General features: G+C 30.2%; 8 protein-coding genes across 15 annotated transcripts; 1 reads left to right on the top strand and 7 right to left on the bottom strand.

Moving 5' to 3' along the window:
• Positions 1-47,139: 47,139 nt before the first annotated feature.
• On the bottom strand, positions 47,140-48,690 carry LOC122507835. 3 transcript variants are annotated; one of them, XM_043620768.1, is made up of 4 exons: positions 48,512-48,690; positions 48,259-48,426; positions 47,364-47,673; positions 47,140-47,276 (listed from the first exon to the last, which is right to left on the bottom strand). In XM_043620768.1, the coding sequence occupies exons 2-4, from the start codon at positions 48,419-48,421 to the stop codon at positions 47,162-47,164; spliced, it is 588 nt and encodes a 195-aa protein (XP_043476703.1). In that variant the 5' UTR covers positions 48,422-48,426; positions 48,512-48,690; the 3' UTR covers positions 47,140-47,161. The 3 variants fall into 3 exon arrangements, with proteins under 3 accessions (XP_043476703.1, XP_043476702.1, XP_043476704.1); XM_043620767.1 differs by having other exon boundaries at positions 48,259-48,690; XM_043620769.1 differs by having other exon boundaries at positions 47,755-48,690.
• Positions 48,691-243,660: 194,970 nt separating this feature from the next.
• LOC122507829 (caldesmon-like) lies at positions 243,661-244,827 on the bottom strand. Its single transcript, XM_043620754.1, has one exon. It carries the CDS (start codon positions 244,825-244,827, stop codon positions 243,661-243,663), a length of 1,167 nt encoding a protein of 388 aa, XP_043476689.1.
• An 8,400-nt stretch (positions 244,828-253,227) lies between these two features.
• LOC122507833 lies at positions 253,228-955,122 on the bottom strand. Of its 6 annotated transcripts, XM_043620759.1 has the most exons (10): positions 955,076-955,122; positions 954,749-954,905; positions 811,782-812,102; positions 727,975-728,107; positions 674,945-675,156; positions 478,401-478,511; positions 344,745-344,780; positions 340,756-340,875; positions 303,976-304,272; positions 253,228-253,728 (listed from the first exon to the last, which is right to left on the bottom strand). In XM_043620759.1, the coding sequence occupies exons 3-10, from the start codon at positions 811,885-811,887 to the stop codon at positions 253,232-253,234; spliced, it is 1,512 nt and encodes a 503-aa protein (XP_043476694.1). In that variant the 5' UTR covers positions 811,888-812,102; positions 954,749-954,905; positions 955,076-955,122; the 3' UTR covers positions 253,228-253,231. The 6 variants fall into 6 exon arrangements, with proteins under 6 accessions (XP_043476694.1, XP_043476697.1, XP_043476693.1 ...); XM_043620762.1 differs by having other exon boundaries at positions 340,756-340,851; positions 954,749-955,101; XM_043620758.1 differs by having other exon boundaries at positions 954,749-955,101.
• Positions 518,724-520,316, bottom strand: LOC122507834 (putative uncharacterized protein DDB_G0271606). Its single transcript, XM_043620766.1, has 2 exons — positions 519,361-520,316; positions 518,724-519,004 (listed from the first exon to the last, which is right to left on the bottom strand). The coding sequence occupies exons 1-2, from the start codon at positions 519,937-519,939 to the stop codon at positions 518,939-518,941; spliced, it is 645 nt and encodes a 214-aa protein (XP_043476701.1). The 5' UTR covers positions 519,940-520,316; the 3' UTR covers positions 518,724-518,938.
• LOC122507830 (uncharacterized protein K02A2.6-like) lies at positions 824,398-824,973 on the bottom strand. Its single transcript, XM_043620755.1, has one exon. It carries the CDS (start codon positions 824,971-824,973, stop codon positions 824,398-824,400), a length of 576 nt encoding a protein of 191 aa, XP_043476690.1.
• LOC122507831 lies at positions 825,138-831,769 on the bottom strand. Its single transcript, XM_043620756.1, has 6 exons — positions 831,484-831,769; positions 826,559-827,923; positions 826,008-826,475; positions 825,866-825,961; positions 825,537-825,766; positions 825,138-825,461 (listed from the first exon to the last, which is right to left on the bottom strand). Exons 1-6 carry the CDS (start codon positions 831,767-831,769, stop codon positions 825,138-825,140), a joined length of 2,769 nt encoding a protein of 922 aa, XP_043476691.1.
• On the bottom strand, positions 832,623-833,939 carry LOC122507832 (uncharacterized protein F54H12.2-like). The gene has a single exon (XM_043620757.1). The coding sequence runs from the start codon at positions 833,937-833,939 to the stop codon at positions 832,623-832,625; it is 1,317 nt and encodes a 438-aa protein (XP_043476692.1).
• A 15,142-nt stretch (positions 955,123-970,264) lies between the features above and the next one.
• LOC122507836 lies at positions 970,265-977,863 on the top strand. Its single transcript, XM_043620770.1, has 2 exons — positions 970,265-970,726; positions 977,070-977,863. The coding sequence occupies exons 1-2, from the start codon at positions 970,342-970,344 to the stop codon at positions 977,279-977,281; spliced, it is 597 nt and encodes a 198-aa protein (XP_043476705.1). The 5' UTR covers positions 970,265-970,341; the 3' UTR covers positions 977,282-977,863.
• Positions 977,864-1,040,115: the final 62,252 nt, after the last annotated feature.

The raw sequence follows: 1,040,115 nt of genomic DNA on the forward strand, positions 1-1,040,115 counted from the left end.
TCAGTTGTAAAATGTTCTTGACAAGGCGATATGAATTAAGAAAAGTTGTACTTTTCGACGTCTTTGGCAGCAGTTAAGTACGAAAACGAAAAAAAAATTAATAACAAAATTCGTATATATTTTACTAGAAATAGGTCGAAAATTAAAACAGGCAAAACCATTGCTGCTATTATATTGGAAATTTAGACACTGTTTAACAATTTATATTTAATATTATTTCAAAAAAGGTTTTAACCACTTGAGCGGCAGTGCGTCAGAATTGGCGTCAGCGTGCAAGTGACAGAAGCGGCAAAAATGCGTAAAAGGCGTCAAAATTTGACTACTATTTTCTCATTCTGTAAGGAGATTTATAATATCACAACAAAGTATTTTTCTTTTTTAAAGTAAATGAGCAGATCTTTAAACAAAAAAATGCTTTTTTAAATATTTCGATTTCGTGAAGAAAAATTGGACTTTTTGTGGTAGAAATTGAAACGCCACTAATATCAAACTATTAAATATTGTTAGCTTTGATCCTTGAAAACTTATTTAAATATTTTAAAAAACATTTTTTTTGCTTACAGGTCTGTTCTTTCACTTTAAGAAAGAAAAATACTTTGTTGTGATATTATAAATCTCCTTACAGAATGAGAAAATAGTAGTCAAATTTTGACGCCTTTTTCGCATTTTTGCCGCTTCTGTCACTTGCACGCTGACGCCAATTCTGACGCCCTGCCGCTCAAGTGGTTAAGGGGACATTCCAGTTCAAAACAGGCAAAAAGAAGGCTTTTTTAGTATATACACTGAAAAAAAAAAGTATTGAACCAAGAAAATTTTTCTTGGTTGAAGCAAATCGTGGGATTGAATACGGCCAAGACTATTAAAGTATTGATTCAAGAAAACGATTTTCTTGACATAGGATATTTGGGAGAAGAACATATATTCTTGATAAAAGAAAATATGGAATTCGACCAAGAAGTTAGTCTTCTTATACGAAATATGAAATGTATTAAATGAATAAAATATTTTCTTGTTCTAAGAATATATATATATATAGTTAATTGAATTATTTTATTTGATTCATTCAATTTTTTGTAACGTTCGTTCAAGTAATTCAAGATTTAAATGAAGAAAACATTTATTTTGTGAGAAGAACAGATATTCTTGATCCAAGAAAATATGGAATTCGACCAAGAAGTTAAGTAGCATGTAAGAAATGCAGAATATATTAATTCAAAATCATTTATGTATCAAATCAAGAAAGTATGTTCTCTGTCCAAGAAAATATTTTCTTGATTTGAGAAAATTTATAGATTTTAATCAAAAAAATACTTTCTCAATACAAGTAAATTATTTACTTAAATTACCCCCCCCCCTTACCCCCATCCCATCTTTTCTAATACTTAGGTCAAACATTTTTATTATTTAATTAATTAACATTTATATTTTTTATTTAAATAATTAAATAATTGTTATTTTACATATATATTTACATTTAATTATTACTTAACACAAATACAACAAATATACCTTGAAAGAAAATTTTCCACGGTCGGAGGAATTGAACTCGGGTTGCACGCACCAGAAGCCGTCACGCTACCACTATGCCATCCTAGCCTCAATGGACAGTTTTCAAAAACTGATATTTAAGTTGCATATACATTTGAAGAAAAATATTTTCTTGGATCAAGAACACCGGCATTGTGTTAAATAAAAAAAAGTTTCAAAGCAAATAAATAAAATGATTCGATTCAAGAAACATGAATTCTCCACACAATACTTTATTATTTCGCTTAAGAACATGATATTCTAGATTCAATACTTTTTGGTACTTCGGAAAAGTAAAATATTTGGTTAAAATAATTACATATTGAGTTCTGACAAATACTAAATTGTTAATTCAAGAATTCTGTTCAATGCTAATAATTACTTGACACAAGAAAATGAATTTCTTTCTTCAAATAAATATGGGATTAATTGAATGTAATTTTTAATCAACTTGAAACAAATATTTACTTATATTAACCTTCGTATTTTCTTGAATCAGGATTATATGAGCGTTGAATTAAGTAAAATCTTTTTTAAAGGAAACAAAAGAATGATTTAATTCAAGATCTTACACTTAATTGAATTGAATAAATAAAATATTTCATTCCAGAAAATATAATATTCTCGCAAGAAATTAATGATTTTGAAACATGAGAATATAGAAATGCTTCAAGTAAAAGAAATGCTTAGATTAATTAATATTTCTTTGAAACAAAATAATTTTTAATTGAGTTGAAACAATTATTAACTTGTATTAATCTTCCCATTTTCTTGGCTCAAGACTATGGGTGTTGGATGAAATAAATAGTTGCTTTAAAGGAAATAAAAAAATTATTTGACTCAAGATACCAAATGACTCAAGGTAAATTACTTGACGTGAGAACATGATATTCTTGATTCAATACTTTTTCGAGACTTGGCGCATGTAAAACAGTTCGTTTGAAACAGTAAGATATTTACTTATGTCAAACCCATATTTTCTTATTTCAATAACTTTGATCAATGCTAAAAATTACTTGACACAAGAAAATAAATTTCTTCCAATAAGAAAATATGGGTTTGTTTCAAATAAATCAGGTCAAGAAAATGCATTTACTTGATTCAATGAACTTTTTTTTCAGTGTACTAGCTCGACGACTATGGCAATTGCTTATGCATTGCAATATACCTTCGTTATTATAAAAGGTGTTATTATAAACACCTATAAACTTTTATTCGTTATTATAAACTGCTTATTATAAAAAATGTCATTTAAAAATTTTTTTCATTGTAAAATAAGATAACATATGCGGTACATGGCGCTAAGCTAAATGATTATTAATAATTTTTAAATAAAATTCATATTGTCCTAATTTAATATTTTGTTTTATCGATCAATTGTGATAAATATATATAAATCCTTAATATTTTTTTGTGAAAGTCTGCAAATTAAAATTAATCAAAATTTCTACACGTGAAATATGATTTTGATTATTTCTGATTCTAAAAAAATGTTGAAAATGGCTTTTCCAAGTTGATCAATTTTTTTTAACTCTTTATTGAATTTTTTTCACAAACCGTATAGTTTATGCCTTATTTGACTTAAATATTATCATGGTCCCTAACTTTTTTTAGTTTAAATTGAATATAAAGATAAAAAAATTTTTCTGAAAATGAAGGTATAACAGAGTCGTGAGGGAATGATTTTTAATATGATTCCACAATAATTAAAAACTCTGTGAAGCGCCAATTATTCTTTTATTGCAAAACAATAATAATTTAATAATTTTATTGCAAAATTATAATAATTAAATCTATAATGTAACAATTTAATTGTTACGAACAAAACACAGTGATTTATAAAAGTAATATTAAACAATTTAAATGAAAAACTTTGATTTCTATAATCAGTTTAAAATTTTACTTATGTTTTTAAGATTGTTAAGATAAGGATATATTTTCATATTAAAAATCTACGTCGTAGAATGATAATGAAAGAGAATCTAATTAGTGTTGCCGCGATAATGGCGAGAGGCGAGACGAAACGAGAGAACTTTGACTCGAGACGAGACGAGACAGTATTTTTTTAATTATCGCTAAAACGATACAAGACGAGAGAGGTGTCACGAGAGACGAGAATTCTCGACGAGAATTTTTTTTAAATTGCAAAGTTTTATTCTGAAAATATATAGTTACGGTTAACATATAAAATATGATAGATATATGTATACTAAAATCTTTTATTGTTTACGTTGCATTTGTAATGAATGTAAGGAAATTTAAGTGCTGATTTGCTCGCCGGATCAGGGTTCGTGGTAAATAAGAAAAAGTTTTACAAACACTACAAATTTACGATAACAAAACAACGGTTTATTAATATCAAAAACGAATTAATTAAATAACATAAGTGAAATATGAACTATATAAATTAAGTAAAATACGAGCGAAAAATAATAAATGCGACGACGTTATACGATACACGAAAAAATACTAAAATAAAACTATTAAAACGGCGAAATAATACGAAAACGCGACGGATTACGAAATACGGATATTTACGGAAAATGGCGGAGAAATACGTTTACTAACACGGAGGCGACTACTAAAATGGTTCTGTTCGGTATTGAGAGAAGAATCATTTCTCTCTTCTTCTCTTGCCGTGGACGTCTTCTTCGTCTTGCCGCTTCCTCGTTGTTGAATGCGTCGAATAAAGAGTCAAACTCTAAACGAGGGTCAAACCTCTCTTCGACCGGTGACCTGACGAACAAGAGTCATACTCTTGCGAGGGTCAAACCACTCTTCTTTAGCGACGTCTCGATGGGCTATTTCGCCTTCCGGAGTCAAACTCCTTAGCTGGGTAAAACCCTGCGGCGAAATGCGAATGCTCGCTCCGCGAGCGCTTCTTTTATACTCTCGTCCGAGAGCCAGTATCGCGTGATTGGTCGGTCGCGAGGCGGTGGGGCGCTCGGTGGCTCGACGCGGTGGGAGCGAAGTTGAGTGTTGCGCGGCGCCTATACTAAACTCGTTCTTCTTCGCGCACGATCGAATTCAGTATTTCTCGTGTAAATTTACATTGTACATTTTTCGTCGCGAATATTCTTTCGATAATTTACAGATAATCGTTACACATTTAATAGTCTTTTTAAACAAAATATAAGAAATTATAAATATTTTATATAAATTATATTTTTTTATACATAATATTTAGTAAATAAATTCTTTTTTAACTAAAAGTTGAAATTTAATTCATTTTTCAGTGTTTTTTTAATGAGCAATATTTAACGGAAAAATAAATTTTAAAAAATTGTGAAAAAAAAAATTTGGGTTTGGATCATAAATTCAGTTTCTTTGCTTATTTTTAAATATTATTGTGAAAATGGGTTCTATATTTAGCTAAAAAAGTTAGCAACTTTTATATTTATCTTTTTAAAAATTATTTGATTTGAATCAAATAAGAAAATATTCACTTGAACTTGAATGAAATAATTTTTATTTTACTAAAATAAATTATTTTTGAACCAATGAATTCAGAATTTGAAGCAAATAAAATTTATTTAATAATAAACAAAACAAGTAATCAGTTATTGGAGACAAAAACATTTTTTTAATGCAAAAAATAAAAAAATTTGCATTTTTGATTATTTGAAAATAAATTGTAACTATTATTCAGCTTAAGGAGGTTCTATCGATAGTTGATTTAATGAACAGATTTTGATAAAACTTGATGAGCAGCTAGATAAAGTTAATATAAAGGCGTAGTTAAATTTTTGTGACCTCTAGGTACCTATGAAAAAAGTTATAAACATTTTTGGTTTTCAACATTTAACATTGAGTCTTATGGAAATTGAGTAATTTGTCATATATATTTACATACTGCAAAGTATTAAATGAACAGATATTGTTCTAAATTTTTTAAATACTAAACCGATATGCAATAATTATATATCTGTAAAAACAATTGTCAATAGGTACCTGTGAGATTTACAATAAATCAATTTGTAAACAAAATTTACGTTTCATCTGATAATATAAACAACACTTATAACGTTTGGCAACGTTGCATGCACTATACACATTAAATTTGAGCGCGAAATTTAAATGATAATTTTCATCACAGGTTAGAAATAATTCGGCGTTGCCAAACGTTTTACGTTATCAAGTGAGTCAAATGATTAAATATTTGTCACTGTTTTGACTAGCTGCGTCAAGCGATAGAACCTCCTTAACATTTTTTATTCCAATATAGCTAAAATTTTAAACCAGACTAATACCTGAGAGACTACCAAGTCTCACCTTAATCGTCAGGTCATTTTTTCGTAATGTGCGAACAAAATTTTACAGACATACATATGTAGATATACATATAGATATACATATGTGACTGTCCACGAGAAAACACGGCTTAGGTCCAAAAAATCAATTTTAAGTTTTATATGGTAATCGACAGATTTTATGTTGCTTTTTCAAATGCAAAAGTCAAAAGTTAAAAATATCAATTACTTTCGACAATATATCGTTTTAAAGATGTGTATGTCAAGCGTAGTTAACTTCAACCGTTGACTGTCCACGACAAAACACGGCTTAGGTCCAAAAAATCAATTTGAGTTTTTTAAGGTAATCGACAGATTTTATGTTGCTTTTTCAAATGCAAAAGTCAAAAGTTAAAAATATCAATTACTTTCGACAATATATCGTTTTAAAGATGGGTATGTCAAGCGTAGTTAACTTCAATCGTAGTACTTCAATCGCTCGCCCTGTGAAATTCACGTTTGGGAGCTAAGCCGTGTTTTCTCGTGGACAGTCACATATGTATATATACTTACATATCTTAGATATACATATGTATATCTAAGATAAATATTAACATTAAAAAAAATTAACACGTCAAATTTTTTACAATACTTCTATAAAAAAGCTGAAAAAGACGAGAGAAAACTAGAATGTGTAGCATTCTCGACACTCGAGACGAGACGAGACGATAATGTGTAGCATTCTCGACACTCGAGACGAGACGAGACGATAATATGTAATATTTTCGAAACACGAGACGAGACGATAATATGTAATATTTTCGAAACACGAGACGAGACGATAAATTGCCCTATAATAACGAGACAAGACGAGACAGTTGAAATTATCGCCTCGTCTCGTATCGCGGCAACACTAAATCTAATGTACTTTTCAAGTTGTTTTAAGAGAAACGAGAGAAAAAGTATTAAAACTAATTTGAAACACTTATAAATATTAATTAAAGTTCATTTATTGTAATTACGTTGCGCACCGGTTGAGGTTTTAATGATTTTAATTAACGAATTTATAATTTTTTAACAGAAAAGTAAGACAAAAATGTATAAAAATGATATACAGAATCTTCATTACTTACTAAACAACAAATTTCTGAAAAATATTTGATTTTTTAAGTGCACAAAATAGCCCCATAGAATCCTGGTTTTTCAGTTTTTTCCACTTTTCTCTTAAAATAGTCAATAAAACGTTAGCGCATTGCGTATGTATCATCACAACACAATTGACAACAAATATCCAGCTCAGTTTAAGAGACACATTAAAAGTCTAGAAGATCTGGTATAATTTTTCCAAACTTTCAAAATTTTTGACACAATTTTTCCGTTTTTAGAAATTTTTTTGCCAACTGACAAAAAATTAAATAATAACATTTATTGCTCTCTATTGTCATGTAATCAAACTTTAAATTAACAAAATAATTCATTTTAATAATTATATTCATTAAAAACCTCGCGTTCACCAAATAGCCCCAGTTGACGGTACTGAAATAAATAAAGCAAATATAAATATTTTACACCCTGAAAAAATGATATTGTCAATTCCGACATACGAGTATGGTTAAAACGTATAGCTGAAACAGCAATACTGTATTTCTGTTCTTAAAATACGCAGTATTGGTGTTCTTCACATACATATGGCTGTTCTATACTGCGTATAACTGAAACAGCAATACTGTATGGCAGTCCTATATCCACCAATATAATATGCGAGAATTGGCTATATTTATGGCAGTACCATAAATATATTTTTTTCAGTGCACTTAACTACTTTACTTAACTTTACTTTTTTTTTACAAAAATTTTTAAACTTTATACTTCAAAAATTTTTTCACATTAAAGAAAATAGAAAAACCGTTGTAAAGTTAAAGCTCCATTCTATGTGTTCAAAATATGAACACTTAGTTTCTACATAAAAATTATTATTTAAAGAATTTTATAAATTGCACTTTTATTAGATGTACCAAAAAACACAGAAAGTTTATTATTTTTTTAATTCCTAATTTTTTAAATAGAAATAATTTTGGCTAAAATGTACGAAATATGTTCAACAAGAGGCCAAAAAATGCGTTTCCAAAAGCACTATAAATTAAAAGAAAAAGAATAGAAATTAAATATTAATTTATAACTACGAAAACAAAATTTTGACTTTGAAAAGCAAAATTTTGATTTTTAAATTGTTAAAAATTTTAACGAATATTACCGAATATTTTACTATACTTCTAGAAAAAATTTTTAAAAAATATTTGCAAAAACGTTTTTTGTAAACTTTTAAAACATAAAAAAATGTTAAACTTCATGAAGAAGGTAATTAATAATTATGTGCCCGATAATGAGATTTATAATTTAAAAAAAAAAATTTATCCCTTTTTAGCTCATTTAGAACTTAAGATAAGTATTTACACTGAGAGAAAAGAAGGTGCACTGCTGTTCATTTGGAGGTTGTGTATCGCAATTAAAATTTGGATCAACTGCGCACTCTAAAGGGGCGTGTAACGCGCCCCTTTAGAGCGCGCTGCTCTAAAGCTTCTTTTCTCTTAGTGTAGGAGAAAGTAATTTTTACATATACCACACAAGAAATTACTTTTTTTAAAATTTTATTTTTGAGTTCTTTAGGTCAGAAAATAAAGAAAATTGAGTTTAAAAATTTTTAGTAAAATACTTCCATGAGGTAACAAAATGTGTACGTGTTTTTATTGAAAATATATATCAAACAAGAAACAAATTTTTTTTTAATTTATAAAATAACATAAAAATAAATAACATAAGTAAAGACAAATAGTCATTACGAATAGCTATATTGTACTATTTATAACATTGTATTTTGAAAAGTGACAAATTTAAAGAAATTATTTTAAAAAATCATTTTCTCAAATATCTAATTAAAAGCGGATTCAATTTGTTTATAAAATGTTTATGACAATATTAATTGTTAATTTCATTTTTTATTTTGTTCACAATTATACAAACAACTTAATAATCAAAATAATAGGAAGGATTAACTAAACAGAAGTAAAACAAGATCGTGCAATACACAGACTTCAGATGCGACGTATAAACTTATGACCGAAAAAGTAAAATCAAAAATTTCTTTTACTTTTTTCGGGGTAAATTTTGGATTCTTTTTCTTTTAATATGGAACTTTAAATTTGTTAAGAAATCAATTATTATTACCAAAAATATAAACAAAATCTAACTAAATGGACAAAAGTTATTCGTTTTTTAAAAATAAATGTACCTTAATGTTTGATGCCCGGTAAAATCCCTAATTTTGAAAATTTTTAAAAATCTTTTTTTCTTAAAATCTTTTATCATAAAAATACATTTATACCAAGTTTCACAAAAAACAGAAGACCCATGACCAACTTTGATTTTTTTTAGAAAATTTGACCCATAAGCAATACAATCTTTTTTTCATTTATGTGTTTGAATTATTTTATTTAAGGACTAATTTTAGCTTATTATTAAGGGCGATGCTTCAAAAATTCCACTACCTGAAAAAGACAATAAAGAAGGAAACCATCATGACAAAGTCGACAAAATTACCATACCTGCAGGTGTAAGTATAATAAGTCTATACAATCTTTGAATCAATTTCAATCTGATTAATTAAAATTTTATACTTTTCTTCTTAAGAAAAAATACTTTCAAGTTACCAATTATTCAAATAATTAAATATATTTTCAAATTACCCTACTATTCATGAATTAAACTCCAGATCAAAGAAAAGCACATAAAGCATAACAATATATATTGGTTATATGCCCTTCTTTGATTTAGAAGCTGCTCAATTAATAAAAAATTTATGTAATGTCCTATTACATTTTTATTAGATAAGTAAATATTCCAAAAACTTAAAAATCAAATTTTTGCTTTTACTCTTCCTAGGATCCAATGTCTACTGATGGAGTAATCAACAAGCGAAATGCGACTCCTGGTGTAAGTATTTTTTTTAATTTATAGTAAAGTCCATGATATTGAACATTATAAACTTTAAAAATGTTTGCATTCTTCTGCTTTTATATTTGTATTTTCCCAGAATTTTTCTTTTTCAAATTTGTCGTATCAGCCCAGTAAGAAGTGAGGAAATTATATGAATTCGAAATTTTTAATTCTTTGGAATTTCTAACGACTTGTCCGCTCAGCTGTTTAAACTGTTCTATAACTACTAAATTTTAGAAGTATTTATCTCAAAATGTTGCAAACTTCAAAGAAATTTAAAAATTACGAAACATGAAAACGGAATAGACAGGAATTGAACTTAGCGAGTACCACACAGTATTTCAGAATTCACAAAAATTTAAAAAATATTAAAACGAAATTGCTTGGAAATCACTTTCAAGAAATCTTTGTCTCTAAAAGGAATACATACGAATTGAACAGGAACGGAATTAAAAAAGATTGATATAATTTAACTTTTTCTGTAAAAAGTTAAAAAATTTATTTTTTTCAATTCCTTACTTCTTACGGGTAGTAAAAGGTATAAACTAACATATATCATAGTTAGTTTCCCAAAATTATCACTTATCTAATAAAAGAAATTGTAGTGTTAGCAAAGAGTGCACTTTTGTAATTCTTAAAAATTTAAGGTAATTGTGAGCCACCGTTAAATTAAATTAAAAATCTTTTTATTATTATTATTGTTATTATTATTATTATTATTATTATTATTATTATTATTATTATTATTATTATTATTATTATTTTTTTGCTTAGGGACTTTTGGGAAATCTGCCTACAGATACCTTGGATTCCGCACTCCAAGGTTATGTGGGGTTGGTATGATAAAACAAAAGGAAATATAAAAAAAGAAAAAAAAATATATATATTATAGTAAATTTAATAAACTGGCGACCTACTACCAGCCCGACCCACTAAAACCCGTAACCCTTCTTTTGGAGCCCTTTACCCTCCCTCGGAACTGTCGTAAGACTTTAGCCTTCGAGGGTGGCGCTCCGACTCTGTCGCTAATGCGACTTTCTGCTTTTCTCTGCGGTTATCCTGCGTTAATAGTTAAAAATTTAAAACTATTTCAATATAAAAGCGGAATTAACAGCACAACAATAATAAAAAAAAATGTTTAATCAAGTGTAAACAGTCAAAAGATAAAATTGCAAACAGATATAAAAAAAAAAAAAAAAAAAAAAAAAAAATAAACGCGTATATAATATTAAAAACATAAAACGGAATAAATTAAAATTGTATAAGGACAAATAAATCACAAAATAAATTAATAAAAAACAAACGAATAAATTAAAAGCTGTTTAAATTACGCTTTTTGGCGGCCGTCGAGATCCTTCCTCGACATAACCGAGATTATGAAGTTCTCGACTTGCCGCCAATTCTCCTCTGACTGGGTCATCAGCGATACCATGTTCTCCGGTGTAACTTGACTGTTTACACCTTCGAACATGGCCCGCCTCTCCAAGTCCCATTTCTTGCATGAGAAGAGGGTGTGCTCCGCGTTGTCCTCAGGGAACTGGCAATATGCACACACCTCGTTCTCGCGTAATTTAAAGCGACACAGGTACGAGTTAAAACACCCGTGACCTGTGAACGCCTGAGTCAAGTAATAGGAAACCTGACCGTGTTTCCTATTTATCCAGGTGGCGAGTGCCGGGATAAGGCGATAAGTCCATCGACCTTTTTCCTCACCATCCCATCTTTCTTGCCATCTTTCTATGAGCCTGTGCCTCGCTTCTTTGCGGATCAGGCCCTTGCTTGGTCTTAATTCCTCATTCAAGGAACTGCTTTCTTTAGAAAAGAGAAACATTTCTTCCCTTTCCCTCGCCAAAAGATCTGCTGGCGGGACACTTGCAAGGACCTGCACAGCACTCGTAGATACCGTCTTATATGCAGAGATGATACGCGTTGTTATCAATCTCTGCGCAGACAGTATCTTTTCACAGATGGTCACACATCTTTTACTCCTCAGGGATGGGGCCCACGCTGGTGCTGCATAGAGCATTTTAGCGTGGGCGACACTCGCCACCAGTCTTCTTTTTTGTTCACGGGGTCCGCCAACATTTGGCATTAGCCGTGAAAGATTAGCCGCACACTCGATCGCCTTATTTGACGCCGTAGCCATGTGGTGGTGGAAGTTTAACCTTCCATCTAACTCCACACCAAGATATTTAATTTGCTTACTCCACTTGACCTCGAATCCGTCTATTACGATTCGTGGGAGCTCATAACCACGTCTGTCTGTGACCAGCAGTGCCTCGGTCTTTTCCAGGGCCATTTCAAGACCTCTGGTATCCAGCCAGCTTTTTGCTAGTCGCAGACATTCTTTCACCAATGTCCCAAGAGCCTCCTCACTCTCGGCAGTGCACACGAACAACGCGTCGTCCGCAAAGCCGATGATCACCGCACCTTCGGGCAGATCCATTCGCAGAAAATCATCGTAAGATACATTCCATACAAATGGACCCACCCTCGAGCCTTGAGGAGCCCCACGCTGCATCTCTTCCTTGAGAGTGCAGGTGTCTCCCTCATATATAACCCACCTGTCGCTAAGATAATTATCCATTATCCGCAACAAGTAGGGCGGCATGTTTTTCTTTTCCATCGACTCGATGATATCTTTCCATCTTGCGGAATTAAACGCGTTGCGTATGTCAATTGCTACCAACGCGCAGAAGCTCTTCTTTTTCCCAGGTCCCAATTTGTTTTTTCCTGCTTTGGCTATGTCCACAACTGCCTGGATGGTATCAACCGTGGACTTGCCTTTACGGAAACCAAATTGGTGATCGGATAGACGATTCTCTTCGGTCAAGTGGCTTTGCATTCTCTGCAGAACCATATCCTCTAGAAGTTTACCCATCGTATCTAGCAGGCATATAGGCCTGTACGATGAAACCTTATCTAGAGGTTTTTCACCTTTCCTTAGGAGGACTAACCTCTGTCGCTTCCAGTCGCGGAAGAACTCTCCTCTCTCAAGGCAAAGATTGAAGCATCGAAGCAGAATCTGGGGTGAAGTGTCGATTACCAACTTTAGGATCTCGTTACTTATCCCATCGATTCCAGGCGCCTTGCCTGTTTTCAATCTTTTGCCTGCTTTTTGCAGTTCACTAAGTGTGAAGAGTTCTTCCTCTTCGACTTTGCAAAAACTTCAGTCCCTTCTAAGGTATGGCTCCGCAGGAGGAAACAAAGAACTTATTATCTTTCTGACCCAATCGGGATTGTCCAGGCCGGGGGTCTTTTGCCTCGTCACTAATTTCTTAGTTACGATTTTAAAAGCCAGACCCCATGGGTCCTTATCGACTTCCTCGATTAGGTCCTTCCAGCTATGGCGTCGCGACTTCCGGATCTCTTTCTTGAGGTTCTTTTTCGCCTCCTTGAAAGCCTCTTTCAGCAAGGGATCTCCCTTAGATCGGGTATATGTCCTTCTTGCTTTGAGGCATTCCTTTCTCAAGGAGGCTAGCTCCTCTGACCACCAGTGCAAGGATTTTCTTACGGGAGTGGCGCCTTTGCGTGGCATTGACGCATTGCAAGCGGTGACTATCATGTTCCTCACCGCTCGCACCTCCCCATCCAGACTGCTCGGCCTCTTCACCCAGCCCAAGTCCTCAATTAAAAGGGCTTCTCTTAGGGACCGGCCGAACTTTTCCTTGTCGAGTCTCTTCATATTCCACGAGGAGGTTTTGCGACTAGGAACATCCTGTCTTTTTCCTCCTCGTGTGTCTCCCATCGAGACTGAGAACTCAATGTACTGGTGGTCACTTGCGGTATATTCCTCAGAGACCCGCCAGTCGGTTATGCGGCTAAATAGTTTAGACGATGCGATCGTTAGATCTATAATTGATCCGATCGCACCTCTTCTAAAAGTCCATGTATTGCCTCGGTTTACAGCCAATAAGTCGTTTCTGGAGATCATTTCTCCAATACGAATTCCTCTCTTGTCGAGTCTCGTCTCACCCCACTCTGGCGACTTTGCGTTAAAATCGCCAGTGATGATGACATCCAGCCTGGATTCTGTGAGGCTCGCTTCTAGGTCTTCGATATTGGCTTCGAAGTTTGTCAGTGGGTCGTTGGGTGAGAAGTAGCAGCTATACATACGTATATTAGCTACCTCTATCCACACGAACCCACTGCTCGTCTCCAGAAACTTGTCAACCCGCAATTCTGGGTTGCACAGCTTTATGGCGGCTCTCTTCGCCTTATCCTGATACCAAGGGGCGAGGTCGCTTCCTTGATACTGCTCACTGCAGAACAGGATATCGACCTCATTTTCCCTTGCTGTTTGCATTAGGAGCAACTGTGCATCCTTACTTGTATGCAGGTTGACCTGCAAAAATTTTAAGGATTTGCCCTTTTAATCTTTTGCAGTTCTTCTCTGTAAACCGGGCAGGCTCTCTTTCCGGAATCGTGATCCGTCTCTGGCTTCCCCAGGTCCAAGCACGTAAGGCACTTCGGCTTAACTTTACAGCTCTTCGCGAGGTGTCCCTCTCCGCCGCATCTCCGACAGTTTTTACTTCTGTCGGGGCCTTTGCAGGTTCGGGTTGAGTGTCCGTATGCTAGGCACTTTTGGCACCTAGCTACTTCAACATGCTCGCGAATTGGAGCATTTATCCATCCGATTTTTATTTTACCAAGCTTTAGCAGAGTATTACTTTCTGCCTCTGACAGACGTACTAGAGCAACCTTAGTTCCTCTGTAGCGCGGCAAAAGTCGACACTCCATCTTCAGGTCAGGTTTACCCAGCTTTTCTCTTAGTGCTGCATTTACCTCATCCTCTGAGGTGGCTTCGTCCAAATACTTAATCTCTAGAGACCTTTTATTCACTAGAGGTGTGACCTCAGCTTTACCATGCAGGGCCGAAGACAGTGCATCTGCAAATTTTAAGGTCTCTCCGCCCTTTTTCACTATCACGAGAACCTCCTGTTTAAAAGTTCTCCTGATTTTCCGGATCACGGTACCCGTATCTTCTGGGTTTACCTTTGCTTTTATTAGCGGCAAGATACCCTCATAAAACTTTGGGTCGCTTGCCGTAATTTTAACAGCTTCCGTGCTCCTTAGCTTCAAAGGGGGCTTCGGAAGCTCCTTTTTCTCACCTGAGGGTTTCTCTTTTGGAATCCGTTTCTCCTTGTTTTTAACAACCTTGAAACCGTCTCCATTGTCCGCTCCGTCCCTCAAGACGGTCTCAGCATACGACTTGCCAGGACTGTTTGAGGGCGCCTCTCTTGCTCCAACCAGCGACTCAGAACCAAGCTGTGGAGCCTCCTTTCGCTTAATTCTCTTCCCGCCTTGAGTCGCCCGTCGCGGACTTGCATCTGGGCTTGTACCTTCCCTGGGGCGTTTATTAACGCCTTTTGCCTTATTAGGACATGTCTTTGCGCCGTTCAGAGGTGCAGTAGTGCTCTCCGTCTGCTGTGGAGCTACCACAGTTGGGTGTTGCGGCTCCTGGTCTATGAAAGGCTTGGGGATAAAACGTAAATTCCTACAGATTATCTCAAACGCACCTTCCAAAACCGTCACGCTATCCTGGATTTCCCGACTGACGTTCTTTTGGCGCTTGAATCCCTGGCGCAAGCTTTTGAAGATTTCCGGAATAGCCACGAACTGGTCTGAGACATTTGTCTCGTATATTACCGGCTGATTATTGTTTTGGCCCCCCCCAAAATCCGTGGGGCCTGCGGCGGTATTCGAAGAGACACCGTCGGGAGTATTGTCCCCTTTCGGGGTTCCTCCTTGGGGTAATTCATTTATATTATGATTCATAATCATTTTTTTTTTTTTTTTGGTTTTAGAATCAGGGTACCACCCTGTTGGTTGTCCTTTAGTGAAAAGCCCCGCCACCACGGCAAGGTCTACCGAACATATCCAAGATGCCAGTCGTGTCTGGCAGCGAACCCACTTCTCCCAACTCATCAAAGAAATCAATCATGTCTGGCAGCGGACCCACTTCTCCCAGCCCATCAAAGAAATCAATGATGTTTGGCAGTGGGTCCACTTCTCCCAGTACATCAAAGAAATCAATGACATTTGGCAGTGGATCCGCTTCTTCCAGCACGTCAAAGACATCTATGATGTTCGGTAGTGGACAACCCGGCGGGGATTATTATTATTATTATTATTATTATTATTATTATTATTATTATTATTATTATTATTATTATTATTATTATTATTATTACTAGCTGTCGTACCCGTCTTCGACGGGTTGTAGTTTCTGATAATGCACTTAACAGTGTATCTACCAACCTAGAAAACCGGAAAATAGCCGGGAATTTGATTTGACAGGGAAAAAATAATAATTAGTTACTATTGTCTATTTCATTAGGAAAATAATACCATTTGAAACAGTGACCGACTTTTTATTATCAAATTAGTTATTTTTAACTAATTCAAATGCAGAAAACAATATTTCTCAATTTGTAGTACTTTAATCAATATAATGTATTAAAATCAATCTAAAATTTCCTCCAGTTTTTTGAGTTATAGTACAGTCTAATTCGAACTAATTGTATAGCAAGTAGATCCAGTTTTTCTCGGTTACATTAAATTCCCTGATATTTTACGTCTTTTCTGGTTGGTAGACACCCTGTTAAATGTATTATTAAAAAACACCCGTCGAATAAACCAGGAAAAATTTGGACAAAGCCGGAAAATGTTTTAAACCAAAATAAACACCGTGTTTAACTTTTGTCTTTACATTGATCAAGATATCTCTAAAAGTTAAATCAGAGAGCCCACAAATACTATTGAATTAAGCTTCATAGCAATTGGTATCAAGATAATTTTTTCAATTTTTTGATATTCAAAACATTTTTATACTTACATCTTCGTTATAAGAAAGTATTTTTGAAAAATTATGCTAAAATGTGACTAAATAATATGTAATATTCAATTATATAAAGTTTAAAAGCTATCCATATTTTTATATTTCCATTTTAGTTATAAAGTATTATTTTTTGCAAAATTATGCTAAAATGTTAATAAATAACATGTAATACTCAACTATAGAAAGTTTAGAAGCAATCCAGAAAAAAATATAAAATTTAGAAATTATTTGTGTTAAATAAATTCATTTATTAGAGTCAAGTATTTTTTTTTTTTTTTTTTTTTTTTTTTATTAAAGCATTTAACGAAACCTACATAAAAGGTTTATGAGCTTACAAATATTCAAATACTCAATTTACATTCTTTAAAAAACTGTACAATATGACTACACGCAGCAATATTAGGCTTGACCAGAAACATTTCCACACACAATGGTAAATACATTTTTATTTTAAATAAGTTTTTAAGTAATTTAGATCTTTGGGGTACATAAAGAGGACATTGCCATAATACATGATTCAAGTCTTCACAAACATAACCACACCTACACATCGGACTATTTACAATTCCAATACGCGCCAGTGAGGCCGCCAAACTATAATGATCTGCTCTACAACGATTTATCGTGACAATAAATTTTCTAGGCAAGGATCTACAATGAAACCAATTTTTTCTAGTGTTAGAATAATATTTTTGAAAGTAATTTTTCCCCTTATTTAAACCCAGTTCCCGTAAGTAATCCCCGGTCTGTGTATAACACTTTTTCTTAAAAGATTCATATAGATCAGTAAATGGGATCTTCCTATTGTCGATGCATTCCTCAACAGTCGCAGACTTGGCTTGCAAGTCAGCCTCCTCATTTCAGAGTCAAGTATTTATTTAATTAATTTCATTAAGATTTATTTGATTTAACTAAATAAAATTATTTAAACGAAATAAATTTTTATTACATCGAAATAAAAACTTTTAAATAAGATATTATATTACTATTAGGTATTAACGTAACTTACAATCATAGCCTTATCCGATTAAAACATATTAACTTGAACGAAAGTTATGACATTTCTCCAAAAAATTCGAAAAATCAAAAAAATGCAAATTTTTTATCTTTTGTAAAATAAATGCAAAATTATCATTAGCTAACTTTTTCAGATAAATAAAACCCATTTCTACAATAAAATTTTTAAAAAAGACGTATTTTGAATTTTTTTTTCGTTTTTTTAGATCAACTTTTTTCTAAGAAAATAGTGATTTTTAATCTTTAAGCAAGCTTTTCAGGAAAAGTTATTAAAGTTTTTTATTTAAAGATCAGTATGTAAAATAAGAAATTTGCTACATTAAACAAAAATAATTAAGCTAAATGCCATAAAAAAGAAGAAAAAATGTTAAATTTTAAGAAATTCGGTTTTTTGAATTTTTGCTAATTTTCCATAATTTTAGATTTTTTACCGAAGGGTGGAGACTATTGAATAAGTAAAGTATTTTTTAAGAGCACAAAAATAATAAAGCTAAATGCCATAAAAAGAAGGAAAAATGTTGAATTTTAAGAAATTCATTTTTTGCATTTTTGCTATTTTTCCATAATTTTAGATTTTTTACCAAAGGGTGGAGATAACAAATTAGGTTAAGTATTTTTGAAGAGCCCAAAAATAACGAAGCCAAAAGCCATAAAAGAGAAGAAAAAATGTTGAATTTTAAGAAATTCCGTTTTTTGAATTTTTGCTAATTTTCCATAATTTTAGATTTTTTACCAAAGGGTGGAGACTATTAAATATAAGTAAAGTATTTTTGAAGAGTACAAAAATAATGAAGCTTAATGATATAAAAGAGAAGAAAAAAATGTTAAATTTTAAGAAATTCGGTTTCTCGAATTTTTGATAATTTTTGATTTTTTGCTAAAGGGTGGAGACTATTCAAATAGTATAATTATACTACCGAAATAGCTAATGGTTACTAATTATTAATTTTCCGGTGAAATTAAATTCCCGGGTATTTTTGATTTTCCAGATTGGTAGAAACATTGTTAAATGTATTGGTAGAAACTAAAACCCGTCGAAGACGGGTACGACAGCTAGTGCTATATATTATCAAAATTTTTAAAATTCAAAATTAATCTTTTGAAATAATTATTGTCATCAATTTTACTTAAATTTGATACAGGGTTAATTTTAGTATTTTTTATTACAATTTAGTCATCAGAATGAAATTTGAGTTTTTCATTTTTTGATCATTAATTAATATAATACACGGAAAAAAAACTCAGCCTAATAATGCATGGAGTCTATTGGTTCGATTTTTACATGAGCCCATTTTGCAAATATCACACAGGAGTTTACTAAAAATGCATGGCTTTTGTGACTTTTGCCACAGCACCATGCGAAAATAGGATGGATTCCAAGCTAATCACGCATGGTAGTGTGCGTGCAATATACACAACCAGGGCCGGATTTGCTGTAGGGCAAAAAGGGCAAGTGCCCTGGGGCCCCCGGTCGTCAGGGGCCCCCAATTTTTAAGAGGTCTTCTTGTCACAAGAAGTGTATATGTGTAAATGCTCTATCAGGGTGTCTAACGGTCAGGGAAAAGTCATGGAAAAGTCAGGGAATGTCAGAGAATTTCATTGAAAGTCAGGGAAATTTCTAAAAAATTTTTGTGAATAAAAAATTTTTTTAACCTAACAAAACTTAGAAGATTTTTATCACCGTTTTTTTCTATCATTAGATATTAATTTATTGTTAAATATGTCAGTTACTATATTTTTTCTCAAGAAAGCAAAAATAAAATTAGTAAAAGGTCAGGGAAAAAGTCAGGGAAAAGTCAGGGAATTTTTTTCTCAATCCTTGTTAGACACCCTGTCTATAATAGTAAATCAGTTTCTATATGTAATATAAATTGTAATTGATTTGCAGTTCGACAATTTTTGAAAATTGTCCGATTTCAAACAATTACAATTCAAGCTGCATGCGAATAATGACGGTTTGCGCAGCTATGGTTGGCTATTTTATCAATTGAAAGCGAATTATTAAAAACAGTGGATACCAACAAAATAATTGAAGAGTTTCTTTCTAAAAAATCAAGAAAGTGTCGTTAATATGTGAAAAATGTTTGCACAACATTGTTGATAACCATAACAAATTATTTAATTGAATAATTTGTAATAGTCTCAAAATAAATATATCTATTTTTGTTTTTACGTTTTCAAATATATATTGTGTTAAATTTGATTGATTTTGCTCCCGGGTAAGAGGGCCCCAGGGCCCTAGTGCCCTAGGGCCTCTGACACCCTAAATCCGGCCCTGTACACAACAGACGCTCATGTGTTTTTAGCCTAGTATTTTTTTCCGTGTATAATAGCAATTTTGAATTCTGTGCAATATACTGACAAAAGTCTCATATTAATTATATGGATATTGTTAATATTCTGACCTAATAGAATTTTTTTAAGAAAGTAAACTTATGATTTCAACAACAAATTTTTATTGTTGACCTAAGAAATACAACCGTATAAAAATTAATTACAAAAAAATTTCAATTTTTAAACTTTTAATTTTTTAATTTTTCAATATTTAAATCTAACACTTTTTATTTGTTATTCAAAATTTTATTATTCTGACGATTAAATCTTAATAAGAAACACTAAAATTAACCCTGTACCAAGTTTAAGTACAATTCACTAAAGTATATGAAAAAACTAAAAATTTCGAATTTTCGAATTTTTGAAAAAATGGCATAACTTTCGTCCATATTAATATTTTTTAATCTACTATCGCTAGGATTTTAAGTTAGGCTAATGCCTAAAAGACTGCCAAGTTTCACTTCAAACGATCGAACCGTTTTTCCGTGATACGCGGTCGAAAATTTGCGGACATACATACACACATACACACATACACACATATACACATACACACATAATTTTCTTAATAGTATTTTCGCATTCCTTAGAGTGTAAAAATAAGGAATATAATAGAAATTTTGAATTCTATGCAATGTACAGACAAAAGTCTGATTTTATTAATAAGGATTATTATTATTATTATTATTATTATTATTATTATTATTATTATTATTATTATTATTATTATTATTATTATTATTATTATTATTATTATTATTATTATTATTATTATTATTATTATTATTATCTTTTGATAACGATGAAATATATTTATTAAATGGTTAGTAATATAACAAATGTTATAAATGTTAAATTATTAGATTAAATTTAAAACAAAAAAAGTGAGAAAATAAAATTAATCGAAATCACAATTTGTACAAATAAAATAGGCTCCATTAATTTCACATTTCTGTCGCATGAATAGCAAGGAATAGAATTTTTTTGTTGAATTACTGAGTGATTTTAATAATATGTACCTGTATTGTGCAATTAAATCGCCAAAAACAAACAACAAATACTTCCCCAAATGCTTGATTTTACAAAAAGCTTTGTATTATTTATTCATTTAAATTTAATGCAACATGTTTTTAGGAGTCAAAATACCACTGTCACACAATAATTAAAAAAATATTTTCTCACCTGCGGACATAAAATGAGAGTACTTTCTGATATATTAATAAAGTTTAACTAAATTTTTTTTTCATTTTTAATTTTGAAAAAAACGTTTTTTGCCCATAACTTTAAAAAGCAATTTTTTAAAAAAATGTTTGGACACCTATAAATGTTTTTTTATAATTTTGTAGAGTTTTTTTAGACGCATCTTTTGAGTCCTAATTGAACTTTTTTCGTCCATATTAACCGGAGTTACTAAACTTTTAAAAATCAAAAATTTTGAAAAATAAGAGTTTTTTGAAAATTTTGTTGAAAAACGTAGAAGTAAGATTTAAATTATCGTTATCAATTTGTAGAGCATTAAAAAACGCTTCGATTGACCTATTTTTGAACCTAATTCGATAATAAATTTCGAAATTATTGGTATTTTAAAAACAAAAAATTGTGAAAAATGACATTTTCTCAACTTTTTTGTTTGAAAATTTTTGTTTAACTATTAAATTATCGTAACTATCTTGTAGGGTATTTAAAAATACATTGATTGACTCAAAATTCAATCACTTTTACCATATTTATAAAAAGTTATTCATATATTTATATTATTTTTATCTCTATGAGCAAGTAAAGTGTTCATGAAATGAGCACCAAAATTATAGAAAAAAAAATATACAACTTGGCAGCGCTTTTTTAATATTGGATTATCAAACTTATAAATATTATTAAAATGGCCCACAATTCCCCAATCTCCCTGAATCAAATATTTATTACAAATTTAACATATTAATTTATTTTTTATTCTCTTTGCAGCCTTCAATCGAAGGTGGTGAAAATCTAAATCAAATGCAGCACATTAATAGTAAATATTATTTTTAATATCAGACTTCAATATTTAGGAAAAAGACCTCCAAAACTAATAATGAAATATTTTAAAAATTAATATAAATAACATAACAATGTAAGAATATAAACTTAAATTAGTAATAACGGACCAATCTACTCTTATCAAGAAAAAGCTTTATTATTTTATTATTTTATTATTAATAAAGCTTTATTAAACTTACAATTTCTAAGTAATCACTTGAAAAAGAGGTGTCTTATTTTGCAGTTTGCTTTTTTATATACTTCATTCAACCATTTTTGAGATCTATTACCACTAATATATGTACGAGAAAACTTAACGTAATTTTTTTGTTTTTTAACTTGACCTTATTTTTTTCGCAATTTTATGAATTTTTAAAAAGAAAATAGACAAAATAGGGTAAGTGCGTCAATTGCTGCGGATACTTTAAATGCTGCGCGTTCGTTAAAGCAAAATTATATCTAAATGCATGTTATTAAACGCTATAACTTTATAGGCTATCAATTATTGTAAAAATTTCTTAAGAATACAAAAAATTAATTTAATACATTTTTAATTTAATTCCTTTGCTATAAATATTTTTTTTCTATAAAAAAGATATCTTAGCTGGAATGCCGCAGGAACTAGTGCACTTACCATATTTATTCTTTTCCATTTGTACACTTAACGCATTTTACACTAAAATGAAAAAAAGAGATATCTACTCAATTGTAGACGACAGTGTACAAACAAATATTTAAATTGCTTTCTATTATTTACTATTTACAATTTTCAGAAAGGAATAACAGACCTAGAGCCGGACGCTGGGTTCAGTCTAGACAAAATCGAGGCATAAAAAGAAGACAACGAAACACAGCTAACAATGTTGCTAATTTATTCATTCAGATGGCTAACACAATTTTTGCGCCCAATCAAAGAGGTCGCTCTAGAGGCTACAATAATAGAAGATATAACAATAGAGGCCGCAATAATCGAAATTACTTTAGAGAACATCAAGGAGGGCATAACAACAGAGGAAATAACACTAGAGGACGTTCATTTCAAAATCAGGAAAACAATAATAATTAAAAAACCATAAAAGGCCTCTGAATAGTATTAACAATAATAATTAAAATAACAAAAAATTGTTAATGTACAAATTTTAATATCTTTTATAAAAACTAATAACTGCAAATTCAGTTAATGTAATTTCAATTATAATTTTATCAATAAATACACTTTCAATTCATGTAATAAAAAAGCAGTGCGTCTGACTGCGCATCTGTCTATTTTTAGACGAAATATGTACTCATATTGATAGTTTACTCTTACTATACATGGTCGAATTCTCACTTTGGCTAATTTTATGAAATCTTTACGGTTTGAGGAGCCCTGAGTCCGAAAAACATGGTCCGGCGAGTGCGTCTGTCTGTCTGTAGATGGAAATATGTTGTTCCCACGATAACTCTTGAAAAACTTATCAGATGGTTTTTAAATCTAACACACATAAAGTTGGTGTAAAAATGAAGAATAAGTTCGTTAACCAGCCATTTTCGTTGAAAACTACAAAAACTATGGTAGTTTCAAAATTTTGAAAACTCAATTTTTTCAAATTTCAGAATTTTCAACTTTATATTATTTTAGATTAGGAAAATACAAACAACTTTTATCTGTAAAATTTTTTCAGCAATGTCTAATTTTGGTAAATCTTAACGTTTCATGACCCCCTGATTCCAAAAAAATCGTTTTTAGAGAAGTGTCTGTCTGTCTTTGAAAATTTTGTCGTCACGATAACTCTTGAAAAACTTATCTGATCGTTTTTAAATTTAACACACTTAAAGTTGGTGTAAAAATGAAGCTTAAGTTCGTTAACCAGCCATTTTCGTTAAAAACTACAAAAACTACAGTAGTTTCAAAATTTTGAAAACTCAATTTTTTCAAATTTCAGAATTTTCAACTTTATATTATTTTAGATTAGGAAAATACAAACAACTTTTATCTGTAAAATTTTTTCAGCAATGTCTAATTTTGGTAAATCTTAACGTTTCATGACCCCCTGATTCCAAAAAAATCGTTTTTAGAGAAGTGTCTGTCTGTCTTTGAAAATTTTGTCGTCACGATAACTCTTGAAAAACTTATCTGATCGTTTTTAAATTTAACACACTTAAAGTTGGTGTAAAAATGAAGCTTAAGTTCGTTAACCAGCCATTTTCGTTAAAAACTACAAAAACTACGGTAGTTTCAAAATTTTGAAAACTCAATTTTTTCAAATTTCAGAATTTTTAACTTTATATTATTTTAGATTAGGAAAATACAAAAAAATTTTCTCTACGACATTTGTTCATAAAAACTCAATTTTCGAAGTTATAGTCTCTTAAATGGTCAAAAAAACTAAAAAAATCTTAAAATAACACTGAAAATCGAATTTTTTGAAAGGAATAAAAGTCAGTTAATTAATTTTGACATATTCTCACTCTAAAATACTCGAAAAACATAATTGTACACAAAAAAGTCGTAATTTTCGGAAAAACCACTTTCTTTTTATATTTTTTGTGCGCTTTTTTGAAAAAAATTCAATATTCTGACTCCATTATCTCCGAAATTCTTGCATATGCGATTTTGCTACCAGAGACTTTTTTTCTCGGTTTTGCATCATCTACAAGTTTGCTGTTGACAACTTTTTGCCAAACCCTAAACTTTTCGAGTTATTTCCAAAAAACTAATTTTTATTACATTCTCATCACATGAGAAAGTATTAGTTTTGTTCGAAAATTGACTTTTGATAATTTTATGAAATCTTTACGTTTTGAGGTCCCCTGAACCCGAAAAACATGGTCCGGCGAGTCCGTCTGTCTGTATGTATGTATGTATGTATGTATGTATGGATGTATGTATGTATGTATGTATGTATGTATGTATGTATGTATGTATGTATGTATGTATGTATGTATGTATGTATGTATGTATGTATGTATGTATGTATGTATGTATGTCCGTCTGTAGACCACAATGTTGTTGACACAATAACTTTTAAAAATCTTATGTGATTGTTTTTAAATTTAACACACTTAAAGTTGTTGTAAAAATGAAGGCTAAGTTCGTTAACCAGCCATTTTCGTTGAAAAATACAAAAACTACAGTACTTTTAATATTTGAAAGATTCAATTTTATCAAATTTCAATATTTTTAACTTTATGTTACTTTAGATTCGAAAAATACAATTAACTTTTTTCTTTAACATTTTTTCATAGAAAATTAATTTTTTTTAAGTTTTTGGGTCAGGCCATTCATTTGTCCACTTGAATGAAAATAGCGACCTTTTTTTCCCCTGGGCAAAAAAAACCGCTAGTCCCATGCGTTATTTTTGCTCATGGAAAAAAAGGCTGCCATTGTCGTACATTTCGAACAAGTGACTTCACTTGTGTCACAAAAATCACCGTAAATAAATGACTGCCTTTACGTACCTTGTTGCTTAATATACTATTTGCTAATTTTATGAAATCTTTGCGTTTTGAGGTGCCCTGAATCCAAAAAACATGGTCCGGCGATTACGTCTGTCTGTCCGACGTTAACTTCTGAAAAACTTAATTTATTTATAAAGTTTTTTCGAATTTTTGTCCCATTTCAGTAGAGGTGATTTATTTTTGCTTGTTAAAACGACGAGAAAATTTTGAAGGATTGTTTTTATTTTCTTAGTTCGAAATTCTGTTTGAAATGCTGTGCTATTTTTTATTATTTTGTTCTAATTTGGGTATCCTACCTTTGCTTTGCTTTCTAGTTACCAGAGTAACTTTTCTAGGAGATAAATACGTAATTAAAACAAAAATGTCCGAGTAAATCAACAAAGAGTGAAAAGTTAGCCATTACACTCCGATCTACACTATACAAAAAACTTGATACTAATACTTTAAAAATATTTTATTTGCTTCTGCAAATCATGTTTCTGTTAAGAGAGTTATTATAATTATAGATAACTCCACAATTTTATTCATCAAGACTAAAAATATACATTTAAATCCACCTAATCTCGCAATCATCAGCAAAGAAAAACATGTGATGAGAATGTTATCCTTAAAGTCGTAGTAACTTTAAGAAAAAAAATGTTTTATGAAACATATAATAGGAAACAAGAACAAGAAAACAAATAATGCACAACAATTGCAGACTACCGCGAGCAAAAAAAGTCTCTGGTAGCAAAATCGCATATGCAATAATGACGGAGATAATGGAGTCGGAATATTGAATTTTTTTCAAAAAAGCGCACAAAAAATATAAATAGAGAGTGGTTTTTCAGAAAATTACGACTTTTTTGTGTACAATTATGTTTCTCGAGTATTTTAGGGTGAGAATATGTCAAAATCAGTTAACTGACTTTTCTTCCTTTCAAAAAATTCGATTCTCAGTGTTATTTTAAGATTTTTTTATTTTTTTTTGATTATTTAAGAGACTATAACTTCGAAAATTGAGTTTTCATGAAAAAATATTGTAGAGAAAAGTTGTTTGTATTTTCCTAATCTAAAATAATATAAAGTTAAAAATTCTGAAATTTGAAAAAATTGAGTTTTCAAAATTTTGAAACTACCGTAGTTTTCGTAGTTTTCAACGAAAATGGCTGGTTAACGAACTTATTCTTCATTTTTACACCAACTTTAAGTGTGTTAAATTTAAAAACGATCAGATAAGATTTTTAAAAGTTATTGTGTCAACAACATTTTGGTCTACAGACGGACATACATACATACATACATACATACATACATACATACATACAGACAGACAGACGGACTTGCCGGACTATGTTTTTCGGGTTCAGGGGACCTCTAAACGTAAAGATTTCATAAAATTATCAAAAGTCAATTTTCGACCAAAACTAATACTTTCTCATGTGATGAGAATGTAATAAAAATTAGTTTTTTGGAAATAACTCGAAAAGGTTAGAGTTTAGCAAAAAGTTGTTAACAGCAAAGTTTTAGATGATGCAAAGCCGAGAAAAAAAGTCTCTGGTAGCAAAATCGCATATGCAATAATGTCGGAGATAATGGAGTCGGAATATTGAATTTTTTTCAAAAAAGCACACAAAAAATATAAATAGAGAGTGGTTTTTCCGAAAATTACGACTTTTTTGTGTACAATTATGTTTTTCGAGTATTTTAGGGTGAGAATATGTCAAAATCAGTTAACTGACTTTTATTCCTTTCAAAAAATTCGATTTTCAGTGTTATTTTAAGATTTTTTTATTTTTTTTTGATTATTTAAGAGACTATAACTTCGAAAATTGAGTTTTCATGAAAAAATATTGTAGAGAAAAGTTGTTTGTATTTTCCTAATCTAAAATAATATAAAGTTAAAAATTCTGAAATTTGAAAAAATTGAGTTTTCAAAATTTTGAAACTACCGTAGTTTTCGTAGTTTTCAACGAAAATGGCTGGTTAACGAACTTATTCTTCATTTTTACACCAACTTTAAGTGTGTTAAATTTAAAAACGATCAGATAAGATTTTTAAAAGTTATTGTGTCAACAACATTTTGGTCTACAGACGGACATACATACATACATACATACATACATACATACATACAGACAGACAGACGGACTTGCCGGACTATGTTTTTCGGGTTCAGGGGACCTCTAAACGTAAAGATTTCATAAAATTATCAAAAGTCAATTTTCGACCAAAACTAATACTTTCTCATGTGATGAGAATGTAATAAAAATTAGTTTTTTGGAAATAACTCGAAAAGGTTAGAGTTTAGCAAAAAGTTGTTAACAGCAAAGTTTTAGATGATGCAAAGCCGAGAAAAAAAGTCTCTGGTAGCAAAATCGCATATGCAATAATGTCGGAGATAATGGAGTCGGAATATTGAATTTTTTTCAAAAAAGCACACAAAAAATATAAATAGAGAGTGGTTTTTCCGAAAATTACGACTTTTTTGTGTACAATTATGTTTTTCGAGTATTTTAGGGTGAGAATATGTCAAAATCAGTTAACTGACTTTTATTCCTTTCAAAAAATTCGATTTTCAGTGTTATTTTAAGATTTTTTTAGTTTTTTTGACCATTTAAGAGACTATAACTTCGAAAATTGAGTTTTCATGAAAAAATATTGTTAAGAAAAGTTGTTTGTATTTTCCTAATCTAAAATAATATAAAGTTAAAAATTCTGAAATTTGAAAAAATTGTGTTTTTAAAATTTTGAAACTACCGTAGTTTTTGTACTTTTCATAGAAAATGGCTGGTTAACGAACTTAACCTTCATTTTTACACCAACTTTAAGTGTGTTAAATTTAAAAACGATCAGATAAGATTTTTAAAAGTTATTGTGTCAACAACATTTTGGTCTACAGACGGACATACATACATACATACATACAGACACACAGACAGACGGACTCGCCGGACCATGTTTTTCGGGTTCAGGGGACCTCAAAACGTAAAGATTTCATAAAATTATCAAAAGTCAATTTTCGACCAAAACTAATACTTTCTCATGTGATGAGAATGTAATAAAAATTAGTTTTTTGGAAATAACTCGAAAAGTTTAGGGTTTAGCAAAAAGTTGGCAAAAGCAAAGTTGTAGATGATGCAAAACCGAGAAAAAAGTCTCTGGTAGCAAAATCGCATATGCAATAATGTCGGAGATAATGGAGTCGGAAATTGAATTTTTTTCAAAAAAGCGCACAAAAAATATAAATAGAGAGTGGTTTTTCCGAAAATTGCGACTTTTTTGTGTACAATTATGTTTTTCGAGTATTTTAGGGTGAGAATATGTTAAAATCAGTTAACTGACTTTTTTTCCTTTCAAAAAATTCGATTTTCAGTGTTATTTTAAGATTTTTTTAGTTTTTTTGACCATTTAAAAGACTATAACTTCAAAAATTGAGTTTTCATGAAAAAATATTGTAAAGAAAAGTTGTTTGTATTTTCCTAATCTAAAATAATATAAAGTTAAAAATTCTGAAAATTGAAATAATTGAGTTTTCAAAATTTTGAATCTACCGTAGTTTTTGTAGTTTTCAACGAAAATGGCTGGTTAACGAACTTAACCTTCATTTTTACACCAACTTTAAGTGTGTTAAATTTAAAAACGATCAGATAAGATTTTTAAAAGTTATTGTGTCAACAACATTTTGGTCTACAGACGGACATACATACATACATACATACATACATACATACATACATACATACATACATACATACAGACAGACACACAGACAGACGGACTCGCCGGACCATGTTTTTTGCCTTCAGGGGACCTCAAAACGTAAAGATTTCATAAAATTTTTAAAAGTCAATTTTCGACCAAAACTAATACTTTCTCATGTGATGAGAATGTAATAAAAATTAGTTTTTTGGAAATAACTCGAAGAGTTTAGGGTTTAGCAAAAAGTTGTCAAAAGCAAAGTTGTAGATGATGCAAAACCGAGAAAAAAGTCTCTGGTAGCAAAATCGCATATGCAATAATGTCGGAGATAATGGAGTCGGAAATTGAATTTTTTTCAAAAAAGCGCACAAAAAATATAAATAGAGAGTGGTTTTTCCGAAAATTACGACTTTTTTGTGTACAATTATGTTTTTCGAGTATTTTAGGGTGAGAATATGTTAAAATCAGTTAACTGACATTTATTCCTTTCAAAAAATACGATTTTCAGTGTTATTTTAAGATTTTTTTAGTTTTTTTGACCATTTAAGAGACTATAACTTCGAAAATTGAGTTTTCATGAAAAAATATTGTAAAGAAAAGTTGTTTGTATATTCCTAATCTAAAATAATATAAAGTTAAAAATTCTGAAAATTGAAATAATTGAGTTTTCAAAATTTTGAATCTACCGTAGTTTTTGTAGTTTTCAACGAAAATGGCTGGAACGAACTTAACCTTCATTTTTACACCAACTTTAAGTGTGTTAAATTTAAAAACGATCAGATAAGATTTTTAAAAGTTATTGTGTCAACAACATTTTGGTCTACAGACGGACATACATACATACATACATACATACAGACAGACACACAGACAGACGGACTCGCCGGACCATGTTTTTCGGGTTCAGGGGACCTCAAAACGTAAAGATTTCATAAAATTATCAAAAGTCAATTTTCGACCAAAACTAATAGTTTCTCATGTGATGAGAATGCATTAAAAATTAGTTTTTTGGAAATAACTCGAAAAGGTTAGGGTTTAGCAAAAAGTTGTCAACAGCAAAGTTGTAGATGATGCAAAACCGAGAAAAAAGTCTCTGGTAGCAAAATCGCATATGCAATAATGTCGGAGATAATGGAGTCGGAAATTGAATTTTTTTCAAAAAAGCGCACAAAAAATATAAATAGAGAGTGGTTTTTCCGAAAATTACGACTTTTTTGTGTACAATTATGTTTTTCGAGTATTTTAGGGTGAGAATATGTTAACATCAGTTAACTGACTTTTATTCCTTTCAAAAAATTCGATTTTCAGTGTTATTTTAAGATTTTTTTAGTTTTTTTGACCATTTAAGAGACTATAACTTCGAAAATTGAGTTTTCATGAAAAAATATTGTAGAGAAAAGTTGTTTGTATTTTCCTAATCTAAAATAATATAAAGTTAAAAATTCTGAAATTTGAAAAAATTGAGTTTTCAAAATTTTGAAACTACCGTAGTTTTTGTACTTTTCAACGAAAATGGCTGGTTAACAAACTTAACCTTCATTTTTACACCAACTTTAAGTGTGTTAAATTTAAAAACGATCAGATAAGATTTTTAAAAGTTATTGTGTCAACAACATTTTGGTCTACAGACGGACATACATACATACATACATACATACATACATACATACATACATACATACAGACAGACACACAGACAGACGGACTCGCCGGACCATGTTTTTCGCGTTCAGGGGACCTCAAAACGTAAAGATTTCATAAAATTATCAAAAGTCAATTTTCGACCAAAACTAATACTTTCTCATGTGATGAGAATGTAATAAAAATTAGTTTTTTGGAAATAACTCGAAAAGTTTAGGGTTTAGCAAAAAGTTGTCAAAAGCAAAGTTGTAGATGATGCAAAACCGAGAAAAAAGTCTCTGGTAGCAAAATCGCATATGCAATAATGTCGGAGATAATGGAGTCGGAATATTGAATTTTTTTCAAAAAAGCGCACAAAAAATATAAATAGAGAGTGGTTTTTCCGAAAATTACGACTTTTTTGTGTACAATTATGTTTTTCGAGTATTTTAGGGTGAGAATATGTTAAAATCAGTTAACTGACTTTTATTCCTTTCAAAAAATTCGACTTTCAGTGTTATTTTAAGATTTTTTTAGTTTTTTTGACCATTTAAGAGACTATAACTTCGAAAATTGAGTTTTCATGAAAAAATATTGTAAAGAAAAGTTGTTTGTATTTTCCTAATCTAAAATAATATAAAGTTAAAAATTCTGAAATTTGAAAAAATTGAGTTTTCAAAATTTTGAAACTACCGTAGTTTTTGTAGTTTTCAACGAAAATGGCTGGTTAACAAACTTAACCTTCATTTTTACACAAACTTTAAGTGTGTTTAATTTAAAAACGATCAGATAAGATTTTTAAAAGTTATTGTGTCAACAACATTTTGGTCTACAGACGGACATACATACATACATACATACAGACACACAGACAGACGGACTCGCCGGACCATGTTTTTCGCGTTCAGGGGACCTCAAAACGTAAAGATTTCATAAAATTATCAAAAGTCAATTTTCGACCAAAACTAATACTTTCTCATGTGATGAGAATGTAATAAAAATTAGTTTTTTGGAAATAACTCGAAAAGTTTAGGGTTTAGCAAAAAGTTGTCAAAAGCAAAGTTGTAGATGATGCAAAACCGAGAAAAAAGTCTCTGGTAGCAAAATCGCATATGCAATAATGTCGGAGATAATGGAGTCGGAAATTGAATTTTTTTCAAAAAAGCGCACAAAAAATATAAATAGAGAGTGGTTTTTCCGAAAATTACGACTTTTTTGTGTACAATTATGTTTTTCGAGTATTTTAGGGTGAGAATATGTCAAAATCAATTGACTGATTTTTATTTCTTTAAAAAAATTCGATTTTTAGTGTTATTTTAAGATTTTTTTAGTTTTTTTGACCATTTAAGAGACTATAACTTCGAAAATTGAGTTTTCATAAAAAAATATTGTAAAGAAAAGTTGTTTGTATTTTCCTAATCTAAAATAATATAAAGTTAAAAATTCTGAAAATTAAAATAATTGAGTTTTCAAAATTTTGAATCTACCGTAGTTTTTGTAGTTTTCAACGAAAATGGCTAATTAACGAACTTAACCTTCATTTTTACACCAACTTTAAGTGTGTTAAATTTAAAAACGATCAGATAAAATTTTTAAAAGTTATTGTGTCAACAACATTTTGGTCTACAGACGGACATACATACATACATACATACATACATACATACATACATACAGACACACAGACAGACGGACTCGCCGGACCATGTTTTTCGGGTTCAGGGGACCTCAAAACGTAAAGATTTCATAAAATTATCAAAATTCAATTTTCGACCAAAACTAATACTTTCTCATGTGATGAGAATGTAATAAAAATTAGTTTTTTGGAAATATCTCGAAAAGGTTAGGGTTTAGCAAAAAGTTGTCAACAGCAAAGTTGTAGATGATGCAGAACCGAGAAAAAAAGTCTCTGGTAGCAAAATCGCATATGCAATAATGTCGGAGATAATGTCGGAATATTGAATTTTTTTCAAAAAAGCGCACAAAAAATATAAATAGAGAGTGGTTTTTCCGAAAATTACGACTTTTTTGTGTACAATTATGTTTTTCGAGTATTTTAGGGTGAGAATATGTCAAAATCAGTTAACTGACTTTTATTCCTTTCAAAAAATTCGATTTTCAATGTTATTTTAAGATTTTTTTAGTTTTTTTGACCATTTAAGAGACTATAACTTCGAAAATTGAGTTTTTATAAAAAAATATTGTAGAGAAAAGTTGTTTGTATTTTCCTAATCTAAAATAATATAAAGTTAAAAATTCTGAAATTTGAAAAAATTGAGTTTTCAAAATTTTGAAACTACCGTAGTTTTTGTAGTTTTCAACGAAAATGGCTGGTTAACGAACTTAACCTTCATTTTTACACAAACTTTAAGTGTGTTTAATTTAAAAACGATCAGATAAGATTTTTAAAAGTTATTGTGTCAACAACATTTTGGTCTACAGACGGACATACATACATACATACATACATACAGACAGACACACAGACAGACGGACTCGCCGGACCATGTTTTTCGCGTTCAGGGGACCTCAAAACGTAAAGATTTCATAAAATTATCAAAAGTCAATTTTCGACCAAAACTAATACTTTCTCATGTGATGAGAATGTAATAAAAATTAGTTTTTTGGAAATAACTCGAAAAGTTTAGGGTTTAGCTTTTTGTCAAAAGCAAAGTTGTAGATGATGCAAAACCGAGAAAAAAGTCTCTGGTAGCAAAATCGCATATGCAATAATGTCGGAGATAATGGAGTCGGAAATTGAATTTTTTTCAAAAAAGCGCACAAAAAATATAAATAGAGAGTGGTTTTTCCGAAAATTACGACTTTTTTGTGTACAATTATGTTTTTCGAGTATTTTAGGGTGAGAATATGTCAAAATCAGTTAACTGAATTTTATTCCTTTCAAAAAATTCGATTTTCAGTGTTATTTTAAGATTTTTTTAGTTTTTTTGACCATTTAAGAGACTATAACTTCGAAAATTGAGTTTTCATGAAAAAATATTGTAGAGAAAAGTTGTTTGTATTTTCCTAATCTAAAATAATATAAAGTTAAAAATTCTGAAATTTGAAAAAATTAAGTTTTTAAAATTTTAAAACTACCGTAGTTTTTGTAGTTTTCAACGAAAATGGCTGGTTAATGAACTTAACCTTCATTTTTACACCAACTTTAAGTGTGTTAAATTTAAAAACGATCAGATAAGATTTTTAAAAGTTATTGTGTCAACAACATTTTGGTCTACAGACGGACATACATACATACATACATACAGACACACAGACAGACGGACTCGCCGGACCATGTTTTTCGGGTTCAGGGGACCTCAAAACGTAAAGATTTCATAAAATTATCAAAAGTCATATTTCGACCAAAACTAATAGTTTCTCATGTGATGAGAATGCATTAAAAATTAGTTTTTTGGAAATAACTCGAAAAGGTTAGGGTTTAGCAAAAAGTTGTCAACAGCAAAGTTGTAGATGATGCAAACCCGAGAAAAAAGTCTCTGGTAGCAAAATCGCATATGCAATAATGTCGGAGATAATGGAGTCGGAAATTGAATTTTTTTCAAAAAAGCGCACAAAAAATATAAATAGAGAGTGGTTTTTCCGAAAATTACGACTTTTTTGTGTACAATTATGTTTTTCGAGTATTTTAGGGTGAGAATATGTTAAAATCAGTTAACTGACTTTTATTCCTTTCAAAAAATTCGATTTTCAGTGTTATTTTAAGATTTTTTTAGTTTTTTTTGACCATTTAAGAGACTATAACTTCGAAAATTGAGTTTTCATTAAAAAATATTGTAAAGAAAAGTTGTTTGTATTTTCCTAATCTAAAATGTTACATCCCGAGATATAACTTTATTATTATTTAATCAAATAAGTTATAATTATGATAACATAAAATATAAATTAAATTATGAGTTAATTATTTATATTTATAATTATATTCATAATAAAACTAAATTATGAAAATAAGTAAACATGTGTATGTGTAATTTCAATGCATGTATATCTATATATAGATATATATAAATATATATATATATATGTGTATATATATGTATATTCTATGAGTATGGAAGTCCTGCAAGATAAATTAGTAAGTTGCGAAAACGAGTTACCATCTAAGACAATTGATATAATGATCGACCGTGATCTAGAGATGTGTGTTGTGTGGGCGGCGGTCGATTCATTATCTACACCCATGGTAATTAATCGACTGTCGCTTGCTTATCATAAGCAAGACAAATAATGTATGCACAAGAAGTTTCTTAAATTGGACACTAGAGTCTTAGATTTAAAATTATGAGCGCATGTAAAGATGACTAAGTATATAGATGTTTAAACAAATTATTATAAAAGCGAGTGTCATATTACTTGTCTATGATCGAATAATTGATGATCCAACTCGTACGTGTTTTCTACATTTTAGCGTGGGTACGTGACTTCTACATTTTAGCACAGGAACGTGCTTTTTGACCGTCTCATCCCCAATCAAGTAGTCTATTAGCTACTATATAAACCCCTGTTTTCTACAGTCAAGATGTCAAATACTCCGGTGTGTTTCTGCCCGAACGGTATCGTTGAGTCGGCCCTTCGATCGTGAAATTGAGTAGTAAATTCAGTGTTAAAGAAGACTTGTTCTTTTAGTAAGGGAATAAATCGCACTAATTGAAATACCAATAACACTTTCGTCGTATAACAATTCAATTTAATATTCTCTTTCTAATTTTATAAAACTAGTGCAAGTTCTTTCCAAAACACTAAGAAAACAAGTTTTCTTTTGTATTAAGGTACAGTGTGTGAGAGAACACTTAGAGTTGTTAAATAATTGTTCAAATAGTTGTTCTTTTGTGCTTAAAAGTGTCAAAAGAAACGAACTGAAAAGCTCATAAAATCCTGTAACCTGTAACGCAACAACGCATAACTGGTTGCCGCTCATTCTGTAATTTCATTATCGCCAAACTTCAAAATCGTAAGTAAGATTAATTCTGTTAACCTTCAAATTGTTTAATGAATAAACGTTATAAAAAGGGAATATGCATATGTTTATTTAACGAGAACCCGTAGTTCTTTCAAAGTCAAAACGAATTCACACTAAAAATAAATGTCAGGTCTTACCAACTTGACTAATCAGCAACTTGTCTCCATTTTACTAATTAATTAGTAATTGAACTAACCCTTAGCTCGGGTCGTAACAGCTGATTTGGTGGCAGCGGTGGGATTTGCTACTTTTGTTAATAAATATTAAATATTCCAAAAATATACAAATTTCATTAAACTCACTCTTTAAAATTTCATTTTTGCATTGTTCAACTAATAAATTATTCCTTTCTTTAATCGGCAATTGCGGATAGAATTGTACTCGGTTATTGTGCAAGTAATTAATATTAACACTTAGAATTGTTGTTTCTGCTCGCGGTTAGGAGTTATACGAAGCCTTTTCTTTCCATTCACGTGGTGCAAGTTAAAATTTAATTACACTTAGGATAAAATATTAGCTTGACAAAAACTTATACAATTACACAATTACATTACTTTACTACACACTAATCGTTTTAAAAGGTTGATTTTACGCCTTTTTGGCGAATTTTGACCTTGCAGTTTTGCTTTAGTAAAATTGTTAATAAAACGATTTCATTACACATTAACAGTCAATCTTTGAAAGTAACATTTTACGCCTTTTCGGCGAATTTGTTAATTTAAAGATAACAATTGAAAATTAGTTAAGTTGAAGCTTAATTGAGGTTATTTTACGCCTTTTCGGCGAATTTCGACCTTAATACGCTGAAATTCTACGCCGATTTGGCGGGAATCTCTTTGCTTCACTTTAATAATTGATTTTCTTTTTTTTAATTCACCATAATAGTAACTAGTTAAACTAGATTGAAGACAAAATGTCTTTTCTTTCAGTTTAATTTATCATGCAAAACGAGGACCAAGTCTTCAAAAAGCCTAGAAACAGAGGAGGGAGAAAAGTTCAAAAGAGATATCAGGAAAAATCATTGGAAACAGTAGAAAAATTATTGGAAGTGAAAAATTTAAATTCGCAACAGGAGTTTTCAGAATTTTTTGAAAATCTTTTAAATAATACAGAAACTTTAATAAACAATAAAAATCGAATTAATAACAACAGTTGAATTGTAAAGATAATAAAAATAAAATAACTATTTAATAATTTCTTGTTAAAAAAAAAATTTTATTATTCATGTTATCCTTATAAATAGAGCCGAAAATTATAAAATAAGAGTTATTCAGCCATGTGTTTTGTTTATTTAAGTGTTTTTATTACAACATTGATAATTTTAATCGTTTTCTTGTGGTTTTCATAAGACAGTGTTTAAATTATACAGTTCAAATATAGCGCGAGTCCCTTCTGGACAAGAAATTGCATTTACTTAAACTACTGTATCTCGCCTTTAGGCAGCGATCTCACAGTAGTATAAACTAGCTGAAGTCGGACTGGCGGCCCACAGCTAACGTATATATATAGATATAGAAACACATTAAAAATCTAATTCAAGAAAAATAATAACTAAAGAGGTTAAATAATTATAATAATCAGGATAAATTCATGAATAATTATATTAATTCTTCTTTTAATTATCCTAGTGGACATTTTATTTCTTATCACTGTAATTCTCAAAATAAAAGATTTCTCATTGATCCTACTATATCTATAAACTTAATAAAACATTCTGAATTAAAATCCTTTGTTAATATAAATAAAAATAAAACTCACTCACTTTTTAAAGGAGAAATTAGAACTATTGGCCAAGTAATTTTACCAGTTCACATAACAAACGAATATTACACAAAAGGCGAATCAAGCGAAAAGGTATCGTTAAAATTTGGCGTAGTTAATTATCAAACTAATTCTAACATAATTGCAATTTTAGGAGCTAGTTCTCTTGATCAATTTTGTCAATTTAATTATTTTGTCAACGAAACAGTTGTTCAAAACGGAAATTGGGATAAAGATATAATAATAAATAGATTTAAAAGTGGTCTCGAAGCAATAGCCAAAAATCCAACAGCATTAAGTATATTTAATAAAATAGTTTAATACATCAAATAATAAAATTATTGTAAAAATAATTTTAGGCAAATAGTAATCAGAATAACTAAGATAAAACTCATGCATAAATATACCGAAGTGCCTTATAATTATCCAATCGCTAGATTCTCATCTCATCACATTATATCTCAAAATAAACAAATTATAATTGATCCTACTGTTTCAATTAATTTAATAAAAAAATCCGAATTGCAGCCTTTCGTTCATATTAACAAAAACATTACACATACAGTTTTTAACGGAGAAATTCAAACTCTCGGTATAGTAAACATCCCATTTAACATAAGTTTAAATTCAAGTGTAAGCAGTGAAGATAACGATCCTCAATTTTATGAATTCGGAGTAATAGATAGTCAAAGCAATTCGGAAGTTATAGCAGTATTAGGAGCAAAATTTCTTGATCAAATTCTGCAAATTGATCACTTCGCCAGACAAACTATTAATCAGGACGGAAATTGGAATAATAGAGTAGTAATAGATAGACTTCTTAACGGTTTTGAAGTATTTGTACAAAGTCCAGTTGTACAAAATTTGATTAACAAACATAATTAAACTGACAATTAATATTCAGATTCAAATATAGCGCGAAAACGCATATCATTGACTCTAACCACTTATTGACTTCACGCGCGGTATACTCGCAGTAGTTCGAGCCGCGTCAAGTCAGACGCCCATACCGCGGAAACAACTACACTTATTAGGCTTAATCCTTTAAGCGTCATCCACATCTAACCCCTCATGAGTTCATATTTCTATTTCATAGAAAGATACAATAATCTATACCCACTCATTCTATTAAAATCAAGATTCTTTAAAAAATTCGAAGCGAAATTCATTATTGACCCATCATTACCAATAAATTTGATTAAAGACAAGGAATTAAGTTCTTACTTTGGTATTGATTATACTAAAACTCTTTCATTAAGAGAAGGTACAATAAAAACCTTGGGAAAAACTAAAATTTGCGTTAATCATACAGTTCTCGAATTTCACTCTATTAATTATACAGGGTTCACAGATATAACCGGTATTTTGGGAATACCTTTTAATTTCGACATTATTAACGAATTTTATTAAAGTAAATTCATTAAACGTTTATGAAAATTGGTAATCAAATAAGCAAAATGCCTGACGATAACGAATCTGATACTAATGACCTCATGGTCACCACCATGGCGGAATGATTTGCACTACAACAAGGGACTATGCATATTCCTCTTTATGATGGTAAAAACATGCCTTTAAGAGATTTTCTCGAAGATGTAAAAAATGGAGAATCTTCTATTCCCATTAATTGTGATAAACAATATGTTAACTTGGTATTATCTAAATTAAGAGGTGCTGCACGCGATAGCACTTATGGTAAAACTTTTGAAACCCTTGACGACCTAGTTAAACATTTAAAACAAAGATATGCCCCTAAAAAATCTTATGTATGGTATCTTCATGAGATATCCACGATTCGTATGACCCGAGGTGAAAGTATAAGCGAATTTTACGATAGATTAACACTTTTAGTAGCCGGAGCAAAAGCTGCATTACTTAGTTCATACGGAGAAGAGAAAATGAAAAATATGCTAGAACCTTTAAACGATTGTGCCTTAGAAGCCTTCATTAACGGTGTTCCTGATGCAATTTCTAGCTTAATAGAAGCCCGTAAAAGCGACAAATTAAGTGATGCGGTAGACATCGCATTACAATACGAAATTAGACACCAACATCAAACAGATAACTACAATCATGCTTATCACGTCTCAAGATATCAGCAGCCGAGCGAAAATAAGAATTATAACACTAATTTTGAGGTAAGAAATAGGAGTCCCAGCCCTAGAGTACGTTTCAACCCTGAAGAGGAACCTATGAAACCACGTTCTCATTCTCCTACTCCTATAGGTATTTTAAAACAACCTGTTTTGCCTCAACCTCAACAACCAATTGCTGGATATTATCCACCTTATCCTTACTATCCTACTCAAATTAATCAACCACCTTTTATGCCTTATAATCCTTATCATTTTTATCAACAACCACAAAGATCGGATGGACATAGCAATAACTCATATGGAGGCTCTAAAACGCCCCCACGCGCTCAATCACCAGCCCCATCTAATGAGAAACATTTAAACTTTTATCCAGCTCGACGGACAGACGCGACGACGAGTCAGGAAAAACAAGAGCGTCAAGCAACTGTGAGGATACTACAAAAACAAGAACAATCCTGCAAACACAATGCAGCAAAGAATCCCCAGTAATAATCTTAAAATCCCCGGATTTCTTAAATTCAAAGGCATCATTATTAGTAGACACCGGTGCCGACGTAAATTTAATAAAGTTGGACATTTTACAACCGGAATTGAACGTAACAATAAACGAAGCCATTCAACTTAAAGGAATAGCCCCTGTAAAAATACCCACACTTGGAACAGTTCAAGTTAATGTAAATAAAAACCCTATTACCTTTCAAGTAGTGTCTTCCGATTTTCCTTTACATTCTGATGGTATATTAGGACGAGAATATCTTCGACAAGAAAAGGCCGAAATTTCCTTTTGGCATAATTCTATCGTTACTCACACAAATCCAGTAAACCCCATATTTTTTCAAGACGTTGAATCAATCATGTGTAGAGAAAATCTAGTAGAAAACAAAGAAAACAAAAGAAGAGGATTAACCATTAAAGCCAGAGGCCGACAAGTAATACCAATAGAAGTATCAAATAAAGAAGTAAAAGAAGGTTATTTACCATTAATAAAAACAGAAGAAGGTCTAATAATAGGAGAAGGCATAGTAAGCAACAATAATGGATTGTGCCACATTTTTGCAATAAATACCACAGTAGAGGACGTGGAAATAGATGTTCCACCCCAAGAACTCATACCTTTCGAATATTATCCATTGCCAGGCGAAGAAATAGATGAAGACTCATCAGATGAAGAATATGAAGAACCAATAGATCGAATTTCATCAATTATCGATAAATTAAGACTAGATCATTTAAACGAGGAAGAACAAGAACATGTTAAAGATATAGTACGAGAATTTCCTGAAAGTTTTCACTTAACAGGAGAACCTTTAAGACCAACCAATAAAGTACAACACAAAATTATAACTGTAGACGAAATTCCAATTCATACCAGACCTTATAGATTCTCTCCTGCACAAAAAGAAGAAATAGACAAGGTCATCGATCGAATGAATTCAGAAGGAGCAATAAAACCTTCTGCTTCACCTTACAATTCACCATTACTCATCATACCCAAGAAAATCGATGCTACGGGAAAGAAAAAATGGAGAATAGTCATAGATTTCAGAGCCCTTAATGATAAGACAGTAGGAGACTTTTACCCCTTGCCTCATATTACAAGTGTAATCGATTCCTTGGGCCAAGCTCAGTATTTCTCAGTCTTTGATTTAGCAAGTGGATTTCATCAAATAGAACTAGATCCTGAAGATAGACAAAAAACAGCATTTTCAACAGTACATGGACATTACGAATACGTACGAATGCCGATGGGATTAAAAAATTCCCCAGCAACATTTCAAAGATTAATGGACCAAGTATTACTAGGTTTACAGGGTGTAGAATTATTTGTTTACCTAGACGATATAGTAATTTATGCTGAAAATTTAAAAGAACATGGTACAAAAGTAAAACGATTATTAGAAAGGCTAAAAGGCGCAAATTTAACATTGCAACCTGAGAAATGCGAATTCCTATGTAGAGAAGTAGCATATTTAGGACACATAATTAGTAGCGATGGTGTAAAACCCAATCCTAAAAAGATAGAAGCAGTAGAGCAATTTCCAACACCAAAGACACCCAGAAATGTAAAACAATTTCTAGGTCTTGCAGGTTATTATCGAAGATTCATAAAAGACTTCTCTGCAAAGGCAAAACCACTTTCAAATCTATTGAAAAAGAACGTAAAATTCGAATGGGGACCAGAAGAAGATAAAAGTTTTAAAGAACTTAGATTAATGTTATGTAAGAGCCCTATACTTCAGTATCCTGATTACAATAAAATGTTCACAATAACAACAGACGCATCAGATTTCGCAATAGGCGCTGTTTTAAGCCAAGACAAGGATGGCATCGATCTACCAATAGCATACCTTTCAAGAGTTTTAAATGCTCCCGAACAAAATTATTCCACTACTGAAAAAGAATGTTTAGCCGTTCTTTACGCGGTTAACCATTTTAGACCATATATTTACGGTAAAAAGTTTACACTAGTTAGCGACCACGAACCCCTAAAATGGATTGACTCAATTAAAGACCCCGGACAAAGACTAGTTCGTTGGAGATTAAAACTAAGAGATTACGAATACGAATTTAAATATAAACCAGGAAAATTAAATCATAATGCAGATGCCCTATCAAGAAATCCCATTGAAACTACAGTGGAAGAATCAAATACAATAAAACAAGCACGAATCCTTGTAAACACAAGACAATCTACAAATTCTAAACCTGCAGCCCCATCCACAAGTTCCGGAGTTGCTAGTACTTCAACACAAAAAGAAAGAACTCTCAAACAACCAACTAAAATTAAAAGCATTATGAAACCTACAAAGAAAATAGCCACAAATACAAAATTATTAGAAAAAAGTACTATTGCACAACGCGTCGCTCAACGAAATAAACTACAACCCCGACCTTTAAAAACACAACTCACGAAAGATGAGTCCTCAAGCTCTGATTCCGATGAGAGAGAACAACCACCTATACGTAAAAAGAGCACAAGTGTTCTACCTACTTTGGTCATACCTACACCGCTTTATGACCCATATGCACCAAAAAGCGCACCCCCGACTGCACCTTTCGAACAATATGAATTTATTACAGAACCAACAACGAGTAAAGAAATAGTGAAAATAGTTAGCCCACCTTTAAGTGGAAGCGAAGATAGTTCAGAAGAAGAAGAAGAACAACAAATTCCAAAAACAAGGAAAGAAATAGCAAAAGAATTAGAAAAATCAATAGCCCAATTTGATGAATCAATGGCTCAACATGAAGATTGGTTAACGGAAAAAGAAGTAGCACCTAGAGATTGGCTTAATGTCTCTGTTGGAAATGATGACCCTGAAATTCATGAAGCAGCAAACGAATATATACCTGGAAGTCATTCAGATTTTGCAGAAAAGTTAAACGAAATTCTAAAAGGTGCTCATAAAGACATACAGGAATTAACCGACATGATTCAAAATATTGAAAATGACAATATAAGTAAAAAGAAACAAATCATGGAGGATGTTAATAAAGGAAAAAATGTAACTTTCGCAGATCAAACTAGAAGATCCATAACACCCTTAAGCTTTAATCAACCTCTTGCAATATCAACACCCTTCAAACATCCCACAATACAAGAAGAAACATCTGAATCTGAAGAAGCAGATGAAGAAAACCAATCATCAGATAACGAACCACTAAAAAACCAAACAACAATTAGATCAAAATTAGAAACTTCCATTGATAGCATTCCACCAGAAATTCAAAAAATAAAATACAAAATAAAAGAATCCTTAACATCGAACGTAAACAGTTGTAGAGAAAATCTAACCTACTATCGAAATAATTACGCTCATTTCCTGTCTGCCGATTGCGAATTTATAACTCCTGTAGGAAGATTACTCATTGACATCGGAGCAATTGATCCTCAAGAAATAAAATTAAAAAACCCACAAAAAGGACAAATATTAATTACTCCTCGAGGACAGTATAATATTTACACTTTAATAGTGAAACACAACCATTTTGATCCATTAATAAAGAAGGATGTCCTTGATGTATTACAAAAACTAAAAACCATTCTTCAAAACGAAAATTTAAAGGAGATTAGAATTTCCAGAAGAAATGACCTGACTGACGAATTAATAAAAGGAGAATTTTTACAAATATTAGATACAATTTTCCAAAATAGCGCCATAAAAGTCACTATATGTTATGGTCAAGCTACAATTCCAAAAGAAGAAATTCGAGAGGAAATAATTAAAGAATACCATAACAGCAAAATAGGAGGACATAAAGGAGTGACAAAAACCTATCGAAGAATACGTGAAAAGTTCTTCTGGACTGGACTCAAGAACCAAGTAACTGAATTCATAAGAAAATGTCCAACTTGTCAAGAACAAAAACTTGTTCGAGTAAAAACAAGAGAGCCAATGCTAATTACGGACACTCCACTGGACGCCTTTGACAAAGTATCCTTGGATACAGTAGGAAAACTTCCTACAACTCCTGATGGTAATTGCCATATACTTACCATGCAAGACCATTTATCGAAATATTGCATTGCAGTAGCAATCCCTGATGTTTCAACTACAACAATAGCACATGCTGTAGCTGCAGAATTATACTCCAAATATGGAGCCCCTAAGACGATTTTAACTGATAAAGGAGGAGGATTTATAAGTAAACTCATGAGAAAACTATCTAAAATCTTTGGAGTTCAACAAGTTACAACTTCAGGATACAGACCTCAAACAAACGGCAGCTTAGAAAGAAGCCATATAGTCCTTGTAGATTTTCTAAAACAATATTCTGAAAACTACGACGATTGGGACAAATTATTACCCTTTTGTATGTTTGCTTATAACACATCTGTTCATGAAGCAACGAATTTCACTCCTTTCGAATTAATTTTCGGAAAAACAGCGCGAACCCCTAGTTCATTTCCTTCAGAAGAAAAACTCGAAACTTACGGTTCCTACTTAGTAGAATTAATATCGAGACTAACAGAAATAAAAACATTGGCCGCGAAAAACCTCATACAATCTAAGCATAAATCTAAACAAAATTACGACAAAAAGGTAAAGCCCTTTTTAGGAAGAGTAGGAGATAAAGCTTATGTCCTTAGAGAAGTTAAGAAAAACAAATTTGAACCTTATTATCACGGGCCATACGAAATCGTCGATATTTTAGACAAACATACCGCAATTTTAATTACAAATGAAGGTCAAAGGTTTCAAAAACATATAGACAAACTAAAACTTGCTTACGAATAAGTATAATAACACAACTTTATGTTTTTAGATGGCTGAAATGGTCCTCAAAACACCTCCATTAAATGGAGAACTCATCCATGAAAACATATTTCCAAAAGGAAACATCGACTCGATTGAATTTCCAAAAGGAATTTTAGAAGAGTTTACAGCAGAATACGATTTAACAAAACCGATTTATACAGTAGAATCCGTATCTGGACCCCCAAACAATAGGCGATATAATATTAAATGCACTGTGAAAGACACAAATCATGATAATGTTTTTGTTGCTAGGTCTAGAAACGAAAGAAAGATAAAAGATGGAGAACACACTACTGCTAGACAAATTTTAAAGTTATTAGACGACACTTATTACTTTTCTGAACAAGAAAAAGAACCGTATCACCAAAGACCGACATACGTTATGACACCAGAAGACCCTACTAAGTTAAAACTTAAACTTCATAAATGGACTAACTGCTGCGAGTTTTGCTTTCTAAGGGGGCACACAAAAATTCGATGCACGGGACCAATAAGAAATAAAAAATTGTTGCCTACAGACAATAAAAACACCCCTAACATCGACGAATTCTGGGAAATCCCAGGAACACCTATAGATAATCCAAACAACACCCAAATTATTACTGAAAACTGGGATTCCCCAGAAGCCTTTTTTTAACATAAAAATCACGACACGGAATGGCAATTTAACTCTAATATAATATTACCAATAATCCATAAATGTGTATATATATATATATATCTAAATAAATAATAATATGAAAAATAATTAAAAATTAAGCTAACATATAAATTAAATAATAATAAGGTATTCATATTATTATAAACAAATAAGAAACAAAACTATAATAGCCAATAAAATATATTACTCACATTATATATATATATATATATATATATTAAACTAGTAATCACATAACAAATATACTGTATTGATTAAATTATTATAAATAAAAAGGAAACAAAAAGAAAGACGAGAGAAAAAGAAGGAAGGGGATTTGGAGGTCGCCTTCTTCTTTCCTCTTTATTTTTAAAGTTTTCAATAAATATCATTAAAATGAGGTAAATAATAATAAAATAAATTAATAATCGATAGTCAATACAGTCTATTGATAAAAACATTAATTTTATTATGAAACTCGAAAAATAATATCGATCGATATATCGTTGTTCGAGATCTTAATCGATAATACCCACTAATGATAAATATACCACAAATTACATCACAATAACAATAATTAACAGTAAAATCCAAAATAAATAACAAATAAATACTTTAAATCAATATATAACTATAAACATTAAAAATCCCTAGAAAATTTAAAATCAAAATTCCCTATATAATATCACTTAAAAATACAAAATATTAATTGCAAAATTCACTTCACAGATGAATATTCCCATCCTTGGATCCATCTCAGAAGCAATGGACTACATTTCCGTCGCATTTAAATTATTACTATTGTTACTAGCAATAATAGTTATTAAAAATCTATATATTTGCTATAAAGTAATATCTATGCGACGACGTCGATCAAACAACCAATCCCATGTTTAGTCAACCATTGAGGACAACGGTCATTTTAAGGAAGGAGGATTGCCCACAAAAATTTCAAAAAATATATAAATAATTGCAACCATGCACAGAGCTTAATGTTACACACCGCCCTGACGTCACCCGTGCATCGACCACAGTATCGACCGTGTAGCGCGAGACACGAGGCGACGTGCATACTCTGTCTCTCTCTCCGACTATTCAACAACGAGACGTTCTACTGTGTACGCGCCGTCTGTTGTGACGTCACCCGTACATCGATCGCAGCATCGACTCTGTAGCGCGAGATCATACGACATGTACTCTCTGTCTCTCCTTATGTCCGCGTCGTTACGGCGCACCCTGTACGCGCACCGACCTTGCACGCCATTCGAATGTCTCCTTACTTGTGTATCAATAATAATCTTAACTCTCAAAACATCCGCAGCGCTACGTTTCAAAATCAATGAAGCGAACTAAAAGCTGACTCAACTATTGTCACGATATATGAAACTTATACAAGAGACTATATATCCAACTTAAATTAAGCGATAAAATTCAAATTTGTTTTTTATGTTATCAAGATCTACAAATTACGTTAATTTATAACAAAAAAAAAAAACAAAAAAAAAAAAATCAATAAATAAATAATAATAATAATTTTTATATAATAGTAACAATTGAAAGAAACAACGGGTAATGATAAATTGTTTATTAAATAATTGTTTACAATTACATTCATTATAAATTTTACAATAATTAAATTTTGTTATTGTCTCAATAATTATTATTATATCAAAAAAAAAAAAAAAAAAGGAGAAACCCCAAAACAAAAGTAAATTCAAACAAATCATTGAGAATTAGCACCCTCTTCAAAATGATAGGCATCCAGAATCGTTAAACAACAAATGCAGTGTTGCCTCGCAAGCTCACAAGAACATCCAGTGCGGCGTTCATTCTCTACACTAAAAATAGAATTTGATTAAGAAAAATTAATGGGAACAAAAACAAAAACTATAATTTGATAATACAAACAACAAAAGTAAAATTACCTTTCATTATCCTGAGGAACATTTGGAGTTTCCGCAAAAATTGCAATTGATCTATATAGTTCATGAGATTCTCGAATCGAATTAGCTCTGAGACGTAATAGTTGATCCTTTCGTATCTCTTTCAACTCAGGAGCAGCAATATGATTCGATCCCTTAGGAGGACGACCCCTCTTTGGCTTCTCTTCCATTCTTCTGTAAACACTCTCACTCAACTGTAGATCATGAATTATCGACACAGTTAAGTTCATGATCTTATTCAAAAATTCCTGTAACTGCGGATTTTTATCCAAAACACCATCCTTATTTTCATCTGAAATATAACGAAAAAGAAATTATAACACAATTACTAATTAGCAAATGTTATGTCATCATCGTAAAGTGTAATATTCACAATTAATCAACGGCAACACGAAAACCTTCTCGTAAGAATTCATGTTCTTTTGACAAAATTGTATCTCTTAAAACTGAAGACGATAATTTCAATAAAACACCACCACGTCGAGGCTCTAAGGACTGAATCACTTCAAAATCAGTTTCTTTGACACTTAAATTTAAACGTTCGCGACAAATAGTAAATATTGTTTTTACTGCATCAACAGATTTTACTTTCCAAAAAGCTAAATGAAAAATCCCTAGAAATTCTTCTACACGACGTAATCTACGAGAAAGATTAACTAATTTTGAAACAGAAGAAGTATCACAAACTACGTTATTTACAGAAACTGATGATTCAGTCGAAGGATTTTTAAAAACTGATAAATCAAATTCTAAAATGGATTCATCAAATTGTGCACCACTTGCAGAATTATCATTTATTAAATCAATAATGTCTACAGAGTTATCACTTGTCATCTTATCAAACTGTCACTACACCTATCAAATAATGATTACTCACCTTGAACAAAAGAAGTAGAAGGCATGCTGCTTGACACTGCCCTTTCCTTATGATCTTCATAAATAATTGTCGAAGCTGATGAAGAGCAACGGTCACTCATGATGAAGATGCAAGTACAAACTAATGGACACACAAAGTCAAACCACTTCTCGAGGTCCGACATGATGACTACGTGATCAAAAATGATGACAACAACAAAAATTCCACACATGAAGGAAGATTTCAAAGTTCAAAAGGATCAAAAATTACTTACCTCAGAAGAACAGATAAGTTACATAGCGCGTCTCTAGACAAAACATTACACAAGCTCTTTTACACTCCTTCATAGACACAAAAATATCACACTAATTTGATTAAGACTCATATTTCATGCTCCTGTTAAAAACAAAATTTATTGGGACAATAAATAATCTAAGGAGGGAGGACTGTTACATCCCGAGATATAACTTTATTATTATTTAATCAAATAAGTTATAATTATGATAACATAAAATATAAATTAAATTATGAGTTAATTATTTATATTTATAATTATATTCATAATAAAACTAAATTATGAATATAAGTAAACATGTGTATGTGTAATTTCAATGCATGTATATCTATATATAGATATATATAAATATATATATATATATGTGTATATATATGTATATTCTATGAGTATGGAAGTCCCGCAAGATAAATTAGTAAGTTGCGAAAACGAGTTACCATCTAAGACAATTGATGTAATGATCGACCGTGATCTAGAGATGTGTGTTGTGTGGGCGGCGGTCGATTCATTATCTACACCCATGGTAATTAATCGACTGTCGCTTGCTTATCATAAGCAAGACAAATAATGTATGCACAAGAAGTTTCTTAAATTGGACACTAGAGTCTTAGATTTAAAATTATGAGCGCATGTAAAGATGACTAAGTATATAGATGTTTAAACAAATTATTATAAAAGCGAGTGTCATATTACTTGTCTATGATCGAATAATTGATGATCCAACTCGTACGTGTTTTCTACATTTTAGCGTGGGTACGTGACTTCTACATTTTAGCACAGGAACGTGCTTTTTGACCGTCTCATCCCCAATCAAGTAGTCTATTAGCTACTATATAAACCCCTGTTTTCTACAGTCAAGATGTCAAATATTCCGGTGTGTTTCTGCCCGAACGGTATCGTTGAGTCGGCCCTTCGATCGTGAAATTGAGTAGTAAATTCAGTGTTAAAGAAGACTTGTTCTTTTAGTAAGGGAATAAATCGCACTAATTGAAATACCAATAACACTTTCGTCGTATAACAATTCAATTTAATATTCTCTTTCTAATTTTATAAAACTAGTGCAAGTTCTTTCCAAAACACTAAGAAAACAAGTTTTCTTTTGTATTAAGGTACAGTGTGTGAGAGAACACTTAGAGTTGTTAAATAATTGTTCAAATAGTTGTTCTTTTGTGCTTAAAAGTGTCAAAAGAAACGAACTGAAAAGCTCATAAAATCCTGTAACCTGTAACGCAACAACGCATAACTGGTTGCCGCTCATTCTGTAATTTCATTATCGCCAAACTTCAAAATCGTAAGTAAGATTAATTCTGTTAACCTTCAAATTGTTTAATGAATAAACGTTATAAAAAGGGAATATGCATATGTTTATTTAACGAGAACCCGTAGTTCTTTCAAAGTCAAACGAATTCACACTAAAAATAAATGTCAGGTCTTACCAACTTGACTAATCAGCAACTTGTCTCCATTTTACTAATTAATTAGTAATTGAACTAACCCTTAGCTCGGGTCGTAACAGTTAAAAATTCTGAAATTTGAAAAAATTGATTTTTCAAAATTTTGAAACTACCGTAGTTTTTGTAGTTTTTAACGAAAATGGCTGGTTAACGAACTTAGCCTTAATTTTTACACCAAGTTTAAGTGTGTTGAATTTAAAAACGATCCGATAAGTTTTTCAAGAGTTATCGTGGGAACAACATATTACCGTCTACAGACGGACAGACAGACAGACAAACGCACTCGCCGGACTATGTTTTTCGGACTCAGGGCACCTCAAAACGTAAAGATTTCATAAAATTAGCAAAAGTCAAAATTCGACCAAAACTAATACCTTCTCATGTGATGAGAATGTAAAAAATTTAGTTTTTTGACAGTTTTTAAAAAATAACTCGAAAAGTTTTGCGTTGGGCAAAAAGTTGTCAACAGCAAAGTTGTAGCTGATGCAAAGCCGAGAAAAAAGTCTCTGGTAGCAAAATCGCATATGCAAGAACGTCGGAGATAATGAAGTCGGAATATTGATTTTTTATCAAAAAAGTGCACAAAAAATATATATAGAGAGTGATTTTTCTGGAAATTACGAGTTTTTTGTGTTCAAGTATGTTTTTCAAGTATTTTAGGGTGAGAATATGTCAAAATCAATTGACTGATTTTTATTCCTTTAAAAAAATTCGATTTTTAGTGTTATTTTAGGATTTTTTAAGTTTTTTTGACCATTTAAGAGACTATAACTTCGAAAATTGAGTTTTTATGAAAAAATGTTATAGAGAAAAGTTGTTTGTATTTTTCTAATCTAAAATAAAATAAAGTTAAAAATTCTGAAATTTGAAAAAATTGATTTTTCAAAATTTTGAAACTACCGTAGTTTTTGTAGTTTTTAACGAAAATGGCTAGTTAACGAACTTAGCCTTAATTTTTACACCAAGTTTAAGTGTGTTGAATTTAAAAACGATACGATAAGTTTTTCAAGAGTTATCGTGGGAACAACATATTACCGTCTACAGACGGACAGACAGACAGACAGACACACAGACAGACGCACTCTCCGGACTATGTTTTTCGGACTCAGGGTACCTCAAAACGTAAAGATTTCATAAAATTAGCAAAAGTCAAAATTCGACTAAAACTAATACCTTCTCATGTGATGAGAATGTAAAAAATTTAGTTTTTTGACAGTTTTTAAAAAAAAACTGGAAAAGTTTTGCGTTGGGCAAAAAGTTGTCAACAGCAAAGTTGTAGCTGATGCAAAGCCGAGAAAAAAGTTTCTGGTAGCAAAATCGCATATGCAAGAACGTCGGAGATAATGAAGTCGGAATATTGATTTTTTATCAAAAAAGTGCACAAAAAATATATATAGAGAGTGATTTTTCTGGAAATTACGAGTTTTTTGTGTTCAAGTATGTTTTTCAAGTATTTTAGGGTGAGAATATGTCAAAATCAATTGACTGATTTTTATTCCTTTAAAAAAATTCGATTTTTAGTGTAATTTTAGGATTTTTAAGTTTTTTTGACCATTTAAGAGACTATAACTTCGAAAATTTAGTTTTTATGAAAAAATGTTATAGAGAAAAGTTGTTTGTATTTTTCTAATCTAAAATAAAATAAAGTTAAAAATTCTGAAATTTGAAAAAATTGATTTTTCAAAATTTTGAAACTACCGTAGTTTTTGTAGTTTTTAACGAAAATGGCTGGTTAACGAACTTAGCCTTCATTTTTACACCAAGTTTAAGTGTGTTGAATTTAAAAACGATCCGATAAGTTTTTCAAGAGTTATCGTGGGAAAAACATATTACCGTCTACAGACGGACAGACAGACAGACAGACAGACAGACAGACAGACAGACACACAGACAGACGCACTCGCCGGACTATGTTTTTCGGACTCAGGGCACCTCAAAACGTAAAGATTTCATAAAATTAGCAAAAGTCAAAATTCGACCAAAACTAATACCTTCTCATGTGATGAGAATGTAAAAAATTTAGTTTTTTGACAGTTTTTAAAAAATAACTCGAAAAGTTTTGCGTTGGGCAAAAAGTTGTCAACAGCAAAGTTGTAGCTGATGCAAAGCTGAGAAAAAAAGTCTCTGGTAGCAAAATCGCATATGCAAGAACGTCGGAGATAATGAAGTCGGAATATTGATTTTTTATCAATAAAGTGCACAAAAAATATATATAGAGAGTGATTTTTCTGGAAATTACGAGTTTTTTGTGTTCAAGTATGTTTTTCAAGTATTTTAGGGTGAGAATATGTCAAAATCAATTGACTGATTTTTATTCCTTTAAAAAAATTCGATTTTTAGTGTTATTTTAGGATTTTTTAAGTTTTTTTGACCATTTAAGAGACTATAACTTCGAAAATTGAGTTTTTATGAAAAAATGTTATAGAGAAAAGTTGTTTGTATTTTTCTAATCTAAAATAAAATAAAGTTAAAAATTCTGAAATTTGAAAAAATTGATTTTTCAAAATTTTGAAACTACCGTAGTTTTTGTAGTTTTTAACGAAAATGGCTGGTTAACGAACTTAGCCTTCATTTTTACACCAAGTTTAAGTGTGTTGAATTTAAAAACGATCCGATAAGTTTTTCAAAAGTTATCGTGGGAACAACATATTACCGTCTACAGACGGACAGACAGACAGACAGACAGACACACAGACAGACGCACTCGCCGGACCATGTTTTTCGGACTCAGGGCACCTCAAAACGTAAAGATTTCATAAAATTAGCAAAAGTCAAAATTCGACCAAAACTAATACCTTCTCATGTGATGAGAATGTAAAAAATTTAGTTTTTTGACAGTTTTTAAAAAATAACTCGAAAAGTTTTGCGTTGGGCAAAAAGTTGTCAACAGCAAAGTTGTAGCTGATGCAAAGCCGAGAAAAAAAGTCTCTGGTAGTAAAATCGCATATGCAAGAACGTCGGAGATAATGAAGTCGGAATATTGATTTTTTATCAAAAAAGTGCACAAAAAATATATATAGAGAGTGATTTTTCTAGGAAATTACGAGTTTTTTGTGTTCAAGTATGTTTTTCAAGTATTTTAGGGTGAGAATATGTCAAAATCAATTGACTGATTTTTATTCCTTTAAAAAAATTCGATTTTTAGTGTTATTTTAGGATTTTTTAAGTTTTTTTGACCATTTAAGAGACTATAACTTCGAAAATTGAGTTTTTATGAAAAAATGTTATAGAGAAAAGTTGTTTGTATTTTTCTAATCTAAAATAAAATAAAGTTAAAAATTCTGAAATTTGAAAAAATTGATTTTTCAAAATTTTGAAACTACCGTAGTTTTTGTAGTTTTTAACGAAAATGTCTGGTTAACGAACTTAGCCTTCATTTTTACACCAAGTTTAAGTGTGTTGAATTTAAAAACGATCCGATAAGTTTTTCAAAAGTTATCGTGGGAACAACATATTACCGTCTACAGACGGACAGACAGACAGACAGACAGACAGACAGACAGACACACAGACAGACGCACTCGCCGGACCATGTTTTTCGGACTCAGGGCACCTCAAAACGTAAAGATTTCATAAAATTAGCAAAAGTCAAAATTCGACCAAAACTAATACCTTCTCATGTGATGAGAATGTAAAAAATTTAGTTTTTTGACAGTTTTTAAAAAATAACTCGAAAAGTTTTGCGTTGGGCAAAAAGTTGTCAACAGCAAAGTTGTAGCTGATGCAAAGCCGAGAAAAAAAGTCTCTGGTAGCAAAATCGCATATGCAAGAACGTCGGAGATAATGAAGTCGGAATATTGATTTTTTATCAAAAAAGTGCACAAAAAATATATATAGAGAGTGATTTTTCTGGAAATTACGAGTTTTTTGTGTTCAAGTATGTTTTTCAAGTATTTTAGGGTGAGAATATGTCAAAATCAATTGACTGATTTTTATTCCTTTAAAAAAATTCGATTTTTAGTGTTATTTTAGGATTTTTTAAGTTTTTTTGACCATTTAAGAGACTATAACTTCGAAAATTGAGTTTTTATGAAAAAATGTTATAGAGAAAAGTTGTTTGTATTTTTCTAATCTAAAATAAAATAAAGTTAAAAATTCTGAAATTTGAAAAAATTGATTTTTCAAAATTTTGAAACTACCGTAGTTTTTGTAGTTTTTAACGAAAATGGCTGGTTAACGAACTTAGCCTTCATTTTTACACCAAGTTTAAGTGTGTTGAATTTAAAAACGATCCGATAAGTTTTTCAAGAGTTATCGTGGGAACAACATATTACCGTCTACAGACGGACAGACAGACAGACAGACAGACACACAGACAGACGCACTCGCCGGACTATGTTTTTCGGACTCAGGGCACCTCAAAACGTAAAGATTTCATAAAATTAGCAAAAGTCAAAATTCGACCAAAACTAATACCTTCTCATGTGATGAGAATGTAAAAAATTTAGTTTTTTGACAGTTTTTAAAAAATAACTCGAAAAGTTTTGCGTTGGGCAAAAAGTTGTCAACAGCAAAGTTGTAGCTGATGCAAAGCCGAGAAAAAAAGTCTCTGGTAGCAAAATCGCATATGCAAGAACGTCGGAGATAATGAAGTCGGAATATTGATTTTTTATCAAAAAGTGCACAAAAAATATATATAGAGAGTGATTTTTCTAGGAAATTACGAGTTTTTTGTGTTCAAGTATGTTTTTCAAGTATTTTAGGGTGAGAATATGTCAAAATCAATTGACTGATTTTTATTCCTTTAAAAAAATTCGATTTTTAGTGTTATTTTAGGATTTTTTAAGTTTTTTTGACCATTTAAGAGACTATAACTTCGAAAATTGAGTTTTTATGAAAAAATGTTATAGAGAAAAGTTGTTTGTATTTTTCTAATCTAAAATAAAATAAAGTTAAAAATTCTGAAATTTGAAAAAATTGATTTTTCAAAATTTTGAAACTACCGTAGTTTTTGTAGTTTTTAACGAAAATGTCTGGTTAACGAACTTAGCCTTCATTTTTACACCAAGTTTAAGTGTGTTGAATTTAAAAACGATCCGATAAGTTTTTCAAAGTTATCGTGGGAACAACATATTACCGTCTACAGACGGACAGACAGACAGACAGACAGACACACAGACAGACGCACTCGCCGGACCATGTTTTTCGGACTCAGGGCACCTCAAAACGTAAAGATTTCATAAAATTAGCAAAAGTCAAAATTCGACCAAAACTAATACCTTCTCATGTGATGAGAATGTAAAAAATTTAGTTTTTTGACAGTTTTTAAAAAATAACTCGAAAAGTTTTGCGTTGGGCAAAAAGTTGTCAACAGCAAAGTTGTAGCTGATGCAAAGCCGAGAAAAAAAGTCTCTGGTAGCTAAAATCGCATATGCAAGAACGTCGGAGATAATGAAGTCGGAATATTGATTTTTTATCAAAAAAGTGCACAAAAAATATATATAGAGAGTGATTTTTCTAGGAAATTACGAGTTTTTTGTGTTCAAGTATGTTTTTCAAGTATTTTAGGGTGAGAATATGTCAAAATCAATTGACTGATTTTTATTCCTTTAAAAAAATTCGATTTTTAGTGTTATTTTAGGATTTTTTAAGTTTTTTTGACCATTTAAGAGACTATAACTTCGAAAATTGAGTTTTTATGAAAAAATGTTATAGAGAAAAGTTGTTTGTATTTTTCTAATCTAAAATAAAATAAAGTTAAAAATTCTGAAATTTGAAAAAATTGATTTTTCAAAATTTTGAAACTACCGTAGTTTTTGTAGTTTTTAACGAAAATGTCTGGTTAACGAACTTAGCCTTCATTTTTACACCAAGTTTAAGTGTGTTGAATTTAAAAACGATCCGATAAGTTTTTCAAAAGTTATCGTGGGAACAACATATTACCGTCTACAGACGGACAGACAGACAGACAGACAGACACACAGACAGACGCACTCGCCGGACCTATGTTTTTCGGACTCAGGGCACCTCAAAACGTAAAGATTTCATAAAATTAGCAAAAGTCAAAATTCGACCAAAACTAATACCTTCTCATGTGATGAGAATGTAAAAAATTTAGTTTTTTGACAGTTTTTAAAAAATAACTCGAAAAGTTTTGCGTTGGGCAAAAAGTTGTCAACAGCAAAGTTGTAGCTGATGCAAAGCCGAGAAAAAAAGTCTCTGGTAGCAAAATCGCATATGCAAGAACGTCGGAGATAATGAAGTCGGAATATTGATTTTTTATCAAAAAAGTGCACAAAAAATATATATAGAGAGTGATTTTTCTAGGAAATTACGAGTTTTTTGTGTTCAAGTATGTTTTTCAAGTATTTTAGGGTGAGAATATGTCAAAATCAATTGACTGATTTTTATTCCTTTAAAAAAATTCGATTTTTAGTGTTATTTTAGGATTTTTTAAGTTTTTTTGACCATTTAAGAGACTATAACTTCGAAAATTGAGTTTTTATGAAAAAATGTTATAGAGAAAAGTTGTTTGTATTTTTCTAATCTAAAATAAAATAAAGTTAAAAATTCTGAAATTTGAAAAAATTGATTTTTCAAAATTTTGAAACTACCGTAGTTTTTGTAGTTTTTAACGAAAATGTCTGGTTAACGAACTTAGCCTTCATTTTTACACCAAGTTTAAGTGTGTTGAATTTAAAAACGATCCGATAAGTTTTTCAAAAGTTATCGTGGGAACAACATATTACCGTCTACAGACGGACAGACAGACAGACAGACAGACACACAGACAGACGCACTCGCCGGACCATGTTTTTCGGACTCAGGGCACCTCAAAACGTAAAGATTTCATAAAATTAGCAAAAGTCAAAATTCGACCAAAACTAATACCTTCTCATGTGATGAGAATGTAAAAAATTTAGTTTTTTGACAGTTTTTAAAAAATAACTCGAAAAGTTTTGCGTTGGGCAAAAAGTTGTCAACAGCAAAGTTGTAGCTGATGCAAAGCCGAGAAAAAAAGTCTCTGGTAGCTAAAATCGCATATGCAAGAACGTCGGAGATAATGAAGTCGGAATATTGATTTTTTATCAAAAAAGTGCACAAAAAATATATATAGAGAGTGATTTTTCTAGGAAATTACGAGTTTTTTGTGTTCAAGTATGTTTTTCAAGTATTTTAGGGTGAGAATATGTCAAAATCAATTGACTGATTTTTATTCCTTTAAAAAAATTCGATTTTTAGTGTTATTTTAGGATTTTTTAAGTTTTTTTGACCATTTAAGAGACTATAACTTCGAAAATTGAGTTTTTATGAAAAAATGTTATAGAGAAAAGTTGTTTGTATTTTTCTAATCTAAAATAAAATAAAGTTAAAAATTCTGAAATTTGAAAAAATTGATTTTTCAAAATTTTGAAACTACCGTAGTTTTTGTAGTTTTTAACGAAAATGGCTGGTTAACGAACTTAGCCTTCATTTTTACACCAAGTTTAAGTGTGTTGAATTTAAAAACGATCCGATAAGTTTTTCAAAAGTTATCGTGGGAACAACATATTACCGTCTACAGACGGACAGACAGACAGACAGACAGACACACAGACAGACGCACTCGCCGGACCATGTTTTTCGGACTCAGGGCACCTCAAAACGTAAAGATTTCATAAAATTAGCAAAAGTCAAAATTCGACCAAAACTAATACCTTCTCATGTGATGAGAATGTAAAAAATTTAGTTTTTTGACAGTTTTTAAAAAATAACTCGAAAAGTTTTGCGTTGGGCAAAAAGTTGTCAACAGCAAAGTTGTAGCTGATGCAAAGCCGAGAAAAAAAGTCTCTGGTAGTAAAATCGCATATGCAAGAACGTCGGAGATAATGAAGTCGGAATATTGATTTTTTATCAAAAAAGTGCACAAAAAATATATATAGAGAGTGATTTTTCTAGGAAATTACGAGTTTTTTGTGTTCAAGTATGTTTTTCAAGTATTTTAGGGTGAGAATATGTCAAAATCAATTGACTGATTTTTATTCCTTTAAAAAAATTCGATTTTTAGTGTTATTTTAGGATTTTTTAAGTTTTTTTGACCATTTAAGAGACTATAACTTCGAAAATTGAGTTTTTATGAAAAAATGTTATAGAGAAAAGTTGTTTGTATTTTTCTAATCTAAAATAAAATAAAGTTAAAAATTCTGAAATTTGAAAAAATTGATTTTTCAAAATTTTGAAACTACCGTATTTTTTGTAGTTTTTAACGAAAATGTCTGGTTAACGAACTTAGCCTTCATTTTTACACCAAGTTTAAGTGTGTTGAATTTAAAAACGATCCGATAAGTTTTTCAAAGTTATCGTGGGAACAACATATTACCGTCTACAGACGGACAGACAGACAGACAGACAGACACACAGACAGACGCACTCGCCGGACCATGTTTTTCGGACTCAGGGCACCTCAAAACGTAAAGATTTCATAAAATTAGCAAAAGTCAAAATTCGACCAAAACTAATACCTTCTCATGTGATGAGAATGTAAAAAATTTAGTTTTTTGACAGTTTTTAAAAAATAACTCGAAAAGTTTTGCGTTGGGCAAAAAGTTGTCAACAGCAAAGTTGTAGCTGATGCAAAGCCGAGAAAAAAAGTCTCTGGTAGTAAAATCGCATATGCAAGAACGTCGGAGATAATGAAGTCGGAATATTGATTTTTTATCAAAAAAGTGCACAAAAAATATATATAGAGAGTGATTTTTCTAGAAATTACGAGTTTTTTGTGTTCAAGTATGTTTTTCAAGTATTTTAGGGTGAGAATATGTCAAAATCAATTGACTGATTTTTATTCCTTTAAAAAAATTCGATTTTTAGTGTTATTTTAGGATTTTTTAAGTTTTTTTGACCATTTAAGAGACTATAACTTCGAAAATTGAGTTTTTATGAAAAAATGTTATAGAGAAAAGTTGTTTGTATTTTTCTAATCTAAAATAAAATAAAGTTAAAAATTCTGAAATTTGAAAAAATTGATTTTTCAAAATTTTGAAACTACCGTATTTTTTGTAGTTTTTAACGAAAATGTCTGGTTAACGAACTTAGCCTTCATTTTTACACCAAGTTTAAGTGTGTTGAATTTAAAAACGATCCGATAAGTTTTTCAAAAGTTATCGTGGGAACAACATATTACCGTCTACAGACGGACAGACAGACAGACAGACAGACAGACACACAGACAGACGCACTCGCCGGACCATGTTTTTCGGACTCAGGGCACCTCAAAACGTAAAGATTTCATAAAATTAGCAAAAGTCAAAATTCGACCAAAACTAATACCTTCTCATGTGATGAGAATGTAAAAAATTTAGTTTTTTGACAGTTTTTAAAAAATAACTCGAAAAGTTTTGCGTTGGGCAAAAAGTTGTCAACAGCAAAGTTGTAGCTGATGCAAAGCCGAGAAAAAAAGTCTCTGGTAGTAAAATCGCATATGCAAGAACGTCGGAGATAATGAAGTCGGAATATTGATTTTTTATCAAAAAAGTGCACAAAAAATATATATAGAGAGTGATTTTTCTAGGAAATTACGAGTTTTTTGTGTTCAAGTATGTTTTTCAAGTATTTTAGGGTGAGAATATGTCAAAATCAATTGACTGATTTTTATTCCTTTAAAAAAATTCGATTTTTAGTGTTATTTTAGGATTTTTTAAGTTTTTTTGACCATTTAAGAGACTATAACTTCGAAAATTGAGTTTTTATGAAAAAATGTTATAGAGAAAAGTTGTTTGTATTTTTCTAATCTAAAATAAAATAAAGTTAAAAATTCTGAAATTTGAAAAAATTGATTTTTCAAAATTTTGAAACTACCGTAGTTTTTGTAGTTTTTAACGAAAATGTCTGGTTAACGAACTTAGCCTTCATTTTTACACCAAGTTTAAGTGTGTTGAATTTAAAAACGATCCGATAAGTTTTTCAAAAGTTATCGTGGGAACAACATATTACCGTCTACAGACGGACAGACAGACAGACAGACAGACACACAGACAGACGCACTCGCCGGACCATGTTTTTCGGACTCAGGGCACCTCAAAACGTAAAGATTTCATAAAATTAGCAAAAGTCAAAATTCGACCAAAACTAATACCTTCTCATGTGATGAGAATGTAAAAAATTTAGTTTTTTGACAGTTTTTAAAAAATAACTCGAAAAGTTTTGCGTTGGGCAAAAAGTTGTCAACAGCAAAGTTGTAGCTGATGCAAAGCCGAGAAAAAAAGTCTCTGGTAGTAAAATCGCATATGCAAGAACGTCGGAGATAATGAAGTCGGAATATTGATTTTTTATCAAAAAAGTGCACAAAAAATATATATAGAGAGTGATTTTTCTAGAAATTACGAGTTTTTTGTGTTCAAGTATGTTTTTCAAGTATTTTAGGGTGAGAATATGTCAAAATCAATTGACTGATTTTTATTCCTTTAAAAAAATTCGATTTTTAGTGTTATTTTAGGATTTTTTAAGTTTTTTTGACCATTTAAGAGACTATAACTTCGAAAATTGAGTTTTTATGAAAAAATGTTATAGAGAAAAGTTGTTTGTATTTTTCTAATCTAAAATAAAATAAAGTTAAAAATTCTGAAATTTGAAAAAATTGATTTTTCAAAATTTTGAAACTACCGTATTTTTTGTAGTTTTTAACGAAAATGTCTGGTTAACGAACTTAGCCTTCATTTTTACACCAAGTTTAAGTGTGTTGAATTTAAAAACGATCCGATAAGTTTTTCAAAAGTTATCGTGGGAACAACATATTACCGTCTACAGACGGACAGACAGACAGACAGACAGACACACAGACAGACGCACTCGCCGGACCATGTTTTTCGGACTCAGGGCACCTCAAAACGTAAAGATTTCATAAAATTAGCAAAAGTCAAAATTCGACCAAAACTAATACCTTCTCATGTGATGAGAATGTAAAAAATTTAGTTTTTTGACAGTTTTTAAAAAATAACTCGAAAAGTTTTGCGTTGGGCAAAAAGTTGTCAACAGCAAAGTTGTAGCTGATGCAAAGCCGAGAAAAAAAGTCTCTGGTAGTAAAATCGCATATGCAAGAACGTCGGAGATAATGAAGTCGGAATATTGATTTTTTATCAAAAAAGTGCACAAAAAATATATATAGAGAGTGATTTTTCTAGAAATTACGAGTTTTTTGTGTTCAAGTATGTTTTTCAAGTATTTTAGGGTGAGAATATGTCAAAATCAATTGACTGATTTTTATTCCTTTAAAAAAATTCGATTTTTTAGTGTTATTTTAGGATTTTTTAAGTTTTTTTGACCATTTAAGAGACTATAACTTCGAAAATTGAGTTTTTATGAAAAAATGTTATAGAGAAAAGTTGTTTGTATTTTTCTAATCTAAAATAAAATAAAGTTAAAAATTCTGAAATTTGAAAAAATTGATTTTTCAAAATTTTGAAACTACCGTATTTTTTGTAGTTTTTAACGAAAATGTCTGGTTAACGAACTTAGCCTTCATTTTTACACCAAGTTTAAGTGTGTTGAATTTAAAAACGATCCGATAAGTTTTTCAAAAGTTATCGTGGGAACAACATATTACCGTCTACAGACGGACAGACAGACAGACAGACAGACAGACACACAGACAGACGCACTCGCCGGACCATGTTTTTCGGACTCAGGGCACCTCAAAACGTAAAGATTTCATAAAATTAGCAAAAGTCAAAATTCGACCAAAACTAATACCTTCTCATGTGATGAGAATGTAAAAAATTTAGTTTTTTGACAGTTTTTAAAAAATAACTCGAAAAGTTTTGCGTTGGGCAAAAAGTTGTCAACAGCAAAGTTGTAGCTGATGCAAAGCCGAGAAAAAAAGTCTCTGGTAGTAAAATCGCATATGCAAGAACGTCGGAGATAATGAAGTCGGAATATTGATTTTTTATCAAAAAAGTGCACAAAAAATATATATAGAGAGTGATTTTTCTAGAAATTACGAGTTTTTTGTGTTCAAGTATGTTTTTCAAGTATTTTAGGGTGAGAATATGTCAAAATCAATTGACTGATTTTTATTCCTTTAAAAAAATTCGATTTTTTAGTGTTATTTTAGGATTTTTTAAGTTTTTTTGACCATTTAAGAGACTATAACTTCGAAAATTGAGTTTTTATGAAAAAATGTTATAGAGAAAAGTTGTTTGTATTTTTCTAATCTAAAATAAAATAAAGTTAAAAATTCTGAAATTTGAAAAAATTGATTTTTCAAAATTTTGAAACTACCGTATTTTTTGTAGTTTTTAACGAAAATGTCTGGTTAACGAACTTAGCCTTCATTTTTACACCAAGTTTAAGTGTGTTGAATTTAAAAACGATCCGATAAGTTTTTCAAAAGTTATCGTGGGAACAACATATTACCGTCTACAGACGGACAGACAGACAGACAGACAGACACACAGACAGACGCACTCGCCGGACCATGTTTTTCGGACTCAGGGCACCTCAAAACGTAAAGATTTCATAAAATTAGCAAAAGTCAAAATTCGACCAAAACTAATACCTTCTCATGTGATGAGAATGTAAAAAATTTAGTTTTTTGACAGTTTTTAAAAAATAACTCGAAAAGTTTTGCGTTGGGCAAAAAGTTGTCAACAGCAAAGTTGTAGCTGATGCAAAGCCGAGAAAAAAAGTCTCTGGTAGTAAAATCGCATATGCAAGAACGTCGGAGATAATGAAGTCGGAATATTGATTTTTTATCAAAAAAGTGCACAAAAAATATATATAGAGAGTGATTTTTCTAGAAATTACGAGTTTTTTGTGTTCAAGTATGTTTTTCAAGTATTTTAGGGTGAGAATATGTCAAAATCAATTGACTGATTTTTATTCCTTTAAAAAAATTCGATTTTTAGTGTTATTTTAGGATTTTTTAAGTTTTTTTGACCATTTAAGAGACTATAACTTCGAAAATTGAGTTTTTATGAAAAAATGTTATAGAGAAAAGTTGTTTGTATTTTTCTAATCTAAAATAAAATAAAGTTAAAAATTCTGAAATTTGAAAAAATTGATTTTTCAAAATTTTGAAACTACCGTATTTTTTGTAGTTTTTAACGAAAATGTCTGGTTAACGAACTTAGCCTTCATTTTTACACCAAGTTTAAGTGTGTTGAATTTAAAAACGATCCGATAAGTTTTTCAAAAGTTATCGTGGGAACAACATATTACCGTCTACAGACGGACAGACAGACAGACAGACAGACACACAGACAGACGCACTCGCCGGACCATGTTTTTCGGACTCAGGGCACCTCAAAACGTAAAGATTTCATAAAATTAGCAAAAGTCAAAATTCGACCAAAACTAATACCTTCTCATGTGATGAGAATGTAAAAAATTTAGTTTTTTGACAGTTTTTAAAAAATAACTCGAAAAGTTTTGCGTTGGGCAAAAAGTTGTCAACAGCAAAGTTGTAGCTGATGCAAAGCCGAGAAAAAAAGTCTCTGGTAGTAAAATCGCATATGCAAGAACGTCGGAGATAATGAAGTCGGAATATTGATTTTTTATCAAAAAAGTGCACAAAAAATATATATAGAGAGTGATTTTTCTAGAAATTACGAGTTTTTTGTGTTCAAGTATGTTTTTCAAGTATTTTAGGGTGAGAATATGTCAAAATCAATTGACTGATTTTTATTCCTTTAAAAAAATTCGATTTTTTAGTGTTATTTTAGGATTTTTTAAGTTTTTTTGACCATTTAAGAGACTATAACTTCGAAAATTGAGTTTTTATGAAAAAATGTTATAGAGAAAAGTTGTTTGTATTTTTCTAATCTAAAATAAAATAAAGTTAAAAATTCTGAAATTTGAAAAAATTGATTTTTCAAAATTTTGAAACTACCGTATTTTTTGTAGTTTTTAACGAAAATGTCTGGTTAACGAACTTAGCCTTCATTTTTACACCAAGTTTAAGTGTGTTGAATTTAAAAACGATCCGATAAGTTTTTCAAAAGTTATCGTGGGAACAACATATTACCGTCTACAGACGGACAGACAGACAGACAGACAGACACACAGACAGACGCACTCGCCGGACCATGTTTTTCGGACTCAGGGCACCTCAAAACGTAAAGATTTCATAAAATTAGCAAAAGTCAAAATTCGACCAAAACTAATACCTTCTCATGTGATGAGAATGTAAAAAATTTAGTTTTTTGACAGTTTTTAAAAAATAACTCGAAAAGTTTTGCGTTGGGCAAAAAGTTGTCAACAGCAAAGTTGTAGCTGATGCAAAGCCGAGAAAAAAAGTCTCTGGTAGTAAAATCGCATATGCAAGAACGTCGGAGATAATGAAGTCGGAATATTGATTTTTTATCAAAAAAGTGCACAAAAAATATATATAGAGAGTGATTTTTCTAGAAATTACGAGTTTTTTGTGTTCAAGTATGTTTTTCAAGTATTTTAGGGTGAGAATATGTCAAAATCAATTGACTGATTTTTATTCCTTTAAAAAAATTCGATTTTTAGTGTTATTTTAGGATTTTTTAAGTTTTTTTGACCATTTAAGAGACTATAACTTCGAAAATTGAGTTTTTATGAAAAAATGTTATAGAGAAAAGTTGTTTGTATTTTTCTAATCTAAAATAAAATAAAGTTAAAAATTCTGAAATTTGAAAAAATTGATTTTTCAAAATTTTGAAACTACCGTATTTTTTGTAGTTTTTAACGAAAATGTCTGGTTAACGAACTTAGCCTTCATTTTTACACCAAGTTTAAGTGTGTTGAATTTAAAAACGATCCGATAAGTTTTTCAAAAGTTATCGTGGGAACAACATATTACCGTCTACAGACGGACAGACAGACAGACAGACAGACAGACACACAGACAGACGCACTCGCCGGACCATGTTTTTCGGACTCAGGGCACCTCAAAACGTAAAGATTTCATAAAATTAGCAAAAGTCAAAATTCGACCAAAACTAATACCTTCTCATGTGATGAGAATGTAAAAAATTTAGTTTTTTGACAGTTTTTAAAAAATAACTCGAAAAGTTTTGCGTTGGGCAAAAAGTTGTCAACAGCAAAGTTGTAGCTGATGCAAAGCCGAGAAAAAAAGTCTCTGGTAGTAAAATCGCATATGCAAGAACGTCGGAGATAATGAAGTCGGAATATTGATTTTTTATCAAAAAAGTGCACAAAAAATATATATAGAGAGTGATTTTTCTAGAAATTACGAGTTTTTTGTGTTCAAGTATGTTTTTCAAGTATTTTAGGGTGAGAATATGTCAAAATCAATTGACTGATTTTTATTCCTTTAAAAAAATTCGATTTTTAGTGTTATTTTAGGATTTTTTAAGTTTTTTTGACCATTTAAGAGACTATAACTTCGAAAATTGAGTTTTTATGAAAAAATGTTATAGAGAAAAGTTGTTTGTATTTTTCTAATCTAAAATAAAATAAAGTTAAAAATTCTGAAATTTGAAAAAATTGATTTTTCAAAATTTTGAAACTACCGTATTTTTTGTAGTTTTTAACGAAAATGTCTGGTTAACGAACTTAGCCTTCATTTTTACACCAAGTTTAAGTGTGTTGAATTTAAAAACGATCCGATAAGTTTTTCAAAAGTTATCGTGGGAACAACATATTACCGTCTACAGACGGACAGACAGACAGACAGACAGACAGACACACAGACAGACGCACTCGCCGGACCATGTTTTTCGGACTCAGGGCACCTCAAAACGTAAAGATTTCATAAAATTAGCAAAAGTCAAAATTCGACCAAAACTAATACCTTCTCATGTGATGAGAATGTAAAAAATTTAGTTTTTTGACAGTTTTTAAAAAATAACTCGAAAAGTTTTGCGTTGGGCAAAAAGTTGTCAACAGCAAAGTTGTAGCTGATGCAAAGCCGAGAAAAAAAGTCTCTGGTAGTAAAATCGCATATGCAAGAACGTCGGAGATAATGAAGTCGGAATATTGATTTTTTATCAAAAAAGTGCACAAAAAATATATATAGAGAGTGATTTTTCTAGAAATTACGAGTTTTTTGTGTTCAAGTATGTTTTTCAAGTATTTTAGGGTGAGAATATGTCAAAATCAATTGACTGATTTTTATTCCTTTAAAAAAATTCGATTTTTTAGTGTTATTTTAGGATTTTTTAAGTTTTTTTGACCATTTAAGAGACTATAACTTCGAAAATTGAGTTTTTATGAAAAAATGTTATAGAGAAAAGTTGTTTGTATTTTTCTAATCTAAAATAAAATAAAGTTAAAAATTCTGAAATTTGAAAAAATTGATTTTTCAAAATTTTGAAACTACCGTATTTTTTGTAGTTTTTAACGAAAATGTCTGGTTAACGAACTTAGCCTTCATTTTTACACCAAGTTTAAGTGTGTTGAATTTAAAAACGATCCGATAAGTTTTTCAAAAGTTATCGTGGGAACAACATATTACCGTCTACAGACGGACAGACAGACAGACAGACAGACAGACACACAGACAGACGCACTCGCCGGACCATGTTTTTCGGACTCAGGGCACCTCAAAACGTAAAGATTTCATAAAATTAGCAAAAGTCAAAATTCGACCAAAACTAATACCTTCTCATGTGATGAGAATGTAAAAAATTTAGTTTTTTGACAGTTTTTAAAAAATAACTCGAAAAGTTTTGCGTTGGGCAAAAAGTTGTCAACAGCAAAGTTGTAGCTGATGCAAAGCCGAGAAAAAAAGTCTCTGGTAGTAAAATCGCATATGCAAGAACGTCGGAGATAATGAAGTCGGAATATTGATTTTTTATCAAAAAAGTGCACAAAAAATATATATAGAGAGTGATTTTTCTAGAAATTACGAGTTTTTTGTGTTCAAGTATGTTTTTCAAGTATTTTAGGGTGAGAATATGTCAAAATCAATTGACTGATTTTTATTCCTTTAAAAAAATTCGATTTTTAGTGTTATTTTAGGATTTTTTAAGTTTTTTTGACCATTTAAGAGACTATAACTTCGAAAATTGAGTTTTTATGAAAAAATGTTATAGAGAAAAGTTGTTTGTATTTTTCTAATCTAAAATAAAATAAAGTTAAAAATTCTGAAATTTGAAAAAATTGATTTTTCAAAATTTTGAAACTACCGTATTTTTTGTAGTTTTTAACGAAAATGTCTGGTTAACGAACTTAGCCTTCATTTTTACACCAAGTTTAAGTGTGTTGAATTTAAAAACGATCCGATAAGTTTTTCAAAAGTTATCGTGGGAACAACATATTACCGTCTACAGACGGACAGACAGACAGACAGACAGACAGACAGACAGACACACAGACAGACGCACTCGCCGGACCATGTTTTTCGGACTCAGGGCACCTCAAAACGTAAAGATTTCATAAAATTAGCAAAAGTCAAAATTCGACCAAAACTAATACCTTCTCATGTGATGAGAATGTAAAAAATTTAGTTTTTTGACAGTTTTTAAAAAATAACTCGAAAAGTTTTGCGTTGGGCAAAAAGTTGTCAACAGCAAAGTTGTAGCTGATGCAAAGCCGAGAAAAAAAGTCTCTGGTAGTAAAATCGCATATGCAAGAACGTCGGAGATAATGAAGTCGGAATATTGATTTTTTATCAAAAAAGTGCACAAAAAATATATATAGAGAGTGATTTTTCTAGAAATTACGAGTTTTTTGTGTTCAAGTATGTTTTTCAAGTATTTTAGGGTGAGAATATGTCAAAATCAATTGACTGATTTTTATTCCTTTAAAAAAATTCGATTTTTAGTGTTATTTTAGGATTTTTTAAGTTTTTTTGACCATTTAAGAGACTATAACTTCGAAAATTGAGTTTTTATGAAAAAATGTTATAGAGAAAAGTTGTTTGTATTTTTCTAATCTAAAATAAAATAAAGTTAAAAATTCTGAAATTTGAAAAAATTGATTTTTCAAAATTTTGAAACTACCGTATTTTTTGTAGTTTTTAACGAAAATGTCTGGTTAACGAACTTAGCCTTCATTTTTACACCAAGTTTAAGTGTGTTGAATTTAAAAACGATCCGATAAGTTTTTCAAAAGTTATCGTGGGAACAACATATTACCGTCTACAGACGGACAGACAGACAGACAGACAGACAGACACACAGACAGACGCACTCGCCGGACCATGTTTTTCGGACTCAGGGCACCTCAAAACGTAAAGATTTCATAAAATTAGCAAAAGTCAAAATTCGACCAAAACTAATACCTTCTCATGTGATGAGAATGTAAAAAATTTAGTTTTTTGACAGTTTTTAAAAAATAACTCGAAAAGTTTTGCGTTGGGCAAAAAGTTGTCAACAGCAAAGTTGTAGCTGATGCAAAGCCGAGAAAAAAAGTCTCTGGTAGTAAAATCGCATATGCAAGAACGTCGGAGATAATGAAGTCGGAATATTGATTTTTTATCAAAAAAGTGCACAAAAAATATATATAGAGAGTGATTTTTCTAGAAATTACGAGTTTTTTGTGTTCAAGTATGTTTTTCAAGTATTTTAGGGTGAGAATATGTCAAAATCAATTGACTGATTTTTATTCCTTTAAAAAAATTCGATTTTTTAGTGTTATTTTAGGATTTTTTAAGTTTTTTTGACCATTTAAGAGACTATAACTTCGAAAATTGAGTTTTTATGAAAAAATGTTATAGAGAAAAGTTGTTTGTATTTTTCTAATCTAAAATAAAATAAAGTTAAAAATTCTGAAATTTGAAAAAATTGATTTTTCAAAATTTTGAAACTACCGTATTTTTTGTAGTTTTTAACGAAAATGTCTGGTTAACGAACTTAGCCTTCATTTTTACACCAAGTTTAAGTGTGTTGAATTTAAAAACGATCCGATAAGTTTTTCAAAAGTTATCGTGGGAACAACATATTACCGTCTACAGACGGACAGACAGACAGACAGACAGACAGACACACAGACAGACGCACTCGCCGGACCATGTTTTTCGGACTCAGGGCACCTCAAAACGTAAAGATTTCATAAAATTAGCAAAAGTCAAAATTCGACCAAAACTAATACCTTCTCATGTGATGAGAATGTAAAAAATTTAGTTTTTTGACAGTTTTTAAAAAATAACTCGAAAAGTTTTGCGTTGGGCAAAAAGTTGTCAACAGCAAAGTTGTAGCTGATGCAAAGCCGAGAAAAAAAGTCTCTGGTAGTAAAATCGCATATGCAAGAACGTCGGAGATAATGAAGTCGGAATATTGATTTTTTATCAAAAAAGTGCACAAAAAATATATATAGAGAGTGATTTTTCTAGAAATTACGAGTTTTTTGTGTTCAAGTATGTTTTTCAAGTATTTTAGGGTGAGAATATGTCAAAATCAATTGACTGATTTTTATTCCTTTAAAAAAATTCGATTTTTTAGTGTTATTTTAGGATTTTTTAAGTTTTTTTGACCATTTAAGAGACTATAACTTCGAAAATTGAGTTTTTATGAAAAAATGTTATAGAGAAAAGTTGTTTGTATTTTTCTAATCTAAAATAAAATAAAGTTAAAAATTCTGAAATTTGAAAAAATTGATTTTTCAAAATTTTGAAACTACCGTATTTTTTGTAGTTTTTAACGAAAATGTCTGGTTAACGAACTTAGCCTTCATTTTTACACCAAGTTTAAGTGTGTTGAATTTAAAAACGATCCGATAAGTTTTTCAAAAGTTATCGTGGGAACAACATATTACCGTCTACAGACGGACAGACAGACAGACAGACAGACAGACAGACAGACAGACAGACACACAGACAGACGCACTCGCCGGACCATGTTTTTCGGACTCAGGGCACCTCAAAACGTAAAGATTTCATAAAATTAGCAAAAGTCAAAATTCGACCAAAACTAATACCTTCTCATGTGATGAGAATGTAAAAACTACGGGATGAACTGTACACTGATTATTGTTATAATGAAATCCTTGTGCAGCATCCTGAACAACATAAGCATAGTTCTCGGAAAAATCGCACTGCACAATTACCTCATCATCTTTCAAAGTATCTTTTCTGAATTTAAAATAGTTTGACTGATTTTTCGAAATGAAATGGTGCTGGGAAAACTTTTTGAAATCATTTGATAGAGTTTGGACATAATCTTCCACAGAAAAGCACAATTTTTTCAAATTGCATCTGTCGGTTGATTGACAAGAACTACAAATGATTTCAGAAATATCATTTTCTTCTAAAATAGATGTAACTTTTGAAGTGAAATTTGCAACCCCGGGACATGAATTACATTCCAGAAAAAAACAAGATGGTTGAGGATTTTTACACAAATTTAATTTAAAGCAATCTTTGTAGCTTTCGATTATGATGTCTGAGTCACTTGTCAATTTTTTAAAATTTACAGCGTCAATCATCATTTTGAAATTTTTATGAATGACGCAAACGCAAACACTGTGTGTGCCTGATGGACCAGCACAAACACAATTCTTTGGACGAACTTCTGCAAATTTTGTCAGTCCTATAGGAAATTCAGGATATTCTTCTTTGAATTGTGTGTGCAAGACTTTAATATCCGAAAGTAAAAGTCGTTTTTGTACTTTTTCAGTCTCTCCATTTCTTTTAATAGTAGCTGTGTCCTTTTTATTTGGCATTATTCGACTATTTTGGTCACACTCGTAGAAATCTTGCACCTTCTTAACTGTAAGATCAGATAATACTTTACCTTTTTTTGAATTAGGTATGGCCAAAACTCCCTCAGCATTTCTCAAAAGCTTTGCTTTTTTTGCCTGTCTTTCAGAACAACCAAATTCGGAAGCAATCTGACGAATACTCCAACATGCAGGAGCTATTGTAAGTATTGATAATCGTGAAGGATCGTTTTCAGGAAGAGAAGCAAATTTCTCTTTAAGGCCACATAATAATTCTTCTAATTCATCTTCTCTTGAGAGACATTTTTTTAAGTGGTGGTTCATCAGATTTACTTGAATTCTTGACTGAATTACCTTGGTTACATCTTGTTCTACATTCGTAACATATCCTAGCGTTCTGAGAAATTTGAGGAAATTCCTTCAATAACGCCTTCGATATTTTTCTCAAACCTGATCCCTTATGCTTTTCTCGATTAAGGGGATTGATGCATCTATCTCCGTGGCCTGAACCACCAAACTGTTCTTTACTCTCCGCCATGATACAGAATAAAATTAGGTACTAAATCTGTGGATAAAACGGTTTACCTTGGTAAAAAACAAAAGCGAAATAAATAATGAAAAAATTTAACGACAGAAAAATAATCCAAACTTGTGAAATATAATTCACCTTAACAGGAAACGAATTATATAATAATTTGAAAAATATCAGTACAAAACGAAGAAGAAAACGAAAAAAACAAAACATCAATTAATGTCAATAAAAATCAATACAATACTATAATAGAAATAATTCTTCTTGTCAGGAAGCGATGAAAACAAAGAAAAGAAATTAATAATCTTTAATTTTTAAGTGATTAATCTTATCAACATAAGAGTACTAGAAATTTTCTCAAATAAATTTCATCTATAACTATTCACATCCATTTAACACACAGAGGGATCAATAAAAACATTTGAACAACGTGAAAAAAGAGACTTTCTCTTAAACGAGCGAATGTCTTTTGTTTTAGCGAAAGTCTTTTTTTTCACGTTGTTCAAATGTTTTTATTGATCCCTTAGTGTGTTAAATGAATGTGAATAGTTTTAGATGAAATTCATTTGAGAAAATTTCTAGTACTCTTATGTTGATAAGATTAATCACTTAAAAATTAAAGATTATTAATTTCTTTTCTTTGTTTTCATCGCTTCCTGACAAGAAGAATTATTTCTATTATAGTATTGTATTGAGTTTCATTGACATTAATTGATGTTTTGTTTTTTTCGTTTTCTTCTTCTTTGTTTTGTACTGATATTTTTCAAATTATTATATAATTCGTTTCCTGTTAAGGTGAATTATATTGCACAAGTTTGGATTATTTTTCTGCCGTTAAATTTTTTCATTATTTATTTCGCTTTTGTTTTTCACCAAGGTAAACCGTTTTATCCACAGATTTAGTACCTAATTTTATTCTGTATCATGGCGGAGAGTAAAGAACAGTTTGGTGGTTCAGGCCACGGAGATAGATGCATCAATCCCCTTAATCGAGAAAAGCATAAGGGATCAGGTTTGAGAAAAATATCGAAGGCGTTATTGAAGGAATTTCCTCAAATTTCTCAGAACGCTAGGATATGTTACGAATGTAGAACAAGATGTAACCAAGGTAATTCAGTCGAGAATTCAATTAAATTGGATGAACCACCACTTAAAAAAATGTTTCTCGAGAGAAGATGAATTAGAAGAATTATTATGTGGCCTTAAAGAGAAATTTGCTTCTCTTCCTGAAAACGATCCTTCACGATTATCAATACTTGCAATAGCTCCTGCATGTTGGAGCATGTTGGAGGCAAAAAAAGCAAAGCTTTTGAGAAATGCTGAGGGAGTTTTGACAATACCTAATTCAAAAAAAGGTTAAGTATTATCCGATCTTACAGTTAAGAAGGTGCAAGATTTCTACGAGTGTGACTAAAATAGTCGAATAATGCCAAATAAAAAGGACACAGTTACTATTAAAAGAAATGGAGAGACTAAAAAAGTACAAAAACGACTTTTACTTTTGGATATTAAAGTCTTGCACACACAATTCAAAGAAGAATATCCTGAATTTCCTATAGGACTGACAAAATTTGCAGAAATTCGTCCAAAGAATTGTGTTTGTGCTGGTCCATCAGGCACACACAGTGTTTGCGTTTGCGTCATTCATAAAAATTTTAAAATGATGATTGACGCTGTAAATTTTAAAAAATTGACAAGTGACTCAGACATCATAATCGAAAGCTACAAAGATTGCTTTAAATTAAATTTGTGTAAAAATCCTCAACAATCTTGTTCTTTTCTGGAATGTAATTCATGTCCCGGGGTTGCAAATTCCACTTCAAAATTTACGTCTATTTTGGAAATTGAAAATATTTAAATATTCAAATGCACCTCGTCCTATTGCAGTTATGCAATATTAAAATAAAATTACATTGATTAGTATGTATTTTGAAAAAACTATTTCAAACGGCCTTTTTTAAGGCCACCAAATTATTACAGTTTAATAATTAAAACAATCGGCCTTTTTCAAGGCCACAAAAAAATTATATTGGATTTGCCGTTCTAAATTTTAAAAAACTGACTTCCGATTCGTAATCAGTGACCTCGAAAACCGCCGAGCAACAAGTTTCAAGCAAATTTGATTAATTTTTCAAAAATTTGTCCGACATTTTAAAATTTGAAAAACTGACTTCAGATTCGTAATTAGCGACCTCGAAAACTCCAGAGCAACAAGTTTCAAGCAAATTTAATGAATTTTGAAAAAAAAATTCGGCCATTTTGAATTTTGAAGAACTGACTTCAGATTCGTAATCAGTGACCTCGAAAACCCCCGAGTGAAAAGTTTCAAGCGAATTCAAGAAATTTTTTTAAATTTGTCCGCCATATTGGATCCGCCATTTTAAATTTTGAAAAACTGACTTCAGATTCGTAATCAGCGACCCCAAAAACATTAAAATATTATTTGACCTAATATTTATGCATCGTTTTTTAAAAGTAATTAATAAATATATTTACTTATTTTCGAGTTTAGCCTCTTCTAATTGACATATTAAGGAAGCCATTTTGAATTTTCAATTCTGCCACTTTGCAATTGAAAGGGGATGTCATGACGAGTATTTTCATGTGCATAACTTGTATTTTGATTGCATACAATTTTGGAGACAGCTTTGGGCCGCTTGAAGAAAATATTATTACCTGGGTATTGTTTGTGGTAGTCCTTCGTAGGGTCTAATACAGGTCTAACATATATATTTATATATATAATATATATATATAATATATATATATCTAATATATATATCTACTCGTTTCATATTAAGGATTATTTTTCTTGGGACACGTTCTACGTGTCTTCAACGTAAATTAAATTAAAAAATCTTTATAATTCACTAGTGAATTCACTCACTATATGTTAGTGAATATAAAGTACGTACAATTGATAACGTAAATTATTAAGTGAAAAACACACTTTAACTAAAAAAAAACTTCAAGTCAAATCCAAAATAGAATATGCTGAGAACCTTAAATTAAAAAATAAAAATAGTGATACAAGTTCCTTGTCAAAAACAAAGAATACTCGATGTCAAAGACATTATTGTGAAGGAGTATTAAAGCATCAAATTCAAAATGAGTTGAATGTTGAAAATTATCTAGGTCCGATAAATAATTACTGCACACATTGTCAAGCTAAACATTTTAAAGATGAAAAATTTACTAGTAAAAAAGTTAGTTTTAATGACTGCTGTAGTCATGGACGTGTTGTGTTAACTTTAATACAATATCCAGATGAATTAAGGCTTTTGTTAGAAGGGTTTCATAAAAAATCAGGTTATTTTAAAAAGAATGTAAGGCTGTACAATAATTCTTTTTTTTGCATCTTTAAATGCTAATGTAATTAATTTTAATAGCAGAAGAAGAGGACCATTCTGTTACAAAATTCAAGGTAAAATTTACTATCAAATAAATAGTGCTTTATATCCGGATAAAGGTGAGGATCCATGTTTTGGTCAATTATTTATTTATGACCATGAGGAATCAATCAGATACAGATTAAAAAGTAACGAAAATTTGTATGAAGACGGTTTAAAATCTGTAGAAAATATTATGAGAAATTCTAATGCATACACAAAATCTCACATGATGATGTCAAAGGTAATTTAAATAAAAGCTGAATTAGCAAGACAAATAATGAAGAAATTCCTAAGTTACAATTATTGTTTACGTTGAAAAAAAGCTTTGATAAAAATAGATACAATTCTCAAAGTTTTAATGAAGTTGCTGCAATTTTTAATACAAACTCTGAAGGAGAAATACCAGAATTTTATGAAACGGTTTATAATAAATCTACAAAGGATTTAAAGTTGGTTAGTAATTTAGATCCGAATGTTGAACCATGGATTTATCCCATATTTTATCCATTTAAAAATAAGAGTTATAATATTAATATGATTCGTAGTGATAGTGATTACAGAATTAGAAATCATACTATTTCTAGGTCTGCCTACATTAAATACAAAATTGCTATAAGAGATAAAGAATTTAATCAATTTTTATATGGAGGTAGATTGTTTCAACAATGGGTGGTTGAAAATGATGTAAAAATAGAAAAAGATAGATTAAGATTTTGTGCAAATAATCAAGCTCAAGTGAGAAGTGAAAAACATAATTTATCACAATGACGTGTAATCCAAATTGGAAAGAGATACATGAAAATATATTCCCCTATCAAACTGCTGCTGATAGACCTGATATAGTAACTAGGGTTTTTGCATTAAAAGTTAAACATCTACTTAAACCTATTGTTGATATTAAATTATTTGGAGAAGTCAAATCTTGTTTATGTTATTGAATTTTAAAAGCGAGGATTGCCACACATTCATTTGTTAGTTATATTGAAAGAAAATTCTAAAATATTAACAGCTGAAAGTGTTGATCGTTATATTTCTGCAGAAATTTTTGATGAAAATATCAATCCTATTTTACATAAAATAATAATGCAAAATAAAATTCACGGACCTAGTGGAGATTGGTGTTTAATTGATGGGAAATATTCAAAAAAATTTCCAAAAAGTTACTAAGAAGAAACTACAATTTAAGAAAATTGCTATGTTCATTGTCGTCGAAGAAATAATAATAAAGCGTATGAACGACCAAATGGATTTATTGTTAATAATTCTAATGTTGTTCCGTATTGCCCTAAACTTTCAGAAATATTTAATTGACATATTAATGTAGAAATAGTTGAGAGTATCAAGTCTGTTAAATATTTATATAAATATATTCTCAAAGGGCATAATGATGCATCTATTGTTATCACAAATGAGAATGGTGAGGTAACTGTTAATTATAATGAAATACATCATTATGAAGAAAATAGATATGTTGGTCCAGTTGAGGCAGTTTGGAAAATTCTAAGTAAACCTTTAGAGAAATAGAGTCATAGCGTTAATCGCTTACCCATACATTTGCCAAATGAACAGAATGTTATTATTCGAAAAGAAAAAGATAGTTATGGCATTTCTTTCGATTTAAATACAAAACTTTTGGATTATTTTAAACTTAACCAACGAGATAGTAATGCTCAAAAGTATTATTATTCAGATATATCAGAGCATTATACATGGGTAACAAAATCTCTTGAATGGAAACAAAGAATTCGTAAAATAAAAGTATAGGGAAGAATGTATTCAGTTAATCCACATCAATTGGAGTTATTTCATCTTAGATTATTGTTGCTTACAGTTAAAGGAGCAACTTCTTTTGAAAGTTTGAGAACAGTTAATGGAGTTGTTCATGAATCTTTTACAACTGCTTGTTTGTCATTAGGACTTGTAGAAGATGATAGTGAGTGGATTAGGACAATCGAAGAAGCTGCATTATGGATGATGCCTCATTCACTTCGCCAATTATTCACAAGAATTTTAATTCAATGTCATCCTGTACATCCGGATAAACTGTATATATGAACAATTTAAGGGTCAAATGTCAGAAGATTATTAAAAAATAAACGACATTTAAGCTGAACAAAGGGCTTGTAGAAATATTTAAACAATGTTATTCAACAAAGGGTATAATTTAACTGACTTTCAGGGGTTATTAGATATACAAGATGAAACTTTTACTGAACAAGTTAATGATATAAATATTGCAGAACATATTAACATAGGAGAACAGAATTATGCTAAATTAAATGTAAAACAAAAACTTGTAGTTGATTATGTACTTGATGCCCTAAAGGATTCTTCTTTTGATGGTTCTATGGCAATTGTTAAGAAGTATAGGAATAAATGTTTGCAACATGGCATTTACAGATATAGCTGCGACTCTGCTTCCTAATGGAAAAACTGTTCATAAAGTTTTAGGCTTACCCGTTCCATTATACAGTGATTCATCTTCAAACATTAAAGTTCGATAAGAGTAGAGATGATTCTATCACTCAGTCGTAATTTAATAAATAGTGAAATTTAACGATCACTCCGAGTCAAGGAGTGATTCCTTGACTTGAAGTGATCGTTAAATTTCACTATTTAATTATTAAAGTTCAATCTTTAGAAGGCCTCTTTTTAAAAAACATAGATGTTTTTATTTGGGATGAAGCACCAATGGCTCCAAAATATTCTTTAGAAATTAAGGATTATCTATTCCAACGAACCTTTTGGTGGTAAAATTGTAATTCTAGGCGGAGATTTTCGACAAACTTTACCAATTAAAGAACGGGGTACTAAATCAGAAATAGTAAATTTATCAATAAAAAATAGTAAACTATAGAAATGTTTCAAAAAATACAGATTAACAGATAATATGAGATTTTTACCACAAGAAACGGAATTTGTAGATTTTTTACTTAAAGTTGTCAATGGTGAATTAAATGATGCAGATGATAATGTTATATTACCAGAACAGATTATTCAAAAAGGGAATAGGTACACACAATTTGAAATAAAATTTAATCCTTTAAAGATAAAATGTTTTTAATAACTATGTGTGTATTTTTAGAGTAATATTAGAAACTTTTCGGTGTAAAAACATTTCAATTTTTAATAGCAGAAAGAAAAGGGGCGTGCGTAGCGCGCAAAAATAGTGACTAGTAATAATGAAAATATTTCAATTATACGAGACATGCAAAAAAAAGATTTTTAAATTAACCTGTCTTTCTTCTGTCAATCAATAAAATCACATGTAACTTAAGAGAAAGATTTTCTTTTGTTTCAGTAGTTGGTCGTTTAGCTCAGTTGGTTAGGTTGGTTGTTTTTCTTTCGTTTCCGTCCGTCAATCCCGCGTTCAATCCCCAGTCCCTCCAAATTGTTTTTCACAATTAAAAAAAACTTTCTTCAAAATTCATAATTTCCCAAAATTAATTAGAATAATAATGAAATAATAAAATGAGCAAAATAAATTTTTTTCTGTTATTATATTATTTTTAATATTTAACAAATATTTATCTTATTTTTTTAGGCAAATTTACATCCATAACCTATCTAAAATTATCAGTGATAATTTCCGAACTTTTCACGGATAACTATCAGATAATTCGCTGCGAATTAACATTTCAAGTTTTCAGCGACTTCCCAGAGAATTCGCTCTGTGAACTCGCAAAAGAGCGGACATTTAGTTTTCGCCTGAAGTTCGCAGGGAGTTCGCAGTGCGAACTCCTGAACTTCACATTGCGAACTCCTTGCGAACTTCCTGCGAAATGTTGTGTTATGCGGGTACCGTATGAAATATTTTAAAAAATGGCGCACGCGTCAGTTGCGCAGTAGTCTGCTGCGCATATATTTGCAAAGTGAGAATGTCCTCTATTATCGAAGGACCACCTGCAGCGTGCATTGCGTAGGTAGTTGGTTAGGGTTGCGTTCTATTAATATTAGGGTTGTGCATTCGATTCCGGTCGTTAGTAGATTCTCTGTTAGGTAGGCTATTATTAAGTATAAATAAATGTTTAGAGTTTATTGTGTATGAATTCTAGGTGCAATATTAAGATACTATTTTTGGTTTATTAAATACGGGAAAGGCTTGCAGGTTGTCCCACTTGCGTTATTTTTTATTGTAGAAATGCCATAATTAAAAACGCGACTGATATTGTTGTCAAATGATTACACGGAGAGAAATCTGTTGCTCTTAGCGCATGAGCAGGCCGTACTAAAAGCGCATACACACCACCATGCGTAAGTTGCAAGAAATCCATGCTGATTTTTCATGGATTTGAGCAACTGTGGCACAAAGCTGGGCAAAGATAGCACCGGCCTTTGCAAAATTAGGTACAGACGTCTATGCGAAAAGCGAACCAACATGTCTCTATCATTATTCGTAACACATTTCTCTCCGTGTAGTAATTACTTTTTTTTGGAGCAAAAAGAAGCAATAAAAAAATTATTGTTAAACAAATTCTGAAATTGATTTGTGGAAAAATTAAAAATGTGACTTTTTCATGTGCTTACAAATAAAATATATTTTTATGGATAATTTAAGTTTCAATTTTTGTCTGAGTTGCTTTTTTAATAATTTTGATAATCCAAAAGGAATTTTTAAAGTATCATGAATTAGTATTTTTTTTCATGGATTTAAAAATAGAGTTAAAACTTGCAGGTTGACACACTTTACGGTTTACAGGTCCGAAATGCGAATCCGCAATGATAATTTGGAGTAAATTTACACGATTTCCGAAATTTTTTTTACATATCTTTGGCTCGAGCTGCAAACGTCACACTCGTATAATCTGATTTACGCACGAGTGCCATACGAAATTTTTTGCAACACTACAACAAATAAACTTGCAGCAATATAGCCAATATAATTGTAAGTTTAGGTGTAGTGGGGGAACTGTTAATTGAAGTTTTCTAGAAACTAAAATAAAAAAATGTGATTGTAAATTGTTGTTTAAAAGCTGAATTTCATTGTTTCTCATCAAATAGTCACAAGAATATGTAAATTAACCATTTTAAACACTAAAGATCACTTTACACACTGGAATTTCATTACACACCGCTATTAAAAGAAGTACTTTACACACAGTTTTCTGTGTGTAAAATTTAATTTTACAGGTTAGTGTTGTAAAAAAATTTATTTTTCAAAAATATTTTTTATTTAAAAAAAATTTTATTTATTAATAAATTGTTTAAAAAATTTAAATTATTATGTTCAGAAACATTAAATATAAGTGAAATTAAATAAATTTATTGGAGTTGTTCCATATTATTATCAATTTTTCAAGATGGGTCAACCTGCAAGCCTAAATTTTGAAACGTTGATTTTTCATTATTTTAAAAAATTGATGTAAAAATTTTATTTCTTGCCAATTTAAATTATTTATGGGTCAAATTTGTAGCTATTTAGGTCCTCTTTCTTTTTTTTAATGAGTTAAGTTATGACCAAAAAATCTTAGGGGCAATAAATATTGTTTAAAACATTATCCTTCAAAAAATATGTACAATAACCTAGAAAAAAATTAAAAAATCAATATAATTTGAGTTTCCCTCCAACGATTAATTTAATTTTTATCTTAAAATGATTATTAGACATCACTTAAATGATATCAAAAATAAACCAGAAAGGGTCATGACTTTTGGGTTGAATTTCATCCAAGCTCACCGTGCATAGCCTTAAAATTAAAATATGCAAATATAAGAGAAATTTTACGTCAAACGGCCCAAAGCTGTGACAAAAATTATATGCAATCAAAATACAAGTTATGCACATGAAAATACTCGTCATGACATCCCCTTCCAATTGCAAAGTGGCATAATTGAAAATTTAAAATAGCGTCCTTGCTACGTCAATAAGAAGAGGCTAAACTCGAAAATAAGTAAATATATTTATTAATTACTTTTAAAAAACGATGCATAAACATTGGGTCAAAATATATTTTAATGTTTTTGGGGTCGCTGATTACGAATCTGAAGTCAGATTTTCAAAATTCAAAATGGCGGATCCAATATGGCGGACGAATTTAAAAAAATTTCTTGACTTCGCTTGAAACTTTTTACTTAGGGGTTTTCGAGGTCGCTGATTACGAATCTAAAGTCAGATTTTAAAAATTCAAAATGGCGGATCCAATATGGCGGACGAATTTTTAAAAATTTATTGAATTTGCTTAAAACTTTTTACTCGGGGGTTTTCGGGGTCGCTGATTACGAATCTGAAGTCAGATTTTCAAAATTCAAAATGGCGGATCCAATATGGCGGACGAATTTGAACAAACTTATTGAATTAGCTTGAAATTTTTTTCTAATAACGCAATTATTAAAATGGCGTTATTTGTCTCTCCATACGCCAACGTAAAGTGATTCTTTTTAGTACGTAGTTACGAAAATACTACGAATGACAGTTCAGTTTAAAAAATAACTTTGTTTGCGCTTGTTCGAGTATTTTTGTAACGCTCAAGTAGTTGCAATTCCGTCCAGTAGAGGCGTGATTATGTTTTTGTTCAGTTGCCTACTTTTACCGTGTCTTAAAGCTGCAACCAGGCGCGGATCCAGGGGGCACAGTGGCATCCCCCCCGAGAATTCAAACTTCCTGGAATTTTTTAAATAAAAATTTCATTCATAATAGGTCATCAAGCTAGCGTCTAGCAGATGGCCCCCCAAGAACCTTGTCTGGATCCGCTCCTGGCTGCAACACAGCATCTGTCAAATACTAAGAGTTTCTAACCTCCTTTTCTCGATCGTTCGTGTGAAAATTCCGTATTATAAAATGCGATTCTTCGAAATGTCGAAAATTATTACTATTCTTTTGAGTTGGTTTTTTGTAGTCGGGGGACTTTGCCCCCTCCAACCCCCTGACCGGTGCGGTGCTCCGCCCCTGGACCCCATCTGGGGGAGACTCCCCGAACCCCTCCGCGCGATCAACTAGTAACGTACGCTTGACAGTGGATCTGTGTTCCGAATCTTATGTACCCGTTTCATAACATTCTTTTTAATTAAATAAGTTTTTCAGTGTCAACGCCTTTTTATGATTTTTTTATGAAAAGTATCGTGGGCAACACGTGTGGCGACAATTTTGGAACTCGCGCTACTTTTGCGTAACGAGTCATGTACTTCGACGTATTAATAAAAATAATATCATTAATGTATAAAAACGGAACTTTCACACAAGCGATCATGAAAAGAAGAATAGAAACTCTTAGTATTTGTATTTATTCATTAATTATTATTAATAATAATAATAAAACTCGTTACGAAAACTTAGCGTTCATTCCAAAAAAGCCGCTAGTTCACACTTGTTACGCAATGTACTAACTCGGGGGGTTTTGGACACCTGAAAAAACAATTTTCAAATGAATTGCATATGATTTTCAAAAAGCCGTCTGCCATAATAAGACCTCAATTTTAAATTTAAAAAATCTGACAAAATGTTCGTATTCAACAACACCGAAAACCCACGAGAAATTTTTATTATGAAAATTCATCAATCTTTTACAAAATTTTTTAAGAATAACGAATTTTCACAACATTCGTTCGCCATATTGGAGCCGACATTTTTAATTTTGCAAATTGGACTTCAGATTCGTAATCAGCGACCTCGAAAACCCCAAGTAAAAAGTTTCAAGCAAATTCAATGAATTTTTTAAAATTCGTCCGCCATATTGGATCTGCCATTTTGAATTTTGAAAATATGACTTCAGATTCGTAATCAGCGACCCCGAAAACCCCCGAGTAAAAAGTTTTTAACAAATTCAATGAATTTTTTAAAATTAGTCCGCCATATTGGATCCGCCATTCTGAATTTTAAAAATCTGACTTCAGATTCGTAATCAGCGACCCCAAAAACATTCAAATATATTTTGACCAAATATTTATGCATCGTTTTTTAAAAATAATTAATGAATATATTTACTTATTTTTGAGTTTAGCCTCTTCTAATTGACGTAGGAAGGATGCCATTTTGAATTTTCAATTATGCCACTTTGCAATTGAAAGGGGATGTCATGACGAATATTTTCATGTGCATAACTTGTGTTTTGATTGCATACAATTTTGGGCACAGCTTTGGGCTGTTTGACGTGAAACGTCCCAAGTAAATTGTTTTTTATGAATTTATTTTGTTAAAACTTGTACACGTTGAATTCTCATCTCAATATTTTGTATTTAAATAACTTTTTTTGGTTTTTATTCCATTCGCTATAATTGGATTCTCTAATATTAGGAACGCTACTTTTATCTCTGAATGTTAAAAAGCTACATATATGTAATACTCCGTATAACTCATTGATGCAAAATTTTATGGTCCGTAAATGTTTCAAATTTTTCTTTGAAATCAAGACTAACATTTCGGACATTTTAAGTGTTAATAAAGTAGACAACATATTTTATATTAATTAACATACTTTTATTTTATACTTATAATATTTTAAGTGTTAATAAAGTAGACAATATTTTGAATTCTTGTATGATTAAAAAATAAATAAAATTAATAAGAAGACTTACATTTTACTTTTACATGAAGTATAGAACTACGAGTTACACCAACGGCATTTGAAACCTGACATGAATATTGTCCAAATTGGGACAAAGATAAAACTCGTAGTGTTAAAGTATCAGATGCAATAAGAAAGCCTGCATTAATATTATGTTGTAAAGTTGAATTCTGAAAAAATATGCATATATTTTTTATATTTATTTTAATTTTCAAATCATGTATCATGTTTTCTTAATATGAATGCATAGTAATAAGTTAGAATAAATTATAACAGGAGATACTAAAAAAAGAATCTATATATGACGGGTTCCACGTCAAGTGACCCAGGTCCAATCAGGTAAAAAATTTGCACAAACAGTAGTCCTATTAGATACAATTAAAAATACCAAATATTATTAATTTATTTAAACAAATATAAAAACTGGAGGGGGCCAAAGGTTACATTTTTGGTCTTACATGGAATATTTGTTTAAATAAAATATTCAACACCTTATGCGTGTGTTCCGCTATATAGGGTAATGTCACCTTGAGTGGACCGCCTAAGCTTTTTTTCTAAAAAATTCTTCATGACAGCAAATTAATCGGAGGTTTCTATTTCAAGATTTAGTTTAGATCCCTAGATAAGTGTTTATACCATAATAGCATTGATTTTTTTTATTTGGAAAAAACAATTAACTTTTAAAAAATAGCTCATTTTTAAGGAATGAAAAAAGTGTAACCTTGAGTGGACCACTATTAAAAAATTGTAAAAGTTATTCTAAATTCTTTAATCATGGTTATAAACAGTGGTCCACTCATGGTGACATGCAACTTTTTATGGCAGACACCAAAATTTTTTTTTGAGTCAAAATTATCACTTAATTAAACTAAGACAATCAATTCCAATGTACAAAGTAGTAGGAAAAAAATAAGTTACCTTTTAAAACTTAAATTTTGCACTACTTTTACGCTTCCGAATCACTTTACTCATTGTAAGAGCGACTTCTTTTTTGGTTTGTGTTCTTAAAAATGCGTTACATCAAACAATAATGTGTATGATTATCGCGGAACATAAATTCTTACTGTTTCTAGGTGCGGTGCTGCTATTCGTTTTATTTATTTCACGTTTCCGCTGTCAGATAACTTAAAAACTCAGGTGGTCCACTCAAAGTAGCGGTCCACTCAATGTGACATTACCCTAACTATCTTCCCGGCTTAATATTATTTGACATTTTCAAAAGAATATTTTTTTATTTTTTACATTTTTAATGTAAGAAGAGATGGTTTCTTTTTTACATTAATAATTTTTTATTATTTTAATATCAACAAGAAATTTTTACGTAATTCCTAATAAATTAATTACAAAATAATTTAATAATAATAAATAATATTAAAATAATAAAAAATTATTGATGTAAAAAAGAAATAATCTTTTCTTACATCAAAAATGTAATAAATAAAAAAATATTCTATAAAAAATGTGAAATAATATTAAGCCGGGAAGATAGTTATGCAGCGCTACACACGCATAAGGTGATGAATATTTTATTTAAACAATTGTTGCAAATAACTGGAATACATTTTTTTAAAAGTAGAATTGTATAAACATTTGTGTAAAAAAAAACTAACACTTTATCTTTATTTTTATAAATGATATTCATTTGTTAATTAATTTTTATAAATATTTATTTATAAAACGTCAATTTATCCAAAATATTTCATATTGGACTCGTTGGATGCGGATTTTGTAGTGCTTTACAGTAGTTACTTCAGAATTGCGTTAACTTTATTTTGTTGTAAAATATTTCAATTTTTATTAATTTTTATTAATTAATTAATTAATAATTCGAAAACAAAAAGAAACGTCATTTTTTTCGTTTTAGTTATTAAAAGTACACATCTTAAGCTTTCTTTTGGTACAAAAAAAAAAGAAAAAAAAGGGTCCTTCTTGAAAAAAAAATCAAAAAAATTTTTAATTTTCAAAAAAAGGGTTAAATTTTAAAAATTTAAAAAAAAAATTTTCACCATTTGAAAGAGCGTGAAAAAACCTACCAAAAACATATAGGTCAACATTTTTTTTTGCTTTATTATATAGAAGCTACGATTTTTTAGAAAACTCACTGTTCATACTTATCCAAAATCTTCAACCCCCTCCCCCCTCTACAATTTGTTATAAAATTTCATAATACTTGGTGGTTGAAGTACTCATACATAGTACTAAATACTGTGAAAATATTAGCCCAACACAAAAAAAAAAAGTTTTACTTTCAGCCTATTTTTGAGGCTGAATTTAAGATGTAAACGGAGTCAGCCCCGTTAAACAAGGACTGACTTATGTGAAATACATGGGCTGAATTTAAGGTGTAAACGGAGTCAGACTTTTTTTTTCCTGTGAATCCATCAACTTGCAATTTTGACATTGGTACACTTGAGAAATTTTGCCCCATATATTAGTTTTAATTTAAACACATGGTTTCATTTTTAAGTAAATATACAATAAAATTTAATTTAATCCACATAATCCTGAAGAAAATATACCAAAAATATAGTATAACAATTACAAACATTTGTGAAATTTCTCTAAAACTCTAGTAAAAATCCATCAAAATATTGTAGGGAACATTCACAAATATTAAAGAAAATTTCATTAAATTTGATTGAAAATTCACCACAAAATTTTAGGAAAACGTTACCAATATTTGTGGATTTTTTCAAAACTGTTGTTGAAAATTCACCAACAAAATTACAGAATATTCAAAAAAAATTGTGAAATTTCCACAAAATTTCCTGGGTAAACTTTTCACCAAAATCTTGGTGAATATCTCACAAAATTTTGGGGAAAATTTTCCCCAGAAAATTTTGGGACATATTCCACAAAATGCCTTCAAAGTTGCGTCAACAGAATTTTGGGGAATTTTCACCACAAAATTTTTTACAGTGTGGGACAAAAACTTTTAACTGGTCAAAATAAACATTTACTTCTGCAATCCACAGCCCCTGCGCGTTGTTGGGCTGTATATTGTTTATAACAATTGAAATAAATTATTTTATGCTTTATTAATTATCTGGTGGTCACATTGGATAAATTTGAATTGATTTAGATCATGTGCAGCAACGGAATAAGAAAATAAACGTCCTTTTTTAAAAAAAGTGTATTAATTTGTTAACTTTAATTTTAAAAAAATTATAAACAATTAAGGCGCTTTTCCTATGTGACGGCCGAAATTTCAGGCTTTTTCAGGAATTTTTTTTCACAGAAAATAAAATATAATTCTATAACTTATTTTACATGTTATAATTGGTGTCTAAAAATATACAAAAAAAATTTTTTTAGTGATTTTTCAAATCATTTAATAATTATTTTTATGAGTCAAAGGTGACTCCTTTGAAAATGCACGGGTGAACAGTCACAGCGATAACTTTCTTCAGTATTGTCTGAAATAAAAAAATCAAACGTAGTTTTACTCAGTAGGCTTACTGTTATCGAGTGAAGCTCAATAAACAATTTATCTTAATAAATAACAAAATGGCGGACTGTTAAAAAAAATTTCAAAAATTGCTTGTTTTTTCGTAAGTAATTGTTAAAAAAATAGGAAAATGTTTATGTAAAATCATGAGCGAGGTTCACACGATAGCCACTCATGTGTAGAATAATGCCTCCAAATTGCAGACAGATCGGTTAAATAGATTTTGAGTAATCTTTGTCACCAGTTTAAAAAAAGTGGTTTTGAAAAAAACGCGTTTAAAGTTTTGGTAGCTGTCGCTCGCGCCCGTGCACTGTTTAATTCTACGCGCTGTAACTTTGTTAGTTCTTCAAATATCTGTCTAAAACTTTTACACGATATTTCTACGATATTGTAAAACAGTAAATTGTAAAAAAAATCCCACTGTGGGCCGGTGCACTGCAGAAGTAAATGCTTGATTTGACCAAATAAAAGTTCTGGTCCCACGTTTTGACCTACACATTTTTTTAAAGAAAAAACTTCACCTTTATGATAAAAAATTTTTTATAAAAATAAAAAATGTCCATTTGATAAAAAAATTAAATTTTATTTTTTAATTTAGTTTTTCAATGTCAAACAAATTTTTTTAAAAATTTGTTTACACAATTATAAAGTGCTGAAAAAAGCAGGAAAACCCAAAATATAAAACATCTTTTCGTTTTGTTTTAAAGAAACTACAAATTTTTAAAATATTCCAATGTAAATTTTTTACCTGGGTGGGTCACTTGACGTGGAATCCGTCATATATGCGTCATGAACACTTTTGGCCAGTCTTAGTTTTGCGCATATATGTGTCAGCGACAGTCAACGGATTAAATTCATTACAGTTACATTAAAATCGATGATGTTTTACAAAAGTTCTAATCTAATCTAATCTAATACCGAGATCGAGCTGGATTTTCCTCAAGAGGGGAAAGTAAGCACCTAGGTTATAGAACCCATTGTACCAGACTCCAGCTCGCTCGTTTATAGCAACCCCTTAAAGTCCTGTTCTTCTCCAGAAGTCCAGTATCTCTTCTATCGATAGGTTGCTCACCTGCTTAGGGTCAATAATTGCTTGACCCCAGCTAGATAGCCTGATCCTAGCTAACGCTGGGCATTCAGATAATATGTGAGTTGAAGTTTCGTTACTTTCCCCACACAGTCTGCACATAGGTGAAACTTGTCTGCCTATTTTATGCTGATGGTAGTTCAATAGTCCATGACCCGTAAGTAGACGAACTACGGTTCTAACTCTGATCTTATCGAGTTTTAGGAGATCGCTCGCTCGCCTCTTGTTGAGTGCTAACCCCAACAGAGTTTTCGCTTGCCTTCCCACCCCAACGTTCGCCCAATACTTCTCATGTTCCTTTTCACCCCATCTTTCTATGGCTCCCTTAACCAAGCATGGCATTATTGCCACTGCTGGTTCAGGACCTATAAATTTCGTCTCGGAACCGGTTTTCGCCAAGACGTCTACTCTTTCATTACCCTTGATTCCCGAGTGACCCGGTACCCAAATCAATGAAAGTCTATTTGTTGAACCCAACTCATCTAGTACGCTGCGGCATTCCCAGACGAGTTTTGATTCTATTGTGGGATTTTTCAGAGCCCCTAAGGCCGCTTGACTGTCCACACAAATACTAATCCTATTGCCCTTTGTTCCATTTCGAATGGATATTTGGGCGCAAGTTAAAATCGCACAGACCTCTGCCTGCCAGACCGTGGCATGTTGTCCTAATGACTCAGCCACTTTAATGCAGCCAGTTTTCCGATAAATTCCGAAGCCTGCACCGCAGTCCATCTTGGAGCCGTCTGTATACCAGACTTCGTCCCCAAGTGGAAAACCTTTCTTCCAGTCCATTCTGGAAGGTGTAATGATCTTAAAGCGGGGTTTAAATTTCACCCTCTTGATCATTCTATCCTGCACCATACTTAATTCTGGTATTGATAGAATTGAGCGTGGAAGCTTGGTGTGTATACCACCAACCTTCCACCTTCCCTGCGCAGTTAACCTGCTCATAGTAAGAGCCGCCTTTTTCACCGCGGCAATATGCAGAGGTGCCTCGGCAAGCATGAATCCCAACGCAGCTGTTGGCGTGGTCCTCATTGCCCCCGTAATACCCCTGAAAATCATTGCTTGCAGTTGGCCCAGTTTCTCTTTAACCGTTATCAGTTGAGTCCTGGACCACCAGACAACCACCGCGTGAAGAAACCTTGGTTTTAAGATCATCTGATAGAGCCAGTTGACCATATTAGGCCTTAGTCCCCATGATGACCCTATCGCCCTTCTACACGCCCAAAACGCGGTACAAAACCTGCTATACTGATATTCGAAATGTTCCCTCCAAACCAGCTTTTTATCCAGGATTACTCCCAGATACTTAGCCGATTCAGAAAAGGAAATCTCTTTTCCATAAAATATCGGTTTCTTCAAACTCGGTACCTTATATTTTCTTGTGAAAACTACTATATTCGTTTTCTCTGGGTTTACAGAAAGTCCAGTCAGATTGCACCAATCCTTGACAATCTTAAGCGCACGTTCCGTAAGTTCTAAGAGGGTCTCAATTGAGTGCCCTCTTATAATTATAAGGAAATCATCCGCATAACTTTGCGTATAATATCCCTGGCTATTGAGGTTTCTAATTAACTCATCTGCCACTAAGCACCACAATAAAGGAGAGAGAACTCCTCCCTGTGGGCACCCTTTTGAGACAAGGCCGGTTACCTTGGCCTCACCATACTCTGCCTCCAGGGCCCTTTCGCGAAGCATGCTGTCGATCCACTTAACTAGCGGCTCGGGCACACCTCGCATTCTGGCTGCCCTGCAGATAGTTTTGCTAGAGGTGTTAGGGAAGGCACCTTCGATATCAAGAAAGGTACCAACCGCATAACCACCACTGCTAATTTGTCCCTCTATTCTACCTACTGCCGAATGGAGGGCTGTTTCTACTGAGAAGCCTGCTCTATATGTATGCTGTCCCTGATGTAGGGGAAAATCTCTAAGACATTCCTGTCTAATAAACTTATCCACCAGTTTCTCTAACGTCTTTAATATAAAGGAAGTTAGGCTGATTGGTCTGAAGTCCTTCGCCGCAGTATAGCCTGACCGACCGGCCTTCGGAATAAACACAACCCTCGTCTTTTTCCAAGACTCCGGTGTATAACCAAGAGCTATACATGCTCTCATAATTTTACACAGGGGTACTCTAATACAATCCAATCCCTTTTGCAAAAGAACCGGATATATACCGTCCCCCCCTGAAGCCTTAAATGGTTTGAAAGTGCTTATTGCCCAATCAATCCCTTCCGGAGTTACAACCCTGGCTGCTAGTTTCCAGTGTTCCCGATATCCTCGGTTCCTACCTGGTCCTATGCCCTGGCTGTTCTCCAAACCTTCTCTAAAGTCCGGGAAGTTTACTCCCATCAGGTGCTTTAGACACTCCCTTTTATCCTGGGCATACTGCCCATTAGGCAGCTTAATAGTAGTTAATTTTGCCATTGGGTCTCGAGCTAGTACTTTATGAAGTCTTGAAGCTTCTGGTACCCTCTCGATTCCCTCGCAAAAACTTCTCCAGCTGACACCCCTTGCCCTATCTACTTCTTTCTTATAAGAATCGCGAGCGGTATGATATTCATCCCATGCTCGCTGATGCCTACGTTTCTTGGCTTTATTAAAAAGCTTTCTTACAGTTTTCCTATGTTCCTCCAAACGGGGGGTCCACCATTTACCACCCCCATTGAAGCCCATTTTCTTAACTACACAGTTCCTTTCAAAGGAACAGATAATAGAATCTCGCAGATATTCCGCTGCAAGCTCTAACTCCTCCATCGTTCCATAGGAAGTGGGGAAGCATGCCATGGAGGCCTTGAGGTCTTCACTATATGAAGCCCAGTCGGTACTCCTAGGATTACGTCCCCACTCCTGTTCCCGATCCTTCGATTCCAATCCAAACGTAATAAGCCTGTGGTCCGAGAGGGAATCTTCATCAGACACCCTCCAGTCCCTCACGCCATCACAAAAAGACTTGGAACAGATCGTAATATCCAACACCTCTTTTCTGTTAACAGTAACGAAAGTCGGCTCATTACCCTGATTTAAAATATCTAAATCTGTATCTAACAGAAAATCTAAAAGTCTTCTGCCTCTATCGTTAATGTCAGTGCTGCCCCATACGACATGGTGCGCATTGGCATCACAACCTATTATTAATGGGAGACCTTGCCGTTGACAGTAATCTACCAACTTCTCCACCTCTGCAGGTGGTGCGGGGTCATCCCCCGATCCCGGAAAATATGCGGAAGCTACTACAACCTCCCTTTTATTTCCGTTCTTTTCTAGGTACTTAGCCTTAACAACAACTAAGTCCCTGGTAGTTAATTTCAATAGAGGGAAAGCATCTAGACCTTTATAGATCAGACAAGCCCTTGGAACTGGTTCCTGTGGTGAACTGACTAGCACCCCACCGCCACTTAGACCTCTAATCTTACCCTTGTAAACCCAAGGTTCTTGAACAAAGGCTATAGCTGCCTGCATCCTTGCAAAGTTCTTGGCTAAAATCGCCGAAGCGCCCTTACAATGATGCAAGTTAATCTGCATACAGTGGATCCCGGAAGCAGCCATATTTAAGACTGACTCACGGTCCCCTCTGTCGCGTCCACACCTTGATCGCCAGCATCGTGATCCCCCAAAAGGGCTCTTCGACGCTCACGTGTGTGGTTTTATTTTTATTAGTTTCTGTAGTATCCATTATGGTCCCACGAGAAAAGAGGAAAGAAAGGTCATTCCTTAAAGAGCCTCTATTTAAGGAAAAGGCTAAATTACATCTGAAAGTTCGCCTGGTATCTCAGAGTCTCGTTCAAGATACCTCCATTCAAGCCCCACCCCGGGGACGGGTCGTCCAGAAGACGGGCCCTTCCTGTAACACAACCGTTCCCGAGCTTTACGGTTTACGGTTAATTGTGCCCAGCGAAGGTCGTCCCCCGTCCAACCCCCTCCCCACGGAAGAACCCGACGGATTTGTTAACCCTAGTATCATTCATCCATGGACACGAGTTCATCACGGATTGGGTGGCAGAGACTCGCGCCTCAATCACCATGGCACAGCCAACGTAACCATGGAAGGGTTTCTTCTTGGTCAGACTTCCACCAGTAGGAAGTCTTCGGAATGGACCCGCGGTTAAGCCTCTGTCCATCCCGTCTCTCTCGATATCCCTCTAAATCCCCGTGCCCTGAGACACTGCCCAGCGAAACACAGAAGATTCGGTTTCTGTAGCGGCCGACCCATTTTGAAGGGTTCGCCCCCTCAGTCCCCACAAGAGATATCGAGAAGTAGCCTCCCACTGGGTAAAAGCCCCTCGTGCACCTCCCACCAACGGCAAGGTCTTGAAACCCCTAGGGAGGGTTTATAAAAGTTATATGGCATTGAAAATAGCAGTGTTACTTAAAATGTCAAAACTTTAACCCCCACTACTTTTTTTAATTGTTTTTTAAATGAGCTAATATTTTACAAATTTATTACTTTCATTTAGGACAACAATGTCCCATAGTATCAAGCCAATCCCAAAACTTTCAATTTTTGGCTGGGACGTTTGAGAAATAACCCGCGTGGAAATGAAAGTACGGGCAAAGTCCAGCAAAGTCCATCAAAGTACAGAATAGTATGGGCAAAGTACAGTAAAGTACGGCTAATGAGCGTTTCCCATACTTTGAGATGTACATGGTTAACAACGATATTTAAAGTACGGGGACAGTTCGGCAAAGTACGGGATCAAGAAAATAGGATTTTCGGGAATATTTTCGAATAGAGAACTACACCAATGTATTAGAGGCCAGTTTTTTGGGAAATATTAAATCAGAAAATTCAAAATCTAAATCTTTAGAGTTCGGCAAAGTACGCGAAAGTACAGCAAAGTATGGGAGAGTAAAAAAATAGTTTTTTATCCCACATGCACAAAAACGGCGCTTTCTGATAGCAGCCGACAGGGAGGAAAGACATTCATTTCTTCGACCGTATGAAAATGGCGGCCGTGTTCTCCCAAGGGCAAGAAAATTAGCTGTTCACATGCATTTTTCTTGCCCAAGGGAGAAATCGGCCGCCATTTTCATACAAATCGAACAAGTGAATGACTTTTACTCCCTGTCGTCTGCTATCTGAAATCGCCGCTTTTGTGCATTAGGAATAAAAAATATCGTAAGTAACACGAGAATAAAGGCAGCCAATTTCTTTACAATGATTTTTGTGACACGAGTGGAGGTCTCGGGGCGCCTACGGCGCCCTCGACCTCCACTCGTGTCACAAAAATCACCGTAAAAAAATGGCTGCCTTTCTCCTCTTGTTGCTTAATATACTATTTTTTTACTATTAAATATAAAAATTGAAATTCTGAATTTTTAGAGTTCGGAAAAGTACGGGAAAGTACAGCAAAGTATGGGAGAGTAAAAAAATAGTTTTTTTTTTAATAATTAAATTAGAAAAAAAAATTCTGAATTTTTAAAGTTCAGCAAAGTACAGAAAAGTACAGCAAAGTATAGGAAAGTAAAAAAAGTGTTTTTTTGGGAAATCTTAATTAAGAAAATTTAAAATCTGGATTTTTGGAGTTCGGCAAAGTACAGAAAAGTATAGCAAAGTATGGGAGAGTAAAAAAATAGTTTTTTTTGAAATATCAAGTTAGAAAATAAAATTCTCAATTTTCGGAGTTCGGTGAAGTACGGGAAAGTACAGCAAAGTATAGGGGAGTAAAAAAATATTTTTTTTTGAAATAATAAATTAGAAAATAAAATTCTGATTTTTTGGAGATCGGCAAAGTACGAGAAAGTACAGCAAAGTATGGGAGAGTAAAAAAATAGTTTTTTTTACTATTAAATCTGAAAATTGAAATTCTGATTTTTTGGAGTTTGGCAAAGCTGAACTCCAAAAATCCAGATTTTAAATTTTCTTAATTAAGATTCCCAAAAAAAACTATTTTTTTACTCTCCCATACTTTGCTGTACTTTCCCGTACTTTGCCGAACTCCAAAAATCCAGAATTTTGCTTTCTAATTTAATATTTCCAAAAAAACTTTTTTTTTACTCTCCCATACTTTGCTGTACTTTCCCGTACTTTGCCGAACTCCAAAAATCCAGAATTTTGTTTTCTAATTTAATATTTCAAAAAAAACTATTTTTTTACTCTCCCATACTTTGCTGTATTTTCCCGTACTTTGCCGAACTCCAAATATTCAGAATTTTATTTTTTAATTTAATATTTTAATGAAAATGTATTTTTTAAGTCTCCCATACTTTGCTATACTTTCCCGTACTTTGCCGAACTCCAAAAAATTAGAATTTAATTTCTAATTTAATATTTCAAAAAAACTATTTTTTTACTCTCCCATACTTTGCTGTACTTTTCTGTACTTTGCCGAACTCCAAAATTCCAGATTTAAAATTTTCTTAATTAAGATTCCCAAAAAAACACTTTTTTTACTTTCCTATACTTTGCTGTACTTTTCTGTACTTTGCTGAACTTAAAAAATTCAGAATTTTTTTTTCTAATTTAATTATTCAAAAAAAAAATATTTTTTTACTCCCCTATACTTTGCTGTACTTTCCCGTACTTCGCCGAACTCCAAAAAATCAGAATTTTATTTTTTAATTTAATTATTAAAAAAAAACTATTTTTTTACTCTCCCATACTTTGCTGTACTTTCCCGTACTTTGCCGAACTCTAAAGATTTAGATTTTGAATTTTCTGATTTAATATTTCCCAAAAAACTGACCTCTAATACTTTGGTGTAGTTCTCTTTTCGAGAATATTCCCGAAAATCCTATTTTCTTGATCCCGTACTTTGCCGAACTGTCCCTGTACTTTAAATATCGTTGTTAACCATGCACATTCCAAAGTATGGGAAACGCTCATTAGCCGTACTTTACTGTACTTTGCCCATACTATTCTGTACTTTGATGGACTTTTCTGGACTTTGCCCGTACTTTCATTTCCACAAGGCTTTTATTATTTTATAAATATCGCGTCAAAAATAGCAGGGTTACAAGATAGGACTATTTTGTAAATTAAATTTTTAAATGGCTGACACAAAATGTCGACTAAAGTTTTTTTTTAAACAATATTATGAACAAATAGAAAAAATTTTCAAAAGTAGTTAATTTTGCTTGAAACTTGTTACTCGGGAGTTTCTGGGGTCGCTGATGACGAATATGATCTTATTACTTGAAAATTCAAAATGCGGGATCCAATATGGTGGATGAGAAATTAAAAAAGTAATTGTATTCTCTTGAAACTTGTTACTTGGGGGTTTTTGGGGTCACTAATAACAAATATAACGTTATAACGTTATATTTGTTATTAATTAACTATAGTTTTCAAAAATTTAAAATGGCGGATCCATTATGGCTGATGAAAATTATTAAAAACAATTGTATTCTCTTAAGTTTTAAAAAATTTGAAATGTTGGATCTAATATAACGGACAACAAGTAATTAAATTTAATTTCAATAGAAGCCATTTGAATATTTAAAATATTTAGAATATTTCCTGATTCTTACTGTGTAAAGGTAAAAGTTTTTTGGGGATTCTTATTTTAAATTTTTTCATATTTTTTTGCTTTTATACTTATTATTTTCTTTTATTTTATATTTTTTGAACATTTTTTAGGAAAATTTAAATCAAAAACCTTCGAGTAACAAGTTTTATGCAAAATTAACTATTTTTGAAAATTTCTTCCATTCGTTTATAATATTGTTAAAAAAAGTAACTTTGTCGACATTTTCTTGTGGTAGCCATTTAAAAATTTAATTTCCAAAATAGTTCTATCTTGTAGCCATACTATTTTGGACGCGATGTTTATAACAGTAGAAGGTAAGTTGAAGGATTTAGCTATAAATTTTTTTTTAAAAACAATAAAAAATCTTAAAAAATTGTGTTTTTTTATGTTGTATAAATTGTTTATTTATCATTTTTTAGTTTTTTGAGCACACCAAAATTTTTACATACTTAATGGGTGAACATTTTTGTACGTAGTGTAAATATGACTTAAAATGTGAAATCAAAGTGTGGTAAAAAATTGTTTTAAACAAGTCTTTTAACATTTTTTTCCTAATTTTACATTTTAAAAATGAACATTTTTTGACCTACAAGTTTTTTTTAAATCAACTGATTTTAAATTGTAAACAATTCAAAAAATAGGCTGTTTTTTTAAACAAATGACGATAATTTTCTTAAAAATTATCGTACAATAATTTTTAAAAAAGCATTTTAAAAGTGACAAAATAAGGTTTCGATTGAATTTCATGAAATAATTGTGTTTTCACTTGTTAAAAAATTACATTTATTGAAAATTTACCCACAAAAATAAAAAATATTGTTTATTACTAATTGCATTTAAACAATTAAGAACTTTTTTTTTAATTTATTATTTAAATATTATGAAAGTAGAAAACATTAGCTTCGAAATGAGACCTTAATAAACTTTTTATGTTTACTAGAAATTAAAATAAATAACTTTTTGTAATGTCTTTATTTGCCGTAGGGTGGGCAAATTCTTTTGAGCGACACCGTACATTTTAAGGTCTTTAGAACTTACTTTAGGACCCTAATCAGTGATGTATATAGACAGCGAGTGAGACATGTGCAAATTCTTCTACTTCTTGAAAAACTAGCTGACATATTGTATCTGACATTTTGAATTTTTAAGAACTAACGTTGAATTTGTCATCAGCGACCCCAAAAACCCCTAAGTAAAAGGTTTCAATCAACTTTGTATTATGAAAAATTGACATCATATAATCATTTTGCATATATAATTCAAAAATTGCACGATTTTTTAATGATTTTTTTTAAATCTTAAATTTAAATGTCAAAAAAAAATTTTTAACGGTTCACATTTCCATAAATCGTGCACTTCATTGTTACACTTTCCAACTATATATCGTCCTTTTGTAAATAAACTTTTGATTTTTCAAAATGGCGCCTAAAATCTAAAGAATTTATGAAAATTTAAAATTTATTGTTGGATGTAAATTTTTTTTTAATTCGGCTTGAAAATGCTTACTCGCGGGTTTTTGGGGTCGCTGATTATAAATCTAAAATTACTTTTTCAAAATTCAATATGGCGGATCCAATATGCCGGTCAAAATTTTCAAAAATCAGTCGGATTCTCTTAAAAATCCTTACTCGGGGGTTTTGGAAGCAGCTGATTACGAATCTGATATTAGTTTTTTTTAAATTCAAAATGGCGGACAATTTTTTTAAAAATCAGTTGGATTCTATTGAACATCCTTACTCGGGGGTTTTCGGGGTCGCTGATTACGAATTTAATATTACTTTTTAAAAATTTAAAATGGAAGATCCAATATGGCGGAGAACATTTTCAAAAATCAGTTGGATTCTCTTGAAAATCCTTACTTGGGGGTTTTCGGGGTCGCTGATTACGAATCTGATATTAGGTGAACCAAAATTAAAAATGGTGGATGCCATATAGCGTGTTACGTACAAAGTACCTAACAGCTATTTCTTTATTAATATCTTATTATCGCTACAGAAGTTTAGACAGAAATTTGTCGAATGCGTATTCTTTTCATATTACATTATATTGTATATAAATTGCTCACAAATTTATAACCACTATAAATGCTCTATTTCTGTTTTAAAATTTATACAGTACACATATTTTATAATTTAAAAAGCAAAATATAATTCCATTTGAGAAATAATTAAATGTATGGCATCCACTGACTACGAGAACTAATACAACCATAGATTCCTTGTGTTACGGTCACATATACAAGCTCGCTATACATGCCTCTTCTCGTTGCCTTATCTCTCCTATGTAAACCCTCGCTTTTCCCCTTTGGGCCCACAATCTTATTGACAAGAATAGTATAACTAATTCACATGCATTGTCAGCTGACAAAACGCTTTATGATGCGTACATATTTTATTTTGATTTATGCACAATTCCAAATCAATGAAATAGTAATTCGACAATAGATAAACATTTGTTGTAACTTTGGTTAACAACAAAATGCCGGGAGACGCATTCTTATTCTCTAAAGTGAATTTGTTAGAAGTTCCATTATACAGAATTTTAAGTGGAAGTAATGTCCATTATCAGTATTTTTATTTATCTTAGTTATTAAATATTTTACAGTGTAGATAATCAAAATATATAATAAAAAAATTAGAATTTAAACAAATTTGCAAGAGTATTAATTTGTAAATTGGATAAGTTTTGTTTAACAGAATTTAATATTTCAGAATTTTATTTTACTGGAAATTTCGATTTTGAGAATTTTTATTTGCTGTGATTCTCATTTAAAAGAATTTTCAAAGTACATAATTTATACTTAATCGAATTATCATTATACAGAATTCATATTAGAATAAATTTTGTTTTCTCGAAATTTTCATTTGCTAAAATTTATATGAAATAGAATAGTTATTCAAAAAATTTTTTAATTGATAGAAGAAATGATAGAATGAATTCTTTCTTAGCTGAATTTTCATTTCTAAAAATATTAAGTGGCATATATTTTATTTGAGAAACTTTTTATTTGACAGAAATTTCAAAAAGCAGAAATTCAATTAAACAGAATTTATGATTAGTAGAATTTCCATTTGTCAGAATGTTCATATGCTGTATATTTTATTTTATAGAATTTAAATGTGACAGAATTGCAGTATGCACGAATTTCTAATTCACCGATAGGGTAACTGCACCAATTGCCGAGGGTGCTCCAATTGTCGAGGATAATAATTTTCTTTTTTAGATAAATAGTATAATATATAATATTTAAGAACCAAAAAAATTTCTAAATAATCTTTGTATTTTCAACTGTATATTTATATATACAAATTTCGTAGCGATTCTACTAAAATAATTATTTAATTAATATTATAATTCACTGCTGTGAAATTTACACGAATCTCCATTTTCTTAATACTTCAGGTTGATTAAAACAGATTTTTAGAAATGCAAATTAAACGTATTTATAATGACTTTTTGTGTACAAAATTATTATTATAATTTTGTACACGAACTAAATTAATTTTGTATGCATGTTTTTTTGTTAAAAAAAAATATTTAATATTTTTTAAAAACAAATCATCGGTATTTGGTTCCTTTTTTTTGAGAGTTCCATTTTTCGAGGTAATGACTCGAAAATTGGTGTAGTCACTTTTTTCGCTGATGCACCATTTATCGATGGTTAAGTGTTTATTTACTAAACGTCAAACATAAATGCCAAACATTTATAGGTACAGAGAAAAAGAAAAAAAATGCTCCAAAAATTTACAACCAACAGAAAATAATCAACCAAAAAAACGAGGAAGACCGAAAAAAAATTAATAAAAAAAATGCAAAATTCAAAACTAAAAAATTTTGTACTATAGTTTAATTATAATTAACCATTATATTTACAGTTTGTAATTAAAGTTTATTTTATTCGTTTACAAATTTAATGTGACTTAAATTAATTTATTTTTTCAATTAATGTCTGATTAACAAAATTGATTAAATTTAATTAACTTATATTTATAAAAGTTTAAAAAACAGTTAAATAATTTTCTGTCCTGTATCATCTACTATAAAAATGTTTTATATCGATATTATAAATTATTCAATTATAGTTAAATAAATATATTTGTTTTCTGGTAATGTTCTATAATATTTTTATCAAAAAAATAAATATCTACTCGATTTTCTAATATCTGTACAGGTTAATTGTTAGGTTATATTGGGTTATATGTTTAAAAATGTCATACCCTCGACAATTGGAACAGACCCTCGAGAAATTAGCACAAGACCATCGAAAAATGGTGCTTTTGCTCGATTGACTTTTAAATATATTTTTTGCTTAACAATTTAGTTTATATTAAAAAAATAAATATGAATATTAAACATTATTAGATCCTTCGTCCAAATATACAAAAATCAAATTTTAAAGTGCATTTACTTCCGAGAAAAAAAATGTCAAAGTCACATGTTGCCTAAAACCCTCGACAATTGGTACAGTTACCCTATATCAAGCACACGAAAGTATAATTAACAGAAATATAATTTGTCCGAAAAGACTCCATTAGATAGATTTGTTGTCTCTCTCTAACTAATGGAGCATTGTCGGGCACATTAAATTTCTGTCAACTAAACTTTCGTCAGCTTTAGATGTCGGTAAAGTAGAAATTCGTGCATATGTCAATTCTGTTACATTTAAATTCTTTAGATGAAATTTCTAGCATATGAACATTCTGACAGATGGAAATTCTACTAATAATAAATTCTGTACAATTGAATTTCTGCTTTTTGAAATTTCTGTCAAATAAAAAGTTGCTTAAATAAAATATATGCCACTTAATATTTTTAGAAATGAAAATTCAGCTAAGAAAGAATTCATTTAATTATTTCTTCTATCAATTAAAAAATTGTTTAAATTACTATTCTATTTAATATAAATTTTAGCAAATGAAAATGTTGAAAAATTAAAATTCGATCTAATGTGAATTCTGTTTAATGAAAGTTCGATTATGAACGAATTTTGTGTTATAAAAATTCGTTGAAATAAAAATAAATGTAAATAAAAATTTGCAAAAACGAAATTTTTAATAAAAAAAATTATGAAACATAATAATTCTTTCCAACGAAACTTCTACTATTTACAAAACAATATTTTTGTAAATTTATTTAAATTCTAATTTCTTTATTAAATATTTTGATAATCTACTCTGTAAGACAATTATTAACTAGGATACATAAAAAGACGGATAAAGGAAATTTCTTCCACATAAAATTCTGTATAATGGAACTTCTAACAAATTCACTTTAGAGAATAAGAATGCGTCTCAATGCCGGAGGACATTAAATTACATGTATATGTGTATATGTATAACTATGCATGAAAAACACATATACTAGTAACTTATATCATGTAGGACTAATATAATTACAACAAAACAAATTATATTTACCAGTACAACTAAGACGAATAATAATTTTATTAATTAAAATAATATAATTATTATTTATTTCTTAGTTATTTTAAAATAAGGTGTCGAAAAATATCATATTAACAGACTATTTTCGTTCTCAGGAGCTACCGTGAGATCTAAAAGGTCAGCAAAAATGCAACGTCCAATGGGCCCATAAGTTTTTCCTACTCCTACTCCTAAATTTTTGTTTTCCCCACCTTGACAAAGAAGGCAAGGGTTAGAGGCTTGTCGCGAAATTTCAATTATTGCAGTACGATTTTCATCTTCAATCGATCAACACCTGTCCTGGCTTCGGTCTGGCAGATCTGTTGATCGCGAGAAGATTGTGATTTAGCCCGTCCGCGACCCGGAACCCGAATTTTATAATTTAGGCCAGACGTTAACTTCTAAAAATTCTCTAAGCCGGTGGAGTCCAGTGCGGGCTGATTTTGGTGAGATTTTGGAATTGTTAATTTATTAAACAGTTCTAAAATCTTGTTACTAGTATAACCGGCCGGTTGCATAGATATTGCCCGCGTCCGTCTCAAATATCAGTAGCCCACAAGTCTGATCAAAACTCATTATTAAACTATCGGTTGCATAGATATTGCCCGGACTATTTTAATAAAGAGTAAATTCATAAGTGCGATTAAGGATTATTGGTAAGTCTGTATCGTTCTAATAATAAATTCTCTCTTATACTGATACAACATCTTCCACTAAAACATTTGCAAGTCTTGTTAATTTTATGTATTCTTTCTGTTATTGTCTTTAAATAAACTTTATAATGTAAAGTGCTAAATCTGTTTTATTTTCTTAAAACTCCTGAAATAGAGTCCAGACAATTAAAACTAACTTAACGAAGCATCGCAGGTTTCTTTTAAAAGTAGGATAACGGTCCCGCAAATTAAACAAGGTCCTTCAGACCTTGGCAGCTTGGTGCCTCCCCAAATAAGAATTTAGAGCCATCTCAAAAGCTCAATATTTAAAACAATAAATTCTGGTTTGTAACAAGCTGATGGTGGCAGCGGTGGGATTTTCCTACGCGTTACCACCCTGCTTCGTTACCTGGTAACATTTGTTACCAATAGCACCAATTTTCACATTTTTAAAAATTTTAAATTTTAACATAATCGCTAAATCAAGGGTCTTTGTTTCCTCTCTTATATCTTGCCTGCCTTTTCTTTATTAATTTCTTTAAACTATATTTAATTCGAACCTTATAATTCATTAATAACAGGAATAATAAATGTAAAATATATAAAGGATCACTGTTTTAGAGAAACTACGAATTTGGCTCTCTAACCAAAAGGTTGTTGATGATAACTTATTCTACGTTTTCGATTTTGGCTCTCCAACTGAAAAGTTGTTGATGACGACTTAATCAATTAAGACATTGACTTTTAGTATTTTACCTATTTTTCTATACTCCTAATTCCGATCAGAAAATTAAGACTTCTTGTTTTAAACGAAATTAGAAATTTGGCTCTCCGACTAGACGTTGATGATGACTTAATTCTAATTTATTCCTGAAGCATTAATTGTAAACAATTGATCGAAAATAGAAACGAGTTAAATTAAAATAGAAATAAATTTTTCTTGTGATTATGAGTCAGGTTTGGAATGCCTAGCAAGTTTAGACGGCGTAGTAACCTAGAAGTAGTAATTTCCAAAAATTCAGTGCAGGAAAGCAGAATTGAGAGTGTTCTTTGTAATTCACAAGAATACTTTAAGAAACCTTTAACACCCCCTATTATAAGGAAGCAACCTCTAAACGATTAAAAAGAATTTTCTGATTTCTTTGAACACCTTCTAAACAAGACCGAGGCTGAAATTAATAAAAATAATAAACGTCGCGAAATTGAGAAGAAAGTTAAATTAGCCCTAGAGCTACGCGAATCAAATAATTAAATTTTGCTTGTGTATTGTTAGTTTACTTTACATCCGTATGTCAATCTTACAAAATTTTAATGACTTCGGAGTCATTGTTATTAATTCCGAGTTCTTACAAAACGAAGTAGTGAATGTACCTCTAAACAGTTTCTATAAGCATAACTACATTTGTCAAACTGCTTTAAACTAGACTGCCCCATTTTAGGACAGCCGACTGCAGACTATGTTAACGACACTTACATAGACATTTTAGGCGTGGTATATTTTCACTTTGAAAATCAAGAATTGTGTTTTTTTGTGTCCACCGTATGGCGATACATTTTTAAAGCACTTTAACATATCATCTGTCAAACCGACAATTTAAAAAAAAAAAATTTATATGTATTTTTTGTAGTTCAAGAGTAGTACAATACCCTACTGCAATTTAATTTTCCTAAGAATATTTCTATTCTTCAATAAAAATTGTTGAAAAAGCTTATGTTTTGAACAAGTCAAAGTGGTGTAACCCCTTAAAATAATTCTCTTATTTCCTACCGTCGGAACTTGATTGTTTGGCGGGCGAAGATACCTTTTATTGTTTTTTTTTACTTTACTCTTGCCAGGCTTCTCAAATTTGGGCGGCCTAAGCACTACACACACGCACAAAACAGTTCACAATTTGAGGGACAAAGAAAATATAAAATAGGCAAGCACTTACGCACTGAATTTGATATTTTAATTTTACTCAAATTTTTAGTCTGTGATTAAAAAAAATTTTTAAAAAAATTATTATCTTCAATTATTAACTTGAATAAAAAAAATGATTAACGAAAATAATTAAATTTGGTCGGACTTCACTAAGTGAAGTTTTATCCTTTTTATTTATTTTCGTCTGTCCTAAATTTGGACACTATCTCGTAGTGGTCCGTCAAATTAGGAGCCGATTAACAAACGGGCGCGTCCCGGCGTTTCGCAATCCGTTGATGCCTCCACGAGAAGCTTACTAAGAGAGCGAAAGTTGTACTACAAATTTTGAAAACGTTACAAAATTTTACAAAATTCAAAATTTTAAAAAATTTAGAAAACGTTAATTGCTCCTCTAGTCCTTGCTTCTAAATCTGGGGGAAGATTTGGGATTAGAAGAGGTGGTTGTGGGAGTAGAAGTAGGGTTGGAACTTAAGGCCCATTGGTCAAGAAGATTTTTGCTGACTTGCGAATCTCACGCTTAGCGTGAGAACGGAAAGCTGTCAAGAAAAATCTGATACTTTTCTGGAATTATTATTTTCAATAATTTCAAAAAGTAAAAAATTTTTTTTAAAAATTGTTTATTATTGTTGTTATTATTAAAAAAAATATATAATTATTTATAATTATAATGATTAAAAATTATTCATAATTATAAACAAAACTGTACTAAAATTAGTGCTAGTGTTCTAGTTATAATTGTTCAATAACTAAGAAACACTATATAATTGTGTGTGACAAAAATTTTAAAATTTTCCCTTTAATTTAGTTGAGCTTGAAAAGAAATAATATTTAATTCAAGTCATCGCACGTGCGTTTGTTTAGCAGGCGAGAAAAGTGAAATTTGATACTTTTCTGGAATTATTATTTTCAATAATTCCGATTATAAAAAAATTTAATAATAAATAAAAAAATTAATAATTAATAAAAATTGAAAACAAATTGTTTATTGCTATTATTAATAAATAATTAAAATTATTTATTAATAAAATTGCACTAATTATTAGTGCTGGTCCTCTGGTTATAATTGTTTAATAATCTCAGAAACACCTCATAATTTTGAATGGGGAAAATAATTTTGAATAAACAATTTCCCTCTATTTTGTTGAGTTTAAAAGGAAATAATATTTAGTTCGAATCATTGCACGTGCGTTTGTTTGAAAGCACATGGGACCTAGGGGAAGGATGGAACGAAGGAAAAGAAGCAACGAGTAGAGACCAACCATGTGTGAGTGGCCCGTGCTATACATAGTATGCCTGTGTGCGTGCCGCTATGCTAGTACTGTCCCAGAGAGTTGTATGTGTGCGTATGCATTGCCGCAGCCACCCAAATATGTATAGGTGCAAGGCAATATACGTACAGGCGATTATTTCTTTCTTATAATTATAATTCTATTTCAAAATTAATAAAAGATTCCATTTTTTAAAATGTTATAACAATCATGTATATGTGCATACGTATATAAACATACACTTTTTAGAAGTCGCTATAATTTTTTTTAGAAAATAAAAAAACTCATTATTTTGAGTAATGTGTCGACATATATATTTATCATGTATACAAGGGTGTTCATCTTTTTTAATAGTGCTTTTGACACTTTTTCTCTTCAAAATTGCAAATTTCAAAAATTAACAAAATGGCGGCCGTTTTTCAAAAAATATAAGATCTCAATTTTCTCCAAAACATTATTTTTTATTTTTCTGAAAATTTTTTTGGGGTTTCTAGATAAAAAAATTACCCTTTCAAAAAAGGTGACTTTTTCTTAGTAAAGTTAATCTTTAATATTTTATTTATTAATAAATATTCCAATAAACATAGTTATTTTTAAAAATTTTTTAAAATGGCTGCCATTTAGTTAATTTTTGAAATTTTTTAACTTTACTAAGAAAAGTCACCTTTTTTGAAAGGGTTATTTTTTTATCTAGAAACCACAAAAAAATTTTGAGAAAAATAGAAAATAAAGTTTTGGAGAAAATTGAGATCTTATATTTTTTGAAAAACGGCCGCCATTTTGTTAAATTTTGAAATTTTCAATTTTGAAAAGAAAAAGTGTCAAAAGCACTATTAAAAAAGATGAACACCCTTGTATACATGAAAAATATATATGTGGACGTCCACATGAAAAGGGCCCATTTTGTCGGTCATTTTCAAAAGTAATCCGTATTTTAAAAATGGAGGTGTGGAAAAATTTAAAACCTTTTGATTTTTCATCTTTAAGGTGTCCTGGACTGTAAACAATTCTTATCTGAATAACTTTCTAGAAGAACCAGAGATATTGATGTTAGAGTCTTTTTTTTGTAATTGTCGAAATGAAAATTTGGATATTGCGTCAATTTTTTTATAATAGAGACTGTCAAAAAATTTTAAATAAGTTTAATATCTATTCTTTTTCTTCAAATGACACAATAAAATTGTACCTAATCATTAATCTCGTAAAAATTGGTTTTTCAATAGAAAAACTGTCCTTTTTAGAAAAGGGCCCATATTGTCGATTTTTCGTGTTTTTAAAATTAAGAGGGGGGGATGGTTTTAAAAATTAAAAACCTGTTGGTTTTTTATCTTCAAATTGCCCTGAACTGGAAACAATTCTTATCTGAATAACTTCCAAGAAGAACCAGATATACAACAATTAGTTGGTATCGCAATCTTTAATTCCGTTTTTCTCGAAATGAGGTTTTTGGCGTTCTGAACTTTGAAATTCCGTAACTCAGCGAATTTTTAACCAAAAAAGTTCTAAGACCACTCAAAATTTTCCAAATTTTGCCAGGAATACGCCCATATAGATAACTCCAATAGTGCCAAAATGGGCCCTTTTCATGTGGACATGAAATAATGAGTTTTTTTATTTTCTGAAAAAAATTATATAGCGACTTTCAAAAAGTTTTAGCGAACATGAGACCTTTTGGAAAAAGTTCCTTTTTCCATCTAGAAACCACACTAAAATTTGCAGAAAATTAAAAAATGATGTTTTTGAGAAAATTGGCTTTTTTGATTTTTTAAAAAATGGCCGCTATTTTGTTAATTTTCAAAAATTTTCAAGTTTGTAAATAAAGAGTATCAAAAACACTACTAAAATCAAGAAACAGAATTGAAAAATATTGATTTTTGTAAAAACTAGAAAGATTTAAAAATAATTTTTCAGCTGTTTAGCTCTAAAATCACTATGTGCCTTAAAATTTTCAAATACTCATAACTCTGCGAAAAAATTTTTTTTCGCCAAACCAAAAAATACGTATCTCTTTATTTGTCCTAAAAAACAAGAAAAATCATATTAAACTTGATTTAGAATTTTCAACCCATTCGCCCTGCATGAATTGAAATAGAAACAGCCTATGTTTATTCTGTATTAAAAACCAAATCACTAATGAACCCGTCGTTGTAACCTACGAAAGACAACCACATAGAGAGTCAGAAGTAGACATTAAACCTTATTTAAATGAAAATGTAAAACTTAGGGATGCTATAGTCAGCAAAAATAATATCCCCACCTGTATCGTTTCACATTCGACATGAGCTGCAAACCGTTTTTGCAACTCAGTCTCATTTCTACCTTTGAAGTGTATTATTAATTTCGTTAATAAATTGTCACTCTCAGAAGTGATATAAAATAAACTTTGTCTATTTTATAAATTAGACCATAACAATAGCATTAAACAATTTTAAAATTGTTAATTAACAATGCAGTCAAACATTCTAAATACTAAACTTTATACAATTATTTAATAAAAATAAAATTTAATTTTAATTTTATTAAAATTAATTATTTGTTTATTTATTATATTTATTAATTATTGGAATTAATTAATTTGAAAAAAGGGTTAAATGGGTAAATCTTGGAAAATTTTATATGTAACTGTTTGTTGTAGAAGTTTGAGTTTTGAAACATTTTCAATTTCAGTTAATGTATTTTAAATTTTGTTTGACATTCAGTGATTCTAATTTTAATAATACCCAATTAATAGTTTTGATTATTTATATTAGTAATTATTAACCTAATAATTATTATTATAATAGTAATTTTAACTATTATCAATTAATGGGTATTAAATAGGAAATAAACAAATATTAAATTTTAAAAACAAGTATTGAGGTGATTATAGAGAGCAATTAAAATAATATCTAAAACATGGGTATTCATTGCAGAAGACGCTTATCACCTCTCGCGAGTCAGGTTACGGCGAGTGACCATAACTCCTTAGACGTGAGTCTGTTGGAGATAACTGACAACGTCCTTGAAATTAGAGCTCTTCTGCATACCTTTAAAGACAAGCCTTAAGTATTTAAAACGTAAATAAGTAATAACATGAATTTTGATCATAATCATTTTGATAATATGAGTTCTAAATGTTAAATTTAATCGGGTTGTTGCGCAAAACAACAAATACGATAACTAAATTTATAAAAAGAATTTTTTATAAAAAGAAGAGGTGTTTTTCTGTGTTCATTCTATTTTCCAATTTTCTTTCTTTCAAACAAATGTTCTTATATTAAAATAATTTTAATAAAGAACTATTATTCGTATATTATGGATTGTTAAAAGGGATTTCGTTGAATAAAAGTATTCTATTTGACCATGTTTCGAGTATTGAAAAAAAAATTTAAATGAAATTACCAAACTTTTTAATTAGGGGAGGGTAGGCTACATTGAACCGGGTATTTTATAAAGTCCAAGAACTAATTAAATTTTACTAATTTCGATCAGGTTTTTGTATCAAAATTAAGCTGAAGTACTCCTTTAGTTAATACACACGTTACAAACACAAATTATTATGATTAAATAATTAAATTTAATTTTTTTCTAGCCAGTTACACTTTTCTTATTTTGAAGAATGTGTGTCTACATTGAACCACCTCTAATAAAACACTACAATTTACTTCAAAAATAATATTTCCACTTACACATTGTAAAAAATCTTATTTTCCACTCAAAAAAATAGAAAATTGTTATTTAATTGTTATTACTTGTTAATATAGGAGATTAATGTATTTTAATGTCAGGTTAGTTAGGTAAAGTGACAGTTTGAGTTTTTCTCGTTCACAATTGTGATGAAAGCACGTCTTCCAGTATTTTTCTTAATAATTAGTAGAGCAGACAATTTTACAACTCTTAAAATTGAAAATTCTTTGCTTTTTCGGGTGGTTCAATGATGCCGCACTCACTGTATTCACATGACATTCACAACAAAAATTGTTTATAATAAATTTGTGTAAGATTTAAAGTTCTTTATCACATCGGAATATTGAAGTTGACACCCTAAGCGAAATAAATCGCAAGTTTACTAATTTTTAAAACTTCCTACTTCAATAAAAAAACGTCATTATAATTCCACCAAATTTTTTGTTTTGTACGTGAAAAACAGTTTTTTTAGTTTTTCTTTGTAAATAATAAACCTACGTGCCCGAAATTTTTGGACATAGTTTGTTTTAGTAAAACTAACTTATATATTAAATAAGAAAAAATTTCACTCAGTCATTTCTCAGAAAATTGAAGTGGTTCACTGTTGACGCTGGTTCAATGTAGCCTACTCTCCCCTACTTCAATTAAAAAGATATATTATTTATGAAATTCACTTACATTAAAAGAAAATTAATTACATTTTTCAATAAATAATTTTTGCAATCTCCAAATAAAATTTTTCAAGTCACAATGAGTTTTGTTAATTAAATATTTGAACATTTTTTTATAATTTTGGTGCGCTCATTTCATGAACACTTTGCTTCCTCATAGAGATAATAATAATAATAGGAAAATATATGAATAACTTTTTATAAATATGGTAAAAGTGATTGAATCTTGGGTCAATCAATGTATTTTTAAATACTCTACAATATAGTTATAATAGTTTAATAGTTAAACAAAAATTTTGAAACAAAAAAGTTGAGAAAATGTCATTTTCCACAATTTTTGGTTTTTAAAATACCAATAATTTCGAAATTTATTATCGAATTAGGTTTAAAAATAGTTCAATCGAATCGTTTTATAATGCTCTACAAGTTGGTAACGATAATTTTAAGATTACTTCTACATTTTTTAATAAAATTTTCAAAAAAATATTTTTTTCCAAAATTTATGATTTTTAAAAGTTTAATATCTCCGGTTAATATGGACGAAAAATGTTCAATTAGGACTCAAAAGATGCGTTTAAAAAAACTCTACAAAATTATTGAAAAACATTTATAGGTGTCCTAACATTTTTTTAAAGTTATGGGCAAAAACGTGTTTTTGGAAAATTATAAATCCAAAAAAAAATTAGTTAAACTTTATTAATCTATGACAAAGTACTCTCACTTTATGTCCGCAACTCCTGAGGTCAAATAACATAAATATATATCAAAAAATCGAACTCGAAAAATTTTGGTATTACAATACTTCCTCTATGAGGAAGTAATAATTAAGTAATTTTTTTAAATTAAAGCTTAAAGTCTATAGGGTAATGTCACCTTGATTGGACCGCCTAAGCTTTTTTTCTAAAAAATTCTTTATGACAGCAAATTAATCGGAGGTTTCTATTCCAAGCTTTAGTTTAGATCCCTAGATAAGTGTTTATACCATAATAGCATTGATTTTTTTTTATTTGGGAAAAACAATTGACTTTAAAAAAATAGCTCATTTTTAAGGAATGAAAAAAGTGTAACCTTGAGTGGACCACTCTTAAAAAATTGTAAAAGTTATTCTAAATTCTTTAATGTATTTAATATTTCTGATATATTGAAACAAAATTTATGCTTATGCAGCTTCAGACCATGTTTGTATCGCAATGTTTACAAGTGAAACCATTTTCAATAATTTTGGCACATATCACATCAAAATCACAAAAAAATTAATAAAGAACACAAAACAGTTTCAAACCAATTTATTGTCAATTTATTTCCATAAAAATGGTAAACTGACATTAAAAATATAAAAAACAGGCAGTCCAGTCATGGTTATAAACAGTGGTCCACTCATGGTGACATGCAACTTTTTATGGCAGACAGCAAAATTTTTTTTTGAGTCAAAATTATCTTTTAATTAAACTAAGACAATCAATTTCAATGTCCAAAGTAGTAGGAAAAAAATAAGTTACCTTTTAAAACTTAAATTTTACACTACTTTTACACTTCCGAATCACTTTACTCATTGTAAGAGCGACTTCTTTTTTGGTTTGTGTTCTTAAAAATGCGTTACATCAAACAATAACGTGTATGATTATCGCGGAACATAAATTCTTACTGTTTCTAGGTGCGGTGATGCTATTCGTTTTATTTATTTCACGTTTCCGCTGTCAGATAACTTAAAAACTCAGGTGGTCCACTCAAAGTGGCGGTCCACTCAATGTGACATTAGCCTACTTTAATGATAAAATAAAGGGATTGTTAAAAAATGAAATTTTAAAATTGTTATTAACAATGCTTTAAAACAATTGCAAATTCAAGAATGTTCTCAAAATTTTGGGAAAATTAAATTACCCTGTATTGAGTGCAAAACTCCAAGTATTAATTTTAAAAAAATTTCGCCTGTATTTTGGCAGAAAAATCTACACAATTTCTATAATATAGAAGGTTACTGATTTTTCTTTTTTTAAATTAATCCTTGGAGTTTGTACATAATTTTTCAAATCATTTGATCAATATTTTATTTAGACATTTTTAAAAAATGATAATTTTCAATGTTTTACAAAAATTTTAATGACTTCTAAAATACTGAATGCTTTTTAATGATTTTAGGCTTATTTTAAAGGTGATTTTCTCCAGGATGAGAATTTTTTATAGGCATTAACGTGTAATTTTTTATAGAAAATTCAATTCGTCAAACTTAGATTTAAAAAAATAAAAAAATTTTAAATAATCTTATTAACAGAAAAATAATTTTTAAAATATAAACATATGTTTTTATTAAATTAAGATTTAATTTAAGGTTACATTAAGGTTTTATTTTGTGTGTTAAAGGACCAGGAGTAGGCGCGCAACGCGCGCCCTTTTGGTTCTAGTATTTATAGAAGAAAGTATTTCCATGAATACCTAAACACTCCTTAAAACGTTTTAATTTTGTATAATCGTTTATTAAAAGAAATTAATTTTGTTATTTATAATAAAATCGAATAAGCAAAAATCATGAGCACTTTATTTGTTAACCTATTGGTAATTAAGAGGGTTTTCCTTTGCTGTTCGCATTTTGCATGCACTACATTGAGAGACTTTTCGTTTTCAGCTTTAGTTTACTATCGTTTCAAAGTGGGAAAATCTCTGTTAATATGCTGTTTAGTAATATTGTAATTTAAAAGTTTAATTTTATTTTAATGTACCAATCTCTGACAATACAAAATTTTATTTTAATGTACCAATCTCTGACAATACAAAAAAATATATATATAATACAATATAAAATTAGGTTAAAAACCAAACCTTTTTTTTGATGATTTTAGTTATAATAAATATTTTTATGATCTGTAAATGTGTATCTGTGAATTGATTTAATTTTATCATTCTTGAATTTAAATGAATATATACATTTCATGTAAATATTTATAAAAAAATATCAATCACTTGATTTTAAGAAGAGCTTTTTGAAATATTTTAATCTATAATATCAAAGTCAAATACATTCATTCCGTTCATTAGAATAATTATATTGTAATCTTGATTCTTGTAATATTAGAATAGCACCATATCAATTAAAAAAAAATCTAGGATTTCCCGACTTTCGAACGCTGCTATATTAAATTTGATATGGTTCTACATATTTAAGAGGAGGATGTCTCTCGGTGTATACATTTTTCAATTGGATAACAAAAAAAACAATCTTAATATTAAATATTTAATTACAACACGGTTATAGGTTTTAAATTGCATTTTTCTTCAAATAATTTAATATTGCAGTTAGAATTTGTAGTAATTCGAAGATCGATTAAAAAGCTTAAATTTATCGAATTTAAATAAATTAATTAAAATATTTTGGTTTTGTAAATTTTTATCTTAAATCTACAAATAATGGAAATAGTAAATAATGCATAATAGTAATTTATTTAAAAAATAAAACGTGTAAATGCAGAAAGCAGAATCAAAATAATCTTTGTAAAATGTTTATAGTTATTATTCTGATTTAAGTTATTTAAACAAAATTATACAGTTAATTTAGTTGAATCAAGTAAACCATATCGGTTTCAAAATTAAGCTATTTTTTACCGTTTTAATTTTATCAAGTTAAATTTTAAAATTACCTCTTGGTATAATTATATGGTTCAAGATTTGACGAAAAGAAGCGAAAACAAAATAATTCTGTGTTAATTTATATTTAAACTGATTCTCAGACACGCAATAAATTATTATCAAATACATTTTGCGATAAATATTCTTGTTTTGGTGTATGATATATTATAACATAACTATACTTTTAATTAAATGTTCATGGTCTTATTACTTTAAAATAAACAAAATTTTAAATGGATAAAAAAGAACATTTAATAATTCTTCCAAATTTTGCTTTCAAGTTTAAAAAACTTGAATACTATAGGCCTGTAATTTGTATTTCTCAAATATTTATGATTATCATCTATTCATCTAAAAAAAACTCAATCGATAGAGGTTAACAGTCGTAACTACAAACGTAACGATTTGGTACTTAAAAACAAAAGATTAATCTGACTAAACAAGTATAGACTGTATTAAAAATCAAATAAGGTTGAACAATTTAAAAAAAAAAAATTTTTATCAAATCCAACTCTAGATACCATTTTTAAAGTAATTTAAATCGGTATTTATTCTCCATTATTTTGTTATCTTGTAATATTTAAAGACTTATATAAAATGCTGAATGAGAGAAAAGCACTTATATGCGTGTATGTGTATATGTGTATATCGCTGTCACATTGCTAAAACTGCTTTCTTATTAATCCTCCTACTGTTTTGTCTTTATCAGCAACAGAAATTTTTCGTTACATGTAACAGAAAATTTCCGTGGTGGCGAGGAATATTACAGTCAACTTTTGATATTACAAAACAATTGTTAAATACAGTAACCTACGTTTGACTTGAATATATCCAAGCCTTATTATAAATAATAATATTTAATAATAATTTAAGATAGACTTGCACATGTTTACCTCCTATATCTTAACAAAATATCTGTATTTTATTTAGGCCAAAATAACAATTATTGATGCATGTCATTAAACAGTGACAGGAATATATAAATTTTCTATTTTTAACTCGATGAAAATTATAATAAATATTATTGATAACAAACAGGGATCGACACAAAATTTTCGTTTTGTTTATTTATGCTTTTTTATTAAACAAAATAAAAAATTGATTATGTTTTGTTTTCGATTTTTAACAAATTTTGGTTAATGTAAAATAACATAAAAAGAAAAGAAAACATTTGTCATAAAAAAAGTGGAATAAAATTATTACATTATTGTTGTTACTAGTATTTAATTTTAAGAAATCATTGTTTTAAAAATAGCTTAAAATTTTATTATTAAAAAATAATCTATTCAATTTGAAAAGCAAATGTGTTAAATATATTATAACATTCAAAATTTTTTTTATGTTTGAAGTAAGATTTATTTCGGGTTATTTAGTTGATAAAGTTAGTAAGCTTAAAAAAAGGAGTTGTTTAAACTATACATGTTTAATTTAAAGGAATATTGTTAATTAAAAATTAACAATATTGAAGATGATTGATTTAAATAATTTAATTAACCACTAAAATTATCTTAATTTTATTATTATTCTTTCTTTTATTATTCTATTTTCAAAAAAAGGAAATTATTTTAATTAAAAAAAAATTGTTTTTTTGTCTAATTCTATAATTGACAAAACACAACTTATAATAAATTAAAATAACAAGTTATCATTAATTAGAAATCCATTAAATTATTTAATATTCGAGAAATAAAAAGAAACGATTCTTGTTTTGGTATGTATCAGTAGTTGAGATAAGCGCCACTATGCGGTGTCATATGATACACCATGCTTAATCAGCAAGGTTGATTACAAGGATATAGCTGGTATGGAGAAAGTATTCGGTAAATCTAATATTCACCTTAGACAAAAGGTGACTTTGATTGCGAAAACTCCATCTCAAAAGAAAAGGTGAATTATTAAGAAAAAGGTAAAGACTAAGGCAATGTTGTTTCCTGTAAGTTCTCTTTTGGATGGACAAAATTATTTACAGAGATATTATTACCTACTTGCCATACTTATTAATTGCAATAACTAAATGTTAGGTTATTTTAAACATCTTCTGAAATTCGATGATCTCTGATAGCAAAATAAACTTTTTTGAATCTGTCCTTATTTCAAGCAATATGTAAACCTTTATTTCAAAATATTGCAAACTGTTCTTAATTTAATATAAATAACATGTGTCAGAATATCGATTTTATTCTAATTTAGTCAATTTTAGATTGTAACTTATTTTAAACATATAAATCTATTTTGTCACTATATGTATTCGAGCTGTATTATAACTTTAAATCCCATAAAGAACGAAATCTCATATGTATACATATATCATATATTACTGTTATGTTAGAATGTACCTTAGGTAAATTCAGTTAGTGTAATTAAATTACAATATTATGTTATATTTAAATAATAAAAAAATTATAATCTTACTACATATCTAAACTTTGAAGCATAATTTTCTTTCATAATAAGTAACTAGTATCTAAATGTTATTAAATAAAAAGTTGAATAAGTACAATATATATTATGGTTAAATGTATTCAGTTTTTCTTCGATATCAGATATTTATATATTTTGTTTAATTAAAATTTTATTCATTTAAAATAAATTTTAATGGTTTAGTTTGTAAATAAAGATACAGTTAGTTAAGACATTAGCTATCTAATTATTTTATTAATGAAAAAATTGAATACTATAATTTAATGAAATATTAATATTCTTCAACATCTAATGTATAATTATAAATAATTTAATATATTTATATAACTAATAAAATAGTATACCCTACTATAATATATTAAATTAACTGTTATAACTTTAGGATAATAACTTCCTGTTTTAAATTGTTGCTTAACTAAGTTTAGTCAATAACCAATCAAAACTAATATCACTACGTGTATTACCCTTAGTTTTATTAAGAAAATTAGTATTATGATAATTAAAAAAAAATTAATAAAAAAAATTAAATTAAAAAAAAAAATTCATAATAAAAAAAATTCTTAAACTTCCTAGAAGACGTCCACAAAAAGACGTCATTGGGACGTCTTCTGAACAAGTATGCCCACTGGGTTACGTATATCCAATATGAATATTCAGATAAGTAGTATAGAGTTCTGTTGTATTTACGTTAGCAAATGTTAAAAAATTGTTTTTCTTAAATATTTAATTATAATATTTAATTAATGCTGAGACATTGTAGGTTAGCTACAATTTTTAAAACTAAAGGATAAGCTTTAATCGTAAATAGAGACTAAACTAGCCTACGTGCTAACGTATATTTAATAGAGGTAATTGTATTCAAGTACATAATTATGCATATATGTATACTTATGTATACATGTCTACTTGTAAGTAAATTCTTACTCTACTACTAATAAACTTTTATTTTATGTTTTGATAAATTTATATATAATAGTTTCAATAATTTTATTAATATTAGGTTAAAAAAAAATTTTTGTTTACTTTAATTTTATTTATAACTACAATGATTGATATAACTAAATTAAAGTTGTGGATGTTAAAATTCACTGAGGCTATAATATTCAGATTACTGTTTCGTCATATGGTATAAAATAGCTCGAATATTATAAAAAAATAAGTCTTTAAACATATTTATGAGGAATAATTGTAATGTGACTGACACATATTTGAATACGGCATATAAGATTAATTCAGATGGGTTTATTTCTATAATAAAAAAACAAAGAATTTTTTTCTTAGAATAATACAGATTAAAACAAGTGGATTGGAATGTTGAATTGAAAATTTGATATACACATATAATTGTAATCAAAAACTATAGTCCACAAGAGAGGAATTTTCGCAATCGACAAAATCCCGAAAGTATAATATAATTATATAATTTTCTTATGTTATTTAGATATTAAAATCCAGTTTCTGAAATAATTATCCATGAATCATTCGTTCTTCAAAAAAAAGAAAAACAGTCTGAATCAACCTATCATTAATCATCACTACAGCCATTAATTAATCTACCAACAACTGATAAGCAGAATAAGAAAACCCCTCAATTCAGATTATGGAAACATCATATTCTCATGAAATAATTGTCAACGTTGATATCATTGTTTATGCACCTGTTTAACATTGACAAAAAGATTTGCGTCTGTAACATTGTACAATATTACTTAAGCTAAAAGTTGTTTTGTTTGGAGATCAGCTTATTTCGGCTTTAATTTATGTCAAATTTAAATTCACTTTTAACTTGAATCAGATGAATATTTGAAATAACTGTAGGTATTAGTTTAGAAACCTAATATAAAACAAACAACTTTTGGTTAAACGTCCACAATCAAAATTGATGTAAATTGTATTGAGTTAATGTATCAACTGTAGTCTATTTTTACCTATCAATAGACACATAGTACAAAATTTGTATTTAACCCTGTCACATTTATAAACAGCACAAACACTTAAAAAACAATTAAACTTAATTCATGAGGGATCATTTTGTTTACAAAATGTGCGATGCAACATGATCCGCTATGATAAAGTTGTTCCCGATATCAGAAACTTAGATTAAAAAAAAATCATTTTATTACTTGTTTTTTAAAAATCTGTTACAGCGAGAAAGAAAAGAGACATTATGTATATAAACTTTTAATTTTATTTTGTATAATTAAAATATGAGTAGAATGATTAATTAAAGTTTAACGTTAAGATTGAAGGTTTAATTACATATATATTTTGCAACAGGTAAATATATTGTTGGGAATTCAATATGTAAAGAAAATGGAACTTTGCATAATTAAAAAAGTAAAACTTTTTACGTAAAATCTTTTAAATCTATAAAGTAAAGTTAAAATAGTTTTCCTATACATACAGCCATTTGAAGACAGGTTTGAATTTTCTATTATATCAACGATTAAATTAACAAAATCATAATCATCCTACCGATGCGAAATGCAAAACAACAGAAAAAAATTTTATTCACGGAAAATGATCATTCTTAACTTGTTTTATTTAAAAACAGAAACGTAAGGTATATGTGTTCGGAAAATTTTTGCCTTGTCTTCTTAAGCAAAAAGTTTTCGGGGACGAAAACGGAAAATTTCCATGGTGGATTGTTACGTACAAAGTACCTAACAGCTATTTCTTTATTAAAATCTTATTATCGCTACAGAAGTTTAGACAGAAATTTGTCGAATGCGTATTCTTTTCATATTACATTATATTGTATATAAATTGCTCACAAATTTATAACCAATATTAATGCTCTATTTCTGTTTTAAAATTTATACAGTACACATATTATATAATTTAAAAAGCAAAATATAATTCCATTTGAGAAATAATTAAATGTATAGCATCCACTGACTACGAGAACTAATACAACCATAGATTCCTTGTGTTACGGTCACATATGGAAGCTCGCTATACATGCCTCTTCTCGTTGCCTTATCTCTCCTATCGAAACCCTCGCTTTTCCCCTTTGGGCCCACAATCTTATGGACTAGAATAGTATAACTAATTCACATGCATTGTCAGCTGACAAAACACTTTATGATGCGTACATATTTTATTTTGATTTATGCACAATTCTAAATCAATGAAATAGTAATTCGACAATAGATAAACATTTTGTTGTAACTTTGGTTAACAACAAAATGCCGGAGGACATTAAATTACATGTATATGTGTATATGTATAACTATGCATGCAAAACACATATACTAGTAACTTATATCATGTAGGACTAATATAATTACAACAAAACAAATTATATTTACCAGTATAACTAAGACGAATAATAATTTTATTAATTAAAATAATATAATTATTATTTATTTCTTAGTTATTTTAAAATAAGGTGTCGAAAAATATCATTTTAACAGACTATTTCCGTTCTCACGGAGCTACCGTGAGATCTAAAACGTCAGCAAAAATGCAACGTCCAATGGGCCCATGAGTTTTCCCTACTCCTACTCCTAAATTTTTGTTTACCCCACCTTGACAAAGAAGGCAAGGGTTAGAGGCTTGTCGCTAAATTTCAATTATTGCAGTACGATTTTCATCTTCAAGCGATCAACACCTGTCCTGGCTTCGGCCTGGCAGATCTGTTGATCGCGAGAAGATCGTGATTTAGCCCGTCCGCGACCCGAAACCCGAATTTTATAATTTAGGCCAGACGTTAACTTCTAAAAATTCTCTGAGCCGGTGGAGTCCAGTGCGGGCTGATTTTGGTGAGATTTTGGAATTGTTAATTTATTAAACAGTTCTAAAATCTTGTTACCAGTATAACCGGCCGGTTGCATAGATATTGCCCGCGCCATTTCTTAACAATTAGTCCCACGAGTACGGTTTGATTCTGTTATTAAAAACGGTCGGTTGCATAGGTATTGCCCTCACCATCTCTATAATAGACAGCCGAACAAAATTCGCACAACAGAAAATTGGTCGCATAGGCGACTCAAATTTCGAACTTCAACTGTGTTTTGCCCGACGTGGATCCCTATTTCTTAATAGAAATAAGTCCTCGTCAGTAGGATTAAGGATTATTGGTAAGTCTTTATCGTTCTAATAATAAATTCTCTCTTTTACTGATACAACATCTTCCACTAAAACATTTGCAAGTCTTGTTAATTTTATGTATTCTTTCTGTTATTGTCTTTAAATAAACTTTATAATGTAAAGTGCCAAATCTGTTTTATTTTCTTAAAACTCTTGAAATAGAGTCCAGACAAAAACTAACTTAGTTAAAACTAACTTAACGAAGCATCGCAGGTTTGTTTTTAAAGTAGGATAACGGTCCCGCAAATTAAACAAGGTCCTTCAGACCTTGGCAGCTTGGTGCCTCCCCAAATAAGAATTTAGAGCCATCTCAAAAGCTCAATATTTTAAACAATAAATTCTGGTTTGTAACATAGCGGATAAAGAAGGTTAAATTTGTTGCATCCTTTTGAAAATGCTTACCCAAGAGTTTTTAAGGACGCTAAATTGAAATCTTTTTATTTATTTTGAACATCTTTAGCTACCAGTTGCTAACTGATGTTTCTAATTCTCAACGCGTAGAGGTAGATGAGCAACGAGAATCTTATTTTTTCGAATTTTGAAATTTTTTTTATTTCATAAATTAACCCCTTCACAGTTCAGTTAAAAATCGCTTGTGGTCCAAAAACTGTCAAAAGAAAAGTTTACAAAAAAATATGCTTTCATCATATTTAAGGTTTTTGGGGTCGCTGAATTCGAATTTGAGGTCAGTTTTTTAAAATTCAAAATGGTGGATTCAATATGGCGATCTAATATGGCGGATAATCTCAAAATAATTGCGTTTTAACGGAAATCCATTTCTCGAGGGGTTTTTGGGATCGCTAATTACGAATATAATGTCAGATTTTTAAAAATCAAAATTGCGTATCCAATAGAACGACCTATTTTTTTTAAAAGTTAATAACTTTGTCTAAAAATATATATTTTTGTGAATTTTTGAAGTCATTGAATAAAACAAACAAACAAAACCTAAAAAGATTGACCCCAAAAACCCCAAAAAAACAAATTTCTTTTGAATCGCACCAATCTTGAAATTATCAGCCTGTTGAAATATTGTATATTCGCGCCTAATATCTTGCTTGATACTAGCAGTAGTTGATTCTACGTCACTGCCGTGTGCGCACGCACTTTTTCTTCTTCTCGATATCGCTTCGACCGTGAACGTCTCGATCGTCTACAAGCTTTTAATAAACGACCGATTTCATCCGTATTTCTGTATTATTATTGACTACATATTGCTTTAAATACACGAAAAAAAATGTTTGGTTGGTTCAACAGAAAGTTTGTTTGCCACAACCGAACTCTCTCGTTAAAATAGGACTGTCCGAACACTCGGTTTCTAGCAACCAAACAAATTCGGTTCCATTTAGTTCGGTTTCATTAACTAAACTGATTGTTATTCTAAAACCAAACTCAATTTTGATGTTTTAATTTTTATTTGAATTATTACTTTAAAAACAGGTTAAAGAAACTTGGTTATTAAAAGTACATATAATATTAAAAGCCTTTTCTCCTTTTTTCATATTATAAAAGTTTTGAAAGGTTTCAAAATTAAGAGGTTTTTGTGAATAACAAAAAACATAAATAAGTATAATAGAATTTTAAAAAAATATTGGAGGATGAGTAATTTTAATTTATGAATAATCTTCATTTTTAAAATATGGAATTTCATATAAAAATATTATAAATAATATAATATGAGTCATTCCATTATATTTCGACTAAAGTCGTTGCTGACTAATTTTAAAAAATTATAATATTTTGCAGGAATGATGTTAAAGATATTAGGATCACCGAACAAAAAGAATTTTTTAAATATTTTTTATATTTATTGTAAAATAAGCATCTAAAGTATATGAAGTCGTAAAAACTGTCACATTTTCATCTATTAGAAAATATTAAAGAAAACACATAATTTACTATAAAAATGTAAAAAAGTTATAAGAATTTATTAAGAAAGAATTGTTTTATTATTATAAATTGATAGAAACAATTATTAATAAGAAATATTAAATAAAAAAGGATTTTAAAGTTCACCTGCCAAATAACCTAATTTTGCAAATTTCATTCACTAAATGTGAGAAAGAGAAATCATTAAATTGAATAAAACCTTATGAAATATAAAGAACCTGTGATTAACTTTTAGTTTTTCTTATCACTTTCTTCCTTTTTTCTTCATAAATGTTAAAAAATAAGCAATTAAAACTGGCACTTTGCTTATTTTCACGATTTTAAAATGCAAATAACTTCTGCCCAGAAAAATGAAAAATTACGAAAATTGGGCAATAATTATTTGATCACTAGATACACTCACTGGAAAAAGATTTTCTTTGGTCCCGAAGCTATTTTCCGAATTCATTAACTTTAAACTTTTTACTATTTTTATCAGGTTAATACATGTGTTTTTTAAAGGACGAAGTTAGCTCTTCTTGTTTAATCGTTTTGAACCAACTTCAGTTTTAAAAAAATCACATGTATTAACCTGATAGAAATAGTGAAAAGTTTAAAATTAATTATTTCGAAAAATAGCTTCGGGACCAAAGAAAATCTTTTTCCAGTGAGTGTATTTAGTGATCAAATAATTATTGTCCAATTTTTGTAATTTTTCATTTTTCTGGGCAGAAGTTATTTGCATTTTAAAATCGTGAAAATAAGCAAAGTGCCAGTTTTAATTGCTTATTTTTTAACATTTATGAAGAAAAAAGGAAGAAAGTGATAAGAAAAACTAAAAGTTAATCACAGGTTCTTTATATTTCATAAGGTTTTATTCAATTTAATGATTTCTCTTTCTCACATTTAGTGAATGAAATTTGCAAAATTAGGTTATTTGGCAGGTGAACTTTAAAATCCTTTTTTATTTAATATTTCTTATTAATAATTGTTTCTATCAATTTATAATAATAAAACAATTCATTCTTAATAAATTCTTATAACTTTTTTACATTTTTATAGTAAATTATGTGTTTTCTTTAATATTTTCTAATAGATGAAAATGTGACAGTTTTTACGACTTCATATACTTTAGATGCTTATTTTACAATAAATATAAAAAATATTTAAAAAATTCTTTTTGTTCGGTGATCCTAATATCTTTAACATCATTCCTGCAAAATATTATAATTTTTTAAAATTAGTCAGCAACGACTTTAGTCGAAATATAATGGAATGACTCATATTAAAATTTATAAACTTGTAATTATAAAAAAAATATTAAAATGTTGAAAAACTTATAAATTATAATTTTTTAAACTTAGCGTTTTAGAAGTAGTTAGATAATAATCAAGTATATCAATAATATAATTTTAGTAATAAAAGAAACATAAATTAAGTCGAGTAAATAAGAAAACTTATTTATTAAAATATTTAGAGTTTATAAACTGTGAAGGGTAAACAGTCAAGAGAGCTCGCGGCGTGCATGGACTTGTCGCGCGGAAGCCACTGTGATACAGTGTATGCTCAGGACTATAACAAGTGTCTTAACGATTGAAAATAAAGTGTTTAATAAGACAGAAAGGATTTTTTAAAAAGGCCTTTTAAAGAAGAAAATATGTTTCCGAACAAATGATTTTTGCTACAGCACGAGACGACTGTGGCTAAAGCATTTTGTATACGAAGGAGAATGAAATTTCCAGAAAACTAATTTCTTCGACGACTGTTAACGAAAAAAATGTGGATTAAAATAAAAAATATTGTGTCTACGGATGTAAATATGAGAAAAACAAGTGCACAGTTGTGCACTAGATGTAAAAATAAAAATAAAGAATAGTTCGACAAAGGAAAATGGATATCAACTTAAAAGCCAAGTGAAAATCAACAGCGAATTTTTGACCGTAACCTACGCTAAAAGGTAAAAAACGATTAGTTTGAGTAAGTAAAACGTTCTACATCCAACTTGCAAGTTTTTACACAAACTACACGATTTACACATTTGCATGCATTACATTATTTTAAAATGTTTAAACATATCTGTTATTGACCGATTACACAGCTCCACAAAAAAAGAAAAGTACCCTGCGCGAAAGTCCACAGTACCATACCCCTATGTATTTTGATGCGCTGAACACGAATCCAAAGTCAGATTTGCTCCATCACGTCAGAATTTTTTTCTAACCTCAAAAAACATGTCAGATTTTATGTAATTTATGTAAAATACAAAATTTTTTAAAAATTGATTAGATTTTTCTCAAACTTGTTTTTCGGGGGTTTTTAAGATCGCTGATTACGAATCTGCAGTCAGTTTTTAAAAATTTAAAATAGCGGATCCAATATGGCGGCCAAAATTTAAAAATTTGGTGGATTTTCACTTTACTTGGTATATAGGGGTTTTCGGGGTCGCTGATTACAAATTTGCAGTCAGATTTTAAAAATTCAATATGACGGTCATTTTTTCGAAAATTGATTTCTTTTGCTTTAAAATGGGTACTCACTGGTTTTTCGGATCGCTGATCACAAATTTCAAATCAGACTTTAAAAATTTCTAACAACTGGTCCAATATGACTTGATATGCAAGCATTTTGGGAGTCGGTGAATTTAAAAGTTTCGAAAAGTTTGTTGGTAATCATTTATGCAGCAGGAAATGCAGATTTTTGGTAACCTGAATGCCTAAATTAAAATGTATTTATCGAGACGACATCTAGGAACATTTCTAGAGAATTAGGCATAATTTCTGGATGAAGTTCAATTCAACAATTGCAGAATACTTTTCTCTTGAACGCAGGCCTGCTAGGACATAATACTGTATTGTATTTCCATTGTGCTTTGGCACAATATAGACCTTTTCATTTAAGACCGGAAGTTGAAGCTACGCCATGACAGACGGCGCGATTTCAAAATTTTCGAGCAACTTTGTGTCAGAATGTATATTGTGCTAATAACAATTTAAATAAAAAACTCGATGAAAATGATATTCCAGAAGCTAAATTAATGTTTGAACAGGTAGAGAAAAATACTGTAGCTGTCAATTAAAAATATGGTTATAAAGCCGAAGTCAGTGTTTAAAGGGTAAAAAAGTCTATATTGTTTACATGTAAATAAGGTTATGTTATGTTATGAACATAACCTTACCCAAAGGTCTCATTTTCGATATACTTGACAAGTTTTGGAATTACTTCGAATATTTTCATTCCTAATATTTCATTTTCTAAATGTTAAACGGTTTTGGGAAAGAAATAAAGTAATAATTTTCAGTCAAATAAGACTTGCAACGAGCATGACTTTTGCAATTCCCAAAACAATATTTTTTTTTGCATCAATTTTTTTCCTTTGTGGATTATTTTTCTCAGGGATACTGCTTATTTTTAATACACGCTAATTTTTTTTTCTACATTTATTAGTAATATTTTTTAATTACTTTTCACTATTGGCACTGTGCATTTTGTACAAAAAGTGCTCGAAACTTTGTTGGAAGTTATATATATACTCCGCGCTTGCGCAGTACAGATTCCTTAAATGAAAAGGTCTATTAATCCTGCTGCTTCGATAGATGTAGTAGGCGACGAAAACTGCCTCGAAATCGGATGTGTAGAATGATTTGCTTTCTGTCTATCGAAGTAACGAAGCCAGCGAAGGCGCGCTGCCTTGCAGGGGGACGTTAGGGTGTGAGGATGATACCGTAGTGTGTCCGACGACGAGTTGATAATGTCCTCGTCAAAGTCGGAAAGCTCTCATACTTAGGCCTAGGGAGATATGAGGGTTATCACCCCTAGGACGGTGGACTCGCCTGCGATCGGACCAGGATCCCTAGCGTGCGGGCATTTTCCTAAATATCATGGCTTTCAAAAATCAAGACAATAAAAAAACTTCAAACGCTTCAAAAGTTCTTTTTGGAGTGTCAACCTCACAACATACATGTGACAGCAAAGCAGATGTATTTTGTTACGAATGCGGACAATTTTATATCCCGAAAAATCGCAAATTAATCAATGAAAACATTAAACAAATTTACAAAGATTGTTTTGATTTTGAGATAGTCAATCAGAATGAAAAATGGGTTCCAAATACAATCTGCAGTTCCTGCTACACAATGTTAACTCGTTGGAATGCTACGAAAGAGGATAAACACCTGAAGTTTAAAAAACCAACATTGTGGAAAAAACCATTGAATCGAGAAGATTGCTACTTTTGCATGACCAATGTAAAAGGCTATAATAAATAATAAAAAGAATATAATTTACGCATGTGTAGTATCTGTGAAAAAACCCGAAATTTTAAGTCATTTAACTCTTTCTTCTGCAAATATGGAAATCGACAGTTCACCATTAGAGTATGTACTTTCCGATATAAGTGATGCGGTTAGTAATATTGTAGAAGACAATGATGATATTTATATTCCAGATGGTTATCAGGAAGAAAAGATTAAAGAAGGCTTTACGCAAGAAGAGCTTAGCAACCTCATCAGAGATTTGAAATTACCCAAAAATGGAGAAGAATATCAGCTAGATAGAAAAATGCAAAAATAGAATATGCAGCTAGATATCTAGCTTCAGTTTTAAAAAAGAAAAATTTGTTATCTAAAGGCACCACAGCTTACTTTTATCGTGAAAGAGAAAAGGAATTTCGGAAATATTTTACAAAAGACGATGAGCTTTCATTAGTATATTGTTCTGACATTGAAGGACTAATAAATGAATTGAAACCAAACATATATGAAGATCAACATAAGACTAGACGTTATTCATTGACTCTTCTAAAAGAAGTCTAAAGGCAGTGCTAATTCATAACACTAATGTTTTTGCTTCAATTCCCGTAGCCCATTCCACTGAACTTAAAGAAGATTATGAAACTGTCAAATTAGTTTTGGAGAAAATTAAATATAAAGAACACAATTGGCAAATTTGTGGAGATTTTAAAATTATAAGTATCATGTTGGGCCAACAAGCAGGTTTTACGAAAACACCTTGCTTTTTATGTTTGTGGGACAGTAGAGATCAAAGAGAACATTACGTACAAAAAGAATGGACCAAAAGAACATCCTTTACACCAGGTTCCAAAAATATTAAATAAAAAACCTCTAGTTGATCCTACAAAGGTAATTCCACCACCTTTACATATTAAACTAGGGGTAATGAAACAGTTTGTAAAGTCTTTAGATAAAGAAGGGAAATGTTTCAAGTACCTGGAACAAAAATTTCCAGAGATATCTGATGCTAAATTAAAGGAAGGAATTTTTGTTGGGCCTCGAATTCGCAAACTAGTAAAAGATGAAAAATTTATCACAGTAATGAGTAAAAAAGAAAAAGCTGCATTTGGCTTAGTTTTAAGGGAGTTATTGAAAACTTTCTTTGCAACCATAAGAGCGAAAATTGGGAACTAATAGTGAATGGTATGATCAAAAACTTTCAAAAATTGGGATGCTTGATGAGTTTGAAGCTCCATTTCCTACATTCACATCTGAGTTACGTTCCCAAAAATTAAGGAGACTACAGCGAGGAACAGGGAAAACGGTTTCATCAAGATATTAATGAAATGTAGAGCAGATATCAAGGCAGATGGGACGTAAATATGATGGCTGACTATTGTTGGATGCTAAAAAGGGATATTGTTCCAGGAAGAGTAAACTTAAAAAGAAAACTACTGCACAGGTCTTTCGAAGCCAAACGAGTCCGTTACCATAAACAGACATAAATAAAAATTACATTATTTTCAAACGGACATATTGATTTTCCAAAATCTAATTGAAGATTTGTTATCAGTGATCCGAAAAACCACTGAGTACCCATTTTAAAGCAAAATAAATCAATTTAAAAAAAATGACTGCCATATTGGATCCGCCATATTGAATTTTTAACATCTGACTGCAAATCTGTAATCAGCGACCCTGAAAACCCCTATATACCAAGTAAAGTGAAAATCCACCAAATTTTTAAATTTTGGCCGCCATATTGGATCCGCCATTTTGAATTTTTAAAAACTGACTGCAGACGCGTAATCAGCGATCTTAAAAACCCCCAAGAAACAAGTTTGAGACAAATCTAATCAATTTGTGGGGCTGTGTTATTAAATATCAAAAAATGACTGTTTTTTTATTTATTTATTTATTTTTATATATTTATTTTTTTATTTTTTGTATTTTTTTATTGCAAGAGTGAACCTAAAAAAAATTCAACCTAATAGTAATATTTTAATTACTATAATTTTATTTTCAAATATCTGTTTAATTCTAATTTTTACATTTTTAAACTATTTAACGAATGCTATAATAAATATAGTTCATTTACGACTGTTTAAGAATTTAATAACCAGTTAATTATTTATAATAAAATTTTTGAAAATATAAAATGTATCGATACGTCAACATCTAAACATAAAATATAGTGCACAAATAATTTTGAGATCAAATAATATGCATGTATACAAAACGATGTTTTAGTTAGAAAATATTACGACTGTTCGACTGTATTAAAAATTCTTTTGTATAGAAAAGAATTAAAATGTGACAGAATACACATTTAACGACTATACATTTTGATGAATGTATGTTTCTATATTCTATTAATTTTATTATAACTATATAGTTTATCAAAAAGTACTTTATAAATAAATATTAAAGTATTTATTTAATCTATTATTTGACGTCGTTAAAAATAAAACGCTACAATGAACGAAGGACCAGTTATTCAAACTAGAGGCTAGTTTTTTAACGAAAAGTTTTATTTTCTTTAGAATGACAGTATTTAATGACGATGTGTTATAAACTCTTTTTATTTCATTTATAAAATTTTAAGACACATGAAACCGTTTTTCTGGGTTGTTTCTTTTTGGACGGAGTTGTGTTAATTCCCGATAAACTGAAGCAACTAGGTTTCTTTTTCGTAACAATCTATAGTAACGAGGGTTGGAAAAACGAATCAGTTCCAAAACATTTTAGCATGTGTTTTGTGGGAAAATGGGAAAAGGGTCAAATCCAGTTGGCGGGGACGTCCAATAGCGTTGGGAATTTAAAACCCAGTGGATCTTACCACAAATAATAAGTCTGAATATGCAAGAAGGTTGACAGAAAATTTATTTTCTGATTCAATCAAGGAAACAAATTGTTTCGATAATTCAGAATGTTATAAATGACTTTATAATTTCTACAGGTGATAAACGACTGGTAAACAAATAGAAAATGTATTGTTTACGACAGTATACGAATAACGACTGTGTATACGATTTATTATTATCTAACGACTGTACGAGGGGGTTGTCGACAACATAAATTTAAATTACTGTTTTATATAAACTTTTTAATTTGTCTGGTAAATGTGTCACCAGAAGAAAGTAGAGGTCCTAGAAGCAGCTACTACGAAGAACATTGATTAACGAAATGATTGATATTTTGATCTCTCAGAACGAAACTGAGACAATTAGTAACGACTGTTATTCATAGACTACACTGTCAAAGACGGTTATAACAACAAATTATAAAACAACATGTGTTATAACGACAGTATAGACGATTGTTAATTAAATAATAATAATAATAATTAGTAATTTTTATAAATTAAACAATGTCATACAATAGGAAGATAGTAAATACAAAAGTTAATATGAAGACAGTAAATAATAAAGAAAATTAAAAAACGAATATTCATAATTTAAATGATATGCAAATATCATTAATTATTAAATTAAACAATGTCATACAATAGGAAGACAGTAAATACGAAAGTTAATATGAAGGATATGAAGACAGTAAATAATAAAGAAAATTAAAAAACGAATGTTTATAATTTAAATGATATGCAATAATAATAAAGCAAATTAAAAAACGAATATTCATAATTTAAATGATATGCAAATATCATTAATTATTAAATTAAACAATGTGATACAATAGGAAGACAGTAAATACCAAAATTAATATGAAGACAGTAAATAATAAAGAAAATTAAAAAACGAATGTTTATAATTTAAATGATAATTTATAAAAAACGAAAGTATTGTTAATAAAGACGATGGTAATCACAATAAGTTGGAAGACAGTATTGACGATCAATCAGAGACGAAAAAGGCAGTAAATCAGGCAATAACGAAAGGATAATTGTTAATTTTTAGGGTTCCGTACACCTACGGTGTAACGGCGGAACCCTATTGGTGAGACTCTTGTGTCTGTAGCCAAATCGTGTCCCTTCCCTAGCGGCTAAACTATTTGACCTAAAGAGCTCAAATTTGGTCCAGATATGTATTTTCACTCGTAGATTACAGGAAAAATATAGCGAATGTGATTGGACGTGATGGGCATAGTGTTGTCAAAGAAATAATAAAATTTTTGACCAAAAATGCATAAAAAGTGACTATTCCCCCCCTTAACTTCTAAACTATTCGACATGAAGAGCTGAAATGCATGCTGGTGTATTTTTACTTGAATATTACAGGAAAAATATAGAGAACTTGATATGTAATGATGGCCATAGCGTTGTCAAGGAAAAACTAAAAAAATTTTTAAACAAAATTTTTATTTCCTAACTTTTACATTATTTGACCTAATGAGCTGAAAACTGGTATCCTAGTGTATTATTACAGTCTGACGACAAAAACTTTATTTAAAAAACTTTTTTTTAAAAAATAAAAAAAAATCAATTTTTTTTAGTTTAAACACGTGGCATTAAATATTTTAAGGAAGAGTGAAATTTTAAGAGAATAAATGAGAGATTGTTTTCTGACTTTACTTTCTTAACTAAAAATAAAAAAAATTTGGACAAGTGCGAGTTGTACTCGCACTTGTCTAATTTTTTAATCATAAATGACAGTTTGAATATAAACGATAGTGCTAACTCAAATTGACTGAATCTCACCCCCTTTTTTATATGACCTTGACGATGCATAACAAAAATAAAACCGTAGATTTAGCAACGAATGAACGATGATGAATAGCTAAAGCGACTTAGAATTATAGATAAATCTAATTGTCCAGTACTCTAAGATTATGACTGTTCCTTTAATTTAGACGAAACTTAAAATATAAATTAATTTAAAAAAAGTAGGGTAATGTCACATTGAGTGGACCGCCACTTTGAGTGGACCACTTGAGCTTTTAAGTTATCTGACAGCGGAAACGTGAAATAAATAAAACGAATAGCAGTACCGCACCTAGAAACCGTAAGAAATTATGTTCCACGATAATCATATACGTTATTGTTTGATGTAACGCATTTTTAAGAACACAAACCAAAAAAGAAGTCGCTCTTACAATGAGTAAAGTGATTCGGAAGTGTAAAAGTAGTGTAAAATTTAAGTTTTAAAAGGTAACTTATTTTTTTCCTACTACTTTGGACATTGAAATTGATTGTCTTAGTTTAATTAAGTGATAATTTTGACTCAAAAAAAAATTGTGGTGTCTGCCATAAATAGTTGCATGTCACCATGAGTGGACCACTGTTTATAACCACGAGTGGACTGCCTGTTTTTTATATTTTTAATGTCAGTTTACCATTTTTATGGAAGTTAATTCACAATAAATTGGTTTGAAACTATGTTTTACGTTCTTTATTAATTTTTTTGTGATATTGATGTGATATGTGCCAAAATTATTAAAAATGGTTTCACTTCTAAACATTTCGACACAATCATGGTCTGAAGCTGCATAAGCATAAATTTTGTTTTAATATATCAGAAATATTAAATAAATTAAAGAATTTACAATAACTTTTACAATTTTTTAGGAGTGGTCCACTTGTTACATTTTTTTCATTCCTTAAAAATTTGCTATTTTTTTAAAGTCAATTGTTTTTTCTAAATAAAAGAAAATCAAAGCTATTATGGTATAAACACTTATCTAGGGATCTAAACTAAAGCTTGGAATAGAAACCTCCGATTAATTAGCTTTCATAAAGAATTTTTTGGAAATGAAGCTTAGGCGGTCCACTCAAGGTGACATTACCCTACATAAATAAATGAATTGTTAACGAAAAATTGAACGACAATTACTAATAATAACTTTAAACCAAATGACTGATCTTTCCATGAATTCGCTACAGAGAAAACTTAAAATAAATTATTATTAGCAAATTAGTAATGACAGTATAGTATTAATTATTTAATAATTAATAATAGTTTCAATAAATTATAATTATTTTATAATTTAATAATTAATTTAATTGTTAACGAATAAATAATTAAACTTTCAATTAATCTATAATGTATAATGTATAATGTGTATTTTTACGAGTTGTTGGCGGATAAATTACAGACGATAGATTTGTTTCATATTTTAAATACGACAGTTATTTCCTTAACATTCTTTTTAACAATAAATAAAAAAACGAACTTAAATTGCAAGAAATTTTTATAAATGGAATAAGTATAGTTCATTGTATGATAATTTTCTATACTTACGATAAAAACGAAACTTTAAGTAAACTAAACAAACGATGCGAAATAAAATTTAACGAGTGTAACTGAAACAAATCCTCCTTTCGTAAAAACGAGGTGCGTAAGATCGACTAACTTCAAGTGTAGAACTTTTTCTTGATTGGCTCTTTTTCAAAATCCTTTACTTTGATTGGATATAATCATGACATTACTTACTGATGTCAAAGTAGCTAACTTCAAGTGTAGAACTTTTTCCTCATTGGCTGATTTTATAATGAGTGTTCCTCATTGGCTGAATTTTATAATGATTGTGACCTCACACTTTTATATTTTCGTTTTTCTTTTTTAAAATTAAAAAAATAAATAATTAAAATTCTTAACTAAAAGTAGTTTAATATAATAATTTTTATTTATGGTTTGGTTTGTAATAAATTAAAAGTTTAATATTAAAATATATTTAATTTTATGATTCATTTTAGACGCTTCAAAATTGTTGCGCGCGCATCTTTTTTCCAAACAAAAATTGTTTGTTCGCTACAGCTATGTAACCTCACCTCAGTGTGAAACGCAAAGTTTTTGGTACGAAAAATTACAAAATGTTACAAGTGTTAGCAACTGTCAGCCATTTGCAAAGTGTGACACGTGTATCGTTTCGATAAGAAGTATTGACTGTTATTTGCCGAGTGATTTTTCTTCTGAAAGTGTTAATTGTGAATTTTGTGGTTTTGTTTTTTGTACATTGAAAAAAAGTTAAAGTACATTACATAAGTTACGTACGTAAGTATTAAAATACATGTAAATACAAATTAAATTTTTTGTTAATATTATTTGTATATTAATTAGGAGAAGTTTGTAAATATAATGTGAATTATTTGATTTAATAATTTAAAGGATTTAATTAATCGAATTAAAGTTAAAGACTGTTAATGTAGGATTTAGAAATTTAATTTTAAAAGATTAATTTTTAAAACTTTAACTCACGTGTCCTTCGGACAAAAGAAATTGTAAAGGTAGTGGATTCCCCCTCTACTTAGTTATTGATTCAACTAAGAGGTTGAGAACCCTACTCTTGAGTAAAATAAGAAGATAGGAAAATTATTAGGATGTTTAAATTAAAATGCAATATTAAGATGAAATCAATTAATTGTATATTTTGCCCAAAAGTCACTAATACAAATAATCTAATTTTTATGTGTGTAAAAGAGAGTATTCTCTATATGTGTGAATGAAATTGTAGTGTGTTATGTGGTGTAAGATTTTTATACTCACTACTCAGTAATTCGATCTCCTTGAAATAATAATCCAAATGACGAATGTTTTATCTCTCTGCCTGTCTCGACACGGATATTCCAGAAAATTGGGGAAATACCAAATCTAGGGCCACTAGATTGATATTTCACTAAGAACTTTAATATTCCTTTAGGAATACACTAAACCTGAGACTTAAACCTCGTAAAGAAAGGTTGTCTTTACATATATTGGAATTAAAACAAATCCTTTATATTTATTAGAATTATGTTTATCTTTCTGCTGACTTCAGATTCTTTACTTTACTTTAAATTATTTTATTCTTTTGTATGAATCACAACTTCTTGATATTTATTCTTAACTCTTTTATTTTATATATTTTCTTCAATTCTCTATTTTCAATATTTATTTCATAAATTCACTTTATTTATTTTCTTTCACTTTATTTCAATATTTTATGTTTTTTTTACTTTATCAATTCTTTCAATTATGCACTTCAATTATTTTATTTTATTCAAATATATGTATTTAATTCAACCCTTTTTTACTTCGATTTAATTGTATTTTTCTTAAATAAATTCACTTCTTCTTGAACAAACTTTTCTTAATTTAACTCTTTAAAACTTCTGAGAAATATTTCAACTTAGAACACGGCTAACTTGCCGGACTTAGAAAATGCCTGGCCCAAAACTGCCGGCTACAACTACAGGTGACTACGACCTGGACTAAAACTGCCTCGATTTCCCAGTGTCAATCAATTTTATTAAAAGACGATTTAGTGGGGGAAATCATAAATTAAGTTCATTGCACTTGACTGTTGTCAAGCCAATTTCCGCAACCTTGCAGATTTAGGCAGTGGTGTGATCCGAGTTCAGTGACTTGGATGCACCACTCCTTATATTGGGCAATTTATTTCAACAATTTCTCAAAAAGGTCAATAAGCTGTTTGTCAATGAAGAGGAATTTGTTAAGAAATACTGTACTATATTTCTTAGGGTTTTTCACCCCAAGAATTGCGAAACACAAAAGAATGTTAAATTTAATTGAATTACTTATTTTTTTAAAATTAGGTTTTTGATTAATAGAAATGCATTGGATTAGAATATCAAAACGAAGAATTTCTCTTTCGTGAGATTGCAAAGATTACAAAGAGTTGTTTTATGTAAGTGTTTTCTATGATGTTTGACAAAAAATCTTGTGTTCTGTTCAATTGTTGCAAATGATTTTAATTTAACTATAATTAAAAGATATTTGACAATATAATAAGTTACGGAGTTCAGCCGTAACAAAGACATTAATTTAATTAAAGTTTAAAGGAATAAAGGACATTTGCCTGTTATTTTGATTTCTGAATGTAGAATATTGATTGATTTTTTTAAATTCTGATGTTTGTACAATACATAATTATATTATAGTGGTAATAATTGTGATTTAATATTGATTTATATTTGTTTTCTTAATCTTAATTATTGATTTTTCAACATTTTGGTAGTTAGTTATTATTATTTGGAAAAAACTTTTTTAAATATTAAAGATAAGTACTAAAAATAACATGTGATTACGAGATACCAGATACTTGATAAACAGAGGAGATTAAGTCAAGAGGTACTAGATTAACAGATACTAGATTAACAGATACTAAACAGATACAAAACAGAAAAGCTTACAAAAAATACGCATATATTTATTGTTGATAAAATATATAAAAATTAAAGATAAGTACTATTGACAACATGTGATTACGAGATACCAGATACTTGGTAAACAAAGATTTAGCCAAGAGCTACTAGATTAACAGATACTAGAATAAAAGATAAAAAAATAAAAAATATAAACAGATACAAAACAGAAAAACTTACCAAACATATACTTATATTTATTGTTGAGAAAGTATAAATAAATACATAACAAATTTAGATGAAAAAATGAATAGATACATTCTTTACATTCTTGAGATAAGACGAAATTAGATTAATAGATGAAGATACATTCTTTACATTCTTAATAATCTTCAATAAGAAAGGAAAAGATAAAAATTCCAGTTACTGTTAAATGTGACAATAGTAACATTATTTACATGTGTTCTGAATTAATTAATTTTATGAAAAACTATTTTTTTGAAGCGATATCTTTTCAATAAATTGAAAGAAATCATGTCGAACAAAGAAGAAACTGTTAATTTAAGTGTTACAGATTTTAATATTATACTTACTTAAGGAGGAATGTTAATTGATATGAGTATCGATGAATTCGAAACATTATTGAGAAGAGAATTAAATTCTGCTTTTAGCATGCAAAGCACTTTGTATTTATATACGCTTGAATTTATTAGTCCGATTGAAAAAGGTAAAAAGCATATTCAAATACTTTTTAGTGGACCTATCAAGAAAGGTCATTGGATTTGCACTTATTATGATAGAATGAGACTTTATATTTATGATAGTCTTAATGAAGGATGTTTAATTGAAGATCAAAGGAAATATTTAAGTAGATTATATCCTTTTAAACCTCCAGTAGTTTTCACAACTGTTGATCAACAACCAAACAATAGTCTTGCTTGTGAAATATATGCAATAGCATTTGCAACATCGATATTTTTTAATATTATGCCCCACTCTGTCAATTACTATTATTATAACATGAGAAATCATTTAAGGTTAATGTTCAAAAACAATCGTTTAAGTAAAGTTCCGTCAGTAAGGTCGACTAATATTAGAACTATGACTGTTGAATATAATTAGGAGTGTCATCTTAGAAATCGAGCTAGAGAAAAAAGTTTCCAAAATGAAGAAAATAAAATTGTTGACAATAATTTATCATCGTTGAATTCAACCAGCAATGTTTGTAAAAAAAATGTTGTTGATAGTTGTTTAGAAAATTTGCCTTTAATTCCAGCAAATAATGTTAATAATATTTCTATTGATTCAAGCAATGGAATGAAAATTGTTCGCTTTGAATCATTGGATTCTAATGAATTCATTAGTGCAGAGCAAACTTTAAATACGAGGCCCCAAAGCACATTCACAGCTTTATCATCAGCAGAAGAAAATATTTCTACTTCTAAAGTTAAAACGTCAATTCGTGACAGAAATGTTGCTTACAAGCGCACCTCTCGACAAAATAAACATACTTCTGTTCAAAAACAAAATCAGTCATATATTTTTTCAAAGTCACATATAGAGACAGGTTATTGTAATGAAATGAACATTACACGTGATCATTCTTATGTAAAACTTTGTGAACATAAAGTCAACAGTGGATTATTTATAAAATCAAAAACTAATAGAAATAAGGGAGAAATTATTATAAACAGAAGTTTGCAAAGTATGCCTTCAACATCAGCGCAGAATAATAATAGTACATCAGGAGAAGTAATACACAAAGGAAATTATAAAGACAAAGATAATGTAATTATTGAAAATGCAACAATTAATTCAAAAATCAACAGTTTAGAGGAAACTTCTAATAATAGACAATTACAATGCATGACTTCGAGATCATTAGATAATTGTATTGATTCAAGAAATGTTACAAAATATACTAATTTAAAAAATGAAAATCAAGTAAAAAAAAGAAGAATAATACGTTTTTTAGAGGAAGAAGAACAACATCAAGTCATGAAACGTCAAAAGAAAGCTGCTTTTCAAAGAAAGTTTCGACAAAAAAAACAAGATAATAATAGAATTCTTAATCCTCAATCAATCCAAACAAAGGATAGTATTATTACAGTGGCTAAACCAAATATAAATTCAGCAAAATCCTCTACAACTGTTAATACATCTTTAGCAAAAGATAATGTAACTGTTACAGCAAATTTATCAAATACTTATATTTCTGTTCTTAAAAAAATGCAGCTTATCAAAAAACTCATCGCCAAAAAAACGGAATTCTGCACAGAATCAAAATTTCTCTGACAGTATTTCAGTCTCGCATATAGAAAAACATTTTGCTGGTGTGATAAAAATTTCATGTGGGCATTGTAATGCTTAACATTTCCAAGCAGAAAGAGTATCTAATAAAAAAAATTCATTTCATGATTGTTGTAAACATGGCGAAGTCATTCTTGAAGATCTACCTGCTCCTCCACTCATATTACAAAATTTATTTGATGGCTCCCACGAATTATCTATCACGAATTATCTTCATAATATACGACCTTACAATAATTCATTTGGTTTTGCTTCTTTCAACGCTAACTTTGTTAATTTTAACAATAGACGACCAGGACCATAATGTTTTAAAATACATGGTCAGGTTTATTAAACAGAAATATTATGTTACATAAAACTCATTTAACAAAATTCTCATTTGACATAAAAATCATTTCACACAAATTACATTTTACATAAAAATATCGGCGCCAATTTTAAAAGTAACCAATGAGATATTATCAACAACATTGTGATTCGCCAATTTTGAAATTCGCGCCTATATTTCTAGGTCAAATGATCTTTATGTAAAATGAAATCTATGACATCTGAATTTTATGTAAAATGAGAATTATGTGTAATGACTTATCCGTCAAATGAAATTGATATCAAGTGAACTTTATGTCAAATGAAAATTATGTTAAATGAGATTTATACCAAATGAAATGTATGTCAAGTATATTCAATCCGTTTGAATTAGTTTTTTTACTGGGTATTTATGTCAAATGAGAATTACGTTAAATGACATTTATGCCAAATGAAATTGATGTCAAATGAATTTTATAACAAATAAAATTTACGTTAAATGAGTTTTATGTCAAAAGAAATTTATGTTAAATGATTTTTATGTCAATAGAAATATATGTTACATAATTTTTATGTCAAATGGGAATTAAGTTATCTGAGTTTTATGTAACATAATATTTCTGTTTAATGAATTCTATGACAAATGATATTTATGTTAAATGGTTTTTGTGTGCAATGAAATTTATGTCAAATAATGTGCATATTATGTGAATTTTAAGTTAAGTAGTTTTATATCAAATAACTATTTGGTTAAAAAAGATTTCGGGAATAAGCATGCGTCTCAAAGAAACGATACTCCTTCATTTGAAGAGTTATTTATTGTTGATCAAGACGAAGCTTCCGAAATTCGTTGTAAGAATAATGTTCAATTAAACCGAGATATTGTTGATGGAATAGATACAGCCCTTCGGGATTGTAACCTATTTTCACAGTCCTACCGTATGATGCATAAAGAAATTAAAAAAACAATGACTGAAAATAATGCAGAAATTAAGCCTGAGATGCAATTATTATTTTCATTAAAGCCTGGGATGGATAGTAGACGTTATAATTTACAAAGTGTGAATGAAGTTGCAGCAATTTGTACTACAACTGCTGATGGTGATCTTGATTATCATTCTCATAAACATTTCTTTTTCTATTTTTCTTTAAAACATTTATTATATTTGCGCCATTATTCTCATTGTAAGTACTTTTGTTTAAAAAAATTAAAATATTAAAAGAAGGAATGCGCAAGAGAAAAAACGCGCGCGCTGGAGCGCGCGATCGTTCTCGTTATGATTAATTAAATATTATACGAAATGAGATTCTATACATTTTCTTTTTGATTGACGTGAGAAACTTATTTCTAATTATAAAAACAAAAACAAGAAGAGAAGAGAAACAATTCTTGTTTTAACATGTTTAAATAATGAAAAACAGACGAAACTCTTTTTAATTTAATAACGAATAAAGTATTAATTGTTTTTTAAAATTCTATTGCTTTGAACCAAAACAAATCGAATACTGTCAGTTTACAAAAATCCTTTGGATTTTAAAGTGACAGTAATTATTTTAAATTACTTGAAATCTAAACAAAACGAAATGTTCAAGTAAATGATATGTCACAAAAAGAAAAACGATTGCTCTTGAAAGAATCAAGAATTCTAAAACAATATTTTTACGAATGTCAAAACTTTACTTTTTATAAGACTGACATCAATCTATAACGACTGTCGCTCATTAAAAATTTATAATAAAAAAAATTTAAGAAAAAACGTTAGGAAAACAAAGAGGTATTACCGCTAAGAGGCTCAAATAATAAGCCTAAGTGTTACTGATTCAGCCAATAATGAAAGACAGTTTTCAAAATTAAATATTATGACGATAATGTTAATTTTGATCTATTTGAATGATCTTGTAATTATATTATGGTAAACACTTTTACAAAAAAGTAACGACAGCCAACTATTAAAACAATTTGTTTATAAAATGACAGTTTAAAACTCAACAACGAAAGACACAAACAAGTACGAATAGAGAACTAATAATTGATTTCACAGAACATCGGAACCGAAATGTAAGTATGTTAAATCAAAAATCATTATTCCGTCAATGCCTAATAATATTTTTACCTTGGTAGAAAAATATAATTCACCTAATTATTTCTTCAACCATAAGAAAGTCCGATTATAAATGCAGCAATAATTATAACGATATGTCTCGAAAATAATATTTATTATTTCGATAATAAAAAAATAATAATAAACGATTAGTTTGTCCTAAAGTAATCACAAGATCGAAAAATAACGAAATTTTTAAAAATAAGTGAAAGCCGAAATAACGATTGTTTAAAAAACGACTTGATGACGTGCTACAGGGGAACGAACGTAAGTAAACAATATTCTAGATGAATTCAAATTATTCTCATAACGATTTTATTAAAACAAATAAAGCTATATTGTAGCGTATACAAACTGATTAAATGACTATTGGTTATTAACGAAAGTTAGAGGAATATAATAGAAATAAAATAAAAGCCTAAAATCTAAATAATTTTTGACGACAGTCTTCTAAATTGTAATATATATTCATATATGTAAAGATTTATACGAAAAAGTTATTACAATACATAAATGACAGTTTGATAATTTCGATATTTCTTGACAAATAGAATCCTAGAAAGATTTAACCAAATGATAAGATAAATAAATTAACTTTCGAATTTCTCTAAGTAAATTTATAATAAACGATTATTTTAACGAAATGAAATTAAACGTTTCAAATGTTTAGATTATTTGTCAATAACAAAAAAATGTTCATTAAAATAAAAATTGATAAGACAGTAAATTATTAGAAAAACCATGATGAATTATTAAAAACGGAAGGAGATAAAATAAAGAACAGTTTAACCTTAAAACGATTATTAGAAACGGAGGGAGATGAATTGAACAAAAGTATAAATAAATAAATAATTAAATTCACACGAGAAAATTACGAGACTCATATAGTCAGAAAACAGTTTAAATTAGTAAAAAATAAATTTTCTGAATTTACGATTGTTTTAAAGAATCTAATATAAAAGACGAGTTCATTAGAACAGAAAATAAGACACAGAAATTTTACTTTTTATATTTATATTAAAGATTAGTGAAAACCAGTTGACTGTTAAACAAACGATAGAGTCTAAAAATTAAAACGATTGGTTGAGAAGAATTAATAATCAATTGTATTTGACGACAAAGTATAAATTATATTCTATAATAGATTAACTAATGATAGTTAAAAATAGTAAAAAGTCAAAATATTTATTTAAGATGAGTTTTTCAATCGAAAATACGACAGTTTAAGGTCTCTTAAATTGAAAGCAAGGTCCACAATTCTAGTATTTAAAACATAAAAATTTATACGATTAAAAATAAATTTATGCGACAGTATCTAAATATTAATTTTTATACAAACAGTATTAACAACGAAAACTCATAACGATCTTAATCAAGCTCATGTGAACCTGAATGTCTGATAGATATGAAAATACGACTTGGAGACAACAAAAAGCATGACAATTATACAAGAAGCAGATGTAAACGAAATTCTGATCAGCTAATAAATTTTATAAAATCAACAAATGTATTAGAACAGTTATCAAATCAAGAACAAAAAGAACGTGGAAGCAAATGACAGTTTGGAATTCTATGAAAAAGATCTTGATATTTCTTAAAGAATAATGATTGATTAATTTTCTATCACGTAGATAAAACTATAAATTAAGATCAAATGAATAATTTAACGTTTGACTGAAATTAAAATTATACTTGAACTTCATAAGTAGACGAAACTATCTGTTTGCTATTTTGAACATAAGTCTTTGCTAATAGCAAATAATGTTTTTCAGATGTGATTCTTGTAATGCGACTGTTTAAAGACCTTATCTCTTGAAATACTAATAATCAGATTTACATTGTTTATTGAAATTTGAGATTGAATATTGCTATTGACAAAAGTCAATATTTTAACAAAATTATGACGATAAGCGAATTCTTGACAAAAAAGTTTGACAAAGTTTTATTTACAACGACTAGTTAAATATGATAATAAGGCTGCAACGATATGTACAAAACTATTGTCGAAATAAATTAAGGCATATGACATGACGGATGTTCATCAAAAATGTATGAAATAGTATGTTAAGTACGATTGTGTAAATATCGAATGTTTTTCAATTACATAATAATTGGCTGATATAATAACGAACAAAAAAGTTGTGTGATAAAAGTTCAATGCGTAACTGTATACAGTTAAATATTATGTATACCTAATAACGAGAGATTATTTTTAGGTAATTTTAACAAAAAAAGCTAATATATAAGACAGTTTCTCTTCTAGACAGTTTGAATAAACAAATGATTAAACGACAGTTCTTCTAAGAAAAAGTTAAATGAACAGCTGAAATATACGACAGTGACGATGGTAATAAATATACTTAAATGACGAAATTAATTATTTTGAATAATTTTCAGTTACTGAATGAAACACAGACATAATGATTGGTAGATGAGCTGTTCGAAAAGTGTCCTAAGATTTACAGAAGTTACATATATCAAATTTTACAGTGCTGAAATGTCCAGAATATTCAACTTGAGAAAGGATGGACTTGAAACGACTATATTTAAAATAAATTGAGAAACTTATAAATTATTTTATTTTAAAATTTGTAAAATTGATAATTTTTATTTATATTGTAAACGAGTCAATCTCGGGAGGGAGTGTTGAAATATTGTATATTCGCGCCTAATATCTCGCTTGACTCTAACAGTAGTATATAATAAATGACCGATAATAAACGACCGATTTTATCCGTATTTGTGTATTATTATTGACTACATACATCCTGCTCAAAATAATCTGCATGCCAACACTAGGGTGTCCGTTATTTCCCAAGTTAGCTATTTTCATTTGGGTATCGTCAAAATCGTTTCTTTTTGACCTAAAAACAATTCCAGAAACAAGAAAAAAATTTTACGATGCCGTTTAACCCTGCCTAAATAGCAATACTTTTCCCATTTAATTAACATAGGATTTTTGCACTTTTTAGAAAATAATTTTTATTTTGTTTATAATACTCTTTGACTAACCAACAATGCTTGATTTTGCTTCTATTACGATTCCTTTAGATAGAGAAATTTTTTTTATTATCGCGAAAAATTTATTACACAAGTTTTAAAAAGGTCAATTTAATTTTTATTGATTTATCTGATTATTTTGTTAAATCTACTTATTAATTAATTTTTATTCAGTATTTCATGAAATTTTTTTGTTTTATGCATCCAATTGGACCATTACAATAATTTCAATTCATAAACTTTCCAAGAATCACACAGTAGACTGAATCCATTTCAAATCAGGCTTTTCGACTAACTTCATGTTATAGAAAAAAATTGTTTTGCTTGTCATTTTTTTTCTTTTGAGTTTAATCTAATTTTCTTTCTTGGGTCTTGTAGATGGTCTTGTCCTCTTCACAATCCAGTTTAAAATTTGAAAAAATATTAAAAATGATAAAAATAGGGGATGATTTTCTGAAAATAAATAAGATCAATTTTCTCAAAAACACCACCTTTTTTGTTATCAAATTTTTACTACAAATTCTTAAAATAATTATGAACACTTCCTATGAATTTGAAGCGGGCTAAACCATTCTAAAAATCAGGAGGATTTTTTTTTTAAATTTATTTTTACAAATTTTCAAATTGTTAACGTTTACGTCAACAATGTTATAACCATTCATTTGTTTTTAAAAATGCAAGTTAACAATTTGAAAATTTGCAAAAATAAATATTTAAAAAAAAATCCTCTTGATTGACAGAATGGTTTAGCCCACTTGAAATTCATAGGAAATGTTCATAATTATTTTAAGAATTTGTAGTAAAAATTTGATAACAAAAAAGGTGGTGTTTTTGAGAAAATTGATCTTATTTATTTTCAGAAAATCATCCCCTATTTTTATCATTTTAAATATTTTTTCAAATTTCAAACTGGATTGTGAAGAGAAGAAGACCATCTATAAGACCCAAGAAAGAAAATTAAATTATACTCAAAAGAAAAAAATGACAAGCAAAACAATTTTTTTTCTATAACATGAAGTTAGTCGACATGCCTGATTTGAAATGGATTCAATCTACTGTCTGAGAATCACACATTCTTGGACAGTTTATGAATTGAAATTATTGTTATGGTCCAATGGGATGCATAAAACAAGAAACTTTCAATAATATACTGAATAAAAATTAATTAATATGTAGATTTAGCAAAATAATCAGAAAAATCAATAAAAATGTAATTGACCTTTTTAAAACTTGTGTAATAAATTTTTTGCGATAATATGAAAATTTCTCTATCTAAAGGAATCATAATAGAAGCAAAATCAAGCATTGTTGGTCAGTCAAAGAGTATTATAAACGAAATAAAAATTATTTTCTAAAAAGTGCAAAAATCCCATGTTAATTAAATGGGAAAAGTATTGCTATTTAGGCATGGTTAAACGGCATCGTAAAATTTTTTTTCCAGAATTGTTTTTAGGTCAAAAAGAAACGATTTTAACGATACCCAAATAAAAATAGCTAATTTGGGAAATAACGGACACCCTAGCCAACACAGCCATATTGGGTGTCCATTTTGTGTCCGCCATTTTGAATTTTTTAAGTCTGTCTTCAAATTCTGATTCAGCGACCCCAAAAACCTTAGTATATACTTCCCCCCCAATTAAGGATTTTCAACAGAATCCAACTGATTTTTAAACTATTGTCCGCCATTTTGAATTTTGAAAAACTAATATCAGATTCGTAATCAGCGGCTTCGAAAACTCCCGAGTAAGGATTTTTAAGAGAATCCGACTGATTTTTGAAAATTTTGTCTGCCATATTGGATCTGCCATTTTGAATTTCGAAAAAGTAATATCAAATTTGTAATCAGCGACCCCAAAAACCCGCAAGTAAGCATTTTGAAGCCGAATTAAAAAAAATGTACATCGAACAATAAATTTTAAATTTTCATAAATTTCTTAGATTTTAGGCGCCATTTTAAAAAATCAAAAGTTTATTTACAAAAGGACGATATATATTTGGAATAAGTTTAACAATCGAGTGCACGATTTATGAAAATGTGAACCGTTAAAAAAATTTTTTTGACGTTTATATTTAATATTTAAAAAAAATCATTAAAAAATCGTGTAATTTTTTAATTATATGCAAAAAAATATTGTTAAACAATTTTGTATTAATTTTTTAACATATTCGGGTAGAGGACACTCCAATAAATAAAAAAAATGTTGTCCGAAAAGAAAATAGTATGTTTTTTAAAAAATACTTACATTCAAAATCAGACTAAAAATTCAGTGCATTCAGGCGTTAATGGGTTAAATTTCAATCGAATTCAAGAAATTTTCACAAAATTTTCTCAATCTTAAGTTTTAAAAATCTGATTTCATATTTGTAATCAGCGATCACAGAAACCCCTGAGTAATAAGTTTTAAGTGAATTTGTTGATTTTTAAAAATCCAGCCGCCATATTGGATCCGGTATTTTGAAATTTTCAAAAAAGCCACACTGGGGATTTTTTAAGAGATCGAAAACGAAGGTTATAAGCGTTGTTTCATTAAAGTCCATAAATATGAATTTTGGATAGAGCTTCGTTCCATTTGACAGAGAACGACTCGTATGTATAATGAACCGATTAAAAGGTGCCATAAACTAGAAACCTCAATTATAAATCGTTGATGAAATTTCAATAAACATTACAATGGAATGTCTCTACGCCCCGAAATCGTACCTGATCCTATTTTAAAAATACATGTAATTAGGGCAAATTTTCTCAAGCGTACCAATGTCAAAATTTAAAGTTCCTGGATCGGACTAATATTTTCACAGTATTTGGTACTATGAATGAGTACTTTAACCATCAAGTATTATGAAATTTTATAAAAAATTGAAGAGGGGGAGGGTGTTGAAGATTTTGGGTAAGTATGAACAGGAAAAATGACGTTTTTTTGTTTTTGAATTATCAATAAATTAATTAAAATTATTAAAATTGAAATATTTTACAACAAAAGAAAATTAACGCACTTCTGAATTTCCTACTGTAAAGAATTACAAAATCCGCATCCGACGAGCCGTATGTTAAGTATTTTAGATAAATTGACGTTTTATAAATAAATATTTATAAAAAATTAATTAGGAAATGAATATCATTCTTAAAAATAAAGATAGAGTGTTAGTTTTTAAAAATAAATATTTATACAATTCTACGTTAAAAAATTATATTTCAGTTATTCGCAACGATTGATAGTTTAAATAAAATATTCAACATCTTTATGTGTATGTTGCGCTGAATAGCTAACTACCAGGCTTAATTTTTTTTTAATTTTTTAAAGAACAATTTTTTATTTAACTTTTACATTTTTCATGTAAAAAATTGATTTCTTTTTTACCCTAACAATGACTTATTATTTTAATATCAACAAGAATTTAATTTTACGTAAATCATAATAAATTAATTGCTAAATGGCTTAATAATGATCAATAATATTAAAATAATAATAAATTGTTATGGTAAAAAAGGAATCATTTCTTTCTTGAGAGTACTCATTCATAGTACTAAATACTGTGAAAATATTAGTCCGATCCAGCAACTTTTAATTTTGACATTGGTACGCTTGAGAAAATTTGCCCCATCTCATGTATTTTTAAAATAGGATCAGGTACGATTTCGGGGCTCGAAAATTCGGAAACTAGAGGTCATGTAAGAAAACTCTACGTTGAAAAATCTTCCATCCATTTTCAAAAACCGTGCTTTTGAAAGTTTGTTAACCGTGTATAATACAATTGTCGTATAAATTGTATTACCTTAGTTAATTTATTATTTTTACACGGAGAGAAATCTGTTGCGAATAATGCATAGAGTAGAGGTTATGAATACAACATAAGCACTTACTAGCGAAAAGTATAAGAGGTCCGCCTGAATATCAGTCGACTCCGCCTAATATTCAGGCGGACTCGAGCAATAAATAGGCTCTCTGTTAGGATTTTAGCATCAAAGAATCTATGGAAAAAGTATATGAAAAGTTTCGAGCATTAATCCTAACAGATTTCTCTCCGTGTAATGTAATTTAATTAAATTGAAATTTAACAAACAGCAAGCGAAGTCTAATGGACCCCGTGTCCCACCCAAGAGTTAATAAACGAACTGAAAATTGTTAAAAACTTACACCATCAACCTGTACTACATCTGTTTAAGGCAGGTTGCTGTTAAAACTCATTGTAAAATTTTAATGCTTCACTTTCACATTGTAAATAACTAATTTAAATAAAAAATTAATATTGAATAAAAATCCATTATTTAAGATAAAATATGCATTAGTTATTTAACCCTTTGGCAGTCGATAACGTGTATATAAACAGATTTGTCCCAAAATTGTTGCTCAGGGATTTTTTGGGGTCGCTGTTTACAAATCCGATTACAGATTTTGAAAATTCAAAATGACTAGAAGGGAAAATGGCTAGAAGGGATGCTCTGTTTTACCGACATCTGAGTTGCGGCTGCGAACAATAGATGGCGCCACAGATGAATTTAAATCTAAATCATTCTCTGTAAAACGGACATTCCCTGACTTTTCCCTGACCAAAAAAATTCCTTGACTTTTCCCTGACCGTTAGAAATCCCGCGGGATTCCGCTCCTTTTTTATAAGTATGTTGGATTCAATAAATAGTGTGGGATCCCGCTCTGAGGGATTGCGAGCTCTAATCGTACCCCAAGAACAGAAAATTTGTTACATTTCCGAAAAAGAATTAACAGCTCGATTAAAACTTCTAACTGAGAATTCCAGACTCGATCACATTGAACCAAAAGTTCAAAACAATATTTATAAAATTATTCAGTCTTATCATGACATATTTGCATTTGCCGATGATCCCTTGCCTAGCAGTGAATTAACCTCACACCGTATTGTTCTGAAGGAAGATAAAATAATTAACAACAAATCATACAGACCACCAGAGTGCCATCGAGGGTAAGTCAATACTCAAACATCTAACATGTTAAAATGGAATATTATTCGACATTCCAATTCTCCTTTCAATTCTCCCTTATGGGTCGTTTCAAAAAAATTGGATGCATCGGGAATACGTAAATGTCGTATTGTTATAGATTTTCGTAAAATAAACGAGCTCACACATCAGGATGCTTTTCCCCTCCCGATAATCGAGGATATTTTACAAATCTTGGGTAATGCGAAATTTTATTCAGCATTTGATTTGACCAACGGATTCCACCAAATTCCCATGGAGGAACGTCAAAAAGATATACAGCTTTTTCCACCCCCGAAGGACATTTTGAGTTTGAAAGAATGCCTTTTGGACTAAGAAACGCACCCGCGACTTTTCAGCGTATGATAGATCAAGCCCTAATCGGTTTAATAGGAAAAATCTGCTTCGTTTATCTCGATGATATTATTGTTTTCGGTTCAACCATTGAAGAACACAATCAAAACCTGGCATTGCTTTTAAAACGACTCAGACACACTGGATTAAAGATTCAACCCGATTAGTGTGAATACTTACGACCAGAGTTTGATTATCTTGGTCAAATTATCACAGCTGAGGGAGTAAAACCTAACTCTGCTAAGTTGTCCGCAGTTTCTGAATTTAAACGCCCTTCATCAGTTAAGGAAGTAAAATCCTTTTTAGGTCTGTCTGGATACTATCATAAATTCATCGAAAATTACTCCACTAGAGCAAAACCCTTAACTGAATTGACAAAATCTTCTAATGACTTCATTTGGACAATGGAGTGTCAAACATCATTCGAAGACTTAAAGAATGCCTTATGCCAAGCACCTGTTTTGCGTTATCCCGACTACGAAAAAGATTTCACTTTAACGACTGATGCATCAAATGTAGGACTTGGAGCAATTTTGTCTCAAGATGGACATCCATGCTGTTACATTTTAAGAACTCTCAACAAAGACCGACAGATTGGCTCAGTCGGATAAGTGCCTGGCGTTGGTGGTCGTTTAAGGACCAAGGGTATAAGTACCCTTGGTTCGCGCCCACTTGGCTTGGTATTTTTCCGGCACGTGAGACAATCTGAGCGGGAGGTTTGACGTCGAGGTATAATGATGTGCACCGTCGATTATTGTCCGGTACACACCATTAGAACTCGACTGTCGATAAACCGGTTGTACTCAGAGAGGTTTTCTACAGTTTCCCTCTTCTCTGGCGAGAAAACCCATTGACGGGTGGTCCAGGCGTAATGCGAGTACTCCTAATAAAGTCGGCTGTAGACGCAAAATTAGGTTAATATATAGAAAAAATTTCTAAAGTAGAATGGTTATGCTTAATCCAAAAAAAGTATTTCTCGGGGACTCTTGTCGAAGTGCGTAAGGCCAATAGGGCAGGAGTATAAACAATAAAAAAAAAAACTCTCAATAAAGCAGAATTAAATTATACAACTACAGAGAAGGAATTGTTGGCAATAGTGTGGTTCGTTAAACGATTACGACAGTATCTGTTAGGCTGAAAATTCAAAATTTTGACTGACCATCAAGCTCTTACATAGTTATATAAAATGAATGATCCCTGCTCTAGACTAATGCGTTGGAGACTTAGATTAGAAGACTATAACTATGAAGTAGAGTACAAAAAAGGCTCAGAAAACACAGCCGCTGATGCCTTATCTCGTGTCTTTCCAATTCACAGCAACATAAGTCAACCAGAATCTTGTTGTCCATCATTAGACTTAGAAGTCGAGCTTCCGAATATAGAAATCATAGGTGAATCGCCGGAGCGCGACCTGCAAACGCCAGAACCTCGCGAGACTGCTCCAATCAGACCAGGAAACATAGGTCCTTTTGAACCTCTGAAATTTGAAACGGATAACGAAGATGAATTTTTTCAAGAACTTCAAGAAATCGCGGAGGACAGAACAGAACAATTAATCAAAGATTATTATAAATAGTTCCCGCAACGAACTGAAACGCGTGAAATTGAAAAACCAAATGCACCAGGACAACTTTGGAAAAGAATTTCGAAAATACGTCCAATAATGGGTGCAAGTTCAATAATATTGCCGGAATACAACGAAAAACTATGGCTGCAAGTATTAGATAAAATCACACAAGAAACAATTGAAAAATAATTGGTCATACTGCGATTACATTTTGACGACCCAACAATAACCTCAACCAAACGAATCAAATTAAAAATCCTCATTTCGTTTATAAGCTACAAATATCTAAACCTTAAAATCCACACGTGTTTCAATGCAACATCAGAATTAACTCAAGCAGAACGAGAGCAAATTATGAAAGAATGTCACTGCTCGGTAATGTCTTAACATTTCGGAGAAAACAAATCAATTGCACGAGCAAGAGAATTAGGAAGCTGGCCTAATATGGAACTAGAGATTATTGACTATATTAAGAAATGTCGTGTATGTCAAATTCACAAATTGCAGCGAATTAGACCCAAAGCGGAAGCTATTATTCCCGATACTCCAACTAATCCTAATGACAAAATTGCTATGGACATCTTTGGGACACTCACTGTTACCGCTCGAGGAAATGAATATATTCTGTCTTTTCAGGATATGTTAACAAAATATCTAATTTTAGTACCATTGAAAAATTCCACTTCGGAAACTATTATTAAAGGACTCTTTGATTACTATATTTAGGTTTTTGGATCACCGAAACATATTCTTACCGACGAAGGGCAAAATTTTGTTTCAGAACTAATACAAAATTTTGAAAATTTATTCCGTATTAAACACGTTAGAACCACTACCTTTCACCCTCAAAGCAATGGGGCATTAGAAAGAGCGCAAGCGACTATAAAAGATTTAATCCGAACTAATATGGCTGATAACATGATTGAATGGGATAATACACTGAAGTTTGTATGTATGGATTGTTTGTATGTATGTATTGTTCCAGATAACTTTTGGTCGCAACGCAAATCTACCTTCTTTAGTAGCAACACCTCCGTGTCTCAAATATTCCGAATTAACTAGACTTTGTAAGGAAAGACACGAAAAAATATATAAAACAAGCACAAGAAAAAATTAGAATCTCAAAAGAAAAATATAAGCGGATACAAGACGCGAGAATTGTCATACCACAAAAGTTATTCGACGTAGGCGATTTAGTATTAATCGAAAATGTTAAATCTAATAAATTGTGTGCTGATTGGAAAGGACCCGGTACTGTTGTAAGCGTTAAAAACAATAATAATTATGAAATATTATACAAAAATAACAGACAACTGATTCATTCCAGTAGATTAAAACCATATTATCAATAGTTACAGAATATCATGAAGATCCTTTTTTGGGCCGCTTTAGTAACCACAATACAGGCATACGTCCACCTAAAGGATTTAGAAGGGACAACTATCTATGCAGAAAACTTAGGGACAACTAAATTATATCATGAGACTTGGAAATTAATCTTGAGGATACATACATCGAACTTCGAAACGCGACTGTCAGAAATTATAAATTTATATTCACATGCTTCAACTTTGTGTAGTGACTGCTCTCAAAAGTATGAGTTAACTTTACTCAGGAAACGAATCGGCCGACTAGAAACCTCAAAAACAATTTTACAACATATTTTAGGTCAGTCCCGCATTCGCAGAGGATTCTTAAATTTCATAGGATCAATCTCTAAGACACTATTTGGAACCTTAGACGATCAGGATTTACAAATAATTAATAACGAATTTGATTCTATATATAAAGACAGTAATTTTATGGCCCAATCTGTAGATAATCAGACTAGAATAATAAGAACTCTTTTAAATAGTGCTTCCCATAACTTTAAAACTTTAAATGAACAAACTTAAACCAGAATTGATAAATTAAACCAAATAATAAATTCAACTAACCAAAATGAAAAGGAAATACTTATCACTAATCTCATCTCTAGTACGGAAATTGCTATAGCTGAATATAGCGAAGATTTAAATTCAATAATAGATGCAATAAACGACGGAAAACATGGAATAGTGCACCCCCAAATTCTAACACCAGAAATTTTAATACAAGAATTGCGTCATATTGAAGAATCAAATAATCAGAAATACCCAATAAGATTGACCGGTAATAATTACCAACAAATTGTTGATATTTCAGAAATAACAATTAGCATTGTCAACAGAAGCCTCGTGTACATAGTAAAGGTTCCTGTGCTAGAATATGAAGATTTGCAAACTTTCCACCTAATCCCTATTCCTATTTCTCATGGAAACAGTTTCATAGCACCTATTCTCTCTCATGAAATTATGTTAACAAATTTCGAAAAAAAAATGTATGTTCCTTCGGACATAGAAGCCTTAAAATTATGTAAAGAAATCGACGAACTTCGCATTTGTAAAAAAACACAACCTACTTATCTCAGCAGCGAAACTAACTCATGTGAAACAAATATTATTAGGCAAGCATATTAACGAACAGATTTGTCAATTCTCTGCATTTAGAATTTTGGAGTTAGTCTTTATTCCATTAAAGGATCCCAATCAATATATATTGGTTCCTGAGATACCTTTTGAGTTAAATGTATGGTATGGAACACAGGTACAAACCATTAAACTTAATTCTCCTAGTTTACTTTCTAGTGACAATGACTGTACAATTCAAACGCCAAAGTCTATCCTAAAATTACGCAAATCCGAAAGTAGAAATAGTGATATATTTTTCAGAAAAAATGTAACTTATAGATTAAATGCTGCCGACATCAGTCTATTGAGTAATCAATTGCCATTAATTCAAGAATCACTACGACACGAAAATTTTAAAGAGTTAAGGCAAAGTTTAAATGTAATGGAAAATTATTTACAATCATTAAAATCAAACCGAAGAACACGATCTTGGATAGAAACAAGTGCTGACGTGTTGACGTATTTAGGATACATATCTTTAGTAATAATCACTACATATAGTTTGCACAAAATTGGATTCTTTGATTGTATCAAACGTTTAATACCTAAAAATTTATGTATAAAACTTTTCTGTGTACCTACATCTGTAACTGCAACACCTACTGTTCATTATTCGCCTGTAGCAACAGCTCCTACTGATAATTGTAATATACCACTACAATCTAATGATAAAATAAATGTTTCGTCAAAAAGAGTCAAAATAAGAACTTAAGGGTCTAAGTTTTCTCTAAACTGAGGGGTGTAAAATTTCTTGTTTTTAGAAAGCTAGAAATAAGAAGAAAAACCAGTTTTTCTTCAGTTTTCAGCTTTCCCTTTTTGAAGGACAAATTCTTGGTCCTTTGCCACCCTTGGGTGTGGCAAAGGAAATGACAGTTAGTTAGATACAAGCTTACGAGCCTGCCGGTTGTAATCTCTGTCTACGGGCATAACTTACACCATATCTCACTCAAATAAAATTATTAACTAAATAATAAATAACTTGTATTATTAAATTAGACTCGTCACACCAATGTCATTTTTGAAATTTTTTTGTTGAGCTTATTAAAGATATCATATCAAAAGTAAACGTCTACAAATTTAGGCGTAAATGAAATTTCTTTGTTATTTGATCGTTTCGTTTATATTATGCAGATAACAATCCAATGCTCCTTCGCTTCCTCTAGAAATGTAAACTAATCTTTCTTTAAAACTCATTTAGCGTAAAGCACTGTAGTTTTATTAAAATTCTTTGACTGATGCAACTACCCCATCTACATACTTTAGATTGTCAAAGAATATTTTTTAAAGAAAAAAAGCGAAAGCATACACAAAAACTAGCTTTAAACTACGGACAAAATAAATGAATAAAATAATTATCAAATTATTATACTTAATTTTAGTCAAACAATTCTGTTTCATTGGGAACAAAATGCTAAAGACATTAACCCACCTGGAAATTTTTAACATGGCTCAATTAGAAATTATTATTATTGCCAATTAATAATAATTTTATTACTATTTTCCAGAGCTGGGTAAAATGGTTCTTCATATCTATTTAAAATACAAAATGCCAAATAGGTTCATAAAACCTATTTAAAATAAAAAACGATTTTCTGTTTCTTATTTAAAATGAAAAATGCAAAATGTGTATTTCTTTTTCTTTGATGTCTTCTGGCTGTTGTTTTTTTTAATTAATTAATTAATGTTTTTTTTAATTTTTATTGTAAGATCTGTAGTATGTTGACAGTTTCAAAATAAAATACCGTACCACGGTCATAATTGTAAGTTCTTCCATTTGCAAGGAAATAAAAAAATGTTTAAAACATAAAATTTATGAAAACTAAAATTTGTTTCGGCATATGGTTTGAAAGATGATAAAATTTTGAAAATAATAAGACCTTACAGTAGTAATTTGGCCAGTATTCTATTTAGATATTTTTAAAAAATAGTAATTTTCAAAGTTTTACAAAAATTTGAATAACTTCTAAAGTAATGAACGCAAGATTATTTTAAAGGTTATTTTTTTACAGAATGAGGATTATTTATAGTCATTAACGTGTAATTTTTTTCTTTGAAAATGCAAAGCGTCAAAGTTAGACCAAAATATTTAAAAAATTTGAAACAATCTTTTTAACAGATAAATAATTTTTAAAATTCAAATATATTTTTTTATTAAATTTTCTTGAAAAATCTACACCATATCATCATTTCATCTTTTTTCTAGAATAGTTGTTGTATAAAAAAATTATTTCAAACTTTTTGAATTAATTAGTCTAAGTTTGACAACTAGCATTTTCTAAGAAAGAAATTACACTTTAATTCCTATATGTATATGTAATCCTTATTCTGTAGAAAATAACCTTTAAAATAAGCTTAAGATCATTAAAAAGTACACACTAAAAAAAGTTTTACTTTCAGCCTATTTTAGAGGCTGAATTTAAGGTGTAAACAGAGTCAGCCCCATTAAACAAGGACAGACTTATGTGAAATACATGGGCTGAATTTAAGGTGTAAACGGAGTCAGACTTTTTTTCCTGTGTATTCATTATTTTAGAAGTTATTCAAATTTTTGTAAAACATTGAAAATTACGATTTTTTAAAAATATCTAAATAAAATACTGGCCAAATTACTTCTGTAAGGTGTTATTTTTAAAATATTATCATCGTTCAAAACACATACCGAAACAAATTTTAGTTTTCATAAATTTTATGTTTAAAAATTCTTTTTATTCTCTTGAAAATGGATATACTCACAATTTTGACCGGTACTGTATATATAAAAAATTTCTTTGATAACGCGATACCGATTCAGATTGTTGAAGCCTAAATCATAATTGAAAGGTCGAAATACTATAGCGGTGATTTAAAATAAACATTACCATGTAATGTAACTGTAATGTTACATTGTGGAGTTACTAATATAACATGTCATTACTATAATAATGACATAATTTTATATTACGATGTCATATTTTTCATTTTTACTTACATTAATGTTTTTATTTGTAGAATTTAAAACATCAAATCAAATGAAAGCAGCAGAAGGAGAAATTCCTGTTTCTTCAAAATCATATACGCATGATGAGGTTAATATGATATCCTCAAAGAATTTTACAGCTAGTTGTTCACAAGATTTTCAGGAGACTTCTAATATGCCAAAAATAATAGCTTCACCAAGCCAAGAATGTATGACACAAAATTATGAATACACTATTCAAGAACGACAAGACTTTGTTTTCAATTCTTCCAGTAATGATAACAGCGAAGATGATTGGACCGATTTTAAAGATTGTGACAACTGTTCGTTGGATTTCCAGATGGCTTCAGATATTTCTTCAGAAACGACTACTTCTTATGGTCAAACAAGGCATCAAGGATTTATGTCTAGTTCTTCAAGTGATTCAGGAGATGATGATTGGAGTGATTATGAAGATTGTCAAGATAATTGTGATTGTGACAAGGAAAGTAATATACAAAATAAGTCTGTTATAGGTCAGTATAAAAAGATGAGCCACGTTATGATGTTTCCAAAAGCTGAATTGTCCATTCGTGATGTGTCTTTGATAATAATGGCTTATAGTTTACGGTTTCATTGTACATATGAAGCAAGAGATGCATTATTTGAAATGAGTAAGCAATTTTCTGGTGATGAGTTTCAAAATTGGAACACCAGTAAGTTTGCAATAAATCAATTGTATGATCCACCTGATGAAGTTATCACATTATGTTTTTTTTGTGATGAATGTTTTAATTCATTAATTCCACCAGTGACAAAAAAAAGTTTAAAAAAATGTAACGTCAAATGTATTTGCAGGAAAGAATATAACTTGACGACTGAATCTTCAAATTATGTCATTGCCCTCGATTTAAAATATCAGCTGGAATTACTTTTTAAAGATGAAGAAATAAAGACTGCGTTACTACAGAATATTCGTAAAATAAAGGATGGGTTATTATATAAAAAATTGCGAAAAAAACATCCTAATTTGAATTTCATAACTTTAAATTTTAATACGGATGTTCATGTGTTGATTCTGTTGCGAGACCCATTCTGCAAAATAGATTACAGTACAATGCTTATTGTGGATGTAGTTGGTGCTATGCAAAAGGTGTTTATGATTGTAACGCGATACGTTATCCTGTAAAAAAGAAAGATTCAATGTTGAGAACCCAAAAAAGTCATAAAAAAGACTGTAAGGCTAAAAAAATCCGAGAAACCAACAATACACGGAGTGAAAGGTAACTCAGTATTGCTTTCTCTATTAACTTTTGACATAGTATGGGGTTTTCCCGTCGATTACTTACATGCAGTGCTGCTAGGCGTGGTAAAATACATATTTAACATTTGGATTGAAACAAATATTATCACAGCAGGAAAACTTAAGCAGTTAAATGAAAAACTTCTTCAAATTATTCCTCCACAAGAAATTAATCGTCAACCAAGACCGTTGAATAAGAGAGCGAAATGAATAGGCTTCTGAATAGCGATCGTTTCTATTATTTTACTCCGTCATATTTTTGAGAGAGATAGTGCCAACGGACGTATTAAATCATTATGCTTTACTTGTCGAAAGTATATTTATTTTATTACAAGATTCTATAACTGAAGAAGAATTAAAAGTATATGAAGAAAAATTACTCATTTTTGTGACTAGATTGCCAAAGATGTTTAACTACAGCGTTATGACTTTTAACATACATGGTCTTCTACATTTAGTTGAAACAGTGAGAAGAACTGGACCTTTGTGGGCTACATCAACATTTCCTTTCGAAGGTTCCATTTTCTACCTTAAACGAGCAATAACTGGACCAAAAGGTGTTTTTGAATAGATAGCAAAAAGAACTTTATTAAAGCTTAGTTTCGATTATACCCTTAAAAAACTTGCAACGTCTGAAAAGTGTGTAAATTTTTGCGAAAATCTTTTCTCTCCCTCCGAATGTCAGAATGCTATCAAGGCAAGCAATGGAATTGTACTTTTGGATGCAATAGGAGAAAATGAACTAGGTGAGAAACTGTTTAAACGTTGTATATGTTACGGTCATTGTCGATTATTGGGAATTGTCGACAATGCCCGGGCAAAGTCGACTATGCCCACAGTCACTGGGCACTGTCGACAATGCCCGGGCAAAGTCGACAATGCCCACGGCTACTGGGCATTGTCGACATTGCCCGGTCAATGTCTAAAAATATTCATATCATTTAACTTTTCGGGCAATGTCGACATTGCCCGGTCCAACTTGGGCAATGTCGAAATTTCTATATAATAGCTTCATACGTCATGATATATACAAAACTAATCACACAATAACGTATACAAAAGTTACATTACATTTTTAGTAAAAATGAGTAACGGAATTCTAACTTTAGTCAAACTAAAATCAGTAACTAGTTAAGGAAATTTAATGAAATTTAACTTAAAATTTGGGAATAGTTTCAAAAAGTATAAAGAGTAACTGAAAATTACGAAACTGTAACAAAATTTTCAGTTTTAAACTATTTATTGAATTATGTTTATGAAATTTAATTACTAATAAATGATTGATTAATATTATTTGATTGAATAAATAATTTTGTGTATAAAAAGTAAGAAATAAGTATTATAAATATTATTTATCAGTTATTTTTTGACCAAATTTATTTATAAACCGTAAATAAATAATTTTTAAACATTAGCATTATTATTAAATATTTTTAAGGTTAAATAATTTTTTTTACTGAAAATCTAGTGCAATAGAAAAAATTTTAAGACAAACTTAGAAATAATTATTTAAATAAATAAAACTTCCGTTGCTTGTTTCTGAAGAATCCTACAAAAATTTCTAATAGTGTATGAAAGATGCACCTTCAAGACAGGACAACTGAATCGTCTTTTTTTATTCGTAAATAACATTGCCCAAAAGTAAGTGGGCAATGACGACATTGCCCGGGCATTACTGACTATGCCCGGGCACTGTCACATTTTACTAAATTTTGTTAAAAATACCCGGGCAATGTCGACAATGCCCAGTGGCCGTGGGCATTGTCGACAATGTCCAGTGACTGTGGGCATTGTCGACTTTGCCCGGGCATTGTCGACAATGCCCAATAATCAACAATGACCGTAACATATATACAAATCACAAATGTTACATAGTATAAAATATGAAAGACCTACTAAAACTAATGATATGTTCGTAATGTTAATTTCTAAAGAAATTGGTGAAATAGTTGATATTAAGCTTGTTAATGACAATACTTATATAGAATTGAATGTATTCAGCACAGTTCCTGATAATACAATACCAGTTTCTCATATTAAAAAAATTCAACGTACTACTTCAATCATTGAAGTTCTAATAGAATTTATTCAAGAAAGTTAATGTATATGCAGGTTGATAATGTTTCTTACATGTCGAAAATGCCCAATACAGTAGAAATACAATGAAAATATTTAATACGAAAAAATAAAAGAATTTTGTAAAACATATTGACCAAAAACTTGTAAAATTAAAAGAATGTAGTCTTCCTAATAAAACCTTATTTTTTATTCATTATAGCCTTCCTTTCCAATAAAATCCGGAACTGTCTTGGTTATAAAATATTAAATAATAAAGAATACTAGTAGTTATAAGTATCTCATACTAGTATTGCTTTCATATTATACCAAAGTATAAAGTAAAAAAGTATGTCAGTATAGAGAAAATTTTAAAAGTTATTGAAAAAAGGTGATTAGAGAAGATAATAAAAAGTATAAATAAGATTATCCATATAAGGCGACAGAAAGGTATACATAAGTTCATTTAAAGTTATTGAAAGAGGTGAATAAAGAGAATAAAGAAGTGTCAATAAGATGCCATATAAAAAGCGATACAAGGGTATAAATAGGATATTAATATAGTTAATAAAAACAGGTTATAAATCGAGATAAAAAAGAAAATCTAGAATGTTTTCTCATAAAAAGATATAGAAGTTTATAGACAGGTTATTAAAAGGTATTGAGAATAGGTTATTAATAGGTATAAAGAATAATGTTTATAAAGTCGTACATTAAAAGAGATACAATGAAATAGACAGGTTATTAAAAGATATTGAGAATAGGTTATTAATAGGTAAAAAGAATAATTAAAAAAAGTTTATAAAGTCGTACATTAAAGTTTCGAGCTGAAACTAAGTTAATGCAAAATCTAAAAAAAATACGATATCGTACATTCATATATTAATTAATTACTTTAAATTTGACGCTCTGATTCAAACAGATAGATTATACAAATGAGAAATTTTATGTTCAACAAATACAACACACAATTCGCAGGTACTTATCTGAATTATTGTCGTTAGTCGTGAGCTCGGGAGCATTCAATTAGAACAAAGTCGTGTTCCCACCGTAGATGGAAGAAGTAACACAATTGAGTGATTATTGTTTCATAAAGTCCAATGACTTTAGTCGACGCCTTGTCAAGCTCTCGTCTATCCCAAGACTCGTACACAAAAAAGGATGAATAGCTGACGCCACGCCACCGCCTCGTGATCACACACTCGTGATTAAGTTTTTGTTTAAAAAGCTAACTATGATCCAACAACAGGTCAATTTCAATTCTAAAGAATTGATGCCCCGGACAACCAAACTGGAATAATTTCATTAATGTAAAAACAAAATATGCATTTGCAATCAACCACACTCAAAATGCTCAAGACAATATTTCTACTACTCACCCCGCTATCGGGTTTGCGACATTTCAGCTCCACGACTCCTGCGAATGTGAATCTCGAGATTTACCTCGCCGGCGATTCTACCGCGTTACAAGAAATAATTCGTATATTTTCGGAAATTAACTAAATTGAATTAATTAAAATTAATTTAATTAATTAATTAATTAGTCACGATCATAACCCATTCAAGTCTCTTTACATATTTGGGCCCTACGATTAACATAATTATTCGTTACATTTATCCCCCTTTCAATGCAAAGCATCGATGAGCATTGAAACCAACATTTAATCGTATAAACAATTACTATTACAACATACATATAATATCTCTACAATTAAATCAACTACATTTACAACAATCGATTTCAGAAACGAAAAGCGAGCTGAAGAGCAGACATATTTATACACAATATTAATTAAGACCATATCATCAACTTCAACTAGTTTATCACAGATGCATCAGTTGCTCGGTGATATTTTTTTGGACTACAATGATTATATGTCCCATGAACAACATTTGGCTCATCAATTTTAGTCAAAATAAAAGCATTATTACCCACTCTTTGATCAATCAAAAAAGGACCTTCATATAAGTAAAAGAATTTATAAATCTGTTTCTCAAGTGCAATAGATTGATGAGGCACACGAATCAACACCTGATCACCTTCTTTCAACTCAATTTTACTTTTCTTTCCCTGTCCCTTACTCCTTTTTTCGAAAGCTACACGGAGCTTTTCTTGTGCCACTTCAATTTGGATTTCGTGATTTACTGGTCTATGTTCCAGTAATGGGAATAATTCATTAATCTTTTCTTTGACTTCTTCTCCGTAATGTAACTCAAAAGGTACCTGTCTAGTACTCTCATGACAAGAAACATTCAATACATCCTGTATAAATTTCACGTGTTTTGTCCACCCAGAATGATTTTGTGCACAATACGTACAAAATAATCTCCCGAGTTCGCGCATGGTTCGCTCGACCGGATTCGACTGAGGATGGTGGATTGACGAAAAAGATACCTGAACATCAAGAGACTCTAATGTTGCCTTCCAACCATGGGCCGTAAATTGCGTTCCATTATGTGACAAAATACGCTTCGGTTTACCAACCTCGATAAAATATCGCTTTGTTAATTTTTTTAAACACGTTTTCGTTTTGGCAGCTTTAATCGGATACAAAGTTACATGCTTTGAAAATAAGTCCTGTATAACAAAAATGTATTTTACACCCGCAATTGATGTTGGAAGCGGACCTAAAAAATCCACAGATATCATATCATTTGGTAAATTTGATTTTACCATCTGATATCTTCCCTCCATGCGATAATTAAGACATTTAGTTTTTTGGCATAAATCACATTTACGCGAAAAATACTTTATGTCCCTGCGCATATATCGCCAATAGAAGAAACGACCGATATACTTGTGCATTTTAAAGCATCCAGCGTGACCCAACTGCTCATGAATCGATAGACAAAGTGGCAAAATTAGGCCTTCAGGAATATACAATTTCCAATTTTCATCCCTGATGGATTTACAATATACAATCCCTTCTTCATTTCGAAAATTAAGAAATTTAGAATTTTTTCCATATAGACACTTTGTCATGTCATCATTTGCCCATAGTCCCGGAAGATCCCTCAAATCTTGTAACAACTCCCGCCGCATATGAATGCTCGCGATCAATCCCCCTTTTTCATCACCACACGATACTAAATCAATACACTTCTGTCCCAAAACACTAATTAAATAACTTTTTTGTTTCGACTGCGCTCACGATAACCCATCAAAATTTCTGCTAAAATAATCCGCCATCACATTGTCCGATCCTTTACAATGTCGAATGTCGTAATCATATTCCTGGAGGAACAGAACCAGAAATTATGGTGCAAAGTATTCAGCATGAAAGTCAATGCACTGTGATCTGTGACAATGTCAAATCGATTTCCCAACAAATATCTACGGAATTTCAAAAGAGAATACACTATCGCTAATAATTCTTTTTCAGTTACAGTATATTTCGATTTATATTTAGTCAACACTCGACTTGTGATCGCTATTATTCGCAAATCATTTTCATCTTTAACCTGATACAAAACACCACAAATCCCTGCATCGCTCGCGTCAGTCTGTAATCTAAATTTGCAATCCGGAACAATATGATGCAACGTGACTGTGTGCAAAAAATTTAACTTCATCTGATCGAACGCAATCCCATGATCCTCAGTCCAATTCCATTTTGTATTGGAGCTAGGTAAGTCTCGAAACGGTGAAACGAAATCAGCATGCTTTAACGCAAATCGTCTCGAAAAACCGCAAACCCCTAAAAAACCCTGCAATTGTTTGCGATCCTTAGGCGTAGGACAATCTTGTATTGTTTTCAATTTTTCCGGATCCGCCCTGGCACCATCTCTATCAATTACCATGCCCAAAAATTTAACTGACTCGCAAAAAAAATTTGATTTTTCTAGGCTTAGAGTGAAATTTAATTGAATTAATCTCTTAAAAAGCGCGTCCAATGTCTCAATGTGTTCGGCAAAAGATTTTGACGGAATAAACAAATCGTCGATATAACATTTAATTTTTGACAACAACTCGCTACTTAAACCAAGACTCAGGGCTCTCACAAATCCCGCGCCCGCTGTTTTTAATCCAAACGGTATCCGCGTGAAATGATAACACCGTCTATTATGCAAAAAAGCAGTAAATTTTCTCGAACCAGGGGCTAAAGGCACCTGCCAATACCCCATAGTAAAATCGGTAGTTGACATATAATATATTCCCTCTACATCTGGTATTAAATCATCTATGCGCTCTGGTGTTTTATTTTCCAATTCTATTTGACTATTTAACCACCGAGCGTCTAGACAAATACGAACCGTTCCGTTTTTCTTATAAACCACACGCAATGGATTGCAAATCGGGCTATCAGATCTTTCAATTACTCCTAAATTTTCCATTCTTATAATTTCTTTATTTACAGCCTCGCGCAACGAGAGAGGTACCGGGTACGATTTTTTAACGAATACTCTATCCTTAGCAGATTTAATTTGATATTCATAAATACTAGTACACCCTGGTTCATTCGAAAACACGCTTTGATTTTCCACTAGTAAACGAGTAACGATAATTTTTTGTTCTTTATTTAATGTATTTAAATCTTGTACATATCGTTCTACCTGTTTTTCGAATTCGGCCTGTGTATCATTAACATCATGAATTAACCCTTTTCCTCATCACAAAAAAAAGTTGAACCTATTAAATGTAAATGATCCGGAGAATCATTTTGAGATAAAACATCGTCATCTGAATCATTATTTATACCGGACACGACAGGATATACCACCTGCGACAACGCATCGACCGTTTAATTCTCAGGATCTTCCCTCTCCTCCTCATAATTATACCATAATTTTTTATTAATTTTTAAATGTTGACAACAATGAGTAAGACCAATTATCGATTCTTTAAAAAACTGAACCCGATCTTTAGGCAAATATTCACCCTGAAATTTAATTCGTCTACTTTCACAATCCACTACCATCGAAAAGTGCATTTGCCAATCAACACCGGCTATTATTTCTGTTACCAAACCAGGAATTATTAGAAACGGAAAACGAACCTCCTGACTACCAACTTTTAAAATCATTTGAATCTTCTTTTTAACCGTCGTTTGCTTACTCGCAATTGCTCCATGAATCTTAACATTGGCAACCGGCATTTCTAAAAACGAGTTACTTTTTCTTAATTCCTGATATAACTTTTCCGAAAAACAAGTGATTTCACTTCCCGAGTCGATCAACATACTATACTCTCTATTATCAATCATTACTAAAATTCGAGGACTACTAATATGCAATTCATCCTGATTATCATTATTTTCGATCGGCTGATCAACATCCCATACCAAAGTTTCGACAAATTCGTTCTTTTTAATTACATTTAATGTTTTGACATTCACGCTAGCGTTTGACGAATTATTATTATTGCCGCTAGTTGATGTTCCCGATCGGACTGAAACATCACTCGATGTATTTTCTCGCCTATTCTGGTACTTCGCTGCAGCACTTTCCCCGAATTGATGCTGAGAATGATGCCGCCAATTATTATTCGATATATTTTTAGAAACATTTTCACGCGAATCTTTTTGTCTATCATCATTACTATTACGATATGAACCTGTTCCAACTTCAGTTTGTTTACTAGAATTACACGCCGATCTATTCATTCCGGGACGCAAAACATCAGAATTATAATTTTTTACTTTATTCCATCCCCCAGACAAATCCAGCCGAGCGAGTGCTTAGAAATTCTTTCGCTATCCGCGTATTCAATAGTTGATAAAATATCACGCACGTGTGGTGGAAATTAACTGATAATAATAAAATTAATTTCATATTTTTCCATTTTAGGAACAGCAAACTTTGAGACTTTAATTTCGCTTCAATTTCGCTTCAAGCGAAAAAAATTCTCTCAAGAATAATTCTTTAAATTCCTCGTAATTCAAAAGGGGATTTATATTCGCGTCAAACCAAACTTTCGCCGAACCCTGTAACGCATATTCGACAATTAACAATCTATTCGATTCAGAAATATTTTTTCGAATACAATATTTTTCAAAGCATCTTATAAATTTAACCACTTCACTGGCAGGGCGTTCCAAATGGCGTTCCACGCGCCGAGGCCCAGACTGGCAAAAACACCGAAATGGCGTTCCTAATAAAACTTTATTTTTTAAGAGTGTACACTACTTTTAACTTCTACAAAGCAATATTTCTATAGTTTAGACATCAGGGAACAATATTATCACAATAAAAATTTCAGTTTTTGAGATTTTCAATGTTTCTTCAAACGTTGAAATACTCCATTTTTACCACTTTTCAACAAATGGCGTTCCACTTTCTTTCAATTTTTACGCAGTAAAACTCATATTTTTTATTTAAAAAAATGTATTAATATACAATTATATAATAGTATAATGCAATAATTATAATAATAATTATAACAATAATAGTAATTGTTATTATTAATAATTATTATATTTTATTTATCAATTATTTATATTTATTTTTTATTTATTACATTATTATTATTATAATATAATATTGTATATAAATACATTTTTTTTTAAATAAAAAATATGACTTTTACTGCATAAAAATTGAAAAAAAGTGGAACGCTATTTGTTAAAAAGTGGTAAAAATTGAGTATTTCAACGTTCAAAGAAACATTGAAAATCTCAAAAACTGAAACTTTTATTGTGATAATCTTGTTACCTGATGTCTTAACTATAGAAATATTGCTTTGTAAAAGTTAAAAGTAGTTTACACTCTTAAAAAATAAAGTTTTATTAGGAACGCCATTTCGGTGTTTTTGCCAGTCTGGGCCTCGGCGCGTGGAACGCCATTTGGAACGCCATGCCAGTGAAGTGGTTAACAGGATTAGAATATTCCGGTTCAAATAAAGGTAAATTTAAATTTTTTTGCAAAGCTTGAAATTGTTTCAAAATACCCTTAATTAAATCACTATTGTTTACTTGAAGGTCATTGTTTGATTGATTGTTTACGCGTTTCTATTGAGTCATTCTTACTCGATGAATTTATTTCTAAAATTTTATTTTTATCAGTTAGGCCTTGCTTGGCCTGATCAATGTTACTTTTACTCACACTTTGATGCATCTGTTTATTTTTTTCCTCCAGTTGAACAATCTGGCGACGGAGAATTTCGTTCTCTTGTGAAGTATGTCTTCGCTCAGCACGTCAACGTTCCAGCTCACCTCTCATCTCTTACATCAATTGTTGTTGTTGATCCAATTGACCTTGAAGATGGCATTGCATGTCGTCAACGATGATTTTCGTTTTTGGAGGCATGTTTATGCTTAAAATTTCAAATGAATTAGAATTTTCACAAATAAAATTTTGGATATGATTTTTACAGTTTGACAAACTTACCGCACCTAGAAACAGTAAGAATTTATGTTCCTCGATAATCATACACGTTATTGTTTGATGTAACGCATTTTTAAGAACACAAACCAAAAAAGAAGTCGCTCTTACAATGAGTAAAGTGATTCGGAAGTGTAAAAGTAGTGTAAAATTTAAGTTTTAAAAGGTAACTTATTTTTTTCCTACTACTTTGGACACTGAAATTGATTGTCTTAGTTTAATTAAGTGATAATTTTGAGTCAAAAAAAAATTTTGGTGTCTGCCATAAAAAGTTGCATGTCACCATGAGTGGACCACTGTTTATAACCATGACTGGACTGCCTGTTTTTTATATTTTTAATGTCAGTTTACTATTTCTATGGAAATAAATTGACAATAAATTGGTTTGAAACTGTTTGATGTTCTTTATTAATTTTTTTGTGATTTTGATGTGATATGTACCAAAAGTATTGAAAATGGTTTCACTTGTAAACATTGCGACACAAACATGGTCTGAAGCTGCATAAGCATAAATTTTGTTTCAATATATCAGAAATATTAAATACTTTAAAGAATTTAGAATAACTTTTACAATTTTTTAAGAGTGGTCCACTCAAGGTTACACTTTTTTCATTCCTTAAAAATGAGCTGTTTTTTTAAAGTCAATTGTTTTTCCCAAATAAAAAAAAATCAATGCTATTATGATATAAACACTTATCTAGGGATCTAAACTAAAGCTTGGAATAGAAACCTCCGATTAATTTGCTGTCATAAAGAATTTTTTAGAAAAAAAGCTTAGGCGGTCCACTCAAGGTGACATTACCCTAATAAAACAAAAAATAAGATCTTGATAGTTTGTATAATAATTTCTCGATTTATTTATTTAGTTATTTGAATTTCGTGGATTCTAAATTTAACAACAATTATCAAATATTTTGCCTTTTATAAAATCATATACACATACTCATACAAATTTACAAAGATTATAAACTGCGATATATTCACAAAAATTTATAAGTTATAATTTGATTAAAGTTTCGAGCTGAAACTAAGTTAATGTAAAATCTAAAAAAATACGATATCGTACATTCATATATTAATTAATTACTTTAAATTTGACGCTCTGATTCAAACAGATAGATTATACAAATGAGAAATTTTATGTTCAACAAATACAACACACAATTCGCAGGTACTTATCTGAATTATTGTCGTTAGTCGTGAGCTCGGGAGCATTCAATTAGAACAAAGTCGTGTTCCCACCGTAGATGGAAGAAGTAACACAATTGAGTGATTATTGTTTCACGAAGTCCAATGACTTTAGTTGACGCCTTGTCAAGCTCCCGTCTATCCCAAGACTAGTACACAAAAAAGGACGAATAGCTGACGCCACGCCACCGCCTCGTGTTCACACACTCGTGATTAAGTTTTTGTTTAAAAAACTAACTATGATCCAACAACAGGTCAATTTCATGCCCAGGACAACCAAACTGGAATAATTCCATTAATGTAAAAACAAAATATGCATTTGCAATCAATCACACTCAAAATGCTCAAGACAATATTTCTACTACTCACCCCGCTATCGGGTTTGCGACGTTTCAGCTCCACGACTCCTGCGAATGTGAATCTCGAGATTCACCTCGCCGGCGATTCTACCGCGTTACAAGAAATAATTCGTATATTTTCGGAAATTAACGAATAGTCACGATCATAACCCATTCAAGTCTCTTTACATATTTATGTCCTACGATTAACATAATTATTCGTTACAAGATATTGAGAATAGGTTACTAATAGGTATAAAGAATAATTAAAAAAAGTTTATAAAGTCGTACATTAAAAGAGATACAAGGAAATAGACAGGTTATTAAAAGATATTGATAATAGTTATAAAGAATAATGTTTATAAAGTCGTACATTAAAAGAGATGCAAGGAAATAGACAGGTTATTAAAAGATATTGAGAATAGGTTATTAATAGGTATAAAGAATAATTAAAAGAAGTTTATAAAGTCGTACATTAAAAGAGATACAAGGAAATAGACAGGTTATTAAAAGATATTGAGAATAGGTTATTAATAGTTATAAAGAATAATGTTTATAAGGTCGTACATTAAAAAAGATACAAGGAAATAGACAGGATTTTAAAAGAAGTAGAGAAAAGGTGATTGAAAGGGATAACGAAGAATTGTTATAAGATTGTATATAAAAAGAGATAGAAGGGTATAAAATGGCTATTAAAAGTTATTCAAAAAAGGTGATTAAAAGAGATATCCGAGCAAGTTGATAAAGGTAGGAATAGAAAGCCATAAAGAAGTATAGGTAAGAGATTAAAAGTTATACAATATTCATATCTCTTTCTATTTCAGCAATAGAAAGGGATTAAAAGAGAAAAGGTTTCTATCTCTTTACTTCCAGCAGGGATACGTCAACCGAAAGCAGAAAATCATTCGAGTGAAAAGAACAACAATATCTACCTATCTCCTTCGCACTCATGATTTTCTGTTTTCGGTCGACGTATTTTGCTGTAATGGGATCGCACCATAAAACCAAAAACGAAAAATAATGAGTGCAAGAGTGATTGTCGACAGCACTGACCTTCTCATAAATTTTAGCTTTCTATGTTACGCCTTCTGCTAACATGGGACTGCACCCTGAATCAACGTCAAATGCATTTTTTAGCTATTGAAAAACACTGTTACAGATAAGTGCGATCTCGTTTTCAATATTTTTCATCAAATTCTTTTCCACCAACAGAAATTTTAATGCACGTTAAGTTTTTAAATATGCTATGAACGAATCCGGAAATTTCTGAACATTTCATCTAGCAAGGTTGGATAGCTGACGAACAAATAATTATTGATATTACTCCCGTTAGTAACTCATCCTTTTTATTTAATTTCTCTAAAGTTAAGTCAATTAAAATAAAAATTGACACTTTATAATGATATTGAAAAGAGCGAATGTAGCTCCATCTTCTAACTATGTGTGAGTTTTTAAGGTACTATATTTTATTTAGATTTGGAAATGCGAGTGTGCCCTTCTATGTTTCATTTTCATTGCTGTAACTGCGAGAGTACATTCGATTATTTCGATTTAAATTTGAGATTTCTCATTCATGCCTTTTTTCTAAAGGATAGGTTAAACATTGTTTATATATGTTGTTTTCGGCGTTCACCCGGTGTTAACATCGAGTTCACGAAAGCCCAATTATTAATAATATTTATTAACATTCTGTTGGAACCATCCAATCAGGATTAACTCGGTGTTAATACCGGGTGATCGCTGAAAACAGCCATTGAACTCATTCTTTTCTTGACAATGGATTGTGTTGGTTGTTCATGGAGCCATACCCAGTGAGCACAAAGACAAAAAACGTTCTTTAAACGTCTGTAGAACGTTTAATGTCTGACAATTTACGTTCAAAGAACATCCGAATGTTCCGAAACATTTTTGGAACAGTCGGACGTTCTTAAAACATAAATTGGCAGACATTAAACGTTCTACAGACGTTTAAAGAACGTTTTTCGTCTTTGTGCCCACTGGGTACTGATTTCGCATTTATGTGTAAACGCGAAATGAATAAATTACTTGATTTCCTGAAAAAACATAACGTAATTAAAAAAGAAATATTTGGCTCTTCTTGTGAAAAAATTGCCATTTTTAATGTTGAAAATATGACATGGAGGTGCCAAAAATCAACTGTTGTTTGTAAAGGTAAGAAAACCGAGACAACAAAAATGCAATTTTCGTGTATTTGTCAAAAAGGATACCTGGTTTAAAAATTGTAATCTTACTTTGCAAGAGGCATGCGAATTCATCGCATATTATATTATGTTACGGCCTCCGAGGACAGAATTTTTGAAGCGAGAATTGGGATTCAGTGATCACACTGTTATAGATTAGGGCAATTTTATCAAAGAGGCAATCTTTCTCTGGTGCCTTGACATTTCATCTACCAAATTAGGTGGTCCAGGTAAAATTGTTGAAATAGATGAAGCAAAATTTGGAAAACGGAAGTAGCACCGTGGAAGAACTATTGATGGTCAGTGGCTATTTGGTGGATTTGAGCTTAGTGCTACATTACTGAGCGTAATTAAAGACAAAATAGTTGATGGAACAACAATTATGTCAGATTGTTGGAAGTCCTACAATTGTTTGAATCGAGAGGGATTCAAACATTTGAGGGTAAACCACTAACATAATTTTTTCATCCGGAGACGCAAGCGTACACCCAACACATCGAACGTACGTGGCGTGACACTCGTGACAATATCCCACGATATGGACATAAAGAAGAGCATATGTACGGATATATCGCCGAATATCTTTTTAAGAGAAAGTTTTCAGATCACCGAGATCGTTACCATAAAATTTTTGAAGTTATTCAATATATAAATAACAAACCAAGCGCAGAATCACAATAAAGAGAAAACAACTTATGGTACACACATATGGTTTACACATCCTCTTTTGTCAATCGGCCCTTGTCAGGGCCGGCCATCAACCACTTATACGTGGAATTTGTTTTTGAATTTGTTTTTTCTTCAAGCATTCCTGAATACAAGAAATATTAAAATTTTACTTCCTTTCTTGTCAAACGGCCCTTTTCAGGACCATCATTAGATATGTGATCTTCGAACAACTAGAAAGCCAATTTTACTCCCTTTTTATGACTGTTAATTCGTAAAGATCGTTCCTGAACTGAATGAACCTAAACGATTTTTTAGGTTTTTTGTTATTTAATTATTGTTTTCCACCCCTGTGTCTTTTATAATCATTTTTTTCATTTTCCTCCACCAAAGGTCTTATTTTTTATAAAATAAAGGATTTTCCGAAAAGTAATAATCGGAAATTTCCAAATGCAAGAAAAGCCCTTCTACTATATTACGTTTCTATGGTTATTTTCCGTTTTTTGCGTTTTTCTCAAAAAATACTCAATTTATAAAAAAATTGCATAGAACATAAAATGTGTACCTTAGCAAGATCTACAACTCTTATGTAGAACGTTTTTCAAAATTTTTAATATTTACCGAGTAAAACGTCAAAAACCAAAAAAAAAATTTGTTTCACAGCCCTGGCGTTCTGTAAATAACTTTTTCATCCTCCCCCACCGAAATGCTTTCGAGAAGTCAAAAAACACAGCAATAGTTACATATTTCTTATCCATAGCTAGTTTAATATCAGATGTAAACTTTAATTCTGCTGTACAAGTACTATGTTTATGTCGACAACCTAATTGCAAGGGTTCTAACAGTCCATTATCGAGCAAGAAAGAGGTTATCTGGTTGCACACAATTCTTTCCAAAGGTTTAGACAATGCACAAACAATAGAAATAGGTCTAAAGTCTGTAGGAGCTTTTGTATTATTATTTTTTTTGGAACAGGACGAACATTGCTCATTTTCCATATTTCAGGAAATGTGCTATATTTATCATTTTTATGGAAATACAATCAGGGCCCATAGCTTTAGTTTTAATATAATTTATATTCTTAAGTAAAGTAATAGGGTCTATATCAGAAAAAAAAATTTATCATCGTTAAACATCTCAAAATCAGTAATTGGGGGTGGAATATTGCTAGATGAGTTTAAAGTAGAAGAATGTGAGAAAACCCTGAGAAATTCGTATGCCTGCAAGTAATTAACATTTGCTCTTTTTTTATCAGATATAAGATTGAGTCGTTTCAATATACGCCAAATGTCCTCTGACTTACTCTTATTTTTAATGACATTGAAATTATATGTATTGTGTGCATCTCTGATCCTTGTCTTGACCAAGTTCCGAACCCTCACATGATGTCACATGATCAGTGACATTTCTTGTTCTTTTACATATTCTACGTAATTTATTTCTTTCTTTAATTAATTGTCGTATCTCATCTGACATCCAGGGCGAGAATCTCCTTTTTACGCTTAACATATGAGAGGGTGCAAAAACATCGAAGGCAGAAGTTAAATAAGTTGTTAATTTATGTACCTTAACATTAATATCCTGTTCCGAATATATACTAGCCCAATCATATGACAGTAATTCAGAGTTAAATTCATTTTCAGAAATACTATGTAAATTACGTATTAAATTAGATTGACAGTGAGACAGGGATTGATTTTTCTCAAACTCGTATTTAATATTAATTAAGTCATGACTGGAAAGGAAGGGCATTGAATATTGTCCACAAGAGACTACATTATCTAAATCATTGACGAAAATTGCATCTATTCTAGTACTGGAATTAATTAAATGGTGAGTTGAGTTATGAGGTACTAAATACATGCCCGATGAATATGTCATAGATTTAAGATAATTCGTAAGTTGAGAAGTGGTATTTAGATCACAATTAAAATCACCCATAATTTCAATACTATTAAAATATTGAATAAGTGCAAAAATTTCATTTTCTAATTCATTACCAACTGATGCATTGGGTGGTTTATAAACAACTCCAATTAGAGAATTATCATTCTGCGACTGAATTTCTATAAATAAAAACTCAGCTGTTGGATGTGTTCCCTCAGAACTCATAGCTACAAATGAACTTTTAAGTCTCCTATGTACATACAAACAAACCCCTCCGCCCCTACGTTTTTCTCTATCCCTACGAAACAAGGTATAACCATTAAGTTCCACAAAATTAGACATTACATTAAAAGACAGCCACGTCTCAGAGACGGCAATAATATCATAGTACTCTCTCCCAAAAAAATTCCCAAATTCATGAAAGTGATCCCGAAGAGATTGAGCATTTACATGACAAATGTTTAATGAATCCATTGTAAATAAAAAGTAATAAAATATTGAAACAATTGTACCAGAAATACTAGATGGCAGAATAATAGCAAACTTAAAACATGATGGCACTATCAATACTTTTCAATGCAATAATTGTGACTATTAATAATTTTGTGAACAATAGTAGCTTGTAAGGATAAGGTGTTAGTCTTTATCTCTATTTATGTACTTGTGTATGTTTACGTGTGTTTATGCCTGTAAAGGTTTTGAAGATCGACGATGAATGATGACGAGTCAGTCTGACGTGAGCCCTTGCCAAAATTGTATCTCTATAATAGTCGACTTTTAATTAAATGATTTTTATATGTTTTATTTCGTTTTGTGTTACTTCAACCTGAATACCCTTAAAACATCCCTTACAGTATCAGAAGTGGGATAATGCTCATAAAAGCCCTATTTTTTGCAATTTGGCTATAATCTAAAACGGTATTGAATAATGGCGTCGAAAACCGAAGCCGCGAACACGTATTGAGAATTTTTGATTTGTAACTTAGTGATTGACGAAGACTTGGAAATAAAGTTATAATTTTGGTTATTTCACTAGTTCAAATGATTTAGTGTTTCGCGATTACGCTTTTTGAAATTTCGAGCCATTAAGAGTTGAATTATATTCAATTAGAGGAGATGGATTTTCAGTTAAGGTTTCTGTTTGTGAAGAGAAATCTGATTTCAACTTCGGTACGTGAACTCGTTATTGGTGAAAATTTTCGTCGATTGTGTAAAATGAATTTTTATATGTGACTTGCTGATAAAGTGAAGTCTTGAGAAGAAATATTGAAGATTTGTGTTGTGTATGGTGGAAATTTTTATAATTCCGTTTAGCCATTTTGTATCAAAATTGTACAGTCATTCAAGTTTTATTCTGACGTCATATAACCTTGACGTATTGTGCTGTGATAGTGTAGTTCGTGTAATCATTCAAAGTTAAAATTGTGAATCGTAAAGGAAAAGAAACTTTGTAAACACTCGTGTTGGACTACTCTCGAGAACACTTGACCTTCTGATCGTTTTGTTGGAAACGTATATTTTCATTCGAAAAACCAGAAGAATAATCAAGATATAATGCAAAGAGAAATTAATCTCTTAGAAAGAGAACGAGATTTGATAAAGAGAGAGTTAGAGTTGGCTTAAAGAGAGATTTCTCAGTTGCGAACAGGTAGCGATAGAGACTCTGTTACTACACAAAATTCTACTGTCCAAGGTTCTAGACAATCACAGGGTAGCCTTCGTGTAATATCTGAAATGTTACCAGAGTTCACTGGGGCTCGAGATGATTTTTGGAGGTGGGAAAAGCAGCTGGAATTGTTGAGAACGTCTTACAGCCTTGATGAAGACTCTTCACGATTGCTGATTGGTTTGAGATTGAGAAGTGGCGCACTGGAATGGTTCCACTCTAAAGCGGAGCATTTGGAGATGACTTTAGTTAATTTGTTAGCAGAAATGCGCGCCATGTTTGAACATCGGCCTACAAAGTTGGAACTCAGACGACAATTTGAAAATCGAAAGTGGAAGGTTGGCGAAACGTTTATAGAATATTATAAAGATAAATTGATATTAGTAAACCGTATTAATATTCCTGAGGATGAGCTTGTCGATTATTTAATTGATGGAATTCCGGATCTACAGCTTCAAAATCAAGCTAGAATTCAGAATTTTAGTTTAAAGCTTCTACTTTTGATAGGTTTCGAAAAAATAACATTGAGAGGTGAAAAGAAAGATAATGTAGTGCTTTGCTCTCAATCTGGTGGCAAGGAGTCCAGTAAACCATCGTCAGGAGAGGGAACGGAGCTGTCTTCTTATAAGATAAAGGTGGGGGAAGAATCAGGAACGCGGGAGACTCGCACTTGTAGTTATTGTTAGAAGCCGGGTCATTTGAAGTTTAATTGTCCATCTTTGCCAGCATCGAAAAAAGCATGTTACAAGTGTGGTGAAATCGGCCATGCAATAAAGGATTGTCCCAAGAAATCAGCGCAGGTGACGAATGTGGAAAACAACTCATCGAGGAAGTCGCATTTACATGAGTATTTTAGAAATGTTTTATATACTATGCATGTTAATGGTAAATTAGAAAATTTATATTTAGATACTTTGATAGATACGGAAAGTTCTGTTAGTTTTATTAAATTGAATAATATATCTAGTGATATTATTCAACCAGCTAACGAATATTGTAATAAATTTTTTGTTATTAATAATAGTAGTTTTGATGACGATATAATATTCACACGAACGAAATAAATTAAGAAACGTAAATAGAAATAGAAATAGTTTATTAGGAAACACGTCCGTTAGACATAACAGTTTTAAAAGAACTGATTGACTTTTATAAAATAACAAAAATAGACAAAAGAATATTAATTCCTTAGCAACGATTCGAGTTTGTATTGTTTAAGATTATTATATTATTAACAAGTTTGACAGTGTTAGGTATGGTTCAATTGGATATTGCGATTGACGGTAAACTCCCTGTATGTATGCGACTGCTTGTTGTACCTGATAATACAATGAGTTCTTCAGTAGTGTTGGGTAGAGATTGTTTAAAGAAACTTGGCCTTACGCTGAGAGAATTAGAAGATCCGATTGAAAATCACATATTTAAAATAATGAATATCGATGTTGCATCGGTGGTTGGCGATAATGAAATTTTGTTTATTAATCCCGAGATGCCCCAAGAAATTCAAAATAAACTCAATTATATTTTTAAAGAAAAGTATTTATATCCTGAACGCCCAGACGAACCAAAAATTTCTGGAGAAATTAAATTGACATTAATAGATTCGCAGCCATTTAATGGTCAACCTCGTAGATTGTCGTTCGCGGAGAAACGTCGAGTCGAAAAAATTATTAAAGAATGGATAAGGAAGGGGGTTATCAGGCCGAGTAGTTCCGAATTCGCTTCGACAATCGTGCTCGTGCGAAAGAAAAACGGGGAGATTAGAATATGTGTAGACTACCGCATTCTGAATAAAGTCACACTGCGAGACAATTTTCCCCTCCCTCTCATCGAGGATCAGCTTGACGTTCTCAACGGTAAGAAATATTTTACGATTCTCGATATGAAGGACGGGTTCCACTTAGTGGCGTAGCAATAGACGGTTTGGGGGGTTAGATTGTCCGGGGCCCCGGCGAACTTGGGGCCCCAAAAATTATAAAATGGATTTTTTTCATAAGCAATGAAATAGTATATAATAAACTGGATGTTTATGTGAGTTTTAATGCTGCCTATCCGCGCAGGCATTATGAAGTTGACCAGTTATGAATATATATTATATTATTTTTAGTTTACTTTAATTTTCATACATATATTTGTTGTTCTTAGGTAATTAATTATTATAATGATGACAACAACAATTCACGCGCTGACGCGCGCAGTTAGCTTTTAGTTTACTATTTTTTATAAAACTAGCTCCTCCGACGGCCGCAAGCGGCCGTCTACGGTGCTAGTTTTTATACGTCCATTGTCCAAGTCCATTATTTCATTAATAATAATATTCAAATTTTTTCAGTTAATAATTTGCTTATTTATATTTGAAATGTTGACGTTTTTTTTGACAATGCAAAATAAGATTTATTATGAGTACTTTCTCTTAACAAAAATAAAATTTATATATTCGCGCTCTTTTTAAATAACATACGACTGCAGCGCCACCTTCACATGTACAAACAATTTTAAAAACACCCTTCTATTAAGATTTTACATTCTCATTGCCCATTCTTTACTTCGATACTTTTCGATACATTCGACCTTTCCACTCCATGTCTTTTTTAAGAAAGGATTAACAATTTTACAAATGAATTATTATAAAAAATTTTGATTCGAATTTTTTTTATAAGAGTAAAATATAAATTGGAAGTTATGTTTATTACTATTAATAAAATAATATATAATATATATATTATATTATCCTTATTAATAAAATCAGAAGTCTGTCTGTACATTGCTTAAAACTTCAAAATGTTAACATGATTAGTTATTATGGACATCAGAGATTCCAAAAATGTTCTTAAAAAATTAAATGTATGTATGTATGTATGTATGTATGTATGTATGTATGTATGTATGTTTGTCTGTCACAAAAACTTTGTACCCCAATCACACAAAAACATGTGAATCGATTTAAGTCCAACTTGGTAGGTTATTAGGTATTGACCCAAGGAAGGTTTATAAATTTACAGATTTAAAAAATATTAATTAGAACGGGAGATATTCAATTTTTTCAAAAAATTCAAAAAATCGAAAATTTCAAAATTTTTTATTTTTCATGGATTGCTTTTGAAGTTTATATACTTGAGTATTATATGTTATTTAGTCACATTATAGCATAACTTTGCAAAAAATAAAGTCCTATAACTAATATGTAAGTATAAAAATGTTTTCAAAAAATCGAAAATTTCAAAATTTTACATTTTTTTATGGATTGCTTTTAAACTTTCTATATTTGAGTATTACATGTTATTTGGTCACATTTTAGCATAATTTTTCAAAAAATACTATTCTACAACTAAGATGTAAATATAAAAATATTTTCAAAAACTTGAAAAATGGAAAATTTCCAAATTTCACAATTTTTAATGGATAGCTTTTAAACTTTCTAAAAATGAATATTATATGTTATTTAGTCAGATTTTATCATAATTTTGCAAAAAATACTATCCTACAAGAAATATAAAAAAATTTTCAATATATCAAAAAATCGATACTAATTACTATATGAAGTATAATTCAGTAGTATTTTTGGAGTCTCTGATTAATATTTTGATGTCAAAATAGTGCAATTCAAAATTATTTATCAAATCAATCTAATATTTTCAAGAAGTTCAGAAATATTGAAAATGGAAATTTTTTATGATTAAAATGATTTCGCAGGATGTCAAGAATTGTAAGTCACCTGTGATACAATACAAGCATATTATGCCACTAGGCAAAAACTTACATGTTAAAACGTTTTTTCATTTTAACTCTAGATTTAACTTTAAGAGATGTTTTGAGCAATGTAAAGACAAAAGTTAACACGGTGTCTATTTTTGTTTAACAAAATTCCCTGCTTTGTCCAAACTTTTCACGGTTTATCTCTTTTTTGTCAAATTTAAATTTACTTGATTTTATCCATAAATAAATCTACAAATGGCTATAAAAATTTACTTATTTTATGAAAATACTGTTTCTTAAGTTCATATAAATATAGATTGTATTACTTGCTGTCGTACAGTTTTCTGTTTATACTAATACATTTAACTGGGTATCTACCAAACGGGAAAAACTGTAAAAAGCTGGGAATATGCCGAACCGGGAATTTTCCTATCAAATTAAGAAAAAGTTTCATTATATTAATTCGCTTTTAAAAAATTGCTTTTTACTTCAATTTTTATTGATGTATAATATTTATGAAAACAGACCCGAGTCAAAATTTAAGCCCTACTTTTAGCCTAAAATTTAGGTCTTATGTTAGGTTTTAGCAGTCGTAACGTAGGGTCTACTTGCGATACAATTAGTTCCAATTAGACTCTACTATAACTCCAAAAACTGTATGGAAAATTTAATTTTTTTAATACATTAATTAAAGTACTACAAATTGATAAATATTCTTCTCTGCATTTGAATTGGTTAAAATAACTAATTTGATAACAAAAAGTCAATCACTGATTCAAATAGTAATATTTTCCTACTAAAATAGCTATAATGGTAACTAATTATTATTTTTTTCCGGTCAAATTAAATTCCCTAGCTATTTCCTGATTTTCCAGATTGGTAGAAACTTAAATGTATTGGTAGAAACTAAAACCCGTCGAAGACGGGTACGACAGCTATAATTTATAATAGAGGTGTGCAAAATTCGAATCGAATTATCTCCGATTCGAATTTTCTGTTGTCGAGTCGATTAATGTTCGGTTCGACTCGATTAAATGCACACCTCTAATGTATAACTATAATTTAATTAATTGAAATAATTATATTTTATGACTTCGAAAAAACAATTTTGACATTCATAAATATATGTAAATATATGTAAATATTTGTAAAACACCCCAGTTACTCCTTCTAGGGTTAACGATAAGTATATTTCATTTTTAAATCATTTTTAATACAATTTTACATTTATAAAATAAAGTTCATTTGTCTTAATAAAAAGAATAAAATTTTCTTATACAGTAATTATAAATCTAAATTTATTAGTAAATTTAAATTTATTAGTTAAATTTTTAGTAAAAAAGTGAATTTTTCAACTGTAATTGTAATTAATTCTTTAATTTTCAAAAATACTTTATATACATCAATCGATTCGTCTTGATGCAAAGAATAAGATTTTTGATTTATTTTTCAATAAATAATAACATTTTATTGTACAGCAACATGATTTTTGAGAAAAAATAAATTTTTGTTAAAAGTGCAAATTTTTTGTTTATAATTGGTTTTAATTCTATAAATTTAAATACAATATATACTTTATATATACCAATCGATCTGTCTTAGTGCAAAGAATAAGATTTTAGAAATAAATAAGTAAGATTTTCTTATACGGCAACGTAATTTTGCGGAAAGAACTCGTTTTTGATAAAAATGCGATTTTTTCAGCTTTAATTGTGATTAACTCTGTAAATTCTCATACAATTTATACTTTTTATATACATACGAATGTGTTGTCAGATTTTAAAAATGTAAAAATGAGCACTGTGTTTCTGAAATCACATTTAGATACGAAATGGAGTGTTTACTTGATCCATTGAAATAAAAGCAGATTCTCCAATAGGACTACATGCGCACCTGATATACCCACGCGAGAAACTATATACCTATAAGTAAACATCCGGTGTAAAAAAAACCAAAAAAACTAAAAAAAAATTTAAAATCTACAAAAAATACAAAATGGAATCTTTACCTGTAGCATTCTCGGGGTACACTACCGTCCACGAGTATCAGGATGATTAAATTCGACTCTATGAAAAAACATGCCATCACTTTTTCAATCATATCTCGGGAATAAAAGGAGGTAAAAAAAAACTTAAATACGGTTAGAAAGCTGATTAAATTCTGCGTAAAATATGCCATCTTTGAAGTCATTTCGTTAATTATTTTTCAAGTTGTAGAGTGAGAAAGAAATAAAAAAATTTATCAAATTTTCTCATTTTTGTCTCTTGATTTCAACTTTTTCAAAAATCTAGAAAAATTTAGATAAAATTTTTCTAAAAACACATAAATCTTTGTTAGACTTTCAGCTTTAAAATAAGTCTTCGAAAATTAAAAAAGGTTAATCCGTCTTCGATATATAATTAAAAATGTGAAGCCGTGTTTCAACCGATTGGTGCATTGAAATTCAACTGTGACGACTCGATTCTGGCTTCGCGCGGCAGCAAATGAGACAGAAAACAGGGACGAATTTATGCTAGAGAATAATAAATAATGATGTTTCACGAGTAATATATAGAAACTCAAAAGTTTATCGTTCCCCCGCATGATTTCGTACTTGTTTTCTCACTCATTCGCTGCTGCGCGAAGCCAAAATCGAGTCGTCACAGTTGAATTTCAATGCACCAATCGGTCGAAACGCGGCTTCACATTTTTAATGATATATCAAAGACGGATTAACCTTTTTTAATTTTCGAAGGCTTATTTTAAAGCTGAAATTCTGACAAAGATTTCTGTGTTTTTAGAAAAATTTTATCTAAATTTTTCTAGATTTTTGAAAAAATTGAAATCAAGAGACAAAAATGAGAAAATTTGATAAATTTTTTTATTTCTTTCTCACTCTACAACTTGAAAAATAATTAACGAAATGACTTCAAAGATGGCATATTTTACGCAGAATTTAATCAGCTTTCTAACCGTATTTAAGTTTTTTTTTACCTCCTTTTATTCCCGAGATATGATTGAAAAAGTGATGGAATGTTTTTTCATAGAGTCGAATTTAATCATCCTGATACTCGTGGACGGTAGTGTAAATTTAAAAAATATTTATTGTGCATTTATATAATATTCCCTACTAAAAATTTCCACGTGAGTACAAAATATAACAAAATTTTTTTTAAATTTCAGGCTTTTGGACATTTTTTCTAAAAAGAAGCATAAAATATTTTACCAAAAAAGTTAAACGCGTGAATTGTTGCCGGTTATCATTATAATAATAAATGACAAAAGAGCAACATATTCATGTATAAAAATTGCAGTATATACTAAAGATTAATTGTGGGCCCCTCGAACTTTTTTGTCTAGGGCCCCTCAATTCGTTGTTACGCCACTGTCATAGAAACTATCATCTCATAGAGCACATATTTCTGATTTACCTGTAGCCATTTTAAAGGTTAATTCAGTTAGAATTGCGTGCAATATAACATCTAGAGCGTATATAAATAACCAAAAAGTTTACACTATCCATGAATTTTTTCCTACCGTTCCACCAGTATATAAGATTGTGGAAATGCCTGCTCACGTCATTTACCTTTCGATTGACACCAAGACAATACATAATATACAACTGCGAATTGTCGATCAAGACGGTGATTTAATAAATTTTAGAGGAGAAACTATAACAATTCGATGTCATATAAAGTCTTGGTAATAGGAATTATTTATAATTAAAGAGTTGTTGTTGGTAGAAACTATAAAAGTCAACCAATACGCAAGAGTTAAATCAGTCTAAATTTGTCTCACAAGGTGTTAACACCTCAGAATCGCCTCTTTCTGCAAGAACTAGGTCTAAAAGTTCAAGGAAAGAAAATAAGACAACAAGACAATTAATTTACATATTTTTTAGTTGCTGTTGCAATAAAAATGGACGAACTTCTCAATATTCCAGCAGCAGTGAATTTTGATGAGACCGTAGCTCATTATGAAATTCATGCTAATCAACTATATGAATCTTCATTTTTTTTACAATAGCGATGAAATTCGAATCGAAGTACAACATCAAGACTTGTACATTTTACCCAGTAAAAGTTCATTACACATTTTTGGTAGATTAACTAAAAATGATGAAATTACTCTTACACAAAACGTGCTGGGTAATCAAAAATTGCAGCTGATGCAAGACTTACATTGGAAAATGAGTTTTTAAAACAAAGATCAGTTGATGTGAGGTTAGAATTTGAAGCAGGAATCAACATGCCAGCCGAGACCACCGCCTGCCTAATCATCCATGACCGCGTCATACAATATAAGCCAATCAGCGGCGTTGTAAAGAGTGGTACTATTGTGTAAATAAATGTGTACTATTGTAAAAGAGTGGGGATATTGAGGTAATGGTGAGGGTGATTACTATAAAAGCAGCTGCTCTCGGATAGAAATTCATTTTTGCTTCAAAATGGACTTTATCGTAGACGTTCAAGGTTTTAAAAAAGCAAACAACGAATTTGTCTTCAAAGAGTTGGCTATACTTCCTCTTCAACCAGATGGTCTACTACTTGTTTTCCTGTTTGAACCTCCTTGTTCTTGGAATTCACTGGACGCTACAAAAGTGAAAATCTATGGCTAACTCATAATTAACATGGAATTGATTGGACAGCTGGAGATGTACCATACGATGAACTTCAATATATTCTACAAGGAATCCTGCGAGGTGCTAGTGCCATCTATGTCAAAGGATTAGAAAAAAAGACTTGGCTATAGAAATATTTATTAAATGTACAAAACATAGAAGATTTTAATTGTCCATCGTTGAAAATACTGGAAACTAAATTATTGTTAACGACTTGTAAACATCATACTCTTTATATCGAAAATTGTGCCGCAAAAAATGTTAAACTTCTTCAAGAATGGTTTTTGGAACCTCCAAACCAATATATAAATGCTATTTCTAATGGAATTGATGAAACTGACTCTACAATTAATACTACTACTTTAAAATCTTTCTACGAAAATTGTGAATCTTTCTTGTAAATATATTTATGAAAAAAATAAATATTATTAATTTAAAATTTAAAACAATGTTTCTTATTATTTATAAAAAACAACCTATCCTTTAAAGTTTCATTAAAATATTATATATTTTTTATAATTCCTGAAAATAAAACTTATTCTAATTCTAAAAAATAACTTATATTAGGAGAAGGAAAATGAAATTGAAACCAATTTATAAATAAAACTTTGTTAATTTTATCAAAATTTTTAAAAGTATATATACATTTTTTACAATTTGAGGTACTACTACACTTTAGAATTTTAAAAAATTTTATTTTTTTATTGTATTTTTTAACTCCTTATGACTTAAAAAAAAACACCTCCTAAAGTATTCATAACCAATTGTGAAAAATAAAAGTAAATTTTTCAAAAATTATTCAATTATTGTAAAAAGTCATTGACGAATTAAGTAAGTCTTTCAGGGGATGGTGGGGTCCAGCTTTTTGTTACGACCAGTAGAAACATTGGTGCTAATGTATGTAACAGTGTCTGACATAAAAAAATGGAGGGGTTTCAATTTGCAAAAGAATTTTAGGTAATTTATGGATGGCCTCTAACGATGCATATAAAGTTTAAACGCGTTTTTCTCAAAATAACGTTTTTTCAAATTGCGGACACTTTATCTCTGAATCTACTGAACCGATTTTAATAAATAATAAGTCGTTTTGTTTGTTAGCATGTCCTGTGTGTGAATTCACCAAAAAAATAATCAAAAAATTAAAAAAAACATTTTTGCAGACTAGAAAAATACTGAAAAACATAGTGTATTTTTAAAAAATTATTGAAACATATGCTTTTTTTTTATTTTAGTCGATTTTTCATTATTGGTGGTGGATTTCTATGCTAAACACCTTCCTTTTTAAAAAGCAGTTTGGATTTTTTGTTTCTGATTTGTCAATCTTGAGATAAACTATCCGCAATTGGACAATTAACTTTTTGGAGTTTCGATCTGGATGTTGTCTGCAGATTATGATAATAAATAAAAATTAAAAACAATCTATTATTTTTATTCTCCAAATATGTACTAATATAGGCAAAAAAGTTTTTTTTATATTTATAATAAAAGACCTAAAAAAATTTTTTTTGAATTTAGTCTTTTAAGAGCCTTCTAAAGTGTAGTAGTACCTTAAACAAAAATTATAACAATTTAAACTCGACTATATTATACGGTCCTCCAAGATACTTCAGTTGAAGTTTCTTTGATATCGCAGCTTCTTTCATCATCTCCAAAGTGGTTGGTACATCCTCAAAGAGCTTGATGAATCTTGTTGGTTAGTATGTGACGAAATCAGCATCAATCTCAACTATGATCCTAGGTCCATATTTAGTCTAGACCTTCTTCATTTTTGTGACGTTAAAGTCCATCTTTCATCAATTCTGCAAGCGGCTTCGTCGGCAAGTATCCTTCAAAGCGACCAACAGAGTTGACTTTATCTAGATCCATTTTTTAAGCTGTAAGAAAACCTTGAACAAAAAAACAAGACAAAGAATTGTAATTGAAATAAACTTGTAATATAAAAAATAATTCAAAAACTAACATAATGCTGAAAAAAATAAATTAGAAAATTTATCTGAAAAAAGAAATTTAGAGAAATAAAATTTTAAAACAACCTAAAAAAATTAGAGTAAACAAAAAAAACCTGTAAAGACAACTTATAAAAACTAAAGAAATCTAGAAATAAAGCTTTAAAACAATTTAGAAATAAACCTGAAATGCAAACTTAGAAGGTCAATCTAAAAATAAATCTTATAATAAAAAAACAGTAAATAAAGCTGAAAAACTTAGAAATAAACCTGAAATGGAAACAGAAAGAGAAAAGACCTGGAAGTGAGAGAAATTTACCTAGAACGATGGAAGCTGAAAGAAAGAATGAGTCTGTTGGCTCGCTCTCCGTAACTTATACCCCAGTCCGCACTATACTCACCGCCCCACTATGCCGCTCCCACTACTCCACAGGCGGGCGCAACTCTCCTACCACAAAATAGTAAACGCCGACTACCGGCATAACTTGAAGTTAATATACTCAAATTAGGTCATCGGTCGGTAAAGTAGAACACCAACCAACTTTCACTTAGTGGCGCGAAATTTAAAATCATTCCACACCAACCAAATTTAAATTATGAAAATAAAATTTAAATATCCTGCCAAGGGAGTTTGAATTCACCGGTGGCGCCATCTCTTGGTGGCTTCAGGATTCATGTTTTTTTAAATTAAATAATCATTTGTAATTTGCTTATTTTTAACCCTCGGAGCACATACAGGGTTGTGTAACCCTGACTTTTATTTTAAACTTAAATTTCTTTAAAAAATTGTAACAATTGGGGGTCTTGTGACCTAAAAGTAATTGTTTTAAGTTATAAATCAATTCCATAGTAAGTGATCATAGAAATTTTTTTCTAGTATGAAAAAAGTTGATGAAACTGTTAATATAAAAAATAAATAAAAAAATTTATTTTCAATTTTTGCAAAAACTCTAATTTTATTTTGGTTAGATGAGGGAAATTTTGATATCCCGGGGACATACCAGGGATGTATAAAATATTCTCTGCATATCTGTAGGATATCCATAATTTTTTCGATATGTCCCAGAGATATCCCAGGGATATCTATTTGCTGTAAGGGTATAGCTGTATAAAAGTTATGTCACAAAATAAATGTTGTGACTTTCAATACATTTTTCTAATTACCTGAAACGTTTTTGGCAGTATGTAAAATGCCTACCTGTTTTAATACATTTGAATTTAGGCATTTTACTAACTGCCCGCGGTTTACAAACTGCCTAGGCAGTTTGTATATTACCGGATTATGCTATCTGCCTACGACAAACACACACATACCTCACACGACTTTTCATAAAACCAAAAATTTCAACCCCATACTGGGAGTAGTAAGAGAGTGCCAGGAGGTGAAGGAGAAGACGCATTTATTTTTGGTGGTCTTCTCTGTTTCAGCAACCCAAAAAACATAGGAATAGAGAACTTACTCGACTTTTCCTGAAAATTGAAATTTTAACCCCCTCCAGGGGGTATTAAGGGGTCTTAGGGGGTAAATGGAGAGACTAATTTATTTTTGGTTGTGTTTTTCGGTTTCAGCGAACCAAAAAACATAGGAATAAAGACCCTACTCCACTTTTTTGAAAAGTAAAATGCCAACCCTATCAATCCCGTGAGGAGGTTAAGTGTTGGAATGTCTCTAAAATTTGTAGGTTATGAGACCTCTGATTATCGCCCAACAGAATACGGCACTGACTGTTTTAATTAACGTGAAATATGTAAACAAACATTTTTCAACTAATATTTAAATGATCACAGACACTTTTTACCAAATATGCCAATGTACAATGGGTCAATAGCTACAGTTTCACTGCAAAAAGAGGTGTCTTGGGTGGAGACGTTTTTGGTGTCTAAGACACCAAAAACGTCTCCACCCAAGACACCTCTTTTTGCAGTGTTGTACAAATATTAATATTTTTTAAGTTTCAAAGTTGCTTAAAGTTCATAAAACCATGTTCTATCTGATGCAATGAACATTATTTTAACTCTTAAAGGGCACTCTGGGTGTGCGACACCCAGTTTTCGATATAAGGTGATTTCAGTAGTTTTAAAAAACTTTTTTTAAGGCATACTTGCGTTTGCGAAGGCAAAAAATAGGCCTCACTTTAATGTTTTTTTTTCACAGTCATTTTATTTAAAATATTAAAAACAATTTTTGCACCTTAAAGTACATTATAAAAACTACAAAAAGAAAAAATTGTTTCGTTTTTAACCGTTATTTAAGATTCGTAGAGGGCCCCAAAAATGAACAATCTCAAATTTGTAAGAGTTTGCGGTGCCTCCTATAGAGCCGCTCCTGACAGTCTAAAATAAAAAAAACAAAATTTTTTCTTTAGTATACATTAATACCTAGTGGGCGTATATGATGAAATTTAAAAAAAGTTAAAAAACGAAAATACGGTACTTTTAAAGTCAATTTTTAAGAAATAATGATTTTAATCTTTTGAATTTTTGACTTTAAAAGTACCGCATTTTGGTTGTTTTTACTTTTTGTAAATTCATCATATACGTCCACTAGGTATTAATGTAGGGTGTTGTGGAGTGATGTGCAACGTTTTTTTCGTTGGACAAAAAACATGTCAAATAATGAAATTTTTAAATATTTCAAAATTGAATGACTTAGAGCCATTATAATAGAATATTTCTACATTATTAGATATTAAGAATTTTAAATTTTTCCTACATATTTTTCGCTTTTTCAAAAACGTCTTTTTTGCATTTTCCAAAAAAGTTAGGGTAATGTGCAACACCTGTAAAATTCAGGTATGTAATGCATAAATATCGATAAAAATCTCTTTAGTTATTAATTTTAGGCTTTTTCAATGCAAACTAATCGAAATCTGCCAAAAAAAATTTACTAAAGTATAGTTGACCTCTAAAAAGTGGAGATTTCACCAAAGAAAAAAAATTTTTTTTGTTTAATTTTTTATTTATTCATAACTGCATAAGGAATATAATTAAAGGAAAATAAGTCAGAATTTTTTATTCATCATGTGAATTTCAGTTATTGCTCGTAAAGTATAAAAAAGAGAAAAGTGTTGCACATCACCCTAAATTTGATATTTTGCGAAAAATGATTTGTACGCAATACTGACACAAAAAAATGGCAATACTTGGCTCTGTTCAATATCAAACTGTAGATCAGAAAGTGGCGGTGTTGCACATCATCCCATGTTTCACATCACCCAATAACACCCCATACTAAAGAATAATTTTGTTTTTTTTATTTTAGACTGTCAGGAGCGGCTCTATGGGGGGCACCGCAAACACTTACAAATTTGAGATTGTTCATTTTTGAGGCCCTCTACGAATCTTAAATAACGGTTAAAAACAAAACAATTTTTTATTTTTGTAGTTTTTATAATGTACTTTAAGGTGTAAAAATCGTTTTTAATATTTTAAGTAAAATGACTGAAAAAAAACATGAAAGTGGGGCCTATTTTTTGCCTTCGCAAACGCAAGTACGCCTTAATTATTAAGATTAAATAAATCATTATGAAACCTATTTTCCTTCAAAATGGATGTATTGAGCTACATAAGATAATTTTTCTAAAAGATAATATCCTATTCCAGCTTGAAGAACACACTTTAAAGTCCCCGGATGTCGTACACCCAGAGTGCGGTTTAAGAATGGATTCGTAAGTGTACGCTTTAAGGTTATGTTATTCAGTGGTCACGTGACTCATAGTAAAGTATACGGGACACGTGACCACTGAATAACATGACCTTAAGGGTTAATAAAGTTTAGGTGGTGTACTTCCGAAAACAACCCCCAACCGATTTTAATGAAACTTGGTAAAACTTATGTATTTTGATGCGCTGATTACGAAAATAATAGTGAAAATTGGCGCAAATTTTAATTTTATGGTGAAAACCATAAAAATACCATAAAATTGAAGTTTTATGTGTTTTACTTTATAGAACTGCTTTCCAAAAATGTTGTTTACAAAAGTTGTAGATCTCAATAAAATACAACTTTTTTGTTCTATACATTTTTTTAAAAAAGTTTTAATTTTTCGAGAAAAATGCAGAAAACCATAAAATTTGGGTAATTATGCATAAGAATGTCTTTTCTCAATTTTAGAGATAAATGATTAATTATTTTTTTGGAAAGCTTTCATTTAGCTAGAAAATAAAAAATCAGATGGGAGGAAGCTAAGAAAGTTAACTCTACGAATATGCATAGGAAGGACTTTCTAAAATTTATAGAAGGCAGCTTCCACTAGAGTTCCTGTATACATTGAGTAGGGAAAGTGAGTCAAATTGACTTACTAGTTGGTACTAGAAGGTACCGAACCCAGAACCGACCCCCCTTCAACATGTCACCCAAAAAACACTTTTTTAAATATACTATGATTATTATCTATGATTATTACTTTAAGGTAATAAAAGGTTTATGGTTCCCTAAGGAACCATAATATTAAAATTGTTACCCATCCCTGGTATTCGTAGAGTTAACTTTTTTGGCTTCCTCCCATCTGATTTTTTATTTTCTAGCTAAATGAAAGCTTTCCAAAAAAATAATTAATCATTTATCTCTAAAATTGGGAAAAGACATTCTTATGCATAATTACCCAAATTTTATGGTTTTCTGCATTTTTTTCGAAAAATTGAAACTTTTTTTAAAAAATGTATAGAACAAAAAAGTTGTATTTTATTGAGATCTACAACTTTTGTAAACAACATTTTTTGGAATTTTGCATTTCTTAAAAGTAAAACACATAAAACTTCAATTTTATGGTGTTTTTATGGTTTTCACCATAAAATTGAAATTTGCGCAAATTTTTACTATTATTTTTGTAATCAGCGCATCAAAATACATAAGTTTAACCAAGTTTCATTAAAATCGGTTGGGGGTTGTTTTCGGAAGTGGGGTACAAAAAAATATGGATGCACCTGAATTGCTTAAAACTGACTGTTTACATTTACCCCGAGATTTTGAAATTTTCCTAAAATTCGGGGTAAATGTAAACACCACTGTAGTTAAGCGAGGTTTAAGAAACAAGTTATTTCAAGTATACTACTGTTTTAAGGGATGGAAAAACTGTAAAAAAATTCTTCGTAGATGTATAGTAAATAAACCAGTTGACTGATAATGTATCATATATATATATATATATTTTAATTTGTAAATTTAGCTGAAACATCTACTGTTTACATTTACCCCAAATGACCCTATATCCTAAAGTTTTTATGAAAAGTCTAAAAATAATTATGAAAATCACTTTTTTGCGGTATGTAACTCCTTAAGGGATTGGTAGCGGAAAAATGGAATAAAGTCATTCATTTGTTCGACCGCATAAAAATGTCGACCATTTTCTCCCATGGGCAAATATAACAGCTGATCCCACGTGTTACGTATGACTTCGTAACTATTTTTAATTTTTTTATTAATTAAAAATTATATTTAAATTATATAGATTCATTTAAAATTGGGAATTCTGTAATTAGAATTAAGAATATTGTATAAAATGGTAACAGGTCGATACACCTATGACACATCAAATTGATTATGTAGTTTTCTAAATAGATAGCTACCTATTTGTTTTGTTCATTTTTCTTTTGCTATCAATAAATAAATTTATATTTTGAAATTGTTTCGAAAGTATTGGACAACACACATGTTGCAAATTGAGGTTCTTTTATTTCAAAATAATCAATTTAATAAAAGACTTTTGAATGTATGTTACAATTATTAAGAAACAACACACACCAACATATGGAATAGTGCACTGAGAAAACTGGAGAGTCAAATTCAGGGGTTCAAAAAGTGTATGTTTCCTTTGCTTATGAAGAGAGTTAAATAGTCCTTCTAAAATAAATTTTGAATTGGTAATGGAAATCTACTTGTATATTCTCTCCCATTATATCTGAGGGTTAAAAGTTGCGCAGAAAATGTGTACGATCTGATGCGCGCGAAATTATTTTTCTGACATTTTATGTATTTAATTTAGGGGTTAGGTTGCCATATTTATTTATTTCGCGCCGGATAAGGAAGGGATTTCTCAAGATGGTTAATGTGTCCCTCTGTTATAAACTCATTTTCCCTCCAAGAGAAATGGCACGAATATCTGTCAATGGTGTATTTGAACATTTAGATTGTTATCCAATAGCTAACTCTCAAATATTAACGATTTGTCCCTCCAGATGTTTAATCCAATACTCCAGTTTTCTCAGTGTGAGGAAAAAGATCATTGAACTCATATCACGCCACCTCAGGAATTTGCAAGCTTGCGAAAAGCTTGCCTCGCAACAAGAAGTTCAATGAACTATGTGTAATAGTATCCCTACTATTAATAATTTAACGAAATTCAGGGTGTGATCCAAGACTTGAGCCGATTAACGATTGAGTTTGACTTGGTTCCTCCCGCAACAAAGTTGTGTACATTTACTTTGTTACTCTCGGGAATTGAGAGTTTTTATTGACGTCTCTTGTGAGACAGTCAAATTGATTTTGGATTATTTTGCATTAAACTCCAAAAGTGGAGTTTTCCTTATTTTGAGTAGTGTCCAACTTTCAAATAATTTTAGTATAAATTTTATAATTAATAATCATTGTTGTTATTACACTTAAAAACAAAAGTAAATTTAAAGTAGTGAATTATAAAACAGTGTTCGGAAGAATTTTCAGATTGATTAAAATATATATATTTTGTGTTTATTAAGCTTAATTCAGATTTAAGTTCGGTGACCCCGAAATTTAAGTTTTGAGTTAAGGCTTTTTAAAAAATTAAACGAAACGACATAATATCATCAACGAATTTTATGTGAAAAAATTATAATTCATTGAGGAATAATTTCAACATATAATCAAGGAAAAGGAATTTACAAGACAAAAAGGGTTTCTATCTTTATAACAGGTGTGAATCATACAACACCTGACTCAACATTTTCTTATTATCAAACTAAAATAAATATAGACTTGGTGAGTCGAGTTATTACTATTTATACTTACAGTGCCGCTCAAAAGGATTTGCCCACCCTACGGCATGCAAGGGCATTACAAAAAGTTTTGTATCTTCAATAATAATAAAGATAAAATCTTAATCAAATATTTATTTTAAAGCATAAGTATTTGACTTGAAACTATGACAAAAAAAAATTAAAAAAAAAATTTTTTATTGTTTAATTGCTGGAAATAAAAAAAAAATTTTCACTTTTTTTGAAAAATTTTAAATTGATACAATTTTTGAAGAAATCATTACATTTAAAATCTAGAAATGTTATTAAAAGCATTTTTTGTCACCTTTTAAACGATTTTTTAAAAATTGCTCTACGATAATTTTTAAGAAAGATATGATCATTTGTTTATAAAAATAGCCTATTTTTTCAATTGTTGGTAACTTGAGAACAATTGATTTTTGAAAAAAATTGTTAAGGAAAAAAATGTGCCTTTTTGTGCGTAGAATTAGAAAAAAAATATTTAACCATTAAAAAAAAAAAATTTTTTTTTATTTTTTCCTCTGTATATATTTTTAAGACGAATAACATACTTATCAATACATATCGATAAAATCGAATACAACATAAATCATCACTGTTAAAAAGAACAGTTAATAATTACACTTTTCAAATATTTAAATAACATTAATTATAAAACATTTATTTGATTATAAACAATTAAATCAGTATTGTTAATAATTTTACTTTTAAACATTTTGAGAGTAAAAATGTTAAATATTTTTTTCGTCGAAATGATTTGAAAAGTATAATTATTAACTGTTCTTTTAAACAGTAATGATTTATGTTGTATTCGATTTTATCGATATGTATTGATAAGTATATGTTATTCATCTTAAAAATATATACAGAAGGAAAAATTGTTTAAAAAAAAAATTTTTTTTAATGCTTAAATATTTTTTTTCTAATTCTACGCACGAAAAGGCACATTTTTTTCCATAACAATTTTTTTCAAAAATCAATTGTTCTCAAGTTACCAACAATTGAAAAAATATGCTATTTTTATAAACAAAAGATCATATCTTTCTTAAAAATTATCGTAGAGCAATTTTTAAAAAATCGTTTAAAAGGTGACAAAAAATGCTTTTAATAGGGTAATGTCACATTGAGTGGACCGCTACTTTGAGTGGACCACCTGAGTTTTTAAGTTATCTGACAGCGGAAACGTGAAATAAATAAAACGAATAGCAGCACCGCACCTAGAAACAGTAAGAATTTATGTTCCGCGATAATCATACACGTTATTGTTTGATGTAACGCATTTTTAAGAACACAAACCAAAAAAGAAGTCGCTCTTACAATGAGTAAAGTGATTCGGAAGCGTAAAAGTAGTGCAAAATTTAAGTTTTAAAAGGTAACTTATTTTTTTCCTACTACTTTGGACATTGGAATTGATTGTCTTAGTTTAATTAAGTGATAATTTTGATTAAAAAAAAAATTTTGGTGTCTGCCATAAAAAGTTGCATGTCACCATGAGTGGACCACTGTTTATAACCATGATTGGACTGCCTGTTTTTTATATTTTTAATGTCAGTTTACCATTTTTATGGAAATAAATTGACAATAAATTGGTTTGAAACTGTTTTATGTTATCTTTATTAATTTTTTTGTGATTTTGATGTGATATGTGCCAAAATTATTGAAAATGGTTTCACTTGTAAACATTGCGACACAAACATGGTCTGAAGCTGCATAAGCATGAATTTTGTTTCAATATATCAGAAATATCAAATACATTAAAGAATTTAGAATAACTTTTACAATTTTTTAAGAGTGGTCCACTCAAGGTTACCCTTTTTTCATTCCTTAAAAATGAGCTATTTTTTAAAAGTTAATTGTTTTTTCCAAATAAAAAAAAATCAATGCTATTATGGTATAAACACTTATCTAGGGATCTAAACTAAAGCTTGAAATAGAAACCTCCGATTAATTTGCTGTCATGAAGAATTTTTTAGAAAAAAGCTTAGGCGGTCCACTCAAGGTGACATTACCCTAACATTTCTAGATTTTAAATGTGATGATTTCTTCCAAAATTGTATCAATTTGAAATTTTTCAAAAAAAGTGAAAATTTTTTTTTTTATTTCCAGCAATTAAACAATAAATTTTTTTTTAAATTTCTTTTTGTCATAGTTTCAAGTCAAATACTTATGCTTTAAAATAAATATTTGATTAAGATTTTATCTTTATTATTATTGAAGATACAAAACTTTTTGTAATGCCCTTGAGTGCCGTAGGGTGGGCAAATCCTTTTGAGCGGCACTGTATATATATTAAATAAATACACGAATACACTATTATTATACCTACACTTTTAATTAAAGAGACATTTAGTAATGAACGTTAATTTATTAATTGATAAACAAGATGTTTTATTATCTGGGAATAAAACTAATTTAAAGTAAATTTCAATAATGAGAAGGAAACAAATTGTATTATAAAATAAATTCAAATACATGAAGTTTTAAGAGATCAATCTTTTGTATCCAAAAAGTATCGTTAAATTAATTAAACAATTTATTAATATGGAATAAACTTAATGTTATTATACTTGCATATATGTGTTTTTTTTGCTGAGTGTATTTTTGTTATCCTTTACATTTAATTCTTCATAAATACCGTCTAACCGGACGGTTAATAGTTAATAAACTTATTTTATTTTATTTAACGAAGAGTATAACGTTATCTAAGGATGAATTATTTCAATTTTAGCAATGTTCAATAAATTGAGATTAAGTTAAATATCTACATTATTGAATTTTTTTTATAACAAAGTTATTGTTTTATTAATTAATTAAAAATAATTAATTCATATCTAACACCACGCGTTATTTTTGCCCAGGAAAAAAAATGTCTGATATTTTCATAATAGTCGAACAAGTGAATGACGTTTACTCCCTGTCGGCTGCTATCTGAAATCGTCACTTTTGTGTCTGTCTGTCCTCTGGGTCATGAACTTTAATTTTTGTGTGCCTGTGTTATTTATACATAGTTATGAACATACTTTAGCGAACACAGCATAACTTTATAAAAATATAGGGTAAGTCCGGGGGAGATGGCCGTATGGAAGACATGAAAGGAAACGTTTTTTTTTATTTAATATTTTGATGCTTACTTTTATCATGAATTATTGGGTCAGATGGCCAGTAATGACTTTTATTTAAAATTTTTTATGTTAATGTTACATACTTAAGAAATATTAAAGAAGAAAAATTAAAATGTCTGAGAACAAAATAATTGATCTAATTGACACCAGAGATGGATATCTATTTGTAGGTTGAGGCGAAAGTTACAATCAAACGACATTGATAGAAGATTGGACTTAGTGCAGTATTTAACATTTTTGGCCACACGAAAACTGCACTGAACTCAATGATAAATGGTCAAAATGCGACAAAAAAAGAGAAAAGTATTGTGAACGATTAAAAATTAGGTTTAAGCTAAAAGCCAAAAATGTTTAGTTATCAATAAAAGTTTAGACAAAAATCGCTTTGTTATAATTTTTAGTGTGCTTTAAAAAAACTATGTCCATCTCCCCTGGACTTACCCTACATTTAAAATAAGTAATTTTATTTAACTTACACCCTTAAACCATATAATACTTGTTGGTGGTGGATTACTTTGAATTTCACATATTAATTTCAGGTCATCTCCTTCTTTTAGATTATTCATTGAGTAACCTATAGCTACATGAACCGTAGCAACTGGAACATCTATATAAAATAGCATAGATTAGATTTTATTTAAAGGCGATAGTTTTTTTCATATCTTTTAAGGTACTAGTTTACTTTAGTGTTGCATGTCAATTCAATAATTGCTTGATACAATTGATACAATTGATACAATTAGACAAGACAAGAGGTGTGATTTTCATTTGTTATTGATTGACTTGATCGTTTGAATGAGATTTCAAAATATCAAATAAATCTTAAAAAATACTTCTTTTTTATCAAGTTTTGAAATTAAGATTAAAGTAAGTTGAAATATATTAAATGGCAGAAGATACTAACAACATTGAAAGTAGGAAAAAGAATAATGATAAAAATGATTCAGATGATAAAAAAGAAAAGGAATCTTCTCAAAAGTATGTCAAAGAATCTTTCAATTTAAATGTCAAATTTTATTTATTAATTTATTAGGGGAGACTGGGGCGAAAAGTTAAACTGCCAAAACCGTTAAAATTCATTATCTTTCGAACGAAAATAGTTAGAGCATTGCAATTTTAATTATAGAAGGGTGTTATCACCCTAAATAAATGTCCGGAGTTGTGTGCAATTCTTTTTATTTTTGTGGTGTCAATATTAAAAGTTTTTTTTCAACCTACTTTTGAAAATTTGTTCGAAAAAGAAAATATCAACTTTTAAGTATATTTTTTGCATTTTTTCTCACCGCGATTTTTTTACTTCATTATTTGGGTCCCCTGAAGAGATACCTACATGTATTTTCTAAATATCTTTAGTCAGATTTTTTATATTTGTTGTTAAAGCCAAAAACGCACCCTGGGGCGAAAAGTTAAATAATGGGTAATATCTTTAGTCAGATTTTTTATATTTGTTGTTAAAGCCAAAAACGCACCCTGGAGCGAAAAGTTAAATAATGGGTGGGGCGAAAAGTTAAATGTATTTTTACATGTTGTTAAAAATTTTTTTTTATTTTTCGTTTTTTGGGTTTATTTGTTTAAACATTATTTATTTGACATTTGGCAAGTACTCTGTCAAAAAATAAGCCGGTTCACGTGAAATGAACAAAAAAATTTTTTTTTTTTTTGAAATTTCAATTTTTTAACTTTACAACTATTCTAAAGCTTTTGTTAAATAAACAAAGATCTTTTATTTACTAAATTACTTGTTTACGTATACTTTAACTTATCTACTATTTATCACCTATCAGAAAATAGTTTTAGTAGGCTAAAAATAGAATTTAACTTTTCGCCCCAGCATGGGGCGAAAAGTTAAAAAAAACAAAATTTTCAAAAAAGGAGAAAACATGTATTTTTTGCGCAAATATCAGGAACTTTTTTATTGAAAGTTGTAGAGGACAAGTTGCCCTACAATATTGATATACAAATATTTGCATCTAAGCGGCTTATATTGCCAAAAAAAAATCATTTATGCAAAATTTAACTTTTCGCCCCAGTCTCCCCTACTTATTAATTTTTTAATAATTAATTTTTTGGATCTTAATATATATTATTATTCACAAAAAATACTTGGAACTAAACTATGGAACGATAATTTAGTAATTTTATTAATTTACAAATTTTTAATTTTGTAAAATGTTTTTATTGACAATTTGTCTTTTTCGTTGAAAAATAAACGAATTTAAAGGTTAATATCTGTTATTTTATCCATTTTTTTTGTACTTTCAAAATTGCAAATATGATGTTTTTATGGTATTAAATAAAATAAAATCAATGTTTAACAATAAGCAAATAAGGGATACCCCCAATAATTAAAAATTCGCACAGTGCTGTGGACGGAGCAATCATCTTTAAAAGTAAAAGACGGAAGCAAGATGCGTTGTCTTTGGAAAATTCATTTGAATATTTCATGTCAGAAAATTGTAAGATGGGAAAATGTAAATTGTGTCCATTCAAGAAGACTAAAATAATTGAAATGAAAAATAGTAATACGACGGGGTTAATGCGACATCTTCGAGAAAAATATCACGATGCTTTCTTAAAAACTTATCCCGAAAAGGATATTTTATGATTTATTTATTTATTATTTACTTTATTCTCTATATTTTTAAATTTGACAAATTTTCAATATTTAATCAAATCTTAGAAAAGCAAAAAGTCAACTAATAATAAATAATACCTAATAATAACTAATAATAATGAATTAAAAATTGTTTTTATCCCACATGCACAAAAACGGCGCTTTCTGATAGCAGCCGACAGGGAGGAAAGTCATTCATTTCTTCGACCGTATGAAAATGGCGGCCGTGTTCTCCCAAGGGCAAGAAAATTAGCTGTTCACATGCATTTTTCTTGCCCAAGGGAGAAATCGGCCGCCATTTTCATACAAATCGAACAAGTGAATGACTTTTACTCCCTGTCGTCTGCTATCTGAAATCGCCGCTTTTGTGCATTAGGAATAAAAAATATCGTAAGTAACACGAGAATAAAGGCAGCCAATTTCTTTACGATGATTTTTGTGACACTCGTTCCGGTCTCGGGGCGCCTACGGCGCCCTCGACCTCCACTCGTGTCACAAAAATCACCGTAAAGAAATGGCTGCCTTTCTCCTCTTGTTGCTTAATATACTATTTATAACAAAATAAAGAAAAGAACAGGGAACATTTAACAAGAAAGTAATCGATTTGGTAAGAAGTACTTGACACTTTCATTTTTTTATGACAGTGGTACCCAGGAGTTCTTTCATTATTTAAATCCTAAAGCCAATTTGCCGATGAGAAATGAGCTCAAGTCTCTGACTATGAATCAATATTTTAATGTAGAAACAGTTGTAACGAAAATTTTACAAAATAATAATTCCAAAATTTCTTTTACAATGGACGGTTGGACTTCCACTTCAAAGCGTTCTTATTTCGGAGTCACCGCTCATTCTATTAATGAAGAATGGAAGTTACATTACTTGACACTATTTTTTATTCCATCGCACAGCAAACACACGGGAAAAGAAATGACTGAAATGTTTTATAAAGCTCTTGAAAAACAGAATTTACTTAGAAAGATTCAAGGAGTAACGTTAGACATTGCTGCAGCTAACACCAAATTCATGGTAGAATTGTCACATCTTTTGCCTACATTCGATGCAGTAAATCAGCATTTCAAATGTCATGCGCACATAAAAAATCTTGGCGTGTAGGATTTAATCAGTAAATTGAAAATTGACAAATTTAATGATGGAGAAAACGAAAATGCTTATGATGGAAATATTGACGACGACGAAGAACTAGAAACTGAAAATGATGAACAGTCACATGTTGAACTTTCGTAAAATTGAGAAAACTACTTAAAATTTTAAAATTTCCTGAACAGTGGAGAAATAAACATCAAAGTTGCTGCACTCTCACTGAATAAAAATTGTATCATCCGAATATTGACATCTCCACTAGATTAATTCCACCTACGCGATGATAAATATAGCAATTAAAATGCAACGTTCATTGACTCTGCTAATGCGAAACTAATGATCAACTGGAAAAATATCTGATTTTAGGAAATGAATGGTTGTTGCTAACAAGTATTTGAAAGTTTCTTCGTTATTTTAAGAAATTATCGGATGTTTTAAGCGGAGAAAACTATGTTACAATACCTCTAGTTGTGATTATCTTTAATTTACTTCTTGATTGAATTGCTAAAAAAATTGATGAACAAAAATTGATATTTTTAAGTAACATTTGAGAAAATTTACAAATCTACGTATTTCAAACAAAAAGTAAATTATAAAAATATTATCTCATTAAAAAATTTAATAAAAAACTATTTTGTCAATATTCTAAAAAAATAAAAAATTTTATTTTGTTTAAATGATTTTGTGTTAAAAAATAGTTAAAATATTTATCTTTCGTCAAATGAATGGAAAAAAGAAATTGACCTATCTTTATCACATCCTTGTGCAGATGCAGCAGAAAATATTTTAGATTGGTGGAAAAGGCATGAGAATCTATATACTAGTCTTTCATTAATGGCTCGCGACTTATTAAGTGTTCAAGCGATTAGCGACATCGGTTCTAGCCGAAAGGCTCTTTTCTCGTGGTTCCTTGACCATCAGAAAACATAGGAACAGATTGGAAAATGAATCTATAAATTATCTCATGTGTTTAAATTCATAGGTGAGTTGTTCTTTAAAGGATCAAATTGAAGCTTCCCTTAACTCTGAGATATTTTTACAGATGTTGAGTAACAATTTTATTTATTACCTTCTTAAATTAGTTATTAGTGTCATTATTTCTTATACTTTGCAACTAAAATATTAAAAATTACTAACTGCGTTGTATAAAAAAGCAATAAATTTAATAGTTTACTTGACCTTTTGTTTATTTTAATGACACAAGAAAATTTCCAAAAATTATATAACATTTACATATTTAAAAATCCAAATAATTTAAATTATGCCATTATTGTTGTTTTCTAAAAGAAAATTTCGAACCCTCGAAATAACAATCGTTCTACAAGTTCTAAAAAGTTTTAATAATAATATAGTTATGAGGCATTATTCCTGAACTGTCCCAAAAATAAAAAAAAGTTCTTGGATTTCCTTTATACTTTGGAAATATGTTACCCTAGTAGGTACAAGTTACTACACCAATTTACAGGTCCAACCCCCCACCCCAATCAAAAGGGTGGGGGGTTGAAATTTCAGCTTCAACTCGAACATGCATTCTTTAAACATTTGTAGTTTCTACTTAAATTATTCAATTAAAAAAAGTAAGTAGTGTTTTAGAAAGGTTTTTTTGGGTACTTTTAAAATATTTTATTTATATAATAAAAAGAAAAAATTTTTTGCAAAAATTTTTTAAAATAAATAGTTTTTTGCAATTTTGTGCAAGTTCGGTAGTTTTTATTTTCTTTTTAATAATCTCAAATGAAAGCTTGGGAATTCCCCTAAAAGAAGATATAAGTCTGAAAATGGGCCGAAACAATTTGCCAAAGATATAGTGTAATAAGTAAAATTTGTCCGTCCGCTCGCGCACTCCAGCGCGATGAACAGTTATTTTTCCATTACACATGATCAAAATCAATTTAAATTAGTCTAGTATGACCACCGGACAATTAATAAAGCATAATACAATTTATTTTAATTGTTGCAAACAATGTTAATTAACAAATAGATTACTTCGGACCTTCTTCATAAAAAAAATTGGTTTTTTTGCAGACAAGTTTAAATTTATGTCTAATTTAGTAAAAAACTATTTTACAGTTAAAAATTATCATTAATATTAACAATTATATAAACAATAATCAACTTCCTTTTGTATTTGTAAACATTTTCGTCATTTTTCAAACTTTAAATATTTATATCATATGTACATTCTTTCAAAAACTTAAAAAATTTATTTGCTTAAACAATTACATTTGTTATAAACAAATTTTTCATTTATAACAAATAATTAGCTTTTTTCATCAAACAAAATTTTTTCCTTTTTTTTATATTTACTATCATAAAAAAGAACTCCTTAATGAAATGGGAATACTATAAATTATTCATTTAATTTTAATAAACATTATAAGTTAACAAATATTTAACTTTGTTCTTTTTTCACAGAAAAAATATATTTATTTATATGCATTTAAATGTAAACTGTTTTAACTGAATAATGGTTTACTTTATTAAAAATATAAATATTTCTTAACTTATAATGTTTGTTAGAATTAAATGAATAATTTATAGTATTCCCATTTCATTAAGGAGTTCTTTTTTATGATAGTAAATATAAAAAAAAGGAAAAAATTTTGTTTGATGAAAAAAGCTAATTATTTGTTTAAAAATGAAAAGTTTGTTTATAAGAAATGTAATTGTTTAATCTAATAAATTTTTTAAGTTTTTGAAAGAATGTACATATGATATAAATATTTAAAGTTTAAAAAATGACGAAAATGTTTACAAATACAAAAGGAAGTTGATTATTGTTTATATAATTGTTAATATTAATGATAATTTTTAACTGTAAAATAGTTTTTTACTAAATTAGACATAAATTTAAACTTGTCTGCAAAAAAACCAATTTTTTTTATGAAGAAGGTCCGAAGTAATCTATTTGTTAATTAACATCGTTTGCAACAATTAAAATAAATTGTATTATGCTTTATTAATTGTCCGGTGGTCATACTAGACTAATTTAAATTGATTTCGATCATGTGTAATGGAAAAATAACTGTTCATCGCGCTGGAGTGCGCGAGCGGACGGACAAATTTTACTTATTACACTATATCTTTGGCAAATTGTTTCGGCCCATTTCCAGACTTATATCTTCTTTTAGGGGAATTCCCAAGCTTTCATTTGAGATTATTAAAAAGAAAATAAAAACTACCGAACTTGCAGAAAATTGCAAAAAACTATTTATTTTAAAAAATTTTTGCAAAAAATTTTTTCTTTTTATTATATAAATAAAATATTTTAAAAGTACCCAAAAAAACCTTTCTAAAACACTACTTACTTTTTTTAATTGAATAATTTAAGTAGAAACTACAAATGTTTAAAGAATGCATGTTCGAGTTGAAGCTGAAATTTCAACCCCCCACCCTTTTGATTGGGGTGGGGGGTTGGACCTGTAAATTGGTGTAGTAACTTGTACCTACTAGGGTAACATATTTCCAAAGTATAAAGGAAATCCAAGAACTTATTTTTATTTTTGGGGCAGTTCAGGAAGAATGCCTCTTATTTTAAATAAAAGTGATCATTCCAAAGATATCTAATTACTATAATAAATAGTATATTTAGCAACAAGAGTACAAAGGCAGCCAATTTGTTTTTTTAGATTTTGAATTATCGCGCTCTTTTGTGACGTATGATTGATGCTGTAACGTACGTAGTCGCAGATATCGTTGTTACGAGTTCAGTATAGCCACGAGCATTAGCACAGCGTGTGCGTTTCATTTTTGTATCTTATCAAATAAATTTTTCATTACAGACAAACGGTTGTTTTTTCATTCAATAAACTTTAACATTGTTTACATCGTAAACAAATTGGCTGCCTTTATTCCCATGTTACTTACGATATTTTTTATTCCTAATGCACAAAAGCGGCGATTTCAAATAGCAAACGACAGGGAGTAAAAGTCATTCACTTGTTCAACTTGTATGAAAATGGCGGCCGGTTTCTCCCTCGGGCAAAAATAATGCATGGGATCAGCTGTTATTTTTGCACATGGGAGAAAATGGTCGCCATTTTCATACGGTCGAACAAATGAGTGACTTTACTCTCTGTCGTCAGCTATCTAAAAGCGACATTTTTGTGCATGTGGGATAAAAAAATATATATATATATAATAATTACATTAAACAGAAAAGAAATTTTCATCCATAGTAGGGGAGACAGCACAGTGGTCCAGCAGGTAGGCAAAAACGGCCAAAACTCGACTATTTTATTTCAATTTTTTATATAGGTTATACCAATCTACATAAGTCAAAGTACCTTTTGGCCAATTTTTACTGTGATTGGTAAAATATTGTTGGGTCTATTATACTTTGAAGTTTAATTTGATAGGTTCGTTTTAGGATCAGAATAATCGAAATAGGTCAAAACTAATAAAGATTTTATAAAATTTTGCACTTGATTCTTGAACAGAATAAACAATAAAGTAAGTTCATAGGAAAAAACATTAATAAAAATGTTCAATACGCATTTTAATTCGATTTTATTATTTAAAAGTTGTATTTATATTTCATTATGCGCGCTGCCGATTGAAGATTCCTCTAGATTCCGCAACATATTAAAAAAACTAAAGTATAAAAGATTAAAGTATTTAATATACTTCAATTTTATTCTGCTCACTTTTGCTCGTTTTCATTTATTGTATAAAAATATTGCAAATAAAAAATTCGTTTTCACTTATAGTTTCTTGACAAATTTGTTTGTAGATAATTTCCCCGCTTTGCCAATTTAGACTATATCGCTCCTGCACTCAATTGTTTTGTTGTTATTTTATGAACTTTAACTATTTTATTTCTGTTTCTTTTCACTAACTGACATTACTAACCACTAAATTTCTCTTGAATGCAGAATTCTAAAATTTTTATTAATAAATTTTGTATTTTCAGAATGAAATAATTATTTTTTAATACTTTTCAATAGATTATATTGGAAATTGGAAAAGTTAATATGTCAGAATTGACAAAAAAGGAGATTCTTGAAAAACTTGACGAATTTAACTTTGTTGTCCGCCATATTGGATCCGCCATTTTAAATTTTTTAAAACCAACGTTGGATTTGTAATCAGCGACCTCAAAAACCTTATAAAACCTTATACCTCATACAGTATGAATGCAGGCTAATTGTTTATAACATTTTTACACCAATAGGTCTTTTTTAAAAAATATGTAATATAAGTTTTCGTAGAATTTAGCGTAGAATCAAATAGCGCTATAAGTTTCTTTTAAAAATTGACTTTTCTTCATTTGTTTATAAAAAAAAATTGTTAAAAAAATATTTTTTTTAACATTCAACGATAAAAATTATCATTAGATCCCATGCCAGGATTCCAATAGTTACTTTTATTATATCTGCATTCCTTTGCCTATAGGCATCAATGGGTTAATGCAAAAAATCTTTTCCTTAAAGCATTTTTTCAGTTAGTAGAAAATAAATTTGACACAAAAACGTTTCACTTTTGTTCCACTGAAGACCATAAAAATAAAAAATTAGAAATAAAAGCCTGGATAAAGTGTGGAGGAAAAGATTTTTTACAATAAAAAGGGATAATAATTTTTATAAAAAAGTTGAAAATATATATAGTTAAACTGTTTATAATAATAATATATGTGACGCTCCACGAGAAAAGGGACCTTATGACAAGAGTAAATAAGGTCCCTTTTCTCGTGGAGCGTCACATATACGTATATAATTAATAAATGTATTAGGGGCGAGCAGTAAAGGTCATATCATCTTTTAAAATACACTTATATAGGCGCTACTTAGTTAGCGCAACGCACAAAAACTCGTAGCACAAACTTCAAAAAATTTTTTCTCAAAAACATCAAAAAGCACTTCTTTAAAAATTTAACCACTTATTAAGTAAGGTTTAAATTTTAAGAAAATAATTTTTTTAGGAAACTTCATGATGTCCTTAGCATATTTTTTTAACAATAAAAAATTATTGTTTAAACAAATTATTGAAAATTTAATTTTTCTTAACTTTTTTTTAATATTATAAAAAATTGACATTTATTTATTTATTTTCAGTTTCCGATTTTTCAAATCTAAATATCTTGCAAAAAAAAATTTTTTTTTGCAAAACTGTTTGGCACAGTTATTAAGTACCCCAAATACTACAAAATTACAAACATTAAGAAAAATTGGTGATCTACCATTTACTTTTCGTATGGAACTGCCCTTGATATAAAAATTTTAATTTGTTGTATCAAATAAATAGTTATTTGTAGTAAATTCGAATTATTTAAGTCAAATGAATGGAATAGTTAGATCTAATAAATATTGCTTTAAATAAATTAGGAAAATTACTTGATTCAGTAATGCATGGATTTTAATTCAAATAAATATTTATTTGCGTTAATAAAATAATTTTTTTAAAATAACTAAATACTTATGGGACATTCCGCACGTCAACATGGACAGAGCTCTAAACAAAAATTGCTTTGATAGATTTAAACGTTCTAGGGCTTAAAAGATTTCTACATTCATGTACTTTAAGATGGCGATAAGCGTTTTTTGCAAATTTTCATTTCCGATGCCAATAGAGCTGTCAAAAGTCAAATGGTCCAAAAATTTCAAAATACTTTTATGAATTAAAAGCAAAAACCGAGGTAGATTATTCTGTAACTCATTTTTTAACAGTTTTTTAAGGTCCCCGAATATAAATCTAAAGTTTTTTTTTAAATCTAAAATGTCGGATCCAGTATGGCGGACAAAATTCAAATTTTATTAGATTCGATTAAAACTTGTTACTCGGTGGTTTTTAGGGTCGCTGATTACGAATCTACACTACCGGTCAAAATTGAGAGACCTTCCATTTTCAGGTGATTGAAAAACATTTTAAAACATAAAATGTATGGAAACTAAAATATTTTACTTTTTATTTTTTGAAAGATGATAAAATTTTGAAAAGAACAAGATCTTTCAGAAGTCATTTGGCCAATATTTTATTTAGATATTTTTAAAAAATCGTCATTTTCAATGTCTTACAAAAATTTGAATAACTTTTAAAATAATGAACGCTTTTTAATGATCTTAAGCTTATTTTAAAGGTCATTTGCTACACTATAAGAATTACTTATAGGCATTAACGTGTAATTTTTTTTTAGAAAATGCAGGCCGTCAAACTTGGACCAAAAAAATTCAAAAAATTTGGAACAATTTTTCTGTACTAAAAACTATTTTAGAAAATATATAAAACATTATATGGTGTAGATTTTTCAAGAAAATTTAATAAAAAAAATACCTTTGAATTTTAAAAATTATTTTTCTGTAAATAAGAATGTTTCAAATTTTTTATATTTTTTTGGTTCAAGTTTGACCGCCTGCATTTTTTAATAAAAAAATTACACGTTAATGCCTATAAGTAATTCTTATAGTATAGTGTAGCAAATGACCTTTAAAATAAGCCTAAGATCATTAAAAAGCGTTTATTATTTTAGAAGTTATTCAAATTTTTGTAAAACATTGAAAATGTCGATTTTTTAAAAATATCTAAATGAATTATTGGCCAAACGACTTCTGAAATATCTTGTTCTGTTCAAAATTTTATCATCTTAAAAAAAATGAGCAGAAAAAAATTTTAGTTTCAATAAATTTTATGTTTTAAAACGATTTTCATTCGCCTGAAAATGGGTGGTCTCTAAATTTTGACCAGTAGTGTAAAGTCACTTTTTAAAAATTCAAAATGGCGGATCCAATATTACGAAAAAAAATTTCAAATTTGATCCTATTCCCTTCAAACGTGTTACTCGGGGGCTTTTGGGGTCGCAGATTATGAATATAAAGTTACTTTGTAGAAATTGAAAATGATGAATTTAATATGGTGGACTTTTAAAATTTGATCATATTTAATTTAAAAGTGTTACTCGGGGGTTTTTAGCGTATCTGATTACGAATTTGAAGTCACTTTTAAGAAATTCTAGCTTCATACTGTTCTATAATGTAAACAATTTGTTATTATTACAAACTTTAAGCGAAATGTATCAAAATAAGACATTTTTTCAGTCATATGGGATCCACTATTTTCAATTTTTAAATTGTGATTTCAGATTCATAATCAGATACCTTAAAATACCCCCGAGTAACACGTTTTAATTATATCTAATCAAATTTAAAAATTTTTCCAATTGATTGGATCCGCCATTTTTATTTCTATAAAAAGTGATTTCATATTTGTAATCTGTGGCCCCATAAGCTTCCGAGTAACACGTTTTATGGGAATCGGATCAAATTTGAAAATTTTTTCCGACATTTTGAATTTTTAAAATGTGACTTCAGATTCGTAATCAGCGACCCTAAAAACCCCCGAGTAACAAGTTTTAATCGAATCTGTTCAAATTTGAATTTTGTCCGCCATATTCGAATTGTCATTTTGAATTTAAAAAAAAAACTTTAGATTTATATTCGGGGACCCTAAAAACTGTTAAAGAATGAGTTACAAAATAATTTACCCCGTTTTTTGCTTTTAATTCATAATTAAGTATTTTGATATATCAAAATACTATATTTTTGGACCTTTTGACTTTTGACAGCTCTATTGGCATCGAAAATGAAAATTTGCTAAAAACGCCCATCGGCATCTTAAAGTACATGAATGTAGAAATCTTTTAAGCCCTAGAACGTTTAAATCCATCAAAGAAATTTTTGTTTAGAGCTCTGTCCGTGTTGACGTGGAATTTTTCTTATTTATATCAAATATGCAAATATTTTTTATAATTAATTATTTTAATTTAGACCAATATCTCTTTAATTGCGTTAAATAATTATTTACGTAGTCCTTATACCAAATTTATAATAAATAAATTAGTGTTCTTTCATTTGCATACGTAAAAGTATTAGCACACTAAAACTTAGACAAAAAGAATTTTAAAAATTTGAAACAATCTTATAAACCCCTTCGCTGTTTGGAAAAATAATCATATGATTGGCCCAAAATGTTTAGCAAAATCTGGTAGATGAATTTTTATGAAACTTAGTATACAAGGGTTTTTGGGGTCGCTAAATATAAAAAAATTCAAAAAAATTCAAAATGGTGGATCCAATATGTCGGACAAAATTTTTAAATTTTAAACAGATATTATAAACAAAAAAATCAAGGAACAGAAAGTGTAATGTAAAACCTTTGCAGCCTCCATGCGGCACATTCTGGGGTCATGATTCGTTTTATCAGCTAATGCAAAGGATATAGAATAGAGTACAAAATTTGATAAAAATCGGGATGAATTAAAAAAATTACGTCCCTCCTTTTGAATTTATAAATTTTTATTTTGAAAGACTTTAAATTTAGCGACCCAAAATATCCCTAGATACTGAAATTGATAAAAATCCAAATAAATTTCAAAAATGATGTCCGCCATTTTGAATTTTTTAAAATGAATTAAATTCACCGACTCCAAAAACCCTTATACACTAAATGTGACTTAAATTAAAAATAAATTTTTATAAATTTTACTTGTTTTTAAATTGTTATATTATATAAAAATAATAAATAATCATTTATTTATTACTTAATTTAGGATCATTGTAATCAATAGTGTGTTAATAATGATATAAAACAATTTATTTTATAATTTACATAAGAAATTGCATTTATTTTGCGCTAAGAAGTTTACTACCCAACGGTCGTTAACAGGCAACGGGTTAACAGAAAAATAATTTTTAAAATTCAAACATATTTTTTTACTAAATTTTCTTGAAAAATCTACATCATATCATGTTTTATATTTTTTGAAGGATAGTTTTTTGTACAAAAAAATTATTTCAAATTGAAATTTTTGTGTATAACTTTGCCGACCTGCAATTTCTAAGAAAAAATTACACGTTAATGTCTACAAGTAATTCCCATTCTGTAGAAAATAACCTGGGGTTAAATCACTCTAGAGCGTCAAAAAGAGGTTCTAATTTGAACATATTTTTTAAAAAAAAGTTTAAAAGTAATAAAAATTATGTTTAGATATCTCTATTAGGTACACTTTAAAGAGAAAAAATATACTTTATAAATTTTGTTTTGTTTAAAAACAGCAGATGTACATGTACGTGATGGAAACCTTTTGTAAAAAGAATTCCTTTGCGGCCGGAAAGGTTTTTGGTAGAATTTTCATCCTAAAACAGAAAACAAATTTTTTTCTATTTTTACATCTCAAAAGCTAGAGAAAGACGTAGGGGATTTTTTTTAGTCGCATATTTTTTTAGTTACTAACAATTTAGTGCCTATTTTTTTCAGTCAAAAACTCAGGTTTTCCATAAAATGTTCACCATTTTTGCAAAAATCGTTTTAAAAAAAGTTCCTTACGTCTTTCTCTAGCTTCTGAAATGTAAAAATAGAAAAAAAATTGTTTTCTGTTCTAGGATGAAAATTGTACCAAAAACCTCTTCGGCCGCAAAGGAATTCTTTTTACAAAGGGTTTCCATCACGCACATGTACTTCTGCTGTTTTTAAACTAAAAAAATTTATAAAGTATATTTTTTCTCTTTAAAGTATACCTGATAGAGATATGTAAACATATTTTTCATCACTTTTAAACTTTTCTTTAAAAAAATGTTAAAATTAGAACCTCTGTTTGACGCTCTAGAGTTGTTTAACCCCTTAAAGTAAGCTTAAGATCATTAAAAGTATTCATGTTTTTAGAAGTTATTTAAATTTTTGTAAAACATTGACAATAATGATTTTTAAAAATATCTTACACAGAAATGGAATTGTTAAATCTCAATACTCAATAATCTAATTCTTTTCACTTACATTACAATTCAACACTTCTTATTTTGGAAATTTCATATTTTGAACATTTTGGGCTTTGGAAAATTTGTATTGTAGAAAAATAATTTTTTGATTGTGTATGGAATAAAAAATTCAATTTTGAAGTTCTTAATGTTCTTCACATGCTTTATAGTGATAGAACACTACTGCGCATGCGTTATAGTAATAGAACACTACTGCTCTTGCGTAATAATGATAGAACACTACTGCGTATGCGTTATAGTAATAGAACACTACTGCTCATGCGTAATAATGATAGAACACTACTGCGTATGCATTATAGTGATAGAACACTACTGCGCATGCGTTATAGTGATAGACCACTACTGCGCATGCGTTATAGTGATAAAACACTACTGCGCATGCTTGATACTGATAGAACACTACTGCGCATGCCTGACATTGGTAGTACACTACTGCGCATGCCTGACATTAGTAGAACATTAATGCGCATGCCTGACAGTGACATAACACTACCGCGCATGCGTGATACTGATAGAACTTTACTGCGTATGTGTTATAGTGATAGAACACTACTGCGCATATCTGACATTGATAGAACACTAATGCGCATGCCTGACATTGACAGAACACCACTGCGCATGCCTGACATTGGTAGAACACTACTGCGCATGCCTGACATTGGTAGAACACTAATGCGCATGCCTGACATTGACATAACACTACCGCGCATGCGTGATACTGATAGAACTTTACTGCGCATGCGTTATATGATAGAACACTACTGCGCATGCGTAATATTGATAGAACACAACTGCGCATGCGTTATACTAATAGAACACTACTGCTCAGATAGAATACTACTGCGCAAGCCTGACATTGATGGAACACTACTGCGCATGTCTGACATTGATAGAATACTACTGCGCATGCGTACCATTGATAGAACACTACTGCAAATGCGTATATGTATGTACAATGAGTATGTATATATGTATACGATACGATGAATAAATGATAAAAGTCGAACGACCGAACGATGAAGTACGGAGTTACACGACCGACGGACGACAAAACGACGACGAATATGTTAATATTTTAATTACATATTTTACATTTTATATTATATTCTTTGCATATAACTACCAACAAATAAATAAACAAAAAATTGATTTGACTTTTCATTGACTTAGCCCCACCAATGTTTAGATTTTCGTTTTTGAGGTAGTCACCTTCAAAGCAATATACATATCTCCAAAGCTATTGTAGCTTTTTAAAAACGAACAAGTTCGATTTTTAGGTGAAGGAACAAGCTTCAAAACGGTATATTACTCTTTAGCAAAAAATATTTTTTTCTATGAGTTTTCTGGTCAAAGACCAAATCCGTCCGGTTTAACCCCGGTCTCCCCTACTTTAAATTATTAACTGTTCTGTATATTTTTAAACAAGCAATTAGCAAATATTTATGTGCTTAGGGAGCGTTCATAAATGATATCACGCTTTTAGGGTAGGAGGGGGTCTCTACTAAACGTGATACAATGTATTTTTCTCATGTGAAATTGCAAAAATTGCGTGACAGGGGGAGGGGGGCGAAAATCTCCAAAAATTGCGGGACATCATTTGTTAACGCTCCCTTAGCAGTCTAAAATACACTCTTTAAATATGAAATCTAAGTAAGAAATAATTTAATTTAAACAATTTGTTTTAGTAATTTACATAAACTTTAATGAGGTAAGACTCATCTGATAGTAATTCAATATTGGAATTGAATAAGTAATTTTATAACTATATTTTATAAATGAATTTTGTAAAATATTCAAATTTTATTAATTTAATTAATATAAATAAAAAATAAATATATTATATTCATAGAAATATTCAGCGCACCTTTGTATATATATATATATGGGTGATTCTCTTGAAAGTGGGCAATTTTATGTCTTTGAATTATATCTTCTAAACAACTTAACATTTAAATATTAACATTGGACAAACATATTATTTAAACATCACTTATTATACCATTTATAAAAAACGATAATTTTTTAACACAAATTTAGTGGAAAACAACATTTAACAGCTGAAAAACAGCAATTCAATATGTCTTTACCTCTGAGTACCAAACTTTAAAGTACTATTACTTATAAAAAAAGAACTATCTTTAATTATTCAATAAATATTATAAAAGATTAACTCAAAAGCTTCAATTTTTATCGATGAAATTTTTTAATACATCAATATAGTTATTGATAATTATTAAAATATAAGTGTCTTTAAAAATCTCTATGCTGGCACGACAAAGGATAAACGTGTATAAATAAACTATAAGACGTGCACTTTTTATATAAAAATCAATTGGAAATTAAAGAAAAAACATGTCACTTTTCAAATCTCCAAGAGAAATTGGAAAATAAATTATATTTTTCATATTTTTAAGAAAAAACACTAGAAAAACACTGCGTATTTTTATTCATTCCTTTGTCATGCGCTGTCATAACTTTAATATTTCAATATAAATATCAATAAAAAACGGATGAAAACTTACATTTTGGTAGGACAAAAGTGTATACTAGGGTGTCCCAAAAAAATAAAAAGTTTTTTTTTATTGGGTCTCATCCCCTAAAAATCTTTCAATTTGTGTAAAAATAAGAACACAATATTTGGAAATAAAAAATTTTAATATTAACCCGTGGTTCAGAGCCTTTGGACCATAAAAGCGTTAAAAATTTAGTGTTTTTTTATTTTTAACATAAATATAAATGTAAAATTATAATGATTAGGGTGTCATTGTAAAGATAATTAAATTACCTTTCGATCCATATGTCATAGTATAAGATTCAATGAAAATTAAGAGTGTTACAGTTGATTAAAGATCAAATTTCATGAAAATTTTGATGATTTTTAGACACTTAAGTAACTAGTACTTTCTTCACATTAAACAGTAAAAAATATTTAGATTTTAATTTTTTTATTGAGAGTCTGTAACATTACAAAAATCCGTAATTTAATCGTCGATTAAATTCGTCTCAAAATCCGTTACCCGATTTTGAGACGAATTCGATCGACTTTTATGAAGTTCTCCGCCATTTTGAAATTTGAAAAACTGACATTGGACTCTAAATCAGCGACTTCAGTATTTTTTTATCACTGATTTTAGTAAGTTTAGTGGTTATATCTAAATTTATTGTTTCAATTTTTGCTCCAAATGTTGAAGGAATGATAAGAATAAAAAAAATAGTTTCCTTCACTAAATCTAGTGTATAATTGTTATTTTCAATCAAATCGAGGTCCACAAGGGCTAAAAATTTTCGTAATGTTACAGACTCTCAATAAAAAATATAAAACCTAAATATTTTTTACTGTTTAATGTAAAAAAATACAAGTTACTTGAGTGTCTAAAAAATAAAAATCATCAAAATTTTAATGAAATTTAATCTTTAATCGACTGTAACACTCTTAATTTTCATTGAATCTTATACTATGATAAATGGATCAAAAGGTAATTTAATTATCTTTACAATGACACCCTATTCATTATATTTTGACATTTATATTTATGTTAAAAATGAAAAAACACTACATTTTTAGCGTTTCTATGGTTCAAAGGCTCTGAACCACGGGTTAATATTAAAATTTTTTATTTCCAAATATTGTGTTCTTATTTTTACACAATTTGAAAGAATTTTAGGGGATGAGACCCAATAAAAAAAAAACTTTTTATTTTTTTGGGACACCCTAGTGTATACCTAGCCATTTTTTTATTTACTTTTGTTTAAAATATGTATTAATGCATTTCGTACAAATTTCCATTGTCGTGGAGTCCTTTGTCGTGTCAAAACATTTGCACGTGGTAGGTGCGAAACAAGTAAAAAGTGTGCCCGTGCCAAAAACTTTTTTTAAAATGGGTAATAAAGTTGAAATTTTTCTAATCCTTTCATATATTTTTAAATATAATTTTAAAAATGATAAAAATAAATCATTTAATTTAATTAATAATACCGATATAGAAGAAATATGAATTTCAGTGCCACTCGATGATACGCCTCTGATGAGGTTAGTTTTCCTGTTTACTTTTCACATCTCATTTCAATTACGCGAAAAGTGCTAATTACACGAAAACTAATGTTTATCAATAAATGTAATTTAAAATAAATATAGTTGATATGGATTGTCTAACATAAAAGAATAATTAAACAAACAGAAAAAAGCATATGTCGAAAAAGAGCGACGTGAAAAAATTCAAAATGATATCCTGGTGAAATTGAAATAATTTTAATATTTTTAAACTTTAAATAGTTTTGTAGCGTACCTACTTCAAATATTTAAAAGTATTTTAGTTTATTTAAATACCAATGAATAGTAATTAATAAAAGAAAGTTCAATTTTTAAACATTAAAAAAAAATTTTTATCAACTTAAAAGTGACCGGTTTTTGGAGAATCACCCATATATATTAAGTTAGTCTTTTTTATATGTTCTGTTCACAGTGAGAGAGAAAGAGAGGGAGGAAGGTGTTGTCTCTTCTTTTGGTTTAGAGTAGGAGCGAAAGAGAGACGAATAGATAAGAAAGTAATGCCTACTTTTTGGGTTTAGAAGGGGGTATCATGTTTTCTCCATTTTCCGTGTCAGGTAGAAAGAGAGGAACTGTTGAAATTTACAAATGCTTATTACTTTAAATTTATTTTCATTTCGCGGTAAAGATAGAGCCACTGTGCAGACTCACTAGTCACGTGATGTTTAGAGACTAACTTCTTACTGACGCTGGTCAGCTTACTTTTCAGTTTCCGTTTTTACATGGCTTGTCGAAAGCATGGCTTGCCTCACTTTTATTTTATGTCGATCACAAATGTAATTCGTATGTAAATTCATTCGCGTGTAATAAATCTTTCACATTTGTTAATTCTTACCAAATTGTTTTCCCAATTTATTTCAACAGGAACAGAATTTGATAGGAGAAGGAAAAGTGGGGAATTTCACTTTCAAGACAAAATACGAAAAGGGCGTCTTATTTCCTTATTGGATAATTATTTTTCTTTTCTTACTCACAGATAGATTAAGGAGTGAAAGAGAGGGAGATCGAGAACGAGATATGAGTGAGAGGTAAAAATTAAATCGTTGTTCTATAAACCAAATGGACAATTTTTTACTAATTTTTTACCCCCACCCCGCCTCCGGTTGTGAACAATCGCAAATATTTTTAAAAACTAATTCGTATAATTATTTAAGATTCAATTATCTTTGAACAATGTAAATAAAAATTTATGCATATTTACTTTTTGGACTTATTGAATTTTTTGAGAAATTATGGTCCTGTTTATAATTAAAATTCTCCAAAAATTTGATCATTTTTATTAATATTTTTTTATAAAAATTCTATTATTTTTAAAAGATTTACTAAATTTTAATTTTTTTCTTTAAAAGAGTTTTTGTATAATTAAAAAAAACTAATTAATTTTTTGATAAATGTCAATTAAAATTTTGAATATAAATGTTTTTTCCATATTTTTGGAAATATAAATTGAAAATACTGAAAATATTGAATTTAAAAAAATTAGAAGCTAATTTTCAATAATTTTCATTTTTAAATTGGCCTTTAAAGACTTTTTATTCTTTAAAAATTAATTTTCAAAAATTCTAACAAAATACTGTAAAGAAATTAATTATTTTTCAATTAAATTTTACAAAATTTCAACTATTCAAAAAGACTTTTATTATACATATATTTTAAAAATTAAATTATGTCTTAAAAAATGATTGAAAAACAATTTTTTAATAATTTGTTTATAGTTACTTTTCGCATTATCAAAATCAAAATAACTTGCACTTTTTTTCTAAAAATTGTGGTATTTTGATGTTTGAAGTTTGAAGGAAAAGACGAATAAGTGGCAATTTTTTTAAGTAAGTCGAAAAAAGACTCAATTTTCTTAATTTCCCTGAAAAATTATTTTGTGACATTTCTCTGTCTATGGTGTTAATATACAGTGGGACAAAAAAGCCATACTAACGGTTTCTTACTCGTTTGACTAAATGAATCAACCGATTTCATTTTTCGATGTGTTGTTTGAAAGATCATTTAATTGTGCAACTTTTTCCTAGAGACATCTATACTTTATCTTTTATTGTTTAGTTGCTGTGTTAACTTTAAAAAAAATTTGCCAACTGACCGGTTCGACCCACCCCCTGGGGGAAACCGACCAGTTAGGTTTTTTATCTATAATATTGCATTTATATAATCTACTATGACAACAAACAAAGAATCATGTGAATAATGGTTGTAATAATGTTAATAATAATACAGGATGGGATTTTAATTAAATAAATAATTTTTTTAATAATAAACAAAAATGTTTGAAATTATCAGGGAAACAATATTAAAGGGTCTAATTCTCATTGGGAGCGTTCACTAATGATGTCACGTTTTTGGGAGTAGGGGGGGGGTTCTCTTCTAAACGTGACACAATGGATTTTTACATGTGAAATTGCGTGACAGGGGGAAGGGGTGGTCTAAAATCCCGAAAAATTGCGTGACATCATTCATGAACGCTTCCATTGAAAGACAATTATTTTCCATTGAATGTAAATATTTTAATGAAAAAAACATTCTAATTAATAATAATTTTCATAAAACTCTGATACAATGAAAATATCCTATGTCCGGTTTGCCCCATAGGCTCATTTAGAAAATAAATATTTGTTTAAAAATAAGGAATATAATACCGGTCACTGTAGAGGGGAGTAACTGGATCAAAGGCCAGTTTAATTCTTTAAATAAAATTCGCATTCAGAAAGATTAAATAAAGAATAAAAGGCTCGAATTAAATAACCATAACGGCGCGGTTCGGTATTCACGTTGTGTGTGTGTGTGTGTGTGTGTGATCGAGAGGAAGCCAACTTGAAGTAATAGATGTGTAAAGTGATCGAGAGGATAACCAGCTCGATACTTTCTGATAATTAGAGTGCCGAGAGGAAACCAGCTCGGTGTTACTCTAATATTGAGAGGATATCCAGCTCAATGTAATAGAGGTGTAAAGATATCCAGAGGATATCCAGCTCGATGTAAAGTATTGGTGTATTGAGAGGATAACCAACTCAATGTATAGTAGTATATGTCCGAGAGGATATCCAACTCGGTTGGTATGTGTGGATGTCGAGAGGATAACCAGCTCAATGTAGAGTGTTGGTGTATTGAGAGGATAACCAACTCAATGTATAGTATTATATGTCCTAGAGGATAACCAACTCGGTTGGTGGGTGTGGATGTCGAGAGGATAACCAGCTCGATGTAGAGTGTTGGTGTATTGAGAGGATAACCAACTCAATGTATAGTATTATATGTCCGAGAGGATAACCAACTCGGTTGGTGGGTGTGGATGTCGAGAGGATAACCAGCTCGATGGAAAGCGTTACTCTAATATTGAGAGGATGTCCAGCTCAATGTAATAGACGTGTAAAGATGTCGAGAGGATATCCAGCTCGATACTGTTATTGAGAGGATAACCAACTCAATACTATGCTATGTTCAAAGACGGCGGGGGGGGGGTACATGCAAATAAATGAATTGAATCGAGTCAAATGCATGTAAAGTTTCAAAGACAGTTTATTTTAAAAGTACAAGTTGATGACAAAAGTTTAAGTATCGGAGCTCGGGAAAATATTTTAAGTTCCTAAAGACGAAAAACATTCTAAGTCCAAAGCTGAGCAAAAATATTCTAAGTCCGAAGTTGGACGAAAATATTCTAAGTTCAACTTTGGGTGAAAATTTTCTAAGTCCCAAAAGTGGAAAATAGTTTAAGTCCCAAAGTAGTGCTAGTAGTAGGTAAGGCTAAGGAGAGGAGGAAGTCCAACCTCTTGTGAGCTCTGGGGAAGAACTGACGTTTTGGTCCAGTGCATCGAGCTCCCTCGATCTCAACTTCCCAAAATGTACAGTGGGAGAATTTCTCTAAGAGAGAGGGCAAGATCGCGTCTGCGCTCCCTATCTCTGACACAAAACGATGCGCGTACGGTTCACGCGTTTCGCTTGGACCAGAGGTAGAGTCGCGCGTCTTCTCGCGAGTTTTTCCTATATCTCAAAGAATTCTCTTAAAATAATATAAAATTACTTAGCCTTCCCTAATTACTAATTAACTAAATTTACTTAACTTCTAATTAAACCTAAAATTATAACTAAATCATAATGCACGGTATTATTAGATTATAAAATATTATATATTCAACTATATATATATAATACATAACGCAAAATATACATATTAAAATATAACCTAATAACCCTTTAGCATTATACTCAAAAATACATTTAAAATTGTTAATGAATGTTATTTACTAGTATTGCTTCGAAAAACCCTTTGTTTAAACAATTTGCCGTGAAAGAATGTCTAAAAGAAAGCCTAAAAAGTAAACTAAAAATGGTATTACAATTTTCTTTTAGGATAGTAACATTGGCTCGACCAAGACTATGCGGGAACGAAAAATAATGTTTTGTTTTTTTCTTACCATTTAGTGACCTGTATCAAATACTACACATGATTGTTTGGAAATTCTAAACAACACTTTTGACAATTTCGGTGATATTGACACCTAGCCGGTTTGCCTCACTCTCCCCTAATATTACAATATTATTTTAATGATTAACCCATTAACGCCTAAAATAAGAAAATTCTTTGCGCAATTTCAACCTATACTTTTATGAATAAAACGGATCATATTTTATACCGCAAGTATGTTTCTTATAGGTATTGAGTGTGCTCTCTTCGATTCTGGTGTAAAAAAAAGAATTTCGTTCAACCCAAAAATTAAATATGGCGGTTTTAATTTAAAAAACAAAAAAATTTTTATTTTTTCAAGTTTGATAATTTTTTAGCCATTTACCCCTTCACAGTGCATAAAGTCTATAGAGGCAAAAATAATTCGTGCCACCAATGTGTATGACCGCTATAGCGGCATCAAAAAGGAAAATCTCTGTAATAAATGAAATATGAATATCAATGAATATTCTAAAGTTTTTGTGGTCGCTGAATCCGAATCTTTGGTCAGAATTAAAAAATTTAAAATGTGGGCTCTAAAATGGCGAACAAAAAAATTTAAAATCCGTAAACTTTTAAATTTTTGATCGACATTTTGAATTTTTAAATTTTAATTAAATATTTGGATTTAGCGACCCCAAAAACATAAAATATAATGATATCAGGTATTAAAAGAAATAAAAAAAATTTAGCACATTTGTGTCACGAAAACTTTATTTTGACTAAACTGCTAAGGAGTTAAACGTGCGTAAATAATATTCAATTCTTATCCATAGAGGCACAAAAATTGTATACTTTTAGAAAACGTAAATTATAATTTAAAATTTAAAGATATCGGACCAAATATGAAGGAAACTTTGAAAGGGTTGGTCACTATTTTACAAAATACCAAAATGTAATTAAATTTGCCTAAGTTTTCTTACTCAAAGACTTTTGGGGTCGCTGATTACGAATTCAATGATATTTTTAAGAAATTCAAGATGTCGGATCCAATATATGAGACAAAAATTTTTGCAATTGACTTTAATTTTGTGACTCGGGGGTTTTCGTGGTCGCTGATTTTCGAATTCTATTTTAGTTTCCCATAAATCATAATGGCGGATCTAATATGGAACAAAATTTTTACTTTATGCAATTGATCTTAATTTTGTCACTCGGTGGTTTTTTGGGTCGCTAATTACGAATACGATGTCTGTTTTCAAAATTTCAAAGTGGCTAACATAATATGGGAAAATTTTTTTTTTTAAATTTCTATACACGCTCGCTGGTCGTGAGTCGACGCAAGTGCTAAAACAGAAGTCAATTGTCAGTGAGCGGTCCTAGGACATTTACAGCTACCTGACTGGTATTAGAACTCTCGAGTAAAAAAAGTAAAGTCAATTACATAAATTTAAAAGAAAATTCTGCCAGATTGAATACACCATTTTAAATTTATGAAAACTTACATCAAATTCGTAATCAGCGTCCCTAAGAACCACCGAGTGACAAAATTAAGGTCAATTGCATAAAGTAAAAATTTTTGTTCCATATTGGATGGGGGAGGGGGGGGGTGGATCAAAAATTAATAAAAAATTGTCCTCGTCGTTTATGGACAGCCCCTAAGCTTATACCTCGGCTTATATCATGTGGTAAATATGTTTGAAGATGTACTCAATTCCCACAAAACTCAATGTTAAAAGTTAAAAACAAAGACGCTTATAATTTTTTCCACAAGTACCAACAGGTCTCAAAAATTTAACTACATTTTTTTAAAACCTTTATCTAACAGTGGTACAAATTTCAACAAATTGATAATGTTAATTCTATTTGCGAAAGAACCTCCTTATCATCTTGAAGAAGATCTGTAATTGCCTTAACGTTTTATAAACATTTTTCAATATAGCATAGTTTATACGAGTTTAAAAAAAGGCATGTTTTGTAACTGACTTTCAAATTTTTTTCGCTGATAACGAATTCTTGAAATAATACAGTTTCCCAGAAAACTGGCAATTTAAGGAAATAATTATAAAAATAAAAAAATATAAAAAAATATTATTATATTTATGTCGTAAAACTGCTTAAAGTGTTAAATTTAATTTTTGGTTTTCGTGTTTTATGTTTTTTTTAATTCTTAAAAAAAATTTGTAATCTTTTACTTCCTCATGAGGAAGCTTTGCATTCGTGACGATTTTCAATTTTTCAAAAGAAGGTTATATGGACTCATTTTCATCTAGAACATATGTATATTCAATTCTGAGCAAATGTCCAGATGTATGCGTGTATGTATGTCACAAAAAATTGTGTACAAATTATCTCAGACAAATTTTGATGGATTGTCCTAAAATTTTGCAGGTTTATTGCAGTCATTAATGCCTAAAATCTGACACAAGGATTTTCAAAAATATCTACAAAATTTTTTTTATACAATTTTTTTAAAATTCAGAAAAAAATTTTTTTTGTATTTTTTGAAATAATTTTTTTATTTGTAAATATTTTATTAATTATCCTTAAAATTACATTCCTGACAAGAAAACGAATCATTTGATGTATACAAAGTATATATTTTTCAAAATTTATAAAAATAATGAATAATTTTTTTTTACAAAAAAATAAAATTTTTGAAATTTTGAATTTTAAATTCAATATTTTGTAAGTGAATTACGTCACAAATTTTCATTTATATATTGAGAAAGCTTAATAGTCATGAAATGAACAACTTGTTTCCAATATTTCAAAAGAAGAAAAAAACGGATCATAAAGTCTTAGTCACATTTTTATATACACACAATAAAATAAGGTCTTGAGTATCATAAGACAAGAACAGAAATATCGCGCGCGCGTATCTCTGCTATAGTTGATAATAATTTGATATTATTTATTAAATTTTGTCATAAAAAATATAAAAAAATGATAAATATATAATTTTTTATGACCAATTGAAGCTTCTCTGCTGTTAAATAGTATAAGAATAAGTTAGCTTTTCTTTCGTTATAAAGTAGAATAATTTAAAATTCACAACTTTACTGTTTAAATAATATTAATTAACAAATGGATAACTTTGTTAATTTGTCACATAAAGTGCTCATTCCTTTTACAAAATATTTATAGAAGAATCCGCTTAAAGTTATTGTTTCGTGAAACAACTTTAAAATATTATTAATTGTTTATAAATAATCTTAACTAATAAATACCAGATATTATTAATTTCTTTCATAATGAGTTTTTGCAAAACTATTTCCATAAAATTAAGAATCAATTTAATCTGATATTAGTGAAATACTTTTATATATGTATAGTTATTTAGTAACAATAATTGGTACTAAATTAATTTATTTAATAAATAGTATATCATTATACAATACAATAAATAATAATATGAGAAAATATAATCAATAATAATTTTGATTGAATTAAAGCGGTGTTTAAAAAAGAAATTAAGTCAAATATTTATTAATTATAAATTTATAATAAATTAACAAAGTTATCCATTTGTTAATTAATATTATTTAAACAATAAGGTTGTGAATTTCAAATTATTCTACTTTATAACGAAATAAAAGCTAACTTATTCTGATACTATTTAACAGCAGAGAAGCTTCAATTGGTCATAAAAAATTATATATTTATCATTTTTTTATATTTTTTATGACAAAAGTTAATAAATAATATCAAATTATTATTAATTTTTAGTATTTTAATGAGTTTTCTTATTAAATATACTTTGTAAGAAATAAATATTACTTGGAAACAATAAAATATAAAAAATTTGCATAAAAAAGTTTTTCTGCATTAAATTGTTTATAACAAATAAGAAACAATTTTTAATTAACTTTCTATTTTTGGAAAATGTTCAGGCGAAGTTTCTTAATTAATTAAGTTTTAGTTTACTAATAAGTATAGTTTTTACAAAAATTAGTCCTTGTTGTTTGAAAAATTTTTTTTAAATTTTGATTAACAAATAAAAAATTTCAGATATAATTTATTAAAAATCGGCTTTGAGGAATCAATGCGCAATTCAATTAGCTTTAATTAAAACAAAATTTGATTAAATTTGGTTAAAAATTGCGTCCTCTAAGTTGTTTTGTCCAAGGTCGTGTTTTTTGCCCCACTGTGCAACGTTTGAAGGAAAAGACGAAAAAGTCGCAATTTTTTAAAGTAAGTCAAAAAAGTCTTAATTTTCTTTATTTCCCAAAAAAAAATTCTGACATTTCTCTAACTATGGTGTTAATATAATATTATAATAATTATAAAAAAATTAAGTGTTTAATGAAATTATAGTGTTTATTATTTTAATGATTTAAGAATTTCTTATTTCAGGCGTTAATACGCCTTTTTAAGAAAATTCTTTGCGCAATTTCAACCTATATTTTTATAAATAAAACGGATCATATTTTATACCGCAAGTATGTTTCTTATAGGTATTGAGTGTGCTCTCTTCGATTCTGGTGTAAAAAAAAGAATTTCGTTCAACCCAAAAATTAAATATGGCGGTTTTAATTTCAAAAACAACAAAATTTCATTTTTTCAAGTTTGATAATTTTTTTACTCATTAAACGTGTGTGAATAATATTCAATTTTTATCCATAGGGGCACAAATATTGTATACTTTTAAGAAACGTAAATTAGAATTAAAAATTTCAAGATGTGGACCAAATATGGCGTCAAATATGAATGAAACTTTGAAAGGGTTGATCACTATTTTTCAAAATACCAAAATGTAATTAAATTTGCCTAAATTTTCTTACTCGGAAGCTTTTGGGGTCGCTGATTACGAATTCAATGTTATTTTTAAGAAATTAAAAATGGCGGATCCAATATGTCGAACAAAAATTTTATAAATTTATTCAATTCACCTTAATTTTGTCACTCGGGGGTTTTCCAATATGGAACAAAATTTTTACTTTATGCAATTGATCTTAATTTTGTCACTCGGTGGTTTTTAGGGTCGCTGATTACGAATACGATGTTTGTTTTTAAAAATTCAAAGTAGCTTATATAATATGGGGAAGAGAAATAAAAAAAATTTCTATTCACGCTCGTTGGTCGTGATGTCGGCGCAAGTGCTAAAACAGAAGTCAATTGTCAGTGAGCGGTCCTAGGACATTTACAGCTACCTAACTAATATTAGAACTCCCGAGTAACAAAATTAAGGTCAATTGCATAAATTGAAAAGAAAATTCCGCCATATTGGATCCGTCATTTTAAATTTATGAAAACTTACATCAAATTCGTAATCAGCGACCCTAAAAACCACCGTGTGACAAAATTATGGTCAATTGCATAAAGTAAAAATTTTTGTTTAATATTGGATGGGGGAGTCAAAAATTGGAGAAAAATTGTCCTCGTGGTTTACTAAGCTTATACCTCGGCTTATATCATGACTATCAATAAATCTCGGTGTCAATCTTTTGACAAAGAAGGAAGAATACTTCAATAAAATAATTCTTCTAATGTATAATGAATTCATATACAGTTTTTCTATCGCTTCACTGAATTAACCGAAACAGGAACCATTATTTTGTGATTTGAATTGCTTGGTACTTTGAAACATCCGGCAACACCGTATTTATTTAGTCGTGTTGCAAGTGTTTGGTATGACTTGTTCACATTTAGTTTTGAGTAAAAAATTGTGTGCAATGTTGCCAGACGTTTAAACAGCTGTTCAATATACTGTATAAAACATGAAATATTTTTACAAATTAATTTATTGCAACGATTAAAATGAGTTCAAGTATGTTAAAAATGTTAATAGGCTTCGAAGAATCTTTAATATCTTTATCTTTAAGTGTGTACTATAATATTGGAGACAGTTTTATATTCATTTACAATAAAACTTCTAGGAAACAAAATCTTAAAACTTGTCTTCTTAAAGGCTTTCTATAAAGTGAACTAGTGTTGCATGTCAACCAAAACAATCGAGAAATCAACGATCTTAAGAAATGTGATTGTCTAATTTTATTCAATAATTTGATTGGTTCGTGTCTTAGAGACCTTTGTATATATGTCGTAGCCACATTGTGAAAAACTGCACTTCATGAAATGCCTAGACGTTTCATGAAGTGCAGGCACATTGTGAAAAAAATATTTACTTCACCATGTGTCCAATATTTTTGGACATTTCATGAAGTGCAACAGCCAATTATGCATTTTGTGAAACTAAATAAAATTTCACAATACGTCCAAATATAAAATGCATTTCATGAAATGCCCAAGTCGTTGAATGCCGATAATGAAGAAATTGTATTAACTTTCTTAGTATTATTTCTACGGTAAGTATAATCTCAAATTAAAATCTGATTCCCCACCTTAACCGATTAATTAGTCATTCATTTACAAATCAATGTCATTATCTGTCTATTAACGTAGTGTTGTTAGTACATTCGAAAAAGAAAGACTAATTATCTAATATAAATTTTTTTAGATTTATTTCAATTTTCTTAATTATAAAAAATTAAATTTTCTTTTATTTATATTTAAATTATGGTTTTACAGATTACTTACAGTTTATTCTTTGTCGACACTATTTCACTAATCATATTCTTTATTTCTGCACATCCATATGGTTTTTTATTCGGTTTTTTACGGTAGTGTTGCTCCAGTTTTTCGAGATGATCACTCTCATTTACTACCACGCGCGTCACAGATTCGTTTTCCATTTTTTTAAAAATATAAATTAAATAATCAGTCTTTCTTTTTCAAATGTACTAACAACACTACATTAATAGACAGATAATGACATTGATTTGTAAATGAATGACTAATTAATCGGTTAAGGTGGGGAATCAGATTTTAATTTGAGATTATACTTACCGTAGAAATAATACTAAGAAAGTTAATACAATTTCTTCATTATCGGCATTCAACGACTTGGGCATTTCATGAAATGCATTTTATATTTGGACGTATTGTGAAATTTTATTTAGTTTCACAAAATGCATAATTGGCTGTTGCACTTCATGAAATGTCCAAAAATATTGGACACGTGGTGAAGTAAATATTTTTTTCACAATGTGCCTGCACTTCATGAAACGTCTAGGCATTTCATGAAGTGCGGTTTTTCACAATGTGGCTACGACATATATATATATATATATATATATATATATGACGGGTTCCACGTCAAGTGACCCAGGTCAAAAATTTACATGGAATATTTGAAAAATTTGTAGTTTCTTTAAAACAAAACGAAAATACGTTTTCTATTTTGGGTTTTGCTGCTGTTTTTTAACACTTTCTAATAGTGTGAACAAATGTAGAGAAAAAAAATTGTTTGACCTTGAAAAATTAAATTAAAAAATAAAATTTCATTTTTTTATCAAATGGGCAGTTTGTATTTTTTTAAAAAAAATTTTATCATAAAGGTGAGGTTTTTTCCTAAAAAAATGTATAGGTCAAAACGTGGGACAAGAACTTTTAACTAGTCAAATTAAGCATTTACTTCTGCCGTGCACCGTCCCACAGTGGAATTTTTTTTACAATTTACTATTAAAAAATGTCTATAGCTTACAATTTTTAACCGATTTGAGTGTTCTTTGTCTTAAGTTAAAGGGGAATAAATTCTTAAGACATCCTTCGAGGCAGATTTTGGAGATTTTAATTATTTATAATTTTTTTTAAATCAAAGTTAACAAATTAATACACTTTTTTAAAAAAAGGAGGTTTATTTTCTTATTTCGTTGATGCACATGATCTAAATCAATTTAAATTCATCCAATATGACCACCAGATAATTAATAAAGCATAAAATAATTTATTTCAATTGTTATAAACAATATATAGCCCAACAACGAGCAGGGGCGGTGGATTGCAGAAGTAAATGTTTATTTTGACCAGTTAAAAGTTCTTGTCCCACGATTTGACCTATACATTTTTTTTAGGAAAAAACGTCACCTTTATGATAAAAATTTTTTTTAAAAAATAAAAACTGTCCATTTGATGAAAAAATGAAATTTTATTTTTTAATTTAATTTTTCAAGGTCTAACATTTTTTTTCTCTACATTGGTTTACACCATTAGAGAGTGTTGAAAAACAGCAGAAAAACCCAAAATAGAAAACGTATTTTCGTTTTGTTTTAAAGAAACTACAAATTTTTCAAATATTCCATGTTAGACCAAAAATTTAAACTTTGACCCCCTCCAGTTTTAATATTTGTTTAAATAAATTAATAATATTTGGTATTTTTAATTGTATCTAATAGGACTACTGTTTCTGCAAAATTTTAACCCGATCCCAAACATTTAAAATTTTGACCTGGGTCACTTAACGTAGAACCCGTCATATATATATTCGCCTCTCTTTCGCTCCTAGTCTAAACTAAAAGGACAGGCGATGCTTCCCTCTCTTTCTCTCTATCAATCTTTCTCTCTCACTGCGGACGGAATGTACACGCTCTGGACAGACTGAATGAAAGAATTCGAAGATTATTATAGTTAATTTTTAGTATTTTAATAAGTTTTATTATTAAATATACTTTGTAAGAAATAAATATTACTTAGTCCAGTAGCCCACAGTGGGCCAGGATCGTCGAATTTTGGCCAAACATACAATTTTCCAACTTTTAAATATGCACAAAAGAATTTATCCACAGTATTTAATAGTAAATAAGGAATTTATTGCATAAAGGATTTGTTAAATAATACAAAATTGTGTTCTAGAACTATTTAAAGTTTAACATTTAAGCTAAAATAATGAAATGTTTTTGTTTTAAATACTTAATATATCTAGAAATAAATTAATTATTTTTGTATAAGTACTCATTTTTTCTCATCAACAGATATATTAAAGTAAAAAAACCTATAGTTACTTAAAAAAATAAAATTTATTAAAATGTAGCTCCATTGAAGTTAACAAATAGTGGATTTTTCAATAGAGTGCCGACTTCCAGTTAGTCGAGCTCCTCCGAGCCGCATAATATTTGGGAAAACAAGTTACGCAACGATTACTTAGCATGTCTACTTTGACGCCAATATGTGCCATTTTGCGCCTTTTCATATTTGGTCAATATAACAACAATATTGCAATAAACATATAAATAAAGGGGATAAAATATACTTTCGTTTAGAATTAGAAAATTTTTAAAAAGTTTATTTTTTAATAATTATTTAATAAATTTTTTATAAACAATTAATTTTTTTAATGTTCTGCGCCTTTTAAAAATTTGAAAAAAATATTAACATACACTTAAAACTATAAGAAATCAAAATCCATTGAGAAAATTTAGGAGTCACAATTATTTTAAAAGTTATAATGAAAATTATATTGAACGGAGATGCGATTTTGATGATTTTCAGAATTAAAACATTATTTTTAACTACGAAATGAACAAAACACTGTCAAATTAACATTTTTATTTTATTATATAACCATAAAAATTAATAACAATGATCAAAACCTAAGTTCAGCGTTGATGCACTACACCGCGCCAATATAATTTTCATTATAACTTTTAAAATAATTGTCGCTCATAAATTTTCTCAACGGATTTTGTTTTCTTATAGTTTTAAGTGTTTGTTAATATTTTTTTCAAATTTTAAAAAGGGCTAAAACATTTAAAAAAATTAATTGTTTAAAAAAAATTTATTAAATAATTATTAAAAAAATAAACTTTTTACAAATTTTCTAATTCTAAACGAAAGTATATTTTATCTCCTTGATATTCCCGCTTGGTTCATTTAAATTTGTTCATTCATTTAGGAGAAATAAAATTTTGTTTAAAAAGTTGCAAAAAAATTAATTTTGCAATAACTTTTATAAAAAATAATTTTTTTTCTGTTTTTTTTTGTGGACACATTCTTAAGGCCAAATAGAAATATTTTTTCAACATTTCGATTTAAAAAAATACTTTTTATTTTTTGTGAAAATTTTACGAATTCTGACCCAGAGGTTTTTTGGATCAGATTTAGATATGAAATGCAGTGTTTATACATTTTATTTTTGTAGGCTAATAACAGGAAAATTTTTTTATTTTCTGAATTTTATAGACACTAGTTTTGTAATCACTAAACTTAAAAACTCCCAAGCAACAAATTGTAGGCGAATCTTATCCAATCTAAAATCCACTTGAATTCTTTCATCAGATTTGTAATCAGCGACCTAAAAAACCCCTACACGGAGAAAAAAATCAGGGCTTTTTAGCATGTGTAATGATCTTAATTTTTGCCAAAGGATTTGCTCGCCGGATGGAGTCCGGGTACTTAGAATAGTTAAATTCTTTCAATTTAAATATTATTAATTTTCACTTCAAAATATAAAATATTACAATAATTTAGCAAGAGAATTAGTAACGTCAATGAGGTTAGGTAAAGTCAGTAAAAAAACATAATTTAAACCTTCGTAAGAAAGTATATTTTAACAAAATAAAAATAATAGTGAATTAACAAAAGACTAACAAATAACGAAATGAAGTAAAAAATAAACGTAGTAAAAATATGTTAACAATAAAATATAAAAATAAAAATAAAAGCTCGATATAATACAAAATTTGATTAAGAAGGAAAACTAATAAACGCTAAAGAAAATAAAGAAAATAATTGGTCCGCCGTTACTGGCCCAAAGCCACGCCAACGATGTTGTTAGTCTCCGTTCACTCTGTAATGAGTTATGAAATATGATTGTAAAAAGAATAATGAATAATTATGAATAGATGACGTTAAATACTCGCGAGGGGTAGTTACTAGTATTAACCCCCTAGATAACGTTAGGGACGAAGAAACAAGTTTAGTGCACACAAGACAGTTTAATATCTTAAACTGGAAACAAGATATCAAATTACATTTGATATTCATATCCGGCCCGTTACTAGTGTGAGTATTATGATAACTCAGGTTGCATCTCCACCAAGTAGCCCCTTGGTGTGGAGAATTCACCTGGTGCGTCATCTTCGTCGAGAGAGTTGCCCCTCAACTCGACGAGGATGGTTCAACCATAATTAAAAATGTATTTGAGTGAGTGTAAGTGTAAATGTATTCTAGAGCTAGAACCAACACGGTTGCCCCCATAGAAGGTTCACTGCACTAGAGAGTAGTGTGAGTAATGTGAGTTAAGTGTGTAGTAAAGTAGTGCATGTAGTGAGTGCATTGGTTCCACACGGTAGCCCCCATAGAGCAACCACTGCACTCACGGTGAGAGAGAAAGGAAGCGTGGCGAAGGGTGTTACCCTGGTCATCGGTTGCCCCCGAGCCCCAGAGTACAACTCCTTCTGGGATTTTACACAGAGCTGGTGGTAGCGGTTGCCCCCACATTTCACCTGTCCTGTGCAAAAGGTAAAAGGGTTAAGGGTGAGAGAGTGTAGAAGTGAGCTGCTGTCGGTCTGCCTCGGAGCAAGCCCCGAGCCCGACCGGCGGCAAACTGATGAATTTCTCACTGCAACCAAGTATTATAGATCGCCGGGTTTGACAGGTATCTCGTACGGAGAGAGAGCGACCCACGTGCTTGCGCGACAAAGTATGCGCGTTCGGTACTCTCCTCTCAGCCAGCGAGCTGAGAGCTCTGTAGTATATATAGATATACTAAAGACATGCTATACGAAATGATTTTATTTTACGTTTAGAAATTAAAACTGTTTCGTTACATCCCCCCTACTTAAAAAGCGAATTTTAATGAGCGTCTTGGGGATGATAAATACAACGAGAAAATAAAAAATAAAATAAAATCTAACTAGGTATCACTTACAGAATTTTTCTCACATGTCGAATATGTCCATTGGAGAAATCCAAACGAAGGTTCCACTTAAAACCATTATCCCTCAGACGATAACGTTTGATACCAATTGGAACTTGAATCCATGGTCCTCCAGGAAGCTTAGCGATTGTATATGGAAAATGAGCGACATCGTGCCAAAGTGGTAAAGGATTGTCCTTGGAGTTTTCCACAGGTACGGAATTGTTATTAATGTCGACTTCTTCAATAGTTTCCTTGAGACTATTAAAAAGTTCTTCGTAAGAACTCGGACACTCGTTCGATTTTACAGGTGCAGAAGAAGGCAATAATATTGGTTCGGAAAGCAAAACATCAGAAATAATTCTTGGTTTTTTTATTTCCGATTTCACTTCAGAAGCAACGGCGATATTACTCAAAGGTTTGGTAAGTATTTGATTCTTCGTAACTTTAATAATTTCCTTCTTTCTTTCAGGTAAAACAGCAGATTTAGACGGGGGTTTAATAGCGTTTGATAATGAACGATTAGAACACAATTGTTTTGCAATTTTCTCTTTTGCAATAATTGTCATAGCCGACAATTGTGATTTAGTTACTTTAGAAGTAACAAATTTCCTCGATTTAACCGATGTAACTACAGGGTTAATAGGCGGAATAACACGAGTTAACGCGACAACCGGAACTCTCGATACACGATATTTCCTTTTAAAATTTTAAAATTTTTCTACTTCCATCAATTCTTTCTCCTTCCTATCAATTTCTGAAAGAGCTACTTCAAAATTTTTGTTACACAATGGTGGTGTAACAATACGTTTTCTTTCCAATTGTAATGTCGGAGGTTTAGGTGCGGGGTCAAAACGTTTATCTATTTTACTTTTACGAGTCAAAAAAGACTGCATAGGCTCGTTAATTTCTACAGAATTATTTTTCTCGAACATTTTTTGAAAAATAATATCAAACTCGGGAATAGAAATATTTATATTATTACAGTCGATTGCCTCACGTCTAATTTTCTCTCTTTCAAGTTGAGCGGTTTGTTTTGCTAGGAGTCTTGCTGCGTCCATCGCGAATGACTTTCAGGAACTACGAGGGTATTTCTTAGAAACACGAATATTTTTCCTAGGAGGTCTTTGACTTTTTGATAATAAGAGGGGTAAGAAATATTATTGGCTGGAAATGTCGTCAATAAATTTCTTCAGGTCTTTTAAATGCACATGTCGAAAATTTTTCCCCTGTTCATTAACAAGATCAAAAATTACTGGAGAAATTTTTCTTTTAACAGTAAATGGTCCACTAAATTTTTCCAACAATTTTGCATTTTTTTTATCTATTTTTTTAGATAAATGAAAATTTCTTTTGAGCACTTTTTCTTTGACAATAGGTTTCCAATCTCGCTTACGTAGGTTATAATACTTTTGTTGAGTATTAAAATTTTTAGCAAGATTGATTCTAACAAGTTCCAAGGCATTTTGTAATTTTTCAATTCTTGATTTAGATGTAGTGGTAGTTTGAGAATTCAAACGCGAATCTTGAAATCCAGGCGGGAGAAATTCTCGGCCAGAGGTAAGATAGGCAGGTGTAAAGCCGGTTGAAGAGTGCTTAGCGGTGTTGTACGCGAATTGAAGTTCCGATAGATGGCGGTCCCAGTCCGGTTTCTTACTATCCAAGTATTGACGAATCATTGTCTTGACTACTTTGTTGACTCGTTCTACTGGATTGCACTGCGGTGAATAAGGTGGTGTAAGACGATGTAAAATACCGAAATCTTCCAAGAATGCTTTAAATTCTTTACTAATAAATTGTCTACCGTTATCAGAGACAATTTTCTGAGGACATCCAAAACGATAGAAAATTTCTTTTAGCGTTGAAATTACTAATACTGTTGTTGCTTTACGTAATGGTTTTAATTCAAGCCATTTAGTAAAACGATCTTGAACAACACATAAAATTGTGTTTCCAGAAGTTGTTCGAGGTAGTGGTCCAATGAAGTCAATTGAAATCATTTCCCATGGTTTCTCTACTAGTGTGGCATGCATACGGTTTGCAGCCGCTTGTTGAGAATTTTTGTTGTGCTGACAATTTTTACAATTCCTAACATACTCAGCACCATCACGTAACATACCAGGCCAGAAGAAAAATTCTCCAAGTCTTGCTAATGTTTTAGCAACACCAAGATGTCCAGCTGTTGTTTCATCGTGAACTTTATGTAGAATTTTCTTCCTGTCTTCTTTGGGTATACACAATTTCCATTGATCTTCATATGGGGTATCCTTGAAGTCCAAAGAATGAAGTACATGATGGTAAAGTTTCCCATTTTCAATCCTGAAGTCCGGACATCTATCAGGGTTGTCCGAAGTTGATTTAAAATGGCGCTGATACCATTGACAAGATGGTAATTTGTCAATTGATGAAACTTGTAGAGGAACTCGTGATAAATAATCAGGCAAACGATTTTCAATTCCTTTCTTGTAAATAACCTCGAAATCCCACTGAGCCAGTTCCATGATCCAACGTGCAAGTCTTCCAGATGGTGTGACGATACTATTCAGCCATTTCAAGGCCTGATGATCCGTGACAACTATAAAATGATAACCTTCAAGATAGTGTCTCATCTTCCAAATGCCCCATTTAACTGCAAGGCATTCGATTTCTGTTGCTGAATAGTTCTTCTCGGCTGAATTTAACGTACGACTGGCATAAGCAATCACGACTTCTGATGTTCCAATTTTTTGTGTCAAAACTGCTCCAAGACCTTCAAGACTAGCATCCGTTTGAAGATAAAAAACTTGAGACCAGTCAGGGCAAGCTAAGACTGGAGCTTCAGTAAGTTTTTTCTTAATATTGTCGAAAGCTAATTGATGTTCTTCTTTCCAGGTCCATGATGTATCCTTTTTAAGAAGATGAATAAGCGGAGAAATCAATGCTGAGATGTTCTTTATGAAACGGCGATACCAAGAAACCATACCTAAAAATCTTCTCAATTCTTTTAGGTTCGTAGGAGGGGGTAATTTCAAAATGGCATCCACTTTGTCTGGGTCTGGATGTAGTCCATCTGCATCCACTAGATGTCCAAGATAGGTAAGACGAGTACGGGCAAAGAAACATTTTTCCCAATTTGGAACTAGTTTAGCTTCACGTAGTCTAGAAAACACTTCTTGCAGTAGTTTGAGATGTTCTTCGAATGTTGATGAGGTTACAACGATGTCATCGAGGTAAGAAAAAACATTTGGTGCTAAATCCACAGGGATTACAAGATCGATTAATCGTTGAAACGTTGCAGGTGCTGAATGTAGTCCAAAAGGCATGACTACAAATTCGAAAAGTCCCAAACCTGGTACTGTGAAAGCAGTAAGTGGTGCGCTTTCTTCTGTTAACCCAACTTGCCAATAACCATTTTTTAAATCCAAGGTAGATAGATATTTAGCTCCTTTCAACTGATCCAGAATACTATTTATACGAGGCAAAGGATAAGCATCCTTTTTAGTCACTTTATTGAGCCTTCGAAAGTCAATGCAAAAACGAAGTTTACCGTTCTTTCTTTTAATTAAAACGACAGGTGAGCTCCAAGCACTACGAGATTTTCTAATGACTCTTTGTTTCAGCATCTCCAAAGCTTCTTGTCTCATGTGTTCTTGAGTTACCGGATTCCTGGGTTGATAACGCTGTTTAATTGGTGAAGAATCTTCCAGACGAATTTCATGCTTTAACAATGGTGTTTGACCTTTAATATCCTTAAATAAAAGTCTTTCTTTAGATAATAAAGCATTTAACTCCTGTTCTTGATCCTTGTCCAACAAAGTTAATCCTGCAGGTCCAACTTCACAAGCCTCAACTTTAAAAGAGTTTTTTAATAACCGTATATCTTGGTTATTAATTAACAAAGAAAAGTTTAATTTTTGTAACAGATCCATGCCAATCAACATTGGTTGAGATAATCCTGGTAAAACTAAAAATTTATGCTTCACCTTTGTTGATCCAACGACGATTTTCATGTCAAAACTAGTTTTAACCTTGTATTCGGTTCCATTAGCCAGAGCAACGATGATTTCTTCAAGATTAGCAACTCCTCCTAGAGCAACCAATCGATTAGCAGTATGGATGTCGATAAATGAACAAGCTGCTCCGGTATCCACAAGAGCTGGAATTGATAGATCCTCGCAAATACAATTTAAAAAGATTCTGGAGTCAACTGGTGATAAGGTCGAATTTACTCCACTTATTCGACCTTTTTGTCATTTCCCGATTTCTTGAAACAACAATCTCGAGTAAATAATCCTTCTCGACCACACTGAGAACAAAATTTCTTAGGCCGATTCCTGCACACATTTCTACGATGTCCTGGTCGACCACAACGCCAACAATCGGTTTTAGGATTGTAGGGTCTAGAAACTTCAGCTAAAGGTTGATTAACATTCCCACTAGAATTCTCCTGATTGACTGAATGAAGAATCTCCGCAATTTCCTCCACACGCTGAATAAGAGTACTAACTGAATCCAATTCAGAACGACGAATATGTAGACGATAAACTGGTTTCATGTTCCAGTATAAAATATCTAATTCACGACCCAAATCATAACCTCCATGTCTTCTCATGAGAGTTCGTAGGGCAGTACAAAACTCTCGAATTGACTCCAAGTTACCTTGCACTTTACTACCAATTTGATTTTCCAGATGTCTGAATTCACTAGGTGAAAGGTAAAATCTCCTTAAAGCTGAGGTTAATTCATAGAGGGTGAAAATTGATCTAATCTCATTCCTATACCATAGCAATGCATCACCACTTAAAAGTTCAGGAAAGCCACGAAGAAGTTGATCATCCGTGAATCCATAAGCCTGCTGTAACTCGTCTACTCGTTCAAGAAAAGCATATACATCTTTTCCGTCAAACTGGCAATTCCATTTTCTCATCCGTTCCAACACATAAGTGTCATTGGAAAAGATTAAAGGTGTTGACGTCCTAGGTGGTCCCACGGCAAGCTTTTGACTTTTAATTAAAGCTTCCGTAGCTTTAATTTGGTCCTTGGTGAGAGGTGCTGATTGTTGATTACCTTGATGTTCCTCAATTTCAACCAAATTTTCCTTTAAACTTGGATCCTCTAGGGATCCTCCCGAGAGATATCGTCCTCCTCGTTGTAATCCTCTGGATCTTCAGTTTTATTCAATAGCTCTGGTCTTGTTTTGACGAAAGCCACAAAACGTTGTCGAAGCTCTGCTACGGTACCTCTTGCGTCGATGTGATAACTCTCCATTTGAGCCACCAAATCATTTTTGGAAAGGTTGTAGATCCACTGGACTCCCATGATGTTAGGTTAGGTTTTAAATAAACGTCTTTACTGAACAAAGGGAAGTAAAGAAATGTGAAGATAAAAGAGTTACTCTCCATTTATATACTAGTTGATTACTCCCTACTCTTCTCCAAAGATGGTGGTGGGAGAAGAAAACCAAGATGGCGGCTGGTTTAGTAGTGAGTGAAGAGAAAGAAAATAAGATGGTTAATTTCTTCTCTTAAGGCAGCAGTCTCTAGTCAAGCTACCTTTAATGCCACATTTAGCACAAAATAGAACAGGTGGATTTCGGCACTTCTGACGACGATGTCCGTGTTGTCCGCAACGCCAACAATCCGTATCAGGGTTATACGGGTGATTTCTATCCTTAGAAACCAAAACAGGACTTCCACGAATAATTGGGTAGCGGCTGAAGAAATAGGTTTCTTTATAATCGAGTTGTTTATCATAATCTAGGTTAACCAAGATGTCTTTCATTTGGTTAATCGATTCACCTAAAATCATCTCCGGGAACACGCGACGCATCTGCCGATCTGAGATGTTACGTTTCTCCTGCTCTATTATAACCCGCTGAAGCACCTCAAATAACGTAAAATCAGGAAATAATTTCTCAATTTTAAAGAAAATTCGGAAAACTCGCTCATCCCCACTATATGAAGCCATGATGTCTTCTTCTTCTTTCTTGAAATTTTAACAATTGATAGTTGCTCGATGAGTGATACCAATCTAACCACTAAACGTAATACTTTGCAACTATATATAACTAATACCGTTCATCCCCACTCTAACCACGACAACCGCGCCCTCACGACGGCGACAGACCAAAATAAAATTTTCTTTTCCTACTCTCACTGACATCACTTCTGAACAAAAAAGAAATTTTTGGACTAAAAAAAAAATTCCAGATTTTTTACATACAAGAATCTGAACCAAGTTAATAGAAATACTAAATTTAATTAGTCCCTGTTCGGGCGCCATGTAATGATCTTAATTTTTGCCAAAGGATTTGCTCGCCGGATGGAGTCCGGGTACTTAGAATAGTTAAATCCTTTCAATTTAAATATTATTAATTTTCACTTCAAAATATAAAATATTACAATAATTTAGCAAGAGAATTAGTAACGTCAATGAGGTTAGGTAAAGTCAGTAAAAAAACATAATTTAAACCTTCGTAAGAAAGTATATTTTAACAAAATAAAAATAATAGTGAATTAACATAAGATTAACAAATAACGAAATGAAGTAAAAAATAAACGTAGTAAAAATATGATAACAATAAAATATAAAATATAAAAATAAAAATAAAAGCTCGATATAATACAAAATTTGATTAAGAAGGAAAACTAATAAACGCTAAAGAAAATAAAGAAAATAATTGGTCCGCCGTTACTGGCCCAAAGCCACGCCAACGATGTTGTTAGTCTCCGTTCGCTCTGTAATGAGTTATGAAATATGTTTGTAAAAAGAATAATGAATAATTATGAATAGATGACGTTAAATACTCGCGAGGGGTAGTTACTAGTATTAACCCCCTAGATAACGTTAGGGACGAAGAAACAAGTTTAGTGCACACAAGACAGTTTAATATCTTAAACTGGAAACAAGATATCAAATTATATTTGATATTCATATCCGGCCCGTTACTAGTGTGAGTATTATGATAACTCAGGTTGCATCTCCACCAAGTAGCCCCTTGGTGTGGAGAATTCACCTGGTGCGTCATCTTCGTCGAGAGAGTTGCCCCTCAACTCGACGAGGATGGTTCAACCATAATTAAAAATGTATTTGAGTGAGTGTAAGTGTAAATGTATTCTAGAGCTAGAACCAACACGGTTGCCCCCATAGAAGGTTCACTGCACTAGAGAGTAGTGTAAGTAATGTGAGTTAAGTGTGTAGTAAAGTAGTGCATGTAGTGAGTGCATTGGTTCCACACGGTAGCCTCCATAGAGCAACCACTGCACTCACGGTGAGAGAGAAAGGAAGCGTGGCGAAGGGTGTTACCCTGGTCATCGGTTGCCCCCGAGCCCCAGAGTACAACTCCTTCTGGGATTTTACACAGAGCTGGTGGTAGCGGTTGCCCCCACATTTCACCTGTCCTGTGCAAAAGGTAAAAGGGTTAAGGGTGAGAGAGTGTAGAAGTGAGCTGCTGTCGGTCTGCCTCGGAGCAAGCCCCGAGCCCGACCGGCGGCGAACTGATGAATTTCTCACTGCAACCAAGTATTATAGATCGCCGGGTTTGACAGGTATCTCGTACGGAGAGAGAGCGACCCACGTGCTTGCGCGACAAAGTATGCGCGTTCGGTACTCTCCTCTCAGCCAGCGAGCTGAGAGCTCTGTAGTATATATAGATATACTAAAGACATGCTATACGAAATGATTTTATTTTACGTTTAGAAATTAAAACTGTTTCGTTACACATGGAGTGGTCTGTACCTTTAGCGCATGGGCGCTTTCTTACGGCGAAAGAACGAATTTGTACGATTGCAGCAAGAGCTCGCCCTATTTTAGTAAGGAGCCTTGCTGCAATCGTACGAGTTCGTTCTTTCGCCGCAAGGAAGCGCCCATGCGCTAAAGGTACAGACCACTCCATGCTACAAAGCCCTGATTTTTTTCTCCGTGTAGAAAGCCGTGTGTTTTTTCGTGCAAAAATTGATACCTGACTTCTAACTGTGCATTCACATAGTGTGGGGTGGTAGTATGAATGTGTATATGTTTCCCACTCGAGATTTTACAGGCTGCGCGTTATAAACATTTTTGAAAGTGCCGAAAAACAGTTTTTTGATGACTGTTCTTTCCCATGAAATTATATGGGAAAAAGTTGTTATTAAAAGTTATAGAGCTCAGAAATACCTGTAAAATGATGGGTCATATGTTAAAATTGGTTTATTTGTTTACTTGCAAATGAATTTAAACCACTAAAAATGACAATTTTTTAATTGTTTAATAACTTGAACAAAAGTTAACAAATTCTTTCGGTATTCTCCAAAAATATGCCTCTCAGGGCCCTTAAGATGTATGCAAAATTTAAAGCCAATCGAATAAATAGTTTATGAAAAATTCCATTTGTTAACTAAAAACATGGTTTTTCTCAACGGGATTTCCACATTTTTGGCTGGATAAAAATCAGTTTTTTTTGTTGGGTTCTCTTCATGAAATGCCAATCTCTCAATCACATTTTGTGGAAAATTGAATTTTTGCAAAACAACTGGTTTTTTAGGGGGGTGATTTTTTGCTTATAAACAAATGATCACTGTATCAACAATTTTTACTTTAACAATTTGGGATAAACGCCATTTGTTTACTTATTCTTTCCTGCAAATTTTGCAAAAAAAATTTTGATCTAGGTCAAAAGGAGGGGGAGATAATTATTTTTTTTAAAATTCCTGAGCCTTTATTTCTTGATATTTTTAAATTCTTTTTCCATATTTTTTTAGTTGATTAGTCATACTATTGATAAAAAATCAATGTTAACATATATGTACTTCTTGTTCATAAAAAAAATTCGTAAAAAATGTGTGACGTTTGAAGTTGCTCTAGGGAGCGGAGTAGGGGAAATCGACTGTCGCTCGCGCCAAAGTTGAATTCAAACTTTCAAATTCACAAAAATTGTCATAACAGTGAAACAAATTAATGGATTTCGATCTTTTTTTTTTAAAATGGGCTAACTTTTTCTCACAAATTCAAATCTGCAATTTGTTTTTTTAAAAATTTTTAAATAATAAGAAAAAATTAATAATTAAAAAAATTTTTTTTGTTTTTTTGGAAAAAAATCAATTTTTTCATATTTTTTATTTTCAATTTCTGGAATAATAAAAACAACACTAATTTATTATTTTCGTTTTCAAAAAATTTAATTTTCAGAGAAAATACAAGCCCAGAACTTGATTTTTGATAAAAATTGGGGGGTCAAACCATTTTATTTCGCCTAATGTATTTTTGACCTTTATAAAAAATTTCAATACTTCGGGAAAATATTCTTACATGTTTTGGGATTACGAAATGCACAATGATTTGTAAAAAATAACTTCATTTCACATAAAAAAAGATATTATAAATTGAGAGTACATGAAAAAAGGTTACATTGACAGACATTACAAAATATATATAAAAGGAGTAATCTCTTTGAGAAATATAAAAAGAGCGATTGATATTTATTTTTAAAGACTGAATTTGTGTTTTGAACTTGATAAAAGTATCAAATAATTTATAATAAACTGTAAAATATGCTATTTAAGTTTCTGTATAAAATGTCAAAAATCGATCATATTTAACAATTTTTTTTGACAAAGTAATTTAATTTTAGTAAATCAGAATTATTTAATTAATAAATATTTTAAATACACTTTAATATTATTTAAATACTTTTTTGATTATCAACTGAGAAATATAAAAAAATTTACCTTAAAAACTAACCATTCTTCATTTTATCGGGATTTTGAATGTTTGTAACTCCGTTGGAGAAAAACCGATTCCTGCCAAATTTTTGGAGCATGTTGATTGAAGCAATATCTTCCTGCTGCTTAAATTTCACGATGGGTTTTGCACTAGTTTTAAAAAAAATTGATTTAAAAAAAGTGTTTATTTTGAAGGTTATTGACAAGTATTATAACTAACTTGAAGTTGGTTTGTTTTAAACTGACTTTAAAAAAATCGTTTTATTTTGAATTTGACTTTTATTGCAAGTAGCAAACCAACTTCAAGTTAGTTATAATACTTGTCAGTAACCTTCAAAACAAACAATTTTTTTAAATCAATTTCTTTTGAAAACTAGTGCAAAACCCATCGCGAAATTTTAGCAGCAGGAAGATATTGCTTCAATCTACATGCTCCAAAAATTTGGCAGGAATCGGTTTTTCTCCAACGGAGTTACAAACATTCAAAATCCCGATAAAATGAAGAATGGTTAATTTTTAAAGTAAATTTTTTTATATTTCTCAGTTGATAATCAAAAAAGTATTTAAATAATACACAGTGCAACAGCATTTTTATTTTTGGAATCGCATAGGGTGATTTTTATAGGTTTTTTGATGCTGAATGCGAATCCGTAATCAGAATTGTTCCATCACCCTAGATTTTTGAGAAATTTGACCTTGAAAATTAAAAAAAGGCCGTTTTTGGGGTACTTTTTGGTTTTTTATCAGGAAATAAAAATTTTTCCTAGGGTTTTCACTATGTGCGTACGAAAGCCCATATCTTCCTTAACAATTTCCAATTTGGACCTTTTAAAAATATCTATTTTTCGATGAGTTATCTTTGTTTGAAGTTCGCGTCGCATCATAAAATCAGCAAAAATGCCGTTTTTGAGGTATTTTTTTGTTTTTTATCAGGGTACCAAAATTTTTTCTAGTGTTTTCATGATATACGTACGAAAGCTCATATCCTTCTCAACAATCTCCAATTTTGAGATTTTAAAAATATCTATTTTTCGATGAGCTATCCTTGTTTGAAGTTCGCATCGTAACGTCAAATGGGATAACAGTGAGAAAAATATTAACATAATATTAATATTATTAATGTTAACCCATTAAATCTCAAGCAGAAACCAATGATTCATTAAAGAAACTATTATATTTTTAGGAAAATCAAAAATAAATTGACCATTTTTTTTGTTTATCATTTCAAATTCTTTAACAATAATTTAACAAAAACAAAGATAACTCATCGAAAAATAGATATTTTTAAAATGTTTAAATTGGAGATTGTTGAGGAGGATGTGAGCTTTCGTACGCATATCATGAAACCCCTAGAAAAAATTTTTGTACCCTGATAAAAAACCAAAAAGTATCCTAAAAACGTCCTTTTTTCAATTTTCAAGGTCAAATTTCTCGAAAACCTTGGGTGATGGAACAATTCTCATTACGGATTCGCATCCAGCATCAAAAAACCTATAAAAATCACCCTATGCGATCCCAGAAATAATAAAAAAGTGAAATTCTGTTGCACTGTGATATTAAAGTGTATTTAAAATATTTATTATTTAAATAATTCTGATTTACTAAAATTAAATTACTTTGTCAAAAAAAATTGTTAAATATAATCGATTTTTGACATTTCATACAGAAACTTAAATAGCATATTTTACAGTTTATTATAAATTATTTGATACTTTTATCAAGTTCAAAACACAAATTCAGTCTTTAAAAATAAATATCAATCGCTCTTTTTATATTTCTTAAAGAGATTACTCCGTTTTTAAATATTTTGTGCAACACCTGTAAGGAAAGTAATACTTTGCATGCCTGTAAAGTAGGCGCAAAACAGTACTTTGCTGCACTAGTGCGGCAAAGAGCTTACTTTGCTGCACTAGTGCGGCAAAGTGCTTACTTTGCTGCACTAGTGCGGCAAAGTGCTTACTTTGTTGCACTTGTGCGGCAAAGTTCTTAAACTTTTGGGTTTTTTTTGGTGATATACATAGATATTTGTTTTCTATTTGTAGAATACCTGTTTTTTTCAGTAATATACGCGTAGAAAACCACGTATATTACGTGCGGTAACATACGTTCCAAACCCTGCTAAACAGTACGTATATTGGCGTCAACTAGCGTTTTCAAACAGCTTTTTTTATCAAAACCATAAGGTGTTGCACAAAGTACTGTGTGCAACACGTATGAAAGAAGATTTTCCGACTTCGTGCAAATTGCTGCCCTCGCTTCGCTCGGGACAGGAAACTTTGCACTCGTCGGAAAACAGCTTCTTTCTGTACTTGTTGCACAATATACTATTGTAATGTCTGTCAATGTTTATATGTTTATATGAAATGAAATTATTTTTTACAAATCATTGTGCATTTCGTAATCCCAAAACATGTAAGAATATTTTCCCGAAGTATTGAAATTTTTTATAAAGGTCAAAAATACATTAGGCGAAATAAAATGGTTTGACCCTGGGGTATTTTCGAAATAACTTATTTATGACAATATGTGACTAATAATAATGTAAAAAAAATTATGTCTATTCTATAAATAGACATCTTTATCTCTATATATAGAGACATAAACTAATTAATTTATTATTTTATTTTTATAATAAATATTGAGTCAAAATTTCTGAAGTTGGCCACATAAAACTAACTTTTTAAATTTGCCTTATGTCTATGGGGCATTCCAGGCCAAATCGGAAATTATTTTGCTTTTGGGTAAGACTCCGTCAGAAAAAAGCGATTTGCAAGTGGTCTTCCGATTTCTTCAAAATCTTGGGAAATAGAAGTCTGATATGAATTAAATTTAACCCTAAAAGGATTTTGAAAAATTTTCAAAATGGCGGCCGCTACGCCATATTGAAAATGAATGTTGCGTTTTTTTCAAAAATTAATAACTCTGAAACTTTTTGATCGATTTTAATAAAATTTACAGGCGATATAGTTAAAAATAAGTAGTTTAATTTGATATTATGAACAAAAAAAAATTCCAAAATTTGTCAAAAAAAAGTCAAAAAAAATTTTTGAATTAATTTTTAGTTCAGTTGGCCTAATTTTTGAATTTTCTAATAAGTAAATATCGATTCCTTGTAATTTCACCTTTCATTTCATAAAAAAAAATTTATGGAGACTCTAATAGTTCTCGAGATATTGCGACTTTAGTGGGAGCGCGTACCGCGGAATTAAACTCCGTAGCGAGGCGGAATATGAAGCGAGCGTACAAACGTGCACAATAGGGTGTTCGTAACAATTAATTTTCAAAATTTTGGATCCAATATGGCAGGTTCAAAATTTTAATTTTCTACATTTTCGAAGTAAATATTCTAAAACAACGTCAAGGGCGATATTTGGAAGCGCTATTTACGAATCTAATGTTAAAAATTTATTTTTTAAATTACTGAATCTAATATGGCATGGCGGATTCAAATTTTTTTTTAAATATTCCTTTAATAATCGATTTTTAAGAGCAGAGGTATAAAAAGTTAAATTTCTATAAAAGAGTTTCTAAAACATCCCAATAATTATTTTTTGTAAATATTAATCTATAAATTAATATTTAGACTATTTACTTAAAAATGTAGAAAACCATAATTTTGAATCCGTCATAGTGGATCGAATAATTTGAAAAATAAAATTTTAACATTAGATTCGTACACTCAGAAAAAAATTTGTTCGAATCAACCAAATGTTGGTTGAATCAACCAAATAAATGCATTGCTATACAGTCAACCAAACGTTTGTTTGATTCAACCAAAAAATTTCTTCCAATACGTTTATTTGTATTAACCAAATGCTTATTACACTTAACCAAAAAATTTTATTTAATATAACTAAAAAATTTGTTTATTTCAAGAGAAAAGATTTGTTTGATTCAAATAAATACTTTTAGTAAACGTATTTGGTTCATTTAAATAAATATTTTTGTTTACTTAATTTTGTTATTTATTTTCCTCTAATAATATTTGAATTTCCTAATTTAATATTTTCTAGTACGTATTATTGGTTAATTTATAATTTATTATATAATTATTGATATTTTAAAATTATACATTATAACGGGTGTCTTACTATTTTTATAATTATTTGAGAAATTACTCTTAATTTTGTTACTCTAAATGAAGCTATTTTATTTCAAGAATTTATTTATGTTTACTTCAGGATCAACTAATTAAATAAAACACACGTTACTTTGTTGTTTTAAATTTATGCCCGAACGCCAGAGATATTTTATGGAAAAATATTCAAACCTATTATTTTAATTAATTTTATGCTAGCTCAATCTTTTCAAGGAGAGCGCGGGGTAAGAGAAATCACCAGTTAGTTTGTTTTAGTTTTTGATTTAATCACAAGAAATTACAGGTCCAGACGGGACCTGTTTAAAAGTTACAAAAATGACATGTCGTGAAACAAAGAAAATTGACAAGTTTATTTTTGATCGAATATTCCGTCAGGAGACAACACATTATTACTTTTGAGACTCACCGGAGATGCGCCGACGCCCCCGCATTGTTCCTCGGATCATCCCAGGGAAGTAGGCACAACTTATTAAACTTTTTATTTTAATTATTACAAAAACGGTCTACTGTGACCTGTCATTAAACGACGCCAAATTGAGAATGAATTAAATGGCCGACGGGGACGCCGAAGCAGACGCGCATCTCTGCTTCGTGGTGAGTCTCACGCGCACTTGATACAAAGATTTTCGGTAGGTAATCGATGCGCGACAGTAAGTAATTCAGGTCATTTATCGACCGTCAAAAAAAGGAGTTCATGAAAGTTCGTTTAGTCTCCGCGAGGGGCACTGCGCGACGACGTCCGGTTCACAAGATGGCTGCAGCCAGTGTTTTGACAGCTGATGTCCTCGTCGATAAACTTTCGCTTTTTTGTCACTTCGTGTGACCCGTAATGATTACAAGTAAAAACATTACTTGTTGGAATACGAAGCAATCTCTCGGCAGTGATCCCGAAGATTGAAAATCCGGATCTCGCGATGACAGTGGACATGAAATGATAAATCGAGTATCACCTTCTTATGTTTAATAGCAATAGTGTTGAGCAGCGATCTGACGGTTCGCTAATTTTCAGGTTTAAATAACAATATTTTAAGAGAAACTAAATTTTACAATGGTGGAAAAAATTTTAAAGTAAGTTTTCTCAGAAGGAGAAAATGATTGTTGATTCTCAGTTTGACGTGAATCAATAAAATTTAAAGTCTATTATTTAAGGAATATTAATTTGTACGCGGCAAATAAAATGCCGCGTTACAACTCCCTCCTGCCAAGGGTGAACCTAGGGGGGGATAGAAGGCGAACCGATGAGCTCTCTTCAACGAATCATCTCCGTCAGACTACCGATCAACCACAATAGTCATCAGATTTAATATTATAATTATATATTTTTCATTTCCATGATTAGATTTTTAATTTAATTTTTTTTTTCAACTAATTTTATTTTTAGTTCAAAGTTCTGCTTACGTCAGGCAAAATCTGACGCTATCAACAATATTAATATTTTTAGAAATTTAAACAAATAAATTTCGCCGTCAGGCGCCAATTAATTTTAAAGATAATTAATAAACTACTCTCTGGCTCGGCTCAACTCTCAACAACAATTTCAAACCTCTGAGTTTCTCTTTCACTCAGAGGGAATTCTGCTCGAACGATTGGCAAGCAGAAATGCCAACGGCGAGACACGACTGGCACAAACTGGCAAACGACTTACCCACGGCTCTTGTTCTTCAGGTTCCTTTTCCCTTTTTATTCTCTCTATCTCGGCTCTCTACTGGCAGTGGTCTCCAGGTATCGGCACACAGGGAAAATTCAAGAAGAAAACAATAAGAATAAAACAACACTCCGGCTCAATGCAAATAATTGTATTTATTTCACAAATCCTGAGCTTCACGCTCCACTTTCTCAAACACTCAACTCAAAGAAAATACACTAATAACTCAAATATAATTGAAAATTCACAACAGCGAGAGTACTGGCGTACCGGCGCGGCTCATGTAAAAATCCATTATGGCGTCGCGAGCATTCGACACCTGTAGCGTCTAAATTTCTCCTCTTGGCTCGTCTTCTTCCCCACGTTCTTCGATTTCGGTACTGGCCCTGCCACCTGTCACTTTCTCTACCTACTAACTAGCCGCGCGACCCACTTTCACGGCTTTCACTGGGTCAGCCGGCGGCACTGAGTTTCCCTCATTACCATAATTTTAGAACTCTACGGTTCAATGAATTTTGACAGGTGGCACCACAATTTAGATTTTCGGGGTTTTACGAGAGAGTGACTATTTACATCGTCACAATCCCCTCCCCATGACCGGTACTATTTTATAGTACCGTCATCAAAATGATAATCTTGATCCTCATTTCGGTCTCTCCTACTTTCTCTCTGGCTCTCCTACTCTCTCTCTGGCCCTCCTACTTTCTCCGGTTCTCCTACTCTCTCTGGCTCTCCTACTTTTTTTTTTTTCTGGCCCTTCTCTCTCCCCTTTCTCTGACCGTTGTTTCTATCCTGGCCATTCCACCTTTTTATCTGGCCCTTCTCTTTCTCCTCTCTCTGACCGTCGTTTAATTTCGGGCTCCCCTTTCTAGCCTACTTTCTCTTTCCCTCAAGAGTTGTCTTATGGCTAGGTCTAGGGTTTCCGCTGGCAAACCCTCAAGTGCCTTTGTGATTGTTATAATCCTTTGGGTCAAGTCGTCTGGGATTTCCTCTTCTATTCCTTTCCCCTCGGCGGTTTCCTGTTCCTTGACTTCCTGCCCTTCTATTGGGTCTGCTTCCTGCTGTGGTGGTTTCACATTCACGACAATTTCCTCGCTACTTCTTTCTATCACTGACCTTTCCTCCTCCCCTTTTTCCTCTTTCTCTGGTCTTTCTTCCTCCCTCCTCTCCTCTCTCTCTGGCCTTTCCTCCTCCCTCTTCTCCTCTCTCTCTGGCCTTTCCTCCTCCCTCTTCTCCTTTTTCTCTGGCCTTCTCATGTAGCGTGCATACGCCTTGGCACACCTGGGACAAATTTCTACTGTGGTGTAACGTCGGCCGCAGTTCCAACAATAGTCATACCTTTTTGATTGACGACAGTTTTCGGCGTTGTGTCCCCCTCGCCAGCAGTTAAAACAACTGTAGGGCGGGGGATCTATCGACCTATCTGTCGGGATCAACTTTAAGCCACCAAAGACTATTCCCCTAGTCTTCGGTTTCAGAACTGACTCCTCCGGTCTGGCTCCTAGCTTCTGGCTTGATGTAGTCGGGGGTCCTGGATGAGGGCTACTTGACCTCTTCATCCGTGGCATGGGCTCTTGACTTTCGAGGTCATCTACGATCCACTGCCTTTCGCTCCTCTCTCGAAGCGCCTTCCTTTGTCCGGCCCTGGCTTTTTCCAGCGCTACCGTCGTCATTGGCTCTCTCGACTTTAAAAACATTTCTAGCTCGTATTCGGCTAATCTGCTTTCGTATGCCTCGAGACTCTCTTTGGGGCCCTGGTTTGCCGGCCAACGGTAAGGTACAACCACCTCTGCTCCGTCTGGCCGAATCGTCCTCTTCTTCTCCTTCTCTCCCCTCTCCTCCAACACACTCAACTCCGCCCAGTCCTCTGGCCGTGTCACGAACGTGACCTGCCCTCCAGCTGCCCCCTCCTCTTCTTCTGGCCTCTGTCCTCTCTCCGTTGTTGGACGATCGTCATCTCTTCTTCTTTCGGTACCCTTCCTACTCACCAACGGTTCCTCTGCTGTCGTTTCCATGATCGGGAAGGATAATAGCGACGGTCTACTCCTTTGGACGTCTCCATCGTGAAACTCCGATTCGGGGCGGTGACCACTTCGACGTCTTCCCTGTCGAGTGATTCGTGGTGGGGATGGGGATGTTTCCCATTCGAGTCCCACGAAATCGGACGACACTTGGTGGCGGCTCGGTGACCTCTGGCTTCGGGTGTTCTGTTGCCTGGGCATGGCTTCTCTCTTTCTCTTCCTCGACTCCTTTCTCTGGCCGTAACTCCTCGTTCGCTCTAAAACAAAATTTCTTTAATTTCAACCAGAAATTGACATTTTATGAATTTAGGACAGGTAAGTATGGTTTCAGGTCGGTAATATGGACTTTGGGGACTCTTCGGCTTTGTTCATCTCGCAGAATGAACACAGTTGGCGACCGAACTTCAACGATCTCAAAGGGACCCTCGTATTTCGGTGCCAGCTTCGTCGCGAACTTTTGTGCCCCACTGGACAACTTATGGCTTTTCCGTAGTACTAAGTCGCCTACTTTAAAAGTCACTTCTTTCCTACCTTTGTCATAGTATTTTGTTTGTCTCGCTCGCTCTTTGTCAATGTGTCTGGCCACCATATCTCTTAACGCGTCTAACCTTTTTATCCTATCTACACACTCTTCTGGCCCTATTCTAATTATTTTTCTCGTTCCCTCGACTTCTCTTCGTAGGCTCTTCACTGGCTTGGGGTGTCTTCCGTAATTCAGGAACGCAGGAGACGTTTTGGTCGCCGCCTGTGTCGCTGTGTTCACCGCATGACGGAACTCATGCACATGAAGATCCCAGTTCCTATGATCAGCACCAATGAAGGTGGAGATCATCGTTTTAAGAGTCCTGTTGCTTCGTTCGACTGGGTTGGCTTGTGGATGGTAAGGAGGGGTCGTAATGTGCTTGACTCCATATTCCTCGAGTGTGGACTTGAGAAATTTGTTGTCAAACTCCTTACCGTTGTCAGTCAATAAGTACTCTGGCGTTTCCCATCTGAATAGGACCAACTCCTCGAATGCTCTGGCTACCGACTTCCCATCAGCTGACCTCAGTGGCTTCACCTCAATCCACCTCGAGAACAAGTCCTGGAACACCACCAGGTACTTGCACTGGCTCTTACTCGGTGGAAACTCCATCGTATCGGCAGCTACTACGGCCCACGGTCTCTCGACGATCCTCTGGCCCATCAGTCCGACTGGTCCGGTTTGGGACACCTTATGCAGTTGGCACTGGAGACAATGTGTCACATAGTGGTGTACATCGTTCCATATGCCTGGCCAATAGTACTCTCGTGCTATCCGATCGTAAGATTTCTCAATCCCCAAGTGTCCGGCTGATGCTTGGGCATGTCCATCTTCCATAACCCTCTCTCGGTACTCTTCTGGCACAACTAACTTCCAACCGTCCTCATTTCCGTTTATCGGCAGTAGAAGTGGGTCACTCCGATGGCGATATAGGTTTTCGTTCTCAACGATCCACCCTGGAAACCTCTGAGGATGCTGGCTCACCAACTCTCGGCGTTTGAGGTACCACTGGTCCTCAATGGATTCAAACGCGGCTACTGACTCTTCCTCATCTTCTTGCAGTCTGGACAATGCATCAGGGACATGATGTTGTGCACCTCGTCTGTGAACAATGTCGAAGTCCCACTGCTGCATTTCCAGGGCCCACCTGGCTAATCGGCCTGTCGGATCTTTTAAGTTCCTGAGCCATTTTAGGGCACTGTGATCCGTGATCACATGGAATTTGTACCCCTCTATGTACGGCCTGAACTTTTTGATCGACCACAGTAATGACAGACACTCCTTTTCTGTCACACTGTAGTTTCTCTCTGGCTCCGTTAGGACTCGGCTAATGTAGACTATCGGATGTTCTCCGTCTTCAAACTCTTGTGTTAATACGGCTCCAATGGCATAGTTGCTGGCGTCACATTGAATGGTAAACTTCTTCGTGAAGTCCGGTCGGGCTAAGACTGGCGCAGATGTCAGCTTCTGTTTAAGCTGTTCAAACGCTTCTTGTTGCTCGTCCTCCCACTCCCACGTCCGGCCTTTATGTAGCAACTTCAACAATGGTATTTTGATTTCACTGTCGTTTGGAATAAAACGGGAATACCACCCGACCATGCCCAAGAAACGTCTAAGTTGTCTCACGTTCTTCGGCTCTGGATAGTTTCTCACCGGCTCTGTCTTATTCGGGTCTGGCCTCAAACCTTCTCTGTCCAATAAGTAACCCAGATAAGTCACTTCGGAACACCCGAACTCACACTTATCTGGATTCACTATCAATTTCGCCTTATTCAATTTTTTTAGGACGAACTCCAACCACTTAGCATGTTCTTCGAAAGTGTCTGTGACTACTATTATGTCGTCCAGATATCCGAAGACATGCGGCTCTACTTTCGGCCCCAGTAATGCGTCGATTAGACGTTGAAACGTCATTGGCGCGTTCATAAGTCCAAAGGGCATCCGGCGAAACTGCCACAGTCCTGACCCAGGTATGGCAAAAGCGGTATATTTCTTACTCTCTTCGGCCATTGGTATTTGGTGATATGCCAGTTTGAGATCTACCTTCGACAAATATCTGGCTTTTCGGAGCTTATCCAAAATATAATCAATGGATGGCAGTGGATATCCATCCTTGATTGTGACTTTGTTGACATCTCTGTAGTCGTTACACTGTCGAAAATCGTTCTCTCCTCTCCTCGTTATTACTGGCGCACTTCTCCAACGGCTGGCTGATGGCTCAATGATCCCAAGCTTGTACAATTTTGCGGCATTACCTTGGGCCCAAGTCAGCATGGCTGGCGACATCCGTCTTATTCCATGTTGTACTGGCGTTTCGTCCGTAACACGTATATGATGTTCCGTCAGGTCTGTCATTCCGTGTTCTTCCGATTCTGGCAACACCCATTTGTCTACAATGGCCTGAATGATGCTCTTTTGCTCATCGTAGAGCGCAGAAATACCGGCACATTCGGCGAATATTAGTTGTTCATCCTTCTCTCTTTCTCTTGGCCCAAACTCATGCCATTCTCCTTGGAAAACTCTCCATAATCCTTCTTTCAGCTTCACTTCCATGTCCCAGGCCTTACAGAAGTCGATGCCCAAGATGATGTCCTGTGTCAAAGTCTTCATGACTTTTACTGCGAATTTCTGAGCAAATCCATCGACCACAATGTTAAGGTCCAGAATTCCGGCTGTTTCAGTAATACCTCCTGTCGCGCTCCTTACCACTGTTCCACACGGCTGGATACGGCTCTTATAAGGTGCTGCCACACTGGTGGTGATTACTGAAATCATCGCACCAGGGTCAAACAGTGCTTCGAAATGGCGGTCGCCGATTGTCATGTCGAAGAAGTACCTGTTCTCCGTCCTAGATCCATCGATGTCCTCTCCATCACTTAGGTTTGGGTCAGCTGTGACTCTCACAGCCTCTCCCCTCCCCTGGACTATAGGTACCGGGATCACATCCGTACCTTTTGTCCCACACTCTTCGGCCCTTTTCTCCACTTCGCATCGGTAGAGTGAGCTCTCCTCACTCGACCGCTCTTGATTACATTCTGGCACGAATTTGAACGCGTTGTCCTCTGTCAAGTCGTCCCTACCTATGACTGGGTCTAAACTTTCCTTCGTTTCTTCTCTTCTCTCTAGTTCCAATTCTCGCTCAGTTTTTACCCAACTACAACTAGGCGTAAATTGGTCTCTACACTCACTATTTCTCTCTACTCTACATGGCTCAAAAATCTTGGTTCTCGTCTCTACTATACTTGGCTCATCATTTTCGACTCTACACCCCTCAACAGTATGATTTACTGGCCTGTTGGGTTTGAGGGGGGTACAGGGCTGCTCTGTGCCCCCCACACACCGTTTCCCAAGGCGGCTCTGACTGACACACAATTTGGGCAATTTAGAAAATTGCTTCCTGGCCTCTTGCATACCAAACACGCTTCTGTTTGGGCTGGCTTTAGAGGGCATTGATTTGCATAATGCCCCTGTTGCTGGCAAGAAAAACAGGTTCTCTGAGGACAATCTCTGGCTCGATGTCCTGTAGTCTGGCAATGAAAACATGCCCCAACGAATTCTTTCGGGGTATTTTGGGTTTGTGTACCATTTTGCCCCGGTTTGGGTCCCTTTGGACCATTTGGCCTGGGGTAATTTGGTTTCATTCCAGGCGGAAACATCCCTGGGTAAACCATTGGATAGGCAAATTGCATTGGCATTTGCACTGTTTGTGGTGGCGCAGTATTGGCAACTTGGCCCTGGGCCATTGCTGGCTTCTGGCTTGGTGTCGCTTGACTAATTGCTTCGACGTTCTTCTCTTCTGGCTTATTCGTTTCTTTCTTGACCTTCTTATTTTTCTTCTTCTTTTTCTTCGGCTTTTCGGTCTTTGTAGAGTGATCGCTCTCACTCGACTCCGACTCCTTCTCAAGTGCTGCTACTTTTTCACTCTTGTTGTTCTTCTGGCCACTCTTCTTCTCTTTCATGGCTGCTGCGGGGAAACGCATCTTCTCTTTGGGTAGTGGTGGGGCGTATCTTTCATCCAAGTCCTTTGCTTTCTCAAAATTTCTCAGAATTTTCTCCATCTGGCTCAACGATTCAAAATGGAGTCGTTCTAGTTGACGACGGTAGGCTGGTGTCAGGCCTTTATAGGCCAACCTGACCTGTTGTTTCTGGCTCAATGGTCGTCTCATGTGACCCAAAATCAACCGGAAGCTGGTTAAATATGGAGAAATTTTCTCCCCTTTTCCTTGTGTTCTGGCCCGAAGTTCGTCTATAACGTCATCGTCGTCCACTGTCACTAAATACTCATTTTTGAATGCCCTCTTAAATGACCTCCAAGAATTTAATTCGCGACGTAACGACCTAAACCAACTACTGGCGGTTTTCTGGAGGATGATTGGCAGTGCTAGTAAGATTTCTCGGTCTGAGAAATCTGAGTTGTCCTTACAGTCCTCCAATCGTTCCAGAAATTCTTCGGCATTGTCCTCATCTCCAAAGAATTTTAGGTCCCAGTCTTTCAGTGTTTTTATTACTTTGGATCTACGGACTGGCCTACATTCTTGGTTCTCCCCACTACTGCTCAACCTCTGACTTAGGTCGCTCTCGATTTCGGACTCACTCGAAGAGTCATCTAAGAACGACCTCTGGCTCTCCCCCACTCTTCTTCCTACTATACGTTCTTTATTCGCCTTTCTTCGATTTTTCCTGTCCGGTTGGTTATTGTCCTTACCACTACAACTACATCTACTATTTACACGGCCCTCCTCACTACCACTATATTCAATCTGTCTCTCTAACTTGTCTCTTTTACCCCTACTTCGGCTCTTATTGTTTTCGGGATTCAAGACTGGCTCTCCATTTTCTGGCACTCTACGATGATTTATGCTAGAGTCACTCATGCTATTTCGGCTTGACTGACTTCTCGGGGCGGGCGTGGGCCTCACTCTATCCTCAGTTTGGTGATTGTGTGGGGTCTCGGCTAACAGGGAATTTCTTTGAGGGGACACTAGTCTCGATTGCTGGTGGTGAATCAAGTGGTGCCCTTCGGCAACCTCGGCCCTACATTGGCTTTGTCGTAGCTCCCACCCCCCTCCCGAATACTGGCGGTCCATCTTCTCGGCGTACTCCATAATCTTCTTTATTTCGGGTGACAAACCTAAACGTGCGACTGAATCACGGAGGCTCTGGACCACTGGGGCCATTGTGGCCGACTGAATAGTATGGGGTGCTGTCATGACCGTGCTCGTTGTCATACTCAACTGAGCATTCGATGTGGTGGGGGAAAACGTCGTCATGCTGGCGGTTGTCATGACTGGGGTTGGGGGTGTAAAATTTGGGGTGGATACAACGCTGGTCGGACTGTGTCTACTGTACGTTGTTTCAACTTTAGTTTTGTTTCCCCCACTCCCTGGAGTTTTCCTGGTCCTAATACGTTCGATAACCTGACTTGCCCCACTATCTGATTCTTCGTCATCTGCCGATGACATCTGGCCACCTCGACGATAATTTACAAATGGGAATTTGTCGAATTCTGGCTCTGGGAAAGCTTCCATTAAAAAAATTTGGTCAGAACTTCCCAAATCATAAATGTCGCTAAATGGTACATCTAAATCATCGATTTGAGCTAATCTCAATTCCGCTCGCAATAATCTCTCCTTTAACACTTGTGACGAACCACTGATACACAATTGGTGTCTCAATAAATTCGTCACTACCTGGCCAACTTGCATGATTTTAATTTTTTCCCATGCTCGGCTTACACATGGTACTCCAATTAATTCGCTCATGCGTCTCTTATAATCCTGCATCTCATCAATTGCCTTTGCCATTTCAAAAAAAATTATTAAAAAAAAACTTTATAAGTCTGAAAATTTTTAATTTCTAGGGGGGTGCGCAATTTGTATATACGGCACTGTGCTGTCTTGAAGCAAGGACGTGACTACTCAAGGAGGACCCCCTTCTAAAAATTTTAAATTTCTGGCGGACTGGTGATTCGACTTTCCTTCTGTCTCTTCTTCTCGTTCTCTCTCTCTGTGTGTGTAGCCGCTATTACTACTACTACTAGGCCACTCTTTCCTGGCGCGTTCAACTTTCTCTCGGCTGTCGAAATTTTAAATATCCCGGCGCGTCGTTTCTCTCGACCGTCCGGCGCACTATTTACAGTCACGTGATTAATTCGAATTTTATTTCCGGTGTAACATGTGCTCGGCATAAATTATTTGGGAAAATTTTTGATTTTTGCACAAGTTGTGGGGAATTTTTCTCGGATTTTTCTCACAAACTGGCTTTCGAAAAAAAAATTTTTAATTGTTGACTTTTTTAAATTTTATCACGACAGGAAATTTTTACAGTCTCAAAAAAAATTAAATTTTCAAATAGTTGGCAAAGGCACTCTACAATTTTATTTTACACAATTTTTGGTATTAATTTACTTATAATTTATCGATAAGTAAATTCTGGCATTGGCAAAATAAATCAATAAACAATCTGGCACTGGGAATTTTGAATTTTCTGTCAGCTGGTAACATACAATTTGTATGTCTGGCGTTAGCAACAAAAAATTTTTAAATTCTGGCAACATATACAATTTTCTGGCACTGGCAAGCAACAAAATTTGAATCTTCTGGCTATTGACAAAATAAACTTTGGCTCTGGCTAAATTAAAGATTCAAATTTCTGGCACACTTGCACTACAATCTGGCTCACAATTAAATTTCAGTCGTGTCTCGGTTCGAGCCTGGCCCCACGTTGGGCGCCAAATTTTGTGACGTATGATTTCAACTAATTTTATTTTTAGTTCAAAGTTCTGCTTACGTCAGGCAAAATCTGACGCTATCAACAATATTAATATTTTTAGAAATTTAAACAAATAAATTTCGCCGTCAGGCGCCAATTAATTTTAAAGATAATTAATAAACTACTCTCTGGCTCGGCTCAACTCTCAACAACAATTTCAAACCTCTGAGTTTCTCTTTCACTCAGAGGGAATTCTGCTCGAACGATTGGCAAGCAGAAATGCCAACGGCGAGACACGACTGGCACAAACTGGCAAACGACTTACCCACGGCTCTTGTTCTTCAGGTTCCTTTTCCCTTTTTATTCTCTCTATCTCGGCTCTCTACTGGCAGTGGTCTCCAGGTATCGGCACACAGGGAAAATTCAAGAAGAAAACAATAAGAATAAAACAACACTCCGGCTCAATGCAAATAATTGTATTTATTTCACAAATCCTGAGCTTCACGCTCCACTTTCTCAAACACTCAACTCAAAGAAAATACACTAATAACTCAAATATAATTGAAAATTCACAACAGCGAGAGTACTGGCGTACCGGCGCGGCTCATGTAAAAATCCATTATGGCGTCGCGAGCATTCGACACCTGTAGCGTCTAAATTTCTCCTCTTGGCTCGTCTTCTTCCCCACGTTCTTCGATTTCGGTACTGGCCCTGCCACCTGTCACTTTCTCTACCTACTAACTAGCCGCGCGACCCACTTTCACGGCTTTCACTGGGTCAGCCGGCGGCACTGAGTTTCCCTCATTACCATAATTTTAGAACTCTACGGTTCAATGAATTTTGACAGGTGGCACCACAATTTAGATTTTCGGGGTTTTACGAGAGAGTGACTATTTACATCGTCACAAATTCGATTAATAATAAAAAAAAAATCAAACATTAATTTACCAAAAAAAATTGAGAACGTTTCAAGTTATTAATTAAAGTGACATTCAAAATGATGGAATATAGTTTGTCGATTTAATATCAAAAGGAGTTAATTATTTTTATGGAAGGATTTAGGTTTTGAAAACAAGAATAATAACACGTTAAATAAGATTATTAATAAATTTAATTCTAAAGTAGGGTATTTCCCCTCCCTACAAGGGCTAGTACAAAAAAATTTTAATTAGCCGAATGGTTCGGGTAATTTGTCGTTGGTTTCTGTTCCGAGAGACGTGGACATGAGAGGTAACCATGACCTGGCTGGTGGCATTTACCACAAATGCCCCGACGAGCCTTATCCACTCCCCAGTATTTGGGTTTATTAATCCTGGGGTAAGTTGGATTTTGGGCCAGGGATTTCTTCAAAGCCGGCTGGGGCCCGTGAAGTGAAGGGCCAGCTTCTGGCAAATTATTTGGGGTTGATTGAGGCCTTAAGGCCCAATCTTCACGAGGGGCTGGTTCTGGACTCTCAACCCTGGGTAAGAAGATTTCCTCCTCCGGTGACAGGCGGATAGGTACAGCCTGGCCGATGGAGCGGCGAATTTCCTCCAAATCGCTCTCGGAAAACAATGAATCCTGATAGGGGAAACGTTCTCGTGTGAGCAAATGGCGAGCTGTCACCCAACAATCAACCTCCTCCTCATAGTCCAGTCCACGTGGACCAAGCAATATCTCCTCTGTCAAATGATTTAATAAATTTAGTTAATTGATAATAATATTAGGGTCAGAAATTTTGGCAAAACGAGATTATTCCGAGAAGAGGTGAATTAGTAAGAATAAGACCGGTTACGTAATTTACGACGGTGAACGCGTTCCTCTTCGAATGCAGGGTTCGCGTCTATGATCGGATCAACCACTGCGTCCGGCTGGGCGGACTCAGATTCAGTATCGGACCAATTAATATCTAACAATTCACGATTGGAAATGCGTTCTTCTTCCGAATCCTCAGATTCGCTGCTCAAGTCCTCGGCATGATAGGGATGCAAGTGTGAAGCGTGATATCTACCCGCGAGACGACCCTCTACTGACGCCAATTCATAGATGTTACGAGAAATAATTTTGGTTATCATAAAGGGGCCATGAAAGGCTGGGGCCAATTTGCTTGCTATGTTATCGCGTTTACTGGAAAGGACATGAAGTGGTTTCTTGACCAAATCTCCGATTTCAAAACGCTGGTCCCTATAATGACGATTATAATATTTGGCTTGGCGAAGGAAAGCCTTGTCTTGATTTAACGTTATTTTCTCTCTTAGGTCATTCAATCTGGTCATTCGAGTTGTCCATTCATTGACATCAGGAGGAGGCAACTCGACCTCCCCCTCCACAAGGCGACGGAACGATCGTAAAGAAACTGGTTCCCTTCCAAAATTTAAGAAGGCAGGGGTGACTCGATTGGTGCTATGAAGCGCCGTGTTATACGCGAAACGAAAATCGCCGATGTAAATGTCCCAGTTTCGATGGTTATCGTTAATGAACGATCGAATCATAGTCTTGAGGACCCTATTGGTCCTCTCGACGGGGTTCGCTTGTGGATGGTATAAAGGGTTAAAAGAGTGGTGAATGTGATACGTCTTTGTTAATTCTTTTATCGCGTTATTGTTATATTCCGTACCACTGTCACTATGAAGCACTTGAGGAGTGCCCCAACGGTTTATCACGAGTTCACGGAATGTGTTAATTACTGTATTGGCGTTGGCTGTTCTCAATGGGTCCACCTCAACCCATTTGGTAAAGAGGTCCTGGAATACTATTAGGTATTCGAAGCCTCTTGCACTCCTGGGAAAAGGACCCATGACATCAGTGGCCACCACACTCCATGGTTCGTGAACAACTCGTTGTGTCATTAAGCCACGCGGTTTAGCTTGTTCGGTTTTATTTAATTGGCAGACAATGCATTTACGTACAAAGTTTTCTATATCTTTTAGCATGCCAGGCCAATAGTAACGGATTGATGCGCGATCGTAGGTCTTTTGGCCACCTAAGTGACCAGCCTGAGTATTCTCATGGGCTTCTCGCATGATGGTTAAGCGGTCTCTTTCGGGGACTACTAATTTCCAGGCTGAAAGATCTTCTACGAGATCTTCCAAAAGAGGGTTACTACGATAGTAATAAAGTCGATCGTCAGTCACTTTCCAATTGTGGTACTTACGCGGATTGTCAATTACGTCTTGTTTACGTCTATCGTACCAGTCATCGGTGGTTAATTGAAGTAATGCGATTTTGTCCTCAGTCTCGTCTTCGAACATGCGGGACAATGCATCCGGGACAAGGTGCATTGACCCTTTTCTATGTAAAATTTCATAGTCGTATTCTAATAATTCAAGAGACCAGCGGGCTAAGCGGCCAGTCGGGTTACGAAGGTTGTTCAACCATTTAAGGCAACTGTGGTCAGTTATCACTTTAAAGTGATAACCTTCCAAGTAGCATCGAATCTTCCTTATTGCCCAAATGACAGCCAAACACTCTCTCTCCGTCACGGAATAATTCCGTTCGGCACTTGAGAGTACTCGACTGGCATAAGCGATTACTCGCTCTTTATTATCTTGAATTTGAGTTAATACAACACCTAACCCGCAATTACTCGCGTCAGTTTGAACGTTAAATGTAAGGTTAAAATCGGGATAACTTAAAACCGGCGCAGAAGTTAAGGCTTTCTTTAGAATAGAAAATGCATTTTCTTGCTCGTTAGTCCAATTAAATGGCTGGTCTTTCTTTAAAAGACGAGTTAAGGGTTCGCAGATTTTCGCGAAATCGTGGATGAAACGACGGTACCACGAAGTTGCGCCTATAAAACGACGTAATTGTCGAACATTCTTAGGTTGAGGATATTCTAGAACTGGGCGCAGTTTGTCATCATCAATGGATAACCCATTTTTATTTACTTTGAAGCCAAGATATCTGACTTCGGGAACACAAAATTTGCTTTTCTCGGGGCTGATTGTGAAACCGGCCTTTAACAGCTTATCGATTACGAGTTCAAGCCATTTTAAATGTTCTTTAAAATTTTTATTGACTATTATTATGTCATCCAAGTAGGCGAATACATTGGGCTTCAAATCATCAGTTATCACTTTATCCATTAACCGTTGGAAGGTGGCTGGTGCTCCACAAAGCCCGAATGGCATTCTAGTGTATTGCATCAGCCCCTTCCCCGGTACAACAAACGCAGTTTTTGCTTTACTTTCCGCACTAAGGGGGATCTGGTGATAAGCTAGTTTGAGATCTATAGTCGAGATATAATGGGCAGAATTTAACTTATCAAGAATTTCGGCCATGAACGGTATGGGATATGCGTCTTTTACTGTGACGTCATTCAATTTACGAACATCTAGACACTGACGATAAGTGCCGTCCGGCTGTTTTACCATGCAGACTGGATTACACCAGTCCCCATGAGAGGGTTCAATTAATCCCTGCCGTTCAAGATTTCCGGAGTTCCTGATTAAGAATTCGCAAACTTTGGGTGACATTCGATGGTTTTTCTGACGGATCGGCAAATGATCCTCAGTGTTAATGACGTGTTCAACCAATTTAACGGCTGGTAGTTTATCTGGTAAAGGATGTACTAATCTTTTAATTAACGAGTCTAATTCCTCTTGTTCCCTAAGAGAAAGTGTCATAAGGCCTGAACATTCTTCAAGGTTAATTGGTCTGCTAGATTTACAAAACGCGATTCTAATAATCGGTTCTTCCGCTAACCAAAGCCGTTGAACACTTGTGTCAATTACTACGCCAAATTTTGTTAAGAAATCTATCCCTAACACGCATTGATCAGTTAACTCTGGGATAACTTTAATTGTTAAATCGCGAGTCACTCCCGCGATAGTGACAGGCAAGATTGCCTCACCAATGATTGTCTCAATCGTACCATTGGCCAACATTACGTGACCCGATTCAAGTTCATTTATTTTATTACCATTTGATTCAATAATTGATCTACCAATAGAATTCAAGTAAGTTCCAGTCGAGCCAGTGTCAACCAGTGCCTGTACTTCAGTACCACCAATCAACAATTTAATGTATGGTCTCGATTGAGAACCGATTCCACACAGTTTATCAAGGTTAATATAAGATTCGGGGCTCAATATAGAGTCCGAATCTAGAGTTAAGTTATTTTTATTTTTCTCCTGAACACTTACTGTGTCAGTTGAAATTTTACAAGTTACTTCTGAATCGGTTAAACTTGATTCAGATTGATTTACTGGTGGCTCAACCGGAGGCTTACCAAAATCACTATTTTCATCATTTATTTTCATTTCAGATTTATTTGTTAAAGAATTTATTTTATTTTCAATTACTACATTACTTGAATGGGGCGATGGTAATGCTGATTCTACGTTAAGAGTTAAATTCATGTCCGATTTCTTGTTAGTCAGGGTCCTAGGTAACGAACAAGGAGAAGCATCGACCCTAGCGCTGCTCTCCTCAACTAGTTTCCCTGACAGTAATCTGAATTACAGTCATATTTGGTGAATTCCGGTTTACCGCAAATGTGGCAGAATTTTTTCCAAGCTAATTTACAATTATTCCACGAATGGTCGTTAGCTTGACAATTAAAGCACGGAGGTTGTTGAACCGCTTCCCGAAATTCTTTACGCTTAAGTTTAACTTTATCGTTACCTGCCTGGTGAGATTTAGACTTGTTATTTAATTGATTCGGTTTACCCGAGTTATTTTGTTTCTTAAGATTTGACTCTGAAGGGGAGTTTTTGTTTCCTCTCGAGATTTTATTAATTTGTTCAGTCATCGCGCTAAACAGGTTTACTAATTTATCGATTGATGAGTCTGAGTCTTTGGTATTATTCGAAGCTACTGAATTTTCATTACTATTACCCGAAAAGGCAAATTCTGGGAAGAACGAATCTTCCGGTTTTTGAGGCTTTCTCTCAACCGCGAGTGAGCTGTACATACGTTCAACGTCAGACGCAATGAGAGACAACTCTTCTAAATTATTAAATTCGCGACGTTTGATACATTGTTTTAATCTCGGCAACATGTTCATGTAAATTCTATCCAACATTTCCGAACTCGTGACGGCACGGTTAAATTTACAATACAATCCTTGCATGCAGGTGAGATAATTCGCGGTGGATTCACCCGGGCCTTGGATTCTATTTGTCACCTGATCTTCGAGTCGCCATTGATAATTCACGTCACCGAACCGAGCGCGACAGGCAGCTTTACATTGGTCCGAAGAGGACCACTTCAATTTATTTTGCCTATACCATTGAAGCGCGATTCCGTCAAGCAAAAGTACCGCGGCGCGAAGGACTTCTTCACTGGTGACAGAGGAAATTTCCATGACGTCATCGACACGCTCAAGAAATTCCTCAACGCTAACCTTACTATCTCCCGAAAATTTTATACCCCATTTCCGAACGATAGAATCTAGGGGCTTCCTAGATGGGGCCACGATACGTTCACGAGCGAGATTCGAAGCTAAAGAATCTAGCTGGTGATTCTGTAATGGATTTTCATTTGACTGCGCATGATTAAAATTCAATGTCGCGTTATTTGCGCGCTGGTTGCTGATTGGTCTAAAAAAGTTAGAATTATCTTCGTCATTTACATTTATTTCAATATTGTTTACGGGCGAGTCAACATCAACGGTAGCTGAGATACCGCTGGGCTTTGGTTTATTTGAAATTTTCGATTCTAGTTCAATTAAACTTGAACTAGATTCAGCCCGCTCTACTAGCTGGCCAAAACCGGGCCCTTGTCTGGGGCTATCTATCGCCATTTTTGGGCCAGGCTTCGAACTGGCTGGATACTGGCAAAAGGTTTCGCCAGGATTGGACCAGTTAACAGTCGAGACTTTAGGAATAGTCCCAACCGATCGATTTGTAGTCAATGGGGTTCGAAAGGCTGACTTGTCATGTGAAAAATTGTTAATCGGTTGTTTAATTACGTCAGTGTGTAAAGGTGTCAAAAACTCTAAACCCGATTGTGTTACGGAGACGTCGCTAGAAGCGCCATCTATTTTCGCGGTCAAATTTTCATAATATTTTGGCAACGAAAAATCAAATTTTGGTTTTTCAATAGTCGATGTCATTACTCCCGGTTTATAAAATTGAAGAAATTCTAAAGGTGGAGCCACTTGAGTGGTTAATCCTAATGGGCCTGGAGTTTCAGAGACTCGTGAATAAGAAACCGAATTTGCTACGGTTGACCCTACTGTTACAAAAGAATGAATCGAACTAGTCGTGGTTATTGTGTGAAAAGGCGAATTCTGGGTACTCAAAACCGTAGTTGAAAAACCTATTGTATTTCCTTCATAAATAGGATTTTTAATTATTTTGTGTACTTGTTCTGATAAATCAGAACCAGTGTTTACAGGGCTTAATTCAAATTGAATTAAATCTGAAGGAAGCCACTCCACCGATCTATCACCGGAGGAAAAACGCAAAAACCGCGAAGCACGATCTCTCAGCGTTTGAGGGGTTCCGTGTGAATTAACCTTAAACGATTCCAAATAATTTTTTATTTGGTCAACTAACCAATTGTCAAATAAATTTGACCCGATATTATTTGGGGAATTCATTTTTAAATTTACTTCTTAGTTAATTCGCGAAATTAATAAAATTTTTCTTTTTATTGGGATTTATGGATAGGAATTGGTTCACGACGTTCTGCCAAAGAGCTTAGACCAATTTTATTACAAGTCAATTTAAGAAAATATTGTTTTCAATTAATTCACTGATGTGATGTCACAAGATTTATTTATTTATTTATTTATTTATTTTTTTTTTTAGTTTATTACAGTGATATTAATTTACGATAAACAAAATAATAAGAAAAAAAAATAATTTTTATCATTTTGAGTTCAAGAAAAATTACAAAAATAAAATTTTTAATCGATACTAAACTCGTTACAAAACTGCAGAGCAGTCGGACCAATTAAGGAAAATTTTCAAGGAATTTTCATTACACAAGAAAATAATCATACGAACAAATATTTCATCATAATAGAAAAACATAATAAACAAATAAATGTCATCTTATCAAATTGTCACCAATAATATTATTAAAAAAATCTGTCCGCGCAAGCGCGGACACATTCTCATCCGCGCTTCGCGCGGGGGCTCGCTTCGCTCGCAAGTTTCAGCGCGCCTCGGGGCGCGCGAATATTGATCGTCGCGCTTCGCGCTCCGGCGATTATTCCACACGTCGCGCTTCGCGCTCCGTGTGTTGTTGCGCGCAAATGGCTCGCTTTGCTTGCGGCGGTCTGCAATTGTTGTGCATTATTTGTGTTCTTGTTCTTGTTTCCTATTATATGTTTCGTAAAACATTTTTTTTTCTTAAAGTTACTACGACTTTAAGGATTACATTCTCATCACATGTTTTTGTTTGCTGATGATTGCGAGATAAAGTGGATTTAAATGTATATTTTTGGTCTTGATGATTTAAATTGTGAAGTTATTTTTAATTATACTAACTCTTAGTAGAAATATTATTTGCAGAAGCAGATAAAATATTCTTAAAGTATTAGTATCAAGGTTTTTGTGTAGTGTAGACCGGAGCGTAATGGCTAACTTTTCACTCTTTGTTGATTTACACGGACATTTTTGTTTTAATTAAGTGTTTATCACCTAGAAAAGTTACTCTAGTACCTCAGCTTTCTTTTAAAAAGTCGAAAGTCCCTATATTACGCTTACTTTTTTTCTACAATGAACGTACACTTCGTCGGTATCGTAGGTATTGCTCTTTCCCGTGTAGAAATTTGTCGTGGCCTTCCTAGAAATAGACTACAGCTAGATAGCATTTGTCGTGGAAAATTATTCTGAATAAACTGTCCTGGCCCCGAAATGTTAATGTACAGTTTTCCCCTTTATTTTCTTCGCTATGAAGACAGTCTAGAATCTGGCTAAAATTTGTCTAGGATACTGAATTGAAAATTCAGTACAAGTTCGTATAGCAGGTTGTCCAAGAATTAGCTGGGCACTGTCTAGGACGCTGACTTAAGAATTTAGTACAAGTTCGTGGAGAAGGTGGCTCTGAGAGTCTACTAAGCTAGCAGACGAAATCAGTTCTTGACGTAGTGCTTGATGAAAAGAAACCAAGAGTCTACAATTGTAACTTATCTTGTTGTGAAGATAAAATCAAATTTATAAATCTAGTGAAAAGTTTTCAGTTTTCCATTTTTGAACAGGGACAGTGTACAAGTTTAAATATATTACAGCGAAAAAAAGATTTATTAGAAAAAGGACATGTGATGTCATCATTAATAGTCTAGATTGTTTTTCATATTATAATGTTCATAATAAGTAATAAAACTTTGGTAATTTTAAGTAAATTTTTTGTGATTGCAACAATATAATATACAATTAATTTTATTATCTGTATACAAGTACGAATCTTTATAGTGAATGTGTTTGTGTTTTAAAGAAAAAATCCAATGTAGCAAAATATGTTACAATTAATTTCAAAAATAATTGTAAGAGGAATTGTGATAATAACAAATACTTTTGTATTACTGTTTTGTTTGTTTAAAAGTTAAACAAACAAAAGAGTAAAGTTGAAAAATATTGTTCTATTATTTATAAACCTAACAATTATTCCCAGTATGTAGAAACTGCTTATTTTAATATCCAGGAACTGGCTAGGAATGATTTATTTTACTAGACAAGGACTAGACAAAATAACTGTACAAAATCTTGACGTTGCTAGTGTTACATCCCTCGTTCAAGCCTGTCCATTTTTCCCATCTAGTTGCTAGATTGAATCTAGCGCAACTGGACAGTTTCTCATACACTTCCACGGTAAATTTCTACACGGGTTATACATAGCGTGTTGCATTAGCCAACACGCCCTAGGGGTACTTAGGAAATATTTTGTAATTTTTATCAATACAGTAAGTGTGAATCAAAAATCTAAAATTGACCCTCAAAAAATGTTTCAAGCTTAAAACGCGATTTTAGTTTCTTTTTTAAAGTTATTTTAAAAAAATTAGAATGAAAAAATGAAAATTTTGAAAAGTTACTTTCATATGTGAAATACAGATTTTCTACTATATTTCTTACAATAGTTATTGAATAATAAATAATCAACCTTTGTAGAAACTTGCAGTACATCAAGTTGTCTTAGGAGTTTATACAGTGAATGTGATATTTACCCATCGTTTTAACAAGCAAAAGTAAAACACCTCCACTAAGCTGAGACAAAAAGTCAAAAATTCGAAAAAAGTTTTTGAAAAAATTAAGTTTTTCAAAAGTTATCGTCGGACAGACAGACAGACAGACGTAATCGACAGACCATGTTTCTTGGATTCAGGGCACCTCAAAACGCAAAGATTTCATAAAATTAGCAAATAGTATATTAAGCAACAAGGTACCGTAAAGGCAGCCTTTAAGTCCCGTGTAACTTACGATATTTTTTATTCCAAAGGCACAAAAGTGGCGATTTAAGATAGCAGACGACAGGGAGTAAAACTCATTCACTTGTTTTACTTCTATGAAAATGGCGGCATTTTTTTTCCATGAGCAAAAATAACGCATAGGACTAGCTGTTTTTTTTGTCCATGGGAAAAAAAGGTCGCCATTTTCATTCAACCTGAGGTATAAAAAGTCAATTTTTCATCAAATCTAATACCTCCTCATGTGATTAGAATGTAAAAAACCATTTCCAACAAGATAGGACCAAAACTTAAAATTTAAAAAAGGGTCAGACCAGACAAACTGCATTCAAAAAATTTCATTGATTTTCTAAAATGTTAAAACTTTTATGAATATATTTTAGTTATAACATTTTAGAAAATCAATAAAACTTTTTTAACCCAGTTAAGCTAGCCTGACCCAAAAACTTAAAAAAAAAAATTAATTTTCTATGAAAAAATGTTGTAGAGGAAAGTTGTTTGTATTTGTCTAATCTAAAGTAATATGAAGTTAAAAATAATGAAATTTGAAAAAATTGAATTTTTAAAATTTTGAAACTACTGTAGTTTGCGTAGTTTTCGACGAAAATGGCTGGCTAACAAACTCGATCTGTATTTTAACACTAACTTTGTGCATACAAAGTTGCAAGTTGATGCAATAAGTTTTTCAAGAGTTATCGTAGGGACACCATTGTGTCTACAGACAGACACGAAGACAGACATACAGACAGACACTTTTTTTAGACCATGTTTTTCGGACTCAGGGGACCTTAAAACGTCGAGATTTCATGAAATTAGCGAAAGTCAATTTTCGACCAAAACTAATACTTTCTCATATGATGAGAATGTAAAAATTTAATAAAATTTTTAACAAACTTTTCACAATTCAATGATTTTCAATATTTATACTATTTTCTTAAAATTTTCATACAGAATTCAGTTATTTTAAAAAAAATTTTCATGAATAATAAAAGTTTTTCAGGAATTCAATTACTTAAATTAGAATTTGCGTAAAACTAGTCAAAAGAAATCAATTATTTAAAAATTTTTATAAAATTCTTCTCAAGAATGACATTACTTTTATAAATATTAAAATTAATTGGTGAAATTCAAGTTATTAACAGGATAAGAAAAAAGTAAATATTTTTGATGAAAATTAGGAAAAGTCAGGAATAAAAAATACAAATTATAAAAATAATTATTTAAAATTAATAACTGATAATAATATAATAATAATTTTATACTTGGGGAATCTAGAAGTAACAATAAAAATGAATTAAAATAAATTTGATCAAATATCTTTTAACAATATTATATTAAAATAATATATAATATTAAATTATGGACACCAACCTTTAGACTAAATTATAAAATTATTTATTTAAATAAAAATTTAATTCAATATAATAAATTGTATATAGAATTAAATATTGAGAACAGGAAAAAAATAAAAAATGCCAATAACCCACAAAAATTAAATTTCAAAACAAACAAATGAATGCAGAAAATTTGCTAACGGAAAGGAAACTTACGATTATTATAATGTATTTATATTTATAAATATTATTTTTAACTGAAATGTTTTGACATTTTTTTAAATAACTGAACTTCTCATAAAAATTAGTTAAAAATTATCTCAAATATGCTATGAGTAGTTTTTCCAGGGTTGTGGGAGAAGGAAAAATTCTGTAAGCAAGGGTCAAGCAGTATTTAATAAATTCAGGGTTGCCACGCAACCTGGAAACCTGGAAATGTCAGGGAATTTTATAAACCTTGAAAAAACCTGGAAAAGTCAGGGAACTTTGATTGGAATTCTGGAAAATTATTGTTTTCGAAAGTTATTGTGCTTATTCTTGAAATCTAATTTTTCTTTAACTCAATTTTTTTAATTAAAATTTCTTAATTCAATTTTAAAAGAGTTGCCTTTATAATTTTTCTTCGCAATAATTCAATTATTTTCACAAATAATAAAAAAATTTATATATTTACAATTATTTTCATAAATAATAAAATTCATCGCAAAATTTCAATTATTTTTTATACACTTTTACAGGAATTGCTCGCGAAATGTAGGTATAATTATTCTTAAACAATTTATTAAAATTCATCAAAGAAATTCAATTATTTTCAAAAGTAATTAAATTCTTTGCAGAAATTCAATTATAGTCGAAAGTTTAAAAAATTTATCGTCAAAATTTCAATTATCTTTATAAATATTAAAATTTTTCTCCAAAATTCAATTATGTTCAAAAATTTTAATGAAAAATTCTTTTTTAACAAATTCAATTCTTTTTCAAAAATTCTCCCCCAGGCAATGATTTTCAATATCTACTATTTTAATAAAATTTTCCAAAAGAAATGAATTATTTTAAAATTTTTTTATAAATTTTTTCGCAATAATTCTATTATTTTCAAAAATATTCAATTTATGTTTACAGAGATTCAATTATTTTTATTAATATGTAATCCAATTTTTTACAGGGATTCAATTATTGTTTTCATAGATAATAAAACTCATTAAAGAATTTCAATTATTTTTGAAAGAATTTTAATCGAATTCCTCGAAAAATGTAACTATTCTTAAAATTTTATTAAAATTCGTCAAAAGAATTCAATTGTTTAAAAATTTGTTAATAAAATTCTTTATGAGAATTCAATATTGAGAAACATTCAATTATTCAATAAATTATTTATTTTTGTTAAAAGAATTAGGTATTTAAAAAGAAATATTATTAAAAAATTCGTTTCAAAAATTCAATTATATTCAAAAATAATAAAATTTTTAGCAGAAATTCAGTTATGGTAAAAAATTTAAAAAAAGTTATAGCAATATTTCAATTGTTTATAAAAAAATTTTAATAAAATTCTTGCCAAAATTTCAATTATTTTCAAGAACTTTTCTCAATTCAATCAAATTATTAATCAAATTCAATTATTTTTAATAAATTTGTAATCTAATTTCTCGAAAAATAAAATTATTCTTAAAAATTTTTAATTTTTGTTACATTTTTGCATTAACAAAATATTACAAAATTTATTAAAAAAATTAATAGTTCAAAAGCAGCATGCAAAAAAGTAATATCATTTACAATAATTACACAAAATTGTTCACTTTTTTAAATAAAAACATGATTGTAAATTTAAAAGTTCAATATTTTTAATAACAATAAATTATAAAAAATGTTTTTTTAAAATGTTTGTTTTATTGTAAACTACATGTTTTTACATAATTTAGAACATTTTAGAAAATCAATAAAATTTTTTTAACCCAGTTAATATGGCCTGGCCCAAAAACTTAAAAAAAAAAAAAAATTTCTATGAAAAAATGTTGTAGAGAAAAGTTGTTTGTATTTGTCTAATCTAAAGTAATATGAAGTTAAAAATAATGAAATTTGAAAAAATTGAATTTTCAAAATTTTGAAACTACTGTAGTTTGCGTAGTTTTCGACGAAAATGGCTGGCTAACGAACTCGATCTGTATTTTAACACTAACTTTGTGCATACAAAGTTGCAAGTTGATGCAATAAGTTTTTCAAGAGTTATCGTAGGGACACCATTGTATCTACAGACAGACACGAAGACAGACATACGGACAGACACTTTTTTTAGACCATGTTTTTCGGACTCAGGGGACCCCAAAACGTCGAGATTTCATGAAATTAGCGAAAGTCAATTTTCGACCAAAACTAATACTTTCTCATATGATGAGAATGTAATAAAAAATTAGTTTTTTGCAAATAAGTCGAAAAGTTTTAAGTTTAGTGAAAAGTTGTCAACAGCAAAGTTGTAGCTGATGGTAAGACGAGAAAAAAAGTCTCTGGCAGCAAGCTCCCATAGGCAATAGTTTTGGAGATAATTGAGTCGGAATATGGATTTTTTGTTAAAAAAATGATAAAAAATATATATATACGGTGGTTTTTCCGGAAATTACTAGTTTTTAGTTAATGTGAGCATTTTTTGAGTACAATGGGGTGAGAATATGTGGAAATTAATGTAATAATTTTTTTCTCTTTGAGAAATTTTGATTTTTAGCTTTATTTTAGAATTTTTGAGTATTTTTTTACTATTTAAGAGCCTATAACTTAGAAATTTGACTTTCTATGAAAAAATGTTGTAGAGAAAAGTTGTTTGTATTTGTCTAATCTAAAGTAATATGAAGTTAAAAATAATGAAATTTGAAAAAATTGAATTTTCAAAATTTTGAAACTACTGTAGTTTGCGTAGTTTTCGACGAAAATGGCTGGCTAACGAACTCGATCTGTATTTTAACACTAACTTTGTGCATACAAAGTTGCAAGTTGATGCAATAAGTTTTTCAAGAGTTATCGTAGGGACACCATTGTGTCTACAGACAGACACGAAGACAGACATACGGACAGACACTTTTTTTAGACCATGTTTTTCGGACTCAGGGGACCCCAAAACGTTGAGATTTTATGAAATTAGCGAAAGTTAATTTTCGACCAAAACTAATACTTTCTCATATGATGAGAATGTAATAAAAAATTAGTTTTTTGCAAATAAGTCGAAAAGTTTTAAGTTTAGTGAAAAGTTGTCAACAGCAAAGTTGTAGCTGATGGTAAGACGAGAAAAAAAATCTCTGGTAGCAAAATCGCATATGCAAGAACGTCGGAGATAATGAAGTCGGAATATTGATTTTTTATCAAAAAAGTGCACAAAAAATATATATAGAGAGTGATTTTCCTGGAAATTACGAGTTTTTTGTGTTCAAGTATGTTTTTCAAGTATTTTAGGGTGAGAATATGTCAAAATCAATTGACTGATTTTTATTCCTTTAAAAAAATTCGATTTTTAGTGTTATTTTAGGATTTTTTAAGTTTTTTTGACCATTTAAGAGACTATAACTTCGAAAATTGAGTTTTTATGAAAAAATGTTATAGAGAAAAGTTGTTTGAATTTTTCTAATCTAAAATAAAATAAAGTTAAAAATTCTGAAATTTGAAAAAATTAATTTTTTAAAATTTTGAAACTACCGTAGTTTTTGTAGTTTTTAACGAAAATGGCTGGTTAAGGAACTTAGCCTTCATTTTTACACCAAGTTTAAGTGTGTTGAATTTAAAAACGATCCGATAAGTTTTTCAAGAGTTATCGTGGGAACAACATATTACCGTCTACAGACGGACAGACAGACAGACAGACCCACAGACAGACGCACTCGCCGGACTATGTTTTTCGGACTCAGGGCACCTCAAAACGTAAAGATTTCATAAAATTAGCAAAAGTCAAAATTCGACCAAAACTAATACCTTCTCATGTGATGAGAATGTAAAAAATTTAGTTTTTTGACAGTTTTTAAAAAATAACTCGAAAAGTTTTGCGTTGGGCAAAAAGTTGTCAACAGCAAAGTTGTAGCTGATGCAAAGCCGAGAAAAAAAGTCTCTAGTAGCAAAATCGCATATGCAAGAACGTCGGAGATAATGAAGTCGGAATATTGATTTTTTATCAAAAAAGTGCACAAAAAATATATATAGAGAGTGATTTTTCTGGAAATTACGAGTTTTTTGTGTTCAAGTATGTTTTTCAAGTATTTTAGGGTAAGAATATGTCAAAATCAATTGACTGATTTTTATTCCTTTAAAAAAATTCGATTTTTAGTGCTATTTTAGGATTTTTTAAGTTTTTTTGACCATTTAAGAGACTATAACTTCGAAAATTGAGTTTTTATGAAAAAATGTTATAGAGAAAAGTTGTTTGTATTTTTCTAATCTAAAATAAAATAAAGTTAAAAATTCTGAAATTTGAAAAATTGATTTTTCAAAATTTTGAAACTACCGTAGTTTTTGTAGTTTTTAACGAAAATGGCTGGTTAACGAACTAAGCCTTCATTTTTACACCAAGTTTAAGTGTGTTGAATTTAAAAACGATCCGATAAGTTTTTCAAGAGTTATCGTGGGATCAACATATTACCGTCTACAGACGGACAGACAGACAGACAGACACACAGACAGACGCACTCGCCGGACTATGTTTTTCGGACTCAGGGTACCTCAAAACGTAAAGATTTTATAAAATTAGCAAAAGTCAAAATTCGACCAAAACTAATACCTTCTCATGTGATGAGAATGTAAAAAATTTAGTTTTTTGACAGTTTTTAAAAAATAACTCGAAAAGTTTTGCGTTGGGCAAAAAGTTGTCAACAGCAAAGTTGTAGCTGATGCAAAGCCGAGAAAAAAAGTCTCTGGTAGCAAAATCGCATATGCAAGAACGTCGGAGATAATGAAGTCGGAATATTGATTTTTTATCAAAAAAGTGCACAAAAAATATATATAGAGAGTGATTTTTCTGGAAATTACGAGTTTTTTGTGTTCAAGTATGTTTTTCAAGTATTTTAGGGTGAGAATATGTCAAAATCAATTGACTGATTTTTATTCCTTTAAAAAAATTCGATTTTTAGTGTTATTTTAGGATTTTTAAGTTTTTTTGACCATTTAAGAGACTATAACTTCGAAAATTGAGTTTTTATGAAAAAATGTTATAGAGAAAAGTTGTTTGTATTTTTCTAATCTAAAATAAAATAAAGTTAAAAATTCTGAAATTTGAAAAAATTAATTTTTCAAAATTTTGAAACTACCGTAGTTTTTGTAGTTTTTAACGAAAATGGCTGGTTAACATACTTAGCCTTCATTTTTACACCAAGTTTAAGTGTGTTGAATTTAAAAACGATCCGATAAGTTTTTCAAGAGTTATCGTGGGAACAACATATTACCGTCTACAGACGGACAGACAGACAGACAGACAGACAGACACACAGACAGATGCACTCGCCGGACTATGTTTTTCGGACTCAGGGCACCTCAAAACGTAAAGATTTCATAAAATTAGCAAAAGTCAAAATTCGACCAAAACTAATACCTTCTCATGTGATGAGAATGTAAAAAATTTAGTTTTTTGACAGTTTTTAAAAAATAACTCGAAAAGTTTTGCGTTGGGCAAAAAGTTGTCAACAGCAAAGTTGTAGCTGATGCAAAGCTGAGAAAAAAAGTCTCTGGTAGCAAAATCGCATATGCAAGAACGTCGGAGATAATGAAGTCGGAATATTGATTTTTTATCAAAAAAGTGCACAAAAAATATATATAGAGAGTGATTTTTCTGGAAATTACGAGTTTTTTGTTTTCAAGTATGTTTTTTAAGTATTTTAGGGTGAGAATATGTCAAAATCAATTGACTGATTTTTATTCCTTTAAAAAAATTCGATTTTTAGTGTTATTTTAGGATTTTTAAGTTTTTTTGACCATTTAAGAGACTATAACTTCGAAAATTGAGTTTTTATGAAAAAATGTTATAGAGAAAAGTTGTTTGTATTTTTCTAATCTAAAATAAAATAAAGTTAAAAATTCTGAAATTTGAAAAAATTGATTTTTCAAAATTTTGAAACTACCGTAGTTTTTGTAGTTTTTAACGAAAATGGCTGGTTAACATACTTAGCCTTCATTTTTACACCAAGTTTAAGTGTGTTGAATTTAAAAACGATCCGATAAGTTTTTCAAGAGTTATCGTGGGAACAACATATTACCGTCTACAGACGTACAGACAGACAGACAGACAGACAGACAGACACACAGACAGACGCACTCACCGGACTATGTTTTTCGGACTCAGGGCACCTCAAAACGTAAAGATTTCATAAAATTAGCAAAAGTCAAAATTCGACCAAAACTAATACCTTCTCATGTGATGAGAATGTAAAAAATTTAGTTTTTTGACAGTTTTTAAAAAATAACTCGAAAAGTTTTGCGTTGGGCAAAAAGTTGTCAACAGCAAAGTTGTAGCTGATGCAAAGCCGAGAAAAAAAGTCTCTGGTAGCAAAATCGCATATGCAAGAACGTCGGAGATAATGAAGTCGGAATATTGATTTTTTATCAAAACTAGCGCCTCCGTCGACCGCTACGCGGTCGACTACGTTGCTTCCACTTTCCATTTAACACGTAATTATTCTTTAAAATTTTTAACATGTAATTTGCTTTTTCATGTTATTCCTACCTTTAAATTATGATTTTGTTGTGATAAAAAAATGTAAAAACAACAAATTTCATTTGTTTAAATAAATTTTAAAACAAAATGTTTGTGTCAAAATTCAAAAATTATTATATTTGTTCAAAAATAATAAAACATTAAAATATCACTTCGAACGAAAACTGGTTTATAAACAATAATAAAAAAACTGTTACCCTACGTTTTTTTTTAATTTTTACTTATTCTTCAGCAAATAAATGTTTATTTATTATTTATACGTATAATATATATGGTTATTTTGTTATATTTTTAGTCGGTCACAACAACAACAGAAATTTGTTTTGTTCCGATTAAGTAACCAAGTTAGTGAGGTTACATTTGTTTACAAAGTGCATACCTCGTACATTTAGCACTAACCAGAAATACTACAACATAACACATTCAACACATTATTTTTCCATTGTAGACGCAGCCCAAAAATTACAAAATTAAAAAACATTTAATATACTTTTATTTATATTATAATAATAAAAAACAATTATTTGCCGAAAAGAAAATAAGATTCCAAAAGAAAACAAACAGTGGCCATCTTTCTATCTTGGTTTGACGTCATCCTGCATTTCACGCGTGCGTAGTCTTTTTTAAGAAAGTTCTGTGATGACGTAATATCGATATATCTCTAAAGTTTCGAGAGAATTCGAGTTTCAACAGAAATAGAGTTTCGAGCTAGTTCTTCGATTTTTCTCGAACTTTCTTTTTTAGGAAAGGAAAGTGCACAAAAAATATATATAGAGAGTGATTTTTCTGGAAATTACGAGTTTTTTGTGTTCAAGTATGTTTTTCAAGTATTTTAGGGTGAGAATATGTCAAAATCAATTGACTGATTTTTATTCCTTTAAAAAAATTCGATTTTTAGTGTTATTTTAGGATTTTTTAAGTTTTTTTGACCATTTAAGAGACTATAACTTCGAAAATTGAGTTTTTATGAAAAAATGTTATAGAGAAAAGTTGTTTGTATTTTTCTAATCTAAAATAAAATAAAGTTAAAAATTCTGAAATTAGAAAAAATTGATTTTTCAAAATTTTGAAACTACCGTAGTTTTTGTAGTTTTTTAACGAAAATGGCTGGTTAACGAACTTAGCCTTCATTTTTACACCAAGTTTAAGTGTGTTGAATTTAAAAACGATCCCATAAGTTTTTCAAGAGTTATCGTGGGAACAACATATTACCGTCTACAGACGGACAGACAGACAGACAGACAGACAGACAGACAGACAGACAGACACACAGACACACAGACAGACGCACTCGCCGGACTATGTTTTTCGGACTCAGGGCACCTCAAAACGTAAAGATTTCATAAAATTAGCAAAAGTCAAAATTCGACCAAAACTAATACCTTCTCATGTGATGAGAATGTAAAAAAATAATTTTTATTTTTATTTATTTATCCATATTTAAGTTCAATTTTATTTAAATTATCAATTTATTTATTTCAGAAATTTTATTTATTGAAAGAATAAATTTTCTTTCAACTGTGATTCTCAATTTTGTAATCATTCAGTGAATTTACCAAGAATTGATATTATACACGGGGCCATGTTGTTGGCCTAGTGACGCACTAATTTTTGTTTACTCGATTTGTCCTTGACGGACAATTTTTAATTTTCGAATTTTGACCAAGAAATATTTTTCACAATTATTTATTTTTCTGTTTTTTAGATTTATTTTATTTTGTTTAATTTCAAAATATCAATTCTTAGCTTTAACATTTGAATTTATTTTTCACGATTCGAAATTTTACTTTGTTTCACGAATATCATGGTGATTTCCTCGCGCGCGCTACGTTGGTCGCCATTTATAACGGGTGTCTTACTATTTTTTTATATTTGAGAAATTACTCTTAATTTTGTTACTCTAAATGAAGCTATTTTATTTCAAGAATTTATTTATGTTTACTTCAGGATCAACTAATTAAATAAAACACACGTTACTTTGTTGTTTTGAATTTATGCCCGAACGCCAGAGATATTTTATGGAAAAATATTCAAACCTATTATTTTAATTAATTTTATGCTAGCTCAATCTTTTCAAGGAGAGCGCGGGGTAAGAGAAATCACCAGTTAGTTTGTTTTAGTTTTTGATTTAATCACAAGAAATTACAGGTCCAGACGGGACCTGTTTAAAAGTTACAAAAATGACATGTCGTGAAACAAAGAAAATTGACAAGTTTATTTTTGATCGAATATTCCGTCAGGAGACAACACATTATTACTTTTGAGACTCACCGGAGATGCGCCGACGCCCCCGCATTGTTCCTCGGCTCATCCCAGGGAAGTAGGCACAACTTATTAAACTTTTTATTTTAATTATTACAAAAACGGTCTACTGTGACCTGTCATTAAACGACGCCAAATTGAGAATGAATTAAATGGCCGACGGGGACGCCGAAGCAGACGCGCATCTCTGCTTCGTGGTGAGTCTCACGCGCACTTGATACAAAGATTTTCGGTAGGTAATCGATGCGCGACAGTAAGTAATTCAGGTCATTTATCGACCGTCAAAAAAAGGAGTTCATGAAAGTTCGTTTAGTCTCCGCGAGGGGCACTGCGCGACGACGTCCGGTTCACAAGATGGCTGCAGTTAGTGTTTTGACAGCTGATGTCCTCGTCGATGGACTTTCGCTTTTTTGTCACTTCGTGTGACCCGTAATGATTACAAGTAAAAACATTACTTGTTGGAATACGAAGCAATCTCTCGGCAGTGATCCCGAAGATTGAAAATCCGGATCTCGCGATGACAGTGGACATGAAATGATAAATCGAGTATCACCTTCTTATGTTTAATAGCAATAGTGTTGAGCAGCGATCTGACGGTTCGCTAATTTTCAGGTTTAAATAACAATATTTTAAGAGAAACTAAATTTTACAATGGTGGAAAAAATTTTAAAGTAAGTTTTCTCAGAAGGAGAAAATGATTGTTGATTCTCAGTTTGACGTGAATCAATAAAATTTAAAGTCTATTATTTAAGGAATATTAATTTGTACGCGGCAAATAAAATGCCGCGTTACAACATATAATAAATTATAAATTAACCAATAATATGTATACTAGAAAATATTAAATTAGGAAACTCAAACATTATTAGAGGAAAATAAGTAACAATTAAGTAAAATATTATATATGTATTTCTTCATATAAACAAAATTACTTTATTATAAAAAAACATTTGAAATATTACATTAAACATATTATAATTATGATTTATATACGTGCACTCAGAAAAAAGTTTATTCGAAACAACAAACTGAAAACTTCACAAAACCTTTTTGTAAATATTCTTCTCACTGGTACAAATTAAATATGCAGTAAGTCAATGAACACAATGTATTTAATATTTATTTAACCGACACTTATAATTTTTACATTCTCATCATGTGAGAAGGTATTAGTTTTATGCAAATTTTGACTTTTGCTAATTTTATGAAATCTTTACGTTTTGGGGTCCCATGAACCCAAAAAACATGGTTTGGCGATGGTGTCTGTCCGTATGTATGTCGGTCTGTCTGTAGACACAAAATGTTGTTCCGATGATAACTTTTGAAAAACTTATCCGATCGTTTTTAAATTTAACGCACTTAAAGTTAGTAAAAAAATGAAGGCTAAGTTCGTTAACCAGCCATTTTCGTTGAAAAATACTAAAACTACAGTACTTTCAAAATTTTGAAAACTCAATTTTTTCAAATTTTCAAATTTTTAACTTTATATTATTTTAGGTTAGGAAAATACAAACAACTTTTCTCTACAAAATTTTTTGATAAAAACTCAAATTTCGGAGTTATAAGTTCTTAAATGGTCAAAAAAACTCAAAAATCCCAAAATAACGCTAAAAATCAAAATTTTTCCAAAGAAATAAAAGTAAGTTTAACTGTTTTCACATAATCTCACCCGAATACACCCAAAAACTATATTTATAAACATAACACTCTCAATTTCTCGAAAAACCACTGTGTATATATATATATATATTATTATTATTTTTTTGGCAAAAAATCGATATTCTGACTTAATTATCTCGGAATCTATTTCATATGGAAACTTGCTACTAGAGACTTTTTTTCTCGTCTCATTCTCAGCTACAACTTTGCTGTAGACACCATTTCGCCAAACCCTATACTTTTCAAGTTATTTTCAAAAAAAGTATTTTTTATTACATTCTCATCATGTGAGAAGGTATTAGTTTTATGCAAATTTTGACTTTTGCTAATTTTATGAAATCTTTACGTTTTGGGTCCCCTGAACCCAAAAAACATGGTTTGCGATGGAGTCTGTCTGTATGTCTGTCTGTCTGTCTGTAGACAAAAAATGTTGTTCCCATGATAACTTTTGAAAAACTTATCCGATCGTTTTTAAATTTAACGCACTTAAAGTTAGTGAAAAAATGAAGGCTAATTTCGTTAACCAGCCATTTTCGTTGAAAAATACCAAAACTACAGTACTTTCAAAATTTAGAAACTCAATTTTTTCAAATTTTCAAATTTTTAACTTTATATTATTTTAGGTTAGGAAAATACAAACAACTTTTCTCTACAAAATTTTTTGATAAAAACTCAAATTTCGGAGTTATAGGTTCTTAAATGGTCAAAAAAACTCAAAAATCCCAAAATAACGCTAAAAATCAAAATTTTTCCAAAGAAATAAAAGTAAGTTTAACTGTTTTCACATAATCTCACCCGAATACACCCAAAAACTATATTTATAAACATAAAACTCTCAATTTCTCGAAAAACCACTGTATATATATATATATATATATATATATATATATATATATATATATTATTATTTTTTTGGCAAAAAATCGATATTCTGACTCAATTATCTCGGAATCTATTTCATATGGAAACTTGCTACTAGAGACTTTTTTTCTCGTCTCATTCTCAGCTACAACTTTGCTGTAGACACCATTTCGCCAAACTCTATACTTTTCAAGTTATTTTCAAAAAAAGTATTTTTTATTACATTCTTATCATGTGAGAAGGTATTAGTTTTATGCAAATTTTGACTTTTGCTAATTTTATGAAATCTTTACGTTTTGGAGTCCCCTGAACCCAAAAAACATGGTTTGGCGATGGTGTCTGTCCGTATGTCTGTCTGTCTGTCTGTAGACACAAAATGTTGTTCGCATGATAACTTTTGAAAAACTTATCCGATCGTTTTTAAATTTAACGCACTTAAAGTTGGTGCAAAAATGAAGGCTAAGTTCGTTAACTAGCTATTTTCGTCAGAAACTACTTTTTTTTAAGTTTTTGGGTCATTTAGCTTAGGGAGCGTTCACAAATGATGTCACGTTTTTGGGGTACTCGAATTTTTCGAGTACTTGAAGTCACTCAAGTACTCGAAAATGTCGAGTTCTTGATACATCAAGCCGGCTTAGCTCGGCTCGAAAAAACTTCGGCTTGGCTCGGATCGACATTTCGAGCTTTTTGCACATCTCTACCAAAAATATACATTTTAATCCACTTAATCTCGCAATCATCAGCAAAGAAAAACATGTGATGAGAATGTTATCCTTAAAGTCGTAGTAACTTTGAGAAAAAAATGTTTTATTAAACATATAATAGGAAATAATAACCCCGAGGCGCGCTGAAACTTGCGAGCGAAGCGAGCCCCCGCGCGAAGCGCGGATGAGAATGTGTCCGCGCTTGCGCGGACAGATTTTTTTTCTTTGATTTACCGATTTAACAAATAAATTTGACGCGAACGCGGACTGTAGACAAGTGAGATCGCCATTTTTAAATTCACACATGTACTTTTTGACAAAAGCAAATATGTTTGTTTGACTCAAATAAAATGATTTGGTTGAATCAAACAAATTTGTGTGTTGTGTCGAACAAACTGTATTTAACTAAACAATAATCTCTATTCAAAACACAAATTTGGTTAAATGAAACAAACAACTTCAAATAAAAAATTTCTTTCCAATAACCAAACAAATTTTACGTATTTATTAAAATAAACCAAATTTTTATTTAAATCAACAAAATTGTTTTATCGTGACAAATAAAATAGGTTAATTAAACAGTTTGGTTAAGTGAAATAAACTTTTTCTCTGAGTGTAAATAGCGCTTCCAAAAATCGCCCTTGACGTTGTTTTAGAATTTTTACTTTAAAAATGTAGAAAATCAAAATTTTGAACCCGCCATATTGGATCGAAAATTTGGAAAAATTAATTTCTGATATCAGATTCATGATGAACGATCGAAAATAGCCCCGAGTAAGTAATTTTTTTGAATTTTTGACAACACTTATGTGTTAAAACCTTGGATATATTGTGGTGCATTTTTATGACCCACATTAATCATCCGCCATTTTAAAAATTTTTCAAAATTAAATTTTTGGCAAAGTGCTATCTTATAGTGCAGCTAAAAATGAAGGCAAATGTGACCTGGAGAATTTTTTGCATGAAAATTAAAAAAGTTATGAATTATTTTTAAAAAGTGCATTTTTCCTATGTATTTTTAATGGGAAATTTCGATGGATCTCTGGCACGTGTTAATATTAATCAATCGGCTTCAAATTTTCGGAAATTTTTTTTTATTTTATTGGAACTAAACTGGGGGGTGGCGTAAACAAAATTCGAAAGTCGCATTTTTACGGACACGCTATTGTGCACGTTTGTACGCTCGCTTCATATTCCGCCTCGCTACAGACTTTAATTCCGCGGTACGCGCTCCCACTAAAGTCGCAATATCTCGAGAACTATTAGAGTCTCCATAAATTTTTTTTTATGAAATGAAAGGTGAAATTACAAGGAATCGATATTTACTTATTAGAAAATTCAAAAATTAGGCCAACTGAACTAAAAATTAATTCAAAAAATTTTATTGACTTTTTTTTGACAAATTTTGAAAATTTTTTTTTGTTCATAATATCAAATTAAACTACGTATTTTTAACTATATCACCTGTAAATTTTATTAAAATCGATCAAAAAGTTTCAGAGTTATTAATTTTTGAAAAAAACGCAACACTCATTTTCAGTATGGCGTAGCGGCCGCCATTTTGAAAATTTTTCAAAATCCTGTTAGGGTTAAATTTAATTCATATAAGACTTCTATTTCCCAAGGTTTCGAAGAAATCGGAAGACCACTTGCAAATCGCTTTTTTTCTGACGGAGTCTTACCCTTTTGCATCTCAAATTTTTTTTAAACATTTTTTTTCTTTTAGTACTCTTTAAAATGAGCTACTTTAATTTTTTTCAAATTTTTTTATAAAGCGGTTCAGGAGTTACAGATTTTTGAAAAATGACGTTTTTTACGTAAATATTTTTTTTAAATGCTTATAACTCGGTCAAAAATTGATCAAATTGGACGTTTTTATAATGAAAAGTTTTGTTTTCTAGCGTAGTTTTTAATAAAAATATTTTTAAAAAAATTTTTAATAATTTACGAAAAGATTTTAAAATTTTTAAAATAAAAATTCATTTTTAACAATGTATGTATCAATCAATTTTTTTCAACATTTTTTGTAAGAAACTAGCACTAAATTAACAATTTTTAAGCCTTGTCCGATCGTGGTTCAGGAATTTAAAAAAAATAATTATCTCTCCCTCCTTTTGACCTAGATCAAAAATTTTTTTTGCAAAATTTGCAAGAAAGAATGAGTAAACAAATGGCGTCTATCCCAAATTGTTAAAGTAAAACTTGTTGATACAGTGATCATTTGTTTATAAGCAAAAAATTACCCCCCCCCCCTAAAAAACCAGTTGTTTTGCAAAAATTCAATTTGCCACGAATTGTGATTGAGAGATTGGCATTTCATGAAGAGAACCCAACAAAAAACTGATTTTCATCCAGCTAAAAATGTAGAAATTTCGTTGAGAAAAACCATGTTTTTAGTTAACAAATGGAATTTTTCATAAAATATTTATCCGATTAGCTTCAAATTTTGCATACATATTAAGGGCCCTGAGAGGCATATTTATGGAGAATACCGAAAGAATTTGTTAACTTTTGTTTAAATTATTAAACAATTAAGAAATTGTCATTTTTAGTGGTTTAAATTTATTTGAAAGTAAACAAATAAGCCAATAAACATATGACCCATAATTTTACAGGTATTTCTGAGCTCTATAACTTTTAGTAACAACCTTTTTCCATATAATTTCATAGGAAAGAACAGTCATCAAAAAACTGTTTTTCGGCACTTTCAAAAATGTTTATAACGTGCAGCCTGTAAAATCTAGAGTGGGAAACATATACACATTCATACTACCACCCCACACTATATGAATCCACAGTTAGAATTCAGGTATCAAATTTGGCAAAAAATGACCACTTTTTTCACAGGGCGACTGGACTAAAAAAGAATATTTTAGAATTATTTTTAACATTTTGGAAAAAACATTTATATTAAAAAATTTTAATTGAAATTTATTAAAAAATTAATTTGTTTTTTTAAATTAGGTATACAAAAACTCTTTTAATGAATTCAATTATTTTCGAAAAATTACATTACAATATTTTTAAAAACTAATTAGCATGATTGTTTTATAATAATTATTTTAGATTCAATTATTTTCAAAAACAATTAAAATTTGATAAAATCTTTTAAAAATAATAGAATTACACAGCCACACATATAAAATAAAGTTTCTTGATCTGGGGTCGAGACAAATGTATTCCGATGTATTTCGATGCGCTGAATCTGAATCCGCCATCAGAATTTGGCCAGTGGGTCCTGGTTTCGCCCTAAACTCAAAAAATACCCTAACATCGTTAAAATGGTCACTTTTGATTTATCAAAATTGAATCAAATTGAAACTAACCGCATATTGATAATTTTCTCAGATTCCTCAATTTAAATAAACTATTCTATAAACTTTTCAATTAAAAATTCATATAAAACATTAAATATATCGAACCTAACCTCAAAAACACATCTAAGATTCCAAACAAACAAATTATACCATACACAGCGCAATAAAAATTATGTAAACTCATAAAAGTTACAACTTAGGTGTTTTTATGATTGCTGATTGCGAATCCGGTGTTAGTTTATCAAAATTCAAAATGGCGGATCTAATATGGCGAACAATATAATTCAAATTTGTTTGGATTGGCTTAAAAATCGGTACTCGGGGGTTTTCGGGGTCGCTGATGACGAATCCCATGTCTTTTTTTCTATTTTTTGACTTTTTTCTGGTGAATTCACACACAGGACATGCTAACAAACAAAACGACATATTATTTTTTAAAATCGGTTCAGTAGATTCAGAGATAAAGTGTCCGCAATTTGAAAAAACTTTATTTTGAGAAAAACGCGTTTAAACTTTATATGTATCGTTAGAGGCCATCCATAAATTACCTAAAATTCTTTTGCAAATTAAAACCCCTCCACTTTTTTTATTTTAGACACTGTTACATACATTAGCACTAATGTTTCTACTGGTCGTAACAAAAAGCTGGACCCCACCATCCCCTTAAAGACTTGCTTAATTTGTCAATGGCTCTTTATATTTATTGAATAATTTTTTAAAAATTTACATTTATTTTTTACAATTGGTTATGAATACTTTAGGAGGTGTTTTCTGAAGTCATAAGAAGTTTAAAAATACAATAAAAAAAATAAAATTTTTTAAAATTCTAAAGTGTAGTAGTACCTTAAAGTAAATATTTTAATGAAAAACACATTCTAATTAATAATAATTTCCTTGACACTCTGATACAATGAAAATATCCTATGGCCGGTTCGCCCTACAGACTCATTTTAAGAATAAATATTAAAAAAAATCTCTTTGCAAATTCATCAAAGTTTGTGGTGGTAAATATTCCTGAGGTGTGTACCTTCAAAACTTAAGACCTAATATTTGGAAATATTACACGATTTCCTAAGAATTTCCTTAAGAAAAAGTTCGTAAAAGTGTAGAAAATAACTTAAAAAACTTCTGCTCCCAGCGTTGCACAAACAAAAGTAAAAAATGTCAAATTGAAAAAATAAGGTATACTACACATGGTTGTTTCAAATTTCTAAATAGCACTTTTGACAATTTCGCCATTTCGGAGATATTGACACCTGGCCGATTTATCCCACTCTCCCCTACTGAAAATATCGCATTTTAAAAAATTAGATGCTAATTTTCATTAATTTGAAAGATTTGTTTATAAGTCGAAAAAAGTACCAATTTTCTTACATTTCCTGAAAAAAAATTTTTATTGACATGTCCCTGACTTTACTGACAAAAATTTTGTTTCCCTGACTATGGTGTTAAAATAACAATATAATAATTATAAAAAAATAAATAAAGTGTTTAATTAAATTATAGTGTTTATTTATTTTTTTAATCATTAACGATTTTTGTAATTTCTTGCTCTGAAATATGTTCAAAAATAAGCTTTATTACTTTTTAACATGCAGGAGTAAAATTAAAGAAAATAATTATTTTTTAAAAGTGCAATGTCCACGTGGACAAGTGTAAAGGGGGAGGGGTTGTCCACGATTGTCCACAACCAATGGAGGGAGGGGTCAAAAATTGATGAAAAATTGTCCATTTGGATTATGGAACAATGATAAAATTTATATTCCTCACTCATACCTTGTTCTCGATCTCCCTCTCTTTCACTCCTTAATCTATCTGTGAGTTGGAAATGAAAAATAATTAGCCAATAAGGAAATAAAACGCCCTTTTCATATTTTGGCTTGAAAGTGAAATTCCCCACTTTCTCTTTCCCTACCAATTTCTGTTTCTCTCTTCCTACCTGACACGGAAAATGGAGAAAACATTATGCTCTTCTGTAAACCAAAGAAATAGGCGTTCTACCTATTCTATTAGTTATATCTTACCTATTCGTCTCTCTTTCCATCCTACACTAAACTAAAGAGAGAGACAATACCTTCCTGTCTTTCTCTTTATCATGCTTTCTCTCTCACTGCGGACAGGCTGAATAAATGAATTAGAAGAATAATAATTGAAAAATAAATTTAAAGCTATGAAAAAATGAGGAACTAACTCTGCTGGGGCTCGAAACCCAGGACCTATCAATTGCTGGTTGAGTGCTCTTCCACTGAGCTACAGAGGTACACATCCAACAAATTTTCATAGCTTTAACGACTCAATAGTCAAGATGGTTCGCATTCTTCTGCTAGAAATTATTTTCATAATTTTACCAGACTTCAGGAAAAAATAGAGACAATTTTTATTCTTTTTCTTTTCTACGTTTAACGCTTTTTACAGTGTAATGAAAAAAGGGGTGTCCATTTAATTGTGGACGGTAGTGTACATGTTGGTAAAATCAAAACTCTAAAAATTGAATTCTTCAATGATTTGACAATTATTTTCCAAATTTACTGAATTAATAATTGTAATTGTAAATCTTAAGTGATTTTGTTTTTTCAGATAAATACATCAGAAAATATGCAGAGAAGAAACATTTTTATTAACTAGAAATATGTGTATGTTAGCATGAAAAGGGATCACTTTTGCACTATTGGATTTATCCATGATACAAAATTCCTTGTTTTTAGAAAATTTTGAGGGATGTAATGTACATTTTAGTGCAAAAATCGATGAGTTACCGAATTTTAAAGTTTAGAATGCCATAAATTTCATTTCGAGAAAACAAATTCGAAGATTGTAACGCGAATATATCTAGTTCTTCTAAGAAGTTCTTCTGATGAGAGTTGTTTTAAGTCAAGTATACCTTTAAGATGAAAAATTAACAGCCTTAAAATCTCGCTTTCCATTTTTCCACCCTTAACCCCTTCTGTGTGGAGCTGCGAAATATTATAAACTAAGCCAAAAATGTGTAACACCTTTTCATCAATTAAATCACTTGAAACTTGTTACTCGGGGGTTTTTGGGGTCGCTGATCACGAATCTAAACTCAGATTTTCAAAATTTAAAATGGGGGACGACAAAAAAAAACTATTTTAATTCGCTCAAAATTTGTTATTTGGCGTTTTTTTGGGTCACTGGATACGAATCTAAAGTCGGATTTTCAAATTCAAAATGGCGGATCCATTATGGCAAATGACACATTTTTAAACTATTTGTATTCGTTTAAAACTCGTTACTCGGGGGGTTTTGGGGTCGCTGATTACGAATCTCAATTCGGATTTTAAAAATTTTAAATAGTGGATCCAATATGGCGGATAACGAATTTAACAATTAATTGTATTCGCTTGAAATTCGTTACTAGCGGTTCTTGGGGTCACTGATTGAGATTAAAAGGTCGGATTTTCAAAATTTAAACTACCAAACCTAACATTAGAATAAATTTGATTGTTGTGATATAAAAATTAAATTTTTTATATAAGAGATTTTAAAAAACAATGTATACTTCCTTTTTGAGCTGATAAAAAAACTGCATTTCTATAAGCGTAGGAAGAAAGATGTTTGTAATTAATAATAATAAATTCTTTAAACAAATAAAGAATGTCCCTTACGAAAATATATGACACGTAAAACATGTGATAGCATGGCATTATTTTCGTGATGTTTTTTCGCGACGCCACGCAAATCATGTCATGAAAGTTGTGACATAAATCATGCGTGAAACGCGACTATAAAATTGGTATTTGAAGTTTGTAAAGATTATTATTTAAAAAATTAATGATATGCAGATTAACTATATAAGTTTTTAAAACTAGGAACACAATTTTTATAGTTAAAGAATAAGTGGATAAGAAAATTAAAATCAATCATAAAGTTAAATTAAATTAAACTTAAATTTCTCAATAATGTGCAACTAATACACTACCGGCGGAAATTGTGCGACCGCTAACACCTAGAGCTATTAAAAAACACACCCGCACAGAAAGAGTGATAACTCCGTTAAAAATGAAGCTAGATGCTTTTTTTAAATTGCATTGGAAAGCTTATTTAATATCCAATGCAATGCCACTATTTTCATTTTTATTGCATAAATAGGTAGCGAGATATCAGGTTATAAACACAAGAGAATAATTCTATTTTTTCGCAATTTCTTACCCTGACTTTGACTCCTGGCAAAATTTTAAAAAGTCGATAAAAAATTGTTACTGTGACATACTATTCATTGTAATCTAAGCTTTAAATAGAGACCAAGAATAGCAAAAAATATTAACGGGTTTCCGAGATATTACAAAAAAAGTCGGACCGTGCGAAGCAAAATTTTCAATCATCGTTTTCTCTAATTCGCCCTTGAATCAGTTGCGTGGCTGTGAAAAAATAGTCGATAATAAATAAATTTATTATATAATGATATTTAAATAGAGGATCCCAGTAAGAATGTACTTGGCAAAATATCCCACATAGCACAATCATTTTCTGCAAATTTGCGGCAAGTTTTCAAAGCCAAATTCGAAAACTTGCCTGGCAAATTTGCAGCAAACTTGCGGTAAATACCAAAATTTCCGTTTGGTGGCAAGTTTGCAGAGCAAATTTGCAGAAAATTTGCATGGCAAAGTAAATGTTAAATGCATGCGCAGTAGTTTTCTATGACATCTAGAACTGCGCACTACATTTATGTCACCTTCCCTGTTAGGGAAGGCAACGTTTATCAAAATACTTACATTTTGAAAAGAAAAAGATTTTTTTGAAATTTTTAGGTTTCTTGAAAGTTTGCTGCAAATTTTCCTCAAGTTTACTACGAAATTATCTGCAAGTTTGCTACGCAAGTTTTCTGCAAATTTGCTCTGCAAACTTGCCACCAAACGGACATTTTGGTATTTACCGCAAGTTTGCTGCAAATTTGCCAGGCAAGTTTTCAAATTTGGCTTTGAAAACTTGCCGCAAATTTGCAGAAAATTATTGTGCTATGTTGGATAATTTCGACTCTTTTTCACAGCCACGCAACTAAGTCAAGGGCGAATTAGAGAAAACGATGATTGAAATGTTAAATCATTGTCCATTAGTAAGACAAGGACAACAATAGAAAAAGGTAGGACAAATTGAGTTTCGGCGATATTAAGTTTCGTGTGTTTAAATGTCGGTCATGTAGATATTAATATTTATGACAATTCGGTCACATAAAATTCTACAAATGAAATTCATAGCATTTGAACATTCAGAAAAATAAAAATTCCACTAAACAAAGATTCCGTTCATTGAATTTCTATTAGACAACGAATCTAAAACATAAAAAATCGATTAAATTAACTTTTCGTGAAATAATATTTGAATGAAATAGTAAGTACGTTAAGAAGGAATTCATTATAGAATTTTTTGTTTATTAAAAATTCGTTTAAATGAACATTTCGTTTAATAGATATTCCAGCAAATAAAAATGTCGATAAATTAAAATTCGATCTAATGTAAACTCCGTCACATAACATTTAAATTATTTAAAAAATTTGTAATATGAAAATTCGTGTATATATTAATTAAAAAATTATAGAATTTGTCTAAATAAACAATCAACTGAATTTAATATCTATTTAATAACTATAACATGAAAGAAAATTTTGTTGTAATAAAATATTAACATTTAATAATTCATTTTACTAAACATTTAGTCAATTATAAATTTTTCTGTATAATAATTTGCATTCAATGAAAGCTGCTTAAACATAAATTCTGAAAAATGACATTTTGTTGCAATTTGAGTTTTTAAATATGCAAGTTTTAATAAATGTAAACTTTCTATTATAAACTATTTATTACCTAAAATATTTGCTAAACTATAATTCTATTTAACAAAAATTTATCAAAACAAAAGTTTCTTTTCAAAATTATTTCGGTTCAATAAAAATTTATATATTATGAAATCAAGTTTTTAAACATTCTCTTATTTCCATCTTCATATTAATTATTATTTTCATTCATTAGCATTAATTGAAAAAACATTGTGTTTATAAACAATTTGCAACAAATTCTTATTCTTATAAAAGAAAATTACATGAAAAAGAAGTTTTGACAAATGAAATAAGGTCTATCAAATATTATACAGGATTTTTGTCGGGAATCGTCAAGCGTCCCTTTACTAAAAATTAACAATCTTTCCTTTAATTATATATTACGCAGATATTAAATAACATTTTTTTTAAATATATATTTTATAATAATATATTAATATAATTATAAAATTATCGTAATAAGAGCATTTTCAATCGTTTTGAAGGATATATTTCAAAAACTGGAAATTAATATTTTTAAGGTTAAATAGATAACAATTTCATATCTAATATACTTTTCAAGTAATTTTAAGAGAAACGAGGGTAATAGTTTTAAAACTAATTTGAAAAACTTATAAATGTTAACCCATTAAGGACCAGACCTAGTTTTTTTATTAAAATGCATATAGAAAAATTGGCACATACCATTTTTAATGTAAAATTTACTCCTCTTTTAGATCCTGCAGTTAAAATTTGTTTATACTAGATTGTTAAAAAGTTATAAACAATTTTTTCCAAAAAAACACGATTTTTCGAGAAAAAAATTTAAGGGGACTGAAAAAAACGGTGATTTTTAGGAATTTTTTTCAGGGAAATTATTGCTTCTAATTTTTTTTAAAGTTTTGTACATGTATATTTATATAAATAGTAAACATTTTGTAGTTTTTTTAAAGAAAAATATCTTTTTTTTTAAAGTTATTCGCTATCTCCTGAGTATCCGAAAAAAAAGTTCTCTTACTGCTGCAGTGATTGCGACCTTCTCAGTGACCTAAATCAAAAAAACCAAAAAGATTATTAAACTAGATGATATTTGCCGTACAATGACCCTCGGATGTCAAAAAATATTAAATTGCAACAAAATGGCGGAGTTTTGAAAAAAGCTTTTAAATTTCGCCAAAAAAATCCGATGGTTCTTAGCATCCCAAAATTTTATTTTCCATCCAATCAAAAAACTGGAGCCTCATTGTACGACAAATATCTTCTAGTTTAATAATCTTTTTGGTTTTTTTGATTTCAGTCACTCAGAAGGCCACAATAACTGCAGCAGTGGGAAAACTGGTTTTTTTGGATATAGCGAATAACTCTTTAAAAAAAAATATATTTTTCACAAAACTTTAAAAAAAATTAGATGCAATAATTTCCCTGAAAAAAATTCCTAAAAATCGACGTTTTTTTCAATCACTCACACTAGGTGTGCCCCTTAATTTCAGACGTATTTTCACCTGAAAAAAGTAGGTGGATACTCTCAAAAGCTCAAAATATCGCGTCCATGGACCCTCAGCTACAAAACCCTGAACCGACCAATTTTTTTTTCAAAATGGCGGACGCTAATGATATCAGTTTTCAAAAATGCAAAATGGCGGATCCAATATGGCGGATCAGTTTTGAAAAAAAATTTTGGATTCATTTGAAAATCTCTACTTGGGGGTTCTTAGGGTCGCTGATTACGAATATGATGTCAGTTTTCAAAAATTCAAAATGTCGGATCCAATATGGCGGATCAGTTGTGAAAAAAAAATTTGGATTCACACTGAGAAAAATGGATATTAAGGCTTACTATTTAGATATTACCATTCAATATATCTATGAAAGTGAACTATAAGACAAGTATCTTGGATATTTAATTTCACTATCTAAATATATTGGACAAAATATATTAACCATTAGAACTAGAAGAACATTTCTAAAGCGCACTAACCTCTTAACAAAATTTCACATTATGTTTCGCTCGGTCACAAAAGTGATGCTTCCAATTTTAACCTAACAAAAATTTGAACTATAGGTACGCAAACGTCATTTCAAATTATAGGTTAAATGTACCTTATTTTTAAATCTCTCATTTAATCCAACTATTGCGGAAAAACAACATTTGGTTTCTGAAAACCACGAAATAGAGCTCAAAACTTGACTGAAATTCTAAAACATATATAATCAAATTCCAAAATTTGACAAACAGCGCATATAATTTACTATTCATTATTACCAAATACTAACATTATTAGTGCATTTATAATTGTTAATTTATTCTATAATATATTTACAGATATAATACATAATTTATTAATTAATATTTGTAAATGATAATAATAATAATAGAATTATAGCAATTTTTTAATTTTTATAAATAATCAGGGTCATAATTTGAAACCAAAATTCTGATCTTTTTCCGGTTATTTTTCTTGATGAGACTGCGGCAAAAATTATTATTTTTCCCAGTCATTGCAAGAAAAATTCTAAAAAAACACATGAAATTGTAGTCAATATTTATTAATTCGTATGTCATATATAAATTTGAATTATATACTTGCGACATTACTACTAAAGAATATTATAACATGTCATGTAGGAAAAACCATATTATACAAGTTGGGTCTATGTGTCAGTGGTCCAGAAGGTGGCGCCAATTCTAGTGGCCGCGGTGAACTAATGAAACTCAAATTACTCCACTTTAAAACTTAAAAAAATAATTTCCTTGCAAAATTATTGTAATTTTGTTTAATTTTTTATTTCATTTTGTTAATGAACTTGAAAAATATTAATTTTTGCTGGCAGTTACGACGTAAGTTTTTCCATTTTGATGCTCGCACATCAAAACAGGGTGATAATATAACCTCACTTTTTCTTTATTGTAGGCTGCTGTAGGCGCCTTAGATTGTCAAGTTCAGTATCTAAACGTTATATTCTACAATACACTAGATATAAAATCTAAACATCTGATATACTAAGCGTTAAAATCTAGATAATATATTTAAGTATCTTATTTTTTTAATATCTAATATATTAAGGCTATGTCCAAGTTGTGAAATGTAAACAAACCAAAAGGTCACTACACCAGCACTAAAAACGCAATTTTGTGACATCCAATTCTCCCACAAAAAATAACATTTTTACACTTTCTTTACGAAAATGGTAAATTAGAGTATCAAAGTTTCCAAAAAAATCATTTTTGACTATGAGCAATAAAAAGCAATTAGTAAAATAACTAATTAAAATGACCTGTAAAATGTCATTTTTGACGCGTCGCGAAAATAAAACTGTTTGAGTATATCAACCGCACTGACGATGAAGAAGTTCCATGTCAGGGATTGGACCTTCAACATGTGGAAAGGGAAATTTTTCCCTTTCCTCCTTAAAATTACAAGAGAAAGGGTAAAAACTTCTTCATCGTCCGTGCGGTTGATATAGTCAAACACTTTAATTTTTCGCGACGTGAACTCTGCTGCTCGCTGCGCGTGCGCAGACCGTACCAAGGTCGCAATGACATCACCATGCAAAAAGGCACATTCTCTTTTTGACTGAAACTCAGTGGTTTTCTAATTTTTTCAGTTATTCAAAGTTTAGTAACCAAATTCGATACGTTAGTTCACCATTTCTATAAAGAAAATGTGAATTTATCTTTATTTACGCAAATGGGAAGCGCGAAAAAATGTTTCATTATAGACCGAATAGGGAAGCATTTTTTCGCTGTTCCCATTTGTGTAAATCAATATAAATTCACTTTTTCTTTATGGAAATGATGAACTAAAGTATCAAATTTGGTTACTACACATTGCATAGTTGAAAAAAATGAGAAAACCACTGAGTATCATTCAAAATCAAAACTAAGAATGCATTGACAGCACCATGCGAAAATGCACATTTTGTTTTCGACTGAAACTTAGTTATTTTCTCATTTTTTTCAGCTATGCAAGGTGTAGTTACCAAATTCGATACTTTAGTTCGCCATTTCCATAAAGAAAATGTGAATTTATATTGATTTACGCAAATGCGAACAGCGAAAAAATGCTTCATTATAGACCGAATAGTGAAGCATTTTTTCGCTGTTCCCATTTGCGTAAATAAAGATAAATTCACATTTTCTTTATAGAAATGGTGAACTAACGTATCGAATTTGGTTACTAAACTTTGAATAACTGAAAAAATTAGAAAACCACTGAGTTTCAGTCAAAAAGAGAATGTGCCTTTTTGCATGGTGATGTCATTGCGACCTTGGTACGGTCTGCGCACGCGCAGCGAGCAGCAGAGTTCACGTCGCGAAAAATTAAAGTGTTTGACTATATCAACCGCACGGACGATGAAGAAGTTTTTACCCTTTCTCTTGTAATTTTAAGGAGGAAAGGGAAAAATTTCCCTTTCCACATGTTGAAGGTCCAATCGCTGACATGGAACTTCTTCATCGTCAGTGCGGTTGATATACTCAAACAGTTTTATTTTCGCGACGCGTCAAAAATGACATTTTACAGGTCATTTTAATTAGTTATTTTACTAATTGCTTTTTATTGCTCATAGTCAAAAATGATTTTTTTTGAAACTTTGATACTCTAATTTACCATTTTCGTAAAGAAAGTGTAAAAATGTTATTTTTTGTGGGAGAATTGGATGTCACAAAATTGCGTTTTTAGTGCTGATGTAGTGACCTTTTGGTTTGTTTACATTCTACAACTTGGACATACCCTTAAGAATTTTAATATCCATTTTTCTCAGTGCACCTGATAATCTCTACTCGGAAGTTCTTAGGGTTGCTGATTACGAATAAGATGTCAGTTTTCAAAAATTCAAAATGGCGGATCCAATATGGCGGACAACTTTTTCTAAAATTGTTTAGATTCGCTTGAAATTAATTACTCAGGGGTTTTCGGGGTCGCTGATAACGAATCTGATGTTAGTTTCTCAAAATTCAAAATGGCGGATCCAATATGGCGGGCGACTTTTTTAAAAATCACATCTTATTGCTTTTTAAAAATTCAAAATGTCAATAAGATGTGATTTTTAAAAAAGTCGCCCGCCATATTGGATCCGCCATTTTGAATTTTGAAAAACTAACATCAGATTTGTAATCAGCGACCCCGAAAACCCCTGAGTAATTAATTTCAAGCGAATCTGAGCAATTTTAGAAAAAGTTGTCCGCCATATTGGATCCGCCATTTTGAATTTTGAAAAACTGACATTGGATTTGTAATCAGCGACCCCGAAAACCCCCGAGTAACCAGTTTCCAGCGAATCTGAGCATATTTAATTTTTGGTTTTTAACACCTTTTAAACCCTCTAAACCTCCATTTTAACACTATATCCAAAAAGCAAAGGATATGCTCCACTCAAAATGGTTATGAAATTAATATCCCTTTGTACGGCGGATTTTAGAATATGTTTGATTAAAAATTTCGCGGTCCGAAAAATGGGCTAAAAAACAGGTGTTTTTAGCGTCACTCTTTATGTCACAACTTTCACGAAAAATCACGAAAATAATGCCATGCGCGCATGACATGTTTTGCGTGTCATACATTTTTGTAAGGAGTAGTATAACATGAGTTAAATATATTATTATATAACATAAGATTCTCACAGTGAACATTATTAATTATTTAACCCGGCGAGTATGTGGCGCGAAACTGTTACACCGACTATGTGGTGGGCATGACATACCCAGACTGTAACTTTGCTTATAAATGTTACATATGGCTATATTAGATTAATTTCTGGTATTATATTATAAAAAGGCATGTAGTAAAATGTATTTTCTCAATTATTTATTTATTTATGATGACAAAAACAAGTCTTTGTCTTAATATTTATCATATGATTAAATAAAACAATGAAATATTTAAACTTTTGAGGCATTCCATTTCAAATCGTTCCACCGACAAAAAACAATCGCAAGGAGAGCGATTTTCTAATAAATATAATTATTTAAAAATTTAATTATTTCTAACATATTATACACTGAATCGAAAGAGAATAATAATAATAATACTGCTTTTTAGAGTATATTACGATTCAATTTTCTTTCATTTAAAGGCAAAAAAGTCTCCCATGTTGTGCACATATAGGCAAAATGTTATGCCAAAATGAAGTTTACATCTAAGTAATTTAAGACATAATTTGCACAACACTATCACCACATCACCATCTTCTCTTATGAACCCATAACTTCAGCTACTCGAAGTGCCAAAACGATATATGTAGTGAAAATTTTTGGATTTAATAAGGTTTAAGTAAGTGTGGGGCATGACATTGTAATGAATGTAAGAAAAACTTCTTGCCGGAAATTAGCTCGTCGGATCAGGGTTCATAAATTATCAGATTTAACAAAACAAAACGAATTTATTATCGTATTCGAACATATTTACAATGATTTAAAAAAATAATGTTATTAGAATATAAAGATTAAGACTAAAAAAATAAATCGAACCCGGTGGTTCGTTCGCAAAAAAGTAGTACTCTACAAAGATATTTTCGTTACGCTACGAAAAAAAGAAAACGGCACAGGCGTTTCAAAATAGATAAAGATATGTCAAAACGAAAACGTCGAAAATATATACGCGAAAACTCCAAGGTTAAATTATATAGGGGGGGGTAACGGGGGATCTCGAGATTGGAATACTCAAAAAATAACCAAAAGAGAAAATAGAAGCGAAAAATCGGAAGAATGGTGTTCCCTTTTTTTCTCTTTTCGTCGTCGAAGGTGTCGGTGGAAGAGTCAGAATCTCTCGAGGGTCAAACCCTCCCCGACCGTCTCGTTGATTTCGACTTCCTAGAGTCAAACTCTAGTGTGGGTCAAACCGCTCGTCGAAAGTATCGTTGATTCGACTTACTAGAGTCAGACTCTAGTGAGGGTCAAACCGCTCGTCGAACGTATCGTTGAAGCCGCCGTGCTGCGATCGTTGCTGCGAAGTGCGAGAGTAAGACTCTCCAGAGGTAAGACCTCTGAAGCTCCGTGGAGTCGAATGCCTCGGGATCGTGCGAAGGCCCTATCTTTATAGTCGTCGTGCGAAGTACTAATGTTTCGTGATTGGCTAGTCGCGAGGTGGCGGGGCGTCTGGAGCTGAGTCTCCGCGAGACTCTGGAGGGGATGCCGATATACTCTCGGATCATTCTCTTTCGCGAATTTCGATCCAAAGACTATAGAATTATCTTCACCTAGTGAAATTAAAAAAATATTACAACATGTAGCGCCAAGAAAGGCCCCTGGTCCTGACGGTATACAAAACGTAGTTCTAAAAAACCTCACTAAAAAATCTGTTGTTCAAATAAATTACATTTTTAACGCTTGCTTTAAATTGTCATATTTTCCCACTGACTGGAAAAAAGCAAACATATTAGCTTTTCATAAAACTGGCAAAAATAATCTTTTTCCACAAAACTATCGTCCAATCAGTTTATTACCAACTCTTAGCAAATTGTTTGAAAAAATTATTTTAAATAGAATTAAAATTTTTGAAAGAAATAATAATAAACTTATCAACGAACAATTTGGTTTTAGAGAAAGTCATAGTACAATTCAACAATTAGCTAGAGTCACAAATGAGATAACAATAAATTTTAATCTTAACAGACACACAGCAGCAGTGTTTCTTGACATTGAGAAGGCTTTTGATACCGTCTGGCACAGGGGTCTTATTTATAAATTGTCAACACTAGGTTTGCCTTCATATATTATAAAGTTGATTGTAAGCTACTTGAAACAACGATCTTTCCGAGTTGTACTTGACAACGAAAACTCGCAATATAGAATTATTGCAGCGGGAGTGCCTCAGGGGTCTATTCTGGGCCCAGTTTTATTTATTTATTATATTAATGACATTCCTTTAGACAAGAATACGAAAATTTCAATATTCGCAGATGACACAGCTGTTTTTTCCTCTTCATGGAAAAAATATAAAGCGACAGAATACATACAAAAACACCTGAATACACTCCTGAGGTACTACCACAGATGGAAATTGAAAATTAATGCCAGTAAAACTGAGTTCATTGTATTTAGTAAAAGAAAAAAGGAAAAGAATGAAAGTGAAATTAAAATTACAATAGATGGTGTAAATATTGAAATGTGTGATAGTGTTAAGTATCTTGGCCTTACAATGGATCATAAACTAAATTATAGAACACACATCGATAATGCTTGCACTAAGGGGCAAAAGGTTACAGGACTATTAAATAGCCTATTAAATAGAAAGAGTAAGCTTAATATTAATAATAAAACACTTTTATATAAAAGCCTAGTGAGACCGGTGGCATTATATGCCATACCAGTGTGGAGCAATGCTAACATGAGTAAAATATTAAGATTTGAAAGTAAATTGCTGAGAAGATTAGTTGATGTACCTCCAAGAACATCAAATAAAAAAATCAGACAAATATTACAAATTCCACATATCAACGACACTATTTTTAATCTTACCCATAATTTTTATAATGAACAAATTTTTAAAGCTAACGCTTTAAAAAACTTTAAAATGATTACTCATGAAAATAAGCCATTTAAAATAAAACATAAACTTCCATATTCATTACTTATGTCTTAAATAACGATGCTAATTTAGTAAGCTCCAGCTTACTCACACTGCGGCTCTATTTTTGTATGCTGATTTGTAATTGTTGAGTATGTCAAATGATTTTATTTTTTGTTAACTATTTTTAATTTTTTTTAATTTTTAATTTTATTTATTTATTTTCAACAATTACTGGCTTTTTTTATAACGACCTTTTTACCAGTAAAAATTCAAAATTCAATGTACAAGCAAGAATGAAATCATAAATATATGACGAAATTATAATTTACAAATATTTCGATAAGTTAGATACTAAATAACAGGTGCGAAATACTATATTATGAAAATATATATGTACACTTCTTTGTATTTAATAAATTTGATAAATAAAGAGGGTTTCAAAATAAATAAATAAATATTCGCGAGTTAGTTCCTATGTCTATCGCGCAGGCGCGTTCTATTTGTCACTCGCTCGGAAATTATTTGTGTGTTTTCGTATTTTTACATGATTTCTCTTTTTCGTGCGTTTATTTTTATTACAAGATCCTTACACTCCTCTTTCGTCGAGGAAGGAAACTTCCGTCAAAGTTTTCTTTCGTATAAACAATTCGTTATGATCGAAGATATATAAAAATAAAATTTCAAAGGAAAAAAAAAAATTATTACAAAGACATCGTCGAATATCGTTTAACGTGAAAATAAAAAAAAAATTCGTCGAGACCTAAAAAAAAAGTGAACAATAATTAAAATATTAAAAACAATGAAATGAGACATTCTTCTCTTTTTTTTTTTATTTCTTCTCCTTTAGTGGTTTCTCCCACCTCGTGAAAGTACCGTCCTTGTACGTTCTGAACTGCATCCGGACTCCGTCGATATATTTCATGAACTTTTGTCGCTTCCATTTGTTAACGACTTGCTTTAATCCTTGTTCTGCACACTGGTTTTTCGTCTCATCGTTTGGTTTCGTTGTCGAACTGTGTGAAACGTCTCCGCTGTTCCTCGGGTGCTGTGGTTTGACGGTAATGTTCTTATTATAAGGTTTGTATCTTTCCTCTTTTCTTCGTTGGACTGTTATTTTATGTGGATCCTTTGCGTCAATATTTTCCGCGTGGTGTCGTTTGGTGGTGACAAGCTCGTAGTCGGGGCTGACATCCGATAATTTTACTTTCTCGATTAATTTGCGTCGATACTCGAGGTGTTTTTTAGGCGTCGGGCGGTACGGTATGTAGATTTGTTTAAGTTCCCAATTTAATGTCTCGCCCTCAGGGAGAATTCCGGAAATAAGCGGAACATGCGAAAAAGTAGGCTCGTACTCGTTGCTATTTGACGGTGATATATCTGCTTGGCTTTCGACTGCTGGAAAATGTACATCAGGTGGTACGATCGATGTATCGAAGGCCGCGTAGAACTCCTCGAACTCCTTCTGTTCCTTGTCGTTGGGTATCTTACCGATGATATCGTCAATTTGTTTTAAGACGACTGAATATGGCAAATTTTCATCGGGTGGAATGGACTCGTTGACTTCTGGGGATTTGAAAACGTCTGTATCGTTTCCGCTGTCTGACATTTTGGCGATTTCAGGAGGGCTGATTTTCCAATACTGGCGAAAATGTTGGCGGCGAAGTATTATAAAGCCTATCTGCTCTGGAAGTGTAGTAGAAGGGGAACAAATTGATCTGATTGGCTTTTTGCGAAGTGGAGGGGAGAAGGAAATCTTCCTTCAGATGTGTGTGCTTCGACGAATTTTGAAAGGTGATGCTTCTTTTTCAGGCGTTGAGACTTATCGATGTCGTTTCCTCGGCGGCGTGAAATGGCTTCAAATCTTTTACATGAATTTTAAACAGTTTGCCCGTTACATCTTGGATTTCTACGATTGTTCGACTTATAATATTTTTAACGACGTAATTTCCCGAATATCGAGGAGCTAACTTTGCGGCGAAATTGTCAATGGCAGATGATAACGGGCGCTCTTTTTTAGCGACTCTGTCTCCGATCGCGGGTAACCAATCCTTGCGACGACGATTGTAGTGCGAACTCTGTTGCGTGAAAGCACGCGCCAAATTCACACGCACGAGTTCTTGGGTTTCCTTCAATTTTTCAACGGAAGGTGTTTTACGAGGGAATTCTTTTTCTACGCTAGTTTTTAACGAGAACGGTGTCTGCGGTGTTCTTTGGTAATTTAAATACGCTGGGGAGAATTGGGTTGACTCGTGTTTGGCTGTGTTATACGCGAATTGTAATTCGGGTAACCAATTGTCCCATGACTTTTGATTTTTTTCGATAAATTGCGCAATCATAGTTTTAATAGTTTTGTTTGTTCTCTCCACCGGATTACACTGCGGGGAATAAGGGGGTGTTCTTTGATGCGAGATATTAAAATCATTAACTAATTTTTCGAAATCTTTGGCGCGAAACTGTGAACCATTATCGGTTATCAAAATTCTCGGACAACCGAACCGAAGAATTATTTTATCTTTTAAAACTTGAATAATCGATTTGGTTTTCTGTTCTCTAATAGGGTGTAATTCGACCCACTTTGTGAATTTATCTTGCAAAACTACGAGATACTTGTTTCCACGAGAGGAGCGTACTAGCGGACCGACGATGTCCATCGAAACGTATTCCCACGGTTGGGAGGCGTTACAAGTTCCCATCTTACCGTAGGTTATGCTTTGAGACGTCTTGAAATCCTGGCATGAAACGCAATTCCGTACGTATCGGGAAATATCGCCATTCATGCCGGGCCAATAATAATTTTCGGTTATACGAGCGATCGTCTTTGCAATTCCGAGATGGCCTGCTGTAGGGGCATCGTGATTTTCGCTGAGAACCTTGCGTCGTAAAGGTTCGGGTACGCACAATTTCCAAGCCTTGTCTCTGTCAGTAAAATTAAGACTATGGTGCAAATGTCGATACAGCAACCCGTCTTTTACTGAAAAATCAGGATATCGGTCAGGATTTGTGCTCACTGCTTTCGATAAATCACGATACCAAACGCATTGATCGCTTACGTCAATAACGAACGCCGTTTCGTCAGTAAAATCTTTGGTGTGATTTTCGTTTGTGTTTAGATCGCGGGATAAAGCGTCGGCTACAAGGTTAGATTTACCTTTTCGGAATTTTATCGTAAAATCGAATTGTTGTAAATATACGTTCCATCGAGCGAGTCGGCCGGTTGGACTCGAAATCGTTTGCAACCAACGGAGTGACGCGTGGTCTGTTAATACGGTAAAGGAATATCCTTCGAGATAGTACCTCATTTTTGAAATTCCCCAAACTATCGCCAAACATTCCTTCTCGGTGACGGAATAATTTTGTTCGGATTTATTCAAGGTACGACTCGCGTACGCGATAACGACTTCCTGATCATTTTGAATTTGTGTTAAAACAATTCCGAGTCCATACTGACTGGCGTCAGTCTGGAGACAAAAAGAAACCGAGAAATCGGGAGGAGCGAGAATTGGTGCCGACGATAATTTCTTTTTAAGTGTCTCGAAAACTTCGTTTTGTTCTGGTCCCCATTGCCATCGATTTTTCTTCTGGAGAAGACGCGTCAGAGGTTGAGTTAGGGTCGAACAATCAGGGATGAATCGTCTACACCAGGATATTATTCCCATGAATCGTCTCAATTCTGTCACGTTTTTGGGAGTTTGAAAATTTAAAATTGACTTGACTTTTTCGGGATCGGTGTGGATACCGTTTTCGTCTATCATATGACCGAGATAATGTATTTTTCGTTTGAAAAATTCAGATTTTTCCGGATTTACGCGTAAATTAGCATCTCGCAATCGTTCGAGAATACGCCTAACGTTCTCTAAATGATCTTCGACGGTTTTTCCGAGAACGATAACGTCATCTAAATAAACGAAAGCGTAAATGCCTAATTCAGGTCCTAAAACTTTTTCTATAATTCGTTGGAAGGTCGCTGACGCCGAATGCAGACCAAAAGGCATAACTTTGAACTAGAATAGACCACGTCCGGGAACAACGAAAGCAGTGATCGGTCTACTTTCCTCGGCTAGTGGTATATTCCAATATCCGTTTCTCAGATCAATTTTGGAAAAGAATTTAGAATCTCGTAATTTATCCAACGTCGAATTAATCTGAGGTATCGGATACGCGTCTCTTTCAGATATTGCGTTGATTTTACGAAAATCGATGCAGAATCGATAACTTCCGTCTTTGCGTTTAGTAATCACGATAGGAGAGCACCAAGGACCGCTTGAAGGCTCGATTACATCTTTCGCAAGCATATCGTCGAGTTCGTCATACATTACTTTCTGCATCGCAGGGTTACGAGGGGAATAACTCAAATTAATAGGTTCGGTTCTCTTTAGTTTTATAGTATGTTTACCAACTGTAGTGGGGCCTTTTATTTCGTTAAACGATTTTAATTGTTCGGAAATTTCTCTAAGCGCTTCGTCGATATTTTCATCTTCGGATCTCCAAGATTCGCCGTCTGTTGACGCAATTTTATCGTAATCAAATTGATATCCTACGGCGCTTAAGATATCAAGACCGAATATCATATCTAAATCAAGGTCGGGTAATACGCGAAAAGTGACGTTTAATATTTTACCATGGAAGAAAATTTCAAGGTCGACGATTCCTAAAATTTCCGAGCGTCGACCGTCGGCGAATCTGGCCATCATGTTTATTGGTTTTAAATCCGCGAGGTCATGTTTACGAATTTCGTTGTAAACCTTTTCTCCGATGAAAGAACGACTCGCTCCCGTATCCAATAAAGCACAGAAAATTTTGTCTTTCAATTTAATTGGTTCATAGATACGAGCGTCCTTGGGTACGTTGGCTATATTTACGTCGCGTGGTGTCCGGCTCTGAATATTTCGCTGTCGGACCGCATCTCTGCCGGATTTTCGTCGGTCCGTGAATAGTTTTCCTGCTTGTCGCACTTACAATCACGGAAAAATATCCCGTCCTGACCGCACCAAGAACAAAACAATTTCGGTTTTCCCTTACATTGGCCACGACGATGACCACGTCTCTTACACCGCCAGCAATGGTCTTGCCGGTTATAATTTTCGACGCTCGCTACGTTTTCCTTTATTCGTTTGGATTGATTCGTTTCGACTCGCGAAGGACAATTTTGTGGGGGAGGAGGTTTATACGCTTTCTCTGCGACAACGATTAACTCATATTCGTTTGTTAAACGTATCAAATCTGAGACATTAAAAATTTCTTGTCGTCTGATATATCGTCTATATTCAGGGCGGAGATTTCTATATAATCGTTCAATTTCATTATCGAGACTCATTGCACCGTATCTACGTATAAGGGTTTGGAGAGCAGTAATAAAATCATGCGCACTTTCCTTGGGTCCCTGCGTTCTATTACGTATGTCTTCCTCTAATTGTCGATTTATATTTACTGGTAAGAAAAATTGTTTAATGTCGCGTTCGAATTCTTCCCAATAGTGCCAATTTCTCCGGTTATTTCTATACCACGAAATCGCGTTTCCCCTTAAAAGCATAGGAAGGCAATGGAGTAAATTGTCTAGAGGGATTTCATAAGTGAAACTTAATTCCTCTACGTGTTCTAAAAAGTCGAGAAGATCACGCGTACCATCAAAGAAAACGCCCCATTTGCGTACTTTTTCGGCGAGACTTTTGCGGGGTCTATCGTATCCATCATTATAATTTAGAAAATCGCGATCTCTATCTTCAAAATTATCGGCAACTGAACGAGGACGATTATGATCGTGAACATTTAAGTGTTCGGGTCTATTTCTATGAGTAAGATTTTGTTGTGCTGGTCTGAGATTTCTCCGTTGACGAGCCCTATCATCATCGCGTCGATTTTCGTTTCGATTAACCCCACCGCGTCTAGATTGTACAGTAGATTCAGCGATAAAACTACCTGCACTGCTAGGTCTACTAATATCATTTCTAGATGCGAGTCGTGGGTCTCTATTACGTCTTTGTTCATTAGTACGATTGCTATTTTGATCTCGATTTAAATTTATCTGTTCGTTTCGTCCGTCATTAATTAAATTTTCGTTGGGAGGAAAATTATTTTGAGCGTTACTTTGTCTCGAATTTAAAATACGTTCATTTGACACGAGTCTGTCGTTTTGACCATCATTGCGTGCGCTATGGCCGTCGCCTTGTTGGGAACCGTGATGACAAAGAGTATCTCCGTTATTGTCGTCTGCATTCGAGAGATTTTCTTGTCTTTGGTCGTGAGATCTTAATTCGTGTCCTATAAGGTTGCGTAATAAATTTCTTAATTGATCGCGATTCGCGTCGGCGGGAAAAGGTACGTTTCTTTCGTGCAATTCGTTTTCAAGAGTAACTTTATTCATCGTCCAAATCATGGAACGGGTGAGCGGAATTCTATCGTCTGCCATTTTAAATAAAATTTAATCGCGTACGTCCCTGTTCGGGCGCCAGAAAAATCTGTAATGAATGTAAGAAAAACTTCTTGCCGGAAATTAGCTCGTCGGATCAGGGTTCATAAATTATCAGATTTAACAAAACAAAACGAATTTATTATCGTATTCGAACATATTTACAATGATTTAAAAAAATAATGTTATTAGAATATAAAGATTAAGACTAAAAAAATAAATCGAACCCGGTGGTTCGTTCGCAAAAAAGTAGTACTCTACAAAGATATTTTCGTTACGCTACGAAAAAAAGAAAACGGCACAGGCGTTTCAAAATAGATAAAGATATGTCAAAACGAAAACGTCGAAAATATATACGCGAAAACTCCAAGGTTAAATTATATAGGGGGGGTAACGGGGGATCTCGAGATTGGAATACTCAAAAAATAACCAAAAGAGAAAATAGAAGCGAAAAATCGGAAGAATGGTGTTCCCTTTTTTTCTCTTTTCGTCGTCGAAGGTGTCGGTGGAAGAGTCAGACTCTCTCGAGGGTCAAACCCTCCCCGACCGTCTCGTTGATTTCGACTTCCTAGAGTCAAACTCTAGTGTGGGTCAAACCGCTCGTCGAAAGTATCGTTGATTCGACTTACTAGAGTCAGACTCTAGTGAGGGTCAAACCGCTCGTCGAACGTATCGTTGAAGCCGCCGTGCTGCGATCGTTGCTGCGAAGTGCGAGAGTAAGACTCTCCAGAGGTAAGACCTCTGAAGCTCCGTGGAGTCGAATGCCTCGGGATCGTGCGAAGGCCCTATCTTTATAGTCGTCGTGCGAAGTACTAATGTTTCGTGATTGGCTAGTCGCGAGGTGGCGGGGCGTCTGGAGCTGAGTCTCCGCGAGACTCTGGAGGGGATGCCGATATACTCTCGGATCATTCTCTTTCGCGAGTTAGTTCCTATGTCTATCGCGCAGGCGCGTTCTATTTGTCACTCGCTCGGAAATTATTTGTGTGTTTTCGTATTTTTACATGATTTCTCTTTTTCGTGCGTTTATTTTTATTACAAGATCCTTACAACATGCCCAACCTCATACTCGCCGGGTTAAAGCTTGTTAGGACGTTTCTAATAATAAAACAACAAAATATACAATATTAATGTGGGCTGACTAACTCAGGGTGGGATTCCGTCTAATAAAAGTGAAGCCATATTGGATAAAAAATTAAATATTGTTTAAATCTGACTTCAGATTCGTGTTCAGCGACCCAAAATACCCTTTACTACTAAATTGTGGACAGATACATTTAGCTAAACGCCTAGGCAGTTAGCTAATCGGTGCCGAATAGACGAACGAGCTTCAATATTACTATTATTCGTCTATTCGCCTGAAGGGATCAGATAATTAGCTAACTGGCAAATGCAGCTTAGGCCAATAGAAGAAAATTATATATTTAATAAAATTTTTATTTATTGAAATATTGGAACGCTTTTATTTACAAGTTTTTCCATTGCTATAGGGCCAGACCAGCTCAACAGTGTTAAAAAAATTTCATTGATTTTCTAAAATGTTAAAACTTTTATAAAAATCTAGTTCACAACAAAACAAAAAAACACCTTTAACCGTTTTTTGAAATTTAAAATTTTTGTTATTTTTTTATTAACAAAATAATACAACATTTTAAAAAAAATTAATAACTCAAAAGCCGTTTGCAATAAATTAATGAAACTTACACTGATTACACAAAATTGTCCACTCTTTTAAAAGAAAATATTTGCATGATTGTTAATTTAAAAATTCCGTTTGTGGTCGTTTTTATTTATTACATTTCCTAAATCCCTGCCCTCCACTGATAGACTGTTTTGCTGCTGCTTACAGTTATAATGAATTTAATTAGGAATAATAATAATTAGAAAGAATAGCAACAGAAAAATAATAATAATATAAATAATTTTAATAATAATAATAATTGTGTTTTTTAATTGGCCTAAGCTGCGTTTATCGAATAGCTAAATGCCTACTATCGGTGTAAAATGTAAAGTCAGTTGACTTTGAAGGCTTGTAACTTGAATAAAAAAAATCGCACAATATTGAAACTGTATGGAATCAGTAAGTAATTTATTTCTACATTAATGTAAAAAATTAAAAACAAATAAAAAATTTTTTCTTAAAGTTATTAATTTTTGAAGGGAAAAAGAACATGTTTTTTGGCATCATTTTCACAGGGTCTACTTTGGTAACATATAACTCGTTTAATAAGAGTCCTATGATGTTCCTGATTTTTTTCTATGTTCCTTAAATCTTTCTGAATAATGTTATTTAAACAAATAACCGTTATTATAATAACTTTTTGAGATTATTAAACGAAACCGTCGTTGTGTTATCTTTGTTGGAAATTAAGGTACGAAGATGAGACAAAGTACACGTTACGTAGAATACGACACTTATTACGATTCATCAACAAAAGTTTGGAAAAAAAATTATTTCAAGAAGTTATTTGCAAAACTATTTTCAGTATTTGCTTTATTGCACCATTAGCGGTAAGGTGCACACCATCATAAACCATTTCTCATAGGCGTCAACATTTTAAATGCGATAAACTGTATTATTGTAGACATGAGCAGGTAAGTGAGGACTTCAGGTCACTTCTACCCAAACCTACATACAATTTTGAATTTCTTAAGACAGGAAAAATATTTTGGGTGTTTACACCTCTGTACGTCCTTAGAAACCAAATCTTCAAAGTAATAAATCAGTTTCAACCACAGAAAAAAATGACCAAAATAAAGGTAGTATTGCTAAACTTGGAGTCTCGGACAAAAAGACTTACAGTAGTATACACCTGACTGCTAATGGTGCAATAAAGCAAAAAACTGAAAATACTTTTGCAAATAATTACTTAAAATAATTTTTTTCCAAACTTTTGTTGATGAATCGTAATAAGTGTCGTATTCTCCGTAACGTGTACTTTGTCTCATCTTCGTACCTTAATTTCCAACAAAGATAACACAACTACGGTTTCGTTTAATAATCTCAAAAAGTTATTATAATAACGGTTATTTGTTTAAATAACATTATTCAGAAAGATTTAAGGAACATAGAAAAAAATCAGGAACATCATAGGACTCTCATTAAACGAGTTACATGTTACCAAAGTACCCAGTAAAAAAATTCGATACACGGACCGCGGAGTTCGTATACGAGCTCGGTAGCTTGTATGAGAAATATGAGAAATCTCTCATACGAGCCTTTTCCGTAATGAGAAGTGTATAGATGCTTGTATACGAGGTGACTTTTAAAGCATTTTTCTTAATATAACACTATTTTAAAGTAAATGTAGATAATAGAAATGAATTTTCAAAGTAAAACAAAGCTAAATTCATAAGGGAAATGAAGTTTCAAGAAAAAAAGAATAATTTTGTTCAAAAAATGTATTCACACTGAAAAAAGGTTAGAATTTGATAATTCCTTGTTACTCTTACTTACCGACATTAGATATTTCTCGGATGCGGTAAGCAGGATTTTGTATTAAATTTAATTATTTTATATAAGAACATTTATATAATAAATAAATAATAATATATTATTAATTAGTAATGAAGAATAACTTATTTATTCTACCGCTAATACAAAATCGTGCTTACTGCATCCGAGAAATATCTAATGTCGGTAAGTAAGAGTAACAAGGAATTATCAAATTCTAACCTTTTTTCATTTGAATAAATTTTTTGAACAAAATTATTCTTTTTTTCTTAAAACTTCATTTCTCTTATGAATTTAGCTTTGTTTTAGATGAGATAATTCATTTCTATTATCTACATTTACTTTAAAATAGTGTTACATTAATAAAAATGCTTTAAAAGTCACCTCGTATACAAGCATCTATACACTTCTCATTACGGAAAATTAACCGCTTTTTCAAAGAGAGAGAAAGAGAGAATAAGCTGTTTAATTCCTCGAAAAGAATATCTACATCAGCTAATACAGGTGTCTTTATACCTTTCATACACCTCTATTGATTTTCTATGAAATTACATCTATTAAATAATAAATAAATGAATAAATAAATATTAAAAACAATTCTCAAAAGCAGTTACTCACGAAGAACGTGAACTGTTCTGGTTTCCTCAAGAATACCACCAGGAAATCTAGGATTTTCAGCTCTGCAAGTTATATCTTTTTCGTCATCATCTTTGCTGAGAACTATATCAATTTTGCTAATTGTGGAGTTACTCATTTGAGTAGTTATAATATTTACACCTCCAATTTCCAATCCTCCTAATTTCCAAATAATCCTTGCAGCCGGTGAACTTCCCCATGTTTGACACCGAGCAGTAATCTCACGTCCCTCTAAAACGGGATCTTCACTGAAGAAAATCTTTACTACTGCTGGCTTCACTGAAAAAAATTGATTTATTTATAACTGTTTAAACATTCCAAAAATAAATCGACGGTCATTGTAAAAAGAAACAAGTTGTTCATTTCATGACCATTTTTCTTTCTCCATATAATTAACAGATGTATTCTTAAAAAAGCAAAAAAATTCCATGGCATGAATATAATTTTCGAATAACTTAAGAAATATTGAAAGTCTCATTTCCAGAAAAACTAAATTAAAGATTGCGAATTTCTCTGATTTATATCTGTCTATCTTATTACGTCAAAATCTATGTCTAATTTGACCTTTTTTTGACCTGTAGGTCAAAAAGAGGATAAATAACGGCCTCACATTACTTTAATATAGGTCAATTTTGAAGGCAGTTTTGACCTAGGCGTCAAAAATTGACAAAGAATTCCCGCTACCCTCAAAATTTAGGTCAATTTTGAGGGCAGTTTTGACCTAGACGTGAAAGTTTGACAAACAATTTCCGCTATCCTCAAAATTTAGGTCAATTTTGAGGGCCTACACATCAAAATTTGACAAAGAATTCCCGCTACCCTCAAAATTTAGGTCAAGTTTGAGGGCAGCTTTGACATAGACGCACAGTGAGCCAGGATCGTCAATTTTTGGCCAAAAACCATTATTTAAAAGAGAACAAGATATTTACGAATAAAAAGTAGGCTACCTACAATTTTTGGGGTCGCTGATTACGAATCTGATGTCAGATTTCGAAAATTCAAAATGGCGGATCCAATATGGCGGACATAAATTTTTTTATATGAATCAATTTTAATGAAGCATAAGTATCTAAAGGTTTTTTGGGTCGCTGATTACGAATCTGAAGCCAGATTTCAAAGATTCAAAATGGCGGATCTAATATGGCGGACATAAAAATTTTTAAATTAATAAATTTGAATTAAACATAGGTATCTATGGGTTTTTTGGGTCGCTGATTACAAATCTGATGTCAGATTTCAAAAAATCAAAATGGCGGATTCAAAATGGCGGACATACAATTTTTAAAATTAATCGATTTTTATGAAACTTTGTATCTAGGGGTTTTTTAGGTCGCTGATTACGAATCTGATGTAAGAATTCAAGTGGATTTTAGATTGGGTGAGATTCGCCTACAATTTTTTGCTTGGGAGTTTTTAAGTTTGGTGATTACAAAACTAGTGTCTATACAATTCAGAAAATAAAATTTTTTTTCCTGTTATTAGCCTACAAAAATAAAAAGTACAGTAGTTTCCAGGATCTACCACGAGGAGGTTACAGGTAAAGATCCCATTTTGTATTTTTTTAGATTTTAAAAATTTTTTTGTTTTTTTAGACCTGATGTTTACTTAGGGGCCGTACACATAATACGTCACGCGGATAGGGGGAGGGAGGGGGTCTGAGAATTGTGACTAAGTGTGACATGGGGGAGGGGGGGTGAACTCATGTGTTACGTCACAATCTTTCAGATTCAAAGATTATAAGAAATAATATGTGACAATGTCACTTTTTCTAAATAAAACAAGTTAAAAATGCTTTAAACTATTTAATATATATTATGTACCTGTTTAACATTTATTATTATATTATTTATAATATGATAAATAATATATTCTCTTAACTTGAATCAGTTAAAAATCATGGTTTTAACTGACAATCAGCAGTGACTGACTTTCTGCTTCTGAATCAGTTAAAAATAACTAAAAAATTATCCACAAAACACCGAAACTTTTCTAAATATGTATATTATTTTGCTTGCATACTTCGAAAAATTTACTTGCAAAGTTTAGTTAAAATTGTATAAAGATTTAAATTTCTCACTCCAATAAATGTTTATCGTTAAATTTTCTTAAAAATATAGCTTGAAAGTTTCCTGAACATTTGAATTACATTTTCGAATATACTTTCGTTAAAATTTAAGTTAAATTTTCAGGAAAGTTTCGCGCTAAAGATTTATTGAAGTGGGATATTTAAATCTTTACACAATTTTCACTAAACTTTGCATTTAAATATTTCGAAGCTTGCGAGTAAATCTTTAATAAATTTTTAGGAAAGTTTCGGTGCTATGTAGGTAGTTAAACGTGACTAATTGAATCAAACCAAAAAAATTGTATTGAAACATCAGTTATTTTTAACTAATTGTTAGAAAAAAATATTACTATTTGAATTAGTGACTGACTTTTTGCTTTTAAATCAGTTATTTTTAACTGATTCAATAATTTAGAGTGTAGGATATAATATATAATGTCCAATGTATAAAATTTACAGTGAAATTTACGTGTGTGACGTGACGTAGGGGGAGGGAGGGGTTCAAGGTTTGTAACGAAGTGTGACATAGGGGGAGGGAGGGGTTAAAAATGATCAAAAATCGCGTGACGTATTATGTGTACGGCCCCTTACAGGTATATAGTTTATCGCGTGGGTATATCAAGTGCGCATGTAGTCCTATTGGAGAATCTGTTTTTATTTCCATGGATCAGATAAACACTCCATTTTATATCTATATCTGATTTCAGAAACAAAGTGCTCATTTTTACATTTTTAAAATCTGACAACAGATTCGTAATCAGCAACCCGAAAAACCTTTACATACCTATGTCTCATTGAAATTGATTAATTTAAAATTTTTTATGACTGCCATTTTGATTTCTTGAAATCTGACATCAGATTCGTAATCAGCGACCCAAAAAACCATAGAGTTATTAGCATAGAGTACGCAAGCGACCAAAATGTTAGACAGCCATACGAAAAGTAGACCCCTTTTCTTTCTTTCTCTAATAACTTCTCTTTCTCTGAAATCATTATTGATTTTAAAATTTTTATGTCTGCCATATTGGATCCGCCATTTTGAATTTTTGAAATCTGACATCAGATTCGTAATCAGCGACACAAAAAACCATTAAATACCACTGTTCATCATAATTGATTAATTTTGAAAATTGTCTTTATATATTTATTGCATATATTTATATGTTTATTGCAATATTCTTGTTATGTTGAAAAAATATGAAAAGGCGCAAAATGGCACATATTGGCGTCAAAGTAGACATGCTAAGTAATCGTTCTATAACTTGTTTTTCCAAATATTATGCGGCTCGGAGGAGCTCGACTAACTAAAAGTCGACTAACTGAAAGTCTATTGAAAAATCCACTATTTGTTAACTTCAATGGAGCTACATTTTAATAAATTTTATTTTTTTAAAGTAACTATTGGTTTTTTACTTCAATATATCTATTGATGATAAAAAATAAGTACTTATACAAAAATAATTAATTTATTTCTAGATATATTAAATATTTCAATCAAAAACATTTTATTATTTTATCTCAAATGTTAAACTTTAAATAGTTCTAGAAGACACAATTTTGTATTATTTAACAAATCCTTTATGCAATAAATTCCTTATTTACTATTAAATACTGTGGATAAATTCTTTTGTGCATATTTGAAAGTTGAAAAATTGTATTTTTGGCCAAAATTCGACGATCCTGGCCCACTGTGAGACGTCAAAATTTGTCAAACAATTTCCGCGCGCAGACTTAATGATGAGGTGAAGTTTGCCATCTGACCTAACAATGTAAGGTAATTTATACCTTATAATATAGAGGAGAGTTTCCAAAAGTCCTGAAATGGGCCTGATGTGTTAAATGAGTTTTAAAACATTTTTAAAAATCACTTGCAAGCATCACATGGGATATTTTTACAATTAACTTTTTAGAACTGTCTGCAGCGTGTAAGTTTTAATCTATTTGTGTTCTTTGTTTTAAATTAAAGGGTCTACGCTGTAGACAGTTTTAAAAAGTTAATTGTAAAAAAATCCCACTGTCGACTAAAATCTCACGTGGAATTTCGCATAGGGGTAATGTCACTTTGAGTGGACCACCTGAGCTTTTAAGTTATCTGACAGCGGAAACGTGAAATAAATAGTGCGAATAGCAGCACCGCACCTAGAAACCGTAAGAAATTAAGTTCCGCGATAATCATATACGTTACCGTTTGATATAACGCATTTTTGAGAACACAAACCAAAAAAGAAGTCGCTCTTTCAATGAGTAAAGTGATTTGGAAGTGTAAAAGTAGTGTAAAATTTAAGTTTTAAAAGGTAACTTATTTTTTTCCTACTACTTTGGACATTGAAATTGATTGTCTTAGTTTAATTAAGTGATAATTTTGACTCAAAAAAAAATTTTGGTGTCTGCCATAAAAAGTTGTTTGTCACCATGAGTGGACCACTGTTTATAACCATGAGTGGACTGCCTGTTTTTTCCATTTTTAATGTCAGTTTAACATTTTTTAGATATAAATTGACAATAAATTAGTTTGAAACTATGATTTATGTTCTTTATTAATTTTTTTGTGATATTGATGTGATATGTGACAAAATTATTAAAAATGGTTTCACTTGTAAACATTGCGACACATACATGGTCTGAAGCTGCATAAGCATAAATTTTGTTTCAATATATCAGAAATATTAAATACATTAAAGAATTTAGAATAACTTTTACAATTTTTAAGGAGTGGTCCACTCAAGGTTACACTTTTTTCATTTCTTAAAAATTAGCTTTTTTTAAAAGTCAATTGTTTTTTCCAATAAAAAAAATCAAAACTATTATGGCATAAACACTTATCTAGGGATTTAAACTAAAGCTTGAAATAGTAATCTCCGATTAATTTGCTTTTAGAAAGAATTTTTTAGAAAAAAGCGTAGGCGGCCCACTCAAGGTGACATTACTCTATATATGTTTTTTTCGAAAAAAGAATCAGCTACGATTTTTGAAAATAAAAATTTGGAATCTTGGAACGATTTCAGATAAAACAGCGTTAGCACAATGTTGACTCATTTTAGGTAAACCTAAAAGTGCTTGAAGACCACCGTGCAGAGTGGATTTTAATACGAATGTGACTATAAGTGTTTGTTTATTTGTTTTTTTCCGTTATCGTTTGGTTGTCTTTTTCTTTTGTCGGATTAAATATTAGAATATTGTGTGACCATCTTCGTCGTCTACAATGGAGGAAGAGAGATGGAACAAACTGTTTACGCAAATGAATGACGTTACTATATCCCAAGAGGATATTAAGAAAGGAATGTCATTGATCAACAATAGTTTGGAGACAATGAACAATAAATTCGGCAAGTTGGAGAATAGATTACACACTGTGGAAAATAATGATAATCGTTCTGATAAATATCACCGAGCTAAAAACATTGTTCTGTTCAACTTGGAAGACTCCGATGAGATTAATAACGACCTCATGAAAGTGTTAGACCATATTTTTAAAGAAATTAATCTCAACATCCCTAATCTGGCTATTGAAGATGCTTACCGTCTCGGAAAAAACAAATCTAATCGCCCAGTACTAATTAAATTTGTTGGTGCAAGGTGGGTGAAATTGGCTTTTACGAAAGTGAAAGAATTTAGAAACAACAAACTTTTCATATCAAACGACCGCACCGCTGAAGAGTGAGAACAGCGAAGACAGTTACTGCAAGAAGTTCGGAATTTGCAAAAAGATGGTATAAAGGCGAAAATCATTAATAATAGGATTCAGATATTGGAGAATTCTTCTTCACACCCTAGTTCAAACATATCATCGAAACCTATACATGGTGATCATGCGGAGAAAAAATCAATTGAAATTCCTGCTTAAATTTCTTCTGACAACGAAAGTTCCCCTACTACCCATCCTGTCAGTATGAAGAGGAAGAGGGGACCGAAATCGAAGAGGGAAGCCTTCGCATCGAACTGCAAATCAATGAAAGATTTCTTTACCCCCACGCCTAAGACAACTAACGATGGGAAAAACTTGAATAGCCCCCCTGCTCCTAAAAGGCTGAATTTAGACGACAAGGAATAGCAACGAGCTTGCAAAGAAAAAATAGTCAAAAATTTTCATTCAACTGTCACTGATAATTGCAATCATATTGAGGAAGATAGAATAATTTATTGGAATGTACATGGAATCAACAACTTATCCGACTTAAGAAATAATATTAACGCCTTGGATATTATCTGTGTTTGTGAGACGTGGAATGAAACGGAATCTGTCAGATCAACTCTACTTAACAATAATTACAGGTATATCCAGGCTCAGGCAACGAGGAACTATAAATTTGGCAGAGCAAAGGGAGGCCTTTTCATCGCTTACAACACACGTCTGTACTCGGCAGTAATTATATCTATTTTGTGTAATCAAATATTTGTAAAGTTTACTTTAAAGTCGAATAATTTTAATTTTATACTTGGTTTGGTCTATATTGCTCCGGTCGAGTGTTTGGAAGACTTTTTAGAGAATTTAAATTGTATTATTAATAATTTGTTTTCCGATTTTCCAAATACTTTGTTAATTTTAGGCGGTGACTTTAATTCTAGGGTTGCGGATTTGAACCAATTGGATACTGAAATTTTGCAATTCTCTAGTTCTGTTATTGGTAAAAGAGAAACTTTAGATAAAATTTTAAATAGTAAAGCTAAATTGCTAGTTAACAATTTGGAAACAAATGATCTTATTTTATCAAATGGTCGTTGCTTGGGTGATATTCTAGTCAATTTTACGTTTTTGAATACGAATGGCATGAGTGTGATATACCTAATTTGGTGTTCATTGGGCACTGTTTCCTTGGTTCAGAGCCTGCAAGTCTAACAGTTGGTCACTCGCTCAGATCATTTTCCGTTGTTCCTGAATATTTCTTTTTTAACTAATAAAATTTCAAATTTGCAATTAACTAAATTGCAATTCAATAATGAAAAGGCTAATTTATTTTCCTCTTGTATGGCTTTTAAGAAACAGGTGGCGAATGTAAATTATAATGTAGACGAACTTAATTCGACATTAATTTCCACAATAAAAGAAGTCGCCATAGATTTAGAAATGCGCACTTTTTCTGCAAATAATAGCTTTTTAAGGGATAAACCTTGGGTAGATGCTGAGTGCAGATTGGCTAAAAAGCGTGTTGGAAATGCGTTGACAGCCTGCAGGTGTGAGAAGTTTTCAAATCTTTCTAAGAAATTGTACTTTAAGGAAAAACATTCTTATCTTAAAATTATAAAGTCAAAAATTGAAAAATTTAATAAAGCTCGAATTGATACTGTGAATAATTGTAAGTTTGCTTCTCACTTCTGGAGGATAGTCAACGCATCCCGAACTAGAGTGCGTCAGGAATCGTCGATCGATCTGGATGCTTGGTATTGTTTTTTGCAGAGGTGTTATCCGCAACCAGCAAATATCTCATCCGCAGATGCTAAAATATTATGTCGTTCTATCCCGGAACTTGATAAATACATATCATCTGATGAGATTATTTCTTGCTTGCTCAATTGTAAAAATGGGAAGGCCCCAGGGATTGACGGTGTTAATTACAATTTCTTCAAGAATTTACCTAATAATTGGATTTTGTATATAAATAATTTATTTAATAAAATTTTAGATACCGAAAGGTTCCCTTTAGATTGGGGTAATTTGGTTACAGTTATGTTTTTTAAGAAGGGCGAGCCATCGAATCCGGATAACTATAGACCAATTACGCTTGCGAATTGTATCTCTAAAATCTTTACACAGATTTTATGTAATAGGTTGGTCTCATGGGCGGAAAATAAAAATCTTATTCCTGAGTCTCAAGCAGGCTTTCGTAAAACGAGAAGTTGCATGGATAGCCTTTTCAATTTGTCATCAGTTATTCATATCCACTTAAGTAATCCGGGTTCTGTTGTTTATGCCGCGTTTATTGATTTTAAAGGGGCCTTCCCATCTGTCTCGCACTAGTTATTATGGAGCAAACTGTACTCTCTGGGCCTCAGTTCAAAAATAATTAAGCTAATTCTAAAGCATCCACTTGTATTAAAACTAATGACGGATGAACTAAATATATAAATGTAACGCGAGGAGTGCTGCAGGGGGAGGTTCTTAGTCCTCTGGACTTTTTATTATTTATTTCAGATATGGAAAATTTTTTTATAGATCACGACTGTAGAGGGATTTCGATTGATAATTCTACTGGGATTATTATGTTGGGATATGCCGATGACTATGTGCTTCTCTCTGACTCCCCGACTGAACTGAATAAAAAACTGAGTGTATTGTATAAATACTGTACGTTGAATGAATTAGAGGTAAATATTAATAAAACTAAAGTTGTAATCTTCACTAGGTCTGGTAATTCGAAAGCTAAAAAGTTTAAATCATTTAAGTATGGCGAGGACTGTGTTGAGGTGACAAACGAGTATGTTTATTTGGGAGTTCCTTTTCACAATTCTTGCTCATTTCTACCAGCTGCAAAGAAATTTAGTAGAGCTTCAAATACGGCGGTGGGCTCAATCTTAAGGGTGATTTTCTCGGTCAGAATTGCTTCATGGGATTCTTGTGTTAAGCTTTTTCAAACTCTTGCATTGAGTGTTTTACTTTACGGTTGCGTGATTTGGGGAATAAATTTTTTAGAATTAATTGAGAGGGTTCAGCTGTCTTTTTTTAAAAGATTGCTGAGCCTTCCTATGTGCACCTCGAATTACGCAGTGAGATTAGAAACAAATAGCTTGCATCTAGCTTTTAGAATTTTTAAATTTAATCTTTCCTGGATAAATAAAATTTATAAAATCAATAATTCTCGGTACCCCAGGAAATGTTTTGAGAAATTGTTAAAGCTGTCAAAAAATAACCCAAATAGCAGATTTAATTGGTTAACTCAACTAAAGACACAATTATTTGAACCCTGTGGCTTTTCGGACTTATGGGCTAAGATGACTCCTCAGGATTTTCATTTGGATGAGACACTAATTCTTAAATCATATGCTCATTTTATTAAATCACGTGACATGGAGAGTCTCAGGAATTTAAAAAGTCTTGTGATTTATCCCGATATTTTTAACCCATCAATAACTCAAAATTATTTATGTTTAAATTTACCTTTGTTTTATAAAAGAATTTTTGCCCAGTGTCGACTGCATAATAATCATACTTCCAGGATTATTTATAATAAAGAGAAGTTTTCAAATAAGTGCTTATAAATAAGTATTATTGAATTATATAATTAGGCGACTATAGATAAGTGGTTGAATGTTTTATCGAGTTGTGATCGGTCGTTGATTAAGCAATTGGTAAATATACTTATTAGAACATTGTCTTCCCGGCCTAAACTCATAATTCGAAATTTTGTTACTTTCGTTGATTTTGTATGTATAATTTTATAATCTGCGTAAACTCCCTTGTAATCACGTAATAGTGTTAATAACGAGAGTAATTAAATAAATAACCCATTAACGCCCACCAGGACGCAAAATGTACCATGATTTCACGACTCTTATTTTGTATGAAATAATTAGTTAAAAATTTTAGAAAATACCATTTCCGACGTAAAATTTATCGCTCTTTCTGACTATAAAGCTAAAATTTGTTTATAATTATCTTAAAAAAAATTTATAATAATTTTATTGCAAAAAAAACACACTTTTTAATGAAAAAAAATTATTTAATTATTATTTTGACATGGAAAACTAAAGAATATGGTCTCCAAAGCACAAAATATCGCGTCCTCGAACTCTCAGCTATAAAAATCCATAATTACTTTTTATTAAATTCAAGATGGCGGATATAAAAATGGCCATTTTTCCAAAATGCAAAAGGCCGAAAAAAATTTTCGGGTAATGCTTTTCAAAAGTTATTAGATTTGATTGAAAATGGTTACTCGGGGGTTTTTGGGGTCGCTGATTACGAATCCGATGTTACTTTTTTAAAATTCAAAATGGCGGATCCAATATGGCGGACATATTTTTTAAAAAGTGATTGGATTTGCTTGAAAATAGTTACTCGGAGGTTTTTGGGGTCGCTGATTACGAATCTGATATCACTTTTTTAACATTCAAAATGGCGGATCCAATATGGCGGACAATTTTTTAAAAAGTGATTAAATCTGCTTAAAAATAGTTACTCGGGGGTTTTTGGGGTCGCTGATTATGAATCTGTTGTCACTTCTTTAAAATACAAAATAGCGGATTCAATATGGCTGACATATTTTTTAAAAAGTGATTGGATTTGCTTGAAAATAGTTACTCGGGGGTTTTTGGGGTCGCTGATTACAAATCTGACTTCAAACCAATATTATGTTTATCCTCCACGTCCGTTAGCCGTTAACAAAATTTTAATGACGTTGCCCAGCTTTTACCACAAAGAGGTCGACGTGCAAAAAAGCTACTTATTTATTTTATTTAAAAAATTTTTTTTTGATATTTTAATATTTTTTAAAATAAATAATATAAAATTTTAATTCTGCTTTCTAAATCTGAATCAACGATAATTATGAAAAATTTTATACAATGGTAAAAAAGAGACTAACACAACATGTGGTTTGATTGAAATCAAGTGACGCACATATATATGCCACATTGAATGCACAATTTTTGTGTCCTTTTGTTGCACTTTGCATGATAGTAGCTATATTTTTCGAGGCAAAATCTAAAAAAAAAATTTTAATTAGAATTTAAAAAAGTGGCTTTTTTGCACGTCGACCTGCTTGTGGTAAGAGTAACGATAAACCTAATATTGTTCTGATGTTAAAATCGTAATCAGCATCCTCAAAAACCCCAGGATGGCCATTTTCAAGCAAATACAATTACTTTTTTAAAAATTGTCCGCCATATTAGATCCGCCATATTGAATTTTAAAGAAGTGATATCAGATTCGTAACCAGCGACCCCAACAACCCCCGAGTAACTATTTTCAAGCAAATCCAATCACTTTTTAAAAAATATGTCCGCCATATTATATCCGCCATTTTGAATTTTAAAAAAGTAACATCGGATTCGTAATCAGCGACCCCAAAAACCGCCGAGTAACCATTTTCAAGCAAATCCAATCACTTTTTAAAAAATATGTCCGCCATATTTGATCCGACATTTTGAATTTTAAAAAAATAACATCGGATTCGTAATCAGCGACCCAAAAACCCCCGAGTAACCGTTTTCAATCAAAACTAATCACTTTTTAAAAAATATGTCAGCCATATTGGTTCCGCCATTTTGAATTTTAAAAAAGTTACATCGGATTCGTAATCAGCGACCCCAAAAACCCCCGAGTAACCATTTTCAATCAAATCTAATCACTTTTTAAAAAATATGTCAGCCATATTGGATCCGCCATTTTGAATTTTAAAAAAGTAACATCGGATTCGTAATCAGCGCCCTGAAAACCCCCCGAGTAACCATTTTAAATAAAATATAATAACTTTTGAAAAACATTCCCCGAAAATTTTTTTCGGCTTTTTGCATTTTGGAAAAATAGCCATTTTCATATCCGCCATCTTGAATTTAATAAAAAGTAATTATGAATTTTTATAGCTGAGAGTTCGAGGACGCGATATTTTGTGCTTTGGAGACCATATTCTTTAGTTTTCCATGTCAAAATAATAATTGAAAAAATTTTTTTTCATTAAAAAGTGTGTTTTTTGCAATAAAATGGTTATAAATTTTTTTGAGATAATTATAAACAAATTTTAGCTTTATATTCAGAAAGAGCGATAACTTTACGTCGGAAATGGTATTTCCTAAAATTTTTAATTAATTATTTCATACAACATAAGAGTCGTGAAATCATGGTACATTTTGCGTCTAGGTGGGCGTTAATGGGTACAATTAATAATATTTCAATTGATTATAAATTTAGGGCTAGAAATTCCTGTATTTTTGCCAATAATGCCACTTTTAAAAGTAAAAAAACTATATATATATATATATATATATATATATAAGTAAACTAACTTAACTATTTTTAATATTTATTTTAATTTTTAAAATCATGGTATCTTAATATGATGGCATAGTAATGAGTTAGAGTAAATTATAATAGGAGATATTAAAAAAGATAGCTAATAGAGAATTCTACTTTACGGAAGTGATTATAGTGTCAACTTTTTCAAGTTTGACACTCCTCATAGTAAATTTGATAATTCTTTTTTCTCAGTGTCAAAAGTATTATTGGGCCCCTTTTTACCTGCAGTTGACATAAATGTTGGCGTAATGTTAGGGCCATTAGGGGCTGTCCATAAATTACGTAAGTCATTTTTTGGGTAAATTTGACCCCCTTCCTCCCTCGTAAGATATTTTACATACATTAGCGCCATTTTTCCTATTGTTCGCAAGATCTTGCTGACCCCCCTCCCCCCTAAATGTCTTACGTAATTTATGGACGGACTAAAGATTTCGACGTAAAATAATAGACGTTTGTGGGCTTCATTTTTACCCGTAGGTCAAAACTGACCTTAAAATTGACCTAAATTTTGAGGAAACAGTAGGTCAGAAGGAATTTTCTTGGCAATTTTTGACGTGTAGGTCAAAACTGACCTTAAAATTGACCTAAATTTTAAGAAAATATCAGATCAGAGGGAGATTTCTGGTCAAATTTTAACTTGTAGGAAAAAACTGACATTAAAATTAAAGTACATTTTGAGGACAGAAAAATAATTTTAATAGAATTTTAAAAAAAATATGTCAATTTATAACATCTTTTATTGATTGAAACTTAATATTGAAATTTAGGTCAAACTTCTTTTAACCAATAGGTCGAAAATTCCGTCAAACTTTAATATAAGGGTACGAATTTTTAAAAAATCCTAATTAATTTGCTTTTTTCATGTATAGGCTAAAAAATATGTCAAATTTGACCTAAATTTTAAGGAAAGGTCAGGTCAGAGGAAGTTTTTTTCGACAATTTTTGCGGTGTAGATGAAAACTGACCTTAAAAATTACCTAATTTTTGAGGGCAGAGGAAATTGTTCGTCAATTTTTTCCGTTAAGGTCAAAACTGCCCTTAAAATTGACCTACATTTTGAAGGTAAAGGGAATTGTTTGTCAATTTTTTACCTGTAGGTTAAAACTGCCCTTCAAATTAACCTAAATTTTGAGAGCAGAGGGAATTGTTTGTTAATTTTTGACCTGCAGATTAAAACTGCCCTTAAAATTGACCTAAATTTTGAGGTCAGAGGGAATTATTTGTGAATTTTTGACGTTTAGGTCAAAACTGCCCTTAAAATTGACCTACATTTTGAGGGCAGAGGGAATTGTTTGTCAATTTTTTACCTGTAGGTTAAATCTGCCCTTAAAATTGACATAAATTTTACGGGCAGAGTAAAACGCAATTTTTAACGCTTAGGTCAAAACTGCCCTTAAAATTGAACTAAATTTTGAAAGCAGAGCGATAAGTTTGTCAATTTTTAACTTTAAGTCATAACTACTCTTAAAATTGACTTAAATTTTGAGGGCAGAGGGGTTAGTTTGTTAGTTTTTTACCTGTAGGTTGAATCTGCCCTTAAAATTGACCTAAATTTTGAGTAATTTTGACCTGTAGGTTAAAACTGCCCTTAAATTGACCTGAATTTAGGTCAAATATAACTTGTTTCTGACGATGGACCTACCTTGACAGTGGGCCAACCTTGACTATGTTCCCCCTACTATAAGGGTCCCTTAAAACTTTCTGAAACAGCGGCAGCGGCGATATGATTTTATATTAATAGGGATAGATATATATATTTAATTTATATTTATTTTTAAATAAATTATTTTTTATCAGTAGATTTTTTTTCATAAGAAATTGCACGATTGAAAAAAACTAAATTTCTAACCCTAAGTACAGTTTATGAAAAAAAGCAAGAATTAATTGTTTAAACAGTTTAATAAATAATTTTTATTTTTAATCATTAATATATGTTTACTCCTGAAAAATTGCATAATTGAGAAAAAACTAGAAATTTTTAACCATAAGTAAAGTTTATGGAAAAATAACAACAATTAATTGTTTAAACAATGTTTAATTAATTAATTTTTAATAATTAGTAGATGTTTTACTCATTGAAAAATTGAGCAATTGAGAGAAGACTAAAAATTTCTAGCCCTAACTACTGTTTATGAAAAAATAACAACAATTAATTAATTCCCATCCTGCTCGGGATAAACAATGTTTAAATAAGGCAGTTGTCTAAGCCGTGCCTTTTTTTTCTCAACGGAATATTACTCAGTGGTAATCAAAGAATAAGTACTGTTTTTTTAATGTTAAAATTCGTTTGCGAACATGGTTTTTTGCTAATTTGTTATAAATAAATAATTTGTTTATTTATTAAATTTCAATATTTTTTTACGAAAAAAATTTTATTCAAAACTTTGACTCAAATAAAAAATAATGCCTCTTGGATCATTAAAATCGGTTAACAAGATTCTTTTTTATTAATTTTTTAAAAGAAAGTGTCTAAAAACTTTAATTATTTATAATAATAATAAAAAATTTTTTTTGGCAAATCCTTTGATATAGTGTTTTTTTATATAAAACACTATAGAAATAACAACATTTTGGCAAAAAATAAATTTTTTGAATTTTAGGTGTCACTTTCAAAAATTCTTACTCATTTGCTAGTTATCAAATATTTATGTTAAGTTAGTAACAGTGCTTCAGTAGCATGGAAGGTGGGGTCAACTATGCAAGAATCTTCTACTTCCCCTCTTTTCTCGCACTAGTGCGTCTAAAACGGCACTTTAGTCGAGTTTTTGACGTAAGGTGTTATAGAAAAGATTTTAATACCGTCATCAGTAAAAAACGGGAGTCCTGTAAGAAAAAGGCCTTGAGGAGAAAAAAAGAGAAGGAGGGACTTCAGAAGCGCCCCCCCCCCTCCAACTCAGAAACACGGAGGCAGTTAGAATTTCGGATCAGAATCCTGAGACATATCATGATCTCACAAGACTGGCAATAACTTCGGTTAAACCAGAAGAAACTGGCACCGAAATTCTGAAAATTAGAAGAACATTAAAAAAGGAGGTTATTGTTGTGGTGAAGAAAGGGGGAGAAAATTACCTCGGTTTTGTATGACAAGGCTTATGTTACGGCTTTTGTCAATAAAAGGACCCTCGAAATCTGGGATCTTGACAAAACAACTTCAGAAGAGGACGTTGTAACCCTCTTACAGTAGAAGCTGCAGAAGCGTGACTTGCCGACTTTTGAGACGTTTTGGCGGTAAGAAAGTGGCATTAGTCCGTATAAATGAATCGGATAGCGAATGTCTACTTAAGCTAGGCAAAGTGCGCATAGGATGGATAAACGCATCTATCAGAGCACACCTAGAAGTGCCAAGGTGTCGAAAGTGCCTGGCCTATGTACACGTGACCCGAATTTGCAAAGGCCCCGAGAACTGTCGGAGATGCGTCAAAACGGGCCACTTCGCTAAGAGTTGCACTAATGATAAACCAAAGTGCATAACGTGTACAGACTTGGGAAAAACGGAAGTGCACCATATTCCTGATAGAAATTCCTGCCCGGTTAACAAGGAGGAACTGGAGACACTTAAAAGGGCAAATCTTTAAAGCTTCTTTAGATCAACCTTCATACGAGTAAGGATGCACAGGTGCATCAAGCGATCTCGCACCTTGGTATCAGGATAAGGAAAAGAGAGCCGCCATTAAACTGTGCAACCCAGAATTGCGAGTTGACAAGTTCCTGGAGACGAGCAGTGGGTTTGTGTGGATAGAGGTAGCTAACATACGTATGTATAGCCGCTACTTCTCACCCATCGACACACTGACTAACTTTGAAGCCAATATAGGCTGTTTTCGCCACTCACCCAGGGTTAACCCCGAATTAACTATTATCCAATCATCAAAAACATTCTGCTGGTCTAACCAATCACCATTAACCAGGAGTTAACTTAAGGTGAGTGCCGAAAACAGTCATAGACGACCTAGAATCGAGCCTCATAGAATCCAAGCTGGATGTCATCGTCACTAGCGATTTTAATAATGAAAAGTCGTCAGAATAGGGTGAGACGAGGCTCGACAAGTGAGGAATTCTTATTGGAGAAATCATCTCCAGGAACGACCTATTAGTGATAAACCGGGAAAACTTATTTAGAAGAGGTGCGATTGGATCGATTATAGATCTAACGATTGGGTTAGACAGATAATAAGGTCTCTGTTTCCTTCTGTAGAGCCATACCTCAGGATGGACTGGAGTTCGTGCAAAGTCAAAGAGGAAGAACTTTCCACACTTAGTGAATTGAAAAACGCAGGCAAAAGATTGAAACAGGTAAGGCGCCTGGAATCGATGGGATAAGTAACGAGATCCTAAAATTGGTTATCGACACATCACCCCAGATTCTGCTTAGATGTTTAAATCTTTGCCTTAAGAAAGGAGAGTTCTTCTGCGACTGGAAGCGACAGAGGCTAGTCCTCCTAAGAAAAGGTGAATAACCTCTGGATAAAGTTTCGTCGTACTGGCCTATATGCCTGCTAGATACGATAGGTAAACTTCTAGAGGATATGGTTCTGCACAGAATGCAAAGCCACTTGACCGGAGAGTCAAAAGAGTTGGTGCCATCCAGGCAGTAGTGGGCATAACCAAAGCAGAAGAAAAAAAATTGGGACCAGAGAAGAAGAAGAGCTTCTGCGCGTTGGTAGCAATTGAAATACGCAACGCGTTTAATTCCACAAGATGGAAAGATCTTATCGAGCTGATGAGAAAGAAAAACATGTCGTCCTACTTGTTGCGGATAATGGATTATTATCATAGCGACATGACAGGTGGGTTATATATGAGGGAGACACCTGCACTCTCAAGGAAGAGATGCAGCGTGGGGCTCCTCAAGGCTCGAGGGTAGGTCCGTATGTGGGTGATTTTCCGCAAACTGTGATATTTATGTCCCTAACGAGTTTTAAATGCATATTAATGAATTAACGATCTGCTTCATATAAATTATATTTGGGGCTCACTATTCTAAGTGGACCCACAAAAAAGTTGTTTATTTTGACCCATATCGATGTAATGACATAAAACACTCCAAAAATGGCACTACTGTGGCATGTCCCCTACCCAGTTTTTATAACTTTCTATCTGTTTTTGGGAAACAATTATTGAAAAAACAGAAATCTGCTAGTATAATCTTGAATATGCTTAGACTCACTGCATTTATACGTATTATTTTATATTATATTGTTTATTCTTTGTTTACAAAACGTCTTTAAACTTTGTCCCCAAATTTTTGAGATTTTTACAATTACCATCTTTTTGACTTTGCATATTCACAATATTAAAAATAATATGGAAACAACAACTAATTTTGCATCAAAGGAACATAACAAATAAATGTAAATAAAATAATAAAGGTTTTAAAGACATATTGAAGTAATATCCTTTAGTAAAGTAAAAAATTGTCGTTGTCACAAATTATGGTGTCACTACCGTGGTATTCTGTTTTCAGAAGTAAGAATATTTTAAACTTTTAAACTTAAATTAAAACTTAAACTTAAACTTTTTGAAAATAAAATAGTTATGAGTGATACACAAAACAAACTGAAAATGTTACCGCGGCAGTTCATGGATTAAATTTTGTTTTTTATTATTTTTTGTATTAATTTAATTATTTATTTTTGTAAAATGATATTAACATTATTTATTATTAATAAATAAATATTTTATCTATATAATAAATATATAATAAAATAAATATATAAATATATAATATATTATTATTATTATATATATTATATAAATATATAATGAAATATAAATGTTAAATAAAAAATAAATATATTAAATTATATTTCGTATATATAAAATTAAAAAATAAATATTATTAATAGCAGGGGAGACTGGGGCGAAAGGTTAAACTGTGAAAACGGTTAAAATTCATTATCTTTCGAACGGAAATAGTTAGAGCATTGCAATTTCAATTATAGAAGAGTGTTATCACCCTAAATAAATGTCCAGAGTTATGTGACATTCTGTTCATTTTTGTGGTGTCCATATTTAAAAATTTTTTTCACCCTACTTTTGAAAATTTTTTCGTAAAAGAAAATATCAACTTTTAAGTATATATTTTGAATTTATTCTCCTCGCGATTTTTTTAGGTCCTTATTTGGGTCCCCTGAAGAGATACCTAAAGGAATTTGCTAAATATCTTTAGTCAGATTCTTTATATTTGTTGTGAAAGCAAAAAATACACCTTGGGGCGAAAAGATAAATGTATTTTCACATGTTGTTAAAAATATTTTTTACATTTTTCGTTTTTTGGGTTTATTTGTTTAAAAATTATTTATTTGACATTAGGCAAGTACTCTGTCAAAAAACAAGACCGCTTACGTGAAATAAACCAAAATTTTTTGTTGTTGAAATTTTAGTTTATTAACATTATAACTTTTCTAAATCTTTTGTTAAATAAACACAGATCTTTTATTAACTAAATTACTTGTTTACGTATACTTTAACTTATCTACTACTTAACACGTATCAGGAAATAGTTTTAGTAGGCTAAAAATAGAATTTAACATTTAGCCCCAGCCATTTAACTTTTCGCCCCAGCATGGGGTGAAAAGTTAGAAAAAACAAAATTTTCAAAAAAGGACAAAATATGTATTTTATGCGCAAATATCAAAAACTTTTTTATTGAAAGTTGTAGAGGACAAGTTGCCCTATAATATTGATCTATAAATATTTGCATCTAAGCGTATTATATTGTCTAAAAAAAGAATTTTTGCAAAATTTAACCTTTTGCCCAGTCTCCCTTTATTATGATTCCTTATATGAAATCAGCAGATATGCAAATTAGGTAAAGAGAGACATTCTTATTGACATTGCCTTTAGAGAAAGAAAGAAAGGTAGCCGTTACCAGAGAAAGCGTTATCGGCGCCGTTATCCAGACGTTATCGAGACCGTTACCTTTGGAGTTTCTATTACTATATATATTATATATATATATACATATAATAGACTTTTCTTTATATTTCCCTTGCGATGAAGGAAGAAAGAAAATATTACCTGGGTTCTCCGAGGTAATCCCCATTACAAAGGCTATTGTTTAAGGGTTCGTAATCCTTCTTAGGGTCGAATACAGGCCTATATATATATATATATATATATATATATATATATATATATATATATATCTATGAGTGCGAAGAGGACACTCACGTTTAGGGCCTACCACCTAAATATAAGAACGAAAATTTAATTTAAAAATCATATCGTCGATTATTTTCCTTGGAGCACGTTCTACGTGTCTTCAACGAAATTGAAGTATAACAATTTTTTTGGGAATTCACTCACTATAGGTGAGTGAATAAAAAAGTTAAATAAGTGAATTATCAGTGAATACTTCGTGAATTAGTAAATAGTGATTTAGTGAATAGTAAGTATTAGTGAATATAATTAAATAAGTGAATATTAAATAATAATAGAAATACATTAAAATACTTTTTTCTAATTTTTTTCAATCATTTAAATAATTATGTATTTGAGTTGTGTTTAGTTTTCGAAGTTAATTAATAAAGTTAAAAAAATTTTTTTTTATGTTTATTAATAAATTAAAAAATTTGTTATAATTTGGAAATCGTATGTAATTGGAATCCAAAGGCAAAATTAGAAGTTGGTTCTATTGGATAAAAGGCAAAATTATATAAATTGGTTATATTGGATAAAAGGCAAAATTGGTTACATTGGTTTTATTGGATAAAAGGCAAAATTGGTTATATTGGTTTTATTGGATAAAAGACAAAATTGGTTATATTGGATAAAAGGCAAAATTGGTTATATTGGATAAATATTGGTTATATTGGATAAAAGGCAAAATTGGTTATATTGGATAAAAAGCTGGAAATTGGTTAAATTGGTTTTATTGGATAAAAGGCAAAATTGGTTATATTGGATAAAAAGCTGGAAATTGGTTGAATTGTATAACAGGAATATTGGATAAAATAAAAAATTAGAAATTGGTTATATTGGATAAAAGCTGGAAATTGGTTATATTGGATAAAAGGCAAAATTGGTTATATTGGATAAAAGCTGGAAATTGGTTATATTGGATAAAAGGCAAAATTGGTTATATTGGATAAAAAGCAAAATTGGAAATGAATTATATTGGATAAAAAGAATGCTGGAAATTGGTTAAATTGGATTAAAGGAAAAATAGTAAATTGGTTATATTGGATAAAAGGCAAAATTGGTTATATTGGATAAAACGCAAAATTGAAAATTAATTATATTGGATAAAAAGAAAGCTAGAAATTGGTTAAATTGGATTAAAGGAAAAATAGTAAATTGGTTATATATTGGATAAGAGACAAAATTGGAAATTTGTTTGTATTTTCTATAGGAGGCAAAATTTGGTAATATCATTGAATAAAAGGAAATTATAATATTTATAATTAAATGTATAAAACTTGATCTTAAAATTCTACTGTAATATTGCTATTTTTAAATTTTTAATTCCTTGATATAAGTAAATTTTATAAAATAAAAGAACAATGTCTAACAAAGGAGAAACTGTTAATTTGACTACTGATGATTTAAGTATTGTTGTCACTGAAGGAGCAATGCTAAATAATGATCATATGTATGAATTTCAAAAGCTATTGGGAAGACAATCAAATTTTTTTTATAATATGCAAATACTTTGTGTTTACAAACACTTGATTTGATATTTCCAATCGAGAAAAATAAGCAGCACATTCAAATACTTTTTAGTGGATATTATAAGTCTGGTCATTGGATTTGTACTTATTATGATGGAAAAAGCCTTTACATTTTTGATAGTCTTAATAAAAAATATTTAAATGACGATCAAAGGGCTTACTTAATTAGATTATATCCTTTTGAACCACCAGTAGTTTTCACAACTGTTGATCAACAACCAGAATACAGTCTTTCTTGTGGAGTATATGCAATAGCATTCGCAACATCGTTATTTTTTAATATTATGCCTGATTCTGTCAATTAATATTATTGTAATATGAGAAATCATTTAATGCTAATGTTCGAAAACAATAGTTTAAGTGAATTTCCCTCTGAACAACTTTCTAATAGTAGATCTTGCATAGTTGTGAATGACTGGAATTGCCTTTTAAATGAAAAAGATATTCAACTTAAGTATGGAGAATCAAACTTTTCTAAAAACTCTATGAAGAAAGAAATTTCTTTCCCGAGAATAATAAATAAAATAAATAAAGGGAGTATTGCATCAACAACAGTTAAACAAAGTAGGGCTGAAATTCAAAGAAATTATCGGGAAAGGCAAAAATTGAAGCGTAAAGTTGATAATCCAAATTATTCAGAGGAAGCAAACACTTCCCTTTCTTTTCCGAGAGCAATAAATAAAATAAATGAAGGAAATGTTGAATCATCAACAACACCTAAACAGAGTAAGGCTGAAATTCAAAGAAATTATCGCGAAAGGCAAAAATTGAAGCGTAAAGTTGATAATCCAAATTATTCAGAGGAAGCAAACACTTCCCTTTCTTTTCCGAAAGCAATAAATAAAATAAATGAAGGAAATGTTGAATCATCAACAACACCTAAACAGAGTAAGGCTGAAATTCAAAGAAATTATCGCGAAAGGCAAAAATTGAAGCGTAAAGTTGATAATCCAAATTATTCAGAGGAAGCAAACACTTCCCTTTCTTTTCCGAGAGCAATAAATAAAATAAATGAAGGAAATGTTGAATCATCAACAACACTTAAACAGAGTAAGGCTGAAATTCAAAGAAATTATCGCGAAAGGCAAAAGTTGAAGCGTAAAGTTGATAATCAAAATTATTCAGAGGAAGCAAACACTTCCCTTTCTTTTCCGAGAGCAATAAATAAAATAAATGAAGGAAATGTTGAATCATCAACAACACCTAAACAAAGTAAGGCTGAAATTCAAAGAAATTATCGCGAAAGGCAAAAACTGAAATGTAAAAGTGATAATGTAAATTATTCAGGTGAAGTGCACACTTCAACTAAGAAAAAACTTCAAGTTGAATCTAAAATAGAATATGCTCAAAACCTTAAATTAAAAAATATAAACAGTGATAGAAGTACTTTGTCAAAAACAAAAAATACTCTATGTCCATGAAATTATTGTGAAAGAGTATTAAATCATCAAATTCAAAATGAGTTGAAACTGGTAAATAATAGTATAAATTCAAATTTGAATATTTCTGTTCCAAAGAAAATATTAAATATAGATTTAGATGAAAATGCTTCATGAAAAATCTGGTCATTTTAAAAAGAATATAAGGCTGTACAATAATTCTTTTTCTTTTGCATCTTTAAATGCTAATGTAATTAATTTTAATGACAGAAGAAGAGGGCCATTTTGTTATAAAATTCAAGGTCAAATTTACTATCAAATTAATAGTGCTTTATATCCGGATAAAGGTAAGGATCCATGTTTTGGTCAATTATTTATTTATGACCCTGACGAATCAATCAGATACAGATTAAAAAGTAACGAAAATTTGGACAAAGAACTTTTACAAAATATAGAAAATATTATGAGAACTTCAAACGCATACACAAAATCTTACATGATGATGTCAGAAGTAATTAAAATAGAAACTGAATTAGCAAGACAAAATAATGAAGATGTTCCAGAGTTACAACTATTGTTCACGTTGAAAAAAAGGTTTTGATAAAAAAAGATATAATTATCAAAGTTACAATGAAGTTGCTGCTATTTTCAATACAAACTCAGAAGGAGAAATACCAGAATCTTATGTAACAGTTTATAATAAGTCTACAAAGGAACTGAAATCAGTTAGTAATTTAGATCCGAATGTTGAACCATGGATCTATCCCATATTTTATCCACTTGGAAATAAAGGTTATAATATTAATATGCTTCGTAGTGATAGTGATTTTAGAAGTAAAAAACATAATATTTCTAGGTCTGCCTATTGTAAATACAAAATTGCTATAAGAGATAAGGAATTTAATCAATTTTTATATGGGGGAAGATTGTTTCAACAATGGGTAGTTGACAATTATGTAAAAATAGAGAAAGATAGATTGCAATTTTGTGCAAACAATCAAGCTCAATTGAGAAGTGAAACATATCAAGGATTAATCGATTATTTACAAAATAATGAGTTAGAAAATGATGTACATGTTGGAAAAATGCTTATATTGCCTTCCACTTTTATAGGATCACCTCGTAATATGATGCAACAATATCAGGATGCCATGGCTATTGTTGGTCGTCATGGTAGACCAGATTTATTTATTACAATGACGTGTAATCCAAATTGGAAAGAGATACAAGAAAATTTATTACCTCATCAAACTGCTTCTGATAGACCTGATATAGTAACTAGAGTTTTTGCATTGAAGGTGAAACAACTTTTAAATGTTATTGTTGACAACAAATTATTTTGAGAGGTTAAGTCTTATGTTTATGTTATTGAATTTCAAAAGCGAGGATTACCACATATTCATTTGTTAGTTATATTAAAAGAAAATTCTAAAATATTAACAGTTGAAAGTGTTGATCGTTATATTTCTGCAGAAATTCCTGATGAAAATATCAATCCTTCCTTGCATAACATAATAATGCAAAATAACATTCACGGACCTTGTGGAGATTGGTGTTTAATTGATGGTAAATGTTCAAAAAATTTTCCAAAAAGTTACCAAGAAGAAACTACAATTGAAGAAAACTGTTATGTTCGTTGTCGTCGAAGAAATAATAATAAAACGTATGAGCGACCAAATGGATTTGTTGTTGACAATTCTAATGTGGTTCCATATTGCCCTACACTTTCGGAAATATTTAATTGCCATATAAATGTGGAAATAGTTTCAAGTATTAAATCTGTTAAATATCTATATAAATATATTTTCAAGGGTCATGATGCTGCATCCATTATTATTACAAATGCGAATGGTGAGGTAACTGTTAATCACAATGAAATTAATCATTATGAAGAAAATAGGTATGTAGGTCCTGTTGAGGCTGTTTGGAGAATTTTAAGTAAACCTTTAGGGAAAAAGAGCCATAGTATAAATCGTTTACCCATACATTTACCAAATGAACAGAATGTTATTATTCGCGAAAGGAAAGATAATAACAATGTTTCTTTTGATTTACAGAAAAATACAAAATTGCTCGATTTTTTTAAACTTAATGAGCGTGATAGTACTGCTCGTCAGTATTATTATACACAAATACCAGAACATTATACGTGGATAAAAAAAACTCTTGAATGGCAAAAAAGGAGTCGTAAAGAAAAAGTATTGGGAAGAATGTATTCAGTTAATCCACGCCAATTGGAATTATTTCACCTTAGATTATTGTTACTTACAGTAAAAGGAGTAACTTCTTTCCAAAGTTTAAGAACAGTTAATGGAGTTATTCATGAATCTTTTACATCTGCTTGTTTGGCATTAGGACTTATAGAAGATGATAGTGAGTGGATTAGGACAATGGAAGAAGCTACTTTATGGATGATGCCTCATTCACTTCGACAATTATTTGTAAGAATTCTAATTCATTGTCATCCTGTACATCCGGAAAAACTTTGGGAGAAATTTAAAGGTCAAATGTCAGAAGACTATTCAAAAATTGACAATATTGAAGCTGAAAAAATAGCTTATAGAAATATAAAATCAATGTTATTGAATGAAGGATATTGTTCAACCGATTTTCAGGGTTTATTAGATATAGATGAAAATTTTCCTGCGCAGGTTGATGATATAAATATTTTTGAACATATAAAATAGGAGAGCAGAATTATACTAAATTAAATGTTAAACAAAAAAATATAGTTGATTATATACTTGAAGTAATAAAAGATTCTTCTTCTAATAGTTCTAAATGCTTATATATTAATGGTTGTGGAGGATCTGGAAAAACTTTTTTATATACTACCTTATGGCATTTATTAAAAAGTAAAGGAATAAATGTTTGCAACATGGCATTTACAGGCATAGCTGCCACACTGCTTCCTAATGGGAAAACTGTACATAAAGTCTTAGGCTTACCTGTTCCATTGTACAATGATTCATCTTCAAATATTAAAGTTCAGTCAAAAGAAGGACAATTTTTAAAAAATATTGATGTTTTTATTTGGGATGAAGCACCAATGGCTCCAAAATATGCCTTAGAAATTATGGATAAGTTATTAAGAGATATAATGAAATCAAATGAAGTTTTTGGTGGAAAAATTGTAATTCTAGGAGGAGATTTTCGACAAATTTTACCGATAAAAGAACGAGGTACTAGATCAGAAATAATAAATTTATCAATAAAAGATAGTCATTTATGGCAACATTTCACAAAATACACATTAACAGAAAATATGAGAGCTTTACCAGAGGAAACAGAATTTGTAGAATTTCTACTTAAAGTTGGTAATGGCGAATTAAATGATATAGATGATAACATCGAATTACCAGAACATATTATTCAACAAGGAAATATAGATATTGCTGAAGAAATGTATAGTCATTTGATACAACAGAAAAAATTTAAAGATTTGTCAATGTGTGCAATTTTAGCACCAAGAAATGTTGACGTTGATGATATTAATAAGAGGGTGGTAAATCTCTTAGACAGTAAAGGTGAAAAAATATATAAAAGTATTGATTCAACTGAAAGTTGTGATAATGGAAAATTTTCTGAAGTTTTATTACCAGAATATTTAAACACTCTCTCTCCACCTTCTTTACCACCACATGAATTACATTTAAGAATTAATTCTGTTGTAATGCTTATTAGAAATCTTAGTATTAATGAAGGATTATGTAACGGAACAAGGTTAATTGTTTTAGATTTATCACATAATGTTATTAAATGTAAAATATTAACCGAAGATAAGAGTGGAAATATTGTTTTTTACATCGAGTAACTTTATATTGTGAAAACTTATATCCATTTACTTTTAAAAGACGACAGTTTCCTATAAAATTGGCTTTCGCAATGACCATTAATAAATCTCAAGGTCAAACATTTAATAAAATATTCATTGATTTAAGACGAGATGTTTTTAATCATGGTCAGATGTATGTTGCATTATCAAGAGTAAAATCATTTGATTCCGTAAAAATATTTTTAGGAGAAAATAGAAGTAATATATATATATAAAAAATTATGTTTATAGAGAAATTTTGGACTTTTCTTAATTTAGTTTATTTTGTTATGTTGAATTCCTTTGGGATTTCAAATGTGAAACATTACATTGAAGGGAAAGATCAGTGTAAATTTTAAAAAATACAAATATTTCTCTCTGCTAACAACACCAAAAGATATAACTTGATTATACTGAAAGAGACTAGACTCTTAATAATAATAATTATATAATAAATAATAATTTTTTAAGAATAACATTTTTTAAGAATAATTGAATTTCTTTAAAAAATTTTATTACTTTTGAAAAAAAAGAATTCTTGTGACGAATATTGATATTCTTGAAAATAGTTGAATTACTCTGAATGAGTTTATTATATTTTATAAAAATAATCAAATACCTGAAAAAATGTTTAAAATTTAAAATTATGTTGTGGTATTGGTATAAAATTTAATTTGTAGCATAGAAGTTTATAGTTAAAAAAATTTGAATGGGCGCGCGTAGCGCGCAGAGTTTGTTCTAGTATTATAATAAATTAGTTATAAATTGTGAGTTCCCATGGCTTCTTCTTCTTGTTAAATCTAAAGTGTGATGCACACTTTAGAAAACGATCAGGATTTATTTATTTATTTGCAGAGAAGTCAATAAGACTACTCTGAAAAGAAATAGAAAATGTAATTTTTTAAACATAAAATTTTTACATTTTAGTGTTTATTTTCTCATCTGTGATTTAAATAACAATAATTATTAATTATAGATAAATATTATTATTTCTACCAAATATACTTTTTAATGCAAAATCCTTAAAAGTGAAACATTTCCTACTTCATAAGTGCAAAATGTTATACAATGTTTCTCTAAACATTGTGTTGTCACTACCGTGGATATTGTCACTATCGTGTCAGCACTAATCGACTATTTCTAGAATATCTTTAAAAATTTTACCTTTGTAGTAGAATCACTTCTACTACTTATTCTACTAAGAAATACAAGTGTAATACAGTTATTTCCAATTTTTTATTCGAAAGTTTAAAAAGAAATTTAGCACCTAAAATATCACAGTTTGCGGAAAATCACCCATGTGAGGCATTATTCCTGAACTGCCCCAAAAATAAAAAAAAGTTCTTGGATTTCCTTTATACTTTGGAAATATGTTAGCCTAGTAGGTACAAGTTACTACACCAATTTACAGGTCCAACCCCCCACCCCAATCAAAAGGGTGGGGGGTTGAAATTTCAGCTTCAACTCGAACATGCATTCTTTAAACATTTGTAGTTTCTACTTAAATTATTCAATTAAAAAAAGTAAGTAGTGTTTTAGAAAGGTTTTTTTGTGTACTTTTAAAATATTTTATTTATATAATAAAAAAAAAATTTTTTTGCAAAAATTTTTTAAAATAAATAGTTTTTTGCAATTTTGTGCAAGTTCGGTAGTTTTTATTTTCTTTTTAATAATCTCAAATGAAAGCTTGGGAATTCCCCTAAAAGAAGATATAAGTCTGAAAATGGGCCGAAACAATTTGCCAAAGATATAGTGTAATAAGTAAAATTTGTCCGTCCGCTCGCGCACTCCATTTGTTTAAAAATGAAAAGTTTGTTTATAACAAATGTAATTGTTTGAGCTAATAAATTTTTTAAGTTTTTGAAAGAATGTACATATGATATAAATATTTAAAGTTTAAAAAATGACGAAAATGTTTACAAATACAAAAGGAAGTTGATTATTGTTTATATAATTGTTAATATTAATGATAATTCTTAACTGTAAAATAGTTTTTTACTAAATTAGACATAAATTTAAACTTGTCTGCAAAAAAAACCAATTTTTTTTATGAAGAAGGTCCGAAGTAATCTATTTGTTAATTAACATTGTTTGCAACAATTTAAATAAATTGTATTATGCTTTATTAATTGTCCGGTGGTCATACTAGACTAATTTAAATTGATTTCGATCATGTGTAATGGAAAAATAAAAAAACTAACATGATTTTTTCTAAAAATATTGTAATTTGTCAAATTTTTGAGTAACAAGAAAAAAATAAACAATTAAAAATTCAAAAATCGACTTTGATGGATCTCTTAGTAGTTTTAAATCAAGAACATCAACATCCGATAAAATTTGTAGTTTCTAGACAATTTTCAATAGTAAGTTGAAAAAAAATCCCACTGTTCATCGCGCTGGAGTGCGCGAGCGGACGGACAAATTTTACTTATTACACTATATCTTTGGCAAATTGTTTCGGCCCATTTTCAGACTTTTAGGGGAATTCCCAAGCTTTCATTTGAGATTATTAAAAAGAAAATAAAAACTACCGAACTTGCACAAAATTGCAAAAAACTATTTATTTTAAAAAATTTTTGCAAAAAAATTTTTTTTTTATTATAAAAATAAAAAATTTTAAAAGTACACAAAAAAACCTTTCTAAAACACTACTTACTTTTTTTAATTGAATAATTTAAGTAGAAACTACAAATGTTTAAAGAATGCATGTTCGAGTTGAAGCTGAAATTTCAACCCCCCACCCTTTTGATTGGGGTGGGGGGTTTGACCTGTAAATTGGTGTAGTAACTTGTACCTACTAGGCTAACATGTTTCCAAAGTATAAAGGAAATCCAAGAACTTTTTTTTATTTTTGGGGCAGTTCAGGAATAATGCCTCATGTATGGAATGTATCTTACAATGACTTTCTGCGAATGGATCTGCCCGAAGGTATGGTGATCATCGGCTTTGCGGACGACGTGTTGTTCAGGTGCACTGCCGATAGTGAGAAGGCTCTTGGGACATTGGTGAACGAATGTCTGCGACTAGCAAAATGCTGGCTGAATACCAGAGGTCTTTAAATAGCCCTGAAAAAGACCGAGGCACTGCTGGTCACAGACAGAAGTGGTTATGAGCTCTTACGAATCATGATAGACGGATTCGAGGTCAAGTGGAGTAATCAACTTAAATATCTTTGTGTGGAGTTGGATGGAAGATTAAAATTTCACCACTACATGGCTACAGCGTCAAATAAGGCGATCGAGTGTGCGGCTAATCTTTCACGGTTAATGCCAAATGTTGGCGGACCCCGTGAACAAAAAAGAAGACTGGTGGCGAGTGTCGCCCATGCTAAAATGCTCTATGCAGCACCAGCGTGGGCCCCATCCCTGAGGAGTAAAAGATGTGTTACCATCTGTGAAAAGATACTGTAAGCGCAGAGATCGATAACTACGCGTATCATCTCTGCATATAAGACGGTATCTGCGAGTTCTGTGCAGGTCCTTGCAAGTGTCCCGCCAGCAGATCTTTTGGCAAAAGAGAGAAAGAGAGAGGAAATCTTTCTCCTTTCTAAAGAAAGAAATTCCTCAGAAGAGGGAATTAGACCTAGCATGGGCCTGATCTGCAAAGAAGCGAGGCGCAGGCTCATATACAGATGGCAGGAAAGATGGGATGGTGAGGAAAAGGGTCGATGGATTAATAGGAAACAAGGTCAGGTTTCCTATTAATTGACCTATTACAGGGCACTTGTGTTTTAACGCGTACCTGTATCGCTTTAAATTACGTAAAGATGAGGTGTGTGCATACTGCCAGTTTCCTGTGGACAACGCAGAGCACATCCTTTTCTCATGCAAGAAATGGGACTTGGAGAGGCGGGCCATGTTCGAAGGTGTAAACAGTCAAGTTACACCGGAGAACATGGTATCGCTGATGACCCAGTCAGAAGAAAATTGGCGGCATGTCGAGAACTTATAAAAGGCACTTTTCCTATGTGACGGCCGAAATTTCAGGCTTTTTTCAGAAATTTTTTTTTCACAGAAAATAAAATATAATTCTATAATTTATTTTACATGTTGTAATTGGTGTCTAAAAATATCCAAAAAAAATTTTTTAGTGATTTTTCAAATCATTTAATAATTATTTTTATGAGTCAAAGGTGACTCCTTTGAAAATGCACGGGTGAACGGTCGCAACGATAACTTTCTTCAGTATTGTCTGAAATAAAAAAATCAAATGTCGTTTTACTCAGTAGGCTTACTGTTATCGTGTGAACCTCAATAAATAATTTATCTTAATAAATAACAAAATGGCGGACTGTTAAAAAAAAATTTCAAAAATCGCTTGTTTTTTCGTAAGTAATTGTTTTAAAAAAATAGGAAAATGTTTATGTAAAATCATGATCGAGGTTCACACGATAGCCACTCATGTGTAGAATAATGCCTCCAAATTGCAGACCGATCGGTTAAATAGATTTTGAGTAATCCTTGTCACCAGTTAGAAAAATGTGGTTTTGAGAAAAACGCGTTTAAAGTTTTGGTAGCTGTAGCTTGCGCCCGTGCACTGTTTAATTCTACGCGCTGTAACTTTGTTAGTTTTTCAAATATCTGTCTAAAATTTTTACACGATATTTCTACAATATTGTACTTTTGAAATATGCAAAAAAATCGATTTTTTCAAACCGTCACATAGGAAAAGTGCCTTAACTTCATATAGCTGTTTACTTTATATGTTTTTGTTTTTTATACCCATTTACTATTAATCTTTTGACTTTTCACACTTTTTAACATTTCTTTTTAATTTTGTGCTGTAAATTCCGCTGACATTGAAATAGTTTTAAATTTTTTAACTACTGACGCAGGAGAACCGCAGAGAATGAAGAAAGCCGCATCAGCGACAGAGTTGGAGCGACACCCTTGAAAGTTAAAGTCTTACGACAGTTCCGAGGGAGGGTAAAGGGCTCCAAATGAAGGGTTACGGGTTTTAGTGGGTCAGGCTGACAGTATGTCGCCGGTTTATTTAGATTATTATGTTATTTATAAAGTTATTTTTTTTATATTTTTCCTCTTGTTTTATTAGATTAACCCCACATAACCTTGGAGTGCGGAATCCAACACACATAGAAAGGGTTTGCTGTGGCAGCGAACATTTTGCTGCCACAGCAAACCTTGTTCGTTGAAATAGGGACAGCGAAAAAATTCACTGTGAGATCAAACAAGTTCGCTATGACAGGAAACTCGCATACATTTTTACTAATGTTTGCTGCCACAGCTAACATGTTCGCTGCCACTGCAAACTTCTAAGCTGTGGTAGCTAATTTTTTAGAGATTTCACAGCAAACATCTGTTTACTGCTGCAGCTAATTTCTTTTTTTCCGTGAAGGTACCTGTAGGGAGATTTCCCAAAATTCCCTAAGCAAAAAAAAATAATAATAATGATAATAATAATAGTAACAGTACTGTTAACCATGCTTATAAATAATGACAATGAAATAATATTAGTTAATAATAATAATAAACATTATAATAGGGTTAATAATATAAATGCGAAAAAATTATAATTCCTATTAATAACTAAAAACAAATTTTTAAATTTTGAAAATAAAAAATTTTATTTTAAAAAAAATTTTTAAAATAAATGTGAATTCTCAACAAAAACAACCTTTTACATCTTTACTTAATTTTAAAAATTGTTCCGCCGTAACAATGGCCAGTTTCCTCCACATTGGTGTGAGAGAGAAACGCGTGAGAGAGAGCGAGAGGCAACTAGTTTTATGTCGAAGTTGCGAAGGTCGTTGTATTGTCACCGGCGGACCTGGGTGGTGCGTCTTTGGTGCGAGAGAGAAAGAGCTATGGTGTTGAGTGATGACTCAGCGTATACAAATACACGTCCTAATAGCTCAATCTTACGTTGAATGAGGTGTTCGTCATTTGCGTAAATGGGTTTTCAGCTCGTCGCCAAAATGGGAAAAACCCGTCTGGGCCCGTCGTACAACAAATTGATTAAAATTAAAAATTATAGTATATTGTGCACCTAGGGAGGAAAATAGTGATTTTCCCGAGTGCGAGCGAAGTCGAGAACTGCAAACACACGAGGTGAAAATCATTTTCCTTCCGTGGTGCACATACTATTTTTTCTAACACACGTAAACGAAAGCACAAATATGCAATTATTTAACGGAATTTTTTAAAATAAATACTATTAATTTTATAATGTTAATTTATTATTACCTAGATTATTAGAAACAAATATTCACAATACTGATTATATTGAGATAAGAATGTTTGACAATTAAAAATAATTATTATTAGATACAAACTCGTTAATAATAATATATTCATTTAACCACAATTATAATAATTATTATTGTTGTAATATTTATTTAAAATGCATTATTAATTAAAAAAATAACAATATTATACATATTTAATCTTAAAAAATATATAGCTCTTTTTATATTTTGCATTTATTAAAAAAAATTACAAATTATTATAGCATCTGGAAGAGAATATTACTTTCTCTCCCCGTGACGTCACAGCGGGGAGGGAAAGTAACATTCTCTCCCTGCCTCCGGGAAAGACGTACTTTCCACCCTCTTTATAGGTGAGAAATGATGTACTTTCGGTGCGTGTGTTAGAAAAAATTATTTAGTTTGACATCTTAAAAGCTCCTTCAAATTTTTTATAAATTTGTTGAAAAACCAATGAAAAAACGAATTTTGAAGATAAAATTTGTTTTTAAACTTGCGAGGGGCTTCTCACTCATGAAATAGCACAATATTCTGATTCAGATTTCGTGAAAGTCTGTCACAAGTTCGTCAGAGTCCGCCAAAGTCTGTCACTGAACGCGTGCACAAGGAACTACTATCGGTGTAAAATGTTAAGTCAGTTGGCTTTGAACACTTATATCTCAAGTAAAAAAAATCGCACAATATTGAAACAACTTGGAATCAGTAGCTACATTTCTACGTTACTGTAGAAAATGAAGGAAGTACAAAAAATTATTTCGAGAGTTATTAATTTTTGAAACACAAAAGAACATGTTTTTTGACATCATTTTCACTAGTATCTACTTTCGGACCTTGTAGAATGTTCAATAAGAATAATATCAAGTTCCCAAATTATTTCTATACTTCTTGAACCTTTATGAACAATAATATCTAAATGGTTAACAATTATTATAATAACTATTTGAGATTTTTAAACAAAACAGTAGTCATTTTATCTTAGTTTAAAATTAAGATACAAAGATGAGACAAAGTACACGTTTCGGAAAATGTGACACTGATTACGATTCATTAAAATATTTTGTAAAAAAAATTATTTCATGTAATTATTTACAAAAACATTTTTAGTTTTTTGCTTTAGTGCACTATTAGCGGTAAGGTGCACACCATCGCATCATAAACCATTTCCCATAGGCGGCACGAGAAACTGTATTATCCCAGGTGCGATTTTTTGGTCGGCCCATAGTTGGTCCAACTTTTACAAAGTCGGTCCAACTTCTCGTGCCAGAGGTTGGGCCAACCATACAGATGATAACGGTTCGCCGTCTAATGGCGACGATGGTTGGCCCGACAACTCATAAGGAAGTTGGCCCAACTTACAATGCATATGTTGTGCCAACTATACATTTCAATGGTTGGTCCAAAGACTGACGCCAAAGTTGGCACAACTTTAGATGCGTAAGTTGGGCCAACCACAATTTTCAAAGTTTGGTCAACTTCAACAGCGAAAGGTAAAAAATTATTAAAAAACTAAATTGTTTAAACAATTAACAGGTTATTATTAGCGGGAACATCAGATATAACCTTTACCTATTATTATTAAACACAATCTCATACATACATTTTCGAAAAAATCTAACGCTCGCTGGGATCGAACCCCTAACCTAACGCACCGAAGACTTATACACTGACCACTACGCTACGCTCACATGGGAGTGCATAACGCAAAAGGTATATTAAAGCTGCAACAGTCGGGCCAACCGTGGCCCAGAGTTTGGCCGACCAAAATAATGTAAGTCAATTAAACTGCGTTTCACATAGTTTTGCCAACCGTCGGGCCAACCGTGGCCCAGAGTTCGGCCGACCAAGAAAGTTTAAGTCATTTAAGCTGCATTTGACAAAGTTTTGCCAACCGTTGGGCCAACCGTGGCCCAGAGTTCGGCCGACCAAGAAAGTTTAAGTCATTTAAACTGCATTTGACAAAGTTATGCCAACCGTTGGGCCAACCGTGGCCCAGAGTTCGGCCGACCAAGAAAGTTTAAGTCATTTAAACTGCATTTGACAAAGTTTTTCCAACCGTGGCCCAGAGTTCGGCCAACCAAGAAAAATCAAGTCAATTAAACTGCGTTTCACAAATTTTTGCCCACCGTCGGGCCAACCGTGGCCCAGAGTTCGGCCGACCAAGAAAGTTTAAGTCATTTAAACTGCATTTGACAAAGTTTTGCCAACCGTTGGGCCAACCGTGGCCCAGAGTTCGGCCGACCAAAAACTATAAGTCAATTATACTGCTTTTCTTGAGTTTTGCCAACCGTTGGGCCAACCGTGGGCCAGAATTCGGCCGACCAAGAAAGTTTAAGTCATTTAAACTGCATTTGACATAGTTTTGCCAACCGTTGGGCCAACCGTGGCCCAGAGTTCGGTCGACCAAGAAATTTTAAGTCATTTAAACTGCATTTGACATAGTTTTGCCAACCGTCGGGCCAACCGTGGCCCAGAGTTCGGCCGACCAAAAACTATAAGTCAATTATACTGCTTTTCTTGAGTTTTGCCAACCGTCGGGCCAACCGTGGCCCAGAGTTCGGCCAACCGAAACTGAAAGTCTTTTAAACTACGTTTGGATGAGTTGTGCCAACCTTTGTCGCCAAAGTTGGCCCGACGGTTGGTTAAACTCTGCATTTAATGGTTGGCTTGCAAAGTCGGGCCAACTGTGGGCACTAGTACTTGCCAAAGTTGGGCAAACTCTGGCAACCAAAACTTCGCTTGCCAAAGTTAGGCCAACCTTGGGCCAACCTTCAAACTCTGGCGGCCAACCTAAATTCGTACCTGGGATTGTAGACACGAGCAAGTCAGTGAGGACTTCAGATCATTTTTACCGATATCTAAGGGAAGTGTTCCGGTTGTGGGCACCCTTTTGTTTTTGCCTCATAACATTTGTCCATGTGCATATTATACAAATGTATGTGTACGAATTTAAAGCTAGAGGTCTAAGGTGACTGTCAGTAAAGGATTCCTTTAAATAAAAAAGTTTTATTTGAAATTTTTTGACAAAAAAATTTTTGTACCCGGTTGTGGGCACCCTTGAAAAATCCGCTAAAAATGGAAAAATATTAAAGGAAACCAACACAAATAAAGAAGAAATGAAAGTTTCTTTATTTTAAGAGACTTTGCCGGGATAAAGAACAAAAATGATGACACGTTTTCACACTATGCTCATCGCTAACAAAAGCATAATGCTTGCATGTGAAGTAGCTAGTACGCATACCATAACGCACTTCTAATGCACTGAACGACTATATTCATCGCATTTAATGGAGTTTGCGGCTGTCACTTTCCTTGGCAGAAAGTTTAGATAGATGAGACAGTAGTCCACATCATTGTCAGATGGTAGAGCCTCCTTAACATAAAGGTGCCCACAACCGGGAATGACAGTCATTTTTTAAAAAGACCAACACATTTTGTGATGCAGGATTTTGGTTAAACACGAAGGTAAATCACAAAATATAATGACAACACTGCAAAAAAAATTAAACCCTTTTTTCTGAACGAATCTACACCCATATGCTGCTCTTCGAAAACAATACAAAATTACTTTTTTATTTATTTAATGCAAATTTTCTTTATTATATGCTCACAGCTATTACACAAATGCATATATTTGTTTCGTTATCAATACGAAAAGTCCGTATTGTCAACGAACACGACTTGCAATACTTAAATCAGTAAAATCTGCTTGCTGTCAAAGTTTACGTAGGGGTGCCCACAATCGGGGCGTGCCCACAACCGGTGCACTGCCCCTACATACAATTTTGAAATTTTTAACACAGGAAAAATATTTTAGGTGTTTACACCTCTGTACATCCTTTGAAACCAGATCTTTAAAGTTATAAATCAGTTTCAACCACAGAAAAAAATTACCAAAAAATAGCAGTAGTGCTAAACTTTGAGTCTCGGACAAAAAGACTTACAGCGGTATGCACCTGACTGCTAATGGTGCAATAAAGCAAAAAACTGAAAAAACTTTTGCAAATAATTAATAGAAATAATTTTTTATAAAATTTTCTCATTGAATTGTAATTAGTGTCGTATTCTCTGTGACATGTACTTTGTCTCATCTTTGTACCTCAATTTCCGACAAAGATAACATGACTACTGTTTTGTTTAAAAATCTCAAATAGTTATTACAATAATTGTTAATCGTTTAGATATTATTGTTCAGAAAGGATCAAGAAGTATAAAAAAAATTTTGGAACTCGATAGGATTCTTATTGAACATTCTACAAGGTCCGAAAGTATAGATACAAGTGAAAATGATGTAAAAAAACATGTACTTTTCTGTTTACAAAATTAACCCCTTGGCAGTCGATGACGTGTATACACGTCATGGTGCAGGTGGGCTCAAACAGTCGATGACGTGTATAGACGCAAGCAGACTTTTGGCTACAAAAACACACAGATTTGTCCACAAATTGATACTCGGGGGTTTTCGGGGTATTATCGTTTCAAAAGTTTTTCGTAATCAGCGAAAACCCTCTAGTATCGAGTTTCAAATAAATCCGATGACTGACTATACTTTTTGAGCCAATAGTAGGTAAAACGCTCAACTTCGTATGATTTCGTAAAAATCTGTCAAGCAATGTTTAAATGAATCTAACGGAATCTCAGTGTAATATTTGTTTTTACTTACAATATACATCTAGCGGTACTTCTTTTATAACAGGCTTTCCAATTTCTCCAGATTGAGCTCTGCATTCTAACTTAGTTCCCCATAACGATTTTGTTACTTGATCAATAAATAATTTATTGGCTGTAAAGAGGGACCGCAAAAAGTGCCCGTTTTTTGTACATCGACAATTATCACAAAACGTAAGTAAAAAAATTCGGCCAAAAATCTTCTTAATCTGCGTGAAAATTGTAGTTGATCATAATTCTTGGTTTTTATTTAAGGGTAGCCAAACTCCTAATTCAACCCTCTAAATATTTACAAATTATGAAATTCATACCACCATAAATTCAACAAAAATAATTAATTATCAACGGTAAAACTGATAAATAACTAAAATAAAAAATCCATTTTATAAAAAAACAATCTCAATTACCTTAAGATCCTCAAAATGCTTTTCAACCCCCAAAAAACTACCCCTATTTGAAAAATTGACCAAAATAAACACAAAAAAAATTATTACTCTCCAAAATCTTCATCAAAATTATAAATAAAATTAATTAACTAGTGAGACTTAATTTCCTTGCTAATGTAGATTAATCCACCCTTCAAAAACTACCCCTAATTAAAAAAATTTACCACATTACACATTTAAAAAATTATTACTCCGCAAAATCTTCACGAAAATTATAAATAAAATCAACTAACTAGTCAGACTTTAATTCCAGGCTAGAGTTAATCAATCAACCCCAAAAAACTACCCCTTATTGAAAATTTTATTATATTCCACATTTAAAAAATTAATACTCCGCAAAATCTTGACGAAAATTATAAATAAAATCAACTGATCAGCCAGACTTTTATTCCATGGTAGAATTAATCAATCAACCCCCAAAAACTACCCCTAATTGAAATTTTACCATAATACACATTTAAAAAATTATTAATGCGCAAAATCTTGACGAAAATTAAGAATAAAATCAACTAACTAGCCAGAATTTAATTCCATGCTATAGAAGATTAATCAACCCCCCAAAAACTACCCCTAATTGAAATTTTATCATATAACACATTTAAAAAATTATTAATGCGCAAAATCTTCACTAAAATTATAAATAAAATCAACTGACAAGCCAGACTTTAATTCCATTGTAGAATTAAGCAATAAACCCCCAAAAACTACCCCTAATTGAAAATTTTACCATATTACACATTTAAAAAATTATTAATGCGCAAAATCTTCACGAAAATTAAGAATAGAATCAACTAACTAGCCAGACTTAATTTACTTGCTAAAGTATATTAATTAACCCCTTAAAAACTACCCTTAATTAAAAAATTTACCATATTACACATTTAAAAAAATTTTACTTCTCAAAATCTTCACAAAAATTATAAATAAAATCAACTGGAAAGCCAGACTTTAATTCTATGGTAGAATTAATCAATCATCCTCTAAAAACTACCCCTAATTGAAATTTAACCATTTTACACATTAAGAAAAATTTTACTCTTCAAAATCTTCACGAAAATTATAAATAAAATTAACTAACTAGCCAGACTTTAATTCCATGTTAGAGTTAATCAATCAACCCCAAAAAACTACCCCTTATTAAAAATTTTACCATATCACACATTTAAAAACTTTTTCCTCCGCAAAATGTTCACAAAAATTATGAATAAAATCAACTAACTAGCCTGACTTGATTTACTTGCTAAAGTAGATTAATCAGCCCCTCAAAAACTACCCCTAATTAAATAATTCACCATATTACACATTTAAAAAATTTCTTTTACACAAAATCTTCACGAAAATTATAAATAGAATCAAGTAACTAGCCAGACTTTAATTCCCTGCTAGAGTTAATCAATCAACCCCAAAAAACTACCCCTTATTAAAAATTCTACCATATTACACATTTAGAAACTTTTTACTCCGCAAAATCTTCACGAAAATTATGAATAAAATCAACTAACTAGCCTGACTTGATTTACTTGCTAAAGTGAATTAATCAACCCCCCAAAAACTACCCCTAATTGAAATTTTACCATATTACACATTTAAAAAATTTTACTCCGCAAAATCTTCACATTTAAAAAATAATTACTCTGAAAAATATTCACTAGTTAGTCGATAAAATTTATAATTTTTGTGAAAAGATTGATGAGTAATGATTTTTTAAATGTGTAATATGGTAAAATTTCAATTAGTGGTAGTTTTTGGAGGGTTGATTAATCTACTTTAGCAAGTAATTTAAGTCTGGCGAATTAGTTGATTTTCTTTATAATTCTCGTGAAGATTTTGCGGAGTAAAATTTTTTTAAATGTGTAATATGGTAAATTTTTTAATTAGGGGTAGTTTTTAAAGAGTTGCTTAATCTACTTTTCCAAGTTAATTAAGTATGGCTAGTTATAGATTTTATTTATGATATTCGTGAAGATTTAGCGGAATAAAGATTTTTATATGTGTAATATGGTAAAATTTTCAATTAGGGGTAGTTTCTGGGGGTTGATTGATTAACTGTAGCATGGAATTAAAGTCTGGCTAGTTAGTTGATTTTATTTATAATTTTGGTAAAGATTTTGCGGAGTAATAATTTTTTTAATATGTATTGTGGTATTTTTTTCAATTAGGGGTAGTTTTTAAGGGGTGGATTTATCTACTTTAGCAAGAAAATTAAGTCTCACTAGTTAATTGATTTTATTTATATTTTTGATGAAGATTTTGGAAAGTAATAATTTTTTTTTGTTTATTTTGGTCAATTTATCAATTAGGGGTAGTTTTTGGGGGTTGATTGATCTTCTATAGCATGGAATTAAATTCTGGCTAGTTAGTTGATTTTATTTATTATTTTTGTGAAGATTTTACGGAGTAAAATTTTTTTAAATGTGTAATATGGTAAAATTTTCAATTAGGGGTAGTTTTTGGATGTTGATTAATTAACTGTAGCATGGAATTAAAGTTTGGCTAGTTAGTTGATTTTATTCCTAATTTTCGTGAAGATCTTGCGCAGTAATAATTTTTAAAATGTGTAATATGGTAAAATTTCAATTAAGGGTAGTTTTTGGGGGTTGATTGATTAATTGTACCATGGAATTAAAGTCTGGCTGATCAGTTGATTTTATTTATAATTTTCGTCAAGATTTTGCGCAGTAATAATTTTTTTAATGTGTTATATGGTAAAATTTCAATTAGGGGTAGTTTTTGGGGGTTGATTGATTAATTCTACCATGGAATAAAAGTCTGGCTAGTTAGTTGATTTTATTTATAATTTTTGTTAAGATTTTGCGAAGTAAAAATTTTTTAAATGTATAATATAGTAAAATTTTCAATTAGGGGTAGTTTTTGGGGGTTGATTGATTAATTCTACCATGGAATTAAAGTCTTGCTGGTTAGTTGATTTTATTTATAATTTTCGTCAAGATTTTGCGGAGTAATAATTTTTTAAATGTGGAATATAATAAAATTTTTAATAAGGGGTAGTTTTTTGGGGTTGATTGATTAACTCTAGCATGGAATTAAAGTCTGACTAGTTAGTTGATTTTATTTATAATTTTCGTGAAGATTTTGCGGAGTAATAATTTTTTTGTGTTTATTTTGGTCAATTTTTCAAATAGGGGTAGTTTTTTGGGGGTTGAAAAGCATTTTGAGGATGTTTAGGTAATTTAGAATGTTTTTTTATGAAATGGATTTTTTATTTTCGTTATTTATCAGTTTTACCGTTAATAATTAATTATTTTTGTTGAATTTATGGTGGTATGAATTTCATAATTTGTCAATTTTTAGAGGGTTGAATTACGAGTTTGGCTACCCTTAAATAAAAACCAAAAATTATGATCAACTACAATTTTCACGCAGATTAAGAAGATTTTTGGTCGAATTTTTTTACTTACGTTTTGTGATAATTGTCGATGTACAAAAAACGGGCAAAAAACAGGCATTTTTTGCGGTTCCTCTTTTCTTGAATATTCTTCCAACTTCGGAGTATCTATTACATCATCTAGAAGTTTACCATCTTGCCACCATGTCACTGAAGGTTTTGGTCGCCCTAAAAATATATTTTTAGTTGTATATGAAAACTTTATTTACTATTAATGGTTTTTACCCTTTGGCAGTCGATGACGTGTATATGTTAGGTTCAAAGACCGAAAACGACCGATTTTTTCATTAGTTATGTTTAGTTAAATCATAATTAATTAATGGGTAATGGTAAAACTGCGGGCTGAAAAACCTTAATTTAACCTTGCGAATTTCTTTTACTTCAGAAAGAAATTTCTGTTTCAAAAATGTGAAAGAAAATTATACACTAAGTAGTATTTTTTCCATCAATAAAAAACTGAATTTATTCAAACAAATATGATTAAAAGTTTTAAATTCCGTAAAATTTTACTTTGAAAATTAAATTCTATTTTATTCAATAAAGCAAGAAAACATAATTAATCCTGACTCGGAGTGATCGATTTTTTTAACATCTTTTAATAACACAAAAGAAACACAAAAAGTTGGCTACACAAAAGAATAAAGTGTCTTGATCTGGGGTCGAGACATATGTATTCCAATGTATTTCGATGCGCTAAATCCGAATCCGCTATCAGAATTTGGCCAATGGGTCCTGGTTTCGCCCTAACCTCAAAAATACCCTAAAATCGTTAAAATGGTCACTTTTGATTTATCAAAATTGAATGTAAACGCATGTTGACAATTTTCTAAGATCCCTTAATTTAAATAAACTATTCTATAAGCTTTTCAATTAAAAATTCATATAAAACATTAAATCTATCGAACCTAACCTCAAAAACACATCTAAGATTCCAAACAAATAAATTATACCATACACAGCGCAATAAAAAAAAGTTAAGCTCATGAAAGTTCCAACTTATGTGTTTCTATGACTGTTGATTACGAAGTTGGTGTTAGTTTATCAAAATTAAAAATGGCGGATCCAATATGGCGAACAATATAATTAAAATTTGTTTAAAATTGGCTTGAAAATCGTTACTTGGGGGTTTTTGGGGTCGCTGATGACGAATCCTATGTCGGTTTCTAAAAATTCAAAATGGCGGATCCAATATGGCAGTCTTAATTATTTTAACGATTTTTTAAAATTTATTACTCTCGGTTTTTCGGGACCTTTGATAACGAATCCTATATCAATTTTTATAATCTTAAAGTGTTACGAATTGTTTGACAATTTAATTGTTAGACAAATCGTATATCAATTTTTATAATCTTAAAGTCTTACGAATTGTTAGACAATTCGTAAGACTTTAAGATTTTAAAAATTGATATACGATTTGTTATCAAAGGTCCCAAAAAACCGCGAGTAATAAATTTTAAAAAATCGTTAATATAATAAAGACCGAGATATTGAATCCGACATTTTGAATTTTTAGAAACCGACATGGGATTCGTCATCAGCGACCCCAAAAACCCCCGAGTAACGATTTTCAAGCCAATCCAAACAAATTTTAATTATATTGTTCGCCATATTGGATATCATTTTCAATTATGATAACCTAACACCGGATTCGTAATCAGCAATCATAAAACCACCTAAGTTGTAACTTTTATGAGTTTACATAATTTTTATTGCGCTGTGTATGGTATAATTTGTTTGTTTGGAATCTTAGATGTGTTTTTGAGGTTAGGTTCGATATATTTATTGTTTTATATTAATTTTCAATTGAAAAGCTTATAGAATAGTTTATTTAAATTAAGGAATCTGAGAAAATTATTAATATGCGGTTAGATTCAATTTTGATAAATCAAAAGTGACCATTTTAACGATTTTAGGGTATTTTTTGAGGTTAGGGCGAAACCAGGACCCATTGGCCAAATTCTGATGGCGGATTCGGATTCGGCGCATCGAAATACATCGGAATACATATGTCTCGACCCCAGATCAAGACACTTTATTTTTTTGTGTGGCTGTCATTTTATTTTAATTTTATTATTGCTTTGAAAGAAATAAAGATAATTAAGTAAATTTTTTTAAAATTAAAGCTTAAAGTCTATACTTTAAAGATGAAATAAAACGATTGCTAAAAAATGAAAATTTATAATTGTCATTAACAATTGCAAATTGAAGAATGTTCTCAATGTTTCTGAAAGATGAAATTACGATGTATTGATCCGCAAAACTCCAAGGATTAATTTTAAAAAAAGAAAAATCAGTAACCTCCAATATTATAGAAAATGTGTAGATTTTTCTGCCAAAATGCAGGCGAAAATCGACTTGATATTATCTTTGTAAAAAACGTTGCTAAATTTGCTACTATTTTAAAAGTGTCCAAGTAGTTGTGCGTTTACCTTAGTAGATTAAAAATTATTAATGTGAACGGAAGTTGTGCAACTTTTTCAAAAATTCGAAAATTTTTATTTATTGTAATTAATCTTACTTAAACTTTGTACAAGGTTAATTTTGGTATTTTATTCGAATTTTGTCGTCAGAATAGTGAAATTGTGAATTATGAATTAAAAATGTCAGATTTAAATATTTAATGGTTGAAAAAATCAAAAAGTAACAAATTGTAATTTTTTGCACTTAAATTTAATTTGAGTGAAATTAGTAGGTCTGCAATAAAGATTTTTTGTTAAAATCATAAGTTCAGTTCGTTAAAAAATATTTTATAAGAAGAAAATTTATCACTATTTTGAAAAATGTTAAACTTTTTAAAAGGCCAAGTTTTTAATCTTTCTAGAATTGACTATTAGGTACATGATATTTAATCATCTTTTAGCATAATTGAACAAGACATACTTTTTTATATCTCAGATATAACTATATAAATGTTTTCAGTATCAAAAAATAAAAAAAAATATAATTGTTACGAATTAGGTACTATCAAGCTTGATTTACAGATATTTTTAGGGATGATTATTCAGATCTATAATGGTGAATTTAACTACTTTAAGACTAAAAAAAGTATATAGGTAATTAATAACTAAAACAGAAAACAAAACAATTTATTTTGCACTAAGAGAAATAGATGGTCCTTAAAATAAAATGCAATTAGTCGAAGGTCAAAATTTTTTTTGCAATTGTTTACATTCCCGTTCAAAATGTCAAAAAAATCGATTTTTTTTTGTTTTTATTTTCGGATTTCTTATAGTGTCAAGAATAATCTCCGAAAATAATATTGCAAAATTCGAAGTAAAACAAAAGTTATACATCCTCATTCTTCGCCATGTCAAAGATGTTTTTGTATGCGGTTAAGCAATCGAATGATTTCAATTTTTTCTCATTTGCATTTTTTAAAAAAGACAAACAAAAATGTATTTGGTGTTGCTGATCACAAGTTAGATATCAAATTTTCAAAATTCAAAATGGCGGATCCAACGTGGCAAAAAAGAAAATTTTTTTATTTTAATTTTTTTTTTCGTTTAATTTTTTTTTTCGTCTACCATATTGCATCCGCCATTTTCAATTTAAAAAAAATTAAGTCATATTCGTAATCAGCGACTCCAAAACCCCCCGTAACGATTTTCAAGCAAATCCAATGATTTTGAAAAAAAATGTCCGCCATATTGGATCCGCCATTTTGAATTTAAAAAATCTGATTCCATATTCGTAATTAGCGACCTTAAAAACCCCCGAGTAACGATTTTCAAGCAAATCCGATGATTTTTAAAAAAAAAGTTCGAAACTTATGAACAAAAACTTTAACCCATTAACGCCTGAAACCTTTGAAATTTTGTGTTTAATTTAAGATATAATTTTATATATTAAACATGCTCCCTAAAAATAACTGAAGCGTTTCTTTATGTTTTTGGGGTCGCTCTACAAGATTCCATGCTCAGATTTTAAATTTATCGCATAGAAAATTAAATATGACGAATTTTGTGCACCAAATTGCGAAAAAAATGAAATTTTTTTTTTAAATAATTATTTCTTACTGAAAACATTTTTTTCAAATGAATACAAGTGTCACAAATTGGCACAAACTTATTAAACTTTCAAAATATGCAATAGCGGAAACAAAAAAAACAAAATGGCGGCTTCAAAATGGCGCTAATTTGAGAAAAAATTATTTAATTTTTTTTACAGTGCACCGATTCAGGCAATAGCTATGAAATGTAATAGAACTTAGTGTTTATATGTTTTTGAGGTCTCTCATCACGAATATGTACTCGGATTTTTAAAATTCAAAATGGCGGATCCAATATGGCCGACGAAAATTTTAAAAATTTACTTTTTTATTGGTTATTTTATGTTATTTAAAAAAAAGGTTAAACTAAATTTTATATGCAAAAGATATAGTTTGGCATCAATAAAGAATCTCTACAATAAATAATATAATTAAACATTTTTAATTTTATAATATTGGCATCAAAATTACAGAATTTTGATTATTTGAATCTTTGTTTCCATGATTACTTATAATTGTTTATTTTTGTTTTCTAACATGCTAGTGATCCATAGTTTTTGAGATAAATTTTTGTATTAATTAAAATGCGAAAGGCAGGAACATATAATAAAAATCGTTCAAAAGTTTGTTTATTGTGTTTTGGAAGGTAAAAAATTATAATTCGAGTGCAAGGAAAGTTAAATAATTACTTTGAGGAAATGTGTGAGTACGACCCTTGTGATGAAAGGTTACCTAATGCTTTGTGCACGAATTGTCAAATAAAACTATATAAAGTTAAAAGTGGTACAGAAATCAATCTTAAATTATAATTTTCTTCTTCTCTTAAACCACTCAACAAAATTAATACTCGTTTGAACAGCAAAGCTTTGAGCCTCTGTTATGTTTGTCAACATGTAAGAAATTCTGTACCTATAAATATTCGTTCTTCGAGCTTAAAAAGTGTTACTTCCAAGGGATTTCTTACAGATATAACAAAAAAAGCAATTTCAGGTATGATATTTTATAACTTTCGTGTAATTTTATTATTTTCTATATCTGTACACCTGACTTCCGAAACTCATTAACATTTTCATTAAAATCTAATTTTTAGGAAAAATCAATACTTTTTCAGAAAAACGTTGCAATTACTGTTTTTCATCAATTGGCAAAGGATACTGCTATCAATAGAACTAAATGTTTCTTTAACTCCAAAAAATCATGCAGTATTATTCTATTATGTACTTGAATTCTGTTCAAAAGTACAAACCGGCCTCGGATTTTACAGTGAGCAATTGAGTCAACTAAGGTGTTTTTATTACAAAAGTCTTTCGTAGAACGAAATAAAAATCCCAATGCTTTAGAAGCGCTTGCGATCATTTTCGTGTAGTGAAAAAAAAATAAAATTTAAAATCAAAAATAACACCTAGGTCACAAGTTGAGTAAACTCTATCTAATATGACATTGTTTAAGGTGTAATTAAATTGAATTGGGGATTCAGATCTAGTAAACGATACGACATAACATTTATTCAAATTGATATTAAGTTTGTTGGAAACACTCTACTTCGAAAAAGTATTGAGGTCAGATTGTAAATTATCACACTCAGTAACGCAGTTTACTTCCCGGAAAATTTTTACATCGTCCGCAAATATTAGAAGCTTAGAATTAATTCCCTGAACAATATCATTAACATATATCGTGAAAAGTGGTGAGCCAAAGGACGAGCCTTGAGGTACTCCGCGTACGGGTGTAACAGTTTTAGATAAATGACCTTTTATTGCAACGCGATGTTGTCTGTAGGCGAGATAGTTTAAAAGCAGAGATTGCAAGGTTGGTGAAATATTGGTGTCCTTAAGTTTATTCTCCAGAATTGAATGGTCAATAGAATCAAAAGCTTTGGCTATATCAGTATATACAACGTCTACTTGTGAGCCCCTCTGGAGGGCAGAGTTAACAAAATGAATAAAAGATGCTAGGTTGGTAACAGAGGATTTTTTCTTTATGCAACCATGTTGTTCCTCTACCACAAAGGAAGCAAGAGCATTAGAGAGTTCATTTCTGATAGAGAATTCAAAGACTTTTGCAAAATTTGAAATTAGAGCTATAGGACGATAGTTTACTATCACCTCATTTGCTCCACTCTTATACAGTACGAAAACCTACCACGTCAGTCATATCCCATGAGTGGGAGTGAGACAGACTTATGCGATTCCCATACTTTCCTATGACTGACGGATAGCTTTTCTTACTGTATACTGGTATGACTTTTGTTTTCTTCCATTTAATAGGGAATGAGCATGTGTTGATAGATAAATTATAAATAAACGTCAAAGGTTGAGCAAGAACTGAGGCACAATCTCTAATGACAAAACTCGGTATTTTATCTAAACCTGCGCAGTAAAAGATGACTTAAGCGATTTCGCAGCTTTAGCTACTTGCTTAGTTGAAAGTATAAAAGATTGATTTACATTACTGTTGAATTCATACACATTTAAATCTCTTAATTCATTCAAGTCAAATGTAGAATTTACTTTGGCAAATTGGTCTGCAAACGCATCCACGATACTTTGAGGTGAGTCAAGAATCACTCCATCATGCGTCATAGTATTAGGTACAATTGGTTTTCTTTTACAAGCGTTTACAAAATTCCAAAATTTTCGCGGTTCTGTATATAAGTTACGTTCAGTAGATTTAATGAAATTTCGATATTCTCGCCTTATGTTCATTTGAATAGTAGCTGATAAAAGTTTAATTTTTCTATTATAAAAATCATGATTACGTTTGCGTTTTTTAAGTAATTTATGCTTGTATTGAATTGATTTTTTAATGAACTTGAATACCAAGATGGAAAATAATTATTAGAAATTACATTGTTATTATATAACGGTATAAACTTTAACATTCGCATCAAGTACTACTTGAGAAAAAAATTCACACGCATCATTCGAATTTACCACACTATACAACGTAGACCAATCAAAATCATTAAAATATAAATATAGGTTAGACAAGTCTCCTCGACGAAAATTCAAATTCAAATTATCCATAGGTGAAATATCGAAGTTGGCAAAGATAACGTGTTAACGTGAGGTAAGACTAGGTGTACAACTAAAGACGGGTGGTGCTTGTCCTCAGATTCAAGTGAGTGCAGTACGGTATCACATGTACACTCAATATTAGAAAAAATTAAATCAAGATATTTATTAAAGTAATTACACTCAGAAATAATTTGCGGAGCATTCAAAAATTGAGAAAAATTATAAACAGCCGAAGATTTAGAATCCAATTGACTTATTTCCGGGTCAATTCCATATGATGGTGTATTAAAATCGCCAATTACAATTATAGGGTTTGTTACAATGGATAAATCGTCACTGAAAGCAGCAAAATATGCACTAAAAACTGGAATTGTTATACTTGGCGATATATAGAGGGTAACTACAACAATTGTTGAAAAATTAAATTTTATTTTTATGGCAACAGCATTCACGTGTGATTGTGATAAATTTGACGAGGGTAATTGAATGGGAGAAGAATTATAAACAGATCGAACTGCGATTAGTACACCTCCACCTCGATAAGTTGATCGATCATGTCGGAAAATTACAAAAAAACCCAGGATAGAAAAAAATGTTAGACGGAGTATTATCTTTAAGCCAAGTTTCGGTTAAGCAAAAAATATCATATAGTTCTATATCTTGAAAATGTTTGACATCAAATGCTTTGGTATTTAAACCTCTTACATTTTGATAGTAAAGAGATACCTTACACAAATTTAAGAATTGTTTTGGTGTTCGCTGGAGCTCGCTGACGGATCCGGAGACACTATGATGGTGGGAGACGTTATAATGGTGGGAGTTCCGTGCCGATGACGTATGTACAACCCCTTCTCTCCCTTCGCCTGACGTTCGCCCAACTCCTTTTTCACTTGAAGGAATTGACTTTGTTGAAACGCCGTTCTGTCTGGCGCAATGCTGATAGGAGGCCAATTCATGGGTAGTTGCCTTGACGTTTTGAGACGGACGAAGGTTCTCTCAATGTTCATTGGCATATCGGGATATGGTAGTTTTACTTTCAGCGGTCTTTGCTTGGTTCCATCCTGCAATTTTTTACCAATGCGTGTTAACGTGATTTGTTCAGGCAAAATTGTTTTTTTTTGAGAGAAAGTTAAGAATAGGAAGAGTATTTTCCAGATCGACACTGCTTTCAGTGGAGATGTCTTCCCGCAGTCCAAAGATAATTATATTATTGGCTCGATGAGATCGGTCATTCAATTCGGACATACATGCAGAAATAATATTAGATTCTGAGGTTTTACCTTCGGTATTATCCCTGGCCATAACGTCAATATCATCGATACGTTGAAACACATTTTTTTTGTTTCACAAATGTCGAGTCTGGTTGAGTGTTCTTTAAGGTCCTTTGACAACGCACCAATAGATTTCTCAAGCTTCGATAGGTCATTTGACATACACTTACGCATAGATGAAAATTCATCTCGCATTAAATGACGAATATTATCTAAGGTGAGAGGCGATTGATCAGTATTGGAGGATGTAGATGCATTTGTTATTGAAGGTGACGGGGGACCACAGCATTTTTTATAACCGACATTCGGTAGTAAAACAGTCTTGGCAGCACATTTAGGGTGGTAAGCGACCTTGCAACCGGGGCAATAAGATTTTTCCTTTACTACACGATATTTGCATAGTGGGCATACAATGTTTACATTAGCTGATTTATCATCCGGTATGAGAACCTTTAAACTGTTCGTCTCACTTTGACTCATGATGAACACAAAGTGAGAAGGCACTCAGGCGTGAACGCAGCACAAAAACACTCGTAATAATTTTGATGCCAATAGACAATCACATTGATCTTTGATTGTTAAAAGATTTTTTAAACAACTTTATGAAATGATCGAGTTGTATAAATACACGCGTAGTGAAGAGTATGTCACGAGAAAATATAACAAAAACACCACTCACCGTGTATACAACACTAGTGCATATATCAATATGCTATAGTCACTTTACCCTGTTTTATATGTACATAAATATGGAAAATAATTAATTAAAACACTAACACAGCGTGTAGGGAGGTATCACGAAAGGAATTACAGCATCCTTTTCTCAAATCTGACCAAAGCTGGGATTTTTCTGAAGGGATATACTAACACAAATCACGAAAATAACGACAGTAGTTTGAAACACGTCCGACCAATTTAAACGTTACTATAGTATTATCAAAGGATTTGCCAAAAAAAATTTTTTTGTTATTATTATTAACAATTAAAGTTTTTAGACACTTTTTTAAAAAAAAATAATTAAAAAGAAACTTGTTAACCGATTTTAATGATCCAAGAGGCATTATTTTTTATTTGAGTCAAAGTTTTGAATAAAATTTTTTTCGTAAAAAAATATTGAAATTTAATAAATAAACAAATTATTTATTTATAACAAAATAGCAAAAAACCATGTTCGCAATCGAATTTTAAAATGAAGAAAATAGTACTTATTCTTTGATTACCACTGAGTAATATTCCGTTGAGAAAAAAAAATGGCACGGCTTGGACAACTGACTTATTTAAACATTGTTTATCACGAGCAGGACGGGATTGCATGTGACATCACGCGCAGCGGTCCTTTGACGCGAGAATATAAAGAATATCAGAAAAATATCAAAAAACCTATTAAAATAATGTTTAAGTGTTTCATATGGACGAAAAAAATTATAACAATTTATTTAATTGTTTAAATAATTAATTGTTGTTATTTTTTCATAAACAGTAGTTAGGGCTAGAAATTTATAATCTTCTCTCATTTGCTCAATTTTTCAATCAGTAATTTGAATGAAAAAATTTAAACACATTTTACTCAAAACGTTGAGTGTGGTCATGAGGTCCATTTTCTCAGACGCGTTCACATATTATACGGTGCTATCGATGTTCTACTGGGTAAAATTTAAGATACAGAAAATTTTGGTTTTCCTTAAAAATTATGATGTTATTCCCTACAATCAACATTAAAAATAATGAAATCTAGAATACTCTATTGTACTGAGTTAAAAAATTATATATGTGATTGTTGAGAGGAGTTCTTTTTGAGACCACAAAAAATAGCAGAGCAGCTATTTGATTTTTTTGTAAAACTTTATAATAATACTTAAAGTACGATAGGGGATAATAAGCCCGAGTATTTTTAATAAATAAATTCTTTGCAATATATAATGTTATAAGCAATGTTCAAACAAAAGTCAATGAAATTTTTAAAGATGTGCAGAAGAATGTAGAGAATACTTTCTGCACAAAAATACTGTAGATCACACACCCTTAGATTGCGGTGCCCGACAAAGGCGGGCCCTTAAACCTAATAATTAATAAATATTCAGCAAATGTTTTTTACTTAGTCTGTGAAAACTTAAAATATTTTGAAAAATTGTAATTACAAAATTTTTTTGAAAAGCTTTTTAACCCTTTGCGTCAGTATTAATCAGGAGTAACAACTGCAACTGTACAATATATTTAACTTTAATAATTAATTCAACAAAGCTTAGTTGCATAACTTTTTACATTTTCGTACAAGGTAGATAACCTAGCAATACTGAAGCTTATTATTAATAATCCATATTGCATAAATAAATATTTATAAACAAATGAAGTTGAGAAACGTTTTGAGTTAATAAAAAAATGTTAATGGAAATAGTTTTAAGCATAAGAAGGTTTCAGTTAGTATTAGATTCATTATTTTCGGGGTCGATGATTACGAATATGAAATCGTATTTAATGATTTTTATTTTTTTATTAACTTTTTAATCTGTTGCATATATTGTTACAATTTCATATTTATGGTCAGTTATAAATCAGTTTGACGTGGTAGATAAGCAAAGAGGTACGTCTAGAGTTTTACTAATCCAACTACTATACTTTGTAGTTTTTTTTTGTGCTACAATGATCACAACGACTGTGTTTCTGAATACAAACAGGCATGTGATTAGCATTTTCACGTCGCATTTTTTTGGAATTCTCCGTTTTGACGAACAAATATTAGATGGATAAGATTTCCATCCATTCTTACTTTTTAGATTATAATCAACTAAATCCCTAACAAGATTCAGTCTGAAATCCATTGATGAATATCGTGCATTTCTGTGTAAATCATAAATAATGAAAGCATATCTGGATTTCTGGATCATGAAAATTAGATAAATATTGAACCGATCGATTACCTTTCCACTTGACCCATCGAATGCCTGTATTCACTGTCTACTCTTTTCATTGTTTTATTTGATTTCTATGTTTTATCTTATTTTTTGGTAAGTATCTGCGATTTTTTCAAACAGTTCCATGTGCAAAAATATTATCATCTTTCAAGGAGTGCATTTGGTTGACATTTGAAAAGAAATTGTTGAAATAAAAGTGGTGATTTCCTTCTACTAACTGTCTTGTTAAACTCTCAATTCTTAATAGCCGCGGACTAATCAGAAACACAAAGATTAAATGTATACTTTCTAACAGAGGTATTTAAAAAACAAAAAAAATAATCAATAGTAATCCTGATAGTTGAAAACAATAGTGATGCAATCAGTGATGTAAATAATCCTGGTAGTTCTTTGTTCCTTATTTATTCAAAGCAAGATCAAACTTATTGCTAATGAAATTAATTCATCTTATAATCAGACAAAAGAAATACTTTAGCAAAAATATCGTTATTGTTCTATCAATAGAATTATTTGGTGGAGCTTACCATGCACATTGCACTGAAAAAAAAATTCGACAGAATGTGCTTTTTACTCAGGCAAAAGCTGCCTGAGTAAAAAGCACATTCTGTTGAATTTTTTTTCAGTGTGAAATAATTAATTTTATCGTGTCAACCCGATATACCATCTATGAAAATTTATATTGGTCCGTCATTTCAAATTTAAAAAACCTGACTTCAAACTTAAAATCAGCAATGTCAAAAACCTCCAAGTGGAAAGTTTTAGGACAGTCTAATGGATATTGAATAATTCATTCTAAAGCATTAGCTCCTTCTTTTTGAATTTTCGAAATCTGACTTCATAATTATGATCAGCAACCACAAAACGAAGCTACGAAGATATAGCTATATTGACAACATAATATACTAAATTAGCTATCAAAAATTATTTTTTAACAGATGTTAAAGATAAGAATTGACTCACACTGTCCGTAAATACAATTATTTAAAAAAATAATTGGAGTCTCTTAGAATTTGTTACTCGGAGGATTCCATGGTTGCTGATTACGAATATAATGTCAAAATAAAAAAAACTTACGTCAGATTTGTAATCATTTTGTAAAATAGTTGTATTTACGGACAGTGTGAGTCAATTCTTATGCTTGACACATGTTAAAAAATCAATTTTGACAGCGAATTTAGTTTGTTGTTGTCAATATAACTATATCTTTGTAAAGTACAGGTTCCAAGCTTTAATTTTACTTCAGTCACCAGTCTTTAGCATGTCGGATTTACCCGGTAGAAATTTTCAAAAACGACAAAAACGTGATTTTTCGGACTCTTCCCGCTACTTTTCTCAAAATCCTGACGTGATGGGAGGTTTTTGTTGCCAGATTACGATTCAGTGCACAAAAAACTACGGAAAATGACTTATCGATTTCGGACAACGGAAATTTTTTTTTGCAGAGCTTGTGCTATTTATTAATTTTATTAACGGGACAGGCCCTTAAGTGAAATTGAAAATTTTTTTGGATGAAAATTGAAAGAGAATATGTTTTAAGTGAAATTGAAAGTAAACATTTTTTTGGGTGAACATTGAAAGTGAAAATTTTTTAAGTGAAATTGAAAATTTTTTTGGGTGAAATTTGAAAGTGAAAGTTGAAAGTTACGTGAACGCACTTTTTTCAAAGCGAGATCTTTCTCTGATTTATCTTCTTCTGAAGTAATAGCGAACTGTTTGAAATTTTGAGAGGAACCTGGATCTTCATCTCCCAATCGAGTCCCATCAACATAAATGGCAGAGTTTCTTATTGTAGCAGAAATTCCTGATTCTTTAAGAGTGTGAAGCCGTTTTAGCAAAGCTTTTCTTTGTTCTCTCTCCTGGGGGAGCGATCGTTCGCTATAGAAATATTAAGGTTGCGAAATTATGTCACTTTAGTAAATACCGTCTGGACTCAGCGATCAGAGATGAATTTAACTATAGTAGGACGATTGCCCATTGTTTTTTCCAGTCTGCACACCTCGTTCAAGGCCAAATCTGGTATTAATAAACCAACACTTTTAAAGGTCGAGGAAACAATAGAGTATAAATCCTTATTGTTTTCATCATCGTCCAGTAAATTGAAAATTAGACACCTCATCTGAAACCGTACTTGATGCATTTACGTCCACAATTAATTTTGCTTGAGAAGCAGTAAACGATTTTATCTCATTGGATAGTTGTGCAATGGCACTTGCAAGATTATTATCCATGTTTAATGAGAACAACTGACACTGCACTCAAACAAAAAAGGGAACGAAGATAAAAGATGCTGATCATGAACCTTTAGCATAAATTTATTCACAGTTAGAGTGCAAAAATTGCACAGGAATCACTTATATTAAAATAGTAATAAGTCCAATCAACAGAAATACAGAGCGTTTATAAACACGACTGCTCTCGACCGTAGTTTGAACAAGACTCCATCATGTTAAGTATAATTAATTATAACTTTTTAATTAATGATTTTGTAAAAAAAACTCGGTAGGAATATTTTATTTTAAATAATGAATTGTCATGGTTTAATTCATGTTTTTTAAATCACTTCCTGCTTGCATGTTTTATTTTTATTAAATAGGGTAGGATGGGGCATTACTATTCGCGGGGCGAAACTATTCTATACACGGAAAGAAAAAGTCCGTCAATCATTAATAGACTAGTATATTACTTTGAGACGGGACACAAAATCATTGAATGCATAACATACTTTGAGTCACAATCAGTGACGAGTTGCTTGCTAAAATTTAGAAAACTGTCATCAATATATAAAACTCGTTCACTAAAATTTAGAAAACTGTCTATTAAATTTTCTATGACTATCAAAAGCATTCAAAAAATTCAACTTCTTTCAGAATTATCCCTAATTTTAGACACTATTTGGTACAGAATGAACACATTTTTTTCGTTGCACAGTTCCGATATTTTATTTACACTCTTAGACGCTTTAGACCAACACATTTTCGCACTTATAATAACTACACGTAGAAACGCACACTTATAACATTTTAAGTTTAGAAGCGAACTGTTCTTATATACCAAATAACAAAATTTTTCACAACTTGTGAGAAATGATTTTGCACTAATAACTACTTTTTAATTAGCGAGAAATATAAAAGAAAATATATTTTTATCGAGGTCAATTTCTAGACGCAATTCAACTGCAAATTATTAGTTAAGTTAAATATTCACATTACACATAATAGTATATAGGGATATGTATAGCAGACAGCAAAAACACATGGACTATAGAGAAACCGGAAGAAATGCGCATCGGTACACTGCGCAACAATGCGCTAGTGAAGATCGCAGATTTAGAATACGAGTCAACTAACGTTTCACAAACTTTCACTAATGATTCGTAAACATTCAAACAGCCATTGATAACAATTCAGCATTAAATCTAAAACAATTGGTCACATACTGGCATTCTAATCAATCCATGACTCGTTTTCAATCGTTAAGTAAAGTTAAGTAACCATCAACGGAAAAAGAGTCCCGTCTCAAAGTAATATACTAATCCATTAATGGTTGACGGACTTTTTCTTTCCGTGTAGTCCTGGAGAAAAAACTATTCATCCGATTGAAGTCCCTTTTACACTGTGTACTTATCATGTGAAATAAACATTGTACGCCACATTTGAGCTTCTGGCGCCATCTATCATAGGAGTCAGGTACTCAAATGTAATTTTGATATACTCGCTTACTTGTTTTGACTGATTTAGTCTGCCATTGTAAATAGTGATAAACGGTCGGAAAAATTATCGGGTAAGTGTTTTCTAAAGTCAAATTTAGTGCTGAACACGAATATCATAATGGATTTTTAATATACTATTGTTCAAAAATTTTACAAGTGTTTTTTCACAAACTGTGCGGTTGGGGCGAAATTATTCGCCCACTAATGACAGCGAAAACTACGAAACAGTGTATTTTTTGTGTGCTTGTTTTTAGGTTAGAATGGTTAGAAATTGGAAGAGAAAAACCAGAAAAACTTCTCCAAATAACAAATTAATTTTTATATTTTTTTAGTAGGGGAGACTGGGGCGAAAGGTTGAACTGTCAAAACAGTTAAAATTCATTATCTTTCGAACGGAAATAGTTAGAGTATTGCAGTTTTAATTATAGAAGGGTATTATCACCCTAAATAAATGTCCGGAGTTATGTGACATTCTGTTCATTTTTGTGGTGTCCATATTTAAATATTTTTTTCACCCTTCTTTTGAAAATTTTTTCGTAAAAGAAAATATCAACTTTTAAGTATATTTTTTGAATTCATTCTCATCACGATTTTTTTAGGTCCTTATTTGGGTTCCCTGAAGAGGTACCTAAAGGTATTTGCTAAATATCTTTAGTCAGATTTTTTATATTTGTTGTTAAAGCCAAAAATGCACCCTGGAGCGAAAAGTTAAATGTATTTTTACATGTTGTTAAAAATATTTTTTACATTTTTCGTTTTTTTGGGTTTATTTGTTTAAAAATTATTTATTTGCCATTAGGCAAGTACTTTGTCAAAAAACAAGACCGCTCACGTAAAATAAACCAAATTTTTTTTTTGAAATTTTAATTTATTAACTTTATAAGGGTGATTCTCCCGAAATACTCCTTTTTGTGAGTTACAAACAGAAAAGAAAAAAAATTATTATTTATGGATTAATGCAGTCAATTATATTGAGCTTTCAAAAATCTACCACCTCTATAGCATGATCATGCTAACTTTTAGCTTTTAAAGTATATATTTTAAATTAAAATTTACAAAAAAATTAAGAGGTTAAAATTTGGCGCCGATGTTTTTTATTATATATATTTTTCTATTTACAAAAAATTATTTAAAAATTATAATTTATTAATATTATCTGTAAATTTTATAGATTTTGAAATACTTACAGTTATCAAAAATCTCTTTAAACAATTGTAAAAATTATTTTTCATACATTTTAGGTTCACTTTTCACTGGCAGTTTGTAAACAACCGACAATCATATCAATTTTTAATTTTTATTCAAAAAAGTGAGAGGAATGACGGGTGAGAGGAATGACGATTTCAACATTTTTTAATTTTATTTAATTGACAAATAATTTTCCTCCAGCTTAGAATGCCCTATCATGTTTATAAAGGATAACTTTATGTGAAAAAAATTTGCGATCAATTTATATATATTAATATTGTTTTTATTAGGGGTGAGAGGAATGACGCTTTAGGTTGTGAATCTCTGCTTATGTCTCAATTTTAATTTTTTTAACGCAAAATAATGACATTTTAAAAAATTTTAATTTAATTAATTAATTTAATTTTAAATTTAATTTTAAAAAGTAACTTAAGAAATTAATATTAGAGATGTTAATTTAAATATTGATCACAATAATTAATCAATATCTCTACCCACAGCAAAAATATTGGATAATATTCAACGAGTGAGAGGAATGACGCGGTACTACATGACAAATTTCATTTTCTATATATTTAAAAAAACTACACGACATATTTTATTTATATTTTTGAAAATTATTCTTAAATATCATAACTTTTAGAAAAAATTAATAAAGTACCAATTTTCATGTTTTAAATAATTGTTTTACCTATTGAAAAAATGAAAAGCACTTAGATGACAGGTTAGAAAATCGATTTTGAGGTGGTAAAATATTTTTAAAATGTATTAAACAATAAAATTTTACAACTTTTTCTTGCAGAACATTTAGAAAAAGTGATAAAATAGGGAAATATGACTTGGTATTTTCCCAAATGATTATAATTATTTAGAAAATTTTGATTACATGCAAAATGAGGTTTTTTGGAGAATCACCCATAACTGTTCTAAATCTTTTGTTAAATAAACCCAGATTTTTTATTAACTAAATTACTTGTTTACGTATACCCTAACTTATCTACTACTTAAAACCTATCATGTATTTTATACGAAAATATCAGAAACTTTTTTATTGAAAGTTGTAAAGGACAAGTTGTCCTACAATATTGACATATAAATATTTGCATCTAAGCGTATTATATTGTCTAAAAAAAATTTATGCAAAATTTAACCTTTCGCCCCAGTCTCCCCTATTATATCATTAATAGCTACAAGAATAGTTTCGCCCCTCGTTTTTTTCGACATAAAAAAAGGGTTTCGTAAAATCGCTGTAGTTCGGAACAGAATCGAGTTACAGCAAAATAATTCATGGCAAAATTGTAGCTAAGAAGTCAAGTTTTCAAACAGTCCTACTCATTTTTTTTTAATACATTTTTTAGACTTAAAAATCCAAACAAGAATAGTAATGCCCCACCCTACCCTAAATAATTTAATTTGAGGTTTAAATATTTAAAAACAATTATGAAAAAATTAAAAACAAAATGCCTGTTAAATGAAAAAAAGGCTTTGAAGATAAATTGACAATTTAATGAAGAAATTATCTTCTTTCTAATTTTAAAAAAATTACAATTTTTGTAAACAATATTTTTAGTTTTAATCTTCAAATATTTTTACATAGCTTACATAATTATTATGTTTAAAACATTATAAAAAATATGATATTATTTAAAAAACGGGGACTTGGAAATGAATTTAAATTTTCTTCGCACTGATAATACTATTTTATTTAATAATTTCAATAACTCTTTTATCTTAGTATGTTTTAAACAAACATTAGTGAAAAATAAACGTTAGATTCTGAACTTTAATTTGATATGTATTATATAAATGTTCTTTAACTATAAAGAACTTCAAATATAAGCATTAGAAGATAATGTAAAGATGGATAAATCTTCGTAGATTATAAATAAATTTTTCAAAAAATTCAAACTTGATAGAATATCAATAAAAAATTAATGTAAATAATAAACCTCATGTTGGAGATACGTCAAGTGGTCCCTTTCAGGAGCATCATTCATATGTGACAGGAGAAAATTTCCGAAAATTTTTTTAAGGACAAAATCCTAGGTTTTAACATAGGTTACTAACAGGTTTTTTTAGGTTTTCATTGTAGATAGTGTTAGGTTTTTTATCACGTTTTGTCAAGGTTAATGTTATGTGGGATATGTTTCTAAAAAGTATACAATTTCTGTGCACCTATGGTTGAGAATTGAATAATATTCACACTCGTTTTATGTATTATATTCTAAACGTTTATGAAGAATCTATTGCTCAGTTAAAGTGCATGGTCATGTACCTTATGCTCCATCACTATTTAACAACAGTGACAAAATTCGAATTGCTGTTCAAAATCAAGACCACTCTCTTGTACCAAGTAAAAGTTTATTACACATTTAAGGAAAATTATTGCAAGAAAATGGAACACTTGTTACAAATACAAGATTTATTAATAATGGTTATTTTCATTTGTTTGAAAAAGCACGGTTTGAAATAAATGCTATTGAAATTAATAAAAGCAAAAATGTTGGACTTACGAGTCTAATAAAAAATTATGTATCACTTTATATTGCTCAAAGTAAATTCTTTGAAAATGCAGGTTGGTTTCCTTCTAGCAATGCAAATAGTGTTTATTTAATTGGTAATAAAGGTAATTTTGATTTCTTAATACTGGTAAATGTAATATTTAGTTTTGCTAAAGACTATCAAAAAATTATTATAAACGCTAGACATGAGTTAATTTTAACAAGAGCAAGAAGTGATGTCAATTCAATCATACAAACAGCAGAAGAACGTTCCGAAAGAATTAGTACTGAGATGTGTTAAGGGGCCGTACACAAACTACATAAGGCATATTTTAAGAAATTTTGACCCTCCTTCCTCACACCCGCGAGAAATAAGAGAACATAGAAATATGAATGACAAATATTTTTTGGAGTTATTGGAATTTTGCTTGGACAATGCGTGTTACGAACAAAGTACATAACAGTTATTTCTTTTAATATATTTATTTAAGAACCGTTTTTTAATAATATTAATAACTAGCTGTCGGACCCGTCTTCGACTGGTTTTAGTTTCTGCTAATACATTTGATAGGGTGTCTACCAACCGGGAAATAGCCGGGAATTAAATTTTACTGGGAAAAACTAATAATTAGTTACCATTAACTATTTCGTTAGGAAAATATCACTATTTGAATCAGTGACAGACTTTGTTCTATTAAATTTGTTATTCAGGAACAGTTTTTGTCAACTTGTAGTACTTTATGCGTTTGTAGTACTGTTATATGTCATATGTATTAAAAATTAATCCTAAATTTACACCATAGCCTTTGGAGTCAAAGTAGAGTCTAATAATAAATAATTGTGTCGCAATTAGACCCTACATTACGATTGCTGAAACCTATAAATAAAATCTATATGTTTAAGCTGAAAGTAGGGCTTAAATTTTGACTCTAGTCTGTTTACATAAATATTACATCAATAAAACTTAAAGTAAAAAGCAGTTTTTAAAAACAAATTAATATAATAAAACTTTTTCAATTTGGTAAGAAAGTTCCCGGTTTTTCCTGGTCAAATAAAACTCCCGGCGCAATTAGTAGACACTTTGTCAAATCGATTATGGTAGAAACTAAATCCCGTCAAAGACTGGTACTGGTATATAACATATTTTCTTAAAAAAGAGTATTCTCAAAAAATATGTCAAGTTTTGTAGCCATCTGCAGATTTATTTATGGCTAAAACTTAAAATCAAGGAAAATTTAAATTTGTTTAAAAAAATAAACCGGGCAAAATTTGGACAACGCCGGGAATTTTTTTAAACAACCATAGAGACCCTGCTTAACTTTTGTCTTTACATTGCTCAAAACATCTTTAGACGTTTAATCTAAAAGTAAAATAACGTAAATTTTTACCACCTATGCTTTTACCCAGTAGCATAATTGAATAAATAATTATAAATTGCACTATTTTGACGTCAAAATCTTAGTCAGAGACCCCAAAAATACTACTGACTTAAGCTTGATAGTAATTAATAACAGGGTCATTCCAGCGAAAATCGTCTAGAACTGGTTGCTCAATGATTTTAAAAAATGCTGTAATTAATATATAATATTCTTCAATACTTCAATCCTTTAGTGGTCTATAGCACCAAATATATTTTAAATTCTTTTAAATAATTTTTTTTAATTTCTAACTGGTAATGAAGTCTAACATAACCCATTTTTCGAAAACTCAGTATAAATAACTAAAAACAGATTAAAAATACTGCTTTTTATTTCAAATTTATATATTTTTGTTAAATACAGCTAAATAAACGAAAATAATTTAAAAATAACTCACCAGAACATTTAAATCAGTATTTTTTTGTACTTGCACAGTATAATAAACATCATTTTCTTTTTCTTATATCTTCTGTGGAGAAAAAGGAATCTTCACGAAACCTTTTAAACTGGATTTGTTTTAAAATTATAAATTTCTTTTAATTGAAATTTCCTTGGGCACTCTACTTTTTAATTATTTAATAAATATGAAAAATTATATAAATTTAACCTGATTTTCATTGAATTTTAGTTTTCATGACTAGACTGAAGTTTTTTTTTAAACGAACGATAAGGTGATGAACTTCAGTCTGTTCATTAAAACTAAAATTCAATGAAAATCAGGTTAAATTTATATAATTTATTGCTACTTCCGAAAGCAACATAGCTCCGATTTTGTTGAAACTTGGTATACATACGTAATTTAGTGCCCTGATTACGAAAATCATAGTGAAAATTGGCGACTAGGTCATCTTCATAGTAAAAACCATAAAAAACACAATAAAATGTGGTTTTTTGCGTTTCACTCACAAAAAACGCAAAATTTCAAAAAATGTTTTATACAAAAGATATAGATTTTACAAAAATGAACATTTTTTGTTTTATTTATTTTTCCCAAAAATTGTTAGTTTTCGAGAAAAATGCAAAAAACCATAACATACCATAAAAATTGGTTAAAATATACTCTCAACTAAAAGGACATGTAATTTTAACAAAATAAAGTTTCTTTATGTATTTCGGTACGCTGATTACGAAAATCATAGTGAAAATTGGATACTCGGTCGTATTCATGGTAAAAACCATAAAAATATGGTTTTTTGCGTTAAACTCGCAAAAAACGCAAAATTTCAAAAAATGTTTTATACAAAAGTTGTAGGTCCTAGTAAATAAATTTGTCTGAACCATAAAAAATATCATATGACTGATGCTTTATAATACATTTACCGACCCTGGCCGTAACCCGGTTCGAAACAGGAAACCAGTTAAATGCTCAGTCTGGCTTAAGCGTGCTTGATCAAGACCTGGTGGGGCCAAACTCAAATTTTGATCAAACTGAAACTTAGTTTGCCCGGCTCCGTGATGTTCCGTCCCACCAGGTACTTTAAAAAGGGCTTTTTTAAAAGGAAACGTTGGAAGGGGATTGGGTCCGGGTTGAGTACCTTCTAATACCAACAAGAAAGTCAATTTGACTCTCTTTCTACGTAAAAAAGGACGAGGACAGATGCGATGCCGGGCTTCGAGATGTTCCGTCACACCAGGCACTTTAAAAAGTGCTTTTCTAAAAGGAAACGTTGGAAGGGCATTGGGTCCGGGTTGAGAACCTTCTAATACCAACAAGAAAGTGAATTTGACTCTCTTTCTACGTAAAAAAGGTCTAGGACAGGAGCGAAGCCGGGCTTCGTGGTGTTCCGTCCTACCGGAAAAAGGGTTTTTTTAAAGGGAAACGTTGGAGATGTTGCTTCTTTCCATTGGTTTCGGTAAAATTCTACCTAATCACGCACTTCACCACGAGGAGGTCGGAAAGAAGATTTAGAAGTGCAATTTTTTTTGTATTTTTTTTTGTTTTTTTATTTTTTTTGTTTTTTATATTTAACGTTTTTTAAGGTCTATATACAAGTAACTTATAATATAACGTCCATTCTATAGACTAAATATGTCGAATGGCTAACGAACGTGATATCTAACGAACATAGCCAGGATAAACTGTTCTTATGTCCCGGATCAATTGATTAAATGGGTCTGCAGCTAATTTCTTAACTCGGCGTCGCCACAAGAATTCACACAAGTGCTCATCCAGCTTGTCTTTGTGAATTCCACCCCGAAATAAGAAACGTCGCATTGACCGCCATGAGGATTCTATATTTTGGGTATGTTCACCAGTTTCACTATTTACACACTCAACAGAGTGATTAACTGTTAAATGCACATACCAATGAGCTTCAAGATCGAAGTAACCCTTCCAACAATCAGTGTGGATCTCTGTCCCTACTAGCACATGTTTCTTGATTAATTCTAATAAGGTACCTTTATCCCTTTTGTTTTCAGGACAGATCTCCAACCGATAGCTTTCAGGACTACCTCGCTCTATGAAGCCTAGAATCCAGGATCTTTCGACAACTCTACCACGTTGATACTTTCGCCTATCGATTTTACATTCGTCGATTTCCACAACTTTCCCTTGACCGCCAATTTTGCCTTCCAATTCAAATTCGTTGTCAAGGGAAATCATGCAGATTTCTTGACAGAATGAAAATCGGTCGGCGATAGTTTCTGTGGAAACAGATTGATCTTCGATAATACTGCTTTTCCTAATAGTTTGCTCAAAATTGAGGCCAACAGAGAAAGAGTATGTAATGAAAATGCAAGTGGCTACAAGGATATGAGAATACTTAAACCAAGTATTCTCTGCCACAGTTTTGGAATGAACGTTTGTCCCTTTGTTCGATCGACAAACAAATTCTCCACAGACTAATCTGTTTTCGTATAATGTCATGGTCTTTTTATGCTTAGGGCAGTATCTCTCTGTGGGTATTAACCCAACAGCACGAAGCCATTCCAAACTGGATACCCGATTTAACAGAATACGACCTAATTTCACTAAATTATACTTCTCATCCATTCTGCTTTTCAAATAGAAGGAGAATCAGCAAATGCCACTATAATCAATTATAGAATTTAAGAAATATAAATTTTACTATGCAGGTCGACGGAGCATCAAACGCCATTGAGGTAAGTATGAACAGTAATGAATTATGTAACTAAAATATACATATTATACTCTAATTTTCAGATCGACGGAGAAGCAGCAAAAGCCACTATGGTAAGTATGAAGAGTAATCAATTATGAAACAGAAATATACATATACTCTAATTTACAGATCGACGGAGGAGCAGCAATCGCCACTATGGTAAGTATGAAAAACTGAAATAAACATATACTCTAAATTTCAAATCAACAGAGGAGCAGCAAATGCCACTATGGTAAGTAAGAAGAGTAATCAATTATAAATCTGAAATGTATATACTCTAATTTTCATGTCGACGGAGGAGCAGCAAACACTAAGTTTTAGTTTGATCAAAATTTGAGTTTGGCCCCACCAGGTCTTGATCAAGCACGCTTAAGCTAGACTGAGCCTTTAACTGGTTTCCTGTTTCGAACCGGGTTACGGCCAGGGTCGGTAAATGTATTGTATAGCATCAGTCATATGATATTTTTTATGGTTCAGACAAATTTATTTACTAGGACCTACAACTTTTGTATAAAACATTTTTTGAAATTTTGCGTTTTTTGCGAGTTAAACGCAAAAAGCCATATTTTTATGGTTTTTATCATGAATACGACCGAGTATCCAATTTTCACTATAATTTTCGTAATCAGCGTACCGAAATACATAAAGAAACTTTATTTTGTTAAAATTACATGTCCTTTTAGTTGAGAGTATATTTTAACCAATTTTTATGGTATGTTATGGTTTTTTGCATTTTTCTCGAAAACTAACAATTTTTGGGAAAAATAAATAAAACAAAAAATGTTCATTTTTGTAAAATCTATATCTTTTGTATAAAACATTTTTTGAAATTTTGCGTTTTTTGTGAGTGAAACGCAAAAAACCACATTTTATTGTGTTTTTATGGTTTTTACTATGAAGATGACCTAGTCGCCAATTTTCACTATGATTTTCGTAATCAGGGCACTAAATTACGTATGTATACCAAGTTTCAACAAAATCGGAGCTATGTTGCTTTCGGAAGTGCACCCATAATTTTTCATATTTATTAAATAATTAATGAGTAGAGTGTCTAAGGAAATTTCAATTAAAATAAATTTATAATTTTAAAACAAATCCAGTTCAAAAGGTTTCGTGAAGATTCCTTTTTCTCTACAGAAGATATAAGAAAAAGAAAATGATGTTTATTATACTGTGCAAGTACAAAAAAATACTGATTTAAATGTTCTGGTGAGTTATTTTTAAATAATTTTCATTTATTTAGCTGTAGTTAACAACAATATATATATATTTAAAATAAAAAGCAGTATTTTTAATCTGTTTTTAGTTATTTACACTGAGTTATCGAAAAATGTGTTATGTTTGTCTTCATAACCTATTAGAAATTGAAAAAAATTATTTAAATGAATGTAAAATATATTTGGAGCTATAAACCACTAAAGGATAATCTAATTGCATTGGAGAATATTATATATTAATTATATCATTTTTTAAAACCATCGAGCAACCAGCTTTAGACGATTTTCGCTAGAATGACCCAACAATTATAATTTTTTCGGTTTTTTAATATCGAAAATATTTTTATACACTGAGAAAACTGGAGTATTGGACTAAACATCTGGAGAGACAAATCGTTCATATTTGAGAGTTAGCTATTGGATAACAATCTAAATGTTCAAATACACCATTAACAGATATTCGTGCCATTTCTCTTGGAGGGAAAATGAGATTATAACAGAGGGACAAATTAACCATCTTGAGAAATCCCTTCCTTATCCGGCGCGAAATGAATAAATATGGCAACCTAACCCCTAAATTAAATACATAAAATGTCAGAAAAATAATTTCGCGCGCATCAGATCGTACACATTTTCTGCGCAACTTTTAACCCTCAGATATAATGGGAGAGAATATACAAGTAGATTTCCATTAACAATTTAAAATTTATTTTAGAAGGACTATTTAACTCTCTTCATAAGCGAAGGAAACATAAACTTTTTGAACCTCTGAATTTGACTCTCTAGTTTTCTCAGTGCAGTTATACCGAAAATCTGCATAACCATTTGATATTTAGATGCTTGTACTTAAATTCTTCTATATTATCGAAGTTTTGTCTATTTCTCCTCAATTTTTGTAGAATTTGTCCAACTCACTAACAAATGAAGATTTTTTAAATATCCGAAATGAAAAAAATCGAAAAACTGAGTTTATTCAAAATTTCATGTAACGATTTTTTCTTTTTTGTCTTAAAATTATTGTATGGCTTTACCGAAACGATAATAAAAAAAATTGGATGGGCAAGAACTTTTGGCTTTTTATTCGAAGCTCACCTTGTTGCTGCAGCTAGTCTTTTTTACAAAAACTTCAATATCTCCGGAACCAGATGAGTCTTCATCAATTTTTTTTATTAAATTAAAGGAGAATTCATAAGGATTCCAAATATGTTAATAACATTTTTCTCAGAGAGGAGTAAATAATGAAAAAAAATTTTTTTTAATTTTTTTATTTACATTATTTTTATTTTAAAGAACACATTTTTACCTGAAAAATGTGTAAACTTCATAAAAATCCATAAGCAATAGTCCGAGACATTCAAAACTTTATGAAATTAATATTAAAATTCAAAATGTCAATAAAATCTCTTTTTCTATAATATTATTAAGTTTTTGGGTCTATTAATTATTTATAAATCAACTTAAGTATTTTCGTATTTGTTTCTTTAGGTAAAAAGGAAACTTTTTCTGCCCATTGGTATTTTCTGTTTTTGTTTTTTTACCACAATTCTAAGAAAACCATAATTAACTTGAAGTAAAATTAGTCATAATTTGTGTATATAAAGAAGGCAATTTTTCTTAATAAAATCATTCCTGCAGTTTAAGTTGTTCAATCAACATATCAGAAAAACATCGTGAAATTCAAGTGCGCTTAAACATCTCGTTTTAAAAAAATAGCTATAGTTAAAAGTTCAATTTTAGTCTGATCGGAGTTAATCATTGTAGTGAACAAAATTGACAGTTTCAATACAAGTTGTAAAAATGAATTCGGATAAATTAAATGCAGCAATTAAAGTTATGGAAATTGATAAAAGCTCTATCTATTGTAAAGATTTTGTGAAAATTATGAACAATGCTTTTAAAACATTAAGTAAAAAAGCTACAACAGAGGAATTAAACTTTCGGATAAATAATAGTGTAAAAAACATTAGATTACTGAATAAATTGTTAAGAAATGGATCTGTGTCATGTGGAGAGAAAAAAAAGATTTTGTCAACTATTGGACTATTGAAGGCAAATAGCAGAAAGTTTAAGAAACTAAGAAGAACAGGAACTGGTTTATTCAAAAAGAATGAGAGATGGATCAGGTGGGAAGAATTAGAGAATGCTTTCGAGAATAGAATTAGAACAGGTGTAGTTATTAATTTAATACATAAAAATATAGACAGTTTTCTAAGTGATGCAAAGAAAATGATTATTTCTCGATTAAACAATGCATTAAAAAAGGTGGGAAACATGAAAGTTAATGTTGTTCTTGCGGCAAATTATACTGTTTTAGAAGAAGGTGAGGAAATTGAAGATATTAAATATTTCAATACTAGATACTCAATATAGATACTGGATACTCAACTTTTATAAGAATGCCAAAATTTATAATCGATAAAAGAGCTGTTATTAATTTAAAAAATTTTTATAAATACTGCTTTTTATGGTCTATTATTGCACAACGTTATCCAGCTAAAAAGAACAATGATCTTACAAGTTCATACCCCCACTTTGAGGATACTGATTTGAAGTTTGATGATTTTGAATTCCCTATTTCTCTCATCGATATTCCAAAATTTGAAAAATTAAACAATTTAACCTCTTCAGTGTGTAGCTAAAATATAAAAAAATTGTCCCAAAATTTCGTGGTTGCTGATTACGAATCTGACATTAGTTTTTTAAAATTCAAAATGGCAGATCCAAAATAGCGGTCACGATTTTGAAAAATTCATTGGATACGCTTAAAATACGTTATTCGGGGGTTTTTGGGGTCGCTGGTTACGAATCTGTTATTAGTTTTTCAAAGTTTAAATGGTAAGAATTTTTAGAAGAATTTATCCACTTTTGAAATTTTTCAAAAATTTTGGCGGCTATTTTGGATGAAAAATGATGTATTTTAAAAATATGAATTTAGAATATTTCGACCCCAAAAACCCCCGAGTAAGAATTTTTGCGAATATACGTTAAGATGCTTTCTTGTTTTTCTTGTGATCAGCGACCCCAAAAACACCCGAGTAAGAATTTTTAAAAGAATTTATCCACTTTTGAAATTTTTCAAAAATTTTGGCGGCCGTTTTGGATGAAAAATTATGTATTTTAAAAATATGACTTCAGAATCGTCATCATCGACCTCAAAAACCCCTGAGTAAAATTTTTTAGAAGAATTTATTTACTTTAAAAATTTTTTTTAATTTTTGGCGGCCATTTTGGATGAAAAATTATTTATTTTGAAAATCTGACTTCAGAATCGTGATCAGCGACCCCAAAAACCCCCGAGTAAGAATTTTTGCGAATATACGTTAAGATGTTTTCTTGTTTGGGCCATGACATATGTTACCGGCAAAGTATGTAATCAGGCATTTTATAAAATACCTAGGCAGCATATAAAATGCCTGTCCATTTCCGGCAAAGTGTATAATAAAATGATTTTCTATACATTGCCTAGGCATTGTATAAAATGCCCACTAGACTTTAGGCAATGTATAAAATTTAGTTTTATTTCAAATAATATACATTTTTCTGTTAGAAAAATATTAACTTTCTGTTGTAATTAATTTGTTACAACACGGCATACTTGAATGACATTTCGACTGACACTGGACCTTATTTTTAACGCATAAACATTTGTTGCTTTGACATTTTTTTACAAGAACAGGCTTTTTATATACTGTCTAGGCATTTTATAAAATGCCTGGATTTCATACTTTGCCGGTAACATATACACATCATCCACTGTTTGGGCCAGTTTTTTTCATGACGTGTATACACGTCATCCACAGTCAAGGGGTTAAGTATTAATGTTTACGGAATTGATAAAAGCAGTAATAAAAAGAATGAAATTGTTCCACTTAATTTAAGTAAAAACAAATCAGATGAACCTACTTATTACTTATTAATGATTGAAAATACAGAACTTGATTCAAACGATGATGATGATAATAATTTTCAAAATAACAAAGTTTATCATTTTGAATTAATTAATAATTTATCTCGTTTAGTAAGTTCACAAATAACAAAAGATCATAATCGAACGTTACTCTGTGATAGATGTTTATGTCATTTTAAATATGAAAAATCATTTAATAATCATAAAATGGATTGTAATAAAATAAACAAATGTCGAGTAATTTTGCTTAATGAAGAGAACAAAATATTAAAATTTAAAAATTACAGAAATAAAGAAAATGTTCCCTTTGTCGTGTATGCTGACACTGAAAGTCCCTTAGAACCTATAGCAAGTACACACACAAACACATCAACATATCAAAAACATATCCCGACAAGTTTTGCTTTCTATGTACATTGCAATTTCGACGAATCTCTTTCAGAATTTAAATCATATCGGGGTCCAGATTGTGTTGATTGGTTCATGACAGAATTAAAACATTTAGCTGAAAAAGCAAACTCTTATTTTACAAGTATAATTCCAATGGAAAATTTAACTGTTTTACAACAAATTCAATTTGAAACAGCAACAGTTTGTCATATTTGTGAAAAACCTTTTGAAAAAGATGACATTAAACACCGCGATCATTGTTATTTCACGGGAAAATATCGTGGTCCAGCACATCAAGGTTGCAATGTAAATTATAAAGATTCGCATGTTGTTCCCATAATTTTTCACAACTTGTCAGGATATGATGCACATTTCATTATTAAAGCTTTAGCAACGTCTTTTGAGGGTGAAATGAAACTGTTACCAATAATCAAAGAAAAGTACATTTTATTTTTAAAATATGTCAAAGGCACAAAAGTAGTATTAAGATTTCTTGATTCATTTAGATTTATGCCCAGCAGTTTAGACAAATTATTCTTCTACCTTGAAAATGATGAGAAAAAAATTACGAAAAAGTATTGTAAAAATGTCGACGAATTTAATTTATTGACAAGAAAAGGAATATTTCCTTATGAATATGTTAGTAGCTGGGAAAAATTAGATGAAGGTCAATTGCCAGTAAAAGACTCTTTCTACTCTAAATTAAATGACTCTCACATTTCAGACGAAGACTATGAGCATGCTTGTAACGTATGGAAAACGTTTAATTTAAAAACAATAGGAGAATACTCTGACTTGTACTTACAGACTGACGTTCTACTAACTGCCGACATTTTTGAAAATTTTAGAAAAACATGTTTTACAACTTATAACTTGGACGCGTTACATTACTACACTGCCCCAGGACTGGCATTTGACGCTATGCTCAAGTACACAGACATAAAACTTGATTGTTGACAGATGTGAAAATGTTGCTTTTTATTAAAAAGGGAATAAGAGGTGGAGTTTCACAGTGCTCAAACAGATACGCGAAAGCTAATAATAGATTTATGGAAAAAGATTTTAATCCCTTAATACCAGAATCTTATATAATGTATTTCGATATAAATAATCAGTATGGTGCTTCTATGAGCGAGAGAAAATCTGTATATGGCAAGCCATATACAGATTTTGAATGGTTAGAAAATTATAGTAATGACTTTTTCTTAAATATTCCAGATGATTCTCCAGAAGGATATATTCTTACAGTAGATTTAGATTATCCAACTGAACTTCATGATTCACATAAAGACTTACCTCAGGAGTTCAAAAATGACATTTTTAAAAAATGTCATTCTGTATGTGTGTGTGTGTGTGTGTAGACATCGCATTTTCATAAATATCTCGAAATCATCAAGAGCTTTTGGGTTGAATTTTTTTTAAACTGTAGATCTCACATGCGGACATAAAATGAGAATACTTTCTGATATATTAATAAAGTTTAACTAAATTTTTATTTGATTTTCAATTTTGCAAAAAAACGTTTTTTGTCCATAACTTTAAAAAAATGTTTGGACATCTATAAATGATTTTCCATAATTTTGTAGAGTTTTTTTTAGACGCATCTTTTAAGCCCTAATTGATCATGTTTCGTCCATATTAACCAGAGTTATTAAACTTTTAAAAATAAAAATTTTGGAAAATAAGACTTTTTTGAAAATTTTGTTGAAAAACGTAGAAGTAACATTAAAATTATCGTTATCAACTTGTAGAGCATTAAAAAACGCTTCGATTGACCTATTTTTGAACCTAATTCGATAATAAATTTCGAAATTATTGGTATTTTAAAAACTAAAAATTGTGAAAAACGACATTTTCTCAACTTTTTTGTTTGAAAATTTTTGTTTAACTATTAAATTATTGTAACTATCTTGTAGGGTATTTAAAAATACATTGATTGACCCAAAATTCAATCACTTTTACCATATTTATAAAAAGTTATTCATATATTTCTATTATTTTTTATCTCTATAAGGAAGTAAAGTGTTCATGAAATGGGCACCAAAATTATACAAAAAAATATACAACTTGGCAGCGGTTTTTATCTTTAGGAATGAAATTAACTAAAATACATGGAGTTTTATAATTTAAGCAAAAGCAGTGGTTAAAATCCTACATTGATTTAAATACCGAGCTTAGAAAAAAATCGAGTAATGAATTTGAGAAGAATTTTTACAAGCTAATGAACAATTCCCTATTTGGCAAGACAATGGAAAATGTTAGAAAACACAAAGATGTTAAATTAATAACAAAATAGGAGGGAAGGTATTGCGCGAAAAATTTGATTGCTCAACCAAACTTTCATACTTGCACCATATTCGATAAAGATATGGTCATTATTGAGATGAATAAAACAAAGGTATACTTTAACCCTTTGAAGCATGGTCGGAATCCCTATTCCCACCTAATTTCTTTCAGATTTTGGCTTATAAAGCATGTCAGAAATAATTTATTTCTAATATTTTGTAATTTTATGTTGCCTATAGTCTATTGTCTTGACAACGACTGGCAAGTAAATGACGTGATTTGGTACTTCCACTATTTTATATCCTGGTGGAACAATAGGAAAAAATTCATAAATTGTATGCACTTTTTTACCATTGATGTATGCTCCTGTTGTTATATTACATTCTACTCTTAATGAATTTATTTTAATGATTGATACTGGTTGATCAGACTCATGGTATTCTTGAGCTTTTAATTTGCGAGGAAAAAATCCTAACAAACTACCTATAGAATCATTGGGTTTAAAATTAATTTCTTCATCACAATAAACTGTACATTTCAATGTATTATTGTTTGGTTTGATTCTGAAATTAATTCCTTTATTTTTTAAAATTAAATGCAAAACTTGATCAATATCACTAACTTTATAACTTCCTGTGGGTATAATAATTTTTTCATTTCCTACGTAAAATTTATTTTTCCCAACATCTATATTAGGAATAGAATTAAAAGTTAAAAATTCAACAAGACCAAGAGCATAATTTTAAAATTAGACAATTCTGTTGGTGGAAAAAATTGAGATTCTAATATGGAAGAATTTCCAGACAACGTTAAAATCAGTGAATCGTCCATGATGAAGTCAAATAATTAACTGACATTTAAACCAAGAATATCATTTATTTATATGCTGAGTATACAAATCAGGAATATTCAATTGTTTACATTAAAATTTAAGACATAAATGTCCGCATACATATGTATTATAGTTTTGATATCGTTTATGATTATATTTTATGCTACCAACACCAAAATATTTAACAAGATCCGAAGGTGGTCGAAGATTACCAAAGCTATCAAAATATACGATTTTATCTTTATTTTGTTATATGCACACCAATGTCTACCGAGACCATCTTTATCATCTAGATTTATTATTGCAAATTCATTTTCTTTAGGACTACGCATAGGTAGTTCATTTCGCATAAAAACTCCTCGAAAATATGGAATTTTTAAACTTTTTGCAAATTTTAGTAAATCTAAATCTGTTAGCGCACGGTGAGGTAGCTTTACTTCAAGTTTTTTGACTTTCAACCTAGTACTAATTTGTAGGGTTTTAGATGAAGGCCAAGTCCTGCTTTATATGGTTTTAGAAAGAAACCTTTTCCTAAGGCAATAGATTCCATTGTTTCTTTATGTCGCTTGCTTTCCTCTAGTTGACGTTTTGCAGAATTTGCATCATTTACAGCTTTTGCTATGCCAGCTGCTCCACCTGCTAGGGCCCCTGTTGCACTTAAACCCGCAAACAAAGGAATAAGAAAAGGTAAAATTCCTCCTACTTTAGAAGGTATCGGTAAAACTCGAGGTTTATTAATTTTTCGCCTGCCACCAGCAATTTTAACTGCCAAACGTGCACCTTCAAGTGCTGATTTAATAGTAGTCTGTGCATTTGTATCTAATTTCATAGATTTTTTCGATGCGGTTACAATCTTCCTCAACGTTGATTCTTTATTTTCTCTCTTTTTCTTCATATTTTCTTTTGACTTGATTCCCATACCAAATTTTGATTTGACCTTCATTGCATTTGTTATTGCGTAAGCTGCAGCTCTTTCACTATACTTTGCGTCAGGACACGTTGCCAAGCTTTGTCAGCAAGTACTCTATTAGCTGCGTTTTTCGCTTCTACACTTTCCCTATTTTTTGAATAAGAAATATCGTGCTGTTTACAAGCAGCGTCGAGAGGGTTGATTCCTGGATCACCTCGTGCTAATCTTTTCGACAATTTTGTTCCTGGACCACAGTATTGATAGCCAGGTATGAGGCATTCTTCCTGAACTGCCCCAAAAATAAAAATAAGTTCTTGGATTTCCTTTATACTTTGGAAATATGTTACCCTAGTAGGTACAAGTTACTACACCAATTTACAGGTCCAACCCCCCACCCCAATCAAAAGGGTGGGGGTTGAAATTTCAGCTTCAACTCGAACATGCATTCTTTAAACATTTGTAGTTTCTACTTAAATTATTCAATTAAAAAAAGTAAGTAGTGTTTTAGAAAGGTTTTTTTGGGTACTTTTAAAATATTTTATTTATATAATAAAAAAAAAAATTTTTTTGCAAAATTTTTTAAAAATAAATAGTTTTTTGCAATTTTGTGCAAGTTCGGTAGTTTTTATTTTCTTTTTAATAATCTCAAATAAAAGCTTGGGAATTCCCCTAAAAGAAGATATAAGTCTGAAAATGGGCCGAAACAATTTGCCAAAGATATAGTGTAATAAGTAAAATTTGTCCGTCCGCTCGCGCACTCCAGCGCGATGAACAGTTATTTTTCCATTACACATGATCGAAATCAATTTAAATTAGTCTAGTATGACCACCGGACAATTAATAAAGCATAATACAATTTATTTAAATTGTTGCAAACAATGTTAATTAACAAATAGATTACTTCGGACCTTCTTCATAAAAAAAATTGGTTTTTTTGCAGACAAGTTTAAATTTATGTCTAATTTAGTAAAAAACTATTTTACAGTTAAAAATTATCATTAATATTAACAATTATATAAACAATAATCAACTTCCTTTTGTATTTGTAAACATTTTCGTCATTTTTCAAACTTTAAATATTTATATCATATGTACATTCTTTCAAAAATTCAAAAAATTTATTTGCTTAAACAATTACATTTGTTATAAACAAATTTTTCATTTTTAAACAAATAATTAGCTTTTTTCATCAAACAAAATTTTTTCCTTTTTTTATATTTACTATCATAAAAAAGAACTCCTTAATGAAATGGGAATACTATAAATTATTCATTTAATTTTAATAAACATTATAAGTTAACAAATATTTAACTTTGTTCTTTTTTCACAGAAAAAATATATTTATTTATATGCATTTAAATGTAAACTGTTTTAACTGAATAATGGTTTACTTCATTAAAAATATAAATATTTCTTAACTTATAATGTTCGTTAGAATTAAATAAATAATTTATAGTATTCCCATTTCATTAAGGAGTTCTTTTTTATGATAGTAAATATAAAAAAAAGGAAAAAATTTTGTTTGATGAAAAAAGCTACTTATTTGTTTAAAAATGAAAAGTTTGCTTATAACAAATGTAATTGTTTAAGCTAATAAATTTTTAAAGTTTTTGAAAGAATGTACATATGATATAAATATTTAAAGTTTAAAAAATGACGAAAATGTTTACAAATACAAAAGGAAGTTGATTATTGTTTATATAATTGTTAATATTAATGATAATTTTTAACTGTAAAATAGTTTTTTACTAAATTAGACATAAATTTAAACTTGTCTGCAAAAAAACCAATTTTTTTATGAAGAAGGTCCGAAGTAATCTATTTGTTAATTAACATTGTTTGCAACAATTTAAATAAATTGTATTATGCTTTATTAATTGTCCGGTGGTCATACTAGATTAATTTAAATTGATTTTGATCATGTGTAATGGAAAAATAAAAAAACTAACATGATTTTTTCTAAAAATGTTGTAATTTGTCAAATTTTTGAGTAACAAGAAAAAAATAAACAATTAAAAATTCAAAAATCGACTTTGATGGATCTCTTAGTAATTTTAAATCAAGAACATCAACATCCGATAAAATTTGTAGTTTCTAGACAATTTTCAATAGTAAGTTCAAAAAAAATCCCACTGTTCATCGCGCTGGAGTGCGCGAGCGGACGGACAAATTTTACTTATTACACTATATCTTTGGCAAATTGTTTCGGCTTATTTTCAGACTTATATCTTCTTTTAGGGGAATTCCCCAGCTTTCATTTGAGATTATTAAAAAGAAAATAAAAACTACCGAACTTGCACAAAATTGCAAAAAACTATTTATTTTAAAAAATTTTTGCAAAAAATTTTTTTTTTTATTATATAAATAACATATTTTAAAAGTACCCAAAAAAACCTTTCTAAAACACTACTTACTTTTTTTAATTGAATAATTTAAGTAGAAACTACAAATGTTTAAAGAATGCATGTTCGAGTTGAAGCTGAAATTTCAACCCCCCACCCTTTTGATTGGGGTGGGGGGTTGGACCTGTAAATTGGTGTAGTAACTTGTACCTACTAGGGTAACATATTTCCAAAGTATAAAGGAAATCCAAGAACTTTTTTTTATTTTTGGGGCAGTTCAGGAATAATGCCTCGTATATGAAGTTCGAAAAGTAATTTATTGATAATTTTATTCAAAATACCTCTACCTCGTCTTACTCTTTTCCAAGTTTTCTTTAAACTAATTTCTTTTTTATTTACACCCATATTTATATTCTTTTCGGTAAGAAAACTTTTTCAAGACTAAAATAGAAATCTATATAACCAATGTATTTATAGTTTTTTGTCAGTTGACTATAAACAGTCGACCTTTAATGATCTAACAAAAAAATTATGACAGCAATAGTCAATTATCACAGTAATAGTCAATTATCTCAGTTGCCTCCGACAGTAGGGCCTAACGTGGACCTTGCCCAAAGCATGAAAGAGTTATCCATCGACACCAAATCGCAAACATCTCCTAAGAAACTAGACCTAGCAGCATAAAGGAGTTAATTATAGACACAAAATCGCAAACCTCTCCTAAGAAACTAGACCTAGCAATCAAACCCTGTAAAGTACCATGGACCTCATTATTGGACTTGCATACAAACATTACAAGCGTCTACACGGAAAAAAGAATAGCACAAGAGATGTGCCAAACAGTAGGACAAGTCGTGTGCGCTAATTCAGCGCATCTGGTGTGCCTTTTTAGAACAACAGACATACTTAGTTTGGTGCAGGCGCTGTGCTTTACAGCTTGTACATTTTATAAGCACAGCGTCAAAGTATGTCTGCTGTTTCAACAAGGCACACCAGACGCGCCAAATTAGCGCACACGACTTGTCCTACTGTTTGGCGCATCTCTTGTGCTATTATTTTTTCCGTGTACAGTGAACTGACATTGAAACTATTAAAAACCTTGTATTTAAAGTTTTAACCTCAGTTATCGTAAGAATGGAGTTTGAAGCACAATCGATTAAATTGCCAGTCTACAATTTTGACACTCTTGTTCAAGATGGTAATAAGAAAACAGAAAGTCGTCATGGAAATTTATTGCCAAATAGTGTGCGAGATATATTTTGTGGACCGTCATATTGTGAAAAGACAACTGCTTTACTTGCTCTTTTAATACATCCCAATGGATTACGATTTGAAAATGTTTATGTGTACTCAAAATCGTTATATCAACCAAAATACAAATTTTTAGAAAACATTTTGCAACCAGTAGAGGGTGTTGGCTAACACTTTCCCTTTAATAAACATGTGGATGTTGTAGAACCAAACAATGCGTTACCAAACTTAATATTTATATTTGATGACGTAGCATGTGAAAAACAAGATAATATTAAGGCCTTTTTTGCTATGGGAAGACACAAAGCTGTGTAGATGAAATGAATCTTAGACATATTTATGATGATCATGTAAATACTGATATGACATTTATGGAATTTAAGAAACTTTGCAACTCTTGTTAGAAAAATAAGCATGATTTTATAGTGATTGATAAAGATCGTGATATCAATGAAGGCAGATATAGAAAATGTTTTGATTGTTTTATAAAATTAGAGAAATAATATTCTTTGTAAACAGTTTCATTCAAGACATTGGTCTATCAACATGTCTTCTATACATTTGAAACATTTGCGAAAGCAAAAAGATATTCTTGGTCAAATTGCGAAAGCCAGTGATGCTATTCGACGAAAGCATAGACTGATGAAATTGAGCAAGGAAGAAATTGAACAGACTTTAAATAATACCTTTAAACCTATAGTGACACCAATTCAGAAATTAGTTGACGACATTGAAATTGTCAAACAAATTCGACCAGTAAAAATTGAAAGAGATGGAGACCTTCTTTTAGAGTTTGAAGAAGAATAATTTTCCATCCAAAATGGCCGCCAAAAATTTTGAAAAATTTCGAAAGTGGATAAATTCTTTTAAAAATTCTTACCATTTAAACTTTAAAAAACTAATAACAGATTCGTAATCAGCGACCCCAAAAACCCCCGAATAATGAATTTTAGGCGTATCCAATGAATTTTTCAAAATCGTGACCGCTATTTTGGATCCGCCATTTTGAATTTAGAAAAACTAATGTCAAATTCGTAATCAGCGACCAAGAAAACCCCCGAGTAAAAAATTTTAATCGAATCCAATGAATTTCTCAAAATCGTGTCAGCCATTTTGGATCCGCCATTTTTAATTTTAAAAAATTAATGTCAGATTCGTAATCAGCGACCACGAATACCTCCGAGTAACGAGTTTTAAACGAATCCAATGAATTTTTCAAATTCGTGTCCACCATTTTGAATTTAAAAAAACTAATGTCATATTCGTAATCAGCGACCACAAAAACCCCCGAGTAATGAATTTTAAGCGAATTCAAAGATTTTTTCAGTCACGTGTTTGGCATATTGGATCCGCCATTTTGAATTTTTGAAAACTAACACCGGAATCGTAATCAGCGACCCCAAAAACCCCTTAGTACCTAGTGTCATGAAAATTTATTCACAACAAGGTCTTACACATTTTGGGACCATTTTGTTATATTTTAGCTACACACTGAAGGGGTTAAAAATGAAAATATCCAAATAGAAATGACATGACATGAAAATATGTTATATTTTATTTTATATTTCGTTTGTATTATTATGTCACGCATGCGCAGTAGTGTTCTATGAATATCAGTCATGGGCAGTGGGGTTCTATGAATATCAGGCATGCACAGTACTGTTCTATGAATATCAAGCATGCGCGCAAATCACCCACACATATACACTAATCACATGTATACTCACACATGTACATGAATTACATACACATGTATACTGACTCATATGCAGATATAAACTCATATATAGACTTAATAAACGATTGATAATATAAGTTGTTGAATTTTTTAAGGTTCATTGATGCACGTAGTGTCTGCTGAAATTTTTTTAAAATATTCGTAAATACCTCACTCGCTAATGCTGTATGTGTTGTAAGGAAACTTATTTATTTACTTGTGTATTTACTTATTTATTTGTTTGACAGAAATTTACAATAATTGATAAAACACAATAAAATGACAATCAGTGAAGAATGACTGATATTTTAGTACTTTTCAACTGATTTTCAGTAAAATTCCACTGATTATGAATCCAAAGTCACTTTTTAACCCTTTGAGTCATACATTTTTCATTTCATTGAAATCTATTGAAACTGGTTACTCGGGGGTTTTTGGGGTCGCTGAATACGAATCTGGCATCAGATTTTCAAAATTCAAAATGGCGGATCCAATATGGCGGACGCGAAAATAAAAAATGAACAGAATTTGCTTGGAACTCGTTACTCGGGGGTTTTTGGGGTCGCTGAATACGAATCTAGCATCAGATTTTCAAAATTCAAAATGGCGGATCCAATATGGCGGACGCGAAAATAAAAAATGAACAGAATTTGCTTGGAACTCGTTACTCGGGGGTTTTTGGGGTCGCTGAATACGAATCTGGCATCAGATTTTCAAAATTCAAGATGGCGGATCCAATATGGCGGACGCGAAAATAAAAAATGAACAGAATTTGCTTGGAACTCGTTACTCGGGGGTTTTTGGGGTCGCTGAATACGAATCTGGCATCAGATTTTCAAAATTCAAGATGGCGGATCCAATAATGCGGACGCGAAAATAAAAAATGAACAGAATTTGCTTGGAACTCGTTACTCGGGGGTTTTTGGGGTCGCTGAATACGAATCTGGCATCACATTTTTAAAATTCAAAATGGCGGATCCAATATGGCGGACGCGAAAATAAAAAATGAACAGAATTTGCTTGGAACTCGTTACTCGGGGGTTTTTGGGGTCGCTGAATACGAATCTGGCATCACATTTTCAAAATTCAAAATGGCGGATCCAATATGGCGGACAAACAAACAAATGACAAACGACTGACTTACACGAACGATTCTTTCCACAGGTAAGTACCGACTTTAATCAAACAAATGACAATCGACACAATTAACACAAACGATTTCCTCCACAGGTGAGTATAGGCTACAATCGGACAAATTACAATCAACAGACTTACACGAACCATTATCTCCACAGGTAAGTTCCGACTTCAAACAAACAAATGACAAACGACAGACTTACGCGAACGATTCTCTCCACAGGTAAGTACCGACTTTAATCAAACAAATAAAAATCGACACAATTAACACAAACGATTTCCTCCACAGCTGAGTATCGGCTACAATCGGACAAATCACAATCAACAGACTTACACGAACGATTATCTCCACAGGTAAGTACCGACTTTAAACAAACAAATGACAAACGACAGACTTACCCCAACGATTCTCTCCACAGGTAAGTACCGACTTTAATCAAACAAATAAAAATCGACACAATTAACACAAACGATTTCCTCCACAGGTGAGTATCGGCTACAATCGGACAAATCACAATCAACAGACTTACACGAACGATTATCTCCACAGGTAAGTACCGACTTCAAACAAACAAATGACAAACGACAGACTAACACGAACGATTCCCTCCAAAGGTAAGTATCAACTTCATTCAAACAAACGACATTCGAGAAACTATTACTAACGATTCTCTCAACAGGTTAATATAGCTTTTACGTTGAAAGAAGGTATTTTGTTGAGAAGAAGCAGTATTATTGTTTGTGTTTTTTTACATCACATCCTGCATTAAGTTTGCCATTTTCAGTTACATATCGGTTAGCAATTTTTTACTAATATCTACAGTTTGTTCAATCGGATTGTCAAAAATGGTACATTATATTCAGTATCAAAAAATTAATTCTTTTTTTTTATAGACAGAAATACTATGAAGAGGATTTTACGTTAAACGAGTTACCTGACTGTGGATTGTCAGGATTCATTCACTTTTGATTTTACTCTTTAATTTTATGTGAACGTTTTGAATCTTCTAAGTTTATTAATAAATTTATTAATACTCATGCCAGATTCGTATTCAGCGACCCCAAAAACCCCCCAAAAAACGAGTTCTAAGCAAATTCTGTTCATTTCTTATTTTCGCGTCCGCCATATCGAATCCGCCATTTCCAATTTTGAAACTCTGATGCCAGATTCGTATTCAGCGACCCCAAAAACCCCCAAGTAACGAGTTCCAAGCAAATTTATTAATAAATATGCCATAGATAAATACTGAAAACTGAGAAGAAAAAGGTGGGTCGCTGAGAGACCCACTGTGACGCAAAGGGTTAAAAATACAAAATGTCGATTCCAGGATAGCGGACGAAAATGAAACACGGAAAAAAATTTCTTATAGAAAACACAAACTTTTTCGTAAAATATACAAATAGGTTAAGTTGTGCTTTATGCAGGCGAGTTTTGTGTTTCTAACAAGCTGGTTTGTGTGTACCACAAACCAATCTGTTATAACACCAAGAAATCCACGCATGTGCAAGAAAATTCATGTGAACGTCTGCTTTTCGTCTGCTGCGTGACTGTTTAAGCTGTTGAATCATAAATTGAAGTTTGTGACAAGACTCATTCTGGTTTGTGTATTTCCCAAACTCAGCCGTTTGTGGATACTACAACCGCCGTTCATAGATGGCACAGGAAATCTTGTAATTTTCACAGGAAATTTTTTTCCGTGAAGATTTAGTAAGAGAATACGTAAAAATAACATTTCGTATAATGTACATTGACAATTTTTTAAAGTGTCACTTCATAATTTTTGTCTTATTATACAATGATTTTAAATAAAATAATTCATATTTTTATAAATATTCATAATTTTTTACATTTTCTAACCGGGGGATTCCACGGGTAAATCAAACAGTTGTACGTGAGAAGTTACCGATTTGTCTCAAAGTTTTTAGGCGTATTCTACCTTCAAACATAGTGATCTAGCCAAAATTTTAAGCGCCTATCTCATAAAGATCACTCACAATCTTCAATTTCATGAAAAGTGCCATTTTTGAAAACTAAGATTAAAAAAAAACTTTTATTTATTTTAGACAAATTTTAACAGCAAAAACAAATGCAAGTTATAATTAAGAGTATTAAAAAGGTGCGCATGACGATTAGGGTAGGACAAAAATTTTTTTAGTGGAAAAAAGCAAGAAACCCCTGCAATTTGTTCCAATGACAATAAAAATAAATACGTATTTTTCTATAAACACAAGATCCGACAAAAAACGTTAAAAATTGATATTATACCACAAAAACACGTTAAATTTTAAATATCCAAAAAAGGGGTAACTTTGGGGCAGTGCTGTAGAAGGTAGGGGTGATAAAAATTGGAAGTTATATATGTCAAATTGCTTGGCGGAGAGCCCTCTATAAATCCTAATAGTTTAATGTTAACTTTTTAGAAACCCTTGCAAATGATTATGATTTTTCGAAAATTTAAATTTTTACCATGCATTTTATATGAGAAAATTGAAGTTCTCGGTGGCTCGGTAATATCAATATTTTTTAAAGTAAAAAAATACGTATTTATTTTTATTGTCATTAGAATAAATTGCAGGGGTTTCTTGCTTTTTTCCACTAAAAAAATTTTTTGTTTAAAGATTTTCAATGCGATAAGAGCAATTGTTTAAAAGATAAAAAAATACAAACTTTTAGAGGCAAAAAAAGAGATATTTAAAAAAATCCTTTTTTCCCCACTTAATTCACATCAATATCAATCATCGGAAAAAAACCTCGACACATCGAAAATATCTAAATTAAAACATCAAGGTTATAAACATCGATGTTTTCGATGTCGATGTCCCATCATTACAGAAAATCCTATTAGTAAGAAAAGATTAGACGTATCTTCATCCTTTTCTTACTAATTATCCAGAGAATCAGGCTAACATTCAAAACCTAACCTTCTAAGTTTAACCCTCCATTTTTCTCCGCGTACAAATAAATATTTAGTTATTTCAAAAAAAGTATTTTATTGATGCAAATTAATATTTATTTTAATTAAAAACTATGCATTATTGAATCAAGTAATTTTCATAATTGATTTAAAGCAATATTTATTATATCAAATTATTCCATTTAATTGACTTAAGTAATTTGTATTTGGTTCAAATAACTATATATTTGACACCATAAATTAAAATATTTATGTCTATTTTAATACCGAAAATCAGCTCTAATTTAGAACCTTTTATTTACAGTAAAAATATAAACAAAATCTAACTAAATAGATATGTAAAAGTTATTTGTTTTTTAAAAAAAATGTACTTTAATGTTTAATGCCCGGTAAAATCCACAATTTTAAAAATTTTTTTAAATCTTTTTTTCTCTAAATCTTCTGTCATAAAACACTACCTTTATACCAAGTTTCACGAAAATTGAAAGACCCATGACCAACTTTGATTTTTTTGAGAAAATTTGAGCCAATTTCTTCATTGGCAAATTTTGTCCCTTTTTCAGTACCGTTCTTAACCTTATAATGACCAAATGTGCTGATTTTTACCTTCTATTTCAAGCTCTTAATATTATAAGAAAACAATTATTAAAAATTCTGCAATCACATATCCATGTTTTGCGGTCGCTCTTTCGAATGGAATTGTCAAAATTGTAACCTAAGGTAAACAAAACGTGTTCCCGGTAGTTCTAGTTTAAAAATATGCTTCGTGTTTTGATTTTTTCTTTTTTTAAATCCAAAATGGCGTCTGAAAATAATTTTTTTTTTAAATTTAACTTTTATTTTAAATACAATTTTCAAAAGTTGTTAAGTTCGCTTGAAACTTGTTACTCGGAAGTTTTTGGGGTCACTGATTACAAATGTGAAGTCAGATTTTCAAAATTCAAAATGGCGGATCCAATATGACGGACAAACAAATTAAAAATCGACTGAATTCGATTTAAACTTGTTACTCGGGGGTTTTTGGGGTCTCTTATTACGAATCTGAAGTCAGATTATAAAAATTCAAAATGACGGAACCAATATGGCGGACATGAAAATTAAAAAATGACAGAATTCGCTTTAAAATTGTTACTTGGGGGTTTTCGGGGTCGCTGATTAAGAATCTAAATTCAGATTTACAAAATTCAAAATGGTGAATCCATTATGTCGGACATGAAATCTAAAAATCAATTGAATTCGCTCGAAACTCGTGACTCGGGGTTTTTTCGGTCGGTGATTATGAATATGAAATCAGATTTTCAAAATTCGAAGTATTCCGATTCTCACTGCGAGAAGGGGGACGAATTTAAGAAAAGCTCGTTACATTACTGTGACAGTTGTTTTAAACAAGCCCATGTAGAAAAATAAAAATTATTTGTTATATAGTCAAAGGCTAAGAGCATTTAACGTATATTTTTTACAATATATTTATATTTCATCATTTATATCTCCCGAGTAATAAGTTTTAAACGAATACGATGAAGTTTTAATTTTGTCTTCCGACATTTCTAATTTTGAAAACCTAACTTTAGATTTGTAATCAGCGACCCCAATAACCCACGAGTAACAAGTTTAAAGCGAATTCAGTCGATTTTTAATTTTTATGTCCGCCATATTGGATCCGCCATTTTGAATTTTGAAAATCTGACTTCAGATTCGCAATCAACGACCCCATAAACCCACGAGTAACAAGTTTAAAGTGAATTCAGTCGATTTTTAATTTTCATGTCCACCATATTAGATCCGCCATTTTGAATTTTGAAAATCTGACTTCAGATTCGCAATCAGAAATCCCAAAAACCCCTGAGTAACCAGTTTAAAGTGAATTCAGTCGATTTTTAATTTTCTTGTCCGCTATATTGGATCCGCCATTTTGAATATTAAAAATCTGACTTCAGGTACGTAATCAGCGCCCCCAAAAACCTCCGAGTAACAAGTTTCAAGCGAATTCACCAACTTTTGAAAATTTGATCCATCCTGTGTTAAATTTTGAAAAAAAAAATTTTTTCAGGCGATCATTTTGAATTAAGAAAAAGAACTAGAAACTAGAACAAACTAGAACTATTGGGAAAACGTTTTGTATACCTTAGGTGACCTAGAAAAGTCAATATCACACCTGAAATTGGATTTGAAAAAAAATTACTTTCCAAAATTTTGTAGTTTTTTAGTATTTTTGAAAAAAATGAGGGGTAAATATCACTTTTTGGAAATTTTGACAATGCCATTCGAAAGAGCGACCCCAAAAACATATGAATATTTATCTGCGGAATTTTTAATAATTTTTTTCTTCTAATATTATGAGCTTGAAGTAGAAGTTAAAAATCAGCACATTTGGTCGTTAAAGTGTTAATGTCTCCCGGTGTACACAAGTTCATAGTCAAATAACTCTATGGCCAAGCCAAGAATACGAGACGAAAATGAGTTCTGTAAACACATGCTCAACTATAAAGACTACAAAAGCATGTGATGGCCATTTTAAAGATCGTAAAATTAACTTCAAATTCGTAATCAGCGACCCCAAAAACCTTACGAGAAACAAGTATCGAACAATTTTGATTAATTTTTTAAATTTATTTCCGACATTTTGGATTTGCTATTTTGAATTTTGAAAAACTAATATCATGTTCGTAATTAGCGAGCCCAAAAACACTCCGAGAACCAAGTATCGTCAATTCTATTGACGATTATTGATTATTCTAATCGTTTTTAAAATTTAGTCCGAAATTTTGGATCCGCCATTTTAAATTTTGAAAATCTAACATCAGATTCGCATTCAGCGCTCTTAAAGACTATTGCATCGCCATTTAAAATTTTCTAAAAATGCCACTTGGCATTCGAAAGTAAACAAATATACGAATTTTTTAGTCCCGTCGTACGCTTTTGTCCAGAAGCCTGTCCTTGTTGATGTGTAACGTCCCATATATAATTTAATATTCTATTTGTTTTATCTTACAGAATCAGACAACAATTACGCATAATTATTAATGCCCTTTTTGTTCAAAAAATAACAAAATTTACCAAAAAATCAAATGCTGGCAAAGCGTGGAATTCTGAGAAATCAGAAGTATTAAGTACATTTGTCTTTCATGTTCAGGTAAATATTTATGTTGTCTTGAAATTTAATTTCATATAAAAAGGTTATAATCTATATTAGAATTATGGAGTCGTGATGAATACTAATAACAATTTTAATAATTAATTTTTACTTTAAAATATTAAGATTTTCTTACTTCCAAAATTTTCAAATCAAATTCATTGAATCGTTTCGAATTCGGACCTTAATATTAATTATTATTTTTATTATTTAATTATTAATTCAAATAAAGAAATATCTAAAAATTTTGCATAATATAAACAATTAATCTCTCGTAATATTCGTTAAACCATTTTGTAAATTGTGATATTAATGTAATAGCATTAAACGTTTTTTGCATTAAAAAAATCTATTTTTATTGAACTCATTGTCAAATATCAGCACTAAATAAAATGGAGTCGATTAAAACTACTTCAAACATCACAAGGAAATATTTAAACTCTGAAATGTTGAAATAGTCACCTTCATTGTATAATATTTTACACATTTCCAGGAAAGATGTAGATGAAGTGATAAATATTTTTATTGACTTTTTACACACAAACTTATTCCTTGCATTCAAAATGAAATTGAATTTCTGGTTAAGCCGTTATCAACTGAAACGTCTTCTTCAAAGACGCAGTTTATATTAGAAAATTTTAAAGACCTATTCCAGCAAATTTTTACTGAGCACACTGCAAAAACAAGTGTCTCATTTTGAGACGTTTTGTCCCATATTTGAAACACATAAGATGTCTTAGTCCACATATTTGAAACAGATATGTGTCTCATTTTAAGACGTTTCAAAGTGTCTTACACATTTAGCAATGCATTTTGAGACACGAAATGTGTTTCGAGTATCCGTCTCACACTAAGAAGACGTTTTACGTGTCTTATACGCATTGAGTTACCTTTAATGTCTTAAAATGAGACACGAGATGAAATTAAATGTCTCAATATAAAACAGATTTTGTATCTCAATGGTTTAAACACTTAAAGCAACTCATTCTAAGACACGAGTGAGATACCAGTTTTTGCAGTGCACTTACGGTTCAAAATGTTCGAAAAAAAAGCTTATAATACCGCCCCAACTATTCGAAGTTGGAGAAGTGTGTACTTATCATTCAAACAACGATAAAAATCTAACCGTTAAAATGCAACCTACATACGCAGCAACTATTTCTCTCAAAGATACACTGCAAGCGGCGCTTTCAATTGCTGGTATGATGGAATCAATACTGTATATGTTTCTCTTGCTTGTCTACCTCCTTCCATGTCTGCATAAAAGTTGAAAAATATTTTCGTGACCACAATTTTTTATGCGTAGCATTTAAATCTTTTTAAAACAGAAAACCTTTTTTAAAAAACTATTGAAGATCTCAATTTCTTATCCGAGAAGGGTTTAAAAATCTTTTTTGACGAATCATGTAAAACAGTCTACATCGAGTCTACATCGAAATATTTCTGTAGAATTTGCTCTGCAACAAGTGATCAATGTCACCACATGATTGAAGAGAATGAAACTTTGTTAAGAGAAAACTAATTTTATACATTTGGCCTTTAACCCTTTGAAGCACAGTGATACACCAGTGCACTACCTATTTAGATGCAATATGTAAATACATTTCAAATTAACAAATTAAAAACTTTTATGTCGAAATTTGTCAAACCACTATTCCAAAAATATATAATCAAGAAAAAAATGTCAAATTGTTAAAAATTAGTAAATATTTCATTGCTAAAACACTATAAAAAAACTAATAATCTTTACTGTAAAATGTTTCAAAGTCAAAATTAAAAATTAAGTAGATTCGCTTGAAAATGGTAACTCGGGGGTTTTGGGTTCGCTAATTATGAATCCGCTATTAGTTTTTAAAAATTCAAAATGGCGGATCCAATGTGGCGGCTGTCAAAATAAAAAATTGATCAGATTCGCTTGAAACTTGTTACTCGGGGGTATTTGGGGTCTCTGATTACGAATCTGAAGTCAGATTTTCAAAATTCAAAATGTCGGATCCAATATGGCGGACATGAAAATTAAAAATTGACAGAATTCGCTTAAAACTCGCTAATCGGGGGTTTTCGGTGTTGCTGTTTTTGAATTTAAAGTCAGTTTTAAAAAATTCAAAATGGTGGATCCAATATGGCAGCCACAATCTAAAAATAAATTCATATTTTTTTTAAACTTAAGATCTAAGAGTTTTTCTGGTCACTGATTACGAATACTATATCATATTCTAAAACTCTCACAAGGGACCATTTATATATTACGTCACAGGTTTAGGGGGAGGGGGGTCTACAGTTATGTGACGCCCTGTGTAAAAATAACAAATTTCTATGTAACAAAATGTGACGTAGGGGGGGGTTAAAAATTTTCAAAATTTGCGTGACGTAATATGTGAATGATCCCTAACTTAATATGTAGACGTTTATGACATGTTTTTCCAAATGCTGTTATTCAATGCACGTTCTTTTAATAAGTCTTTATACATAAAAAATCCGTCGAGGAGACTGCTCGGGGGTAGTGTTTACTTAATTGATCAAAATAAACAAGTCCTTTTGAATTTTTGAAAACTGACACCTAATTCAGATTCAGCGACCCTGAGAACCCCCCGTCTAACACGTTTCAAGCAAATCTGATGAGTTTTTCAAAAAATGGTCCGCCATAACTTCAAATTCGTAGTCAGCAACACCAAAAACCACCGAGTAACGAGTTTCAAGCGAATCCGATATATTTTTCCAAAAGGTGTCCGCAATATTGGTTTTTTGGGGTTATGTTAAAACCCTGATCTGATGGGGTTAAGTGGGGCAACCCTAGTTGTAGCGCGCAAAAATTGACCATTTTCATAAATTAAATAAAAAAAATTCACTAACATTTTTAAATAAAACAATTTATTGTCTAAAAGTACACAATTTAAACTACAAAGTCAGATAAAAAGTTTTTAAAAACATTTAAAAATGGAGGCGTGGTGCGCGATTTTGTCAAGGTCTGCAAAATTTTCTGTGACTACGATTATAAGGAGCTGGTTCATCTGAAACACAAAATTCAAACGAATTTAGTTAAAGTAGAAGATAATCTAGAATTTAATCAAAGGATTAATTTCTTTAGGAAAAACTTTGTTTTACAGCTGAAAAACATTTTTTTTTGAAAATCGAAAAATTGAGTTTGAGCCATTGCCATTTTGTCAAAAATGAATTTTTTTTAAACCTTCGATTAAAGACTAGATTATCTTCTACTTTAACTAAATTCGTTTGAATTTTGTGTTTCAGATGAACCAGTTTAAATTGTGTACTTTTAGACAATAAATAATTTTATTTAAAAATGTTAGTGAATTTTTTTAATTTAATTTATGAAAATGGTCAATTTTTGCGCGCTACAACTAGAGTTGCCTTCTTAAATGGACCTCGGATTCGGATTTAGCGATCCAAAAAACATAAGGTATACCTAGTGAGACCTCCAGATCAGAACCAAATTTTTTGTGGCTGTGTTATCGTTTAAAAAGTTTTTCGTAATCAGCAAAAACCCTATAGTTACAAGTTTCAAATGAATCCGATGAATCTTAGAAAATTTCGTCCGACATATTGGATCCGCCATTTTAAATTTTCAAAATCTGATATCGGATTCATAATCAGCGACCCTGAAAACCCCTGAGTAACAAGTTTCAAGGGAATCCGATGAATTTTTAAAACTGTCGTCCGCCATATTGGATCTGCCATTTTGAATTTTGGAAAACTAATAGCAGATTCATGATCAGCTACCCCGAAAACCCCCGAGTAACAAGTTCCAAGCGAATCCGATCAATTTTGTATTTTGACAGCTGCCATATTGGATCCGCCATTTTGAATTTTGGAAAACTAATAGCAGATTCGTAATCAGCGGCCCCGAAAACCCTTATAACTGCAAATTAAACTGTTAAAAAAATGCACGTAGGGTAATAAAATATAGATACTACACACTCCCTAAAACTGAATCAGTGAAATTTGACTGAGAATCAGTGACTCTATTTTCGCGATTTGAATCAGTGAAATTTCACTGAAGATCAGTTAAAAATGATTGAAATTTTAGTCATTTTTCACTGATTGGTCAATTAAAAAATAACTGAAATTTTCAATATGTGTGACAGAAATTTGTAGTAGTTTCTTAATTGGCGAATCAGTGGAAAATGAATAAAATTTCAGTTGTTTTTAACTGATTTTCAGTGAAATTCCACTGATTCGAAACGCGAGAATGGAGTAACTGATTCTCAGTCAAATTTCACTGATTCAGATTTAGAGAGCATATTTTACTAACCGATAATATATTAATGGCTTGGCCCCCCTTTCCTATGGAGTTACATGTATTTGAAGGTCCAGAAAGCAGTTTTTTCCATTTTTAACTATGGCGCACCACTCGGATCAGGCTAGCGAAAAAATATGTTAAAATAGTTGACAAGAGCTTTCTTTTCTAAAAATATAGAAGTCGCAACTCATAAATAACACCATTAAAAAATCGTTTTAAAATTACAATTTATTAATTTTTTAAGGAAATTTTTATTCAATTCTTGTGTAATTTTGTTGTAAACTCGCTGTAATTAGATTATAAAAAAATTAATTATTAAATTAATTAATTAATTAATTATTATTAAATTAATTATTAGTTCACTCGAATCGATGAAGCCGTTTTTGAGAAAAAAAATATTTTTTATTTTTTTGAGAAATCACTTACAACTTTGAAAGAAAAATATTTTAGGGGCAAATATTTGTCAAAAAGTTACATCTCATTACTACTGAAAATATTATATCTACCCAAACTTGTTTCGTGGGGGCCGATTTCACATACTTACCCCGCTGGACCCTTTAGGTGTAACTCGGATTCAAATATAAATTCCGTTCTTCCAGCTTGAGTAGTAGTAGCCGGTATGATGATATCCTTCTTTTTGAGAAAACATCATCCTGGACCTAACTTAAGGATCCCGACTCCGTTTAACATCATCTTGACAGCGTCAACCGAGTGGGTTGCGAGTGAAAACAACCAGCCACCAATAGTTGTCAAAGATGTCCAGTGAGAATCTTCATTACTGGTTATCTGGATATCGCAAGATTTGAGTGAATGTAGGCTTGGTTTAACTAGAAGGGATGCTTCACACAAGAAGGTCTTTCCCGGATGTCATAAATTGGGGCTCCTTCAAGACATGCGTGGAATGCTGTCGTTGATTTACATAGGTTACAATCCTGCCTTTTCAATAAAAGGTAGGTTCGTTGATCTTCATCCACAATAAGGTAATCGGGTTCAGATTTTAAATAAGCTCTTCCAGATCCATTGTTGAGAACTTTCTGAATAACGGGAAGAGGGTGAATTTTGAAAGTCTGATAGTTGTATTTTTCTAGGAGCGGTGTATCAACGAGAATTTTAAGTTGATGGTCAGCGCAATGAATGGTGATTGTTGAAATGCGCCTTAATTTATCGATGCTGATTCTAGGCCCATTTAGAGGGAACTCGACATCTTTGATATTGTCCTGGATTTCTCTCAGGATCAGTTCAAATTGTGCTGAAGTTAAAATGCCTGGGTGAAGCTGTTTTCTTCTAGCCTCGTGTGCTGCTTCCAATATCGTGGATGTAGCCTGAATACTATGTTCCAGTCAACTAGATGTGGCTCTTTTCAAGATCTTCGTTTGCTTGGGGTCGGTACCCAGAAGTAGTGAGCTGTTTAACGCCAAAAATTCTTTCCAATTTTCGCATTAAGGAGCTCACAAAATTTGTCTCCCTGTCTGTGAGTACACACCTGGGTTCTCCGAAGACAGAGAAGAGATTCGTTGCTACAGCATGGGCAATAGCTTAGTTTCGATGTTTGGAATCGGGACTGCAATGCAATATTTCGAACAATTGTCCTGCATTGTTAAGATGTGCCGATTTCCGTTTGGAGAAGTGCGCAATTTTCCTACGGTATCCAATGATACTTTATTGAAAGGCATCGCACGCTATGATTAGCATAGGTTCCCTATTTCGAGCTCTACACAATTTATTTTTAAAACAACTTCGACATCCACGAATACATTGTGTAACTTCTTGTCGCATTTGTGGCCAGTGATAACGCTCTCTAATCCGTCGATAGGTTTTAGATATGCCCTTATGGCCGCCGACTAAACTCTAATGGGATTCAGAAATAATTTTATCACGAAGTTCAGGAGGGGGCACTTCTATTTTTCCATGACAAAGGGTGATAGTGATATCACCACCACGGAAAATTCCTGTAACAATTTCTGTCATTTTTCTTTGGGGAAGCACATCTAACAGATCGACACTATTCGCCATTCGTCAGGAATTTTGACGTCGAATTTTAGAGTTTTCCTTAGGTTTATTAATCCCTTCTCTACATCCTTCCAACGAACCTCGTCAAAATGGCGCCTTTTAACAAAAAGTGGAAATCTTTCATAATTGAAAAATTCTTAATCAGCATATAATTTCTCACATTAACTATACAGCTCTTCGACTAGTGTATGGGCTTGATTTGAGAATATAAGAAACGTGAACGTCCAGGCTGTGTTGGCAAGGTGCATTGGTAGGCTTAAGTCCGCGATAGGCAGTTATTAACTGGGGTTCGAGTCCTCACAGATGCACAGTGCAGTCGTTCACGCAGCTTATTTTTTCAGATCAAAAATTAAATTAAAAAATATAATTATTTACCGACATTCACATCGGAATAATTATCTTATGAAAAATACCTGACTCTAAACCAAAGAGTTCAATCAACATCTAATAGATGTCACTAATTGCTGATATATTCGAAATCTTTCATAATTAAAAAATTCTTAATCAGCATATAATTTCCTACATTAAATAATTAAATAAGTTTTATATTTTCCATTTTAAATGACAAAAATTTGCCCTTTAACAGGTTTTCTGTCTCTAACGTCTTAGGGATCAATATACTCGGTGGCAATCAAAAGTTTAGAAATGGAGTCTGTCAGTTCAGTCTTCTGAAATGAAATGAGCGTAGTTGTTCCGTTGGTACGTCAAGGGTTTAGTCCACTGATTAATTAAGCAATTAGAACATTTTTCTTTAGAGTTATCAAGTATTTAAGGAACACAATCACTTTTGCTTTTGACACTATTATTACTTTCACTTTCCGAGGGGGGTGGAGGGTCAAAATGAGTTTCTTTCATATCTATAAAGGATTTGTTTCCGAATGAGATGTTTAACTGCTCTTTTTCACTATTCTGTTAAATTCGCAGAGATTTCATGACTGTTCTCTTGTTGATTGATTCTCTCTCTTAGTTCATTTCGTTATTGTTGGATCTATTGAACGGAGTGGAATGTGCAAAATGTGTGGCTAAAATTTCTAGAGTTTGAGGCTCCTGTGCCATTGGTCTTTCGTCACTCGATTTCTCAAATTATAGGGTCAAAGATGTGTAAGTAATCTAGGTGTTCCTGGTCATCTTCACCGTCGGAAACATACACCCTTCTAGGGGTATGGTCTAACCCTTCATAGTCCTAAAACAAAGTGTTGTTAGCAGGATTAGGGGTATTTAAATTCACTCCAGAAAAAGACTCATTAAATTTTTGGAATGATTAGTTTACACCTTGAATTAGTTGTTTCTTTTCCTCTGTGATTTTCCTTGAATTATGATCATCAGATTTACTAGTGTTCTTGTTACTATTGTTAAGACGACGTTGCACAGTGGTTCAGAAATACAATTTAGTGTTCTTAATAACCTACAGCCTACAATTTTCGATGAAATTTGACTTTTTTTTCTAAATCTTCATCGATAAATTCTCAAGATCGCCATTGAGCTGGAATTTGGAACTTCATTTTGCAGTATAGTTTATTTAAACAATTAAGTGAAAAATTTAACCTACAATTTCAATATTTGGCAAATATTTTTTAAAAAAATTATTAAATTAACTATTTAAGTATCTTAACAATAACAAATATGTCTAAAGGCACAAAACTCATAATTAAAAATATTATTCCAATTGCTCTTAACAATAGTTTTAAACAAATACCTATAAATACTAAAAAAAAGAAAATATTGCTTTTTTTGCTGCAATAATTTAAATAATGGTTTAAACAAATGGTAGTTCCTTAACTTTTACAAACAATTTACACTTAAAATTAACATCCATAAATTACATGTCAAAAAGATGTTCTGATTTAAATTACATTATATAATACTAATAATTTTTATAAGGTTTTTAAATAAAAAACACAAAAATACAAAAAACATTAAATTTACAAAAAACGTTAGAATAACATAACCTCACTTACTAATAGGATCTCTTCTCTCACATGTCGTCCTTCATTTATAAAAGTGATATGAACATTGTAAAAAAACATTGTTGTGAATCCTTACAAATGTTCAACTTTTTCCAAAAAATAAATTAAATTAAAAAGAACATTGTTGCAAAAACAGACACTTTGTGGGAAATAAAAAACCACATGTATAATTTAAATCAAATGTAATTAAAAAAAAAAGTCAAAATTGGTAATTTAATTATTGGAAAATTTGAAATATCTGCTTTATCAATACGGATATAGAAGTCTACTTTATCATGCTTTCACGAAAATTCAAAACGCGTTAAAACACAAAGTATTATGTGTTCGGAATGAGCGAGTGATAGATCTTATTTAGTGATGTTAAACCGCTCTTTTTGTTGACTGTAGAGGAGAGACTCCAGTTGTGAGACGGGTTTTATTTTTGACCCGTAAATTGTAAACGGATAAACAAAATTGTAAATAAAATACACCGTTCGAAAGGTAACAGAAATACGCAACTTTTATTAAAAGAAAGTGTAGTGTTTCGATGAACTTAAAAAATTTTACGATACATTTTCCGAGCACATCGCTTTTATAAAAAAAAAAAATGTCTCCAGTTGTGAGACAATCATTAAAAATTGCTAAAATTTAATAAGTTTGACATAAAACGTTAGGTTTAATATAAATAATAAAATACATTAATAATATATATTATTATATACTAAATAATAATATTTATTCGCCAAAATATGGCTATCAAATAAACACAATTTAATAGCTTCAACAAGAGCATTAAAATTGATTTCTTCTGAATCAATTGACTTTTTTCCACTTGACATGCCCAAAAATACTAGAAAGAAAATAAAACAACATTTAAATAGTATGCCTGCAAATTCGTATTTTTTATGCTGCCCAGATGAGTGTTGACACCGTCTCACAACTGGTGATATGCTGTGTCTCACACCCAGAAATTGGCGCAATTTTGAAAAAAGAAAATTAAATTATTTTCAACCGTAGATTGGAACAATGCAATATTGCATCACAAAATATAAGGAAAACACTAAAAGAAAATGCATTACATTTACCTTTTCCAATTAATTAACTTGGAAAAAAAGTACTTTGCATTTATTGAAAAAACGCTTTTTAGTCGATTATCACACACAGTGTTGGTATTTAACAAAAACAGTTTATATATCCGCTTCGGCGTACACGAAAAAGTTGGTTCATATAAAAAGAAATGTTTTTATATAAACCAATCGGCTTTTTAATATTGCATGTTAAAAAAATTGACTGCCTTACAACTGGAGACTCTCCCCTATCATTTCTCAAAATATAAAACATCTCTCTAAATTTTCTTCTATTATTATTCTGCTCGTTACATATAATCTTAGTGTTTTGGAATACAAATTTGTGATCATGAATGTGTGAGTGTTCGACGAGAGCCGTACTTCTCTTATCAAGTTTGCAGTCTCTTTTATGTTCACGAGAACGATCGCGCGCTGCTGCGCGCGCGTTTTTTCTCTTGCATTTTTATTCTTTAAATTACAGTCTTTTGTTTGTTAAGGTATCAATTTGAGTGACAGTTTCTGATAATAGGAATTTTTAAATATTATTCAATTTAATAAAATAATAGCCTATGTTGTGCGTAAAACAATTTTTTATACCTTTACAATTCTAGTTCTGTTTTTATCTGTTTCTAAATGTATCATTTCTAAAGCTTATGGTTTTGATAAAAAAACAACACTTTTCTTTGCTTGAAGAAAAGCGTATATTTCAAGAATGGCACATTTTATAAAAAGTTTTGTACGATAAAGTTATAGAAAACCTTTTTATAATCAAAGTAATCTATTTGTTAATTAAATTTTGTAACATTTAAAATCTTCCATAGTAAATTTATATTTTAAAAAATAGTGATGATAGAAAAACGTTACTAAATAAACAATTTTTAACTATTTTTCACTTAGCTAGCAAAAAAACATCTCTACTGTCAAAGAAAGCCATAAACAGAGGATATTAAATTAAAAATTTACTTTTGTTTCTTAAAATCGTTCCTACTTTTGCTATAAAAAAGAAATTTTTATCCCACATGCACAAAAACGGCGCTTTCTGATAGCAGCCGACAGGGAGGAAAGTCATTCATTTCTTCGACCGTATGAAAATGGCGGCCGTGTTCTCCCAAGGGCAAGAAAATTAGCTGTTCACATGCATTTTTCTTGCCCAAGGGAGAAATCGGCCGCCATTTTCATACAAATCGAACAAGTGAATGACTTTTACTCCCTGTCGTCTGCTATTTGAAATCGCCGCTTTTGTGCATTAGGAATAAAAAATATCGTAAGTAACACGAGAATAAAGGCAGCCAATTTCTTTACAATGATTTTTGTGACACTCGTTCCGGTCTCGGGGCGGAGTTCATTTGGATGAACTGGTTGGCAGTACATTAAAATACGTACAAATAAGTGTCTTAATTATCTGAAGTTTGAACTATTATTTGAAATTAGGAAATTAAAACGTCTTTGACCAATTGATAAGAAAGAAACGTGTGAAGAAATCTTACGTGTGAATCTTATTACAAAAAAATGACGTAATTTACCAATAACAAGCGTCGAAGAAAGTCTTACGCGTAAAGACAGCCATACTGAGACACACTCCTTTTTTAAGAAAAAAATATATAACGACTCAGACATTTTTATAGAAAAAATATTTACTTTTATTTCAATAATTCAGTGTAAACATAATTCTTGATTAGTAAATTAGGTCTTTGATTTCCTAAATATATAATTAATGATTCCCAAGATTTAACTCGTGAAAATGCAACATATACTTGCCCATGATTAAATACATTTTTACGAAGGTCTACACCAATCTTGTCAAAAGTTTGTCCTTGGCTTTTATTTATTGTTATTGCGAATGCTAATTTTATAGGAAATTGCCGTCGTTTGAAAGTAAAAGGATAAAAATCCTCACAATACAGCGTAATACGATTTATAAATACAATATCTTCAACCTTATCACCTGTTAAAATACGACAACGTAGCAGATTGTTTGATAGTTCTAATACCTGCATTCGCGTTCCATTACATAAACCTTCATTAATACTAAGATTTCGAAGTAGCATGACAATACAATTGGCTCTTAATCGTAATTCATAAGGCGGGAAATTTGATGGATTTAAAGAATTCAAATACTCTGGTAAAATAGCATCATTTATACTTCCATTATCACAATTTTCGGTACTATCAACACTTGTATAAATTCGCTCACTTTTATTATCAAACAGTTCGAGTACCTTGTTGTTAATTTCATCAACATCAACATTTCGAGCAGACAATATTGCTACTTTTGCTAAATCATCGTAATTATAATTGATAATTAATTCTCCAAATATTTTATGAATGATATCACCATTTTCTACACATTGCTCTGGTGCTAGTATATTATTATCATTATCATTTAAAGTACCATTTCCAACTGATAATAAATATTCTGAAAATTCTTTTTCAGCAGGTAAAGTTCTCATATTTTCTGTTAATGATATCACCTTAAAATGACTTCATAATGTGCTAGATTTAATAGATAAATTAACTAATTTGCTTATAGTAGCATTAACTTTAACAGGCAATAATTGTCTAAAATCACCACCCAAAAGCATAGTTTTTCCACCAAATGGCATATCAACATTCATAAAATCGCGTAATGTTCTATAAATTAATTCCATAGCATATCTTGGCGCCATTGGAGCTTCATCCCAAATAAAGACATCAACCTCTTTCAAAAATGTAGCTTCCTTAGATTGACTTTTAATATTTGATGTAGAATCATAGAACAATGGAACAGGCAGCCCAAATGTTTTATGTACAGTTTTACCACGGGGAAGTAATATTGCGGCAATGTCTGTAAATGCCATAGTACAAACACATTTTCCTTTACTTCTTAACAAATGGTATAAAGTTGTATAAACAAAAGTTTTTCCGGATCCACTCGGTCCATCAATGTAATAACATGAAGAAGATGGTATTTTTTTATCTTGAATAACTACATTTAATACTTCATCAACAATATCCTTCTGTTTGGAATTCAGTTTCACATATTGCATTTCACCAATCTCTTTATGTTGTTGCAATGACATTTCGTTGTTCGCTTGATTTTCTGTTTCAATACTTATTTCATTTAACTGTATCATTTCAGGAAAATTGCGAATATTTGATCCTTCATGCAACAGAAAGTTAATTATATCATTATATGCTCTTTTATGAGCTTCATTAGATGGATAATTTTTCTGATAATCTTCAGACATAGCCTCTTTAAACTTTTCCCAAAGTTCGTTTGGATGAACTGTATGTCAATAAATTAAAATACGCACAAATAAACGTCTTAATTGTTGTGGCATCATCCATACTTCTCCTTCTGTCAAAGCACGTTCCCATTCTCCATCATCTTCAATAAGGCCTAATGCTAAACATGCACTACGAAAAATGTCACGTACAATATTGTTGACAGTTCGCAGATGATCATAACTTGTAGCGCCTTTAACTACTATTAAAAGTAATCTAAAATGAAACAGTTCTGATTGACTGGGCGAAATTGAATACATCCGTCCAATGACATTAAATAACCCTTTACGCTTCACCCATTTTAATGCATTTTCACCACGTTCTTTCTTAAAAACATAATAACATGGAATTTCTGCATGTGTATATTGTCTAGCTTGTGGATCACGCCTATTTAAATCGAAATATTCTAATAACATAGTCCGTTTCTGTAAAGCTTCATTTATAGCATCATCATTTGCTTCTTCACTAATGGTTACAGTATGCCGATTAATTAAATGAACAGGTAATCGGAGAATAGAATGACTTTTACTCTGTATTTTCTCGCTTTTTTTGTCGATATTTTTTTTTATAAGCAGCTTTTTTTTGACGTTTTATGATTTTATATTTTTCCTCTTCTTCAGGAAAATGAACCATAGCTCTTTTTTCTCCTTGCTTCTCAGTTATTATTAATCTTGTATCTTTCATTCCATTGCTTGAATCAATAGAAATATTATTAACATCATTTGCTGGAATTAAAGGCAAATCTTCTAAACAACTATCAACAAAATTTTTTTACAAACATTGCTGGTTGAATTCAACGATGATAAATTATTGGCAACAATTTTATTTTCTTCATTTTGGAAACTTTTTTCTCTAGCTCGATTCCTAAGAAGACACTCCCAATTACATTCAACAGTCATAGTTCTAATATTAGTCGACCTTACTGACGGAAATTTACTTAAACGATTGTTTTTGAACATTAACATTAAATGATGTCTCATGTTATAATAATAGTAATTGACAGAGTGGGGCATAATATTAAAAAATATCGATGTTGCGAATGCTATTGCATATATTCCACAAGCAAGACTATTGTTTGGTTGTTGATCAACAGTTGTGAAAACTACTGGAGGTTTAAAAGGATATAATCTACTTAAATATTTCCTTTGATCTTCATTTAAACATCCTTCATTAAGACTATCATGAATATAAAGTCTCATTCCATCATAATAAGTGCAAATCCAATGACCTTTCTTGGTAGGTCCACTAAAAAGTATTTGAATATGCTTTTTCCCTTTTTCAATCGGACTAATAAATTCAAGCGTATAAAAATACAAAGTGCTTTGCATGCTAAAAGCAGAATTTGATTCCCTTCTCAATAATTTTTCGAATTCATCAATATGAGTATCATTTAACATTCCTCCTTCAGTAAGTATAATATTAAAATCTGTAACACTTAAATTAACAGTTCCTTCTTTGTTCGACATGATTTCTTTCAATTTATTGAAAAGATATCGCTTCTAAAAAATAGTTTTTCATAAAATTAATTAATTCAGAACACATGTAAATAATGTTACTATTGTCACATTTAACAGTAACTGGAATTTTTATCTTATCCTTTCTTATTGAAGATTATTAAGAATGTAAAGAATGTATCTTCATCTATTAATCCTTAATATGAAACGAGTAGATATGCAAATTAGGTAAAGAGAGACAGTCTAATGTTGCTTATCCTCGAAAGAGAAAGAAAGCAATAGCGTTAGATTTTCTGCGTTATAAACAGAGACCGATTTATGTTATTTCTATTTGGAAAGAGGAAGAAAGCAATAGCGTTAGATTTTCTGCGTTATAAACAGGGACCGATTTATGTTATTTATTTAGAAAGAAGAAGACAGAAAGATATTTGAAAGATATATATGACGGGTTCCACGTCAAGTGACCCAGGTCAAAAATTTACATGGAATATTTGAAAAATTTGTAGTTTCTTTAAAACAAAACGAAAATACGTTTTCTATTTTGGGTTTTGCTGCTGTTTTTTAACACTTTCTAATAGTGTGAACAAATGTAGAGAAAAAAAATTGTTTGACCTTGAAAAATTAAATTAAAAAATAAAATTTCATTTTTTTATCAAATGGGCAGTTTGTATTTTTTTAAAAAAAATTTTATCATAAAGGTGAGGTTTTTTCCTAAAAAAAATGTATAGGTCAAAACGTGGGACAAGAACTTTTAACTAGTCAAATTAAGCATTTACTTCTGCCGTGCACCGTCCCACAGTGGAATTTTTTTTACAATTTACTATTAAAAAATGTCTATAGCTTACAATTTTTAACCGATTTGAGTGTTCTTTGTCTTAAGTTAAAGGGGAATAAATTCTTAAGACATCCTTCGAGGCAGATTTTGGAGATTTTAATTATTTATAATTTTTTTTAAATCAAAGTTAACAAATTAATACACTTTTTTAAAAAAAGGAGGTTTATTTTCTTATTTCGTTGATGCACATGATCTAAATCAATTTAAATTCATCCAATATGACCACCAGATAATTAATAAAGCATAAAATAATTTATTTCAATTGTTATAAACAATATATAGCCCAACAACGAGCAGGGGCGGTGGATTGCAGAAGTAAATGTTTATTTTGACCAGTTAAAAGTTCTTGTCCCACGTTTTGAACTATACATTTTTTTTAGGAAAAAACGTCACCTTTATGATAAAAATTTTTTTTAAAAAATAAAAACTGTCCATTTGATGAAAAAATGAAATTTTATTTTTTAATTTAATTTTTCAAGGTCTAACATTTTTTTTCTCTACATTTGTTTACACCATTAGAGAGTGTTGAAAAACAGCAGAAAAACCCAAAATAGAAAACGTATTTTCGTTTTGTTTTAAAGAAACTACAAATTTTTCAAATATTCCATGTTAGACCAAAAATTTAAACTTTGACCCCCTCCAGTTTTAATATTTGTTTAAATAAATTAATAATATTTGGTATTTTTAATTACTGACTAATGACTACTGTTTCTGCAAAATTTTAACCCGATCCCAAACATTTAAAATTTTGACCTGGGTCACTTAACGTGGAACCCGTCATATATATAAATATATAAATATAAAATTTAAAGAGAAACGAAAGGTCTGCTCGAGTACCTGGCCTATTGTTTGAAGGGTTTCTTTCAACCAGTAGGCAGTCTATTGAGTGACCAGAGAGAGAGAGAGAGAGAGAGAGAGTTGGTAGTCTATTTTATACTTGAGTATACATATATACACAGTAAAAAATTTAGGGAGTTAACGGACTCGGGAGTTTGGAGTGAAATTTTTCGAGTTAAAAATCAACTCCAAAAGAGAGTTAATTTCTAACTCCCTTCATTCAACACCCGCGCGAGTTATTTTTTCATTGGGGAGTTAGCATTTGGGTGTGAAGTTTTAACTCTCTTTATTTAACTCCCCTGGCATTAACTCCCCAATGGGTGCGACTTTTATAGAATCCCCTGGGGAGTTAAAATTTAACTCTCTTTTTTTATAGTGTAGTTATAGTTTATTAACAGATTTTCGCATTATATAATACAGAAAAATAAAAGTGCAATGTGAAGAACACTTTTTTTCTCTTTTCAAACTTAAAAGACGAAAAAAATTTTTGTGATTAAAAATAAGGATAAGGAGGTAAGTTTTTAAAAATTGTGTAAAATACTACTTTTTAGTGATATAAAATGATTTTTCTTTTTTGTAATTAAGAAATGCAAGTAATAAATTAACAACTTTCCCGTCTAAGTCACTAACATTATCTACTTTTTCAACAATTAAACTTGTAAAGAAATTTAAATAACTTTCTAGAATCATTTTAAAAATGCTTGATCTCGTCCTTGAGTTTACCTTGTTTTATTAAAAAATTAATATAATTTTAGAAATACTTTACATGGTTTAATATTTTTTTAATAAATCTTAAACCAGTACCCAGTTTTTTATTATAAAAAAGTTTATGTTGTCTTAAACAAAAAAAGAATATTTTTTATTTCAGTTCAAAATTAGAGTCTTGAAGAACAGGTGCCATAATAATAAGGTGCCAGTTTTAGAATCATTATAATAATAATATTTATTTGCCAAAATATGACTATCAAATAAACACAATTTAATAGCTTCAACAAGAGCATTTAAATTGATTTCTTCTGAATCAATTGACTTTTTTCCACTTGACATGCCCAAAAATACTAGAAAAAAAAACAACATTTAAATAGTATGTCTGCAAAGTCGTATTTTTTATGCTGCCCACACTGAGAAAACTGGAGAATTGGACTAAACATCTGGAGGGACAAATCGTTGATATTTGAGAGTTAGCTATTGGATAACAATCTAAATGTTCAAATACACCATTGACAGATATTCGTGCCATTTCTCTTGGAGGGAAAATGAGTTTATAACAGAGGGACAAATTAACCATCTTGAGAAATCCCTTCCTTATCCGGCGCGAAATGAATAAATATGGCAACCTAACCCCTAAATTAAATACATAAAATGTCAGAAAAATAATTTCGCGCGCATCAGACCGTACACATTTTCTGCGCAACTTTTAACCCTCAGATATAATGGGAGAGAATATACAAGTAGATTTCCATTATCAATTCAAAATTTATTTTAGAAGGACTATTTAACTCTCTTCATAAGCAAAGGAAACATACACTTTTTGAACCTCTGAATTTGACTCTCCAGTTTTCTCAGTGCAGATGGGTGTTGACACTGTCTCACAACTGGTGATATGCTGTGTCTCACACCCAGAAATTGGCGCTATTTTGAAAAAGAAAAATTAAATTATTTTCAACCGTAGATTGGAACAATGCAATATTGCATCACAAAATATAAGGAAAACACTAAAAGAAAATGCATTACATTTACCTTTTCCAATTAATTAACTTGGAAAAAAGTACTTTGCTTTTATTGAAAAAACGCTTTTTAGTCGATTATCATACACAGTGTTGGTATTTAACAAAAACAGTTTATATATCCGCTTCGGCGTACACGAAAAAGTTGGCTTATATAAAAAGAAATGTTTTTATATAAACCAATCGGCTTTTTAATATTGCATGTTAAAAAAAATTGACTGTCTCACAGCTGGAGGTGTCTCACAACTGGAGACTCTCCCCTAAATATCAATTTTTGATACTATTTTTTTAAATGTGTTTTTCTCAAAACAGGATTTTTAAAATTGTTGTGCAGTGTAGCTCAAAAAGTTATTGACCGATTTTAAAATGAAAAATTGGAAATTGTTCGTTATTAAATTTATTATTAAGTGAACTAAACTTAAAACTCCAAAAAAAATTTAGTTAAACTTTATTAATCTATCACAAAGTACGCTCACTTTATGTCCGCAACTCCTGAGGTCAAATAACATAAAGATATATCAAAAAATCGAACTCGAAAAATTTTGGTATTACAATACTTCCTCTATGAGGAAGTAATAATTAAGTAATTTTTTTTAATTAAAGCTTAAAGTCTATACTTTAATGATAAAATGAAGATATTGTTAAAAAATGAAATTTTAAAATTGTTATTAACAATTCTTTAAAACAATTGCAAATTCAAGAATGTTCTCAATATTTTGGGAAAATTAAATTACCCTGTATTGATGTGCAAAACTCCAAGTATTAATTTTAAAAAAATTTCGCCTGTATTTTGGGAGAAAAATCTACACAATTTCTGTAATATAGAAGGTTACTGATTTTTCTCTTTTTAAATTAATCCTTGGAGTTTGTACATAATTTTTCAAGTCATTTAATCAATATTTTATTTAGACATTTTTAAAAAATGATAATTTTCAATGTTTTACAAAAATTTTAATGACTTCTAAAATACTGAATGCTTTTTAATGATTTTAGGCTTATTTTAAAGGTGCTTTTCTCCAGAATGAGAATTTTTTTTAGGCATTATCGTGTAATTTTTTATAGAAAATGCAATTCGTCAAACTTAGATTAAAAAAATTAAAAAATTTTTAAACAATCTTATTAACAGAAACATAATTATTAAAATATAAACATATGATTTTATTAAATTAAGATTTAATGTAAGGTTACATTAAGGTTTTATTTTGTGTGTCAAAGGACCAGGAGTAGGCGCGCAACGCGCGCCCTTTTGGTTCTAGTATTATTAATATTATTAAATATAAGTATATTTTTGGTAAATTTTTCTGTTTTGTATCTGTTAATCTAGTATCTGTTAATAGAGTATCTGTTAATCTAGTACCTCTTGACTAAATCTCTGTTTATCAAGTATCTGGTATCTCGTAATCACATGTTATTTTTAGTACATCTTTAATATTCATAAAGTTTTTTCCAAAATAATAACTAACTACCAAAATGTTAAAAAACAAAATGTTAAAAAATCAATAATTAAGATTTAAAAAAACAAATATCAATCAATATTAAATAATAATTATTACCACTATAATATAATTATGTACAAACATCAGAATTTAAAAAATTAATATTCTACATTTAGAAATCTAAATAACAGGCAAATGTCCTTTATTCCTTTAAACTTTAACTTTAAAACTTTAACTTTAAAACTTTAACTTTAATTAAATTAATGTATTTAACTTTAACCTTTAACTTTAATTAATAAAATTAATTAAATCCTTTAAATTAATAAATCAAATAATTCACACATTATATTTACAAACTCTTCCTAATAAATATATATACAAATAATATTAATAAAAAATTTAATTTGTATTTACATGTATTTTAATTTTAATACTTACGTACGTAACGTATGCAATGTACTTTAACTTTTTTCAAATGTACAAAAAAATTGCAACTTTTTTCAAATGTACAAAAAAACAAAACTACAAAATTCACAATCAACACTTTCAGAAAAAAATCACTCAGGAAATAACAGCCAATACTTCTTATCGAAACGATACACTTGTCACACTTTGCAAATGGCTGACAGTTGCTGACACTTGTAATATTTTGTAATTTTTCATACCAACCAAAAAAAACTATGCATTTCACACTGAGGTGAGGTTACGTAGCGAACAAACAATTGTTTGGAAAAAAAGACACTGGCATGGAACGCAGTATACTGCATGATTTCTATGCTTAAAATCAATGGTATCTTTATTTTTCAAAAACTCCAAAAGGATCTTTTTCATAAGAGAAAACAACTCTGATATCATAATTTTTATATATATATATATATATATATATTTTTAAAAAATCTTTTAACTCATTAACGAATGGTAAGACGATAATGTTATTATAATCAAAAGCTTCCTCAATGATGTTATTGTTATGAAAAATATTATCCTTTCTTAACCCATTAACGCCTGAAACCTTTGAAATTTTGTGTTTAATTTAAGATATAATTTTATATATTAAACATGCTCCCTAAAAATAACTGAAGCGTTTCTTTATGTTTTCGGGGTCGCTCTACAAGATTCCATGCTCAGATTTTAAATTTATCGCATAGAAATTTAAATATGGCGAATTTTGTGCACCAAATTGCGAAAAAAATGAATTTTTTTTTTAAATAATTATTTCTTACTGAAAACATTTTTTTCAAATGAATACAAGTGTCACAAATTGGCACAAACTTATTAAACTTTCAAAATATGCAATAGCGGAAACAAAAAAACAAAATGGCGGCTTCAAAATGGTGCTAATTTGAGAAAAAATTAATTAATTTTTTTTATAGTGCACCGATTCAGGCAATAGCTATTGAGTGTAATAGAACTTAGTGTTTATATGTTTTTGAGGTCTCTCATCACGAATATGTACTCGAATTTCCAAAATTCAAAATGGCGGATCCAATATGGCCGACGAAAATTTTAAAAATTTACTCGATTCGCTTGAATTTTGTTACTCAGGGGTTTTTGAGGTCGCTGATTGTGAATCTGCAATCGGATTTTCAAAATTCAAAATAGCGGATCCAATATGGCCGACGAACATTGTAAAAATTCACTCTATTCGCTTGAACTTTGTTACTCAGGGGTTTTTGGGGTCGCTGATTATGAATCTGCTATTGGATTTTCATAATACAAAATGGCGGATCCAATATGGCCGACAAAAATTATTTAAATTCACTAGATTCGCTTGAAACTTGTTACTCAGGGGTTTTTGGGGTCGCTGATTATGAATCTGCTATTGGATTTTTAAAATACAAAATGGCGGATCCAATATGGCCGATAAAAATTGTTTAAATCAATTCTAGTCGCTTGGAATTTGTAAAATGATGACCTTCTATTTGCCGTCAGAATAAGACGTTTACCAACTCTCTAAATTATTCTAATGATATTAAAGCTAAAATTCGATAATATTGGTCAACTACTCCTTATCTGTCATCTCAAATTGTTTCATTAACAATGTCAGGTTATAAGTTTTGCAATATTAAGTCTTATGCTAAGATAGTGTTGAAACAATTTATCTAAGCCAATTAGATTTAGACCTACAATTTTTTCGTTGTGTACTTCTGAGGGATTTGATTTGTATTTTGCCTTATTCTGACGGCAAATAGATATATATCATTTTACAAATTCCAAGCGACTAGAATTGATTTAAACAATTTTTATCGGCTATATTGGATCCGCCATTTTGTATTTTAAAAATCCAATAGCAGATTCATAATCAGCGACCCCAAAAACCCCTGAGTAACAAGTTTCAAGCGAATCTAGTAAATTTAAATAATTTTTGTCGGCCATATTGGATCCGCCATTTTGTATTATGAAAATCCAATAGCAGATTCATAATCAGCGACCCCAAAAACCCCTGAGTAACAAAGTTCAAGCGAATAGAGTGAATTTTTACAATGTTCGTCGGCCATATTGGATCCGCCATTTTGAATTTTGAAAATCCGATTGCAGATTCACAATCAGCGACCTCAAAAACCCCTGAGTAACAAAATTCAAGCGAATCGAGTAAATTTTTAAAATTTTCGTCGGCCATATTGGATCCGCCATTTTGAATTTTGAAAATCCGAGTACATATTCGTGATGAGAGACCTCAAAAACATATAAACACTAAGTTCTTTTACATTTCATAGCTATTGCCTGAATCGGTGCACTATAAAAAAATTAATTAATTTTTTCTCAAATTAGCGCCATTTTGAAGCCGCCATTTTGTTTTTTTTGTTTCCGCTATTTCATATTTTGAAAGTTTAATAAGTTTGTGCCAATTTGTGACACTTGTATTCATTTGAAAAAAATGTTTTCAGTAAGAAATAATTATTTAAAAAAAAAAATTTCATTTTTTTCGCAATTTGGTGCACAAAATTCGCCATATTTAATTTTCTATGCGATAAATTTAAAATCTGAGCATGGAATCTTGTAGAGCGACCCCGAAAACATAAAGAAACGCTTCAGTTATTTTTAGGGAGCATGTTTAATATATAAAATTATATCTTAAATTAAACACAAAATTTCAAAGGTTTCAGGCGTTAATGGGTTAAATTGACATATTTTGACAAAAATGAGAGTGGATAACTACTCTCAGTTAAAGCATCATAAATAAACTTGAAATTACTTTCATGAAATCTACAATTGGATAATTTGATGGCTCTGTCAACAAGGCCAAAAATAACGGATATTTTGTCTTTATTTGAAAAATTGGAATGAAAATTAACAAATCTACCTGAAAATGTATCTTTATGATACCAGTTTGTAATAATACGGTTATTCTCTCTTATAACAGTAGTGTCTAGGAAATGTATGCAACAATTTTTCTCGATTTCGATAGTAAATTGTATGTGTTCATTCACAGGTCTCCTCAGAGGTGGGCAGGTTATTCTAAAATGTAACGCCACAACTTTGGTGGGGAGTTGTTCCAAATGACTTCCAGATTCCAAATTTTTAAACCGATAAATCGTACCTGATCCTCTTTTCGAATTATCTCTTTTACAGATAGTCGGAATCTTAAAAAATGTATTATCTTAATGTGGAAGCTTTGATTTAGAAAACTGCTGATTTTTCGTTATTAAAAATTTTTTTAGACAAAGATTTTATAGATAATTATGTTAATGAATTTGAGAAAAGTGGGGGTAGGGGAGAGTGGGGCAAGACGGGGTACTTAAGGTTTAAAGCGCAAAAAAACGAAAATTATCGAATATATATTTTATTATTTTATTTAATAACCATCTTTGGGAATCAGTCTTTAGTAATTAGGGCGTACAAAGGCCATCTGTTTCTTAAAAAAATAAAAAAATTAATAATATGGCGATTTTCACGTCAAATGTCCATCCAAAATAAAAGTGTTGATGAATCAATCCCCAAATTTTTTTATGAGTTGTCCTATAAGTAAGTAATTTATCAGCCAGATATTTTTGAATTTTTTAAAAAATTATGAAAAGTGGAGGAAGTAGAATTTTTGAGTTTTGATGTGACACGCACTACTTTGTTTATTTATTGTATTTAAACGAGACGATGAAAAATAATTTTCGAATATGGTATCTTTAGGTTTTTTTATAAGTTTTCGATTGCCGTAGTCCATTTTAGAAAATTTTTTGATTTTGACCAAAATTTTTGAAAATTAAGGATAAAACTTAATTTTTCTCATCTTCGGGCTCGTTTTTCTTTTTTTATTTTATTTTTATTGGAAAGCTGAGGTTTTTTCCCAAAAAACTGTTAATTTTCAGAAAACCGATTTTTTTTGTTTTCGAGAAATTAAATATTGAATACAGCGCGTCACGTTAGCGCGCGGACGCTCAGCGCTGCGCCGCTGTACTGTACGGTACATAACAAACTTCAGATTACTGGCGATGGATGTGTAAAGATTATAAAAGTTATAAAAGGTTGTTTGAACTTCTCTCTGCATTTTACAGGGTTGAGACTTCCATTAAAATAGTATAATGCCTGCATTATTATTCTTTTTTTTTCTTTTTTTTATTTTGAATTTTTTTTGTATCCCTGCTTTGCAATATTTATTATTGCAGTTTTCTAATTTTTGTTTTTTATTTGGCGTAGGAAAATCATAATCTGAATTACTGCCTGTTTCTAATTTTTCACAAGAAGGGTAAGAATTCCCGAAGTGGGCCCCTATTTTTCTTTGGGTCGGTGAATTTTTCTTATTCTTATATGTTTCGATAGCGTATGATGGTATAATAAAAACCTGTAAATAGTTTTCCGAAATTCGACTATTTGTCAAAGTTATTCAAGGTCACAATTATTTGTAGCGTTTTAGTAAATAGCTAAATACTCGCGATCGGATAAACCGATTAATAAAAATTGGAGGAGAGGAATTGTACTTTAGATAAATGATGAAAATTTTAATTAAAAAATATAATTTGTTTAAATAAATTAAATTTTTAATTTTAGGGGTTAAAAAATTTGTTCACCATCTTTTTTTGGATTTTTTTTAATAATCAAATAGACAATATTTTTAAGATTTTATTTGCACAATAAAAAAGTAGGATTCTTTATCATTTTAGAAAATATAATATTTTTAGTTACAAAAATTTTTGAAAAGTTAAAGAGATTTGAAGCAAAACAAATGAATTCGTGTTGATTTCATGCTTTTACGTATATATGCATGATTGACAATATGTAATTTTTTTGGTTAAAGTTGTCGAGTTTAGTTTATTCATTTGTTTTACCTTTGATAATCTTTACACATCCATCGCCAGTAATCTGAAGTTCGTTATGTACCGTACAGTACAGCGGCGCAGCGCGGAGCATCCGCGCGCTAACGTGACGCGCTGTATTCAATATTTAATTTCTCGAAAAAAAATCGGTTTCCTGAAAATTAACAGTTTTTTGGGAAAAAACCTCAGCTTTCCAATAAAAATAAAATAAAAAACGAAAAACGAGCCCGAAGATGAGAAAAAATAAATTTTATCCTTAATTTTCAAAAATTTTGGTCAAAATAAAAAAATTCTCTAAAATGGACTACGGCAATCGAAAGCTTATGAAAAAACCTAATGATACCATATTCGAAAATTATTTTTCATCGTCTCGTTTAGAGGCGCAGTAATTCTTCTCAAAAGACATTTGCTCGAATGGATATTTGATCGAACGGCATTTGATCGAATAGACATTTGATCGAAAAGTCATTTGATCGAATGGACATTTGCTCGACAAGACATTTGATCGAAAAGACACTTGATCGAATGGACATTTGCTCGAAAAGACATTCGATCAAATCTTTTTTGGCATAAGAGTTTTCCTTCTTTATTCTACATATATTCGCAGCTTGAAATACTATGGAACGTAACTGTTTCCAGAGTTTCAGCTTTACTTAATAGATGGTGCTACTAGTACTCTAATGTTGACCATCACATTAGAGTACTAGTAGCACCATCTATTAAGTAAAGCTGAAACTCTGGAAACAGTTACCTTCCATAGTATTTCAAGCTGTGAATATATGTAAAATAAAGAAGGGAAACTCTTATGCCAAAAAAGATTCGATCGAATGTCTTTTCGAGCAAATGTCCATTCGATCAAGTGTCTTTTCGATCAAATGTCTTGTCGAGCAAATGTCCATTCGATCAAATGACTTTTCGATCAAATGTCTATTCGATCAAATGCCGTTCGATCAAATATCCATTCGAGCAAATGTCTTTTGAGAAGAATTACTGCGCCTCTAAACGAGACGATGAAAAATAATTTTCGAATATGGTATCATTAGGTTTTTTCATAAGCTTTCGATTGCCGTAGTCCATTTTAGAGAATTTTTTTATTTTGACCAAAATTTTTGAAAATTAAGGATAAAATTTATTTTTTCTCATCTTCGGGCTCGTTTTTCGTTTTTTATTTTATTTTTATTGGAAAGCTGAGGTTTTTTCCCAAAAAACTGTTAATTTTCAGAAAACCGATTTTTTTTGTTTTCGAGAAATTAAATATTGAATACAGCGCGTCACGTTAGCGCGCGGACGCTCAGCGCTGCGCCGCTGTACTGTACGGTACATAACAAACTTCAGATTACTGGCGATGGATGTGTAAAGATTATAAAAGTTATAAAAGGTTGTTTGAACTTCTCTCTGCATTTTACAGGGTTGAGACTTCCATTAAAATAGTATAATGCCTGCATTATTATTCTTTTTTTTTCTTTTTTTTAATTTGAATTTTTTTTGTATCCCTGCTTTGCAATATTTATTATTGCAGTTTTCTAATTTTTGTTTTTTATTTGGCGTAGGAAAATCATAATCTGAATTACTGCCTGTTTCTAATTTTTCACAAGAAGGGTAAGAATTCCCGAAGTGGGCCCCTATTTTTCTTTGGGTCGGTGAATTTTTCTTATTCTTATATGTTTCGATAGCGTATGATGGTATAATAAAAACCTGTAAATAGTTTTCCGAAATTCGACTATTTGTCAAAGTTATTCAAGGTCACAATTATTTGTAGCGTTTTAGTAAATAGCTAAATACTCGCGATCGGATAAACCGATTAATAAAAATTGGAGGAGAGGAATTGTACTTTAGATAAATGATGAAAATTTTAATTAAAAAATATAATTTGTTTAAATAAATTAAATTTTTAATTTTAGGGGTTAAAAAATTTGTTCACCATCTTTTTTTGGATTTTTTTTAATAATCAAATAGACAATATTTTTAAGATTTTATTTGCACACTAAAAAAGTAGGATTCTTTATCATTTTAGAAAATATAATATTTTTAGTTACAAAAATTTTTGAAAAGTTAAAGAGATTTGAAGCAAAACAAATGAATTCGTGTTGATTTCATGCTTTTACGTATATATGCATGATTGACAATATGTAATTTTTTTGGTTAAAGTTGTCGAGTTTAGTTTATTCATTTGTTTTACCGCTGTACTGTACGGTACATAACGAACTTCAGATTACTGGCGATGGATGTGTAAAGATTATCAAAGGTAAAACAAATGAATAAACTAAACTCGACAACTTTAACCAAAAAAATTACATATTGTCAATCATGCATATATACGTAAAAGCATGAAATCAACACGAATTCATTTGTTTTGCTTCAAATCTCTTTAACTTTTCAAAAATTTTTGTAACTAAAAATATTATATTTTCTAAAATGATAAAGAATCCTACTTTTTTATTGTGCAAATAAAATCTTAAAAATATTGTCTATTTGATTATTAAAAAAAATCCAAAAAAAGATGGTGAACAAATTTTTTAACCCCTAAAATTAAAAATTTAATTTATTTAAACAAATTATATTTTTTAATTAAAATTTTCATCATTTATCTAAAGTACAATTCCTCTCCTCCAATTTTTATTAATCGGTTTATCCGATCGCGAGTATTTAGCTATTTACTAAAACGCTACAAATAATTGTGACCTTGAATAACTTTGACAAATAGTCGAATTTCGGAAAACTATTTACAGGTTTTTATTATACCATCATACGCTATCGAAACATATAAGAATAAGAAAAATTCACCGACCCAAAGAAAAATAGGGGCCCACTTCGGGAATTCTTACCCTTCTTGTGAAAAATTAGAAACAGGCAGTAATTCAGATTATGATTTTCCTACGCCAAATAAAAAACAAAAATTAGAAAACTGCAATAATAAATATTGCAAAGCAGGGATACAAAAAAAATTCAAAATAAAAAAAAGAAAAAAAAAGAATAATAATGCAGGCATTATACTATTTTAATGGAAGTCTCAACCCTGTAAAATGCAGAGAGAAGTTCAAACAACCTTTTATAACTTTTATAATCTTTACACATCCATCGCCAGTAATCTGAAGTTTGTTATGTACCGTACAGTACAGCGGCGCAGCGCTGAGCGTCCGCGCGCTAACGTGACGCGCTGTATTCAATATTTAATTTCTCGAAAACAAAAAAAATCGGTTTTCTGAAAATTAACAGTTTTTTGGGAAAAAACCTCAGCTTTCCAATAAAAATAAAATAAAAAAAGAAAAACGAGCCCGAAGATGAGAAAAATTAAGTTTTATCCTTAATTTTCAAAAATTTTGGTCAAAATCAAAAAATTTTCTAAAATGGACTACGGCAATCGAAAACTTATAAAAAAACCTAAAGATACCATATTCGAAAATTATTTTTCATCGTCTCGTTTAAATACAATAAATAAACAAAGTAGTGCGTGTCACATCAAAACTCAAAAATTCTACTTCCTCCACTTTTCATAATTTTTTAAAAAATTCAAAAATATCTGGCTGATAAATTACTTACTTATAGGACAACTCATAAAAAAATTTGGGGATTGATTCATCAACACTTTTATTTTGGATGGACATTTGACGTGAAAATCGCCATATTATTAATTTTTTTATTTTTTTAAGAAACAGATGGCCTTTGTACGCCCTAATTACTAAAGACTGATTCCCAAAGATGGTTATTAAATAAAATAATAAAATATATATTCGATAATTTTCGTTTTTTTGCGCTTTAAACCTTAAGTACCCCGTCTTGCCCCACTCTCCCCTACCCCCACTTTTCTCAAATTCATTAACATAATTATCTATAAAATCTTTGTCTAAAAAAATTTTTAATAACGAAAAATCAGCAGTTTTCTAAATCAAAGCTTCCACATTAAGATAATACATTTTTTAAGATTCCGACTATCTGTAAAAGAGATAATTCGAAAAGAGGATCAGGTACGATTTATCGGTTTAAAAATTTGGAATCTGGAAGTCATTTGGAACAACTCCCCACCAAGTTTGTGGCGTTACATTTTAGAATAACCTGCCCACCTCTGAGGAGACCTGTGAATGAACACATACAATTTACTATCGAAATCGAGAAAAATTGTTGCATACATTTCCTAGACACTACTGTTATAAGAGAGAATAACCGTATTATTACAAACTGGTATCATAAAGATACATTTTCAGGTAGATTTGTTAATTTTCATTCCAATTTTTCAAATAAAGACAAAATATCCGTTATTTTTGGCCTTGTTGACAGAGCCATCAAATTATCCAATTGTAGATTTCATGAAAGTAATTTCAAGTTTATTTATGATGCTTTAACTGAGAGTAGTTATCCACTCTCATTTTTGTCAAAATATGTCAATTTAACCCATTAACGCCTGAAACCTTTGAAATTTTGTGTTTAATTTAAGATATAATTTTATATATTAAACATGCTCCCTAAAAATAACTGAAGCGTTTCTTTATGTTTTCGGGGTCGCTCTACAAGATTCCATGCTCAGATTTTAAATTTATCGCATAGAAAATTAAATATGGCGAATTTTGTGCACCAAATTGCGAAAAAAATGAAATTTTTTTTTTTAAATAATTATTTCTTACTGAAAACATTTTTTTCAAATGAATACAAGTGTCACAAATTGGCACAAACTTATTAAACTTTCAAAATATGAAATAGCGGAAACAAAAAAAACAAAATGGCGGCTTCAAAATGGCGCTAATTTGAGAAAAAATTAATTAATTTTTTTATAGTGCACCGATTCAGGCAATAGCTATGAAATGTAAAAGAACTTAGTGTTTATATGTTTTTGAGGTCTCTCATCACGAATATGTACTCGGATTTTCAAAATTCAAAATGGCGGATCCAATATGGCCGACGAAAATTTTAAAAATTTACTCGATTCGCTTGAATTTTGTTACTCAGGGGTTTTTGAGGTCGCTGATTGTGAATCTGCAATCGGATTTTCAAAATTCAAAATAGCGGATCCAATATGGCCGACGAACATTGTAAAAATTCACTCTATTCGCTTGAACTTTGTTACTCAGGGGTTTTTGGGGTCGCTGATTATGAATCTGCTATTGGATTTTCATAATACAAAATGGCGGATCCAATATGGCCGACAAAAATTATTTAAATTTACTAGATTCGCTTGAAACTTGTTACTCAGGGGTTTTTGGGGTCGCTGATTATGAATCTGCTATTGGATTTTTAAAATACAAAATGGCGGATCCAATATAGCCGATAAAAATTGTTTAAATCAATTCTAGTCGCTTGGAATTTGTAAAATGATATATATCTATTTGCCGTCAGAATAAGGCAAAATACAAATCAAATCCCTCAGAAGTACACAACGAAAAAATTGTAGGTCTAAATCTAATTGGCTTAGATAAATTGTTTCAACACTATCTTAGCATAAGACTTAATATTGCAAAACTTATAACCTGACATTGTTAATGAAACAATTTGAGATGACAGATAAGGAGTAGTTGACCAATATTATCGAATTTTAGCTTTAATATCATTAGAATAATTTAGAGAGTTGGTAAACGTCTTATTCTGACGGCAAATAGAAGGTCATCATTTTACAAATTCCAAGCGACTAGAATTGATTTAAACAATTTTTATCGGCCATATTGGATCCGCCATTTTGTATTTTAAAAATCCAATAGCAGATTCATAATCAGCGACCCCAAAAACCCCTGAGTAACAAGTTTCAAGCGAATCTAGTGAATTTAAATAATTTTTGTCGGCCATATTGGATCCGCCATTTTGTATTATGAAAATCCAATAGCAGATTCATAATCAGCGACCCCAAAAACCCCTGAGTAACAAAGTTCAAGCGAATAGAGTGAATTTTTACAATGTTCGTCGGCCATATTGGATCCGCTATTTTGAATTTTGAAAATCCGATTGCAGATTCACAATCAGCGACCTCAAAAACCCCTGAGTAACAAAATTCAAGCGAATCGAGTAAATTTTTAAAATTTTCGTCGGCCATATTGGATCCGCCATTTTGAATTTTGGAAATTCGAGTACATATTCGTGATGAGAGACCTCAAAAACATATAAACACTAAGTTCTATTACACTCGAGTCAGATGTTTTGAAAAAGCTTTAATTCCCTTACCTTTTATACCGTAGGTATGTTGATGACATTTTCGTCATTGTTGAAGAGAATGACAATAGCGACCTTTTAAATTCTTTTAATCAATATAATGAACACATACAATTTACTATCGAAATCATGAAAAATTGTTGCATAAATTTCCTAGACACCACTTTCATAAGAGAGAATAACCGTATTATTACAAACTGGTATCATAAAGATAAATTTTCAGGTAGATTTGTTAATTTTCATTCCAATTTTTCAAATAAAGACAAAATATCCGTTATTTTTGGCCTTGTTGACAGAGCCATCAAATTATCCAATTGTAGATTTCACGAAAGTAATTTCAAGTTTATTCATGATGTGTTAACTGAGAATAGTTACCCACTCTTATTTTTGTCAAAATATATCAATTTAAGAAGGGATAATATTTTTCATAACAATAACATCATTAAGGAACCTTTTGATTATAATAACATTATCGTCTTACCATTCGTTAATGAGTTAAAATATTTTTTAAAAAATATATATAAAAATCATAACACTATGATTATATGTAACGAGCAGAATAACAGTAGAAGAAAATTTAGAGAGATGTTTCATATTTTGAGAAATGATAGGGGAGAGTCTCCAGTTGTGAGACAGTCAATTTTTTTAACATGCAATATTAAAAAGCCGATTGGTTTATATAAAAACATTTCTTTTTATATGAACCAACTTTTTCAAGTACGCCGAAGCGGATATATAAACTGTTTTTGTTAAATACCAACACTGTGTGTGATAATCGACTAAAAAGCGTTTTTTCAATAAATGCAAAGTACTTTTTTTTCAAGTTAATTAATTGGAAAAGGTAAATGTAATGCATTTTCTTTTAGAGTTTTCCTTATATTTTGTGATGCAATATTGCACTTTTCTAATCTACCGTTGAAAATAATTTAATTTTCTTTTTTCAAAATTGCGCCAATTTCTGGATGTGAGACACAGCATATCACCAGTTGTGAGACGGTGTCAACACTCATCTGGGCAGCATAAAAAATACGAATTTGCAGGCATACTATTTAAATGTTGTTTTGATTTTTTTTCTAGCATTTTTAGGCATGTCAAGTGGAAAAAAGTCAATTGATTCAGAAGAAATCAATTTTAATGCTCTTGTTGAAGCTACTAAATTGTGTTTATTGGATAGTCATATTTTGGCGAATAAATATTATTATTTAGTATATAATAATATATATTATTAATATATTTAATTAATTATACTAAACATAACGTTTTATGTCGAACTTATTAAATTTTAGCAATTTTTAATGATTGTCTCACAACTGGAGACATTTTTTTTTGATAAAAGCGATGTGCTCGGAAAATGTATCGTAAAATTTTTTGACTTCATCGAAACACTACACTTTCTTTTAATAAAAGTTGTGTATTTCTGTTACCTTTCGAACGGTTTATTTTATTTACAATTTCGTTTATCTGTTTACAATTTACGGGTCAAAAATAAAACGCGTCTCACAACTGGAGACTCTCCCCTACAGTCAACAAAAATAGCGACTTAACATCACTAAATAAGATCTATCACTCGCTCATTCCGAACACATAATACTTTGTGTTTTAACGCGTTTTGAATTTTCGTGAAAGCATGATAAAGTAGACTTCTATATCCGTATTGATAAAGCAGATTTCAAATTTTCCAATAATTAAATCACCAATTTTGACTTTTTTTTTAATTACATTTGATTTAAATTATACATGTGGTTTTTTATTTCCCACAAAGTGTCTGTTTTTGCAACAATGTTCTTTTTAATTTAATTTATTTTTTGGAAAAAGTTGAACATTTGTAAGGATTCACAACAATGTTTTTTTATAATGTTCATATCATTTTTATAAATAAATGACGACATGTGAGAGAAGAGATCCTATTAGTAACTGAGGTTATGTTATTCTAACGTTTTTTGTAAATTTAATGTTTTTTGTATTTTTGTGTTTTTTATTTAAAAACCTTATAAAAATTATTAGTATTATATAATGTAATTTAAATCAGAACATCTTCTTGACATGTAATTTATGGATGTTAATTTTAAGTGTAAATTGTTTGTAAAAGTAAAGGAGCTACCTTTTGTTTAAACAATTATTTAAATTATTGCAGCAAAAAAAGCAATATTTTCTTTTTTTTTATTATTTATAGGTATTTGTTTAAAACTATTGTTAAGAACAATTGGAATAATATTTTTAATTATGGGTTTTGTGCCATTTTCATTTTTTTAAATCTGACTTCATATTCGTAATCAGCGACTCCAAAACCCCCTGATATCGAGTTTTATAAAAATTGAACAATTTTTTAAATTTTATGTCTGACATAATTACCCGCCATTTTTAATTTAAAAATCTGACTTCATATTCGTAATAAGCGACTCCGAAAACTCCCTGAAAAAATGTTAAATGAAAATTAAATAATTTTTTTAATTTGATGTCCGACATATTGGATCCGCCATTTAAAATTTTTAAATCTGACTTCATATTCATAATAAGCGACCCTAAAAACAATAGATAGCATATTTAGTAGGCATAAATTTCACGCTTTTTAAGAATTATTAATTTTGGCCGAATACTAGCGACTCTGGCCCACTGTGTGGTCGTGAGTCGGCGCAAGTGCTAAAACAGAAGTTAATTGTCAGTGAGCGTTCCTACGACAATTACAGCTACCTGACTGATATTAGAACTCCCGATTAACAAAATTAAGATCAATTGCATAAATGTAAAAAATAATTCCGCTATATTGGATCCGCCATTTTAAATTTATAAAAACTTACATCAAATTCGTAATCAGCGACCCTAAAAACCACCAAGTGACAAAATTATGGTCAATTGCATAAAGTAAAAATTTTTGTTCCACATTGGATGGGGGGGTCAAAAATTGTCCTCGTGGTTTATGGACGGCTCTTAACCTTATACCTCGGTTTATATCCTGACTATCAATAAATCTCGGTGTCAATCTTTTGACAAAGAAGGAAGAATATTTTAATAAAATAATTCTTCTAATGTATAATGAATTTATATACAGTTTTTCTATCGCTTGACTGAACTAATCAAAACAGAAACCATTGTTATGTGCCTTGACTTGGTACACGGAGAGAACTTTGAACCATAAAGGACAGTGTCTAATTCAGAAGGTTAAAAGAGGGGGAAGATCACGGTAAATCTTAGTGATCTCACCGAGTTTTTCCATTCACGAATCGCAAGTGGCGGTGACAGTCACCGTTAGAGAGCGCTACATCTTGTCGAAAACTAGATTGAGTTTCCAATCATCGTCTAAAACTCTGATCACACCGTGATTTTAGGTTACAAAACAAACAAACAAGGTTCGAACTTCTCTCCGTGTACTTTGAAACGTCTAGCAACACCGTATTTCTTTAGTCATGTTGCAAATGTTTGGTATGACATGTTTACATTTAGTTTTGAGTAGACAATTGTGTACAATGTTGCCAAACGTTTAAACAGCTGTTTAATCCTCCTTAATATAAAACGATTAGATATGCAAATTAGGTAAAGAGAGACATTCTTATTTATAGTGCCTTTAGAGAAAGAGAGAAACCAGAGCCGGCGTTACTGGTGCCGTTACCCAGACGTTACCTTTTGTGTTTCAATTATAAAAGTATATATATATATATATATATATATATATATATATATATATATATATATATATATATATATATATATATATATAGGACGTTTTACGTCAAACGGCCCAAAGCTGTGCCTAAAATTGTATGCAATCAAAATACAAGTTATGCACATGAAAATACTCGTCATGACATCCCCTTTGAATTGCAAAGTGGCAGAATTAAAAATTCAAAATGGCGTCCTTACAACGTCAATCAGAAGAGGCTAAACTCGAAAATAAGTAAATATATTTATTAATTACTTTTAAAAAACGAAGCATAAATATTGGGTTAAAATAGATTTTAATGTTTTTGGGGTCGCTTATAACGAATCTAAAGTCAGATTTTAAAAATTCAAAATGGCGGATCCAATATAGCGGACGAATTTTAAAAAATTTCTTGAATTCGCTTGACACTTTTTACTCGGGGGTTTTCGAGGTCACTGATTACGAATCTGAAGTCAGATTTTAAAAATTCAAAATGGCGGATCCAATATAGCGGACGAATTTTTAAAAATTTTTTGAATTCGCTTGACACTTTTTACTCGGGGGTTTTCGAGGTCACTGATTACGAATCTGAAGTCAGATTTTAAAAATTCAAAAGGGCGGATCCAATATAGCGGACGAATTTTTAAAAATTTCTTAAATTCGCTTGAAACTTTTTACTCGGGGTTTTTTGGGGTCACTTATTACGAATCTGAAGTCAGATTTTCAAAATTCAAAATGGCGGATCTAATATGGCGGGCGAATTTAAAAAAATTTTTTGAATTCACTTGAAACTTTTTACTTGGGGGTTTTTGGGGTCGCTGATTGCGAATCTAAAGTTCAATTTGCAAAATTCAAAATGGCGGGTATAATATGGCCTTGAAAAAGTCCGATAAAAATAATTTTGCAATGCGGGACGATTGGGTGGCCTTGCAAAAGGCCGATCGATATAATATTGCAATACGCAATAATTAAGTGGTCTTTTAAAAAGCCGATTGATATAATATTGCAATGCGCAGATATTAAGTGGCCTTGAAAAAGGCCGATTGATATAATATTGCACTATGCAATTATTGAGTGGCCTTGAAAAAGCCCGATTGATATATTATTGCAATGTGCGATGATTGGGTGGCCTTGAAAAAAAGAGATTGATATTATATTGCAATGTGCAATGATTGGGTGGCCTTGAAAAAGGCCGATTGATATTATATTGCAATGGGCAATTTTAGTATGCATCTCGCTTCTGAACGAACCTACTGTAACTACGACTTTGACGCCTTGCGGATAAACAAAGAACTGTAATGTAAAACGCGCGAATTTTTGAAAATGATGTAGGCTTTGTAATTAATAAAGAGCAAAATTAAGATCAATCAGGATAAAAAAATTAAGTCTATATAATTTAAATAATATTTAATGCAAAATAATCAATATTGTTTTATTATTTAATTAATAAAACTTAAAAAATAAATAGATGGTAAATTGAAATTTTCATTAACCCTTTAACGACGAGATGTGCTACTTTTCAACATGAAATTCAATCTCTTACAATTAGTAGAAAAAAGCCATAAAAGTTTTTAAAAGTCCATACCCTACTATTTTTGGGGTCGCTCTTTCGAATGGTGTGGTCAAAATTTTCAAAAAATGATATTTAACCCTTCTTTTTTCAAAAATACTAAAAAAAGTCAAGTTTTTTTAATGTAATTTTTTTTAAAAGAATTTTTTTCTGTGTCTTAACGCTTTTCAAATAGAACAAAAAGTATCAAAAACGTGTTCCCGATAGTTGTACTTGAAAAATATTCATTTCTAAATTTTATTTTTTTCGATTTTGAATTTAAAATGGCGCTTGAAGGACAAAAAATTTTTCTTATTTTACGTAAGATGACAAACTTTTTCAAAATTGCTTAAATCTGATTGAAATTTGTTACTTAGGGGTTTTCGTGGTCGCTGATTACAAATTTGAAGTCTGATTTCAAAAATTCAAAATGGCGGATCCAATATTGCGGATGACTTTTTAAAAAATTGATCGGATTCGCTTGAAACTCGTTACTCGGGGGTTTTCAGGGTCGCTGATTACAAATCCGATGTTAGTTTTTAAAAATTCAAAATGGCGGATCACTTAATTCTTTTTGGAAAAAATTCAGCATAAAAAAACAAAAAATTTTTGTTATATTATGTTTATAAAAAATTTTTATAAACAAAAAAGTTATTAAATAATAATTGAATAACTTTTGCACGACTAAACGAAATTGAATGAGGCAAACACTAAACAAATCTTCGCTCTGGTTTTTTTAAGATTCCGAAAAAAACATGGTACATCACGAAACATTTCTATACAATATTTTAATATTTTTGTTCACTTTTAAGCGTAAACATTAGAAGTTTCTGCTACTTTACGTGAAAATTCAGGTGCGCGCGCAGACCTCTCTCTCTGAAACCGGAAATTCGTAGATGATTAGAAAGAGAGGTCTGCGCGCGCACCTGAATTTTCACGTAAAGTAGCAGAAACTTCTAATGTTTACGCTTAAAAGTGAACAAAAATATTAAAATATTGTATAGAAATGTTTCGTGATGTATCATGTTTTTTTCGGAATCTTAAAAAAATCAGAGCGAAGATTTGTTTAGTGTTTGCCTCATTCAATTTCGTTTAGTCGTGCAAAAGTTATTCAATTATTATTTAATAACTTTTTTGTTTATAAAAATTTTTTATAAACATAATATAACAAAAATTTTTCGTTTTTTTATGCTGAATTTTTTCCAAAAAGAATTAAGTGATTTGGTTAAGATGGAAAGAAGATATAACGATTTCAAAATTTTTTCAAAATTTTGACATCTCAAAAACTACTGAATATTTTGACGTAATATTTGGTGAAAATGTTTCTTTTTATGTGTAGATTGAAATTTCTAAGTTTCATTGCAATTGGTTTACTTACTCCGAAAAAGCTGAAATCTCCCATGGAATCGCACTTCTAAATTTTATTTTTTTCGATTTTGAATTTAAAATGGCGCTTGAAGGACAAAATTTTTTTCTTAATTTTACGTAAGATGACAAACTTTTTCAAAATTGTTCAAATCTGATTGAAATTTGTTACTCAGGGGTTTTCGTGGTCGCTGATTACGAATCTGATGTCCATTTCCCAAAATTCAAAATGGCGGATCAAATATGGCGGATGACTTTTTTAAAAAATTGATCGAATTCGCTTGAAACTCGTTACTCGGGGGTTATCGGGGTCGCTGGTTACGAATCCGATGTCAGTTTTTCAAAATTCAAAATGGCGGATCTAATATGGCGGACGAAATACAAAAATTGTTCAGATTTGCTTGAATCTTGTTACTCGGGGGTTTTTGGGGTAGCTGATTACGAATTTGATATCAGATTTTCAAAATTCAAAATGGCGGATCCAATATGACAGATGACTTTTTTAAGAATTAAGCGGATTCGCTTGAAATTTGTTACTCTGCGGTTTTTGGGTTCGATAATGACGAATCTGACGTTAGATTAAAAAAATTCAATATGCCGGATCCAGAATGGCGGACGAATTTTTCAAAATATCTCAAACCTGATTGAAACACGTTACTCGTGGGTTTTTGGAGTTGCTGGTTGCGAATCCGATGTTAGTTTTTCAAAATTCAAAATGGTGGAATCGATATGGCAGACTAGGTGTAAAAAAATATCCTTACCAATTCTTATAGCTATTTTATACCAAGCATTTTGAATTTTTAAAAACGAACATCGGATTCGCAATCAGTGGACCCGAAAACCCTACATTAACAAAATTCAAGTGAATCCGACTAATTTTTTAATTTCGTCTGCCATATTTGTTCCGCCATTTTGAATTTTGAAAAACTAACATCGATTTTCTCGTACCAGAGATCACTTTTAAATTTTCCTGTCACATATTGTGAAATATAGATAAGTTGATACTGGTAGAGTCAGAGCAAAAAGAGTATAATAATTCCGCCATTTTGAATTTTTGGAATGTGACTTCATATTCGTAATCAGCCACCCTAAAAATACCACACTAACAAATTTCAAGCAAACCTGAATAAATTAAAAAAATTAGTCTTTCATTATACTTTGGCCACTTTGAATTTGTTGAATCTAACGTCAGATTCGTCATAAGTGACGCGAAAAACCGTAGAGTAACAAATTTCAAGCGAATCCAATCAATTTTTAAAAAAGTCATCTGTCGTATTGGATCCGCCATTTTAAATTTTGAAAATCTGATATCAAATTCGTAATCAGCTACCCCAAAAACCCCCGAGTAACAAGATTCAAGCAAATCTGAACAATTTTTGTATTTCGTCCGCCATATTAGATCCGCCATTTTGAATTTTTAAAAACTAACATCGGATTTGTAATCAGCGACCCTGAAAACCCCCGAGTAACGAGTTTCAAGCGAATCCGATCAATTTTTTAAAAAGTCATCCGCAATATTGGATCCGCCATTTTGAATTTTTGAAATCAGACTTCAAATTTGTAATCAGCGACCACGAAAACCCCTAAGTAACAAATTTCAATCAGATTTAAGCAATTTTGAAAAAGTTTGTCATCTTACGTAAAATAAGAAAAATTTTTTGTCATTCAAGCGCCATTTTAAATTCAAAATCGAAAAAAATAAAATTTAGAAATGAATATTTTTCAAGTACAACTATCGGGAACACGTTTTTGATACTTTTTGTTCTATTTGAAAAGCGTTAAGACACAGAAAAAAATTCTTTTGAAAAAAATTACATTAAAAAAACTTGACTTTTTTTTAGTATTTTTGAAAAAAGAAGGGTTAAATATCATTTTTTGAAAATTTTGACCACACCATTCGAAAGAGCGACCCCAAAAATAGTAGGGTATGGACTTTTAAAAACTTTTATGGCTTTTTTCTACTAATTGTAAGAGATTGAATTTCATGTTGAAAAGTAGCACATCTCGTCGTTAAAGGGTTAAATGAACACGATTTATATGAAACTTTTTACTCGGGGGTTTTCGAGGTCGCCGATTGCGAATCTAAAGTCCAATTTGCAAAATTAAAAATGGCGGATCGAATATGGCGTACGAATGTTGTGAAAATTCGTTATTCTTGAGAAATTTCGTAAAAGATTGATGGATTTTCAAAAAAAAAAAATTTATCGCGGGTTCTCTGTGTTGTTAAATACGAATATTTTGTCAGATTTTTAAAATTTTAAATAGCGGACTTATAATAGCAGACGACTTTTTGAAAATCATATGCAATTCACTTGAAAATTGTTATTTCAGGTTTTCCAAAACCTCCGAGTAAAAAGTTTCAAGCGAATTCAATAAGTTTGTTCAAATTCGTCCGCCATATTGGGTCCGACATTTTGAATTTTGCAAATTGGGCTTCAGATTCGTAATCAGTGACCTCGAAAACCCCCGAGTAAAAAGTGTCAAGCGAGGTCAAGATATTTTTTGAAATTTTCCCGCCATATTGGATCCGCTATTTTGAATTTTAAAAATCTGACTTCAGATTCGTAATAAGCGACCCCAAAAACATTAAAATCTATTTTAACCCAATATTTATGCATCGTTTTTTAAAAGTAATTAATAAATATATTTACTTATTTTCGAGTTTAGCCTCTTCTAATTGACGTAATAAGGACGCCATTTTTAATTTTCATTTCTGCCACTTTGCAATTGAAAGGGGATGTCATGACGAGTATTTTCATGTGCATAACTTGTATTTTGATTGCATACAATTTTGGGCACAGCTTTGGGCCGTTTGACGTGAAACGTCCCATATTGACTTTTATCTATAGTTTTCCTTGCGATGAAGGAAGAAAGAAAATATTATTACCTGGGTCCCTCATTTACAAAGGCTATTGTTCAAGGGTTCGTATTGTTTGTGGTAATCCTTCGTATGGTCTAATGCAGGTCTAATATATATACATATAATATATATTGGCCTCAGAATCAATCTACGAGTGCGAAAAGGACACTCACGCTTAGGGCCTACCACCTAAATATAAGAACGAATATTTTTTTAATTTAAAAATCATATCGTAGATTATTTTCCTTGGGACACGTTCTACGTGTCTACAATAAAAATTAAATTCAAAAATCTTTATAATTCACTGGTTAATTCACTCACTATATATGTGAGTGAATAAAAAGTTAAATAAGTAAATTATTAGTGAATACTTCGTGAATTAGTAAATAGTGATTTAGTGAATAGTAATTATTAGTGAATATAATAAGTGATAATAAGTGAATAGTAAATAATAATAGAATTACATTAAGATACTGCTTTCTAAATTTTTTTAATCAATAAATAATTAATTGAGTTGTGTTTTGTTTTTGATGTTAATTATTAATAAAGTTTAAAAATTTGTTATAATTTTTTTGATGTTTATTAATAAATTTAAAATTTTGTTATAATTTGGAAATCGTCTGTAATTGGATAAAAGGCAAAATTATAAATTGGTTATATTGGATAAAAGGCAAAATTATAAATTGGTTATATTGGATAAAAGGCAAAATTGGAAATTGGTTCTATTGGATAAAAACAAAGCTGGAAATTGGTTAAATTGGATAAAAGGTAAAATTGGAAATTATTTATATTGAATAAAAGAAAAGCTGGAAATTGGTTAAATTAGATGAAAGGAAAAATTGGAAATTGATTATATTGGATAAAAACAAAACTGGAAATTGTTTAAATTGGATAAAAACAAAGCTGGAAATTGGTTAAATTGTATAAAAAAGCTGGAAATTGGTTAAGGGGGTCACCCCGTGTGATGGGTTCAAAAAATCGAAAAAAAAATTTTCCCATAAATCACATCTACAATATGTGTAGAATATTGTGGTAAAGAAAATTTTTGATATTTGACATCCTAAGAAAGTTACAGCACTGAAAAGGCAAGGCAAGGAGTTGCCAAGCGAACAAGCTTTGATAGGCGTTTTTCTCAAAACTGTGTTTTCCAAATTGGCGACCACGATATCTCAAAAACGGCTTGACCAATATCGCACAAATTTATAGGGCGTGTTCAGCTTTGTGTATGGCTATCGCCCGAACCAGGATAATTGAAAAAGGTCAAGTTGTTTCTATTTTATGCAAGAAAAAAGACCACAAAATTACGTTTTTTGGAAAAAAAATTGAAAGTCGCGTAAAAAATTTAATTTTTAATATTTTCAAATAGATCTTGTTCCGGCTTTAGCTACATCCTCACAGATTAAAATGCTTTTTGATTTTATTTCAGTCAATTAGTCAGTATCGTAGTCGCCGATAGACGGCGTTTTTATGATCATCATTACTTTCCAGTTTTATAATTCGAAATCAATAAAATATTTTCACTTGCCAAAATTTTTATTTGTTGTTAAAATGTAACTGAATATATGGTAAAAATTTTGAAGTCCTTAGTTTCCATGGTTCTTAAAAAGAAAATCCCAAAAAAACTTTTAAAAGACGTCTGTCACACGGGGTGACCTCCTTAAATTGGATAAAAGGCAAAATTAGAAATTGGTTATATTTATTTATTTATTTAGAAATTAACAGGCCGAAAAAAGCCTTTAGATACAAATGAATACAATGAAAAAAGAAAAAAATGTTTTCGTAGACAATAGTTTTGTAATATTAGTGCTCGTAATTTAGTAATAAATTATGTTCGAAGCTTCAAAGAAATCAATAAATGATACAGAATTAGCCTCACGAGAGACTCTACTAACATAAGAATTATAACTATAATTTGTCCTATGAATGCGTTCATAAAAAAGAGGAGTATTGCGAGTGCGCTTTATCGGAACATAAAAACAAAATTTTGACAGTAACGCCGGACATTTTATTGAACCATTTATCAATCTATATAAAAAAGCAAATCATTATACAATAATACATATTCAATTTTCGGTAGGTTCAACTTTATACGCAACTCATGATAATCATGATTAAACTGGTCATGAAATATTCCCAGCCTTCTAGCAGCAAAACGTAAAAATCTATTTTGGACTCTCTTCAATCTTGTCACTAAATATGCATAATAAGGAGACCAGATAATAGAGGTGTTCAGAAGTCCCTGTCTTACTAGAGAAAGGAAGAGAGTTCTGAGCACACGAGCACAAGTAAAATCATATGTATTTCTTATGATAAAACCAAGCATTCCAACTGACCGGCAAACAGTATTCGAAATATATTCATTAAATGAAAATTTAACACACAAAGTGAGTCCAAGGTCCTTGATAGTATCGGTTCTTTGCAATTCAATGTCATTAACAGTATATTGATGTTTCAAAATAATAAGGCGATTAGAAAAAGAAATTACAAAGCATTTAGCAATGTTTAAGGGTAAACGATTTATAATGCACCAATTACAAACGTTGTCAAGGTCAGACTGAAAAATGGCAAAGTCATTGTGATTTTTTATAATATTAAAAAATTTCAAATCGTCAGCATACAATGAAAAAAAGCAAAAATTAAATGAGATTTTTATATCATTTATAAAAAGAATAAATAATAACGGACCCAAAACCAAACCCTGGGGATTGAATAGGTAAGATTTAATTAGAGACAAAAAATTTCCACAAAAACCAATCAATTCTAATTTTGCGACAAGAATTACATAGTCAACCTTATCAAAGGCCTTGAAGAAATCCATGTATACAGCATCCACCTGATGGCTCGATTCTATTGCACGCGTTACAAAATCTGTAAAAAGGCACAAATTTGTGTTAACTGATCTACCCTTGAGAAAGCCATGCTGCTCATCTATAATAATAGAAGATGTGGCAGAGTAGATGATATCAGCTATTTCAAAAATCTTTGCAAAAACACTTAAAATAGATATTGGTCTGTAATTTCTGACTTCACCCCTGTCACCAGATTTAAAAACCGGAATAATTGAAGTTTTTTTCCACTCAGAAGGAAAAAATCCACTAGATATAGATAAATTGAATAAAAGATATAAAGGTTGAACAAAAGACGAAAAGCAAGCTCCCACAAGGGCAGGTAAAATGCTATTAGGACCCGGTCCTTTATTAATATTTATTTCTTTGAGTTTTTTTATAATAACACTTTTACTTATTTTAGAAGTTCGAAGGTCAGTCAAATCATTAAAAGGAAATACATAATCTGGTTCAAAAGATTCAGCCTCAGAAGTACAATAAACAAAATTAAAATGACTAGCAAATAAATTGGAGATGTCCTTACAATTATTTCCAATGTCATTACCCAATTTCATAGAATTAGGAATACCATTACCGTTGCGTCTAGAATTAACAAATTTCCAAAAATGTTTTGGGTTATCAATAATAGAATTTTCTGCACTCGCAATATAATATCTATAACAAGAACCAGATAAGGTTTTACAATTAGCTGTAAGTTTTGAAAAAATTTCATAATCAGAACGACATTTGGTTTTTTTATAGTTTAAATGAGCACATTTTTTTTGCATAATAAGCTGTTTTAATTCTGAGGTAAACCACACTGGGTAAGTTGATCCAATTGTTAATTGTTTAAGGGGAACGAAAATTTCAAATGCTTCATAAATACATGTATTAAAAACATCAGTCGCTTGTTCAATGTCAATATTACTTAATTTAGAGACCCAATCAATATCATCCAAGTAAAAAATTATACCAATAATATCAGCATTATTAAAATTGTATTTAACATTATTTATAGGTAAAGATTTATTAATCGGTAATATAGTTTCAGTTATTTTTAAAAGCAAAGGAGGATGATAATTATCTATGGGCAACAAAGGATCAACAGAAAAAGTACTTAAATAGTAATTTTGAAAGTTACAAAAAATCAAATCAAGTAGAGAACCATGTACATTAACAAAATCATTAATCTGAAGTAAATTTAGAAAATCAATTGTATCAGAAACAACATTAATAATATTTTTATAAAGCTTTAGCGAGCCAATCCTTGCTGTACAATGTGGGATATTGTTAACAGAGAAATCAAAATCACGATTTGTGCACCAAACTGCATAAGGAATATTAAAATCTCCCATCAAACAAACACGTGCAAATGGCATTTATTTGCTCCACAATAGTCTCAATAACTTGAAAAATATCAATATAAATTTGTTCCGTAGAATTTGGTGGAATGTAAAAAGCACCAAATAAATAGACAGTATTGTCAATTTTTAATTTAACAAACAAATGTTCAACAGTATTAAGAGGTGAAAAAATTAAAGTGCTTCTTAAATACTTTTTGACCGCAATCAAAACACCACCTCCTCTACAATTAGAACTTGTGTTCTCATTCCTATCAAGCCTGTAAATATTAAAATCAAGCATACCCAACTCAGCATCACAAATGTCAGAAGTCAACCATGTTTCAGAAAAAATTATTATCTGAACATGCGAAAGCGAAATAAACTTACGCAACTCATCAAGTTTCGTTCTCATGCCCCTAACATTCTGATAGTAGCAGGAGACACTGCGCATGCATGATGGGTGTGAACGATGTGTAGCTAATTGACTCGATTTCTGCTGCTCAGTGACAGTCCGTCCTTTGTAGGCATAATTGCCGGCATAGAAATTATTACTGGAGCTCCACAACGATATACCAGTTTCAAGTTTCCCTGTTGTTGTTGCAGTAGTAATTGTTTCTTGATGTCGAACATTTCTTTCAGCTGCATTTGTGTTTTGTCGACAGATATCCAAATCTTCATCAATTCTGTCTAGTGTGTCACATCTTTTTTCGCCATCAGAAACAATTCTCGTATTCCGAAACATTGACGTGCAGTTAATGTAGAAAAAGAATCACCATCTCCATTTAAATTATTACTATTTTTCATACCTTCCAAAGATGTCAATCTATCCTCAATATCATCGATTTTGTTTTTAGTACTCACAATTCGAGCAACTACATCATCCAACTTTTCAGCAATATCGTCTAGTTTACTAGAATTTTGCACAATAGAATCACTTATGTTTTCCAGACGAGGATGTAAACTAGCTATGGCCTTCGCAATTATAGATTCAACATCACTTGCTTTCAAAGAAGACTGCGATGCACTTTCATCCGTATTAGGCGATTTAGAACGCGTTATTCTAGGAGCCATGATAGAAAGGATTTATAGGTTAGAGTTTCACCAAGAGTTGATAAAAAGTCACCGATGTTAAATAGGATTAAAAAAACAAACTAATTAAATGTCAACATATGCAGAAAAAATCACTTATTACTTTGACAACAACGACAAAAATAATAAGTTAGACAGAAATAAAACAAATTGAGAAAATAGTGGAGCACAATAATACACGTTGCGTCTACTACCACATTCGAAAGCTATATGGATAATTAGCTATTGGATAGCTATATTGGATAAAAGGCAAAATTAGAAGTTGGTTATATTGGATAAAAGTCAAAATTGGAAATTGGTTCTATTGGATAAAAACAAAGCTGGAAATTGGTTATATTGGATAAAAACAAAGCTGGAAATTGGTTAAATTGGATAAAAGGCAAAATTGGAAATTGGTTATATTGAATAAAAACAAAGCTGGAAATTGATTAAATTGGATAAAAGGAAAAATTGTAAATGATTTATATTGGAAAAAAACAAAGCTGGAAGTTGGTTAAATTTGAGAAAAGGAAAAATTGTAAATTGGTTAAATATTGGATAAGAGACAACATTGGAAATTAGTTAAATTGGATGAAAGAGAAAATTAGACATTGATTATATTTGATAGAAGGAAAAATTTGAAAGTTTTGAATAATGAGAGAATAGTAAATTTATTGTTATTTTCTATAAGAGGCAAAATTTTGTAACATTGGATAAAAGGAAATTATAAAATTTATAATTAAATGTATAAAACTTGATGTTAAAATTGTAATGTAATATTACGGTTTTTAAAATTTTAATTCCTTGATATAAATAAGTTTTATAAAATAAAAGAACAATGTCTAACAAAGAAGAAACTGTTAATTCGACTGCTCATGATTTAAGTATTGTTGTCACTGAAGGAGCAATGCTAAATAATGATCATATGTATGAATTTCAAAATCTATTGGGAAGACAATCAAATTTTTTTTATAATATGCAAAATACTTTGTGTTCACAAACAATTGATTTGATAGTTCCAATCGAGAAAAGTAAGCAGCACATTCAAATACATTTTAGTGGATCTTATAAATCTGGTCATTGGATTTGTACTTATTCTGATGGAATAAGCCTTTACATTTTTGATAGTCTTAATAAAAAATTTTTAAATCATGATTAAAGAGGTTATTTAATTAGATTATATCCTTTTGAACAGCCAGTAGTTTTCACAACTGTTGATCAACAACCAGAATACAGTCTTTCTTATAGAGTATATGCAATAGCATTTGCAACATTATTGTTTTTTATATATTTTGCCCCACTCTGTCAATTACTATTATTGTAATATTAGAAATCATTTAATGTTAATGTTCGAAAACAATAGTTTATGTAAATTTCCTTCTGTACAACTTTCTAATAGTAGATATTGCATAGTTGTGTATGACTGAAATTGCCTTTTAAATGAAAAAGATATTCAACTTCAGTATGGAGAATCAAACTTTTCTAAAAACTCTATTAAGAAAGAAATTTCTTTCTCGAGAATAATAAATGAAATAAATAAAGGAAATATTGCATCAACAACACTTAAACAAAGTAGGGCTGAAATTCAAAAAAGTTATCGTGAGAGGCAAAAATTAAAACGTAAAATTGATAATGAAAATTATTCAGAGGAAGCATACACATCCATTTCTTTCCCGAGAATTATAAATTAAATAAAGAAAGAAATATTGCATCAAAAACGCTTAAAGAAAGTAGGGCTGAAATTCAAAAAAATTATCGTGAGAGGCAAAAATTAAAACGTACAATTGATAACGTAAATTATTATTAAGTGAAAAACACACTTCAACTATGAAAAAACTTCAAGTCGAATCCAAAATAGAATATGCTGAGAACCTTAAATTAAAAAATAAAAATAGTATTACAAGTTCTTTGTCAAAAACAAAGAATACTCGATGTCAAAGAAATTATTGTGAAGGAGTATTAAAGCATCAAATTCAAAATAATTTGACTGTTGAAAATTATCTAGGTCCGATAAATAATTACTGCACACATTGTCAAGCTAAACATTTTAAAGATGAAAAAGTTACTGGTAAAAAAGTTAGTTTTAATGACTGCTGTAGTTATGGAGGTGTTGTGTTAACTTTAATACAATATCCAGATGAATTAAGGCTTTTGTCAGAAGGGTTTCATAAAAAATCAGGTCATTTTAAAAAGACTGTCAAATTAATAGTGCTTTATATCCGGATAAAAGTGAGGATCCATGTTTTGTCAATTATTTATTTATGACCCTGAGGAATCAATCAGATACAGATTAAAAAGTAACAAAAATTTGGATGAAGACTGTTTAAATTTAGGTATAGAAAATATTATGAGAAATTCTAATGCTTACACAAAATCTCACATGATGGTGTCACACGGCGTGTCTGAACGAAGTTCAACCCAAACTTTTAAAAAACTGTAAAAAACTGCGAAAAAGTTGCAATTTTACAAAACTACTCACTTTTAATGCATACAAATAATTAATTTTCTATAAAATAATTAAAGCCAATAAAATTGTACGTAAATTGAAAAAAAATCAAACTCTTTATCTCTAAAAGTTTCGGAATTATGTGCTTTTGAAAATGAAAATTTTCCTTAAAATTAATTAAAATTTCAGTTTTCTGTAAAATAACCCATGTTTTTCAATCTAGAGTAAATTTTCTGACGAGAAATAAAAAAAAATTCGACAAGTGCGAGTTGTACTCGCACTGCAATGGCGGGTTCCGTACACAAATATTAAAACAATACTTGCAACATTTATCGGTAATTGATAGAATTAAAATAAACAATTAAAAAAATATATTAAAATGATTTGATAAAAAAAATAACTAAAAAAATTAAAGTATTGTATATAGGGGAGAGTCTCCAGTTGTGAGACACCTCCAGTTGTGAGACAGTCAATTTTTTTTAACATGCAATATTAAAAAGCCGATTGGTTTATATAAAAACATTTATTTTTATATAAGCCAACTTTTTCGTGTACGCCGAAGCGGATATATAAACTGTTTTTGTTAAATACCAACACTGTGTGTGATAATCGACTAAAAAGCGTTTTTTCAAAAAATGCAAACTACTTTTTTTCCAAGTTAATTAATTGGAAAAGGTAAATGTAATGCATTTTCTTTTAGTGTTTTCCTTATATTTTGTGATGCAATATTGCATTGTTCCAATCTACGGTTGAAAATAATTTAATTTTTCTTTTTCAAAATAGCGCCAATTTCTGGGTGTGAGACACAGCATATCACCAGTTGTGAGACGGTGTCAACACCCATCTGGGCAGAATAAAAAATACGACTTTGCAGGCATACTATTTAAATGTTGTTTTGATTTTTTTTCCAGTATTTTTGGGCATGTCAAGTGGAAAAAAGTCAATTGATTCAGAAGAAATCAATTTTAATGCTCTTGTTGAAGCTATTTAATTGTGTTTATTTGATAGTCATATTTTGACGAATAAATATTATTATTTAGTATATAATAATATATATTATTAATATATTTAATTATTTCTACTAAACATAACGTTTTATGTCAAACTTATTCAATTTTAGCAATTTTTAATGAGTGTCTCACAACTGGAGACATTTTTTTTTTTGAAAAAAGCGATGTGCTCGGAAAATGTATCGTAAAATTTTCTGAGTTCATCGAAACACTATACTTTCTTTTAATAAAAGTTGCGTATTTCTGTTACCTTTCGAACGGTGTATTTTATTTACAATTTTGTTTACCCGTTTACAATTTACGGGTCAAAAATAAAACCCGTCTAGCAACTGGAGACTCTCCCCTATCTAATATTGTAAACAATAATAAGCAGAGGAACAAAATTTTCAAAATTATAGTTCCTCTGCTTATTATTGTTTACAATATTAGATATACAATACTTTAATTTTTTTTAGTTATTTTTTTTATCAAATGATTTTAATATATTTTTTTAATTGTTTATTTTAATTCTATCAATTACCGATAAATGTTGCAAGTATTGTTTTAATATTTGTGTACGGAACCCGCCATTGCAGTGCGAGTACAACTCGCACTTGTCCAATTTTTTTTTTTAGTTAAGAAATTAAAGTCAGAAAACAATCTCTCATTTATTCTCTTAAAATTTCACTCTCTTCCTTAAAATATTTAATGCCACGTGTTTAAACTAAAAAAAATTTTTTTTTTTTGAAAAAAAAATTAAAAAAAAATTTTTTTTGATTTTTTTTTCAAAAAGTTTCTTAAATAAATTTTTTGTCGTCAGACTGTAATAATACACTAGGATACCAATTTTCAGCTCATTAGGTCAAATAATGTAAAAGTTAGAGAAAAAAAATTTTTTTTTAAATTTTTTTAGTTTTTCCTTGACAACGCTATGGCCATCATTACATATCAAGTTCTCTATATTTTTCCTGTAATATTCGAGTAAAAATACACCAGCATGCAAAATTTCAGCTCTCCATGTCGAATAGTTTAGAAGTTAAGGGGGGGGAATGGTCACTTTTTATGCATTTTTGGCCAAAAATCTTGTTATTTCCTTGACAACGCTATGACCATCACGTCCAATCACATTCGCTATATTTTTCCTGTAATCTACGAGTGAAAATACATATCTGGACCAAATTTGAGCTCTTTAGGTCAAATAGTTTAGCCGCTAGGGGGGGTGGGGACACGATTTGGCTACGGACAACAGAGTCTCACCAATAGGGTTCCGCCGTTACACCGTAGGTGTACGGAACCCTAAAAATAGGCATAATTTTGATTAAGGTACTACTACACTTTAGAAGGCTCTTAAAAGACCAAATTTAAAAATTTTTTTTCTTAGGTCTTTTATTATAAATATGTAAAAAACTTTTTTGTCTATATTAGTACATATTTGGAAAATAAAAATAATGGTTTTTTTTTAGTTTTTATTTAATATCATAATCTGCAGACAGCATTCAGATCGAAACTCCAAAAAGTTAGTTGTCCAATTGCGGACAGTTTATCTCAAGATTGACAAATCGGAAACAAAAAATTCAAATTGCTTTTTAAAAAGGAAGGTGTCTTACATAGAAATCTACCACCAATAATGAAAAATCGACTAAAATAAAAAAATAGCAGATGTTTCAATAATTTGCTTAAAAATACACTACGTTTTTCAGAATTTTTCTAGTCTGCAAAAATGTTTTTTTTTTTATTTTTTGACTATTTTCTGGTAAATTGTCACACAAGACATGCTAACAAACGAAACGAGTTATCATTTATTAAAATCAGTTCAGTAGATTCAGAGATAAACTGTCTGCAATTTGAGAAAACGTTATGTTGAGAAAATCGCGTTTAAACTTAGGGGCCGTACACATAATACGTCACGCGATTTTTGACCATTTTTAACCCCTCCCTCCCCCTATGTCACACTTCGTCACAAACCTTGAACCCCCCCCCCTCCCCCTATAACGTCACGTCACACACGTAATTTTAATGTGAATTTTATACATTTGACATTATATATTATATCCTACACTCAAAATTATTGAATCAGTTAAAAATATTTTTTTCTGAAAATTAGTTAAAAATAACTGATGTTTCAATATAATTTTTTTTGATTGATTCATTTAGTCACGTTTAACTACCTACATATCACCGAATCTTTCCTAAAAATTTATTAAAGATTTACTCGCAAGCTTCGAAATATTTAAATGCAAAGTTTAGTGAAAATTGTGTAAAGATTTAAATATCCCACTTCAATAAATGTTTAACGCGAAACTTTCCTGAAAATATTCACGAAATTATAGTCGAAAATGTAATTAAAAAGTTCAGGAATGTTTCAAGCTATATTTTTAAGAAAATTTGACGATAAACATTTATTGTAGTGAGAAATTTAAATCTTTACACAATTTTAACTAAACTTTGCAAGTAAATTTTTCGAAGTATGCAAGCAAATCTTTAATATACATATTTAGAAAAGTTTCGGTGTTTTGTGGATAATTTTTCAGTTATTTTTTTAACTGATTCAGAAGCAAAAAGTCAGTCACTGCTGATTGTCAGTTAAAACCAAGATTTTTAACTGATTCAAATTAAGAGAATATATTATTTATCATATTATATTATAAATAATAAACCAATAGATGTTAAATAGGTACATAATAGATATTAAATACTTTAAAGCATTTTTAACTTGTTTTATTTAGAAAAAGTGACATTGTCACATATAATTTCTTATAATCTTTGAATTTAAAAGATTGTGACGTAACACATGAGTTCACCCCCCCTCCCCATGTCACACTTAGTCACAATTCTCAGACCCCCTCCCTCCCCCTAGCCGCGTGACGTATTATGTGTACGGCCCCTTATATGTATCGTTAGAGGCCATACATAAATTACCTGAGTAACAAGTTTCAAGTTAATGCGATAAATTTTTGAAAATGTCCGCCATATTGGATCCGACATTTTTAATTTTTAAAATCTGAAAACGGATTCGTAATCAGCGACCCCGAAAACCCCCGAGTACCAATTTGTAGACAAATCTGTGTGTTTTTCTAGCCAAAAATCTGCTTGCGTCTATACACGTCATCAAAAGTTTGAGCCCACCTGCACCATGACGTGTATACACGTCATCATTGAAACTTGTTACTCAGGGGTCTTTTGGGGTCGCTGATTACGAATCCGATATCAGATTTTGAAAATTCAAAATGTCGAATCCAATATGGCGGACATTTTCAAAAATTGATCGGACTCACTTAAAACTTGTTACTCAGGGGTTTTCGGGGTCGCTGATTACAAATCTGATAACAGATTTTGAAAATTCAAAATGGCGGATCCAATATGGCGGACGACATTTTCTAAAATTCATCGGATTCACTTGAAACTTTTTACTTGGGGGTTTTCAGGATCGCTGATTACGAATCCGATTTCAGATTTTAAAAATTCAAAATAGGGGATCCAATGTAGCGGACGACATTTTGAAAAACTCGTCCGATTCATTTAAAACTCGTTACTCTGCAGTTTTTTGGGGCGCTGATTACAAATCTAGCATCAGATTTTCAAAAAACAATGTGGCGGTTCGAATATGGCTAGCGCCATTTTAAAAAATTTATCAGATTTACTTTAAAGTTGTTACTTGGGATTTATTGATGTCGTAGAATAAAAATTTAATATCGGTATTCAAAATGGCGGATCCAATATAAGAACAAACAAAAAAAATATTTAAAAAACAAAATAAATAAAGGAGTGTAAAATTCGACCGCATACCTCCACGTGGTAAACTCTAGGGTCGTAAGTAACGTAGTATACTTAACAGCTGTCTGTAAGGGAAAATTTTATATTTATTATCGTTTCAAAAGTTTTTCGTAATCTGCGAAAACCCTGTAGTAACGAGTTTCAAATGAATCCGATGAATTTTAGAAAATTTAATTCGCCATATTGGATCCGCTATTTTGAATTTTCAAAATCTGAAATCGGATTCGTAATCAGCGACCCCGAAAACCCTCAAGTAAAAAGTTTTAAGTGAATCCGATGAATTTTAGAAAATTTCTTCCGCTATATTGGATCCGCCATTTTGAATATTTAAAATCTAAAATCGGTTTCGTAATCAGCGACCCTGAAACCCCCGAGTAAAAAGTTTCAAATGAATCCGATGAATTTTAGAAAATGGTGTCCGCCATATTGGATCCTCCAGTTTGAATTTTCAAAATCTGATATCGGATTCGTAATCAGCGACTTTAAATACAATAGTATGCTCGTTTGCGCAAATTTTAGTATTCTAAAAAGTTGTCGACATTTTGAGCCCACTTATGAGATTATAGTGTTGACTGCGAAGGGGTTAATTGAATATTTTTTGAAAAATTTACTTTTATTTTTTACAATTAGTTATAAATACTTTAGGAGGTGTTTTCTGAAGTTATAAAGAGTTAAAAAATACAATAAAAAAAATAAAATTTTTTAAAATTCTAAAGTGTAGTAGTACTTTAAATCTAAAAAAATTAGAACATTCTATTTCAATTTAGACTAAAATTGTGACCCTTTGAACACGATTCTTTTTTATTTTTTAGACATATATATTGTTGATATTATGATTTTTCATTTACTAATAGTTGACGGTCGCAATTATCGAAAAAAATGAAAGTCGATGTTATAATTTTTAAATAAAAATCTTTTTTATAAACGTCACTTAACAAATTGTCGAAAAATCACCCAAAGACTCATATTAAAAATCGGCAGCAAATCTGCTTGTTGTGTTTTGAAAAAACAAAGAAAATGCATGCGGTGATTAAAGATGGTAAATTGGAAGCAATTATAAAAAGATTAATTGAATACACTCAAATCTCGCTATAACGACCTTCTCTATAACGAGCGCTCTCTATAACGAGGGCTCTGTCTCTCGGTATAGCGAGAAAAATTTTCTCCCGATTACCCCCACTATTTATAAACAAATGCACATTCAGTTGGTTTAAATTTGGTTAAAATCAATTTTATTTATATAAAATAAAAATAAAAAGTCACTTCTTATTTGAAATTATATCAATGAGTCGAACATCTTCAAAATTTAAGCTTATATAAATTTTCTGTATGTTAAAGTTCAAATTAAACTAGGTTACGTTTGTAATTTTGACATTATTTAATTTGTAAACACTAAAAAAAATGAATGAAGAATCTTAAAAGTGGGGATTTCTCATTTCTCCTCTTGCGCTCGTAATAGAGGGAGACTTGACTCCCGAACTTCTCGTTATAGCGAGATTCGAGTGTATGATGTCGATGATATAAGGTTACCTAATGTTGTGTGCTCTGGCAGCTATAGAGATTTGTATAGAGCTATACAGAATGAAGGCGAGAACAGAATAACGTTACCAAATTTTTCTGATCTTAAACTCATAAAGAGAACGAGATCTACGTGTATTAATGTGTGTAATTGTCATATTTGCAAATTAGCCAGAACTCCGAAGTCGGGAAATTTTACAAAAGTTGAAACCTAAACGAAAGAGAATACTGTCTGATATTTCCAATAAAAAATCTTGGAGACACATCGACCTCCACGTCCGAACAAACATGTTCACGTGCCCTTGGATATCATAGACGTCGCATCAATGCTCCGGCAATGCTATAACGTCTATGTAAGTAACGGCGGCGGTTCAGAACGCATCCTGGCCAGATGGTAGTACCCTGTTAAGGCCCGATTGTCCCTCGACACGGGACAAAGAAATAAAAAAACGAATGAAATGGACAAAATTTTAAACGAAATACTCCAAGTGGGTACCTCGAAAGAGGGTAATCCCACCACCGATTCTGATCGGGTGCAAGCCCCGATAGTCAGTGCAGATGGCTCCAAGGATTTTGGAGGGAGCCAAACAGACAACTAGCTGACATGCTACGAATCAAATGTTGCAAATCAGTTCCTGGCTATCCCCGGAATTTTTAAGAGCGTGCGTCAAGCATTTAAGCGCTAAAAGAACGTAAGTCGTGACATCCAGGATGGCGTGTCGGTTTTGGAAGGTGCGTTCTACACAATTTGTAAAAATCTGCGTTTTATCCCGGAGCCGTTCACAGACCAAAATCCGCAAGTTCTAACTGTGGAAACTCCACGGCGGACGAAGAGTGTTATTGCAACCCGGGATAGCGCGGCTGCAGGCGCAAATAAGACGAAAAAGATTCGTAAGCGCCCTAGGGAAGGAGTAAGCCCGGATGTGAGGACGGCTTTAAGGTTGTTGGAAAGAGAAGGGAACAGGCTCCAAGAAAAAAGCCCCCAGGCGAGAAAAAAAAGCTCTCAAAACACCCTTTGAAGCTTAGAACTACGGAAGCGGTAAAGATCACGGCAAAAGACCCAAAATCTTATGAGGGTATCTTGCTGCTGATAAAATCAAAGGTTAAACCAGAAGACACTGGTACCGTGATTAAAAAAATCAGGAGAACCTTTAAACAGGAGGTTCTCCTTAAAGTGAAAAAGGGTGGAGAGACCTTAAAATTTGCGGAGAGTCTGTCCTTGGCCCTGCATGGCGAGGCTGAAGTCATACCTCTAGTAAATAAGAGGTCTCTAGAAATCAAAGACCTGGATGAAGCCACTACAGAGAGTGAGGTGACTTCAGCATTGAAAGAAAAGCTGGGTAAATCCGACCTGACTATGGAGTGCAAAATATTGCCGCGCTACAGAGGAACTAAGGTTGCTCTAATCCGATTGGCAGAAGCAGAAAGTGACATTCCGCTTAAACTTGGCCGAATCAAAATCGGCTAGATAAATGCTCAAATTCGCGAGCATGTTGAAGTAGCTAGGTGCCAAAAGTGCTTAGCCTACGGACATTCTACCCGAACCTGCAAAGGCCCCGACAGAAGCAAAAACTGTCGGAGATGCGGCGGAGAGGGACACCTAGCGAAGAGATGTGTCGTTAAGCCGAAGTGCCTTACGTGCTTGGACCTGGGGAAGCCAGAAACGGATCATGATTCCGGAAAGAGAGCCTGCCCGGTCAACAGGGAAGAACTGCAAAAGGTTAAAAGGGCAAATCTTTAAAATTTTTGCAGGTCAACCTGCATACAAGTAAGGATGCACAGTTGCTCCTAATGCAAACAGCAAGGGAAAATGAGGTCGATATCCTGTTCTGCAGTGAGCAGTATCAAGGAAGCGATCTCGCCCCTTAGTATCAGGATAAGGCGAAAAGAGCCGCCATAAAGCTGTGCAACTCAGAATTGCGGGTTGACAAGTTTCTGGAGACGAGCAGTGGGTTCGTGTGGATAGAGGTAGCTAATATACGTATGTTTAGCTGCTACTTTTCACCCAACGACCCACTGACAAACTTCGAAGCAAATATCAAAGACCTAAAAGCGAGCCTCACAGAATCCAGGCTGGATGTCATCATCACTGGCGATTTTAACGCAAAGTCGCCAGAGTGGGGTGAGACGAGACTCGACAAGAGAGGAATTCGTATTGGAGAAATGATCTCCAGAAACGACTTGTTGGCTGTAAACCGAGGCAATACATGGACTTTTAGACGAGGTGCGATCGGATCAATTATAGATATAACGATCGTATCGTCTAAACTATTTAGCCGCATAAGCGACTGGCGGGTCTCTGAGGAATATACCGCAAGTGACCACCAGTACATTGAGTTCTCAGTCTCGATGGGAGACACACGAGGAGGAAAAAGACAGGATGTTCCTAGTCGCAAAACCTCCTCGTGGAATATGAAGAGACTCGACAAGGAAAAGTTCGGCCGGTCCCTAAGAGGCCGAGCAGTCTGGATGGGGAGGTTCGAGTGGTAAGGAATATGATAGTCACCGCTTGCAATGCGTCTATGCCACGCAAAAGCGCCATTCTTGTAAGAAAATCCTTGCACTGGTGGTCGGAGGAGCTAGCCTCCTTGAGAAAGGAATGCCTTAAAGCAAGAAGGACATATACCTGATCTAAGGGAGATCCCTTGCTGAAAGAGACTTTCAAGGAGGTGAAAAAGGACCTCAAGAAAGAGATCCGCAGGTCGCGACGCCGTAGCTGGAAGGACCTAATCGAGGAAGTCGATATGGACCCATGGGGTCTGGCTTTTAAAATCGTGACTAAGAAATTAGTGACGAGGCAAAAGACCCCCGGCCTAGACAATCCCGATTAGGTCAGAAAGATAATAAGTTCTTTGTTTCCTCCTGCAGAGCCATACCTTAGAAGGGACTGGAGTTTTTGCAAAGTCAAAGAGGAAGAACTCTTCACACTTAGTGAACTACAAAAAGCAGGCAAAAGATTGAAAACAGCCAAGGCACCTGGAATCGATGGGATAAGTAATGAGATCCTAAAGTTGGTTATCGATACTTCACCCCAGATTCTGCTTCGATGCTTTAATCTTTGCCTTGAGAAAGGAGAGTTCTTCCTCGACTGGAAGCGACAGAGGTTAGTCCTCCTGAGGAAAGGTGAAAAACCTCTAGATAAAGTCTCATCATACAGTCCTATATGCCTGCCAAAGCAGGAAAAAACAAATTGGGACCTGAAAAAAGAAGAGCTTCTGCGCGTTGGTAGCAATTGACATAAGCAACGCGTTTAATTCCGCAAGATAGAAAGATTTCATTGAGGCGATGAAAGAGAAAAACATGCCGCCCTACTTGTTGCGGATAATGGATAATTATCTTAGCAACAGGTGGATTATATATGAGAAAGACACCTGCACTCTCAGGGAAAAGATGCAGCGTGGGGCTCCTCAAGGCTCGAGGGTGGGTCCATTTGTATGGAATGTATCTTACGATGATTTTCTGCAAATGGATCTGCCCGAAGGTGCGGTGATCATCGGCTTTGCGGACGACGCGTTGTTCGTGTGCACTGCCGAAAGTGAGGAGGCTCTTGGGACATTGGTGAACGAATGTCTGCGACTAGCAAAAATCTGGCTGGATACCAGAGGTCTTTAAATAGCCCTGGAAAAGACCGAGGCACTGCTGGTCAGAGACAGACGTGGTTATGAGCTCCCACGAATCGTGATAGACGGATTCGAGGTCAAGTGGAGTAAGCAAATTAAATATCTTGGTGTGGAGTTGGATGGAAGGTTAAACCTCCACCACCACATGGCTACGGCGTCAAATAAGGCGATCGAATGTGCCGTTAATCTTTCACGGCTAATGCTAAATGTTGGCGGACCCCGTGAACAAAAAAGAAGACTGGTGGCGAGTGTCGCCAAAGCTAAATTGCTCTATGCAGCACCAGCGTGGGCCCCATCCCTGAGGAGTAAAAGGTGTGTGACCATCTGTGAAAAGATACTGTCGGCGCAGAGATCGATAACAACGCGTATCATCTCTGCATATAAGACGGTATCTACGAGTGCTGTGCAGGTCCTTGCAAGTGTCCCGCCAGCAGATCTTTTGGCGATGGAAAGGGTAGAAATGTTTATTTTTACTAAAGAAAGCAGTTCCTTGGATGAGGAATTAAGACCAAGCAAGGGCCTGATCCGCAAAGAAGCGAGGCACAGGCTAATAGAAAGATGGCAAGAAAGATAGGATGGTGAGGAAAATGGTCGATGGACTTATCCCGGCACTCGCCACCTGGATAAATAGAAAACACGGTCAGGTTTCCTATTATCAGTAAGAAGTGGGTTAGTGGGTATTCCCACAGGCAGTGAGTTAGTCTCACACTACAGAGTGTGTAAATGCATTTTTCCCTCTCGTAAATTTGTTTCATAAGAAAAGTAATAATAACTCTAAGAATAAAAATAAACATCAGTATACATTCAACTCATTTTGCATTTATACATTTTTTTTGGAAAATATATGTGCTTAAAATTTTTACCATTATTCATCATTTTATTCTCTTTTAGATAAACCAACTTCGGAAGCACCTATTATTGAAAAACGTTGCAGTTTCTGCTTTTCTGTAGTTGGTCAAGGATTATCCCACAAATGCAATTTGACAACTCGTTTGGAAAACCTGACAAAATGCATAGAAGAATCAGGGCCAAAAGTTGAAGAGCAAGTTGCGTCGTCACTAATAAAAAGAAAATTATGTGAAGAAAATAGAAATACAGCAACGATCTCACTAACTCAACCACAAGGTGGTCAGCCACTGAAAATCACATTTAACAAAAACGTAAAAGGAAATTCACTAAAACAAACCCTTCTGACGGCAGACGACTTTCCAAAAATTCAAAATAATTTCCATTTAAGTCAGAACAAAATTATGGGAATTGCTGGAGCTATTCGTGTTGCTGCTAAAAATAGAAAAATTGTTGAACCCTGCCTAAGAGAAAAACTATTAGTCAAGGGCCATTGCGTCGATCAGTATTTTGATTGTAAACTATTTAACCCTTTCATGCCCCCGGGGAATCTAGCGGTTGGATTTGCTTCCAAATTGGTACTCGGGGGTTTTCAAGGTCGCTGATTACGAATCCGATGTCAGTTTTTCAAAATTCAAAATGGCGGATCCAATATGGCGGACAAGATTTTAAAAAATTGCTTAAATTTGCGTCAATATTGTTACTTGGGGGTTTTCGGGGTCGCAGATTGCGAATCAGAAGTCAGATTTAAAAAATTTTCAAAATTCAAAATGGAGGATCCAATATGGCGGACAAGATTTCAAAAAATTGCTTGAATTTGCTTCAATATTGTTACTTGGGGGTTTTCGGATTTGCTGATTACGAATCCGATGCCAGTTTTTTTAAATCCAAAATGGCGTATCCAATATGGCGACCGAGATTTTCAAAAATTTGTTTGAATTTGCTTCAAAATCGTTACTTGAGGGTTTTAAGGGTTACTGATTACGAATCTAATTTCAGTTTTTATAAATCAAAATGGCGGATTAAATACAAAAGTTTTTGAAGTCGTTGAGTACGGAGAGAATGTTAGATTCGAATTTTATTACTAGTTTGCTACTAAAAATAAACTTTTTACTTTATTATTAATTTCAGATCCTATTTTTTTAATAAAAAATAAATTATACAAAAAATTTAGAATAAAAATATAATCTGAAATTAGTTACAAAATTATACAAATGAATTTCGATACACCAGAATAGAATAACAATGGTACAAATAAAGAGTTTTATTAAAAATTATAAAAATTAATAATAATATGGCAATTTTTTGTGGATTTAAAAACATATTTTCTACAAAATTGAGCATGCATTATATTGTTTTTACTATTTTATCAATAAAACTTAAACTGACATCAGATTCGTAATCAGCGACTCCTAAAACCCCTGAGTAGCAGTTTTGAAGCAAATAGAAGCAATTTTTGAAATCTTGTCCGCCATATTGGATCCGACATTTTCAATTAAAATTTTTTTTTAAATCTGACGTCTGATTCGTAATCAGCAAACCTTAAAACCCCCAAGTAACAATATTGACGCAAATTCAAGCAATATTTTAAAATCTCATCCGCCATATTAGATCCGCCATTTTGAATTTTGAAAAACTGACATCGGATTCGTAATCAGCGACTCCGAAAAACCCCGAGTAACAATATTAAAGCAAATTCACGCAAATTTATGAAATCTTGTCCGCCATATTGGATCCGCCATTTTGAATTTAAAAAATTTTTTAAATATGACTTCTGATTTGCAATCAGCGACACCGAAAACCCCTAAGTAACAATATGGACGCAAATTCAAGCAATTTTTTTATATCTTGTTCGCCATATTGGACCCGCCATTTTGAATTTTGAAAAACTGACATCGGATTCGTAATCAGTGACCCCGAAAATCCCCGAGTAACAATTTGGAAGCAATTTTGATAAAATTTAAAAATATTTGAAATTTGTTTAAAAATTTGTCGGACATATTAGATCCACCATTTTGAATTTTTTAAATCTGACTTACGATTCGTAATCAACGACCCTAAAAACATAAAAAATAAAGTGTTGTAAAAAATTATTCACTAAATCCTTATATGAAATCAGTAGATATGCAAATTAGGTAAAGAGAGACATTCTAATGTTATTTACTTTCGAAAGAGGAAGAAAGCAATAGCGTTAGATTTTCTGCGTTATAAACAGAGACCGATAATGGTATTTAGTATCTAGAAAGAAGGAGACAGTAAGATATTTGAAATATATATATATATATAATTTAAAGAGAAACGAAAGGTCTGCTCGAGTACCTGGTCTATTGTTTGAAGGGTTTCTTTCAACCAGTAGGCAGTCTATTGAGTGACCAGTGAGCAGAGATAGAGAGAGGAGATAGAGAGAGAGAGAGAGAGAGAGAGAGAGAGAGAGAGAGAGAGAGAGAGAGAGAGAGAGAGAGAGAGAGAGAGAGAGAGAGAGAGAGAGAGAGAGAGAGAGAGAGAGAGAGAGAGAGAGAGAGAGAGAGAGACTATGAATTAGTAGTAAGCATGAGTGCGAGTGAGATTCAAGCAAATTATATACACGAGCGTTACTGGTAGTCTATTTTAGACTACCAGTTTTTTATTTTTTAGCATTGGTAGTCTATTTTATACTTGAAGTAAGTATATATATACACTGTAAAAAATTAAGGGAGTTAACGGACTCGGGAGTTGGGAGTGAAATTTTTCGAGTTAAAAATCAACTCCAAAAGAAAGTTAATTTCTAACTCCCTTCATTCAAAACCCGCGCGAGTTATTTTTTCCTTGGGGAGTTAGCATTTGGGTGTAAAGTTTTAACTCTCTTTATTTAACTCCCCTGGCATTAACTCCCCAATGGGTGCGACTTTTATAGAATCCCCTGGGGAGTTAAAATTTAATTCCCTTTTTTTACAGTGTAGTTACAGTTTATTAACACATTTCTGCAGTATATAATACAGAAAAATAAAAGTCCAAAGTGAAGAACATGTTTTTTTCTCTTTTCAAAATTAAAAAAAATAAGACGAAAAAAATTTTTGTGATTAAAAATAAGGATAAGGAGGTAAGTTTTTAAAAATTGTGTAAAATACTACTTTTTAATGATATAAAATAATTTTTTGTCCTACTTGCACGGAAAGTATGTCATTTCGAGCACTTAGAGCGGGCGCAAAGTGACTCATTACAACCCAGGGGTAGGGGAAGCGGGCATTAAAATGTGATATTTTCGAGTTTCTTTTTATGTTGACTATAAAAATGCAAACATTTTCAACTTGTTTTATTTTTTCTAGAAAAATGTGCAATTTTTTTTCGATTTTCTCTAAAAAAAATTAAGACACATTTGGTTTTGTTCACATTTAGGTTATAAAAATTGGCAATTACTATATTTCCAGAATACATTGTTTTCTTATTTCTATATTAAAACTTGTATCATTATAGACTTCAAAGAGTTAACATTTATAGAGAGTTTAATTTTTAACTAATATGAGCGTTTAATCGTTCGTGCCCTCAATGACATACTTTCCGTGCAGTTAGGACAAAAAATTATGTTAGCATCATGGGCGCAAAGGTGATTACGACGATGGCGAAAGAAAGGGACCGAGGGGACACAATTTCGCGCCCGAGGCGAAGCCGAGGGAGCGAAATTGTGTCCCCTCGGTCCCTTCCTTTCGCCATCGTCGCAATCACCTATTTTGCGCCCTTGATACGAAAATAACTATTCTTTTTCTTGTAAAGAAATTTAAATAACTTTCTAAAATCATTTAAAAAATGCTTGATCTCGTCCTTGAGTTTGCCTTGTTTTATTAAAAAATTAATATAATTTCAGGAATACTTTACATGGTTTAATATTTTTTTAATAAATCTTAAACAAGTACCCAGTTTTTTATTATACAAAAGTTTATGTTGCTTAAACAGAAAAAGAAAATTTTTGATTTCAGTTCAAAATTAGATGGTGGGGCGAAAAGGTAAATGTATTTTTACATGTTGTTAAATTTCTTTTGTGTTTGATTTTTTGGGCTTATTTGTTTAAAAATGACTTATTTGACATTAGGGAAGTACTCTGTCAAAAAACAAGACCGTTCACGTAAAATAAACCAAAATTTTTTTTTTTTGAAAAATTTTTTTTTTAACTTTATAACTGTTCTAAAGCTTTTGTGCAATAAACACAGATCTTTTATTAACTAAATAACTTGTTTATGAATACTTTAACTTATCTACTACTTAACACCTATCAGAAAATAGTTTTAGTAGGCTAGAAATAGAATTCAACATTTCGCCCCAGCATGGGGCGAAAAGTAAAAAAAAACAAAATTTTCAAGAAAGGACAAAACATGTATTGTATGAGAAAATATCAGAAACTTTTTTATTGAAAGTTGTAGGGGACAAGTTGCCCTACAATATTGATATATAAATATTTGCATCTAAGCGGATTATATTGTCTAAAAAAAATCATTTATGCAAAATTTAACTTTTCGCCCCAGTTTCCCCTACATTTTTACCCTACGAGGGTAAAATTTGTTGCGTGTTATTTTAACACAAATTCAGGTTAAAACAACACTTTTCATTTCCTGTGTAGCACTAACATGTAGTATTTACACAATTTTCGCAGATAGTGTACAATTAATTAAAATTGATTTAATAAATGGTAATAAATCATTAATCAGAGATCAAAATAAGTGAAACAATTTCAAAAAAAATTTTATTATTAAAGTAATTTGGTGTTGAAGTTCTGGATCATTTTATTTTCATGTTATTAATACTTTGAAACAAATAATGATAATAAAGTAATTTCTTTTAAATAAAGCTTAATGTCTATACCTACTTTAATGATAAAATAAAAAGATTGTTAAAAAATTAAAATCTAAAATTGTTATTAACAATTCTTATAAACAATTGCAAATTCAAGAATGTTCTGAATATTTTGGGAAAATTAAATTACCATGTATTGATGTGCAAAACTCTAAGTACACAGGCTTGCATCATTTCGGGATAATGAAAGCGACAAAGTGTTTCCGAAGGCAAATTTTGCCCTGGACACGAATCTAAAGACCAAAATGCTCCATCACGTCAAGTTTTTGAAAAAAATGGGTTTGAAACCCCTAAAAACAGCGTTTTTGGCACTTTTTGAAAAATTGTGGGGCAAAATCCTGACGTGATAAAAATTTCGCTATTATCAGAAATTAAAGCTTAATTCATGCCCTTTCAAATGAGCCCTCAGCCGATTAATATCCTTCAACCCTTAAAGCAGGGGGTGTGTTTTTGTCCAGGGGTGCAAAAACTTTAAAATACATATACAAAGAAAATTATTTAAGGGTTTTTTAGGGGTAGCCGTGTACTTAAACCTATAGCTTCAAAATTTTTCTCAATTCACAACCCCTAAAAAATCCCTTAAATAATTTTTTTTGTAAATGTATTTTAAAGTTTTTGCACCCCTGGACAAAAACACACCCCCTGCTTTAAGGGTTGAAGGATATTAATCGGCTGAGGGCTCATTTGAAAGGGCATGAATTAAGCTTTAATTTCTGATAATAGCGAAATTTTTATCACGTCAGGATTTTGCCCCACAATTTTTCAAAAAGTGCCAAAAACGCTGTTTTTAGGGGTTTCAACCCTATTTTTTTCAAAAACTTGACGTGATAAAAAAATTTTCGCCTGTATTTTGGCAGAAAAATCTACACAATTTCTATAATATAGAAGGTTACTGATTTTTCTTTCTTTAAATGAATCCTTGGAGTTTTGCCATAATTTTTCAAGTGTCCGGTTTCATTTATTTTGGCCATAATATAAGTAAAAATATAATAAACTGATGGAAAATATATGTAGCGTTTTTACTTTGTAATTTCCATATTACGAACACAATTAGTTTTGTAGTATATATATATAAATATTATTTCAATATTAAATATAAGAAAAACTCTAATAAAAATATAATATACACTACCAGTTAAAATTTAGAGACCATACCCATTTTCAGGAGAATGAAAAACATTTTAAAATGTATCATGTACGGAAACTAAAATTTTTGTATCTTTTAAGTTTTAAAAGATGTTTAAATTTTGAATTGATCAAGATCTTTTAGAAGTCATTTGATTAATATTTTATTTAGACATTTTTAAAAAATGATAATTTTCAATGTTTTACAAAAATTTTAATAACTTCTAAAATACTGAATGCTTTTTAATGATGTTATGCTTATTTTAAAGGTGATTTTCTCCAGAATGAGAATTTTTTATAGGCATTAACGTGTAATTTTTTTTAGAAAATTCAATTTGTCAAACTTACATTTAAAAAATTAAAAAACTTTTAAACAATCTTATTAACAGAGAAATAATTTTTAAAATATAAACATATGTTTTTATTTAATTAAGATTTAATTTAAGGTTATATTAAGGTTTTTGTTGTGGGAAAGGACCAGAAGTGGGCGCGCAACGCGCGTCCTTTTGGATCTAGTGTTCATGAAATGTATAGTTTGTTACATCAATGTTTTTATTAAACAGTCAATGTTTATTCTATTGTTTAAAATAAATATTTCAACTTTTTTTAATTTACTATTTTTTTAATTGTAAATACATCCATTCGGAATAGAAAGCAATTTAGCGCAAATTAATTGGTTAATTTTTATAAGAATTACATAAAATTTTCTATGTGGGACATATATGTCCCGGAGTCACGAAAGGGTTAAATTTTCTAAAGTCAATTCCGATAAGGTTTCAGAAGACGAACAAACGGTTGCTTATTGCACTGATTTGAAGGGCCTTATTGAGCACATTAAAGAAAAACGTCAAATATCTAAGTATCACTTAACATTTGGAATCGATGTTGGTGGAGGTTTTTTGAAAGTGTGTTTGTCAATCCAGTCTACTGAAGAAGAGGAAAAATCTGATGGATGTCGTCAACGATATAATAAAGGGATTTCTGTAAAACGTTTTGAGGATTCTGGTGTCAACAAGTTACTCATATTGGCAGTAGCTTAATGTGCTCAAGAGAACTATCAGAATGTGTTGCTGTTGTGGTCTTTAATACAAATTAACGACTTCCACGGAACTATTGCAACTGATTTAAAACTCGCTAATATAATGGTTGGTATAATGTCACACAGCAGTTTATATCCTTGTACTTGGTGTTATGCGATGAAAGGAAAACTCGATGAACGTGGAGCTTATAGAACTTTGGGCAATACAATTCAAAATTATGAACGTTGGTGCACAGCAGGATCTCTAAAAAACGCAAAAAACTATTACAATTGCATTCATTCACCATTATTTACTTCAAAAGAGGATAAAACATTTCTTCAAATCATCCCTCCTCCTGAATTACACTTGATGCTGGGTGTTGTAAATACCTTATTCAAGCACTTACTAGCTGAATTCGAAGATGATGCTACTAGATGGGCAAAATTAAGCAACGTTGAACGAGAAATTACACATGGAACTCCCGGATTCAATGGAAATTCTTCTTTATTCAATGGAATAAAATAGGATGCTTGAAATTTGTAAAGACCTTCGACGATTTTAGAGATGTTGTATACGCTTGCTTCAGTAGTTATCTGGATCCTTGCTTCGAGGAAAAAATAGAGAAATTTAAAAGAAGCTACTTAGATTTAAACATTTCAATAACTCCTAAAGTACACGCTGTCTTTTTCCATGTTCCAGACTTCTGGAACGAAGTGCAAACTGGTCTTGGATTCTTTAGTGAACAGGCAATGGAGTCTGTTCACTCCGACTTTAAAACAGCATGGACAAAGTATAAAGTCCATAAAGATCATTGCGAATATGAATGAAGACTTCAGCGTTCCTTATGCGAATACAATAGCCTTCATTCGTTTTAGAAATTATAAATATTGATTGATTGATTGAAAAGTTTTGATTAAAAGTTTATTTATTGATTAAAAGTAGATTAAAATCTTCTGTTCTCAACAAAAGTATTTGTTTTTTTTGTATTTATTTACCAGAAGTATTTTTCTAATCAATGTTAGCCAAATAAAACAAATTTAAAAATTCATGTATAAAAAGGGGCGTGTTCAGAGGGTCATAATTCCGAAACTTTTAGAGATAAACAGTTTGATTTTTTTTCAATTTACGTACAATTTTTTTAACTTTAATTATTTTATAGAAAATTTAATATTTGTATGCATTAAAAGTGAGTAGTTTTGTAAAAATGCAACTATAATAGAAGTTGAATTAGCAAGACAAATAATGAAGAAATTCCTGAGTTACAATTATTGTTTACGTTAAAAAAAAGCTTTGATAAAAATAGATACAATTCTTAAATTTGTAATGAAGTTGCTGTAATTTTTAATACAAACTCTAAAGGAGAAATACCAGAATCATATGAAACGGTTTATAATAAATCTACAAAGGAATTAAAATTGGTTAGTAATTTAGATCCGAATGTTGAACCATGGATTTATCCCATATTTTATCCACTTGGAAATAAGGGTTATAATATTCATATGATTCGTAGTGATAGTGATTACAGAATTAGAAATCATATTATTTCTAGGTCTGCCTACATTAAATACAAAATTGCTGTAAGAGATAAAGAATTTAATCAATTTTTATATGGAGGTAGATTGCACAGCCCCACAAAAAAAGAAAAGTACCCTGCGCGAAAGTCCACAGTACCATACCCCTATGTATTTTGATGCGCTGAACACGAATCCAAAGTCAGATTTGCTCCATCACGTCAGGATTTTTTTCTAACCTCAAAAAACATGTCAGATTTTATGTAATTTATGTAAAATACAAAATTTTTTAAAAATTGATTAGATTTGTCTCAAACTTGTTTCTTGGGGGTTTTTAAGATCGCTGATTACGAATCTGCAGTCAGTTTTTAAAAATTCAAAATGGCGGATCCAATATGGCGGCCAAAATTTAAAAATTTGGTGGATTTTCACTTTACTTGGTATATAGGGGTTTTCGGGGTCGCTTATTACAGATTTGCAGTCAGATGTTAAAAAATCAATATGGCGGATCCAATATGGCGGTCATTTTTTTGAAAATTGATTTATTTTGCTTTAAAATGGGTACTCAGTGGTTTTTCGGATCACTGATAACAAATCTTCAATTAGATTTTGAAAAATCAATATGTGACTGTTCACGAGAAAACAGGGCTTAGCTCCCAAACGTGAATTTCACAGGGCGAGCGATTGCAGTACTACGATTGAAGTTAACTACGCTTGACATACCCATCTTTAAAACGATATTTTGTCGAAAGTAGTTGATATTTTTAACTTTTGACTTTTGCATCTGAAAAAGCAACATAAAATCTGTCGATTACCATAAAAAACTCAAATTGATTTTTTGGACCTAAGCCGTGTTTTGTCGTAGACAGTCGACGATTGAAGTTAACTACGCTTGACCTACTCAGCTTTAAAACGATATATTGTCGAAAATAATTGATATTTTTAACTTTTGACTTTTGCATTTGAAAAAGCAACATAAAATCTGTCGATTACCATAAAAAACTCAAAATTTATTTTTTGGACCTAAGCCCTGTTTTCTCGTGGACAGTCACATATGTCCGTTTGAAAATAATGTAATTTTTATTTATGTCTGTTTATGGTAACGGACTCGTTTGGCTTCGAAAGACCTGTGCAGTAGTTTTCTTTTTAAGTTTACTCTTCCTGGAACAATATCCCTTTTTAGCATCCAACAATAGTCAGCCATCATATTTACGTCCCATCTGCCTTGATATCTGCTCTCCATTTCATTAATATCTTGATAAAACCGTTCTCCCTGTTCCTCGCTGTAGTCTCCTTAATTTTTGGGAAAGTAACTCAGATGTGAATGTAGGAAATGGAGCTTCAAACTCATCAAGCATCCCAATTTTTGAAAGGTTTTGATCATACCATTCACTATTAGTTCCCAATTCTCGCTCTTATGGTTGCCAAGAAAGTTTTCAATAACTCCCTTAAAACTAAGCCAAATGCAGCTTTCTCTTTTTTACTCATTACTGTGATAAATTTTTCATCTTTTACTAGTTTGCGAATTCGAGGCCCAACAAAAATTCCTTCCTTTAATTTAGCATCAGATATCTCTGGAAATTTTTGTTCCAGGTACTTGAATTATTTCCCTTCTTTATCTAAAAACTTTACAAACTGTTTCATTACCCCTAGTTTAATATGTAAAGGTGGTGGAATTACCTTTGTAGGATCAACTAGAGGTTTTTTATTTAATATTTTTGGAACCTGGTGTAAAGGATGTTCTTTTGGTCCATTCTTTTTGTACGTAATGTTTTCTTCGATCTCTACTGTCCCACAAACATAAAAAGCAAGGTGTTTTCGTAAAACCTGCTTGTTGACCCAACATGATACTTATAATTTTAAAATCTCCACAAATTTGCCAATTGTGTTCTTTATATTTAATTTTCTCCAAAACTAATTTTACAGTTTCATAATCTTCTTTAAGTTCAGTCGAATGGGCTACGGGAATTGAAGCAAAAACATTAGTGTTATGAATTAGCACTGCCTTTAGACTTCTTTTAGAAGAGTCAATGAATAACGTCTAGTCTTATGTTGATCTTCATATATGTTAGGTTTCAATTCATTTATTAGTCCTTTAATGTCAGAACAATATACTAATGAAAGCTCATCGTCTTTTGTAAAATATTTCCGAAATTCCTTTTCTCTGTCACGATAAAAGTAAGCTGTGGTGCCTTTAGATAACAAATTTTTCTTTTTTAAAACTGAAGCTAGATATCTAGCTGCATATTCTATTTTTGCATTTTTCTATCTAGCTGATATTCTGCTCCATTTTTGGGTAATTTCAAATCTCTGATGAGGTTGCTAAGCTCTTCTTGCGTAAAGCCTTCTTTAATCTTTTCTTCCTGATAACCATCTGGAATATAAATATCATCATTGTCTTCTACAATATTACTAACCGCATCACTTATATCGGAAAGTACATACTCTAATGGTGAACTGTCGATTTCCATATTTGCAGAAGAAAGAGTTAAATGACTTAAAATTTCGGGTTTTTTCACAGATACTACACATGCGTAAATTATATTCTTTTTATTATTTATTATAGCCTTTTACATTGGTCATGCAAAAGTAGCAATCTTCTCGATTCAATGGTTTTTTCCACAATGTTGGTTTTTTAAACTTCAGGTGTTTATCCTCTTTCGTATCATTCCAACGAGTTAACATTGTGTAGCAGGAACTGCAGATTGTATTTGGAACCCATTTTTTATTCTGATTGACTATCTCAAAGTCAAAACAATCTTTGTAAATTTGTTTAATGTTTTCATTGATTAATTTGCGATTTTTCGGGATATAAAATTATCCGCATACGTCACAAAATACATCTGCTTTGCTGTCACATGTATGTTGTGAGGTTGACACTCCAAAAAGAACTTTTGAAGCGTTTGAAGTTTTTTTATTGTTTTGATTTTTGAAAGCCATGATATTTAGGAAAATGCCCGCACGCTAGGGATCCTGGTCCGATCGCAGGCGAGTCCACCGTCCTAGGGGTGATAACCCTCATACCTCCCTAGGCCTAAGTATGAGAGCTTTCCGACTTTGAGGAGGACATTATCAACTCGTCGTCGGACACACTACGGTATCATCCTCACACCCTAACGTCCCCCTGCAAGGCAGCGCGCCTTCGCTGGCTTCGTTACTTCGATAGACAGGAAGCAAATCATTCTACACATCCCATTTCGGGGCAGTTGTCGTCGCCTACTACATCTATCGAAGCAGCAGGATTAATAAACCTTTTCATTTAAGGAATCTGTACTGCGCAAGCGCGGAGTATATATATATAACTTCCAACAAAGTTTCGAGCACTTTTTGTACAAAATGCACAGTGCCAATAGTGAAAAGTAATTAAAAAATATTACTAATAAATGTAGAAAAAAAAATTAGCGTGTATTAAAAATGAGCAGTATCCCTGAGAAAAATAATCCACAAAGGAAAAAAATTGATGCAAAAAAAAAATATTGTTTTGGGAATTGCAAAAGTGATGCTCGTTGCAAGTCTTATTTGACTGAAAATTATTACTTTATTTCTTTCCCAAAACCGTTTAACATTTAGAAAATGAAATATTAGGAATGAAAATATTCGAAGTAATTGCAAAACTTGTCAAGTATATCGAAAATGAGACCTTTGGGTAAGGTTATGTTCATAACATAACATAACCTTATTTACATGTAAACAATATAGACTTTTTTACCCTTTAAACACTGACTTCGGCTTTATAACCATATTTTTAATTGACAGCTACAGTATTTTTCTCTACCTGTTCAAACATTAATTTAGATTCTGGAATATCATTTTCATCGAGCTTTTTATTTGAATTGTTATTAGCACAATATACATTCTGACACAAAGTTGCTCGAAAATTTTGAAATCGCGCCGTCTGTCATGGCGTAGCTTCAACTTCCGGTCTTAAATGAAAAGGTCTATATTGTGCCAAAGCACAATGAAAATACAATACAGTATTATGTCCTAGCAGGCCTGCGTTCAAGAGAAAAGTATTCTGCAATTGTTGAATTGAACTTCCTCCAGAAATTATGCCTAATTCTCTAGAAATGTTCCTAGATGTCGTCTCGATAAATACATTTTAATTTAGGCATTCAGGTTACCAAAAATCTGCATTTCCTGCTGCATAAATGTTTACCAACAAACTTTTCGAAACTTTTAAATTTACCGACTCCCAAAATGCTTGCATATCAAGTCATATTGAACCAGTTGTTAGAAATTTTTAAAGTCTGATTTGAAATTTGTGATCAGCGATCCGAAAAACCAGTGAGTACCCATTTTAAAGCAAAAGAAATCAATTTTCGAAAAAATGACCGCCATATTGAATTTTTAAAATCTGACTGCAAATTTGTAATCAGCGACCCCGAAAACCCCTATATACCAAGTAAAGTGAAAATCCACCAAATTTTTAAATTTTGGCGGCCATATTGGATCCGCTATTTTGAATTTTTAAAAACTGACTGCAGATTCGTAATCAGCGATCTTAAAAACCCCCGAAAAACAAGTTTGAGAAAAATCTAATCAATTTTTAAAAAATTTTGTATTTTACATAAATTACATAAAATCTGACATGTTTTTTGAGGTTAGAAAAAAATCCTGACGTGATGGAGCAAATCTGACTTTGGATTCGTGTTCAGCGCATCAAAATATATACGGGTATGGTACTGTGGACTTTCGCGCAGGGTACTTTTCTTTTTTTGTGGGGCTGTGTTGTTTCAACAATTGGTGATTGAAAATGATGTAAAAATAGAAAAAGATAGATTAAGATTTTGTGCAAATAATCAAGCTCAAGTGAGAAGTGAAAGATATAAAGGACTGATGGATAATTTACACAATCATATGTTGAAAAATGATGTACACGTGTGAAAAACGCTTATATTGCCTTCTACTTTTATAGGATCACCTCGCAATATGATGCAACAATATCAGGATTCGATAACTATTGTTGCTCGTTATGGTAGACCAGATTTATTTATCACAATGACGTGTAATCCAAATTAGAAAGAGATACAGGAAAGTTTATTCCCCTATCAAACTGCTGCTGATAGACCTGATATAGTAACTAGGGTTTTAGCATTAAAAGTTAAACATCTACTTAAACCTATTGTTGTTAATAAATTATTTAGAGAAGTCAAATCTTATATTTATGTTATTGAATTTCAAAAGCAAGGATTGCCACACATTCATTTGTTAGTTATATTGAAAGAAAATTCTAAAATATTAACAGTTGAAAGTGTTGATCGTTATATTTCTGCAGAAATTCCTGATGAAAATATCAATCCTATTTTACATAAAATAATAATGCAAAATAATATTCACGGACCTTGAGGAGATTGGTGTTTAATTGATGGGAAATATTCAAAAAAAATTTCCAAAAAGTTACCAAGAAGAAACTACAATTGAAGAAAATTGCTATGTTCATTGTCGTCGAAGAAATAATAATAAAGCGTATGAACGACCAAATGGATTTATTGTTGATAATTCTAATGTTGTTCCGTATTGCCCTAAACTTTCAAAAATATTAAAATTCCATACTAATGTAGAAATAGTTTCGAGTATCAAGTCTGTTAAATATTTATATAAATATATTCTCAAAGGGCATGGTGATGCATCTATTGTTATCACAAATGCGAATGGTGAGGTAACTGTTAATCATATTGAAATACATCATTATGAAGAAAATAGATATGTTGGTCCAGTTGAGTCAGTTTGAAGAATTCTAAGTAAACCTTTAGAGAAAAAGAGTCATAGCGTTAATCGCTTACCCATACATTTGCCAAATGAACAGAATGTTATTATTCTAAAAGAAAAAGATAGCAACGGCATTTCTTTCGATTTAAATACAAAACTTTTGGATTATTTTAAACTTAACCAACGAGATAGTAATGCTTAAAAGTATTATTATTTAGATATACCAAAGCATTATACATGGGTAACAAAATCTCTTGAATCGAAACAAAGAATTCGTAAAGTAAAAGTATAAAGAAGAATGTATTCAGTTAATCCACATCAATTGGAGTTATTTCATCTTAGATTATTGTTGCTTACAGTTAAAGGAGCAACTTCTTTTGAAAGTTTGAGAACAGTTAATGGAGTTGTTCATGAATCTTTTACAACTGCTTGTTTGTCATTAGGACTTGTAGAAGATGATAGTGAGTGGATTAGGACAATCGAAGAAGCTGCATTATGGATGATGCCTCATTCACTTCGCCAATTATTCACAAGAATTTTAATTCAATGTCATCCTGTACATCCGGATAAACTATATATATGAACAATTTAAGGGTCAAATGTCAGAAGATTATTAAAAAATAAACGACATTGAAGCTGAACAAAGGGCTTGTAGAAATATTTAAACAATGTTATTTAACAAAGGGTATAATTTAACTGACTTTCAGGGGTTATTAGATATACAAGATGAAATTTTTACTGAACAAGTTAATGATATAAATATTGCAGAACATATTAACATAGGAGAACAGAATTATGCTAAATTAAATGTAAAACAAAAACTTGTAGTTGATTATGTACTTGATGCCCTAAAGGATTCTTCTTTTGATGGTTATATGGCAATTGTTAAGAAGTAAAGAAATAAATGTTTGCAACATGGCATTTACAGGTATAGCTGCAACTCTGCTTCCTTATGGAAAAACTGTTCATAAAGTTGTAGGCTTACCCGTTCTATTATATAATAACTTATCTTCAAACATTAAAGTTCAATCTTTAGAAGGCCTCTTTTTAAAAAATATAGATGTTTTTATTTGGGATGAAGCACCAATGGCTCTAAAATATGCTTTAGAAATTATGGATTATCTATTCCAACGAACCTTTTGGTGGTAAAATTGTAATTCTAGGCGGAGATTTTCGACAAACTTTACCAATTAAAGAACGGGGTACTTAATCAGAAATAGTAAATTTATCAATAAAAAATTTTTTACTTAAAGTTGTCAATGGTGAATTAAATAATACAGATGATAATGTTATATTACCAGAACATATTATTCAAAAAGGGAATAGGTACACAAAATTTAAAATAAAATTTAATTCTTTAAAGATAAAATGTTTTTAATAACTATGTGTGTATCTTTAGAGTAATATTAGAAACTTTTCGGTGTAAAAACATTTCCATTTTTAATAGCAGAAAGAAAAGGGGCGTGCGTAGCGCGCAAAAATAGTGACTAGTAGGGGAGAGTGTGGCAAGACGGGGTACCGGCCTTATTTAACAAACGAATTAACCAATCGCTATTATATTTTACATAATACTGCATCGAGACGATAGTATCTTGTTTATAAAACCTAAAAGTCATGAGAACAAATCTTTTATCTGTTTTTCTAAAAAAACTGTTTTCGACGATTTTCTTGTCATTTTTTCACTTTTTTAGGAGGTGTTTATTATTTAATAATAACAGTTAATGAACTGTATAAATTTTTTTCTAACTGGCAATGGTTACAGAAAAAGGGAAGCATATGTTTTTTTTCTTTGTTGAATCGTAAATTGTAGTAATTAATCGCTTTATTCAATTTCGTAGGTGCGGGCAAGATGGGGTAGGGGAGAGTGGGGCATTACGGGGTTCACAAATTAAGCAAAAAATAGAAATAAGAGAAGTTAAGAAAACTACTAAAATCAAGACTGAATAAAATAAGAGTGACCAAAAAGAAAAAAGCTTGTCAGGTTAAATCATCAATTAGCGCTGGTAAAGTGTAAAATACACCTTGTCTCTATTGTAATGGTTATTGTTTAGACTCAAATGAAGGCTAGGCTGCTTTTTTTGTCTGTCGCCAATGGTCTCACTGCAGTTATGCATGAAGTTGAAGATGCAACCTTTACTTGTGAAATTGTCGACAGAAATAGGTTGTTTCTTTTAGTACCCCATCTTGCCCCCTGGTGGGGCAAGATGGGGTGATTTGCAATTTTTTCTATATTATTAATTATAAGCTATTTAAGAATCAGATGGCCTTTGTACGCTTTTATTACGAAAGACTGATTCCCAAAGATGATTAAAAAAAATAATAATAAAGTATATATTACATAATTTTCTTTTTTTTGCGCTTTAAACCTTAAGTACCCCGTCTTGTCCCACTCTCCCCTATACTGTATAAAACATGAAATATTTTTACAAATTAATTTATTGCATCTCTCACAGGTACCTAATGACACTTTTTTAAACAGATATTTAACCATTATATATCTGTCTCGTATTAAAAAATGTTTCATCAATTTCTTAAAATGTTTTAAGTACATTGTGGTGAGTAAATATGTTTGAAAATGTACTCAATTCCCACAAAACTCAATGATAAAAGTTAAAAAACAAAAACGCTTATAACTTTTTTCACAAGTAAGGGAAGTGTTACGGTTGTGGGCACCCTTTTGTTTTTGCCTCATAACATTTGTCCATGTACATATTATACAAATATATGTGTACGAATTTAAAGCTAGAAGTCTAAGGTGACTGTCAGTGAAGGAATTAAATTGATTCCTTTAAATAAAAAAGTTCTATTAGAAATTTAGTGGAATGGAAATTTTCTGACAAAAAAATGTTTGTACCCGGTTGTGGGCACCCCTGAAAAATCCGCTAAATATGGAAAAATATTAAAGGAAACTAACACAAATAAAGAAGAAATGAAAGTTTCTTTATTTTAAGAGACTTTGCCGGGATAAATAACAAATATGATGACACGTTTTCACACTATGCTCATCGCTAACAAAAGCATAATGCTTGCATGTGAAGTAGCTAGTACGCAAACCATAACGCACTTCTAATGCACTGAACGTCTATATTCATCACATTTAATGGAGTTTGCGGCTGTCACTTTCCTTGGCAGAAAGTTTAGAAAGATAAGACAGTAGTCCACATCATTGTCAGATGGTAGAGCCTCCTTAACATAAAGGTGCCCACAACCGGGAATGACAGTCATTTTTTAAAAAGACCAACACATTTTGTGATGCAGGATTTTGGTTAAACACGAAGGTAAATCACAAAATATAATGACAACACTGCAAAAAAAATTAAACCCTTTTTTCTGAACGAATCTACACCCATATGTTGCTCTTCGAAAACAATACAAAACTACTTTTTTATTTATTTAATGCAAATTTTCTTTATTATGCTCACAGCTATTACACAAATGCATATATTTGTTTCGTTATCAATACGAAAAGTCCGTATTGTCAACGAACACGACTTGCAATACTTGGATCAGTAAAGTCTGCTTGCCGTCGAAGTTATGTAGGGGTGCCCACAACCGGAGCGTGCCCACAAGCGGCGCACTTCCCCTACCCACCGGTCTCAAAAATTTAACTACATTTTTTTAAAACCTTTATCTAACAGTGGTCCAATTCAACAAATTGGTAATGTTAATTCTATTTGCGAATATCGAAAGAATTATCTCGAAGAAGATCTGTAATTGCCTTAACGTTTTATAAATATTTTACAGAATAGCATAGTTTATACAAATTTAAAAAAGGCATGTTTTGTAACCCACTTTCAAATCTTTTTCGCTTATAACGAATTCTTGAAATAATAGAGTTTTCCAGCAAACTGACAATTTAAGGAAATAATTATAAAAATAAACAAATATTATTATTAAGGCAAATTAAACGAAAACATTCTGACAATGAATAAAATATTTATTTACTCCAACGTTTCGAAATCTAAATGATTTCCTCTTCAGGGAGTCTATCCAAAAAAATATACAAAATTAAACAATAATAAAAATTACATACATAATTAAAAAAAAAAAATAAAAAAATAAAAAATAATTTAACAATACATAAAATAAAAATTATTGTATAATTATCTTACCAAAAAAATAATAATTAAAACATACGAAGACTTAAATTTTATATGCCCTGACGATGGAGTAGAATCTGGAGTCAGAAAATTATAAAGGAACGTAATATTCATAAAATAAATTTAATTTAAAAAATATAATAATTGAAAAAATTCATAATTTAATTTAATTAAAAAAAAAAAAATATATAGTAATTTAAAAAAATTTTAAAAATGAAATTAGTAACAAGTTAATAACAATAAAAATTAATAAAAATTTAAAATTTATGAAGAATTAGTAATTAGTATAAAACCATAAATAATAATAAATAACACATAGATAATAAACAATTAAATAAATAAAGGTTCACAATACAATACTTCACAATAAAATAAAATAGAAAAATAATTTGTCAAAATGAGTAGAAACGTATTGCAAACTGCAAAGTCAAATTTAAAACTGAGCTCCAAACTCTAATCCAGTCATTACAATGAACATTTATTAAACAGAGAAAAACAAAAACAAATAAAAAAAATAAATTAAATAAGAACAGAGAATGAAACTCAATGAGTATTTATTACGTTAAATTGCTGGAAATAAAATTCAAAATCATTTCGTACGATTTATCAAAATTATTCAAGTCGGTCATTTTATTTAAATTATTCTCTCCTTCTTTCTTTATGAAAAACATTTCTGATACTAATCGTTTGTTAAGATTTGGTTCAACATCTAAAATATTAAAATCATCCCATTTTATAAAATGTGGAGAGGAATCACAATTAGAATTAGTTAAATGATTACTCATATGTTCCTTTCTACGAATATGCAAGGGTCTTTTAGTCTGTCCTATGTATGATTTACCACAATTACATTGGAATCTATAGACACAATTACATTGATTGTGTCTCTCGAGTCTATCCTTACCAAGCTTAATAAATTTATTAAATTTTGAGTTGACACTAAAAACTGTTTGAATGTTAAAAGCTTTAAGTAATCTTTTGATATTTTCCGATATTGGTCCATAATAAGGAAAAACTATTTTCTTAACTAACGTATTATTATTACTATTGTTGTCAATAATGTTATTTGAAGCTTTTCTGTTATTAATTTCAATAATTCTTTTTCTCACATGATTTTTAACAAATTGTTCAGGATAATTATTAAGTTTTAAATCTAATTTAACTAAATTTATGTTTTTATTGTAGAATTTTTTATCCGAAAAGTATCAAAACAGTATCAACAAGATTTTTAATAATTGCAATTTTTTGTTGTATTGGATGATTTGAGTAATAGTTCAGTAGTCTTCCTGAATAAGTATCTTTTCTGTACCAATCAGTAATGATATTATTGTTTTCTGATCTTATAATCTTTAAATTGAGAAAATTTATTTCATTATTACATTCTGATTCATGAGTGAACTGTAATCTGTCATGAAAGGAATTGAAGGCATTAACAACTGTGGATACTTTATTTTTTGGAACACATAAAAAAGTGTCATCCACATATCTCTTATATGAAATAATTGGAAAATCTAAATTATTAATTATAGTTTCTTCCAAATCTTGCATAACTATGTCAGCTAGAATTGGAGAAATTGAGGCGCCCATGGGCGTGCCAAACTTTTGTCTATAATATTTATTATTAAATTGAAAGAACATATTGTTCATAATGAATACAATACAATTTTTAAATTCATCTTTAGGAATCTTAGTGAATTTTTCAATATATGACCATCTGCCTTCAATACCCTTCATGACAAGTTCAATAGGTACATTAGTGAATAAGGACGAAACATCAAGAGACAACATAACATAAGACTGTGGGATTTTTAAATTATTAATAGATTCTTTAAAATTGAACGAATTTTTTATATAAGAGGAAGGTTTAGGTAATGACTTGCTCAATATGTTTGTAATATGTTTGTAAAAATTATGTCGTAAAACTGCTGAGTGTGTTAGAATTAATTTTTGGTTTTTGTGTTTTATGTTTTTTTAATATTCTTCAAAAAAATTTGTAATCTTTTTCTAATATTTCAGAAAAAGAAAAGAACATATCTTAAAGTCTTATTGTTAGTCACATTTTTATATACTCACAATGAAATAAGGTCTTGAGTATATCCTTTCGTAAAAACGAGATGTGTAAGATCGACTAACTTCAAGTGTAGAACTTTTTCTTGATTGGCTCTTTTTCAAAATCCTTTACTTTGATTGGATATAAACGTCGTGACACTACTTACTGATGTCAAAGCAGCTAACTTCAAGTGTAGAACTTTTTCCTCATTGGCTGATTTTATAATGAGTGTTCCTCATTGGCTGAATTTTATAATGATGGTGACCGCACACTTTTATATTTCCGTTTTTCTTTTTTAAAATTTAAAATTATCCTTTCGTAAAAACGAGGTGAGTAAGATCGACTAACTTCAAGTGTAGAACTTTTTCTTGATTGGCTCTTTTTCAAAATCCTTTACTTTGATTGGATATAATCGTCGTGACACTACTTACTGATGTCAAAGCAGCTAACTTCAACTGTAGAACTTTTTCCTCATTGGCTGATTTTATAATGAGTGTTCCTCATTGGCTGAATTTTATAATGATGGTGACCTCACACTTTTATATTTTCGTTTTTTTTTTAAATTTAAAATTAAAAAAATAATCAATTAAAATTATTAACTAAAAGTTAACTAAAAGTAGTTTAATATAATAATTTTTAATTATGGTTTGGTTTGTAATAAATTAAAAGTTTAATATTAAAATATATTTAATTTTATGATTCATTTTAGACTCTTCAAAATTGTTGCGCGCGCATCTTTTTTCCAAACAAAAATTGTTTGTTCGCTACAGCTATGTAACCTCACCTCAGTGTGAAACGCATAGTTTTTGATACGAAAAATTACGAAATGTTACAAGTGTTAGCAACTGTCAGCCATTTGTAAAGTGTGACACGTGTATTGTTTCAATAAGAAATATTGACTGTTATTTACCGAGTGATTTTTCTTCTGAAAGTGTTGATTGTGAATTTTGTGGTTTTGTTTTTTGTATATTAAAAAAAGTTAAAGTACATTACATACGTTACGTACGTAAGTATTAAAATACATGTAAATACTAATTATATTTTTTGTTAATATTATTTGTATATTTATTAGGGGGAGTTTGTAAATATAATGTGAATTATTTGATTTATTAATTAATTAATTATAAATTAAATTAAAGTTATGGACATTAATTTAATTAAATTAAAGTTTAAAGGAATAAAGGACATTTGCCTGTTATTTTGATTTCTGAATGTAGAATATTAATTGATTTTTTTAAATTCTGATGTTTGTATATTACATAATTATATTATAGTGGTAATAATTGTGATTTAATATTGATTTATATTTGTTTTCTTAATCTTAATTATTGATTTTTCAACATTTTGGTAGTTAGATATTATTATTTATTATTTGGAAAAACTTTATAAATATTAAAGATAAGTACTAAAAATAACATGTGATTACGAGATACCAGATACTTGATAAACAGAGATTTAGTCAAGAGGTACTAAATTAACAGATACTAGATTAACAGATACTAGATTAACAGATACTAAACAGATACAAAACAGAAAAGCTTACAAAAAATACGCATATATTTATTGTTGATAAAATATATAAAAATTAAAGATAAGTACTATTGATAACATGTGATTACGAGATACCAGATACTTAGTAAACAGAGATTTAGCCAAGAGCTACTAGATTAACAGATACTAGAATAAAAGATAAAAAATAAGAAATATAAACAGATACAAAACAGAAAAACTTACCAAAAATACTTATATTTAATAATATTAATAATATTAATAGATGAAGATACATTCTTTACATTCTTAATAATCTTCAATAAGAAAGGATAAGATAAAAATTCCAGTTACTGTTAAATGTGACAATAGTAACATTATTTACATGTGTTCTGAATTAATTAATTTTATGAAAAACTATTTTTTAGAAGCGATATATTTTTTTAATAAATTGAAAGAAATCATGTCGAACAAAAAAGAAACTGTTAATTTAAGTATTACAGATTTTAATATTATACTTACTGAAGGAGGAATGTTAAATGATACTCATATTGATGAATTCGAAAAATTATTGAGAAGAGAATCAAATTCTGCTTTTAGCATGCAAAGCACTTTGTATTTATATACGCTTGAATTTATTAGTCCGATTGAAAAAGGTAAAAAGCATATTCAAATACTTTTTAGTGGACCTATCAAGAAAGGTCATTGGATTTGCACTTATTATGATGGAATGAGACTTTATATTTATGATAGTCTTAATGAAGGATGTTTAAATGAAGATCAAAAGAAATATTTAAGTAGATTATATCCTTTTAAACATCCAGTAGTTTTCACAACTGTTGATCGACAACCAAACAATAGTCTTGCTTGTGCAATATATGCAATAGCATTCGCAACATCGATATTTTTTAATATTATGCCCCACTCTGTCAATTACTATTATTATAACATGAAAAATTATTTAATGTTTTTTTTTTTTATTGTTTATACTCCTGCCCTATTGGCCTTACGCATTTCGACAAGAGTCCCCGAGAAATACTTTTATTGGATTAAGCATAACCATTCTACATAAATTTTCTATATATTAACCTAATTTGCGTCTACAGCCGACTTTTATTAGGAGTACTCGCATTGCGCCTGGACCACCCGTCAATGGGTTTTCTCGCCAGAGAAGAGGGTTTATCGACAGTCGAGTTCTAATGGTGTGTACCGGACAATAATCGACGGTGCACATCATTATACCTCGACGTCAAACCCTTCCGCTCAGATTGTCTCACGTGCCGGAAAAATACCAAGCCAAGTGGGCGCGAACCAAGGATACTTATACCCTTGGTCCTTAAACGACCGCCAACGCCAGGCATCTATCCGACTGAGCTAATCTGTCGGTTAAGAAATTATTTAATGTTAATGTTCAAAAACAATCGTTTAAGTAAATTTCCGTCAGTAAGGTCGACTAATATTAGAACTATGACTGTTGAATATAATTGGGAGTGTCTTCTTAGGAATCGAGCTAGAGAAAAAAGTTTCCAAAATGAAGAAAATAAAATTGTTGACAATAATTTATCATCGTTGAATTCAACCAGCAATGTTTGTAAAAAAAATTTTGTTGATAGTTTAGAAAATTTGCCTTTAGTTCCAGCAAATGATGTTAATAATATTTCTATTGATTCAAGCAATGGAATGAAAGATACAAGATTAATAATAACTGAGAAGCAAGAAGAAAAAAAGAGCTATGGTTCATTTTCTTGAAGTAGAAGAAAAATATAAAATCATAAAACGTCAAAGAAAGCTGCTTATCAAAAAAAAATAGCGACAAAAAAAGCGAGAAAATAATAAAATTGTTCGCTCTGAATCATTGGATTTTAATGAATTCATTAGTGCAGAGCAAACTTTAAATACGAGGCCCCAAAGCACATCTACAGCTTTATCATCAGCAGAAGAAAATATTTCTACTTCTAAAGTTAAAATCTCAATTCGTGACAGAAATGTTGCTTACAAGCGCACCTCTCGACAAAATTAACATACTATTGTTCAAAAACAAAATCAGTCTGATATTATTTCAAAGTCACATATAGAGATAGGTTATTGTAATGAAATGAACATTACACGTGATCATTCTTATGTAAAACTTTGTGAACATAAAGTTAACAGTGAATTATTTATAAAATCAAAAACTAATGATGATTGTAATGATTCAAGAAATGTTACAAAATATACTAATTTAAAAAATGAAAATCATGTAAAAAAAAGATCAATAATACGTTCTTTAGAGGAAGAAGAACAACATCAAGTCATGAAACGTCAAAAGAAAGCTGCTTATTAAAGAAAGTTTCGACAAAAAAAACAAGAGAATAATAGAATTCTCAACCCTCAATCACTTTAAACAAAGGACAGTATTATTACAGTGTCAAAATCAAATATAAATTTAGAAAAATCCTCTACATCTGTTACTACAACTTTGGCAAAAGATAATGTAACTGTTACAGCAAATTTATCAAATACTAATATTTCCGGTCGTCAAAAAAATGTAGCTTATCGAAAAACTCATCGCCAAAAAAACGGGCTTCTGCACAGAATCAAAATTTCTCTGACAGTATTTCAGTCTCGCATATAGAAGAACATTTTGCTGGTGCGATGAACATTTCATGTGAGCATTGTAATGCTAAACATTTCCAAGCAGAAAGAGTATCTAATAAAAAAAACTCATTTCATGATTGTTGTAAACATGGCGAAGTCATTCTTGAAGATCTACCTGCTCCTCCACTCATATTACAAAATTTATTTGATGGCACCCACGAATTATCTGGGCATTTTCTTCATAATATACGACCTTACAATAATTCATTTGGTTTTGCTTCTTTCAACGCTAACTTAGTTAATTTTAACAATAGACGACCAGGACCATATTGTTTCAAAATACATGGTCAGGTTTATTATCAAATGAATACATCTTTGTATGCAGAAAGAAACGATACTCCTTCATTTGGACAGTTATTTATTGTTGATCAAAACGAAGCTTCCGAAATTCGTTGTAAGAATAATGTTCAATTAAACCGAGATATTGTTGATGGAATTGATACAGCCCTTCGGGATTGTAACCTATTTGCACAGTCCTACCGTATGATGCATGAAGAAATTAAAAAAACAATGACTGAAAATAATGCAGAAATTGAGCCTGAGATGCAATTATTATTTTCATTAAAGCCTGGGATGGATAGTAGACGTTATAATTTACAAAGTGTCAATGAAGTTGCAGCAATTTTTACTACAACTGCTGATGGTGATATTCCAGAATCATATGTTACCGTATATAATAAGAATACAAAAAGTTTACAATATATAAATTCTATGAATCCCAATGTTGAGCCATGGATATATCCTTTATTTTATCCACATGGAACAAGAGGTTGGGACAAAAATCTGACCTGCGCTAATACAAATAAACGTGTATCAAGAGCTGCATACATCAGGCATAGAATGGATTCTAGGGACAACAATGTATTTTTAAAGGGTGGTAGATTATTTCAGCAATGGATTGTCGACAGTTATGTGAAAATTGAAAAAGATAGGACAAATTTCTGTCGAAATAATCAAAAGAAACTTCATGCAGATACTTACGAAGGTCTAATTGATCATTTACAAAGAAGAGCTGATGATTCGAACAATGAAGTTGGGAAAATTGTAATACTTCTATCATCTTTCACAGGTTCTCCGAGAAATATGTTACAGCATTACCAAGATGCAATGGCTATTGTGAGAAAATTTGGTAAACCTGATCTTTTTATTACGATGACGTGTAATCCAAACTGGCGTGAAATACACGAAAATTTATTACCTAACCAAACTGCCTCTGACAGACCAGATATTGTATCGCGTGTTTTTACCATAAAAAAGATAAACTTATTAATACTATTGTAAAGGAACAATTATTTGGCGAAGTGATTGCTTATGTGTATGTCATTGAATATCAAAAACGTGGATTGCCGCATATGCATTTATTAGTGACTTTGAAACAAAATTATAAAATAGCAACACCCGAGATTGTAGACAAATATATTTTGGCAGAAATTCCAAGTCAATCAGAAAATGTTATACGTCATGACATCGTTATAAAAAATATGATTCATGGCCCATGTGGAAATTGGTGTAAAGATAATAATAGTAAATGTTTGAAAGGTTTCCCAAAGCAATTCTGTTCTGAGACAATAATAGATGAAAACGGATACCCAACGTATCGCCGCCTTAATACAAGACAATACGATCGCCTAAATGGAGGAACTACAGATAATCAATACGTTGTTCCATACAATCCTACATTACTTTAGTTATTTAATTGTCATATTAATGTAGAAGTAGTTTCAAGTATTAAATCCGTAAAATATTTGTATAAATATATCTTTAAAGGAAATGATGCTGCTGTTGTAGTAATTACCGATAGTAGTAATAATACAAGTTCTTTAGAATATGATGAAATAAAAAACTTTATTGAAACTCGATATGTTAGTCCTGTTGAAGCATCTGATAGAATATTTGGTAGACCATTACAGAGTAAAAGTCATTCTATTCTCCGATTACCTGTTCATTTAATTAATCGGCATACTGTAACCATTAGTGAAGAAGCAAATGATGATGCTATAAATGAAGCTTTACAGAAACGGACTATGTTATTAGAATACTTCGATTTAAATAGGCGTGATCCACAAGCTAGACAATATACATATGCAGAAATTCCATGTTATTATGTTTTTAAGAAAGAACGTGGTGAAATACATTAAAATGGGTGAAGCGTAAAGGGTCATTTAATGTCATTGGACGGATGTATTCAATTTCGCCCAGTCAATCAAAACTGTTTTATCTTAGATTACTTTTAATAGTAGTTAAAGGCGCTACAAGTTATGATCATCTGCGAACTGTCAACAATATTGTACATGACACTTTTCGTAGTGCATGTTTAGCATTAGGCCTTATTGAAGATGATGAAGAATGGGAACGTGCTTTAACAGAAGGAGAAGTATGGATGATGCCACAACAATTAAGACGTTTATTTGTGCGTATTTTAATTTATTGCCATCCAGTTCATCCAAACGAACTTTGGGAAAAGTTTAAAGAGGCTATGTCTGAAGATTATCAGAAAAATTATCCATCTAATGAAGCTCATAAAAGAGCATATAATGATATAATTAACTTTCTGTTGCATGAAGGATCAAATATTCGCAATTTTCCTGAAATGATACAGTTAAATGAAATAAGTATTGAAACAGAAAATCAAACAAACAACGAAATGTCATTACAACAACATAAAGAGATTGGTGAAATGCAATATGTGAAACTGAATTCCAAACAGAAGTATATTCTTGATGAAGTATTAAATGTAGTTATCCAAGATAAAAGAATACCATCTTCTTCATGTTATTACATTGATGGACCAGGTGGATCCGGAAAAACTTTTGTTTATACAACTTTATACCATTTGTTAAGAAGTAAAGGAAAATGTGTTTGTACTATGGCATTTACAGGCATTGCCGCAATATTACTTCCCCGTGGTAAAACTGTACATAAAACGTTTGGGATGCCTGTTCCATTGTTCTATGATTCTACATCAAATATTAAAAGTCAATCTAAAGAAGCTACATTTTTGAAAGAGGTTGATGTCTTTATTTGGGATAAAGCTCCAATGGCACCAAGATATGCTATGGAATTAATTGATAGAACATTACGCGATTTTATGAATGTTGATATGCCATTTGGTGGAAAAACTATGCTTTTGGGTGGTGATTTTAGACAATTATTGCCTGTTAAAGTTAATGCTACTAGAAGCGAATTAGTTAATTTATCTATTAAATCTAGCACATTATGGAGTCATTTTAAGGTAATATCATTAACAGAAAATATGAAAACTTTACCTGGTGAAATAGAATTTTCAGAATATTTATTATCAGTTGGAAATGGTACTTTAAATGATAATGATAATAATATACTAGCACCAGAGCAATGTGTAGAGAATGGTGATATCATTCATAAAATATTTGGAGAATTAATTATCAATAAAAAATACGATGATTTAGCAAAAGTAGCAATATTGTCTGCTCGAAATGTTGATGTTGATGAAATTAACAACAAGGTACTTGAACTGTTTGATAATAAAAGTGAGCGAATTTATACAAGTGTTGATAGTACCGAAAATTGTGATAATGGAAGTATAAATGATGCTATTTTAACAGAGTATTTGAATACTTTAAATCCATCAAATTTCCCGCCTTATGAATTACGATTAAGAGCCAATTGTATTGTCATGCTACTTCGAAATCTTAGTATTAATGAAGGTTTATGTAATGGAACGCGAATGCAGGTATTAGAACTATCAAACAATCTGCTACGTTGTCGTATTTTAACAGGTGATAAGGTTGGAGATATTGTATTTATAAATCGTATTACGCTGTATTGTGAGGATATTTATCCTTTTACTTTCAAACGACGGCAATTTCCTATAAAATTAGCATTCGCAATGACAATAAATAAAAGCCAAGGACAAACTTTTGACAAGATTGGTGTAGACCTTCGTAAAAATGTATTTAATCATGGGCAAGTATATGTTGCATTTTCACGAGTTAAATCTTGGGAATCATTAATTATATATTTAGGAAATCAAAGACCTAATTTACTAATCAAGAATTATGTTTACACTGAATTATTGAAATAAAAGTAAATATTTTTTCTATAAAAATGTCTGAGTCGTTATATATTTTTTTTTCTTAAAAAAGGAGTGTGTCTCAGTATGGCTGTCTTTACGCGTGAGACTTTCTTCGACGCTTCTTATTGGTAAATTGCGTCATTTTTTTGTAATAAGATTCACACGTAAGATTTCTTTACACGTTTCTTTCTTATCAATTGGTCAAAGACGTTTTAATTTCCTAATTTCAAATAATAGTTCAAACTTCAGATAATTAAGACACTTATTTGTACGTATTTTAATGTACTGCCAACCAGTTCATTTAAATGAACTTTGAAAAAAGTTTAAAGATAATATTTCTCAAGATTATTAACGAAATTTTGCATCTCATGAATCTTATAGAAAAGCATATATTGAAATAAATTATTTTCTTCGAAATGACGGAGTACTTACATTTTTTGTATAATATTTACAGAAACCACACTTATATTTCTTTTTTATTAATATTAATTAATCATACTGAATAAATAGTAAGTTTGACTTTTATAAATCTTTTTACATTTCTAAAATTATCTTTACTTTATTCTATATTGTATAAATCCATTTATTTTCATATGCATTTTTTTATAAATATTTCTTTTGTTTTTTTTCTGAGATAGAAGTATGATTTAGTAAATTATTTTCAGAGGCCTACAGAACGTAAAGTTAAAAAAAATACCAAAAAATTTATTGGCACTTTTAACTATCAATAATTGAAAGAAGATAAAAAAGCTTCCTCAATATAATATATACCAATTGTTTAATTTTTACATTCTCATCAAAAATGAGAAATTATTAGTTTTGGTCGAAAATTGACTTTCGCTAATTTCATGAAATCTCGACGTTTTGGGGTCCCCTGAGTCCAAAAAATATGGTCTAGAAAAAGTGTCTGTCCGTATGTCTGTCTTCGTGTCTGTCTGTAGACACAATGGTGTCCCTACGATAACTCTTGAAAAACTTATTGCATCAACTTGCAACTTTGCATGCACAAAGTTAGTGTTAAAATACAGATCGAGTTCGTTAGCCAGCCATTTTCGTCGAAAACTACGCAAACTACAGTAGTTTCAAAATTTTGAAAACTCAATTTTTTCAAATTTCATTATTTTTAACTTTATATTACTTTAGATTAGAAAAATGCAAACAACTTTTCTCTACAACATTTTTTCATAGAAAGTCAAATTTCGAAGTTATAGACTCTTAAATAGTAAAAAAATACTCAAAAATCCTAAAATAACGCTAAAAATCAAAATTTCTCAAAGAGAAAAAAATTATTACATTAATTTCCACATATTCTCACCCCATTGTACTCAAAAAATGCTCACATTAACCAAAAACTAGTAATTTCCGGAAAAACCACCGTATATATATTTTTTATCATTTTTTTAACAAAAAATCCATATTCCGACTCAATTATCTCCAAAACTATTGCCTATGGGAGCTTGCTACCAGAGACTTTTTTTCTCGTCTTACCATCAGCTACAACTTTGCTGTTGACAACTTTTTACTAAACTTAAAACTTTTCGACTTATTTGCAAAAAACTAATTACATTCTCATCAAAAATGAGAAAGTTTTGGATTTGTGTGATTTTGAGCATTGTCTAATTTTGGTAAATCTTCACGTTTCATGACCCCCTGATTCCAAAAAAATGGTTTTTAGCGAAGTGTCTGTCTGTCTGTTGGTCTGTAGAAAATTTTGTCTCGACGATAACTCGAATAAATTTTTATGAATCGATTTGCAATTTGGGAACTTTTTAGTCAATAATAATGAAGCCTGAGTTCGTTGGACAGCTCATTTCGTCAAAAAATAACAAAAATACAAAATTTTGAAATTTTCAAAATTTTGTATTTTTGACAATTTTCAAAAAAATATTTTTTTTTATTTTTTTCCTTGAATTTTCAACAAAATCAAGCAATTTTTTCTTGAGATACTTTTTCGTACAACAAGAAATTTTTAAAGTATCAAATCAATCTCAGAACTTTTTTTGGGTTGTCTACTTCAGACATTTTGCATCATATACGAAATTTAACTTACCTCCAAATACTTTACAAATCAAAAGAAGATTATATCCTTCCAGAAATGGACCACTAATTCCTCTTACTTCAATACCTCTTTCATCATAGATTACTGGATTTGAAGGATTTTCTGTAAACATTGTATTTAAACAAATTATTAGTATATGAATGGAAGTATGTAAATATGTAAACATTGTGGATTCTGAGCTTTATAGCTAAGTGAGAATTCCTGAAAGGAGACACAAAAATATTTTAATTTTCTTTTTTGTTGTAATTTGGTATAAGTTGTATTTTATATAAGAAATCATAATTCCAAAGAATTTCACAAACAAATTTTGTTGTTAATATTATTGAATATTGAAAATTTTGAAGGTAAGTATTAAATAAACTAATTTATAAATCTTATTGATCGATTTTCATGGTTCACGTTTCATTTTATTTGTCTTGAAATAAAGTATGATTGACATTATTTTCAGATAAAAATATTTAGTTTTAATACAAAAAGTAATTGTTTATTTTTAAAAAGTTAATAATAAATAGTGTTCTGGACGATATTTCTAGTCGAAAAAGTTACTAAAATATACCCAACCACGTATATTGATGAATCGAAACGTACTTTAAAAAAAAAGAATTAGTAAACATAAAAACAAAAACCTGGAATCTGTTGTGAACAAACATCAAATTGAGTATAATATAATATAATTTCTGATATAAATAATTTTTTGTTTAATTTTTTATTTTAGTTTTAAAATTGTGTTGAATTTATTAGGAAAACATTTTTTATTAATGTGATCTGATGATGGTGGCGATCCAGAGTACCAAAACGTCGTCTATTTAATTTTATAAAAAAAGTAAGAGTGTTTTTCTTTTACATTTTATACGTCTTCCAAAAATCGAAAAAATTAATTTATAAAATAATTGTGGAGGAATTTACTGAATATTGAATTAAAAAACTGGTGCCAAATTTTATCACTAATAGTTTTGTAACACTTGGTTTTTGTTCTACTTGACGCGATACACTTTCATTAATATTGTTTATACAACTCAGGCGTATTATAGTCACTTTATCTACCTGTACAAGCGCATACAAGTGATCAAAATATGCCTTTGTTGCATAAAGTTAAGTATGCATCAAAGGAGGTAAGTCCGAGTTTATGTGCCGAGCACAATATTAAAGAACGAGTCGTAGCACGAGCAAAGCTTTTTTCTCAAAACTGTATTTTATAAATCGGTAGATACTCCACTCTAGCTGTCACAAATTTCAATCAATTCTCTTAGATTTTTTAAATTTTGTTTGTAATATAATTATCTAGCGAAATACGTAAGAATTTTTCAAAATATTAATATTTACATCTTCTAGACAAGTTTAAGTAACGAAATTTAGGAAAAAAATACGCACTTTTTCCTTCAAATCGTTGTCATTTTGCGAAAAATGCATTTTTTAAAAACGGATACGTATTTTGCTAGATTTTGAGTCGCAGAAACTAATGCTTTTTTATTTTTTGGTCTAGATCAATTCTGGACTGAGTTATAGTGTCCACCGCACGGCAATACATTTTAATTTTCTTAAAAAAATTTCTATTCTTCAATAAAAAGTGTATATTTTGATAGGGTCAAAGTGGTGTGACCCTTTAAGAAAGAATTAAATTTGGAAATTATATTTATTTCTTTTCTTAAAATTGGTAAAATTAGTGTTTTAGAAGCGGAGTCCTTATTCCGACCAAGTATATTGTTGTGTTTCTTCATGATTCGCACAATGATAAATCTATATTCTTTTAACCCACTTGTTGCGTACCCTGTTCACTTTAATGGCAGCGTTTGCACGAGCAGCTTTAGGGCCAGAGTCTCGCCCTGCACCTCAGTACAAGTTCTTAAGTTTATACAATTTAGGACTTCGTGACATTTTTTTCTTAACGGAATATTTTTTAAATATTACTGACGCGATCAAGTGAACATGTGTTTATGAGACGTTCCTAGTTTTTACATTATACAGTTCAAACTATTTTATTAATTGTCCTCTTGTGCCACCTGGATTATTTTCGTCTCGCAAATGAGTTAAGGGGGAACACTAGTTGTAACGTTAAAAAGTAGTGCCTTTTTCAAGAATTTTTTTCTAATAAACCATAAAACTTTTTTAAAAATACTATTTATTACCTAAATACTTTGCTTTACAACAAGTACATACATAAGGCTTTAATTTAAAAAGAAAAAAAATTTTATAAAAATCTTTCTGAGATATGACCCATTGAAGTGGCGCCTGCGGAAAAAACATAAATTACGGTGACCAGCATTCCGCAAGTATAGTTCGTCTGAAATGCAAAATGAAATTGATTTACATTTATTATAAGATTATCTAGTTCCTGATCGAAGGACTTCTTTTTTATGCAAAAATTTTTTTCCTACAGCTGAAAATCCACTTTTATTTTTAACCAAAATCATGCTCATGACTTTGACAGGATGACATTTTGTCAAATATTTTTTTTAAATCCTTGGATCGAGAACTAGATAATCTTATAATAAATGTAAATCAATTTTATTTTTGCAGTTCAGACGAACTATACTTGCGGAATGCTGGTCACCGTAATTCATGTTTTTTCCGAAGGCGTCACTTCAATGGCTTATATCTCAGAAAGTTTTGGATAAAAAAAACCGACGAATGTTTGGTGTTTAAAAACCCATCGGCATGTAAATAATGCGTTTTTCTCATTAATATAATTTCCGCGGCTACGTTATCCATTTTTTAAATAAATTTAATATTGACAATAAATTCTCAACAAATTTAAGATTGAAATTGAAACACAAAAAATTTCGAATGATACCACGACGAGAATTTACATGTCAAATGATACAAAATATTGAAACCATGAAACAAAGGTTACACAAGACACAACTTCATGTCAAACAAAAGAAAGTGGAATAAACAATTTGTTTCCCGCTGAAATAAAATACAATTTTATTGGACTTTAGGTATATTTTTTGGACTTTTCAATATTGAACAATTTTTAATTTTGACTTTTTGAACCTTTTGGACCTTCTAATTATTGGACTTTTTGTATTTTGGAATTTCTATTTATTGGACCTTTTGGATTTGGACCTTTCATTTTGGACATTCTGTACTGTAATCATATTTATATATTTTCTTTTAGTTTTATTTACTTTAGTTAATTTCCTTTGTGTTATAACGCGCTTGAACTTTATTTATTATTTCACTTTTCATTTCTCACTTTTGTCACTTTATTTTATAACCATTTATTTACTCACTTATTTTATTACTTCATCTTTATCTTGTGGTCTATTATTCAGACCTTCAATTTAATTCAAAAAACAAGAGCTTCGTACAATAAACTATAGCCCTAACTCTCCGTCTTGGTGACGCCGAGACACACGGGCAAATGCTCAGATTTCCCTGTGTTTATCGATTTTATTCATCGACATTACAGTGTTGAAATCATTCTTTAGTTTATTGCACCTCCTCGTTGCCAGGCGCTTTTCTGCAAGCTTGCAGTTTTAGGCAGTGGTGTGATCATGGTTCATTAACCTAGACACACCACTCCTTAAGTTTCACAATACATTAGTATCTGAAGCCTCATTCTTTTAAGTTAAGTTAAATTCTTAATCTTTTTTAATGTAAACTAGCATTAAATCGCGCGGCTAACTTCTTACTACCTTTTATAAATAAAATTAGCAATTTTAAAAAGAATAAAATTTGGAAATTTTCTAATTTAAATTTTTGTTGAAAATACTAAAAAAATTTAATTTTGTAGAATTTAAAAATAATTGGAAAAATTCTTTAAAAAAAAGTCTTCTTATTACATTCAACTATGTTCAAATCTTGAAAAAAATTCTTGTAAAAATCCCAATTATCTTTATAAATAACAAAATTCTTCTCCAAAGTTCAATTATTTTCAGAAATTTTTCTAATTTTAATGATTTTCAATATCTACGATTTTCATAAAATATTTCCCAAAACGAAAACTTGTATGAAAATGGCGGCCGTTTTCTCCAATGGGCAAGAAAAATGTTCGTGAACAGCTAATTTTCTTGCCCTTGGAAGAACACGGCCGCCATTTTCATACGGTCAAGGAAATGAATGACTTTCCACCCTGTCGACTGCTATCAGAAAGCGCCATTTTTGTCCATGTGGGATAAAAAAAATTTTAATTTGAAATTTTAGAAAATGACAATTTTGAATGAATGAATTAAATAATAAAAATTTCAGAGGAATTCTATTATTTACAAATTTTTTATAAATTTCTTTGCAATAATTCAATTATTTTCGTGAAGAATAACATTTTTTTAACCAGGAATTCAATTATTTTCATAAATAATAAAATTCTATAGGTATGTACACTACCGTCGGGAATTATCGGTACGGCTGCACACGCACGGCCCAAAAACATACCAATCTTTAAATCACGATTTTTTTGTAAATACAAATGTCAGAAAATTAACAAATATACCATTCGAAAGATTATTAAATACTACAATTAATGGTACATAACTGAAAATTTTAATAATTTATACAAAGATTGCAGCAATCGACAAATTTGACAAAAAAATTTTAAAAATACAATTTTTTTGGAAATTTTTTCAACCCCTGCACATTTTTTAAAAATTGTAGAAAAAAATTGAAACTTACATAAGTGTGATCCTTTAAGTCTCATCTTTAATTTAAGACCAAAAGAGTTTAAAAATCTTATTCGGTTCATGAGATATCGTTATAAACGTCCGAGCATGTTTTTTGACAAATGCATTGAATTAGTCGATTTTGAACGGTTTTTGGCTGAAAATGCTCGGACATTTATAATGATATCTCACTAACCGATTGAGATTTTTAAATTTTTTTGGCCTTAAATTATAGATGAGACTTAAATGATCACACTTATATAAGTTTCAAATTTTTTTTGCAATTTTTAAAAAATGTGCAGGGGTTAAAAAAATTTCCAAAAAAATTGTATTTTTAAAATTTTTTTGTCAAATTTGTCAATTGCTGCAATCTTTGTATAAATTATTAAAATTTTCAGTTATGTACCATTAATCGTAGAATTTAATAATCTTTCGAATGGTATATTTGTTAATTTTCTGACATTTGTATTTACAAACAAATCGTGATTTAAAGATTGGTATGTTTTTTGTCCGTGCGCGTGCAGCCGTACCGATAATTCCCGACGGTAGTGTAGGTTTTCAATTATTTTCATAAATAATAAAAATCATCGAAGAATTTAAATTATTTTTGGTACCGTAATCTGGGGCTACAAGGAACAGATTTCAGCTTTAAAGTCTTGCAACTTTTTTGTTTATTGAAATATTGCCTTAATTTTTTTTTCTTTTCTTGATCTTGGCGAGCACTTTGAAGGGTTAAAGTATTGTTTTGATCAAAGCTGGAATTTTAAGCAAAAAATACGAAAAAGGCGCATTTTTTCGAAATTACAAAATGGGGCTATAAGGAACAAGGCGGTAAAACTATTGGAAAACGTATTTAAAGTTAAAGAAATTATTTTTTATTGATCGAAAGTAAACACAGAATATAAAACAAATGTAAAAACAAAACTAAACGTTGCTGGTATCATCAGTTGAGGTCGATGATGATAACTGGTCGTTTTTTGTGACTTGTCGGTACCAACACTCTTTTACAATTTCGAACCATCTTTGAACACTAAAAACCAAATTAGGTGATAAAAAACAAACGAAATTACGAAAAACTTACGTTTTAACAACACACTTTAACAATTCGGAAGAAATAATTGTGTTCCTTATATTCCCGCCGTTTTTGAATTTTGGTTTTTTTCTCGTAAATCTTACTGTAAATACAAAATAAACGTATTTATTACTTAGTAAACTCAATAAAACTTCCCATAATAAATCCCTTTAATAAAAAAAAATTACTTTGAGAAGTTAAAATAGGAACAACTTACCTCGGCAATCAAATGTTTCCCAAGTTTGAAATTTCACTTAAACACAATTACTCACTTACAAGCTACTACTGTTCACAAAATTATTAATAGTCGCAATTATTGCATTGAGTAGTATTGGCAGTTACCCCAGCAACAATTTTTCAAAAGCAAGTAACACAATTTATTCATACACGGCCCCGATAACTTCAACTCCACCCGAACACAGAGTTTTGTTCCTTATAGCCCCGGTGTTCCTTGTAGCCCCGGTTTACGGTACAATGTTAATGGAATTTCTCGAAAAATGTAATTATTCTTAAAAAATTTTATTAAAATTAATTTTCAAAGATTTTAATTAAATAACTTTTAACAATTTGCTTTTTTTCAAAATAATTTGAATTGAATTCTTCGTAGAAATAAATTAATTTTAATAATATCAAAATTCAATTATTTTAAATATCTACTATTTCAATAAAAATTCACAAAAGAATTCAATTATTTAAAAAGAAATATATTATTGAAATTCATCGCACAGTGGTCCAGAGACAAGAAAAAATGGCAAAAATTCGAAAATTTTACATATCGTTTTGACAACACTCTTTAAGGGGTTTTAGGGATTTTTGATTACGAATATGAAGTCAGATTTTAAAAATTCAAAATGGTGTATCCAATATGGCGGATAAAAATATTAAACAAGTTGTTCATTTCATGACCATTTAGCTTTCTCAATATATAAATAGAAATTCGTAAGGTAATTCACGTACAAAATTTTGAAATTGAAATTCAAAAATTTAAATTTTTGGTGAAAAAGAAAAATATTTATTAATTTTATAAATTTTAATAAAATATATACTTTGTATACATTAATCGATTCGTTTTCTTGTCAGGAATGTAATTTTAGGAATAATTAATGAAAATATTAACAAACAAAAAAATTATTTCAAAAAATACAAAAAAAAATTTTTTGTGAATTATAAAAAAATTGTATAAAAAAAAATTTTGTAAATATTTTCGAAAATCCTTGTGTCACATTTTAGGTATTAATGACTGCAATAAACCTGCAAAATTTCAGGACAATCCATCAAAATTTGTCTGAGATAATTTGTACACAATTTTTGTGACATACACACACACACATACATCTGGACATTTGCTCATAATTGAATATACATATGTTCTAGATAAAAATGAGTTCATATAACCTTCTTTTGAAAAATTGAAAATCGTCACCAATGCAAAGCTTCCTCATGAGGAAGCAAAATCATTTGGATTTACATGAAACTCGTTACATGGGGGATTTCGGGGTCGCTGATTACGAATATGATATCAGATTTTCAAAATTCAAAATGTCGGATCCAATATGGTGACCCAATATGGCGCATAATTTCAAGATTGATCCGATTCGATAGAAATTTGTTTCTCAGGGGTTTTTGGGGTCTCTGAATTCGAATTTGATGTTCGTTTTTCAAAATAAAAAACGGTTGATCCAATATGGCGGATAATTTCAAAATTATTGCTATTCGATAAAAATTCGTTTTTTGGGGTAGCTGAATTTGAATTTGATGTTTGTTTTTCTGAATGCTAAATTGCGGATTCACTATGTCATGGCGACCAAATTTTCTGCATTTTGACGAATTTTTATCAAAAATGTTTACTCAATTTTCTCAAGTTTTTTTTTGCTTTATTATTCAAATATACTTCAAAAACCGGGATTTTTTATATTTTCGTTAACCAGACGTGTACATCAAAGTTAATAGAAAGGAATTTACGTATTCGAAAAATCGTTTGAGACAAGAGTAGGGATAAGGGGCAATACACAATCCTTTTTTTATTTATTTTATTCATAATATAATTTATTGATAATAAAATATTAATATAATTTATTTATTAACAACATTTGATACATTTGATACATTTAATACGGTGTATTAAAATCACTTCACAATTTTTACTCGAAATCACTGAGTATATAACGCGTTCACAATTTCAAATTTTGACTATTTGCACTCACTATAATTTTTAAATAGACCGAAAACTAAGTACATCACGTCGCACTTCCACTAATATTATAAACACTAAACCGAGAAGCAACATATTGTCGCCCATAAGACGATGTTTTAAATGAATTACAATTACCTTAAAAAATGCGCAAGTAAGTCAAATAAACAAAAGGTCACTCTCGCCTGAGAGTATTCAATTTTGTTTTTCGATTAACAAAGTCACTCTCGCCTGAGAGTATTCAATTTTAATTTTCACTACTTTTCGATTTAAGAGATAAAAATGTCACTCTTCGACAAGAGTATCCCTTCTCTTTTATTATTCCCTTTTCTTTAAAACTATTCAAGTCAGTTTTAAAGCAAAGAAATGTCACCTTATTACGAAGGTATTCGTTCTTTCAAATCAAATTACGCTCGATTTATTCATTTGACAAACAAAACCAAAACGTTCTTGTCTTTGTTAAGTCGACGTAATTACTTAATAAACATTATCTAAGATTTCTATTCACTAATTAGCAGTTCGCTCCTCCAATTCGGCTGCTCTCCAATAAACTCCAAAAAAGGGAAGACTTCTTGATTTTTCTTCCGAAAGCACACAAGAAATACCTTCAGACAATCTGCTCGCTCACAGGTCAAAACTAATACTGACCTTTTTCATTAGAATTATCCTATCCCCTCTTTTAATACTTGTAATGACTGTAATATATATATATATATATATATATATACAGTCTCAGGTAGTCGAACCTTTCCGGGTCTCAAGCAATAAAATTTTATGACAACTTCAATACATTTATTTTTCTATCGAAATACAAAAAACGAACAAATAATATTTAACAAGATTATAAACGAAAATTAAATTACAAATTAATAATTAACAATAATTAATTAAACAATTTACAATTAACTCAAAATTAATTTAACTTCTTATTTCATCAGTAACATTCTCCCCCTCAATGCGGAGACGTTACTCTCCCGCATCCAAAGATGATGGAATAAGAACAATAATTTTATTTGCAGCTCTTTTAAGAATTTTTTGTCGGCATCGAACATCAACAATACGTACTCGACCATCCTTTCCGGGGTAAACTTTGTTTATAATTCCTTTGGGCCACATGTTTCTTGGCAAAGTTGAATCAGCGATTAACACGACGTCATCTTCCATTAAATTTCTGGTCTCTGTATTCCAGCATTTTCGAGCAATCAAACTAGGAAGATATTCTTTTACCCACCTGGCCCAGAACATGTCTGCAAGCTTTTGGGCTATCCTCCATTGCTTTCTGCCACACAGATCATCCGCAATGAATTCTCCGTACCGTACCGCTCCAGAGGAAGATCCAATTAGATAATGGTTGGGAGTAAATGCCTCTTTGTCTCTAGGATCTACAGATACCGAGGTTAATGGTCTACTATTTATAACATGTTCTATTTCGGTTAATAGAGTCCTTAGGATTTCCTCTTTAGGACATCTCTCTTTCAAAACAACAGCCATGGAGGTCTTCACACTCCTCACTAACCTTTCCCAGCTTCCGCCCATATGAGGAGCAAGTGGTGGGATGAATCGCCATTTAATTCCAAGGTTGGTCATTTTATCACAAAATTGGGTTTGATTTATTTCCATCACATTTCTTTTTAGTTCAGCTTCCATTCCAGTGAAATTCGTCCCATTGTCCGTGTACATTTCGGAAGGAGTCCCGCGTCGATTACACATTCTTTGAACAGCCATGATAGCTGAATCAGTCGACATTGACGAAACCATCTCTAAATGCACCGCACGAGTTGTTAAATACGTGAATAAGGCGCCCCAACGCTTTTCTTTACGCCTTCCAATCGTCACAAACATTAGACCAAAATAGTCCAAGCCACAAAAGGTGAATGGTCGACAGTGATGAGCCAATCTAGCTGGGGGCAGGTCTCCCATTCTAGGTTGTTGTGCCTTTGCCTTTCGTAACCGACAAAATCTACATTTTACGGTGACTGATCTAGTTGCGGGACGTATTTTCAAAATCCAATACTTTTGCTTCAATTCATTGAATACTGTCTCAGTGGACCCATGATGATATTTTTCATGGTAATGTTGTATTAATAAACGAGTATAATAATTTTTCCCATCTAAAATAATTTGACATTTTGTTGCCTCAGGGACATGCTGCGCAGCTGTTATTCGTCCATCAACTCTCAAAATTCCGTCTTCCATTGCAAGTCTGGGTGTCAAAGACTTAATACGACTGTTTTTAGCTACAGAGTTTCCTCGTTCAATATCTTCGATCTCTTCTAGAAAATCCTCTTGTTGGACCTTTTGATTAAATGTTTTTCAGCATTTTCCAATAACTCTGGACACAGTTCACTTTTTCGATGATTTCTCCATACACGCGGAACGTTTAAAAATAACGCTGTACTTCGAATTAAAACAAGCCATTTGCTAAAGTTTTTAATTATTGGGGCCTCATAGGTTTTCTTTTCCACGTTAGATACGACAAAGACTTTCTTTTCTTCAATCGTAGGCGGGACAGTTTTTTCGACCGATTGTGACCATATTGAAGTTTCAAATTGAAGAAACTTAGGGCCTTCAATCCATTTTTTCATTAAACTGTCGACATTTTCAGAATCTCTAGTGCTACAATCGGCTGGATTTTGCTTTCCTGGAACCCATTTCCATTCTTCTATATTTGTTAGCTCGGTTATCTCTCCTAAACGGTGCGCTACAAAAGTCTGATATCTTCGAGGATCGGCGCGAATCCATCCTAGAACAGTATTTGAATCTGTCCAGAATGTTCTGCTTTTCACCTTTATGTCTAATTCCTCGACAATGGTTTGTCCCAAACGGCTAGCCATTAAGGCTCCTTGCAGCTCTAATCGGGGTATCGACACCGGCTTTAATGGTGCGACCCTAGCCTTCCCAAGTATGAATGAAACTTTAATCGTACCGTCGTCTTGTGTAATTTTTAAATATGCTACCGCCGCATAGGCCTTTTCACTCGCGTCACTGAAAAGGTGAAGTTCAACGTTTTGGGGTATTCGAATATTTCCGAAATAAGCTCTCGTTATTCGATGATCTTTTATTTGAGGTAGAGCTTGAGTCCACTGTTGCCACTGGAGAAATTCATTCTCCTTTAATCTTTCATCCCATCCGATGCCGCTACGCCATACATTTTGTAGTATGACTTTACTTCTGATGGTAAAGGGTAACAAGATTCCTAAGGGATCGTATACCGACATTATAATACGCAGCATTTCTCGTTTTGTAAGTGTACGAATTCCTTGATATATTTCAAGAGGTAGTTTGTTCATTTTTAGATCAAAAAACATCGCGTCAACTGAAGGATTCCATTGTAGCCCCAATGTTTTCTCTACAGGTAATTGATCGATTGATAAATCCACGATTTCTTCTGAGCGTAATGAAATTGGTAGTTTTTCCAGTAACGATTTACTATTACTAGTCCATCCTCTAATTTCGAATCCTCCCCGTTTGTGAATTGATGATACATCCGTGATTCGTTTCAATGCCTCCTCAACAGTGTCAACGCTGTCTATGTAATCATCAACATAATGTTTTTCTAAAATCGCCTTAACGGCTTCTGGATGGGTTGTTTCGAATTCTAAGGCGTTTCGTCGCATAATAAATTGCGCTGTGTAAGGGGATGATGCTGCTCCGAATAACATTGAGGTCATCGCGTAAACGTCCGGATTTCCAGTTCTATTCATACCACGCCAGAGAAATTTTTGTGCATTTTGATCACTTTCACAAATTTTAATTTGAAGGAACATTTCTCGAATATCGCCTTTAAAGGCGATTGGTCCTTGACGAAATCGAATAAGTACTCCGACTAAAGAATTTACTAAGTCTATTCCTGATAATAAATTTTCATTTAAACTGATTCCTTTAATTTTTGCTGCTGCATCGAAAACAAGGCGTATGCTATCTGGTTTGCCGGATTTAGAAACTCCAAAGTGTGGAAGATACCATGATTTCGAATCGCTTGTATCATCCTTTATTTTTTTGCATAACCGGAATTTATTAGATGTTCGGCTTGTTTGCAATATCGTGCTGCATATTCAAGATCTTTATCCATTTTTTTCTCTAGCGCCATTAAGCGATGTAGGGCATATGATTTACTATCAGGTAGTCGAATATTATTATTCTTTCACAATAAACCTACTTCCCAACGATTTCCTATATTTCTCGCTGTCGTCGTTAGTATTTTTTCTGCTCTTTCTTCCAGTTTTCCTTTTCGTTTGGAGTTTGTTATTCCGACGCTTTCTAAAGCAAAACTAGCTTTAACTAGTTCGTTTAGATCCATATCCGCAGTAGTACAATTTCTTGCTTGATCACTCCCGTTCGTAAAATATACTTGTTGTATATTTGGTCTCGTATTCATTATCTTGCCGTGGATTACCCAACCTAACTGGGTTAAGGAAGCCGCTGGTTCATCTGGTGTCGAATGTCGAATTTGAATCGAACTTATCAAATTCCAATGGTCTTGTCCAATAAGTATAGATGGTTTCACGTCTTCGTAATAGTCAAACGGTAAATGTGATAGATGTGTATAGTTCTTGAGGTCCGATTCTCTTAGAGATTGTGAAAAAAGATTAAAATTTTGCACAGTACGTGCTTTATATATTTTGTGTATCATTTTACTGTCAAGTGCACTAATGCCGAAGGTTACCTGTTGACTACAAGGATCCAAATTTCGTACATCTCCGATTCCTGTTATTTTTAAAGGAAAAGATGGACCTCTAACTTCGATTTTCTTTGCAAGTTCTGAGTCAATTAGGGTTATTGTAGACCCTTCATCCATGAAGGCAAATGTGATGAGGGTTTTATTTGATCCATGAACTCTTACAGGTTTTACCTTTAATAAAACACGTTCTGAAGAATCTAGTCATTTATTTGGTGAGTCGTGATGACGTGGTGGATTCTGGTTCCCAATTCTTTCTGGCGATAGAGATGGCGATCTTTGATTTGTGATTTCTCCATTCCCTCGATGCAAGAGAGAGTGATGGTTTTGTCCACAATTTGAAATATTGCACGAAGATGCTTGGCATTGATTTTGTCGATGTGTCGAATCCTTTAGACATTTAAAGCAAAGTTTACTTTCCTTCGCCCAATTCCAACGATTAGATATCGGTAGATCAATGAGTCGTTCGCATCGATCTAATGTGTGCGAATCTTGGTCACAATAAGAACATTTTTTATTTAATTTCCTTCTCTTTGATTTGGATGAAGAACCAGTGTCCGTACTTGTCGTTGCATGAACTTTTTCTTGTTGACGATAGGAAGTGTTCTTTCGACGATTTTGATTATCAGGTCCATTTTTATTGCTTACATTTTTCTCTATTGTATTTTTGCTTTGTTTCCGTGCAGACACATTGGAAGTCATATCTAAGGTCCCAGCTTTGCTGGCAATCTTTGCTTCGTAAAAGAGGAATTTAGACAAGGTCACGAGTGCAGGTTCTTCAGTAGTTCCTTTTTCGTCTAGATAGCGGTTGAAATTATATATCATCGCATAAGGTAACTTTTGCGTAATTTCTTTGATAAGGTCTGGGCTATGGAGGTAACCAATATGTTCCGCGGCTTCCAGAGCAGCTACGCAGTTCCTCACACGAGTCGCAAATAGCAGGAGATCTCCATTGTTGTTAAATAATTTTGGCAATCCCTTCAGGTCTTCAATTATTCGAGCCGCAATTATATTCGGGTTTCCAAAACGTAGATCTAAAAGATCAATTATTTCCTTTGTATTGCGTGTGGTTACCATTAAGGATGCAACCGTTTCTCTAGCTGTTTCTTTCAAACTTTGATAAAGTCTCATCAAATTTTCCTCTTCGTTGAAATCACCTCTTTTAGTTGTTTCAAGGAAAGTTCGTTTGAAGCAGGGCCACTCGAAAATATCACCATCAAAAGTGGGCAGATTCTTGTTTACAGTGATTCGATGAAGCAATTTCTGAGTGACATCATGTGGTCCTGTAGTGTAATGAATAAATTTGTCTTCTGTTCTCGACGTGTGTGCTGCTGGTTCACCCTGGAGCTGATTTTTATCAGATGCTAACCATCTTCGAATATTCTCAGCTCCATAATCTTTATTCCGTTGGATTGATCGCCGTGTGAGTACTGAACGGAGATCCTCTTCTTCCTCTTCTTCCTCTTCCACATGTGCTAAGTCTGATCTCAGTTGTTCGTCGATTAGCTCCAATTCTAAATTAGCTTTTTCCTCCATCAATCGGGTTTTGACTGCGTGTTTTCTTTGAGCGGCTTGTAATTCCAACATTTTTCTTTTCCGTGTTGTGTTGCTGGTGCTACAAACTTGAGACATTTTGACAGTACTTTCGTCTCCATCAAAATCTGATGAATAATACGAATTTTGTTGCGATCCATTTTCATGGCGCAAATGTCCTCCTCGTCTTAAATCCCGTTGAGATCTATCCTCTATCCGTCTTGAACCGCGTTCAGGTCTATCATCTATCCGTCTTGAAACCCGTTCAGGTCTATCTTCCATTCGTCTTAAACCCCGTTCAGATCTATCTTCCGTTCGTCTTGAACCTCGTTCAGATCTATCAGCCATCCTTCATCTAGGTTAGAATTCATAAATATCAGTATCTTGATTTATCTTCGGAAGCGAAAGAAGATTTATTATTTAAGCAAGTCGTTGTCCATACATAGATACCCGGCGCCTCCACCATTTGTTACTTCAAAAACCGGGATTTTTTATATTTTCGTTAACCAGACGTGTACATCAAAGTTAATAGAAAGGAATTTACGTATTCGAAAAATCGTTTGAGACAAGAGTAGGGATAAGGAGCAATACACAATCCTTTTTTTATTTATTTTATTCATAATATAATTTATTGATAATAAAATATTAATATAATTTATTTATTAACAACATTTGATACATTTGATACATTTAATACGGTGTATTAAAACCACTTCACAATTTTTACTCGAAATCACTGAGTATATAACGCGTTCACAATTTCAAATTTTGACTATTTGCACTCACTATAATTTTTAAATAGACCGAAAACTAAGTACATCACGTCGCACTTCCACTAATATTATAAACACTAAACCGAGAAGCAACATATTGTCGCCCATAAGACGATGTTTTAAATTAATTACAATTACCTTAAAAAATGCGCAAGTAAGTCAAATAAACAAAAGGTCACTCTCGCCTGAGAGTATTCAATTTTGTTTTTCGATAAACAAAGTCACTCTCGCCTGAGAGTATTCAATTTTAATTTTCACTACTTTTCGATTTAAGAGATAAAAATGTCACTCTTCGACAAGAGTATCCCTTCTCTTTTATTATTCCCTTTTCTTTAAAACTATTCAAGTCAGTTTTAAAGCAAAGAAATGTCACCTTATTACGAAGGTATTCGTTCTTTCAAATCAAATTACGCTCGATTTATTCATTTGACAAACAAAACCAAAACGTTCTTGTCTTTGTTAAGTCGACGTAATTACTTAATAAACATTATCTAAGATTTCTATTCACTAATTAGCAGTTCGCTCCTCCAATTCGGCTGCTCTCCAATAAACTCCAAAAAAGGGAAGACTTCTTGATTTTTCTTCCGAAAGCACACAAGAAATACCTTCAGACAATCTGCTCGCTCACAGGTCAAAACTAATACTGACCTTTTTCATTAGAATTATCCTATCCCCTCTTTTAATACTTGTAATGACTGTAATATATATATATATATATATATATATACAGTCTCAGGTAGTCGAACCTTTCCGGGTCTCAAGCAATAAAATTTTATGACAACTTCAATACATTTATTTTTCTATCGAAATACAAAAAACGAACAAATAATATTTAACAAGATTATAAACGAAAATTAAATTACAAATTAATAATTAACAATAATTAATTAAACAATTTACAATTAACTCAAAATTAATTTAACTTCTTATTTCATCAGTAACATTCTCCCCCTCAATGCGGAGACGTTACTCTCCCGCATCCAAAGATGATGGAATAAGAACAATAATTTTATTTGCAGCTCTTTTAAGAATTTTTTGTCGGCATCGAACATCAACAATACGTACTCGACCATCCTTTCCGGGGTAAACTTTGTTTATAATTCCTTTGGGCCACATGTTTCTTGGCAAAGTTGAATCAGCGATTAACACGACGTCATCTTCCATTAAATTTCTGGTCTCTGTATTCCAGCATTTTCGAGCAATCAAACTAGGAAGATATTCTTTTACCCACCTGGCCCAGAACATGTCTGCAAGCTTTTGGGCTATCCTCCATTGCTTTCTGCCACACAGATCATCCGCAATGAATTCTCCGTACCGTACCGCTCCAGAGGAAGATCCAATTAGATAATGGTTGGGAGTAAATGCCTCTTTGTCTCTAGGATCTACAGATACCGAGGTTAATGGTCTACTATTTATAACATGTTCTATTTCGGTTAATAGAGTCCTTAGGATTTCCTCTTTAGGACATCTCTCTTTCAAAACAACAGCCATGGAGGTCTTCACACTCCTCACTAACCTTTCCCAGCTTCCGCCCATATGAGGAGCAAGTGGTGGGATGAATCGCCATTTAATTCCAAGGTTGGTCATTTTATCACAAAATTGGGTTTGATTTATTTCCATCACATTTCTTTTTAGTTCAGCTTCCATTCCAGTGAAATTCGTCCCATTGTCCGTGTACATTTCGGAAGGAGTCCCGCGTCGATTACACATTCTTTGAACAGCCATGATAGCTGAATCAGTCGACATTGACGAAACCATCTCTAAATGCACCGCACGAGTTGTTAAATACGTGAATAAGGCGCCCCAACGCTTTTCTTTACGCCTTCCAATCGTCACAAACATTAGACCAAAATAGTCCAAGCCACAAAAGGTGAATGGTCGACAGTGATGAGCCAATCTAGCTGGGGGCAGGTCTCCCATTCTAGGTTGTTGTGCCTTTGCCTTTCGTAACCGACAAAATCTACATTTTACGGTGACTGATCTAGTTGCGGGACGTATTTTCAAAATCCAATACTTTTGCTTCAATTCATTGAATACTGTCTCAGTGGACCCATGATGATATTTTTCATGGTAATGTTGTATTAATAAACGAGTATAATAATTTTTCCCATCTAAAATAATTTGACATTTTGTTGCCTCAGGGACATGCTGCGCAGCTGTTATTCGTCCATCAACTCTCAAAATTCCGTCTTCCATTGCAAGTCTGGGTGTCAAAGACTTAATACGACTGTTTTTAGCTACAGAGTTTCCTCGTTCAATATCTTCGATCTCTTCTAGAAAATCCTCTTGTTGGACCTTTTTGATTAAATGTTTTTCAGCATTTTCCAATAACTCTGGACACAGTTCACTTTTTCGATGATTTCTCCATACACGCGGAACGTTTAAAAATAACGCTGTACTTCGAATTAAAACAAGCCATTTGCTAAAGTTTTTAATTATTGGGGCCTCATAGGTTTTCTTTTCCACGTTAGATACGACAAAGACTTTCTTTTCTTCAATCGTAGGCGGGACAGTTTTTTCGACCGATTGTGACCATATTGAAGTTTCAAATTGAAGAAACTTAGGGCCTTCAATCCATTTTTTCATTAAACTGTCGACATTTTCAGAATCTCTAGTGCTACAATCGGCTGGATTTTGCTTTCCTGGAACCCATTTCCATTCTTCTATATTTGTTAGCTCGGTTATCTCTCCTAAACGGTGCGCTACAAAAGTCTGATATCTTCGAGGATCGGCGCGAATCCATCCTAGAACAGTATTTGAATCTGTCCAGAATGTTCTGCTTTTCACCTTTATGTCTAATTCCTCGACAATGGTTTGTCCCAAACGGCTAGCCATTAAGGCTCCTTGCAGCTCTAATCGGGGTATCGACACCGGCTTTAATGGTGCGACCCTAGCCTTCCCAAGTATGAATGAAACTTTAATCGTACCGTCGTCTTGTGTAATTTTTAAATATGCTACCGCCGCATAGGCCTTTTCACTCGCGTCACTGAAAAGGTGAAGTTCAACGTTTTGGGGTATTCGAATATTTCCGAAATAAGCTCTCGTTATTCGATGATCTTTTATTTGAGGTAGAGCTTGAGTCCACTGTTGCCACTGGAGAAATTCATTCTCCTTTAATCTTTCATCCCATCCGATGCCGCTACGCCATACATTTTGTAGTATGACTTTACTTCTGATGGTAAAGGGTAACAAGATTCCTAAGGGATCGTATACCGACATTATAATACGCAGCATTTCTCGTTTTGTAAGTGTACGAATTCCTTGATATATTTCAAGAGGTAGTTTGTTCATTTTTAGATCAAAAAACATCGCGTCAACTGAAGGATTCCATTGTAGCCCCAATGTTTTCTCTACAGGTAATTGATCGATTGATAAATCCACGATTTCTTCTGAGCGTAATGAAATTGGTAGTTTTTCCAGTAACGATTTACTATTACTAGTCCATCCTCTAATTTCGAATCCTCCCCGTTTGTGAATTGATGATACATCCGTGATTCGTTTCAATGCCTCCTCAACAGTGTCAACGCTGTCTATGTAATCATCAACATAATGTTTTTCTAAAATCGCCTTAACGGCTTCTGGATGGGTTGTTTCGAATTCTAAGGCGTTTCGTCGCATAATAAATTGCGCTGTGTAAGGGGATGATGCTGCTCCGAATAACATTGAGGTCATCGCGTAAACGTCCGGATTTCCAGTTCTATTCATACCACGCCAGAGAAATTTTTGTGCATTTTGATCACTTTCACAAATTTTAATTTGAAGGAACATTTCTCGAATATCGCCTTTAAAGGCGATTGGTCCTTGACGAAATCGAATAAGTACTCCGACTAAAGAATTTACTAAGTCTATTCCTGATAATAAATTTTCATTTAAACTGATTCCTTTAATTTTTGCTGCTGCATCGAAAACAAGGCGTATGCTATCTGGTTTGCCGGATTTAGAAACTCCAAAGTGTGGAAGATACCATGATTTCGAATCGCTTGTATCATCCTTTATTTTTTTGCATAACCGGAATTTATTAGATGTTCGGCTTGTTTGCAATATCGTGCTGCATATTCAAGATCTTTATCCATTTTTTTCTCTAGCGCCATTAAGCGATGTAGGGCATATGATTTACTATCAGGTAGTCGAATATTATTATTCTTTCACAATAAACCTACTTCCCAACGATTTCCTATATTTCTCGCTGTCGTCGTTAGTATTTTTTCTGCTCTTTCTTCCAGTTTTCCTTTTCGTTTGGAGTTTGTTATTCCGACGCTTTCTAAAGCAAAACTAGCTTTAACTAGTTCGTTTAGATCCATATCCGCAGTAGTACAATTTCTTGCTTGATCACTCCCGTTCGTAAAATATACTTGTTGTATATTTGGTCTCGTATTCATTATCTTGCCGTGGATTACCCAACCTAACTGGGTTAAGGAAGCCGCTGGTTCATCTGGTGTCGAATGTCGAATTTGAATCGAACTTATCAAATTCCAATGGTCTTGTCCAATAAGTATAGATGGTTTCACGTCTTCGTAATAGTCAAACGGTAAATGTGATAGATGTGTATAGTTCTTGAGGTCCGATTCTCTTAGAGATTGTGAAAAAAGATTAAAATTTTGCACAGTACGTGCTTTATATATTTTGTGTATCATTTTACTGTCAAGTGCACTAATGCCGAAGGTTACCTGTTGACTACAAGGATCCAAATTTCGTACATCTCCGATTCCTGTTATTTTTAAAGGAAAAGATGGACCTCTAACTTCGATTTTCTTTGCAAGTTCTGAGTCAATTAGGGTTATTGTAGACCCTTCATCCATGAAGGCAAATGTGATGAGGGTTTTATTTGATCCATGAACTCTTACAGGTTTTACCTTTAATAAAACACGTTCTGAAGAATCTAGTCATTTATTTGGTGAGTCGTGATGACGTGGTGGATTCTGGTTCCCAATTCTTTCTGGCGATAGAGATGGCGATCTTTGATTTGTGATTTCTCCATTCCCTCGATGCAAGAGAGAGTGATGGTTTTGTCCACAATTTGAAATATTGCACGAAGATGCTTGGCATTGATTTTGTCGATGTGTCGAATCCTTTAGACATTTAAAGCAAAGTTTACTTTCCTTCGCCCAATTCCAACGATTAGATATCGGTAGATCAATGAGTCGTTCGCATCGATCTAATGTGTGCGAATCTTGGTCACAATAAGAACATTTTTTATTTAATTTCCTTCTCTTTGATTTGGATGAAGAACCAGTGTCCGTACTTGTCGTTGCATGAACTTTTTCTTGTTGACGATAGGAAGTGTTCTTTCGACGATTTTGATTATCAGGTCCATTTTTATTGCTTACATTTTTCTCTATTGTATTTTTGCTTTGTTTCCGTGCAGACACATTGGAAGTCATATCTAAGGTCCCAGCTTTGCTGGCAATCTTTGCTTCGTAAAAGAGGAATTTAGACAAGGTCACGAGTGCAGGTTCTTCAGTAGTTCCTTTTTCGTCTAGATAGCGGTTGAAATTATATATCATCGCATAAGGTAACTTTTGCGTAATTTCTTTGATAAGGTCTGGGCTATGGAGGTAACCAATATGTTCCGCGGCTTCCAGAGCAGCTACGCAGTTCCTCACACGAGTCGCAAATAGCAGGAGATCTCCATTGTTGTTAAATAATTTTGGCAATCCCTTCAGGTCTTCAATTATTCGAGCCGCAATTATATTCGGGTTTCCAAAACGTAGATCTAAAAGATCAATTATTTCCTTTGTATTGCGTGTGGTTACCATTAAGGATGCAACCGTTTCTCTAGCTGTTTCTTTCAAACTTTGATAAAGTCTCATCAAATTTTCCTCTTCGTTGAAATCACCTCTTTTAGTTGTTTCAAGGAAAGTTCGTTTGAAGCAGGGCCACTCGAAAATATCACCATCAAAAGTGGGCAGATTCTTGTTTACAGTGATTCGATGAAGCAATTTCTGAGTGACATCATGTGGTCCTGTAGTGTAATGAATAAATTTGTCTTCTGTTCTCGACGTGTGTGCTGCTGGTTCACCCTGGAGCTGATTTTTATCAGATGCTAACCATCTTCGAATATTCTCAGCTCCATAATCTTTATTCCGTTGGATTGATCGCCGTGTGAGTACTGAACGGAGATCCTCTTCTTCCTCTTCTTCCTCTTCCACATGTGCTAAGTCTGATCTCAGTTGTTCGTCGATTAGCTCCAATTCTAAATTAGCTTTTTCCTCCATCAATCGGGTTTTGACTGCGTGTTTTCTTTGAGCGGCTTGTAATTCCAACATTTTTCTTTTCCGTGTTGTGTTGCTGGTGCTACAAACTTGAGACATTTTGACAGTACTTTCGTCTCCATCAAAATCTGATGAATAATACGAATTTTGTTGCGATCCATTTTCATGGCGCAAATGTCCTCCTCGTCTTAAATCCCGTTGAGATCTATCCTCTATCCGTCTTGAACCGCGTTCAGGTCTATCATCTATCCGTCTTGAAACCCGTTCAGGTCTATCTTCCATTCGTCTTAAACCCCGTTCAGATCTATCTTCCGTTCGTCTTGAACCTCGTTCAGATCTATCAGCCATCCTTCATCTAGGTTAGAATTCATAAATATCAGTATCTTGATTTATCTTCGGAAGCGAAAGAAGATTTATTATTTAAGCAAGTCGTTGTCCATACATAGATACCCGGCGCCTCCACCATTTGTTACTTCAAAAACCGGGATTTTTTATATTTTCGTTAACCAGACGTGTACATCAAAGTTAATAGAAAGGAATTTACGTATTCGAAAAATCGTTTGAGACAAGAGTAGGGATAAGGAGCAATACACAATCCTTTTTTATTTATTTTATTCATAATATAATTTATTGATAATAAAATATTAATATAATTTATTTATTAACAACATTTGATACATTTGATACATTTAATACGGTGTATTAAAACCACTTCACAATTTTTACTCGAAATCACTGAGTATATAACGCGTTCACAATTTCAAATTTTGACTATTTGCACTCACTATAATTTTTAAATAGACCGAAAACTAAGTACATCACGTCGCACTTCCACTAATATTATAAACACTAAACCGAGAAGCAACATATTGTCGCCCATAAGACGATGTTTTAAATTAATTACAATTACCTTAAAAAATGCGCAAGTAAGTCAAATAAACAAAAGGTCACTCTCGCCTGAGAGTATTCAATTTTGTTTTTCGATAAACAAAGTCACTCTCGCCTGAGAGTATTCAATTTTAATTTTCACTACTTTTCGATTTAAGAGATAAAAATGTCACTCTTCGACAAGAGTATCCCTTCTCTTTTATTATTCCCTTTTCTTTAAAACTATTCAAGTCAGTTTTAAAGCAAAGAAATGTCACCTTATTACGAAGGTATTCGTTCTTTCAAATCAAATTACGCTCGATTTATTCATTGGACCAACAAAACCAAAACGTTCTTGTCTTTGTCAAGTCGACGTAATTACTTAATAAACATTATCTAAGATTTCTACTCACTAATTAGCAGTTCGCTCCTCCAATTCGGCTGCTCTCCAATAAACTCCAAAAAAGGGAAGACTTCTTGATTTTTCTTCCGAAAGCACACAAGAAATACCTTCAGACAATCTGCTCGCTCACAGGTCAAAACTAATACTGACCTTTTTCATTAGAATTATCCTATCCCCTCTTTTAATACTTGTAATGACTATAATATATATATACATATATATATATATAGTCTCAGGTAGTCGAACCTTTCCGGGTTTCAAGCAATAAAATTTTATGACAACTTCAATACATTTATTTTTCTATCGAAATACAAAAAACGAACAAATAATATTTAACAAGATTATAAACGAAAATTAAATTATAAATTAATAATTAACAATAATTAATTAAACAATTTACAATTAACTCAAAATTAATTTAACTTCTTATTTCATCAGCAACAACAAGGATAAATATTTTGAGACAAAACCATTAACTTTTAAAAAAGTAAGTCGTCATATTGGATACGCAATTTTAGTTTTTAAAAAAGGAACATCAAATTCGAATTCAGCGACCCCAAAAACCACCAAGAAACGAATTTTAATCGAATCGAATCAATATTGACACTATCCGCCATATTCGATCCGCCATTTTGAATTTTGAAAATCTGACATTTTATTCGTAATTAGCGAACCCTAAATCCCCCGAGTAGCAAGTTTTAAGAAAATCCGATGGATTTTTAATTTTCTCGTCTGCCATGTTGGATTCGCAATTTTGAATTTTGAAAATTTGACATTAGATTCGTAATCAGCGACCCCAAAAACCCCCGAGGGATGAATTTCCGTTGAAACGCATTAATTTTAAAATTATCCGACATATTGGATCCGCCTTTTTGAACTTTAAGAAACTGACCTTAAAATCGAATTCAGCGACCCCAAGAACCTTATATATGATGAAAGCAAGCGCGGTCCAGTGGACCCTGCATTGTTATAAGCATAAAAACATTATGATAACGTACACGGTAAAAAATTTACTATGGGGACTACAGTACCACTTAGTGGAATTGACAAAATGTACTATTTCTTCCAAGAAATTTGCGCCTACACCAAATAATCCTGCCTTGCACTCATCTTAATCATCATTTTTATATTTTAATGCATTAAAATTCATTATATAATAAAAAGAAAACAAAATATACAAAGATCTACGTTTTTGTGTGTTTTTAAAGCGAGGTTTAATGGACCCAGGGCCGTAACGACGTAGGTGGAAGCGGTGCGGTGCACCGGGCCCCCAGCTGTCAGGGGCCCCCGAAGCCAAATGAAGTCATTATAGAATCGACATAAAAAATTGATTTTTTAGTTTTACAATTTTGCTAAAAATAAAATAAAGAATCCAAACAACTAAGTCAAAGTAAAAGCGCAAACACAACTCTACTGCCTGTCTTTCTATGGGCAGATAGCATAAGGGACGCGCATAAGAGTAAGCGAGATAAAAAATTCAAATTTTTCTCATCGCTCTCTCATGTGTGCACCTTGTCCCATCCACTTGCAAGCAGGCAACGAGCTGTGTTTTCGCCTTAATACAATTCCAGTCATATTTTGCGCAAGCGCAAACATATATGCTTTGGTATCCACTCATATTACACTGATAAAAGTGGATATTATAAATCTTAATATACTAGATATGTATTAAGAAAAGATGCTAATGCATATCATCTAGATGTTATGGTTTAATATCTCAAATATTAAATAGTATAATCTGTAAATGTGAGGTTATGTTTAAACACGTATTTTTCCAATATCTGCGATATTAAATTTGATCATATAAGATGTTTACATATTTGATTGTCACAGATATTGGCCATTAATATCTAGATAATAAAGCTTAATATCCATTTTTCTCAGTGTAATTTTACAAAAACTATTAACGATTTTGCCGCTATGAAATCAAGGAAATGATTTATTTTTCCGTTAACCTTCACCTTAAGAGGGCCCACTGGTTTTTTTGCACTGGGGCCCCCAAGACTGTCGGCACGGCCCTGAATGGTCCCCACTTGCCCGCTTACGTAATTTTTTAGCTTACCCGTCCAAGTTGAAATTAAATTTGATTTGGTACGTTTTTTTAAAGTGCTTGTATAAAATCCACAAAAATCCCATTTTGCAAGACTTTTTTTTAAAAGTTGGTTCAAGCCCACCGTGATTCGTAAACCGCCCAGGAAAAAAAACCTATTAATCAGGCCTTTTAGTGAATTAGACATTTTAATAATGCGGATTTAAGCGACTTGCTTTGAATCGGTTTCGGGAAATTTGAATCGGAATATTTTTCAGACATTTTTGAATCTGTGTTTTTCCATTAACTAATTCGTCAATTTTATATACCTGAATAGTCTACGTAGGAGAAGCTAACCTCAAATTTTTCCAAAAAGCATCTTCCAGTTAACAGCATAATAAAGCAAATGAGTAAAATTATTTTTGAAAAGGTACTATGAAAATATAAAGTTTAATAAGATAGTTGTGATACAGACTGAATCGTGTTAAATATTATTGAATAGGTACTATAAAGGTTATGTTCTTCTAATAACGTAGTGCCTTTTAATTTATTTTGAAATAAAAAAAATTCGAATTGAAAGTGAGAGAAGAACTTTTGAAATCCATACCTAACCTAACAAGATGCGTCTCTCTGTAAATTATAATGCGTTCCATACGGCTTCGGTTTGTGGCGTTTTTTTAAATACGGTTAATAATATAATAAATAATGTGCAATAGTGGACAATTATGTTATCGAGTGCTTAGGTTCGTGAAGATTAAGTCAGCTTATTAAAATATTTAATTATTATTATTACCCTGCTAAAAATAAAATCAGAAATAAAGAGAAAACGTCAGAAATTTTGATGTTTTGTGACTACTTTGACGATTCATGAAGCTTTTGGTTAATTCTGACTAAAGGATTTTTTATGCTCCTGTTGAATCCTGATGTTTATGGATTGTGATTATTGAGCATTGAAATCTTTTTTTTTATTTACAGCCCCTCACCGAAATATAGCCGGTAAATGTAAAGTACCGTTAAAACTTGAAATTTGTGCGTAGCCCTTTTTTCACAATAGAATTGCGGGTCTATTGTTACGAGGTTCGGGTCTCTAACCTAATTTTTATTGCTCAAAAGTTTTGCAATTTTAAAATTTCAAGTAAAATGAATATAAATTCAAAATCTAGAAATCTCCACAATTACAAATATCTAAAATTTATTATAAAAAACATTTTTTTAAGGAAACTGTAACGTATCTCGAAAACCGTAATTGTTAAATAAAAAAGGATATCATTTTTGAATTTAAGTTCTAAAGGATATACTGCATGCATAATAAGAGCATATTGTTAGATGAAGTCTAAGTCGATGAAAAACAAGTATAATGTTTAAATAAATATGAATATAAACAAATAAAAAGATTTCCCTTCAATTTTATGACGGTCAGTTGACCATTTTCCAGGTAAAAAAGGGTGTCGACTTTGTATAAAAAACCTGAGTACTTTTGAAGCTTTCTGATTAAACATGACTCAAGCCTGACGTTCTGTGGCTGCAATCGTAACAAATGCAGCCTAAAAACGTCAGAGATTCTGACTAAATTTCTGTCGTTTTGTGATTTTATTTTTAGTAGGGATATTCAAGTTTTATTATTGAAATTGAAATCTACGATGTTTGATGAACATTTTTAGCATTTGAAGTGTTTGTATATTAGTGCGAAAAAGTTTTCGAGTTCATAATACTTTTCATTTTTCTTCTTGTAAATATTTAATAAAACGTTTATTTTGAAAATGATTATCATTCGTTAATTTATTTTGAAAAATAATATAATATTTATTTATCTGTTAACATTTTTTTATCATACTATTTTCATTCGACGCCACCTCCGATTCATGTCACATTGTGAATCGGATAATAAAAAGTTTATTATCCCGATTCGAATTATTGACGTCCTATTCAATAAGTAGTGCAAATAATCAGAATTAATCTGCCTTCGCCTTTTAAGAATGCGGATTCACGAGAGCTTTTGACCGATTGAAAACAAGCGAATAGGTTTTTGTTTCCTGGGCGATATCCTAACCACCTAACCACGCTCGCCCGCTAGGATGACTTGCTTAATACATGAGGACATTCCTGTCACAGTTCAACTGATAACTGTAGTTAATTTTACTACTTAAAATAATTGCATTTATATTTTTACACAGTTGGTACTCTTCTAAAACTCTTTAACAAAAATTATATCAAAAATTATTCAACTGATAGAATAAGAATATAACTGTACATATGAATTTTTCCTACGTCTGGAATGCATAGAAAGGCGAACAATTTAATTTTAAACATTTAAAACGATTGAAAGTTGCATTTGAACAGCCCTATGACACTCCTTTACATTTTCATATAAATAAGTTGGCAGAGATTTGACTAGGCGCTGGCTGCAAAAAAAGATGACTTTTGCGGAAATTTAAAAAAAGGATAATATTATTTTTATTATTTATAAATATTTATATTAATTATTTATCAATATTTAGCAAGCTTAATAATTATTAATAAATATCTATAAATAATAAAAATAATTTTTTTTAAATTCCCGACAAAAATCGGCCTTTTTTGCAGTCAGCGCCAGATCAAATCTCTGCCAACTTATTCATAGCAATTGCATATATCTGCATTTGAATAAAAATTACAATTTTCTGTCAATAAAAAACATTTGTTAAATTTTAGGTTATGTTAGAAAAAGAGGTTAGGTTGTGGGCAATCTTAATGAATTCCTTTTCTATTGTTAAATTGATAATTTCTATCCAATTCAATTCTCTGTAACCACGTGACCAGAATTTGAATTCCCTTTAATGCCCTTTAAAGAATTCAATGTTAATTAAAAGGCATAAACTACACAAAAAATGATTCCCTTAAACGGCATTAAAGTAAATTCAGACTCTGGTCACGTGGTTACAAAGAATTGAATTCGATAGAAATTGTCAATTGAAGGGCTACATAAAATAAGGGGACGAACGCGAGGCTTGGAAGAGATACTACCAGTCGGGTAGCAGTGACAAGCCTTGAGCCGCTCGCTGCTACCTGACTGATATTATCCCTTTCAACCATGCGTTCATCCCCTTATTTTATGTAGCCCTTCAATTTAACAATAGAAAAGGAATTCATTAAGATTGCGGACAAAAACGGAATTGGTTTGGAATTTAAGGGCATAAAAGTGCCAATCCACTTTAATTCACCCCTTATTACTGGGTTTTTACTATATATAAATTAATTTTTCGACACGTTGAATATAACAAAAATGTATTTTTAAACATTGTTAAATGTTTAACAAATCGAAGTAAATTAATTAAAATGATAAGTTCAATGCGTACTTAGACAGTAAATATGTTATATTTTGTGATCCAATACCAAGTATTGGATCGACAAGTATTGTATAACAACAATGAAAAAAATTTTGCTTGTAAACACAAGCAAAATTTTTTTCACGTAAGGTCCATTTTCACTGTCCAGGTCACATATATTAATATTAAATATGCTTTATTTAGGTTATAAATGCCTTTAAACACTCACCAAGATTCATTTTTCCAATTTAATAATTACGAGGCATTGTCTACAACAAGAAAATTAATAAAATAGATGTAGATTTCAACTTTTTGTTTTAAATAAGTTAGTTTTTATAATAAAAACATATATAAGAAGAGAGAAAAATTGAATTTTTTATTAATACTAGAAAATTCACTTTGAGGTGAGACGAAATACATGGGAATCAGGGAGGATCATCTTGCACACCCATTGAGGGATCATCTTGCCCCAAATGCCATTATTTTTTAATTTGTTCGTAACTTAACCTACGAGCTCTGTTATTCCATAATACCAATCAGAACACTTAATTGAAGATATACTGAAGCTGTGAGTACAAGAAAAATGGAATTTCAGCTGCTACAACAAAAGTTATCTAAGTACACAGTTAAGCTTTCCTTAGATCAAAAGTATGAAATTTTTATTTTTTACAATAGAATTTTTTTAATGACGCGTGTTGTCATGACAGTTTGACTGATTCATAGGTATGTCATTGACAACGTATTACCGTATTTGCCTAAAAGATTACGCTAATAGGCTCTCCAAAATTTAAAAGGATCATCTTGCCCCAGGGGATCATCTCGTACACCTTTCCCCTATGACCGTTAAGAATATGATAAAGAAAGTTTAAGTCAGAAAATAAAAATCGAAACTCTATTGAAGGAATTTTAAATATGGAACGCAGTTCTCGATAGTCATGCGAAAATCTGTCATAATGAACATTAAGCTGATACGCCATAAATCTAAGAAAACGATTTTGGACCCGCTCTAGCCGGTTTTTGTGACATTCATAATAAGGGGCCCATATTATAGAGGCAAAATCAAGAACTGATCTTACCAAAGTAAAATAAAGCATTTTTAATAACAAGGGATCATAGAAAGTTATGCCCCAAATCTCTCGATGATCTAACAATCCGCCCCAGTACTCTTAAAGCTTTATTTACCGTTATATTTAAATGTTCTAGAAAATTTAATTGAGAGTCATAAGTAACACCTAAGTCGCGAACACTGGAAACAGATAATAAGATTTTAGAATTTAAGTTATAATAAAATTTTATTACTTTACGTCTTTTAGTAAATGTAATTACAGAAAATTTTTTTTCATTCAAGGGCAGATTGTTAATAATAGACCAACGAAAAATTCCCTCTACGTCATCCTGGAGATGCTTAATGCAGTCTTTAATGTCATTAATTAAAATTATAAAAAGAAGGGGACCCAAATGAGAACCCTGAGGAACACCAGATGGAACATAAAAACCTTCAGATAGTCTGCCATTTATTTTAACAAATTGATTACGATTACGTAAGTATGACGCGAACCAAGAAAGTGCTTGATCACCAATACCGTAGGCCTTTAATTTAGCCAATAGTATATGGTGATCAACTTTGTCAAAAGCCTTACCAAAATCAAAATAGACAGAGTCCACCTGATTCCCCCTTTCTAGGCTCCTAGTTAGGTATGCCAATACATAGGTATGCCAATTTACAGCTCTTTAGGTATAAAACTGGGCGCCAGGGTTCCCCCTGGCGCCCAGTACATGCATTTTTTTCGAAATTTTCATTATAATTTAGATTACTATCACAATTAGAAAACCCAACTCTTTAATGACCGACTCTACAAATTATAATTTTAATTAATATGCGAATTAGAAATCCCGACTCTTCAATGGCCGACTCCACAAATTCCGATATCACTATAACGCATGAGCAGTAGTGTTCTATCACTATTACGCATGCGTAGCAGTGTTCTATCACTATAAAGCATGCAAAGAACATTCAGAACTTCAAAATTTAATTTTTTAATTCACACACGATCTAAAAATTATTTTTCTACAATACAAAATTTCCAAAGCCCAAAATGTCCAAAATATGAAATTTCTAAAATAAAAAGTGTTGAATTGTAGTGTAAGTGAAAAGAATTAGATTATTGAGATTTAACAATTCTATTTCTGTGTAAGATATTTTTAAAAAATTATTATTTTCAATGTTTTACAAAAGTTTAAATAACTTCTTAAAACATGAACACTTTTTAATGATCGTAGCCTTACTTGAAAGGTTATTTTCTACAGAATGGGAATTACTTGTAAACACTTACGTGTAATTTTTTCTCAGAAATTGCAAGTCGGCAAAGTTATATACAAAAAATTCAATTTGAAATAATTTTTTTGGACAAAAAACTACCCTACAAAAATATAAAACATGATATGATGTAGATATTTCAAGAAAATTTAGTAAAAAAATATGTTTGAATTTTAAAAATTATTTTTCTGTTAACCCGTTGTCTGTTAACGACCGTTGGGTAGTAAACTTTTTAGCGCAAAATAAATGCAATTTTGTATGTAAATTATAAAATAAATTGTTTTATATCATTATTAACACACTATTGATTGCAATGATCCTAAATTAAGTAATAAATAAATTATTATTTATTATTTTTAAACAATATAACAATTTAAAAACAAGTAAAATTTATGAAAATTTATTTTTAATTTAAGTCACATTTAGTGTATGAGGGTTTTTGGAGTCGGTGAATTCGAATTTGACCTTAATTTTAAAAAATTCAAAATAGCGGACATCATTTTTGAAATTCATTTGGATTTTTATCAATTTCAGTACCTAAGGGTTTTTCAGGACGCTGAATTCGAGTTTGACCATCATTTTTAAAACTTCAAAATGCAGGATCCAAATTGGCGGACATACTTTTTGAAATTCATTTGGATTTTTATTAATTTCAGTATCTAGGGGTTTTTCGGGTAGCTAAATTGAAATTTGTCTTTCAAAATAAAAAATTATGAATTGAAAATGAGGGACGTAATTTTTTTAATTCATCCCGATTTTTATCAATTTCAGTATCTAGGGATATTTTGGGTCGCTGAATTTAAATTTGTTTTTCAAAATAAAAAATTATGAATTCAAAATGAGGGACGTAATTTTTTTAACTCATCCTGATTTTTATCAAATTTTGTACTCTATTCTATATCCTTTACATTAGCTGATAAAACAAATCATGACCCCAGAATGTGCCGCGTGGAGACTGCAAAGGTTTTACATTACACTTTCTGTTCTTTGTTTTTTCTATAATATCTGTTTAAAATTTAAAAAATTTGTCCGACATATTGGATCCACCATTTTGAATTTTTTTTGACGTAATATTTATATTCAGCGACCCCAAAATCCCTTGTATACTAAGTTTCATAAAAATTCATCTAACAGATTTTGCTGAACATTTTGGGCCAATCATATGATTATTATTTTTCCAAACAGCGAAGGGGTTTATAAGATTGTTTCAAATTTTTTAAATTATTTTGGTCTAAGTTTGCCAACCTGCATTTTCTAAGAAAAAAGTTTCGTATATTCGCATAATTCAAGTTATTTGAATTAAATAAATATAGGGGAGACTGGGGCGAAAAGTTAAATTTTGCATAAATGATTTTTTTTGGCAATATAAGCCGCTTAGATGCAAATATTTGTATATCAATATTGTAGGGCAACTTGTCCTCTACAACTTTCAATAAAAAAGTTCCTGATATTTTCGCAAAAAATACATGTTTTCTCCTTTTTTGAAAATTTTGTTTTTTTTAACTTTTCGCCCCATGCTGGGGCGAAAAGTTAAATTCTATTTTTAGCCTACTAAAACTATTTTCTGATAGGTGATAAATAGTAGATAAGTTAAAGTATACGTAAACAAGTAATTTAGTAAATAAAAGATCTTTGTTTATTTAACAAAAGCTTTAGAATAGTTGTAAAGTTAAAAAATTGAAATTTCAAAAAAAAAAAATTTTTTGGTTTATTTCACGTGAACCGGCTTATTTTTTGATAGAGTACTTGCCAAATGTCAAATAAATAATGTTTAAACAAATAAACTCAAAAAAACGAAAAATAAAAAAAAATTTTTAACAACATGTAAAAATACATTGAACTTTTCGCCCCACCCATTATTTAACTTTTCGCCCCAGGGTGCGTTTTTGGCTTTAACAACAAATATAAAAAATCTGACTAAAGATATTTAGAAAATACATGTAGGTATCTCTTCAGGGGACCCAAATAATGAAGTAAAAAAATCGCGGTGAGAAAAAATGCAAAAAATATACTTAAAAGTTGATATATTCTTTTTCGAACAAATTTTCAAAAGTAGGTTGAAAAAAAACTTTTAATATTGACACCACAAAAATAAACAGAATTGCACACAACTCCGGACATTTATTTAGGGTGATAACACCCTTCGATAATTAAAATTGCAATGCTTTAACTATTTTCGTTCGAAAGATAATGAATTTTAACGGTTTTGGCAGTTTAACTTTTCGCCCCAGTCTCCCCTATAGATAAAAAAAATTATTTTAATGAAATAGTTTTTTTAGTGTGCTAATACTTTTACGTATGCAAATAGAAGAACAATAATTTATTTATTATAAATTTAGTATTAGGACTACATAAATAATTATTTGACGCAATTAAAGGGATATTGGTCTAAATTAAAATAATTAATTATGAAAAATAATTGCATATTTGATATAAATAAGGGAAATTCCACGTCAACACGGACTGAGCTCTAAACAAAAATTGCTTTGATGGATTTAAACATTCTAGGGCTTAAAAGATTTCTACATTCATGTAGAAGATGGGATTTAAGATACTGATCTAATATGGCGGAAAAAATTTTCAAATTTGATCCGATTTCCTTAAAACGTGTTACTCGGAAGCTTATGGGGCCACAGATTACAAATATGAAATCACTTTTTAGAAATAAAAATGGGGGATCCAATATGGTGGAAATTTTTTTTAATTTGATCAGATATAATTAAAACGTGTTACTCGGGGGTTTTTAAGGTATCTGATTACGAATCTGAAATCACAATTTAAAAATTGAAAATAGCGGATCCCATATGACTGAAAAAAATGTCCAATTTTGATACATTTCGCTTAAGGGGTTAAACCACTCTAGAGCGTCAAAAAGAGGTTCTAATTTCAACATTTTTTTTAAAGAAAAGTTTAAAAATAATGAAAAAGATGTTTACATATCTCTATCAGGTACACTTTAAAGAGAAAACAATATACTTTATAAGTTTTTTTTTGTTTAAAAACAGTAGATGTACATGTACGTGATGGAAACCCTTTGTAAAAAGAATTCCTTCGCGGCCGGAAAGGTTTTTGGTACAATTTTCATCCTAGAACCGAAAACAAATTTTTTTCTATTTTTACATCTCAAAAGCTAGAGAAAGACGTAGGGGATCTTTTTATGTTGCATATTTTTTTAGTTATAAACAATTTAGTGCCAATTTTTTTCAGTTAAAAACTCAGTTTTTCCATAAAATGTTCACCATTTTGGCAAAAATCGATTTTAAAGAAATCCCCTACGTCTTTCTCTAGCTTTTGAGATGTAAAAATGGAAAAAAATTTGTTTTCTGTTCTAGGATGAAAATTGTATCAAAAACCTTTCCGACCGCGAAGGAATTCTTTTTACAAATGGTTTCCATCACGTACATGTACATCTGCTGTTTTTAAACAAAAAAAAATTTATAAAGTATATTTTTTTCTCTCTAAAGTGTACCTGATAGAGATATGTAAACATATTTTTCATTACTTTTAAACTTTTCTTTAAAAAAATGTTGAAATAAGAACCTCTTTTTGACGCTCTAGAGTGGTTTAACCCCTTAAAGTTTGTAATAATAACAAATTGTTTACATTACAGAACAGTATGAAGCTAGAATTTCTTAAAAGTAACTTCAAATTCGTAATCAGATACGCTAAAAACTCCCGAGTAACACTGTTTAATTAAATCTGATAAAATATAAAAATTTGTCCACCATATTGGATTCATCATTTTTAATTTCTAAAAAGTGATTTCATATTTGTAATCTGTGGCCCCATAAGCTTCCGAGTAACACGTTTTAAGGGAATCGGATCAAATTTGAAAATTTTTTCCGCCATATTGGATCCGCCATTTTGAATTTCTAAAAAGTGACTTTAGATTCGTAATCAGCGACCCTAAAGACCACCGAGTAACAAGTTTTAATCAATTCTGATAAAATTTGAATTTTGTCTGCCATATTGGATCCGTCATTTTGAATTTAAAAAAAAAACTTTAGATTTATATTCGGGGACCCTAAAAACTGTTAAAGAATGAGTTACAAAATAATTTACCCCGTTTTTTGCTTTTAATTCATAAAAGTATTTTGAGATTTTTGGACCTTTTGACTTTTGACAGCTCTATTGGCATCGGAAATAAAAATTTGCAAAAAATGCCCATCGTCACCTTAAAGTACATGAATGTAGAAATCTTTTAAACCCTAAAACGTTTAAATTCATCAAAGCAATTTTTGTTCATTTGTTCAATTCATTTGACTTAAATAATTCGAATTTGCTACAAATAACTATTTATTTGATACTACAAATTAAAACTTTTATATCAAGTAAATATTTTCTTAAATCAAATAAATAAAAACAAATAAGTTGAAATAGAACCGAACGAGAGTTTATAGAAAATAATTATTTGAAAATGTTTAATTTTGCCATAAAAAAATTAACATTATTTAAACAATAGAAAATTTAGTTATTTTTCTCCCATATAAAAAATCTATTTTTATTTTAAGAAAATCAAAATATTTCACTTGTCTGTTAACGAAGAAAATGTATTTTAATACTTGTTTTTGATAAAAAAGATTTTTTCAAATGGGCAAAAAAAACATTTAAACATTGGAACTAATAAAAATTTTTAAATTTAAGAATTATAAAAATTAAATTAATGTTTGTTTTACATTGTCTATTAATTATTTAAAAAATATCAGGCAGAGAAATATTCACTTTTGGCCTCTAAAAACCAATGTGATTATTTTTTACTTGTAAAGCTTGCATATAATTTTTAAACATATTGCAGTAAGTTCGTACATAAAAACTAAACATTTTTCTCTTTGGAACCCCATCTTTATACTTAAGGCCATGTGGAAACAGCCAACTTCAATGAATACGTGTAATAATTCCCACTGGATTTCTCAAAGAATACAAAATAATTTTCGAAGATATTTTAGAAGATGTTAGCTAACATGTAGATGCATTGATCCCTGACTAGTTTTGGGCAAAAATTTACTCCTAAATATTATTTTATTGAAATAAAATGTTTGACATTTGTCGTGAGGTAAAATGACAATCGCCATGATTTTTGACATTAAAATTGACAATTTATTTATGAATAAATTATAGATTAATTATTTTTGCATTATTTGTAGATGACAATTAGTATATTCTTGAAGTAAAATGAAAATTCTTTTAGTAATTCGATAAAACCACATTGAAAACAAGAATAATGAATGAAAAATAATTCTATTTGTCAAATTTGCTGTACGAATTCTGGACGTTTTCTGAAAGGAATTACGCACGTAATTTTTGCTGAAAATATTTCCTATTAAATTTGCCTACTTTTCTAAACGTATTTTGTACAATATTCGTGCGAATTATTGACGAAATTTTTTAAAAATTGCGCTGGACATTCAATACAAACTCTTTACGTGATACTTGTCTAAAAAATTTCAACCACATTTTCAAACGAATGTTATACAATATTCGTGCTAATTACTGAAGAAATTTTTTATTAAATTTTTCGAAAATTGTTGTAGAAATTGGATAGAAATTTCAACAAATATATGAAAGTAATACCATTCAGAAAAAGTCCGGAGTTCGTATAGAAAATTGAACCCGAATTTCACAAATGTTTACCGTATAAATTACAGGCAGAATTCCATGCAAATTTACATGTGGAATATATTTTTTATCAATTCTGTATTTGTTTTTACTAAGAAATTTGTACGAATTACTATTTTATGTCAAAAAGAAATTGCGAGAAAAATGATTTTGTGTTATTACCAGAGACAAATATATTATTTTATAGAAAATGATTCTTTATAAATGTTTGACGTAAAAGTAAAACTGAAACAGTAAATTTTGTGCAAAAACATTTTATTTATTGATTCTTTATTAAATCTATAATAATTATACAATAAAATTGTCGTGAAGAAATACTTATTCATAAATATTTATCATAGAAAGCTTTCTGAACATAAGATTAGATATAAAATAGGATATTTAATAAAAATGTACACTAAGAAAAATATGGTACTAAAATTCTGAAAGCAATATCGCTTTATTATTTTTATTTATATTTACAATATGATTATAAATAAATGTAAAAGAATTAAAGAATATTTCGATGATAATAATAATTTGAAGTCTTGCTTCCCATTTTTGACTGTTGAATAAATTTTTCTTATTATTATTTTGTATCTCATAAAATAAAAGAAGCATTGATAGTAAGCATGATACTTTTTAACTTTGTATCGTATAAAAGTAAAAAAAGTAAAGTAAAAGTAAAAAACATTTTTTTGTTTGATTATTTATTATTTCTATCATCATTACGCATTAACTTTTGTACTCAGAGTTACAATATTATTGTTAAAAAAAATTGAAGTGAAATACAGACGGTTTTTAAAAGTATAAATAAAACTAATTTTTTAAATTTTTTTATCGTACATGTATAACAATAAATTGCAACATATAATGAAGAAATTATTTTATAATGAATCAATATATTAAGTTAATCAGCAATAGCGTTCATATATTTATATATATATTTATTTATATTATTTTTTAAAACAGAAACTTTTTAAATAAAATCCTTTTTTACATGATTTTTATTAATTTACATACCTTTACAGCAACAATTTATATCAAATGACAAGACTGCAAAAATTTGCCTAAAAATGGCAAAAATTACTGGACCAGTATTAATATTCAAAATGCCCCTTATAAAGCTGTGTCGATTGTCAGATAATTTAATTTTTCAAGATTGGTCCAAATCTTGGCACAGTAATATCGCGTTTACGGCAAAGTTGTTAAATCTGTAATGCCGGAATATAATTTTCAGTAGTGGCAAGAATTTTATATCGTTATTGGCACATAATAATTGCTGCCAATAAAATTTGTATCTTTGATAATAAATTACTATTGCCAGAAATGTAACGTAGCATGGACCAATAATGGTAGATTATCGGACAGTAGTGCAATTTAAAAGAATAATTTCGCTTTTACAACTTCACGTCTTCAGCGTAGCAGAGTGACCAAAGTATTTGGCTTTGGTGCGTGAGGTTGAGGTATCGATTCCCACGTGTGGTAAGAATTCTTCAAATATTTATAATATTGCATTTAATTTAAGGAAGTAAGCCATATAAATATTATAAATGAATTAGTTAATTAATTAAAAAATATAATTATTGTTATTATTTTCTGCAAATTATCAATACTGGCAAATGGTGTCATTTATATTACCGGATTTTATTCATGGTATATTCAAACGACTTCGAGCGGATAAAATATCTTTTTTGGACGACCTAGGGATATCCATGCAATAAAATATCATGGATATCCAAATTCCCGGAAGACAACAAATATTTTAAGAAATTTGATAGAATTCTTTTTCATTTTTTATAATGTGCTGGTTCGTGGTCCGAAATACAAGAAAAGAAAATGGACACATTCTTCTGAAATAAATCGTGTACAGTATTCTAAGTAAGTATGCTACAATCAAATTTGATTTCTTCTTTCTTCTTTGCTGTTTGAAAAATTAAATCTTGGAGTTTATATTAAGGAAAAAAATTCAAACCTAGGTTATTAAAACTTAGGTATATGTAACTTAACCTACTAATTTAATAAAGATTAACATTAATAATTTTTTAATGATCTATTATAATAAAAAAATTAATTTACTACTTTTGAACAAAAGGGTTTCTTTTAAACCCATGTAAGATTGAAGTAAATAAATAATTAGTACCAAGGATTATTCTACTGAAAATAATGTATTTTAATATTATTTTTTAAAAGTTCTTTTGTGATGTATTATGTAAATCTGCAACAAATTCTAAGAGTAAGTACATGAGATTAATTATGTTACAGATTAAGTGTATTGGTATTCAGCTTGAGATACTAAATTAAAATTTTTACAAAGAGAAATATAATCGGAACCGGAAAGTGGATTGATATATTTGAGTTTTACGGCAAGTCAAGTACTTGAAGAATCTTTTTTGAATTTTTTCCAAGACGTTTTACTAATTTTTGTACAATTTTAGACAAGAATTATTTTTATCATAAATTCTACAAATGTATTTGGCGAAGATACATAATAAAATACAAATCAAAATTCGGTTACGCACAATAATTTCTATAAATATTTTCAGCAAACAATACATATTTTGATATTAGCAATTTTTTTTAGTTAATCATTTCAAATAAAGAAAATCAAAATATTTTGCAAAATTTTTACAGTGCATAATCAATCTAGCATTGGCTCTACTCAAAAAGTTTGCAATTTAAAAGTCTGCAATGAGAATAAAGTCCTATTTTCAAAAGCATCTTTATTTTGTAGCTAAAAGAATATACAACAATGCTATACTAAGTCAATTATTTTTCATGACAGAAAAGCAGCACAGACTATTGCATAATTTTTGCAAACATCTTTATTCAGCACTGAAATTTGAATTTTTTGATTAAATCAATCAATTACATTATTACTGAATCAACAATTCCTAGCATAATAACTACAGAGAAAGAAAGTCTTTCTAAATACACATTCGAGCGTATACTGTACTTTGATCGAATCATTTCAGAATCGATTAGCAAAGCAAAGTACAGATCAGCAAAGCAAAGCAAAGCAAAGCAAAGTATAGCAGTCAAGATTCGTTTTGAAAACAGGGTTTGCTTTTTTTGCAAGGCACCTTGAATTATTTATGTCGTTTTTGGCATAATTTTTAATAAAGTAGATAAAAAAGAAAATGTTTTTCACATTTTTTGCAATTATTATTATTAAGCATTAAAAAGCATCATTAATACAAACAAGTTATTTTCTAGCAAAATAAATAAATATCAGAATTACTTTATTTATATTGCTTGTTATAAATTAATATAAATTAATTTGTAACATGTATAATAAAATAAAATAATAAGTTAAAATTAAAAAACTAGAAGATTTTTAATCAGAGAAATATAATATATGTAGTTAAACCGATTGAATAATTTTAAAAAATATATTATTTTATTCAAATAAATTTTTGCTTGTATAGAACGAAATATTAGGTTTAAGAAAACAAAAATATTGTTGAGTGCAATAAAGTGTTTGGTTCATGCAAATAAAAACATTTAATTAATAAATTTGGTTGAAATATGTCAACATTCAACAAAATGTATAGCACTGCATTTATTTGGTTGATTCAACCAAAATTTGGTTGTTTTAAATAAACTTTCTTCTAAGTGTGTTGTTAAAAGAACATATTCTACTTACTGTAGTTTGGCTGCCAACAAAATAGGACAAAAGTTAAATATTCATTTATTTTTACAAACAATAACATTTTCAATACAAAAAATAAATTTAACGAATAATATAAGATAATTAAATTATGTAATCAATATTTATTAAAAGAAATTAAAAATTTAAATTCAACAATTGATCAGTTTTGAGTCCATGGCAAATTGCTGAACAATGGATAAGGTCGACTATTCTAAAAAACAGATTTAAGATGTTATTACTAATAATAATGATGTACGAGTTTTATGTATATGTGTAACTTTATATGTAAATGTATTTTATGTGTATGAGTCTTGTATACACGTGTTACTTTATATGTGTAATTGATTTGTGTGTATGTATAAATATAAGTGTAATTGAATTTCGTGTAAATTTGTTAGTTGATATGTGAATGTGTATTCTGCGTATGTGTAAGTACATGTATGTATAAGTTTTGTGTGCATGTGTTTTAAGTAAGTTAGTCAGCTAGTCAATCAGTCAGTCAGTCAGTCAGTCAGTCAGTTAGTGAGCTAGTCAGTTAGTTAGTCAGTTATTCAGTAAGTCAGTAAGTCAGTAAGTCAGTAAGTCAGTTAGTCAATTAGTCAATTAGTCAATTAGTCAGTTAGTCAATTAGTCAGCTAATCAGTTGGTCAGTCAGTCATTCATTCAGTTAGTCAGTTAGTCAGTTAGTCAATTAGTCAATTAGTCAATTAGTCAATTAGTCAATTAGTCAATTAGTCAGTTAGTCAATTAGTCAGCTAATCAGTTGGTCAGTCAGTCATTCATTCAGTTAGTCAGTTAGTCAATTAGTCAATTAGTCAGTTAGTCAATTAGTCAGCTAATCAGTTGGTCAGTCAGTCAGTCAGTCAGTCAGTCATTCATTCATTCAGTTAGTCAGTTACTCATCTAGTCAGTCTTTTAGTTAGTTAGTCAGCTAGTCAATCAGTTAGTCAGTTACTCATCTAGTCAGTCATTTAGTTATTTAGTCAGTCAGTCAGTCAGTCAGTCAGTCAGTCAGTCAGTCAGTCAGTCAGTATGTTAGATGATATATGAATGTATATTCTGCGTGTGTGTGTAAGTACATGTATGTATGAGTTTTGTGTGCATGTGCTTTGGATATATATGTGTTAATTTATAGGTGAATGCTTATTGTCTAAAGAAGTGAAATAAAAGCTTACAAATAAATTGATAGGAGATGGTATTTGTGGAACAAAACTCTGGACGTGTGGTTGGGTGATGAGATAGGGTTGTTGAGGAAGTTGCTGTTGATATATGGCTGGAAATGTAGATGGAGCTAATGTAACGGGTTAATATTGTTGGCTGAAGGAAGTTCCTTGGATCTGCTGTCCCTGATGATATTTTCGCTTTTTGTGCTGAAATTTTCAAATCTTTTTATACACACATTTAAACCTATAAACGAAATATACATTTTTTTGAAATTTGAATTTTACATGAGAAAAAAATTTGTTTAAATTATTAAGAGGAAGAGATTGAAATTAAGTTATCCAATGTCTTGGAAATATACGTGAATGTCCTAAGAATATCTCAGAAATAGTCTAATTTCTGGATACGACTAGAATGTCTGTTGGATATCCGAAAATATCCTTTTATGTTAGAGTTTATATTTAGGATATCCTGCGTACATCCTAGGATAACCAGAAATTTGGATAGCCTAATTTCAATTTCTCTAATTCCATTTACAATAAATATAAATCGCATAGTATCTTACTTGATTCGGTTTTTGAAGCTGCTTTTCTTTTTTATTCTGACATAGTAGTTCTGGGTCAATTTCGTTTTCCTGATTTTCGTAATTTTCTTTTTTTGTTTTTTGTTGTTGAGGTGGTTGTAATTGTTTTTGTAATGTTGAAAGTTTGTTTGTGTACTCTTGCAAGAATTTGGAGTGCTGTTCCACGAGTTCTTGCAAGTGTGTGTTTTGTAAGTTTAATTCGTGTAATTCCTTGTAATTTGGGTGTGATTGTAAATTGTCTTGTTCTTGTTGATCTACTTCTTTTTCTCTTTCTTGTAATTGTTGTTGTAGTTTTTCGATTTCCTGCTGCTGCTTATGAATTGATTGTTGTTTTTGTTTAATTTCTTGTTCTTGATCCTGAAGTTGTCGTTGTTTATGTTTAATTTGTTGATTTTGTTCCTGAAGGTTTCTTATATTACCATTTAATACACATTCTTTTTCGCCTATTTTCATCTCTCTTTGATTCAAATCCGATTCGCGATCATCCATTTCTCTTTGTCTCTCGACTAAAATCTGCTGTCTCTCTTTAAAATCTCTTTCTTTTTGTTCCAAAAGTTGCATTTTTTGTTTTAGATCCTGTTGTTGCTGTTGAAAATCTTGATGTTGTTGTTGTTGAAGTTGTTGGAGTTGTAGTTGTAATTGTTGTTGTTGATTTATTTGTTCCTCTTGTGATTGTTGACCAAATAGTTGTTGCGCAGTTTGTTGAGTATTTAATTGTTGCTCTGTTTTTTATCTTCCAATTTTTCAGAGTTGTTAAAATCCTGAAAGTGTTGAATAGTGCCATCTGCTGCTTTTGACAACTGAAAAATTAATACAAAATTAATTAAATATTGTCAACTAAAAATCACAGTAAATCGTAAGGTACTCAGTTAGTCAGTCAGTTAGTCAGTTAGTCAGTTAGTCAGTTAGTCAGTTAGTCAGTTAGTCAGTTAGTCAGTTAGTCAGTTAGTTAGTCAGTTATTCAGTTAGTCAGTAAGTCAGTTAGTCAAATAGTCAGACAGTTAGTTAGTGAGCTAGTCAGTTAGTCAGTTAATTAGTTAGTGAGATAGTCAGTCAGTTAGTTAGTCAGTTAGTCATTTAGTCATTTAGTCATCTAGTCAGTCAGTTAGTCAGTTAGTTAGTCAGTTAGTGAGCTAGTCAGTTAGTTTGTCAGTTATTCAGTTAGTCAGTAAGTCAGTAAGTCAGTTAATCAATTAGTCAGTCAGTTAGTGAGATAGTCAGTTAGTCAGTTAGTTATTTAGTTAGTCAGTTAGTTAGTGAGCTAGTCAGTTAGTTAGTCAGTTAGTTAGTCAGTTAGTTAGTTAGTAAGCTAGTCAGTCAGTTAGTCAGTTAGTCAGATTGTCAGTAAGTCAGTTAGTCAATTAGTCAGTTATTCAGGTAATCAATTATTCAGTCAGTCAGTTACTCATCTACTCAGTCAAGTTAATCAGTTAGTTAGTGAGCTAGTCAGTTAGTCTGTCAGTCTGTCAGTTAGTTAGTCAGTTAGGTATTTTTGGCGTATTTTGGCGTATTTTGGAAAATCGTTGTCTTCGTTTTAATTAAATGTAAAATTTTAGTCATTGTAAAGAATGGATTATTTTTATCTATATTGTTGTTTTAAAATTCATCCTAATATCAATTTTTTACCTTTATTTTCATCGGATCTATTTTTTTCTTATCCACAGCTTCTGAAGGCATTTTTGAAATTCGGATGATTGGATTAACCTAAATAGATGAAGCAATGTTGTGGAAACAATTTTTGAAAAATTGATTTTGTTCTTGTGACGCATATTTTTTTTAATTATTTAGTGCATAAATTATGTAGTTTAACTACATTTGATTTTAAAAATTAGCAATATACATGAAAATAAAGGATATTTTTGTTTAAAGTATTTGACAGTTAAAATAATTTGTTTGTTCTAATTTTACCACTTTCTCTGAATTCTTGTTTCCTGTCCCGATTACTCTTTTTCCTTGTGAATCTATCACTGTAATTATTCTTCCTCTACTGCTTTTTTTTCAACTGGTTTCATTTTTTAATAATAAATCTGCATAATATGGACGTCAATGACAGATAATTATTTTAGAAACAATATGAAGGCAAAAGAATATTATCGTTTATATATTTTTTGTTTTGTTCTCTGACTTATACCTTTTATGGTAAATATAACTAAATGACAATCAAATATATATTCAGATTGTTAAAAAAAAACTATGTCGAAAGAGAAAGAAATTTTAGAATTAAAACGAAACATAGAGAAAGAATTTAATAAGGGGAAGCAATTTGAAAAAGACATAAATGCCTTAAAAGGTAAAAGATAATTAATTATTTATTTTATATTGTTGTGTCCGTAAATTAATATTCTTACCAGTTGTCATGTCATTAACATAAATTTTAAAAATTTTTTCTATCGACGATTCTTAATAATAAATTTTTTTTAAGCATTTCTTCTATTTTTTATTGTCTTATATATATATTTCAATAAAGCCTCTTTAAATTTAAACTTTTACCATTTGAAATTACTTAATTTAAGAATAAAATGTTAATTAAATTTATTTTATTGTTTTATTTTATATTTTGATTCAAAAGAGTCAATACCCATATAATTAATAACAAAAAATCATTTTATAATTTTTATTCCAGTTCTTATGCAGAAGTTCTTAATATGCTGAAATATTAAATACTGCAAAATTTTATTTTTTATGATTACATACATTAAGTACTATTTTTATAGATGGAAGACAGAGAAGGAATTTGCAGAAAGAAAATAAAACAGGAGCGATTCATTTTAATTTTTATGTAAATAATAAAGAGTCATTGGAAGATATAAATAAAAGTTGATAATATTTTTCAAACTATTGAGTTTTTTATATTTCAAATTTAATTAATTAAGTCAATTAATTAATTCCAAGTCAGATTTTAGTTAACCTTTTAAATTCAGTCTAGCACATTTTTTCGAATGTTAGATTATATTATATTTGTCTTTCTTCTTTAATTTTTATGTTTTTCTTCTCTTTTCGATTATTCGAGCATAATCGATTGAAATTGGTTTCTATTCATTTTGTTTCTTGGTTGCACTAAAAAATTTTACTTAAAAAATTAATAATGTCATCAGTCGAAAAAGAAATCGCTGAATTAAAAAAGTCGATAGAGGAGGAAAAGAAGAGAAACGAAAGTTTAGAAGAAGAACTAAAATCATTGAAGGGCGAAAGTGAGTTAAATATTAATTTCTGAATTTTTATACATTTACCATTAGTTGTCATAACCTTTTTTGACCAAACGAAATTTCTGACTGCTTTTATTTCATAGTGATATAATTTTTATGCATATATGTTTAATAATTTTTTTAATTTGTATTTAATTTCTCTTTTATAAAACTGCTTTTTACAAATCATTAAAACTATTATTCTCGTAGGTTTGAGGATGGACACAGATGATGAGTCATTCAAGGCTAATGCTTTAAATGGAAAAAGGAAAATTTATTATAACAGAAGTTATAAGAAAAGGTGGAATAATTGGAATAAGGGAGGAAGAAAAGGTGGTGGAGGAGGAGGAGGATTTAATTTTTATGTTAATTTAAATTAAAAAAAATTAAAAATTATTATCAGAGTTTGAAAATTCATCGCCATATCTTATTAAATATATATCATGGTGTAAAATATTGAATTTAAATATAATTGGTTTTGTTTCTCTGAATAATTTTGTTTAGTAATAAATCATTGCTTTTATTTACAAGTAACTTAAAATAATTTTTTTTAAATCTAAAGCAACGAATTCAATATCGACGCTACAACTTTCCTTTAAAAATTTACATTTCAAAAAAAGTTTATTTTTAATTTATATTTCTTGCGTTATTTATTCTACTTAAAAACAGTTTGACACTCCTTATTAATAAAAGATTTTAACCAAATTTTGAGAACAATGTATATAAAAAACTGAAATCTATTTACGCATAATTACAAATTAATTATATTAAATTAAAAATTATTTTAAGAATATATTTCAGAAACATTTATTTAAATTTTTAAAGAACTTTATGAAGTATACTGCATTGAAAATGTTTACGTCTTTTCGTGATTGTTTATTTGACGTTTTAAGGCGAAATTTCATGGGGCGAAAAATTCGTAGCGACAAGCATAAATAGCGAATAAGCGACGGTCGCTATTGGTCGCTATGAAGCTGGTTTTATTGAGCTTCATAGCGACAACATTTTGCAAATGTTTTTTCGCAGTTTTCCTGTAGTGGTTAAGTCACAGTTAAAATTTACATTTTTATTGTAAAAAAATTAATAAAATGGAAAGTAGCGAAGTAAGTATGAAATTAATTTAATTTAAATTTAATTCAATTAATTTATTAAAATTAAACAAATTTTATATTATTTTTATATTAATTCTTTATTATAGATTTTCAAAAAATTTATTAAATACTATGATTCTTGTTTTTAGTTAGTAAGATATTTATCGTAAATTGTATATTAATTTAAAAAAATCATTTTAGGAAAATCCGGAATATATCTGTGTCGTGTGTAAGGAGGGCGTCAAATTTTTAGATGTGTGTAATCATCCGTGCACTTTTCAATGCACAAATATTTATGTGGATAATGATAATTATTTTCATAATATAAGTCCTCGTAAGTATACATATATTTTTTATTAGAATTTATTAATTTAATTTCCACGGTTGATTTAAACAAAAGGTATGATTATACGATAAAAAAAATTTCATAGTCTTATCACGGGCTCTAAAAAGCGCGCGAAATCATTAGAATTTTAAATATTTAAAACTTAGCGCTGGAAAGCATTTTTGTTTTAAATACATAAAAATAGAAAATCACAATAAATGTTTAGAAAAATCTAATTGTGTAATAATAAATTGTACTACAAGAATAACAGATTCATAAATATACAAAAAATTACTAAAATTAATTTTAAAAATATAATTGTAAATAAATAACATTATTATTAAAAAAAATGATGAATCTAATAAATGATTGATTAATGATTAAATGTTTAATTAATTACTTAATTGATTAAAATTGATAAAAAATAAATTTTATGTTAATAAATTGTTTTTGAGTATATTTTATATATTTTTTTAGCTGCAGACAATACAAATGAAAATGGAAGTAATGTTGTCAGTGGTCTTCTTGATGATGGTTCTGGTGGTTTGCCTATCAACGGGGATGGGTCTGGCAATGGAGTTGTGTCTGCCGATGAAGATGTGTCTGCCGATGGTGATGTGTCTGCCGATGGAGATGTGTCTGTCGAAAGGAGTGTGGCTGCCGATGAGAGTGTACGCCGGAATATTCTGCGGAGTCCAGAAGAGATACTCATTGCGGAGGTTTATGCTCGTGAACCTTTATGGAATTGCACACTTCCAGTAACTCTTCGCAAAAAAATTACCAAGGAGAAGTTGTGGGTAGAAGTATCACAGGCTCTTAATGGTAATTATGAAGTTTAAGAGGCGCATGATGAATATCCCATAAAAATTATTAGTTACATTATTTATTATAAAGAATTTTTACATAGAATATAATAATTTTTATTTTAGATTATTGCAAATTTTCAATTCCCAAGCAGTTTCATTAATATATATATATATATATATATATATATATAATTGTTTAAAGTAACTATTTTATCTAAGAATTTTTGTGGGATATTCATAGCGCTTGTGATTAATTTTACCTACTAATTTTCAATACAAAAATATATTTTTTTTATTTTACAGGACATTATACGGCAGAGGAAGCCAAAAAGAAGTGGAAAAACCTGCATGACACTTTTAAAAGGTGTTTAAGTGGAGAGAAAAAAAGCAAGAGTGGCTCTGCAGCGAAAGCACCTTGCAAATGGCAGTGTTTCCAGCAAATGAAATTCTGTTCCAGCGTTGATTTGGGATATACTGCGTAAGATAAATAAAGACAAATAAGGGAGCATTTACACCTTCGGTAAAAATTTCCAGAAAGGAAAATTTTTTATTGGAGTAAGAGAGACAGATTGTATATCTGTCTCTCTTACTCCAATGTAAATGCTCCCTAGGGAGCTACACGTGTAGCTACACGGAAAAAATAAATTTAGCAGATTTTACAAAACTGTTACGGAGTAGCGGATACAGATTTTTACGAAACTGAGTTTTATAAAATGTAAGGAATGTTTCAAGATAAAGTACAGAACTTCGTAGTTTATACTGAATATTTTTGAAGTTTATCCGGAAATATTCCTTACATTTTACAAAACTCAGTTTCGTAAAAAGCTGTATCCGCGACTCCGTAACAGTTTCGTAAAATCTGCTAAATTTATTTTTTCCGTGTTAAGAAAATTTACTTTGTTTTTAAGTTACTTTTGCTTACACCTCTTTTATTTTTAGGAAAAGTGTAAGCAATACAGATGGAGATGAAAATTCTGATACAGAAGTTACTAATACTTCAGATGCGGATTTGAGAACTGCTGGTATGTACTCCATTTTTATACTTTAGCAGGGCACGGATTGTACGACTTTTTCGACTTTTTTCGACTTTTCTAAGGAAATGTAACTTTTTTCGACTTTTTGTGAAAAAATGCGACTAATCGACTTTTTCGAGATTTTTTTAGTAAAATGCCACTGAAATTAAATTTTTTTTTAATTTCTGAAGATAATTAAAATTTTGACGATAAATTTTTAAAAAATTAAGAATAATTGAATTTTTATGATGAATTTTATTATTTATAAAGATAATTGAAATTTTGACAAGAATTTTATTAAAATTTTTGCAAATAATTGAATTTCAGAGACGAATTTTATTATTTCTAAAGATAATTGAAATTTTGACGAGAATTTTATTAAAATTTTTGAAAATAATTGAATTTTGAAGAAGAATTTTATTATTCCTAAAAATAATTGAAATTTTGACGAGAATTTTCAAAATTTTCTGAAAATAATTGAATTTTGGAGAAGGATTTTTATTACTATTGAAAATAATTGAATTTTGGCGAAGGATTTTATAATTTCTAAAGATAATTGAATTTTGAAGAAGAATTTTATTATTTCTAAAGATAATTGAAATTTTGGCGAGAATTTTTTTAATTGTTTGAAAATAATTGAATTTTGGAGGAAAATTTTATTAAATTTTTTACAAATTTTATTCCCCATTGTTTGATATTAATGCATCCGTTGTTGAGAAATGTCATTTATTTTTTACAATTTTGAAAATTTCGTGTTTTCTTTTTGTCGTTTTTTCTAAGATTTCATGCCACTTTTTGTGACTATTGCTGTAAATTTATGCGACTAAAGCGACTATTTTTGAATCTTAAAGATGATCCGAGCCCTGCTTTACTTACTAATTTACTAACTAACTTATTAACTAATTTACTAACTTATAAACTAACTAACTAACTTACTATCTAAGTAAGTAACTAACTAATTTACTAACTTAGTTATTAACTTATAAACTAACTAACTTACAAAGTAAGTAACTATTATCTAACTAACTAACTCACTAACGTAGTTACTAACTAACTAATTACTTAACTAACTTACTAACCAGCATATCTACTAACTAACCAACTGACTAACTAACTAATTTTGACCTAAACGAACAATTTATTAGTAAAAATTAAAATTTTGAAAAATTAATTATACTAATATGTTTAGTTGTAATAAGTGGATAAAAATGTTATAATTAGTATTAAAAAAATGAAAACTAATTTTTCTTTTTCAGTTGTTGGACAAAAGTATTAAGTGCAATTTGTGGAGAACAGCAATTTTCGTTCTCTTGATTTTTGCTCTCGGTGCGCTCGCTCGAGCAGCAATCTTTAAAGTCGCGAGATATTGCTCTTGTTCTCCACTCGTTGCACAATATTTAATTATAAATATTAATATTTTAAAGTTTTTATAATACATTTTTTAAAGGTCCGAGTAGTAAGAAATCAAGGCATGAATTGACTGATAGTGCTATAGATAAAATAGTAGAAGCATTGTCCACTCCTATTCCAACACCTGAATTTCCTCCTATGCTACCACCTCCTACTCCACCACCTCCTGTAGACTCATGTGTATCAAGGAAGAAAGATGAAATTGATGGTTTTTGTTGCATTGTTGAAGAGAAACTTCGAAATATGCCAAAAGAATTGGCTGATCAAAAAATGTTTAAAATTTACAGCCTTTTGTACAACGCCACTAACTTATAAGCAGTTCATTTTTGAAAAGTTTTTCTTACATTTTTTTCCTTAAGTTTTTCTTAATAGAAAAATAAGTTTTTATTATGACACTAATAAATGGTTTTATCTAGTTAACTGATTTCTTATTCTTAATTAATATTATTAATTCATTACTACTTTTCACTGTTATTACTTTCTCGCATTTTAGTTTCATTGCAGCCTATATTGCCATAAACCATAACTGTAATTTGTAATTTAACAAAAATATAAAAATGATACTAAAATAAACTGCATTTAACTGAAAATGATTTTATTTTTCTGTATATAGTAACATACATGTAAATATTTAAAAAATTATGTTTTGAAAGAATTTTATTAAATACGAAAATTGGAAAATTTTCAATCGAAACGAAAGGGAAAAACTTTACGGTTAAAAATTAACATCAATTTCATAACAAACAAATTAACAAATAAATATTAGAAAATTGTATCCTTAAATTATATTTTCAATACGAAAATTGAAAAATTTTAAAACGAAAATAAGGGAAAAAGTTTTACAGGAAATCATACTGCCATCCTAAGGAACCTTCATTACTGAAGTAATCGCAAAAATTTTCACGCATTCGAAATGCTTCACGAGTAACTGAATTGTTTCCAGTGCGATGAATATCGCGAAATGCTGATTGGTCTCCAACTATGTCTCTCCAAGATCCAGGACGAAATCCATTTTCATCTTCTCTGTCACACATCTCCTGGGTAACATAGGCCGTTCTAAGATCTTCGTCTTCTAAATCTTGGAGTCTCAACAAATTATGAAGGCATATTACAGCTTGCATAATTTCTATCACGTGTTCTGGATTTGATAAAATCGGTTTCCGAAAAATCCTCCACATACTAGCTATGATGCCAAACATGTTTTCAATTGTGCTTCTAGCACGACTCAGGCGATAATTAAAAACTTGCCTCTCTTGTGTATTCAAGACTTTGCCAGGATAGGGTCTAAGAAGGTTCACTTTCAGTGGAAAAGCCTCATCACCAAGAATACAATAAGATAAACTCGGTCCATCTTCAGAAACTTTAGAAGCTGGGGGAATATTTAATGATCCATTATCAATTTTTTCTTTTAAAGAGCTATCATTAAAAATCCCTGCATCATTTCTTCTTCCATATGCACCGATGTCCACGTATGTGCAAATGTAGGATGCAGTACACATAGCTAGAAACACAATGCTATGGCTACCCTTGTAATTATAGTACGATGAACCAGCATTTCTTGGACACTATACAAGATTATAAACAATTAGTATACTGTATATAAAAACTTTTAAACAAAAAGAAAAAATTAAATCATTTTTTCACCAAGGTTTCCTACACAGCACCGAAACTATCCTAAAAATTTACCCAGCTACCACGTAATCTTGTAGCAAGCTTCAAATATTATACCATAAGAAGCTTGCTGAAATATAGCGGTAATTTTGCCTCAAGCTTGTTTCCAAAAATGTTCTTATTTGTTAAAAATAAAATTTTTATGTAAGCTTACAGCAAGCTTGCGGCAATATTATCGCAATATTGTGAGAATGAAATTTAAATATTCAGGCAAGTTTTACGATAGATTTTTACGTATATAGATTTTTAGGAAAATTTTATTTAAATTTTCAGGAAAGTTTCACGTTAGACATTTATTGAAGTGGGACATTTAAATCTTTACACAATTGTCACTAAACTTTGCAAATACATACTTTGAAGTTTACAAATAAATCTTCAATACATTTTTAGGAAAATTTCGGTGCTGTGTGGGTTCCGTAAATTGATTTGCACATTATATTTAATAACATCAGTAAAAAGTTTGCGCAAATATACAAATTCTGCAAAATTTCGAGCTTATTTAATTAAAGGGCACATTAAAATTTAAGTTCAATCCAATAATCTATTTGCAACATATCTAAAAAAATTAATGTATTAAACAATGTTAAAATATAATATAATGTACTTGAATAACAATGTGTTTGCCATCGAGTGCACCAATGCAATGAACGAAGTTCCACATTGTTTCGTACTCTTCTGCAATTTTTAACCATTTTTCAGTATTATACTTTGATGGTAATACAATTGGCTGTAAATTTTTCCAAATTGCCCTGCAAACCTCGTAAATAATGTTACTTGCTGTTGTCACACCGACTAAATATTGGTACGACATTGATGTTATTGAATCTCCAGAAGCAAGAAACCTATATAAATGTTTTTGAATTATCTTTTATCTAACAAATTTTAATCTTTTATGATAAAAATATCTCTAAAAAGTTTCTTTTTAATTTTAGATAATTTTTAAAAATTGAATGCAAGTTTCAATTAATATTTAATGATGAATAAATTAGAAACTTCTTTTATAATTTTGTGTGTGTGTTTGTATAGAGAAATCTTCTAATTAATTTAAATAATTTTTTAGACAGACCTTAAGGTCAGGACTAAGCGTTGAGCTGCTGATATAGGCTCTCGCACAACGAATTGCTTATGAAGATCAGGACCAATTATTTGTAACAAATTTTCCAATTGTACAGCTGACATTCGTAGGTAATTATGGAATCTCAAATCTTCAAGTTGCAGTGTGGGAAAAATCGCATTGAAAAATCCACTTTGCTCTCGAATTTTGAAAATTGGAGCTACCCAATATTTTTTCTTCTTATATTTCCTCTTTTTAGTTGCAATAAACAAAGCTGCTACTGCAGCAGCTTTCCTTTTTCGATGTATTTCATTATAATATTGATTCATTTGTAATAAACAATTTACGTATTGTGCATAATAATGTCGATAGTAATTATTGTACCACTCTTCATAATCTGATGCATTTATATTACGATTATCCATAATTTTTGAATTTTCAAAATTTAAAAAAGACAAATGTCAAAAACAAATTTCAATTCGCCGCTGCAATGTCGCCAATCGTCGCTGCGACAAGTTGATCGTGTCGCCGGTCCACGCTAGTCGTCGCTACGACAAGTTGACGACAGTGTCGCCAATCGTCGCTGCTATTTTATTACTCCATGAAAATCCGCCTTTAAATTGAACTTCTATTTTGCGGTTATAGAAAAATTAATTTATTATAAGAACAATTTTATTAAATTGTGCTGAAATCTAATTAAAGCAATTAAATTTAAAAATGGAATTAAGACACATCGAAAATATGAGTAGTCAAAGAAAATACAAAAGGAAAGGACATTATCAGACTTCAGGCAGAAGACTATCCAGTAAATATTCAGCGCGCATGCTGTATGAAATGATTTTAAAATGTTAGATTTAACAAATCGCACATTATAAAATTTTTTTATTATTCTTAAAAACTGTTTAAATACTTTAGAAATAATTTTTTATTAATTTTAATTATTTAGAAGTACTTTCTTGTAATTTGTAATCTTCATTATCTACTTATTTTTTCTTGAAACCAAGATTTGAAGCAGAATGTTCATGTAGTAGAATTCAAAAAATTATAGTTTCAATATAAAAAATTTTAGATTTTACAAAATTGGTTTTTTCAAAAAATTTTACAAATAAGTTGTTTTTCTGTACATAAAAAATGTGTTTAATTAAAGGTAACGATTTACTCTTTTCTAATAGCAGAGTTTAAAATTAAACCACAATTTCTGTTTACTATAATTTTATATATAAAAATAAAAATTGCAAACTATTAAAGTAGACTTGGGTGAGATCAACATTTATCTCTTATTTTCGTATTTTACAATTTATAAATTTGATCTTCCGTCAAGCTTAATTGTAGAATTTTTGGGATCTCTGATTAAGATTTTGACGTCAAAATATTGCAATTCAGAATTATTTATTTATCTAATTCATTCATTATTCTTTAATTGAAAGAATTTAGAAATATATAATAAAAATGGAGATATATTATGATAAATGATTTATGAGAAAAATAATATCGTAGTATGTCAAGAATTGTAAACTGTAAACAAAAGGTTCTAAATTAGATCTGATTTTTGGTATTAAAGTAGAACCAAATGACGATTTAGTGCCAAAATTGGTACTAAATTAGTACCTTTCTTTTTATAGTATGTGATACGATAATTTCACTATGCTATTTGGTAAAAGTTTAGATGGTAAAAAGTTTATTTTAATTTTACTTCTAGATATAGCTACAAAAATTGACTCATTTGATGAAAAATCCCTTTTTTAAGTTCATATGTTATATTATATTACTAGCTGTCGTACCAGTCTTCGACGGGTTTTAGTTTCTCCTAATATAAAGCAGAATGTTTACTAACCGCGCGGGAAAACCGAGAAATAGCCGGGAATTTAATTTGACCGAATAAAACAGGAATAAGCTGGTAATTTTATGCCAAACCGGGAATTTTCTTACCAAATTAAAAAAGTTTTATTATATTTACTAGTTTTTAAGAAATCCCTTTTTAATTTAATTTTTATTTATGTAATATTTATTTAAACAGACCCGAGTTAAAATTTACTTTGTTAAAAAAGATTCTAAATTAGAGCTGATTTCGGTATTAAAATTAAAACAAATTACGATTTAGTATCAAAATTAGTACTAAATTTGTACCTTTTTTTATAGTTTTTTTTATACCTTTTTTTTCCCTACTCACAGCCTACAATAATTATAGGTTTTATTTAGGTTTTGACAGTCGTAACCTAGGGTCTAATTGCGATACAATTAGTTACAATTAGGCTCATGATTTGTCGGTTAAGGATTTAATCAGTGATTAACTTTTAATCGTTGTTGGTGAAACCGGCCCTTAGACTCTACTTTGACTTCAAAAATTGGTGGAAATTTAGGATTAATTTTTAATAAATGAAGTACTACAAACGCATAAAGTACTAGAAATTGACAAATACTGTTCTCTGAATTTGAATTAGTTAAAAATAACTAATTTTATAGTAAAATGTTAGTCACTGATTCAAATAGTAATATTTTCGTAATGAAATAGTAAATGGTACACTGAGAGACCTTTGGGACTATAGCGGAACAACGTATGTGACAGCAGCTCCACTATGGTTTTGGTGCGCTACGGTACAATTTTGGGCGCGTGACAGTCCAAAATTTTAGTAAACAGCTCACCGAAGTAGTTGGGATGCCGCCTTTGGTTTGCAGCTGAATAACTTTTAGACTGTCACGCGCCCAAAATTATACCGCAGCAACCCAAAAGTATAGTCCTGTAGCGTTCCTCCAAAATGGTCAGTAGCAGCCTATCGAAAGTCTGCTGCTGACCCAAAGGACTTTCAGTGTAGCTAATTATTATTTTTTCCTAGTAAAATTAAATTTTGACTTTTTCGCGGTTGGTAGGCACACTGCTAAATGTATTAGTAGAAACTAAAACCCATCGAAAGCCGGCACCACAACTACTTTTATATATAAATAAATAAAATTAAAATCATTTATCTATTTGTCAATCATATGATTCACTGAATGAATTAGTCATTATATTCATTGCTTTATATTGGGACATTCCACGTCAACACGGACAGAGCTCTAAACAAAAATTGATTTGATGGATTTAAACGTTCTAGGGCTTAAAAGATTTCTACGTTAATGTACTTTAAGATGCCGATGGGCGTTTTTTGCAAAATTCCATTTCCGATGCCAATAGAACTGTCAAAAGTCAAAAGGTCCAAAAATCTCAAAATACTTTTATGAATTAAAAGCAAAAAACGAGGTAAATTATTCTGTAACTCATTCTTTATCAGTTTTTAGGGTTCCCGAATATAAATCTAAAGTTTTTTTTTAAAAATCCAAAATGGCGAAATCAATATGGCGGACAAAATTCAAATTTGATCAGATTCGTTTAAAACTTGTTACTCGGGGGTTTTTAGGGTCGCTGATTACGAATCTGAAGTCACTTTTTAAAAATTCAAAATGGCGGATCCAATATGGCGGAAAAAATTTTCAAATTTGATCAGATTCCCTTAAAACGTGTTACTCGGGGGCTTTTGGGGTCGCAGATTATGAATATGAAGTTACTTTGTGTTTGAGACTTCAAATTCATAATCAGATACGCTAAAAACCACCGAGTAACACTTTTTAATTAAATCTAATCAAATTAAAAAATTTGATCCGCCATTTTGAATTTCTACAAAGTAACTTCATATTCATAGTCTGCGACCCCAAAAGCCCCCGAGTAACACGTTTTAAGGGAATCGGATCAATTTTGAAAATTTTTTCCGCCATATTGGATCCGCCATTTTGAATTTTTAAAAAGTGACTTCAGATTCGTAATCAGCGACCCTAAAAACCCCCGAGTAACAAGTTTTAATCGAATCTGATCAAATTTGAATTTTGTCCGCCATATTGAATTCGCCATTTTGGATTTAAAAAAAAAACTTTAGATTTATATTCGGGAACCATAAAAACTGATAAAGAATGAGTTACAGAATAATTTACCTCGTTTTTTGCTTTTAATTCATAAAAGTATTTTGAGATTTTTGGACCTTTTGACTTTTGACAGTTCTATTGGCATCGGAAATGGAATTTTGCAAAAAACGCCCATCGGCATCTTAAAGTACATGAACGTAGAAATCTTTTAAGCCCTAGAACGTTTAAATCCATCAAAGCAATTTTTGTTTAGAGCTCTGTCCGTGTTGACGTGGAATGTCCCATATATATAAGGACAGTATATTATGACGCTGAAAATTACTGGATTATGCCCTGAAAAACTGATTATTATGCGAAATTATGCGTTGAAAAATTAAAAAGTCCAAATTGATGCTTTTGAAAGAAAAACGTTATTAAGGAACCAAATAAAGGTTTTAACATTATGTTAATTTTTTTAAGAAAAACCACCAACATTTTTAAATAAAGCAACTTATTCTCTATAAATATAAAGTAAAGGTCATCATAAGAAATGTTTTGCGATGACCACGGTAACAAGGAGCTGGTTTCTCAGAAATACAAAATTCAAACGAATTTAGTTAAAATAAAAGATAAAAAAATGCTGTGGGTTCTCAGCTGTAAAAAGATATTGTTTGGGGTCATCCATAAAGCATACTTAATTTCCGAAATTTTATCCCCCCCATCTTGATACTTTTTCCATTAATGATTAATATGAAGCATGATATTTTATGGACCCCCCTACTCCTTCAAATATCACATGCTTTATGGATGACCCCTTTCTTAAAAAAAGAAATCATTCTATTGAGGTAAGGAGTAGATTTTTATGTATTAAAAAAGCACACTAAACTCAAGAAAAATCGGAGATTCAGTGCAGTAGTTTTTGAGAAATAGTGCGATCACCGATTTGCAAAATGCTGTTTTAAGAAAAACGAGTTTAAAATTTTATCATACTCTTTCATTAGACGAAATTTTGTTCCGGGCTACAGGAAGCCAGACTTAACTGAACCTTGCTTCAGATCTTTAAAGCTTTATATCTCACTCAATTTTTAAAATATCAACTTATTATTTCACAAACATATGTCTGAGAACCTACCCACACAGTACCGAGACTTTCTTAAAAATTTATTAAAGATTTACTTGCAAACTTCGAAGAATTTACTTGCAAAGTTAGCTCAACATTTATTTGAGTGAGACATTTAAATCTTTGCAGAATTTTCACTAAACTTTGCAAGTAAATACTTCCAAGCTTGCAAGTAAATTTTTAGTAAATATTTAAGAAATTTTCGGTGTTGTGTGGGTAAACTTAGAAAAAATACTAGAAAAGAAAAACTAATTTTTTGAAAATTACAACTAGGATTGCCCTTTTAATTATGGATGATTAATTTTATTCATAAATTTATGATAAAATGTATTTATAAACAGATATTTCGTTAATGCAGATTTAGACTGTGAAATATTTTTATATTTCTTGCACAAAAAATATAATTATGCACAATTATGCGAGAATTCAAAAATTGTGCGATGAAAAAAAATTATGCGTTTTGATGCGACGCGAAATTTATTTTATTGTATTCATAAACATTATAGTACGTAAAACTTTAAACTTTCTTTCAATTTTTGAAAATTATGCGATTATGCGCTTCGCACAAAGTGTAGGTCTATATATATATATATATATACTAGGGGGGCTTCGCCCCCCTGCGCGCTTCGCGCGCCAACCCCCTATCTCTATTTTTATATTGATTTTAATTTTTATAAATTTAAAGTAATTTTTTCTTAATATCAATGCATCTTAATAAATTGCATACAATACATGACAAAATACACATAGATTTTGACGTAATGTAATAATCGTTATGGACCTTTTTTATATATATATGTCAAAAATTAGATTAAACTTTGACATATATTTTGACCCATTTTAACCTATAGGTTAAAAAGGCGTCAAATTTTAAATAGATTTTGACGTATCATAGATACGTTTATTGTCCTTTATTGTCCCTTTTTAAGTTGTAGTTAAATAAAAGTCAAATTACACATAGATTATGACGAAACTAAATAAGGAAGTAAAAATAAAACGTCAAAATTAGGTCAAAATGATAGGTGTAAGAGCAAACACAATTTTAAAATTACCTTACATTGTTAGGTAAGATGCCAAACTTCACCTCATCATTAAGTCTGCGCGCGGAAATTGTTTGACAAATTTTGACGTCTATGTCAAAGCTGCACTCAAACTTGACCTAAATTTTGAGGGTAGCGGGAATTCTTTGTCAAATTTTGATGTGTAGGTCAAAACTGCCCTCAAAATTGACCTAAATTTTGAGGGTAGCGGAAATTGTTTGTCAAACTTTCACGTCTAGGTCAAAACTGCCCTCAAAATTTACCTTAATTTTAAGGGTAGCGGGAATTCTTTGTCAAATTTTGACGTCTGGGTCAAAACTGCCCTCAAAATTGACCTAAATTTTGAGGGTAGTGGAAATTGTTTGTCAATTTTTGATGGGTAGGTCAAAATTGCCCTTAAAATTGACCTAAATTTTGAGGGTAGCGGAAATTGTTTGTCAAATTTTGACGTCTAGGTCAAAACTGCCCTCAAAATTGACCTTAATTTTGAGGGTAGCGGAAATTCTTTGTCAAATTTTGACGCCTAGGTCAAAACTGCCCTCAAAATTAACCTATATTAACGTAATGTGAGGCCTTTATTTATCCTCTTTTTGACCTACAGGTCAAGAAATAGGTCAAATTAGACATATATTTTAACGTAATGTGAGGCCGTTATTTATCCTCTTTTTGACCTATAGGTCAAAAAATAGGTCAATTTTGACATAAGTTTTGACGGCCCCTTTGGGATAGGGCGCCCTTACAGAATCTTGAAACAGCGGCGGCGGCGGCGATATCTTTTTGTAATATAGGTAGATATATATATGTTACCGTCAAAACCCGAAATCACTCAGTACTAGTTTTGCCTAGTCAAAACTAGTTTTGACATAGCCCTCTCGTCAAAACTAGAATTGACTAGTCAAAACTACAATTGACTAAAACGGTTCAGGCAATACTAGTTTTAACTAAATCTTGCTCTTTATTTCTACTTTTAACTAGTCAGAACTAGTTTTGACGAAAATTAATTAAAATAATTAAAAAAGATGATTATAATTAATCACATAAATACGAAAATAAATTTTAATAAACGTATTAAACTATCTTCAACATTTCAAAAGCGATATATAATATAAAAATAATTTGTCAGATACACATGTATGTTAAAATGTTAAAAATGTAAAAAAATATTTTGAAACATAGAAGCCGAAATAATAATAAATATTTCCAAATTGTGAATAACTCGAAACAACTCATTTATTGCGGCAAGGCAAACTATCATGGCATCTCGAATTGCAGAGCAGTCCTTTTTTTGCACAGACACCTATTGGACAAACAAGATTTTTTACAGGAGCAACGGGTGAAACCTTGCGGTGTTATTGCTGCATGTCTTGCTGCTGTTCTCAAAGAGATGCCTTTGTCGGGTACATTTTCAGGAGAAAGAAATGTCGTTTTGTGTGTCATTTTTCTGGTGCATCTCAACGTTGATTTCTTGTAAGTCGTTTAATTCGATGTTGATTACGTCAATCTCGCTCTGAGTCCCGATTATCTCTACTGGAATTTCATTGTCTTCGCTCTCGTCTTGTGTCTCGATTATTTCATTCTCTTCGCTCTCGTCCTGTGTTTCGATTATTTCAGTCTCTTCGCTCTCGTCCTGTGTCTCGATTATTTCAGTCTCTTCGCTCTCGTCCTGTGTCTCGATCACACCTTCCATCACTCTCTCGAGGTCGTCTTCCTCTTGTATTGTTTGCAACACATCTGTTGTCAAAATAGAAGTAGTTAATCCTACTCTTGGATCAATTTTAAACATTGCTCGGTAGGGCGATTGTTTAATGCCAGAGTGGTAAGCTCTATTTTTCATAAATTGGACAAATCTTAGACCATTTGACCATTTCGTAGAATTATTGTCCCGTAACCACGTAGCAAGCATTTTCTCAATATCTTGGTTGGCTCGCTCTACTGAACCTTGACTCTGGCTGTGTCTTGGTTTGCCGTTAACCAATTTTAATTCGAGCCACAATTTTGACAACTCCTTGATAACAGAATTCACAAATTCTCTGCCGTTGTCGGAATGTAATATACAAGGAGCGCCAAAGGTGAGAAATATGTCCACAAGATGATGCGCTACTTCCTCGGCTTTTTTATTTTCAAGTGCTCGCAGTAAGACAAATTTTGTCAGATGGTCCTGACACACCATGATGAACCGATAGTTCCCATCTGCTTGGGCCTGCAAGTCTATTAGGTCAACTTGGCATCTACTATTCATTTCCATATGGAGAATAGGCTTGGAAACTAATCCTCTTTTTCTTTTGCTTTTCTTGAGCTGACAAGTTTCGCATGTTGCAAAAAAATCGTTGATCATCTCCTTCGTTATGTTGGCGTACTTTTTGGAAGTTTCGTCCTTCAATCTGTCTCGACCTCAATGTCCTACGGCAACGTGAGCAGCTTGTAACACATCAAAGATTTCCTCAGCAGGCAAATAATATTTAATCGGCAATTTTTTTGTTACTAACTTTTTTGTGCCGCAAATGTCTAATACATTAAACCGCTTTAATTGCCTGTATAACGCTGGAGTTTTCTTTGTTTTTGTAAATTTAGCTTGGTCAATATCAACTAAAAGTTTATTATGCGAGAACGATCGCGCGCCCCAGCGCGCGCGTTTTTTCTCTTGCGCATTCCTTTTTTTAATATTTTAATTTTTTTAAACAAAAGTACTTACAATGAGAATAATGGCGCAAATATAATACATGTTTAAAAGAAAAATTGAAAAAGAAATGTTTATGAGAATGATAATCAAGATCACCATCAGCAGTTGTAGTAAAAATTGCTGCAACTTCATTCACACTTTGTAAATTATAACGTCTACTATCCATCCCAGACTTTAATAAAAATAATAATTGCATCTCAGGCTCAATTTCTGCATTATTTTAAGTCATCGTTTTTTTAATTTCTTCATGCATCATACGGTAGGACTGTGCAAATAGGTTACAATCCCGAAGGGCTGTATCTATTCCATCAACAATATCTCGGTTTAATTGAACATTATTCTTACAACGAATTTCGGAAGCTTCGTTTTGATCAACAATAAAGAACTGTCCAAATGAAGGAGTATCGTTTCTTTGAGACGCATGCTTATTCCCGAAATCTTTTTTAACCAAATAGTTATTTGATATAAAACTACTTAACTTAAAATTCACATAAAATGCACATTATTTGACATAAATTTCATTGCACACAAAAACCATTTAACATAAATATCATTTGTCATAGAATTCATTAAACAGAAATATTATGTTACATAAAACTCAGATAACTTAATTCCTATTTGCCATAAAAATTATGTAACATAAATTTCTATTGTCATAAAAATCATTTAACATAAATTTCTTTTGACATAAAACTCATTTAACGTAAATTTTATTTGTTATAAAATTCATTTGACATCAATTTCATTTGGCATAAATGTCATTTAACGTAATTATCATTTGACATAAATACCCAGTAAAAAAACTAATTCAAACTGATTGAAATGTATTAAGATTTTGGTAGAAAGCGGTATTCATTCAAGCTCTTTGTATATTCGATTAAATTCGATTCAATTTGCCTGAAGTTGTGCAAACGAATTCGCATTCGTAAGAAATGACCAAGGCATGCATTGAATTCGTGCTGACGAATTGAAAAAAATTAAAGGCCCTAAAACTTGTCCATTGAAATAGTATGAATAGAAGGTTTGGAAGTTCAATACAGTTTGACGAATTCAAGAAAATTGCAGCATAGCTCCAATTCGTATTTGTCACAAAGCGGGATTCACTGAAACTCTTTGTAAATTCTTTTTAATTTATTTCAATTAGTTTTTGTTTACTGAGTATCATTAGACATAAAATTAGCTTGACATAAATTTCATTTGACGTGAATATCATTTAACATAATTATTATTTAACGTAAAATTAAATTTATATAAATTTCATTTAGCATAAATTCCATTTAACATAATTCTCATTTGACATAAAATATACTTGACGTTAATTTCATTTGGTATAAATATCATTTAACATAATTTTCATTTGACATAAAGTTCACTTGATATCAATTTCATTTGACGGATAAGTCATCACACATAATTCTCATTTGACATAAAATTCAGATGTCATAGATTTCATTTTACATAAAGATCATTTTACCTAGAAATATAGGCGCGAATTTTAAAATTGGCGAATCACAATGTTGTTGATAATATCTCATTGGTTACTTTTAAAATTGGCGCCGATATTTTTATGTAAAATGTAATTTGTGTGAAATGAATTTTATGTCAAATGAGAATTTTGTTAAATGACTTTTATGACAAATGAGAATTGTGTTAAATGTCTTTTATATCAAATGAACTTTATGTCAAATGAAAATTATGTTAAATGCGATTTACACCAAATGAAATTTATGTCAAGTAAATTTTTTGTCAAAGAGAATTATGTTAAATGGTACTTATGCTAAATAAAATTTATATAAATTTAATTTTACGTCAAATAATAATTATGATATTCACGTCAAATGAAATTTATGTCAACCTAATTTTATGTCTAATGATATTTATGTCAATTGAGAATTACGTTAAATGACATTTATGCAAAATGAAATTTATGTCAAATGAATTTTATAACAAATAAAATTTACGTTAAATGAGATTTATGTTAAAAGAAATTTATTTTAAATGATTTTTATGTCAATAGAAATTTATGTTACATAATTTTTATGTCAAATGGGAATTAAGTTATCTGAGTTTTATGTAACATAATATTTCTGTTTAATGAATTCTATGACAAATGATATTTATGTTAAATGGTTTTTGTGGGCAATGAAATTTATGTCAAATAATGTGCATTTTATGTGAATTTTAAGTTAAGTAGTTTTATATCAAATAACTATTTGGTTAAAAAAGATTTCGGGAATAAGCATGCGTCTCGTTTCTTTCTGCATACAAAGATGTATTCATATGATAATAAACCTGACCATGTATTTTGAAACAATATGGTCCTGGTCGTCTATTGTTAAAATTAACTAAGTTAGCGTTGAAAGAAGCAACACCAAATGAATTATTGTAAGGTCGTATATATTATGAAGAAAATGCCCAGATAATTCGTGGGTGCTATCAAATAAATTTTGTAATATGAGTGGAGGAGCAGGTAGATCTTCAAGAATGACTTCGCCATGTTTACAACAATCATGAAATGAATTTTTTTAATTGGATACTCTTTCTGCTTAGAAATGTTTAGCATTACAATGCTCACATGAAATGTTCATCGCACCAGCAAAATGTTCTTCTATATGCGAGACTGAAATACTGTCAGAGAAATTTTGATTCTGTGAAAAATTCCGTTTTTTTTGGCGATGAGTTCTTTGATAAGCTGCATTTTTTTGACGACCTGAAATATTAGTATTTGATAAATTTGCTGTAGTAGTTACATTATCTATTGTTAAAGATGTATTAATAGTTGTAGAGGATTTTGCTGAATTTATATTTGGTTTAGCCACTGTAATAATACTATCTTTTGTTTGGATTAATTGAGGATTAAGAATTCTATTATTATCTTGCTTTTTTGTCAAAACTTTCTTTGAAAAGCAGCTTTCTTTTGACGTTTCATGACTTGATGTTGTTCTTCTTCCTGTAAAGAACGTATTATTATTCTTTTTTTTACTTGATTTTTATTTTTTAAATTAGTATATTTTGTAACATTTCTTGAATCAATACAATTCTCTAATGATCTCGAAGTCATGCATTGTCATTGTCTATTATTAAAAGTTTCCTCTGAACTGTTGATTTTTGAATTATTTGTTGCATTTTCAATAATTACATTATCTTTGTCTTTATAATTTCCTTTGTGTATTACTTCTCCTGATGTACTATTATTATTCTGCGCTGATATTAAAGGCATACTTTGCAAACTTCTGTTTATAATAATTTCTCCCTCATTTCTATTAGTTTTTGATTTTATAAATAATTCACTGTTAACTTTATGTTCACAAAGTTTTACATAAGAATGATCACGTGTAATGTTCATTTCATTACAATAATCTGTCTCTATATGTGACTTTGAAATAATATCAGACTGATTTTGTTTTTGAACAGAAGTATGTTTATTTTGTCGAGATGTGCGCTTGTAAGCAACATTTCTGTCACGAATTGACGTTTTAACTTTAGAAGTAGAAATATTTTCTTCTGCTGATGATAAAGCTGTGGATGTGCTTTGGGGCCTCGTATTTAAAGTTTGCTCTGCACTAATGAATTCATTAGAATCCAATGATCCAGAGCGAACAATTTTATTATTTTCTTGCTTTTTTTTTTTTTTGATAAGCAGCTTTTTTGACGTTTTATGATTTTATATTTTTCTTCTTCTTCAGAAAAATGAACCACAGCTCTTTTTTTTCGTTGCTTCTCAGTTATTATTAATCTTGTATCTTTCATTCCATTGCTTGAATCAATAGAAATATTATTAACATCATTTGCTGGAATTAAAGGCAAACTTTCTAAACAACTATCAACAACATTTTTTTTACAAACATTGCTGGTTGAATTCAACGATGATAAATTATTGTCAACAATTTTATTTTCTTCATTTTGGAAACTTTTTTCTCTAGCTCGATTCCTAAGATGACACTCCCAATTATATTCAACAGTCATAGTTCTAATATTAGTCGACCTTACTGACGGAAATTTACTTAAACGATTGTTTTTGAACATTAACATTAAATGATTTCTCATGTTATAATAATAGTAATTGACAGAGTGGGGCATAATATTAAAAAATATCGATGTTGCGAATGCTATTTACCTTTTTCAATCGGACTAATAAATTCAAGCGTATATAAATACAAAGTGCTTTGCATGCTAAAAGCAGAATTTGATTCTCTTCTCAATAATTTTTCGAATTCATCAATATGAGTATCATTTAACATTCCTCCTTCAGTAAGTATAATATTAAAATCTGTAACACTTAAGTTAACAGTTTCTTCTTTGTTCGACATGATTTCTTTCAATTTATTGAAAAGATATCGCTTCTAAAAAATAGTTTTTCATAAAATTAATTAATTCAGAACACATGTAAATAATGTTACTATTGTCACATTTAACAGTAACTGGAATTTTTTATCTTTTCCTTTCTTATTGAAGATTATTAAGAATGTAAAGAATGTATCTTCATCTATTAATCTATTTTCATCTTATCTAAAGAGTAACTTTCTCAACAATAAATATAAGTATATTTTTGGTAAGTTTCTCTGTTTATCAAGTATCTGGTATCTCGTAATCACATGTTATTTTTAGTACTTATCTTTAATATTTATAAAGTTTTTTCCAAATAATAATAACTAACTACCAAAATGTTGAAAAATCAATAATTAAGATTAAGAAAACAAATATAAATCAATATTAAATCACAATTATTACCACAATAATATAATTATGTGTTACGTCATTTCCGTAACAAAAATTTTTCCAAAATTTTATATTTTATTAGAATTCATTTCTTAAGGATGCATGATCAGCATTTCGAAATCGCGCAGAAAATGAACTCGGTTCAAAGACCGTAAGCCTTTTCTTACGTCTGAAAGTACAATTTCAGCAATTAAACTATTTTATTTTCATGACTTTCAGGTAAATCAATTAATGAAATGTCATTATTTTATAAAGTTAGCTATTTTCTTGATTTTATAAACAAAACAAATGTGTATGTGTGTATGCATATGCATATGCATATATATATATATATATATATATATATATATACATATATGGATATGAAGAATGGACGAGAGGCTTCACTCAACATGTTGAGTGAAGGCTCCCCGCGCTCCCCTTGACTTTGTGCGAGAGAGAAGGAATACTATGTATAGCATTGAAACGTTCTCTCTCATACATATTGTTCTTACAGAGTATTGCGTACTCTTTCTGTCCTGTAGTTCTTTCTCTCTCTCACTAATGGCGAATTTAATCATCTTTTAAATGCATTCTTTTAATTTTCTAAATCTTGAAAATAGGGTGAATGATGGCCCGGTATTAATTAAAATATTTATATATTTAACAACTTTACGATATTTATATAGATGGGAACGTTTAGGTTTTATTTAATTATTTATAAATTATAATTTATCCTTTTTTTTGCTTCCCTGTATCAACCTAGCTTATAAACCTTGCCCGCCATAAATTGCAAACTTGCGGAAGGTTCCAATGCATTACAAATAAATTAATGTTGGATTTGTAACAACCTTTAAAGGGCTACAAGATAGAATGGAATTTCTATTTTTGAAATGTCCATTATTTCCAACTTACATTAATCCTATTTTAAGAGATTAATTTGAAAAATTAAATAAACAAATTAAAAATTGTTTCAATAATTAAAAGAATATTAAAATATATTCTTTTCTAAGAATACAAGAAAAGGAATTTATTTCAACATAGTGCAATGAACCGATTCCATAAAATGCAAGTTCAGCAATTTTGGCATGGCAACAGGTCCAACGCCCTGTCCCCACCTTTCAATATTTCTTAAGGAAGTAAAACTATAAAAGCACACTAATTAGACATCTAAATTGTTCAGTACGGTTTCCCACGGCACAGAGACTCAATCTCTGTCGGAATAAAAATAATATTATCCGTAACGTTCCCGTCCGGTATACAGGATCCAAATTGGTTGTATGTTTATACAAGCAATTTGGCCGGACGAAAATAAAATTCTTAACTCGAAATCCGCGGGGCCACCTAAAGCTAAAATAGTGAAGGGGGAGATTTTATTTAAATAAATTTAAAATTTTCTTTCTTGTCAAATGACCGGCCGGTTTTACGGTGTAGCCGCGTCCGCCCTATTTTTAGTGGTTTAGGAAACTAAAAAAAAAAAAAAACAATAAGTTGTGCACGTGTGAGTGTGTGGTGAATTATCTTCGCCCGTCGGAAAGTTCTGGCGGTAGATTTAATAACCAGCAACGGTAAGTACTGTATCGTTCTGGACTAATCAAATTTCATCCCCCCCCAAATTGTATGAGAGGTGGATGGAATTATTTTCCTTTTTATTATAATAAATTTATAATTATTATTCTTAACTTTCTCTCTATTAATTTCTTTATCTTCCTTACCCCCCCCCTCCTCTAATTAAAATTCTGAATGTTAAAAGTAACCAGGAATAACGTGTCCCAATAAGATAAACAGAGCTTACGCTCTGGCAGTTTGGTCTCCTCCGCCGAACTATAAAAATAGGGCCAGCTCAAAAGCCCAAAAATAATTTTTATAATAAACAATTATTCAAATTATTTAAAATATTTTTATCGGTTCGTAACATTATGTGATGTACAAACATCAGAATTTAAAAAAATCAATCAATATTCTACATTCAGAAATCAAAATAACAGGCAAATGTCCTTTATTCCTTTAAACTTTAATTAAATTAATGTCTTTAACTTTAATTAAATTAATTAAATCCTTTAAATTAATAAATCAAATAATTCACATTATATTTACAAACTCCTCCTAATTAATATACAAATAAAATTAACAAAAAATTTAATTTGTATTTACGTGTATTTTAATACTTACGTACGTAACGTATGTAATGTACTTTAACTTTTTTCAATGTACAAAAAACAAAACCACAAAATTCCCAATCAACACTTTCAGAAAAAAAATCACTCGGCAAATAACAGTCAATACTTCTTATCGAAACGATACACGTGTCACACTTTGTAAATGGCTTACAGTTGCTAACACTTGTAACATTTTGTAATTTTTGGTACCAAAAACTTTGCGTTTCACACTGAGGTGAGGTTACATGTCTGTAGCGAACAAACAATTTTTGTTTGGAAAAAAGATGCGCGCGCAACAAATTTGAAGCGTCTAAAATGAATCATAAAATTAAATATATTTTAATATTAAACTTTTAATTTATTACAAACCAAACTATAAATAAAAATTATTATATTAAACTACTTTTAGTTAATAATTTTAATTAATTATTTTTTTAATTTTAAAAAAGAAAAACGAAAATATAAAAGTGTGAGGTCACCATCATTATAAAATTCAGCCAATGAGGAACACTCATTATAAAATCAGCCAATGAGGAAACCAAACCATAAATAAGAATTATTATATTAAACTACTTTTAGTTAACTTTTAGTTAATAATTTTGATTAATTATTTTTCTAATTTTAAAAAAGAAAATATAAAAGTGTGAGGTCACCATCATTATAAAATTCAGCCAATGAGGAACACTCATTATAAAATCAGCCAATTAGGAAAAAGTTCTACACTTGAAGTTAGCTGCTTTGACATCAGTAAGTAATGTCACGATTATATCCAATCAAAGTAAAGGATTTTGAAAAAGAGCCAATCAAGAAAAAGTTCTACACTTGAAGTTAGTCGATCTTACGCACCTCGTTTCTACGAAAGGATTCCTCGATAGTCATTACATTATAGTGGCTCTTTTTATTACACTCTGCACTAATAATTTTTTTTACAAAACTCTTCCTTCCACACACTTACACTTTCATCCGAGCGATTATTTACTGAAGTCATAATGAACGACGCGAGACAAACGGAACGGCATATAATTACTTATCAACGGCAATAAGCATATTGAAAATTACAGCGATACCAACGATTATTAAATTTTCGTGATGAGCTCACATTTGTTTTGAATAGGATTCTCATTCATTAATTTTTCTTTCTTGTTTTCTCGAATTGAAAGTAACAAGCGAAAATCTTTGCAATATTATTAACAATTTTATTTTGTTTTGAAACTAATATTTATTTTGATAGATAGATAGTTTAACACGTGTATTAAAATTTATTTTCGTATTTCTGTGATTAATTATAATCATCTTTTTTAATTATTTTAATTAATTTTCGTCAAAACTAGTTCTGACTAGTTAAAAGTAGAAATAAAGAGCAAGATTTAGTCAATTCTAGTTTTGACGAGAGGGCTATGTCAAAACTAGTTTTGACTAGGCAAAACTAGTACTGACTGATTTCAGGTTTTGACGGTAACATATTTATTTAAACCTATTTAGCTGAAACTAAGTATGTGCAATTCCACGTGAGATTTAAGTCGACCTCTTAAAATCAACCAAAAATATTTTTTTTCTATTCTGTGTCGAAAAAAACAGATACGTATTTTTTTATTTATGTTTAATTGTCCAAATGTTCGAGTTATGAATTTTCGAAAATTTGGACTTTTAATTGTAGACCTATATTCAGTAGCTTATAAGTCCGAAAATATTGAGTTTAGGAAAAAGTTGTCAAAGAATGAAAGTTTTAGTTTTCTTTCGACTTTTAAGAAATGTGAACAATTTTTTTTTTTAATTATTTATTAAAAAAAAATTTTTTTTATAAACAAATTAATTTTTTTTTATTTTCTTGTACCTTATAATATAGAGAAGATTTTCCAAAAAGTCCCGAAATGGGCCTGATGTGTTAAATGAGTTTTAAAATATTTTCAAAAATCACTTGCAAGCACCGCAGTGGGATTTTTTTACATTTAACTTTTTAAAACTGTTTACAGCGTAGACCCTTTTATTTAAAACAAAGAACACTCAAATATATTAAAAATTAAACGCTGTAGACAGTTTTAGAAAGTTAATTGTAAAAAAATCCCACTGTGATGCTTGCAATTGATTTTTGAAAATATTTTAAAACTCATTTAACACATCAGGCCCAATTCAAGACTTTTTGGAAAATCTTCTCTATATTATGAGGTACAAAAAAATAAAAAAAAATAAAAAAAAATCCGGCCCAAAGTTAAAAAAATTAATTTGTTTATAAAAAAAAATTTTTTTAATAAATATTAAAAAAAAATTTTTGTTTGGGTCAGAATTCGTGAAATTTTCACAGAAAATAAAAAGAATTTTTTTTAAATCGAAGTGTTAAAAAAACATTTCTATTTGGCCTTAAGAATGTGTCCACCAAAAAACAGGAAAAAAAATTATTTTTTATAAAAGTTATTGCAAAATTAATTTTTTAGCAACTTTTTAAACAAAATTTTATTTCTCCTAAATGAATGAACCCATTTAAATGAACCAAGCGGGAATATCAAGGGGATAAAATATACTTTCGTTCAGAATTAGAAAATTTTTAAAAAGTTTATTTTTTAATAATTATTTAATAAATTTTTTATAAACAATTAATTTTTTTTAATGTTTTGCGCCTTTTAAAAATTTGAAAAAAATATTAAAATACACTTAAAACTATAAGAAATCAAAATCCGTTGAGAAAATTTTGGAGCGACAATTATTTTAAAAGTTATAAACAAATTATATTGGCGCGGTGTTGTGCATCAACGCTGAACTTAGTTTTTGATCATTTTTATCAATTTTTATGGTTATATAATTGAATAAAAATGTTAATTTGACAGTGTTTTGTTCATTTCGTAGTTAAAAATAATGTTTTAATTCTGAAAATCATCAAAATCGCATCTCCGTTCAATATAATTTGTTTATAACTTTTAAAATAATTGTCGCTCCAAAATTTTCTCAACGGATTTTGATTTCTTATAGTTTTAAGTGTATTTTAATATTTTTTTCAAATTTTTAAAAGGCGCAAAACATTAAAAAAAATTAATTGTTTATAAAAAATTTATTAAATAATTATTAAAAAATAAACTTTTTAAAAATTTTCTAATTCTGAACGAAAGTATATTTTATCCCCTTGATATTCCCGCTTGGTTCATTTAAATGGGTTCATTCATTTAGGAGAAATAAAATTTTGTTTAAAAAGTTGCTAAAAAATTAATTTTGCAATAACTTTTATAAAAAATAATTTTTTTTCCTGTTTTTTGGTGGACACATTCTTAAGGCCAAATAGAAATGTTTTTTTAACACTTCGATTTAAAAAAAATACTTTTTATTTTCTGTGAAAATTTCACGAATTCTGACCCGTTTACATTTCTTAAAAGTCGAAAGAAAACTAAAACTTTTATTTTCTGACAACTTTTTCCTAAACTCAATATTTTCGGACTTATAAGCTACTGAATATAGGTATACAATTAAAAGTCCAAATTTTCGAAAATTCATAACTCGAACATTTGGACAATTAAACATAAATAAAAAAATACGTATCTGTTTTTTTCGATGCAGAATAGAAAAAAAAATTTTTGGCCGATTTTAAGAGGTCGATTTAAAACTCACGTGGAATTGCCCATATACATATGTGACGTCAGAATTAATTTTCTTCCTCCTAAATTTTTTTTTCTTATTATTTTAATTTCTCTTTCTCGTTTGATAAACTTGAAAAAAAGTTTAGAGAGTTTAAAATTTGTTTCTGAAAATAACAAATATTGATTTCTCTCGAAGAAAGAATTTTTGTCAAATATCATATTAAGATTTTCAAAGAGAAAAATCAATATTTGTTAGCAAATAGATTTAAAAATGCGTTACTTATTTGGAAACCATAGAGCGATCTCATAGTAGAAAAATCTGGACCCTTCAGTCTAAATTTGCGTGGACAGATCCCGGCGCAAGATAATGATCGGTTGACGGCAAAGCGGGAAAAACCCAAAATTCGCCTGTTTAATGACTTTCTCTTATTTTTGTAAAAATTATGTTAAAAATGAATTTTGTGTTTTTCTTGTTTTTGAAACAATTATTAATTTATTGCATGAGGAAAATATTAATTTTTAAACCAATTTTTTTATTATTATTTACTCTTTATGCGATTTCATTTATTTAATAGGATTTGAATTTTCTTTTAATTTATCTTTCTCTCTCTTACTCATAAGTACCAAACGATCAATTAAATTTATAAACATTTAAATAATTGAAATTTCTTTCTTTATTAACAATAAAGTTTAAAATTTGATTAAAAAATCGTTACCTTTAATAAATATATTCAATAAAATATTAATTCTATTCATGATTTCTATTCGTGTGTAAAATAAATTCTAAAATAAATTAGAAATTACTAATTAGTAAAATTCAATTATTTAATTGTTTAAATAATATATTATTAAAAATTTAGAACTTTAATAATCCTTTGACTAATTTCAACATGGCAAAATAATAAAATTGTTTAAATTAATGATAAATGCTAATTTACTAAATTTTGTAAAAATAAAATGTTTAATACTAATACTCTACAAAATTAAGATTTAAACAATTTTAATTTAAAATGATGAAATTAAATTAGTTCTAATAATTCACAAAATTTCAAATTTAGTTACTAAAATTAGTAATATACAAATATTCGATCATTTTTAATAATAAATACTAATTGTAATCAAAATAAGAAATTACTGTATATTTTAAGGCTTACTGTAAATAATTTAAGTTAACTAATTTTAAATTGTTTGTTAAAAATTGTACTAATTTTTATATAAGATTTTTATTCGATTTAATCGTAAAATCTTTGATAATTTTTCAAAAAGGTTGAATTTTAAAACTTTGAATTTTACGGAAAACCTAACAGTGTCTCCATCTTTTGAAAAAACTCTAAAGTTTTATCCCACTCTAAAGATTTTCAAATTCAAACGCCCACGTAAATTTTGGCAACTATCGGAGGGACGAAAGTAAGGGTCCCAATCATAAGACCCTCGATAATGAGATTTTACGCCTCTTTCTTTTTCTATTCGACAAAACCGAATTTTGCCATGCCCATACTCTTCCACTAAAAAATTTAACCCCCAATTTGGAAAACTTTAGAGGGGACAAGACTATAAAAATTTGAACTCTTGGAAAAGGACTTCACTTCTCTACACTTCTTCATTTTTCTTCTTCTTCTTCATTTCTTTTTCAATACACACATTCACATTTCAACTTTGAATTTTTAAGTTTCAACTGTCCTAACTTCTTCAAATTACTACAAGTTTTAATAAGTTTTTCAAAGTTTTACAAATTTTAAAAAGTCAAACAAGTTTTTGACAAATTCAAACAAGTTTTTGACAAGTTTTAATAAATTTTTCAAAGTTTTACAAATTTTAAAAAGTCAAACAAGTTTTTGACAAATTCAAACAAGTTTTTGACAAGTTTTAATAAGTTTTTCAAAGTTTTACAAATTTTAAAAAAGTCAAACAAGTTTTTGACAAGTTTTAATAAGTTTTTCAAAGTTTTACAAATTTTAAAAAAGTCAAACAAGTTTTTGACAAGTTTTAATAAGTTTTTCAAAGTTTTACAAATTTTAAAAAAGTCAAACAAGTTTTTGACAAGTTTTAATAAGTTTTTCAAAGTTTTACAAATTTTAAAAAGTCAAACAAGTTTTTGACAAATTCAAACAAGTTTTAACAAGTTTTAAAATATCAAATCAGTTTTCGACAAGTTTTATTATTTTTAAACGAGTTCTACAATCACCGAAAACCTTAAGGAGAAATTATCAAGGATTTCGACGACAAATTTATTTTGCTGCCTATTCTGTTTGCCGAAAAATTTAAATTACAACAACAAAAGTAAGTTTAATGAATAAATGTTATAAAATTAATTAATTCGTTTACATTCATTCATTTTTTCTTTTTTTACACAAGTTTACTTTCTTCTACTCTTTACATTTTTTTCGTCTGAAATAGAAACTTGTACAACCGAGTTTCATGATGACAATTTTGAATAGGGAAAACGCGCGGTATTGATATGTATAGTTGCTAACCTTATTTTATTAAGCGCGTAGGCTATACATTTTCAATTTTCTTCCGTTAGCTTCTTTTCTTCTTTCTTTTAAACTTCCTTTTTTTTATACTCAAATTTAAGACAATTTAATTAATCAAGGTTTAGACTAAAAGTTTCCCGAACTATTGGACTTTAGAGTCTAGGTTCAAATATCTAGTTAATAATTATTATTAACTATTTTTTTTACTATGTTATATCTTCGGACGTAACACATACTAGGGTGTCCGTTATTTCCGAAGTTTGCTATTTTTATTTGGGTATCGTCAAAATCGTTTCATTTTGATCTAAAAACAATTCTAGAAACTAGAAAAAAATTTTACGATGCCGTTTAACCTTGTCTAAATAACAATACTTTTCCCATTTAATTAACATGGGATTTTTGCACTTTTTAGAAAATAATTTTTATTTCGTTTATAATACTCTTTGACTAACCAACAATGCTTGATTTTGCTTTTATTATGATTCCTTTAAGTAGTATAGCAAAGCCGATTCTGGCGCAGGTTCTGATCTCAGCTAAGTACCTACAGTCGGTAATGCAGATTCCTACATTACCAACAGTCGGTGGGGTAGGTATCTGTCACTAATTCAAACCCGGTTGGCAATGTAGGAATCTGTTTTGCCGACGGAGCTGTTGGCGGGAGATTTGAATTTTATTAAATAATTTAAAATTGCTTGGACGCCATTTTCTTTGAAACTAAACTGTCTTTCGCGAGTAAACTGTTTTACCGACAGTGGAAGCTTACTCACTATCCAACAGATGGCGCTACAAAAAATTAGCAGCCTAGTCGCTTGAATTATTTTAAATTTCGCGCGCAAAAATGGCGCCATATTGTTTACACTACAGAGTTTACCAAAGACTCAATAGATGGCGCTACTAAATGTTGTTAAAATCTATTTTATTAAACATAACCTTAAAATCTATTTCTTATTATGTAACGTAATACTAATAAAGGTATTTAATTAAATACAGTATTAATAACATTTTATACATTTATTATATTCAATATACAATATTTACACTTGTTTTATTTTAAATTCAATATGGTTGTATGGACCACCAATATACTTAAGCCGCAATTGTCCAGAACTAATTGCTTCTTGCATTTGGTCCAAGCATATCGAGTCATCGGTGAACATTGGTACAAATCTTGAAAATAGGAATGTATTGAACTTTTTATCCACCTCAACGACGACCTTGACTCCATACCTGGTGTTGACAACCTGGATCTTCGTTATAGGATACTTATGTCCAGGAGACAGTTCGGAAAGCGGCTTCGTAAGTAGAAAAGCATCCATGCGACCAATGGCGTTGATTTTGGTTAGATCCATCTTTTCTTAGAGATAATACTTTGTGAAGTCACAAAACATAATGACTAAATCGGTCGAGATTCCTCAATTTATACCCAAATATGACGCAATACCCCCACTACTTTTTCTACGCATGCGCAATACCCCACCACTGCTTCTACGCATGCGCATTACCCCCACTTTTATTTATTAAGTCACGCCTACTTTGTGACGTCATAAGACAAGTCTAGACTAGTTTTAACATGTTTAATAGTTTCACGCATATGTAATAAAGATAATAGGATGTGGAAGGGTTTATTAATGTAAACATTCGTAATACATTTAATACATTTATTCATTAAATAGGAAATTTTCCCAATCATTATAAAAATCTTTCAATGTACAATCATTGTCAACTTCATCATTATTTTCTATATTATTTCGTAGTACATTTGACGGTTGTATCAACCAATTTCGTAGATTACATACATTTTTAACAACGCAATTGCTAAAGTTACGTGTGTGATTTGTGCATGTAGATGAACTATCTACACTTAAACTTTTTAGCGACGGACATTTAAAATCATCTAAATTAAATACATTTAGCGTATATTTTTCTAACCATTTTTGTTTTTCTAAACCTTTTACATAAACAGTAGGTGTACCTATTAATACTTCTTTTATTATAGGTTGTAATTCTTCATAAGGAATGTCACCAGCAGCCCAATCGATACCATGATAATTATTTGTAAGCCATCGATTCTCACATTTATATCTTGCAGGCAATCGACTCCAGGCATATGGCGGCTCGAAGAGGTAGACCAATGGATGAGATGTTAGTCTCTTGCGAACTGATTAAGGAATGAATGACTTCTGACATGGCAACTCTTTTATATAGCTTCCACCAGTTTTTCTATGAAATATAATTCCCATTACGTTGATTTAACGTGTAATCAAATTGTTATAGTTTCACCTCTAAAATTTATTAAATCTCCGTCTTGATCAACAATTCTTACTTGAATATTATGTATTGTCTTCACGGCGATTGGAAGGTAAATGACGTGAGATGGAACTTCCACAATCTTATATCCAGCTGGTACAATTGGAAAAAATTCGTGAATTGTGTGTACCTTTTTATTATTTATGTATGCACCAGTAGTAATGTTACATTTAATTCTTATAGCACTGACCTTAAGAATAGCTACTGGTACATCTGACGTATGAGGCTTATTAGCTGTCAATATTCGTGGAGTAAATCCTAATAATTTACCAATTGAATCGTTTTGTTTAAAACTCACTTCAAGGCTGCTTGTTATTTCACTACGTAAAGTATTATTGTTCGGTTTGATTCTTACAATTTCAGATCCATTTTCAATAGAGTTTTGAATATATTTTTCAATATCTTCAATTTCATAACTTCCAGGGGGAATAGTAATCACTTTATCACCAATATAAAATTTATTTTTACCTTGATCAATATTAGGAATTGAATTAAAAGTTAGTAATTCAACTAAGCCAAGTACATAGTTTTTATTATATAATAATTCTATCGGAGGAAAATATTCTGCCTCCAGGACAGATGAATTGCCTGAGATAGTCGGAGTAAAAGATTCTTCCATGCTGATGACTTTTTATAAACTGATTAGCTGGAATGACTTACAATCACTTATATAGAATATATTTTTTACTTATTTTAAGCTGTCCACATAAGAATTTTAGACATAAATGACCACAATTAAAGCTATTATAAACCTTGATAATTTTGATGATTATACTGTATTAAAGTATTGTAACCTAAGTAATTGACAAGTTCATAGGGTGGTTGAAGATTACCAAAACTATCAAAGTATACTGCTTTATTGTTAACTTTTTTATATGCAACCCAATAAGTTCCAGAACCATCTTTATCATCTAAATTAATAATGGCGGATTCATTTTTTCGAGGACCACTTATAGGTAGTTCATTTCGCATAAAAACTCCTCGAAAATGGGAAATTTTCATTTCTTTAGCATATTTAAGTAAATCTAGATCTGTAAGTGCTCGTTGAGGCAGCTTTAAACTTTTTTTTTCTACATCGTCTTTTAATACCTTGTCCTTTAACGTATGGTTTCAAATGAAGTCCCAACCCTTGTCGGTATGGTTTTAAATGTAGACCTTTGCCAAGTGCCACTGCTTCCAACTCTCTATTATGACGCTGAGCTTCCTTTAACTGCTCTTTTGCTGCACTTGCATCATTAACAGCTTTTGCTACACCAGCAACTCCCCCAGTAAGTGCTCCAAGTGCACTTAGCCCAGCAAAAATTGGAATTAATGGTAACAGACCACCAACTTTTGATGGCACAGGTAGAATACAAGGTGTTAAAACCTTTTCTCTACCACCTGCATTCCTTACAGCTTTTCGAGCTGTTTCAATAGCTGACTTTATTGTTGATCGAGCATCATTACCAGGAATTATTGATTTTCTTGCAGCATCCACAATTTTCCTAAGATTTACTCGTTTTTTTGATTTTATCTTCTTCTTTACTCCCATTCCAAATTTTGATTTTGCTTTCATAGCGTTTGTTATTGCGTAAGCTGCAGCTCTTTCACTATATCGTGCGTCTGGAGCAAATACACGTTGCCACGCTTTGTCAGCTAATACTCTATCAGCAGCGTTTCTTTCTTCAACGTTTTCTCGATTTTTCGAGTAAGCAATATCGTGCTCTTTGCAAGCGGTGTCTAATGGATTAACACCTGGATCACCTCGGTCTAGACGTTTTGCTAACTTTGTGCCTGGTCCACAATATTGATAACCTGGCAAATGTAATTCAAATGGTAACTTCTTTATAAGTTTATTAATTAAGCCTTCTCCTCGAGAGTGATGATATATAATCATACCTTACTCTGTGAAAGTTAAAATTAGAATGACTTGTGAGCTATATAAGCGCTGTATTTATACCTTTAGCGGCAGTCTAAATCAGGATGCGGTTCAAGGAACAACTTCATAAGCTGCCAGTCGTCAATCTAGACTCGATTGTTGAACAACAAGAGAAGAAAGTGAAGCGTCATGGCAGTTTATTTTTCGGTAGTATTCGAGCTATTTTTTGTGGACCATCAAATTGTGGAAAGACAAATGTACTCCTTTCTTTAATTTTACATCCTAATGGTCTTAGATTTGATAATATTTACTTATACTCAAAGTCTTTACATCAACCCAAGTATAAATTCTTGGAACAAGTTGTAAGTAATGTTGAAGGAGTAGAGTATTTACCATTTAGTGAGCATGAAAAAGTCATTACTCCTAAAGATGTAAAACGGAATTCAATATTTATATTTGATGATATTGCTTGTGAGAAGCAAGATAATGTAAGGGCATTTTTTTGCATGGGTAGACATGTTGATGTTGATTCTTTTTATCTTTGTCAAACATATGCCCGCATTCCTAAACATTTAGTACGTGATAATGTTAATTTACTAGTTCTTTTTCGTCAAGATGAGAAAAATTTAAGGCATGTTTATGATGACCACGTTAATACTGACATGACATTTAATCAATTTCGAGAACTATGTGCCACATGTTGGAATTCAGACAAGTATGGCTTTGTAGTAATTGATAAGGATTCTGATTTAAATGATGGAAGGTATAGGAAAGGATTTGATAGCTTTGTAACACTATAAATATAAGATCATTCCTAAAATATTGTTAGTTCAATATGAAACCTTGTAATAATAACATGTTTCATAAAGAAAAAGAATATCTTCATCAAATTGCTAAAGCGAGTGAGGCAATTAGGCGAAAACATCGTATGTTAAAATTAGGAAAAGAAGAAGCTGAAAATGTGCTGACTGAAACATTTAAACCGATAGTTCAACCCTTACAGAAAATTATTAACTTGACAGACAGTGAACATGAAAATTTCAAGATTGAAAATGTTAAGATTGAAAAGAAAGAGCAGAAGGAGGATGATAGCATAAACTATGAAAGTGAAAAATCTCCAGATGATGATAAAATAAGTAATAAATTTCTATACTTATTAAATCATAATAGAAAGCAATGTTTAGATTCAACATACGGCATACGTAAGCTAAGTGATGGATCACTTATGATTGGTGATTCACCAATAACTCTTGAAGATCAGTTTGTAAAAATTGGTGATAAACGATATCTTCAAACACCTGGATTACTTGAACTTTTATTCAAAAGTAAACCTACCAGATCGTTTATAAGTGAAGCTGATGAAAGAAACTATAAAGAGATTCTGATTGCTACTAATGCACACAAAGAGAAGTACAGCTCCTCTGAATCTATACGCATGGATAAGAGTTACAAGTATTTGAGTTTTATATCTCAATTCTTCCCTCGAACACCTACCAAACAGCCATCTGTAAGCGGTAGTTCATTACCTAAATTTATGATTACAAACAGAAATTTTCAACGAGAATATATCTATTGGGATGATCCGAATGAGTTGGTTGACCGTCTTAGACTATTAATGGCTTCTCAAGATGCTGGAAATCCTAGTCACAATAATGAAATCATGTCTATCATTGAGGAACTACGAGAAGCTAAAAATTATATATTAAGATGTGTTTTAGCAAATATCATTCATTTCAACAATGAGCATTGACGTGTTCGGACATCCTCTCAATCAAAGAGGAACAGCAAGACGAGGGCCTCCTGGAGTTGGTTTTAAACTTAATTCCCAAGGTAACTTTGACGTTGAAGGAAGAAAACTCTGTAATCTTGCTGGCGCTGAAGAGCAACACGACGCAATAAATTTAAGACTTGCCCAACATATTATACGAAACGAGATAAAACCTGTTATTCAAATTACATCTTCTTTAAGATCAGCTATTGATGACTTGAATAATTTTATTCTAGTTATTAAAGCACGAGCTACCGAAAAACTTAAAGAAATTGAATCACATCAAAATTATATTATCAAAGAGGCTAAATTTATTCAACAGGGATGGCTGATAAAAAATTAACAGTAGTGAATGAACTTCATACTCAGGCTAGAAAAAATTATCCTCGACGGCGAGTTGAAATGCGTGATATTGATGAGACCTGGCAAGCAGATTTAGTAGAAATGATACCTTATTCAAAAATAAATAAAGGTTTCAAGTATTTACTAACAGTTATAGACATATTTTCGAAATATGCTTGGGCTGTTCCAGTAAAAAGTAAAAATGGAAAAGATGTTTCTCATGCAATGCAATCTATATTTGCTAAAAAACGCATACCAAAAAACTTGCATAGTGACAAAGGAAAAGAATTCTATAACTCACAATTTGAAGCATTAATGAAAAAGCATAAAATAAATTTTTATTCAACATACAGTAATATGAAAGCTTCCATTGTTGAACGGTTTAATCGAACACTAAAAAGAAAAATGTGGATGCAATTTAGTTTACGAGGAAATTACAAGTGGTATGATATATTGCCTACTCTTCTTTCCAACTATAATGATACAAAGCATAGAACAATTCGAATGAAGCCTAAAGATGTTACTTCAGAAGACGTTGAAATTTTAAAAGAAAGGGTCTCTAAACTGAGAAAAATTCCTTTAAGACGACCAAAGTATAAAATTGGTGACAAAGTTCGAGTAAGCAAATATAAAAACGTTTTCGAGAAAGGATATACACCCAATTGGACAACAGAAATATTCACCGTGGATCAAGTTGTATCAACTCAACCAGTGACTTACAAGCTCAAGGATTACCAAGATCAACCCATCAGCGGAGGATTTTATGAAGAGGAACTTCTTAAAGTAAAATATTTAGATATTTATCTTGTGGAAAAAATTCTCAAGACACGTAGAAACAAAGTTCTTGTCAAATGGCTTGGCTTTGATAATTCTCACAATACGTGGGAAAATAAAGCAAATGTATAATCTATTATTCGCAAATCGTCCCCAGTAACTTAACGCAAATGTCAATCAACCAGCAAATCAATCAAAGATTAATGTTAGCGTAGAACCTCTCTATAAATCAAAACTGCTTCCAACAATAGACCTTTACACTGCCAGTGCCAAATTTAATTAACATTAAATCAATAATGAATCAATAATGAATCAATAATGAATCAATAATGAATCAATAATGAATCAACAATGAATCAATAATGAATCAACAATGAATCAATATTAAATCAGTTGGCACTGGCATTGTGAAGGTCTGTTGTTGGAAGTAGTTTTGATTTATAAAGAGATTCTACGCTAACATTAATCTTTGATTGCTTTGCTGGCTGATTGGCATTTGCGTTAAGTTACTGGGGGCGATTTGCACATTTAAATTATATAAGTTTTAATCATATGTTATTATGTATATATGAAAGGATTTTTTAAATAAAAAAACACATGGAAATTGTATATAATTGTATTATTTATTAACAAACCTTTTATTTTTTACAATCATATTTTACAAAATTATTCGTCGATTGTGGGGATCGCATAATGTCCCCAAGGCAGAGTGTCAGTACTCTGGGGTAACAAGTACCGTTTATCATCATGCGGACTTAAGGCTACTTTAACTTGTTTGACTGTCTCTAAATTATGTAACCGTGACCTTATATTGTACTGCGTTCTGGTCTGAATTTCAAAATTGTTAAGGCATTGTACATAGTCATCAAAGTTTATTGTCTTTTTGACGACTCCTGCTTTAATACCTTTTGCTTTCTTAACGAAATCCTCACCTTCAACGCGTATGCTATACATTTTACACCGCAAGCCAACAAATTCGGTAACAATTTTACCATTGCATTCGTCCTTCATAAGGCCGAGCACTTTTTTGTTGACTTGCGGCATGTCATACACGTTGTCTGCGGGAAAATCAGATGTGTCAAACTTGTCAATGTCGTCTTTCATGTCTTTGTATATGTCTTGACATTTCACTTCGTACACTAGACTGTCTGTGTCCGTGTACAACAGTTTACATGCTCCACCATATTTCTGGAGCATGTAACTGTAGTGAAAGTCATAGACTAGCGTTTTCGAGATATCCAACACACTTAAACCCACATAAATCGGTTTATTGAGTAGGATCTCAGTCTTGCGCAGTTCGATGGCCACAAGGTCCTCATCGAAGATCGCTCGACTGTGGAAATTGGGTCGAGAGATGAGGGCTTCGGCACCATACCGACCGTACCAGTGTGTAACCAACTTAATGTTAACATGCTTGCGAACATTTTCCATGGTCTTACCATACACTGCATTATTCATTAATTTGAATAAATTCTTTTCGAATTCATTTTTTGCAGTGGTTCGCATGGTAGTGTTAAAATCTATGTAGGGTTTTAACCATTCGGATTGGTTGAATTCAAGCACTCGGTGGATTTTTACGAGTTTCATACCGTTTCCGAGAGCCTGTTTTATTGCACGATAGTGTATAACATACTTCTCTTTAGGCAGGAGAGTTGTAAGTAATTTCTCCTGTCTGGACATGGGGGGTTTTGCATTAGTTGCGCAAAAAGGCATGTCCTTATGAGAATCGTGCAGGCTCTCGGGATACTCGAGATCGACTTCTAAAATGTACCCGACTGAAGAGTCGTCGGGTACGTTAAAGTCAAACGCCTCGTCAGGGTTGGCAATCCACTTAAAACCACCAATTGGAAGTGCTTGTGTCATTGCCCAACCGTACAAATTATTGGCATCGAAATACATAATGTACTTTGGGTCTTGAGATGGATCAAAATGATCCATATAGGAATTGTTCGCTTTAGCATACCGGTTACAACACTGGCTAATGCCGCCTCTGATACCCGATTCAATAAACATCATCATGTCTATGTCGGTTATAAGTTGCAATGCTATACCCGTATATTTGAGCATAGCATCCCAAGTTAAACCGGGGGTAGTGTAATAGTGTGCTGGATCTAACCCGTACGTTTTTACACAGTGTTCGCGAAAGTTTTCAAAGACATCGGCAAGTAATAACACATCAGTTTTCATATAAAGGTGAACGTAATCGTAAAGAGTTTGACAATTAAATTCAGACCAGACTTTTTGCGCATGCTCATATTCATCATCCGTTACACCAGCGTCGTAAAGAGTACTATAAAATCTCTCTTTTGTTGGCAACTCTGTTTCATCGAGTTTACTTCGCGAATCAAAGTACTCGTAGGGGAAGATACCCTTTCGCGTTAACAATTTTATTTGTTCGCGATCCGTCACCGTACTGGCAAATACGGATTCAATAATTTTATATTCGTCAAGGTATGACGCTAGATTCTCAAGAGATGCTGCCATGAATCGAAACGAGTCAATGAAGCGGAATTTAACCTCACTCCCCTTGATGTTTTTAGTAAAGGAGATATACTTCTCCTTGTTCAAGGGGAGGAGGTCAATTCGACCTTCAAAGCTTGTTGATACAGCATGAATTATAAAGTGTGCGTCATACCCGCTTAAATTGTGAAATACAATGGGGATGAGTTGGCACTCTTGATAATTCAAGTTGCACGATTCATGCGCAGCACCTCGGTATTTGCCAGTAAGATAACAGTGATCGCGAACTTTTTTAACACCCGCTGGTATATTCTTCTGACAAATATGGCACACGGTTGCATTTTTAAAATCAGCAATTTGCTGAGGAATTAAGGCATCCATAGGTATAGGGTTTTTAAATACGTTATCAATTCTTTCCGCGAATTGCCTTAACTCGTTAGCAAACCACTTGGCAGGGTCTAATTCCTGCCTTGGACACGGTACATACATAGACATTGAGTCATCGAAGCTACATTTTACATAATAACCGATACTCAACAATTTATGACGCTGGAATATCTCGGTTTTACTTAAATTGTCTGTATCTTCTTCAGCGGGAAGAAGTAAACTTTCACAGTCGGCATAGATGACAAAAGGAACTTTCTCCTTATTTACATAATTTTTAAAGGTAACTATACAATTTTCTGTTCTTGGTAGCTTAATGCGACACACATTTTTTTGTTTACAATTTTCATCGTGCGCATTTAATCTTTCCACAGATGAGAAGTAGTGTAAACAACGGTCACAAATAAACTGTCTATGACCTCTTTTAGACAGTTGTTTTGACACTAGCCGCGATAAATCTTTAATCCAAACATAGTGGATATTCATAAAGTCAATATCGTCGTCACAATTTACATTGTCATCGCATACACTTTCATCATCATACGAATCTACTACATGCAGTAGATTCACATGTTTCTCTCTCTTCTCTGCGGTCAGATGAAGAGGGTGGACGGAGAAATTACCATGCCATTTCGTAAGGCCGTAGACATTAATCGATATATCGTTAAGTTTTTCAAATTTCACAATACTTTTTAACGTCACAGGGAATTCAATTCCATTGAAGTTTAGTTCATTGTCAAAGTCCTTATAGCTTGATACACGATATGCATCTCTTACATTTAAGTGCAATGCTGACAATACAGCCCATTTAAAACATTGTCATCGTTTTGAACATTGATACACGCTTTCTTATTCTTAATTTGTGTAGGTAGATTGATATACGAACTCGCACGCATTGGATTATACTTATTTACATTAATTTCTAATTTCACTATCGACACTAGGTTCCAGTTTGACCCCTTCTCATGGAACTCCTCGACCTTCCTCATGATTGGCTGCTTCATGTTTGATTCAAACCAGTCCTCCAATACGGTCGTCGGGAAGATGCTACTGGATTTGGCTGTGAATGGTATTGGTTGAACCACTTCTTCTTCGTTCTGCACTCTTTTGAAGTTGGCTGTCAAAACACCGTATACAATTATGGGGCCATTTTGTTTTAAAGCATCTTGAATGTGTTCTTTAAATAAAATGGCCGCATCATCCAAAAACGCACATATGTCTAGGTGTACAATATTTAACACAACATTCGTATACAGTCGACATTCAAATGCACTCTCACATTCAGCCCATCGCACGCGGTTATTAATGTTAGGGTCTTGTAGACCACCGCCCTCTATCGCTTGAGACTCGAACAATACTCGAAATCCCATTATGGATTGCAGAATGTTCTGGCAACGACTTTTCTCATGCGTAAATTACATGGATTTTAAAAGACCTGACAGAACTTGTTCGTTGCGAGAACATTCTGCAACCCACCGCGAAACAAAATCGATTTTATTGGCGCCATTGCTCAAACTCGACAGCAATTCGAGAGCATCCTTGATGAGTACAATCGTGAGCTCACATTCATCAAGGATGGTGCCATAATTAGGACGCTTCGCTGATCCTACGTTACCGGTAAACTTTCGTTTGCCAGGCATTCTCAAAAACAAAAAATCAATAACACAAAAAAAGTATTAATAACAAAAAAATAAGACAAAACAATAATACTAAAAAAACTCAAAACGCACTTACAAAACTAATACACTTAAAAGTTAAATTACAATCTAAGAGAACACAAAAAAGAACAATAAAACGCTTACAAACTAAATCCTAATCTAAGTGAACGTAGAAAAAGAACAATACAATAATAACGCTTACAAAATAAATTCTAATCTAAGAGAACTAAAAAAAAATGATAAGTAAAAGTTGGAATACTGTAATCGGTGTTAGCTTAGCTTTGTCTACTCTGCGTGAGCTCACAGATTACAATGAGAAATTTGCTCTCGAAAATCTCATTTATAGTCTGAAATCCCCACTCTAATACCCAAAAATCTCCCACTACTACCTTTGCGCATGCGCAGTAGACTATTTACCCCCACTACTACCTTTGAGCATGCGCAGTAGACTATTTACCCCACTACTATCTTTGCGCATGCGCAGGAGAACATTTACCCCCACCCATAATTTTCACGCATGCGCAGCAGACCATTTACCTTACTCATAGTTTTCACGCATGTGCGATTCCACACTACCTTAATTTTCATCCATTCTACCGCTACTACAACATTCACACACACATGCATTATATAATTTACCCTAACCTACAATACTAATAAATACACACTTATTTTAGAAAATATATCTTCTATATTATTATTTAATTATTATTATTATAATTATTAATTATTATTTTTATAACGACGCGTGGACGGCGGCGACGTCGCTCTCGATGACCTCCATGTGGAGGTGTCGGCTTCCGAGGTGACGCTGTTCGCTGAGCCTCTGGTGGAGGTGGTGTCGGCGACCTCGGCTGCGGTGGCGGCGTCGGCGATACCTCTCAGAACTGAGGTGGCGTCTCTGGCCGATGCCACGGGTACCTCGGAGGCGTTGGAGACCTTAGTCGCGGTGATGGCGTCGGTGATGCCTCTCGCGACTGAGGTGACGTCCCCAGCACCACATAGGGTGGTGGCGTCTCTGGCCGGTGCCACAAGTACCGCGGAGGCGTTGGAGACCTTGGCCGCGGTGACGACGTCGGTGATGCCTCTGGTGTAGGTGGCGTCTCTGGCCGGTGCGACAAGTACCGCGGAGGCGTTGGAGACCTTGGCCGCGGAGATCGCGTCGGTGGTAGTGGCACCTCTTGACCCGGGTGCTGCAACTAAAATATATTATTAGTACAATTTAATTATTAATAATTACTTACTTAATTATTAATACTTACATTGTACTGCGACACCATCCTCATGAGGCAGTTGAAGCACTCGCACCGCTGGTTTTCCATGTCGACCGCCTGCTGCTGTGCTGCGATCTGAATGAGCTCTCTGCCGTGTGCTAGCTACCCTCGTAGGGTTCTCCCCACCAAGCGGTTCCCCCACTCGCGCTCTCCCCACCGTGCACTCTTACGAACGCGCTAGGCGGCCGTTGTTAGTAGCTAAGAAGATACTTATTACCCGTCGGTAAAGCGCGAAATTTGAATTAAGATTAATTTTTTTATTTTATATTGTGAGTGGAAGTAATTGTAAGAATTAATATATATTTCAATATATAATAATTTTGATAATAAATATTTATAATTAAAAATAAATATTACTCGAACTTATCTTTGTTTATTAATTAATTAGTTTATATTAAAATAAATAGACATAAAAATTAACCAAACTAATAATAATTAAAATAATATCTTTCTTAATAACTAAGCAATAGTAATATTTCATTATACCTAACTATAGTGAATTAATAAAAATATAAACGAATTAAAAGTGCAAAACTGACTATGAATATACAAAAATATATATTTTTATTAGTAAGGTAAATAGATTTATAAATAACTAAACATTCGTTAATTAATAATTATCTATAATTATATGAAAAACTTTAAATATGAATGTAAATTACAACAATACTAAAAAAAAAATCTTTTAAATTATAATTATGAAAAGTATTGAAATTATAGAAATACAATTTTTTAAATTTAAAGATAAGTAAAAATATTCTACTAAATTATGTATTTCCTCACTAAGTCTATAACAACTATAAATATTAGTGGTAGGTTTGATTACACTTAATTTGAAATAATATAAAATTTTATTTAGACAACAATTTTATTTACATTTTTTTTTCTTTTTTACATATATTAAACTTCTTTTTTAGTTAAAATGAATAGAAATGTAAATAGTGTAACAAAAAAATATACAACAATTTCTATTTACATTTTTTTTTCCTAAAATAAAAATTAAGAAATGATTGAATATGATTAATATAAATAGAAATAAAAGAATTAAAAAAAAACGATTGAAAAAAATTGTCAAAATAAATATTAGTAAGGAAGAAATGAAATAAAAGAATTTTTTTCTTGAAAAAAACCGATTGAAAAAAATTGTCAAAAACATATTAGTAAGGAAGAAATGAAATAAAAGAATTTTTTCTTGAAAAAAACCGATTGAAAAAAATTGTCAAAAACATATTAGTAAGGGAGAAATGAAATACACTGGAATCTAGATCGGTGAGCTCGGGATCGTTGAGGTTACTTTATTTTTATAAACTTTATTGTACGTTTCAACTTTTAATTTAAGTAAAAATTAATAATAAACGTACGAGTGAACTAGCATCCTTTGTTAGTCTCCAGACTTCGCTTGTCATATCTGAATTTTTTTCAGTTTTGTTGGCTTTCTAAATAATAAGTTACTATTAGTTATAGTATAAAAATTTAGATTTATTAATATAAAAAGGGATGATAATATATTATATATGTAATAATAATAATTTGTAAAAAATTAATACTCACCATGTTGACTACACTGCACATTCTACACTAACACTATGTAAAATTTGTCTGCTAGCGTTGTCTGCTAACATGGTGTAATTAAGAAACTTTAGAATTGTAATAAAACTAAACTATATAAAAAAAGTTTTTTTTAAACATCAATTTATAAATTATAATTTATAAATAATGTAAAAGGTGGGAAAATTTAAAAAAGTATAATTATATGGGAATAACAGTAGTCAAAAGTAACTCTACTTTATTGAAAACGTGACTTCACGTTCTTAAGAAAGGCGTGAATGTCATTCAAATTCAAAAATAAGTTTTCAAAAAATTGTTAAATAACTTATGTTTTAAATTGTTTACTATAACTAATAGTACAAATAGTAATTAATATAAAACTGAGATATAAGTAATAATAACAGTTTTAATAGCATAGTTTACCAAATGAAAATAATATTAACTGTATTGGAATAAAAAACAAGAAAAGTTTCAAAAATATAAATTGTCTCACTTACCTTTAATGTTTATTAATAATTAATCTAAACTTAAAAGTAATATATACTTTACAAAGAATAAAAATTTATAAACATCTAATAAAATTAACCAGAAAAATATTTAGTTTACGATAATTAATAATAAAACTTACCTTCATTAATACATAAATTGTATTAATTAAAAGCAATAAATAATTAATTTAAATTCTTTGCTATTGAGTCTTTGGTAAACTCAGTAGTGTAAACAATATGGCGTCATTTTTGCGCGCGAAATTTAAAAAATTCAAGCGACTAGGCTGCTAATTTTGTGTAGCGCCATCTGTTGGACAGTGAGTAAGCTTCCACTGTCGGTAAAACAGTTTAGTCCAAGCAATTTTAAATTGCCTAATAAAATTCAAATCTCCCGCCAACAGCTCCGTCAGTAAAACAGATTCCTACATTGCCAACCGGGTTTGAATTAGTGACAGATATCTACCCCGCCGACTGTTGGTAATGTAGGAATCTGCATTACCGACTGTAGGTACTTTGCTGAAATCAGAACCTGCGCCAGAATCGGCTTTGCTATACTACTCCTTTAGATAGAGAAATTTTTATATTATTGCGAAAAATTTATTACACAAGTTTTAAAAAGGTCAATTTCATTTTTATTGATTTTTCTGATTATTTTGCTAAATCTAATTATTAATTAATTTTTATTTGGTATTTCATTGAAAGTTTCTTGTTTTATGCATCCAATTGGACCATAACAATAATTTCAATTCTTTAACTATCTAAGAATCACACAGTAGACTAAATCCACTTCAAATCAGGCAGGTCGAGTAACTTCATGTTATAGAAAAAAAATTGTTTTGCTCGTTATTTTTTTTTAGTATAATTTAATTTTCTTTCTTGGGTCTTGTAGATGGTCTTGTCCTCTTCACAATCCAGTTTGAAATTTGAAAAAATATTTAAAATGATAAAAATAGGGGATGATTTTCTGAAAATAAATTAGATCAATTTTTTTAAAAACACCACCTTCTTTGTTATCAAATTTTTACTACAAATTCTTAAAATAATTATGAACATTTCCTATGAATTTCAAGCAAGCTAAACCATTCTGGCAATAAGAAGAATTTTTTTTTTAAATTTATTTTTAAAAATTTTCAAATTGTTAACGTTTACGTCAAATGTTATAACGATTCATTTGTTTTTAAAAATTCCTGTTAACAATTTGAAAATTTGCAAAAATAAATATTTAAAAAATTCTCTTGATTGTTGGTCAGTCAAAGAGTATTATAAGCGGAATAAAAATTATTTTCTAAAAAGTGCAAAAATCCCATGTTAATTAAATGGGAAAAGTATTGATATTTAGGAAGGGTTGAACAGCATCGTAAAAATTTTCTCTAGTTTCTAGAATTGTTTTTAGGTCAAAAAGAAACGATTTTGACGATACCCAAATAAAAACAGCTAACTTAAGAAATCACGGACACCCTAATACATACGCATTTTTACATGTAGATTACAAGAAAAGTATAACAGATCATATTGGAGGTAATGAATACAAAGTATCAATTTTTATTGTACCTAATTAAAGATAACGCTTATCTATATCACTTTATTTTAAAAACAGTATATAAATAATTACAAAGAAGTTAATATAATATGTATATAATTCTCTGTAATTATTTATACTTTGTAATAATTTTTAATAACATTTTTATTGATTGGTATTTTGCCAATTTGTTCCAACTAATCTGTTCGACTATATTTTTCCTGTAAACTTAACGTTATAATACATATATGTGTATAGAATTTAAGCTCACTAGCTCAAAAAATGTAGAATTTAAATATAAGTGACATTTTCATTTTTTGACATTTTTCAAAAAAATTAAATTTCATTCCTTTCTAGTTCGTAAATATGACCACCAATAACGTTTTCTTTAATTTTCCCCAAATCTACAAATGAAAATGTAAATGTGTACCGAATTTTAGCCTAATAAGTGACGATATGTAGAAGTTCACTATGGGGACAAAATCATTTTTTGACATTTTTTCGAAAAAATTAAATTTCATTCCTATCTATTTCGTAAATATGACCACCAATAAGGTTTTCTTTAATTTTCCCCAAATCTACAACTGACAATGTAAGTGTGTACCGAATTTTAGCCCAATATGTGACGATATGTAGAAGATCACGATAGAGTCAAAATCATTTTTTGATATTTTTTCGAAAAAATTAAATTTCATTCCTTTTTAGTTCGTAAATATGACCACCAATAAGGTTTTCTTTAATTTTCCCCAAATCTACAAATAAAAATGTAAATGTGTACCGAATTTTAGCCTAATAAGTGACGATACATAGAAGTTCACTGTGGGGACAAAATCATTTTTTGACATTTTTTCGAAAAAATTAAATTTCATTCCTTTCTATTTTGTAAATATGACCACCAATAAGGTTTTCTTTAATTTACCCCAAATCTACAACTGACAATGTAAGTGTATACCGAATTTTAGCCCAATATGTGACGATATTTAGAAGTTCACGATAGAGTCAAAATCATTTTTTGATATTTTTTCGAAAAAATTAAATTTCATTCCTTTCTAGTTCGTAAATATGACAACTAATAAGGTTTTCTTTAATTTTCCCCAAATCTACAATTGAAAATGTATATGTGTACCGAATTTTAGCCTAATAAGTGACGATATGTAGAAGTTCACTATGGGGACAAAATCATTTTTTGACATTTTTTCGAAAAAATTAAATTTTATTCCTTTCTATTTCGTAAATAAGACCACCAATAAGGTTTTCTTTAATTTTCCCTAAATCTACAACTGACAATGTAAGTGTGTTATTAAGTTATTAAGTGTGTTATTAAGTGGGTTTATATTATTGTAAGTGTGCGAATTTTAGCCCAATATGTGTTTTCTTTAATTTTCCCTAAATCTACAACTGACAATGTAAGTGTGTTATTAAGTTATTAAGTGTGTTATTAAGTGTGTTTATATTATTGTAAGTGTGCGAATTTTAGCCCAATATGTGACGATATTTAGAAGTTTACGATAGAGTCAAAATCATTTTTTGATATTTTTTCGAAAAAATTAAATTTCATTCCTTTCTAGTTCGTAAATATGACCACCAATAAGGTTTTCTTTAATTTTTCCCAAATCTATAATTGAAAATATATATGTGTACCAAATTTTAGCCCAATATGTGACGATATGTAGAAGTTCAGGATGAGGACAAAATCATTTTTTGACATTTTTTCGAAAAAATTAAATTTAATTCCTTTCTAGTTCGTAAATATGACCATCATTTAGGTATTTTTTAATTTTAAAGATTTTCGGGTTGTTAACGTTTACGTCAAATGTTATAACGATTCATTTGTTTTTAAAAATTCCTGTTAACAATTTGAAAATTTGCAAAAATAAATATTTAAAAAATTCTCTTGATTGTTGGTCAGTCAAAGAGTATTATAAGCGGAATAAAAATTATTTTCTAAAAAGTGCAAAAATCCCATGTTAATTAAATGGGAAAAGTATTGATATTTAGGAAGGGTTGAACAGCATCGTAAAAATTTTCTCTAGTTTCTAGAATTGTTTTTAGGTCAAAAAGAAACGATTTTGACGATACGCAAATAAAAACAGCTAACTTAAGAAATCACGGACACCCTAATACATACGCATTTTTACATGTAGATTACAAGAAAAGTATAACAGATCATATTGGAGGTAATGAATACAAAGTATCAATTTTTATTGTACCTAATTAAAGATAACGCTTATCTATATCACTTTATTTTAAAAACAGTATATAAATAATTACAAAGAAGTTAATATAATATGTATATAATTCTCTGTAATTATTTATACTTTGTAATAATTTTTAATAACATTTTTATTGATTGGTATTTTGCCAATTTGTTCCAACTAATCTGTTCGACTATATTTTTCCTGTAAACTTAACGTTATAATACATATATGTGTATAGAATTTAAGCTCACTAGCTCAAAAAATGTAGAATTTAAATATAAGTGACATTTTCATTTTTTGACATTTTTCAAAAAAATTAAATTTCATTCCTTTCTAGTTCGTAAATATGACCACCAATAACGTTTTCTTTAATTTTCCCCAAATCTACAAATGAAAATGTAAATGTGTACCGAATTTTAGCCTAATAAGTGACGATATGTAGAAGTTCACTATGGGGACAAAATCATTTTTTGACATTTTTTCGAAAAAATTAAATTTCATTCCTATCTATTTCGTAAATATGACCACCAATAAGGTTTTCTTTAATTTTCCCCAAATCTACAACTGACAATGTAAGTGTGTACCGAATTTTAGCCCAATATGTGACGATATGTAGAAGATCACGATAGAGTCAAAATCATTTTTTGATATTTTTTCGAAAAAATTAAATTTCATTCCTTTTTAGTTCGTAAATATGACCACCAATAAGGTTTTCTTTAATTTTCCCCAAATCTACAAATAAAAATGTAAATGTGTACCGAATTTTAGCCTAATAAGTGACGATACATAGAAGTTCACTGTGGGGACAAAATCATTTTTTGACATTTTTTCGAAAAAATTAAATTTCATTCCTTTCTATTTTGTAAATATGACCACCAATAAGGTTTTCTTTAATTTACCCCAAATCTACAACTGACAATGTAAGTGTATACCGAATTTTAGCCCAATATGTGACGATATTTAGAAGTTCACGATAGAGTCAAAATCATTTTTTGATATTTTTTCGAAAAAATTAAATTTCATTCCTTTCTAGTTCGTAAATATGACAACTAATAAGGTTTTCTTTAATTTTCCCCAAATCTACAATTGAAAATGTATATGTGTACCGAATTTTAGCCTAATAAGTGACGATATGTAGAAGTTCACTATGGGGACAAAATCATTTTTTGACATTTTTTCGAAAAAATTAAATTTTATTCCTTTCTATTTCGTAAATAAGACCACCAATAAGGTTTTCTTTAATTTTCCCTAAATCTACAACTGACAATGTAAGTGTGTTATTAAGTTATTAAGTGTGTTATTAAGTGGGTTTATATTATTGTAAGTGTGCGAATTTTAGCCCAATATGTGTTTTCTTTAATTTTCCCTAAATCTACAACTGACAATGTAAGTGTGTTATTAAGTTATTAAGTGTGTTATTAAGTGTGTTTATATTATTGTAAGTGTGCGAATTTTAGCCCAATATGTGACGATATTTAGAAGTTTACGATAGAGTCAAAATCATTTTTTGATATTTTTTCGAAAAAATTAAATTTCATTCCTTTCTAGTTCGTAAATATGACCACCAATAAGGTTTTCTTTAATTTTTCCCAAATCTATAATTGAAAATATATATGTGTACCAAATTTTAGCCCAATATGTGACGATATGTAGAAGTTCAGGATGAGGACAAAATCATTTTTTGACATTTTTTCGAAAAAATTAAATTTAATTCCTTTCTAGTTCGTAAATATGACCACCATTTAGGTATTTTTTAATTTTAAAGATTTTCGGGTTGTTAACGTTTACGTCAAATGTTATAACGATTCATTTGTTTTTAAAAATTCCTGTTAACAATTTGAAAATTTGCAAAAATAAATATTTAAAAAATTCTCTTGATTGTTGGTCAGTCAAAGAGTATTATAAGCGGAATAAAAATTATTTTCTAAAAAGTGCAAAAATCCCATGTTAATTAAATGGGAAAAGTATTGATATTTAGGAAGGGTTGAACAGCATCGTAAAAATTTTCTCTAGTTTCTAGAATTGTTTTTAGGTCAAAAAGAAACGATTTTGACGATACGCAAATAAAAACAGCTAACTTAAGAAATCACGGACACCCTAATACATACGCATTTTTACATGTAGATTACAAGAAAAGTATAACAGATCATATTGGAGGTAATGAATACAAAGTATCAATTTTTATTGTACCTAATTAAAGATAACGCTTATCTATATCACTTTATTTTAAAAACAGTATATAAATAATTACAAAGAAGTTAATATAATATGTATATAATTCTCTGTAATTATTTATACTTTGTAATAATTTTTAATAACATTTTTATTGATTGGTATTTTGCCAATTTGTTCCAACTAATCTGTTCGACTATATTTTTCCTGTAAACTTAACGTTATAATACATATATGTGTATAGAATTTAAGCTCACTAGCTCAAAAAATGTAGAATTTAAATATAAGTGACATTTTCATTTTTTGACATTTTTCAAAAAAATTAAATTTCATTCCTTTCTAGTTCGTAAATATGACCACCAATAACGTTTTCTTTAATTTTCCCCAAATCTACAAATGAAAATGTAAATGTGTACCGAATTTTAGCCTATTTAGTGACGATATGTAGAAGTTCACTATGGGGACAAAATCATTTTTTGACATTTTTTCGAAAAAATTAAACTTCATTCCTATCTATTTCGTAAATATGACCACCAATAAGGTTTTCTTTAATTTTCCCTAAATCTACAACTGACAATGTAAGTGTGTACCGAATTTTAGCCCAATATGTGACGATATGTAGAAGTTCACGATAGAGTCAAAATCATTTTTTGATATTTTTTCGAAAAAATTAAATTTCATTCCTTTTTAGTTCGTAAATATGACCACCAATAAGGTTTTCTTTAATTTTCCCCAAATCTACAAATAAAAATGTAAATGTGTACCGAATTTTAGCCTAATAAGTGACGATACATAGAAGTTCACTGTGGGGACAAAATCATTTTTTGACATTTTTTCGAACAAATTAAATTTCATTCCTTTCTATTTTGTAAATATGACCACCAATAAGGTTTTCTTTAATTTTCCCCAAATCTACAACTGACAATGTAAGTGTATACCGAATTTTAGCCCAATATGTGACGATATGTAGAAGTTCACTATGGGGACAAAATCATTTTTTGACATTTTTTCGAAAAAATTAAATTTCATTCCTTTCTAGTTGGTAAATATGACAACCAATAAGGTTTTCTTTAATTTTCCCCAAATCTACAAATAAAAATGTAAATGTGTACCGAATTTTAGCCTAATAAGTGACGATACATAGAAGTTCACTGTGGGGACAAAATCATTTTTTGACATTTTTTCGAACAAATTAAATTTCATTCCTTTCTATTTTGTAAATATGACCACCAATAAGGTTTTCTTTAATTTTCCCCAAATCTACAACTGACAATGTAAGTGTATACCGAATTTTAGCCCAATATGTGACGATATGTAGAAGTTCACTATGGGGACAAAATCATTTTTTGACATTTTTTCGAAAAAATTAAATTTCATTCCTTTCTAGTTGGTAAATATGACAACCAATAAGGTTTTCTTTAATTTTTCCTAAATCTACAATTGAAAATGTAAATGTGTACCGAATTTTAGCCTAATAAATGACGATATGTAGAAGTTCACTATGGGGACAAAATCATTTTTTGACATTTTTTCGAAAAAATTAAATTTAATTTCTTTCTAGTTCGTAAATATGACCACCAATAAGGTTTTCTTTTATTTTTCCTAAATCTACAATGGACAATATAAGTCTGTACCGAATTTTAGCCTAATAAGTGTCGATATGTAGAAGTTCACTATGGGGACAAAATCATTTTTTGACATTTTTTCGAAAAAATTAAATTTAATTCCTTTCTAGCTCGTAAATATGACCACCATTTAGGTATTTTTTAATTTTCCTCAAATCTAGAATTGAAATTGTCAACGTATACAGAATTTTAGCCTAATAGGTGACGATATGTAGAAGTTCACTATGGGGACAAAATCATTTTTTGATATTTTTTCGAAAAAATTAAATTTCATTCCTTTCTAGTTCGAAAATATGACCACCATTCAGGTTTTCTTCAATTTTCCCCAAATCTACAATTAAAATTGTAAACGTGTACTGAATTTTAGCCTAATAGGTGACGATATGTAGAAGTTCACTATGGGGACAAAATCATTTTTTGACATTTTTTCGAAAAAATTAAATTTAATTCCTTTCTAGTTCGTAAATATGACCACTAATAAGGTTTTCTTTAAATTTCCCTAAATCTACAATTAAAAATGTAAATGTGTACAGAATTTTAGCCCAATAGGTGACGATATGTAGAAGTTTACTATGGGGACAAAATCATTTTTTGACATTTTTTCGAAAAAATTAAATTTCATTCCTTTCTAGTTCGTAAATATGACCACCATTTAGGTATTTTTTAATTTTCCTCAAATCTAGAATTGAAATTGTCAACGTATACAGAATTTTAGCCTAATAGGTGACGATATGTAGAAGTTCACTATGGGGACAAAATCATTTTTTGACATTTTTTCAAAAAAATTAAATTTAATTCATTTCTAGTTCGTAAATATGACCACCATTTAGGTATTTTTTAATTTTCCTTAAATCTAGAATTGAAATTGTCAACGTATACAGAATTTTAGCCTAATAGGTGACGATATGTAGAAGTTCACTATGGGGACAAAATCATTTTTTGACATTTTTTCGAAAAAATTAAATTTAATTTCTTTCTAGTTCGTAAATATGACCACCAATAAGGTTTTCTTTTATTTTTCCTAAATCTACAATTGACAATATAAGTCTGTACCGAATTTTAGCCTAATAAGTGACGATATGTAGAAGTTCACTATGGGGGCAAAATCATTTTTTGACATTTTTTCGAAAAAATTAAATTTAATTCCTTTCTAGCTCGTAAATATGACCACCATTTAGGTATTTTTTAATTTTCCTCAAATCTAGAATTAAAATTGTCAACGTATACAGAATTTTAGCCTAATAGGTGACGATATGTAGAAGTTCACTATGGGGACAAAATCATTTTTTTAAATTTTTTCTAAAAAATTAAATTTCATTCCTTTCTAGTTCGAAAATATGAACACCATTCAGGATTTCTTCAATTTTCCCCAAATCTACAATTAAAATTGTAAACGTGTACTGAATTTTAGCCTAATAGGTGACGATATGTAGAAGTTCACTATGCGGACAAAATCATTTTTTGACATTTTAACGAAAAAATTAAATTTCATTCCTTTCTAGTTCGTAAATATGACCACTAATAAGGTTTTCTTTAAATTTCCCTAAATCTACAATTAAAAATGTAAATGTGTACAGAATTTTAGCCCAATAGGTGACGATATGTAGAAGTTTACTATGGGGACAAAATCATTTTTTGACATTTTTTCGAAAAAATTAAATTTCATTCCTTTCTAGTTCGTAAATATGACCACTAATAAGGTTTTCTTAAATTTTCCCTAAATCTACCATTGACAGTGTAAGTGTGTACCGAATTTTAGCCCAATAGGTGACGATATGTAGAAGTTCACTATGGGGACAAAATCATTTTTTGACATTTTTTCGAAAAAATTAAATTTAATTCATTTCTAGTTCTTAAATATGACCACCATTTAGGTATTTTTTAATTTTCCTCAAATCTAGAATTGAAATTGTCAACGTATACAGAATTTTAGCCTAATGGGTGACGATATGTAGAAGTTTAGGATGAGGACAAAATCATTTTTTGACATTTTTTCGAAAAAATTAAATTTTATTCCTTTCTAGTTCGTAAATATGACCACCAATAAGGTTTTCTTTAATTTTTCCTAAATCTACAATTGACAATATAAGTGTGTACCGAATTTTAGCCTAATAGGTGACGATATGTAGAAGTTCTCTATGGGGACAAAATCATTTTTTGACATTTTTTCGAAAAAATTAAATTTAATTCCTTTCTACTTCGTAAATATGACCACCAATAAGGTTTTCTTTAATTTTTCCTAAATCTACAATTGACAATATAAGTGTGTACCGAATTTTAGCCTAATAGGTGACGATATGTAGAAGTTCACTATGGGGACAAAATCATTTTTTGACATTTTTTCGAAAAAATTAAATTTAATTCCTTTCTACTTCGTAAATATGACCACCAATAAGGTTTTCTTTAATTTTTCCTAAATCTACAATTGACAATTAAAGTGTGTACCGAATTTTAGCCTAATAGGTGACGATATGTAGAAGTTCACTATGGGGACAAAATCATTTTTTGACATTTTTTCGAAAAAATTAAATTTCATTCCTTTCTAGTTCGTAAATATGACCACCAATAAGGTTTTCTTTAATTTTCCCCAAATCTACAACTGACAATGTAAGTGTGTACCGAATTTTAGCCCAATATGTGACGATATGTAGAAGTTCACGATAAAGTCAAAATCATTTTTTGATATTTTTTCGAAAAAATTAAATTTCATTCCTTTTTAGTTCGTAAATATGACCACCAATAAGGTTTTCTTTAATTTTCCCCAAATCTACAAATAAAAATGTAAATGTGTACCGAATTTTAGCCTAATAAGTGACGATACATAGAAGATCACTGTGGGGACAAAATCATTTTTTGACATTTTTTCGAAAAAATTAAATTTCATTCCTTTCTATTTTGTAAATATGACCACCAATAAGGTTTTCTTTAATTTTCCCCAAATCTACAACTGACAATGTAAGTGTATACCGAATTTTAGCCCAATATGTGACGATATGTAGAAGTTCACTATGGGGACAAAATCATTTTTTGACATTTTTTCGAAAAAATTAAATTTCATTCCTTTCTAGTTGGTAAATATCACAACCAATAAGGTTTTCTTTAATTTTTCTTAAATCTACAATTGAAAATGTAAATGTGTACCGAATTTTAGCCTAATAAATGACGATATGTAGAAGTTCACTATGGGGACAAAATCATTTTTTGACATTTTTTCGAAAAAATTAAATTTCATTCCTTTCTAGTTCGAAAATATGACCACCATTCAGGTTTTCTTCAATTTTCCCCAAATCTACAATTAAAATTGTAAACGTGTACTGAATTTTAGCCTAATAGGTGACGATATGTAGAAGTTCACTATGGGGACAAAATCATTTTTTGACATTTTTTCGAAAAAATTAAATTTAATTCCTTTCTAGTTCGTAAATATGACCACTAATAAGGTTTTCTTTAAATTTCCCTAAATCTACAATTAAAAATGTAAATGTGTACAGAATTTTAGCCCAATAGGTGACGATATGTAGAAGTTTACTATGGGGACAAAATCATTTTTTGACATTTTTTCGAAAAAATTAAATTTCATTCCTTTCTAGTTCGTAAATATGACCACCATTTAGGTATTTTTTAATTTTCCTCAAATCTAGAATTGAAATTGTCAACGTATACAGAATTTTAGCCTAATAGGTGACGATATGTAGAAGTTCACTATGGGGACAAAATCATTTTTTGACATTTTTTCAAAAAAATTAAATTTAATTCATTTCTAGTTCGTAAATATGACCACCATTTAGGTATTTTTTAATTTTCCTCAAATCTAGAATTGAAATTGTCAACGTATACAGAATTTTAGCCTAATAGGTGACGATATGTAGAAGTTCACTATGGGGACAAAATCATTTTTTGACATTTTTTCGAAAAAATTAAATTTAATTTCTTTCTAGTTCGTAAATATGACCACCAATAAGGTTTTCTTTTATTTTTCCTAAATCTACAATTGACAATATAAGTCTGTACCGAATTTTAGCCTAATAAGTGACGATATGTAGAAGTTCACTATGGGGGCAAAATCATTTTTTGACATTTTTTCGAAAAAATTAAATTTAATTCCTTTCTAGCTCGTAAATATGACCACCATTTAGGTATTTTTTAATTTTCCTCAAATCTAGAATTAAAATTGTCAACGTATACAGAATTTTAGCCTAATAGGTGACGATATGTAGAAGTTCACTATGGGGACAAAATCATTTTTTTAAATTTTTTCTAAAAAATTAAATTTCATTCCTTTCTAGTTCGAAAATATGAACACCATTCAGGATTTCTTCAATTTTCCCCAAATCTACAATTAAAATTGTAAACGTGTACTGAATTTTAGCCTAATAGGTGACGATATGTAGAAGTTCACTATGCGGACAAAATCATTTTTTGACATTTTTTCGAAAAAATTAAATTTAATTCCTTTCTAGCTCGTAAATATGACCACCATTTAGGTATTTTTTAATATTCCTCAAATCTAGAATTGAAATTGTCAACGTATACAGAATTTTAGCCTAATAGGTGACGATATGTAGAAGTTCACTATGGGGACAAAATCATTTTTTGACATTTTTTCGAAAAAATTAAATTTAATTCCTTTCTAGTTCGTAAATATGACCACCAATAAGGTTTTCTTGAATTTTCCCTAAATCTACCATTGACAATGTACATGTATACTGAATTTTAGCCTAATAAGTGACGATATGTTGAAGTTCACTATGGGGACAAAATCATTTTTTGACATTTTTTCGAAAAAATTAAATTTCATTCCTTTCTAGTTGGTAAATATGACAACCAATAAGGATTTATTTAATTTTTCCTAAATCTACAATTAAAAATGTAAATGAGTACCGAATTTTAGCCTAATAAGTGACGATATGTAGAAGTTCACTATGGGGACAAAATCATTTTTTGACATTTTTTCGAAAAAATTAAATTTCATTCCTTTCTAGTTCGTAAATATGACCACTAATAAGGTTTTCTTAAATTTTCCCTAAATCTACCATTGACAGTGTAAGTGTGTACCGAATTTTAGCCCAATAGGTGACGATATGTAGAAGTTCACTATGGGGACAAAATCATTTTTTGACATTTTTTCGAAAAAATTAAATTTAATTCATTTCTAGTTCTTAAATATGACAACCATTTAGGTATTTTTTAATTTTCCTCAAATCTAGAATTGAAATTGTCAACGTATACAGAATTTTAGCCTAATGGGTGACGATATGTAGAAGTTTAGGATGAGGACAAAATCATTTTTTGACATTTTTTCGAAAAAATTAAATTTTATTCCTTTCTAGTTCGTAAATATGACCACCAATAAGGTTTTCTTTAATTTTTCCTAAATCTACAATTGACAATATAAGTGTGTACCGAATTTTAGCCTAATAGGTGACGATATGTAGAAGTTCACTATGGGGACAAAATCATTTTTTGACATTTTTTCGAAAAAATTAAATTTAATTCCTTTCTACTTCGTAAATATGACCACCAATAACGTTTTCTTTAATTTTCCCCAAATCTACAAATGAAAATGTAAATGTGTACCGAATTTTAGCCTATTTAGTGACGATATGTAGAAGTTCACTATGGGGACAAAATCATTTTTTGACATTTTTTCGAAAAAATTAAATTTCATTCCTATCTATTTCGTAAATATGACCACCAATAAGGTTTTCTTTAATTTTCCCTAAATCTACAACTGACAATGTAAGTGTGTACCGAATTTTAGCCCAATAGGTGACGATATGTAGAAGTTCACTATGGGGACAAAATCATTTTTTGACATTTTTTCGAAAAAATTAAATTTCATTCCTTTCTAGTTCGTAAATATGACCACCAATAAGGTTTTCTTGAATTTTCCCTAAATCTACCATTGACAATGTACATGTATACCGAATTTTAGCCTAATAAGTGACGATATGTAGAAGTTCACTATGGGGACAAAATCATTTTTTGACATTTTTTCGAAAAAATTAAATTTAATTCCTTTCTAGTTCGTAAATATGACCACCAATAAGGTTTTCTTTTATTTTTCCTAAATCTACAATTGACAATATAATTCTGTACTGAATTTTAGCCTAATAAGTGACGATATGTAGAAGTTCACTATGGGGACAAAATCATTTTTTGACATTTTTTCGAAAAAATTAAATTTAATTCCTTTCTAGCTCGTAAATATGACCACTATTTAGGTATTTTTTAATTTTCCTAAAATCTAGAATTGAAATTGTCAACGTATACAGAATTTTAGCCTAATAGGTGACGATATGTAGAAGTTCACTATGAGGACAAAATCATTTTTTGATATTTTTTCGAAAAAATTAAATTTTATTCCTTTCTAGTTCGAAAATATGACCACCATTCAGGTTTTCTTCAATTTTCCCCAAATCTACAATTAAAATTGTAAACGTGTACTGAATTTTAGCCCAATAGGTGACGATATGTAGAAGTTCACTATGGGGACAAAATCATTTTTTGACATTTTTTCGAAAAAATTAAATTTCATTCCTTTCTAGTTCGTAAATATGACCACCAATAAGGTTTTCTTTAATTTTTCCTAAATCTACAATTGAAAATGTAAATGTGTACCGAATTTTAGCCTAATACGTGACAATATGTAAAAGTTCACTATGGGGAAAAAATCATTTTTTGACATTTTTTCGAAAAAATTAAATTTCATTACTTTCTTATCGTAAATATAACTACCAATCAGGTTTTTTTTAATTTTCTCCAAATCTACAATAAAAACTGTAAATGTGTACCGAATTTTAGCCCAATAGGTGACGATATGTAGAAGTTCACTATGGGGACAAAATCATTTTTTGATATTTTTTCGAAAAAATTAAACTTCATTCCTTTCTAGTTCGAAAATATGACCACCATTCAGGTTTTCTTCAATTTTCCCCAAATCTACAATTAAAATTGTAAACGTGTACTGAATTTTAGCCTAATAGGTGACGATATGTAGAAGTTCACTATGGGGACAAAATCATTTTTTGACATTTTCTCGAAAAAATTAAATTTCATTACTTTCTTATCGTAAATATAACTACCAATCAGGTTTTTTTTAATTTTCTCCAAATCTACAATAAAAACTGTAAATGTGTACCGAATTTTAGCCCAATAGGTGACGATATGTAGAAGTTCACTATGGGGACAAAATCATTTTTTGATATTTTTTCGAAAAAATTAAACTTCATTCCTTTCTAGTTCGAAAATATGACCACCATTCAGGTTTTCTTCAATTTTCCCCAAATCTACAATTAAAATTGTAAACGTGTATTGAATTTTAGCCTAATAGGTGACGATATGTAGAAGTTCACTATGGGGACAAAATCATTTTTTGACATTTTTTCGAAAAAATTAAATTTAATTCCTTTCTAGTTCGTAAATATGACCACTAATAAGGTTTTCTTTAAATTTCCCTAAATCTACAATTAAAAATGTAAATGTGTACAGAATTTTAGCCCAATAGGTGACGATATGTAGAAGTTTACTATGGGGACAAAATCATTTTTTGACATTTTTTCGAAAAAATTAAATTTCATTCCTTTCTAGTTCGTAAATATGACCACCATTTAGGTATTTTTTAATTTTCCTCAAATCTAGAATTGAAATTGTCAACGTATACAGAATTTTAGCCTAATAGGTGACGATATGTAGAAGTTCACTATGGGGACAAAATCATTTTTTGACATTTTTTCAAAAAAATTAAATTTAATTCATTTCTAGTTCGTAAATATGACCACCATTTAGGTATTTTTTAATTTTCCTCAAATCTAGAATTGAAATTGTCAACGTATACAGAATTTTAGCCTAATAGGTGACGATATGTAGAAGTTCACTATGGGTACAAAATCATTTTTTGACATTTTTTCGAAAAAATTAAATTTAATTTCTTTCTAGTTCGTAAATATGACCACCAATAAGGTTTTCTTTTATTTTTCCTAAATCTACAATTGACAATATAAGTCTGTACCGAATTTTAGCCTAATAAGTGACGATATGTAGAAGTTCACTATGGGGGCAAAATCATTTTTTGACATTTTTTCGAAAAAATTAAATTTAATTCCTTTCTAGCTCGTAAATATGACCACCATTGAGGTATTTTTTAATTTTCCTCAAATCTAGAATTGAAATTGTCAACGTATACAGAATTTTAGCGTGACGATATGTAGAAGTTCACTATGGGGATAAAATCATTTTTTGACATTTTTTCGAAAAAATTAAATTTAATTCCTTTCTAGCTCGCAAATATGACCACCATTTAGGTATTTTTTAATATTCCTCAAATTTAGAATTTAAATTGTCAACGTATACAGAATTTTAGCCTAATAGGTGACGATATGTAGAAGTTCACTATGGGGACAAAATCATTTTTTGACATTTTTTCGAAAAAATTAAATTTAATTCCTTTCTAGTTCGTAAATATGACCACCAATAAGGTTTTCTTGAATTTTCCCTAAATCTACTATTGACAATGTACATGTATACTGAATTTTAGCCTAATAAGTGACGATATGTTGAAGTTCACTATGGGGACAAAATCATTTTTGACATTTTTTCGAAAAAATTAAATTTCATTCCTTTCTAGTTGGTAAATATGACAACCAATAAGGTTTTATTTAATTTTTCCTAAATCTACAATTAAAAATGTAAATGAGTACCGAATTTTAGCCTAATAAGTGACGATATGTAGAAGTTCACTATGGGGACAAAATCATTTTTTGACATTTTTTCGAAAAAATTAAATTTCATTCCTTTCTAGTTCGTAAATATGACCACCAATAAGGTTTTCTTTAATTTTTTCTAAATCTACAATTGAAAATGTAAATGTGTACCGAATTTTAGCCTAATACGTGACAATATGTAAAAGTTCACTATGGGGAAAAAATCATTTTTTGACATTTTTTCGAAAAAATTAAATTTCATTACTTTCTTATCGTAAATATAACTACCAATCAGGTTTTTTTTAATTTTCTCCAAATCTACAATAAAAACTGTAAATGTGTACCGAATTTTAGCCCAATAGGTGACGATATGTAGAAGTTCACTATGGGGACAAAATCATTTTTTGATATTTTTTCGAAAAAATTAAACTTCATTCCTTTCTAGTTCGAAAATATGACCACCATTCAGGTTTTCTTCAATTTTCCCCAAATCTACAATTAAAATTGTAAACGTGTACTGAATTTTAGCCTAATAGGTGACGATATGTAGAAGTTCACTATGGGGACAAAATCATTTTTTGACATTTTCTCGAAAAAATTAAATTTCATTACTTTCTTATCGTAAATATAACTACCAATCAGGTTTTTTTTAATTTTCTCCAAATCTACAATAAAAACTGTAAATGTGTACCGAATTTTAGCCCAATAGGTGACGATATGTAGAAGTTCACTATGGGGACAAAATCATTTTTTGATATTTTTTCGAAAAAATTAAACTTCATTCCTTTCTAGTTCGAAAATATGACCACCATTCAGGTTTTCTTCAATTTTCCCCAAATCTACAATTAAAATTGTAAACGTGTACTGAATTTTAGCCTAATAGGTGACGATATGTAGAAGTTCACTATGGGGACAAAATCATTTTTTGACATTTTTTCGAAAAAATTAAATTTAATTCCTTTCTAGTTCGTAAATATGACCACTAATAAGGTTTTCTTTAAATTTCCCTAAATCTACAATTAAAAATGTCAATGTGTACAGAATTTTAGCCCAATAGGTGACGATATGTAGAAGTTTACTATGGGGACAAAATCATTTTTTGACATTTTTTCGAAAAAATTAAATTTCATTCCTTTCTAGTTCGTAAATATGACCACCATTTAGGTATTTTTTAATTTTCCTCAAATCTAGAATTGAAATTGTCAACGTATACAGAATTTTAGCCTAATAGGTGACGATATGTAGAAGTTCACTATGGGGACAAAATCATTTTTTGACATTTTTTCAAAAAAATTAAATTTAATTCATTTCTAGTTCGTAAATATGACCACCATTTAGGTATTTTTTAATTTTCCTCAAATCTAGAATTGAAATTGTCAACGTATACAGAATTTTAGCCTAATAGGTGACGATATGTAGAAGTTCACTATGGGGACAAAATCATTTTTTGACATTTTTTCGAAAAAATTAAATTTAATTTCTTTCTAGTTCGTAAATATGACCACCAATAAGGTTTTCTTTTATTTTTCCTAAATCTACAATTGACAATATAAGTCTGTACCGAATTTTAGCCTAATAAGTGACGATATGTAGAAGTTCACTATGGGGGCAAAATCATTTTTTGACATTTTTTCGAAAAAATTAAATTTAATTCCTTTCTAGCTCGTAAATATGACCACCATTGAGGTATTTTTTAATTTTCCTCAAATCTAGAATTGAAATTGTCAACGTATACAGAATTTTAGCCTAATAGGTGACGATATGTAGAAGTTCACTATGGGGACAAAATCATTTTTTTAAATTTTTTCTAAAAAATTAAATTTCATTCCTTTCTAGTTCGAAAATATGAACACCATTCAGGATTTCTTCAATTTTCCCCAAATCTACAATTAAAATTGTAAACGTGTACTGAATTTTAGCCTAATAGGTGACGATATGTAGAAGTTCACTATGGGGATAAAATCATTTTTTGACATTTTTTCGAAAAAATTAAATTTAATTCCTTTCTAGCTCGCAAATATGACCACTATTTAGGTATTTTTTAATATTCCTCAAATCTAGAATTGAAATTGTCAACGTATACAGAATTTTAGCCTAATAGGTGACGATATGTAGAAGTTCACTATGGGGACATAATCATTTTTTGACATTTTTTCGAAAAAATTAAATTTAATTCCTTTCTAGTTCGTAAATATGACCACCAATAAGGTTTTTTTGAATTTTCCCTAAATCTACCATTGACAATGTACATGTATACTGAATTTTAGCCTAATAAGTGACGATATGTTGAAGTTCACTATGGGGACAAAATCATTTTTTGACATTTTTTCGAAAAAATTAAATTTCATTCCTTTCTAGTTGGTAAATATGACAACCAATAAGGTTTTCTTTAGTTTTCCCTAAATCTACAACTGAAAATGTGAACGTGTACTGAATTTTAGCCCAATAGGTGACGATATGTAGAAGTTCACTATGGGGACAAAATCATTTTTTGATATTTTTTCGAAAAAATTAAATTTCATTCCTTTCTAGTTCGAAAATATGACCACCATTCAGGTTTTCTTCAATTTTCCCCAAATCTACAATTAAAATTGTAAACGTGTACTGAATTTTAGCCTAATAGGTGACGATATGTAGAAGTTCACTATGGGGACAAAATCATTTTTTGATATTTTTTCGAAAAAATTAAATTTCATTCCTTTCTAGTTCGAAAATATGACCACCATTCAGGTTTTCTTCAATTTTCCCCAAATCTACAATTAAAATTGTAAACGTGTACTGAATTTTAGCCTAATAAGTGACGATATGTAGAAGTTCACTATGGGGACAAAATCATTTTTTGATATTTTTTCGAAAAAATTAAACTTCATTCCTTTCTAGTTCGAAAATATGACCACCATTCAGGTTTTCTTCAATTTTCCCCAAATCTACAATTAAAATTGTAAACGTGTACTGAATTTTAGCCTAATAGGTGACGATATGTAGAAGTTCACTATGGGGACAAAATCATTTTTTGACATTTTTTCGAAAAAATTAAATTTAATTCCTTTCTAGTTCGTAAATATGACCACTAATAAGGTTTTCTTTAAATTTCCCTAAATCTACAATTAAAAATGTAAATGTGTACAGAATTTTAGCCCAATAGGTGACGATATGTAGAAGTTTACTATGGGGACAAAATCATTTTTTGACATTTTTTCGAAAAAATTAAATTTCATTCCTTTCTAGTTCGTAAATATGACCACCATTTAGGTATTTTTTAATTTTCCTCAAATCTAGAATTGAAATTGTCAACGTATACAGAATTTTAGCCTAATAGGTGACGATATGTAGAAGTTCACTATGGGGACAAAATCATTTTTTGACATTTTTTCAAAAAAATTAAATTTAATTCATTTCTAGTTCGTAAATATGACCACCATTTAGGTATTTTTTAATTTTCCTCAAATCTAGAATTGAAATTGTCAACGTATACAGAATTTTAGCCTAATAGGTGACGATATGTAGAAGTTCACTATGGGGACAAAATCAATTTTTGACATTTTTTTCGAAAAAATTAAATTTAATTTCTTTCTAGTTCGTAAATATGACCACCAATAAGGTTTTCTTTTATTTTTCCTAAATCTACAATTGACAATATAAGTCTGTACCGAATTTTAGCCTAATAAGTGACGATATGTAGAAGTTCACTATGGGGGCAAAATCATTTTTTGACATTTTTTCGAAAAAATTAAATTTAATTCCTTTCTAGCTCGTAAATATGACCACCATTGAGGTATTTTTTAATTTTCCTCAAATCTAGAATTGAAATTGTCAACGTATACAGAATTTTAGCCTAATAGGTGACGATATGTAGAAGTTCACTATGGGGATAAAATCATTTTTTGACATTTTTTCGAAAAAATTAAATTTAATTCCTTTCTAGCTCGCAAATATGACCACCATTTAGGTATTTTTTAATATTCCTCAAATCTAGAATTTAAATTGTCAACGTATACAGAATTTTAGCCTAATAGGTGACGATATGTAGAAGTTCACTATGGGGACAAAATCATTTTTTGACATTTTTTCGAAAAAATTAAATTTAATTCCTTTCTAGTTCGTAAATATGACCACCAATAAGGTTTTCTTGAATTTTCCCTAAATCTACTATTGACAATGTACATGTATACTGAATTTTAGCCTAATAAGTGACGATATGTTGAAGTTCACTATGGGGACAAAATCATTTTTTGACATTTTTTCGAAAAAATTAAATTTCATTCCTTTCTAGTTGGTAAATATGACAACCAATAAGGTTTTATTTAATTTTTCCTAAATCTACAATTAAAAATGTAAATGAGTACCGAATTTTAGCCTAATAAGTGACGATATGTAGAAGTTCACTATGGGGACAAAATCATTTTTTGACATTTTTTCGAAAAAATTAAATTTCATTCCTTTCTAGTTCGTAAATATGACCACCAATAAGGTTTTCTTTAATTTTTTCTAAATCTACAATTGAAAATGTAAATGTGTACCGAATTTTAGCCTAATACGTGACAATATGTAAAAGTTCACTATGGGGAAAAAATCATTTTTTGACATTTTTTCGAAAAAATTAAATTTCATTACTTTCTTATCGTAAATATAACTACCAATCAGGTTTTTTTTAATTTTCTCCAAATCTACAATAAAAACTGTAAATGTGTACCGAATTTTAGCCCAATAGGTGACGATATGTAGAAGTTCACTATGGGGACAAAATCATTTTTTGATATTTTTTCGAAAAAATTAAACTTCATTCCTTTCTAGTTCGAAAATATGACCACCATTCAGGTTTTCTTCAATTTTCCCCAAATCTACAATTAAAATTGTAAACGTGTACTGAATTTTAGCCTAATAGGTGACGATATGTAGAAGTTCACTATGGGGACAAAATCATTTTTTGACATTTTCTCGAAAAAATTAAATTTCATTACTTTCTTATCGTAAATATAACTACCAATCAGGTTTTTTTTTAATTTTCTCCAAATCTACAATAAAAACTGTAAATGTGTACCGAATTTTAGCCCAATAGGTGACGATATGTAGAAGTTCACTATGGGGACAAAATCATTTTTTGATATTTTTTCGAAAAAATTAAACTTCATTCCTTTCTAGTTCGAAAATATGACCACCATTCAGGTTTTCTTCAATTTTCCCCAAATCTACAATTAAAATTGTAAACGTGTACTGAATTTTAGCCTAATAGGTGACGATATGTAGAAGTTCACTATGGGGACAAAATCATTTTTTGACATTTTTTCGAAAAAATTAAATTTAATTCCTTTCTAGTTCGTAAATATGACCACTAATAAGGTTTTCTTTAAATTTCCCTAAATCTACAATTAAAAATGTAAATGTGTACAGAATTTTAGCCCAATAGGTGACGATATGTAGAAGTTTACTATGGGGACAAAATCATTTTTTGACATTTTTTCGAAAAAATTAAATTTCATTCCTTTCTAGTTCGTAAATATGACCACCATTTAGGTATTTTTTAATTTTCCTCAAATCTAGAATTGAAATTGTCAACGTATACAGAATTTTAGCCTAATAGGTGACGATATGTAGAAGTTCACTATGGGGACAAAATCATTTTTTGACATTTTTTCAAAAAAATTAAATTTAATTCATTTCTAGTTCGTAAATATGACCACCATTTAGGTATTTTTTAATTTTCCTCAAATCTAGAATTGAAATTGTCAACGTATACAGAATTTTAGCCTAATAGGTGACGATATGTAGAAGTTCACTATGGGGACAAAATCATTTTTTGACATTTTTTCGAAAAAATTAAATTTAATTTCTTTCTAGTTCGTAAATATGACCACCAATAAGGTTTTCTTTTATTTTTCCTAAATCTACAATTGACAATATAAGTCTGTACCGAATTTTAGCCTAATAAGTGACGATATGTAGAAGTTCACTATGGGGGCAAAATCATTTTTTGACATTTTTTCGAAAAAATTAAATTTAATTCCTTTCTAGCTCGTAAATATGACCACCATTGAGGTATTTTTTAATTTTCCTCAAATCTAGAATTGAAATTGTCAACGTATACAGAATTTTAGCCTAATAGGTGACGATATGTAGAAGTTCACTATGGGGACAAAATCATTTTTTTAAATTTTTTCTAAAAAATTAAATTTCATTCCTTTCTAGTTCGAAAATATGAACACCATTCAGGATTTCTTCAATTTTCCCCAAATCTACAATTAAAATTGTAAACGTGTACTGAATTTTAGCCTAATAGGTGACGATATGTAGAAGTTCACTATGGGGATAAAATCATTTTTTGACATTTTTTCGAAAAAATTAAATTTAATTCCTTTCTAGCTCGCAAATATGACCACTATTTAGGTATTTTTTAATATTCCTCAAATCTAGAATTGAAATTGTCAACGTATACAGAATTTTAGCCTAATAGGTGACGATATGTAGAAGTTCACTATGGGGACATAATCATTTTTTGACATTTTTTCGAAAAAATTAAATTTAATTCCTTTCTAGTTCGTAAATATGACCACCAATAAGGTTTTTTTTGAATTTTCCCTAAATCTACCATTGACAATGTACATGTATACTGAATTTTAGCCTAATAAGTGACGATATGTTGAAGTTCACTATGGGGACAAAATCATTTTTTGACATTTTTTCGAAAAAATTAAATTTCATTCCTTTCTAGTTGGTAAATATGACAACCAATAAGGTTTTCTTTAGTTTTCCCTAAATCTACAACTGAAAATGTGAACGTGTACTGAATTTTAGCCCAATAGGTGACGATATGTAGAAGTTCACTATGGGGACAAAATCATTTTTTGATATTTTTTCGAAAAAATTAAATTTCATTCCTTTCTAGTTCGAAAATATGACCACCATTCAGGTTTTCTTCAATTTTCCCCAAATCTACAATTAAAATTGTAAACGTGTACTGAATTTTAGCCTAATAGGTGACGATATGTAGAAGTTCACTATGGGGACAAAATCATTTTTTGATATTTTTTCGAAAAAATTAAATTTCATTCCTTTCTAGTTCGAAAATATGACCACCATTCAGGTTTTCTTCAATTTTCCCCAAATTTACAATTAAAATTGTAAACGTGTACTGAATTTTAGCCTAATAAGTGACGATATGTAGAAGTTCACTATGGGGACAAAATCATTTTTTGATATTTTTTCGAAAAAATTAAACTTCATTCCTTTCTAGTTCGAAAATATGACCACCATTCAGGTTTTCTTCAATTTTCCCCAAATCTACAATTAAAATTGTAAACGTGTACTGAATTTTAGCCTAATAGGTGACGATATGTAGAAGTTCACTATGGGGACAAAATCATTTTTTGACATTTTTTCGAAAAAATTAAATTTAATTCCTTTCTAGTTCGTAAATATGACCACTAATAAGGTTTTCTTTAAATTTCCCTAAATCTACAATTAAAAATGTAAATGTGTACAGAATTTTAGCCCAATAGGTGACGATATGTAGAAGTTTACTATGGGGACAAAATCATTTTTTGACATTTTTTCGAAAAAATTAAATTTCATTCCTTTCTAGTTCGTAAATATGACCACCATTTAGGTATTTTTTAATTTTCCTCAAATCTAGAATTGAAATTGTCAACGTATACAGAATTTTAGCCTAATAGGTGACGATATGTAGAAGTTCACTATGGGGACAAAATCATTTTTTGACATTTTTTCAAAAAAATTAAATTTAATTCATTTCTAGTTCGTAAATATGACCACCATTTAGGTATTTTTTAATTTTCCTCAAATCTAGAATTGAAATTGTCAACGTATACAGAATTTTAGCCTAATAGGTGACGATATGTAGAAGTTCACTATGGGGACAAAATCATTTTTTGACATTTTTTCGAAAAAATTAAATTTAATTTCTTTCTAGTTCGTAAATATGACCACCAATAAGGTTTTCTTTTATTTTTCCTAAATCTACAATTGACAATATAAGTCTGTACCGAATTTTAGCCTAATAAGTGACGATATGTAGAAGTTCACTATGGGGGCAAAATCATTTTTTGACATTTTTTCAAAAAAATTAAATTTAATTCCTTTCTAGCTCGTAAATATGACCACCATTGAGGTATTTTTTAATTTTCCTCAAATCTAGAATTGAAATTGTCAACGTATACAGAATTTTAGCCTAATAGGTGACGATATGTAGAAGTTCACTATGGGGACAAAATCATTTTTTTAAATTTTTTCTAAAAAATTAAATTTCATTCCTTTCTAGTTCGAAAATATGAACACCATTCAGGATTTCTTCAATTTTCCCCAAATCTACAATTAAAATTGTAAACGTGTACTGAATTTTAGCCTAATAGGTGACGATATGTAGAAGTTCACTATGGGGATAAAATCATTTTTTGACATTTTTTCGAAAAAATTAAATTTAATTCCTTTCTAGCTCGCAAATATGACCACTATTTAGGTATTTTTTAATATTCCTCAAATCTAGAATTGAAATTGTCAACGTATACAGAATTTTAGCCTAATAGGTGACGATATGTAGAAGTTCACTATGGGGACATAATCATTTTTTGACATTTTTTCGAAAAAATTAAATTTAATTCCTTTCTAGTTCGTAAATATGACCACCAATAAGGTTTTTTTGAATTTTCCCTAAATCTACCATTGACAATGTACATGTATACTGAATTTTAGCCTAATAAGTGACGATATGTTGAAGTTCACTATGGGGACAAAATCATTTTTTGACATTTTTTCGAAAAAATTAAATTTAATTTCTTTCTAGTTCGTAAATATGACCAACAATAAGGTTTTCTTTTATTTTTCCTAAATCTACAATTGACAATATAAGTCTGTACCGAATTTTAGCCTAATAAGTGACGATATGTAGAAGTTCACTATGGGGGCAAAATCATTTTTTGACATTTTTTCGAAAAAATTAAATTTAATTCCTTTCTAGCTCGTAAATATGACCACCATTGAGGTATTTTTTAATTTTCCTCAAATCTAGAATTGAAATTGTCAACGTATACAGAATTTTAGCCTAATAGGTGACGATATGTAGAAGTTCACTATGGGGACAAAATCATTTTTTTAAATTTTTTCTAAAAAATTAAATTTCATTCCTTTCTAGTTCGAAAATATGAACACCATTCAGGATTTCTTCAATTTTCCCCAAATCTACAATTAAAATTGTAAACGTGTACTGAATTTTAGCCTAATAGGTGACGATATGTAGAAGTTCACTATGGGGATAAAATCATTTTTTGACATTTTTTCGAAAAAATTAAATTTAATTCCTTTCTAGCTCGCAAATATGACCACTATTTAGGTATTTTTTAATATTCCTCAAATCTAGAATTGAAATTGTCAACGTATACAGAATTTTAGCCTAATAGGTGACGATATGTAGAAGTTCACTATGGGGACATAATCATTTTTTGACATTTTTTCGAAAAAATTAAATTTAATTCCTTTCTAGTTCGTAAATATGACCACCAATAAGGTTTTTTTTGAATTTTCCCTAAATCTACCATTGACAATGTACATGTATACTGAATTTTAGCCTAATAAGTGACGATATGTTGAAGTTCACTATGGGGACAAAATCATTTTTTGACATTTTTTCGAAAAAATTAAATTTCATTCCTTTCTAGTTGGTAAATATGACAACCAATAAGGTTTTCTTTAGTTTTCCCTAAATCTACAACTGAAAATGTGAACGTGTACTGAATTTTAGCCCAATAGGTGACGATATGTAGAAGTTCACTATGGGGACAAAATCATTTTTTGATATTTTTTCGAAAAAATTAAATTTCATTCCTTTCTAGTTCGAAAATATGACCACCATTCAGGTTTTCTTCAATTTTCCCCAAATCTACAATTAAAATTGTAAACGTGTACTGAATTTTAGCCTAATAGGTGACGATATGTAGAAGTTCACTATGGGGACAAATTCATTTTTTGACATTTTTTCGAAAAAATTAAATTTCATTCCTTTCTTATCGTAAATATAACCACGAATCAGGTTTTCTTTAATTTTCTCAAAATCTACAATAAAAAATGTAAATGTGTACCGAATTTTAGCCCAATAGGTGACGATATGTAGAAGTTCACTATGGGGACAAAATCATTTTTTGATATTTTTTCAAAAAAATTAAATTTCATTCCTTTCTAGTTCGAAAATATGACCACCATTCAGGTTTTCTTCAATTTTCCCCAAATCTACAATTAAAATTGTAAACGTGTACTGAATTTTAGCCCAATAGGTGACGATATGTAGAAGTTCACTATGGGGACAAAATCATTTTTTGACATTTTTTCAAAAAAATTAAATTTCATTCCTTTCTAGTTCGTAAATATGACCACTAATAAGGTTTTCTTTAAATTTCCCTAAATCTACAATTAAAAATGTAAATGTGTTCAGAATTTTAGCCCAATAGGTGACGATATGTAGAAGTTTACTATGGGGACAAAATCATTTTTTGACATTTTTTCGAAAAAATTAAATTTCATTCCTTTCTAGTTCGTAAATATGACCACTAATAAGGTTTTCTTAAATTTTCCCTAAATCTACCATTGACAGTGTAAGTGTGTACCGAATTTTAGCCCAATAGGTGACGATATGTAGAAGTTCACTATGGGGACAAAATCATTTTTTGACATTTTTTCGAAAAAATTAAATTTAATTCATTTCTAGTTCGTAAATATGACCACCATTTAGGTATTTTTTAATTTTTCTCAAATCTAGAATTGAAATTGTCAACGTATACAGAATTTTAGCCTAATAGGTGACGATATGTAGAAGTTCACTATGGGGACAAAATCATTTTTTGACATTTTTTCGAAAAAATTAAATTTAATTTCTTTCTAGTTCGTAAATATGACCACCAATAAGGTTTTCTTTTATTTTTCCTAAATCTACAATTGACAATATAAGTCTGTACCGAATTTTAGCCTAATAAGTGACGATATGTAGAAGTTCACTATGGGGACAAAATCATTTTTTGACATTTTTTCGAAAAAATTAAATTTAATTCCTTTCTAGTTCGTAAATATGACCACCAATAAGGTTTTCTTGAATTTTCCCTAAATCTACCATTGACAATGTACATGTATACTGAATTTTAGCCTAATAAGTGACGATATGTTGAAGTTCACTATGGGGACAAAATCATTTTTTGACATTTTTTCGAAAAAATTAAATTTCATTCCTTTCTAGTTGGTAAATATGACAACCAATAAGGTTTTCTTTAGTTTTCCCTAAATCTACAACTGAAAATGTGAACGTGTACTGAATTTTAGCCCAATAGGTGACGATATGTAGAAGTTCACTATGGGGACAAAATCATTTTTTGATATTTTTTCGAAAAAATTAAATTTCATTCCTTTCTAGTTCGAAAATATGACCACCATTCAGGTTTTCTTCAATTTTCCCCAAATCTACAATTAAAATTGTAAACGTGTACTGAATTTTAGCCTAATAGGTGACGATATGTAGAAGTTCACTATGGGGATAAAATCATTTTTTGACATTTTTTCGAAAAAATTAAATTTAAATCCTTTCTAGCTCGCAAATATGACCACCATTTAGGTATTTTTTAATATTCCTCAAATCTAGAATTGAAATTGTCAACGTATACAGAATTTTAGCCTAATAGGTGACGATATGTAGAAGTTCACTATGGGGACAAAATCATTTTTTGACATTTTTTCGAAAAAATTAAATTTAATTCCTTTCTAGTTCGTAAATATGACCACCAATAAGGTTTTCTTGAATTTTCCCTAAATCTACCATTGACAATGTACATGTATACTGAATTTTAGCCTAATAAGTGACGATATGTTGAAGTTCACTATGGGGACAAAATCATTTTTTGACATTTTTTCGAAAAAATTAAATTTCATTCCTTTCTAGTTGGTAAATATGACAACCAATAAGGTTTTATTTAATTTTTCCTAAATCTACAATTAAAAATGTAAATGAGTACCGAATTTTAGCCTAATAAGTGACGATATGTAGAAGTTCACTATGGGGACAAAATCATTTTTTGACATTTTTTCGAAAAAATTAAATTTAATTCCTTTCTAGTTCGTAAATATGACCACCAATAAGGTTTTCTTTTATTTTTGCTAAATCTACAATTGACAATATAAGTGTGTACCGAATTTTAGCCTAATAGGTGACAATATGTAAAAGTTCACTATGGGGACAAAATCATTTTTTGACATTTTTTCGAAAAAATTAAATTTCATTACTTTCTTATCGTAAATATAACCACGAATCAGGTTTTCTTTAATTTTCTCAAAATCTACAATAAAAAATGTAAATGTGTACCGAATTTTAGCCCAATAGGTGACGATATGTAGAAGTTCACTATGGGGACAAAATCATTTTTTGATATTTTTTCGAAAAAATTAAATTTCATTCCTTTCTAGTTCGAAAATATGACCATTATTCAGGTTTTCTTCAATTTTCCCCAAATCTACAATTAAAATTGTAAACGTGTACTGAATTTTAGCCCAATAGGTGACGATATGTAGAAGTTCACTATGGGGACAAAATCATTTTTTGACATTTTTTCGAAAAAATTAAATTTCATTCCTTTCTAGTTCGTAAATATGACCACTAATAAGGTTTTCTTTAAATTTCCCTAAATCTACAATTAAAAATGTAAATGTGTACAGAATTTTAGCCCAATAGGTGACGATATGTAGAAGTTTACTATGGGGACAAAATCATTTTTTGACATTTTTTCGAAAAAATTAAATTTCATTCCTTTCTAGTTCGTAAATATGACCACTAATAAGGTTTTCTTAAATTTTCCCTAAATCTACCATTGACAGTGTAAGTGTGTACCGAATTTTAGCCCAATAGGTGACGATATGTAGAAGTTCACTATGGGGACAAAATCATTTTTTGACATTTTTTCGAAAAAATTAAATTTAATTCATTTCTAGTTCGTAAATATGACCACCATTTAGGTATTTTTTAATTTTCCTCAAATCTAGAATTGAAATTGTCAACGTATACAGAATTTTAGCCTAATAGGTGACGATATGTAGAAGTTCACTATGGGGACAAAATCATTTTTTGACATTTTTTCGAAAAAATTAAATTTTATTCCTTTCTAGTTCGTAAATATGACCACCAATAAGGTTTTCTTTAATTTTTCCTAAATCTACAATTGACAATATAAGTGTGTACCGAATTTTAGCCTAATAGGTGACGATATGTAGAAGTTCACTATGGGGACAAAATCATTTTTTGACATTTTTTCAAAAAAATTAAATTTAATTCCTTTCTACTTCGTAAATATGACCACCAATAAGGTTTTCTTTAATTTTTCCTAAATCTACAATTGACAATATAAGTGTGTACCGAATTTTAGCCTAATAGGTGACGATATGTAGAAGTTCACTATGGGGACAAAATCATTTTTTGACATTTTTTAGAAAAAATTAAATTTAATTCCTTTCTAGTTCGTAAATATGACCACCAATAAGGTTTTCTTTAATTTTTCCTAAATCTACAATTGACAATATAAGTGTGTACCGAATTTTAGCCTAATAGGTGACGATATGTAGAAGTTCACTATGGGGACAAAATTATTTTTTGACATTTTTTCGAAAAAATTAAATTTCATTCCTTTCTAGTTCGTAAATATGACCACCAATAAGTTTTTCTTGAATTTTCCCTAAATCTACCATTGACAGTGTAAGTGTGTACCAAATTTTAGCCCAATAGGTGACGATATGTAGAAGTTCACTATGGGGAAAAAATCATTTTTTGACATTTTTTCGAAAAAATTAAATTTAATTCCCTTCTAGCTCGTAAATATGACCACCATTTAGGTATTTTTTAATTTTCCTCAAACCTAGAATTGAAATTGTCAACGTATACAGAATTTTAGCCTAATAGGTGACGATATGTACAAGTTCACTATGGGGACAAAATCATTTTTTGACATTTTTTCGAAAAAATTAAATTTAATTCCTTTCTAGTTCGTAAATATGACCACCAATAAGGTTTTCTTGAATTTTCCCTAAATCTACCATTGACAATGTACATGTATACCGAATTTTAGCCTAATAAGTGACGATATGTAGAAGTTTACTATGGGGACAAAATCATTTTTTGACATTTTTTCGAAAAAATTAAATTTAATTCCTTTCTAGTTCGTAAATATGACCACCAATAAGGTTTTCTTTTATTTTTCCTAAATCTACAATTGACAATATAATTCTGTACTGAATTTTAGCCTAATAAGTGACGATATGTAGAAGTTCACTATGGGGACAAAATCATTTTTTGACATTTTTTCGAAAAAATTAAATTTCATTCCTTTCTAGTTCGTAAATATGACCACTAATAAGGTTTTCTTTAAATTTCCCTAAATCTACAATTAAAAATGTAAATGTGTACAGAATTTTAGCCCAATAGGTGACGATATGTAGAAGTTTACTATGGGGACAAAATCATTTTTTGACATTTTTTCGAAAAAATTAAATTTCATTCCTATCTAGTTCGTAAATATGACCACTAATAAGGTTTTCTTAAATTTTCCCTAAATCTACCATTGACAGTGTAAGTGTGTACCGAATTTTAGCCCAATAGGTGACGATATGTAGAAGTTCACTATGGGGACAAAATCATTTTTTGACATTTTTTCGAAAAAATTAAATTTAATTCATTTCTAGTTCTTAAATATGACCACCATTTAGGTATTTTTTAATTTTCCTCAAATCTAGAATTGAAATTGTCAACGTATACAGAATTTTAGCCTAATAGGTGACGATATGTAGAAGTTCACTATGGGGACAAAATTATTTTTTGACATTTTTTCGAAAAAATTAAATTTTATTCCTTTCTAGTTCGTAAATATGACCACCAATAAGGTTTTCTTTAATTTTTCCTAAATCTACAATTGACAATATAAGTGTGTACCGAATTTTAGCCTAATAGGTGACGATATGTAGAAGTTCACTATGGGGACAAAATCATTTTTTGACATTTTTTCGAAAAAATTAAATTTAATTACTTTCTACTTCGTAAATATGACCACCAATAAGGTTTTCTTTAATTTTTCCTAAATCTACAATTGACAATATAAGTGTGTACCGAATTTTAGCCTAATAGGTGACGATATGTAGAAGTTCACTATGGGGACAAAATCATTTTTTGACATTTTTTAGAAAAAATTAAATTTAATTCCTTTCTAGTTCGTAAATATGACCACCAATAAGGTTTTCTTTAATTTTTCCTAAATCTACAATTGACAATATAAGTGTGTACCGAATTTTAGCCTAATAGGTGACGATATGTAGAGGTTCACTATGGGGACAAAATCATTTTTTGACATTTTTTCGAAAAAATTAAATTTAATTCCTTTCTAGTTCGTAAATATGACCACCAATAAGGTTTTCTTGAATTTTCCCTAAATCTACCATTGACAATGTACATGTATACCGAATTTTAGCCTAATAAGTGACGATATGTAGAAGTTCACTATGGGGACAAAATCATTTTTTGACATTTTTTCGAAAAAATTAAATTTAATTCCTTTCTAGTTCGTAAATATGACCACCAATAAGGTTTTCTTTTATTTTTCCTAAATCTACAATTGACAATATAATTCTGTACTGAATTTTAGCCTAATAAGTGACGATATGTAGAAGTTCACTATGGGGACAAAATCATTTTTTGACATTTTTTCGAAAAAATTAAATTTAATTCCTTTCTAGCTCGTAAATATGACCACTATTTAGGTATTTTTTAATTTTCCTTAAATCTAGAATTGAAATTGTCAACGTATACAGAATTTTAGCCTAATAGGTGACGATATGTAGAAGTTCACTATGAGGACAAAATCATTTTTTGATATTTTTTCGAAAAAATTAAATTTTATTCCTTTCTAGTTCGAAAATATGACCACCATTCAGGTTTTCTTCAATTTTCCCTAAATCTACCATTGACAATGTACATGTATACCGAATTTTAGCCTAATAAGTGACGATATGTAGAAGTTCACTATGGGGACAAAATCATTTTTTGACATTTTTTCGAAAAAATTAAATTTAATTCCTTTCTAGTTCGTAAATATGACCACCAATAAGGTTTTCTTCAATTTTCGCCAAATCTACAATTAAAATTGTAAACGTGTACTGAATTTCAGCCTAATAGGTGACGATATGTAGAAGTTCACTATGGGGACAAAATCATTTTTTGACATTTTTTCGAAAAAATTAAATTTCATTTATTTCTTATCGTAAATATAACTACCAATCAGGTTTTTTTTAATTTTCTCCAAATCTACAATAAAAACTGTAAATGTGTACCGAATTTTAGCCCAATAGGTGACGATATGTAGAAGTTCACTATGGGGACAAAATCATTTTTTGATATTTTTTCGAAAAAATTAAACTTCATTCCTTTCTAGTTCGAAAATATGACCACCATTCAGGTTTTCTTCAATTTTCCCCAAATCTACAATTAAAATTGTAAACGTGTACTGAATTTCAGCCTAATAGGTGACGATATGTAGAAGTTCACTATGGGGACAAAATCATTTTTTGACATTTTCTCGAAAAAATTAAATTTCATTACTTTCTTATTGTAAATATAACTACCAATCAGGTTTTTTTTAATTTTCTCCAAATCTACAATAAAAACTGTAAATGTGTACCGAATTTTAGCCCAATAGGTGACGATATGTAGAAGTTCACTATGGGGACAAAATCATTTTTTGATATTTTTTCGAAAAAATTAAACTTCATTCCTTTCTTGTTCGAAAATATGACCACCATTCAGGTTTTCTTCAATTTTCCCCAAATCTACAATTAAAATTGTAAACGTGTACTGAATTTCAGCCTAATAGGTGACGATATGTAGAAGTTCACTATGAGGACAAAATCATTTTTTGATATTTTTTCGAAAAAATTAAATTTTATTCCTTTCTAGTTCGAAAATATGACCACCATTCAGGTTTTCTTCAATTTTCCCTAAATCTACCATTGACAATGTACATGTATACCGAATTTTAGCCTAATAAGTGACGATATGTAGAAGTTCACTATGGGGACAAAATCATTTTTTGACATTTTTTCGAAAAAATTAAATTTAATTCCTTTCTAGTTCGTAAATATGACCACCAATAAGGTTTTCTTCAATTTTCCCCAAATCTACAATTAAAATTGTAAACGTGTACTGAATTTCAGCCTAATAGGTGACGATATGTAGAAGTTCACTATGGGGACAAAATCATTTTTTGACATTTTTTCGAAAAAATTAAATTTCATTTATTTCTTATCGTAAATATAACTACCAATCAGGTTTTTTTTAATTTTCTCCAAATCTACAATAAAAACTGTAAATGTGTACCGAATTTTAGCCCAATAGGTGACGATATGTAGAAGTTTACTATGGGGACAAAATCATTTTTTGATATTTTTTCGAAAAAATTAAACTTCATTCCTTTCTAGTTCGAAAATATGACCACCATTCAGGTTTTCTTCAATTTTCCCCAAATCTACAATTAAAATTGTAAACGTGTACTGAATTTCAGCCTAATAGGTGACGATATGTAGAAGTTCACTATGGGGACAAAATCATTTTTTGACATTTTCTCGAAAAAATTAAATTTCATTACTTTCTTATTGTAAATATAACTACCAATCAGGTTTTTTTTAATTTTCTCCAAATCTACAATAAAAACTGTAAATGTGTACCGAATTTTAGCCCAATAGGTGACGATATGTAGAAGTTCACTATGGGGACAAAATCATTTTTTGATATTTTTTCGAAAAAATTAAACTTCATTCCTTTCTTGTTCGAAAATATGACCACCATTCAGGTTTTCTTCAATTTTCCCCAAATCTACAATTAAAATTGTAAACGTGTACTGAATTTTAGCCTAATAGGTGACGATATGTAGAAGTTCACTATGGGGACAAAATCATTTTTTGACATTTTCTCGAAAAAATTAAATTTCATTACTTTCTTATCGTAAATATAACCACCAATCAGGTTTTCTTTAATTTTCTCCAAATCTACAATAAAAAATGTAAATGTGTACCGAATTTTAGCCTAATGGGTGACGACATGTAGAAGTTCACGATGGAGTCAAAATCATTTTTTGACATTTTTTTGAAAAAATTAAATTTCATTCCTTTCTATTTTGTAAATATAACCACCAATAAGGTTTTCTTTAATTTTCCCCAAATTTACAATTAAAAATGTAAATGTGTACCAAATTTTAGCTCAATATGTTACGATATGTAGAAGTTCAGGATGAGGACAAAATTATTTTTTGACATTTTTTTGAAAAAATTAAATTTTATTCCTTTCTATTTCGTAAATATAACCACCAATCAGGTTTTCTTTCATTTTCTCTAAATCTACAATTGAAAATTTTAATGTGTACAGAATTTTAGCCTAATGGGTGACGATATGTAGAAGTTTAGGATGAGGACAAAATCATTTTTTGACAATTTTTCGAAAAAATTAAATTTCATTCCTTTCTATTTCGTAAATATGACCACCAATAAGGTTTTCTTTAGTTTTCCCTAAATCTACAACTGAAAATGTGAACGTGTACTGAATTTTAGCCCAATAGGTGACGATATGTAGAAGTTCACTATGGGGACAAAATCATTTTTTGACATTTTTTCGAAAAAATTAAATTTTATTCCTTTCTATTTCGTAAATAAGACCACCAATAATGTTTTCTTTAATTTTCCCTAAATCTACAACTGACAATGTAAGTGTGTTATTAAGTTATTAAGTGTGTTATTAAGTGGGTTTATATTATTGTAAGTGTGCGAATTTTAGCCCAATATGTGTTTTCTTTAATTTTCCCTAAATCTACAACTGACAATGTAAGTGTGTTATTAAGTTATTAAGTGTGTTATTAAGTGTGTTTATATTATTGTAAGTGTGCGAATTTTAGCCCAATATGTGACGATATGTATAAGTTTACGATAGAGTCAAAATCATTTTTTGATATTTTTTCGAAAAAATTAAATATCATTCCTTTCTAGTTCGTAAATATGATCACCAATAAGGTTTTCTTTAATTTTTCATAAATCTACAATTGAAAATTGTTGAATTTAATACTATCAAGCGGGTAGAAGCTACAATTATAAAGGAATCAAGGCAACGTGATGACTTTAAAGCTTTTATTAAATACAAGAAAAGAACGAGTGTGATTTACAAAGTAAAACTCTCAATGTACTGCGTTAGTCTAGATGAAACCGGAAGAGTAAATATATTAGTATCGTTGTATTAAAGAGGGCGCTTATTGACAAAGCGGAAGATAGCAAATTTAGTAGTCGCGCGTAAATCGTGATTATTTGAAAAACATATTTCGAACACTTCCCCTCGATTAACACGCGAATTTATTAAATAATCAAAAAGTCATTTAGATTTTAAATTTAAAAGTTCAAGACACTTTTCGTGTTTCACCCTCGGAAGACCCTTGGTGAGAACATCGGCTGGCATGAGTTCCGTTGGTGCGTATTCAATTGATAAAATTCCACTATCCAAAACTTCTCGCACATAGTGATGACGGACGTCTATGTGTTTGGTTCTAGAATGGTAGACTGGATTTTCCGCCAGTTTACAAGCTCCGTTATTGTCGTTAAAAATTTTCAATTTCGCTTGTAGATTGAATCCCAGATCGCCGATTAACTTTCGAAGGTGGACTGCCTCCTTTGCTGCATCCGAGATGGCCATGTACTCGGCCTCAGTTGAAGAGAGAGAGCAGTAGTTCTCTGTTTCCGAGCTTCCCAGGATACCGGGCCACCGTTGAGGATAAATGTATATCCAGTGTATGACCTCCTGTCATCTAGGCAATTGGCCCAATCCGCGTCAGCATATCCGGTGAGGCATTCCCCGCTGCTCTTGAAGAATATTCCAATGTTTGACGTCCCTTTTAGGTACCGTAGTACACGCTTCGCTGCTGTCCAATGTGTGATGTCGTAGCAGCTGCAGAATTGACTGAGATAACTTGTGGCGAATGCGATATCTGGCCTGGTACAGACAGCCAAATACATGAGAGAACCAATTAGTTCTCGATATGGCAGGTGTTGATCGGAGTCGCCTTTTCCTTTCTGCAATTTGACGCTGCAGTCAATCGGGGTTGTCACGGGTTTTGAATCGCTCATCCCGAATTTTTCGAGAATCTCGTTGACGTATTTTTCTTGAGACATTTTGATTCCATTTTTGTTCTGGTTAAATTCGATACCGAGGCAAAACTTGACTTTGCCGAGGTCCTTAATTTTGAAAGTCTTAGACAATTGTGTTGTTAATTCCGTGATCATTGACAGTTTCCGTGAGGCCGCCAGGATGTCGTCAACGTACACTGCGATGAGAAGTAAATCTTCCCCTTTTCCTTTGTAGTATATGCACGGATCAGCTGTTGATTGTTGGAAACCAAGACGTTTAAGTTCATGAGAAAATTTCACGTGCCACTGACGGCCTGCTTGGCGGAGACCATAAAGAGCCTTTTTTAATAAGCACACTTTATCTCCACTTTTTAGTTGTGTGAGCATTTCCTTTGCTTGGTCGACAATCTTCCCCTTCTTTTTGGAAGTGATGAGTTCCTCCAAAGCTTGATCCATGAATTTCGGTGCTTCCATAAAGATTTGTTCCTCGAGTTCGCCATTCAAATAGGCGGACGTAACGTCAAGTTGCCGGATTTCTATTTTGTGCTCTGCCGCTAAAGCGATTATGACTCGAATCGAATTTAGTCGAGCCACAGGGGCGAATGTTTCGCGAAAATCAACACCAGGAGTTTGGGAAAATCCACGCGCCACTATGCGCGCTTTTCTTCGCTCGATCGTTCCGTCTTGATTTTGTTTATCTCGTAACACTATTCGGCTTCCAATGACATCTTGATTTTTTGGACGGTCGACTAAAATCCACGTTTTGTTGATGATGATAGCTTCCATTTCAAGTGCCATTGCGTCTCGCCATTCTTCTGCATTCGGACCTTTCATGGCTTTGTTGATTGGTATTTCTGCGGTTCCGGCGAATTCGATTTGCTCGATCATGAAATTAGCCATGTGGTATTGTTTCGTAGGTCTTCCTCTGCGTCCGGTAAGTATTTTTCGAGGCCTTCCAGGCCCTCTTTTCGGAGGTTCAGGTTCGTTTTTTCCTTCATCGCTCTCCTGATTTTCAATTTCCTCGTCTTCGATTTCTTCTTCTTCGTCGTCCTGGTCGGTGGATGTGGCATCTGATTCGTCGTTTTGTGTGAGTTTCTCGCCATTTGCGTTGTCGATTACTGGAAAATCGATCTCGATTTCTTTTCGAATTATTTCCTCACTTATCGGGCCAAAATCATCTTGGATTTGTTTTGGTGATTCACGAACTTTTACGAACTCTACGTCTCTGGCTATATCAATTTTTCGTTCTTCGGGGATCCATATTCTGTACGCCTTCGAAGATTCAGCGTATCCGATAAAAATTCCCTTCTTCGATCGACATTGGAATTTTCCCTTGTTCGGCTCTCTGATCAAAGAATACACTGGGCAACCGAACTCGCGAAAATATTTAACATTTGGCACATTCCCGGTCCACTTTTCGTACGGAGTTTTTCCTTCAAGGGCACTGGTTAGACATCGGTTTCGTATGTAATTGGAGGTTTTCACAGATTCTCCCCAAAAACATGATGGTAAATTGGATTGGATGAGGAGGCATCTCGCCATGTCAACGAGAGTGCGGTTCATCCTCTCCGACACGCCGTTCTGTTGCGGGGTGTGTGTCACTGACAGTCTTCGCTCGATTCCACTTTCCTTGAGGTAATTTTCGAATTCGCGACTTGTATATTCGGTGCCGTTGTCTGACTGAAGACATTTTATCTTACGGCCAGTTTGATTTTCGGCGTGGGCCTTGAATTCTTTGAATGCACTGAACACTTCACTTTTCGATTTTAACATGTAAACAACGCACCATCGCGAATAATCGTCAATGAACGTCACGAAAAATCTCGATTTTCCCAATGATTCGATTCTCATTGGTCCACACACATCACTATGAACCAATTCTAAAAGAGTTTTTTGTCTTTCCGACTTTTTCGGAAAAGGAGATTTCACCATTTTTCCGAGAATACAAACGTCACAATTAAAATCACATTCCGAAGATTTGATGTCCATTCCACGCACTGTTCCGTTTCGATTGCTCGAAGAAAGGTCCTTTAGATTTAAATGGCCCATCCGACGGTGCCATATTTCAGTTTGTGACATTTGAGGAACTTTTTCCGATGCAATTGTAGTCGCGGAATTGCAGTCTTGTTCACTTTCGCGAATGTAATATAATCCGTTCACGCGAGGAGCAACGAGTTGTATTTTGCCGTCGTTGTCGATCACTTTAGCACTCTTTTCGTCGAAAATCACTTTATAACCTTTATTTGTTATTTTACTGACAGATAATAAGTTTGTGCGCAAGTCGGGCACATGTAACACATTTTCCAGATTTAAATTTCGATTTTGTCCATTTACTTCCGCGTTTAAGTGAATGGCACCTTTTCCCGTTATCGGAGTGGACGTGTTGCTAGCGAGATTTAATTTTTCCGATGACACTTCTGTAAGATTCGAGAACTTATTTGTTTCATTGCATAGATGTGAGGTGCACCCACTATCTAAGCACCATCCTTCACTACGTGTTGTCTCGAGCGCTTGCAATCCTTGTTGAACCGAATGTGTGTAGGCGAGCACGCAAACGTCGTCGGCGTCTGCCATTTTCCCGTTTTCAGAGTTTTTTTGATAATTTCGATTCGGACCAATACGCGAATAGCATTCGGCTGCTTTGTGCCCGGGTTTGCCACAGCGGTGACATTTTATCGAAGATTTCTTCGCACTTACTGTGTTACTCTTTTTCTCACTAGTGTTTACGCGTTTATCGAAATGTCTTGCGACCATTGCACCCTGACCTATGTTTCGCACATCACTTTTCCTAGCGTCGCTCTCTTCGACGATTTTTATGCGTAACATTTCTGGCGACGGTAATTCATCACGCGACTCAATCGCGCACCTGAAATTTTCGAATCGCGGAGCAAGACTATATAAAAGCATGACACACAGCAAATCTTTGTTTATGTCCACGTCCATATCGCTTAATTTGTCCACTGTGTCAAAAAACTTTCGCATATGCTCGCGCACGTCGTCACTGTCGTCCATTCGATGCAACATTAATAATTTTAAAAGACTGGCTTTTCTCGCGGGCCCTTTCGATTCATAGATCGACGATAGCTTTTCCCAAACCTCTTTCGATGTGTCGCAGCCTTTAATTTGTTTCAACTCACTTGGGTTTATAGAAAGGATTATGTCCGATCGCGCTTTCCGATCACTTATTTCCCATCTTTTAACCTCTTCCTCATTTCCTTCTGCGTTTGCAGGTTTTGTTTTTTCCCCACTAACATAGCACCACGCGTCATTTTTTATTAACAAAGCTTCCATCTGGATTTTCCAGGTGTCGAAATTTTCTTTGTTTAGCGTCTCGATTCTTACGGTCGAGGACGCCATTTTTATACTTTTTGATACACACACGCTTTCTTTCTACCGAGTCACTCGCGATTGTCTCTAATTTCCTTTAACCCTCGACAAAAAGCCTGGGCCCATAACCTGTTGAATTTAATACTATCAAGCGGGTAGAAGCTACAATTATAAAGGAATCAAGGCAACGTGATGACTTTAAAACTTTTATTAAATACAAGAAAAGAACGAGTGTGATTTACAAAGTAAAACTCTCAATGTACTGCGTTAGTCTAGATGAAACCGGAAGAGTAAATATATAAGTATCGTTGTATTAAAGAGGGCGCTTATTGACAAAGCGGAAGATAGCAAATTTAGTAGTCGCGCGTAAATCGTGATTATTTGAAAAACATATTTCGAACAAAAATGTATATGTGTACCGAATTTTAGCCCAATATGTGACGATATGTAGAAGTTCAGGATGAGGACAAAATCATTTTTTGACATTTTTTCGAAAAAATTAAATTTCATTCCTTTCTAGTTCGTAAATATGACCACCAATAAGGATTTCTTGAATTTTCCCTAAATCTACCATTGACAATGTAAGTGTGTACCGAATTTTAGCCCAATAGGTGACGATATGTAGAAGTTCACTGTGGGGACAAAATCATTTTTTGACATTTTTTCGAAAAAATTAAATTTAATTCCTTTCTAGTTCGTAAATATGACCACCATTTAGGTATTTTTTAATTTTCCTCAAATCTACAATTGAAATTGTAAACGTATACAGAATTTTAGCCTAATAGGTGACGATATGTAGAAGTCACTATGGGGACAAAATCATTTTTTGACATTTTTTCGAAAAAATTAAATTTAATTCCTTTCTAGTTCGTAAATATGACCACCAATAAGGTTTTCTTTAATTTTTCCTAAATCTACAATTGACAATATAAGTGTGTACCGAATTTTAGCCCAATAGGTGACGATATGTAGAAGTTCACTATAGGGACAAAATCATTTTTTGACATTTTCTCGAAAAAATTAAATTTCATTACTTTCTTATCGTAAATATAACCACCAATCAGGTTTTCTTTAATTTTCACCAAATCTACAATAAAAAATGTAAATGTGTACCGAATTTTAGCCTAATGGGTGACGACATGTAGAAGTTCACGATGGAGTCAAAATCATTTTTTGACATTTTTTTGAAAAAATTAAATTTCATTCCTTTCTATTTCGTAAATATAACCACCACTAAGGTTTTCTTTAATTTTTCCTAAATCTACAACTGACAATGTAAGTGTGTTATTAAGTTATTAAGTGTGTTATTAAGTGTGTTTATATTTTTGTAAGTGTGCGAATTTTAGCCCAATATGTGACGATATGTAGAAGTTTACGATAGAGTCAAAATCATTTTTTGATATTTTTTCGAAAAAATTAAATTTCATTCCTCTCTAGTTCGTAAATATGATCACCAATAAGGTTTTCTTTAATTTTTCATAAATCTACCATTGACAATGTACATGTATACCGAATTTTAGCCTAATAAGTGACGATATGTAGAAGTTCACTATGGGGACAAAATCATTTTTTGACATTTTTTCGAAAAAATTAAATTTCATTCCTTTCTAGTTGGTAAATATGACAACCAATAAGGTTTTCTTTAATTTTTCCTAAATCTACAATTGAAAATGTAAATGTGTACCGAATTTTAGCCTAATAAGTAACGATATGTAGAAGTTCACTATGGGGACAAAATCATTTTTTGACATTTTTTCGAAAAAATTAAATTTTATTCCTTTCTAGTTCGTAAATATGACCACCAATAAGGTTTTCTTTTATTTTTCCTAAATCCACAATTGACAATATAAGTGTGTACCGAATTTTAGCCTAATAGGTGACGATATGTAGAAGTTCACTATGGGGACAAAATCATTTTTTGACATTTATTCGAAAAAATTAAATTTAATTCCTTTCTAGTTCGTAAATATGACCACCAATAAGGTTTTCTTTAATTTTTCCTAAATGTACAATTGACAATATAAGTGTGTACCGAATTTTAGCCTAATAGGTGACGATATGTAGAAGTTCACGATAGAGTCAAAATCATTTATTGATATTTTTTCGAAAAAATTAAATTTCATTCCTTTCTAGTTCGTAAATATGACCACCAATAAGGATTTCTTGAATTTTCCCTAAATCTACCATTGACAATGTAAGTGTGTACCGAATTTTAGCCCAATAGGTGACGATATGTAGAAGTTCACTATAGGGACAAAATCATTTTTTGACATTTTCTCGAAAAAATTAAATTTCATTACTTTCTTATCGTAAATATAACCATCAATCAGGTTTTCTTTAATTTTCACCAAATCTACAATAAAAAATGTATATGTGTACCGAATTTTAGCCCAATATGTGACGATATGTAGAAGTTTACGATAGAGTCAAAATCATTTTTTGATATTTTTTCGAAAAAATTAAATTTCATTCCTCTCTAGTTCGTAAATATGATCACCAATAAGGTTTTCTTTAATTTTTCATAAATCTACCATTGACAATGTACATGTATACCGAATTTTAGCCTAATAAGTGACGATATGTAGAAGTTCACTATGGGGACAAAATCATTTTTTGACATTTTTTCGAAAAAATTAAATTTCATTCCTTTCTAGTTGGTAAATATGACAACCAATAAGGTTTTCTTTAATTTTTCCTAAATCTACAATTGAAAATGTAAATGTGTACCGAATTTTAGCCTAATAAGTAACGATATGTAGAAGTTCACTATGGGGACAAATTCATTTTTTGACATTTTTTCGAAAAAATTAAATTTTATTCCTTTCTAGTTCGTAAATATGACCACCAATAAGGTTTTGTTTTATTTTTCCTAAATCTACAATTGACAATATAAGTGTGTACCGAATTTTAGCCTAATAGGTGACGATATGTAGAAGTTCACTATGGGGACAAAATCATTTTTTGACATTTATTCGAAAAAATTAAATTTCATTACTTTCTTATCGTAAATATAACCACCAATCAGGTTTTCTTTAATTTTCACCAAATCTACAATAAAAAATGTAAATGTGTACCGAATTTTAGCCAAATGGGTGACGACATGTAGAAGTTCACGATGGAGTCAAAATCATTTTTTGACATTTTTTTGAAAAAATTAAATTTCATTCCTTTCTATTTCGTAAATATAACCACCAATAAGGTTTTCTTTAATTTTCTCTAAATCTACAACTGACAATGTAAGTGTGTTATTAAGTTATTAAGTGTGTTATTAAGTGTGTTTATATTTTTGTAAGTGTGCGAATTTTAGCCCAATATGTGACGATATGTAGAAGTTTACGATAGAGTCAAAATCATTTTTTGATATTTTTTCGAAAAAATTAAATTTCATTCCTCTCTAGTTCGTAAATATGATCACCAATAAGGTTTTCTTTAATTTTTCATAAATCTACCATTGACAATGTACATGTATACCGAATTTTAGCCTAATAAGTGACGATATGTAGAAGTTCACTATGGGGACAAAATCATTTTTTGACATTTTTTCGAAAAAATTAAATTTCATTCCTTTCTAGTTGGTAAATATGACAACCAATAAGGTTTTCTTTAATTTTTCCTAAATCTACAATTGAAAATGTAAATGTATACCGAATTTTAGCCTAATAAGTAACGATATGTAGAAGTTCACTATGGGGACAAAATCATTTTTTGACATTTTTTCGAAAAAATTGTATTTCATTCCTTTCTAGTTCGAAAATATGACCACCAATAAGGTTTTCTTGAATTTTCCCTAAATCTACAATTGAAAATGTAAATGTGTACCGAATTTTAGCCTAATAGGTGACGATATGTAGAAGTTCGCTATGGGGACAAAATCATTTTTTGACATTTTTTCGAAAAAATTAAATTTCATTCCTTTCTAGTTCGTAAATATGACCACCAATAAGGTTTTCTTGAATTTTCCCTAAATCTACCATTGACAGTGTAAGTGTGTACCGAATTTTAGCCCAATAGGTGACGATATGTAGAAGTTCACTATGGGGACAAAATCATTTTTTGACATTTTTTCGAAAAAATTAAATTTAATTCCTTTCTAGCTCGTAAATATGACCACCATTTAGGTATTTTTTAATTTTCCTCAAATCTAGAATTGAAATTGTCAACGTATACAGAATTTTAGCCTAATAGGTGACGATATGTAGAAGTTCACTATGGGGACAAAATCATTTTTTGACATTTTTTCGAAAAAATTAAATTTCATTCCTTTCTAGTTCGTAAATATGACCACCAATAAGGTTTTCTTTAATTTTTCCTAAATCTACAATTGACAATATAAGTGTGTACCGAATTTTAGCCTAATAGGTGACGATATGTAGAAGTTCACTATGGGGACAAAATCATTTTTTGACATTTTTTCGAAAAAATTAAATTTCATTCCTTTCTAGTTCGTAAATATGACCACCAATAAGGTTTTCTTGAATTTTCCCTAAATCTACTATTGACAGTGTAAGTGTGTACCGAATTTTAGCCTAATAGGTGACGATATGTAGAAGTTCACTATGGGGACAAAATCATTTTTTGACATTTTTTCGAAAAAATTAAATTTCATTCCTTTCTAGTTCGTAAATATGACCACCAATAAGGTTTTCTTGAATTTTCCCTAAATCTACTATTGACAGTGTAAGTGTGTACCGAATTTTAGCCCAAAAGGTGACGATATGTAGAAGTTCACTATGGGGACAAAATCATTTTTTGACATTTTTTCGAAAAAATTAAATTTAATTCCTTTCTAGCTCGTAAATATGACCACCATTTAGGTATTTTTTAATTTTCCTCAAATCTAGAATTGAAATTGTCAACGTATACAGAATTTTAGCCTAATAGGTGACGATATGTAGAAGTTCACTATGGGGACAAAGTCATTTTTTGACATTTTTTCAAAAAATTAAATTTCATTCCTTTCTAGTTCGTAAATATGACGACCAATAAGGTTTTCTTGAATTTTCCCTAAATATACCATTGACAGTGTAAGTGTGTACCGAATTTTAGCCCAATAGGTGACGATATGTAGAAGTTCACTATGGGGACAAAATCATTTTTTGACATTTTCTCGAAAAAATTAAATTTCATTACTTTCTTATCGTAAATATAACCACCAATCAGGTTTTCTTTAATTTTCTCTAAATCTACAACTGACAATGTAAGTGTGTTATTAAGTTATTAAGTGTGTTATTAAGTGTGTTTATATTTTTGTAAGTGTGCGAATTTTAGCCCAATATGTGACGATATGTAGAAGTTTACGATAGAGTCAAAATCATTTTTTGATATTTTTTCGAAAAAATTAAATTTCATTCCTCTCTAGTTCGTAAATATGATCACCAATAAGGTTTTCTTTAATTTTTCATAAATCTACCATTGACAATGTACATGTATACCGAATTTTAGCCTAATAAGTGACGATATGTAGAAGTTCACTATGGGGACAAAATCATTTTTTGACATTTTTTCGAAAAAATTAAATTTCATTCCTTTCTAGTTGGTAAATATGACAACCAATAAGGTTTTCTTTAATTTTTCCTAAATCTACAATTGAAAATGTAAATGTATACCGAATTTTAGCCTAATAAGTAACGATATGTAGAAGTTCACTATGGGGACAAAATCATTTTTTGACATTTTTTCGAAAAAATTGTATTTCATTCCTTTCTAGTTCGAAAATATGACCACCAATAAGGTTTTCTTGAATTTTCCCTAAATCTACAATTGAAAATGTAAATGTGTACCGAATTTTAGCCTAATAGGTGACGATATGTAGAAGTTCGCTATGGGGACAAAATCATTTTTTGACATTTTTTCGAAAAAATTAAATTTCATTCCTTTCTAGTTCGTAAATATGACCACCAATAAGGTTTTCTTGAATTTTCCCTAAATCTACCATTGACAGTGTAAGTGTGTACCGAATTTTAGCCCAATAGGTGACGATATGTAGAAGTTCACTATGGGGACAAAATCATTTTTTGACATTTTTTCGAAAAAATTAAATTTAATTCCTTTCTAGCTCGTAAATATGACCACCATTTAGGTATTTTTTAATTTTCCTCAAATCTAGAATTGAAATTGTCAACGTATACAGAATTTTAGCCTAATAGGTGACGATATGTAGAAGTTCACTATGGGGACAAAATCATTTTTTGACATTTTTTCGAAAAAATTAAATTTCATTCCTTTCTAGTTCGTAAATATGACCACCAATAAGGTTTTCTTTAATTTTTCCTAAATCTACAATTGACAATATAAGTGTGTACCGAATTTTAGCCTAATAGGTGACGATATGTAGAAGTTCACTATGGGGACAAAATCATTTTTTGACATTTTTTCGAAAAAATTAAATTTCATTCCTTTCTAGTTCGTAAATATGACCACCAATAAGGTTTTCTTGAATTTTTCCTAAATCTACTATTGACAGTGTAAGTGTGTACCGAATTTTAGCCCAAAAGGTGACGATATGTAGAAGTTCACTATGGGGACAAAATCATTTTTTGACATTTTTTCAAAAAATTAAATTTCATTCCTTTCTAGTTCGTAAATATGACGACCAATAAGGTTTTCTTGAATTTTCCCTAAATATACCATTGACAGTGTAAGTGTGTACCGAATTTTAGCCCAATAGGTGACGATATGTAGAAGTTCACTATGGGGACAAAATCATTTTTTGACATTTTCTCGAAAAAATTAAATTTCATTACTTTCTTATCGTAAATATAACCACCAATCAGGTTTTCTTTAATTTTCTTCAAATCTACAATAAAAAATGTAAATGTGTACCGAATTTTAGCCTAATAGGTGACGACATGTAGAAGTTCACGATGGAGTCAAAATCATTTTTTGACATTTTTTTGAAAAAATTAAATTTCATTCCTTTCTATTTCGTAAATATAACCACCAATAAGGTTTTCTTAAATTTTCCCCAAATTTACAATTAAAAATGTAAATGTGTACCAAATTTTAGCTCAATATGTTACGATATGTAGAAGTTCAGGATGAGGACAAAATTATTTTTTGACATTTTTTTGAAAAAATTAAATTTTATTCCTTTCTATTTCGTAAATATAACAACCAATCAGGTTTTCTTTAATTTTCTCTAAATCTACAATTGAAAATTTTAATGTGTACAGAATTTTAGCCTAATGAGTGACGATATGTAGAAGTTTAGGAGGAGGACAAAATCATTTTTTGACAATTTTTCGAAAAAATTAAATTTCATTCCTTTCTATTTTGTAAATATGACCACCAATAAGGTTTTCTTTAGTTTTCCCTAAATCTACAACTGAAAATGTGAACGTGTACTGAATTTTAGCCCAATAGGTGACGATATGTAGAAGTTCACTATGGGGACAAAATCATTTTTTGACATTTTTTCGAAAAAATTAAATTTAATTCCTTTCTAGTTCGTAAATATGACCACCAATAAGGTTTTCTTTAATTTTCACCAAATCTACAATTGAAAATGTAAATGTGTACCGAATTTTAGCCTAATAGGTGACGATATGTATAAGTTCACTATAGGGACAAAATCATTTTTTGACATTTTTTCGAAAAAATTAAATTTAATTCCTTTCTAGTTCGTAAATATGACCACCAATAAGGTTTTCTTTAATTTTTCCTAAATCTACAATTGACAATATAAGTGTGTACCGAATTTTAGCCCAATATGTGACGATATGTAGAAGTTCACGATAGAGTCAAAATCATTTATTGATATTTTTTCGAAAAAATTAAATTTCATTCCTTTCTAGTTCGTAAATATGACCAGCAATAAGGTTTTCTCTAATTTTCCCTAAATCTACAACTGACAATGTAAGTGTGTTATTAAGTGGGTTTATATTATTGTAAGTGTGCGAATTTTAGCCCAATATGTGTTTTCTTTAATTTTCCCTAAATCTACAACTGACAATGTAAGTGTGTTATTAAGTTATTAAGTGTGTTATTAAGTGTGTTTATATTATTGTAAGTGTGCGAATTTTAGCCCAATATGTGACGATATGTAGAAGTTTACGATAGAGTCAAAATCATTTTTTGATATTTTTTCGAAAAAATTAAATATCATTCCTTTCTAGTTCGTAAATATGATCACCAATAAGGTTTTCTTTAATTTTTCATAAATCTACAATTGACAATGTAAGTGTGTACCGAATTTTAGCCCAATAGGGGACGATATGTACAAGTTCACTGTGGGGACAAAATCATTTTTTGATATTTTTTCGAAAAAATTAAATTCAATTCCTTTCTAGCTCGTAAATATGACCACCATTTAGGTATTTTTTAATTTTCCTCAAATCTAGAATTGAAATTGTTAACGTATACAGAATTTTAGCCTAATAGGTGACGATATGTAGAAGTTCACTACGGGGACAAAATCATTTTTTGACATTTTTTCGAGAAAATTAAATTTCATTCCTTTCTAGTTCGTAAATATGACCACCAATAAGGTTTTCTTTAATTTTTCCTAAATCTACAATTGACAATATAAGTGTGTACCGAATTTTAGCCCAATATGTGACGATATGTAGAAGTTCACGATAGAGTCAAAATCATTTATTGATATTTTTTCGAAAAAATTAAATTTCATTCCTTTCTAGTTCGTAAATATGACCACCAATAAGGTTTTCTTTAATTTTCCCTAAATCTACAACTGACAATGTAAGTGTGTTATTAAGTGGGTTTATATTATTGTAAGTGTGCGAATTTTAGCCCAATATGTGTTTTCTTTAATTTTCCCTAAATCTACAACTGACAATGTAAGTGTGTTATTAAGTTATTAAGTGTGTTATTAAGTGTGTTTATATTATTGTAAGTGTGCGAATTTTAGCCCAATATGTGACGATATGTAGAAGTTTACGATAGAGTCAAAATCATTTTTTGATATTTTTTCGAAAAAATTAAATATCATTCCTTTCTAGTTCGTAAATATGACCACTAATAAGGTTTTCTTTAGTTTTCCCTAAATCTACAACTGAAAATGTGAACGTGTACTGAATTTTAGCCCAATAGGTGACGATATGTAGAAGTTCACTATGGTGACAAAATCATTTTTTGACATTTTTTCGAAAAAATTAAATTTTATTCCTTTCTATTTCGTAAATAAGACCACCAATAAGGTTTTCTTTAATTTTCCCTAAATCTACAACTGACAATGTAAGTGTGTTATTAAGTTATTAAGTGTGTTATTAAGTGGGTTTATATTATTGTAAGTGTGCGAATTTTAGCCTAATATGTGACGATATGTAGAAGTTTACGATAGAGTCAAAATCATTTTTTGATATTTTTTCGAAAAAATTAAATTTCATTCCTCTCTAGTTCGTAAATATGATCACCAATAAGGTTTTCTTTAATTTTTCATAAATCTACCATTGACAATGTACATGTATACCGAATTTTAGCCTAATAAGTGACGATATGTAGAAGTTCACTATGGGGACAAAATCATTTTTTGACATTTTTTCGAAAAAATTAAATTTCATTCCTTTCTAGTTGGTAAATATGACAACCAATAAGGTTTTCTTTAATTTTTCCTAAATCTACAATTGAAAATGTAAATGTATACCGAATTTTAGCCTAATAAGTAACGATATGTAGAAGTTCACTATGGGGACAAAATCATTTTTTGACATTTTTTCGAAAAAAATTGTATTTCATTCCTTTCTAGTTCGAAAATATGACCACCAATAAGGTTTTCTTGAATTTTCCCTAAATCTACAATTGAAAATGTAAATGTGTACCGAATTTTAGCCTAATAGGTGACGATATGTAGAAGTTCGCTATGGGGACAAAATCATTTTTTGACATTTTTTCGAAAAAATTAAATTTCATTCCTTTCTAGTTCGTAAATATGACCACCAATAAGGTTTTCTTTAATTTTTCCTAAATCTACAATTGACAATATAAGTGTGTACCGAATTTTAGCCTAATAGGTGACGATATGTAGAAGTTCACTATGGGGACAAAATCATTTTTTGACATTTTTTCGAAAAAATTAAATTTCATTCCTTTCTAGTTCGTAAATATGACCACCAATAAGGTTTTCTTGAATTTTTCCTAAATCTACTATTGACAGTGTAAGTGTGTACCGAATTTTAGCCCAAAAGGTGACGATATGTAGAAGTTCACTATGGGGACAAAATCATTTTTTGACATTTTTTCAAAAAATTAAATTTCATTCCTTTCTAGTTCGTAAATATGACGACCAATAAGGTTTTCTTGAATTTTCCCTAAATATACCATTGACAGTGTAAGTGTGTACCGAATTTTAGCCCAATAGGTGACGATATGTAGAAGTTCACTATGGGGACAAAATCATTTTTTGACATTTTCTCGAAAAAATTAAATTTCATTACTTTCTTATCGTAAATATAACCACCAATCAGGTTTTCTTTAATTTTCTTCAAATCTACAATAAAAAATGTAAATGTGTACCGAATTTTAGCCTAATAGGTGACGACATGTAGAAGTTCACGATGGAGTCAAAATCATTTTTTGACATTTTTTTGAAAAAATTAAATTTCATTCCTTTCTATTTCGTAAATATAACCACCAATAAGGTTTTCTTAAATTTTCCCCAAATTTACAATTAAAAATGTAAATGTGTACCAAATTTTAGCTCAATATGTTACGATATGTAGAAGTTCAGGATGAGGACAAAATTATTTTTTGACATTTTTTTGAAAAAATTAAATTTTATTCCTTTCTATTTCGTAAATATAACAACCAATCAGGTTTTCTTTAATTTTCTCTAAATCTACAATTGAAAATTTTAATGTGTACAGAATTTTAGCCTAATGAGTGACGATATGTAGAAGTTTAGGAGGAGGACAAAATCATTTTTTGACAATTTTTCGAAAAAATTAAATTTCATTCCTTTCTATTTTGTAAATATGACCACCAATAAGGTTTTCTTTAGTTTTCCCTAAATCTACAACTGAAAATGTGAACGTGTACTGAATTTTAGCCCAATAGGTGACGATATGTAGAAGTTCACTATGGGGACAAAATCATTTTTTGACATTTTTTCGAAAAAATTAAATTTAATTCCTTTCTAGTTCGTAAATATGACCACCAATAAGGTTTTCTTTAATTTTCACCAAATCTACAATTGAAAATGTAAATGTGTACCGAATTTTAGCCTAATAGGTGACGATATGTATAAGTTCACTATAGGGACAAAATCATTTTTTGACATTTTTTCGAAAAAATTAAATTTAATTCCTTTCTAGTTCGTAAATATGACCACCAATAAGGTTTTCTTTAATTTTTCCTAAATCTACAATTGACAATATAAGTGTGTACCGAATTTTAGCCCAATATGTGACGATATGTAGAAGTTCACGATAGAGTCAAAATCATTTATTGATATTTTTTCGAAAAAATTAAATTTCATTCCTTTCTAGTTCGTAAATATGACCAGCAATAAGGTTTTCTCTAATTTTCCCTAAATCTACAACTGACAATGTAAGTGTGTTATTAAGTGGGTTTATATTATTGTAAGTGTGCGAATTTTAGCCCAATATGTGTTTTCTTTAATTTTCCCTAAATCTACAACTGACAATGTAAGTGTGTTATTAAGTTATTAAGTGTGTTATTAAGTGTGTTTATATTATTGTAAGTGTGCGAATTTTAGCCCAATATGTGACGATATGTAGAAGTTTACGATAGAGTCAAAATCATTTTTTGATATTTTTTCGAAAAAATTAAATATCATTCCTTTCTAGTTCGTAAATATGATCACCAATAAGGTTTTCTTTAATTTTTCATAAATCTACAATTGACAATGTAAGTGTGTACCGAATTTTAGCCCAATAGGGGACGATATGTACAAGTTCACTGTGGGGACAAAATCATTTTTTGATATTTTTTCGAAAAAATTAAATTCAATTCCTTTCTAGCTCGTAAATATGACCACCATTTAGGTATTTTTTAATTTTCCTCAAATCTAGAATTGAAATTGTTAACGTATACAGAATTTTAGCCTAATAGGTGACGATATGTAGAAGTTCACTACGGGGACAAAATCATTTTTTGACATTTTTTCGAGAAAATTAAATTTCATTCCTTTCTAGTTCGTAAATATGACCACCAATAAGGTTTTCTTTAATTTTTCCTAAATCTACAATTGACAATATAAGTGTGTACCGAATTTTAGCCCAATATGTGACGATATGTAGAAGTTCACGATAGAGTCAAAATCATTTATTGATATTTTTTCGAAAAAATTAAATTTCATTCCTTTCTAGTTCGTAAATATGACCACCAATAAGGTTTTCTTTAATTTTCCCTAAATCTACAACTGACAATGTAAGTGTGTTATTAAGTGGGTTTATATTATTGTAAGTGTGCGAATTTTAGCCCAATATGTGTTTTCTTTAATTTTCCCTAAATCTACAACTGACAATGTAAGTGTGTTATTAAGTTATTAAGTGTGTTATTAAGTGTGTTTATATTATTGTAAGTGTGCGAATTTTAGCCCAATATGTGACGATATGTAGAAGTTTACGATAGAGTCAAAATCATTTTTTGATATTTTTTCGAAAAAATTAAATATCATTCCTTTCTAGTTCGTAAATATGACCACTAATAAGGTTTTCTTTAGTTTTCCCTAAATCTACAACTGAAAATGTGAACGTGTACTGAATTTTAGCCCAATAGGTGACGATATGTAGAAGTTCACTATGGTGACAAAATCATTTTTTGACATTTTTTCGAAAAAATTAAATTTTATTCCTTTCTATTTCGTAAATAAGACCACCAATAAGGTTTTCTTTAATTTTCCCTAAATCTACAACTGACAATGTAAGTGTGTTATTAAGTTATTAAGTGTGTTATTAAGTGGGTTTATATTATTGTAAGTGTGCGAATTTTAGCCTAATATGTGACGATATGTAGAAGTTTACGATAGAGTCAAAATCATTTTTTGATATTTTTTCGAAAAAATTAAATTTCATTCCTCTCTAGTTCGTAAATATGATCACCAATAAGGTTTTCTTTAATTTTTCATAAATCTACCATTGACAATGTACATGTATACCGAATTTTAGCCTAATAAGTGACGATATGTAGAAGTTCACTATGGGGACAAAATCATTTTTTGACATTTTTTCGAAAAAATTAAATTTCATTCCTTTCTAGTTGGTAAATATGACAACCAATAAGGTTTTCTTTAATTTTTCCTAAATCTACAATTGAAAATGTAAATGTATACCGAATTTTAGCCTAATAAGTAACGATATGTAGAAGTTCACTATGGGGACAAAATCATTTTTTGACATTTTTTCGAAAAAATTGTATTTCATTCCTTTCTAGTTCGAAAATATGACCACCAATAAGGTTTTCTTGAATTTTCCCTAAATCTACAATTGAAAATGTAAATGTGTACCGAATTTTAGCCTAATAGGTGACGATATGTAGAAGTTCGCTATGGGGACAAAATCATTTTTTGACATTTTTTCGAAAAAATTAAATTTCATTCCTTTCTAGTTCGTAAATATGACCACCAATAAGGTTTTCTTTAATTTTTCCTAAATCTACAATTGACAATATAAGTGTGTACCGAATTTTAGCCTAATAGGTGACGATATGTAGAAGTTCACTATGGGGACAAAATCATTTTTTGACATTTTTTCGAAAAAATTAAATTTCATTCCTTTCTAGTTCGTAAATATGACCACTGTTACGGCCGAACTCCGTAACTTTTTATATTGTTAATACCTTTTTTTAATTATACTTAAACTAAAATTACATGCAACAATAACACGCAATATGAGATTTTGTTAAACAACACAAAACATTTACACAAAAACAACAACAAATTTCACAAAAGGGACATTCTTCTCTTTGAATATCTTAATCCAGAATATTTTAATTGGAAAAAGATCTAACTTTATATAAATAATATATATTTCAATAGATTTAACATTCCTTTAAGTTTCACAATTTGAAATGAAAAGCCTAAGAATAAAACACGGTATTTCTTAATAAATTCCTTTTCTTGGACAAACAGTTTATTGACCCTTTTGAAAATTAGTTAGAAAATATCAAAGTTAAATTGCTCAATATAAGGAGTGGTGCATCCAAGTCACTGAACTCGGATCACACCACTGCCTAAATCTGCAAGGTTGCAGAAATTGACTTGACAACAGTCAAGTACAATGAACTTAACATACGATTTCCCCACTAAATCGTCTTTCAATAAAATTGATTGACACCGGGAAATCGAGGCAGTTTAAGCCAGGCCGTTGTAGCCGGCAGTTAGCCCGGGCAGTTTAGGCCCGCAGTTTTAGTCCAGGCCATTGTAGCCTGAAGTTCTAAGTCCGGCATTTAGCCGTGTTAATCGTATCGAAAGTCTAACGGTAGAATAAAAAGTTTGTTTAAAGAAAGTGAATACAATTGAGAATAATATAAATAAATAAAAGTTAAAGAAGATTGAATTGAAAATATATATATTGAATATAAATAATTAAATTGTGTAATTAAAGGAATCAAAGAAATATAAGAAAAATATTGAAATATAGTGAAAGAAAATAAATAGAGAGAATTTACTTAATAAAAATTAAATATAGGGAATTGAAAAGAAATATTAAAATAAAAGAAATGAAAATAAATTTAAAGAAATCATAAATTATGTTAAAGAGTAAAAGAATTGAAGTCTCAGCATTGTGCATTATCTAAGGAATATTAAAGTTCATAGTAAAGAGGATAAAAACAAGATTCGTCATTGGATTCGAATTTCGAAGTACAGAATACCAAGTAGTGAGTAAAAACATCTTACATTTTACGACACACACGATTATCTCATTCACACGTACAGATTCACACGTACTTTTTACACACGTAAAGATTAGTTTTATTTGTATTAGGGACTCATTGGGAAAATATATATCTTATATTGTTTAATCTTATTTTTGCTTATAATTTAATTATTCCTAAAACTATCCTATCTTCTCCAAATTCAAGGGATAGGATTCTCACCCCTTGGTTGAACCAATAACCAAGTAGAGGGAAGAATCCACTACCCTTTACAAATTATTTTGTCCGAAGGACACGTTTAGTTAAAGTTTCTTTAAAAATTTGATATTATTAAATTAATTTATTTAATTTTTCAAATTCGGCTCTAACAAACTGGTGGCAGCGGTGGGATTTTTCCCCTTTATTCTTTGAAGGAAAGAGAAGATAGAAAAAGTAAAAAAAAAATTAACAATTAAAAAAAAAATTTTTTTTTAAAGACATATATAAAGTTAAATTTTTACATACAGGGTTACACTAAGCACATTAACACAAAAGTTTAATATATTTTATGAGATATAGATATATATTTATATGCATTTATTTTCTATTTTATAAAACTTGTCTATCTGTTTCTTCACAGGAGAAAAATATATCAAATTTAAAAAAAAAGTGCGGTAAAAGAGAATTTTTTTATGTTCACTAAAGTTGAACACAGGGAACAGTAACTACCCTTGCGACGGCAAGCTCTGGTTTCTTTAATAAATCGCGCCCAATTCCTTGACTTAACCTTGCCGGAAGTGTGTAGCCACTTGGGCAAGTGAGAGGATTAAAATTAAATTCTTTGTTTTAAATTACAAAAATTAAAATTCCCTATTAATTACGGGTACTAAAATACAAGTTTGAATAAAGTTTTTTATAAAAAAAAGTCTAAGAATTTTTATAAAAAATTATAAAAAATAAATAATAAAGAATTTAGAGCTTACTTTGCGAATTTTAACAAGGTGTAGAAATACATAATTAATAAAAAAAAAAATAATAAAAATAAATAAAGTAAATAAATGCTCCAGAATCATCATCTATCCATCTTATTTTATTTAACCAAATCCTCAAAGTTACTGAAGTGAGTTATATGTATTTTTAATTCCTTTAAAAAAGCATATTGTACCATTCATACGCTCGATTTTCACGGACGCTTAGAATTTATTTCTTCAAGCGAAAACGAAAGTTTCGTTAGCAGTGAATATTCAGCAATTTTGTTCAAAAACGAAACAATACAATATTAATTAAATGTAAAATTTTAATTAATATTGAATTTAATCGTACATCTCACAACGGACCACAGTCTCCCCGTACTGTTGTTAGTAGAGTTTGATTTTCGTACTACCTCTGCCTAAACAGGGAGCATTTATTTTAAATTCAAATATAAGTAATATAAACTGAAAAAATTGATAAACGAGAATTGACATAAAGAATAAAAACCCAAGAAGCAAAACGAGGTTCAAAGTTCGAAGTAATCCAGAAAAGAATCCTCCGTCTTGAAGAGCAACAATGAAGATAAAATTCGGGAAATGACAAAAATTGTTTGCGAAATTAATTAAATTTATTTTTATGAGTAAATAAAAAGAATAATTGGAAATGAAATATAGAGAGACAATGTGCTAAATTAGATAGGTATACGAACTCGGTTACGCGACACTGTGTCAGGTTACACTTCAGGTGTGTAGGTCAGTAGGAAGTAGACATTGAAAGAAATGCTTATATAGACAATTAAAGAAAAACTCATTTACTTCTGTATAATTTAAATGAATAAATACACCTTTTATTGTTTCTTTTTCAATAAAATTCATATTTGATAAATAGCAAATAAAATTTTAACGAAATTAAAAAACCTAAAATTATAAATTGAATAAAAATCTTAGTTAAAACGCATAGAAAAATGTAAACAAATTTAGTATTTTATTAAACTTCGAAAATTAAGAAAACTTAGGATTTTTATTTTAAATTTTATAGCACAAAAATTTTGAAGATAATGACTTAGGTGAAATCAGTCTACGAAATAGAAGAATGAAAAGTAACATATTAAAAATAAACCTTCATCAGTTGGAAGAACAATAAATAAATCATGCTGAATTAGCAGAAATACGCAAACAGAGGAATAACGTTTAGAAAATGTCGGAAGTAAACCGTGGAGAAGATTCTCGGATAGTCAATCAAAGATTAAATCTTGCATTGTCATTAACACTATTCGAAAAACAATTAAAATTTTTTGATGGATACAACATACCAGTTGAAGAATTCATAGAACAAATAACATTTGTAGCTTCACGAATGCCAATTACTTGTGAAGCCCTTATAATAACAATTATACTGGATAAATTAGAAGGTACCGCAAAAGCTAGCACTGTTGGCATCCAATTTAAAATTTTGATAGACTTATTAGATCATCTAAAAGAAAATTTTTCTCCAAATGTTCTATTCGACAACTCCTCTCCCTCTAACTACGATTTTTCGAGAACAAATTACAATGCCATTGACCATTACAACACGTATCAACCAAGGAACCAACGACAAAAATGGGGTCAACAACATAGAAGAAAAAATAGAGGCTACAATAAATTTAACAATCAGAATATGGACAAGAGTTTTAGAAAAAATGGACAAAACAGGAACATGGATTGGCAAGATTATGGAAGAGAAGACTTTTATAACTATGATCGGAATTTCGACGAGTACAATGTCGAATACGGAAATTCACAACACAGATTTAGAAACGAATATAAAAGATACAAGGACGTCCAGGATGGTTACAGTAGAGATGATCAAAAAGACCACAGATATGACAACTACGAAGAGTCTTATACAATGAGCTTTAACGAAATATATTCTAATATTTATAATTCAATGTGTTTGCAGAACTCACTCACAGACCAAAACTCCTTTAGGGTTGAAAGTCAATTAAATTATAGTGTCTCAACCCCAGCGAATGAGCCACAAGTTGTAAGCAAAAGCGAAGAATCAATTAACAAAAAGACCATTCAAAAAATACAAAAACCTGTGGAAGAAGAAGAACAAACAGCAATGTATATGGATCCTATTATAAGTACTTTCGACGACGACAAAGAAGATATCAACATCAATGAAAAACCACCAAACAAGAAAAAGATGGACATACATGGAGATTTAGACAGAAAAATCAGTTTATCGTTAGAAGAAAACCAAACTTGTATTTTGGACAACAAAATGCTGGAAAAAGAGGAAGAGAATAGAAAGGAAACACTACAAATGCCAAGTTCGAAGAAAAGGAAAAATATAATCAAATTAGAAGAGGATAATGACGTAAAGAATTATAGTTGTTATAATCACGAAACATTACAGCGAGAAAACAATGCAAAACGATCTGAAATTAGCCATGAATTAAATGAAACAAGATCAGATCAAAAAGGTGAAGAAAAAATTGTTGAGAAAAGTAAAGAATTTTTAGATATTAAACAAGCAAACAATGAGAATGTTGCAGTCATGGATGATTCAAATTCATTAATACAACATATGAATTCGGACAGCACTATGAAAAAACTAAGAAAAGGAAAACCTCCTGGTAAAATCAAATCAAAAACTCAAGAACAACTAAGTGTAAAAAATGAAGAAGAAAAAAAAGAAGAATTAGGCGATGAAGTATCAAATGAAGACGTCATCATTTCAACAAATACTTATGCTGAGGTAGAAGAATTTGTCGTAAATAAGATTCTATCATCTAGAAAAAGTTTAAATCAAGAAATTTTAGAAATGGTAGAATATTGTATCTCATTGCATAACGGATTATCAGAAATACATCAAAAATATTTTTGGGATACATTTTTACTCGGGACAAATGAGAAAAATGAAGTTATCTGCAAATTCGAAGGGAATGAACTACTACAAAATAAAATACCTAAAATAGTAGTAACAAAAGTCTACTCAGAGAGGTTAGGAATAGGTTAGACGTATGTAAAATCAAGCAGGAGACAGAAATAATAACAGTGAAAGCACAAAATATCTTCAACGATTTTTTCCGGGTAAAATAGTTAATTTATTACTCGAACTTTACAAGTCTCAAGGACTTAAATGTAATATAGATATTAGTTAATTGAGTTTATCATTCTCTTTCCATTACACTATAATTATCTTTATTTTATGTTCTCATTTAGAGTAAAATATCTAATATACTTATAAAAATACAAAAAAATATAAGATCGATAAAGTAAAATAATAACTAAGTAAACATACAAATAAAAGATTAAGGAAATATGGAATAAAACAGAAGTTATTATAACATATTTTATAAACAGTAGATTACTAACATGTATACAAAATATAAGCTTAATAAATGCTTTAAGTAAATTTAAAAATTTTATACGCTGCTAAAATAAATAAAAATTATCGTCATGAAGAGACGCATGAAAATGTCAAACTAAAATTTTTCTGCCTAATAATTTATAAAAATAAAACTAAGAAAATTCCAAACTAACTACATTGATAAACGTAAAGTAGTTCGAAAATATTAATTCCTTAATGAAAAAAAAAAAAGGTTAAAATAATTATAACAATAAAAAGAAAATGATAAATAAAGTGAAATGATAACTAAACCAACACTTAAGTAAATGATTAAAAATATAGAATACAATTATCAGATTGAAAAATGAGACATAAAATGTTAAAAAATTCTCGCTTACTAATTTAGTAAAAAAAAAAAATAAGTTTTTAAAAAAAAAAACGTTTAACAATGGCTCGAATACTAACACTAAATATATAAGTCTAGTAAAAGCTTCTAATGGAATAACAAATTTAATAAAATGGGATATGCTCTAATAAAAAAAAAGTAAAATTATAATAATGAATAAAAAAATTAAAATGTCAAACAAAACATATTTTTAACAAATTGCAATAATAAAATAAAAAAAAATTCTAACATTTTAATTTATTTATAAAACAGCAACTACACATAATTTAATTATTATTAACCAAATTAACTAAATCCATAAACGAACGGTGTTTCAAAAATAAAAAGTACTGCAATGATCTAAAAAAAAAAAAATAATAGCATTTGTTGAAATACTTAGAAATTTCGTTTCATTGATGCTCTTGACAAATTATATTAAATTTCAGATTAAAATTCGCTTTAAATGCTTTTACAATCTGCGACTATTTTTTTATAATTCTTTAAAAAGACACGATGCACTAAATAATATTAAAGGGAATGCTTTAAACTTCGAGCATAAATGAAACTATTGCGGCACCAATAATACTAATATAAATTAACAAATTAATACTATTCAATTATAAATATTAATATAAAAACACTTTAAAGAGATTTATTTGTCTTAAAGAAACGAGAATGTATTTTTATTGTTTTTCTTTGTTAAAAAACTATAAAAAATACATAAATAAATTGAAACATAAATATTAAAAGGCAAATTCTTAAAAACATTTTAAACAATTATTTTTTTAAGAAAAGTGTAATTCATTTCTTTTTTTTTTTTTAAAAAAGTTAAAGTATGATAAACAGCATTTTTTTGTAAAAGAAAATCTGAAACAAAATGTTATGCTTTACATTTTCTTCGTCTAAAAAAAAACTTATTCAACTTACACTATTTCTAACATGAACTTATAAAGAAATGTTTAAAGAATGAAAATTTTCAATACAAAGCACTATATTTATATGCCCTATATAAAATTTTAAAACGGATAAGCATAATAAATAATTTGAAAAGTTTTGCTTTATCAAAACTATTTGACCAGAATTACTATTAGTAATGAAATTAAAAAAAAATCAGAATGTTCCGTTTTTCTATAAATTCTCAATACTGTTTACCAAATTCTATTTGATACTGCACAAAAATGTAATAAGGAAACAGAATTAAATTAATACAATTTAACATTTTTTTCCTTAAATTTTGCACGTCTTTTAAAAAACTACAAAACATTCACAAAAATTTCATAGTTAAAAAGACATTTTTTAAATAAAAAACTATTTTCGCTACCACAAATTAAAATAATTTAATGATATAAAGATAAAAAAAGATGTTATTACAGTTCAAAATAAAATATTTTAAATCGAATTTTTTCAAGAAAACTATGAAAATTTACAATATTCCAAACTATGAAAGTATTTTTTTTTTCGAAAATAAAATTTTTATCTTATTATTGTGTAATAAAAATATTCTGCAACCTATGTAAAATTATTTCATAACGGCATTAAGAAAAATTGAAATGATAAATAAATTCGACAATCTTCGTTAAAAAAAAGTTATAATTATAAATTTCTAGCAAAAACAATTTGTTATGATAAATTCAAATTTTGATACTATGAAATTATGTTTTTTTAAATCATTAAAAGTAAAAATATTTAATGTATTCTTCGTTTGAAATTAATAGCACCCTAAAAAATTGTATACTAAAATTAGCTATAGGTTTTATAATATCCAATATACATTTAAAAATAAGGATCAATTAAAAAATACTTAAAATAATAAACGTTGTCACTCAAATTTTATAAAAAAGTGAAATGAAAATTTAGAAAAATTACATATCTTGAAATAAACGAATTCCTAGATTGGTAAAAATGCAGTCAAAATATAAACCATTAAAATTCTGTTTCTTAGTAAATATAGTTAAAGAGACAAGTTAAACAAAAAATAATAAAGCTGTTTTTTACCACTCTAGACCTTAAAATACTTTAAAATGCGTCATAATAAATACAAAAATAATTTGTAAACCATCGAAAACCAGTTTTGTTTTTGCTTATATTGTAAAGTAAACTTGAAACTAAAGTAAAACTCACAACAATAATTTACCTCTATTTATAACAAATCTTTACAATGCAAAAAGAATTAGAAAGATTGGAAAGAAAAGAAAGAACAAGAGTATTTAGAAATGGCTGCCAAGGGACGTCAGCCTAATTAAAAGGGGGGCATGACAACAGAATTGTCGTCACAATTTTTTTTCTTCTCTTTCCGAAAATAAAAAAAAATTTTTTTTTTCATTATGACAATCACATACAATACAACTTAGGTAGACATGGTTACGTTTATTCATATGATACTAGTGAAAGACGTTGTCAGCGTTTAAAGTCATATTCGACAAAATTCTTTTAAAATTATATAATTATACTAAAAACACAATGACCTGTATAACCATTTTTACCAACGATAAAGTAAAAACATTGTAGAAAAATACTTTAATCAAAGAACTTAGGCATACGGCATGTTAAATCGCATTTCATTTTGAACATGTTCTATAAATGAAAAATATATTAAAATTTGTAAGGCAAGTTTTTAAGAAAGATTAACATAATCAATCTCAAACATAAACTTCTGTAAAGCAAGATAACCAGGATACGATTTTTTGTAAAACTTAAACGAGTTATATCTACAAATTTTAAAAGAGGATCTTCGATAACGCATTCATAGCAGCTGACAAGGGACGTCAGCCTAATAAAAGGGGGGCATTTGTTACGGCCGAACTCCGTAACTTTTTATATTGTTAATACCTTTTTTTAATTATACTTAAACTAAAATTACATGCAACAATAACACGCAATATGAGATTTTGTTAAACAACACAAAACATTTACACAAAAACAACAACAAATTTCACAAAAGGGACATTCTTCTCTTTGAATATCTTAATCCAGAATATTTTAATTGGAAAAAGATCTAACTTTATATAAATAATATATATTTCAATAGATTTAACATTCCTTTAAGTTTCACAATTTGAAATGAAAAGCCTAAGAATAAAACACGGTATTTCTTAATAAATTCCTTTTCTTGGACAAACAGTTTATTGACCCTTTTGAAAATTAGTTAGAAATTATCAAAGTTAAATTGCTCAATATAAGGAGTGGTGCATCCAAGTCACTGAACTCGGATCACACCACTGCCTAAATCTGCAAGGTTGCAGAAATTGACTTGACAACAGTCAAGTACAATGAACTTAACATACGATTTCCCCACTAAATCGTCTTTCAATAAAATTGATTGACACCGGGAAATCGAGGCAGTTTAAGCCAGGCCGTTGTAGCCGGCAGTTAGCCCGGGCAGTTTAGGCCCGCAGTTTTAGTCCAGGCCATTGTAGCCTGAAGTTCTAAGTCCGGCATTTAGCCGTGTTAATCGTATCGAAAGTCTAACGGTAGAATAAAAAGTTTGTTTAAAGAAAGTGAATACAATTGAGAATAATATAAATAAATAAAAGTTAAAGAAGATTGAATTGAAAATATATATATTGAATATAAATAATTAAATTGTGTAATTAAAGGAATCAAAGAAATATAAGAAAAATATTGAAATATAGTGAAAGAAAATAAATAGAGAGAATTTACTTAATAAAAATTAAATATAGGGAATTGAAAAGAAATATTAAAATAAAAGAAATAAAAATAAATTTAAAGAAATCATAAATTATGTTAAAGAGTAAAAGAATTGAAGTCTCAGCATTGTGCATTATCTAAGGAATATTAAAGTTCATAGTAAAGAGGATAAAAACAAGATTCGTCATTGGATTCGAATTTCGAAGTACAGAATACCAAGTAGTGAGTAAAAACATCTTACATTTTACGACACACACGATTATCTCATTCACACGTACAGATTCACACGTACTTTTTACACACGTAAAGATTAGTTTTATTTGTATTAGGGACTCATTGGGAAAATATATATCTTATATTGTTTAATCTTATTTTTGCTTATAATTTAATTATTCCTAAAACTATCCTATCTTCTCCAAATTCAAGGGATAGGATTCTCACCCCTTGGTTGAACCAATAACCAAGTAGAGGGAAGAATCCACTACCCTTTACAAATTATTTTGTCCGAAGGACACGTTTAGTTAAAGTTTCTTTAAAAATTTGATATTATTAAATTAATTTATTTAATTTTTCAAATTCGGCTCTAACAACCACCAATAAGGTTTTCTTGAATTTTCCCTAAATCTACTATTGACAGTGTAAGTGTGTACCGAATTTTAGCCCAAAAGGTGACGATATGTAGAAGTTCACTATGGGGACAAAATCATTTTTTGACATTTTTTCGAAAAAATTAAATTTAATTCCTTTCTAGCTCGTAAATATGACCACCATTTAGGTAGTTTTTAATTTTCCTCAAATCTAGAATTGAAATTGTCAACGTATACAGAATTTTAGCCTAATAGGTGACGATATGTAGAAGTTCACTATGGGGACAAAATCATTTTTTGACATTTTTTCAAAAAATTAAATTTCATTCCTTTCTAGTTCGTAAATATGACGACCAATAAGGTTTTCTTGAATTTTCCCTAAATATACCATTGACAGTGTAAGTGTGTACCGAATTTTAGCCCAATAGGTGACGATATGTAGAAGTTCACTATGGGGACAAAATCATTTTTTGACATTTTCTCGAAAAAATTAAATTTCATTACTTTCTTATCGTAAATATAACCACCAATCAGGATTTCTTTAATTTTCTTCAAATCTACAATAAAAAATGTAAATGTGTACCGAATTTTAGCCTAATAGGTGACGACATGTAGAAGTTCACGATGGAGTCAAAATCATTTTTTGACATTTTTTTGAAAAAATTAAATTTCATTCCTTTCTATTTCGTAAATATAACCACCAATAAGGTTTTCTTTAATTTTCCCCAAATTTACAATTAAAAATGTAAATGTGTACCAAATTTTAGCTCAATATGTTACGATATGTAGAAGTTCAGGATGAGGACAAAATTATTTTTTGACATTTTTTTGAAAAAATTAAATTTTATTCCTTTCTATTTCGTAAATATAACCACCAATCAGGTTTTCTTTAATTTTCTCTAAATCTACAATTGAAAATTTTAATGTGTACAGAATTTTAGCCTAATGGGTGACGATATGTAGAAGTTTAGGAGGAGGACAAAATCATTTTTTGACAATTTTTCGAAAAAATTAAATTTAATTCCTTTCTAGTTCGTAAATATGACCACCAATAAGGTTTTCTTTAATTTTTCCTAAATCTACAATTGACAATATAAGTGTGTACCGAATTTTAGCCCAATAGGTGACGATATGTAGAAGTTCACTATAGAAACAAAATCATTTTTTGACATTTTCTCGAAAAAATTAAATTTCATTACTTTCTTATCGTAAATATAACCACCAATCAGGTTTTCTTTAATTTTCACCAAATCTACAATAAAAAATGTAAATGTGTACCGAATTTTAGCCTAATGGGTGACGACATGTAGAAGTTCACGATGGAGTCAAAATCATTTTTTGAAATTTTTTTGAAAAAATTAAATTTCATTCCTTTCTATTTTGTAAATATAACCACCAATAAGGTTTTCTTTAATTTTCCCTAAATCTACAACTGACAATGTAAGTGTGTTATTAAGTTATTAAGTGTGTTATTAAGTGTGTTTATATTATTGTAAGTGTGCGAATTTTAGCCCAATATGTGACGATATGTAGAAGTTTACGATAGAGTCAAAATCATTTTTTGATATTTTTTCGAAAAAATTAAATTTCATTCCTTTCTAGTTCGTAAATATGATCACCAATAAGGTTTTCTTTAATTTTTCATAAATCTACAATTGAAAATGTATATGTGTACCGAATTTTAGCCCAATATGTGACGATATGTAGAAGTTCACGATAGAGTCAAAATCATTTATTGATATTTTTTCGAAAAAATTTAATTTCATTCCTTTCTAGTTCGTAAATATGACCACCAATAAGGTTTTCTTCAATTTTTCCTAAATCTACAATTGACAATATAAGTGTGTACCGAATTTTAGCCTAATAGGTAAAGATATGTAGAAGTTCACTATGGGGACAAAATCATTTTTTGACATTTTTTCAAAAAATTAAATTTCATTCCTTTCTAGTTCGTAAATATGACCACCAATAAGGTTTTCTTGAATTTTCCTTAAATCTACTATTGACAGTGTAAGTGTGTACCGAATTTTAGCCCAATAGGTGACGATATGTAGAAGTTCACTATGGGGACAAAATCATTTTTTGACATTTTCTCGAAAAAATTAAATTTAATTCCTTTCTATTTCGTAAATATGACCACCAATAAGGTTTTCTTTAGTTTTCCCTAAATCTACAACTGAAAATGTGAACGTGTACTGAATTTTAGCCCAATAGGTGACGATATGTAGAAGTTCACTATGGGGACAAAATCATTTTTTGACATTTTTTCGAAAAAATTAAATTTAATTCCTTTCTAGTTCGTAAATATGACCACCAATAAGGATTTCTTGAATTTTCCCTAAATCTACCGTTGACAATGTAAGTGTGTACCGAATTTTAGCCCAATAGGTGACGATATGTAGAAGTTCACTGTGGGGACAAAATCATTTTTTGACATTTTTTCGAAAAAATTAAATTTAATTCCTTTCTAGTTCGTAAATATGACCACCATTTAGGTATTTTTTAATTTTCCTCAAATCTACAATTGAAATTGTAAACGTATACAGAATTTTAGCCTAATAGGTGACGATATGTAGAAGTTCACTATGGGGACAAAATCATTTTTTGACATTTTTTCGAAAAAATTAAATTTAATTCCTTTCTAGATCGTAAATATGACCACCAATAAGGTTTTCTTTAATTTTTCCTAAATCTACAATTGACAATATAAGTGTGTACCGAAATTTAGCCCAATAGGTGACGATATGTAGAAGTTCACTATAGGGACAAAATCATTTTTTGACATTTTCTCGAAAAAATTAAATTTCATTACTTTCTTATCGTAAATATAACCACCAATCAGGTTTTCTTTAATTTTCTCCAAATCTACAATAAAAAATGTAAATGTGTACCGAATTTTAGCCTAATGGGTGACGACATGTAGAAGTTCACGATAAAGTCAAAATCATTTTTTGACATTTTTTTGAAAAAATTAAATTTCATTCCTTTCTATTTCGTAAATATAACCACCAATAAGGTTTTCTTTAATTTTCCCCAAATTTACAATTAAAAATTTTAATGTGTACAGAATTTTAGCCTAATGGGTGACGATATGTAGAAGTTTAGGATGAGGACAAAATCATTTTTTGACAATTTTTCGAAAAAATTAAATTTCATTCCTTTCTATTTCGTAAATATGACCACCAATAAGGTTTTCTTTAGTTTTCCCTAAATCTACAACTGAAAATGTGAACGTGTACTGAATTTTAGCCCAATAGGTGACGATATGTAGAAGTTCACTATGGGGACAAAATCATTTTTTGACATTTTTTCGAAAAAATTAAATTTAATTCCTTTCTAGTTCGTAAATATGACCACCATTTAGGTATTTTTTAATTTTCCTTAAATCTACAATTGAAATTGTAAACGTATACAGAATTTTAGCCTAATAGGTGACGATATGTAGAAGTTCACTATGGGGACAAAATCATTTTTTGACATTTTTTCGAAAAAATTAAATTTAATTCCTTTCTATATCGTAAATATGACCACCAATAAGGTTTTCTTTAATTTTTCCTAAATCTACAATTGAAAATGTATATGTGTACCGAATTTTAGCCCAATATGTGACGATATGTAGAAGTTCAGGATGAGGACAAAATCATTTTTTGACATTTTTTCGAAAAAATTAAATTTCATTCCTTTCTAGTTCGTAAATATGACCACCAATAAGGTTTTGTTTAATTTTTCCTAAATCTACAATTGATAATATAAGTGTGTACCGAATTTTAGCCTAATAGGTGACGATATGTAGAAGTTTACTATGGGGACAAAATCTTTTTTGACATTTTTTCAAAAAATTAAATTTCATTCCTTTCTAGTTCGTAAATATGTCCACCAATAAGGTTTTCTTGAATTTTCCCTAAATCTACCATTGACAGTGTAAGTGTGTACCGAATTTTAGCCCAGTAGGTGACGATATGTAGAAGTTCACTATGGGGACAAAATCATTTTTGGACATTTTCTCGAAAAAATTAAATTTCATTACTTTCTTATCGTAAATATAACCACCAATCAGGTTTTCTTTAATTTTCTCCAAATCTACAATAAAAAATGTAAATGTGTACCGAATTTTAGCCTAATGGGTGACGACATGTAGAAGTTCACTATGGTGACAAAATCATTTTTTGACATTTTTTCAAAAAAATTAAATTTTATTCCTTTCTATTTCGTAAATAAGACCACCAATAAGGTTTTCTTTAATTTTCCCTAAATCTACAACTGACAATGTAAGTGTGTTATTAAGTTATTAAGTGGGTTTATATTATTGTAAGTGTGCGAATTTTAGCCCAATATGTGTTTTCTTTAATTTTCCCTAAATCTACAACTGACAATGTAAGTGTGTTATTAAGTTATTAAGTGTGTTATTAAGTGTGTTTATATTATTGTGAGTGTGCGAATTTTAGCCCAATATGTGACGATATGTAGAAGTTCAGGATGAGGACAAAATCATTTTTTGACATTTTTTCGAAAAAATTAAATTTCATTCCTTTCTAGTTCGTAAATATGACTACCATTTAGGTATTTTTTAATTTTCCTCAAATCTACAATTGAAATTGTAAACGTATACAGAATTTTAGCCTAATAGGTGACGATATGTAGAAGTTCACTATGGGGACAAAATCATTTTTTGACATTTTTTTGAAAAAATTAAATTTAATTCCTTTCTAGTTCGTAAATATGACCACCATTTATGTATTTTTTAATTTTCCTCAAATCTACAATTGATATTGTAAACGTATACAGAATTTTAGCCTAATAGGTGACGATATGTAGAAGTTCACTATGGGGACAAAATCATTTTTTGACATTTTCTCGAAAAAATTAAATTTCATTACTTTCTTATCGTAAATATAACCACCAATCAGGTTTTCTTTAATTTTTACCAAATCTACAATAAAAAATGTAAATGTGTACCGAATTTTAGCCTAATGGGTGACGACATGTAGAAGTTCACGATGGAGTCAAAATCATTTTTTGACATTTTTTCGAAAAAATTAAATTCAATTCCTTTCTAGCTCGTAAATATGACCACCATTTAGGTATTTTTTAATTTTCCTCAAATCTACAATTGAAATTGTAAACGTATACAGAATTTTAGCCTAATAGGTGACGATATGTAGAAGTTTACTATGGGGACAAAATCATTTTTTGACATTTTTTTGAAAAAATTAAATTTAATTCCTTTCTAGTTCGTAAATATGACCACCATTTATGTATTTTTTAATTTTCCTCAAATCTACAATTGAAATTGTAAACGTATACAGAATTTTAGCCTAATAGGTGACGATATGTAGAAGTTCACTATGGGGACAAAATCATTTTTTGACATTTTTTCGAAAAAATTAAATTTCATTCCTTTCTAGTTCGTAAATATGACCACCAATAAGGTTTTCTTTAATTTCTCCTAAATCTACAATTGACAATGCAAGTGTGTACCGAATTTTAGCCCAATAGGTGACGATATGTAGAAGTTCACTGTGGGGACAAAATCATTTTTTGACATTTTTTCGAAAAAATTAAATTTCATTCCTTTCTATTTCGTAAATATGACCACTAATAAGGTTTTCTTTAGTTTTCCCTAAATCTACAACTGAAAATGTAAACGTGTACTGAATTTTAGCCCAATAGGTGACGATATGTAGAAGTTCACTATGGTGACAAAATCATTTATTGATATTTTTTCGAAAAAATTAAATTTCATTCCTTTCTAGTTCGTAAATATGACCACCAATAAGGTTTTCTTTAATTTTCCCTAAATCTACAACTGACAATGTAAGTGTGTTATTAAGTGGGTTTATATTATTGTAAGTGTGCGAATTTTAGCCCAATATGTGTTTTCTTTAATTTTCCCTAAATCTACAACTGACAATGTAAGTGTGTTATTAAGTTATTAAGTGTGTTATTAAGTGTGTTTATATTATTGTAAGTGTGCGAATTTTAGCCCAATATGTGACGATATGTAGAAGTTTACGATAGAGTCAAAATCATTTTTTGATATTTTTTCGAAAAAATTAAATATCATTCCTTTCTAGTTCGTAAATATGACCACCAATAAGGTTTTCTTTAATTTTCCCTAAATCTACAACTGACAATGTAAGTGTGTTATTAAGTGGGTTTATATTATTGTAAGTGTGCGAATTTTAGCCCAATATGTGTTTTCTTTAATTTTCCCTAAATCTACAACTGACAATGTAAGTGTGTTTTTAAGTTATTAAGTGTGTTATTAAGTGTGTTTATATTATTGTAAGTGTGCGAATTTTAGCCCAATATGTGACGATATGTAGAAGTTTACGATAGAGTCAAAATCATTTTTTGATATTTTTTCGAAAAAATTAAATTTCATTCCTTTCTAGTTCGTAAATATGATCACCAATAAGGTTTTCTTTAATTTTTCATAAATCTACAATTGAAAATGTATATGTGTACCGAATTTTAGCCCAATATGTGACGATATGTAGAAGTTCACGATAGAGTCAAAATCATTTATTGATATTTTTTCGAAAAAATTTAATTTCATTCCTTTCTAGTTCGTAAATATGACCACCAATAAGGTTTTCTTTAATTTTTCCTAAATCTACAATTGACAATATAAGTGTGTACCGAATTTTAGCCTAATAGGTAAAGATATGTAGAAGTTCACTATGGGGACAAAATCATTTTTTGACATTTTTTCAAAAAATTAAATTTCATTCCTTTCTAGTTCGTAAATATGACCACCAATAAGGTTTTCTTGGATTTTCCTTAAATCTACCATTGACAGTGTAAGTGTGTACCGAATTTTAGCCCAATAGGTGACGATATGTAGAAGTTCACTATGGGGACAAAATCATTTTTTGACATTTTCTCGAAAAAATTAAATTTCATTCCTTTCTATTTCGTAAATATGACCACCAATAAGGTTTTCTTTAGTTTTCCCTAAATCTACAACTGAAAATGTGAACGTGTACTGAATTTTAGCCCAATAGGTGACGATATGTAGAAGTTCACTATGGGGACAAAATCATTTTTTTACATTTTTTCGAAAAAATTAAATTTAATTCCTTTCTAGTTCGTAAATATGACCACCAATAAGGATTTCTTGAATTTTCCCTAAATCTACCGTTGACAATGTAAGTGTGTACCGAATTTTAGCCCAATAGGTGACGATATGTAGAAGTTCACTGTGGGGACAAAATCATTTTTTGACATTTTTTCGAAAAAATTAAATTTAATTCCTTTCTAGTTCGTAAATATGACCACCATTTAGGTATTTTTTAATTTTCCTCAAATCTACAATTGAAATTGTAAACGTATACAGAATTTTAGCCTAATAGGTGACGATATGTAGAAGTTCACTATGGGGACAAAATCATTTTTTGACATTTTTTCGAAAAAATTAAATTTAATTCCTTTCTAGATCGTAAATATGACCACCAATAAGGTTTTCTTTAATTTTTCCTAAATCTACAATTGACAATATAAGTGTGTACCGAAATTTAGCCCAATAGGTGACGATATGTAGAAGTTCACTATAGGGACAAAATCATTTTTTGACATTTTCTCGAAAAAATTAAATTTCATTACTTTCTTATCGTAAATATAACCACCAATCAGGTTTTCTTTAATTTTCTCCAAATCTACAATAAAAAATGTAAATGTGTACCGAATTTTAGCCTAATGGGTGACGACATGTAGAAGTTCACGATGGAGTCAAAATCATTTTTTGACATTTTTTTGAAAAAATTAAATTTCATTCCTTTCTATTTCGTAAATATAACCACCAATAAGGTTTTCTTTAATTTTCCCCAAATTTACAATTAAAAATTTTAATGTGTACAGAATTTTAGCCTAATGGGTGACGATATGTAGAAGTTTAGGATGAGGACAAAATCATTTTTTGACAATTTTTCGAAAAAATTAAATTTCATTCCTTTCTATTTCGTAAATATGACCACCAATAAGGTTTTCTTTAGTTTTCCCTAAATCTACAACTGAAAATGTGAACGTGTACTGAATTTTAGCCCAATAGGTGACGATATGTAGAAGTTCACTATGGGGACAAAATCATTTTTTGACATTTTTTCGAAAAAATTAAATTTAATTCCTTTCTAGTTCGTAAATATGACCACCATTTAGGTATTTTTTAATTTTCCTCAAATCTACAATTGAAATTGTAAACGTATACAGAATTTTAGCCTAATAGGTGACGATATGTAGAAGTTCACTATGGGGACAAAATCATTTTTTGACATTTTTTCGAAAAAATTAAATTTAATTCCTTTCTATATCGTAAATATGACCACCAATAAGGTTTTCTTTAATTTTTCCTAAATCTACAATTGAAAATGTATATGTGTACCGAATTTTAGCCCAATATGTGACGATATGTAGAAGTTCAGGATGAGGACAAAATCATTTTTTGACATTTTTTCGAAAAAATTAAATTTCATTCCTTTCTAGTTCGTAAATATGACCACCAATAAGGTTTTGTTTAATTTTTCCTAAATCTACAATTGATAATATAAGTGTGTACCGAATTTTAGCCTAATAGGTGACGATATGTAGAAGTTCACTATGGGGACAAAATCATTTTTTGACATTGTTTCAAAAAATTAAATTTCATTCCTTTCTAGTTCGTAAATATGACCACCAATAAGGTTTTCTTGAATTTTCCCTAAATCTACCATTGACAGTGTAAGTGTGTACCGAATTTTAGCCCAGTAGGTGACGATATGTAGAAGTTCACTATGGGGACAAAATCATTTTTGGACATTTTCTCGAAAAAATTAAATTTCATTACTTTCTTATCGTAAATATAACCACCAATCAGGTTTTCTTTAATTTTCTCCAAATCTACAATAAAAAATGTAAATGTGTACCGAATTTTAGCCTAATGGGTGACGACATGTAGAAGTTCACTATGGTGACAAAATCATTTTTTGACATTTTTTCAAAAAAATTAAATTTTATTCCTTTCTATTTCGTAAATAAGACCACCAATAAGGTTTTCTTTAATTTTCCCTAAATCTACAACTGACAATGTAAGTGTGTTATTAAGTTATTAAGTGGGTTTATATTATTGTAAGTGTGCGAATTTTAGCCCAATATGTGTTTTCTTTAATTTTCCCTAAATCTACAACTGACAATGTAAGTGTGTTATTAAGTTATTAAGTGTGTTATTAAGTGTGTTTATATTATTGTAAGTGTGCGAATTTTAGCCCAATATGTGACGATATGTAGAAGTTCAGGATGAGGACAAAATCATTTTTTGACATTTTTTCGAAAAAATTAAATTTCATTCCTTTCTAGTTCGTAAATATGACTACCATTTAGGTATTTTTTAATTTTCCTCAAATCTACAATTGAAATTGTAAACGTATACAGAATTTTAGCCTAATAGGTGACGATATGTAGAAGTTCACTATGGGGACAAAATCATTTTTTGACATTTTTTTGAAAAAATTAAATTCAATTCCTTTCTAGCTCGTAACTATGACCACCATTTAGGTATTTTTTAATTTTCCTCAAATCTACAATTGAAATTGTAAACGTATACAGAATTTTAGCCTAATAGGTGACGATATGTAGAAGTTCACTATGGGGACAAAATCATTTTTTGACATTTTTTTGAAAAAATTAAATTTAATTCCTTTCTAGTTCGTAAATATGACCACCATTTATGTATTTTTTAATTTTCCTCAAATCTACAATTGAAATTGTAAACGTATACAGAATTTTAGCCTAATAGGTGACGATATGTAGAAGTTCACTATGGGGACAAAATCATTTTTTGACATTTTTTCGAAAAAATTAAATTTCATTCCTTTCTAGTTCGTAAATATGACCACCAATAAGGTTTTCTTTAATTTCTCCTAAATCTACAATTGACAATGTAAGTGTGTACCGAATTTTAGCCCAATAGGTGACGATATGTAGAAGTTCACTGTGGGGACAAAATCATTTTTTGACATTTTTTCGAAAAAATTAAATTTCATTCCTTTCTATTTCGTAAATATGACCACTAATAAGGTTTTGTTTAATTTTTCCTAAATTTACAATTGATAATATAAGTGTGTACCGAACTTTAGCCTAATAGGTGACGATATGTAGAAGTTCACTATGGGGACAAAATCATTTTTTGACATTTTTTCAAAAAATTAAATTTCATTCCTTTCTAGTTCGTAAATATGACCACCAATAAGGTTTTCTTGAATTTTCCCTAAATCTACCATTGACAGTGTAAGTGTGTACCGAATTTTAGCCCAGTAGGTGACGATATGTAGAAGTTCACTATGGGGACAAAATCATTTTTGGACATTTTCTCGAAAAAATTAAATTTCATTACTTTCTTATCGTAAATATAACCACCAATCAGGTTTTCTTTAATTTTCTCCAAATCTACAATAAAAAATGTAAATGTGTACCGAATTTTAGCCTAATGGGTGACGACATGTAGAAGTTCACTATGGTGACAAAATCATTTTTTGACATTTTTTCGAAAAAATTAAATTTCATTCCTTTCTATTTCGTAAATATAACCACTAATAAGGTTTTGTTTAATTTTTCCTAAATCTACAATTGATAATATAAGTGTGTACCGAATTTTAGCCTAATAGGTGACGATATGTAGAAGTTCACTATGGGGACAAAATCATTTTTTGACATTTTTTCAAAAAATTAAATTTCATTCCTTTCTAGTTCGTAAATATGACTACCAATAAGGTTTTCTTTAATTTCTCCTAAATCTACAATTGACAATGTAAGTGTGTACTGAATTTTAGCCCAATAGGTGACGATATGTAGAAGTTCACTGTGGGGACAAAATCATTTTTTGACATTTTTTCGAAAAAATTAAATTTCATTCCTTTCTATTTCGTAAATATGACCACTAATAAGGTTTTGTTTAATTTTTCCTAAATCTACAATTGATAATATAAGTGTGTACCGAATTTTAGCCTAATAGGTGACGATATGTAGAAGTTCACTATGGGGACAAAATCATTTTTTGACATTTTTTCAAAAAATTAAATTTCATTCCTTTCTAGTTCGTAAATATGACCACCAATAAGGTTTTCTTGAATTTTCCCTAAATCTACCATTGACAGTGTAAGTGTGTACCGAATTTTAGCCTAATAGGTGACGATATGTAGAAGTTCACTATGGGGACAAAATCATTTTTTGACATTTTCTCGAAAAAATTAAATTTCATTACTTTCTTATCGTAAATATAACCACCAATCAGGTTTTCTTTAATTTTTACCAAATCTACAATAAAAAATGTAAATGTGTACCGAATTTTAGCCTAATGGGTGACGACATGTAGAAGTTCACGATGGAGTCAAAATCATTTTTTGACATTTTTTCGAAAAAATTAAATTCAATTCCTTTCTAGCTCGTAAATATGACCACCATTTAGGTATTTTTTAATTTTCCTCAAATCTACAATTGAAATTGTAAACGTATACAGAATTTTAGCCTAATAGGTGACGATATGTAGAAGTTCACTATGGGGACAAAATCATTTTTTGACATTTTTTTGAAAAAATTAAATTTAATTCCTTTCTAGTTCGTAAATATGACCACCATTTATGTATTTTTTAATTTTCCTCAAATCTACAATTGAAATTGTAAACGTATACAGAATTTTAGCCTAATAGGTGACGATATGTAGAAGTTCACTATGGGGACAAAATCATTTTTTGACATTTTTTCGAAAAAATTAAATTTCATTCCTTTCTAGTTCGTAAATATGACCACCAATAAGGTTTTCTTTAATTTCTCCTAAATCTACAATTGACAATGTAAGTGTGTACCGAATTTTAGCCCAATATGTGACGATATGTAGAAGTTCAGGATGAGGACAAAATCATTTTTTGACATTTTTTCGAAAAAATTAAATTTCATTCCTTTCTAGTTCGTAAATATGACCACCAATAAGGTTTTGTTTAATTTTTCCTAAATCTACAATTGATAATATAAGTGTGTACCGAATTTTAGCCTGATAGGTGACGATATGTAGAAGTTCACTATGGGGACAAAATCATTTTTTGACATTGTTTCAAAAAATTAAATTTCATTCCTTTCTAGTTCGTAAATATGACCACCAATAAGGTTTTCTTGAATTTTCCCTAAATCTACCATTGACAGTGTAAGTGTGTACCGAATTTTAGCCCAGTAGGTGACGATATGTAGAAGTTCACTATGGGGACAAAATCATTTTTGGACATTTTCTCGAAAAAATTAAATTTCATTACTTTCTTATCGTAAATATAACCACCAATCAGGTTTTCTTTAATTTTCTCCAAATCTACAATAAAAAATGTAAATGTGTACCGAATTTTAGCCTAATGGGTGACGACATGTAGAAGTTCACTATGGTGACAAAATCATTTTTTGACATTTTTTCAAAAAAATTAAATTTTATTCCTTTCTATTTCGTAAATAAGACCACCAATAAGGTTTTCTTTAATTTTCCCTAAATCTACAACTGACAATGTAAGTGTGTTATTAAGTTATTAAGTGGGTTTATATTATTGTAAGTGTGCGAATTTTAGCCCAATATGTGTTTTCTTTAATTTTCCCTAAATCTACAACTGACAATGTAAGTGTGTTATTAAGTTATTAAGTGTGTTATTAAGTGTGTTTATATTATTGTAAGTGTGCGAATTTTAGCCCAATATGTGACGATATGTAGAAGTTCAGGATGAGGACAAAATCATTTTTTGACATTTTTTCGAAAAAATTAAATTTCATTCCTTTCTAGTTCGTAAATATGACTACCATTTAGGTATTTTTTAATTTTCCTCAAATCTACAATTGAAATTGTAAACGTATACAGAATTTTAGCCTAATAGGTGACGATATGTAGAAGTTCACTATGGGGACAAAATCATTTTTTGACATTTTTTTGAAAAAATTAAATTCAATTCCTTTCTAGCTCGTAACTATGACCACCATTTAGGTATTTTTTAATTTTCCTCAAATCTACAATTGAAATTGTAAACGTATACAGAATTTTAGCCTAATAGGTGACGATATGTAGAAGTTCACTATGGGGACAAAATCATTTTTTGACATTTTTTTGAAAAAATTAAATTTAATTCCTTTCTAGTTCGTAAATATGACCACCATTTATGTATTTTTTAATTTTCCTCAAATCTACAATTGAAATTGTAAACGTATACAGAATTTTAGCCTAATAGGTGACGATATGTAGAAGTTCACTATGGGGACAAAATCATTTTTTGACATTTTTTCGAAAAAATTAAATTTCATTCCTTTCTAGTTCGTAAATATGACCACCAATAAGGTTTTCTTTAATTTCTCCTAAATCTACAATTGACAATGTAAGTGTGTACCGAATTTTAGCCCAATAGGTGACGATATGTAGAAGTTCACTGTGGGGACAAAATCATTTTTTGACATTTTTTCGAAAAAATTAAATTTCATTCCTTTCTATTTCGTAAATATGACCACTAATAAGGTTTTGTTTAATTTTTCCTAAATTTACAATTGATAATATAAGTGTGTACCGAACTTTAGCCTAATAGGTGACGATATGTAGAAGTTCACTATGGGGACAAAATCATTTTTTGACATTTTTTCAAAAAATTAAATTTCATTCCTTTCTAGTTCGTAAATATGACCACCAATAAGGTTTTCTTGAATTTTCCCTAAATCTACCATTGACAGTGTAAGTGTGTACCGAATTTTAGCCCAGTAGGTGACGATATGTAGAAGTTCACTATGGGGACAAAATCATTTTTGGACATTTTCTCGAAAAAATTAAATTTCATTACTTTCTTATCGTAAATATAACCACCAATCAGGTTTTCTTTAATTTTCTCCAAATCTACAATAAAAAATGTAAATGTGTACCGAATTTTAGCCTAATGGGTGACGACATGTAGAAGTTCACTATGGTGACAAAATCATTTTTTGACATTTTTTCGAAAAAATTAAATTTCATTCCTTTCTATTTCGTAAATATAACCACTAATAAGGTTTTGTTTAATTTTTCCTAAATCTACAATTGATAATATAAGTGTGTACCGAATTTTAGCCTAATAGGTGACGATATGTAGAAGTTCACTATGGGGACAAAATCATTTTTTGACATTTTTTCAAAAAATTAAATTTCATTCCTTTCTAGTTCGTAAATATGACTACCAATAAGGTTTTCTTTAATTTCTCCTAAATCTACAATTGACAATGTAAGTGTGTACTGAATTTTAGCCCAATAGGTGACGATATGTAGAAGTTCACTGTGGGGACAAAATCATTTTTTGACATTTTTTCGAAAAAATTAAATTTCATTCCTTTCTATTTCGTAAATATGACCACTAATAAGGTTTTGTTTAATTTTTCCTAAATCTACAATTGATAATATAAGTGTGTACCGAATTTTAGCCTAATAGGTGACGATATGTAGAAGTTCACTATGGGGACAAAATCATTTTTTGACATTTTTTCAAAAAATTAAATTTCATTCCTTTCTAGTTCGTAAATATGACCACCAATAAGGTTTTCTTGAATTTTCCCTAAATCTACCATTGACAGTGTAAGTGTGTACCGAATTTTAGCCTAATAGGTGACGATATGTAGAAGTTCACTATGGGGACAAAATCATTTTTTGACATTTTCTCGAAAAAATTAAATTTCATTACTTTCTTATCGTAAATATAACCACCAATCAGGTTTTCTTTAATTTTTACCAAATCTACAATAAAAAATGTAAATGTGTACCGAATTTTAGCCTAATGGGTGACGACATGTAGAAGTTCACGATGGAGTCAAAATCATTTTTTGACATTTTTTCGAAAAAATTAAATTCAATTCCTTTCTAGCTCGTAAATATGACCACCATTTAGGTATTTTTTAATTTTCCTCAAATCTACAATTGAAATTGTAAACGTATACAGAATTTTAGCCTAATAGGTGACGATATGTAGAAGTTCACTATGGGGACAAAATCATTTTTTGACATTTTTTTGAAAAAATTAAATTTAATTCCTTTCTAGTTCGTAAATATGACCACCATTTATGTATTTTTTAATTTTCCTCAAATCTACAATTGAAATTGTAAACGTATACAGAATTTTAGCCTAATAGGTGACGATATGTAGAAGTTCACTATGGGGACAAAATCATTTTTTGACATTTTTTCGAAAAAATTAAATTTCATTCCTTTCTAGTTCGTAAATATGACCACCAATAAGGTTTTCTTTAATTTCTCCTAAATCTACAATTGACAATGTAAGTGTGTACCGAATTTTAGCCCAATATGTGACGATATGTAGAAGTTCAGGATGAGGACAAAATCATTTTTTGACATTTTTTCGAAAAAATTAAATTTCATTCCTTTCTAGTTCGTAAATATGACCACCAATAAGGTTTTGTTTAATTTTTCCTAAATCTACAATTGATAATATAAGTGTGTACCGAATTTTAGCCTGATAGGTGACGATATGTAGAAGTTCACTATGGGGACAAAATCATTTTTTGACATTTTTTCAAAAAATTAAATTTCATTCCTTTCTAGTTCGTAAATATGACCACCAATAAGGTTTTCTTGAATTTTCCCTAAATCTACCATTGACAGTGTAAGTGTGTACCGAATTTTAGCCCAGTAGGTGACGATATGTAGAAGTTCACTATGGGGACAAAATCATTTTTGGACATTTTCTCGAAAAAATTAAATTTCATTACTTTCTTATCGTAAATATAACCACCAATCAGGTTTTCTTTAATTTTCTCCAAATCTACAATAAAAAATGTAAATGTGTACCGAATTTTAGCCTAATGGGTGACGACATGTAGAAGTTCACTATGGTGACAAAATCATTTTTTGACATTTTTTCAAAAAAATTAAATTTTATTCCTTTCTATTTCGTAAATAAGACCACCAATAAGGTTTTCTTTAATTTTCCCTAAATCTACAACTGACAATGTAAGTGTGTTATTAAGTTATTAAGTGGGTTTATATTATTGTAAGTGTGCGAATTTTAGCCCAATATGTGTTTTCTTTAATTTTCCCTAAATCTACAACTGACAATGTAAGTGTGTTATTAAGTTATTAAGTGTGTTATTAAGTGTGTTTATATTATTGTGAGTGTGCGAATTTTAGCCCAATATGTGACGATATGTAGAAGTTCAGGATGAGGACAAAATCATTTTTTGACATTTTTTCGAAAAAATTAAATTTCATTCCTTTCTAGTTCGTAAATATGACTACCATTTAGGTATTTTTTAATTTTCCTCAAATCTACAATTGAAATTGTAAACGTATACAGAATTTTAGCCTAATAGGTGACGATATGTAGAAGTTCACTATGGGGACAAAATCATTTTTTGACATTTTTTTGAAAAAATTAAATTTAATTCCTTTCTAGTTCGTAAATATGACCACCATTTATGTATTTTTTAATTTTCCTCAAATCTACAATTGATATTGTAAACGTATACAGAATTTTAGCCTAATAGGTGACGATATGTAGAAGTTCACTATGGGGACAAAATCATTTTTTGACATTTTCTCGAAAAAATTAAATTTCATTACTTTCTTATCGTAAATATAACCACCAATCAGGTTTTCTTTAATTTTTACCAAATCTACAATAAAAAATGTAAATGTGTACCGAATTTTAGCCTAATGGGTGACGACATGTAGAAGTTCACGATGGAGTCAAAATCATTTTTTGACATTTTTTCGAAAAAATTAAATTCAATTCCTTTCTAGCTCGTAAATATGACCACCATTTAGGTATTTTTTAATTTTCCTCAAATCTACAATTGAAATTGTAAACGTATACAGAATTTTAGCCTAATAGGTGACGATATGTAGAAGTTTACTATGGGGACAAAATCATTTTTTGACATTTTTTTGAAAAAATTAAATTTAATTCCTTTCTAGTTCGTAAATATGACCACCATTTATGTATTTTTTAATTTTCCTCAAATCTACAATTGAAATTGTAAACGTATACAGAATTTTAGCCTAATAGGTGACGATATGTAGAAGTTCACTATGGGGACAAAATCATTTTTTGACATTTTTTCGAAAAAATTAAATTTCATTCCTTTCTAGTTCGTAAATATGACCACCAATAAGGTTTTCTTTAATTTCTCCTAAATCTACAATTGACAATGCAAGTGTGTACCGAATTTTAGCCCAATAGGTGACGATATGTAGAAGTTCACTGTGGGGACAAAATCATTTTTTGACATTTTTTCGAAAAAATTAAATTTCATTCCTTTCTATTTCGTAAATATGACCACTAATAAGGTTTTCTTTAGTTTTCCCTAAATCTACAACTGAAAATGTAAACGTGTACTGAATTTTAGCCCAATAGGTGACGATATGTAGAAGTTCACTATGGTGACAAAATCATTTATTGATATTTTTTCGAAAAAATTAAATTTCATTCCTTTCTAGTTCGTAAATATGACCACCAATAAGGTTTTCTTTAATTTTCCCTAAATCTACAACTGACAATGTAAGTGTGTTATTAAGTGGGTTTATATTATTGTAAGTGTGCGAATTTTAGCCCAATATGTGTTTTCTTTAATTTTCCCTAAATCTACAACTGACAATGTAAGTGTGTTATTAAGTTATTAAGTGTGTTATTAAGTGTGTTTATATTATTGTAAGTGTGCGAATTTTAGCCCAATATGTGACGATATGTAGAAGTTTACGATAGAGTCAAAATCATTTTTTGATATTTTTTCGAAAAAATTAAATATCATTCCTTTCTAGTTCGTAAATATGACCACCAATAAGGTTTTCTTTAATTTTCCCTAAATCTACAACTGACAATGTAAGTGTGTTATTAAGTGGGTTTATATTATTGTAAGTGTGCGAATTTTAGCCCAATATGTGTTTTCTTTAATTTTCCCTAAATCTACAACTGACAATGTAAGTGTGTTTTTAAGTTATTAAGTGTGTTATTAAGTGTGTTTATATTATTGTAAGTGTGCGAATTTTAGCCCAATATGTGACGATATGTAGAAGTTTACGATAGAGTCAAAATCATTTTTTGATATTTTTTCGAAAAAATTAAATTTCATTCCTTTCTAGTTCGTAAATATGATCACCAATAAGGTTTTCTTTAATTTTTCATAAATCTACAATTGAAAATGTATATGTGTACCGAATTTTAGCCCAATATGTGACGATATGTAGAAGTTCACGATAGAGTCAAAATCATTTATTGATATTTTTTCGAAAAAATTTAATTTCATTCCTTTCTAGTTCGTAAATATGACCACCAATAAGGTTTTCTTTAATTTTTCCTAAATCTACAATTGACAATATAAGTGTGTACCGAATTTTAGCCTAATAGGTAAAGATATGTAGAAGTTCACTATGGGGACAAAATCATTTTTTGACATTTTTTCAAAAAATTAAATTTCATTCCTTTCTAGTTCGTAAATATGACCACCAATAAGGTTTTCTTGAATTTTCCTTAAATCTACCATTGACAGTGTAAGTGTGTACCGAATTTTAGCCCAATAGGTGACGATATGTAGAAGTTCACTATGGGGACAAAATCATTTTTTGACATTTTCTCGAAAAAATTAAATTTCATTCCTTTCTATTTCGTAAATATGACCACCAATAAGGTTTTCTTTAGTTTTCCCTAAATCTACAACTGAAAATGTGAACGTGTACTGAATTTTAGCCCAATAGGTGACGATATGTAGAAGTTCACTATGGGGACAAAATCATTTTTTGACATTTTTTCGAAAAAATTAAATTTAATTCCTTTCTAGTTCGTAAATATGACCACCAATAAGGATTTCTTGAATTTTCCCTAAATCTACCGTTGACAATGTAAGTGTGTACCGAATTTTAGCCCAATAGGTGACGATATGTAGAAGTTCACTGTGGGGACAAAATCATTTTTTGACATTTTTTCGAAAAAATTAAATTTAATTCCTTTCTAGTTCGTAAATATGACCACCATTTAGGTATTTTTTAATTTTCCTCAAATCTACAATTGAAATTGTAAACGTATACAGAATTTTAGCCTAATAGGTGACGATATGTAGAAGTTCACTATGGGGACAAAATCATTTTTTGACATTTTTTCGAAAAAATTAAATTTAATTCCTTTCTAGATCGTAAATATGACCACCAATAAGGTTTTCTTTAATTTTTCCTAAATCTACAATTGACAATATAAGTGTGTACCGAAATTTAGCCCAATAGGTGACGATATGTAGAAGTTCACTATAGGGACAAAATCATTTTTTGACATTTTCTCGAAAAAATTAAATTTCATTACTTTCTTATCGTAAATATAACCACCAATCAGGTTTTCTTTAATTTTCTCCAAATCTACAATAAAAAATGTAAATGTGTACCGAATTTTAGCCTAATGGGTGACGACATGTAGAAGTTCACGATGGAGTCAAAATCATTTTTTGACATTTTTTTGAAAAAATTAAATTTCATTCCTTTCTATTTCGTAAATATAACCACCAATAAGGTTTTCTTTAATTTTCCCCAAATTTACAATTAAAAATTTTAATGTGTACAGAATTTTAGCCTAATGGGTGACGATATGTAGAAGTTTAGGATGAGGACAAAATCATTTTTTGACAATTTTTCGAAAAAATTAAATTTCATTCCTTTCTATTTCGTAAATATGACCACCAATAAGGTTTTCTTTAGTTTTCCCTAAATCTACAACTGAAAATGTGAACGTGTACTGAATTTTAGCCCAATAGGTGACGATATGTAGAAGTTCACTATGGGGACAAAATCATTTTTTGACATTTTTTCGAAAAAATTAAATTTAATTCCTTTCTAGTTCGTAAATATGACCACCATTTAGGTATTTTTTAATTTTCCTCAAATCTACAATTGAAATTGTAAACGTATACAGAATTTTAGCCTAATAGGTGACGATATGTAGAAGTTCACTATGGGGACAAAATCATTTTTTGACATTTTTTCGAAAAAATTAAATTTAATTCCTTTCTATATCGTAAATATGACCACCAATAAGGTTTTCTTTAATTTTTCCTAAATCTACAATTGAAAATGTATATGTGTACCGAATTTTAGCCCAATATGTGACGATATGTAGAAGTTCAGGATGAGGACAAAATCATTTTTTGACATTTTTTCGAAAAAATTAAATTTTATTCCTTTCTATTTCGTAAATATGACCACCAATAAGGTTTTCTTGAATTTTCCCTAAATCTACCATTGACAGTGTAAGTGTGTACCGAATTTTAGCCCAATAGGTGACGATATGTAGAAGTTCACTATGGGGATAAAATAATTTTTTGACATTTTTTCGAAAAAATTAAATTTTATTCCTTTCTATTTCGTAAATATGACCACCAATAAGGTTTTCTTTAATTTTCCCTAAATCTACAACTGACAATGTAAGTGTGTTATTAAGTTATTAAGTGTGTTATTAAGTGTGTTTATATTAATGTAAGTGTGCGAATTTTAGCCCAATACGTGACGATATGTAGAAGTTTACGATAGAGTCAAAATCATTTTTTGATATTTTTTCGAAAAAATTAAATTTCATTCCTTTCTAGTTCGTAAATATGATCACCAATAAGGTTTTCTTTAATTTTTCATAAATCTACAATTGAAAATGTATATGTGTACCGAATTTTAGCCCAATATGTGACGATATGTAGAAGTTCACGATAGAGTCAAAATCATTTATTGATATTTTTTCGAAAAAATTTAATTTCATTCCTTTCTAGTTCGAAAATATGACCACCAATAAGGTTTTCTTGAATTTTCCCTAAATCTACCATTGACAATGTACATGTATACCGAATTTTAGCCTAATAAGTGACGATATGTAGAAGTTCACTATTAGGACAAAATCATTTTTTGACATTTTTTCGAAAAAATTAAATTTAATTCCTTTCTAGTTCGTAAATATGACCACCAATAAGGTTTTCTTTTATTTTTCCTAAATCTACAATTGACAATATAAGTGTGTACCGAATTTTAGCCTAATAGGTAACGATATGTAGAAGTTCACTATGGGGACAAAATCATTTTTTGACATTTTTTCGAAAAAATTAAATTTCACTCCTTTTTAGTTCGTAAATATGACCACCAATAAGGTTTTCTTGAATTTTCCCTAAATCTACCATTGACATTATAAGTGTGTTCCGAATTTTAGCCTAATAGGTGACGATATGTAGAAGTTCACTATGCGGACAAAATCATTTTTTGACATTTATTCGAAAAAATTAAATTTAATTCCTTTCTAGTTCGTAAATATGACCACCAATAAGGTTTTCTTTAATATTTCCTAAATCTACAATTGACAATATAAGTGTGTACCGAATTTTAGCCCAATATGTGACGATATGTAGAAGTTCACTATGGGGACAAAATCATTTTTTGACATTTTTTTGAAAAAATTAAATTTCATTCCTTTCTAGTTGGTAAATATGACAACCAATAAGGTTTTCTTCAATTTTTCCTAAATCTACAATTGAAAATGTAAATGTGTTCCGAATTTTAGCCTAATAGGTGACGATATGTAGAAGTTCACTATGCGGACAAAATCATTTTTTGACATTTATTCGAAAAAATTAAATTTAATTCCTTTCTAGTTCGTAAATATGACCACCAATAAGGATTTCTTGAATTTTCCCTAAATCTACCATTGACAATGTAAGTGTGTACCGAATTTTAGCCCAATAGGTGACGATATGTAGAAGTTCACTGTGGGGACAAAATCATTTTTTGACATTATTTCGAAAAAATTAAATTTAATTCCTTTCTAGTTCGTAAATATGACCACCATTTAGGTATTTTTTAATTTTCCTCAAATCTACAATTAAAATTGTAAACGTATACAGAATTTTAGCCTAATAGGTGACGATATGTAGAAGTTCACTATGGGGACAAAATCATTTTTTGACATTTTTTCGAAAAAATTTAATTTAATTCCTTTCTAGTTCGTAAATATGACCACCAATAAGGTTTTCTTTAATTTTTCATAAATCTACAATTGACAATATAAGTGTGTACTGAATTTTAGCCCAATATGTGACGATATGTAGAAGTTCACGATAGAGTCAAAATCATTTATTGATATTTTTTCGAAAAAATTAAATTTCATTCCTTTCTAGTTCGAAAATATGACCACCAATAAGGTTTTCTTGAATTTTTCCTAAATCTACCATTGACAATGTACATGTATACCAAATTTTAGCCTAATAAGTGACGATATGTAGAAGTTCACTATGGGGACAAAATCATTTTTTGACATTTTTTCGAAAAAATTAAATTTCATTCCTTTCTAGTTGGTAAATATGACAACCAATAAGGTTTCTTTAATTTTTCCTAAATCTACAATTGAAAATGTAAATGTGTACCGAATTTTAGCCTAATAAGTGACGATATGTAGAAGTTCACTATAGGGACAAAATCATTTTTTGACATTTTTTCGAAAAAATTAAATTTCATTACTTTCTTATCGTAAATATAACCACCAATCAGGTTTTCTTTAATTTTCTCCAAATCTACAATAAAAAATTTAAATGTGTACCGAATTTTAGCCCAATGGGTGACGATATGTAGAAGTTCACTATGGGGACAAAATCATTTTTTGATATTTTTTCGAAAAAATTAAATTTAATTCCTTTCTTGTTCGTAAATATGACCACCAATAAGGTTTTCTTTGAATTCCCCTAAATCTACAATTGAAAATGTAAATGTGTACAGAATTTTAGCCCAATAGGTGACGTTTTGTAGAAGTTTACTATGGGGACAAAATCATTTTTGACATTTTTTCGAAAAAATTAAATTTCATTCCTTTCTAGTTCGTAAATATGACCACCAATAAGGTTTTCTTTAATTTTTCATAAATCTACAATTGACAATATAAGTGTGTACTGAATTTTAGCCCAATATGTGACGATATGTAGAAGTTCACGATAGAGTCAAAATCATTTATTGATATTTTTTCGAAAAAATTAAATTTCATTCCTTTCTAGTTCGAAAATATGACCACCAATAAGGTTTTCTTGAATTTTTCCTAAATCTACCATTGACAATGTACATGTATACCAAATTTTAGCCTAATAAGTGACGATATGTAGAAGTTCACTATGAGGACAAAATCATTTTTTGACATTTTTTCGAAAAAATTAAATTTCATTCCTTTCTAGTTGGTAAATATGACAACCAATAAGGTTTCTTTAATTTTTCCTAAATCTACAATTGAAAATGTAAATGTGTACCGAATTTTAGCCTAATAAGTGACGATATGTAGAAGTTCACTATAGGGACAAAATCATTTTTTGACATTTTTTCGAAAAAATTAAATTTCATTACTTTCTTATCGTAAATATAACCACCAATCAGGTTTTCTTTAATTTTCTCCAAATCTACAATAAAAAATTTAAATGTGTACCGAATTTTAGCCCAATGGGTGACGATATGTAGAAGTTCACTATGGGGACAAAATCATTTTTTGATATTTTTTCGAAAAAATTAAATTTAATTCCTTTCTTGTTCGTAAATATGACCACCAATAAGGTTTTCTTTGAATTCCCCTAAATCTACAATTGAAAATGTAAATGTGTACAGAATTTTAGCCCAATAGGTGACGTTTTGTAGAAGTTTACTATGGGGACAAAATCATTTTTGACATTTTTTCGAAAAAATTAAATTTCATTCCTTTCTAGTTCGTAAATATGACAACCAATAAGGTTTTCTTTAATTTTCCCCTAATTTACAATTCAAATTGTAAACGTGTACTGAATTTTAGCCGAATAGGTGACGATATGTAGAAGTTCACTATAGGGACAAATTCATTTTTTGACATTTTTTCGAAAAAATTAAATTTAATTCCTTTCTAGTTCGTGAATATGACCACCAATAAGGTTTTCTTTAATTTTTCCTAAATCTACAATTGACAATATAAGTGTGTACCGAATTTTAGCCTCATAGGTGACGATATGTAGAAGTTCACTATGGGGACAAAATCATTTTTTGACATTTTTTCGAAAAATTAAATTACATTTCTTTCTAGTTCGTAAATATGACCACTAATAAGGTTTTCTTTAATTTTTCCTAAATCTACAATTGACAATATAAGTGTGTGTTGAATTTTAGCCCAATAGGTGACGATATGTAGAAGTTCACTATGCGGACAAAATCATTTTTTGACATTTATTCGAAAAAATTAAATTTAATTCCTTTCTAGTTCGTAAATATGACCACCAATAAGGATTTCTTGAATTTTCCCTAAATCTACCATTGACAATGTAAGTGTGTACCGAATTTTAGCCCAATAGGTGACGATATGTAGAAGTTCACTGTGGGGACAAAATCATTTTTTGACATTATTTCGAAAAAATTAAATTTAATTCCTTTCTAGTTCGTAAATATGACCACCATTTAGGTATTTTTTAATTTTCCTCAAATCTACAATTAAAATTGTAAACGTATACAGAATTTTAGCCTAATAGGTGACGATATGTAGAAGTTCACTATGGGGACAAAATCATTTTTTGACATTTTTTCGAAAAAATTTAATTTAATTCCTTTCTAGTTCGTAAATATGACCACCAATAAGGTTTTCTTTAATTTTTCATAAATCTACAATTGACAATATAAGTGTGTACTGAATTTTAGCCCAATATGTGACGATATGTAGAAGTTCACGATAGAGTCAAAATCATTTATTGATATTTTTTCGAAAAAATTAAATTTCATTCCTTTCTAGTTCGAAAATATGACCACCAATAAGGTTTTCTTGAATTTTTCCTAAATCTACCATTGACAATGTACATGTATACCAAATTTTAGCCTAATAAGTGACGATATGTAGAAGTTCACTATGGGGACAAAATCATTTTTTGACATTTTTTCGAAAAAATTAAATTTCATTCCTTTCTAGTTGGTAAATATGACAACCAATAAGGTTTCTTTAATTTTTCCTAAATCTACAATTGAAAATGTAAATGTGTACCGAATTTTAGCCTAATAAGTGACGATATGTAGAAGTTCACTATAGGGACAAAATCATTTTTTGACATTATTTCGAAAAAATTAAATTTAATTCCTTTCTAGTTCGTAAATATGACCACCATTTAGGTATTTTTTAATTTTCCTCAAATCTACAATTAAAATTGTAAACGTATACAGAATTTTAGCCTAATAGGTGACGATATGTAGAAGTTCACTATGGGGACAAAATCATTTTTTGACATTTTTTCGAAAAAATTTAATTTAATTCCTTTCTTGTTCGTAAATATGACCACCAATAAGGTTTTCTTTGAATTCCCCTAAATCTACAATTGAAAATGTAAATGTGTACAGAATTTTAGCCCAATAGGTGACGTTTTGTAGAAGTTTACTATGGGGACAAAATCATTTTTGACATTTTTTCGAAAAAATTAAATTTCATTCCTTTCTAGTTCGTAAATATGACAACCAATAAGGTTTTCTTTAATTTTCCCCTAATTTACAATTCAAATTGTAAACGTGTACTGAATTTTAGCCGAATAGGTGACGATATGTAGAAGTTCACTATAGGGACAAATTCATTTTTTGACATTTTTTCGAAAAAATTAAATTTAATTCCTTTCTAGTTCGTGAATATGACCACCAATAAGGTTTTCTTTAATTTTTCCTAAATCTACAATTGACAATATAAGTGTGTACCGAATTTTAGCCTCATAGGTGACGATATGTAGAAGTTCACTATGGGGACAAAATCATTTTTTGACATTTTTTCGAAAAATTAAATTACATTTCTTTCTAGTTCGTAAATATGACCACTAATAAGGTTTTCTTTAATTTTTCCTAAATCTACAATTGACAATATAAGTGTGTGTTGAATTTTAGCCCAATAGGTGACGATATGTAGAAGTTCTCTATGGGAACAAAATCATTTTTTGACATTTTTTCGAAAAAATTAAATTTCATTCCTTTCTAGTTCGTAAAAATGACCACCAATAAGGTTTTCTTTGAATTTCCCTAAATCTACAATTGAAAATGTAAATGTGTACAGAATTTTAGCCCAATAGGTGACGATATGTAGAAGTTCACTATGGGGACAAAATCATTTTTTGACATTTTTTCGAAAAAATTAAATTTCATTCCTTTCTAGTTCGTAAATATGACCACCATTCAGGTATTTTTTAATTTTCCTCAAATCTACAATTAAAATTGTAAACGTATACAGAATTTTAGCCTAATAGGTGACGATATGTAGAAGTTCACTATGGGGACAAAATCATTTTTTGACATTTTTTCGAAAAAATTAAATTTCATTCCTTTCTAGTTCGTAAATATGACAACCAATAAGGTTTTCTTTAATTTTTCCCTAATCTACAATTAAAATTGTAAACGTGTACTGAATTTTAGCCTAATAGGTGACGATATGTAGAAGTTCACTATGGGGACAAAATCATTTTTTGACATTTTTGCGAAAAAATTAAATTCAATTCCTTTCTAGTTCGTAAATATGACCACCAATAAGGTTTTCTTTAATTTTTCCTAAATCTACAATTGACAATATAAGTGTGTATTGAATTTTAGCCCAATAGGTGACGATATGTAGAAGTTCTCTATGGGAACAAAATCATTTTTTGACATTTTTTCGAAAAAATTTAATTTCATTCCTTTCTAGTTCGTAAAAATGACCACCAATAAGGTTTTCTTTGAATTTCCCTAAATCTACAATTGAAAATGTAAATGTGTATAGAATTTTAGCCCAATAGGTGACGATATGTAGAAGTTCACTATAGGGACAAAATCATTTTTGACATTTTTTCGAAAAAATTAAATTTCATTCCTTTCTAGTTCGTAAATATGACAACCAATAAGGTTTTCTTTAATTTTCCCCTAATTTACAATTTAAATTGCAAACGTGTACTGAATTTTAGCCCAATATGTGACGATATGTAGAAGTTCACTATAGGGACAAATTCATTTTTTGACATTTTTTTGAAAAAATTAAATTCAATTCCTTTCTAGTTCGTAAATATGACCACCAATAAGGTTTTCTTTAATTTTTCCTAAATCTACAATTGACAATATAAGTGTGTACCGAATTTTAGCCTAATAGGTGACGATATGTAGAAGTTCACTATAAGGACAAAATCGTTTTTTGACATTTTTTCGAAAAATTAAATTACATTTCTTTCTAGTTCGTAAATATGACCACTAATAAGGTTTTCTTTAATTTTTCCTAAATCTACAATTGACAATATAAGTGTGTATTGAATTTTAGCCTAATAGGTGACGATATGTTGAAGTTCACTATGGGGACAAAATCATTTTTTGACATTTTTTCGAAAAAATTAAATTTCATTCTTTTCTAGTTCGTAAATACCATTCAGGTATTTTTTAATTTTTCTCAAATCTACAATTAAAATTGTAAACGTATACAGAATTTTAGCCTAATAGGTGACGATATGTAGAAGTTCACTATGGGGACAATATCATTTTTTGACATTTTTTCGAAAAAATTAAATTTCATTCCTTTCTAGTTCGTAAATATGACCACCAATAAGGTTTTCTTTAATTTTTCCTAAATCTACAATTGACAATATAAGTGTGTACCAAATTTTAGCCTAATAGGTGACGATATGTAGAAGTTCACTATGGGGACAAAATCATTTTTTGACATTTTTTCGAAAAAATTAAATTTAATTCCTTTCTAGTTCGTAAATATTACCACCAATAAGGTTTTCTTTAATTTTCCCTAAATCTACCATTGACAATGTAAGTGTGTACCGAATTTTAGCCCAATGGGTGACGATATGTAGAAGTTCACTATGGGGACAAAATCATTTTTTGACATTTTTTCAAAAAAATTAAATTTAATTCCTTTCTAGTTCGTAAATATGACCACCATTCAGGTATTTTTTAATTTTTCTCAAATCTACAATTGAAAATGTAAATGTGTACAGAGTTTTAGCCCAATAGGTGACGATATGTAGACCTTCACTATGGGGACAAAATCATTTTTTGACATTTTTTCGAAAAAATTAAATTTCATTCCTTTCTAGTTTGTAAAAATGACCACCAATAAGGTTTTCTTTAAATTTCCCTAAATCTACAATTGACAATGTAAATGTGTACAGAATTTTAGCCCAATAGGTGACGATATGTAGAAGTTCACTATGGGGACAAAATTATTTTTTGACATTTTTTCGAAAAAATTAAATTTCATTCCTTTCTAGTTCGTAAATATGACAACCAATAAGGTTTCTTTAATTTTCCCCTAATCGACAATTGAAATTGTAAACGTGTACTGAATTTTAGCCCAAAAGGTGACGATATGTAGAAGTTCACTATAGGGACAAAATCATTTTTTGACATTTTTTCTAAAAAATTAAATTTAATTCCTTTCTAGTTCGTAAATATGACCACCAATAAGGTTTTCTTTAATTTTTCCTAAATCTACAATTGACAATATAAGTGTGTACCAAATTTTAGCCTAATAGGTGACGATATGTAGAAGTTCACTATGGGGACAAAATCATTTTTTGACATTTTTTCGAAAAAATTAAATTTAATTCCTTTCTAGTTCGTAAATATTACCACCAATAAGGTTTTCTTTAATTTTCCCTAAATCTACCATTGACAATGTAAGTGTGTACCGAATTTTAGCCCAATGGGTGACGATATGTAGAAGTTCACTATGGGGACAAAATCATTTTTTGACATTTTTTCAAAAAAATTAAATTTAATTCCTTTCTAGTTTGTAAATATGACCACCATTCAGGTATTTTTTAATTTTTCTCAAATCTACAATTGAAAATGTAAATGTGTACAGAGTTTTAGCCCAATAGGTGACGATATGTAGACCTTCACTATGGGGACAAAATCATTTTTTGACATTTTTTTGAAAAAATTAAATTTCATTCCTTTCTTGTTCGTAAAAATGACCACCAATAAGGTTTTTTTTTAATTTCCCTAAATCTACAATTGAAAATGTAAATGTGTACAGAATTTTAGCCCAATAGGTGACGATATGTAGAAGTTCACTATGGGGACAAAATCATTTTTTGACATTTTTTCGAAAAATTAAATTACATTGCTTTCTGGTTCGTAAATATGACCACTAATAAGGTTTTCTTTAATTTTTCCTAAATCTACAATTGACAATATAAGTGTGTACAGAATTTTAGCCCAATAGGTGACGATATGTAGAAGTTCACTATGGGGACAAAATCATTTTTTGACATTTTTTCGAAAAAATTAAATTTAATTCCTTTCTAGTTCGTAAATATGACCACCAATAAGGTTTTATTTAATATTTTCTAAATCTACAATTGAAAATGTAAATGTGTACCGAATTTTAGCTTAAAAAGTTTGCTAAAATAAACTAAATTTTACCAAACTTAACTAAAAACAAAATTTCTAAAAACTAAACAATTTTTAAAGTTGGCTAAAATAAACTAAATTTTACCTAACTTAACTAAAAACTAATTTCAAAATTACTAAAAACTAAAAATTTTAAAGTTTGCTAAAATAAACTAAATTTTACCAAACTTAACTAAAAACAAAAACTAAAAATTACTAAATACTAAACAATTTTTAAAGTTGGCTAAAATAAACTAAATTTTACCTAACTCAACTAAAAACTAATTTCAAAATTACTAAAAACTAAACAATTTTTAAAGTTGGCTAAAATAAACTAAATTTTACCTAACTCAACTAAAAACTAATTTCAAAATTACTCAAAAATAGAAATTTTAAAGTTTGCTAAAATAAATTAAATTTTACCAAACTTAACTAAAAACAAAATTTCTAAAAACTAAACAATTTTTAAAGTTGGCTAAAATAAACTAAATTTTACCTAACTCAACTAAAAACTAATTTCAAAATTACTAAAAACTAAAAATTTTAAAGTTTGCTAAAATAAACTAAATTTTACCAAAATTAACTAAAAACAAAAACTAAAAATTACTAAATAGTAAACAATTTTTAAAGTTGGCTAAAATAAACTAAATTTTTCCTAACTCAACTAAAAACTAATTTCAAAATTACTAAAAACTAAACAATTTTAAAAGTTTACTAAAATAAACTAAATTTTACTAAACTAAACAAAAAAAATGAAAATTATAAAAAAAAAGAAAAACAATTTTGAAAGTTTAATAAAATAAAGTAAATTTTACTAAACTAAACAAAAAAAATGAAAATTATTTTTAAAAAAACTAAACAATTTTAAATGCTTACTAAAATAAACTAAATTTTAGTAGACTAAGCTAAAATAAAAAAAACAAAAATTTTACTAAATAACGAAACAAATTTTAAAGTTTACTAAAATTAATTAAATTTTACTGAACTATACTAAAAACAAAAATGAAAATTAGTAAAAACTGAACAATTTTAAAAGTCTACAGAAAACTAAATTTTACTAAAAACGGAATGCTTATTTAAAAACTAAAAATTTAAACAAACTACACATTTTTTTTTCTATAAAGCCTACTAAACGCTGAAAATTAAACTATTTACATTTAATGAATGATTTATTGTACTAAAATTAATTTTCGTTGTCAGTAAAAATAAAATCCATTCCAAAAAAATAATCAAAAAAAAGTATCTTTTTATAATTTATATGAAACTTCAGTACTGAATAAAAAATAAAAATTTCATAATTTTTAGAAAATTTGTAAAATAATGATTTTAGAATCACAATACCAAGATGCAGTATTAAATTATAAATCAATCATATATAGTCAAAAAAAAAAATGAAAAAGAAAAAGAAAAAATTTTTTTTATAGAAATGCAAACACAAGAAAATAAAACTAATTTTTTTTTAGAATGGGTAATATCTGTACTGATATTAAAATAACGATTCCGGGAAAATTCAAATGATTAATATGATTTTTCAAAGTAAAATAAACGCATATATTAAAAATATTGATACATTAACTATGCGATTCTTATATCATATTTTAATTATTTCTTTTTACGAAATTTTAAATAAGCAATTACGATTCATTTATTTCAATTTAATAAAAAATTTTTACAACTAATTATTTCCATACAATCCATTTCAACCTATTCATATAATTTTAATTTCTAGATAAAGATAATTCTTTTGTATTTCAAAGAAAAACAAATTTTTTTTCCTCCTCTCTTGAAATAAAAGAAATTTAATACAAAATAGAAACAGTCAATTCGGAAATTGTATAAGATAATATAATTTTGTGTTTAATATAAAAGACAAATAATGCGTATTAAATGTGAATACATAATTTTATTAATATAAATATTTAAAATAATTAGTTATTATTTTGTTTCAATCACCGTGATAGCTTGGTGCATTTATAAAAAAGTCCTGCATATCCTAAAATATTAGCATTCATAAATTAAGGTTCATTTTCTTTTTATCGCGTAGCAATGCTTGTAATAAATAATTCTTCTGTTATTTTGATTATTTATTTGTATTTGTGTTCTCAAGTTTAATAAGGTATTTTTTTTCTCTTGTAATAATTAATTGTAAGTAAATAGTTTGTGCAGGCAAGGTTGCATTTGTTAATAAATAAAGTTTCAATTACTTTCAGACACAACATAAAGTTTGTGCAGGCAAGGTTGTATTTGTTAATAAATAAAGTTTCAATTACTTTCAGACACAACATAAAGTTTGTGCAGGCAAGGTTGCATTTGTTAATAAATAAAGTTTCAATTACTTTCAGACACAACATAAAGTTTGTGCAGGCAAGGTTGCATTTATATACAAATAAAGTTTCAATTACTTTCAGACACAACGTAAATTACAAATTTAAAACAAAAATTATTTTATTCAAATTGATTATTTTGAAATGGAAAAATAAAAAAAACGAACAGTTCAAACTTTTGATAAATTCGTATTCAATAAATTGTAATAATATGAGGATATAATTGATTAATGAGCTAAATTAAAAAGAAATTAAATAAATGTTTCTTGTTTCATTTAAATTTATTTTATATACACGTTTTTTTATGAGATTCAGAGGATGTCTTTTAATATGATTTTTATATTACAGATCAATCTATGTATTCAAATTTTTATATTAATCTACAATATACATATAAATTTAAAAAAATGTAGGTCAAGGAAAACCTTTTAATATTGTATAAATTCACAAATGTAAATAAAAATCTGTAAGGAACCAATGAAGAACAATCATCACAATCTTTAACAAGGAATACAAAAACTTACAACACAAATCATCATTTAACATTTGAGAATAAATTGTCTGAACCGCGTAAACGTCAAATGTTTAAAATAATTATTGTTAAAATTTTCTTCTTATTATAATGTCAAATTTTAAAAAAAAATCCACTTTTTTTTTGCTATACAAACATTACATTTTTTAAATCATGTTATAAAAGTTTAGAATGCATATGTTCCAGATAAAATTTATTTTTATATTATCATTATTATTAACTTAAATTCATACTAACTAAGAATATCATCACTGTCTACAACACTAATTTTCCTTCGAATTTTTATAGAATATATACAAATTTAAAAGATATAATTTAATGTATACGTCCAATTTTATCGAATATTAAATCTATATGTTAACAATAATGCTCATTCAATTGCGACTTGAAACAAATTATTACTGGAAGATAAATTATTTATATTTTCAAATACCAATCAACGATTTATTTATGTTCTTTATATATTTATATATCTTTGTAAGGTCCAAGTTACAGTGCAGTAGTTGTAACAGAGGTGACTCAGATAGTCAAATGTGTATCTGTTGAAATAAAGGTTCAACATGGAGGAACGTGTTACATAGAAGTTGAAGTGAGCAGAAATAATGGATCTTACTACCTGATATCAAGGACACTCATCTGGAAGATCATGGGAATAGAAGTTAAGTGTAACTTATACCATCATACCACAAAATCATCGAAAAATACTACAAAATCCTAACTTCATTTGTGGAAATACAAACACCTGCTGTACTTGTACCAGCATCATCAAATACTTTGGAATATATTAACCGGTAATTTATATTCCAAAGAGAAGTTTAAATTTTTGCGGGAATAAATGAAGTTTCTCGTAAAACAACCGTCTTTACTCAACGACTCGGCCAAATCAATGAGAGGACAACCAGTACTATCTTCAAGTGAAGGCGTTATAGGACCCTTTTCAACAAAGAAGTAGTCGAGAAATTGCAGAAAATTCCTGGGATGAGCTGTGGCATGCATTCCCTATTTGTGAGCACAGTCAATGCAGAAGTTGTACCAGTTTTTATCGTCTCTTAATATATTAAAATGATAGAAAAGTCCATAATCTATAGATGTCCGATGAACAAATTAGGAGCCATCTGTAGTTCTACAACCCATCATTCAGTGCGACTGATGTCAACCACCAAATTTCAATCAAGAACGTCAACAACAATCGTATCAACAAGATCAAACTAAAACTACACTATACTCTATATTATCACACCTACTTCAGAGAAAACTACATCTATTGAAGTCAAATATTCCAAAGGATTCTTCAACCTTTTTTTTATACGATACCATTTGTCTGCATGTGTCAGTTCTCAAACAACGAAACCTAAACTGGGATACCTAATAATCAAAATATTAAAACATATGTACATTCTGTGGTCGCTTCTCCGATATCACTTTGTTACTATCTATAAGCAACCATTTAACTATGGGGGTGTGACGTCAGAATTAATTTTCTTCCTCCTAAATTTTTTTTTCATTATTTTAATTTCTCTTTCTCGTTTGATAAACTTGAAAAAAAGTTTAGAGAGTTTAAAATTTGTTTCTGAAAATAACAAATATTTATTTCTCTCGAAGAAAGAATTTTTGTCAAATATCATATTAGGATTTTCAAAGAGAAAAATCAATATTTGTTAGCAAATAGATTTAAAAATGCGTTACTTATTTGGAAACCATAGAGCGATCTCATAGAAAAATCTGGACCCTTCAGTCTAAATTTGAGTGGACAGATCCCGTCGCAAGATAAGGATCGGTTAACGGCAAAACGGGAAAAACCCAAAATTCGCCTGTTTAATGACTTTCTCTTATTTTTGTAAAAATTATGTTAAAAATGAATTTTGTGTTTTTCTTGCTTTTGCAACAATTATTAATTTATTGCATGAGGAAAATATTAATTTTTAAACCAATTTTTTTATTATTATTTACTCTTTATGCGATTTCATTTATTTAATGAGATTTGAAATTTCTTTTAATTTATCTTTCTCTCTCTTACTCATAAGTACCAAACGATCAATTAAATTTATAAACATTTAAATAATTGAAATTTCTTTCTTTATTAACAATAAAGTTTAAAATTTGATTAAACAATCGTTACCTTTAATAAATATATTCAATAAAATATTAATTCTATTCATGACTTCTATTCGTGTGTAAAATAAATTCTAAAATAAATTAGAAATTACTAATTAGTAAAATTCAATCATTTCATTGTTTTAATAATATATTATTAAAAATTTAGAACTTTAATAATCCTTTGACTAATTTCAACATGGCAAAATAATAAAATTGTTTAAATTAATGATAAATGCTAATTTACTAAATTTTGTAAAAATAAAATGTTTAATACTAATACTCTACAAAATTAAGATTTAAACAATTTTAATTTAAAATGATGAAATTAAATTAGTTCTAATAATTCACAAAATTTCAAATTTAGTTACTAAAATTAGTAATATACAAATATTCGATCATTTTTAATAATAAATACTAATTGTAATCAAAATAAGAAATTACTGTATATTTTAAGGCTTACTGTAAATAATTTAAGTTAACTAATTTTAAATTGTTTGTTAAAAATTGTACTAATTTTTATATAAGATTTTTTATTCGATTTAATCGTAAAATCTTTGATAATTTTTCAAAAAGGTTGAATTTTAAAACTTTGAATTTTACGGAAAACCTAACAGTGTCTCCATCTTTTGAAAAAACTCTAAAGTTTTATCCCACTCTAAAGATTTTCAAATTCAAACGCCCACGTAAATTTTGGCAACTATCGGAGGGACGAAAGTAAGGGTCCCAATCATAAGACCCTCGATAATGAGATTTTACGCCTCTTTCTTTTTCTATTCGACAAAACCGAATTTTGCCATGCCCATACTCTTCCACTAGAAAATTTAACCCCCAATTTGGAAAACTTTAGAGGGGACAAGACTATAAAAATTTGAACTCTTGGAAAAAGACTCACTCTCTTACACACTTCTTCATTCTTCTTCTTCTTCATTTCTTTTTCAATTTACACACTACTTTTTTTTACACTCTACACACTTTTCTTTTTACCAATTGCAACTACAATAACTTCTTTTTTTACTACTCATCAACACAACAACACACTCAACTTTGAATTTTTAAGAATAACTACTCTCATTTCTTCTAATACCAAGTTTTACAAAGTCAGACAAGTTTTTGACAAGTTTTAACAAGTTTTTCAAAGTTTTACAAATTTTAAAAAGTCATTTTTACATGACAAGTTTTTGACAAGTTTTTCAAAGTTTTACAAATTTTAAAAAGTCAAACAAGTTTTTGACAAGTTTTAACAAGTTTTTCAAAGTTTTACAAATTTTAAAAAGTCATTTTTACATGACAAGTTTTTGACAAGTTTTAAAAAGTCAAACAAGTTTTCTACAAGTTCAACAAGTTTTAAAAAGTTTTCAACAAGTTTTTCAAAGTTCAACAAGTTAAAAAAAAAGTTAAACAAGTTTTGACAAATTTTACAAAGTCAAAATACTTTAAAAATTTCTACAATCTACAAAAAAAAATCTTGAGGAGAAATTATCAAAAATTGAACGACGAAATATATTGCTGCCTATTCTGTTTGCCGAAAAATTCAAATTACAACAATAAAAGTAAGTTTAATGAATAAATGTTATAAAATTAATTAATTCGTTTACATTCATTCATTTTCTTTTTTTACACAAGTTTACTTTTTTCTACTCTTTACATTTTTTTCGTCTGAAATAGAAACTTGTACAACCGAGTTTCATGATGACACTTGAATTTTTGAATAGGAAAAACGCGCGGTTTTGATAATGTATAGTTGCTAACCTTATTTTATTAAGCGCGTAGGCTATACATTTTCAATTCTCTTCCGTTAGCTTCTTTTCTTCTTTCTTTTAAACTTCCTTTTTTTTATATACTCAAATTTAAGATAATTTAATTAATTAAGCTTTAGACTAAAAGTTTCCCGAACTATTGGACTTTAGAGTCTAGGTTCAAATATCTAGTTAATAATTATTATTAACTATTTTTTTACTATGTTATATCTTCAGACGTAACAAGATAATCGAATCTCGCAGATATTCCGCTGCGAGTTTAAACTCTTCATATGTTCCATAAGAGGAGGGGAAGCACTCCATGGAAGCCTTGAGGTCCTCAATATATTAAGCCCAATCAGTACTCCTAGGATTACGTCCCCATTTATGTTCCCGATCTTTCGATTCCATTCTGAATGCAATAAGTCTGTGGTCTGAAAGGGAATCTTCATCAGACACCCTCTAGCCCCTCACACCACTCCACACAGACTTGGAACAGATGGTTCAAACAATAAAAACATCTTAACGTATATTCGCAAAAATTCTTACTCGGGGGTTTCTGGGGTCGCTGATCACGATTCTGAAGTCAGATATTCAAAATACATAATTTTTTATCCAAAATGTCCGCCAAAAATCTTTCAGAATTTAAAAAGTGGATAAATTTTTCTAAAAATTCTTACTCGGGAGTTTTTGAGGTCGCTGATCACGATTCTGAAGTCAGATTTTTAAAATACATGAATTTTTATCCAAAATGTCCGCCAAAATTTTTTTAAAATATTAATAGTGGATAAATTTTTCTAAAAATTCTTACTCAGGGATTCTTCAGCTCGCTGATCACGATTCTGAAGTCAGATTTTCGAAGTACATCATTTTTAATAATCGTCTGCCATATTGGATCCTCTTTGTTGAATTTTGAAAACCTAACATCGGATTATAGCAATCAGCGACCCCGAAAATTCCAGATTAACAATTTTCAGACCAATCTAATGAATTTTTAAAAATGAGTTGCTATATTGGATCTGCCATTTAAAATTTTTAAAAATTAATAACTGTTTCGTAATCAGCGACCACAGAAACCCTCGAGTAACAAATTTTAAACGAATCCAATGAATTTTTCAAAACCATGACCGACATATTGGATCCGCCATTTAAAATTTTAAAAAACTAACACCGGAATCGTAATCAGCGACCCCAAAAACCCCCGAGTAACAAATTTTAAGCGTATGCAATGAATTTTTCATAATCGTGACCGCCATATCGGATCCGCTATTTTGAATTTTTAAAAACTAACACCGTAATCGTAATCAGTGACCACGAAAACTCCCGAGTAACGAATTTAAAGCGAATCCAATGAATTTTTTAAAACCTTGACCGCCGTATTGGATCCGCCAATTTGAATTTTTAAAAACTAACACTAACACTAACACTTGAAACATTCTTATTTACAGAAAAATAATTTTTAAAATTCAAACGTATTTTTTTTATTAAATTTTCTTATAAAATCTACACCATATAAAGTTTTACATATTTTGTAAAATAGTTTTTAGTACAGAAAGATTGTTCCAAATTTTTTGAATTTTTCTGGTCCAAGTTTGACGGCCTGCATTTTCTAAGAAAAAAATTACACGTTCATGCCTATAAGTAATTCTTATAGTGTAGCAAATGACCTTTAAAATAAGCTTAAGATCATTAAAAAGCGTTCATTATTTTAAAAGTTATTCAAATTTTTGTAAGACATTGAAAATGACGATTTTTTAAAAATATCTAAATAAAATATTAGCTAAATGACTTCTAAAAGATCTTGTTCTTTTCAAAATCTTATCATCTTTTAAAAAATAAAAAGCAAAATATTTTAGATTCCATACATTTTATGTTTTAAAATGTTTTTCAATCACCTGAAAATGGATGGTCTCTCAATTTTGACCGGTAGTGTAGATTCGTAATCAGCGACCCTAAAAACCACCGAGTAACAAGTTTTAATCGAATCTGATAAAATTTGAATTTTGTCCGCCATATTGGATCCGACATTTTAGATTTAAAAAAAAACTTTAGATTAGATTATTAGATTTATTATTATTATTATTAGATTTATATTCGGGGACCTTAAAAAACTGTTAAAGAATGAGTTACAGAATAATTTACCTCGTTTTTTGCTTTTAATTCATAAAAGTATTTTGAAATTTTTGGACCATTTGACTTTTAACAGCTCTATTGGCATCGGAAATGAAAATTTGCAAAAAACGCCCATCGCCATCTTAAAGTACATGAATGTGGAAATCTTTTAAGCCCTAAAACGTTTAAATCTATCAAAGCAATTTTTGTTTAGAGCTCTGTCCGTGTTGACGTGCGGAGTGTCCCATAAATATTTAGTTATTTTAAAAAAATTATTTTATTGATGCAAATAAATATTTATTTGAATTAAAATCCATGCATTACTGAATCAAGTAATTTTCCTAATTGATTTAAAGCAATATTTATTAGATCCAATTATTCCATTCATTTGACTTAAATAATTCGAATTTGCTACAAATAACTATTTATTTGATACTACAAATTAAAAAACCTCTGCCAAGTTGTATATTTTTTTTATAATTTTGGTGCTCATTTCATGAACACTTTACTTCCTCATAGAGATAAAAATAATAGAAATATATGAATAACTTTTTAGAAATATGGTAAAAGTGATTGAATTTTGGGTGAATCAATTTATTTTTAAATACCCTACAAGATAGTTACAATAATTTAGGGTAATGTCACCTTGAGTGGACCGCCTAAGCTTTTTTTCTAAAAAATTCTTCTTGACAGCAAATTAATCGGAGGTTTCTATTTCAAGCTTTAGTTTAGATCCCTAGATAAGTGTTTATACCATAATAGCATTGATTTTTTTTTATTTGGAAAAAACAACTTTTAAAAAATAGCTCATTTTTAAGGAATGAAAAAAGTGTAACCTTGAGTGGACCACTCTTAAAAAATTGTAAAAGTTATTCTACATTCTTTAATGTATTTAATATTTCTGATATATTGAAACAAAATTCATGCTTATGCAGCTTCAGACCATGTTTGTGTCGCAATGTTTACAAGTGAAACCATTTTCAATAATTTTGGCACATATCACATCAAAATCACAAAAAAATTAATAAAGAACATAAAACAGTTTCAAACCAATTTATTGTCAATTTATTTCCATAAAAATGGTAAACTGACATTAAAAATATAAAAAACAGGCAGTCCAATCATGGTTATAAACAGTGGTCCACTCATGGTGACATGCAACTTTTTATGGCAGACACCAAAATTTTTTTTTGAGTCAAAATTATCACTTAATTAAACTAAGACAATCAATTCCAATGTCCAAAGTAGTAGGAAAAAAATAAGTTACCTTTTAAAACTTAAATTTTGCCCTACTTTTACGCTTCCGAATCACTTTACTCATTAGTAAGAGCGACTTCTTTTTTGGTTTGTGTTCTTAAAAATGCGTTACATCAAACAATAACGTGTATGATTATCGCGGAACATAAATTCTTACTGTTTCTAGGTGCGGTGCTGCACGGAGAGAAATCTGCTGCTAATATTACTCGAAAGAGCACATTACTTAAATTGCTTAACGTTTCTCTTATATTTTTAGCATCGATTCATATACTTATTGTAAAAATACTTTCAATGCAATAAGCATAAGAGACAGTAGCTAATTTTGCACGAAATCTTTATTATAAATACAAAGAGAACGTGCTATAAAAGTATTAGATTCTTCTTTTAAGAATCGCTCGAACTCCGACTGATTTTCAGGCGGACTTTATACAACACAATCTTACCTGTGTATACGCACATATAACTCACACACACATATATTTCTCTCTCTCTCTCTCTCTCTCTCTCTCTCTCTCTCTCTCTCTCTCTCTCTCTCTCTCTCTCTCTCTCTCTCTCTATATATATATATATATATATATATATATATATATATATATTTGATATTTCTTTGTCCTGTAAAACATTATTATATATTATATGTAGTATTTAATACTTGTTGCTGTTATAAAAAGATAATATTTATTTAATAGTAAGTATATTATTTAAAAATTATTGCATTTTTATTCGTATTTGAATATATAAGCAACATGTGAAAATTGTTAGGTTATGTTATTGCAAACGTCACCGCTTTGTACGCGTTCCGTTCCTCGAAACCATCCAGAGAAATATATGTGTGTGTGAGTTATATGTGCGTACACGCAAGTAAGATTGTGTTGTATAAAGTCCGCCTGAAAATCAGTCGGAGTTCGAGCGATTCTTATAAGAAGAATCTAATACTTTTATAGCACGTTCTCTTTATATTTATAATAAAGATTTCGTGCAAAATTAGCAGCTGCTTTTTGTTTTTATTGCATCGAACTCTCTATTACATTAAATAGATGATTTTGTATATAAATTATTATAACCTCAAGCTAAAATTCTATTCAGCAGTGACTAATAAAATTTGTAAAGATTCTGCAAGCAATAATAGCAACAGATTTCTCTCCGTGTGCTATTCGTTTTATTTATTTAACGTTTCCGCTGTCAGATAACTTAAAAACTCAGGTGGTCCACTCAAAGTAGCGGTCCACTCAATGTGACATTACCCTAATAGTTAAACAAAAATTTTCAAACAAAAATGTTGAGAAAATGTCATTTTTCACAATTTTTGGTTTTTAAAATACCAATAATTTCGAAATTTATTATCGAATTATGTTCAAAAATAGGTCAATCGAAGCGTTTGTTAATGCTGTACAAGTTAATAACGATAATTTTAAAGTTACTTCCACGTTTTTCAACAAAATTTTCAAAAAAGTCTTTTTTCCAAAATTTTTTATTTTTAAAAGCTTAATAACTCCGGTTAATATGGACGAAAAATGTTTAATTAGGGCTCAAAAGATGCGTCTAAAAAAACTCTACAAAATTATGGAAAAACATTTATAGGTGTCCTAACATTTTTTTAAAGTTATGGACGAAAAACGTTGTGTCCGCAGGTGAGATCTACAATTTAAAAAAAATTTAACCCAAAAGCTCTTTATGATTTCGAGATATTTATGAAAATGTGATGTTTACACACACACACACACACACACACATACGGAATGACATTTTTTAAAAATGTCATTTTTAAACTCCTGAGGTCAAATAACATAAAGATATGTCAAAAAATCGAACTTGAGAAATTTCGGTATTACAATACTTCCTCTATGAGGAAGTAATTTTTATATCAAGGGCAGTTTCATACGAAAAGTAAATGGTGGATCACCGATTTTTCTTAAAGTTTGTAATTTTGTAGTATTTGGGGTACTAAATAACTGTGCCAAACAGTTTTGCAAAAAAAAAATTTTTTGCAAGATATTTAGATTTAAAAAATCAGAAACTGAAAATAAATAAATAAATGTCAATTTTTTATAATATTAAAAAAAAAGTTAAGAAAAATTAAATTTTCAATAATTTGTTTAAACAATAATTTTTTATTGTTAAAAAAATATGCTAAGGACATCATGGAGTTTTCTAAAAAAATTATTTTCTCAAAATTTAAACCTTCCTTAATAAGTGGTTAAATTTTTAAAGAAGTGCTTTTTGATGTTTTTAAGAAAAAAATTTTTGAAGTTTGCGCTACGAGTTTTTGTGCGTTGCGCTAAATAAGTAGCGCCTATATCAGTGTATTTTAAAAGATGATATGACCTTTACTGCTCGCCTCTAATACATTTATTAATTATATACGTATATATTATGACTAGTTATAATTAATATAAGAATATTTTACTTACTTTCTGGGGTGTCTTCCATTTTATTTTCATAAAATTTACGCTTTTATAAAAAATAACAAGCAATGAAAACTCACTTTTATTTTTCTGTATTTTAAAGTCAATGTTAAGCACTAACACGAAGGGTTATGTTAAACTGACATATGCACTGCTGTAATAGATTTGGGGACCTATTATAAGTGAAAAAAGCTTCACAACGACCCAGAGCAACCAACTGTAAGTCTAAAAATCCCCATTCAAAACTTTCACATTTTGGTCTAATCTCCGGGTTTTTTTAATTTGGCTCCACTGTGGGGCAGTGTCCATTCGTACATAAAGTACTAAAAGATTAGGTATATAATAAAAATAAATTTATAAATATGTCAAAAAATCACAATCGAACCATTAGTTGGTGACGCCGGTGATATTTGTCTTTTTATAATTTTTTTCTGCTATTATAAATTATATTTTTGTATGTATTGCTAATTTAAAATTAGGCCACGATTTTTGTATAAATGACATAAATAGACAAAAATTGACTGTATGTTATGAATTCAATAATGAGGAAGCAACACTGCAATTTACCATGGAGATTGGAAAAAATGAAATACATTTTTTAGACATAAAATTAATTAACGAAAATAATATACTCCTGACTAACTGGTACAGGAAACCAACTTGGTCAGGCAGATATTTAAATTTCAATTCACATACAGATTTCTCGAAAAATATATAAATTTAAAAATGAAAAAAATTACCACGCCTAGAGTAAACAATAGTGAAAAAACCTTTGACACTAATAAATTGGTGTTATTCCATATATTTATGAAAATCACATTCAATTAAAAAATATCTTAATGAAATATAATTTTAATGTTATTTTTAAACCTTGTAAAAACAACTAGGGTGCCTATAAAAATGGTTCTTAATTAGAGCTGATTTCGGTACTAAAATAGAACCAAATTACGATTTAGTGCCAATTTTGGTACTAAATTAGTACCTTTCTTTTCACAGTGTGTCTTCCGAAACTTTAAAGACCCTATTCCATTGTACGCCCTGATGCTTTAATGCCTTCCTGCCGGTTTTGACCGCGTTTTAAAAAGTCGTGACACGTCTATAAAAATGTTGTTAGATCGTGACGTATAAGTTCGTTCATACGTCACGAAGTAACTAAATTTTGATAGATATGTCACGACTTTTTAAAACGGCGTCAAAACCGGAAGGTGGCCAAATGCCTAACTTGCCATTAGACAAAATCATACAAATTTTTCACAGCAAATGTGTTTTCAAACTGAGCCTCTCCAAACTTAACCTTCTTTCTGTGTAAAATTGTGATTTGGTCAAATGGCAAGTTAGGCCTACCGTTTTCACTGTGTATATAAAAATTAAAAATTTCAAAATAAATAGATCCCATCGTTTGCCCACGATCAAACAAGGCTTAAACATTGTTAATTTAGTGCTATAGCACTAATCTTAATTAACTTCAACCCAGATGTTCTTGCCCAGATCGGTTCTTTCTTGCTTTTGTTTCTGGGATGCCCTTTGATGATTTTAAACATAAAATAAAAAAAATCGGTTGGGCCGTTTTTTAAAAAAATTGATTTTTAACATTTTTAAAAGAGGTTAATCAACATATTTTTCCTAAAATGAGTGAAAATAATCGCCACATCTACTTGAGTCATTAAAAATGATATCAGAAAATAAGTGCTAGGTACTGAGTATCTTTAAGTAACTTTATACCAGAAAAATTTATTCAAAACAGTAAAAGACGGGTAAGAAATGGAGTTTTTTGAATAATACTCTCTCCCAGTACATATACACCTAAAATGACCTATAGAAGAATTAAAGAGTATAAAATTTTGAAGAAAACCAAAAAAAAATTCGATACTTTAGTTCACCATTTTCATAAAGAAATTGTGAATTTATATTTAGTTACGCAAATGGGAACCGCGAAAAAATGCTTCATTACAGACCGAATAGTGAAGCATTTTTTGAAGGTCGAATCTTTGACATGGGACCTCTTCATCGTCAGTGCGGTTGATATACTCAAAGTGCTTATTTTTCGCGACGCGTCAAAAATGCTATTTTACAGGTCATTTTAATTAGTAATGATTTCATTGAAAACTTTAACACTCCAATTTTCCATTTTTGTAAGAAAAGTGTTTGTTTGTTTACATTTCACAACTTGGACATTTTAGAACTTTGACTTGGCCATTTTATAAAAATCGTAACTCCAATCCTATTAGAGATAGAATGATATTTCAACGACGGATTTACTCAGAATTTAGTCTACTTCAATTTATTTTGAGTAATATATATGCGTTAGATACACAAAACACTTTTTATTTTTCAAAAACTAAAATAAAATTTTTTTTACTATATTTTTTGCTAAAATCTGACTTTAGAACGCCATAAATCCAAATGATTTAATGATAAAGCACTCTATTTTTTTGGTTTCTTTAAAATTTTATACTCTTTAATTCTTCTATAGGTCATTTCCAGTGTATATGTACTGGGAGAGAGTAATATTCAAAAAACTCCATTTTGTACCCGTTTTTCACTCTTTTGAATTAATTTTTGTGATATAAAGTTACTTAAAGATACTAAGTACCTAGCACCTATTTTCTGATATCATTTTTAATGACTCTAGTATATGTGGCGATTATTTGCACTCATTTTAGGAAAAATATGTTGATTAACCTCTTTAAAAAATGTTAGAAATCAGTTTTTTTTAAAACGGCCCAACCGATTTTTTTCATTTTATGTTTAAAATCATCAGGTGGCATCCCAAAAACAAAAGCAAGAAAAAACCAATCTGGACAAGAACTTCTGGGTTGAAGTTAATTAAGACCTGCCGTAGCTATGTAGTTTCTTACAAAAAATTTTGAAAAAAATAGGTCGATACTTACATTGTTAAACATGAAATTTTATTTAAAAAATTTTAAAATGGTATCGTAAATTATTACAAAATTTTTTTAAATATTTTGTTAATAACTACGCGTAAAAACAAAACTTTTCATTATAAAAACGTTCAATTTGATCAATTTTTGACCTAACCTACAAAAATATATTAATTGTAATACTGTTCTTATTATTATTATTTTAGAATCTGAAGAGGACTGGAAAATTCAGTCGAAACGTTATGTAACATGTAATGTGCAATAAAAAAGACCAAATAAAAAATTAAAATAAATTAAAAAACATTTCTATTTAAAATCTGTATGTTTAATGTTTTATTGAAATCCAAAGAAATTATTTTTCGCATTTTACTCCTAACTTCTTTGAAATCGTAGCCGCAGTCAGGGCGTTAAATAAGTATCAATAGTTACGTACCAATTAACGTTAGATTCACTCTAAAGTTTCTAGTAGGAGAATTAACGAAATCCACTCTGCATCTAAATATTCCTTGATCTATGAATTCAACGTTGTTCAATTTCAATTTGCCTCGATGACCATCAGTCATTTGAAAGTATGTTTTCTTTCCAAGATCATTGCTTACGGCCCAGTGGACAGCACTTCTCAAGTTCCCTTTTCTAGCATCAATACTAAAATAATATAAGCCCTTCATTCATTATTCCTGTATCAGAGTATTTCTTAACTTTTCAAAATAAAACTATGAATGGAAAAAGAAATAAATAAAATCTGATAATATAAATACTATTTTTACCATTTAAACATCTTTAATTATTATGGAACATGAAGATAACAATCACTTTGAGTCAAAGTCTGATCGCTATCGGTTTGCAGAAAATTAATCATTAGTTAAGAGAAATTATCGATTTTCCGATCAAAGTGACATGTATGACACACTAGAAAAAGTTGGTGTGATTTTTGTTGCGTGTTAAATTAACCAATGTTAAACGACATAGAATGTGGCGCCACCTATGACTATTATTTTAACACCAAATTCGGTGTTAAAATAACACTTTTTATTTTCTGTGCATGACTTATAAACTTTCACACAAAATTTAAAACTCTATGATGATTCTTCGACACAGTCGAATACTGCAATTATCTTTTTCAAATTAAAATTTTGCTCAGAAAAAATAAGCCATGAAGAATAGGGTTAGTCGATTCCGGACTTTTTTCGAGTCGAGATTTCTACATGGAGAAAACTGGAGTATTCAACTAACTATCTGGAGAGACAAACAGACTATATTTGAGGTTAAGTTTTTTGTAACTATCTCGGAGGGATAAATAGACACTCCGATGATTAATTTGACTAACTCGGAGGGAAAAGTTAACTATCCAGAGAATCAGGCTTAACACTCAAAACCTAACCCTCTAAGTTTGACTATCCAGTTTTCTCAGTGTAATAGTCCGGAAAAGTTGCCTTATTACATCCTGATTTCAATGCAATATTTTTCGTTTTGAGACCGGACTGCATCTTCAGCAAAATGTATAAAACAAAAGTTGTTTGTCGCGTCATTAGCTACCGAAATAGTATGTATGATCATGGCCGTAGAACGAACCGTTCTGGAGATACGAGCAGAAAGGCGGCGCGCCGCAGCGCTAGGTGAAATTCGGCTTTTACATGGAGAGAAAAATCAAGCGTTTGTAGTATGGACAGTTAAGCTTATTTCGTAAAAGAATGCACATGCGCAATATGCGTAAAACTTCTGCTGTATTTGTATAAATTTCTACGTTATCAGCATAAAATTTCTACCTGTAACGCATGGGACGTCAGTATACTACGATTGCAAGAGATCCATGCTTTTTTAGTATATGTTTCATGCAACTGAGGTATAAAAACATGCCTCTTTAGCAGGACGTTCATACAAAATTAGCATAGGAAGTCTCCATACTACAAACGCTTGATTTTTCTCTCCGTGTAGCCACACTTTTCTCTGAATGCGCCAAAAATGACGCCGGCGCTGCGGAGATGTGTTCCGTGCTTCACGCGTTGGGTCGGACCGGCTGGGCCGCTCACCACGTCTCGTCTCGCTCTTCCCCCACCCCTCCCCGCCAGACACTAGGCTAGACTTTTTGTGTTATCAGTTTTAAAGATTTCGTATAGGGCGACTCCAAGGAGTAAAGAGTATGAACCTAGGAGTAAAGAGGTTTCAGAAATAGTTGCAAAAAAGGTTGAAAATATTTTCAAAAAGTCACACACCAGAGTTCTACAAATGCTCACCACATATCATACGAAATTTCTGACACTGAAACACACTCTGGTGTGTAAGACTATCGGAATAGATGACTTTTTGAAAATATTTTCAAACTTTTTTGCAACTATTCTGAAACCTCTTTACTCCTAGATTCATAGTTGTCGCCTCGGAGTCGCCCTATACGAAATCTTTCAAACTGATAACACAAAAGAACATCCTGGTAACTGGGTAGCTGGGACTCAGTGAGATCGTAGGGTAAGACTCCGTCAGAAAAAAAGCGATTTGCAAGTGGTCTTCCGATTTCTTCGAAACCTTGGGAAATAGAAGTCTTATATGAATTAAATTTAACCCTAACAGGATTTTGAAAAATTTTCAAAATGGCGGCCGCTACGCCATACTGAAAATGAGTGTTGCGTTTTTTTCAAAAATTAATAACTCTGAAACTTTTTAATCGATTTTAATAAAATTTACAGGTGATATAGTTAAAAATACGTAGTTTAATTTGATATTATGAACAAAAAAAAATTTTCAAAATTTGTCAAAAAAAAGTCAATAAAATTTTTTGAATTAATTTTTAGTTCAGTTGGCCTAATTTTTGAATTTTCTAATAAGTAAATATCGATTCCTTGTAATTTCACCTTTCATTTCATAAAAAAAAATTTATGGAGACTCTAATAGTTCTCGAGATATTGCGACTTTAGTGGGAGCGCGTACCGCGGAATTAAACTCTGTAGCGAGGCGGAATATGAAGCGAGCGTACAAACGTGCACAATAGGGTGTCCGTAACAATGCGACTTTCGAATTTTGTTTACGCCACCCCCCAGTTTAGTTCCAATAAAATAAAAACAATTTCCTAAAATTTGAAGCCGATTGATTAATATTAACACGTGCCAGAGATCCATCGAAATTTCCTATTAAAAATACATAGGAAAAATGCACTTTTTAAAAATAATTCATAACTTTTTTAATTTTCATGCAAAAAATTCTCCAGGTCACATTTGCCTTCATTTTTAGCTGCACTATAAGATAGCACTTTGCCAAAAATTTAATTTTTAAAAATTTTTAAAATGGCGGATGATTAAAGTGGGTCATAAAAATGCACCACAATATATCCAAGGTTTTAACACATAAGTGTTGTCAAAAATTCAAAAAAATTACTTACTCGGGGCTATTTTCGATCGTTCATCATGAATCTGATATCAGAAATTAATTTTTCCAAATTTTCGATCCAATATGGCGGGTTCAAAATTTTGATTTTCTACATTTTTAAAGTAAAAATTCTAAAACAACGTCAAGGGCGATTTTTGGAAGCGCTATTTACACTCAGAGAAAAAGTTTATTTCACTTAACCAAACTGTTTAATTAACCTATTTTATTTGTCACGATAAAACAATTTTGTTGATTTAAATAAAAATTTGGTTTATTTTAATAAATACGTAAAATTTGTTTGGTTATTGGAAAGAAATTTTTTATTTGAAGTTGTTTGTTTCATTTAACCAAATTTGTGTTTTGAATAGAGATTATTGTTTAGTTAAATACAGTTTGTTCGACACAACACACAAATTTGTTTGATTCAACCAAATCATTTTATTTGAGTCAAACAAACATATTTGCTTTTGTCAAAAAGTACATGTGTGAATTTAAAAATGGCGATCTCACTTGTCTACAGTCCGCGTTCGCGTCAAATTTATTTGTTAAATCGGTAAATCGAAGAAAAAAAATTATAAGTGTCGGTTAAATAAATATTAAATACATTGTGTTCATTGACTTACTGCATATTTAATTTGTACCAGTGAGAAGAATATTTACAAAAAGGTTTTGTGAAGTTTTCAGTTTGTTGTTTCGAATAAACTTTTTTCTGAGTGCACGTATAAAAATCATAATTATAATATGTTTAATGTAATATTTCAAATGTTTTTTTATAATTAAGTAATTTTGTTTATATGAAGAAATACATATATAATATTTTACTTATGTAATTGTTACTTATTTTCCTCTAATAATGTTTGAGTTTCCTAATTTAATATTTTCTAGTATACATATTATTGGTTAATTTATAATTTATTATATGTTTAATTTTAAAATATCAATAATTATATAATAAATTATAAATTAACCAATAATTCGTACTAGAAAATATTAAATTAGGAAATTCAAATATTATTAGAGGAAAATAAATAACAAAATTAAGTAAACAAAAATATTTATTTAAATGAACCAAATACGTTTACTAAAACTATTTATTTGAATCAAACAAATCTTTTCTCTTGAAATAAACAAATTTTTTAGTTATATTAAATAAAATTTTTTGGTTAAGTGTAATAAGCATTTGGTTAATACAAATAAACGTATTGGAAGAAATTTTTTGGTTGAATCAAACAAACGTTTGGTTGACTGTATAGCAATGCATTTATTTGGTTGATTCAACCAAAATTTGGTTGATTCGAACAAATTTTTTTCTGAGTGTACGAATCTAAGGTTAAAATTTTATTTTTCAAATTATTCGATCCACTATGACGGATTCAAAATTATGGTTTTCTACATTTTTAAGTAAATAGTCTAAATATTAATTTATAGATTAATATTTACAAAAAATAATTATTGGGATGTTTTAGAAACTCTTTTATAGAAATTTAACTTTTTATACCTCTGCTCTTAAAAATCGATTATTAAAGGAATATTTAAAAAAAAAAATTTGAATCCGCCATGCCATATTAGATTCGGTAATTTAAAAAATAAATTTTTAACATTAGATTCGTAAATAGCGCTTCCAAATATCGCCCTTGACGTTGTTTTAGAATATTTACTTCGAAAATGTAGAAAATTAAAATTTTGAACCTGCCATATTGGATCCAAAATTTTGAAAATTAATTGTTACGGACACCCTATTGTGCACGTTTGTACGCTCGCTTCATATTCCGCCTCGCTACGGAGTTTAATTCCGCGGTACGCGCTCCCACTAAAGTCGCAATATAATATAATATAATATAATATAACTATATTAATATAATATATATAATATATATATAATAATATATATTATATATTATATATATATATTATATATATTATATGTATATAATATATATAACTATTAGAGTCTCCATAAATTTTTTTTTATGAAATGAAAGGTGAAATTACAAGGAATCGATATTTACTTATTAGAAAATTCAAAAATTAGGCCAACTGAACTAAAAATTAATTCAAAAAATTTTTTTGACTTTTTTTTGACAAATTTTGGAAATTATTTTTTGTTCATAATATCAAATTAAACTACGTATTTTTAACTATATCGCCTGTAAATTTTATTAAAATCGATTTTATTAATTTTTGAAAAAAACGCAACATTCATTTTCAATATGGCGTAGCGGCCGCCATTTTGAAAATTTTTCAAAATCCTTTTAGGGTTAAATTTAATTCATATAAGACTTCTATTTCCCAAGATTTCGAAGAAATCGGAAGACCACTTGCAAATCGCTTTTTTTCTGACGGAGTCTTACCCCGTACGGATATATATGTGTCCTGACGCGGTGAAAGGTACCTTACGCCAAAACAGTGAATTATGCAGAAACGGTATTAGAAGTTAAATTAATTAATTTATTAACTAGCTAAAACAAACGCGTGTAAACGCGCGTGAATACTTGCTGGGCGCAACTGCCATAACATAAGAACCCTGATTATCTTAAAAATAATGTAAGAAAATAAATAAATTTTGCAATAATTTTAATTAATAGTACCCAATGCATTCAATATATATCATTTTAAAAAAAATTAACAAATTATGCATAATTTTTACATAGTCTTATATAGTAATTACTTAACAATTATTGGAAAATTTTCTGTCTTTTTCATAAAATAAACAAATCATAATATTGAATACTATTTCTCATAAACCGTTTTTTTAAAAAGGTTTGTATCATATTTCTAAATAGTAACAGTTATCGTCAAACAGAAACAATAATACTTCAATTAAGTATTTTTTACACTAATTTCATTCTTTTTTTTAATAATATTTAGAAAATTAAATCTGATAGCGTTCCACAAATGTAAGAATGGATGTCGAAATTTTAACAATTCTAAGAAATATGTTAAACGTTAAAACATTCATGATATTTTCGTGTCTTAACACTAAGGGGCCATTCATAAACCATGTAACCTCTTGAAGGGGAGGGGGGTCAAGCAATTGACTACGACAAAGGGAAAAAATGGCGCTAATAGGGGAGAGTGGGGCAAGACGGGGTACCGGCCCTATTTAACAAACGAATTAACCAATCGCGATTATATTTTTACACAATACTGCACCGAGACGATAGTTTCTTGTTTATAAAACCTAAAAGCCATGAGAACAAATCTTTTATCTGTTTTAATAAAAAAACTGTTTTCGACGATTTTCTTGTCATTTTTTCACTTTTTTTAGGAGGCGTTTATTATTTAATAATAACAGTTAATGAACTGTATAAATTTTTTTCTAACTGTCAAGGGTTACATAAGAAGAGAATCATATGTTTTTTTTCTTTGTTGAATCGTAAATTGCAGTAATTAATCGTTTTATTAAATTTCGTAGCTGCGGGCAAGATGGGGTAGGGGAGAGTGGGGCAAAACAGGGTTCACAAATTAAGCAAAAAAAAGAGAAATAAGAGAAGTTAAGAAAACTACTAAAATCAAGACTGAATAAAATAAGAGTGACCAAAAAGAAAAAAGCTTGTCAGGTTAAATCATCAATTAGCGATGGTAAAGTGGAAAATACACCTTGTCTCTATTGTAATGGTTATTATTTAGACTCAAATGAAGGCTGGCCTGCTTTTTTTGTCTGCGGCCAATGGGCTCACTGCAGTTATGCATGAAGATGAAGATGCAACTTTTACTTGTCAAATTTGTCGACAGAAATAGGTTGTTTTTTGTTAGTACCCCATCTTACCAGCCGGTGGGGCAAGATGGGGAGATTTGCAATTTTTTCAATATAATTAATTATAAGCTTTTTTAAGAAACAGATAGCCTTTGTACGCCTTTTTTACGAAAGACTGATTTCCAAAAATGATAATTAAAAATAATAATAAAGTATATATTCGATAATTTTCGTTTTTTTGCGCTTTAAACCTTAAGTATCCCGTCTTGCCCCACTCTCCCCTACATGTAATAGCGTAGGGGAAGTGCGCCGGTTGTGGGCACCCCTACGTAAACTTCGACGGCAAGCAGACTTTACTGAACTAAGTATTGCAAGTCGTGTTCGTTGACAATACGGACTTTTCGTATTGATAACGAAACAAATATATGCATTTGTGTAATAGCTGTGAGCATAATAAAGAAAATTTGCATTAAATAAATAAAAAAGTAATTTTGTATTGTTTTCGAAGAGCAACATATGGGTGTAGATTCGTTCAGAAAAAAAGGGTTTAATTTTTTTTTGCAGTGTTGTCATTATATTTTGTGATTTACCTTCGTGTTTAACCAAAATCCTGCATCACAAAATGTGTTGGTCTTTTTAAAAAATGACTGTCATTCCCGGTTGTGGGCACCTTTATGTTAAGGAGGCTCTACCATCTGACAATGATGAGGACTACTGTCTCATCTATCTAAACTTTCTGCCAAGGAAAGTGACAGCCGCAAACTCCATTAAATGCGATGAATATAGTCGTTCAGTGCATTAGAAGTGCGTTATGGTATGCGTACTAGCTACTTCACATGCAAGCATTATGCTTTTGTTAGCGATGAGCATAGTGTGAAAACGTGTCATCATTTTTGTTCTTTATCCCGGCAAATTCTCTTAAAATAAAGAAACTTTCATTTCTTCTTTATTTGTGTTGGTTTCCTTTAATATTTTTCCATTTTTAGCGGATTTTTCAAGAGTGCCCACAACCGGGTACAAAATTTTTTTTGTCAAAAAATTCCCATTTCACTAAATTTCTAATAAAACTTTTTTATTTAAAGGAATCAATTTAATTCCTTCACTGAAAGTCACCTTAGACCTCTAGCTTTAAATTCGTACACATATATTTGTATAATATGCACATGGACAAATGTTATGAGGCAAAAACAAAAGGGTGCCCACAACCGGAACACTTCCCTTACTACGGAGGGAGGGTCAACATTCCCAAAAAATGGGGCTACGTGGCTTATGGACGACCCCTAACAGATGATAGTAAAAATTAGAAGTCAATCTGCCACCATTTGCGAAGTTAGGAGTTTATTTTTATAAAACACCTATTTTTCTAAAATGTCAACGTAATCTTAATCACGCTTTATTATATTCTTGCTGAACATGAATATCGTATTTATTTTCAATTAAATTCACGTTGTTTCACAAAATTTAGAAAAAATTGAAATATGGGTTCCGTACTCCCCCATGGGTCAAGAATAGTTAGAGCTAGTTTGTCACGAAAAAATCCTGCTAATGCGACTGGAAATTATAAAAAAATGTTTAATTATTCTTTTTAGGTTGATATACACAATGGTGCGTAATTATATGTGACCTGGACAGTGAAAAGGGACCTTACGTGCGAAAACAAGTTTTCGAGAAAACAGCAGTTAAAGTTTAACTTAGAAAAACCCTTGTAACTTTTTTAAATATTAATATTTTTTAATCAATTTAGGCTTATTTTCTTCACTGTGAATCACAGTATCTAAATGAATAACATACAAGTAATGAAATTTTTTTTTACTAATTGTTTATAGAAATTAATAACAAACTCCCCAAACATAGAAAAAATAATCTAAGTTTTCTAACTTGCAACAATAAGTATAAATAAGTGACACATGTTTGTAAGGGTTTTTTTCGCTGATTACGAATATGATAACAAATTTGAATTTTAACTGTTGACAGTTGTCAAAGAAACTGTCAACTTTTCTAAATAATAAAAAAATTATCGTCTTCGTTATTTTAATTTGTATAATAAAAAAATCAGTTTTTTCGTATTTTTACTCTTGTTTTTTTTAACTTTAAAATTTTCTTTAAAAACTTCTAATCAACTTATGATTTTTTGGTTTTCACCATCTTAAAGAGCATTTCAAACCCTATCCGAATCAACAAAAAAGTAAAAAATGATTTTTTGACACGTAAGGTCCCTTTTCATAGACCAGGTCACATATATACGGAAAAATGAAGCTTATTGACCAAGAAATTGGTGGTCGTCTGAAGAAAATTGGTTAACTTTCAGGTTCTAGTTCAGACGAATTTTTATTCAATATTGAAATTTAGAAAATGTTCAGAACATATTGTTATTACTTTCAGATATCAATATTAAATAGTCTAAATCCAATAAAATAAAGAAAACGAAAATTTACTGATTTTTTATAACATGATCCGAAAAGGTCTTACCTAACTATTCTTGCCCCATCCTCCCCTACTTTTATTCAACATACAATTCAAAAAATATTTTATACAGTTCAAATTGTAGAAAATTAAATTAAAACCCTGACCATCGTGGGGCCCTTTTCTTTATTGTATCATTAATATTAAATTATTATTATTATTTTTTTTTAAATTTATTTGTTTAAACACCCGTCTTAAGCCTACAATCTTGGCTATACAAGTGTTTTTACAACCGTAGAACATTTGTTACAAACATTTCTTAAATTTTACTTAATACTAAATTTTTGCGCCTACAGAGCGACTTAAAAATTAGGAGTACTCTCATTTGCCTGGATCACCCGTCTAATGGGTTTTCTCGCCAGTGGAGAGGGAAACTGTAGAAAACCTCTCCTGAGTACAACCGGTTTATCGACAGTCGAGTTCTAATGGTGTGTACCGGACAATAATCGACGGTGCACATCATTATACCTCGACGTCAAACCTCCCACTCAGATTGTCTCACGTGCCGGAAAAATACCAAGCCAAAAAGGCGCGAACCAAGGGTACTTACCCTTGGTCCTTAAAACGACCGCCAAGCGAGGCATCTATCCGACTGAGCTAATCTGTCGGTATATTAAACTATTATTATCAATATTAATAATAAAAATGGAAAAAATTGTTTGATTCAATTAAATATTTTATTTGTCTATTATCTATTACTTAGTTATTTTTACCAAATTTGCATTACTTAGGTCAAATAAATGGAATAATTCAAATTAATAAATATTGCTTCAAATCAATTATTATGAAAATTGCTTGATTCAGTAATTCATGTTCTTTTAATTCAAATATTTATTTGAATCAAGAAAATAATTTTTCCAAAAAACTACAGATTTGTTTGTATCAAATATTCATAATAAATCATTATTTTATTTGAGACTAATATACCATTAATTGGGTAAAATAATTAATTATTATTTATCCCAAATGCTTCTAAGGACTCACATGCTTGGAAATATTAACATTAACCCTTAAACCGCACCCTGGGTGTGCGACACCCATATTCTAGCTTTTTACTCTAATATCTCATTTAAATTCGTAAAAATTGAACATGTGTTGATATTGGACAGTACATTTTGTACTTAACTTCTTGTTTCGTGATTGATATTAGTCTGTTAAGTGTCTTTGTGTATTTGATAACTTTATGAAGTTGACGGCGAAAAATTTCTGCTTGTCTGACACCCAGTTTTTGGTTTAAGGTGATTCCAGTAGTTTAAAAAAACTCTTTTTTAATTATTAATATTAAATAAATCATTATGAAACCTATTTTCCTTCAAAATAGATGTACTAAGCAATATAAGATAATTTTTCAAAAAGATAATATCCTATTCCAGCTTAAAGAACACACTTAAAAGTCCCCGGGTGTCGCACACACAGTGTGCGATTTAAGGATTTTTTCGTAAGTGCACTGAGAAAAAAGAGGGCGCGTTGCAGCACATTTTCGATTCATGTTGCGCGACTCAACCTAATTTCAGATTCGTAATCAGCGACCCTGAAAATCCTCAAGTATTCAGTTTCAAGCCAATCTGATCAATTTTTTATTTCGTTGTCCGCCATATTGGATCCGCTATTTTGAATTTTGGAAAACTAATGTTAGATTCGTAATCAGCAACCCTTAAAACCCCTGAGTAACAAGTTTCAAGCAAATTCGACGAATTTTGAAAAAAAATTCCGCCATCTTGGATCCGCCATTTTAAATTTCGAAAAACTGATGTCAGATTTGTAATTAGCGATCCCAGAAACCTTAGGGTACCAAGTTTCATAAAAATGCATTAAAAAATTTTTCAAGGGGTTAAATACGTCAAATTCAAATTTCATCCAATATATTTCTCCTTAATCCATTTTAAATACTTCAAATTCCATCCAACATCCAATCAATTGAAATTTCAATTTTATCCAATATTTCTTTTCTTATCTTTTAAATAAAAAAAATCAAATGTTATTCAAAACAGGAAAAAAGTAAATGTCAATTTCTTTATCCTTTAAATTCAAAATGAATAAAACTATATCAAATGGTAATATAATATTTAGAAAAATATAACTATACCACTCAAGAAACACTTTAATTAACTCTCAACAAATTGTAGAGAAATTATATAAAAAACAGAAAATATCTAATGTTATCCAAAATAAAAAAACTATATCAAATAGTAATGTGATATATTCAAAAAATAAATATACCACTCACGAAGCACTATCGTTATCTCTCTACACTACACTGAAAGAATTTTTAAGAGGCTGCAGGCTTTACATTAGTGCCGCTAGAGCTCGCTGCCTCAAGCTCGCAGTTAACCTCAAAAAGGCGAGAATCTACTCCCGAAAGGTAAGCAGCTCACCTTTCGGGAGTAGATGCTCGCTTTTTTGAGGTGAGCTGCGAGCCCTGAGCAAGGGGCACTAATTTCGGACATTAAAAGTCAGCAGCCTCCCCAAAAATTCTTTCAGTGTACATACAAGGAGAGACGTCCCAGTTAGTCCCGTGAGGGAAAGTAGCCTTCCCCCACCATACAGCACACCAAGTTGAAACTGAGTCCCGAGCAACCCTCACAGCGGAGATCGCTCGGACCCTTAAACCCTCATTAAGGAAAACTGTTAATGACTTTTTCTATAAAATATAATTTTTTTAAATAGTAACATTTTTTATTTTTCATTAACATATTTAAATTCCTTACTTTCTCACGATTCTATACATATGTTGTTTACCAAAAAAAAGTTTAAATTAAAAAAATTAATTATTTTTTCCAGATACATAGAATGAAGTTAACTCTACCAAAAACCATATACCTATTATTAAATAAATATTTACTGTTTCACATAGGTTTTATCTAAGTCACTTTAATGCTATTTGACCCAATATTTGCAGTATTTGAAGCAAATACCATTCAACTTAATCTTTAAATTTTAACATTTTTTTGGTAAACAACATATGTATAAAATCCTGAAAAAGTAAGGAATTTAAATATGTTAATTTAAAAGTTAAAAATGTTACTATTTAAAAATTTATATTTTTCATTATTAATAGAAAAGTCATTAGCAGTTTTCCTTAATGAGGGTTTAAGGGTCCGAGCGACCCCCGCTATGAAGGTTGCTCGGGACTCAATTCCAAGTAGCCCTCGCAGCGGGGGTCTCTATGTCCCTTCTAACGGCGAACAGACAAACTAAATGCGAACAGACAAAATATATGGGACATTCCACGTCAACACGGACAGAGCTCTAAACAAAAATTGCTTTGATGGATTTAAACGTTCTAGGGCTTAAAAGATTTCTACGTTCATGTACTTTAAGATGCCGATGGGCGTTTTTTGCAAAATTCCATTTCCGATGCCAATAGAACTGTCAAAAGTCAAAAGGTCCAAAAATCTCAAAATACTTTTATAAATTAAAAGCAAAAAACGAGGTAAATTATTCTGTAACTCATTCTTTATCAGTTTTTAGGGTTCCCGAATATAAATCTAAAGTTTTTTTTTAAAAATCCAAAATGGCGAATTCAATATGGCGGACAAAATTCAAATTTGATCAGATTCGATTAAAACTTGTTACTCGGGGGTTTTTAGGGTCGCTGATTACGAATCTGAAGTCACTTTTTAAAAATTCAAAATGGCGGATCCAATATGGCGGAAAAAATTTTCAAATTTGATCCGATTCCCTTAAAACGTGTTACTCGGGGGCTTTTGGGGTCGCAGATTATGAATATGAAGTTACTTTGTAGAAATTCAAAATGGCGGATCAAATTTTTTAATTTGATCAGATTTAATTAAAAAGTGTTACTCAGTGGTTTTTAGCGTATCTGATTATGAATTTGAAGTCTCAAACACAAAGTAACTTCATATTCATAATCTGCGACCCCAAAAGCCCCCGAGTAACACGTTTTAAGGGAATCAGATCAAATTTAAAAAATTTTCCGCCATATTGGATCCGCCATTTTGAATTTTTAAAAAGTGACTTCAGATTCGTAATCAGCGACCCTAAAAACCCCCGAGTAACAAGTTTTAATCGAATCTGATCAAATTTGAATTTTGTCCGCCATATTGAATTCGCCATTTTGGATTTTTAAAAAAAAACTTTAGATTTATATTCGGGAACCCTAAAAACTGATAAAGAATGAGTTACAGAATAATTTACCTCGTTTTTTGCTTTTAATTCATAAAAGTATTTTGAGATTTTTGGACCTTTTGACTTTTGATAGTTCTATTGGCATCGGAAATGGAATTTTGCAAAAAACGCCCATCGGCATCTTAAAGTACATGAACGTAGAAATCTTTTAAGCCCTAGAACGTTTAAATCCATTAAAGCAATTTTTGTTTAGAGCTCTGTCCGTGTTGACGTGGAATGTCCCATATATATATGCAAACGGAATACGGACTTTAATATTGTTAATTTACTTTTGGAGTGCTCAATTATACAGCCTCTATTATTATTATTATTACTAATTGAATTAAAATTATTATAATTTTTTTTATTCAAAGAACACTTATCCATTGACTGCTCCATTGTTACAATTTTATTATTATTTACATTATTCCAAGGGTGTGTCTTCAAAAAATTATAAGAATTTGTTTTTTCATATTTCAAAAGACGCTTCTAATCACACTCTACAATCGAATGTCTCATATTCGATCTTCTCATCTCTGAAAACTGACATAAAACGATTATCTTAAAACATTTTTTAAATGCTGCCTCATTTTGTTATTTATGCTTTCGTAATTAACAGTGTTTGGCATAACATTATAAAATAATGATGTTGCAAATGCTATTGCATATACTCCGCATTCAACACTACCCATTGGTTGTTGATCAACAGTAACAATAACTACTGGTGGCTTAAAAGGATATAATCTACTTAAATAATTTAACTGATCTCCATTCAGACATTTTTCATTAAGACTATTAAAAATATAAATTCTTGTTGTAATAAATTTTACGAGGCCTTATACGGTGTAAACAATTTTATTCATTTTGACGACGTTTCGATACATTTAGTATCCTCTTCAGGTCAAATAATTGAAAATAAAAAAACAAACAGTCGTTCAGTCATTTCATCGAAAAAAATAATAACAAGTTGTTCATTTTATGATCATTAAGCTTCCTCAATATAATATATACCAATTGTTTAATTTTTTATTTTAGAATAATTATTTTAAAGTGTTAAGATAAAATGTCAAAAAATACAAAATTTCAATTTTTTGTGAAAATTTAAAATATTTATTAATTCTATAAATTTTGATAAAATATATACTTTATATACATGAATCGATTCGTTTTTATGTCAGGAATGCAATTTTGACAAGAATTAATAAAAATTTTAATATAGAAAAAAGTTACTTCAAAAAATCCAAAAATTATTTTTTCAAAAATTAAAAAATTGTTGAAAAAAAAATTTTTTTAGATATTTTTGAAAATCCTTTTGTCTGATTTTTGGTATTCGTGACCGTAATACACCTACAAAATTTTATCAAAATCCGTCAAGACGTGTAAGAGAAAATTTGTCCACAAGAATCGGTGACATACACACACACACACACACACATACATACACACATACATCCGGACATTTGTTCCTCTCGAAGAATTATATATACTACACTTGAAAATTTGTAAAAATAATTGATTCTAAAAAATTTGGAAATCGACATCACTATAAGGCTTCCTTTAAGAGGAAGCAATAATAAATTAATGGAAACCCTCTTTATGAGGTGTTTTTGTTTTCTTTTGTTTTTTCGATGAAATGACTCAACGACTGTTTGTTTTTTATTTTCAATTATTTGACCTGAAGAGGATACTCAATGTATCGAAACGTCGTCAAAATAAATAAAATTGTTTAAACCGCATAAGGCCTCGTAAAATTTATTACAACAAAATAAATGAAAACGGATGTAAAATTTATCAAGGAATATAAATTCTTACTCCATCATAATACGTACAAATCCAATGACCCCTCTTATTATGACCACTAAATAGTATTTGAATATGTTTTTCGCCTACTCCAATAGGTCTAATATATTCAAGCAGATCTTCATTTACAAATAAAGTACTTTGCATTCTCAACATAGAATTTGATTCTCTTTCCAAAATTTTTCCCAATTCATAAATATGATTATCACTTAACATTTTTTTATTATTAGGGAAGGGTAGGCTACATTGAACCGGGTATTTTATAAAGTCCAAGAACTAATTAAATTTTACTAATTTCGATCAGGTTTTTGTATCAAAATTAAGCTGAAGTACTCCTTTAGTTAATACACACGTTTCAAACACAAATTATTATGATTAAATAATTAAATTTAATTTTTTTCTAGCCAGTTACACTTTTCTTATTTTGAAGAATATGTGTCTACATTGAACCACCTCTAATAAAACACTACAATTTACTTCAAAAATAATATTTCCACTTACACATTGTAAAAAATCTTATTTTCCACTCAAAAAAATAGAAAATTGTTATTTAATTGTTATTACTTGTTAATATAGGAGATTAATGTATTTTAATGTCAGGTTAGGTAGGTAAAGTGACAGTTTGAGTTTATCTTGTTCACAATTGTGATGAAAGCATGTCTTCCAGTATTTTTCTTACTAATTAGTAGAGCAGACAATTTTACAACTCTTAAAATTGAAAATTCTTTGCTTTTTCGGGTGGTTCAATGATGCCGCACTTACTGTATTCACATGACATTCACAACAAAAATTGTTTATAATAAATTTGTGTAAGATTTAAAGTTCTTTATCACATCGGAATATTGAAGTTGACACCCTAGGCGAAATAAATCGCAAGTTTACTAATTTTTAAAACTTCCTATTTCAATAAAAAAACGTCATTATAATTCCACCAAATTTTTTATTTTGTACGTGAAAAACAGTTTTTTTAGTTTTTCTTTGTAAATAATAAACCTACGTGCCCGAAATTTTTGGACATATTTTGTTTCAGTAAAACTAACTTATATATTAAATAAGAAAAAATTTCACTCAGTCATTTCTCAGAAAATTAAAGTGGTTCACTGTTGACGCTGGTTCAATGTAGCCTACTCTCCCCTAAGTATTTCTCTATATTCTCTAGCACTTAAATTAACATGGCCTTCTATTCTCGACATTTTTTAATCAATGTTTTCTTCTTAATCTAATTTTAAGTCCAATTTGTGGGTTTTGATAATAATAATTACGTTTTCCCAATTTATATTTTCTACATCACAATTTCATCAATTCTTACAAAATCATTGTCTCCTATATCAATAATACAAATCAACCAATATTTAACTCATAAAACAATATTCAAGATTTCAACTAATAAAGTGTATTTACTCCATTTCAAATAAGCCACATTCCAATTTTATCCAATATTTAATTATTTAACCAACATATCAATATTTAACCAATCAAATCATATTTAACTCATAAAACAATGTTTTTGAATTCAACAACCAATATTCTATTTAATTCATTTTCAATATGTCAAATTCCAATTTTATTCAATATACATATCCAATAAGCCCTAAATTCAATTCTATCCAATATATATTCTATTTAATATATTTCAAATTCGTCAAATTCGTCAAATTCCAAATTCATCCAATTTACATATCCAATAAGCCTAAATTCAATATTATCCAATATATTCTATTTAATCTATTTCAAATTCGTCAAATTCCAATTTTATCCAATATATTCTCTTTATTTCATTTCAAATACGTCAAATTCCAATTTCATTCAATATATTTCTCTTTAATCCATTTTAAATGCATCAAATTCCAATATATATATATTTCTCTTTAATCCATTTTAAATTTTAAATACTTTAAATTCCAATTTCATCCAATATCCAAATTTCAATTTTATCCAATATTTCTTTTCTTATCTTTTATTTCATCCAATATCCAAATTTCAATTTTATCCAATATTTCTTTTCTTATCTTTTATTTCATCCAATATTCAAATTTCAATTTTATCCAATATTTCTTTTCTTATCTTTTATTTCATTCAATATCCAAATTTCAATTTTATCCAATATTTCTTTTCTTATCTTTTATTTCATTCAATATCCAAATTTCAATTTTATCCAATATTTCTTTTCTTATCTTTTATTTCATCCAATATCCAAATTTCAATTTTATCCAATATTTCTTTTCTTATCTTTTATTTCATCCAATATCCAAATTTCAATTTTATCCAATATTTCTTTTCTTATCTTTTAAATAAAAAAAATCAAATGTTATTCAAAACAGAAAAAATATCAAATTTTATTCAAAACAGAAAAAAAATGTCAATTTCTTAATCCTTTAAATTCAAAATTAAAAAAACTATATCAAATGATAATATAATATTTAAAAAAATAAAACTATACCTCTCACAAAACACTTTAATTAACTCTCTACAAATTGTAGAGAAATGATACAAAAAAAAGAAAAGAAAATATCTAATGTTATCCAAAATAAAAAAAAGTATATCAAACAGTAATGTGATATATTCAAAAAATGAATATATTACTCACGAGGCACGATTGTTAACTCTCTACACTACATACAAGGAGTGATGTCGAAGTTAGTCCCGTGAGGGAAAGAAGCCTTCCCCCACCATACGGCACACCAAGTCAAAACTGAGTCCTGAGCAACCCTCACAGCGGGGATCGCTCGGACCCTTAAACCCTCATTAAGGAAAACTGTTAATGACTTTTTCTATAAAAATACAAATTTTTTAAAAAGTAACATTTTTTATTTTTCATTAAAATATTTAAATTCCTTACTTTCTTACGATTCTATACATATGTTGCTTACCAAAAAATGTTAAAATTAAAAAATTTATTATTTTTCCAGATACATAGAATGAAGTTAACTCTACCAAAAACCATACCTATTATTAAATAAATATTTAACTTAATCTTTAAATTTTAACATTTTTTTGGTCAACAACATATGTATAAAATCGTGAGAAAGTAAGGAATTTAAATATGTTAATGAAAAATAAAAAATGGTACTATTTAAAAAATTTATATTTTATAGAAAAAGTCATTAGCAGTTTTTCCTAATGAGGGTTTGAGGGTCCAAGCGACCCCCGCTGTGAATGTTGCTCGGGACTCAATTCCAAGTAGCCCTCGCAGCGGGGGGCGTTTTGCTCCCTCTAACGGCGAACATACATACTAAAAGCGAACAGACAAAATATATATATATGCAAACGGAATACGGACTTTAATATTGTTAATTCTCACTGCAAGCAAAGTATATAGAGGTCTAGTCGCTATCCAGGTAAGTCTCGCGGAGGGGAGCGTGACGTTGCCGCGACGCGCGGTGTGTGCGCGGTGGCTACTTTCTTCGCGACTAGCAGGCTCAACATGCTGTAGTATATATAGATATACTGTTTGTACGAAATATAATTTCTCACGATAGATTTTAAATGATATCGTTACAATGTTATCATCATTTAAATCAATAACTTGACTAAACAAATTTTTATGCTTAAGTAATACTTCTCTATATTATTTTTGACCTTGTTCACTGCTTTTTATAAAAGGATTTTTTGGATTTGAGTATGGCACAATATTGTTGCGATTTTTAAGGATTGTTAATTTTCTTTGCACTATTTAAAATTCTTCCACACTGAATTTGTTGATAAATAATTTTATTAGGGTTAATTTTTCTACATAGGAGTTCTTCAACTGGATGAAAGACACTTCCAATCATACTTAACAATTAAACGTGGATTAATATAATAGAATTTTTTCTTCCGGAAAACGGCTTAAATGATTGGTTTTAAAAATTAACTTCAAATGATTCCTCAAATGACAATAATCATAATAAGGAGTGTTTGGTATTTCATTAAAAAATAAAGATGTTGCAAATGCTATTGCAAATAGTCCACAGTCAACACTGCCTAACGGTTGTTGATGAACTTTTGAAACAACCACTGGTGGTTTAAATGGATATTATTTAATTAAATAGTTCATTTGATCCTCATTTAAAGAGTTTTTGTTAAAACTGTCAAAAATATAAAGTCTGGTTTCATCATAATAAGTGTAAATGTAGTGGCCAGAATAAGCTTTTAAAAATTCATTTATATGATTCTTATTTAACATTGCATTTTTATAATCTATTATATTATAATTTTTATCACTTAAGCTAATTCTTTTTTATTGGACATGGGTTTATTTCGTAAAGTTGACAGATATGATGGAAATTACTTTTAAATAAATAACGTCTTTTTTGGATTAGATGTAATTTTTGTTTAAAGTAAATCCATGATCTTAATGAATAAAAATAATTCATTTATAAGCTTTCGCTCGCTGACATCTTACATCTAAACTAAATTTTCTAAATCCAAACAACCAAAACACATGTTCATTTCAGATAGTTTTCTAAGTTTGATATGAACAAGAAAATCCTAAATGCAATAAAAATATTTAGAAAAATTCACGTAATTTATGCGAATACACAATATACATCAAACTTCAGAGCACACATTTTATGCATGTCAGTAGAGCAAAATTGAAAATTTTAAAAAGTATCCAAGGGGCCGTTCATAAACTACGTCACACTATTTTGCATAATTTTTCCACCCCCCCTACCCAAGTCACAAATTTTACACGCTTTAGCGCCATTTTTTCTACAGAACGTCACAAAAAATGAATTCCACCACCCCCCCTCTAAGGCGTGACGTAGGTTATGGACGGCCCCCAATTTTAAAAATTAACAATTAAAATATATGTCTGAGGTTTGATCAAGCCTTTTTATAAAAATTACATATTTGTATATTCTGTGTTTATTTTTATTTAACAATTTGGTGGCCCCTAAAAAGTGAGGCCCAGGACAATGGCCCCTTCTGTCCTCCCCTTAATCCGGCACTGCTAAAACATAAATACAATTAACGTCCTTTTTATTCAAAAGAAAGAAAGATGAAATTTTTCTTAATACAATTTAATAAAAAATTTATCCAATATCCATTACCAATTTCTACTTTAGTGTTATTTAACATCTATTTCTAATTAATACAATTTTAAATTGAAAAATGTTAATGAATTTTCATTTTAGATATCTGTAGACAATTTTGTATCATAGAAAAAATGTATAAGAACTGCACAAAAATAAAATTTTATATTGTTTAAATAACTAATTTCAATCTCTTCTGTACTAAAAATATTTGTTTGATCAATCTATATAAATTGAAAAAAATTTAGAATTTATTATATGGAAATAACTTACAGTTCACTGATTGTTCTATGAAAAAACCTAATATTCATTAACTTATCTTTAAACGATATCTGTTCTGTATCCACTACCGACATTGAAAAAATGTCTTTCTTTCCGGAATATACATGGGGCACACTGCAAAAAGAGGTGTATTATTTTGAGACGTTTTTAGTGTTTTAGATACTAAGATCGTCTTAAAATAAGACACCTCTTTTTGCAGTGCATTCTCTGTAAAATGGACTTTCCTCTCTGTCCAAGATAAGTTTAAACATAAAAAACCTTTCTTTTTGAAAAATTACAGCTTGAGATATGTAATTACTTTTTCCGTATGGCTTTTATAATTCAAAAATTTTGTATGACAACATAGCGTCATAAATAAATAAATGTTAACAAACAAAAAGTTGTTCATTTCATGATCATTCAGCTTCCTCAATATAATATATATACCAATTGTTTAATTTTTTATTTTAGAATAATTATTTTAAAGTGTTAAGATAAAATTTCAAAATTTCAATTTTTTGTGAAAAATAAAAATATTGATTAATTCTATAAATATTGATAAAATATGTACTTTATATACATAAAACGATTCATTTTTATGTCAAGAATGCAATTTTGACAAAAATCAACAAAAATTTTAATAAAGAAAAAAATTATTAAAAAAAATACAACAATCGATTTTTTTCAAAAATTATATAACAAAATTTTTTTTAGATATTTTTGAAAATCCTTCTGTCTGATTTTAGGTATTTGTGACCGTACTACACCTATCAACTTTTATCAAAATCCGTCAAAACGTGTAAGAGAAAATTTGTCCACAAGAATCGGTGACGTACACACACATACACAGAAAAAAATTAGTTTGCTATTATATGGATAGCTAATTTTTAGTTATTACAGCTTATAATTAGCTGTTTTAGCAAAACAATTTAGCTATTTTAGCTAATTATTAGCTGCCTTAGCTAACAATAATTGCCATCTATATAATAGCAATTAAGGTTAGCTAAGGTAGCTAAAAATTAGATGAAATAGCTAACTACTTTTCTCCGTGTACATACACACATAAATCTGTATTTATGTGTGTATCTGTGTATTTATGTGTTGTTCCTCTCGACGAATTATATATACTACACTTGAAAATTTGTAAACATAATTGATTCTAAAAAATTCAAAAATCGACATCTCTATAAGGCTTCCTTTGAGGAAGCAAAATGAATAGATTGTTTTAAAGTTACGAATCTGAAATCACTTTTTAGAAATTCGAAATGGCGGATCCAATATGGATTACAAATTATAATATTTTATTAGATTAAACATTAAAGAATAAGTTTTTACAATTAAAAAGTTTCATTATAAATATTTTATTATAGAAATAAATACTAAAAGTAGGTAAGTTTTTAGAAAAGCGACAAAAATTAGATTTTTTAAAAATTGTAGTTTTTGTAATTTTTAACATTTTTAACTAATATTTTACATTTGTACTCTTAAATAGTGGTACAATAAAATTAAAATCTATTCTATACTGCACTTTGTAAAAAAGCATTATAATTATTAGAATCTAAGACAATTACTTTTATGAGATTACTGATTACGAATCTGCCCCCACAGCACCGAAACTTTCCTAAAAATTTATTAAATATTTATTTGCAATGTTCGGAATATGTAATTGCAATGTTTATTGAAAGTTGTGTAAAGATTTAAATGTCCCGATTAAATAAATGTTTAGCGCGAAACTTTTCTAAACATTTATTTAATCGGGACATTTAAATCTTTACACAATTTTCACTAAACTTTTCAGTTAAATATGCCGAATATTGCAAGTAAATATTTAATAAAATTTTAGGAAAGTTTCGGTGCTGTGGGGGTGAAATCATTTTTTAGACATAAAAAATTGTGGATCTAATATAGCTGAAAAAATTTAAAAATTTAATGCAATTCGCTTGAAACTTGTACCCAATAATAATATAATTTATTTTCATTACAGAATAGTATGACGCTATAATTTCTCAAACGTGACTTCAGAGTCAGAATCAGCGACCCTATTAACCCCCGAATAATAAGATTTAAACAAACCTATTCAAATTTTAAAAACTATCAGCCATATTGGATCCGTCATTTCCAATTTCTAAAAAGTGATTTCAGATTTGTTATCATCGATCCAAAAACCCCCGAGTAACAAGTTTTAAAAGAATCTGATCAAATTTGATAATTTTGAAACAATCTATTAATTTTGTTTGTTAGCATTTATTCATTTACAACGCTACAGTGTCTTATAAAAAATTTTAATTAAAAAAGCCATACGGCTAAAGTAACTATATATTACAAGCTGTAATTTTTGAAAAATTACAATGTTAATTAAAGAGAATGCCCCATATACATATATACACAAGTATAAAATAATCTACGAGTGCAACAGTAACGCTCCTATATGTAATTTGCTTGAATCTCACTCGCACTCATGCTTACTACTAATTCATAGTTTCCCTCTCTCTATCTTTGCTCACTGGTCACTCAATAGACTGCCTACTGGTTGAAAGAAACCCTTCAAACAATAGGCCAGGTACTTGAACAAACATTTCGTTTCTCTTTAAATTTTATATATATATACATATATTTCAAATATCTTTGTCTCCTTCTGTCTAGATACTAAATAACATTATCGGTCTCTGTTTATAACGCAGAAAATCTAACGCAATTGCTTTCTTCCTCTTTCGAAAGTAAATAACATTAGAATGTCTCTCTTTACCTATAATTTGCATATCTACTCGTTTCATGTTAAGGATTTTGAAAAATTTGATTTTGGGAGGATTTAAAAATCCGCATTATTTTTTTGAACGCATTGATAAATTCTTCGTTTTGAATAGAATTTCTATAAATAAGCAGTTAACTATTTTGAAATATTTATTGCACGGAAAGGTGAAAACTTGGTTTCACATACAACAGTCTCCGTTTATTGATATAAACATTATAAACAACTTTAAAAATATATTTTTAAATTATTTCTTTTCAATTCCAATTCAAGTTAACTTTAAATTAAAATGGTATTCACGACGTTTCAGTTCCAAAATGGGAAATTTGCAATCTTATTTTATAAATCAAATCTATGAAGCACAATATTTGTTTTCGGAAATTGATATTGGTGAAATTTTCTATATAATAATTCAGCAGATGCCTAATCGCGTAAGGGATGCATTGGTAACGGCTGATTATTTTTTGATAAAATTTTACAGTCTTTAGTAAATTTAGATTTTGATTTATCAAGATAAACAAAGTGCTCGAAACAATGAATACAGAATGATAAGTCATTCATTATGTCATCAATTTAAAAAAGAACAATTAGATTTTATAAATTATGCACCTCCTTTGATGCCTTTGTCATGCGTGGATTCTGGGAAATTGGAGCAATCAACTAAAAATTGGAGTATTAATAATGATTATAATGAGGATAGTCAAGAAAGTTTAAAGGGGTTTGATAAAAATGATGTTTATAGGGGGATTGAACAAAATGACGGATTAAAAATGATGTCCAAAGTTGACTCTTTAATAAATAATATACAGCAAGTGCGCATTTTTTTAAATGGCGGATCCAATATTGCGAATAATTTTTTCGAAAGTTCATCAGATTCACGAATTGAAACTGGTTACTCGGGGTTTTTTTTGGGTCGCTGATTGCGAATCTTATATTAGTTTTTCAAATATAAATTTCAGAACATAGAAATTATTTCGTTTAGAAATTATAGTAGTAATATAAGCAGTGTTTTCGTATCGAATAATTCGTTTGAAATATAATAGTAATATTGATATTAACATTTATAATAATACAAATTATAACCCAATAAAAATCCCAGAGTAACTAGTCTCAAGTGAATCCGATGATGTTTTGTAAAATGTGTTCACCATTTTGGATCCGCCATATTGTATTTTTTAAAACCACTCTCATATTCGTAATCCGCGACCCAAAAATCCCTCCAGTAACCAGTTTCAAGTGAATCCAATGGAGTATTGAAAAAAGTGTCCGCAATATTGGATCCGCTATTTAAAAATTTTAAAAACTACTATGATATTTGTAAACATTAATCCCAAAAACTCCCGAGTAACTAGTTTCAAGTTAATTTTATTAACCGATAATATATTAATGGCTTTGCCACCCTTTCCTATGGAGTTACATGTATTTGAGTGGCCAGAAAGCATTTTTTTAATTTCTAAGTATGACGCACCTCTCGGATCAGGCTGGCGAAAAATTATGTTAAAAAAGTTGGCAAGAGTTTTCTTTTTAAAAAATATAGACGTCGCAACTCATAAATAACACCATTAAAAATTAAGAAAGATTTCGACTATGTCAGCAATTAGTGACATCTATTACATGTCAATTAAACTCTTTGGTTTAGAGTCAGGTGTTATTCTTAAGATAATTATTCCGATATGGTTGTAGGTAAATAATTATATTTTTGAATTTAATTTTTTTGATCTGAAAAAATAAGCTTCGTGAACAACAGCACTGTGCATCTGTGAGGACTCGAACCCCAGTTAATAGGTGCCTATCGCGGGACTAACGCCTACCAATTCACCTTGCCAACACAGCCTGGACGTTCACGTTTCTTATAATCTCAGATTAAGCTCATACACTAGTCGAAGAGCTGTATAGTTAATGTAGGAAATTATATGGTGATTAAGAATTTTAATTATGAAAGATTTCTACTATATCAGCAATTAGTGACATCTATTATATGTCGATTGAACTCTTTGGTTTAGAGTCAGGTGTTATTCTTAAGATAAACTGTGTTGGCAAGGTGCATTGGTAGGCGTTAGTCCCGCGATAGGCAGCTATTAACTGGAGTTCGATTCCTCACAGATGCACAGTGCAGTCGTTCACGCAGCTTATTTTTTCAGATCAAAAAAATTAAATTCAAAAATATAATTATTTACCTACAACCATATCGGAATAATTATCTTAAGAATAACACCTGACTCTAAACCAAAGAGTTAAATCGACATCTAATAGATGTCACTAATTGCTGATATAGTCGAAATCTTTCATAATTAAAATTCTTAATCAGCATATAATTTCCCACATTAACCATTAAAAAATTGTTTTAACGCTTAAAGCGCACCCTGGGTGTGCGACAACCATATCGTCACCTTAATCTGCAAACCTCGTAACTCCACTTTTGGTCGAAATTTAGTTTTTTGTGTTATCTGATTCTTTATATATAAACAAATATATATATTTAAAATGATAAAACTCTTATGCAATAAAAACAGTCTAAAAATTTTGCCCAGCAAACTTCGTAACTCCACTACGAAAAATTTTAAATGGCAAATCTTGTAACTCTATCTATGATTATTCAAGATGTCAAAAAACTGTCAACATTGAACAAATAGATGTCAAATAGATGTCAGTCGCAAAAATCAACAACGTGTGTTTTTAAGTTATTAAACGTTTTTAATAAAAAACTATAAAAATCAGGGACCGTCACGGAAATCGAATTTTGATTTCGTTACGATAATTCAAAACAAAACAAAATTATCAATGTCTTTTGATGTTGATTCGGTACCCAGTAAAAAGTAAGGAATTAATAAAAATTCGAAATTTTTAATTCTTTTGAATTCTTTTTATTTTCATTTCGAGAAACCGAAAAGAAGATGAGTTTTTTTTAATACCGTTTTAATATTTTAAGCAGAAAAAAAATCAAAGTGTTGCAAACTTCGAAGGAATTAAAAAATTTAAAAATATTAAAACGGAATAGACAGAAATTGAACTTACCGACTATCACACAGTATTTCGGAATTCACAAAAATTAAAAAATTAAAGAAATATTAAAACGTGATTGATTGGAATTCACTTTCAAGAAATCTTTGCCTGAAAAAGAAATACATAGGAATTGGACAGAAACGGAATTCAAAAAATTGATAATTTAACATTTTCTGTAAAAAGTTAAAAATGTTCAATTCTTCTCAATTCCTTACTTCTTACTGGGTAACAAAACTTTTAAGTCCATTCCACTTTAGTTTCGTTTGCCGATACAGAAACAAAATTTACTTCCTATTTTGATTCTGATACTGTAACGAAATAAAACCAAAAGTCTAGTAACATTACATTCGGTTTTCTTATGGAAACAGAACTTAACTCATACACAGTAATACTGTGTGTACTTTGGACATACGCAGTAGTGTTGAACTAACTAAATTAATTAACTAACTAAGGCTGTTTTCGGCGTGTCCACGGATCATGATCCGGATCACTCAGTGGTGCTTAATTGCATGTTTTTCTCATAAATTTTCTTAGTTAATAATATATTAAAAGATTTGAGCACCACTGAGTGATCCGGAACATGATCCGTGGACATGCCGAAAAGAGCCTAAGGTAACTAAGAAAGTTAGTAAGTAAATTAGTTACTTACGTTTCGCAAATTACGTAATTTACGCTGGTAACATACGTAACGTAACTTACGCAAGTTACGTAACTCACTTTAGTTACCTCTATTTACGTCTAACTTTAGTTACGTAAGTTACTGTATTTACGTAACTCACTTCAGTTACTACTCTACCTGCGTAAGTTACGTAAGTGTCGTTAGTTAGGTTACATTAGTTAGTTTAGCTTTTCTGGCTTTTTGCACACTTTATATATTACGCATACTGCGCATATTTATAGTGTATACAATATTATTGCCAATACATGCAACATAGTTGCGCATGTAAAATGTACACCAAACATAACTGCGCATATTTAAAGTAAATACAAAATTACTGTGCATGTAAAATGTACACTAAACATTACTGCGCTCATTTATAGTGTAAAAAACATGACATCAATACATAAAACATTATTTCCCTTAATTTTACTTTCAATATCGAAATCAAAACTTAAAGTTTTCATTTTGATTCAGATATTTGTATCAAAATTAAAACAAAAATGAATTTTGATTCTGATATTGGAAGCAAAACTAAATAGAGTGATACAGGAATCAGAACATAAACAACATTTATTTTTGATTCGGTTATCTGAATCAAAACTGATTAGAGACTACTTTTTATTTTGATACCCATATCCGAATCAAAACAAAAGTATATTTTTATTTTGTTTTGATTTCGTGACGGTCCCTGATAAAAATAAGTAAAATAATTGCATTCAGACTTTTATCTTAAGAAATTTGATATATTGTGGATTGTTGGTTACGTTTACGTTTTCGAAATGTCAATATAAGCAAAAATTACAAAATTAAGTGATCACTTCTGTCACTTTTTTATAAAAGTAAAATAATCTTTTCAAACTGTAATTGCTTTTATCATATGGACAACTTATAATATCTAAAAGTACTAGGGAGAGTGAGGCAAAATGGGGTAGGCGGGTCAAATGGGGTACCTCTGTTTTTCCATGATAGGTAATTTTAATTTTTTTATCCTTGATATATATAATTCATATTGATAAAAAACTGTTATTAATTATGAAGAAACTACAAAAAAAATTTTTTTGTTATACAACTTTAAAGTTTTAAGCAAAAAAATATGAATATTTGTCAAAATTAAAGTGCTTACAAAACTTTTTGGGATAATGCATTTAATTTGGCAAGTGTGGGATCATTTTCAGCACTTATTCTAAAGTAATTTCCAAAAGAAAAGATTGTTAAATTGTTTACACTAACTTGGAAACATTGCATTTTGTTTTAATATGCAGTGTGGGCAGAATAGGGTACCTAAGTGTGGGGCATACCCACAGGTGTCTGGAAGGAAAAAAAAGTTTGCCTACGATGCCAAAACAATTCATTGTTACCCTCTGGTTCCTTAGCACCCCCTGAAGAGAGAAAACTCAACCCGAAAATCGTAGCTGTTCATTTATAAAAAAAATCACCCCTTTATAGGGGTGATTTGGAATTTTTTTCAGAAAAAATTGTTTTTAAGGAGCAAATAGTATATTAAGCAACAAGGGTATAAAGGCAGCCATTTGTTTACGGTGATTTTTGTGACACAAGTGGAGGTCGAGGGCCCCGTGTTACTTACGATATTTTTTATTCCTAATGCACAAAAGTGTCGATTTCAGATAGCAGACGACAGGGAATAAAAGTCAGTCATTTGTTCGACTTATATGAAAATGGCGGCCGTTTTCTCCCTTGGGCAAAAATAACGCATGGGATCAACGGTTATGTTTGCACATTAGCCTGGCCATTTTTGTCAAATTATTTAATATCAATGAGTGCCAGGCTAAAAAATTCGACTGTCGATAAACCGGTTGTACTCGGAGAGGTTTTCTACAGTTCCCCTCTCCACTGGCGAGAAAACCCATTAGACGGGTGGTCCAGGCAAATGCGAGTACTCCTAACCTCAAAGTCGTTCTGTAGAAACGCAAAAACAAGTTGGTATATAAGAGTGTGTGTTCTGACAGTTGGCTAAGCCTGAAGTCATTTAAAAAAAAAAAAAAAAATTGTTGAAGATACGCCATTTTGAATTTTAATATTAATTTTATAAAATTTTGAATGTCTCGGAATATTGTTTGTGGATTCTTATGAAACTTACACATTTTTCAGGTAAAAATTTGTAATTTAAAGTAAAAATAAAGTTAATAAAAAAAATTAATTTTTAAATAAAAAATTTTAGGTATATCTCCGGCTGCTACTCTTGATAAAATTGATTTTCATTTCATTTATTATAAACGGTTCTTGCCCTTTCATACATAAGTATTCATAAAACTAAAAGTTACATAATCTTGTAACATACAAGTAACTTATCTAATTTTCAATAGATTTTCTTCAAATTTTGAGAAAATGTTTCTTTGTAAATATTTAAATATTTCAAAACTCTTTGCCATGTCAAAAAACGAGATATTGTGGTTGTCATTTTTTATTTTTAACATAATCGCATGTAAAAGTTAAAGTTTGAACTTGTATATCTCAAAATTTAGCATCGTAAAAGAGTTTTGAAATTTTTACCACATTTAAAGGGCACCCGAAGAGATATTTTCTCAAAATTTAAAGAAATTCTATGAAAAAACAATTTTTTCAAGAGTAGCAGCCGGAGGATTCGAATTTTTTTTAGCATCGACAAAGATTTTCTATGGTAATAAAAAGCACCGAAAATTTCTGTAGAGCCTTAAAAATTTCCAAAATTGATGAAGAAATTGTCGTTTATCATCAATTTTTAAAAAAATTTAGGAACCGTCTGTACCACAGGCCGACAGTATTTACTAAACAAGAATCAAACAATATTTTTCCGAAGATTTTCAACGTGATAATTCCTAATCCAGCGTCATAATAGACCCTGCACGTCAGGTTTTCGAGGTATTTTAACTTAAAAGTGCAAAAGACCAGTTTTTTAACATCCAAAGATAATTGTTTTGACAAAAGTTCAATATTGCATCTGAAGACGCTACTTTTCTTCTTTAAAATACATTTTGAAAATTTAAAATATTCCCATTTTCCTCTGAGTAATCGTTCATTCTGTTTACTAAGTTTGGCAAATTCTTTGAGAACTGAGTAAAAACAACAGACAAAACTTCGATAATGAAGAAGAATATTACTACAAACCAGAATATAAATTTCAAATACTTCTGCGTATTTTCGGTACAACTAAATGCGAATACGATGTCAGATTTACCAAATCGTCTGCCATATACGAACCGCTATTTTGAATTTTAGAAATCTGACATATAGTTTGTATCCAGTTATACCGAAAATCTGCATAACCATTTGAAATTTAGATGCTTGTAGTTAAATTCTTCTATATTATCGAAGTTTTGTCTATTTCTCCTCAATTTTTGTAGAATTTGCCCAACTCACTAACAAATGAAGATTTTTTAAATATCCGAAATGAAAAAAATCGAAAAAATGAGTTTATTCAAAATTTCATGTACCGATTTTTTCTTTTTTGTCTTAAAATTATTGTATGGCTTTACCGAAACGATACTAAAAAAAATTGGATGGGCAAGAACTTTTGGCTTTTTATTCGAAGCTCACCTTGTTGCTGCAGCTAGTCTTTTTTACAAAAACTTCAATATCTCCGGAACCAGATGAGTCTTCATCAATTTTGTTTTATTAAATTAAAGGTGAATTCATAAGGATTTCAAATATGTTAATGACATTTTTCTCAGAGAGGAGTAAATAATGAAAAAAATTTATTTTAAATTTTTTTATTTACATTATTTTTATTTTAAAGTACACATTTTTACCTGAAAAATGTGTACACTTCATAAAAATCCATAAACAATATTCCGAGATATTCAGAACTTTATGAAATTAATATTAAAATTCAAAATGTCAATAAAATCTCTTTTTCTATAATATTATTAAGTTTTTGGGTCTATTAATTATTTATAGATCAACTAAAGTATTTTCGTATTTGTTTATTTAGGTAAAAAGAAAACTTTTTATGCCCGGCGCTCAATGACATCACCAGATTAAAAAATATCTTAACAAATCGCGGCCAGGCTATTATATGGGTCAGAATTCGTGAAATTTTTACACAAAATAAAAAGTATTTTTTTTAATCGAAATGTTGAAAGAACATTTCTCTTTAGCCTTAAGAATGTGTCCACCAAAAAACAGAAAAAAAATTATTTTTTATAAAAGTTATTGCAAAATTAATTTTTTGCAACTTTTTAAACAAAATTTTATTTCTCCTAAATGAATGAACCGATTTAAATGAACCAAACGGAAATATAAAGGGGATGAAATATACTTTCGTTTAGAATTAGAAAATTTTTAAAAAGTTTATTTTTTAATAATTATTTAATAAATTTTTTATAAACAATTAATTTTTTTTAATGTTCTGCGCCTTTTAAAAATTTGAAAAAAATATTAACATACACTTAAAACCATAAAAAATCAAAATCCGTTGCGAAAACTTAGGAGCAACAATTATTTTAAAAGTTATAATTAAAATTATATTGAACGGAAATGCGATTTTGATAATTTTCATAATTAAAACATTATTTTTAACTACGAAATGAACAAAACACTGTCAAATCAATACTTTTATGAAATTATATAACCATAAAAATTGATAAAAATTATCAAAAACTAAGTTCAGCGTTGATGATTGGCGATCTAGCTTTCGAGCAAGATAGACGTGTTTTGAATTCGCTCTGTAAAAGATTTGTATATATAGTGTTTACAAGCTCGATAAAGCAAAAAAATGACAACGAACGACGAACTAAAAGACTTACTTCTTAATATCCAAATGGATACAAAAAGTTTAAATAATAAAATGGATTCAGTAGAAAGTGAATTATTAGTGATAAGAAGTGAAAATGCGGCCATGAAAAAAGATATTGCCTCGTATAGTGAAGTGATAAGTGCTCTAGAGCTGGAAAATAAGTCTCTAAAAAATAAAATGAACAATTGTGAAAAAAAAATTGAATACTTGATCAACAGAGACAGAATAAATAACATCATATTGTTTAAAGTCAATGATTCTCCGAAAGAAAATGATGATCTCTTTAAAACAATAAGTGAAATATTCCATCAAGCAGAGGTTACCCTGGATCCTAGGGATATAATTTCCATTCAAAGGATTGGCAGAATTGTGGGATCAAGACCAATATTGATAAAATTTGCAAATCCTAAAGGTAAAACTGAAATATTTCAGAAAATTAAAAATTTCGGCTCAATGAATATTGGAGTCTCTTACGATTTGTCGAAAGAAGCAAGAGAAAATAGGAAGAATCACTACAATAAACTGCTGGAATGTAAACAAACACTGGAAAAGCAAGGAAAGATAGCAACTATTAGAGGTCAATTCATTTACATGGACAATGAGTCATACGATCTAAACATGATTTCAAAGTTGATGCAGTCTTCCCAAGCAATACAACAATCGTCTGAAAATGGAAATGACAGTTGCGACACAGACGCATCCACAACATCGGTCACTTCTGGAATAAAAAAAAGGAAAAGAGGTAAACCGGAGGGAGCCAAAACATCATTGGAAAAAAAGATAAAGAGACACAATGATAAAACCAACAACGGATTAATCAGCAAATTTCTAAGCCAAACAAAGCGAAGTGATAATACGAATAATAACGATGAGGCATAACTAGTCACAAACCAACGAAGAATTATATTTTGGAATATTCACGGTCTACTGAATCTAACAGACTTACTACCAATAATAAATAAAGACGATATTGTGTGTTTAAATGAAACGTGGTTCATGGACAATCCTCTAACATACACTACGAAATTTCTACCCGAACATGACGTCATCTTCAGCAGAGCAACAAGAAGAGCTTCGAGAGGGAGAGCAAGAGGAGGACTGCTTGTAGCCTTTCATAGGAATAAGTACAAGTCTCAATCATTGTTTATTACTGAAGAATGTATATTTGTCAAATTTCTTCGGGGAAATTACAGATTTATATTAGGATTAGTCTATGCAATATATCAATCGATAGATATAATTTAGATTTAAAATGTGATAGTAAGGGAATAAAACTAGTCTCTAATATGGAAAACAATGGATTTATTTTAATGAATGGTAGAACGGCGAATGATACTCCGGCAAATTATACTTTTATAAATACGAATGGAAAATCAACAATTGATTTATTTTGGTCAAATATTAATGGCGTTGACGATATTGCTGATCTGCGAGTTGAGCATTTAATAACGAAATCTGATCACTTTCCAATTGTGACATTTATGACTGAAAAAATAGTGCGTGAGAAAGTTAGTTCTAGACTAAAATGGAATGAAAATTTAGAAAATGAGTATTTTGATTTAATGAAACTTTTTGAATTTGAGAAAAATAATATCGATTCTGTCAACAAGTTGGAGGGTGATCTGATTACAAAAATTTTAAATAGCGCTGATAAGTTGGGAATGATTAAAAGAAACCATAGTTACAAATATGGCACCTCGAAACCGTGGTTTGATCAGGAATGTGTTAATTTTAAGAATTTAGTTAAAACGCTATTGAAAATGTGTAGAGATTCAGGATTTGAAAACGAAAATTTATTAAAATCTTATAATGATAAGAAAAAAGAATTTAAAGAGATCCAAAAATCTAAAAAAGAAAAATTTAATTACACCTTATTAAACAAAATGATGGCTGCCAGGGATTCTTTCACATTCTGGAAAATAGTAAACAGATATAGGACACGCCCTAAATTGCAAGATCATATAAGTTTGACTGAGTGGTGTGTTTTTTTTGAGGCAACTCAATCAAAGTTTGCAACTTTCTCTCTGACTCGTGAAAATGTTTTAGTTATGACTGATATCAACCCCTTTCTGGAATCACATATAACAATAGAAGAAGTAATAATAAGCCTTAACAAAAGTAAAAATAATAAAACTCCAGGTTCAGACAGTATCCCCTTCGAATTTTTTAAAAATCTTCCCTCGAACTGCATTGAATATCTAAGAAATTTATTTAATAGAATCATGGAAAGAGAGGAAGTACCTTATTCCTGGTCAAACATAATATTAAAAATGATATTTAAAAAGGGAGATAAGGAAGATCCACATAATTATCGTCCAATTGCATTGGTCAATTCTATAACAAAAATTTTTACTCAGGTAATTGCAGCAAGAATAAATAAATGGGCAGAAGAGAGAGGTCTCTTGGGCGAGTGGCAGGCGGGGTTCAGGAAAAAGCGTAGTTGTAATGATCATATATTTACATTAAACGCAATGATACAATCAAGAGTGAGTTTAGACAAGGGAAAACTTTTTGTACTATTCGTAGATTTTCGCGGTGCCTTTCCCTCGGTTACACATGACCTGTTGTGGAAAAAAATTTACAAATTGGGAATTGGGAAAAAAATCATTATGATCTTAAAAGACCTATATTCAAAAGCTACAATAGCGGTCAGGGGGACGGAGGGAGATTCGAAACCTATAAGGGTAAGAGGCGGAGTTTTACAGGGCGAAGTATTAAGTCCGATTTTATTCTGTCTCTTTATCGCGGATTTCAAAGAATTTTTAGAGGGTGAAGGTATAAGAGGGGTATCAGTAAATCACCTGACGGAAATACTGGTACTCGCCTATGCAGACGATATCGCTCTTCTGTCTGACTCTGCTACTGGTATAAAGAAAATACTCAGAGCTTTACATAAATATTGTCTTTTAAATAATCTCGAAATTAACGTCAATAAAACAAAAATTGTGATTTTTAGAAAGGGTGGTCACGTGCACGATAAAAAATATGGATCTTTTGCTTATGGAGAGAAAGGTGCAATCGAAGTAGTTTCAAATTACACATATTTAGGAGTTAGTTTTAGTAATTCATCTATTTTTGTTAACGCAGCAAACTTGTCTATTTCTAACGCTAAAATCGCTTTGTATAATACGGTCTCATTAATTAACAGAATGAGACTGGATTCCTGGATGCCAATAAAGAAACTCTTGGAAAGTCTGGTTTTCAGTGTGCTAAAATATGCAATATCAGTATGGGGCTTAAGATATTATGAGGAAATCGAAATAATCCAAACTTTGTTTTACAAGAAAATTTTAAATATCCCGCGCACAACTCCTGGATATGCTATAAGATTAGAAACAGAGTCTGATAAATTAGCAATAAAATGTTTTGAATTAGTATTAAATTACATTGAGAAAATTGTAGCTATGGAAGATTACAGATACCCGAAAATTTGTTTCTTGAAATTGAAAAGAATAGCAGAGAAAGGAGATACAAAATTATACAAATTTAACTGGTATATGCAGGTCGAAAAAATTTTCAAACTAATAGATAAAAAAATAGAACTTGATAACATTAACTCTGAATCAATACAAAGATCAAAAGATATTTGGATTTCTGATTATAAAAAATTGATGTATACGAAGGATGTAGAACGATTGCAAGAGTCGCAGTCATTACAGATGTTGCCATATCTTCCAAGATGTGAGGGTCTTCAAAAGTATCTCTGTTTGAAAGTCCCTCTGAAATATTTCAGATTAGTAGCTCAAATAAGACTATTGAATAATTACAGTAGCAGAATTATAATAAACAACAAATTATTAGACTTAAAATCGACTAGCGTCTGTGTTGACTGCGGCTCTCCCATCCTTGAGAAGGGTTTTCATGTGTTATTGGAATGTGTATGTCACGATGTGGAGAGAGATTGTTACCTGGGCCGTCACGAAGATGAGGTTGCGAAAAAGAATGCTCTTTTCGATATTTTATGTAACCCGCAATGCGAAAAAGTTAAAAAAATCTATCTTTTTGTCAACGCCTTAGTAGATAAGCAATAAAAAAGAAAAAAAAAATTTTGTAATTGATCGCAAATTCTTTGTATAGACTTATGTCTTATAACAAATAAAATATTATAAGTTCAGCGTTGATACACTACACCGCACCAATATAATTTTCATTATAACTATTAAAATAATTGTCGCTTCTAAATTTTCTCAACAGAGTTTGATTTCTTATAGTATTAAGTGTATGTAAATATTTTTTTCAAATTTTTAAAAGGCGCAGAACATTAAAAAAAATTAATTGTTTATAAAAAATTTATTAAATAATTATTAAAAAATCAACTTTTTAAAATTTTTCTAATTCTGAACGAAAGTATATTTTTTATCCCCTTTATATTCCCGCTTGGTTCATTTAAATCGGTTCATTCATTTAGGAGGAATAAAATTTTGTTTAAAAAGTTGCAAAAAAATTAATTTTGCAATAAATTTTATAAAAATTAATTTTTTTTTCTGTTTTTGGTAGACATATTCTTAAAGCCAAATCACGGTGGTCTTCAAGCACTTTTAGGTTTACCTAAAATGAGTCAAAATTATGCTAACGCAGTTTTATATGGAATCGTCCCACGGTAGTCTTCAAGCACTTTTAGGTGTACCTAAAATGAGTCAAAATTGTGCTAACGCAGTTTTATCTGGAATCGTCTCAAGATTCAAAATTTTCATTTCCGAAAATCGTAGCTGATTCTTTTTTCGAAAAAAACATATATGGGCAATTTGACGTGAGATTTTAATCGACCTATTAAAATCGTCCAAAAATATTTTTTTCTATTGTGTATCGAAAAAAACAGATACGTATTTTTTTATTTTTGTTTAATTGTCCAAATTTTAGAGTTATGAATTTTCGAAATTTTGAACTTGTAATTGTAGACCTATATTCAGTAGCTTATAAGTCCAAAAATATTGAGTTTAGGAAACAAATTAATTTTTTCTAACTTTGAGCCAGATTTTTTAAAATTAAAAAAAATTTTTTTTATACTTTATAATATAGAGGAGATTTTCCAAGCAGTCCTGAAATGGCATAAGATGGTAAATGGGTTTTTTCCGTGATAATAATTATTATAAGATGGTAAGGTGTCAATTTAGCGGATATATATTTATTTCGCTTATCATCGATAAGACAGAAATCAATATTTCAAAATTAATACTTCATTAATATTTGAAAATATATTTTATTTTGTGCATGGTTTCTGAAAAAAAAAAATGAATCGTCTCTCACCGCTGGGGTATGATCCCAGAACCTTTCTATTGCCGGTAGGATGCTCTACCAATTGAGCTACAGAGAAATCCGATATCATCAATTTCAGAAACCAAGCACACGACTTTTCAACACATAGTACAAATTTTATTGTAATATCATAAGATGGTAAATGGGTTTTTTCCGTGATAATAATTATTATAAGATGGTAAGGTGTCAATTTAGCGGATATATATTTATTTCGCTTATCATCGATAAGACAGAAATCAATATTTCAAAATTAATACTTTTTTTTTTTTTGAAGTATTAATTTTGAAATATTGATTTCTGTCTTATCGATGATAAGCGAAATAAATATATATCCGCTAAATTGACACCTTACCATCTTATAATAATTATTATCACGGAAAAAAACCATTTACCATCTTATGATATTACAATAAAATTTGTACTATGCGTTGAAAAGTCGTGTGCTTGGTTTCTGAAATTGATGATATCGGATCTCTCTGTAGTTCAATTGGTAGAGCATCCTACCGGCAATAGGAAGGTTCTGGGATCATACCCCAGCGGTGAGAGACGATTCATTTTTTTTTTCAGAAACCATGCACAAAATAAAATATATTTTCAAATATTAATAAAGTATTAATTTTGAAATATTGATTTCTGTCTTATCGATGATAAGCGAAATAAATATATATCCGCTAAATTGACACCTTACCATCTTATAATAGTCCTGAAATGGGCCTGATGTGTTAAATGAGTTTTAAAACATTTTCAAAAATCACTTGCAAGCATCACAGTAGGATTTTTTTTACAATTAACTTTTTAAAACTGTCTACAGCGTAGACCCTTTAATTTAAAACAAAGAACACTCAAATAGATTAAAAATTATACGCTGTAGACAGTTTTAAAAAGTTTATTGTAAAAAAAATCCCACTGTGATGCTTGCAAGTGATTTTTGAAAATGTTTTAAAACTCATTTAACACATCAGGCCCATTTCGGGACTTTTTGGAAAATCTCCTCTATATTATAAGGTATAAATAAATTGAAAAAAATCCGACCAAAAGTTAAAAAAAATTAATTTGTTTATATAAAAAAAATTTGTTTTTAATAAAAAATTTTAAAAAAAAATTTTTGTTTATATTTCTTAAAAGTCGAAAAAAACTAAAAGTTTCATTCTGTGACAACATTTTCCTAAACTCAATATTTTCGGACTTATAAGCTACTGAATATAGGTCTACAATTACAAGTCAAAAATTTCGAAAATTCATAACTCGAAAATTTGGACAATTAAACAAAAATAAAAAATACGTATCTAATTTGTTTTAATACAGAATATAAAAAAAATATTTTTGGCCGATTTTAAGAGGTCGACCAAAATCTCACGTGGAATTGCCCATATGTATGTTTTTTTCGAAAAAAGAATCCTAGATAAGTGTTTATACCATAATATCTTTGATTTTTTTTATTGGAAAAAACGTATCCATTTTTTTACTAAAGAATGAAAAAAAATTGGTTTAGTCAAATTTAAAATGTGAACTGAAATCTGACGTGAAATTGACTACATATATGAGGCATTCCATGTCAAGTGATCCAGGTGGAGAAAAATTTGTCTCCAATCGTAGCAAAACTTGGGGCTTTTGTAGTACTAATAGATAGTAATTTTTTGTGAAAATATTTTTTTACCTAGTCCAATATTTTCCGAGGGGGAGGGGGTTAAATTTTTGGGTTTTTCAGTACAATGCTTATTTCGATAATTTTTTACTCTTAAACTATTAAACATAAAAATTTGGCAAGGTACATTTTGGAAAGGTTTTTTCATGCTCTTTCGATTGAAAATAAGCATTTAAAAAAAAAAATTTTTTTTGACCCAAAAAAATCAAAATTAAAAATAAATTTTAATTTTTTGGAAAAAAGGTCCCATTTTTTTTTTTTTTTAAACGAAAGCTGAGGTTTTTTCCTAAAAGGACATATAAATGAAAAAGTGGGACAAGAATGTTTAAACATTGAAAAAATGAATTTTCTCGTAAACAGAGCTAAAAACCGGGTTTAGAGAGTAGAAACCTCTGTTTTTCAATGTTTAAACATTCTTGTCCCACTTTTTCATTTATATGTTCTTTTAGGAAAAAACCTCAGCTTTCGTTTAAAAAAAAAAAAAAAAAATGGGACCTTTTTTCCAAAAAATTAAAATTTATTTTTAATTTTGATTTTTTTGGGTCAAAAAAAATTTTTTTTTAAATGCTTATTTTCAATCGAAAGAGCATGAAAAAACCTTTCCAAAATGTACCTTGCCAAATTTTTATGTTTAATAGTTTAAGAGTAAAAAATTATCGAAATAAGCATTACACCGTAAGACACCTGGATCACTTGACATGGAATGCCTCATATGTAAATAGATGTTATCCAAAATTGTTTTGTTAATTTTTTCTGAAAAAAATTCCAAATTACCCTTATAAAGGGGTGATTTTTCCATAAATGAACAACTACGATTTTCGGGTTAAGTTTTCTTTTTTAGAGGGTGCTAAGAAATCAGAGGGTATCAATGAATTGTTTTGGCATCGTAGGCAAAGTTTTTTCCTTCCAGACACCTGTGACCGGTGCACAGTGGGACAAGAACCTCGTTTGCGTGGCCAAAATTCATAACTTCTAGAAAAATGGAAATTTAAAATAACTCATAACTGTTCTTATAGTTTTTGGGGTGGCTGATTTCAAATCTGAAGTCTGTTTTCAAAAATTCAAAATGGCGGATTCAATATTACGGACAATAGAATTAAAAATTGATTCGAATGACCTGAAATTTTATATTCGGGGGTTTTTGTTGTCGCTGATTGCAAATTTAAAGTCTGTTTTCAAAAATTTAAAATGGCGAATTCAATGTGGCGACTTAATATTGCGGATAATTTTAAAATTGATGGATTTCAACGGAAATTTATTTCTCGGGGGTTTTCGAGGTCGCTGATTGCGAATCTGATATCAGATTTAAATAATTTAAAATTTTAGATTCAAAACACGACTACAAAAATTTAAAAAAAATTTAATTCGCATGAAACTCATTCGTTATCGAATTCAGAGACCTCAGAAATTACAGAAGTCATTTTTTGTTTTAAAAGCAGTGCTATAAAATAGACTACATATCACATCAAGTTAATGACATCTGCTTTGAACGTATATGAATATGCGCGTTAAAGATTCGATAGCATTTTTTTCTCAGTGCATTTTGAATTTAAAAAAAAACATAAAATTTGTATTCAGCGACCTCAAAAACCCCCGAGAAATAAATTTTCATCGAATCGCATCAATCTTGAAATTATCTGTCATATTGGATCCGCCATTCTGATTTTTGGAAATCTGACATTATATTCATAATCAGAGACCCCGAAAACCCCCAAGTAACGAGTTTCAAGCAAATCTTAAATCTTTTAAAATTTTTGTTGTCGCTATTTTGGGTCCGCTATTTTGAATTCTATAAATCTGACTTCAAATTCGGATTCAGCGACCCCAAAAACCTTAGTATACACTTTGCCACTCAAATCGAATTAATTTTAGTATTTTTTTTGAGATGGCCATATCAGACGCAAAGGTGTCACGACTTGTTGTGGCCATATATGGGTCAAGAACTGTCAAGGGGTTAATGTGAAATTTCAGACGTGTTTATGAAAATGCGCAAAATGGCGCATATACAATTCATAAATTACACTATTACGAAGAACATAGCACAAAATTTCACTCATTTTATAGCGGAACATCGGGGAACATTGTAATGGAAGTTATTCAAAACTAACGAAATTAAAGATTTTGCTGATTAGATTTCGTCAAAAAATACAAAAATTATATAAATATCTAAATTTTTAATGAATTTCTATTTTTTAATTTCAGTTGAAGATAATAACATATTATAAAAGATTATTTATTCAGAACTTTTATTTTAAAACAAGTTATAACTTCGTTCTGACATTTAGTATTTCGAATACAATTTTAATCTTTAAACGTTCTCTAAAAAAATTTATAAAGAAAAATCGTCAATACCACACCACAATATTTTGTGTAAAAGCATATATATAGAATAAGATAGGGTTATGTATATTTTATTTAAATTACTTTAAAAAAATTGTATTTTGTCCACTCAAACGAGGTTTCTGGCTCACTGTGCGGTGGCTACGCTGTTTCATCCAACTATTTAAAAACATTATATTATGTGGGTCAGAATTTCTCAAACGGATCACTTTAAAAAAAATAATTTTGTTTTTTATCGAAAATAATTTTTTTTACTCCTCGTAGAGTAAAAAATAGACCCTGAAAATTTTAGAACAAAAAAAAATTTTTTGTGAATGTTATTAACAATTTAGTTTTTTTGTAGTCTTAAATTAAAAAATTTTTTTCTCGTAAACTATTTGACCGATTTAAAAATTACGATATGGGTTTTCTTCGTCATGAAACAGAGTATTTAAAAATAATTTTGGATTTTAAAAAACTTCATTTTTAATAGTTTTTTATATTAATTGTTTATAAAATGTTAATAACAAATTGTGTTCTGCGCCTCAAAAAAAAAAAAAAAAAATTGCCTAGTATTGCCCACATTCCCCTGAAAACAAAACCGTTTTGAAAAAAAATGTACGTTAATTACGAAAAAAGTTATTAAAAAATAACTGTGGCGGTGCACAGCGATTCATGACTCGCAAACATGGCTCTCATGGCACCTGTGAGGCATTATTCCTGAACTGCCCCAAAAATAAAAAAAAGTTCTTGGATTTCCTTTATACTTTGGAAATATGTTACCCTAGTAGGTACAAGTTACTACACCAATTTACAGGTCCAACCCCCCACCCCAATCAAAAGGGTGGGGGGTTGAAATTTCAGCTTAAACTCGAACATGCATTCTTTAAACATTTGTAGTTTCTACTTAAATTATTCAATTAAAAAAAGTAAGTAGTGTTTTAGAAAGGTTTTTTTGTGTACTTTTAAAATATTTTATTTATATAATAAAAAAAAAATTTTTTTTGCAAAAATTTTTTTAAATAAATAGTTTTTTGCAATTTTGCACTCCAGCGCGATGAACAGTGGGATTTTTTTTCAACTTACTATTGAAAATTGTCTAGAAACTACAAATTTTATCGGATGTTCATGTTCTTGATTTAAAATTACTAAGAAATCCATCAAAGTCGATTTTTGAATTTTTAATTGTTTATTTTTTTCTTGTTACTCAAAAATTTGACAAATTACAATATTTTTAGAAAAAATCATGTTAATTTTTTTATTTTTCCATTACACATGATCGAAATCAATTTAAATTAGTCGAGTATGACCACCGGACAATTAATAAAGCATAATACAATTTATTTAAATTGTTGCAAACAATGTTAATTAACAAATAGATTACTTCGGACCTTCTTCATAAAAAAAATTGGTTTTTTTGCAGACAAGTTTAAATTTATGTCTAATTTAGTAAAAAACTAATTTACAGTTAAAAATTATCATTAATATTAACAATTATATAAACAATAATCAACTTCCTTTTGTATTTGTAAACATTTTCGTCATTTTTTAAACTTTAAATATTTATATCATATGTACATTCTTTCAAAAACTTAAAAAATTTATTTGCTTAAACAATTACATTTGTTATAAACAAATTTTTCATTTTTAAACAAATAAGTAGTTTTTTTCATCAAACAAAATTTTTTCCTTTTTTTATATTTACTATCATAAAAAAGAACTCCTTAATGAAATGGGAATACTATAAATTATTCATTTAATTCTAACGAACATTATAAGTTAAGAAATATTTATATTTTTAATGAAGTAAACCATTATTCAGTTAAAACAGTTTACATCTAAATGCATATAAATAAATATATTTTTTCTGTTAAAAAGGAACAAAGTTAAATATTTGTTAACTTATAATGTTCGTTAGAATTAAATGAATAATTTATAGTATTCCCATTTCATTAAGGAGTTCTTTTTTATGATAGTAAATATAAAAAAAGGAAAAAATTTTGTTTGATGAAAAAAGCTACTTATTTGTTTAAAAATGAAAAATTTGTTTATAACAAATGTAATTGTTTAAGCAAATAAATTTTTTAAGTTTTTGAAAGAATGTACATATGATATAAATATTTAAAGTTTAAAAAATGACGAAAATGTTTACAAATACAAAAGGAAGTTGATTATTGTTTATATAATTGTTAATATTAATGATAATTTTTAACTGTAAATTAGTTTTTTACTAAATTAGACATAAATTTAAACTTGTCTGCAAAAAAACCAATTTTTTTTATGAAGAAGGTCCGAAGTAATCTATTTGTTAATTAACATTGTTTGCAACAATTTAAATAAATTGTATTATGCTTTATTAATTGTCCGGTGGTCATACTCGACTAATTTAAATTGATTTCGATCATGTGTAATGGAAAAATAAAAAAATTAACATGATTTTTTCTAAAAATATTGTAATTTGTCAAATTTTTGAGTAACAAGAAAAAAATAAACAATTAAAAATTCAAAAATCGACTTTGATGGATTTCTTAGTAATTTTAAATCAAGAACATGAACATCCGATAAAATTTGTAGTTTCTAGACAATTTTCAATAGTAAGTTGAAAAAAAATCCCACTGTTCATCGCGCTGGAGTGCAAAATTGCAAAAAAACTATTTATTTAAAAAAATTTTTGCAAAAAAAATTTTTTTTTTATTATATAAATAAAATATTTTAAAAGTACACAAAAAAACCTTTCTAAAACACTACTTACTTTTTTTAATTGAATAATTTAAGTAGAAACTACAAATGTTTAAAGAATGCATGTTCGAGTTTAAGCTGAAATTTCAACCCCCCACCCTTTTGATTGGGGTGGGGGGTTGGACCTGTAAATTGGTGTAGTAACTTGTACCTACTAGGGTAACATATTTCCAAAGTATAAAGGAAATCCAAGAACTTTTTTTTATTTTTGGGGCAGTTCAGGAATAATGCCTCACAGGTGCCATGAGAGCCATGTTTGCGAGTCATGAATCGCTGTGCACCGCCACAGTTATTTTTTAATAACTTTTTTCGTAATTAACGTACATTTTTTTTCAAAACGGTTTTGTTTTCAGGGGAATGTGGGCAATACTAGGCAATTTTTTTTTTTTTTGAGGCGCAGAACACAATTTGTTATTAACATTTTATAAACAATTAATATAAAAAACTATTAAAAATAAAGTTTTTTAAAATCCAAAATTATTTTTAAATACTCTGTTTCATGACGAAGAAAACCCATATCGTAATTTTTAAATCGGTCAAATAGTTTACGAGAAAAAAATTTTTTAATTTAAGACTACAAAAAAACTAAATTGTTAATAACATTCACAAAAAATTTTTTTTTGTTCTAAAATTTTCAGGGTCTATTTTTTACTCTACGAGGAGTAAAAAAAAATTATTTTCGATAAAAAACAAAATTATTTTTTTTAAAGTGATCCGTTTGAGAAATTCTGACCCATGTATATTTAAACATTTCCCGTAGAAGAATCGATATTTTTGTTTCGTCATTCACTTGTTCGACCTGTATAAAAATGGCGGCCGTTTTCTTCCATGTGCAAGAATAACGCATGGGAACAGCTGATTTTCTTGCCCATGTGAGAACACGCCCGCCATTTTTATACGGTCGAAGAAATGAATGACTTTCCTCCCTGTCGTCTGCTATCAGAAAGCGCCATTTTTGTGCATGTGGGATAAAAATTAAATTTTATTTTAAAGAAATTGTAAGTGAAAGTGTAAATATTAGTGAAAATAATTTAAATTTTAGAAAAAGTTTAAGTGAAAGTGTTAGTGAAAATTTTATTTAATTTTGAAAAAAGTGAAAGTGTAAGTATAAGTGTAAGTGTAAATTAAATTAATTTTTGGAAAAGTAAAAGTGCACGTGTAAGTGAAACTTTAATTTCATTTGAGAAAAGTGAAAGTGTGAGTCCTTAATACTCACTTTCACGAGTGTGAGTGCTAGTGTAATTACGCGAACGCACCCCTGGGAACTCCTAACTGCGAGCAAAAACTATTCGATATTAAAATAGTTATCCAGGTATATCGGAATAAAAAGAGAAAAATATGATCAAAGAAAAACTTTTATTCAAGAGAGCTCGTGATAATAGAATGCCGAATCGGTTTACATGAGGCGACTGACGATCGCAAGGCGACCACACACGAGTACACTTGTTATAGAGAACAGCATCTGTCCAAGGAGGAGTGAAGCGCAAAATACAAATATTTTATGAAATGATGAAATTTATTACAAAAGTTTAACACTCTCACCATTTGAGTGCTTCACTCATGCCATACAAAGTTATATAAAAAAAATTAAAATTTACCCATACTAATTTGCTTGCGAAGCGATAAAAACTTTTCTTTTGCAAGAGGTTTAGTGAAAATGTCTGCGAGTTGCGATTCGGATGGAACATACAATGTTTCAATTTCCGAGGATTCTACTTTTTCCCGGATAAAATGATATCGGGTGTCGATATGCTTCGTGCGTTTGTGATATTTCGGATTTTTAATGAGTTTGATCGAACTTTGATTGTCAATATGCAAGACGGTTGCACGATTCATGTCACACCCGACATCATTGAGCAATTGACGCAGCCAGACAATTTCCTTTGCTGCATCGGCAGCGGCAACATACTCCGCTTTGGTGGTACTGAGTGTTACCATTCTCTGTCGTTTGGATGACCAAGTTATAGGTCCTCCTGCCAACAGAAATAAATAACCGGTAGTTGATCGTCTCGTAGTTACATCGCCGGCATAATCGGCGTCTGAATAACCCATTAACATGTGATTGCTCTCACCCTTTCCATAGATAATTCCCAGGTTACTTGTTCCCAATAAATATCTGAAAATTCGTTTGACGGCTTACCAGTGGCTCTGATCGTATTTTTCAACGAAGCGACTGACAAGACCGACAGCGAAAGCTATATCAGGGCGAGAAACGATAGCCAAAAACATTAACGATCCAACGGCTTCCCTGTACGGAATGTTAATTAGAGTTTCATTGTTATCTGGAAATTGTAAGTTAGCATGGGGGTCCTCCGGGACACTCAATGTTTTTACTTCAGTCATATTAAATCGCTTTATAGTTTTTTCTGTATAATTCTTTTGATGTACAAATATGGATTTGTTTGTTCTATACCTTTCTATTAGTAGTCCTACAAATGATTTTGCTTCGCCGGTCGTGATCTCGAAAGAAGTTTTAAGAATTTTGATCAAATTATCAATTACATTTACTGATTTCGATATAATTAGCCCGTCATCTACATACAAAACTAAAAACACTTCAAAATCGTCGATTTTACCGGAAAATACATATTTATCAGGATTACTTTCAGTTAGATTAAATTTATTCAAAAACGCGGAAAATTTTTTGTTTTAGCATCGGGAAGCTTGTTTAAGACCATAAAGTGATTTTCGTAACTTACATATTACCTGTCCTCCATTATTATCGATGACCAAACCTTCTGAAATTTTCATGAAGATGTCTTTTTGAAGTTCCCCGTAGAGGAATGCTGTCTTCATGTCGAACTGGATGATCTCGAGGTCGCGATCAGCGACTAGCGATAGGAGTGTTCGAACAGAGTCGTATCTGACGACTGGTGAGAAAGTTTCCGTGAAATCAGTTCCCTCTTTTTGCAGGAATCCCCTAGCACATAATCATGACTTGTAACGATGATTTCCTTTTAAAGAGTCTTCTTGAATTCTGAAGGTCCATGTGAAGTCGATAGGTCTCTGATCTTGATTGGTTGGGACTAATATCCAAGTTTGATTTTTTTCGTGAGCTGAAAATTCCTCTTTTATTGCAGCAATCCATTCTTCAGAGTTCGGTCCAGACACAGCCTCTCGCAATGTAGTTGGTTCTGTGATTTCAGCTTGAATCTTGCAGGCGGTTGAATTTTTGTTCGGTCTCTTAGCTGTCTTCCTTCGGTTATTTTCTGTTCCGGAGTGTGAACGAGATTTTCATCTGCGGTATCATTCATATCTGGTTCGGGTTGATCATTGGGTTCGTCTGAGTTTGATAAATCAAACGGTGTTTCGTCGTCCGAGGTGGGGACGTTTAATCAATCACGCAGATCATGTGTTGCTTGTTCTGGTGGATCGTATCCAGGAACCTCGTTGAAAGTGACGTCTCTTGCTTTACTGACACGTCTCGTGGCGATGTCGTATAGACGATAACATGATGTATCTCCTTGGTATGCTACTAATATTTTCTTTGATGCTTTTGGATCCCATTTCTTTCGTAGAACTTTTGGCACGTGAACATATGCTTCAGAACCAAATTTCCTTACATGAGACAGTCTTGGCTTTCTACCGGTCCATCCCTCATAAGGCGTGGAGTTCAGGATTTGACAGGTGGGGGTGCAATTTTAGAGGTAAACAGCTGTGTTTACAGCTTCCGCCCATAGATTCTTCGGAAGTTCTGCCTCGATTAAGAGTGTTCGAGCACTTTCCACTATTGTCCGATTGTCTCGTTCTGATCTGTCATTTTGTTCAGGTGAGTAAGGAGCTGTGGTTTCGAGGCGGATTCCTTTTTCTTTGAGATATACTTTTAACTCTTCGTTGCAATACTCTGTTCCGTTGTCTGTTCTAATCGCCTTCATTTTACTACCAAATTGATTTTCGACCAGCTGTTCGAATTGTTTGAAAATTTTGATGACGTCAGATTTATGTTTACAGAAGTAAACATTTCTGTACCCTGTATAATCGTCTTTGAAGTTTACGAAGAATCTTGCTCCACCTAGTGAAGTCTCCTCCATAGGGCCGCACACGTCACTGTAAAAGAATTCTCCTGTCTTCCATTTTCTGTCAGATTTAATTTTAGTAAAAGAGAGTCGATGTGCTTTTCCTAAATGGCAAGGCTCGCAAAAGATATCGTTCGTATTAGTTAGTTTAACTCCTGTCACTAAATTTTTGTCGACCATCTCTTTCAAAGATTTCTTGTTTACATGAGTTAGGCGCTCGTGCAAAGTTTGAAGGCTTGCGGTTGACACGTTGGCTTCGTCCGAAGATAGGGTCCGGAAAAATAATCTACAAAGCTCGTTGCTTTGTTTTGCCCCTTGAGCAACTAGTTCACTTTCACGTAAAAACACAACACGATTGTCCTTGAAATACACTTCAAATCCTTTGGTCGTACACACACCCACGGAAAACAGATTCTTTTTAAGTTGAGGCACATATATCACCTTTTCTATTTTTCCATTAATCCATTCACCATTTACAAGTTATTGAATATGCACAGTTCCAGATCCTAACACTTCACACAGTCCGTTGTCACCGAGAGCAATTGAATGTCCTTTTACAGATACGAAGTTCGTGAGCCAGTCACGTCGAAATGTAATGTGTTTCGAGGCACCACTGTCTGTAATACACACATTTTCTATGTCTTGTTTCATCAGTTGTGACACTTGTAAATTTGACGCGAGGTACCTGTTATAATTTTCTATTGATTTTTCATCCTCATTGTCATAATTGGTAACGAGAAATGCACAATCTTTCGGATCATTATTTCCTTTTTCGGGTCGATTACTTTGTTTACGCTTTCGACAGTCACGAATCATGTGACCTTTCTTGTGACAATAATAGCACTCAACATTGTTTTTATTGGGCTCTTTATTTTGTCCTTTTTTCTCACTGAAGTTCGATGTTTTCTTTGACGTTTTGAGACTCATTGCTGCTAGAGGATTTGTTGTTTCGTCACTTGCAGTCAATCGAGATTCCTCTTTTATCAACCTCTCCTGTCGTTTTTCTACCGTCTGTGACTCGGGGGTAACGCTATTTCATACTGTCACGAGAGCATTAAACTTTTGAGGAAGACTGCCCAGGATTTTAGCCATTATAGCAACGTCAGATATTTTTTCTCCTACGTCGTTTAATTGTCTCGCCATATTTTGTATTTTAGAAATGTGTTGAACTATTGAGTTACTATAATTCATGCGATATTAACGAAATTTTTGAGTTAAAATGAGTTTGTTGGACGCAAATTTTTGTTCATGAATGGCACTTAATTTATTCTACATTTCATTTACTGTAGCGCAAGTTATAAGGCACTCTAACTGCGAATAATCCATCGCGGAGGACATAATGAACATCGTCCTTGCATTTGATTTTGTCTACGCTTTTGCTTCGTTCGACTCTGGATTTTCTGGTTTAACCGATGTTCCATTAACAATTTCCACTAATCCATACGCGGCGGATATGGAATTTATCTGGAATTTCCACATTTGGAAATTCGATCCGTCGAATCTGGATATGTTTTTCGGATTAAGTTCGTCTCCCATCTTGGTTGTTTACCACGCACGCGAGAATGATAAGTTCGTGACGACTGCCGAGTTAACCGAGAAAAAATGGCGTCTTTGCGTTCCTTTACACGAGACTATACAAATTAAAACAAACGGATTTTCTCCACTTATTGTTCACGGATCACACTGATAGAACGCGACCTGGGCCCAGAACCTATTCGATATTAAAATAGTTATCCAGGTATATCGGAATAAAAAGAGAAAAATATGATCAAAGAAAAACTTTTATTCAAGAGAGCTCGTGAGAATAGAACGCCGAATCGGCTTACATGAGGCGACTGACGATCGCAAGGCGACCACACACGAGTACACTTGTTATAGAGGACAGCATCTGTCCCAGGAGAAGTGAAGCGCGAAATACAAATATTTCATGAAATGATGAAATTTATTACAAAAATTTAACAAAAACTAACAATTCAATGTGTTAATACTAACAACTTGCACAATAATCGAGTACAATTTATCACCATTAAGGTACTACTACACTTTAGACTTTTTAAATTTTTTATTTTTTTATTGTATTTTTTAACTCCTTATTACTTTAGAAAACACCTCCTAAAGTATTCATAACCAATTGTAAAAAATAAAAGTAAATTTTTCAAAAATTATTCAATAAATATAAAGAGCCATTAACAAAATAAGTAATTCTTTAAGGGGATGGTGGGCTCCAGCTTTTTGTTACGACCAGTAGAAACATTAGTGCTAATGTATGTAACAGTTTTTGACATAAAAAAGTGGAGAGGTTTCAATTTGCAAAAGGATTTTAGGTAATTTATGGATGGCCTCTAACGATACATATAAGGTTTAAACGCGTTTTTCTCAAAATAACGTTTTTTCAAATTGCGGACACTTTATCTCTGAATCTACTAAACCGATTTTAATAAATAATAAGTCGTTTTGTTTGTTGGCATGTCCTGTGTGTAAATTTACCAGAAAATAGTCCAAAAATTTAAAAAAAACATTTTTGCGGACTAGAAAAATACTGAAAAACAGTGTATTTAAAAAAAAAAATTATTGAAAAAATCTGTTATTTTTTTATTTTAGTCGATTTTTTATTACTGGTGGTGGATTTCTATGCAAGACACCTTTCTTTTTAACCCCTTCGCAGTCAACACCTAAAATCTCATAAGTGGGCTCAAAATGTCGACAACTTTTTAGAATACTAAAATTTGCGCAAACGAGCATACTATTGTATTTAAAGTCGCTGATTACGAATCCGATATCAGATTTTGAAAATTCAAAATGGCGGATCCAATATGGCGGACATAAAAATTAAAAATCGACTGAATTCACTTGAAACTTTTTACTCGGGGGTTTTCGGGGTCGCTGATTACGAATCCGATTTCAGATTTTGAAAATTCAAAATAGCGGATCCAATATGGCAAATTAAATTTTCTAAAATTCATTGGATTCATTTGAAACTCGTTACTAGAGGGTTTTCGCAGATTACGAAAAACTTTTGAAACGATAATAAATACAAAATTTTCCCTTGCAGCCAGCTGTTAAGTATACTACGTTACTTACGACCCCAGAGTTTACCACGTGGAGGTATGCGGTCGGATTTTACACTCCTTTATTTATTTTGTTTTTTAAATATTTTTTTTGTTTGTTCTTATATTGGATCCGCCATTTTGAATACCGATATTACATTTTTAATCTACGACATCAATAAATCCCAAGTAACAACTTTTAAGTAAATTTGATAAATTTTTTAAAATAGCGCCAGCCATATTTGAACTGCCACATTGTTTTTTGAAAATCTGATGCTAGATTTGTAATCAGCGCCCCAAAAACCGCAGAGTAACGAGTTTTAAATGAATCGGACGAGTTTTTGAAAAAGTCGTCCGCTATATTGGATCTGCCATTTTGAATTTTTAAAATCTGATATCGGATTCGTAATTAGCGACCCCAAAAAACCCCTGAGTAACAAGTTTCAAGTGATTCTGGTGAATTTTTGATAATGTCGTCCGCCATACTAGATCCGCCATTTTAAATTTTTTAAATTTGAAAACGGATTCGTAATCAGCGACTTCGAAAACCCCCGAGTATTAATTTGTGGACAAATCTGTGCGTTTTTTGTAGCCAAAAAACTGCTTGCGTCTATACACGTCATCGACAGTTTGAGCCCACCTGCACCATGATGTGTATACACGTCATCGACTGCCAAGGGGTTAAAAAGCAGTTTGGATTTTTTGTTTCCGATTTGTCAATCTTGAGATAAACTGTCCGCAATTGGACAATTAACTTTTTGTAGTTTCGATTTGGATGCTGTCTGCAGATTATGATATTGCATAAAAATTAAAAACAAACCATTATTTTTATTCTCCAAATATGTACTAATATAGGCAAAAAAGTTTTTTTTCATATTTATAATAAAAGACCGAAGAAATTTTTTTTAAATTTGGTCTTTTAAGGGAACCAAACACAACTTTTGGGTGTTTTTCAACATTTATTTTTTCATAGTAAAATGTATCGAAACACTGGGCTCTTTTTACACATATCAACACACATATTGAGGATTATTAAAAAAATATTTTTTTATTTATTCTGCCCTTCATGGCGACAAAATGGCGGCTGAACTGATTATCCGAAAAAAACTGGTTGACACGATATCTCTGCTTCAAAATGTCGGAAACAAAAAATCCAAAGAATTTCTTAAAATATTTGTCAGTGGCTATGGCTTGAACCACAAAAAATGGATTTGAAAAAAAAATGAGAAAATGGCGGTGGTTTTTAATTTTTTTACCCCTATTTCACCCCTAAAACGATAAAAAAAGGGTTAAAAATTTTCATATGGTCGAACAAATGAGTGACTTTACTCCCTGTCGTCAGCTATCTAAAAGCGCCATTTTTGTGCATGTGGGATAAAAAATATTTTATTCTGAATCCTCAATATGTGTGTCAATATGTGTGAAAAAAGCCCAGTGTTTCGATACATTAAACTATGAAAAAATAAATGTTGAAAAAACACGCAAAAGTGGTGTACGGTCCCCTTAAGAGCCTTCTAAAGTGTAGTAGTACCTTAAAGGAAGAATAATAATTTTAATCATTAATTAACACAACTAACAAAATCCATAAATTCTAAAATTTTGAATTATGAACTTTTAAAGCCTTAATATTAAAATATTAAGGGAAAATGTTAAATAAAGGGAATACGTAAATAATGGGAAATGTTATAATTGTTTAACAAAAATGACTATCTCGCCGCTGCCACCAAATCAGCTCTTACGTTTCGAGCAAGAGCGAGGGTATATTTTTTTTAAATGATTAATAAAATGGAGACAAGTAGCTGATTATAGTAGCGTGGGCCGAAAAATAACTTTTTTTAGAATCCTATTCTAGCAGTGGGGAAATGTTGCCTTTTTTGCTCAATAAAACATGTGCAAAACAACAGCTTGATCCATGGACTTTGTCGATAGCAAAAAACCATAAATATTTATTTTTTGACACAACACAAAAATCATTAATTTTGTTGTTGTTATAAAATTATTACTATTAACAGATTTGTGCCGTCTTTTTAATGATTTAGCTGTTTAAAATACATTAAAAATACACTCTCATACTGCCCCATCGAAGAAATATTTTAGTTTTACTTTTAATTAGCGCTTTTGATAATTGATAACATATTACCTGAAAAATTCAAAACTTACACAGATGTTAATGTACAGGTTGATGATGTTTGTTTTTAACAATTGTCAGTTCGTTTATTAAGGTTTATACACTTTTTAGCAAAACGACTATTAAACTTTATCACGTCGTACAGTTAATTTCTAATTTTTAGAATATTATTTCACACTATATAAGGCCTAAAATGTTAGAGGAATTAGTCTCTTTTAAACAGAAATAAAATAAAAAATTTAATTAAAAATAATTAAAAATAATAAAATAATTAAGGTAATATTACTAATGATTACTAATTTGTAATAATTTGATTTAAAATTTATCGTAAATAACAAAATTTTTATTTTTACGGTTGCAGCACGTAACAAAGCGGTCAGTTTGAAAAATGCTGACCCTTCAATATTTGAAAAAGAAAGAAATAGAATTTTAATGTTTTATTTTTACCTGTATATTGGGATTCCGTCATTATCCTTAAACCATAGTACCATACTAATTGTGTCTCCTGGTGTAGGAGGAGAAATATCACATGGTAATTCAACATTATCACCTTTATCTGCCCATACAGATTTCATCGGTACTGAAACCAAATTATTATTAAATGTATGTATGTATTGGTAAGTTGACAAATGCGTCACTTTTTCGTTTTCTTAACTGACCAACACTGCTAAATGAAATTTTAAACTTTTTTGCCATGTGGACAATCTTTTTGAAACAATCCGAAAATTTTAATTAGCATGGTTGGTCAGTTGACAAAAAAATTACTCATTTTTCTGGTTGTTCATTTGACAAGCGCCACATTTGGTAACTTCTCATCAAGGAGGAATCTTACAATGAATGTGGCTAAAAGTTTATGACGTGCATGGAAATATTCTTTTTGTAGTAATATATAGTGTAATATAATTTTTTTGGAAAATAACTTAATAATTGGCTAAATATTATTAAAAAATATAAATTGCTTATGTAAAATTTCGTTTAATATAAGAAATTAATAATTTTTGTTGTAAAAATTATCTTTTATCAGTGACTATACGTATCGGAAACGTATGAAAACGAAATTTCTTAAAATTTAATCCTTTAATAATTTGTTAAAAGGGAAAAAATATATTTTCTCAATGGTTAATAATAAATTACATATCATAATATGTAATTATAATATATATTTTTACTTTAATGTTATTGTTTTTTTAAATTAAAATTAATCGAAAAACGTGTCAATGTTGCAGAATCAAATTTTTTTCTTATAACGTTGGTAATCATGGTATTCATGATTATAAGGTTAGGTGTACATGTTGTTTGTGTTTCTGCACTTTTCTTATTTGGCTAATTTTGTATCATTAAATGTAAAAGAGTACTTGCGAGAAAAAAAAACAATTTGGAACATATGCGAGGGATGCGAGGCATATGGGCAAAAATGTGAGGTTAATAACAAATCGACTGAAAATTGGGGAGACTAGGTGCAGTTGTTACAATTTTGATAAAAACAGTTACTGTAATTAGAGTTTAAATTGTAACAACTGCACATAGTGAATGACGGTTGTTACAATACCAAGAATCATCTACAACATTTCTAAATTGAAGACAAATAATTTCTTATAACAACTTTTATTAATTATTCATAATTTTTGATTCAACGTAATAGTACGTGACAGTTCCATAGAGATGGCAGTATTAATATTGTTTCGAAATGAAAGAAATTTAAAAAAGTTTTTTTTTCATTAATTTTGAAGACGAATTTAGAAAAACCATGAGATTTTTCATAAAAAATGAGTGTGATTACATTTTTGACAAATATTTTACATTTCAAACGAATCTGATGAATTTTGGAAAAAATATCCGTTCTCATTATCACTTGTACCAACTGCACAACAGGTACATTTTTTACAATAAAACACTTTATTAAAAAAGTATGCACTAAATGTGGATAACCAAGGTAGTTTTTTAAAGCTTAATCCTCATAGAATTGATATTACAAAATTTACTTTGTTAAGTATAAAGGTCTATTAATTATTTAAAAAATATCAAGCAGAGAAATATTTACTTTTTGCCTCTAAAAACCAATGTGCCAATTTTTTTACTTGTAAAGCTTGCATATAATTTTTAAACATATTGCAGTAAGTTCGTACATAAAAACTAAACATTTTTGTTGATATTCTTAAATCTATTATCGGAAGAGTAATAAATGAAACACTATTTCATTAGTTGCGCAACGTTTTGGCGTCTTGGTTTGACACCATGATCCGGCAACTTTATTAAACAATGAAATTTTTTATAAACAATTAATTTACACATAAAATAAAATTAAGATTTTTAACACAAATTAAACAAAATAATATCTACCTAGTCATTAAAAAAAAATATTATATAAATTATTTAAAAAAACTAATTTGTTACATTTGTAACGCGTTTAGAAATAAAAACAAAAAAATTGAATCTGTGGTAAATGAGCATCAAACTACGCTTAATCATTCTTTCAATTTTAATAAAGTCAAAATTATAGACCTAGAATCAAATTATAAAAAACGATTAATTTCAGAAATATATATTGAGAATTAATTACTAGAAAATGAATTTTGTAAAAATTAAAAAACAGGATTAATTAAACTGATAAAATATTACCTTTCAAAAGGTGTTAAAAAGCAGGGAGTTCAAAAAAAAGTTTTAATAAAATTTGTTTATATTTTGAAACAAGTCATAATTAAATCGAACTATTTGTTAAATTTGGCCATAAGAAAGTTAAAATTTTCAAAAAATTGTAGTAAGGTTGACAAAATATTAATTTAAATTAAATTTTGTTACTAAAAATGTATTTTTCCTAAAAATAGAAAAAAGTTAAACAAAAGTGCGGTACATAAAATTACTTATATCACAATGATTTTATCTGACAATGAAACTTGTTTCCACCCTGGTAAAAATTTCGGACTAATTCCGGATTAAATACGGACAAATTAGTACGGATTAGTCCGAAAATTGTACGAAAAAGGTCCGAAAATGATCCGCGCTAGTCTGATATCAATCCGAACGAAAACCTGAATCCGAAAACACTCCGAAGTTATCCTGAATGTCAACGAATTTAGTCCGTTATTAGTCCGCAACAATCCAAATTTATGACCGGTGAAGAATTCTTCTAAAATAAGTACGGAATCATTCGAAATCAATATGTAAAGAATACGGAATCAGTCCGCAACAATCCGAATTTAATCTAGTTGAAAAAACTTAATCCGCAAAATGTCCGGAGCAATCCGAACTCTGTAAGCTAGAAATCCGGTATTAGTCCGCAACAATTTGAAATTAAGTGTGGCAAAATCCTATTCTGAAACAAGTACGAAACAATCCGAAAACTGTATGCAACAAATCCTGGAATTGTCTGCAACAATTCGGATTTAATCCAATTAAAAGGCATAATCCGAAATGAATTTTCGAAATAGTCACGTAGTACTGATTACCGTACATTTTACCGAATCCACTTTACCGAACGTCTTTTTTACCGAATTACTTTTTTACCGAACGCCGTTTTACCTAATGCACTTTTACCGAATCCAATTTACCGAATGAATTATTACCGAATTTTAGGCGATATTCCCGATCGCTTTCAAAGAACACTTGCCGGAGAAAATTTTTGATTCTCGATTCGAGAGAAAATGGAAGAGTCCTTGTCTTCTCTACACGTCGAAATCTGGAGCTTTTCAGTAGAAGTGACTGTTGGTTTCTGGACGGAACCTTTAAGGTGATTAAATAAATAATTAAAATAATATTTTGCATAGTTTTTAACTATTTTTGAATTATTTGTAATTTTTATGAATTTATTATTTAGGTGTGTCCAACTCGACGGCTCCCGTTGATATGATCTTGTTTCAATTGTCAAAATAATAAAATCGTCTTTGGAGCTCAGTTCAATATGATCTCTATTCAATTGTCAATTTAATATAATCTCGCAAAAGTTTCCGTGTAATAAAATCTTAATTCAGAGTAATTTTAAATTCACTTAAAAAATAAAATATTAATTCGTTTTTAATATTATTTTAGGTTTTATAATGATTAAATAATTATTAATAAAATAAAATATAGAAAAATAAATGAAGAAAATTATAAAATAAATAAAAAACGATATAAATTAATTAATTTTTAACAATTAATATACGAAATAAAAATTAGAAAAAAAATAAAATTATACGAAACTAATTAATAATAAAAATACTAAATAAACTAAAATTAAGTAAAATTTCATTACGTTTTAATTATATTTTATTTTGTTAATAATTATTATTTTAAATTTCTTTGATTTATTTTATTAATTTTACTATTATTGTAAGTTAATTATTCTATTTATAAAAATATTTATTTTTTATTATTTATATTACCTACATTATACCTAAAAAAGAATTTCAGTTGAAAAATGTAGTGTACCTAATATAATTCTAAATATATTTTTTAAATATTATAGATACCTAATACCCATTTTATTATACTTTGTTAATTTTTTTTTAATTAATTAATTTTATTATTTTTTGCAATATTATTTCATACTTTTTAATGAATAATGAATTTTATTAATTAAAATTAGTTAGTTTTGTATTTTTATTATTATTTAGATTTGTATAATTTTATTATTTATTTTTCCATTTAATTAATTATTAAATTAATTATTGAAGTGTATGAAATAATATTACAAACGAATTAATATTTTATAGTTATTAATTTATTATTTTTCTGATATTTTTAATATTTTTAATAATTTTAATAATTTTCTTCTTTTATTTTTCTATATTTTATTTTATTAATAATTATTTAATCATTATAAAACCTAAAATAATATTAAAAACGAATTAATATTTTATTTTTTAAGTGAATTTAAAATTACTCTGAATTAAGATTTTATTACACGGAAACTTTTGCGAGATTATATTAAATTGACAATTGAATAGAGATCATATTGAACTGAGCTCCAAAGACGATTTTATTATTTTGACAATTGAAACAAGATCATATCAACGGGAGCCGTCGAACTATTTTCACCCAAATATTCACAATACTGGGAACAGCTAACAGAAATATACGTGGTAGTCGAGATATTGTCAGTATTCCCCTTGTTTACGCATTTCTCTCGTCGAAGGAAACCGTACAGTATGCTGCAGTTTTGCGTGCAGTCAAATCAACAGCAGAGGACTTTAGGATAATTAATTGCCAACCGAATAAAATTATGTGCGACTTCGAGACGGCTATTTTAAATGCTTGTTTGGAGGTTTTTCCCGACATCCAGATTTCTTGTTGTTTTTTCCACCTCTCGCAATCGATGTATCGAAAAATTCAAGAGAAGGGATTGCAACAGGAATACAATAATCCCGATGATCGAGATGTAAAAATCTACACGCATATGATCTTGGCGCTTGCTTATGTTCCTGTGGAAGAAGTCAGTCGGGCATACAGTCTTCTGAAAAATGAGGTACCTGAAAATCTTATCCCAGTAATGGAATATTTTGGGGAAACCTACGTCAACGGAAGACCGGCAAGGGGCAGGAGGAGAGCAGTTGCACCCCGATATTCACCGGCGATTTGAAATCAGCATATTGCTGCACTTAACGATTCTCATAAAACAAACAACTTGAGTGAGGGGTGGCACAACCGCTTTCGGCTTGTTGTTGGAAAGCACCACCCCGATCTCTACTCCGCGCTAATTGAAGTCCAAAAGGAACAAGCTGACACCGAGATTATAATATCAGAGCTTAGTTTGGGTCGTAAAGTGAAAGCAGCACCGAAGAAACACTGGCTGGAATTGCGAAACAGAATAAAGTAGATTGTTGCCGAATATGCCGACTATAAAAATGATAGTCGCGACCTTCAGTTTTTACGCGCTATTGCGCATAACATTGTGATTTAAAATTGTATTTTTTTGCTCATTTTCTATTCATTTTTTTTTATTATTTATTTGTAGAATTTTCATACATTTTATAAATTTGAACTTTTATAATTAAATGTGTTCATTTATTCCATTTTTTTTCTTCGGGATCTTGTCAATTCGGTAAAAAGGCATTCGGTACAATAGTTTTCGGGAAAAAGAGCTTGCGGTAAAATGGTCATTAGGTAAATTTTTCATTCGGTAAAGTGGATTCGGTAAAATAGTTGGGAACCCGTAGTACTGATTGTTCCGCCACAGTTATTTTAAATAGTAAGACTTTTTCGCGCCACCTGTAGGTGTCGTCTCTAGTGACGCTCGCTGGACTGTCATTATTTTAAAGTTATGTATCAAAATCACTTACACGGAAAAACCTTTGAGAAGTCTGTCTTCCCACTGTCACAAAATTTCGCTTCTCACTGCATGGAAAGTCTGATCGCCCGCCACTGGGTGCGTAGCATTACCGTTTTCGATAGACAAACTTCCCAAAAAGTTTAGAAAATTACAACTGGGTACGTTGGTCACCCAGTTTGGGAGTGCAGATGAACAAGTTTAGTGGTGGCGCTGACGCATAAGTTTCGGGTGAGCAGACTGCTTAAAGGTTTTTCCGTGTAGGGGTAAAGAATCTCTTTTGAATCAAAAAATAGTATTCTTTCGGGTAGGGTGGTTTTGATCTATTCGGACGAGGCGTCTCATACAATTTCGATTGAACTTCACTTAAGGTAAGCTCGTTCAATCATTTAATTGTATTTCGCCGCCTCGTCCTTCTAGATCAACACGTAGATGTTTAAAGCTTGAAGTGATTTTGTACTTCTGTGTTTATTTATTTACTTTGTTTTTAATAATTTTTCTAACAGAGAAATTATGCTGAAAATTCTTCTCTAATTGAAAAATAGAAATTGTATTGTAATATAAGATATTATTTTAGTAATATAGTAATAAGAACTTATAGATTAAGTAGAAAATTGAGAACTGAAGAGCTGGCTGATCATCCCGCTGCTTTTCGGATGATTACGATGTCCGTGCCCCGTCTCGCTGCATCTGAAGTTGACGCCATGCAAGTGCTGTGTGTCTTAAATGTTTTCGTGTTAATGCCACAAGTTTCTAATTATTTTTAATCCAACGACTAATTGTTTGCACAGTTGCTGCATGGTGGGCCTTTTTATATGTAAGTAGTAGGTTACCCTTTGTTGTGTCTCCAGATCTTAACTTTTCAGTTTGCTGGATATAGGTGCGAAGTAATTTATCTGCGCACAGCTCTGGCTGGTCTTCGAATGTAGGAATTTCAATGTGTGGTTGATATTTCGTTCTACCAGTTGTCTTCATTTTTTCGGTTATTTTAATTTGAATAAGCTCTCTATCCAGATTGATGTTTTCTAATAAAATTGCTCTTACCGTTTGAATTCGTTGAGCTGTTATTAGGGATAGAAGAGTCTCGAGTTTCATGGTTAATTGATCCAAATTAAAAGCTTTGTTGGGATAGAGTTTCAACAAATATTGCAGTACCATATTTGGATACCACGTTTCGTCGTACCTAAATCTGAATGGCTTAATGGCCAAAACACCCTTAAAAAATCTTTTTATGCTAGCATCTTTTTCCAGCTAATTGCTCATCAACATCGATATAGATGTTCGATAAATATTCAAAATGCTTTATGAATTTGTCATTCTTAACTTTCGGCAAGGAACTGCAATAATATATTTCCCATATTGCTTCAAAGCTCCAAGTGTTGGTTATAAAAGCTTGCTGGATAATCGTATCGCTGACAAGCGGGGTCGTCTTCATGTGTGTAGAAGATAAAAGATTATCATTCGATTAAAAAAAAATATTGGTTTTTCGATGGCTAATGACATTAGGAATGGGTACCAAGGTTGCGTGGGTCAGTAGGGTACAACTACAACACCTTCTGCTTTGTCGAGTTAAGAGAGAAGGGGGGAAAATCGTAAAAAATAATAACCACTGTACTTCATTGTGAATGCATTTATATAGTCACAGAATCTAGGTCTCTAAGACAAGAGATATAATTTTTGCATTTGGCATTGATGTTCGATGCAGATCAGGCCTGATGCAAATAGGTAAGTTTCTAGAGCTCCAAATCTTCTTTCAATTTATTTATTTATTTATTTTTTTTAAACGCCCAATCCGATAATTGCCATTCATTTTCTTGTAGCAAGGTTCGAGATAATTCATCTGCATCTTTATTTTCTTTTTATGGTATGTATGAAGCTTAGATCCACAGATTACGTTCTTCACACAATTTCCAGATCTGACTAGCAAGGTGGTTCGTCAAGGGTACTGGATTCCTCCCATTTTATTAGCGTAAGCTATGGAAGTCGTGTTGTCCATGCGTAGGAGGATCTCATAGTTGTCGCTTTGCACGAAGAAAACTTAAATATCCATTTTTTCCGTGTGCTTAGCAAAGCACTTTAAACCCATAAATGCCACTTTTAGTTCTAAAGCGTTTATGTGAAGTTTTTGATCTTTTAGACTCCACAGACCCATCGCTTTCTATTACCACAAAAAACCTCCCAGCCAGTCAAAGGTGCATCAGTAAATATATATTTTATTTATTTATTTAAATGAAATTAAATTCTCGTATTGGATTTGATAATTTCTTTATATTTATATTGTTTATACTCCTGCCCTATTGGCCTTACACACTTCGACAAGAGTCCCCGAGAAATACTTTTTTGGATTAAGCATAACCATTCTACTTTAGAAATTTTCTATATATTAACCTAATTTGCGTCTACAGCCGACTTTATTAGGAGTACTCGCATTACGCCTGGACCACCCGTCAATGGGTTTTCTCGCCAGAGAAGAGGGAAACTGTAGAAAACCTCTCTGAGTACAACCGGTTTATCGACAGTCGAGTTCTAATGGTGTGTACCGGACAATAATCGACGGTGCACATCATTATACCTCGACGTCAAACCTCCCGCTCAGATTGTCTCACGTGCCGGAAAAATACCAAGCCAAGTGGGCGCGAACCAAGGATACTTATATACCCTGTACTTTACAGAATTTCTTTAACAAGAATTTGTTAATTAACTGGCTTATGGAATTTCACTTCCTTTTTGTTAGTTGAAGTGAAAAATGCTTGCTGTCAATGACAAACCCTAAAAAAGGTGCAAGATTGGGATAGAATCAATTGGCTTTTATTTGTACTAATAATAAAGTCAAGTGATTCCAACAATTTTTAAGCAACTCGAACGTTTCGCGTTCATTCTTCTTTAGTTTTAGCAGTGAATAAAACGTCATCTAAATAAATGACTAGAATAATGCCTTGGCTTCTTAGTTTTTGCACAGCTGGTTTGAGGATCTTTGTGAAAGTAAACTGTGCTGTACAAACACTGGAATTCGAACTCTACATTCTAAAAAATAAAACGAAGAAATTTTCTATGTTCAACGGAGACAGATACCATAATGTAGGCATCCTTAAGATCTATTACAGCCATGTAATGATCGCGATTTAAATGTCATAAAGCGGTTATCATATCTTCTATTTTTAAATGTGAAATCGTTATATACTTATTCAATTTTTTTTTTTTTTTTATAAATTGAATATGAATTGATCTTCACCACTAGACTTTTGTCTTAAGTAATAAGAAGACAGAAATTCTCCTTTATATGGATCGCAAGAAATGATGACCTCTATGTCTTGAGCTTTGTGAATTGCTTTAAGCATTCTTTTCCCTTCTTCGTTTGTCAATTCAGACTCTCTCAGAGTTTCTGATTGCATGGGTAAATTGTTGAAAGGTATTTCGTAACCCTGAATACACTCGAGAATGAAGTGTTTTTTAAATTATTGCAGGCGGCCTACTGTTTTACTTACGCCTAATTCTTTCCTCGGCGTGATTTCCAGGAGGGGCCCTTCCAGTTTTAAAGATTTTGACGTTGAGTGTCAGTAATGCTTGTCTCTGCTATATTGATTTACCCGTGGTTGAACTTTGAATAGCTAAGGATATTTTTTTTTTTTTTTTTTATATCCTTCGTCGATTTCTCGACTTCCATCTCTGATTTTTATTTTATCGGCGAATGTCTCGCCAAACAGTCATGGACAGATCATGTTGCAAATCTGTAAGAATTCTTCCCATATTGCAGAGAGTGGCAAAGATTGAGGTTATGTCAGCTGATTTTGTTTCTCGATCGTCTCTTTTGTCCTCTAATAGTATTGTCAGCACGCTGCCCAGTGCACTGATTGATGCTGCTAATTTATTTTGAGCTTGCACTTGATACATGTCCTTTTTCAAGGCCGTGGCACTTAACCCCTTTTTTATTTCAGGATTTATTTGTGGTGAATCCATTACAGTGCAATTTTCTGCTGGAGGGTAATATTTAAGCAACTCTTTTATTATTTCTTTTAATAAGCCGACTTTAAGAATTCTCGACCAGAATTCTGCGACTAAGTTGTAAATAGGAGTGCTGAATTTAATTTTGTCCTGCGCGCCATCTCCTAGTAATTGCAGTAGGTTATTTTACATTACCTGCGGAGCACTAACCTTTTTATCGTTCGATTTATTTTCAGCGCTTCCAGGATTTGTGGATATGCGCGACCTTGATCGAGATCGTTCTCTCGAATTGCGCATGGAAACGTCTCTCGGATCGTCCTCAGCGATAGTATCATTTCTAGAATCTGCGTTAGACGTTCCTCTCGGGATACCCTCTACGCTACGATTTCTAGAATGTTTGAGTTCTCAGTCACGATTTCTTTGCTCGCGACTCAGACTCCTTCTGCCTCTACATTTATTTTGACGTGCCTCTCGGGCCACGCTCTCTGTGAGGACTTGAGGAATGACATGTAGACTGGTATTCAAGTGATGAGCACCTTCGGTGACTGGTTGATGTCGAAGACGAACGAAGTGAACCTCTCTTACCTAACCTCTCTTCGGGAATGCTTTAGTCTGCTCAATTTCTTCTCGATTTTTCTTACCTCCATTTCATGTGTCAGATCTGGAAATTGTGTGAAGAACGTAATCTGTGGATCTACGCTTCATTTCGAAATTCTAATTTTTTTGTTTCCCATTTCCATTACTATGGATCACCCAACCATAGATCTTTTGCTGCTCCAACAATATACAGTCAGCCATAGAATATGGATGCAGCAACCTTAACTATGGATATCCCGTATTTTTCAATATAATATGGCTGTGATATCCATGTATCTGGATGTGTCAACTATTCCTTTTTCTCTGTGTGGAACAATCCAAAATCTGTATGCAAAGAATCCGGTAATAGTCAGTGGCAATCTGAATAATATCCGATCAAAACACCCCAGTCCGAAAATAAGTCTTATAATAATATGAAATTTGTAAATATATACAATCTAAAGACGGTCCGAAACAATCCATATTCAATCCAATTCAAAGACTTAACCTGGAGTAATTTTGGTATAATAGTGAATTTTTATATTAAAAATAATTTGTATTAAATGCAGATAAATTCAAACTATATAATTATAATTTCGTATGACAAAAACCTGACAAAAACCAGATTAATTCCGGATTTAATCGTAATAATTTCACATTGGCAAGTTTATTTATTTATATGTGTTTACGGGCACAAATCCCTTTTGTACAAAGTACTTAACAATATATTAAAACTAATTAACAAGAAGTTAGCGTAGAGAACGTTCAAACGTTATTATTATTTTCAAAGACTGCTAACTTTAAATTCCTGACAAATTTTCTCATTGGTGTTGTAAAAAAGTCTAAATTATTATTAGCAAGTAGGGTCAGTTGGGGTAAATAGAAACAAGGGGTAAATCGGAACAGTAGTTATTTCAGTTAAATAAAAAATTTTAAAAATAAATACGGCCTTACATCTTGAAGCTAATATTACCCCCAACAAGTTCTAAGTGTTTTCCTATTTTCCGTTTGTCAATTAGCAGTAGTATATACAAAAATATTTCCTATTGCACAAAAAATTGAAAATCAAAGAAGACACCCTTTCACTTTCTTGACTCGCATTTGGAAAAAAATTAACTAAAAATTCATATTAAAATTTATATTTATCTCTTATTAATACTACAACAAAAATCAACTTTGATTTTTTAATTTTGCAAACTTTAATTAAAAATATGAGACTGTTTCTATTTACCCCTAAAAACTGGATATTCGGGGTAAATAGGAACAGCAGAAATTTCAATAATATTTCTTATAATGGAAAGAGAAAAAATTGTTTCTTTCAAACTACAACACTATTTTCAGCATTATATATTAGCCTGGCCATTTTTGTAAAATTATTTAATATCAATGAGTGCCGGGCTGAAAAAGTTTCCTTTTCATCTAAAAAAACAAATACAAAAATAATAAAGTGAATTTGTAAATAACTAATGGACCCAAAAACTGATTGAATGGGAAAAAAGAGATTTTATTGAATTTTTGCAGTAATTTTCAATGTTTCTTTAAAGAAAATGGTTCTTTTCTGTGTAGCTATATATGACGGGTTCCACGTTAAGTGACCCAGGTCAAAATTTTAAATGTTTGGGATCGGGTTAAAATTTTGCAGAAACAGTAGTCCTATTAGATACAATTAAAAATACCAAATATTATTAATTTATTTAAACAAATATTAAAACTGGAGGGGGTCAAAGTTTAAATTTTTGGTCTAACATGGAATATTTGAAAAATTTGTAGTTTCTTTAAAACAAAACGAAAATACGTTTTCTATTTTGGGTTTTTCTGCTGTTTTTCAACACTCTCTAATGGTGTAAACAAATGTAGAGAAAAAAAATGTTAGACCTTGAAAAATTAAATTAAAAAATAAAATTTCATTTTTTCATCAAATGGACAGTTTTTATTTTTTAAAAAAAATTTTTATCATAAAGGTGACGTTTTTTCCTAAAAAAAATGTATAGTTCAAAACGTGGGACAAGAACTTTTAACTGGTCAAAATAAACATTTACTTCTGCAATCCACCGCCCCTGCTCGTTGTTGGGCTATATATTGTTTATAACAATTGAAATAAATTATTTTATGCTTTATTAATTATCTGGTGGTCATATTGGATGAATTTAAATTGATTTAGATCATGTGCATCAACGAAATAAGAAAATAAACCTCCTTTTTTTAAAAAAGTGTATTAATTTGTTAACTTTGATTTAAAAAAAATTATAAATAATTAAAATCTCCAAAATCTGCCTCGAAGGATGTCTTAAGAATTTATTCCCCTTTAACTTAAGACAAAGAACACTCAAATCGGTTAAAAATTGTAAGCTATAGACATTTTTTAATAGTAAATTGTAAAAAAAATTCCACTGTGGGACGGTGCACGGCAGAAGTAAATGCTTAATTTGACTAGTTAAAAGTTCTTGTCCCACGTTTTGACCTATACATTTTTTTTAGGAAAAAACCTCACCTTTATGATAAAATTTTTTTTAAAAAAATACAAACTGCCCATTTGATAAAAAAATGAAATTTTATTTTTTAATTTAATTTTTCAAGGTCAAACAATTTTTTTTCTCTACATTTGTTCACACTATTAGAAAGTGTTAAAAAACAGCAGCAAAACCCAAAATAGAAAACGTATTTTCGTTTTGTTTTAAAGAAACTACAAATTTTTCAAATATTCCATGTAAATTTTTGACCTGGGTCACTTGACGTGGAACCCGTCATATATATATACACATAAGAGACTTCTTTCCCTAAAATTTTTTTTTTAATTCAAAAATTGTTGAAGATACGCCATTTTGAACTTTAATATTAATTTTATAAAATTTTGAATATCTCGGAATATTGTTTGTGGATTCTTATAAAATTTACACATTTTTCAGGTAAAAGTATGTACTTTAGAATGCAAGTAAAGTTAATAAAAAAAAATTAATTTTTAAATAAAAAATTTTAGGTATATCTCCGGCTGCTACTCTCGATAAAATTGATTTTCAATAGATTTTCTTCAAATTTTGAGAAAATGTTTCTTTGTAAATATTTAAATATTTCAAAACTCTTTGCCATGTCAAAAAACGAGATATTGTGGTTGACATTTTTTATTTTTAACATAATCGCATGTAAAAGTTAAAGTTTGAACTTGTATATCTCAAAATTTAGCATCGCAAAAGGGTTTTTAAATTTTTAACAAATTTAAAGTGCACCCGAAGAGATATTTTCTCAAAATTTAAAGAAATTCTATGAAAAAACAGTTTTTTCAAGAGTAGCAGCCGGAGGATTAGGATTTTTTTAGCATCAACAAAGATTTTTTATGGTAAAAAGCACCGAAAATTTCTGTAAAGCCTTAAAAATTTCCAAAATTGATGAAGAAATTGTCGTTTATCATCAATTTTTAAAAAATTTAGGAACCGTTTGTACCACAGGCCGACAGTATTTACTAAACAAGAATGAAACTATATTTTTTCGAAGGTTTTCAACGTGATAATTCCTAATCCAGCGTCATAATAGACCCTGCACGTCAGGTTTTCGAGGTATTTTAACTTAAAAGTGCAAAAGACCAGTTTTTTAACATCCAAAAATAATTGTTTTGACAAAAGTTCAATATTGCATCTGAAGATGCTACTTTTCTTCTTTAAAATTCATTTTGAAAATTTAAAATATTTCCATTTTCCTCTGAGTAATCGTTCATTCTGTTTACTGAGTTTGGCAAATTCTTTGAAAACTAAGTAAAAATAGACAAAACTTCGATAATGAAGAAGAATATTACTACAAACCAGAATATAAATTTCAAATACTTTTGCGTGTTTTCGGTACAACTAAATGCGAATACGATGTCAGATTTACCAAATCGTCTGCTATATACGATCCGCTATTTTGAATTTTAGAAATCTGACACAGAATTTGTATCCAGTTATACCGAAAATCTGCATAACCATTTGAAATTTAGATGCTTGTAGTTAAATTCTTCTATATTTTCGAAGTTTTGTCTATTTCTCCTCAATTTTTGTAGAATTTACCGAACTCACTAACAAATGAAGATTTTTTAAATATCCGAAATGAAAAAAATCGAAAAACTGAGTTTATTCAAAATTTCATGTACCGTCAACTGGGGCTATTTTGTGCACGCGAGTTTTTTAATGGAAAAAATTATTAAAATGAATTATTTTAATCTGCTATTTTGTAAAATGAAAGTTTGATTACATGACAATAGAGAGCACTAAATGTTATTATTTAATTCTTTGGCAATTAAGAGAAAAAAATTCCTAAAAACGGAAAATTTGTTTAAAAAATTTTGAAAGTTCGGAAAAATTATACCAGATCTTCTAGAGTTTTAATGTGTCTCATAAACTGTGTTAGATATTTGTTTTCAATTGTGTTGTGATGATACATACGTAATGCGCTAACTTTTTATTCATTATTTTAAGAGAAAAGTGGAAAAAACTGAAAAACCAGGATTCCATGGGGCTATTTTGTGCACTTAAAAAAATCAAATATTTTTCATAAATATTTTATTTAGTAAGTAAAGAAGATTCTGTTTATCATTTTTATACATTTTTGTCTTACTTTTCTGTGAAAAAACTGTAAATACGTTAATTAAAATCATTAAAACGATTAAAAGCTCTACCGGTGCACAACGTAACCTCAAAAAATGAACATTAATTAATATTTATAAGTTTTTCAAATTAGTTTCAAAACTATTTTCTCGTTTCTCTTAAAATAACTTGAAAATCATATTAGATATTAAATTGTTATCTATTTAACCTTAAAAATATTTATTTCAAGTTTTTTAAAAATATCATTCAAAACCATTAAAAAAGCTCCTATTGAAATGATGTTTTAAAGTTATTTATAAGTGTTTAAACGATCATTTTATAATTATATTAGTATATTATTATAAAATATATATTAAAAAAGAAAAAAATTTTATTTACTATCTGTGTCATATACAATTTAAAAAAAGATTGTTAATTTTTAGTAAATCCAGATTTTAGCAAAATTTTAGTGCTTTATTTTACATTTTTTGTATAATATATCTACAAAAAAAATTTTACTAGGTCATTCTTTTTTTAATTTACTCTCAAATATATACACAAAAGATTTCATGAAGCAGAAACGATTAAAAAAATTGTTTACGCAACATTATAGAAAAACAAAGTTCGATGCACAAAATAGCCCCATCCCGGGAGTTATTGTGTTCACGACTTTCAATGACTATAACTAAGACAAAAAAATTTTTTTCTTTGCAAAATTTATAGGAAACCTTCAAAAGGATGTCCACAACATATATCAAAAGTTGATTTTCTTTATTCTCTTAATTCTGAATTTAAATAAATCTTTGAATAAAAAAAAAGCTATTTGGTGCACAAAATAGCCCCGGTTGACGGTACCGATTTTTTCTTTTTTGTCTTAAAATTATTGTATGGCTTTACCGAAACGATACTAAAAAAAATTGGATGGGGAAGAACTTTTGGCTTTTTATTCGAAGCTCACCTTGTTGATGCAGCTAGTCTTTTTTTACAAAAACTTCAATATCTTCAGAACCAGATGAGTCTTTATCAATTTTGTTTTATTAAATTAAAGGTGAATTCATAAGGATTCCAAATATGTTAATAACATTTTTCTCAGAGAGGAGTAAATAATGAAACAAATTTAAAAAAAATTTTTTTATTTACATTATTTTTATTTTAAAGTACACATTTTTACCTGAAAAATGTGTACACTTCATAAAAATCCATAAACAATAGTCCGAAATATTCAAAACTTTATGAAATTAATATTAAAATTCAAAATTTCAATAAAATCTCTTTTTCTATAATGTTATTAAGTTTTTGGGTCTATTAATTATTTATAGATCAACTTAAGTATTTTCGTATTTGTTTCTTTAGGTAAAAAGGAAACTTTTTTTGCCCGGCGCTCAATGATATCACCAGATTAAAAAATATCTTAACAAATCGCGGCCAGGCTATTATATATGAGAATAAGAGAGAAAAGAAGAAAAAAATAAAGAAAAAAACCTTTATTTGTGAAATGTGTTTCATCTTTTGGCTCTAAAACTCGACTTTTTTTAAAAAAAGCGCAATTTTCTTCTTTTTTTGACGGACATTTTTATTTTGAAAAACTGACATCGGATTCGTAATCAGCGACCTCAAAAACCCTCAAGTAGTTATTTTCATTAGCTAAGCCTTATTTTATTTTCGATTTTGTAATTTTGTTGTAAATCTTGCCATAAACATTCTTTTTTTATTATTGTTTGAATTAAAAAATTGTGAATTCTTTATTGTACTATAAATTTTTTTCACAAAGTAGAATAAATTTGTGGGTGTTGGGTGTTTTGAAATCAAAAATATTTTTATTTTTGTCAAAGTTGTGAAGGTTTAAAGTCAAAAGTGGTTTTGATCGAAAACGCTGGGCGTTAAAGGGTTAAACTTACGTAATGCATTATTATTTATTAGTCTAAATTATTTTATGACTAACATCATTTTTATGTAGGTAATTCTTTGTATCTTTTAACATTTCCATACTTGAAATTGATTTTTTCTTAAATTTTGTAAAAAATAATCAACTGTCCCACATAGCACAATAGTATGAGGTAAGGTTATGTTGAGTACTAATCGTAAGGCTCATAAGGTTACACGATATTGCTGTGGTAGACCTGAGGTGAACTAAAAACTTCCGCCATGGAGGTAAGGTTACATGTTAGGGTGTGGTGACTATATATGATAAGGCCATGGTAACCTTACACGTTAAGGTTGAGGTAACGTTACATGTTAAGGTTGAGGTAAGGTTACATGTTAAGGTTGAGGTAACGTTACATGTTAAGGTTGAGGTAAGGTTACATGTCAAGGCTGAGGTAAGGTAATTATTAAGTTGTAAGGTTGAGGTAAGGTTGTGATAAGTTTACCAGTTATAGAAAATATTGAAAAAATAATTAATAAATAAATATTCAATTAAAATGTTAAGTTTGTTGCTCTTCTCTATTTTGGAAACCTGACATGAAGCAGAAAATTTTGAAAACAAATTTGGGGGGACTGGGATTCGAACCCGGGATCGGCGCGCATAAACCTATCATTCTAACTAACTGAGCTAAGTAGAGAACTGGCAGAAGGAAAATTAATGTTGCCTTTAAGGAGTTAATCATCTTCTTGGTTCACCTTAAAGGCAACATTAATTTTCCTTCTGCCAGTTCTCTACTTAGCTCAGTTAGTTAGAATGATAGGTTTATGCGCGCCGATCCCGGGTTCGAATCCCAGTCCCCCCAAATTTGTTTTCAAAATTTTCTGCTTCATGTCAGGTTTCCAAAATAGAGAAGAGCAACAAACTTAACATTTTAATTGAATATTTATTTATTAATTATTTTTTCAATATTTTCTATAACTGGTAAACTTATCACAACCTTACCTCAACCTTACAACTTAATAATTACCTTACCTCAGCCTTGACATGTAACCTTACCTCAACCTTAACATGTAACGTTACCTCAACCTTAACATGTAACCTTACCTCAACCTTAACATGTAACGTTACCTCAACCTTAACGTGTAAGGTTACCATGGCCTTATCATATATAGTCACCACACCCTAACATGTAACCTCACCTCCATGGCGGAAGTTTTTAGTTCACCTTAGGTCTACCACAGCAATATCGTGTAACCTTATGTGCCTTACGATTAGTATTCAACATAACCTTACCTCATACTATTGTGCTATGTGGGGTTCCTATTTACCCCTAAATTTTAGCAAAGTTAAAAAATTTAGGGGTAAATAGAAACAGTTGATTATTACGATTTAATAATTCCCACACGGAAAAAATGTTGGTGCACCACCCACATAGCACAATAGTATGAGGTAAGGTTATGTTTAGTACTAATCGTAAGGCACATAAGGTTACACAATATTGCTGCGGTAGACCTGAGGTGAACTAAAAACTTCCGCCATGGAGGTAAGGTTACATGTTAGGGTGTGGTGAGTATATATGATAAGGCCATGGTAACCTTACACGTTAAGGTTAAGGTAACCTTACACGTTAAGGTTGATGTAACCTTACACGTTAAGGTTGAGGTAACGTTACATGTTAAGGTTGAGGTAAGGTTACATGTCAAGGTTGAGGTAAGGTCATTATTAAGTTGTAAGGTTGAGGTAAGGTTAAGGTAAGGTTGTGATAAATTTACCAGTTATGGAAAATATTGAAAAAATAATTAATAAATAAATATTCAATTAAAAAGTTAGTTTGTTGCTCTTCTCTATTTTGGAAACCTGACATGAAGCAGAAAATTTTGAAAACAAATTTGGGGGGACTGGGATTTGAACCCGGGATCGACGCGCATAAACCTATCATTCTAACTAACTGAGCTAAGTAGAGAACTGGTAGAAGGAAAATTAATATTGCCTTTAAGGAGTTAATCATCTTCTTGGTTCACCTTAAAGGCAACATTAATTTTCCTTCTACCAGTTCTTTACTTAGCTCAGTTAGTTAGAATGATAGGTTTATGCGCGTCGATCCCGGGTTCAAATCCCAGTCCCCCCAAATTTGTTTTCAAAATTTTCTGCTTCATGTCAGGTTTCCAAAATAGAGAAGAGCAACAAACTAACTTTTTAATTGAATATTTATTTATTAATTATTTTTTCAATATTTTCCATAACTGGTAAATTTATCACAACCTTACCTTAACCTTACCTCAACCTTACAACTTAATAATGACCTTACCTCAACCTTGACATGTAACCTTACCTCAACCTTAACATGTAACGTTACCTCAACCTTAACGTGTAAGGTTACATCAACCTTAACGTGTAAGGTTACCTTAACCTTAACGTGTAAGGTTACCATGGCCTTATCATATATACTCACCACACCCTAACATGTAACCTTACCTCCATGGCGGAAGTTTTTAGTTCACCTCAGGTCTACCGCAGCAATATTGTGTAACCTTATGTGCCTTACGATTAGTACTAAACATAACCTTACCTCATACTATTGTGCTATGTGGGCAGTCGTTCCTACTAGTGCACGAGCTATACCAAACCGCAGGACGAATGTTGACCTAGCGCTTAGTATAGTATATGTACCGTTTTGTGACAGCAGGCGCACCCTTTTGGTGAGCCCTCTGCATTATTTAATAGAGCAGACGATATACTACACCTATACGGATTACATACGTCCCATTTTCGTGCATCTGACGCGCCAAAACGAGGTATCAGTGCGCCGAACTACTGGTACAACAACTGTACTATACGCAGCGCAAATGATGCACCAAAATTTTTTCCGTGCATATTTTTTACTACTCCATAAAATTATTCCACGGAAGTGAAATAATAACTCAACGCACAAAAAAACCGAAAGTATTCGGATTTAAAAGAAAAAATCTTATATTGGTAAAACTTAGCAAATCTGTTCCTATTTACCCCAACTGACCCTAAGTTTGCTGCTTGTAAGTTACGTATTATCAGACTAATTCCGAATTCACTAGTTATACACAAACCGCATTGAGTTTGTATTTATCCGGACTAATTCCGAGCGACAAAAACCTGACCATAAGCAGACTGTTGCAGACAAATTCTGGATTAGTCCGAAATCGGTCCGACTTTTTATTCAGGGTATTTACTTCTGGTTAATAAAATATTTACTTTTGTAGTCAATTTGATTTTACACTAGTATTATTAGTTATCTTTTTAATCTCCTTCTCCTTATATTATTTTATTTATAATATTAACATATTCGTCGTCGTTTTGTCGTCCGTCGTTCGTGTATTTCCGTACTTCATCCTATTAATAGATATTTATTTCCCATTTCCTTTACATATAAAAATTAGCATTTTTCAAAAAAATTTTTACAAATTTTTACAAATTTTAATTTTTTACTTCAATACAAAATCTTTATCTAATTATATAAATTAAATTCTCTTTTATTCTATTTATTATAATTTTAATTTAAAAATTAAAATTTTTCCTACACTATTAAATCATTATTAACTTTAAATTTCTAATTAATTAAAATGTAGTTTAAAAAAAACATTATAATTTCATTATAAAAATTTATAATTATAATATTTTAAATACCACAATACATTGAATATTTCATTATTGTCCACCAAGATGTAATTTACTATATAATTTTATTTATTTACTAAAACATTTTTATTTATATAATTTTAATCTTAATTTTTTATAAAAATATTTAAATTAACATATAAGTTAAATTAAACATCTTATTACTTAATTTCTATCCCTACATTTATAAAATATTTAATTTTCCCCTTTACATAAATACCCCTATTTATTTTAATTAATATTTTTTTTAACTATAAATAATTCACTTACCTATTTCTATAATTTAAATTTATTACATAAAAATATATTTTTTACTAAAATTAATTTCCTTTAATATTTTTAATATATTAAAAATTTAATATTTTATCAGGTCTAAATTTTATACTAAATTAAAAATTTTAAGATCTTTCTTTGCCTCTTTTTCTGAAATTTCTTCCAAATCCTATGAGGAAAACCAGTTTTCCATTCCTGAAAAAAGTCACTCGATAAAAATAGTTCACTTAATTAGAAATTATTGAACTTATTTAATCTATTCCTTATAAATATGATTAAAGTTTCCCCCTCCCTATTAATAGATATTTATTTCCCATTTCCTTAACATATAAAAATTAGCATTTATCAAAAAAATGCTTAAAATTTTTACAAATTTTAATTTTTTACTTCAATACAAAATCTTTATTTAATTATATAAATTAAATTCTTTTTTATTCTATTTATTATAATTTTAATTTAAAAATTAAAATTTTTCCTACACTATAAAATCATTATTAACTTTAAATTTCTAATTAATTAGAATGTAGTTTAAAAAAAACATTATAATTTCATTATAAAAATTTATAATTATAATATTTTAAATACCACAATACCACAATACAATACATATTTCATTATTGTCCACCAAGATGTAATTTACTATATAATTTTATTTATTTACTAAAACATTTTTATTTATATAATTTTAATCTTAATTTTTTATGAAAATATTTAAATTAACATATAAGTTAAATTAAACATCTTATTACTTAACCCTAGAAGGAGTAACTGGGGTGTCTGGACACCCCAAGCAAAATTCAAAGTATTCCCATGGCTTAACCAATAATTTTTTTACGCTCAAAACTCGTTGATAATTTAGTTTGAACCTCTATCTTTTGACACCTGTATGTGCCGCCAAAAGTTTTGCTCTAGGAAGAGCTCTATCTCCTGTTAAAATATGTCTGGGGTGTCTGGACACCCCAGTTACTCCCTAAAACGTTAGAAAAATTGTCAGGATAAGTAAATTCAAATTTTTTAAAAAATCGTTTTTAATCAGTTAAAATCATCTGTTATAGTATAAATTGATAGGTTATGCATGAAAAAGTTGTTCTATTTTTATGAAAAATATACATTCGGTATTTGTAACAACTTATGAAATTTGAGTTTAGACTTATTAAAAATTTCTGTGCTCTCTCTGCAGTCAGACATTAAATTCTAATACAGAAAAATGTAGTATATGACAGTCAAATTTAAATTATAAATTCTATATTGTTAATAATATTTTAACATATATTAGAGGTATTAAGAATTGTTAATTAAAACTTTGATTAAATATTAATTTACAGAATCATTTCATAAGTTATTAATTTTAATGTTAATATATTCAGATATATTAAGTTTGTAAAATTTTAAATCTATAACACCATTTTTAATAAATATTAATTGTTTAAGTCCATTTTATAGTTCATTTTTATGATTTTCACTATTCGTCAATTGTCTTTAATTTCTTTCACTTCAGATGTTCAAATAATTATGTTTTTTGGAAGTAATACAAAAACTAATTTTTTTCCCTAAAAGTGTATCTATTTAACTTTAAAAACCTAAAATAGTTTTTAAATTAGTCAAATTTTTAAGAAACTACAACGTTTTTTGTGAAAAAAGTCAATATTGCAATTTTTTGGTGTTTTTTGGGGGTTTTATGGTTTTTTTCAAAATTTTTTTAATTTATTAAAATATGAATAATATTATTGTATTCCTTACTAAAAAACCAATCAATTCATTATAATGAATTTTTTTTACGTCAAATATAAATCTTATAAAACAAGTTTAAAGCGTGGGGTGTCTGGACACCCCAGTTACTCCTTAGAGGGTGAGTAAATTAACGTACTCCTTCTAGGGTTAATTTCTATCCCTACATTTATAAAATATTCAATTTTCCCCTTTACATAAATACCCCTATTTATTTTAATTAATATTTTTTTTAACTATTATTATTATTATTATTATTATTATTATTATTATTATTATTATTTATTATTATTATTTATTATTATTTATTATTATTATTATTATTATTATTTATTACTTACCTATTTCTATAATTTAAATTTATTACATAAAAATATATTTTTTACTAAAATTAATTTCCTTTAATATTTTTAATATATTAATACATTAAAAATTTAATATTTTATCAGGTCTAAATTTTATACTAAATTAAAAATTTTAAGATCTTTCTTTTGCCTCTTTTTCTTAAATGTTGTGTTCTATCACAATGGCTGTTTTCGGCACAAACCCAGGGTTAACCCCGAGTTAAATATTATCCAATCGTCAAAAACATTCCGTTGGCCTAACCAATCACCATTAACCCGGAGTTAACTCGTGGCGAGTGCCGAAAACAGCCTATAACGCATGAGCAGTAGTGTTCTATCACTATAAAGCATGCGAAGAACATTCAGAACTTCAAAATTTAATTTTTTAATCCACACACAATCTAAAAATTATTGTTCTACAATACAAAATTTCCAAAGTCCAAAATGTCCAAAATATGAAATTTCCAAAATAAAAAGTGTTGAATTGTAATGTAAGTGAAAAGAATTGGATTATTGAGTATTGAGATTTAACAATTCTATTTCTGTGTAAGATATTTTTAAAAAATCATTATTTTCAATGTTTTACAAAAATTTAAATAACTTCTAAAAACATGAACTCTTTATAATGATCTTAGGCTTACTTTAAAGGTTATTTTCTACAGAATGGGAATTACTTGTAGACATTAACGTGTAATTTTCTCTTAGAAATTTAAATAATATAACAATTTAAAAACAAGTAAAATTTATGAAAATTTATTTTTAATTTAAGTCACATTTAGTGTATAAGGGTTTTTGGAGTCGGTGAATTCGAATTTGACCTTAATTTTAAAAAATTCAAAATAGCGGACATCATTTTTGAAATTCATTTGGATTTTTATCAATTTCAGTATCTAGGGGTATTTCGGGTCGCTGAATTTAAATTTGTCTTTCAAAATAAAAAATAATGAATTCAAAATGGGGGACGTAATTTTTTTAATTCATCCCGATTTTTATCAAATTTTGTACTCTATTCTATATCCTTTGCATTAGCTGATAAAACGAATTATGACCCCAAAATGTGCCGCGTGGAGGCTGCAAAGGTTTTACATTACACTTTCTGTTCTTTGTTTTTTTTGTTTATAATATTTGTTTAAAATTTAAAAATTTTGTCCGACATATTGGATCCACCATTTTGTATTTTTTTGACGTCATATTTATATTCAGTGACGCCAAAAACCCTTGTATACTAAGTTTCATAAAAATTCATCTACTAGATTTTGCTGAACATTTTGGGAAAATCATATGATTATTTTTCCAAACAGCGAAGGCATTTATAAGATTATTTCAAATTTTTTAAATTCTTTTGGTCGAAGTTTGCCAACCTGCATTTTCTAAAAAAAAGTTTCGTATATTCGCATAATTCAAGTTATTTGAATCAAATAAATATATAGATAAAAAAATTATTTGAATCAAATAATGTTTTTTAGTGTGCTAATACTTTTACGTATGCAAATGGAAGAACATTAATTTATTTATTATAAATTTGGTATTAGGACTATATAAATAATTATTTGACGCAATTAAAGCGAGATTTTGGTGTAAATTAAAATAATTAATTATGAAAAATAATTGCATATTTTTTTGTAAGATAATGAAAAGGCCTATTTTACATAAATTGCATATTTTATATAAATAAGGGAAATTCCACGTCAACACGGACAGAGCTCTAAACCAAAATTGCTTTGATGGATTTAAACGTTCTACGGCTTAAAGGATTTCTACATTCATGTACTTTAAGATGCCGATGGGCGTTTTTTGCAAATTTTCATTTCCGATGCCAATAGAGCTGTCAAAAATCAAAAGGTCCAAAAATCTTGTAACGATTTAAATTGTAGCGGGTAATTCACTATAATTTGAGAAGGAGAAATTCGTGTGAAGTATGAATGTTCGGATGCGTTTGTCAAATGTGACACCTCGTTATGTTGAATTCTTCACATTCGTGAGAATCGTCGTGAAGTGAGGACCGAAACCCTGGACAGGGGTAAGTGTGAGATAAGTTTGTCTTAAATTTGTACACGTGATGACGAGCATTTTTTTGTTATATTTCAATAGTTTTTGTGTCTGGGAGCATAAATTGGTGGTACTCGCATTGACGTGGTCAGGAGTTACAAATTGTTGATTGCAGACGGTGGACTTCTGATCCATAAATTAATTAATTTGACGATTCGCTGCATGCCGATTTGAGCATTATTCAGGCGAAAATTTATTGTACAACTCTCCAAGGACGTGAACGTCGAATAGCGATAGACTTTTACACCATACTCCGAAAAAGATAAGTTATCACAATTCTTTTTGTTATATTCAAGATTCTCACGAATAATTTTTAATTTGTTTTGACATTTTTTACGTATCGCAGTTATATATACAAAATATAATTTCATTTTATGTCATGTTAAAGAAAAACAGATTTATTGTAAAGTAATAAGAATTTTTTTAGTTGTAAATGTGTGAATGATGTATGAAATGTTCATTTAATACCGATCAGAGTGTGAACCAATAATTTCTTGTAAAAATTTGAATCGCGATAAAATAAATATTAATATTGTAAATTCATTTTTTTTATTAATTAATTTTATTTTAATATTTTAAACTAATATAAATATCTAACTACAAAATATTTCTTACAATCTCAAAATACTTTTATGAATTAAAAGCAAAAAACAAGGTAAATTATTTTGTAACTCATTCTTTAACAGTTTTTAGGGTCCCCGAATATAAATCTAATGTTTTTTTTAAATTTAAAATGGCGGATCCAATATGGCGGACAAAATTTAAATTTGAACAGATTCGACTAAAACTTTTTACTCGGGGGTTTTTAGGGTCGCTGATTACGAATCTGAAATCACTTTTAAAAATTCAAAATTTAAAATAACGGAAAAAATTTTCAAATTTGATCCGATTTACTTAAAACGTGTTACTCGGAAGCTTATGGGGCCACAGATTACATATATGAAATCACTTTTTAGAAATAAAAATGGCTGATCCAATAAGGTGGAAAATTTTTTTAATTTGATCGGATATAATTAAAACATTTTAGATTTAAAAAAAAACTTTAGATTTATATTCGGGGACCTTAAAAAACGGTTAAAGAATGAGTTACAGAATAATTTACTTCGTTTTTTGCTTTTAATTCATAAAAGTATTTTGAAATTTTTGGACCTTTTGACTTTTGACAGCTCTATTGGCATCGGAAATGAAAATTTGCAAAAAACGACCATTGGCATCTTAAAGTACATGAATGTAGAAATCTTTTAAGCCCTAGAACGGTTAAATCTATCAAAGTAATTTTTGTTTAGAGCTCTGTCCGTGTTGTCGTGCGGAATGTCCCATAAATATTTAGTTATTTTAAAAAAATTATTTTATTGATGCAAATAAATATTTATTTGAATTAAAATCCATGCATTACTGAATCAAAAAATTTTCCTAATTAATATCCTAATCCTAATATTTTATCGAATGGCGCTATCAGTTTTTTAGGAAAATCAATTTTTCTTCATTTGTTTAAACAAAATTTTTTAAACAAAATTTTTAACGTCAAAAAATATCATTAGACCCCTTGCCAGGATTCCAATAATTAGGGGAGAGTCTCCAGTTGTGAGACGGGTTTTATTTTTGACCCGTAAATTGTAAACGGGTAAACGAAATTGTAAATAAAATACACCGTTCGAAAGGTAACACAAATACGCATCTTTTATTAAAAAAAAGTGTAGTGTTTCGATGAACTCAAAAAATTTTACGATACATTTTCCGAGCACATCGCTTTTGTCAAAAAAGAAAATGTCTCCAGTTGTGAGACACTCATTAAAAATTGCTAAAATTTAATAAGTTTGACATAAAACGTTATGTTTAGTAGAAATAATTAAATATATTAATAATATATATTATTATATACTAAATAATAATATTTATTTGCCAAAATATGACTATCAAATAAACACAATTAAATAGCTTCAACACACTGAGAAAACTGGAGAGTCAAATTCAGAGGTTCAAAAAGTGTATGTTTCCTTTGCTTATGAAGAGAGTTAAATAGTCCTTCTAAAATAAATTTTGAATTGATAATGGAAATCTACTTGTATATTCTCTCCCATTATATCTGAGGGTTAAAAGTTGCGCAGAAAATGTGTACGATCTGATGCGCGCGAAATTATTTTTGTGACATTTTATGTATTTAATTTAGGGGTTATGTTGCCATATTTATTCATTTCGCGCCGGATAAGGAAGGGATTTCTCAAGGTGGTTAATTTGTCCCTCTGTTATAAACTCGAGTTTCCCTCCAAGAGAAATGGCAAGAATATCTATCAATGGTGTATTTGAACATTTAGATTGTTATCCAATTGCTAACTCTCAAATATCAACGATTTGTCCCTCCAGATGTTTAGTCCAATACTCCAGTTTTCTCAGTGCAAGAGCATTAAAATTGATTTCTTCTGAATCAATTGACTTTTTTCCACTTGACATGTCCAAAAATACTAGAAAAAAATCAAAACAACATTTAAATAGTATGCCTGCAAATTCGTATTTTTTATGCTGCCCAGATGAGTGTTGACACCGTCTCACAACTGGTGATATGCTGTGTCTCACACCCAGAAATTGGCGCAATTTTGAAAAAAGAAAATTAAATTATTTTCAACCGTAGATTAGAACAGTGCAATATTGCATCACAAAATATAAGGAAAACACTAAAAGAAAATGCATTACATTTACCTTTTCCGAATAATTAACTTGGAAAGAAAGTACTTTGCATTTATTGAAAAAACGCTTTTTAGTCGATTTTCACACACAGTGTTGGTATTTAACAAAAACAGTTTATATATCCGCTTTGGCGTACACGAAAAAGTTGACTCATATAAAAAGAAATGTTTTTATATAAACCAATCGGCTTTTTAATATTGCATGTTAAAAAAATTGACTGTCTCACAACTGGAGACTCTCCCCTACTTTTTTATATCTGCGTTCCTGTGCCCATATGATATGGGCATTAATGGGTTAAGAAAGGAAAATAATGTTTATAAAAAAGTTAAAAATATATTGTTAAACTGTTTATAATAATAATATATACGTATATAATTAATAAATGTATAGGGGCGAGCAGTAAAGGTCATATTATCATCTTTTAAAATACACTGATATAGGCGCTGCTTAGTTAGCTCAACGCACAAAAACTCGTAGCGCAAACTTCAAAAAATTTTTTCTCAACATCAAAAAGCTCTTTTTTTAAAATTTAACCACTTATTAAGGAAGGTTTAAATTTTGTGAAAATAATTTTTTTAGGAAATTCCATGATGTCCTTAGCATATTTTTTTAACAATAAAAAATTATTGTTTAAACAAATTATTGAAAATTTAATTTTTCTTAACATTTTTTTTAATATTATAAAAAATTGACATTTTCTCTACAATTTTAAATAAATGACTTTTTCTCGTAGAATCAATAGTTTTCGAAATAAAAATTCTTAAAAAAAGTCATTTATTTCAGTTTCCAATTTTTCAAATCTAAATATCTTGCAAAAAAAATTTTTTTTTAAAAACTGTTTGGCACAATTATTTAGTATCCCAAATACTACAAAATTACCAAATTTAAGAAATATCGGTGATCCACCATTTGCTTTTCGTATGGAACTGCCCTCAAGTAAATATTTACTTAAAGCAAATAAATAACAAGTTGTTCATTTTATGACCATTTAGCTTCCTCAATATATAAAAATTGCGGTTTTGCAAACTTTTGAAAAATTATGTACAAAAGGGTTCGTCCAGAAGATTTGTTAAAAATAAAATTATATAAATCATTTATAAGTTGTTGTATAAATATTTGGTGAAATTTACACTTTCATTTGCCAATTGCTTCTATTTTATGATAGAATAATCATTTCAAAATATTAATATTAATATTAAATTAATTATGAAAAAAATACAAAATTTGAATTTTTTGTGAAAAAGAAAAATATTTATTAATTTTATAAATTTTGATAAAATATATACTTTGTATACATCAATCGATTCGTTTTCTTGCCAGGAATGTAATTTTGAGAATAATTAATAAAAATATTAACAAATAAAAAAATTATTACAGAAAATACAAAAAAAAAATTTTCTGAATTTTAAAAAAATTGTATAAAAAAAAATTTTGTAGATATTTTTGAAAATCCTTGTGTCAGATTTCAGGTATTAATGACTGCAATAAACCTGCAAAATTTCAGGACAATCCATCGAAATTTGTCTGAGATAATTTGTACACAATTTTTGTGACATACACACACACACATACACACATACATACACACACATACATCTGGACATTTGCTCATAATTGAATATACATATGTTCTAGATGAAAATGAGTCCATATAACCTTGTTTTGAAAAATTGAAAATCGTCACCAATGCAAAGCTTCCTCATGAGGAAGCAAAAACAAATAAGTTGAAATACAACCGAACGAGGGTTTATAGAAAATAATTATTTGAAAATGTTTAATTTTGCTATAAAAAATTAACATTATTTAAACAATAGAAAATTTAGTTATTTTTCTCTCATATAAAAAATTTATTTTTATTTTAAGAAAATCAAAATATTTCACTTGTCTGTAAACGAAGAAAATGTATTTTAATACTTTTTTCCATGAAGGAGTATAAGGAGAAGTATGTATATGTATCCTTTTTGACTGTACTTGACTGCGTAAAATCGCCATGCACACAAATTGGCATACCGGAAATTTGTTCACTGATATTAGCGCCCGTAAAGGAGAAAATATATACCCTCTATGCTGTCCATGATAAGTTTTGTTTACGTTGTTTTTTGGTTATGTACCAAGTTGATAATAACAATAAAATAATAGTAATATGAATTGTTTTATAAAAAATTGCATGTCTAGTTATAAAGCAAATAAAAATCCTTCTGAAAAAAGTGTTTTTTCAAAGCACCGAGAATGATAAGTTTATTTAATATACTATTTTGTAAGGGTAAAAGTTTTTATACTTTTACCAACAGATATTTATGAATTTAATGCAAAGAATTTTTGGTTGTTTATTTGGAGTCCTTTCTATTTATATAATAACGTATAAAACAATTTAATTCTGTTCATCTATTTTACAATACAACACTCAGAGGATCCTCTAATCTTAAATATCAATCAGCTGTCAAAGATAAAAATACTTAAAATGTAAAATTGCACTTATTTCTCCCGTTTGGCGGCGCTGTTATCAGTGAACATGAGGCTGTTACTTTTCGCGTGCCTGTCGATTTTACTGCAGAGAAGTACAGTCAATATCAGGAAATTTTCCCATTGGAGATATGTCTCCTTATACTCCTTAATGCTTTTTTCTGATAAAAAATATTTTTTCAAATGCGCAACAAAAAACATTTAAACATTGGAACTAATAAAAATTTTAAAATTTAAGAATTATAAAAATTAAATTAATGTTTGTTTTACATTGTAATATTTCCAAACAAAATTTTTGTCTCCAAAAACTTTCATAATAATAACAATAATTTAAAATTAATTGAATCAATTTAATTAATATTATATAATTACATTATAATAATTAATATTATATAATTACATTATAATAATTATAATTATATATAATTATATTTTTGTAAGTTCGTTGGCACTTTAATAAATAAATAAATTATAGTTATATATATATAATAACACAGTGCAACAGCATTTTTATTTTTGGAATCGCATAGGGTGATTTTTATAGGTTTTTTGATGCTGAATGCGAATCCGTAATCAGAATTGTTCCATCATCATCTCGATTTTTGAGAAATTTGACCTTGAAAATTAAAAAAAGGCCGTTTTTGGGGTACTTTCTGGTTTTTTATCAGGATATAAAAATTTTTCCTAGGGTTTTCACTATGTGCGTACGAAAGCCCATATCTTCCTTAACAATTTCCAATTTGGACCTTTTAAAAATATCTATTTTTCGATGAGTTATCTTTGTTTGAAGTTCGCGTCGCATCATAAAATCATCAAAAATGCCGTTTTTGAGGTATTTTTTTGTTTTTTATCAGGGTACCAAAATTTTTTCTAGTGTTTTCATGATATACGTATACGAAAGCTCATATCCTTCTCAACAATCTCCAATTTTGACATTTTAAAAATATCTATTTTTCGATGAGCTATCCTTGTTTGAAGTTCGCATCGTAACGTCAAATGGGATAACAGTGAGAAAAATATTAACATAATATTAATATTATTATTATTAACCCATTAAATCTCAAGCAGAAACCAATGATTCATTAAAGAAACTATTATATTTTTAGGAAAATCAAAAATTAATTGACCATTTTTTTGTTTATCATTTCAAATTCTTTAACAATAATTTAACAAAAACAAAGATAACTCATCGAAAAATAGATATTTTTAAAATGTTTAAATTGGAGATTGTTGAGGAGGATGTGAGCTTTTGTACGCATATCATGAAAACCCTAGAAAATATTTTTGTACCCTGATAAAAAACCAAAAAGTATCCTAAAAACGTCCTTTTCTCAATTTTCAAGGTCAAATTTCTCGAAAACCTTGGGTGATGGAACAATTCTGATTACGGATTCGCATTCAGCATCAAAAAACCTATAACAATCACCCTATGCGATCCCAGAAATAATAAAAAAGTGAAATTCTGTTGCACTGTGTAATTTAACAATAAAGATGCTATTAAATAAATAATAAAAATTAAATATTATAATAATGTATGTTAAAGTAGGATTTAGAAATTTAATTTTAATTTTTAAAACTTTAACTTACGTGTCCTTCGGACAAAAGAAATTGTAAAGGTAGTGGATTCCCCCTCAACTTAGTTATTGATTCAACTAAGAGGTTGAGAACCCTACTCTTGAATAAAATGAGAAGATAGAAAAATTATTAGGATGTTTGAATTGAAACACAAATTTAAGATAATAACAATTAAATGTATATATTTTACCCAAAGTCCCTATTACAGATAAATCTAATTTTATGTGTAAGACGAGTAAGTGTGTCTGTGTGAATGAAGTATAAGTGTATGTTGTGACACATAAGATCTTTACTCACTACTGGGTGATTCTTCCTTGGTAATACGAATCCAATGAATGTGTCTTGTCTTTATATCCGCTTCACGATGTTCTTCCGAAAAATTCAGGAAATACCAAATCTAGGTTCACTAGATTGATATTTCGCTGTGAACTTTAATATTCTTTTTAAGTTGCACAAAGTTTAAGATCTGAACCTCGTAAATAAAGGATGTCTTCTAATATATATTTGAAATTAATATTATTTATTTTTATAGCTTTACTTTATTTTCCTTTTTGATATAAGAGTCTTTTACTTTACTTTGATCACTTTAATTCTTTTATATTCCTTTCACAAATTCCTTTATGTTTATTCTTTATATTTTTTTATATTCAATTTCATTTATTTTATTTTCAATATTTTCTTTTATTTCTTTTATCCTTTTTAATTATATGACTTTATTTTATTCTTTATATTTCAATTATATATTTTCCAATTCAACCTTTTTTACTTCTATTTATTTATATTTTTCTCAATTAAATTCACTTTTCTTAACAAACTTCTTATCAATTTCTTTGAACTTCTGAGATCCTTTTATACAACACGGCCAATTGCCGGACTTAGGTTTGCCTGGCCCAAAAATGCCGGCTACAACTACAGGCTACAACGGCCTGGACTAAACTGCCCAGATTTCCCTATGTCGATCACTTTTATTGAAAGACAATTTAGTGGGAGAATTCATAGTTAACGTGGCTGTTGCTAAGCCGATTTCTGCAACCTTGCAGATTTAGGCAGTGGCGTGATCCGAGTTCGGTGACTTGGATGCACCACTCTTTATATTGAACTATTTGCTTGCCTTTGATAATTTCTATCCATTTCTCAAAAGAGTTAATAAGCTGTTTGTGAAAGAAAGAAATTTATTGAGAAGTATTGTATTATATTCTTAAGTTTTTTTACTTTAAAAATTGTCAAACTCAAAAAAACATTAAATTCAATCTTTATGTATAATTGGAATTTTTGTCAAATTTGGGATACCTTGGATTAAAATTACCAAAGTGAAGAGTGTCCCTTTTGTGAAATTACAAAGGGTTGTTTTTCGTGTAAATGTTTTGAAGCTTGTTAACAAAATCTCTTGTTGTGTATAATTCGTTGTTTATAATTCGGTTTTTTAAGTATTGTAAATAATTATTAATGATATAAAAAGTTACGGAGTTCGGCCGTAACAATGTATAATAATAAAAATTTATGTAAGTGGAAATAAATAAGTAAAATGTCTTTCGAGCGAGCGTTAGCGAGCGAGAAATATGAAGCTTGTATTATAATTAACACTGATGCGTTAGTTTTTTGTACTATAAAGTAATAATAATTAATATGTGTAACTTGTATATGTCCTTTTAGTAAAATAAACCTCAGCTTTCGTTTAAAAAAAATCGTATCTTTCCCCCCCAAAAATTAAAATTTATTTTTAATTTTGATTTTTTTTGGTCCAAAAATTGTTTTTTTTCAAAATGCTTATTTCCTTATTTCCTCTCGGAAAATATTGGACTAGGTAAAAAATATTTTTACAATTTAAACATTAGCAAATACTTCTTAGCTAAATTGCAATCTATAACATTTCTTACTTTATTTATTAGTTAGTTGATAAGAGGGTTTAAATGTTTTACAAAGATATTTTTAGCTTAAAAACTCTTATTTGATGCAGGTCCCCAAACTATGTATATAACTTTTGAATAATATTTAAATATTTACAAATACTTTTTAGCTAAATTGCAATCTATAACATTTCATACGTTATTTATTAGTTAGTTGATAAGAGGGTTTAAATGCTTAACAAAGATATTTTGTGCTTAAAAGCTCAAATTTCATGCAGGTCCTCAAACTATGTATCTAACTTTTTTATTACAATTAAAACATTAGCAAATACTTTTAAGCTAAATTGCAATCTATAACATTTCTTTCTTTATTTATTAGCTTGTTGATAAGAGGGTTTAAATGCTTAACAAAGATATTTTGTGCTTAAAAGCTCAAATTTCATGCAGGTCCTCAAACTATGTATACAAATTTTAAATATGATTTAAGGTACTACTACACTTTAGAAGGCTCTTAAGAGACCAAATATAAAAAACAAATTCTTAGGTCTTTTATTATAAATATTTAAAAAAAATGTTTGCCTATATTAGTACATATTTGGATCATAAAAATAATGGTTTGTTTTTAATTTTTATTTAATATCATAATCTGCAGACAGCATTCAGATCGAAACTCCAAAAAGTTAGTTGTCCAATTGCGGACAGTTTATCTCAAGATTGACAAATCGGAAATAAAAAATCCAAATTGCTTTTTAAAGAGGAAGGTGTTTTGCATAGAAATCTACCACCAATAATGAAAAATCGACTAAAATAAAAAAATAGCAGATGTTTCAATAATTTGTTTAAAAATACACTATGTTTTTCAGTATTTTTGTAGTCTGCAAAAATGTAATTTCATACCTCAGGTACAAAATAGGCGCTTTTAGATAGCAGCCGACAGGAACTAAAAGCCATTCATTTGTCCACTTAAATGAAAATGGCGACCTTTTTTCCCATGGGCAAAAAAAGCACTTAGTCCCATGCGTTATTTGTGCTCATGGGATAAAAAGGCCGCTATTTTCATACAAGTCGAACAAGTGAATGACTTTTACTCCCTGTCGTCTGCTATCTGAAATCGACACTTTTGTGCCTTTGGAATAAAAAATATCGTAAGTAACACGGGACTTAAAGGCTGCCAATTTATTTACGATGATTTTTGTGACACTCGTTCCGGTCTTGGGGCGCCCTCGACCTCCACTCGTGTCACAAAAATCACCGCAAATAAATGGCTGCCTTTACGTACCTTGTTGCTTAATATACTATTTTTTAATTTTTTGACCATTTTCTGGTAAATTCTCACACAGGACATGCTAACAAACAAAACGAGTTATCATTTATTAAAATCGGTTCAGTAGATTCAGAGATAAACTGTCCGCAATTTGAGAAAACGTTATTTTGAGAAAAACGCGTTTAAACTTATATGTATCGTTAGAGGCCATCCATAAATTACCTAAAACTCTTTTGCAAATTGAAACCCCACCATTTTTTTTATTTCAGACACTGTTACATACATTAACAACAATGTTTCTACTGGTCGTAACAAAAAGCTGGACCCCATCATCCCCTTAAAGACTTACTTAATTTGTCAATGGCTCTTTATATTTATTGAATATTTTATGAAAACTTTTCTTTTATTTTATACAATTGGATATGAATACTTTAGGAGGTGTTTTCTAAAGTCATAAGAAGTTAAAAAATACCATAATAATAAATAAATTTTTTTTAAATTCTAAAGTGTAGTAGTAGTTTAATACAATTAAAACATTAGCAAATACTTTTAAGCTTAATTGCAATCTATAACATTTCTTACTTTATTCATTAGTTAGTTGATAAAAGGGATTAAATGTTTTAGAAAGCTAGTTTAAGCTTAAAAGCTCTGATTTGATGCAGGTCCCCAAACTATGTATAATTATTTGTTTATTAACATTCACTAAATTGTCCGGACTAATTTTTGACTGTTTCGGCCTAATTCCAGATTCACTAGTTGTATACAAACCGTATAACCTGACAATAAACCGCACTATTTCGGATAAATTCTGGATTCACTAGTTAAAATTAACTGATTAATTTCGGACTTCATCGGACCAACTCCGGATTCACTAGTTGTTCACAAACCGTATAGAGTTCGGATTTTCCCGGATTAATTTCGGGTGACAAAAACCTGACCATAAACCGCATTGTTTCGGACAAATTTCGGATTAGTCCGAAATCTGTCCGGTTTTTTAACCAGGGAGCTGAATTGAAACAACAATCTCTCTCTTCGTCTCAGAAACTGGATTTATTAAAAAATAAAATGTCAAATAATGAAGTGAGAATGGAATTTCTTTTTGATTCAGCTCGTGCAAAAAATATCGTTCTTTTTAATTTAGACGATACAGATGCAATTAATAAAAATTTATTTTTGGCTCTTCAAAATCTTTTTGCTGAGGTCAATTTCCAAATTCCGGATGTAGCGATCGAAGACGCTTTTCGCATGAGGAAAATCGCTGGCAATCGTCCTGTATTAATTAAGCTTGTTGGTACCAGATGGGTCAGGCTGTTGTTCTCCAGGGTTAAGGAATTTAATAACCTTAACCTCAAAATTTCCAACGACCTTTTTGAGGAGGAAAGGGAGGAGCGGAGAAAATGGCTTTCTTTCATAAGTGATCTGCGTGCGTTAGGCTACAAGGCCTTTTTGAAGCGGAATTCAATCTGGGTAAACGACAACGTAGCAACCCATGTGGAAGGGTTTTCGGAAACTATCCGGAATAGACTTCCGGAAACTTTCGGGAAGAAGTTTCCGGAAGTGAAATTTTTTTTTGTACAGAAATCATTCGGAAATCTTCCGGAAATTTTTTTTTTGTACGGAAATCTTCCGGAAACTTTCCGGAAATTTATTTTTTTTACGGAAATCATCCGGAAATATTCCGGAAACTTACCGGAAATTTATTTTTTTTGTACGGAAATCTTCCGGAAACTTTCCGGAAGTTTTTTTTTGTACGGAAATCTTCCGGAAAATTTCCGGAAATTTATTTTTTTTGTACGAAAATCTACTGGAAAATTTCCGGAAATTTATTTTTTTTACGAAAATATTCCGGAAATCTTCCGGAAAATTTCCGAAAATTTATTTTTTTGCGGAAATCTTCCGGAAAATTTCCTAAAATTTATTTTTTTTACGGAAATCATCCGGAAATCTTCCGGAAGCTTTCCGGAAATTTTTTTTTTGTACGGAAATCTTACGGAAACTTTTCGGAAATTTATTTTTTTTGTTACGGAAATAATCCAGAAACTTTTTGGAAATTTATTTTTTTTTACGGAAATCATCCGGAAATTTTCAGGAAATTTTTTTTTTTTTTGTACGGAAATCTTCCGGAAACTTTTTGGAAATTTATTTTTTTTACGGAAAAAATAATAACAAAACATCTGAAAAATAATCTGAATCTCTGGTGTTTTTGAGCAGTTTTTCTTACAATTGCAGCTCAAAAACATGAAAAAGACATAGAACCCTTCAAAATACTGCCAAGAATCATGAAAACTTTTATGACTGCCACTGAATTTTTTTATAGCATAGCAAAAAATCTTTTTTGGGGCTGAATTCTTGTTCCTTTATGTAAAAGGGTCGTCACGCCTTTTAAAACTTAGGTATACCATCGAGAAACCATTATACATTTCTTAATGTTTAAAATCATTTTTGTTTATTTCTACATTATATTTAATGTTTATAAACTCAGATTATTTTGAAGACTGTTTTACGTATACCTTATACTCTCTTGGCTTAAAATTCAAAAATGATATCAGTTTTTACATATCAGTTATATTTCATGAGATGGCTTATAATTTCTTCAAAATGAAGGTTTCGAGAATAAATTTTAGATATTTGGAAACATGAAATATCACAGATTCTAAATTTTTAAATTATAAACTTCCATTAGTTAAATTGATCAAGTTTCAAGTAATAAAATTTTTGTTTAAATAATCATAAACCTTCAGAACAATGCCTTTTTTGGTCGCTCGACTCAACTCAGTCACAATAACCAATTCGCTACGCACCTTTCTTTAACAATAGATTTCCGAGTCTATTGTAATGATTTTAAAACAAGAATTTTATAACTTAAAACTTCTGCATTTTAACTAATGCAACTTTGTAACATAAAAATTTAGAATCTATGGTATTTTACGATTCCAAATATCTAAAATTTATTTTAAAAATCATTTTTTAATTATCACTCAAACCTTATAATTTATTTTAATAAATATTTTTTAAAATAAATTTTAGATATTTGGAATCGTAAAATACCATAGATTCTAAATTTTTATGTTACAAAGTTGAATTAGTTAAAATGCAGAATTTTTAAGTTATAAAATTCTTGTTTCAAAATTATCACAATAGATTCGGAAAATCTATTCTTAAAGAAAGGTGCGTATCAAATTGGTCATTGTGACTGCGTTGAGTCGAGTGGGCAAAAAAAGGCATTGTTCTGAAGGTTTATGATTTTTTAAACAAAAATTTTATTACTTGAAATTTGTTTAATTTAAGTAATTGAAGTTTATAATTTAAAAATTCAAAATCTGTGATATTTCATGATTCCAAATATCTAAAATTTGTTCTAAGAAACTTCATTTTGAAGAAATTAAAAGATACGCTTCAAGTATGGTCAGCCTGGTTTGTGAAGTGAAGTGAGAAGCTGATAGAGTTCTCACAAAACATCAAATCCATACTAAAAATTCTGTCAGAAATAATCAGAAAAATGACAAATCATCAGAGTCAAGAAGAAGCATAAGAAAATCTGACGAATAATCAGAACTCTGATGTTTTGTCATGATTCCTCATTATTTTTTTAGTAGGGAAGGGAGAAAACGGCCGCCTTTTTCATATAAGTCAAACAAGTGACTGACTTTTATTCCCTGTCGTCTGCTATCTGAAATCGACACTTTTGTGCATTAGGAATAAAAAATATCGTAAGTAACACGGGAATAAAGGCAGCCAAAACTTCACTGCGAAAACTTTCCGGAAATTGATTTTTCTACGGAAATCATCCGAAAATCTTCCGGAAATTTATTTATTTATTTAAACGGGAAAATCCCTTTCGTACAAAAGTACTTATAACCTAAAGGTATTAATTACATTCAAATGCAAACGCTGGCATATAATTCACACAGTCGTGAAAATTACATTATAAGGGCAGAAAGTTCGAAATTCCTGCACTGCGCAAAATGATCATCGCGTAGTTTAGGGCTTTTGCATTTCTGCCCGTATAATGTATACTATTTTTCTTTATATACGGTCGAAAGTACGCTCGCAAATTTATTTTTTAAGAAAATTGCAATCGTGTTTCATTTGACAGCCAACCATCTTTATTTACTTTTGCTCCTCGCTTCAACGCCTCTAGCGGACACTCGCGAAGCTCTGGTTTTTTCTCTGTCTCTCTCTTGCAAACAATATTCGCCTGCCCCGACATTTGATGCACGAGCGAAGCGAGTGCTTCTGGTCAGGGGCAGGCACGAAAAAAAATGTGAAAAAGATAAATTAATATTATATTTTTAAAAAAATTTTTCTGGTGGTACAAAATTAATTTTATGTTTCTAAAATTCTAAACGTTCTAATGAACACAATTTCATTATTTCTTCAAATTATTAAAATTTTATTATAACATTTTGGCACGTATTAAGGTATTAGTCGCGTAAACTGGTTTTCGTCAGATTTTTTCAAATTTTGCATACTCATTCCTGAAGTATTCATCTACAGAATGAGACCAATTTCATTAATTTTGACCGTTTCAAAGCTTCAAAAAATGAATTAAAAGTTCATACGTTTTGCATGGAGGGAGCACCCAATGCATGTATTGAATTTGTTTAATAATTATTTATATGATAACTAATCGTCAGATTTTGAAATAAAACTACAAAAGTATTCAATTAGATGAAACAAATGAATAAAAAAACATGACATTTTTTGACGACACCAAACTATAAATATATTGACAAAAAGGTAAAAAAATAGTTAAATTATATGAACTTTTATACGAACGAATAGAGTGGGAAGTTAAACTGTCTCTCTTACTCTCACTGCCCCACTCTTGTAAGCGGCCCGGTAAACTTTTAGCCAGAGCCAGCTGCGCGACTAATCCTTTCTTAAAAAAGACATGGAGTGGAAAGGTCGAATGTATCGAAAAGTATCGAAGTAAAGAATGGGCAATGAGAATGTAAAATCTTAATAGAAGGGTGTTTTTAAAATTGTTTGTACATGTGAAGGTGGCGCTGCAGTCGTATGTTATTTAAAAAGAGCGCGAATATATAAATTTTATTTTTGTTAAGAGAAAGTACTCATAATAAATCTTATTTTGCATTGTCAAAAAAAACGTCAACATTTCAAATATAAATAAGCAAATTATTAACTGAAAAAATTTGAATATTATTATTAATGAAATAATGGACTTGGACAATGGACATATAAAAACTAGCACCGTAGACGGCCGCTTGCGGCCGTCGGAGGAGCTAGTACCTTAAAAAAGAAATTAAAAAATTTCTAATTATTTTATTTTTGTTTTTAATGTTTATTAAAATAAGTTTTGAAAATAATTATATCAGCAAAAGATTTCGTTCATTTCAATATTCAGAGCTTGTGGATAATAAATTTATAAAGTATAAAAAGTTTTCTTGATAACTTTTTTTTCTCATTTTATATTGAAAAAACAATTAATCGTTAAATTTTCATTGACTCAAAATTTTCTTATATACCGACAGTAGTGTTTTTACCGACAGAGAATTCTTTTACTCCCGCTGTAATAGAGGTTGGGTATGAAAATAAACCAAAGCACAAATGTTTGACTTTCTGCTGCGAAATCGCAGAGGGAAGTACAGTCAACTCTCGATAAGACAAAGCGCGATAACTCAAAGTAATTCTTGGATCCCGTTCATTCCTTATAAACATTATTAACATTTGATAACTCAAACTTTTCGATAACTCAAAGTTTTTTCGGTCTCCCTTCGAGTTTGTCTTATCGAGAGTTGGCTGTACGTACTCTCGACCGAGGTATGAAGAAAATATGATTTCTCAATTTATTGATAAATGCAACCAAAGGTACACCGAAATTAATTTTTTTACGAAAATCACTTTGGAAACTTTCCGAAAATTGATTTTTTACGAAAATCACTTTGGAAACTTTCCGAAAATTGATTTTTTTACGGAAATCACTTCGAAAAGTTTCCCTATTTTTCCCCATTTTGATTAATGCTGTGCTATATATAATGTTTTAACTGAAGAATTGAATCATAAACTTGAGAAAGTACTTAATTCTTGCGTGAGATTTATATTTAATTTAAAAATTGAGGAACACATAACACCATATAGGTTAAGGCTGGGTTGCCTCAGCGAGCGAGTGACAGACGTCTTTGGTTTGTTGGTTGTCTCACGCATATTATCTTATAGGGAAAGTCTACTGTGACAAGGGATTAAACAGGCCGATTTTTGCGGATTTTTTTTAAACAAAATATGACTGGTACAGTAAATTAAATTATACCGTCATCTCTATTATATATTCAAGTATTTTTTAAAAAAATTTTAAGTCGAAATATTCAAAATTGCCGTCGTGGCACTCCTTCAAGCGCAAACCCGTACTTTTTTAGGTGCACAAACGGTGTACATAAAATCTCACGTCTGGGTGATCTAAAACAAAAAAACAAAATATGGTTGTGAGTAGTATAGCTAAGCGGGTTCTGGCTCAGTTACCGACCGATGTCGGTAATTCAAGTGGGTTAGAAGGGGTGTTCTACTTTATCTACCGAGTTTTTAGTACCGTTTACTGCCGCTTGATGGCGCCATATTATTTTTTCTCACTTTAAACCCCCTTGGTGGGGTATTTTAATTTATACTAGAACCAAAAGGACGCGCGTTGCGCGCCCACTTCTGGTCCTTTCCCACAACAAAAACCTTAATATAACCTTAAATTAAATCTTAATTAAATAAAAACATATGTTTATATTTTAAAAATTATTTCTTTGTTAATAAGATTGTTTAAAAGTTTTTTAATTTTTTAAATGTAAGTTTGACAAATTGAATTTTCTAAAAAAAATTACACGTTAATGCCTATAAAAAATTCTCATTCTGGAGAAAATCACCTTTAAAATAAGCATAACATCATTAAAAAGCATTCAGTATTTTAGAAGTTATTAAAATTTTTGTAAAACATTGAAAATTATCATTTTTTAAAAATGTCTAAATAAAATATTAATCAAATGACTTCTAAAAGATCTTGATCAATTCAAAATTTAAACATCTTTTAAAACTTAAAAGATACAAAAATTTTAGTTTCCGTACATGATACATTTTAAAATGTTTTTCATTCTCCTGAAAATGGGTATGGTCTCTAAATTTTAACTGGTAGTGTATATTATATTTTTATTAGAGTTTTTCTTATATTTAATATTGAAATAATATTTATATATATATATATATATATATATATATATATATATATACTACAAAACTAATTGTGTTCGTAATATGGAAATTACAAAGTAAAAACGCTACAGATATTTTCCATCAGTTTATTATATTTTTACTTATATTATGGCCAAAATAAATGAAACCGGACACTTGAAAAATTATGGCAAAACTCCAAGGATTCATTTAAAGAAAGAAAAATCAGTAACCTTCTATATTATAGAAATTGTGTAGATTTTTCTGCCAAAATACAGGCGAAAATTTTTTTATCACGTCAAGTTTTTGAAAAAAATGGGGTTGAAACCCCTAAAAACAGCGTTTTTGGCACTTTTTGAAAAATTGTGGGGCAAAATCCTGACGTGATAAAAATTTCGCTATTATCAGAAATTAAAGCTTAATTCATGCCCTTTCAAATGAGCCCTCAGCCGATTAATATCCTTCAACCCTTAAAGCAGGGGGTTTGTTTTTGTCCAGGGGTGCAAAAACTTTAAAATACAAATACAAAAAAAATTATTTAAAAGATTTTTTAGGGGTTGTTAATTGAGAAAAATTTTGAAGCTATAGGTTTAAGTACACGGCTACCCCTAAAAAACCCTTAAATAATTTTCTTTGTATATGTATTTTAAAGTTTTTGCACCCCTGGACAAAAACACACCCCCTGCTTTAAGGGTTGAAGGATATTAATCGGCTGAGGGCTCATTTGAAAGGGCATGAATTAAGCTTTAATTTCTGATAATAGCGAAATTTTTATCACGTCAGGTTTTTCTTCCACAATTTTTCAAAAAGTGCCAAAAACGCTGTTTTTAGGGGTTTCAACCCCATTTTTTTCAAAAACTTGACGTGATGGAGCATTTTGGACTTTAGATTCGTGCCCAGGGCAAAATTTGCCTTCGGAAACACTTTGTCGCTTTCATTATCCCGAAATGATGCAGGCCTGTGTACTTAGAGTTTTGCACATCAATACATGGTAATTTAATTTTCCCAAAATGTTCAGAACATTCTTGAATTTGCAATTGTTTATAAGAATTGTTAATAACAATTTTAGATTTTAATTTTTTAACAATCTTTTTATTTTATCATTAAAGTATAGACATTAAGCTTTATTTAAAAGAAATTACTTTATTATCATTACTAGCAGAGCTACGCGCGCGCGATATTTCTACTTTTGTCTTATTATACTTAAGACCTTATTTCATTGTGTGTATATAAAAATGTTTTTTTGAAGAATTTTAAAAAAACATAAAACACGAAAACCAAAAATTAAATTTAACATACTGAGCAGTTTCACGACATAAATATAATATTTTTTTATTTTTATAATTATTTCCTTAAATTGTCAGTTTTTAGTTTAGTCAAGCGATAGAAAAACTTTATATAAATTCATCACACATTAGAAGAATTATTTTATTGAAGTATTCTTCCTTCTTTGTCAAAAGATTGACACCGAGATTTATTGATAGTCATGATATAAGCCGCGGTATAAGCTTAGGGGCCGTCCATAAACCACGAGGACAATTTTTCACCAATGTTTGACCACCCCCCATCCAATAAAGAACAAAAATTTTTACTTTATGCAATTGACCTTAAATTTGTCACTCGGTGGTTTCTAGGGTCGCTGATTACGAACAGATGTAAGTTTTAATAAATTTAAAATGGCGGAATTTTCTTTTTAATTTATGCAATTGACTTTAATTTTGTTACTCGGGAGTTCTTATACCAGTCAGGTAGGTGTAAATGTCCTAGGAGCGCTCACTGACAATTGACTTCTGTTTTAGCACTTGCGCCGACTCACAACCAGCGAGCGTGGATAGAAATTTTTTTAAATTTCTCTTCCTCATATTTATATTAGCCACTTTGAATTTTTGAAAACAAACATCGTATTCGTAATCATCTTCCTTAAAAACCACCGAGCCACAAAATTAAGATCAATTGCATAAAGTAAAAATTTTGTTCCATATTGGATCCGCCATTTTAACTTATTGGAAACTAAAATCGAGTTCGTAATCAGCATAATCAAAATTTAAAAATTAAAAAAGTTTACTGATTTTAAATTTTTTCGTTGGCCATTTTGGAACCACTATTTTGAATTTTTAAATTTTGACTAAAGATTTGGATTTAGAAACCTCAAAATCCCCCGAACCAGCATTTTAAGCGACCCCAAAACTTTAGAATATTCATTGATATTCATATTTCATTTATTACCGAATTTTCATTTTAGATGCCACTATAGCGGTCATACACACTGGTGGCACGAATTATTTTTGCCTCTATAGACGTCATACACTGGAAAGGGGTTAAAGGGTAAAAAAATTATCAAACTTAAAAAAATGAAATTTTTTTGAGTTTTTGAAATTATAACCGCTATATTTAATTTTTGTGTTGAACGAAATTCTTTTTTACACAGGAATCAAAAAGAGGACACTCAATAAAATAAAATTTGATAAGAATTTTCTTTTTTCAGGCGTTAATGAGTTAATCACTAACATAATAAATGAACACTATAATTTGGTTAAAATCTTTATTTTTTTAAAATTATTATAATATTATATTAACACCATAGTCAGAGAAATGTCGGGAAGAATTTTTTTTCATGGAAATTAAGAAAATTCAGACAATACATAAAAAACCACAATTTTTAGTAAAAACGTGCAAGTTATTTTGATAATGCGAAAAGTAACTATAAACAAATCATTCAAAAATTATTTTTGAATCATTTTTTAAGACATAATTTAATTTTTGAAATATATCTATAATAAAAATCTTTTTGAATAGTTGAAATTTTGTAAAATTTAATTGAAAAATAATTAATTTATTTTAAGTATTTTGTTACAATTTTTGAAAATTGTTTAAATTAAATTTAAAAATTAATGAAAATTGGCTTCTAATTTTTCAAAATTCAATAATAGAATTAGTAAAAAATATTAATAAAAATGATCAAATTCTTTAAGAATTTTAATTATTAACAGGACCATTATTTATAAATAAATAATGTTTAGTGATAATTTTGACTCAAAAAAAAATTTTGGTGTCTGCCATAAAAAGTTGCATGTCACCATGAGTGGACCACTGTTTATAACTATGACTGGACTGCCTGTTTTTTATATTTTTAATGTCAGTTTACCATTTTTATGGAAATAAATTGACAATAAATTGCTTTAAAACTGTTTTATGTTCTTTATTAATTTTTTTGTGATTTTGATGTGATATGTGCCAAAATTATTGAAAATGGTTTCACTTGTAAACATTGCGACACAAACATGGTCTGAAGCTGCATAAGCATAAGTTTTGTTTCAATATATCAGAAATATTGAATACATTAAAGAATTTAGAATAACTTTTACAATTTTTTAAGAGTGGTCGACTCAAGGTTACACTTTTTTCATTCCTTAAAAATAAGCTATTTTTTTAAAGTCAATTGTTTTTCCCAAATAAAATAAAATCAATGCTATTATGGTATAAACACTTATCTAGGGATCTAAACTAAAGCTTTGAATAGAAACCTCCGATTAATCTGCTGTCATAAAGAATTTTTTAGAAAAAAAGCTTAGGCGGTCAACTCAAGGTGACATTACCCTAAATTACTTCGGAAACTTTCCGGAAATCTTCCGGAAGTTGATTTTTTTTACGGAAATCACTTTAGGAACTTTTCGGAAATCTTCCGAAAATTGATTTTTATTATATTGCGAAAAATCAAACTCAAGTGATAAAATTTTGTAAAGTAATTTAACTCATTGTGGAAATTGATTCCCATGTGGAAAGATTACGGAACGTTTTCAGTTAATTTTTCCGAAAATTTCCTATTTCAAAGGAACCTTTCATCGATTTTTGTTGTGGACCTGTGTTATTGAAAAAATTGTTTAAACATTCGAAAAAAGGCGTTTTGAACGGCTTGAAAATTACGTCTCATCTTTAGAGGATAAAATATATCGGGTTCATATTTAGAGAAGTGATGGAGGAAGGCTCACTGAGGCGTGCTCATTTCTGTTTTAACATTAATTTTGCAAGAAAATTACTTTATTAACGATTGGAAGTGGAGTAATATGAGGTTGAGAGATTTTTCTAGTTCAGCCGCGACCACTAGCTCGAATTGACGTCATCTTCTTGTCAGTGACTTTCGCCAAAAATGCAACTTTTTAACCTTGCTTTTCAATACTTATTTCAAAAATTACTTGCTTTGACAGACTCTTACCATATTTCGAAAAATTAATAAAATCCAATCAAAAAGAAAAATACTTTGTCAAAATTGATTTTACCTGCTTCCTATGCTATGCCAAACTCTCGCCATATTTTGGAAAATTAATAAATTTCAATAGAAAAAAGAAATATTTTGTCAAAATTCATTTTAGCTGCTTCCCATATACTTTTCCAGACTCTTCCCTTAATTCTAAAAATAATAAAATTCAATAGAAAAGAGAAATATTTTCCTGCTTCCCATAACGTTGTCAGACTCATCCAATTAATTTTTTGAAATTTCTAGCTGCTTTCCATACTTTGCCTGACTCTTCCCATCCCATGCAGAAATTTCCACCCTTGCTCCCGATTTCCGACCTGGCCCCGGTCGGATTTTCTGATCTGGCCCAGGGGCAGTAAATTTTAATGGCCCCGGTCGTGGCCAGGCCGGGCTGCCCCAAGAAAAAGATAAGTAAAAATAAACTTTGTTTATTGCCACCACATTACTAAATAATTATTAAACGCATTTAATTTTTTGACATTTTAAACAATGTAGAAAGATTATTTGAAAAAATTAAATCAAAGGAGAAAAGATAAGTTAAAATAAACTTAATCCATTGTTATTATTGTTAAATAAATTATTCAAAACATTCCAATTTTTAATATATTTTAAACAATTGAAAGAATATTTGAAATAATAAGAATGGAATCCTCCTATTGATAAAAACGGTTGTCAATTTGGAGGTTATGTCATCCAAATCATTTCTTGTTGAAGAAAAATAGTAATTATTATTCAAAATATAGGCAATTCCACGTGAGATTTAAGTCGACCTCTTAAAATCGGTCAAAAATATTTTTTTTCTATTCTGTATTGAAAAAAAACAGATACGTATTTTTTTATTGTTGTTTAATTGTCCAAATTTTCGAGTTATGAATTTTAAAAATTTTGGACTTTTAATTATAGACCTATATTCAGTAGCTTATAAGTCCGAAAATATTTAGTTTAGGAAAAAGTTGTCAAAGAATGAAAGTTTATTTTTCTTTCGACTTTCGAGAAATGTAAACAAAAAAATTTTTTTTTAATTTTTTATTAAAAAAAAATTTTTTTATAAACAAATAAATTTTTTTTAACTTTGGGCCAGATTTTTTTTAATTTTTATAAAATTTATTTATACCTTATAATATAGAGAAGATTTTTCAAAAAGTCTTTAAATGGGCCTGATGTGTTAAATGAGTTTTAAAACATTTTCAAAAATCACTTGCAAGCATCACAGTGGGATTTTTGAAAATGTTTTAAAACTCATTTAACACATCAGGCCCATTTCGGGTCTTTTTGGAAAATCTTGTCTATATTATAAGGTATAAATAAATTTAAAAAAATAAGAAAAAATCCGGCTTAAATTAAAAAAAAAGTTAATTTGTTTATAAAAAAATTTTTTTGTTTACATTTCTTAAAAGTCGAAAGAAAACTAAAACTTTCATTCTTTGACAACTTTTTCCTAAACTCAATATTTTCGGACTTATAAGCTACTAAATATAAGTCTACAATTAAAAGTCCAAAATTTCGAAAATTTATGACTCGAAAATTTTGACAATTAATCAAAAATAAAATAAATACGTATCTCCTTTTTTCGATGCAGAATAGAAAAAAAATATTTTTGGCCGATTTTAAGAGGTTGACTTAAATCTCACGTGGAATTGCCCATATAGTGTTAAAAATTTTTACCAATATCCACTCTAAATTATTAGGCGGATGACTACTGTTTGGTGGCCGACTATGGTTTATGGTTTACCCTATACCACAAAAATTTTAATAGTAGTCAAATCGAGACATGGCCGGTCAGATTTCCCGAAGTGGCCCCGGTCTGGCCCTGGCCAGGGCCAGGTCAAAACTTCTGCACATATTTCTCAAATTTTATAAAATTTAATAGAAAACAGAAATATTTTGAAAAATTAATCTTAGATGCTCCCCATAGAGAACTAGGTACAGTTATTGTAACTTTGTGCAGTTTTTACCAATGGAATATCTTAAAAACAGTGATTATTTTTTATAAAAGATTTTATTCAATAACCTCATTGATTGCGTTTGACAGAAGCAATTCCGAAGTGATTTCCGTAAAAAATCAATTTTCGGAAGATTTCCAGATGATTTGCGTACAAAAAAAATTCCGGAAGAATTCCGTAAAAAAAATAAATTTCCGGAACATTTTTAGATGATTTCCGTAAAAAAACCAATTTCCAGAAGATTTCCAGATGGTTTCCCTTAAAAAAATTAATTTCTGGAAAATTTCCGGATAATTTCCGGAAGAATTCTAAAAAAAAAATCACTTCCATGAAAATTTCCAGATGATTTCCGTTAAAAAAAATCAATTTCCGAAAAAAAAAATTTCATGAAGAATTCCGTAAAAAAATCAATTTCCGGAAGATTTCCAGATGATTTCCGTAAAAAAAAATTTCCGAAAGGTTTTCGTAAAAACAAATCAATTTCCGGATGAATTCCGTAAAAAAATCAATTTCCGGAAGAATTCTGTAAAAAAAGTCAATTTCCGGTAGGTTTCCGTAAAAAAAATCAATTTCCGGAAGATTTTCAGATGATTTCCGTAAAAAAAATTCATTGCCGGGAGGTTTTAGGAAAAAAAATCAATTTTCGAAAGAATTTCGTAAAAAAAATCAATTTCCGGAAAGTTTCCGGATTATTTCCGTAAAAAAGAATTAATTTCCGGAATGTTTCCGGAAGATTTCCGGAAATTTTTTTTACAGAAATCATTCGAAAATTATCAAGAAACTTTCCGCAAATTAATTTTTTTTACAGAAATCATCCGGAAATCTTCCGGAAATTTATTTTTTTTTACAGAAATCATCTGGAAATCTTACGAAAATCATCTAGAAATCTTCTGGAAATTTGATTTTTTTAAGAAAATCTTCCGGAAATAATGCGGAAATGTTCCGAAAATTTTTTTTTTTACGAAAATCATCTGGAAATAATCCGGAATTTTTCTGGAAATTTATTTTTTTTAACGGAAGTCATCTGAAAATCTTCTGGAAATTGATTTTTTTATGGAAATCTTTCGGAAATAATGCGGAAATGTTCCAGAAATTTTTTTTTTCACGAAAATCATCTGGAAATTTTCCAGAAGCTTTCCAGAAATTTATTTTTTTAAACGGAAATCATCTGGAAATCTTCCGGAAATTAATTTTTTTAAATAAAAATCTTCCGGAAATCAGCTGGAAATCTTCCGGAAATTTTTTTTTACGTAAATCATCTGAAATTTTACGGAAATTGGTTTTTTTACGGAAATCATCTAGAATTCTTCCGGAATTTGACTTTTTTATGGAAATCTTCCGGAAATAATGCGGAGATGTTCCGGATATTTATTTTTTTTACGAAAATCATCTGGAAATTTTCCAAAAACTTTCCGGAAACTTTTTTTTAACGGAAATCTTCCGGAAATTGATTTTTGTTATGGAAATCTTCTGGAAATCAGCTGGAAATCTTCCGGAAATTTATTTTTTTACGGAATTCTTCCGGAATTTTTTTTTACGGAAATCATCTGGAAATCATCTGAAATCTTACGGAAATTGGTTTTTTTACGAAATCATCTGTAACTCTACCGGAATTTGATTTTTTATGGAAATCTTTTGGAAATAATGCGAAAATGTTCCGGAAATTTATTTTTTTTTACGAAAATCATCTGGAAATTTTCCAGAAACTTTCCGGAAATTTTTTTTTTAACGGAAATCATCTGGAAATCTTCCGGAAATTGATTTTTTTATGGAAATCTTTTGGAAATAATGCGGAAATGTTCCAAAAATTGATTTTTTTACGGAAATCTTCCGGAATTTTTCCTGAAATTTTTTTGTTAACGGAAATAAACTGGAAATCTTCCGGAAATTAATTTTTTTTACGGAATTCTTCCCAAATTTTCTATTAAATTTTATAAAATTTGAGAAATATGTGCAGAAATTTTGACCTGCTTCCGGTCTGAATGAAACAATAAAATCGACCGGGGCCATGTCTCGGGACAGATCTGGTTCCCTGCTGGGGACCCGACCGGGGCCATGGAATTTTTCCCGATTTGACTACTATTAAAATTTTTGTGGTATAGGGTAAACCATAAACCATAGTCGGCCACCAAACAGTAGTCATCCGCCTAATAATTTAGAGTGGATATTGGTAAAAATTTTTAACACTATATGGGCAATTCCACGTGAGATTTAAGTCAACCTCTTAAAATCGGACAAAAATATTTTTTTTCTATTCTGCATCGAAAAAAGGAGATACGTATTTTTTTTATTTTTGTTTAATTGTCAAAATTTTCGAGTCATGAATTTTTAAAATTTTGGACTTTTCAGTGTAGACTTATATTCAGTAGTTTATAAGTCCGAAAATATTGAGTTTAGGAAAAAGTTGTCAGAGAATGAAAGATTTAGTTTTCTTTCGACTTTTAAGAAATATAAACAAAAAAATTTTTTTTATAAACAAATTAACTTTTTTTAAACTTTGGGCCAGATTTTTTCTTATTTTTTTAAATTTATTTATACCTTATAATATAGACAAGATTTTCCAAAAAGACCCGAAATGGGCCTGATGTGTTAAATGAGTTTTAAAACATTTTCAAAAATCCCACTGTGATGCTTGCAAGTGATTTTTGAAAATGTTTTAAAACTCATTTAACACATCAGGCCCATTTCGGGTCTTTTTGGAAAATCCTGTCTATATTATAAGGTATAAATAAATTTTAAAAAATAAGAAAAAATCCGGCCCAAGGTTAAAAAAAATTAATTTGTTTATAAATTTTTTTTTTTAATATAAAATTAAAAACAAATTTTTTGTTTACATTTCTTAAAAGTTAAAAGAAAACTAAAACTTTCATTCTTTGACAACTTTTTCCTAAACTTCATATTTTCCTGATAAATAAATAATGGTCCTATAAACTAAGACAATCAATTTCAATGTCCAAAGTAGTAGGAAAAAAATAAGTTACCTTTTAAAACTTAAATTTTACACTACTTTTACACTTTAGAATCACTTTACTCATTGTAAGAGCGACTTCTTTTTTGGTTTGTGTTCTTAAAAATGCGTTACATCAAACAATAACGTGTATGATTATCGCGGAACATAAATTCTTACTGTTTCTAGGTGCGGTGCTGCTATTCGTTTTATTTATTTCACGTTTCCGCTGTCAGATAACTTAAAACTCAAGTGGTCCACTCAATGTGACATTACCCTACGTAAAAAAAATCTATTTCCGGAAGATTTCCGTAAAAAAATCAATTAGAATTAGAATTAAAATGTCTTTATTTTATCCTAGGAAATCCACGTGGACAAGCATTAAAAATACAGTAAAAGAAAACATACAATTTATAAATCATGTAACAAAAAGAATACATAAAATTAATCTCAAACAAAATAAAAATAACAATTGTAAAATTTGTAAAGTTAACACAATAATGCAATAAAATAAAAGTACAATTGTGAGATATAACATTGTAAGACACTCTAGAGTGATTGAGAAAATAACAATTAAATAAAAAAAGATATCGACAAAATCCTTCGTCAGACGAGAGTCAATACTATGTAGAAGACAACCATATTTTGTTTTTTTGTTTTAGATCACCCAGACGTGAGATTTCATGTACACCGTTTGTGCACCTAAAAAAGTACGGGTTTGAGCTTGAAGGAGTGCCACGACGGCAATTTTGAATATTTCGACTTAAATTTTTTTTTTAAAATACTTGAATATATAATAGAGATGACGGTATAATTTAATTTACTGTACCAGTCATATTTTGTTAGAAAAAAAAATCCGCAAAAATCGGCCTGTTTTTTCCCTTGTCACAGTAGACTTCCCCTATAAGATAAGATGCGTGAGAAAACCAACAAACCAAAGACGTCTGTCACTCGCACGCTGAGGCAACCCAGCCTTAACATATATGGTGTTATGTGTTCCTCAATTTTTAAATTAAATATAAATCTCACGCAAGAATTAAGTAGATTCTTAAGTTTATGATTTAATTCTTCAGTTAAAACGTTATATATAGCACAGCAGTAATCAAAATGGGGAAAAATAGGAAAACTTTCCGAAGTGATTTCCGTAAAAAAATCAATTTTCGGAAAGTTTCCAAAGTGATTTCCGTAAAAAAAATTAATTTCGGTGTACCTTTGGTTGCATTTATCAATAAATTGAGAAATAATATTTTCACGACTGTGTGAATTATATGCCAGCGTTTGCATTTGAATTTAATTAATAACTTTAGGTTATAAGTACTTTTGTAGGAAAGGGATTTTCCCGTTTAAATAAATAAATAAATTTCCGGAAGATTTTCGGATGATTTCCGTAAAAAAATCAATTTCCGGAAAGTTTCCGAAGTGAAGTCCACAAAAAAATCAATTTCCAGAAGATTTTCGGAAGATTTCCGATGTGATTTCCGTAAAAAAATCAATTTACAAAAAATTTCCGAAAAGTTTCCGAAGTGATTTCCGTTAAAAAAAATAAATTTCCGGAAAGTTTCCGGATGATTTCTGTAAAAAAAATAAATTTACGGATGATTTCCGTGAAAAAATTAATGTCCGGAAAGTTTCCGGAAGATTTCCGTACAAAAAAAATAAATATCCGGAAAGTTTCCGTAAAAAAAATAGTATATTAAGCAACAAGGGTATAAAGGCAGCTATTTGTTTACGGTGATTTTTGTGACACAAGTGGAGGTCGAGGGCGCCCCGAGACCGGAACGAGTGTCACAAAATCATCGTAAACAAATTGGCTGCCTTTATTCCCGTGTTACTTACGATATTTTTTTATTCCTAATGCACAAAAGTGGCGATTTCAGATAGCAGACGACAGGGAATAAAAGTCAGTCACTTGTTCGACTTATATGAAAATGGCGTCTGCTTTTTCCCTTGGGCAAAAATAACGCATGGGATCAGCGGTTATGTTTGCACATGGGAGAAAATGGACGCCATTTTCATATGGTCGAACAAATAAGTGACTTTACTCCCTGTCGTCAGCTATCTAAAAGCGTCATTTTTGTGCATGTGGGATAAAAAATAAATTTCTGGAAATTTTCCGAAAGATTTCCGGATGATTTCCGTAAAAAAAATAAATTTTCGGAAAGTTTCAGGAAGATTTCCGTAAAAAAATAAATTTCCGGAAAGTTTTCGGAAGATTTTCAGATGATTTCCGTAAAAAAAAATTTTCGGATTATTTCCGTAAAAAAAAATAAATTTCCGGAAAGTTTCCGGAAGATTTCCGTACAAAAAAAATAAATTTCCGGATGATTTCCGTAAAAAAAATAAATTTCTGGAAGATTTCCGTACAAAAAAAATAAATTTCCGGAAGATTTCCGGATGATTTCCGTAAAAAAATAAATTTCCGGAAATTTTCCGGAAGATTTCCGGAAGTTTTTTGTACAAAAAAAATAAATTTCCGGAAAGTTTCCGAGAGATTTCCGTACAAAAAAAAAATTTCCGGAAGATTTCCGAATGATTTCTGTACAAAAAAAAATTTCCGGAAAACTTCCTGAAACCTCTTCCGGAAAGTTTCCGGAAAATTTCCTGGAAACCCTTCCACATGGGAAGTGAGGATAAAGTTAAAAATCTTTTAAAAGGAGCAAAAGCTAAAGGTATTTCTACGAATGGATTAATTTTTTGGAATGTCTACGGTATTAAAAATTTGAAGGACTATGTTGATAAGGAGAGAGAAATTGATATTTTATGTATCTCAGAGACTTGGGTGGAACACGATAGGATTGCAGTTCTTCAGAATTCGGGCTTTCAGGTTTGTGTTTTCCCCGCCACTAGAGACTTTTTGCAGGGAAGAGCTGAAGGCGGTCTTTGCATTGCTTTTAATAACAAATTTTATTCTCTAAATACGATTTTAATTCAACACAATTTTATTTTCGCTGAAATAACTTCGAATGTTACTCGATTTATTTTAGGATTAGTCTATGAAGCTCCCGGAAGTAATTTTAATTTGTTTGTTGAAAACTTCTCTTCAATATTGGATATGATTTTACTTAAGTTTCCGAATCTACTCGTTGTGCTGGGGGGTGATTTTAATGGTAGAGTGGCGAATTTGAACCAATCAGATGCAAGGACCTTTGATGTAACCGCAAATTTTAGGGGCAAAAAACTTGTTGATATGATGGAAACGAATGAATTTTTGCTGCTAAACGGTCGCTCGCTCTTGGACTCACCTGCTAATTTCACTTTTGTGGGGCATCAGGGTAACAGTATTGTCGACTTGATCTGGTGCAACACCGATGCTTTGTATTTATTCACGAACCTCCAAGTTCTGCAAGTTACTTCTCTTTCAGACCATTTTCCGGTTGCCTTGTCCTTTTCAGGGGTTGAACAATCTGAGCCTGTCGAGCGTCCTGCTTTCACTGTGTGGTCTTGAAACGTTCATAAAGCGACTCTTTTTGCTGAATCTATGGCTTGGAGAAAGGAGGTAGCAGACATAAACTTGGAGGTTGATGAAATGAATGAAACTCTTGTCAATTCTATAAAAAAGGTAGCTTTGGTTTTGGGCATGCAGAAGCGTGTCAGTAATGATTTTGCTGTGGGTCCAAGAGAATTTATATGAAGGCAAAGAAAGATTTATCAAGGGTCTTAACCATTAAAAGAAACGAATATATGAGGTCTCGCATCAGTTATAATGAAAATTGTAAAGATTCGTCTAGATTTTGGAAAGCTGTCAACGCATTGCGACCTAAGGACCGAAGTGATTGTCGTATAAATCTCGATATTTGGTATGATTGCCTGCGAAATTGTTATCCTGTATTTAATTGTTCTCCACGTGGTGTGGTGTCATTACCAATTTTGTCTCATCCTGTACTTGATGAAAGTATCATTACAGAGAAGTTGATTAGGGTTTTAAATAGTTGTAAAAATTGAAAGACCCCCGGAATAAACGGTATAAATTACGATTTTTACAAAAATTTGCCGCAAAATTGGCTTCTTTATATGCAATACTTGTTTAATAAAATTATTTCATCGGAAAATGTTCCTAAGGAATGGTGTAAACTTATCACTTTCATGCTCTTCAAAAAAGGCAATCCCAATTCCCCTGAGAACTATAGGCTGATCACATTGGTAAGCTGTGTGGCAAAAATCTTCACGTAGATTCTTTGTGACCGTCTTACACGCTGGGCATCGGAATTAAACTTAATTCGGGAATCACAATGTGGGTTCAGAAAGCGGAGGAGTTGCGTCGACCATATTTTCACTCTTTCGTCTGCGATTCAAATTCATTTAAGTAACCCTAAGGCCGTAGTTTATGCTGTCTTCGTTGATTTTAAGGGGGCTTTCCCATCGGTAGCTCATCAACTGTTATGGGACAAGTTATACTCTCTCGGCTTAAGTACTAAACTGTTAAATATTCTGTTTAATTTTTATAATTCTTCGACAACTCGCATTATGTCTAGGGAAGGGTGTACTGACGAGGTTAACGTGACGCAACGTTTGGACATTGACGCTTTTTTTATTAAGTGGGGTTGTAGAGGACTCTCGGTAAATCATCATGTCGAGAAACCTATGCTGGGTTATGCTGATGACTTCGTCTTGCTCTCTGATACTCCAACGGAACTAAGTCAGAAACTCGAAGCCTTGCACGAGTACTGTTTAGAGAAAAAACTTACATTAAATGTGTAAAAAACTAAAATAGTAGTGTTTAGCAGGTATAGTAATTCTTTAGCAAGAAAATTCAGATCTTTTAAATTTTCAGATAAACGTATTGAGGTGGTTAACGAATACACGTATCTTAGTGTAACTAACTTTTTTGGGAAATTGTTCGTTTTTATCCGCGGCAAAACAGGCTATTGGTGCAGCGAATATAGCCGTGGGTTCTGTTTTAAAGGTGATCTATTTAAGTAACGCTTACTCTTGGGATTCATATGTAAAATTATTCAAGAGCCTTTTTTTAAGTATTCTTTTTTATGGAATTCAGGTTTAGGGTTTAAGGTTTTTGGACACTTTGGAAGGAATTCAACTTGCCTTTTTTAAGAGAGTTTTGTCTTTGCCTATTTGTACGCCAAGTTATGCTGTGAGGTTGGAGACCGGCTCCATACATATTTCTTTAGAAATCTTTAAAAGTACTCTAAACTGGCTTAATAAAATAATTGATATGGACTCTTCAAGATGCCATAAAATTTGTTTGATTAGACTAAGGTCCTTGCCTTGCAGAATCCATCGTCAAAATTCAACTGGTTTTGTCAACTAAGATCCTTTTTTAATGTTTGCGGCTTGGCGGACGCTTAGCGGGACATTGATCTCGGTCCAAACTCCTTAAACATTGAATTTTTTATTAATAAGTACGAGTATTTCCTCAGAGAGCGAGATTTGTCTTCTGTCTTGCGTTCTAAGAATTTTTTGATCTACCCAAGTCTTTCCCTCGTTCCGAAAGTCCAACCATATTTAGGCACTAAATTGCCTTTGTCCTACAAGAAAGTGATAGCCCAGATCAAGCTTATGAATGTACAATATTAGGGTGTCCGTTATTTCCCAAGTTAGCTAATTTCATTTGGGTATCGTCAAAATTGTTTCTTTATGACCTAAAAACAATTCTAGAAACTAAAAAAATTTTTACGATGCCGTTTAACCCTGCCTAAATAAGAATACTTTTCCCATTTAATTAACATAGGATTTTTGCACTTTTTAGAAAAAAAATTTTATTTCGCTTTATAATACTCTTTGACTAACCAACAATGCTTGATTCTGCTTCTATTATGATTCCTTTAGATAGAGAAATTTTCATATTATCGCAAAAAATTTATTACACAAGTTTTAAAAAGGTCCATTTCATTTTGAATGATTCTTCTGATTATTTTGCTAAATCTACTTATTAATTCATTTTTATTCGGTATTTCATTAAAAGTTTCTTGTCTTATGCATCCAATTGGGCCATAACAATAATTTCAATTTATAAACTATCCAAGAATCATACAGTAGACTGAATCCATTTCAAATCAGGCATGTCGACTAACTTCATGTTATAGAAACAAAATTGTTTTGCTTGTCATTTTTTTTCTTTTGAGTATAATTTAATTTTCTTTCTTGGGTCTTGTAGATGGTCTTGTCCTCTTCAGAATCCAGTTTGAAATTTGAAAAAATATTTAAAATGATAAAAATAGGGGATGATTTTCTGAAAATAAATAAGATCAATTTTCTCAAAAACACCACCTTTTTTGTTATCAAATTTTTACAACAAATTCTTAAAATAATTATGAACACTTCCTATGAATTTCAAGCGGGCTAAACCATTCTGGAAATCATGAGAATGTTTTTTTTAATTTATTTTTACAAATTTTCAAATTGTTAACGTTCACGTCAACAATGTTATAACGATTCATTTGTTTTTAAAAATGCAAGTTAACAACACGGAGAAAAATCGAAAAATGATTTATGCAGTCAGTGTAGTACTCCTTTATAGAATAATATGTGACAGGTACACACTATAGTATTAGAAGTTTCATAGCTGAACAGTTTGGGACTCAACACAAGTTATCCCATTCATCAGCTTAAACAAGACTGTTTATATAGTCTAAGAGGGAATAAGAGTATAAAAAATTGGAATGAGAAATTACTTTCTCATGTAATTGTTAAAAGAACGCGGCAGTGTACAAAACACAAGTCAATAATAGAAGCGAATATTGAACAAATAGTACTCAGTCCAGTTCTTTCGAAAAATGAACGCCGTGCACATAAAGTAGATACCTACTCGAAAACCACAAGTTATTCTCTCTCTCTCACACTAATGGTCGTTCACTTATCTTACCGTTTCACTTACTCTTACTACTCTCAACTATTATGCAGTGCAGTTAAGTTCATTAAATTATTAAATATTGCTGTGAGAATAATTAATTATACATTTCATTCAAAGTCAATTCACTATTTTATACACGAAAAAAAAAAATAATCAAATTTAACATGAGGACTGTCAAACTTAAAAAAGGTTTCAAGGTTATTAAGAAAAAATTAATGTTTTTTATTTATTTATTATTAAATTCTAATAACCGTATCAAATTTAAACTAGTTGACAATATTATTTATTCAATATTATGAATATTGTTGACATCCATACTTACATTAATTACAAAGTAAAATCCACGCATGATCTAATTTATTTCATTGGTAAGGGATGTTTCTTAAATAGGAAATTTCTCCCATCGATTGCGTAGCCGAGAGGCTTAATGTAAAAGCGTGCGATTTATAATTATATGCGTATATTTAGTTGTATGGTTAGTAGGGTGTCCCAAAAAAATAAAAAGTTTTTTTTTATTGGGTCTCATCCCCTAAAAATCTTTCAATTTGTGTAAAAATAAGAACACAATATTTGGAAATAAAAAATTTTAATATTAACCCGTGGTTCAGAGCCTTTGGACCATAAAAGCGTTAAAAATTTAGTGTTTTTTTATTTTTAACATAAATATAAATGTAAAATTATAATGATTAGGGTGTCATTGTAAAGATAATTAAATTACCTTTCGATCCATATGTCATAGTATAAGATTCAATGAAAATTAAGAGTGTTACAGTTGATTAAAGATCAAATTTCATGAAAATTTTGATGATTTTTAGACACTTAAGTAACTAGTACTTTCTTCACATTAAACAGTAAAAAATATTTAGATTTTAATTTTTTTATTGAGAGTCTGTAACATTACAAAAATCCGTAATTTAATCGTCGATTAAATTCGTCTCAAAATCCGTTACCCGATTTTGAGACGAATTCGATCGACTTTTATGAAGTTCTCCGCCATTTTGAAATTTGAAAAACTGACATTGGACTCTAAATCAGCGACTTCAGTATTTTTTTATCACTGATTTTAGTAAGTTTAGTGGTTATATCTAAATTTATTGTTTCAATTTTTGCTCCAAATGTTGAAGGAATGATAAGAATAAAAAAAATAGTTTCCTTCACTAAATCTAGTGTATAATTGTTATTTTCAATCAAATCGAGGTCCACAAGGGCTAAAAATTTTCGTAATGTTACAGACTCTCAATAAAAAATATAAAACCTAAATATTTTTTACTGTTTAATGTAAAAAAAATACAAGTTACTTGAGTGTCTAAAAAATAAAAATCATCAAAATTTTCATGAAATTTAATCTTTAATCGACTGTAACACTCTTAATTTTCATTGAATCTTATACTATGATATATGGATCAAAAGGTAATTTAATTATCTTTACAATGACACCCTATTCATTATATTTTGACATTTATATTTATGTTAAAAATGAAAAAACACTACATTTTTAGCGTTTCTATGGTTCAAAGGCTCTGAACCACGGGTTAATATTAAAATTTTTTATTTCCAAATATTGTGTTCTTATTTTTACACAATTTGAAAGAATTTGAGGGGATGAGACCCAATAAAAAAAAACTTTTTATTTTTTTGGGACACCCTAATGGTTAGGTAGGTGTTCAATCCCGTATGATTGTAAGATTTTCCGATTCATTTAGTTGTTAATTGTAAGTATGAAGATGTGGGAAGAATAAAACTTGTGAATTAATGAATATGAATATATAAAGAGTGCATTTAACATATTTTTCTTTTTTTTTAATGATTGGTTATTGTTTTTTTTATATAAAATTGACGAAGTGAATAAAAGAAAACACTCGTTTCGCGTCGGCCATTTATTTTGACAGGTTCCGCGCCTGCGTTCCCTCATTGTGAAAATTTCGAAGTAGGGGACTGAGTCCAGTTTCTCTACTATGCACACTGCAGCGCGCCTTATAATCTTCGCCTGTGTTTCAATGCTCTTTACAGTGACATTTGGAACTAAGGCCCTCTATACACTATACGCAACACCCTAAGATGCTTGATGGAAATGAATTAATGTACTTTTACTGGACTGAGTCCACTTTTTTCAATATTGACTCCCAGTTTTTCAAACTCTATTTTTCTCAGTGAATTTGAAAATTTGCAAAAATAAATATTTAAAAAAAAATTCTCTTGATTGACAGAATGGTTTAGCCTGCTTGAAATTCATAGCAAATGTTTATAATTATTTTAAGAATATGTATTGTAAAAATTTGGTAACAAAAAAAGGTGGTGTTTTTGAGAAAATTATGTGGAAGAAAGGCATAACAGCATAACTGCAGTTGTCATGATTTTGAGATAAATTAATTTAAATGTTCTCTCACTTCTGTCAATTTAGAAAATCAACAGATTTGTTCGGTCTTTTGCATTTAGTATTATTATTTACTATATTTTCAAAATTCGTTTATAACATTTAATAAAACACACGATTTGATATAAATTTTGATAATATTTCATCGGAATCATGAGTTTTATTGCACTTATGCGGTTATGCAAGTTCAGTTTGTATATGAGTCCAACTTCAGACACTTTTAATGTCACAATTTATTTTAGTTTCATTTGTCATAATAATAAGATTTGTTTACACAAACACAAATTATAAGAATTTATTTAGTTATAAAATTTATTTTTTTATAAAATGTTTTTAATTTATTTAAACGAGAAAAAAAAGTTACTTTACTGTTCAACTTGAAGAATTTTTCAATTTATTTTTTGAAATACTTTCCAAAATTATTTAGAATAGAAATGCCCTTAAATATAAGTACATAATTAAATGCACAATTTATGATATTAAAAATTTGTTCCAGTTTTATTAAAATAAATATATTTAATTTAAAGTACGAAAAATGTATTTCACTAAAAACATTTTATTACAAAATTCTTATTGTTTTTATTCTTAAAGGTTATTTTCATTTTTAATTATGTCAATTGTTTTTTAAACTGAATGCAGTTATGCTATTATGCTGGTCTCCTTCTGTCAAAAATGCAATTATGCGATTATGTTTTCCATTATTTTCTACATTAATTACCATTTTAATGATTTTTCAGCTATTGAACTTTGAAGAGCAATATTAAATATATACAAATCTGATGTTATCTCAAATTTGATAAAAATGTCAGTTATGCTGTTATGCATTTCTTCCACAGATATTGATCTTATTTATTTTCAGAAAATCATCCCCTATTTTTATCAAATTTAAATATTTTTTCAAATTTCAAACTGGATTCTGAAAAGGACAAGACCATCTACAAGACCCAAGAAAGACAATTAAATTCACAGTCAGTCCACTTCATACGGGAAAATGGTATTTGGAATATTAGTGCAGATTACCTCCCCTAGGTGTCACTATTTGAAAATATGTATAACCTGATATTGCCGATTTATAAAAATATAAACATTAATAATTATTATTAAAAGATTAATTAAGATTAAATAAGATTATTAAGTTATTAATTGACGTAGACAGATTTTTATTGCAGTTTATGTGTTTATTATAAAACTATTCTTATTTTGTTGAAAGTTATTAATTATTTAATTTGATATTGGATGGTTTTGACTGTTCTTGAAGATTTGAAAGTAATACAAACAATTAATTTATTTTTTAATTGTATTAAAAAACTATTATAAAATCTTGTTAATGTAAAATAAGTATAATTTTTTACAGCACGAAAATTTTACTATCATGCGGTAATACTTTTTTAAGAAAATTCGTAGGGTTTCCTTGAAATACGGCTGCTCCTAAAATTACTGTGAAGGTTATGATGTAAAAATTTTGAATTTTTATTCTTGTTAATTCTTATTTTCGTTTATTAATATGAAAAAATATTTTTTTAAATTTAATATATTTGTGACCTGGTCTCGGAAAAAGGGGCTTAAGGGTTAAAAAAATTTTTGTCCACTTTTTTGCCGATTCTGATAGAGTTTGAGACGCTTTTTTATATGGTGAAAACCAAAAAAAGCCCCGTTTCGCGCGTAAGCCCTATGTTTCTAGACCAGGTCACATATATTACTAACTATATTTATATTACGAAAGATTGCAAGAATGAGTTGCATAGTTCCAAACTGTGATTCTAAAAAAATGTCCAAAGTCACAAGTTTCCGGTTAACCTGAAGATTGGTGACCAGTGGTTAAAAGCAGTTGGAAATTCGAAACTTACAAAAATGACCTATGAGAATATTCGTAAACGGCAATACCGGGTATGCTATAAGCATTTTTCAGAAGATTCTTGGATAACCACGTTTGTAAGACCTCGGTTGAAAGATTTAGCTGTACCAACGTTGTTTCTCCCTGAAAATAATGAAAATCAAATACCTGCGTGTGAAATAACCATTGACAATTCCCCTGTGAACGCGAATGAAGTTACATGCATTTCCCCTATGGTTGAATTTTCATCCGCAATAAATTACAAAGACTCACCGATAAATAAAACACCGAGTTCTGAAGTAATATGCACATCGCCAAAACAATTCGAGCCCAGTATCATCGAAAAAAATATTCTTCATCCAAAGAATACCTTTGTGGATCAAAGAGAAGAAGCTCAAAATACATCTGCTGAAAAAATAATTTTCGATTCGCCTCAATTGAACCAAGTCACAAACATAGTACTTTCAGAAGAAGTGGAAGAAATACTATCTAATGATCAACCGGAAAAATCACAATTTGATAAAAATACTGAGTCTTTTGTTAAACAAACTGCTTCTAAATTCGGAACTAAAAAAATGATAAAAACAAATACATGGAGAAAAAGATTAATACAAAAAGAAAGTAACATAGTAGATTTAACACCAAAGGCTAAGAAAATGTATCTTGAAGTCTTGAGGTTGAGAAAAAAACTGCACAGAGCAAATGCCACAAAAGTCAGGTATCAGCGACAAATTGATATTGTGATACTTTTATAGCCGTAAATTTATTCTGATAAAAGATTTTTAAATAATATTGAATGTTAAATAAATTTATTTATAACTTTATTTTTGGAATTCAAAAAAACTTCTATTTTCAATAAATTAAGATAATTGAAGAACAATTCAGTTCTGAAAAATGATTAAACTCTGACTTGACTGGACTTTGCTTGAAATGATTTAGTTTGACTCAACTCTAGCTTAAGTATGTAAACTTTGACTTAACTCATTCAAGTGTACAGTTTAAACTTTTCATCGAGAAGTTTAATGTGCAAAAATGCAAATTTTTTTTAATTTCAACATTTTAAAAACATTCTTTTTCTCTTTAGACTCCAAAATCAAGCAAAAAATGAGATTTCCAAATATAATTCACAGTGGGTCTCAATTCACTTCAACTCAAAAGTGCTTGCACATCTCGTTTTTTTTATATTGTTTCTGGGATGCCTCCTGATGATTTTAAGGCAAAAATGAAAAAAATCGGTTGGGCCCTTTTTGAAAAAACTCATTTTTTGATTTTTTTAAAGAGATTAATCAACATATTTTAAGAAAAATACATTTAAATAGAAGGTATATCGATTTGAGCAATTAGAAATGACATAACAAAGAAGGCTCTAGGTGCTGAATATCTTGCGGTAACTTTATCACATCTAAATTCACGAAATTTCGTGAAAAATCGGCACAAAATTTAGTTTTTTGAAGATTACTCTTTTCTCGTGCATATCAGGTCTTAAATGTCTATAGAGAAATTAAAGCTTATAAAATTTGCAAGAAAATGAAAAAAAAAGTACTGTATCTTCAAAATTGTCGGATATATGACCTTTTAAAATCAGATTTTAACAGAAAATTCCTTTAAAAAAAAATTTTATTTTAGTTTTTGCAAAATAAATAGTTTTTTGTTCATCTGAGGCAAATATGTTATCAGAGATCAATTATAGCAGACTTAATTTCGAGTAAATATGTCATAGCACTCATTTTAAAAGTAGGGGAGACTGGGGCGAAAAGTTAAATTTTGCATAAATGATTTTTTTTTGGTAATATAAGCCGCTTAGATGCAAATGTTTGTATATCAATATTGTAGGGCAACTTGTCCTCTACAACTTTCAATAAAAAAGTTCCTGATATTTTTTAAAAAAAAGAAAAAAATACATGTTTTGTCCTTTTTTGAAAATTTTGTTTTTTTTAACTTTTCGCCCCATGCTGGGGCGAAAAGTTAAATGGCTGGGGCAAAAAGTTAAATTCTATTTTTAGCCTACTAAAACTATTTTCTGATAGGTGATAAATAGTAGATAAGTTAAAGTATAAGTAAACAAATAATTTAGTAAATAAAAGATCTTTGTTTATTTGACAAAAGCTTTAGAATAGTTGTAAAGTTAAAAAATTGAAATTTCAAAAAAAAAAAATTTTTTTTGGTTTATTTCACGTGAACCGGCTTATTTTTTGACAGAGTACTTGCCAAATGTCAAATAAATAATGTTTAAACAAATAAACCCAAAAAAAACGAAAAATAAAAGAAAAATTTTTAACAACATGTAAAAATACATTTAACTTTTCGCCCCACCCATTATTTAACTTTTTGCCCCAGGGTGCGTTTTTCGCTTTAACAACAAATATAAAAATTCTGACTAAAGATATTTAGAAAATACATGTAGGTATCTCTTCAGGGGACCCAAATAATGAAGTAAAAAAATCGCGGTGAGAAAAAATGCAAAAAATATACTTAAAAGTTAATATTTTCTTTTTCAAACAAATTTTCAAAAGTAGGTTGAAAAAAAACTTTTAATATTGACACTACAAAAATAAACAGAATTGCACACAACTCCGGACATTTATTTAGGGTGATAACACCCTTCTATAATTAAAATTGCAATGCTCTAACTATTTTCGTTCGAAAGATAATAAATTTTAACGGTTTTGGCAGTTTAACTTTTCGCCCCAGTCTCCCCTAATAATTGTTTCATTATGTTCAATAAAATGTTTTTGTTCTGAGGAAATTTAATTGTACTTTTATTTCTTTCAGTTACATAATAAAATAAAAAAATTAGGATATTTTTAAAATTAATACTCTCCAGAAACGAGAAAATTAAAAAAAGTGAATTTTAATAAAAGCTTATAAAAAAGAGTAATTTTTAAAATATCATAACTTTGATTCTATTGAAGATAGAAAGCTGACCCTATGACAGATTTACTCGAAATTAAGTCTGCTATAATTTATCTCTGATAACATATTTGCCTCAGATGAACAAAAAAATATTTATTTTGCAAAAACTAAAATAAAATTTTTTTTTAAAGGAATTTTCTGTTAAAATCTGATTTTAAAAGGTCATATATCCGACAATTTTGAAGATACAGTACTTTTTTTTTCATTTTCTTGCAAATTTTATAAGCTTTAATTTCTCTATAGACATTTAAGACCTGTAGTGCTATTCTGTAATTTTACTTCACATTCACTTCACATTCACTTCACATTCACTTCACTTTCACTGTCACTTCACTTTCATTTCACTTTCACTTCACTGTCACTTCACTTTCACTTCACTGTCACTTCACTGTCACTTCACTGTCACTTCACATTCACTTCACATTCACTTCACATTCACTTCACATTCACTTCACATTCACTTCACATTCACTTCACATTCACTTCACTTTCACTCCACATTCACTTTACATTCACTTCACATTCACTTCACATTTACTTCACTTTCACTTCACATTCACTTCACTTTCATTTCACATTCACTTCACATTCACTTTCAATGTGAAGTGAATGTGAAGTGAATGTGAAGCGAATGTGAAGTGACAGTGAAGTGAAAGTAAAGTGAAAGTGAAGTGAAAGTGAAGTGAAAGTGAAGTGAAAGTGAAGTGAAAGTGAAGTGAAAGTGAAGTGAATGTGAAGTGAATGTGAAGTGAATGTGAAGTGAAAGTGAAGTGAAAGTGAAGTGAATGTGAAGTGAATGTGAAGTGAAGTTACAGAATAGCACCCCCTGATATGCACAAGAAAAGAGTATTCTTCAAAAATTAAATTTTGTGCCGATCTTTCACGAAATTTCGTGAATTTAGATGTGATAAAGTTACCGCAAGATATTCAGCACCTAGGGCCTTCTTTGTTATGTCATTTCTAATTGCTCAAATCGATATACCTTCTATTTAAATGTATTTTTCTTAAAATATGTTGATTAACCTCTTTAAAAAAATCAAAAAATGAGTTTTTTCAAAAAGGGCCCAACCGATTTTTTCATTTTTGCCTTAAAATGATCAGGAGGCATCCCAGAAACAATATAAAAAAAAACCGAGATGTGCAAGCACTTTTGGGTTGAAGTGAATTGAGACCCACTGTGATAAAATGTTCCACAAGAATTTTCAGAAATTATCTTCGTCTCAAAAAACTCTAGTAGAAATGTAACTTCGTAATGCGAGCAAAGAACCGAAAGGCAGAAAGTTCATTAAGGCAGAAAAAACTTTAGCGTTGAGTTTATATAAACAATCACCCTTAGCGTACCGATTCATGAACAATTTATTCGTACTCCCTTTAGTTACAACGATGAAAAGGCATATTTCCAAAATTGACCCACATAGCACCATATTTTGCGGGAAGCTAACGGGAAACTAACCATGTTAGCTTCTATAGCTAACATGGTTAGCTTCCCGTTAGCTTCCCTTGGCCTATAAATGTCCTACGCTTTTTAGTTTTCCGTGTTAGCTTGCAGAAAGTTATCTAAGAAACTTTTCTGAAAACAAGTAGAGAAAAGTTCTTTAAAACTATCTCTTGTAAGTATCTGTAAGCATTAGAAGTTATTTTCTAGTAAGCGTCATAAGGTAAGTAATATAATATAAATTGATATTATACAAATAATCATTTACGGTATTTCCGTAATTATCTATTTAATTTGCACTTAAACTTATTTAATATTTCAGTTTACTTAAAGCTAATAAAATAGTATTTATAAATTTAATAAAAGTATAAAATAATAAATATTTCTCTCTATAATTTATTTATTGCCGCGAACTGATTACTTATTTATTCCTCAATATCAATATTATATTATTGAAGAATAATTTTGAAAATAAATTTGAAGGGACTGTGGGTAGAACCCGGGTTCACAACGCAGAAAGAAACAACCTAACCAACTAACCTAATCAACCATGTGTAGGGAAGAATATTTCGGGTCCTTTTAAGCTTCAAGTGATCTCATTGGTTGGCGTCACTAATGGCGGGATAATTTAAAAAAGGATTCACAAAGATATTTGAATTTTCTCATTACAATAAATAATTTAATTTCTAATATTATTTATAAGTTAAATCTTCAAAAAATAAGAATAAATAAATTATTAAAAATGAAAATATTAAATTAGAAAGTTAATAGATAAGCATTAAACTAAACTTTATTTTTCTCCCTATTAGTGATGCATACGAGCGGGATATAACGAGAAGTAACCTTTACGAGACTGAATATCGTTCAATTGTCAAAATTATCGTTTATGATCGTCTCGTGGTGACAACTTCTCGTTAAACAATTATAATAATCGAGAAATGTAAACACAGTATTTGTAATTTTTTATTTTTTACGTATTATATTATTAATTGTAATATAATATATATTATTTGAAGGATTCTTTCGAAAAATAAAAAAATTAAATTCAGAATTTTTAAAAATAGTGGCACATCTCTTGTTTAAATACTATTTTTTAATAATTTAAAAAGAATTTAGGTTGAAGCAATATTTTATAACCTGTTAAATTTGTGTTTAATCAGAAAAACAGGTTTTTCCATATTTTCTGACAAAACAAGAAAAATTAAATATTTATAAAAACTGATATAATTTTTTATTAGGTTATAAAATTATGTATTTAATTATTTTAGTATTATTTATAATTTTTATTCAACTTTTTTAACATTCTCAAAATTGTGTTAATGTAAAAAAAACGTAATTTAGGTTCAAACATTATTTCTTAGTCGTGTCCAGCATTGAGTTGATTTTCGAAGTTAAGGAACATGAATTCCATGAATTTAAACATATTAAATGTTTAATTGATTGATTTGACAACTTGTTCCTGTGTTTTCTAACAATCAAGGAACTTCGAGAGAACAACCTTTCGGACGGAACAGATGTAGCAGTTACCGAAAAAAAATCACGCGCCATTTTAGCAAGATTAGGCAAAGTTTTTTCGTTCTTTTCCCACCATTTGAGCACATCTGTACTTTTAGGTGCTCGCTTTTGCGCGTAGTAATAATCCAATTCATATCTCCAATTAGAAGTAGAATTTACAGAACTTGAGCATTCATCTTCTTCGGAATCTGAGACAAATAGAGCATCGACATCAAGTGCTTCACTGGTATTATTATTTTTTTGTTTGCTTGAAGACTGTGTAACTTCTTTCGATAACTAAACACAAATTTTTTAATAATTGAATAAAAATGTCTTATAGAAGAATGCATATTCTTATAAAATAATCTATATTATTAAATTAAATTAAAATATTTTTAAAAAAATCTATGTTTTGATTTTTTAAAGTAAGAAAATTTCATTTAAAAAATTTTTTGCAATAAAAATAATGTAATATTTAATATTACTTCAAGTTAACCAAAATGAGAAACAAATAAATTAATAATTTATTGATTTAGAGGACGAAGAGAAATAAAATGCAGGGTGGTCACGTGTCAGTAAAGTCAGGGAAATCTCAGGGAAACAACATTTTTTTCAGTAAAGTCAAGAAAATGCCAGAAAAAATTTTTTTCAGAGAAATTAAGAAAATTGAAACTTTTTCGAATTACATTTAAAAATTTCGACTTTTTTCCAAACAATGCAACAAAATACCACAATTTTTAGTAAAAAAGTGTAACTTATTTTGATTTTTATAATGCGAAAAATAACTATTAGTTATGAAGTCTTTCAAAAATTGTTTTTCAATCATTTTTTATCATAATTAAATTTTTCAAATATATATGTATAATAAAAAAAACTTTTTGAATAGTTAAAATTTTTTAAATTTACTTGAAAATAATTAATTTATTTGAAGTATTTTATATCAATTTTTGAAAATCACATTTTGAAAAATGAAAAGTCTTTAAAGGTAAATTTAAAAAAGAAAATTAATGAAAATTATCTTCTAATTTTTTAAAATTCAATTTTTTCATTATTTTCAATTATATATTTTCAAAAATTCAAATACAAAAATAATAACATTTTAAAATTATTTTTAACATTTTGAGGAAACCAATCATCAATTAATTAGTTTTTTAAATTATACAAAAATTCTTTTCAGAAATTTAATTACTTTCGAAAAATTACATTAAAATATTTTTAAAAAATAATTATTAAAATTGTTTTATAATAATTTTTTAAGATTTAATCTTCGAGCAATGTAAATAAAAATTTACTTTTTGGTAAAATTTATTTAAATTGTCGAGAAATCATTGTTCTGTTTATAATTAAAATTCTTCAAACATTTGATCATTTTTATTTATATTTTTCAAAAGTTTAATTATTTTCAAAAGATTTTAGCAAATTTTAATTGTTTAGAAATTTTTCAAAATTGAAAAACTATTATCTTTCTTTTTTAAATATAATTGAATTCTAGAAGAACTTTTAGAAAATTATTTAAATTAATTGATTCAGAGATAAAGTTTAGTTGAAAATTCTAGAAAATAATTTAATTCAGGAAGGGTTATAAATGTAATTTTTAGAATTTATTGAAACTTATAAATTTTCCTGTAAAAAGAATTTTGTCAGGGATAGTAATTTTAATTGTAGTAAATTGTCAGGGAAATTGGTAAACTAAAACTAGTTACCACCCTGAAAAAGGTTCCCTAGTATAGACTTTGTAGTTGCTATATACCTGTGGTTTATTGTAATATGTAGTTTTATATGTTTGCTCAAATTTCTTCACAGATTCTTTGGCCATTTCTTTTCCCCATTGCGTTAATTGGAACGTTTCTTTTTTAAAACGGGGATCTAAAAGCAATACTACACAATATCCCCAGTGACATTTTCGGTAATGTTTCAACAGTTTTTCTAATAATCTTTCTAGAGCTTCCAAAAGGATATCGTCCATTGGCGTTCTATTGTCCTTCAAAATTAGATCGTTTTTTGCATTTTCCAACTTGTCTAACAGCATGTTGAAACCAATTACTACTGAAGGCAATGTGACATACTTTTCTCCACTTAGTCTATCTGATAGAATTTTAAAATCCTGTAAATATGTGGATCCAATTTCCAAAAGTCCCCATTCTTGAATGTTAAGAATATACTTCGTTAATTTAATATTATTTTCGCAGAGCATGATTATCGCTGGTTTCATTTCAAATGCTAGAGTCAACCTAATAAATTTAGAATCATTATGATTAAAATAATTATATATATATATAAGAATAGAAAAAATAGTAAAGTAAAAAATAATATTTTAAAAATTATTTAAACATTAACATTGCTAATGTTGAATTCCATCTTGTTCCAACATGTATATTTGGTGACAAGGCCTTCACGTTACAGACATTGCAGCAAACATGCAACTTGTTTTTCCATTGTTCGGAGTTTTTGAGTAGAGAAAACAAAGCTCTGAGTTTTGAAAGTGGCGATTTTCTTTCGTTTTCATCAGAATTCAAATTTTCATCTTCAATGTCGCTGTCGGATTCTTCAAATTCTCTGTTTTCATTTGATTCGGGTATGTTATCAATTTTGAGAACATTAAGGAACGCCATAACACCCAGATGCAAAATATGAGCGAAACATCGATAATGTTGTTCATAAGCATTGAATTCAGGTATTAATCTAGACAAGTACTCCATAAATGAGGTGTTTGACGACGCATTGTCAACAGTGATGCCTTGTAATTTTGAGAGTAAATTATATTTTTCCAGAGAGTTAAAAAAAATTTCAGCAATATCGCGCCCTGTATGATGACCATTGGACGGAACAAAATCAACTACAAGAGAATTTAAACTCCAGTCATCACTGATAAAATGTCCTGTGATACCGTAGTATGATCGATGTGCTATTGAAGACCAGCCATCGATTGTAAAAGATATTCGAGATGAATTTGAACTCAAGATTTTCATAACAATATCTTGTTTCTGTTCAAATCTAAATTCCACTTCTGTTTTCAAATAGTTACGCATCGGGAGTTTAACCTCAGGATTTAAATAATGAAAGAATTCTTGTGTCTCGTCATCTTCAAAAAAGGAGTAGGTTAAATATTTTAGTGTTATCCAGTCTACTGTCATCTTATTGAATGTTTCTTGATCGAAAGTCTGTAGAATAAATCAAATTGTAAAAATTCTAAAAAATATTTTCAACAAATATAATACTTGATAAATTATATTTAAATTATTAAAAACCGAATAATTTTAAAAACCGAGGTTCAGTTTCTTTTTTCTAAAATATTGTACCAATACATTTAAATACCAATAATAAATAATAATAAATAATAATAAATAATAATAAATAATAAATAATAAATAATAAATAATAAATAATAAATAATAAATAATAAATAATAAATAATAAATAATAAATAATAAATAATAAATAATAAATAATAAATAATAAATAATAAATAAAATAATAAATAATAAATAATAAATAATAAATAATAATAATAATAATAAATAATAAATAATAAATAATAAATAATAAATAATAAATAATAATAATAATAATAAATAAAAAAATAATAATAATAATAAATACCCATAATAATATAATTTAAATACTAATACATTTACAATTTAATTTTTATATTCATAAGAACTATTTAATATAATTAAATTTGTTTTTAAATTAATATAAAATTTACATGAACTTTTTGCTTCTGGTTAGGATAAGTTTCTTCGAATTCTTCTGGATGAAAATGTTTAAGATGTCTTCTTAAACCTGTCGTATTTGAATCTTTCATTTTAATAATAATTGTTTTTTCAATACATAGTTTGCAGGTACCGACTTTCAATCCATCTACAATCGAGTACTTAAATGAAGATTCTAATGATTTTGCACTTGCTTTGCGCTTTCTGTATTTAAAAGCTTCAGTTGATGGCGGTATATCAGTTTCATGATTGCTATATTTATGTGAAAAATTTTAATAAGTTTACAAAAATCAAGAATATTTAAAAAATAAAAATATACCCAATTGTTTGCGTGCTACTACTTTCCAAAGCAACTTCTAAATTATCTTGAGATTCCATTATTAAATAAAATTTCATTTATCAGTTGTCATATTTTGTTATAACCCTTTAATACGAGTTCTCGTTCGTAATTGCGATACGATTCATAACGATAAAAACAAAAGAAATGTTGTTTATTATATATCGTAAACTTCTCACAAATCGAGAAAAATTGAACGAGGTAAACGATTTTCTCGGATCGTATGCATCACTATCCCTACTTAACCCTTTGCGGCATGCATAACATTATGACATTAATTTAAAAATCACAAATGCTTATAAGGGTTTTCAGGGTCACTGATTACGAATCTGAAATCCGTTTTCCAAAATTCAAGATGGCGGATCCAATATGGCGGACGAATTTTTTTAGAATTGATCGAAATCGCTTGAAAATAGTTAGTCGGAGGTTTTCGGGGTCGCTGATCACGAATCTGAAGTCCGTTTTCCAAAATTCAAAATATCGGATCCAATATGGGAGACAAATTTTTTTAGAATTGATCGAAATCGCTTAAAACTCGTTACTCGGGAGATTATGGGGTCGCTGATTACGAATCTGAAGTCCGTTTCTCAAAATTCAAAATGTCGGATCCAATATGGCGGACTAATTTTTTTATAATTGATCGAAATCGCTTGAAAATAGTTACTCGGGGGTTTTCGGGGTCGCTGATCACGAATCTGAAGTCCGTTTTTAAAAATTCAAGATGGCGGATCCAATATGGCGGACGAATTTTTATAGAATTGATCGAAATCGCTTGAAAACAGTTACTCGGGGGTTTTTGGGGTCGCTAATTACGAATCTGAAGTCCGTTTTCCAAAATTCAAGATGGAGGATCCAATATGGCGGACGAATTTCTTGTAATTGATCGAAATCGCTTGGTAATCGTTACTCGGGGGTTTTTGAGGTCGCTGATTACGTATCTGAAATAATTTTCAATAAATAAACGTTAATTTATTGAATAATTGTACCGTCGGCATTTGCGTTACCCGATGTACACCGCGGGGAGGTTGCACGATCGGATTTTGTACATCGTTTAGCCCTGAAAAGGGCAGATTGGTAAATACTGTTCAAAACTTTATAATAATCAAATTGAGCTGTTTATTTCCTAATAAAATTAACTAATTAATTAAAATCAGCGGATTTTAATTGCTATTATAAAGTTTTGATGTGTCTTGCTTTGGACAATTGAATTTTATTTTCAGCAGTGGTAAGCAGCGAAGCAATTTCTTGTGGGAAGCAGGCAGAGTGGTACATTGCAAGTTTTACACATCCATGATATTCGCTTTTGGTCGGCTTTAGTACTGCAATAAGCGCAGCGTCTAGGTGAAGCGATAATTTCAGGCATATGAGCTGATTGACTTTTTCTTTTTTCCTCTGACACTTTTGGTTTGTAAGAAGAGATTGTACTCAATTTACGTTTCTTCACAGTTGAACTTGGTAGTTTGTGTCCTACCACTTCATCTACTAAACGTAACCTGAATTCTTTCGAAGTCAAAGTTGGGTTCAATCTCTTCTCTTTGTACAAAATATACGCATTGACACCAAGAAAAAAAAATTAGCCCTAATTCAGAATTATTTAACTGAACTCATACCTACGTTGATGATAACAAACAAAACATTATTCAGAGTTTGACAAAACAAATGAGAAGCGCAAAAAAGACAAGTTATAATTCAACATTATTTTACTGAACGCATACCTACGTTGATGGTAACAAACAATAAACAAAATACTATCCATAGTTTGACGAAACAAATGACAAGCGTAAAAAAGACAAGTTCTAATTCAGCATTATTTGACTGACCGCATATCTACGTTGATGGTAACAAACAATAAACAAAATACTATCGATAGTTTGACGAAACAAATGACAAGCGTAAAAAAGACAAGTTCTAATTCAGAATTATTTAACTGAACGCATACCTACGTTGATGGTAACACACAATAAACAAAACACTATTCATAGTTTGACGAAACAAATGACAATCGCAAAAAAGACAAGTTATAAATCAGCAATATTTGACTGAACGCATATTTACGTTGATTAGAACAAACAATAAACAAAACACTGTTGAGAGTTCAAAGACACTAAAATACTAACTGGACTAAAGCAAATAAATTTTGCTGAAAGCGAATTGCTTCGCTGCTTACCACTGCTGAAAATAAAATTCAATTAATGTTCAAAGCAAAACACATGAAAACTTTATAATAGCAATTAAAATCCGCTGATTTTAATTAATTAGTTAATTTTATTAGGAAATAAACAGCTCATTTTCATTATTATTATAAAGTTTTGAACAGTATTTACCAAACTGCCCTTTTCAGGGCTAAACGATGTACAAAACCCGATCGTGCAACCTCCCCGCGGTGTACATCGGGTAACGCAAATGCCGACGGAACAATTATTCAATAAATTAACGTTTATTTATTGAAAGTAATTTCAGATTCGTAATCAGCGACCCCAAAAACCCCCGAGTAACGATTTCCAAGCGATTTCGATCAATTATAAGAAATTCGTCCGCCATATTGGATCCTCCATCAAGAATTTTGGAAAACGGACTTCAGATTCGTAATTAGCGACCCCAAAAACCCCCGAGTAACTATTTTCAAGCGATTTCGATCAATTCTAAAAAAATTCGTCCGCCATATTAAATCCGCCATCTTGAATTTTTAAAAACGGACTTCAGATTCGTGATCAGCGACCCTAAAAACCCCCGAGTATTCTGTTTCAAGCCATTATAATTAATTTTTGATTTCGTTGTCCGCCATATTGGATCCGCCATTTTGAATTTTGGGAAACGGACTTCAGATTCGTAATCAGCGACCCCAAAAACCCACGAGTAAAGACTTTCAATCAATTCGATTTAATTTTAAAAAAAATTTTTTGATCTTTAATTTATTTATTTATAGTTGTTTATAATTTCACGTAACCTCATTTACTATCAATTTTTCGACATTCAACAATATTTTGATTATTAATAAACAAAGATTTTTTGATTTTACTTGAAAAAGACTGTATATAAACAGATATTTTCAGAATATAAAAGTTGGTAATCTGGGTTACCACTATGCCGCAAAGGGTTAATTTGACTTCACATCTATTCGCAATTTGAAGTTAGTTGTTTCTGTTTGCATTTTGTTCTCTAGTTTTATTTATAATTAATTATTCTTTTTTATATTTTAATATTTAAAATTAATGAAAATTCTAATGTATAATAAAATGCTTTCAATATTAGAAAAGCAATTAAACAAAATTTTTGTCAATTAAAAATATTCCTTATGCGTTATTTCTTACTTAATTTTATAATTTTTAACCTGCAATAATTTAATTTTTACAAAAAAATAAATCCAAAATATTCAAAATAATTAAATTTTTTGCGAAAAATTAAAATAAAATCTTTTAAAAAAGTTTATTCTTACGCAAAATTTAATTAAAGTAATATTTAAAATATTTAAATTTTTATAAAGAGTTTTATTAAAATTTCTTATAATAATTTAATTCTTTTGTGAAATGTTATTAATTAATTATGAAACTAATTGAATTTCTGAGAAGAATAATTTTATTAAAATCTTTGAAAATCCTAATTAAATTCAATTGAATTTTTTTTTCAAATAATGGAGTTTCTTTAATAATTTCAATCGAAAATTTGAAAGTAATTGAAAATTATGAACATTTTTATTTTTTTATTTGCATAATAATAGTAAATCATTCTGTGCATAACATTTGCTGATTTATTGATAAATTTTGCAAAATAAAATTTGTAAATACGTTAAGAATATTAAAATTTGAAAAAAGAATAGCAATTTTTATTAATGAATTATTTAATATTACAGGGTTGCCACAAAAAATTAATTTACTTAAAAAATTATTAGATAAAAAAAAAATTGTATTACATTTACTTACGAATTTCTTAATTGTAAAATTATTCGCAAACATGAATAACTAAATTTTTAAATAAACATTTAATTATTATTTTCCCATAGAAATTAAAATTCTTCAAAACATTCAAATTCAAACATTTTTAAAATTCAACAACTTATATAAGAATATTATTATAAAACATAAAGATATCAATCACTCCGAGTCTTCGACTCGGAATATAAAATATTTCGAAAAAGTTAAATTATTTACAAACATTAGGTATAATAAAATTCGTTGCACGAATTCAATTATTTTCATAAATAATAAAATTTTTCACAGGATTTCAATTATTTTTAATACATTTTTTAATAAATTTCTCGAAAAATTAAATTATCTTCAAAAATTTTGTTGCAAGAATTTAATTACATTTCACGAATATAATGAAATTCTTCGTTGAAATTCTAATATTTTCAAAATCTACTATTTTAATAAAAGTTCTCAAAAGAATGCAATTATTTAAAAAAATGTAATAAAATTCATTGCAGGAATTCAATTATTTTCATAAATAATAGGTAAGATTCTTTACATTATTTCAATTATTTAAACAAAAATTTGAAATAATTTATTGCAAGAATTCAATTACTTTGATTAAATAAATAAAATTCTTCACAGGATTTCAATTATTTTTTATACAATTTTAAGTAAATTCTTCGAAAAATGTAATTATTTTCAAAAATTTGATTAAAATTCTTCAAAAGAATTCAATTATATCTAAAATTTTAACTGATATTCATTTTTAAATCAATTTTTATTGAAAAATTCTACAAGAATTCAATTATTTAAATATAAAAATAAATAATTTATTGAATAAATAAATGTTTCTCGAAATTGAATTATCATAAAGAATTTTATCAACAAAATTGAATTTTTTCGAGGAATTTTAATAAAATTTTCAAGAATAATTAATTTTTTCGAGAAATTCAATTAAAATTGTATTAAAAATTTGAAATCTATGATGAGTTTTATTATTCATGAAAATAATTGAATTTTTTTAAAAAAATATTATTTATGAAAATAACTGAATTATTGCGAAGAAATTTATAAAAAATTTTGTAAATAGTTGAACTCCTGTGAAATCTTTATTATTTATGAAAATAATTTAATGTTTGCTTAGAATTTGATGATTATTTTTTTATAAATATTTGAATTCTTTTGAAAAATTTTATTAAAATATTAGATATTGAAAATCATTGAATTTTATTATTTTTAAAGATAATTGAATTTTGAGGAGAATTTTTTTTAATTTTTGAATATAATTGAATTTCTGCGAAGAATTTCATTACTTTTAAAAATAATTGAATTTCTGCAATCGTTTGTAACTTATCCAAAATTTAATTATTTCCAGTACTTTAATAAAAATCTCTGACTTTTCCGTGATTTCCCTTGCCTCTGGCAATCCTGTAATAGAAATAATTTATTGTTTAAATTATATTTTTTTTAAAATCGATTCTTTAAATAAAAACATTTCAAATGAATAAATAAAATAAAAATGATATAAAAAATAGTAAAATAAATATAATTTAAAGAATAAATTATTTCTATTATTAAATAATTCATTAATAAAAATTGCTATTCTTTTTTGAAATTTTAATATTCTTAACGTATTCTATTAATAACATTTCACAATAGAATTAAATTATTATAAGAAATTTTGGTAAAACTCTTTATAAAAATTTTAGTATTTTAAATATTATTCTAATTAAATTTTGCGTAAGAATAAACTTTTTTAAAAGATTTTATTTTAATTTTTCGCAAAAAATTTAATTATTTTGAAAATTTTGGATTTATTTTTTTGTAAAAATTAAATTATTGCAGGTTAAAAATTATAAAATTAAGCAAGAAATAACGCATAAGGAATATTTTTAATTGACAAAAATTATGTTTAATTGCTTTTCTAATATTGAAAGCATTTTATTATACATTAGAATTTTCATTAATTTTAAATATTAAAATATTAAAAAGAATAATTAATTATAAAAAAACTAGAGAACAAAATGCAAACAGAAACAACTAACTTCAAATTGCGAATAGAAGTGAAGTCAAATTAAGTAAGGAGAAAAATAAAGTGTTACAAACAAGAATAATAAATTTATGTTGTTTCTTTTATTCGAGCTTTTGAGATGGCTCTTATTTAAATTCGGTTTGGGGAGGGACCAAGCTGCCAGGGTCTTTAAGGCCTGTTTAATTGTGTCGGTTCGTAAGCCTACTTTTAAAAGTTACCGTTTCTGCTTTGTTTTAACTCTGATAAATAATTATTTCAATTTACTTTATTTATTTCAGGAGTTTTAAAATAAATAAAATCAGATTTGGCATTCACATTAAAATTTTATTTTAACAAGATTTTAAGAAATTTACAAACTTGCACATGTTTGAAAGAGAATTAAAGTTAAAAGTAACATTAAATCATTGAAACGATACAGACTTACCGCTAAAATCCTTAATCCTACCGACAGGGCATAATTTCTTTTAGACGGCGCAGGCGCTACGCGCGCGGACTGGCCGGTCGAGAAACAGGGATCCTCCATCGGGCAAAACACAAGTTGAATGTCGAAAATTAAGTCGTCTATGCGACCAATTTTTATTTACGCGAAGTCGCGAATTTTGTGTGGCCACTGCATTGAGACGGCGCAGGTACTAAACGTACGGACTGGCCGATTAACAAACAAGATTCACAATTGTTAAATATTTAATTAATAGGAATCTCACTCAAAACAGCTCTCACTGGACTCCGTCGGTTAGAAGATTCTATTACATTTTTCGTCTGCCTTTCGCGTTGTACTTGATATGTTATACGCGGGGGCCCGACGCGCAGACGGGCTTAGTCGCGGCATTTCCTACTTTCTTGCGATCAACAGATCTGTCAGGCCGCAGCCAGGACAGGTGTTGATCGCTTGAAGAGGAAAATTGTACAGCAGCGATGGAAATATTGCGACAAGCCTCTACTCCTTGTCCTAATGCCAAAGTGGGGTAAATTTGTCAACTAAGGATTTTTAGAATTAGAAGTAGGGATGTTCTTAAGGCCCATTGGACTTTGCATTATGCTGACTTTTCTGATTGCATGCAGTTTTCGTGAGAACGGAAACGGCGTTGTTAATTTGATACTTTTTAGAAACTATTTTTACAACTAAATATATAAATTATAATTATATTGTAAAGAAAGAATTTTTTATTTATAATTATAATTTATTAATAGTTATAAGTGTTTAATATAAGTTGTATAAATAACGTTATATTGATCCTACATTTTATAAGTTACTAGTATATGTACTTTGCATTCATAATTATACATATACACATATACATGCAACTTACAGTCCTCCGGCATTTTATTGTTAATAATAAGTTACAATAAAATGTTTAGCTATTATCAAATTATTTTCTGTAAATTTGGAATAGTGCATAAAACGAATAAAATATATACGCTTCATAAAGCGTTGAGTCAGCCTCCAAATGCATGTGCATTTGTTATGATATTCTAGTCCCTAAGTTTGTAGGCCCAAAGGGGAAAAAGGAAGGAGAGACAAGAAAAGACAATAGGAGAGACAAGGCAATGAGCAGAGGCATGTGTAGCATGCTTGTATGTGTGCCCGTAACGCGAAGAACTCAAGGGTGTGGTCGTGTTAGATCTTGTAGCCATCGGAATCAGTGGATGTGCACGTATACACCCTGGTCGTCTCAATCCATGTGTGAAATGCATTACTTTTGATTATTTTCAAATGTAGGTTTCATTTATTATATAAAAATTTTAGAATTAATACTGTTCATAAATTTATGCATCTAATTTATAAACAGTTTATAAAGTATTTAATAATAAACATGTTTTACTATTTCTGTCCTATGTTTTGTAGCTTTATCAAACGATAATAATTAAAATAATATTAGCTGTTAAGTACCTTGTACGTAACAAAAGTTTAGTTTAATGCTTATCTATTAACTTTCTAATTTAATATTTTCATTTTTAATAATTTATTTATTCTTATTTTTTGAAGATTTAACTAATAAATAATATTAGAAATTAAATTATTTATTGTAATGAGAAAATTCAATTATCTTTGTGAATCCTTTTTTAAATTATCCCGCCATTAGTGACGCCAACCAATGAGATCACTTGAAGCTTAAAAGGACCCGAAATATTCTTCCCTACACATGGTTGATTAGGTTAGTTGGTTAGGTTGTTTCTTTCTGCGTTGTGAACCCGGGTTCTACCCACAGTCCCTCCAAATTTATTTTCAAAATTATTCTTCAATAATATAATATTGATATTGAGGAATAAATAAGTAATCAGTTCGCGGCAATAAATAAATTATAGAGAGAAATATTTTTTATTTTATATTTTTATTAAATTTATAAATACAATTTTTTTAGCTTTAAGTAAACTGAAATATTAAATAAGTTTAAGTGAAAATGAAATAGATAATTACGGAAATACCGTAAATGATTATTTGTATAATATCAATTTATATTATATTACTTACCTTATGACGCTTACTAGAAACTAACTTCTAATGCTTACAGATACTTACCTGAGATAGTTTTAAAGAACTTTTCTCTACTTGTTTTCAGAAAAGTTTCTTAGATAACTTTCTGCAAGCTAACACGGAAAACTAAAAAGCGTAGGACATTTATAGGCCAAGGGAAGCTAACATGGTTAGTTTCCCGTTAGCTTCCCGCAAAATATGGTGCTATGTGGGGAATTAGATACGGGAATCAATACTAATATTGGAGATATTTTAAATGATGCTGTGGGTAGTATGAAAGATGAGAAAGAAAAAACATCACTTTTAATCTGGAATGAGGCACATCTTAAAGCACATCTGTGGTATAATTACAAAAAAGATAGGATAATAGGGTTTAAAGATTTTGGAAATAAAAGGAATAGTAATTTTGCTGATCATGTGCTAGTTTTCATGGTTCGAACGTTGTTAGAAAACACTAAACTCTCTCTTTCTTACTATTTTTGTAATTCTCAAACCACTTATGTACAATTAATGGCATGTATTAAAGAGAACGTCAAATTTATTAAAGACTCTGGGTTGGAACTTGTAGTTACGGTGTGCGACCAAGGAACCTCCAACGTAAAGGCAATTAAAGAATTGCGAACTGAATATGTTGGAAATTGTCTTCGTAATGGCATTGAACCAAGTAAATTATAAAAAAATGAAATCCACCTAATCGCTGATGGAATATGAGATGGCTTATGAGATGGATGTGAAGAGTGACCATATTTATTATTTATATTTGTGAATAGTGATATTTTATTTACGATATTTTTAATTAATTATTAATTATTGTTATTTTTAATGTAAAAAGTTGGCAGAATTGTGATTATGTTTTACAGGACCAATAAATATATTTGAAGGACCAATGCAAATGGAACCATGCGCCATACACACTGCTAGCTATGCAGATTTTGCGGACCAAAGATTCGATTCTTGTAATGCCAGGAAAAATGAAAATGATCCTATTGTCAAAGAAAAGCCTTTAATGCAAGTGGTCACTGATACGAGTCCACATTTTGAATTTTGGAAGAACGCATTACGTAAAATGCGTAGTATGCGTTATGTTTCAAAAACGGATAAGATTCCTTAATCCTATCCTCCATCATTCATTAACTGGATGTACAATTTGGAAGGTTTTTCAGAATTATGGAAGATTTTGAAAACCAAGGGCTTTGAATGTATGAAAACTGGTCATATTAATCAAGATCCCATTGGAAATTTCTTTGGAAGTATTAGGAGTAGTAGGGGTCGAAATATTACTCCAACTTGCTTCCAAACTGAGGGATTTTATAAAGCCCTGTTAATTTCAAACCTTACCTCCAAACACTCTATTGGAGCAAATTGCTTAAATGACAATGCGACACCTTTAGCCTCTTTGGATATTTTGATTTAACACGAAAATTTAAACACAGAAGCCAATGGTAATCGATTATCTGAGTTCGACGAAGCAATTCATCCACAAGAATCATTTCGGGAAAGTTGGTCACCATTACGAATCGCAACTAGAATAAAATCAGCAGGAGAACTAGCTAGGTCTATTCTTACATCATTAAAAAATCTAAATTGTGCTCAATGCAAAAATGTATTTTTCTGTGACAGAAGAAATGAATTCGCTAGTCTTTTAAATGAAAACAATTTGGAAGTAATAAATGTCGCAGCTGCTGATTATTTTAAACGTGGGTTTACTACAGCAGTGAATGTTGTGAATAATCTTCTTCCTAGGATGGCATGGTTACATAATTTACGGGAAACACTTTTTGACTATTTGCGTTTAAAAATAGATTTTGAATGGATCACCTGTCAAGAGCATCGATCATTAATTCCTAAAAGATTTAATGAATGCGTAATATTAAACTGTATTCTACGTGCCTTCACATAAATGGAATTTTGTCAGGTCGCAATATTATAAAAAACTGCAACCGTATATAACGCAAAGCATACGAACATTACTTAGCTTCTAAAAAATTCAAGGAAGCAGTTCAAAATCAGTTCGTATCCAGTGAATTTAAATTAATACAAATTTTAAACTATTTATAAAATATTTTATTAATATAGGTATATTATTATTTCCAGAAAAAGACCCGAGGTTTAAGTTTTAAAGTGAAATTTACCGGAAAAAACCACCAACGTGCAACGAAAATAATTATATAATTTCAAAAAATTGTATATACATTTTATGAGAAAATTAGAAATAATTGTTATACTAGACAATTTTATAATTCCAAATTTATAATGACTCTTGATGAATTTAATTTTGTATATTTGTTATTAATTTCATTAATTCTTTATTAGTTAATTTATGAAAATTTATAATTGTCATTATACATTTTTAATAGTTTTCTTCATTAATGATACTTTATGCAAAACTTGACAAATTTATTTAGTTTTTTTTAAATTAGGTACAATTTATATTGTCAAGGAATATTAAATAAATAAATAAATTACTTTTACCAGAAAAATTATTGTTTAATCTTGTATTCATTATTATAGAATTATATAATTCATTTTATAAATTATTTAATTGTCTTTTTATTCGTTTTTTGATCTAATTAAATAGTTACAATTCAAGAAATTTAAAAATAATTTTTGAATGACAAGGGGAAAATTAGTAAAAATACCTCAACCAGGTGGCTCTCGCGGGGACGCTAAATGTTATTGAAAATTGCATTGAGTGGACCGACTGTGATTAAATTATACTCAAAAGAAAAAAAATGACAAGGAAAATAATTTTGTTTCTATAACATGAAGTTAGTCGACATGCCTGATTTGAAATGGATTCAGTCTACTGTGTGATTCTTGATTAGTTTATGAATTGAAATTATTGTTATGGTCCAATTGGATGCATAAAACAAGAAACATTTAATGAAATACCGAATAAAAATGAATTAATAAGTAGATTTAGCAAAATAATCAGAAGAATCATTAAAAATGAAATGGACCTTTTTAAAACTTGTGTAATAAATTTTTCGCGATAATATGAAAATTTCTCTATCTAAAGGAATCATAATAGAAGCAAAATCAAGCATTGTTGGTTAGTCAAAGAGTATTATAAACGAAATAAAATTTTTTTTCTAAAAAGTGCAAAAATCCCATGTTAATTAAATGGGAAATGTATTGTTATTTAGGCAGGGTTAAACGAAAAGAACAAAATCTATCGTTTTGATGTAAACTCGTATTGTAAACTTTGTAAATCGAAACGTGAGTCCTTATATAATTTTTTGTGTAACTGTTTGTCGTGTAAGCATTTATGTGAGTTTGAGTTTCCTTTGCCTTGCACTTGCGATTTTTTATACTTATTTATTACATCAAAATACATCATTTTGCAAAATATCAGAAATTTCTGTGAATTTTTAATGTGTGCCTGGTTCCTCCTTAAAAGCGTGTGTTAATATATCTTGTAAGTCTATAGTCCTATGATCGTTGAAATTACAACAATGCTTTGAGTTTCTTTGTAGTTTATAAAATATAGTTTCCTAAAAAATTGTATCAATAAATGTTTAGTTTTAAAATTATGTAAGAAATACATATCATCTTACCATTATCCTGAAACTCAAGAGTATGATCAATCCCCACAGCTGAATCAGATGCTATAATGATTATCATCAATCTTAAAATAAGCTCATAAAGTTGTGAAAACTGCATGTCGAAGTTATTATTGGTATTAAGCGGTAATTTATTTATTTAGAATTATGTTTTGAAAGAAAAACATAATATGAGAATAAGTATGACAAAGAAGTTGTAATGTTTACTACAGTCTTCATCATTTCTAATTTTGAATATTGCGACATATTCACACCAGCTTCATAAAATTGAAAGTTGTCTTCTCTTACAATGACAAAAATTTCTTCACGGATAAACTGAAAACAAAAAACAAAATCTAATTGTAATAAACAGTTAGCGAAGTGTTATTATTTTTTATAAGGACAATAATCAGAGGCAACATAGTTGATATTTCAACTGATTTTCTTTTATTTCTTTTTTTAATTTTGAGATATTTTTTACGTTCATTTGACTTTCATTAATAAAAATGAGTCAGAAAGATCTTTAACAACAAAATAAATAAATGTACACTACCGTCGGAAATTATCGGTACGGCTGCACGCACACGGCCCAAAAACATACCAATCTTTAAATCACGATTTTTTTGTAAATACAAATGTCAGAAAATTAACAAATATACCATTCGAAAGATTATTAAATTCTGCGATTAATGATATATAACTGAAAATTTTTATAATTTATACAAAGTTTGCAGCAATCGACCAATTTGACTAAAAAATTTAAAAAATAAAATTTTTTTGAAAATTTTTTCAACTCCTGCAAATTTTTTAAAAATTGAGGAGGTCAATCAAATAACTCGATTTACGCTCGGCTGAAATGTTGTGAAGCCAGTCAGTCGGGTCAAAAGTGAGAAAAATAAAAACTCAAAATTTTGGTTTTTAAAGAACGGCATCTTGTAGATAATAAAAAAATACATCTTTTTTCTCAATGAATTTTTTTTGTAGAGCTAATATTTCTCATATTAAAAAATAAAAACCAAAAAATTTGTGTTTAGAAATTTAATTAAGTTTTAAAATGCAAACGGTCTTTTTGCATGCAAAATGTTAATGAATTCGCTCGGAATTTTTTGTACATACTCATTTGGGTCTGCTGAAAAAGAGAAAGTCATAAAACATTTAAAAATTATTTTTTGTTTAATTGTTTTTTATTATAAACAATGACCTGTCAGCAATAAGGTTATCTTATTTTCGATGAGAAAAAGTATCGAGGGAAGTTTTAAGTTGAACAAACTTCCAGTGAGAAAGTTGTTCTATATTATTCAACGAAGTTTTTCTGAAAATTTCAAATAAATTTGTTTAAAAATAACAAAGTTATTCAATTTTTAAAAACTTCCTGCCGCGTCACGCATACGCCACAAGAGACAGCGCCGAGGACAGCGCCTTAACTTAGGCAATGTGGTGGCAATCTACTAGCAACAGCTATGTTGTTAATTTATTTTAACAATTTTTTTTATGTAAACATGGTTATTTCATTATTTTTTATTTTCCCTTTTTATGTAATTAGTTAAATAAATATTATCATTAATAATATTACAGTAAATAATACAATATTTATACTATTTTCGTTTCTACTTATGTTTTTATTTTACAACAAATTCTTTATTTTTACAATTTTTCAATTCCGCAAAATTTTTAATACTTATAACTTGTATTCAACGCAAATGTGAACATTAATTATTTCTCAACTTAGTTTGAATAAAAGGGTTTAAACACTACAAATAAAATTAAAAGATATTTAATTTTAAAATAATTTTGAAAATAAAACCTTTAAAGGTTCTTCACAATATTTTTTATAACATTTTTAGTCTTTGTCAATAGTTCTAATATAACATTTTAATTATGTAATAAATATTAAGATAATATTTTTTATTGGTAATATTTGCAAAGTATTTAATTTTTAAAATGTTTCTAATTTCAATCAATATTTAATATTGGTAAGTTTTACTTGATGAAAACATAAATATTTTTTTTCTATATACATTATGTTTGTAAGTAACATTAAATTAATGTATTATTAATTAATTTTAAAAACAATAACTTTTAAGTTTAAATAAGTTTTTAAATTAATAATTAATAAAGTTTTTCTATACATTTTCACAGCCTTTTTAATGACTTTTTTATCTTTGGAACAACTGTTTTTATATTTTTAGTATTCTTTGAATAACTTTTCGATGTTTTTGAAATTTGCCTAACTTTCTTTACAGATTTTTGTTTGCTTAAATTGCATTTCGCTGATTTGATGGAAGACTTTCCAATTAAATCATTAAAAAAAATTTTGCCTTTGGGACTCAAATACGCAAATAAAGACTGAACATCTTTAATTTTTTCCTGACTAATTCCTACTGAAGGAGCTCGATCCGTTTTTAACAATTTTTCAAATTGAATATCCGAAGTTAATCTGTACTGAAAAGGGGTGCCTTCATAACTTTTAAATATTTCGAATTCTCCATTCGGAAAATATTTTATTTTTACTGCCTCGCTAATTTTTACATCTTTAGGAATGCTCACGTCATGTGGAAGAAAAACTTCAAAATCACGCACATTTATTTCTGAATCATTAATAAGAATAAATGGCGGATTTTTCGCGGTTTTTATTATTTCAAAATAATCATCGTCTGTTTCGATTATCTCGAATTTCTTTTTCTTCACGCTACATATGCCAAAATTTCGATCGCATGAGCAAAATGAATGCCCACAAACTGGATATACATGACAAATTTCAATTTGAAGTTGTTTAGAAAGTAATGATAAAAATGATAACATTAAATATTTTTTATTTTGCCCACCGCAATTGTCAGAAAATAAATATATTTTGTCATAACAATTAAAACTTAGTTCACGCTGAATGGAGTCAAAAATAAAATTGCACACAGTGTTGGCCCCCTTTTTTAAATTTCCTTCTAAGAAGTTGTACATGTAACTCCGCTTTTGACCACCCAAAACATTGACATTAAAAATGTGCAGCCAAATTAATCTTTTGTAGAACTGATCTGAGACCGGTAGTTTTGGTAGGGGCAAATTTTGACCGAAATCAAATTCCAAGCATAAAACATTATTTTCAGACAGCATAGTTTTTTTCAAAATTTTATGATCCTCAACATTTTTTTTATGTCGGTTCAGTTCCTCATTAATTTCAACGACATATTTGTATTTAAAGCACAAATCGCAAACATCTGTTTTGGGCTTGACAAACGAAAAATTTAAATTATTATTAAAATATTTAAAATAAGTTTTTTTATTTATTGTTGGTGCAGTCCCAAATCTATTTGTATAATATTCAACAAATAAAGCATGCAATTTAGTTAAAGTCAATTCCGAATTTTCAAAATAAAATAATTTTGATTTTTCTATGCAGTAATGAGATCGAGAATGGGGAATACTTAAACAATGTTCATGAATTAGTTTTTTATAATCGTCAGTTAATCGTATGACGTGATTGACATGTCTCCCCGTATTATTTTGAAGCGATTCATCGTTGATAATTTTTTTCTGTATGGTGGTAAATCTTCCTATTTTTATGCTTAACAAATTACATAAAAACTTTTGGCAAACAATGACATAATTTGATAAGGAATGAAATGAATATTCCCACAAAATTTTGCCGTTGGTCTGGAAAGATTTAGTCGAACTTCGATTTTTTCTTGTGATTAGTCCACTTAGCAAGATGTTTTGTGACTTATAGTCACCAGCAGCTTTCCAAAATGAAGTGAAAAATTTTTCTTGTTCGGAATCTTCTATAGATTGAAAACAATTTTTTTGGCAACAATGTTGCACGGGATGAAATTGTTTCGCAGGAATTACTTTTCCAGTAACCGAAATATATTCTTCTCCCTGTTACAACAAGTACATAAAAATATAATTGTTTTCCATAAAAGTTATTATTCACGATAACAAAAATGTTAAAAGAAAACTTTAAAGTAAAAAAAAAACTTAAAAAATATCAAATTTGCTTAATAATATATGAAAAAATCGACTTTTTGTCCTTTAGTGATTCTACACTGAGAAAACGATTTATTTGACTCAAAAAAATTTCGTTTAAATCAATTTAAAAATAACTTTGCTATACAGTCAAAAATTTATATTTAATTGAAACACATAAATTTCGTTCATTTAAAGAAATTATATATTTAATTCAAGCATAAGTTACGGTTTATTTTAAATTTTACAAAATTGACTTTTAAATCAAAAATAAAATTTTTAAACGTATTTTTTGTTGAAACCAAAACAGAAAATATGTTTGAATTAGATATAATTATTCAAACAAATAATATTTTTAATTTAAAGCAGTAGATATTTTATATATATTGGGATTTAAATTTACAAAATTATTTTAATTAAACAAATAAATTTTTTTATTATTAAATAATAATTTAATATTTTTTTTCAATTTTTTTTTTTTTTGAAAATCATCTAAAAAAATTATTTTCGTATTTCATTTAAGTATAATGTTTTCTCAAAGTAATAGAAAAAATAATAAACTACAGAAAAATTATATCTTACCATATTTTTATCAAATTTTCTTTTGTTTTGTTTCCAAAAGTTTTCGTTTCTTGCTCTTTTTCTTCCCCTAACAAGAACACCACTTTCTTCCATTTTTTACGAAAATATAATTTATATATCAGAGTATATAAACTAATTGCACAATAGAAAATTACGACTATTTTATAATAACTTAAAATCAAGAAAATTCAAATGTACGATGACAAAATCAAACGAACACTGGATTCTTATAATTCTAATGAGACTTTGAAATATTGTTAAAACTCTTTGTTGTTCTGTTTATAAACAAAACTGGATAAAAGCATTAAATCACACAAATATATATTGTAATACAAATTAATAATCAAGAAATCAAAAATAACTGATCTCCTAACTAACAACTATAACGTACAATAATATTTATTTATAAATAAATTTATTAAACAACTTTTTAAGATAATTGTTAAAAATTGTTTTTCAATTAAATGTTTTTTAATTTGTAATATTTAATATAATTTCATTTATTACATATCTATTGAATATTATTAATATATTATATTAATATTATTGACAAAGATTAAAAATGTTGTAAAAATGTTTAGAAAAAACATAAAGGTTTTTATTTTTAAAATTACTTTAAAATTAATGTTTTCTAATTGAATTTTAAGCATTTAATTTATTATATTATTAATAATAATATATAATTTTTAGGAGAGGATGAAATAACCATGTTTACATAAAAAAAATTGTTAAAATAAATTAACAACATAGCTGTTGCTAGTAGATTGCCACCACATTGCCTAAGTTAAGGCGCTGTCCTCGGCGCTGTCTCTTGTGGCGTATGCGTGACGCGGCAGGAAGTTTTTAAAAATTGAATAACTTTGTTATTTTTAAACAAATTTATTTGAAATTTTCAGAAAAACTTCGTTGAATAATATAGAACAACTTTCTCACTGGAAGTTTGTTCAACTCAAAACTTCCCTCGATACTTTTTCTCATCGAAAATAAGATAACCTTATTGCTGACAGGTCATTGTTTATAATAAAAAACAATTAAAAAATAATTTTTAAATGTTTTATGACTTTCTCTTTTTCAGCAGACCCAAATGAGTATGTATAAAAAATTCCGAGCGAATTCATTAACATTTTGCATGCAAAAAGACCGTTTGCATTTTAAAACTTAATTAAATTTCTAAACACAAATTTTTTGATTTTTATTTTTTAATATGAGAAATATTAGCTCTACAAAAAAAATTCATTGAGAAAAAAGATGTATTTTTTTATTATCTACAAGATGCCGTTCTTTAAAAACCAAAATTTTGAGTTTTTATTTTTCTCACTTTTGACCCGACTGACTGGCTTCACAACATTTCAGCCGAGCGTAAATCGAGTTATTTGATTGACCTCCTCAATTGTAGAAAACATTTGAAACTTATATAGGTGTGATCATTCAAGTCTTATCTTTAATTTAAGACCAAAAAAGTTCAAAAATCTTAATCGGTTAGCGAGATATCATTATAAACGGCCGAGCATTTTCAGCAAAAAACCGTTCAAAATCGACTAATTCAATGCATTTGTCAGAAAACATGCTCGGACGTTTATAATGATATCTCACGAACCAAATAAGATTTTTAAACTCTTTTGGTCTTAAATTAAAGATGAGACTTGAATAATCACACTTATGTAAGTTTCAAATTTTTTCTACAATTTTTAAAAAATGTGCAGAGGTTGAAAAAATTTCCAAAAAAATGTTATTTTTAAAATTTTTTTGTCAAATTTGTCGATTGCTGCAATCTTTGTATAAATTATAAAAATTTTTAGTTCTGTAGCATTAATCGTAGAATTTAATAATCTTTCGAATGGTATATTTGTTAATTTTCTGACATTTGTATTTACAAAAAAATCGCTATTTAAAGATTGGTATGTTTTTGGGCCTTGCGTGTTCAGGCGTACCGATAATTCCCGACGGTAGTGTATATAAATATTAAAAAAATATTTAATAATGAATTTAATTTAATAAACAGTTTTAACAAATTGCAACAAACTTACAATATGGCGGATTTCACGTCAAATATCCAACCAAAATAAAAATGTTGATTCATTAATCAACATTTTTATTAACATAACAAATATTGGGGATTAATTAATCCCCAATTTTTGTTATGAGTTGTCCTATAGCTTAGAAATTTATTTGCCAAATATTTTTGAATTTTATTAAAAATTATCAGAATGGGGGGGATGAAAGTTTTGAGTTATGATGCAACACGCACTACTTCATTTATTTATTGTATTTAAATGAAACAATGAAAAATAGTTTTCGAAAATAGGTTCTTTAGATTTTTTCATCAGCTTTCGATTGCCGTAATCCATTTTAGAAAAATTTTTGAAAATTAAAGATAAAATTCAAATTTTGTCATCTTCGGGCTCGTTTTTTTATTTTATTTTAATTGTAAAAATCTGAGGTTTTTTTCCAAAAAAAAACTTAATTTTCAGAAAACCGTTTTTTTGTTTTCGAGAAATTAAATATTGAATATAGCGCGTCACGTTAACGAGCGGACACTACGCGCTTCGCCGCATGGTCTAAATCTGCAATTTCCTGTTTAAAGAAGTGTACAGCCCATAGAATTTGTCGAAATTTTGAAAATTTTTTTTAAAACACTCAAAAGTAAATTTTTAAGAAACTTTAGGAAGTACTTTCTTGAATTTCGAATTTTTATTAATATTATTTTAATATTTTAATGCAAATAACAAATAAATGATGACATCAATAGCTTTTCTTCTCATACATTTGGAAAAAATTGGTTTCTACTCGCCATTGTTTAAATCTTATGAGTTTTAACATATGAAAGATAGAAACGATATTTCGACAATAAAAATTTCTATTTTATAATAGAACTTCAGGCGAAAACTTAATGTCCGCCCTTTTGCGAGTTCGCAGAGCGAATTCTCTGGGAAGTCGCTGAAAAGTTGAAATGTTAATTCGCAGCGAATTATCTGGTAGTTATCTGTGATAAGTTCGGAAATTATCACCGATAATTTTAGATAGGTTATGGATGTAAATTTGCTCAAAAAATAAGACAAATATTTGTTAAATATTATAATAAAAGAAAAAAAATTATTTTGCTTATTTTATTAATTCATTATTATTCTAATAATTTTGGAAAGTTATAAACTTTAGAGAAATTTTTTTTTATTGTGAAAAACAATTTGGACGGCCTGGGGATTGAACGCGGGGTTTGACGGACGGAAACGAAAACAAAATAACCAACATAACCAACTGAGCTAAACGACCAACTACTGATACAAAAAAAATCTTTCTCTTAAGTTACATGTGATTTTATTGGTTGACAGAAGAAAGGCAGGTTAATTTAAAAATCTGTTTTTTGCATATCTCGTATAATTAAAATATTTTCATTATTATTGCGAATGATAATTTTAAATCAAAATTTTAAGTATTTAGTATTCAAATAAGACTGATAAAATAAACAAGTTAAATACGATAAAAATAAAAAATGTTGTACACTTTTTTGAAAAAAATGTAATAACCTTGATTCGCCAAAGACAATTTTTATCAATGGTATTAAAATAATCAATTATTTTAAATTTATTTAAAAACGGAAAAAAATTTAATTGCTTTGATTTACCAATTACAATTTTTTACTAAGAAACAGAAACCGTGAAAATTTTCCCCATTTTTTAAAAATAATATAGAGAATTGTATTAAAACGATATAACAGTGTTGCTACAATTTCTGGAAACCTGGAAAACCATGGAAAAATTCTGGTTCCGGCTATAGATACATCCTCACAGATTAAAATGCTTTTTGATTTTTTTAATTAGTTCAGTCAATTAGTCAGTATCGTGGTCGCCGATAGACGGCGTTTTTATGATCATCATTACTTTCCAGTTTTATAATTCAGAATCATTAAAATATTTTCACTTGCAAAAATTTTAATTTGTTGTTAAAATGTAACTGAATATATGGTAAAAATTTTAAAGTCCTTAGTTTCCATGGTTCTTAAAAAGAAAATAAAAAAAAACTCTTAAAAAAACGTCTGTCACACGGGGTGACCCCCTTAAGGTACTACTACACTTTAAAATTTTTAAAAATATTATTTTCTTTTATTGTATTTTTTAACTCCTTATGACTCCAGAAAACACCTCCTAAAGTATTTATAACCAATTGTAAAAAATAAAAGTAAATTTTTCAAAAAATATTCAATTAACGTAAAAAGTAATTGACAAATTAAGTAAGTCTTTAAGGGGATGGTGGGGTCCAGCTTTTTGTTACGACCAATAGAAACACTGGTGCTAATGTATGTAACAGTGTCTGACATAAAAAAATGGTGGGGTTTCAATTTGCAAAAGAATTTTAGATAATTTATGGATGGTCTCTATCGATACATATAAGTTTAAACGCGTTTTTCTCAAAATAACGTTTTCTCAAATTGCGGACAGTTTATTTCTGAATCTACTGAACCGATTTTAATAAATAATAAATTTACCAGAAAATGGTCAAAAAATTAAAAAAAAACATTTTTCCACACTCAAAAAAAATACTGAAAAACATAGTGTATTTTAATAAAAATTATTTAAACCTCTGCTATTTTTTTATTTTAGTCCATTTTTTATTAATGTTGGTAGATTTATATGCAATACACCTTCCTTTTTAAAAAGCAATTTGGTTTTTTTGTTTCCGATTTATCAATCTTGAGATAAACTGTCCGCAATTGGACAACTAACATTTTGGAGTTTCGATCTGTATGCTGTCTGCAGATTATGATATTAAATAAAAATTAAAAACAAACCATTATTTTTATTCTCCAAATATGTACTAATATAGGCAAAAAAGTTTTTTAAATATTTATAATAAAAGACCTAAGAAATTTTTTTTTTAATTTGGTCTTTTAAGAGCCTTTCAAAGTGTAGAGAGTACCTTAAGAGTAAAAAATTATCAAAATAAACATTGCACATTTGAATTGAAATTTATTTTTAATTTTAATTTTTTTTAGGTCAAAAAAATTTTTTTTAAATGCTAATTTTCAATCAAAAGAGCATGAAAAAACCCTTCAAAACTATACTTCGCAAAATTTGTACGTTTAATTGTTTAAGAGTAAAAAATTATTAAAATAAACATTGCACATTTAAATTCAAATTTATTTTCAATTTTTATTTTTTTAGGTCAAAAAATTTTTTTTGTCAAAATGCTTATTTCCAATCGAAAGAGCATGAAAAAACCTTTCAAAACGTTACTTGGCCAAATTTTTACGTTTAATTGATAAAGAGTTAAAAATTATCAAAATGAACATTACACATTTAAATTAAAATTTATTTTTAATTTTGATTTTTTTGTCAAAAAATTTTTTTTTTAATGTTAGATCTCTAATCTAATATTAAAAGAGATCTCTCTCTAATCTCTTTTGACCAATGTAAAGACAAAAGTTAAACTGGGTGTCTATTATTTTCGTTTAACAAAATTTACGTTGTTTTCCTAGCTTTGTCCAAATTTTTTTAAGTGCATCTATTCTCATCAGATTTAAATTTGCTTGATTTTAACCATAAATAAAGCTACAAATGGCGGACGGCGTACGGGTTTTTATTTCTACTAATACATTTAACTGGGTTTCTGTACCAATCCTGAAAAAAGGGAAATATCCAGGAATTTAATTTGACCGGGAAAAACTGGGAATAAGCCGGGAATTTTCTTATCAAATTTAAAAAAGTTTGCTTACATTAATTCGTTTTTAAAAAATTGCTTTTTACTTTAATTTTTATTGATGTAATCATTATAATAATTATACAATTAGTTCAAATTAAACTCTACTAAAACTCCAAAAATTGGTGAAAACTTTGAATTAATTTTTAATACATTATGCGCGTGCGTTATAGTGATAGAACACTACTGCGTATGCGTTATAGAACACTACTGCGCATGCCTGACATTGGTAGAACACTACTGCACATGACTGACATTGACAGAACACTACTGCGCATGCGTTATAGTGATAGAACACTACTGCGCATGCTTGATACTGATAGAACACTACTGCGCATGCGTTATAGTGATAGAACACTACTGTGCATGCGTGATACTGATAGAACACTACTGCGCATGCGTTATAGTAATAGAACACTACTGCGCATGCGTATATGTATGTACAATGAGTATATGTAGTATCGTATACTATGAATAAATGATAAAAGTCGAACGACCGAACAATGAAGTACGGAAGTACACGAACGACGGACGACAAAACAAATTAGGTGAAATAAAGTTTCGGCAAAACGAAAATTATGTTAAATAATCTTTCTGACAAATAAACATTCGGCTGAATGCTACTTCGAGGTAAGTGAATTTCTGTTAAATAAACATTAGAGCAAATAGGATATAGTTTATATGACAATTCTGTAAAAAGGAAATACTGGTAAATAATTATTCCAGACAATGGTAATTATAACTAATGTCATTTCAATTAAATTAAATTTATAACTCATTACATTTAGAGCAATTGATATTTAGGTTAAAAAACATTTGGAATAAAAAAATGTTAATTAATGATTTTAAAAAATAGGAATAATAACAGATGAAATATCGGAAAATCGAAAATTAGTCCAAACAATTAATTGAACAAATGAAAATAATGTCAAATGTTTCTTCGGGCTAACGAAATCTCTATTAAATAATATATCTGCAAAATAAAAATTAGAGCTAATGAATCATCGGGAAAATTAAAATTAGATTAAATAATTATTCTAATAAATATAGCTTATGGCAACTGGTGATTCGGCAAAGTGAATTTCGGTTACTTGTTATTATGTCAAATGGGATTTGTAGAAGATTGATGCGTCCCAAAATTTAAAGTTTTTTAAAAATAAAGGAAAAAATCCAAACAAAATAACAGCACAATATAAAGTAAAAAATTGTTTATAAATTCTATTTGTCAATTACGAATTTTAATTAAAATTGAAACTTTTTAAATTTTTAGAAAATAAATTAAAAAATTTTACTCAAAAAAATGTTCTGTTACATTTATTTATTAATTTCTTTTAAATAATTCGAAAACATCAATAATTTGTTTTTCAAATAAATATTTTATTATTATTCTTCTTCCATATGAATTAAGATTTTCAAAAATTTCAAATTCAAACATTTTTGAAATTACACAACTTATAAAAAATTGTTTTAAAACATGAAGAAATCGATCACTCCGAGTCTTCCGCTCGGAGCAATAGATAACTTCATGTTTAATAAGAGTTAAAGATGACCGAGTGATAAAATCATTATTTTATATTTGTTGTGTTCAAGGAAAATCACTTTAAGTAAATTTAATGGTTGTTTATTAGAAAGTTTAATGTTACAATTACATGTTAAAGGAAATGATTGAATTGTTTAAATAGTTCTCCACATGACACCGCAGTAAAGTCTCTCGCTCGTACTTTCACGAGCCACTGACTGGAACTGGCAACACTCAAAGGTTAGGCACTCCAGATGACGCAACAAGATACATGACGCGAAGATAAGTTTAAATTTGAATACACAACATTCCTCCCGTGAAAGAAAATAAAACAAAAGGTCTTTAAAAATGTAAACGGTCTGGTTTATGTCGTATCCTTGTCGATCTGCGCACTGGTGTCTGCAAGCCACTGTTCTGCTGATCACTGCATCTTGATTCAACTGTAGATTGATGTCCACGATGTATTGAAGGAGATACCAGATTCGGTATTGATGGAGTTAGAGATCTAGCAATTAATTCAGTGTTCTCGTTACTTTGATTATCATAAAAATGGACTTTTCGTTGAAAAATCTTGTTGTCATCTGCTTGAAGGTTGGGTTTAAATTTTAAAGAAGGTCCTCTAATTTGATCAACGTGACGTTTCAAGGATTTGTTTTCAAATTCAATTTCGTAATGTGAATCTCCTAGTCTGGTGATGATTGTACCGTATAACCATTTTTCCATTTTTGGGTTTCCAGATAAGAAATAGACTGGTTGAGATGGGGTGAACTCTCTGAACGATGAATTGAATGAAGCTTGCTGTTTTTCAATAATTTTGGTGTTGACAACCTCCGGTCTGACGAGATCCAGCTTAGTCCTGATGTTTCGACCCAGGAATAGTTAAGCAGGAGATTGATTCGTAGTCGAGTGAGGAGCTTTGCGATAATGTTGTAAAAATGTGTTGAGATTCGATTTGAGCGTTGCTGGTGTAGAAGACAAAGACTGTAAAGCATCCTTGACCGTTTCCACGTAGCGTTCTGCTTGTCCATTTGTAGACGGATGATATGGAGCTGTCAATTTATGATATTTCACTCTCACTGACTCCATGTGGATTTTAAATTCATCTGATGTAAATTGAGGTCCGTTGTCGGAAACTACTGTGATAGGAACTCCATATGTTGCAAACAGTTTATCGAGAATTGCGATGGTTGCTGAAGATGTCGTAGAATTAGTGACTATAACCTCCAGCCACTTACTAAATGCGTCGACGACAATCAACAACATAGATCCACAGACTGGACCTGCGTAATCGATGTGGATTCGTTCCCAAGGAGCTTTAGGATATTCCCAATAATGGCTGCGAAATTTTGGAGGAGCATGTGCGTGTCGAGCACATTCTGAACATAATTTGGCGATTTGTTCGATGTCTTTATCGATTCCTGGCCAGTAGACGAATGATCTGGCAATTCCTTTCATTTTTACTATTCCTAAATGTGCTGCATGGAGATCTGCCAAGATTGGTTCGCGGAGAGATTCCGGGATGATAACTCGATGTTCAAAGATTAAACAGCCTGATGAGAGAGAGTGACTTCTGGAGCTTTGTAACCATGTCGTTTAAGATCGTTACCAGTTTCAAGAAGTTAAACAATTTTACCAAGAATTGAATCCTTTTTAGTTTCTTTGGCGATGCTTTCAGCGCGTACTGGAAGCTGCTTGATCTGACAAATCATGAATTCGCTAAATTCGTCATGACTTTCCTCCCTGACAGAGAGTTTGTGAATTGAGTTTGCTTCTTCAGTTCCAGGTAACGGTGCACGTGAGCAGTAATCGGCATTTGCATTTTCCTTTGTCGGTTTGAAAATGACATCGTAATTGAAGTGCGACATGTAATCTGCGTAATTCACCATGCGACTGATGCACAAAACTGGTAGAGACTTCGCTGGATGAAGAATCTGCGTGAGGGGCTTGTGGTCCGTAATGAGTGTAAAATGACGAGCATACAGCTAATAAAAGAATTTCTGAACGGCCCAGACGATTGCCAATGCTTCTTTGTCGATTTGTGGGTAACGTTGTTCGGTTTCACTCATTGTGCGGCTGGCGTAAAAAATTCGACGCTCTCGTCCATCAGGAAGTCGATGTGAGAGAACTGCCCCGAGTCCTGTTTTGCTAGCATCAGTTGCGAGCAGCAAAGGCAACGATGGATCATACTGCATGAGAACCTGTGGTGAAATCAAAGCGTTTTTAATTGTCTCGTAGGCTCTGTTAGCTTCTGGAGTCCAAACAAATTCGTTTCCTTTGAGGATGTTTCGAAGGGGTCGATCTTATGTTTACAAGCTTGGAATGAACGAATTGTAGTAAGTTGCATTACCCAGAAATAGTTGAAGTTGTTCTGGAGTTGTTGGTTTAGGAGCATCGAATTGCCTCAATGTGCTTGTCCGATTTATGAACGCCATTAGCGTCGATCCTGTGCCCCAAAAATTCAATCGATGTGGAAACAAAGATACACTTACTTCGATTAAGATGTAGACCATGAGATCTCAATCGGCTGAGTAATTCATCCAAAACTTTTAGCATGTCCTCAAAATCCTCTCCATAGGCAAGAATGTCGTCGAAGAAAACACGAACCTTTTCAAGGTAACGAACAACTTCCTCTATTCGTCTTTGCCAGATTGCTGGAATATTTGCTGCACCGTAGACGGCTCGCTTAGGTCGAATCAGTCCATGTTTTGGTGTGTTTAGCGTGAGAGCGTGACTGAACTCATCGTCAGCCGGGAGATGCAAATATGCGTCGGTAATATCCAGGTGGCAGAAAAATTTGGCACCATTCATTCCAAGGAGAATGTGTTCTGTTTTCGGAATCGGATGTTCGTCTATTATAATTTGCGGATTTAACGTTGACTTGTAATTACCCGTGATTCGAATACCGCCGTTTTTTCGAGCAACGACGTGTGTGGGAGAAGCCCATTCAGCATAGTCAACTTTTACATAAAGTCCCGAAGCGAGTTTTTTTCTATTTCTTTCGAATAAGAGTCTCGTAACGCGTGTGGAATTTCGCGAGCACGAGAAAAGACCGGTCGGGCATCGGGCTTGAAATGAACAGACACTTGTGGACCTTTAAGTTTTCCTGGATTTGTGCTAAATATATCGTCGAAACGATATAAAAGTTGATTTAAACGATCCGATTGATTTTTGGTAAGTTCGGGAGTCGACGCTTTAACCGTGCACACTTTACTATCACGTGAGAATAGTTTATGAAAATCGATTTCCGACACAAATTCTGTTATCCACTCGCGACCGAATAATGAATCGAAATCATCCTCAACAACATGCACGACAAGTTGTTTAGAACTTCCACCGACTGTAACATTGACTGATATTTTACCCGCACTCTTTATCAAATGACTAGTGTAACTTGAAAATTGACGGTCTGATTTTTGTAACACGTAATTACGTTTGAATGATCTCAGCGTTTTGAGACTTATTATTCCACACGGTGCTCCTGTGTCGAGTTCCATTTGTATGGGGGAGTTATCGAGAAAGACTTGAATAAACTGTTTTTCACTAGATTTAAAAGAACTAATATCTTCTATTTTATTGAAGCACTGCACAATATCAATGTGATCAGCTGGTTGATTTACTGACTTTGAGTTTGAGGTTAAGGTTAAGGGTTTTTTTGAACGACACACACGAGACAAGTGACCTTTTTTTCCACATGTATGACACACTGCGTCTTTATATTTACAATCTTTTCGCGCGTGATTGCCACTACAACCGTTACACGAATTATCGGATTGACTTGATTTGTGTTGATCGCTTTGTTGACTGCGATTTCGAGATAAAGATCTGTTGCGCGGTTTGTTGTTTTTTATTCGCGACGGTGTGTACCCGAGTTTATTTTTCAGGTTCTGGTTTCGTGTTGCTTCGAGGGAATTCGTGACTTCGTACGCTGCCAAGAAAGTGGCGGGCTTTTTCGCGATAATTTCGTCACACATTTCACGAGACTCCAATCCGTGGAGAAGTTGTTCAATTAGCATGCGATCGAGAAACTCACCATATTCACAATAGGCGGCGCCTTGTTTCAGGCGAAGTGCGAAGTTTGCCACTGTTTCGCCTTTCGATTGGCAAATTTGTCTGTACCTAATGCTCTCGGCGTATTTATTTCGTTGACTGTCGAAATGATCCGTAAGAGTTTTTTTAATATTTGCGTACGAAATACTTTCAGGCAACTCTGGAGAAACGAGAAATTTCAAAGCGTTGTTCAATTCTGATCCCATGTGAACACGAGCATAATTAGCATGTGATTCCACTGGAATTTGACTCAATTGCAGAGCCCAATCAAAACGCTTAAAATAATCCGCTATAGTCGTTCTTTGCGAAGAACGAAACTCGGTGATCGAGAAAGATGGGGGTTTCGGTGTGTCGTTTCCTTGAAAATTTTAGGAGGAGGCTCAGAGAGCCGCGGTAAATGCTTCAGTCAGGTTTTTCAATAATTCCTCTGACGCCATTTTTTCTTCCCGTTTACTTTTCACAAAATACACTTGTATTATCACACTTCTGACACCAATTGTTGTGTTCAAGGAAAATCACTTTAAGTAAATTTAATGGTTGTTTATTAGAAAGTTTAATGTTACAATTACATGTTAAAAGAAATGATTGAATTGTTTAAATAGTTCTCGACATGACACCGCAGTAAAGTCTCTCGCTCGTACTTTCACGAGCCACTGACTGGAACTGGCAACACTCAAAGGTTAGGCACTCCAGATGACGCGACAAGATACATGACGCGAAGATAAGTTTAAATTTAAATACACAACAATATTATAAAGAAAATTGTTACTGTAGGTAACTTCTTCAAAATTATTTTTATCATTTTGATTAAATTATTATTTTCTGAAATTTTTAATTAATATTTATGAAAATAATTCAATTAAAAAAAAATTCTTATTTATGAAAATAATGGAATTATTGCGAATTACAGAGAAAGAAAAAAAATTTGGTCGAAAATTGTTCCAGTTACGAATTTTTTTTGGCTTTTTTACATTTTTTGGTTTTATGAAAAGGGCGGGTGAGAAAGCTGGCAATTAAAAGATTATTAAAAAGAATTTCGCAGTAGTCACCATTTAAAGAGCAATATTTCCTCTTTAATTTCTGACATTGAAAAAAAAATTTGGTCGAAAATTATTTGAGTTATGAATTTTTTTTTTGTAATTTTTCAAAGAATGACGCTAAAAACACCTGTTTTTTAGCCCATTTTTCGGACCGCGAATTTTTAAATCAAACATATTCTAAAATGCGCCGTATAAAGGGATATTATTTTAATAACCATTTTGAGTGGAGCATATCCTTTGTTTTTGGGGTATAGTGTTAAAATGGGGGTTTAGAGGGGTTAAAAGGGGTTAAAATACCAAAAATTAAATATGCTCAGATTCGCTGGAAATTGGTTACTCGGGGGGTTTCGGGGTCGCTGATTACCAATCCAATGTCAGTTTTTTAAAATTCAAAATGGTTGATCCGAAATGGCGGAAGACATTTTCAAAAATTTATTGGATTCACTTGAAACTTGTTACTCAAGGGTTTTCGGGGTCGCTGATTACGAATCCGAAATTACATTTTAAAAATTCAAAATGGCGAATCTAATATGGCGGACATTTTCAAAAATTCATTGGATTCACTTGGAACTTATTAAAAATAAATAATTAATTAAAAATAACGTGGAACTTATTAAACTTATTACTCAGAGGTTCTTTGGGTCTCTGATTACGAATCCGATTTCAGATTTTAAAATTTCAAAATGGCGGATCCAATATGGCGGACGACATTTATGAAAATTCATCGGATTCACTTGAAACTTGTTACTCAGGAGTTTTCGGGGCCGCTGATTACGAATCTAGCATCAGATTTTTAAAATTCAATGTAGTGTTTTCAATATGGCGGGCGCCATTTTTAAAAATTCCTCGAATTCACTTGAAACTTGTAACTCAGGGGTTTTCGGGGTCGCTGATAACGAATCCGATATCAGATGTAAAAAATTTAAAATGGCGAATCTAATATGGCAGGCGCCATTTTAAAAAATTTATCAGAATAACTTAAAATTTGTTACTTGGGGTTCATTGATGTCGTAGATTAAAAATGTAATATCAGTTGGGTAAGACTCCGTCAAAAAATTATAATTTGCATGCGGTTTTCGGACTATTCTGCAATTTGGAGAAGTTGTTATATTTGATGACAAAAATAAGTGTACCAAAAGTTTTTTAAAAATTTTCAAAATTGTAAAAGTTACGCCATTTTGAATTTTTTTATAAGATTTTTTTTAAATGTGAATATTTCCGAATCAATATAATGGATTTTAATCAAATTTAAATATGTTATACTTAAAATCATGTCCTTTCAGAATTTTTCAAAAGAAATTTTTTTTTACAAAAAAGTATAAAAAAAAATTTTGAATCCATTTATTAAGCACGGGACCGATTTTTGAGTATTTCTCGATATATAATAAAATATTTCTTATAATTTCACCTTTCATTTAAAAAAAACGATGGAGACTTTAATAGTTTTCGAGATATTGCAATTTTTGTGAAAGCGCGAAAAACGTTTCAGTGCCAGCGCAGTATCTTTTACCCGGGACGCCTCATAGTGGGATTTTTTTACACTTTACTCTTCAAAATTATCTAGAGCCTACTAATTTTATTGGATTTTGATGTTCTTGGTTTCAAATCAAAGGGGATAAAATTTCTAAGAGATCCCTTGAAACCGATTTTTGAATTTTAAATTGTTTATTTATTTTTCTGTTACTCAAAGTTAACAATTTACAATATTTATGTAAAAAATACTGTTTATTTTTTATTTTTCCATTGCACAAGATCGAAATCAATTTAAATTAGTCTAGTATGACCACTTGACAAATAATAATGCATAATACAGTTTATTTAGATTGTTAAAAAAACAATTTTAATTAACAAATACATAACTTTAGTCTTTTTTTGAATTGTTTTTTTTGTTGACAAATTTATGTTTATTTAAGTAATGTATGTCTATTTTGTAAAAAAAATGATTTTAAAGTTAATAATTCTCATTGTTATTAATAATTATATAACCAATAATCTATTTTCTTTTGCATTTATAAACATTTCTAGCATTTTTTAAACTTAAAATGTTTATATCATTTGTACATTCTTTCAAAAACTTTAAAAAATTTATTGGCTTAAACAATTACACTTGTTATTAACAAATTATTAACTTTAAAATAATTTTTTTTACAAAATGTAAGTAGAGTGGCTCAGCAATGGTTCACGAATCTGATTGGTTAGGGGGCGTGGCTTATTTATAGTTCACGAATCTGATTGGTTAAGGGGGCGTGGCTTATTTATAGTTCACGAATCTGGTTGGTCGAGAGGGTGTGGCTAAGGGGCGGGGATGAGCGTATGTGTAGGAATAGTTCAGAGCTGTGATTGGTTGAATTATGGTTCATGGATCTGATTGGTCGAGAGAGTGTGGCTAAGGGGGAGGGATTAAACGCCCGGTGAGGAATAGTTCAGAGCCGTGATTGGTTGAATTATGGTTCATGGATCTGATTGGATGTGGGTGTGTCTTGAAAAAATAGAAAGTAGTGAGTCAAAGATGGAGTCGGAAAAGTGGAGGTGAAAATTAAAGTGTAACGAAATAAAATACGTAAATTTCAAAAAGGTAAGTTTATTGTACTACTAATTAAATCTATATTACATATTAAGAGAATAAAATTATAAAGTGTATTTTATGAATTATGTGTAATACATGATGTTGTACATGTTTGATGTGTATGTGTGTGTGATGTAGAAGTATGGTTACAATTATGTTTAATTTTTAATGTTTTTTAAAAATTAGAAGCTATATAATCATTTTTTAATAAATTATTTGTAAAAAGTAAGTTAAAGTCGAGAAGAGAATAGTTAAAAGACATATAATAAAGAAACATAATACAAAATTGGCCACAAACAGTCGAAGAGGTACTTTGATATTGTGTTGTGTTCCATCTGAAAAAAGCGCAGTTTCTTCGTAAACAATCCAGATGTTGAGGAACAAAAGGCGGTAGACCATAGCTGTCGAAGTACGTTCCTCGGCCGTCCTTGCTGATGTGTATAGCGACCCAGTGGGTACCAGGTTTAGTGTGGTCATCGGTATTAATAACAATTGCAGACGGTCTTGTCAAAAAATGAGGTATTTTATCAGCAGGATAAACTCCAACGGAATGGTTGTTTATGAGACGTAGACACTGTAGTATTTGTAGACTGTTCATTCTTTGATGTATCAATATCCTCGTAATTGGCGTAAGTAGGAGTTGCGGTAGTTGTAGTCGACACTGGTAAGATTTGAAATGAGGTATCTTGACTATTTTTTACAACCTCTGGAATATAATGAAGAGGTGGTGTTGAGGATACTTCGTTGATAATTTTTAATTTTTTAGAACTGTTGTTACAAATAGATCAAATAACATCAAATACATCTTTTCTGTATTTTTCAATCCAGCGTTTAAGCTTTCTAGCGTTATTAAGAGAACAAATAAAATATTCTTCTTTCTTTACACCGTGGTGAAAACAGTAGGCACGACTATCTGGTAGTACCTTGAAGGAAGGACAAGATAAATTTTCGACATTAATAACTTGTCTACTTATGATTTGTTGTAAAACTTTAATCTTGTCTCGGCCTTTTACGTAAATGTTTCTGGATGTTCTTGCTACTTCACGTAAATTGGCATAAATATGTTTCATAGGTACATCACCATCGAACCATTCAATACCATGATAAAAACACGAAAGCCAATTATTTTGTTGTTTAATGTTGGATGGTAGATCCGAAAATAAGTGTGGTGGTGCAACAATCCAATGTCCAAAAAATTTACGATCCAATGCAATAACAGCTACTTCTTTGATCATAAAATTATCCTCTATATCAAGAAATCCTTGTATGTCTATAACGTAGTCGACCATTTTAAAAACGATCACGAATTTGTATTTTTGTAGAAACTTTTTTCACTTTTGTACCCGACTAGTGTTGTGTGTTCTTTAAAAAGAAAAAGTATACTGAGTTCTGCCTTATATATAGGTTCTGATATAACTGTATTCCCCTTCTCTTCACATTTCCAAAATGTCTTAAGCTCCAAAATCTGTTATAACCTGTCTAGATGCATCAATTTTTAGAACGTTGTCGTATTCGGCATATACAATACAATTAATAGTTTCTTGTAGCATTTCTTCAAAACGTAGTTCTATTCTTAAAGCTCCATGTTTTATAAGATTCCAATGAGAGAAACAATGAGCAGAGAGATCAGGTGTAAGATCAAAGGCAAAAAGGCAGTATCCATTTGCGTAGTCGAAACGATTAATATTATTTCCTTCGTTAAGAAAATGAATACCAGTCCCAGTAAATAAAGTTTGGTAAGCTTCAACATAAAGTTTATCTTTTGAAAAGTCTGTTAATAGTGGTTTAGAAGGTATTTGCATTCCGTCTACGTAGAGTGAAAAGTGGTTGATTTGATAATGTTTAAAGTTGAAAGGGTTTTTATTTCGAGAGCCGTTAAAAGCTGTATTATCGACGAATCCTATAATAATCCTTTTAGGTAGTTGACCAAGTATAACATTATCAAAAGTTTCACTGTGAATACCAGCGTGAAGTGACAAGGCCTTTACCTCTACTCTAGTTATAGGATATTTAGCGGTACCACTAGAGAGAGTCTTGGCATGACCAATTAAAACCCCAGGACTAATTTTTGCTCTACGTACAAGTAAAGAAGCTTCTTCGATGTGTAAGGGAGATACTCCTGTGGGGTCTATTAAACAAAAGGCATCTTTTGAGCGAACAAGTCGTAGTCGTAATTCCACACCGTTAAGTAAAAATTTATCTTGATTAAAAACATCACAATGTAAATGTCCGACCATGTCAATTATTCTAGAATCACTTAGATATTTTCGACGTTCAACTAAACCTTTATTTTCATCACCAAATTCTTCCATTTTACCAGCAGTGTCGTTAGACCATAACGAAGATGTAAGATGAGTGGTTTTTGCTACGTTATTGTAGTTGAGTAAAGTTTCAATGTAGGCTCTATATGCATAAGCGTTATTTGGTGGTGAGACAAGTTTTTGGTTAAAGTAGACATCAATCTGGTTGAACATAGAATGTAATAAATTATTTACTGGGCCTATTTTACTTATGTTGTCGGCATTTTCTGCAGTTCTTGCTGGTACAATTAAACGAACTTTGAGACTGATCATAGTATGAGGAAGATCGATATATTCATCTCCGTGACCAGGAACGACGAATTCTATCGGTGAGTCATCTGTAAGGAATGAAACAGGTTTGTAGTACACCCATTGTGAACTTTCTATAGCTGTTTGAGTTGGTTGTAAAGTAAAAAGATCCAATTCTGATTTTAAACATTCACAAGAATGAGAATGTAAGAAAGACATTTTATTTAAAAGTTCTTAAACTTTACCAAAAATATCAACTTTTGTTCTTCTTTTTGTTTTATATTTTTTAAATTTTTTGGCTTCTTTTTATTTTTTCTGGTTTTTTTCCCTTTCTTCTTTTGTTTTTTAAGAATTTTCTTTTTATGATTCAGATTTTTTTAAATCTTTTTCTTTGTTGAATGTTTTGGACTGTCGATGTGTAGTATGCTACGGTTTGCTAGTAACTGAGCAGGTGGTGATAATCCAATATATTTATAACCAGATCCGTTCATAATGTTTTCTACTTTTTCCATTGCTCGTCGTTTTAAATTTCCTCTAGATTCTTGAAATCATTGTTTCATTGCTTCTTTAAAAGGGACTTTATTTTCAACGTCGTCAATCACTTTGAGCCTCGTATTAAATACTTCTCTACCAACAGCTCTTGCTCCACGCGCTAAGAGTGGTAAAACACGTCGAAATAATCCACCAAGGAAACTACTAATTCCGTGACCTCTTTGATAAGGTGATCCAACATATACTTGCGATACACCACCTCTGCCGACTTGTGAAGTGTAATAATTTTCGTAAATAGACATTTTTCAGAGTTCCTGTTTAGTTGATTTTTTTAAAATGAAGTGTCACAGTCAATGAACCAGATTCAAATGGTATAGAAAGTCCCAAGTTGTCTCTTATATCGATTTCTATTGTCCTAAATGTTGTGTTTAAAACAGGTATGTAATTAGGAGTTGAAAATTGAGTCACTTGAGTTGACCCAAAAATATAGTTTTTGGTGTCTACAGGTACAACTCGTAATAAAGGTGCTTTAACATCACCCGTAATTCTTGGTTCACATACGTCACAATAAACGAATAACTGTTGAGGTATTCCATATGAAAGGCTTGGAGGTTGACACGCTCTCTGTGTATGTAGAGGTATGAGTTCTAAAGGTTCAAAACCCAATATTTTTGAAATTTTTCTGCTGATTACTAGAAAATGACGTCCAGGTATGACACATTTCTCAGTACAGGTTTTTTTAGTAGTACATAACGATTATTGTTATCATCATATTCAAATTGAAAGTGTTCCTAAAGAGAAGGTGTATTGTTTATAGCATATAAAAGACTTTGAATATCTTTGTAAATACCTGGAGGAAAAAAAGATACTAAAGGTTTTAACCATTCTCTATGAAGTATTTCGTAACCAGTGTTGACATTATTATTGATAGAGTGGCACTTATCAAATGTAAAACTCTTTTTTAGAATTTTTAATGGTAGAGAGTATTTTTCTAAAACTGATAAGCCATTAAATTCCTTATTATCGGATAAATTGAAAAACTCATATTTTTCTTTTGGTTTATCTAATTTACCTTTTTGGATTGATAAAAGCACAATTCTATTTTCTAGTTAAAATTCAGTACGTACATGAAGAAATGATCGTGGGAATTGAATTTCAGTGATGGCTACAACCCATTTTCATTGTAAACGTATTTCTTGTGGTAGCTGCGTAGTGAAATTTGTAATGGTGTTATTAGGAAAATATTTCATACTACTATCACTAGGTAGTAGAATATAAAACTGGTCGTGGTTCATTCTAAAGATTTTATGGCAGAAAACGGAATCCAAGAATTAAATTTAGCCGGATAACCAGCCCACTTTACATAAGCTTCTTTTCTTAAACCTCTTCCGCGGGTATGTATTATTTTTTTAACAATAAACTCGTCATTGTTTAAGTCTTTATTTTTAACATCAGCTAATTCTTGTTCGTAGAAAACACCATCAATTTTTTCTCCAGATAGATCCTCTAGTTCATAAACAGTGGGTGAATATTCTCTCCAATTTATAACACGCGTTATAACAAATAATTCTTTTGTCCATCCAGCTTCATAACCTTTCTCAAAGGTTCCTCTAGCACGACTGACACGTACCAAATCGCCAACGCTGTATTTACATCTTTTTTTAGCATATCTCTGTATCGGGAAGCGTTTTCGAATATTTTCACGTGCTATTGACGAGTTGTAGAATGTAACATCTGAAGGACACATATTTATGCTAGAATGATGTGCATTATTGTAAGCAGTAACTAAATCTTGTAAGACATCTAAATAACAATGTGTATTTTTATGTGTAAAATATCGCCACATACGTTCTTTTAAGGTTCTGTTGAAACGTTCTACAACAGCTGCTTTTACAGTTGGATCTCTAGCAACTCGAAATTTTATATTCTTCTCTATTAAAAATTTCTGAAAAGATGCACCGACAAATTCTTTTCCCTTATCTGTTTGAAGACATAACGGTATACGATTTTTATTATTTCGGAGAATTCGTTGAAAGCCATTTTTTACTTCTGACACTGTTTTATTGTGTAATGGTTCAACCCAGGCAAACTTACTTAGTACATCGATTACAACTAGAAGATAAGCATAATTTTTGTTCGTTTTTTTTAAAGCTTGTAAATCCACCAAGTCAGCCTCCCATAAACTGTCAATAGTGTCAACATTATAGAAAGCTCTAGGAAAAAAAGCTTAGAAAAAGCTTAGAAAAGCTTAGAAAAGAAAGCTCTTTTTCTTGTAGGTCTATGTAAATTATAAGCATCTTGTCCTTTTAGCCAATCTACAACATTTTGTTTATTTGCTTTACCGTGTACTAATTTTACAATTTTATTTGCCCCAGAGTATGAAGCAGGGTGTAATGGATCGTAATATATTTCATGCAAATTCTCCATTTTATATTCTAATCAAAAGAAAAAGGTAACCAACTAACTTTTACAATTTTTTTAATTTTTCCTTCTTTGTTATCAGACCCTGTAGAATCGTCGTCAGTAATAATGTCTTCTTTCGATTTTAAATTTTTTGATTTAGTTGTTACTTTTTTTCTCTCAAGTGATCTTTTAATAATAAATGTTGGTTTTTTTAAAGGAGTTGTTCTTCGCAAAGGTGTTGTTGTCGCTAACAGAGGCGACTTTACTCAATACTCCTTATTGGCAACGAGTTCTCTAGATATATTAATTTGTTTTGAAAAACTAGAGAACTGTCTTCTACCTGGCACCGTAACTGTCTTTCTATGTCTTAAAGCGTCGTTTATTAAATCTGTTATATTTGAACCTTCAACGAGAATATCATCTATAAACACATTTCCAACTCTATCCCAACGGAATCTTGATTGAATATCGGGACTTTGTAATCTATCCAATAACGCCGCACCTTTATTTTTGTATGTTTTAGGAATAGTGCTTAGTATGTCTTCTATGGGTAAAATTTTTTCGTCAACAGTATCTATACCCTCGTCAGAAACAGCTGCTGTATCGTCGTTTTTAGGGTTCCGTACACCTACGGTGTATCGGCGGAACCCTATTGGTGAGACTCTGTTGTCCGTAGCCAAATCGTGTCCCCCCCCTAGCGGCTAAACTATTTGACCTAAAGAGCTAAAATTTGGTACAGATATGTATTTTCACACGTAGATTACAGGAAAAATATAGCGAATGTGATTGGACGTGATAGGCATAGCGTTGTCAAGGAAATAACAAGATTTTTGGCCAAAAATGCATAAAAAGTGACCATTCCCCCCCCTTAACTTCTAAACTATTCGACATGGAGAGCTGAAATTTTGCATGCTGGTGTATTTTTACTCGAATATTACAGGAAAAATATAGAGAACTTGATATGTAATGATGGCCATAGCGTTGTCAAGGAAAAACTAAAAAATTTAAAAAAAAATTTTTTTTTTCCTAACTTTTACATTATTTGACCTAATGAGCTGAAAATTGGTATCCTAGTGTATTATTACAGTCTGACGACAAAAAATTTATTTAAGAAACTTTTTGAAAAAAAAACAAAAAAAAATTTTTTTTTAATTTTTTTTTCAAAAAAAAAAATATTTTTAAATTTTTTTTAGTTTAAACACGTGGCATTAAATATTTTAAGGAAGAGAGTGAAATTTTAAGAGAATAAATGAGAGATTGTTTTCTGACTTTAATTTCTTAACTAAAAATAAAAAAAAATTGGACAAGTGCGAGTTGTACTCGCACTGCAATGGCGGGTTCCGCACACAAATATTAAAACAATACTTGCAACATTGATCGGTAATTGGTAGAATTAAAATAAACAATTATAAAAATATATTAAAATCATTTGATAAAAAAAAATAACTAAAAAAAATTAAAGTATTGTATATCTAATATTGTAAACAATAATAAGCAGAGGAACTATAATAAATTTTGAAAATTTTGTTCCTCTGCTTATTATTGTTTACAATATTAGATATATACAATACTTTAATTTTTTTTAGTTATTTTTTTATCAAATGATTTTAATATATTTTTATAATTGTTTATTTTAATTCTACCAATTACCGATCAATGTTGCCAGTATTGTTTTAATATTTATGTGCGGAACCCGCCATTGCAGTGCGAGTACAACTCGCACTTGTCCAATTTTTTTTAGTTGTTCTTAATGGCGGAATAGGATCTCTTTATTGATCGATAAAATATAAAAACTTTTGTAGTACTTGCTGATACATTTTCCATTTTTCATGTTCGTCGTTATTAGGATATGTTGAGTAGAGAATTTTACTCATTTCTGAATCAAGTCTACTCAACAAATTTCCAGGGGTTTGAGTAGATTGTACAACATGATTACTTTCACTTTTAATTTGTTGTTGTAAATGTTGTTGTTGCTGTTTTTCGATTTGTTCTAAACGATCATTAGAAACAAGAACCATTTTCTTTGTGTGTTCCATATTATTTTTCTGACTTTCCTAATGTCGAGGAAAAAATGTCTGACAGCAATGTTCCTAATATTGGTGAAATGAGAAACGGTAGAAAACCGTTACCTTTTTGAAGAATAAACTGTTTTTTAGTTTTCCAAGAACCTTTTCTCTTTGTTAACTTTCTCAAAGCATTCTTGTGTTTTTTTAATTTTAGTTTCTCACAATCTTTTAAAGGCACGTTCCCTTGTAAAATATTTAAGGCACATTCACAAATACACTTAATAAGTTTAATATCTGCTTTTTTTAGAACAGCGGATCGTTGTTTAGCATCCAAGAAACATAGGGCTTTTAACGTTAAGGCATTTTTGTGGCCTATTATTTTACGTGTTTTAGGCTTCATTACAACTGCATAACTGGAACAAATGTACTACTTCTACAAGATTTTATACCCTTCGACGGTATGTAAACGTAGTGGTAGGTGTCGGAAGGAAATATGGAAGTCCTGAATCGGCAGTTGTCAGGTGTTGTTTGTTTCAGATCGAAAAGTAGATATCCATGAGGTTGAGAGGTTCCATCATGGTAAGCTTCTTGAACGAATCAAGAATTTTCTGGACATACTTGTCTAGCTAAATGTTGAATTTGAGCTCTATCTCTTGGATTTTTAAAAACAACTATGTAATTAGCATTTAACGAAATATCTCTTTGTCCATGGCGTTGATGAAAAAGGTTTTGTGAAATAAAAATAACACTTAAATTTTTGTGGTGACTACCTTTAGTAAACACGTCTATAACAGTATTATTTGAGGATTCACGCATAAGATCGTCTATAATTATTAATTTCGAACGTGTGTCGTCGGAATAATCAGTAGATTGTGGTAGACCTTCTTTGAATTCAATTTCGTCTTACGTGTTAATAACACAACGTTTGCATTTTTTAATATATATATATATATATATATTTCTGTAAATAAAATGATAAAACTGAGAAAATTTACTACTTCTCTCTAGCTAGTAACATATTACCAGCTAGTAACATATTACTAGCCAGTAACATATTACTTGCTAGTAACATATTACCAGCTTCTTAATACTTTAAACAACCTTGTACTAGTGAATTTGACTTTAATCTCATGAGCTGATACATTATGTTTAAAAGCTAAGAAATTTATTTAGAATATAATTAGCATGTGCACGCGGTTATTACAAGCTTGTTTAATCCGTGTTTCCGCTGTTTACTGACTCCGCCGCCCGCCGTAACCAATGTGCTGAATTTAAGAGGACCTTAGGGCGTAGTCCTATGTAAGTAGAATACGTACACTGAAAACAGAAATCGTGAGTGTAAGAGAGAAAGGTTGATATTACCGTCTCTCTCACTCTCATGAGTTTCTGCTCTTTGGTTTTATACTTCTGGTTCACATAAAGTTTTAAACTCGTTGTGAATATACATTAAAAACCTCACCAAAAATTCTCGTGACAAGTTTTAGTGTTTACATTCAATGTCAAATGAGTGAATATAGTGTATTTACTATATTCTTAGAATTTTATATAAATACAGATATTGAATATTCCGTATATTTTCTACAACTGGATATGTAAAATTATTTTTAATATTTCACTAATAACTTGTTAAAAATCAAGAGAAATGAAAAATTAATTCAAACATTTAATTTGTAAGTATTCATTTATAAATTTATATCAGAATTTTGTTTAAACTATTTTAATATTTCTTAAATTTATATACAAAAGAGCCTTCTGAGTGTGTCAAGTTGCAGTAGCGGAAAAACCGTACGCAGCGCTATCCACTCGGAAGTGGACGACTAGGCAATAGAAGAGAGTTGCGAGATATGCTTGCGCCTCAGAAAGGAGGAGGCGACTTGTCTCGACAAATTGGAGTTGGAAGTCGCAAAGATGATGGAGTCTTGCGACATTCAGAGGGGCGTCAAGAAGACGGTAAAAGATGGACTTAAAGTCATCGAAGTCCTGCTGAAAGAAGCAAAAGCAAAGCCTGTCGCGGCCGATGAGTCGGACGTCGATTTAGCATGCGTTCTGAGCGGTGCCGAGTGTAACCGCAAGGACCATAAGGAAGAGAGAGAGCGTTCATATAGGCGTAATCTCAAAAGCATCATAAGAGATGCTCAGAAACGGAAGAGAGAGGGTGACAGTCCAGAAGAGACTCGAACCAAAACCGATAAGAGGAAGAAGGAGGAAGCTCCTCCAATGGAAACGGAAGTACCAGATCCAAAGATTCCTCAATTAAAAGAATTGGGTCAAAAAATCCACAGTTCTAATCCGAGTCGGTCAAGGATTGACGTATGCTGACGTTCTAGGTAAGCTTCGCAAAGAGGTTAACCCGGAGGACAGCCATACGAGAATAGTAGCGGCAAAAGCTACAAACAAGGGGGACCTTCTGATTAAGTTCAGAGGAGACTCCGACAAGGACGCTTTCACCGCCGAGGTCACCAAAGCGGTTGGAAGCATGGGTAAGGTGCAGTCATTGGATCGAAGAGCTACACTCGAGATCCGTGATTTGGATTGCCTTACCCAAGAAGCTGAGGTGCAACAAGTGTTGTCTGAAGCAATGGGTAAGCCAGGAAACAGGAGAGTGACGGTCTTAGGACCCAACCGCCGAGGGATGAAGCTCGCGGTTGTAGTCACCAATCTGGAAGAGGCGAACAGGCTGGAGAAATTGGGACACGTAAAAATTGGTTTTATGTGTTGCCCAATCAAAAGAAGAGTAATGGTCGTCCGGTGTCATCGATGCCTGTGATACGGATAATTGGAGCCAAATGCCAGAAGGAGGACAGATCGGCTGCGTGCTTTAAGTGCGGTGAGGCCGGTCACAAGTTCTCCAACTGCAAAAAGAACGCAAGCTGCTTTTTGTGCACTGAAAAGTTTGGAAATAAGGTGTCTACCACCCATATTGCAGGCAGCGGAGGATGCGGAGTCTTCAGGTCGGCCCTTGAGGAGGCGAAGAAGACTTTTGCAAGGACTAAAAGTAAATGAGAAGTGTTAAAAGGAGAGAATAGTTTTTATTATTTATTGTATTTACTTTAATTATTTTTTGTAGTTTTTATACTGTCCTTTTTACATTTTTATTCTTCTGACTTTTGTACATTTGTTCCTTTATTCTTTGACATTGGAATGGTTTTTAATTTTAACTATTGACGCAGAAGAACCGCAGAGAGAGAAGAAAGTCGTATGAGCGACAGAGTCGGAGCGCCACCCTCGAAGGCTAAAGTCTTGCGACAGTTCCGAGGGTGGATAAAGGGCTCCAGAAGAAGGGTTACGGGTTTTAGTGGGTCGGGGCTGGCAGTAGGTCGCCAGTTTATTAAATTTTATTATTTTACTTATTTTATCTTTCCTTTTCTTTTTTTTATTATACCAACCCCACATAACCTTGGAATGCGGAGTCCAAGCTATCTGTATGCAGATTTCCCAAAAGTCCCTAAGCAAAAAAAAAAAAACCTACAAATTCATGTGTCGAGTTTTTAGTGTTTACTTTTTTATTAATATAAACCATTTTTAGAATTTTATAATATTAACAAGATTATTTATTGATTAAATTTTATAAAATTGAAATTTTTAAATTATTATTAATATTATTTATGTAAAAATTAAAAAGTTTATTTTTATTTTATTAAAATTGTTATTTTTATAATTATTTTGAATATTTTACCAATTACTTTATAAAAACAGGTGAAAGGTGAAAATAAATATGAAGATATTTAATATGTAATTATATAAATTTTTAAATTTTTTTCATCTTTATTACAATATTTATAAGTATTTTAAACGTTTTACAGATCTGACATTGTTGACGACGACGACTGAGTTGCTGTTGCACAATGCATTTGTGGTTCATTATTCATAAGAATCATCGGATTGTAGTAGCCATACACCCAGTAATAAGTTGCTGAAACAAATTAATAATAATTATTAAATTTTATAAAATTGTACTCTATGACTTAAAAAGTAAAAAGTATTCAACTAACATGTTAACAATATGCCACAGGTCAAGATCAAAAGGATTTTTTGCGACAATAGGAGTTTGTTTATTTATTTATAAATTTAATGTGCTGTTTTTAAACCCATACGGTACTGAGTCATATTTTTCTAAGCATCTGCGTTTGTTGTTTACAGGTTTGCACACTTTGTTTTCTGTGCATGTTATCACTTCATGATATGGCGTTCGTCGAATAACTCGTGAAGATGTTTGCAGAGAATTTACAGTTTTATCGACAATCATTTCTTTTAAACTATGAAAATTTATTTTTTCACTATTTTCATAATTTAATGTAAAACCTTTAACTTTACAGGTATAATGAATGTTACCTTTGCAATCAATCACTTTATACCCGTAAAATTTAGGTCCACCGGAAACAAAGCTTTCTATATAACTACCCTCTCCATATTCTACAGCGAGTTCATCCGTCATTTGACCCAAGAAACTACCAATTTCGGGTTGATATTCGTTTTTATTATTAATACTATTTACATATATACACGAATCAGTGTCGTAATACAAGACACGATTGTCTAACCGCTCGAGGTATGAATAGAGCTTCAAACGTGCTTGAGCTGTTACATACGCAGCTAATACAACGTTTGTATACTCTGTAATTGGCGATGTACCTTCTTGATTCGAGAAAGTTACATACAATATTTCATCATTTACTAATAAAATATTATGAACAACTTTTTTCGAATCAAACAATAATTCCATGAGTCGTTGTTGCTCATGTACAATTTCCGTTTGAGGTAAATTGTCTCTTGGACCAAATTTTCCCCAAAAAAAATTTAAACACAATTTTGCAACAGATCTAAGACCTGGATTTTTTACAATTTTATTTTTATCTAATTGTACACCTTCGACCTTAAAATGTTCATGCAAATATTGATCTTTTGACGCATCGTCAACACATTCACGAGGCCAACCTCCAGCTTCTTGTTTAAGCTTAAACCACATGTTTATGGGTGATTCTCCCGAAATACTCCTTTTTGTGAGTTACAAACAGAAAAGAAAAAAAATTATTATTTGACGGGTGAGAGGAATGACGATTTCAACATTTTTTAATTTTATTTAATTGACAAATAATTTTCCTCCAGCTTAGAATGCCCTATCATGTTTATAAAGGATAACTTTATGTGAAAAAAATTTGCGATCAATTTATATATATTAATATTGTTTTTATTAGGGGTGAGAGGAATGACGCTTTAGGTTGTGAATCTCTGCTTATGTCTCAATTTTAATTTTTTTAACGCAAAATAATTACATTTTTTAAAAAGTAACTTAAGAAATTAATATTAGAGATGTTAATTTAAATATTGATCACAATAATTAATCAATATCTCTACCCACAGCAAAAATGTTGGATAATATTAAACGAGTGAGAGGAATGACGCGGTACTACATGACAAATTTCATTTTCTATATTTAAAAAAACTACACGACGTATTTTATTTATATTTTTGAAAATTATTCCTAAATATCATAACTTTTAGAAAAAATTAATAAAGTACCAATTTTCATGTTTTAAATAATTGTTTTACCTATTGAAAAAATGAAAAGCACTTAGATGACAGGTTAGAAAATCGATTTTGAGGTGGTAAAATATTTTAAAAATGTATTAAACAATAAAATTTAACAACTTTTTCTTGCAGAACATTTAGAAAAAGTGATAAAATAGGGAAATATGACTTGGTATTTTCCCAAATGATTATAATTATTTAGAAAATCTTGATTACATGCAAAATGAGGTTTTTTGGAGAATTACCCTTATATACTCTGAAAAAAGCCCACCTTGACCGGTTTGACAATCATATTTTGTTGTCTTGTATTGCCAAACCTCAAAAACTTTAATAAGTTTATAACCTTTCTCAATAGCTTTTTTTAATTCATCCGAAACCCATGTACCTTTTATTTCTCGAAATTCTGGTTCATGTTCACATTCTGTTTGTTGCAAATTTTCACAACATGTTCGACACAATGGGAACATGAGTTTTGAATGCATGCGTACAGGGAGAATCGGATGAAATTCGTTTTGAGGTGGTAAAACAATACATTTTATCAAACCTTCAAGTTTTGATACATCTGACACGTCATCACCCATCAACTTTTTACTCTCTTCTCCTATGTAAAGTTCGGGATGACCAATAGGAAACTTACCTGTTTTACAAATATAAGGATATAATGAGCAAATATCTATATAAGATATTTTTTCACCATCTTTTATATCATAAAAACAGACAGTATTACCTGTTCGACCACCAAAAAAGGCATCTCTAGGATTTAAAGGTGCTTCGTAAATAAATTTATTATTTTTCAAAAAATTATTTAAATTTAAATTATCCTTTTTCATTTCATCGAATTGGCATTCCCACATTTCTGTTAATACATAACCTGCTGCTTCTATTTTTGATGATTGGACACGTGTCCGTTCATATTTTACAGATGGGCTTTCTCCGTTCCTAGGCTTTACATCTCTATTCAATTTATACCATATGACACAACCATGCCAGAAGCAACCGTGAAATTGTAAAACATGACGGTTACCTTGCTCTTCGTAGTAACCATCCACAAGCATGCCTTCTTTTAGTCTGTATTCACGGCATTTTCCAACATGAACTATGTTTTTACGTAGCGTGTGTTCTAACCAAAATAACCATTCAATTGCTTTTTTCGACTGATTGTTTGACACGCGATACCCTTTGTTTGGAGGAAGACCTATTGTGTCTTTTCTTAAAAATTTTTTTCTAAACAGTGTCATACACGCAGAAGCAATTGTGACACATTTTGTAAATGGACAAAATCCACCACGTTCGAAAAAAATTTCTCTAAAAGATAAACAGGCTAACCGTAAAATTGTGACGTCATTGACGCAATAATCAATTAACTCCTTCCAAAAATTAAAAACATAATTTTTGTCATTTGTCATTTCTCTATACCACAGGTAAAATTCCTCTCGCTTTTTTTAGGCATTGAGTCTGGCGAGTAAAACTTGGCCTCAGGTATACAGCCTATATACCCATCTCCATTACTGCACTCGCTATTCTCTAAGGTGTTGAATAAATGAGGAAATGTCCCTTTCATTGCAACATCCGAGAATCCGAACGCAGCAGGTAACGCACTCAATAGTAAGTGGAGGTAATTTAAACTGTCTATGAATTTTGTGTGCCCAACCTGTATTAGTATAATATTTGTACCTGTCATAATTACACAAGGTTTTGTTTGCGTACCAGTCTTCTCAACTAAATATTTTAATATAAATTGCGAATCAAACGCTTTAGCATTATAAAAAAATATTATTATATTTAATATTATTATTATAGTATTATTATATTAGTATAATATATATATATATATATATATATATATATATATATATGGGATATTCCACGTCAACACGGACAGAGCTCTAAACAAAAATTGCTTTGATGGATTTAAACGTTCTAGGGCTTAAAAGATTTCTACGTTCATGTACTTTAAGATGCCGATGGGCGTTTTTTGCAAAATTCCATTTCCGATGCCAATAGAACTGTCAAAAGTCAAAAGGTCCAAAAATCTCAAAATACTTTTATGAATTAAAAGCAAAAAACGAGGTAAATTATTCTGTAACTCATTCTTTATCAGTTTTTAGGGTTCCCGAATATAAATCTGAAGTTTTTTTTTAAAAATCCAAAATAGCGAATTCAATATGGCGGACAAAATTCAAATTTGATCAGATTCGATTAAAACTTGTTACTCGGGGGTTTTTAGGGTCGCTGATTACGAATCTGAAGTCAGTTTTTAAAAATTCAAAATGGCGGATCCAATATGGCGGAAAAAATTTTCAAATTTGATCCGATTTCCTTAAAACGTGTTACTCGGGGGCTTTTGGGGTCGCAGATTATGAATATGAAGTTACTTTGTGTTTGAGACTTCAAATTCATAATCAGATACGCTAAAAACCACCGAGTAACACTTTTTAATTAAATCTGATCAAATTAAAAAATTTGATCCGACATTTTTTGAATTTCTACAAAGTAACTTCATATTCATAATCTGCGACCCCAAAAGCCCCCGAGTAACACGTTTTAAGAGAATCGGATCAAATTAAAAAATTTTTTCCGCCATATTGGATCCGCCATTTTGAATTTTTAAAAAGTGACTTCAGATTCGTAATCAGCGACCCTAAAAACCCCCGAGTAACAAGTTTTAATCGAATCTGATCAAATTTGAATTTTGTCCGCCATATTGAATTCGCCATTTTGGATTTTTAAAAAAAAACTTTAGATTTATATTCGGGAACCCTAAAAACTGATAAAGAATGAGTTACAGAATAATTTACCTCGTTTTTTGCTTTTAATTCATAAAAGTATTTTGAGATTTTTGGACCTTTTGACTTTTGACAGTTCTATTGGCATCGAAAATGGAATTTTGCAAAAAACGCCCATCGGCATCTTAAAGTACATGAACGTAGAAATCTTTTAAGCCCTAGAACGTTTAAATCCATCAAAGCAATTTTTGTTTAGAGCTCTGTCCGTGTTGACGTGGAATGTCCCATATATATATATATATATATATATATATATATATATAATATATATATATATATAGTATTATTATATTAGTATTATTATATTTAATATTATTATATTTTGACTTGAATCAAAACTGATTAAAGTCATATTTTCCGGATTTACGTTTCGTATTATATAATTGTATATAGCACGGATTGATTTTTCAAGATATCTAATATCCTCAACAACCGACTTATCATGAAGTGGATTTTTAATTTTACAACAAACATGCAAACCCTCGTAATTAAATTTTGAAATAAATTCACTTCTTTCCCATTGTATTGTAAAAAATCTATTCTGACCTTGTTCTCTGGGGATATCTCTACTGCCTCCAGCTTGGTTGTAGTATTGAGGCTCCATAACCTCATCTGGTTGTTCATTTTCCTGCATTACTTCTTCATTTACTACTTCCTCGATTACTTCTTCTTCTTCCTCGTTTATTTCTTCTTCTTCTTCATCATCTTCGCTATTATCATCATCATCATCTTCATTCACCTCTGTGTGCTCGCTTTCCGATGTTAAAATTGAATACGACGTTTCAAATCCTGAATCCGCCGTAATACTGGAATCTTGAACACTCGAAGCGTCATCACTTGAATTTTCATCACTTGAATCCTCAAGTAATAAACGTCTATAACGTTCTTCTTCATCATCAATATTGGCATCTGATTCTTCTCTATTTTCATTATCAAACCATTCCTCTCCATTGTATGGTATTGTAGAGGCATTTGATTGCACATCCTCATTGTCATTCAGTTCCATCGGTTCGATTGCATCCTCGTCACCAACTGCATTATTTACAGTTATAAAATCTAAAAAAAATACATTTTATAAACCACTTTAAGAAATTCAATATTTTTCATAAAAACACTAAAAACGTTGAAAATTAACACTTTAAAAAATTTGTAATTTAAATTATTTTATAAACAACTAAATTTAATTAGAAAAATTAAATGAAAATTTTTTAAACTCTTTTCCTCGTCGAAATTTAAAATTTCTAAAACAGTGGTCAAGTCACCCAGTGTTACCATAGTGAAGACTTCGTAAAAACTAAATCTTTTACTCTGAAAAGGACTTTTTAAACATTATTTTTGTTTCCATGTTAAGTTTTTACTCGAATCCTATTGGCTACTAATACATATACCTTTTGAAACACACAAATATCATTTTTGGAAAATAATAGAACAGCCACTATGCGACACGAACCCTTGAGTGTCTCCATGGGCCTGGTGAAATTTTCCGCTCTTTATTTACGTGGCGCCGTCTGTATTACTCTTTCCGGTTGCAGACAGGTACCTCACTTTAAGCCTTTTTCCTCCTTAGCTAAATATCACCCTATCGTAAATTTCACTTTTTATGATTTTCCAATGCAGTCGTCTTGACAATGAAACGTTCTGATCTCTATAGTTTCTTTTTTACTTTTTGTAATTTTAACAACCATGAAAAAAGAACAATGTTGCATCCTTCTCATATTATTGTTTTCTGGTTCTCTGCCGACTGTTTTTAATTGTTAAGTTTAACTATTGGGCGGTCTTTTTTAACTACTTGCCCCTTTTTTTCAAAGATTTTCTTTGAAACATTAACCTTAATTTATAATTTACCCATTTGTAAAAGAATACATTTTTAATCATAACCATCTTGACAATCGGAAAGTTTCAATCTTTTTATTGTCTTTTTTACATTCCGTCTTATATTTTTCTTTAGAAAATTTATTGATTTTCTCATGTTAAAAATTTTAAACAGTCTTTTTTTAAGTATTTACCGGTATTCTTCAAAGATTTTCTTTGAATTATTTACCTTAACTTATAATTTTTTCATTTCTAAAAAATTAAATATTACATATATTTCAAAAATCAATTATTTTTAATTAAATTTTGGAAACAATATTTTATATTTTTATGGTTATTTTATTACCGTTACACAAAAAAAACAACTTTTTTCTGAGAATTTGAAAACAGTTATTTGCTTTTTAATAGTATTAAAAGTAGTCTAAAAATCGGTTTGTTACACATTATTTTTAAAACAGATGCCGATCTTGAAAATATATTTAAATTAGAAATTTTAAAAACGTGTTTTTACCGTTTTCAAATTTTTATCCCTACCAATCAATTTTTCGTTCTATATAAGAGGGAAAAAAATATTTTCATTCAGTCACTATACAGACATCAAAGTATTAACCATGTCTCAAATTGAAACACAAGATTTTACATTACAACACACAGAAAAAATTTACATCTATTATTACCAACTATTTGTCCATTAAATAGTTCATTTTCAAAAAAAGTAATTGTGGGAATTGAACTACAAGAAAATTGTACACCTTTACCTGTTATTCGACTTTTAAACCATTCTTCACAAGGAATTACATTTGATTCAAAAACATGGACAGCTCTACAACAAAAAATTGAATTAATTGATACATATTTTGACGAATCAAACTTATCATCACCTCTATATTCACAAGGTGCTGTTTTAGGAAAATATCGTCTTCTATTTTCCAGTGCATACGGATCGAAAGCTATTATTTTCGACGCTATTGTGGATGAAGAAGATGAAAATGTATGTGGTGAATCAAAAAAGAAAAAAATCTACACTCCTTCCATTGTAATGCAAAAAAGTTCTTTCCAAGGACTCAAAAATATTATTGTGTGTGTCGATGAACGTTTTCGTAGACTAGAGCGTTTATTAAAAAATGTTGAAGTTTGTACACAAGCACTAATTCAAAGTGTTTCGAATTATATTTTAACTGAAAAAATTATTTTTCACAATTTAGATTTTATAAAACAACTTTTACTCGCTAAATTTGATTTGTTTAAAAGACAAGTTCAAACAAAATTGGAAAACACATTTATTACACTACATTTTGATATTGTATTTCTTGAACTCATTTATGTTCAAAATGATTTCATTGCACACGGTGTTGTCAAGTCTATTAGCGATCAATTGTAAAAATTCTATTACACATATTTAAAAAAATACATACACAATCTATTATTAAATAATCATGAAAAATACTACTTTATTACATATAATTAATTTAACAAGTTACATAATTTTAACTACTTCATTTGTACTAAGTATTTTAATATTATAATTAAACTTACCTATCATTTAAAATACTGTGTATTTCATCTTCTCAACCCGCTCAAATTCCTTTTCACGCAACTTACCTTTTCTATAACTATGCCTTGCAGGTGGTCTACCTGCTGTACACCTGCACATCTTACCTTGTACTTTCAAAAACTATACTCATAAACTGTGACACTTTATTACCGTAGCAAAACGTCGCCTTTATTTTCACCGCTCACTTGTCCGTTTTCACGTAGTACATTTTACACCATTTTCCTACTCCATCTTGGGCCCAATACTTCCAGTTTTCCAAGACCCACCCATAACCAATCACAAACATGAACCATAATCCAACCAATCACAGCACTGAACTATTCCTACACATACGCCCATCCCCGCCCCTTAGCCACACCCTCTCGACCAATCAGATTCGTGAACTATAAATAAGCCACGTCCCCTTAACCAATCAGATTCGTGAACTATAAATAAGCCACGCCCCCAAACCAATCAGATTCGTGAACCATTGCTGAGCCACTCTACTAATGTAAACAAGATATAAACATTTTATGTTTAAAAAAATTAGACAAGTGCAAGTTAAACTCGTACTGCAATGACGGGTTCCGTACACAAATATTAAAACAATACTTGCAACATTTATCGGTAATTGGTAGAATTAAAATAAACAATTAAAAAAATATATTAAAATCATTTGATAAAAAAAAACTAAAAGAAATTAAAGTATTATATAACTAATATTGTAAACAATAATAAGTAGAGGAACTAATTTTGAAAATTTTGTTCCTCTACTTAACAAAGAGATGAGACACAAAAGTCTCACCAATAGAGTTCCGCCGATACACCGTAGGTGTACGGAACCCTAAATATTCTGAAAATGTTTATAAATGCAAAAGAAAATAGATTATTGGTTATATAATTATTAATAACAATGAGAATTATTAACTATAAAATCATTTTTTAACAAAATAGACATACATTACTTAAATAAATATAAATTTGTCTACAAAAAACAATTTAAAAAAAAAGACTAAAGTTATCTATTTGTTAATTAAAATTGTTTTTTTTACAAATTAAATAAACTGTATTATGCATTATTATTTCTCAAGTGGTCATACTAGACTAATTTAAATTGATTTCGATCTTGTGCAATGGAAAAATAAAAAATAAATAGTATTTTTTACAAAAATATTGTAAATTGTTAACTTTGAGTAACAAAAAAATAAATAAACAATTAAACATTCAAAAATCGGTTTCAAGGGATCTCTTAGAAATTTTATCCCCTTGGATTTAAGATCAAGAACATCAAAATCCAATAAAATTTGTAGGCTCTAGACAATTTTGAAGAGTAAAGTATAAAAAATCCCACTGTGAGGCGTCCCGGGTAAAAGATACTGCACTTGCACTGAAACGTGGTCGCGCTTCCACAAAAATTGCAATATCTCAAAAACTATTAAAGTCTCCATCGTTTTCTTTTTTTTAAATGAGAGGTGAAATTATAAGGAATATTGTATTATATATCAAAAAATACTCAAAACTCGGTCCCGTGCTTAATAAATCGATTGAAGAAATTTTTTTTTCTTTTTAAAAAAAAAAACAAAAAATTTTTTTTCTGTTGAAAAATTCTGAAAGGACATGATTTTAAGTACAACATATTTGTGACTGTCCACGAGAAAACAGGGCTTAGCTCCCAAACGTGAATTTCACAGGGCGAGCGATTAAAGTACTACGATTGAAGTTAACTACGCTTGACATACCCATCTTTAAAACGATATATTGTCGAAAGTAGTTGATATTTTTAACTTTTGACTTTTGCATCTGAAAAAGCAACATAAAATCTGTCGATTACCATAAAAAACTCAAATTGATTTTTTGGACCTAAACCGTGTTTTGTCGTGGACAGTCGACGATTGAAGAATATTCACATTTAAAAAAATCTTATAAAATAATTCAAAATGGCGTAACTTTTACAATTTAAAAAATTTTAAAAAAATCTTTGGTACACATATTTTTGTCATCAAATATAACAACTTCACTAAATTGCAGAATAATTCGAAGACCTAATGCAAATTGTAATTTTTCTGACGGAGTCTTACCCGGTTCTAAAAATGGCGGATCTAATATAAGAACTAGTCATTTCTTGATGTCATTATTGATGTTGTAGATTAGAAATGTTATATCGGTTTTGAAATAGCGAATCCAATATAAGAACAGAAAAAATAAAGGAGTGTAAAATCTGACCGAATTCCTCCCCGTGGTACACTCTGGGGTCGTAAGTAACGTAGTATACTTACCAGCTGACTGCGGGTGGAAAATTTGGTATTTTTTATCGTCTAAAAAGTATCTAGTCTCAATTCATTAAAAGTCTCTAGTATAAAGTTTCAAGTGAATCCGATGAATTTTTAAAAATGTCCGCCATATTGGAACCGCCTTTTTGAATTTTCCGAATCTAATATCAAATTCGTAATCAACGACCCCGAAAACCCCCGAGTAAAAAGTTTCAAGTGAATCCGATGAATTTTTAAAAATGTCGTCCGCCATATTGGATCCGCCATTTTGAATTTTTAAAATCTGATATCGGATTCGTAATCAGCGAGTTCAAATACAATAGTATGCTCGTTTGCGCAAATTTTGGTTTTCTAAAAAGTTGTCGACATTTTGAGCCCACTTATGAGGTTTTGGTCTTAACTGCGAAGAGGTTATGCAAATAAAATACTTTTGTTGTGAATTTATGCGACTAATGCAACTTTTTTTTATCTTAAAGTCGATCCGAGCCCTGTAGTATTTTTGTTATTGTACCTGAAAAATGCAACAAAAGTTAAAGTGCACAAAATGTTAATTTATTTAATGATTTCAAAGAGTAAAAATAGCACCAGAACGGGAATCGAACCGTTTGGTTTCTTTTATTTGATTTATTATCAATTTTGTAATAACACTGATATTTACCTCAATTTCGTCCCTTTTTGACTCAAGTTTATAAATTTAATAATATTCGTCTGCAAACTCGTCACATCGATGTTCAAGATCAAAATAATAATTTCGGAAATTAATTGTTCCTATCTTTTGTTTTGATTGTTTATAATCGCGAGAGTAAGACTCTCGTCAACTCCTTACTCAACGTTACGGAAAGGCGTAATCTGAAGTCATCATGGGAAGCGTTTCCTGGAATATAAAGTTAGAAGAGATTCCCGATTATTCAAGTGTGCCAGAAAGCAGCCTTTTAGTTATTTAACGTGCAGGACCTCCCAATACTGGTATACACACGAGCCGCTACGACCGTACGGACCAAGAGACTGCCTGACCAGAAGCGATAACGTATGAGGCCCTTGTCTACCCACCCACAGTTGCCTGTGGGCTCCTGGGTGGGGGGCGGGACCTTTCCAATTCCTGGTGACTCTGCAGGTAACCACCCGAGTTGAGGACCTGCAACTCACTCAGGCAGGCGTTGAACACATCTCTAACTCAGCATACGAGCTTTCAACCACTGTCAAGAGGGGAATGGAAAAACGCTTTCAAAGCATTAAATTCCCTTACCACCGCTGGTACAGATAGGCAATGCCTGAAATGAAAGAAGACTGGTGCCCAATGAAATGGAGAAGCAGTTAGATGCAGTCGTTTTGACCCCGCCAATACCCCATGTTGGAGATTGACGAGGGCAAGCCTCATGCACTACCAGCGGAGACCACGCGGAGGTTCTGCTTCCAGACCGAAGTCTCACCAGACCCGTACAAACAGGCGTAATGCGTTCGATAGTCACTTAGTCGTCTCTCACAGTGCTCTTGAAACAAAAGCAGGGTTTTTGAAAATGGATGGAAGATTTTCCAACGTAGAGTTTTCCCACAGGACCTCTAGTTTCTGAATTTTCAAGCCCCGAAATCGCACCTGATTCTATTTTAAAAATACATGTAAATAGGGCAAATTTTCTCAAGAGTACCAATGTCAAAATTTAAAGTTCCTGGATCGGACTAATATCTTCATAGTATTCAATACTATGAATGAGTACTTTAACCACCAAGTATTATGAAATTTCATAAAAAATTGAAGAGGGGGGAGGGTGTTGAAGATTTTGGTTACGTATGAACAGGAAAAATGACGTTTTTTTGTTTTTGAATAATCAATAAATTAATTAATTTAAATTATTAAAATTGAAATATTTTACAATAAAATAAAATTAACGCACTTCTGAATTTCCTTCTGTAAAGAATTACAAAATTCGCATCAGGCGACCCGTATGTTAAGTATTTTAGATAAATTGACGTTTTATAAGTAAATATTTGGGGCATTCTTGTCAAATTTTACCCCCTATCTGTCCATTTTTAATTTTAACGAAACAAATCAAAAAAGGGCTTAAATTAAAGCTTGGAACCTCTACTTTTATTTGCATGGTGGCCTTTTTTAAAAATTCAAGATGTCGGACTTGTACGTCGCGTTAAAGCAGTCGAGGAGCATAAAAATATTCTACTTTTTGCTAAAAAAAATATGAATTTCAAAGTAAAAATAGTTTATTTTTGGCACAAACATACCTCTTTATACGTACTTTACTTAGCCTTATTAACATTTTCGAAATTTCAAAATGGCGGATTCAATATGGCCGAAAAAATATAAATTTTTGTCAATCTTTGCGAAACTTACTATTAAGGGGTTATTTGGGTCGTTGATTACGAATCTGAAGTCAGTTTTGCAAAAACAAAAGTGCGGATCCAATATGGCAAATCCATTTTTCAAAAATCGGACTTTTTTGCCTGAAACTTGTTTCTGAAGTACTAATAAGAATAACTAAATATCAAGTGCAAATAAATAAAAACAGCGTAAATGGTTTCAAGCAAAAAGTACAATTTTTAAAAAATGGGTCAGCCATATTGGATCCACCATTTTGTTTTTTGCAAAACTGTCTTCAGATTCGTAATCAGCGACCCAAATAAGCCCTTAAGGGGAAACCCCACCTTAATTTTGACGCCTTTAAAGAAAAATTATTAAACGAGGTAATATTTTTTTTCCTGTATCATTTTTAACCTGCAAACATATAAGATGGTCAAAAATATTTCATTTTAATTTTTGAAGAGGTTAGAATTTTTTTCTATTAACCTATTGCATATTATTGCAAATCCATGCAAGAAGTTGTTTATAATGGTAAAATATGCATGGAAAAAAATTTTCGTTAAAAAATATTAAAAACTGTAAGAGAAGATCGATTTTTAATATTCAAATCTTTAAATTTTGCCGAAATTTGGAAAGCCTTAAATCTTTAATTTTTTTCCAAACTTTATATACTTACGTAATTTGATGCTTTTAGTCAAAAAACATTGTTAAAATTGACATTTAGCTCATTTTCGTAGTAAAAACCATAAAAAGCATAGTCCGAAGCTTTCATGGTATACTTTATATATACCGAAATAAATGCAAAAAGCCATGATTTTTATAGTTTTTACCATGAAAATGAGCTAATCGTCAACTTTAACTATGTTTTTTCGACTTAGAGCATCAAATTGGAAAAAAATAAAGGTTCAGGAAATCCGAAATTTCGGAAAAAGTTAAAGATTTGAATATTAAAAATTGATCTTCTCTTACAGTTTTTAATATTTTTCAACGAAAATTTTTTTCCATGCATATTTTACCATTCTAAACAACTTCTCGCATGGATTTGCAATAATACGCAATAGGTCAAAAGAAAAAAATTCTAACCTCTTCAAAAATTAAAATTAAATATTTTTGACCATCTTATATGTTCTCAGGTTAAAAATGATACAAGAAAAAAAATATTACCTCTTTTAATAATTTTATTTTAAAGGGGTCAAAATTAAGGTGGGGTCTCCCCTTAATAGTAAGTTTCGCAAAGATTGACAAATATTTATATTTTTCGGCCACATTGGATCCGCCATTTTGAATTTTGCAAAAATTGACTTCAGATTCGTAATCAGCGACCTCAAAAACCCCTGAGTAACAACTTTAATGCAAAAAAGTACGCTTTTTGAAAAATAGGTCCGCCATATTAGATCCGCCATTTTGTATTTTGCAAAACTTACTTCAGACTCTTAATCAGCGAACCAAATAACCCCTTAATAGTAAGTTTAGCAAAGATTGACAAAAATTTATATTTTTTCGGCCATATTTAAGGACAGTATTTTATGACGCTGAAAATTACTGGATTATGCCCTGAAAAACTGATTATTATTATGCGAAATTATGCGTTGAAAAATTAAAAAGTGCAAATTGATGCTTTTGAAAGAAAAACGTTATTAAGGTCCCAAATAAAGCTTTTAACATTATGTTAATTTTTTTTAAAGAAAAACTACCAACATTTTTAAATAAAGCAACTTATTCTCTATAAATATAGAGTAAAGGTCATCATAAGAAATATGTTTTACGATGAGTACGGTAACAAGGAGCTGGTTTCTCAGAAATACAAAATTCAAACGAATTTAGTTAAAGTAAAAGATAAAAAAATGCTGTGGGTTCTCAGCTGTAAAAAGATATTGTTTGGGGTGATCCCTAAAGCATACTTAATTTCCGAAATTTTATCCCCCCCATCTTGATACTTTTCCCATTAATGATTAATATGAAGCATGATATTTTATGGACCCCCCTACTCCTTCAAATATCACATGCTTTATGGACGACCCCTTTCTTAAAAAAAGAAATCATTCTATTGAGGTGAGGAGTAGATTTTTATGTATTAAAAAAGCCCACTAAACTCAAGAAAAATCTGAGATTCAGTGCAGTAGTTTTTGAGAAATAGTGCGATCACCGATTTGCAAAATTCTGTTTTAAGAAAAACGATTTTAAAATTTTATCATACTCTTTCATTAGACGAAATTTTGTTCCGAGCTACGCAGGAAGCCGGACTTAACTGAACCTTACTTCAGATCTTTAAAGCTTTATATCTCACTCAATTTTTAAAATATCAACTTATTATTTTACAAACATATGTCTGATACCCTACCCACACAGTACCGAAACTTTCCTAAAAATTTATTAAAGATTTACTTGCAAACTTCAATGAATTTACTTGCAAAGTTAGATCAACATTTATTGAAGTGGGGCATTTAAATCTTTGCAGAATTTTCACTAAACTTTGCAAGTAAATACTTCCAAGCTTGCAAGTAAATTTTTAGTAAATATTTAGGAAATTTTCGGTGTTGTGTGAGTAAACTTAGAAAAAATACAAGAAAAGAAAAACCGATTTTTTGAAAATTACAACTAGGATTGCCCTTTTAATTATGGATGATTAATTTTATTCATAAATTTATAATAAAATGTATTTATAAACAGATATTTTGTTAATGCAGATTTAGACTGTGAAATATTTTTATATTTCTTGTACAAAAAATATAATTATGCACAATTTTTGAATTCTCGCATAATTATGCAAGAATTCAAAAATTGTGCGATGAAAAAAATTATGCGTTTTGATGCGACGTTAAATTTATTTTATTTTATTCATAAACATTATAATACGTAAAACTTTAAACTTTCTTTCAATTTTTTAAAATTATGCGATTATGCGCTTCGCACAAAGTGTAGGTCTCTAGCCATATTGAATCCGCCATTTTGAAATTTCGAAAATGTCAATAAGGGTAAATAAAGTACGTATAAAGAGGTATATATATATATATTATATATTCTATATATTATAAGAGGTATAAAGAGGTATGTTTTGTGCCAAAAATAAACTATTTTTACTTTGAAATTCATATTTTTTTATCAAAAAGTAGAATTTTTGTATGCTCCTCGACTGCTTCAACGCGACGTACAAGTCTTTTTTTTATATTTTTAAAGAACAATTTTTTATTTAACTTTTACATTTTTCATGTAAGAAGAACTGATTTCTTTTTTATCTTAATAATTACTTATTATTTTAATATCAACAAGAATTCAATTTTACGTAAATCATAATAAATTAATTGCAAAATGGCTTAAAACCCTTTCAGTCCCAGTGGTCGATATATCAACCACCTTTTAAGGAGGTTGTTTACAGCTATGCAGACCTTTAGAAAAAATATTGAATTGACATTAAATAATTTTTTAATATTTTTGTTACTTCTATCTTCTGGAAGAACAAATATCATTTTTCAAGAAAAAAATTTGAATCTTACAAAAATTGTTTATTTAGTCAAAATGACTTCGTCAAAATGCAAAATGCATACGATCAAAGTTTTCTTCATATTAAAAGGTTAAACTTTATAAAAACTGTTTCGATTTAAGTCAATGATAGCTTATTTTCTTTAGAAAATGGTTCTCTATAACTGGACCGCTCAGATTTATAAACAAATACATCGTTTTGAAAATATGCTTATTTATTTAAAGAAAATTTTTTAAATTAATTTACTTTTTTCAACAAATAAGCATATTTTCAAAACGATGTATTTGTTTATAAGTCTGAGCAGTCAAGTTATAGAGAATCATTTTCTGAAGAAAATCAATTTCGTCCCTTTTTGACTCAAGTTTATAAATTTAATAATATTCGTCTGCAAACTCGTCACATCGATGTTCAAGATCAAAATAATAATTTCGGAAATTAATTGTTCCTATCTTTTGTTTTGATTGTTTATAATCGCGAGAGTAAGACTCTCGTCAACTCCTTACTCAACGTTACGGAAAGGCGTAATCTGAAGTCATCATGGGAAGCGTTTCCTGGAATATAAAGTTAGAAGAGATTCCCGATTATTCAAGTGTGCCAGAAAGCAGCCTTTTAGTTATTTAACGTGCAGGACCTCCCAATACTGGTATACACACGAGCCGCTACGACCGTACGGACCAAGAGACTGCCTGACCAGAAGCGATAACGTATGAGGCCCTTGTCTACCCACCCACAGTTGCCTGTGGGCTCCTGGGTGGGGGGCGGGACCTTTCCAATTCCTGGTGACTCTGCAGGTAACCACCCGAGTTGAGGACCTGCAACTCACTCAGGCAGGCGTTGAACACATCTCTAACTCAGCATACGAGCTTTCAACCACTGTCAAGAGGGGAATGGAAAAACGCTTTCAAAGCATTAAATTCCCTTACCACCGCTGGTACAGATAGGCAATGCCTGAAATGAAAGAAGACTGGTGCCCAATGAAATGGAGAAGCAGTTAGATGCAGTCGTTTTGACCCCGCCAATACCCCATGTTGGAGATTGACGAGGGCAAGCCTCATGCACTACCAGCGGAGACCACGCGGAGGTTCTGCTTCCAGACCGAAGTCTCACCAGACCCGTACAAACAGGCGTAATGCGTTCGATAGTCACTTAGTCGTCTCTCACAGTGCTCTTGAAACAAAAGCAGGGTTTTTGAAAATGGATGGAAGATTTTCCAACGTAGAGTTTTCCCACAGGACCTCTAGTTTCTGAATTTTCAAGCCCCGAAATCGCACCTGATTCTATTTTAAAAATACATGTAAATAGGGCAAATTTTCTCAAGAGTACCAATGTCAAAATTTAAAGTTCCTGGATCGGACTAATATCTTCATAGTATTCAATACTATGAATGAGTACTTTAACCACCAAGTATTATGAAATTTCATAAAAAATTGAAGAGGGGGGAGGGTGTTGAAGATTTTGGTTACGTATGAACAGGAAAAATGACGTTTTTTTTGTTTTTGAATAATCAATAAATTAATTAATTTAAATTATTAAAATTGAAATATTTTACAATAAAATAAAATTAACGCACTTCTGAATTTCCTTCTGTAAAGAATTACAAAATTCGCATCAGGCGACCCGTATGTTAAGTATTTTAGATAAATTGACGTTTTATAAGTAAATATTTGGGGCATTCTTGTCAAATTTTACCCCCTATCTGTCCATTTTTAATTTTAACGAAACAAATCAAAAAAGGGCTTAAATTAAAGCTTGGAACCTCTACTTTTATTTGCATGGTGGCCTTTTTTAAAAATTCAAGATGTCGGACTTGTACGTCGCGTTAAAGCAGTCGAGGAGCATAAAAATATTCTACTTTTTGCTAAAAAAAATATGAATTTCAAAGTAAAAATAGTTTATTTTTGGCACAAACATACCTCTTTATACGTACTTTACTTAGCCTTATTAACATTTTCGAAATTTCAAAATGGCGGATTCAATATGGCCGAAAAAATATAAATTTTTGTCAATCTTTGCGAAACTTACTATTAAGGGGTTATTTGGGTCGTTGATTACGAATCTGAAGTCAGTTTTGCAAAAACAAAAGTGCGGATCCAATATGGCAAATCCATTTTTCAAAAATCGGACTTTTTTGCCTGAAACTTGTTTCTGAAGTACTAATAAGAATAACTAAATATCAAGTGCAAATAAATAAAAACAGCGTAAATGGTTTCAAGCAAAAAGTACAATTTTTAAAAAATGGGTCAGCCATATTGGATCCACCATTTTGTTTTTTGCAAAACTGTCTTCAGATTCGTAATCAGCGACCCAAATAAGCCCTTAAGGGGAAACCCCACCTTAATTTTGACGCCTTTAAAGAAAAATTATTAAACGAGGTAATATTTTTTTTCCTGTATCATTTTTAACCTGCAAACATATAAGATGGTCAAAAATATTTCATTTTAATTTTTGAAGAGGTTAGAATTTTTTTCTATTAACCTATTGCATATTATTGCAAATCCATGCAAGAAGTTGTTTATAATGGTAAAATATGCATGGAAAAAAATTTTCGTTAAAAAATATTAAAAACTGTAAGAGAAGATCGATTTTTAATATTCAAATCTTTAAATTTTGCCGAAATTTGGAAAGCCTTAAATCTTTAATTTTTTTCCAAACTTTATATACTTACGTAATTTGATGCTTTTAGTCAAAAAACATTGTTAAAATTGACATTTAGCTCATTTTCGTAGTAAAAACCATAAAAAGCATAGTCCGAAGCTTTCATGGTATACTTTATATATACCGAAATAAATGCAAAAAGCCATGATTTTTATAGTTTTTACCATGAAAATGAGCTAATCGTCAACTTTAACTATGTTTTTTCGACTTAGAGCATCAAATTGGAAAAAATAAAGGTTCAGGAAATCCGAAATTTCGGAAAAAGTTAAAGATTTGAATATTAAAAATTGATCTTCTCTTACAGTTTTTAATATTTTTCAACGAAAATTTTTTTCCATGCATATTTTACCATTCTAAACAACTTCTCGCATGGATTTGCAATAATACGCAATAGGTCAAAAGAAAAAAATTCTAACCTCTTCAAAAATTAAAATTAAATATTTTTGACCATCTTATATGTTCTCAGGTTAAAAATGATACAAGAAAAAAAATATTACCTCTTTTAATAATTTTATTTTAAAGGGGTCAAAATTAAGGTGGGGTCTCCCCTTAATAGTAAGTTTCGCAAAGATTGACAAATATTTATATTTTTCGGCCACATTGGATCCGCCATTTTGAATTTTGCAAAAATTGACTTCAGATTCGTAATCAGCGACCTCAAAAACCCCTGAGTAACAACTTTAATGCAAAAAAGTACGCTTTTTGAAAAATAGGTCCGCCATATTAGATCCGCCATTTTGTATTTTGCAAAACTTACTTCAGACTCTTAATCAGCGAACCAAATAACCCCTTAATAGTAAGTTTAGCAAAGATTGACAAAAATTTATATTTTTTCGGCCATATTTAAGGACAGTATTTTATGACGCTGAAAATTACTGGATTATGCCCTGAAAAACTGATTATTATTATGCGAAATTATGCGTTGAAAAATTAAAAAGTGCAAATTGATGCTTTTGAAAGAAAAACGTTATTAAGGTCCCAAATAAAGCTTTTAACATTATGTTAATTTTTTTTAAAGAAAAACTACCAACATTTTTAAATAAAGCAACTTATTCTCTATAAATATAGAGTAAAGGTCATCATAAGAAATATGTTTTACGATGAGTACGGTAACAAGGAGCTGGTTTCTCAGAAATACAAAATTCAAACGAATTTAGTTAAAGTAAAAGATAAAAAAATGCTGTGGGTTCTCAGCTGTAAAAAGATATTGTTTGGGGTGATCCCTAAAGCATACTTAATTTCCGAAATTTTATCCCCCCCATCTTGATACTTTTCCCATTAATGATTAATATGAAGCATGATATTTTATGGACCCCCCTACTCCTTCAAATATCACATGCTTTATGGACGACCCCTTTCTTAAAAAAAGAAATCATTCTATTGAGGTGAGGAGTAGATTTTTATGTATTAAAAAAGCCCACTAAACTCAAGAAAAATCTGAGATTCAGTGCAGTAGTTTTTGAGAAATAGTGCGATCACCGATTTGCAAAATTCTGTTTTAAGAAAAACGATTTTAAAATTTTATCATACTCTTTCATTAGACGAAATTTTGTTCCGAGCTACGCAGGAAGCCGGACTTAACTGAACCTTACTTCAGATCTTTAAAGCTTTATATCTCACTCAATTTTTAAAATATCAACTTATTATTTTACAAACATATGTCTGATACCCTACCCACACAGTACCGAAACTTTCCTAAAAATTTATTAAAGATTTACTTGCAAACTTCAATGAATTTACTTGCAAAGTTAGATCAACATTTATTGAAGTGGGGCATTTAAATCTTTGCAGAATTTTCACTAAACTTTGCAAGTAAATACTTCCAAGCTTGCAAGTAAATTTTTAGTAAATATTTAGGAAATTTTCGGTGTTGTGTGAGTAAACTTAGAAAAAATACAAGAAAAGAAAAACCGATTTTTTGAAAATTACAACTAGGATTGCCCTTTTAATTATGGATGATTAATTTTATTCATAAATTTATAATAAAATGTATTTATAAACAGATATTTTGTTAATGCAGATTTAGACTGTGAAATATTTTTATATTTCTTGTACAAAAAATATAATTATGCACAATTTTTGAATTCTCGCATAATTATGCAAGAATTCAAAAATTGTGCGATGAAAAAAATTATGCGTTTTGATGCGACGTTAAATTTATTTTATTTTATTCATAAACATTATAATACGTAAAACTTTAAACTTTCTTTCAATTTTTTAAAATTATGCGATTATGCGCTTCGCACAAAGTGTAGGTCTCTAGCCATATTGAATCCGCCATTTTGAAATTTCGAAAATGTCAATAAGGGTAAATAAAGTACGTATAAAGAGGTATATATATATATATATTATATATTCTATATATTATAAGAGGTATAAAGAGGTATGTTTTGTGCCAAAAATAAACTATTTTTACTTTGAAATTCATATTTTTTTATCAAAAAGTAGAATTTTTGTATGCTCCTCGACTGCTTCAACGCGACGTACAAGTCTTTTTTTTATATTTTTAAAGAACAATTTTTTATTTAACTTTTACATTTTTCATGTAAGAAGAACTGATTTCTTTTTTATCTTAATAATTACTTATTATTTTAATATCAACAAGAATTCAATTTTACGTAAATCATAATAAATTAATTGCAAAATGGCTTAAAACCCTTTCAGTCCCAGTGGTCGATATATCAACCACCTTTTAAGGAGGTTGTTTACAGCTATGCAGACCTTTAGAAAAAATATTGAATTGACATTAAATAATTTTTTAATATTTTTGTTACTTCTATCTTCTGGAAGAACAAATATCATTTTTCAAGAAAAAAATTTGAATCTTACAAAAATTGTTTATTTAGTCAAAATGACTTCGTCAAAATGCAAAATGCATACGATCAAAGTTTTCTTCATATTAAAAGGTTAAACTTTATAAAAACTGTTTCGATTTAAGTCAATGATAGCTTATTTTCTTTAGAAAATGGTTCTCTATAACTGGACCGCTCAGATTTATAAACAAATACATCGTTTTGAAAATATGCTTATTTATTTAAAGAAAATTTTTTAAATTAATTTACTTTTTTCAACAAATAAGCATATTTTCAAAACGATGTATTTGTTTATAAGTCTGAGCAGTCAAGTTATAGAGAATCATTTTCTGAAGAAAATAAGCCATCATTGATTTAAATCGAATCAGTTTTGAAAAAGTTTAACCTTTTAATATGAAGAAAACTTTAATCATATGAAAAATAACTAAATAAACAATTTTTGTAAGTTTCAAATTTTTTTCTTGAAATGTGGTATTTTTTCTTACAGAAGATAGGAATAACAATAATATTAAAAAATTCTTTATTGTCAATTCAATATTTTTTCTGAATGTGTGCATACCTGTAAACAACCTTCTTAAGCCACCGATTTTTTTAACATATAACTTAAAGGAAAACTTTAAATAATTGCATATTTCTAAATTTTATGTTTCTACAAATAGGGTTTAGTAGTTTTTAACAAATTAATCTATATTATTTATGTTTTTTTGTTATTAACAAACTTATACACGGCAACGAATTATTTCAGGTTAAACTTGACTGTAATAAAATTAAATTAATATCGTTTCATTAAATCCTGATCCCTCTAGAAATTTTTGAATAAGTCAGTGAAAAAAAATCACTAATAAAAATGAAAATAACCATGTGAAAGTAAATTTTATAGGAAAAAAAATGAAATAAGCTTTATGATTGTAAGTAAAAAAATGTTGATAATATTACAGTTAGATTAGGAAGAAACACGGAAAAATCGACAAATTTCCCTGTCACAACTTTCACCTCGCATAAAATGTCGAAAAACCATTAGAAACTAAAACAAAAAATCAAGTCTGTACATTAATTTCTCTAAAATGCAATGCTCAAAACAGAAATTGAAAAAGTCAATTAATTTGGCGAAAAAAGGTAAAACATGCAAAGAGTGCAATCGCAGCTTCAAGACATCGTAGAATCGTAAATTTTGGCTTAAAATACGTAAAAAAAATTCCACTTTTTATATGTTAATTATCAAAGTATTAAAATAATTACATAAGTTTTTAATATCAAAAGTTTTTTTCTGCATTTTTTTTGTCAGCGGAAGGCCTCGGGAAATAACGACGACCCTATTGTGCTGGGTCCGACAATACAAAGTTTACAGCCCAATATTGCAAGTGTCAGAAAAACCCAAAGTCGTAGTAAACCGAATTTTGTAAAGAATATAATTTTAAAAGCAAAAATACTCATGCCTTCAAATTCTTAAGGAAATATTATTTTTTCGAATCTTCGTCGAAAGTGGAATTTTACTTAAACCTTTTTCATTTACAATCTTACACAATAAATAATAATTTGCAGTACTGGTTAAATGTTGGCTGAGTACTAGCCAAGTGTTTTTTACGAAAAAAGTTTCTACCTTTATATTTTAAAAACAAATCTCTATTTTTAGTGCAAAAATATTTACAGACAACAATATGTTGTACTGGCCAAGTACTGGCTAACTACTGGCGAATTGTTGTTTATATAAAATGTCTATATCTTTAAATATTTTAATACAAAAAGCACTATTATTAGTGCTAGGATATTTACAGGCAACAATATGTGGTACTGGCCAAGTACTGGCTAACTACTGGCGAAGTGTTCTTTATATATGTTACGTACAAGGTACTTAACAGCTAATATTATTATAATTATTATCGTTTAATAAAGCTACAAAACATAGGACAGAAATAGTAAAACATGTTTATTATTAAATACTTTATAAACTGTTTATAAATTAGATGCATAAATTTATGAACAGTATTAATTCTAAAATTTTTATATAATAAATGAAACCTCCATTTGAAAATAATCAAAAGTAATGCATTTCACACATGGATTGAGACGACCAGGGTGTATACGTGCACATCCACTGATTCCGATGGCTACAAGATCTAACACTACCACACCCTTGAGTTCTTCGCGTTACGGGCACACATACAAGCATGCTACACATGCCTCTGCTCATTGCCTTGTCTCTCCTATTGTCTTTTCTTGTCTCTCCTTCCTTTTTCCCCTTTGGGCCTACAAACTTAGGGACTAGAATATCATAACAAATGCACATGCATTTGGAGGCTGACTCAACGCTTTATGAAGCGTATATATTTTATTCGTTTTATGCACTATTCCAAATTTACAGAAAATAATTTGATAATAGCTAAACATTTTATTGTAACTTATTGTTAACAATAAAATGCCGGAGGACTGTAAGTTGCATGTATATGTGTATATGTATAATTATGAATGCAAAGTACATATACTAGTAACTTATAAAATGTAGGATCAATATAACGTTATTTATACAACTTATATTAAACACTTATAACTATTAATAAATTATAATTATAAATAAAAAATTCTTTCTTTACAATATAATTATAATTTAGGGGAGAGTCTCTAGTTGTGAGACGGGTTTCATTTTTGACCCGTAAATTGTAAATGGGCAAATGAAATTGTAAATAAAATACACCGTTCGAAAGGTAACAGAAATACGCAACTTTTATTAAAAGAAAGTATAGTGTTTCGATGAACTCAAAAAATTTTACGATACATTTTCCGAGCACATCGCTTTTTTCAAAAAAAAAAAATGTCTCCAGTTGTGAGACACTCATTAAAAATTGCTAAAATTTAATAAGTTTGACATAAAACGTTATGTTTAGTAGAAATAATTAAATATATTAATAATATATATTATTATATACTAAATAATAATATTTATTCGCCAAAATATGACTATCAAATAAACACAATTTAATAGCTTCAACAAGAGCATTAAAATTGATTTCTTCTGAATCAATTGACTTTTTTTCACTTGACATGCCCAAAAATACTAGAAAAAAGAATCAAAACAACATTTAAATAGTATGCCTGCAAAGTAGTATTTTTTATGCTGCCCAGATGGGTGTTGACACCGTCTCACAACTGGTGATATGCTGTGTCTCACACCCAGAAATTGGCGCTATTTTGAAAAAGGAAAATTAAATTATTTTCAACCGTAGATTGGAACAATGCAATGTTGCATCACAAAATATAAGGAAAACACTAAAAGAAAATGCATTACATTTACCTTTTCCAATTAATTAACTTGGAAAAAAAGTACTTTGCATTTATTGAAAAAACGCTTTTTAGTCGATTATCACACACAGTGTTGGTATTTAACAAAAACAGTTTATATATCCGCCTCGGTGTACACGAAATAGTTGGCTCATATAAAAAGAAATGTTTTTATATAAACCAATCAGCTTTTTAATATTGCATGTTAAAAAAAATTGACTGTCTCACAACTGGAGGTGTCTCACAACTGAAGACTCTCCCCTATATATTTAGTTATAAAAATAGTTTCTAAAAAGTATCAAATTAACAACGCCGTTTCCGTTCTCACGAAAACTGCATGCAATCAGAAAAGTCAGCATAATGCAAAGTCCAATGGGCCTCAAGAACATCCCTACTTCTACTTCTAAAAATCCTTAGTTGACAAATTTACCCCACTTTGGCATTAGGACAAGGAGTAGAGGCTTGTCGCAATATTTCCATCGCTGCTGTACAATTTTCCTCTTCAAGCGATCAACACCTGTCCTGGCTGCGGCCTGACAGATCTGTTGATCGCAAGAAAGTAGGAAATGCCGCGACTAAGCCCGTCTGCGCGTCGGACCCCCGCGTATAACATATCAAGTACAACGTGAAAGGCAGACGAAAAATTTAATAGAATCTTCTAACCGACGGAGTCCTGTGAGAGCTGTTTTGAGTGAGATTCCAATTAATTAAATATTTAACAATTGTGAATCTTGTTTCTTAACCCGGCCAGTCCGTACGTGTAGTACCTGCGCCGTCTCAATGCAGTGGCCCCACATAATTCGCGAGTTCGCGTAAATAAAAATTGGTCGCATAGACGACTTAATTTTCAAAATTCAACTTGTGTTTTGCCCGATGGAGGATCCCTGTTTCTCGACCGGCCAGTCCGCGCGCGTAGCGCCTGCGCCGTCTAAAAGAAATTATGCCCTGTCGGTAGGATTAAGGATTTTAGCGGTAAGTCTGTATCGTTTCAATGATTTAATGTTACTTTCAACTTTAATTCTCTTTCAAACATGTGCAAGTTTGTAAATTTCTTAAAATCTTGTTAAAATAAAATTTTAATGTGAATGCCAAATCTGATTTTATTTATTTTAAAACTCCTGAAATAAATAAAGTAAATTGAAATAATTATTTATCAGAGTTAAAACAAAGCAGAAACGGTAACTTTTAAAAGTAGGATCACGAACCCACACAATTAAACAGGGCCTTAAAGACCCTGGCAGCTTGGTGCCTCCCCAAACCGAATTTAAATAAGAGCCATCTCAAAAGCTCGAATAAAAGGAACAACATAAATTTATTATTCTGGTTTGTAACAAGCTGATGGTGGCAGCGGTGGGATTTTCCTACGCGTTACCGCCCTGCTTCGTTACCCGGTAACATTTGTTACCAGTGGCACCATTTTTAATTAAAAGGAATTTTAACTTAACCTTCTAATACTATAATCTAATTTTTACCTATTCTACATTTCATTTTAGACTTTATAAAATTTTCTATTTTTAATTGTTATTCTTCATTTTTTAAATGTCGTTTATTATTTTTTACTACAGTACAGATCAAATCTAATTAAAAAAAAAATTTCTTTCTTCCTTAATTACTACGAGAAAATTAAAAAATATATATATAAGGAACTCTGTCTTGGAAAGAACTTGGAATTTGGCTCTCCGACTTTTGTTGTTGATGACGACTTAATCCAAGTTTGATTTTGGCTCTCCGACTATAGTTGTTGATGATGACTTAATGACTAAGACATTGAATTCTAATATTTTATTGATCCTCTTTTAGAACTCCTATCGCTAATTGGAAAATATGAACAACTCTGTCTCAAGTAAATTAGAAATTTGTCTCTCTGACGTCAGTTGTTGATGATGACTTATTTCTAATCTGATCTTGGCTCTCCGACTATTGTCGTTGATGACGACTCGATCAACCTAAAGGCATTGAATACAGAAATCCAATCATCAATAGAAATGAGTTTTATTCTGGACAATATTAATTCTTTTATGAAACTTTACGTAATTTAATGTAAGTTTATTTTATTCATAACTTCTATATTCATTTTCTTAAAAATTTGGCCTATAAAATATCATTCAATTATTTGTAAAGAATAAAACTTTCAAATAGAAATTGTAAAAAAAAATGGTGTTATAAACACGTAATCGCTAGAATTAGTGTTAACTGATTATAGCGACTAGTAAGTCAAAATCGCCGGTTGTGGGTACAAGGCCGCAAGATTGGGAAAACTTCTGGTCGAATCCTGGTGAATTTCAAATTGAAATTTGGAAAGAAGAAAATGTTATTCTCTTCTTTCCTTTTACACTAGGAAGCGCCGTTGTAAGTCCCGATCTTCCCGTCTAGGAGAGCCTCCGTGTTGAATCTGTTAAGTTTATTACACTGTTTAAAAATAGAATTTTATTCTCTTCTCTTTTCCTTCTTTCTTCTATAAACATAATTATAAAATCTCTACAATCCTTTAAAAAAACAATTTTTTTTTATTTATAAAGAATAAAATGCCCAAATTTGTCCATTTTTACTTATCTACTTAATCTCAAATTTAAAAAGATGGGATCGTTATCCAAATTTGATAAGTTCTGCAAGTATAATTCACCTTTTTTTAAAATTATATTAATAAACTATTTGTAATTATTAAAATCTTTAATTAGCAAAGTAATTGATTTAATAAATTTTTAGCTTTCTATACTTTGAAGTTTCAGGAGTTTTAAATATAATTAACTTTCAAAGTTTAATAAAAAAATTAAAATTTATGTCTTTTCTAAATTAAATAACAATAATCAGAACAGTTACTGATTACAAGGATATAAATTTGATCAATTCCAGGCTTTTCCATCGTGCTTGCAATAAATAAACAAATTTTCTTTATGTTTCAATCAGTTTTTAAAATTTCTATATCCTTTTCAAGAATATTGTTTCAGTGGTATTCTTACACACGTCACTGATAATGTTTCATGTGTCTAGCGGACTATAGTATTACGTTTAATTTTCATACAAATTTTTTTATTAACTTAATAATAATTTTAATCGCATTTAAAGACACATGAAATTTAAAAAAAAATTATATATATATATAAATAAAAAAAATAGCATAACTAAGAAAAAAAGTAAAAAAAAAAAATGAAATAAAGAAAAAGAAATGGAAAACCTGAAATAAAAAAAAAATTATCAAAAAAAAGGGGAAATAAAACTAAAAAAATAGGAGGATATTCTTGGGATATCTTAGGGATGTTGCATGGATATTTTAATATAATTGCAATTTCGTAAATAACTTAATTCGGAACATATACCATGTTGTTAAATTAAATTTTTTTGGAATATTTCTAGGATATTCCACGGTTGATAATGGAATTTTTTTTAATAATATTTAAGTTTTTTGATGATTATATTTATATGCACAAATTGCACCCTCGAAGTATCCGAGGGATAACCTGGAATGTGTGAATGAGTTATTCTCCTTAATGTAGAGAATATCCATGGGATATACTAAAATTGCCTATTTAGGATATCATAGAGATTGTCATTAAAAAAAAAGAAATGGTTTGGTATGACCGTAGATATTCTTTATGGGGATAATTTTACTGCTTTATCAATTAACCGATCAATCAATAAGATTTTTTCTAAACTCTTTAAATTTCTTTACTTGTTATTTGTCTCTAATTTTCAGTAATAAAATTTTAATATGCGAATCCTCTGTGAATTGCTCGTATCTCAACATTGCGTATCAGATTTCTATAAGATCATGACACCTGGTCCACGCATCTAAAGAGACGAAAGACGAACTATGATTTGCATATTACAAAATTTGTGACTTATGACATTCTTTCTACCCTACAATTTATTATAACAAAAGTAAAATATGTTTTCTTATCTTTACAAAAAAATTTTCTTTACACGTATCAAAAAAATTTCCGTGGTGGTGAAATTTCAGTACTCTATTTTCGAATACACTATCCATTTTATTGTAAACATAAAATATACACTGTGTACACTTACACGCATTTATATCAAGTAAACTATTAAATGCCTTTTACAAAAGGATTAGTATGGTCACTTTTCTTAAATGAAAAGTAAAAGAATCTTACTTGTCCCTTATTATTAGAGCTCCTTAAAAAAAAAATTATTAAGAAAAATATTCAAAATAATTACATTTATTATGCAATTTTTTTATTATTTATTCTTCTATCTCATTCAAACACTTTCCTAAAAGGAAAAACTTATTAATTGTAAGAAATAGGTAAATAAGGTCTTTTGTTTGAATTTATTTTTAATATATTAAATAAATTTTTGCTTAAATGATTTTCCTTAAATTTCCTTTACAAGTATCAGAAAATTTCCGTGGTGGTGTAATTTTGATACTTTATTTTCAAATTCGCTTGCTATTTATCGAAGAAAAGGAATGTATCCTGTGTGTACATGCATTTAGTTAAATCGAGTATATTAACAGTTACCCTTTACAAAGGATTAGTAAGATCAGTCTTCTTGAATGAAGAGTATAAAGAATCTTACTCAACTCTACTATTAGAGTTGTCTTCGAGTAAAAAATAAATTACAATAAATATACAAACTATTAAATTTATCATACAATATTATATTACCATTATTCATTCTTTTATTAAAAAAAAACACCCTCGTATAATCAACTTTACGCGCGAGTAGCATACATCATTTTTTTCAACATAACTCTGCTCCGAAGCAGCAACTTCGAGGTTAAAGAGTGACGAAAGTTTAGTATAGTACACAGAAGTACTATTTTATGCTGTGTGGTGCTGTGCTGTAGTACTGTACTGTACTGTACTACACTGTACTGTACTGTACTGTACTGTACTGTACTGTACTGTACTGTACTGTACTGTACTGTACTGTACTGTACTGTACTGTACTGTACTGTACTGTACTGTACTGTACTGTACTGTACTGTACTGTACTGTACTGTACTGTACTGTACTGTACTGTACTGTACTGTACTGTACTGTACTGTACTGTACTGTACTGTACTGTACTGTACTGTACTGTACTGTACTGTACTGTACTGTACTGTACTGTACTGTACTGTACTGTACTGTACTGTACTGTACTGTACTGTACTGTACTGTACTGTACTGTACTGTACTGTACTGTACTGTACTGTACTGTACTGTACTGTACTGTACTGTACTGTACTGTACTGTACTGTACTGTACTGTACTGTACTGTACTGTACTGTACTGTACTGTACTGTACTGTACTGTACTGTACTGTACTGTACTGTACTGTACTGTACTGTACTGTACTGTACTGTACTGTACTGTACTGTACTGTACTGTACTGTACTGTACTGTACTGTACTGTACTGTACTGTACTGTACTGTACTGTACTGTACTGTACTGTACTGTACTGTACTGTACTGTACTGTACTGTACTGTACTATACTGTACTATACTCTACTGTACTATACTATACTGTACTATACTATACTGTACTGTACTGTACTATACTATACTATACTATACTATACTATACTATACTATACTATACTATACTATACTCTACTATACTATACTATACTATACTATACTATACTATACTATACTATACTATACTATACTATACTATACTATACTATACTATACTATACTATACTATACTATACTATACTATACTATACTATACTATACTATACTATACTATACTATACTATACTATACTATACTATACTATACTATACTATACTATACTATACTATACTATACTATACTATACTATACTATACTATACTATACTATACTATACTATACTATACTATACTATACTATACTATACTATACTATACTATACTATACTATACTATACTATACTATACTATACTATACTATACTATACTATACTATACTATACTATACTATACTATACTATACTATACTATACTATACTATACTATACTATACTATACTATACTATACTATACTATACTATACTATACTATACTATACTATACTATACTATACTATACTATACTATACTATACTATACTATACTATACTATACTATACTATACTATACTATACTATACTATACTATACTATACTATACTATACTATACTATACTATACTATACTATACTATACTATACTATACTATACTATACTATACTATACTATACTATACTATACTATACTATACTATACTATACTATACTATACTATACTATACTATACTATACTATACTATACTATACTATACTATACTATACTATACTATACTATACTATACTATACTATACTATACTATACTATACTATACTATACTATACTATACTATACTATACTATACTATACTATACTATACTATACTATATGGTATGGTTTTGTGCGGTGGAGGGCAGTATACAATTTATTCAATATAGTAATAAATGCATACATACATAATCATGAAAAGATAAAACAGTGTATAATGAAAAAAAAACTGTGCGTTACAGACCGTTTTATAAAGAGATTCTTTGCACATACTTTTCGGTGTGTAAAAATTTAACTTTATATGTTAGTGCTGTGAAAACTATATTATTTCAAAGTTAAGTTATTCTCTACAGTTTTTTTATAATTATTAAAAAAAAAATTGTAATACTTTTTTTAAAATTTTGCTTTAAAACTTGAATACTTGAATAGTGTAAGCCTGTATTTTTTTAAAAATGTATTTATTATTATTATTATGCACTAGACAAACTATCATCGCGCAAGCGCGCGGAAATGTCATGCTGCGCTATGTATTCCAAGCAATTTGAAGTCATATTATTTTAAATGATTTTAAACAAATAATTAATTATTACAATTTTTTTTTCCAGAATATATTTATAACTATTTTAAAATAAACAAAAAAATCTCTTATCAGCATTAGAAAATGTTTATTGCAAAAGCAATAAAAACTTACTGCCAATTATAAAAAATTCGTCTTATTGTCTGTAAAATATTAATTTTCTGTCTAGTGAGAATATTGATTTATTATACATTTGTAGGTTAATACTAATTTGTAAAAAATTTTATTTATCTCATATAACCTAAAGAAAATTCAATATTCTGACACAAGTTTTATAATCGAAATTAATATCATTAATAAGTTTAAAGTTATAGTACTATTTTTTTATGATTTATAATAAAATAAAATTTGAAATTGAAAAATTTAAAAGAGAATTCTGAATCTTTTTCTAGAAAATTCTTAATTAAAAAAAAATTTTTTTCATTCTTTCTATTTCTTAATTACAATTGCATTTATAAAATTCTAAGTTTTCTAAAAATAAGGGAGAAAAGTCTTCATAAATTCTATCCGTTGATTACATATTTTAATTGAAAATAAAATTGCAACTTTTTAAAATTTTTTTTTGACTAAAAAAAAAATGTTCTGTTACGAACACTTTCCAATTTCTTTAAAATTATTTGAAAATATCAATAACTTTTTGTTAAATAAATATATTACTACAATTATAACTTCTTTAGGGCCCTGGCCACCTTGGGGCCCTCTCCCCTAATTATTAAAAATTATGGATTTATAGAAAAAAAAATGTTAGTTAAAAACAAAAAAAAATTTTTTTTTGAATTTTGGAAAAGTTACAAATGATTGCAGAAATTCAATTATATTTTTAAAGAGTAATAAAATTCTGCTTGAAAAATTTCAATTATGTTTAAAATAAAAAAAAAAAGATTTCACATCATAATTACAATTATCTTTATAAATAAGAAAATTCTTCTCCAATATTCAATTACTTTTAACCATTTTCCCCATTTAAATGATTTTCAATATCTACTATTTTAATAAACTTCCTAAAAGAATTCAAATTTTTAATATAATTCTACTCAAGCATTTACAAATTATTTTCAAAAAAATAAAAAATTTTAACAGAAATTCAATTATTAACAAATTTTTTTTTATTCTTCTCGTTAATTTAATTAATTTCATAAATAATAGAATTGTTTTAAAAATTTAATTATTTTTATAAACTTTCGAATAAATAAATAAATAATAAATTTGTTTTAGGAATTCAATTATTTTCTTAAATAATGAAGCTCGTCACATAATTTTAATTATTTTTAGTACAAATTTTAATCGAATTCCTTCGAAAATGTAATTACAATTTTTACGAATTTGATTAAAATTTGGTAATAGAATTCGATTATTTAAAGGTTTTTTTTGATAAAATTCTTTATAAAAACTAATTTTTAAGAAATATTCAATTGTTTAATAAATCGTATGCCTTTGTATTTAAATAAACAAATAATTTTTCTATATTTTCATAATGAAATTTTTCTAAATGTTTATGAGAATTTTTCTAAATGATTGGTGGAATTTGCTTCGTAAATTTTTTTTTGTAAAATTTTCAAAAATGTTTCTCACTTAATTGCAGAATTTCCAAATAATCAAAATTCCGTAAAATTGAATTTTAAACAAATGTATTTTAAAATTTACAAAGAACTTTAAAAAAAAAAATTTTTAAGGGTTGATTTAGAATCCTTTTTAGGGTTGTCACAATATTTTAATTTTGAATCTCCCTGACTTTTCCTTGTTTTCCAGACTTGTGACAACCCTGAACTTTTATAAGTAGTTTAAAAAAAAAATTTTTTTTGAATTTGCCATTTTTGAAAGTACCTGCATATTTTCGATTTTTCAAGCAACTGTCGAATAATGTTTTCTAAGGGAAGGAGGCAAAACGCATGCAGAGGTCGGATTTCGGATGTGGACAGAAAAAGGGAATACCACGATTATTATAATTAATTAAAGATTCCTGAGTGATAAAATTATTATTTTATATTGAAACAATATTGTTATTCCAGCTTCTTCAAAATTATTTTCTTGGGTTCAATTCAACTTTTATTTTCTACAATTTTAATTACATTTCTTTAGTAATTGAACTCTTCATACCCCATTAACATTTTGTCATTTTTTTTACAATTTTTACAATATCCTGCCTGTTTTTGTTGTTTTTTTTTCTAAAATTTTATACGACCTTTTTGCAAATTTTTTTTGGAAATTTCATGCGACTTTTCATGACTTTTGTTGTGAATTTGTGACTAAAGCGACTCTTTTTGAGTCTTAAAGTCGATCTGAACCCTGTAATTCGTGAATCTCTAAATTAAGAGAAAAATGTATTCTAAACTGACTCTTGCGAAAAAAAAATCAGACAGTGTTTCATTGTTGAGAATTGATATTTTATATAATTTGTTTAAAACAAAAAATTTAACAATAGATTTTTATTAATTCATAGAATGTTGTAAGAATCATGTATTGATCACATATAAATTAAATATAATTGAAGTTTATAAAATAAACATTCACTTAGGCAACAATATTACGTTACAGTTATAAATTTTTTAAAATTACTATCATGTAAACTAATATTTCCAGGACTTACATTCATGTTATTTAAAAATTCGATAAATGTATAAATTTTATACAAATTATTAAAAAAAAAATAATTATTAAAAAAAAAGAAATAAAATATATGAAATATTTTTTTTTAACAATGTATAGAAATAATATTAACAGTCAACTACAAATCGAAACTAGTTAATATATAACAATAGACTAATTTATCTAAACAAAACATAGACTCATTATGAATCAAATAAAGTTGAACAAGTTAAAAAAAAAATCTTTTTGATCGAATGCAACTCTAAACCAACGATTCTTAAAAGGGTTAAAAATTTATATCGACATTGCTGCTTTATCATTTTGTTGTCTAGTACTCTTTAACACTGATAATAAAATACAGGATGAAAGATAAACTGGTATATATGGTGTATGTGTATCGCTATTAATTTTCTCAATCTTTCTTTTCCGTTACTTCTGCTTCTAAATTTCACCTTGTCAGAAACGGAAATTTTCGTTACAAGTAACAGAAAATTTGCGTGGAATATTATAAATCAATCTTTGAAAAAAAAAAATATTTCTTAATTTTTGTAACCTAAATGAGGCTTAAATATAATCAAACCTAATTATAAATGAATAGTTTAAGATAAACTTGCACATGTTTATATCTTATAGCTTAACATAATCTGTGTATTTTGTATTATAAAAGGGACAATGATGCATGTCATCTAGAAGGGCAAGAATATATAAATTTTCTATTTTAAGTCGAGGAAACTTACAAATATTATAATTCTATTTAAAAAAAAAAGTGAAGAAATTATTTAATAAAAAAAAGATATACTTTGGCTAATTCTATTTAAAAAAAAAATTTTTTTTTACAACAAATTATAATAACAAGTTATCATTAATTAACAATTAATTAAAGTATTTAATAATTACAAATTAAAATAAATGATTCCTGTCCTGGCATGCATCAGTAATTGAGATAAGCGTAACTATGATATGGCACATGTTCCACCATGCTTAATCAGCAAGGTTGACTTCAAGGACACAGCTGGTATGAAGAAAGTATTTGGTAATTCTAAGCTTTACCTTAGGAAAAAGGTGATGTCGGTTGCGAAAATTTCTTCTCTAAAAAAGGGACTAAAAAAAAAAATTAAATATTGAAGTTTTTATGTTGTCAAATAATTTGACAGTTTTGATTGGATTCTTTCCTTATTAAACTAGTAATTCACGATATTTTGAAACTAATACATAAATTTTGGACAAAAATATTTTTCTTTAAACCGAAGTTATAAAAAATCACCAAGAGCATCTACTACTCAGCATTAGAATTGTAGATTATGCTGTGTGCATATCGATGAAAAAACTGGTTAAGTTAACTAAATTTCCAAAATAATTTAATTGGTGAAGTATGCTGCTGTTAATTTATTAGTCAAAAATATAATCTTTATAAATGAACTTAAAAAAATTTCTATTAATGGATTTAACTTGTTTATCCAGAGATTCTAGTAATTAATTAAATAAAAATAACAACTAAAATTTGGCAGTGATTTTTATTAGCTAATTTAAATTAGTTAGAACTAATTATTTCTTTTAGTGCACTAATAGACGCATATTAAAATAACAACTACTAATTTGAACATTAATTTAACTTGAACAATTTTATACTTTAAATAAACATATTCAACTGTATATGAAGAATAAATCCTATTTTAAAACATTTTCAATAAAAAAAAATGTACTACAAATAATTTCAATTTTCAATTAAAATTACACTACTTAAAGTTACTAAGTTACTTAAATTATAGTTCTGTAAATATATACCTTATGTCTAACTGTATAAAAAAAATATTAATTTTTCAAACATTTCCAACAGTTAGAAAGACGAATATATTCCCAGATTATTAAATAATATTACTCCTTCTAAAGTCTTAGAAATTGGTGAATTTGCAGTACCTTGTACATTTGTTATGTAAGATGATGATGCTTAATAATTACTTATTATTAGTAACTAATTATTTCCATTTCTGATATTTCTGAATTTGGAAGTTCCGATAATGACAGAAACTGACAATGGTCTTACTAAAAATGATTCTATGACTATATATGTTCGAGCTTTATTATACCTCTAATTTCAAGAGAAGCGAAACAACTTTAAGCATTTATCTTTACGTACATATATCATATTGCAATAACTGTATTGTGAAAAAGTATATAGTACAACTAGTGGTGAAAGTACGTGATTTTGCGCGAGAGCTGTAATCACTCTCATGGGATCATTCTTTAACCACGAGATGTACACGAACTTTATTCCAAACGCCTTGCAAGAAAATTTTTTTGGATGTTTTTATAACTTTAATAAATAATTTGATTAATTTTAATAATTTAAGGATATAGTGGTAGATGAATGTTATAAAGTTAAATGGTTTAGTTAATTCAGTAAATTAGTTAGTCTAGTTTGCTAATTTCGTTAGTTAGTTCAGTAAGTCAGTTAATAAGGTAGTCAGTTTAGTTTGGAAGTTTAGTTAGTAATTTAGTTTTATTTGGTAAATCATATTAGTTATAATAATAATATATATTATTAGTTATATTAGTTAGTAAGATTTTATTACACAAAATAAATAAGTATGATGTACAAATGTTTTGATTAAATGCAATAAATTAAAAGAAATAAGATATATATTTAATTTATTTACAATTAATTTTAATCTTTTAATTATAAATAAATATACCGATGATTAAGTCATTATTCATCTAATTAGTTTATTGATTAAAAAAAAAATCTTATAATCTTATAAAATATATTACACAATAAATTAATTGTAAATAATACTACTATATGCTGGAAAGTACCATAATAACTTTGAAAGAAGGCTGATAGGTTTTCTTAAAATTATAATAATCCTATAAATTTTTTTAGTTTTAATTTGTTTTGATTTTAATTTAGTCAATAACCGTTCACGGCCGAATTGACTATAAGTATAAATTCCTTTGACGTTATTCTAAAAATTAGCATTATAAAAAAAAGAAATATTTAAAAAAAACTAAAAAAAAACAATTAAAAAAAATATATGGGACATTCCACGTCAACACGGACAGAGCTCTAAACAAAAATTGCTTTGATGGATTTAAACGTTCTAGGGCTTAAAAGATTTCTACGTTCATGTACTTTAAGATGCCGATGGGCGTTTTTTGCAAAATTCCATTTCCGATGCCAATAGAACTGTCAAAAGTCAAAAGGTCCAAAAATCTCAAAATACTTTTATGAATTAAAAGCAAAAAACGAGGTAAATTATTCTGTAACTCATTCTTTATCAGTTTTTAGGGTTCCCGAATATAAATCTGAAGTTTTTTTTTAAAAATCCAAAATAGCGAATTCAATATGGCGGACAAAATTCAAATTTGATCAGATTCGATTAAAACTTGTTACTCGGGGGTTTTTAGGGTCGCTGATTACGAATCTGAAGTCAGTTTTTAAAAATTCAAAATGGCGGATCCAATATGGCGGAAAAAATTTTCAAATTTGATCCGATTTCCTTAAAACGTGTTACTCGGGGGCTTTTGGGGTCGCAGATTATGAATATGAAGTTACTTTGTGTTTGAGACTTCAAATTCATAATCAGATACGCTAAAAACCACCGAGTAACACTTTTTAATTAAATCTGATCAAATTAAAAAATTTGATCCGACATTTTTTGAATTTCTACAAAGTAACTTCATATTCATAATCTGCGACCCCAAAAGCCCCCGAGTAACACGTTTTAAGAGAATCGGATCAAATTTAAAAATTTTTTCCGCCATATTGGATCCGCCATTTTGAATTTTTAAAAAGTGACTTCAGATTCGTAATCAGCGACCCTAAAAACCCCCGAGTAACAAGTTTTAATCGAATCTGATCAAATTTGAATTTTGTCCGCCATATTGAATTCGCCATTTTGGATTTTTAAAAAAAAACTTTAGATTTATATTCGGGAACCCTAAAAACTGATAAAGAATGAGTTACAGAATAATTTACCTCGTTTTTTGCTTTTAATTCATAAAAGTATTTTGAGATTTTTGGACCTTTTGACTTTTGACAGTTCTATTGGCATCGAAAATGGAATTTTGCAAAAAACGCCCATCGGCATCTTAAAGTACATGAACGTAGAAATCTTTTAAGCCCTAGAACGTTTAAATCCATCAAAGCAATTTTTGTTTAGAGCTCTGTCCGTGTTGACGTGGAATGTCCCATATATATATCTTTTATTTTCTTAAACCAATTAGGAAAAACTAATATGATCATATAGGCAGTATAAATTTAGATTGTACAAATTTAGAAAAATATAAATTAAACTAAATATAAAAATAAAATAATTATACCATATAAACAAACTAGCCTTAGTGTTTGTGTATATTTAATTGTAAATTGCGTTCTTGTAATTATCTCTACTTGCAAGCAAATTTAATTAAAAATCAATTAATCTACTTTTATTTTATGTATTGATAAATTTATATGAAATAGTTAAAAAAAAAAGATTTTTATTCTCTTTAATTTAATTTATAACTAATATTACTAATTAAATATTCTAGATGTTAAAATTTCACTTTTAGACTGTAGTATTCAGATTATTGTTTCGTTACATGATTAAAATGGCTCGAATATTATAATTGGGAAAAAAGGTCATTAAATAGAAATATTCAGTTATAAGAAACAATTTTTCAATGTAACTAAAATCACAATAGCAGTGTCTGGCCTAAGTGTATATTTGAGTATTACAAATAACAAAGTAAAAAAAAACAATTTTTTTAAATTAGCTTTATATAAGAACAGGTTATCTCACTTCTAAACAAACTTCAATAAAGTCCACAAGGGAAGAATTATTCGCAATCTACAAAATCTTAAAGTATTATATGATCATATAATTTTCTTGTGTTATAGATATATTAAAATCCAGTTTCTTTGGCATAATTATCAATGAATCATCTTTTCTAAAAGAAAGGAAAATATTCTCAATCAACCTATCGCTCATCATCATTAAAACTATTAATTAATCTACTAACAACTGATAATGAGAAAGGATGGAGAACACCTCATAATACAAACCAGTCACTTCAGATTCTTCTTATGGAACCATTCTTATGGAAACATCTTCCTTTCGCCTGTTTGAAATTCAACAATTCGTCAAAATTTATAACTGTATCATTGTGCAACAACAAGCGTTAAACAAAATTGTTCTGTTTTAAAATCAACCTTTTTTATTTAAAATTCATGGCATTTTAAAATCTAAAAATTAATTTTGTTTAATTTAAATCAATTTAAAAAAAATTTACTTCAGCATAACACTGAGAAAACTGAATAGTTAACTTTTCCCTCCGGATAGTTAGTTGAATACTCCAGTTTTCTCCGTGAAATTAAATATAAAACAAGACAATTTTCTTTATAATGAAGATTGCTGTATTGTACTAGAACAATACAGAAACCAAAAATTGTTTGTTATTTCGATTAATTCGGTAGATTTGTTTTCAGAATATGTAATGCAAATTGATTCGCCGTGATATGCTTCAAGTCTAACATAAACAGCTTATATTTTAGGGTGTATAAACAATTTCCTGGATATAAAAAAAAAATTTGTTACAACAAGCAATAAAAGAAAATATGTAAATAAACTTTCAATTTTTGTAACTCAAAGTATAAACGAAACAATGGATCGAATTTAATTTTAAAATTGAAGGTTTAATAACATGTCAGTTTGGAATACGTACATTTCTTTTTTTTTTTAATTTGTACAAAAATAAGTGCCTTACGAAAAAAATAGCCATTATTAGCGAACGGCTATCTCACGATGTATTTGAATTCTAACGATTGCTACAATTCATTAAACAGAATTACAATGTCAAGAAAGTCTAATTTGCATTTGTCAAAATTATTAAAGAATAAATGTCGTAAATTCTTGATGTTATGATTTTAAAGAATTAAAATTGTGTTCTTTTTTTAGTTGTTGTCCATTGTTCAGTTGCAAATTGAAGAGTAATAGATGAACACATTGTTGAGAATTCAGTTTAAAAAAAAAATAATAATAATCAATTTTACTTGATAATATGAAAAAGGTTTTAACCAATAATATTGTAGCTAAAAATAATGTTCTGTGCAATAAAGCCTGTCGATAAAAGAAACTGTTTTTTTAAGTACATCGTATTATGGTTTAAATTAAAGCTATCTTCAAATTTCAAAATCATTCTTTTTACCTTAAATTAATCATATGTTTAGAATTTTAAATTACCTCAAAAGAAAAACAACTATCGTTTACCGTGTAAAACCATGATTGCTGTATTGTATTGAGCAAATTTATCAATTGCAAAATTGATTGCTGCCTCTCGATAAACACCGAGTTCACGATTTCTTTTTGATATTTACTTAAAAAAAAACTCCAGAAACATAAGAATAATTAAAATATGTAAGTCTCGAGGGATCATTTTGTTTTCATAATATAATATGCAACATGATCCGCTGAGATAAATATTACGTCCGAAATCAAAAACTTAGATTTCAAATAACTAATTATTTAATTTTTTTAATTTTTTATTTCTGCAATTAAAATATGAATCTAATTAATTGACTACATTTTAATTTTGTATGAAAAGAAATAATATTGAAGGTTCAAATGTGAAAAAAATGGAAGTTTGCTAAAAAAAATTTTTTTTTATTGAAATGACTCACATTGATCTTTGAAATATATAAAGTTTAAGATTAAAGATTTTGATATGCAAACGTTCATTTGAAGCCATGTTTGAGCTTTCAATGGCAGCTACAGTTCAATCAACAAAATTATAATTTCAAGAATAGTCTAATTTGCCTTTGTCTGATCTAGTAAAATGTATACTCCTGTGTTAAATTCTTGAACTTATGATTTTCAAAAAAAAAATTAAGATGTAAACATTTGTAGCTGTTAATCATTGTGAAATTGTAAATCTAGGAGTAATACGTAGCGCTATCTAGTAATTAACTAATCGACATCGAAAAACATACCTTAAACTATTGAACCAAAAATCAATATTATGTCAATTATATCAAAGAATCGAGCAAACCTTTAAGCAAGTTTAAAATAACGAAACTTAATCCTACCGACTTGACGTACAAAACTACAGTTGAGAAGTAAATTGAATTTAATTGACAATATGTTTTATGTGGTTTCTGTATTATCTTTTAAGCAAAAAGTTCTCGGGGACGAAAACAGAAAATTTCCATGGTGGATTGTTACGTACAAGGTACTTAACAGCTAATATTATTATAATTATTATCGTTTAATAAAGCTACAAAACATAGGACAGAAATAGTAAAACATGTTTATTATTAAATACTTTATAAACTGTTTATAAATTAGATGCATAAATTTATGAACAGTATTAATTCTAAAATTTTTATATAATAAATGAAACCTCCATTTGAAAATAATCAAAAGTAATGCATTTCACACATGGATTGAGACGACCAGGGTGTATACGTGCACATCCACTGATTCCGATGGCTACAAGATCTAACACTACCACACCCTTGAGTTCTTCGCGTTACGGGCACACATACAAGCATGCTACACATGCCTCTGCTCATTGCCTTGTCTCTCCTATTGTCTTTTCTTGTCTCTCCTTCCTTTTTCCCCTTTGGGCCTACAAACTTAGGGACTAGAATATCATAACAAATGCACATGCATTTGGAGGCTGACTCAACGCTTTATGAAGCGTATATATTTTATTCGTTTTATGCACTATTCCAAATTTACAGAAAATAATTTGATAATAGCTAAACATTTTATTGTAACTTATTGTTAACAATAAAATGCCGGAGGACTGTAAGTTGCATGTATATGTGTATATGTATAATTATGAATGCAAAGTACATATACTAGTAACTTATAAAATGTAGGATCAATATAACGTTATTTATACAACTTATATTAAACACTTATAACTATTAATAAATTATAATTATAAATAAAAAATTCTTTCTTTACAATATAATTATAATTTATATATTTAGTTATAAAAATAGTTTCTAAAAAGTATCAAATTAACAACGCCGTTTCCGTTCTCACGAAAACTGCATGCAATCAGAAAAGTCAGCATAATGCAAAGTCCAATGGGCCTCAAGAACATCCCTACTTCTACTTCTAAAAATCCTTAGTTGACAAATTTACCCCACTTTGGCATTAGGACAAGGAGTAGAGGCTTGTCGCAATATTTCCATCGCTGCTGTACAATTTTCCTCTTCAAGCGATCAACACCTGTCCTGGCTGCGGCCTGACAGATCTGTTGATCGCAAGAAAGTAGGAAATGTCGCGACTAAGCCCGTCTGCGCGTCGGACCCCCGCGTATAACATATCAAGTACAACGTGAAAGGCAGACGAAAAATTTAATAGAATCTTCTAACCGACGGAGTCCAGTGAGAGCTGTTTTGAGTGAGATTCCAATTAATTAAATATTTAACAATTGTGAATCTTGTTTCTTAACCCGGCCAGTCCGTACGTGTAGTACCTGCGCCGTCTCAATGCAGTGGCCCCACATAATTCGCGAGTTCGCGTAAATAAAAATTGGTCGCATAGACGACTTAATTTTCAAAATTCAACTTGTGTTTTGCCCGATGGAGGATCCCTGTTTCTCGACCGGCCAGTCCGCGCGCGTAGCGCCTGCGCCGTCTAAAAGAAATTATGCCCTGTCGGTAGGATTAAGGATTTTAGCGGTAAGTCTGTATCGTTTCAATGATTTAATGTTACTTTCAACTTTAATTCTCTTTCAAACATGTGCAAGTTTGTAAATTTCTTAAAATCTTGTTAAAATAAAATTTTAATGTGAATGCCAAATCTGATTTTATTTATTTTAAAACTCCTGAAATAAATAAAGTAAATTGAAATAATTATTTATCAGAGTTAAAACAAAGCAGAAACGGTAACTTTTAAAAGTAGGATCACGAACCCACACAATTAAACAGGGCCTTAAAGACCCTGGCAGCTTGGTGCCTCCCCAAACCGAATTTAAATAAGAGCCATCTCAAAAGCTCGAATAAAAGGAACAACATAAATTTATTATTCTGGTTTGTAACAATATAAAATGTCTATATCTTTATATATTAAAAAAAATATTTACAGACAACAATATGTGGTACTGGCCAAGTTTTCTTTACGTAAAAAGTTTATATCTTCATATATTTCAATACGGAAAGCTCTATAGGTAGTGCAACACATTTACAGACAACAATACGTGGTACTGTCCAAGTACTGGCTAACTACTGGCCAATTATTTTTTACGCATGGATTTTATGTCTATATTTAAACACAAAGTTATATTATTGTAAGTAAATTTTATCTTAGTAATATAATAGAGCTTCATAATATTATTTACTGGTTGTTTACGGGCTCGCAATGCAGTTGAATTAAAAATGAAAATTTTCACGTAGTGTGGTCCGATATAGTCATTTATCCCTTAAATTTTTTTATTTACTGAAATAGAAAATATACAGTTAACGTATGTTCATTTTAATTTTATCTTTTGTTAAATAATAGATTTATTTATTTTATTTTAGTACTAACCTGTAAATATCTTTAGGATGCATCATTATTTTCGCTATCGTCTGTATCATCAGTTTCACTATTCTCTCCAAGATTAATAATTATTGGCTCAATATGCGATGAAATTTGCGGATGATTTTTTCGATACTCATCTTCAATTTTTGTGCATGTTTAACACAATTCGGCCATAGTGTTGCAGGTATATTGTTCATAGCTTCCTCACATAAATCCCGAACGTCATGAATTTTAAAGGTTTTATTATTTTTTGCAACGTATTTTTTAACATGTGCCCACACAAGTTCTATAGGATTAAGCTCGCAATGAGCAACTGGTAACCACAGTAACTTAACTGAGCCGTTTCTCATTTCCTCTGCTATCCTGTCCAAAAGATAAACTTTTGGATACCGATAATCACGTAAAAGCAATAATAATTCTTCTTTTTTCTTCTCAGCAAAGTCACAAACTTCGGATGAAATGTCAGCACCACGTCGAAGAAGCCATTCAATAATCTGTCCTTTTCTCCATTTCGATGTTGGATTTCGGAAGTTAGGATCAAGCATCGTGTGATATGTTGCGAGATCGAGTACAACAACAGAATCGTCTGGCAAAACTTCCAATAGGTGACGAAACCACTCCTCGAAATGCGACGAATTCATTTCGTCGTGGTAATCAGCAGACCCTTTCTTGCCAATGAAGCACTTCATACATGATTCCACGAAGCCATTTTCGTTTCCCACATGCAAAATTATAACTCTTTTTCCCGCACCCGAGGGGGTTACGAATCCACCGCGATAGTTTCCAATTTTTTGGACATCCCGATAGTAGTCAAAATTTTTGACGTTCTGTTCGTCAGCGCACTCAACCCATCCTGTGCTTAAAGTGTGGTTTGCACCACACCAAGTTTCGTCAAGGTAGTAAATGTTTCTACCTTCATCTCTATATTTTTTAATTGTTTGCAAATAAAAATTTCTTTTTTCTGTAACACTTTTACTTTCCATTAAAATAGGTCTTCTTTTAAATTTCTGATAACTAAAATTAATTTTCTTTAATATTTTCCACAAGGTTGTAACTCCCATCTCTGGAAAATGAGGCACTTCTTTCATCTCAGTTAAAAGATTTTTGACGGTAGGAAAAGTTTTATTGAGATAAAAATCAAATATCTTTCTACGAATGGTTCCTAGATTAAAATCATCAACATAAATTTCTGGTCTTCCTCCTTTTACATGCGGTTTCTTTAATTTCCCACTTGCAGCTTCTCGAGTGATTCGCTTAACTGTAATTTCTGAAATTTTTAAACATTCAGCTGTGTGCTTCACAACATTAAACTTTTTATTAGATGCTTTTTTAAATTCAAAATGTTCTCTAGCTGCAAGAACCATAAGTTTTTCTTCAACACTTAATGCATTACGTTTTTGTGCACTATTACGCGAATTCAAGAATTCTGAAAATATACTCTCACTATCATCACTTTTCTCATTGTCATCACTTTTCTCATTGTCATAACTTTTTTCACTGTTTATATTATTATGTTCATTTACATTAACTTGCTCAGAGGACGATGAATCCATTTTTTTCAATACTATATTAGCTTCTACTAATGAATTTGTCATATGATTTAATAGCTGAAAATGCCCTTGTGAATTATTTTTTCCTGTGAATAGTAACCATATTGACGATGAATTTTCGCTGTGTTTAAAATATTGTTCAAAGTAGAACTCTTTATTATAAAGCCTGACCAAATTTACATTTACTTTGTATAATTCTGAAGCCGCACGACATTCCAAATATGTACCACTTTCTCCGGATCGTTTCATTTTTGAGTAATATGCCAGTGAAGAATGAATATTAAAATCATATTTAGCATAAAAACTATAATTTTGCCAATTTTCTTTTGAAGTCATATGTGTTACAATTTCTTTACGAACAAAACTATGGTCATTCTTTTTGAGTCCAGCTGCTAAAGAAGAAAATAAACAGTCTCCACTACCACCGGTTTCTACAACTTTGAACTTTTGTGCAGTTTCATGTATTAAAATTATATTCGACATATTGCACTTTCAACAGATAAAGAATTTCTTATTAATTTTATTGGAAATATGCGCTTTGCAAGTATTTAAGAACGAAGTTTACAGTACGGAGATCCGTCGTCAACTGAAAATGACATCTTAACCTGAGTTTACTGTGAGTTGAAGACTTTAAGGAATTTCTACTATCTTACTTTAAATTTATTACTTTTTACTGCTGGAAATGACATTTTAGACTTCAGTGCCACCCTCCATAAACTTTACTTAACATTTAGTGCTAACAAATTTTTAAAAAAATCATCAAATTCATATTTCCAAAACTTAAAGTTATATAGAAGGAAAAATATTTTCTCTAGAAATATAGTCAGTACCTAGCCAATATGTAATCAGTACTGGATATCAACAGTTGTAAAACTTTAGCACTGATAATAGTGTTTTTTGTATTAAAATATATAAAGATATAGACATTTTATAAAAAGAACACTTCGCCAGTAGTTAGCCAGTACTTGGCCAGTACCACATATTGTTGCCTGTAAATATCCTAGCACTAATAATAGTGCTTTTTGTATTAAAATATATAAAGATATAGACATTTTATATAAAGAACACTTCGCCAGTACTTAGCCAGTACTTGGCCAGTACCACATATTGTTGTCTGTAAATATTTTTGCACTAACAATAGAGATTTGTTTTTAAAATATAAAGGTAGAAACTTTTTTCGTAAAAAACACTTGGCCAGTACTCAGCCAACATTTAACCAGTACTGCAAATTATTATTTATTGTGTAAGATTGTAAATGAAAAAGGTTTAAGTAAAATTCCACTTTCGACGAAGATTCGAAAAAATAATATTTCCTTAAGAATTTGAAGGCATGAGTATTTTTGCTTTTAAAATTATATTCTTTTCAAAATTCGGTTTACTACGACTTTGGGTTTTTCTGACACTTGCAATATTGGGCTGTAAACTTTGTATTGTCGGACCCAGCACAATAGGGTCGTCGTTATTTCCCGAGGCCTTCCGCTGACAAAAAGAATGCAGAAAAAAACTTTTGATATTAAAAACTTATGTAATTATTTTAATACTTTGATAATTAACATATAAAAAGTAGAATTTTTTTTACGTATTTTAAGCCAATATTTACGATTCTACGATGTCTTGAAGCTGAGATTGCACTCTTTGCATGTTTTACCTTTGTTCGCCAAATTAATTGACTTTTTCAATTTCTGTTTTGAGCATTGCATTTTAGAGAAATTAATGTACAGACTTGATTTTTTGTTTTAGTTTCTAATGGTTTTTCGACATTTTATGCGAGGTGAAAGTTGTGACAGGGAAATTTGTCGATTTTTCCGTGTTTTTTCCTAATCTAACTGTAATATTATCAACATTTTTTTACTTACAATCATAAAGCTTATATCATTTTTTTTTCTATAAAATTTACTTTCACATGGTTATTTTCATTTTTATTTGTGATTTTTTTTCACTGACTTATTCAAAAATTTCTAAAGGGATCAGGATTTAATGAAACGATATTAGTAACATATACTTTAAATTACACAGTGCAACAGCATTTTTATTTCTGGGATCGCATAGGATGATTTTTATAGGTTTTTTGATGCCGAACGCAAATCCGTAATCAGAATTGTTCCATCACCTTAGGTTTTTGAGAAATTTGACCTTGAAAATTGAAAAAAGGACGTTTTTGGGATACTTTTTGGTTTTTTAACAGGATATAAAATTTTTTCCTAGTGTTTGCATGGTATGCGTACGAAAGCTATCCTTCTCAACAATCTCCAATTTTGACATTTTTAAAATATCTATTTTTTGATGAGCTACCCTTGTTTGAAGTTCGCATCGTAAAGTCAAATGGGATAACAGTGCGAAAAATATTATCATAATATTAATATTATTAATATTAACCCATTAAATCTCAAGTAGAAACCAATGATTCATTAAAGAAACTATTACATTCTTAGGAAAATCAAAAATAAATTAACCATTGTTTTTTTATTTATCATTTCAAATTCTTTAACAATAATTTAACAAAAACAAAGATAACTCATCAAAAAATAAAAATTTTTAAAATGTTCACATTGAGATTGTTGAGGAGGATGTGAGCTTTCGTAAGCATATCATGAAAACCCTAGAAAAAAATGTTGTACCCTGATAAAAAACCAAAAAGTATCCCAAAAACGTCCGTTTTTTAATTTTTAAAGTCAAATTTCTCGAAAACCTAGGGTTATGGAACAATTCTGATTACGGATTCGCATTCAGCATCAAAAAACCTATCAAAATCACCCTATGCGATCCCAGAAATAATACAAAAGTGAAATTCTGTTGCACTGTGTTATGGTTGTTTTCTAAATTCTCGGGGTTTGCTGAATATTAATCTAAAATCAGATATGTAATTCAAATTGTTGGATCCAATACGGATGACAACAATTAAGAATTAAACAAATTTGCTTGAAAATGGTCTCTTGGAGGTTTTTGGGGTCGCTCATTACGAATCTTAAGTCAGTTTTTAAAAATCAAAATGGCGGATCCAATATGGCGGACAAAAATTAAAAATTAAACAAATTTGCTTGAAAATTGTCTCTCGGGAGTTTTCGGGGTCGCTGATTACGAATCTAAAGTCAGTTTTTAAGAATTCAAAATAGTGGATCCATAAATCCATATGGTGGACATAAAAAGTTACGAATTTGGAAACGCCCTCCTATTTTTAATACGTGCTTAGGACTGGCAATGGCAGAGTTTCATTCCTTTTTTTTAATTTAAAATTTTTTTTTGTTTTGTTTAAAAATGTTTTTAATGTTTTTTTAATTTTTTAATACTTTAATTAATTTTTTTATTTTTTAAACATTTTTATCTGTCGTAACGAACGACAAAGGACAAGTGACGAAACATAAAAGACGAACGACAAAAAAACAAAAGACAATCGAGAGAAAACAAAGAAAAAATGACAAACGTCAAAAAAACAGTACTTCTCTCCTATTTTTAATATAATTGTTTTTATAGTCGTAACATTAGATTCGCCATTTAAAAATTTTGTAAGAATGATTCCAGATTTGCATTTACAAACCCCTCAAACTTCCAAGAAGCAGCATTCTTTTGGGGGATTTTTTATTTCTTCGTCCAACATATTGAATCCTCCATTTTCAATTTTAATAAACTGACTTCAGATTCAGAATCAGCGACTTCAAAAACCTCCAAATGCCAACTTTTAAGCAAATTTGTTTCATTTTTAAATTTTGTCCGCCATATTGGATCCGCCATTTTGAATTTTGACAAACTGACTCCAGATTTGTAATCAGCGATCCCAAAACCCCCAAAAGACTATTTTCAAGTAAATTTCATTAATTTTTTACATTATCGCCATTTTGAATCTTGAAAAACTGACTCCAGATTCGTAATCAGCGACCCCAAAAACCCCCGAGTGACAACTTTCAAGTAAAATTAAATAATTTTTAATTTTACAGTCCGCCGTTTTGACTCCGCCATTTTGAATTTTCAAAATTTTTAAACCGAAAACCATAGGTACTATACCTATTGTAGATATTTTTTAATTTCCCTAATTATGGGACTGGAAGGGGTAATAATGATAAATAATATTAAAATAATAATAAATTGTTATGGTAAAAAAGGAATCATTTCTTTCTTGAAAGAGCAGGAAAAAACACCGAAAACATATAGGTCAAATTGTTTTTTACTCTATTATATAAAAAGGTACAATTTATTTTAGAAAATTCACTATTCATACTTACCCAAAATATTTAACACCCTCCCCCCTCTTCAATTTTTTATTAAATTTAATAATACTTGGTGGTTGAAGTACTTATTCATAGTACTAAATACTGTGAAAATATTAGTCCGATCCAGCAACTTTTAATTTTGACATTGGTACGCTTGAGAAAATTTGCCTCATTTGATGTATTTTTAAAATAGGATCAGGTACGATTTCGGGGCTCGAAAATTCGGAAACTAGAGGTCATGTAAGAAAACTCTACATTGAAAAATCTTCCATCCATTTTCAAAAACCGTGCTTTTGTTTCAAGAGCACTGTGCTCTTACGACACGCGATTGTGACCGCGGATTGCCTATTCTCTTGCCGGGTCAAACACGGCCCACTGCTGGCGTGTCCCATTCGAATCGACGACACCAACAGTGGGCGGGTTGTCGGTCAATATTAGACTTGCCGGGCCGACACGGCACCGCCCATCATCATCAGTATGCCAACACTTTGCAAGATTGCCTAGGCAAACCGAGGATTAACCGCAAGTGTTGGCGACCCTCCGAGCCCGTTTTAATCGCCTTTTACGACATGCATCGGATCACAGTGGGCCTATTCTGCGCCCGGGTCCCCCACGGGAAAAGTGTGTCAGGAAGACGAATTTTCCAACTGCGACGAGTCACCTGTCAAAACATTGGGTGCGGCCATATTGGATCGGTGTCGTAAACATCGGCTCGTACGCAGAGGAAGCGAGGCGTTCGTGGCTAGGAAGACGGCGATATTTGATATTTCTGGCTGTCATACAGTGTGCGTAACGATTGTGACTAAGTAAAATAAAATTAAAAATAATTGTCTTTTTGTGCCGAAAATGAGTCGGGGGTCCATCAGAGGAAGACGTCGTCTTGACGGTGAGTCCCTTTCGTATTAAAATGAGCTGTTTCTCCGATCGGTGTCAAGTTTGTATTTGATCAAATATTGATAGTAAAATTCGAGCCTTGTTTAGGCGTCTTGCCGCCGACTAATGTTCAAAATTGTGATCAATTAATAAAAATAAATCAATAGTAATTTTGTTAAATTAGTGTTGTTCAGTGATCATTCTTACTTCCTCCCTCTCCGCAGTTATGAATGATTTAACGATTAATGAGCAGTCGGTATAATATTCCTAGATTTGGTCATTCCGTGTCAAAATGACCTGGCGCCATAGGCAAATCCATACTCTATGAATAATCTAAATAGATAACAGGTTTTCTATTAACCAAATTTAATCCCTTTGTTTTAAAAAAGAAAAATAAATCATTCCAAATTAAAAATAATTAAATTTAAATTCGATTAAAAATTAATTCAATAATAGTAAAAACCTGTTACAGCATATATAACACTGAAACATGTGACAGACGTGTCCAAATTAAAAAAATCTAAAAGTATCTTGAAGAAGAGACAATTCGGAACCATAATTATCTATAAAATGTATGTCCAAAAAATTTTAATAACGAAAAATCGATAGTCTTTTGAATCAAAGCTTACACATTAAGATAATAAATTTTTCAAGTTTCCGACTATCTCTATAAGAGATAATTCGAAAAAAGGATCAGGTACGATTTATCGGTTTGAAAAATTGGAATCTGGGAGTCATTTGGAACAACTCCCCACCAAGTTTGTAGCGGTACATTTTAGAATAACCTGCCCACCTCTGAGGAGACATTTTTTTATTAAATAACTTATTTATTAAAAATTTACTTATTTACAGGTTATGTAGAAAATTCGATGACAAATAGGCAATATATTCTTGACTGCATAACTCATAAAGCTGTTAAGTTTAAACCATCGACGAGCAAAACTAATGAAGCTGTTCAGTCTAAACTTTCGACGAGTAAAGACAGTTCAACTAAAATAATCATTCCGAATAAAAATGATTTGTCTGCAGAAGTAGATTTGAATGATTTTTTTGAGAATTTTGAGGTAACTTAGTAGAAACTAAATTTAATAGATCAATTAAATAAACCAATGGAGCCTTGCTCATTTATACCCCAATTCACAACTGGAAAAACAATTAAATCCTTGTGCCGAACCATATCCAACCAGAAGCAGCTCAACATTTTACCTCTAAACCACGGGTAAGAGTGTCATTTCAGACATCACCAAATGAACCATCGCAAAAAAACGTAAAATTTCAGCAGGTACAACTAATGCAGTAGAAATTAATCTATCTTCTATATTAATAAAATCAGACTTCTGTCTGTACATTGCTCCAAGCTTGAAAATTTTTATCTATTTTTTCGTTTTGAGACATTAGAATTTGAAAAATGTAAAAAAAAATTTGTGTCTGTATGTATGTCCTTCTGTCTGTCTGTATGCAAAACTTTTTTCGCACATCACTTGAAAACGGTTTAACCGATTAAAATGAAACTTTGCAGTCTATTAGGTATTATCGTAACTTAAAATCATAGCCTTATTCAATTAAAAAATATTATCTTGAACGAAAGTTATAACATTTTTAAAAAATTCTAAGAATAAAAAAAATGAAAATTTTTTAATTTTTGTAAAATGGATGGAAAAATATCTATAGTTAACTTTTTTAGTTACATACAACTTATTTCTACAGTAAAATTAAAAAAAAGACTTATTTTAAAATTTTTTTTCGTTTTTTCTGATCAAATTTTTTCTACAAAAATGATGATTCTTGATTTTTAAACAAGCTTTTTATGGAAAGTTATTACACTTTTTTTATTTAAAGACCAGTATTTAACCTCTTGGCAGTCGATGACGTGTATACACGTCATACTGCAGGTGGGCTCAAACTGTCGATGACGTGTATAGACGCAAGCAGATTTTTGGCTACAAAAACACACAGATTCGTCCACAAATTGATACTCAGAGGATTTCTGGGTCGCTGATTACGAATCCGATATCAGATTTTTAAAATTCAAAATGGTGGATCCAATATGGCGGAAGACATTTTCAAAAATTTATCGGATTCACTTGAAACTTGTTACTCAAGGGTTTTCGGGGTCGCTGATTACGAATCCGATATTACATTTTAAAAATTCAAATTGGCGAATCCAATATGGCGGACATTTTCAAAAATTCGTCGGATTCACTTGAAACTTATTAAAAATAAATAATTAATTAAAAATAACTTGTAACTTATTAAACTTATTACTCAGAGGTTTTCGGGGTCTCTGATTACGAATCCGATTTCAGATTTTAAAATTTCAAAATGGCGGATCCAATATAGCGGACGACATTTATAAAAATTCATCAGATTCACTTGAAACTTGTTACTCAGGAATTTTCGGGGCCGCTGATTACGAATCTAGCATCAGATTTTTAAAATTCAATGTAGCGTTTTCAATATGGCGGGCGCCATTTTCAAAAATTCCTCGAATTCACTTGAAACTTGTAACTCAGGGGTTTTCGGGGTCGCTGATTACGAATCCGATATCAGATGTAAAAAATTTAAAATGGCGAATCTAATATGGCATGTCCTTTTAAAATTTTTCAAAAGAACATTTTTTTTTACAAAAAAGAGTAAAAAAAAACTTTTTGAATCCATTTATTAAGCACGTGACCGATTTTTGACTATTTCTCGATATATAATAAAATATTCCTTATAATTTCACCTTTCATTAAAAAAAAACGATGGAGACTTTAATAGTTTTCGAGATATTGCAATTTTTGTGGAAGCGCGAAAAACGTTTCAGTGCCAGCGCAGTATCTTTTACCCGGGACGCCTCATAGTGGGATTTTTTTACACTTTACTCTTCAAAATTATCTAGAGCCTACAAATTTTATTAGATTTTGATGTTCTTGGTTTTAAATCAAAGGGGATAAAATTTCTAAGAGATCCCTTAAAACCGATTTTTGAATTTTTAATTGTTTATTTATTTTTCTGTTACTCAAAGTTAACAATTTACAATATTTTGTAAAAAATACTGTTTATTTTTTATTTTTCCATTGCACAAGATCGAAATCAATTTAAATTAGTCTAGTATGACCACTAAACAAATAATAATGCATAATACAGTTTATTTAAATTGTTAAAAAATACAATTTTAATTAACAAATACATAACTTTGGTCTTTTTTTAAATTGTTTTTTTTTGTAGACAAATTTATGTTTATGTAGGAAATTATTTGCTGATGAAGAATTTTAATTAAGGAAGATTTCGACTATATCAGCAATTAGTGACTCTTCGACTAGTGTATGGGCTTGATCTGAGATTATAAGAAACGTGAACGTCCAGGCTGTGTTGGCATGGTGCATTGGTAGGCGTTAGTCCCGCGAAAGGCAGCTATTAACTGGGGTTCGAGTCCTCACAGATGCACAGTGCAGTCGTTCACGCAGCTTATTTTTTCAGATCAAAAATTAAATTCAAAAATATAATTATTTACCGACAACCATATTGGAATAATTATCTTAAGAATAACACCTGACTCTAAACCAAAGAGTTCAATTGACGTCTAATAGATGTCACTAATTGCTGATATAGTCGAAATCTTCCTTAATTTAAATTTATGTTTATTTAAGTAATGTATGTCTATTTTGTAAAAAAATGATTTTAAAGTTAATAATTTTCATTGTTATTAATAATTATATAACCAATAATCTATTTTCTTCCTTTGTGCAATTATAAACATTTCCAGCATTTTTTAAACTTAAAATGTTTATATCATTTGTACATTTTTTCAAAAAAAATTTATTGACCTCAACAATTACACTTGTTATAAACAAATTATTTACTTTTAAATAATTTTTTTTACAAAATGTAAACAAGATATAAACATTTTAAGTTTAAAAAAATTGGACAAGTGCGAGTTGAACTTGCACTCCAATAGCGGGTTCTGTACAAAAATATTAAAACAATACTTGCAACATTTATGGGTAATTGGTAGAATTAAAATAAACAATTAAAAAAATATATTAAAATCATTTGATTAAAAAAATAACTAAAAGAAATTAAAGTATTGTATAACTAATATTGTAAACAAGAATAAGTAGAGGAACAAAATTTTCAAAATTAGTTCCTCTACTTATTATTGTTTACAATATTAGTTATACAATACTTTAATTTCTTTTAGTTATTTTTTTTATCAAATGATTTTAATATATTTTTTTAATTGTTTATTTTAATTCTACCAATTACCGATAAATGTTGCAAGTATTGTTTTAATATCTGTGTACGGAACCCGCCATTGCAGTGCGAGTTCAACTCGCACTTGTCCAATTTCTTTTTAATTTTATTTTTTAATATATTTTTTGTTATCAGACTGTAAAAATATACTAATAAACCCATTTTTAGTTCATTAGATCAAATAATGTGGAAATTAGAAAAAATTTTTTTTTAGTTTTTCTTTGACATAGCTATGGCCATTATTACATAGCAAGTTTTCTATATTTTTCCTGTAATATTCGCGTTAAAATACACCAGTATACCAAATTTTAGCCCTCAAGTTGAATAGTTTAGAAGTTAAGGGGGGAGTGGTCACTTTTTATGCATTTTTTGTTATTTCCTTGACAACGAAATAGCCATCACCTCCAATCACATTCTCTATATTTTTCCTATAATCTACGTGTGAAAATAAGTATCTGTACCAAATTTGAGCTTTCTAGGTCAAATAGTTTAGCCGCTTGGGGGGACACGATTTGGCTACGGACACAAGAGTCTCACCAATAGGGTTCCGCCGATACACCGTAGGTGTACGGAACCTTAAAAATTCTGAAAATGTTTATAAATGCAAAAGAAAATAGATTATTGTTTATATAATTATTAATAACAATGAGAATTATTAACTTTAAAATCATTTTTTTACAAAATAGACATACATTACTTAAATAAACATAAATTTGTCTACAAAAACAATTTAAAAAAAAGACTAAAGTTATCTATTTGTTAATTAAAATTGTTTTTTTAACAATTTAAATAAACTGTATTATGCATTATTATTTTTTGTCGTGTGGTCATACTAGACTAATTTAAATTGATTTCGATCTTGTGCAAAGGAAAAATAAAAAATAAACAGTATTTTTTACAAAAATATTGTCTGAAAGGACATGATTTTAAGTACAACATATTTAAATTTCATTAAAATCCGTTAAATTGTTTCGGAAATATTAACGTTTAAAAAAATCTTATAAAAAAATTCAAAATGGCGTAACTTTTACAATTTTGAAAATTTTTAAAAAATCTTTGTTACACTTATTTTTGTCATCAAATATAACAACTTCACCAAATTGCAGAATAATCTGAAGACCCTATGCAAATTGTAATTTTTCTGATGGAGTCTTATGGCCTAAGCACAACTGAGTTGGGTTCGGGAGACGGTTACGGGATATGTAAGATTTACATACATTTTGAGGTTAGGAAGCCCATATCCCGAAGTCGTCTCCCGCACCCGACTCAGTTGTGCTTAGGGCTTTACCCGGTTCTAAAAATGGCGGATCTAATTTAAGAACTAGTCATTTTTTGATGTCATTATTGATGTCGTAGATTAGAAATGTAATATCGGTTTTGAAATAGCGAATCCAATATAAGAACAAACAAAAAAATATAAAAAAACAAAAAAATAAAGGAGTGTAAAATCCGACCGCATTCCTCCCCGTGGTACACTCTGGGGTCGTAAGTAACGTAGTATACTTACCAGCTGACTGCGAGTGGAAAATTTGGTATTTTTATCGTTTAAAAAGTATCAATTCTCAAGTCATCAAAAGTCTCTAGTATAAAGTTCCAAGTGAATCCGATGAATTTTTAAAAATGTCGTCCGCCGTATTGGATCCGCCATTTTGAATTTTTCGAATCTGATATCGAATTCGTAATCAACGACCCCGAAAACCCCCGAGTAAAAAGTTTCAAGTGAATCCGATGAATTTTTAAAAATGTCGTCCGCCATATTGGATCCGCCATTCTGAATTTAAAAAATCTGATATCGGATTCGTAATCAGCTAGTTCAAATACAATAGTATGCTCGTTTGCGCAAATTTTGGTTTTGTAAAAAGTTGTCGACATTTTGAGCCCACTTATGAGATTTTGGTCTTGATTGCGAAGAGGTTAGAGCAAAAAATTTGCCTCATTAGACAAAAATATTATTTCCATATTCAGTTTTTAAAATCAAGAAAGTTAGGCACGAGTTAACAAAAATATGTTCATATTGATTGAATGTACCAGTCCTCAAAAAATTAATATATTAATTAATTCTTGCATTAAGTTGGTATTGATATTTTGTAATTAATTAATCTATTTGTTTTTTTGGTAATTCTAATTTCAATTTTATCATAAAAATAGAAAAAAATAGAAATTTTAAATCTAAAATTTAAAAGTGCATTTATTTTTACCCATAAAAAATGAAAATATTGATATCTAATTATATTTGATTTTACCTATACTTATTACTTTTGAATAAGATGTTTTTTGTTTTTACAAATTATGATCCAAGATAATTTAGTAATACTGAAATGAAAATGTTTTATATTTTTTGTGGAATTTAATTACCAAGAATTTTTTTTAATTTTACTAAGCTCCTGGAGAATAATCCCGAGTAGAAATTTTGAGGGGCGCATGATTATTCCCCAAATGTCATTTTTCCGAAATGTCATTTCACCGAACTGCACTTTTGCGAATAGTCAATTTTGCGAAATGTCACTTTTGCGAATTGTCATTTTTTCGAAAAGCTATTTTTGCGAATTGTCATTTTTGCGAAAAGTTATTTTTGCGAATCGCCATTTTTACGAATTGTCAATTTTCCGAAAAGTCATTTTTGCGAATTGTCATTTTTACGAAAAGACATTTTTGTGAAATGTCATTTTTGCGAAAAGAGATTTTTCTGAAATGTCATTTTTACGATTAGTCATTTTTGCGAAAAGTCATTTTTGCGAATTGACATTTTTGCGAATTGTCATTTTTGAGAAATGTCATTTTTGCGAATTGTCACTTTTGCGATTTGTCAATTTTTCGAAAACTCATTTTTGCGAATTGTCATTTTTACGAAAAGATATTTTTGTGAAATGTCATTTTTGTGAAAAGCTATTTTTGCGAATAGTCATTTTTACGAATTGCCATTCTTGCGAATTGTCAATTTTCCAAAAAGTCATTTTTGCGAATCGCCATTTTTACGAATTGTCAAATTTCCGAAAAGTCATTTTTACGAATTGTCATTTTTGCGAAAAATACAATAGAAACTTGTAGGTATCTATAAATTCACTATTGTATTTTTCGCAAAAATGACAATTCGCAAAAATGACTTTTCGGAAAATTGACAATTCGTAAAAATGGCGATTCGCAAAAATAACTTTTCGGAAAATTGACAATTCGTAAAAATATCGATTCGCAAAAATGACAATTCGCAAAAATAACAATTCGTAAAAATGGCAATTCGTAAAAGTAACAATTCGCAAAAGTGACATTTCTTAAAAATGACAATTCGCAAAAATGGCAATTCGTAAAAATGACTTTTCGCATAAATGACATTTCACAAAAATCTATTTTCGTAAAAATGACAATTCGCAAAAATGAGTTTTCGAAAAATTGACAAATCATAAAAATGGCGATTCGCAAAAATGACAATTCGCAAAAATGAGTTTTCGAAAAATTGACAATCCGCAAAAGTGACATTTCGCAAAATTGGCTTTTCGCAAAAATGACTATTCGCAAAAATGACAATTCGCAAAAATAGATTTTCGTAAAAATGACAATCCGCAAAAGTGACATTTCGCAAAATTGGCTTTTCGCAAAAATGACTATTCGCAAAAGTGCAGTTCGGTAAAATGACATTTCGGAAAAATGACATTTGGGGAATAATCATGCGTCCCAAATTTTGGGGACGCATGAATATTCCCCACATTGAACTTGCAACAATTTTTGTGGTATCGAAATAAAAAACTTAAAATATCTACTTATTAGAACTGCAATAATTCGAGTTTTCTTTTAAACAAATTTTTATCACAAGAAATTAGTATTTGAAAAAATATTTATTAACTACTTTTTTCATTTGACTGTATATTAATTTATAAAAATATCCATGTAGGGAAATATGAAAGAATAGAACATTTAGTTGTTCAGCGTTTTTTTTAGTATGTATTTTAAAAAATAAAAATTTTGCTTAAATGAAATTTTAAGTGCATAAAAGTTTATTTAAAAGGATTATAACCTAAAAAATTTGTCAATTATCAGAATTTTCATATCGTAGTATTTCTATATTATCGAATTTTTATGTAACGTAAAATATATGTAATTGAGCTATAATCTCACAGAATTTATATTTAACATAATTTTGATGTACAACTATTTATATTTAGTTGAAATTATATTTAAAATAATTTTTATTTAATCAAATTTTTATTTAACCATATCTGTAGTTAACCAAATTTTCGTATGAGTGAATTTCCAAAGTACCAAATTTATAAAACATAGAATTTTCAAAACGTCGAATTTCTAAAGCATTAAACTTTTAGAATGTCGAATTTTCATCTGTCCTAACTTTTTGACACTATAGAGTTTACTATCTATGTTGTTAGTCGGTAAGGTAGATTAAAATTGCGCGCGAAATTTGATTTAACATATGATTTCAAATTTCCCGCACAATTTAAATCAACCATATCAATAAGAATTACAGAGAGGAAACTCTTGTGGCAAAAAAAGTTAGGACAAATGAAAATTCGACATTCTAAAAGTTTAATGCTTCAGAAATTCGACGTTTTGAAAATTCTATGTTTTATAAATTTGGTACTTTGGAAATTCACTCATACGAAAATTCGGTTAACTACAGATATGGTTAAATAAAAATTTGATTAAATAAAAATTATTTTAAATATAATTTCAACTAAATATAAATAGTTGTACATCAAAATTATGTTAAATATAAATTCTGTGAGATTATAACTCGATTACATATATTTTACGTTACATAAAAATTCGATTATATAGATATACTACGATATAAAAATTCTGATAATTGACAAATCTTTTAGGTTATAATCCTTTTATATAAACTTTTATGTACTTAAAATTTCATTTAAGCAAAATTTTTATTTTTTAAAATACATACTATAAAAAAATCTAAACAACTAAATGTTCTATTCTTTCATATTTCCCTACATGGATATTTTTATAAATTAAAATACAGTCAAATGAAAAAAGTAGTTAATAAATATTTCTTCAAATACTAATTTCTTGTGATAAAAATTTGTTTAAAAGAAAACTCGAATTATTGCAGTTCTAATAAGTAGATATTTCAAGTTTTTTATTTCGATACCACAAAAATTGTTGCAAGTTCAATGTGGGGAATATTCATGCGTCCCAAATTTTGACAGGGGCTTGGCAGGGGTGAAACAAGGAATCCGACCGGCGCCATGGCGCAAAGCCCGATTTGACGAGCTATCAGGCCGGGGCCCGGTCGGGTTCCCGGTTTCATGCGGGGTCAAGGCCCTGTTAGGGCAATTTTTGAACAAGATCTAAAAACTTGCCAAAAACAACCAATAGTGGTTAACTCCACGTGGTGCTTCTCGGAAAAAAAGTAAATAAATGGTTTTTTATAAGCTCCAAGTGCGAAATTCCAAGACTGCAAAATGGGCCCGCCAATCACTGAAAAAATTACATTCTAATTTTAAGAAAAACTTCCTAAATATGCGCCAAGAATATTCCCCACTTAAATTAAGTGGGAAATATTCTTGCAATACTAATTTTCTTCTTATTGTAAGAATATTTCCCTCGCAATCTAAGTGGGGAATATTCTTGGTGCATATTTAAGAAGATTTTCTTAAAATTAGAATTTAATTTTTTCAGTGAATATCTGCAGAAAACAGGCAAAAATTACTGGGCTTATACTCACGGTGGTCTTCAAGCACTTTTAGGTTTACCTAAAATGAGTCAAAATTGTGCTAACGCAGTTTTATCTGTAATCGTCCCAAGATTCCAAATTTTCATTTCCGAAAATCGTAGCTGATTCTTTTTTCGAAAAAAACTGTATATGGGCAATTCCACGTGATATTTAAGTCCACATCTTAAAATCGGCCAAAAAATATATTTTTTCTATTCTGTATCGAAAAAACAGATACGTATTTTTTTATTTTTGTTTAATTGTACAAATTTTCGAGTTATGAATTTTCGAAATTTTTGACTTGTAATTGTAGACTTATATTCAGTAGCTATAATTCCGAAAATATTGAGTTTAGGAAAAAGTTGTCAAAGAATGAAAGTTTTAGTTTTCTTTCGAGTTTTAAGAAATGTAAACAAAAATTTTTTTTATAAACAAATTAATTGTCTTTAACTTTGGGTCAGATTTAAAAAAATTTTTTTTAAATTTATTTATACCTTATAATATAGAGGAGAGTTTCCAAAAGTCCTAAAATGGGCCTTATGTGTTAAATGAGTTTTAAAACATTTTCAAAAATCACTTGCAAGCATCACATGGGATATTTTTACAATTAACTTTTTAGAACTGTCTGCAGCGTATAAATTTTAATCTATTTGTGTTCTTTGTTTTAAATTAAAGGGTCTACGCTGTAGACAGTTTTAAAAAGTTAATTGTAAAAAAATCCTACTGTCGACTAAAATCTCACGTGGAATTTCCCATAGGGATAATGTCACCTTGAGTGGACCGCCTGAGCTTTTAAGTTATCTGACAGCGGAAACGTGAAATAAATAGTGCGAATAGCAGCACCGCACCTAGAAACCGTAAGAAATTAAGTTCCGCAATAATCATATACGTTACCGTTTGATATAACGCATTTTTGAGAACACAAACCAAAAAAGAAGTCGCTCTTTCAATGAGTAAAGTGATTTGGAAGTGTAAAAGTAGTGTAAAATTTAAGTTTTAAAAGGTAACTTATTTTTTTCCTATTACTTTGGACATTGAAATTGATTGTCTTAGTTTAATTAAGTGATAATTTTGATTAAAAAAAAATTTTTGGTGTCTGCCATAAAAAGTTGTTTGTCACCATGAGTGGACTGCCTGTTTTTTTCCATTTTTAATTTCAGTTTAACATTTTTTAGATATAAATTGACAATAAATTAGTTTGAAACTATGATTTATGTTCTTTATTAATTTTTTTGTGATATGTGACAAAATTATTAAAAATGGTTTCACTTGTAAACATTGCGACACATACATGGTCTGAAGCTGCATAAGCATAAATTTTGTTTCAATATATCAGAAATATTAAATACATTAAAGAATTTAGAATAACTTTTACAATTTTTTAGGAGTGGACCACTCAAGGTTACACTTTTTTCATTCCTTAAAAATTAGCTTTTTTTAAAAGTAAATTGTTTTTTCCAATAAAAAAAAATCAAAGCTATTATGGCATAAACACTTATCTAGGGATTTAAACTAAAGCTTGAAATAGAAACCTCCGATTAATTTGCTTTCATAAAGAATTTTTTAGAAAAAAAGCGTAGGCGGCCTACTCAAGGTGACATTACTCTATATCTGTTTTTTTTCGAAAAAAGAATCAGCTACGATTTTCGGAAATGAAAATTTGGAATCTTGGGATGATTCCAGATAAAACTGCTTTAGCGCAATTTTGACTCATTTTAGGTAAACCTAAAAGTGCTTGAAGACCACCGTGTACTGGCATTCAAAACGTCTCATTGCTGGTAACGGGACATAGCACGGACCAATATTGGCACATTATTATCCGATTATTAGGCTAAACTTTTCTATCTATGATGGCAAGTTGTGCTTGAAAGTATTGGATAAAACTGATTTCTGGGATTTTTGGAAAATCCATGACAAAAAAATAAAAATCACTACTTTCATCGCCTTGAATCCTCTTGCAATTTTTTTAAATGGCTTCTGATTATTAAGAGAAAAAAAATGTATAGAAAACTACTTGATCTTGAAAGCTCGCCATGCTAATGAGTCTTATTTAAATTTTCTAAAAACAGAAAAGGAGAAGATCGATAAGCAGAATAATTTGGAATTAGAATTTAAAAAACGCCTTCAGGAAGACAAGGAAAATTTAAAAAAAGTTGACGCAATGAAAAAGGACATTAAACAATTGAAACAGGACTTGAAAAAAATTCAGGAAGAAAGGAACTTAAAAAAAGCAAGTTCAGATGCCTTATTCGCAAAAGCAAATGCAGAGTTAAAAGAAGCTACGAAACAACGAGACTTCCAGACAATTCATGTGGCCCAGGCAATTATAGAATCAGCACAACAGGAACGGGAAAAAGAAAGAAATTTGGATAAAGACGTTACTAAAATTTACAAACAAATAGAAGCTAAAAATAAAATGGTTTTAGAAAGGCTGCACAAAAATAAATTTACGGTGAATGAGAAAAATGATAACGATAAAACAAAGCAAGAAAAATAAAAAAAAGAAAAAATGAAAGTACATGTGATAAACCAAAAAAAAATGAAATGTGATTCACAAAATAAAAAAGACTGAAAAGCTTAAATTGTTATTAATAGTATTATTAATATTTGTTGAAAAAAATTATCTTAAATAAGAAAAGTATTATTGGTTTTATTAATTACTTTTATTCTAATATTATTATCATAATAATGTATTTCGTTTGTAAACATTTATGCGTAAAATTTATATATTATATTATTTTATTTTCTAAAAATTTTTATAAAATATTAGACAACTTTTTATGTAAAAATTTTGTGATTTAATTGCAATAATAAACCCTATGTTCCTAGAGTAAATTGTTTTGTTATTCGAATTGGAAATATTCAAAATATTAAAATCGACTTTTTCGACTTTTTTTAAGATTTCAATCGACTTTTTCGACTTTTTTCAAGATTAAAATCGACTTTTTCGACTTTTTTTAACTACAAAAGTCGATCCGAGGCCTGTGTATGGATCCCGTTTTTGTGAACATGATAACTCGAAGAGGTTTTAACGAATTTAGCTAAAATTTGCCAGGTATATTTATCATAAAAATATCTCGAAATGGATTGATAGACTTTGAAAAATCCTCAAAAAAAAAATTTTTTTTCAAACAAATTTTTTTAAGTTGGTTATTGAAGTTAATATATAATAAAATCTTATTCTTTGCATCAAGACGAATCGATTGGTCTATATACAAAGTATAAATTGTATGAGAATTTATAGAGTTAATCACAATTAAAGCTGAAAAATTCGCATTTTTATAAAAAAATGAGTTCTTTCCGCAAAATTACGTTGCTGTATAAGAAAATCTTACTCATTTATTTATAAAATCTTATTCTTTGCACCAAGACGGATCGATTGGTATATATAAAGTATATATTGTATTTAAATTTATAGACGAATGAACTTTATTTTATAAATGTTAAATTGTATTAAAAAAGATTTAAAAATTTAATATACTTGTCGTAAATTAATCCACGAGAATTAATTTTTAGATCCGAAAAAAGTTTACAAAAAAGTATGCTTTTATCATATAAAAGGTTTTTGGGGTCGCTGAATTCGAATTTGAGGTAAGTTTTTTAAAATTAAAAATGGCGGATCAAATATGGCGACCTAATATGTCGGATAGTTATAAAATTGATGTGTTTCAACGGAAATTCATTCCTCGGGGGTTTTCGGGGTGGGGGCCATTCAAGTATTACGTAAGCATGTTTTTGAGGTTTTTAGCTCATCGTAAGATTTTTTACATAAATTAGCGCCATTTTTTCTGAAGGAAGTAAGCAATAGCTAGACCCCCCTCTACTTGAATGGTCCCGTAGCTGATTATGAATCTAATGTCAGATCTTCAAAATTCAAAATGGCGGATCCAATATGGCGAATAATGTTAAGATTGATGCGAATCGATTGAAATTTGTTTCTCGGAGGTTTTTAGGGTCGCTGAATTCGAATTTGATGTTACTTTTTTAAAAATCAAAATTGCGTATCCAATATGGTGACCTACTTTTTTGCAAAATAATGAATTTGTCTAAATATATTATTTATTCTTGTGAATTTTTGAATAAAATAAAAAAAACTAAAAAGATTAAGTAAACATTTTTGATAAAAATTCGTCAACATGCAGAAAATTTAGTCGCCATTTTGAATTCGCAATTAGGCATTTAGAAAAACGAACATGAAATTCGAATTCAGCTACTCAAAAAAACCCAAAAAAACGAATGTTGATCGAATAGCAATAATTTTAAAATTATCTGCCATATTAGATCCGACATTTTGAAAATTTGATATCATATTCGTAATCAGCGACCCCAAAAACCCCCGAGTAACGATTTTCAAGCAAATCTGAGTTTTTTTCAATTTTTGTAGTCGACATTTTGAATTTTTTAAATCTGACTTCAAATTTGGATTTAAAGCGACCCCAAAAACCTTAGTATATACTTCGCCACTCAAATCGAATTATGTTTAGTATTTTTTTTTGGCCATAGGCGCAAAGGTGGCACGAATTTTCGTGGCCAAATATGGGCCATGGACTGTCAAGGGTCGATATATCGACCACCTTTTAAGCCACCGATTTTTTTAACATAACGTAAGGGAAAACTTTAAATAATTGCATTATTTCTTATTTTTATGTTTCTACAAATAGAGTTTAGTAGTTTTTTAACAAATTAATCTATATTATTCATGTCTTTTTGTTTATTACCATTTTATATACGGCAACGCATTATTTCAGGTTAAACTTAACTGTAATAAAATTAAATCAGTAACATATACTTTAAATTATGGTTGTTTTCTGAATTCTCGGTGTTTGCTGAATATTAATCTAAAATCAGATATGCAAATTCAAAATGGTGGATCCAATATGGCGAAAAAAAAATAAAAATTAAACAAAATTGCTTGAAAATGGTCTCTCGGGGATTTTCGTAGTCGCTGATTACGAATATAAATTAATTTTTTAAAAATTCAAAATAGTGGATCCATAAATCCATATGGCGGACATAAAAAGTTACGAATTTGGAAACTCCCTCCTCTTTTTTAATACGGGCTTGGGACCGGCAATGGCAGAGTTTCATCTCTTTTCTATTATTTTTTTTGTTTTTTTAAAATGTTTTAAATGTTTTTTTAAATTTATTAATACTTTTATTAATTTTGTTTTTTTAAAAATATTTTTAAATTTGTCGTAACAAACAACAAAAGACAAGTGACGAAACATAAAAGACGAACGACAAAAAAACAAAAGAAAATCAAGAGAAAAAAGGGAAAATGGCAAACGACAAAAAACAGTACTTCTCTTCTATTTTTAATATTATTATTGTAATAGTCGTGACATTAGATACGCCATTTAAAAATTTTGTAAGAATGATTTCAGATTTGTATTTACACACCCTGCAAACTTCCAAGAAGCAGCATTCAGTCCTATATTGTCAATTTTTAATTTTTGACTATCATATTGTATCCATTATTTTAAAGTTAGAAAAACTGACTTTAGATTCGAAAACCTAAGCGACTTAGTGAAAACCTAAGCGGTAATTTTCAAACAAATTTGATAGATTTTTTATTTCTTTGTCCAACATATTGAATCCTCCATTTTTAATTTTAATAAACTGACTTCAGATTCAGAATCAGCGACTTCAAAAACCTCCGAATGCCAACTTTTAAGCAAATTTGTTTCATTTTTAAATTTTGTCCGCTATATTAAATCCGCCATTTTGAATTTTGAAAAACTGACTCCAGATTTGTAATCAGCGACCCCAAAAACCACCGAAAGACTACTTTCATGTAAATTTGAATAATTTTTTAATCTATCGTCCACCATATTGAATCCGCCATTCTGAATTTTGAAAAATTGACTTCAGATTCGTAATCAGCGACCCTAATAACACCCAAAAGACAATTTTCAAGCAAATTTGTTTAATTTTTTAATTTTGTTTGCCATATTGGATCCGCCATTTTGAATTTTGAAATCTGACTCCAGATTCGTAATCAGCGACTCCATAAACCCCCGAGTGACAACTTTCAAGTAAATTTGATTAATTTGTTACTTTATCGTCCGCCATATTGACTCCGCCATTTTGAATTTTCATAATTTTGAAAATGTGATTTCAGATTCATAATTAGTGACCCCGAAAACCATAGGTACTATACCTATTGTAAATATTTTTTAATTTCCCTAATTATGGGACTGAAAGGGCTAATACCAATTTTTACTAATTATTTATAAAAAATGCTTCTTCTACAAATTTAAATATTTTGTATGGTTCTTATTTTATCAAGTTTCTTACACTCTCTTTTACATTTAAGGGTCTGGGTTTTATGAGATTTTAATTTTATGAAAAGTAAGTGTTTTTAATTTAGTAAGGATTTTCGTTACTACCTCAGTAGCACGTAACATTACAGCAATATTGAGAACAATGACTTAACATTACCAATATTGCCTCAATGTTGTCGATGGTGGATTCCATGTCAGTTCAACACACTTATTTTCATGACTTGTTGGGATTTGGCTGTACTTTTGTAAATTTATTACTTTTATAGTGATAAACAACTCCACCAAATATTTTTTCAAAATTTTGAAAATTACTATGGAACTTTTTGAAGAAATTAATTATAAATCATCATTTTCTATGTAAAATAATGATAAATTATTATTTTCCTCAAAAATTCTCATGGTCCCACTCTGATTTTTACATGGCTCATATGAAAAAAGGTAAGCTTTCGATTGGGATAGGTTACAAAAAAATAAAAAACACCGATTTTGAGATACAGTAGAACTTGGTTAATACGATTCTGTAGGACCACCATAAATGAGCGTCTTAAGCGGGAAATCATATTAAACGGGATCATATTAACCGGGTTCTACTGTATATTGAAAATAAGAATTTGACCTTGAATTTCAAGGTCAAATTGACAGAAAACAACTTTTTTCATAACCATCTTATAGCCCGTGAAAAACCTCTTTAAAAATCACTATTCATACTTTAAATTCGATTAATTTTACTTATAAATATATTAAATCGAAAAAAGATATTTTCAAGAAAATCAAAATTTTCAAACTCCATAACTCAAAAAATATTTTATCAAATTAAAAAAAAATTAATATTTACACTTCTACTAATAATAGTAACATTTTAGCAAAGTTTAGAGAAAATTCATTTTTTTATCTGGGCAGTTGAGGAATTTTGCCTCATATGTTCGTAATTTGTGGTTACGTTTTATTTTTTTACTCCGAATCCCTTTGAGATCCCAAGATGAAACTTACAGCACATGTAAAGCACATTTGCCCTAACATTTAGTAAAATTTTGAAAAAAATCGAAGATGATCTTTTTTCAAAAACGGATTTTTAATTTTTCAAAAAAAAATTTTTTTGAATTTTTTTTATATTAATTTTAACTTAAAATATACTTAAAACGAAAGAAATGCTTTTTTTACAATCCAAAATCGGTTAATTAGAACCGAAGTTATAGCACTTTAAAAAAAAGACAAAAATTTTGAAAATGCCATATTTTTGGTAATTTTTAACATTTTGAAAATATATTTGGTGGAGTTGTTTATCACTATAAAAGTAATAAATTTACAAAAGTTTATCCAAGTCCCAACAAGTCATGAAAATAAGTGTGTTGAACTGACGTGGAATCCACCTGATGTTACTGGAATACTGCTGGAATGTTCCTAACATTACGGGCTACTGGGGTACTTTTAACCCGTTGACTGTCGCTGACGCATATGCGCAAAACTAAGACTGGCCAAAAGTGTTCATGACGCATATATGCGCAACTTAAAAAAGGTGATTAAAAACTTCTTAAATGTCCCTGAAACTGGTTACTTGGGGGTTTTCGAGGTCGCTGATTACGAATATGACATTTGTTTTCCAAAATTCAAAATGGCGGATCCAATATGGCGGACGACAAAATAAAAGAATTGATTGGATTGACTTGAAACGTAATACTCGGGAGTTTTTGGGGTCGCTGATTACACAGGTTTACAAATTAAAAACTTTTTTTTTCAATCAAACAAAAGATTTTTTTTCGAATAGTAGGAGTTTTTTGAGTAAGAAAATCATAGTTTTAATTTTTTGTCCCTCGTGCAGTTTTTCTGTAGCTTCAAATTTTCCATTTTCAAGGTGCGAAGTCACTTAAACTTACCTGTAGGAAAATTAGCTTGCCAAAATATAATAAATGAGGTATCATTGGAAAGGTTATTAAATTACCTTTCGATCTATAGGTCAAAGAATAAAATTCAATAAAAATTGAGAGAGTTACAGTCGATTTAATATCAAATTTCATGACAATTTTGATGATTTTTAGACATTTGAGTAACTTCTACTATTTTTTTCTACATCAAACAGGAAAAAATGTTTAGGTTTTAATTTTTTTATTGATAGACTATATGATTACAAAAATTTTAAGCCCTTGTGGACCTCGATTGGATTAAAAATGACAATTCTACACTAAATTTAGTGAACGAAACTACTTTCTTTATTTTTAGTATCTCTTAAACATTTGCAGCAAAAATTCAAGTAATAAAATTTAGTTAAATAATAAAAAAACTTTAAATTAATTACAGTCCATTAATGTACAAGTATTTTTTAAAAAACCATTTTGAATTTTTTAAATTTGACTTTAGATTCGTAATCAGCGACCCCAAAAACTCCTGAGTAACAAATTACAATCGATTTCATGAACTTTTGAAAATTGTATCCATCCTGTGTTAAATTTTGGAAAATTGTTAACTTTCAGGCGCCATTTTGAATCAAAAAATACGAAAAATCTTAAAACGCAAAGCATATTTACAAACTAAAGCTATCGGGAACACGTTTTTTATACCTTAGATGACTTGGAAAAATCGATATGACAACTAAAATTGGATCTGAAAAAAATTACCGTCCAAAATCTTGTATTTTTTTAGTATTTTTGAAAAAATAAGGGTTAAACGTCACTTTATGGAAATTTTGACCATGCCATTCGAAAGAGCGATCCCAAAAACGTATGGGTATGTCCTTGTTGAATTTTTAATAATTCTTTCCTTTTAATATTATGAGCTTGAAACCGAAGTTAAAAATCAGCACATTTGGGCGTTAAAGGGGTAAATTTCTTAAAAATTCGTCGACCATCTTTATCATCTAGATTTATTATTAAAAATTCATTTTCTCTAGGACCACGCATAGGTAGTTTTTAAACGCTTTGCAAATTTTAATAAATCTAAGTCTGTTAGCGCACGGTGAGGTAGCTTTACTTCAAGTTTTTTTACTTGCATCCTTGTCCTACTGTGTATGGTTTTAGATGAAGGCCTAGTCCTGCTTTATATGGTTTCAGAAAGAGACCTTTTTCTAAGGCAATAGATTCCATTGTTTGATTATGTCGCTTACTTTCCTCTAGTTGACGTTTTGCAGAATTTGCTTTGTAAATGATGGATTCAAGTTGTAAATTTTAGATAATAACATTTCTCCACATGGTAAATATGACATTTCATGTCTTCTACTGGTCAACTCCCTCTGGAACAAACTCTATTTGATTGTAAGGTCCTCCACGATTTCTTAAATATATACACCACCTCTGACAGCCTCTGCTTTCAGACTGTTGAAAAGATTTGCATCCTCTTCAAATATTTTTAGCATTCTTGGTGATAAGAAAATGTTAAATTCATTATTTATTTCAGCAACAATTTTCGGACCAAATTTCGTATCAATGTTTCGAATGTCTGTTACTTATTTATTATTAAATAAATTTGTTCAAGCGCACTTAAATTTCACGACTTTGTTCTGCTAATATGTTCATTAACCAACTTAAACTGCAGGAATGATTTCGTTTATAAAAATTGCCCTCTTTGTATACACGAGATATGACCTATTTTACCTTCAAGATTATTATAGTTTTCTTGGAATTGCGGTAAGATCAAAAGCATTCTTATGAAAAGTAAAAATGTTTGTAAAAATTCCTTAGATAAGAATCTAATAAACAGTGATTTGCAAAATTTAGACGAAAATAATAATTCCAAGAATAAAAAAAGTAAAAAAAACAAAAACAGGAAATACCAATGATGAGGAGTCATCAATAAAAATTGCAAAATTCTGAGTCATCAACCCCTATTTTGAGAAAAACAAAGAAATTATGTGTCATCGTTAAAGAATGCACCCTGTAAAAAACAAAAACAGGAAATACCAATGATAATGAGTCATCAATAAAAAATTCCAAAATTCTGAGTCATCAACCCCTATGGAAAATTCTAGGATTGTTTTATAATATGTGGACGTCCACATGAAAAGGGCCCATTTTGGCACTATTGGAGTTATCTATATGGGCGTATTCCTGGCAAAATTTGGAAAATTTTGAGTGGTCTTAGAACTTTTTTGGTTAAAAATTCGCTGAGTTACGGAATTTCAAAGTTTAGAACGCCAAAAACCTCATTTCGAGAAAAACGGAATTAAAGATTGCGATACCAACTAATTCTTGTATCTCTGGTTCTTCTTGGAAGTTATTCAGATAAGAATTGTTTCCAGTTCAGGGCACCTTGAAGATAAAAAAACCAACAGGTTTTAAATTTTTAGAACCACCCCCTCCCCTTAATTAATTAATTAATTTAAAAACCGACAATATGGGCCCTTTTCTAAAAAGGACAGTTTTTCTATTTAAAAAACATTTTTTTTACAAAATTAATGATTAAGTAAAATTTTATTGTGTCATTTGAAGAAAAAGAATAGATATTAAACTTATTTAAAAATTTTTGATAGTCTCTATTATGAAAAAATTGACGCAATATTAAAATTTTCATTTCGACAATTACGAAAAAAAGATTCTAACATCAATATCTCTGGTTCTTCTGGAAAGTTATTCAGATAAGAATTGTTTACATTCCAGGGTACCTAAAAGATGAAAAACCAATAAGTTTTTAATTTTTAAAACCTTCCCCCCTCTTAATTTTGAAAAATTTCGTAATTAAGTACGAGAAACCGACAATATGGGCCCTTTTCTAAAAAGGACAGTTTTTCTATTAAAAAACCATTTTTTTACAGGATTAATGATTAGGTACAATTTTATTGTGTCATTTGAAGAAAAAGAATAGATATTAAACTTATTTAAAAATTTTTGACAGTCTCTATTATGAAAAAATTGACGAAATATACAAATTTTCATTTCGATAATTACGAAAAAAAGACTCTAACATCAATATCTCTGGTTCTTCTGAGAAGTTATTCAGATAAGAATTGTTTACAGTCCAGGACACCTTAGAGATGAAGAATCAAGAGGTTTTAAATTTTTCTATACCTCCATTTTTAAAATACGGATTACTTTTGCAAATGACCGACAAAATGGGCCTTTTCATTTTTCTAAAGAACCAATGAAATCAAACAGTTAAATTATCGATAAATTAATAAAAACCGCATGATTCGACTTGCCAAAACATATAGATTGATAATAAAAAATAAAAAAAAATTAAGAATTTGCTCAAAAATTACTAAATTGCGATTATCTCGAAAACTAGAACCGACAATATGGGCCCTTTTCATGTGGACGTCCACATATTAAGTTATAATTCCAAGAAATTAGATAAATTTCAAGAATCACATTTGCATCATGATTTCCATATCCCCCCCCGAAAATTCTAGGAAGTGTGACGTCATGTCCGGCTCAGCACAACAGTCTGAATATTCCCCCTCCCCAATGGTTTGAGTCTGGGCTAAAAGTGTCGGTAACATGTCGGTGCAGGGATCTGTGTCTAGAACCCTTCCTGTATACCTACTGAGATAGAGTGAATAAAAGAAAATTAATTAATTATTATTATTATTTAATTATAAACGGGACATGCCCTTTCGTGCATAAGTACTCTTAACCTAATATCTAATTATATATAAAAATTAAATCACTTAAAAACTAGGTCAGCTACTATTTATCTATTAATATAATTTTTAATTATTTAATATTTTGTACTCGCAATGAAATTATTATAACATAATAAAGAGAGTTTCTTGCAATCAGTTCATAGATTAGAAAACCAAATGTAATCATTCATATTTCCAGATCTCTTGAATTCAATATGAGCAATTTTTCTTTAATGTTAATTGTCTAAGATCACTTGTAAACCAAGGTGGGAATGATGAGTCATAAACAAATTTTAATGGGACAAAATCATCCAACGCATTGTATAAATAGTTATAAAAAATATTGATCGATTTGTTTATATTATTCTCATCCAGCACTGCACTACAAACAATTGAGTTAAGAAAAGATATTATACCTGCAATATTCGCTTTACAGAAATTATATTTAACATTATCAGAATTATTAACATGAACTTTATTATTTCTGTTAATATTAATATCAATTATCAATAATTACCAAAGGAAGATTTGTGGAGGAAAATTTATAAATTGGAAGAACGTTTAATAGAAAATGAAGGTAAGGTGAATGGAGGAATTATCGAGGCGAGTGGATGGTATGGAAAGAGAGAAAAGAAAAAATAACGTGATTAGGGGTATGAATGTAAGTGCAGCGGAGGGTAAAGGAGAGGTGGAAAAAGTGCTTGCGTGGGTGGGGGTTAGTGTAAGTGTAAAAGTGGTAAAGGCAATAGGAATGGGCGAGAATGGTGTACCGAAATCGTGGTTGGTGGAGTAAGGTAATGAGGAGGAGAAAAAGGAAGTGATGAGAATGAAAAATAAGTTGAAAGGAAGTGTGATAAGAATTGATGAGGACCGAACGTGGAGAGAGAGAAGAATTATATGGCTGTTGAGAGAGAAAGCATAGAATGAAAGAAAGAATGGAAGAGTGGTACGAATAGGTGAAGAGTGTATTTGGATAGATAAGATAAAACATTGTGTGAGGGAAGATACTGGGAAAGTGGTTAAGTATAGAGCGAATGATAGTAGAAATTGTGAAGAAGAGAAATGAGGGAGAAGCTGAGAAGGTTGAAAGAATAGCGAGGGAATAGATAAAATGTGGGTGGAATGAGGAGTGTGTATGAGTGAATAGAAGTAGTTTGGATGGTAAAAGTGTTAAGGTTAAGAACAAGCGAAAAAAGGGTGGACAAAATGGAAGTATAGCAAGGAAAGGCAATTGGAACTGGAAACGGAAGCTCTGGCACTCGCGATTGTTGATAGGTTAGGGTATTTTATTTATTTTTTTGTTTAAGTAGTTTAATAAGGAAGCGTATATGTTAAGTGTTTTTTGTAATTAGATATAAGATGATTATGTATTTAGTTTGTAAGAAAATTGTATTTGGATCCTCAAACCCTGCTTCATGCAGGGAGACTAAAAAAATAAAAAATATTATTTATTTTTATTAAATAACTAGTAATTCATTAAAAATCAATTAAGTAATTATTGAGTGATTACACATGAATTGCATATTTTGGTTATTGATAAATAATTAAAATGTATATTAATCCCTTCACAGTGTTTGACGTCTATAGAGGCAAAAATAATTCGTGCCCCCAGTGTGTATGACCGCTATAGCGGCATCGAAAGAAAAGATTTATAAAAGTCATGAAGGAGTATAAGGAGAAGTATGTATATTGGCAATTCCACGCAAGATTTACCTATGACCTTGAAAATTCGGTTAAACATATTTTTTTCTCAATTATATGGAAAAAAAAGAAATACGTGTTTTTTTATTTTTGTTTAATCGCCCAAATTTTCGAGTTATGAATTTTCGAAATTTTGGATTTGTAACTGTAGACATATTTTCAGTAGCTTATAAGTCTGAAAATATTGAGTATAGAAAAAACTTGTCAAGGAATAAAAGTTTTAGTTTTCTTTCAACTTTTAAGAAATGTAAAAAAAAAAATTTTTTCTTAATTTTTTATTAAAAAAAAATTTTTTTTTTATAAACAAATTAATTTTTTTTAACTTTGGACCCTTTTCTTTTTTATTTTTAGGGTTCCGTACCCCGGTAGGAACCCTATTGGAACGGTTACAAAAATGACCATGTACCCCCCCTCTAGCACTCACAGTTTTACACCTAGAGAGCTAAAATTTCGTACACGTATGTATTTTCACGCGTAGATTACAGGAAAAATATAGCGAACGTGATTGGGATTGATCTTCATAGAGTTTTCGACGAAAAACATCAAATTTTGGCCATTTTTCGCAAAAAAAGGCATGTACCCCCCCCTAGCGCTTACAGTTTTTTACCTAGAAAGTTGAAAATTGGTATGCATATGTATTTTCAAAAATGGATTAAAGGAAAAATATAGCGAACACATTTGGTATTGATCTTCATTCTGTTTTTATCGAAAAAGTCAAAAATTTTGAAAATTTCGAAAAAAATCCATGTACCCCCCCCCTGGCGCCTACATTTTTTTACCTGGAGAGCTGAAAATTGGCATACTTATTCGTTTTTACGCATAGATTACAGGAAAAATATAGCGGAAGTGATTAGAATTGATCTTCATGGTGTTTTCATCGAACATCTAAAATCTCTTTTTGCAAGCACGAACATACTTTAACCCTTGCTGGTTCTCTCAATTCTTAATCTAGTGGACTGGCGTTTTACATTTTTATTTGTTTTTTCGTGCAGATTTCAACAAACATACAAAAAAAATTATTGGAATTCATCTTCATATTTTTTTTTGCGAAAAACTAAAAAATTTTTTCGTTTTTAAAAAAAAAGTGTGTACCCCCCCCCTTGGTTTTTACAATTCTTGGCCTATTGGACTGCAGTTTTGCTTATTTTATGTATTTTCGTGTGTAGATTTCAGGAAAAATATAGCGAACATGATTGGATTTGATCTTCATATTTTTTTCATCGAAAAACTCAAAGTTTTTAAAAATTTCGTCAAAAAAGCGTTTATTTCACCCTAGCACTCACAGTTTTTTACCTAAAGAGCTGAAAATTGGAACACTTTTGTATTTTCACGTGTAGATTACAGGTAAAATATAGTGGAAATGATTAGAATTGATCTTCATTGCGTTTTGAGCGAAAACCTAAATTTTTTTTTTCAATTTTTGATAATAATTATACCTATGCTAGTTCTCTCAATTCTTAGTCTAGTGGACTGGCGTTATACATTTTTATTTATTTTTTCGTGTAGATTTCAACAAACATACAGAAAAAATTATTGGAGTTCATCTTCATATTTTTTTGCGAAAAACTAAAAAATTTTTTCGTTTTAGAAAAAAAGTGTGTACCCCCCTCCCTTGGTTTTCACAATTCTTGGCCTATTGGACTACAGTTTTGCTTATTTGATGTATTTTCAAGTGTAGATTTCAGGAAAAATACACCGAACATAATTGGATTTTATCTTCATATTTTTTTTTAGCGAAAAACTCAAAATTTTTTTAAATTTCGTCAAAAAAACGTGTTTTTTACCCTAGCGCCCACAGTTTTTTATGTGAAGAGATGAAAATTAGTTATTTATTTATTCTCACCTGTAGATTACAGAAAAAATACAGCGAAAAATATTGGAGTTGATCTTTATATTTTTTCCAGCAAAAAAGTAGAAGTTTTAAACGAGGGTACGGAACCCTCGGTTTTAGTACGAGTTCTACTCGCACTTGTCCGGTTTTTTTTTTTAAATTTATTTATACCTTATAATATACAGAAGATTTTCCAAAAAGTTTTGGAGTGGGCCGACACGTTTAATGAGTTGTACAAAATTTTCAAAAATCACGTGCAAGGTGCTCGTGTTCTACGAAACGCCTCACAATGGAATTTTTTTACAATTTACTTCTCAAAAAATGTCTACAGACTTAAATTTTTAATCGATTCGAGTATTTTTTGTTTTAAATAAAAGGAGAACAATTTCTGAACATATCCCTCCATGCAAACCTAATAATCTTCAATTGTTTATAATTTTTTTTTAAATACAAAAAGTTAACAAATTAGTTGTGTAGTTTCCTTTAAAAATGAATGATTATTTTCTTATTTTGCTACTACACATGTCCTAAATCAGATTTAATTAATATAATATATGACCACCAGAAAAATAGTAAAACATAAAATAATTTATCTAAACACTTATAAACAATATTAGTTAACAAATAGTTAACTTTGGTTCCTCTCCTTAAAAAAACTTTGTTCTTTCATATTCATATTGTACTTTAGGTTCATTTAATGAATACATCTCCCTTTCGTTATAAAACTATTTTTAATTGTTATAAACAATAATAGTTAACAAATAATGAACTTTGGTTCCTCTGCACCAAAAAGAATTTTTTTCATAGTTTTCATTGAAGTTTATTGCAAAGAATGTTTGTCTCAAAATAAAGCAATAAACATTTTAATGTAGAATATATATTAATTGCATTTATTTTATTTTAATTAATTTTTTTATTTTAATTTTAAAAAACACAAGGAAAGAAAAAAAACATTTAATACAAATTTATATATATTAAATTGTTTATAGTTATTGAACAAACTATTTCATACGTTCACTATTTTTTAACATATATTCTTTGTAATAAACTTCAATGAAAACTATGGAAAAAATTCTTTTTGGTGCAGAGGAACCAAAGTTCATTATTTGTTAACTATTACTGTTTATAACAATTAAAAATAGTTTTTTAACGAAAGGGAGATGTATTTATTAAATGAACCTAAATGAACCTTTCATATGAATATGAAAGAACAAAGTTTTTTTATGGAGAGGAACCACAGTTAACTATTTGTTAACTAATATTGTTTATAAGTGTTTAGATAAATTATTTTATGTTTTACTATTTATCTGGTGGTCACATATTATATTAATTGAATCTGATTTAGGACATGTGTAGTAGCAAAATAAGAAAATAATCATTCATTTTTAAAGGAAACTACACAACTAATTTGTTAACTTTTTGTATTAAAAAAAATTATAAACAATTAAAGATTCTTAGGTTTGCGTGGAGGGATATGTTCAGAAATTGTTCTCCTTTTATTTAAAACAAAAAACACTCGAATCGATTAAAAATTTTAGTCTGTAGACATTTTTTGAGAAGTAAATTGTAAAAAAATTCCATTGTGAGGCGTTTCGTATAACACGAGCACCTTGCACGTGATTTTTGAAAATTTTGTACAACTCATTAAACGCGTCGGCCCACTCCGAAACTTTTTGGAAAATCTTCTGTATATTATAAGGTATAAATAAATTTTAAAAAAATAAAAAAGAAAAGGGTCCAAAGTTAAAAAAAATTAATTTGTTTATAAAAAAAAAATTTTTTTTTAATAAAAAATTAAGAAAAAATTTTTTTTTTTACATTTCTTAAAAGTTGAAAGAAAACTAAAACTTTTATTCCTTGACAAGTTTTTTCTATACTCAATATTTTCAGACTTATAAGCTACTGAAAATATGTCTACAGTTACAAATCCAAAATTTCGAAAATTCATAACTCGAAAATTTGGGCGATTAAACAAAAATAAAAAAACACGTATTTCTTTTTTTTCCATATAATTGAGAAAAAAATATGTTTTAAGAATGATAAGTTTATTTAATATACTATTTTGTAAGGGTAAAAGTTTTTATACTTTTACCAACAGATATTTATGAATTTAATGCAAAGAATTTTTGGTTGTTTATTTGGAGTCCTTTCTTTTTATATAATAACGTATAAAACAATTTAATTCTGTTCATCTATTTTACAATACAACACTCAGAGGATCCTCTAACCTTAAATATCAATCACCTGTCAAAGATAAAAATACTTAAAATGTAAAATTGCACTTATTTCTCACGTTTAGCGGCGCAGTTATCAGTGAACATGAGGCTGTTACTTTTCGCATGCCTGTCGATTTTACTGCAGAAAAGTACAGTCAATATCAGGAAATTTTCCCATTGGAGATATGTCTCCTTATACTCCTTCATGATAAAAGTTAACGAATCTTGCTAAAAATTCCTACTCAGGGGTTTTCGGGGTCGCTGAATCCAAATTCGTTATTGAAAATTTTAAATTCAAAATGGCGGCTACAAAATGGCGACCAAAATTTTTTTTTAAGTTTACGAATTTGGCTGAAAATGCTTATTCAGAGGTTTTTGAGGTCTCTAAATCTAAATATTTAGTCAAAAATTTAAAATTCAAAATGGCGACTCTAAAATGGCGACCAAAAAATTTAAAAGTTTACGGATTTGACTAAAAATGTTTACTTGGGGGTTTTTGGGGTCGCTGAATTCGAATATTTGGTTAAAATTTTTAAATTCAAAATGGCGGCTTCAAAATGGCGACCAAAATTTTTTTAAGTTCACGAATTTGGCTGAAAATGCTCATTCGGGGGTTTTTGAGATCTCTAAATCCAAATATTTAATCAAAAATTCAAAATTCAAAATGGCGGCTCCAAAATGGCGCCCAAAAAAATGTAAAGTTCTCAAATTAGTTCTTAAAACTTAAAACAGAGGAATTAATATGTTCGATGTTTTAAAACATTGTGAAATACATAAAATCAATCTACATTAAAAAATTTAATAATAGTAATTAAATTAAATAGTTTGGGACTCCGGATTCGGCTAAGAGCGGTGTTTTAAATAGTTTGTGTAAATAGATATAAATACAAAAATATAATATATGTAATATATATATATATATATAAACCTCAAAAGACTCAAATAACTATTTATAACCACATTCGTAAACTTTTAAATTTTTAGTTGACATCTTGAAGTCGCCATTTTTAATTATAAAATTTTAATTAAATATTCTAATTCAGTGACTCCAAAAACCCCCAAATGCGCATTTTTATCCAAATCCGGAAACTTTAAAATTTTTTCTGTCGCCATTTTGAATTTTAAAATTTTAACCAGATATTCGAAATCAGCGACCCTAAAAACCCCCCAAGTGAGCATTTTTAGTCAAATCAGGAAACTTTTAAATTTTTAAAGCCGCCATTTTGAATTTTAGAATTTTAATCAAATATTCGAAATCAGCGACCCTAAGAACCCCCAAGTGAGTATTTTTAGTCAAATACGAAAACTTTTAAATCTTTAAGCCGCCATTTTGAATTTTTAAGTTTTGATCAAATATTCGAATTCAGCGACCCCGAAAACATAAAATATAATAATATCAAGTAATTAAAAAAAAAATTTTTTTGCACATTTGTGGCACGAAAAGCTTATTTTGACTACACTGCTAATAGGCCAGTCGGTGAGTGCAAAAAGTGCACAAAAGTGCAACTTGAAAAGTCTCAATAGTTTCTTGTAGTTTGGGGACCCCATATAAGAGCCCCATGGTTTGCTCTCGATTTTCGGTTGCAAAAAATAGTGTAAACAATCGTCAAAGTTCGAGAAACGTAGTTTTTCGATGACCCTTGCTTCCGGTTAAATTTTAGAGGAAAAAGTTGTTATTGAAAGTTGTAGAGCCTAAAAATACCTTTCAAATGATTGGTCATACGTTGAAAAAGGTTAATTAGTTTAGTTGCAAATGAATTTAAACCATTAAAAATAGCACTTTTCTAATTGTTTAATAACTTTGTTAATAATTATTGAATTTGTTTACAACTCACCAGGAATATTCTCCTTGCGAAGCTGAATAAATTAAAAAAAAAGTCAACTCGATCGGACAAATAGTTTATGTTTTATTCCATTTGTTAACTAAAAACATTAAATTTTTCAACAGAATTTCCCTACTTTTGGACCTGCGAATTTCGTTTTTTTTTCTTCGAGAGTACAGTTTAGGAGTCAAACTTTGATTCCATTTAAATGGGAAATTGATTTTTCTTATCTAAGTGCATAATAATAGACGTTAAAAAAGGGTATGTTTTTTTGACATAAACAAATGGAATAACTCAGTCAATTTTCACTTTATCGATTTGGTGTAAAGGGAATTAAATTTCATTCGTTTTCACAAAACTTTTCCAAAAAAAATCCGACCTAGCTTCAAGGAGGGGGGAGTTAGTTTATTTTTTTCAAAAAATTCCTGACTAATTAATTATCAATATTTTTAATTGCAATTCATACCACTTATAGTTCAATGTATGTATTTTATGAAAAAAAATTGGACATAAGGTTTTGTGCATTTATTTTTAATTTATATCAAGTAAAAGTAAATGTATCCTTTTTTCAACCTCTGAACGTCGGAGTGGGGGTACTCGTAGGAGCGTGATTCTCGCCGCCACAACTCAATGCAGCCTTTCAAATTTGCAAAAATGGTCATAACTTCGTTAATTATTTACCGATTTTAATGATTCTTTTTTTAATTTGATGTATTGTTTTACGCTGAATCCAAAAATGATTTTATATTTTTTTAAAATACAATATTTTTAATAATAAAAACAAAAAATTTTTAAACAAAAAATTTTTAATTATTATTTATAACTCTTGACAGAAAATTCTTTTCGTACATATAATTCCATTGAATTCAAAATAATATTATGACATAAAAAAATTCAAATTATTTTTATATAAGTGTGTAGCATCGTTGTATTGATAGTTGAACAGGCGTGCATATGTCAACCTAATGCTACAAGCTTATATATAATTAATTTTAATTTTTTTTGTTATAATATTTTTTTGAATTCAATGGAATTATATGTACGAAAAGAATTGTTTGTCAAATGTTATAAATAATAATTAAAAATTTTTTGTTAAAAAATTTTTTGTTTTTATTATTAAAAATATTGTATTTTAAAAAAATATAAAATCATTTTTGGATTCAGCGTAAAACAATACATCAAATTAAAAAAAGAATCATTAAAATCAGTAAATAATTAACAAAGTTATGACCATTTTTGCAAATTTGAAAGGCTGAATTGAGTTGTGGCGGCGAGAATCACGCTCCTTCGAGTACCCCCACTCCGACGTTCAGAGGCTGAAAAAAGGACACATTTACTTTTACTTGATATAAATTAAAAATAAATGCACAAAACCTTATGTCCAATTTTTTTTCATAAAATACATACATTGAACTATAAGTGGTATGAATTGCAATTAAAAATATTGATAATTAACTAGTCAGGAATTTTTTGAAAAAAATAAACTAACTCCCCCCTCCTTGAAGCTAGGTCGGATTTTTTTTGGAAAAGTTTTGTGAAAACGAATGAAATTTAATTCCCTTTACACCAAATCGATAAAGTGAAAATTGACTGAGTTATTCCTGTTAGAGTCGAATTTGAAAAATTAAATTAATTAATTTAATAATATCAATTTTTAAATAAACTTTAACTTAACGTGTCCTTCGGACGAAAATCGTATAGGTAGTGAATTCCCCCTCTTCTTGGTTATTAATTCAACCAAGGGGTGAGAATCCTACTCTTTGAATTTGGAGAAGATAGGATAGTTTTAGGAATAATTAAATCATATGCAAAAATAAGATTAAACAAATAAGATATATTTTACCTAAAGAAATCCCTAATACAAGTAACTCTAAATTGTTGTGAGTAAAGAGTAATTCTATACTTGTGTATGAAAGAATAGTATGTGTATGTGTGTGAATGAGGTGAAGAGTATATGTAATTTTATACAAGATGCTTTACTCACTACTTAGAAATTCTTTCCTTGAAATGTGAATCCAATGACGAATGTTTTTATCTCTCTGTCTATCTGGAAACGGTTATTCCAGAAAATTGAGGAAATACCAAATCTAGGGTCACTAGATTGATATTTTCACTAAGTACTTTAATATTCCTTTAGGAGTACACAAAACCTGAGACTTAAACCTCGTAAAGAAAGGTTGTCTTTACATATATTGGAATTAAAACAAATCCTTAAAATTTATTAGAATTATATTTATCTTTCTGCTGACTTTAGATTTTTTTTACTTTACTTTAATTATTTTTATTCTTTTGTATGAATCACAACTTCTTTATATTTATTCTTTACTCTTTTATTTTATTATTTTCTTCAATTCTCTATTCTCAATATTTATTTCATAAATTCTCTATATTTATTTTCTTTCACTTAATTTCAATATTTTATGTTTTTATTTCATCAATTCTTTCAATTATGCACTTCAATTATTTTATTTTATTCAAATATATGTATTCAATTCAACTCTTTTTTACTTCGATTTAATTGTATTTTTCTCAAATAAATTCACTTCTTCTTGAACAAACTTTACTTAATTTCACTCTTTAAAACTTCTGAGAAATATTTCAACTTTGAACACGGCTAACTTGCCGGACTTAGAAAATGCCTGGCCCAAACTGCCGGCTACATCTACAGGTGACTACGACCTGGACTAAACTGCGGGCCCAAACTGCCCGGGCTAACTGCCGGCTACAACGGCCTGGCTTAAACTGCCCAGATTTCCCAGTGTCAATCAATTTTATTGAAAGACGATTTAGTGGGGAAATCGTATGTTAAGTTTATTGCACTTGACTGTTGCCAAGCCAATTCTGCAAGCTTGCAGATTTAGGCAGTGGCGTGATCCGAGTTCAGTGACTTGGATGCACCACTCCTTATATTGGGCAATTTATTCTTTTATATTTTCTAGATATTTCTCCAAAGGTCAACAAACTGTTTGTCCAAGAAAGGAATTTATTAAGAAATACCCTGTTATATTCTTAGGTTTTTCACCTCGAAATTGTGAAATTCAAAGGAATGTTAAATTTCATCAAATCTATTAATTAAATAAAATTAGATTTTTATCCGATTAAAATACTTTAGATTTAAATATTCAAAAAGAAGAATGTCCCTTTTGTGAAATTACAAAGGGTTGTATTTTGTGTAAATGTTTTTGTGATGTTTAACAAAATCTCATGTTGCGTGTAATTGTTGCATGTAATTTTAGTTTAATAGGGGAGAGGGCCCCAAGGTGGTCAGGGCCCTAAGGTGGTCACCCTAAGAAAATTGTTGTATATTAGTTAGTATCTTCAAATGTTTTTTGTTATTGTTATTATTTGAGAAGACAAAGATTTCAGTAAAGTTTTGAGGTAAATAGTCGTATGAGTCTCTTTGTAACGTGAACGTCGTAAAATTTCTGTTTTTAAATGATCGAGAAATTTTTTTCTCAGGGTGTTAAAAGCATCGAAATTAACCATTTTAAATTAGTAAAAATCGTTATAATTATCTTTATATATCGTACAATAGTATTCCAAATGAATATAATTAATATTGTGCTTTAAAAAAATTTTTTATTAACGTTTAAAAAATTGTGTCTTGGCCCTAAGGTGGACACTTTTTTGGCCCCAAGGTGGTCACTTTTGATTTTTTATGAAAATGTGTTTATACGCCATATTTATCAACATTTATCACTGTGAATGTGAATTTTATCAATTTTTAAGTTTTATGATGAATAATAATGAAATAGAATTATTTTCAAAATTTTACCTGACTAATACATACACAAAAAGTATCATTTTTGACGAAAGGACAGAGTGCAAAAAAAAATATGTAATATGTTTCTGTGATCCTGAAAAACAATTAATATTAAATAAACAACTTAATAGTACGTTTTTTACATTTTTTTAAAACTTTTTTAGTGAATGTTTGTATGGTGACCACCTTGGGGCCACTTTTTTAAAAGTCGAATTTTCAACTTTTTTTAAAAAGTGCCATAACTTTTTTTTATTAATGAAATGAAAAAAACTTTATGATAGGAAGTTAGGTGATAAGATAAAGTTTCAAACGCCGTATTATTGACCTTTAAATATAATTCCATTTGAAATCTACAGTCGTTCAAAAGATGGGTGACCACCTTAGGGCCCTCTCCCCTATAATTAAAAAAGGTATTAACAATATAAAAAGTTACGGAGTTCGGCCGTAACAAATGCCCCCCTTTTATTAGGCTGACGTCCCTTGTCAGCTGCTATGAATGCGTTATTGAAGATCCTCTTTTAAAATTTGTAGATATAACTCGTTTGAGTTTTACAAAAAATCGTATCCTGGTTATCTTGCTTTACAAAAGTTTATGTTGGAGAGTGATTATGTTAATCTTTCTTAAAAACTAGCCTTATAAATTTTAATATATTTTTCATTTATAGAACATGTTCAAAATGAAATGCGATTTAACATGCCGTATGCCTAAGTTCTTTGATTAAAGTATTTTTCTACAATGTTTTTACTTTATCGTTGGTAAAAATGGTTATACAGGTCATTGTGTTTTTAGTATAATTATATAATTTTAAAAGAATTTTGTCGAATATGACTTTAAACGCTGACAACGTCTTTCACTAGTATCATATGAATAAACGTAACCATGTCTACCTAAGTTGTATTGTATGTGATTGTCATAATGAAAAAAAATTTTTTTTTTTATTTTCGGAAAGAGAAGAAAAAAAATTGTGACGACAATTCTGTCGTCATGCCCCCCTTTTAATTAGGCTGACGTTCCTTGGCAGCCATTTCTAAATGCTTTTGTTCTTTCTTTTCTTTCCAATTTTTCTAATTCTTTTCGCGTTGTAAAGATTTGTTATAAATAAAAACAGGTAAATTATTGTTGTGAGTTTTACTTTAGTTTCAAGTTTAGTTTACAAAAAAAGCAAAAACAAAACTGGTTTTCGATGGTTTACAAGTTATTTTTGTATTTAGCATGATTAATTTTATTATTTATATAAAAAATATTTTTAATATTTTTGTTGATTTGCATATTATTTTTGTATTTATTATGACGCATTTTTAAGTATTTTAAGGTCTAGAGTGGTAAAAAAAAACTGTTTTAATTTTTTTTAAACATGTCTTTTAACTCTATTACTAAAAACAGAATTCTAACTCTTTATATTTTAATTGCATTTTTACCAATCTAGGCATTCGCTTATTTCAAGATATGTAATTTTTCTGAATTTCCATTTCACTTTTTTTATAAAATTTGAGTGACAACGTTTATTATTTTAAGTATTTTCTAATTGATCCTTATTTTTAAATGTATATTGTAAATTATAAAACCTATAGCTATTTTTAGTATACAACTTTTTTAGGGTGCTATTAATTTCAAACGAAGAATACATTAAATATTTTTACTTTTAATAATTTGAAAAAACATAATTTCATAGATTCAAAATTTGAATTTATCATAACAAATTGTTTTTGCTAGAAATTTATAATTATAAACTTTTTTTTTTAACGAAGATTGTCGAATTTATTTATCATTTCAATTTTTCTTAATGCCGTTATGAAATAATTTTACATAGGTTGCAGAATATTTTTATTACACAATAATAAGATAAAAATTTTATTTTTGCAAAAAATACTTTCATAGGTTGGAATATTGTGAATTTTTATACTTTTCTTGAAAAAATTCTATTTAAAATATTTTTTTGAATTGTAGTAAAATGTTTTTTTTATCTTTATATCATTAAATTATTTTAATATGTGGTAGCAAGAATATATTTTTATTAAAAAAAAAATGTCTTTTTAACTATAAAATTTTTGTGAATGTTTTGTAGTTCTTTTAAAAGACGTACAAAATTTAAGGAAAAAAATGTTAAATTGTATTAGTTTAACTCTGTTTCCTTATTACATTTTTGTGCAGTATGAAATAGAAATTGGTAAACAATATTGAGAATTTATAGAAGAACGGAACATTCTGATTTTTTTTAATTTCATTACTAATAGAAATTCTGGTCAAATAGTTTTGATAAAGCAAAACTTTTTAAATTATTTATTATGCTTATCCGTTTTAAAATTTTATTTAGAGCATTTAAATATAGTGCTTTGTATTGAAATTTTTCAACTTTTAAAAATTTCTTTATAAGTTCATTTTAGAAATAGTGTAAATTGAATAAGTTATCTTTTTTTTTACTAAGAAAATGTAAGGCAAAACATTTCGTTTAAGATTTTCTTTTACAAAGAATTCTGTTTATCATACTTTAACTTTTTTTTTAAAAAAAAGAAGAAATAAACTGCACTTTTAATCAAAAATGGCTGTTTAAAATATTTTTAAGAATTTGCCTTTCAATATTTATGTTTCCATTGATTAATGTTTTTTTGTTTTTTTTAGAAAAAAAAACATTAAAAATGGCTTTACGTTTTCTAAGATAAATTTTTCTTTTTTTTTAATCTTTTCAAAGTGTATTTTTATTCATATTTATAATTTAAGGGTGTTAACTTTGTTAATTTATATTAGTGTTATTGGTGTTACAACAGTTTCATTTGTGCTCGAACTTTAAAGCATTCCCTTTAATATTATTTAGTGCATCATGTATTTTTAAGGAGTTATAAGAAAAATAGTCGCAGATTCTAGAAGTATTTAAAGCGTATTTTAATCTGAAATTCAATATAATTTGACAAGAGCATCAATGAAACGTAATTTTTTAGGTATTTCAACGAATACTATTATTTATTTTAAATCATTGCAGTACTTTTATTTTTGAAATACTATTTGTTTATTGATTTAGTTAATTTAGTTAATAATAATAAAATTATGTACAATTGCATTTTTTTTAAAATAAAAATGTTGTAACTTTCTTGATTTCCTTTTTGAAATTTGTATTTCAAGTAAATATTTTTTAGTTTGACATTTTAATGTTTTCATTCATTACTATAATTTAAATTTATTATTACAGCATATCCCACTTTATTAAATTTGCTATTCCATTAGAAGCAATTACTAGACTAATAATTTTGTGTTAGTATACGAGGCATTATTAAATGTATTTAAGAAAAACATTTTTTTTACTAAATTAGTAAGCGATATTTTTTTAGCATTTTATGTCTTATTTTTCAATTTGATAATTGTATTCTATATTTTTAATTATTTTACTTAAGTGTTGATTTCGTTATCATTTTACTTTATTTATCATTTTATTTTTTGTTGTTATAAATATTTTGACCTTCTTTATTTTTACTCATTAAGGCATAATTGTTTTTAAAGTACTTTATGTTTATTAATGTAGTTAGTTTGGAATTTTCTTAGTTTTATTTTTGTAAATTATTAGGCAGAAAAATTGTACTTTGACATTTTAATGCGTCTCTTCATGACGATAAATTTCATTTATTTTAGCAGCGTGTCATATTTTTTAAATTTACTAAAAGCATTTATTAAGCTTACATTTTTTTACATGTTAGTAATCTACTGTTTATAAAATATGTATAATAATTTGTTTTCCTTTTTTTTTACTAAATTTAGTTAGCGATATTTGTTTTTAACATTGTATGTTTTTTTTTCTTTTGGACTATTGTTCTATTCCATATTTCCTTAATCTTTTATTTGTGTGTTAATTAGTTATTATTTTACTTTATCGATCTTATATATTTTTTTATTTTTATAAGTATATTAGATATTTTACTCTAAATGAGAACATAAAATAAAGATAATTATAGTGTAATGGAAAGAGAATGATAAATTCAATCAATTAATATTTATATTAAAGTCCTTGAGACTTGTAAAGTTCGAGTAATAAATTAACTATTTTACCCGGAAAGATCGTTGAAAATATTTTGTGCTTTCACTGTTATTATTTGTCTCCTGCTTGATTTTACATACGTCTAACCTATTCCTAACCTCTCTGAGTAAACTTTTGTTGCTACTATTTTAGGTATTTTATTTTGTAGTAGTTCATTCCCTTTGAATTTGTAGATAACTTCATTTTTCTCATTTGCCCCGAGTAAAAATGTATCCCAAAAATATTTTTGATGTGTTTCTGATAATCCGTTATGCAATGAGATACAATATTCTACCATTTCTAAAATTTCTTGATTTAGGCTTTTTCTAGATGACCCGTGATCGTCTAATTCTCTTCTTCTTTCTTCATTTGTAACGCTTAGTTGTTCTTGAGTTCTTGATTTGATTTTACCAGGAGGTTTTCCTTTTCTTAGTTTTTTCATAGGACTGTCCGGATTCATATGTTGTATTAAAGAATATGAATTATCCATGATTGTGACATTTTCATTGTTTGCTAGTTTAATATCGAAAAATTCTTCACTTTTCTCAATAATTTTTTCTTCACCTTTTTGACCTGATTTTGTTTCATTCAATTCATGGCTAACTTCAGATGGTTTTGAATTGTTTTCTCGCTGTGAAGTTTCGTGATTATAACAACTATAATTCTTTAAGTCATTATCTTCTTCTAATTTTAGTTCATTTTTGCTTTCCTCAAAACTTGGAATTTGTAGGGATTCCTTTCTATTATCTTCCTTTTCTTTGAGCATTTTGTTGTCTAGAATACAAGTTTGGTTTTCTTCTAACGATAAACTAATTTTTCTGTCTAAATCTCCATGTATGTCCATCTTTTTCTTGTTTGGTGGTTTTTCATTGATGTTGATATCTTCTTCGTCGTCGTCGAAAGTACTTATAATAGGATCCATATACACAGCAATCTGTTCTTCTTCTTCCACAGGTTTTTGTATTTTTTAATGGTCTTTTTGTTAGTTGATTCTTCGCTTTCGCTTACCACTTGTGGCTCATTCGCTGGGGTTGAGACACTAAAATTTAATTGATTTTGAACCCTAAAAGAGTTTTGGTTTGTGAGCGAGTTCTGCATACACATTGAATTATAAATATTAGAATATATTTCGTTAAAGCTTATAGAAGACTGTTCGTAGTTGTCATATTTGTGGTCTCTATGATCATCTCTACTGTAACCATCCTGGTCGTCCTTGTATCTTTTGTATTCGTTTCTAAATCTGTGTTGTGAATTTCTGTATTCGACATTACGCTCGTCAAAATTTTGATCATAGTTATAAAGGTTTTCTCTTCCATAATCCTGCGAATGCATGTCCCTGTTTTGTCCATTTTTTCTAAAACTCTTGTTCCTATTCTGATTGTTAAATTTATTGTAGCCTCTATTTTTTCTTCTATGTTGTTGACCCCATTTTTGTCGCTGGTTCCTTGGTTGATACGTGTTGTAATGGTCAATGGCATTGTAATTTGTTCTCGAAAAATCGTAGTTAGAGGGAGAGGGGTCGTCGAATAGAACATTTGGAGAAAAATTTTCTTTTAGATGATCTAATAAGTCTATCAAAATTTTAAATTGGATGCCAACAGTGCTAGCTTTTGCGGTACCTTCTAATTTATCCAGTATAATTGTTATTATAAGGGCTTCACAAGTAATTGGCATTTGTGACGCTACAAATGTTATTTGATCTATGAATTCTTCAACTGGTATGTTGTATCCATCAAAAAATTTTAATTGTTTTTCGAATAGTGCTAAAGACAATGCAAGATTTAATCTTTGATTGACTATCCGAGAGTTTTCTCCACGGTTTACTTCCGACATTTTTTTTAAACGTTAATCCTCTGTTTGCGTATTTCTGCTATTTCAGCATGATTTATTTATTGTTCTTCCAACTGATGAAGGTTTATTTTTAATATGTTACTTTTCATTCTTCTATTTCATAGACTGATTTCACTAAAGTCATGATCTGCAAAATTTTTTGTGCTATAAAATTTTAAATAAAATGCCTAAGTTTTCTTAATTTTCGAAGTTTAATAAAATACTGAATTTTCCTCCATTTTTCTATGCGTTTTAACTAGGATTTTTATTCAATTTGTAATTTTAGGTTTTTTTTAATTTCGTTAAAATTTTATTTGTTATTTGTGAAATATGAATTTTATTGAAAAAGAAACAATAAAAAAGTATATATTTATTTAAATTATACATAAGTAAATGAGTTTTTTTTTAATTGTCTATATAAGCATTTCTTTCGATGTCTACTTCCTACTGACCTACACACCTGAAGTGTAACCTGACACAGTGTCGCGTAACCGAGTTCGTATACCTATCTAATTTAGCACATTGTCTCTCTATATTTTATTTCCAATTATTCTTTTTATTTACTCATAAAAATAAATTTAATTAATTTCGCAAATAATTTTTGTCATTTCCTGAATTTTATCTTCATTGTTGCTCTTCAAGACGGAGGATTCTTTTCTGGGTTTCTTCGAACTTTGAACCTCGTTTCGCTTCTTGGGTTTTTATTCTTTATGTCAATTCTCGTTTATCAATTTTTTTTTAGTTTATATTACTTATATTACAACAATAATTTTTTTTAATTACTCGCGATTTTATTTCTACTATACCCTTATATTTTCGATTCCTTTTTATTTTAAACATAAAAAATTGTATAATTTATTTTTTTTAGTAAAAGCTTTTATTTAACCGAATAGGGTAATTTTTATTTTAAATTGTTTTTTACGCGATTATATTTTTCGGGTTTTTAATCCCTTCACTTGCCCAAGTGGCTACACACTTCCGGCAAGGTTATGTCAAGGAATTGGGCGCGATTTATTAAAGAAACCAGAGCTTGCCGACGCAAGGGTAGTTACTTTTTCTTTGTTCGACGTTAGCCAACAAAAAAAAATATCTCTTTTACCGCACTTTAAAATTCGTATATATTTTTCTCCTGTGAAGAAACAGATAGATAATTTTTATAAAAATAGGCAATCAATGTATATCAATATATATATATATATGTATAAATTTCTCATAAAATATATCAACCTTTTTGTTTTAATGTGTATAGTGTAACCCTGTATGTAAAAATTTAACTTTAAATATGTCTTTAAAAAAAAAAATTTTTTTAATTGTTAATTAATTTTTTTTTACTTTTTCTATCTTCTCTTTGCTTCAAAGAATAAAGAGAAAGAATCCCACCGCTGCCACCAGTTTGTTAGAGTCGAATTTGAAAAATTAAATTAATTAATTTAATAATATCAATTTTTAAATAAACTTTAACTTAACGTGTCCTTCGGACGAAAATCGTATAGGTAGTGAATTCCCCCTCTTCTTGGTTATTAATTCAACCAAGGGGTGAGAATCCTACTCTTTGAATTTGGAGAAGATAGGATAGTTTTAGGAATAATTAAATCATATGCAAAAATAAGATTAAACAAATAAGATATATTTTACCCAAAGAAATCCCTAATACAAGTAACTCTAAATTGTTGTGAGTAAAGAGTAATTCTATACTTGTGTATGAAAGAATAGTATGTGTATGTGTGTGAATGAGGTGAAGAGTATATGTAATTTTATACAAGATGCTTTACTCACTACTTAGAAATTCTTTCCTTGAAATGTGAATCCAATGACGAATGTTTTTATCTCTCTGTCTATCTGGAAACGGTTATTCCAGAAAATTGAGGAAATACCAAATCTAGGGTCACTAGATTGATATTTTCACTGAGTACTTTAATATTCCTTTAGGAGTACACCAAACCTGAGACTTAAACCTCGTAAAGAAAGGTTGTCTTTACATATATTGGAATTAAAACAAATCCTTTAAATTTATTAGAATTATATTTATCTTTCTGCTGACTTTAGATTTTTTTCACTTTACTTTAATTATTTTTATTCTTTTGTATGAATCACAACTTCTTTATATTTATTCTTTACTCTTTTATTTTATTATTTTCTTCAATTCTCTATTCTCAATATTTATTTCATAAATTCTCTATATTTATTTTCTTTCACTTAATTTCAATATTTTATGTTTTTATTTCATCAATTCTTTCAATTATGCACTTCAATTATTTTATTTTATTCAAATATATGTATTCAATTCAACTCTTTTTTACTTCGATTTAATTGTATTTTTCTCAAATAAATTCACTTCTTCTTGAACAAACTTTACTTAATTTCACTCTTTAAAACTTCTGAGAAATATTTCAACTTTGAACACGGCTAACTTGCCGGACTTAGAAAATGCCTGGCCCAAACTGCCGGCTACATCTACAGGTGACTACGACCTGGACTAAACTGCGGGCCCAAACTGCCCGGGCTAACTGCCGGCTACAACGGCCTGGCTTAAACTGCCCAGATTTCCCAGTGTCAATCAATTTTATTGAAAGACGATTTAGTGGGGAAATCGTATGTTAAGTTTATTGTACTTGACTGTTGCCAAGCCAATTCTGCAAGCTTGCAGATTTAGGCATTGGCGTGATCCGAGTTCAGTGACTTGGATGCACCACTCCTTATATAGGGCAATTTATTCTTTTATATTTTCTAGATATTTCTCCAAAGGTCAACAAACTGTTTGTCCAAGAAAGGAATTTATTAAGAAATACCCTGTTATATTCTTAGGTTTTTCACCTCGAAATTGTGAAATTCAAAGGAATGTTAAATTTCATTAAATCTATTAATTAAATAAAATTAGATTTTTATCCGATTAAAATACTTTAGATTTAAATATTCAAAAAGAAGAATGTCCCTTTTGTGAAATTACAAAGGGTTGTATTTTGTGTAAATGTTTTTGTGATGTTTAACAAAATCTCATGTTGCGTGTAGTTGTTGCATGTAATTTTAGTTTAATATAATAAAAAAAGGTATTAACAATATAAAAAGTTACGGAGTTCGGCCGTAACAATTCCATTTGTTTATGTCAAAAAAACATACCCTTTTTTAACGTCTATTATTATGCACTTAGATAAGAAAAATCAATTTCCCATTTAAATGGAATCAAAGTTTGACTCCTAAACTGTACTCTCGAAGAAAAAAAAAACGAAATTCGCAGGTCCAAAAGTGGGGAAATTCTGTTGAAAAATTTCATGTTTTTAGTTAACAAATGGAATAAAACATAAACCATTTGTCCGATCGAGTTGACTTTTTTTTAATTTATTCAGCTTCGCAAGGAGAATATTCGTGGTGAGTTGTAAACAAATTCAATAATTATTAACAAAGTTATTAAACAATTAAAAAAGTGCTATTTTTAATGGTTTAAATTCATTTGCAACCAAACTAATTAACCTTTTTCAACGTATGACCAATCATTTGAAAGGTATTTTTAGGCTCTACAACTTAAAATAACCACTTTTTCCTTTAAAATTTAACCGGAAGCAAGGGTCATCGAAAAACTACGTTTCTCGAACTTTGACGATTGTTTACACTATTTTTTGCAACCGAAAATCGAGAGCAAACCATGGGGCTCTTATATGGGGCCCCCAAACTACAAGAAACTATTGAGACTTTTCAAGTTGCACTTTTGTGCACTTTTTGCACTCACCGACTGGCCTATAAGGGGTTAAAGGAATTAAAATTTAAATAAGTTAACGAAACATTTTTCTTTAATTATAAATTTATTGTCGGATTACTTTGACGTAAGGCTACGATAGCTAGCTGCGCATGAGACAGTAGTCACACACAATTACAGGTCTATAGTAGTATTGGTACGGATGACTACTTTCTCGAGTAAAATTTTGTTTTGCAATAGTAAAAGTTGTTTCTTGCAAAAGCAATCTTTATTTTCTGCAGTATTAATTATTAGAATTTCTACGAGTAATACACTACCGTCCACGAGTATCAGGACGATTACACGCTACTCTATGAAAAAACATTGCATCTTTTTTAGGGTTCCGTACCCCGGTAGGAACCCTATTGGAACGGTTACAAAAATGACCATGTACCCCCCCTCTAGCACTTACAGTTTTACACCTAGAGAGCTAAAATTTCGTACACGTATGTATTTTCACGCGTAGATTACAGGAAAAATATAGCGAACGTGATTGGGATTGATCTTCATAGAGTTTTCGACGAAAAACATCAAATTTTGGCCATTTTTCGCAAAAAAAGGCATGTACCCCCCCCTAGCGCTCACAGTTTTTTACCTAGAAAGTTGAAAATTGGTATGCATATGTATTTTCAAAAATGGATTAAAGGAAAAATATAGCGAACACATTTGGTATTGATCTTCATTCTGTTTTTATCGAAAAAGTCAAAAATTTTGAAAATTTCGAAAAAAATCCATGTACCCCCCCCCCCTGGCGCCTACATTTTTTTACCTGGAGAGCTGAAAATTGGCATACTTATTCGTTTTTACGCATAGATTACAGGAAAAATATAGCGGAAGTGATTAGAATTGATCTTCATGGTGTTTTCATCGAACATCTAAAATCTCTTTTTGCAAGCACGAACATACTTTAACCCTTGCTGGTTCTCTCAATTCTTAATCTAGTGGACTGGCGTTTTACATTTTTATTTGTTTTTTCGTGCAGATTTCAACAAACATACAAAAAAAATTATTGGAATTCATCTTCATATTTTTTTTTGCGAAAAACTAAAAAATTTTTTCGTTTTTAAAAAAAAAGTGTGTACCCCCCCTTGGTTTTTACAATTCTTGGCCTATTGGACTGCAGTTTTGCTTATTTTATGTATTTTCGTGTGTAGATTTCAGGAAAAATATAGCGAACATGATTGGATTTGATCTTCATATTTTTTTCATCGAAAAACTCAAAGTTTTTAAAAATTTCGTCAAAAAAGCGTTTATTTCACCCTAGCACTCACAGTTTTTTACCTAAAGAGCTGAAAATTGGAACACTTTTGTATTTTCACGTGTAGATTACAGGTAAAATATAGTGGAAATGATTAGAATTGATCTTCATTGCGTTTTGAGCGAAAACCTAAATTTTTTTTTCAATTTTTGATAATAATTATACCTATGCTAGTTCTCTCAATTCTTAGTCTAGTGGACTGGCGTTATACATTTTTATTTATTTTTTCGTGTAGATTTCAACAAACATACAGAAAAAATTATTGGAGTTCATCTTCATATTTTTTTGCGAAAAACTAAAAAAAATTTCGTTTTAGAAAAAAAGTGTGTACCCCCCCTCCCTTGGTTTTCACAATTCTTGGCCTATTGGACTACAGTTTTGCTTATTTGATGTATTTTCAAGTGTAGATTTCAGGAAAAATACACCGAACATAATTGGATTTTATCTTCATATTTTTTTTTAGCGAAAAACTCAAAATTTTTTTAAATTTCGTCAAAAAAACGTGTTTTTTACCCTAGCGCCCACAGTTTTTTATGTGAAGAGATGAAAATTAGTTATTTATTTATTTTCACCTGTAGATTACAGAAAAAATACAGCGAAAAATATTGGAGTTGATCTTTATATTTTTTCCAGCAAAAAAGTAGAAGTTTTAAACGAGGGTACGGAACCCTCGGTTTTAGTAAGAGTTCTACTCGCACTTGTCCGGTTTTTTTCAATCATATCTCGGAAATAAAAGGAGATACAAAAAATCTTAAATACGGTTAGAAAGCTTATTAAATTTTGCGTAAAATAAGCCGTCTTTGAACGTATTTGTTCTTTTGCACGTATTTTGAAGAATTTTTTTTCATAGTGAAATTTATTTAAACATTTTAAAATTTTTACATGTTATTACACATATATTAAACTAAATAAAAAAAATTTCTTAATATGTTTTTTGTTGTTAATCCTCCGTCACACACATGAGGAAAAATTACGACTTTACACACGTTTAGAGGGAATCCCTCACCACATTGTAAAATAAGCAACATTACAACATAAACAAAGGAATCAACAAAAATTTAGTTTTAACACAAACTTACAAATGTGTAGTAAATTATTCTAAATTATAAAATTAATAATAATTAATTTTCGGTCTCAAAAATAAAAAAATTTTGGTGCTTATTTCATAAACACTTTACTTCCTCATAGAGATAAAAATAATAGAAATATATGAATAACTTTTTATAAATATGGTAAAAGTGATTGAATTTTGGGTCAATCAATTTATTTTTAAATACCCTACAAGATAGTTGCAATAATTTAATAGTTAAAAAAAAAAGTTGAGAAAATGTCATTTTTTACAATTTTTGGTTTTTAAAATACCAATAATTTCGAAATTTATTATCGAATTAGGTTCAAAAATAGGTCAATCGAAGCGTTTTTTAATGCTCTACAGTTTAATAACGATAATTTTAAAGTTACTTCTACGTTTTTCAATAAAATTTTCAAAAAAGTCTTTTTTCCAAAATTTTTGATTTTTTTAAGTTTAATAACTCCGGTTAATATGGACGAAAAATGTTTAATTAGGGCTCAAAAGATGCGTCTAAAAAAACTACAAAATTGTGGAAAAACATTTATAGGTGTCCTAACATTTTTTTAAAGTTATGGGCAAAAATAGTTTTTTTGCAAAATTAAAAAAAAAAAAATTTAGTTAAACTTTATTAATATATCAGAAAGTACTCTCACTTTATGTCCGCAGGTGAGATCTACAATTTAAAAAAAATTCAACCCAAAAGCTGTTAATGATTTCGAGATATTTATGAAAATGTGATGTTTACACACACACACACACTTACGGAATGACATTTTTTAAAAATGCCATTTTTAAACTCCTGAGGTCAAATAACATAAAGATATGTCAAAAAATCGAACTCGAAAAATTTCGGTATTACAATACTTCCTCTATGAGGAAGTATTTAATTACACGAATGCACATCTTCGAAGGAATTCCACTTGACATGTAAAAATAATGTAACATTAACAAATAAGCAAAAAAATCATTAAATAATTAATTTTAATTATATTTATAATATAATTTTGTCATTAACCAACAGTGGAACAAAAAATGTTTTGAAAACTTGATTTTTTTATTTAACATAACCTCACTTTTTCGAGTTTTTTCTGGCTTTGAAGCTTAATAATTAAATATTAATTACGTTTAAACTAAATGTTTTTTTAGAAATGTGTTAAGGAGTAAATTGTCGAAAGGTATAGAAACTGATTTTATTTTGCAATGAGGAAAACAAAAGTTATTTAAAAAATACTGAAACCGTAGAGGGAATCCCTCCCTAGGTGTGTGACGGAGGTTTAATAGCGAAGAAATGGCGGCTGTAAAAAAAAATCTCGAAAATATGGTTGACATGATATCTCCAGTCAGAACAGACGGAATTAAAAAATTCAAAGGGATTATTAAAATACTAGCAAATTTTGCGCGCTACGCGCGCATATCATATTTCTTATTTCACAATGAAAAACTTATATTATGATATGTGTATTAACCCATTAAAGCGATGTGTTATTCACGTATCCGATATATTTTATTATGGAAAAATATATCACATTAAATAACATGACTTTAATTCTGATGTGCACATGAATCAGAATTCAGAAAGTAAATGTTTTAATTTTAGCCTGATACCTAGTAATAATTTTTTATGATAATTTTTTGAAAAATTAGGATAAAAAAGAAAGTTTAATATTTTTAATATTAATATTTTTCCAAATTGTTTAATAATATTTAAAGAATACAGAAAAAAATAATAAAATAATTTTAAAAGTTATAAACTGCTGAAGTTTATAAGTGAAAAAAATTCTGGTTGACACGATAACTCAAAGTCTACTCAACCGATTTACTTCAAATTTTGCAGAAATGTTCTTTGTATATATCTCTTTATGATCGGAACCTTGGATTTAAAAAAAAATATATTTTTTTATTTTTAAAAAATTCAAAAATGTCAAAAAAACACAACTTTTTTCTAAATCGTCGCCATTTTGCTAAAAAAAATTTTTCTTTTTTCCAATGTACCAATCAAAGCAAAGTCTGTAATAATCAAGAATTTCTTTGAGTTTTTTGTTTTAGAGCATTACAAAAGTCTCCACACTGTCAACCAATTCGCACTTTCTTTTTTTTAGTCCCCACTTCACCAGTTTCTAACTTTAAAAAAATTTTAATTTTTTTTCCTAATTTTTTTCTGTATTCTTTAAACATTAATAAATAATTTGCAACAAAAGTAAATACTAAAAGTGTTGAACTTTCTTTTTTATCCTACTCGGAAAAAAAGACCAGAATACTACCTTAAAAGGTAGTAAAAACTTTTGACTTTTTTCATGATTATAAAGAATATTCTGATTCACTCTAAAAATTATTAGATAGGTACACACAAAAAAATTTCTATACTTTTATTTACGAATTTTCTTAATTAAAAAATTATTCCAAACTACAAATAACTTCATTTTTAAAAAGAGATATTTACCTACTTATTATTATTTTTCTGTAGGAATTAAGATTTAAAAAAAATTTGAAATTTAAAAACTTATAAGAATATTTTTTTAAATATGAAGAAGTCTTTTACTCGGAGTGATCAATTTATTTTTTTTAAGAATTAAAGATAACCTAGGGATAAAATTATTATTTTATATAAGAATATTGTTACTATAATTTTTTCTAAATTATTTTTATCATTTAAATTCCATTATTATATTCTAGAATTATTTTCAAGAATGTTTAACTAAAGTTCTTCTTTAAATTAATTATTAGTTAAAAGTACGAAAAATTTCAATTTTCAAAGATTTTAATTTGCTAACATATTCAAAATTCAATTATTTCTATAAATTTGTACTATAATGCTTTTAATATTAAATTATTATTATCTTAAATTTATTTTTAAATAAGTTTTTATTAGAAAATTTTAGGAGAATTCAATTATTTAATTACAAAAATAAATAAATTGTTCAATAATTGTTAAATAATTTTATTAAAATTTTTGAGAATAATTGAATACTTTAGAAGAATTTTGTTATCTATTTATAAAGAAATTTAATTTGTAAAAATTTTTTTAAAAAATTTGTAAATAATTTAATTTCTGCAAAGTATTTTATTACTTTTCAAAGTATTTGAATTCTTGCGATAAATTTTGATTTCCAATAACCTCGAAAATATATTGTGCAAAATGGATACAAAAGAAATGTCAAACCTAGAAATAAAACAAAAGAATCCACAAAAGTCTAACTTCAGGTGTAGACAGAGATCTGGAAATCCGGATACGAAGATTATTATAGTTAATAGGTAAGTGGTTATAGCCTGAACTAAAATCATAATTTTTAACCTGTTTTTTGAACAATTTTAGGTGCAAAAGAAGGGGTAAAAAAGTAAAAAGTCCGCCATTTTGTTATTTTTCAATGAAAATTTATTAATTTAGTTCAGGCTGTAACTACTTACCTATACTTTAATAATCCGTTTGAATTTTTTAATTCTATCTGTTCTGACTCGAGATATCATGTCAACCAGATTTTCGAGATTTTTTTTTACAGTCGCCATTTCTTCGCTATTAACAACAAAAAATATAGAAAGAAATTTTTTTAATTTAGTTTAATATATGTGTAATAACATGTGAAAATTTTAAAATGTTTAAATAAATTTCACTATGAAAAAAAAATTCTTCAAAATACGTGCAAAAGACCCAGACTGCCCCCTTCATCCGTTATCGCTTTATTATTAAAAAAACCGGACAAGTGCGAGTAGAACTCGTACTAAAACCGAGGGTTCCGTACCCTCGTTTAAAACTTCTACTTTTTTGCTGGAAAAAATATAAAGATCAACTCCAATATTTTTCGCTGTATTTTTTCTGTAATCTACAGGTGAAAATAAATAAATAACTAATTTTCATCTCTTCACATAAAAAACTGTGGGCGCTAGGGTAAAAAACACGTTTTTTTGACGAAATTTAAAAAAATTTTAAGTTTTTCGCTAAAAAAAAATATGAAGATAAAATCCAATTATGTTCGGTGTATTTTTCCTAAAATCTACACTTGAAAATACATCAAATAAGCAAAACTGTAGTCCAATAGGCCAAGAATTGTGAAAACCAAGGGAGGGGGGGTACACACTTTTTTTCTAAAACGAAAATTTTTTTTAGTTTTTCGCAAAAAAATATGAAGATGAACTCCAATAATTTTTTCTGTATGTTTGTTGAAATCTACACGAAAAAATAAATAAAAATGTATAACGCCAGTCCACTAGACTAAGAATTGAGAGAACTAGCATAGGTATAATTATTATCAAAAATTGAAAAAAAAAATTTAGGTTTTCGCTCAAAACGCAATGAAGATCAATTCTAATCATTTCCACTATATTTTACCTGTAATCTACACGTGAAAATACAAAAGTGTTCCAATTTTCAGCTCTTTAGGTAAAAAACTGTGAGTGCTAGGGTGAAATAAACGCTTTTTTGACGAAATTTTTAAAAACTTTGAGTTTTTCGATGAAAAAAATATGAAGATCAAATCCAATCATGTTCGCTATATTTTTCCTGAAATCTACACACGAAAATACATAAAATAAGCAAAACTGCAGTCCAATAGGCCAAGAATTGTAAAAACCAAGGGGGGGGGTACACACTTTTTTTTTAAAAACGAAAAAATTTTTTAGTTTTTCGCAAAAAAAAATATGAAGATGAATTCCAATAATTTTTTTTGTATGTTTGTTGAAATCTGCACGAAAAAACAAATAAAAATGTAAAACGCCAGTCCACTAGATTAAGAATTGAGAGAACCAGCAAGGGTTAAAGTATGTTCGTGCTTGCAAAAAGAGATTTTAGATGTTCGATGAAAACACCATGAAGATCAATTCTAATCACTTCCGCTATATTTTTCCTGTAATCTATGCGTAAAAACGAATAAGTATGCCAATTTTCAGCTCTCCAGGTAAAAAAATGTAGGCGCCAGGGGGGGGGTACATGGATTTTTTTCGAAATTTTCAAAATTTTTGACTTTTTCGATAAAAACAGAATGAAGATCAATACCAAATGTGTTCGCTATATTTTTCCTTTAATCCATTTTTGAAAATACATATGCATACCAATTTTCAACTTTCTAGGTAAAAAACTGTGAGCGCTAGGGGGGGGTACATGCCTTTTTTTGCGAAAAATGGCCAAAATTTGATGTTTTTCGTCGAAAACTCTATGAAGATCAATCCCAATCACGTTCGCTATATTTTTCCTGTAATCTACGCGTGAAAATACATACGTGTACGAAATTTTAGCTCTCTAGGTGTAAAACTGTGAGTGCTAGAGGGGGGGTACATGGTCATTTTTGTAACCGTTCCAATAGGGTTCCTACCGGGGTACGGAACCCTAAAAATATGAAGCCCGTTACGACCGATCGGTGCGTTGAAATGCAACTGCGACGACTCGATTCTGGCTTCGCACGGCTGTGAATGGGAGAAAGAGCAGGGACGGATTCATGCGGAGGAACGATAAACCTTCCAGTTTCTATATATTCTTCGTAAAACGTCATTATTTATTATTCCCCGCATATATCCGATCCTGCTTTCTCTCCCATTCGCAGCCGCACGAAGCCAGAATCGAGTCGTCACAGTTAAATTTCAATGCACCGATCGGTCGCAACACGGCTTCACATTTTTAATGATAAATCGATGACGGAATAACATTTCTTTATTTTCGAAGGTCTATTTTAAAGCTGAATTTCTAACGAAGATTTCTGTGTTTTTAAAAAACATTTATCTAAATTTTTCTAGATTTTTGAAAAAATGACTTCAAAGACGGCTTATTTGACGCAAAATTTAATAAGCTTTCTAACCCTATTTAAGTTTTTTTTTGTATCTTCTTTTATTTCCGAGATATGATTGAAAAAGTGATAGCATGTTTTTTCATAAAGTCGCATGTAATTGTCCTGATACTCGTGGACGGTAGTGTATTTAAAACATATCGAATGTAAAAAGTAATACAAAATTTAATGAAATTTACAATAACGATATAAAAATTAGAATTCTTAAAGCAATTTCTATTACATTAGTAGCAATTTTTAAAAGTCACTTCTGTAATAGTTATTAGTAATTTTTACTACCAGAAATAGTAATATTTACTTCATGCGATGTATATTTTACAATGAATAGTAATTTTTAATATAAGAGTATAATTATTACTATTCCATAGGAATTTTTACTAGAAACTCAGCACCATTTTTCTCCGTGCAAGTTATAATAATTTCTTTCTATATGATTAAACATATTTTTAATAAGTTTTACAAAATTTTCAAAAATCACGTGCAAGGTGCTCGCCTACGAAACGCCTCACAATGGGATTTTTTACCATTTACTTCTCAAAAATGTCTATAGACTACAATTTTTATTCGATTTGAGTGTTTTTTGTTTTAAATAAAAGGAGAATAATTTCTCAAGGGATCCCTCCATGCAAACCTAAGAATATTCAATTGTTAATAATTTTTTTAAACTCAAATTTAACAAATTAATTGTGTACTTTCCTTTAAAAATGAAAGATTATTTTCTTATTCCGTTACTACACATGTCCTAAATCAGTTTAAATTAATATAATAATATAACCTGCAGATAAATAGTAAATCATAAAATAATTTATCTAAACTGTTATAAACAATACTAGTTAACAAACATACACGGAAAGAAAAGGTCTGGAAGAGATATCCATAAAAATATTGTTGAGCAGAATATTGGTGTGTTATCCAATTCAATGGAAGAGACAACTTTCAGAATGGAAGCACATTCCATATTCAATGGATGAGGGAGCCATATTATATTGTTGAATCAAATATGGATGTGACATCCATAGGCATGGTTGGGCTTACAATTCAGGCTATGGATTTTCACATATGGCTGCCTCATCCATGTAAACTTTGGTTGGGAGATCCATAGTTAGTTCAAAATTTCGATACATGTTGCGCGCAATTCATTATCATGGCATCCATTTAAAAATGGTCGTCTCAATTTGTCCGTCGCGTCGGTTTCCTGTCACATCTATATAATCACGTTGTGAGTTTATTGTGTATAAATAATGTTATAATTGTTTATTATTTATTATCGTTATTGTCTATTAGTGTTTATGTAAATTCATTTTCATAAAATATGTGTAGAGTATATAAGGAATATTATATGCTCAAATATTGTAGTTGTGTGTATAGTGTAGTGGATAGCGTTAGTGTTTGGTATGCGTTAGGTCTAGGGTTCGTGTCCTCCCTCCATCGGTTGATAATTTATTTCGTTAATATGCGGTTATTCAATAAGTGGTGTGTATTAATTAACAAAAATGTGCATAAAATATCTCAAGTGACATAGAATTTAATTATTTGAGTGATTCTAATTTTTTTGTTTCCCATTTCCATTACTATGGATCACCCAACCATAGGTCTTTTACTGCTCCAACAATATACAGCCAGCCATAGAATATGGATGGAGCAACCTTAACTATGGATATCCCGTATTTTTCAATATAATATGGCTGTGATATCCATGTATCTGGATGTGTCAACTATTCCTTTTTCTCCGTGTAGTTAACTTTGGTTCCTCTCCATCAAAAAACGTTGTTCTTTCATATTTATATTGTACTTTAGGTTCATTTAATGAATATATCTTCTTTTGGTAAAAATTTTTTTTAATTGTTATAAACAATAATAGTTAAAAAATAATTAACTTTGGTTTATCTGCACTAAAAAGAATTTTTTTCATAGTTTTAATTGAAGTTTATTACAAAGAATATATATGTTAAAATAAAAAAATAAACATTTAATATAAATATATGTGGTCGTCCACATAAAAAGGGCCCATATTGTCGGTTATAGTTTTCGAGATAATCGCAATTTAGTAATTTTGGAGCAAAATCTTATTTTTTTTTTATTATCAATCTACATGTTTTGACAAGTCGAATCATGCGGTTTTCATTAATTTATCGATAATTTAACTGTTTGATTTCATTGGTTCTTTAGAAAAATGAAAAGGGCATATTTTGTCGGTCATTTGCAAAAGTAATCCGTATTTTAAAAATGGAGGTGTGGAAAAATTTAAAACCTCTTGATTTTTCATCTTTAAGGTGTCCTGGACTGTAAACAATTCTTATCTGAATAACTTAAAATTAAAATCGGTAAATAATTAACGAAGTTATGACCATTTTTGCAAATTTAAAAGGCTGAATTGAGTTGAGGCGGCGAGAATTACGCTCCTTCGAGTACTCCCACTCCGACGTTCAGAGGTTGAAAAAAGGATACATTTACTTTTACTTGATATAAATGAAAAATTAATGCACAAAACCTTATGTCCAATTTTTTTTCATAAAATACATATATTGAACTATAAGTGGTATGAATTGCAATTAAAAATATTAATAATTAACTAGTCAGGAATTTTTTGAAAAAAATAAACTAACTCTCCCCTCCTTGAAGCTAGGTCGGATTTTTTTGGACAAGTTTTGTGAAAACGAATGAAATTAAATTCCCTTTACAGCAAATCGATAAAGTGAAAATTGACTGAGTTATTCCATTTGTTTATGTCAAAAAACATACCCTTTTTTAACGTCTATTATTATGCACTTAGATAAAAAAAATTAATTTCCTATTTTAATGAAATAAAAGTTTGACTCCTTAACTGTACTCTCGAAGAAAAAAAATCGATATTCGCAGGTCCAAAAGTAGGGAAATTCCGTTGAAAAATTTCATGTTTTTAATTAACAAATGGAATAAAACAAACTATTTGTCCGATCGAGTTGAATTTTTTTTTAATTTATTCAGCTTCGCAAGGAGAATATTCCTGGTGAGTCGTAAACAAATTCAATAATTATTAACAAAGTTATTAAACAATTAAAAAAGTGCTATTTTTAATGGTTTAAATTCATTTGCAACTAAACTAATTAACCTTTTTCAACGTATGAACAGTCATTTGAAAGGTATTTTCAAGCTCTACAACTTTTAATCACAACTTTTTCCTCTAAAATTTAACCGGAAGCAAGGGTCATCGAAAAACTACGTTTCTCGAACTTTGACGATTGTTTATACTATTTTTTGCAACCGGAAATCGAGAGCAAACCATGGGGCTCTTATATGGGGCCCTCAAACTACAAGAAACTATTGAGACTTTTCAGGTTGCATTTTTATGCAATTTTAGCACTCACGGACTGGCCTATGAATAAATTCTGCGTAAAATAAGCCGTCTTTGAATCGTCCTGATACTCGTGGACGGTAGTGTATTAATTGTATTTATTTTATTTTAATTAATTTTTGCATTTTAATTTTCAAAATCACAAGAAAATAAAATAAAAAAATTAACATTTAATATAATTATATATGAAATTGTTTATAATTATTGAACGAATTTAGAGCTGTGCAAAATAATTCGAACTGAACTGTTCGAATTTTTTTCGCCTAGTTCGAATGTCGAACATTCGACATTCGAGTTAACCCAGTTTGAATGTCGAAAATTCGACATTTAGGACATATGCAATAACGGAATAAGAAAATAAACGTTCATTTAAAAAAAAACTATCATTGTTTTAAAACGTTCCAAAAACGTTTTTAGAACGTTTCATGTCTGCCAAATAATGTTCCAAAAACGTTCCATTGCTTTTACAACGTTTTAGAAACATATAACGTTTTTGGGACGTTATTTAGCAGACATGATACGTTCTAAAAACGTTTTTGGAACGTTTTTAAAACAATGATGGTTTTTTGCCCACTGGGAAAGTACACAATTAATTTGTTAACTTTGAATTTAAAAAAAATTATGAACAACTTAATATTCTCAGGTTTGCATGGAGGGATATCTTGAGAAATTCTTCTTCTTTTATTTAAAGCAAAAAACACTCAAATCGAATAAAAATAAAGTGGACATGTTTGAGAAGTAAGTAGTAAAAAATCCCATTGTGAGGCGTTTCGAAGAACGCTAGCACCTTGCACGTGATTTTTGAAAATTCTGTAAAACTCATTAAACGCGTCAGCCCACTTCAGGATTTTTTGGAAAATCTTCTGTATATTTTAAGGTTTTCCTAAGTAGAGGAATTTCAAAAATACTAATTTACACTATTCTGCAAAATATCAGAAAACTCAACTTTTTCTATTTTTAGCATGAATAAAAAAATAGAGTGGAATACGAATTGTTTTAATCCAATTGTTTTTGAATGTTCAAAGTTTCATGACTCTAAACCTTTCCCAAAAAAGTAACATACTCTATTGTTTTGACTCGACAATGGAGAATTTTTGTAACAAATTATAATAAAATGAAAATGAAATGAAATTCAAGAAAAAAAAAAAGTCTATTATTTTAATTAATTGTTTACAACTGCATGCAACCTCAAATAAAAATTTGAACAGTAATTCGAATTTCTTTTCATTATCTGTGGAGTTGTTATCAAGTCATACCAAACAAGATATTCTACAAAATCACACTTATAAGTGACTGATCAGTTTAACTTGACAAATAAACTTTCAGAAACTCTGTAAAGTCATTAACAAGAAATTGTGATCACAATCGAGCGTAAATAGATTCAGAAAACTTCTTGAATCCTATTCAGAGAATTATTCTAAATTTTGTTAAGTCTCTAACAAGAAAATCTTGTAACAACAATTTCCTCTAGTAGTTTTGTGGCTACCCACATCCACATAGCACCATATTTTGCGGGAAGCTAACTGGAAACTAACCATGTTAGCTTCTCGTTAGCTTCCCTTGGCCTATAAATGTCCTACGCTTTTTAGTTTTCCGTGTTAGCTTGCAGAAAGTTATCTAAGAAACTTTTCTGAAAACAAGTAGAAAAAAGTTCTTTAAAACTATCTCTGGTAAGTATCTGTAAGCATTAGAAGTTAGTTTCCAGTAAGCGTCATAAGGTAAGTAATATAATATAAATTGATATTATACAAAAAATCATTTACGGAATTTCCGTAATTATCTATTTAATTTGCACTTAAACTTATTTAATATTTCAGTTTACTTATAGCTAAAAAAATAGTATTTATAAATTTAATAAAAATATAAAATAAAAAATATTTCTCTCTATAATTTATTTATTGCCGCGAACTGATTACTTATTTATTCCTCAATATCAATATTATATTATTGAAGAATAATTTTGAAAATAAATTTGGAGGGACTGGGGGTAGAACCCGGGTTCACAACGCAGAAAGAAACAACCTAACCAACTAACCTAATCAACCATGTGTAAGGAAGAATATTTCGGGTCCTTTTAAGCTTCAAGTGATCTCATTGGTTGGCGTCACTAATGGCGGGATAATTTAAAAAAGGATTCACAAAGATATTTGAATTTTCTCATTACAATAAATAATTTAATTTCTAATATTATTTATTAATTAAATCTTCAAAAAATAAGAATAAATAAATTATTAAAAATGAAAATATTAAATTAGAAAGTTAATAGATAAGCATTAAACTAAACTTTATTTTTTTCCTTACTTAATTTGACTTCACATCTATTCGCAATTTGAAGTTAGTTGTTTCTGTTTGCATTTTGTTCTCTAGTTTTTTTTATAATTAATTATTCTTTTTAATATTTTAATATTTAAATTAATAAAAATTCTAATGTATAATAAAATGCTTTCAATATTAGAAAAGCAATTAAACAAAATTTTTGTCAATTAAAAATATTCCTTATGCGTTATTTCTTACTTAATTTTATAATTTTTAACCTGCAATAATTTAATTTTTACAAAAAAATAAATCAAAAATTTTACAAAATAATTAAATTTTTTGCGAAAAATTAAAATAAAATCTTTTACAAAAGTTTATTCTTACTCAAAATTTAATTAGAATAATATTTAAAATTTTTTAAATTTTATAAAGAGTTTTATCAAAATTTCTTATAATAATTTAATTCTTTTGTGAAATGTTATTAATTAATTATGAAACTAATTGAATTTCTGAGAAGAATAATTTTATTAAAATCTTTGAAAATCCTAATTAAATTCATTTGAATTTTTTTTCAAATAATGGAGTTTCTTTAATAATTTCAATCGAAGATTTTGAAAGTAATTGAAAATTATGAACATTTTTATTTTGTTATTTGCATAATAATAGTAAATCATTCCGTGCATAACATTTGCTGATTTATCGATAACTTTTGCAAAATAAAATTTGTAAATACGTTAAGAATATTAAAATTTGAAAAAAGAATAGCAATTTTTATTAATGAATTATTTAATATTGCAGGGTTGCCACAAAACATTAATTTACTTAAAAAAATATTAGATAAAAAAAATATTCTATTACATTTACTTACGAATTTCTTAAATTGTAAAATTATTTGCAAACATCAATAACTAAATTTTTAAATAAACATTTAATTATTATTTTCCCATAGAAATTAAAATTCTTCAAAACATTCAAATTCAAACATTTTTAAAATTCAACAACTTATATAAGAATATTATTATAAAAACATAAAGATATCAATCACTCCGAGTCTTCGACTCGGAATATAAAATATTTCGAAATATAGTTAAATTATTTACAAACATTAGGTATAATAAAATTCGTTGCACGAATTCAATTACTTTCATAAATAATAGGTAAGTTTCTTTACATTATTTCAATTATTTAAACAAAAATTTGAAATAATTCATTGCAAGAATTCAATTACTTTGATTAAATAAATAAAATTCTTCACAGGATTTCAATTATTTTTTATACAATTTTAAGTAAATTCTTCGAAAAATGTAATTATTTTTAAAAATTTGATTAAAATTCTTCAAAAGAATTCAATTATAAATTATTTTTAAAAATTCATGCCATAATGTTTTAATATTCAATTATATCTAAAATTTTAACTGATATTCATTTTTAAATCAATTTTTAATAAAAAATTCTACAAGAATTCAATTATTTAAATAAAAAAATAAATAATTTATTGAATAAATAAATGTTTCTCGAAATTGAATTATCATAAAGAATTTTATCAACAAAATTGAATTTTTTCGAGGAATTTTAATAAAATTTTAAAGAATAATTAATTTTTTCGAGAAATTCAATTAAAATTGTATTAAGAAATTGAAATCTATGATGAGTTTTATTATTCATGAAAATAATTGAATTTTTTTAAAAAAATATTATTTATGAAAATAACTGAATTATTGCGAAAAAATTTATAAAAAATTTTGTAAATAGTTGAACTCCTGTGAAATTTTTATTATTTATGAAAATAATTTAATGTTTACTTAGAATTTTATGATTAATTTTTTATAAATATTTGAATTCTTTTGAAAAATTTTATTAAAATATTAGATATTGAAAATCAAAATTTAATTATTTTCAGTACTTTAATAAAAATCTCTGACTTTTCCGTGATTTCCCTTGCCTCTGGCAATCCTGTAATAGAAATAATCCCAGGCGCGAAAGACCAGTGCTGACGATGGGTTGAAACTTGACTGAGTCTTGAACGCCCAGCGTGGGTAACCCAGAGTTGAAGCAGTCTTTATATCATTGTCACTCAATATTGGTTCAGCATGGGACACCAATGTTCGTCCCATGCTCGATTTAACACTCGGTCAATCTTCGTGAGTGGAGCTTCAACATCCAGTCTTTATTCAAGCTTGAATCAATCTTGATAGTTTATTTATTACCGTGTGCACTTAACAGTATTAGATATAAATATTTATAAATTATTTAATATTAAAATATTATTATCTGATATTTTTTAGTAATTTTTTATACTATTTAAAAATTATTATTCTTATTATTAATTATTATTAAATAATATAATAAGTATTATTATTATTATTATTGTTATTAAGATATCAATTGGTAAATAAATATTAATATTTATATTAATTATATAAGATTCATATCAATAAAGTTAAATTATTATATATTATTTTTTTTTCTTGCACAGTGTCAAATTATTATTTCAAAGTTCAAGAGTTTCGTTTATCTGAAAAATTTTCAGTGAAACAAATGTTCATTAGGTAGTAATAAATATTTATGCCTAGTAGTTTTACACTAGGTTTAACTGTTTACTGAATATTATCAAAAATATATTTTTCGTCAAACGCGCGCGACTAAACACAAATAACCTTGAGACTTTACAGCGCGACGTTGCGATTGTCGTGCTCCCACCATCCCATCTACTCAATGCTTTCCCCTCATGACGTCATAGGCGGGGAAAGCATTGAGTAGATGGGATGGTGGTATTTGTGTTTAGTCGCGCGCGTTTGACGAAAAATATATTTTTGATAATATTCAGTAAACAGTTAAACCTAGTGTAAAACTACTATAGGCATAAATATTTATTACTACCTAATGAACATTTTTTTCACTGAAAATTTTTCAGATAAACGAAACTCTTGAATTTGAAAATAATAATTTGACACTGTGCGAGAAAAAAAATAATATATAATTTAACTTATAAAATTATCAGAAAAAATATTTTAATATTAAATAATTTATAAATATTTATATTTAATATTGTACAGTGCACACGGCAATAAAGGAACTGAATATTGTAACAAGATTGACCAAGTCTTGAATCGAGCATGGGACGAACATTGGTGTCCCATACTGAGTGACGGCACTGGCATTGATATAGTAGATTAGGCGAGAAGCCTTCCAGCCTTCTGTGGCCGAGCGGTTTAAATGCGTGCGTTGAGAACTTCCGGTATGCGTTAGGGGCGGGGTGCGTGAGTTTCGATCCCACATGCGAGCGAATATTTTTCATTCTTTGTTATAAGCGTTTATATAAAATAATAAAATTGTGTGTTGTGTTGTGAATAAAAAATGTGAACATGTTTATAAATAATGTTAAAAGTCTGTTAAAAATCAAGAAAAAAATGTAACGATTAACAGAAAAATTGTCTTTTTTTACTAAAATTATTTTTTTTAAATTACTATTCAAATGATATTTATTGTTAGTAATATATTCTTATTTATATGAAGATAATATAATTATTACAAATAATAACTTATTGTCATTAAATATATATGTATATATACGCACATGAATTAAAATAATAACAATAATATTTATTATTATTATTAATAATTCATATATTCACATTATATTGAATAAACGTGAGAAACGAGTAAATTTGGGAACAGTGGAAGCAGTCTTGTTTCAGTCCTGCATCAGGCGTCCGCAGCATTGATTGAGCATTGATGTCCAATGCTGAATCAAGGCTCGAGCTGCAGTCTGGAATCGGTGTTACATTTAAGCTTCGATCATTCCTGCTCTCGCTGATTCACTCATGCTCAATCAATGTTGACCAATGCTCGGCCAATCTTTATAAAGCCTGAACTCGGCGTCACTTCGCGCCTGGGATTTATTGTTTAAATTATATTTTTTTAAAAATCGATTCTTTAAATAAAAACATTTCAAATGAATGAATAAAATAAAAATGATATAAAAAAATAGTAAAATAAATATAATTTAAAGAATAAATTATTTCTATTATTAAATAATTCATTATTAATAAAAATTGCTATTCTTTTTTCAAATTTTAATATTCTTAACGTATTTACAAATTTTATTTTGCAAAAGTTATCAATAAATCAGCAAATGTTATGCACGGAATGATTTACTATTATTATGCAAATAACAAAATAAAAATGTTCATAATTTTCAATTACTTTCAAAATCTTCGATTGAAATTATTAAAGAAACTCCATTATTTGAAAAAAAAATTCAAATGAATTTAATTAGGATTTTCAAAGATTTTAATAAAATTATTCTTCTCAGAAATTCAATTAGTTTCATAATTAATTAATAACATTTCACAAAAGAATTAAATTATTATAAGAAATTTTGATAAAACTCTTTATAAAAATTTAAATATTTTAAATATTATTCTAATTAAATTTTGCGTAAGAATAAACTTTTGTAAAAGATTTTATTTTAATTTTTCGCAAAAAATTTAATTATTTTGAAAATTTTTGATTTATTTTTTTGTAAAAATTAAATTATTGCAGGTTAAAAATTATAAAATTAAGTAAGAAATAACGCATAAGAAATATTTTTAATTGACAAAAATTTTGTTTAATTGCTTTTCTAATATTGAAAGCATTTTATTATACATTAGAATTTTTATTAATTTAAATATTAAAATATTAAAAAGAATAATTAATTATAAAAAAAACTAGAGAACAAAATGCAAACAGAAACAACTAACTTCAAATTGCGAATAGATGTGAAGTCAAATTAAGTAAGGAAAAAAATAAAGTTTAGTTTAATGCTTATCTATTAACTTTCTAATTTAATATTTTCATTCTTAATAATTTATTTATTCTTTTTTTTTGAAGATTTAATTAATAAATAACATTAGAAATTAAATTATTTATTGTAATGAGAGAATTCAAATATCTTTGTGAATCCTTTTTTAAATTATCCCGCCATTAGTGACGCCAACCAATGAGATCACTTGAAGCTTAAAAGGACCCGAAATATTCTTCCCTACAAATGGATGATTAGGTTAGTTGGTTAGGTTGTTTTTTTCTGCGTTGTGAACCAGGGTTCTATCTCCAGTCCCTCCAAATTTATTTTCAAAATTATTCTTCAATAGTATAATATTGATATTGAGGAATAAATAAGTAATCAGTTCGCGGCAATAAATAAATTATAGAGAGAAATATTTTTTATTTTATATTTTTATTAAATTTATAAATACTATTTTTTTAGCTATAAGTAAACTGAAATATTAAATAAGTTTAAGTGCAAATTAAATAGATAATTACGGAAATTCCGTAAATGATTATTTGTATAATATCAATTTATATTATATTACTTACCTTATGACGCTTACTAGAAACTAACTTCTAATGCTTACAGATACTTACCAGAGATAGTTTTAAAGAACTTTTCTCTACTTGTTTTCAGAAAAGTTTCTTAGATAACTTTCTGCAAGCTAACACGGAAAACTAAAAAGCGTAGGACATTTATAGGCCAAGGGAAGCTAACGGGAAGCTAACCATGTTAGCTATAGAAGCTAACATGGTTAGTTTCCCGTTAGCTTCCCGCAAAATATGGTGCTATGTGGGTACTATTTTGATTACAATATTAATAAGGTATAAAACATTATAATATTTAATATATTAATATACATATATTATAATATATAACATTATATGGTCACACATTATAAGCATAAAGTCTTTTCATTCCTTAATAAATAATAAGTTAAAATAAATGCTTACTATTTATTTACCTTTGTATATGTAACGTACTTTGCTACGAAGACTTTTTAAAAGTTAATCCAATATTTAGGTTTTTTTCAACATAACAAACAGTGCAACACAATATTTTAATACTAAACAAAAATCATAAAATCAAAACGTTTCTCTTCGTTAAAAAACAACACTACACTACGAACAGTATATTTATTATTAGTATGTATATGTCGTCATCACTAAAAATTTCTTATAATAATAAGAATTAAAAAATTTAACAAAAATGTATGTTCCAATATTTTTTAAGTGCGAAAATTGTGTAGAACATATAAATTAAATAATTAATTAAGGATAAAAACACAAACTGGACAAAGTTCGCTACCGAACTACAACCAAAGCCAAAGACACGTGTGCAATCCCCTCTGTAAATGTTTCATGTGGAATATACGAATTCTACATATACGAATACACCCTCCTTATAAATTTGTCACCTACACAATGTCGAAACATCCAAAAATACGCACGCATCCCAGGGACGTGATTTACTTGAGTAGAGATTAAAAAATAAAACACATTTTTTAAATTTGAGTACTTAAATGTTTTACAGAAATCACACATTTTTTGAAAGACATGTGTAATTATAAAAATAAAAAATTATTGATATAAAAAATATGTCTTATTAACTTTTCCATTACTATAGGTATGGATGATTTTTTTAATTAACATAACAGTAGACTTACAAGTTTCTTATAAACATTTAATTCTGGTAGGTTAAGTAAAAATTAAAATTCATGAATTCAATCAACGTAAGTTTTAAAATAACTTGTATTAGACTGAAATTTACACAAAGTTGAATATCTTATGGTAGACTATTTTAACCACCAAGTCATATTTGAAGGGAGCATGGTAATTTTATGTCGACTATATGCAAACTGTGAAAACTGTAGATTCTCAAATAAATAATAAAAATTGCACAATTTTAAATAAAAATTTTGTTTTTTCAACCATAGAGTTATTTTAAGTAAACGGGAATCTTCACTAACGAAAGTAAAAGAATAAGGTTGACTATTTCTTTAGAAGAGAATTTTCTTGACAGGAAAAAAGTACATTTAAATTTGTATAGAGAAATTTCTTCATGTTAATGAAATAATTTTTATTAATCAGTTGCAATTATGAAAAGAAATGTTTACAATAATAAATAAAAGACAATGTTTTTCTTGGTACATTATTAATGCAACTTCTAAAATCTTGCGTTAATTTAAATTAATTTATTTAATGTAAATTTTATAGATTAATGATGTAATATAATATCCCACATAGCACCATATTTTGGGGGAAGCTAACGGGAAACTAACCATGTTAGCTTCTATAGCTAACATGGTTAGCTTCCCGTTAGCTTCCCTTGGCCTATAAATGTCCTACGCTTTTTAGTTTTCCATGTTAGCTTGCAGAAAGTTATCTAAGAAACTTTTCTGAAAACAAGTAGAGAAAAGTTCTTTAAAACTATCTCTGGTAAGTATCTGTAAGCATTAGAAGTTAGTTTCTAGTAAGCGTCATAAAGTAAGTAATATAATATAAATTGATATTATACAAATAATCATTTACGGAATATCCGTAATTATCTATTTAATTTGCACTTAAACTTATTTAATATTTCAGTTTACTTATAGCTAAAAAAATAGTATTTATAAATTTAATAAAAATATAAAATAAAAAATATTTCTCTCTATAATTTATTTATTGCCGCGAACTGATTACTTAATTATTCCTCAATACCAATATTATATTATTGAAGAATAATTTTGAAAATAAATTTGGAGGGACTGGGGGTAGAACCCGGGTTCACAACGCAGAAAGAAACAACCTAACCAACTAACCTAATCAACCATGTGTAGGGAAGAATAAAAAATCTTTATGTTTTATAATAATATTCTTATATAAGTTGTTGAATTTTAAAAATGTTTGAATTTGAATGTTTTGAAGAATTTTAATTTTTATGGGAAAATAATAATTAAATGTTTATTTAAAAATTTAGTTATTGATGTTTGCAAATAATTTTACAATTTAAGAAATTCGTAAGTAAATGTAATAGAATATTTTTTTTATCTAATATTTTTTTAAGTAAATTAATGTTTTGTGGCAACCCTGCAATATTAAATAATTCATTAATAAAAATTGCTATTCTTTTTTCAAATTTTAATATTCTTAACGTATTTACAAATTTTATTTTGCAAAAGTTATCAATAAATCAGCAAATGTTATGCACGGAATGATTTACTATTATTATGCAAATAACAAAATAAAAATGTTCATAATTTTCAATTACTTTCAAAATCTTCGATTGAAATTATTAAAGAAACTCCATTATTTGAAAAAAAAATTCAAATGAATTTAATTAGGATTTTCAAAGATTTTAATAAAATTATTCTTCTCAGTAATTCAATTAGTTTCATAATTAATTAATAACATTTCACAAAAGAATTAAATTATTATAAGAAATTTTGATAAAACTCTTTATAAAAATTTAAAAATTTTAAATATTATTCTAATTAAATTTTGCGTAAGAATAAACTTTTGTAAAAGATTTTATTTTAATTTTTCGCAAAAAATTTAATTATTTTGAAAATTTTTGATTTATTTTTTTGTAAAAATTAAATTATTGCAGGTTAAAAATTATAAAATTAAGTAAGAAATAACGCATAAGGAATATTTTTAATTGACAAAAATTTTGTTTAATTGCTTTTCTAATATTGAAAGCATTTTATTATACATTAGAATTTTTATTAATTTAAATATTAAAATATTAAAAAGAATAATTAATTATAAAAAAAACTAGAATATAAACAAACAACTAACTTCAAATTGCGAATAGATGTGAAGTCAAATTAAGTAAGGAAAAAAATAAAGTTTAGTTTAATGCTTATCTATTAACTTTCTAATTTAATATTTTCATTTTTAATAATTTATTTATTTTTATTTTTTGAAGATTTAATTAATAAATAATATTAGAAATTAAATTATTTATTGTAATGAGAAAATTCAAATATCTTTGTGAATCCTTTTTTAAATTATCCCGCCATTAGTGACGCCAACCAATGAGATCACTTGAAGCTTAAAAGGACCCGAAATATTCTTCCCCACACATGGTTGATTAGGTTAGTTGGTTAGGTTGTTTCTTTCTGCGTTGTGAACCCGGGTTCTACTCCCAGTCCCTCCAAATTTATTTTCAAAATTATTCTTCAATAATATTGATATTGAGGAATAAATAAGTAATCAGTTCGCGGCAATAAATAAATTATAGAGAGAAATATTTTTTATTTTATATTTTTATTAAATTTATAAATACTATTTTTTTAGCTATAAGTAAACTGAAATATTAAATAAGTTTAAGTGCAAATTAAATAGATAATTACGGAAATTCCGTAAATGATTATTTGTATAATATCAATTTATATTATGGGTAAGACTCCGTCAGAAAAAAAGCGATTTGCAAGTGGTCTTCCGATTTCTTCGAAACCTTGGGAAATAGAAGTCTTATATGAATTAAATTTAACCCTAACAGGATTTTGAAAAATTTTCAAAATGGCGGCCGCTACGCCATACTGAAAATGAGTGTTGCGTTTTTTTCAAAAATTAATAACTCTGAAACTTTTTGATCGATTTTAATAAAATTTACAGGTGATATAGTTAAAAATACGTAGTTTAATTTGATATTATAAACAAAAAAAAATTTTCAAAATTTGTCAAAAAAAAAGTCAATAAAATTTTTTGAATTAATTTTTAGTTCAGTTGGCCTAATTTTTGAATTTTCTAATAAGTAAATATCGATTCCTTGTAATTTCACCTTTCATTTCATAAAAAAAAATTTATGGAGACTCTAATAGTTCTCGAGATATTGCGACTTTAGTGGGAGCGCAAACGTGCAAAATAGGGTGTCCGTAACAATGCGACTTTCGAATTTTGTTTACGCCACCCCCCAGTTTAGTTCCAATAAAATAAAAAAAAATTTCCTAAAATTTGAAGCCGATTGATTAATATTAACACGTGCCAGAGATCCATCGAAATTTCCCATTAAAAATACATAGGAAAAATGCACTTTTTAAAAATAATTTATAACTTTTTTAATTTTCATGCAAAAAATTCTCCAGGTCACATTTGCCTTCATTTTTAGCTGCACTATAAGATAGCACTTTGCCAAAAATTTAATTTTTAAAAATTTTTAAAATGGCGGATGATTAAAGTGGGTCATAAAAATGCACCACAATATATCCAAGGTTTTAACACATACATAAGTGTTGTCAAAAATTCAAAAAAATTACTTACTCGGGGCTATTTTCGATCGTTCATCATGAATCTGATATCAGAAATTAATTTTTCCAAATTTTCGATCCAATATGGCGGGTTCAAAATTTTGATTTTCTACATTTTTAAAGTAAAAATTTTAAAACAACGTCAAGGGCGATTTTTGGAAGCGCTATTTACACTCAGAGAAAAAGTTTATTTCACTTAACCAAACTGTTTAATTAACCTATTTTATTTGTCACGATAAAACAATTTTGTTGATTTAAATAAAAATTTGGTTTATTTTAATAAATACGTAAAATTTGTTTGGTTATTGGAAAGAAATTTTTTATTTGAAGTTGTTTGTTTCATTTAACCAAATTTGTGTTTTGAATAGAGATTATTGTTTAGTTAAATACAGTTTGTTCGACACAACACACAAATTTGTTTGATTCAACCAAATCATTTTATTTGAGTCAAACAAACATATTTTCTTGTCTCAAAAAGTACATGTGTGAATTTAAAAATGGCGATCTCACTTGTCTACAGTCCGCGTTCGCGTCAAATTTATTTGTTAAATCGGTAAATCAAAGAAAAAAAATTATAAGTGTCGGTTAAATAAATATTAAATACATTGTGTTCATTGACTTACTGCATATTTAATTTGTACCAGTGAGAAGAATATTTACAAAAAGGTTTTGTGAAGTTTTCAGTTTGTTGTTTCGAATAAACTTTTTTCTGAGTGCACGTATAAAAATCATAATTATAATATGTTTAATGTAATATTTCAAATGTTTTTTTATAATTAAGTAATTTTGTTTATATGAAGAAATACATATATAATATTTTACTTATGTAATTGTTACTTATTTTCCTCTAATAATGTTTGAGTTTCCTAATTTAATATTTTCTAGTATACATATTATTGGTTAATTTATAATTTATTATATGTATAATTTTAAAATATCAATAATTATATAATAAATTATAAATTAACCAATAATTCGTACTAGAAAATATTAAATTAGGAAATTCAAATATTATTAGAGGAAAATAAATAACAAAATTAAGTAAACAAAAATATTTATTTAAATGAACCAAATACGTTTACTAAAACTATTTATTTGAATCAAACAAATCTTTTCTCTTGAAATAAACAAATTTTTTAGTTATATTAAATAAAATTTTTTGGTTAAGTGTAATAAGCATTTGGTTAATACAAATAAACGTATTGGAAGAAATTTTTTGGTTGAATCAAACAAACGTTTGGTTGACTGTATAGCAATGCATTTATTTGGTTGATTCAACCAAAATTTGGTTGATTCGAACAAATTTTTTTCTGAGTGTACGAATCTAATGTTAAAATTTTATTTTTCAAATTATTCGATCCACTATGACGGATTCAAAATTATGGTTTTCTACATTTTTAAGTAAATAGTACAAATAGTGCATTAATTTATAGATTAATATTTACAAAAAATAATTATTGGGATGTTTTAGAAACTCTTTTATAGAAATTTAACTTTTTATACCTCTGCTCTTAAAAATCGATTATTAAAGGAATATTTAAAAAAAAAATTTGAATCCGCCATGCCATATTAGATTCGGTAATTTAAAAAATAAATTTTTAACATTAGATTCGTAAATAGCGCTTCCAAATATCGCCCTTGACGTTGTTTTAGAATATTTACTTCGAAAATGTAGAAAATTAAAATTTTGAACCTGCTATATTGGATCCAAAATTTTGAAAATTAATTGTTACGAACACCCTATTGTGCACGTTTGTACGCTCGCTTCATATTCCGCCTCGCTACGGAGTTTAATTCCGCGGTACGCGCTCCCACTAAAGTCGCAATATCTCGAGAACTATTAGAGTCTCCATAAATTTTTTTTATGAAATGAAAGGTGAAATTACAAGGAATCGATATTTACTTATTAGAAAATTCAAAAATTAGGCCAACTGAACTAAAAATTAATTCAAAAAATTTTTTTGACTTTTTTTTTGACAAATTTTGGAAATTTTTTTTTGTTCATAATATCAAATTAAACTACGTATTTTTAACTATATCGCCTGTAAATTTTATTAAAATCGATCAAAAAGTTTCAGAGTTATTAATTTTTGAAAAAAACGCAACATTCATTTTCAATATGGCGTAGCGGCCGCCATTTTGAAAATTTTTCAAAATCCTTTTAGGGTTAAATTTAATTCATATAAGACTTCTATTTCCCAAGATTTCAAAGAAATCGGAAGACCACTTGCAAATCGCTTTTTTTCTGACGGAGTCTTACCCTTATATTACTTACCTTATGACGCTTACTAGAAACTAACTTCTAATGCTTACAGATACTTACCAGAGATAGTTTTAAAGAACTTTTCTCTACTTGTTTTCAGAAAAGTTTCTTAGATAACTTTCTGCAAGCTAACATGGAAAACTAAAAAGCGTAGGACATTATAGGCCAAGGGAAGCTAACAAAATATGGTGCTATGTGGGTAATAGTAAAAGTTTATAAGAAGGCGTGGTATGAACTTATCTATACTCTGTTCAAAGAGAGAATGCCCTCGGCAAAAGACGATTTTTCGTCCAGATTGCGCAGAATGTTGTAAAAGTGAAAGAGTTGGTGTGGTTTTGAATATAGAAATGCTCATTTCGTTAAAAAAATTAGTTTGAGTCGAGGTCTTAGTCTACCCTTAAAATGTTGACATTAGGAAAAAATTTTTTTCGGTTTCACATTTATGAGGGTTTCCATAAACCTGAGTTTAAAGGGTCATACAAAATTAGAAAAAATTTTATAATGTATTTTAATAATTTTTAACAAATTATTTAGAATCTACAATAATCTAACGATTTCAATGATACGTTATTTTTTTTGAAAAAATGAAATTTAAACATTAATAGGATCTATAAACTTTTAAAGTATTCAATTTAACTGTCCCTTAATCACATTAATTTCAATGTATCAGAGACAAACGATATACTGTTTAAATTCGTATTAACATAAAGATTTCAAATTTCGCATGCAAAATTTGTAAAATTAATTTGTTAAATGATTCAATTTTTCTTAAATTTATTAGCATTCCCATGTGGAAGGATTTCCGGAAAATTTCCGGAAGTGACTTCCGGAAAGTTTCCGTATGTGATTTTCGGAATTTTTCCGGAAATAATTTTAAGCGTTTTACATGTTCTTTACCTGTAACAATTGCGAATATAAAAATTTCGATTAATTATTTTTGTGCAAAATAAAATTTTATTTTTTAATATTTTTTTTAAGTTGATTTTTAATGTTTTAATTTTTTTTCTTTGAGCTAAGACCATCAAAATAAGTAAATAGACAACAAACAATTAGAATCTGACGTAATTATTCATTTTGTTTCAATTTAAAATAAATTACTATGGGTGTCTTAACGTGCGTACCACTTTTTTTGGTCAAAAATAACATGTTTAAAAAATCAGCTATAAATTTTTCAATTTTGTCCAAAAAAATAACTTTCTTTAGCAATGTTGTAGCCCTAGACAATACTTTTAAGAAAGCATTTTGAATTATTCGCTAAATTTTGTTTTTTAAAAATTATAACTGAAAAACAGAACCCGTCTCAACGTGCGTACTTCTTCCCTAAATAATTATTTATACTTTTATTAATAATTCTATGTTTTTTAATTTAATTCTTACAAGACAAAAAAGACATCTTTGGTATAATAACATTTTAGAACTTTTGGACATGGGATAACTAAAAAATAAAGTAATATTTAGGTTACTATATAGGTTCATTTACAATACTCATTTACAATTTACAATTAACAATAGAATTATCATTCTTACTTTTTTATGACATATTTAAAATTTTTCTTGGTTATTTAAGAAAAATCTAAAAAAATAGTTCCAAAATATTATTTTGTTTTACTAGTGGAAATACAATTTATGAAGATATGTATACCTACATATTAGTGAGAAAAATAAGTAAAAGTGGACCATTTTGGAGTAACGTGACATTAAGTAATTATTTAGTAATTGTTGAAAAATATGCAGTTTAAAGAAAAACTGAAAAATTAGTTTTTTAATATAGAATTAACGAATTGAATGAATTCATGCCACCCTTCCTTTATTTGCTTTACAAATTTTTATAAATTATAGTGAAAATTTCTATAAATGGTAGAGCGAAATAAAAATGAAAAATCTACCTTTGTTCCAAGAAAGTTATTACTAAAAGTTGGTACTAATAAGAAAAAAATTTCCACCAAATATTTAAAAAAAATGCATTTTTACAGGACTTATGCAGGGGAAAGGAAAGTCAAAAAATTTATTTTTTTCGAAAACGGCTTAACCGATTTTAATGACAAAAATATGCTTTTATTTAGAATCAAAAAACGAATTATAAAAAAATACTCGAAAAGTTTTTTGCAATTTTGAAAATTTTAGAGGTACATTTTTGAAATTTGACAATTTATACCAGAGGTACACTTTCTAAAGGTTTTGGATGTGCTCTTTCCGATTCAGATGTCAAAAATAAATTTCGTCCAAACCAAAATTAAATATAACGGTTTTAATGTCAAAAAACACAAAAAAATTCATTTTTTCAAGTCTGACATTTTTTTCACCTCGAAAAAGTGTAAGAATAAAATTATATTTTCAACCATCGGTGCAAAAAAATTATACAATTTTGAGAAAAGTAAAGTAGAATTTAAAATTTCAAGATGGTGGACCAATATGGCGTCAAATCTAAAGTAAAATTTAAAAATTTTGGGCAATATTCTTCATATTGCCGAAAAGTCAAAGAATTCACCTGAATTTTGTTACTCGGGGGTTTTCGGTGTCGCTGATTACGAATATGAACTTTATTTTCAAAAATTCAAAATGGCGGATCCAATATGGCGGACGAGTTTTACAAAAATTCATCGAATTCACTTGAAACTTGTCACTCGGGGGTTTTTGGGGTCGCTGATTACGAATAGGAAATTCATTTTCAAAAGTTCAAAATGGCGGATTCAATATGGCAGACAAGAAACTTCAAATTTCATTCTTTTGGCTTAAATTTTGTAGCTCGGGGGTTTTTGGGGTCGCTGACTACGAATATGATGATAGCTTTAATAAAATTTAATTTCAAATTTCTTGGCGGACAGCAAAATTGAAAAACTCATCTGACTGGTTCTCGGTGTTGTTTATGCACATAATTAGAAAGATTTCAAGTATATATATGGTAGGCGATACGTATATCCTCATTCCAAATTACTAAAAAGAAGGTCCATAGTTCCATATTGAAATGCATGTGTAAATGCATTTTTTTAAAAAATATTTGGTGGAAATTTTTTTCTTATTAGTACCAACTTTTAGTAGTAACTTAATAACTTTTAAAAATAAAATCCAAAAACGTTTCTTAAAATTCCTAGCTTATAAGGAGGATGGTCTTTACCCCCCACGAGGGTGTGATTATATTGCACTGTGTCAACGTTTTGATTTTTTGACTTTGGAAGAACGACGCATAATCAATGCAACTATTTTTGTATTTAAAATCATTAACTATCACATTGACTGTAGAATTTTACTAGACTTAATTAATTTCAGGATCCCTCGTATATCATCCAGAGATGTTTCACCATTTTATATTGACCAAAATGACTAACTTCGAATAAAAATACTCCTATCTTTTTTGCGTGCTATCATATTCGCCCGAATATGGACTTATTTGTAGCGTCACAATCTAAATTTGCAGAATGCGTAAAAAACTATGTTGTCAGTCTACGAGAGCACAACTAATCACGTCACTATTAGCTAACATATTTTTTAATTTTATTTTCTGTATTATTTTTGTTTTTTCTCTTTAAGCAGCTTAGTTCTGATTGTATTAGCTTTTCTAAAAACACATTTTTTTTGTTCAATTCTATTTTTCTTTTGTAACCCATTTATGGTTTTTTTTATTCCGCTATACCCTTTATAGAAATTTTCACTATAATTTATGAAAATTTAAATAAAGGAAGGGTGACATGAATTTATTCAATTCGTTAATTCTATATTAAAAAACTAATTTTTCAGTTTTTCTTTAAACTGCATATTTTTCAACAATTACTTTAAAAGAAAATATGCGCATTTCACGTTACTCCAAAATGGTCCACTTTTACTTATTTTTCTCACTAATATGTAGGTATATCTTCATAAATTGTATTTCCACTGGTAAAACAAAATAATATTTGGAACGTTTTTTTTAGATTATTTCCAAAAATTACGGAAGTAATGATTTTTTATTAACCCTAGAAGGAGTAACTGGGGTGTCTGGACACCCCAAGCAAAATTTAAATTATTCCCATGGCTTAAGCAATAATTTTTTTACGCTCAAAACCCGTTGATAATTTAGTTTGAACCTCTATCTTTTGACATCTGTATGTGCCGCCAAAAGTTTTGCTCTAGGAAGAGCTCTATCTCCTGTTAAAATACGTCTAGGGTGTCTGGACACCCCAGTTACTCCCTAACGTTAGAAAAATTATCAATATAAGTAAATTTAAATTTTTTTAAAAAATCGTTTTCAATCAGTTAAAATCATCTGATAAAGTATAAATTGATAGGTTATGCATAAAAAAGTTGTATTTTATAAAAAAAAGTTGTATTTTATAAAAAAGGAACATTTTTATACAAAAAATCTATTTTTATGAAAAATAGACATTCTGTATTTGTAACAACTTATGAAATTTGAGTTAGGATTTATTAAAAATTTCTGTGCTCTCTCTACAGTCAGAAATTAGATTCTAATACAGAAAAATGTTGTATATGACAGTCAAATTTAAATTATAAATTCTATATTTTTAAGGGGACATTCCAGTTCAAAATGTCAAAAAAATCGATTTTTTTTTTGTTTTTATTTTCGGATTTCTTATAGTTTCAAGAATACTCTCCTAAAATATTATTGCAAAATTCGAAGTAAAACAAAAGTTATACATCCTTATTTTTCGCCACGTCAAAGATGTTTTTGTATGCGGATAAGCAATCGAATGATTTCAATGTTTTCTCATTTGCATTTTTTAAAAAAGACAAACAAAAATGTATTTGGTGTTGCTGATCACAATTGATATCAAATATTAAAAATTCAAAATCGCAGATTCAATATGGCGGAAAAGAAAATTTTTTTATTTTAATTTTTTTTTTCGTTTAATTTTTTTTTGTAGCTCGTGCTTCAAATGTCGGGGCAGGCGTATGTTGAATGTAAGAGAGAGACTGAGAAAAAACCAGAGCTCCACGAGCGTCCGCTAGAGGCGTTGAAGCGGGGAGCGAAAGTAAATAAAGATGGGCGGCTGTCAAATTAATCACGATTGCAATTTTCTTAAAAAATAAATTAACGGGCGTACTTTCGACCGTATTTAAAGAAAAATAGTATACATTACACGGGCAGAAATTGCGAAGCCCTTCACAGTGCGATGATGCCCTCGGCTTCGTCTCGGGCATCATTTCGCACAGTGCCGGAATTCGAACTTTCTGCCCTTATAATGTAATATACTATTTTTGATCTGGTTACAGTAATATCTTGAGTTCTTCTAAAGCGATTTTAAAAAATCAAACGGCTTTTGATTCAGCGTCATCATGCCTATAAGTGGAACCTCAAAAACTGGAAAATTTCCAACTCCCTTTTTTTATAAGAGAAATTCTGAATAAAAACACCTTTTTTTGCATATTTTGGGGAAAAAGTACTCTAAAAAAAGGGGCGGAAGAAAATTCCACTTTTTTGAGGTTCCACACCTAAAGAAATATCTAACAAAGAGAATGTAACTTCGTTTTTGGTTTTATCTGTTTTAGAAAGTTTGGAATCGATCTTACCACTGAAAATGGGCATTTTCGAAAATGGCGTATATCGCCGCCATTTTTAAATAAAAATTAAAAAAATTTTTTTTTACAAATTCTTAAAAAAATTATTTATTACATGTAAAAGAAATTTTTTAAATAAATGGCATAGTTATTTTAATAATATATATTAAAAAAGCCTTCTTTTTGACTGTTTTGAACTGGAATGTCCCCTTAATAATTTTTTAACATATATTAGAGGTATTAAGAATTGTTAATTAAAACTTTAATTAAATATTAATTTACAGAATCATTTCATAAGTTATTAATTTTGATTCCCTACCAATTGTCCTAATCTAAAATTCCTAATTTTAGAAATTCCTAAAAGTCTTTTTCCTAAAGTTAAAATTCCTAATCAAATTTTCCTAATCTGTTTTTCCTAATTCTATTAATTTTCCTAATTTTCCAAAAAAAATTGTGCATTCAAAAATTTTACATTTTATTTTTAAAAAATTTAAAGGACTATGGTGTGCGCAATGGCTTCGAGGTATTTCAAAATTCTTTCTTCTTCCTTGTATGTTAGGTATTCTTCAACAATACAATCCCTTTAGCTCTTCTACACTCCCAATAAGTACGACTCTTTACAACCCTAGATCTGTAATAGATGTAGCCATCGATATGCAATTTTTTTCCTACAATGCGTGCAACCATGTCCATGATGATTAATTTTTAAATTTAACTTTCAATTTAGAAATTCAATTAAACAGGTTAAATTGTTACTATTAATTTTGAAAGATGTACGTCAAACTTAACGGTTATTTAAATATAAACATTTACGAATAGAAAACAATTGAAAATCGAACATCGTGACAGACGAATATCTATTTTCATAATTCAAAAAAGTTATCTTTTAGGAAAAATTAACCATTAGGAAAATTTATATATTAGGAATTTACAATTAGGAAAATTGAATTAGGAAAATGAAATTAGGAAAAAAAAATTAGGAAAAATGATTTTTAGGAAAACAGATTATTAGGAAAATGCAATTAGGAAAATTAAATTGGGACAATCGTCCGGGAACGTTAATTTTAATGTTAATATATTCAAATATATTAAGTTTGTAAAATTTTAAATTTTTAACACCATTTTTAGTAAATATTAAGTGTTTAAGAGGTTACGCCACCCTGAACGCATTTAAATTGGATGGTTTTTTAAGAATTTTTTTTGACAAAAATATTTAAGATAAGTCATTTTTATATTTATTGTTTCTTAATACATATTGTAAGCTATGTAAATATGAAATAGTTTTAAAAAAAATTAAAAATGGCGGAGACACGCATTTCAGTGCAGCAGTACATTTTTTTTATGGTGGGCATGATTGGCATTTCAATTTTCATCTGAAACAAGTAAAAAAAACATTTTTTCCAAAGGGGATAAATTTTGAACAGAGTGACGTAGCCATTTTGAAAAAAAATTTTTTTACGTAAATGGGAGCACTTTGAAATTAAATTAAATTTTTTGAAAAAGTTAAATCTAACTTTAAAGTGCTGCCATTTACGTAAAAATTTTGTTTTTTCAAAACGGCTACGTCACTCTGTTTAAAATTTATCCCCATTAGAAAATATGGTTTTTTTACTTGTTTCAGATGAAAATTGAAATGCCAATCATGCCCACCACCAAAAAATGTACTGCTGCACTAGAATGCGTGTATCTCCGCTATTTTTAATTTTTTTAAAAAACTATTTCGTATTTACATAGCTTACAATATGTATTAAGAAACAATAAAAATAAAAATGTCTTATTTTAAATATTTTTGTCAAAAAAAAAATTCTTAAAAACTGTCCAATTTAAATGCGTTCAGGATGGCGTAACCCCTTAAGTCCATTTTATAGTTAATTTTTATGATTTTTACTATTCGTCAATTGTCTTTAATTTCTTTTACTTCAGATGTTCAAATAATTATGTTTTTTGGAAGTAATACAAAAACTAATATTTTCCCCTAAAAGTGTATCTATTTAACTTTAAAAACCTAAAATAGTTTTTAAATTAGTCAAATTTAACCGACAGATTAGCTCAGTCGGATAGATGCCTGGCGTTGGCGGTCGTTTAAGGACCAAGGGTATAAGTATCCTTGGTTCGCGCCCACTTGGCTTGGTATTTTTCCGGCACGTGAGACAATCTGAGCGGGAGGTTTGACGTCGAGGTATAATGATGTGCACCGTCGATTATTGTCCGGTACACACCATTAGAACTCGACTGTCGATAAACCGGTTGTACTCAGGAGAGGTTTTCTACAGTTTCCCTCTTCTCTGGCGAGAAAACCCATTGACGGGTGGTCCAGGCGCAATGCGAGTACTCCTAATAAAAGTCGTCTGTAGACGCAAATTAGGTTAATATATAGAAAATTTATGTAGAATGGTTATGCTTAATCCAAAAAAAGTATTTCTCGGGGACTCTTGTCGAAGTGCGTAAGGCCAATAGGGCAGGAGTATAAACAATAAAAAAAAATTAGTCAAATTTTTAAGAAACTACAACGTTTTTTGTGAAAAAGTCAATTTTGCAATTTTTTGGTGTTTTTTTGGGGTTTCTATGGTTTTTTCAAAAAATTTTTAATTTATCAAAATATGAATAATATTATTGTATTCCTTACTAAAAAACCAATCAATTCATTATAAATAATTTTTTACTTCAAATATAAACCTTAAAAAACAAGTTTAAAGCGTGGGGTGTCGGGACACCTCAGTTACTCCTTAGAGGGTGAGTAAATTAACGTACTCCTTCTAGGGTTAAGATTCACATTATTATAATATTTTTATAAATTACAGCAACAATTTTTATAATTAACTGTATAATTTTCATAAATTATCGATAGAACTTCTTACATCAAAAACTAAACATATTTTCCTTTCCGCCATAGATTATAATTTCTGGACCCTTCATCTTAAAAAAAAGTTATTAAGAACGATAATTCTATTGTAAATTGTAAATTGTAAATGAGTATTGTAAATGAACCTAAATATTAACCTAAATATTACTTTATTTTTTAATTATCCCATGTGCAAAAGTTCTAAAATGTTATTGTACGAAAGAATGATGTCTTTTTTTGTCTTGTAAAAATTAAATTAAAAAACATAGAATTATTAATAAAAGTATAAATAATTATTTACTAATTAGACTGTGGAAAAAATAAAATAATATTCAATATCATGTTTTAAAATTATGTTTCTCAAATAACCTTATTTTGTTATTTTTATCAATTAAGGAGGATAGGTTCACGACGGTAGTCAAGATAACTATTTTTTTTAAATGTTCAAATATAAAATAAATTTTAATATGTAAATTAAAAGATCATTTTTTAAAATAATGTTGTGTACATTATTATGTAAAAATCTGTAAATAATTAAAATTTTAAGAAAAAACAGTAATATTTTGAAGAACGTAGTGCTTTGATGTTAGAGATCTGGCAACATGGCATGAACAGCTGATGCGACCGCATGCGAATTAGTGTTGTTTTGGTCAGTTTTAGTTGACTTTCGTCATGGAGAATAGTTTTTCTTTACTTTGAAGTTGGTTTGATGTGAAAAATAAAATGGGACAGCAGCTGAAATATAAAGGTCGCTTCATAAAAGAAAAAGTGCTGAAGCACAAAATGAAACGAAGAGAATTAGTTAAAAAAAATGCTGAGCGAAGAGTAACCTCCAAAGAACAAAACTACCCTTGCGAAGGAACTCGCCTTGTAGATTTGCGACTCTTGGGGAATAATTTGATATGCCGTGTGTGCAAAAACACCTTATCTTTGCAAAATATTAAAGAAGAGAAAAGATCAGGGTTGCACTCAGTGTTGAGCATTCAGTGTAAATTGTGTTCTTTGGTTACAAAAGTGGAAACAGGAGAAAAACACAATGTATCAGATGAATCGACTACTTTTGTGAAAGCAAAAGTTCATAACGATGTTAATACAAATGCCGTATTAGGTAAATATTTTAATTTATTAATTGTTTGATGACCTTGAAGTCAATACAATGGAGTTTGTACAAATAGTTTTCAAGTAACATTATTGTGATTAATCATTACGCTCAATCACTCTCTTCATAAATAAGTACATTTTTCTTCCACCGCTTATATCAGTTTTACTTAGCATATCTATCCAAACATCTCTTATTCTATTCGTGTCACAATCTTCGGTTATATACATTTTTCTCTCTTCACTATAAAATATACATTCCATTAACACATGAAACCCACAATCCTGAATTATCGCTCCACACTTGTCACAAAATTCCGCTTCATTAAATTTAAAGATCTTTTTATCTACTAAAACTCTAGTTTGATATTTATTTAATAATCTCAATTGTGCTACAACTCTTTTTTGTTTAATAGGAATATTTAACAATAGATATTTCTGGGTTCCTCCATACCAAGTCAAATTTGGAAAAATAGGTAACGATTGTGAACTATACATTCTTTTCAAATCTTCCGCGTATAGAGCAGTCTCATAAGCTCATCGAGCTTTATTATTACGCAGGAGGGGGACAGACAACTAGTTCCAACTTTTTAACTCTCCTATAGCTTCAAAAAAGTTCTTTACTTGAGTACACCAATTGCGTTTGCTCAACAAAGGATTACTTTCTGCTAAACTTTTTAACCTTAAAAAACATTATATCGGGTATCTATCCTCCTTCATATTTAAAATCTTTTCTATCAAATTTAATATTCTTTTGAATACAATGGAGGCCAGCTTATAAGATCCCATTTCCAGACGACATGCATACGCGGGAGTATTTTGTGGAGCTCCCAATAATTTTTTAAAAAACGTTGTTTGTACTCTTTCTACATCCTCTAAATACCGAAGGCTCCAAACTTCCGACATATAAAATAAAACACTTGTACTTATACTTTTAAAGAGTTTATCAATTGCTTTCCAATCAGTCAGATATAGTCTATTTATTAGCGCCACAACATCACCCAGTGCAATATTTGCTTTACTATAAGCATTGTTCATCGCTCCAACAAAGATCGCCGATTCAGAAAAGGAAACTCCTAGATATAAATAACTATTTACGATTTCTATTTCCTTTTTTCCGTATACAAAAGGATTATATTTATTTTTATGTCCGTATCCCCCCTTCCGAAAAATTACAATCTTTGTTTTTTTAATATTCACTTCTAAAAAATTTTTTTGACAATACCTATAGAGAATTTTTAATATTTTCCTCATTTGTACTTGAGTATCCGCAAAAATCACAAGATCATCTGCGTAGGCCAACAAAAGAATTTCCACCAAGTGGTTGATCGGTACCCCCCTTATTCCCTCATCAAGCATAAATTCCTCGAGATCCCTAATAAATAAGGCAAACAGAATTGGACTCAATACCTCGCCCTGTAAAACTCCTTTCGCAACGTCAATCGGGTCCGAGGTACCCCCCCCCCTACCCTTAATCGACATACTGGCTTTGTTGTATAAATCCATTATAATATTTAAAAATTTTGAACCAGTACCAAGTCTATATAATTTATCCCATAATAATTTATGATTAATGGATGGAAAAGCACCCTTGAAATCAATAAAAAGCGAGAATAATTTTCCCTTTTCCAAAGTGAGTCGATTTTGAATCAAAGCATTCAATGTAAATATATTATCCATGCAACTACGTTTCTGTCTGAATCCCGACTGATGTTCCGGAAGGAGTTTTAAATTTTAAACCCAGTCTGTCAGCCTTTTTCCCAGTACCTGCGTAAAAATCTTTGTGATACTATTGTATCACAAAGATTTTATATAATATTTTATAAGATTTTATATATTATACTAATGCTATTGGTCTATAATTATTGGGGTCAGATTTATCTCCTTTATTTTTATATAACATTCTCACGTGTATTTCGGCCCAAGATTTAGGAATTTCCTCTTTATCTAAAATCTTGTTAAAAAGCGAGTTTATTTCTAAAATCCATTTGTATGGCAAGTTTTTAAAGAACTCATATCCGAGCCCATCTGGTCCGGCGGATTTACCCTCTTTACATTTATTTATACTTGCTATAACTTCATCTATTGTAATAATAGAGTCTAAATTAGGATTACGCCCTTGAATATTCAATGAATTGCTCAACGTACCACTGCGTTTACCAAGGAACTCTTTAAAAAATTCATGCCAATCTTTTAACTCAATTACATCTTCATTATTAATTGATTTAAATCTATGACTTTTTATTAACTCCCAAAATATTTTCGAATCTCTTGCTTTTGAAATTTTTTAAACTAACATTAACTTATACTCTTCTTTTTTTTGCTTTAAAAAATATTTATATTCCTTTTTTTTGCAATATATAGAGATAAAGAATTCTGTTCAAATAATTGTTCCCTACTGTTCCTCAGAAGTACCCCGAGCAACTCCTTAAATCTTACACAATCCACATCAAACCAGGGCTTAGAAATAGTTACATTTTTACAAACATTAGATATCATTCCTACTCTTGCCGCTGCATTAAAAATTTCCTTTATTAGATTTTCCGCTTGTTGTGCTAAATCAAGAGGTGGAATCCATGAAGAGTTACTCATTGTTTCAAAATATTTCTCGCCCAATCTATCTTTCCACTTTTATTTAATTGCATCTTTATCAGTGTCTCTATTTATATTTACATTAAGGGTAATGACTGCCGGAAAATGATCAGACGCTGTAATGTTATGCAATATTTCCAAATTAAGTATTTTTGTAATTCCGATCAAGTTAGTCCAAACTAAGTCTATTGTCGATTTTCCTCTTGAGCTAACAAAAGTAAATTGAGCTGGGATGTCTTGAAAAGTTCGACCATTTAATAAGATACAACCATTACTCTCCATGCACTCCACCAATTTTTCTCCCCTCTTATTTATGATTTTATCCAAGCTTTCTCTCTCGTTAGAAACATTTACATTATCAAGCAACAAATTATCATCCAACTGATTTAGGTTACCGACCCTGCAGTTAAAATCACCACCAACAAAAAATGATAAATCAGGATAATTTAATAAAATTGTTCCTATCGCCTCATTTAATTGATTAATAGATTTTGTCAGATCAGATAGAGGGTTAAAATATACCATGCCCAAAATAAACCCAAAATTATTACTATCTATTTTAAGAAATATAAATTCCTCAGATAAAATTAAAACCTTAAACTTATATTTACAAATATCAAGTGCGATGAAAAGTCCTCCTTTCGGTCTCCCTCTCGATTCTGTTTTCACAGCTGGGATTTCAATAACCTTGAAGTTTCTTGACACTTGTGTGATGAACGCCGGTGAAGACAATAACCATGATTCACTAATACAAATGATGTCTGAACTTGTGACCTCTGCTAGAATATCCTGTAGATTTCTAAAACCTCTCACGTTCCAGAAGAAGATACGGGGATTTTTTTCATCAGGGGCAGCTACACTTTTTCTTTCATCTCTGACACATCGGTCTTGATATTTTGGAAAAAAGCCTTAATTGTAGTAGTAGGTTGTAGTGAATTAGAAGTTTTGACCAACTTCCTTTTTTATCGCCTTTAGATCCTAATGTACGTACTCTTTTTCTGTTACTTACAGATGCCTTAGAGGTTGTTGATCCATCGGTATCTTCGCCATCACTCTCCATGTCATTCGGAAAAAAATTACCCTTGGACAAAATGGATTTGACTGCTTTCAAATTATATGAGGTTCCCTCCATTACCAGTTGATTTCCTTTGATAATTGATGTTTTACCTTTTTGTTCTAGAATTTTTTTACATTCCAGCAACTCGACAAATTCCCTTTTTCGATTCTCTCTTTGTTCCTTCGAAAGATCATTTGAAAAAGCAATATTTAATGTTTTAAAATTTTTTGCATTATCAAAAATGACTTTCTTGAATGCCGGGTTTACAAAGGACACTAAGATAGGTCTTTCACCTTCTTTTTTACCTAATCTAATCACTTTCACAATTTTGTCATCTGCGATAGTGACTTTTGCTTCTTCGAAAATTTTTTTAACAGTCGCAAGCAGATTAGAGTTTTCAATAGCGGTGTCCTTTATTTTATATAAAATAAGGTTTTTTGCTTTTTCTTTATTTAGAACAAGATCGAGTCTTTCTAAGCACAGTTGCATATTTTTCTCCAGTACCTTGTTCCTCGACTCGAGATCACGATATTTCTCTTTATAAGATGACAGATCTGCTGAGATTTTATCTGTTACCGTCCTCAACTCCTTATTTTCATCAGCCACAGAAATAATCCTAGCCTTAGTTTCTTTGACATCTTCCTGGATCACTCGGAGAACTTTCATAATATCCTCGTTCGATGACATTTTGGATGTATGTATCACCAAGCACAGAACAAAAAACCAGAAACTTGTTCGGGAAATATAAAATTTCCAGAGCTTATAGACACAAATTTATATATATCCGAACTTAGTTTTCATCAAAAAAAATATGTCCACATGGAGGAGGAAGAAACAAAAAACAACACATTCACCAAACTTGTCAATTTTAATTGCATAGGTTGTTAAATGTTATAATTCGTTAAAATTTCTGCATATTATAATAAAATTTTATACAAGCAATTAAATTTTATTTCAAAAAAAAAAATCCCACTGTCGACTAAAATCTCACGTGGAATTTCCCATAGGGTAATGTCACTTTTAGTGGACAGCCTGAGCTTTTAAGTTATCTGACAGCTGAAACGTGAAATAAATAGTGCGAATAGCAGCACCGCACCTAGAAACCGTAAGAAATTAGGTTCCGCGATAATCATATACGTTACCGTTTGATGTAACGCATTTTTGAGAACACAAACCAAAAAAGAAGTCACTCTATCAATGAGTAAAGTGATTTGAAAGTGTAAAAGTAGTGTAAAATTTAAGTTTTAAAAGGTAACTTATGTTTTTCCTACTGCTTTGGACATTGAAATTGATTGTCTTAGTTTAATTTAGTGATAATTTTGACTCAAAAAAAATTGTGGTGGCTGCCATAAAAAGTTGTTTGTCACCATAAGTGGACCACTGTTTATAACCATGAGTGGACTGCCTGTTTTTTCCATTTTTAATGTCAGTTTAACATTTTTTAGATATAAATTGACAATAAATTAGTTTGAAACTATTTATTGTCTTTGTTTTTTTTCTTTGTTTTTTTCTTTTGTTTTGTTTTTTGTCTTTTTTGGTTTCTTTATTAATTTTTTTGTGGTATTGATGTGATATGTGACAAAATTATTAAAAATGGTTTCACTTGTAAACATTGCGACACATACATGGTCTGAAGCTGCATAAGCATAAATTTTGTTTCAATATATCAGAAATATTAAATACATTAAAGAATTTAGAATAACTTTTACAATTTTTAAGGAGTAGTCGACTCAAGGTTACACTTTTTTCATTCCTTAAAAATTAGCTTTTTTTAAAAGTCAATTGTTTTTTCCAATAAAAAAATCAAAGCTGGTATAAACACTTATCTAGGGATTTAAACTAAAGCTTGAAGTAGAAACCTCCGATTAATTTGCTTTCATAAAGAATTTTTTAGAAAAAAAGCGTAGGCGGTCCACTCAAGGTGACATTACTCTATATATATGTTTTTTTCGAAGAAAGAATCAGCCACGATTTTCTTAAATGAAAATTTGGAATCTTGGGACGATTCCAGATAAAACTGCGTTAGCACAATTTTGACTCATTTTAGGTAAACCTAAAAGTGCTTGAAGACCACCGTGCTTTAAGTGTAGAAATGTTCAAATAAAGTATAAAGTAATATTACAGTTTTATTTTAGAAACAATAAATGATAATAATGATAATAAATGATAAATATCAAATATGTAAATATTAGTTAGTAATTAATGAATTTTCAATTTATCTCTCTATAATTTTCAATTCTTCCTCGTGTATTATTAGTTGATAATGTTAATACAAATGAAAACGATATTTTTCATTAAAATAATTGCAAAGTTTAATATTAAATCATTCTTAAAAGTTTTAGGAAAAAGTGTATTTCAGTTTAACTGATCTCTCTAAATATGAATTATTAAAAAATTGGTAGAAAGTAACTAATTGTTGGTAAAAAAACTAAAGTAATAGTCAACATTGACTATTAATTTTTTCAATTCAATTTTCAATTTCTTGTTTTCGCTTGAACCGTAATTCGAAATGCAATTATTTTGTTTCGGTTCAAATTACGGTTTAAGCGAAATAACAAAAAATAAAAAATCAATTTTGAAATTTTAACAACGTAGTAAAAATATTTCTATTTGAATTAGTGACTAATTTTTTAATATTTCAGATTCAGAGAGAATATTTCTGTATGAAATACATTTAAATCTTTATATGTATAAATCATTTCAGGTGCTTTCCATGCTGGTATAGGACGCACACAACTGAATAAAATTTTGGCATGTTTAAATGTGCCTAATATAACAACAAAAGTGTATAGGCAATACGAGCAAGAGGTTGGTCCAGCAATTGAAGAAACTGCGCGAGATTCCTGCAAAAAATCTGCGCGTGAGGAAAGAAAGTTGGTTCTTGAGAGATTGGAAGATTTACGTGAAGCATTGTAAGGTTTTACTTTTTTTATTAGGGTGGCCACTTTTTTCTAAAATGAAATGAAATCCTTCTTTTGTTACCAAGTTTTTCTATGATTTTCATTTTTTTAAATATTTTTTTGTTTTAATAAATTAGTCATTTCTAAATAGGACAGCTGTGCTGTTAAAATGTAAAAAAATTATTTTTATTTTTTTAACTTCCTTAACGCGAAGTAATTGGTAACATATTATTTTAAAAAATGTCTAAATTTATCTCTAAAAGTGTACTGTGGAAACAGAAATAAGTTTCATTTTACACTATAAAAATTGAAAAAGTTGCATTTATTTAAAAAGTCAAAAAAGTAGTACAATTCGAGACCTGTAAGTCGTGCAAAATCTAGTTCCAAATGTTTTTTTTCTAGTTTGCCGTGCAAGTGGTCACTCTATTTATTTTTTTGTAAATCCTAATTTTTAATATTATAGTAATCCTAAAATGATATTAGGATTTCTACTGTTACTGCAATAATGATTCAAGTTTCTTACACTGTATTTATCGAATACATTGTATTTTTCGAATATTTGTACATCGTCATTTACAAAGTTACTATCAATTACTGATTATTGCTCACTGTCTGTTCTTACGATTTTTGGGAAACAATAAATAAATGTATTATTTTCTAAAACCTTATTTTATTGAAATTTAATATTAAAGAATAATAAAGAAATTTATTTTTAATTAATCTTAGACCAGAAGACATCCGGAACGAGTTTGTCAACGAAATGTTCGTCCTTCAAGAGGTAGCTGCAGAAAGTAAAGATAGCGATAATAATGTAGACAGATTTAACCAAAGTTTAGGGAACATTGTTAATATTATTGTTTCTTTCGACATGGGATGGAGTAAAAGAGGCAATGGGAAAAGCTACGATAGTCTTAATGGATATGGCTCAATTATTGGCTTTTTTACAAGCAAAGTTTTAGATTACCGCACGCGGAACAGAAAGTGCCGTATGTGCGATATGGGAAATTCTGCAATGGAACATGACTGCAGAAAAAACTACCAAGGCAGCGCAAAAGCCAGGGAAGCGGACGTCGGCGAAGAATTAATGCAGTCAAATTAGCAGCAGCTGTTAGGTGTATACCAGATCATCTACATAACAATCATGAAAACTGCGAGTCATGGTGTAGAAGTAAAAATAAGGCAAACCCCTGACTTGCGACGCAAAAATTTGTTATTAAAGATAGAAGTTTATATGAAGAATTAAAAACTATTTTTAATGTTTATGCTAATAATGCTTCGAAATATTGTGTTCCTGCTTCTAGTCAAGCCAACGAGTCCTTGAATAATATTATATCTCATCAGCTTCCAAAAAATAAGAGTTATAGCACGACTAATTTAGCTGATTTTCGCGTTGCTTCAGCTGTTGCTATAAAAAATGAAGGGAATGCTTATTTAACAGAAGTAAAAAGCAGACTTAATCTTCCTAAATGTGAACTTTTGGAGAAATATTGTTAACAAGTAGATAATATTAGAGTAAAAAGAAGTATAAAGTCAAAAAACGTACGAATTTAAGAAACGCAGATTAGAACTCATTGAAAAAAGAGAAAATTTAAGAAAAAAATTAGAAAGTCAGGAAGGAATTACTTACGAAGAAAATATTTCATTTGAAATAAATTCCCAATCCGTTGATCTCACTCCTCTTAACAATAATTCAGTTTTATTAGTCGAAAATTGTAAAATTATATTTTTTGATTTAGAAACATCTGGACGGCATAAAACATTAGATATTTTACAAATAGCAGCGAAAGTAGATGAACAAACTTTTTCTGTTTTTATTCAACCAACTAAACCTATTGATGAAGAAGCTTCGAAAGTTAATGGCTTAGAAAATATTGATAACGTTTTATACTTAAAAGGTAAAAAATGTGATACAGTTACTATGCTTGATGCATTATTAGCTATTTGCGAATTTTTGACAAAATTTTCAGAGGTGTGTTTACTTATTGCCCACAATGCCTCCTTTGACGTATCCTTTTTAATTCGTGAAATTCAAAAACATTCACTAGTACAGGAATTCCAAAAAATCATTTATGGATTTTGCGATAGTCTGAAATTGTTTAGAAGAAAATTTCCTGCACGAAAAGGCAAAGGAATGTTTACTTTGTCGAAATTAGCGGCATATTTTTTGGATGTTACAAACCAGAATTTATTTATTGTTTAAAAAAATTGAGCTTTTGAGATGGATGTAAATTCTAATTTGGGGAGGTACCAAGCTGCCAAGGTCTGAAGGACCTTGTTTAATTTGCGGGAACGTTATCCTACTTTTAAAAGAAACCTGCGAAGCTTCGTTTGATTTATAAATTTAATTCTTTGACTTTAATTAGTTCAGGAGTTTTAAAGAAAGTAAATCAGATTTAGTATTTTACATGACAACATTTATTTAAGCATTATTTCAGAACAGAATGCAAAGGAGTTAACAAAACCTGCTAATGTTTGTGTTGGAGGATATAAAAATTTGTATAAAGATTCGACATTGGAATAATACAGAATTACTTACGTATATTTTCTTAATCCGACCGACAGGGCATAATTCCTTTGAGATGGCGCAGGTACTACACGTACGGACTGGCCCGTTAAAAAAAACAAGATTTTCAAATTGTTTAATATTTAATTAACTGAAACCTCACTCAACACAGCTCGCACTGGACTCCGTCGATTAGAAGATTCTATTTTATTTTTTCGTCCGCCTTTTGTATTATACCAGATATTTCGCTGGTTCTACACGGGGGTCCGACGCGCAGACGGGCTTAGTCTCGGCATTTCCTACTTTCTTGCGATCAACAGATCTGCCAGGCCGTAGCCGGGACAGGTGTTGATCGCTTGAAGAGGAAAATTGTACAGCGGCGATAGAAATTTTGCAACAAGCCTCTACTCCTTGTCCTGATGTCAAAGTGGGGTAAATTTGTCAACTAAGGATTTTTAGAATTAGAAGTAGGGAAATTCTTCAGGCCCATTGGACTTTGCACTATGCTGACGTTTCTGATTGCATGCAGTTTTCGTGAGAACGGAAACGGCGTTGTTAATTTGATACTTATCAGAAACAATTTTTTTATAACTAAATATATAAATTATAATTATATTGTAAAGAAAGAATTTTTTTATTTATAATTATAATTTATTTATAGTTATAAGTGTTTAATATAAGTTGTATAAATAACGTTATATTGGTCCGACATTTTATAAGTTACTAGTATATGTATTTTGCATTCATAATTATACATATACCCGACGGAGGATCCCTGTTCCTCAACCGGCCAGTCCGTGCGCGTAGCGCCTGCGCCGTCTAAAAGGTTCAGTGGTCCCACAAAACTAAAGAAAACTCTCTTCTTTACAAAATTCGCGAGTTCGTGAAAAAGAAAATTAGTCGCATAGAAGACTTAATTTTCAACCTTTTCAACTGTGTTTTGCCCGACGGAGGATCCCTGTTCCTCAACCGGCCAGTCCGTACGTGTAGTACCTGCGCTGTCTCAAAGGAATTATGCCCTGTCGGTAGAATTAAGAAAATATTCTTAAGTAATTCTGTATTGTTCCAATGTCGAATCTTTATACAAATTTTTATATCCTCCAACGCAAACATTAGCAAGTTTTGTGAACTCCTTTGCATTCTGTTCTGAAATAATGCTTAAATAAATGTTGTCATGTAAAATACTAAATCTGATTTACTTTCTTTAAAACTCCTGAACTAATTAAAGTCAAAGAATTAAATTTATAAATCAAACGAAGCTTCGCAGGTTTCTTTTAAAAGTAGGATAACGTTCTCGCAAATTAAACAAGGTCCTTCAGACCTTGGCAGCTTGGTGCCTCCCCAAATTAGAATTTAGAACCATCTCAAAAGCTCAATTTTTTTTAAACAATAAATTTTTTTTTTTTTTAAATAAATTCTGGTTTGCAACAAGCTGATGGTGGCAGCGGTGGGATTTTCCTACGCGTTACCGCCCTGTTTCGTTACCTGGTAACATTTGTTACCAGTGGCACCATTTTGTATTTTTCAAAATTTAACATTTAGTTAATACAGTTTCTCTATTTTATTTCTCTTCTTACCTTTAAATATTTCTTTTTACCATCTTATTTTCAAAATTTACTAATTGTAGTAATACAACTCAGTATTTTACTCAGCAATTTGACACAAGAAAATTTAATTAAAATACATAAGAACCTCTGTCTCACAGAAGCTAAGAATTTGGCTCTCCAACTGAAAGGTTGTTGATGACGACTTAATCAATTAAGACACTGGTTTTTAGTATTTTAACTACTCGCTTATTCTTCTATCTCTCATCAGAAAATAAGAATTCCTTGTTTTAAATAAATTTGAAGTTTGGCTCTCCGACTCGTCGTTGATGATGACTTATTTCTAATTTATCTTGGCTCTCCGACCGAAAGGTTGTTGATGACGACTCGAATAATTAAAACATTGAATTCAGACAACTGATGAGAAATAGAAACGAGCTTGATTGGAATAAAATATAAATTGCCTAGTAATTATGGAATTCCGCGCTGAATTTGTTAAACATATCGCACTATTTAATAAAAAAAAATGTTTTTCTTCTATCATTCTAAATTTCAAATTCCAAAATGTCCGTTAAAATTGCGAACCATAACGTTTCAGAGAAGAAGAAAATTCTGCTAAAATAAATTATACACTTTTCAAACTAAATTGAAAACAAAAATGCTAAAATAAAATCAGAAAATTTACTGTCATTTTAAAAATCAAAAAATTAGTCCATTTCACTTATTTACGTTATTTTATCTCGAATTAGTAAAATTTAAATTTTGGTTGACACAGGAAAAATAAATTAGTCTTTTTCTTTACTTAAAATTGAATTTCTCGTATTTATAGAAAAGAGGCACCAATTCTGTCTGTTATGAATTCTTACTAATTTATTTTTATAGAGTTTTAAACAAATAACTAATTTTAACAATGACATTATCGTTATATGAATTTCTCTCAATGCCAAGACAATCCCTTTCCACAGCCAGTTTTTGAACTTCTGGATGAGAAATCGTAATACAAGATTTAGGATTAGGACAGAAGAAAAGAATAACATTGTGGTACAATTGATCACCTATTAATTCAAATTTGCATCAACGCTATTCGAATTGTTGATAAAATTGTTTATTGTCACTACACTGAGAGACTTTTCGATTTAGAGTTTAATGTAGGTACTATCATTTGAAAGTAAGGAAATCGCTTTTAATATGGTGTTTAATAATATTATAATTTTAGGTTTAATTTTAACGTACCACTCTCTGACAATAAAATATAGAAAATTAGGTTAAAGACTAAACCTTTTGTTTATGATTTTGGTTATAATAATTATATTTAAAATTTGTAAATGTGCATCTGTGAATTAATTTAATTTATCATTTTTCAATTTCAATAAATATATTCATTTTATGTGAATATCTATAAAATATCAGTCACTTGAATATTACTTAAAGAGTAAATTAAAATTGTTCAAAAAAATTTTTTTTAATCTATATATATGATTTGTTTAATTAACTTAAATTTTTAAATTGAATAAAATAACTTATCTTTGAATTTATTTAAATCTACTTTTAATTATTTATTATAAAAATAGTTCTTTAACAAAAGAAATTAATTTTCAATTATCATTTTAAGAAAAAGCTTTTTTTTCCCTACTGAATATTCGTCATTTTTTTAGTAACTTAGTTTCTTGTAAGCTCAGATATATTTCTGAATTTAATATATAAAGGAACTAAAGAAGTGACATTCCTGAACTAGAGCGTTCTAAATACTTTAAACTACCATAACAAAATCTAATACATTGTTCCGTTCATTGGAATACTTATTATAATTTTAATTCTTATATGGTTAGAATAGTACCATATCAATTAAAAAAAGGATCCCAGATTTCCAGACTTTTTAACGCTGCCATATTAAATTTTGTATGGTTCTACTTGTTTTTAAGATCTCTCAGTGTACCTATTTTTCAATTGGATTGTAAATCCTAATTCTTAATCTATAAATAATGTGAATAGTTGATAAAGTATAATAGTAAATTTAGTAAAAAAAACATGTAAATGCAGAATCAACATAATCTTTATAAAATATGTATAATAGTAAATGTAGTAAAAAAAACATGTAAATGCAGAATCAACATAATCTTTATAAAATATGACACTGATTAGTAAAAAAAAATATATCAAATTACCCAAAACAATAGTTGAAATAAGCTATCATAAATTAAAGTAATAAAATTTAAACAAAATGCAAATTAAAATATTTATAGTTATTATTGATAGTATTTGAGTTATTATAATTGAATTATGAAAATTTATATAAGATTTTAAAATCAAGCTATTCTCTACAGCACGGGGGTGAAACGCTTAGTGGAAGGGGAGCATTTTTTGTGACGTCACTACCGCGCAAAACTGCTGGAGTTTTGAAGATACTATTTTCTTAATTCTAATGGTCGCTTGATGACTCCAGCAGTACAATGGTGGATAAAGTACATAAACAAGATGTCACAACAACATCACAACAAGGTAACAAGATACTTGAGATACTTATAAATATCTCACCTGTAAAATTCGAATAGTGCTTTTACGTGCAAATATGAATTCAAAATGGCGGATCCAATATGGCGGAAAAAATTTTCAAATTTGATCCGATTCCCTTAAAACGTGTTACTCGGGGGCTTTTGGGGTCGCAGATTATGAATATGAAGTTACTTTGTAGAAATTCAAAATGGCGGATCAAATTTTTTAATTTGATCAGATTTAATTAAAAAGTGTTACTCAGTGGTTTTTAGCGTATCTGATTATGAATTTGAAGTCTCAAACACAAAGTAACTTCATATTCATAATCTGCGACCCCAAAAGCCCCCGAGTAACACGTTTTAAGGGAATCAGATCAAATTTAAAAAATTTTCCGCCATATTGGATCCGCCATTTTGAATTTTTAAAAAGTGACTTCAGATTCGTAATCAGCGACCCTAAAAACCCCCGAGTAACAAGTTTTAATCGAATCTGATCAAATTTGAATTTTGTCCGCCATATTGAATTCGCCATTTTGGATTTTTAAAAAAAAACTTTAGATTTATATTCGGGAACCCTAAAAACTGATAAAGAATGAGTTACAGAATAATTTACCTCGTTTTTTGCTTTTAATTCATAAAAGTATTTTGAGATTTTTGGACCTTTTGACTTTTGATAGTTCTATTGGCATCGGAAATGGAATTTTGCAAAAAACGCCCATCGGCATCTTAAAGTACATGAACGTAGAAATCTTTTAAGCCCTAGAACGTTTAAATCCATTAAAGCAATTTTTGTTTAGAGCTCTGTCCGTGTTGACGTGGAATGTCCCATATATATATATATATATATATAAATAGTACTATAAAAAAATTTTCTCTATTATTATAAAAATATTCTAGTTATTTTTATATGTTATGTGTTTCTAAATTTTTAAAAACGGTTTTTGCAAATATTTCTAAAAAATGGTGAATTAAAGTTTCGGAAATATTTGGAAAAAACGATTTAATATAATTTACTCTCTAAATTTGAATAAGCGAAATTTCACTGTTTCACAGCGATAAGTATACAACTGATTCCAAAAAGCGTATATACGCTAATTAATTAGTGAAATTTCACTGATTTTTTAGCTAAATTTCACTAATTCGCAGCGTATATACGCTAATTGGAATCAGTTGTATACTTATCGCTGTTTCAGATTTAGAGAGTATATTGTCATGTTAAGTGTTTCATTTTTCAATTTAAAAAAATTGTATTGTCAAGTATGTGTATATATTTAAAAATGATAAATAAATTATATTTTTGTTTACACTAAAATACTTTGTCTTATTTCTTTTCAAAGTAATTTTATCGAGTTAGCTTTGTTATTACTTTTCCCAGAAGACACTTAGATAAAAAGAATAAGTTAAAATTGTAAATCACTACTAATAAAAAAACCTTTTTGATTTAAATACAGAAAGTATTTTATCAAAATTCAAGTTAAATTTTAAGCCTACCTCTTGTTTTAGTATATCTGTCTCATTATAACATGCCTATACTTTTGAATAAATTTTCATACTGTCATTACTAAAAAAAAAAGAAAAATTTTTTAATAAAAATGTGACTTAATATTTTTTCAAATTTTTTTTTGAATTTTTGAAGACTTTAAAAAATGTAGGCCTGTAGTTTAGATTCTCAAATATTTCTGACTACCATTTTTTCTACAAACGTGTAAAATACTTTTTAAAACAATGAAGGTAAACAACCGTAAATACAAAATGAAACTATTCAAACCCCCCCCCCATAAAATTTTTTTTGTTCAATTGATCGAATGCAACTCTAACTACCATCCTTAAAAGGGTTCAAATTTAAATCATCATCACTGCTTCATTATTTTGTTGTCTAGTAGTCTTTAACGCTGATAATAAAATACTGGATGAAAGATAAACTAGTATATATATGTAGGTGTATGTGTACATAGGTATATCTCTATTAAACTTCTCAAACTATTTTCCATTTTTCCGACACTAATTTTTGCTTTTATTAGCAACGTAAATTTTCTTTACATGTAACAGAAAATTTCCGTGGTGGCGAAGAATGATACAGGTCAAATTTAAAAATTATAAAACACTTGTTAAATACTAAGATTTACATTTGACTTGAGTATATTAAATTAAAAAATAAATCATTACGATATATATTATAGTTAAATTTATTAAGTCTTTAAGAAGCAAGATATTTAGTTTTAATTAATAATATTAATAATACTTATTTTTAATTAATTATTAAAGTTAATTTTGTAAATAAAGATACTGCCAGTTGCATCATTAGTTATCTAATTACTTTGTTATTAAAACAATAAAATACTATAATGCATTGTAATATCATTATATTTTTGTTATTTGATAAATAATTCTAAATGGTATAATATATTATCATAATGTAATAAAATAGTTTAAATAATACTATAATATCTTAACAGAATTATACTAATATATACGAATTATAAGAATACCTACAGGAGAAATCCAATAAGTTTTTTTAAGATTATAATAACCATAAAAAATATGTATTTGTTTTGCTTTTGCTTGGTTAAGTTTAGTCAATAACCATTCACGACGAATGAGACTATTAGTATTACTTCTTTTAACGTAATTAAAAATTACCATTATAAAAAAAATGTTAAAAAAAAGTTTAAAAACAAGAATAATTAAAATAAAATCTTAAATCAATTAGGTAAAATTAACATATTCCGATAGGTAGCATAAAATTTAAATAAATAAATCTCGCCGTCAGGCGCCAATTAATTTTTTAGGCTAAATTAATAAACTTTTACTCGGTTCGACTAACAACAAATATTAACTCCTCTGAACTTACTCTCTCACTCAGAGGAAATTCTGCTCGAACGATTGGCAAGCAGAAAATGCCAACGGCGAGACACGACTGGCACAATATCGGCAAAACGACTTACCCACGACGATCACCTTTCTGGCATCCTTGTTTTCCTTGTGTTTCGGCTAGTCGGCGGTTATCTCCTCAGAGAATATCGGCTTAATCCAAATTATGAAGGAAAAGGGGGAACTAGAACTTTACACAACAATTCTCGTAACTCACAATTTATTGTTTTTAACAATTTTTGAGCTTCACGCTCCACCTTTCAAAACTCTACACTCTTCGGCAACTCCGAAAAACTCCAACAAAACGAACTCAAAATCAACAAAAACGGGAAATTATTTTGTAACGACGGGCTACTGTACCGGCGTAATAAGTAACAATTTCCGTTATGGCGGCGAAAGTACAGGACACCTGTTGTCTCGGCTTTCTCCGCACATGGCTCGTCTTCTTCTTGTTCTCAAAAAATAGTACTGGCCCCGCCATCTATCACTTTCTCCGGTAGCTAGCCGCGCGACCCACTTTCGCTACTACTAGTAGATCAGCCGGCGGCATTTACTTTCCCTAATTACCATCGATAGTTGATGCTAGTTCGGGGACTTTTCCGACGGATGGCGTCACGATTCAGAATTTTCGGCAATTAAATGACAAGACGAAAATTCACTTCATCACAATCCCCCTCTCTATGACCGGTACTATTTCATATAGGACCGTTATCATATGATGATCCTGAAGACTGGCTTTCCTAATTTGTTCTGCTCTCTAAATCTGTTCGTCTCTTTTCTTCTCTCGTTCGGCTCTCCTCTTTTCTTATTCGGCTCTTCTCATTTCTTGATCGGCTCTACTCACTTCTCGTTCGGCTCTCCTCTTTTTCTCGTTCGGCTCTACTCCTTTTCTCTCGTTCGGCTCTACTCCTTTCTCGTTCGGCTCTTCTCTTCTCTACTATTCTTTCGGTTTCTTCCTCTGCTTTCGCTCTTCCAATAATTGACGGATTGCCAGATCTAATGTTGAAACCGGCAGCCCCTCAAAGATCTTAGTGAGCTTGATGATCTTTTCTACTAAGTCATCGTCTTCTTCTTCTTCGCTCGTTTCCGCCCTATCAGCGCACTTCTTCGGCTCGGATGGCTCCTCTGTAATTTCATCTGTTTCTTCACTCATTGTTGGTGTCTCCGTCAATGCCCTCGTCTCGTCTTGAGTTTCCTCCGTGTTTAACACTACTTCCTCCGTCTTGCACTCCTCCGTTTCCACAGAGACGAGGTGGATTTTTCCGGTGAAACTGAGGTATGCCTTCGCACATCTTGGGCACTTCATGACTAGGACATTTCGTCGTCCACAATTTTGGCAGTACTGGTGTAGGATCGGGTACCCACAATCAGTAGCCCGGTGGCCTCTCCTCCAACAATTGAAGCAACAGTACGGTGGAGGGTCCAAACCTTCCACCGTGGGAATCGCTTCTAGCCCTCCGAACATTATCCCTCTTAGTCGTGGTTTATAGGATGTTTCGGCAGTTCTGGTTTTTGATTCGGCTGGAGCTACTCCTTTTGACATTGTTCTTCATTCGGCTTGTTCGGTGGTCCGGGGTGAGGCGAGTGAGAACGTCTTTGCCTAGGGGTTGGTTCCTGGCTCTCCAAATCTTCTCCGCAAAGCATCCTGCCCTTCCTCTTCTGCAGCTCACGGCGTTGTTTTGCTCTAATTTTCTCCAGGGCTACCGACGTTAGGGGCTCTTGCAGACGTAAGAACTTATCAAGTTCGTATTCGGCTAATCGGCTCTCGTAAGATTCCTCGCTCTCGTTTGGCCCACGGTCGGCTGGCCAGCGATAGGGTACTACTATTTCGGCTCCATCTGGCCGTATGTTGGCTTTCGGGGCTTTTCGAACTTCCTCTAGGACACTCAGATCTTTCCAGTCCTCTGGATTTAATATCGGCTTAATCGCTCCACCAACATCACCCTCCTCTTCTTCAATGACGTTTTCGGCTACTTCAACTGGTCTTCTTGTCTCTTCTTCCTGCCACGTACGATGAACCCTTAATGGATCTTGGGGATCCTCTCCGTGATTGGAAAGTCACATCTCTCCTACCTTTGTCATAGTACTTTATTTGCCTCGCTCGTTCTTTGTCAATATGTCTGGCTACCATATCTCTCAACGCGTCTAATCTCTTAATTCTATCTACCCACTCTTTCGGCTCGATTCTAACTACTTTTCTCTTTCTTTCGACTTCTCTTCGCAGGCTCTTCACTGCCTTTGGGTGTCTTCCGTAGTTCAGGAACGCAGGAGACGTCTTAGTTGCCGCTTGTGTTGCTGTGTTCACAGCATGGCGGAACTCGTGAACATGAAGGTCCCAGTTTCTATGATCGGCACCAATGAAAGTGGAGATCATAGTTTTCAAAGTCCTGTTGCTCCTCTCTACTGGATTGGCTTGTGGGTGGTCAGGTGGCGTCGTGATGTGTTTGACTCCGTATTCCTCAAGTGTTGACTTGAGAAATTTGTTGTCAAACTCCTTACCATTGTCGGTTAGTAAGTACTCCGCCGTTTCCCATCTAAATAGGACCAACTCCTCAAATGCTTTGGCTACCGACTTTTCGTCTGCTGACTTCAATGGCTTCACCTCGATCCACCTCGAGAACAAGTGCTGGACCACTACCAGGTGCTTACAATTTCTCTTACTCGGCGGGAACTCCATCGTGTCTGCGGCTACTACTGCCCACGGCCTCTCGACAATTCTTTGGCCCATTAGTCCGACTGGTCCGGCTTGAGACACCTTATGCAATTGGCACTGGAGACAATGTGTCACGTAGTTGTGTACATCATTCCATATACCTGGCCAATAGTACTCTCGTGCTATTCTGTCGTAGGTCTTCTGAATACCCAGGTGTCCGGCTGAAGTTTTGGCGTGTCCGTCTTCCATTACTCTCGTTCTGTACTCTTCTGGCACTACCAATTTCGAACCGTCCTCATCTCCGTTTATCGGCAATAAAAGTGGGTCACTTCTGTGACGATATAGGTTCTCGTTCTCAACGATCCACCCTGGGAACCTCTGAGGATGCTGGCTCACCAACTCTCGGCGTTTGAGGTACCACTGATCCTCAATGGATTCAAACGCGGCTATTGACTCTTCTTCTTCCTCCTGCAACCTGGACAATGCATCTGGGACATGATGTTGTGCACCTCTTCTGTGAACTATGTCGAAGTCCCACTGCTGCATTTCTAGGGCCCATCTGGCTAATTGGCCTGTAGGATCTTTCAAGTTCCTGAGCCATTTTAGGGCACTGTGATCCGTGATCACATGGAATTTGTACCCCTCGATGTACGGCCTGAACTTTTTGATCGACCACAGTAATGACAGACACTCCTTTTCTGTCACACTGTAGTTTCTCTCTGGCTCCGTTAGGACTCGGCTAATGTAGACTATCGGATGTTCTCCGTCTTCAAACTCTTGCGTTAATACGGCTCCGATCGCATAGTTGCTGGCGTCACACTGGATGGTGAATTTCTTTGTGAAATCTGGTCGGGCTAAGACTGGCGCAGATGTCAGTTTCTGCTTAAGCTGTTCAAAAGCTTCTTGTTGCTCATCCCCCATTCCCACGTTCGGCCTTTATGTAACAACTTCAGCAATGGTATTTTGATTTCGCTGTCGTTTGGAATAAAACGGGAATACCACCCGACCATGCCTAAGAAACGTCTGAGTTGTCTCACGTTCTTCGGCTCTGGGTAGTTTCTCACTGGCTCTGTCTTGTTCGGATCTGGCCTCAAACCTTCTCTGTCTAATAAGTAACCCAAATAAGTTACTTCGGAGCACCCGAACTCACACTTATCTGGATTCACTATCAACTTCGTCTTATTCAATTCCTCGAGGACGAACTCTAACCATTTAACATGTTCTTCAAAAGTGTTTGTGACTACTATGATGTCGTCCAGATACCCGAAGACATGCGGCTCTACTTTCGGTCCCAGCAGTGCGTCGATTAGGCGTTGGAACGTCATCGGCGCGTTCATGAGTCCAAATGGCATTTGGCGAAACTGCCACAGTCCTGACCCAGATATGGCAAAAGCAGTGTATTTCTTGCTCTCTTCGGCCATTGGTATTTGGTGATATGCCAGCTTGAGATCTACCTTCGACAAATATCTGGCTTTTCGGAGCTTATCCAAAATATAATCAATGGATGGCAGTGGATACCCATCTTTGATCGTAACTTTGTTGACATTTCTGTAGTCATTTCACTGTCGAAAATCGTTCTCTCCTCTTCTCGTAATTACTGGCGCACTCCTCCAACGGCTGGCAGATGGCTCTATGATCCCTAGTTTGTACAGTTCGGGAGCATTACCTTGGGCCCAAGTTAACATGGCTGGCGACATCCGTCTGATACCATGTTGTACTGGCGTTTCGTCCGTAACACGTATATGATGTTCCGCCAAGTCTGTCATTCCGTGTTCTTCTGACTCTGGCAATACCCATTTGTCTACTATGGCTTGGATTATACTCTTCTGCTCGTCGTCAAGCGCAGAAATACCGGCACATTCGGCGAATATTAAATTCTCCTTCTCGTCTGTTTCTGTTGGCCCAAACTCGTGCCATTCTCCATTGAATACTCTCCATAATCCTTCTTTCAACTTCACTTCCATGTCCCAGGCCTTGCAGAAATCGATGCCCAAGATGATGTCCTGTGTCAAAGTCTTCATGACTTTTACTGCGAATTTCTGAGTAAATCCGTCGACTACAATGTTAAGGTCTAGAAGTCCGGCTGTTTCGGTGATACCTCCTGTTGCACTCCTCACAACTGTACCACACGGCTGAATTCGACTTTTGAAAGGCTCTGCGACTCTGGTGGTAATTACTGAAATCATAGCACCAGGATCGAAAAGTGCCTCGTAATGATGGTCGCCGATAGACATGTCGAAGAAGTATCTGTTCTCCGTCCTAGATCCGTCGATGTCCTCCTTATTACTTAGGTTCGGGTCAGCTGTGACTCTCACAGCCTCTCCCCTCCCCTGGACTATAGGTACCGGGATCACATCCGTACCTTTTGTCCCACACTCTTCGGCCATTTTCTCTACTTCGTTTCGGTAGAGTTAGCTCTCCTCACTTGACTGCTATTGTCTAATTTCTGGCACGAATTTGAACGCGTTGTCCTCTGTCAAGTCGTCCCTACCTATAACTGGCTCTAAACTTTTCTTAACTTTCATTTCTACTTCTAATTCTACTTCTCTCTCAGTTTTTACCCAACTACAACTGGGCGTGAATCTATCTCTATACTCGCTATTTATCTCTACTCTACATGAATCAAAAATCTCGGCTCTCCTCTCTATTACACACGGCTCACGTAATTCGGCTCTAGTCTTTACGACACTCGGCTCCCAAAATTCGGCTCTACAATCTACTATACTCAGCTCACGTAATTCGGCTCTACACTCTACTATACTCGGCTCACGTAATTCGGCTCTACACTCTACTATACTCGGCTCACGTAATTCGGCTCTACACCTTTCAACAATATTATTTACTGTTGTGTTGGGTTTGAGGGGGGTACACGGCTGCTCTGTGCCCCCCACACACCGTTTCCCAAAGCGGCTCTGACTGACACACAATTTAGAAAATTGCATCCTGACCTCTTACATACCAAACATGCTTCTGTTTGGGCTGGCTTCAGAGGGCATTGGTTTGAATAATGCCCCTGTTGCTGGCAAGAAAAACAGGTTCTCTGTGGGCAATCTCTGGCTCGATATCCTGTAGTCTGGCAGTGAAAACATGCCCCAACGAATTCTTTGGGGGTACTTTGGGCTTGTGTACCATTTTGCCCCGGCTTGGGTCCTTTAAGACCATTTGGTCTGGGGTAATTTGGTTTCATTCCAGGTGGAAACATCCCTGGGTAAGCCATTGGGTATGCAAATTGCATTGGCATTTGTACTGCTTGGGGTGGCGCAGTACTGGCAACTTGACCCTGGACCACTGCTGGCTTCTGACTCGATGTTGCTGGACTGATGGCCTCGACGTTTTTTTCTTCTGGCTTACTCGTTTCTTTCTTACTCTTCTTCTTCTTTTTGTTCGGCTTCTCTGTCTTTGTAGAGTGATCGCTCTCACTCGACTCTGACTCCTTCTCTAGTGCTGCCACTTTTTCACTTTTGACGTGTTTGTGACCACTCTTCTTTTAATTCACGGCTGCTGATGGGAAACGCATCTTCTCTTTGGGCGGTGGTGGGGCGTGTCTTTCGTCCAAGTCCTTCGTCTTCTCGTAACTCCGAAGAATCTTTTCTATTTGGCTAAGTGACTCGAAATGACAATGTTCCAGCTGACGTCTATAAGTTGGTGTTAGGCCTTTATAGGCAATCTTGACTTGTTGTTTTTGGCCCAAAGGTCGCTTCATATGGCCCAAAATTAGTCTGAAACTGGTCAAATACGCTGAAATTTTCTCTCCTTTTCCTTGCGTCCTTTCTCTTAACTCGTCTACGACGTCATCATCGTCGACCGTCACTAAGTATTCGTTTTTGAATGCCCTCTGGAATGATTTCCACGAAGTTATTTCACGGCGCAACGACCTGAACCAGCTGCTAGCGGTTTTCTGTAGAATGATTGGTAATGCTTGTAGTATTTCTATTTCTGAGAAATCTGAATTGTCTTTGCAATCTTCCAATCGTTCCAAGAATTCTTCGGCATTGTCGTCATCCCCAAAGAATTTTAAGTCCCAGTCTTTTAGTGTTTTGATCAATTTGGACCTTCGGCTGGATTTAATTTTCCGGTTTCCCCCCCACTACTTATGTTTTGACTCAGATCACTCTCGGATTCGGACTCGCTAGTAGAGTCATCCAAGATTGACCTTCGGCTCTTTTTTATGGTTTTCTGTGACCTACGCGCTTTAGTGCTCCTTCTTCGGATTTTTTCACTTGTTCGGTCTTCGTTTTTACCCTCACAACTGCATCTGCTACTAATTTGACTCTCCTCGCTATCGTCATATTCGATTCTCCTTTCGACCTTCTCTCTTCTACCCTCTTTTTCACGACTCCTTTCGTGTTTTCTCTCTATCTGACCGGTATGAAGTTTTTCTCTTCCCCCTCTACTACTCTCACTTTTCGCACTCTTATTATTTTCAAACTCGAAAATCGGCTCTCCATTCTTCGGCACCCTACGATGAGTGACACTAGCGTCACTCACACTATTTCGGCTTGAATGGCTCCTCGGGGCGGGTGTGGGCCTCACTCTGTCATCACTTTGGTGATTGTGTGAGGTCTCGGCTAAAAGGGAATTTCTTTAAGGGGATACAAATCTCAATTGCTGGTTGTGAATTAGATGGTGTCCCTCGGCAACCTCGGCCCTACACTGGCTTTGTTGTAGCTCCCACCCCCCTCCCGAATACTGGCGGTCCATTTGTTTGGCATACTCCATAATTTTTTTTTATTTCAGGTGACAAACCCAAACGCGCGACTGAATCACGGAGGCTCTGGACCACTGGGGCCATCGTGGCCGACTGAATAGTGTGGGGTGCTGTCATGGTCGTGCTCGTTGTCATGCTCATCTGAGCACTCGTTGTTGTGGGGGAAAATGTCGTCATGCTGGCTGTTGTCATGACTGGGGGTGGGGGTGTAAAATTTGGGGTGGACACAACGGTGGTCGGACTAAGTCTACTTTGCGATGTTTGCGATGCTCTATTTCTCGTTCTACCTCCCCCACTCCTTAACGTTTTCCTGGCACTAATACGCTCAATGACTTGACTTGCCCCACTATCTGATTCTTCATTATCCGCAGATGATATTCGGCCGGCTCTCCGACGTGTGACATTTGGAAACGGGCTATTGTCCGGTCCAGAAAAAGCTTCCAATAAAAAGATTTTATCAGAGTTCCCGAGATCGTACCTGTTACTGAATGGCACGTCACTACCGTCCGTCATGGCTAATCTCATCTCGCCACGTAATAGTCTCTCTCTAAGAACTTGCAACGACCCGCTAATGCATAGTTGGTACCGTAATAAGCTCGTCACTACCTGACCGACCGGCATTTCGCTAATGGTTTCCCACGTTTGGTTCACTTGTGGGTTTTCCATTAGTACTCTTATTCGTCTTTTGTAATCCTCCATCTCGCTAATTGCCTTTGCCATTTCAAAAAAAATTTTAAAGAAAAATTTCTAAGTCTGAATAATTTTAAATTTTCAGGGGGGTGCACAATTAGTATATACGTCACTGTGCTGTCTTGAAGCAAGGACGTGCCTACTCAAGGAGGGCCCCCTTTTAAAATTTTAATTTTTCTGGCGGACTGGTGACTCGACTCTCCCTCTATCTCTTCTTCTCATTCTCTCTCTCTCTTTCTCTGTGTAGCCGCTATTACTACTACTACTGGGCTACTTTTTCCTGGCGCGCGCAAACTTTCTCTTGGCTGTCGAAATTTTTAAATCTCCCGGCGCGTCGTTTCTCTCGACCGTCCGGCGCACTACTTGCAGTCACGTGACTAATTCGAATTTTATTTCCGGTCTAACATGTGCTCAGCATAAATTTTTGGGAAAATTTTTGATTTTGCACGAGTTTCTTGAGAAATTTACTTAGGATTTTTCTCACAAAAACGGGCTTTCGACAAAAAAAAATGTTAAATTGCTGAATTCAATTTTTATCACGGCAAGAAAAAATTTTTTTTTTTACAGTCTCAAAAGAAACATAATTTTCAAATATAATGGCAAAGGCACTCTACAATTTTATTTTACGCAGTTTTTGGCATTAATTTACTCATAATTTATGAATAAATAAATTCTGGCATTAGCCAAATAAATCGGCAAACAATTCGGCAAATGAATTTTTGAATTTTCTGGCAACAAAAAAAATTTCTGGCTTTGGCAAATAGAAAATTCAAAAATTTCGGCTTTTGGCTATTGAATTCTGAACTTTCGGCTATTAACAAGAACTTGTCGGCTTTGGCAATTTTAGGTTCAGAATTCTGGCAAAAAAATTGTACAATACAATGTCAATTTTATGTATATAGTCGTGTCTCGGTTCGAGCCTGGCCCCACGTTGGGCGCCAAATTTTGTGACGTATGTTTTTAAACTATTTTTTTAATTTTAGTTCAAAGTTTCTGCTTTACGTCAGGCAAAATCCGACGCTTTCAACAACAATCATTTGAAATTTAAATAAATAAATCTCGCCGTCAGGCGCCAATTAATTTTTGAAGCTAAATTAATAAACTTTTACTCGGTTCGACTAACAACAAATATCAACTCCTCTGAACTTACTCTCTCACTCAGAGGAAATTCTGCTCGAACGATTGGCAAGCAGAAAATGCCAACGGCGAGACACGACTGGCACAATATCGGCAAAACGACTTACCCACGACGATCACCTTTCTGGCTTCCTTGTTTTCCTTGTGTTTCGGCTAGTCGGCGGTTATCTCCTCAGAGAATATCGGCTTAATCCAAATTATGAAGGAAAAGGGGGAACTAGAACTTTACACAACAATTCTCGTAACTCACAATTTATTGTTTTTAACAATTTTTGAGCTTCACGCTCCACCTCTCAACACTCTACACTCTTCGGCAACTCCGAAAAACTCCAACAAAACGAACTCAAAATCAACAAAAACGGGAAATTATTTTGTAACAACGGGCTACTGTACCGGCGTAATAAGTAACAATTTCCGTTATGGCGGCGAAAGTACAGGACACCTGTTGTCTCGGCTTTCTCCGCACATGGCTCGTCTTCTTCTTCTTGTTCTCAAAAAATAGTACTGGCCCCGCCATCTATCACTTTCTCCGGTAGCTAGCCGCGCGACCCACTTTCGCTACTACTAGTAAAGTTTTAATTTTATAGTTTTAATTTTCGGCAATTAAATGACAAGACGAAAATTCACTTCGTCACAGTAATATAACTAAGTTAAACCTTTAGATGTTAAAATTCACTTTTGAGATTATAATATCCAGATTACTCTTTCGTTATATGATATAAAATAGCTCGAATATTATAGTGAAAAAAAAGTCTTGAAACATAATCATGAAGAACAATTGTAATGTGACTGACATATATTTGAATACATCATATAAGAGTAATTCAAAAAGGGTTGATTTCTAAAAAAAGTTTCATCAGAACAAACTTCAAGCCAGAACAAGTGGTTTTGATCGTTGATTTGAAAATTTGGTATACACGTATAACTGTAACCAAAAGCTATTTTTAAGTATTGTTTTCAGCTATTGTTTAACTAGTCTACAAAAGAAGAATTTTTCGCAATCGGCAAAATTTCAAAGTATCGTATTATCATATAATTTTCTTGTGTTATATAGGTATTGAAATCCAGTTACTTTGTCAAAATTAGACAAATCATTCTTTCTTCAGAAGTAAAAAAAAAATAACCCTAACCAACCTGTCACCAATTATTTAAAATTCCATCAACAATGGCTATAGACAAGGAATAAAAAAGGACTTCACGTTACAATCCAATCACTTCGGATTTTGGAAAAATCTCACTCTTATAAAATCATCTTTTTTCGCCTCTTTAAAATTCAACAATTTAAAAACAAAAATTTTACAACTGTACCATCGAAAAACAACGATCTAAGTTAAACAAAAATTGTTTTGTTTTAAAATCAGCCTATTGTTATTTAAAATTTATGGCATTTTAAAATTACAAATTAAGTTTTGTTTAAATTAAATCATTATTTATAATTAAAAAAAAGTTATATTGACATAAATTAAACATAAAACAAGACAACTTTTGATTAATAGTACGGATTAATGTACACAGCCACACAAAAAAATAAAAGCACCCTCGCCGAGGAATGAGACCACCCTTTTCTTATGTATTTTGATGCGCTGAACACGAATCTGAAGTCCGTTTTGCTCCATCACGTCAGGATTTTGACATAACCTCAAAAAACAGCGGATTTTAAATGACAGGAGAACTTTTTTAAATAATGACAGATTTGCTTGAATCTTATTACTCGGAGGTTTTTGGGGTCGCTGATTACGAATTTAACGTCAGATTTATAAAATTCAAAATGGCGAACGAATTTTTAAAAATAGTTGGATTTTTACAAAAATTTGTATCTATAATAGTCTAATTTGTCTTTGTCTGATCTATTAAAGGGTATAATTCTTTTTTTAAATTCTTCAAGTTATGATTTTCAAATTTTTTTTTTTTGATATGGTCCACTTTCTACAATTGTTGTTAAAGCTAAATCTGAAATTGTAAGGGCAATAAGTAGCGCTATCAAATAATTAGTTAATCAAAATTGAAAAACATACTTTAATATATTCATCGGAAATATCATTATTATGTCAATTATATGAATGAATGGTGTGAACGTTAAAGCAAGTTTAAAATAGATAAATATCAGGTCTGACATGAAAATTTTGTAAAAAATTTTCTAAAAGGAAATTTTACTTAAACTGTGCTCCTGTTTAACTACAATTATAAACTAATAACTTCAATGCTTTTATAAAAACAATTGGTACAATTAAATACAGTTTAAGTAATGCCTGTAAAAAAGGGTAACGTCTCAATTGTAAAATATTAAAAATGTTTTCAGCGCATCAATTGAAGCAAATATCTATGTTCTCCGCATATGTCCATTTAACAAAATCTAATTTATACGATACAATTGAATCAAGAAAATTTCAACTTCTAGGAGAGAGTATTTTGTGTGTCATCTAAACAATTGAAGAGTAAAATTAAAAGAAAAATTTAAAAAAAAATATATTCTGTACTATTAATACATTTAACTGAAATATCATCGTTATATGAAATATGCGAGTGAATCGAGTGCAAAATTGAGAACTTTCAAAATAGCAAAACTTAATCCTACCGACTTGACGTGCAAAACTATAGTTGAGAAGTAAATTGAATAAAAAAAAATCGGTCTGCCGATTTTCGCAAAACTTCGTGGGATTATAGTTCTATATAAGAGACTTCTTTCCCCCAAATTAAAAAAAAAATTCAAAATTGTTGAAGATACGCCATTTTGAATTTTAATATTAATTTTATAAAATTTTAAATATCTCGAAATATTGTTTATAGATTTTTATGAAATTTACACATTTTTTAGGTAAAAGTATGTACTTTAGAATGCAAATAAAGTTAATAAAAAAAAATTAATTTTTAAATAAAAAAATTTAAAAAAAAATTTTTAAACAATTTTTTGTTTATTTACTCCTCTCTGAGAAAAATGTTATTAACACATTTGGATTCCTTGTGAATTCACCTTTAATTCCATAAATAAAAATTGATGGAGACTCAACTGGTTCCGGAGATATTGAATTTTTTGTAAAAAAAGCGTCGCGGCGCCATAGCACCATACTGCACAAGTCGCGTAGTACGTTACCGCAGTCGTGCATTGCTGCTGTAACTATGACTATTTTTTACAAAAAATTCAATACCTCCGGAACCAGTTGAGTCTCCATCAATTTTTTTTATGAAATTAAAGGTGAATTCATAAGGAATCCAAATATGTTAATAACATTTTTCTCAGAGAGGAGTAAATAAACAAAAAATTGTTTAAAAAATTTTTTTTAAATTTTTTTAATTAAAAATTAATTTTTTTTATTAACTTTATTTGCATTTTAAAGTACATACTTTTACCTGAAAAATGTGTAAATTTCATAAAAATCTATAAACAATATTTCGAGAAATTCAAAATTTTATAAAATTAATATTAAAATTCAAAATGGCGTATCTTTAACAATTTTGAATTTTTTTTGAAAAAATTTGGGGGAAAGAAGTCTCTTGTATAGAACTATAATTCCACGAAGTTTTGCGGAAATCGGCATACCCTTTGCAAATCGTGATATTTCTGACGTGAAATGCCTCATATGTTTTACGTGGTTTCTGTCTTATCTTTTGAGCAAAAAGTTCTCGGGGACGAAAACAGAAAATTTCCATGGTGGATTGTTACGTGCAAGGTACTTAACAGGTACTATTTTATTATTATTTTTCTTTTTAATAAAGATACAAAAGATAGGACAGAATTTATAAAACATAAATTCCTATATATTTTATAATATTGTTTATAAATTATATGCATAAATTTATAAACATTATTAATACTTAAAATTTTATATAATAAAAGAAACCTCTATTTGAAAATAATTAAAGGTAATGCATTTCACACATATGCATTAAGACGACCTAGGTGTATACGTGCACAGCCACTGATTCCGCTGGCTAAAAGATCTAACACGACCACACCCTTGAGTTCTTCGCGTTACGGGCACACATACAAGCATGCTACACATGCCTCTGCTTATTGCCTTGTCTCTCCTTCCTTTTCCCCTTTGGGCCTACATACTTAGGGACTAGAATATCATAACAAATGCACATGCATTTGGAGGCTGACTCAACGCTTTATGAAGCGTATATATTTTATTCGTTTTATGCACTATTCCAAATTTACAGAAAATAATTTGATAATAGCTAAACATTTTATTGTAACTTATTGTTAACAATAAAATGCCGGAGGACTGTAAGTTACATGTATATGTGTATATGTATAATTATGAATGCAAAATACATATACTAGTAACTTATAAAATGTCGGACCAATATAACGTTATTTATACAACTTATATTAAACACTTATAACTATAAATAAATTATAATTATAAATAAAAAAATTCTTTCTTTACAACATAATTATAATTTATATATTTAGTTATAAAAAAATTGTTTCTGATAAGTATCAAATTAACAACGCCGTTTCCGTTCTCACGAAAACTGCATGCAATCAGAAACATCAGCATAGTGCAAAGTCCAATGGGCCTGAAGAATTTCCCTACTTCTAATTCTAAAAATCCTTAGTTGACAAATTTACCCCACTTTGACATCAGGACAAGGAGTAGAGGCTTGTCGCAAAATTTCTATCGCCGCTGTACAATTTTCCTCTTCAAGCGATCAACACCTGTCCCGGCTACGGCCTGGCAGATCTGTTGATCGCAAGAAAGTAGGAAATGCCGAGACTAAGCCCGTCTGCGCGTCGGACCCCCGTGTAGAACCAGCGAAGTATCTGGTATAATACGAAAGGCGGACGAAAAAATAAAATAGAATCTTCTAACCGACGGAGTCCAGTGCGAGCTGTGTTGAGTGAGATTTCAGTTAATTAAATATTAAACAATTTGAAAATCTTGTTTTTTTAAACCGGCCAGTCCGTACGTGTAGTACCTGCGCCGTCTCAATTCAGTGGTCCAACAAAACTAAAGAAAACTCTCTTCTTTACAAAATTCGCGAGTTCGTGAAAAAGAAAATTAGTCGCATAGACGACTCAATTTTCAACCTTTTCAACTGTGTTTTGCCCGACGGAGGATCCCTGTTCCTCAACCGGCCAGTCCGTGCGCGTAGCGCCTGCGCCGTCTAAAAGGAATTATGCCCTGTCGGTAGGATTAAGAAAATATACGTAAGTAATTCTGTATTGTTCCAATGTCGAATCTTTATACAAATTTTTATATCCTCCAACACAAACATTAGCAAGTTTTGTTAACTCCTTTGCATTCTGTTCTGAAATAATGCTTAAATAAATGTTGTCATGTAAAATACTAAATCTGATTTACTTTCTTTAAAACTCCTGAACTAATTAAAGTCAAAGAATTAAATTTATAAATCAAACGAAGCTTCGCAGGTTTCTTTTAAAAGTAGGATAACGTTCTCGCAAATTAAACAAGGTCCTTCAGACCTTGGCAGCTTGGTGCCTCCCCAAATTAGAATTTAGAGCCATCTCAAAAGCTCAATTTTTTTTAAACAATAAATAAATTCTGGTTTGTAACAAGCTTAAAAAAAACGACGTTTTGACAGAAAATTTTCATGAAGCCTTATATGATGTCATTATTTTAAAACAGTTAGTAACGTCAATTTTACTGACAGATGACTTATTTAAAAATTCAGTGGATTACATGACTTCGGTAGATAAGTTGATTTTAGATAAAAAAATAACTGTTAGAGCAAAATCGTTCCATTCATTAAAAGGTGAAGTCTCGGACTATATGATTAAAAACAGGGACCGTCTCGAAAGTTTAGTTTCAATTTAGTTTTTGAGTCGACACGAAACTAAATTAACAAACTGAATTTAGTTTCGAGTCGACACGAAACTAAACTAGCAAAGTGAATTTAGTTTCGAGTCTACACGAAACTAAATTCACTTTCTTAATTTAGTTTCGTGTCGATACGAAACTAAATTAATGTATGAAACATTTCGTGTCTACTAAAATTTCAAAAATTATTAGACCTGACAACTACCCTGACTATACACGGTGCAAATTCGACGACTTTTACAAGGAGTTTTTGCTGCAATAGAAATATTATCTTGTCCTGTCACTTTTTTAAGAAGACTCGTCATCCTGACACCTAGACTACGTGCACTAGGTGTCAATTTGACGTCTTCTACGAGGAGTTTTCACTTTAGTGAAAATATTATTACGTCCTGGCACTTTTTAAGGAGACTCGCCATCCTGACACCTAGACTAGTTGCACTAGGTGTCAATTTGACGTCTTCTACGGGGAGTTTTCACTTTAGTGAAAATATTATTACGTCCTGGCACTTTTTAAGGAGACTCGCCATCCTGACACCTAGACGACGTGCACTAGGTGTCAATTTGACGTCTTCTACGGAGAGTTTTCACTTTAGTGAAAATATTACTACCTCCTGGCACTTTTTAAGGAGACTCGCTATCCTGACACCTAGACTAGTTGCACTAGGTGTCAATTTGACGTCTTCTACAGGGTATATTTATTTTAATGAAAATATTATTACGTCCTGTGACTTTTTAAGGAGCCTCGTCATCCTGACACCTTGTCAGCCTGCACTAGGTATCTATTTGACGTCTTCTACTGAGAATTTTTACTTTAATTATAATATTATGTCCTATCACATCTTTTATTTTCATTTTAATATTTGAGCTGCGAAGAAACTAAATTTTTAAATTAAATTTAGTATATTATCATCTGAAAACAAAATTGTGAATTAGAATGTTCAAATAAAAAACGGAATTTATTAAAGTGAAAAAAAATTTAATAAACTTTATTTTAAAATAAGTAATTGGCTCAAGAAGCAATGTTGATTTTACGTTATAGTAAATAGTTCAATTGTCCTCAGGAATTAAAAGCCGTAGAATAAGGTCAGTTATACACTTTCGTTTTTTTCGACACTCTGTTTACAGTCAGTTAATTTACCCCGAACATCATCATGTCATTTGATGTTATCTACATTTTAATTAATAGAATTATTAATAATAATTAATCAATTAGGAACTCTAATTTAAATAATTTTCAATATAATTGTTTTATATTAAGTTTTAAAATATTTAATTAAATTATTTAATCTATTTTTAAAATAAAAGTTTAATTTGTAATGTAATGAAAGAATTATTAGTTTTTAAATTAAAAATAGTAAATTTAAAATTTTTTATTTAGAAACTTGAATTAATTTAATTTATTTTTTATCTGCTTCAGTGTATTATCGGAAGGTTATGATAACAAAAAAATTTGCAAGGACAAAACTAGTGCAACAGTCTTAGCCGAAAAATATTTTGCCTCCATCTCTTTTTTAATGCTGACTACCAGTTTAAAGACTTGTTTTTACATTTTTGTTGTAAAAAAAATTGGATTAAAAAATGTAAGTATTATATTAAGGATTTATATGGCTGAACCTATAGCCAAGAATAAAAATTGCCTATATTTTTAATTTGTGGTTCTAACTTTGTTCACTTATCTGTATTTAATTATTGTAAATTGTTTTCTGATTTCTGTATGTAGCAGAAAGTAATTAACTTAATCCTGTATATTTATTTTCATACTTTTACTTAACACTCATCTTTTCTTTTAATAAAATTATTCACTTAAATTTAAGTTTTCAAAGTCACACTTTTATTTCTTAAATATTTTACGACAACTGAAAAACATTGAAAAAATATACATAATGTTTGACAGCTGAACAAACAATAACAAAGTGCGGCGCCATTTTGAAAACTTTAACTTCTGCACTTGTCCGCTAGGAATCACTAGTGTCTCTATCAAATTAATAATTCAGAGATGCCAATGACCGTCCCCAAACGCAACTGCGCTTACGCTACAAAAAACGCTCTTATTGGTAGAATAAAACTTGTCCATTTAAAATGCTTTATATATAAAACGTTTTAAATAGACGCGCCTTATTCTACCAATAAGAGCCTGCCTGTAGCGCATGCGCATTTGCGTTTGGGGACTGTCGTTGGCAACTCTATTATCGAATGTCATTTAAAGATCGATTTCGTTTGAAAAGTTGCACACGAATTACGGAGATCTGTAGCATAGTTTAAATATTTTAAACAGGATAACTGATTTTCAAATTAAAGAGCGCCAATTATTTTACTTTTCTGCGTCTATAATCTTAAATTGAAAAGTAAAATAATAAAATTATTGAAATAGACTTTGTTTGTAATTGGTCATAAATACAACATAACCTCAAAATCGCAGTTGAATAAAATGTCAAAATAAAATTGTATATATATATAAAGTATTGGAAACACATCTTTAAATTTAAATTCTTTTCTTAACTATGTAATATAACTATGCAGTTATAACAAACTGCAATAAAACGTAATCACTTATAAATTCTATATTTTTCAATACTAATATTGTTTTTAGGGTTCCGTACACCTACGGTGTATCGGCGGAACCCTATTGGTGAGACTCTGTTGTCCGTAGCCAAATCGGATCCCCCCCTAGCAGCTAAACTTTTTGACCTAGAGAGCTCAAATTTGGTACAGATATGTATTTTCACACGTAGATTACAGGAAAAATATAGAGAATGTGTTTGGAGATGATGGTCATAGCGTTGTCAAGGAAATAACAAGATTTTTGGCCAAAAATGCATAAAAAGTGACCATTCCCCCCCCCTTAACTCCTAAACTATTCAACATGGAGGGCTAAAATTTGGCATACTGGTGTATTTTATCGCGAATATTACAGGAAAAATATAGAGAACTTGCTATGTATTAATGTCCATAGCGTTGTCAAGGAAAAACTAAAAAAAATTTTGAAAATTTTTTTTTCTAATTTCTACATTATTTGATCTAATTAACCAGAAATGGGTTTATTAGGCTATTTTTACAGTCTGATCACAAAAAATATATTTAAAAATCTAAAAAAAAAATTAAAAATTTTTTTTTTTAGATTTTTTAACAAAAAATTTTTCAAAATTAGTTCCTCTACTTATTATTGTTTACAATATTAGATATATACAATACTTTAATTTTTTATTTATTTTTTTTATCAAATGATATTAATATATTTTTTTAATTGTTTATTTTAATTCTACCAATTACCGATAAATGTTGCAAGTATTGTTTTAATATTTGTGTACGTAACCCGCCATTGCAGTGCGAGTTCAACTCGCACTTGTCCAATTTTTCTATCTCTATCTTCTTTCATTGTTCGCTATTAAAAATATATAAAACTGTTTAATTTGTGTTAGAAGTTTCAAGTAAAAATTAATTAAATACATAATTTCTATAATTTATGTTTCAGTGCACTTTTGATTTACAATAGTGAGAATTGAGTTTTACAAATGACTGAAGTCAAAACAGGTCGTCCGACAACATCTTTAGTGTACAAATTTTTTGATTATGATGAGAGCAACAAAAAATTCTTTTGCAAATTGGACAACTGTAAAGGAAATTTTATTGTAAGTATAAATAAATAATTAATTCTTTAAAATTATTTATGAGTTATATAAACAATTCTATAAACAACAAATTGGTTTAATAAATAATGAACATAGATTTCATGAATTACAACTATGGATTTAAATAGTGTTATATTTTATTAAGAGAAAGTGAAATGTAGTTACAATTTTGGTTTTACAAAGTCATAAATTGTGTTATTGTTGAAATATAATACGTGAAATTATTTTATTCTAAATTTTAAATTTAAAACTAAGTGTGCGGCTTTACCCCGACTTCACGTGAGCGACTTTACCCCGAGTGTATTCCTCACATTTCAGAAAAAATTTAATTAAATCTTTTTAAAATAAGACAAAACTATATATGTACTTCGAAGAAGGACATCCAATGGCAACAAAAAAAATTTGCCAGATAAATTAATACTCAAAAATAATGATCGAAAAACTTAAAAATCCAAAATACGTTTTTTTCTGACACCTCTAAAAACATTTGATCGTCTCTGATTCTATGTTGAATTTATGAAACTAAACGAAAGTTCGTTAATATAAGTTGAATGTTAAGTACTATTCACAGTACCAATATTTCCATCTTAAGTTGAGTTCATAGCGTCAAATCGCTAGTGAGCGGGTTTACCCTGTGCGCGGGTTTACCCCAGTCTCCCCTACATTTTTTATTTCATGATAATAGAAAAAACACTCGGCTACATTTAAAAATCATCTAAAGAGATTCCATTCAAATGCGTATACTGAAATATTACAAGAGGAAAAATGTCGTGAAATGGAAAAACAAGATTTGGAGTATTCAAAAGATCGAAGCATTTCAGTAAAAATGTCACGGGAATGTATACGCAGAGCTTGCGTTAATCTGGTGACAGTCAACGGTCGACCCTTTTCGTTGATGGATGACAGCGGCTTTCGAGAACTCATTGATCTAATTCTAGAAGCATTACCACCTAATAATAAAATTACTATATCTCCAAAAACTATATACGATTTTGTAAAAGTGTCGGCAAGTGAAATTCGAGAAGGAATTAAAAAGGAACTCAAAACAGTAAGATTGTTTTACAAACTAAAATTTAAGACTTTATAATTTTCTTTGTTTAATAGAAATAGGGGACAGTTGATGCAAGTAAACACAAATTTTTTTATTTTTATATTTCTTAATCAGTAAAATTAAAATTAGTGCAAAACTTATTTACGATTAAAATATTTTTTTCTAAAAATACAAATAAATAATAATTCATAAAATTGATTCATTGATGTAATAAATAATTTATATGATTTAATAAAATAATCAATTGTCTTCTATTTCCCCATTATTGAATGTTTACGAGCAAGTTCTAGAATAAAAACGAAAAAAAATTACGCTTTAATTTCAATAACCGGTTTCTAGATTATTATAAAAAATTATTTTTTCATTGTTTTTTCTTATTGTGTGTAGGTTCCGTTTGTCAGTATAAAAATAGATATAGCGTCTCGACATAGTAAATCTTTTCTTGGTCTGAATGTTCAGTTCATTAAAGACAGAGTCCTGAACTTAAGAACATTAACCGTAAGACATCTAACAACCGCTCACACATCAGAAAATCTTTGTTTAATTGTAAAACAAATTTTATCGGATTACGATATTCATGATTTTGAACTAACCTCCTTAATTAGGAAAAAGTGGGGTAATGTCACATTGAGTGGACCGCCACTTTGAGTGGACCACCTGAGTTTTTAAGTTATCTGACAGCGGAAACGTGAAATAAATAAAACGAATAGCAGCACCGCACCTAGAAACAGTAAGAATTTATGTTCCGCGATAATCATACACGTTATTGTTTGATGTAACGCATTTTTAAGAACACAAACCAAAAAAGAAGTCGCTCTTACAATAAGTAAAGTGATTCGGAAGTGTAAAAGTAGTGTAAAATTAAAGTTTTAAAAGGTAACTTATTTTTTTCCTACTACTTTGGACATTGAAATTTATTGTCTTAGTTTAATTAGGTGATAATTTTGACTCAAAAAAAAATTTTGGTGTCTGCCATTAAAAGTTGCATGTCACCATGAGTGGACCACTGTTTATAACCATGACTGGACTGCCTGTTTTTTATATTTTTAATGTCAGTTTACCATTTTTATGGAAATAAATTGACAATAAATTGGTTTGAAACTGTTTTATGTTCTTTATTAATTTTTTTGTGATTTTGATGTGATATGTGCCAAAATTATTGAAAATGGTTTCACTTGTAAACATTGCGATACAAACATGGTCTGAAGCTGCATAAGCATAAATTTTGTTTCAATATATCAGAAATATTAAATACATTAAAGAATTTAGAATAACTTTTACAATTTTTTAAGAGTGGTCCACTCAAGGTTACACTTTTTTCATTCCTTAAAAATTAGCTATTTTTTTAAAGTCAATTGTTTTTCCCAAATAAAAAAAAATCAATGCTATTATGGTATAAACACTTATCTAGGGATCTAAACTAAAGCTTGGAATAGACACGCTTTTGTTGGGATTAGGCCTATATGGGAAAGGAGTGGCCATATCTTTTGATGTAGAAGAGTGAAATACGAAATTGTCACTGGATATACACTTAAGAAAAAGAAGACGTAAAACGCCATTTTTAAATTTTTCTCCGCCTTGAAAGAAAAAAATCTGCGCTAGTGATACATTTTAATGGTATACAGTGGAACTGTACACCGTTAATTCTATAGGGCGTTGTCGGCAGTGGCGGGACAGCGTGTATAGCGAGACACTGCGATATTTAAAACAGCTGAGTTGACAGTGTTGCTTTTTTTGGTGTAAAAGTAAAGTTTTATTCTGTTGAAGCTTCTTTATGAGGCATTATTCCTGAACTGCCCCAAAAATAAAAAGGAGTTCTTGGATTTCCTTTATACTTTGGAAATATGTTACCCTAGTAGGTACAAGTTACTACACCAATTTACAGGTTCAACCCCCCACCCCTATCAAAGGGGTGGGGGGGTTGAAATTTCAGCTTAAACTCGAACATGTGTTTTTTAAACATTTGTAGTTTCTACTTAAATTATTCGATTAAAAAAAGTAAGAAGTGTTTTGGAAAGGTTTTTTTGTGTACTTTTAAAATATTTTATTTATTTAATAAAAAAAAAAATTTATGAAAAAATTTTTAAAAATAAATAGTAATAGTATAAATAGTTTTTTGCAATTTTGTGCAAGTTCGGCAGTTTTTATTTTCTTTTTAATAATCTCAAATGAAAGCTTGGGATTTCCCATAAAACAATATATAAGTCTGAAAATGGGCCGAAAAAGTTTGCCAAAGATATAGTGTAATAAGTAAAATTTGTCCGTCCGCTCGCGCACTCCAGCGCGATGAACAGTGAAATTTTTTTACAATTTACTATTGAAAATTGTCTAGAAACTACAAATTTTATCGGATAATGATGTTCTTGGTCTAAAATTACTAAGAGATCCATCAGAGTCGATTTTTGAATTTTTATTTGTTTATTTTTTTCCTGTTACTCAAAAAGTTGACAAATTACAATATTTTTAGAAAAAATCATGTTTATTTTTTTATTTTTCCATTGCACATGATCGAAATCAATTTAAATTAGTCTAGTATTACCACCGGACAATTAATAATGCATAATACAATTTATTTAAATTGTTGCAAAATTTGCAAACAATGTTAATTAACATATAGATTACTTCGGACCTTCTTCATAAAAAAAATTGGCTTTTTTGCAGACAAGTTTAAATTTAAGTCTAATTTAGTAAAAAATTATTTTAAAGTTAAAAATTATCATTGTTATTAACAATTATATAAACAATAATCAACTTCCTTTTGTATTTGTAAACATTTTCGTCATTTTTTAAACTATAAATATTTATATCGTATGTATATTTTTTCAAAAACCTAAAAAAATTATTAGCTTAAACAGTTACATTTGTTATAAACAAATTCTTCATTTTTAAACAAATAAGTAGCTTTTTTCAACAAACAAAATTTTTTCCTTTTTTTATATTTACTATCATAAAAAAGAACTCCTTAATGAAATAGGAATACATTAAATTATTCTTTTAATTTTAATAAACATTATGAGTTAACAAATATTTAAATTTGTTCTTTATTCACAGACAAAATATAATTACTTATATACATTTGAATGTATACTGTTTTAACTAAAAAATTAAAAATATAAATATTTCATAACTTATAATGTTTGTTAAAATTATATGAATTATTTAAGGTATTCCCATTTCATTAAGGAGTTCTTTTTTATGATAGTAAATATAAAAAAAGGAAAAAAATTTGTTTGTTGAAGAAAGCTACTTATTTGTTTAAAAATGAAGAATTTTTTGAAAAAATATACATATGATATAAATATTTATAGTTTAAAAAATGACGAAAATGTTTACAAATACAAAAGGAAGTTGATTATTGTTTATATAATTATTAATAACAATGATAATTTTTAACTTTAAAATAATTTTTTACTAAATTAGACTTAAATTTAAACTTGTCTGCAAAAAAGCCAATTTTTTTTATGAAGAAGGTCCAAAGTAATCTATTTGTTAATTAACATTGTTTGCAACAATTTAAATAAATTGTATTATGCATTATTAATTGTCCGGTGGTAATACTAGACTAATTTAAATTGATTTCGATCATGTGCAATGGAAAAATAAAAAAATAAACATGATTTTTTCTAAAAATATTGTAATATGTCAACTTTTTGAGTAACAGGAAAAAATAAACAAATAAAAATTCAAAAATCGACTCTGATGGATCTCTTAGTAATTTTAGACCAAGAACATCATTTTCCGATAAAATTTGTAGTTTCTAGACAATTTTCAATAGTAAATTGTAAAAAAATTTCACTGTTCGTCGCGCTGGAGTGCGCGAGCGGACGGACAAATTTTACTTATTACACTATATCTTTGGCAAACTTTTTCCGCCCATTTTCAGACTTATATCTTCTTTTAGAGGAAATCCCAAGCTTTCATTTGAGATTATTAAAACAAAAATAAAAACTGCCGAACTTGCACAAAATTGCAAAAAACTATTTATTTTTAAAAATTTTTTCATAAATTTTTTTTTTATTAAATAAATAAAATATTTTAAAAGTACACAAAAAAACCTTTTCAAAACACTACTTACTTTTTTTAATCGAATAATTTAAGTAGAAACTACAAATGTTTAAAAAACGCATGTTCGAGTTTAAGCTGAAATTTCAACCCCCCACCCTTTTGATAGGGGTGGGGGGTTGGACCTGTAAATTGGTGTAGTAACTTGTACCTACTAGGGTAACATATTTCTAAAGTATAAAGGAAATCAAAGAACTTTTTTTTATTTTTGGGGCAGTTCAGGAATAATGCCTCTTATATGATACACACTTTCTGGATGTAAAATCTGTCATTATAATGCTGTCAATAGTTTTAAGCAAGTTTTAAAGTTTTATTCTTCGTAAGATAAAGTGTTTATAAAATTAAACTTTTCAAAATTTGATGAACGGCAAATATTTTAAGTTATTAGTATGTAAGATTCCTTCAAAATTCCTAGAACATTATGCATAATAGTGCGATAGACACAATTGTAGATCGTTATTACCATAAATCACTGTTTCGACAATGGCGGGACACTTATTGTTGGCAGTGTCCGGACACTGCTTGTTTAAATCTAATAAAATAGTACATTTCTAAATGACTTCGGCATTATTTTTGTTAAGTTTTGTCGGCAATATTTTTCAAACAAAAACCTAATCTTAAAGTTGCGAATGTATTTTCAAATAATCTGTAATAATAAAAATAATAATCTTAACTCTTTTTTTAGATGGTAAAAACGTAAACAATTTAAAAGGGACATAAAAGAACCCAAATGCTTTGAAATTGAAAGCCGTAAAAGACATTGTAATTAAAAAATTTGCGATTTAACGAAATGTCCCGCCACTACCGACACTTTTTAATGTCGGTATAGTCGCGGGACATTATTGTACTTCGTTTACAGCTATTTATTTTTGAAGACATATGTTATCTATATTATGTAAATTTGCAAAAGATAGTTTGACTTTTCTTCCTTCATAGATGCGGACTAAATATTCATGAAAATATGGGTGATATACTAAAAAAATAAAGCGTGTCCCGCCACTGCCGACTCTCCCCTACAGTTCAACTCTATACAAACAAATTTTGAAAAAGTTTAATTTTAACTCTACGCAGTTTAATTAAATACGCGTTAATTGTGCACATCAACTCTATACAAATAAGTTTTTTAAAATTAATAACGTTTAACTCTATACAGTTTAATTGTATACAGGTAAACTTTATAAATTTTAATTTTTTAGATAAGCAATTCCACGCCATGTGATCATAAAATTTCTCGATGATTTTAGCAATATTAAAAATACTTTCAGAATTTGTTCCTTCTTATACATGGAATAAAAGTATATAAAATTTTTTTCAAAATTTTTTGAGTTACCTCTTACTCAAAATTTTGGTCGGTTTTTCAAAAAAGGCACATAACTTTTTTTCTTGTTAACCGATTAAGATAATTTTTTTCTTTAAAAATACTCATAATAAGAAGTACTTTAAAGAAAAAAATTAAAAATAAAAAAAAAAAAATTTTTTGTTCGAAAAAAATTTCAAAAATTTTTTTTAATTTTTTGAAAAAAATATATCTTTGATTTGAAATTTTTTTTTGGTAAATATTGTCAATAAAGTAAAGAATACTTCCTGTAAATTTAATTATGGGACAACAATTACTTTACGAGAAAAAAAAATAAAGTTCTCAGCGCGGCGTGCCGGGACTTGTGCATGTATTCATTTATGGCGGCGCAAGTTTCGTTTTAAATCACTGTACAGGTCACAATTCTTTACCAAACGCTTTTGTTTTTTTTTCTAAATCTTCGTAATTAAATTCTCTATCGATCTCTCGAGCCTTATTTTTGAATTTTTGTTTTTAAACATTTTTTAAATAACATGTATTAAAAAAATCATAAAATCGTAAAATATATTTTTTTAGTTTTATTGATTAAGATTAAGATTTTATTTTGACCTATTGAAATAATGTTTGATTGATAATGTCACGTGCTCGTAACTTGTTATAAATAATTTAAAATATGATGAAAATTATAATTAAGAAATTGGCCAAAATTAAAAGAAAAGAAGATATGTCACACATGTCATGGGTGTCGATTCGTAAAGAGCCGGCTAAGAAACAATGAAAGTATACCTATATGATGTTATCGATCCCCTACGACCTGGCTAGGCCTGGCTTCCCACCTAAAAAATTTGTAAAAACACGACTATAAAAGACCTGCATTTTTGGAGAGTGATCAGTAGTTAATTTTCCTGCGTTTCAATTGTGTCTTCAGTAGTAGTTAATTTTCCTGCTTTTCAATTGTGTCTTTAGTAGTAGTTAATTTTCCTGCGTTTCAATTTTGCCTTCAGTAGTAGTTAATTTTCCTGCGTTTCAATTGTGTCTTCAGTAGTAGTTAATTTTCCTGCGTTTCAATTGTGTCTTCAGTTGTAGTTAATTTTCCTGCATATATTTTGTATCTTCGGTCTCATCTAGTATTTCAATCTTACTGATTGGTAATTATTCCGAAGTTAGTACTCGGTTTAATCTTCGTTCTCCACTATATTTTAAATCCTTGTAAAATACTGTCAAGTATCCATTAAACTATTTCAATTATATAAAACTCTTGACAAACAGTCAAATAATTGTGTGCCAACCGTGGGACAACCTTGCGCCAACCGTTCGCCAATCTTGTGCCAAAGAAGTACCAATCAATTGTCAACCAGATACCAATCTATTGCCAAAGAAGTACCAATCGATTGCCAACCAAGTACCAAATCAATTCCTAACCAAGAGCCTACTAATTGCCAACCAATTGCTGATCAACTATCTACTTCTTTAAAGAGTTTAAATTATTCAAGGAATTTAATCTTGGTAAGTAAACCAAATTATTCTCTTATTTTAAAGATTCTTAAAGTTAGTATACTAAGGTATAATTCTGCTTTCAGTGGAGTTATACCGAGTTTTGGGAAAACTACTCACCTGCCAATTTCTTCGAGAACCTGTGTATTGTGTGATAAAATAAAAGGACAAATTATCTTTAACCTAAGCGTTTGTTTTCTTAGCCTGTTTTCTTAGTTCAAAGCTTTCCGCTTTGTAAATAAATCAGGCAAAAACTTTACATACCAGTACTGGTCTCCTTCTAAGACGTAACAGTACACCAATTTTATTTTTGGTGCATCGGCCGGGAAACCAAAAACAAAACAGATGCTTATAAAGATGAAATAAACTAGAGAAATTCTAAAAAAATAAAATATACGAAGAAATTGACAGGTAATATTTAAAATTGAACCACGAATAATGATAAAGCCAAGAACAAAAGTGAATTAAAAAATATATATATATATACCTTTTTTTTAAAAAAATAATTCTAAATGTCATGCGATAAAGAAATTCCTGAAAGTGATAGACTTCTCAGAAGCCATAAATTAACAAACGATTTTATTGCAAAACAAATTTTTCAGTTTGGGAATAATACAAAAGTTCAGCATAGCCCTGCTTCAAATAGAAAATCATTTAATCCTTCCACAAGTAATTCAGAAACAGCAAGTTTCAGTGATACTACAATTCAAATAATAAATTCAAAAACAGATCTTACAATAGACAATTCTCAAACATTTAAAACCCAAGATAATGATCTTAAAAATCAAAATCTAGATGAATTTTCAGAAAAAGTTATAAGTACTTCTACTTCAAAAAATCAAATCTTGAAATTCCACCTTTTAATGATCAGTTTGAAATATTTTCTGAACCAATAATGGCAATACCCAATAATGAACAAGTGTCTTTTCGCGATGCTTTAGAATTAATTCCTAATTTTGACGGAAAATCAATACCATTAGCATTATTCATCGAAGGATGTGAAGAAGCTAAACAAATGCTTCCTCCCAATCCTATTGTAGAAGAAAATTTAGTAAAAATGATACGCGGAAAACTGGTAGGAGAAGCAAGGAAGGGAATTTATGGAAGTAGTTTTCGAAGTGTAGCAGAATTAATCAATCAGTTAAAAAAGATATGTTTACCCAACAAAACAGTGTACCAATTACAAGGCGAACTAGGCAGCATTTTTATGTGGGAAAATGAGCCAGTGATTTCCTACGCGAACAGAGTTAAAGAACTAGTTGATCAAATTTATGATTCTCACAGATTAAATAACAAAGGTAATCTAGATGAAGTTTTTAAAAATAACGTTGAAAGAGACGCAATTTCATGTTTTCGTCGAGGATTGAACCCAGATATAGAAATTCGGGTACATGATAGCAACCAATTTCGAGACCTAACGAATCACGCTATAGAAATTGAACGAAAATTAAGAGATACAGCAGAATTACGAAAAATCAAATCCTATAAACAAACCTTGGAACCAACAAATTTAAGTAGGGATACATTTGCTAAAAATCAAACTATCATTTGTCAAATTTGTAATGTAGAAGGACATAGCGCTCGAACATGTCGTAGGTCAGGTACAAATAATCAATATCCACCTCAGCAAAGATATGGGAATAATTTTCAAGGTAATGGTTTATCTAGAGGGAAAGTTCCAGCTGTATTTAAACAACAGCGGTATTTCCAACCATCTCAAAATCATTTTAGAAATAATATCCAACAATTTCGAAACCCAAATTTCCAACCTAGAGGTAATTTTCAAGTGTATCAAAATCAAAACAGAAACAATTTCCAAAATAGACAAAATTTCCAACAGAATTACTTTCCAAAACCTCAGTATCAAAATAATTTCCACAATCCTCAAAATCGTAACCAACAATTTCAAAATCAGGATAGAAAAAATTATCCTTCTAATGAACGTAATGAAAATTTTAGAGACAGAATAAATCTTACATGCAACTATTGTAAGAAACCTGGACATGTTATAAATGACTGTAGGCGTAGAGCATATAATAATCAAATCAAAGAAAAGCAAAATTCTCGACCAGCGACTCCCACAGAACAGGGAAACGAGCGCAGCCCTCCCAGGATAGGCACGGTGGGACAGATGACAAACGAGTAATCGTGCCAAATGAAAAGATCCTCCCAAATTTATAAACAATTCAATTCAATTGTAGTAAAGGAAACACGATACCCTCCATCTTTATTAGAATAAAAAATTCTTTGATCCCATTTCATATGATGCTTGATACGGGAGCTGGATTAAATCTTTTAAAAGAAAAAATGCTCGATTCAAATATGACGTTAAACAGAAATAAAAAATTACAACTAACCGGTATAAATGAACATCCAGTTTTCACCTTAGGTCAAATAAAATTGGAAATTTTTTGATACTTAACTGTATTCAATATTATACCAAACGAAGTACCCGTTGAAGAGGATGGTGTATTAGGGTCAGAATTCTTTACAGATAATAATGTCAAAATTAATTACGCTGAAAAATGTCTAGAAGTTGAATGAAAAATTTTCCCTTTTGCATCTAGGAACACCATAATTTTACCACCAAGATCAATATCTGACATATTTTTACTTGTTGAAAATAAAGAAGTAAAAGAAGGATATGTGCCTCTATTATCCTTAAATCCAGGTGTATTCATAGGAAACGTTTTAGTAACAAACAACGACGGTAAAGCTTACGTAAAAGTGGCCAATACTCTTTCAGATTTTGTAAAATTAGAAATTCCTAAAGTAAAGCTAGAAGAATATGAAGAAATTTCTAAAACATCTGATAAATTAACCCAAATAAAAAATGACAGATTAAAATTCAAACATCTAACAGAAGAAAGTTTATTAGATAGTTTTGCCAATTTAGAACCATCGCATAATAAGCTATTTGGATTTTACAACATAACAGGAAAAGAAAGAACAGAACAAATTTTAGATTTACTCAGATTAGATCATTTAAATCCTGAAGAAATTTAACATGTAGAAGCATTAATAGAAAAATATGCGGAAAGATTTCATTTACCTGGATAATATCTTACAGACACTAGTTCTCGAACATAACATTCCTACAAAAAATGAAGAACCTGTATTTACGCGTCAATATCGATTCCCTCCAATACATAAAGAAGAACTTTTAAGACAGATGAACTTTTGAAAAATAACATTATTAAACCATCTCAATCCCCTTATAATACTCCGGTTTAGATTGTACCAAAGAAGAACGACTCACAGGGAAATAAGAAATGGCGAATAGTGCTTGATTTTCGCAAATTAAATGAAAAAACTATTACAGATTTTTTCCATTTACCGAATATAAATGAAGTATTGGAAACCCTCGGAAACGCACAATATTTCTCGGTTTTCGATTTAGCCTCCGGATTCTATCAAATAAAAATGAGCCCAAAAGACTCTCATAAAACTTCATTTTTAACCCCTTATGGTCATTACGAATTCGATCGAATGCCATTCGGATTAAAAAATGCGCCAAGTTGTTTTCAAAGGTTAATGAATTCATGTTTATCTGGACTTATTGGAACTGAATTATTTGTTTATCTTAACGATGTAGTTATTTTTGCAAATTCTTTAGAAGAACATCAGGAAAAATTTGAAAATTTTATGAACCTACTAGAAACAGCCAATTTAAAATTACAACCGGACAAATGTGAATTTCTTAGGCCAGAGGTAGTTTACTTAGGACACATAATCGATAAAGACGGAGTCAGACCAGATCCAAAGAAAATTAATGCGATAAAAAATTTTCCAACGCCCAAAAACGTTAAAAACATCAAACAATTTTTGGGTTTAGCAGGTTATTATCGCCGTTTTATAGAAAATTTTTCCAAGAAATCAGTCCCTTTGAACCAATTATTAAAAAAGGATGTGACCTTTAAATGGAATGAAAAACAACAAGAAGCCTTTGAATTATTAAAAGAAGAACTATGTCAAGAACCTTTATTACAGAGGCCAGATTTTGACAAACCTTTCATTTTAACAACAGATGCGTCAGGTTATGCTTTAGGTGGTATTTTATCTCAAGGAGAAATAGGAAAGGATAAACCCATCGCCTATGCTTCAAGATCTTTGAATGAACATGGAGTAAAATACGACACTTATAATAAAGAAGCCCTTGCAATTGTCTACTATGTCTTACACTTCAGACATTTTCTCTATGGAAGAAAATTTACAATTGTTACTGATCATAAACCATTATTATGGTTTTTAAATTCAAGTGATCCTTGCTCTCGAGTTACAAGATGGAAACTCAAACTATTGGAATATGATTTCGAAATTATGTATAAAGCAGGTAAAATGAACGTTAATGCAGATGCATTATCACCTAATCCAGTAAATCATTTCTGAAGAATAATTCCAAGATACGAAGAAGAAAAGGAAGAAGTTGATGAAGATGAAGAATAAGATGAAGAAGAAGAAGAAGAAGAAGAAGAAGAAGAAGAAAAAGAAAATGATGACGAAACAGAAAACAACGATGATGATGATGATGATGATGATGATGATGATGATGATGATGATGATGATGAAGCAAGCCTTATTAAAAAAATAACAAACGTGATAACTGATACAACAAAAATTAAAGGCATTAAAAATCTCTGTGAATTTTTTATACAAATTTTCCTATTTATGAAACTAGTGATTTGTGATAAGGAATTTTTTGAAAATTTCAATAAAATAAAACTCCCAATGGAAAGTCAAAAATTCAATGCTGTTACTACTAGAGGAAAATTAAAGAAAATAAATCAAGAAAACACGAATTTTAATTCCAAAGAAAAAATGAAACCAGTGAACCAATCTAAAGTAAGAGCACAAAGTCGGAAAAATCAACTCAAAAAAGGTACGAACAAATTAATAATGCAAACAAGTGAAAAAAGTGTAAGAAATTCTGCAAAAACCACTCAACATTAGGAAAAATTTCAAAATCCTACTCAAATTCAAGAAAATGATCGAAATCTGCGTAATCGCGAAAAATTGCAAAATATAAACTACAATGAAGACGTCGACATTTAAAAATTAAAAAAGAAAAGGGGAAGACCGCGCAAAATTGATTTTAAAAATGATAAAGACTCACCAACTAAAAAAAAGAGGTAGACCTAAAAAACAAATTCCTTTGCAAGAAGAATCAGAAAAAGACTCAGATCCAGTGTATAATAATAAATATCAACCTTTTATTGAAAGACAAGCTGATTTTAGTGACGACAATTTTCAAGAATCCTCAGATGAAGATATAATAGAATGAACTGAAAAATTTGAAGAAAATAAAGAAAATAAAAAATTTGAAGAAATTTATGAAAGTGATTCAGATGATATAGAAGAATCCTATTTTCCAGATCTTCAAAATGAAGCTTTCGACAGCAATCAACGGCCCCCTTCCAGAGCCCCCTTCTGAAATCCCTCCCAATTTATCTCTAGATATCCAACAAGAAAGCAAAACAGATGACTCAATAAATCAATTTCAGAGCAATAATGTGGTAGAATGTAAAGATCAATTAAGGATGCGAAAAGACAATTATGCATATTTCTTAACAACCTCTTGTATACCCATGGATTTGTTAAAAGATTTATATGTATTTATGGATCTCCAAAAAGTGTACTAACAGACCAGGGAACAAATTTCTTAAGTAATCTTATGAAACGTCTCGCTAAACGATTTAGAATCAGACAATTTAAAACAACTTCTTTCCATCCTCAGTCGAATGGTTCACTAGAAAGATCTCATCACGTTCTTGCAGAATATTTAAAACAATTTGTTAATCAAAATTCACAATGGGACGACTTGCTAGGACAAGCAATGATCTCCTACAACACCAGTGTTCATGAAGGAACAAAATGCACTTCTTATGCACTTGTCTTCAGAAGATTAGCAAGGTTACCATCCATCTTACCCCTCCTAGAGGAAGAAAAACTCGAAACCTATGACAATTACTTAATTAATTTAGTGACAAAATTACACGAAATTCAAGCATTAGCACATAAAAATTTAATTAAATCAAAACGAAAACTTACTATGATCAAAGGCTAAATCCCCAAAATTTTAAAATTGGAGATAGTGTATTCTTACTACAAGGTCCCAAACCTAAAAAATTAGGAAATCAATATACAGGACCTCATGAAGTCTTAGAAATTTTATCAAAAGGAAATATTAAAATTAGAATAAATAAAACACCAAAAATCGTTCACATTAATAGACTTCGTATGTCTCATATTAAACGTAATAATGGATTCTAATAAAACTAGGCTTTCTTTACTTAAAAATTTAAAAAATACATACACTTCAGTTTATTAAACAATTTTATTCCTAATTAAGTAGATTTCATTTTGTTATTAATTGAATATGCTGAATTAATTATAATTCTTATTATAAACTATATTGTTAAATCATGGAATAGAATCTAATATAGTTTTACTTTGTTTCAGAAACATCTCAGAGGCGATATGAATTCTTTATTTTTTTATTATATCTAAATACTTTCTTTTCAGAAAATTCCATAAAACAAATAATCTTTTAACCACCCTTTTCCCAATTTCCTTCTTCTTACTTTCAATTAATGATTAATTAAAAATGCAATTCAATATTCATTATAAAAAGAACTTATGAAACTTAATAAAAATTTCAATAAAATAAAACCAATGAAAATTACATGTCATATAAATCAAATTTTACAAATCTTATACAAATAAATTTTTAAAAAAGTTGTTCATTTCATGACCATTTAGCTTCCTCAATATATAAATAGAAATTCGTGAGGTTATTCACGTACAAAATTTTGAAATTGAAATTCAAAAATTTGAATTTTTTGTGAAAAAAAATATTTATTAATTTTATAAATTTTAATAAAATATATACTTTGTATACATCAATTGATTCGTTTTCTTGTCAGGAATGTAATTTTAAAATACATTCCATTAAAATACATTTTGAAAATACATTCCTTGTCAGGAATGTATTTTATATAAATTTTAATAAAATATATACTTTCCCAGTGGGCACAAAGACAAAAAACGTTCTTTAAACGTCTGTAGAACGTTTAATGTCTGACAATTTACGTTCAAAGAACATCCGAATGTTCCGAAACATTTTTGGAACAGTCGGACGTTCTTAAAACATAAATTGGCAGACATTAAGCGTTCTACAGACGTTTAAAGAACGTTTTTCGTCTTTGTGCCCACTGGGTTGTATACATCAATCGATTCGTTTTCATGTCAGGAATGTAATTTTAAGGATAATTAATGAAAATATTAACAAATAAAAATATTATTTCAAAAAATACAAAAAAAAATTTTCTGAATTTTAAAAAAATTGTATAAAAAAAATTTTGTAGATATTTTTGAAAATCCTTGTGTCAGATTTTAGGTATTAATGACTGCAATAAACCTGCAAAATTTCAGGACAGTCCATAAAAATTTGTCTGAGATAAATTGTACACAATTTTTGTGACATACACACACACATACACACTTACACATATACACACATACATCTGGACATTTGCTCAAAATTGAATATACATATGTTTTAGATGAAAATGAGTTCATATAACCTTCTTTTGAAAAATTGAAAATTGTCACGAATGCAAAGCTTCCTTATGAGGAAGCAAAAGGCATAAGTTTCATAATAAATATCAAAAAGAGTAACCTTTTTTCTAATATACATACAATCAATGATTTCAAATATTTATTAGATACTTGAAAGCAAAGACATGGTAACTTTATATAAAAAAAGAGCTAAATTTCTCTACAGATTTGTAGTCACATCTATTTCTTTAAGAATGAATTTTCTATCTAAGCGTGAAAACTTATTAATAGAAAGAATACTTAAAATACTTTTTCGTATTCTTTCTTTGAGGGAAGGGAAGGGTGACTACACATACATGTGTAAAAAAATATAAATAAACAAATAAATATTTTTTTCTTTTTATCCTTTTCTTTTAAACAATTCTCAAAATAATAACTAAATGCAAATTCTCTTTCAATTTATGGCTTATGAATAAAATTTTTACTATTTGTAATCAAAAGAAAACTCTACGAATTCCATTGTTAAAACCATTATTATAATTGAATGTTATTCAAAAATGAGTATTTCTAAAATATGTAATCAATATAGAATCTTTAAATCTTTATGACAATTAAAGTGTGAATTTCAACTATTTACATTGTAATATTAAACTTTAAATATATGTGTGATTTTAATTTTAATTTCTAATTTCAAGTCTATGTAATTTTCAATATAACTTTTAATGTATTTGAAACTAAAATTTCTAACCTCAAAATGTATGTAATTTTCAAAATAACTTTCAATGTTAACAACTCTAATATCAAAATGTATGTAACTTTTTAAAGTTAACTTTCAATGTATGTGAGAGATTTCAAATTAACATTTCTAACCTAAAAATGTATTTATATTAACAAATCTTAAATAACAACAAAATGTATGTGTGATTTTAAAACTAAATAGATGCAACTTCTAAATTTTAAATGTATGTTAAATTTTAAACTTAGAAGTATTTGTAACATTTAATTTATCTATCACATGTTTGACCTTTCATTAAATGTGTGGGTTATGAAATTGATTAAATCAGTGTAATGACATCTCCCTAAAAAACTTAAAAATTTAAACTATTACTATGATACCAAAACTGAATTTGGAAAATTATCAATTTCATTTTCTATTTTCCGAATTTTAAAGAGGGGAGGTGTCACGTGCTCGTAACTTGTTATAAATAATATAAAATATGATGAAAATTATAATTAAGAAATTGTCCAAAATTAAAAGAAAAGAAGATATGATATGTCACGGGTGTCGATTCAGAAGGAGCCGGCTAAGAAACAATGAAAGTATACCTATATGATGTTATCGATCTCCTACGACCTGGCTAGGCCTGGCTTCCCACCTAAAAAATTTGTAAAAACACGACTATAAAAGACCTGCATTTTTGGAGAGTGATCAGTAGTTAATTTTCCTGCGTTTCAATTGTGTCTTCAGTAGTAGTTAATTTTCCTGCGTTTCAATTGTGTCTTTAGTAGTAGTTAATTTTCCTGCGTTTCAACTGTGCCTTCAGTAGTAGTTAATTTTCCTGCGTTTCAATTGTGTCTTCAGTAGTAGTTAATTTTCCTGCGTTTCAATTGTGTCTTCAGTTGTAGTTAATTTTCCTGCATATATTTTGTATCTTCGGTCTCATCTAGTATTTCAATCTTACTGATTGGTAATTATTCCGAAGTTAGTACTCGGTTTAATCTTCGTTCTCCACTATATTTTAAATTCTTGTAAAATACTGTCAAGTATCCATTAAACTATTTCAATTATATAAAACTCTTGACAAACAGTCATATAATTGTGTGCCAACCGTGGGACAACCTTGCGCCAACTGTTCGCCAATCTTGTGCCAAAGAAGTACCAATCAATTGTCAACCAGATACCAATCTATTGCCAAAGAAGTACCAATCGATTGCCAACCAAGTACCAAATCAATTCCCAACCAAGAGCCTACTAATTGCCAACCAATTGCTGATCAACTATCTACTTCTTTAAAGAGTTTAAATTATTCAAGGAATTTAATCTTGGTAAGTAAACCAAATTATTCTCTTATTTTAAAGATTCTTGAATTTAGTATACTAAGGTATAATTCTGCTTTCAGTGGAGTTATACCGAGTTTTGGGAAAACTACTCACCTGCCAATTTCTTCGAGAACCTGTGTATTGTGTGATAAAATAAAAGGACAAATTATCTTTAACCTAAGCGTTTGTTTTCTTAGCCTGTTTTCTTAGTTCAAAGCTTTCAGCTTTGTAAATAAATCAGGCAAAAACTTTACATACTAGTACTAGTCTCCTTCTGAGACGTAGCAATAAAAAATAAAAATAATTTAGTTAAAAATTGTTATACAATAAAAAGTTATTATTTTGTCATAAACTGTACTTAGGGTTAAAAATTTATATTTTTTCTGAATTGTGCAATGTTTCGTAAGTAAAGTATTTAAGTATAAAAGAAAAACTAAAAATTAATTATTTTAACATTGTTCAAACAATTTATTTTGTTAATTTTTTAATTTACTATAGTTAAAATTATAAATTTTTAGTTTTTCTTATTTGTGTAATTTTTGATAACTTAAACACTTAAGTATAATAAAAAAACTAAAAATTTATTATTTAACCCTTGTTTAAACAGTTTATAGTTTTCAACTTTTCAATTAATTATTTAGAAAAAATTAGAAATTTCTAACCCATGTGAAACTTATGAAAAAATGAAAAAAGTACATAAGAAACTAATATAAATTTCTTACCCTAAGTATAAATAGTTTATGAAAAAAGCAACAATTAATTGTTTAAACAATGTTTTAATAAATAATTGTTTTTTTATCAACAGTAGATATATTACTCATGAAAAATTGTACAATTGAGAAGAAACTAGTAATTTCTAGGCATAAGTGCAGTTTATAAAAAATAACAACAATTCATTAATTAAAAAGTGTTTAATTAATTTATTTTTTATCAATTAAACATGATTTTAATAGGTTTTTAAAATAATTTTCCTAATCAATCAAACTAAAAAAATATATTTTACGATTTTATGATTCTTTTAATACTTATTGTTATTTAAAAAATGTTTAAAAACAAAAATTCAAAAATAAGGCTTAAGAGATCGATAGAGAATTTAATTACGAAGATTTAGAAAAAAAGAAAAAGCGTTTTGGTAAAGAATTGTGACCTGTACAGTGATTTAAAACCGCAAGTTTCTTGCGCCGCCATAAGTGAATACATGCACAAGTCCCGGCACGCCGAGCTTGACACTTTATTTTTTTTCTCGTAAAGTTATTGTTGTCCCATAATTAAATTTACAGAAAGTATTCTTTACTTTATTGACAATATTTACCAAAAAAAATTTTCAAATCAAAGATATTTTTTTCAAAATTTGAATTCAAAAAATTTTTTGAAATTTTTTTTTGGGCAAAAAAAGTTTTTTTTTTAATTTTTCTTTTTTTCTTTTAAGTACTTCTTATTATGAGTATTTTTCAAAAAAAACTATCTCAATTGGTTAACAATAAAAAAAATTATGTGCCTTTTTTGAAAAACCAACAACAATTTTGAGTAACAGGTAACTCAAAAAATTTTGAAAAAACTTTTATACACTTTTATTCCATGTATAAAAAGGAACAAATTCTGAAAGTATTTTTAATATTGCTAAAATCATCAAAAATTCTTATGATCACTTGGCGTGGAATTTCTCAGATTTGTTTAACTGTATATACAGGTCAAGTCTATATATACAAGCATTTAATAAAAATTAAAATGTTTAATTCTAAGCTGTTTAATTAAATACACAATAATTGTGCACATTTCAACTCTATACAAAATATGATTTTAATAATTAATAACGTTTAACTCTATTCAGTTGAAATGTACATATATTTTTTAGACTCGTTTAATTTCATACAGATCAACTCTACACAAGCATTTAATAAAAAATAAAATGTTTAAGTGTGATATTATATTGTTTGATAAAAATCCATAATCTTAATTATTTAAAATATTTTATTTATGAGCTTTCGCCCGTCGACGACAGGCATCCTCAGATATTCAAAACTGAAATACATGTAATTTCTAATTAAAAACTTTTTCTCTTTTACATCTCTAAAAATCTCTTTTTAAAAAAACACAAAACTTTGTAAATAACATAACCAAAAACTTACCAAGAGGTCTCTTCAAAAAATGAAAAATAGAAAACTTTATTTAAAAAATTCCATTTTTTATAAATTTTTATAATTTTATTAACAGTCTAATCAAGAACATTTTGTTCTTGATTAGAAAATAAACCAACGTTACATAATTTGAAAAACGTGTGAGCATACTTGCTCTTCAACCATGAAGTAGTATAAGGAGACCGAACGAAATACATTAAAAATGGGCCAGATTTCGGTACCCGCTTAGTAGATGAAAAATACCGAAAGGAACACTAGCGCTACGCATGGGAAAAATGGAAAACACAGTTCATTCACACCCAGATAACAATCGTACGTCGCACGTTTCTCGCACCACATGCGATTCGCACTAGTGATAGCATTTTGCGTGCAATTTAGCAGTCACCTGTGATGCAGTCACTGGTGAGAGTAATATGAGTCGCACCCAAGCATCACCGTATGCTTGTCGCACACTGTATCACACGATGCGTTCGCACATGAGAGTCATCAGTGATGGGTACATAAGTGCGAGTCATGTAAGTAGTATATATGAGGATTATGACAAAATATTTTTAAGTCTTATTTAAAAAATCGCTTTGAGTTTTTTATAAGTATTATTAGTTAAAATGTTGATCTTAAAGTCCGTGTATAAATGAAATTTGCAAAATTTATAATCAATTTATAATATCAATTTATAATAATAAACTAAGTCATTCTTAATAGATTCTAATAATTTTTTTTACATTTACATAGTAAATGGGCAGTTCCATACGAAAAGCAAATGGTGGATCACTAATTTTTCTTAAAGTTTGTAATTTTGTAGAACTTGGTGTACTAAATAAATGTGCCAAACAGTTTTGCAAAAAAAAATTTTTTTGCAAGATATTTAGATTTGAAAAATCAGAAACTGAAAAAATGACTTTTTTTTAGAATTTTTATTTCGAAAACTATTGATTCTACAAGAAAAAGTCATTTATTCAAAATTGTAGAGAAAATGTCAATTTTTTATAATATTAAAAAAAAGTTAAGAATAATTAATTTTTCAATAATTTCTTTAAAAAATAATTTTTTATTGTTTAAAAAAGGCAAAGGTCATCATGGAATTTTCTAGAAAAATTATTTTCTCAAAATTTGAACCTTCCTTAATAAGTGGTAAAATTTTTAAAAAAGTGATTTTTGATATTTTTGAGAAAAAATTTTTTGAAGTTTGCGCTACGAGTTTTTGTACATTGCGCTAACTAAGCAGCGCCTATATCAGTGTATTTTAAAAGATGATATGACCTTTACTGCTCGCTCCTAATACATTTATTAATTATATACGTATATATTATTATTATAAATATATTTTTAACTTTTTTATAAACATTATTTTCCTTTTTTAACCCATTAATGACTATGGGCACAGGAACGCAGATATAAAAAGTAACTATTGGGATCCCGGTAAAAAATTTTTTTTTTAACAATTTGTTATAAACAAATGAAGAAAAAATTTATTTTCATAAAAAACATAGCGCCATTCGATTCGACGCAAAAAACTACTACGAGAACGTATATTACATAATTTTGAAAGAAAGACATATTGTTGTCAAAATGTTATAAACAATTAGCCTGCATTTATACTCTATGAGGTAGAAGGATCGTTTTTCAGGTAAAATTTTTGCCTGCGTTTATGCTCTATGAGGTAGAAGGAGCGTCTTTCAGGTAAAAATTTTGTTTAAAAAATTTTTAACGCCAAAAACTCTCCTAATTAAACTAATTTTGTTTAAAAAAAGTTTTAACTTCAAAAACGATCCTTCTACCTCATACAGTATAAATGCAGGCTAATTGTTTATAACATTTTTACAACAAAGTGTCTTTTAAAAATTATGTAATATACGTTCTCGTAGTAGTTTTTTGCGTCTAATCGAATGGCGCTATAAGTTTTTTATGAAAATCAATTTTTTTCATTTGTTTATAACAAATTGTTAAAAAAATGGTTTTTTTTTTTAAATTTTTAACGTCAACAATTATTATTAGACCCCATACCAGGATCCCAATATTTACTTTTTATATCTGCGTTTCTGTGCCCATGGGCATTAATGGGTTAAAAAAGGAGAATAATGTTTATAAAAAAGTTAAAAATATATTTATAATAATAACACAGGTCAACAAAAAAAGACTTACTTTTTTTTATGAGATAGCGGAATGGTTTCCTATGTATTTTTGGACGCTGAACACGATCCCGACTTCAAAATTTGCCCATCACGTCAGGATTTTGAGAAAAGTGGGGGTTAAGACCCCAAAAACGCTTTTTTGAGGATTTTCAACATTTCTTTTCTCTTTAACCTGACGTGCTAGAGACTTCCACAAGGTCTTAAATTAAAGCTTGTAATGTGCACTACAAGACCAATATCCATAAAATAGAAAAAATTAAAATTTTTTTCAAAAAATGGGGTTGAAGACACAAAAAATTTGTGTTTTTGGATTGCTTTAATAGACTTCTTGCAATCGCTTGGATTCGCTTGAAAATGGGTACTTGGGGTTTTTGGGGTCGCTGATTACGAATCCAATATTTGTTTGCAAAAATTTAAAACGGCGAAACCAAGATGGCAGATGTAAGAATTAAGAATTGCTTGGATTCGCTTGAAAATTGTTATTTCAGGGTTTTTGGGGTCGCTGATTACGAATCCGCCATTTTTAATTTTTGCAAACTAATATCGGATTCGTAATCAGCGACCCCAAAAACCCCAAGTAACCATTTTCATGCGAATCCAAGCAATTGCAAAAAGTCTATTAAAGCAATCCAAAAACACAAATTTTTGGTGTCTTCAATCCCATTTTTTGAAAAAAATTTTAATTTTTTTTTATTTTATGGATATTGGTCTTTTAGTGCACATTACAAGCTTCAATTTAAGACCTTGTGGAAGTCTCTAGCACGTCAGGTTAAAGAGAAAATAAATGTTGAAATTCCTCAAAAAAGCGTTTTTGAGGTCTTTACCCCCACTTTTCTCAAAATCCTGACGTGATGGGCAATTTTGGAAGTCGGGATCGTGTTCAGCGTCCAAAAATACATAGGAAACCATTCCGCTATCTCATAAAAAAAAGTAAGTCTTTTTTTGTTGACCTGTGTAATATATACGTATATAATAATTAAATGTATTAGGAGCGATCAGTAAAGGTCATATCATCTTTTAAAATACACTGATATAGGCGCTGCTTACTTAGCGCAACGCACAAAAACTCGTAGCGCAAACTTCAAAAAAAATTTTCTAAAAAACATCAAAAATCACTTCTTTAAAAATTTAACTACTTATTAAGGAAGGTTCAAATTTTGAGAAAATAATTTTTCTAGAAAATTTCATGATATTGTTACGTCAAAACGAGAAACCTTTTTAAATATACCTAACGTTCCTCGTTTTAAATTGGTTTCATAAATGAATCCAATTTGGGATGAGGATAAGTCAATGAGCCTACTAAATGTGAGAGAATAATTTATTTAAAAACCAACAAGAAAGAAAAGAGTTGACAAAATTACAATGAGTACAAAAATTATGAATCTTACTTAAAGAATAACGATTACTGGTGGTGTGATGATAATCTGTTGTCCGATCTCAATGGTGTTGAGCGGTAGACGAAAAGGGGCCTTTTGTTTGTTGTCCTTAGTGGTTGGGTATTAGACCTCTTGTTTACACTAATGAGATAGTGTATTGTATTGTTAAAATATCTGCTTCCTTCCATACGATTGTCGCCTCTTGAGCAAATTTCGATAGTTCGAAATTTGGAATGTGTTGTTTCAATATTAGGTGTTCGTTGATAGTTGAGATTATTTCCAATTTAATATTTTTTGGAAATTGTTTAAAATTTATACTTTGCAAATGTATTATAAGAGGTTGTTTAAAGTTCACTTCTTATTTAATACTTGGGGAAATAGTTCACTTTTAATAATGTACGTTCAAAATAATACTTGGGGTTACACGTTTCACTTTCAAAGATGTACTTTGAATTCACTTGTAAACTATGTGATGTTTACTTGTAGACAATTTGATGTTGACTGAGCGATGTGTACAGGTTGATTCCCAAAAAATTACTCTCTGATATCTGCAGAATTTGTATCCCTTTTATATAAAACTATCTTCATTAATGTAATGCTTTGGAATCATTCAAGTGTGGATTTTAAGTGGGGGTGTCGGGCGACGGCAATGGTGCTGCAATTCGGGGCGACTGTTGACTCTTCTACACGTGTCGATTTTGGGTAGATTTTAAGTGGGGGTGTCGGGCGACTGCAATGCTGCTACAATTCAGGGCGACTGTTGACTCTTCTTCTGTTTTTTAGTTGGGATGAGGGGCGAGTCGCTCGTTGCTTGTTTGTTTTCCTGCATGTGGCGAAGATTGTTTGAAGGTCGTTTAACTGATGCACTATCGTTATTCTTTTTACATGATTTAAAATATTACTCATCTATCTTGAATTCATTATACTTGCAAATTGTTTAGATACATATGAGATATATAAAATATGCTAATTATAATGCAATAATATGAAATACATAGAATAATAATACAACGTATAAGTAAAATACAATATCAAAAAAAATAGGAAATACATTCTTAAGTATCGAAGTTAAATTAGGTATATTAACAAGAAGTTACGGACGTAACAATATCCTTTGCTTTTTTTAACAATAAAAAATTAATTAATTTTTCTTAACTTTTTTTTAATATTATAAAAAATTGACATTTTCTCTACAATTTTGAATAAATGACTTTTTCTTGTAGAATCAATAGTTTTCGAAATAAAAATTCTCAAAAAAGTCATTTTTTTCAGTTTCCGATTTTTCAAATCTAAATATCTTGCAAAAAAAATCTTTTTTTTGCAAAACTGTTTAGCACAGTTATTTAGTACCCCAAGTACTACAAAATTACAAACTTTAAGAAAAATCGGTGATCCACCATTTACTTTTCGTATGGAACTGCCCAAATGAGTTTTCTTTAATATTTTTTAATAAACGAAAAAGTGACAGTTTTTACGACCTCATATATATACTTTAGATACTTATTTTACAATAAATACTAAAAATATTTCAGGACAAGTAGAAATGTTTTTTCAACATTTTGATTAAAAAAATTATTTTTATTTTAGGTCAAAATTTCACGAATTTTGACCCTATTAATTTACCTAATCTTTTAAAATTAGTTTCAAGAAAATTTCATGAATCTTTTGTTATCAATCAAAAATAGATTTTCTTAATTCAAACTTGAATCAATTATTATCTTTACACAATATTCAGTTTATTTATTACCGTGTGCACATAATTAAATAATATTAAATGTAAATATATAAATCATTTAGTACTATATTTTTTTAATAAATTTTTAGTAAATTCTTTATATTATTATTTAAAATAAAAATAATTAACATTAAGTTATTAATTATAATAAATAAATATTAATATTTTTTTTATTTATTTAATTATTAATTGTAATACTCATATGTAAAGAAAGATAAATTTAGAAAAAAATTTTTTTTATAAATATTTAAAAAATTATTATAGATAATTAAATGATAATTAAATTGTGCAATAAATATTCCTAAAACTGCATCATATTGAATAAATATTCATTGTAATATACTTTCCGGCTTGATCTGGCAACACCGTTTAAATAATTATTTTCAAAATTATTTCCAGCATCAAGGCTTGCTACCACATAGCAGGGCCTTGATGTTGGACACCCGACACCCTGATAAGCCGAGCTTTGTCAGCATTTAATGTCCACGTTCGTGACTTTCAACCGGCACTAAAGGAAGCCGTAAAATGAAAATAATATTCCCAACTTGTCCCTAAGATTAATTCAATCTTAGAATAAGATGTTTTAAATATGGAACGTTGCAGCAATGTTGCGAAGCTAAAAGGCGACAAACAACATTGTAGCAACATAAGAAAAATTTTATTACGAAATGTTGCGGCAATGTTGCAAAGCAACATCAATTTAAATGGGATAATATGGGTAAATAATATAATACAATATGGGAAATAATATAATATATTATATATATTATATTATAATATTATTATTATTATTGTTATTATATTATTGCTGTATTATTATTATTATATTATGTATTATGTGTGCATTGTGTGTATGTTGTATATTATGTTAATTGTAGCAATATTGCGAAGCCAAAAAGGGCGAAACGGTGTTCATCATCGATATACATGTGTTAGAGCAGCTACTATGGCGCATACACGCGTGGCCTGCCGGCACATCATATACACCGACACTCCCGTGGACTCCGCTCGCTATAGTAACACACACGAGTACTCAGCTGCAGTGTAGGAGTGCCGGCACTCTCACAGGTCTCCCTTCGCTACGAGACTCACACGACTAAACGAAGTCCCGTGCTAATGCACCAACACATGCATATCTATGCTAGCCTCCACTCAATGCTTCCTTACCTAAAGAAACCTCCCCTTCCCCTCCGCGCCCACAAGATTGGTTTGCAGCATCACAACAAACGCACGTGCGTTTGACAGGAACTAAGACGGGATACTTAATGCAACACCCGTGCTTAGTTTAAACAAATTTGAATATTAGTAGATATCACTCCAAATATATTCAAATAAATAAGAAATATTAATTCCTTTTCTAAAAATATTAACCACCATAACAAGGTGGTTATAATTATGTCTTCTATGACAATACGATAATGAATTATTAATAATAATTATTAAAATATTCATCGAATATTATTATTTCCAAAAAGGATCAAATTTATTTTGTTTCCGTTCTCACGGAGCTGCCGTGAGAATTAAAAGATCAGCAGAAATGCAATGTCCAATGGGCCGCGGATCTTCCCCTACTCCCGATTTTTTTTTACACCTCTTATCATTTGAATTATCCCACCTTGGTTCGAAGCAAGGACTAGAGGCTAGTCAAAATCTTTTAATCATAGCAGTACTACTTCTTGCATCTCTCGAGCAACACCTCTCCTGGTCTTGACCTGGTAAGCGTTGCGAGATTCAAGAACGCCGCGACTTAGCCCGTCTGCGAGTCGGACCCCCGTGTAAAACTTTTTAAGTATAACGCGAAAGGCGGACGAAAAACCAAACTAAATTCTTCTAACCGACGGAGTCCTTTCGAGAATTGTGTCGGAAGAAAATCGGCTGTAATTAATTAATTAATTGCAGCGGATTTTTGTTTATGTGAAACCGGCCAGCCCGTGCGTGTAGCGCCTGCGCCGTTTCGATGCAACGGCCTCGACAAAAAAAAAATTTGTTTTAAATAAATAAATTTTTGGAATTTTCTTAAGTATAAAGAAAGCATAAAAGTTCAAATTTGTTTTATTTGAACTAAAGACTTAAATCACGTTGTGCAACAAACAACAACGGAAGTTCGTTTTGCCCGACGGCAGCTGATTGTAACACCACTGTCGCCGGTAGAGTAAGTAATGTATCGTTTCTAATTTTAACACAACAATAAACCTCTTTGTTTTTCTCAAGCTAACTTCTCTCTTTTACTTACATTAAATTCCTCACACAACCATTTCCCAGAAGCAGTGCGTAACTTTTAAAAGTGGAAAACGGATCCCACAATTTAAACGATTTCCCCAAGAAATTCGGCAGCTTGGTGCCTCCCCAAAACAGAATTTTAGAGCCATCTCAAAAGCTCGATATTATTAAATAAATTAATTCTGGTTTGTAACAAGCTGATGGTGGCAGCGGTGGGATCTATCCACGCGTTACCGCCCTGCTTCGTTACCTGGTAACCTTGTTACCAGTGGCACCAATTTATTTTCTTTTCACCAATTTATTTTATTATCACAAAACTTTTGTGAGCACTGGTTAGTCGCTGGTGTTCCTACCCCTCACGGGTAACTATAGTTTAATTTTTCCATGATGATTTTTGACTATTTCTTTTCTGTTCTACTGTTTTCGATTCTAATAGCCAAATTTTCGGGTGTTCTGGTTTTTGAGGTTCTGTCTGCCCTTTCTACTTTGGTCGCTGTTGTTGGTTGCCTCTTTAAATAAATACAAAAATTTGCTATTGGAGGAATAGTAAAAAAAAAAACATACGATAATTAATTTACGTTTTATTGGTTTTGAATAGTCCGTGATGACAAGTCTCCGTGATTCGCTCACTGGATGACATGTCTCCGAAACTTCACTACTAATGATTAGTACTAATTCCGACTAATAGCATATAAACCTTGAACGTGGCGTGAACTCCCGTCAGTTAACAAAACTGTGCAGAATATTCTATTAATATAATTAATTGAATTTAATTTTCTGTGATTAGTCCGTGAAGACAAGTCTCCGTGATTCGCTCACTGGATGACATGGCTCCGAAATTTCACAGTTAATTCTATTGCATAGCCTTGTTTAAAGGACGGAAATTCTAATTGTTACTTCAAGGAAATTGCCTTAAGTTAATTTCAACAATGAACGACAATGCCTGGTAATTTCCGACAAAGAGGAAAAAGAAATCGAAGAAAGGACAGACCCAAAAGAGTTCGAATTCCAGAACGGGAAGAGAAAATTAAGGCGGAGATTAGTACTCCACAGGAAATTTTTAAGAAGCCTTCTGCACCCATTAAAAGGAGCAAAAGGAACCCTTAAATGATTGGAAAGAATTTTCCAATTATTTTGAACACCTTTTAAATAAAGCTGAGGCCGAAATTAATAAGAACAATAAACGTCGTGAAATCGAAAGGCGTGTAAGGGTGGCTTTGGAAGAACGGGAATTAAAAGATTGATTAGTTTTTTTCAATGACTATTCCCGAAAATTCCTATCACTTTGGTAGTACCTTTGCTATTTCGGAAATTCTACAAGGCGAAATAGTTACCGTCTCTATAGATTTTTGTTATAAACATAACTACGTTTGTGAAAGTGTTCTAAAATTACACTCCCCTATCCTAGGTCATCCAAGTGCAGATTATATCAATAACACCTATGTGGATATTCTTGGATTCGTATATCTCCAAGTCGCAAACCAAACGGTGTGTTTCCAGGTCGTAGATTCTTTCTATTCCCACACCTGGCCAGTGGCCCCCGCAATACTTGGGCGAGTGAGTTGCATCGATTTGGCTATCCTCTAATTGACCGTATAAAATCCTGCCATTTAATATTTCCAAAGGAAAAGAAAATATATGATAGTGTTTAAATGCGTATTTGTTGGGATTAGTAGAAATTAGTCCCAACGACTAGCAAAACAGAATCGCTGGTTGTGGGTACAAGGCCGCATGATTGGAGAACTTCCGGTCGAATCCTAGAGAATTCTATCGGAATTCGGAAAGAAAGAAATTTATTTTCTTCTTTCCCTTATACTAGGAAGCGCCGTTGTGATAACTAATCGTCCCGCCTAGGAGAGCTCCCGTGCTGAATCTGTAATTTGACACCGTCAGGTTTCTTTTTTTTTTTGGGGGTTTAAAATGTCACTTGGAAATGTCCTCTAACCCAGGAAAATCAAAAAGAGGAAAACGTGCCGGAAAACGACACATATCGACCGAATTAAGAACAGATAGGGCACCAGAATCGGAAAATTATTACCGCCTCACCAAGCCCGTGATAAAGTTAAGACCTACTTGTAAGGTTGTACCCATTGTCAGACAACCAGAACCTGCCCAGCCAATTCTAGTACTACCACGAATTCCCATTATCGAAATCGATTTGGATGTCGAAGTAGCACTAGCACAACGACACGTAGCATATGCCCAAGAAAATCATATTAGAGTAGTCCCCGCACTGCGACAAAATACAACGCAACCTGACGACGACTCAGACACCACCCTGGAATACGATAGTGATGTCATGATTATTGATTAACTCCTATCGAATGTGTTATCAACGACAAATACCGGACATTGTTCCCCCCCCCCCGATTTATCTACTCCCAAGGCAACCAGAATTTATTCCCCCACCAGAATTTATTCCCCCACCCCCCGGAGTGATTCCCATTACCGATGAGATGAGGGAAAACATTCGAAACAGAATCGGGAACGAAGACGAAATCACCCCTATGCAAACTAACGATTGGACTAAGCCGAGTAAATGTCCGATTTTTACTACTTTGTAGAATATAGTCCTAAATTCCCCATATCGGATCCCGAATTATTAAATCAATCGGAATTGAAATCCATCCCTCTCGCGTTCATGACATCCGCTCACATTGTTTCCATAACCCCAAGAAATAAGCTCAAAATCCAAAGAATAGAAACTGTCAAGGTTAACCTTCCTCCAAATAATTCATGTTCCCTCGCAGAAGCACCATAGTCACTGGATTTTCCCAGGACCAGTGGTCGGAATTAGCAGAAGGAATAGATTTAATTGGGGAAAGATACGAAAGTCTTGTGAAACAGAATTCAGAGCTACTAAAACGATCAGCTGATCTGGAAAAACAAGCATATTTTCTCAACACCTCCCTGGCCACTCTTTCACAGGCTACTTTCACACAATCCCAGTTAGTTTCAAGTGTCGAAAAACGGGCACGTCAGCTAAAATATGCTATGGATTTTTTAACTAAAAAACTAGACGAACTAAAAATCGAATAAGAAAAGAGTAATGACACCCGAGTGGAAAAATATCCTTTTTAACAATTCTGAAGAAAACATTCGGAAGATTAGGACCCTATTAATTTTCTACTCCCGAGAAAGCGCGAATTTAGCGAGAACCAATTTCCACCTCCAATTGGAAATAGAATGTCTGGAAGAAAAAATTAACCTTATACACGCCCTTAATTACACAGAACAAGACAAATCTACTTCGCTTACCGAATCCTTGAGCAAAGTGGAAAAGTTATTAACGGACCTAAACTATAATGTTCTTAAAGAAAAAGAAATTATACCCCTGTCTCAATCGAATTTATCCCATACTCAGCACCTATCGAAAAAATAACTAAAGGTGAAAATTGTAGGTTATGCATAAAGTTCCGAGCCCTTAATGACAAACCCCCAGAAGTTCAAAAGGAACTCGAAGCAAAAATCACAGCTTTACTCATAAAGAGGGCTATGCAGGATAGAGAACAGAATTAGAAAAGGGGAACAAGTATACAAACTTGAACCACAGCCAACCTTGCGCCAAGCTGCAGGAATTTTCCGCGGTGGCGTACGCCCACCGTCTCAAGAAACAATTTCCTCCCCTAAAACTGATTTCATTTCTCAATTCTATACATTTCTCTCTGTCTATCTCTTTACTCAACATTAACAGCACACATCATGTCTGATCACGGTGATTCTGACCCGGGCGATCTACAGGATAGGAACAACGAACGGGATAGGAACAACGAACGACTTCCGGGTGGAGGTCCACCCGGAAATGCCGTCCTAAACGGAACTATGAACCCCGCGGGTGCGGACGCAAGTTCGGCCATTGACCGACTTACGTTACGCACAAGCGCAGGTGACATACCAATATTTGACGGGAAAACCCCCCCCCTGCGAGATTTCGTGCAGGCAGTGAAACGAGCCGGAATTTTTATCACCGACGTAGCGGAACCCGAATATATCCGAGCAGTCCTTAGTAGGTTAGATGGCCAGGCTCATGCTAGCTGTGAGCATAAGGAGTTTAACTCACTAGCCGAGTTGTTCGAACATTTAAAAAAAAGATTTGCGCAGACAAAGAAATACCAGTGGGTATTTGAACATATAGTGACGATAAACCAAAAACAAACTGAAACCGCGCACGATTACCATGATAGGCTCCAAGCTTTGATTAATGGGGCTAGACATGCCCTGGAACCAAAATATAATAAATTGTTCCAGGAAAGTACAAACGATAATAGGGAAGTTAGGCGGAGAGAATGCGATATCATCCTCCAACCGATTACAGACTGCGCCACTCGACGGCTTTTGTCAAGGGATTACCCACCGAAATATCAAAATTCGTGGATGCCCGTAATCCCCACAACATGGAGGAGGCTTTAGAGTATGCGCTCCATGCGGAGGAACGTGAAAATTATTCGGAAAGACCACGTTCCACTTCATATCACATTAATAAGATAGAGAGAAGACCCCGCCCCCCCAGTCCATACTCTAAACAATTGGAACAACATAACTCAGGGGGGAAAGAGAAGACCTGATCCAGGACGGGAACCTGCCGTCCCATGGCCTCCTCCTCTGCACACCACAGATCCTCAGATGTACTCCATCTCACCCTGAGCAATTGGGTCAATTCTACAGGTCAATGATGCCTCAATACCCACCCCCATTTCCGTACCCTTCCCCACTCCCGATGAATATTCCATCTCATAACTCCTCATACTACCCTAATCCAACATTCCAACAGCCAATACCACAGCCAATCCCACAACCAAATCAACAATCAGTCCGAACACCTGGACAATATTCCAGACAAAATCAAGGGTATCACTCTGGTGCGACATCGCCAAGGGCTACCTCTCCGGCACCCCAAGGGAATTTAAACTATCAATCGGCTCGTCGTCAAGACGCGACAGCGAGCCCGACCCCCCAGCGTCCGAGGAATGTACAGTTCGCCGAGAACACTGTCGGTTCTCTACAACAGGAGCAGCGGCCCAGGACTCCCCAGTAGTTCTACTACAGGCCCCCGAATTCAAGCATGATAAGGTTCAATTCCTTGTAGACCCAGGGTCAGATTCGAATCTGGTTAAACTATGTGTTTTGAACCCTGAACTCACACTTGTCAAAGACAAGTGCATTGAGATTTCCGGGATAACAAATCACGTGGTAACAACACTGGGAACGGTAGCTTAACTATTTCCAGCAAACCCTGTGGAATTCCATGTGGTTCGAGATAGCTTTCCTATTTCCACACATGGAATACTCGGAAGACCATACTTACGGAAAGAACAGGCGCAAATTTCCTTTAGGCACAATACCTTGGTAACAGTGTCTAACCCAGTGACCCCTATCCCCTTTGTTGATAAGGAATCACTGGAAGCCAGGAAAGCCCTGAGGTCTGAAATTAAACCTTTCAACGCGAATTCTGCGTATTCAATCCCGAACACGAACTCCTGTGGCCATTGATGTCATAACCTCTGACCTTAAGCAGGGATATCTTCCTCGAGTAGAGACTCCCACTGGGCTCTACCTAGGTGAAGCCATTGTTACAAATAACAACGGCATCTGTCACGCAATGGCAATTACACCACCGAGGAAGATATTGATGTACGCATCCCCCCCAAGAACTAATTCCATTCGATTTTTGTAAATTCCCGGGGGAAGAACAAACTGATTCAGAGAATGACACCCCTAACCCCGGACAGTGCCGACTTATGCAGATAGAGTTATAAAGGTAAAAAATGCATTGTTTTTGAACCACCTAGCTCCTGACGAGCGTAAGATCGTTTCTAAGTGGGCAGAGGACTACGCAGATATATTTCACCTAAACGGGGAAATGCTAACCTGCACTACCCTGATACAACATAGAATCCCGACCATAGACAATAAAGTCATACACAAAAAACAGTATAGGTCCCCGTTCGAAGCATTAGATCAAATTGACAGTCAGTTAAAGAAACAATTCGATAGCGGTATCATCGGGCATTCTAACTCCCCTTATACTGCACCCCTTTTAATAGTACCGAAAAAAATGGATGCATCGGGCGAAAAGAAATGGCGAGTCGTAGTAGACTATAGGGCCCTAAACGACAGTATTATAGGTGACGCGTTTCCGCTTCCGAGTATAAATTACGTATTTGAACCGGCTCGGAAGTGCACAGTACTTTACCGTGTTCGCTTTAGCGAGCGGTTTTCCACCAGGTGGAAACTCACCCCGAGGACAGACATAAAACTGCCTTCTCCCTCGCGAAACGGACATTTCGAGTATAAGCGAATGCCTATGGGAATAAAAAAAACGCGCCCCCTACTTTTCAAAGTTTGCTCAATAGTGTCCTAAACACGATGCAAGACTCCGAAGCATTCGTATACCTGGACGATATTATTGTCTACTCAGTTACTTTAGAAGAACACGATAGAAGGGCGCGCGAAGAACTATTCAATAGACTGGAGAAGCTAATTTAAAACTTCAACCCGACAAAGTGCGAATTCTAAAGACCGAGGTAGCATACCTGGGACATATTATTAGTGAAGACGGGGTAAAAACCAAACCCTAATAAAATAATCGCGATTAAAAACTTTCCCCACCAAAAACACCAAGAGACATTAAAAGTTTCTTGGCCTTTCGGATATTACAGGCGTTTTATAAAGACTACGCAAAACATGCAAAGCCTCTCACAGAATTGCTAAAAAGGACACCGCGTGGAAATGGGAAAAACCACAAAGAGATAGTTTTTCCGATTAAGACGATATTTGTGTAAGGAACCGGTCCTCCAATATCCAGACTTTAACGCGACTTTTAAACTACTTGGTGATGCCTCCGAGTATGCGGTAGGCGCAATTTTAAATCAGAAAGGACAACATCGATTTGCCTGTCGCGTACTATTCCAAAATTTTGAACGCAACGAACAAAAATACCCGAAGGCAGAAAGGAGTGTCTCGGCATTTTATACGCCATGGAACATTTCCGACCCTATCTTCTATGGACGAGATTTTATTTTGGCTTGCGATTTTGAACCAGTTCACTGGAATGACCTATATTGAGAATCCTGGAGCCCGAATCCAAAGATGGAGGATTCGTATGCAGATTATCAATATAAGTTTGAATGCAAACCTGGAAAAATCAATAGAATTGTTGAAGCACTATCCAACAATCCTGTTGATCATTCAGGTGAGCCCAAAGCTGGTTCGGATTCCAACTGGTCGGATTTACCCTCCTCTGATCCGGGATAACCTAGGCGCCACATCGAAAGTGTCGAAACAATTAAACGAGTGAGCCTAGCCCTAAAGCCTATCGAGCTTTACCCATTAATCGTTCCTCCACTAGTAAAGAACAAGAAAGTGCGCGAGTGAATCCTAACGATCCAAAAGACAAGAAAAGGTTACTTCAAAGGCCTACCCAATCATTAGAGCGAACCGGAAGCCTAAAGGAAGGGTTAAAATCTAAAGGATCAAAATCGGAATTCCTGCAAAAGCCGGACAAAACAAAAGGTTATTGACCCCACCCTCACCAAGAAACCAGCAGCGAAGGGAGGATATCTTGGACAACCATCCACGAGTCAAGGACAACAACGGCAAATAACTATTTTAAAGAGACCCAGCCACCTGGAGGTCAGATCTGGTCCACCTAAAAATCAATCTCAAAAGATAGCGACGTAAGGCCGAACCGAAACCCAATCTGAAGCCAGGGGCAAGCGGAAGACCAGTAGGCAGC

Source organism: Leptopilina heterotoma, unplaced genomic scaffold (assembly GCF_015476425.1).
Source record: "Leptopilina heterotoma isolate Lh14 unplaced genomic scaffold, ASM1547642v1 Lhet_510, whole genome shotgun sequence".
NCBI classification, from domain to species: Eukaryota; Metazoa; Arthropoda; class Insecta; order Hymenoptera; family Figitidae; genus Leptopilina; species Leptopilina heterotoma.

Bases quoted from the DNA above. Each gene is read 5' to 3' on its own strand.
- LOC122507835 (XM_043620767.1), bottom strand. From the start codon at position 48,469: ATGTGTGGAATTTTTGTTGTTGTCATCATTTTTGATCACGTAGTCATC. The intron at 47,674-48,258 runs GTGAGTAATCAT...GTTATATTTCAG, and splicing joins TTCTACTTCTTTTGTTCAAG to ATGAAAATAAGGATGGTGTT. The intron at 47,277-47,363 runs GTAATTTTACTT...TTCTATTTTTAG, and splicing joins GTTCCTCAGGATAATGAAAG to TGTAGAGAATGAACGCCGCA.
- LOC122507829 (XM_043620754.1), bottom strand. From the start codon at position 244,827: ATGGAAACGACAGCAGAGGAACCGTTGGTGAGTAGGAAGGGTACCGAA.
- LOC122507834 (XM_043620766.1), bottom strand. From the start codon at position 519,939: ATGCAACTTTTGGAACAAAAAGAAAGAGATTTTAAAGAGAGACAGCAG. The intron at 519,005-519,360 runs GTAAGATACTAT...TGAAAATTTCAG, and splicing joins AGCTTCAAAAACCGAATCAA to CACAAAAAGCGAAAATATCA.
- LOC122507833 (XM_043620759.1), bottom strand. From the start codon at position 811,887: ATGCAGTTTTCACAACTTTATGAGCTTATTTTAAGATTGATGATAATC. The intron at 478,512-674,944 runs GTACGTAACTAT...CAATGTTTACAG, and splicing joins AGTGAATCTAACGTTAATTG to AAAATCCTTCAAATCCAGTA. The intron at 304,273-340,755 runs GTAAGTAAAAAC...AATTTTTTTCAG, and splicing joins AGTACCGCTAGATGTATATT to TGAAGCCAGCAGTAGTAAAG.
- LOC122507830 (XM_043620755.1), bottom strand. From the start codon at position 824,973: ATGAAAGGAATTGCCAGATCATTCGTCTACTGGCCAGGAATCGATAAA.
- LOC122507831 (XM_043620756.1), bottom strand. From the start codon at position 831,769: ATGAACAGTCTACAAATACTACAGTGTCTACGTCTCATAAACAACCAT. The intron at 827,924-831,483 runs GTACCTCTTCGA...AAAATTTTCAAG, and splicing joins GAACACAACACAATATCAAA to GAAACGACACACCGAAACCC. The intron at 825,462-825,536 runs GCAATCGTCTGG...ACGGACCACAAG, and splicing joins AAATCGACAAAGAAGCATTG to CCCCTCACGCAGATTCTTCA.
- LOC122507832 (XM_043620757.1), bottom strand. From the start codon at position 833,939: ATGTCTTTCTTACATTCTCATTCTTGTGAATGTTTAAAATCAGAATTG.
- LOC122507836 (XM_043620770.1), top strand. From the start codon at position 970,342: ATGGGACAGCAGCTGAAATATAAAGGTCGCTTCATAAAAGAAAAAGTG. The intron at 970,727-977,069 runs GTAAATATTTTA...AAATCATTTCAG, and splicing joins TAATACAAATGCCGTATTAG to GTGCTTTCCATGCTGGTATA.